The sequence below is a fragment of the Ambystoma mexicanum genome, chromosome 6p (assembly GCF_040938575.1).
Source record: "Ambystoma mexicanum isolate Mex_15411 chromosome 6p, UKY_AmexF1_1, whole genome shotgun sequence".
Taxonomy (NCBI): domain Eukaryota; kingdom Metazoa; phylum Chordata; class Amphibia; order Caudata; family Ambystomatidae; genus Ambystoma; species Ambystoma mexicanum.
In genome coordinates, this window is record NC_090935.1 from 149,751,060 (window position 1) to 150,904,492 (window position 1,153,433).

At 45.8% G+C, this 1,153,433-nt stretch overlaps 1 protein-coding gene across 2 annotated transcripts; it reads left to right on the forward strand.

The window, feature by feature from the left end:
* Positions 1–7,981: 7,981 nt before the first annotated feature.
* On the forward strand, positions 7,982–830,556 carry FAM219A (family with sequence similarity 219 member A). 2 transcript variants are annotated; one of them, XM_069626835.1, is made up of 6 exons: positions 7,982–8,391; positions 437,363–437,462; positions 595,762–595,864; positions 712,227–712,307; positions 744,172–744,226; positions 820,861–830,556. In XM_069626835.1, the coding sequence occupies exons 1-6, from the start codon at positions 8,332–8,334 to the stop codon at positions 821,014–821,016; spliced, it is 555 nt and encodes a 184-aa protein (XP_069482936.1). In that variant the 5' UTR covers positions 7,982–8,331; the 3' UTR covers positions 821,017–830,556. The 2 variants fall into 2 exon arrangements, with proteins under 2 accessions (XP_069482936.1, XP_069482935.1); XM_069626834.1 differs by having other exon boundaries at positions 7,986–8,391; positions 820,858–830,556.
* Positions 830,557–1,153,433: the final 322,877 nt, after the last annotated feature.

The window sequence follows — 1,153,433 nt, forward strand, 5'->3', positions numbered from 1 at the left end:
GAAATCAAAAGGGGGCAGAAAAGCAGCCCGCAGGGCAGAGGAAGCCCACACCTCCCCGGGCACACCACCAAAGAAGAAGGGTGGTAAAAGGAGAAGAATAAGAGGAAAGGCAGGGATTAGCAGGGGACAGGAAAGATCCTCAGATGTGGGGGAGGACAACTGGGAGGAAGAATACTCAGAAGAGGAGGAAGTATTTTCTATATCCTCCTCAGAGGAAGCAGGCCACAAACCGCCAAAAAGAAAAAGAAAAAAGAGGAGACAGAGGAGGATGGTGCAGGGGACGATGACTTTGATCCAGAGGCACTAATTCAACCTACGTCATCCAAATGGGAGCCGCCCAAAAGAATAGCGGCCTATTTAAGAAAGCGCTTGAGAGTGCCACTAGCCAAATAGGCTAGGAGTAAAATGAGGGTGAAATGCCCCAGGCCTCACCTCCCAGAGGGTGCAGCAGATACACCCGAAATAGACGAAAACATGATTATATTTATGAGAAAATACAAAAAAGATGTGAGGAAGGGTCTGGATAGATCCTGGCGGTCATGCCAAGACAAAATGCTAGACATGACAGGACCCCTCACAAAAATTCTCCAAATTGGAGAGAAGGCCAGAGAAAAAGGAGAGCCGATAGACCCGATAGACTAATCGGGTGGGCCCAGAGGGCGATATGTATGTTGGGAAATGCCAACCACGCCATCACCACAGAAAGAAGGAGATCTTTGTTGGTGAAAATTGATCCGAAGTTGAGCGAGTTGGCCTCCTCAGAATCAGCGTCAACCGCGAAAGGAAGATTACTTATAGACTCCTTTATCAAGGAGCTAACCAAATATGCGAATTCCTATGCGACACTGGACAAGGCACAGGCCTCTTTCAAAAGAGTATTTTGGAGGCAAATTTTTGGATGGGCGAGCAGAGGCAGGGGTCGCTCAGATGACCGATTCCACTATAACAGATCAACAGAGCACAGTGACGAGAGTATGAGGATCGAAGACAAACGCCTTTCTTTCCATCAAGGAGTAGAGGAAGAGGCAGAAACTGGCGACATGAAGAACGTCAGCAAAACAACCCAGGTGAGAACAGACTATCCACACCTAAGTACCCCACAGGGGGGGGACAGCACAGTTTTTACAAAATTGGCTGGCCATATCGGGAGATACCTGGGTAATACAAACCACACAAGGTTTTCACATAGACTTTTTAGAGACACCACATCAGGAAAGCCCACCAGGGGGTCTAGAACTGAACAGAGAGGACAAATTATTACTGTAAAGAGTTGCGAGGGCTAGAAAGCAAAAAAGCCCACACCTCCCCGGGCACACCACCAAAGAAGAAGGGTGGTAAAAGGAGGAGAATAAGAGGAAAGGCAGGGATTAGCAGGGGGCAGGAAAGATCCTCAGATGTGGGGGAGGACAACTGGGAGGAAGAATACTCAGAAGAGGAGGAAGTATTTTCTATATCCTCCTCAGAGGAAGCAGGCCACAAACCGCCAAAAAGAAAAAGAAAAAAGAGGAGACTGAGGAGGATGGTGCAGGGGACGATGACTTTGATCCGGAGGCACTAATTCAACCTACGTCATCCAAATGGGAGCCGCCCAAAAGAATAGCGGCCTACTTAAGAAAGCGCTTGAGAGTGCCACTAGCCAAATAGGCTAGGAGTAAAATGAGGGTGAAATGCCCCAGGCCTCACCTCCCAGAGGGTGCAGCAGATACACCCGAAATAGACGAAAACATGATTATATTTATGAGAAAATACAAAAAAGATGTGAGGAAGGGTCTGGATAGATCCTGGCGGTCATGCCAAGACAAAATGCTAGACATGACAGGACCCCTCACAAAAATTCTCCAAATTGGAGAGAAGGCCAGAGAAAAAGGAGAGCCGATAGACCCGATAGACTAATCGGGTGGGCCCAGAGGGCGATATGTATGTTGGGAAATGCCAACCACGCCATCACCACAGAAAGAAGGAGATCTTTGTTGGTGAAAATTGATCCGAAGTTGAGCGAGTTGGCCTCCTCAGAATCAGCGTCAACCGCGAAGGGAAGATTACTTATAGACTCCTTTATCAAGGAGCTAACCAAATATTCGAATTCCTATGCGACACTGGACAAGGCACAGGCCTCTTTCAAAAGAGTATTTTGGAGGCAAATTTTTGGATGGGCGAGCAGAGGCAGGGGTCGCTCAGATGACCGATTCCACTATAATAGATCAACAGAGCACAGTGACGAGAGTATGAGGATCGAAGACAAACACCTTTCTTTCCATCAAGGAGTAGAGGAAGAGGCAGAAACTGGCGACATGAAGAACGTCAGCAAAACAACCCAGGTGAGAACAGACTATCCACACCTAAGTACCCCAGAGGGGGGGGGGGGGACAGCACAGTTTTTACAAAATTGGCTGGCTATATCGGGAGATACCTGGGTAATACAAACCACACAAGGTTTTCACATAGACTTTTTAGAGACACCACATCAGGAAAGCCCACCAGGGGGTCTAGAACTGAACAGAGAGGACAAATTATTACTGTAAAGAGTTGCGAGGGCTAGAAAGCAAAAAAAGCTATAAGACCAGTAACAGTTCATTCAGAGGGATACATACGCAATATGTTCCTAGTAAAAGGAAAACACAAGACAAGGCCAATTATAAACCTGAAAGGCCTAAACGAATACGTGGTGTACAGACACTTCAAGATGGAAGGGATACCCCTGTTAAGAGATACCTTAATCCAGGGAGACTGGCTAGCCAGGATAGATTTAAAAGATGCATACCTGACCATTCCCATAGCAGAGGAACACTGCAGATTTCTAAGATTCATCTAGGAAGAAGCAACATGGGAATTTCGATGTCTGCCCTTCGGCCTAGCATCAGCACCATGGTGTACACCAAGATGATGAAACCAGTAGTGACACAACTCAGAGGTCAAAGGATAAGACTTATAATCTATCTAGAAGATATATGTCTGATGTGCCAAGAGAAAGAAACACTATTAGATCAGGTGCAGATGACAATACAATTGTTAGAGAATCTGGGGTTTTTAATAAATCGGGAAAAATCCAGTATAGTAAGAGAGCAGTCAATGGCATTTCTGGGGTTCATAGTGGACTCTACTCAAGGAACTCTCAGTCTACCCATTCCCAAGGTGAATGATACCAAAAAACAGCTAAGACACACACTAGCAAAGAAAGAACTGTCGCTGAGGGACGTTGCAAGATTAGTGGGCCGCCTAGTGGCATCAATCCAAGCAATATTCTAAGGACCGCTACATTACAGGGCACTCCAGAGGTTGAAGATCAATCACCTCAGGAGGGACGCTTCCTAGGAATCAAAGGTTGCCATCTCCCAAGAGGTGAGGGAAGAATTGGAATGGTGGCTACTCCACATGGATGCATGGAACGGGAGAGCGATATTTGGTTCATCCCCGGACCTAGTCATTGAATCTGACGCCAGCAGATGGGGCTGGGGAGCCCGATGCTGGAACCTGTCGACAGGGGGCAGGTGGTCGGATCAAGAGACGACTCTCCATATCAACTGCCTGGAGTTGCTAGCAGGATCCTTTGCAGTGAAATGCTGGACTCAAGAGAGAGCACAATGTTGTGTCCTGCTAAAAATGGACAATATGCGGTCAGGTACATAAACAGACTGGGCGGGACAAGGTCCAGACTACTGGCAGAACTGGCAAAAGACTTCTGAGAACTCTGTCTTCAGAGGAGAGTCTCAGTGATGGTGGAATATCTGCCAGGCCCTCAGAACTAGGTGGCCAATTGGAACTCCAGATACCTCAGGGATGCCAGCGATTGGAAGCTGGACGAGGTAGTGTTTCAAGAACTAATGATTAGCTGGGGACTATGCCAGATCGATTTATTTGCATCGAGACTAAACAAACAATTACCCCGGTTCTTCAGCTGGAGACCGGACCCAGAAGCAGAGGCGACAGATGCCTTCCTACAGTCATGGGGCCACCAGACGTACTACGCGTTCCCTCCTTTCTCCATGATAGCGAGGACACTAGCCGAGGTGAGACTCCCGAGAGCATCCCTAGTACTAGTTAGGCCTGACTGGAGGGGGCAGGTGTGGTTTCCCAGCCTACTGGAATTGTCACACCACAACCCGGTGGCATTACCCAACAACAATTTCATTATTCGAGATCCCAGAGATCTCAGCCATCCACTAGTGAGGTCAGGAAGACTCAACCTGATAGCATGGGTGATTTCAGGAGATATTGGGTTAGGCCAGGACTATCGAATGAGGCTGAAAACATCATTAGCGAATCCTGGGCTCCAGGGACACACAGGGCATATAAATCAGCATGGGCTAGATGGAGTAGCTGGTGTCTGGAGAGGAATATTCATCCCGATGGAACGGATGTAGTACACGTAGCTAATTTCTTAGCAGAGCTAGCAGCTCAATGAAAGCCATACAGGACTATAAACATGGCCAGGTCCACGATATCAGCAGGACACCCTAGAGTAGAAGGCTTAGCAATAGGGGAACACCCATTAATCTGCAGATTAGTAAGGGGAGTAAAAATGACTAGATCCCCTAGCGAAAAATATAATCAATTATGGGACATGGACAGAGTCTTGAGAGTATTTCTAGCATGGCCAGATAATCAAGACCTATCCGGGAAAGCTATTTCAGGCAAGCTAGCCATGCTCTTATGTCTTTTAGCTTGTAAGAGATCCTCAGACGTTAGAGCACTGGAAATCAACAGGAAAAGTATATCTCCGAACGGAGTGACTTTTCTCATAACGAGAAGGACCTACACAGGTTTGAGATCCATATCTTATGAAGCCTTCCCGGGACAACCAAAATGATGTCCGGTCAGATGCTTAGCAGCATATGAGGATATAACAAGAGAAGTAAGATCTCCAGGAGTATCCCAATTATTGATACCAATTTGTAAACCATTTAAAGCCATTACACCGGCTACCATAGCCAGATGGCTTAGATGGGTGATGGTAGAGGCAGGCATTGATATAGTGAAATATAGCGCCCATTCAACTAGAGGAGTGATGGCTACCAAGGCTTTCAATGTAGGTGCCAGAGTAGAGGACATTATGAGGTCGGCAGATTGGTTGAATGAATCAACTTTTAAAACTTTCTATTTCAAACCTATGGAAAGTGCAACATCGTTAGTGGTGAGTAAGCTTTGAACAAGCATAATCAGAGCCTTCGTTCTTGACATACAATTCAGATTTTCAACACATTTGTTCCAGAAAGTCATAATTCTATTAAAGACACGGAGGCGATGGATTATCCCACCCTATCAATCGTAATAATGTAATGTATTATAAAATACTGAAATGTTTACAGGTTTTTTCTATAATTAATGAAATGATGCATGATGAATACAATAAGATGGTAAAGTTGTGAAATGCACAGGAAGAGAGTGTTAATACTTTGTGGTTGGATTTACGATTGTCCCACCCTTGTTTTGGTTTACAGTCACCTTTCTAATTTATGTTTCTATAGGGAGAGTGGCAGACAACAAGCAATCTTGGAATTAAACTAGGATTGGCATGGAACGGACAGAATTACAAAAGTGCACTGGACGCAACCTCGACTGGACAAAGAAAGAGGAGGAATAGAAGGAGGACAGGAGGTTTTAAGGACTAAGGACATGTTGATTGGCTGTAAATGTAACATGGCCAGTTTAAGGACCAATAAGAAATGAACTACAAAAGACTCAAAAAACATGATTATGGTAGTTTTATTGGTTTTTGTGTTACATGTTTATTGGTTTGTTCTTTGCAGCTGATCAGTAAAGTTGAGAGAGAAGCATAATCCTTCGCCTCCGTGCTTTAATAGAATTATGACTTTCTGGAATGAATGTGTTGAAAATCTAAATTCGTGAGATAGCGAGATGCAATAGTTCAAATGCTTTAATCACAAGAAATAAAAGTCCTACAATGTAGTTTGAATCAAAAGCAGGGAAGACAAAAAACGCTCTCATTAAAAAACTGTGTAGTGCAGACTTTCTATCGTGCCAAGCGAATAGATTAATAAACTGCTTGTAAAGTGAATAAATAACTAAGACTCGGCAGTAGCGAACGAAGGATGAGAAAGCCCTTGGCGTTTACGCCGGAGGTCGCCTGGAAGCCTTTCCTGAAAAGTGCACTTTATAAAAGTGTCGGGTACATCGTCTGTGGATAACTAGTTCTCTAATGAAGAGCACATGCGCCATTAAATTCCCAGTCTAACTACTAAAGAATACGGTCGAGCCATTCACCATACACCGAAAGTGCACCAGCAATAGCCTATGAAGAAAAGACATGCCAATTGTCTTTACCAGTGACTAGAGCAGATGGGCTCACCGTAACTGGCCCTAAACGAGTTAATATCCTTTCCTGCATCTTGGGCATATAATTGTCATACATGGCAACATTTCAACCCACCTGTGCGGGAGATGACCTCCGAAAAATCAGGAAACAGAGATTTTCCCATAGGAATTTATTGGGCAAAGATTCATTTTAGGAGGGAGAACGTGAAAAATAGCATTATTTTTCACAGAAAAATCGTGAGCCTCCCGCCTAAATCGGGAGGTTTGGCATGTATGTACTTTGCCCGCTTCAATTTGCATACTTGCCAACCCTACCGATTTAGGTGGTAGGATACCGCTTTTTAAGCAGTCCTACCGCCTACCGATTTTTTGACACCAAATACCGATTTTTTTGGTAAAAAAAAAAGATTTTTCTTTTTTTTTACATTTTTTTTTGCCCACGCCAGCTCGGGGGAGTCTTTCAAGGGCACCCCCGACCTGGCGTACCGGGAGAATGCCCGGCATGCAGGCTTTTAATGTCAAAGGCACCCAGGGCGGTGGGGTAAAAGCGCCCCTCCGCCGCAGGTGCCTTTGGCAAAAGGCGCCATTAGCCCCACACCACGCCAACTCGGGGGAGTCTTTCAAGGACTTCCCCGAGCTGACGTAGCGGGAGAAGGCACGGCATGCAGGCTGTTAATGTCAAAGGCACCCACGGCGGTGGGCTAAAAGCGCCCCTACGCCGCGGGTGCCTTTGGCAAAAGGCGCCATTAGTCCCCCACCACGCCATCTTGGGGGAGTCTTTCAAGGACTTCCCCGAGCTGGCGTAGCGGGAGAAGGCGCAGTATGCAGGCTTTTAATGGCAAAGGCACCCACGGCGGTGGGCTAAAAGTGCCCCTCCACCGCGGGTGCCTTTTGGCCAAAACGCGCCATTAGCCCCCCACCATGCCAGCTCGGGGGAGTCTTTCAAGGACTTCCCCGAGCTGGCGTAGCGGGAGAAGGCGCAGCATGCAGGCCTTTGATGTAAAAGGCGCCCATGGCTGTGGGCTAAGGGCGCCCCTCCGCTGCGAGTGCCTTTCACAAAAGGTGCCATTAGCCCCGCACCACGTCAACTCCGGTGAGTCTTTCAAGGACTCCCCCGAGCTGGCGTGATGGCAGAAGGCGTGGCAGGCGCCTCATTGTCATTGAATGCACGCGCAGCGGCGGGCTCATTCAATGACAATGGGCTGCTGACGTGCCCTATTCCTATCATTACCTCCTCGCCTGACTATTTTTGAAACTTTAAGATTCCTACAGATTTTTGGTCACAGAATGTTGGCATGTATGAATTTGGGAGAAGCATACACATTGCCCTTTTATAAGAGCCCCCACCCTACTTTTGCCTGTGGCCTCCTCTATGCCACCCGAAATGTGATTCCTGGAGACGACACTACCTACTGCTAGTCACAACAAAAACCAGATAAAACTGTCAAGACTCCCTTTTTTAACCAACAACTTATTTCATCAGGTTCTTCATTGCAAGTCAATGGGGAACAAGTAACTTGTCTGCCATAAATGAACATCTCCGCTTGGCTGTCCTCAGACCCTAGAATGAACTGTGTTTTGACGTGTCCTATCCTTGCTATCGATGTCCTTCTTCTGTGTCTATAATTTGCTGCATTGTCCTTTTACACTGTTTACAGCACGGGCTCGCTGTCCTTTTTTTGTGTTTGCGGCGTGCCTGAGATTTTCCTCGCCCTTCTTTCCTCTTAGCTTGCCACCCTTGCCCTTCTTCCAGCTTACATAGGAATTGCCTCTGCAAGGGGGGGCAGCAGCAGCAATGCCTACCAGGGCTTCATAATTATAGCTTTCATGCCGGCCCAGCTCATGTATAATTAAGAAAAGACCCGGAAGTGTAGTTTGTTGAGTCACCGCTGCTCTGCCGGCAGAGGGAGGAGGAGGCTGAGAACAACAGGGCAGGAGAGGGCGGTCCAATTGGAGGAGGAGGAGGAGGAGGCATCTTCGGCAGCAGCAGCAGCAGCAGCATCCTCAGCATCCCCGCCCGGGCAGAGCCTCCCCATCGCTCCCCGGACCGCCGCAGACATGATGGAGGAGATAGACCGGTTCCAGGTGCCCACAGTGCACGCGGAGATGCAGCCCCTGGTAAGGGCGTCTGTGATGGTAGAGCACTGTCATGACTCGCACATCTGTCCAAAGGGCGGGGCGTCCACTCCAGCTCATACACCTGTCAGGGGGAGGAGGGGGCGAGGGCTACATTGGGCTTATACCACTGCCTGTCTGTGTATCAGGCGTGCAACCATTGAGCTGGCTGGGTCTAATGCACCCGCCTCCCCCTGCCCCAGAGAGGGGGGGATAAGCCTTTCCTAAAACCAGTGTCTTTAAAGTATTACTGCGTTTGTGCAGAAACATTTATTTGCACAAACGCTGCACAACTTTTAAAGCTGCTAGTTTCAGGAAAGGCTTTCATCACCACACTGCATTAAAAAATGTAAATGCATACAACAGCCACCTCCCCACGGATGCACGCGAACATATAACAACGTTATGTGTTTTTTTCACATTCGAGGGGAGGGGGCTGATGTGCACACTTGTTTTTTGTTATGCAAAGAGTCGAGGGGAGCCTTTTCTGAAAGGGTGGTGCATGTTGGCTCACTGTGTATGTATCCATGTGTGCAGGGAGTGCGTATGTAATGTATGCATGAATGAGTGTGATGTATGGGGGACTGGAGGCGCATGTACATGAGACTATGTATAGTCAATGGGATGTTTACATGAGTGAGTGAATGAATTGTGTGTGTATAGATATGTGTGTGTGCGCTTATGTGTAATGCTGCATAGAGGACAGCTGATTCTAGTGGGTCGGAGAGGGGCGGGTGGGGAAAGGGGGATAGGATATATGGGCTCCCTTCAAGACAACCCTTGTGGTCGAACAGAGGGGCGGAGCCTCTGTTTGCCCCTCCCTGTTTCTAAAGTGGCCCCACCCATATGTAGGCTCCGTTGCACTCGTGCTGTATATTCTAGAAGTGCCATTGACACTTTGCAGCACCCGTGCTTTTCCGCTACTACACAAACGTGATTTCCTCAGTCCATCTCAGGTATTTTACTGTACTCCTATTTTGCAATCCCACATTCTCTTATTCCACCACTTCATACACCCTTGTTCTCCACTGTTTTACACCCTGCTCCTCCCCGGTGCAATTCCTCAATATATGTTTCCTCTTCCGAGCCTCCACTTTATTCGCAACACCTTCTGCAGCACCGATTGACCTATTATCAGATCTACAATAAATTGCCTTGTTATTTTTAAACTTTTCGTCACCTCGGCCCCATTCCTATCGTCTGCTGTACCGCCACATCATTCCTCTCCCCAACCTACCCCAAACTTTTTTTTTCTGAACTGCTCCATTATTGTATATTACCTTTTACCACACTCCCTTTTCCCATTCGGACTACCATGTGGTATTCGTGCACCTCCTCATACTTTCAGTGTTTATCGCCACATTCTCCCTTACCTCCCGAGCGCCTCGCCATTCTCCCGTGCCCCTTCAGTCTCTTTTTCCCTTGCCCTCTTTATTCCTAATCCCTAATTCTTTGTACCCATCGCACACCTTGCCACAGGCGTTCTTACCCATGGCCCACCACCGCTGTCTCCTTTACCGCCTTCATGTTCTTCTTTGCCCCCTGCTCACCTTTTTGTTTTTACTACAAAGTGTGACAATGCTGACCCCCTCTTTATGCACTTGCAAACATTTTGTCCTCACTTCTCATTATTCACCCTCACAACCGCACCCCACCCCCACACATGCACATGGCACCTGAATGATGCCCCTTCTAGTTACTCCTTGCTACCTGGGGTGCTTCGTGTGTACAACTTATCATGTCCTCATATTAGAAACGAGGTTATCAGGGTGATGGGCGAGTCCCATGTACGTTTCAATATGCCACCCTAGTTTGGTAGCGATTAAGTGTCCTATTCCCATACACATGATGTGCTTGGGGAGGCGTGCCACCTTCTTGCTTTTTAGTATTTTGCGCCTGTGCCTAGTCGAGGTTTTGGGGCCTCCATCTCCTTATATTCTGGACCCGGTCGCCTTATAATGGGGCATGCATGTATTTGCTTAGCTGACTGAGCGCACCTAGAATCCCTGCAGAGATTGGAGGCGGTGGGGACGCTGGTGAATGATGACGGGAGCGTCCTCCCCTCGGGACGGAGAATGCTGCCCCCGCTCATTTTCTCATTAGCCCTTTTCATTTGCATTTCTTCCAGCTCTTATATTCTTCCCTTTTTTGTGTGCCTGCCTGCGCGTTTTGCTGGCTCCAGCCCCGTTCGCTTTGCTGCAGAGCTGGAAGCAATGTGCTTTCTTCAGACGGGAATTCCTGTTCTGTTGCCCAGTCAGGGAATGATGTAATCGCCGCCCCTCCTCCCTGCGTGCTGAAGTAAGAAGCTGGCACAGGCCTCCAAGGCAGGGGAGAGCAGGGGATGCTATAGTCAGTGAGACCACCACAATGACGCATCGCACCAAGGGCTCCTCCCTCTGTTAGGTGCTGTGCCTACCTGTCTACAGAAAAAGAATCGCATTTTCCACATCATTGTGCAAGCATCCCTAACTATTCATATTTTATTAGCATTGTGAATCATAGTTAGCACCAAAATGATATTGCATCGTTTAATACTATTTTTGAACATTTTAAGTGGCTACTTTGCAATTGTGTGATTTACTATGACCATTCTGTCCTATTCATTGTAAAGAGACCCTTCCTCTATTTTGCTGTTCCCTCTCTTTTTATGTGTATGGTGTGAGCTCATACAACCTGATCTGTGTATTGCATTTACACACATGCATTTCTGTGCATGCGAAGAGGCTTACTCGTGTGTTTACATTTTTGCAATTCAGCAAGAAGCAGGCAGCTTCGGGAAGTCCATCCTCCTGCCCTCTCTTTTCACGGGGTCTTAAAGGATACCTATAGGAAACTCGATGTGAAGGTGACGTCAGTCTGCTGTACTCTGCTTTGTTGTTTTCATGTCTGCGTTACCTCGGGCTCCCAGAACGAGCTCTGGATAATTGATGCTTTAGGACGCTAACGCGGGAGGCCGCCTTGTAGCCTTATTGCATGCATGACATTTCCCAGCACTTCTGTGATGAGTAATTGCCACAGCGGCTCTGATTTTCATTTGATGGATTGGTTCTTGTTATGGAGGCCGTGAGGCGGGAGGAGCTGCTGTGATTGGAGGACATGTAATGAAATGATCACGGGTCGCCTCTGTCAACTGTGTGTTTGCAGTGCCTGCCTGTGCACTAAGGGAGTTCTTTCAGGAAGGTGTCTTCTAATTCGTTATTGCTCTAATTTGCGATGTGATTTTGAATGTTGCACAGTAAAAATAATCGTGCAACAAATGAAGCATTGTGAAAACGATGAGGTGAAAAGTCAAAACCTTTCTGGAGGAAGTATGGTGATAACCAGAGCCGGGTTGGTGTGGCACATGAAGACATAGTGGGGTTGAGGGCAGGGGATCCTACCATTTTGGAAGTATATCTTGAAGACTGGAAATAGGTAAAATAATGCATCTTCCCTATTATTTTCTTAGTTGCTTAATAAGCAAATTCTGTGCAAATGTATGCATTAGTTTTTAAAATACATTTTTTGATTTCTTCTTAATTCAGCAGTGCCAGAAACACCCCAGCACCCCATTATTTGCACTTACCATTTTGCTGCCGGGTGTTGTGATGAATTCCCAGGTCTCTCACGCTCCCACGTCGTTTACACGTGCCCCACTTTTGTCCAGGCCTAGTACCTCAAGGTCCTATCATTGTGGAATTCGCTCTCAAAGCTCATCCAAAGTCAACCAGGATCCCTAGTCTAGCAGGTGCAGATCATAGACCATTTTTAAAGCCAGCCATATGTGTACACACTTAACACATTTTCGTTCCTCTATGCAAACTCATTATTCTTATTTTCACTTTGAGCGGCAAAAATGCCACTTACCGTTGGTACAGCTGCTAATGCTTATTTTCACGAGCACCATAGAAATCTCTCCCAGTACATGAACTACCAAAGCAACCATGCCAGCATTTTAATGAAACTGTTTTTGGCTTGCACATTTCGAGTGCACCCTCAAATTCCCCTGTAACACCCACCATACGCCTGGCATACATTCCATATCTTAATAAGGTACAACCTCAAATTCCCCTTTAACGCCACCATACGCCTGGCATTGATTCCATATGTCAATAAGGTACAATCAGAAAAGTGCAGTTGCTGCCCTCTGAAACCTAAAATTCCGCTAAAATGTGCTTAATTGAATTTTCTTGTAGATCTATAAATGCATATGCAGTCATGCACGAAGTACTAGAGTGTTGGAAGTCAGTCACACGAGTGCCTTTTCTTTAGGAAGCTTCCTGATGCATATATGCCAGACAATATCTTGACTACAATCTATGGCACAACTCACTTTAAAAATATGGTTAAAACTCCTATTTTTAGGAAATTGAAGTATTTGACCCCCAGCAAGAGGAAGAACCATGTCACCATATTGCCCACCGACCAGCCAACTAAACTGCTTCTGTGTGTTTAAGGGTACTCCTTTTCTTTTTAAATTTCTGTATGTCTGCAGTGCCAGGGTGTTTCATGGCAGCCTCAAAGCAGCAGCAGCAGATGTCCACTATATAAAAACAAGGAGCGAGGGAAAGGATGCAGAGGAGATCGGTGTATTGTAGTGATGTACCAGGGTAACCTGGCACAGTGACATGGCCTTCCGATGCACATACAATATTTCATAGTAATATAAATCGCAAACACAAATGAGCCTTCCCTGATAACCTGGAGATGTGCAAAAGCCACATGTGAACAACTGGATCCAGTACAAAGAGTTTGGACATGGGCAACTGGGAAATTTAGCAGGGCACCTTCAAGTGACAAACATGGGGCTACAGTTGTGAATTTCACTGCAAGGGCAGCATATCCTTAGTTACTCCGCGCCAACTACAAGATATAATTTGGTATTTGAATGCTGTGAAGTATGTAAATGTATGCTTTTTTCATTAAACACACGTGGTCAATGGTCCTAACCTTAAAGGCCCTTCCACACAACAGTCATTGCTTGCTCCTATTGATACTATGAACTGTCACTCTTTCCATTCAACTTCAAAATGAATTTTATGAGACATAACAGTTTACCTACGAGTATGTGCATTTTTTCAAAATGTGTAAATAATATAAAATGCCATCTTTCCTAAAGAGAAACTTAATGGGCTCCCTTCTCCAAATGCATGCTGTACCTTCTATAAACACTGACCGAGTAGAACGCTGAATCCATCTGAAAGGTCAATGAAGTTGATAGTCTACAGATGAAGCAGTGCAATGCCCTATAGCTTCTTCTAAAATGCACATGCACCACAAAGGCACCTTGATGCTTCAGCTGTGTTGTCCAAAACCAATATGAAAGAAAGCAAATTGTTGTTGCTGAAAATATCTATAATCGTCAATATCTCACTGATGTTGGGAGTGGGGTTATAGAGACGGCATTATTGTTGGTCGATCTACATACTGCCCATTTCTTAACCAGATCGTGGAGATGTTTACGTTTTCTGATTTTTGGATTGCACGGATAGGTAACGTACACCATTCTTTTTTCAGGACCTACATAGTCATTATCTAGTAGGCAAAATGCTTTGATATGATATGTCATTTATAACGCGCCTGTACACAAGTGTTTCTTGCAGTCCATCTCTTGATTTACGGCAGCCAGCACAAATGGGGGAGCAATAAATCAATATGGTATCTTGGGTATTTTAATAGTCTGCATGCTGAGTTTTTTAAAGTCTGGAGATGTCACATATCTTCTTTTTTTTGTAACTTAAACCCAAATTGACCAATTTACCTTTCTCAGTCCTTGAAGAAAAACAGGACTTTAAGAGCCTCATCTGCCAGAAGCCTACTTGGGCACTTTGACCACATGTTTCTGATCCCGCAAATGAACAATTAAGATCCTCAGTTTTCTGACCTGAGTGGCTAGCTCGGAAGCAATCCCATGGGCTACAGGACAGAAAGATTGGTTCTAGATCATCTTTGGCTGGCCACCCCAAGTCTTATTTCAGTTTTTGTATGATTAAGGCTAATCTGTTTTTTAAATACTCTAGCGTCCTCCAGGCATACAATAGCACTTTTTTTAGTCTATACTATGAGTCGCTGTCAGGTTTCAGCAGTACTTGTATATCATCCGCATACATCCTTGCATACTATATGGTGAAATAAAACTTATTCTGAAACCCAGACCTCTTCACGACTTTGCAGAACACTCCGATCTAGGTGTGGTCTACACATCTGTCCATTGTATGGTGGAACGGAGCATACTATAAGACCAGGGCCTCCATTTCCCCTCCCCCCGCCCCACATGTAGGATCACCAACAGCACACCACTTCTCCCACTCTCCTACTCCCCCTCCACCCGACTGACCCTACCCACCCTCCTTCATGTTTACAGATCCGCCAGAGCGCCTGGGAACCAATTCTGTTGGTGACGGTGCGCTATATACGTACCTTGAACGTCCACATATGTGTAAAATTGCAAGCGGAACAAATGCTATATGTTAACCAGTGACTGTAGGTGTTAATTAAAAAGATCCATTGGGTCTTGACATTGTCTACGTTTTCCAAAGCCTTTCTTTCCAGGCCTGGCTTTCCCGCTGCAGCAAGACACCTTTCTAGCCACTCGCTTCCTTTCCTCGGCCTCCTCCATTGCAGAAGACACTCCCACAAACCCCGTTCTCTTACTGCTGCCAGCTTCTGCTCCGTTTCGTCACAAGACTCGCACACTTTACAGTTGCCTCCTCCAAACCCCACTCTCCCCCGACTTCTCATAATCTTCCTCCTTCCCCTGTCGGCAACTAGCCTGTGGAAAAAGTAGACTATATGGATTCAATAGCAGATGAAAGAATGCCAACACCTTTGAGACAACACAACTTGCACAAGTGGATTAGGTTTAATTTTCATATAAGCGGTGTGCTGTTGCTGATATATGATCAAAGACACTTGAATGCCAAGTTGGTAATTCCTACACTTCTTAGGTGACCAAGAAGGATTGCTTGGTCAACTGTATCGAATGCAGCAGAGAGATTGATCAGTTATGGCCCCTATGCCTCATTGTTTGCCCTCCATCTTTTATAGAACTCCATGGAAATAACTTCGACTTTTGTCCCCATTCCTGGGCTATACCCCGTCTGAAATGAGGCAGGTATGATTTGAGTCAATGTGAGTTTAAAGTTAATGTGCCACAATGTAGTCCAGCTCCTTACCTAATATGCAAGATGCGATGCCAAGGAATGTTGTCTGGATTGTTAGAGTCAACGTTCTTTTTCTTTAATCTGAAGGTAAATTACCAACTTGAAGGGTCTGTTAAGTGATTGATATAATGGGAGAATAGAGTGGATGCTGTATGTTTCATGATTCTTTTCAAGCAGCAGTCTGCTGGAGGGCACTGATGATTCGGCTATTCCTTGTCCTAGCTCATCTTCTCTTATATTTCAGAAGGATTCTAATTCTTCTGCCAACTTCATCTAACTGTGTTTCTATCATCACTAACTTTGTCAGAGCTTTGAGAACTTTGATAAGAAAGAATTGGTTGATTTCCTTGAAAGTGTATTTGCAGAGCTCCCCATTACTTTTGGTGCCTTTTTTTTTATAGATTTTACTTTCAATTCTTTGAAAAGTTTTGTCAAACGTTGGTGTTAATGTAGTCATCTGCATTACTCCAGAGAAGATTTATTGGTATGTTCTGCTAAAAAAACCCGGACTGCTTCCTTCACTCGGAGCATTCTCCCCTACTGACTGCCCTTCAATTAATAGCTCCCAGCTACCTGTTTTGGAATGTTGCCTTCATAACGTTCTGCACTAACAATGCTCTATAAAGTGCAATACAAACCAAGGACACCACACACTTCCCACCTTTATTAACTGTATAACAGAATCATATGCCCCAAAATAACTATTTACATTGTATGGCATGGTAGCAATGGACAACGGTTAGTTCCCTACTGCCTAATCACCCCTGAACAATGATTATGTCAGGGGGACTGATCATTGCCGACCGCTCGCCTACAATGCTCTTAACTCCCACATCTCACAGCCACCACTATGTTTAAGTACTAAATCTTCATATCGGATGTTATCACTTCCTTATACTTTCTTAATACTTGTGCAGGACTAGAAAACTTCACCACACCTTTTCCCATTTTCTTGGGAAATGTTAACCCGACCCAGTGTTTTTGACAGTTTTTCTCAATAAACTGTTTGCTCATCTTATCCTGTTGTGCCGCCATATTTTCTCGTATTATCTCACCACTCACATACAGCTAATTTCTGATCTCCATCTAGGGAGGCACAAGCTTAGTATGACCCACCCTCACTCACATTACTTCCAAATGGTATAACATCTGTTGACTCATGCTTGGTAAAAATTAATGCTACTATCCTCCATGCAACCACATACTTCCATGTTTGGCCACAGCTGTTAGCCATTCCTACGCCTTCCATGATCAACCCATTCACTCTCTCAATGGCTCCATTGTATTGTAGGCGATACAATGATGCCTTCTTATGAGTTATGCCACATCTTTGTAAATATTTCTCCATATCTGTGCTAGTAAACTGCACCCAATTGTCAGATTAGATCTCTTTTGTGATTCCTTCCTTGTCAAAGATACTCTTCAAGAACTTCACAGCCACTCTTGAAGATATGTCAGTGACATATTCATTTTCAACCCATTACTTCAGTAAAATGTTTTGGTAAATTGTTCACATAAACCTGGGTTTCCTGCATCACCTGGAACTTTTTCCCCAACTGTCTACATTCCCAGCCCCCAGCAATCCACGCTGGAATTCTGCCTTGATCACGTTCTGCACTTGCAGTGCTACAACGAGTGCAAGACGTACCAATGACGCCACCGTTGGCCTCTGGGGAAAAATTAGGATGTTTGATTCTTTTCTTTTATTTCTATAGTTCCCACAGCTTCTTTTAGTTCCACCACGTTGTCTTGAATTTTCAAAATGTATTGGTTTCTTTTTATTTTTCTGCATGGCATGTTTTGCTGTGGCTAGTTCGGATGTTAACACTCAATCAAGCAATGTTTTTTTTTCACTGCAGATTTTTTATAATTATATTTTTCAAAGATTCTAGTGTTTACTAATAGTGCCACTGTGGGTGATCATTTTTAAATGGCTGATTGGTTCTTGTAATTAATATCAGAATACCCATGTGATCAGTTCTAATACGGTTTTACGGTTTTGCGTTTCTTTCACTGACAAGGAGTTTGAAGGGAACACACCATCTAATGTGTGGCCAGTTTGATTGAGAGGCTGTTTTTGCTATTGTAGGCAGATTAAGTATAGCTAAGTCTTCTCCCAGTGCCTGAAATATCAGGTTAGTTTGGTCTTCTAGCCAGACATTAAACAACACTTGTATTTCAATATTGCTTGCATGTTGTAGATAAGCAACATGTTCAAGCCATAACCCATAGAAAAGATAGCAGTAATTTTTAGCAAAAGCGTTGCATTTTGAGTGCAAGGTATCTGTATCTTGTACCCTAAAATGGAATTCTGTATGGAATTTGCTGATGCACTGCTTTTATATACCCACACTGCCCATCCTCCTTGGTCTACCTTTTAGCACTGCATTGCAAACATTAGGAAAATGTTAGGTGCACCTTGGTTAGTTTCGTAAAACTATGTTTCTGTAATAAGTGCATTGTTTTGATATCCATTCCAATGCTGGGTACTATGTTTGGTTTGAGCCATAACCCCACGTACTGGACCTAAATCCTTGTGAGTCTCCCATTCCAGAATCTTTTAATGTTATGGGTATTGACACTGGTCTTTACTGTGTTCAAATTAATGTTCTGCTGTAAACCATACATATATATTGCCTATCTTGTTATGGATTTCTGCCCTAATCTCTGATCGTGCCAAAGGAGCTTGCCTGTGATATGCCGACAGTACGCCTATTGTGCGGTAGCTGCACCCGGTTTTAAATGTGCGTCAGCTGGGGGGCAGTATTCAACCTATGTTGTTTTTGCACGGAAAGTTTGATGGTCCAGCTCTAGTCCTAAACCTTTTAATAGTACAATTTGTTGAAATGTCAATAAAACCAAAGGTTAATATATTTATTTCCAGATTATAATATTTGGGCATTCTCTTTATCCATGCCATGAATGAAGCAACTATCCTACATACAATAAACATGCAGATTACTTTGTATCTGTTAGTGCAGCACCCCTAGTAAAGTTCTACTAGTTATGCAGATTAGCTTTCCACAAATCATTTTAATGGGACAAGTAGATAAGAAAAGGTAAATGAAAGCTACTCAGCTTTCATTAGAAGCTGTACTCATGAAAGAAATCTGACAGCACCAATGTACTTTTGCAGATGTGCATGTCTTGTGATGTTGACCACCATTCCCTGCATGAGTCTGGAGAAGGTGGGGACATCGCCAAGGCACTGGCCTTATGTATACATTGAGGAATGCCAGCCTCTCCTTTTCAAATTTGTATAATTAATCTTTTAGCTAAACCAACAGCCAAAACTGAAAAAAGAAGAATGAGGACTCAAAAGCAAAAACAGAGAGGAGCTACAATCGCTACGCTCACCACAAGAACGATAGACCTATACCAAGAGCACACATACAGCCACTGTACAGATTAAAGCTGTCTCTGCCCAAAGCCTAACCTGCCCAATAATCCCCTCTATGAGAACATGAAGAGTTCATGGGGAATAAAACTTGAGATTCACCGGTTAACATGTACTCGTCCACACCCAAAGGGCCACTGGTTTAGACAAGATCATCTTATTCTGTAAGATGAGTGTGCAAGAAAGTAGGGTCAGCCAGAGACCAGCTACCAAGATAGAGGTTTGCAACCTGTGGTTATCCAGATGCTTTGCGCTAAAACTTTCATGATCCTTTAACAGATCATGGGAGTATTAGTTCGACACATCTGGTGAGCCAAAGGAATTAGTATTTTGCACTTATTTGAAGAACGGGGATGGTTTCAATAAGAAAGGACTTCCACTTGGCATAGCATTCCCCCAAAGGGTGTCGGCACAATTGGAAAAATGAGGATGTGAAACCTGAATTAGGAACAAAACAAGAAACGGGTCACTTACACAAATAGCATCAACCTCAGCAGGTGGAGGGCGAGTGATGCTTACTAAAAAGGAATACTGTAAAAATATAAAAGAACTAGTGCAAAAGCCTTTGTACATGGGCTAATGTGTGTAAAGGAAGAGATTTTCAGATTGTAAATATATTATGTGGTGTATTTTAACGTAATTATGTTAATTAAAAAAGAAAGAGAATTTTTTTGGTTTAAGATCCTGCTCCTTTTACGTGGAGGAGTAGTAACCTCAAAAACAATCTCTCAGAATCTGTTGAAACTTCAACATAGTACATACTCCCAATTGTTGTATCTGCCCCTCTATTGTTGTAACTGCTCCTCATTGTCTTGGATTCCACTTACGGGTTTTGGACTCAAATATATAATGTTGAGGGATGTCAGAGAAATACAATTCACGTGCAGCTTGATTTAAAGGAGACATAAGATCATGAAATAAAGTAAATTGATGTAAAATAAAGTTTTAAACCGTGCCTGGAGAATATTATTAATGGAGTAATACAGACCAATGCAGCTAATTAATTGTATGTTATCATTGTTGAAATATACATTTTGTTCGCCTGCAAGATGAACTTTGTTGGTTTGGTATGCCATAAAGGACTGGTGTTCACACTACGCAATCACCATTCAGATCACCCAGGGCCCAACAAACCCTCCCCCAGCATACAAACGGAGGACTCATCCAAGGGCATGTTAGAACTGTCCTTTGTTTTCCATAACAGACAGGGATCATGCAGGAAATATTTCTCCAGCAATCGAAGCTCCTGAGTCACAGGCTTTTGTTACATTTTGACATCACAAATCAGGTCTCTTCCCCCAAAAACCGAAGAAACCCGCCTGATTGGGTGATTGGGGTGGTATCACCTATAGCTGGCACATATAGAGGTTATTCTACGGGCCCTATCATGTCAGGTGGCTTTCCTGACCCTTCCCCAAAAAACTATCTATGACATTGTTGCAGGGTCGCAGGATTACCATTGGCCCTTGCCCTCTGCCATCCAACTCTGGATTTAAGTTCCCTGATTGGCTGGAGCTGATCTCCCCAGGCCTGGGACCCAGCTCTGTTCTCAGTCCACCTTTTCAAGGTGATGAGAGACTGTGTTCCCACTGTTGGCGTCAGTATTACCATGTTGCCTTTCAGAGTGCTTGCAGGGTTGAAATGTTTCTGGCTTTCTGGTCTGCAATTAGTGAGGATTTATTCCACTGTTTTGCAGGTGGCTCCTTGTCTCTGAGTTTAGGAATATGTTGCTCGTCTCTGACCTTGGCTGCGAGCCCTGGCGCTTCGTGCAGCCTAATTCTGCTTTACTTCGACTTTCGATCTGCGGCCTGTGGCTTCATGTAACTCTAATATAGTTAAGGTATAATTGCTATATGTCTCTTTTGTGCTATTCCTCTTATAGGTTAGTATTTCTTTCAGGTTCCTTATACGTTCCATATGGTAAGTTGCAATAAGCTGCTGCAAGCTTGCTCTGCATCTCTTGTTGCCTTGTGTTTCTGCGTTTGGCTAATGAGAAAAAATATAAAAGCTTTCAACAGTATGTATCTGTTCTCGATCTACAGAACTGTGTAAGCATATTCTTTGTGTGTGTCCATGTAACTTCATGAGAGTATGCTTCATGGCTAACGTTACTATGTCGTGGTGTCTTGAATCATGTCAGCACCGCAGGATATTGGTTATTAGTCGATCATGTCCATTGAGGCGTCTGGATCCATAATCATGGTTGGGGCCCCTGTATCCATGATGACATTAGCTGGATAAGGTTTGAATGACTGTCTGAGAGAATATCTGTTCCCATATGTATTTGCCACTGTTCTTCCTGGTGGCTGTCCAAACAGTGACTGGCAGCTTGCACCTCTGACTCTTCTGGCTGGCATGTTTATAGGGGTGAAGGGGGCATTTCGGAGACCCTTGCATCAACTTGTAGTCTTATTGTTGTATGTGTAAGGCAACAGCTCCCTCTAGCAGTGATAACGGGCAAAGCGGGCAGGACGGCTTCAGACAAACTCACATCTGGCCTTTTTATTGTAAAGTATATGATTACATGATTATTTAGCACCGGTGGGAGTGGCGGGGTCAGATATGGAGGATAGGGAGAGAGTTTAGGGTACCCTATCTTTGGCCAGTAGGTGAACTTTAAACCAGGCCTTAAAGAGATCCACAGTCTGACTAGTGTAAAATGGTGATGGGCAATGGGCTCATATGGAGTGGGCGAGTAGGGAAAAGGAGCAGACATGAGAGGAACCACGTGGGTGCGGGACAATGAGGCCAAATGTTGAGGGAAAGCCGATCCAGTCGGCCTCGTACCTAGGAGCTGATCAATGAGAGCGATATAGTTTAGGAGAAGGAACCTGAAAAGAGTGGTTGTGCATGGAGAGCCATGTAGCATGATGTCAGTAAGTAGAAATCGAGGAGGATCCGGGTCAGTGGTAGACAGTGCAGGAGGCGAAGCTGAATACATTGTGTAGTAGTATGAAGGATTAGAGGAAGGCCAAGGAGCAGGTTCAAGCAGTAGTCAAGTTTGCTGAGCATGAGGGAGGTGATTAAAGCCTTTGTAGAGTGATGAGTAAGAAGTGGACCCATTTTCCAAATTGTTGGCAACGTTAATACAAGAAGCGGAGGCAGTGGTTGGGATGAATTGTAGAAGTTGGAGGTTGCTTTCAGATGACCCCAAGGTTGTGAGTCCTTGGTGAGGTAGTAGGAGGGTCAGTCGGGAAGGAGTGGTGAGAGTAGGGGTGACATTAGAAACTGAGAGAAAGATGACATTCAGCAGCGAGCCATCCAGTGGCGGTTTGTAGTGAGACAGCTGGTAGTGTCTTCTGTGAGCACTGGAATGAATGAGAGAAAGAATGACGATATTTCAGTGTTGTCAGCAAAGAGGTGCTAGTGAAAGTAATGGATAAGACAAGTCTAGGGCAGAGGTATAGAGGGAGACGGGAAAAGGTCTGTGGAGGACTGATCCAAGGGTGATGCCAACAGGGAGAGGGGTGGGTCCAGAGGTTTGTGAGTTCCAGGGGATATCGAAGGAGTGATTTTCCAGGAAGGAGGTAGGACAGGGGTCAACTAGGAGATCATGTATCACAAACATTTTAAATCGAGTCTGGACCTGAGCGAGTGGGGAATGGGCAAACCCATTCCTAGGAGAAGCCCTCCTGTTGGATGGGTGCCCCACTGGGGACAATACACATTTAAAGATCCATTCAATTCTTATTCAGAAGTGATTGGGGGTTTCCAACAGTCCAGGAGTCTGAAGGTAAAGAATGTGGGCCAGGGTTTGGGTGCTCTATTAGTATCACTTGTAACTCTATTCATATTGGAGCCCCTGGATGAAAAAGTAAAAACACACAGTTCAGTGTCAGCAGAGATCACTGCAGAGACCAGAATAACAAGAGAAACCTGAGTTCGACAGAAATAAGACTTTGGTGCAAGTGGGAGATAAAGATATGAAATAAAAGAGCTGATGGAATATAGCAACACAAGCAAATGACCCAACGCTGTTCAGATGATGGGGAGGACAGAAGAAGCAATTTTAGTATGAACTTAACAGAATAAGCATTGCTAATAGTGATGGGTTTGACTTTTCTATAGGACATTGCAGGGAATTCATTACTTACTTTACTGTCTATTGGTATTCTTGGGGCCCAAATACAATCATCGTTTTCTCTGGTTCCTGTATGATAAGCCAGTTATTGCTTTCCGTAGTCCTGGTTTATCACGCCTTATCCATGGAGTGCAGTTGAATGAGTTGGTATGAGCATTATTGGCCGCGTATTGTGTACCTAGGCTGGCAAATTGAAAAACAAATGCTTTCTTGGCTGCTGCAAACCTCTGCTCTGTCTGTGGTAACATGCACTCCACAGCAACAGGCCACTTTGCTTGCAGGAGGATAGACACAGTACTCCATGTTTAGAATGCGAAACTGGAGACACCAAGTAAAGTCAATTGCCTTTGGCTGATATATGTAGATTACATCAGGTAGCAAATGGTTGCATCCCCACGAATAAGCCAAAACTAAAAGCGAATGTTTCACTGTTCAAACGCTAACATTTTGCTGTGAGACAGTTATGTACCGAGACACTGTGCTACATGACACCTCTGCTTGGTGCCATTTCTATGAGTTTTGATGCAAACCAACAACTGCTGGAGGGGATTGGTCCATTAACCAAAGTAGACTAGGTCTTCATCCAACATGAACAGCTCTGGCATTCAGAAGAAACTATATAAAAGAAACAGCACAACACTAGATCACTGGCACTCTTCAGCCAAGTGAGGTGCTGAAGGTTCAAGTTTACCATACAGCAGCGCACAACGAATACAGATGCACTACCTGTGACCTGTCTAAAATGTCAGGTTACTGTCTGACCTAGAAGCACCTCCAAGGGACTGTCAAGGATTGAAGGTATAGGGCTGGCAATAGTGACTTTATGGAATAAATGACCTAATGTGACCACAGTGCCAGAATACCAGCAGCACTGTGGAGGTGGTCCTGGCTGCAGGCTTCATCTCTCCAGGGATCAGGGTGTGGCAATCCAAGGGGGAGGTTTCTGGGCAGCAATCTTGCAGCATTATTCTCTAAGAGTGGCAGGCATCTTCATGCTGAAGCGTCACGTGAATGTCTGCTCCTCTGTAAAAACAGCCAATTATAGCTCAGGCCTCACTGATGCAGTGTGTACTTCATGCTGGTCTTGCCTACAAACACAGACAGCACTTGTCAAGTTTCAAATGTAACAAAATTGTAGGAAAAAACATCCCACTGCAGATCTAGTTCTCGGTGGAGCTGCGCCAGTAGCGGGTATGTCACTAAGCCACTCAGATCCACTGCTGTTGTAGGTCACAATGATTGATTGAATCGATTATGTTGGTAATTCACCTAGCACTGCTGCATGCTACAGTTTGGGAGATTTTGTTTAATGACTCAAATTTAATGTATTGCTGTGGGCACATATTTGCATTGATGATCCCTTTTCTATCTGTGGAATATATCTACAGGTCGAACAGTTTATTCTTTTTATGGAGAAATATCCCTGATCTTCCTAAAACAATCCTAAACCAAAATCTAGGACAAGAAATGGCCTGTTTTTAATTGGAATATTCTGTTTTATTGAGAATAATGAATCCGGAATATAAAGGTGGTCCCCTAACTTTCATTGCTGGGGGAGTCGCCCACAATGTTCCACGTAAGCACAGGCACTGCTCTACAGAAAGTAAACACAACCTGTCTGCTAATATCTTGCTTATGTTTACATCACACTAAAATGTCCACCTTCCTTTTCATAATCACACCAACATCCAGAAATAGAGTAATTCAATAATAAACTACTATTGTAGACCAAAATCAGATTTTATAATCTCTGTACATACTCAAACCTAAATGCTTCTATTTTAAACAAATAACTCAGAAGGAACAGTTCAATAATAAGGAAACCTAATGCTGTTCTACACTTATTGAATTATACCAGCTATGGTGTCCAATAGGCAATTAATAAGTTCCTGCTATTTCACAAAATAATTTCCCAATCATTTTAATTAAAATAACAATAATTTAAACAGTTTTCACATCCGCTCCAGAGACAAAGCTATTTTTTGGAAGGGACTCTAGTGACCCAATTGAAATATCTGGAAATCACTATCGGGTTGAAACATTATTTTTTCTTATTCTTTTTTTGGGAGGGAAGAACACCTTCATATCTTAATGGGTCACACACACATGCTAAACATTAAAGTAATAGGACCATGGAAATCCTGAATTTTTAATGTATTTCTTATTTTACGCATCGTTTACATGAAAGCCTTTGTCCTTGATACATACATCTGTGTCCATCAATCTCTTTTAATGGCTTAGCCATAGAGGTTTATATTTGGGCCTGTTTTACATAAAGCTGATCTCTGCATAACAACCATTTCCGAGTTAAAACTAAGTTGACCATTTTGAGGGTCCTTGTGAATGCAAAATGTGTTTTAACTCGTAATGACCATTTGATAAAGTGTAGGCATATCAACAAAGTAACTCCATACACATGCAACTCAATCTATCAGATAACTTGTAATACATATTCTATTATCTCCTTTCAGACTACTAATGTAAAAGAGCACTGGAAAGCCCTAGTTCTAGCAGATCAGACAGGCCGGGCAATCCTGCATCCAATGACAGAAATAATCAAAGTAAATGGCAAAGGCCTGTTTCATTAACCATCCATCTAAAACGGGGACAGCAGTAAGCACACACGTCTCCTAAGCTCTCTTCCACTCCAGTACAAAACAGTAGGTTATATAAATCAAAAATATATCACAACTGACGTCCTACTGCAATCTTGGTTAAAAAAAAAACTCTGGGTTGATGGGATTGGTCAGGGGAATTGTCTACATATATGATATATAGGGGTTAGTCTTTCACTGGATATAGCTATCTGATGGCCCTACCTTGGACCACGCCGGAATTGATACAAGTAAGAAAGACATCATCTTAGCCACAAATAATTGGCTAAAAGTTAGAGAACTGCATCCTATTGAGAGTTTCGGGGGCGTGAACTCGAGGAACTGCATCATCCAATGAAAAAAGAAACCATCCATTGTTTCCTAGGCCTCAAGCCAGGGTATCTAGTTTTGAACTTGGCCTTGTTCGGAGCCTCTCGTTCTTGGAATCTGTGGGGAGTCGATGCACGTGTCTGGAGCTTAATGAATGGACACTGTTCTCCTATTATAAGTCACGTGTTCCGAGTCCACATTTTTGAACTATTGTGCTCAGCATTTATTAGGATTTTAGCTCTTATTAAAATGGGTGCAATACTTTGTTTAGTCACTGGAGACTTGGACGAGCTATTCCTCATGCAGGATTCCGCTTCTCATTAATAGGCAGTTGGCATTTAAAGAATATGCCTAAAGCTTGGGAATCTTCTGTTCTCTTTGGAGCCATCCAAACCTCCCCTTTCGCCGTAACCTTGGAGTGGGTTGTGCAGCCACTGTTGGTCCTGCAAAGGTCTGTATTTTACGTAATTTCAGTGAATCGAATCTCCCTGCAGCTTCAGAGCTTCTCATTCATTCTAACGTGGCTTTGCCGTTCATTTTTATTCAAGATGGCCACCTTTTACTGTTGCAGTTATACATTTAGCAAGCTAAATGTGTATATCATTTGTCTTGCGTATAGATTGATTATGGTATGTTAGTCATGTCTATATTGTACAGGCAATATTCTTCATGTCTAACTGTACGTTTTTACTTAGTGTCCTCGTTTCTTCATGGTGAGTGCATATATGCTTCATATCTATTCTATCTTCGTGTTTCAGTTTAGAAGTGATGTCACTCGTCATCTTCAGTTACAGCATATTAATTTCTTCTTGAGTTTACATATGCATCTCTTCTTCCATTGTTCCAGGATAAGGTTTGGTAGGGTTGTCTTAGTGAATAGCGCGGCAGGGGAGGGGCAGACGCCATAAATTAACTACTCTCATTTCTATGGTATGTAAGCGGGGCAGTGGCTGATATAATGAATGACGTATCCATCTGCCTTTCAACACTAAAATATAATTTGTGTATGTCTGCATGCTTTTCATGCAGCAAAGCTACTTAAATACTGAAACTCCTGGAATTCACTAATTTCGTTTTTCAAATAAAACACTTGTTCTTGATTGTTCGCTTGAATGATACTTGATTGTTCGCTTGAATGATACTTGATGTATGCATATTGTGACTCTATTTCAGGTTTGATGAACTAATTCCTTTGTGGATCGTTGTGTGGTAGGTTAACATCAGAGGTACTCCGTTGCCTTAAAAATTGTCGAATATGCCAAAGGTAACTTGTAGCCCACTTTAGAGGCTCATGAAACCAGGTATATCTTTTTATGGCAAAAAATACTTTCCCCATAAAAATGTTCCCCCGAGTAATTTCTGAAGTTTGCTCATTATTACCACAGAAAGTGGAAATTACACTTTCAATCCTTGTATGGATTACTTGTGTTTTTTTCTCCACTTAAATACATGTTAGTAGGTGCAGTATAGATCAGGTTAAATCTTTCCATTTAAAATGCATTTTTTAGTCAACTAATCTTTGTTCTCAACCATGATTGAAGTCCGCCAAATTTAGCATTCAAGGGATGTGATCAGATCTGAAAACTCATGTCAAATTTGGCAAAGTTTCATCAAATTTTCATACCTAAAATGATTGCAAAAACGATATCCATAGAGACCGAAACCATGCTTTCACACCCCGTACCTATATATTGTCTTATGCACAGTGGAAAAAAAATCTGAAAAGCGTATACTTAACCCTGATTTTATTTTATTGACCCTTTCGGCTTGTTAGGCCTTTCGTGACCACCAACTACAAAGAGCAAAAACATGTTTAAATAAAATACGATTTTACAATGCAATACCCTGTCTTGCAAAGATTAAAATGTAAACTACATCATACATAACCATCTAAGACACTATTAAAAGGCCACAACCATAGCCTGCCTTATGAGTAAGAACTACCTACTGGGGAGAGAAGGAAGAAGAGAAACCAGTCTGTGACTTCCTAGCTCGCAGCCCAAGAAAGGTAAATGCCAGAACGCCTAGTGCTTAGAAGATGCTGATTTTGTTTTTATTTTAATTTTACGTTTCTTACTTTTTTGTTTTTTGTTTTTGTAATGCTCTCTGTTGCCAGACCCCATAGATAAATCTTGTGGTGGCTTGGCTAATGTTTCTATCAAAGTCAAGCAGAAGAAAAGACAGGAGGGCGATTGAGTCATCTGCAAGGCCCTCTTTCCTTACGAGGGGCTTAATGCTATAAGACCGTAGAGTCAAAAACTGGACAAATGAGAATGTAATGGAGCAAGTTTTCCACCTCTGCCTCGCCCATTTTATTTGTTGGACTCAAGCCATTCCAATTGGTATGGGCTAAAGTTGTTAGAATATCCACTCTGGCGAGAGCAAAGATACGTCTGACCAGGGGGTTGGTAATGATGGACAGAGATGGTTGGTGGCCTCCTCCTTTATTTATTTTATATACTGGTCATTTATATAGTGTCTATACACTTAATCAAAGCGTCCAACGCAGGGAGGGTAAACGGCTAGACAAGGATTAACATTCTTACTAAGCATTGGGATGTTCAGAATGGGCAAGTGCAATGCGTTTAGAGGTACAATCTAATACAGGCGGAATACAAAACTGTTACAATTTATGACAGGAATAATTGCATGTGTCTGACGGCTGTTACAAAATGCAAGAGCTAAACATGAAGAAAGGAGGGGGGGAAGAGGGTGTGTGGGACAAGACGCACAAAAACATAAATAAGTGCAAGAGACCTAGAGAGGAGATTGGGTGAGAAGGTGTTTTGCTTTTCTGACCAGTGTAATGACTACAGAACCGCTCGTTATGTTACACAGACTAAAAGTTCTTGGACATGGGAAGGCAATAATACACACTTAGAGCAGCAATTGGAATATAATTGGCTCTTTACAGGCCCTTTATTCACACACTATAAGAAGACAAATAACTAGTTGAATAAATGCAATTAGTCATACATATAAGTGGTTATACAAAAACACGCAAGCACGGATAGTTACATAAGGTCTACTTCACCGTTAGTGTAGTTGCAGGAGAAAACTTCATCTCGGCCACAAAAACACAACCCAGTCCTGAGGCAGGTAAGCAGAGAGATCACATGTACTAACGGGCTCTGGAGCGGAGCGTCCTCCCTCTCAGCGAGACTTCATCACCTGGGGTTCCAATTCTGTCTACCACTCGGATACCTCTCCTCTTATGGGGTAAAAATCCCTGCCCCTCCTAGGTTGCCAAGAGTCCCCGGCCGAAGGACCGACCGCAAGCATGGGAGGCAAAAAGTGTAAAAACCCAGTTTGTCTCCTGCGCACTCGTTCCCAGCACCCCTCATCCCTGCACATCTCCGACTCCCTTCGAAGCTCATCCGTGAGCGAACAATACAACTACTGTCCTTCATAGTGGCCTCATCTTGTTTCATAAAATAATCTTGCTACCGTTGCAGAATTCTTGCTGCCTTCTAACTGAGCTTACAGTAACGTACACTTTCATTGCGGTTTGGAAGCGAATGTCCAAAATGGCCGCACACCAGCACCATGTTTTTCAGTTCATTTTTGCACATGCATTACAGAGGGTGGAGGGAGGGAGGCACACTCTACAAAACCAGGCACAGAGAAGTGGTTGCAGATGTAAAAAGCACCTACGGTTTTCAAGCAAGGCACACTAACCACACGTGAATCAGCAGTGGCTGCAGATTTCAAAGTTCTGAGTCACGGTGATGCAAGAAAATATGAGTTGGTTACTCGCAGGAAGGACTGCAGGTGTGCCATGAATCCGGGCCAGTTGAGGGAGGTCACCAACAACCCCAAAGTCAAGATGATTTCAGAGGGATGTGCTGGGGTGGAGATGGAAGAAAAGACCTAAGGGAGGGCTCAACCAGACCCGGACAGGCACAGACATGGCCTTTGAATGAGGGCTTAAGAGTCGGGGCAGCTTCCACCTTCCGTTTCCCGATTGGCTCAGAAGTAGGTTGGGCTTCCCAATCAGACTGGAGGCATGGCAGGCAGCCCAGCACTTGGGTACATCGGGGGCTGAAAGCACCTTGTGGCAACGGCAGGAGAGGCCACATTAATAGACCACTGGATGCAGAGCAATCTCTGCAGTTAGGTCAAAGCTCAGCAGGACCGATGGTAAATAAATGTAGCACTCTTCACTGTGCTCGTCTCGTTGCAGGTGAAAGTGCCATGCCCAACGGGGCTTACCTCATGGCTGGCCTGATGGCTGGGTCGATGGGCTCGGGGCCCGAGCTACCTCGTGAGGGAGCTGCAGGTGTTTCCTCTGCTCTTTCTGGGGGAAAGAAAGTTTGAGCGAGGCACAGATACTTCCATCTAACCTAGATGATCCATACAGCCCAGCTCGGTCTCATCCAACCTCCTTGATCTTATCCCTTGGGCTTCTTTAAGTTTTGACAGCAGAGATCCATGAGAAATCATGAGATGGTGCTGAGGGTCCAAAATGCGGTCTAGACACAAGTCAGTGAAGTCCGCTGACAATTGCTTTCTGTACAAGGATATAAAAGCTTAAGAATAATGTTCTTGCCATGCTAAATCCACAACTTGCTTGTCTGTGAAACTGCCCATTTGCAAGCATATCTTGCTGTGGAATCCATAAACCTTCTCTGCTCTCTCTGATTACCAACATCTGCATGTAAAACAGCGGACGGAAAACCTTGCTAAATGTAAGAGTTGGTATCCGTTAATGGAATTTTTGGCAACAACGCAGGTAGCAGTCTTATCAAGACCTCATAATTCAGTGCCATAAGCGACTGAACCCTCAAATTCCCCATGGAAAATCATCTCTATTTTGGGGCCAAAACTATCATTGAATTTACTCAGAAGGCCTGTGATGGCCCTCCCAGCAATTGCTCAATTATTTTGTAGCTGACTCCACATGGGCTTTCCAGGAGAGGTTAGAATCGATAACTACGCCCAAATACTTACATCGTTCAAAACCTGAATGGATTCACCATTCAGATTGAAACTGGGCTTGGCTTTACCGCTGCAATGTTTATTTAGGACCACCACTTTGTTCTTGGAATACTTCAGGATTTGACAGTTTAGGGCGAGTAATTCCCATGTTAAGCTAACAAAAAGTATCTGTAGTTGCGCGGTATTCAACAAATGTAAAATATACTGCAAACACACACCCAATACCCAACCCCCATTCAGTCAAGGGCGGCAGAGTAGGAGGGACAAAAATACATTTAAAAAAAACGACAAAATGAAAAACACCTGCAAAACTTAAACATTAATTTGCTGCAACCAGAAGTGCCAGCTTTCATGCACAGTAGAGTTGGAGGGACAAAATGAAATGGAATATCTACAATGTAATGCACAGATGATCATTGGCACCCTACACAATTCAGTTACCATATCTCAAATACAAAACTGCCTTAAGGTGACCAATACATTGGAGGATTTTTATTTCTCTTTTTAGTGTACGACCTGCATTATCTAGCCACCTTAGGCCCTCTCCTGGGGGGGCCCCATCTTGATTGTGGGGAGGCAACAGGGAGCCTCTCGCTATTGCCTCCCCATTGCCCCACCACCTCCAAACCTATCCCCTTTCCGGTTCCGTGGCAGTCGGAAAGACTTCTCGTTGCTTCCGGTTAAGATCCCAGCATGGCAAGCCTGCTTCTGCAGTCCTTCTTCCTTTGCCCACTTCCCATGCCTTCCGGCTCCATGGTCTCCTCTGTGGTTCAGCAGTCCCTCTGTCGGACCCAAGAGGATGAAGCTCCTTTCGACATTTCTCTCCACTTCATGCCGGGTTGGAGTTTTAAATGTCCCTGCACATATCATGCGCTCGCAACCACTGGAGCGCGTCCTGGGTTTCTTGGCTTCCTTATCTTCATTGCTCTGTTCAGCCTCCTCCTTCCAGTGTTTCCATACAGATGGAAATACTAGGCAGTTTTTGGTCTTTCATTTCCAGAATCCTGAAAGATGTTATCGGCAGGTTTTTATGGTTGATTGAAGTGGTCTACCACAGTGTGCCATAAAGGCATGTGGAATTGAGGTGATAACCCTAAAAGGGAAAGAGCATGTGTGTTTTCATCCGATGATGCCGGGCCATCCCCTTGAGGGTTGCCTCCCCCCTTGTGGTCCTGTGACATATAGCCACCCCCAGGGTCAGGATCAGCTAGCAGCTGCCGTCCCCTGGCCACATGAGAAGAGGCTACCTCTGGGAAAGGAGTGATGACATCATCAGATTCATCACAGTATACAGAGCTGCCATGTGGTCATCCAGTAGGCATCAACTTTTCTGGAAAGTATCCGCTCAAATGCTGAGGGGAATCTCTTGTGTTGGGCCTCACTCTACTGGATCTCCGCTGGCTTCCTGTGATCTTGAGAATCGCAGTCTTTACAGGCCTGGAGTATTGACGGAGACCTAGGTCTCTTTAACAAAAGTGGGGGGGGGGGGTTGAGTATGCTTCTTTTGATGCTCAGATTCCAACTAACTTGCCAAAGAACCATCTACTGGACACAAGGTCAGATTGTCTTGAGTGCAGCGCCTGTTGTCGAGTTAATGCATGCGCGATGTAAAGCTCCACTCCCTTTTTAATTTTACACTCAACCTTCCTTTTAGAACTTTTTTTCTATCCAGATGTTTAATTTTATTGGAAAGTAGTCTGTTTCTCCCTTGTGTAGGAATGGTATATTTGGTAGGCACAGGCAAGACAATGTGATATCTTGTTTTGAAAGGTTTTGCTCTATGTAGCTGCCCCCATGCATGAAATCCTGTTGGCTAGATAAAACGAAAAGATTTCAGCATTGCTTTTAAGACCACACATCTTCGCAGCTGTGCTCCAGCGTACTGAATGTTAGCACAATTGTGTGTTAAAAAACAAAGAAGCAAGGGATGTGGGCTTACTCGGTCAGTAATCACTTCTGTCCTTCTATTCATTGTTGGCCATTGTACTCCCCTCTCCACATCCTGTTGGGCAACCTGTCACCATTCCAGATTGCCTCTGGCATATTTTCTCCCATTATGCCCTTACTCCACCCTGGGAGTTTGCCCTCTTTTTGCCCTCACTGCAGCCCTCTTTTTCGCCGGCCCAACACCCCTTCCGCCCACACTATTTTTGCCTAACTTTTCCTAGCAAGCCTGCAAAGCTACATACTACTTTCCCACTGCGGTCGATGCTGGCCCTATGCTGCTGCTTAGAGACAACCCAGACTACCCAGACCCTGTGATTGCAATTCTGGAGAGGATGCTGGAGTGGGGAAAATGGGGGTACTGTGGATTGTGTGCCTGGCTGCCCCGCACTGTGGGTACGGCATGCTTCACTTTCTATTTTCTTGAAGTTCTTCAAAAGCCCACACTGCACACTCATTTTTGGCCATGTCAGGGTAATGACCTGACCGGTAACTGCCCTTATCCCTTCATGACAGCCCTCGCTTTGCTTGGATCCATCGACTTGGTCTAGTAAGGCATTATTGCCGGGTGGGTCACCTTACTGCAATGATCATCAATACCTCAATAACTACCAGGAAAACAATAATGCATTGTGCCCACAAAGCACAGACACGCTCACCTTCCATTCGGGCAACAATGCAACATAGTTTGCTTTGCAAAGATGACCTAATTGTAACCTCTGCTCCGCTCTCACTAATCCATCTATAGCCCCCACCATTTTACTTGCAGGATCCAAAGCACAAAGAGAGCCATACAATTGGCAAAGGCTGTGCTATAGCAAGATCCAGTAACCTAATGCATAGGCCATTCCTTGGTAGAATAACCATTTCGAAGGGATTGTGCCTCTGACGTATTCCTTATCTTTATAGATCATCTCCAGCTTGCTGGCCTCGGAATTTCTTTTTCAGTAGAGGGCGCTGCGTGTCGATGTCCCTCGAGCCGATGTCCCTCGACAGCCTCCATATCGGCGCCGACGTCATCATGCGTATAAATAGACCCGCGCAGCGTCCGTTGCTCAGTTCCGTTTTTCCGCACTTCGTGGGCCTCGGAATCGCGTTGCTCAGTTCGTTAGTCAGAGAATATATTCTTCATTATTCCTCGAGAATAAACCAACTCTTACTCGATGGCTTCCTAACCCGAACCGACGACACCAGGGTCCGGCTTCAAAAAATGTCGAGACTGTGGAAAGAAAATGTCGTTGACAGATCCTCATAGGATCTGTTTGTGGTGCCTGGGATCGGAGCACCAATATTTGGAGTGCGAGGACTGCATGTCCATGACGACGAAAGCCTTGAAGGAGCATAGGGGGAAGCTTGAGAGAGGTAAAACAGCTAAAACTCCTTCGAAAGTTTCCTCGGCAGAGTCGAGACATTCGTCTTCTCGCCGACACAGGAAACATTCTCGGTCCAGGTCTCGAAGCAGTTCCCATCACTCTTTGAGATACAAGCATTCAAGTAAGAGATGTCGAAGATCCCCTTCCTCGTCTTCTTCTGTTTCTCCGGAAAGAGTCACCTGCCCCACAAAACATAGCTCTCAGGCTGAGTGGGAGGAATTCCATAAAAGGATGCTTAGCGTCTTCGAGAAAGTGGCCTCGACCCCCTCAAAGACAGCTGAGGGTGATATCCTGGGTGAAAGACCCAAAAAATCTAAATGCTGCGAGTCGTTGCACCCGGCGAACCCAGAGCCTCTAACATGACTTTGAGGTCATCGACAACCGCGAGTAGGATCCCGATCCTCTCGAGTTATTCGAGGCCACTTCCAATCTTCTCGACGTCTTTTTCGGTGTTTTCGAAGCCTTTAACGTCCGTGTCGAAGACGTCGACATTTTCCCAACCGATTATGACAAATTTAGCCCCTTCTGCTCTGGAAATGGGATTTAAGTCATTTCCAAGGTCTGATCATTTCAGACCTGTGTCTTCAATCTATGAGGAAGGGGAGGATTCAGATCAGGAAATACCCTTTGGGCTGCAGAGATCTGCAACACCAGAACCAGAGGAATTTACCTCTGAGGAAAAAAGGTTGAAGCACCTTAGAGAATCCTTACATGAGGCAAGTGGGTTAGATACTTCCCCAGAAATAGAATTTGCCAAACCAGACCCAGGGGAACATGCTGAGACCCCTTGCAGAATTTTAATGGCAAGAATCATAGAATTCATGGGTTGGTCTACACCTTCACCTGCATTCCAACAGGATGACCTTACAGACATCTTAGTCAAAGGCCCACAGGAGGATCCTGTGATTCCATTTCACGCTGCATTACAAAGAAAAATATTGGCTAACTGGGAAACTCCTGAGGTTATCCCGGCGGTTAACAAGAAGTTATCAGCCAAATACAGGGTATCTACTACTGACCCTGAATTTTTGTCTAAACATCCAACTCCAGAGAGTCTGGTTGTCCAAGCAGCAACTGCATCAGGCAGTAGATCGGCATACCCTACTGTTCCACAGGACAGGGATGCCAAAAGATACGACTATATATGGCTAAGAAAGTTTTTTCTGCATGTAGCATGGCGTTGAAATCTATTAACGCTACTTGTAGGCTCGCAAGGTTCAGCCATACACTTTGGGAGTGTGCTTCATCAGCGGCTGACTGCCTCCCAGAGGGAGAAGAAAGGGAAGTGTTTCTAAACATCATTAAGGATGGTAAAGACGCAATATGCGAATCCCTTCAAACTGGCATTGATTCTGCTGACAGCATCAGTAGGGCCATGGCGGCAAGTACTACAACCCGCAGATTTGCGTGGTTGCGAAAGTCTGGGTTTGATCCCGATGTACAAGCCAGTCTTTTAAATATGCCCTTTGACGGCTCTTCTTTGTTTGGTAAGAAGGCGAATGACAGCCTAGAAAAGTTACGACATCCAAAGCAGCAGCAAAATCCCTGGGTGCTGCAATCCGCCAAATGCCATATCGCCCCTCAGGAACCTCTTGGCGAGGTAAGTCCTTTCGCTTTTATTCCGCATTCGGAAAAGGCAGAGGACAGTCGGTTCAAAGAGGTCAAAAAAGATTCACCCGAGGTGGACGGGGTAAAAATACAAAAGCCGCAGCAGCAGGTACCTCTTTACCCTCGGCACCTGCATCAGCCGCCTCTAAATCACTCTGAGGACTCTCCTCACAAGACACCAGTAGGGGGCAGGCTATCTCAACAGCTGACGGAATGGCAGGCTATTACGTCAGATGCTTGGGCATTGGAGACAGTTGCCCAAGGTTACTGCCTGCCTTTTCTACGCATTCATCAGAGTCTTCCACCGGGGAACAGCTCTCGGAAAGTTCCAGATCCGCTCCTCTTGCAGGAAATTGTAGACCTGCTGGAGAAAGGTGCCATAGAACCGGTACCTGTAGCGGAGAGGAACAAGGGCTGGTACTCCCCCCTAATTCCTAATACCGAAGAAGGACGGAGGACTGAGACCTATCTTGGAATTACGAGAATTGAACAAGTTCCTCAGGAAGGACAAGTTCAAGATGGTAACTCTTTCTCAGATCCTTCAGGCCCTCCAGCTCCAGGACTGGCCGGTATCTCTGGATATTCAGGATGCTTATTTCCATGTGCCAATCCATCTCAGGAAATACCTGAGGTTCGCAATTGGCGGCTCTCATTATCAATTTCGAGTTCTGCCATTTGGGCTGACCTCCACCCCGAGGGTCTTCACCAAGCTAATGTCGGTAGTGGCTGCAAGTCTAAGGAGGGAAGGGATTCACGTCTACCCCTACCTGGACGATTGGCTGATCAGAGCTGTATCTCCGGAACAAGCTCAGATCCAGCTAGATTATGTTTGCCACTTCCTTCACAAACTGGGCTTCTCCCTCAATTTAAATAAGTCACAGATGATACCATCACAGAGACTCCAGTTCATTGGAGCGGTCCTAGACACTTCCCTGGGAAAAGCCTCGCCACCAGAGGTGAGGGCTCAAGATATTCTGCAGATGGTCACCAAGTTTCAAAATGCCCAACGTCTCCCAGCATTCGACTTTTTGAGGTTGCTAGGCCTCATGGCATCCTGCATCTCCCTTGTGCCAGAGGCTCGCCTGAGAATGAGATCTCTTCAGTGGGCACTGAGAACTCAGTGGTCGCAATTCTCAGGGAGAATGACAGAACTCCTTCAGGTTCCGGACAAGGTGGCTTGAGACCTTCAGTGGTGGGCCTGCCAGGAGAACATCTTGAAAGGAGAACTGTTTTGGCAACCATGGCCGGAGATAACAGTAGTCACAGATGCTTCACACACGGGGTGGGGAGCCCATACCAACGACTTGACCATCAGCGGTCGTTGGTCTCCATCGGAGTCCAGACTACATATCAACCTGTTAGAGCTGAGAGCAATCAGACTAGCGCTGAAGGCTTTTCTGCCATCTGTACAGGAGAAAAATGTCCTGATAATGATGGACAACACAGTGGCCATGCACTACCTCAACAAAAGAGGAGGCGTAGGATCACTGCCTCTGTGTAGAGAGGCGATGCAGCTCTGGTTTTGGGCAATCCAAGAAGGAATCTCTCTATCGGCAGTTCACTTAGCCGGAGAGAAAAACTTGACAGCGGACGCTCTGAGCAGGCAGAGTACAGTCTCCCACGAGTGGGAACTGGCTCAGGAAGTCCTTCAACAGATCTTCACCCTTTGGGGAACCCCTCAAGTGGATCTGTTCGCCACCAGCATCAACAGGAAGTGCGATCAGTTTTGTTCAAGGGAGTTTCCCCCGAGAGGAGCTCTAGGGGATGCGTTCGTAGTGGACTGGGAGTTTCCACTTCTATACGCGTTTCCTCCAGTCCCTGTCATTCTTCAAATGATCAGGAAGTTGAGAAGGTTCCGGGAAACCATGATCCTAATTGCCCAGACTGGGCCAGGAGAACGTGGTACCCGGACCTTCTGGACATGTCCATCTGCCCTCCAATTCGTCTTCCACTCGAGGAGAATCTTCTCTCGCAGAAGGAAGGTCAGGTTCTCCACCAAGATATCAGAACCCTCAACCCTCAACCTTCAAGCTTGGTATCTGAAAGGTTGAGATACAAGGATTGGGACCTCCCAGATGCCTTTGGAACAAATTTTGCAGCTGGTGTAGAGAAAAGAATTTCAACCCCTTTTCATGTGGTACACCAACGGTGTTATCTTTTCTGCTCTATTTGGCAAATTCGGGCCTTCAGGTTGGCACTATTAAGGGCTATCTCGCAGCGCTATCGATCTTCAAGCGCACTGCAGAGGAACCATCGTATTTCAAGTTACCCTTAGTAATACAATTTCTGAAGGGATTAACCAATATCTATCCCCCAAGACAAAGTTCCCTTATGGGACTTAAATTTAGTCTTAAATGTGCTGATGGGTACTCCTTTTGAACCACTCCACTCTTGTTCACTAAGGTTTCTCACCCTTAAAACGGTCTTATTAGTGGCATTGACATCTGCTAGGAGGGTGAGCGAATTACAGGCTCTATCTTGTAAACCCCCTCATACAATTTTTCATAAAGATAAAGGTGTCCTACAAGTGAAGCTTAATTTTCTCCCAAAGGTGGTTTCTGAATTCCACATCACTCAGAAGATTACCTTGCCTTCATTTTATCCCCCTCCCCATCCGCGGAAAGAGGAAGAAAGGCTGCATAGGCTGGACCCAAGGCGGGCTTTGAGCTTTTACATCAGCAAACTTGCTAGGATTAGGCAAGCAGACCAACTGTTCGTAGGTTACTCAGGGCACAAATTGGGATTACCGATAACAAAACAGACCATTTCCAGATGGATTATTTTAGCCATTCTGGAATGTTACAAACTGGCAGGGAAAGAGTCTCCTCAAAATCTTAGGGCTCATTCAACCAGGGGTATCGCAGCCTCTTCGGCCCTCCAAAGAGGGGTACCGATTCGAGACATATGTGCGGCTGCCATATGGTCGTCTGCACATACCTTCACAAGATTTTTCAACCTGGATTCCTCCTCTAGCCAAAAGACTAGATTTGGCAAAGCTGTGTTGCACTCAGTTCACTCTTGAAGGGGAACATGGCAATGTTACTCCCACCTCCAGTTACACACTACTGCTATGGGAGTCTATCAAGATAAGGAATCCGTCGGAGGACACAATCCCTTCGAAGAACTAGTTACTTCTTACCTGGTAACGTTCTTTCGATGGGATGTTCCTCCGCCATATTCCTTATCGCCCCTCCCATCCATCCCCTTAGTAAAACTTCCCTTGTGGTTACAGCTTACGCTCCTTCTGGGTCACTAACCAATTCATGTAAAACAACTGTTAACGTCAAAACGGAACTGAGCAACGGACGCTGCGCAAGTCTATTTATACGCATGATGACGTCGGTGCCGATACAGAGGCTGTCGAGGGACATTAGCTCGAGGGACATCGACGCGCAGCGCCCTCTACTGAAAAAAAAAAAAGTCCAAGGCCAGCAAGCTGGAGATGATCTATCAAGATAAGGAATACGTTGGAGGAACATCCCATCGGAAGAACGTTACCAGGTAAGAATTAACTTGTTCTTCTACTGTGTAACCATGACCCACCCCCAAAATAGCAAAATCACATGCATTATCTGCAAATAGCACAGTCATCATGCAGATCCCCATAGTAAACTTGTGAAGATGATGGGTCATTTTCTTTTGTATGCTGCTTAAAATGGTTGTCCTCGGACCTCTGCTCTTCACCATTTATATATCTGTCCAGCCCTAGGAAAATTATCTTGCCCTTTGGCTTTCACCTCTTTCCTGACAGTACTTAAGTCTGTGTTCTTTGGTAATTTCCCTCCTTTTTCCCAGCCATCTCAGGACAGATTACCAACTGTCTCACTGTAGTCTGGATGGCTCTCCGCTACCTCATGCTGAATTAATCAAAAACGAGGTTCTCTTTCTCCTGTTTCAATGCCCTCCCTCCCTCCCTTCTCCATCCTCATTCCTGCTTGACCTTTATTTTGTAGCCAGTCCTGTAGTGTGGGTGGCATTTGCTGTTTCCACCGCGCTATCACCAGCCTTGCTGCAATTAATAGAATCATCCTTGTTTGTGTGCCTTTGTGGGTATTTTCGAGCCTGGTTCCCACATGCCACGCATCCAGATGTTTTCCCCCAGCTTCTCCACGCCCTGAAACATTCCCTGCATATGTGTTCTCACCCCTTCACAAAATGGCTGTAGCTTAGGACACTTCCGCCATATATGTGCCCAGTCCCCTACTGACTTGCATCCCCTCCAGCATTGATCCCTTGACTGGGGGAACATTGCATGGATCTTCTCTGGTGTGTAGTGCCATTGCAGGAGGATATTGATCCACATTTCTCTCCCCTGAATGGAGCAAGTTAGTTTTGGAATGGCTCCCCACAGGTGCTGCCATTGTTTCCTTGAAATTGTCCCCTAAGGTTTTTCCCCATTTTTTTTCTCTCCATATAGTTCCCTTGGACTAGTTCGAGATCATTCAAAAATGTATAGAGGCTTGACACAAGGTTCTTTGATCCCATATGGGTCGTTCTATATTTCTCAAATGCCGTTGGCTATCTCGTCGCTGCATCCCTAGTTTCTGGGGTAGTCCGCCATTGTTACAGTTGGTTATATTTGAACCTATCGTTTCTCGTTATGCTCATTTCCTGTATACAGTCCTCTAATGTCCTGCAGGTCTGTCCCTGATACATGTCCCTTATCTTTTGGCAGCCTGTCTGTTCCCATTTTATGAAAGCACCCTTTTCCATCCCTGGCTGAAATTATGGATTCCAAAATATTGGCTAAAATGGGGATGGTCTCACTGTGAGGGTCTGCCGTTCAATTGATGCATCCCACAATTCTATCCCTACCCCTAGTACCTCACTTATCTTGACATTGGGGTGCCTATTTATTTTTTTTAGCCACAGAAGCCCTGCTAGCGCTGTTCCCGCTACCACCCTACCTTGTCGTGGCCATATATTAAGTGGCTCGTCGGCCGACCATTCTCGCATTACTCGTAATTGAGCCGCCTCATATCTGTGAAGGTGTGGAAGAGCTAGACCCCCTTCATTCTTTGGAGCTGTTAATGTGGACATTGCTACTCCTTTTTATTTATTTTTTTCTTCTTCCAGGCATACAACATTATAGCCTTATTGAGAGCTTTAAAGAGTGTTTTCGCGACTCTGATGTGCAGTGCCTGGAAGTTATATAATATCAGTAATATCATTTTTACTGCTGTTATCCTACCCCACCATGTTGTTGTGAGAGGGTTCCATTTCATGAGGCATAGTTTGATTTTGTCTAGGAGCTGTGGGTAGTTTGCGCCATATAATTGATCTATCTTTTTTGTGAGGGTTATTCCTAAGTATGCAAAAAAGAGGGGGGTCTGGGAAACTCTCTATCAGCACGAACACAGCCCATTGACTTGTTCTTGGGTGGATGGCCCCTGGGAGAGTCTCAACCAAGTCTTTAGCTCACTGTTCTTTTCACAGAAAAGAAATTTCCCCACATATCAGTCTTTGTCCTGCCCAGGGGCAGTCCAGCACCGAAATGCTAGGCAATTCTCCTCTGAACAAGAGTACCACAGCAACCCCATACACATGTTTCAACCTTGTTGGGCATCATCAGTGAGGTGAAGCTGCGCCTCTCTAAGAACAGTGAGCAAGGGGTCCACGTCTGGATTCCCCTGGTAACTTAGGGTGAGACCCAAAGTTACTTAGTATGCAAAAAAGAGGGGGGTCTGGGAAACTCTCTACCAGCACGAATTATTCCTAAGTATGCTATGCATTTTTAAGCTATTCTCAGTTGTGTTCTGGCCCCCAGCCTATCTATCACTTCGGGAACGGGCGATTAAATTCAGCATTTCCTTTTTTTGTTAATTTTTTTGCCCAGAGATCGCCACGAAATTGTCTAGTTCCTGCATTACTATTTGCAAAGATTGTTCCGGGTCCGTTAATGCTACTAGCATGCTTGGGGTCCTCTTTGATATCGACTTTCGACTGCAGCAATTCATCATTAACGCACCCTCTGCTGCTCGTATTAAACATTTTAAGATTTAGAAACTTCATCCATTTTGCACTTGCCACTCTATGAAAACACATCTCCACCCTCTGCCTCAGCAAACCCAAGTACTGCTTTTGACTTCTGCTTTGCCTTCGCCTACTCCTCCTTCCTGTAGACAAAATCCTCAATTTCACTTCTTTAGCGCTCTACAACCTACCCAGACCCCCCCACACTTCTACGTACTGACAAAATGCTAGTTGAGGTTTTATAATTGAGATTCGATGAGACGGAGCTAAACCAGCTCCTGGGTGTCCGGCATCACCCTCTAGGCAGGAGCTACCACAGGGGAACCAGGAGCCTCCAGAGATTCTTCTTTAAGGTGTTGTTTTGTATGAACCATTGTGTTTAAGTGAGTATTAGATGTGTTCTTATTTTTTCTTTATAAACCTTCTCATATACTCAGTTACTGTCCAATGTCCATATTTGGAAGGCACTAGTTGGCTGTAAGAGCTGAAAGTAACTGTTGGTTTCAAGCTAACCAGGCTCTACTCTGCTAGAAGCAGGGGCTAAATAGCTTTCGCTCCCCTCAATTTCGAACCCTGTCAATTGGTGCTCCATGCTCCCTTTTCAAGTGCCTTCTCTTCGTCAAAATGTTATCAATAGTCTTGTGCCTCAGTACCAAACTGATTGTAGCTCTGTCTATTTACCGTTTAGTTCCCTCCACTGCACTCTGCCTCACTTTCCCATGCACACCGTGCTGCTTCTCTGTTCCGCTCTGGCTCCCTTCTCAGCTCACTTCATTAGAACCTGATTTACATAACAATAAAAGTCAGCCTGACTGTGGATCTCTTCAAAGGTCTGCTTCAACTTCACTTACTTGCCAAAATGGGTGCTGCCCTTTCCCTCATGGTCCCTACCCGACTCCACCACTCCCACAGGGGCTCCTAAACATGTCATTCTGTATATTTGTACAGTACTCCTCCTTAGTTTGAAGCACTTCTCGGTCCCTCTGGGTTAATGTTACCTTTGTAAAACCCATGCTTTTCCTCATATATTTGTAACATAATACATTTGCTTTGTCCCTGGCCTATCACATCCTCATGATCTGGCTCACCACTTGGTCTCAACTTTGTGCTATTGTACAGGCATACTGTTGGGCAATGTACCCGCCACCATCTGCAAATGTTATTGGAAGTCCGTTCTGATTTGAATTTGACATCCCCGTTCTTGAAATAAATGCAATACGTTTTTACCTCCCATTTCTTTTGGGTCAATAATACTGAAATTCTAAATCGTGGCCCACTATACATCGCTTTCTGAATCACAATGGTGGAACTTGCCTCAGTAAAATCCCTGCCATATTTTAAGTGAAACGGTAAATAAAATGTACTGTGGGAAACCCCCTCCACTCTTAGTGGGTGGGAGGACTGGTTACGTGGGTGAGGCTGAGCCCAGGTCAGCAAGCGCCTGATATCCTGCAAAGAATAGAATTCAGTGCAGCTGGGCTGCATGGTTCGGAGGGGCTTAGGCCAGAACAGCACTCTGGCAGCACAAATTTTCTGGAGTGTAGCTCTGTCTTGTTCCGACCCAATTCCTCCCCTGTGAATCGACAACCGCGCGTCGGTGGCTTTGCAGGATCTCTGTGCAAGGTTGTTCTTAAGCCATGTGGCTGACACCTGCTTCTGGCCTCTGAGTACTGTAATGTTTTTACTGTGTCAATGCCATTTTCATGTTTATTTTCCATATGTTTGATTTTCAATTAGCACACTTGCTAGCGAGTATCCTTTGAAGCATGAATTGTATACATTTGGTGGATTGTCCTGCCCTTTAGCTGTCTTCTGGTTGAACTCTGTATTTTTTTAATTTTATTTAAACTTGGTGATGCATAATTAATATCTATACATTTCAAGTCAGAATAATTTGATTCCATTAAAAGAAACTTGAGGACCGTGTTTTGTATTGTACATTTTTGGAAAAAACAGATGTCATATTTGATATTTGTATAGTGCCTACTATTATTATGGTATTTATTGAGTACGGACCTAGCTCCAAGAAGCAGCGTAGCGCTTTGCAGAGGAATACGCTAATACAGATACATAACTGAGCACTTTACAGAGGTGTACAACATTACAGATGTATAACCGAGTGCTTTTCGGTGGTAACAGAACAGATATACAGCGGGGGTAAGTTGAGGAGGACGACAGAGGAGGGGGTACAGCTGTATCGGGTGGCAGGAAGGAGAGGAGGGGTGGTGTCTAGCGAGCCCAGTGGCACGAGGGGCGACTTGATGTCCTAGATGTGGAGGAGAGACTCCTTGAAGATGTGGTTCTTGAGTTCTTTTCTGAATGGTAGGAGCGTGGGGGCGATTCTGATGCCGATGGGGAGGAGGTTACATAGTTTTGGGGCGTAGGCAGAGAAGGCTTGTTTTCTGGTCCTTTCCCTTTTTTCAGCTGCAGTTTTCAAGTCTGCACGTATCCTGGCTTCTGGTGGTGTGCTGTCCTCCGGAGATGCAGATTCTCTCCATGAGGTAGCTTGCGATGCAGCAAGACTTGAGGTCGATGAGGGCCGGGGTGATGTGATCATATCTGCATAGACCCTTAATGAGGCGTGCAGTCGCGTGTAGCACACTTCTCAGGGGCACAAGGGAGGATGACAGGAGGCCTTCGAAGGAGTACATTGCCCCCATCCAGGTGAGATAGGACGAGTGTTTGAGCAGTGAATTTAAAGCTGTCAGAAGGGGGGGGGGGGAAAGGGCTTGACATTTCGCAGGAGGGAGAGCTGATACCAAGCTGCATAGGTTTTCTTAACTATGTGTGTCTTGAAGGACAGGTATTTGTCGGCGTGGAACCTGAGGGGCTTGGCACAGGAGGTGAGCTCGGGTATGAAGCCCTCAGAGTTCATAGTCGATAGCCAGGTCTGTATGTCTGGGTGTTCAGTGTTGTTGGTGAGGAGTAGGAATTCAGTCTTGGAGGGGTTGTGCTTCAAGTATGCACTGGACACCCAAGACTGGATCAGCGAGAGGCATGTTTTGTGCCTATGGATGTCCTTGATGGAGTCGATCGTTATGGTGTCCAGTCAACTGGTCGACGACAAACTGGTCGACTGCAATTTGGTCGACACCATTTGGTCGAATGCCAAATGGTCGAATTTTTTTTTGTTTTTTATATATATGTGTTTTGTGGGTTTTCGTGTGGGGGAAAAAAAATAAAAAATAAAAAAAAGGGGGTTGGGGGGGGACCCCCCCAAAAAAAACCCAAAAATGGGTAAAAAAAAAAAAAATTTCGACCATTTGGCATTCGACCAAATGGTGTCGACCAAATTGTCTGTCGACCAAATGTTTTCGACCATTTGACTGGTAACCGATCGTTATATGGCTTTGAAGTGCTGTGGGGTGGAAGGTCCTTTGGAAGACCACAGTCGCAAGCATGGAAATAAAAAGAGCCTTACATTGCATGCGAATAGTGAATAGAATTGGGTGACTATTCAATTACTAGCAGAGATGTCTAGTTTAAAACATAAGCATTATGAAGAGACGGCTTCTATGTCAGTTGAGAAATGTGTGCAATAATTTACCAAATTAATTGTAGCATAATTGAATGAAACAGTCGCTTGTCAAAATAAAAATTTCACGCGTTCAGGCTCCTTTTTAAAAATAAAGTAACCATTTCTCTTTCTTGGGCGTAGACCATGAAGATCTCTTAGGTTTGTTAAAATAAGTTGCACACATCGGGAAAAACACACGGTCTGATTTTGCCCCTGATTTACAAACCTGAAACTGGAATGTTGCAGAGATAGTAAAAAGTATTCTGTTTTTTGAAGCATCAGTGTTATTTCCTGCTATCTGAAAACATGCAAGGCCTTTCCTTCAGTATTGAAGTCCTGCAAGTGCAAAAGAACCTGGATTTGCTCAGATAATCTGCATTGTTTGCCATATATGGCACCAGGTGTACAACTGCATCATGTTAATTATGATCTCGTGAACCTAACCTGCACACACTTTCCCGGTGATATAGGACCTTGGATGTGTACACACAGCCTGTGCGCTAAAGGATCACAGACCACTGCACACGTCCCCACTGATGGAAATCACAAGGCTCCATGAAATGAGGATTACAAGACTGCACACACACTGTCACCAGGTTATAGGAAGACACTGCTGATTGCATCCTCCATGTGATACAAGATGACAAGGCGGCACACACTGACCCAGTTCCACAGACGTGCAGGGCTTTGCATATTGTCCAAACAGCTTTGGATTTCGATGATGTATGCACACTCTCAATGCCCTGGGATCATAGGGCTGTTCACACTCTTCCGATGACGAAGTATTGGGCTGTATGTTCTTTCCCAACAACTTTGGACCGCAGAGTTGTACATATGCTTACAATGGCATCGAGTGAGAGCGCTGACTGGCTGCAGTCACTGCAGGCGTTTTCATGCACTATGGGATGGCAGCTGAGGTATGTAATCCCTGTTTGTGACACTGTACAATTGGAGACCCTTGACATCACTATAATAAACGGTGGTGACAAGGTTTCAGGGACAATTGGCAGTCACATTCATTGCGAGGAGTGCTAGCCGGGTTTATTTATTTCTTGGTTATTTGCAATGTGCACTATACAGCAAAAATTGGGGTTCAAGGCGCATCAAGTCAAGGAGGGGGGAATAGGGAAGAGGAAAAGGTAAAAAAACTTAGTTCTTAAAAGGTTTTGAAACATTTGGAACGTGGAAGTAATACAGCGTGTGAGCAGGGGAGGAGGGGAAGTGCGGGAAGGGGTGGTGGGCTAAAACAATCAAAAAAGCATTCCTACTAGGCCTGGAGACGATTTGGATCATGCAAGTGCTGAACATGCAGAAGCGGAGGAGGGAAGGACATGAGTGCAGAAGGGCAAGGGGAAGAAAGAAAGACAAAAAAGTCCTTACTAGGCGTTGAGGCGATTCAGGTCGTGTAAGTGCTATAACATGAAGAGGGAAGAGTGGGAGGAAGGAAGGTACATTAGGAGCAAGACGGATTCAACACAGGGCGTCTTGAGGAATGGCACTTCAGAGCACACGTAAAGGGTTACAGTAAGTAAATAGAAGGTAGGCAAGTAAAAACATTAGACAGCCTACAGTAAGGGGTACAAAAGCAAAGGTGTAGCACTAGGGAAATTGAAGCAGATCCAGTGTGTAGGCAAGGGGGACACAGAGTGAGTGAACAGGTAGAATGTAGCTTGTGATGCAAGGTGCTGGTAAGCAGGTAACCATAGTGAAGTGCAAAGAAATGGGCATATGCACAGGCCAGATGAGCAGTTAGATATTGCTTCCATGGAATTCCATTGGAGCTCAAGTGTTTGGAAAGTAGGCAGAGCCTGAAGGTATGGCATGGCAACAAGGTGAGCAGCGAGTGGCAAGGCCTATTGGAAGAATTGTTAAATATTGTCATTTTTGTAAGATTGTATTCATCTTCTATGTCCCATTGTCATTTCTACCCTCGTACTTTACCACTGTAAATTTGTAACCTAAGATGTATATTGTATATATGTAAATCTGTAACCTAAGTTGTGCATCTTCTAGTAACTGCTGTGCCCAGATACCCTCAGGTCTGGAGCGCAATACAAATAAACGAACAAGGCAGGTTAGAGGGGGTTACTAGAGAAGGTCCCCCTGCAGTGATGTACAATGGCAGGGCTCTATTTAATGCAGTAGTGTAAGTGTCCATTGATCCAAGAGGGGTACAGCGCTACAAGCCATTGTGTTAACACATTCATGCATTGTTTGCTGCCTTAAATATTAGTAATTCCAGGTGGGTTTTACTGTGGTCTGCGTCCTTTGCATGTGTGAGAAAACACTAGTAGACTTCATAACTAGACTTCAGACCACTTAGGGTGACCAGCATCTTGTTTTATTATGTCTGTTAGTGTTTCCTCTGTGCAACCACTAGCATGAAAGCATTGTTGAGTCTTCAGAAGTAATTTCTACAGGTATGTAGGGCCTATGTAGGTAATTATGGTGACTAGACAGCATGTTTTATAGCAGTGTTACAACATCTTGAAACGGGCTGTCAAGCCACCACATTTATTTTAATATGCCTAATAGACCTAGTAATTACTTTCAAATGTGCAAAAAGAGACGCACGTCAGTAATACAATGAGTTTTGCTCTTTCTGTTGAAATTATGTGCATGAAGAAAATGCTCATTGATATATCCGAGTCTGTAGTTCTTATCTTGGACATTTGCAGTAAATTCAGTTCAGAAACATGTCGGAGGTAGCAGGAGAGACAATGCAAGTCCTTTCACTCCTTAATGACATCCTAGGGAAGTGCATATAAGCAACTCTGACATCACAGGACGTGGCAGTACCAAAGTAAAACAAATCCCAAGTATTTGTAAGATTATGAAAGCAACAAAACGTTGTTAAACTAAGGGTATAGCTATTTACGTTGCTAGACCTATTTTAACTAGGGTGCTGCCATGATTTGCCAATGGCCAATCCATCGAGTTATTTCCATCACCAGTCAAGCGCAGCTTTATATTGCCTTGTACAGTCGTAATATGAATAAGAGATCCTCTTAAGCTCAGGTATAGGTTTGTATGGCCACACAATCTCAAACACTGGCATAACCTGCCATGTGGTACAGCACAGCCATGCCCATCCTATCTACCCACATGTAGCATTAGAATCCTTATGCAGGCTCATGTGTCCGGTGGGGTCTTATTTGGTCGGCCAGAGGCACATCTGTCCAGCTAGATTGTAATGCCCAGGTACATCCTCTCCTGTCCTGGAATAATATTACTTTTTTTATACAGGGGTCCGTGCTGGTTTTCTACTGCTTCTATTCAGTGTAATAGTGGGTGTTCTATCATATTCTTATATGCCCAGATACGTTCTCATGTACTCAATGCAAGAATGCCTCATGTCTTGGGTTATGGGATGAGGCTGGGTCAAATTGGGGGCCTGGATGCCACTACATGCTGGAGGAGTCATGGTTTTCATCATCCCTTCATGCCAGAGCCTAACCTCAACCCGAAAGGCGGTCGAAAGGTCCAAAAGGTTATGTTGGATTTTTGCACTTCGTGCAAAATAAACCACTACTCCAGAACCCCTGACGGGTATACTATTGACAACAATATTGCTGTGGGTCTACCTCTAGAGTATGTATGTACCGGTGCTTAACATTAGATGTTATCGAAAGCATCCCGACACAGTTTCATCAATAAACAAACAGTATTTACATGTGCAATATAGTCTTTTATACTCCTAAATAGAACCCTATTCAGAATACTCGCACTCTCTAGTTTAGCATTTATGTATTTTCTGGTAGAGCTGATATATGCATGATAAAAATAGTTCAGTCAAGCAATATACTCTTCCAAATATGAGCAATTCAGTAATTGAATATTTCCAATGCCCTGCTCGTCTATTCACTTATAAAGTATGATATGGCATTTATAACGCGCCTAAGTGTTTAAAGGCCGATAAATATTATAATATATATTACCTGCAACCAATCGGCAATATGTTTGTAGCCATTATGACATTTTCGCTCCTGGGGAAGTTGGCTCAGACAATTAGGTGGCTGGAAGAGAGGGGAGAAGACTGTGTGTACCGCCCGCTCTTTTCAGCCACCTGAGGCCCTTCCCCAGGTGGCGCAATCTTGTTTGTGAAGAGGCATCAGGGAGACTCTCCCTGTTGCCTCTACATGTTTTCCTTCCTCGACCCTCTCCCCCGCCCCACCCCATGACATTAGCACACTTTCTGTATACCCTCCCGCCCCTTCCACTTACCTACTGTACCGGAGCTTTGTGCCCTGGTCCCAGCACTCCTCCCACCCGCAGCCGCCATGGACATGGAAAAGGGCCAAAATCCCTTTTCCCATGGCAGCTACCATCTTTTTTTTTTTTTTCTTCTCTCGGGACTTTGCGTTTGCGCAGTAGCGCAGATCCCATCTCCCGAGGTGAAAAAAAACTATTTGCGATCGCTACAGTAAAACTTTAAATCATACTCCATCGTTGTGCTGTCAGTATTGGTGAGCTAGGGGACAGGTGAGGTTATATATACCAACCTATAAATAAACCATGAAGGGTTCAAAAGTCAATGAGGTCAACCTAAGAGCAATATAAAGTATTGGTAACAAAAAAAGACAGATACATCATTTAACTCCCCCTCCACTCATTTCTTTTGTTTGTCCTCTGTGCTTTTATGGATCCACTTATTCTGGCCGAAGAAGCACAAGGCAACACAGGCATTATTGCTTTGCCAAAAGCCAGCATCATGATAACTCAGTGATTCAACAGCAGAGACATAGTTGAAAGGCTTACCTATCATATTATCATTCTATCTCTTAAAGGTATATCCATGCAAAAGAAAAATATACATTGTAAACCTGTTTTTTTTTAGCCCCAGTTTTTATGCCCAAGAGCAAATTACTTAATCTCTGTAATTTATTGTTGCATCCAATTTATTTAAACACGCATTACAAATCCTATGGAAACATTGGCAAAGTGCCAGTTTTAGGACCAGTAGACAGAACTATAGTCGTAGCCCATTGCTTTTTCGTACTAAGGCAGTAGATTCTTTTGGAATCAGCTGGGCCTGCTGAAATATACCCCCATCTGGCTTCTTCAGCAGCCTGGGCTCTGGCTGCTGCTTGGAATCTATGCTCCCCCTGTCTTCTGCAGATGCTTTACATGGAAAAAGCCCCAACATCCCACCCCCCCCATCTCCCCCTCTCCAGGCCCATCTGGTCTACCCTTGTTTCCTTGCTAGCCAATCTTCACAAATTGGTGTCAATCGTTTATTCAGTATTTTGATCAGCTGTTTTTGCAGTTCATTTTAATGGTTTCCCATTGAGAAAACCTTAGTTTTGCTACATGTTTATAGTTCAAACTGTCCGTCATGTTTAAAATATCTACTAAGAACCGTAGCATCCCATTTCCAGGTGCTATCCACTCATCCAAAAAAACTGTTCTGACCGTTCTGTTTCTCATTGAATAACTTATATTTCACGAAATAGTTACTTTAACAATGTCAGATTAGAACATGTGTGCCTATTCATTGTATGGCTGTTTTTTCAGATTCATGATTAGGTGGATATATTAAAATGAGGGAAATGCTCTAATGGTAGATGTTACAATTTGCTAAGGGGATGGAAATCTGCTTTTTTCTTTGTTATTTTGAAGGGATTAATTACACAATATGGGGCTAATTCACAGAAGCGTTTTATAATGGCAAAACCCCATTGGAAAATGCCCTGTGAATAAGGGCCTATGTGTTTAAGAAATGACCGTGTTTTTTAATCTGTGTTCTCTCTTTTCATAATAAAATATGCATATCTGATAGCATTCATTATGCGCTCACTCATTTTGGCATTGAACACATAGCAATGTTTAACAAAATTTTGCTCAAGCAGTACAAGATAAAAATAGCCCTTTCGTAGTTCTTCAAGCTCTGTGCGGTTTGCATAGGAAAACATTTATTTTAAACCTTAAGAGCTTTTCTGTCTTTGTCAGGGCGTCCCAGCCCTCCTGTAGTGAACGTGTTTTTTGTTTGTTTTACTACGTCAGAAGCCATTGAAAAGGGTTTAATAACGATTTTCTGAATCTTACTAATGTTTGCAAGTAAGAGATGTCAAAACGAATGGGTTTGTATGAACACATGTGAATATAGATCTGTTTGTCAGTCAGTAGCTATTATTGCACATAGGTTCCAGCGTATGAAGCTTGCCTTCATTTACAAACTGTTTACATCACAGGTATATTTAGGCAATGTAAAAAACATGTGGAAACGTAGCGAGGTACGCGAGTCACACCCCAATCCAGAGATGGTATCAAAAGAATGTCTCCAGAGTCCATATATGTTCAAAACATGTTCTTTATTAATACATCCTCATCCCAAAGCTGCAGGGCTGAGCATCATGGTGCTGGCTGTTCACATAGCATTTCCCAGTGACACAGTGCAATATTTAGAAGGAATGGTTTCTCTGAGATTAGTCCTATCTCTATGTTCATATTCCTTTGTCAGTAGTATGCTTGCTTGTGCATGCTTCACTGTAGGCCATGATGGAAGAGGTCTGGTATATTTAATACAGGACAGCCCTACAATGGATGTAGTTACTATCTTATAATTATTATTGCCCAGCAGAAATGTTATTCATGATGTGCACCTTTAGTTAGTGCATGCAGAACTTGTTAAAGCCACCATGACAGTCAAGTGCGATCAGAATTCTCTATTGTGCAGGCCACACCAGTTTTTCAATTGTATGCAATGCAAGTTGTGAAATGGCCACTCTAAGGTGCACAATGTCATGTATAATCATGTAGGTAAGACTTGGTCCCTAATACATTGCATACAAACAGAAATGCTCAATCCAGCATACAATAAAGCGCCTTAGTTCAGTTAATCTTTTGATCAGCAAAAAGGATGTACAGCACACACAAAAATTCCATGATTTGAACGCATTGTCTAGTGCAGTAATAACATAGTTATCTTTTCTATATCATACGTCAGTTTTTCAATAATGTGCAGCATCAATAATGCAGTGGCAGATCTAAAGTGCAGAGTGCTGTGTATGGTCAAAGAAGTGGGACTCACCCCATAATACAGTACGTACAGGCAGAAATGCTAAATAAAGCATACTCTAAGGGGCCTAATGCAGTTCATCGGTTTGATCCAAAAGATGGATACGGCACTATCCTATTGAACAACATCTGATCTATAGTGCATAGTACATTAATGACATGGGGTTGGAATCCCTAATACATTCCATCATCGGTAGGGTTACCACATACACAATACAAATTGAAGTATAATCTCTGATTGCACAGATATTGATACACGTAAAGGTATGCTATTTTAAGATTACGATCATCTCAATTCTGTTTGAGATTATATAATCCCACAGTGCGATGAGTTTGTTATACCACTCGGCCATTCTAGTACTTAATGCATATCAAAGCATTTATAAACAATAGTTTGTCACTCCGAATTGGCAAACCTGATTTAACGTGCAATGTATAATGTGTAAAGTAAGACTACAGTGCATGTTAAGGGTGAACCCTCAGTAGTATCTTACGCTATAAAGTGTCTAGTTCACCATGCATGTTGCATCTGCACACAATTGAATACGTCATAGAGTATTGCATCTCACATGCTTAATGCATGGTGTTATACGGACACCACCAAAGCTCATCTGGTACCCCATCCTGGGGAGTCATAAAAAACGCAGTACCACACATGATCCATATAGTAATATAAACAAGCACCTAGATATATGCATCTTCCAAAAAAAGTAGTGCATCATAAAGAAATGTTATCCAAAAGAGCAATGAGGGGGAAGTCTTAGCTACCTGCACATCCCCACAAAACGCCTGTTGGGGATATATACTTCAGTGATGAATCTGTGTAAAGACAAAAAAATATGACCTTGTATAAAACCCACAACAAATAATAAACAAAAAAGAGAGCAAGCAAGAAAAGATGTGTTTTTCCTCTCTCCACCAATCAAACAGAATCTAAAATGTCAACTTTTAATAAACCTCCCATAGTGAGGACAAAAGAAAAGAAAATACAATCAAGGAAAGGACAAAACGAGAGGAAGGAAAAGAAACAGTCACAATCCACACCATAACCATACAATCCAGTATCGGAAGGAAAACAAAGGAGGACAAAGAGAGGGCGAAGGACATTCACATTGCAATCAACATTATATTAGTGAGCTCACATATCTGTGAAACAATCACTGACACAATTCAGGACCAAAGATAGGCATGATAAAAAATGGACATGCCAATCTCATTCCATTCAAAATGTACTGGCAGTTTAATGCACAAACTAGGTACCCAAAAAGGTATAAAGCTCTTCATTAACATTTTGCCCCACCGGGTTTTGTGTCTCGAAATCAAGAATGTTTCTGGTTTCTTGTTAGCATAGTAAACGTCCCCTATCACCGCCTCTTGGTCCAGTTTCTTTTCTGTGAAGGCCAAAAAATCTCAAACCATCCAATTTGCCTTTGTGGAAGTGTTTTGCACTGGGGGTAGGCTTCTTCATGATTTTTTTATGGCTCTGAGATGTTGAAAGACCCATACCTTAAGTTTGCATTTTGTGCTGCCCACGTATCACTTGTTATATGGGCATGTAAAAATATACACTACAAGCTCAGTTTCACAAGTAATTCTAGTAGTTATATCAACTGAGTGACCCAATATCAGGGTTATGTGGTACAATTTCGGGAAAATGTGCAAACCTTGCATCTGGTGTATATATGAAAGCCTTTCCCTGATTCAATGAGCTGCCCCATGGACACAGTTGCTTCTTGCCACTCCATGATGGTGGTGACCAAAGTATCTTTGAAAAAGGTGGATCTACAGAAGCTGATATGGGGCTAATACCAATTATGGGATTAAGATCTTTGTCAACTTTCAAAATTTTCCAAAATCTTTGTAGAATAGCCCTAATCTGTTTCGCATGAGTCCAAAATGTGATAATTAATGATTGGCATCACCCTCAGATTTGTCATTTTTCTCTACTTTATCATCCAGCAGAACATCCCTATTACCTGTATAGGCTTTTATGTAAGATCGCTCAGTACCCATTTGGGGTATGCTTTATGTTGGAAACCCCAAGCTGCTGTTCTGCGCTTACCTGCAGGTGAGCAATTTCTGCATAGTGTTGAATTCCCCATAGGGGATGCTCCATATTAAATTCTTGGCATGGCTACTTCTGGAATGGAGGGGGTATTGGAGCCTGTGGGTTTCCTGAAGAGTTCACAGGCTAGTCGTCCACCTTCGTGTTTAATGATAACATCTAGAAACACAATGGAGCTCCTGGGGTGTGTTTCAGTGAATCTCAAATTACACTGTGAGTATTTGCCCCAAGGTCATCCATTCTTTTTCACGACCCCTCATATCAAAAACAAGTCATCAATGTAACAGAGCCACATTACGATTATGTCAGTAAATGTCACATTCTCCTCTGACCATACCATACATTTCTCTCACCAGCCCATCATTAAAATTGTGTAGGACGGGGCAAAGGTGGTGCCCATTGCACTCCCTTGTAACTGTTGGAATTGTTTTGTTAAATTGAAATACTTGTTCTTCAGGCACAGACACATCATTGGCAGAATTATTTCTTTGTGGCGTAGGTAATTCAGGGAGCATGTGTACAGAAAATATTCACAAGCATGCTTGTCAAAATTGTGTTGGATGGATGCGTACAGTGACACAACGTCCATCGTGAATAAACATACTCTAACTCCCAAAGAATCTCAACTGTTTTCTGTAAAAAGTATTTGGTGTCTCTTAGGTATGAAGGTAGAGTAAATAGATACACATGGGAACAGAATTTCATTGATATACTTAGACTTGTTCTCAAAAAGAGATCCTACCAATGTAATAGGGAGTAAGCAACAAATGAATGGAGAAGGGCACCCATGTTTTCCCAGTCCATCTTAAACCTGTATTGTTGGTTATGCTATCCCAAACCTCCACTTGAAACTTACCTAGGTTGTTCAGACTGTCTCCAATACCTCGCAGTGATCAATCTGGTCTGTAATGACCTTCATTGTCAAAAGTATCATTAACGGTTACTTTGCTTCTTTAATGCTGGAAATCTGGAGGCTGTGTACCAGTGACTGGACTTGTGACACCAGGACTCGTGAGTTAAACTGTGACCCTGCTGCACTGTTTAATTCAGCTGTCAAGTAACGCACCTGTATTTAATAGGAGGCACAGTGGATACCTTCTTTGTTGTGGTGGTGAGTTGGGATCCAGTAGGATTGTCCATGGAGTTTTGCTTGCACTGCACCAACATGTGGCAGACCTAAGATCTCTAGAGTTGCAGTAATAATGGGAGGGCGTGTGAACGTCAAGATGGTGGATGCCACTCTTGATATTTTGCCCTTTGTTGCATTGCTGACAATTGCCAAACAAATACAAACAGATGAAGACCTGAATTGGAATTCTGTTAGTCAATCCCTTCACAGAAAAGTCTGCCACCACATCTGGTTGGAATGTTTCTTTTTGCCAACCCAGGGGTCAGATCTACAGCCGCATTAAGTTACCCACAGCCTCTGTTTGAGGTGGCAGTTGTTAGGAGGAAACAGTGTAAGTTGCAGGAGAGTGGAAAGTGAAGGAGGAGGCAAGCAGAGCATGCAGGAGAGGATGGCAAAGGTGAGGGGAGCAATCTGACTGCAGAGTGCAGAAGGAGGTGGTGTAAAAGCACAGATAGTGCTGGTGGGGGAAATAAACGAAGGCGAGTGACAACGTTTTGTAGTTGTAGAAGAGAAACAACAAAGGTGGAAAAGAGATGTACGCACTGAGGAAGAAACGATAAATCACAGCAGCTGCCGTAAGGTGCAGAGGCCCATGTTTGGTACAAAAAGGGTTGAAGAGCATAGAAGGCAGAAGGATCTCCAGAAAGCTTGAATAGATAAGGAAGAGGAGGAGAGGAACCAAAGGGGAGAAAAGCCAGGAACATCCTGCAGAGCCAACTAAACGTTAGGAGGGGAGATGCAGAGTACCTTGACTTTCAGAACGTTGTGGAGGAACAAAAGAAAATAAAGGGGACCTAGTGCTGGAAGGGGAGTAAAGAGTACCTGTCAAATGAGCAGCTGTTCAAATGGTGCTGGCAGTTGCTGTGGTAGAGCCGCTTGCCAGTAGTACCGGGGTACTTCTGAACTGCACGCATCAACACAGAAGCAAACTTGTCTTGCACTTTATCCCTCGCCCCACTAACGTTATGCCCACTATTTCAGATCCGCGAGCACATGAACATATCAGTAATGTATGGTAGAAATCAGTGATGTAACAGTACCCTTAGCCTAAAGCCTCCTGGCCCCACTGATATCTGGAAAGAACACAATCCAGGTTTCGCAAGATGTGAAGCCTGCTCGGTCCCCAGAAATCTCCCTTGGGGAGGACCACCTAAATAACGCACAGCATCCAGACTACAGCGCCAGCAATGGAAACCCCAAATCAACCACACAAGCAGTGCAGAGGGCACTTAAAAATCCATAGACCTGAGGATAACTTTTGTTTGCCTGCCAGAAGGTGGAGCCCCAGGGAAGTGAGGGACAGACTGTTCGGTTTTAGTCCTCAAGCAAGGTGGAATTCCTCCTCCTTTATTTTATTTTAAATGGCCCATTCTCATATAGAGTCTGCCTCCAATCCTGTGATCTTATTGAATGCAAGATACAGCTGTGTACCCTATCTCTAGGGTTGCATGTTGTTTGTGAAGCCGTGACACCCAGCTTCTAAAGTCAAGTTGCAGCCTTGCATACTGCCCTCGGTCAATTTTATGTGCTCCGGTACAGTCTTTTATATAGCCACATACGAGGTTGGAAAATGCTGGGAGCTATTTAGCTCCTGCTTCTCCGTAGGGGAGCCTGTTTAACTTAAAAGCTATCGTTATCAAGCCACTTTTGGCGCCTCAGACCAGCCAATGCCTTGCAAACATGCGAATGTGACATTAATTACATTCTAAAACCATGAAAATTAAAGAAGAATTGGGACTCATTTCAATATTATGATTCAAGCATAATGGACAAAACATTAAAGTGCGCATCTCTTGAGGAAGTTAGGTTTGCAGTGCGCTGTGTGCCCACGCCTGGTTCCCTCAGCGGTAGCTCCTGTCTACTGGGTGGTGCTTGACACCCAGGAGCTGGTTTTAGCTCCCGCTCATCAAATCTTAATTTCAAAACTTGTACATATACCAAGGTGGAGCCAATGCAGCTTTGAGTGCTCAGTTGGATGCTTTTAAAACGAAGCACATCCTCGTGGAATCATCTACTCGTTACCACAGGTACAGCCTTGCATGTCCATCAACAGACACATGATGCCTTTTTCCAGTACATTCTTATCTGGCCAGGTGCTTCCAAGTATGCCTGTGTGCTCTCTCTGTGCCGTCTCTTGACATTCACCATCCCACTCTTAACCGGCAAGGCCCTTTCTCGCGACAAGTGTGTAGTACAATGTAATTGTTGCTTCACTTCTGCTGACACATCATTTTACATCCCTTGCAAATCCCGTCTTCTCAAGTCTCTGCTTATGAGATTTTGGGCAGTGACACCTACATATTTGTTCTTTAGAAAGCGGTTTTAAAATTCCTGTGCACCAATATATGTGCAAACCACCCCCCACCCCTCCTTCCTTCCACCCATGACTATTACGTCGATAAGGACCTCCAATTTGAGTAACTAAACTTGCTCCTTACCTATCTTCATCCCAAAGGATGTTTTGCTGCTTAGGTCTGATGGGAACAGTGCTTATTCCTGTGCCACATTTGCACAGTATTCTCCATGGAAACTATTGATGTATGTCGATGTTTGATTGGCAGGCATACCGACGGAGCAGTGCCGTTGACGAAAGAGCGAGCCACGTTCAAGAAAGCAAAAAAGAGGTCTGTGATATGATTGGACTAGCTGGGGTCCATCCTAGAACTGGTAACCACTGGAAGTATTTTGTTCCATACTACCAAGCTTATTTAATGGCTTGCTCGAGTCTGGCGTGTGGACGAAGATCTAGGTGTGTAGTTGTGACCTGCCCTAGACTGGGTGGAATATTTATGCTTGTGGTACTTGTATATCACTGAGTTTCTTTTCAGGAAGCGAGATGGATGTGGTTTACTAGAATCTCAGCACGACCTTTGACACTGCCCTACATATAGATCCCGTAGTAGATCCAAGTAGCCTTAGCATGCCTCCTAAGTACACACGACCTAAGTGGTTAGACCAAGGCTGTTGATAGATTTAGTTTAGTTTGATAATCAAAATGTACATTGCACAGCAGGTAGAGAGCTTTTGATCCGGGGGGAAGCTGTGAATGCGGCGATGCAAAAACAATGCAATACTTTATCACACATGTCTTAGAAAATGTTGTGCTGTGATCTACCGCTTTGCATTAAGCGAACAGAAGAGGCAGAAAAGGTGCACAAACACACGACATAGGATACAGGGTTGCTCGTGGTTGTACTTGTGAAGTGGACATTGGACAGTATAGCAAAATGTCCACGACGGAGCAACAATGACTGATCAGCTACAGCAATGGAAGGCACAGCGCCTGATCATGGATTTGGTCTATAGGCTGAGTGAATTGAGCTCTGTGCAAGAGACTCTCTTGGATAATGCACTGACGTGACTGTACCGCAATGAATTGTATGTTTTGGGTGTTGCACTTGTTTCTTGAATATCAAATGTTCTAACTGTGTAATGTAGTGTGCATACATTGAAACCACAAGAACTTCCAACCTTTTTCCATGTTCTGAAATCTTTAATGCGTTTCGAGCTTGTTTTTCAATTTTTTACGTTTTCATGGATCAGAGTTTTGTGTTAGATTTCAAATGCACCGTGATGGTGGCGTGCGCTCTGCTGTTGAGTTCACAGGCATTGGCTAGTCTGAAGACAGTCTGGGTGAATGTGTGCCCCGTCCTGGAGTAAATTAGGTGGAAGGCAGTAGAATGTGGATCTCGCTTAGTGATGTCCGCGTCATACTCCTTTTAGTAGTCGTTCCCCTTGAAGTGTTTCAAATTCACTTTTAACATCAGGCCAGGATCCCATCATTTAATGATGTAATCTTCAAAATAAAAATCACACGTGTTAAGAGAAACAAAATAGAAGTCCTAGACCCAAAAAAAAGAGCGAGTTGCGCCTTTCATAATTTGGTGATAATATGAATTAATGTGTGTGTTTTTCAGTTCATTATGAACTATTCAAACAATATATAAAACAAATAACAATACGTTTCATTATATAAAAGAAATCCAAAAAAAAAAGAAAATACAATCCATTCAAATAAGGAGAACGCGTTATACTGTTAAACGCTGTTAAGTTCCAGGTCCACACACACCACCAATGCCTGTCATCCCATTATCAGTGCAACTGATCTGGTCAAGCTACACCCCGACAAACTATTTAACGGTGAAATGTGAATTTACCGACTGACATTACAGAGTGGTACATTTCAGTGCTGGAAAAACACTGAAAAACACAGATGTTTTAAAAAAATATTTTTTTTATTTGGCCCCCTCCCAAGTACCCTGATTTTCCAGCCTTATAACACCACACAAACCCCACCCTGACCCATTTTTATCCCTTACCCCACTACCCTTTGTTTTTTCTCTCTTTTTCAGTGTTATTGTCTGCAGTGAAATGTATACCACTCTGTAATGTTTTAGATAACTTGACTGGGTACCCTATTTAACCAAAACAATTTGTTTCGAAGGTCGGCTGAACCGTCCACAAAGTGCCTATAATATCGGCAAATCCGCTCTTCACTGGGTAAATGGCCATATGCTCCTTTTGACTTCCATCACCAGAAGTTTATTTGTTCGCCTCAATAGAAAGATGCGTCTAAATGTTGGACTAGGGAACTGATACGTATATATTTGTGCTTTTCTATAGGGGCGAAGTATAATTTGGAGAAGGTACATAGCGATGGCAACCTCCCTATATAGTCGTGGTACACTGCCCAGTCCCACTCCAAGGCTTTCTTATTAAACGATTGCGAAAGAGCACCCAAGCCACCTGACCAATCGGGACACCACGGCCCTCATTACAAGGTGGGCGCAAAGGGATGCCGGGCACCGGCAATGACACCTGTGCCGGTAATCCCTTTGCGCCCTACTGCGAGGTCCCTTTGCGAGTCCCGCAAAGGGACCAGGGAGCAAATAACAATACCGCAAATTGCGGTACCGTTATTTGCACATTCCCCATTCCCGGGAATGGGGAATGGCTCTGGTGAATGGGCAATTACCAGTCCCGCCGACCTCGGACTGGACTGGTAATTAGTCCCTTCACCAGGCCGGAGTCGGACCGATTTTGGAGGCAGCCATGGCGCTAATGGCACCATGGCTGCCTCCAAACGCGGAATGAGGGCCCATGTCTAAATGAATAATAGATTTGTTTTTGGATTATTTAATTGATCTAAGTCAGAACAGAGTAACTGCTGTGTACGTGGGCAGTTCCTGCTTGTGGCTTTTGTGGAGCAGGGTGACTGGTCTGTTTCTGCACTTTTGTAGACCTTCGGTGGTGTTTGTCGCACTTCAGCTCTACTTGCATGCTAGCAGGGTCTGTGGGATGGTGCTTTGTGTGGAGGCATGGGGGTGCAGGAGCGTGATTGGAATGCCACTGGTAATTTTGTGCGCCATTGAGATTTTATTTGCAGGTGGGGTGGACTGACTTAAAAGTCTGTAGACAAATGGAGTGATATGTTTTGCTGATCTTTTCTAAAGGATGCTCTTTGAGCAGGGATTGATAGCACTGCTGGCAACGCCAGTCCAAGCCCTGTGTTTGGGCGGCGCTGCATGTTAAAAGGGTGTATTTTATGTGACAGAGGCCCCCTGCACAACACAACCCACATACACATGACGATTTGGGCCTGCCATGAAGTTCGGTATTGCAGCGTGCCACTTCGTTTTTGCTTCTTGACCCACCTTATGCGTGCAAGTTTGCTATGCATGCCAAGCTGCCCTGAAGTGCAAGCATTGCCGACTCTATGTATGCATTTATATATCGCGGGTAATGCATGCATTTGTAGTAATGGAAATGGCCAGTTCGTACTATTGTGAATGCGATGCTCATTATATCGAGTGTTAGTGGGAATTCTGGAAAATGGCCATGTACATATTGGGCATTCGAGAAATGGTCCCGGTGTTTAACGGACCATAATGGAAACCAGCAACGGTTTTATATAGACACTGTGGTAACAAGGAATGTGTATCACTAGGCATAATGTTAACTGGATGCGTATTACATAAATTTAAATGTGAATGATTTCTTATGCGCACCAGACAGATAACTGCATTTGGGCGCAGATGTTAACTAAAGATTGAATATACCGCTGTGGGAGCCTCAAGTAGCCCTAAAAGGATATGTTCATTTAAATCGGAAGGTTTTCAGTTCTTTTCTGAATCTTGCCATTGTGGTGCATGAGCGGATGCCCAAGGGCAGCTGGTTCCATAGCTTAGGCCCAAACGCAGAGAACCTCCTATCACCTTTAAAGATGCGTTTTGTCCTCGGGACACATAACAGGAGTTTATCTCCTTATCGGAGGTCTCTGGATGGGTAGTAGTGGAAGATTCTGGTATTTAGGTATCGGGGTGCGTGTTTATGATAGCACTTGTACACCAGACATGCCACCTTAAATTTAATGCGGTCCTCCACCATCAGCCAGTGCAGTGCTTTCCTGGCTGTGGACACATGATCTCTTTTACCCAGCTGGGCCGTTAATCTAACGGCCGCATTCTGGGCCCTCTGTAGTCTTGACATTTGTTTCCCAGGGATCCCTGTCATAAGACTATTACAGTAGTCCAGGTGGGAATTTAGCAAAGCTCCCACCACCACTGGATAGTCTTGAGGTATTAAAAAGGGGCATGCATTCCTAAGCAGGCGTAGGGAATAATATACTGCTTATACTTTTGCCCTACCTGGGCTTCACTGGCCAGATTTTCTTGCCAGATACACCCAAGGTTTTTCACTTTCTTTGAGAACAGAATACTCACTCCCAAGATCTGTGGAGTGATATTTGTGTCTTCCTCTCTATTTTTCTTCTCCGATCTAAATAATATTAATTCTGTTTTGCCTGCATTGAGCTGTAATTGGTTGCAGGCCATCCATTTTTTTTATATCTTGCAAAGATCGGTTTATCAACTCAAATGCCTCAGGCAGATTGTCTGTTTCCACATAGATCTGTGTATCGTCTGCATATGAGTGAAATCGTAGACCTCAAGATGTCTAACACTGGTCGAATATATAGATTAAAGATCAGAGGTAAAAGTGCTAACCCCTGGGGGACTCCGCACCTAGGTTGTATTAATTCTGAGAGAAATGCTCCCAGTATCACCTGCTGAGTTCTGTCCTGTAAAAAGGAGTCGAGCCAGTCCACCACTACTTTGGCTGCTCTGCCGATGTTTCTGATCCGTTGGAGTATAATCCACAATATTCAATTTTCCCCTGTCTGCGGCTTCCAGTAGGTCATCCTTGACTGCTAGTAAGGCAGTTTCTGTCCCATGATTAGGGTGAAACCCCGATTGATGTTCATCCAAGATGTCTCTACTATCAACGAACTGCTGGATTGATTGAAGACAATTCTTTCCAAGATTTTGGTAGTCCAGCATAAATTGGTTACCGGGCGGTAGTTTTTAAGTACCATAGGGTCTAGGTTAGGCTTTTTCAATAGAGGTTTTACCAACGCGCCCTTGGGTGCACGTGGGGCATAGCCCTCTGTGAGTGACATACTGGCAAGATGTTTCCAAAAATAATACAAAATGCATATGAGCACGTTTTCAACTAACATTTTGGTGACCTTGCAGTTTTGGTTAGACTGGAGAACAACTCTACCATAGGGCTCATGAACTGGCATTTGATATTGCATTTAAAGCTTAGCATGACAAGTGTAAAAATATATATTTTCATTTGCATTTCTATTTGGTTTATTACAAACCTATTGATAATTTATTTCATCCAATATTCATAACCATTTAATAGCAATTTCCATGTATAAATCCCATATCAAAATACCATTACTACTCTAAAATGTCCACATTTAAAACACTCTAAAAATGTCACAGTAGCTAAAACCAATGATGTCATTTCTCTACTAACATGAATAGCCCACCATTCGGAGTTAGTGCTAAACCTATCACGAACATTATTAAATGTCTTGTTCTTATGTCGGTAAAACCTGTGCAAAACAGCAAAATATGATGTAAAGTTTCCGTCACACCCTCTTTATTTCAAAGCCTAAATTTCACGTCTCTTGGATCTGGTAGATAATACCTCTTTGGTCGCTAATAAATTCAGCTGCAGTCTGATGAATCGATTTCTTTAATGGCTATTCAGAAACGTATTCAAACATTTGGGGAGTGTGCCGTAGGCCCTGGACTTATGGTTCACATGGTGGAAGAGTTTGAACTTGTTTGCTTCTTCCAATGTATTGATCCAGTCTGATTTCCAGCAGTTCTCTACAAGCAATTTCCCAGGCCTTCAATATGGGATCTCTGCCCTTATCCATTTCTGTTTTCAGAATCTGGAAGGTGGATTTACTACAACACATTTCCTAAACAAATAATGCCAGCTTTTTACATTGGACTATTGCTTTTAAGGAGAGTAGGCAATGTTTGCGTCGTATGATCTGAATTGGTATCGATCTAGGCAAGCCCTAAACTCTTTTCCAAAATATACCTTCTAACACAGCCCATAGTGTTTCAGGTAATCACAGCAGGGATTATGAACCATATGTTAGTGCAGCCGACACTTTTAATTTGTGAAACTACAACAAGGTCAGTATAGAAAATATGCAGCATTTTCTGGCCAATATTTTCGCCTGACTTGCCAGCCTCTTTGCTTTTTTCCTTACAATGTTTTTACTGTGAGCCTCAATCCGGCTCATATTCACGCATATCCCCAAATATTTAAATGTCCCTACCTGCTCTATCCGTGCCGTCCTTAAGCACCACACAAAGGGCGATCTTGACTTCCTATGACCTGGTTGTAGGATTAGAATTTCGTTTTTTTGTGCATTTATCGCAAGATCGCTTTCCTCAACGTACCTGTCCAATTTGGCTAGTAGTCGCTGCAGTCCAATTGCAGGTTGGTCTGTCTGAATCAAACCATCTGCATACAGCATACAGCCAATTGAGTTCCCCCTAAACGTGGAGGAAAGATTTTTTTTTGTTGCTGATTTAATGTAGATCCCAAGTCCGATATGAAAAGATTGAAAGGCGCGGGTGCTAGGGGGCAGCCCGTTTAAGCCTCCTAAATGTACACTTCTCTTAAGATAACAGCCCTGCGGAGTTCAGTCTGATTCTCATGCATGTTGCAGTGTGTAGTGCCCTCAGGGCTCAAGTCTTCAGGACAGTTCCACTTGGCCATACTTCCCCCACAGTCTGATCCTATCGACACTTTCAAAGGCCTGTACCAGATCTACAAAGGCAATGTATGTTTTTGCCCTGCCTTCTAAAGATCTACCTTTCAGTAGATTTAGGGGGGTAATGTTCAAACTCGTTCCTAAGCCACTTACAAACCCTGTTTGAAACGTATCATTATGGCCGGTCCCTGAGGACCACTCATTCAACCTATTCCGTACCAATGACCCAAAGATTTTTCCAATAATATCAAAGAGGGCAATAGGGTGATCATTTTTAGGGTGTCCCTACCGCACTAATTGAGTATTGGTACTATTGTAGCCTTCCTCCACAAAGTCGGCATTTCACCAGTTCTCACAATTTGATCAAACGGAATATGTAGGAAGTGTGCCCACCGCTTCGGCTCCTGCTTCAGCATTTAATTTGTTAAACCGTCAGGTCCCTGTGCTCGGGATCTGCTGGCCTTTTCCATCAGTGCCAGAATATCTTCATCACTACGTGGAATTGACCATTTCACTGGCACCCTGTTTCCAGGCATGTTCATCGTCTTTCTTTTTTGGGAGAAAGGATCTGTGAAATGCTCCATATATTTCTTCTCTGAAATCCTGCTTGTTTGGAATGCCGCCTGGTTCGTGTCTTTGCTCTTTATTTGCTCCCTAACCTCACCATGGCCCCTTTTTACAGATGGCTCTCAGCATCTCCTCTGCATTTTGCTGCTGCATTGTAGCCTTATGCCAGATTAGCCAATTTGTATAAGATCGTTAAATTCTTTTTACTGCCATAATGGATACGGATTTCAAAAGATTTTCTGTTCGTCCCAAATCCCTCCTTAGTTCTTTTCAAGTACAACCCTATCAAAGACATGGCGATGCAGAAATAAGCCACCTCCCAAACCCTTCTTGGCCTCCACAAAGTTTGCAGGTTATCGTATTAATGGAGAGGGGTAGGTTATTAACTGTAACAAGTTGTGTCCTTTGCTTCTGGGGAAAAGCCAGAGATCGAAGTGGGCGGGAACGGTGCTCCTATACTTTTTAGTTTTACATTTCACCGTTACTATACATTTCTTTTAAAAAGAAACCGTTCTGGAATGGTTTAGTTTTAAAATAAAAGTGTAGGAAGAAGTTGAAGCTTGCACTTCAGTGCACTGCACTGAACCTTCCCATAAAGAACAGGTGTGTTTGGGGGTTTGGATGGGGTGTGGTGATGGGGTTTGTGGGGAGCGGGGGCAGGCCAGCAGGGAACATAGTTCAAATACTTATTTTCGTACACTTCGACCACTGGGAAAAGGTATATGCAGAGCTCTTGTACTCACAAGGAGATGGAGGGATTTATTGCTGTACAGCCTTGTGATACTGGTCAAACACCATAGATCCTTATCACTGGTGTTCTATATGGAGGAAAGTGAGAATTCAGTCACTGGGAGAGGAGCCCACTTATTACAGTGTATCCTTCTGATGTTTGGCAAGACGTATAGGTTGAACTCCTGTGTTTTATGTGGGGGGAAGGTGGTGGGGGCGACTATTGACACTAGGGGAGGGTATTCATTAGCCGCATAGGGAGCAACACCAGCCATTCAGAAGGCTAGGCATTTGGGCTTCATATGCCTGCATTCCTTGGCAATTTGCTGCACCTTTCCTCCGGTGCTATCATTTCTTCCTCCCAACCCTGTGTGGCCTTGTCCCTTCTCCTCCCTCCTTGTCTCTGCCTCCTCCCACCTCAAATAACTCACATCCACACCCCTGTGATACCCCTCTTACCCTACTCCCCCCTGCCCCCCCCGTCCATCTCTGCCCACTGCTCACCTACGTGAAGACCACCAGCAACATAAAAATGGGACGTGGGTCCCGTTCTGCATTGTGTGGTGGTCATCTTGTTTTGTTTTACAGGGAATTTGGCTTGTGCATTCATCAAACATCAGATTTTCTTTGGAAATAAACTCCCTATTAGCACCCAGGAGGGAGCTTCCGGTTGCTGTTAGTGTTAAGGACCATCAGGGTGAGCCCTGTTTTCGCAGTAGCTTATCATGGCTTTGACTAGTGGGCAGTTACCAGCCAAGCCAGTATACTACCACACCGTGCCCCTCCCGCCTGGGTGCTAAATTATATCACAGCGTTGAGATCAAATTTCAGCGATATATTATGTGTTGTCGATGAGGAGAAAAGCAATCAGCACATCAAGTACTGGGTTTAGATGGATTCTTTAAAACGCAGCCTTGGGACCTTGTGCAAACGGTGCATTCAAAGCTCTTTTGTTGGAACGAAGGGTAAAATGGAAAGAATGCACACTGGAAAGCAAATTGCATCAGCCTGATGATCTTTGCCAATCAGAACATTTTGAGCTCTCATGCTCCTTTCCCACTCAACTTAACCCAGCATTCCCGATAAGCCCTTCGGCAAATATGGCTTCTTTTCTTCTACTATCCCCGGAAAGTGATTGCCTGGGCCAGGCACTGGACTAGGCTGAAGTCTGGGGGACTTTCAAGTTGTTGCCACCTAACCCTTTCTGTGCTATTGAGCTTATTTATACATTCTAAGTTACATGAAAAAGTCCCAGCACGCAAAGGGTTAATATGCCTTTTCTTTTTGCCTCCGTTTCTACATTAGAATGGCCCAAAGCACCCCCTAGCAATAACTGCAATCTTTCGGCTTTGTGTAAAACTAGGTTTTAAACTCGAAGAAAGCTACTGCCAGTGGTAACTTCTAGGCTTCGTGGGCTGTCACTGTCATTTATGTTCTGTTGACGATCGGCCTCAACTTGCATCTGTTTAATTAAATGCAATACAAATGTGAATGTACACTCCTTTTTTGTTATTGTTGAACTTTTACAAAGAAGATTCCTGACCTTGGATAGACAAACCTGCCATCAAAAGATTATATGCTACATTTGCTCCCCCATTAAAACTACTTGTGCTCCCCTGGTGTAAATTATTTACATTAAGTTTCACAAAGCCGTTGGATGGGTGCATCGCTTTTGTTAAAGCAGCTTGTGATATTTACGGTCCGTGTATTGAATCGAACAAGCTTTTCCAAAGTAGAATTAAGTGGTATGTATACGCAAAGCAATAATTACCCAAAATATTAGCAATCACGACCAGGTTTATGGTCAGACACTCCACTCGATCCTTTGTACTCAATCTTGTGTGAAAATATACCATGATTTACAGGAAGAACGAAGGAGTGTCTAATAAAATGGGAATTGATGGGTATGCATTGCAGATGAGGCTTGGCTGATGATTCCTCAAGCATGCCTGACAAATGTTGGTCAGAGAACTTAAAACTCAAATAAGACTTGAGAGCAAACGCAGAGCAGGGCGATCTGACAGACCTTGAAGTGGAAGCATTGGGAATTCGGTTGAAGGACATTCACAAAATAAATAGGTGTTGATTTGCAAATCTAGAAGGTAATCTCAAATGCAGGAATCTTCGATAATAATATTCCTTGTATTAAACTACTTCAAGTGGATGGGCGTTAGGGGAGAACGTTGCTTACACTGGTGACGATATCAGCGTTTTAAACAGGGCTGCCTTCTGCAATAAGGCCCCTTCATGCTGAAATGCCGCTACGAAGGAGTAGACTGCATGTTCTTTCCAAAAACACAAGCCTTGTTCTCCAAGATCTCAATCCCATCATGAAGTGCCTTTGATCAGTCATGGACTTCACTTGCATTTTGCGAGTACGGAAAAATCTAATTTGAAGAGGGAAAAAAAGATTGCAAAATAATATTTGAGTGTTGATTAAAGCAGTTGGGAATACTGGTGGTCGTATGACTTCTGAGCTGTGCTGTAACCTAAAATGTGATGGATGGAAGGTTTTGAATTAATCTGAACCACTGCCACTGCTCTGGGCAACCTTCCACACCACTGTGAGCCCATCTGCGCCATTGCAAAAGATGCTCAGCCATATATCAGTTGGGGACTGACACCAATGGGAGCTGCCCAGCCCTGCCCAAACTGCTAGGCCAGGTCCCCTTCTGAGCTGTGCAGGGCTGTGGTTTCAACCCACCGCTCCTCTGTTAGAAGAGCTAGAGTGAAATGGAACGGGATGTGTTTAAGGCCTCTATTTGACTCAAGATATTGGTGAGCGTGTACACCAGACTTGTGTATGTAAATGGGTACACTACAAATGTCTCACCTCCCCTTATGGTCAATGCCCCCGGAATCCGGAAATTTAAATACGGCTTTCCTAGATGCAGAGTCATCCCGCAAGTTTTGTTCCCGTATAGGGAGGATTGTGAATTATATGTAATTGATTTAGAGTGTAGACTTGAGGCACCATGTCAGCTGGCCTACCTATACAGCTCAAAAGTCACACCGCAGGTATTTCCAACATTTTTATGTTGTGTGACCTAAAGTATTAACAAATCAAATCGTGACTGACCTACGATCCAAAAGTCAGAATTGATTCTCTGTGTAAAGTTACGTACCTAGGATTCAGTGGCAGGCCCCGGTCAGTCATTCCCCAAAAAAAGTCTGGTATGTTTTGAAAGCCTTGCGAAGACCTTTTTTTGTTGTTGAAGTTTTCACCATGCAGTCTAATCCTTCAAAGCCCCTGTCTCAGCATGCAGTGGCCTAACAGCAAGAGAAAGCCCCGTTTCTAACTTCTCATTGTGACCATTGTAAGCACTTTCTCCCTTCTACGCCTGACCACTGTAAGTAGAGTATGTGGAATATATGATCAGAGACCCTTGCATTGTATAATAGAGCAGATTAGATTTTGAGTTGTATGAAGGTCATCCAGGTAAGTTTGGAAAAAGGCGACATGGAGACACTTGGACGACGTTTGTTATTGTGGTATTCAAAATCTTGTGCCAGCCTCTTGGCCATATCGTGCAGACAATATTCAGATTCTGAAAATGATGCAGGCTAAAAACGTGTCCTTTTTACAGAAGACAAGAAACAAAGGACCGTCCATTGTCCCAGTGACTCTGTGTATATACAGAACCCAACGGAGTGGGGATAAATCTGAGATATGATGATCAAACGAAGCCTTGAAGGAAATCCAACTAGTTCAGGACCCTGCTTGATAGAATCTATACAGGCTGGAATGCTTTCAAGGAGCACCCGATGGTCCATAGTGTGCAATTTTTCAACATCATATATAATTTGCCTGGAAGTGTGATCAGCAAACTGGATTGGAAAGAATGTATGAGCTCTGTCCTTCACACATAAATTGAGGACTTGAGAGAGGTTGGTACTATTAATTGCCCATTGTAATTACTTTAGATCTTGTTTGGTGCGCTGGCATTTGATCTTGCTTTAGAGAATGGCTTGTATAAACAGCTACATAGGTGAATTGCCAATTTGGCTGTAACTGAAATTGCAGTAACCACCCGTGTTCAATACTGCACGCGGTAGGTACCCGGATCTGTGTGCAGAATTAATGTGTGTCTTGGTATCTATGAGCAGATGCAATGCCTCGTTCTAAAGCAGAGCTCATCAGCAGCCAACAATTGGTTATCCCCAGTTAGGTTGGGTATCATGAAAGAAAAGCACCCAATACCACCCCTTGCCCCACCTCCCCCCACCTGTTCCCAGGAACAATGACTGTCCAAAGGCTATTCGCACTCGGGCCACCATCGCAAGCTCCTTTTGAAGTACGTGCAGTACGTAAAAACTCCCATCATTGGGGGTTGGCATTTTCCTCTTGTGGGCTGGTTCTGGAGCACAATGCTATTGATCCTATGAAGATCAGATTTTAAGTCTGAGTATTCCTGGTGTCCTGCAAGTGCTTGACCCCTCGCAGCCTCTTAAATGTAGCCTACGTGTTCTGAACCACACAATCGCTTCGCCCTCTGTTGCAGATCTCTTGCATCATTGCTCCCGTTCTCCTGGGTTGTTCGCATACTCCTTAATTTTCACAGATGCTAAGAAGCACCCATTTACATGTCTCTTCGTTCATCACTGAATGTCCCAGATTTTGGGGTTGATTCATGTAAGGAATAAAGATGGTGTTTTCTTGTACATGAAGCATGAGCTGCCCACGTGAGAGTTGTTTTCCTTTTTTTTTTCCTCTGGTCTTTAATAGGTATTAGTACCCCGGCGAGAGACAATCAGAATGAAACAAGCATTCTGATTGGCTCTCTCCAGGTCCATACCCGGCCGGGAATCCCTCAGTCGGGATTCCACGGCCTTTTTCCCCGGCGAGGGGCGTGGCAACCCCTCAGCCTATGGGGAGGCTCGAAGCGGGGCCTCCCCGCGGTTGAGAGGCTGCCTTTGCCCCCCGCCGGGGACTCGGTAAGTATTTTTTTTTTTCTCCCTTCCCTCTCCTCCCTCCCACCCGCGCCCCCCAACTTACCCTGTTGTTTCTGCGTCCTCCAGCCGTGTGGAGACTTGGAGCGGGGCCATCCCCGCTCTGCTCCTTCACACGGCTTGGGGATTTCCTCGTCGGTAATGCCCCCGCTGTTCAGGTCATATTGCTTAATTAAGTAACAGAGGAGGACTCTGAGCTGGTCCTCCTTTCTCGCTGATCAGTAATGCTTGTGGGCATATATCCATTCCACAATTCTGTGGAGATCATGAGGTAGCCTCTGCAAGTACAGACCTGTTCCTCCTTTCTCTCTGGAGCAGAAGGGTAACCCTGAGGGCACAGAGTTTCCCCCCTCCTTTTCCTCTGTGATTGGAGGAGTAGCGCTGAATGTTCCAAAACTGTTGAAATTCTGGGGACAGAAGCTGTTGAATGAACCGAGCTGCCTCTGCTCTTCCCCTCTGGAGGCAAGAGCTAGATTTGTTTTCCCACTGGGCTAGTAGGAGGAGAGTGGAAGGTTACGGCGGTGCCCCTACTTCTCTTGAGTGAGACGGCCCCGGGATAGGGAGCAATTATCCTTAGGCTGGCTGTAAGCCGCTCCAAGGCCTGGAGTGGTTGCTGCTTGTCCCCAAGGGCTCTGATGATTTACGCCAGGCCCAGAGCGCTGCATCTTTCTTTGATGTGTGTCAAGGAAGCTTGAAGGAAACGTGGCTGTTTCTGCACTTGTCCGGCATTCTCTCATGGGTCTGGGCTGTACAGATTTCCCATAGAAGCAAAGGTGCAATGCTACAGGCTCCACATCTGGAAAAACTGCAGATGTTCACACTCTTGCGGAATACTCCCGTCACCTGCACACCTATTCGTATTGTAAACCAAACAATATTTAACTAATTCAGTTCCTTTTTTGTTAGAAAGAAGAAACAACCAGTATTTCATTTGTTCTAAAAGAAACAAAGGTATCTTTACATTTAGTGTTTTCTTTCTTTTTCAACATACATTCACACAATTAATTTACAGTCATTTGTGAAACTGGTGAAATTTAAATATTGTGATTTCTCAAGTGTCCAGAATGGCATTAATCAATTTCCGTTTTTGGAACATAAATATTCATAATGCATATGGAAATGGTTTCTTCACTCTTAGAACTATGCGTTTCTGAAAATACAACTTCCCTTCTTCAGGATCTGTCTATTCAGTTTCATTTCCTTGTATTCCAATATCATCTAATGAAAACGATTGAAAATATTATTAATGTTTCAATTACCATTCCTTCTTAATCTGTAATGATTCTCATAGTCATAAACACCTGGATGTTTTTTTCATTTTGTTAAAATGTATATCTTTATGGAAATGGAATCTCCCTGAAAAATAAATATAACCTTGCTTAGTTCAGCTTACCCCTTTTGACTATATAGTGAAAATAAAAAATTAAACATCCTTTTGAGAGTTAATAGATGAGAATGTATTGTTGTGGGTAGTGCTTTCCCAAGCATGTTTTATTTTGTTCAATTCTAATAGTATTTTTTTTAGCTTTAGTCATTTTCTCGGAGTAGTGACCATTCTAGTGCTTGCTTCTAGCCCATCTTGATGTGGAATTGATGTATATAGGCTCTGTACATCGAAGGAAACTAGTAGATCACTTTCCCCAACATCTACTAGTTCTTCTAGGGAGTTCAGAAAGTGGGTTGTGCCCCGTAGATAGAGGTTGTCTGTAGTAGTGGTTGAAGTGCCTTGTCCACATATATTGCTAATGGATTAAAGATACTGGGCCTCATTACACGGTAGGCGGTAAGGGTTTACCGGTACCGGTATTTTACCGGTACCGGTAAATCCTTACCGCCTTACTACGAGGTCCCTTTGCGGGTTGGAGAATTTAACGCCTGCTTCTTGCAGGCGTTAAAAATCCAACCCGCAAAGGGACCAGGGAGCTAATTACGGTACCCCAATTTGCGGTACCGTAATTAGCGCCTTCCCCACTCCCATTATGCCCTATGGGGCAAAAATGGGAATGGGTAAGGGCAATGGAGGAAGGAGGAATTACCGCCTTCCCAGCCTTGGAATAGGGCGGTAATTCCCCTTCTCCAGCATGGGGTCTGGCATGGATTCACATGCTCATGAATATTCCCCGTCGTCAGGCTGGGAATCCTCGGTAAAGAAAAAATCAGTATCAGTTTCGTTTCTGATCTGTCTTTCGTAGTAGTAACCAATCACTGATCTCTGCGTCATACTGACCACAGCCAATGACTGCCATCTCCCTAAGCCCCGCCTCTGGCAGCCATCTTCAGATTTTTACCGCACGTTCAAGTGTTGGGAGTCCTCGTGCTTAGCGTTCGAGCTTTTACTGCGTGTTTCGCGCTTTTTCAGGTGAATTTTCAAATTTTTTCGGTTAATCGAGACTCAAGCTCCACCGTTTCTACTCCCGTTAACGGGTACCCGTTGCGGGATTTTCCTACGCCCCTCAAGGGTGAAGATTTCGTCGAATCAACCTCTTGGAGGATTCCAGAAGATTCACGGCCTACTTCGAGATGGCCCAGGACGCGAGTTCGTCACCCGGACCCAAGCTGTTTCGCAGCTGCCCTGGATGCGGGCTGCAGAATGTGTTTAAGGAGGACGAACATTCGCGATGCCTCTACTGTCTTCATGGGGACAAGACTCATGTAGAGAAGGACTGCCAGTTCTGCAAGAACTTGTCGGAGCGGACTATGAGGGACCGTCAATCTCGTCTCGCCAGCTGGTTGGAGAAGGGCTCAACGGGTGAGCAGAAGAAGAAAGGGTCCGAGCGGGCTTCTAAGTCCTGTGCGGGCGCCCCGGCGACGGGGGCCCAACACCAGGCCAAGCGCCGCAAGTCCACTGGCTCCGGGAGCGCCAAAAGGTCGGGCTCTTCGGTCGCCAGGCAGGGCGCACCTTCCCCGGCACCGTCAACCACGAGCCAGCGCTCCGTTTCGGGGAAGAGGAAGTCCGAGACCCCGGGTAAGCTTCAGGAGAAGCCCTGTCCGATCTCGGGAGAGGGGGAGCGAGGCGTCGCCCCTCCCCCTAAGGAGAAGGCCCAGGACGCACCTAAGGTGGTGAAGGCCCCTACCCAGCAGGCAAAGGCCTCTATCGAGGCGATCGCAGCGACTCTGGCCAAGCCGGCAGAGACCCCGCCAGCGGAGACTGCCTCCGGGACTAGAGTTTCCCTGCCGCCAAGGAGGGAATCCTCTTTAAAGCCCATCGTCATGGCCGCCATGATGGAACAAGGAGGGGGGCCACGGTAGCCTCCTTGAGCTCGGAGTCAGCCTCGGAGGAGGAACTGACCGAGGTCACGAGGAATCTCAAAGTACAATTCGAGAAGGTTCGGTCCCGCAAGGAAGATCCTCGGGAGATAACCGAGGAAGACGACGATGGCGAGGAAGAGCAGCCTTCCCTTCCGGCGTAACCGGAACCTAGGCCTCCGGATAGCTCGGCGGCCATTTTGTCTGCGATCCAGTCCTTATGCTCTGAGATAAGGACGAGATTACCACGGCCCAGGCCAGAGGACCCGCAACCTGGCCCGTCGGGAAGTCCTCAGAACAAACGACGGAGGACCCAACCCTCTCCTCCGCTCGCCCCCGTAAGGCCTGCAGTTCCCTCCTCATCCTCCCACGAGTCGGGAGATGACGTGCGGTGGGCTCGACGACGGGTTCTGAGGGCGACGACGACGGAACGGGTCTCCCGTCGCACGGGCATCTCCGCCCGACGAGATTGGCTCATTCCACGCCATGATCGCCAGGGCGTCCGAATTGTTCCAGCTCTGCCCGGAGGAGCAGAAAAAGGAAGGTTTCCTCTATCAGCGCCGGGAGGCCAAGAGGAAGACTGTCATCGCAGTGCCTCTAATCGATGACATCTGGGAGGAGGGACTGTCGGTACTCAAGAACACCTCCACGGCACCAGCCAAACTGGACCGGTACGAGAAGAAGTACCGGATCCCCGAGACCTCTCCCCTGTGCCTCAGGTCCCAGCCAATGCCAGACTCGGTCGTCTCGGCGGCGGCAAAGAAGAAAGCGTCGGGGTCAGGAGCCTCAACGTCGAATTCCCCTCCGGACGGCAAGGGAAAGAAGTTGGACGCCATGGGGCGACGGGTCATTTCGTCGGCGGCGACGACGATCAAAGCGGCCAACGCCCTGGCGATCGTGGCCCGTTAAGACAGGGAGCTCTGGTTTAAGCTGCCTCCGGGACTAGAGTTACCCTGCCACCAAGGAGGGAATCCTCTTTTCAGCCCATCGTCATGGCCGCCATGATGGAACAGGGGGGGGGGGGCACGGTAGCCTCCTCGAGCTCGGAGTCAGCCTCGGAGGGGGAACTGACCGAAGTCACGAGGAATCTCGAAGTACAATTCGAGAAGGTTTGGTCCCGCAAGGAAGATCCTTGGGAGATAACCGAGGAAGACGACGATGGCGAGGAAGAGCAGCCTTCCCTTGCGGCGCAGCCGGAACCTAGGCCTCAGGATAGCTCGGCGGCCATTTTGTCTGCGATCCAGTCCTTATGCTCTGAGATAAGGACGAGATTACCACGGCCCAGGCCGGAGGACCCGCAACCTGGCCCGTCGGGAAGTCCTCAGAACAAACGATGGAGGACCCAACCCTCTCCTCCGCTTGCCCCGTAAGGCCTGTAGTTCCCTCCTCATCCTCCCACGAGTCGGAAGATGACGGTGCGGTGGGCATCTCCGCCCGACGAGATTGGCTCATTCCACGCCATGATCGCCAGGGCGTCCGAATTGTTCCAGCTCTGCCCGGAGGAGCAGAAAAAGGAAGGTTTCCTCTATCAGCGCTGGGAGGCCAAGAGGAAGACTGTCATCGCGGTGCCTCTAATCGATGACATCTGGGAGGAGGGCCTGTCGGTACTCAAGAACCCCTCCATGGCACCAGCCAAACGGGACCGGTACGAGAAGAAGTACAGGGTCCCCGAGACCGCTCCCCTGTGCCTCAGGTCCCAGCCAACGCCAGACTCGGTCGTCTCGGCGGCGGCAAAGAAGAAAGCGGCGGGGTCAGGAGCCTCAACGTCGAATTCCCCTCCGGATGGCGAGGGAAAGAAGTTGGATGCCATGGGGCGACGGGTCATTCGTCAAAGCGGCCAACGCCCTGGTGATTGTGGCCCGTTAAGACAAGGAGCTCTGGTTTAAGCTGGCCCCCATATTGGACTTCCTACCGGACGACAAGAGGTCCGAGGCCCTGGAAATACTTCAAGAAGGCGAGGTGGCATCGGACCACGCCATAACAGTGGCAACCGATATTGCCGATACCGGGTTCCGCCAGCTGGGCAACAGAGTTTGCCTACGACGACGGGGTTGGCTCCGGGCGACCGACTTCCGTCAGGACATCCAGACCAGGGTGTTGGACATGCCGTTCGACGGCAGCAACTTGTTCGGGAAGGCGGTGGACGAATCCCTCCAAGCCATAAAGACGGACACGGAGACGGCCCGCGCCCTAGGAGCCCTTCAGCAACGACGGCCCTTTCGGAGCTCCGGAGGCAGACGAGGGGCCTCCAAGGGATCCAGCGGTGGCTCGTCGTCCTACCGCCAGGCGGCACGCTCCTCGTCTCAGGAGGCCTACAGGGGTCGCGGCAAGCAGGGAGCGCCTCGCCGCCGTCGGCAAGGTGGCCAGGGCGGCAAGGCCACCACCTCCAAGCAGGACTGAACCGGCCGTGGCCTCGGGCCCCCACCGAAGCACCCCGGTGAGAGGCCGGCTGACGAAGTTCGTCGGTGTGTGGAAGTCCATCTCCACTGATCGTTGGGTGCTGGATACCCTGGCAAGAGGACACTCTATCGAATTCCTGAAGAAGTGCCCTCACATTCCACCTGTGGCCAGGAAGGAAAATCACATCCCGCAACTGCTGTTGGAAGTACGGGCGATGCTCAGGAAAGGCGCCATCGAGCCCGTCCCGAAGAGGCTCCGGGGCTCCGGGGTGTACTCAAGGTACTTCCTCGTCAGGCAGAAGACGGGCGGCTGGCGCCCCATCCTGGACCTTCGTCGTTTGAACAAATACATCAGGTCACAAAAGTTCAGGATGGTCACCCTCCAGCACGTGCTGGGACAGCTGGAGGAAGGCGACTTCCTATCGTCGCTGGACCTGGAGGATGCATACTTCCACGTTCCCATCCTCAGAAGTCACCGAAAGTTCCTCAAGTTGGTCGTCCAGGGACGCCACTACCAATTCAGAGCACTGCCGTTCGGATTGAAGTCGGCCCCCAGGGTCTTTACCAAGTGCCTGGCACCTGTGGCGGCGCGGCTGCGCCTGCAGGGGATTCACGTCTACCCCTACCTGGACGACTGGCTCATCCGCTCAAGGACGAGGGAACTCGCCGTCGAACACACTGCAAGGACCGTCCAGCTACTCACAGACCTGGGATTCGCCATAAATTACCCAAAGTCCCACCTGGTGGCGTCGCAGGTGGCCCTGTTTCTGGGAGCGAAGCTCGATACAGTGAGGCGCCTGGCGGCACCGTCGGAATAACGGACGAAGACCATTCTGGGCAAAGTGCAGCGCCTGCTAGCCACGGACGTGGCCAGGGTGAGATCCATCAAGTCCCTCCTGGGGATGATGTCCTCTTGCATCTACCTGGTGCGCCTTTGCAGACTACGGATGCGCCCTCTTCAAGAATTTCTCGACGCCCGTTGGATGCAAGCGACGGGCACCTTTGAAGACGGGGTCCCCCTCAACGAGGTGTTCCGGCAGGCGATTCAGTGGTGGGGCGTTCGAGCGCACCTCACGGCGGGCAAGGACTTTCAGACGCCGGCGTACCAGGAGACGGTGACGACGGACGCTTCCCTGGAAGGTTGGGGCGCCCACACCGGAGATCTCCACGCAAGAGGCCTCTGACTCCCGGAGGAGAAGCTCCTGCACATCAACATCCTGGAACTTCGAGCCGTGTTCTGGGCTCTCAAATCGTTCCTCCCGTCGCTCAAGGGCAAGGTGGTGCGGATCTTCACGGACAACACCACGACAATGTTTTACATACGGAAGCAGGGAGGTACCAGATCCCCAGCCCTATCCAAGGAGGCACAGGATCTGTGGCACTGGGCGGTCGCCCAGGGGATGTTCCATGTTCCCTTCCACCTGGCAGGAGAAAGAAACACCATCGCCGACTCGCTCAGCAGGGAGCTGCGCGCGTGTCACGAGTGGGAGCTGCGCCAGGATCAGGTGGATCAACTCTTCCGACGATGGGGCAAACCCCAAATCGACCTGTTCGCAACAGCGACGAACTCGAAGTGCCAGAGGTTCACCAGCAGGTTTCCCCAGCCGAGAAGCATGGGCGATGCGTTCTCGTTCCCCTGGGATGGCCTACACCTGTATGCGTTCCCTCCGTTGCCGTTGCTGCTTCGACCCATCAACCAGCTCAAGAGGTCCCGGTGCAGGATGATCCTCGTCGCACCGGCGTGGCCGAGGCAGATCTGGTTCCCGGACCTTCTGGACTTGTCAACGTCCCCATCCATCAAGCTGTCGGCGGACGCGGATCTCCTCTCCAGAGAAGGAGGCGCCATCTTCCACCACGACCCGGCGTCACTGAACCTGCAGGCTTGGCTCATGCAGCGCTAGAGTTTGGAGGGCACGATATACCGGCCGACTGCAGAGAGGTTCTTGCAAAGGCCAGGGCGCCCTCGACTCTCAAATGCTACGGTCACAAGTGGAAGAGGTTCTCTATCTGGTGCCGAGCACAGAAGATCAACCCCCTACAGATTACGGCCCCTCAGGTGCTGCCGTGCCTGCTATCGCTGGCAAAGGCTGGGCTAGCCCATGCCTCCATTAAGATTCATCTGGCGGCGATCTCCAGATATACCAGAACCACAGGACGGACGTCCCTGTGGTCCCATCGACTGGTGAAAGAGTTTATGAAAGGACTGTTCCGGTCGTTCCCGCCGGTGAAGGCCCCGGCGTGGGAACTTAACGTGGTGCTGACTAGGCTCATGGGGCCCCCATTCGAGCCGATGCACTCCGCACCGATGAAGTTTGTGTCGTGGAAGACTGCATTCCTGGTGGCCATTACCTCCGCACGACGAGTGGGAGAGATCCAGGCCCTATCCTGCAAAGCACCGTACTTGACTTTCCATGCCTCGAGGGTGGTGCTTAGGACGCACCCCTCCTTTATGCCCAAGGTGCCGTCGGACTTCCATCTTAACGAGCCCCTGGTGTTACCTGTTTTCTTCCCGTCTCCTTCGTCACCGGCCGAGAGGACTTTACACTCGCTGGATGTGGCTAGAGCGCTGAAGTTCTACGTGGACCGCACGAAGAGTTTTCGGAGGACATCACAGCTGTTTGTGAACTTTGGACCTGTGAATCAAGGGAAGGCTCTCTCGAAGTCTTCTATTTCCAGATGGCTCTCCGGCTGCATCATGCACTGCCACCGGTTGGCTAACCGACCGCTGCCAATCCGTCCGAGAGCCCATTCGACCAGAGCGATCGCTGCTACTACGGCGTTCCTATCTGGTGTGCCCCTGCTGGACATCCTCAGGGCTGCTATGTGGAGGTCGACGCACACCTTCACGAGAATCTACTGCGTCGATCGGGATTCCAGGGAGGAGTCCAGGGTCGGCCAAGCAGTGCTGCGCAACCTGTTCGCTTAAGGTGAGCCTGGTGAGGAGGTAAGAGACGCTTAATGTTGAGTTGTTGTATTGCTTAATGTTGAGCCTGTTGCCACCTCCCGTGGTTGTGCATGTGTGTACTGCTATGTATTCTTATATTCATGAGCATGTGAATCCATGCCAGACCCCATGCTGGAGAAGGAACAAGTTACTTACCTGTAACTGTTGTTCTCCAGCATGGGTCTGGCATGGATTCACATGCGAACCCTCCCTCTTACCCCTCTGCGGCTCTTCACTTGGTCATACTGCCACTTCACGTGCTACCAAATCTGAAGATGGCTGCCAGAGGCGGGGCTTAGGGAGATGGCAGTCATTGGCTGTGGTCAGTATGACGCAGAGATCAGTGATTGGTTACTACTACGAAAGACCGATCAGAAACGAAACTGATACTGATTTCTTCTTTACCGAGGATTCCCAGCCTGACGACGGCGAATATTCATGAGCATGTGAATCCATGCCAGACCCATGCTGGAGAACAACAGTTACAGGTAAGTAACTTGTTCCTTTGCTCCATGGCGGTACCAGTAAATTACCTGCATGAACCATGGCGCTAATAGCGCCGTGGTTTACCGTCTACCGTGTAATGAGGCCCACTGTCTGTTCCAGCAACTATAGGTCTTAGTGGTGGATTGTTTAGTGCTTTGTGCATTTTATGGTAATCCGTAGAATAGCAGTGTTAATGGATGATCACTTGTCAGAAATGTTGTCTTTAGTTCTCCATTTATTCTCCAGTGCTTTTTCCAGAGTACCTTACTCGTGCAATATGTCCAGTTGGGTCTTCGTCAATTTTCATGTATGTGTTTTCGTCCTCTAATAATTCCTTGATTTGGGTTTCATAGAAGGCTGTGTCCATGATCAAGATTGAGCACATTCATAAACATTTAAAATAAAAGAAGGAAACTCATACTTCGTTAAGCAGACAGAGAATAAACAAAAGACGCTGTCATTATGCTCTGACGTGATGACGCGGATAAACAAATATCAGCCATCTTAGTTTCGCAATTCGTGGTTCGAGACGGCTTCAAACACTGGATAGAGATCCAGCGTCAGAACCTTTGGTGAGTATGGCTCAACAGTTTGACACTGCTGAAATATAAAGATACTCTCAGGAACATTAATGAGGGGATACTAAATCCAATCTAAATTGTGTCCTTCGGATCCCTCACGAGGCACTGGAGCCACAGTAACAGTGTGACACCACATGCAAGCACATGTATATCATAAGAAAAGAGAAATCTGATAAGAACAGGAGTGATAAACCACTACCCACAACATTACACAGGTAATAGACCAATCTTAAGTTGTAGATTTAACTATTGAAGAAATTCTTATCTATGAACTCTCAAAAGGATGTTTTCGAATTTGCAGTATATAGTCAAAAGGGATAAACTGAACTAAGTAAAGTTATATTTATTTTTCATGGAGATTCCCGGTGTAGGAGATACCATTTCTATAAAGATATACATTTGAACAAAATGAAAAAAATACCCAGGTGATTAGGACTATGAGACTCATGATCGATTTAAGAATGGTAATTGAAACATGATAGAAATATTTTCAATCTTTTCCAATAGATGAAATTGGAATACAAGGAAATGAAATTGAATAGACAGCTCCTGAAGAAGGGCAGTTTTATTTCCCGAAACACGTAGACCATAGTTCTAAGAGTGAAGAAACCATTTCCATATGCATTTATGAATATTTGTTTCAAAAATTGAAATTGATTAATGTAATTCTGGACACTTGAGAAATTACAAAATGTGTGAAACTGGTGAAATTTGAACGACTGTAAATGAATTATGTGTGAATTATGTTGAAAAAGAGAGAACACTAAATATAAAGATACCTTTTTGTTTCTTTGAGAAAAAATGCAATACTGGTTGTTTCTTTTTTTAACAAAAATGGAACGGAATGAGTTAAATATTGTTTGGTTTACAATACAAATGGCGTGCAGGGAACAGGAGTGTTCACAAGAGTGTGAACATCTGCTATTTTTATAGTTTACAACACAACTTAGAGTCAGGGTTGTTTGTCTCCCCAGCAACCTAATACATCCCATTCAATTATAAAAATATTGAAAAATCAATGGAAAGCAAGGTGTGCCTCTAGACAAAAGGGACTCAGATACAGGCTCCACATCTGACCACTGCCTTTGAAGCATAAGAAAATTACTGCTTTGCGACTGCAGGTTTTATCTAATTACCTAATCCTTGTGTATATTTTTAAAAACAAATATGTAGCATCCTTCAGAAAACATGTGAATATTGTGTGCAAGAGGTCAGTGTGTTCGTTAGGGAGCTAAGTTGTTGCCCAGTTTCTGGCTACCCAGAAACCAATACATTTGCATAAAATACATCTTAATTGCAATTATTTATGTAATCAGTGTTTATCCTTAAAACATGATAATAATAATTTAGCATTTATATAGCGCTACGAACCCTCAGGTATCTGAGTGCTGCTTATTACCCACGGTGTGTGGTGCTCATTTATCGACCTTGGAAGGATGAAGGGCGGAGTTTGGTTCTGCCAGGATTCAAACCTGCATCAACAGGCTCTGCACAGATGACAAAGCGAACGCTCTACTCGCTGTGCTATCGGACCGGCTATCGAGAACCGAATTCTGAGGCCTTTTGAGCAGGGGCTGTCATCTTGGTCAAACATGGTAGAGCAGCCTGCATAGTGGAAGTTGTGACTGAAGATCTTGTATAGTTCTAGGATGCTAGCCGACATGTACATTCTGATGCTCAAAGGCAACCTACAGCCCATGCTACATCATAGCATAAACAACTAGCCCTTCAATTTTCTCTCAAACCCTAATCTCACAATTTATTAGACGGTCACTCAACTCGGGGAGTTCCTTTCACCCCCAAGCAAGGTGGCACGCACCCAAAGCGCTTATACAGATTCAACTTTAGTGAGGCCTTCAACCTATTTCGCACCACCCCACAAATACCTGCTGCACCACCAATGAGCTACGAACCAGGCCGGTGTATAGTGAGAATATATATTTAGTTAAGGTATGACAAATAGCAACTAAAACATCAACCACCAACGCTGTGGCACAGCACAATATCACAATTTCAAATTACTTGCACCTATTGACTGACTTGTATTTCTAATGATCTTGCAGATACTACAACATCCAGGTAAAAGTTAAAGACTTGACATCAAACACACAGCGAGGATTTCTTGCACATTAACAATTACGAAATTCGAACAACCCCCAGTGATTTCTTGAGTTTTCACAATGCTTTTCTCTCCCAGCAACTTCCACCCCCAAGCATCAGTTAAATATGACCCCTTAATTTGAAGGCAAGGTACAGGGAGTGGGAATACAGTTCCAAAACATTTTGGTTTTTTATTAAAAGGCAGGGTTTGACAAATAGACGCAATGAAAACAAATCGTTTTGGGTTGTTTAATTGAAAGGCAAAGTCGGGAAAGGAACTCGATGGGGAAAAATTATTTTGGGCTTTTTATTTACATCGAATACAGGGCTTTGGGACAGTCGTTTTGGAATGTAAGTAAATAAATGGTAAATTTCGTTTTTTGCACACTTTCACTTGAATGGCAGTGTTTTAGGGTTACCTATTTGGGGATTATGACTCCCCCCTGCCCCCTGGCCCCCTTCTGTACAGAAGACCAGGGTTTCAGAAAGGTAGTCGCCCAAGTCCTTTATTGTGTATAGCGGCTCTAACACACTGGGCATGAAGTTTGTTAGTTTAAACTCTAACAACACTCATCCTGTGATTTTCTATATGGGAATTAATTGATTTATCTGCAATTCAATGCGCCAAGGATCTATACAGCTTCCCACCTCCCCCCGATTTATTGGAAAGGATTAAGGCAGACAGTTCCCAACACAATTCAATTTAAATGGGTAGAGTGATTTTCTATAGTGGATTCAATTTCAGTTGGATTTAATAAAATGTGCCAAGAGTCTCCCCAGTTCCACATCCCTACCTGCTATACGAGAGGGAGATTAAGCCTGGTTGATTTCTCCCCCCCACTTTTGTTGCCATTTGGTTTAATCTACTTACATGGGAGGCATTGGTTATGGGGCATCCAGCGAAATGGCCGGGCTCCTCTGAGGACATTGCAGATCTGGTCTTCGGTCAATGGTAGTCTACAGCACCCAGACTTCCTCTGGCTCTTCAAATGGCAGGCCCAGCTAGCTTCGAGATTTCCCAGTCTCCTTCTCTCATGCACTGTTTAAGTCCTTGGTAGCTCCCTGTCTCTCTGCTAGTTGTGCCTTGCAAGAGTGCAGAAGTAGGCTACCTCCAGCAATAGAGTGGGAACGTCGAGGGGAAAAATCAAAAGTCCAAAGAAAGGTCCCAAGAGTCGAAAAGTCAAAGAAAGAAAGATCATCAAGTCCCTCTCAGATTGAAAACTGATCTCTTATAATGCTAGTGATACTCTTTAATTATCATACTTCTCACTCAACGGATTGGCCAGCTCTCTCCCTCTCCCCAATACGCCCACTGCCTGCTAATAGGACACAAAGTTGGAGGGTGTGAATGATGGAGGCTGAGGGAGGAGAAATATTCATCACTCCAAAATGACAAGTGGGTTGAACTTTTTCCGTGACCTTAAATTCTGACAAAATGCCAGCTACCCTAATTTTTCAGATAACTGGAGGCACATATATTTTTTTGAGTTCTATAGTTTATGGCGAGTCGGAAGATACTATATCTCGGCATGCCCTTCCTGGGATGAGCTACCATTTTTATCTATTTACTCCTGAACCGAAATAGTCACAAATGTGCCCTTTCCTGATTCAAACCTTACTTCCATAACCTATCCTCACACCAACTCTCTATTCCCTTGGAATTATGAGAAGGCCGTAATCATCATGGTCCAATGTTAATCATATAGCAAGGCATCACATGGGTCGCTCAGTTTCACATAGCCCCCAGCTATTCCTAAATTGCATTTCTCCATCGTCACTGGACCCGAACATCTGCTTATCAGCAATATGTTTCATACACAATGTCTGATCATCCATTAGTGGCTCTGAAGCCATTTCCTGAGGTCGAGTTAGCCCAAAGGTCACTTCTGTTGGCCACATATGCACATTTCATGGGGAGGCCTGACCGGAAAGGTCATTTCTGCATGCTGCGTCATCTGCAACTCTCACAAGTTTGATCAAATTCTCTGTTATTTCTTTGTATTTCTAACTGAACCAGGACTGCTTTTCCAGGGAAGGGGGATGAAGTGAGGGGGGTGGACAGGCCCAGGTCTTGAGGTCAAATCTCAAAGGCACCTTTCAGTTCAATGAGGAAAACACCAGCTGCATCCATACTTCAGTAAATACAGCTTCTAAGATGTGCTTACATGTAACATTTTAGTTTTCTATCTGGGCATGTTGTTTAAACTACAATATTTCTTGACATACGGTATCGACAGATATAAGTTCACTTTAGGCATTACTCCCGTAGAGGCCACAGTTACATAGAAAATCCAACAAGTGTGCCTTTCCATTTGGATGTCAGTGTATTTGTCAAAAGTAAGGGTTATTCTCTGAAATATGTCACTCGGCTTCATTTTCTAAATGTAAGGCACAATTCCTGGTATTTTTTACATGCCTATTATTTCAATGTATATTTTCCCACGTGAACTGCTGTGGTTTTGAATCTGTCAAAAAGGTGCCTTTCACAGTTTACACGAAGTCGGCATCTGCAGCACCACATATTGTTTCTTATTCATTGGGCCTATCCATCAGTTTTAAGCTCTCCGGTAGATTCCCCTTCACTTGCGCACCTGTCCATTTTAGTCGAGTTGGCTAGGCCTATTTCTTTCCATTTCCCTAAGCCTTGTGTCGAAAATCACTGTTTTCTACTGGCTTTTATATTTCAGTGGAGCTCCACATTAGCCAGCTTCACTCTCAAAACAGGGCCTGGCCTGATCTCTCCATCTGTCACTCTGAGGCTGTATTTTCACCCCATACTAAATTGTCTTTCCAATGTGAATTTCAGTTAGCAAGAGTTTCATAGAGCGGTTTATACCTTCTAGGAACAATTTGCAAAAGAAAAGACCTCTCATGGCAAATCGTTGACTTATACATTGCACCCGATCTTGAATCTTCAACAAAGGGCACATTTGCCATGCAGTTTGTTTGAGATCATATGCTTGCCACTAGGGGTGTCACGGTATTAGTTTTATGACGGTATATCATGGTTATCGCGGTATAGCAGGTGGAGTTAACTAATCTTAACAAATATTTTCTAAAAGGTCATACATTGTCAGATTTGTCATCACAAACAAAACCAGGCACCCAGGGCCAGAATTGGGCTTTTCAACATACTTTCCACTGAAATGCCACCCCTTACTTCCACCAAACTCAAACACACGTGTGGAGAGGAGGAGGGGCGGGGGGAGCCCTGCTGCGACTGGCAAAGCAAACTGAATGGCTTTTCTTAAGTGGTCATTTAGGCTTTTAGCACACCACTGGCTACTGGTGAAGATGAACATGTTGCCATTTTGATAACCTGCATGCCACAGATCAATGGAGTCTGATGGTAGTATACGCTTGTGCGCATACACACAAACACGCACTCTCTCTTTATGTTACAGCCTTTAGTTTACTTCCGGTCCAAAAGGTGTTCAGTAATCACGGACATGTTACACCTTGGTATGGCAGCAGGGAATACCCACAGAGATGAGTAAATTTCGCAGTGTGACTTATTATATGTAAATTCAATGATGGAACCAGGGAAATCCCCCATTGTCATATGTTTAGAAAACTTTATCCATTATAAATATATAAACCTCAAAGCCGCAAACCCAAAGTAAACCCTTTTCCTTCTTGGCACTGTATTTATTCTTCCTATTGCTAACATATTGATTTTGTGTCAGGCACGTGTGGTTTATGGAATGGCATTTAAAAATTGCTCCAACTGAAACTACTTGTCAGACGGCACATCCAACAGTGCAAGACTGCGCAGCACTTGCTTACTGCAGCCTTTCCAAATCAGATTGAAAAGCACACTTAACGGTATGAACGGTATACCGGTATAAACAATGTGACGGTTATTATTGTTCAATTAAGTGGTTCACGGTATCTTTAACGGTATACCGTAATACCGTTACATCCCTACTTGCCACCTGCCGTTTTGCCCTTCATTTTTCACCACAGCCCTTCTAATTGACGACAGTGTGCCCAAACACTCCAATTCATTTGGAACATGGAATGCAACTGTTTCTTCGCCCTGATTTGCGTGCTCAGTGGCTCTTTCCTGTTAAGAGCTTGAGGCAGTGATGTTACTTTTTGGTTTCTGTGTCATTGGTGCCCCAATGATACCTGTCTAGCGTTTTGAAGCTCAGGCAAGCGCTGTTGCTACTGTGTAGTCTTTTCCCTTTCCTCAATGTCTCTTGACTTGTCTGGAGATGGCTACTCGGTTACTAACTATTTATTTTCCTTTTTCCTGGGGCAACTTAACTTTCCTCCATTGATGCTCCAATAATGCCCTTCCCTTACCGAGTGTTGAGTCCCACCCCATTTCCAGCGAGCTGTTAAAGTTCTGACACTTCTCACTCTTCCCCAATGAAACTGTTGTCCTTCTTTTCTCCCTAATTATCCATTTTGATTTTTTTGTCTTCAGTAAAATAAATGTTGGGCCTGACCCACAGATTAGAACTCCTTCCAATCAGAAAATAATTTACTGGGCAATATTGTTTTTTTTTTTTTTTTAATACTGGTCATTTGTCTTTTTCCAGACACCGGTGACGTAGTAACAGAATTATCATTTGGTCCTGAACTTCCTACTCTGTGTTGCATATTCTCAATCAACCTGGATGGCTTTTTCTTTGCACCACCAGAAATATTGTTCATGCACGGTAACGCACTGTGCGGACCTGGCAGTGATAGAAAAGACACAGCATGCACTCATTAGATGGCCATCTCTGTCGAGCAACATCCATGTGCTGGAAACCCACGGTTAGTAAATAAGAATATATGATGTACTGCTGCAGTGGTGTGTGGCCCTAAACTTAGGGTTATGAACAGAAGAACATTACCCGCCTTTTGCATGACTGCAGCACTGCTAAGTATTTGTTTTTATTTCCTTGAAAGTATGTGAAAGGATGCTTGCTGTGATGTACTCTGTGTACTGTACTGCGAGACAAAGGCAGGCAGATGGAGTGACTCATGTACTGCAAGCTGCCATACTAAGGAAAAACAGAGGAAACTGAATGGGACAGGTGGGTCTGTGAGGCTGTTCGTGAGGAGTGGGAAAGTAGTTACGGAGACTGCTTGTAGTGTAGCCGGACTTATGTGCACACTAGCAACATAACAATATATCTGGGTTGATCTGAAAAAAGACAACAAGGTGATGCATTATTTAGATCTTTGCTAAATGCCTGTTACAGTAAATTCACATTTCGTATCGGAGAAAATCGGATCCTAAATTGTTTCCAGATGGCCTTTAGGAAAGTTCTTTTGGCAATGTACTCCTTCTTAATTTGCTGATTAGTCAAGCCTGTCTTAAATCATCGACGCTGCTGTATGTATTATTTGTAGATTTTGAGTCTGCATTGGATACGATCGATCGACCACTCATATGTTCCAAATTAGAGAAACTGAAGATCCCAAAGGACTTATTGCTAGCATGTCAACTATTGCATGAAAACAACTCTTCATGTGTGAAACTGAATAATAAAGGAGATCTGTCAGCACGAATCGATATTGCAAGATGCGTAAAGCAGGGGTGTATACTGGCCCCTGTTTTGTTTAACCTGTTTATGGCAGATATCAGAGACCCACTGACTAATACCCATAATTTCCCACCAGAACTGGGTAATCTAAGAGTTGGGTTTGAGATTTGTGGTTCCTTCACAAAGGTCCATCCACACACATTGTACTCTAATAAATGTAAATGGTATGTTGAAAGTCAAAGGCCTAACACGTGACCAATTGCTCGTTCTCTCCATTGGATCCTGGAGGCACAAGCCCAACACATGAATGGCTGTGCCACCAGCACTCTTGCTAAGGGATTAGCCTGACAAATGGCCTGCGCTACCTCAGTCTGATCTGTCTTTTTAGATGAAATACAGGAAATATGACCAGCAGTCTTATTAGTTTAAAAACATTTAAATTGTCCAACATGTTATTGACTGCATTTCTTATCCCAAGTATAAACATAGATTGGTATGGCAGGCAGCAGGTTTAGTCAAGATGGACACACAACTAGCTCTGCCTGAACCATACCGGTTTTCGGTAGGTTTGTGCATACGAAACATCTGACGCGCATGTTTCTTTCAGAAGGACCCACAAATTGGAAATTGCAAGCTATTTAATTTTGACGTTTAAATTATAGGTTCACACTAGGGTGACACGACTAATCTGAAGTCCTCGGTATACAGTCCCACCCCACAATTGTGGGCAAGAAAAAAACAGACTGTGATGCCTCAAAATTTCAAATGTATTTAAAACCATTAAGTCAAAATTGGAAATGTATTTAAAACCATTAAGTCAATTCAAACAAAGATGTTCTCCAGCTTTATATCACGGTAATCATTACAATGTTATAGACTCATAAGCAATTAGTCAACAAAACACGTTTTTCCCTGCCTATTTTCCTTTCCATAATCTGCTCTAGGTGTATATTATACTCTAAATGTTACTAAGCGTTTTAAATACACTCCTTCTGTGATTGCTTCTATCTAACCAATACAGTATAGTTCAATAATAACTTTGCGCTAATCGGCCAGTTTGTGTACATATTGATGTAAAACCATAACAACATTACAAAATGTCTTCAAAAATACATTTTTTTTCTCCAGTATCAGAACAAGTATGGTGTAGGAGAAAAGCTACTTGAACAAATGGCATTTGTATACATATGTCTTTTATTTGGCTCCCCTGTATAAGTGTGGGGTTGTGAATGCATTGGCTATGTGCAGGTCATTTAAATGTAGGCAAGAAGAAATGACAACTGACTCTTTCTGCATTATGAAAAAAATTTCTCCGGGATTGCATATTCTTCTCTGAACACGTGTATGTAGTCTTTTCAGAATATGAATGTCGCTTTCTCTGAACAGGTGTATCTAACTTTAGTTCTATAATGTGTGCCCTTTTCAGTCTACATGTGTGTACAGCTTTCATTGTATGTGTAGCTTTTAATCTATTCCTACTTAATTGCCTTCAGCTCTGCACATGTTTGGGTTGGAGCTGTAATATTCTCCAGTAGCAGTTGCCATGTTAAAACACCCTTGCCTTTCACATTACATTGAATTGCAATATGTGGGGACTTCAGGGGTTTAGCACTTTGCATGATTTCCTGTGAATAGGATACATTGTCTGTGCTCTTTTCTCTTGCCTGACCATATAATTTATGACTAGACTCACACCGGCTGCAAATATGCTTGATATCACATTAGGCAATAGTATCTCATGAGGACACTAGGGCCTGTGTGATTCTATTTAATGGTGCTTAGTTTTACAAAAACACTTATGCATTTAAAATGCACCAAATTGCTGTCAGTTTTTAAATTGTGCTACTCAATACAAACATGCATTGGGTTTTAAGGAACTTACCTCTCACTTCAAATTCATTTGAATGGGAGAGACAGAGCGTTTTTATTTCACACTGCACCTGTATCTTGTCAAATTAGCATTCCCCTTGATTCCAAGCCCCTTTGATTCCTGTGATTTTACCTTGTGTAATACTATGGGCAATTTGGATTTATATTGGGTGTTTCTGTAATTACATTTTAAATGTGGCTTCTTATGTTTAGAGAATCAGTTGGGGTCTGGCATTTACTACCTCAGCTCTCTGAAGGAACTTCTCCCTCCTACCTGCCTAGGAAACCAGTCATCCCGATGGTTTCAGCTCCCCAGCCATCTACATCTCAAGTTGAATCAGGAACTACTCTTCAGCATTCATCTCCCAATATTAGTAATCCTCAATCTGTGTGCAAGCTATTGTATCTTCAGCTCCTCCCCACATCTTGTGACAAAGGTGTGGCTTGTACCAGCAGCATGACTGCAAGTGTGGGAGGGAATTCTACTCCTCATGTTGTGGAGAGGCCTTTCCTTTAATGCAACTTTGGATGTAAATGTGTGAGCATAATAATATAAAGATCATTATATTTTGTGTATCAAACTGAATGATTCAAAATGTTCCTGTATGTTGTGCACGTCAAGAGATAATCATTTTTCCTATTGTCTTGATTTTCTTCCATTTCACCAAGGCAATTTTTAGATTACCAGCTATAGTTTTTTAGTTATGCACTGCAGTTTGCTGAAGTTGGTAGAACCTTCCTTTCTAAAGATATGATTTTTCGAATGTTTACATGTTTGCTTTCAAATGCACACAACAAACTTTATTTTCCAGATTGACAAGAATTAGAAGTCAAACGAATGCCGATTTCGTTCTGCAGCTTTCACTGGCGGTGTATGTGAAATGGGCTCCTTTTCATTTTACTGACATACAAAGCTCAACATGAGTTTGATTAAAAGTAAACATGGTCTTATGAATAGGGCCTGGAAAAAAAACTCATTTGAATAAGCCTTGCCTGGCATATGATTGTTACAATAACGGCCTTCACTCATGATTTTGGGTCTGATGACATAGATTCCCAGGGTTGGGGCTGCTAGGGTGAGTTGAATCCAGTTACTTGTTCAGGCAAGTTGTATTGTGTTGTATTTATTAGGTTTATATAGCGCTTTACTCCAAAGCGCTGCACATTTTTACAACAGGATACATTTAACAATAACAAAAATAACAGTAACAGTAGAAGCAAATACAATTTTGAATCAGACCAACAAAACAGTATTTAGAGCAATTAGACAGAAGGGAAGGGAGTGGTGGAGTAGAACTGGGAGGGATGGGAAGGAAGAGGAGGAGGGAGACAGAAGGGGTAAACGGAAGAGGATAGAGTGGAGGGGGAAGCGGAGGGAGATGATTATAGGGGGAAGGGTGGGAGAGGGGGAGGGGGAAGAGAGGGGAATCATGGCAGGGAATGGAGAAGGAGAGATATAAGGGATGTACGGAATGAGGAAAAGGTAGGAATGGTGTGGATTGAGAGAGGTAAGGAGTTCCAGTGAAGGGGAGCTAGGAGTTGGAAAGAGCGGAAACGGGAGGAGGCTTTAGGGGAAGGAGGAATAGTGAGGAGGAAGTAGTAAGCAGAGCAAAGAGAGCGAGAGGGAGTGTAGAAAGAGAGAAGGGAAGAGAGATAAGGGGGAGCGAGATCATGGAGAGATTTGAAGAGTAAGCAGAGGAAATTAAATTAAGTTGGGAGTGAAAGGGAAGCCAGCCAAAGGAGGATAGGGAGGCAGAGATGGAATCTCGGGAGGTGAGGAGACTGAGTACAGATGTCAGAATGGTAGCTAGATTTGAGGGGGGTGAGATGTGAAGTAGGTAGATCAAAGAGTAAGGAGGAGCAGTAGAAGAGGTGAGGGAAGATTAGGGAGGAGATTGAAAGTTTAGTGGCATGGAAAGTAAGAGAGGGGCAGACTTTGTGAATATTATAGAGGTGGTAGCGATAGGCACGAGAGGTGAGAGAGATATGATGGGGGGGGGGGGAGTGAGAGAGGAGTCACAGTAAATGCCTAAATTGCGAGCATGGGGGAAGAAAGTAAGGTTAGAGGGAGGAAAATGAATGAATGGGAGGAGGAGAGGGAGGGGGAAGGGAGTTGAAGGGGAAGAACACTACCTCAGTTTTGTCAGAGTTAAGGGAAAGAAGGCAAGTCTTTAATGACAGGAAGATAGTTTAAGGTGGAGGTCAGGAGAGAAGGAAGAGAAGGAAAGAAAGAGCTGCGTGTCGTCAGCATAGAAGTGGTGAGAGATGCCAAATGAGATTACAGGGGCAAGGAGGGGGGTGTAGAGTGAGAATAGGAAAGGGCCAAGCACCGAGCCTTGGGGTACTCTGTATTTCAGAGGCTGGGATGGAGAGGAGCGGCCTCCCCAGGAAAAAGTAAAAGAGCAGGAGGAGAGGTAAGAGGATAGCCAGTTGAGTACAGAGCCTTTGAATCTGAAGGAAGAGGGAGTGTTGAGAAGAAGGGGCTGATCGACAGTGTCGAAGGCAGCTGAGAGATCAAGAAGAATAAGGACAGAGGATTGCTTAGAGTGTCGAGCGGAGAGGAGGGAGTTAAGGATGCAAGTGAGGGCTGTTTCAGGAGAGTGTTTAGGGCGGAAGCCAGATTGAGAAGGGGGAAGGGGAGAGAGATTAGAGACAAAGGTTGAGAGCTGCGAGTAGGCGAGGTGCTCAAGAAGTTTGGAGAGGAATGGGAGAAGTGAGATGGGATGGAAATTATAGGTGAGCAGGGGGATCAGCAGAAGGTTTCTTCAGAATAGGAATGATAGTGGCATGCTTGAAAGCAGAGGGGAAGGTGGCCGAGGAAAGGCAGGTGTTGAAGAAGGAAGTTAGGTAGGGAATAAGAAGAGGGTAGATTTAAGGAATAAGAAGGGAGGGGAAAGGGTCAGTTGGAGCAGACGAGGGGTGGGCTTTGGAAAGGAGGATGGCGACGTCAGAAGGGGAGACAGGGGAGAAGTCAGTTATGCAGGTAGATGGAGAGAAAGGAGGAGGAGGAGGGGGGATGAAGAGGAGGAATTGATTTTTTTGTCAAAGGGTAAGAATCTTGGAGGAGAAGAAGTTTGCAAAGTCAGATTGAGAAAGGGTGGAGGTGGTTGAGGGATCAGGGGTAGGAGGAGAGGGAAGACGAGAGAGAGTTTGGAAGATGCAGGGGTGGGTGGCCTGGGCTTGAAGGTTAGAGTAGTAGGAGCGTTTAGCCGAGGAGAGGGAGTGGTAAGAGAAGTAGGAGCTTTGGTTGGATAGCGAAGGAGATTTGAGCCTGAGTGTCTCGACGTCGGAGGAGACGTCGCATGGAGAGGAGTTGAGGAGTTGAGGAGAGAGCCACGGTTGAGAGGGTTTCCGGGTTGGACGGAAGAAGGAAAGGGGGTGGAGTAGATCGAGTGAGGAGGAGATAGAAGAGGAGAGAGTAGAAAGTGCGTCATTGGCCGATAGAGAAGGGACATCTTGGAGAGAGGAAGAGCAAGTTTTCGAGAAAGAGGGAGGGATCCAAGCTACGAAGGTCACGTCGTGAGAAGATGGAAGGGGAAGGCTTAGGGGAAGAAGGAAGGGGAGTAATTGAGAAGGAGAGTAAAGCATGATTGGAGAGATAGACAGGAAGTGTAGAGACTGTAGAGGAGGGGTAGGAGGAGTTAAAGATAAGGTCAAGAGTGGAGCCAGAGGAGTGAGTAGGAGAGGAAGGAAGAGGGGAAAGAATGTAGGAGTCGAGGAAGGATGAAAGGGGATAGGAGTGAGGGGGAGAAGGGATGTGGAGATTAAAATCTCTGAGGACAGTTGGAGGACAGGGAGAGGGAGAGATGAGAGAAAGGAGGTGATCGAGGTCATCATAGAAGGAAGAGAGAGGGCCAGGGGGTCGATATATGATTAGAAAGGAGATTGGATGTGGAGAGAAGGATTTGTAAAGAAACTCAAAAGAGGGGAAAGAAGGAAGAGATACAGAGGAGGGAGGGGAAAGGTATTTGGGGTGGAAGAGGAGGCCAATACCTGGAAGAGGAGGCCAATACCTCCGCCATGGCCAGTAGCACGGGAGATATGAGAGAAGGAGGAGGAAGAGGTGGTTAGGGAAGCAGGGACTGTAGTGTTGTGAGGAGGGATCCAGGTTTCAGTAAGGCAAAGGAAATGAAGGTTGAGACAGAGGAACATGTTAAGAACTGCTGTGGTCTTATTGCAGAGGGATTGGGCGTTCCAGAGAGCAATGTTGATGAGGGAGGAGGGTTGGACAGTGGGGGGTTAGAGAAGATTAGGACGGTGAGAGAGGGAAGGTGTAGTACTGGAGGAGTGGCGGAGGGGATTAAAGAGGGGAATGGACATGAGGAGGAGGAGGGAGGAGAGGACATGGGAGGTGGAGAGAAGGAAGAGGGAGGGGGCAAGGTTAGAGAGGACGGAGGAGAAGAGATGTGGCCGAAAGCATAACGGGGAGAGAGAGGGAGGAAAGGGATAAAGAGGTATGGAAAGGGGTGCAGAAGGAGGGGGAGAGGGAGAAGGTGAGAGGGGAGCCTAATAGGAAGGGGGAAAGAAACTAGGGGTAGCACTGGAGGGAGTAGTTGGGCAAGGGAGAAGGTAAAGGTGGTAGAGCACAGGGAAGGGGAAGGGGGCGAATAGGTCCTTAGAGGGGGCAGGCGAGGAGGGCCACAGCGTTGGAGCAGTTGGAGAAGCAGAAGGTTTCCAGGAAGACAGGGGCAGGGGAGGAGGCAAGAGAAAGTTAGTGGAAGAGTCTGCCGTGGGGTTAAACTGGGTTGGGAAGTAGTGGCAGGGAGTTATCCAAGACTGGAGGAAGAGTAATAACAGGAGGTAGGTGGGGGCACAGCAGTGGACCCAACTCTGGACTAGGAAGGTGGAGAGGTCAATGGACAACCAGCCCATGAAGGAGGGCGGGGTAGAGAGGGCCGGCTGCAGCGGAGGGCTGGTAGTTGCAGGGACGTGAGTTCAGAAGGTGGGCAGGTCAATGAGGACCGGAGAGCTGGCAGTTGAGTGGCTGGAGGGGACAGAGACAAAGACCTGGGTGGCACTTTGTGGAAGGGGCAGACTCAATGTGGCCCCTTAGTGAAGGCATAGACCAGGATCGCGGAGGGGTCAATGGATAACCTGTGTGAAGAGGAGAGAGGTGGGTGACCCTGTGGAACTGAGAGCCATTGCAGAGGAGGGCTGGAAGGTGAAGGGACCCGGGGTCAGGGAGGCGGACCGATTCAGTGAGGACCGAGGAGCCGGCTGTTGAGAGGTGGTTGGTACAGAGGACCGGAGGCCACACTGGGGGGCCAAGTTGGGATTAGCTGAGGAGGGGCACTCTGCGGACTGGACGCCCAGGGCCGTGGTGGCTGGCGGGCAGTGAGACAGAGGGCTGAGGTAGGCCGAGAGGACCAGAGTGCCCGCGATGGAGCTGTAGAGGACAGCCGAGAAGGGGCCCTCGGTGGCAAGGACGCCCTGGTGCGTGGAGGAGGGTGGCCAGAGACTCGGTAGTTTGGAGAGCTGGATGAAGGCTGCAAGGATCAGCTGGAGAGGGGCTTCCTAGGGCTTGCAGTGGAAAGGACGCCGCAGCCCGAGGAGAAGGGCAGGCGGTGACTCTGTGGGTAGGGGGGAAAGCAGATCAGAAGAGCTGGTGGGCACTGAAGTCAGAGTGCCAGTGCAGGACTGCGCGGGAAGTGTCTGTGATGGGGGCAGCTGGGATACAGCGAATGAGGGGCCCTCAGTAGCAAGCAGCAGATGAGGAGAGCTGGTGGGCACTGAAGCCCAGAGTGCAGCGCAGAAGCGAGTAGTAGATGAGGAGAGCTGGTAGGCACTGAAGTCAGGGTGACAGTGCAGGATCTGTGCGGGAAGAGGCTGTGGTGGGGGCTGAGCTGGGATTCAGCCGATGAGGGGCCCTCAGTGGGAAGGACAACACAGCTGTGAAAAAGGGCAGGTTGTGATGCCTAAGACCGGGGAATCGGATGTTGAGGAGGACTGGAGGGGTCCGGGGACTAGAGTGCCCGCGTCGCAGCAGAGCAGGAAGAGGCCACACAGGGGTCCAGCTGTAACCAGCCTTAGTGGAATAGGCTGGCAGAGGCACAGCAGCAGAGACCCGACTGGGTCGTGAGGAAGAGGAGGCAGCTCCCGCTGCGGAACAAAGGAGCCACAGACCAGGTAAGATGCACGGTACCTGCCGTAGCATGCAGGAGCACCAAGCTCCGGTCCAAGGTTGAGGGCGGGCTAGCGCCGCGGCGGACACAGAGAACTGAGGCTGAGGAGGCAGCTGAGGGGGACCGAGCGGCAACCGCAGATGGATCAGACAATCTCGGCAGCAGAACCCAGTCAGAGTTGATGCAGAACGTTGGGGCCCAGCTCGAGCAAGGTGCGCAGTGCGCGCGGCAGCACAGAGAAAGTCCCGGTCCAAGATGGGGGGGGGGTTGGCGCCGTGGCAGACAGGAGGACCAAGGCAGAAGAGGCCGGAGTGCGGGGCCAAGCTGGCATTTCAAGTTGAATACAATTTAATGTTGAATACAATTTAATGTACAATTTAATGTTACATTTCAAGTTGAATACAATTCAGTGTTATTCAAAATTAAATTGAATGTACAGCAATATACGATTGAAAATTAATAAAGGTTATTTTCTATTATACTCCTGTTAATTTTTAATTGCATTTTCAGAAGTGTTCACCATTGAAAGGAACACATCTTAAAAATACAGATAGCTTCTCTAGACATGACTTCCAAATTATAGGAATAGGTTCTGTTTAAGCTTCAGGGCTGCGAAATAAGGGTTCTAGGAGACCTTCAGCTTTACTTCAATTGGCTTTTGCTCATTGTTATCAGAAAACTGATCAGTCCTTTAGAGTACTGGGAAACTTTTTTTCCCTTTTTGAATTCGTGTCCTTTATTACATTGCACCCAGCACCTTACGTGCAGTGTTACGGGTATACTTTTGTATCATCCTAGTTTTTTTACACATGGGATTTTTGGTTACTTTGTGTGCCTAAAGAATAGCTGGTGGCAGCAGATACACTGTTGCAGTACTTTTATTGTGCACATTCATGTTTGCTGTGTATGACTCTGAAATGTTGCAAGTGCCCTAAAATGGCTGTGCCATGTGATTTATGCTGGCTTATTTGGCCATATTGCTATTTGGCCTTCTTCCTGCCTTGCCAGGTCTGGAAATTGCTTATAAAGGTCATTCACTTGCATGGTGCCAGAAAGTCTAGGTGTGGGGCAAATATGAAACCAGTAGTTGTCCCCGATTGGACAATTACTGGCTGTTTGAATGGTGCAGATCCTTACCATTACTGGGCTTGGACCTTTTTCCAGCTCAGATTTTGGATTCTTCAGATCATGGTTCTAGCCAAAAATCCCTTGAAGAAGCACAGCCTGCTGAATATTTGAAGACGACTCCAGGAGTGGCCAATCATCCCTTCCTGTGTCCAGCCCAGTGAAGCCCTGTGTGACGACCTGATCTCTGAAGACCCTGAGCGGTGCTTTAGCCCTTGGGCTAGTGGGGCCAACTAGTCTCAATGCCTTCTCGCAGATCCTAACCTTCTGAGCCTTTGGAAGTGTCCCTGGGCTGACCATCTCACTTGTGGGCTACCTCGCCAGAAGTATCACCATTCCACTTTTAAACCCAGAACTGCTACAAATCTCCTTCTCGGATTTCAGCATCAAAGGATCCTGTCCTGGAGCAGTTTCTGTGACTGTGAAGGGAAGGAAGCCTGTCATCTGTGTGATCATCTTGCAACTGCCCACGACTGGAAGATCACTCGAACCCACAACTCTCGGGCATACCTCACCAGAACCAACGATGGAAGATAAAGCCCCCAGACGATCCACAGCATCTGGAAAAATCAGAGTTGGGGCGAGGGGGGCAGGTATGTAAACAGTCTATCCTTCCCCCGGCCCCTGCCCCCCTTGTCCTCCATAGGGTAAAAATGGGAATAAGTCGCGTAGGGGTTACATTCCTATATTAAGGATACCACTGATTTGTTACTTAAAGTGGACAACATAATCTGAAATCATACTTTTATTCTAGTCTCCCTTGATGTAGTCTCTCCCCATATCGGAGCATTCAACAAGATTCTGGTCTTCAAGCTTGTAAATGCTATTTGGACACTAGGTCCATTAGTTATAAGCACCACAATTAAATGTTGGTTCTGTCTCTGACATTTTCTCTTTGAAGGTTAATCTTTTCACCAACAAATTGGTACGGCCATGGATACATGCATGGCTCCCACCCATGCCCATTTATTTATGGGCTGGCCAGAAGAAACCATACCATGTTAACAACAATATATGTTAACCATGTAGTACATTGTTTGATGATTTATTTATTCCCAGGGGCGGACCTATTTCTCTTTATGAATATGTGGATTGTTTAAATGATAATGCTCTCAATTTGAGATTTACAACCATTGCTAGTTCTACTGAAATTGCTTTTCACAGTCATTGAAATGTAGTATCCCTTATGGGGAATTTCTACGCGCAAGAAGAAATTGCTCTAAAGAGGAGGACTTTAAAAATGCTGCTAGGCAAGTGTAAGAAAGTGCACAATGGTGATGTTTCATTGATGTCTTTTGGATCCTTAGCATATGTTCAAGAACATAAATGCAAAGGCAATAGAGAACGTAAATTACGCCAACTTGAGTGATGACTTATAATACAGATGGGGACATTGAAACCCAATGGACAAAATAGTGATGAGGAGTTTTGTCTTTCTGGATTAATAATGCCTCGGTGTTAGAGTTGATTTTTGGATACAGGAGAAAATGTATATCGCCCAATGTGGCTGGATTTTGTACATTGATATGGACTGCTGCTATTTCTGTTGCATTTTATATGTGGTGTAAATTGGATTGTTTTAGCCCACTGGGCGTAATATATATTGGAAATGTTTGATATTTGTTGGTTGTTCTTTCTATTTTACATTTTACCCCCTGGGGTTGTTTTCGCACTTTGTCATATAGTGCTGCTGCTGTTTTGGGACTTCATATGCTCGTGGGATTGTCACGAAAACGTGGCACATTCTTCAATGTGTAATCGATTGTTAGTAACTTGCAAATTTAGCTTGTTAAATTGCTTTTTGGTAAAATTATTTTATTGCTAGTTAGTTCTCTGTCAGAAATCATGTGTTTGTATATACAACTTCTTTTGACATTCATGTTTTCGTTACATTTGTTTAATTGTAATGATATGGTTAGGACTCCATTATAAGATGGCGTTTGCATTTGTGATGAATAACTTGAATCTTGAATGGAAGTCATCTGACATGGTAAACGTGTGATCTGGAGGAGGGTCCAAAGTTTTCTTTTTAAGGATTGAGCTGTGGAGTTTGGAATTGGAAATTGCCTGACGAATTCTTTGGATGGACGGAACACAAGGCGATATGTGATTTTTGTCACATGGGCCTTTTTTCTGCTTAGACTATGGATATGCTAATTTACAGCTCTAGGATTGCTGGGTTGGTTTTAATAAGAATGAAATGCATTGTAGCATTTTACTGAACGAGTGCCTCAGTCTTTTTTGCTTGTGAGGGTGAATGGTAAATCCTCCACTGCTTTGCAAGCTTTTCTTTTTTTAAATATATGTAATCTCTCCCTAACACACAAACATACCTTCAAACAAACAAACTCTCGCACATTCACACGAATATATATTGTTTATTTTAAATGTACCTTGCTTGAGTTGTGGCAGTGACCCTCCTACCCGCCCCCCTTCTTCTAGAACTCGCTCAGCAGGAGTAGATCCGGGGTCATGAGACTATCTTCACCCGTATTCTCTCTGCTCACGAAGCGTTTCGACTATAGGCTCGGCATTCTGACCCTTGCTCCTGGCCTGTAGCAGGTGGTAGGGACAGGGAAGAGTATAGAGCCGTTTATTGTCCTCAATAGGCTGATTTTTCGCGTGTCTATTGAGGAAAAAGAAGGTTGTGACATCGCAGCATGTCTCACTTATGCTTTTCAACGGGCTGGGAATTAGTCAGGGCTAGGGGTTTGATGTCAACAGCCTTGGTGTATGCACAGCACTGTGCAGGGCGTTAGGAAGACTAGTCTTTGTAAAGAATGGAAACATTTTTAGGATTGCAGATGAACAAAAGTTTTTTTTTTTATTGTTTTTGTTTTTTCCCTGCCAAGGTGACTTTTCGGGTTGCAGAGGCTCCATGAAAAATACATGGGCAGCACCCATATTGCTCCTCTTATTTGAGGTCTACCACTGTGCGGCAGTGACCCTGGCTGCTGTGAGTTGTAAGGTATGGCCTGTGGCTATGCCTGCAGGCTCCATGCATCATGTGTGGTCTTCAATCCCTGAGTGCAGCACCACTACCAGTAATGATCACAGGCAAGATACAAGGCCATGCCCTGGGGCCATTGTGTCTGCAGTATGCCCTGTGGGCATGCATGACATTCAGCATGCCCTAGCTTTTTCCCATGCTCCTAGCACAGTGCCCCTACCTGCAGTAGTGACAGGGCATGGTCTGTGGCCATATCCTCGGCACACTACTGTAGCCTGCCTGCCTAACGCAGGAGCACCCATTTCATCCAATGACCTGTAAATGGGGCACAGCAAATGTAACTGTTCAGTATGCAAGCTGTATTTACTAGTACAAGCCTGCATTCAGAGCTGTCGGCTGTGCAGTGCATCTCTCATCCACGCAGCAGTCGCAAGCATGACTCCTCCACAATCTTTGGTCAACCGTTGCAGCCCCAAATACACCCACAAAACCAGACGCGCGTGCTAAGAAATTCTTTTAAATCTGCAAGTCCACTCTGCTTACGTCCATTTTTTGTATTGATTACCTCACTATAATCAACATGTAAAAGGGACTTTAGAAGATCGGATCCGATATACATCTACGAAAGATACAATTTAAATGTATTCTTTTGTTTTGTAGAAAGCCTTAGTACCCGCATCTGGTGGTTTATTGGTACTAGTGTCATTAATACCCGGGGCAGCAGGCGAACCCTGCCGGTAATGTCGCCACTGCCCATATTCATGGACTCGCTTTGCTCGGGCCCTTCCCACCCCGGGTAATAACGCATCATTAGAACATCAGAATGCTGCAGGTCCATTGGGCAATGTTTTGACAGTGCTGGCATAAATAGTCTGTCCCAACATTCTAATGTGTCTCCTTTTTATATTTCCTTTTTTCAAACAGAACATTCTACCCTTATTGAGTGAAATCCTTAATTGCAATATTGCCCGTGCTCCTTGGGCCATTACCTGCTTCATTTGGGTCCGTTAACTTGGCCCAACGGCAGTTACCACCTGGCAGTGCCCTCTGAATGCATCGTTATTGCTTATTTCTTTTTCGTTTAGGGGATTTCTAGCCATCTGGATGACTCTGTATGCACGCACTAACCGCTAGTATTCGCCCGCATTTTGTGCAATCTCTGTTGGCTAATGCTCATCACAAGTTTTTGTGTTCATTAAACCATACCCTTTTTTTCGCACCAGAAAGGACTTCTAGCAGCGATTCCCCTCCTCCATTGTACCAGTGTATCTTTCCTAAAGCATTGCCACCATGGATATCCAAAGAGGACTTCAGAAAGCTCATAGTTTATCATTTCCACTGCAGCTATCGCTTGGGATGTTTTTCAAGGTGGTAAAATGTGTGGGTTAAGAGTGTAATGTTTAAGCTTCGGGTTACACCTCCCCTCCCGCCCTCTGAATGGTAGACTTCAACAGGCCGATTCTTTGCAGGCTTCCACCCTCCAGGTATGCCTACACCAAAACTTTGCAGTCTAGGCACTCCCCCAAATGAATCAAACCCATATTTCCTCTAAACTACTCAAGGGAAGCCCTTAAAATCCCCTAGTACCCTTATTCCCTTACATTCCTTATGTTCCCTGTCCCATGTTTGAAAAATGTGTGCAAAGTTGTGTTGCTTGGAGGTGATGCAGTTCCCCGCATGAGTGAAACCAACGGCTAGCATAAATTGTAATTTCAAATAAGTAAATATCACTAGTTTTTATAATCCGGATTATTTGTGGCTGTGCAGTGTCTCCGGAGCTATTGTCATTCTGCAGAATGGTCCTGTTCCTTAAGGCGTGCTGCACACATCTTCGTAATTAGGGTGCTATGTGGCATTTCAGCAAGTGAACCAAAATGATCCTGTTACACGTGCTGTTACAGACCAGCATATTAACTCTTTTTGATCAAGATGCTGCATTGATGTGCTTTGGATAATGGGGGGGGGGGGAATTCACAGATGTGGTAAATGGAGTGCTGCGTGGGCGGGTAATTGTCTGGCTTGGGAGCATCCAAGCACAGCTCATGCTGCAGTCACACGGCCACCAAGGCAGGGGGCACCCTGCTGAGACCGAGCTGACCCAGTCTGATGTAGGAGCTGGGGTCACACAAGCCGATAGTCCGTGGGTACACAGCCCATGGGAAATATGTAGGCCATGATCACACGGCAAGCCCACAGTAATCGGACATGGACACCAGTTTGCCACTCATGGAGTCTACCGCCGCTCTGGCGCCATGGCTACGTCATGACCCACACTTTTAAAAGGGAACACCATAGTGATGACCCCATAAACGGGCCCCTGAAAAGCTTTCTTCTATCTCTAGCCACCACCTGCTTCAGCGCTGGTCTTTTTGCAAAGATTAGCAGCAGCTTCACTGTGCAAAGTCTTGTAGTAGCCTCTCGGGATGGGCGTTGGCGTGGAGGAGCTTCATGGCTGAGATGAGCATTTGTGCTGTGTTTTTACAGTGCCTGGCAAAAGGGGGCTGGATAGATTTGACCTTGTGTTTGCAGCTTGCTCTGCTGGCTTTCCCTGTGGCCATTTGGAAGTTTCCTCAGATCTCTATAGAAAATATGGAAGGGAGAAGGGCAATTATCTGGTAACCTTACTTTCTAATGGATTGTGTCCTCCCACGTATTCCTCGTCTTTGATATTTAATTTCCTGCTTCAGCAAAAAAAAGAATTCCCTGTCGGAGGGCGCTGCGCTGTGCACTGGTCTTGTCCACTCAATGTCCCTCGAGGGCCTCCGTCCGATGGCTGATGTCATCACCAGTATATGTAACACGTGCAGTGCCGGTTGGTTTCAGTTCTGTTTTTCTGACGCAGCTTTAACTTCGGGAATAATACAGAACACATCGGTTCGTCACAAACTTTGGTTAATCAAAATTAAATTAATTATGTCTTCATTGTTGGCTCCATCTTTGCCTAAAACAGGTTTAAAAAACTACCAATATTGTGGGACAAAAGTGTCGATCACCGACCCAACTGCGTATGTCTGTAGTGCATCGGCATGGAACATCATACTACGGATTGTAATTCCTGTCGGGCAATGAATGAAAAAGCTTTAAAAGAGCATTAAGGTAAATTGGTGGTGGTTAGGATCCCTTCGAAGTCCCCTGCTAATATTTCGAAAAACTGAAAATCCAAGAAAAGGTCTTGATGGAGGAGTCCGTCACGTCATTCTTAGTCTTCGCCAAAGAAGGAAAAGAAAAGATGTCACAGATCTCCTTCGACCTTAAGTGATTCCTCCCCCAAATGGATTACATGCCCAACCAAATCCGACTCCCCGGCCAAGTGGGAGGCGTTTCTGAGGGCTATGATTAAAATATTTGAGAAGGCAGCCTCAACCCCATCAAAAGAGAAGAAGAACGACCATGCCCCTGTCGCTATGCATAAAGACAACAAAGGGAAGTCGAAGGATAAATCCTGTGAACCCTTGTGTCCGTGACGTAAGCCAGATTCTCATTGAGAGCCAATAAGGCCTCGAACTGACGAGAAATCGTCAAACTTCGAGTCGAGAACCCAGCCCTTAGAGGGCCTTGTTAAAGAAAAAGAAGACAACTTTGACAATAATAAGGTCTATTATATAGTCTTCGGCATCAGAGCCTTCGACGCCTCTGTCTAAGTAATCAATGCTATAGCCGAAAACTACAATGTCATTGGCTTCGAAACCATTATCGATGACATGTTCAAAGATGTTGAAGCTCCCAACAACTTAGATTTTTAAGCCTTTACCAAAGAAGGATTTCTTCAAGTCTTTAACATCAATCTATGAAGACCATGAACCCTCTGACGTTAATCAGCCTTTTGGCCTGCAATATGGCACTCCAAATGTACCAGATGCTTTAATATCAGAGGAGTCCAGAATTAAAGATTTGTATGAAAATCTTCACAGCCAGTGCTCCTGAGCTAGAGTTTGGAAAGCCAGACGCATCTGTCATGCTGATGCCTCATATAGGCAATTAATAAGCAAAGTAGTGGCATTTTTAGGATGGAGTAGACCTGCCTTTTTGAGCAGGATGATTTAACTGACATATTGGACCAAGGCCCACAGAGAAATCCCATCTTGCTGTTTCATGTTGCTCTCTAAAAAAGGGTTACAACAAATTGAGAAACTCCAGAAACTATTTCTGCAGTTCACAAAAACTTCTCTAGGAAATATAGGCTGTTCAGCAGTGACCCGGAATACCTGACTAAACATCCTACACCAGAACGTTTAGTGGTCCAAGCGGCGACATACACCAAACAGTCGGCATACCCAAATATTCCACCAGACCAGGACACGCTTGGGCACAAAAGAAAACTTTACTGCAGGAAGCATGGCCTTGAAGTCTGCAAATGCCACATGTGCCCTTGTCAAGGTTTGTTTACCCTGTGGATTGCATAGCTATGGCGGCTGAACACATTCCTGAAGGGGAGGATAGAGACGGATTCCTGGCTATCATCAAAGATGGAAAAGAGGCAATGTGTGAGTGCCTTCAGTCAGGACTGGATACTGCAGATAGCATTAGCAGATCCATGGCAACTAGAAACATGCTACACAGGTTTGCGTGGTTGAGAAAGTCAGGGTTTGCACCGGACGTGCAATCCAGGCTTCTCGAGATAGATAGATATATATCTTTCTTCAGCATGGGGTCTGGCATGGATTCACATGCTCATGAATATTCCCCGTCGTCAGGCTGGGAATCCTCGGTAAAGAAAAAATCAGTATCAGTTTAGTTTCTGATCTGTCTTTCGTAGTAGTAACCAATCACTGATCTCTGCGTCATCCTGACCACAGCCAATGACTGCCATCTCCCTAAGCCCCGCCTCTGGCAGCCATCTTCAGATTTTTACCACACGTTCAAGTATTTGGAGTCCTCGTGCTTAGCTCTCAAGCTTTTAGTGCGTGTTTTGCGCTTTTTCAGGTGAATTTTCACATTTTTTCGGTTTATCGAACCTCAAGCTCCACCGTTTCTACTCCCGTTAACGGGTACCCGTTGCTGGATTTTCCTATGCCCCTCAAGGGTGGAGATTTCGTCGAATCAACCTCTTGGAGGATTCCAGAAGATTCGCGGCCTACTTCGAGATGGCCAAGGACGCGAGTTTGTCACCCGGACCCAAGCTGTTTCGCAGATGCCCTGGATGCGAGCTGCAGAATGTGTTTAAGGAGGACGAACATTTGCAATGCCTCTACTGTCTTCATGGGGACAAGACTCATGTAGAGAAGGACTGCCAGTTCTGCAAGAACTTGTCGGAGCGGACCATGAGGGACCGTCGATCTCGTCTCGCCAGCTGGTTGGAGAAGGGCTCAACGGGTGAGAAGAAGAAGAAAGGGTCCCAGCGGGCTTCTAAGTGCTGTGCGGGCGCCCCAGCGACAGGGGCCCAACACCAGGCCAAGCGCTGCGAGTCCGCTGGCTCCGGGAGCACCGAAAGGTCGGGCTCTTCGGTCGCCATGCAGGGCGCGCCTTCCCCGGCACCCTCAACCACGAGCCAGCGCTCCGGTTCGGGGAAGAGGAAGTCCGAGACCCCGGGTAAGCTTCGGGAGAAGCCCCGTCCGATCTCGGGAGAGGGGGAGCGAGGCGTCGCCCCTCCCCCTAAGGAGAAGGCCCAGGACGCACATAAGGTGATGAAGGCCCCTACCCAGCAGGCAAAGGCCTCTATTGAGGCGATCGCGGCGACTCTGGCCAAGCCGGCAGAGACCCCGCCAGCGGAGACTGCCTCCGGGACTAGAGTTACCATGCCACCAAGGAGGGAATCCTCTTTTCAGCCCATCGTCATGGCCGCCATGATGGAACAAGGGGGGGGGGCACGGTAGCCTCCTCGATCTCGGAGTCAGCCTCGGAGGGGGAACTGACCGAAGTCACGAGGAATCTCGAAGTACAATTCGAGAAGGTTCGGTCCCGCAAGGAAGATCCTCGGGAGATAACCGAGGAAGACGACGATGGTGAGGCAGAGCAGCCTTCCCTTCCGGCGCAGCCGGAACCTAGGCCTCAGGATAGCTCGGCGGCCATTTTGTCTGCGATCCAGTCCTTATGCTCTGAGATAAGGACGAGATTACCAAGGCCCAGGGAGATTACCACGGCCCAGGCCGGAGGACCTGCAACCTGGCCCGTCGGGAAGTCCTCAGAACAAACGATGGAGGACCCAACCCTCTTCTCCGCTTGCCCCCGTAAGGCCTGCAGTTCTCTCCTCATCCTCCCACGAGTCGGAAGATGATGGTGCGGTGGGCTCGACGACGCGTTCTGAGGGCGACGACAACTGAACGGGGCGTCCGAATTCTTCCAGCTCTGCCCGGAGGAGCAGAAAAAGGAAGGTTTCCTCTATCAGCGCCGGGAGGCCAAGAGGAAGACTGTCATCGCGGTGCCTCTAATCGATGACATCTGGGAGGAGGGCCTGTCGGTACTCAAGAACCCCTCCACGGCACCAGCCAAACGGGACCGGTACGAGAAGAAGTACAGGGTCCCCGAGACCGCTCCCCTGTGCCTCAGGTCCCAGCCAACGCCAGACTCAGTCGTCTCGGCGGCGGCAAAGAAGAAAGCGGCGGGGTCAGGAGCCTCAACGTCGAATACCCCTCCGGACGGCGAGAGAAAGAAGTTGGACGCCATGGGGCGACAGGTCATTTCGTCGGCGGCGACGACGATCAAAGCGGCCAACGCCCTGGTGATCGTGGCCCGTTACGACAAGGAGCTCTGGTTTAAGCTGGCCCCCATATTGGACTTCCTACCGGACGACAAGAGGTCCGAGGCCCTGGAAATACGTCAAGAAGGCGAGGTGGCATCGGACCACGCCATAACAGTGGCAACCGATATTGCCGATACCGGGTTCCGCCAGCTGGGCAACAGAGTTTGCCTACGACGACGGGGTTGGCTCCGGGCAACCGACTTCCGTCAGGACATCCAAACCAGGGTGTTGGACATGCCGTTCGACGGCAGCAACTTGTTCGGGAAGGCGGTGGACGAATCCCTCCAAGCCATAAAGACGGACACTGAGACGGCCCGCGCCCTAGGACCCCTTCAGCAACGACGGCCCTTTCGGAGCTCCGGAGGCAGACAAGGGGCCTCCAAGGGATCCAGCGGTGGCTCGTCGTCCTACCGCCAGGCGGCACGCTCCTCGTCTCAGGAGGCCTACAGGGGTCGCGGCAAGCAGGGAGCGCCTCGCCGCCGTCAGCAAGGTGGCCAGGGCGGCAAGGCCACCACCTCCAAGCAGGACTGAACCGGCCGTGGCCTCGGGGCCCCCACCGAAGCACCCCGGTGGGAGGCTGGCTGACGAAGTTCGTCGGCGTGTGCAAGTCCATCTCCACCGATCGTTGGGTGCTGGATACCCTGGCAAGAGGACACTCTATCGAATTCCTGAAGAAGTGCCCTCACATTCCACCTGTGGCCAGGAAGGAAAATCGCATCCCGCAACTGCTGTTGGAAGTACGGGCGATGCTCAGGAAAGGCTCCATCAAGCCCGTCCCGAAGAGGCTCCGGGGTGTACTCAAGGTACTTCCTTGTCAGGAAGAAGATGGGCGGCTGGTGCCCCATCCTGGACCTTCGTCGTTTGAACAAATACATCAGGTCACAAAAGTTCAGGATGGTCACCCTCCAGCACGTGCTGGGACAGCTGGAGGAAGGCGACCTCCTATCGTCGCTGGACCTGGAGGATGCATTCGAGGGGATTGGGTCCTCCGACGTATTCCATATCTATGACATGTAATCATCACAGCTGTGCTGCTTCGGAAACTTTTTTCGGCGTCTGTGTCCTGCGTCGATGACGTCGATGCGCCGTCGTCGAGGACCTCGTCCGACGTCATCCGATGTGATAAGTAGGACGCACGACGCCCGTAGCCTCAGTTCCGTTTTTTCCGCGAACGTGTTGCTTCGTGTTTCTCGGTTCAACGCCTCGACTCTTTGGAGTTCTGTTCTTCTCGGTTCTTCGAACCTGTTCGTTTTGTGAAAAATCCTTCGTGTGGAGATGTCTTCTACTTCGTCTTCGACCCCGCGTCCGGGTTTCAAGAAGTGCGGGGAGTGTGGGCCCAAGATGTCGGTGATGGACTCGCACGACGGCTGCCTCTGGTGCCTCGGGGAGGCCCATGACACGGATGACTGTATCGACTGCCAGTCGCTCACGTCCAAAGCCTTAAATGAAAACGTAAGAAGAAGTTGTCGGTAGGTCGGGTGTCCAAGCCCCGGAAGTCGAAGTCTGCGGGGCTTTCGACGGATGATTCGAGGGGTGACTCTCCGCGTCATCGTCGGAAGTCTCGTGGGTCTCCTTCTAGGAGTCGGTCTCGCCACTCCTCAGCCTCTTCGAGGCATTCTCGGAAGCGCCGACACCGGTCGTCTTCCGGGTCCTCTTCGGAGGACTCTGCCCGGCACGTCGCTTACCCCACCAGCCGTGCGACGCCGGAGGAATGGGCTTCCTTCGGGAAGAAAATGCTGGCGATTCTTGAGTCGCAGGGTACTAAGCCGTCCGCGCCCCCGAGTGGGGTCGGTCGTGAGAGTTCGAGAGACACCGCTCGCAAGAGTGGTCGGCACGAGTCACGGGAGAAGTCCCGTTCGGACAAGGGGACTCGTTCTCGACATACCCGTTCCAGGTCCCGGTCCTCGACGCGTTCGAGACCGTGTGTACCTGTGAGGTCTTCGAAGAAGACATCGACGTCTGAGGCGTCGAGGGCGTCGACAGGCTTTCTGGAGGCTCTGGCTCCGAGGAAGTCGTCGAAGCCGTCGACGCTCAGGTCGTCGAGGGACACGCTAACGGCTCCGGCCTCGAGGGCTGTGTCGACGCCGCCGATACTGGAGGCGCTGCATCCGACGTCGACGCCGATTTCCTCGACGCCGATCCTCTCGGCGCCGATGCCGGTTCTCTCGACGCTGGCGCCGATTCGCTCGACGCCATCGCTGCCTTTCGGGTCGGAGGTACCACGTGGCACGGGAGAACCCCCTAGGAAAGCTCTGGTTAACAGCAAGCACTCTCGGGTGCCTTCTTTTCGCCACCTGGACTATATTTCAGAGGCGGATGAGGATTCTGATGGCCTGGTTCCTAGTCAGGTTCCCGATGAAATTGTATTGGGCCATAGTCAGTTTGACGATTTGAGGCAGTCACTGCATGATGCCAGTGGACTGGACACCTCTCCGGAGGTGGAGTTTTGTAGGCCTGAGCCTGGCTCTCATGCAGATTCCTCGTACCGGCGCCTTATGGCTAGGGTTTCTGAGTACTTGGGTTGGTCTGCTCCCCAGGGGAGTTTGTGCAGGATGATCTGACGGACATCCTTGATGTTGGTCCCCCAACTGACCCGGTACTGCCGTTCCATATGGCTTTACAGAGAAGGGTGGCGGCGGCTTGGACTGCTCCGGAGAGTCTCCCGGCAGTGGGCAGATCCTTGTCGCGAAAATACCGTCCAGCCAGTAGCGACCCCTGCTACTTGACCAGGCATCCCACTCTGGAGAGTTTGGTGGTGCAGGCGGCCACGGCCCCAGCAAAGCAGGCGTCGTACCCTACCATCCCTCCTGATAGGGACGACAAACGTTTTGATGGCTGGGCGAAGAAAGTGTTTTCTTCTGGTGGTATGGCGCTTCAGGCGGCCAACTCCATTTGTGCCTTGTCTCGTTTCACGCACACTCTGTGGAACTGTGTTGCGTTAGCGGCTGAACATGTTCCCGAAGGGGACGAACGGGATGGTTTCCTTGCTATGGTCCAGGATGGTAAGGATGCCATGTGTGAGTCCGTTCAGTCGGGTTTGGACTTAGCTGAATGCGTCAGTAGGTCCATGGCGGCGAGCACCGTGATACGCAGGTTTGCGTGGTTGTGGAAGTCGGGGTCTGCTCCTGATGTGCAGTCCCGGCTCCTCAACATGTCCTTTGACGGTGAACACCTTTTTGGCATCAAGGCTGACGAGAGCCTTGAGAGGTTGCAGACCTCAAAAGCTGCAACGAAGTCGTTGGGCGCTGCAGTTCGCCAACCTCCGCCTTTTCGTCCTAGGGGACAGCAGTGGAGGGGTGGTTCCTTTCGCTATTACTCGTCCTTCAGTAAAGCGAGAGGAGCTGGCAGTCAAAGAGGCCAACGCAGGGGTACCAGAGCTGGACGACAGGGTACCCGTGGTGCCAAGGCCGCTCGGGCAGTTGTCTCTTTGCCCTCAGGTAACGCCGCAGCCGCTCCCACTCAGTCATGAGGCCATGTCCCATGGTTCGCCGGTTGGGGGAAGGCTGGCGCAGCATCTTGTAGAGTGGCAAGCCATTACTTCAGATGTGTGGGTTCTGGAGATCATAACCCACGGCTACTGTCTTCCCTTTCGGCACAGGCCTCGCGACAATCCACCGGGGAACCTCTCTTTGCAGAGTCTGGATCCGCTCCTTGCGCAGGAAATTCAAGCCCTGCTGGAGAAAGGCGCCATAGAACTGGTGCCTGTAGCGGAGAGAAACAAGGGATGGTATTCCCCTTATTTTTTGATTTCCAAGAAAGACAGGGGATTGAGACCCATCATGGACTTGCGCGGTTTGAACAAACTCCTCAGGAAGGACAAGTTCAAGATGGTTACTCTCTCTCAAGCCCTCCAGGCCCTTCAGCTTCAGGACTGGTTGGTGTCACTCGACCTCAAGGATGCTTACTTCCATGTGCCGATCCATCCCAAGCACAAGAAGTACCTGAGGTTCACGGTTGGCGACTCACACTTTCAGTTTCCGGTCCTGCCGTTCGGATTGACCTCCGCCCCGAGGGTTTTCACCAAGCTCATGGTGGTGGTGGCAGCGCATCTCAGGCAAGGGGGGATTCACGTCTACCCCTACCTGGACGATTGGTTGATCAGGGGGAGCTCTCCCGAGCAAGTCCTGGATCATCTATCCGTCACCTGCCACTCCCTTCACAGGCTGGGCTTCTCCCTCAATTTAAAGAAGTCCCATTTGACGCCAACACAGCGGCTCCAGTACATCGGAGCAGTGCTCGACACTTCCCTGGGGCAGTGTTTTCCTCCCCAGGTGAGGGCTCTTCACATTCAGTAGATGGTGCACAAGTTTCAGCATGCCCAGACGCTCCCAGCGTTCGAGTTCTTGAGGTTGCTCGGCCTCATGGCATCCTGCATTCTTCTGGTGCCAGAGGCTCGCCTGCGGATGAGATCTTTGCAGTGGGCACTCAAGACGCAATGGTCGCAGTCCTCCGGCAGGATGTCGGACTCGGTTCAGGTGCCGTCCTCGGTCGCCCGGGACCTTCTGTGGTGGGCCGTCGAAGGCAACTTGATGAAGGGGGCTCCATTTTGGCTTCCCTGGCCGGAGGTAACCATCGTGACGGATGCATCCCTCACGGGATGGGGAGCTCATGCCAACGGGCTGACAGTCAGCGGTCGTTGGTTTCCGTCGGAGTCCAGACTCCATATCAATCTGTTGGAGCTGCGGGCCGTCAGGCTAGCCCTGAAGGCTTTTCTGCCGACTGTGCGAGGGAAGAATGTCCTGATCCTGACGGACAACACAGTGGCCATGCACTACCTCAACAAAAAGGGGGGGGGCAGGGTCACTTCCTCTGTGCAGGGAGGCGATGCAGCTCGAGTTCTGGGCCATCCAGCAGGAAGTTTCGATCTCGGCAGTTCATCTGGCCGGAGACGAAAACGTGACGGCGGACGCTCTGAGCAGGCAGAGCACGATCTCTCACGAGTGGGAGTTGGCTCAGGAGATTCTCCTGGAGATCTTCGCCCTTTGGGGGACCCCTCAAGTGGATCTCTTCGCCTCCAGTGTCAACCGGAAGTGCGAAAGGTTTTGCTCGCGGGAATTTCCTCCAAAAGGAGCCTTAGGAGACGCGTTCGTGGTGGAGTGGTCATTCCCGCTGCTGTACGCGTTTCCTCCAGTCCCCGTCATCCCGCAAGTGCTGCCGAGGTTACGGAAGTTCGGTTCCCGGATGATCCTCATTGCTCCGGCGTGGGCTGGGAGGACGTGGTACCCGGACCTTCTCGACTTGTCCATCTGCCCTCCACGTCGTCTTCCCTACCGAGACGATCTGCTCTCACGGGAGGGGGGTCAGGTTCTCCATCCAGAGGTCAGATCCCTCAACCTTCACGCTTCTGAAAGGTTGAGGTATAAGGATTGGGACCTCCCTGAAGACGTGATGGAGGTGTTGCTTTCGGCCCGAAGGCCGGCAACTAAGTCTCTGTACCGTTGGCGTAAGTTCTGCGACTGGTGCAGAGTTCAGAATGTGGATCCTTTTGCATGTGACATCCCCAGGGTTCTGTCCTTTTTACTTTCTTTGGCCCACAGGGGCTTGCAAGTGGGTACCATTAAAGGTTACCTGGCGGCGCTGTCCATCTTTAAGCGCTCGTCTGAAGAGTGTTCTTACTTTAGAATCCCTTTAATTTCACAGTTTCTGAAAGGGCTCACTAATGTGTTCCCTCCGTCCCCTTTCCTGGTGCCCGGTTGGGATTTAAACCTTGTTCTTAGGTTTCTTATGGGTGCTCCGTTTGAGCCTTTACATTCTTGCCCTTTAAGGCTGTTAACTCTGAAAACTGTGTTTTTAGTTGCGGTTACTTCCGCTCGCAGAGTGAGTGAGTTACAGGCACTTTCAGTTAAGCCACCCTTCACTGTATTTCACAAGGACAGGGTTGTCCTTCGAGTTCGTCCTTCTTTTCTTCCGAAGGTCGTGACGGAATTTCATTTGGCCCAGAAGGTTGTTCTTCCGGCATTCTATCCTCCTCCGCATCCTGGTAAGGAAGAGGAGAGGCTCCATAGGCTTGATCCTAGGAGAGCTTTAAGATTTTATGTTTCACGCATGTCCCGGGTCAGAGTGGACAACTCTTTATTGGTTACGCTGGAAAGCGTTTAGGGCAAGCTGTGACGAAACAGACTTTGTCCCGCTGGATTATTTTAGCCATCTCAGAGTGTTACCGCTTGGCGGGTAATGACCCACTGGCTGGCTTGCGGGCCCATTCTACCAGGGGTGTGGCTGCATCTACTGCCCTGCAGAGGGGTGTTCCTATTCGCAACATCTGTGATGCAGCCACCTGGGCTTCAGTACATACATTTGTACGTCATTATTCCCTCGATTCCATCCAAGGGCAGGATCTGGCCTTTGGCAAGGCGGTCCTTTGCTCTGCTATTTGATTGGCTATTCTAGATTTTGATTCTAAATTCTTTCCTCCTCCTTGCTCTGGTACTGCTTTGGGAGTCTGTCATAGATATGGAATACGTCGGAGGATCCAATCCCCTCGAAGAACAAGTTACTTTCTTACCTGGTAACGTTCTTTCGATGGGATGGTCTGACGACGTAGTCCATATCGCTCCCGCCCTGCCTTCCCCGCTGCAGAATTTCTTTTGCGATTGCAGCTTACGTTCCGCAAGGCTTTGTGTCTGACTGGCAGTTGCCTTATGTCACACGTTCTGGGGGAAAAAACTACAACTGAGGCTACGGGCGTCGTGCGTCCTACTTATCACATCGGATGACGTTGGACGTCGGAGGAGGTCCTCGACGACGGCGCATCGACGTCATCGACGCAGACGCCGAAAAAAGTTTCCGAAGCAGCACAGCTGTGGTGATTACATGTCATAGATATGGAATACGTCGTCGGACCATCCCATCGAAAGAACGTTACCAGGTAAGAAAGTAACTTGTTCTACTTCCACGTTCCCATCCTCCGAAGTCACCGAAAGTTCCTCAGGTTCGTCGTCCAGGGACGCCACTACCAATTCAGAGCACTGCCGTTCGGATTGAAGTCGGCCCCCAGGGTCTTTACCAAGTGCCTGGCACCTGTGGCGGCGCGGCTGCGCCTGCAGGGGATTCACGTCTACCCCTACCTGGACGACTGGCTCATCCTCTCAAGTACGAGGGAACTCGCCGTCGAACACACTGCGAGGACCGTCCAGCTACTCACAGACCTGGGATTCGCCATAAATTACCCAAAGTCCCACCTGGTGGCGTCGCAGGTGGCCCTGTTTCTGGGAGCGAAGCTCGATACAGTGAAGCGCCTGGCGGCACCGTCGGAAGAACGGACGAAGACCATTCTGGGCAAAGTGCAGCGCCTGCTAGCCACGGACGTGGCCAGGGTGAGGTCCATCAAGTCCCTCCTGGGGATGATGTCCTCTTGCATCTACCTGGTGCGCCTTTGCAGACTACGGATGCGCCCTCTTCAAGAATTTCTCGACGCCCGTTGGATGCAAGCGACGGGCACCTTCCAAGACAGGGTCCCCCTCAACGAGGTGTTTCGGCGGGCGATTCAGTGGTGGGGCGTTCGAGCGCACCTCACGGCGGGCAAGGACTTTCAGACGCCGGCGTACCAGGAGATGGTGACGACGGACGCTTACCTGGAAGGTTGGGGCGCCCACACCGGAGATCTCCACGCAAGAGACCTCTGGCTCCCGGAGGAGAAGCTCCTGCACATCAACATCCTGGAACTCCGAGCCGTGTTCTGGGCTCTCAAATCGTTCCTCCCGTCTCTCAAGGGCAAGGTGGTGCGGATCTTCACGGACAACACCACGACAATGTTTTACATACGGAAGCAGGGAGGTACCAGATCCCCAGCCCTATCCAAGGAGGCACAGGATCTGTGGCACTGGGCGGTCGCCCAGGGGATGGTCCCTTCCACCTGGCAGGAGAAAGAAACACCATCGCCGACTCGCTCAGCAGGGAGCTGCGCGCATGTCACGAGTGGGAGCTGCGCCAGGATCAGGTGGATCAACTCTTCCGACGATGGGGCAAACCCCAAATCGGCCTGTTCGCAACAGCGACGAACTCGAAGTGCCAGAGGTTCGCCAGCAGGTTTCCCCAGCCGAGAAGCATGGGCGATGCGTTCTCGTTCCCCTGGGACGGCCTATACCTGTATGCGTTCCCTCTGTTGCCGTTGCTGCTTCGACTCATCAACCAGCTCAAGAGGTCCCGGTGCAGGATGATCCTTGTCGCACCGGCGTGGCCGAGGCAGATCTGGTTCCCGGACCTTCTGGACTTGTCAACGTCCCCATCCATCAAGCTGTCGGCGGACGCAGATCTCCTCTCCAGAGAAGAAGGCGCCATCTTCCACCACGGCCCGGCGTCGCTGAACCTGCAGGCTTGGCTCCTGCAGCTGTAGAGTTTGGAGGGTACGATATACCGGCCGACTGCAGAGAGGTTCTTGCAAAGGCCAGGGCGCCCTCGACTCTCAAATGCTACGGTCACAAGTGGAAGAGGTTCTCTATCTGGTGCCGAGCACAGAAGATCAACCCCCTACGGATTACGGCCCCTCAGGTGCTGCCGTACCTGCTATCGCTGGCAAAGGCTGGGCTAGCCCATGCCTCCATTAAGATTCATCTGGCGGCGATCTACAGATATACCAGAACCACAGGACGGATGTCCCTGTGGTCCCATCGACTGGTGAAACAGTTTATGAAAGGACTGTTCCGGTCGTTCCCGCCGGTGAAGGCCCCGGCCCCGGCCCCTGCGTGGGAACTTAACGTGGTGCTGACTAGGCTCATGGGGCCCCCATTCTAGCCGATGCACTCCGCACCAATGAAGTTTGTGTCGTGGAAGACTGCATTCCTGGTGGCTATTACCTCCGCACGACAAGTGGGAGAGATCCAGGCCCTATCCTGCAAAGCACCGTACTTGACTTTCCATGCCTCGAGGGTGGTGCTTAGGACGCACCCCTCCTTTATGCCCAAGGTGCCGTCGGACTTCCATCTTAACGAGCCCCTGGTGTTACCTGTTTTCTTCCGGTCTTCTTCGTCGCCGGCCGAGAGGACTTTGCACTCGCTGGATGTGGCTAGAGTGCTGAAGTTCTACGTGGACCGCAAGAAGAGTTTTCGGAGGACATCACAGCTGTTTGTGAACTTTGGACCTGTGAATCAAGGGAAGGCTCTCTCGAAGTCTTCTATTTCCAGATAGCTCTCCGGCTGCATCATGCACTGCCACCGGTTGGCTAACCGACCGCTGCCAGGCCGTCCGAGAGCACATTCGACCAGAGCGATCGCTGCTACTACGGCGTTCCTATCTGGTGTGCCCCTGCTGGACATCCTCAAGGCTGCTACGTGGAGGTCGACGCACACCTTCACGAGATTCTACTGCGTCGATCGGGATTCCAGGGAGGAGTCCAGGATCGGCCAAGCAGTACTGCGCAACCTGTTCGCTTAAGGTGAGCCTGGTGAGGAGGTAAGAGACGCTTAATGTTGAGTTGTTGTATTGCTTAATGTTGAGCCTGTTGCCACCTCCCGTGGTTGTGCATGTGTGTACTGCTATGTATTCTTATATTCATGAGCGTGTGAATCCATGCCAGACCCATGCTGGAGAACAACAGTTACAGGTAAGTAACTTGTTCCATATCCTGATGGAGGAGAAGAAGAACATCCACTTCAAGGCTGCATCCTGATGCCAAGAGTGTGGTGTTTGCTTGTGAGGGTGAGGTGGTCAATGGTGTTGAAGGATGCCGAGAGGTCGAGCAGGATTAGAGCGGCACAAACCTCTGAATCTTAGGTTCCTTTGAGATCATCCCAGATGGAGACTAGGCACAATTTAGTTCCTTGAAGGCAGTGCTCCAAATGAGATTTGGAAGTGCAAATATTTTCCTCCCTATTTTATTTTTACATTTGGGAGCAAAATGATTTTTTAGGGAGTACAAATTCTCAGTAGGATTATTTTATAAACGGATAAAGATGTAAGAATTATTTCTCTGCACCTAGTTATTCATGCACCTGAAAAGATAGGTTTACTTCTTCCGATCAGTCAGTAATAAAATGTTTTTCTGTGTTACTACATGCATTACTGTTCCAAACCTATCCATTGAGCTGTGTAGGTGAGAGCAGGGGCACAAAGTTCTAACTGTCTGTTTCCTATTTTTATATGGGAGTATTTTGACACCCTATTTTTGCCTATTTTTAGGGAGTAAAAGTGCCCGATGCACCCCTTACATGTAGGGTTGCTCGTCTGGGTCTGAAGCTGTATTGGGCGGGATCGAGGAGGAGGAGATTGGTTTCTGTGAAAAGACTGGGTTTAGGTCGATTTAGTTTAGCTATGAAGCACTTAAGATAGATCTGTAGTTCGCCGGCAGAAGGGGTCAAGGGTGGATTTATTTGACAAGGGGATTGATGTACGAGGTCTTAAACTGCTTGGAAGGTGCCAGAAGTGAGAGATGAGTTAATCAATCTTGCAATTTGCTGGCACATGTTGAGGATCGGAATTCTTTTGGAAAACGAGGGCAGGGGTCTCTAAAGGATTCGGAGAGTTAGCTGTCGGCTAGTAGCTTTAGGAATTCTGGATGGGAGATGGGAGATGGGAGAGAAGGAGGAGAACGACTACAAAGTGGAAGGCAGGTCTTAGATCCTGGATGTGGATGTAGGAGCCGGGGAGCCGGGGAGCCAGGAGGGATGCTATTTGTGTGCCAGTGGTGAGGTTTCTTTCCTGGGCTAGGTTGTGGAAGTGGTCAGAGAAGAGTCAGTGCTTGGGTGTGGGTGAGTGGAGGAGGTGCAAGAAGCGGCTTTGAATTCATTCAGAGATAATCTTGTGAAGTACCCTCTAGTGTTTTGAAGCCTTGGTGATCCTTTTCCAGTAAAAATATTTGTGGCCCTTGCAGATTTCTCCCCTGTAGGCTTTGAGCTGTTCTAAACTGCTTCGATGAGTCTGCCAGCCATTTGCGTTTAGGAATGTGGTTCTGGATTTTGAGAGATTTGAGAGCTGAGATGGACCCTCTGGGGGAGAGGACTTGTTTTTTGAAGATGGGTCTGATGGGGGTGAGAGGGCTAACAGCTTCCGAGAGCCATTGGTCAAAAAGGCTGATGGAGAGCTGACCCGACTGGAGTGGAAGGGGGGAGAAGGGAAGCAAGCAGGGAGTCTGCCAGATGTGGAGTTACTTTGACCTTCTTCCATACAGGGGTGGAGGTAGGAAGTCCTGGGGATGTCAATGAGGGAGGCAGGGAGGGAGCGGGGTTAAGAGTGAAGATGACTGCATGGTCCATACAGACTAGTGGCAAAGGCAGGAACGTTTTGATCAGGAGAGCTGAAGATTGCATATAGGGCGTGGTCTGCAGAGTGTGGTTGCTGATACTAGTTGTGTCAGATGAAGGGATTCCAGGTTGTCTAGAATGGGTCGTGTCTTGGGGTTATGTGGTACGTCCAACCAGATATTGGGCCTCATCACGAGTTGGGCGGTATCCTGGCTGTAATGCCGCCCAACTGTAACAGCGTTGGCGCCAACCGGTCCAGCAGTATCACGGGTTGGGCGTTAATGGTAAATCCCCATTCCCCATTGGGTCCATTGGACCTAATGTGGAATTTTTGGTGCAAATACTGTGCGCTAATACAGCCGGTGGTAATTACGCTGAAAACAAGGTCATTAAATGGGAATTTAATCTCCAGAAAAAAGCTGGAGGTAATACAGCCCATTTATAGGATAGCAATGCCGCCTTCCCTGCTGGTTCTGATATGCACAATACGAGTGTGACCTGGAGGGAAGGCCTTGTGTACAATGGGCCGGAGGTCTTGGGAGAACCAGGTTTTTGTGATGAAGAGGATGTCTGGTCTTTCAGAGGAAATTTGGTCAAATGTTGTGACCGTTTTTTGCAACGGATCTGGCGTTGATCAGGATGCATGTTAGTTTGTTGCTAGGTTGAGTGTTTGATGCGAGGGGGAGGAGGATTTGTGAGGAATTGGACCATCCGCACGGTGGGTGTGCACTCACCTGTGTTTTTTGAAATTTTATATGAAATTGAATGATGGTAGATCAACCTCCGGAAAATGTGTGGGACTAATCTGCACACATTTTTCTATGCTCTCTGCACGACAAAATCATAGACCTGTGCACTCTGGGTGGACACAGCCTATAGGCGACTTTCCCCCTGTCAGTTTGTTGGGATCTGACAGCCAGGATGAGTGACACCTGTCACCTCAGAAGGGGGAGGGCCAATCTTTCCTCCTGCCATGGCCAGCCTAATTAACTAACAATGGATCCTTGGATTCACCCTTTCCCTTTGTTCAAGCTCTGCTGCTGGTGGCCGCTTACTAATCAGAGTTTGATTCAAACAGGCCCACATGGGGCCTGCCTGCTGAGGCTAAACAAAGGAGACGGGAAACCTCAAAACCCTTTTCATATGCACTGTCAACTTGAAGCCAGCTCTCACCATAAAGTATCTATGACCGTGAGCTGTCATGTCTGGGACTATGTGTTTAGAGTATGCAAACCCCACGGGGGACCTCATTCAGAAGGCACTAGTATGTGGTTTGATGAAGATAGAATGTCTATTCTCACCGCAGCTTTAAGGGAGACCTGCCGCTTTAATCAGGAACCACAGAGGGCTTCATTAACTAGAGAGACCCATTGATCCACAATAGACGGGAAGATGGGTGGCACTTGGCATTACACGTTTTCACCCTTCTTGCCTTTTCTGTTGCAAAGCACTCTGGTTATGTCCTCAGGCATACCGGAGATTGTTGGTGGGTACACAGGATTGGTTCATTAAGGTAGGCTTGGCCTATACCAATCACTGTGGCCCATTTGGCTTTAAAAGAGGGTCAAGCCGTTCTTTTGGGCAGATCGTCTGACAACTTGGCAAGGAGTAACGAGAAGAACTCTGCATTGGACACTGGCTGAAGGTACAGTCTGCCGGAGATATTGAATCGAGAGCACCCTCCAGCAGCTCCAGTACTCAGATAGCACACTGCGTGCCCTGCTAGGCTCTGCAGCAAGCTTCCTAGGTGGGAGGTGCCAGAGAGTCTCTGAACCAAACCATGGACAAGGCAATTGCCTGCAACACTCTCCTCAGCTTTGGGCCGTCCACCTTAAAGGACGACACAAGTTCAGTGAAGAAGCTAAGATGAGTGCATCGACAAGAATCCACTGACGTCCGACTAAAAGGACCTTTTCAAGAACATTGAGCTGCCACCGACTGCACCGCTGACTGTTATGCCGCAATCGCTCACGCCGTCCGGGACTCCTCGGCCAGTGCTCAGACCCGATGACCAGCACTGAGACAGTGATTCCTGACCCTGAGCCGCTGGGTAGGCCAGCCTGCAGCAGTCAGTCAAGCCTCACTCACCGAACTGCCTACATCTTGAACTCTGAACTTTGTCGCAGAAGCTGCAAAGCGCCCTGAAACTGACTCTACAATGTCGAACACCAAGAACTTCTACAAGCGCAAGGTACATTGTGGTCCCGTCCCCCCAGTGGCTGAAACCAAGTATCCTTGAACTATCGCGATTACCTTTCCGACTACCCTCCTATCAGTATCCAGAGTGCATCCCTTTTCCATCTTGAAGCTGTCTGTCCTCTGCATTCCTTTACAGGGTGAGTTGTATTTCGTAGTGCGCTAGAATTGTCTGTTGTGATAACAAAGTACATATTTTTAAACAACTTTGACTGGACAGTCCCTTTTATCATTGGTTAATTTTATTTTCACTGTGTAGCAACTAATCAACGTTCCACAACCTTGCAGAGATAAGCCTGCCGTTCTGTCCACGTTACCAAAATTGGAAAAGGAGGTTTATAATTTGTTTCCAATCTGTTAGGATCCCTACTGGTGTACTAGAGGTGTGGGGCTGATTGATTGTTTAGAAATTGATATTCATCCCAGGACCACTGATGCCCCGGAAGTTGATTTGTCACGGGATTCTTGGGAGATTGGGGGTCGGGGTGACTGCCCCCAGGTAGGGGGTGACAGGGTGGAATGGGTGTAAGGGTGGGGGGATCTGGAGCTGTGATAGTTGCTGTGGAGGAGGGGGGTCTGCTTGGGGATCTGCTGGTGGGGGTCACTTGGGTGACGGGAGTGTGCTGTGTGGAGCAGTCTGAGGGAGCGGAAACAAAATGTAAGCCTACATACAACACTATCCCTGTGGAAAAAGTTGCAGAGTAGTGGCAAACTGCAGAGAGAATCAAAATGCAGCCCTAGAACTGTACTAAAAAGACGTGGTTTACTTCCCGATTGTCGCAGCAGACAGGGGGTCGAGGCTTGGCAAGTGCAGGGTCGACCAAGGCAAACAGGCGTAAAAGGTGCCTTTTGCCAGAGCCCTTAGGCTGTCCTGTGGGGTGTGCTTAAAAGGAAGACTGCTGGCCGTGTCCTCCACCAATCAATGGCCTCGTGGGCTGGCAGAGGGTGGGATCCAGGGATGGCTAGGGGAGAGAAGGGAAAGGGGAACGCAGAACCGTTTGTGTGGCTCCAGTGCACAAAGGATGGGCAGGGACCCCAAAACTCACCAGTGCTACTGCTCTGGAGTACGTTTTTTTTTTTTGCAGCAGCGGCTCTGGTACAAAAAGGATGGGAGGATGTGGAATCCGCTGGCATTCACCCGAGGATACCGGCCTGGGTGCGCTGGCCTGTGCCATCCACCAATCACTAGTGCCACATAGAAAATGCTGCTGTCTTGCTACTTGGAATACATTCCATTGCTTTCCTATCACAAACATGTGTAAAACACATGTTTATCATATGAAGCAAAAATTGTTGCGTTTTAGGCAATTTGCATATCCACAAAGCATCAGCTGTTAAGAATTGGATATTAACTTGCAGGGGTGGCTACTGGGTGGGGCTGTTGCATGATTGCCTTGTCAGCTGAAGTGGCCTAATCTTGTCTCACATTTCGGGAAGTATGGTGCCTTTTTTTCGTATATATATATTTTTTTACACCCACCATAACTTTGATGGTGTTTGGGTAAACATTTGTAAAGTGATACGGTAGTTCATTAGAAGCGAATGGTGACTGATTTACTGAATGCATTAATTTGTTAATGAAAACTCTGGTCCCAGAATACTAATGAATGGGTGGGTGGAATGTTCTCCCAGCAGGCCGCATTCTGACTCATCCTTGTGGATTGTGCTCCTTTCAGTGGAACAGAATGTACAGTATTCTGCATGGTTTTCTTTTGTGCAAGAGAAATTGGGACATGAATTTGCTGGAGTTCCATGTGCTGAGGCCGTTTGGGGACCTGTGAATTCTGTCCACCTTACTGCCCAAAAAGCATGGCCTTTTAGCCAACCTGAACGGGCAGCATGCCGTGCATTCATCTCAACCGCAGTCTTTTGCAGTGTTTTAAATGGGCCGGTCCTGCCCGGCCCTCAGTACCTATAGTTCCTATTTTTGAGTACTTGCACTTCTCATCAACACCTGAAAGAGAGTACCGGTCCTGTACTATGTTGCGAGGTGAACATGAAAGCTTTTCATTTCACTTTATCACAACTTAAAGGGCTAAGCTTCTGCAGCCTTTTGCTGGGGTAAGCAGCAACCTCTCCCTCCCCACCACCCGCAGTGCCCATAATGTCTCCTTCAGTGCCCACGGTGCAGAACAAAAGGAGGGACAGACCTGCTGCTAGTGTGCTCTCAGCTGTTTCGCTTAGTGGGCATCACCTGTTACCATTGGTATCGTTTGATGGAGCTGGGATGGATTTGGAAAGCCTGGGGAATTACTTTTCTAAAAGATGTTTGTTATTAGCAGCGCCTATTCTAATAAGTAATTGGAGTTGTGGTGGAAAGTTTTTGTCTGAAAACTCGCTCACAGCTCCAGTTACCTACCGAATTTCTTATTCGGCAATGAAAGCGAGCAATAATAAAACTCCCCTTCTAAAGCTTCGTTTACAGCTATGATATCTGCTAGTTAGATATGCAAAAAAAAGTTCTCATTTCATATGAATATTCAAACTTTAACACAATGCACAAACTGGCAGTTTGTGTAAAAGCATCCCAGATACACTGCTTTATCAAAGTGTGTGCTGCTTGGCACATAATTTAATCTCACTGGGCAGTACCTGCAAACAGGGTGTGCCTAAAAGGGACCTGTGCCCAAGGTGCCGTGCTGAAACATCGGGCACTGAAAGCGCTGCACCGGAATGTCCCGCTTCGTAGCTTGGCGAGTACCTGCATGTCTTTTTTCCATTTAAAGCACAGGCTCGGAGTAGCATTACAAAGCTAGTTTCCTCAGAACCTGGTAGAATTTCAGAGTTCAGAAGGACCCACCCAGTATGCCCTCTCCGGATCCTACTGTTAACCAATTTCACTTTGCAGTGCAGCAGGTAGGTGTTCCAGCCACCCCTGACTGTTGATGCCATGTATTACCCATCTGCACCTGGGACCAATGCTACCACTTTACATTGATTACAGACACTGCCTGCTAACGAAGACTGCACAAGCACCAAGTGACATGATCCTTGGATGAAAGGAAGTTGCGGCTGAATGGTCAGCATCTTCTTGTGGACGTGATTACAACGTCTGCATCGCATCGCGTAGTTCTGTATACCTTCTCAGCTTGGGGGCACTCTCCTATAAAGAGGAAGACTTTTGGACGGTCACTTGCTGTGTACAAGCTTAGAATGAGTGACCTTGCTATGCTATAGGATCACCGAGCCAAGTAGATTCAGGAAGCAGTCCTGGATGTATTTTACTTGTTTGCTATGTGAAGGAATATTCGTGGTGGTAGGGGCACGGGGGGGAGGGGAATGCAACCACCTTCTAATTCAATACTTAGCCCTTACCATGTGTGCGGCGACTACAGGGTCTTGTCGAAAATCTGATTAATTCTCCTGGATACAGGGCACTCCCTCAGTGGAGTATTAGAATTTTGTCTAAGAGGCTTCCATCCACACAGTCCACTAGGCTTATGCAGCTCTTGATCTCGATGGTAGCCGGTGTTAAGCAATGCGCTGGCCCCTTTGCTACAAGTACAACCCCAAAATGAAAGGAGTCCTCACGTGCTATTGTTGCCTTACAACGGTCTCTCCTGAAGTTCAAAGGTATATGCTTGTCAGAGAAAGTAACTTGCCCCGACCTGGTGGCAATAAAGGGAGGACTCTGACGTCCATGTGCATCTCATCTCGTGAGTGGTGTTGGGGGCACCATGCAGAATTCCCTTCATTCAGGCATTCAGTTTGGATCTCCTCATGGTCTTGGGTTGGAAAAGGTGAGGCTGCCAAGACCAGAATGTCAAACGGTGCGTCCGCCTGCCCCCGTAGTCTTAAATAACCACCCTCTGGAGCAGTGGAAACCACATTTAAAAGCACTTGATTCCAATGCCCTGGGAACATTACAGATACTAAATTCAAATGGTTAAATGCAAAACACATTAAGAACAGAAACACAATGAACAAAGTAAAATGATCCAGATTTTAGCAGCAGGAGAGAAATGGAAAGGAGTAAGAACCTGTAGAAAAATAAAGTAAAACGGCACTGGCGCTGTGGGAGCTACTTACTATTATTTTTTTATTAAATGCACAGTGGCTTTGAAGCAAAACCTACAGCACTACAGTAGATGCAAATATACTGCATAGATGCAAAGCGCAGTCAATTAGTAAAAAACAAATGCATTCAAAGCTTACAGATTCACAAACTATTAGTACAAAAACAAGTAATTTCATAAATGACAGCTTCAGGGTAAAACAATTTATTCATAACATTTAATTACATAGAACCTTAACTAAATAAAATAAGAGATTCCTTCCTTAGGTAAAATGCAGCTGCGGTAATTACGAGACTTTCGGCAGAATACATTGCACTCCCGGATTGATCGGACGCCCAACCAGTCACAGAGCAGGCTATATTGCCATAGCCCTTGCTATGTTTCACCCATAATACTGGGCACGTAGTGAGGATTTGCAGGCTGGTTTCAATAGCACCATTACATAGTCTGCAACACCTGCCCTCATACCAAATTCCACACCGTGCACCAGTGTGCTCAATGGTTGGCAGTATATTGATAACATATAAATAAAACATCTGAGATCCCAAGAGCGTGGTTTTAACAGATTCAAACAAGTAGCGTTTGGGCATAAACCCTGTGTGCTATTCTCAACGTATCTTCGTTTGGAGCTCAACTTGGCGATGTTTTGTGACCTGTCCCAGATCATGGTTTTGGTCTTTAGCTCGGGGAAATAAGGGAAAGGATATGCGTTGTCGGGAAGGGTAAGGCCACTAGAATCAAGATGGAGAATGACTGTCTGCTTCAGGTTGCAGTAGGCCTGATTACAGGAGTTATTATGCTCGTTCTGCGCAATTAGGCCAAGCAACTGTGGGATGTTTTTATCCACGCATCCAAGCCCTACCTCAAAACTGTGCAGTACTGACATGGAAAACATCATGATGGCCAGAGCTTCCCAGAAAATGCACAGGGAAATGCATGAAGAATAGGCTGCCACTCATTTTTGCCGATGTTATGGGCACAGATGGACACTGCCTAAAACCACCATTGGACTACCCACACAGTAGTCTGAAACCATTGGGAATGGCAATGCTGATTGCCAAAAGCAAACCCATAACTGTTGGGAATTCATTTTCTTAAATCCCAAAAAGGGGTGCAGTACCAGTACTCGCCACTATCAGAAAGCCGGCGTTTTAAAACCACCAGATTTTGTGTAAAACTGAATAAATGAACCCAAAGCAAGCCAAAGAAAGACTTACTGAGAGGTGGATCCAATGTAAAGTTATATTCGGAAGTGACTTGAAGGTTTATAACAAAACTGGCTGAGCTGTGGATTTCAGCAGTTTAAGTAAATTTGGACTGAAAGACACTAAAAATCTAAATGTTTAAAAGAAATGAGTGACCTATTTCTGAGTGTCACATAGGTTGCAATTGTTTAAATGTCATAGTTTTAAACTTAGAATCAGCATCCTAGCTGCATATGTAAAAAAATGTCTTGACTTAAACTGGGGAACAAAAAGTGACATTTTATCTGAAACCTGGCTTAAGGAACTGAATTCTGCCCACCAGCTACCCCCGACAGGAGATGAAACTTGAGTCACAGCTGTGTTCCCAGGCCTATCTGCCTTTTGCTGGCCACACTAAGGATATGCCATCTCTCTGATAATTGAATTAAGGGGAGCCCCCACAGAATACAGGAGCTCTGAACAAAGCCCTGTCCTGACCCAGGCAGATGGTTTATTGCAGATGTCGTAAATGGAGCTTCCTCCTGGAAGGACAGGGGAGGAGCACTGCCCGTGAGAGCAAGCCGGCTTGGCAGAACTGGAAAAACCAGAAATTCAACCTTGTGCTGGGGGGAAACCACACCCCTTTGGGGCCAGAACATAACTCTAAAAAGATGAATAACTCATAGTACGGACTTGTGAAAATTATTTAAATGACACCATAATTCTTGTGATTTTTCTGCCCACATTTTAAGACGTGTTAGGACCCGGTGGTATGTTCAGGGGGGTTTTAGCGGAAAAGAGGATATTACTCAAAATGTGTGCATGTGAAAAATCTGACACTTCATCAACTAATGTCCATACTCCTTGCGCACATGTGTGTAAATTTGGGTTAATGTCCGAAATTGCAAAATCAGTTAAAAAGTGCAAATATTGCCATTTCTGAATGCAAGCCCCCAGGAAGAGCAGATTTGGACAGGGTATACCTCCTGTGATATGTGAGGGGTGCATATGATTTTAAAACAATATGTACCTCTGCAAATATGTATTTGGTTCAAATCTAGATTTGTGTGCAAGTTGACAGGAGGAGTGGACTTTCTGCAGGCTGACATCACTCTGACACAACTTAGCTCCCCCAATCAGGGGAGAAATGAAAGCTTGGCCAATGACAAGTGGAGAGGGGTAGAGCCTAGTGATGCTGCACACACACCCATTTTAAAAACAGATAAAAGCAGACAGACAGGACAGATAGGGACCTTCAAATCCATTTGCAGCGGGACGCTCTGCCGGGAAAATCCATTCTTTACCTCCATCAATCTCTAGAGAAAGCTGTGCAGAAAGATCCAGACTTCAAATCCATCAATCTCCAGAATCCAGAGAGGCTAGAGAGAGAGAGAGCTGACCCAGATCACTGTGAAGTGCAGAGACCAGAGTCCAGTCTAAAACCTGACCAGATCCGTGGCGAGGCCCATTTAATCCAAGAATATAGTGGGAGTACCTAGCAAAACTGTGCAGAACCAATCTCTTAGTTAAAATAATATAATCCCAGCTATTTTAATCTAAGTAGAACTGCCTCCTAACTGTCACCTGTCATTTGTAAAGCTGTCACTTGTCAATTTCTATTTGCAAGCTGCACTTGTCTTTTTGAACTTTAAAATTTCAAATCTGAAAAACGACCTTTATTTAATCGCTCATATCTCCGTAACCGTTTGTCCTAGAGACTTGCAGTAACTTTCATCTGGAAGCTGAGATCCTAGGCTGTCCCCAAAACGATAGTGATAGTCCTTGTAGTTCCTCTGTAATCACCCGCGAATTTTACCGCGATTTGCAAATTTCTTCACGTGTAAAAATCTGCTGCTGCTTGCCTTCCAGTTGCCAAAAATTTGTTTAACCTGCTAGTTACACCCTAGATCCTTGCTAAAGTGAGCCTGAACTCATCCCAAGTATATTTCACTCACCCTGAACCTCCTAGAGGGAATTAAAAGCATTTTAGTATATTTTTCACTTCATTGCCAGCACATATAAAAGCATTTTGGGCCTGTGTTTAAAACTCCGATCTGTAATCTAAGCTTGCTGGGGTGAACTGAATCACATTTGATTGCATTTCTGAGAACTGTGTGCCTCCCTTCCATTTCCTTGCATTGCATAAAAGGGGGGGTGAATTGTCCAAGAAAGTGATTACATTGTCTTTTGCTGAAATCCTATCAAGTTATTTTCTGTACTGCATTTCATTCCACATTGCATCCATTTGAAACCATAAAAGTATTGTTGCTATCTTATCCATCCTATAACCACTCATCATTGATTATAAAGAAGTGTGCTAGTGCCAGACTATCCATTATTGATTACTGATCAGATTAAGTGTGATATTCAATTATTAATTTATTATAAAGCGTGATATATATATACATTGTTTAAATTCTCAAACCTTTAACTTGCAAAACAGAACTACTTCTTGGCTCAGTGGGGTCAGGGGGATTCCAATAGAGGGGTGTTATATAGGGGTAGTCATCCAGAACGCATGAACTGGACATAAAGATATATCAATAAGGGTTTCCATTCAGTATCCCAGACTAGGCATTGACTTAGCTGTAGTGTTGAATTGAATCCCCTTACACGTCTTGCGCTCCCTGCCTGCCCAACAGAATTTAAGATGAAACTTGGTCCATAGGATCATGCAATGGGCAGTCAGGGAGAGCAGACAAGCTCACACGTCAGTGCTTCTATGGGCACTGCGTTACGCATGCCCGATAATGAGCACAGTCATCTTCACTCAAGTCGGTCTAACCAATTGACCAATTTTGACGGCAAACCCTCAGACCATTTGATATGCTGGGAATTATCCCAACTTTGTAAATGTCCAAGAAACCTTCAACATTGTATCACCCTTTCCTGGCAATAAATATGCGCATGGCCAGCCACTTCTTACGCACCTTCTGAGTGACATAGTCGCAGAGGAATTGCGATGTAGGACGGAATTGATTGGAGATGCCCAGATATATATACCATTTCACCACCTTCAATGGAGCACCCTATAATCTCCAAGAAAAGTGCTTTTTGCTGTTAGTCTGCCTTACCATGACCATGACCTTGGTCTTTGAGATGCTAATTACAATGCTATTTTTAAAGGCATCAATGGAACACTGCAATCCGATTGGGGTGAGATCTGACAAAACCGTGTTATCCAAGCATGCAATCCAAGGTACAGTAATCTCCCCTATGTTAGGGGGAAAATTACGACATGATCTGTTGCAGCGTCCATGTCAGCCACATAGAGGTTCAAGAGCAGGGGGGGCCAGTACGCACCCCTGCTTCAATCCAAAATTTGTGGCATTATTCTAGTTGATTGCCCCGCCTGGTCAATGCAGATGGTAACAGTTGTGTCCGTGTATAACAATTTAATGAAATACAATATGGTTGGACCTGTACCCCAGTGCATTTGTTTTCCCCATAGTATAGGCCGAGAAACACAATCAAATGCAATGGAGTAACCTATATAACAGAGGAAGGGTCTCGTTAGGTTGTCTAAGGACATCTGCCACAATGTAATGCAACGGGCCCATATGTTGAGCAAAGTGTTATGGTCTCTTCGGAAACCCATTTGGAATTTGCTCAAAAGACTGCAGTGCTCCATCCACTGAGAGATTCAGCTTTTGCAGCAATAAAGCCTCAAACATTTTCCCACTAGCGTCAAACGTGGCAAGGAGTCTATAATTTGATGGAATTGATCTCTTCCCCTTTTTAAACACGGGGATGAGAATAGATTCCTGCCAGCTAGGTGGGATATTTCCCTTATCGAGGATCCCGGCAAAAAACTATGCAAGCAAGTGGGCCCAATATTTGGGATTGCTCTTGATCACGATATTTGCAACGCGGTCAGGCCCAGGGGCTTGTGAGCCCTTAATTTGACTAATAATAGACAAAACGTCTGGTTCATCGAAACCATTTGTGAGGGCGAGAGTATCCCAGATCAAGGTCCTCCTCATTACTCAACTCAACCTCGAAGTAGAGGTTGGCAATGTGGACAGCCCAATTGTCCTCGGATATAGGATTTAATTATTTTGGGTTGCCCATAGCCATACACCTCTTATCGAGGTGCAGGAATGTTCTACTACTGTCATTAAAATGGCACTGGCAATGTGGGTGCTATTTAACGTGAAAACCTCAGTCAAGCCATAAGCTCTGTCTGACCCTGGGGACTGCCCTAACAAGCTTTCGAAGCTAAAGATTTCTTGCTGGCTGTCTAGATGTACACGGCAACGTGTGCCCTTTATGAAACTAGTTACCAAAGCATGCCTTTGTTTTATTTAACCTGATTGCGTGGGCTGGTAAGGTAGCACTTAAAAATTTACCATGTGAAATCCGCTGTGTGCTTTCAATATGTAAGTGTTGAATTTTTCGTTCTCTCTACATTTGTACAACATCACATATCAACCTATTAAAAGGGGAGCAGATGCGCACTTACTAGCTACAATCCTGCTCATCTTGTCTGACATGAGGGGACATGATTTTTATTTTTAAAGGTTTTTATTGGCATTTTGTATAGAATAAAGGCAGTTAAGCGCGAATGCATCCTAGCATCCGGAATGTTGCAGGATTTATCCAATAAACATTGCAAAACAATAACAGTGAACAAACGAACATTAACTTGACCGTCCCATCCCCCACCACCATATAGTTACTTGTTAGCCCCGCTCCGGGCCGCGATCCAGGCACCTCTTGGCTGTCTCAAAGAGTCGCAGTGCCGGGGTGAGCCTGGGTGTAGTTCACCGGTTTTTTCCATGGCAACTGTCTATGACAATGGATCTGCTCAGGGGGGCTTGAAGTCCGTCGAGAAGATCATGTCTCTCAGGAGGGCCTTCCAGGATTCCAGTGCTGCACTCATTTCCTCGCCTCCCCGATTAATCCCTTCTTCCCAGGCCCTGGTTTCAGCGCTGGTCCATCTCTCCATTTCCCTGATCCAGGGTTCAAATCTGGGGCCTCCGGGAGATTTCCAGGCCATTGCTATCGTCCTCTTCGTGAGAATGCAGGCCATGTCCATTAATTTCACTATATGCTTAATTTTGCTCAGTCTGGGATACGTGCCCAGGAGGCATTCCTTGGGTGTCCACTCGTATCTCTCCACTCCGGCCCCCCTGCAAGTCCTCTCGACGGCGAACCAAAGTTTCTTAGTTCTGGGGCAGGTCCAGAACATGTGGATTAGGTCTGCTGGCTCGCTGGTGCACCAGGGGCACACTGGTGAGGCTTTATCGCTGAATGTGGACACCCTATGTGGGGTCATGTAGGTCCTGTAGAGGACATTCAGCTGGATAAGCCTGAACCTGGCATTGCGGGATACTTCCTTCGGGTACATCAGGGCCCTGCCCCACTCGTTCTCTGTGATGTCGGTCTCCAGATCTGCCTCCCACCTTTCTTTCAGGTGCTCACTCCTCGGGTTGCGTCTGTCGTTTAGCTGGGCATATAGCCTCGACGTGGGTTTCCAGCCATCGCTCAGGTTGTGCATCTCCTGCACCAGGGGGTGTGTTTCTGGTTCCTCGGGCCATGTGCTCCAGGTCTTCTTGGCAGCGTGTTTCACCCTCTGATACCATAAAAATTGGCCGGCGGCAAGCCCTTCTTCCATCTGTAATGAGTCGAAGTCCCGGAATATTCCGTCCGCGAACATGTCCCCCCACGTGTAGAGGCCAGAGTTCTCCCATTTCCTCATTGCCGGTAGGTCGGTAGGTGACTTGCAGACACCGGCGAGCAGGGGGATTTCGGGCATGTATGGTGGGCTCGAGCCAAGCGATGAGCGGACTTTGTTCCAGACTTGTCTCCCCAGCTTGACCAGCATGGGGGGGTCGGAGGGCCCCACCTGTGAGTTCCATATTACTTCTTTGGGGTACATTGGTGCTGTCAGTTGGCGAAGGAGGCCTGTCTCGGCTGTTGGTTCATCGGACAATCACTTGACAACGTGTGTCAGTTGTGCTGCGAGGTAGTATTTCTGGAAATCGGGGAGTTGGATTCCACCCTCCCTGTGTGGAAGTGTGAGGGTGTTCAGCGAAAGTCTGTGTCTGGCCGGGCCCCAGAGGAAATCTCTGAGTAGGGATTCCAATTTCCTGAAGAAGGGGGGAGGAATGTAGTACGTTATGTTGGTGAAATAGTACAGGAATCTCGGTAGTATTATCATTTTAGTGATAGCCGCTCTGCCCATCACAGAGAGTGGGAGTCTGGACCAGAATTTGGTGGATTTGCGCACCCCTCGCATTGCTGCCTCCGTGTTGTTTTCGTGTGTGGAAGCAGGCGTGTGCGTAATGGTGAGTCCCAGGTAGCGGAACGCTTCTGTCTGCCACTGGATCCCAATCTCAGGCAGTTCGTCCGTTCCCCTCCCCAGGAGCCCGGCCAAAGGAAAGGAGCATGACTTCTGCCTGCTAAACTTGATCCCGGAGTATTTCGCAAAGTTGTCTAGAATGTCTAATGCTAATGGTGCATTCATTCGGGGGTTACTCAGGTACAAAAGGACATCGTCTGCGTACAGCGAGATGATGTTGTCCGTCTCGCCCGTCCTGATCCCTGCATCAAAGAGCTGCTTCCTGAAATAGATCGCTACAGGCTCTAGGCCGAGGACGTACAGCATTGGCGATAGTGGGCATCCTTGCCTCGTTCCTCTTTGAATGTCCCAGGATTTTGACACCGTGCCCCCTGTCTTTACCCTCGCCACTGGGGTGTTGTAGAGCACTCTGACCCACCGGATGAAATGCTCACCGAGCCCGAACTCCCTCAGAGTCTCAATCAGCCATTCCCAGAAAATTGAGTCAAATGCCTTAATGGCGTCCAGCGAGAGTACTGACAGTTCCTCCTCGCTCTCTGCAGTTTGAGCTATGACGTGCTGGAGCCTCCTCAGGTTGGCTGTGGTATTGCGTCCCGGGACAAAGCCGTTTTGGTCCTCGTGTACTATAGACCCTATCACCCTGGACAGTCTTTTCGCCAGTATGGTTGTTAAGATTTTGCTGTCGTAGTTCAGCATTGCCAAAGGGCGGTAAGAGTCGCACTCGTCGGCGGGCTTACCAGGTTTAAGCATCGGGATAATAAGCGTCTCTCTCATGGTGCCAGGTAATGTGCCAGTCTCGTATGCCTCTTCATACACCCCGTGGAGTATCGGGGTTATGATCTCCTTGTAGGCTTTGTAAAATTCTGGTGTGAGGCCATCCGTTCCGGGAGTCTTGCTTGTGGGGAGGGACCTGATGGCCTCTGAGATGTCCTCAGTCGTGATGGCCTCACCCAGCATCTCTCGTTGCTCCGAGCTCAGTTTGGGGAGGCCTACTTCAGCCAGGGTGTCCCGAATGTCCTCTACTGGGACTTGTTCCTCGTGGGCATAGAGCTTGGCATAGAAGTTTGAGAAGACATCATTGATCGCCTGTTGTGCCCTCTGGGTTGCGCCATGTTCGTCCTTGATTTCCTTGGGAGTGTGCCTTGGGTGCTCCTTCCTGCACAGCCAGGCCAATATCCTGCCCGGTTTATCCGCTTCCTTGTGCGCCCGTGCAGTGCGTGCAGAGAAGTCGAATCTGGATAACCTCTCCCAGGCGAGACGGCAGCCGTCCCTAATTTCTGCCAGCTTAGGTTCCTTCTCGCTGGTTGGGGTTGGGCTGTTTTCCAGTTGTCTGATCTCCTCTTCCATGGTCTCAAGTTCTCTTTTTAGTTGCCTCCTAATACCGCCTGCTTCTGCTATCACTTGGCCTCTGGTTACTACCTTCATTGCCTCCCAGAGCGTGCTCCATTTCTCGACCGACCCCTTATTGAGCCTCACGTATTCTTCCAGCCTTTCCCCTAGGGTGTCCCTGAAGGAGGGGTCAGCCAGAGTTTCCGTGGGCATACGCCACATCGGGATGGGGGGCCTCGGGCCTTTCAGGCTTAGTTGCATGAGCAGAGGGGAATGATCCGAGATCGACCTGCCCAGGTAGTTTGCGGAGTGCACCTGTGGGAGTAGTTCGTCGTTGACGAAAAAGTGGTCTATCCTGGTGTGGAGGCCATGTGGAGATGAATAATATGAGTAGGATCTATCGGCTGGGTGTAGGTCTCTCCAGATGTCGACCAGTGCCAGGTCGTCCACTGCTTTGCAGAGTGCCCTCGAAGCGGAGTTGTCGGAGGCTCGTGGCATCCTGGACCTGTCCAGCTCTTCGTTCATGACGCAGTTGAAGTCTCCCCCCCATAGGAAGGTGTCGTTTCTGTGGTGCGCAATTCTGGCGCATAGCTGGTTCAAGTGGGAAGGCACGCCATGCTGGGGGAAGTATGAGTTTACAATGCATATCCTTGTGTTCTCTATCATGCCCCACACCACTACGTATCTTCCGTCCTTGTCCACATCTGTCCCCATTTGATGAAATGGTGTGTCTGGGCTCACCCAAGTATACACTCCCCGTGCGAATTTGGAGTAAGATGCGCCGCAGCCTTGCCCCCCCCAGTAGTCTGCCAGTTTGTGTGTGGTGTCTGCCAGGAGGTGTGTCTCCTGGAGGAGCGCGATCGACACCTTCTTGCGCCTTAGGTATGAGTGGACACGGTTCCTCCTTACGTAGGATCCCATCCCCCTGACATTCCATGTGATTATGTTAAGTTGTGGTGCCATCCCTTGGGTGTGGTTGTCGTTGTGGTTGGCCCCTTGTCTCGCCCCCATAGGGTCTCTTGCTACTACGCATCATGTCTTGTTCTGCTTTTGCGGCTCGGCCAGCCTTATTTCTCGGCGTCGGGTGCTCATTGATTGCATGGGTGATTCTGGGGTGAGGGACGGTCTCAACGGGAACACTGAAGAAAAGAAGGAGAAGAAAAAAACAAAAAAAACAACTGTAACTGGTGCACCCAGCTCCTGCCGGTGAGGTACAGTGCTCAGGTGCTCTCGCGCAGTCTGGCCCCGTCAGGGTTTCCGGCGCGAGCAGGTTTGTGCTGGCAACAGGCCTGCACTGATCTTCCGGGGGTTGTCGTTGCGTGCCCATGTGTGGGAGGCCCGGTAGGCCACGTAATCTTGTTGCTGTCTCTTAATATAGTGGTGTTCCAGCTTGTTTGTTGTGCCCTTTTGCAGTGAAGTCCTTTGCGCGCGTCAGGAGAGAGGGACTCCAGCGCCGTGTTTTCTATCTTTGCGGGTTACAGCGCGGTTCTCGGCGGTGGGTTCTTCGGGGACCTCGGCCAGGTTGTTATGTTCCATCCACATGGTGGCTGCATCTGGAGTTTCAAGGAAAATCGCTCTCCCTTTGTGGATCACTTTCAGCCTGGAGGGATACAGCAGCATATACTTCAAGTTTAGCTGTCTCAGTCTGGCCTTTATCGGGATGAAGGAGTTCCTTGCTCTCTGTACCGCTTGCGTGTAGTCCGGGTATATGGTGATTTTGGAGTTACTTCTGTCTATCACCCCGCCCTCTCTCGAGAATTTCAGGATCACTTCCCTGTCTCGGAAGTTAAGGACCTTCGCGATGATGGGTCGGGGGTGGGAACCCGGAGGGGGCTTCTTCTGTAGGGATCTGTGGGCTCTCTCTATGGCGAAGCCCTGGGAGAGCTTCTCCGCCCCAATTTCCTGCTGGATTAAGGATTCCACATATGCCGTCGGGTCGGAAGTCTCTATCCCCTCGGGGACACCGAGGATTCTGATGTTGTTGCGCCTGGCGCGTCCTTCCGCCTCCTCCGACCTCGCCTCCAGGATGCCCACCCTCCTCCTTAGGTCTGCCACCTCCGCTTTAAGGTCGTTCGTGTCTTCCACCGTTTCCTTCTGGGTGGTTTCTATGTTGGTGACACGCTCTGTCAGGTTGCGGGCGTCTTGACGTATAAGCTGTATATCGGCCTTTACCTCTCCTATCTTAGTGTCTATAAACTCCCTTAAGGCCGCTATTGCTTCCAGTACCTGACTATCTTTGGGACTTTCCTCCTGGGTAGCCTGCTGCGTCGCGCCTTTTGGAGTGGATTGGGCGACGGGGGGGGGCCCTGGTCGTGAGGAAGGGTTCCATCGTGGCGGTCTTGGCCTTGTTTCTCAGGGTGGACATTGTGGTGTTGCTTGAGCCTTCCGGTTGGTGCTGGCGGCTGGCTCGCCTTTTCAGGCCGTGTTTTTGTGTAGGCCCGTCCAGGGCCCCGTCCCACCCAAGCTCGTGGGATGTATTGCGGTCCTCGGCGCGGGTCGCCTCGTTGCTATGGCCAGCGAGCCCCCGTCAGGCGTGTGGTCCTGGGGGCTTATCCGCCCCGGAGGTGTAGGTCCAGCGTTCGTGGCGGGCAGAGGAGGCGTCCCAGCGGGGCCGGGTTAGCAGTGCCGCTGGTGTAGGGCGCTTGGCGCCTATTGCCGCGGTGTGCCGGATAGCTTTAGGCAGTCCACCGGGTCCAGGCCCGGCGAGTCAGGCAGTTCGTTACGCGTGTTCCCACAGCGCGGCGGCCTCCGGTCAGGGCCGCTCAAGGCCGCTCCGCCTCCAAGGGGTCCCCCAGGCCCCCGGGTCGCCTCCGATTCTCCGGGCAATCCAGAGTGCGAGGTGCCGGGGGCGGTCTCTCCCCCGAGGCCACCCGGGCACAGAGCTGGATCTCGCGGCGCCGGACCAGCGCTTTCTTCGCCCCACCGTGCTCCTCCAAGCGGCGGCCAAGGCAGGGTCTTGATCGGCCGCTGCTGCCGACGGATCGCCGCCTTCCTTGTTCGCGATCCCGTCTTATCGGGCGGTCATGGCGGCCATCTTGTGTGTCTCGCCCGAGGCCGGGGGGGACGCCGAGTCGAGGCCTCGCACTCGGTCCCCAAGCTCCGATTCTCGTCGGATGAAGCTGGAAAGTGGGCAGATTCGTCCAGGCTTCAGCTGGATCAGCTTAGTTTCTCGCCACTAATCGCAAGGATCGTTGCGCAGGATCAGATTACGGGCTCGTCCGGAGCTCGAGGTTTTAGCCTCCTCACTCCATGGGCACCAGGCCACGCCCCGACATGAGGGGACATGATATACACAGGAAAGTGCTGTGAACCTCATTTAAAATTCGGTTCATATTTTTTCAGACTGCAGCAAGGCACTCATGTGAGTAGCGATAGTAATATTTAAGTAGCCCGGCATACTAATTTCAAGTGAGATTGGCAGCGCTGTTCCCATGGTGATACATGGAAACGGAGCCATCACTTTTCATAGATGTTCCCAGTGTCGAGTCCATCTCGGTGCATGCTTATTCCAAGGAGATGAGAACACTGGCTGACTTCCCTCATCTGAGGCTATTAAGGAGACCAGGGACAATGTATGGTTCTCGCTGCAGGAAGCTGCCAGCCCTAGGTCAATGCTGTTGTTGGGTCAATGCTGATTGTTATACAGAAACCGGTGCAGTTCCCTTAGGGACCACTGCAAAAGGCTTAAGACTACAGGTGTTGGCAGTAAACCCAATTGGTAGCAGTCTGTACCACCCAGATTTACCTGGTAGCTGTGGCTGAGCAGCCAGACTTCTCTCAAGAAGAGTTAGACAGTATATAGAGTATACAAGATAAGTACCAAAATACAGTAGCACAAGCAAACACTGACCAGAGCTTTGGTATCAAAGTATATCATTATTTATTTAAAGACACACTTATAGAAACACTCCAGCACTATTATTGTAGCAAGTTCAAAACACAGTGACTATAAATATATATACATCCCTTATTCCTTATTAGACAAGTATTAGTTAACACCACTTATTTTCAGTCAGAGGTGAGCGCTTAACTGAAGATGGCACTCCAATAAGTTATCAAAGAAGGGAGGGAAAAGGCAGAAATTAGAAAAGCACACAACACTAATACTTTAGAAGCACCCAGCAAGGCAGGAAAGTCAAAGTCTACTTGTGAGCAAAAAGTTCAGAGGCCAGGCTCCCTCTTGGAGAGAGCAGAGCACCAATGCGCCCAAGATCAGTTTAAGAGGCTCGAAAAAGTCTTGCAGGGAGTTCAAAAAGGAATCAGTTCAGCTCAGAAAAGTTCAGTTAGCCAGCCTAGGGTCAGCCCAGGTAGTAAGTCGAGGATTTAATAGACACCTCGTACAGACCGTTGGAAGGGAGGCTAGGCAGACACATTACCTTTTTTAAAATGGAGAGGATCCTCCAGCGGGGGCAGTTGTTCCTGGCAGCCGGTACAAGTCGCTGTGTCGTCCAGAGGAAGAGAAGATCTCGACGTGGAGAAAAGCTGAAGGTCGTTGCACTACCAGGGAAGAAACCAGCCGCGGAGTTCACCGATTAAAAGGTACTACGCTTTTATTTGCGGTAGTGGTAAATCGTGGTATCCCGGTTGCCGGGGTACTTGGCACAGGCAAGGCGGCCACGAGATGATCCAGGAAGGCCAAAAGGCCAGCAAACTGGTTATCCCCACCAGTCAAAGGAAGAAGACTCCTCAGAATGAAGATCTTCTCTGTCGTTGGGAAAAGTGGTGAGATGGTTCAGCAGGGCTCCACCGGTGGTGTTGTTGCAGGTCGGCTCAGCTTCTCCCTCCTTGGATTCTTTAGGTCCTGTGGCGACGTCTGAAGTTCCAGTCCCCAAAGCCCTGCTTTTATGCCGAAAACCCCCATACATCAGTCCTAGCTGTCACTCAAACATGCTAAGTGGTGAGCCGGGCGGCTCACCACTGGGCCAATCACACAAGAGTGCAACTTGAGTTGCCGAGGCAACTCAGTCCAGGGTGCCTAAAACCCCCTCCCACACATCCTTTAGACCCAGACAGAATGGCACCACTTTTGGAGGCTTCTGTGTAGAAGCCCGCCAAAAAGTGGAACAAAGGGCTCGACTTGGGTTGGAGTTACAGCGGCGAACACAAACGCCATTTTAAAACCGAGTTCTGGCAAAAAGACCCAACCGGGGAATAAATATTAAATAAATAACCTGGCGGTATCTTTAACATTGCACCAAAAAGTGGTGCGTTTTAAGTGAATGGGAAAACCCCATAGGAAATATTCCGGTGGAATATTTTGAGTAGTAACCACTGCCACCAGCCAGAAACTCGACGAGGGGGGGACTGCACAGTGCCCCCTCGAAAAACAGACCCAGGGGCAATCTAATTACCCCTACCAGTACTTCCACAATATGATGGTTTGTACTGGTTCTGTTCCCAATTTAAGACTAGTGAAGTCAATGGTGACTTTACATGCTCTGGGAGACAGTAGTCAGTCCCAGGGTATGGAGTCTATGTTTGGGGGTCACTAAGACACCACTGTGTTACTGCACTGAGGGTGCTGTGTAACACACTTACCAAAAACCACATGAAACCCTATGGAGTAAAAGACCCCATAGCCCATAAAACACATTACAAAGTCAAAGGATATCTCAAATCATGTCCAAGAGTGGGAGAAAGAGTCTCACTCTTAGCAGGAGAAAAATATAAACCCCAAAAATCCAGCAAAGCTGCTGGGGGACTCACTAGGTTTGGGAAATTAGCCTTAACAGGGAATTATCCCTAACACTGATCTGCCCACTGCACACTTGGGCTGTCCTGAGAAGTGCATGCTAATGACCCTAATCATCCCACACACTCATTAAGTGTGTCTAGTGGTGAACACTATCCACTCTCCCCCACAGAAGATGTTTTGATTAATGGGTCAAAATGGTGCATTATACAGCATAGTACCTGTGAAAAATTGGAGAAAAAGCCAGACCGTTTGCAATCGTTTGATGCTGCCTGTGCCCATATGTTTCCTTGCTTGCTGCCCCTATACGTGCCAGTATTCCCATTGAAGAACAAACTCCCGTGTGATTTGTGCATAATGCCGTAATTATACTTTAAGAAAACATGCCCAAGCTGGCTCTGTCAATATCTGCCAGTACCTGCACATAATAACATATGAACATATTCCTGTTGGCTTTCTCATTAAAGATGCTATGCCACAATAAGAAAACACGTCCGACACATAATAACACTTATGTTTGTTTTATCATAGATGCCCAGTAAAAATGCCATACCACAATAATAAATGGCTAGACTGGCTCTACCAAAATGCCAGTCTAGCCACAAAGAAACACTTCTCATGCTTCCTTAAATTCCCAGTAAAAAAAAAGCATAAAGCAGGAGTAGACTCACTGCAGCAATTCAGTCCAGTCTAGCCATGTTACACCACTTACCATACAAACATAAGTGTTATTATGTCGCTAGACTGGACTGGACTGACTTGCTGCAGCCAGTGTAGTTATGCTTAATGCCTCTGATATGGCATTTTCTTTACTTGTCATCATGGTTGAAGCAAACATGTTATCATTTTTGCTTTAACATTGATGCCCGGTATAACATGCCCCAAACTGGAATCCACAATCAGAGACCTTTGATTTTGGGGGTGCAGAATAAGTGGGTGTCCTCAAATCAAAGGCTCACTCGCCAGCATTGTGAGCGCTGTTCACCGTGCTGGTGAGTGGGCCACTTGATTAATTACCAAATCAAATGCCCACTCAACAGCACAGTGATGGGCACATACTGTGCTAGCGTGCCAACCTCTGATTTGAGGGGGGGGGGCGCATTTCCACACCTACAAATCAGAGGTGAGCGTTGCACCTTATTTTGGAGAGACAGCAGGGGAATCGGTCATCTAGAAATAATTCCTTTCAGGTGGCTATTTGGAAATCAATCTCCCATTGATGAACTAGTTTCCTTGCTACCTTGGGTCAGTCCTTCAAGCTTTGTTCTCCCAGCTCCTGTTCTAATTCTTATTGTTCTGTATTGTTAATCTCCCCATATTCCATAATTGTCTCCTTCTTCCTTATTATTCGTATGCACTGTGTGCATGCACTATACATCTTTGATTCCACCTCTGCATTGCGACACAGGTGTGACTTCCAAGTCCAAAAGTTGGGAGGGAAAGCACTACTTTTAAGAAGTCTATTTCATTTCCATTGTGATTTCTGATTAAAATATGCAAAATTAATAAAAGTAATATTTTAATATTCTACAAATTGGTGGGCACATTTTAAATACTTTAAATGATTGCATTCTGATAAAATTTGGCGCACTCGCGTGTTTTCGACCATTCTTTGCCTATTCAAAATGTGGCATGGTATATATCACATTACATATTCTGATAGATACTACTTCTAGCTACAAACTATAGAAATGTTGTATTGATTGTAGCTTGCATCGCGAGCCTTGCCCTTTTGAGCTGTCACATAGTGGCTGAAAGAAAATATGTAATCTAAACTATTGGCTTTGCAAGTGAAATCCAGCCTTGAAAAGGATTGCCATGCAGAAGTTACTTTCACCGTATTTACAATGTTTTTGGTGGTGCACAGATTTCTTCACCTTTTAACCGTGTGAACAAAGGACAAATGAACACAGGCTACCCCACCTTTCCTCACGTGAGCGGATGGATTACAGCTACGGGAAATATTGTGACTCGACAATAACCATGGCCAGGGAATTGTAAGAGGAGTATATTCAAAACAGGTAAAAGAATACAGTGCCAAAAGCACGTTTAACATATACATTGCAGAACATGCAGTAATGCGTCACGACCGCCTGTGGAGTTGGTTGTGCTAAATAACCTATTTCAAGGGCATAGTAACAATACTATATATGCCCGGTGTTAACGTGGGGTTAGTAACAGGGTGACAAGCGTTACACTGAACAGGTCGACACATTGTGTTTATGGCTGGGGGGGGGAGGGGTGGTGGGAGAGCGAAGTCTGTCTTGCATCAGTTCAGAATATAATGGGTCCCTCTGAGCTTTCTTCAGGACACTCGGAACAAAGCGATGTCAAGCTATTCAGTTCCCCGGTTATGGAGAACATATCCAGGTGGACACTACAAAGACGTAATAGAGTTTAAAAACTGACCATAGGAAGTACCATTGTGTATACAACCAGTATGCCAAAGCTGACCACGCACCTTCCATTGCTTCTGCGTGTCTTGGGCCAAAGCTTATTAAAAAAAGTTTGTAAAAATAAAATGTACATATCACAGTACCATTGCTTTGATTAATGCATTGAAGATTTTATGGTCTATATGTGTTTACTGACTAATATGTCGTCTTTCCAAAATACAAGAAATACATTTAAATTTGAGTACTATGCCTGGGGAAGGCACAATAATACCATGGTCTTATTTTGTTTGAGCAAATCTGAAAGTCAGCAATTCCAGTGTCTGTTCGACCATTTAGTGCAATACCAGAAACATATTCATTGGGAGGTTCTTAACCTGGAACCTTGGAGAGCATAATGCTTCACAAATAATGTAGATCTGTGCCACTAGGCCCGAATCATAAATAGCTTAACAATGATTGCTTTTGTTAAGTTAAATGACATAGTCGAGCCTATGATTTCTGTTGCTAAAGGGAAGTCGCCCACATGAAGGTCAGCTAAAATGTATAGAAAATCCACTTTTGAAAGGTGCAGTACAAAGTGGCAATAGGAAATACATTATTAGTTATTATTTCAGACTCATCTGTCTCTTTGTAAAACCGGATGTAGATCTGGATTCAGCAGAAAAATGCAAATCATACACACAAAAAAAACAGTTTGGGCTTGTGTAGGCATGCAAAAGGCACCTGCAAGGCACAGCCATAGTGGTATTACCTGTCCATTGATGGTAGCAGGTGCAAAATGGTGCGAGTACCAGGACATCTAATAGTAGTTCCTGGCAAATGCCTAATACTTAAACACAAGACAAAACTGTTGGCTTTGCCAAAGCTTTTTTTTTTTAACGGAGCATTAGTGAAGGACAGAGTGCTTTCAAATCGAGTGGTTGAAGACTGGCATTTAAGACGTTTTTATTCTACTAGTAGCGGGTTTACAACCCCAATTAGTCATCAATTCTCAGAAGCCTGCTTTGAAAAAACACTGGCAGGCACTTCGAGCGCAAAGTTTGATGGTAGGGCTTGATTAAAGCGAGCTCAGAGTTCCCATGATGAGGTGTTTTGGGCCAGGAGGGGCAAGAACTAAGTGGGAATGGCCATAGTGATTAGCATGGCCATGGGCAGTCAATGGGTGGGCAAATAATCAAACTACACCTATAAACTGTGTGCCCCTTCTCATATGTAATTTCCTCCTAGCTGTACTCTAATACAATAGATTTGGGTTATAGGTGTTGCAAGCAACACCTAATAGCCCCAAGTAATTATATATTAAAATGTATGATTTCTGTTATTCTTATATTAATTGGCTTTCTATACTGCACACTTCAACACCGTAGTGGTCTTAAAGCGCCTACACCTTGTCTGTGTGGGTGAACTTTGACCCCGCCCACGGTGCAGAACAGAAAGTCGTCTGTAAGGTGAGAAGGAAATGTGGGTAAAAGGTAAGTGGGACTTGGGAACAGCAGGGAAAAGATAGGAGAGATATCAGAGGACAAAGATGACGGGTAGATGAAAAGATAACATGAGGTTGTGTGGTTGAGTAAGCTGGGATGCATGTACAGTAGTATAGGTTTAGGCCGAGGTGTCATGAAGAGTTGAGGGGTTGTCAATAATTGGGCACTTCAGTTAACATGTCCGTTAAGGAGTGCAATGTGTTTTATGTATAATGAAGATTGCCAAAGCGCACAGCGCAGGATGTCTTGATTCTATTAAAGACACGGAGGCGAGCATTATGCTTATTCTTCTTTAATACTGCCAAACACAGCAGTTCAAATATAACCATTTCTATTTCTTTAATAAAATTCATTTTTATTTTTATACTAACATAAAAATAAAACTTTTGAAACTGCAAAGTCTCGAACTAGAGCTCCACTACAACTCCCATGAAGCTCTCTGCGAGCAGTAGTCCCAGCCTCAGTCTCGCCCTCCAATGAGAGCACACCTGATGTAGAAGTCCCTCTAGATTGCAGGTGCCTTCCTCTTCTTTTTTGATGAACTAAACTTTCTTGTGTCTTGGTTTAGGTCCTAGGCTGCAGCTGATACCTCGCTGACTGTCCTTTTCTGCTCTTCCCCTTAAATAAAAGAGAAATAAAACATTAGGAAGGGGAATTCGCTGTTCTCATCACCTCTTTACATGAAAAAACACATAAGATCTTCAAATCCTCATTATTCCCTCAGCGATATTCCCTCAGGGAGGCATAATGCTCGCCTCATGTCTTTAATAGAATCAAGACTTCCTGCGCTGTGTGCTTTGGCAATCTTCATTCTATGACAAGACCGGAGGCGAGCATTATGCTTGTTCAAAGCCATTGCAATGTTTTCCACTGGCTTAAAATAAAAGGTTTTGAAAACTGAGTCACTAGACCAATCTGCAGCCTTCAGGATCTCCTGCAGTGGAACTCGGGCTGCAAAAGCTCCGGAAGCCATCGATCCCCTGGTCGAGTGCGCTCCGAAGACAGAAATGTCTATGCCCGCGTGCTCCATGACTTCTTTCACCCATCTAGCTATGGTAGCTGGGGATACAGCTTTAAAAGGCTTCCTACGTGCTATGAGCAATTGCGTTACGCTGTGTGGTCTCACTGCTGCGGTCGCTGCTTCGTAACATTTAATGCATTTAATGCATTGGGTAACACAAAGCTTACTGTTATTAGGGAAATAGCGATCAGATATGACCTTTGAATTAGTCTTAGTTCGCTGCGCTATGTTAAACGCTATACCCTCAGGATAGAAAATCTTTCTGTCAATCTCTAGTGCTTTTACATCGGATACTATTCTACATGAGACTAAACAGAGTAATGTAGCTAGTTTCCCGGATAACTGTCTCCCTGACAACAGATCGTTCCTTGGCCACTGCTCGATCAGCTGTAGCACTTTGTTGACGTCCCACAGGACTGAGAACTTTGGCTCCGGGGGCTTTGTCACTTTAACTCTTTGATCAGCCAAACTACTGCCGGGTGTTCCCCCTACTGGTAGCCCATTCACTAGATCGTGCCCTGCTGAGATGGCTGATCTATATACACCTACTGTCCTGAATGCTTTCCCGCTTGAAGTAAGGGATGCTAAGAAATGTAATATGTGTTCTATAGGTGCTGAAAAGGGAGAAACACTCCTCCCCCTGCACCATATGTCGCAGGCTTACCAAGCGGAATTATAGCTTCGGATTGTGGATGGTGCCTATGATACTTTGATAAGCTCTGTAGCCTCTCCTGAATGGCCTGACAAGCACCATCTGCACCTGAAACTCTGCAAGCTATTAGGCTCAGGGTGTTGTCTTGAATCAGGGGATGAGGTGTGCCTCTTGGATCCACTAGTAGATCTGCTCAATCCTCTGCGGGAAATCCATGGAAAGTTCCATCAGAACTGGAAACCAAGCTTGCAATCTCCATTCTGGTATCAGTAATACCAGCTCCGCTTTGTCTCTGCGGACCTTCGCTAGTGCCCTCGCCAGCATCGCGAAGGGGGGAAAGGCATAATGAATGTGACCCCTCCAGCTGTACAGGAAGGTATCCGTCCCTGTCGCTCCCGGATCCAGTCTCCAGCTGAAATACTTGGGGTGTTGGAAGTTTAGCCATGACGCAAAAAGCTCTGTATCGAACGGACCCCACTTCAGCTGTAACTTCTCGAAGACCGATGTGTGCAACATCCAGTCGCTCGAGTTTGTTGGGTACCGGGAGGTCCAGTCTGCTTTTGTGTTCTTCGCTCCCGGAAGATATTCCGCCTTGACAGCTATCTCTCTCTCTAGGCAATAGTGCCAGAAATCCTTGGCTAGTTCCGCCAACATCTTGGACCTTTTCCCTCCTAATTTGTTGATATATCGTACTGCTGATATATTATCCATTCTGAGGAGGATACAACATTTCACGTTCTCTCTGGAGAATGCTTGTACTGCGAAGGAACCTGCTAGGAGCTCCAGGCAATTGATATGTAATGCTAACTCTTCCTGGGACCATTTCCCCCCTGTCTCTACTAGGCCACATCTCGCTCCCCAGCCCGATCTGCTGGCGTCTGACTCTATAACCATCTCTGGTATCTCCCCGAATATGGAGCGTCCATTCCAGGCCTCCATGTTGCTGAGCCACCATTCAATCTCTGATCTGCTCTCCTGGTCTAGAGTGACTAAATGATGATATCTCCACCCCTTTTGTGAATATCTTATCTTAGCTCGATAGTGAAGGGGACCTGGGAATATCGCCTGGATCGATGCCTCTAGTAGCCCAACTATCCTGAATAGATTCCAAAGCGATATAACCGTCTTCCTCAGAGCTGATTTCCGATCTTTTTATTGACCTGATCTTTGCCATAGGAAGCTCTAAGGTGGCTTTCCTTGTATCTATCATGAAACCTAGGAATTCTGTTCTTTTGCACGGTGTTAACTCAGACTTTTCTGTGTTTATTAGAAATCCTAGCTCCAATATCAGAGACCTTTCCCATTGAACCTGTTGTTGCACTCTCTGATTGTCTTCGGCCATGAACAGGATGTCGTCCAGATATATGATCATTCACATCCCTTCGTCTCTCAGTGCCACCGCAAGGGGTCTCATCAGTTTTGGTGAACACCCAGGGGGCGGAGGCGTGGCCGAACGGCAGAGTCTTGAACTGCCTCCTCTGCTCCTTCCATATAAATTCCAGGAAGTGACAATACTGTGGTGCGATGGGTACTGTCAGATATGCATCTTTCAAATCTAACCGAACTAGCCAATCTTCTTTTCTGAGAGGATCTGCTAGGAGATGGATTCCTTCCATCTTGAAATGCTTGGAAACTAGCCAGCTGTTTGATTCCTTTAGGTTGATTATGGGCCGCACCTTTCCCTTTCTGTGCACTAAAAACATGTTGCTTAAGAAACCTAGTGAGTGGGGCTGCGCTCTTTCTATAGTCTGTTTCTCAGCTAGCGCTTGGATCTCTGTCTAATAACTCCGTCTCCCGTCTCGAGCAAAGAATGCATGGCGGAGGTCTTTCCTGAATGGGTGAGCTCATGAAATCTAGATGGTAAGCCTGCGCTGTCTGCAGAATCCAAGCGTCTGATGAAAGCTCTTGCCAATTGTGCATAAATAGCCAAGTCATGCCTCCTACAGACGGGTATTGCGCATTGAGCTCTCACCTGGGTTATTATTTTGGTGTCTTAAATAGCCTCTGCATCTTCTTCGTCTGAAGCCTCTGATTGTTTGGAAAGAATGCGTCTTGCTGGCATGTCTCCCAGTACTGGGCTCTTGGGCCTTGGGGCCTTCTGTTCGTGTTGAAACGGCCGGTCGAACGGCCTCTGAATCAGCCAGCCCCAGCAAAAACACGTCCAGGAAATACTTTTTTAATCGAAGCCTGGGCTTTCTCTAGCGCCGTATAGGTCCCTACAAATCTACTCATCTCCTTGACAAAGGTGTCACCAAAGAGCACACCTTGGGCGCCCTCTCCTGCTTCGTAAGAGGCTAAATCTCCTAGTTTGGCGTCTATCTTAAGCAGCATGGTTCTTCTCCTTTTTGCTGATATGGCCTTCGTCAGCGTTCCCGAGCAGACACACGGCACGTTGGGCCCAGCCCGCCAGGATGTTGGGGTCCACCGGCTCTCCCGTATCTTTGGATCTTTCGGCCAAGTCCATAATTTTTGCTATGGGAACTGTTAAGTCTAGAACCTTGTCTTGGCAAGATCTCCATGTGCGGTCAATACCTTTCCTGTGGTCCTTGCTTGCTTTGGAGACAAAAGATAGCAATTCGGGAGATGCTTTGCCTTTGAGCTCTGGCCTGAGGCACTCAGCTTTAACGTGAAACCTCGTCTCCTTCTCTAACGGCTTTCTGATCATTTGTGCCATGTAGATTGCAACTCTTGGTGACGGGGTCCATTCCGTGGACCTCGGGTGACGGATTGTGTCTGGTTCGAACATATCCGATATATCATCCTCCGGGGTACACTCCACTATGCTGGCTTGGTTGGTACCGGTAGCCTTGGAATGATCTGGTACCTTGTCAATGCTTTGGACTTTGTCGTCATCTTCCTCCTCTTGTCCGAACTCTTCGGATGACGAAATAGCATCCCCTATATTTTCTTCCTCTGGGGGAAGGGGGGAGGCTGGGCATAGCTGATCTGGCCAGGAAGGCGTCCTTCAATCTATGGAATGCATCAGCTGCCTCCCGGGGCTTCTCTCTTGTCCCCTTACTTGAGCCCGGGGGGGGTAGAAGAGTGCTTCCTCTTCCGGGCCACCTTACGCCCCCCTATTAGAGTCTTCCAGTGGCTTAGTGGAGGTCCCCTGCTCTGGATCGTTTTGCAAGCCAGTATTATTGCCCAATATATTTTCGAGAGCCAACAATCTCTTGTATGGTATGTACTCCCTGAGCAACAGCTCTGGCAAGGGAGTCCCCCAACGCTCTCTTAAAGCAGAGAGATAAATCCATCTCTTCCTCGAGCAGCTCCTCCTCCTGCTCCTCATATTCCTCCCAATATTCCTGGCTCTTGTCAGATGCCATTCTATGAGCACCTGTGGGTGGACTTATCACTCAGTGATGGGAGGAATGCCTCTGGGACCCGTGCTGTGACAGCAGCTTGCCGGGTCTGAAGCTAGCACTATAAAATGTGCTTTTCTTTTCTTTCTGATTCTTTTTTCTAAATTATTTTATTTATTGCCTCGTTTTAGGAGCACAATCTCTGTAACAGCGATTTCCCCTTTCCCCGTGTGTTCGTGAGCTGCACACACTTCAGCGACCGTTAGCAATTCTGCAGGATGCTGCTAGATATGGAAATAGGCTCTGTGCGCCTGCTCACGCATGCATGCATGCATGCATGCATGCATGCACGCGCGTGCGCAGAGCCTCGTTGGGAACAACGCCACAGCCCTCTTCAAACCGGTGGCTCGCTTCCAACAGGCTGCGTATCACGTATACTGAAAAGGGAACAAGCCCAAACACCAGCGATGACGTTCGCGGGCCGTTTTCCCTCCAATCTTTATAATAATACAGCTAACTTTTCCAAACGCACAGACCAGTGCGCAGAGTTGAATCCAACGTTACCTCAGCATACTATAAGCATTTCCTAGGCGCCAGCACACGCTGCCGCTCTCCCAGTAATTAAGTATACAATACTGTAGTACATGAAAGTCTACTCTAATTACGGTGCTGATAAGCGCTGTGCGCCAATACAGGGTAGTAAGTAAATATCACTTAGCTGTGTCCAGCAGCAAAAAAGAAGAGGAAGGCACCTGCAATCTAGAGGGACTTATACCATCAGGTGTGCTCTCATTGGAGGGCAAGACTGAGGCTGGGACTACTGTTCGCAGAGAGCTTCACGGGAGTTGTAGTGGAGCTCTAGTTTGAGACTTTGCAGACTCAGAAGTTTCAAAACTTTTATTTTTATGTTAGTAAAAGAAAAAAAAAGAATTTTATTATAAAGAAATTGTTATATTTGAATTGCTGTTTTTGGCAGTATTAAAGAAAAATAAGCAAAATGCTCGCCTTCGGTATTGTCATAGAATTATAAGTGGGTTATGAATGTGTGCTCAAGAGTTCCTGGATTTTGTGGAGGCATATAGCCCAGATAGTCACAATTCACATAATTCTAATGACTTTTTGCATGCAGTGGCAGAAACATAAGATTTCCAGATTCAGAATATTCTTGCGAATCTGACATAGGATATTTCTTCTTACCAACATCACATGTCCATGTAGAGAATTATAAAAAATAATTCTAGTTCAGTATTGGTTTTGATTCAAATGAGTGGGCTAGTGTGTAGCTGATGCAGCTTTTCATAACCTAATACAATTCAATGGGCCAATGGAATCCAGAAGGAGGACCCTGATGGGTGTGAGAAAGTAAAGGGCATCAATCACGAGGTCTAGCCAATATAAAATGATGTGTCAGATGATGCATCATGGGTGGAGTTTGTTTGATATTCATGCTGAAGCACATAAGAAGGGAGTGGTTTTGGGAAATCGAGAAGCAAGAAGGGCCCGCCCAACAGGAGAACAGCAGATTAGATACCAACTGAATGTAATTGAAGGGGGCAAATATCCTTCAACGTGCCTTTTCTCTCAGTGGATTGAATTAAGAGGCCTTTCCCAAGGCAGGACATTATTACTGGACAAGAATTTTGGGAACATGTGCATGGACTAAAAGGAAGATGTCCTCTCCTGGGCCTTTGTAAGACAAAAAAAGAATCTGGGCTCCAGATTTAGGTAATGTTCCCTAGAATAAGCGGAATTCAAGATAACATGTAAAAGTATATTGGGAGCACTGGTTAAAAATGAGATCAATGAAAGCGGAAATTTAGTGCATGTAGTTTGTACTTTGTGATCTGTAATTAGAATTGAACCCTACATTGCATCATCATCATCATCCTAGAGCTTTTTCCTGCAATTTGGGATCTCTGAAGGTCTTTGACATCTCAGATTGAAATGCTGGATGGCATAATCTGAAATAGTCAATGAAGTAATTTAAATATATTCCTTAATAAACACACGGCACTCTGCTGTTGTGAGGAGGACCTGCTACTTTATAAATAGTGCAGAAGTCAGGCCCTGCTTGCCCACCATTACAAATTAAACAGAACCCTAGAGAAACTAAATTCTTTACAACTGTTTCCAACCAATCCACATTTACAAAAGATATGAAATAGTATCTATGCCCAAGCTGTGCAACAATGGTTTAATGCAGATTGTGACCAACATTAAAGATTGAAATCAGTCCAATAATGTGTTAGTTATATTAGGGCAACATACTTTTCTGATGTCAATACTTGTTAATCGTTTCAGAGATACCTATGTAAATTGTTTGTTTTTCAGATTTTATTCTTAAAAATGCTTCACTTTTGATTGCAAGGGAAGTGGGCTCTGGACATCATTCTACAATGTAAATTCTTAGTTTCACAATCTGTAATAAAGAACTAACTATAACAGTAAACAATATGACTTTGATAGATCTCATTACAAAATAGGGGCTCATACTGAGATGTGTAATTTACATTGCCATTGCTGTATTAAATTAGATTGTCCCTGCTGGATAATCTAACAAAGGATATTGTTGTCTGGAAATAAGACAAATCCATACACATTGAGAAAGGTGTGGTGTTTTTTGGAACTGTGGTATGAAAAATATTGATATTTGAAAGTGAGAAATATAATTCAGAAGGATGTTTTATTTGATGATTTATTAGTAATTGATTGTGAGGTAGTCATTGATTTAAAAATGGCCCAGAATATTGCACTGGCGCTATATTTTCTTGATATGCAATAGGTGATGCATGATCATGGCTAATAGAAAGATGAAATAAAGGAAAAGAGTGGAAAAAATAGGAGCAAATATTTGGGAATAACTTGGCTTGTATTGTCAGTTATTACAGAAGGTATACACGAATTCTAACAGAGATATATGCTTGTGAACCGCTCAGCTGACCTTTTTCTCAAAATAAATATTTTATTTACACTTCATGTTGGTGGAGGATAGACTAGCTGATAAAAAATGCGCATGAACACATACAGAGAGACTGCTCAAAGGTATCCATTTCATTACCACATATTCAATAGTTTATTGATCAGCGAGAGCAAAACATACAATTATTACAGGAGGGTATGACTAGCCACCAGACTACATTGCAATGGAGTTCCTCCTGTTTTCTTGACCATGAATCTATATGTAATGCAATATGGCGTTTGCATAGTACCTTTTCCCATTGGTATGACCTCAAAGCACTCTAGGGCTCACCCTTGGAGGACCAAAGTCCGAGATATGAGAGAATGGTTTGAGGAATTTACACTACATGTGTGCATTGTAGCAAGTACTCCGATAGGTAGAGCTGACTAATTCCCTGATAGTGACCCATGTATAGCTGGCTATTGGATGGGTGCTTACGAAGGCTGTCTGGAGAGTATACGTGTCAAGGCGACTAATTATGGTTCCCCGCTAGACCACATTTTTATCGTGGTACTTGGATGGATTCTTGAGTGATATCATCATGTGGCGTATGATTGCTGATGCGTGCAGGAAGGTGGCCTTGCCTGAGGTTATTTTCGATCGTGGAATGTGGGTCGTTTCTTTTTTCATTAAATGTACATTCTAAAAATACAGCTAGATTATAAACCGTGGCTAGCTTCTCAATGCAGCTAGATTCAACACAGTGGCTTGATTCTCAACAGTGGTGGGTTCAAATTATTACATTACTGGCTGAGCACATAGTCGTCCCTTACCTGAATGTTATCGTAGACGGGTGTTGGGGTGAAGGCTTGGCTGGTGCGCCTCGGGGCAAACAGGCGATGTAGGTCCACAAAGATGCCCTTTGCCCTGTGCCCTATGACTTTGACCCTTCGCTGGCTGCCCTGGGGGAGCTACTGACAAGGGGGGTATCTGGGTCAGCTAACCCACTGTAAGACCAAATCTCGTGTGAAGGAGAGTGGAGGAGGGAAGGCCGGGTGGGAAGGGAAGGTAGGGCCTAGTCGAAAGCAGCATGGAAACCAAGAGCGATGACAAGGTTGCAGTCCCAAGAGGTGAGGGAGCGGCAGGTGGAGCACTTACCGCATTGGTCACCAGCAGCACTGTGGTGCCCTTAAATCCGTCCCCCGCTCACCCCAGTTGGCAGATGCCCATGCATAAACCCCCAGCCCCCTGAAGAGCGCACAACTCAAGTTAAGGGGTCGCATGAACATTCCATTCAAATTCCTGAACTGGAGGGCTATTTCAGGTATGAATACAGAAAGAGAATCATTTTCTATGTAATAAGAAATTTACATTGCTTATATAACTGGACCCCCCAATGAGGATTACTTAGGAGTGGTGAGGGGCAGAGCTGATGCAGTCAGAATCAGTGGTATCACCCCCCCTTCCCCTAGTCTGGCACCTTTCGGGAGAGTTCCTTAATCACAGCACCCACATTCCATACAATAGTCTACTCACTCGTGAACAAGGACATTTGTGAAAAACATTTTAACTGGATTGTGCCAAAACAGCTTGTGGTTAAAAGAGAAGATATGGAGTTTGTTTTAATGAAGGAGGCCTCCCAAAAAGTTACAATATAAATGGTATATTTTCACAAACAAATGCTAAATGTCTCCTGCTTGATTTGAAATCAGACCTGCAGGTTTATCACACGTGTTCAGCGAGTTCTGAACTCACTAAGCTATCCTTTTACCAGACTAATTAACAAAATATTTTGGAGGTATAAGGGTATTGCGGCATGTTAACTAGTTTACATAATTTATTCAGCCAGTAATGCATTTTTTACTCGCTTTTCCATTATTATCAGTAGTTAGAAAGATTTTGGGATCATTATGTTTTTAAGCCAGTTGATCTGCTTGTTTACATTCCGTATAGACCAAAATTCACAGCGGTGACTCTCTTGAGCTCTGAGGATCTTGGATTGTCTTTGTGATGTGTTATGATTTTCTGTGTGTCAAGACAAGGTGGCACAGTAGGGTGACCAGACGTCCCGGTTTTCTCGGGACAGTCCAGGGAAATCGCCCTCTGTCCCGAGGTCCCGGGAGTTTTTTTCATTTTGCAAACCCTGTCTGGGGTTTGCAATGATGGGTGCATTTTGTCCTGGTTTTTGTCGGGACCCGATTTCAAAATCCCGAAATCGGGTGCCGGCGCAACTCTTCTTGCACGGATGGGGAGCCACGCCCCCATTTCCTCTCCCTTCCCCGGCCACACTCCTCCAATGAGATGAGTGTGCCTGAGAGCACATGCCCTCCCGCCCCGCAACAGGCCAGCAACATAGAAGTAGGACTACATTTGTATTAGTATTTACTTTAGTCGTACGTCGAAGTCTATTACCTGACCGGGTTAAAAAAAAAAAAATCTGCTCACCCTATACATACATATTGCAATGAGACGGGATGCTTGCTTCAGAGAACGGGAGGTGACGAGGTCTCGGAGGAAGTGGTAAACAGGCAGCGGACCATTGCAGATAGAAAGCCTCGGTTTCCTTCTTCTGTGCCAAGATCCCACAGCGCTCACCACGAATCTCAGCCACATGCGAACTGCGCTCATATATCTTTTAAAAAAAAGTGCATCCTTGAGAATCCTAAGCACGGTACCCGGTGTACAATGTTAGTTCTATTTCAGGGGGCACACGTGACTTCAGTCCAGTCTTGAGCAAAAGATGATCACCCTTTCCTGGTTTTTCGATTTCCATTTCAATGCTTATTGCTCAACCCTTCTCATAAAAAGGCTGGTTCACCTTTGTCATTCAAAACTGGAATAAGAATACTTTTTGAAAAAGAGCCCTAGAGTGTGACCTCAAATGAGTGCTTGATCTTCAGGGGGGGGTTACACTAGTAAGTCCCTTTATGTTTTTCAATGCAGAAGATGTATGCAGTGATAACAACCCAGTGAACAGTGCTTGGATTGACCTGGAGGTGAGGGAAAGGTAGCGGAATGTTAACCAGGCAGGATTTAGAGCTTTTGGGTGTGGTTAGCTTACACAGTCCTTAATTATAATTGTTCTTTTATAACACGCTTAATACCAGAGATTGGTTTCTAAGCGCGGGATTGATATTCAAACCTGTGTTGTGTTGCATTGTCCTGCTTCCAAGACAAGAGTTGCCCCCTGGCTATGCCCTTATTGACGCTTTGATGTTTTTTGCTCCTAGAGCCAGGAGAGGAAGGGTTTGTTAGAGCAACTTGTTGGAGAAATATGGTATGTGGCACGCAACGTATGTTCCATGCTTTATTTTGTTGTCTGTCTGCTACATGCTACAGCATACGTTGCATTATTAACCTCCCGTCTTGAACCGGAGCACCTTAAGTTCAGGAAACTCCTCAAGACTTTCCCCTTCTCTTCCTCCTTCTCTCTCCCTGTACCATGCTAACCTCTGTTATTTTTTCCCACCCTCCTTCCTCCTCCTCCTCCCTAACACCGCTCAGTTTTGCCGACTGGTTGCCTGGTTCACCTCCTTACAGGTCCTAGTTCCCCTGCCAGTCTTGCACTTGCTTCCAGGCCACTGCACTATGTTCAGCACTACTGCACTTTCTGTCTACGCTCTGAGTGAAGCAGACTCTTTGCACTTATCCCAGGGTGGGCCCTGTTGGAGTGGACGTGTTTGTTCCACCCACCCCCTCTTCCTCTCATCTCCGTCTGTACGCATGCATTAACTAAATATACTAGGACCAGTAAGTTTGTATGTCCTGTCCAGACCCACACCTTTGTTTTCCTGTCCACACTCCCTAGCTTGGTCCAAATTGTAACACAAATGCACTTTCACTTGGAGAAATGCCGTCAGGCCAAGTATGCTAGTTATTTTGTTATTTCATTTAGAAATTTCAAGGCCTAAGAATGATTGCTGTATTACATTATTCCCTTCCCGCATTGAAGCACTTTGAAGCACTCCACCTGTGTAGAAGCGCTGTATAAATACACAATTACAAATGACATATTACACATTAAACTAAATGCACTCTCTGCACAGATAATTACCATTTTAAATTGCTTGCTAAGAAGGGCTGACTGGCCACATCAGTTTTTATAAATGTGGTGATCATGGCTTGCTTTCTTTCTACAGTTACTAGCTGGCTTGGTTTGCAAGACTATTGTTGGGGTACTAGATATATACCCATTTAAATGGTTAATTTTTGGTCACATTGACATTTTGCAACTGATATTCTCCAAGTGGGTCTTCACAACATTTCCACAAATTTCTCTGACATCTTCATATGTACTACACAACTAAACTAACAGCCTCTTATATCAGACTCCCTGTGCATTTATGCAAATATACAGCAACTCGGGTATAAGTGAATTTGTCTGACAGTAGTTATAGTGTGCCAGTAATCATTCCTCAGAAGGACAGTTATTCTAGTAGTTGTGTCTGGGTAGGAATTTGGAGCCAGTTATTTTTATGCAAGTATACACTGCCTGCTATTGGCAGAAGGGCTACTTGGATAGTATTATTAGCCAGAGTAATGCCTGGAATCTACTCCCTAAGTGAGGTACCCTGTCAACTGCACGTATCGCAATTGAGCCACCCTCTCTTCCCCTTTAGAGGCATTTTGACAGCGATGAGCTGCTCCATAGAGTTTCTATACCAGGAATCTGTATGCTACTTAGGGTCTTATGCTGTGAGACCTACCACTTACCTCTTCACAAGAACAGACATGTTGCCAATGATTTTCTCCTCCTTGGACTCCGGATGGTAGTCAAGCTATGTGAGGTCCTGCAGGGGAAAGTTGAGGCTGCATGAGTCAAATTTGGTTAGGAGAGGGCCTGCATCCTAATGGCCACTACCAGCTCACTCCCTGACAGTGCTGCGACTGCATACGTTCCTGCCCCTTGATAGTGAAGCTCACTGGAAGTGTCCCTTGCACTGTCTTCCCATGGAGGGATGACTTTCAGAAGCAGATGGGCAATAATCGAAAATATATATAAAAAATATTTTTAAACAAAGTTCCTATGTAAAGGTTTGAGCAAACGAAGCTCACAATCAAAAATGTCAAGCACTAGACTAGCATTTTGTGAAATGGATGAGCCTCCTGTGCCTCGTGGCAATAATGAAGCAAAAGCCAGTTAGCTGTAATAAACAAAAGCTACCAGTTGGTGGCTTTTGCTTTATTATTGCCGGAGAACCGAGAATGCAGTCAGGATCCTGTCTGCTGGTAAGTGCTTTGGATTTATTAATTTGGATCTAAAATCACTGTTATAATTTCCTTATTTTTCTTTTTAAGTTTCCCGGGCTCCTCCGACCTAGTGCAGCCCGGAACACTTATAAAGAAAACCATGGCATTTATATATACAATAGCGTTGTATTTATGATAGCGGTGGCGTCCGCTTTGAGTCTCCCGGGGCTCCCCCGGCCCGTGGAAGCCCGGGAGACTCAAACCTGAAGCCACTGCAATCATAAATACAACATAGTTGTATTTTTGATTTTCTTGTTTTTCATTTTAAGTTTCCCGGGCTCCTCTGGCCCAGGGGACTCAAAGCGAAAGCCACTGCATCAATAGATTACCCTAATTTCCCTTAAAATTAAATGCAGCGAGAGCCATGGCTGAGATGTCAGTGGCTGAGGCATGCAAAATCAATGTTTCTTCTGTGTCAGTCATACAATCTTTGCCATCCACCTGTGATCTATTCTATTCTGATGAGGTTCTTGGAACAATTTTAGAACTATCCCTGCACACCACTGTACTTCTACGGATGTCCGTTGCTTACTTGTGAGGTATTTTGTAATAAACACGAGGTCTAGAATAAATAAAGTGATACCGGCAGTCCTGACAAGAGCAAGAGGAAGGACATGCACAACTTTGGCATTTATTGAAAATGTCTGCCTACTTCTAACCGTCACGTTTAAAAGGAAGATTGATCTCATAATACAGATGTAAAGTCACATATTTCCCTTCACCTGTTTAAAGAAACTGAAATAATGGAGCTGGGAGTTAAATAAAAACGTTGTCACTTTTTTTTAGTGCATTCCTTTCCCAAAGGATACAATAACCCATAGAAAGTGTATCAGAATTGTATTTCCATCAATGCCCATATTTAGTATGTGCTTTGGAGTACAAAGACCAATATTGGCAAAGCACATCTCTGTTGTGTGTTAATTCCTGATTCCCAAAATATCAAGCACAGGATGCTATGCATTTGGAGTGCAGCTTCAAGCATAGATCAATACATTTTATTATAAGTGGCTGTCTTTGAGTGAAACACGAGTTTATAACAATATGGAAGTCCTGTTATTATATTATTACACCAATCAAAGTAATATTGATTTAATTTTAACATATTTGGGCTGAAACGAAAAAAGAATCAAAATTGTAAGTTTCAACTCTCGCTGAAAGGCATTATGTGGAACCCACAAGGACTCCACTCTGGTTGGAGCCGGTCAGATTATTATTACATGTTATGGTTGGGCAGGATGGCGTTTAGACCACCTTGAAATGCCCCTTCAGTGTATGCAAGACTGGTTTCAAAGCAGATAATCTATAAATGTACTTTAGGCACCCATTAATGAACAGAAGGCTTCAATCTTGACATTTTTTTTACCCAGTTCCATCGTCCGTATCAAAGATTCATAAGCCAGGAGAGGGCATCAGAAGAGGTGTATGACATTAAGATGTGCTGTGGCCAGACATCTGCCTTGGATGAGTCAAGCTGAAAGGTCATTGAGAATATGCACTTCAAGACATGGAAGAATCTAAAAAATATACGTAGAGTATGTAGCCAAATCAGTATTTCTTCAGAAAGAGTACAGCATACCGCTCACCTTTTTAGTTAGGTGGTTGGAAACCACACCTCTGAAAAACCAGTGGTGGGATTAGCAGGAAATATAATGTTATACCCATAGAAGGGAGGGGAGCATTGAATATGGATTTGGGTGAAGACTAAGAAGGCAATCTGGAGAGTGGAGAACAAAATGTCTGATTAACCCAGCGAAGATTTGTCCATTGACTCATGCAGAGAGTACAGCCATAGAAGGATGGGCCAATCTGCACAAGAAAATTGACTTGCAAATAAAAGACCTGTATTGATGGTGTTCTCACGGAATAACTGCTGCATGACTGTGTCTTTTGCTGGTCCTGCTAAAATCAGAAGCTGCATTTTTAAAGGTAAATTAAAAGAAAATTCTTCCCAGTGCTCCAGATAAGATTTTGAGGTGGGAGTATTTTGCTCCTTATTTATAAACTTTGAGAGTAAATTTCAAAGGAGTAAAAATGAGTTTGGTCACCCACGAAAGAGTAAAATCTATGTGAAAATCCAACCGACGTATCCAAAAATTTAGAACTGTATAGAAATCATTATGTAGCTATGGTTAACATGACCGAAAAGCAGGTTTTTCTCAAATTAACAGATAATCAGTGTGCAGTAGAACAAACACCTTCTCACAAATGGAGCAGATGAGCACTAAAACTGCAAAGAATGGGTACAACAGCAGCATAATGCTTAACTCCCAAATAACGGGTCATCCTGATTAGTAGCCAATCAGGTTTCCCCCTCACACAAACAGAAAAGGCGAATCAGGGCAACAGCAATGCAAGCTGCCAACATTTAGAACAGATGGAGTAGATCTGTGCAGGTTAAGCAAGGTCAGAATATACCTACACAGAGAACAGATAAGCAATGCATCTATAGAACAGGTGCAACACAGGCTTTAGGAGTGCATGCTCCACATCTGATAGAGAAAAGCTAGGCCATGGACCTGGTTATAGCATTCATTCCTTGCATGTAAAAGGAACATCATTGGTCTGAAGAGTACAAGATTATACCACAGATAAGTTGGTTACAGCAATAGAGGTTCCACTCACGTAAAGAAGAAACTGCATGGGACGGTGAAGTGCAAGCAACCCAACGCTGAACAGGTAAATGAAGGGCATCAGAAATGCAAGCTACACTCTCATAAAATGGCAACAGCATGGCATTTAGAAGTCCAAATTCCCCTCATAAAGAACTTTCCCAGCAGGGGGAAGTGATCCAAACTCTCCTCATATCGAATAGGAATAACATAACAGCAGTGGGAGAACCACCCACATAGAACATGACGGGTTAATTACCTCTGCAGTGCAAGCTCCTCACAGATAGATCTAATATAGCATTGATAGCGACTAGTTAACAAGCGAAGGCTAAATCTGCTTTCGGAATCAGAAAAACTCAGCAACTTAGTAAGCTCTAATTGGAAGGAATTCAACCTTAGAACAACAAATTGTGTGCCATTTCCCGGCCACTCTATAGTTGGTCCACTTCCTAAACCATGTTGCAGAAGGGTATGTTGATACTACAAGAGGATGAATCACTCAATAACCCTTTTATTTTTCCTTTACAAAGGTCTGCACATTTGATCTCTTCTGTATATATTTGAACTTTTAAGCCACAAACCTAGTCACTTACACAGTAAAGCAAACATGAATTGTATTATGTGTTTTGAGGTTTGATAACTCTATTGTGTCTTTATTAATGAAAGCTCTAATTTACTGTAACTAGTAGTCCTTAAATGTACGCCAGTGATTTAATATAATCGCTAAGAGAGGCAAGTGCTGAATGCTAAAATTTACATCTTGTCTCATGGTCAAATGTTGGCTGGCCGAGTTAGCTTTGCAACCTTCAGAGGTCAGTGAACTGTTGACTGAGCTCATGATAATCTCAGTGCTTAAAAGTTGGATGAGTCCTGCATGAAGTCTACATAGAAATGTAAATACCTAGCTTGATTACCAATATAGGGACAGGTTTTGCAGAGTTTCTCTTTCATTTTTAAAGACGACCATTTCATTGGTGTCTTGTAATATCGCTTGCACTGGATGGAGAGTTAGGTTTTGAATGTTTTAAGTGTTGTCTTGAAGATTTGAAAGAGGCTGTGGTCCCTGGTATTTGTGCAAGGACAATCACTCACCCTTGAGAAAGGGCTCTGCTGCTGCTGACCATGTATAGCACCATTTACTAGATTGACTCCAAGTTAAGATTAAATGGACGTTTAAACTAGGTATTGAACAATAATTTGTGTACCAGGTAAGGTTTTAATGTGGGGAGTATTTTACACACCATTTTAAACCACATTAAAGAGTAAAAGTGTAAATGGTATATGACAAGCCACCAGAACATTAATGAACTTAAAAGTGAATAGAACAAATTACAAATAAACGTTTGTAGCAAAGATGTCTTGCTTCAAACAAATGATTACATTTGTGGGAAATTGTCTCCACATTAATGTGCTGATCGTACCACATAGATGCAACTTTATGATACACGCACACAACACTGGAACTCCAGGAAGTACTTTTGTGCATTGAATGCAAGCATTAAATGAAAAAGCATAATTTGTTTGTTAAAAGCATACTGCCTAATTGTAACTAAGTTTCCCATCTTATTACTGCAATGATCTTAAAATTGAGGAAAATAAAAATGCATGCAAAATGCTCCTCTCCAGCCACAACACAGCAGCAGTTGAACAGAAAGAAATAATTTCTCCTCTCACTGTGTGACTGGCTCAGAGAAAAATATCTGAACCACTCCATGTTCTGTAGAGTTTGATTCATTCAGATAAGAATCAAAGCATGGCTTCTAGCCTTTGTCAAGTCACCTACCCTTTGCAGCAACCTCTGCTCTCAACTTGTGCATATACACATAGAAAGATAGAAATGCATAAAAATGCCTGGTACGAAACTAATCTGAAGACCGGACTCTACCAATTCACTAAATTGTCCAACTTGATCAGGGTTAAATCTGGGAAGATAAAATGACTGGGAATGCAGTGGGATGTAATTTGAAAACCGGGACACAGGTGGTAATATCCTAGTGTCCTGTGTTCCTTCAATATATCCAATACAAATTGAGATGTGTTTTTTTTTTTAAGCTCAGTCCACTTTGCAGTGAAAATGAAATTCAAATCTGAAAGCATGTTGGCTGCCAGTTAAAACAGGATTGCCTTTATAAAGCCAAGTATTATTTGCAAATACGTAGTGGTTTAATCCGGTGTAGAGTCACATGGGGCAATAGTATAAATGCATAATACTAATGCCTGGAGTGATAGCATGCATTTAATGCAGCCGGGGAGAGCCATAGTTTTAGATCTGATGTATTCACCAAATAAGTATGCTGAAATAATTAATTGTATTCATGGGGAACTATGCAGCGTGGAATCCTCTGTATTTCCCTGTCTTTGAATGCTCAGGCAGATTCAGGAGTAATGGGGGAGGGAAGTGAATAGTCAAATAAGTATCAGTTACTGGAGAATAGTACATCTCCAGCACAGAAAACTAAAGAGACTGAAAACATTACACGCAGGCTCTTTCAAAACTCTGTGTAGAAAGGAATATATTAATGTTTAGAGAGGGCCACCCACACATTCATAAAACGTAGGATACATGTCGACTAGAACATATAGATTCCCTTGAACATTGCCTGTGAATTCAAACTTACATGGCCAATGCAAACAAGTCACCTCTTGCATGTGCATTGCTAAACAAATAGTTCTACTCTAGCCGGTCATTGCCTATATGGCAAGTGGCTACTACATAGCTAATACAGTCACTATCTCACACCTGCACAACAGAGTTGGTGCATTATATATGTACTTTGAATGTTGATTGACCTAATATTCTCGGGTACCTTACTTGTCTTGATGCAAGAATAATCAAATGTAAAATGTTGTAGTGAGAAATCAGTGACATGTACACAGAGATCAATGTAAAGCAAGAAATGTCAGTATGCCTGGTGTTTATTAGAATACCGTATATTTAAATGGAGATTATTGTGATTGAAAGTGTATGCCTTTGTAACAGTGAGGAACATGAAGCAGGTGAAGTAGCCTTTATTTAAGTATTTGTTTTGAATACATACAGATTGTAGTTGTCTCCAGGGTAAGGCTGGAGGCCTAGTTGTTTGACATTGAACTTTTCTTTTCAATTCCTTTCCATTTTTGTAGACCTCACTGTCTGTTCTTTGGCCCTGAAGCATGAGGTTGGGATTGTATAGCTGAAGCACAAGATGGGTATGCCTCATCTGCATGAGCCAATATTAAACTATATGAAAATACTCAACATTACCCATGTGGTGTGTGAGTAGTCCATCCAGTCCTGAGGTGTACTTGTATGCTGGAACTTCTCTTCCTGCCTTTGTGATCAGATGGGCAAAACTGATGTACAGAGAAAGGTGGGCTAATTGGGGATACATTATGTAAATAAGATATTAAGTAATCCTGAAGAGGTTACGTTTTTGACCATTCCCTATGTACATGTTGCCCATACCAGTTCCTCTGTGACTGTTTGATTTATTTCCGTCAACATTTTTCAAAATATTTTTCACCCCCTCCCCCATCCATACAATGAATTTAAATATACTTGCTCCATGGACAGAAAAAACAAAACATTGTAGAGATGCTGAGTTCTGACCTGTCTGGATTGGTGAATTTAATTGCGATCATTAGACTTACATCGCTAAATAAACTATGCCACAGGGAGAAGTCCTTTAAACGGCCACCTATTTGGACCACCTATTTGGACCACGTTTTGAGATTGGTAATAATATTCTTCTTCTAAACTGAATGACCTGACCTACTTTTAAGATTAAATTATAGTAAGATCAATGAAACGTTTTCTAAAAATCTCCATTACCACAGGCTTGGTTTTGAATTTCTCTTTCCATGATACATCGAACATGCTGTTACAAACAGCAGGCAGATGAATGGATAATCGGAGAGCCTGTGAGTCTCGCCTGCTGCGTTTTCTCACATCTACCACTTCGGGGAGATCAATTCGTGATATGTTTTTTGTGTTCTGTATTTTCTTTTATATGGGAACGTAACCCATAGACCTACTTCCATCCTTTCTTTGATTAGTGGTGTTGAGTCATGGATGCGCGTCACTGATTGCGAGTGCATGTGTCATGAAGGTGCTTCCTCTTACAGCTCTTCATGGTGCCTTGCGAATGTTCGCAGACTGTCCAATCCTCACCGCCCCGTCTTGACATGGAAGGATTGTTTGGTCTGTGGCAGCTAAATGGGGATGACCATCAGAAAGTGGAAGTGTGATGCTTGGAGTGGGTTGAAACCTGGGCATGGGATGGATTTAGATTGCAAGCAAATATGTTTACATTAATCTTGTGTAAAGAGTGACAAACCTAAAGCGACCCTAACAGTGTGTTTCTATGCTGAACACTGGAAAAAGCAGCTGCACTGGCAGTGGGGGAGTAGTCATGGCAATGCAGCTACCAGGCAAATGGTGTGGTGTGGTGTGAGTGCCTGGGCATACGATGAATGCCTGGCAAAAGCTGCAGAATCGCTGGTTTTGCCAATACTTGTTTTTGATATGTTGTTCATGTAAGGAATAGATATTGCATTGCTTACAAGTCTCTGAAGACACACTGGGTCAAGGCATTTGTATTGCAGCAGTAGCTGATTTATAGCTGCTATTTAACATTACCGCTCAGAAGACTGCTTAGAGATAGCCGCAGCCGCGCAAAAAGCAAATGGGTTGATGTTCTAGTATGATAGATATAGCTCGGCGAGATCTCAAGATGGAGAATTTTGGTGTGGTAGTGGATGGGAATGGACATATGGAGTATGTGGGTAAAAAGCCAAATCCGCTCATCTGTAGTCCTGCTGCGTTTCGAACTTGGAGCATGAAGGCCATTTTACTAATTCTTCCTTATAATGAACAGTGTGTTACCTGGAAATTAGCACTGTCTAAATGTCTATGCAAATCATTCAGGGTCAAGGTAGCCATAATGCGAGAAAATGTGCATATGCTAGAATCGTTGTATGCAAATGTGCTCTCTTGAATATTAATGAGGGGTATCCTGAAAATCGGAATTGTTTCCGGCCCTCGAGTCCTGTAGTTGGACAACCCTGCGCTACTTCCTGCACTACTTGAGCCTTTCACATTGCATATATGCCTTGTAAAGGGGCACCGTAATGGGTCAATCTACCCATATGTCAACCATGTGTTTTTCCACAGAGGGCTGCCTCTAACAGGACAAGTAATGCTACTTGTCGGGGATCAGTAAGATGCTCATTTCCTGGCTTACAAGGCAGGGGCGCCATGTCGATGATGAGCAGTTGGTTGTCCCTGCTCACTAAAAATCCATAGCCTTGGTTTGGACATACTTATCGACTGCCCTGCCTTACTTGCTCGACCCTTATTGCCTCTGCTGTTGTGGATCCTACCTTACCCTCTACCTCCCGCACCCAGAGTCATGACTGTAAGCACCCCTTTTCAAATACTGCAGGTAGCCGTATTTCATCATCTTTCGTTACTGCTCCCGAGTTGACGCAAAGAAGCCTGGATAACCTGGGTTACAACCATTTCTAGACTATACCCCAGAGACCGAATCCTCTTGCTGTTTAAGCAATAGGTACAATCATTACCAAACTCGGTGGCACGCCTCTGTTTCCCAAAGCAGTCAACACCGCTGTGAATTAACTTAAAACCTTCAATCTGGAAGCAAAATGCTTTGAGCTAGTTTACCAGCTTTGAAACTAATGGCAACATGGTCTCAGTAGATAATGATTCTGCATCCTTAGCCCCTTTCCGGGTGGTTCCGTGCCCACACCTACTGCATTCGGCTCCTATTCTTGGTGGCGTGCATGCTCTGACTTGTGTCGCTCTCTATCCCCCTAAGAGCCATTTTAGCTGGCAATCCCCTGCACGCTCCATGCCACAAAGGCTGGAGGCCCTCGCTGGCTGAAGCCCTTCTTACACCAAAAGGGATAAATAAGTCCTGCTTCCACCAGAAGGGATTTGTGTTGTTGTTTGAAAGAAATAATAATAAATGGCGCTTTTACTCAGAAAGATGGTCGGGTGCGTTACAGATGATGTGACTAGAACATAAAATGATGGCACAGTAACGACTTTTTTTTTTATGAAAAGTTTATCAGTTTCTGCAATAGCTTTGTCAACAATAAAGTTAACGAACTTAAGAAGTAAAGTAAAAATGGCTCACCATCCACTTGCTTATACCGACCCATTGTGCTATGAAGGTGTTACATAAGAATTTGTAGATTCCAACTGGTGTGGGCCTTTAAAACACTTATCTGTTGGTATAAGGTACCCCACCTTTTAATATAAGCCTGTACTACAGAAGTTGGTAGAGTGACTGAGCAGCCAGGCTTATCTTAAGAGGGGTAATGTGAGCTGTAGAGCTGTACAATGAAATCAGTAAATACAGGTATCCAAGTAAACTCTTACTCACTTAAAGTTATAGTATACATATTTATTTATATATACAAAAGGATAATTAGACAATCTTTAAAAAGCAGCAACTAATAGTAACATTAATATAAAAGTTAGGATTCAGTTCACCAAGAGCAATGAAGTAGGTGAGTAAACTTTTCTTATGCTAAACATATTCCAACACACTGAGTGACGTTGTTTGAGGTCGGTAATAACACTTATTTGTGATCACCATTACAAAATTGAGTTATGAGGAGGGAAAAGTTAAAGTCAGATGAGAACATCCTTTGCAAATAGTAAAACAATTAGACTCTCTGGGAGGGATGTAGGCAGTCTTTTATCCTATCAATAATAGTGTTCAACAATTAAAACACGTAAGGGAACAAGCACTGCCAAAGCCACTAGGTTCAGAAGGGGCCTTTAGGGAGCCAGGATGGCCAAAGCTAACTGGCCATTTCAAAGTTCTGATGCTCTCTTCTTAGATAATGTTTTTAAAATAGTCAGTAGTTCAGTAGAAAAATCACAGAAGCTCAAGAGAAGCCACCTTGAAGAAGCACAAGCTGGGAAGCCAGTGCAGGGGTTCCATGTAATAATGTTGCCACAAAAATCTCGCCATGCAAAAAATATCGCCGAAAAATGGCCATTTTTTGTGGCGACATTATCGCATGGAACATGCTGGGACACCCCCGCAACCCCCATTTTTTTTTCTTTTTTTTTGTTTTTGTTTTTTAATTATTTTTTTTTTTTGCTCCTGTCCTCATATATATATGATCACACATATATCGCTGCAACCTTTTCCCGGCGATATTATTTACGGCGACCATATATATGGGGATAATATTACCTGATACCAGAGCAGGTGAGTTGAGGTCAACTCAATAGTACTCCCCAAGCTAGGAAGCACCACAAATGGCAAAAGGTAGATCTACCCCAAGCCCCACAGTACCTGAGAATTGAAGAATTGGTTCTAGTTGGATACCTGTGTAGCAGACCCTGGTTCCTGGTCCTTGGTCGTGGTGACAAAAGGGAGGACATCTGAAGGGCTAATGCAACAGCACTCGAGAGAGGGATTCTGCAGCAATAGATTCTCCTTGATTCAGTGGCCTTTTGTGGTTTTGGTGCCTTTTTCTCAGCGCCAAAGAACAAACAGCTCTCGTTGGAAATTAATTGATCCCTCGCTCCTTGACTCGGGTGAGGGGACTCTGGATGATGTCCTGTTTCTGTACGGTCCTCTGGATGCCACGTAGTTTTGGCTGGATTCAAACTTCTGAAGACCATGCACTCGATGATGGTCAGGAATCCCCGGCATTGGGATTCTGCTGCCTTGGAAAGTAACAGCAAGTCGAGGTTTGTGACATAATGAAGTATGCCTCAAAGCTAGTTAGTCCCACCAGCCCAATAGAGGAAGTCGTCCCTTGCGGGTCTTCCCATTTGAAGCGAAAACAGGGTCAGCACAGCTGCAGGGCTTCACCGGACACATCATGGTCCAGGAGGGTGCTGCTAGCATCACTTTATATCTTCATCAGATGTGTTCCTCCTGTAGTCTACTCTACCTCTATTCCCAAAAACCTTGCCTTTTAAGCAAGTTCCCATTAATTCACAGCCCTTGGGCTGCCAATCACCCAGCAGGGTGGCTGTTCTTCTGGATAGCCAGCCGGCCAATCGGAACTGGTTTCACTCGGGCACATCTAGAGAAAAAGGTCAGGGATGTTTTCGGGACCCTCCCTCACCTTCTGCCTTTCTAGACACATTGGAGCCTGGTCAGGATTCAGGGCTAAAGCCTGCCAGAGGCAAAATGCACAAAGGACTCAAACACGATTCAAACCGAGTAAAAGCCCAGAAAGAATGGACTAGAAAAGGCGAAAAAAGAAAACTGGCCCTTTTGGGGAAAATGGTCACCCTTCGGTATGTATGTGTGTGTGTGTGTGTGTATGTATGTATGTATGTATGTATGTATGTATGCATGTGTGTATTATCATTTTTAGAGCGCAAACCAAGGCCAATAAGGCACCTGGGCACTAAAGAAGAGACAAGAGATCGGAGGGAAAAATGGGGAGTGAAACCAAGAAACGGGCAGGAGAATTAGACCGCGTACAGCTTGGTCTTTAGTAGTATCCTAAAACCAAAAAGGTCTGGGAGATTACGAAGTGCCTGTAGGAGCTCGTTCCAGAGCCAGGAACGAAAAGGAGCGGCCCACTGATATGGATTTGTGGAAACGCTGGACCTCAAGGAGATTTATTCCACTAGAGCAGAGCCTACGAGAAGGAGTGTAGGCTTTAAGCTACTGAAATAAAAAGATGGGGCTGGAGAAGTGAACGGCACAGTGAACAATGCACAGAATCTTAAACTCAATCCGCCTCCTAACAGGCAGGATTTTTACAATGGGGGCAGGTGCAGGAAGGGCCCCTAGAGACTCCGGCCAGAAAGAGGAGTTCCAGAACATACAGGGGTCTGGTGTAACAAAGACCAGGACTTCAGACTTATTTGGTTTGAGGCTGTTTTTGGCCATCCAAATTGAGACTGCTGATAGACAGTTCTTAAGATTAGAAGAAGAACCTGAGGGCTGTGAGTCAAGACGGAAAAACAGTCTAGTATCGTCAGCGTAGGTGTAGAAACGGATACCAAAAGATTTTATTAGATCAGCCAAAGGATGGAGATGCAAATTAAAAAGCAGAGAGAGAGCGGAACCCTGGGGACCACCACAGGTGATTACGTAAGAAGCAGACGAAAAGGATGTAGTGAAACAGTTTTCTGATTATCAGATAGAAAGGAAAAAAAAACCACTGCCACCAGCCATTCAAGTTAGTTAGTGTAGCAAACTGTTACATGAGAAGTGGGATAAAGAGTTACTATGTAATTCCCCCACTCCCCCACCACTCCACATAGGGTGATGTGTGCTGGACCCACAAAGGAAAAGTTAAGACAAGTCATCTTACTATTCTTGAACAGTAGTTCACCCAAGAAAATGTATTTAAACATTGAAAGTCCACTTGACTACCCAGTGACACTGCACTGAAGGTGCTGTGTGCCACCATGCAAAAAGTAGATACCTATGGAGTTTACCATACTCCATTAAACAGTAAGAAACCAAAAATCCTAGTCAGAAAAATGCATGAGGGAGTAGGGTGAAAAGTCCCACTCGGGAGTAACAATTAAAAAGCTCAGAGTCCTGCAAATGCTCTCTAAGGTTAAACCTATTGGCACAGAAATGAAAATTCTCCCTAGCAGAAGGTACCAACCATTAAATAAATGAAGGCTTCCTAAAGCTCAACTTGTTGAGTAACGAGTCGATACAGGGCGGCATGGAGTTCTGCGGCTATGCAGGTAGAGAAAGCTCTGAGAGGAAGGATTTCCTAAATAGTGGCATCGCAAATCCAAATCCATCGCTCTCTGCTGCAAATTAGGCAAGGACCACTGATGAACTTAAATTTTACCTCCTGACCATCTCTGTACAAGGGCCTTGAGGGTAAGGCAGCACCCATTGCAGTGAACTCAATTAAGATGCCGAAGCTAAAGCAGTGTCGTGAGGATGGGGGAAACGGGATCCTATTTCTGGAAGCCTGACATTAATCACGTTAAGCACTAGCGAGTAGAGCCATAACATAAGTGTGGAGACTAGGAATTACTGCATAGTCGGTAGCAAGTCTTGAAATGACCAGGAAGAGTTATGCTTGCGCTTTGCGCCAGTCCAATCTGATACTTTTTTTTTATCAAGTTTTAAAAAGAAAAGGATTGAAGTATTTTTCAGTATGATTTGAAATTAAGAAAAGAGTTGAGTGAATGCAAGGAAAAAAGGATAGACTTGGGTGGGTGAGATTGAGTGAGGACCAAACGGGAAACCAAGACAGAACCAGGAATAAAGACTGGCAACAGGAAATTACCAAAAAACTTATTTTGTAGGGTAAAGTTTGGTGGACAGTAAGGACCTCTATGTAATCATCAATGACCCATAGACCATTCCTCATCCAGCCCTTCAGTTATGGTTTACTCCTTCATATGGATCAGCCTACCATTGACATAGCGGTCCAGGACAATGCCTGTGTCTTGCCCCAGATCACTGCCGTTCCATGTAGATATTAAATAGCATCAACCATTGAGGCACACGGTTATTTTATTTATTTATTCACATTTGTTGAGCGCGCAGAAGCCCGGAGGCATCGTGACGCCGGTTACAGACATTTTCTTAGTTACAGATAACATTGACATTAGCATTTTACATATGCATGTTTTTCATTTACATTTAGTTTGTGCCAAGAACGGGGGAGAAGCGAGGGTGGAGGTCTAGATAGAGTGGATTTAAGTATTTTTCGGAAGGCAAGGAGGGAGTTTTCAGCTCTGATGTCTGTGGGTAGGGAGTTCCATAGCTTGGCGGCTATGTGTGGGAAGCCTAACCCTCCAGCTCTGGCTTTGTTAATGTGGGGGGGTTTGAAGTAGATTGGTGTATCGAGTCCTGACTGGTCGTGTGGAGGGGGATTTAGTTATGGTCTCATATAGATATGAAGGTGTTGTGCGAGAGGCATTTGTGGGTGAGACTGAGGATTTTGAAGGTGATCCTCTTTGACAGGGAGCCAGTGGGCTGCCTTTCTAGCATTGGTGATGTGGTCTCTTTATGGGATACTGAGTGCAGCTCTCAGAGCATTGTTCTGTATGATTTGAAGTCGGTTGATATTTTTTGCAGAGGTGCCTGCCAGGAGGGCAGTACAGTAGTCTAATTTGGCACCGATGGTTGCTCTAACTATAGATAGGCAATTAGGTTTGGAGAGGTATGGCTTGATTGAGTTTAGTTCTGCGTGCTGAGCCGGATGAGATGGCGCTGACCTGCTTTGTCATGGAGAGGGTAGAATCTATGTATACTCCTAAAGTCTTAACAGATGTGGATACCGGATGATGGTTTTGTCTGATGAAATTGGAGTAAAGTGTGTCCAGTTTGGCTAGTGTAGTTTTTTGACCTAGTATAATGATTTCGCTCTTATCCCCGTTGAGGCAGAGGCCGTTGACCGCCATCCAAGCCTGGATGGTGGTGTATATTATGTGGAGTGCTATGGCGTCTTCGTGGTAAATACAAGAGTGGTAGGAGTACCTGGGTGTCGTCAGCGTAGTTCGTATACGCAATACCCATGGCGTTAAGCTTGTCGAAGAGAGGCTTCGTAGAAAAAGTTGTATAAGGTGGGTGCCGTACAAGAACCCTGTGGGACTCCACAGTGGATGGTGATTGGGGCTGCGTTCACCTTCATGGCCCTACCAAGAAGGAAACCCAAAGGGCTGCTTCATTGGAGAAGTTGGCTGATTGTGTGAGAGGTGAGGTGACTGACTTATGGTCGACCAAGTCGAACGCAGCCGAAAGGTTGAGGAGTAAGAGGAGGGCAGGCTTTCCTTTGTCCATAATTTGAGTGATCTGATTTTTTAGGTCTACTAAGGCAGTTTCATTGCTGTGTCCTTTGCGAAAGCCGGATTGTCTAGTCCCAAGGATAGAATGGTCTTCAAGGAATTGTTGGCTTTGACAGTGGGCAGCTTTGTCCAGGATCTTGAGGAGGAACGGCACAGTGGTTATGGGGCGGTAGTTAGGTTTGGTAGGGTCTAGCGTGGTTTTTTTCAGAAAGGGGCGTACCCATGCCTCTTTGAGGCTGGCAGGAGTAATGCTGGTTCTAAAGGAGGTGTTGATGAAGGACAGATGTCCCCCTTGCACATGGAGGTGTTTAGATTTTTGAGTATGTTAGTGACTTCAAGTTCTGTGATGTCTCTAAAGGAGAAAAGGGGTTTTGTGCTAGACTGGGTGGGGGGGTGCGACTGGTTGGCCCCAGAAAGATGGGGTAGTGCATTGTGATGGCCCTGGATTTTATTTGTTTGTAGGAGATTAATTTTGTTGAGCATAGCTGCTTGAATGCTAGCACACCAAGCTTCATCTTTGATGATCTCGTCTGGGGTGTTAGCAGGGGAAGTAAGTTCCTTTTAAATATAGCAAAGATTTCCTTGGATTGTGAGTTCGTATTTGTAATACGAGTGTTGAAAGCATTAACTTTGGCTTTAGTGATGGCGGCTTCATATTGGTGGGAGATTAGGTTGACAGTTTTTTTAATGCCTCCCTCTTACGGGAATGCATGGATTGTAGTTCATCCGTGAACAATGAGTTGGAGTGAAGGTTTAAAAAAAAAAAAAAAAGAAAATTCTAGTGGCGCTATGACGTTGATAGCATTAGAGAGGGTATCTTTGTAGATGTGCGCTAGAGTGTTTGGATCATTTGAGAAGGGTTGGGCTAATGCTGGTGTGAAAAGATGCGGCCGAAGGTTATCGCAGTGATTTTTTTTTTTTTTTTGGAGCTTCTCACTTTTGAAGGGGGGGGGGGCGCGTGAGTTTTTTTTTTTTTTTCTTTTTCTTTTTTTCTTCTTTTTTGAGCTAGAGGTGATGGGCAATGTGAATTCAATACAGTTATGGTCGGTCCATGGCAAAGCTGTGTTGGACGTGATGTTACTGAGACAGTTATGGTCTGCCACCCAGTCAAGGGTGCGGCCTTTGTTGTGTGTAGGGGTTGGAGATTGTTTGGGAGAATCCTAGCTCATTAAGTTATTTTGCGAGAGTGGCTGCAGCTTTGTCCTGCGGATCTTTTAGCCCTAGGTTTAGATCCCCAAGAAGGAGGGTCTTGGTGGAGCCTTTGATGTTGGTGCTAAGTAGTTGGGTGAGGTGTCCCTGGAAGTCTGATGGGAGGCCTGGAGGGCAATAAAGCGTGTGCATGTTGACAGTGCTGTTAGGAGACAGTGTTAGCTTAACGGAGAGCAGGTCAGAATTGCTCGGCCAGGGGTGGCTAATGGATCTGATGGAAAGCGTTTCCTTGAAAATGAGGGCTACTCCTCCTCCCTGGTGAGCTGTTCTGTCTTGTCGGAGTATTGTATAGCCTGTTGGGCATGCAAGGGCGATGGCAGAGCCAGATACCTCATGCAGCCATCTTTCGGTGGTGGCTAGTAAATATATGCTATGATTGGTCTGGAAATCGTGCATTTCTAGTGCGTTGGCAGTGAGGGACCTGACATTGAGGAGGGCACATTTGATTTTGGGAGGTGGTAGTGTGGTGGTTTTGGTAGTAGTGTGGATGATGATGGGGGGCGGGGGGTTGTGTGTGTGTGTGTGTGTGTGTGTGTGTTGGGGGGGTGTGATTGGAATGGAATAGGTGTGCGAGTTGTTGGGAGGGGGTGTTTGAGGTGTGAGGTGTAATTGTTTATGAAGCGAGTGCCTAAACTGATATTTCGAGAGGTGATGGTTGGGTGAAAGCAGGTATGTTCTATAGGGTGCGTAGGTGCTCTGAGTCTGGTGCGTCTGCTGGTAGTGGTAGCAGCAGTAGTTGTGCGCTAGTAGTGTTTTGGACAGGGAGCTTGTGAGAGGTGATGTAGGAGAGCAGAGTGTTTTTTTAGGGTTGAAATGTGGGAAGTATAATTATTGTGATTCACTGGTAGAGGAGTTGGAGAGTGTTTCAGTGGGTTTGCATATAAGAGTGAAGGCAAGTGGTATAGTGATGTTGGGAAGGTGGTGGCTGAGGTACTTGTGTGAGATCTTGCTAGTGGTTGTGGGCTGCATGGTGTGTGTGTGTGTGTAGTTTGGTGAGCGATGGGTGTGTGCATAGCTTAGGGGGCACAATGTAGGTCGTTAAGGGGTACATACAGTAATTAGTAGAATATGGCACAATGCGTGCCGCGGGGCATGAGCAATACACAATTAAGGCAGGATGGCACAGTGTGGGCATGAGCAGCAAAATTGGTACATAACTCCTTGCTAGAGGATCGATCCGATTGCCCACCTCAGACCAGCAATGTAAACCTTGTGGGGAAGAAGGTGAACCAATCCAGGCCCAATTTTCCAACCAAACTGTAAGAGACCAGAATGGATGGTGGTATTCTGTGCACACATCAAATCTCTTTGGTGCCTGCCATGACATTGGGACTGTGCACTGTAGAGAAGTGAGATGCTTGAAATGGGCTCTGCACCTGCCCTTGGTTGGGTTCTGCATTAAAGCCCAGAACCACCATCAGATGATGTCTTTTCTACTCTGACGATAAACGGCAACATTCTAAATCTTTTTCATACTGTTTTGTAATTTCAGGTAAATGCTGTGGAAAGTCGCACATTTTACAATTTTGCCTTTGAGCTATTTCAGCAAATGTTACTCAGATATTCCACCATTCTGACAGAAATTCTATAGCCATGACTGTTGGTTTTTACCTTCACAAGGCAGCTTATACTGGTTTAAGGAAGAAGGAGGTCCTTACTTGAAAGCAGAGATGATCCAGGGAGAAGAGATACAGGGAAATGGGAACTTTAATGTATAAGCGTTAAATGATAGGTCTTGACTGGTTGAATGGCTAGTTAACTAGAGGAAGTGTACCGCCCTAAATGGAAGAATGAGCATTTCATGTACTTGGCATCATCAAGTTAAAGTGATGGACCGCATCAGTCACGTGTAGAAATGATAAATAAAGAGTAGGCCTTAAGCAATGGTGTTTTCATGTTTCATGGCTAGTTAATGGTTTGAGGAATGTATTCTGATGTGGTCGCCCAACTTCCTACATTGCCTTCTGCCAGAACCAAGACTACACCCGCATCCGACTTCTGGAGGTACAGACTATTTCCCAAGTGCACAGTCTACCTTTCTTCAAGCGCAGCCTTTATTTTGTATCGTCATGTAATGTACTTTCCAAGTCCCCCGACCCCATTATAAAGCTTTCTAATGAGAGTCCATGAAAAGCTCCCCAAGAAGCAACATGCCCAGCTTTCTGGCAGACCCCAGGGGCGATCAGTCCAGGGCATGTGTAGATTGAATATGATGCACCCCTCCTTCGGCCATGCCCTTTTCCTTTTCTCACTCCTTATTTTTCGGCACAAACTGCTGATCGGGAGTAAAATCTCGGTACACAAGAGGCACTGAAGCGGAACCGAAATTAATTTGATGAGTAGAGAAAGATTAAACTTGGGAAGAATGACAAGGCGGCATGATTAGTAGGCATTGCTCACCGTTCCCTCTGCTTTTGTCCTAATTATAGGAGCTTGCTGATTTGTAAGATTATTCCCTTGTTCAGCGCATCTCATTGAAATTGGCACTGCTTGCCCATAACAAACCCTTCAAAGCAGGAAAGCTGTCGGGAATGCTTAAACTTGTGATGCCAGCCTAGCCCCACATCACTAGATAAATAGTTTGCATCTAAATTGAAAAAGTAAACTTTTCCACTTGTGTGTAGTCAGATTTGTGTTGGTATGCGTGTTAATGCCGAGTGTGATCTTATGTCTGAGCTCTTTGAAGGGACCCCGATCATGGCACCGAGGCACAAGCCGAAGAAGGGTTTGCGCCGGATCATATACTTTGGAGGTTTTGCGGTTCCAGAGTTGGAGCTGTACAAACTTACCACATGTCCTTCCCATTTCTTATGTGTGTGCCTCAAGGATCAAGTTACAGACTTTTATTTCAAGCATTTGGCTATTTGACATATTTGAAACTTCCTAGATTTTTGTTCAGGCTGTTTGCGTGCACATTTATCTGTAGGGGGTAGTTCCCCTAGCTTCACAGGCACCTGGGGGCCAACTATATAAAAAATGGAAAAGTGGTGCTTTGCGAGTGATAATTCAAAGCAATTTCACATTGAGTTCTCAATTGGGGCTATTGAAGTAATCTGTTCAGGCAGCTGTATAAATATTATTCATTTATTCACATGCTAAAAGCACAAAACACTTCACAAATGCATGAGCGTCCCAGTGATTAACTCCCTGCTCAGATGCAGGAGCGGGGAGTTAAAAAAAAGAAATGGGGCTCTCTCCCATAACCCCCGGCATTCACCACGGGCAGGAGGGGAGGGGGAAACAACGTTTTTCTTAAACCCGCCAGGGGTGCTGCCGCCACTAAGGCCAGAACTGCTTCCAATGACTGAACCAGTGCCTGTGCTTGGATTTCCTGCTTTAGAATTTGCTCTCTCGGGAGCCCAAAATCCAGCACAAAGCACTATATTAGGAATCGCCTTATTTCCCCCCCAACACCCACTGGTTAGAAAGGTGGGTTCTCATGAGCTCAAGATGGGACACGTGTAGGAGGCTCCTCAGGGTTGCGTTGTTAGAAACTCCACTGTCGCCTGCATTCGGCTGAGGATCTGCACGTTATGGGGGATGTCCTGCTTGGCCCTTTTTCCCTCACCTCGTCTCTCCTTGGCCAGGATGATGGATGGGATTCTTGCATAGGATCAAGGCAAGGCACTGCTGGGTCATGCCCTGTCTCTTTGTCCCCGTGTTTGGGCTCACGCCCGCTCTGGGTGGAGGAGGGAGATGGCTGGGGCTCCCATTTTTGCACATCTTTTAGAGAGCTTCGTAACCCAACCCTAAATTCCATCTTCCTGGTGGTGATTTACTTTGCCAGGAGCCATGGTGAACTGGGTGCTCTTCTGTGCTCTCCTTCATACCGGGCGGTTATCCCGGAGGTGGTTAAACTCGGGTGCAGTCCCCATTTTAGGCATAAGGTGGTCTCAACTGTCCATATGTCTGAGGACATGATTCTTGCCCCTTGGATTTCTCTCCGGAGGACGGAGATCTTTTGCCCACCTGGACGTCCACTCTGACTTCTGATCCACCCCTTTCCTTTACCAATTTGTTCTTCACTTTTGGGTGGTGGGAGACTATAAAGGGTCCGAATGTTTTGCTGTTTCTATCCGTTGCTGGCTCAAGGAAGCACCACCCCAGCCTACTAGCTGTCAGGCACCACTCCCACTGGAGGCATTTTGTGTAGACTCACCAGGGGGATGGAGGTTTCTTGGGCAGAGGTGAAGGGGACGTCCCTCACAAACCTTTGTATGGCCAGAACCAGTGCTACCACAGGCTCATCCACGCACCATCTGCAAGACCACTCCGATCATGGCTGCTTCAACTGTGTTATGACTATCTCTTGAAAAGCTTCTCTGCTTCTTGCTTAATAAGGGATTTAACGGGTGTCGTAGCTTATGATGGGTTGTCTTCCTTTCATTGGTGGGTTGATTGTAGGTGTTGCTGTGCTATACTTCATATGTGTGCACTAGACAACTTCAGGGTAATGTTTGGATTACTTACCTGTATCTTCATTACTCCTAGTCATCTTCCTCGTCACAGTCCTCATGCTTGACCCACCTTATACCGCTGAGAATGTCCAACAGTCTTATGAAAGAGATTCACCTTCTGGCGAGCTATGTTCTGTTTACTTGGCGCCTATCTTCATTAATGATATATTATTTCCCCCAGCGGCAGGACGGACTATGATTAATTTATTTGGAAGGAATTCTTTGGGTGAATGTCTGGGTTGTAAAGCAGCCTACCTTGATATGTATGTACTGCATATAATGAAGATTACCACTAAGTAATCAGAACATAACTAACCAAAAGGGGAATCTCTTTGAGAAGGCTGAACAGGTAAAGTGTGTGTGATTGAGCCGGTAAGATGTTTAAATCCCGGCACTGCCGACTCTGCCTTTCATCTTTCCAAGGTCATAAATGAGTACTAACTTCGCTTGGGTGATAATTGTATGTAAAATATGTTCTATGTTAAAGCACTTTGGCGAAAGCACTGAATAAAATACGCATCTTTGCAGTCCATGCTAGAAACGTTGTCGACTTTGTTTTGGCCACTTTGTCAGGACAACCTTTCTTAAGAATATCAGTTTTTTTTTTTGTAGGTATTCCTGAAGGAGACCACTTTCCGTGTACCCCCAACTTCTAACCGTTGTAATAATCTATGTTGTTTTTACCCAATTTAATTGCACTCAAGTTATCTACTTCAGAAGGATTAAGGGCTGAGTCATGTCGGCCAAGATTTGAACTTGTGAGGCCCACACTCAAAGTGAGCTTTCCTTCCAGACCGCCTCATCATCTAACTCAATGGAACTCCTGTTATCAGTCTTGGAAGGATAACATGTTAAATCTGCCCTGCTGACAGAGCTCCAGAGAACATTTGAATGTGGAAGTAATTTCTTTTCCCACCTTTTTAAAAAAACTTTTTAAAAAAATGTATTGTCTTTATTGCCATTTTCCAAAAACAATATCAACAGTATCAACTCCCCCAGACCACTGTGGAGCCAAAAGGTAGCTGAGGAAGATGGTCCATCTCCATCTCTATCGCTATAGGTGAGGGAATGACCCAGCTGACGCTTAAACCCGTCATTGTATGTCCAAAACCCGTATATTCTGTGAGCACCACTGTTGCACATAATCGCTTTTCAAAAAGGAGAGCACTTCTCACCAGTCTTTATAGAATTTTTCAGAGTCGCCTTGTATCTTATATGTAGTCCATTCCTTGGCCAGAATATCCCATATTTTCCATAGCTAGCAGTTCTGCAAAGGTGGGTCCTTTTGCTTCCATTTGTTTTGCAGTGACCTGCCAGGCCGCTATAAGTAAAGTCATCAGTGCTTTCCTCTGTGGCTTTGGGGTATCTTGTTGTTCCGGGTCGACCAGTCCACATAATTTCTCCCCTAATGTGAGGGGGCAGATTTCTGCGGCCATCTCCTGCAAGGGCCCAGTGATGTCTTTCCAGAATTCCATGATCTTGGGGCATCCCCCACCAGATATGTTCCCAGTCCCCAAGTCCCAAGCAGCCTCTCCAGCAGTCCCCAGCAGTGGATTTGAAATTTTTTGGGAGTTTGCTGGTGGTGTAGTGCCATTGAAGCATCATTTTGTACCATGCCTCTCGGGTTTGCAGGAACCTAGTAGTTTTTGGGATGCTCCTCCAAATCCCTTCCCAGTACCCAATTGAAACCGCTACACCCAGGGTGCCATCTCAACCTATCTGATATGGCCACTTCTTTTTATCTGTGCACTCTAGGAGAATAGTATATAGCTCAGAAACCAGGTGTTTGTCCCAGAGTATGTTGTGGTGAAGGACTCCAATTTAGTTGAGGCCTGCCTAATCTCCTTCTGACACAACCAGTGTCTCAGCTGGATATAGTCGTACCTATCTTTCTCCAAGAGCCCGATCTGTGTCTTACAATCTCAAAAGGTTGCAATTTATCCTTCCCACACCATGTCTTGGATTTTCACACACCCATTTTCCTTCCACTGATTAAACGACCCTCTTCCCATACCGGGGAAAATTCAGGGTTGTGAAACATAGGAGTAAATGGGGAGGGGGTGGTTGACAGGTGTCCCCTTCCGAGCCATCTGTCTCAGATATCGCACGTGACCCGGAGTACCCTGCTCTGCCTTGCACTGGGAGGGGGCTATCTGTCCCCTGTAGCCATAGTAGCCCATCCAAAGGGCACCCCTGCCACCGCTCTGTCCATCTAAGCCCATATTTTATCTTTGCTATCAGCGAACCATTCCCGCACTACTCTCAATTGGGCGGCTTAGAAAGTACCGAAATAAGTTAGGCAGCCCCAAAGCCCCGCTTTGTCTTGGAGTCATCAGGAGATCTAAAGCTATCCTCTGGCGTTTACCTTGCCAGATAAATCTGGAGATTATTGAATTCATTGTACGGATAAAACCCTTTGGGACCGCAACTTGATTGAAACTTAAATAAGACCCTAGGGAGGTTCACCATCTTTATCATGTTCATGCGTCCCAGCTACGATATTCGCAGCGGAGACCATTTGGCCAGGTCTGCTCGCGTCTTTTTTTTATTATATCTGAGAAATTTGCCGTGTACAGTGCTGAGTCTACTGCTATGTTATGTTACCGTCTGCAGGGGGAACGGTTGAGCACCTTTTGAAGGGCGGAAGCTGTCTCCTTTGAGAGGCCAACCTCTAGCAGTTCCGACTTAACCCGGTTTATTTTTATCCCCGACACCCCTTCCTGTTCCCTCAGCATTCTGACTAGGGTTGTAATGGAGGAGACTGGCTGTGTCTGCGTCAAAAACATTTCATCCGCATATGCAGCCATTTTATGTATCTTCCCTCCAAATGGGACACCTTAATTTCTTGGATTTGTCTGATTGCGGCAAACAGGGGTTCAAGATAGATGGCGTATAAATAGGGGGATAGAGGGCATCCCTGTCTGGTTCGTCGCTCTACTCTTATGGTGTCCGAGATCTGTGCATTCACTGCCAACCTGATCGAGGGGTTTCTATAATTTGCCTGTACCATTTGTATATAATCTGGGCCAAACCCCAACCCCTCCATCACTAGGAATAGATGGGGCCATTCCACCCTGCCAAAGGCTTTTTCAGAATCGAGAGAGATTAGGGTGTCTGGGAGGCAGTTAATTTCTAGTTTGAATAACCCTTCTTGTATTGTCCCACGTTTGTCTCCCAGGGATAAAACCTGATTGATCCAGCCCGATAACTGGGCAGTACTCATTTAACTCTTTCTGCTAAACTTCCAGTATACAGTTTCACATCTGTTTTGTAATGCAATGTGCCTGTATGATCCACAGTTTGTGGGATCTTTGTTTGGTTTTTCAAACAGCACTTCCTTTGCTTCGGTCATCATGCGGGTCACCTCTTTCCCCTTCCCGGAATGAATTGTATAGTCTGGTAAGGAAATATTTGAACTCGTTGCAATAGGTTTTATAAAAAAAATCCCTGAGTAGCCGTCAGGGCCGGGTGCTTTGTTTGTGGGAGGCTCTTTATCATCTTTTCCACCTCTTCTGTGATTTTCCTATCTAGGTTTTCCCTGCTCTCCTCTGTTATCTTGGTGAGCTTCACCCTATCTAAGAAAGCCTTTATCCTAGACTCATTTGGGTGCTCTGATGAGTAGAGTTGTTTGTAATATGCAGTAAAAGCCTGTACAATCTCATCTGAGTCGTGGTTATGGACCCATCTGGCTGCTTGATACCCCCTACATGACATTTCCCCCTCTGTTGTCTTGCAAGCATCTTATCAGCCTTATTGGCCCAGATATAATAACGCTGCTTAAGACTCAGAAGGGCACTCTCGGCTCTAACGGTTCTGAACAGGTTAAGTTGTCTTTGAGCATCTTTCACTTTGTTGGCCTTCTCTCTGCTCCTACCCTCTGCTAATTCTTTCTGGGCCTCCCCTAACTCTGCCTCATGGTCTTTTTCCACTCTATCTTTCTCTCTTCGTTTTGCTTCTCTAAGGGAGATTAGCTCCCCCCTTAATACAGCTGTAAAGGCATCCCAAACTGTTCCCAGGGGGACTCTCTGCACGTCGTTTGACGTCATATAGTCTGTAATTTTGTCCCTCACCGCTTCACTCATTACCTTGTCTCTGAGCAGCTTGCTTGGAAATCTCCAGGACCATAATGGGATATTCCGTTTGGCCCCCCAAGATAGAGCTGCATCGGTGCATGATCAGATAGGGTGATCGGGTCTACCTTGAAGTCTAAAAGTGCTCCTAGTATTCCCGGGGAGGCCCATGCATAATCTATTCTGGAGAATGTTGGATGCACATGGGAGTAGCAAGTGTATCCAGATTCCCGCCCCATTTTCTCATGCCAAAGATCTCTCATTGCCATACCTGCCAATCAATCTTACTGCTTTAGATGGATGTTGCCCCTTATGTATGCCCCGACTGCTCCTGTTCCCCTCAGGCTCCCAAGCTATGTTGAAATCCCCTGTAAGAAGGATCTCCCCTTTGGCAAAACGTTTTAGCTTCCCTAGGGCATGGTTATAAGAACCAGTCTTGTCCCGAATTAGGGGCGTAAATGGTGCCTATCCTAATCGCTGTCCTCTCCATTAGGAAGTGCAGAAAGATGAATCTCCCATTTGAGTCCCCTACTGTTTTCAGTACTTTTGCCCCCAAGGAATCCTTCAAATCTGCTAGTACCCCGCTGTCTTATTCCACATATTCTCCTGGTAGATTTGTGAGAATTGGTGTATATGCAGTGTATTGCAGTCCCCTTTCTTAATGTGTTTTCTGCAATGGTATTATGTCCACCCCACCCCTTTTTATTTGTAATTCCACCTTTTTCCTCTTTACAGGGGTGTTCAATCCCCTGACGGTATGTGATCAGATTAACAGTGGTTTTATTGATACAGTTTCCTTTCTCGGTTCCATCCCCTCCATTATTATCGAGCTCTGCCTGTGTGGCCCCCCCAGACCTCCTTCTGCCACCCCCCCCAAACTTCCCCCTCTCTACCCTTCCCTCACCGGTTATGTATCCAAGAACACCACCCCGACAGGTGGGAACCAGCTCACATTTCTAACCGGATCCTTAAGGTTACATCAACCATCTAGATAGTACAAGCAGTGCCTCACTCCTTCCATGTTCAGGTCTGCGTAATTCTATGTGATGTCCTCTTTGCGCCCCTCTTCACAGCAAGGTGCCCCCACTTTATTAGCTCTTGTTTTTCGTGTTGCTTCATGTACGTTGTAGGGTGTTGGATCAATCCCATTTCCCCTCTCTTCTTCCTCCCTGGGGTCCTTTCAGTTTAGTCTATTACCTTCCCTGTGCGGTGGACACTTCCCATGGCCTGCTTCTTCTTTGTTGTTATTGTGACCTGTGTCTATGTTCATTGGGTTCATCTACTCCATCTTCCATTACCAGAATTGTCAGACCCTCAGCGCAGCTAGTGGCTTTCTGTTGCTTCCCTTACCATGAGAATGTTAGACCGAAGGGGAAGGTCCATTTGTACAGGATTTTTTTGCCCACTATGATGCTGGTTACTGGGCACATAGCCGCCTCCACACTTCAGAAAAGAAGAACTAAGTCCTGAAACAGGCTCACCTGTGAGCCATTTATCGTTATTGTGTACTGACTCCTGGTTGCCCTGAGCATCTTTTCTTTTACTTCATATGAGGCCAATGCAGCTAGCACGTCCCTAGGTCTGGTTCCCTCACTGCTCCTCTTAGGGTCCACTCTATGTATTATGTCGATCTGAATCGCCTCCGGAGCCGAGTCCGCTACCAGCGTTGCGAAGCACTGTTGCGCTATTGTTTTCAGGGCTGCATCAGAGTTCGATTCTGCTTTTATTCTAATGTTGGACCGTCTAGAGCTATTCTCTAGATCCTCGGCTTGGATTTCTAGGTTGAGTGGCGGCCATGATCTGCTCCAGTAGTTGCGAGTTCTGCCGCACCTCCTTTTCCAATACCGATAGGGCTTGTTCAGTCAGATCCATTTGTTTTCCAAGGAGTTTGATTTCATCCTTGACCTCCTTCAGTGAGCTCTTTATGTCCTAGTTTAGATTAGCCATTTTTTCCTGATAGGATGACTCTCTTCCATTCCTTTCAGCAAGATTAGGAGATCGTCCTTGCTAAGGGCCATTTCTTCAATTGTGGCACAAGGGGGGCTCCCCTCCTTCATGTAGTCTACTCTGGGTGCCAGGCACTGTCTCTTCTGAGAGCCTTTACCAGCACTTCTCCAATTGTCCCCTTGTGTTTTTTCTTCCCATCCTGCGCTGCTGGGGTCTGCTTTTCCTTATTTCTGGGCGTCTGCTTGCCCTCCCCAGTGTATAGCTCCCATTGGGCTTGCCAACTTCCTTTCCCCTGCGCGTGGATTGGCAGCTTTACCCTGCATGTGCCAGTATATATCCTCTTCCACTGTGAGGCTCCTGTAAAGCCCCTGTATTGGCCTACTTTTCCTCTGGGGGCAGCAATACCACCGCAGTGCTTCCCAGTTTATGCTGGTGCTTATATAAGTGTCCTCGCTGTGTGGGGAGGGGCCCAGCATCGGAGGAAACTCTCTCTCCGACCCTACTCTGGCCCAATTGCTTCCTTGCTTTGCTGGGTCCTCTTGGGGGTGAGTTGAGTATGCAGCCGCTGTTTTGTCTATTCAAGGGGGAGCGAAGTGTTGCCCAGCGCAGGGTGCTGTGCATGCTGTAAGTGGCAGCTGAGCTCCTCCCGCTCCTCTTCCCCCAAGCTGTGCGGCCGTCCTCTGGATACTGCAATGTCCCCAGCGAGTTTCCCCCAGCGTGCGGCTCTCACCTCTCACAGACCGCCTGTAGAGCCGCGTGTCGGGGAGTTCGCTCCAGATCTCTCCCTCAGTTTGTGTGCAGCGTAGAGCTTTTTGCGGGCTGGGACTCCTCTGATAGTTCAGCTCGGGAGGGGGGGTAGAGCGCCTCTCTCTACCCGCAATGTCTCTGGGTCTTCAGTGCGTTTGCCACGACAGCTCAAACGCCCTGGCCGCACCCCTCCACCTGTGCCTATCCTCTCACCGGTCATGGCACGGCATGGACCTCCATTTTTAAGGCTGATAGCAAGCCGTTCGTCTCCCTGGGGGTTTTCGCCAGCTTTAGCAGTGTCTCCGAGTTTCTCTGGCAGCCCGGCTATCACGTTAGTAGGCTTTACTTTCTCCACCTTTCATGGGCCAGGCCTGGAGCTCGTGAGAGTGCGACTACACTCCATGGTGGCCATCTTGGATCCCTTTGCATCCTTTTAAAAAATGTAATTTACTTTTTCGACTTATAATGTCAACAGCGTAACATTATTTTTGGGGACGTTACAAACAAAAATTCCCATTACTGCCTGAAGGGGGTGTTTATTTGGGCGCAATGAACTCCAATAGATACATTTTCCTAGGCATTAATGCATTTTTGAATTTGCGTGAACGTTCCTATTTAGAGCAGCAGTGGCGATGATGGAGCTCTTTCCTGTGACCGTGCTCTTCGTTCGGACAGATCTGTGGAGCCGTCTGGGTGTAAGTGGAGGGCAGAGCCCCGTGTCTGTGTTCCTGTTTTTAGCTTGAACGCCGCTTAGCTGTAGGGCTGCCAGGCTACACAGATCCCTGCATCCGCCTGTCTTGCCGAGCCCGGGCTTCACAGGAAGACTGCATGTGCATGGTTTGGCCGAGCAGCTGCTTCCCCGCCTGCTTTCTACGGTACAGGGTGCCAGGGCTGCTATAAATTCAGCGCATTGCATTTCACGTCCCTGAGCAGAGCTCCCCTTAACCTGTCACGTCTGCATATTCAAGGACTTTTCAAAGAAATAAAATCGATAATACTTTGATTTACTCGACTTAGTGTGGGAAACTGCTAACCAAGGCCTAATACTGCTGGGTAAGCTGCTGAGGTCTTCCGTTATATAAACGCTTTCTTTAATTGACTTTCTGTAGCAAAGGCTTTTTGTATTGTGAAGTGCAGAGAAATACGCTTTCTTTCAGTAAGATGCATATGTGTTTGTGTGCGCCACTTTAAAAAAGAACCACTGGGGAGCCCTGCAGGGTTGTCTTTTGAATCCGGATGTTGCCAAGTATTGTCTATTCCCTGTACTCGCATAATACACCAGCTGTTGGCATCTCATACCAGGTAGTGGCATCCACACCCCCATCGTGTCATGCTTTGCCATTGAATCCCAAGTGCACTCATCCAGTTATCATTTGGGCAGGTACCTGCATCAGATGCCAGAAAGCCCCACCATGCGTCCAGATGCCAAGTACTCTAACCATCTTGGCAAGTGTTGCCATGTTTTTGTAATGTACTTGCATTCGACATTCGCATCAAAGGCCAAATTCCAGTGTTGCACGCCAAGCATTGCTATCAAATGCCTGATGATACTCTATCATATGCCTGGTATTTTGGGCATATGCCCAGATACTCGCATCATATGCAGGACCTTACCATCGAATGGCAGTCACTTAAATCACATACCTGTGGATCTTATGATATGGTAAAATGCAGACAATAAATGCTATGTTTTGGGATCACACAGCAGGAACTTCCATGATATGCTAAGTTCTTGCATTATGTATCGTCATCAAATGCCCAGGTACTACCTTCAGATGCCAGATACTCTAATTACATGCCCAGGCTCTCACGCGATGGCCGAGATCCGCATAAATACAAGGCATTGACCTCATCCTGTTGGTTAACATAGCAAGTATGGTCCTCATTTAATGCAATCAAATGCCAGGGGCTCACAAAATATGGCAGGTATTGCATTCAAATGCGAGGTAAGCACAATACATGGCACATAGTGCAATCATGTGCTTGGCACATAGTGCAATCATGTGCTTAGGTAAATCCACCATGACAGATATGCCCAACAAATACCAAGTATTGTTATGAAATGGCAGCACTCCCACCGTAGACCTCTATTGTTATAAAATGGCAGGTTGCACATTACATGGGAAGTGGCATAGCAACAAATCATAATGGACATGAAGAACAAGTGCCAGATTCATGTGTAGGGTTTGGCCAGCCAGTGCCTGCGATTTACATGCCATTGCATCTATTGCCTTCAAATGGCAGCAGTTCACACTGCAACAAATACCAGGCACTTGCATAATACGTATGGCATGTAGTGTCGGCAAATGTCATGTACTCTTATCTCGTGCCAGTATTTGTTTTTTTAAATGACTGATACTCGCATTATATGGCGGTTAATGTTTATAAATATCCGGTACTTTCAGCATATCCAAGACATTTTGATCGATGGTGAAAGCAGGGACATATTGAAATTTCCCACGCATATTACCGTGCTAAAAAGGTGGCAGGACTAGAAAGATGGCCACTGCAGGATGAGTCTGGTGGAGTTTGGAGATACATAACGCTCCAGCGTTCCCACTAATCTCAACAGACTCTATGCCATTGACAGCAGGACTGCAAAGTGTGAGCAGTGGTCCACCTAAAGCACGGTTATGCTCTCTAGCTGGGTGCGCCAGCGGGGCTTTTTCAACCCACACATGGACTCAAGACTGACTTCATTTTCACTTCTTGTTTCATGTAAGGTTAGATTATAAATCCCCACCATTCAAAGCCATCATCATGCTGCTTGGAAACCTGCCAAAACATGTGCCATGCCCTTTACCGTTCCTCTTCCACCCCACTCCAAAATCCTCCAATACATGGGATGCTCCCCCAGCCCCCATCTAGCAAGACACGCTCATTACCCGCACAGCCAAAACTAGACCAGCATATTTTCTGATTATGAATGCCCATCTCAGGCTGCATCTAACTGCATCGCTACCCTCGCTCTACACTGGGTCAACATAATCAACGTGTGACACTTACATGAAACCATCTCCTACACACTGTCTCACGACAATTCTGTCGACCTAGCTAGAACTTTGGAACATTTTGTCACAAGCCAGCAACACATCACCACAAACCTCATCAGCCCCTTCTGATTCCACCCGTGATGACATCCACAACTTCACTGTCGAAGACACACACACTTTTCTAGTCCTCCTTGACCTCTCTGCAGTTTTCAACACCATCGAACACACAATCTTTACACACAGGCATGATTCTCACCTGGTTTCCTTCTTTCCAGACCGATTGAAAATATGGTCTCAATGCCACCTTTTTAATCAACCCCCAGTCCGATCAAAAATATTGTACTAGAAGGATCATACCTTTCTCCCATCTTCTTCAACCTATATGTCGATTCCCTTGGACATCCTCTCAGCAACCTCAACATCTACTGTCACCATTATGAGGATAATGCACAAATGTACATCTAGATCTGCTCTCTGAGAGCGCCACACCCTCCGCCAATGTTTCTCTACCATCGCCGCCCGGATGCCCACCCATTTCCTCTAGCTCCCTCCCCAGGCGTAAACGTACAGATGCACTTCTAGAAAGAGCACTGCTACATCCATTCAAATGTAAGTTGGAACACAAGTTGCTAATGGTTCTGAACAGGCTTTTTATTTGGCTCACAAAAACACTCCTTAATGTCCTTGATGCTATGTTCTCTTCTATTAAAAAGCAAAGGACTAAATGAACAAGTACTATCTCGGCCACTAGTTTTTGGTTCTCATATGTCAAATGCAGCCTAAAAGGCCCTAATCGGGTTCACCAAATACCAGTCATATTCACCATATTGTATGGTGTAACCCCACCTGTAGAGCCTCCAATGCCCCAACATTGTGCAATATAGAACTTCCAAATGGATGGATAAATGGATGTGTAGTGATGCATTGTTTCCTCGAGTTAGTTGTCACATGAGCAACCTTTTCTTGGGAAGGCCCCTGTTGCATTTTTGATAAGTGTGAATATCCTTTTGATGGCATCACTTCTCCCTTGTGGAGAACCCTTTCCATGAGGTGATGCTGCTAACCAAGAGTCCCCCTGGGGGTGGGAACGGGGGAGGGGGGGAGAAACATGCAGGAGGATCTCATGGAGAGGGACTCTCTCCTGGGGATGAGGACGTAATCTGGGAAGAACAGTCCCCAGCATGTAGGCTGACCATAACGCTCAGATCTTATCAATATAATATTACATCTGAAACCATGTGTTATTGTAAAACATCAAACCATCCTGTTGACATAGGTACTGAGATGAAAAAGCACTCAAAAACGGTACATTCAAGCAGGACAAAGGCTAGAATAGCTGCTTTCAATTGGAGGTTAGGGTTGGGGCCGTACCTGCTAGTTGAACTTAACAGCAAAGGAGAACTGGGTTCTCCCATCATCTGCTAACCCGTTCTGAAGTGGTCCATCCGGTTCTGGCAAGCTGGAAACTGTTATGACCAGAAGGAGAACTGGGCAACTGAGGAGGCTGCAGCAATGCCTGTACAGCTGATGCAGGCTTTCGGGAGACTGCATTGAAGCTTGTCTTCAAGTCTTAGAAGGGGAATAGCGGGACGCATGAGAAGTGTCTTGAGAGTCGGATGGGAACTGGGGATGATAAATCTGCAGAGACCGAGAGGTGGTGGCACGACTTGTCCGACAACGGTGATGAGACCGCTTATCATAGCCTGTGGCATAACCACATAAGTGGTTATCAGCAGAAGGCGAGATGCCGTGGAGGAGATGTAACTTATCACTTCAGGACTGAAGGGGTCTGACAGCTATGACCAGGTGGTCCACAACAACAGGAGGGGGAAGAGGGGCAAGAAACGGAGGACTACTAAAGGAATAAGTTTAAGTAGGAAGAGAAAACCCATGACCCCTGGCAAAACCAGTGAAGAGATCCCTGGGAGAAGGCAATGATAACATGTACAAGTCCGGGAGAGGGCCGGGAATTTACAAAACTGTAAACCATAAAGAAATTGAGACAACCGTAAACCATTTGGTGATGCAGTTAACAGGTCAGTTCCACAAAGGATGATACTGGGAAGTTGAGAGGGAATCCAGGAACTGCTTCATCGCCCCAGTGTGAACAGAGCAAGAGTGGAACCTAAACTTTTATAGAACCCTTGCTTTATACACCTGAAGAGGCGTTGGGACGCTTTACATCCAGGCGAAGGGAGTCATTCTCCTGGATTACAAACAGTGGCTGGAATTTATTGGCGTTAGTGACAGGGATAGAGTACGAGCATTTATGACTGGATGACTGGATGACTGGGATGGCGCCTTTTTGTTTTGACTCACGCAGACTTCCTGAACCACCCAACTTTCTTCAGTTTAGGTAGGGAACTCACTTTGGAGTTAGGGATAAATAGGTTTTGGTTTTTCATTTAATAAGTTTATAGCACCCACTATGGGACCCCTTGGTCCGTTTCTTCACTCCTTGTTGCCACAGGAAATATTTTAATTTCAACCTATGCCGAAAAGCGCTTTATAAATTTGCTTTCAGATCTTACATTTTTCAATCCATTCTACCCTAGATGGTCAGAGGAAGAAACAAACCTTTTCACCCAGTGACCTCACAATTAAATTTCCTATGTGTTTCACAGTCTCGTTTTTTCTTTAAATGTCTATATGTGTACATTGTCAGAGCGCTTTGTAGCATCCCAAAGGCAGCTTCATGTTGGCGCTATGTATATATTATGTTATGTTATTTTATTTATAAATCACCAAAGCCCAAAGGCATCCAGGCGCTGAACAAAGAGACCGAGCTTCTGAACAGGAATTCCAGGATTCTCAGGTTTCTTTACATTAGCAGCCTGGTTTTTAACAACTTCCTAAAGGCAAGATGGTTTTCTTCCTTCCGGAGTGTTTCTGGTAACTCATTGCAGGCTTGTGCCACCCGACTGGGACAGAGTGGCCATTTCCCCAGTCTCTTTTGAATCGATTTACTATAAGGACACATGCCTTCGTTGAGTGGAGATTCCTAGTGGGTTGGTAGATTACTACCTTCTCTTTAAGGTATTGAGGAGCAGTCCCAAAGATACACTTATGCCCCAAGGTTAGCAACTTCAAGAGGACCCTTGCTGCCACTGGGAGCCAATGCAGCTCTCTCCGGGCCGATGAAACTTGTTCTCTGTGCCATATGGTGAACTATATGCACTGTTTCGTTTTGTATTTTCTGCAGTTTTTGTATTGCATCCTTATTGGCACCCCCCTGCAGAGAATGTCAATAACCCAGCATGGTAATATGATAGCCTGTGCCAGTTTTGCATGGTTATCCTTTGTGACCATGGGACTAACCAATCTCAAGACTCTGAGCTAATAATTTGTATTCCTCACAATATAGTCCACGTGGTCATCCACTTTAAGATTGACTTCCACGTAAGTACCGAGAGTCTTCACCTTGGTAACCAGTGGAATCAGGCTACCCTCGATCCGGAAACTGGAAAAATCCTGACCTAACCTCTCCCTGGAGTGCTTGGACCCATAGATCATCAGCTCAGTTTTCCCACCATTTAAACATAGCCAATTCCTGGACATCCCATTTTCTATAACCAGGAAAAATGTATTTTTCCTCTTGGTTACATTGAAAACTGAATGTCATCCGCATAATAATTTTTGAAAAAAAAATATAATGAGAAGTAGTGAGGAGGGAAAGGGTGGAGGTTGCATGGCATTTCACCACAGTGTTTTCATAGTATTTCAAGAGGAGTACTGTACAAAAACCTGCATGCCACTCGCTGGATCCAGTAGAAACCGTATCGGAATATGTTTTGGAGTATACCGTTTCTGACATAGAGGGTTTTATTTGACAATCGGGTAACTTAAAATATCTAGTATTATATATCGCTACAAACCCTCAGGTCTCTAAGTGCTGAAATAACAGTTTGACGTTATTATGCCACAGCGCGATACTCCATTTATCGCCCTTGGAAGGTTGAAAGGCTGAGTTGGCCCTGCTGGAATTCGAACCTGCATCAGCAAGCTGCGCACAGATGTCAGAATGAGCGCTCAGCTCGCTGTGCCATCTCACTGGCTCATTTGAATATATACACTTGCTATATTACCTAATATTGGCAGCCTGGCTGAAAGGAGCACACATGGTGAAGCGGGTTTGTTTTAGTGGTATTAGCTGCAACTCGTTCAATTCCAGTGATCTGGATTTGTTCTAAATCCCCCTAATGGGACAGGATTTAGCTAGAGAGAGGCTTACAAGTCTCGGTGCATTGCCTTTCAAATAACTGTCTATGCCATTTGCTACTGGTGACTTGTAAACCTTAGTGAATGCCATTGTGCCTCTTTATAACAATAGATTGTGGCTACAAGGCTATGGTGGAAACCGTATCCTACTAGACTAATGACTGGAGAACCTGAGGGGATCCTTGAGGTCACTCTCCAGGATGCACGTGGCGCATGGTTATAGTTCATTGTCTCAGCATCCATGCTCTAGCCTTCTGTAAAACAGATTCTAGTGCTGAATATTGCACTTCACACCGGGCAAATCTCGAGCAGAACATTTCGCCTCCCTGTAGCCGAGTTTCATTGTCTTCAGGTAGGCATTTGCAGTCCGTTGCACGTTCAACGGCACATCTGACGAGAGGTGTCTTGCCTATGTATAGGGACTATGGTGAAATGCGAGTATGCACGGTCCAAACATAGGTGCTGAAATCATTCTAGCGTCACGCGAACCGTTGGAAATGAGTCCGATCTGAAGATAGTGCAGATAAGAGAGCCATTCTGGAAGGAAGCACTCTGACCCACCTCACCTCTAGAGAAGATCAATGACTTTCCCGCCTTCCTTCACTGTGTGTTGCTTTGTGAGGTCCCACGAGTGTCTCTTAAACCTGAGCCAAACTATTCACTGGATCCTGTTGCCTTGTGTGGTCCTTGTGAGGTCCCACGAGTGTCTCTTAAACCTGAGCTCCACTGTCCATGTGTGAATCCATCCCCAGTGAGCCTGAATATTCACTGGACCCTGTTGCTTTGCCTATGTGAGCTTGCCCTGCCCTGCAATGTCCTCCTCGCAGTCTGCATCTCGTCTTGCCTCAAGATGAAGCTACTTTTCAACAGGAATAAAATACCTTTGTCCTCTTTCGGTTTGGTATTTATTAGTCTTTCAATGGGTTTATAAAAAAAACCTTTATTTCGTATACATTTGTTTGCAACGTGGCCACTGTCTGAAAGGTGTTTTACTAAAACTTGAAAACGACACACCTGAGAGTTGTGTTAAAGGTATTATTTTTCAGGTCTTTTTCAGTGACGTCATTCATTGAACAAAAGGCCAGGTGTAGCAGAAGTGACATCACACACCTGATGACATTACGGGAAGTGAAGTCATTTCACCTCGATGCCATCACATGACATTTAAACTCATTGTTGGCACCTAATGCGACGGACAGGTATCAAAACACACAAAAGCTTACATTTCATGAAATACTAAACACATTTTAAGAATGATGCTGCCTTAATATGCCATTGAGGTGGTCCATGGTACCTAACATAAAACAAAGTAGAACCAACATAAGCCTGGGGCACTGCCATGCATTTATTGCCCACATATACCAGCTATTGCTGCACATGTCAGGTAATCATATGCCAAGTAAAGCCCCACATTCCCAGTGCTGCCATGCTACAGTGGCTATTGCAGCCTTTGAGGATGCTGCAACCCCATGCCTGTTATATCCTTATAACCTATTCATCGTCAACATATGCAAGTTACAGCTTTATATATCCAGATGCTTGCTTAATGTGCAAAGTGCATCCTTAAATGTCCAGTAAAACCACCCAATTTCAGTTAATAACTCATACACCTAGTATGGGATAAAGTCAGAGTCCCAGAAAGACTGTCACCATAATATCAAGATCAAGTTTGTAGAGTCAATATAATCAAATTTTAAAGTTCATACACAAACTGAACGGGAATGTATGCCTACATGGTTCATCAGGCAGACCAAGAGACTGACACCACGGCATTGTACTTCTATATGCCACTGACCTTATATGTTATTAACTATACATGTCTGAGCTATACGGTCGAGTAGACCTTGCTAGGATTCAAACCTATGACTGGCAGAACACACACAGACCCCAGCAGTGAGCAACTAACCCACTGATCTTTCTTACCAGCTATTTATCCTTAAATGTGCATACCACAGCATTTGGTAATGCATTGGCTATGGTGGTTACATTTCTTACTTATGAATCATCAGGGATGTGTCATGCTGCACTAGTAAACCTGATAATAGTAGTGCTGTCATTTTTTTTAAAAGGTCTTGTGAGGTTGGTGATTGGGGATCCTCATAAATGTTTCTTTTTAACTGCACAATTGATTGTACAGAATATTGTGCCGCGATTTGTTAGCTCAGCGTTTAAATCATATGCTTTTTTTCTATTCCTGCTGTAAAATGTTTTTTTACCTTGGGATGGGTACAGCTCCCTTGCGTCACTCAGGGTGGTAATCTCTGCCCCCGTAGCAAAAATAAAAGCTGCCACCCATTAATATACGCACAGTAAGTGAAGGTATCTGAAAGTGAAATATACAAATGCGGTTCAATTGACCTTTCCCTTTAGAAGGAAGTGCACAAGAAAAATGAGTGCATTTCAAAAAAAGTAATCCACACTGAAAAAATAACCTGAGCGAGAGGAGAATTTCCAATAACTATGCTGGCAGTGGCAAAGTATAAAAGGCACCCACCTTTTAAACCCAACAATTTTATAATGAAATATTTCAAGGAAACCAAAATCCAAACAGGAGGCGTGTGCTTCGATGACACTTACCCTCTCTACCTTACCTTTCTCAACCCCATGTTTGGCTTTCGCCAATACTCTGTTTTATAAAGAGACCTTGAAAAGTACCTAAACCATAGTAAAGTGCTAACTGTTGAGCGGCAAGAATAACCGTAGGCACACACGGTGAATCGTAGAGCTTTGTGTGGATGTTGTGGTTATTTAGGAGCACATGCACCAGTATAGTACCAATTCTACATCTGGCCATTACAATGCCACAGAAAATGCTGGTTGTTCTTATGGGGAAATACGTTGGTTACAATTTGAGAAGTAGATTGACGTGTGGTTTCATGCCATTTCAGGCCAGTCTCGTATTGTGGTTGTCGGCAAAGAGCTGGGTAAATGCCTTTGTTCTTGGTTGCTCGGATCTCCCCTGGTGCCCCATGTAATATTAAAGACCCTGGGAAGGCTTCGAGAAAGCGTTCACATGAAGATTGCTTTTCCTGGCAAGCTCGGATTCCTCCGAGAGACTGCTTAACAGGACAATGGCTGTTTTGGGGATGCTGCTCGGTCTGCCTACGAGGGATTGGTGACTGGTATCCCGTACAAAGTACCTGTTTCATTCACTAGTGTATCGATCATCCAGTAAAGCACGCACTGCACCAGTCCTTGCAGCCTGCGCTACAACTGCAGTGCCAATGGAGGGACCCACGAGGCCTCGCTCGGTTATCTGTTCAGACAACGTTTGGGCAAAGAAAGCTACACAAATCTTGGAAAGAAGCTGTGGCACAGTATAATTGCAGTAACAATGAGTTATCGTGCACTCACCTATGGCACTAACCTTGCCTCTGGTTGGGGGTGGCAGATCAAAGACTTTGCCTACCGGACCGGCCATTATGGGCAAACTTCCTGGTCCAGTGTAGGCAACTTTAAAGAATCAATGTGCTGTACAGCTGGTACTTTGGGCCAGTGTTACTGTTAAATTGTAGTCCTTTCCCCAACCTGCACCGACCGAATGCACCCAGGGTTGTGCACGGTTTTGTTAATATAGGCCTCTCTACTTTGTTTAACTTAACTCCTGCCTCCCTCCTCCTGCGTATTTTCAGTGGGCCATCCGTGCTTTGAATAATGCATACTTTTTCAAGGGGGGGCAAGAGGGCCGGAGCACTTGAAACAGTAATGACCCCATTCTGTGCCGTGCTTGTTTTTGCTTTGCAGTCTTGACTTGTGAGGTGGTACTGCCAGGTTCACCTCTTGAACGGACTGCAAAGTTTGTCTTATTACATGTGATAATGAAACCCGCCTCCTTAACGTTTGGGCTTTTTGAAAATATGTTTTCTAACCGTCCAACACTTGTGTATGGTTCTGATCTGGTCATCCTGCGGCAAGCTCACGGATGTCGGATGAGCTCATGTTTGCTAAGCAACCCTAACAGAACAGGGAACACTGAAGACTGTAACGATGGATAGGGAGACCACACTCAACATAGGTGGTTCCTTGCCCCCCAACTTAAGAGGCCACAATATACCCTTGGTTTAGGATTCAAATACGCCCTACTTATGACTGAGATGGAGCCGCATGGATCCCTCCCCCTGTGTCAACAATGAGCCAAGAACCAGGCCAGTGTACAGAAAGAATCTATATTTATTAAAGTAGAGGCTCAATGAGGTTTGGTTTGTTAGACACCCCACCTTTTTTGTGGGACAAAACAAAGTTTCAATGCACAATGAATTTGTTTTTTCTAATGCACAGGCAAATATTCTGTGACCAAAACTTAGCTTGAAAGTAAACAGGTTTGATTTTTAAACCATTTACACATCACACGTTCTGTGTTGGATACATGAAGTCTCACTTTGGCAAAGCACTTCTCCCCAGCACCATAAAACCAAGCATCAGTGCTATGCAGCATCCCCCTGTTTAAATGCCAGGTCTAAAGAGTGGGGACAGTTTATACATTTCGTTTTTTGGCCAAGCGCACCCCTTTGTTAAATACAATGTTGAAAGAGTGGTGACAATTGGGATTTTCAATTTAAGGCAAAACAACTTTTTCTTTCAATACATTGTTGAAAGCGTGGGAATGGTACAAACACCTTTTTTGTTTTAAAGGCATGGTTTGGGAATTAAGTGAAGAAAGTGTCCCGAAGATGCCCCCCCTCACCCCCAGATTCATGTTGAGATGAAGAGCCAGAAATGTTTGCAGCCACTCATCTTATTTTGGATGAATACTGAGTGCACCAATGATTGACAAATGCCCTAAAAGATACCCTCTCAGCTAGCCATACAGACCGAATACAATCGCAAATCTTTCCATGTGTAGGCGTAGAACCAGAGATCATGGACAAAGAAACCTATATGGACAGCCTCGACTAAGCACCAAGAAGCCATGCTGCTGACCTCGTTAGTGACACCACGGCGTAGCAGCTTTAGACATGAAGCACACCCGCAGTCCTGCACTGCATCACACAAAAACACACTCGTATACTTGAAGAACATGAGTTCACAGTTCTATAGCTAGAGGACCGATACATATACATACTGTCATTACTTTTATTATTTTTTCATTAGCCAAATGCAGTAACTCAACTGCGAGGCACAAGAGATCCCGAGCAGGCTTGCAGATGATTAACGCGAACAACCTTATAGCACTACAGGGATATACATGGAACCTGGTAGGACCCTGTATGACTAACATATAGGGAACCTAGCATAACGTGGACAATGTAGAAACCACTTTATAAAGGTTAGGAAAATTACAGCAGGCCTCAAGCCACTGAGCAAGGCTGATTCAGGCGGCATGGATCAAAAAGCAGACTCCCAGCCAAGGCCAGAGATACGCGACACATTCCAATCCCAGGCGACAAGGGGACCAGCTGCAGAGAAACAGAATAAAATCCTCATAAATGGGAGCTGCAGAGCTCAATTATGTGGTCCCTAAACATGTGATACAGCTAAACGAGACAATAAACAGTCATCCTTGGTGGGAAAGGGGAGCATATCCCAGCAAGCCAGACACAGACTGCAACAAGTGTTGTGACGTGAGGAGCACAGTCTCGTAGGCAAAGGAGGTACACACAAGTTACAATACAGACACATAATCGTTCACATCACCTTGAAGAGGTGCACAGCGAGCTGAGAACTCGATCAAGTCCTGAACCTGGGAAGATCAGATCTAACCAATCACTGCCTAGAAACACAGGGTGGATGGCAAGGGGCGTGAACCAATAGTAAGCCCACTAATCTGCAACAATGTAATAGTATTTTGGGGCTGGGACATCCAAGCCACCTGAGTATAGGGTTCCTTATAGTTAGTAATACTCTAAATATCCAATCCGTCGTGCCAATAGTTTTTTTTCGGGCTGGGGCCCAAGTGATGATGACAGTGTCTCGGAAAACTATGCTGCACACCATGAAGAACGGAGATTTACCAGAGAATTTTTCTTGTAATGCTACCTGTTGGCTTTATTTGCAATAAACAACAGTATTACTTGCTGTTGGCTGAGTCCTCTATTTGTTCTGTGGAGGGTGTTGGGCCCTCAAAGTCGGCGGACAGCCAGTCATATTTTGACATACCTGGGAGTCCCTCCCAACAGAAGCAAACACCTTTTTTGTTTTACAGGCAAGGTTTGGAAATCGGGAAAATTATCAGTTTTGTTTTTGTGGCAAGGACACCTTTTGTTTGAAAGTCAGGGTTTTGGGAAGTGGTATCAGTTGGGAATTTCATTTCAGGGATATGACCTCATTTGTTTTAAAACCATGGTTTGGGAATTGTGACAATTACAAATTTCGTTTTGTGGCCAGGAGACCCCAATATAACATTATTCCCACAAGGAGAGACGGTGGAAGTGTTAACCTTTTCCAAGATCCCCCTGCGACAATATATTTGGGAGTTAATTAAATTAATGCACAGCCAAATATGCTACGGGTCTACACAATTTCCCCCTCACCCACTCTGAAGGGGAAATATGAAGGCAGGCTGATTTCCTACACACTTGGTTTGAAATGGATCAATTCTACTTACATGTGACCTCTGTTTTGGGGCGCTTGGGGTAGACAGCCAGGCTCCTACTTGGACAGCTAAGGGTCTAGTCCCCACAGTCGGTGATCGTCACCAGCGTTCCTCCCTAATCGGCCTTCTCCTTAAGGATCAGTACCTAGTCAGCTGTTGGCTCCTCCCCACCCGCCCCAGTTTCTCTCTCCCAGTCAAAGTTTAAGGCCTCTCAATGGTAAACCCTCTCCACGCAAGATGATTTTAGGAAGTTCTCTTTTTTTCTTCTTCTGTCTTTCCTGTTCTCCCCAGGTCTGTCCAGTTCTTTCCCCTTTCCGATAGTGCAAGACCTATTTACTCTCTATGCCCCCCCATGGAAACGTAATATTAGGACGCCCTAATTTATGAACATGCAACCAGGATTGGACAGTTAGATTTGTCTCCACCACCAAAGTCCAACCCCTCTCTAAGGATTAGTTTGGGAGTCCAGAACAGAAATGTTGCAACTCCCTTTTGAGATTCACATTTTTTGTTATGCCCAGTTTTACCCAAAAAGTCCCTACGTGGCAACATTTTGTAATTTACCAATAAATGCCATGATACATAGATATTAATATTCCCCTCCTCATGACGGATCAGTAGAAGTTATTTTTATTTAGGCACACTATAGAAAGGGGGCGCTATGGTTTTTTGCCGTTTACCCAAAAAATATAATAGTTATAAATATATTTAATATCCAGCTACCTAATTTAACACGCTATCTGCTCGCCAATATTTAGATCCAGGACATTTTTGGGAAAGCTGAAAACACATTTTAGGTGGTAACTGAAATTCCCAAAATCGCACATGAATGAGTTATGTCAATACTGCGGCCTTGAAATTAGCTTTAAAATGACACTGGCATGAACTTGGTGCAACTTATCATTGCTGAGAAATTTACCAGTTATGATCATCCATGGGAAATCTTCAACATGTAATCTTCAAGATGTATGCAATTCATAACTCTCATTTCTCCATATAGTTCTCATTTCTATTGAAACGCTCCCAAAAGCTCTGTGGCCTCATAGTTGGTACAGCCTGCAATAAATTGATCAATCCCTCTTTGTGAAGACAAATGCTGGACTAATGGAGGCTAAAAAGATTGTATCTCTCAGTCCAGATGTCCCTGACATCAGTGCCCCCCCCCCACTAATGACAAGCCAGCCACCAGTAAAGAGTGGAATTGGTCCACAAAATGTCTTCAATTTGTGGTATTTTTCGAAGTTCACCTTCACTTGATTGCAGCCTCTTTTTATACAGCCCACCAATAAATAGCTATCACGCTCTGGCTACATCTTTCTGCTTGGGCCTGAAAAGATCACAGCAATTGTTTATCAGTTGGGGAACGCTGAGCGAAGCCAGAAGTGTGGGATGTTTGTTTTGAAACTGTGTGTGGAAGTCAGACCCACTGAGTAGAATTCTGCATTTTGCTTGTCACAATGGGGGTCACTACAACCCTGGCAGTAGCCGTGCCTGTAAAACAGGCACGGTTGCTGCCGAAGTTGCCTTTTTTCTCTGGCCCCTGGCAATGGGGACGTACAGGGCCATTCCGACTTGACCTTGGCGGACCCTGTATGTCCCCATTGCCAGGGGCCAGAATCCATTATTCTCCATTCCCATTTAAGCCCAAAAGGGCTCAATGGGAATGGGAAGGTTGGATGCACCAGCCGTTGTGACGGTGCCAGTGCATCCAACATGCTGTGCTTGCGGGTACCTTTCTGCCCGCCAGGTCCGACCTGGCGGGCAGAAAGCCACCCGCGAGCCAAACTCGTAGTTTGCTGGTCCGGGAACTTCAGTACTGGCAAGCTTACCGTTACTGTAGTTCCCAGGTTGGCAACATTATAAGGCCCAATATCTTTAAACAGTGAGACCTTCCTATTATTTTCAACATGGTTGCACCTTGCTATTCATCCAATCATCATAAGAGTCATTCTTGACGGCGTTTCTCCTTTTTGTGAAATGTACATGCCTCTGGACATTGCAGTAGCACTCCCTTGATTTACACACAGCATTGGTTTTTCACTGGGGACTGAAAGTGAAGCACTTTAGTTCATTTTGTCATTTAGAATGTGCAGCTTCAATTCCTTTCTGCAACATGCAGTTGACTTTTCAGCATACTCCAGGTTTCACTGCGGAAATACCAGTATTGATATTTGCTAGGCACATTTAGCAATATTGAAGTTTTTTTAGGCAGGCTTTTCATTCACCAGTGGGCTTTTCAGTTATTTGGTAGGGCTGTGATTGCACCCCACAAGTCTCAGTGGTGCCGGTCCTGCACCTGTCGCCCGGGCAGGCATGGAGCTTGTGCTTTTAAAAAAAAAAAAAAAAAAAAAAAAATAGCTTGTCGTTTTCAACAGGGCTCTTCTGTTGAAAATAAGAAACTATTTTTAAAAAGTGCAAGCTACATGCCAGGGGTTGCAGAGTCCATGCCAAGGGTTTCAGGGGAGTCATCGGGGGTCGCAGCTGCGTCCCCCCCCCCGCACCTCCCAAATGTTGTCTATAGTATTTTTCTCTTTTTTGATATTGGTCTCAACCCACACCTTTTCACTCAAAATTGTCTTCATATTTGGGTAGCGATAAACTGGAACCTGCCCATAAGGTTTGAAATTCATAATGTGCACATTTCAAAAATAGGACATTTCAAGGCTGTTCTTCCTGAGCTTACTATGTGTGTTTATGTGTAGGAACGTTGAGGCGAGTGGGCAGGAGATCGGAAGTCTGTTCAGTTCCCCAGACTGTATCTATAGTGCAATAAGCATGTGTTTGTGTAAAAAGCATGACTGTCCTTAAGTCAATATTGGCGGCTACCATTCCCTATGAAACGTCTTTTCACCCGTTACGGAACAGAAGCTGGAGACCACAGAAATAAAAAAATAGGGAGTAACGGTGCACAGTTGACTGCCCCTTCTATCACATCAATAGGGCAGTGTAGTCTCTTTGGCAGTAGCCGCCCCCTGCATATACTGACACAGCAGGGGCATTGAGGTTGGGAAACACACGAAAATTGAAGCATGCAAGATGGTGCCGCTCATGCAAAAGGGGTCAATGATAGGCTAGCATTTTTCTTTTTTAAAGAAGGGGGAACCAATGAGGCTAGCGCAGCAGGAGTCCTAAAATGATGGCCTTTGGAGACTTTCGACACTCCTTCTCCTCCCACAGTGCCGCTGGAAGTGCTTCAGCAGCTTCCTATCTATAGTGCATTTGCATGTGGTTGTGTAAAAAGCACGTCGGTCCTTGAACCCATGTGGTCGGCCACCATTGGCTATGGAACTTTTCTCCCAGCACAGACTGGAAGCTGGAGACCACAGACATCCAAATGGGGAGTGACAGTGCACAAGTGACTGCCACCTCACATCGATAGGGCAGTGTAGGGGTTTTGGAATTGTGGCAGCGTGCCCTAAAGGGGAGCTCTCCATGAATGTGGTAGCCGATCAAATGGACTCTGAACTTGCCCTCCCAAGAGATCCATGCCCTATAACAACCCATAGACGTCATGGGGCACTCACCTGCCCAAAACAAACAAACCTTCCGTCACACGCTCTGTCGACCAGCACTACTTGGTGGCTCCTCTGTCACAACCCACCAGCCTGTGGCTTCACACATTCCCTCTGATCACTGTAATAGCTACATTAGTATATGCGCATATGTAGAAGCACTGCCGCCTGCTGTTCTTTATGAAATGTGTTGATTTGCATGTTCCTTCGCTTTTATGAAAATGGATAACCCACATGTTTGATACTGACACGCGTTACGCCCTAGTCTGGCCTCTACCAAACCTCCAGAATAACTAAATATCGCATTATTGCCCTGTCTTTGGGGATAAATATCTGTTTACTGTTAAAATGTGGTCCAAGATGCTATGGCTCCCATTGCTTGCGTTCAGCACGATTGACAGTGGCTGGGCGTGTGCATCCGCGGCTGGGAGGGCGAAGCGTGTCCCAGCAAGGAGCACCATACACCTGTTAGGTGGAGCAGAGAGAAGGGGCGGGCATGAACCTTTGTGTTGAGTTTTTTGAGGCAGAGATGTATTGCCCAGACCGCATCTTTGCACTCCGGCCAGCATGTATGTATTCCGTCTTGTTTACGATTGGTCGGGTTGTGCCATTGACCTCCCACCAAGTGGCTCCCTCCCGGGCCACTAACTAGATGTTCTCACCTTCTGACAAGATGGTCCTTCCTACAGCAATGTGAACGATCAGCGTCTACTCTGCCTTGCACTTGCTCTCCAGCTTTTCCTGGTGGGTGACAACTACTGCAAAGCCCTTCAACATTTAATAATCTAGACGAGTTTTTTTTTTTTAAAGTTTGAATTTGGTTCCTCATTCTCTCCCTCTCAGTACATGGATGGTTATTCACTTTCCAGGTGTTCTCTCTCTCTCTTACATCTTTTCAGCTATGTCCGTTTCCCTGTTGGCAATCTGGGAAGCAGTGTTAATTGGCTCTACTGCCGACTGCAGAATCGGATAGAGCGGGGAGAGCCAGGGATCTCTTGGCAAGGGCTCTGGCTTGGCTCTGTGGGCCAAATATGAGCTGGGAAAAGGGGAGTGGGGCTGCTGTGTCAGGGCCTGGGGGTGTAGAAAAGAAGCTGGGTGTAGAAAAGGGCATATGAGGGGCCTGAGGAAAGCGGTATGATAGGGTTTGGCTGCTTAGATAAGGGGTGTGAGGGGACTAGGGGTCAAACCAAAGGGTGCGAAAGGGCCATGACTGAAACTAATGGTGGTCATTTAAATGCATTTTCTTTCACTGTTTCCTTAAGACATGATAGTACTGTTGTAAAGCACAGCATTGGGGGGTGGAGGAAAGGCAGGAGGACCCAGCCAAGGGGTTTGAGGCAGGAGGTTGGAGTGAGGGTGAGTGTCAGTCGGTGGGTAGCAGGGCTGGTGCGAGAAGAAAGGGCAGTGCCGAGGGCAAGATGGTTCCACTACGTTTTTGCATTTTGACCCCTGGTTGGATGTCATGTCTTTCAGCGTCTTTGAAGCCATCGTCCGAGTAGGGGATCTTACTGTGCGGTAACATTCATTGTTTCACACCATTCCCTTGTTTTGAGATGATCATTTGTCATTTCCATCACTATTTAGGTGACTGCAGTTGCCCCTACATCTCCAAATTTAAACTGCCCCACAGCCTGCTTTCCCCTGTCAAAAAAGCATAAACCGAACGGCGAAATGAACCCATGGTGTCTCCATTTTTATAATTTCTACTTTACTTTTTTGAAACACAAAAACACTGAAGTACATTTGTTGGATACAGAGGGCATTTGTAAGAGATTTCGGCAGTATTGCCACTGGTGCCACATGTTAACATGTGGTAATGGGAAAGGTGCATATTTATTTTGCGTGGGCTTCACGTAGAAAAGTGTGGTATTCATGCATGCAGCCATGCTTTTATGTGGAGGGAATTTCCTTCACTCAGAAGCATGTGGTTTCCATGGGTTTGGGGTGCAAAACTTGCAATCTGCTGGAGTGATTTCACATGTGGTCTTCCATTCCGCCCGATAGCAGTGAGTAGAGCGCTCGCTTTGACATCAGGCAGGGCCAAACCCAGCCTTTCATCCTCCCGAGGTCGATAAATGAGCACCACACACTGTGGCTAATAATAAGTAGCGCTTAGGTACCTGAGGGTTCGTAGCGCTATATAAATGCTAAATTAATTATTATTCACCCACCATTCGCACCTCTTAAGGGACACGCCCAGGACTGTTTTACTGCAGGTGATTTCATCACACGTGCTCCTTTAGAAAACTCTTGAAAGAGTATATCTTATAAGCGCTCACCTTGACGTTACTTTGTTCAGGTTTTTAGTCTCGAATCATAGTGCGTTGTGGTATTGACTCTTAAACCTTCATTTATAAACGGGGGAAATAAGTACTAGAAATACTATACCGGCATGGAAAAGCCGATTACCTGGAAAGGCAGCATGTGCAGAATGCGACCACCGTCATTTGAGAGCGGTTTGTGAATTTCATTGAGGAAAGGGAATAAATGACGGTGTGATGGTCCATCAAAAACGTGGCCAGTACTTTTTTTTTAGCATTACTATCTTTTGAGCGCTTTTCAGTATTTACTGTTGCTAGTCAACTGGTACCTCATCCCGTAGGGTGAGGTGCATGCTGTGGCCTTGATTGCGAGACTTGCTGGAAGCAGGATTTCCTCTTGGTCTCGGCTCCGCCTCCTAGCTACTGGTTCCGTCCCATTGGGCGTGCATGTGGAGCCCTTTGACTTACCTATGCCTAGAAGGGGGGTGGGGTGGGAAAGAGAGCGAGAGAGAGATAGAACCGGGAGACACAGCCCCTGATCTGAAAGGTAGATGCCCCAAGTTCTGTGGAGAACTGTTGCAACTTCCCTGAACACGTCCGAGTTCAGGGACGATTGATTAAAGCTTTTATTCTACCAAGGTCAATACAATGAGTATCTCATTCCTCGCATATTCTAGATTCGACATGAAAAGAAATCTAAACGTGCACATCGTTTCTCAATATCCAAGCCACCACCACAAAACAAATGTTCAATCGACCATGAAAGATGCAACCCCTAAACATGCAGCGGCTCTTAACCCAGTCCTGGTATCATTGGGGAAGTGCTTGATGGTGATTTTAGCCAGTTCTTTTAAGGTTGCTCTTGTGCTTTGAAGATTTTAAGGACATGTCGGGATTATTTCAGGGGAGATCTTTTCATCAAGCATTTAGCGAGATCCCAGCATAAACTACTGGTAGCCCACCCTTTGAAGTTAACATACGGGCATGGTGAGATTTTCGGTGGAAAGGTATTACCTTGTACCTTTCTGTTGCAAAGCTGCATGTATTTCATTAAGCCCTCCTTAGATTTCATCCTATGTAAAGGTTGAGAACACATGTCTATTCACTGCTGGACGGGCTCTTCACCAGAGTTCAAGTTGGGCTGTCACTGCTGGCACAGAGGCTGCACGTAGTCTGCAATGGAGCACACCTTTCCATGCCAACACCAACAAAGTGGCCGACTGATGCTGCAGTCTCTCCCTCTCCCTCTCCCTCTCCCCCTCTCTCTCTCTCTCTCTCTCTCTCTCTCTCTCTCTCTCTCTCTCTCTTTCTCTTTCTCTCTCGGTGCTTTTGAAAATGTACTGCTCATGGATTTATTTATGAATGAGTCGGCAGTAGATGAGTTGCAAAATGGGCTTCGTGATCTTTCAATTAAAATAATATATCACATTTTGCCTGACAACAGTAATGTTGGCGTCACTGATTATCGAAAATGAGTCCCCGTTGCCCATGGATTGCATCTGGCCAAATGGATTTATGTTATTAAAGGGCATGCGTACCTCTGAATCACACTAAGGTGGCAGGCAATTTTTAATGGAATACACCTGCAGGGTCAGATTGGAGTGCTGATTTTCTTTCGGTGTTTGATTTCTATAATGTGTGTCTGTGTATATCTGAGCTATGTTGTACTTGGGCTATTAAGTTGGTTTAGCAAACGTTGTGGCAAAAGTTGTTTAGTTAAGTGGTATTTCATAATCCAGACTGCCCAGTATCATATGGCCCAAATAATGTTCCAACTTCCAGAGATGGAATGAGCAGGGCACTAGAGCCGTTGGTCGCTATCCTGGGATGGAATGAGCCTGGCACTAGAGCCGTTGGTCACTATCCTGAGATGGAATGGGCAGGGCACTAGAGCCGTTGGTAGCTATCCTGAATGGAATGGGCAGGGCACTAGAGCCGTTGGTCGCTTTCCTGAGATGGAATGAGCAGGGCACTAGAGCTGTTGGTCGCTATCCTGAGATGGAATGAGCAGGGCACTAGAGCTGTTGGTCGCTATCCTGAGATGGAATGAGCAGGGCACTAGAGCCGTTAGGCGCTTTCCTGTGATGGAATCAGCAGGGCACTAGAGCCGTTAGTCGCTTTCCTGAGATGGAATGAGCAGGGCACTAGAGCTGTTGGTCGCTATCCTGAGATGGAATGGGCAGGGCACTAGAGCTGTTGGTCGCTATCCTGAGATGGAATGAGCCTGGCACTAGAGCCATTAGTCGCTTTCCTGAGATGGAATGAGCAGGGCACTAGAGCTGTTGGTCGCTATCCTGAGATGGAATGAGCAGGGCACTAGAGCTGTTGGTCGCTATCCTGAGATGGAATGAGCCTGGCACTAGAGCCGTTGGTCGCTATCCTGAGATGGAATGAGCAGGGCACTAGAGCCGTTGGTCGCTATCCTGAGATGGAATGAGCAGGGCACTAGAGCTGTTGGTCGCTATCCTGAGATGGAATGAGCAGGGCACTAGAGCTGTTGGTCGCTATCCTGAGATGGAATGAGCAGGGCACTAGAGCTGTTGGTCGCTATCCTGAGATGGAATGAGCAGGGCACTAGAGCCGTTGGTCGCTATCCTGAGATGGAATGAGCCTGGCACTAGAGCCGTTGGTCGCTATCCTGAGATGGAATGAGCCTGGCACTAGAGCCGTTAGTCTCTATCCTGAGATGGAATGAGCCTGGCACTAGAGCCGTTGGTCGCTATCCTGAGATGGAATGAGCCTGGCACTAGAGCCGTTAGTCGCTATCCTGAGATGGAAAGAGCCTGGCACTAGAGCCGTTAGTCGCTTTCCTGAGATGGAATGGGCAAGGCACTAGAGCTGTTGGTCGCTATCCTGAGATGGAATGAGCCTGGCACTAGAGTTGTTAGTCGCTTTCCTGAGATGGAATGGGCAGGGCACTAGAGCCATTGGTCACTATCCTGAGGTGGAATGACCCTGGCACTAGAGCCGTTAGTCGCTTTCCTGAGATGGAATGGACAGGACACTAGAGCTGTTGGTTGATTTCCTGAGATGGAATGGGCAGGGCACTAGAGCCGTTGGTCGCTATCCTGAGGTGGAATGATCCTGGCACTAGAGCCGTTAGTCGCTTTCCTGAGATGGAATGGACAGGACACTAGAGCTGTTGGTCGCTATCCTGAGATGGAATGAGCAGGGCACTAGAGCCGTTAGTCACTTTCCTGAGATGGAATGGGCAGGGGACTAGAGCTGTTGGTTGATTTCCTGAGATGAAATGGGCAGGGCACTAGAGCCGTTGGTCGCTCTCCTGAGAAGGAATGAGCAGGGTACTAGAGCCGTTAGTCGCTCTCCCAAGATGGAATGAGCAGGGTACTAGAGCCGTCGGTCGCTCTCCCAAGATGGAATGAGCAGGGTACTAGAGCCGTCGGTCCCTATGTCGTCTAGAGATCACATTTTCCACCTTTACACAGGCATCCCTAACCCCATGTTCGTGTGTACCGAAGATTGACCCCTACTGTCCTGAGCTGGCTGACTGGGATAACATAAAGGTTGTCAGCTTTTCTCGAAATGATCAGGGACTTTGTAAACTATCTCTACACTACCGGTTTGTTTTTGGCTAATACGTGATCTGGGGATGTGCTTTCAGACATTCTGCCCCATTCAATCCTTTCCTCTCACTCCATGATGTTCTTCTACCTGTCTCCCTCTGCTTCTCTCCTCTTTCCACTCACCTACTCCACCCATCTACACTCCTACTTTCTGCATCTTTCCTCCAGTGTTTATCATTCCTTACTACAGCCTCCACCCTTTGGTGTAACTAATCCGCCCTGCACTCTACCACTCCCACATTCACACTACTACTCCCTACTCTGCCCTGTCACCTCCACCACCACACTACTAATACAACCTCACTGACCTTGTATTCAGTCGCACACCTTTCACTCACAACCATTTCACAGTCACACCCACACACGCCCTCTAATAACTCACTAGTCTTACACACACACAGATGGAACTCTGTACCACTTGCACTCACTAGTAAATACCTCACCTGCACTGTAATTTGCCACCACGCTCTTGTCTCCCGTTCTGCCACCATCTCCTCTTCCTCTGACCTTCCAAACAGCCCACATTTTCCTGTTGCCTCTTGTCTTTTTTTATTGCCCTCCCCTGGTTGTCTGACCCTGGACAAACCTATAAATAACAGGTTAAGCCCCACTTCTTTTCTCTGTAACGGGTGCCATGATGAGCAATGGCAGCCCGCGTTTCAGTGTCCAGGTATATATTAGGGGGCCTGGCATGGCATCATCCAATGGTAGATTTTGTTCCAGTCCCTCATGGTCTTGAGTGTTTGCAGCAGTTTCGCTGATGAGCACACCAGCACCGGTGAGCTGTGGATGCTTCGTCGACTGCCATGTAGGCGCTCTGTTGCATCTTTTACTGTCTCTCTACATCGGTTGGGTAACTCTGGCACTGCGAAGCATATGGCATGGGGCACTGCAGGGTTGACCTCTCCCCACTGGCTGTGCTATTCAGCTGCAGTGCAGCTCTGGAGTTGATGCAATAGGAGAACATCTGGCAAGCATTTGTATCAAGAGGCATGGAGTGATGAAACTTAAGAATTGCTCATATATCATCTGGCAGTTGGGGAAGGGACAGGAATTTTGGCCCTCTCAACTGCCACTGTACCCCACTTGAGTAGGAATGTTTCTGGGTTCCACCCTGGTACTCCTCCCACCCTAGGCTTGGGTGGTTCTCATCCTCTTGTTACTGGGTCCGGTTACTGATCTTGTCACACCAACCTTCTCCTGTCAGTGGGCCAATTTACTATGCCATAGTGCGTGTTATGGTAATGAATGTTTCGGCAAGGTATACCACTAACCTAAATACAGCTATCATTGATGCAAAATAAATGCTTTCCTTCTAACGAATATCCATAACCGAAGTACTTGCAACATATCATATCACCTAATAGTATGATCTGGTTTCCTTTTCCTGACACACCATACATAGTTGGGGAGGGTGTAATGGCCACAACTACAATCCATTCCAATCCCTTACCAAACGCCCAGCGTAATTCTCTATATTGTCAATGCCACTTCTCAGATTGCTTAGATTCTATCTGTGGTGCAGTATTTCCAATGGCAGCCCAGCTATCATCTGCTCTCCACAGTTAACCTGTTGTGGTTGATCAGGGCTTGCTAAGAAGTCATTGCTCTTGGAGCCAATGGAGCTGAGATTCAGCCCACCATCAAAAGGCCATTAAACCACTTTGAACTGGACAATGTTGATTCTAAAAAAACATTTGTAATGCTTCTCTTTCTCAACACTGGATCTTGGGGTGCCAATCCTGCCGCACTCTGCAGATCATGCTAATAAATTCCAAACCTACATAAATCGATAATATCGTTTTTCTGACTAATTATCAATGCTGTAACAAGACATATTAACAAAATCCAATTAATCCTATTCAGGCCTGGACCACATAGCCAAAATCGTCATCCAAAAAGTTGCAGTGTGGACATTGGGGTTGGGGAGGTGTCTAGTGTGGAATATTACGACATGCTCATTGTTGTAAAGTAAGATCTTTATTGTCCCACACCACATCTCGGCCACCTGTCACACCTTTTTTTAAAAAACGTTTTATTGCTACCTGATTACAGGTCTCAGTGACCGCACATCTGTGTTCTCTTCTTGGAGACCCCAGGCATGCAGATTCCTTGGTTCTCCGTGCATATGTATTAGAGCTGCTCCACAACTCCCTTCCCCAGCCTGCATTCATCAGCAGGCTTGAATGGCAGGCTCCCCAGGTAATTGGGATTAACCCTGTGCACTACTGCCATCTAGAGACCAGCTGCCGACAGTGACATTAGTACATACAAACATTTCAGAAAAGACCGTGGACTGCAAAATCGAGTTGCATGAAAATGGTAGTCGATCAAGCTGCCACCATGCTTTCATGCTTACTCTTGTGCTTCTCATAATATCTTTTGAGTTCTGAAAAATACAAAGTAAGCACAATACCATGCAAGATAAATTGTATATGATGGCCGGTGCCACATCTATTCGTCTGATTGTCTGGCCCGTTTGGCTGTTGACAATAACAGGAACTGTGAGGGCAACCTATGGGCGTGTTCAGGGTTTAAACTGACTTTTTGATAGTCTTCATCTGAGTGCTATATTGTAGTCTTGTCTTGTCACTGGGCTGGAATGCTTGCTATCAGAATGTTGATGCATGAATGCAGCTCAGGAGAATGTTGAGTGGATCTGTGTGTGAATGTTCCGAGAGTGTCCATTGGGGGCCTGAGCTGCGATGATAGGATGGCTGGTGGGTCTGCTCCTTTGTATGTAGTGTACTTAACAATCCCTGTCCAGTCATCTATGTCACTGTATATGCTTGAGAGTAACAGGAATTGTATATACTGTACAATAAAGTCTACCTGGATCAATCTGAGTCTCCACAGCAGGTCGGTGTGTCTGAGTGACTACTAAGAGACTCTATAACTCTGAGATCTAATTAGGAAGGGTTATGCATGGAGCAGGAACCTGTCCCACCTGACTCTCGTCTGCAGATGGGATAAAACCTAACAGATGGTCAGCTCCATAGTCCCATGACCCAAAGAGCCTGCCGTTTCCTCCGTGCCAGGAGCCTGGCGTGCACCATGACCAGCACCTCATCTTGGCTGTGGTAACAGCATTGCTCAGAATGGCAGCTTGAGGCAGTCTTCAAGTTATGCTCTTGTTTATATGTTTTTATTTCAGCGCCCCAACTCAGTATCCTCAAATAACATTAGAAGACCTAGTAGCAGTAGCAAAGTACTAATTGGCACTGCAAGGTGTTTAAATTTTGAGGAACTTTACAGTGGTTTGCATGGACCCAGGTAGATGGCTCCTTAATTATGAGGACTGGTGCCATTTTCTGCTAGTGTACCCTTACATCTACAAAGACCCCAGGCTCCAGTGAGTGCCACATTTGCTGGAACTCCTTTGGTTATGCTTCTCTGACCTCCAAGTGGATACACATGCGTTTCTTGCTACACTCTGGCATACAATCATTCATCAAGTGCACGCTCGTATAAAATTCTTTCAATGGTGGTGCTAAATAAGACGCATGGGACTGCCCAATAAAACCTGGTGCGGGTTTACACCTCCTTGTTTATCAATGGTACCTCTGATGCTAAAAATGCCAGTAGTAGGGCATCTGGCAGCTTGAGGCCTGTTTCAGCACACAACTGGACAATGTATTCCTGATGCTGCCGTTCGGTCTTCTCTACTGCTCTGCTGATTGGAGTTAGTGTTAACACTGCAGTGTCTGTGCTGTACAAAGTCCGCTAACCACCTGGCCATGAAATGTATGTATTTCTTTTTTGTTGTTGTTTTGTTTATATAGCGAGAGAGCAACAGAGCACTGTACATTAATTTAAGAAGCATTTTGACAATTGGTCAACAGTCCCGCTTTGATGGTTGAGAGTTTGGTAATGATGGCACAGTTGACAAAGGGGTGTAGACCACTTTTGCCGACCTACAGTTTCGCTGAACTCATTTTTACTGACTCGGTTTTTTGCCACAAAATGCAGGTGGTAAGTATGTGTGTGGTAATCTGGGATAATAAGGGAGTGGGAGGTGTGGGTGATCAAACCCCGTATTTATAGGTAAATAAAGTGGAAAAGTCGGTAAAAACAAATTTGGCATAACTGTAGGTTAGCAAGAAAGATTTGGCAGTTCTTCAGGCCTAGTAAAAGCAAGGTTTTCAGTTTTTATCTGAGCTTCAGGAGTGTTCGGGCCTGATGGCAACCTGGATGGTGTTCCCGTAAGCTGTGACATAGCGGGATAACTGTTGGACCCATATGCATGCGACGGTGCTTATCATGACGGTGGGTGTGCGTAGCTGAACCCTTTCCCTCCCCAGAGAAAGGGTAGACCACAAGGCTGTCAAGTGTTGGCAATAAAAGGCTGTAGGATTTTATTGTTACAGATCTGGTTATGGAAACAATAACATGAATCGTATATCCTAATAATATCATACTTTTGGGCACCGGGTCCTGAGGTTACCCCCTCTGGCACGTGCCGCCTTCTTGTCCCATGACTTGTTGTGGTCACCATACAGTGTCCTGTTTTTCTCTTCCTTGTTCTTCTCCCTTCTTTTCTAGGGTGGGAGGGCTTTGTGGAAAAGAAGAGAGTGGAAGACGCTGAGTGCACAGCGAACCTCCTGACTGTTTGGATCCCTGTTCAGGGTCCACAAACAGTTTGTACTTTTTGTGAGCTGAGGCAGCTCTTTCATAAAAACCAGGGGTATCCCTGGGTCTTTGATGTGCATCTGTGGGGGGATGAGGCCAAACCCCCAGGCTGGCTTTAGTGGACTGTCTGTACCCCCTGGGGGGCAGGTCTTTGTACTCCTGCCTGACTGCTGGTTTCCTCTGGGTGCTTATCACCCTATTGCTTTGTGGAAGCGTGAGGTGATTGTTCACACCTCACCCTTCCTGTGTTTTGTAGCGAGGAGAGACTGCGTGTCTCTATGGCTGTGGGGGAGAGGGGAGCAGGTTTTGGGGTAAGGCAGCTGCCCCTCTCCCGGGCCTGCCGAATGGTACCAACAGTTACCCTGCCTTGCTTTGGGCGGCCCTGCAGCATTGCCCAGAAGCAATGTTTTCGTTGTCTTTTCCCTGCGGGCAAGTTTAGTTTCCAGCCTAGCGATGGTCTGGTTCCTTGAAGAGCCTGCATCACCTGAGGTGGTCTGTGAGGGAGGTGGCATTCAGGTGACGGTCACGTTGTAGGTGATACAGGTGACCTTGAAGAGGATCCTGTCTGGGATAGGGAACCAGCGCAGGGTAGGAAGAATTGTCCAGAAATTATCTTACTACTGTGAACCAGTGATTAGCCTGGCCCGCGGCATGGTGGACTGCTTGGGAGGATCCTGAGGGCGGGGTGGGGGGGTACCACCGGGAGCCCAGAGAGGGCAGAAATGCGTGCTCTTGCAGATAAGCAACAGTCTATGCTAGGTGGTCTTTGTTTTCTTGTTAGCATGCTGCAAAATTAGATGCTACTGTCCACAATGAACCTAAGGGATTTGACAGATTAAGAGAGTTGAGGAGGGAAAACATCTGGGGTCCTGCTTTTATCCTCCCGGGATGGTTTCCTGTTTGGCGGGGTGGCAGAGGAGCACACATTCTGTTTCAGTTTTAGGTTTGTGCTTTTCATCCATGTTTGAATGGTATCCAGGCATTTCTGGAGGTGTGATGTAATGGGTGCCGTTCATCTTGAGTACATTTGGGTGTTGTACGCATACTGGTGCAGCGAGATGTTCAGGTCATAGGGAACCCAATGGCTCTGTGTAGAGGTAAGAAATTATGGGGGAGAGGATTTCTTTTGATTATTATTGTATTTAGTGAGCGTGGACCTAGCTTTGAGAAGCAACAATCGCTTTACAGAGGTATACAACAATACAGAGATTTTCAGAGGTAACAGAACTGATGTACAGGAGGGGGTAGGATACAGAGGGGCACAGATGAGGGGTACAGCTCTACCGGGGAGGAGATATCGGATGGATGGCACCGTCTGATGATTGAGCCCAGTGGGTACACCACATGTAATTGGGATGTAGTCAGAACTGAAGGTGTCCACCTGGGGTGCCTACTTTCTTTCCGAGGTTTATGATGCGAACTGGTTGAGGGTTGTTTCTGTAAAACCATTCCTGTGTGCAGGGAGGTTGCTCAGACTATCTTGAAGGTGGTGGTGAGGGTTGAGAAGGACCAGGTGTCGGGCGTCCCCTTTATCCACGATCTGAAGTGTCATCCATGTCCTGGATAGTGGCCGTTTTAGAGCTACATTTAGGATGACCCCGAATTGGCAGTGTCCTAGTATGGCTGCCCGGTTGATTTGCTTGTGTAGTTGATACACTATTACCTTATCAATGATTTTACCAATAAATAGGAGCCTGATAATTGCCACTTGTTGGTGAGATCTTCTGGGTTAAAATCGAGTGAACAGTACAATCATGTTTTTACACAGCTGGACAAAATTCCCTGGCTGAGGGAGGCATTAACAATCTGGAGTATTATGGTAACGTCACGCTCCACTTAAAATATTGCAGGGATGCATGATGTTGGTGTAAAAGGCAGGATTAGAGAAGCGAGCATGACAGCGAGAACATTGAGGGTGGGTGGATTAATGTCAGATTAGTATTGAGGGTCCTTATCAGATAGATGGCGTTGTCTGGTGACGCTGGTGTTTCAGGATCTGGGATTGGGGTACGAGCAATGTTTAGCTGACACAAAGAGGGCTTTGCTCCTGTTCGAGGCATCTGAAATTGTTGCATAGTAGAATTTATTTTATTGGGCATCGGGCATCTGGACTTGGTTGAATTGAATGCAAGGCATAAGGATGAGCATGTCTTCCGATTTGCATACTTTATGCCAATACTTTTGGTGACCTTTGGTTTTATGTTTTTTCTGTACTAGCTCTTCAGTGTGCCATGAAGCAGAGGGTGTATCTTTGATAAAGCACACGTTTAGATGGGCATGTCTCTTCACCAACTAATTAGAGGTTTGATTGAATGTCTCCAGTAGGGAATTGCTGTTGGTGGCCTCAGAGAAGTTGGTCAGGCTATTTTCCAAAGTTTCTGTTGTAAGGCTTTTTGAAGGCTTGTCAGCAGGACATAGTGGGATTTCCTTGTCCCTTGTGAGTGGGGAGGATGTGCGAGAGGGTGAAGGACATGGAGGTGTGGTCTGTCAAGTCCAACAGGATAGGGTCCAGAGACTTTATTAGCTGGGACGAGGGAAGGACCATGTCGAGCATGTTTCATTTGATGTGAGTTGGGGTGTGCCCATGTTTTATGCACATGGAGTGGGAAAGGCTGAGGCGACCATCTTTGGTGTCACTGCTAGGTTAAAATCACTGAGGAGGATATTGGTGGAGTGGGGGATTGAGGTGCAAGTGAGTAGGTCAGTAAATTCATCCATAAAACAGCCACACCTTTGAGGTTTTTTGGTATGAGGTGGAAAGTGGTGGATTTCTTACTATGCTGTAAGGAGATGTTTGGTTTTTCACCCAGCAGGGCCAGTTCATTGTATGGATAATCTCTGGTTTTCCTAATCCGTTCAGCATGTTTGATTCTGCGTCCTGGTGGGATGTTGTTGAACTCCTGACTGTGAGTGTTTTCTGCAGCTTCTTGAGCACTGTCTGCTGGTTTCGTTATACCTAAATTATGTGTAAATAGCACTTTAAACCTGTCCAAGTATCGATGGGGGGAGGGGGAACTTACCTTTTGTGTTGTAATGATTTTTCTTTCCCCTGACCATTCTTTGGGGTAAAACCTTCGATTCCAGGGTTTGCTGCTAGACAGACGCTTTGCTGTGCGAGTCACTGCCTAACCTTGGACGGCGAGACATTATAGAATTGAATTATTGGTTTCTGTTCCTTAATAGTCGTTTTAATTCTTCCATGGTATTTGGAACGTTTTTGTGGCAGGTTTCCGAGATTCCCCTGGTGTCCACGGTTATTACTATCATTCAGGTTCCCTGGGAGTTGCCTCAGAGGGCCTGGATTACTGGTTGTTCCCTTTTTGTTATATGTGCCTTTCCCAGGTAATACATTTCAAAGAGAAATTGAAAGCTACTTGGGATTCACTTGAGTTCCATCTGGGGTCAACTGCCTCCCCACTAATTAGATGTGGAGAGTGAGCTGGAGGGTTCGCTGCTGACATCTGCGCCAGAGAATATGGTTGTATTGGGGAAATGATATGAGATACCAGTCTGATACTGGGCAGCGGGCTAGTGGTTGACGGGTGTTTGGGGAGTAGATCGGGTTTGGGCTTAAGCAGCTTGCTGGGAGGCTTTGTGGCTGGAGCGTAGTGCTGTGTGGGTGATCACACAGTGGTAAACAAATCAGTTGTCATCCGCTGATGTCTCCTCCTGCATATCTTTTTCTAGCTGAGGATAAAGCACAACTTTGCACCATGAGCTTAATATATTATCTGGCTTCATTTTTTTACTTCAAATCTTTGAATCCCCTCAATTTGGATGCAATATGTCTACCCAATGTCTGCACATACCAATCGAAATATACAGACTTCACCCTTTTTCCACTCGCGAACTCTGCTCAAATGTGCTGGCTTCTCTGTTGAAGGTGCCTTGAAGCAGGATTCTCCCTTGTTAGCACATTTAACATTGTAAGCATGTAGTGCGTTGCGGTGCAGATGCATCTTTAGACTGTCCTGTCCCCAGTCTTCTGGCTAGCCCTGCTTGCTCTTGTACCTAGCGGCCTACACGAGCCCATTCCTCCACAGCTCTGCCTGCATTGACACACACAGGTAAATGCCTCTTTCTGCAGCCCTGCGGGGCCAACGTTTATGGGATTTAAGAAACAGGGGAAACTCTCTCTCTCTCTGGCCCTGAGATGAGTGAGGGGAAAAGTTCACTCATGAAAGCTAGAAAACGGACAGAAAGGAGCTCCCCGGATCCACCTTGCTTTTCATGCCACCTGCAAGGGGAGCTCCTTATAGCGGCTTAAAGTCAGGGTACTCCCAGACCAAAAGAACTTCAGACACCCCAATCATAAAATTCTGGTGTTGAAAGCTATTCCCCCACCAGCTTATCCCTCCCACTTCTGCCCTATAGGAGCCGACTATACCCAAATTGGCTGACCTATTTCCCATGATTTGTACAGATCACTGACCACTGACTGGTGTAACTGACTGACTGACTGGCTGGCTGTGACTGTTCTTAAGTCCCACGTTTTCAGTGTATTCTATTTCAGAAACGTGTGCATATCTGTTCCAGACACGACATGACTTTTACAGAGTACAAATTACAAAACTGACTGCTTTTTCCCATCCCAATCTGTGTCCGTTCTTGCAATAATACAAAATACGGTCTCCCCCGTAAGAGGCACACCACTTCTAATCAACTTGCCTCCAATTACCCGGATAGAGCTTTGGTGCAGTCTCCTACCTCAGATGAGGCACCACAAGGTTCAGAGGAAGCCAATCTAAATGACTGCTCATCTCCCACCAGGGTGCCGCCAGGTCCATGGGCCAGCACCATTTTTATGAAATGTACTTGAAGACGTACTGCCTGTTCTCCAACCTGAGCAATAATGTTCACTCCAAACATTTCAAATGATTTTGTAAGAAACGGAACCCACACAACAAAATCAGAAACTGTAGCAAGAAACTGACAGTTTATTCCATGCCCCCAAATGAGCCTCGTATCCATTCTTTAGTTATGATATGTTACTCTGCTTTTATTCTGCGCCAAATCAACACTGTAGTAGCTTCAGGGCCCCTGATCCTTGCCGGTGGCATATTGCGCCCCCGTCCGGGGTGCTCCAGACCTTGCTCTGACTAATGTAAGAGGGGAGACTGGGAGAAGGATGACATTTGAGAATTTGGACAACGGTGCTTTGTGTAAAGACGGATGTGTGCCATCCATCTTAATGAATGTTAAAATAGCAGAAGTGATTTGGGTCCAAGGCAGTTTTGGAGAGCTGTGAATTAAATGTCGAATTAGTGTTGAGTTAGTGCTGATAAAAGGCATATTTTCATAATTGCTTCATTTGGCTTTCACTAAAAGATGCAACTCATTGGACGATGCAGAGAGCCAACTCCTGCTTGTCCACTTTCTTCAGTCATGTACCAGAGTTCTTTTTGAAAGTGTCTCGTCAGAAGTAATCTTGAGGGCTACCAGCCGCCTTCTCCGACGGATAGTATCCTGGGCTTTTCCATAGACAAATACTAGTCCTTTCTTAGGCCCTCCTCTCGCTGCTTACAATCCTACCTGTACAGTTTACCAGTGCCAACACTCACCCAGCAAAGTCAGCAGTTTTTCATAGTCCGCTTCCCTACCAGCTGTGACCTTCTGATAATGTCTGTTAGAACTAATGCTTTTTTGATGATTGTTATTTTTATGATGAAACATAAAACGAACCAATATTTTTGTAATATTCACATACAACCGTACAACTCGTTATATTGGCAGATTTCTAAAATGCCCAACTGCCCGTTCCTTGAGAACCCAAACCAAACCCCCCTCCAGCAGAGTTTACAAGATATCAATGCAACACTACATCCTCCAATGTGAACCCAGCTCATAACTTTTCAAAGAGGCAATCCTCTGGGGGTCTCCAAGAATGGACATCAAGTAACTTCATTTTTTCAGGACATCCACAGACGATCCATTTGAATACAGTGAATCTGAATTGCAGTGGTTTGCAAAGTCAGTGATTATACTGAAAATTTGATGTGGTTGATTCTCTGGAGGGCTGGAGTCAGAATCCCTTGCTCTAGAACAATCAGCTTAATTTGCCCTCCTGCCAAAGATGACACAATTCAAACAACCCAAGTGTGATAAATGACCCTGCTTATGCAGCTTCTATAATACAAATTCCCAGGTCCGGCTATCCGTTTGGCAAGAAACGATGAATCTCCAACTGCCCATTCTCCTTCGACAACCTAGCGCTGCGGTGTGTATGTGCAGACTAACCCTTAAATTGAATATTGCTAAAGGTCTGCATTCAGTGGCTTTATCAGTAATGTATATCTAGCAGGTACAAGCCGTCCCAAGAACCAGTATTTCTTTCCAGCCCTTCAATATTCCCTTCGGGTCTTTTAGAGTATGTTCCACTAGGAATGCACATTGTAGGATAGTAAGTACTTTTAGTAGTTCTGCAACGCTTTCATTGGGTAATACTAACATTCTTGGAAAGGCACAGTGTTTCAAATAGTATGGATTCTTCACTAAACACATAGATGTATCATGTGATGACAGATGAACTGTAGGGCATCCCAAGTTGGCAGCTACTTTTTCCTGTTCTTGACAACTGCCAGATAGATGAGTTAGGCAGGAGGTCATCACCAACACAACACTCTGTCTCTGTGTCTCATTCTCCTCATATATGTAGGGAAGGGATGCTATCGCAAGTATGACACCAACACAATGGATAAAATTTGTAAAACCTTTATTGAAAATGTTGGGGTCAGAGAAACTCCTAGTTTGCCCTATAACTAAGATGGGAGTAGTCTCAACTGTCAAACTATAAACAAGTCTGTCAAATCAAAATGGCCTGTGCTAAGAAAACCGAATTCCTGCCCTTTCTCTTGTACAAAAAATGTAAAAAGGAAAAATGTATGTAAAGGAAAAATCAGTGTTCCAAAGAATAAAGGTAGTTGAACCATCTCTCCTCCTCACGTTAAGCCTCACGAAGTAAGGCTGTCCTTGTTGGCAGAATGACACACTCTGTCTTGGTTTCTGACACTCTAAGCAGTTTCAAACCGTGGATTGAGACCCACCTGGCGATTGAAGCCCACCTGGCCTTCCACGTTAAAGTCTCTTTCTTGACTTTCCAAAATTTTATTCCAACATAAAGTTCACAAAGGGCCCCCTCTGCCGGGCTCAGACCTTACAGCACACAGTTCACGTAGGTTCCCCTCTGTCGGGCTCAGACCTCTCGGGTCACAGTTCAACACAAACTTGGCTGGGAGCTCCCTTCCCCCAGCTTATTGTACTTCGGGTCTCCCTCTGTCGGGCTCGGACCCTTTTCGCATGTCGACTTTTGAATGTGCATGTTCTTGCAGACCACCGCAGGACCACTTTGACTGAAAGTTCACATTTACTTTCGCTTTATAGCTTCACACAATGTACCTTTCACAGAGACTTTTGGCAGCTGTGATATCAGCGATGCTAAGTAACGAAGTTGGCCGGCAAAAGGAATTAGCACATTTGCCTTGCAGATAAATGCCAAAGTGAATGGTTCACACTACTAGCAGTCCAGACTATGAAAAATTGTCTCTTCCAAAGCCTTCTGCCACAAGGTGGTGTGACAAATTGAGGGAATTTGTCCCTTCTCCCCCAGGTGAGCCCCCTCCTGTGAGGGAGGTGTGCCCGCTCCGTAACCCTCTCCCTAGGGGTCGAGGCTAGTGAGATCTCACTGGGAGAAACACCCCTTTAAAGGACAGGGACTCATGTTGCTGAGAGGAACTCACTAACACAATTCACTTAATGGCATACATGGGACTATCTAACATATCAAATACTTCCAAGTACAGGGACTTGACTGAAGAGAAAGTTAAAATGTGTTATCAGGAAGAAAGAGACGTTCTCTCTTTAAATGGATATCACTAATCCAATGCAACAAGTAGGTTAAAGAGAGAGTACTTGTCAAACGAGAGGGAGAAGAGAGTGGAACATCTACTGAAGTAGGTGAGGTCCCCTGGTAGCCTAACACCAGGAGGAGGTGGAGCTGCACTGGAACGTGGAGCCTGCTAGATCCAGAGTTGCCTGGGACCAACAAAGCAAATGCTTGAAGCCTGGCATGCACGAGAGACTGAAAGCAGAGACAACTGGATTTGGAGATTCGGTCGTGGCGTGACCACGAGATTGTCGTGGTGGGCAGGCTGCTCGTGCAATGACACTGACACCACCCTGGGAAACCAACGGCAGACTGCACAGCGCCCTGTTGAGATACCGAGAAGCCGGAAGGGGGCATGAGTCATATGGCGAGAACGCTGACGAGAACGTGCCGAAAGGGAGATTGAGAACAGGAGAAGATCCCAGACCTGTAAGAATCTTGCAGACGTTCACAAACAGTACCGAAACTAATGGGGAACCCGGGAGGAACGGAAGGCCAAAAGGGACTCATTTTATGCTGCAAGATACTTGGCCCATTAGAAGTAAGAAAAGCTTGAAACCAAAGTTAAGAAACGTGAATTGGTTTAATGAAAGAAAGAGAATAAGACATGGATACCACTACCCTGAGAGGAGGGGAACGTTAACCTCCAGTCAAGAGTCAAATAGTTGAAAATAAAAAAAAAAAATTTAACTACAGGCCAAAGAAACCTCTATGATAAATAAACCACAAGAGAGATAAGGTAACGAGAATCGTACAGGAAACCTTACTTTGCCAGCTTATGCAAAACGTATTAAGATTTAACCAAGGATTCGACAAGAGTCAAGGAAAGCTATTTCTAAAGAGGAAAGTAAAGTCCATAATCTCCTGAGTGACGGTACAGCCTTGTAAGAAAAGTCACGAAAGACAATTTAAAAATTGCATATTAACTAAAAGCCTAAAGACTAAAAAGAGAAGTGCGGTAAGCATACATCAGGAGAAGGGAGTCATTCGCCTGACCTTAGTTTAAGTTAGTGGTAGGGTCTGTTGGCATAAGCTTTTGGACAGCTGATCTATTACTTTTGGACATTCACAGATGACTGACGAGCACCTTAGTAATTCCTATAGGTAGGGAATACCCCGTAGCGATGGGGATAGGTAGGCCTTCATATTATTGTTTAATAAATACACCTTGCAAATGTACTCTGAGTCCACGTCCTCTTTCTGATCTGCCACATTGGAGACTATCTGGATTGGACTATTTTAATATCCCACTTTCATGGACGTACCATAATTCACCCTGAGACACCTTCAATTGGTCCATCGCAACAGAGTTATGTTGAATCTTAAAATAACGGACAACTCCCCAAGGTTGAAAAACCTCTATTGGCCCCTGTGGAACAAACAATATCGAACTACTGTACACAGTCCACTGAGACATTGGGTGAAATATGCCAATTATCTGTTCATAGCGCTGCAGCAGTATGCCTCGCTGAGATGCCGCAGATCTTCAATCTTCAAACATAACCCTCCTCCAGGTACCCAAATAAAAGTCTAAATGCAGCCAGAGGACCACATTTGCTTTGGCTGACCTGCAACAACCTCCCTTCCGAACTTGGACTAAATATTATTCTTGCTTTTGTTGTTGGAGTTTTTTAAAGGACACTATCACCAATCGTCATACTAGCGCTACAGTGGAAACTAACCAAGAACAACGTGCAACATGTGTTCCTGTCATTTGGGTAGACTTGTTTTTTGTTTGCGGAAAGAGCTCAAAATGTGGTTAAGTGCCTTAGGAAAAGAGTACCAGTTTTGTTACTGCTTCGTAAGAGAAAGCTCTTCCTCTTAGTCTTGACTTAACTATTCTTGGTATAAATTGGCCTTGGCTGGTGCGTGACTGGAATATAGGGGGGGGTGGTGTGAAATCAGGGGCTGCAATCAAGGGAAGCTGAAACTTTGAAAGAAATAGCCTTTCAGATCAGAATGATGGTCCCCTTCAGCTACGAGCAAGGGCCTTGTGAGAACCGTGCCGGCCTAGCTCATTATCTGCAGTGGGAGATCTATGTGTAGCAAATGCATCCCCCATTTACGATCGGCAACAACCAACTTCAAACAACAAAGAGACTAATAAAAAGTTGCGGTCACAGGCTGGCTGAGAGAGACAAATGGCATGGAGGAAGCAGAGCTCCTATTGGCTGAAAATAAAGATTTACAATTCATTTAAAAGGACTATTATAACTTGGGCCTTTCCCCCAGCAACCACAAGTAGAACTGCCTTGATTTTTGTCATTTTTTAAGATGATTTCCAGGCGATTTTGTTGAAATAAATCAACCTGTGACTTGGGGAAATGTAATGACCAGCTAAAATGTGTTCCTGGCTGATCTGATGTCCCAAACATAAGAGTTGGCAAACTGGTGGAGGATAAAATTAGTAATGTGGGCAGTAAATTGCGTGTTGGAAAAACGGCAAAAAATTGCCAAAAGAACATCCAACATGTTGTGGACTTGCCTGTTTTATTAAATTCCTCATGATTAGCTGAAGCGGAATCTATATAAAAGAAGTCCTGACTGACTGACTCATCAACGACCAGCTCAAACCGTTTAACCTACGAACGTGAAATTTGGAAGGTACATTGTAATTTCTTTGAGGATACCTATGTCTCAAAAACCAAAGATGTTGGACCCGAACATTGGTATTTAGATTCTTCTTCAAAAATAGAGAAACACGTGTTTTACCATTTTCCGAAAATCCAGTTCAGGGAGGTGGAAAAGGAGGGTGATTTTTATTTTTTTTAAATTTTTTTTTACTTTTGTAGTTTTTAAGGTTACCCATATCTCACAAACCAAAGATGTTGGAAAAGTAAAAATTTACATTTTAAATTTTCATTATGAAGTAAGTTTCTGAACTGCTTTTTAAAATTGGTAACAGAGTATCCCGTATTTGAGAGCTTGTCATCCCTTCCGACCGAGCCTCAGTCGTCAATTCCCTAGCAGATCTCGCATCCAAAATGTACTAGGACGTCAAAAATCTGATGGTGAAATCTACAGAATGGTTATGTGAGCCTGCCATTTTAACGTCAAAGAGCAGCATGGCTGCCGCAATCAAGAAGATACTTATTTATTCTTTTGGAGGAGTCCAAGTGGAGTACAAAATTGTAAACTCTGTGGTTCAAAGTGATGACGCAATCCACAACCCTGTTGAGTACTTGAACATTTTAAATCCTCCTAGTCTTTCCGAACCCAAACCTCTTCTCAAAGTGAGAGAACCTGTGATATTATTGCAGAACCTCATCCCACCTAAGGTCTGTAATGTCACCAGATTGCGAGTGAAAGCTTCCCATGGAAATGTGTTTGAGGCTATGGTGCTAACCAGTTCTGGACAAGGGGAGTCCGTGTTCATACCATGAGTACCTCTTATACCTTCAGAATATCCATTTGAATTCAAAAGACTTCAGTTCCCATGAAAAGTTTGTTTCTCCATGACTATCAACAAATCTCATGGGGGCAGACTTTAAAATGGGCAGTTTTACGTGGCCTGTTCCAGAGTGAGCTCACCTAACTCTCTGGTAATCCTAGGACCTGAAGGGAGAACCACTATTGTACCAAATCCCAAAGTCCACACGAGCGTAGCGGCGGGACACAGCTATTATACATATATTGTGGCAGTTTCTAGTAAATCACAAGGTTTATGAGACACAACTCCATTTTTCCCACACTTTGACATGAGAACAAAAGGGGATTTCAAATGGAAGTTTCCATATGCCTGTTCCAGACTCTTAAACCAATCCATAGACAGAAGCTGGATTTGGGAGGAGAGAGAAGGGTAACTGACCAATCCTTTTTGGGAGAACTTTTTCCGGGAGCTGCCCAATGTTGTAAACTTGATGGTGTCATTACTGGTATATAAGGTCAATGCACTATGAGGAAAGGACAGAGCTGCTGACATTTACCATCTGACAGCCGCAAGGAAATGCCAAAGGAGATTTGCAGAGATTGCATCTGGGTGGAGCCGTCTATTGCTGGGGAGGCCTAAAAAAGCTGACTGGATCCTATGGTGAAGAGTGGGGGACCATCCTTGAGAGTGGAGTGACCAGACCCCTGCCCTGTCCTCCAAGAGGGTCCTGAAATGTAGCTGTCTTTCCTGGACTTTAAACAACAGAGGCTTTCAATGTGATGGCGGCCCTGGAAAACATTCTGAAATGGCTGCAGTCATCTGAAAAGGGACTTAGGCCCTTTTCTCCCTTTTCTATTTTAATGGTTGCGGCCAGATGGGAGGAGCATTCTGGAACGGAGCACAAGGCTCCGGTCCCACAGCGAAGTTGGGATGGGGGGGAAGGGGAATTGGGTTTTTTCTAACGTGGGGAGGCAACAGGGAGAGCCTCCTTGTTGCCTCCACAAGTCAGGAAAAAGAAAAGAAAATGGCGCCACCCGGGTACGGGCATTGGGTGGCTGGAATAGCAGGTGGGGATTGTGTATTCTCGCCCGCTGTTCTAGCCACTTTATTGGGTGTGAATACTGAATCATCACAATTGTTATTGACATGCACAGCATTAGACCTGACTTGTGTCTGGTCTGTGCTCCTGTCTGCATTGTTATTGACCTGCACAGCATTAGACATTGTTTCTATCTGTGCTCCTGTCTGTATTGTTATTGACCTGTACAGCATTAGACATGGCTTCTGTCTGTGTTCCTGTCTGCATTTTTATTGACCTGCACAGCATTAGACATGGCGTCTGTCTGCCTTGTAACTGGCTGCACAGTATTAGAATTGCCTTTTGTCTTCTTTGTTGTTTACATGCCTTGCCCCCTCTCCTGTCATCTGTTAATGCTGTCTTGTAGCTGAGCAATCAAAGGTAATCTCTGCATTGTGTAGGCGCCTCCTCTTAAGGCCAGATGGCGAGAATGCCACGTGCTTTTAGGTTTTTTCTCTTTATTTGGAGGGTTATTACCGGCCACTCATGTTCGCTTTTAAGGGGACATTCATAGCCAGTGTCTCCGGACCGGATCGATGAGGGCACAGCATTGTTTTTTTGCTTGGACCCTTGGCGATTCATTGTTCAGTCAATGGGGATAAGTGCACATTTTATGTGTGTGTGAAACTGCAAGGGGGAAGGGGCACATTGGAAGCTGGTTTTCACATCAAAATATATCCATCATAATTGCCTACTCAGACCAGCCGCAGGGCGTGAGCCTTATTGCTTACTTCACGTGTTTTCAGTCTTGTTGCACAACAATACGATTCCCAATGGATTGCTCTAGGCTATTGAGGGAGGGGCCCTAATGAGTCACAATACAAATATTTGGGCGTGGAGCGTGTAGTCGAGTTTTTGTACCCGGCATGAGAGGACACAACATGTGTGCTTAGTGCAATATAATGAATTGCTAATCAAATAACGTTCTAACATGACCTTATTAAACTGAAAAAATAAACTAAAAACAGCTCCATGCATATGCCAATTCCTGCAGGATAGCTCAAGGTGTTAGTGCGCCGGATGCCTGATCTGCGATCCATTCAGGCGCACGTCCCTTCACCCAACAGAAGCACTGTTCACCCACTGCCTCTTCTCTTCAGAACTGAAACCTACACTATCCGATGTACAGCTCGGAAAATAAGAATGAACTTTGGGACACCTCTTTTTTTTTCTGAGCCAGGTGGAAGGCTGGTTTCAAACAAAATATAAGGTTTCCTTCTTGCAGTGAATGTGTTTGTGTTTACCATTTTCTTTGTGTTCCTTGCCTCTACACATTGATGGTTCGTGCCTGCCGAGGATGAGGGGTGACTGAGGGGGCAGAGGGGGAACTTCCCGCTAGCAGAGCCAGTCTCGAGCCTGAATTAAAACTCTGCTGGCCATCGACCCACTTAAAGGCCCGCGTGTGAAGTATGCCTTTTAAATGCTAAATGATCGTGCTGTGGCCAAGACACGAATTTTAAATGTTTTTTATAACGCAGATAAGACTGTCGGCAGAGTTTGATTTATGGTGTATATGTTTGTTTATTGCAGCCAGGTTTGTAGCGCAGGTGCGCTGGATTTGCATGTAATTGAGCTGCTGTTCTTGTGGCCCTTCATCTGCATTCTAAGCCCGCGGTGTTATCAGTAAATCTGCCGACTAAGGCATCTCATTGCCAATCCGTTTATTCCAGCGCGCAGCAGGCGCTTGATTGGCGCCCTCCGCTTGCGGCTCCTTCCGCGATGAGACGCCAGTCCAGACGGGCAGGTGCTGGGCGGATTAAAGCAGCCATGTGCCGGGCCTTGCCTGGGATGTTGGACGGCCAATCGGCTCACAGGCATTCCTTGTGCTGCTGCTGTCTGTAAACAACTTGCTCACGCGGATCCTCAAAATGACTGGCCAAAACAGGAAGTGTTCTAGTTTGCCATGCACGAGGTGCATATTGGTATTACCGAAAGCAGTGCGTGAGCATTGCAGTGCCTGGGGTGGAGGGGGGAGGGTGGGAGGGGTAGGGAAGATGGTGTCTTGCCTCATCTGGGTGTCGCCATGCCCCTTGTAGAATAGGTTGTTCCTAAAACCAGTGCTGGAAATGGAAAACATTTACTGGGGGAACCATTCCTTCTCGGAGGGGCGGGGCAGTGGGGGGAGGGGCGTGGCCCTGTCCAGGTGATACTATCTCTTCAAACAACCCATTCCTGTTGATTTGCATAAAAGCAAAGAGCATTATGAGAACATAAGAATGCTCACAACTTTTAATTTGAAACATGTGTGGTGTTAATTCAGGAAGAAACCCTTTTGAGCGAATAATGGAAATTAGACTCTGCAGTATTGATGGGTCACGAGCCACGCCCTACTAGCAGACCGCTTTCAGAAGATTCTACCGTACTCTTCTGAAAGCGGGTTCTCGTGCATGCTATCCGCCTGGGCTGAAGGTGTTCTCGTACATGCTATCCGCCTGGGCTGAAGGTGTTCTCGTGCATGCTATCCGCCTGGGCTGAAGGTGTGTCGTGGGCCATTTCAACGTGATGTTAGTGGACCACCTGCTTAGAGTGAAAACAGTCTGAGGCACTTGTGGGGTGCATACATTACAATGACAGCAACAAGTAGGTTAATAGCCACCAATTATCAGGAGAGTCCACTGAAGAACTATAAACCCTTCTTGTCAGCAAGTGGCTGATGTGCAGGAACAACTGTTGGAAGGCAATGAGGTGATAACACTTCTGTATATCCCGTGGGTAGTGACGGCTAGAAGGGCCCCAGGAAACTCCGCTTTTAATGCGAGCACTGCAAAGCGCGCATTTTAAGCCACAGAACGAAAATGGAGAAAGGAATACATTGCTGCGTTACAAGACTGCTGACTGGCAACACGAGGGCAGTTGCTAGGGGCCCTGCTGAGGTTCAAGGCCTTTTCATTTGGAAAGGCCCTCACGCAATCTCTGGGTCGGAGCAGTGGAGTAACTTTGCTGAAAATGTTGTTGGGGGACATGACATCTGAAGAAAGGGTGCCCCAGCCAAATGAATGGGGACAAAATGGCGTGCCATGAAAGTTGGGGGAGGGTGCGGACAAACACCCCTGCCCCCCCCCCCTAAAATTACACCCATGTGTCAGAGCAGTACTCTGGGAAGACATCTTTTGCCTGAGTGCTGCTGTCTTGTTCCTGCGCTGCCTGAGACCCATGGGAAATCAAGCAGGCGGTTGGGTCTACAGCATGTGCGCTACATAGGAGGTTCTGCACAGGGTCGGACGGGGGCATAACATTGTCTCGGGCACCAATGAAGAAGTTGCCCAGAGTCTCAAATGGCAATAGTAGTAGCCAGGGGGAACTTTTTTGATGCAATGTTCTGCAAACTGCATTTTAAAACCTATTTGGTAAAAACTTCTAGATGAACAGTGCGGTAACCAATCAAACTAAAATAGGCACACTTTGTCCAAAAATAGTGGCTCACGCCAGCATACTATGCTGCACTTTGGACATTGCCCCATTGGCCAGCTCGAGCGTGGTTGTGCACAGCACATGAAAGTGCTGCACCTTGCTATATGCCCCAAGGTTTATACGTGCTAATTTTGTCTGGATTTGTGGTGTGAACACTGACCGATTGCACTTGCGAGCTCTGTGGTATCCCAACCTTCGAATCATGCTGCAGCACTTGCAAGCTCTGCGCTGTTCCAAATCATAAAGCATGGTGCAGCACTTGCAAGCTCTGTGATACTCCAATCCCGAAAGCATGCTGCAGCATTTGCAAGCTCTCTGGTGCTCCAATCCTTAAAGCATGGTGCATCACTTGCGAGCTCTGTGGTGCTCCAAGCTTCAAAGCATGCAGGAGCACTTGCCAGCTCTGTGGTGCTCCAAATGATAAAGCGTGGTGCAGCACTTGCGAGCTCTGTGGTGCTCCAAGCTTCAAAGCATGCTCATCACTTGCAAGCTCTGTGGTGGTCCAATCCTCAAAGCATGCAGGAGCACTTGCCAGCTCTGTGGTGCTCCAAATGATAAAGCGTGGTGCAGCACTTGTGAGCTCTGTGGTGCTCCAAGCTTCAAAGCATGCAGCAGCACTTGCAACTCTTTGGTGCTCCACATCTTAAAGCATGGTGCAGCACTTGCAACTCTTTGGTGCTCCACATCTTAAAGCATGGTGCAGCACTTGCAACTCTTTGGTGCTCCACATCTTAAAGCATACTGCTTGTGATTCATGCAATTCTCGCTCCTTTGACTCACCTCAATAGATCCTCCTACTTCCTCACCACTGCTCATGTGCTCACCTGGCTCGCTTAATATGCTCTTCCTCTTTTCTAGCCGAGTCTTGACTAACTGTCTCCATCTTGCTACCGTTTTCGTGACTTTGGTATTCCTTGGGCAAATTCTCCCAAACCCTTGTTTTACCAACCTCACTATGATGGCTGACGACACATCCTCTTTCACCGCTCCACAAGAAGGCAGCCTTACTAATAACTCCCTCTACCACTCTGCATAGCCACCACCAAGTACAGAATTAACATGACATAAACCGCTGTCACAAAACACAGACGTTCTACCATGCCAACTCTCCACAACACCCAACACGCATATGAAACACCCTTATGCAGCCGCCTACAAAACACACAAATAGCAATCTACCGAAATCATATCTGCACAGTGACCGGTTTTCTGAACTGAAGCTACCAAGCGCTTTTCCCTCTCAACCCACCTAACTAACAATCCCAACCATGAGAAATGGCAGCAGTGCACGGTCAAGTCCCAATAACATAACATATCGTCTAGCATCATCAGTCTGCTGCCCTTTTTTGAAGTGTAATAACCCAGGCAGGGGCATAGACCACAGGAAAAGGGCACTGCAGTGAGTCAGGTCCACCTGTATCGCCTCATTTCTAGGTGGCCTCCTTTCCCCATAAACTAGGCAGTGATGCAAATACGGGACATATTTCCTAATGCGTATACTCTTCAAGCACCTCACTCTGTGAATGACCACGTCCATTCTAATGATTTATATTTGCAGGGATCAAAATGAAGGGTGGATAAGCAGAAGCTAAAATCAGCTCCTGGGTATCCACATTACCAGTAACCAGGAGCTAGCACATAGCGTTTCACAAATCTAACTTCACATAAGAATTGGAAAATATCTTTGTATCCATTATTTATGACCCCTTTAGCTTTAAATGTCTTATACAGGGATGGACTGGCCAATAGGGAACTCTGGAGATTTCCTGGTAGGACTCTCTTGTGTGGTTCCCTATGTTATTTCCAAATATTCTCATAAGAAAACTGTTGGGCTGGCTGAAAATTATTTCCACGGCCTCTTTAGGTTCCCAGTCAACACTTGGCCGTATAGATGGGTCTTAATGTTTATTTACACATTGTTCCAAATGCACAGAGTAAAATTCACATAGATGTTTGTTCAGCATCAGTTGCCCTAAATAGCCAAAATTAACCAAATTAACTGATCGTAGCAAGCTAAACCAGGCTCTTCTAGGCTACAAGAAGGAGCTAAACGCTCGCAGTGGGCCTTAATTTCAAGTGTGTTTGTGTGTATATGTATGTATGTATGTGTGTGTGTGTGTGTGTATATATATATATATATATATATATATTACATGGACGCGGCAGCGTCCATGTAGTTATGGTTAAGTTGGTGTTTCCATAGGAAGAGCACTTTTTGGGTGGGTTATAACTTCGCTCCCTCTGGACGAATCCTCACCAAGTCTGAATTTTTATGCAAAGTTTGGAGAGGTTTGATCCAGGGGGGGCAAAGTTATAGGGGGGGTCCCAAAACATTTGTTTTTTCCTATAGACATAATGGGAAAAAAGTTTGCGCACGGCTACATTTGTGATGTCATTTTTGATGTCCTGGGTGTTAGTGTTAGCAGTGCACGGTGGCGCGAGTTATGGTTGCTTATCTTACCATAACTGCCGAATTTCAGGGGTTTTTCGGTTTTTACTTTGAACCATAACGTCCCTTTAACAAAGTTTTTTCACTGAATATATATCTATATCTATATATATATATATATATATATATATCTATATATTGAGAAACCAATTTGGCTAAAAGATGGCGCTCTCCCTCATTCGGTGGCTGGTGCTAGAAAAACGAATTTAGCCAAATCCGTATATGTAGGGAAAACACACAGGCCCCTGAACGGTTGTAGCACTTCAAAAAACCGCTCTGGTAGGCATATGTAAAAAATAATGTTCCAGCACACAAGACTTTAGCTATTCTAAAATATCAATTTATTTAGGCATAATACAGCACAAATACAAAAACAGGGAGTAAGTAATACATCCCTGTGACAGACACAAAGTGCTACAAAGCACTCACCCCACGGGTGGATGTAAAGTCACGCGTTCCGCCTGAATGCTCAGGCTTCCTCAGACCTTCTAAAATCCAAATGCGGCTAACACATCATGAAATAAAAAACCACTAGGCCATTCCAGAGCACCTCCGTGCGTCAAGCATCACGTGCCATGGGAGTCATATGACTACTAATCGAATAGAAGAGGTAGTCTCTTTGACACAATGACCTCCATATTGGAATGGTCAAGCGTCTATGTGGTCAATATATAAAGGCATAATTACCGAAGCATATCTGAATAGACATACTAAGACCAATGATAGGCTACTGCAGTGCAAATCGCACGGAGGAGGTGCCCGGAACCGCTACTAATTAAAACATTGTCAATGTAATCAGATGTGTAAAATCTACGCACAAGTGTGCTCATGTATCATTCAGATGACTAACAGTGGCTCAAAATGGCCACTCCCAGACATCCGCCCCCCCAATAGGGTGAGTGTCCCTCAGCCTAGAGACTGCGAACTGAGCATCAGAAATATCCTAAATATTAGAGTAAATACCCTATTACGTTATGTATATACATAAAATTATTGTATGACCATTCCAATATGGAGGTCATTGTGTCAAAGAGACTACCTCTTCTATTCGATTAGTAGTCATATGACTCCCATGGCACGTGATGCTTGACGCACGGAGGTGCTCTGGAATGGCCTAGTGGTTTTTTATTTCATGATGTGTTAGCCGCATTTGGATTTTAGAAGGTCTGAGGAAGCCTGAGCATTCAGGCGGAACGCGTGACTTTACATCCACCCGTGGGGTGAGTGCTTTGTAGCACTTTGTGTCTGTCACAGGGATGTATTACTTACTCCCTGTTTTTGTATTTGTGCTGTATTATGCCTAAATAAATTGATATTTTAGAATAGCTAAAGTCTTGTGTGCTGGAACATTATTTTTTACATATGCCTACCAGAGCGGTTTTTTGAAGTGCTACAACCGTTCAGGGGCCTGTGTGTTTTCCCTATATATCTATATATATATATATATATATATATATATATATCTCATTGTCATGGATTAGATGGCTAATCCTATCCCTCGCCCCTCCTATGTGCCCTGATCTTCCTCAGATCTTTCCACGCTTCTTATTTGCTCTACAGTGCAGACTCCTTAAGAGATTTACACCTCCTTTCTGTCTGCTTGCCTCCTTCCTTAGATTTTTTTTTCTTTCGTCTTTGCCAGAAAGTTACCTCAACCTTTCCTGAAAATCTATGTTCTCCCCGCTCTTTTTCATTGCTTTTTTGCTGGTTTCAGCCTTGCAATACTCGTATATCCACAACGCCACCTTAAGCCTAGTCATCCCTTTCTGCATATACCTAGTGGGCACCCTGTTACAGTAGATTGCCCCAATACCTTTCATAAATCAATTTCTTCTTCCCCACACTTTTCTCTCTTGTATTTCCACTGATGCTGGATCCCGTCTTTTTATGGGTTTACATCAGTCTCTTTTGTTGATGTTTCTGTCCAGGCCCTAACCCTTTAAATCCTTTATCTCTTTCAAGGTCTTTCTTATATCCTTCCTCTAACCTGTCTTTTTTTTTTTCCTTCTTATACACCTGTTCCTTTTATTATTTTATATGCTGTTTGCTTCTCAGCCCCGATCCCAATTAGTGCCGTACCCTTTTTTCTTTTGCCCTTGTTGCTGCCTAGTCCCCACATCCCTGTCTAGCACCATCTGATCTTATTTAGGATCTATTTCTTGTGCAACATCGGTTCCTACCCCTTGTCCAGGAAGTCCTGTCTTGCATTCCTCTTTCCCACATTCTTCCTTTTTAGTTTTGTCTATAAGGTGTCGCTTGCGACACCTATAAGCCTAAAGTATTGCATTAGAGTAGAGATGGGGAGGAATGACATATGAGTAGGGACACACAGTGTTTAGGTGTTCGGTCATTTGCTCAATGTGAGGGGTCAGAAATGAGAGGCGGACACAGTTGTAGTATTTTCCTTATTAGACATCTTTATTAAAATAAAAGGGTTGGGTAAAGGTCTCTGTCCCTATCCTAAAGAGTTTCTCCACATAGGAAACTAAAACTAAAGATCAGTCTGTGTCTAGTCGTCAAACCATATAAACTGTCTTCTTGTCCAAAACATACCAATCTGACTCTCAACATAGAAATGAGCAACTACGAGTGCAAGGAAGTGTCTCTAACCTATGCTGGGCAAAAAGTGTTCACAATTAAAGCAAGCAGATACATCCAACAGAAACTGTCTTTTTAGTGTATTGCCTCGTATACTCTCCTGGCAGGAATCCCTTTCTGCAGAATATTTGGTATACTTCTCTGCCAGGTATCTTCCCCCAAATGTTTATGGCCTGATGTGTTCCTTTCACCAGGACTTCTTCCCGGTTTCACTATCCTTTAGAATAGCACAGTTGTATTACTTCACAGTGCTTCTACTTCATTGACTTGAGGTACTACTTGTTCCAACTTTCCCCACATTGACCTCTCATACACAGGGACTTGTTCAAGTTCTATCTTTATACTTTACTTGGTCGGTGTTCCAATAGTCTTATTTGCTCACATGCCTGTCTGTACGCCCCAAGATCCCCAATGGCTCTGGGCAGACTCACCGGTGTCTTGAAGCATTCCCAACCTGTGGCATGTTGCTGCAATGAGGCTTTATTTCTGGAATGGCCTCCCTCGCACTGTAGACCGTCCTCAGCACTCCCGGCAGCTCTGCGCTCACCTGCTGGCAAGACTGCTGCTTCTTGGCACAACCGTGTCACCGTTGGCTCTTTTGCTGTTGCTGGTACTCCGGTCCTCCCACAGTGCCTGCTGCATCTCTCCTGGCCTCGCACCACGCCGGTGCATAACTGTCTGGAAGTACCTACCTTCTCCAGCACGGTCCTGTCCTGTACTGCGTCCTCCTCCGGCTCTGCCTTCTTCTCTGCCTCTGCTCCCTTCTTGAGCATGGACACCATTTTTAAATGTCCCGCTCACTCGTGCTTCACCAAAAGAATTACACCACATGTTCATCTTTGTTTTTCTTTCAATCTGCATTAACTCCTTCCTCTTCTTTGTCTCAGTACTTAATGCTCTCTGGGCGTTGGAGTCACTAGAATTTCTAGGATTTCTAGAGTGATATTGTTTAGGGCTTTATTTAGAAACACATTAGATATTAGATAGAAATGACCAATAACATGTAAAAGGTCAGACTGCAGATGGAAAAGCAGCATTCAGTAGATGTTCTTTTAAGCTCATGTTAACGTGGTGATCCTATGTAAAGCATTCCAGAGTTTAGAAGCCAGCAATTGAAATGAATTAATATGAGGAGATGCACAAGGAGGGCATTGTACAGAAAGTAGCCTTTGGCATGTGAAGAAATATCAGGGATTTAAATAAGGATTTGTTGAGGGTATCCTGCATCACACTTTAAGCAGGAGCTCATTATGGGGAACGGGGAGCTAGTACATAGCGAGTTGCAAAACTAAGTTTCACGTGGATAAAAGAGCTTTGGCGTGCGGTATGTACTATTATTTATTCCTAACAAAATGCTATTGTAATGATCTTTAATGTGATAAATAATGTTATTCATTATTGGCATAACAGCCCTGAAGAAGACCTGAAGTTAAAGGTCGAACTGAAGGTGAAGGTCGAAACAGTTGTAGGTGGCAGGCATGGCAATATTAAGATTGTAACATGCAATTTGTATGATCTACAAAAATCCATATTGTGAGAACAAAGTCGATAGGAAAACCACCACTAGGATTGTAACAAACAACATTTAGGATGCTTAATAATGTTGTATTGTGAATTCATAATGACAAAAGGACTAGTGTAACAAACAATAAATAGAAGCACCTTTTATGTGAAAATCTACGCAAAGAATATATGATATTATGACAAAACGTTAAGGAATCTGGCGTATTAGCACTTACATTTGCAACCTGACTATAATCAAGCACTTTCAACAAGTATTCTAGGACTGGAGGTTAGAATAGTAAATAACAGTCCTAGACCATGTTGTGAAGGCGTTTGAACAGTCTGGAAACATAATTGTCTCCCAGGTGACTTTGTTCTGGCACTATTTTCACATAGTACCATTCCCTGGTGTCTCTTCATCTCGTGGTTTCTCTTCTTTCGTCCACTAACCATCTTGTAGGGTGTGAGCCTTTCACCTTACCATACTGCCCCCCCATGTTGAGGTTTTTACATTGCCATCCAGTCTGTATTCCTCCTCTACCTGGCCATTTCATCACTCCTTCAGTGTTGCTCCTGCACTGCCATTCCCTATTTGTATCATGGGGTGCATTTTTAGGTGTGGAGAGGGCTTTCTCTCCCATAGACCTAATGTATACTATCTACTGTGGAATGAAACGTTTGGTATGTTACGTCTTCATTCCAGCGACTGCAGAGGTAGTGAGCTCTTGTAGCTTTTTGCCCATATCATGGATAATCCCAGTTTACTACAAAGACATCTCCTTCCAAGATGTTGGTCTCACCGCCCTGCCCTCATAGAAAATGTTGTTCTAATTACCTATCCCGCTTACCAATTCTCTCACAATCTTGCTAGTGCACCCAGTTAAGTTTTCTTGAAGATGCTCCTCCTTCACCTGCGTTGTGCCTCAGAATGTAATTCTTCATATGGTCTTCTCTGTGCTTATGCATCCCCATTCTGCATTCTAAATATCGTCGGCATCTGACCGAGACCTTTGCTTCGAGGTTTCCCGGTCACTCGTACTTCTGTTAGCGGGAGCAGGTTGCCTGAATTCCACCTCTGCTCACGGGCACCTTGTCTTGTGTCCACGGCACAGGAGGTTTTTGCTATTTACCGTAGGTCAAAGACCCACACCACCACCTTTTGATGAGATTTTCTAGTCTCTTGTAGAGTTGTCTCGGGTCTCCCTGAAACAGAGAAAAAGTCTTCTGAGGTGGTTCCTTCTCAAACCACTAAAGGTTGCTTCATCACACATCTTCTCCCTTAGCTCCACCATCTAACATAGATCGTCAGTGAAAGTAGTAAAGCTGAATCCTGCAGAATTTGCTTCCTCTGGCCTTGTTCATTGAGTATGCTTCATGAGGGTCTAGCTGACCACTGCGGATCTCCACTCCAACCACTCTGTGGGACATTCTTGGTAATCCTGCTCAATCGTGCTGCTACTGGTTCTCTCCTTTCATATTTTGGAAGGCGTAGACCCAGCCGTTGTGACTCCAGACTTGGTAAGGTGCAAGATCAGGAATGTTTCTCGCTACAAGACACTTTCACCTGAAAGCCCTCTCCTGTAACCTGAAACATGCCAGTCTGGATCTCCTGTTGGCACAGCCTTTCACTCTTTAGCTTTTACATGCTTTTCATAGGGTTCCTTCTGGGAAGCTATTTTGTTGAGCAGCATTCCTTTCCTTTAGTGTGTTCAGCTGTTTCAATCTTCCTGCACATGTTCATGTCTCTAATTTTAGACCTCTGAGATTTCCTGAAATTGTGAGAACTTTGTGTCTTCCAGTTGGCTTAACCTTGGTTTTGAGACCTCAGCTGTTCCCCGGCCTCCACTAGGCTGGTATGCAGTGTTCTTTGTTATGACATTATTTGATTTGTTTTCTGACTTTGAGAGTATTCAGACATGTAATTGCTCATTTTTCTATAGCCGGTAAGATAGCTCAGTGGGTTGAGCGCTCGCTACTGCGATGTGTGTGTGATCTGCAGGTTGCCGGTTCGAATCCCGGCCAGGGCAACTCAGCCTTTCGCTCTGAGGTAGATAAATGAGTGCCAACAAAGGTTGGGTGATATTATGTATTAACTTTCCTTTTGACAGAGATACACCCCATATTTTAGCAACAGTGAGGTCTCTGAATATACTGGTCACTTTAGTTTTTGAGTGGTATCTAGAAGTTGCCTCAACTTCCTTAGTTCTTCCTGTTGCAACTTGTTAATCTGTTTTTTCTGTTCCTCCATGTACTGCTGTTTTAGCTGAGATGTTTTCTTCATCCTTGTAAGTCACTTTTACAACCTATCCATCTCCAAGTGTAAGCTCTTGGTCTGTCATCTTCCCAACAGCTGTCTATGATATTGCTTTTCCATTTCAACATGCAACTGAGAAAGCTCAGAGGTTTCTTAAAGGCATGCTAGTATTGAGGGATTTCTCTGGACACCCTGTAAAAGAGAAAAATATATCTGAGACGAACCATATACCCAGCAGAGGAAGGTAATTTCAGCACACTGAGTAACCTATTCAGTTGGGTCCTCACAGGGACGTCATTTCTCCAAAATGCCAGGGGTATTTGATGACATCACACGACTCTTGACGTCTGGCATCGCAGGAAGTGATGGAAATGGCATTGTATAGCATTGTTCCGACGTTTACTACGAAAAGTATGGTTATGATATCACTGTAATGTGATATACATTTCGTACAACAATGGATAACCATATGTAACACTAATATCAGTGTGCATAAGCCCATATTACCAAATGACTGTGAATGCAAGCAGACGTCAGGCTTATATATAACAAAAATGCAGACAATATCACCCAAACTTTGTTGGCACTCATTTATCTACCTCAGAGCGAAAGGCTGAGTTGCCCTTGCCGGGATTCGAACCGGCAACCTGCAGATCACACACACACATCGGAGCAGCGAGCGCTCAACCCACTGAGCTATCTTACCAGCTATAGAAAAATGAGCCATTACATGTCTGAATACTCTCAAAGTCAGAAAACAAATTACACTCTGTAGTGGACACCAGTAAACTTGTAACTGAGATTTAACAGCAGGCCAGTTAATCTGCAGGTCTGGTGCAAAGTTGGCCATATGTCAAACCTGCGTGGATCTACTTTTCAGGCTTCAGAGATTGGCAAAATACAAACCATTGGGAGGCCTCATAACTGTGTATTAAAGAATTTAGAGTAGCACAGGGAAAGCAGCACACTTCCACGACATCCCGTACTCTGGACACTCGTTACCTCATACATGTAAACAAACATCCTGAACAGCATGCCATAGAGATATGAAAGATAGACACATTACAACAAAGCATTAATTGTGGGACATTGAAATCAAGGGCCACTATGTGGTCTGGTCAATCATTCCTACACCGTAAATCAGCTTTTAGGCACAAGGATTTTGTCAAGTGACCGAGGACACAGAGATGGAATGTCTTGTGATGGTCGTAACAGAGACAACGGCCGAAAAAAACATGCTATAACTGCGACTTGCAAAAAGAAAAATACTTAGTCCGCAATCGATGCTTATTCTCCTCGAAATGCTTTTTGGCAGTTTTTATCTGCATTGTAAATTTCAGGTGTTTAAGAAGAGGGGCGGGGGTTCTCTGATTTAGTCTGAAGTGTGTCTGAAATAAACCATGAATGAGTCTAGCAATTATTGTATAGAATTCCAGCAAGACACATTTTTTGTTATCCCTATTCCTTCTTATTTAGGGTCACTGCTGAAAGGGTTACATTTGTGGAACCCCCTTTTTTTTGTGTGTGTGGCCTGAACTAGAAAGCCAGCCACTCCAGTAACAAAGAGCCACGTGGCGCTGACCACAGCCCAGGAGCTTCAACTGGGGTAGCAAGAGAGACCACAAGGGTAGCAAGGGACACATCAAGGGTCACAGGTGCGACTACTGGCACCCCCCCAAATGATGATCCGTTTCGCTACTAGCCTGGTGATGGGGCAGGTAATGGCATGAGAGCCAACAAATGTCAGAGTGGCTTTGCCTAACCTCTCTAGGAACTGCTCCTATGCGACGACTGCCTGATCAGTAGGCAGGCGAGGGATATAAAACATTCACGGATAGAACAGTGTCGTCATTGGTTACTGTGGCCCTGCCATATTGATTTGCTAAGCGTTTGGACTAAAGCTTAGAAGTTGACGATGCTCATAGTTGGTCATGCATGTTCAGCAAATGAGCAGAGAGTGCTACTTGAAGGCTTCTTCTGGGTTGGAGATCCTCACAATGCCAGCTAACATTGAAAACCCATAAAAAATGTTCACTGGGAGCCAATATATCATATAGCAGTGAGAACAAAAACTCTCTGTAAGCACGAGATATATTGCCGGACTAATGCTAGCAGGATATTTGGCAGAAGGCCACCATCGGGAGTTTCTGCAGGGTCTTTCATGTTCCTTAACAGAGCTTATCCACCCCTTCCTTGGGTCAGGTTTCCTATTGAATAGGCAAATGCTGCAGGCCCTCCAGATTTATGGGTAATTCGGGTGAATCAAAGGGTCTCTGAGCCGATTTGCACGCTTAGATCAAACCTTTAGCAGCCTCCCTACCGGCGATGGTCGAAACATTAGAGTTTTGCTGGCAAACTCCTGGGTAACTTCCAAGATGAGGATTCACTGGTTTCTAGACTTCCCACCCACTCTGACCCGTATGCACCCTGGCCCAGCCTACTTCTAGAACGCCTATATAGGTGGACCTTGACGCAACCATATCCCATTCAAACATCCATGCTATGACATTTGGAAAGAATGTCTGCATCTGACTGTTCAGTCTAGGTAAGTGGCCCAGTAAGCACATCCGCTGCCATGCGGTCCTTCTGGAAAACGGCAACAACTGGCGTATCACATAGGTGCCTCAAGTCCAGCCATGCCAGGGTTGCCCATAAAACCCCAAGACACATGACTGAGGGGGTTAGGGAAATGGAATACATGCTCCACAAGCTATTTCAGATCTGTTGGGATTGGCCTCGTATCTGAGATGGACAATGAGCCTGCTAGTTATTGTAGTTGTTGTTACTGCACCCGTGTTCTGGTTTCAAACGAATTTCTGAAAGCCCACTGAAAATGCCACGTTTTATTGGCTTCCAGTCAGTGCGTGTGTTAGTACATATATATTTTTTTTACATTGTGATTTATTTTTTTATTTTTATACATATCCGACGGTGCTGAAAGGCATAATCTATTAAGATCGGCCTTGTTGGCTGAATAAGCCATATTTAGATTTTTCCTAGAACTAGTGTGGATTTACAAAGCGTGTCATCGTATAATGAGCCCGGTAATCAGATCTGATGGGTAAGCACATGTCAGTGGAGGAGACACTTATCTAATGCCTGGTTATAGCAGGACGTGTTTTAAGGCAACGTGTGGACCTTCCATCTCAAAAGTAAGCTGTGGAAGTATGTGGTAAACATTACATACACATTCCTGTACACGCTTCAATATTGATTGCAGAATGGGGCAGGGGTCTGCGTCCATGCTTGCTGTAGTCATGCAGTCATCACCTTGCTTGCTGGCGAGAATAAATGAATGAAAAATAAGGCACTTATCCTGAAAATGGTACTGCATCCATGATTGGGGTCCAAATGTTGCTTCCCTCACCTGCCAATTTTTATAAAAACGTAACAACCTCCCCCCCAGCCCCCCAAATCTCTATGATCCACACCTTCCCCAGCATAGGATCAGTAATCGGTAGTCACAGATTGCAGACAAAGAAGACTCCAAAGGCTGCGGATAGAGAACATCTGGCCACAAGGAAACGTTGGATAGAATACATGGAGTACATGGATGGGCGAGGCCACATGATGGATGTGCCTATCCCAAATTGAAGAATCGCGAGGCAGTATATGTGGATAAAGTTTCATTGTGTGGCCACCTATGAAATAACGGGAGCCTGGATGGGCATAGCACGATGAGAACGAATGTGCCGGCTATGTGGGGATACTGTCTTCAGAAACCTACAGGCAGTTATTTATGCATTGAGAGTTTAGGATCTGTTAGAAGGCAAGATTTAAATGCAGAAATTATGTTTTAGTTTTTCTAATCAGGAATTGTGGTGATTGTTTACAGTGTCAAATACAAGGATCATTTATTGGAAATTTGGAATATTCTTGTGTAATGAGTGATTAGTTTTATTGATATTTTGGTCATTTTCTAATGGGAATTCTGGATGATTTTGTATAAAGTCTATATTTGACTATATGTACAATAAAGAAAAGAAACTCCATATCATATGTGATGAAGGGAGACCGACCGAACACTGTGGACATTTATAATGTAGTTCAGAACACTCATTTCAAGACACCAGTGTACGGCTGGGAGGAATGCCTACCTGCCTTGGGTCCTAAACTAGAACTAAGAAGGGACTTGCGGGGTTAAATGAATCAGCGCCAAACTCAACATAAGATGCATGAATCTATTGTGAAAGACTTGGTCCTTGGTCAGGACGCCCACCCTAATACACATTGCCCAGCTTGCTCTGTTAGGACCATCAGTCTCGGGGATCTAGTGCCAAGCCCAAGCATGACTTATGGTGCATGCACAGTAACAGGGGTGTGGCCCCCATCCAATCCTGCCACGTGTGCACACAACACAATATAATAAGGACTGAGTATTGACCCACAAACACAAATGGAGCATACACCCCTAAGAAACCGCCCCCTGCTGCGATACACAACTGTTCTATTCATATCAGCAGTACCAACGAGTATGCCACATGAAATAAACTAAAAGAGGTTTGGTACTTAAATATATCTTTCTTTATCCCAAAAATACCCCAATTACAAATAGGAACTACTTTTCAACTCCCTTAAACATTTTACTCTCAACCTCAAAAAATACCACCACTTCAAAATCTAATCTGGATTACTGCTCCCAGCCTGCTCTTCTTAATAAATTGAATTTATTGGCATCTCCCTGTGTGCCAAAAAATGAAATGAGTTCATCTCTGACCATCCCGTGTCCAGCCCCTTTTTTCATCGACAAACCTGAGACCAGAGTTCGAAAGTGAGGGGAGCTGTGAGCCATTTAGCTTTATAGCCTAGAAAAACAACAGATTCGAGGAGCTACATTTGGCTCTGCAGCCTAACCAATGCCAAACAAACACAACTATGTGGCAACCTTCGGTACAATCTAAACAATAAACATTAGAACACATCTATAGGACATTTAAAGCATAAGGGGTCCAACATAATAGAAAAAAACGGATATGTTTGTATTTTATGTGGAAGTTAGATACGCATAACGCTATGTACTAGATCCTTGTTCCCCAGTGGTAGCTCATGGTGACTGGTTACTTCTGGTTACTCAGGAGCTGATTGTAGCTCCTGCTTATTATAAAATGCTCATTTCGAGACCTGCAGACCAATTAATACCAAAGTTCTAAAAGTCTCCAACCATCATACAGGAAACTATCTCCATAGTAACCCATCCAACTCCCACCCTGCACAGGCTGTGTTAGTGGACTCGCTTCTGTGCTTCGCTTGAGATTCTGCCTTGTCCAGAAATCGCGGTCTGGGCCCTCTGCCACCTTGTAAGGCTCTGGCTGTCACTAATGCTTACCAGTAGGAACCGCTCACTCCCTCATGCCTAACATAGATACTACCATCCCTATTAGGGTAGTTTTATCCTCAAGTAATTCTTCCCCCTTACTGTGGTTGTTGTCAGTCTGAATTCACAATCACCCTCGATCTGGGATTGAACCTCCAGGGCTCCATCCTCCCCTTCCTGGTCACCGACCTCTGCCCAGATCTAGGATAAAGCTCCCAAGAAGCTTTCCATCTGACCTTCAACCACGCTCAAGGTGTGGCCTTGCACAGGTTCCTTGCCCTTGCTGGGGCATATGCTCCTCCAGTAGGTGGGCAGCTGCCCTTTGTAGCCTCTGGTGTCTCGTTCTCTCTGGCTGCCCGATGTGCTCCACCTGGTTTGCCCAATAACACTTGTGATTGGTTGAGCAATTTCAGTATCTCCCGCGCGAGGTGGGATAGCTCAAGTCTTTGATCCCCTCCTTCCACATATTTTCTTTACGCCCGAGTGTCCTCCAGTATTGCTCGTTTCCTCCTTGCTTTGACTAATTGACTAACTGATTGGTGTTTAGACATAGACCGAAAGCTTGGTGTTACTCTATTTAGTGGTCGGGCAGAAGCCTGTATGATTCCGCTCTTTGCCTCCAGCTTCAGGGATGGTATCTATGTTTAATGGTGAGTAGTCTCGCATAGGCGGTTTAGGGAAGGAATATATAAGGAACCCGGGAGCTCTCTGTTGTAACACAGGTATGTGCGATTCACCGCTATTTGGTAAGTATTCACTTATTCTCGCTTTGACCTAGTAGAATAGCGGCAAGTGGAGGCTCCTCAAATTATTTGGCTGAGAGCTAAAGCGAGATCGTAAAAGGTGTAGAAAAGTCACTGCTTCCTGTAATGTTCTCTGACGCATGGTATTCACATGTCCCAGGTTAAGAGGGCACTAATAACCTCATCCTCTCCTGGGCACAGAAGTTTGGAGGAGACGAAATGGACACTGGGAGGCCCTCCTCATACCTCTGTGGCACCTAGAGGCCTCAAATCCTTCCTTGGTGATACCTCACTAGGACTTTTTTGCCCCTACGTCAAAATTCTGACATACCTAATTTTTCTCCCTTTCCACCTAAACTAAAATGGAATATTGCACGCTAAAACTCTAGGGAATGGGGGTGGATCACCTGGAAAGAAGCGGTTTCTGGTTGTAGAGTCATTGCTATTGTTACTTGGTAAATAAGCCGCTCTTCCTTTCTGTCATGGGTCTTGTGTAAATTGCACTCTGCAGTAAAATACTAAATTGATGTTCTGAGGGAAACCATACAGGCACAGCACTTGGACAGTAAACCAAGGTTTGTCAACCCAGCCTGAGCAACTTGGACATTCACCATTGTGGTAGTAGCAAGATATGAATTGATGGATTCAAATAAGGATTTAAACCGGAGCTAAAAGCAGTTGCTGTGTATCCAGCACCACCCAATCATCAGGAGTAATATTAGCATATACACGCTAGTAGACTCCCTGCATTACATTTTCCTTTTTTGCAACATGGAGTAAACACCATTACTCATTCATTTGACTTTGTTTTGTAAGCAATGTTAATGCTGTCTGCAAATTGAAATGTTCAGACCGCCTTTTCAATGGATTGCTATGGAATCCACATCCTTTCAGCAGGTGCCAAATGCAGATGGTTTCCATTTTTTTTGTGCTTCCAAGAAAGTCTTTCTGGCACGAAATTCGTTGGTTCTGAAGGAATTTGGAGGGGAAGAAAATGTATTTCTAAGTCTCCAAATCTGACTGCAATATATTTTTTTAAATGCCCCACTTAGATGAAATACATGCAAAGACTGGCATAAGCCTCTTACATCTTGTTTTACACTTATTTAAATAAGCCAAAGTGAGTAAATTACTTTTATTCGATAAATAAATAACCTATAAGAACGAGTAGGTGGACACATGACACCTGTCTTATTTGCATAAAGGCAAATAGCATTTTGGGAACATAAGAGTGACCACAAATGTTATATCTAACAAATATGTCTGTTATAGTTATTTAAACATCACGCCTTCTGAGCACATCTGAGCTTAGTGCTCATTTCATCTGTCACAATATTCACCCTAGCAGTAACATGTCTGCAAACAAAGACATTTATATTCATTTGGATATTTGCTTTCAAGTTGAGTTTGGGCTGCGGTTATGCTGTTACAGCTTTTGTATGAAATGCCCATCTGTAAGCAGATAAGAGGTGGGGTGGAATATTTGCAGGGACCAAAGTGCTTATTGCATATTTTGATGGGGTCTGGGGTCCCTTAACCCCGTTTCCGGCCCCCTTCCCCGGTAGTTGCATCTATGCCTTTCGTTGCCCCTTGTAGGATGAGCTAGGAAGACAACAAGTATAAGGAAAAAGAGGAACGTTACTAAAGGAAGAGGAAGGGTCTAACCATTCACTACTGCCTTGGTACATTCCAGTCCAGGTAAGAGCAGAGGAGCGCCTTCAGGTTAAGTGCAAGATTAAAATATTCATTAACATTGTATAAATGACTGAGTACAAAAAAAGATTCAATAAACTATGAGTACAACAAAAGTAAAAAGAGGGAAGTCTTAAGAGTGGGGCTCATCATGCATTTCCTCAGGTTGCCTCAAGAAGTCCCACCTGTTAGTAGGGGGTACAGGGGCATGTGCAATGGTTTGCGTGGGCATGCAGAAGCAAGTGCCACTCAGGAGTCAAATTCCTGAGGAATAGTGGATTGTTATTCCATATGGTAATGTCAGCATATTTTAGAATTCTAACTCCAAATCTTTAAATAGAGTAAAAATGGATGGAGGAACCTAGATCAATCTAGTTTTTTTTTTACATTGATGCAGAAGTGGTTCTCTATTATTCAGCATTAGATGAGCAAATGGCATTTTGGGATGTGTTTGAGAACCAACGTCATGGCCCCTTATCTAAAAGCAATGTGGGTGTCCTCTGTGTACATTTCAAAAGAGAACAAAAAAAAGGAGCATTGACGTCGTTGAGTGTCTTTAAATAGGATTCAACCAGCCAAGGAGAAAGCCCTGATCTTTGGATTGTTGCTGGCACAGAAGCCTGAATATCGCTTGCATCACTCCATTCTCCAGGAAGGATGAGAGCCACTTGAGTATATGTCCTTCATTTATGGTGATTGTTGTCGCAAATTTATTTACCTGAACAGATTTATGGGTGATCGTTTTTGGTACTTCCTCCATTCCTACACTCCCCGGTCCACTAACTCCCATGTCACAGTTCTGAACACGGTGCCTCTCCTTCTCCCTCCCAGTTCCTTTAATCCCTCTTCACTGTCTACTTTTACACAAGTAGTTGTTATGGGTAGACCAGGCCTAGTGGCCACATACCACACAGAGAGGGATTATGTGAGACTTCGCTTTATTTCATATACTTCAAAACTAACTTCTCTTGTGTTCCCCTCCTCTTCCGCCCGCCTCCCACGTTCCCTCCCTCGGTCCCGTATCCATCTCTTAAAGGGGCCTCATTCTCTTTGCCACAACACCTCCCCCTTGCATATCATGGGACTTCTTGGGTTTACATTTGATCAATTAGCCGCAAGGGTTTCTTTACTACCCAGTGTGCTCTTCCAGGTGATTTGCGAGTCTCGCCTGGTCTTCAGTCTGATCCTCACTGGCCTTCTGTTCTTCATCTCCTTGTGTCAGCACCAGGGTCTCGGGTCCCCGCATCTGGGGCCGGTGGAAGAATGAGGCGTTTAGGGTTATTTTGCATCCGTCTCCTGTCGCTGCGACGAGTGATCCTTTTACTTCAGTCATGAGGAATGGCTCAGGGTCGTATCTCGAGTCTGTCTTTCTTTGTTGCCTTTGCTGTACTAAGACATGTTCTCCAATTGGTAGTGCTGGTTTCTTTGCCCCTCTTCGTTGGCCTGCCCATTCCTTAGGTTTTCTTTTATTCTCTGCATCTTGTTCTGCAGTGTAGTCCTCCAGTTGTCGAAGACTGGTCCATGGTGTGTTCCTTATGATCTCCCAGTGGCTTTGTGCGTAGTTCCTATAACCTCTCAGCATTTGACACACTGCCTGGGGGAACGATATTTGGCTGAGGACGGCCTTCTGTCTGGTCCGCTTGATGGTGGACATAAATCGCTCCACCATCCCATTAGCTTGGGGCCACAGCGGTGTGATTCTTTGGTGATGAAACCCCAGGTGTGCTGCAGGTTTCCCAAACTCTTGGCCGTGGAATGGGGGCCAATTGTCTGTCTTCACAACATTCGGTACTCCCCACTCACTGAATAGTTCGTCAATTATTCCTACCACATGGTGGAAAGCTGTGGATTGCACCTGTTTTATTACTGGGAATCGTAGGTATTCATCTATTAAGAGTAGGTGACCCCCTTCCTCTTTGGGTCCCTAGAAATCCATAGCCACTCGTTGCCAGGGGCCTTCTTGTAGCAGAATTATTATTTTCAGAGGACATTGTGGTGAGTTTGTCGCTGCTCTCCGACAGGCTTGGCAGTGTGTTAGGACGTCCTCGACAATTGCATCCATGTATGGGAACCATACTTGGTTGCATAGTGTTTTTTTGTGTTTGCGACTCCTCGGTGCCCCTCATGTGATATGTTCACCAGTGTCTTCCTCAGACGCTTGGGGACTACTAGCCAGCTTCCTTGTAGTAGGATGCCTTGTTCTGTAGTGGCTAGTTCTCCTTGTAACTTGGCCATCTCAAGGGTCGTATCTCGAGTCTCTTTCTTTGTTGCCTTTGCTGTACTAAGACATGTTCTCCAATTGGTAGTCCTGGTTCCTTTGCCCCTCTTCGTTGGCCTGCACATTCCGTGGCTTTTCTTTTCTTCTCTGCATCTTGTTCTGCGGTGTAGTCCTCTAGTTGTCGAAGACTCGTCCGTGGTGTGTCCGACAGTCTTGGCAGTGTGTTAGGACGTCCTCGACAATTGCATCCATGTATGGATCCATACATCCTTTCTAGTTCCTTTTTGTCTACTTCCCTGTTCATAAATGCTTCCTTTTCAGAGGTTTTTCCATTTGTTTGTGTTGGTGAGCCTCACTGCGGCTTCGATGGGGTTTGTTTGTTTATTATTAATTGTGCGCGCCAGACCCAAGAGTATCAGGGCCCAAAAGGTAAGAAGGCGTACAACTTAGTTACAAAGGTGTAAGAACATATTAAGTAGTTTTACTGCTCCTCCACTATTGTAACTAAGCTGAACAGGTAAAAACGGACATGAATATGAGACGACATCAAATCATAGATAACATAGGATATATACAGTGACTCTAGTGCAGCATAGAGTATAGAATGCATAGATACATACATACATACTGTGGGATGTTTTTATCCACGCATCCAAGCCCTACCTCAAAACTGTGCAGTACTGACATGGAAAACATCATGATGGCCAGAGATTCCCAGAAAATGCCCAGGGAAGTGCATGAAGAATAGGCTGCCACCCATTTTGCCGATGTTATGGGCACAGAAGGGCACTGGCTAAAACCACCATTGGACTACCCACACAGTAGCCTGAAACCATTGGGAATGGCAATGCTGATTGCCAAAAGCAACCTAGAATTGTGGGGAATTCATTTTCTTAAATCCCAAAAATGGGTGCATTACCAGTACTCACCACTATCAGAAAGCCGGCGTTTTAAAACAGCACCAGACTTTTTTTTTGTGTAAAACTGAATAAATGAACCCAAAGCAGGCCAAAGAAAGACTTACTGAGAGGTGGATCCAATGTAAAGTTATATTCTGAAGTGACTTGAAGGTTTATAACAAGACTGGCTGAGCTGTGGATTTCAGCAGTTTAAGTAAATTTGGACTGAAAGACACTAAAAATCTAAATGTTTAAAAGAAATGAGTGACCTACTTTTGAGTGTCACATAGGTTGCAATTGTTTAAATGTCATAGTTTTAAACTTAGAATCAGAATTCTAGCTGCATATGTAAAAATGGTTAGTTTTATTTGAATGCAGAAAACTGGGTAACTAAAAGTGACATTAGCTGGGGCCTGGCTTAAGGAACTGAATTCTGCCCACCAGCTACCCCCGACAGGAGTTGAGACTTGCACAACTGCTGTGTTCCCAGGCCTAGCTGCCTTTTGCTGTTCCCACCAAAAGGGATACGACACTTCTCTGATTGGATTACCAAGGGACTGCTAGAGACTAAACGTAGGACCCAGGCAGAGGGTTTATTGAAGTGGCCATAAATGGCTTCCTCTTGAGCAATGGGCCTTCCAGGGCCCAGGCAAATGTTTTATTTCCAGAAGCAGTGCTGTACCCAGAGAGAGCAGAGCTGACCCAGACCACTGTTAGCAGAACCAGAGAGCTGACCCAGATCACTGTGAAGTGCCGAGACCAGACCAGACCAGAGTCCAGTCTAAAACCTGACCAGATCCGTGGCGAGGCCCATTCTATTTCTAAATATATTGTGAGTACCTAGCAGAACTGTGCAGAACCAATCTCTTAGTTAAAATAATCTAATACAAGCTATTTTAATCTAAGTAGAACTGCCTCCTAACTGTCACCTGTCATTTTGTAAAGCTGTCACCTGTCATTTCTAGTTGCTAGCTGTCACTTGTCACTTTGAACTTTAAAATTTCAAATCTGAAAAACGACCTTTACCATATCGCTCATATCTCCGTGACCGTTTGTCTTAGAGACTTGCAGTAACTTTCCTCTGAAAGCTGGGAATCTTGGCTTTTTAAACGAACCTAGAACCGCATTGCTTTTCCATACACTATTGCCGCAATCGCGAAAAACGCACTCGCGAATTTTGCCTCGATTTGAAAATTTCTCCATGTGTGAAAACAGCAGTTTCCTTGCTTTCCTTGCTAAAAATTTGTTTGCCTCTTAAGAACCATCCCTGAATCATTGCTAGAGTGAGCCTGGACTAATATTAACTAGATACCACTCACCCTGAACCTCTAGAGGGATATAAAAGCATTTTAGCATATTTTTCACTTCATTGCCAGCACATATAAAAGCATTTTAGCACATTTTCCAATATAGTACTATCACATATAAAAGCATTTTGGGCCTGTGTTTCAAACTTCTGTAGTCTAAGCTTGCTGGGGTGAACTGAATTACATTTGATTGCATTTCTGAGAGCTGTGCGCTTTCCTTCCATTTCCTTGCATTGCATAAAGGGGGGAGTGGATTGCCAGAGAAAAGTGATTACATTGTTTTGGTGAAATCATATTGAGTATTTTCTGTACGGCCTTTTCATTCAACATTGCATCCATCTGAACCCTATAAAGCATTCTCTACCACATTATTCTTCTGTCCCTATTTACCAGTGTTGCTATCTTATCCATCCTATAACCACTCATCATTGATTATAAAGAAGTGTGCTAGTGCCGGACTATCCATTATTGATTACTGCTCAGATTAAGTGTGATATTCAATTATTAATTTATTATAAAGTGTGATATATATATATATATTGTTTAAATTATCAAATAAACCTTTAAACTTGCAAAACAGAACTACTTCTTGGCTCAGTGGGGTCACGGGGATTCCAAGAGCGGGGTGTTATATAGGGGTAGTCATCCAGAACGCATGAACTGGACATAAAGATATATTAATAAGGGTTTCCATTCATTATCCCAGACTAGGCATTGACTTAGCTGTAGTGTTGAATTGAATCCTCTTACAATAAATATATATGTACATGTGGAAAATAACTGGTAAGGCATGTAGGGAGTTACTTATCCTTCTCTATGAGCCATTTGATCAGATTCCGCCTGAATTTGGTGAAAGTTTGGTCCGTTCTTAGTGTGGAAGTTAGGGAGTTCCACAGTTGTGCCAATCTGACTGGGAAGCTAGAACTTCCAATAGTGGATAGTTTGAAGCATGGCACTTGAAGACAGTTGGAATTGGCTAGTCTCGTGGGTCTGATTGAGGTCTTCTATAGACTCTTTCTATTAGGTAGCGAGGATCCTTGTTTAGGCATTTATGGATGAGGGAGGCAGTTTTTAGGCTGATTTCTTTCCTGTGTAGATAACCATTTGTTTCCTTCTTATTTTAGATATATGTTCTTTTCTTCGAATGCTTAGGGCCCCCCTAAGTGCGTTATTTTGGAGTATCTGTATTTTATTGATAATGTATTTATTCGCCCAATGTATAAGGCGTTGCAGTAATCGAGTTTTGATAAAATAAGGGCTCTAGCTAGGCTCAGGCAACTGTTATATGATAGGAATTGTTTTCCAGCTCTTATTAATTTGCATGTGTATGCTGTAGATGAGGCCAGGGTGGTGAATGTTAGGGTTGAGTCTAAGTAAAAACCTAGGGTTTTTACTTCTTTGGCAACTTTAATAGTGTTCCCATCAATGATGAAGGATAAGTAGTCAGGGCTGAGTTTGGTAAGGTGAGATGCAGTGCCCCGGATGATGAGCTCGGTTTTATCATCGTTCAGGCAGAGGCTGTGATTGACCATCCATGCCTGAACGATGCTGTAAATTCCATTCACCAATGCCAAATCTTTATCATAATCCCCAGTGAGTGGTAAGAGGATCTGGGTATCATCTGCATAATTTGTGTAGGTGATACCCAGATGATCAAGATCAAGGGGCTATTATACAGAGTTGGAGAGACACATGATCCCTGGGGCAAGCCGCAAGTAATAGGAATAGGTTCTGTTGCTGCCGATGGCGAGAAGACCATCATAGTCCTATCGCTGAGGAAGGACTGTATCCATACTATGGCTTCTTTGGAGAAGTGGGCTGCTGAGTGCAGGAGGCTGCATAAGACTTCGTGGTCCACCAAGTCAAATGCAGCCGAGAGGTCAAGAAGGAGGAGAAGTGCTAATTTTCCCTTATATCTTAGTGTGTCTATTTGGGCCTTAAGATCAATAAGTGCTGTTTCTGTGCCATGTTGCGGCTGGAAACCTGATTGGCGAGAACCTAGGAGTTGGTTAAGTTCTAGAAAATTTTGAATTTGTGTGTATGTTACCTTATCTAAAATTTTCAGTAGGAATGGCACTGTAGTGATAGGCCTGTAATTGGTTGGTATAGTTAGGTCTAGTGTTTGTTTCTTCAGAAGCGGGAGTACCCACGATTCTTATAGATTGCAGGGAATGGTGCCAGATGTGAAGGAGTCATTGATAAGTTTAGCGATGAACGGAGCTAGATCTCTGGCAGCGTCCTTGATTATTTGAGCTGGGCATTGGTCACCCTTGCAGTTTGACGGTTTAAGAGCAAGTACAACTTTCTCCACCTCAATTGAGACTTTGGAGAAGTTAAATTGGGTATTGTCTTTAGTCTTAGGCAGAGGTATTTTGTTAGGGGGTGTCTGAGTTATTAAGGCTTTCTTTTGAGCCATTTTATTCTGAAGGTTGGTGACTTTGTTAACTAATGCATGCTGGATGTCAGTGCACCATGTTTTATATTTGACATAATTATCTTGTGCCAGGATTGGGGTTTCTAATTCTTTTAGAATGGGGAAGAGTTCCTTCATGCTAGAGTTGGCTTGTGTGATTCTGTCGTTATAAGTTTCTTGTTTGGCCAAGAGGATATCCTTCTTATATTGGGTTGAGATGTTAAATTTATTTTGTTTTCTATAGTGGGATGTAGTTTCCATGCAGTTTCTCATCTTCCTCTTCTCTAATCATAGTGGGGAGTGACCCAGGAGTTAGGGTGATTTATTGGTTTGCTATTCCTGAGTTTTAGAGGGGCAATACTATCAAGAGTAATAGTCATAGCTTTGTTATATTCTTCGACTAATAGGTTGGGATCCAAGTTGTCCGGTAGTGAGTTGAGATTAGGTAAGATATGGGGCAGGAGGTTGTCTGCTGTAATGTTTTTCTTATTTCTAGTTAGTGTAGGGGGGGCAGGTGGTGGTAATTGTACAGTAGGTCTTTTAGTTTCCAGTGTAAAAGATATAAGGTGATGGTCAGTCCAGATTTGGGGGGAGAGGTGTTGTCTGCCTTGTTCTTGTCGGCGAATAGCTCGATGGTGATTGCTGGGGGAAGTGCATTCTCTGACAGGTACATGATGTAGCTTTCTGCCTCTTGTTCTATTTAATCTTCTACACTCAACTTCGGGTGCCTTGATTGGTAATCCGTCGGGTTTGTATTCCCCTCCTGGTTTGTGGATGATCCAGAATTTGTACTTTTGAAGCCCGATACCCCACCTTTTAATGCATGGGGGAATTTTGGTTTTGGGGTCACCAAATAGGGAGATGAGCGTTTGATGGTCTGTTATAAGTGTGAATTTCCTGCTGATAACAAAGTGGTGAAATTTCTCACATGCCCACACTGCCACCGAACTTTCTCTCTCCGCTTGGGAGTATGCTTACTCGGTGGGCAACAGGGCTCTTCTGGCGGACGCAACAATTTCTCATTTGTGTTGTCCATCAGGTCCAGTCTGTGCGAGTGTAGCGCCAAGTCCTACGTGGCTGGTGTCAACTGTTATCTCAGGGTCCCGTTCCGGGTAGAAGTACGCCAGCAGGCGGTTATTAACCAGCTCCACCTTGATTACCTTGAACGCCTCCTGGCAGGCAACATCCCATGCGAACGGTGCATTCTTTTTTATCAGGTACCTTGGGGTGGGGGGGTGGTCTGTGAATGCGGAATAGTTTGGCCGGTGGCAGGCACAGAAGCCTGCCATGCGTAGCAACAACTGTAGTTCCGCAGTCCCTGTCTGGGGAGACAGGCCGACGATGGGACTGATCTTCTCTGGGTCAGCCATACTTCCTTGGTCTGAGAAGATGCGTCCAACGAATCGCCGGCTACTTTTATTGATGTTGCATTTGGCTCATTTTAGGGTGAGGACTGCCCCTTGTAGTATTTTGCACACCTTCCACAGAGCTTGGCCGTGTTGGTCTTGAGTTGTGCCAAAAATCAGAATGTCATCACTGTAAGTGCGGTGGGCACTGGTGCTATTAATCTGCGAATGGTGTCCTGGAATATTTCCACAGCTGAAGATATTCCAAAGTTAAGCCGCTTATAGTGGAAGAGTCCTTCATGTGTTGCAAACGTGGTGATGTGTTTAGAATCGGGGTGAATAACCAGCTGATGGTACCCACTGGTTAAGGTCCAACTTGGAGACGCGGGTGACCTGGTTTAGTCTGACCATGTCTTCTATGTTTGGGCCGGGGTGCCTCTCTATTTGGATCGCTCCGTTTGGTATGCGCATGTCAACGCACAAACGTAGTCTTCCATTGTCCTTCAGGACGACAACTAATGGTGATACCTGCTGGGTCATGCCGCTTACTCTTTCGATAATGTCATTGTTTAAGAGGAGCTGTAGTTCCCCCGTTACTTGTGTTTTCAGGTAAAAACCAACTGGGTGCAGGTGTTGAGGTACTGTGTTGACCTTCGGGTCGATGTGGAGGGCGATCACAAGTCTTTGAACATCCCTACCCCTTCAAATAGTGCAGGGAATGAAACTTTGAGTGCGTCAATGTTCATCCCTTGGTGTGATATTGTGTACAGTTCCTGTGCTCCTGTTGGGAGACCTTGGACTACTTCTGATTGGTCATAGTGTAAGTCTATCAGAGCGAGCGCTCGCGCAGTGTGGTAGCTTAGGAGGCATCGTCGTGTTGAGGGGCTTTGTATGACGTGGATGGTTGCGGACACTCTTCTTCCTTCTTTGTGATAGGTCACATTGGAATTGTCCTGTTGACTGGAGCGGTTGTGCTGCACCCCATTGAAAAATATGGGCATGGGATGAGTGTAGCAGGTAGATGTCTTTTATGGCTTGGTACAGTGTCTCGTACATGACGTTCACGCTTGCTCCCATATCTACGATGAAATGATGGTTCAGCCCTCCAATTTGGACAGTGACTCTTGGGACTGTGCTGTCATCTGTTGCTTCACTAATGAGTCTAGCCTATTCTTTGCTGTATCTGCCATGGTGGCCATACCGTCCATGGTCCTGTCCCTCATTCTATCGATCTGCGGGTGGGTTCTCATATGGGTCTTGGGTGCAGTAGGCCTGTGGGCTTGGATGTAGGTTCCATCCATAATCAGTGTCCTGGCTGAGCGCATAGCACACCTTGGTGAGTAGTCAAACTAATTTGGGTTTTTTGGCGGCGGTTGCAACATAAGATCTTGCATTGCTGTTATCCCCGTCTGGGTCTGGAATGTTGCTGTGTTGATTCCAGGGTTTGTCCTCTGGACATACCGCTATGGGTGCATTCTGTAGTTCAATCCTTGCGGTTGCTCTTGTCGTGCGGCCATCCCAGGGGGTATAATTTATCTGTAATTTTCGAGTGCCGGGGTCCTTTCCCTGTTCATTGGTTGGAAACTATTTTCCTGGCCCCACCTCATGCACATCTGTCCCATGGCTGGACATTGTCCTCTGTGGGGGTATTCAAACCCTCTTCGTTTGCACTGTTTGTCTCCTTGAGGTCTATGGTGTGAGTTTCTTGGCCCCTGTAGGACTGGCGTCCCTTGGTTTCTGGTATTTGTAGGGGGCACGGTATGCATCGCTGCGACGCTGTAATTTTTCTTGAGGTTCTCTATGGCTGCCGTTTGCATGTTAACTCTTAGACCCTGGCTAGGTCTATGATTTCCTGTAGAGAGAGGGTTTTCTTCTTCAGATGTTTCCTGAATATTGACGATGTGCACCCTTCTATTATCCTGAGTCTAATTTCCCCCTCATCGTATAAGTTTGCAAAGTCTTAGTGGGTCATCTTTCTTTGAAGTCTTATGACAAACTCCCTGATAGTTCTGTGAGTGAGCTGCACACATTGATTAAAAGAGTACCTTTTGTAGTCCCTATTGGGTAGTAAGACTAACCTCCTGTTGACGGCCGCAACCATTTGTACATGCGTTGACTTCTCTTGTGCCAGGATTGTTTTTAGGAGTCCTTTTAATCTCTTTTCTAGCTAGGTTGGCAAATATGCCTGACTTGTTGGGCGAGTGCTGTTCTCCTATGGCTCTCATGAAGTTTTAAAATTCCTCCATCCATTCTTCCCATCTTTGTCCTTGGTCATGGTGTGGTTGCAACGTGAATGGGCTGGGTTGTCTCAGGAATGCTGCCCTGGATGTGGTTGCTGCCATGATGTTTGCAAGTGCTCCGGCCCCTGCTTCTGCATCCATGCACACCTGTGCGTTGTCCATGTTGGTTTCCTAGTTTGTCCTTTTCTTGGCAATCACTGACTGCTTGTGGCTTAGTTCCAGGCTGTGGGCTAGTGGGTTTGTTGTGTGTTTGCTGCGTAGGTTTGCAATTTTGCACTTTTGTTTATCTTTCTTCCCTTTGTTTCAGGTGAGTTCCCCAACCTGCTTCCATCCTGGTGGCACTGTGGGGTCAGCTCTGGTGAGGTCTTGAGGTTTATTTTTGTCTTCCGGTCTTCGTTCAGCTATGTTTGCTTTTCTTTGTTTCTTTTTCTTCCTCTTTTTGTTCTGCCCCCGCCCTTTTCACGGTGGTTTGGGTCCTCCGTAATAGGTTGGTGTGTTTCCCAGCCTCAGTGTGGCCTTCCAGCACCGCTGTCCTACTGGTGCACTTCACCCTGCCGATTTTCGAGGGTTTCCCGGTGTTGCAGTAAATCGCTGCACTTGTTAACGTCTGCCTCTGCCTTCACCTCTGGTGCTGCACCTCGCTGTGCTGCATAGCGCAGCTCCCCGGTCCCGTCCTTAGCACGCCTGGTTTACGGATGGTTGCCTCTTGGCCGTTGCTTCTCCACTCACAGTGGCGCTGTACCGCGTACTCCTCACCTTTTCCCTTGCTCGGTACACCCAATTCCCTCGTCTGCTGCACCCGGCATCTGGTCTGGATTTTCCTTCACGGACCGTAAGCAAGCCAGGCGCTCCCGTGGCGAGCTGTACCGCATTCGGGTTCGCTTGAGGTACCTGTCCCGTCCTCACTAGTTGTTATGGGTGCAGAAGGCCTAGTGGCCACAGACTACATTGATCCAGGATTATGTGCAACTTCCCTTTATTTCCTATACATCAAAACTAACTTTCCTTGCGTTTCCCTGACCTTGTGTCCGCCTCCCGCGTTCCCTCCTTAGGTCCTGTGTCCATCTCTTAAAGGGGCCTCGTTGTTCTCTTTTCCATAACAGTAGTTCTTTTGGTATATTTGCAGAATATCCGCTGACGGGAACCTGCTTAGATGATGGCCATGACGGGTGCTAAGTGTGGTGGCAGCCAAAACGCCGAAAGTATTCTTAAACCGAAATATTGAACCTGGAGTCGTTGAGATGACCTGTGGCCTCGTACCCTGACAATCAGACATACAAATGGGAGTTGACATCCTTTTCCAGTCTCTTGAGTCTCATTTGTCTTCATGGCAGTGTAAAGCCTGCAGGTATTTCAGTGATTTTTCTCCACATCAAATTTGGAAAGCTAGAACAACAAGAAAGGTGATTCCCAGGTCTGGAAATCAATTCAAATCCTTCCAAAGCAGAATTGTGACGGGACAGGGCGCCCTTTTGCATTGGTTGCCCCCTCTCACTCCTGCACGGCACCTGCCGTGGCAAGCACGTTCCCAGGTCCCTTTTGCAGATGTGAATGGAAGGACAGGGAACGTGCTGGCTGATCGGGCAGGTGAGATCTTTCCTATTAACCGACTCCAGTTTTGGTGCAAACATGAAACTTATGAGAGGTGCCGCAAAATGTAGGGAATTGAATCTCTTCCTCAGATGACTGGCAATACCGGAGTGGGTGCCTCTCAGTACAGCAAGAACCAATTCATCAGAACTGGGAACGCCATAATATAGTAGAAACGACTGCATCAAAAACACACACAAAATCAATATATAATATACAAAATAAAGAATATGCTGCATGTCTTCTTCCTGCGCATCTTTTATCAGTGTTCTCATAGCTGAAGTGGCAGAGACCATAGCTGATGCATTTCGGACCACAGGTCCATCGGCAGGACTAGTTCTGGCTTCCTTCTGACAAAGGTGGTGCATCCAACAAAATACAGTATGTCTGCTGTTAATGAGAGCAGTGGCACCTTGCATCACTCGACCCCCTCTAGCTAGCTATGCCAATGCCTACTTGTTCCGGCCTTGTCAATCTAAGGGCTAGTGAGTGGACTGCACAATCTAGCAGTGATTCATAACAAACATTTGCAATGCCAACAGTTTGAGCTTTTGTATAGGCATGGAAAAGGCACTTGCCATGCACAGCTGTAGTGGTGTTGCACCGGCTGTCTCACACCCTATCCGTAGTCGGTGCTAATAACTGGACCTGGGAATAACAATTACTTTTTTCTCAACTCTTAGTTCTTTCTACTAGATTATGATTCATTATCTGATAGCCCAGGTGCTAGTTTCTGTGCAGATAGTCGTAGTATAGACAGGGAAGCCAGCTTAAAGCCTTACTACTATGAACATTTTAAATTGCAAGATGAAGGTAATTCTCAAACCGTATCATGGCAAAGCTTGCTTTATTGGCCTATAGTTATACTGAAGGTGAATATGTCCTTATTAAAAACTGTATTCTAACTAGAGGGCTAAAAAACATGCTGTGAAGACTAAACCAGGGTGGGTAGACATCCCTGTTTCTGAGTCTCCCTGTGGTTGTGATGCAAAAATGCAGCAGGACCCTTTCTGCTGTCTCGACGTTTGTGTCGATCGGTTTTGGTGGGCTAAGTAGCTAACGCCACCTCTGTCACGACGGTCTTCTTAATCGTTTGCTAGGGTTATCTGCTTCTGAAGAATGACTGTTTGTTGGCCTCTCGAACAACATGTCCAAAGTACAATTGTCCAAATGGAACGGTCTCACCACAAATGGGTTTGTAGAGACATTCCGAACTGACCCTGTGAAAAATCAAAGGAAACAGTATTACTACTAATGCCACCAGTGTGCGTTGTGTATTCATCTTCTTGAACATTTTCAAAATTGTGGAGCATACACACACATCTAGAAACTAGATACTCGCAGGTCACTGGGAAATGATTGGGTTGAGTGTGGCTCTCTCTCCTAAATTGTCCTCTGGTTCATGTCAAGATCTGCTAAGGATGCAATCCGCTTCTTTGCAAATAATCAAACAAGACCTACATGCTGTATGCCCATCCCCCCCATGTCATATTTCCCTATCTGTACTCTAATGCAATAGTTGTGATGTATACGTGGCACAAATGCCACCTAATAGCCCAAACTAAAAATGTATGCACCATCTGCTGGCACTCACAAACCTGGCTATAGAAAGAAAAGAAATACTGCTATAGGAATATGGACAGAGCAAGGACATAGGAAAAGAAGAAACTATCATCCTTTGGTTCATTGCCCATTTTCTAAAGAGAAACTAGAATGGTAAGAACATTTTTTCATAAAAGTGATTCATTTTGTTTATATAGTATAATGGCATACATATCACCATTCCCAAAAATAAAACGGTATTGGGTCAATGTTAAGGAGCCTGTATCACTTCTTACTTATGGAAACCAAACACTTACATGATGCTGAAAACCCTTCATATGTTGTGTGGTACAAGGACCAAATCCATTGTGTCAAAAGAATAGCAGCCTTGCAGGACTGCCTACCAAAGGTATTTAGCTTTTGAGACCTGTGGCAACTACCTAACTAAAGTAAAGCAGTGCTCCTGAGACCTGCCAGGGAAGAAATCTAGTCTAGGCGTTAAATTATCAGCTGTGGACTGACCAGAATTAACTTCCAATCACAGCTTTCCCACTTGACTGCATTTTTTGATCCTGGGAAATCCCTTTACCCCTCAGTGCCTCACTTTACTGATCTTTCCTAATGAATGAACAATAGTCCTGCTGCGATGTGCAAGTAATGTCTGTCGAAAAAGTAGCGCATTGCTGATACTATTCCAGAGCAAGCTTAATAGCCCTGTTGCATAGTAAGATTAGCTGTAGAGCAGGCCTAATGAGGTGTCTCTACTGCCATGTTATTGGGCATTTAAATAGCGCCTTTCACCATTGTTATTATTTCAAAGCACTGTGGGTTGAACACCCTCGGGGACTTTAGTCCAGGTCAGTGGAGAAAGTAGGGTAGTAAGTAGTGTCTGCGTGCATTTAGTATGTGTGCAGCTAGCCGAAATGTTTGCGGTGGGTAGCTGTATTCTAATGCCAGGAGTAGTGTGAAGGTTGTATGATACCAGTAGTATGTGTGCAGCTAGGCTAAATTGTCTTGGGGGTAGCTGCACTCTAGCAGAGGTGGTGCCGGTATATGACATTGTGATTTTTTTTATCGTGGTGGATAGCTGCGTTCTAAACATCGTTGAGGTGTGCATGGTGCTGTATAAATATGTGTGCAGCTTGGCCGGAATTAACCATGGTTTATAACTGTATTCTATTGTTTTATGGTGCAGAAGACCGAGTCTGCATATTCGTAGGTAAGAACGGGCGTATCCGTGCAGTTGAAAGAGGTCCTCTGTTCCCGATTACCTTCCTGTGCCTGCCAAATTAACTTTTGCTCCCTATTATAAAGGTTTGGTGCTTTAGTTTTCCAGGAACCTCTCGGTCTGGTGTGGACTCAATTCTGCTTTGGCAAATATGGCTGTACATCTCTCTAGCGAAACAATATAATCAATGTTGAGTTTGCCAGTTTCCATAATATAGTTATAGTATCCCTCTGCTTGCTGAGAAGTGTTATGTTAAGCTGGGTCCTGGCCAAGCATGTCACTTACACTGTGGTAGGCACAGGAAACATTGTTACTGAGTTTCAGCTCTGGGTACAGGAATACATTTAGGTCACATCAGGTAAATTACATGGATAGACATCCACCGGCATCCTCTCTGTCAACCCATCTTGTCAACTGACATTCAAAGAAACATTTAGAACATAGCATTCTCACACACAGCTTTCTATGTCAGTCACTCACAGCATTCCATGCATGCATGCAGGGAAGGGTGCAAAGAAAGACCGGCACAACATGTTAGTTATGTCCTATACAATATAAATGATAGCAGCCTACTTAGTTTAATCTCTAGCCTTTGTCTGAATAGCCATGTTGACTGCAAGGCAGAAAGTGGATCGGGAAAGAATACAGGAAACCTGCAGGATTTACTTTAGCAGCCTGGACTTGGATATAGAGAAGCAGTCTGTGTGCTTGAGATGAAGGGTTGCGTGGCTGACCTTGAACGTTTCAGTGTTGGCATTCTCAAGTGTGGAGGCCAGACCAGTGTTCTCAATATGTCCAGTATGAGTAGCTCACCCTCTCCTGGTTTCAATATTTACTTCTGGAACATGTGGTTATGCCTTTCCCGTTCCAATCCTGAATGTATATACCAGGCCAATAACTGGACTGGATGAGTTACTTGGGCATGGACCAGCTTGGGAGATCTGCCTCAGTGCCTCAAAGTATTAACTTTCTCCAGCATGGGGTCTGGCATGGATTCACATGCTCATGAATATTCCTCGTCGTCAGGCTGGGAATCCTCGGTAAAGAAAAAATAGTTTCAGTTTTGTTTCTGAACTGTCTTTCTTAGTAGTAACCAATCACTGGTCTCTGGGTCATACTGCCCCCAGCCAATGACTGCCCTCTCCCTAAGCCCCTCCCCTGGCAGCCTTCCTCAGATTTTTACCGCACGTTCAAGTGTTGGGAGTTCTCGTGCTATAGCTCTCGATTTTACTGCTTTTTGAGTTTTTTCAAAGAGTTTAATCTCATTTTTTCGGTCAATCGAGCCTCAAGCTCCACCGTTTATACTTCCGATTAACGGGGACCTGTTTCGGAATTTTCTACAGCCCTCAAGGGCGAAGTTTTCATCGATTTACGCTTCTTGAAGGATTCCAGAAGATCTTGAGGCCTACACCGTGGACATGGCCCAGGACAAAGCAAGCTCGACGCCCGGATCCAAGCTGTTCAGGAACTCCCCTGGATGCAGATTGCAGAATGTCTTCAAGGAGGACGAGCATTCGAGATGCCTCTATTGCCTTCACGAAGACAAAACGCACGTGGAGAAGGACTGGGCGTTATGCAAGAACATGTCGGAATGGACTGAGGGATCGTCGGATCCGCCTCACCAACTGGCTGGAAGGTAAGAGCCCAGCAGATGAGAAGAAGTCATCCGAGCGGTCTTCTAAGTCCTGTGAGGGCGCCCCGGCGACAGGGGCTCAACAAAAGGCAAAGCACTGCGAGTCTGCGGGCACCGGGAGCGCCGAACGGTCGGGCTCCTTGGCTGACAGGCAGGGCGCACTTTCACTGACGCCATCAACCACGAGCCAACGCTCTAGCTCGGGGAAGAGGAAGTCGGAGAACCCGGGTAAGCTTCTGGAGAGGTCCCGGTCGATCCCGAAGGAGACAGCCGAGGGGGAGCAAGGCGGTGACCCTCCCCCCAAGGTGAAGGCCTCCTCAAGTGCGCCTAAATTGAAGGCCTTGATTCACCCGGCTAAGGACTCTATCGAGGGAGTCGTGACGGCCCTGGTGAAGTCTGTGGAGGCCCCCCTCGGGGCCCAGAGTTTCCCTGCCACCACGGAGGGAATCCTCTTTTCTTCGATAAGACCACCGTGAGAACCCCGGTGGAAAAAGAGGGGGGGGCGGTGGCCGTCACGGACACGGATACAGCCTCTGAAGAGGAGCTGGCTGGAGTAGTGAAGATCCTGAACAAGAAGTTCAAGGCGGTCCGGTCCCACGGGAGGGATCCCGACGAGGCGGACGAAGAGAGCCACGGTGGTGCCAACGAGGTTCCCGTGGTGGAGGAGGATTCCACTCCCCAACCGTCGCAGGCGGTGCCCGAGCCGCAGGACAACTCGGGAGCCATCTTAATGGCAATCCAGGCCTTATGTACGGAGGACGAGGTTGCCCTTACCCCAAACGGTAAGGAGTGGTCAAGAAGAAAGCGGCGGAGGCGACGGCTTCAACTTCAACCTCCCCGCCGGACGGCGAGGAGAAGAAACTGGACGCCATGGGATGGATCATCTCGTCGGCCGCAGCGACAATTAAAGTGGCCAACGACCTAGCTCTTGTGGCCCGATACGACAGGAAGCTTTGGTTTAAGATCGCTCCTCTGCTGGACTTCCTCCCCGACGACAAGAGGGCGGAGGCCCTGGAGATCCTGCAGGAAGATGAGGTGGCGTCGGACCATGCCATAACGGTGGCTACAGACATTGCTGACACCTGTTTCCGCCAGTTGGGCAACAGTGTTTGTCTTCGACGGCGGTGGTGGCTCAAGGCGACCAATGTCCGCCAGGACATGCAAACCAGAGTTTTGGAAATGCCCTTCGATGGGAACAACCTGTTTGGCAAGACAGTGGATGAGTCACTGCAGGCCATCAAGGCCGACACGGAGACGGCTCGGGTCTTAGGAGTTTTGCAGCAACAACAGCCGCCCTTTCGGAACTCCGGAGGCAAGCAAGGTGCCTCCAAAGGATTCAGCTGCGGTTCCTCGACGTGCCGCCAGGCGGCCCACTCCTCGACCCAGGAGGCCTACAGAGGACGCAGCAAATCGGGAGGATCTTGTCGTCGTTGCCAAGGTGGCAAGGCCGCTGCCTAGCAGGACTGAACCGGCCGTAGCGTCGGACCCCCACCTGAGCACCCTAGTCGGATGCCGGCTGGCAAAGGTCGTCAGCGTGTGGGAGTCCATCTCCACCGACTGATGGGTGCTGGATACCCTGGCCCGCGGGCACACTCTCGAGTTTCTAAAGAAGTGCCCCCGCATTCCTCCCGTGGCCAGGAAGGAAAACCACGTCCCTCAACAGCTGCTGGAAGTAAGGGCGATGCTGAAGAAAGGAGCCATCGAGCCATCAAGCTCATCCCAAAGAGGCTCCGGGGCTCTGGAGTGTACTCCCGATACTTCCTCGTAAGAAAGAAGACTGGCGGCTGGCAACCCATCCTGGACCTTTGTCGTCTAAACAAGTACATCAAGTCCCAGAAGTTCCGGATGGTCACCCTCCAGAACGTGCTGGGACAGCTGGAGGAAGGCGACTTCCTATCGTCCCTGGACTTGGAGGATGCCTACTTTCACATCCCCATTCTAAAAACATCGAAAGTTCCTAAGATTCATAGTCCAAGAGCGGCACTATCAGTTCAAGGCCCTTCCCTTCGGATTGAAGTCGGCACCCAGGGTATTCACCAAGTGCCTGGCACCAGTGGCGGCGCGGCTGCGCCTGCAGGGGATCCACGTCTACCCCTACCTGGACGACAGGCTCATCCGAGCAAAGACGAGAGAACTCGCCGTCGTGCACACAGCAAAGACCGTCCAACTGCTTACGGATCTGGGATTCTCAATCCACTTCACGAAATCCCACTTGGGAGCCGAGCTCGACACAGTGGCGCGATTGGCTTCTCCATCAGAGGGAAGGACGAAGGCCATCCTGGGCAAGGTGCAACGGCTGTCGACCCTGGACGTGGCCAGGGTGAGGTCCATCAAGTCCCTGCTCGGCATGATGTTCTAGTGCATCTGCCTTGTGCGCCTGTGCAGGCTGCGGATGCGTCCACTGCAGGAATTCCTCGACGTGCGTTGGATGCAGGCAGCGGGCAACTTCGAAGACAAGATCTCGCTCAACAAGGCCTTCCGCTAAGCGATCCGGTGGTGGGGCAACCGTGCGCATCTGGCGGCGAGTATGGACTTCCAGACCCCGGTGCATCAGGAGACGGTGACGACGGACGCCTCCTTGGAGGGATGGGGAGCGCACACCGGAGATCTCCACGCAAGAGGCCTTTGAGTCCCGGAGGAGAGGTCACTACACATCAATGTCCTGGAGCTCCGAGCCGTGTTCTGGGCCCTCGGGTCGTTCCTCCCATCCCTCAAGGGCAAGGTGGTAAGAATTTTCACCGACAACACCACCACGATGTTCTACATCCGGAAGCAGGGAGGCACCAGATCCCCAGCCCTATCCAAGGAAGCCCAGGATCTGTGGCACTGGGCCGTCGCCCAAGGGATGTTTCTGCTACCCTTCCATCTGGCAGGAATAAAGAACACCATCTCCGACTGACTCAGCAGGGAGCTCCACTCGTGCCACGAGTGGGAACTGCGTCAGGATCAAGTGGATCTACTCTTCCAACGATTGGGCAATCCCCAGATCGACATATTCACCACGGCAACAAACACCAAGTGCCGCAGGTTCGCCAGCAGGTTTCCCCAGCCAGGGAGCATGGGCGATGCCTTCTCATTCCCCTGGGACGGCCTGTTCCTGCAGGATGATCCTCGTTGCACCAGCGTGGCCGAGACAGATCTGGTTCCCGGAACTTCTGGACATGTCAGCGTCCCCCCCCCAGTTCAAACTGCCGACGGACGTGGATCTCCTCGCCAGACAAGGAGGCCCCATCCTCCACCACGATCCAGGGTCGCTGAACTTGCAGGCCTGGCTCCTGCAGTACTAGAGTTTGGAGAGTATGATATCCCAGCGGACTGCAAGGAGTTGCTTGCAAAGGCCAGGGCACCCTCAACTCTCAAGTGCTATGGACACAAATGGAAGAGGTTTTCTGTCTGGTGCCGGGCACAGAAGATTAACCCTCTGCGATTACGGCCCCACAAGTGCTGCCGTACATGCTATCACTGGCCAAGGCGGGGCTGGCCCACGCCTCCATCAAGATCCATCTGGTGGCTATCTCCCGCTACACCAGAGCTCCGGGGCGCTCATCTCTGTGGTCCCATCGCCTGGTGAAAGAGTTCATGAAGGGACTGTGCCGATCGTTCCCGCCGGTGAAGGATCTGGCCCCGGCGTGGGAGCTCGACGTGGTGCTGACCAGGCTCATGGGGCCACCATTCGAGCCTCTGCATTCTGCACCGTTGAAGTTCCTGTCGTGGAAAACAGCGTTTCTTGTGACCATCACCTCCGCACGACGAGTGGGAGAGATCCAGGCCCTCTCCTGCAAGCCTCCGTACCTTACTTTCCACGAGACGAGGGTAGTGCTGAGGACGCACCTGTCCTTCATGCCCAAGGTGCCATCGGACTTCCATCTCAACGAGCCCTTGGTGTTACCCGTTTTCTTCCCATAGCCTTCGTCGCTGGCCGAGAGGACTTTGCACTCGCTGGATGTAGCTAGAGCCTGAAGTTCTACGTGAACCGCACAAAGAGTTTTCGGAAGACGTCACAGCCGTTTGTGAACTTTGGACCTGTGAACCAAGGGAAGGCCCTCTCGAAGGCTTCCATTTCCAGATGGCTCTCCGGCTGCATCATGCACTGTCACCGGTTGGTAAACCGACTGTTGCCCGGCCGTCCGAGAGCCCATTCGACCAGGGAGATCGCTGCTACCACGGCGTTCCTATCTTGTGTGCCCCTGCTGGACATCTGCAGGGCTGCTACATGGAGGTCGACGCACACCTTCACGAGATCCTACTACGTCGACCGGGATTCCAGGGAGGAGTACAGAGTCGGCCAGGCAGTGCTGCGCAACCTGTTCGCCTGAAGGTGGGCCTGGTGAGGCGGTAAGAGATGCTTAATGTTGGGCCTTGCCACCTCCCGTGGTTGTGCATGTGTGTACTGCTATGTATTCTTGTATTCATGAGCATGTGAATCCATGCCAGACCCCATGCTGGAGAAGGAACAAGTTACTTACCTGTAACTGTTGTTCTCCAGCATGGGTCTGGTATGGATTCACATGCAAACCCTCCCTCCTACCCCTCTGCGGCTCTTCACTTGGTCCTACTGCCACTTTACGTGCTACCAAATCTGAGGATGGCTGCCAGGAGAGGGCCTTAGGGAGAGTGCAGTCATTGGTTGGGGGCAGTATGGCCCAGAGACCAGTGATTGGTTACTACTAAGAAAGACAGTTCAGAAACGAAACTGAAACTGATTTTTTCTTTACCGAGGATTCCCAGCCTGACGACGGGGAATATTCATGAGCATGTGAATACCTGTGAATTACAGGTAAGTAACTTGTTCCTTCTAGCATGTCTTCTAGATCCATGTTAGTATATCATACTGCGTGTAGATTATACTGGCAACCATGAACACGTGAAATGGACCAGGACAGAGCGACTGTCCTTTCTCAGTTGCTCTGAGCTGTGCTTCTTTATCCAAATGTTGCTGCTGAAGGTGGCTTTCCCAGTTGCTGTGGCAACTGTTGAAATGAGTAATAACTTCTGTGTTGTATGACAAAAGGGGAAGCATAAGGCCACCATGTGTTTACCCTTCATTTAAAAATCCATTATAAATACATAGTTTATTCAGACTTCAGCTCTCAGAGGGCAGAGATAATTGATGGTGCTGTCGTCTTCTCGTTTGCATTTCACTAGATTATCATGAAACAGCATCTCCAATCTCATCACATAAAAAAGGGAACTTATGAATAATTCAGGCAACATTAATAAAGACTATACAAGTGTATACACTGGACTGGTAGCAGATGAAAAACCTATGAGATAAAGTAGGAGAGAGACACGTCAGTCATTAAGCAGACCCTTAAAGCCTGCCCCAGAGGGTTCTACTGTGTGGTAGGTGACTGCCACAGGTTAGTGGCCCTGAGTTGAAGACCTTTGTCACATTTTACGAATGCTGATGGCAGTTTTGTCAGAAATGCTGAATTCAACAGTTAGTTCGGAGCATTCCTGGTGGGTTGCCTTTCAACAGTTGGCTGTTTTTATTGTTAAAGAACATGTGTCCTGTCGAAATTAGGTTGAAAAGACCTGAACAAGCATTTGAAAGGGACCAACACATTCTGTGGGCAGATGCAGGATATGGATCCATTTACTTTGTGTTCATTACCCAGCTGTTAACCATATCCTATCCCATTGAATGATCTTGCTCCCTGGGCAGTATCTAGTCCCATGAGATTAGGTGTGCATTGAAGAGAGCCAGGTTCAAAATCTTTCTGCTTTTAGGGATAAACAAAAGAGCGCAATCTCTAATGCCTTTTCCTATCTGTACTTCAAAGTATTGAGGGAAGGAAAATTGGATTTAAGGCTTGACCAAATACATTTTTGGTTTGTTTCGGAGTCTTAACAATATGGACGCAGGATTTTCTTTTTTTTATTATTTCAGAGTTTGGTTTCTAAGCCAGGATCCGGGATTCTAACCACTGTTGCCCTGCGTGGTCTTGCTGCCAAGACCACCACGTTGCCACTGTGCCATCTTCCATTCACATTAGAGTCTGAAAAAAGAAAAATATGCACATTGGAAACAGGAGCTGACTATTGGACACAGTAACGCTTTTCTGATGCATTCCCTTATCCTAAGGCTCATCTAGTCACTGTCTACATTTTTATTATATTTTGGGCCTTTGATGGAAGCAGAGCTAATATATATATATATATATATATAGATATATATATATATATATATTTGGAACACCAGCTGGGATATGTCCTGATGTTGCTTTCCCCAAATATGACGGTGGCTACAGCTCTGCAGTCTCACTGTTCCACTCTATGCAACCTGGGCGAGTGGTGTTCTTCAATTTTCAGGGTAAGTGGCTGAGAGTCAATTGCACATAAAGTACAGAGTCTCCACCTGTCACCAAGGCTGCCTGTCATGTCTCTTGACTCTTTGCACTTGGAATCGGTTTAATTGGTTCACTATGGGCAGAACATTGTCATCTGGTACCAAAACTCCCTAGTTGGGTTTAAGTTTATTAAGACCGTGGTAGATGGCTTTCTATGCCAAGAACTATACTATACAGCAACCTGCCATTCGGTGTGATTTCTATTTGTTTGAACCATGTAAGAGATACAGTGGTTGCAGAAGGAGACACTTATAAATACTTGGGTTGCAGAGTATAGACAAATTAAGAGCATTGGACACTTTATGAATGCACTGCATTATATATATTAGAATAATCTGATATTTCAGAAAGGTCCAGGAATTGACTTGCAGATGTGAGAATTGATTTGCTCTTAATAGGTTCCAACATGGGCCAACACTAGCGAAAGTCACTTGCCTGTGCCATGTTGGGATGCCATCATTAGCAGCACATGCATCTCGACTACCCGATATTTAGTTTTCATCAAACGGAGATCATCATATCCAACCATTTACTGAGGACATACAGCATTTGTGATCTTTCCGCATCTAGTGCTTTGTTGGAACATCCATTCTTGCACTGGGCTGATAGATGGGCAATTTTCACTGGGTTGCAAACGTGTTAAGGCAATTGCAATTTGTTACCGGGAATCGGGACACGCGAAATTTCACACATTACATGTTTTATTCCTGAACAGAGGCGTTTTGTTTACTCTTTCTAGACCATTCATGCAGCCACAAAGAGGTGAGAGAAAGTTCATGTTGCACAATTATAATTATGACTTCGCTCCAAGTGCGCAAGAAAATGTGCCTGGTCTTAGCCGGCACAATGCATTGCCACCGGTTGTGTCTCTTGTTATGCAAGATGCATAAGACATTTCAACTGACTGTGGTTGTACCTGGTCTTTTCTTAGGGAGCAAGAAGTGTTGCAATTTGAAGTTCTGTTTACTTTACAAAGTAGGTAGCCTAGTTAATTTGCTAGGAAAATTACTGGGGAAGACGTCCACTGCTCCCAAATACCACCCCGACACTTGGGGTTGGGCTGTGATATGAAAATAAGACCAGTCACAAAGAAAAAAGTGGTCGTATTTATGTCTCGTCATGTATGACCAACCATTGCTCCCCTACTTCTATAAATAAACCAGTCACACCCTCATTCTATCACCTGCCAATGTAACCTCAGTTTCTCCTTAGAGTCTTGTCCAGATAATCAAAGACTGTCCTGGATGGATCCGAGACTCAGGAACCTACTCTGGCCTGAAGTTTGCCAGCATTTAATTTCTGCAAAGATCAACCGGTCATTCACCAACTGACTCTTAAAAAAAAAAATAATAATAATAATAATAAAATAAAATAAAAAAAGTAATCCAGTATAAAGAACAATTCTTTTAACAAACACAAGCAACACCAATGGGTTCTGCTTTTGCACCAGGCTTGCCATATTGTTCATGGTAGCATGGAAACAACACTTTGTGCTGTCCTACATCAACCTTTTCTTCAATCATATAAAGTTATGGTGTCGATACATCGATATTTAAATTTGGCAAGGCCCTGAGGCATGCATGACTGATTTTCTATCTTGGTTCAATCAGTGCCACAGCAATATCCAATTTACCATGAATACCAGTAAAAATAAATTACTTTTTTGGACCTCATCATCCCAGAGAACAATCATTTGCTGGAATGGTAACTATACAAAAAAAAAACCAATAGAAATACACTATTGCATGTTTCCAGTTTTTATCCGAGAAGTCTCAAAGAGAACCTCCTCTATGGACAATTTCTACAGCTGTGGAGAAACGCCACCTCAGTGGTTGACTATCGGGTGCATGCTAACAACCTTACAGACTGACTATTGGTTCGAAGATACCCTAAAAAATGTATCACAAAGTCAGCAACAAGTGCTAGGTATTGTGGGATGTTTTTACCCATGCATACAAGCCCTACCATAAAACTGTGCAGTACTGGCATGGAAAACATCATGATGGCCAGAACTCCCCAGAGAGTGCACAGGGAAAACATGAAGAATAGGCTGCCATCCATTTTTGCCTATGTTGTGAGCACAGGAGGGCACTGCCTAAAACCACCATTGGGCTACATACACAGTAGCCTGAAACCATTGGGAATGGCAATGCTGATTGCCAAAAAAGCAACTCAGAACTGTGGGGAATTCATTTTCTTAATCCCAAAAATGGTTGCATTACCAGTACTCACCACTATCAGAAAGCTGGCGTTTTAAAACCACCAGACTTTTGTGTAAAACTGAACAAATGAAACAAAACCAGGCCAAGGAAAGACTTGCTAAGAGGTGGATACAATGTAAAACTATATTCTGAAATGACTTGAAGGAAGTAATTATTTAATGTATAGGTAAAAATTGTCAGTTTGATTTGAATGTAGAAAACTGGGAACAAAAAGTGACATTTAGCTGAAACCTGGCTTAATGAAACTGAATTCTGCCTGACAACTACCCCCGACAGGAGTTGAAACTGGATGCTCAGCCACTCTGCCCCTGGTCAAAAGGAGTTAACACCTCTCTGATTAGATTAGGGGTGGAGCAGCTGGGGACTACAGGGAGTTGAACAAAGGCCTATCCTGGACTCAGGCAAATGTTATATTGGGGGCGTCGTAAAATAGCTTCCTCTTAGGGGAAACTGGGAGGGGCAGTGCCTCTGCAAGCCAGCTGAGCTTGGGGGAAGTGGATAAACCAGTTATTCCACCCTGTGATGTGGGAAGCCACACCCCTTTTTGACTAGAGCATAATTTTAAAAAGATAGATAACTCATAGTGAGGACTTGTCAGAATTATATAAGTAATATCATTATTTTTGTGATTTTTCTGTGAACATTTTAAGAGGCGTTAGGACCCTGTGGTGTATTCTGGAAGGTTGCTAGCGGAAAATAGGGTCTTACTCCAAATGTCTGCATGTTAAAAATCTGACACTTCATCAATGAATGTCCATACTCTTTGCGCACATGTGTGTAATTTTGGGTAAATGTCCGATATTGCAAAACCAGTTAAAAAGCGCAAAATGTTGTCATTTTTGAATGCAAGCCCCCAGGAAGATCAGAGGCGGACAAGCATGGACCATAAGGAATATATAATGTGTACATGTAATTTCAACAAATGGTATATCTGGGAAAGATGTATTTGAATCAAATATAGATTTGTGGGCAAACTGACCAGGGGAGGATCCTCTGACCCATAAACAGACCTCATCATGATGACAATCCATTTCCTTCCCCCAATCATGGGAGAGGGGAGAATTGGGCCAATGACAAGTAGAGAGGGGCAGGCTTAGCTAGGCCCAGGCACACACCCATTTCCAAAACACATAAAAAGAGACTGCTGGGACAGGTAGAGAGACATTCAATTCCATTTGCTGCGGAGCATGCTGGCCGACGACTTCACATCCAGAGATCCAGACTTCAAATCCATCAATCTCCAAAGACCAGAACTTTACTTCAGAACTTAAAGCAAGGGCCTAAACCCACAAACTGAGAACTCTTCTCAGCAGGCCTCAGCAACCTTAAAATCATTTGCAAACTATTCCACAGCCGGGCGAGCTGCTTGAGTTCTTTTGCCAAGAACAATTGCCAGAGACCAGACCAGAGATCCAGAGTGACCCAGACCGCTGTGAGCAGAACCAGAGAGCTGACCCAGATCACTGTGAAGTGCCGAGACCAGAACCGGAGTCCAGTCCAAAACCTGACCAGATCCGTGGCGAGGCCTAGTTCAAATTTATATTGTGAGTACCTACCAGAACTGTGCAGAACCAATCTCTTAGTTAAAATAATCTAATCCAAACTATTTTAACCTAAGTAGAACTGCGTTCTAGAAATCGTGTCATCTGTCATTTGTAAAGCTGCACAACTGTCACCTGTCAATTCTGCAGCTGCAAGCTATCACCTGTCATTTTGAGTTTACTTTAAATCCGAAAAACTACATTTATTTAATCGTCCGTATCTCTGGAACCGTTTGGGCTAGGAACGAGATTTAACTTTCCCCTGAAAGCTTAGAATCTAAGCTTTCCAACGAACCTTATACTTATTCCGCAATCACGATTCACGCATTCGCGAAATTTACTGCGACTTGCGATTTTGGCTCAATTTCTCCACTTGTCAAAATAGCAGCTCCATTCTTTCTTTTGTTAAAATCTGTTTGTAACTTGGTGATAACTCATAGAGCGTTGCTAAAGTGAGCCTGAACTAATACCAACACGCATCTCCCACTCACCCTAAATCTCTAGAGGGAATTAATATCAGTTGGCACATTTTCCCATCCATTGCCATCACATTTAAAAAGCATTTTGGGCCTGTGTTTCAAACTCCTACCTGTTTCCTCTAAGCTTGCTGGGGGGGAACTGAATTTCGTATTGCATTTGATTGCATTCCTGAGAACTGTGTGCTCCTCTTTCCATCTCCTTCCATTTCTTACATTGCATAGGGGAGGGGGGTGAATTGCCAGAGAAAAAGTGATTATCTTATCTTTTGCTAAAATCATATCAAGTATTTCTGTACTGCATTTTATTCCTCATTGCTTTTCCCTTGAAATCATAAAAGTATTTTTGCTACTTTATCCATCCTATACTAACTCCTCATTGATTGTAAAGAAGTGTGCTAGTGCCAGATTACCCATTGTTGATCAACATCATATGTCTAAGTGTACTATCAGATATTAATTTATTATAAAGTGTGATTATATATATATATATTGTTTAAATTCTCAAATAAACCTTTTAATTTGCAAAACAAACCTACTTCTTGGCTCAGTGGGGTCAGGGGGATTCTAAGAGGGGGGTGTTATACAAGGGTGGTCATCCAGAGTACTGAACTAGACATAAAAATACATCAATAAGGGTTTTCCTCAGCATCCCAGACTAGGCATTGACTTGGCTGTAGTGTTGATTGAATATCGCTTACAGTATACGCCAAGGGAGAACCTTTTCCAACACAGGCACCAGAAGAAACGGCAAATTGGCGTGCTTACCTTCATACAACACGCACACCTTTGCAGTGAAGAAATGGATAAGAAATTAGCCACTTGTCCAACTAGATATTGCAAAAGAACTTGCGCCCCTGTTTGCTATGAAACGACAGAAGAATCTGCAGGACCACCTTGTGCATTCCAGATCCAAGGTAAATGGGTCCACCAACACAGAATGGGACCTAAAACCCCTTGTGGGTCATTTTCCTTGTGGCTATTGATTGGTATGCAAATGTAGACAATAAAATAAAAATGGTCTTCTTAGGCCCCTTCACTGCCACAGCCATTCCGTCAACATGCAAGGTACTATTCTTTCAACATCATTTTCAACATCTCGATAACCCCAGGGAAATATCTACTCTGCTGGTGTGGGAGACCACATTTATGCGGATGAAACTCAATATGATCTGTGTGCCAGGAAACTATTCCTCCCAGCTATGTCACATGTATTACATCCTGAAACGAATTCAATCCTGTACAAATGCCAACGTGCTTTACTTGAATAAGTGAAAACCCAATCCCTTGCATTAGGGTCACCCAAAGCTCTCCACTCTCTGCTGCTCCTCCCATCACCCATTCAATTATCACAATATTTATTTGATTCCCGTGAAGCCAAATGTTACAGACCGACTCCCAACCCCTATGTCTCATTTGAGGCCCACATCAACTTTAGCATTTCATTTCAAGCACTTTACCCTAAAGCTTCTCTGCAATATAACACTATTTCTCCCTCAAATCACAAACGCTCATTTTTAAACTGGTGTATTGCAATGCCATACTGGAAGGAACTAAGACAACCCTAATTAATGCCAAATGATATAGAATGTGGCAGCAAGACCGCTCTATAATATCCATGGTGACAACCAGCTCCACCCTTCAATCTCTCCACTGCCTCCAAGTCAGAGAAAGATTAAAATGTACATTTAAATTATTGATACGGTCCACAAAACCCAGCATGGAAATTCTCTTCAACAGTAATCTCCACTCACACCCATCATACATTATACTTTCTTTTAATATAGCCTTTTAGAACTGGAGGCAGGAAAATTGCTCTGTGTCTCCGCAATACCTCTGTGGCATCTCCAACCACTTCCAGTTGAGCCTCAACTTGATGACCCAGTGTTTAGGGCAAACCTTTCAAGACTGCCCTGCGAGGGCTACCTCCTTACCAGGCTCCTTGAGGCGTATTTGGGATACGTGCCACCTCAAATGTTGAAAATAGATATTTTCCTAAGCAATTGTATTACTTTATGCTGTTTAAAAAAAATGTAAACGTATCAAACGTTGCAGTAGAATAAATGGCACTACTTTAATCAGGTCACCAAATTACTTATGTTATGTTGTCTTATAACGTGCACCGTTACCATTGGCATGACCTCCAGGTGCTCCTGTGACTCTGCAAGAAAGAGGGCGGGTTAGTGAGGGGTAGAATAATAGGATAGATCCCCATCCAGGAGAAACTGACGTATGTGTGTGTTGGCTTGCAGATTAGTTGATTGCATGCACTGGCTTGTTGTATCCGTAAGGATAAGACTCTTGTTGTATGCAGGTGTTTGTTTTGTTGGGTGTGTGTTTGTGTGTAGTTTGGCAAGCCCATAGGGCATGTATAGTACTTGGGAGGTGTGTTGGAGGGGAGCAGGAGCAGGGTGGTTAGTACCTTGGCTACGTTCAAAGCTCTTCAGAGTATGTACTCTGAGCTCCTCCAGCTGCAATTCAGTGGTACCCTCCAATTCTTCCAAGTGCAATACACAGGCCCAGCCCCACCGCCCCTCCAAGCTCAGCACACTAGCCACTCCCAGAAATTCCACTTAGTGCAATACATTGGCTAGTCCCACTAGCCCCTCTCTGCGCAGCATGAATTACCAGACTTGAGAAACGTGTAAATCAATTTAAGATTTGTAATTGCATTTATTTAAGAACAGAGTTTTATTTTGAAAAGAAATGACTTGCAAAGTAGGCAATAACACAGGGCAGAGACTGTCCTTGGGTAAGGTGCCTTTACATAAGTGCATTGTTTTACTTAATGGTGTATACCAGGTGCTGAAGGGGTAAGACCAGAGACTGGGACTGGAGGACATTACAACGTTTTAAACAATGGGAGCCTGAGGCAAGAATTTATGATGGAAAAATTACATAGAGTAGCCCAAGGACCTAATGCAGGACACGTGGGTCGGGTGTTTTGTTTGAATAGGAGGTTGGAGAGGCTTCCATTGCTAAAAGGTGGAATTGGAGCCATGTTGTAAAGTGGAGATGGCTTTGATGGCTCGGAGGGGAAAAGGAGTGAAAGTAGGAGTAGGGATGGGGATTCAGCAGGACTGATTGGTCGTGAAGGGGGAAGGAGCAAAACATTCAAGAGGGAGAGTACAGAGAGATGAATTCAGTGAGGAAGCGGAAGAGCTTGTGCATAGTGTAGGACTCCTTGTCCAGGACTTCCGCTTCTGAAATATTCAGTGAGCTCATGTGGTATTTTCCAGCAGACTCATAGTATATGGAGACCTTGTTCTCCTCTCCTCAATAAACAGCACATCGGTTTTAATATAGCACTTAATGCTGGAATCTACCCGCTTCGAAGGGCTTCAATAATAGCCGTTATCATTAACCATTTTAACAGTACTCCATTTATGACCTCAAAGGATGAGGGACTGAGTCGAGATTTGGACTTGTGAAGTGCATGCTCATCGCAGCATCAGAGGTGAGAGTGTACCTCGTTGAACTATCCACCTAGGCTGCCCCTTGCCACCCATCTAACAACAAATGCATATGGGTGTGCTCAACACTTCTTGATCCAAGGTCTTGATTTGTGGAACAGTCCCTCCCCTTCTCATCCAGTTACATACTGCTCCTCAGAAAGCTGCAGTCTTAGCCTTGAAATCTTTTCACAAGTTTAGATGACCTGTTCCTCCTGGTTTCCCACCATGGCTCACCTATATATCTCTCCATCCACCAATACATTTGGTGCACATTACACATCACCTTTAACTGCATAGAATTTGAATTGCATGAGTTTTGTGATGAAATATTTGTTCTGGATTTCGTAAATATTGTATTTTTGGTTGATTGACTGTTACAAGACAGGTGATGCAAAGTGGAAGCCTAATTTCCTCATCTTTAAATGAGTGCCCCCCCCCACCCTCCTGTGCCCCCAACAAGGTGCCCTGAGTCCTAAGACAAAAACATTTTTCCCAGCGGTCTCTGGGGCTTGAAGGGGGCATACGCTTTGTAGGGTGCATATCTGTTTTAAGGGAAAGCTAAGGGTTACAAGAATTGGGATCCGGGGACCATACAGTAGCTATTCTCCCAGCTCCTATCCGTAATCAGGGAATGCTTTGCCATGCAAAGGCGTTCTCTGAGCGTGTGCAGATCTGCATGCATACGAGTGCAGACATTGGTCTTGTCAACGTGTTGAGTGTGTTCCCTTGGGGGGAAAAATAAATCCCAAGGCATAAAATAAGCAGTGGTGCATAGCAATTTGCTAAGCAATTCTGTCAGTTTGCTAATCAAATGGACACTGTGTAGCAAAGTTAGCTATTTAAGTTGCCATCTTCAATGAAAGCCCAGCTCGCCCTGCATTCCTCTTGCCTTCTGTGCTCTCTTCCACCTCTTTCGTCTGTTCTCTTCAAGTCCTAATGGTGAGAAAGTGCAGCAGTAATGATCTCCTCCACTTTTAAGTTTCAAAGGCAAGGATGGGAGTTCTAGGCAAGAATTTCTTTTTCAAATAATTTTAAACCAGAAATAATCTGATGCTACTTTTATTAAGCTTTCTGTATCCTGTCTGGCAAAGACCAGTGTGCGTCAACTTTATATATTTTTTTAAAAGACTGTCATGCACTTCCTTTTCTAAAATGTTGTTACATAATGCATAATTAGAGTATTGATACTGTAAAACACTGCATCATCCCCATGCTTTACAGTAAAGTTTAGGTTAGTGTATCTAAATTTCATTGTTCAACTATATTTCATTTTGTTGGGGAAGATCATCATATGAAACACTTGTGTATAGGCGTGCTATGAATGCCATATCATATCATATTGACGAGTGAACATTTTTGAAAATGTACATGATCAAATGCTTTTGATGGCAAACCTAGTATGTAACCTGCAGGTTGTGCATACATCCTGCAACTGGTGCTCCACCCATGAGCCAACCCATACTATTTGATATTCTATATAATCACCCAGTTGCTTTATACCAGGTACCCTGAAATTGAGATGTTCACAAACTACAATATTCCATCTAGTTTGCCCAGTTCTCTGCTTGCTATGCAATCCACTCTGCTTAGTCTTTCTTACATAATGAATACACAAAGTGAGCTAGATGCTTACGCAAAGTAGTGATCAATAGTCCATCTAATCTGTACATCTACACATCTATTGCAATACCAAACACTGTAATTAGCCACAGAGCTCGCTTTGCTTTATTATTATGATTGCATTATATATTACCACCTGCAGGCGACAGCTGGCCGAACTGTTTTCAGAGCCTTTTTATTATATCTATTTATTGGTGTCCTTTCATGCAGCTATACCTTTACATTTTACAGACACTCAGCTGTGGCTTGCAAAGTCTTTTCGCCCACAAACCTAGTCGAGTACTTTTTATGAAGGGCAAGTAGCATTTGCAAGAGATGTTTCAAAATGTTATGTAACATTTATTTTGTTTGCAGTAAATGTCAAACAAATGTTTTACTGCGCATGGCTGGCCTCTGGCTGGGAGCAGTGTGCCAAACAAAGCGGGTTTGAAGGGACCTGCACCATTGTAAAAAAATCACATTTTAAATTTGTTGTCCTCCATTGCTATGGGTCGAAGTGCATTTCTCTTAGGTTGACTAGGGAAACTAAGTTACCTGACCTGCAGGTCTAGCTTAATTTTCAATAATTTGCAAGGTCTGATTCCTCTTATTTCTGCGGTACACAAAACTGCTGAATTGTTGCTCATTTCATGTCTTGGGTACAAATACATTCTGCTGACAGCAACAATATTAGTACAAAATTGCTAATCAAAGAAATGTTAATTAGCAAGCTTATCAATTTTTGAAAACTAATTCATGCCTTGAATCCCAAAAGATACAAACAAGGACAGCTTGGTAGATGCTGCTCGATTTTACATGGGTATTGCCAGATGCTGTGTGTCAGCTGGCATGGCTTCACTTGCTTCTCGGATCCCTTCTTCACAAGTTAAATGCGTTCACCTTAAAGAGCACCAATTCCTTGAAACACCAATAAGGTACGACTACTGATCAGTATTTAAAAGTGCCACTCAAGAACCCGGGATGGCCTCAGTGTGTTAGAGGGGGCTGGCTAGATGAAGGTTCTGAGGAATACAACTGTGTGATGGTCAAGAACATATCTATGAATACTCCTGGTGACAGTGGGTCAAATTTGGAGCAAGGGATTCTAGGAATCTGAAAGGTAGTTCTATGTCCCCAGAGACTTCTCTGTCTAGGCTGCCAGATGTGGATCTATGTTGTGTTCCGCAAACCGTCAATAATATACAAAAATAAATGTAACCATGGCCACCCTACTTAAGCACCATTCTCCCTCCTGCACACCTGGTACTTGGTCAGAGGAAGTCACGTGGCCGGCACCTTGGTACCATGCTTGACTTGACGCGCCCAGCTTAAGATGCATCAACAGTTGGCAATTTGTGATGTTATTGTGCAAGAGAGTTTTCCATTTTCTGCTCCGATGATTGCTTTTTTGGCCGCCTTTATGCTGTTTTCAGAAGGCAGAGCCAGCCTCTCATTTCAGCCAATCAGCCTTTGATAAAGGTAGGGAATTATGCAGAGGGCGCCTCTCGACTGTGAAGGGCATCGTGAAACACAGGTGCCCAGGCATACGCCTTGTTCTGTCCACCATCTCTAGAGTTCTTCAGTATGATTACTTTCTTGTAATTTTCTTTTTTCTTTGATCCAGATGTATAAAACGTCAGGTTCAGGTTGCGGTATGTTAGCAATTAGCTTTCCTGATTAAAGCACCCTTTCACGCAGTCATTCATAATAATCTTGATGATACCGGTCATAGTGGGTGTGCGGTGTCCTAGTCTGCTCTGCTAGAGAACCTGTTGCTGTTGCATGGAAAGTTCATTGCAACCCGTCAAGGTGTTTCATAATCATCAGCGAAGAGCTCTACATTATGCTTAAAGTGGAATAAGAAATTGAATGGGGCCCCTAACGGGTCGTGAAACAATATTTGGGGGGTAGGGTGTATGTGTCCAGCTCGGCCCAAGAATTCCAAGTAGCTGTGGAACCTTTAGAAGACATCTGGCCTAAGTACAAAGTCAAGGAGTGGTACCTAGTAAGAACTCCTAGTATGAATGGAAGCAAAGGCTATTTGAATAGTCACGTTCCATATAATAATATAATAAGTATCAAATAGAAATGTTCAACTAAACGAAATAAAAGAAAATAGGTCAATGCAGGTTCCAATCAGTCAGGTCTTCTGAAGGAAATGCATGATTCTTATGCATTTATTCATTCTAATGAAGAGACATCCATATAATAATCTATTGCAAACATCAAACAATGTTTTCGATATTATATTTTCCCTTCAAAGCATTACAAAAGAAACAACTTTGAATGTATGAAACAGAAGATGTGATTGTAGGCCAGGGGTGATAGTGACATCTACTGCGCAATATCAGTTTGGTCACTTGGATGTACTGCTATTCGGCCAAGACCGATTACTCAAACCCATCTTCGCCAAATAGGAGTAGTCAGAAGGCCCGCCCGATGATGCTTCGGTGTGCCGAACTCATAATCCTAGTTGGAGTGGTCTGCTTTCTATGTTTACGTGCAGCGTGCAGAAGATGACTAAGTGGAATGGGGTGGTGCAGAGGAGCAGGTTAGAGGATGGAGTGGGCTGGGGAAGGGATAGTGAGTGAGTGGTCTGCTGCTGGAAGGAGAGGGAGGGGCAGGAATGGGAGCTATGGAGGGCAGAGCCCCCATTAAAGGTTGACGTGAGTGCAGGTTTATGGGGGGTGGAGCCCCTGATTGAGAGGTGACATGGAGGAGCAAGATGGAGAGTGGGCTCCAAACATGGGAGAGGAAAGGACCCGAATATATATTCAGCCAAGAGGAGCGGTTGGGCGGTGGGATTTGACAAGTCTGATCCGGTTGCGCAACTACTTACCATTTTTCATCTTTCGATTGACTTTTGGAGCACAGCAAAATCAGGTTGGGGTGCTCCGGCAGGGACGGGTCTCCCGGCCAACTTTTGTACACTGGCAGTTCTCAGCCCTGAACCACTTAAAGCCCTTATACTGTGCAAACCACACGTTCTGGAATTAACGCACTTGTACATTGGCACATCCACGTACCTTGTCTGACTGCTTCAAATAATCACGTGATCTTGACTGTGCTGTAACTCTTAGTGTAGAAGATACTAAGCAGGGAATTTACATCATTTCTTGACACAATGGAGCATTTGATTTCATGGTTCACATCAGTCATTGGCATCTGAAGTGGTTGCATGACATTTTAACATTCCTTTCCCAGTGCGTGGTTGTGATGCTAGGGTTCGCAAATGGTACTCGTCTTTTCTCATGGTTGAAGAGTACATTATTTGTTGTGTAGGATTGTCCTTTTGCACTCGGCTGTAAGTGACCAGGATTTTACCACGCATTGTTTATATTTAAGCAATAGTGTGGAAACAGCCACCTCCGGGTAATTGCTAGAGGATGGGGGCATATCCAATAAGGATAGATTGTTATATTTATGACAGAGAAATACAAAGGAGGAAAACATTGGAATGTTGGCCCGGAACACTTGAACCCGCATTGCCATTTGACACTTTCATGTTGCCAATGGAACAGCCAACATTCCAATATTCGAAAGATGCAATAATAACCCCTCCCTCCACCCCTCTCCCCCACCCAGCCCCACTGTTGCTGGCTTCACCAGCCAATAACAGGCCAGGTCCCAATTTATAGACCTTCGCAAAGCGAATGCTTTGTCAGGTCCTGCCGCCGTTAATGGTAGGTGAAGCTTGCGGGAGGGGGCATTGCTATTAGCACCCGTGTTTCCACCAAGGGTGCTGAAAGCAATGTTTTTATTAAGCAACACACTGCTCCATGCTCAAGATCCGTTGTTTGACACAAATACTCAACTAACATGGCCCCATGCAAATGAAGGGCAGGCCTCCATCCAGAGCCCCTCTTCCATTACCATGGCAGCCTGGGTAAATGGGGATGATCTGTGCGGTGGCGCCAACACAGAAAGGGAAGTGGGGGCAGAGAGGGAGTGGGGTTTGGGGGGAGTCAGCAGTTGGATAGAAGGAGGACAAGTGAAAGCAGCAGAGAGCTTGCTTAGAATGTTTGCTTCCATAGTGTGATTCAGTCTGTGTTTTGAGCAACATGATTGGCTGCAGAATCCACCTGTGCTGGTGGTGCAAAGAAGCCCTGAGTTTTACAGCAAGATTATATATTCTGAAGGTGTTTTACATTAGGCTCTGTCTTGAATATCCATATAGGGGAGCAGGTGATGTGTCAATGTGCCATTGCATGTGAGAAGATATAAACGAATTTAATGAAAAGGCAGGCTCCACTTAAATTTGTAATATCTTATTCATGTATTATTTAGAATTCCTGTGCTACTTAGTTATAATTCTTCGGAACACAATGGTATAGCAAGGCACTTGGCACAAGGGTATAGAATGCAAAAGAAGGTTCCAGGGTTGCCCATGGAACAACCATGTGCTCTCGCTTGTCTCTTAAAATAGCTGTCAAAGAGTGTCTAGCTCATTCAGAAGTCAATTCATTCAAATGAACACTTTGTTTGAATCATTTAGTCCATATCATTGTTTATAGCACAGTTTCTTTAATCCATAATGTGAGGCAGTCTTTAAACAAAATGCTGTATAGCCAATGCTTTTCGGAAAGGGTCTGTCTTCAGGGCTAAACAATACTTACATTTTGCAAACACAAACCAAACAACAAAAGTATGCAAAGTTGTGAAAATAAAATGAAATATGAAAGATAAAACAGAAAAACAGTAGTAATAGGTGTTTTAAAATATTGGGGGAAGTTCTCCTTCAATATTTACCAACCATGTATGGCATTAATACCTTTGTTTTTCGGTTTTGTCATTACCTTTCAGCAAATCTTAATGCCAGAAAACTAAAAAAGGAGGGAATAATATCACATCATTATACATATTATAGTGCAGCGGCCACAGCACTATTGTTTATCCAGTACCCTAGGAAACCCGAAAAATGAATTTCTAATAACATTTGACTGGTACAACCGATTTGGCTGAAATCCTGCAAACAGAATTGCACATACGGGCACCCCCAGACTGGACGTTTTGGGAAAGATCAGTTAAAAAATAAAGGGGCTATTAAGAAAACAATATTTCAGGCCTAGTCCCCATTCATTTCCCCATAGAGGAAAAAGTAACATTTGGTCGAGCGCACAGCGAAAACCGCTGGACGGAATTGGACTAGGTACAGAACAACTTGGGCATGAAGATTTCCGGTAGCTGGCGGGGTGTGGCGTTATTGTGTCCAGCATTTTAAAACAATTTGGTGGAAAAGTGGGTGCCCAAGTCTCCCAAAATTATAGTGATATCTCCCAGGGTACTTTGCAGCAGAGAGGCGGACATGATTTTCAGAAATGAAAAAGCAGCCATTTTCCCCCAAAATTCTATTGCTAATAACCTTTGATTTGCTGGATGGATATGGATGACCATTTCAAAACAAAACGTTTGTCAAGGGTGCCTGGCTTCGGAGCGGCAAGAAGCATGAAAACTGCTCTCCTGAAAATCTGTGAAGACCTGATCTCTAACCTTCCTTCTGTCCTCATTTTCCTCGATCTTTCTTCTGCTTTTGATACAGTCAACTGTGCCATCCTGTTCCATCGCCTCTGTGATAACCTGGGTATCACTGATCAGGCCCTCGCCTGGTGGATTTCCTTTCTCTATGATTGACCTTTTCAGGTCCCACTGGGGACCTTCTTCTCTCTACCTGTGGTGTTCCCCAGGGGTCTAACCTTTCTCCCTGGCTGTTCAACCAGTACCTGGCACCTCTTACCCACCACATCGCCGCTCTCTGCTCCAACTTTGTGTTATGCGGATGACACCTAGCCCTCTTTCAGGCTCCCTTCGGTCGCCTCTACTCCCCCTCTCATTCCAGACTGTCCGCAATCCAGGAGTGGTGTGCCACTAATGATCTCTACCTTAAAGCCAGTAAGACGAGATCCTCCTCATCTGAACACCAGCTCCCCCCTTTTCACTCTCTCTCTCTCTCTCTCTCTCTCTCTCTCTCTCTCTCTCTCTCTCTCTCTCTCTCTCTCTCCCTCTCTCTCTACCTCCCTCTCTCTCTACCTCCCTCTCGCTCTCTCTCTCTCTACCTCCCTCCCTCTCTCGCTCTCTCTACCTCCCTCACTCTCGCTCTCCCTCTCTACCTCTCTCTCTACCTCTCTCTCTCCACCTCTCTCCCTCCCTCTCTCTCTCTCTCTCTCTCTCTCTCTATCTCTCTCTCTCTACATCTCTCTCTCTGTACCTCTCTCTCTCTCTCTGTCTCTGTCTCTGTCTCTGTCTCTGTCTCTACCTCTCTCTCTCTCTCTACTTCCTGCTTTTACCTGTGAGGCCAAAAACCTTGGGGTTCTTTAACTCCACTCTCTCCTTCTCTCCTCACATATCTGTCTCTAAGAAGTCACACTACCAGCTGCACCTCCTCAGAGATATTCTTCCTTTCCTCACTTTCCCCAGGAAGCTCACGGCCTCCAGAGCTCTGGTCCTCTGTAGGCTGCACTACTGCAACAGCTTCCTTCTAAATCTTCCTGTCTCTGCTCTCCGTCCCCTACAACTTATCCAGAACAGGACTGCAAGACTTGTCCTTGGGCTGAAGCCCAGGGATCTGGTCTCTCCAGCTCTGAAATCTCTTCACTGGCTCACAGTGGCCGCAAGGATCAAGTTCAAGACCCTCTGCATCACCCGCAAGGCTTTCTGGGGCCTGAGACCACACTACCTCCAACTATCTCTTCCTGAACATCTACCTTCTCAAGCTCTTCGCTCATCCACCTCCAACTCTCTGACGGTCAGTCGCTTTCCCAAACAGAGAGTTTGGGGCAGATCTCTAACTTCGGCTGGGGCCTCCCCCTGGAACAGCCTCCCTGCCTCTCTCAAACTTGAGCAGAACCACCTCTGGTTCTGGAAGCAACTCAAGACCTTCCTCTTTGTTTCCGCTTTCTCTCTGCCTCTCTCCTGATGATAACCCATCTGCTTCACGAACTGGTCACTTGGCCGCTCTCTGAACTTGGGTCCGTTCATGTCCAGTTGCACCTTGCACTAACTTTTGGTTCCCCCAGGACTTGTGGTCTATCTGTAACCCTACAGTCCCTTCTCTCTGCACTTAGGAGCTACCTTTTGGCTGCACTTTCTGATTTACCCGCACTGAGCCACAACCTGGCTGCACTTTTGATTACCTGCACTCCCCCCACCCTTGCGTGATCTGATTGACACAAGGCCTAGTAAGATCATTGTTTTGGACTCCCTCTGTTTCCCCCTCCTTGTCTTGTTGCAAATGTCATATAATTTCAGAACGATGCCCACCTCCCCAACTGCAAATTATGGAAGCAATACTTAAGAAAACAAAACACCACAGTTTCTCATTTTTCAGCCAATTTATTTTCCAATAGAGAAAAAGTGAAGTTTATGAACAGCCATAGCGCGAAAACCGCCTGGGCAGATTAGGACAAAATAAAAAACAACTTGGGCACTAAGTGTTGACTTAAATCTCTTGACTGGTGTGGGGTACATTCATCTAGTAGTTTTTAAAATGTTTGCCAGAGAAGTGGTTGCCCCCTGCTCCTTAAAACCTTTTATAATCAGTCTTAGTGGGTATCTGGTGATAGCATCGAATTCCAAACCGTCAAATGCCAAACCATAGAGAAAAAATGCATTGAAAAAAAACATTGAATGCATTTATTTAAATGGTAACAGGTTTAGTTTAATTTTCATGGGTTTTAAAGGTTAAAAAAGTAGGTTTGGGGGGAGAACCCCACCATTAAAAAAATGCATTTGATGCTTTTTTTTCGATGCATTTTTTTCTATGGTATGGCATTCTACGGTTTAGCATTTGATGCAATGACTATGGACCGTCTTGGTGCTTTTTACAGTAGAAAGGCTTAGCGAGATTAATAACCTTTAACTTGCTGGATTGATTTGGATGACATTTTCCACAGTTTATTTTTTTATTATTATTTTATTGATATGGTTGATTTCCAACCTTCAATATTGTCGTTGCTGTTAAATTTGATCACATGTTATGCACTTTTTACATAATTTTTCAACAATTAACAGTGTTCATTGTGCAAAAGTTAAAAGTATGGTAGTATTTGATAAATAGGAGCACAGCCACCTGTGGGAGCTGAACACCTCAGGCCCTTGTGTCCGAGCTGATTTGGTACCACCTGATGGTCAAACAACATTCTGTGATTCATCCAGAAGGTTGTTCTTTCAATATAGTCCCAGAGTTAAACATACATGAACTTTTAGATGAAAGGAGCTTTTGAGATGGGGCAGTGTCTAGTATGGGTGTTTGGGTCATCTGCTGGCGTTTTATGGAGCAGTGGTGTGCAATCATTTCAACAATAATGGTGTAAATGGACTGTAATGGCAGCTTAACCCACAGCTCCCGTCCCAAAGGGGAGTTATGTGATGACAACAAGCATTTCTCTGTTCTTTAATTAAACAAAATCGTCAGAAAAAGGGCGCTAACACCGGAGAACCGACACAGAAACCTGGAGAATAGAAGGAGGGTGTGATTTGCCTCCCGACTCGTGGAGGGTGTGCGAGCGCTCCCCTCCCCCACCGGGCTCCGGCGACTGAGGCCTGCGGGAGAAAAAGGTGCCAGACCTCTGGCGGCAAACAAAGAGGCCAGGGCCCGTGGAGAAGACACTGCCGGAGTGCGGGCTGCTCCCCCAATGGACAGGTGGCTCGCATCTGGCCTGGAGTGGAATCCACCCCTGGGGAGTCCCTGGCTGCAGCATGAGTGAAAGCACCAGCCACGTGTAGGGAGGCAGCTGTGCTTAGTGGATCCTGGGAGCGACCCGTGCTCCGGTCCCCTCTGAGGTGCTCCGGCAACCCGATCAGACTTCTACCAGCAGACGCACATGAAAGCGGAAAGCCGCAGGGGCCCAGTGGGACGTCCACGGCTCCCATTGACAGAGGAAACCGCGGCCGCCGTGATATCGTAATACAGCCAGCCAACCCCCCTGGTTAACGGCTGAGGACAGCAGAGAGAGGCAGCGCCCCACTAGAAACTCCACACAAGACGGGTGCAGAATAAGTCACAGCAGTCTGCATCCATGTGGCAAAGGAGGGTGGTGAATGCAGCCTACACTACGAGTTGCAAAGCAACCCGCTTTAATTCTGGAACAGCAGCAAGGTGCATCAAGGTACCCAGAGCTGCTGAAACCCGGCCTGCGGGGCAGAAGCACCTGGGGCGAAGGTAAGGAGAAGTAACCCCGACCCCCGGCACCTACGCTCTAGCACATTGAGAGTAGAGGGGAGGACACTGCTCCTGCAGACCCTGCGAAGCCCACAAACAGGAGCCAACACCGGAGGGGGTCTGGGCAGCGGACCACGTTTAGCGCTATAACCAGGGAGGGGGCCCTCTTACTGCAGAGCTTAAGACACCACCCCAAGTAGAGGCATAAACAGCGCCTACACAAGAGTCCTACCTGGGTGGGCCCCGGACAGTAAGTGAAGAATCACCTTGTGAAAGTAGGGCGGAAGGCCCAAAAGGAACCTAAAATTTCGGGTGAATCACCCCAATAGCTCCTGGAGCAAGTCAGTGCCACCATCACCCCTGAACCCGAAATGCACCCAGAGCCAGGGGAAAACCGTGCCGTATCCTGCGAGAGTCCTGCATTTGAAGTCATGGGATTATGTGCTAAAACCTCCCTCTACATCGGCCTAGCCACCCACGCTGTCCCCGTCTAACCACGACTGCCTGGTTCTGGTGGCCCGGCATTGAAGGATCAGATCCCTTACATCTCGGGCTCATCGAGTCAGGCTGGCCTCACTCGCTAGCAGGATCTGCTTCAAGTGCCCCGAACTCCTGGCCACTCCACACACAACATAAGTCATCACGGCAGGGCCCTAGTCACTGCCACCGGACTAACTATCTCTGCAGTTCACGTCGGACCCTGAAGGATCCCCATCACGCCAACGTTCCTTGAACATAAAATAGACCAAGAAAGCAGCATCTATGCCGTGCCCTACGTGCTACGTGGAGCAAAAGAGTCTCCAAAAGCAAACGTGACCCCAGGGGCTTATATTGAAATCTGCCCTGTTTCCCCACAGAAATTTGAAACGAGGTGAACCGTGGGGAGATCTACAGAGTGGACGAACGAGAGGCGCTGCAAATCCAGCCCACCCCCCCCACCTACAGTGCGCTCCCGTGCGGGCAGTTCAGTGAGGCATTCCGGACCGATTCTGGGCCTTAACGCCGGGCCCCTGTGGACAACAAGACACAATAACATGTGGAGGTCTTTGAGACGGAGACTCCATTAAGCAGCCAAAGTGGGCATCCCCAAGCCCAGCGTCCTGCCGTGTGGCATGTGTGCGAGCGGTGCATGACGCTGTGGCCGAGCGAGTCCCTGTAGAACATGGTGCAGCATTAAGAAGTCCAGAGGTAAGTGGGGCGGCAGAGAGGCCGGAGATATCCTTAATCCTTGAAGGGGTTGGCGGACGCTCCATATAAGCTAAGTGAAGTGAGCCTGAAGCACGTTGACAAAGGGGCAAAGAGACGCTCGCAAAAGGTGGAGAGCTGGGCCCCAGAGAGGCCCGATCAGGGCACTGAGGTTGGGACTGTGCGGTGTGCGCCCCCAGGGAGGAAGGACCAGGGCACTCGCAGCCCAGCATCGGGAGAAGCAGACAACACCTGATCAGGGACAGTTAGAGCGCTGAGGCGGGGGTCTGATGGGAACAAAGCCTACAGTCTGACACAGGGACGTATAACCCACAGGGACCAAGCAGCTGTGGAGCAGTACTGAAAAGAGTATTAACGCGCGTAGCAGAACAGATGCGTGTAACGGAGGAAACGCTCACATGAGCAGATGAACTTCTTACTACTGAGTGGAGACAACGGAAAATAGGAAACACGAAGAGACGTGGGAGAACACAACCCACTTGTGCAGGGTCGAAGCACGTGCTAGATACCAGACTACAACTGGAGACTCTTGGAAGGCAGCTGGGATGAAGCAAGCGCCGGCGAAGAAAGGTGCTGCACTGGGGGAGGCGCGCATCCCTCTCTGTTGAATTGCTCCACTTCTGTTTGGACTGCGAGGGACCATAACCCCCTGCCACTCCCGAGGACTACCGCAGTGTGGGGGGTCACTGTTTGCCCTCCTGTTGAGGTCTGCCGAGCCGCTGGCCTGCTCATTCTGATGCTGGAACCACTACCCCAGACCACAGCTGTGTAGGCTCTGCCATCCCAGGCACACGCATCCTTCTGCACTCCGGACGCCAGGGCAGCTACTGCTAGACCCATAGAACATCAACGGCTGCTCTGGGACCCAGAGGGTCCGCTCACCTCCTGCCCCTGAACAAAAGAAGCCACGGGGCGGGAGAGCAATCAACTCAAAACACTACATCTCCACATCACGACCGGCGTAAGTCTACGAAGGCGTGAGGACAGATTGAAAGAAGGTGGTGGGTGGAGCCCAGCCAAAAGCTTGAGGGGCACACCTGAGAGGAGAAGAGTCCCACAAAGATGGTGAGGATGCCGTCAGGTGGGCCCCCTACACTGAACACGGGAAAACCCCAGAAGAGTGTTACTGACCACAGGGTGAAGCAGCATACGGCCCACAAAACACAGGTAGGGACTGCTAGAAGCCCCGGAAATAGATACCAGCATCAGTGGGGCACTTACAGGGAAGAGCGGAAAGAAGGCGTGGATTAAGGGTAGCTCGATAAGCTCCGTTCACAAAACGGGTCCTCCAGAGTGGCAGATCAGACCAGAGTAGAGAAACCACGAATGGCAACAATCAACAGTGGTCACCTCACCGCAAGTTAACCGGTAGCACCAGCAGCATACATCCTACAGTCCTGAACGGAGGTAGTCGACCCATGCCAGAGCGACCCAGATGCCAGGAGCCAAACCTAATGCTGGCCCAGCGAGAGCAAGAACCCCAGCTAGAGCTCAGGAAGGTCAAATAGAGAGGTGCCCGAGACAGAAACGCAGAATACACGCCGAATCGCCATCCCCACCACCGGCCCTGACCACTCAGACAGAAGTCCTCCCCACGAATACAATGGCGTCGGACAAAGAACTCCTGATTTGCCTAAAGGGAATGGAAGCCAGATTTCACAGCCAACTGGAACAAATGAAGGAGGAACTGAAATCCTTCCTTCAGGAGGTCAGCAAAGAAATGGCAGAGATGGGAGAAAGAGTAGACGTGGTTGAAAGCGGACTTTCGAATGTGGCGGAGGAAACCAACCAAAATAGTGTTCTGCTGGATCAGCCGGCTAACGCGACAAACAACCTGGAACTCCAGATGGAAGACCTGGAAAACAGATCAAGAAGATCTAACATTAGGGTCAATGGCCTAGCAAAATTGGTGCTTGACAAGGATCTAAAGGATACGATGCAACACTGCTTTAGCAACTTACTAAACGATACCCAGCCAGAGGCGATCGGATTTGACAGAATACATTGGGTAGGACCGAAACGGTAATGAACCGGGGATAAGACCCAGGGATGCCCTAATAGCGATGACATCATACTATCTGAAAGAAGACATTTTGAGAGCAGCAAGAACACACCGGGATCTCACGATCAATGGCTCTAGCATACAGTTATATCGAGATCTAGCGCTGGTCACCCTTCACAAAAGACAGCTAATGCAACCAGTCACAAAAGCCCTTCAATCACAACAAATCCAATACAGATGGACGCACCAGTTTGGCCTTTCATTTACATGGGAAGGAAAACAGAGGAGAATTGGCAACTGTGCGGAAGGCCTAGCACTACTGCACCTGGAAGATGACTAACCGGATACAGTCGTTCACCCGCGGTGCAACATGACGGGCCCATCTAGCAAGCCGTGGGAGTGGTCGACGGAAAGAAAGCAAAGATGGGGAAAGACTAGGAAACCTGGGAGTCCACAACAGAGCCAAGACTGATGGAGGAGAGAGATGACGGTCACCGAACAAGGCCACTAATACTGACAATGGGTGAAGTTCCGACCGCACTGCACCAGGTAGGAGGTCACATATCTTGGAAGCTGGGTCAGGTAAAAAGTCATACCTGGCGGTTTGAGAACTGGGAAAACGTTGAGGCCCAAAGCCCGTATTTGCTAATCCGAAAAACCGTTTTTTATTCTTGCTCATGATATTGTTCCTTTTCCGATTTACTACGTTTGGAGAAATGGTGGGGGAGGGGAGTGGAACCAGGGGAAGAGCAGGGAGGCTAGGGGGGATACTCAGTAAGGAATGCATCTCAAGGGGGGGACGATCCTCAGAGCAAAACTACCCCAACAACGGAAGCTCATTCCTTTGGGGAGGGGGAGACCTATATATTTGCAAACCAGCAGGGGCAGAACAATTGCTCCAATCAACCTAATCACTAATGGCCCAACCGGATAGCGAACTGTCAGTGACGACCTGGAATGTCCAGGGTCTAAACGCCCCCGTAAAAGGAAATCCGTGGAACACACTCTCCCAGCTGGCATCCGACATCGTCTACCTACAGAAAACGCACCTCCTCGAGTCAGACGAAAAGCGCATCTCCTCTCAACGCTATCCAAGACGTTACTTTTCCTCCGCGGGTCAAAATAAAAGAGGGGTAGCTATATTATTAAGGCGAGACCTGCCGCTAACGCAAATCACTGTCAAAAGGGACCCAGAGGGGTGTTGCATACTACTCAAAGGCCTCCTGTTTGAGCTCCCCATCACCCTCGCTGCTATATACTGCCCGAATGTTGCACAAAGCTTATTCCTTCACAATCTCCTCCCCATCCTCATAACCTTCACTGAGGGCCGTTTAATAATGCGTGGCGACTTCAACCTAACACCAGACCTGAACCTGGACAAAACGCTCCCTCCAACGAAGGAGGACTTCGGCAAGTCCCTCGCCATGGCAGAAATTCTGAGGGAAACCGACACCATAGACGTGTGGAGATTCTCCAATGCTGGGGTGAAGTATTACACTTTCTTCTCTCATGCCCAACTGGGCACTCAAGGATCGACCTGCTACTCCTCTATAGCGCTCTCATCCCCTGCGTCGACACCACACAAATAGGACACGGAGCCCTATCGGACCACGCACCGGTCACAATGAAGCGAAGGGTACAAGGTCTAGCTGACCCGCCCCACCGACACTGGAGGCTACAAGACCACATTCTGACAGATATAGCCATCAGAACGGAAATGGCGGAAGCCCTCAAGAACTATTTCAAAGAGAACACCATCAGGGACACGCCGGAACCCTGAGGGATGGCAGAACCCTGAGGGTTCGTAGCGCTATTGTAGAGTATAGCATTCAATATGTAGAGTATAGCATTCAATACATGTGATGAGTCGCTCTCGTCTCGCGAACACCCGTCTCCCTTGGTAACTATGAGACAGGGGCTTGCGTGACGACACGCGCGGGTCATCGCATGTATTGAATGCTATACTCTACAGCTATATAAGTGGCAAATTATTATTTATTATTATTGTTATTATTAATATCTGGGACGCAATGAAGCCAGTCATTAGGGGTGCCGCAGCCGACTGCACAGCCCGGCTCTGATGGTTGAACAAGTTACAGCAAGACAATCTAGAAGCGGAGGTAGCAGAGGCGGAACACATCCTCAAACAAGGCCACAACAAGAAAGCGAGCCGCGTACTACATAAAGCAAAAAGAACTCTAGAAATGCACCTAGCGGACAAGCCAATCAGTAAAATTGCTTGGTGTAGGTTAGTGCTCTATGTGAACAGTAATAAAGCAAACCGACTGCTGGTTCATAAAGCTGCAGTCAAGAAACTATATCCAATCTCTCCTGGATGGCCAAGGATCCCTTTGCCACTCTAACGCAGAGAAGCTTAAAATTATGACAGCATATCACAAAGGAATCATGGCAGGGCCCCCAAAGACAAAATCTGCACAGTCTCAATATTTAGCAGGAGTCGAGCCGAACTCTCCGCACCCTCAACTGAATGCCCTAGAAGATCCTATCCCTGCGGAAGAGGTGAGCGAGGTCATCTCATCATTAAGAAACTCGACCCCAGGACCAGACTGGCTCACGGCCCAATTCTACAAGAAGTTCTCCTCTATTCTCGCACCCCAGTTAGCGGCCCTGTTCAACTCGTTATCATTGGAAACCACCACCCCCTCCATGGAGGAGTCTCTAACTGTGCTCATACTGAAGCCTGGCAGGGACCGAAGCCACTGCGCCTCTTACAGGCCCATTACCCTATTGAACAATGACGCAAAAATATTTGCGAAAATTCTAGCGAACAGGCTAGCGCCCCTTCTATCTGTCATTATCAACCCGGACCGACCAGATTCATCCCTGGCCGTAGTACCCACGACAATATTAGGAGAACCATAAATATCATCGAATCTGCCAACAGGAAGGGCTTGGAAATGATGGTCCTATCTCTCGATGCACATAAAGCCTTTGACATGCCAGACTGGGGCTATATCCAAGAAACGCTAAGGCACTATGGATTCGGGCATAACTTCACAAAATGGACACTAGCCAATTATGAACACCCATCCACCAGACTCAGAATGAATGGGACCAGATCCGACATAATTAGAATAACAAGAGGTACAAGGCAGGGATGTCCCCTTCCCCCCCCTCATCTTCGCCCTCTTCATGGAGCCATTCGCGAATAGAACTCGCCACAACACCGCAATCCAGGTCCTGGAAAGCAAAGGCCAAGTCTATAAAGCAGCCCTATATGCCGACGACGTCCTCTTAACACTGGCCCAACCCAAGGAGTCCATGAAAGCTCTGTGGACGGAACTGAAGGAATTCGGGGAGGCATCAGGATTCCAGGTCAATCTCTCCAAATCCACAGCATTGAGTATCAACCTCCCTCGAACACTGACAATAGCGCTGGAAAAGGACTACCTAATTCCTTGGGCGAAAAGGCAATTGTCCTATTTAGGGGTCCAGCTACCAGTCACACACAATAAAATATATAAAGCAAACTTCCCGCCACTCCTCAAAGAACCCAAAAGTGACCTAATTCGCTGGCAAAAACAGGAAATCTCCTGGTTTGGGAGAATCATGGCTCTAAAGATGAACTTAATTCCCAGATTGCTAGATCAATGCTCAGCCTTGCCCACCACCATTCCGAAACAAGTGGTGCAGAAGTTGCAGAGGAGCATCATGAAATATATATGGGAAGGAAAACGGCCACAAATTCCTATGAAGTTCATGCTCGGAGGACGGGCGGTGGGAGGCCTAGGAGTACCAGACGTTGAGAGATATATCCTGGCAACACAGCTCTCACAGGCCTTCACCTGGTCTGGCGCTATCCCGAAACCCCGTTGGCTGGAGCTGGAGAAGCCCTTGAGCCCAGTCCCGATAGTCTCACTGCCACATATGAAAAAACCCAGCGACTGAGCTGGCACGCAGCCCCTGTCAGCGACCGAAAACACAGTGACAAACTGGAGGAAAGCGGCACAACGGTGGAAGAGCCGAAGCATAATAGGCCAACTCACACAGATCTGGATGAACCCTGAATTCTCTCCGGGCACTAACCCCAATAATTTTCAGAAATGGAAAAGCAGACTAGAGAAAGTGCAAGACTTCTTTGAAGATGGAAAATCTCTGGACTTTCGAAGCCTGCAAAGTGAAATTCAAAATTCCTGAAGCAGAGAGGTTCGGATATTCACAGCTTAGACACTGGCTCTCAAGCAGTATCATGAAAAACCTTCGGAAGCAGAGACCTGACAGCCGTGGAGCGAACCCCTCAACCCTCTACAAGATCCCTGACAGAACTGACCCAACCTGCAAAGAACCATACATGCTCAGATGGGAGAAAGACTTAGGGAGGCCCATTGAACTGGAGGAATGGGATCACATCTGGACTAGAGCGCACAGAAGTTCCAAATGCGTAACTAACAAGGAGGGGGCATTCAAAGTATGATATAGGTGGTATCGAACTCCAGAGACGCTCCATAAATGTAACCCCACGATTCCCCCGCTGTGTGAGAGTGCCCGGACAAAGGTGCACTTTACCACCTACTATGGACATGCCCCAGGCCTACCGAATTCTGGAAAGCAGTGTTAGACCAAGTCAACACAATCACGGGCCTCACAATCCCATGGGATCCTGGTATCGTCCTTCTGGGAGCAAGCAGCGAGGGCCAATTCACTCTGTCGGGCCACAGAGCAGAACTATGCGTCCACCTACTGACGGCAGCGAAAATCTCAATAGCCAGGCTCTGGAAGAACCCAGAGGGTCCGGCAGTACAGATGTGGTGGATAAAGTGTTGGGACATAATAGCAGCCGAGAAAATAGCAGCCCTCCGGTTTGGGAACAGAGACGCATTTTACCTAACCTGGGCCCCATTCCTGGACTACACACAGAAATACCCAGGCCTGGCCCGACAGCCTCCCTCCCTCCGATGGATGGACAAATATGATTAAAGAGAAGGCCGGAATTACAGGACACAAGCCACAGACAAGGTAAGCCAGCGGTAAAGACATAACGGCCCGGAATTACCTCTGCCCCCCCCTCCCCCCCGACTCTCACGCTAGCTAGAGCACATACAAACTAATGAAGACTTATTAGGTCCATGCAGGTCCATACCGCTCCCGATGTACTCCTGCAGTCCAAAAAGCGTTCGCTGGATCTGACTCCTGATATACAACCCATTGTCTCCCCTCGCTCCACCTCCCCCCCCGCCGTCCCCACTGAGACTTTACAATCTTGTTGTTTTTGTTCATGCTTATTGTCTTTTGTAATAACAAGCAACTGAGCGCTGTTTTCGGCGCATGTGATAAAATGCCGTAATGCCTGTTTGCTTGTAGAAAACCAATAAAAAGAAGTTTGGAAACAAATATATGTATTTGATACATAGTACAAGGAAAATAGAAATGTTTCTCATTAATTGTTGTTAAAACCATTCCATACTTCTCAAGATTAAAATATATAATTATTGCTAAAATGGATTTGTAAATTTGCAATATAGTATTAAAATGAGTGTAAACCATTTTAAAACACTTGTCAATGCATCTATACCCATGGTCCCATTAACAGCTAGGTATTAAACATTCTCATCAAGGCTTAGTGAGTCTAGAAAATGCATTGTGGCAAAAATTACAGAATTCCGTTTTCCATTAATGATACTAGTCCACAGCATGTCACATGACATGAGTTGCAAGTCCAGATATAAATGTTGAAAACATCGTTTCCTCTTAGAGGGTAGCTCAGGGCAACAAATGAGTAGATGTTTAAGAGTTTCCAGCTCAAAAGTGTTCTTACAGAATTTGCATGCTCTAAGTAGTTAACTTGTTTTTGTTCTTACTTTTTTTCTTGTAGGCTACAGATTGACTCTCAACCTTAGAAACATCATTATCTATTTAGGGCTTGGATATTTAAGTATGGTTCGGTTTGGTGTAGAACTTTATGGAATAATCTGCCCCATTATATTTTTTATATCTCAGGCACTGTTGACGCATGGAAATCCAGTCGTGCAGCCATAGTTTTTCTTTGCACAATTTGGATGTGTTGGCAACAATTCTGACGAAATTCCTGCTTGCAGCATAGAGTCAGCAATATGTTCTTGCAATGGGATCATGTCTTTCAGGACAGTCGTTTTAAAATAGATGGATAATGTTGATAGCATTGATCCATATACTTTATCTGATAGCAATTCTTTATTTAAATGAAGCATTTTCCATGTGCAAACTGCATTTCGAGATGGTAAGCCCAATTCATGTCTAATAATGCTCATTGGTTGGCTTTTTGGAAGGGACAGAACTTGTTTCCAAAATGTTCCTTCCAGTTGTACCAAAATGTTCATGTCTTGATATGCCCTGGTTTCTGAACTATATGTCGAAGATGGTACCACTTTTTGTTTGTATAAAATTGGTTCTAGAGTGAATTATCTGTACTTCCTATGAATTACGGCAGCCATATTTGTTTTTTCTTATTTTTCCCCAAGATGTACAGATAATCAGCTGGGTAATCAGCCAAGGTAACAGTATTCATTCCCTCATTCGACTTTGGTGCCATGTAGGTGCCACTTATAGTTACATTTCCTGATCTGTTTCGTTCCACGCACCAACATTTTGGTCTTGTTTAGGTTGATTGACAATTGGTTTGTGGTGACATATAGTTCTAATGCTGACAAGAGATTTTGTAGGCCTATGGGGTTTTAAATAGTAAAATCAAATCATCAGCGTACAGTATCCACGATAAGGTCTTGGGGACAACTTTTGGAGGGTCGAACACAACTGATTCTAAGTAATGTCCAATGGCATGCATAAATAAATGGAATAAGGAAGATGCAAGTATGCGCCCCTGCTTTAACCCATGGTAAATTGGAATCGCCTCTGATAGATTACCATCTATTGAGAGTCTTATTTGAACAGTGGTGTTCATGTGTAGTTTCAAGATAAAATCACATAAATGTGGGGTCACTTCGCTCTTGTCATTTTTGCAAATAGTAGAGGTCTGGATACAGAATCAAAGGCGGCTTTGAAGTCTACAAGGGCCATGTGTGTTGGTTGTTTGTTTTGTATCCCCTGTCTCTTGATGGCCCATAGTGTGAATACTTTGACTGCAGTTCCTACACCCGGAATGAAACCTTTCTGATGCATACCAAGTAGCCACTTTGACCCAGGTAGAGAAGTCTTTTAGCAGCAGTCTGGCAAATATTTTTCCCGGGATACCCAATAGGCCGATCAGACGGTAATTTTGGGGTTGTTCCCGATCCCCCTTTTTGAATATGGGTACTATTACTGATTTTTTTTCCATTTTGGTGGAATTTGTTCTCTGCCATCTTTAAACAGGTTGTTGGAATTAGACAGAGGTACACTCTTCAGGATGATCCTTTCGCATTAGTGAGAGCACCGGGGCCTGGGGCACGCAAGGTTCTTAATTTAAATGTCTGAAAGTGTATGTCATCTTTATCAAATATCAGTGTCTTTAGTAGCCCATTGGGTTAGTTTCTCGAGGATAGTATTTTCATGATCAGCATATAGATTCAAAAAGTGGCTGACACAGGTGTTTTAGGGATAGAATACATTTTTATATGGAGATTAAGTTGTCTGATTTGCTGCATTAAGCAATCTCCATATCTGTGCACTATTTTTAGTGGCCATTGTTGTGAGAATTTGTTCTGATTCTTTTTGGCAGGTAAATGCTCGATAAAATTTTAACCAATTTTTACATTTCATTTTAAGGTTATGCATAATTTGAATCTTCCCACTCAGGGTTTTACTGTTTGTCAGTCTGATATTTCTTTGCAGTCTACTTTTTTCACAGAAACTTCTTGATAAAATGTGTGTTTGTGATTGAATAATGGTTAACGATTGATAGAGGGGTGCACAATAATTAGTTGCATAGATTTCAAGATGTCATGACTTAAAGTTTTTGAATCGGCATTCAGTCAGTGTTCGAGACTCACTACCTGGTCGGCCGTCCATCAAAAACGATACTGGGCACTCATTAATTCAAGCACAAGGAGTATAACATTCGGTATCTAGTACTTCATTGGGCCATACCCAAGTCCTCATGGTCACTGTGTACCTACCAAATGATCTGAAAATCCTGAATGAGGTTGAGCATCCCATGTTGCACAAAGATGTAATCAATGATGGCCACCTGATCTCCCCTCCTCTACGTAGGCTTGGGAGGAATGTCTCCTTTGAGTGTACCATTGAGCATTATGAATTGACGCTCCTCTATCAACTGTAACCACAGTCGATTGCAGTTGTTGGTTTATAATTTTCACACCTTCAAAACAATGTAAATGCAAGTCACCCGCTATAATTAGTAAAGTGACGCTATTATCTTTTGGCAATTAGTTGTAGCATTTGCCCCAAATATCAGAGGATGGGAGATTCCAGTGTGCCATCATGATTCCAGTACAAGTTTAAAATTGCAACAGTGGTCACTGATGCCTTAACTCTAGCCAATTGCATGTAAAAGCTCGGAGCAGCCCAGGGTTCTACTGTCGGACCACTGTCTGTTTTCAATGCCACCATTAAGCCTGCGCATGTCTTTCTCGGGCAGCAGTTTTCGCAGGCAACAAGGTCAAAGTATGTCCATGCCAGACTGGGGGTGTACTCAGCCACGTTTCTTGCAACAGGATTGTATCGAACTCAATGAGAGGGTTATGCTTGGTGATCAATAAGTGCTTAAACCCTCTTGTATTGCAACTCGCCAGTTTACACAGGGTGAGATTAGTAGGGGTCAGTGTGGATTGTTATGCATCGCATTCAAGTATTGGATCTTGTGGGTGTCTGGCTTGCCATATGGAGTCTCTGTCACTTATTTCCGCAAATGTCATCATGGGCACTATAATTAAAATTGATTATCAGTTCTGATTAAATTTCGTGGGGGGGCATGTATATGTTTTATAGGCCCCCCCCCTCCTCCTCAAAGATGATCCTGCTTTAATAAGATGCCCACATTGAACAGAGCTGAATTTGCTTGCCAGATGGTGTTTAGGACTATTCCAGATTTAATCCATATTCTGGTTTACGTGAGATCCTGTTCATTAAGAAACAGCACTTGGGAGATATCTGAGGAAGTCAAGTCTTCTAAGACTTGAATTTTTGTTTATTTATTTCCAATGCGCACCAAACCCAAAGGTAACAGGGCCCAACAGTACGGAGGTGCAACGCTTACAGGGTTACAAAATAGTTCACAGTATGACAAAATAGATTTACAGGTAAAATTACAAAAGCAGTATGGATACAAATGTACAGGTTATAAACAAGTTAGGTTCCACATTTCACTGGATTACGAAGATGGACTAAGGCAGCCTACATGGGGCTTTTGCGATAGTGTAGCTAATGGTCGGTAGAGTTGTGCAAGTTGATATAATTTCTGAGGTGTAGACATGGTTGGTTTACTCTAAACTTGTGGGGCAGGGAGTTCCAAAGTTTGGGAGCCTTCATGGGAAAGCTGTTACCGCCAATCTTGGTAAGTCTAAATCTCGGTACCACAAGGCAGTGGCATTACCGGCTCTTGTCGGTCTGATAGATGTTCTTCTGTTTATTCTGTCTACTAGGTACTGGGGGCAGCATTATTTAATGCTTTATAGGTTAGGGAGACCATTTTTAGCAGTATTTTATTGTGGGTAGAGAGCCATTTGTGTTGGCATCTGGTAGAGGAGATGTGTTCTTTTATTTATGCCTAATGCAGCTATTAAGGTGTTATTTTGAAGAGTTTGTAACCTCTAGATAATAGCTTTGTTAGCACCGCTGTAAAGAGCATTGCAATAATCTAGCCTAGAGAGCATCAATGGTCTAGCCAAGATCATGCAGCTATCATTTGAGAGGAATGGCTAACCAGCTCTGATGAGCTTACAAGTGTAAGCAGTGGTAGAGGCCAAGGAGTTTACTTGTTTGTCAAAGGACATAGTCGAGTCAAGGTAGAAGCCAAGGGTTTTAACCTCCTTAGTTACCCTAATGATGTTTCCATCAATAGTGAATGAAGAGTATTCATGGCCTACTTTGTTGAGGTTAGAGTGGGTACCCAGGATTATCAGCTCTGTCCTATCATTCAGGCATAGACCGTGGGTGGCTATCCATGCCTGGATGATGAGATATACCCTTTTCACCAATGCCAGGTCCTTGCTATGATCCCCAGAAAGAGGGAGGAGAATTTGTGTATCATCTGCATAGTTAGTGTAGGTGATACCCAGAAGGTCCAGATCATCGAACAAAGGTTTGGTGAATTTATTGTATAGAATAGGGGAGGCACAAGAGCCCTGTGGTACACCGCACAAGATGAGGATAGGGTCCACCACTGCCGATGGGGAAAACACTCTCATGGTTCTCTCGCTCAGGAATGATTCTATCCATCTGATAGCCTCTGTAGAAAAGTGAGCTGCTGAGTCCAAGTGTCTGAATAGGACCTTATGATTCACTAGGTCAAATGCAGCTGAGATCTAGCAATAGAAGGGCTGTCTTACCTTTATCTCTCAGCTCATCAACCTGTGTTTTTAAGTCAATCAAGGCAGTTTCCGTCCCATGTAATGGGCGGAAGCCAGATTGTCTAGTTCCTAGGAGCTTACGCGGTTCAAGGTATTCTTGAGGAGTGGGAGTACCCATGATTGTTTTAGGTTGGAAGGAATGGTGCCAGAGGAGAAGGAAGCATTGATCAATTTGGAGATAAATGGTTATAGCTCTCTAGCAGCATCTTTTATAATCTGTGCAATTAGATGGTTTGAGAGATAAGATGATTTTCTCTACCTCTAAAATAGAGGTTTAGGTAAAGCGGAATCTAGTGGTCTGGGCTGTAGGTATATTGCTGGGCGGAGGGGTATTAGATGGATGCTGTAAAATCAGAGTATCTTTTTTTAGATTTATTTTATTTTGGAGTGTGTTTATTTTATTGGCTAGCGCATGTTGAATATCTGAGCACCAGGTCTTATTTTTGATTCAGATGTCAGATATGGTGAATAGTTCCTTCATACTTGAGTTGTATCTGACAATACGTTCGTTATAAGAGTTCCGTTTTGCCAGGCAGACTTCATTTTTGTAATGCATGGAGATAGTACTTAGCTTGGCTTTATTCTCATTGGAAGGGCATAATCTCCAGGTAGTTTCACACTTCCTTTTTAGGAGGCGTAAGTCCTGTAATTGTGAAGTGAACCACTTGTTTAGATGGGCTTTAGGTTTGCTTGCTCTCAGTTTAAGTGTGGCAATCTTATCCAATGTAGTTGGCATAATTTTATTAAATTCATGGACCAATGTGCTAGGGTCTAGGTTATCAGACAGTGAGTTTAGAGTAGGGAGAATGGCAGGGATCACTTTATCCACTGTGATATTCTTTTTATTTCTAGTTAGGGAGGGTGGTGCCGTTTGAGGGGCCATATGTGAGGTCTGGTAGTAGATAATGTGAAAGACACAAGTGAGTGGTCTGTCCACAGTTGTGGCATGATGGATGTAATAGTGGCCGTGCAATTATGATCGGCTACACAGTCTAGGGTTCTCCCTTTAATATGGGTGGGTTTGTTAACTTTTTGTGACAGTCCTAGTGCAGTAAGGATATTGGCTATTTCAGAGGCATGCTTGTCTGCTGGATCGTTGAAGCACAATTAAAGTCACCTATTAGTAGTAGTTGCGTGGTCGTTTTGAGGTTGTCGGCTAGTATGCTGTGCATATCCTCCTCAAATGTCGCAAGAGGACTGGGAGTTGACTCCCAGTCAACTACTATCCATCTGTAGATTAGATGGATAGTAGTTGACTGGGAGTTATTTAGAGAGAGTTTGGAAGAGAGGATTTCACATGATTGCATAGTTTGTGGGGGGGGGGGCTAGTCTCAGTGATAGGCTCGCTCTGGAAATAATGGCGATTCATCCACCTCGGGTTCCATCTCTGTCTTGCCTGGATATCGTGTATCCATCTGGGATGGCTAACATAAGCGAGGGTCCTGCAGCATTGTGTAGCCAGGACTCCGTTATAGCAAGGAAGTCAAAGTTACCTTCTGATGTTAGGTCGGCGATGTCCATAGCATGGGCAACGAGAGATCTCGCATTTAGGAGTGCTCCTTTTTAAGGGAGTGTGTCTCAGTTTTAGCTATGACCTGGAAAGGAGTAGGTAGGTTGGGGACAATTAGCTTGGGTTTATGTGTCGTAATCTGAATGGCATTGGCACAAAAAGCAGATGAGGAAGTAGGCCGGTTAGGATTATTGAGCTTCACACTGACATGGCAATTTGTTTTCTCATTCATCGGTGGTAGTGATCTCGTGAGTGGTTCGTGTAGTTTGGTAAGTCTAGCGCAGAGTTTGAGGTTTCTGTCATTAGTGGTAGATGGGAGAGTGGCATAGGCTCCTGGACCTGTAGCACAAAGGTATTTAGGATGGACAGTGCTAGGGATGTTAGTTGCCATATTTGGCGGGCTAGGTGAGACTTGTTCAGCCTCAAGTGGAGGTATCCACCAGTTAGTATTCAGAGGTACTAGTAGAGAGGAGTATGGTGGCAACCATCATACAGTTGGTACTGCTTTGGTTTAACATGTTTAGCAGGCGGTGGTATATAGCAACAGCGAGTACTAGGAGAGTGGCTGATGCGCACCATGAACAAAGTCAAGTGTCCCGGCCAATATGAGCAAAGTCAGATGTCAAGTGAGACCCGTGAGGCAGTTCAACTAGGCCGTATGACACAATCTGGTGGCAGGCATTACATAGAGCACAAGGTTTCAAAGGGCAGGATTGGACGCGAACAGAGGCAGGTAGGAACAGTGGAGTAAAGGTAATTTAGGCACACACCTACAAGTTACAAACCGGAACAGTGCACGGGCATAAATACACAGATGCACAAGGCCCGAGTACATAATGGCAATGAGCACATAATCAGGGCGCAAATACATAGTAGCAGTATGCACACAGGCAGAGCGCAGTTGAGAGTGCACAGTGGCAATATGTACGCAATCAGATGTCGAGTGAAGCATAGTATGGCAGTTCAGCTAGGCAGTTTACCTCTGTTTGATCGCGTCAAACATTGCACAGAGCACACGCTTTCAAGGGCAGAGTAGGCACAGTGCAGAATGGGCAGTATAGGTGTATTCAAGTTGCAAACGGGAAATGGTGCGCAAGGCACAAACACACAAATACACAAATACACAGAGGCAATATGCACACAATCAGTGCGCAGTGAGAATGTGAATGGGAATATATACACAATCAGATGGAGAACGGAGGGAGAACGGTATGGCGATTCAAATGGGCTAAATAACACAATCCAGTAGTAGGTTAGAGCAGTGCACAGAGGTAAATTAAACAAATTTGTCGGCACAGTTAGCGGGGGGACATTTATAGTTTTACATGCACACTGGCTAGTTGTGGGCAAGGGGCCGTGTTTATTGCCATTCAGCGTGCCATCTCAGAGAGCAATTAGCAGTCTGGTTAAGGACGGCAGCACAGAATTACAAAAGCATCTTTACTGTGGGTGAGGGTAGGGGGTATGCGGGTCGAGGCATGCGCAGCTAATATTGTTGGTTTATGCTGTTGAGTGCGATTGAAGGTGGAGCACACAATTTGGAACGATTGGTGTGAGAGTTCTTCGTTTGCTGGTGTTCAGGAGCGGATCTTGGGCCACTGAACGTTCATAGTCTAGCAGTGTGACGGTATCTTGCGAGTCGCACTCTGGGTGACTGAGTGTAATCGGAGGGGAGGACCAGCACGTGGTTAGGTCTGTGGATGTTTGAATAAAGGGTAGCGGTAGTTCTCTCGGTTGTTGCGTAGCTCGTAACTCCTAAGTGGCGTTTTAATGCGAGGGGGACCAAAGGGAATCAGAGAGGGGGTGCAGGTGCGTACTTACTCTGTGCGGCTTGCTTGGGGTTCCACGCCAGCGGCCCGCCCCGGACAGGCACAGACAGCTTCTGGGCCTTACAGAGGATGGCCTTACAGAGGATGGCCTTGGAATAGGATGGCTGGCTTTGCCTTCCGGTGACACTCTCCGGGTTATGTGGATTCGCTGGGCCAATGGAGATGTAACGGAGCAGAGAAACAACTGGTGCTTGGCAACCTATAAACAAATTTAAGTGGCGGCCATTTTAGGAAACGGTCCTCGTGGGGAAACACAGCAATCAGCTGGTTTATTTGCAGTGGGCACGTACTCGCGCTTCAGCTTCGGTATGTGCAGTATTTCTTGCTGGTTGGGCAGGCTGCTGATGGTGCACATGTGCACGGAGGATTGCAGCCTTTGTAGTTGCTTCCAGGGATGGAAGCCAAACTGCTGATGTTTCGCCGGTAGTGTGGGATAGGCTCATGCCATCCCGACGCTGCTGCTATGCTGGAATGTCTCCAAAGATATTCAGTATGCTGGATCTATCTGACATTGACCACCTCTCCATTGAAGCAGTAGAGTGTTCTGTTTTAGATACAGCCCCTGGTTGGGCATGCTTCATCAAAATAGGGTTTAGTGATGTGTCGGAGATGTTACGTTTGTTGGATGCTTGCTTATTCCAATTGTGGCACATCGTATCATTAGGGCAATCGTTCACAGTGGGGGCCGTTTTTTCTAGATCTCTTTGCACGGCTAACGGGCCAATGATTCTAGCATCTTCATTTCTTCTTTGCTCCAATGTGAGAAGTTGAATCCGGCCTACTAAATGTCTTGTTAGACTTGATCTTGTGGCTAGGCTCTGTTGGTGTATTTTTATTTAATGCAATTTCATCGACAGCAAGCTTGTCGCTTTCCTTGCTCAGTGTGCTTATGTATTCTACTTCTTGGATTAGATCGGATAATATCATTAAGTGGTTCATGTTGAGGCTCTGAAAGCCGCCTCTGCGAGGTGAACAATTCTTCCTTGTTGTACGCTCGTCTGATCTTATCAATTTTTACATATTTTTTAGTGATTAGGTTTTTAGATTGGTCGGATTGCTTGTCTAGTGCAGAAAGGGATTGAATACATTTCTGAGAGCACTTTTGAGTAGATTCTGGTGGCATTTTTTGGTTTTTATTTTTATTTTTTTTGCAGTGTTTTTTGCAAGGGGAGTGATTTTGCGAGAGACCTTGTCACTATTGGGGACCATTTCTACAGTCAGATCGTGTGTCGGAGTAGTCCTGGCCATAATAGTGGGGCTAGAGATGGAGTACTCAGTCCCCAGTGGCAAATTTGGATTTTCTATTACGGCTGATTTTAGCAGACCTGAGTTAATTAGTGTAGAGGGGTGGGAGCCTAAGGTTTCACCTTCTAAAATGTTGAGGGCTTCACTAATTTTCATTTCGTGTATTGTTTGGTAGGGTGAAGCATCTTTTGTTTGCACCATATCTCACTTTGAAGTCGCCACTTGGTAAATGCTTCTTGACAACACTGTCATTTTCCTGTGTTTGACAAAGATTTAATAAAGTCAGCAGCATTTAGTTTTTTCTCGCTACCTTTCCATCTAGAATTTCGAAGGATTTATCCGTGTAACTAAAGCTGTGCTCATGGCTCCTAGGGTTGTTTCTAATAGGGGAGGACAAGATGTATATTTGGGAATAGAGGTTCTGCGTGGTGTTGGATTCGCAAAAGAAATGGAAAGGGGAGAGGATGAGGAAGATGATGTAGAAAACATGTTGGGTGATTGAGAAAGAATAGAAAGGGGCAAAGGTGCGTGGGGGGGTGCATGTTAATAGAAGCGGATTGATTTGGTTGCCCCTCAGATCTAATCTTGGTAATTACTGAATCATTGGGCTCTTCACTTTCTCCAGCAATACTTAGTTGATGTATTTGCTGGTCACATGATTCAGTTTTGTCATAAGTCAATACTTGAGAAATTGTGTCCACCTTGCTGCACTAGAGTGCAGAGAGGGTGCTGCATCAGTGGCATTTTGCACGAAAGTGGATGAGTGGTTTGAATAATTATAGGGCAGGGAGTGAATTTGCCCTGTTTAAGAGATATAGGTTGAGGAGCTTTAATATTGTGGGAACTAGAATGGCCTTTGATGGTGATTTGAAAAAAAAAACATGCTGTTTCTACCGTTACTGCATCAGTGAGATCAATCAACACCTGTTTAGGTATTTCGGCTAGTTGGCTTTTCACGGGATACACTTTACGTTCGGTCAAAATCGGTATTAGTCGTTTTTCCCGATGAGGCTATGCAGAAGTCTTGTATATCAGACATAGTCTAATTGCTTTCGGGAACGAGTTGCGAGGGAATTCGAACTCGGTTTACAGGCGGCCTTCTTTAATTGCGGTCGACTCAACGTCTTTTTTGGAGTTCGCCGCTCGGTTATCTGCATGCCCATCTTTACTCTGTAGCTGTAAATCATGTTCAGTTTGTATATAGGGTTATTAGCGTTTCCTTTTCTAAAACGGGGAGACACGCTACAATAAATACAGGTTATCAAGATACAATATGGTAGAAGCAGTGAATAACAGCCCACATAGTCTCACCCGCCACCTGTGAAAACTGCACTCACTGATGCACTCGTTCGAATGCGTGCAACCAGTTTGTTTTGTAGGCGGTGGGCGGGGAGGGGCATGGAAATCAGTTCCACGTGACTTTTAGCAAAAGCCAGTATTCAGTGTTCGAATAAAATAAGAAATTCACACCATAGATGGCGTATTGCTGAAGCTCTTTAATGGCTGCAATAGTAGAGGAGAGAGTAGTTTAACTGGTCTGTTTCAAAGGTAGTCCTTACATTACAGGCAGAGTCCCACACGGTCAGCCAGACACGCACCAGTCATTAGGAGGTGAATTCTCACAAAAGAAACTGCACTTGCTGATGCACTCTTTCAAATGCACGCGACCAGTTGGTTTTGTAGGCGGTGGGCGATGACGGGGCATGGTAATCAGTTCTACGTGACTTGTAGCAAAAGTCAGTATTCAGTGTTCGCTTAGAATAAGAAATCCACACCATAGATGGCGTATTTCTGTAGCGCTGTAATAGCAGTCAGGAGGTTCTTCTCGCAAAACGAAACTGCACTCGCTGTGCGCACCAAACAGTTTATAAAGAGCCAAACTAACCTGGGAATTTTGAGAACGATTTGTAGAAAATGAAAAAGTTATTAAGAAAACATAAATACAGTGTTTTCCACCTACTCTCATTCATTTTCCCATAAAGTAAAAGTACAACTAGTGTCCTGAAAAAAACACTATGGTGTGACAAAACCTTTCAAATTCATGGAAAAATCTTGAGTAGAAATTCAGCTGATGTGGGAAAGTCATGAGCAGCTTAACTCTGCACGTTCCAGTTGCAAAGCCCATGTGCACATACATATAAGAGAAGGGATACACATTAACACACAAAATGGCATGGGGGACATCAACGGGAGCACACAGAGTTAAGCTGGTTATGACATAAGCTGAATTTCAGGGGTATTGTATGCTTATGAATATAGATATTCATAAGCATTTGCAATCGTTCACTATCCATATCAATAGTTTTCCTACTACTTCACATTAGCCAAAAACTAAAGATACAGCCTAGATTGAGGACAAGTCAGAAGGTAGCAGTGGTTTGAACTAGCAAAACTGCTTTCAGATGGTCAAATATGATCCTTGTAGATCTTTGCATCCTAGTAAGACTATATGTTTTGAGATCAGAGATTGTACAGCACTTGTACGACTCTGCATGTCAGCTCACCTCCCCAAGAATACTGATAGAATGGAGTTGATGGGAACATAAGTAATTGAATGTCATTCCTTGAAGAGATGGGCTTGAATCTCTGAGAGTGTGCAATGTACACATTGAGTCTTTCCTTAGATTCAGGGACCAGATACTTGCAGAGAAACACAGAATGTGAAGTTAGATCAGGTAGGCCGTTCATTCAGGCTGCATGGTCTTGGCCGTCTCCTGATTCAACAATTCCTCAGAATTGTTGCTTCCATAATAGTAGTGATAACAATATTATGTCTAGCCCAGTCACAGGACATTTTAAAATATGTCCGGCTATTTAATCATTGAATGCTTATAGGTGCATCATTATTCGATTATTATCCAACACATGTCTGAACTTTTGAGCTCAGTGTTAAGATCTCTTTGCTTTAATGTCCATACATAATTTCTTACATTTGTATTTTAGTTTTATCTGTTATAATGCACTGATTATTGCAGGCTGCTTCAAGGTGCTTAAAGAAAAAGGGAAAAACACAGGCTCAGAAAAAATACCTATACAAATAATGTCTGCACAGAAGCTGCATGCTACCCTCGCACAGTTGATAATGTGTTCATTCGGCATTAGCAATGGAAAGTTCGGTCTAAGAACAGACGGATATAGTGGAGTCAACAGTCTGACCCTACTCTGGAGACCTTTGTATAGCCGGAGTGAGGGGCTAGATGTTACTTGGGTGGAACTTCCCTTAGTTTGAGAGAGCAGCCATGATTTTAGTTTCCTTTTTCAATTTGAGAAGATGGGTTACACTCTAATGTCAGTTAGTAGAGCGTCACAGTTTCTGGCTCCAACACAGCCTTGGTTCTGAGGAGGCTCTGAGATGTTGAACGGCCGTTCATCTGCAGGCCACGTTAGTTGATACTTGGAATTTATTATGTTTGGCCAGTGTCTCCTATGCACTTCTGGATGATGCGGAGCATCTCGCAGGTAATGTGGTGTTCCGATCAAAGCCACCGTGGGCATTTCCGAGCATTAGATTGTCATGAGGTTTCTGGTAGTAGATGCATCTGACTGACCAAATACCTCATCCATCAACTGCAAATGTTACAAAATAAGGCATCTTGTCTTTGCTTCTGCTAGTTAGATTGTTTGGGGCATTTCCAGAAAACTAAATTGGAAGTGTTCTTTTTTTTGTGACCCTGCATTAACTATGCCTAGGTTGCTGGTGTTTTGAATGATGGGTGCATTCCTGCTGAATGTGGTTATGGTAATATAAAACTAATGGTGGATGGTAGCCCAAAAGTATTGGTCATTTCTTGTGGATGCAGAGTTAGTTATTGCGGGTCCAATACTGGATGCAATCTGAGATGAAAGCTGTGCTTGTTCTATAGAGCTCCAAATTGGTAGTATAAGATTTGATTAGTACTGCCCGTGGTCTTTCATAAGTGTTGAAGAGCCAGGGCAAGATAATGAATCCCAGAGGGAGTTTGCGATACCTGCGTATTCTCCCCACCCCTAATTTATTTATTTGTGCATTTATTAGGAGCGTGCAAAGCCCATAGGCATCTAGGCGCTAGTTACAGGCAGAAAAAGGTAAAAACAGTGTCAGTTGAAGAGAAGTTTTGAGTTTTTTTCCTGAAGGTGCTGTAGTAGGGTTTGCCACACAGAGCTGGAGGGAAGTCGTTCCAGAGCATAGTGGCACGGACTGAGCTAGCCCCCCTCCTGATCTCTTGCTGTTGTATCGAGGTGTTGTAAGACAATGCATGTAGGCATTCCTGACCGGTGTTGTGGAGGAGTTTTTTATGATTGTCAGTCAAGTAAAGGGGTGCATCGTGTTAGCGAGGCATCAGTCGGTTATGGAGAGAATCCTGAACTTAATTATGTCTTTGAGGGGTAGCCAGTGGGCAGATTTGCTTGCCTCAGAGATGTGGGCGTGCTTGCTGACATCCAACGCCGACTGGAGTGCGTTGTTTTGGATGGTTTGAAGTTTTGTGGAGGTTCTTTCCCTATGTGCCACAGAGTAGCATTGCAGTAGTCCATTTTGGAACATATTAGGGCTCAGCAATATCGAGGCGGTTCTGAGGGGTGAGGAACGGTTTAATGGCATTGATACGTTTGGTGGCGTATCCTGAAGAGGAGACTGTGGTCTAAGTGCTGCGTCATGTAGAGCGAGGTGTCAAGGTAAACTCATAGGGTTTGACGGAGGAGGCAACAGCTATCAAGTGGCTGTCGATGGAGAAGGATTTGTATGCCTCATGATGTTTGGCTCGGCCAGTGATGAGGAGCTCAGTTTTCTCATCGAGGCATAGGCTATGTGCAGCCATCCATTATTGCATGATTTCGTAGATGGCATTTATTCGGCGGGTGTCTAAGTGAGGGGAATAAGGAGGTCTGTGTAGTAAGCATAGTTGTTGTGAGGCGCCGACAGTATTTGAGAGGTCAAAGAGGGGTTTGGTGTACACGTTATATAGTGTGGGGGCGATATGCAGGATCCTTGTGGGACACCGCATGTGGTGGGAGTAGGGGTGGTGGTGGTGGCCTATTTTACCCTTGGTTGTTTAGTCCTCTAGGTGGTTGTTGTTTATAAGACAATACCCAAATCTGTCGCCAGTGATGGGTGATCAATGTGCTTCCTTTTCCAAGTTTAGCCTTTGGTGCCAAAAAGCAGATAAGAACTCACTCATGACCTCCACACTGCTGCAATAAAAAGCTCATAAGAATGATCCAAGGAAGTCTTGGCTTGCTGTTTTGGCAACTCATTACATTACTTTCATTTTCTATGTTAGCCCTAAGAGGAAAGAAATGTAAGACTTCATTTTGAAAGCGATGGTTTGCTGCATTTTTGGTTTCACTCTTAAGTTGCTAGTACTGATTTTTCAAAAGCCTATAACAAATTGTCAGTTATTGGTAAAATACTAGTGTGGCTCTCCGTACCCGGACATAAAGGTTACTGGCTTTCTGTCGCAGTTTCATTCATGCAATCTATTATTGCCACAGGACACAACTTGAATCTCTCATCCTCTGCTACTGCCCCTAAGGAATGAGGTGAAGACACTATGGTATGGTATTATATGGCATTTATAATGCGCCTATAGACCAGTGTTTCAAGGCGCGGCGAGGCAATGGAGGGGAAACAGAGGGAAGGCAGACAACGATCCTAATAGACCAGAAGTGCCAGCTAGTGGTTGAACAGCCAGGGAGAGTGGTTAGACCCTTGGGGAACACCATAGATAGAAATAGACATAGAGGAAAGGAAGGACCCAAGTTGGACCTCGGAGGGTCGATCGGAGAGGAAGGAGGTCAGCCAAGCCAGGGCCTGATCGGTGATATCCAGGTTATCACAAACGGTTGAGCAGGATGGCATGGTTGACCGTGTCAAAGGCAGAAGAGAGATCAAGTATGATGAGGACACGGGGTGTTGGAATCAAGGTTGGAGAGCAGGTCTTCACGGATGTGCAGGAGAGCAGTTTCCGTGCTTCTGGCAGCTCTGAAGCCAGACTGATGGTCATGGAGACAACCAACAGATTCAGTGTGAAAATTAAGCTGGGAGATGGCCAGATTTTCCAGGAGTTTGCCCAGGAAAGGAGTAATGGAGATTGGACGATAGTTAGCTGGGCAGGAAGGGTCAGCAAAGGGTTTCTTAAGAAGAGGGTGCACAAGGGAGTGATTCAGGGAGGGGGAGACTCCAGTGGCGAAAGAGTGTTTGCAGAAATCGGCCAGAGAAGGAGCCAGGGTGTCAATGTGGTCCTTGATGGTTTTGGAGGAACAGGGGTGAACCTGTTTTGAGAAGACCTTCATAGATCAGACATGTCTAGAAATCTTGTCTGAGGAGAACAGGGGAAAGTCAGAGAAGAAGGGAGGAGAGGTGGCCGAAGAAGGGCCAGAGGAAGAGCAGGTGGTAGAGGGAGGAGGTGGAGAGGAAGAGAGAGGACAGGTTGTCCTGATGTTTAGAGATGAAATGAGAAGCCAGGGCTGTGCAGAGGGCCTGGGAGGGGACAGGAGAGGTTGAGACTGCAGCAGGATTGGCCAGCTCCTTGCAGATTTTAGAGTTCAGCCGAGTTGTTAGATGCTGCAGAGATGCAGGCTTGGATGTGGGCTCTCTTCTTGGTGCGGACAGAGCCGGTATTACCTTTGGAGCAGGCGGCAGGGCAGTCTGTCAGAGGATGTACCAGAAGCACGCCATTTCCTCTCGGCCTCCTTGCACTTGCGTTTAAGGGTGACGAGGTCTGAGTCGTACCGAGATTTGCACTTGGCTTTGGGTTTAAAGCGAATCCTCATGACAGGGGCAAGAACATTGAGGTGATTATCTGGACTTGTAAGATGCACACTGCAGTCTGGGCAGGGGGTGACCTGAGCACGCCAGACTGTACATGGATCATAACGTGATACAGATAATCATAGCAATATACATAATCCATAACATTGATGAATCAATACATCAAGGGCAGACAGCAATATTCCATACGCCCAGGCCCACGCATTATCATACCAAGCTACAGGCGAATGAATACATGTGTAGACTGAAAGGGCTAGCCTTTCATTAGTAAGACTGGCATTTCCACAAGAAGACCTCATGGAGGCCTTTGCTGCCTCAAGTGTTCTCTGAGATTGGAAAAATGGGGGTGAGAGAAAATCCTGCTGGGGCAGGCGGATCTTAAGGCTAAACTGGCCGCGAGGGATGCCCCCGGTTATCCAGTTGGACTACCCAGTCATTGGATGGGAGAGCTGCACTGTGGCCTCAAAGCTGATGGTGCCGATAATGATCCAGGGCTGACTCGAAGTAATGAGGTCCCCCGGAGGAGTCTGAGTGCTAAATACCTGTTGTGGCAAATCAGTAGGAGGATGCAGACTCTCGCAGGTCTTCCTTAGAATGAGTTTATTAAATGATATTGTGAAAACCTAACTATCCTTATCACTATGGGGTATTCTCTACCTACTTTACTAACTAAAGTGTTTGTCCAACGAGTAGACTGTCCAAAAACGAATGCTATTTGTCCCTACCACTAAGTGGAACCACATTAAGGCATGAGAATGTGTCTCTTCTCCTGACAGGTGCTTCTTATACTGTTTTTTTAGTCTTTTAAACTCAATACGTAATTTTCAAATAGTCTTTTCTGACTCCTCGTATTAGCTCATACAACTGTCTCAACGGCTCTTGCTGCTTTTTATCTTTGATGCAATGACTCTCCTTGAATCTGGTCGGTTCCTTAGGCGAATCTTGAAAATAAGTCTAAGATTTGTATTTCTCTTGTCTGTATATTTCCCCTCTCGCTACTTCTGTATTCTCTTGACAGTTATTACTCGTGAAGGCTTCTTGGGCCTTCTGCTCATTGTCTTCTGTCATTCTTATATACCACACATTCACTTCACACACCGGGTTAATTGTCCCTTTGTTTCACGATAATAATGTACTTTCCTGTAAATTGTTCATCATAAAGACTTCCCAGCCTCTCACTTTCTTTGAAGTGTGTTTCAAGCTCTCTTACAGTGCTCTCTCTATCTCTCCCTTTTAGGATTAGTTATTAATCTCTCTCTGCCCTTTAGACAGTTCACGTTTTGCAACAACTCCTTTTCTCTTTCAGCTCTATTTGTTTCCCTTTTATGGTGTGTTATGCTTATTTTTCCATCACCCAGGCAGTTCAAGTTTGTCAGATTGACTTTCTCACTGTACTGGGATGAGTTTCGGCGTTCTTATGGTCTCTGCCTCAGTTCCCTTTCCACCATAGTTCACTTTTCTCCTAACTTCGGTATTCCTCACTGGGGAACCCTGTCCGCTGTAGTGGCCTCCCCATGGTGATATCTGCATCATTGCCCTGGCAGCCTACCCACCACTGTAATCTCATGGTCACGCCTCACCACTACTCCTGCTCCACTCGGGTTGAGTCTCGTCTCCTTCGGTCTCCATGCAGCTTGCTTCTCTGTTGCTGGCTTCCAGCAACTTTGGACTTGATGGGCTCCATGCTTGTTCACGGCCTATCATCCAGACAGCGTAACATTACCAGGGGACCTCCCCTGCTTCACCATGCAAACCTCTCTTTTCTCTGTGGAGTTAATGACCACTTCTCTTTAAATCCACTCGTCTCAGTGGATCTAGACGTTTTAGTTAAAGAGCAAGCTAGTCTTTTCTCTTGTTCCTTCAAGTCTAGATAATTTGAAGTATTGGATATGGGAGACAGTCCCAAATTTGCCATTGTATGGCTTGGTTTCTGGAGTTCCTCACAGAAACAGGAGTCCTTGTTCCCCAAGGGGGAGTCTCTTCTGGTGAGGTCTCACTTGCCTCAACCCTTAGGGAGGGTGTTGAGGAGGGGCTCTCCCATGTGGAAGTGACGAGTTCCCTCTATTCATTGCACTGGGTAGTGCAGGACTCCTGATATATCTGATTTAGGGGTACATTTCAGCCTAAATGCTGCAATGAGAGAGAGGGGACACCTATACCCCCGGGGGGCGGCAAGGCCCTGGATGTACTTGTGAAGGATTACCATCGATAGTCTAGCTTTTTGTATTAATATTAAAATGGTGCAGGTAATCCCTTTTAGTGTTGTTTGCTAAACGGACCCCTATCCTGAAAGCTCAATGCCAAAGCATAGTGTACACCTGTGCCCTGCTGCATTGGCAGTGGCACAGAGCAGGTTCAGAAGCCTCGGATGCACTGTTTGGCTGCTGGGCGACAGAAAAGTTACTGCTGACAAAAACTGCATTTTAAATCTGCACCTCTTCCTTAAAACCATAAGAATTCTGATACGCTACTACCTGGTGGCAGAATAATTATGAAACATAAGCCATACCTGGGTTTTGGCATTGTGGCTGGTAGTTCACAGAATTATTAAAGCCACATCTGATTTGTAGTATACACATGTCAACACTGAGCCTAGGCCAGCTATGTAAGGTTTGAGTTTGTTTTAGTCTCACTGCCTGTCTCTGCTCAGCCAGGAAAATGGACATGAAGACTGTGCCTCTTGGATCCTTTGTGAGCTTGGATGACATCTCTTCCCAGTTGGCCAGCACGCAACTGGTTTATTTCCCAGCCTGAGCCTCCTGAGAAACCAACTGTGGCACACTTTGAAGGCCAGCCTCACACCAGGGTGTTGTCTACCAAATAGCCCTTGAAGTACAGGCTTAGGAAGGGAGCGGGATTAGAAAGTAGGACAGAGCAGAATGGAATGGACGAAGGATTCATCCATCTTAGTTTTCTGTGGGCTTCTCTTTCCTTCCTGTCTTCTGACTTCATGCACAACAAGCACTTTGAGTATGATGCAGGAAGGCAAATGTCATTTGTTGTGTTAATGGGGATTGGACCCCGTAGAGCAGATTTACTTTTACCCACCGCTGGGTGACCTTTTGCCTTTTATAAGGAAGGGGTCTCTCACTCTTACTTTGATTCACTTTTTTGGACCTCATTGGGAGAGCAGCCCTCTCCAAAGTCCTCTGCCATAGGTAAAGACAGTAGATCAAAGGCAGAGGAAAGCTGTGACCCCTACTCATCCCCAAGGCACATTGGGGGTGAAATGCTGTTGGAGCAAAACCTGCCTCTCTGCCAGCTGCACTGCTATCCAGGCTCCTCACTGGAGGTAAACACCTGCAGCGGCTAGCTAGCCTTCCCCGGGTGGGAGTGAACCGAACGGGGATCCATTGTTTCCTGTGCCCCTGGATTGGATTAGAGATGGCAAAATAGCTGGTTTCCTACATTCTTCAGCGTTAAACCGCAGTTGCACCATCATCGATCGCTCCATCACCAATCGCATCCGAATGCCTTCAAACCACCAGAACCTATGGTGCTGCTTTTTTAACTTCATGTTGCTGCATTTCATTCCAGTTCACTGCTGCATCCCACCAGCTGAGCACGTCCCCTGCTCCAGCTCGAACAAGAAGCTCCCAATGGAGGAGCCTTCGATTCGCTGCGCCTTGAACCACCAGCATCTTTGTCGGCAACCCGAGCTCGACGTTGAACCGACCCTGGCGATACCATTGAACTGCATTTCTTCAAACGCTGCATCGAACTGCATGGAGTTTAATCTCTAACTCAATTTGATGCCGACATCCCATCTGGATCACTCCGACTCACCTCATCCTGGTTCGACCCGCTCGCATAATGTTGAGAAGCCCGATTCAATGCCACCAATAATTGTGAAGGGTACTCTTGCGAGATCCCAGCCTCCTTTATCCAGTTTTGAGACCCAGGAGATTAAGCTACGAACCTTTACGCAAAGACATATACATTTTGTTGACATTGTTTGAGATGTATTCCCTTTCACCCCAGCTACATTACCCAGAGTACTTGCATCACATACTTACTGCATATTCTGTGTTCTTTCCATAGGGTTCGGTTATTGTGGGTATTTGATAGCAGAGTTACTGGATATTCTCCAGCATGGGGTCTGGCATGGATTCACATGCTCATGTATATTCCCCGTCGTCAGGCTGGGATTCCTTGGTAAAAAGAAAAACAGTTTCACTTTTAAAACTATTTCTCGTCTAAACCAATCGCTGTCTTCTGGGTCTTGCTGTCCCATCGAATGACGGTCCTCTCCCGAAGCCCCGCCTCGGTCAGCCATCTTAAGGTTTTTACCACACACTTCAGTGTTGGGAGTCCTCGAGTTGCTCTTCAAGCTATTTTGTAAGTTTTTCCAAGTTTTTCGCTGTCCGTTCTATTTTGTTCCGTCAGAGCCCTTTAGCTTCTATCTACATTGGCCGGCAACAGGGATCCATTGTCTGTGAAGTTGCGCGCCCCTCAAGGGCCGTTGTTCATCAAAGTTTCTGGAAGGCCGACTTGGGCCTACTACACATCCTCCAACCTTGACGGAGGAGAAAAAGGTGGGGAAGAACCCTCTTCAGAACCTGCACCCAATGCAGGCTAAGAAACATCTGCATGGAGGACAAGCATCAAGTGTCTGTACTGCTTGCATCCGGACCAAAATGAGGATGGGTGCGAGATATGCCTGAGTTTCTCGAAGAAAACAAAGAAAAACCGGTATAGCAGGCTGGCCGCATGGCTTAAGTGTAGCAAGGCCCCTGATCCCTCCTCTGGGCAGGGTCATGCTTCACCTAGGACTGGCCTGTCTGAGGAGCAGTCGCCCTCAAAGGAGAGCTCTAAGTCCTTTGAGGATGCCCCATCCATGGTGGTCTAAGACAAGGCCAAGAACGCAAGACCAATTCCGCCGGGTTTGCCGCTGATGCATGTCCCAGGTCGGATAGTCCGTGAACGCAATTGCCGTCCACATCAGCCAGCCTGCCAATGCGTTCCTCCTCAGAGGAAGTCCTCCATCCTGGCCAGGTTACGGGACAAGTCAGAGAAACAAAGGCCGGAGTAAGAGACGGACTCACAGCAGCCTCAGCAGCCACAGACCCTGTCGACCACTTTGTCGACATCCTCTCCGACGACTGGAGGTACCAACCCAGCAAGGGTGGTCACTACAGCGCAGAAAGTGTCCCTGCCTCCCAACCGTGACACAGCTGCAGAGGCAGCAACGAAGGCTGCGGACACCCCTGGAGGAGTTCTAGGGGGGAAGGCACCGGTTAATATCCCGGTACAAAGCCCTCCGGTAGGAAAATGGGGGGGGGGGGAGGCCCCAAAGCAGCCCTCCAAGGTTACATACAATCAGCCAGCTGACATCTACTCCACAGATTACGACCAAGCGTCCATCCATACAGTCGACGGGGAGGAAGGCAGCGCAGGGCCTAGCACTTGATTATTCAGTCCCCTGCCGAGGGACATATCCATGGGCATCCTGTCAACTCTCCACACCCTAGTGACAGAGATCCAGCAAAGCTTGCCTCCAACACTGGCACCTGTTGTACTGCATGCCCCAGACCAGCCTCCACGTAAGAAGAGGAAGTGTCACCCGATGCCACTGCATCAGCCTCCTCCACATCAGGACCGGACTACATCAGTGGATCCGGATACACACACGGACACTGGTACGGACACAGCCACGGGAGCCGACGAAGATAAGGACTTGGCCCCTGTGGACAACAAATCCCTGCACCTGGACGCTCCACATAGAGACTAGACCAGACTAGGTACGATCATTCCATTCGATCTCCAGGGCTTCCGAGCTGTTCCAACTGGTGCCTGAGGAAACCAGAAAGGATGGCTTCCTATACCAGCGAGTAGAGTCCAAGAGATAGGCTATCATGTCGGTAACCTTTTTGCATGACATTTGGGAAGAAGGCATGACCCTCATGAAAAACCCATGCATGGGCGGACCAAACGAGACGGGTTGGGGAAGAAATACAGGGTGCCAGACTCTGCACCAAAGTACTTAAGGTCACAAATGTTGCCAGACACGGTGGTGTCAGCCGCCACTCAAAAACATACGAGGAGGAGAAGATGGTCGCCATAGAATCATCTACACAGCGGCATCCATGATCAAAGCGGCTAATGCTCTGGCCATCTTGTCCTGATACGACTGGGAGCTCTGGTACAAGCTGGGCCCAAGCCTGGAATTCCTTCCCGACGACAAGAAAACTGAGGCTCTTGCCCTCTTCCATGAAGGGGAGGTGGCGTCGGACCATGCCATTACGGTGGCAGTGGACATTGCCGACACAGGCTTCCGACAGATGGGAAACAGTGTTTGCCTTCCTCAGCAGGGATGGTTGAAGGCCACAAACTTTCATCAGGACGTTCATGCAAACGTTCTGGACATGCCTTTCGACAGCAAAAACATGTTCAGGAAGTCAGTCGACAAATCCCTTCAAGCCATTAAGACGGACACAGAGACGGCGCATTCCCTTGGCACACTGCAATAGCATTGCTCTTCAACCCGTTGGCTCCTCCTGGGGGAAGCAGATCATTGAAGGGATACTCGACATTGTACACGCACCCTCTCCAATTCACCATGCTGGAAGCCTACAGGGGTCGCTCCTAGGCCTATGGTAGTACAGGTCAGTGTCGCTGTCACCCATAGGCCAAGGCTCAGCCACCCAAGCAAGCCTGAACCGATCAAGACGTCGAGCCCCCAGTCGTGCACCCTATTGGGAGGCTGGCTGACGAGTTTCCTCAGCACGTGAATGAAGATCACCACAGACAGATGGGTGCAGGATGCTCTCGCTCAGGGGCACAGCTTGGAGTTCCAGTGCAGGTGCCCTCGTATTCCACTGGTACCAACGCCAGGAGCAGCACATCCCTCCGCTCCTAGAAGAAGTATGAGCCATGTTACAGAAAGGGGCGATGGAGCTCGTTCCCCAATGGCTCTGGGGCTCCGTAGTCTATTTGGTCAGAAAGAAGACAGGGGATTGAAGACCCATCCTGGACCTGCGCCATCTGAACAAATACCTAAAATCCCAGAAATTCAGGATGGTCACGTTGCAATACATGCTCGGCCAACTGGAGGATGAGGGATTTGTTGACATTGTTTGACCTAGAGAATGCATACTTCTGTCACCCTCCACAGGAAACATCGGAAGATCCTACAATTTGTGGTACAAGGCAACACTACCAGTTTAAGGCCCTACCATTTGGCTTGAAGTTGACCCTAAGGGAGTTCATAAAACGCCTGGCCCTGGTAGCGGCCCACCTGCGTCTGCAGGGCATACATATGGACCCATACCTGGATGATTGGCTGGTACGTGCCTACTTCTGGGCGATGGCCGACGAGCCCACGAAGTAGACTGCCCGACTGCTGATGGAGCTGGGGTTCTCCATAAACTATCCAAAGACCTGCTTAACACCATCGCAGAATGTGCTGTTCCTTGGCGCCAGACTCAACACGGTTGCTTGCCTGGCATCTCCCTTGGAGGAGAGGTTAGCGGCCATCCAAGGGAAGGGACAGCGACTGTCGTTGGAGAAGATGGCCACGGTTCAGCCCATCAAGTCTTTGCTAGGCATGATGTCGTCCTGCATCACCCTCGTCTGTCTCTGCAGGTTGCAAATGCGACCCCTGCAGGAATTATTGGATGCACGTTGGATACATGTGTCTGGGAATTTTGCAGACAAGATCCCCCTCAATGAGGAGTTCTGACGGGCAATAGATTGGTGGGGCGTACGCACCAACCTCACCCAGGGGGATGGTATTTCAAACCCCTCCATACCAGGAGACTGTCATTACGAATTCCTCTGTAAGGTTGGGGAGCTCACACTGGATGACTACACGCCAGAGGTCTGTGGCTTCCAGAGGAGAAGGTTTTGCACATAAACATCCTGGAGCTATGGGCAGTGTTCTGGGTCCTCAAGTCTTTCCTATCGTGGGGAGGATCTTCACGGACAACACTACCACCATGTTTTACATCAGGAAGCAAGGGGGCAACCAATCCCCAGCACTCTCCAAGGAAGCTTAAGGCTTGTGGCATTGGGCCATCGGACAAGGGATGTTTCCCGTTCCACCTGGCAGGCATCAAGAACACCATTGCCGACTCCCTCAGCAGGGTACTGTGCTCCTGCCACAGCAGCGAACTAAAAATGCCAGATGTTTGGCAGCAGATTCCCCAACTGAGGAGCATGATATCCTATGATAGGTTATTTATAATGCGCTTAATACCCAGAGGTTTCTAAGCGTGGACCCAGGGATCAAACCTGTGGAGCTCCGTGATGTCTTGCTTCCAAGGTGAGCACATTGCCCCTGAGCTATCCTCCTGAGGCATGGGGGATGCGTGCTCCTTCCTGTGGGAAGGTCTGTTTCTGTATGCTTCCCCAACCCCGTTTCCTTCCCTGCAGTGTTTGATCAACTTAGCGTCAATGCAAGATTATACTCCTTGCCCTGGCGTGGTCAAGGCCGTTTTTGTATCTGGGCCTACTCAGCCTGTCAGTGACTCCTCCAGTCAAGTTGCTGGTAGGTGAGAAAGGCGCAATCCATCACAACCCAGGATCTCTGAACCTAAAGACATGGCTCCTGCAGCCTTAGAGTTTGGAGGTTATGCGCTGCTAGCAGACTGCAGGGAGGTTCTCGCCAAAGCCAGGTCGTTTTGACACTAAAGTGCTACTGCCATAGGTGGAAGCGTTTTTCTACATGGTGCCGGGTGCAGAAGATTACCCCTCTGAGGATCACGGCCCAGAGCTTCTTTCAAACTTTCTTTCCTTGGCCAAAGCTGGTCTGGCTCACACATCCATCAAGGTACACCTGAGGGTCTTCTCACACTACACCAGATCCCCTGGAAGATGCTCGTCGTGGTCCCACAGACGCGTCAAAGGATTTCTTAAGGGGCTTTTTCAATCTTTCCCAACGATGAAGGTACTTGCCCTGGCATGGGAACTCAACGTAGACCTGACAAGACTCATGTGGGCACCTTTCGATCCTATGCATCAAGCCCCACTCGAGTTTCTCTCGTGGAAGATGGTGTTCCTTGTTGCCATCACCTCAGCCAGCCAGTCGAGTGGGTGAGATTCAGGACCTGTCTTGCAAGAAGCTGTATCTGACTTTCCATGAATTGAGGGTGGTGCTGCGTACGCACCCTACATCCATGGTGAAGGTCCTGTTGGAATTCCACCTCAAAAAGCCTTTGGTGTTGCCAGTTTTCTTCCCGAACCCTTTGTTGTCGACAGAGAGGACCTTACATTCGCCGGACGTTGCTCGTGCCTTGAAATTCTACGTGGCACACACTAAGAGTTTTAGGAAGACTTCTCAACTGTTTGTGAACTTTGGAAATGTGAATCGTGGGAAGGGCTGTCGAAGGCTTCCATCTCAGTATCACTCTCTGGCTGCATCAGGCACTGTCATCGGCTGGCTAACCTGCCTCTGCCAGGCCGCCCAAGATCCCACTCCACCAGAGCGATCGCTGCAACAACGGCATTCCTTTCTGGTGTGCACCTGCTCGACATCTGCAGGGCTGCGACGTGGAGGACCTTGCATACCTTCACAAAGTTCTACTGCATTGACAGGGAATCCAGGGAGGAGTCCAGAGTCGGCCAGCTAGTTCCAGGGGTAAGTGTAAGTTGCTTCTGTTGAGCCTTGCCACCTCCCGTGGTTGTGTAATCGTTATTCATGAGCATGCAAATCCATGCCAAACCCCATGCTGCAGAAGGTTTGTTACTCACTTGTAACTATTGTTCTCCAGCATGGGTCTGGCATGGATTTACATGTGAACCCTCCATCTGACCCTTCTCATACTGCCACTTTAAGTGCTTACCAAATCTGAAGATTGCTACAGAGACGGGGCTTACGGAGGGGACTGTCATTGGATAAGGGCAGTATGACCCAGAGGACAGTGATTGGTTCAGAGGAGAAAGACCATTTTAAAAGTGAAACAGTTTTTTCTTTTACCGAGGATTCCCAGCCTGACGACAGGGAATATTCATGAGCATGTGAATCCATGCCAGACCCATCCATGCTGGAGAACAGCAGTTACAGGTAAGTAATTTAAACCTTGATGTGTTTAAACGTTTTTATATATTTTATTGAACCTTGATTGGACACTTGTTAATTTTGTACTCTTGTACTACTGCTGTTTGGTTTGCTACTTTACCAGATTTTCAAAATAAAAATAATGCCAAAAAAGGCATACCCACCCAATTCCCACCATTCCACCCCTTAACCCCCACTTCCCGTTGCTAGTGGAATCCACAGTAAATAATTTCCATTTTCAGAACTGCTCCCAGATATACAATGTGCAGTTCTAATTTGAAGGTAGAAATTGCAAAAATAAGCTTGTTTTGTCATTACTATTTGAGACCTTACTGTCTATCCATTTCCCAACTACTATCTGTGGCATAATAATGTAATGCATATGGCTGCTAACTGAAAGGTTAAGGGTTCGAGGCCATCATGAGGGAGGGTGAAGGGTGGAGTGGCAGAAATGTGGCTTAAGTGGTTTGTGCAAAACTACCAAACCAAAACTATGTTTATTTGGCTTATAAATGCAATGTTCAATTGTTGATGTTTAAGATTTAATCTCTCCCTGCAGTCCAGCTGGGATTGTACCGGTGGTTCCCTTCCTTTCTCCAAAATCTGGATCTGGTTTTTAAATAAAATATCTCGGGTGAGCAGAGGGTCCAATTCCACGACAGACCCGGCAAAACCGGGATGTTTGGACACCCTATCACATTAACAACTTAAGAGGTGGCCACAAAAGGTGGCAGAGGTATATCTATTGACTGTGGCTGTTTCCCCTTTAAGGGAGATTACTGTTGGTTTATAGAAGTGTGAGGGATGCGTAGGTGGTTTCCACTCCTCATTCTTCTACTACTGATAGTAAATGGAGCACTTCAGTTTTAATCCCATCCCCTGGAGCAGAATCGCCAGCCTTTTTAGTGTATTCTCAAGGAAGTCCTTGCAGGCCAGCTCTAGATCACTGCTGCTCAGGCTGATTTTCCAGAGAGCTCCTTGATGGCACTCACTGTGCTATGTCCCGCTATCCTTCATATGCTCAGACTGGCGAAGGTGCTACCGAAGAGACACTGCAATACGTGGATGCCAGATTCATACCGCAGAGCACGAGGGAGGGGGCAGAGTGGGCAGGCCGCAACCAAAAATTACAACTGAGCATCCGAGGTCCACTTTGGAAATGGTGCACTGCAGCACTTCTATTGTTTGGGTGCATGTGTGTTTTCATCAACTGCAGGCAGTGCATATTACTGGGGCACGGATCACAGCAAGGCTGCTCTGTGGGTGATAGTAGAGTAGCTATTACCACCCTCCCCCTGTCCCTCACCCCCATTTAATTCGGAGTTTGCCTGAAAGCTCTACTAATGGTGGGAATATTTGGAATCCCCCACCTTTTCCTTGCTATTTCTCAGCACCCATTCCACCCTCTTCTCAATCCTAAAGTATTTGGCAATCATTAGAGTTTCTCCTCCATTCGCCCAGCTATCATTGACCGCTTAATAGGGTTTCCAAGATTTAAAGGCGTTATATAATTAGTATGGATGAGCCATAGGGTCAGAATAAGAAGTCACTTTCTGCTAGCTCCTACAAAGTCTATTATTGTTATAGAAATTGATTCTGCCTTTGTGCCCCTTTGTTGCTATATTGGTTTCAGTTTAATGAGTCGAGCAACAGCCGGGGAATTGTTTCTAGCGCTCTTTGATTAGGTTTCCAAGAACAGGTAAAGTGTAAACCAAAATCATCCAGTGGAAAATTACACAATTAGCCTGTGGGCAATGGCCCCATCGCGTGTGACTGCCTGCTAATGAGCAATAAGTCTGTCAGAGTCCACACTAGGAGGGCAGCACAGTGCGCCGGAGGTGGAGAACATCGCTGGCGTATGGCGCATGTCTGCATCTCTTGCTTTAAAAAGCTAGTACTTGCCAAGCCTGCTGCTCGTCGTTCAGGATTGCAGGATCTGCGCTTTTTCTCCGAGTAAATGGATGTCCAAATTCTGAATGGTTGAGGAATGCCACAGTGAGCAGGGAAAGTCTTGATTCTTAAAGCTGCGTTGCTCCTTCTCACAAGACCACGGTGCCTGCCCTATTCTAGACACGTTTCACCAATTACATAGTGCCCTTTTTATTCTGAAGAAGAGGAGGGTATCTAAGATGGGAAGTGAAAGAACCTACGTTTTGAAACGTCCTCTAGTGTTGTGTAATTAAGAATGAAACTTCTTTGTCTAATTCATTGGACACTTGGAAATTCAGTCCTCACTCCATGCACCGGGAAACCCATGCAGGTTAATATATATGTAAAGCGAAGTACGCCTGAAAGCTCGGAGGGGATTGAAATAGATACCGTCCAAAATTCTTTTTTTATGCATAATGTTATTTCGCATTTATAACCAGCTGCGTGATAAACCCAGTGTCCTTAGGAAACAAGAGACTCGAGGCATATTCATGTCGATGGAACAAGCACTGATATATGCAGTAACTCAATTTCACTAGACAAACTGAAGCATTGTATCCACTAAACATTCCTGTGATTGATACGGAAATGGTAGAAGTCCTTGGATAGTTCTATCTAGGTTCCGTCTCTCAAGGCATGTACGCATCCTGCCACTACTGCAAATTCATCAATATTTACCGGTATACTGTGAGGCTTAAACATATATGAGTGGATGCTCCCTTTTTGAACCATTTTCCTGAGGTTATATCCTCTATGCAATCCACACAGCAATACCATTGGTTATTTGTATCCGACATATTGTCCAAGGCCAAATACTGCCCCATCCAAATGCTTCTGTATCCTAATGGTTTTGGGAAAATGCCTAGTCTTAATTCTGATTAAGAATGAAAATTACTGGTGGGAAATACAGAGGACTCCCATTTTGGATCCTTACAAGTTTCTCATTGCAATAAATTCTACATTATGTTTACTTGAAATTGAGGAATGCTGCTACCTATCTTTTAGGGTGAATGTTGAAAGATGGATAGCATTTTTTAATCTAAGGCTTTGAAAAATACACTGAATTTGCTTTATTTAATTAATCTCTTCTTCCGACACACAAGGTGTCTATCAAAGGTTAGCTCTAGTATTTTAGCTCGTGTTGCATTGTAGACGGGTTTTGAAATGTTGTGACAACACTGGGGTGCATCTCTTTCCTTGTATGGATTTGGAGGTATTGCATGCAGATACCGTAATGTAAAGAAGTTCAAAGTTCAAACACATCATACACACTTTTCCTGAAAGATACACTGTTTAAGAAGGCTGTTATCCATTTTTAAATGTTGATAAAACACCCACATGTTCTGGCTTGGCAGGTTCATTATATAGGACATATGTACTTCTCAGGACAGGCAAGGGTTGCTAAAATACAGTGACTACATAGAACATCCTCTACAAGCGTTACTTTTTTTTTTTTATAAAGTATTTTATTGTTTTTTAACATAATAAAATAATCACAATAAAGCAATAAGCAAACAAATCAACTTAAAGACTGTCATGGTCATTCAGAATCAATGGAGGTAGTACCATAGCATCAGAAGTCGAACGGCTTCCTCAAAACGTGTAATAGTATGTAATACAGATACATATGCTAATAGAGAACAAAACAAAACAAGACACCCAGTGCACATTGCACAGGCTGTGGGAGGGGTTCTCAGGTCGCTCCTTCTTCCCATCTGTCCCATATTTTCAAGGCTTTGTTGGGACAACCTCGTGCTGAATAAATCCTATGCTCCATCATAGCGCATCTGTCCATATCTAATTTCCATTGGTCCAATGTTGGGGAGTCAGGGGCTCCCCATTTCTGCGCTATGTTGCGCTTGATCAGTCCCATCGCCGTGTGTAGGAGTAATATCTCCCACTTATTAGCTTCCATCTCGCCAGGCACACCCAGGAGCAGAGTCTTTGGGTCCAGTGGCAGGGTTCGGTTCAGAACTCGAGAGAGTTCCCTACAACATGCGTTCCAAAAAGTTTGTATCCGGGGACATGTCCACAAGATATGAATGAAGGTTCCCTCCTCCTCCCCACATCGCAAACAGTTCGGGTTTGGGGCCCGGTTCCAGCCATATAAGCGCGTTCTAGGATAATAAACCCGGTGCAGTATTTTCAACTGCACAAGTCGAAGCCTAGAGGAAATAGCGATTTCTCGGGGGTGCATGAGGACTTGTATCCAGTCCTCTGGATCTATCTCTCCCACATCCGCTTCCCATTTCGCCTTCAGCTCGTTCAGTTCAGGGGTGGCAAAGGAGGACATGGCATTATAGAGGATGGAAGTGCATTTGGTGGGAATGTACGCCGGGAGAATGTTACGCTCTATAGGGGTATAGTCTGGCAGTTGTGTAGCATCTGTTAGGTAGGGACTTAGGGCATGGGCCAGGCGTATGTAATGGTATCGTTCCGTATGTGGAATCTGGAATTGCAATTGTAGGTCGTCAAATGAGGTCAATCTTCCCTGCGTGAGTACATTCCCAACCCTAGTAATCCCCGCCCTAACCCATTTGGGCCACGGCTCAAACTTCTGAGTCGCAGCGAGATTATAGTTTTGCCAGAGGGGTTGTGCAGTAGTAACTTTGTTTCCCCACCCAATGAATCTGTGTGCTTGTCTCCACACCGTAATCATGTGTGTTTTGGTTGTGGGTGGGGGGTTTCTCGGGAGGGGTTGATAAAGGAGGGCCAGCGGGTCGGTGTTCTGCATGGTGGCTATCTCAGCACGTATGTGGGGCAAGTCTCGGTTTCCGTGGAGAAGATCATTAACCACTACCAGTTGTGTTGCCCAGTAGTACGTTTGTAGACGGGGAACTCCTATTCCTCCCTCCCAGATCGATCTCTGAAGTGTGGATAACGCAATTCGTGGTTGGCCTCCCCCCCATATGAGATCTCTAAGAAGTGTCTCCACCTGGTGAAACTCCAGATCAGGGATTCTAAGTGGGGCATTCTGGAGAACGTAAAGGAATCTGGGAAGGGATATCATTTTAAAGAGTGCTGCTCTTCCCATGAGTGTCAGGGGGAGGAGTTTCCAGTGTCGGACATCAATAATAAAGCGGTCCGTGATCGGTCGGAGATTGTGTTCTATATAACTTGTTAAGTCCCCCGATATCCATATTCCCAGGTATCGAAAGCCCTGTCGTTCCACCCGATATGGGCACTCCTGTGGAATTGCTTGGTCTCCACCCTTTACCGGAAAGAAGACTGATTTCTCCCAGTTGATTCTAAGTCCGCTAAGTTCCCCAAAGCGGATAAGCAGTTGTGTCACAATGGGGGAAGACCTTGGTGGGTCACCCAGATATACGAGGAGGTCGTCTGCGTACAGGGACGTACGATCCTCGTGTCCCTCCGGCCATCTGAATCCTTTCCAGGCGGTGTTTTGGCGAAGCCAAAGAGCCAGTGGCTCGATAGCAAGGGCGAATAAAAGAGGGGACAGTGGGCATCCCTGTCGTGTACCCCGACCCAGGGGGAAAGACCTGGAAGACCAGCCGTTTACTTTCACTTCAGCTTTGATATTAGTATAAAGTAACTGCACCCATCCCAGAAAGGCCTCTCCGAATCCCGTACGGCGCATGACCTCCCAGAGGCAGTCCCAACGAATGGAATCAAACGCCTTTTCAAAATCGACTGCCAACAGGGCCAAGGGTTCGTTTATGATCGGGGATCTTTCCAACGCTAGATGGAGGCGGCGTAGATTCATCCGAGTCGATTTGCACGGCATAAATCCACATTGATCCGGGTGGATCAGGGTGGATGCAACTAACTGTAAGCGATTCGCTAGTAACTTAGCGAGGATCTTAGCCTCCCCGTTGATCAGTGATATAGGCCTATAGGAGGCACATTCATGTGGAGGTTTGCCAGGCTTGGGAATGACTACAATAGTCGCCTTGCAAAGATCTGGTGGAAGAGTCCCCTGATCCCGGGCAGCAAGGAACAATCTGTGTAGAGGAGCCGCCATTTTATCTGCTCCTAGCTTTTGCCAAGTTTCGATAGGGAATCCATTTGGGCCCGGGGCCTTCCCTGATTGGAGCTGAGACAGCGCCTCCGAAATCTCAGCCTCCGATAAGGCAGAGTCCAGTTGGTCTCTCTGTTGTCCCGAGAGAGTCGGTAGCGTTACCGCATCTAGGAGGGAGGAGTCTAGTGGTGAGGTCGGGGCTCGGTACAGGTCCGCGTAAAACTCTGCGTAGGCCTCGGCGATCCCAGAGTCTGAATGGTAGCTGTCGCCCTGTGGCGTAACTATTTCCCGGACATGGCGTTGTCCTTCGTCCCTCCTCTGTAGCCAGGTGAGCAGTTTACCTGCCTTGTCCCCTAGTTCGTATACCCTCGCTCTAGCCTGCCAATGAGCCTGCTTAGCGTCATCCATCGCTCTGTTCCGAAGGCATTCTTGGGCACGCTGGAGGGATCGATGGGTCTCGGGCGTAGGGTCAGAGATATGCTTAGTCTCCCAGTTACTCACTTCTTCTTCGGCTTTTAGTATTTCCCGAAGCCGGGTGTTTCTTTTATGTGTCGTCCAGGAGAGAATCTCACCCCTGAGCACTGTTTTATATGCCTCCCATAGTATCACGGGGTTATCCACCGACTCTTCGTTAATTTCAAAGTATTCGGCAGACACCTCTTCTAGGCGAGCTATCAGCTCCGTAGACCCCAGGTAGTAGTTAAGTCTCCACGTTCTAGGGGGAAGGGGGCCCTGCATACACAGTTCAACTGAGAGAGGTGAGTGGTCCGCGATACCCCGGGGGAGTAGAGCTGCGGACATTGCCCTGTAAAGGTCGGTATGCGGCAAAAAAAGGTAATCCAGTCTGGACATGGAGCCGTGAGCGCCGGAGTGGAAGGAATACTCCCTGGCATTCGGGTGTAACTCCCTCCATACATCTCGGAGCCCAAGAGCAGATGTAAAATTAGCCAATCTAGTGGGAGTGTTTGGGTTGCGATTTCGGAGATGGGAACGGTCAACACTATCATTCATGGTGTCATTGAAGTCTCCCCCCAGAACGAGCATATCAGGGTGGTGTTTCCCTATAAGGGTAGTAAGGTCGTCCAGTAACTCCTGTCCCAGCCCAGGTGGAGAGTAGATTGAGGCGATAGCCACCGTCTGACCCCAGATCGTTCCCATGACGAACACATATCGGCCCCTCCGATCCCTTTCAACCATTTGCTGGACAAATGGGATGCGTTTGTGTATCAGAACGAGGGTGCCCCTGGAGCCCATTGTATACCCAGCCTGAAAGGCAAGTTGGTAGTTAGTCCTCTGAAAAAAGGCACAGTTTGATCCCGCCAGGTGGGTTTCTGTCAGAAGGGCCACATCAGGGGAGTGTCTGTTTAGAAATCGCCTGAGAAGACGCCTTTTGATTCCCGACCCCATCCCATTCACGTTCCAAATAAGGAATTTCAGAGATTTAGTGTGTCGTATGGGTGTCCGGTTAGTCTGTGCGGAGGATACTTAGTGCACATGGTGGGACTATCAAGGGTGTAGCAATCAGTAAAAGAAGGCGACATGGTGTCTGCCTGTGTCAAAAGAGCGGGGGTGTTCCGTAAAATAGTACAGAGCACCTTCAGCCAGAGATAATGGCCCGTATGACCTACGAACACATGACAGTCTTGAAATAACAAACAAAACTTTGAACATTCCCAACTCCCCCCCACCCTATACTCCACCCCAACACGAAGTACCTGTCGCCCCAACATAGCTGAGCCTTCAATTAAGGTATCAGCTCAAAAGCCAGACCCTTGGACAGGGTCTAGATAAACAAGAAAGAGAAAAAGAAAAAAAAAGGGGGGAGGGGGGGGTGAGAGCCTCCTCCAGAGTTCCCTCCCTTGCGCCAATGTCAACATCTTCCATGGTGGACTGTTTATGCGTGGGGCTCAGGAGTGCGAAAAGTGCACGCTCCCATGTCAGAGCATATCTCCTAGGCCCCGGGAGAAAGGGGCCATACTCCGTTTAATGTTCTTCTTGATCCGCCACTGGCTCCAGGATTTCCTGTCCTTCCCGTCCTGGGTTTCTCCTCGGGGAGGCTCGCCTAGGCCCCGGCCGGGGTCTCCCTCTCGGTCTCCTTGGCCTTGCTGTCCAGTCGCCTTCTACGTGGGCCTCCGCCCATTTCCATGCCTCTTGCGGGTCACTGAAGTAAACAGTGGTTCCTTTATGATAAATCTTTAGTTGGGCCGGGAAGAGCAGGCCGTATTTCACATTCAGTTGAGCCAGTTGTCTCTTGAGTGATTCGAATGATTGTCGTGCCCGCTGCACTTCTCGGGTATAGTCCGGGAAAAAGGCGATTCGGGAGCCGCTATGGGTAATCGACCCTTGTGATCGTGACAGTTGCAGGAGGGCATCCCTATCTCGATAGTTGAGTAGGCGGGCGATAATGGTACGTGGTACGTGGCGGAGCACCCGGGGGTGGTTTGCCCGACGGCACCCTATGAGCCCTCTCCACTGAGAAAAACTTTGAAAAGGATGTAGCCTCGAAGATATCCACGAGCCACTGCTCCAGAAATAGTTCCATGCACTGTCCCTCTTCCCCCTCCGGCAGGCCCAGGATGCGAACGTTGTTACGGCGGGATCTCCCTTCTCCATCTTCCACCCTCGATTCAAGGGTTTTAAGGCGGTTTAAGGCCTGGGACAGTTGATTATTGATCCCGCCAATGTTGTCCTCCACTTCAGAGATGCGGTGTTCCGCCTCTCCTGTTCTGGAAGTTAGTTTCTGCAGGTCGTGGCGCAGGAAGGAAACATCTGCCGCCATAATGTCTATTTTGGTCTCCATGGAGGATCGGGAATTAGCAATGGCCGCCATTACATCATGTAGGGAAAGAGGGCCGTCCCCCGTGGGGGAGTTCAGTCGTGTTGCTGAGCCCGCCGGGGCCGGGGTAGTAGCGACAGCAAATTGGTCCATACTGCTCTGTGTGGATGGTTTTTTCTGCCTGTCTTTCCCCATGGCTCCGAAGACCGTGGAGCGACGGGCACAATGGATCAAGTGATATTATTTATACCCAGTTGAACCCACTCCGATGTGTGGTGTTGCAGGCCTGCAGCGGATCAGATGGAGAGCCGCGGGTCCCCCAGAGCGTCCTTCAACAGGCTAATAAATTTGGGGTTTCACGGGGCCTCCGTCGTATCTCACAGTCCCTCGCTAGGTGGTGGTCCCCTTATGCCCCCTACGCCCGGTTCCGTTTTCTGTGTGGAGCGGGGGGACCCACCTACCTCCAGCGCGGTCCAGCCGAGCCGCTGCAGTCCTCCACCTCTCGGGTCTGTCCAAGCGTCCTCCGGGTGCCAGCAGTTCAAATGGTGTCCGCCTCGTATACCGCTTCCCACCGTCAGGCCGCCCCGTGCCACAGTCATGCAAAGGAGCTCTGCCCTCAGGCCCCGGCGGCCATCTTGATCTCGCAGTTCGGACGGCGCCACCGGCTTTCAGCAAATTGTAGATTTAGCCCGTTGGGTGGACCGTTAGGTGCCCAGATTTCAGTCGATCCTAGCCCACAGCTTCACGGGCATAATCGCGGCGTTGATATCGCCCGAAATCCCCAGGAATCAGGATAAAAGTACAGGATTGTATCGGCGCTCACGGGAGCTCACTCGGCTCACGTCCGCATCGTTCGCGCGCTAGCCACGCCCCCCCTACAAGCGTTACTTTTTAAGGAGAAACTGTGTAACATCTGTGAAAGCCATTACATTTATTTATTTAACATTTATAAAGCGTGCAGCAGCCCGAAGGCATTGTGGCGCTGTTACAAGACAGCATACTTAATTACATAATACATACTTAGTTACAATTGGTACAAAAGAGGGAGGAGGAGGAAGGCGGTCTAAGTGGTGGAAGACAAAGGAGTAGAATCCGACCTTGATCTCTCTTGCACTGCGCATCCATGGGCTGGTGATATTTTCTTTCTATTTTATTTATTTATTTATTTTTGGCAACTTTATTTAAAGATTTATCAAAAGAAATACATATCATTCCAAAACAACAATTATGATAACAAGAAAACGACAATTAAAACGAAAAAAGCATTATACAAGTTGATACAAATAGTACAGAATAAATAGTATTTATTTATTTTTAAACATTTGTTGGTTTGATATGGTGTACAACCTATGTTTGAGCATTTAAGGGACACATTTGCAAAGGGAGGGAAAAGTTCTGTACACTTGTTAAAACAAAGGAAGCCTGAAGCTGTGTTCTATAGTTGGATACATTATACACTTTAAGTGCGTACCTGTGGCTTTGTATGCAATTCATGAAATCTCGGCCCAGCAATAGACTTTCCCATTGCAAGAAGATAATGGTGAATCATCAAGTGATTCTTTGGAACAAAGACAGAAATTACAACTCGTAAAGTTCTTGAAGTGATCCTTGAGAAGGTGATTCCTGGCTACATTGTCTTTGGTGAAACTCTTGTGGATATGCTCATGGATTTCACAAGGTCTTTAATAAAGAACTCCTCAATAACTGGCAGTGTGTTTTGGTAGCCAGCTCCATCATTAGCATAGGATTAAGCATCATTAGCCAGTCTCTGCTTCTTATCCAGATTTCAGGGAGCAATACAAATGTTTTCTAAAGTCCCTGCTCATACCCTTGTTCTACTGCTAATTGCTAGGTCAGCGGGACGTGAGGATTCATTTAATACAATGTAGTGGAAATGCAAGGGCTTCGTAAGGGCTGATTGTGCTGAGGAACCCATGTTCTCCCGTGTGACTCACCGCGATTTGGATTATCTTTTTCTCCTGCTGCAGCTGTTGAAAACACGGTACAAGAGTGGGAGCACCTCAGTTCCTCATAATCAAAGACTCAGCGCTATAGCGCTTGTAGAACATTTGCTTGAACATTTTGTTCTTGTTTTTCTCTAGTGACTGCTGAGCTCCGCTCCGCATCCTAGCAACCCTATTTCAGCCCCGCGCACGCACTTTTGCTCGCGCGCTTTCGCGCAAGGGCTTCGTAAGGGCTGATTGTGCTGATCGTGCGGAGGGTGGCGAGGGTGAGCGATAGCATTAATATTAATATTTGCTCTCACATTTGACCCTTAACATTTACCAGTGGAAACCTTTGATAAAAATTGTAAGTATAACACAAGAAAAAAAAAAGACAAAGATAACAAAATTAATGGTTAAATTGTATACCCTGAGTACAAACATGCCCGCAGTAGAACCGTTAAGTGATCGACCATATGACTTCCACACAACACCAAAACGAATGGGAAACGGCGTTCTACCACGTGTATCTTCCCATGGTAGGTCGTTATCACATACGAACGATATAAGGAAGTTTTATTCGGGTGGCGTGCCTGCAACAGAGCTTGACCCTACGAAAGGTGTAGAAATAAATGCTACATCAGCATGCGATAAACCACAAGCGGCAGCAGTGATCCCTGATACTACTAAATCAGGAACACTTGCAGTCGATCTGTGTACGCTGTCTGATTCTTTGCTAGCTGCCTTCACCGACCCCAATTTATTAGGTGAGTATGCCTTGCCTGTAAATACAAAATCTACAACTAATGCCCTTATACATATTGAACCCACACAACCTACTGACGCGCCATGTCTTCCCATAAAAGAAGACGTAGGAATGATTAATGATGATGAGGATGTTCTGGATACAGTAAAAGATTCAGCACCTCTGACTAGCGAAGATATAGAAAAACACCTAAATGTTGATGCTGATGTGGAACACTTATCTCAATCGCCAGTCATTTCCAGAATGTTCGTTAGAATCATCTACTTTATCTATCTCATTTACGCAACACTCGCCTAAACAATATAAGCCTAGTAGCTTGGAACCTATAGGCTCACAAAATCAATTTTCATTTCCCACAGAAATAACATTACAAGCCATGAATACAGATCTTTTCTCACTAGCCAAGCTATATGAAACACTGGATGCAAGAATAACGGATCAGAGTTTTTTACTAAATGAGCTGTTAGAGAGTAAAAATATATCGATTCATGGTAATGAAAATATGGCAGTTACCAGCGTAAGTGTCCAGAAATCGAACTCAGTCAAACCAAAAGTTAAAAAAAAATAATGTTACTGGCATATTGGTTGAGAGAGATGTCTACCATGTCGGAGAGCCAAATATACTGGGCTCGAATGAAAAGAAAGCCGGCATAGGATGTGTGATGCATGATAAAAGTGTAATTGAAATAATAGATCAAGAGGAAAAGGAGAAAGGAGTGGAGGAAAGGTTACAAGAACATGCAAGTGTGCCTCATCTGCCTAATAACACAACATATAACATTTTCACCGTCACCAACAGAGGGAAAAAACTTGCTGTTGAACATCCTTTAATGAAAAAAAACAAAAAATCATAAAATCATGAAAATGCAAAAGAATACAAATTCCCGACAGTTTGTTAAACTATTGTCTTTACTGGACAAAAGAAGCCAAGAGAAGAGTGCCGCCATTGTCCGAAAATATACTGCCATTAACAGAAATAAAGCTGTCACTCCAATTAACAACTTGGCAACAAAAGAAACTGAAAAGAATCTCAAGTATGATCCTCTAGATAATCTAATAGAGGAGGTAGCAAAAAATGAGCAAGCGAGTGAGGCTCTAAGAACATATCCTCCCTCACAAATGGCACAGAAGAAAGAGATGTGAGGGGATCTAACAAACAAGCTTCAAGATCAGCTATTTCTGACATTGGAAGATAGGCGGGAAGAAATTATGAAATCAATGGGTATCTTTTTCTGCCGAAGCCAACAGAGTTCCAATTCAATTGTTACGAGGCCTCTTTGAACTGTAATGAAACAAGTGGGGAAATGGAATCATAATATACATGACCTGAGATCTCATCAGAACAACATCTTCGGCGGGGCAGGGATTCCCGCTGCAAGTGTTAATGTAATAGCTCAAAACAAGAAAAACGAAAGTAAAATACCGATGAAGAATAGACACAACAAGTGTAACATTCAACCCATGTGAGCTTAATTCTTCAATGTCGGGGAGGAGATTGTGGGTTGCATGATCTGAATCGATCTTCAGTACAAAATATACTGCAAAATATTTCAAACCTAGTGGGTACGAAATCCGAAGACCTATCCCAAATTGAGTTCATATATGACCATGACAGATCAGCTGTAAAAATATGGATGTTATCAGCCTTAGTCAAATATACAATTTGGCAAGCGAGGGATGAAATATATCAACTGGGTTTCCTGTTGCAAAACCCTTCCATACCATCTAATGTAGCTAATACTTAACCAGTGAATGTAGCTAATGCATATCCAAACACACACCAGGGAAAGGTGCAATTTGCCTCAGGTCCTATTAACCCCTAGACTATAAAATGTTTTACAGATCATGATAACCAAAATAGAATGGTAACATGCCCCTCTGAAGGAAAGGGGTTGGTCAGATGTTATCTACCCATTGATGAAAGCAAACAAACTATACATTTAGCATCTTGGAACACCCGAGGCCATGTTCACCTTGTCTCAACCTCAATGTCCATCTTGGCAAAGTATATCATTTTGCTGCAAGAAGTATGGCTCACATCCACCCCTGTGTGGGAAAATCATGTCATCTTGGAACCGGCTATTAAACAAACTAGAGGTCGACCTAAGGCGGGTCTCATAATCGCTGCAAAACTGTCAAGCGGTATGAAAGCCAAGGCATGGGCTTCACCAAATAGCTATATGCAGTTGGTACAAATTACAGTGAACAGCAATACTGTTGCTTGTCTTAATGTGTATTGGTATCATCTAAGCATTACAGACAATCGGTTTTTCACGGATTTGACAAATTGCCTAAACATGATTGACAAAGATCCTACTATAAAGTATTCTGTCATAGCTGGTGATCTAAATATGAATTGTATTAGTAATAAAAGGGGGAGGCTACAGGAGTCTATGGAACTTTGGAAATGTCTTATGAATGAGAGAGGGTTTAACATGATAAATGGTGCAGTGCTGGGTGATGTACCCACTCAACCAACTTGGCGTCAAGGTAATTTAACCTCTACGATTGACTAGGTTTGCACCAACTCTGAGTTATTTTGTATCGTAACTGCTTTTAAAGTAGAAAATTAGTTAGTGACCATAATATTTTACATCTAACATGGTCGTGGTCTAACAATGTTGTGAAAGGTAACCATCAAAAATACCAGAAGGGTTTGGCGCTCTCTGCAAGGGGTAATCGATTCAGATGGACTCCTCCTGTCTTAAATGACCTTCTTGCAGTGGTGTCATACCTGAAAGATATCTTGAATCCAGACATTCAGTACTCAGAGGAGGATTACGTGGGTATTTTACAGCTATTTAAGACACCAATTCGACCCTCATTTGAGCAACAGGGTCCTCATGAGCATGTGTATGATGAAGAAATTAGAATAAGGAAAGCTGAACTCGGGAAAGAACTGCATTTTATAACACAACAGAACACCACCAGCAAATCAATAATGATATCCAGGTTCAAAAATAGATCTAATAACTGAATAAAACAACGAAAAGCAAACATGATATTAAAAGACGCCCGGACCATACTTCACACGATAGCTTAGAAGAATTTGGCGTTAGTGTGGGGTCCCTTAAAAACTACCTATGGGGGGAAACAATCAATAAGGCAAATAAATGTAGTGCCAGGATAAATCTGGGTGCAGTACTATAACTCATTATATGCCGAAACCCACATTCCAACACTGTCTGTGGATCATGGATCTGAAGAAAACAAACAATTAGTGTTCGATAATGTCGATATTATAGTACATATTAAGAAATTAAGTAAATCGAGAGCTCCTGGACCAGATGGTTTGTCCAACATCATGCTGAGAACGAATCCTGAGGCGTGGGCTGCTATTTTATACGCAATATTCAACCAGCTCATAGACAGTAAAAAAATACCTCGTTCTTGGCAAAAATCTATTAGCCTGATTTACAAGAAAGGGGATCGCCTGGACCCAAGAAATTATAGACCAATCGCGCTACTTGATGCCGCAGGGAAGATCTTTGTGCGATTGGTCTTAAAAGATTTCAATAAATGGTCCAAAGAAACTGGCTTAAATGATCTCTTCCAAACGGGTTTCATAGTGGGTTTAGGCACTTCTGTGAATCTACAGGTCCTGCATGCCATCAAACAGCATGATATACAAGCTAAACAACCATTTTTTATGGCTTTCATTGACTTCGAACAGCATTCGATTCTATTTCCAGAAAACTTCTATTCCATAAATTAGCCAAAAATGTATGTCCCAAGTATCTGCAGCATTGGATAATTGAATTCCACACTCAAACCTCCATTCAAGTCCGTCTGACAATGGATGGAGGTTTATCTCAATCCATTAACACATTCAAAGGCCTAAAACTGGGTTGTTTATTGGCCTCCACACTATTCAACTATTTCATAGCAGATGTGGTGAAAGAATTTAGAGATGTGGTATCCGATGCGCCGCAATTAGGAGCACATGCAGTCCCTGGGTTGTTTTATGCCGATGATCTGGTATTATTGGCAAAAACACCAAGTGGCTTGCAAACTTTACTTGAGCAGCTGGGGAAATATGTAGAAAAAAATGATTTAATCATAAATGTTTCAAAAACCAAAATAATGAAGAATGTACCCAACAGCAAGGCCAGAGCATCTCATTTCACATGGTCTCTAATGTCTCGGACATTGGAAAATGTAACCCAGTACAAATATCTGGGATTGAATGTTAATACATCTTCCTCGTACTTACCATATCGTGAAGAACTAAAACAGAAAATTCAAACAGCCACTTCACAAGCCTCCATAATTAATAAGAAATATGGCACCTTTTCTTTGAAACCTATAATTGTGTACTATTGTCAAAAGGTAGTACCTACGGTCCTATATGGTGCAGAGACTAGATCATGGAAGAATGAGATGGCCTGGGCGAGATTGGAAGGACTATGCAACCTGTATCGAAAATACATAATGAGTCAACAACAAAATACTCTTCTGCATGTATTATAAACGTACATGAAAACAACTGAGCACAAGGCCATGATTATGTGGCGACTAAGTGTGGAATCTTTTTTGCAAGATGCCGAGGTATTGGAGGATTTGCTGAGAACACATCCTAATAGAGCGAAAGAAAAAGTCTTGATATGGGATTGGATCAAGACATATGAACAATGCCAAAATACCAAACAAGCTAGGATCCATAACATAATTGCAAAGAAAATAAGAACGCCAGAAAACTGTTAACATTTCCTGGCAGGAAAGCCAGAGATTCATTTTTAAGATTTAGAATGAACCTGTGGCACACGAGAAATGTCCTAGCAAAATGGTACATCATTGCAAGGAAGGACGATTTATGTCGTTTTTGCAATGATACCAGTATTCCTGAAACCATGGTCCATGTTATCGGAAAAAAGAGTTGAATATTTCAAAACACACTTTGAAGCATATACTGCGTTATCGAAGGAAAAATTCTGGCACCTTTTGTATAACACCCAAATACCAAAGTTAAGGTTAACAGTTGTCAATTATCTAGCAGCACAGAAATTAAAACAAGGCTTATAAATAAGTCGTAATAAAGGCCTGAAGCAGGAAAATAGCCGAAAGTAGAATCAGCAGTGTGATTCTAACATAAATGGCAGAAAATTTGAAGCTGCAAAAGTCATGGCAGTTGTAATAACTATTTTAATGTTTTTTCTCCGGTTTCATTAGTTTACCTCTGGTTAAAATTGGTCATGACATGACATCCATATAGCATGAGGTATTCTTAGGTTACCCGTTATGTTTGTTTTAATCAGAAGATGCAATGAGGAATAGGAATGTAAAATCCTTTTTTCAATTTTCTTTTTATCTAATATTGCCTGTCTGTCTGTGCTTAGATCATCTAAACTGCCTTTTTGTGTTTTTGTGTTTTTGAGATTTGAGTTAATTCAATTTCTGCTGATGTGATTTAATGAAAATATTAATTATTATCTTTTTCTATTGTAATTTTGTATTTATGTATTGAAAAGTTGATTTTTCAACTACATCAATAAAAATAAAAAAATGTAGTGGGAATGTTCATACCCTCTGACTAGGTTGGGCACGCCAATCTGTTTATGCTTTATTTTCCATTATTTTTTGATAAATGTTCCTAAAATGAATTTGAATGTGGCTACACAAAAGAACAGCCCAGGAATGTTGGGGTCCTTAGATATTGCGGAAACAAATGTCCAGACAAATGCAGAACCTAAGTTTAAGGTGTTCTATTAGGGATACTTTAGTGTGTGGGTTGAATAGAGTGTAGCTGAAGTCTGAGGATTAGTCCAATGGCTTTGACTACAAAGCGGAGACCGGTTGCAATTAAATCTTACAACAAAGTATTTGGTTTTACAGGGCTTGTGACTGGCTTTCTTCGTGAGATGGTGGTTTCTTTGCCAATCCTCATTATTCCCTGTCTTTTCAGGGACAGCTGTGTTCTTCTTTTCTGTGAACTGGCCCTGTTGGTCTTTTGTCCTTATTCACAATCTCCACTGTCTGCTCCTTGTCTGTGTCTTACACATGGGCATCATCATGGTTGTGTGTCAGGGGGATGAGAGGTCTGGGTAGAGGGTATACGTCCTTTTACTGCTTGTATCAACTCCTCTAATACTCTCTCTCTCAGCAACTCCCGGCTCCATTCCTCCTCTTCTCCAAACTGTAACCCTGCTATCAAGTCCTAAATCTCTTTTATCAATTCTTGCACCTACTCATCTTTCTTGAAGTTTTCTCCCTCTGCAACCACCTCTTATATGTGTGCTCCTCATTCCCTTTGTCACTCTTTTTCACCTCCTTTGACATTGAAGATTGGGATAATAAAGAGCCCTAAAGTGGTAAAGTCTCTATCTCCTGTTCCACCTTCACCTTTTTTTTGGACCTATTATCAGTACTCTCCAATTCTCTTCTCGCTGCCAAAATCTTCCCCACTTAAGGCATTTATGTCCCTACTTTCAGAGTCTCTTTTTTCACCTTCAGGTACTCATCTGAGCGCCACACTTTTCCTTTCAACTTCATCCCTCTAGGCACCTTCCTCGCTCCTCTGAGTGCACCCCTTCCTACTTACACTCTCATTTATACCTATCCAAACCCTTTCTCACTCCTCTCAGTGCATTATCTGTCCCCTACAGTCAATAGTTCTTGTACTCTAAAGCTACATGCTATCTGGGGCTCTCACCTTACCCCTCTAAGCACATTATCCAGCCCTAAGGCCACCACCTGCTTTCTGAATAATGTCAGCTTCTTTTGCCATCACTATCCCACTCCTTGCCCCTCTCCTTTTTTCTGGTCTTCTTCGTAGGATTCCCTTGGTCTCTCTACAAGTCATAAATTAAGTTTAAAAAATTGGTTAGCAGAGTTTGCTAATTACCTTTTGTACTAATATTTCTAATGTCAGCAGAAATTATTTGTACCCAAGACAAATAACGAGCATCAATACAGCATTTTTGTGTACTGCTGAAGTGAGACATTAGTGAGATGAGTGTCTGTAAAATGTAAAAGTGTGCTGCATGAATGGACACAATTATATATGATAAAAAGCCACTGAAAACAGGTTTTCAATGCAAGGCTCTGTGCAGCTGGGTCCAGTCGATGATGCACAGGGCGGTGTCCCATATATTGAATGACCACATGCTTGACCCATCATGAGGCGATGCAAGGAGAAGTTCATATGTTTCATAAACCGAAATGTTTACAATGTTAAAGGAAAGTCGCAGCCTGAGACTATGTATGTAGTATGGTGCTGTAGCAGAAGGGTAATTGTCAACTTCAGGTGGACAAGATGGTCCTTGCCTGTCATCAATATGAATTTCAATATAGCATTAAATACCACTTTCTGGGGAAGGCAGGGACCGCTAATCACCTGGTATTTACTCAGAGCCACCATCTGTGGTACTGATACTTTTGTATGGCCTTTGGCTCTTTTAAGGGTAGAGGAGATGATTAGTGTTCTCCATTAGCCCCTTTGAACTTGAAATTAACAGAGAAAAGAGGTGGAGAGACTGCTGAGGGCAAGAGAGGAATGCAGGTTGAGCTGTGCTTTCATTGAACAGGGTAATTTAAATAGCAAGCTGTGCTACACAAGTGCCAGTTTAATTAGTAAATCAACAGAATTGCATAGCGAATTGCTATGCAACACTACTTATTTTGTGCTCTAGCAGCTCCCCCATTCCAGTATTACCCACCCTCATAGACCTCTTCTCCATTCTCCTGAATCTTTCTCAATGTGTTGCTCTCTCCTCCAACCTTCTCCAAATGAACTCTTCTGTCCACTCTCCAGTCTCTAGCTCCTATGCCAAACACCCACACTGACAGACTCAGTCTGCTCTTTTATAAAACTGTTTGTCTATATGTCAGGTGTGGCTCTTTGTGAGGTATTGCACCTGGGACCTGCAATTATTGACGGACTAGGATAGACTTCCACTAACTGGATCACCAGATCTTATGGATCAAGCCAAGCATTTATTTGGCCAGTATACTAATTATGGAAATCACTCCCTACACCTTGTTGCTGCAGATCACTGCCAGAGAAGGGCACATCTCCCCAACCTACTGAGCATGGGAGACGTATGCTAGGAAATTAATCAAATGTTTGTCTGATTTGTCTGTCTGAAATGAATGCTTATCTTCAGTGACATTGAAATGTGTTAAGGTAAGTGGACTCATCTTACCTGCACCTGTTCATTCTCTGTGCATGGCTCAGCAAGAGAAAAGATGGAGTGGGTAGTGTTAATGGGATAGGCAGGAGTGGCAAGTTGTGGTGTCGCAGGACTAGGAGCATGTCAGTGGATTGGAGTGGGTGTTGATAGGGAAACTATAGCGTAGGATTCAACGTTTAGTATGCTAGACCTTGCAGGTCGTCTGATGCGATGTAGGCATGAATAATTAGCCAGGGAGCAATAAGTGGGAAGGAGAAGAGGGGTGGATGGTGCATGATATCTTCATGTGCATTTATAGGCAAGCTTGCTTTGTTACAGGGGTGAGTGGTCTGACATGGAGTGTAAAAGGGCTTTAAGACCATCTGAAGCTGGTGGTACCGCAGAATAGTCCCCTTTGTCAGTAGTTAGTGTTGTCATCTAAGCCACTATATGCATAGTAATTAAAGTTGGCTAAGTCTGGGTTTGATGTTGTAAATCTAATTGTCTTAGTTGAAAAGCAATTTATTGAGTTTTTCTACGTCAAGTCGTTCACTTTCATGCACAGATATTTGACTGGGGAGTTGCACAGCTTGGGAGCCAATATAGAGAAAAGGCAACCTCTCTGTGCTTTTCTTTTGATGTCTGAGAAAAGGACTGAAGACGCGTTGCTCTGCAAGCTGGGCTATTCACATGGTAGGCGCGGCGGGCAATGCAAAGGGTTTTGAAGTGTATTCTTTCTTTTGATGGAGTGCAAGTGCAACATGCGACGAGCAGGAGTAATATGTTCAAACCCTTTCATGCTGAATAGTAGTCTGGCCATTGGATTTTTTTCTCTTTGTTACTTTTCCATGAGGTATTCCTGGAGTCTGGGATAAGACGGATGATTACGTAGGACTAGTGATTTTACGACCTTGATCCTGTGAGTGAACCTTGTGCTTTCTGCTTTGTATTACTTGGGAGTGGAAATGGTACTGGTAAAACATGAGCTCGCAACATTGTCACCTCTGGGCCTTTCAAGTGGTCATTGCTCTACCGTGAGGCTCCCAACAGAAGTAACCATGGCTATGTGATAGATGTCTTAATTGTTAAACTCAATGTTGGTCAGGCGAAGTAAATGTCTTTGCTCTATGGAGGTTGGCTTCTGCTTCCTTCAGAAGACAGTGTCTTCAGAGTCCCCACTTCAGTAGAGGCTAAAGCACTGTGCTTTGTGTTTGGGGAGACACATATTTCCTACATCACTTGAGGTCTCGGCTTCACAGGTATAGGAACATGCCCCTTAAATAGACCCCATTGCAATTGGGTGCAATGCAGCTGCCCCCCGATTGAGAGACCGGCACTGATTGGGGATGAGCAGGGGATACTCCCCATAAACCTCATGGCACATCCGCTAGCTTGGAGTGGCACCCACCTTCCATGTCCCCAGAGCAAGGCAGGGGACATATTCACTGCATCCATTTTCGAGAGAAATTTGATAATAAAAAAAGTAGCGTTTAAGTTGTGTAACTTAATTTACAAATGATGGTATAAAAGGTTTTATTGGAGGGAGTTTAAGTGCTTGTGTGAAACGGAACTCTGCAATGGCCAGGATTTTCTTCTTTTTTTTTATACATATTTGTTTAAGTGTATTTGATGTATTGGTTTTTACATTCCAGAAATGTAGCTGAGAAGCAAAGGCAATCTGTACAACAAGGGTATCCAACTGTATTTTAAGGCATTCATAGGTATAATTGTATAATTGTTGTTTTAGTAGGTTTAATGGCACTGTAGGGGAAGTAGTGGAATTTTAAATGGGTATATCCTTGAGTCCTGCGTTTTTTCAAATTGTCAAAATGCTTTGCTTTCTTTTCGTCAATTTAATAGAACAGAATTAATTAGAGCAATCGTAATGGTGGAACCTACTCTCACAAAGTACTGCTGTACTCATTGACCAGTCGGGTAGCTAGTACTGCATATGTCATATGCTTTCTTTGTTAAAATCGCTTGGGAACTAGAAGTACTTATATTGTTAATACCAGGTTGTTTGTTTTCAATGCATATAGTACTTAATGTATTCTGGATCTGTCTAAAGATGTTTTCATTTTATAAGCCTGTTACGCTGTGCATTAGTCATCTGGCGGCACAGGCATCCCATCTGATAAAGTGTGCCCTGGTCTGTGGGAACCAGACTGTAGGTGGTGGAGGAAGAAGAAAGGAAAACACCCCCAAGAGTGAGTCGGTGGGAAAAGCATGAATAGGAATGCAATTTGAAGAACTAACAAATTGGGAAGCCCTGATGGGGAATGTGATTGTGTGGGGATGGGCCTTTAATCACCTTAACCCAAAACAGGGCCACCACTTAGGAAGCAAGTGCACGGTTGTACATAAAGCACTTTTATTGTAGAATGCTCCGGACAGCGGTTAGATGGGTGTTGCAGGTCCAAACTAACCCAAGTCTCAACAATACGACATCAGTTGGCATCTTACATACTTTATGCAACAATTTAAAACACACCCAGATACTTAATTACCATCCACCCCTCAAATATCATTGGACAAAACCTCTTCAAAGAAATTCCACCTTTTCCCGATTCTTCCATTTTCATTCGCCAGTCTTATCTTGTTTATCATCTTCAAATCATAATAAAAACACACCACTTCTTGGGATTCGTCCATAGTAGGTCATGGCGTCAGTACATGGTTAAACATTGGTATTGAAACATAATTCATTGCTAGCAATAACTGGCCTACGGCCTTTAACTTTAAGTGTGATTTCACAAAGTGCGCTGACGTATTTTAGCAAATGGAGGAAGGTCTGCATAAACAAGATTTTCTTTGAACTACCGATTGCGATTTCAATTCCCCAGACTCCTCGTGCCTCTAAAAGACCTACTCTATGCGGCCTCATACATACAGCCTCTGATGACCTGGAAACACTTAATACAAAGGGCAAAATAACATCTGTCCCCTTGCGCGACAGTAAACCATGTCCTGTTCGTATGCTGACCTTCTTACTAGGTAACTGTAAAGACTGGAGGGGGGTGTCTGTACTTCCGCTCTCTATATGGTAGAGGAGAGGCACATAGGACCCCAGCCAAGATTCTCTATTATTGGTAACCTAGTCGAGCAATCAAGGGCTAGCTTCTCAAGAGGTGATGCAGGCTGGTTCTTAAGTACAGTGTAGTCCCCGAACCTTCACAAATGAATGTCCACACACTGTATTACTGAAAACAGTCTTTATATAATTAATATTCAAAGGTACGTACACAATCACAATAACGCACTTTGTACTCAGAAATCAACAATGATAAATATATACAATTCTAAAGTGGTACCACCAATGTTATCGAATCTCATTAAAGTGCATCAACTGTACGGTTAAAATGTCACACAGATCAATAACGAGGACACCAGCAATAGAGATGGGAAGGAACGTAAGATGGTTGAAACAATAGGCAGAATGCGGGCTTATACCGATAGACACAGTTCTGTGTGGAGATCCCCCCCCACCTGGGCAACCTGTAAAATAAAGATATATAGCACAAGCCCAGTCCATATATTGTTCAATATTTCCTCCTATTAAGGGTTTACCCCCCCCCCCCCCAATGTACCTGGTGGAGTAGAGTTCTTCGAAGACGCGTCGAAGGATCCTTCTTGAGTGACTCCCTTTAAAGCAGGTGCCACGGAACGTCGCGAGGCGTCGAAGATGGTGAACTTGTCGTCGACGACAGCAATGAGAAGTTCAAGGGTGCCGAGACCCCGATGTCGATCCAGGCGGTGCTCGTCAGCGACGTCCTGCGAGGATGAGGGGCACCTCGGCGATTGATTGTTCAGGACCGCAAAGATTTTCAGAAGAACTGTGGCCCAACAAGGGCGTTGAGTCGTCAAAGTCTTTGTGGCCTTCAGGTGGCGGGAAACCCACAGGCGGATTCTCCTCAGCGCATTGGTCGTCCTCGACTTTCTCCAGCGGGACAAAGCGGTAGACGCTGCGGACAAGGGAGTCCTTGGATTCAAATGTTCTTAGGCAAAGGGAACGGGTGGCTCCGGTCGTCGGCGGCACGGCGTCAAGTGGTCCCCTCGGCTGGGCAACACAACTTCGATGGGCCTCCAGCGGTTACACAAACCTGCGAACCCTGGTCGACGGCAATGGACTTCGACAGCGGCGAAGTCAGGGTGCTTTGCTTCGTTCTCCTCAGCGGTCCCGTCTCGGGTCGGCAGCCTTTCGAGGGTCTGACTTCCAGGGAGCTTCGGCGAAGGTTAGCGGTGCTCGATGGTCCCTCGGAGCACGGGAAGAGGGCGCCTTACCAGGTCCTCTCTCGGATCAGTCCTTGACGAGTTTGGCAGCTTTCAGGTCGAAGCAAATGCAACAGCAAGTCTTCATCTTCCAGCTGGGCGTCGAGGATCAGCAGTTCCAGTTACTCTTAAAGTGTAGACACAGCTTCTGAACAATTTCCAGTGGTGAGAGGTCCCCAGATATACTATCTTGTTCTCATCCACACTGCTGGGTCACTCTCAGCAGCCAATCATACAGAAGGGCATTCATGCAGTCAGTCAGCCAATCAGGCACACAGTGCATTCAGTCCATCCTCCTCCCTCTTAGACACTCACAACAAGGAATGTGGATTGGGACAAGTTCTCAGCCATTCAACACTACACACTGCATTCAGGCCAGGTTCGGGCAGGGCTGTCTCAGTCTTTGTCTCTCATACCAGAAACCAGACAGCCACAACAAGAAGTGCATATTGGTCACACACTCCATTCACCCAGGTCCCACCCACAGGGCGTACCCACAACATACAGTCACTGGGAAGGCTCCAGTCAGTCTGAACTGGACTTCACAACAACACCATATATGGAACTTCCACCCAACAGCCTGTCAGGGGGAAGGGACAGAGTTAGGGTTTCCCAGGACTTTGGGAAAACAAGGTAATGGGTAATAGAAAGCAAGAGGCCACAGGGGCCATCTTGTTTTCCATCAGGAATCAACTGATTCCAATGGCAGGGCCTGGGGATCCCCAAAATGGAGGATACTCGGAGCACCTGTCAAAGTCAGCATGGAGCTGCCACCAGCCCATACCCTGCGCTGCGGGCCACCCACAGGTGCCCAAAAATATACACTAGGGGCACAGGGTTGTACCCCCACCCATGGGTGCCGTAAGGGAATCCCACAGGTCTGTTGACCAAACCAAAAGAGAGAGAGCTGCACCGCCAGGAGTCCCACGTGAACTCCTGTGCGGAAAACACGACAGAACACATGATAAAAAGGCAGTAAAGGACAAGGATACGGAGGCCCTGTCCCTCCGATGCATTTCCAGCATCACAGTAACTCATTCTTTTTTCCGGCAAGAATGTATCTGCTACTTAGAATGCATGTGCAACTGCTAACCGTGGAGCAAAGCACCCCATTGTGTAGATTGTTTGTGTTGCATTTGCAGTTTTAATATTGTATTTTTCTACATGTGTGAAGATCTAATAAGTATACATTCTAAACGATTGTAACACTAAAAGTAATATATCCCACCAATAATTACCTCCACTCAATTCATAAATAATTGCAATATTGCCCCAGTTTGCTACCATCCCCCCGTCATTAATATGGTGTGCGCAACATTAACCCCTTGCAATAAGGCGCACCCTCCTTGAACACCCTGACAATTTTATAAGGACGTGTGTAATGGTCGGCACTGGATCAGACAGAAGTGTGTGTGTGTGTGTGTGTGTGTGTGTGTGTGTGTGTGTGTGTGTGTGTGTGTGTGTGTGTGTGTGTGTGTGTGTGTGTGTGTGTGTGTGTGTGTGTGTGTGTGTGTGTGTGTGTGTGTGTGTGTGTGTGTGTGTGTGTGTGTGTGTGTGTGTGTGTGTGTGTGTGTGTGTGTGTGTGTGTGTGTGTGTGTGTGTGTGTGTGTGTGTGTGTGTGTGTGTGTGTGTGTGTGTGTGTGTGTGTGTGTGTGTGTGTGTGTGTGTGTGTGTGTGTGTGTGTGTGTGTGTGTGTGTGTGTGTGTGTGTGTGTGTGTGTGTGTGTGTGTGCGTGCGTGCGTGCGTGCGTGCGTGCGTGCGTGTGTGTGTGTGTGTGTGTGTGTGTGTGTGTGTGTGTGTCTGTGTGTGTCTGTCAGTCTCAGTACTGGATTAGACTAGAAAGAGGCAACATAAATACGGTGGTAACCAGCATTTTCCAGTGATGGCGGTTTTCTTGTACCTGGTAAGGGGGCAATAGAATTAGTGAAAGCATGATTGTATGATGGCCTTCAGATTTCCCTAGGAAGCCCTTGTAGTTTGGAGGCCAGAATTCTCAGTGTTTTGTGATGCACCCCCTGCAGAATTCACCTATAACCTTGAAAACCCACATCATCTGTCAGAACTGATGAAGCCAAGGATTGTCTGTGTAAAAAGGAGAATTTGGGGAATCACAATGAGAGAGATCAGAAAGCGAAGACCCTTCTGAAAGAATCCTGTGTATGGTCTCCCCATAGGTTTGAATGCCACCTCCGAAATGGATGCTTATTCTACTCTAAATGCTTTTTGGAGGATTTTGTCCGCATTGTGAATTTGAGGTGTTTAAGAACAGACTAAATGAGAGGCTCACCTCCTGAAGTGTGCCTGAAATTAACCTTTAATGAGTCTAGCAATTATTGTATAGAATTTCAAAAAGGCAAATTATTTGTTATTCCTATTCTTTCTTCTTTAGGGGCAGCTGGCATCTTACATACTTTATGCAACAATTTAAAACACTCCCAGATACTTTATTAGCATCCACCCCGCAAATATGATTGGACAAAACCTCTTCAAAGAAATTCCATCTTTTCCCAATTCTTCCATTTTCATTCTCCCCATTTGAGTAACCTCTTCCCAGTTTCTCCTATTAGAGGGTGATCATTTGCTATGAATAACGATTCAATGTATTTAGTGATATTAACCCTCAGGTATCTTTATAGCCTTTTGAAGCCCAGCTATACCGAAATGATTTTGAGTTCCTGTTCCTTCTCCACTGGAATTGTTGGGTTCAATACCTCCGATTTGTGAGTGTTGAATTGTAGCCCTGCATGTAACCCAAATTTACTCAATTCCCTGTCCAACGCCCTCATCGATCTATCCGGCTCCATGAGTGCTAATAGCATATCGTCCACAAATGCGCCACTTTACGGGTCTGTCCAGCAAATGGAACTCCTACAATATCAGCCAACACCCTTATTGTGACCAATAGTGGTTCCAAGTGAATCTCATAGAGTAATGGGGATAGAGGGCACCCATGTTTAGTATCTCTAGAAACCCTAACTGTAACCAATAATTTACCATTAATCAATAATTGCAGCATTAGATTCGAGTAATTGGCCCTTATCTTTGAAATGAATTTGGTCCCAAATCCCATTTTCCCCATGGTATGAAATAGGAACTGCCACTCGACTCTATCGAACGGTTTTTAGCATCCAAAGCGATCACGAGAGCCGTAATATTCTTTATGTTGACCTTTTCTATTAAATGCGTTATTCTCCTAGTATTGTCTCCGGTTTGACTGCCCATTATAAATCCAGATTGGTCGGTGCTACTGAGTCTTGGAAGGAGTTGATCTAACCGGGAAGCTGGTATTTTGTATACATTTTTGCATTTATATTAATTTGAGCAGTAGGTCTGTAGGATTTGCAACTTGCTGGGTCTTTACCTGGTTTCGGAAGTAACACCACCTTAGCCTCTTCTATCGTTGGGGTGGTCCTTCCCGCTACCCCAAAGTCAATGAACATCAGAACCAAATGTGGAATTAGTTGTTCCTTAAATGTTTTATAAAAGTCACCATAAACACATCAGGGCATGGTGATTTATTGATTGGCAGTGATGGTATGGCCCTAAGAACCTCCTCCGCTGTAATGTCTTGTTCTATTTCCTCTTGCCCAGCTATTGCTGCAAGGTCGCACCACTCCAAATAGTCCAATTGCATCTGCTCTACAGGATTGCCAGATTTATACAGATCTGTATAGTAAGATGAACATTCTAGGATAATGTCCCTTATCTCTGAATCCCTCCCCTCCCACTGTTTAATTTTTAATGTGGTTCTTGCTTTTTCCCACTTCCTTAACCTAAGTAGCAGCCTATTTGATTTATTTGCCTTGACAATTGACAAAATATTTCTGTTTTAAGGTGCAACAATGCTCGTTCTGCTTCCCTTGTTTGTAAGATTTCTAACTGACCCCTTATGGCCCTATATATTCTCCGATTTTTCCTACAAACCCCCACACCCATGTTCGCCATAACCCGTTTCACTTTTTCTTCCAGCGCTCTTTCCAAACCTCTCCTCTTTTTATCTCTTCAGACCTTAACTGCAATAATCCTTCCTCTAATTGTAGCCTTAAATACATCCCACCTCATGTGTTGGTTCATGTCATCCAGTTTATTGTAGAGAAATAATTCTAACATGCCCATTCGGAACTCCTCCCTCAGAACTTCGTCCTTGAATATATATGCTGGGTATTTCCACTACCATAACCCAGGCAATATGTTTTTCCTCCTCACTTTTAGAATTAGGAGGGTCTGATCATATTAAGCTATAGCACCCACCTCTATTTCTAGGACCAGCCCCAACAAGTTCTGTGATACCCGAATGTAGTCTATTCTAGAAGATGTCCTGTTAATGAGAGAAGAAAGTATTCCCTTTATTATAACCCCTCTTCTTTTCCCCTCCATGCGTCCACCAATGAAAGTCGATCTATTTTCTCACCAAGTTCTCTTGGGGGTCTACCTTGAGCTCCCAACCTTCACCCATCTGCTATCTGCCCCCTCCCCCCCCCCCCCGGATCCCTTTGCTATGTTAAAGCTATGTTAAAATTGTCTGATAATATAATTTTTTCCTTTCCAGCTTGTTCAACATTTTCTTTATAAATCCATCCTGGCCCGAGTTGGGTGCATATATAGTGGGTAGCGTATAGAGTTCCCCTTCCTCTGTTGAGTAAACGCCACAGACCTCCCATTGGTGTCTTTCATGACCCTTGCCCCTGGCCCTCACTGGCAAGTCAGCCTTCCAGTTGAGGCCAGGTCAAAGGCCTTAAAACCTCATGCAAGACTCTCTTGGAGTCAGTCCTGGCGCCTTTGGCGCCAGGCTCATAACCATCATGAAGACCAATATTAGAATTTTAGAATGGGACTATTTACTTTGGACTATTTAACTTGGGGGGCGGGGGGTGGGGTTCAGCCAACAGGCCGGGGACTATTTTACCTGGACTACTTTACCTGAGACTATTTAAACCGCACCTAAACAGCAGAACATGCTTTGCGTTTTTCTGCCGTGGGCAGCGTAACATTCACCGTGTCCAGTTCTTTGATGCCAGCTTACCTGAAACAAAGGACCTGCAGAGAGAGAAAGAACACTACAAAACCTACCTGGAACAGTATCCTGTCTTCAATCCATCGCCGACTTCAGTTCCACTCACCTGAAGGTACAAACTCCATCATCCCGCACCGCATGCATCCTGGAATACCATAACCTGGAAAGAGGAGAAAGAAAGGCAGCATTAGTAAGCGTTTACTCATGTTTCCTCCCGAATGAAGAAAGCCACACAATTCTTACCTGCGTAGTCATCTTCTAGTTAGTATCATTGCTGGAACATTACGGCGCTCGGCGAGGAACATCGCAACCTGCAAGGAGAGAAAAGACGCAGGTTAGCAATATAAAAGGCGAAACAGCACCGCACATCGCGCATTACTCACCGGACAGCATCGCGCACACCGCGCTTTCGGCTACCGGCCCATGCTCATCTTCAAACTGCATGACAACACCAAAATACCTTTCCATACCTAAAAGGAAAGAAGCAAGACATTATTATTCGAACTAAGGGGAACATAAGAATTGCATATAAAGACTGTAACGCAGCAAACCTACGGAGTCGCAGCAGGCCTGGATTCCCACAGGGGGGGCTTGCACCAGTGAAGTAACTTGGTTGCTGCTCGCCCCCCACATCTACGCGCCCCTGCCACGAGGAGCAGGACGGAGAATCCACCTTTTACAATATTAAGGTGAGGAGAGGGCCCAAGGGGGAGGAAGGATTTGAGGCCAAGGGAGGTGGGAAAACATAAAGACAATCTGGTATTGAATCCAGCTCTCCTATATTGCAGACCCATCTTTAACCCCGAAGCCTTACCAAGGGACCGGGAGAGGGTTCGAGTGCAAATCATCCAACCAGGGCTGGGTGGCGTCCCCGTGAATACCAGGTGAGTGTAACAGTGTCTTTTTCCCACTCCCAACAGTGACGTCTAAATTGTTCTGTACCGCTATAAACACCCCTCCTCCTTTTTTTATTCCCCTGTTAGACTGGAAGATTTGTCAATATCCCTGTATCCTTATTGTTTTTTTTTTTTTTTCGCTAGCTTACATGTGTGGTTCCTGTAAGGTGAAGAGGTCAGGGTTTTCCCTTTGGAGAAATCTTTCTAGCTTCTTACTTTTCAGGGGTGAGTTCAACCCATTAATGTTCAGTGACATAATTCCCAAACTCTCCATTTTAGCTATCTCCTGAGCAGACCATAAATCTATCTATACACCCAGGGGATTATCGATTGGGACCCCCCCTCCCTTCCCACAACTGTCGCCACCCCCCTCGCTGGGTGGACCCAACCAGCCTTTAGCTCCTCCCGATATTCCCTCCCGGGGGATTGAGCCCGACCCAAACCCAGCCTCTATCAGTGTATGCTCACCAAAGCCCATATTTCATTCCCACCTCCCACCTTGCCCCTCCACCCGACACCTATACGCTAAAACTCTTGCCCTCCCCAGGCTACATTGTATAGACATTCTTTAGAGCTGCAAGTTCTACCAGATAGCATTGGAGTCCTTCAGAGCGGTCCTTTAGTCCTCCGGTCTTTGATCCCGGGGCCCCTTCTTGTCCCCCGGTGTACCTTTCCTCCTCGTGTTTCTACGCTTCTCTGCTGTCCACTTCCATACTTTCTTTCTGTCTCATATTTCCTTTGTCGGCACATGGGATCCTGCTTCTTCCTCCTCTAGTCTCACACCTTCATTGCAGGATGTGATCTGATGTTCCCTGCCATCCCACTTGAACACCATGCCGAAAGGGAATGTCCAACGGTACCGGATATCTTTTTTGTGAAGGAAGCTCACAACTGGGCCCATTTATTTCCTCTCAATCAATTTTATCTGGGTCAAGTATTGGAAGAGTTGTAGTTCTGATCCACTATATGACAACTGTTTCACTTTAGTTGGTGCCCCAACATTCCTTCCTTGTGGCTGTAGTCATGTATAGCCGCCAACACATCTCTTGGTCTTGCCCCCTATTCTATCCTCAGCGGTCCCGCTCTATGGATTCGATCCAATTTCAGTTTGGATTTGCCACTAAATTCTGCCAAGTCAGTGAATATTTGCTTTATTGCAGCCTTAAGGTCCTTGTTCTGGACTATGTTCTATCTCCTGGACCAGTTTTCGAGGTCATCAGTTTGTAACTGTTATTTGTAGCCTGCGCTAGCTATTCTACTAGCGCATCTGTTTTCCACGCATCATCTGAAAGTCATTGGAGTGCTGTCTCATTCATATCCACTCTTTCCTCTAGCTTGTTCACATCTCCTTTTATCTTGTGCAAGCTCCTCGCGCATCTTGTCCTATTGTGCCTGAACTGTGCCTGCAGTCCTGAAAATATTCTTTAAGAATAACTTTTGGGACTGCCTGGCCTTCTCCTTGACTTCCCATATGTTCTTGTTTTTCTGGGCTTCCTTCCCCCTCAAGAGGAGATCCCATGTCCCTTTTCCACAACTTTTGGATAGTGCCTTCCTGCGGTTTCTTCATGCCTTTTGGTAGAGTTTGTGTCTCCTTACCCCTATTTTTAGACATCCACAAATGTCAACTCTTTTGCTTAGGAAGTAGTCATCTGATCTTGGAACGTCCTCTGCCCTAAAATACCAAGCTACACTTGGTTTATGCGAAGTCGGAGCTTCTCGAGCTTATACTGCTTGCAGGTGCTTTTGTGTCTATGCAATCTTTTGCAGAACCAGTCTTTGCGTTAAGGCGTTTTTCACCTCCTCCCACCCCCAATATATGGATGCGGTCGAACGGACTGCCTCCAAAAGTTTGCATGGGCTAAAAGACCGAAAAATGCTACCACCAAAGGTTCGAACCACCAAAAGTTCAAACCTTTGGTGGTAGCATTATAGGCAAGTATAAAAAACAAAGACTGCGGGGGTGTCCCCGCAACCCCCCGCTCACTATACTTTACAGTATAGTGAGCGGGGGGTTGCGGGGAAAACACCTGAAGCCCCCGTTAAAACATTTTTTTAAAAAAGTAACGAAGACCCTGCAGCACCGGTTTCCGATCAGGGAAGTGAAAGGGAACTGGCGCCGTAGGAAACCAGCGTGAAGAAGAAGGTAAGTAGGGTGTTTAGGCTGGGGGAGTGGGTGGGGGTGTGCTGAGGGTGTGGATGGGGGTGTGTGTTATGGGTGTGGTGTGGGTGTGAGTATGTATGTGTGTTTGCATGAGAAAGGTGCAAACGTTTGGTAGTTCGCACCTTTCTCATGCGAATGTTCCAGCTGCGGTAAAATCAGCCGTGGCCGGATCACTTAGATCCAATACACTGCACAGTCACTCCCCTCACTCTGGTTGATGCGGCCTAGTCCACTTGGCAGAACTGGAGCGCTGCTTCTCCAGGGACGGCTCTCACTGCACCGCCAGTGAATCTCGGTTACCCCTGGATGGGAGGGAGGGCTACTCCAGCAGTGTTTCTACTCAGATTACTTGCGACGGGTAGAGGAGCCAGAAAGGTGACGAAACGCCCCATGTCCTCTCTTTAAATGCCCTCCGGGGATTATTTTCATAGCTCCAGTCCCTTTAGCCTTCCATTCCTGCCCACTCGCCATCTTAGGTTGGATGTCTCGGAGGGCCATCTTCGCTTTCCCTTAGCAGTACCTGGTGCCGCCACTGCCCCTCTGACCTGGTGTTCTGTCCTCCTATGCTCTCGGCCTCCTCTGCTGAGCGTTCTCTGCTCTTCCTGTGCTTCAGATCCCCACCTTCTTTGAGTGCCACCTTAGCCCGTTCGGGAAGCCTCACGCTCCTCCTCTAGGTACCTGCTATCCCCCGGGTGCTACCCTTACCGGTGGGTCCCTCAGGCCTGCTCCTCCTCACCTCTTGCCTTATCCCGCTAGTCTGGGAACACCGGCTGACTTGCCATCACTGCTGCTGATCCGCCTTCCGGGGTGACTCACTTCACTCCAATCCTCCTATATTGTGACTCAAAATCAGAACCAACTCGTCTCCTCATGTAGTCAGCATCCACTTCTCTCTTTTTTCTGCGCCCCAGGAGGGTATTTACGCAAAAAGCAGCATAAGAAAAGTTTCGGGAGACTGGAGAGCTTCAATTACGTTGCTCTCCTGTCGGTGCTGGCCATTTTGGAATCCATTCACAAGCCTTTTGAAGGAGATTTTGTTGACAAAAGGAATAGATAAGGTGTCTGCATGCATACGTAAATGCCTGGCAGCTCTTCAGGAGCACATGTTTGAGGTGTATTGCATGGCAAGCATCAACAAAAATAGTAAATTGCCTTTTTAAAGGCTCATTCAAGGGTAGAGGACAGTGGCAAAGTACAAGCTTTGACGGTCTACTGCAATGTACTGTCGAAGCATGGCTAGTAGCGAACTTGTATGAAAATGTATGTGGTGTAGCAGACTTGCCAAGGAGGACATGAAGTGCCTTGGTTGCAAGAGTAGGCGGCACATCCAAGAGGAATTACACGTTAAAGGTAGTGTCCTTTTGAGGGGAAGCTGAAAGGGTACAGCTACTCATCGTAGAGATAGGGCATGCAAGACATTTTGAAATGCAAGCAAAATGTATGGGCCGACTTCTGGAGGCCCAGGTGTAATGGATATTGAGAGGGAGGTATGAAAATGCATCCTCTTTGAAAGCTTCACACTCACCCCGAAGAACTATATCCCAAAGCCCATCAATTCCTGGGAGAGGGTGGGTTTGCCCCTAGTATTCCTTTTGAGAAGTGTGAGAAGCATGGAGCACTGTTTTGTTCTAATTGATAACTCATCTAAGGGAGTGAGGTGAAGTTCGGTTCCTGGAGGAGAAAGATACTGGACGTGCATTGTTACAGACCATGAGGTCAATCCAAGTCGGTGGAGATGGTGGACTAAATAGCAGGGAATGGCATACATTGCAGGTGTAGTGGAATGTATCACCCTTAGACTAACAGTTTGGACGAGGCAGTGTTGAAGGCTACTGCCCATAGGTTCATGCTCACTCAGCCACAGGTGTAAGCCATATCGAGTCACTGCTGGTACAGAAACCCACCACCTGGAGATGCCCGCCTTCGCAAGTATCCAACAATTATCTTGAAGGGATGAGGGACAAAAATAGAGCTTCCCAAAAGAGGAACAAGATACATTTTAATGGACTTCGAGTCTCGGCACTGGTAATTGGGCCTGTATCAAGTTTCTAGGGTTGCTCAGTGGTGCTCAGAACAGATGGTCCTGCCCCATTGAGATGGTAGATGTATTGCAGTTTTTTTCCATACTGACAATGGCAGAGTGTGGAAATGCAATAGGGTGTGTCCACTCCGAGATGGGGGAAGGAAGAGATGTTTCAAGCCCGATCCACAGGGAATACACTACATCCATGAATCGAGAGACCACATTTCCCGAGTCCATATTGGCCTGGATCCCAGTCTTTGTAACAGTGGCATAATTCTTTGGTATGAATCCAATCCCTTTGGTAAAGTTTTTTAATTTTGCGCGATCAGGATTATTAATTAAAAAAACAATTGTAATATCGGCATCAGTGAGAATGTTTGTAGCCAAATTACGCCAGGTCTTTGGGAAATGGTTCATGGATTGTAACAAATATCGAGCTAAGATATAGGAAATATCCTTATATTGTAAGGAGATTATACATTTCCTTAACAGTGAGCACAATTTCCAAGCGTACATACTGTAAAGGGATAACATGCCCAATTCAAAATAAAGCTGTGCAGTGGGTACGCAGTTAGGTAAATTGAGCACTAAGCGCCAAAATTTGCCCTCTAATCGGTCCCAGAAGACACAGGTTTTGGGCATGTGAGATTCAGAACCGTAAGTGATAATGGGTGTCACTTTCAGTAAGAACAAAGTTGAGAGGACTACATGTAAATTTGCCGAACCTGTAAAGAATAGCCTTTGACTGAGAAATTAGAGCCTATAATTTCGAGGTTATATCAGCTACATAGAGTAATTCATTCTCATTGTTACTAATAGTCAAAACTAACTTGATCAGATGGGTGAAAACCGTGCCTGTTCGAAGACTCCTACCATAAAATGCTGCTCTTCCAAATAGTGCTTTCCTATTTTAGGTATTTAAGTGAACACCTAGTTACGGGAAGTAGTTCTGTTAAGAGGGAAGGGTACAAGTAAGGGAGTTTAAGAAGGGTTCTTTAACAATCTGAAGGTTCTAAAGGGAGGAGGAACAGAAAGGGTGTGTTGCATGATTGAAAGCGAGCAGGTTAGGAGTTTTCTCCACCATGTTTCCTTGTCCATCGCTGGCAAGGAAATACAGAAATCTCTGCCAGCCGTGTTGGATGATTTGAAATACTTGTTCATGGCGCCACGTTGTTCTGGGGCTTTTCACTGGCTGACCATACACTTTTGCTCAGTTTCCAACAGTACATACCTCTTATGCCCTGGCCTGCGGTCACGCAGTGTAGGCAGACCAAGGCTGGGGGCACCTAGCTGACATCACTTGATAGGGGGCACCCTGCCAGCTCGTATGCACACGGGCTATACCATGGCCTGGGGGCACGAAGACAAACACCAAAGACTGCGCCAGCGTTGCCCAGCTGGGGCACCGGCATCTGGATGCAGGGTTGCCCATCAGGGGCTCTGCTGGCGGATGCCAGTAGGGTTGCCCGGCAAGGGCTCTACTGGCATGGGGGTGCAACCATCATGGACAGTGTTGCCCAGCAGGGGCACTGTCCGAGTGGAGGGGCCTGTAGCAGCAGGCCCTCCTCCTGATACACAGCACCAGCATCGCGCTGCTGTAATCACACACGCAACAGACTGGGTTCCATGGCATCTATTGACTAGCTGAAACTGGCTTGTCCCTTTTTATTGTTTTAGTCACATGATCAATAACATGGGCACGAGCCCTGGGAGATACCATGCTCCCAGGAGGGGTGACGCACCATAATACCCACAGACAGGAACCATGGTCACGCCCAATGCTAAGGGCTTGGAAGCCCAGAAAAGATTTCTTGAATGCTTCAAATCCATTCGGTTATTACCTTTCTTTTGTACAAGTACAATGTAGAAATGGTGTTCCCTTGTGGTTTCAGTCTGACAGGTGTCTATAAAGGGCCCAGGAGCCTTGCGTTGCAAGTCAGTATTTTTCATAAAGGAATTAAGAAACCATTGATAGATCTGGTGTTTGTCTGAAATGTCTTTTCGTGTACTCTCATAGGAACTAAGACGTTTCTATTTATATGCGCCCGTAATTCAGGGAGGAGCCAAAAAACACAACAGGCGAATGGGCACAAACTCCAGCTAACACTGCAGTATGGTGCCCTCTAAACTGCATATGTCTTTGCGTGGCATTCCCTGTTAAAAGGGCAGGGGCAAACAATATACTGAGGTGCCCTCACACGAGTACGCTTTTCTGCTCTAATGGGATGGCCACTTTAAGGAAACGAGCAGTCATGTTTCTTGTATGACTTATCAGGCGATACTTTATGCAAACAGAGTTGATGGAAATGCAGAATTTTTGTCTTCCCCATTTTAGTTTGGGTTATTAGTTAGCGCTGAAAGCGCTACCTTTAAGCCAAAACTATTGTCATTAAAATAAGAGATATGACTGTGCCTTTTACGAAAATGTTGGTGAGGGAGGGTGTTGTCTTTTGTACTTGTACTTGTATATGTGTATTTGTTGTATGTTCCTTGAATTCATTGGATATAGTTATTATGCTAGAATGCGCAAAATATGATATTTACAATGTACTGTAATTTTGATTATTACTGCTTAGTATGAGACGTTGTGTACTTTTTATGAAAATGTTGTTGTTTATTGGAAACTTAATAAAAAGTTTCTGAAAAAAAAATAATAAGCTTTAACATAAGAGCTTGAAATAGGGGCTTTGAATAAGGGTATCTAATGCTTATCAATGCAGATGGTATAGGAGGATGGATTTGTGTTGTTTGGCTATGTATCCCACCCATTTAACGCCAATCTCGAAGTCCAATCTATATGATTTTTCTCCCATTTCCACTGATCTTCCCTCAAACCATACCCCTTTTTGCACTCTTTTCCTTGCTGAATTTTTTCAGCCATTTTTATTCCTACATAGCCCCATCTTGAAATGTAGTTGTTTACAGTTTGTTAGTGTATCGCATCCAAACTTGGAATGTAACTTTTTGATAAAAGTAACTTATAAAATTGCACCGTTTTTAGCACCAGTTTGATTTTGTTGTAAAAAAGGAATCTATTACACACATTTTAATAAAAAAGGATATATATATATCACAATTAATTTGAAAGTCAGTAAAAACTTTCCAAATAGTTATTTCTTCATATGTCTGCTTATAAGGCAGGAAGAATTATCCGCTGTAAGATGGTGGCTTGATGTTTCATTGTGATCTATAGAACGTTAGACATAAGTCACATGATGTGGCCGCTTGTGGGGGTCCTCATGTGAAGAGGGGGTTCGGGTTCGCCTTCTCCTGTTATAGGAATAAGTCACAAATGCCTGACCTTGGTGCTTTTGACCAAGCAATGCCTGTTACATTTGGTAGCGTCTGGATTGCGTTTGTGGGGCCCTCCTTTGGACAAAATCTCCAAACTTGACTTTTCCATCCAGCGAGAGCGCAGCATGTGAAACACTTCTCATCTTGGTAAACGGCAGGGTGCAGCTGCAAGCCAGCCTATTAACGATTATTGCTTGTTTGTTTGTTGTTGCCGATTTCATATTCTTTCTTCTGTGTCAATGGGACGACAGCACAGACGCCGGTGGGTGGTTCTGTTTGTTCATTATGTGACACATGGCAGGCAAGGGTGAAAGGGAGTACCAGGGGGACCCCACGACAGTCCTATCATGCCCCCCGGCAGTGCGTGGTGGTGCCGGGCTGCAGGTAGATGCTGCTGCTTCCCCCTGCACCGGATTGTCCTCGAGGGGGATCCCAGCAGCCTGTAGCACAGACCCCGCATCCCGCCCCCAATCTTTGCTGCCTCCTCCCCAGACAAAAGACCACAGGACCGGACCTGTAAAGATGGCACAGCCCTGTGCAGCACACCCACAGTAAGTAAGTGCCAGGGGTGAAAGTGACAACCAAGGGAGGTGTTTGGGCTCGGGCCATGGGCTGGTGTCTCTGGAGCAATCAAGTAAGCCCATAATGAACGCTTCCAGTTCTGTTTTTTTCTTTTGACTTTAGTATTTCTCTATTTGTAATGCTGCATTTTATAAATGTACAAGAAAAACTGAAAGTACCTGAATGTGAATAAAAATATCAGGCTTGTATGAGCCACTCGCGCCAGGCATAAAACAACTTGACACCTCTGTTTTGAAGTGTCTTATTCAAGTAATTGGGCTTGTGCTCAAGCTTTTTGTTTTTTCATCAGGCTGCATCTTCTGTGGGAATAACTTCACTTTGTTTGATAGCTGGTGGGAACATAGCAGCTTCTTTCTTCCTCAGTTTGGCACTCCCCTTTTCTTCTGCCTATTCATTCTCCCCTCCTTTTGGGAACCCTTGTCTCAAGTTTTGCTCCTTCCTTTGTGATGCTATTCTCCAGCCCTCGTTCCCATGGAGAGTGATCAGCGACCTCTTTCAACATTCGTCTACCTTCATATTAACTTTGTAATGTAACTTTGTATTGAGAAGGCACCCTCAACACAGGGAGGTTCTTCCCTCCCCAATCTAGGGGACATACAATCAACGGTTTAATGTCAGTTCTTTATTCAGCCCTATTTCTGATACATATCATACCGCTTGAATCCCTCACGCAGAGCTACCAATGAGCCAAGAACCCTGCCAGTGTGCAGGAAATATATTTGCATTTATTTGGATGATGGGTAATAGCAAATTGCACTAAAATGTCACACATCGCTTTATCCATGGCACAACATAATACACTTCTCTCTACATAAATAACTCACACAATTTGGTTGGGAAACCTTAAATCAGAATACTTTATACACATTACAAAACAAAAGATCATCAGGATCATCACCCTGAATAAAATCACTTTACATTTGCAAGGTGGTAGAATTTTGGTGTTCATGTACACTTACAAGGCTAGCAATTAATCACAAGGTGATTTAGCAGTGGGTTTTTCAGACCCCCCTGCTTTGGTCTGTTTTTGGGAAGTCGGATGGTAACAATTGGGATGATTTGAGAATTTGGGATTTCAGACCACACAACTCTAAGGCCTGTGTTGGGGAAAGCTGGCATTTTAGGGATTCTTTTTCTTTTGGGGACAGAGACACCCCTCTTCCTAAAGGCAGTCCGGGTTAACAAGCAAACTAGGATTACCCAATTAAATTACAGTCTATAGTTTTCCCCCGCACACTGGAAATGAGCTTTGTTGATTTCGAACCACTCCATGGTTTCACCAAGAAGGAATTCCTTTAATATTTTTTGTTAAATGGGCTAAGGATCAACACCATTTTGCCCCCCACTTCCCACCATAAAAGGAAATGATTTAAGGCCAGCAGATTCCCCCACCAAAGGGTTCAAGTCTTCTTACATTGAATACCTCTGTTTAAAGTTCAGGAAAGTCGGCTGCATCGGACCCTCTGGAAGGACAGGGTAGGTGCTGTCTGGTCACTCCACTCTCAATGATGATCTCCAGCTCTCCACCATAAGATCTAGTCAGATTTTAGGCCTTCCCATCAATGTACAGCTCCACCCAGATGCATGTTCAGCAAAAATCTCCTTTTCGTGTTACCTTGTACCTGTCAGATAGTAAATTTCCGCACTTTGTCCCTTCCTCATTGTGCATCCACTCTATATACTAGTGATGACACCATCAGGTTTACAATCTTGGGCCGTACCTTGCAAGAGTTTTTGCAAATAGGATTGGACAGTTACCCATCTCTCGTCTCCCAAATCCAGCCCCTCTCTAATGATTGGTTTAGGGGCCTACAGCTGACATATGGCAATTCCCTTTTTGTTTTCATGTCAATTTTTGGCAAAAATCTAGTTTTGTAGCAAAACTTCATAATTTGCTAGTAACTGTAATAATATACATATATTCCGCTTCAGCTACTCATGGGGAATTTAATAACGAGCGCCAGGTCCGCACAATGTTGCACAGCCGTGTGGCAATTTTCTGGCATTTATACCAAAAACATAATATTAACATGTAATTTACTCTCCACATTCCTAGTTGTAACCTTCACCAGTTCACCAACTCTTAAATCCGGGACATGTTCATAGGAGCCAGGAACACCTTTTAGCTAACCATTACAATTCCCTATGTTGCAGGTGGATGACTTTTTTATTTTAACAAAATCTGGAAATGACCTAAAAAAAAAAATGGCACATCAAGAAAGTACGACTTATGGGTGCTGAGAAAAATACCTAAATGATAATAGTGCTTTTAAACTAATTGGAAATCTTTAGGGTATGCAAATTGGAGCTCTCCTGTCTCCAGCACCATTTGCCTCTCTTGTCCTGTGCTATCATTGGTCAGTTTATTGTTTGAAGTGTAGGCGGCAGATTGTAAATCTAGGATGCATTTGCTACTGAGAAACTAAAGGGTGTCTCGCCTATTAGTTCCTGTGGATCGCTCTGTCAGGTGGCCAACACACGGCCATCGCTTTTAGATCGAGACCCTGGGGGTGGACCAGTGCAGGAAGATCACCTGGGTGAAGCTTCTTCGGGGACAGGGGGTGGGGCAACCGATAGTGAGACACAGTATTCCCCCCCCTTTCCAGTTCCATACCTCATCCTGTTTTATAGGATCCTCCAACGTCTAAACTCACACCCTTGCCTTTTCTACACAAACACTGGGTTGAGGATGAGGGCGACTGAGGGTAAAGAGGCTATCCCTTACATATCTCATTGGACATGTCCCGCTAATCGTGTCAGGCAAAGTCAGGTAATTGACTTTAATTGCATACATATGATACCCATTTGTTCTCACCACACGGATAAAAGGCAGAACATAGAGCAAGGTGGAACACGGGACGGAGCAGAACTTCAGCGGTGAAGGCAAACCTCCTGGAGCCGAGTGGCCGACGGTGGGATGAGAGCAAAGGGTAGATAAACCTAGGAGATCCCTGCAGGAGGTTGTTGCCTCCGAAGAGCCATGAAACATAGGCAGAGAAGGCCAAATCCCAGAAAATAATACTGCATCATGTTTCAAGGGCACCCGGAAAGCTCCCGGGTGAACGACAGAGCTGGGGAGGCGAGGCCAAGCCTGTGGCATTAACCTTGACTCATCAATTAAAACCGCAAATACAAGAAAGGAATGCACACAGCCGGTGAGTCTGCGAGTGACATGAAATGCTGGTGTGTGTTAAGGAAAGATTGAAGTTGCAACGGTATATCTTACAATTGAAGGCTGCACAAGTGTGGATGAGACACGAAGGAAAGCAGACATGTTGTGAACTTTAAATTAAGATAACTGTGAAGCCAGCGATGCTGAGTAGCCGAGTAGTCCGGTGAAAGGAAGTAGCCCGCTCCAAAGTCCCTGCGAAACGTGACATTTTTTTTAACGCACAGACAAAGTGAATGAACTCTAAAATGCGTAATGGTCAAGATTAACCCCGGCGAAAGGGGAACTGAAAAGGTGAATGTTGAACTTTTGTGCTTATGAAACGGAACTACCCAGACTAAGAGGCACTGTGACAAATAACACAAGAGTGTGAGCTGAAGGGAAAGTTGAAATGGTCCTTTAGAGGTCTATAGTAAAAAGCCTTGCACATTTGAAAGTCTTAGACATCAGGAAGGTCAGACCCCGACAGAGGGAGACCTACAACTGTGACATAACTTTTGAAAGCTGGAATAAGTGACCTTAACTTGGAGGGCCAAGCGGGACTAGATCCATGTTTTGAACTGCCTTTGTTTTGAGAACCTGAGCTAGAGTGTCGCCCTGTCTAAGGGGGGCACTTTTCTCTTGTCCAACGTGGGGAGGAGAGCTGGCTCAGACACAATGGGCCTCATTACAAGTTAAGCTCACCGGCACCCTTGTTTCCGGACCGGCAAACTAGGAGTCTGACTGCCGGGCTGCTATGCTGGACAGGTCTGACCCTGCTGGACGCAGCGGCCGCAGTAGGCAGACCAGTCACGGAAGGGCTGGCACCGTTAACAACGGTGCTGGGGCTTCCGAGTCCCCACTCCCGTAGAGTCTTATGGGAATGGGGACTTGCATTTTACCATCACTTGACTTGTAATCTCTCGATGGCACCAGTACGTCGGGCGCCGGTAAAATTTTACGAGTCCAGTGGCAACCCGCCAGTAGCACTGGCAGGGCTACCGCCGGACTCGTAACGAGGCCCATTGATGCTTTATATTCCACCACTGATTTTCCTTTGCATACATATTCCACTTTACACACTTTTGTATAAGACATAGGGCAGGCATTAGGTTTTGTTAGTATAGGCCATTTTTGGTTTTGACAGAGGCTGACTAGGGCTGTGTTTTCTTTATTATTTGATGGTAGAGACTACTCCCATCGTAGCTATAGGGCGAAGCAGAAGTTATCCAAACCCTGAAAATTGAATAAAGGTTTTACAAATTGTACCTATGTGTCGGTGTCATACCACATTCTGGTCATGCACCAGAAATGAGCTTTCAGAGACTCCAAGTCTGGGGCACACTTGATTTTCAACACCTTTCGGGCACGGCACATTTTATTGCAGTTATAAAACAGTTGGCATGCACAAACCGTGTGGGAAGTCATTTGTGAAGTTTTCCCAGAGACCCACCATTTGCCCTTGGCTGAAGGAAACTCACATATTGCATTGTCTAACATCTGCCACAATTCTTTGACATACTGTGTGTTTAACTGATCAGGGTTCACTTTGCTTTTGCACCAATGGATTTCTTCTTTCTTTTCACACAGCATTATTTTTAATTCTAAAGATGACATTTGAAAATACAGGGCTGTTTCCTTCAGTCCTTAATGAAATACACTTATATCTGCTGTTTGTTTTTATGTTCTCACAGTGCTCCACCTTTTGATGGGTGGCAGTTTCAGTGAAAAATGCTGCATTCATGTCTCAGCCAGCAATGTGATTTGCTTCTCCAATCTGCACTTGGGTTACATTTTTTGTTTTGGCTTTCTCTGGATTGCACTTAGTGTGCATAAATAGGCCTCTTTTCAGCATGCAGGTTTCTGAATACTGGAGGTTCTTTTCCCTGTGAGCTGAAAAGCTGTTGGTTTTGGACCTTTGATTACACCCCACAGTATTATGTATATTTGTCCTCCATCCAAGAGAATGTGTACAGTGATTGTCTGACTCAATTACTATTAGCCGGTAAAATAGCACAGCGAACTGATTGCTCGCCGCTGACATCTGTGTGTAGCCTGCTGATGCAGGTTCGCATCCTGGCAGGGCCAACTCAGCCTTTCATCCTTCTGTAGTTGATAAATTGAGGACCACGCTGTGGGATCATAACGGGTATTCAGCGCTTTGATGCCTCTGAGCGAGTTAGCGCTACATAAGAGCCTGATTAATATTACTGTTTCAAAACATATATCGGGAGCACTTGCTGGTTGTTTGTCGTTATTTTCCGTATTTTTAGGCCTTGGTTACAGGGTTGTCTAGTTGCACTTTGTCCCGGTTCCTTAGTATGGGAACTTGCACAATCTGGTCGGATCAGCCCATGGATGTGGGACCAGGGCTCTCCCGGACATGTCAATCTGCCTGCTGAATGAAGTGGAGCGACCGTGACTTGCCCCTCTCAGACCCTTTTGTTAGATTCCTTTGTATCTGAATAGGACTCTATTTTAATGGACTAGAAAATGTTCTTGCCAAATGTTACAATGGGTGAAATGTTTGTTGTAAATGTGTTTTGCTTTAACATGGACTTTAAGGAACCTCGGGGTGCTTGACATGTGTTTGGTTGCTTTGGTAAGTGTCGAAAAAACTCATGTTCCTAATGAATTTAGTTTTGAATTCTTAGATCATAAAACATTGTCTTTAACTCCCTATGCAGAAACATGTTACATGCTGATTGCCTGAAACATCGCCGTTCTCAGTACATCGTACTTATGTTCATTGTTTCCTCAAAAGGGATGTTATTTTATTAGGCTCCAAAACAATTGCTATCTTTGAAAGGTGTGTTTAAATTGCAGAAGGAAAGGGATGTCAACTTGCACTATCCATTTGATCGCTGCTGTCCTTAGTCTTCCAACCTGCCAGAATGTGGGGGCATCTGTGGGTAAGGGTGGATTTTGGAAAACTGAAAACCCAAATTACCCCCTCCTACATCATAAACGAGAGTGTAGTATCAGGGAATGAAATTAAGATTTGATAAGCAGGAGCTAAAAGCAGCTCTGGGTACCCCGCATTAACCTTTCAACAGAAGCCGCAGGGGAACGAGGAGCTAGTGCATAGCGTTCTGCTAATCTATCTTCCACATAAAATGCAAACATATATTTATGTCCGTTATTTAGGGTGCCTCATGCTTTAAATGTTGTATAGCTGTCCTAATATGTATTTATAGATTATCCCATTGGCACAGAGTTCAATCCACGTAGGTGTGTTTGTTCTGATAACTTAACTGGGGTTGTAAAAATGCTACTGGTGTAATAAAAATGTCTTACCAGGCCTGGCTTCTGCCACTCAATTTATAAACACTGGGGGTCTCCTTCACTAAAACAAACATTGTCTTGTGCTTACGTTTTAAGCTTTTGCCAGGCACTGCTTTTAGCGGCTCGGGTGCGAGCACCATTTTGCACCTGCTACCAACAATGGGTAGTTAATACCACTACGGTTCTGCTTACCAAGTGCCTTACCCATGCCGAGGGTAGAAAATTGAGGGTAGCTGGGAGCTATTTAGCTCCTGCTTGTAGCCTAAAAGGGCCTGGTTAGCTTATTACCAACCGCTACCAGGAGCTGCTTTTGCCTTCCCAGGCCAAGCGGTGCTGAACTAACATACCCATGTGAATTTGACTCTTGCTAGGACTGGTATTTCTTGTTTCCCATTATAAGTATGGGCCTACAAGGGCCACCATACAAAGTGAAAATCCAAAGGACTGGCTCATGGCGTCACACATGAAATGTGCCCCCCACTTGGCAGCAATGCCTTTGTGGGTTGCTTCTCTTTTCTGTCGCCCCTCTGGTCCTTGACTCCCCTGTGAGTCACTCTCCTCTGGCCAGTCACCCTTCTTGGCTTGGGCATCCTGGTTGATCGCTGTCCTCTGGTCTTTGATTCATATGATCCATCACCCCTCTGGTCATTGGCTCCCTCCTGAGTTGGCCCTCTAGTCCATCACTCCTTACATTTTGATGTAATCCTAAAATACCCGGGTGGTTACTGAGGATACTTTTTGGTATAAGGAAAGAATAGCCATGCAGAGTGTTTACAAAGAGTCCACTTGTACTTCCAAAGTGAACTAGCCAGGTGCTATAGCAGTACTGACAAAACGACTCAGTCATCTGGTTCACGCTAGAGTTGGTCTGTCAATGTACTGAGCCAGAAGGAACATCTTTGAGCTCTCTTTCATCAAGCCTTACCATCCAACTTGGTGCTCAAAGTGCCTGCCAGTCTTTTTCAAAGCAGTCGTGTGAGAGGTAATGGCTTTAATTAGAGTTGTAAACCCACGTTTGATGTAATAAAACCAGGTCCGCTTCACCCATTCAATTTGAGCACTGTGTCCTTCTCTGGAGTCCTTTTATAAATCTTGCCACAGCCAATATTGGCTAGAGTAGAAGTATTAGGCATTTGGCAGGTAACAAAAGTCCAAACTGATGGCATTGCTGATGCTTGTTTTTTTAAGGACTTGACCCCTGGACCTACCTTTTGTCTTCTATCTTAGCTTGCTGAAGGCAATCGTTGGAAGGAAGCAAGATGCAGACAGGCTGGCGCGAGTAGATTCAGGGTGCCTTTACTGACTGACTTTCTTCTCGGTTTAGTGTTTTATACATGTGTGCACAGTGCACATCAATTGGCCCACCCCACTTGATCCAACTGCTCCACCCCCCCCCCCCACTGTCTGAATGGAGGCACGATTTTGTGCTCTACAGATTGTAGGGGCTGGTGGTCTTGGCTGCCCATAATCTGCTGCTGTTCAATGCAGATTAACAGGGCTCAGCACCAGTGTGAACTGAAGAAGCCAACAATAAGCCACTGGGAAAATCCCTGTGGCTTATTGTTTGCATCTTTACTTCACCGGTGCTGCGGCGCCGTCCCCTGCTGCTAAGTTTAATTTCTAATGAAACTTAGCAACAGGGGCCGGTCACGGTGGTGAGAACTTCCCTGTGCTTATTGTTGGCTGGCTTCTTCATTTGACTTCACCGGCTCTGACCCCTGTTGCCAAGTTTCATTAGAAATTAGACAGAGGACAGCGCCGCAGCGCCAGTGAATTGGCCGGTGTGGTGAAGATGACAACAACAAGCTGCGGGGAAGTTAACTCCTATTTCAATCATGTTCTGAATTTGAATATGTTTGAAATAGGAGTTAACTTCCCCACAGCTTATTGTTGTGCTTCTTCATTTCACCACTGTGGCGCTATGTCTGTCAGTGACACCTGTTGCTAATGAACCATAGCAGCAGGGGGTCGTTTTGCACCACAGCAGTGATTAAAGTGAAGAAGGTTGACGTGTGGGCCCAGGGAAGTTTACTAATTCACGTTAATGAATTAGTTAACCAAGTTGAAAACAATTCACAAGGCACAGAGGTTCCCTTCCCCGATAGTTCAATGCTTCCACCTTTTAAAACCACAATTCCTTTGGACACTTCCCAGCTCTTATGATATTGCTATTTTCCACTAGTTCACATAGACCGTTCTGTTTCTTGACTTCAAAACACAAAGGTCTGTTGTATAAACATAAGCTTCTTTATGGGTGCTTTCAGTGGCCTTTCCGTACAGGGGTGCACTCGGTCAAGGCACAGTTGTCGGACCACACGGTCCACCCATTACACGTCATGCAACTGGTCTCCATTTCTTGCTGCTTTTCCATCAATACTAGGTCACTCTTTCAACTTACTCCTTAATTTATCTTCCTGTGTCGCACTCTCCTGACACTGTACTGTGGCTTGGTTGCTCACAATGCACGTGTTAGACTTTCTCCTGGTTCTTGCCAATGTGTTTTCCTCATAATATACTGTTCTTTGCCTTCTCTTGGCTTGTTCCATGGCACATTTCTTTTGTTTGTATTTGTATTTGTATTTTATTTGTAACGTGCACCATCAGGCCCGGAGGCATCAGGGCGCTACTTGTGAAGGAGTTACATACAGGGTTATATATATATATACATACATTATAGACATGTTACTTATGCAGGTGTTACGTACAGACTTATATAATATACATACATTATATACATGAGTACAATACAAAATGTTATATACAGAAGCAGGTATTATGATCATGGGTACATGAGAAGATGCTGAGTGGGACATTGGATGCAGAAAATAGAACGTGTGGATCTGGCAGAGATATGCAGAAGCAGATATAAAGTGTCTCAGTTCTGGTTGAAAAGCCAGGATTTCGTTTTAGATTTGAAGGAGTTGAGAGTTTTCAGATCTGATGGTGATGGGGAGGGTGTTCCAAAGCTTGGAAGCCAGGACAGGGAAACTCGTGCCCCCAGCTTTTTGGAGTTTGAATCTTGGGATCGAAAGCTAGTGGGTCTGGGCAGTTGTCTGAGGTCGGGTTGATGAGTGGAGTGAGATCCGATTACTAAGGTAGGGGAGGCTTTGTTAGCTAGACATTTGTGTGTGAGGGCAAGAGTTTTCCAGGAGATTCTCTGTTTGACAGGTAACCAATGTAGGTTAGTTCTAGATTCGGTGAGGTGGTGGTTGCGTGGAATGTTTAATGCTGCTCTAATGGCGTTGTTTTGGGTGATTTGAAGTTTGTGCAGGTTACCTTGACTAGTTCCTAGGTAGAGGGTTCTGCAATCGGTAATTTTGGACATGAGGGTTCTGGCTAGTGTGACGCTGTTGGGAGTGGTCAAGTATGGTCTGCAGGCTGCGATGAGTTTGCAGATGTATGCAGAGGCTGATTTGACTGCATTTACCTGTCGGGATAAGGTAAGTGTGGCGTCAATGTAGAAGCCTAGTGTTTTTTTGTCTTTTAGGACTTTGATGGCATTACCGTCAATGTTAAAAGACTGGCAGGAGGGTTCTAATTTGCTTAGACGCTGCGCAGAGCCCAGAATGAGGAGCTCCGTCTTGTCGTCATTGAGGCATAGTTGGTGTTGGGCTATCCAAGCCTGAATGACCAGGTAGATGTCGTTGAGGGCCTTGGTGTCAGCTAGATAGTCTCCCGTGATGGGTATGAGTATCTGGGTGTCGTCCGTATAGTTTGTGTAGGAGACACCCAGATAGTCAAGTGTATCGAAGAGTGGTTTGGGAAAAACATTATAAAGCGTCAGGGACACACAAGATCCTTGGGGGACACCGCAGAGGATCGGGGCTGGGTCAGCAGCTGCTGTAGGGGAGAAGACCCTCATGGATCTGTTGCTCAGAAAGGATTTGATCCATGCCGAGGCTGAGGCCGAGAAGTGGGCGGCCGAGTGCAGGTGCCTACATAGGATTTGGTGATTGACCAGATCGAAGGCCGCAGAGAGGTCGAGTAGGAGAAACATAGCTAATTTACCCTTGTCCTTCAGGACCTCATTTGGGTTTTTAAGTCTATCAAAGCCGCTTCGGTTCTGTGTCTCGGGCGAAATCCAGACTGCCGTAGACCTAGGAGATTATTCGATTCTAAGTAGTCTTGAATCTGCAAGTATGCTGCACGGTCCAAGATCTTGAGTAGGAACGGTACAGTGGTTATGGGTCTGAAATGAGTGGATATACTTGGGTCTAGAGAGGGTTTTTTGAGCAGTGGGATCACCCATGCATCTTTTAGGTTGTCCGGGACGACCTTTTCATCTGGTTGATTCACAATCTTTCCTTCACTCTGATCAAGATTCAAAAGTGTCCACAACTTGCTTTCACTCTGTTCTGTTTTCAAAATTGCTTATAATTGCTTGACTCTCGTTAGAAATTCAAAAGTACTTGGCTTTCATTTAGTTCGGCATTCATAGTAATGCTTGGTTCGGTTTAAATTAATGTTCATAATCTGCTTTACATATTCGCCTGCTAACCCAGTGTTCCCCCTTCTTGGTACACTCATAGGTCGGAGCTTACGGCTTGCTGCAAGGTCCTCGACCCTCACGGGTTCCCTCCTTCCTGTGCGGTACCTCACTTCTTCTCCCAGTGGCTCTTCGTTTCTCCACTCACCCGGCGATGCTCCTCCTGTAGCTCGGGACTTCCGCCACTGCTTTACTCGGTCCCGCCGGCTTCCCTCTTGCTTTCTGCCACCGGCCTCCAGTGTCCTTCAGTTCTGCTACCCGCTGAATAAACTTTGCATCCTTTCTCGGGTCTCGAGCGCTCTGCTTGCCACACCGCTGCTATGGAGAGGTCTGCTTGCACCCAGCAGTTCGTAGCTAGGTTCCTGCCACCATGATTAGTCCAGAAAAGAATAGACCGCTCGCTATGGAAACTGTAGTCCAGTCTTGATCTTGCTGTCCTCTTCCTCGCTTCAGTATTAAGTGGAGGTCTGTATGTGTGTGTATTAATAAAATGAGGGTGGCTTCTCTAGTTGGTCTCTTCTTCGTTCCAGTACTAAACTGGTATTTCTTGTGGAATATTTTACAGGCAGAATAGGGAAGGGGCTGACACTAGCCTATGAAGGCTTGTGGGAGAGAGGTTCATTATTGAAAAGGAAATGGGGAGCTACCTTGTCTCACCTAAGGATGTTCCCTCCACTCAGGTGATACTCCCATGTGTTTCCACCACCAGGGTCAGGATCCAAGAGTGGTGGCCTTTCCCTGGCCCCCCTACTGTGTGTGTATAATATATATAAATATATAATCTCACCTGGTCCCCTCGGTCAGCACCAACACAGTGAGAACACCAAGATATTACTGTTCGTTCTCACCTCCTTAATATCGGGCTGAGATCTCCCAAGCCCACTCCATACACGGGGTCTCTAGCCGTATTCCTCTTTTCCTTTTTATTGTACAGCGCTGTCTTCTTCCCCTATTTGGGAAGGATCCTGTCATTCCTTTATCCTCTTTACTTCATATAATAAAAAATAAGTCAAAAATACAAAATGCCATGTGGTCTTTTTAATCCGTAATCTCACCACGTCAATAACACTCTTCTCCATACCCTCCGACAGTGTCAGTTCCCCCACCCGTGTTTTCTCTCGCAAAAGTAGCACTTACATATACGTGATCTCCCCAGTTCCTCTGTCACGGGGGCCCATCAGTGGCCTGCACGATCCGGGAGCAGTGCCACGCTCCAAAGAACAGACAGCAATTCAGGCAACACAGCGCCTGTAAAACTCTCCAATTGGTGCACGGGGGACTGGTCGCTGCAGGCGGGTACGCCCCCTCCAGATTCTGGGATAACTTTGGGGGTCACCAAATTTGTGAGGCAGAACATCAGACAACCTGATCAAGAAAAAATCAATCCTCTAAGGAAAAAGGCTTGGTGCATTTATTTTGTATACAAAAAGGAAAAATGTGACAGAGTGTGCCGTAGAACCCAGCTGCCATGGAACTCACTGATCATTGAAAGCAGTCACAACATTTTTAAGGAGAAAAATGGTCATCCGTAATGTTGGCACATAGTGTTAACACCCCCCACCCTTATTGGATACCAGTGCCCTATACTCCCTTGACCGATTAACCACATCTTAATCTACCTCTCCCCTCTAAAACGTGGTGTTCTATCCCGTCCCCTTGGTTCCCTGCTACCTGATTGGTTGGTTGCTTGATATGTTACCCTTCCCACAGGCCTAGTCACATGATGTGCACTAGATCATTAACATGAGCTCAGCGGATACTTTCAAGGTCAAATTGGGCCTTTCAGAATAAGTGCGTGCTTCTCTTGATCCCAGACATACAGCTGCCTCACCATGCCTCCCCGTCACATTACAAAATTTGTTGGTATCAATTCCTGCTCCCCATAGTACAATTCACAGGATGATTAACTCCTTTTATCAGCTGCAACCCCCCCGACCACCGAAGCTGCTTCTGGGCCTTTTGAGGACCACACTAATCAGCCGAATTCTGATGGATTTAGGTGTTTTGTTTGTTGGCATCTGGCAGTTCAAATGGGTTGGCCATTATTCTGGGGGGCGCTAGTGCCCTAAATCTAGAGCAGGTCTTTGGCTGTGCAAGAGCTCTGCCCCGACTCCCATGGGTTTGTCCTTCAGGTCGGGCGCAGCCCTGCCCATGCGTGCCCATTCACATTTCTTTCTGGTTTCGCAGGTTTGCAACACAATATAATTGTGTTTTATCTATCATGCCTAAAGGCATCTATGTTCTGTTTCCCTTGATTTGGAACTCATTGCCATGCTGTGCTGCTACTTTCACCATGGCCTGCAGCAGACTAGGCCTCACTCTCAATATGGTGGTGTTTCAGTATTTCTCGCAGCGGTGACCAGGGCTGACGTTTACATTATTATTCATTACATTTCTGCTATTGTACTCTAATTTCACGCACACCCTAAACCTGGGTCTACCTACTGTTCCACAACTGCTACAAGATGCTACATGTGTTATTCCTATTTTGCATGTTTCACCTCAACAACCACCCCCTAACCCCCTTCTCCCCCACCCCGAGACGTCCAGCCCGCCCCCCACCCCTCTGACAGCGCACGTTGATATTATTTTTTTATCGGGCACTAAAATATTTTACTCCACCTGTATCGTTTGGGTGGGCATGGGCGCTGGCCGTGCATCCCAACAAGCTCTATACATTTAAATAAATGCAGTCCTCCATGGGGGAATGCATTTGCAACAGAAGATTCATAGAATAAACATCTCGGTCTCCAGAGGTTTCTCTCTTTCTGGGACTGTAGGTTGATGCGTCGGGCAATAAGACATCTGCTTGTTAATGTTGCTTATCCTGGAGGTGGACATTGTCTCTGGCTGCCTTAGCGACCAGTCCTGGCTTGCATAATGCAAAGGCTTCTCTTTTCACGGGAACTGGAACATTACCAACACAAGGGAAGCAATTATCTGGCGCTGCAGTTGTTTGTTCTTCAAGGATGAGCTGCGCTCCTCTCCATTACCAACAGACTGAGATGATTGAGCGCACAAAGTCGCCCTGGATGTGAAGCTGCCTCCTTCACTTTGTCACTGTAACCTTTTTCTGATTGGACTCGCGGGTATTATTCCTCGCCTCTCTCCTGCCTGCTGACATTTAATTTGATATTTTTTTTCTTCTATAGAATTGCACGAGGGGGCCTCAATATTTCAAGATTCTCTTCTATTTTCATCTTGCCATTTTATCTGTGATTGTGATGTAGTTTGAATGCCAAGAGTAGCTTTATCCGAATGAACCGGCACTCAGGAATCACTCCTGGAGGGAGCCGCGTAACACTCTGTAACCTTGCTTCCTGCATGTGTAGAAGTTACTCTCCTCCTCAACGCCCAGTCCATCACATCGCCCCCAGCACCACATGACTCAGTAGACGCCATCTGCCCCCCTCCTTCTCGCCACCCGGTACAGCTGTACCTCTCCTCTGTGTTCCTCGAAATCCTTCCCCCAGCTGTATATCTGTTCTGTGGCTACCTCTGAGAAGTGCTCCGTTATCCATCTGTACTGTTGTATACCTCTGTATAGTGCTCCGTTATACACAGGTACCCTGCATACCTCTGTAAAGTGCTCTGTTGCTTCTCGAAGCTAGGTCTGTGCTCAATAAATATCATAATAATAATAAAAAGCTCCCGAGTCCTGCATGATAAACTCCAGGCTTGTATCTGTTCTGATCATGTGTACGGTACGATTGAGGTCTGAGGCAGAGATGGGGATGGGGAAACTACTTGCGATAGCCCCGTTCCATGGATCATTTCAACCAGAATGGCCATGGTATATCCTAGTGGTATGGAATGCGCCATCAACACATGAGTTTCCTAAATTCAAGCCGGTTAATGTGGGTTCGCCAAAGGCTGTTTTTTACTTTTTTATATACATTTTAAAAGTGATTTGAAAAGTATAGAAAACAAAAACACAAACGCATAAGGGGGAAGGAGTATAATACTCAGTGGCTTCAAGGGGGAGGGGATGGTAGTGGGGAGGAGGGAAGGTAAGGTGGTGAGGGGGCGGGAGAGATGGGAGGAAAAAGAACAAAAAACATGTTGACTAAATAAGAGGGCATGAATGTGTATTGAGTACACTGAGTAATCGGAGTGTGCTTGAATTAGTTTGTGGAGAAGTAAGTTGTGCTACCCGTGAACATAAATGGTTTAAAAAGCATAAATCTAACTAGTTACTACTTATTTCATACAAGCAGTATATTTTTCAGTATTACTTTATAAAGACAAATGTCAAATTCTACAGATTGGCTAACTCTTATTTTAAATTAATTGAGATTGCAATTAATTATATTTTGATATTCAAGATTTTGGCATGTAACCTTGCATACGTCTTACCACCAGAGTTTGCTCCCCCTTCACTACAACCACCCAGTATTGCGAGGTATATTGTGAGGTATAATATCAAGGAGTCGTCAAGGTGTGATTCCCTGCAGTGGGCAGACTACTCATTGTTTCATTGAACCATAACTTGGATGTGCTCATCTATGCCTGTAGCCATTTAGGAGAATTTACTGTTTCTGGTTGGTTTCTAAATGCCACATGCCATGCTGTTGCTTGGAATTGATCTGGATGTTTTTGTATTTATGAATTTATATAGCTCCTTACGCCAAGACGCTGTACAAACCCAGTTTGCAGTACAATAAAATGAGCAAGTGGTTACAGTAAATTAATATAACTTACTATAGAACTCACAATACAATTAAGGCTGATGTAAGAACGTTTTTAGAGCAGCACGGAACGTAGAGTAAGAATGATTAGACCGCAGGTAAAAAGGGAGAGCGTTCCAGTGAAGAGGAGCCAGAAGAGAAAAAGAACAGAAATGACAGGAAGCACATGCGGGATGAGGGACAGTTAAAAGAAAGAGGGTTTGGGAGCAAAGAGTACGAGAAGGGACATAGAAGGAAACAGAGGCAAGGTAAATGGGAGCAAATCCATAAAGAGATTTAAACACTACACAGCGAAAAATTGAATTTAAGTTGGGAGTGAAAAGGTAGGCATCGAAGAGAAGCCAAAGAAGGAGAAATAGTCAGGAATAGGTAGGGAATAAAGAAGACGGATAGAGGAATTGAAAATATATTTAAGGGGAGCTAGACGGGAGACAGGAAGGCCAAAGAGGAGGACAGAACAGTAGAATAATTGAGAGAAAATTAAAGAAGAGATTAGAAGCGTTGTGGTGCTAAAAGTAAGAAAAGGTCTAACCTTCCGAATGTTAGAAAGATGAAAGTGACAAGAACGAGATGTGATCGACATATGATGAGCAAATGAAAGATTAGTATCAAGATGTAGACCAAGGTTGCGGGCATTCAGAGAAATGGGCAGATGTGAAGGAGAAAGAAAAAACGGAGGAGAGATGAGAAGAGGGATAGTTTTTTGGGGAAAGAAGATAACTTCAGTCTTAGACAGATTAAGGACAAGAAAATGGTCTCCCATCCAAGTTTTGATCACGGAAAGAGTCAGGCAAAGAGGTCAGAGTGTATATCATGTGTGAAAGAAGAAAAGGATAGGAATAGTTGGGTGTCATCAGCATGAAAGTGATGAGATTACTTGAAAGAAGAGATAAACTTGGCTAAACGAGAAGTATACAGAGAGAAAAGAAATGGACCAAGAACAGACTCTTGTGGAACACTGTGTTGAAGAGGAAGGGGATCAGAATTAATACCAGCCAAGGATACTGAGTAGGTGACATAGAGATAGGATTGGAACCATGTGATTACAGACCTAGAACATCCAAAAGAGCGAGAGAGTAGTGAATAATCACTGTATCAAACGCAGCAGAGGAGTTCAAGTGTATAAGATTAGAACAGTGCTTTGCACAGCGGGCAGAAAGCCAAGAGTCCCAGACAGAAAAAAGAGCAGTTTCCGTAGAGTGAAGGGTCGAAAACCGGATTGAAAGTGAGTTAAATAGAATTAGGAGTAATAAAGGAAGAAACCTGAGAGTAGACAAGACATTCCAGTAATTTAAAAAGAAGAGGAGAAATGAGAGGGAAATTCAAAGGAATTGTAGGATACAGTGAAGGTTTTTTCAGAACAGGAAGAATAGTATGTTTGAGTAAGAGAGGAAAAATAAGTGGTAAGAGATGTTAAGAATTCTGGCAATGTATGAATTGAGGGAAGGATAGATTTTAGAAATAAGAGCAGATGAACAGGATCTTTACGAGAAGCAGTAGGATGGGCCAGAGAGATGAGTAAAAAAAGTGCCAGAATTAGAGATGGATGAAAGAGGAAAGGACTGCAACCAGGGCGGGGGGGGGGGAGAAATGGAACAAGATGAAAGTGGAGAGACCAGGGGAATGGCAGAATGGTCAGAATTCCCTTTTAGAAGTGAAGAAATGACCAAAGTCAGATGCAGTAAGTGTGGAGAGAAGGGAGTGACCAGGCAAAGATGGAGACAATACGCGAGAGAGGGATTGAAACGGCAATGGTGGGATGATTGAGAGCGCTTAAGCTCAGAATAATAAAGACGTTTAGTAGGGAGTAGAGCCTCATGTACAGTATGATAGGAAGACAAAGACACACCGTCAGACACAGATGGAGATTTATGCCAATGATGCTCCAGGTGATGGAGAGCCCTACGCATGGGGCTAAGAGAGTAAACCAAGGCTAGGAGTGTTTACAAGAATTGGGACATTATGAAAGAGGATTGAGTGTCAAGAGAAGTAGAAAGAGAAGCAGAGAAAACAGAAATTTTATCATCTATCGGGAGCACTGCAAACTTAGAATAAGACAGGGAGAGTGGAGCCACAGGAGGATATAAAGAGAGGGGTATTGAAGGTACGAAGATCACAGTGGAGAAAAGAAGTGGTAAGACCGGGGGTAGGGGTGTAAATAAGTGTCGGAAACAGAAAGATAAATAGAAAAGAGGAGCAAATGATGATCAGAGGAATAAATGGGGCATATCGAGACCTCTGAGGTAGACTTTGAAGAGGTAAAAATAAGATCCAAGAAGGATCCCGAGATGTGAGGAGGAGTAGGAAGAGAAGGGCAGTAGGAATCAACAATAGCCAGAAATGGAGAAGAGGCATGACTAGAAGAAAGATGCAGATTAAAGTCACCCAGTAACCAGAACAAAAACACTAAGTAAAGCACCAATGTCGTCACAGAAGGTAGAAAGAGGGTCAGGAGGACGATAGATCAAAAGAAAGCTCACAGCACAGGATTTGGAGAAAGTAGAGACTATTCAAAAGAAGAGAAGGTAGGTAACAAGAGGGAATTAGGATGAATCGTGGGGGAGGGCCAGTAAAGGATTCCAGTACCCCCTCACGACCCATAGAACAGGGAGTATGGGTAAACACAGCATCAGAAGTGAATAACGAAGCGGGTATAGCAGAGTTAAAAGATGAGAGCGAAGTCTCAGTAATACATAGAAAGTGGAGATTTAGTCAGAGAAACATATCGAGGATAGAATGAGTTTTCTTGTTGATCGGACGAGCGTTCCAAAGTGCAACATTAATGCAGGAATCACCGGGATCCAAAGGTGGATAGAGAAGACTAGGAGTATTACGAAAAGCAGGAAAGCGAGGAAGTCTGTGAGAAAACCAATGCGTAGGAATAGAACTAGACATAGGGAGAAAAATTGACTTATTGTGATTGATGGAATTTAGATGAAATGATGGAAGCAGCACTAGGATGGAATAGAGAAAAGTACCAAATAAGAGGCAAGTTGGGCGTGCCACCTTCAAGAAGGTCAACCATACTGGGGTATTAAAGCACAGACTAGTAAACAACAAAAAGTTGGAAATAGTATAGAAAAGCAAAGAAGAAAATTCAAGAGCGGATCGCTGCAAGACTGGGTGTAGATGTAACAAGCATCTGTAGCAGATGGATGGTGGCCGGCGGACAGGCCATAGAGAATGTAAAAGTTCAGGACACACACTGGAGAGTAGACGGGCAAAACTAACCTTCTACCGGCTGGTATAACAGCAGGCAGCTTCCTGGACGGACTGCAGTTCTTTAAGCTGGTATGTCTCAAAACCAAGGGCCACTTGATGATATGAGCTGAAGACTGGAACAGGTGAGGTAGGCACGGTGCGATGACAGTAGGTCAGGATTGGCAGCGTTTTACAAATCTTGGAGCACAAGTATGGGTATGCCACCTTACTAAACAACCCTTTCCATCAATGCCCATTCTGATGCACTAAAGAGGCTTAGAATATCATATTAAAGCAAACTGCCCCTTTAGTTTGGGCTATTTGGTGCCGCTTCCATCACCTATAAGCCTAAACTATTGCATAAGAGTGCAGCTATGGAGAAATGGCATATAAGGAGGGATACACAGCTTGTAGGTGTTGGTTGGGTATTGCCCACCCATTGACTACCCATGGTCATGCCAATCCCTATGGCCATCCTCAACCCTGCCCAATAAACATCCTTATGGGAAATCTTTGTGATCGCATTATTCAAGCCTTACCATCAAACTTTGCACTCGGAAGTGCCTGACATTAGTATTTAATTTGTAAAAAAAAAGTAAAAGCACCAGGGCCCAAATATTTTCTAGCATATCTTGGACACAATAGGGCTGGCAACTCCCGGCCCACTGGTGCCACCATCCACGACAGTGCTTTGAAGTGTCAGGATATTTAGGTTATAACCTGCAACTCTTACCGCTATTGCGGATGATGGATGACCCATGGCAGATGTGCAATTTATGGATACCAATCGACATAAAACATAACATGCTAGTTTAGGGCAAATGTAAGAGTGATTCTTTAAACACATCATCATTAACATTTTGCTAGGATTCAATAGGCGGCAAGTTGAACATGTTGAATATCTATCCACAGAAAACTAAGTAAACATGCTTTCCTCCTATGGTACATTTCAATTAATTGACAAATGCAGGAAAAATCATTCCTGAACTGCTAATCCCTATGGCCATTTTCAACCTGTTGTTGCCCCTGCCTGCCCAAAACATCTCCTTATGGGAACTCTTTTGAGATTGGTTTAATCAAGCCTTACCATCAAACTTTGCACTCGCAGTGCCTTACCATGTTTTTTCAAAGCAGTCTTCTAAGAATCAATGGCCCTCATGAATCTGCTGGTAACCTGCCCGTAGCACTGGCCACCCATAGGACTCCGCAGGAATGGGAACACTGAAGCATTGGCACCATTAGTAACTGTGCCAGTGCATCAGTGAAAAATCTGGTGGTAGGGGACTTGTAGTTTGCTGGTCCATGCTGGTAAGTTGTAATGAGGGCAATGCCTTGATTGGAGTTGTAAACCGGCCAATTGTGTAATAAAAATGTTTTAAAAAGGTCTGCCTTCAGTCACTTGATTTTATAAGCACTCTGCGTACCATTCACTGAAGTGCTTTTAGCAAAGCTAACAGTTTTGGCTTGTGTATAAATATCAAGCATTTCCCATGCAGTGCTATTAGATGCCCAGGTATTTGCACCATTAATGGCCAGTTAAGACTGCTATGGCTTTGCCTGGTAAGTGCCTACTCCATGCCTACTGTTGACATTGTCAGTGCTTGTTTAATTGGAGAAGAGGACGCAGAACTGGTGTTGCTTTACTGTAGATGGCATCTGGCTAAGGAAGGCATATGGTAAAGTACTACACCAAATGAAAGCTGCTCTTCTTCACTCTGAATCTTCATAGAAGAGTGAACGTGGGAGACGATGGATGTGCACCCCCCAACCCTGTTGTGATGCAGTAGCCTGTCCATTCATAGCTGCATCTATATCCCATTACCAGCTTCCTGCAGGGCCACAATAAATACGTTTTTCGGGGCAGTAAGCAAGCGCACATTTTTGCATTCTGTGAATTGTTTGCTTGCACATTGCAGTACGTTATGGAAGACGGATGTTCTCCGCTTCACAACTCTAAAGGCACTGCACATTTCCACAGAGACCTACTTTGATGAAATGACTACTCTGCTGCAATACAGGAACGAGTAGTGCCTAACTGCTCACTCAATTGATCCCAATTATAAAGGCAAAATAAGCAGAGACCAATGGGAACACATCCTTGGTCCCCTTCGGTAACGGTGGGCCGAGGACGGGGTATTTCTTCAGGATAGGTGTGACCTGATACCGTTGCCACACAAACTTTATTAGGGTGGTACCAAAATAAAAGAAGGTCTAACCACATTTCTGTTAAAATAGATTCATTAATAAAAGCAATCATCTAATTAAAAATACCAAAGACCCATCCCTGTAAGGGACACAGAGAATTCACAGCTTTGCTAAAAAGGACACTCTATTGAGGTGTTCAAACACATGATTTCAGCAGCAATATACGAGGTCAAACATATGTTTTTAAAAATGCAGAAAAGAAGGCCTTTAAAAATAACTATGGTCTTTTAAGGTTGGACTGCATCTCTTCAAATATCTTTTTTTATCTTATCTTTGGGGCTCAATATCATTGAGCTGGGTTTCTAGGCACTGTGCTGCACTCGACAGATGTTGAGATGAGTTGTGGTGTTTCAATGGCAAGCCAGTGTCGAGGCATGCGCTCCCCTTGGGTCAAGTCGGCATACGAATCAGCGGCTTCCAGCAGTTCGAGTCAGCACTCAAATCAGTTGCCAGTACAAGGTAGAGCAGCAATTGGGTTCTTTGGTGTGGTCCGCTGCAATAGATCATGCCGGTTTAGAGTGCCAAAAACAGCACCACGGGTCTTGTTGCGGCTCAAAGTGAGTTGAGCACAGGCGAATCACATGTCCTGGGAGGGGGAACCCCCTTGAACTACAAAGAAAAACCCTTTTTTTTTTGTCACTCTGCCTTCATAAAGAAATTATTTCTGTAACACCGTAACAGAAATAATTTCTTCATGAAGGCAGAGTGATAACAAAAAGAAATTATATATTTCTTTTGAAGTCCGAGGTCTCCCACACCACCCCATGACATGCATGCCTCTAGGCTGGAGGCCTCCATGTCATGGGTTGGGGGAGCTCTATGACTTCAAAAAGAAATTATTTATTTTTGAAGTCACTCTGCCTTGATAAAGAATTTATTTCCATTATGGTTCGGTCCTTAACGGAAATAAATTCTTTATGAAGTCTGAGTGACTTCAAAAAGAAACCATTTCTTTTTAAAGTAATAGGGCTCCCCCCAACCACGTGTGTGAGGGTATGGTGAAAGGGTGCACACTTCAATGTACAGATGGCTGCCTGCGTGTGTGTGCTGGTATGGTGAAAGGGTGAACACTTAAATGTTTTAGTGGCTGGGTGTGCCGTGGGGAAGGAGCAAACTTATTTGTGTGGGGCATCTAGCTTCTTTATGCATTCTAATGAGACTATTCTAGTGCCGCTTCAATATTACAAGCAGTTAACTCTCTCCTTCAAGTATGAAAACACCCACTTACCCCCTTATGGACTGCTATGAGAATAAGCAGTCTCCTGGCCCCTCTCTTCCCTTCCAGTCACTTCCCTGGTGTGCAAGTACTAAACCCACATCAAGATTCCAATTTCCCATAGAATTATGCATTTCAATGCAGGCACTAACAGTGAAATGCTTTAAGTTGGTAATTGCTGGGCCTATGTTAACAGGGAAACCCAGGTACCGTTTAATATCTGTGTCCTGTTCTGTCCGGCAACGGCTCTGTAGGTCAGCCAGGTTGAGTCAACCTAGCCCAATATTTAAAGAGGGATGAGGGTCTGAAGCCTAGTCAGCTCAATGGTGTTGCACCGCCACTTGTGTTTAATACCTTGGTTACTTATTGGTAATCTTCATTACTCATCACCCTATTCTTCCTCGTCCCAGTACATGTGTATGAGGCCCTTTGACTCATACACAAGTACTGGGATGAGGTAGAGGGACATGGAGGTAATGCCTGGTTTAGTTAACTGTAACAGTACTCCTAGTCCCAATCTTCTTCATCCCAGTACTTACCTATGAGGCAAGGAACCCCATACGTAAGCACTGGGACAAGGAAAATGAATGTGGGCGTAATTCTGGGCAGAGAAGCTGGTTTTGGGGGTTGGGGAGGGAGTGAGAGGGAGAGGGGATGTGTGGGTGGGGTTGGGTTGGGATGGGGATTGTGTCATAAATCGTAATGGTCATTGCTAGGCAGAATCCTCTGCAGTGCCCTTAGGGACCACTGCACAGAGTTAAGACTACAAGTGGTAATACAAGTTCACCTTTGGTACAAGCCTGTACTACACAGAAAGAGTGGTAGCAGTGACTGAGCAGCCAGACTTATCTCAGGAGCAAATGAGCAGTAGTAGAGTTTACACAAAGGCCTACAATTACTGTGACTCAAGCAAACACTGACTCAAGGTTTCTGGTTAAAAATAGAAGTACGTTTATTTTTAAACCATCTGTTCACAAAACACTTCACTTCTAGTAAAATAAAAACCACACGTCAAATACACTACACACAACCAATTCCCCTTATGCAGAACAACTCAAGGTAAGTACCTTAGGATTTGACAGACCGGTGTTATGAAACAAAAGATGTTACCGGGAATACATATGCGATCACTTTTTGACAGTAATGACAGTTCAGTCTTACAAAAGATACGCGTACCCGTGGGAAGAAATGTTACCGGAGTTAAAACACACACTTAGCACCTGAGTTAACACAAGAGAGTTTGGGACAAAAATCATAGGCAATACTTTTGTCAAGGCAGACAGAAACAGAGAACACTTTCTAATGAGAAGATAAAAGTCAACAGGCCTGCGCCAATGTTAAGTGGAACAGGGTTCCTGTTGTCGAGGATCACACAGTCAGATAGTTCACGATTCAAGGTTGCCAGGAGTATTATATATTGTCAGAAGAGGAGGCAAAAGTTATTGGAGGGAAGGAAGAAAAGGACAAGCCTTTAGTGAGGAGAAAAGGTTTCACCCTAGTTCCTCGAAGTCGGACACAGTTTCTTATTCTTTGAAGAAGCTGTTGCCATGGCAGTTGTTCCTGGTAGTTTCCTGCAGACTCATGGTTTCTGGAACTTCAGTCGTGGAGACAAGATGGACGACATCTGGAGCGATCTGCACTACACAGGGATGAGGCCAGCAGCAGCGATGGTGAATAAAAGGTGCACTCCTTTAAAATAGGAGAGGCTCTTCAGATGGCTATCCAGACCACTACAGCAGGGTGGGGCGGTTTTGACCACGAAGAGGGTCTCTCTGGCTGTGGAAGATGAGCTGGTTGACCCCACCAGGCTCAAGGAAAGAAGACTCTGGACTGGATCTTCTCTGGTCGTTGAAGGTTAGATAGCTCAGGACTGCAGCAGGGCTTCATCGGGACTCGGGGTTGCAGCAGCCGTCTTCTTCTCTGCTTCTCGTCGGTTCCTTGCAGTTCCAGTGGCGACTCTGACTTCCAGCCCAAGAGTCCTGTCTTTTATGCGAAAATCCCCCATTCGCACAGCCTGGCTGTCAATCACTCAGCACGGGGGTTGTCCGGCCCGGACAACCACCTCAGCCAATCAACACAAAGTGCGACTTGGATCCCCATGGAGACCCTCTGCAGGGGGTAACTACACCCCTCCCTCACATTCAGCCCACCTAGACACCCAGGCACTAAGAGGAGGGCTTCTCTGTAGAAGCCCGTCAAAAGACTGTGAACAAAGAAGGCAAACCTGGTTTGGACTTTAACAAAAAGAAATGGCGACTAAACCCGACCGGAGCCGAAATAAAAAGTATTTGGGCAAGCGGGTTTAAGTTTGAGGCTACCACAATAGTGGTATATATAGTATAATCGCGGTAGAAAAGTTAGGGTAGATACCACTGCCACTAGCCATATCTAAATGTTAAAAGAGCAAAACAAAGCTCAGAGCGGCACAGACAAAAAGGGGTAGGAATTAACCCTTTCCAATACTCCATGTAAGATGGTGTCTACTGGGTCTGTTTTAAAATGACTACATAAATTTAACAGCAACTTTACATGTTTCTGGGGGACAGTAGTCAGACCAAGAAAAATGTAGTCAGTGCGAAGTCTAAAAGACAACCCTCTGTCACTGCACTGAAGGTGCTGTGTAACACACACATAAAGTGGGGCTCATGGAGTGGTGTGGCTCCAGAGCCCAAAATCTCACAAACAGTAGAAATACACATGGCAAAACACATCTAAGAGAGGGGAAAAGGCTCACACTCTTACCAGGTGGAAAAAATAAACCCTAGAAATCCAGCCAAGCTGCTGAGGGACTCACTAGTTGAGGGAAATTAGCCATAAATGAGAATTCTCCCTAACAGTCATCCATGTCCAGGCTAAGCAGGCATGATATGTGGTATTAATGGCTAAAGAGGCATTTTAGCAAGTCTAGTATTTTTTTTAGTTTGGCTTGACTTTCTCTTATAAAGCAATCTGCTAAGTTTAATTACCTGGCTAGACTGGCATTTGGGTGCTGCCAGTCTAACCGGTTCTTATTGCAGCATTGTATATTTTGTCTTGGCATCTGTGATAAAATAACTATTGTTATTGCGTATACTGACATTTTAGTGCAGCCAGTCTAGGTACGGCTAAATGTGGCCTGGCATGTTTTACTGTAATATGCTATTACGTGTCTAGACTGCTCTACATTGTGCAGCCGGTTGGACATGTTTTCATTGTGGCATTGCATATGGCATTTTTAATAGCAAAGCATTTTATTAAAGCATTAATGTTCCTGTGCGCTGTTGGTGACTTGCATGTATTGGATTTTTGGATTGGTGTTACCCTATAAAACAATTGCAAACACTTGCCTTTTAGCCAATTTTTTCTCGGAAAGTGAGCTGTATCTTGCGTTAACACACATATTTATATCTTCCTTCTAGTGCAGTGTGTGGCATACCCCTGCAGCAGCACGTTCGTGCATATTGGGCAAGCGTCGTAATCTAGGCCGGCCCAGAGTGTGGCACAACCCGTGATTTGTTGCAGAGTTATGGGGGTTACGCCACTGCCTACTGGGGAGTCCTTCACCTCCAAAGGACAGGAACCTGGTGCACAGCCAGCCGAAAGAACTTGGCCCAAAGCAGTGTTACCGCTTCTGATACCTGGAGATGGTTAGGTGGCAGAGCTGCTGTATCAAGTGGTCTTTGTCTTGTGACATCGTACTCTGAGTCCTTTGCCTGCTCGTAATGCGTTGGGGACAGGAAGAGGTAGGAACCCTAGCAAGAACCAAGATGGTGAACCCCTCTGTCAGCCTAACTCTCACCTCTGGTTATACTCTTAACTCCACAACCTTACCATGTCTGTTGACTTCAAGGGGACTCGGTTGGCTAAGAACTAGTGTAAGCCTGACTCTGTCAGGGCTGCCTTAGACTTTCAGTTCCAAGGTGTTGGCTTGCCCCAAGGGGTTAAAAGAAGCAGCTTCCTGGGCATTTTCAGACATGACTGCTGTGGAGACATGCAGGCCAGACTTCTAATACATATCAAACCTCTCCTATCTGATGCTCTGCGCACCAAGCTGACAATAGTATGATGTCCAAATGTTGTGGCTGTATAATTGTGTGACACTGGTATCCACCATGCCATAACTAGACATGGTATATATTTGGAGGTTAAGGTGCCACTAGGCTGACTACAGTACAGATTTAGGTCTTGATCAGAGATGCATAATACTAAAAAGGCACCTCTGCCTGTTGGTGCTTTGTTTTTCAGCAGGTGTTAGGAATGCAGATTTTACCTTTGAACCTGCACTGCTGCCAATGCAGAGCAGTTGCTGGACATTTCAGGAGAAGACTGTTCAGAGCAAAGGCCCATGAGTGCACTATGCTTTTGGCATGAAACATTATGAAAGGAGGGTCTGATTAGGGTCCTCCCTGTTAGTGACAGAATTTCCAGCATCATTTTACATATAAAAATCAAAATTGCTAAGGCTTTCACACCCTCCTGGATGGAAACACTTCACATGTACAAATGCAAGATGGGCTGTGCAAAATGTTTTGCATGCAGTGTGGATTGATCATGTATGTGACCAATAGAGGAGAGTTTTACACACTTTCTCAATATTCGTTGTCTCTGAATGATGAAGCATATGCATCAGTGTATATATCAGGCTCTATAAGTGCATTCACACCAGAAGGGCGCTCAGCCACTCTGTGGCTGGAACAGAGGGCTGTGTAGACAAGGGAGTTGGGAAAGTCGCGTGGCGAGTTAGTTAACTGTTTCCTAACGGAGATTAACCGATCCAAATCAGTTTGCCGACTACAGTACATTCGAACTGCTTGCAATTCTACCCATTGCTGTACAGTTTTAAGCTGGATGGACTGCACATACTGCTTGCTGTCTACGGGGGTCTTGTGCAATGACCTTCAATGCTTGCCATCTACAAGGTGAACTCATCTGCCAGCTATTTTTAGACTTAATTGTTCAGGCGATATGCCATCTTGGAGCAGTGGTCCCAGGCACTCAGTCACCCATTGCCTGCCAGCTGCTCAGTAAGCAGCGGGTCAATCTCTCACCTATCATCCTCCTACAGTGATACCAAGGACTTCATATTTTCCCTCCTTTTCTTACAAAGGAATGTATTATTCTCTTTATTTCCGATGTCAACAATGGGCCACTATCCAAGCAAGAGCAAAGGCTGAGCTAAAACGATGGAGTGGCATCGGCACCTGCCAATACCTTTCCTTCTTTCAAATTAGAAGCACGACCCCCCAGCAGTCAGGCCTTTAACCATGCAGTTCCTTGAGTGAAAGTGCTGCCTGCGAGTGGGGATTGGGGGGGGGGTCAGGGGAGGCACCAGTGCCCCCCTCCTCGATTCTGCCTCCCTGCTTCAGCACCACAAGGTGGTGTCAGTGGCACTGTCACCGTTCTCTGTGTCTTTAAGGCACAGGCCCCGCCATATTAGGGGCATGTTATATAACAAGGGTCTGGAGGGAGGAGGTTTGCCATTTATACGTCAGTTCCAGTTAGACAGTGAATAAGGAAGGTTGTGTTCTGTACCTCTCCGGCTCTGCGTCCTTTGTGTGTGCATGCCAGCCCAGTCCGGGCTACAACTGGCAACGTGGATCTCTCCCCGCGAGCTGGAGTCGTCCTCCCGCGGGTGATCCCACCCTGCGTCCTTCCTTACTCGTGACTGGTGATCCCACCGGGTCATCTTCTCCATCCGCAGAATGCTGCCCTCCACACTCCAGTGCCAGGCGATCCTGCCATGCCACCTCCTCCTGGTGAAGGGCACCGACCCCACACAGCATCCCCTCTTCCACGTAGCCCAGTAGGTGGGCTGTGCAGAGCGCCGAGGCCGCGGCCAGACACAGTAAAGAAGCGTCCCTGTGGCGCAGGAGCGCACACGCAGTGCTGGGGGGCGGAGCTCCCCTATGCCCGCCTGCTCCGAGGACGCAGGATTTATTTTGCTCGCGCTGGTGCTAGTGCTTGCAGCCTGGTGCCAGCTGAATAATCGGGGAGCAGCCTCGCTCAATGCTACACGAGCCCAGTGTAGCTCAAATCACGCTACACTCGCCCGCAAAGCCTCGGAGCCAGTTCGGAGTGGGCTCTTCAGACCCAGCTCCTCCTCAAACTTTCCCCACAACGACCCACATGCCCACATAGACTTTGGGCCTACAAGATACGCCAACGCTGTGCCTTTGGGGACTCTTGCCTCTGGTATTTTCGCCGCCCCTGCAGTCCACATCACCGGAAAACCCAGAAACAAGTGCCCACCACTGGGCACACAGCCTGCTGCAATTCAGGGTGCCGGCAAAGTAAGATACGACTGCCAGCATGGGCGAACCAGACTCACCGGCCCCCACCCGCAGCATGAGGTCTGTACATATGGGCAAGCCCCTTCCATTTTCCATGACACCGCAAGCCAACAAAGGCCTGCGGTGGACCAAATGGATGGGGGACTTTTACCACTTCGTCAGAGGTTCAGGAGAAGGCGACTTGCCTCTTCTACGGGACGTGTTCCTCAATTTAGTGGGGGGAGCTGAAAACAATTGTCAAAACCATCCCGACGGCCGATCAACCTGACTTTGCCTCCTTGATCACTGCATGCGACAGGCTGCTTATTATTGAACCCAACAGAGACTATGAAAGGTACTTATTCAACCAATGCACACAAAAGCCGCAGGAGACGGTAGACGCGTATATAACCCGCCTGACCATCAAAAGGGCCCACTGCCAGTTTGATACTTTCTCGTTAGACGAGGCCATACACCTGCGCATCATTGAGGGCTGCCTATCACCCTTGCTTAAGAAACAACTACTAAAGAAGCCCCTCACGATCTCAGAAGTCGGTGAACTCGCAAGAATCTTCGAGAGGGTAGATGCCCAGGCTGCCTTAATGGCGGGCTCACCAACACCAAAGCATGACAACACTGAACTCATTGCTGCAGTTAAACAGACTGCCCCTCTGCAAGGAGAGCGGTGTGTCATCCCTTACAGGTAACCCAACCAACTAGGAACCAGACAACAGAGGCAGTGCTACCCATGTGAAATCCCACATAACACTCTGCCACTTGGCTTTTGTTTTTCTGCCATGATGACTTTGCTCCCATCTACAGCGTAAATCAGCTTTTCCTCCTCCGCCTCGCCTCATGTTGTTTACATCTCGGCTGTACTCCACGCAGTTGTTAGACTAATCCTGCTAAACGCTTGTTTTCTTCCCAAATCGCACTTTCTATTACAAATAACTTGTGTTGCGAAACCGGTCGATGCGCAGCGCAGCCGAGCCTTTATTCCTCCTCTTGTCAATACACGCTGTGCAGTTATGGCCTTTTGGGAAAGAATGCCAAACACACCAAGAACAATGCAAGTAGGACGAGTTGTGTGGCGCGTGCACGCAGCCGCCCCTGCCATTTTCCCAGCGCGCATTCACGCCCTCCTCTCCCGCACACCCGGGCCTCCCCTTTCGCTTTTCATGCAACACGCTTTTGGGTTGCCACATGCTCAGAATTGCTCCTGCAGGCTTGGAGACCGCCCACGATTCTGACTTTATACTGCAATCATTGGATCCTTGGAGAACGTTATTTATTTAGGTTATTGGGCATTTGTTCCGCGATTAATACCAACGAGTCGTTGCTAAGCGCAGGATCCGGATTCGAACCCTTGTTGCGCTGCGCACACTTTGCTCCATTTTCAGACAATTTAAAAAACCGACTTGTTGTGATAGCCGCACTACGCCTTTCCTTGCTATTCTTTTGGCTGCATTATTCCGTTGTCATCTGCGCCCAACTGCAGTTTCACTACTCGGAGCGCTATATACATACCATGAAGCAAATCCTAGCATACATTGGTTGGTGCTGTACAGCTTGGCTTTTCGCCTGCAAATTGCAATTCCCTACTCATCGGTCACCACCGTTTGCGCTCTGGCTTATTGTGGTCGCTTATTGTACCTCGCAGTACAACGTAATTCTGTGCAAGTGGAGGAAAAGATGAAACAAAAAATGAAGCAGTGGGTGCTATTCTGGTGCCCCCTGCAGCCTCGCAGCGCTAGCTATTGGTTGCTCTGAAGAGAGGGGATCGTTTAGCTTTTTCTGTACCTTACCACCCCCTCAGACAGTATGCTAGTAACCAAAATAACCCCCCATCTGTTAAGGAAGTCATGCCCCCGGCTTCATGCACTCAGAAGGTTGAGTGGGCAGCTCTGACCACGATGCAGGCTATTAAGCAGCGTTTTGATTTGCCAGTCCGAGAGAGTCAACCAGACACTTTTATTGATGGGAGTACATTGCCTGCTACCCAGGCCTGCGATACTCGTGCGTGGGGCTTGTAAAAGGGCCATGGGCTAACGGCGGGAGGGAGGCCTTTTTTTCCTAAAGCCTGAAAGTCCTGCAAATGAGATTCAGGATTTAGAAAAAAAAGCCTCAGCTTCCAGCCGCCTCCCTCACCTTTCTTCCATAATTGTGGTGCCGGCCCACAGCATCTCTTGCTTGAAGGGATGCCTCGTAGGTGCGGCGCAACAATTATGTTGTAAAGGCATTATTTTCTGAAGCCTGACGCTCTCGCAATTGATCAAGAGACCAGCGAGCAGGTTGTAGAATGTCGAGAAGGAGTGTAAGGTGACTGTTGGAGTGCTGTGAGAGTATTTGGGTCTGAGAGGCTGTTGAGTCATTGTGAGACTGTGTTTTGTGAGCGATACCTGGACTGCAGGAAGGATGGATAGGGGCACGTTTTGGGGGGGGAGGGGAGGGGAGGGGAGGGGAGAGAGGAGAGAGGAGAGAGGAAAAAAAAAGCATGTGAAGTGGTGGGAGTAACAAGTGTTGGGAAGACCAGGAGTAAGTTGGAGGGTGGAAAAAAGAGGGTGACATGGAGTGTGGAGAGCGAGAGAGAGGAGCAGGATTGACCAATAAGCTAAGTGGTAGGAGAATAAGAGAGGGACATGGAGAGGAGCGGGCGGGAGGGCCAGGGGGTGATAGAGAACAGAGGAGAATCTGAGGAGTAAACCATTGAAAGAAAAGCGACAGAACAAATGGGCAATCCAATAGATCCCTTCAGAAATCCGTGGGGGGTCTAGGAATGCCTCGGCTAGGGATGTAAGACACACACAGGGAGGCCGAGAAGCTGCAGGGAACCCCAATTGATTCACATATACCCATTTCCTTCTAATAAAAAGTTGGAAATAAGTAATTTTTTTCGAGAGATTCGTGGAGCAAACTTTGACCATATGTAAGTAGGGGTATGTGCGTTTGCTTACTTGGGATTCGGTGTGTGTAAAATAAGTCACCTTATATAGTTCACTCTTGCCAGCAATATTGGCCCGGCTGTGCCTGGTTCTGTTGGAAAATAAAATGCTGACACGGTTCTTAGTGGATTATGCTGCTGCATAGCCCGTGGTGTTCATCAGTGCAGGCCATGCGCACCTGTGTGTTGCCTGTGTATGTACCTGTATGGAAAAAATGTCTCTTGTGGGGGAGCAGCTGGGTGCTGAGGCCGGTTACTTTAAGAAGAAGCAGCGAATAGCTGCATAAGGGTGCTGATGGATCAGAGTATCAGTCTGTTTAGCAGGCTAGACCATATGGGTCGTCAGATGGGGGCGTGAGCGTGCTGTCACGGAGGAAGCGAAGGTGGAGTGAATGGCGAGGTCAAGTCTGGAAGATTTCCTTGGGTGAAGAGGTTCACGTCTGTGTGTGTGTGTATGTATATATATATATATATATATATATATATATATATATATATATATTTCTGATGTTTGTTAATCTGCTTAGAATCACATGCTGTGCATAGGTCCGACATCCAGTGGTCACTGCGGAGTATTGCATTTTATATTTTCGTAGTCGAAAAGGGGACGTCGACTAGGCGTGTCTGAAACACTATCCCTATAGTGACGTGCGTTGTACCCACAATCCCTCACGCGTCGAGGTCCCTCAGATTGTTTTTTTCCGCCCAGCTTCTGGTCGCCTTCACGCGGAGCTCCTCGAGAGACATTGCAACTCCTCGACCTTTGGTCGTTTTTTCACATAATATTAATAATCCCTCCCTCGACGCAGTTGTAAGCTGTTCTCCGCCGAGCAAAATCTTCGACGGAGGGTCGAGCGGAGGAAATCCTTCGGCGCTGCCGAACACGTGGCCTGGCCTCGCAGGCCATATACAGTAGGGAGAGTGGGGTCGTGGGACATCTCTGGGTCTTTTCTGAGAATGCCTTTCCCTTTCCCCTTCCTTTCCCTTGGGGTGCTTATCGCGATTTATTGCCTCGGCTATGGAGAGGACACCCTTTAGGTTTTGCCCGCTTTGCAAAGGCAAATTCACTTGGAAGGACAAGCATTCACGGTGTAACCGCTGCTTGCCCCTCGATCACAAGGAGGAAGGTTGCGCGGCTTGTCGGCTTCTTAAGCCTAAAACTCTAAAAGACCGTAGGGTTAAAAGGTGGGCGGCCTACGCGATGTCGAAGGCCGAAGGTTCACCCGCCGCTGCTACCACCGACAGTGACGAGGAACGCGATAACACGACCTCCGCTACGGAAGTCGAAACCCCCTCTAAAGAGCGCTTGCGCGCTTCGTCGTCTGTCCCCGGCCCCGACGGGCTCGGCTCACGCCCTGCTTATGGGGTTGAACACCCCGGCGACACTGACGCACAAAAAGACTCACATAAGCACACAACCCACGGCTCTTCTTCGTCTAAGACGAAAAGAGCTTCGGCGCCCAAGGAGACGCAGGTTCCACCGGCGGCCTCCTCGGACCGTTCGGGTTCGAAGCCCCTCTCGCAACCGCAGCCGCGACCAGCGACTGGGCTTTCGGCAAATAAGGGCGCCGCCCCCAAACCATCGGCCGGCGCGCATCAACAGAAGGCGCATACCGCCGTAGAGCGTTCGACACCCATAGCGTCGAAAACGCAAGCTTCCGCCGACAAACGAGTCGCCGACAAACGAGTCGCCGAAAGCTTGGCGAGGATCGCTGTAGCCGACGCCCAGAAGCGTACGCCGAAGAACACGTCGAGCGCTACGCATAAGTCGAAAGACACGCCGAAAAAGCCCGAAGAAAGGCAGGGACTACCCCCTTCAGTCAGGGGGTCACCCAGCACACCTGAAGGTTTTTTGGAGGGCGACGGGACACTTTCCTCGACGCTTTGGGAGAGGTCGAGCCGTTTCCAGCTAGATGACTCTATTTTTCCCCCGCCAGACCGCTCTGGGGTACCCCATGAAACCATGGAAAGACTCCACCTCTGTATGGAGAGGATGGAAAGGTTTATGAATACCCAGACCTCTCAAACTCCCAAGAGGACTAGAGAAGGGCCTCAGGAGGACCCCAGGGCCAAAAATCCGAGGCTAGTCGATCCCCAGGTGGACACAGCCTCAGACTTCCATAACGTATACGACCTCACTGGGGAGGAAGAATACTTGGAGGAGGAGGATGTTTTCATGGACGATGAAGAAGGACAGAACCAGGAGGAATGTCTGGGAGACAGGCCAGACATTATAGAAGAAGGCTTCCGAGAAGACACTGAAGAAGGACCTTCGCACCCCTGGCAATCCCCATCAGTATATTCCGACACTGATGTCCTAAACCTAAATCCTCCTGACAATTCACCGGTTAGGAACACGTCTCCAATTGACGATCAGCCCACTTTCAATGCACTGTTGCGCAGAGCAGCAGCACATTTCGAACTGGACACTGGGGAGCTCTCTCCAGAATTAGACTTTGTGGAAAAAGTAATTAAAGAGAAACCCCCGGTCAGCCAAACCATTCCCCTCCTAGCTTCAGTGAAGAGAAGAATCATCCCTTCGCTGGCCACTCCCGCATTGATCAGAGGGGTCAATCCGAGAATTGAAAAACTTTTCACTCCTTCTCCCTCAGACCCGCTCTACATTAGGGGACATTCCATTCCGGATTCCCTAGTAGTATCTAATACTAGAAAGAGGGCAGGGGTACCACTTTCCACCAGTGAGGCACCCCCTGACAAGGAGGGCAAAAGGCTATATGCCCTTGCAAAAAGAGTAACTTCCTCGGCTGCCTTCTCAGCAAGAATTGCGAACAACAATTCTTTGCTTGCTAGCTATGCAGACGCGCAGTGGGCCAAACTGCGCAAGGACGCCGAGGAAGCACCGGAGCCTTTACGTACACGCCTACTTTCAACTATTGGCGAAGGAACCCAGGTGAACCAGAGCATTGTAAAGAACTCTCTGGACGCGGCAGAAACAGCGGGACGTTCCCTGATGCAGGGAATACTCCTAAAACGCCATGTATGGCTACGCAACTCAGGGTTTAAACCGGAGACACAGGCGTCTTTAATAAATAAACCTGTGGAAGACTCTAACCTCTTCGGAAAAGCGGTGGATGAAGCTCTAGAGATGGCTAAAAAAGAGTTCGATACTATCAAGACTCTTGACCAAATCTCTAAGCCCACTGCCAGACGCGGCTATGGCAACAAACGCTTTTTTCGTGGCCAACGCCAACAACAACAATAACAAAGTCAGCATCAACAATACCCTGCCACCAATTACCAGACCAATAGTGGGCAGTACAGCCAAAGAGGCCAACGCCGGGGTAAAGGGAGAGGTCGGGGATCCACCCCCAGAGGCTCCCAAGCCCCCAACAACTCCAAGTGACGCGAAGATTCGCGTCCCCTCCCATGCAACACCGGTCGGGGGCCGGATAACATCCTTTCTTCCTGCATGGGAGGAGATAACGTCAGACCGTTGGGTACTTTCCACCGTAGCCCACGGATACTGTATAGAATTCAACAGTTCCCCATCCTACAGACCCCCGAGGGGACGTCGCATGACACCGGAACATCTTGCCATCCTTCTCCAAGAAGTACAACAACTGCTGGAAAAAGGAGCCATAGAGGTCGTGCCTCTATCTCAGGTAACGGAAGGTATTTATTCAGTGTACTTCCTTGTACCCAAAAAGGATCTAACCATGCGCCCTGTATTAGATCTGCGCCCAGCGAACAAGTTTATCAAACCCCAAAAGTTTTGTATGGTAACCTTACAGGAAGTAATCCCACTGCTTTCTCAGGGAGATTACATGACAACATTGGACATGAAAGATGCATACTTTCATATTTTAATGTTGCCAGCGCACAGAAAATACCTCAGGTTCATGATAGAGGGCAAACACTACCAGTTCAAAGTGCTACCCTTCGGCATAGCATCAGCACCAAGGGTATTCACGAAGGTGCTGGCAGTGGCAGCGGCCCACCTGCGCAGGTTGTCCATCCCAGTTTACCCTTACCTCGACGACTGGCTCATAACAGGGGATTCTTACGAAACATGCTTCTCCAATACCCAAAAGACAGTAGACCTTTTGTTCCAGTTGGGCTTCTCCATCAACGAAAAGAAGTCCAGTTTAGACCCCAGTCAAATCAAGCAATTCCTAGGGGCTCTAATTCAAACAAAGGACTGCCTCGTCTTCCCCTCCAAAGAGAGGGTCCAAAACATGCTGTTTCAAATCCCTCAATATGTGACCGGTCGAGAGGTGACGGTACGCAAAGCAATGCGCTTGCTAGGAATGATGGCGTCGTGTATTTATTTGGTACCTCACGCGCGCCTGCGCATGCGCCCAATGCAAGAGTGGCTCAACAGCCAGTGGTGTCAGGCCAGCGGACTATGGGAGGATCTAGTTGTGGTCTCGCAAGCCTTGGTTCTCTCGCTACGGTGGTGGACAAAGGAAAACATGGAAAAAGGGAAACCCTTTGCCACACCCGCGGCGGAAGCCACTCTAACCACAGACGCATCCCTCACAGGATGGGGGGCGCACCTATCCCATCAGACTGCTCACGGAGTGTGGACTCCGAACGTAGCATCCAAACACATAAATCTACTGGAGCTACTAGCTGTGTTCAAGGCGCTAAGAGCCTTCCAGGAACACCTACAAGGCAAAACAGTAATGGTCCTTACAGACAGCACCACAGCCATGTACTACATCAACAAGCAAGGGGGCACCCACTCTCCAGGCCTGTCCAAGCTGGCCCAGAATATATGGAAGTGGGCTCTCAAACAGGACATGTTCCTACTATCACTACATGTACCCGGGGAACTCAATCTGCTGGCAGACAGTCTCAGCAGAGATTTCCCCCTGCCCGAAGAGTACGAATGGCGCCTGCACGAAGACATCGTCTTCGATGTCTTCACACAATGGGGATTCCCAGAAATAGACCTGTTCGCAACCCTGGAAAACTCACAATGCCTAAGTTACGCCTCCAGGTACCCCCAGAACCAATCCAAGGGGAACGGTCTGTCGATGCAATGGTCAGGGAAATTTGTTTACGCTTTTCCCCCCGACTCCCCTTCTCAACAGAGTGGTGCACAAGATGCACCAGTAACAAGTGACCATGATACTAGTGCCCCCAATGTGGGCACGACAACCATGGTTCGCTCACTTGATGGAGATGTCTCTATCCCCCCCAGTAAAACTCCCCTGCCCGTACAACATGCTGTCTCAGGACAAAGGCAGGACTCTGCATCCAGGCCCCCAGAACATGAACTTAGCAGCTTGGCTCCTGAGATCATAGAGTTCGGACATCTACAACTCCCGCAAAGATGCATGGACATCCTCAGGGAAGCCAGAAAACCGAACACTCGCCACTGCTATTCTAGCAAGTGGAAAAGATTTGTCATCTGGTGCAGGAGTAAAAGCATCAACCCTATTGACTGCTCTCCCACACGTGGTCCTATACCTGACCCACCTATTGGATTCAGGTCTAGTGTTTAACTCCATTAAAGTCCACCTAGCTGCACTTTCTGCATACACCACTTCCCAACTCAGTGTCGTGGTGGAGGATCCCTGTTATAAAGGCCTTCATGGAGGGAGTAAAGAGAATACACCCCCCGATAGCTGACCCAGCTCCCGGATGGGACCTTAATGTGGTACTTACCAGACTCATGGGCTCTCCATTCGAACCCATGCACAAAGAATCTCTTAAACACCTCACGCTTAAGACTGCTTTTTTAATAGCTATCACCTCCATCAGGAGAGTAAGTGAACTTCAGGCTCTTTCTATTCTAGACCCCTTCGTTACAGTTCACAAAGATAAAGTGGTTCTACGCACTCACCCTAGGTTTGCTCCGAAATTTATTTCTAAATTCCACGTAAACCAATCTATAGAACTACCAACGTTCTTTCAAAATCCTTCCAATTTGGGAGAAAGGACTCTGCACACACTAGATGTACGCAGAGCGGTCATGTTCTACATGGAAAGAACCAGACCACTGAGGAAGACTAATCAGTTCTTCGTCTCGGTGGCAGCAGGAAGAGAAGGAGATGCGGTTTCAAAATCCACTATTTCTAGATGGATTGTTCAATGCATCACTCTCTGCTATACTCTTGCTAAGAGAGAACTGCCCTTTAGGCCAAGAGCACACTCTACTCGAGGCACGGGGGCATCCATAGCATTCATTGCAAATGTTCCCCTTGAGTCCATCTGCAAAGCGGCTACCTGGAGTTCTGTGCACACCTTTACAAAACACTACTGTCTAGATACACACTCTAGATCTGACTCCCAGGTGGGACAGGCAGTATTACGACACCTTTTCTCTACTGTTCCTTCTCATAACCCACCGCCAACTCCGGGTACTGCTCGCTAGTCTATGCACAGCATGTGATTCTAAGCAGATTAACAAACATCAGAAGAGAATGCATTACTTACCGTAAAAGCATTTCTGATGGTTGTATCTGCTTAGATTCACATGCGCCCACCCTTCCTCCCCGCTCGGATGGAAGGAACATAGACTTCCTTTATATATCTCTCTCTTTTCTGTACTCACTCACGTCTAGAAGGCTCCCTCAGGGCAGAAAAATACAAACAGAGGGACCTCGACGCGTGAGGGATTGTGGGTACAACGCACGTCACTAATAGGGATAGTGTTTCAGACACGCCTTGTCGACGTCCCCTTTTCGACTACGAAAAACAAAATGCAATACTCCGCAGTGACCACTGGATGTCGGACCTATGCACAGCATGTGAATCTAAGCAGATACAACCATCAGAAATGCTTTTACGGTAAGTAATGCATTCTCATATATATATATATACGCATGTGTGTAAAATGAAGCTTGAACACGTATATTTTACGTGTAACTGGGATTGAAGCGTTGGTTTTGGGGCATTTGAAAATGGCAAGGATTCTGCCTAAGCATGACTTGGAGACTTAAAAGTCCTAATCTGTCCCATTGTCTTGGAGGACCTGTTTTTCACTTTCTCCCTGGGCGATTTACAGGCTTATTACCTGATCAGCCCTCATTGTTGGTGCCCTCAGAAAGGCAAATGCAGGGTTCCTCCTGAGAGATGCGAGGCTCCTGCTCCATCTTTGCATCTAAAATAAGTGCACAAAAGTTAACATTGAACACTAAGGGGCTGCGCTACATCCCAGGCGACTGAAGCAAATGTTTACAAGCTTAAAAAGGCCAAACCTGAGCATTGAGAAGGGACACTGGGACGCAGACAGTGAGTGAGACACCTGTTCCTCTTTTGTCAATTTCGTAGCAAACCCAAAACAAGATCCTTTCATTACACACCACACAACCGCATTCCATAGTATGGAACAACATACAGTTACTGTTGTGTATTTTGTAAAGCGCTCTCCTCTACGGGTGTAACCTCAGCGCTGTGGACTGTCTGGGTTTTCACCGTTCTGAGTTCCGGTTGGGCTGTGGTTTAAGAATTCATAAGAAAGGTCTGTTCATACGTAGCGTTGCATATTGGTATATCACTGTACGACTACTCGTCAATTCACTTACTGCCTGTAACAAACGCTGTGATACCCTTGGGTCTGGGCGTTATACAAATGCCATAAATAAATATATAATTCACACCATCGCTCAGCTCACAAAACGTCCTGGGGCGGCAGGGATCATGGGTCCCAAAATAGTGAAGAGGCTTCCGCTTTTTCGCTTGTGCGGCATCCATGCTGCCCTCTCCAAAAGCATCATGGCACGGCAGAGGTACGAGAAGGACTGCTTCATATGGCTGCGTGGGGTGAGCTGTCGCATGCAGCCATCATGAAGGGACATGGAGGAAAATGTTGCTGAGCTGCCTGGAACAGCAAGCTATGAAGGGACGGGGAGAGCGGCAGGGAGAGGCAGGGCACCGATGAGGGGGTCCTCTGATGGGCTTTGCCAATCCAAAGCAGAATTCCGAGCACTTGGCAGCTAATAATGACTGGAATCGGCTCAGAATGCTCTAACCTGATTGGCAGAAACTAACAGAATGCTCTATCTAGGATGCAACATTTAGATATGGCCAGCCTGTGAGTGATGTTGAGATGCGGACCCGATTCCATATCTGGAAGATGTAGCTCAACTTGATCCTAATCCCATTCATCTGGAGAGTCTGCTGGAGATGACTCCCTGCATGTGGAAGATGCAGACACAAAGACCAGAGGTGAGGAACTACACCCGTCCGAAACCCCGCATGTTGGCAATGATGAACTACTTTGCTGCTAAAATATATAAAGCATTGTTCCTCCATCTCTGAATAATGGAACGTCGGCACCAAAGTTCTATCCCTCTCTATCTACCATCTCTCTTGTCTATCTAGTTTATACTGAACCACTTGCTCGTAGGGTGCTCACAAGACATACAACGGAAAATACAGTCATCAAGAGGAAGGGCACACTAGGCTAACAGAGAATTTTACCTATTCTTTATCAAACAGAACTGTTTTTAAGTGATTTTTAAATATGACAGTTGATGCACATTCCCCGAGGTCCAGTGGAATCATGTTCCAGAAGGCTGGTGCCCAGACATCACAATTTGCACCACCAATTATCTTTTTGAGTAGCCCGTGGTTGATGGAGTCTGAGGGTGTTATTAAAGCGTCTAAGATGAAGTTTATTGATTCTGGAGGAAGGATAGGAAGGCACTTCTCCCTGAAGACACTTAAATACCATAGCCGGGCCCTTAAACTGAACATTCGATCCACCGGGAGACAATGTGGTTTTCGCTGTGATTCAGACAATAGGGCTTGACTTTTCAGACCACATACCGCCCATACAGTGCCATTTGGTGTGATCTGCAACTTTCTTAGGTTTGTCTGGGAGGCAGGCTCTTGCAATAATCAAATTTTGTGTTAATAATGGCAGCAGCAATCTGTGCTCGGTTTGCCTCTGAAAGATATGGGCGAATCTGCCACAACAAATGGAAATAGTTTGCACAAGAAGATTTAAGGTAAGTGACATGCTTCTTAAACGATAGGTGGGGTAAAAATGGACAGACTTCAATATTGATTCCAGCAATCTTGACATTTTTATATTGGAGGTCTAATTTTCTCATTTTTTTGTTGGGTCCCTAGGATAAGCAGCCCTGTTTTAGAATTTTTCAAGGGCTAAAGAATTCATGGCCATCCAGGATTTTATTGCTGAAAAGACTTAATTAGTTCTGAGTCCTCCACACAAAATCCGGAGAGCTTTAGTACAATCGGGGTGTCTTCAGTGTAATTAGCAAACAGTATCCCTAGGGAGGAGAGAAGATGGCATAATGGTCGAAAATAAATGTTAAAAAGCAGTGGCGATAAGCAGGAGCTTTGTGGAACTCTACATAGGTTCTGCATGATTGAGCGTTTTCCATAACCACATTTGCGTTTCTTGGTCCAAGAAAAGATTTGAACCAAGAAGCGGCAGAGGCGTTGCAATTGCCAGCTTTAATTAGTCTGTCTGCTACAAGAGAATGATCGACTAAATCGTACGTAGCAGAGGGATCCAACAACTGAAGTAGTGCCATATTGCCGCCATCTATAATGTTTACAATATTGGACTTAAGATCTCAAAGAGAAGTCCGTGTCCCATGATTGGGTCGAAAGCCAGATTGTTCTGACACGAAAATGTTGTGTGCTCTATGAACGTTTGGTTTTGGTTATATGCAATTCTGTCCAATATTTTTATCACAAACGGTACGTTCGTGATGGGTCTATAATTAGCCACGTCCATAGGGTCAAGGTTCTTCTTTTATTTTTTTTTTATTTTTATTTTTTTTTTAGCAATGGTGTAATCCATGCCTTTTTTATGTTATCAGGAATGTAGGATTCCTGGAAAGATCGATTTTAATACATTTAGTGACCCATGGTACAAGTGTTTTGGAAAAGTCCTTAAACATGGAGGCGGAAGATATATCCCCCTTGCGTGATGTAGGATTTAACTTTCATATAACCTCCATAACCTCCTCCTCTGATACTTCTTTAATGGATAATAATGGAGTATCGGGAGCAATCGTATTGCTGGGGGAGGAATTACTTCTGTGTGCTGTTGATTTTAGAGTTTTCTGGATGAATCCATTATGAATATTTTGACACCACTCATTGCGAGAGATCATGGGGGATTTAATCATAGTCCCCTTTAATTCCTGCAAAATACTGAACAGTTCTCTAAGAGAGGATTTTGCTGGTTCTATTTTAGCATTCAATTTCAACTCTTTCGCTTGAATGACAGTAAGCTTAAAGAGTTTGGCTACATATTTATAGGCTGCATGATTGGTATCTGGGGGAAGTTTTGACCAGATATGGTCAGCCTTACCTTTGGCTAGTCTAGCACTCAGTACTTCAGTTGTATACCATGAGTTTAATACATGGACTTTTTTGCTTTCCGGATTTCAACCGTGCAGGTATATCAACGGCTTGATTTGTGGCAGTTCTAAAAAGATGGATAAACATTTCTAGAGGAATATCATCCTTCAGTAAGGGTAGGAGTGAGTACGTTTAGCCTCAAACGCTTAAAACGTTACTTTTCTAGTGTTCCTAGTTGGAATGATTTATCTAGTTGTGAATTTCTAATCAAAGAAGAATATCTCAGAAGATAACAAGGATTGATTTGATCAAATACAATCATTGACTAGAATGAGAGATAGCTTTTGATTTTTTTTATAAAATCCTGTCTAAAGTATTGCCACCTTTTTATGAGTGGGGAGATTAATGTGCGGAGTAAATCCCAATGATTGGAGTGTTTGCAGTAACAGTACTTCGTCATAGACCATGGGATCATTGGCTCATAAGTTAAAATCACCAATTGTAATTGTTTATTTATACACACTTATACACAGGTGGAGTGCTTCAAAGAGCTTCCAAGTACTAAAAGGGTCGATTGATATTTGGAATTGCTACCCACGAAGGCAAGACGTTGTTCCTCAAATTCTGGCGTCATTATGGGTGGTCTATATAATTGCAATAAGCTAAAAGTACTGACAGAATCCATATTAGCTTTTAAAAGCATAGCCTCACAATGATCAGGGTGTGGAGTGGCTGATGCATAAAAATTAAGATTGTGTTTAAAATTGATGGCCACCCCCCCCTCTATTCTCCATGCGATCGTTATGACGAGATGAGTAGCCAAGGGGGGTGGCCGGGCTGCAATGCATGAAGGGCAGCCTCATGGAGCCATGTCTCGGTAATAGATTATAAGTCAAGATTGAATTCCATGATATCTGCTATTTCAGCTGCATGTTGCACCATTAACTGTGTATTTAATAGTGTGCATTGTAATAGGTGTGGTACTGATAGTGATATGCGCTGTGTCCATGCATCTACGATGTTCAGTCGCAGTATCTGGTGGAGCTTGAGTGTCTGCAGTACTTTGGCCTTGTGACTTTCAGTTAGTGCTTTGATGCGTCCGGCATGCAAGTGATGGGCATACACTTGGATATCTCACCACCCGGCATGCCTGTAACATGGTTCCTTCAGACATGACTAAGAGTCTGGCTCTACGATTCCTCAGAATCACAGCTAGTAACTCGCAGCGCATGGACATTGTAATTAACAAGAGGGCATAGCAGACACGCCACTCATTGTAACACGAACCGGCTTAGATGGCTTTTAACCCCCATAACCTTTTGAAGTGCTCACCTTTGACAGCTTGACCAATGCGCCATTAGTTGAGTCAGAGGAAACTAAGATTATTATTCCTATACTACTGGTACAGCGCTGTGGGGGGCTGGACCTCATCTGGTAGAAAGGGGGTGGGGGAGGAGTCCTTGCTATGCTGCCAAATAGGTTCATAGTCAAACTCTTGATTGGGGGACGGGGGCATTTGTGTGTGGATGATTGTTGCTGTGTAGTGACTAAGGGATGGCACTAGACAGCCCCCATGCTGCACAGACAGTGACTTTGATTCCTATGCTGCCTAGTGAAGGGGCCATAGATGGGGCTGTCATTTCCTGTACTGCCATATTGTAAAGGTCACACTTTCAATGGCTGATTTTTGATTTCAGAACGAGGCGTCGTGTCTATACTGCCTGGTGGCTTTCGAGGGGTCTTCTGACATTTACCACCTGTTGGGCGTGGTATCTGTACTGACTGTACACATAGAGCCTAGTGGGGGGCAGAGGGCGCTCATAAACATGGAAACATGTCTAGGGTTACAATATAAAAACTCCAGCCATTGCTTTTGTGAATGTTTTATTTTGAAATTACTTTCTTTGCAACATCTATGCTTAACTACTCATGGGCGTAATTTTGGGGGGGGGCAGGGGTGTTTGTCCCTCCCAACTTTCATGGCACACCATTTTGTCCCTTTTCATTTGGCTGACCACCTTTTCTTCAGATTTCATGTCCCCCCAAGTTTACTCTACTGTAACTACTGTACATAACCAGTGAGTTGCGCTCCATCAGCCAATTTATTTATTTATTTAAATTTGTATAGCGCGCAAGCAGCCCAGGGGCATTGAGGCGCTGTTACTTGCATGAGCTTAGTTACAGGCATGGTATCAGTAAGAGGCATATTACAGATAGGAACAAGCAAGGGGGAGGGGGAGGGGGAAAAGACTGCCCTGTGCAGTAGTTCAGGGTTTCTGTGGTGGAACTGCCCCCAATGGCAGTTCTAGATAGTTTGATGCGTCTAGGTATTTGGTTCCATTTTAAATGTTCTTTATTTTAGTCACAATTCTGTTTTTTTCACGCAGGCATGACTTCTACTGTGATCATCGTGTAAACGTGCATGTGTATAAAAGTTCAGATGAGTGCTGCTGTGCAAATCCCGGCATAGGGAAGTTCCTGCATGCCGTCATGAATCGATCTCTATCGATTGCTGCAATATCCGCCCAGTCCATGTATTACACACTCCAGATCAGAACATCGCAGGCTGTGGAGCCTGGCTCTAGAATCAATATTCAGATTCGCCTCGGCAGGAGCTCTTGAACCTGAGTAACGACTCCCAGGGGCTTCCCCAGCCCCCACACCCACTCGGCTTTATTGCCATGGATTTCTGTGCTTTACTGCTAAATATGTTAATAAAGTGTAGGGAAGCTCAAATAAAGCGTCTCTTGGGGGCCGTAACGGTGATTTGGGACCGGGGGTTGCCTTCTCGTTTCACCGTGTAGTTAATTTGCTCTGTTCTTTTCATTGTGATGCAGTGGCTGTTGTCCCCTGCGTCCTATGAGCCTTGAATGCCCGCAGCGTCGAAAGTGTTGCATTTATCCAGACCTGGTGCTTAGGTGTGCATTCCAGTGTAGGGGAGTGGTCTAGGGGGAAATCTCATGGTATCCATTCTTCAGTGGTGGACTGCCATCCATTCTAGAATGTTGCAATGAGTGGCATGCGCCCGACTCATGGGCCCACCTACCTCTGCTGAGAAAAGGCAGGACTATGACCAGCATAGTGGGCGATGCAGGCGGCAAGGCCAAGGGGAGACCAGACAGTGATCATTTTGGAAGTCATTTCGCCACATTTATTACAAAATGCAACGGAAGAGAATGCATGAAATCAAAACATTTTCACCGTCCCCACGCCCCTCCCATACTTATGCGTGGGGGAGTTGTTCTGCCAATCTCCCAGCACCTAAAGAATGGCGTTGGGGAATAAATCCCCTGTGAACTGACCAAACCCCCAGTCACTTTCTCCCCGCCCCTGTGCGACTACCAGTTAGCACAATGCGGTGCCGGCCATAACTGTTTCACTGTATAAAGCTCTGAGCCTGGGCCACCAACGAAGTGGAAAATCTCTCTACCAGTATCCCAAAATGATTGGGACCAGTATAAATTCAATGCAATGTGCTAAATGTACCACCACAGAAACCCTGAACTACTGCACAGGGCAGTCTTTTCCCCCTCCCCCTCAGTCGAGTCCCCCAGATGCACTTGTCCTCTACATGGCACCCTGAGACATAGGGACACCCCTTGCCAAGACTGGATCCTGAGTCTGCCCGTGGCAGAAGCCAACTGAGACCTGTCATACTCTTTTTCCCATAATAACCCGGGATTCCGAACACACCAGCCATCCAATTGTGCTTCTTTTCTACACGTCCACCTGAACCAGAGCGCTGGACCGCCTAAAAAAGAAAAACCTTGGTAAACACAGAGCGGTGTACCCTCGACACGTTCCTTCTGTAACTTAACCTATCGCGATTGAAAAACACCCCGTGTCCATGGTTCACTCCAGTCAAACTAGACTGCTGCATATCTGTTTCTTCCACTACGCCCTCGACCCAACTACGATGGTAAGAGAATGCATTAAGTCAAAAAGCTTTAGCAATTGGCACAACTTTCAGAATCACATGTCAGAATAGAACGGGCAACCTGGAGAAAATTTGCATACAATGCAGAATGCATTACAGGGGCGCACTGTCGCTTCCACGCCACACCGCTTGGAAGCGATAGATATCGGGGGTCCCACGACCTTGAACCTGTACCATATGCCTACTGATCCTGCTCTCCCGGCTCCTGTGACACAACTTGACTCGACTCTCAGCGTGCCGACAACCTGACCGTCCAATCTTCACTTGCACCCCACTGGGTCTGTTGTCGAAGAGCTTGTGTGGGAACATATCCCATCCCGTAGTCTGGTGCCCAGCCCCACTGTGCCATACCACCCACCGTCCCATGTGCTTGATGCTCAAGGAAAGTCCAAAAGTGTGGAACGCCTTCTAACCTCAATTTGTCCTCCATAGATAAATCGTCCACTATGTTCAATGTAGTATACCAATCGGGAGAAGAAGCCTCGCAACAGAAATAGGCTCCGGGCCCACCAACATTTCATGCCTGCGTGCCATTTCACCCCCTACCCCTCCCCCCCCCGGCACCAATGAACCAGACCACCTGAACAAAGAGCCATTACTCTGAGAATAAAACCCTTTCTCCAACCACCAATGACATCCGCCAGACCTCTACTCCAGGCTGTCTCACTTCTCTACATTGGAAAACCGCTCTCTGACAGCTATTGACTCCTCTCCATACGTCCTTTGGTCCACCATAACCAGAAATAGGCTCCGGGCCCACCAACATTTCATGCCTGCGTGCCATTTCACCCCCTACCCCTCCCCCCCGGCACCAATGAACCAGACCACCTGAACAAAGAGCCATTACTCTGAGAATAAAACCCTTTCTCCAACCACCAATGACATCCGCCAGACCTCTACTCCAGGCTGTCTCACTTCTCTACATTGGAAAACCGCTCTCTGACAGCTATTGACTCCTCTCCATACGTCCTTTGGTCCACCATAACCGCTCTGAGAGCACCAGCTTAGCAACTTCCAGTGTGGCAAGAGGACTACTCCTCCACACCCTCTGGGAGCAATACAAGGAGCCCATGCTCACCCTTGCCCTGGCCATCAGCCACCTGATCCTGCTGCTCCAGTTCACCGGGACCACTACTGTCCCAGTGGCCACTCCAGGGAGCACTGGTTTACCCATCTCATCAGCTGATTCCCCCACAGATGCTGGGAGAAGCCAATCTCACACATCCCCAGATTCCTCTCCACACAGGCACAACCCCCCAGAGAGGAAGAGCACCCCGCTACTACCTTTGCGACAAGATGGCACTCCTCAGTCCCCAGGGGGAGTGATAACTGGCAGCTGGACATCAGCCATGACATGCCCAACAGCCCCCTGATCCCGTTTCCTGGCCGCTGCGGCCCCCCACTGGGCTGGGTCCTTCCCGCAAGCCCCTATAAGATCACCTGATCGACCTAACCCCAACACCGGGATCAAACCCTCTCCATTTTTCTGGCTCCAACCTACAACTACACTTTTGGCACTCAACTGGCCCTTCGTCCCCAACTTCACGAACGCGCTCGATGGACCCTGCGAGACCTATCACAATCACAGATGTCACCTCCAGTCTCCCCCTTCCATAAGGCTGTGAAATGTTCATTGGGAAAAGTGTTTTTTGACTAGCAAATATATACGTACAATGCAGACCATAACATTGTCCTTCCAACACGCCCATGCACGTTTCAGCCCATAGAACGTCAACGGAATCCAACCTGGCATTCCCCCACTAATGCGCTGCCCCGTACCTGTAGCTGGTCCACAACCCCTTCCCCACACTTTGAGTGCCCAGCCTGCCTGGAGCCCTCGCGCCTCACTGGACTGCGCCACCCCACCTACCATAGCCATCTGTCTCCCTGGCCAACCAACACCTAACGGCACCTGTAACCCTGCACTGAGGTGTAACCAGGGGGCAGAACTGTGGGATCTAACCAAAACGCCTCTTCTCAGATGCCTAAACCTGCCCCCCAACTCCCAATTCTGCTCCTGTGTACCACAGGTCAGCCCAGAGAGTGGCCACGATACTGACCAGCCACCAACCCCGGTGCACCCACTAGAAAGGCAAAACCATTTCCCTACGCTATCCATCTCATGCAGGCACTTAAACCCCCTGACATGTCTGCACCCTAGGGGATGGTCCTGTGTGCCGTGACTCACCGGAGAGAGCCAGGCCACGACCATCCTCATTACTGGGTCTCGGGCATGCTTTTCAAAGAGGGGAGAACCTCTGCCCACACCCAACACCCTGCATACTTGAGGACTTCTGTTGTCGGAGGGCCATAGTGATTGGTGATGCTACCTGGCCGTCATCGACAAATCCTCAAGCTCTCTCCCTCGGCTGGCACCTGCCCCTTCCAATAGTGCTGCCCGGCCTGCTATCATGCTTTCTGACATCCTGCTGATTTTTGGCTCTCGTTCAATGCAAGTGTGGAGGGAGCAGTGATGTTGACTATCGGGGCTCAAAGAAGCCTAGTGTGTAACAATTCTGTTTATCCCCCTGGCCACCTTCCAATGAAAATTGTGGCACCAAATCAGAAAAAAAAGAGAACATTATTCAAATCTAAGAGACTTGGCCCCCAGTTCCAGGCAGTTTCATGTGTATAGGTTCTACCATTGTTTACAAAGGTCTACCTTCTCCTATGGTCTTATATAAACCATCTCCACTCCTCCCTACCTATGGCTTATGAACCTAGTACGGTCAGATACTATGGTGCGAAAAGAGCAGGAAATATGATGTAAATACTTGTGCCGTTGCTATGAGTCCATCTTAAACTAGATCACGCCCCCTCTGGACGAGATGGCAAGCAAACAAACCCAGCTTAATAAAAAAGATCCAACATATTGCCTCAGGATATTTTCATGGCTGTAGATGTGTTAGAAATTTAATACCATCTTATAAACCAGTGGGAATTGTGGGGGGGGGGGGGTTGGAAGAATGAGACGACACACAGAAGATATGCTTCACTTTCTTTTTAATGAAATATATAAAGAGGCCTAACTTGACTATCACAGAGTACCCTAACTATCTAAAGAAACTAAAGGTGCTGGTCCGTTGTTGTCAAGTCCAAAAGATATATATGTCCGCTGTCCAAATTACCCTATCTGGCCCTGCCACTAATGTTAAGTAACTTAAATAGACCAAAGGAATGTTTTGTTTTCGCTGGTCTCTCTGTCAGTTCATTAAATAACTCCTTGAATTATACATCCTCTTGGTAGAACAGTTTTTCTATGCGATCAACTCTTGTAACTCCTCAAGAACACTTTTCTTTCTTCTCTTTTTTAAAATGTCCTTCAAGGTAATCTTTCTTAATGCTCAATTTGTTATTTGTAGTTTCTTCCCAGGCCTTCCTTCCGGGAGTACTTGATCATTATTTTCACTTACTCCCTTCTGTGACAAATCAACTTCCGGGGCACCAGTGGTCCAGGGATGAATAGCGTTTTCTAAACTATCAATCTGCCCAAAACCTCTAGTGTGCCAGAAGGGATCCAACAGATTGGAAACGCAAGTAAATTGTAAACTTCCTTGTCCAATTTTGGTAACGTGGACGGAACGGCAAGCTCATCTCTGCAAGGTCATGGATCGTTGATCCGTTGCAACACAGCAAAAATACAATTATTACCCAATGATAAAAGGGACTGTCCAGTCAAGGCTGTATAAAACTATCCGTTATTATAACGGACAGTTTTAGCACACTACAAAATACAACCCACCCTGTATAGGAACACAGAGGACAGACAATTTCACGAAGGAAAGGGATGCACGTTTGGTACTGAGAGGAGCATAGTAAAACAATCAGTCTCAACTTTTCAAGGTTATTTGGTTTCAGCACCAAAGGAGCAAGGGGTCGTAAATGTCACTAGGGGCCTTCAGAGATGGACCAGGGGGACAGAACCACAATGTTCCTGGTGCTTGAGATGATTTTGATGCTCAACAGCATCAAGTCGGTTCCAGGACGCTTTGTAGCTCCTGCGACACAGTTCAAAACTGGAGACAGCTGCGGTTATCAGGCGGCAGGCATTTCAGCAAACGTGGTTGGGCGGACAGCTGCAGGCTGGCCTACACAGCAGCTTGAAGTCAAGAATCGATGTGTTTGGGCTGGTTGATGGATCTGGAATGCTGGTCAAGGCGTCTCAGACAGCTTTAGTGACTGCAGCGTGACAACAGTGAGCAGTGCACCCGGTCGCAGTTCGAGGGCTCGACTGCCTCAGAAAGTCCTTTAACCATGGACACTGTTGATGTTTGTTGTGGCACTCCTCCTAGCTATTTCGCAGGGCTTGTGTCGTCCTTTAAGATGGACGGTTCAAACATGTAATATCCCAGCTCAACCATATGAAAGTAAGTTGCCTGGTGGGAAAGAGACCTGCCTGACTCCACCATGACTCCATAGGTCTTATTCCATTGGTGGAGCTGACAGAGGCTCTGCTGGGCGTTCTGGAACGTGGAACTCAAATTGAAAGGAAACGGTCTTTAGTGATTGCAGGCTTGAGCAGTCTCCCTCCTCTTTTCCCTGTCTTGATTACTTGCATACTTTATGTGTACTTAATAAATATATTTATGCCCCATAACTTACCCTGTGTAGCGTCCTCATATTTTCCCCGACACTACACTCCTCCTAGCTATTTCTCAGGGCTTGTGTCGTCCTTTAAGGTGGACGGTTCATACACTACAGAGTGTTTGCAAGCAACGTCCTTGTCCTTTGTTCAGAGACTCTCTGGCACTTCCCACCTAGGAAGCTTGCTGGCAGAACCTAGTAGGGCACGCTGTGTGCTGGCTGGGTACCGGTTCTGGAGCTGCTGGGCAGGTCCTCGGAGTCCGGTATCTCCCTTTGTTCCCTGGGAGATGTTTAGGGGAGGGATCTTGCTTCCCTCTTGGGAATCCTGGCTTTCCTTCACTGGCGGAAGCTGTAAGGCAGACTGTACATCATCCAGGATCCAAATGAGTCCGCCTTACTCCTTTTTGAGGTCAACTGATTATCTGCCAAAAGAGGGGCTTACCACTCTTTTAAAGGCAAATGGGCCCCAGTGAATGGTGCAGGCAAAGCCTACCTTAATGAACCAATCCTGGGTCCCCACCAACAGTCTTCTGTTATGCATGAGGTCATAACCAGAGTGCTTCGCAACAGGAAAGGGAAGGGGCAACAACATGTACTACTAAGTCCCACCATTTTTCCTGTCTGTTTGTGGATCAGTGTCTCCCTGGTTAATTTAGCTCTCTGACTCCTGATCAAAGTGCAGGTCTCCTTTGAAGTTTGTGGCGAGAACAGACTGTCTCCATCAAATCACACTTCTTCCCTCTGAAAGGTGGTTCCCTGCAGGGATTGCCTACTGTAAACAGTTATCTCAGACATGGCATTCACTGCTCTTCCTACAGAGGGGTGGGAGCTAGCTTCAAGTTCATACATTGCAGATCAATATGCGCTGCCTCCATCAGAACTTAGATAATAGGGAGGGCAGATTCATAGAGCCCTTGATATTTATTTTATTTATTTTTATTGTACAAATATTTTAGTTTGTTTATAAACTTCAATTTACTTTTGTCATGTCGTTTTATCATGTCAGATCCATTCATCTCAAAAGAAAGGAAAAGTGAAACAGATATCTGTATCTTGTAGTTATAGCATCATTTAGAATGTAAAAGCCTATATTTTTGGTATACATAACTATTTCACCATAACTATTTCACCAGTGTGTTGTCAAAGTAGTCAAAGTAGTCAATTGCTGAGCATATTAGCTTGAAGTTCCTGCTTGATAGCGGAATCTGCCACCATACGTTCTTATTGGGTTTATTTGCCTAGAAAATGACTTCTTTGGATTGCCAAACCTTCACATTCGACACCTAGGTGTTTAAGAGACTCCATTTCCTTCGCGCAAAATCGACATTGGTTATTGCCTGTATCTAGCTGATGTTTCAGAAACATTTCCTTTGTCGCATTTAAATTGACGTAGTCGCAAGAATTGGTCCCGATGGTATCTGGACGGAAATTTTTCCTGATACTTCGGAAGGATATTCTAAGATCTTGCTTCTCCACCGAGGTTTAAAGTTGTCAAAAATTCCTCTTTTATTATGCGTAGCTATACAGTCACAGGCCAGCAGTTTTTTTTCTTTTGCCGCAGATGGATTTGTTAGGAGAGTTTACGTGTCAATATTAGCAGATGCTAACTGTTCTTGTAACTTCACGGTCCATTTTTTCAGTAGCCCTCTGTATGGTTTTCCCAGTTGAGGAGCTAGAAGCTGACACGGCATTGCTGCTGGTACTAGCAGCATTTTTCTCCACATCACGATCGATTTCCAAAGAACCACAGAAAATAAAGATTGCAGTCCGAGTTCGACTGACGTGATGGGGACTCCTCTTGGCAGGTGCAACACTTTCCGCCAAAACTGGCCTTCGAGTGCTTCCCAAATGGCTCTTCTGATGTTTAATCCAGCCTCACCGTCAAATGTGATTGACATAATGATTGGTTTCACAGTAAATTCGCCATAAGCGGCGTGTAGTTTCATTTCTTGTAGGGCTAGGTTTTTCATCTGGGTTTTTAGATCTTGTGTCCATTGCCATTCTCACATTGATTTATTAAATAAGATACCTAGATACCTGATTGGGCCAAATTTTTCAAGTTGTTCCCCCGCTACATACCACTTGAACTGTTTACCTTTTTTACCCAGCTTAGTACCAAAGGCCATGATTTTTTATTTGACCACATTGATTTGTAGGTTATGTTGCAGATAAACCACTGGGTCATTTAATAGTCTCTGGAGGCCAATTTGCGTAGTGTCCAACACCAGGTCGTCTGCGTAGATGGTCCACACAATTTGTTGACTGTTTAGGCTTGGTGGGAAGGAGTTGGTATTCTTGAAGACCATTTGCAGGTCCGCCATCTAAAGCTTAAATAATAGTGTGGCAAGTGGGCAACCTTGCTTGACCCCCTTCTCTGTTTTGATGTTAGCGGAAAGAGCTCCCTGAGCATTAATTCTCACTCTTATGGAAGTGTTGGTGTGTAGGGCCTTAATTGCCTGTAACAGGTCTGGTGGACAGTTTGTTTTCTCCACAATGTGTCTCTATGTTGTCAAAAGTTGACGTAGATCAATAAAGGATAGGAAAGGATTATTCCCATCCTTTATTGCTTCAAGCTTCAGCAAATTTAGTAATACGAGGTTGAGTTCGTCCCCTGACGATTCCAGGTGAACCCCGTCTGTCTGGAGTCCACGATTCCTGCCTCCTCTGCCCATCCATCGGCCTCGTCGCTTTTGGAGAAAGGAGGCAAACAACTTGCCAATCACATCTAGCAGGGCAATCGGGCAGTAGTTGTTCGGGTCGCATCAGTCTCTTTTTCTGTATATAGGAACAACTACCGCCGATTGCTAAGATGATGGGATTGTTGCAGAGGCACCAATATGTTGAAAAATAATTTGAATGAATGTTGCCCACTGTTCTTTGTTCTTAAGTTATGTTGCTCAGCCCGTCAGGCCCAGCCGTACCTGAATTTTTCAGTTTACTTATTGTGTCCAAAATGCTGGTATTTTAATTTGGCTGGCCATGGCCACAGGAAGGTGTTGCCCTACCCCCTTCCTCAGATTTGATGTACCTGTGGCTGTTACATTCCAGCTAAATGTGACCGGGAGGACGGTGCCTGTAGCTTGGATCACCAGAGTACACATGACTATGTATGGGTTATGCATTGAGCATAGGAGAATGTGTGCGGATTAGCCCCACACATTTTCTGAGGTTGATCTCCCATCATTAATTTTCATTGAAAAACGTCAAAGCCCAGGCGAGAGCACACTCCCTGTGCGGATTGTCGAATTCCTCACACCTTCTCTGTTTCTATTATCATCAGTCCTCAATCTTACAGTGTCTCGGATCTGACTGTTTATATCCCAGCCATACTGACTCAGCGCCTCTCTTCTAGGCTTTTCACCTTTGGGTTGAATATCCCTATGTTTATTGGTCATATAACACTTTTTTGTGGATTTAGCCCTTTTCTTCTAGGCTTTGCACTGCTTAATTTGCTTTATTGCGTATTGGATAACAAGTCCATTGTACTGGTATGAGTTGACAGCTTCATATAACAAGTTGCTCCCCTTTCTCTGTCGCTAGTTATCTGCTTACAATTCCCATCACATAACATTAGCTCTGCTTTCTCGTTCGTGTGACTCCTAGTAATAGCAATATCACGTGTGCCTCCCACTTCTCCGAGTCCCCCATATACCTCTTACTTGGTACGGACAGGTGGTTGGGCTCGGCTCTCGCTTGGTACTGTTCTCTCCCTCTCTGTCGGCTTCTCGGGTCCGCATCGGACTCCTTTCTCCTCTTCCTCCTCGGTACAGTTAAATATGCGTCTCGCCTTAAAGTGAAATCTCCCTTATCTCGTGCCATTGGGTTTACTCTTGCATTGCCTTCAGCCCTAGACAAGGATGTCACATTATTAGGCCTATCAGGTAGTCCTAAGTATGCCATTACATTTGATGGTGTAGGGAGTTCCTCACAGGAAAGGGAGACCATGTCCCCAAAGGGGGAGTCTCTGCTGGTGAGGTCCCACTTCTCTCTACCTCTAGGGAGGGTTTTGCAGAGCGGGCTCACCTTCCTAGCCTCATGGGAGGAGTCGGGGGGTGGGGGATCCCCCTTCGGTAGATGAGGCGAATCCCTGTGATTGGTCACTTAATAAATCTGGGCAATCCTCCCTGTCATTATTTTTCATTTGTCTGGCGCTGCTTGTTATCTCAGAAAAGGTAAATGGTTTTAAGTCCGTTTAGGCTGGATGGGCGCTTTTGGGCCAGATGGGAACTAATTTGCGCCCGGCTGGTCCCATTCTATAATGACACGGGCAAGTTTAAAAAATAATGGAAAATGCTGCCCAAGGTAATCTGGGGATGAAGAAAGTGCTCAGCCTGTTAATCCCTTGCTGCAGACATCTGTGTGAGATCTTTAGGTTGCAGGTTTGAATCCTGGCAAGGGCAACTGAGTGGTGCATCCATCTACGATTGTCAAATGAGGTTCCCTTTTGGTTGGGTAATCATTGCATTATTATTACCATAGTTGCCAAAAAGGCTTAATAAACTTAATCATATTCGAGTCATACACTTTCTTTCCAAATGTAATCGGTTTCCTAAATTCCGTCTATTGAAGTGATTAGAGCCCTATGTCACTGGCTTCATTTGCTGCATGGTCTCTAGGCCCTGATATCTGAGTCTTTGGAATACCAGATTCAGACGTATAGGAGGGTGTGTGTTTCTGCAGGCGGAGTCTTTAAGCATCCAGTTACAGAGTGAGCTTATGTATCCCATTAAAGTTCTGAGTGTTCTACCAGAATCCTGGAGAAAGCCTACCACCTGCAACTAATTTCCTTTTGCATTCATATAGTTGATGATCATTCTTAACATAGCACCTCTCTGAGATGAAACGCAATATCTGGTATTCCACATATGCAGTGCCTTGTTTGAACGCACAATTTTCTGTAATATTGACATAAAAGAACGTCTTATTTCATTTTGAGATCAATACGTTGGAACATTGATTTTTCAGTCTACTCCCAGGTCAAAAGGGGACCTGCAAAAGGGCCTGTCGCAGAATGTATCATGTACAATTGGAAATGAGAAACCACCCGTTACTTTGTACTATACGATCAATAGACCCCCGTGGTATGAAAGCTCCCATTGGGTAAGATGGCGGCCTTGAAAAATGAGAGAAAGCCAGCCTGTGAAAGACCAGACAGGAAGTCTCAGGGAGCATGTCCTGTGAGATATCCTTCCCTTCCTGGGAAGGTTGGGAAGTGTTCATCTTTGTGCAGACATTATCTCAAACTGTCATTGAGTTCAACTAATGAAAGTATGCCTCCCTGACGAAGGACGAAAGATTAGAAATAAGGAGGAGGGTGGAAGGCTGTGTCTGCTTTGCTTGGATTCAAACTTGGGACCCTCTCATTGAGGCACGCACAGATTCCTTCCTGACCAGCTGTCTCTGGGAATGTGGGGCTCACTCTTGCTGTCTTCCCAGAAAGAGAAGGCGTTCGACCAATGTCAGTGGACCGAGAGACTGCTGGAGGAATGAGGGGGTGTGCAAGTGGAGTGGTGGAATTGGGGAGATGGAGAACATGGCACGAATGGGAGATGAAGAGGGGAAAGCTGGAGGGAGTAATATCCCAGCCTTGATACTAGAAAACATTAAAAAAAATTAACAATACTATTAACTGCCTTTCCATGCTGAAAAGCACCCATGTCTTAAATGGTTGCCCCTTTTGTCAAGCTCCTGTAAAACATCCAGAACTTAAGCTATTTTCTAAAGGGAGGGCCTTTGCAGATGCATCTATGGAATGTATGCATGACGTACTGGGTGACCTGGACCAAGATCTTCCACTTTCAGGACTTTTGTGGTCCTCCGTTTAGAAGGCGAGGAACCTCTTACCTTGGGATGTGCTGCTATTGCACCTCCCATATTTTTGCCAAGATACTATAAGCCACTTTCTACATATGACTTCTCTATTTTGGTCAGAGCCTTTTACCTCTGCTTTGGTGAGGTGGGCTTCCTGTCTTTCTGTAGGAACATCACATTGTTCCATTTACCCTACTAAATATCTGGGTAGGACTGATAAGGTGATATGTTCCATTAAAATTCCAGGACCCACCTGTACAAGCAGGTGCTGTGGTTGAAATAAGTGTCCGTAGCCACACGTGCTTTATCCGGATGCCAGAAAGTGGTGGATGAAAGCATGTACATGTAATCATAACATGGCAATTGCTTAGAGCAGCTTCTCTGCCATCATGTATTAGAATGTCTAGGCTGCTGCAGCAGGTGTCACTCCATATGCAAATAAGCCTTCTAAGAATGGTCATGCTCAGCTTGTCTAAGCCTATACCACACCCCTACCCCTATGTCCCCTCCTGCCTTCAGCCTTTTCCCCACTTAATTTCTGCTGGTTTATTTCTCTCGTATGCTTCCCAAACTTACATTTTCCCTCAATCCGTGAGTGGTGTTATTATTATTATTATTATTATTATTATTATTAGGGTATGTATTGGGTGTGGACCTAGCTTCAGGAAGCAATGGAGTGCTTTACAAGTTGGAGGAAGAGTTACACAGTGAGTGAAGCAGACCTGCCAGGGCGCGGGAGGTCACAATGGGTGAGGGGAAGGGCGGGTAATTAGGCAGCCAGGGATGTAAAGGCAACCAGGTGAGGACACAGGAAGTAGGGAGACCGATCACCCCTCCTCTGGTTAGCTAGGGTGACCCAAGGTGTTGAGGAGATGTCATTCCTTCAAGAAGGTCTTCAGCATCTTCCTGAAATATAAAGCACCATTGCGAACTAAAGTATCTGTAGGTGCATGCGCAGTTTCCTTCCTAGAAGACGGTCGACGCATCTGTGATTGTTTCTCGCTCTCCTCGCGGGCCTTTCAGGGTGCAGAAATGTAGGGATCAAGTAAGGAAAAGGGTGTGCAGGAGGAGAAAATAATTTATTTCATGTTCGCACTGAAACTATTTAATCTTTTGGTGTTTTGTCAAGAGATAAAAGTCCAGTTTCTCCCCTTTGATCCCTCGGTCATATCCTCTTTGAAATAATTCTATTGGTAGATGTAGTTGGGAGAGCAATTACTGCGCCCTGTCTAATATAATCTTTTCCGAATGTTTCATTCACTCTATTATCTTGAAGAGGCGCTTGTTTTTCACATCCTGCTATATTTGCTCATTATTAGTCTAGTCTACACATCCCACAACTATAAGGCGCGCTGGTCTAGAGCACTTCAGTGTTTGTGCACGGAGCGCACTAAAAACATTGTCATTTGCTTTCGCCTCTTTTAATTGTTCTAATTAAAGGTGACTGGAACAGCCTCTAAAAGCTATTTCAAACAAGTTGCAGTGGCACTAATCATGCCTATCCCGTGTAATTTCTCCTAGCACATATGGATTTCATGGAAAGATGCATTGGTATTGCTGATCCGAAATAGGAACTGACAGCTTCAGTTGATTTCATAAAAGTCAAATGTACAAATAAAGACTGCAACATATTCACAATGTAGCTATTGTATTTTTATTTTTTATTCCAAGAAATTAGGCCCATAAAAAACAGAACTCCCTGCATTGAGATGTTCTCAGTGCCCCCAGCCCCAGCGCAGGTGGTCACCTCATGATACCAGGGACAGCAAGACATCCCCAGGTGCAAAGAGAATAAGCCCAAGAGATCTAAGCCTAGGAGCACATATTTTTCTTCTCGATACCCAGTCTCCTCGGATGCTGGAGAGACTGACCCGTTGAACACCTTGCAAATTCCTGATCATGCAGTAATGACGGGATATGATACTCAAAGATGCAGAAGTCACCGTTTCTCTCCAGCTGGGCTCCAGGCTTCCAGGTGCCCTGTTTGTCATTCTCCATCGCCACGCGTTGCTTCTTTTCAGGTCACTGCTCTGGGACCCGCAAACCAACATTCTTCTGCCCTGGGCTCATTCTCTTGGCTGCCATTGACAACTGGCACTGTGCAGAACCACTGGTGGCCATCCTCTGGATTGCAGAGCTATGTTTTGGTATCCCTCCAGCTCTAGATTGATGCCGTTTCCTAGACTGGCACCATCCCCAGCGCTTCTACTGGCACCAGGTGCGAGTGATGGCTTAAGTCCTCTCAGAATCTATCTTTTGCTACGAGAGTCTGCAGTACAACTGAAAAAGTAGGCAAAGTCAGAGCACTGTGAGCATTTCGTCATGTATCTGTTAACTTATGAGACTGCCAGTACATCTCCTGAGCTGAGTTGCTTCATCGTATGTTGACTTTTCAGCCAAGAGCTCGTCCTTTAACTTGTTTATGTACATAGCAAAGACCTGACGAGTTACAAATACCTTTCTTGGAGAGAGTAGCCAATGGCACGGACAATGACAACCCGATTCTCAGGTGTGACGTGGAACAAGCAAACTGTTCTGGCAGAATTATTTCTACCAGAGTAGTCATTAGATGACCCTTGCAGAGTTTTCATATCTGGATTTTTTGTTGCCCAAAACAAATGAAGACATGGGTGAGCAGTTGTTTGTCTCGAAGTCTGATGATTGAGATTCCGTCCACTCTGTCCCGCAGAGCAATCCACGGCCAAGGAGCAGAATTCATACAGGGAACAATTTCCATTTACAAACCAAACCGAACACTAAGGTTCAGCAGCAACATTTACCTCAAACCTTAATGATACTCGGAGGGGAAATGTGGGGGATCCGTGTTCTCCTGCATATTGGCGAGACTTTGGAATTCGCTCCCAAAGGAAATATGAACAAAAGAAGATCACCTAAAGTTCACAAAATGGTTAAAAAACATTGCTCTTTAACTCAGCAATCTAAATAGGAAACCTCATCGAAAAGGGAAACAGTGCGCACATCACAATAGAAATACCAAAAATAACTGAAACCGTATGAACCGAAAAACGGCCACCCAAAGAATATAAAGCATTCTACAGCAATTCACTGAATGATAGATAATAGCTCAATGGATCAACATTACCTCGCACAAAAGGACTCTTGACGACTCCCCACTAACCATACTAAATATTCTCTAATACTCGGCATACTCCTCCTCGTCCTCAAACACTGGTCAAATAACACACATACCTCTGCCCCAGGGAGAAAAAAAGTCTAAAACCACCACAAACTACACACACTCCGAAACACCCAACAGGAAACTAAACCAATCGAACACAAATCACCCCATACACACTCATGCACCAAACACCACCACGTCTATCAACTAAAAATAAACCTGCACACAGTGACCGTTTTTTCAGATCCTGAGCTACCAACAGCACATCAAAACTCTCTTGTGTTGTTCCCTCTCAATCCCAATAACTAATCATTCCCAAACCTCCTTACGGCACCTGGAGACCATGAAAATGGCAGCCGTGTGCGGTATAAATCGCAATAACGTAACACTCCAGAACCACAGAAGTCCCATCATTGAGGCCATACTGGTTTTTAAAGCATACCGTTCCTGGTGCTAGACCGCAATCTAACTACAAGGTTTCTGCAGCAGAGACATCTGCCTTTTGAGTCTTGCGCCCACGCCCAAAGTTTCTCAAATAATTTGAACTTGGGGCATGCGATGAGTTGCCATCCATAAGTTATCAAGACTATGTTTGTGCGGATAAAACAAACTTCTGAGTCTTTGATATGGCCTTTATGGTCAAACCGGGACCTGAGACATGTTCAATAACAGAAGCACTATTCTAAGAGTTAGGGGCGTCTGGGGAGAATTGGTTTGAGGAACCATGTGATGATGAGCAGTTGGTTTGAAGAGCCATGAGCATTGAGGTCAGACTGATGAGAGCAGAGGAGCAGTAAGGTCCTGGATGAATGCGATTTGTGAGTGTGCTCTTGGTACCCTGAAGAACAGCACATCAGGAGAAGCTACTATTCATCAGTTTTGAGAGGTCAAAGAGTATGGCCAGAGAATCAAGTTTAGAGAGGATGCAGGTAATCCAAGAAAGCAGAGTGACAAGCCACTCGGTGTAAACCATAATGAAATGTGCAAAGCAGTCAAGACAAAAGGCTGTGAAGCAGCGTTGGGATGTACACTGAGAAAGTGAGGTGTGAGATGACTGCTGTTGGAAGTGTTTGGAAATCATGCTGAATGCTGTGAGGAGCCCATTGTTGACCACTTGAAAAACCTGAAAAGGGATACCATAGGAAGAGGGGCAATAACCAAGATGGTGAGAATCTGCTGGGATGGTTGGTGAAGCTTTGCCAGAATTTGGAGGTTGGTCACGGGAAAGCCACAGGGAGTTAAGCGGTTAACCCGCATATGTATAGAAAGAATAAATAGAATACCATCTGAAACATGTCTCGCTGGGCATACTGAAATGTCCCCAAGTGTCACACAGACAAACATGAATAATTGGCGCTAGTTTGAACAGCTGCAATCTGGGGGTTGAAGCAAATTCCATAGTGTCCTTTTTACATAAGGATGAATTTATTCAGATTTGAAATGCTACATGCTGGGAACTTGAGGAAGACATCTGAAAGCATACAGAGGAGAATTCATCATTGCTTGAAATGCTGCATTTTAGGAAATGCCGCATAATTTACTAAGCGTTCAAAGTCCAGGCGTAAAGAAGGGCAATTACATTGAAGGGAACACGAAACCTGTGGCAGGCCAGTTAGAATCCATATTGGCATTTATGGAATCGCACCAAGAGCTGGAATATTCAGATACTTCAAAATAAATGGAATCCATCATTCCTCCAAAGGAATAGATTCCTAAATTGGAAACCATTCTGCAAGACAGCAATGCTGTGACAAAGAAAATTCATTTTATTGTGTACGAATGCAAAAATCCTACTTGGTTGACAGGTCTGAGCAATGGAGAGGCATTATGGAATTAGAAAAAAAGGACAATGGTTGATGTGTTTTAATAGAAAGGATGGAAGGAGATGAGGCTGCTATTGAAATCTAGGAAAACAAAAGATACAAATGAATAGGTCCAAGGATGCTAGGCTCAGAACAACACCTCCACATGTATTATCAAACTCTGCATTGCTAAGGAAGGAATCACTCTTCAATAGTATGTTGTAGAGATAAATCTCATTTTTTAAATATTAAAGTTGTGTGCAAAAAGACATAAATCCAACATTTAGAGAAATTAAGACATCAAAATGGTTTGCTAAAACAGAACAATCAGACAAAAAAATATATTTACAACACACAGTGCCAAAAAAACATTTTTTGGGACAATCCCCAAATTGTGTGTGTGTAACAAATCCGACTCCTATTAGGATTTGCCAAGAAATTCACATATTGCAGTGTACATATTCAAGTCAACATTTTTGGAAAACACATAGAACAATGGTAGGTACACAAAATTATTTTTCTTGCGTAAACAGCATTAATGTGCTGTAGTTTTGGTGGGAGTAGTGCGTCTACACCAGGTGTTTCAGCCGTTTCTAGGTGGGCTAGGTGTGCCTCATCTTTAACACGGCCTTCATCAGGACGGAGTTCTGTGTAGATTGACGTCTGTGCTGCAGGGGAAGGAGACTACAGTCAGGGGGGTGTCTGAGCCAAAATTATTTAGTTTGAGTGAATCACGTGTGGTTGATGTAAAATCAAAAAGCACATAGCTTACCTATGGGTTAATAGATTTCACAGGCGCTAAATTTGAGATCTGCTAGCCGCATGGGCTGGTCTCTGTATGGTCCTGTTGCAAATAACGGAGAACGAGAGAAGCAAAGGGAGGTTGAAGCTAAACATGTCCCCGTTTAAAAAGGCATGAAAAAAAGTTTTTTATTATATGCAGGGAAAAAAATCTTACCTCTCGCTGGAGGTCGAAAAATGCCGATCCAGGGTGGTATCAGTGGGAAACAGACACGGCTTGCACAGCTAAAAAATATATATGGCTCAAGGTGAGTGTGGTTACCTAGTAACAACTGTCTCATATATATAGCAGTAAGTGCAGGGTTTATTTTAAAGTACCTGTGAGGGTTGCAGCATGGGCAGCCTGTCTGCCAAAAAAGTACAAGCTGGAGCTCCTCAGGCTGCTGTGTCACAGTTGAGACTGCAGGGGCCTGACTGCAAAGCGTTGGTAACGCTGTTGCTAGGTCCCTGTAGGTATTTATATGTCAGCCATCTTGGAATGGCCCCAGGATCGAGTGAGAAACAAAATGATGGATTCTGCTTCATCCGGGGGGCACAAAAAAAGCTCAATCAATTATGAGTGTGATTAGTGTCAACGCGTGTCTAAAAAGTTAATTTAGACAATATTGTAGACAAACGGTTGTCATGGCAACCGTAAGCATTGCGGGGTGGCATTGGTTTTTTATACTCTGAGACAACATAGCTAATGGCCCCATGAGGTTGTGATTACCGAAAATAATTCATTTCAATATGTTGTGGCATGGATCACAAAATGTTTGTGTCTCAGGAATCTCAGCAGAGAAAAACCATAATTAAGTAGGTGGACAGTTTGTATTGTATTACTAACAGCCCGAGAGGGTGAGAATTAGGGCGTGTCGCCTGGAAACTTAATACATAGTTTCATAATGACAGAAAACATTTGGAATTAACAAAGACAGTATAGTTTTTCATGTAGGTGATTTCATACATTGACCAAAAAAAAAAAAAAAAAAACACAGTGTCATAATGTCTACTGACTTCTGCATTTCATGAAATGAAAAATGATCATAGTGTTTAGAAGTTCATAGCTCATACTCAATCATTGGGCACATGTCATTACAGGAAAGACTTCCATTCAACTGACACATTTAGACCAGCCTGAACGGAGTTAAGTCTGTGGACCCACCGTTGTTCTAATTGGGTCAGCGTTTTGTTCAGATCCCCCCCACGCTTTGCTGGTTTCACTTTTTGGAGGACAAACCATCTTAGATCAGTATCACTATGGTTCTTACTGATAAAATGCTCTAATAGGGGCTTGTCTGCTACCTTGTTCCTGATACAGGAACGATGTTCAGAGATGCGCATTTTGATGGCACGTGTGGTTTTTCCTATGTAGAGGAGTTTGCAAGGGCATTGTATTACATATATGACACCCTTCGTGTTGCAGTTTGTAAAATCTTTCATTGTCCATTTAACTTGTGCATGTTCGAAAGATTTCTTTTGTAGGGTCAAAGGGCATGCCACACATTGACCACATTTGTGATGTCCAACTATCGGAGGTATATCCCATAGTGTGTTCTGTGTTTGTGGGGGTGGCTCTATGAAGGTGTGTACTAGAGCGTCTCTTAGATTTCTGTTTTTCTTGAAAGCAAAACATGGCACATTGTGCAGAGTGCCGGGGTGTTTCACCAAATGCCAGTTCTTCTTGATGGTTTTCTGGATCAATAGGCTCAAGGGTCCAAAAGTGGTGACACATACCATTCTTCCCAAATCTTTTTTCGGTTTGTTTTCCAAACAGATTTCTCTAGGTGTATGTTTGGCTCTCTTTTTGGCTTGGTTGATGGCCTTTTTTGGATAGCCTCTCTCTGCAAGTCGTTGGGTTAGTCCTTCCGCATGTTGATGGAATTTTGCCAGGTCTGAACAATTTCTTCGTATACGCAAAAATTGTCCGTAAGGTAAATTGTACTTTAATCCCATCGGATGATAACTTTGGAAGTGCAACAAAGTGTTGCGGTCCGTGGGTTTTCGAAACAACTCAGTTTTTAGTCGATCCCCAGTCTTGTAGATATGCAGATCCAAGAAATCTATTTGATGGTGGTCCCAATGCATGGTAAAATTAATGTGAGTATTTCTTAAGTTGATCCAACTGTGGAACTGTTGTAGTTCCAAAGGTGTCCCCTGCCATATAATAATCACGTCGTCAATGTATCTCTTCCATAATGAGATGTTTCCTAGGAAGGGGTTGTCTGGCGTGAAGACATGGTAAGTACAATTTACCTTACGAACAATTTTTGCGTATACGAAGAAATTGTTCAGACCTGGCAAAATTCCATCAACATGCGAAAAAGATTTGGGAAGACTGGTATGTGTCACCACTTTTGGACCCTTGAGCCTATTGATCCAGAAAACCATCAAGAAGAACTGGCATTTGGTGAAACACCCCGGCACTCTGCACAATGTGCCATGTTTTGCTTTCAAGAAAAACAGAAATCTAAGAGACGCTCTAGTACACACCTTCATAGAGCCACCCCCACAAACACAGAACACACTATGGGATTTACCTCCAATAGTTGGACATCACAAATGTGGTCAATGTGTGGCATGCCCTTTGACCCTACAAAAGAAATCTTTCGAACATGCACAAGTTAAATGGACAATGAAAGATTTTACAAACTGCAACACGAAGGGTGTCATATATGTAATACAATGCCCTTGCAAACTCCTCTACATAGGAAAAACCACACGTGCCATCAAAATGCGCATCTCTGAACATCGTTCCTGTATCAGGAACAAGGTAGCAGACAAGCCCCTAGTAGAGCATTTTATCAGTAAGAACCATAGTGATACTGATCTAAGATGGTTTGTCCTCCAAAAAGTGAAACCAGCAAAGCGTGGGGGGAATCTGAACAAAACGCTGACCCAATTAGAACAACGGTGGGTCCACAGACTTAACTCCGTTCAGGCTGGTCTAAATGTGTCAGTTGAATGGAAGTCTTTCCTGTAATGACATGTGCCCAATGATTGAGTATGAGCTATGAACTTCTAAACACTATGATCATTTTTCATTTCATGAAATGCAGAAGTCAGTAGACATTATGACACTGTGTTTTTTTTTTTTTTTTTTTTTTGGTCAATGTATGAAATCACCTACATGAAAAACTATACTGTCTTTGTTAATTCCAAATGTTTTCTGTCATTATGAAACTATGTATTAAGTTTCCAGGCGACACGCCCTAATTCTCACCCTCTCGGGCTGTTAGTAATACAATACAAACTGTCCACCTACTTAATTATGGTTTTTCTCTGCTGAGATTCCTGAGACACATAAACATTTTGTGATCCATGCCACAACATATTGAAATGAAGTATTTTCGGTAATCACAACCTCATGGGGCCATTAGCTATGTTGTCTCAGAGTAAAAAAAAAACAATGCCACCCCGCAATGCTTACGGTTGCCATGACAACCGTTTGTCAACAATATTGTCTAAATTAACTTTTTAGACACGCGTTGACACTAATCACACCCATAATTGATTGAGCTTTTTTTGTGCCCCCCGGTTGGAGCAGAATCCATCATTTTGTTTCTCACTCGATCCTGGGCCCATTCCAAGATGGCTGACATATAAATACCTACAGGGACCTAGCAACAGCGTTACCAACGCTTTGCAGTCAGGCCCCTGCAGTCTCAACTGTGACACAGCAGCCTGAGGAGCTCCAGCTCGTACTTTTTTGGCAGACAGGCTGCCCATGCTGCAACCCTCACAGGTACTTTAAAATAAACCCTGCACTTACTGCTATATATATGAGACAGTTGTTACTAGGTAACCACACTCACCTTGAGCCATATATATTTTTTAGCTGTGCAAGCCGTGTCTGTTTCCCACTGATACCACCCTGGATCAGCATTTTTCGACCTCCAGCGAGAGGTAAGATTTTTTTCCCTGCATATAATAAAAAACTTTTTTTCATGCCTTTTTAAACGGGGACATGTTTAGCTTCAACCTCCCTTTGCTTCTCTCGTTCTCCGTTATTTGCAACAGGACCATACAGAGACCAGCCCATGCGGCTAGCAGATCTCAAATTTAGCGCCTGTGAAATCTATTAACCCATAAGTAAGCTATGTGCTTTTTGATTTTACATCAACCACACGTGATTCACTCAAACTAAATAATTTTGGTTCAGACACCCCCCTGACTGTAGTCTCCTTCCCCTGCAGCACAGACGTCAATCTACACAGAACTCCGTCCTGATGAAGCCCGTGTTAAAGATGAGGCACACCTAGCCCACCTAGAAACGGCTGAAACACCTGGTGTAGACGCACTACTCCCCCCAAAACTACAGCACATTAATGCTGTTTACGCAAGAAAAATAATTTTGTGTACCTACCATTGTTCTATGTGTTTTCCAAAAATGTTGACTTGAATATGTACACTGCAATATGTGAATTTCTTGGCAAATCCTAATAGGAGTCGGGTTTGTTACACACACACAATTTGGAGATTGTCCCAAAAAATGTTTTTTTGGCACTGTGTGTTGTAAATATATTTTTTTGTCTGATTGTTCTGTTTTAGCAAACCATTTTGATGTCTTAATTTCTCTAAATGTTGGATTTATGTCTTTTTGCACACAACTTTAATATAAAAAAAATGAGATTTATCTCTACAACATACTATTGAAGAGTGATTCCTTCCTTGGCAATGCAGAGTTTGATAATACATGTGGAGGTGTTGTTCTGAGCCTAGCATCCTTGGACCTATTCATTTGTATCTTTTGTTTTCCTAGTTAACCCTCCTGGGTAGAATAGGTTCCACACCAGGAGCCCTATTTTTTGATGCTTTCTATACTTTTGACACTGTGGAAGTCAAGAGTATTAATTAAACACTGTTGGCAGAGTGTTACCACGCTGCCACGGGTATCAGAAGCCTGTGGTGGGTAGGAGACACACCAGTGCCTGCTTCTGTGGGAGGAGGATACCATAGATCAGTACATATTGAATGCAATTTTGTCTGGGTCCTGACTTGCATGCCAGGAAGTGCTGCGCTCTTCTTTCCATCTCCTCAGGACCACATCCTAGCTCTTCTTTCCATCTCCTCAGGACCGCATCCTGGCTCTTCTTTCCATCTCCTTAGGACCGCATCCTGGCTCTTCTTTCCATCTCCTCAGGACCACATCCTAGCTCTTCTTTCCATCTCCTCAGGACCACATCCTGGCTCTTCTTTCCATCTCCTCAGGACCACATCCTAGCTCTTCTTTCCATCTCCTCAGGACCACATCCTAGCTCTTCTTTCCATCTCCTCTAGACCACATCCTAGCTCTTCTTTCCATCTCCTCTGTATCGCATCCTAGCTCTTCTTTCCATCTCCTCTAGACCACATCCTAGCTCTTCTTTCCATCTCCTCAGGACCATATCCTAGTCGACGTGGCTTTAGAGCTTACCTGCAAAGGAGCCATCAAGGGGATTTTATTTCACATGCCTAGAATGGGCTGGCATTTAATATTCTTCCTGATTGCCAAGAAGAGCTTCGTATCCTTTCTTTGAAAGGGAAAATTCAATATAGTGCCTTCAACTCAAATCTTGGAAGCCCTTTCAAAAGAGAAATGGTTGGGGTCTGTGGAGGTCAATGATGTCCATCTCCACAAAACAATCCATTGGAGCAGTGCTGAACTCTCAGCTTGAGGAGGCATTCCCAACCACCTTCCAAGACTTCCAAGAGGGACACAGACATCTCTCACTGTGTCTTGCTTACAGATGAAAATTGTCCAGTTAGAATCTTGTCCCTCTAGCTTTTCTCATATTTTATGTTGCATTTTCCTAGTGAAAGAAGCAAGGATATGGCTTTGGTCTTCTCCACCCAGTCTATCCCACAGAGAACTGTTTGTAGTTGTCGATGCAGCTGATGCTTGTGGCAGACATCTATTGATCAATGTCCATTAGAGCAACTGGTGGAAAGCTCCCAGTTTCAACCTCATGGAACTGAATGCTATGAAGCTTGACTTTATTGCCTTCCCCCCAAACATCCATGGAAAGTTCCTGAATATCTCTTTGACACCAGTGGAATGAAATATATAACTGAGCCGACCAGTGCGGGTTCCCGTATTCTGTTCATAGATGTTGCCCACCTGGTTTATCCTATGACAAAGGTTTCCTTTATCAGTTTCCCACTGTGATGAGTCGCGTTGCCTCATCTCCCCCAGTAGTTACCCGTGACTGTGTCGGTGGTGACAGCCCTACCTGTTGGAGCGGGATGTCAGGGAAGACAGCGGCAGCAATAGCGCAAATCATGCCACGTAGAGTGACAGTGGGACACCAACTCCTCTGGATGCACGGACTGGAGGTCCAGGAGCCAGGACAGCGGTATTCACAATACTGTTGGAGGGAAGTGGCGAGACTCTGGCAGACAGAACCTCAGAGGAGAGGCCTTAACCTTTTCTCTAGGAGCGCCAGCACAAGTCTACGATGTTTGGAATACCATTGAACCTGTGAGAGGACCCAGTTCGAATCCCCAGAGAGGATTTTAGATGAATCTATGGGTTTACCTAAATCAATAAATGAAGACTTGAGCCCACGGAAAAGACAAATACATTTTAAAAAGGCCCAGGAGAAAAAAAGAATAAAAACAAAAAGTGAAACCGTGATAAAAAAAAACAGAACTTCAAGCTGGCCAATCAAGAGGCAGAGGTTAACACAGAAGGACCAGTTTAAAAACACCCTGCCATCCAAGAGGGGCTTCCACCAATCAGTGGACAACAGAATGAGGAGTATGGGTATAAAAGCAGAGGCAGCTCACGCTGAACTTGTCTCAGTCAGGGACCACTTCCCTGTACTTCTCTCTAGATGCTGGTGCATGAAGAGGAGCTGTATCCTGAAGGAGTTGCTGCCTGGCTGAATGAGCCTGAACTGCCTGCCTGGAAGCTGCCCGAAGAGCCTGGGGGAATCTGATTGACCTGGGGGAAGGAGGAGAGTACTCCTGCAGCCCCATCTAAGCCACAAAGGTGAAAGAGCTGCCCGGCTGGGAAGAGGCCAAGGCAAACCTTGCTAAGACCTTGGTAGAGAGCCCAGGACAGAAGCAGGACCCCTGGAGAGGGGAGAGGAGAGGCAAGAGCAAAGATCCTCCTAAGAGGAGAGGGGCACAAATCTAGGTCCCCTGAAGACGTGAGAGGCATAGAGACAGCGAAAAAAGAATGAAGTGATAGTATCCTGAAGGAAAGAGGAGCAGCACCAAGTCCCCTGAAGAGGAGAGGGTCAAAGCAAAGGGAAAATCCCAGAGAAAAGAGCCACCAACTGAGAAGTGAGAATAGTAATCCAAGAGACTACTGCAGCAAGTCTGGGGGAGAACCAAACCTTCTGAAGGGAAGAGGGGTGTAAGGTATAATAGAGAAAGGAGGCAAACAGACTCCAACAGGAGTTTAGGCGCAAAAGAATCCTGGAAGCGGAAGAGGGGCAAAAGCTAAAGGCTGGGGAAGAAAGAGAGAGGAAAAAAACCAGAACCTCCAACGGGAGAAAACGACCAATCGAGAGGCATGAATTAACCAGAGGACTGAGATTGTGAACTTAAGTGCAGGCCCCAGCTGATCCCTCACCTAAGAGGCCCGGGCAAACATGTAAGTCAACTGCAGGTCCCAACTGAGTTCTTCGCATAGGCCGCCCTTTTGGTAGTCTACCTGAGGAGACCCTGAGAGAAGACCTCTTTGAATTGCTGGGCTCTGTTAATTTTGAAGAGAACGTCAAGTTAGTTACGTTGCCCTCAACACTTTGTACCTAAGGGAAGGACTTTACATTTATTTTCCCTCACTGTACCATTTGAATTGGGTATTCTGACAACTCACCTTTTTAGGAACATTTAATTCCGGGAACCTTTCTTTTAAGTTTGAGGATTAGTTGTGACGGGCAAGGTGTACTTCATAAGTGAAGTACACTTTAATTTTGCGTTATTTACACATGGATAGACTTGTACATCATTTATGTTTGAACAGTTTGCTTCCGTCATCAGACCCTGTTGTGTCTGGCACTTGCTTAATTAAGAGTTTTCTTTGAAAACACCCAAATTCTGAGATCCTTCTGCGTTCCATGCTGGCAGACCTGCCTGCAGGGTAGGATTTGGCGCTGCCTGTCCTGAGCAGAGCAGTCATGTCATGCCATGCCATGAACACGAAGTGTACCTGGAGATAACGGGCAGCATCTTTGTGAGGCGTGCTCTTGCTCGGGTCTAGCTACTAGCATCCATGCAGAAATATGTGTCCTCTATTTTGTTACTGGGATTTTAACCACAGAGGGTTTCTAGGGTAGGTACAGGTTGTGGATTGACAATGTGAACCTTTCGTTCTCTGATTCCACTTGTCCTTTCGTATTTGAAACCATGCAGGGTGACAATAATTATTGCCTGAAACTGAGCGAGAAGAACATTGAATGGAGAGCATTTGGACCTGTTGCTTTTTCCTGTTTGCACGTAAATGTCAGCCTGTAAGTTTTCAACAAAGGCAACATATGACTGCTGGGGTGGAAAAGAGAATTGACCCATCGGTGTGCCACGGATGTTTTGGTGTTTTTGCTACTGTAGGTCAAGAGTGGTCTAAATGTTGATGTTTTTCAGGGCTGTTTGCTGCATTGCCCATTTTCGAGACGAATTCACAGCATGGTTTGTATTTTCTACTGCATTTAATTGGTCTTTTAGGTCCGTCCTTGCAAACCCTTTCTTTGATCATTCTTGGGGCTTAAAATTGGTCTTTCTTTCGAAAATGAGTCCTTTCTAATTCTGGCTCCTTTTCAACCTATGCAATCTGGTTTTCTGTGGCTCCTTACCACGATTGTCATCCTTCTAATGGCTATCACTTTTGCCCCCCACGTGGGCAAGCTGCAGGTGCTTTAATTGAAACTTTTTTTTCCAGTGGAAAAGGGGTCTTTTAGCATGAAACTGTCATATTTCAAAAGTGGCCTTTCAGTTTCATCTCACCCAAAAGATTCATCTTTTGCCATTCTTTTCTCCTCTACTTCTTTGAAGACTGATACGGTTTCATCTCCTTGATTTGATGTGAGCGCTTAACCTCGGTATGACCCCCATCCAAGAGTACCAGCTTGACAGTCCTTTTTTATCTGGCAGTTAAGGTCATTACCAAACTAAACATGACTAGATGGATTGTAAACCGTGTCGCTGGCCATTTGTATTTGTCTTCTACTCTGTCACTGTAAAGTACCTGTTGATGATTTATGTGGCTAAATTGTATATGCCAATGTTACCACTGTAAACTGGCTAGATTCCAGAAATCACTGTAGAAAATGTTCCTTCTAGCTATGCTCAAAATATGCCAGCGTTGCCCGGTAATACATTGTCTTGCACCCATCATCAAATGTGCCAGCTTTACCCATGGAAAAACATATAGTGATGCCCATGTCAGCCCAACTACCCGTATCCCCTTACGCTCACATTCTCTCTCTCTCTCTCTCTGTCTCTGTCTCTCTCTCTCTCTCTCTTTCACACTCACACAGGTTCTTTTTATTTTTTTGCATCTACTTGTTTTCACCAGCCATCTCACACCTCTTCCATTGCGCCAGGGAATCTTTTGCTTGTTGACTGACCCTTCCCTCCATTTGTTCTACCTTTGCACAGCCCATAGAAGGACATCTACGTAATCGAGGGGCCTCATAGAGAACCTGCTCCTGTGCTCCCCTAATGCGTACAGGGAGAAAGGCCATACAGGCCACCATATGGGATATTGGCCCAAATGAGAGACTGCAGGACCTCTGTTCCAACAGGTCTTATTTTATTATTCTCTACAGCTTCCATGTAATGAAGTGCTCTGCATGGCATAATTGGCAGCCTATGCATATCGGGAGGAGCTGCACCCCAATTCCTACTAGGCAGCTGATGCCACGGATTGTCATGTATATCAGGACTTGCTAGGAGATGGTTCCTGACTGCATTGGGCGCCGCTTAGGCAGAGGTGCCTAGATTCAGGCCTCACAATGTATACTTGCCACTAACCAATTTCTAGTGATAATTGACTCTAGGTGTGTAGGAAATGGTGTTCCATATGTATGAGGAGAATTGGCTTGCAATTTGAAATGTCGACATCTGCTAGTTTCACCTTGCAGAGGGTTGTTCCATTGTTGGACATCTGTCTGGTTGCTTCTCAGTCATTTTTGTATAGTTTTAAAATCATTACTGTCTGGACACTCTGGCAGGAGTAGACACATTAGGTGGGAGGAAAGTAACCATATACAAACACGTTAATTGCATATGATGATATTCCCAACTACGCCAAAACCTTTCCAGAGAGTGGGATATTGCGACCCTTGCCAAGGTTACCAGACCTAGTATTTTGGGATTTATATAGTGCGAGCCTACCTAGAAAGCAACCTAACCCTGTACTTGCTCCCTGCATGCAGTGAGAGATGTGTGACTGTGAGAACCCTAGGTGGCACCTAGGTGTTAACTAAATAGTAATGTCTTAGTTTCCCCGAACTAAAAGCTCATTGGCTTTGGTCTGTGCGAGACTAAAGAAGAGTGAGGAGAGGTCAGAGCTGCGGGTAAAGAGGGAGAAATGAACAGTTTGCATTTGTAAACAACGGAATGAGGGGTCGGGATAGCCATGCCTGTATTTTCTGTTGCATCTGGGAAAGGCAGATTGGCCAATCACAATCTGTCTTTCCCAGGCGCGATTGTGAATTCACTGCCTCCACCGTTTTAAATAAACAAGTTTTAAAAAAAATGGCCCACGCCATAAAACTAGGATCCTTTTTCTGATGACGGCGGCCATTTTGGAACCTGATTTCCATGCCTGTCGTTATCCGAAAAGGGACATAGTCCCTTTTCTATTTTAATGCTGGCGGCCATTTTTTGGACATTTTCTTTTCTCCAAGGAAGATGTGTTTGCGCTGAGCGCATCTCCAGTCAAGAAAAAAAGTGAAATCACGGGGTGCAAATGGCTTTCACGCCCTGGCTGGAGGGCGCACATGGCATTTAATGGCCGCCAGCCTGGGCTTTTTTCAGGCTTACCAATGCTTGGGCTGGCAGGCTGTTAAACACCATGTCCGCCCCCCAGCCAGGGCGTGAAAGCTACATTGTAGAGCGATCCCAGTCTAGCACTGATCAGAAAAGGGCACATTCGTGCTTCGTGCACCCATGTTCGATGGTTTCAGTACTTGGGAATTACTGAAATTTATCAGTGAGTGATTGTGCAATGGGTGTACTAATTCTCCCATCTGGTGCCAGTGGTTCTCATCACACCGTTGGCAGAGCTGCTCATGGTGCTGCAGGAACCTCCCATTGTGGCAAGACTGCACCTTCCAGGATACTCCTGCAGTGATTCCAAAGGCTTAGGAATCTGTGGGAAAACTTTCTAGCCAATTGAACTAGAAGTACCAAAGACAAGCAGTTTGTGTATTTGTGTCCTGCTTATGTAATTGGTTAAATAGTTTTACCTGTTTTATCAGTGCTACTATAGATGCCTACTCCAGTTTAGTTCATGTACATTTCATACATTCATAATAATGGTAATGTCTTGAAACCGAGAAGTGCAGCCTCAAGGGGCTGGACATCGTACTGTAAAATAAAAGAAATACAAGAGGAACAGTTAAATTAGTGTTCTGGAGGATTACAGTTGAACTGTACTGCCTAAAAACGTACAGTACACATCTAGACAATATATGGAGAGTGCACACGTTTTATAACCGAGATCTGCATTAAAAATGGATCTAAGATTTAGTCAAAACATTGGAGCAATAACAAAAGTGGATAAAGCAGGTTCAGAATAGTGTGAACGGAATATGGATACACACCCAATGCTAAAGAGTTCCGTGAATTGGGACTTCTACAGCCTGAACTGGTGTTCATTCCATATAAAAGCCAGCCCCTTTCTCTTATAGAGCTAATACATTTGTAGTGTGTTTGTCCTTAGATGGGGAAGGCATTGCTCACACATCTTTTGGGTTTCCTCTTAACACATGTGACATGACCAGAGCAACTGCTAAGTAGCTGTAATGGTGGGAAGTGGGCACGTGGCAGGAGATGCTGTAGTGATCCATGGATGGGATGCGCTGAGCAACTCCCATGATGCCTTGGGGATATGTGCTCAATGTGGACCGGGTTTGTGCTGAACATCACTGCTGGGGTTAGCGGGTGGACGGGCTGAGAAGCTCCAGTTGTAAGAAGTGGGCACGTGGCAGGAGATGCTGTAGTGATCCATGGATGGGATGCGCTGAGCAACTCCCATGATGCCTTGGGCATATGTGCTCAATGTGGACCGGGTATGTGCTTTACATTACTGCTGGGGTTAGCGGGTGGACGCGCTGAGCAGCTCTGATGGTGGGAAGTGGGCATGTGGCAGGAGATGCTGTAGTGATCCATGGATGGGATGCGCTGAGCAACTCCCATGATGCCTTGGAGACCTGTGCTCAATGTGGACCGGGTATGTGCTGAACATCTCTGCTGGGGATAGCGGGTGGACGGGCAGAGCAGCTCCGCTGGTGGGCTTATGGCGTGTGCTAAGCAGCACCTGGGATGGAAAGGGCATGTGTTCTGTTCTCTTACTTGGATTTGTAATGCACACTGCTGCCATTTGCATGGTCTGCAGGTGTTCTGGCGGTACTGAACGACCAAGGGGTGGGTGGGGAGGTTTAGTTTAGTGGGAGAAGAGGGAGAGGGCAGGATAGCATTGTTTTGATGTACGGAGTGCTGCTGTACCTGGCTATTGTTAGTGAGTTTGCTTCTACGTTGTTTAGGCCCAGAGGGCATTGTGTCTAGAGAACCTCGTCTCTCCATGGTGCAAGTAGGCATTGGCTGAAGAGGCAGTGTGCAAGTTGCTGCAGAGTTCTAAATATATAGTGGGGATTAGAACATTGCTGTGTGCAGGAAACAGTCTGTGTGCCTATGGTTTATCAGAGAGTTGAAGATGAAGGCAGGGTTCAAAATAAGGATTTGTTGAGCAGGATCTGAAAACAGCTATTGAGTACATGGCATCTGCAGTAAGCAGGAGCTACCTGTGCGGAGCAAGGAGCTAGTACGTAGAAATCTGCAGATGTGTATCTAAACAGGCTCTCCTATTCTGCAAGCAGGAGCTATAAAGCTCCTAGTCCCAGGCAATTCCAAACCCTGTGATAGTGTTGGTGGCGAATAAGATCATCCCTTCAGCCCTGAATAATATTTGGGTGAAATGGAATATTCAACACTTGGGATATATGGGTTCACAAACTCATAGCAGACAGAGAAACCACCAGGCATGCTGCAGATGCAGTAATGTGAACATTTGTCCTGGTGGCGAGTGTCTTGGTGGGTCCATTCCCATGGCCAGATGGGTGAATCCAGAGATGCTCCGTTCCATCAGAATAGTTGCCAATACAACACATGCGTTTTGGTAACTATTGGAAAATGGTTACCCAGACCTTGTACTTTGCATTTTCTCCAGCTAGACCGTTCACCGATCTGTGATAGGTGAAGTCCTCCACGACGAAGAAGCAGCCATGTCCAGAGGGGAGAACCCTGTGTGCTACAATGCAAAGGAAGTGCTGATTGGGAGTAAAGGATTAAGTTAACCAGGCAAGTGCTGCATTTGAAATTGTTTGGAATCCTATGGGAGGTGTCTCTGGTCTTGCTTGGTGCCGTTTGCATGCTTGGAGTGCTTTGTCTGTGGGTGAAGTTGTTGGGCATTCACAAGCTCATATCAGTTGTTGGGCTTGTGCTGTGGATAGCTTTTTCGGATTGTTGAAATGCCAGGTGTTTTATGGATTTGTGAATGCAAGGTGATGTATTGTGCAGATTCCTCTGAGTAGGTAGGCATAAAGTTTCACTGCAGTGCTAGGAAAAATCAGATCCTCCATGTTTCCTTTTGGCATTGTTTTGGTCTCTAGGTACATTGTTGCTGGACCTGTAAGTATGATGGCCATGACAATCCATAGTTCTTTCCTTATTTTGAGGTTTCTGGTTGGATCCTCATTTCTGTTGGTCGAGGTATAGCTGTTTGTGCTGGGGGAGGATGACTTTTCTCCAGGTTTAATTTAATGCCTGGATGACCCACAACCACTTTAATTGGCTGTTGATGAGGAAGTTGTGGGTTTTCTTATTGGTGGGTGTTGTGAATATTTATGTATCATCTGCGTAACTTGTAGCAAGCAAGTTCATGCTTTTTGATGAGCCATATAAGGGCCAAGTATTTTTAAGACGAGATTTATTATAATTCCAGTTTTCGGTGAGTGGTACATGCATTTACAGTAATGGTAAGCCTGGGCTTCTTTGCTGAGGATGCCTTTGTGCATGTCAGGTGGGCAAGGGTTTATTGGTGAGCCAGTTTTGTTGCTGTTCTTCACCAGTTTGGCAATCTTCTGTGGAGATAGCTATGCAATGTTTGCATATTACACTTGCTGATAGAGATTTGGAGTTTGAGATATTGTTTCTTTATTCTTCCTGCATCCTGACTGATTCGATTAGAATTTTCTGGGCACTTTCCGGTGCGTTGAATCTGATTTGTCGAGCTGCCTCAACAAGATTGAGCAATGCAGTGCGATTTAAACCAGCAGTAACGGTACTCGTTACAAGGCTTGAGACAAACAGGCGATGTTTGAATTGGCATGGTTCAAAAGCTTGCAGGCTCACTCTTTCTTGATATGTGAAAGCGGTGATTCGACTTCAGGAGAGAGCTGGCTCGACTGGGTCCAAAAAAATGAAGCAGTTTGCCAACTAGCAATGGCGCAATGCTTGGATCTTTGAACTGGTGGGCGATGTTCCAATCTGCGTAGCTTGAAGGGTGCTTGAAGTTCAGAGTGTCAAAGGCAGCACTGTTTGGTCGTTGCAGTATGCATATGCTTGCAGCAGAGTTGAAATGCTCAGAATTGTAGTGAGAGCCAAGGTAGCCACTTTTGATGCTTCGGTTTCTCTGAAATCCTCCACCTTCCAGCCAGGAGGATTGACTAGGATACTTCCAGAGCTTGCCACTTCTGCAGGCCGAGTCTTGGATGTCAGTGTCCATCAGCAGTCGGGCCTTTTCAACAGCAGTTTCCTTTAGATGTTCCAGTAGTTGGCGGAAGAGTCTGCACTGTCCTTGGAAGTCCTACTCTTCGCCCCATTTGCTGGGAACATTTGGAGCCTCTACAACAAGGTTGCAGTGAAATCTTGTAAGAGCTTCAAGAAGATAGTTCCATGATGATGATTCAAAGAGGATTCCTGAAGATGACATCTCCGTTTAAATGGAGTGGTGTTGCCTCCTTATGTAGTTATTTTCACACCACAGTTTGGATAATTCCAAGCCTTCTGTATTGGGCCACTTCTTACTGTTGTAACAACGATTGTTCCGTGTGATGTCAGCTCATGTCTGCATGAATATAGAGGGTAGTCTCAGGAATTAAGTGTCCTGGACATATTCAAAATGGCTGGACCCTTCTACTGCTTAAAGTTCCTCTCTTTAGATACACTACAATGCACGCCTCTCCTGTAAACCTGAGATGCAGAAAGACTCCAGTAATTATCTCCCTGGTATGACTGCCCCATTGTGTTGCATAGATTCCCTTTGGAGCTCCACACCTCTGCCCTGCTCCTGGAGGAGGTAGGCCCAACTCTCCCAGGATGTTGTCAAGCCTTCCCAGCAGAGAACAAAGCTTCCTAGCAGGTTCTCTGTTTGGTGTGGGTGAAACTTCCAGGCCATGATGCTAATGCATGCTTGGCCCTGCAGCTGTAGGTCAGAGTGAACCAAATGGAAAAGGGTTGCCCCAGTTTTAACATTGTCCTCATAGGCCTCTATTCCAATCTATAGTTTTATATGTATATTTAACCACAGTTCTGTGACCAGTCTATGGGGATATGTAGTTAAATATAGTTTGAATCATGGGTGCCCGCTGTTAGAATTAATTTGATTCCAGCAGGCTGGCTCAAGCAAGCATGTCACTCTGCAGCTGCTATGTTGCCTGCCAAATGACATGCAAGTGCTGGCGTGACAGAGGGAACCCAGCAAAGTAGCTCACTTCAGGAAAGAGCGGCCACCATCATTTCACATAGCAAAAATCAAAAAAGCTCCGAATTGCGAACCCTTGCAGGTGACACCCTGTCACAGTGAGGGCGTTTTGCTGCAGGATGCCCGATTTCTTTTCGCATTATTTTAAACATCCAGTTTTTCACGCTACCTGCCTTTGTGATTCATTCAGTGTGTGTTTTTCTTGTAGTGTAGGAGCTTTTTGTTGCCGGATGCCTTGAGACGCTCTAGTTTTGAAGAAGGCACGAAGCTCTGAGGTAGGATGAGTGCATGTAACCAGTAGTTTTGCGGATAAGGACATCAAAAGGTCCATGTGCCAAACAACTCGGCGGGTGGATGAGGGGAGGCGGGTGGATGAGAAGCGTATCATTTGAGTTGTTCTTACTGTACGGAGGACCATGTGCGCAGCAGGTTTGTGGACGGGAGGGACATTCCCCGAGTAACTGGTGGGCATGCCCTGAACTGAAAGGCGGGGAGGGGGATATCCTGAGCTGAAATGAGGAGGGTGGGGGGTATATCCTAAGCTCAAATGCGTAGGGGGGTATATCCTGAGTTCAAATGCGGAGGGGGTATATCCTGACCTGAAATGCAGAGGAGGGGGTATGTCCTGAGCTGGAAGGTGGACATGGGGTATGTCCTGAGCTGAAATGCGCAGAGGGTATGTCCTGAGCTGGAAGGTGGAGATGGGGTATGTCCTGAGCTGAAATGAGGAGAGTAGGGGCGGATATCCTGAGCTGAAATGAGGAGGGGGGTATATCCTGAGCTGAAATGTGGATGGGGGTATATCCTGAGCTCAAATGCGTAGGGGGGTATATCCTGAGCTCAAATGCGGAGGGGGTATATCCTGAGCTGAAATGCAGAGGAGGGGGTATGTCCTGAGCTGGAAGGTGGACATGGGGTATGTCCTGAGCTGGAAGGTGGACATGGGGTATGTCCTGAGCTGAAATGAGGAGGGTGGGGGCGGATATCCTGAGCTGAAATGAGGAGGGGGGTATATCCTGAGCTGAAATGTGGATGGGGTATAGCCTGAGCTCAAATGCGTAGGGGGGTATATCCTGAGCTCAAATGCGGAGGGGGGTATATCCTGAGCTGAAATGCAGAGAAGGGGTATGTCCTGAGCTGAAATGTGCAGAGGATATGTCCTGAGCTGAACGGTGGAGATGGGGAATGTCCTGAGATGAAATGCAGAGGAGGGGGTATGTCCTGAGCTGGAAGGTGGAGATGGGGTATGTCCTGAGCTGGAAGGTGGAGATGGGGTATGTCCTGAGCTGGAAGGTGGAGATGGGGTATGTCCTGAGCTGGAAGGTGGAGATGGTGGTATGTCCTGAGCTGGAAGGTGGAGATGGTGGTATGTCCTGAGCTGGAAGGTGGAGGTGGGGTATGTCCTGAGCTGGAAGGTGGAGGTGGGGTATGTCCTGAGCTGGAAGGTGGAGATGGTGGTATGTCCTGAGCTGGAAGGTGGAGATGGTGGTATGTCCTGAGCTGGAAGGTGGAGGTGGGGTATGTCCTGAGCTTGGAGGTGGGGTATGTCCTGAGCTGGAAGGTGGAGGTGGGGTATGTCCTGAGCTGGAAGGTGGAGATGGTGGTATGTCCTGAGCTGGAAGGTGGAGGTGGGGTATGTCCTGAGCTGGAAGGTGGAGGTGGGGTATGTCCTGAGCTGGAAGGTGGAGTTTGGGTATGTCCTGAGCTGGAAGGTGGAGATGGTGGTATGTGCAGTGCAACATAGCTAGGGTTTCTCACTGCTAGCATGATCATGCTATGGATGGCACAGGACCCCAATTTAAGGGACTACCAGAATACCTGGCCATAAGTGATGTGCGAGCGATTGGCCAAGATCAATCTGCGCCTCCGTGAATAAGCAAGGCATGTGCCAAGTGGTGGCAGCCATGTGACATTACTCTCTAAAACTGTGGTTTCATTGCCAACCTCTGATTTGACAAATTATTTGTGTGTTTGGGCAGCTTAGGTGGTAAAGGCAAAAGCGAATGAGGTCGAAAGACCTGGTTTCAATGGGCACCGAGCATGTTCGGATAAGGCTGAACAGACCAAACTAGCTACTTGGAAATGATGTTGTCTTGGTGGTGGCGTGCATAGCTTCTCGCAAGGTTATTAGGAGGCGGGTCTGCGTGTTTTGGGATATTGTATGAATTACACTTTGGGGTGCACAGTGCAGTTCGTGCAATGAGCAGTGACAATTGTGCAGGCTTTTGGCAACAACTGAACGGTGTCCTGGAAACCAAAAAATTTGGCGGCAACTGGAGTTTGTAATAATTAGCTGGTCAACATGTATCTGCAGGCTGTTTTGAGGTTGTGCAACGGTCTGTTTCTGTGCCATTTTGTGGCGCTGCATCGTACCTGCAAACGGCTGGTGGGGGTGATGTTTGGTGGTGTTGGACATGCAGTTTTTGTATAGGGGTCTCGGGTGTATCTGTAAAAGAGAGATCCGAGAATTGTAGTGGTTAAACTGAGTTCCATAACAATATAACTCTGGCTAGTCTGTGCCACAACTTCTCTTAATGCAGCCTGGTCATGGCCCTCCCCACCATGTAAACATCCGTTTGGTAACGGATTTTGAATCAAAATGCCTGAGAGAGTGTGGGGTACGGAGAAAAAGGAGGAATTTAAGTTGACCTAATGGAGGCGACCACATGGTAGACTATCCCTCCTCCTGGTTACTCACGACTTAACAAATCTCCTTGAAATTTGCTGTACACACATGGACTAATATAATGGCCAAGATTGCAACATTGCACACTGCTTTGTTCCCTGTTGGGAAGCCTCTGATCAACCGAACATAGGACAAATCGCTGGTCTCTGAGTAGGTCAACGCAGGGTAAATCTGCAGGTGGTTTGAGAAGCATCAGTCATTTGTAGGTCCATCGCTGTTATTTTATTACATCCCCTTTCAAAAAGCTGCAACATTTATAAAGGAATACCCGTACTTTGAGGACATCATATCTGCTACTACAGGGATTAGGTCTCTTACTGCTGAGGGTGTGGCTAAACTAGGACATTTTATCAGTTATGTTTACACCTGTGGTTTGTGTTGGAAGTAAGAAGGTAAGTTGTGGAACATTGTGCAGTCTTTTCCCAGCATTTACCACATAAGATTGGTAGGTCCCTCCCTCCTTTTTTGACATGCACAGTTCGCTGAACAAACAAATTGGATTCTACTGTCGCTTGCTCACCACCGCCCTTTCTTTGTCTTTGACAGGATCCTACTGCGGCTGCCATTGCTGACGGAGACTGCGACACGCGGGAGGGCGAGACTGTAGCCATGAATTACAAACCGTCGCCTCTTCAAGTCAAGTTAGGTAAGTGACACGCCATGTCAAGATCAGAAACTATTATGACACGTACTATTAACAGTGCCAGGTCATACTAGTGGAGGGAAATAGTAAATGCAAAGTGTAAGAAAATGTATGAAAAGAATACATGATGGACAAGCAGTGTATGTATGTATATTAAAAAAAAGAAAATCTTTTAATTGATGGTACTATTTTGGGAGAAAAAACGTTATCGGTTTAGCACATCTCTTCAAAAGTCTGTATTCATACCCAGCCATAGGCACAAAGTCCACAGTGGTACATTACAGAGACTGTGAGTCCATGTCTGAGCCTGGCTCATAGACTAGCAATGAAACTACTGTTGTGGTCATCAAAGCATTTTCATAATGGAGTATTCAATGGCACCTGGAGAGTGTATGTGTATTGAATGGGAACTCTAAAATGCGTATAGAGGACCTGCATTGTGGACGGTCTTCAATTTCATCAATTTGAAACACCTCACTTCCTAACTTTCCAAAAGGTGGGCCTAATGATGTGTTGCCTGCTACTCCTCTGTGATTGCTTTCTCCTTTTCCAGCTGTTTGGGATCACTAAGGCCTGTGTCGGGGACCAGAATGTAATTTGCAGGGTAAATACGAATTATGTGGGCAGCCTCATCTGCCCATGCGCTCAAATGTAGTTGCGCTCCCAGATCCCATCTCTGGTGTGGATAACCCTCGCCAGTTAACATTTTTACATCGATCAGTCAGAAGATACTGCTTCCCTCCGACTTCAGTGTTCCTGTTAACATATGTTGCTGTCTCAGCATTTTGTGGTACATCATTTTAAGCTGCGACCCTACATGCACACCAAGGCTTCTCAGAAAATCCCACTCGTTCAGGGACCCAATTCCACAAACACTAGGCTTTTTTCTTATTAGAAAAAGCCTGTAAATTAAATACTGAGCTTCGGGGCCAGGCACTGTTTCTTGTATCCTGAAATCTAACGATTGGGTATCACCGAAGGAACCTTCACTTCCTGCATTGTGGCCGCCCATTTGGTAAATGTAGACATTCGGGTGTAAGGAGTCAGTGTCAAGTGCAAAGTTGCTTTACTTTTCAAGGAGACCTGTTACAGGTTACATTGGGGAAAAACACGAGAAAGCTCATGCATTCTTTAAGGCTGCAATAAACGTTGTGTAAATTACATTCTTTGGCCAAATGCTTCTAGGCACATGGCAGTACTGAGCTAGGTTATTGGCACCTGAAAACTGGGCTTGGTGTGACTTCCGTTATGTTAACAAGATACATGGCCCATATCCACAACAGGGAATGCACTTTAACATCCGCTTAATCTATCCATTGAAGACTGAAATACCAAACCAATTGAACCCCTCCGCTAGCACGGGTGACGATAATGTCTTTTGGAGAGAATGCACTGTGTTTGTCAATTATGGAACTGGCACGTAGCATTGTATTATATGAGCGAAGAGTATCCACACTGACAGTGGTGCAGGGCATTCACCCTGCATGAAAAGTTCAGACTCGTGTGTAGCCCTTTGCATTGTCAATGCAAGTAACAGTACCTCAGAGCATATGCTCCCAGGGTGCACTGGAAAACCTACTTTTATTAGCATGCATCGTCCTATGTTTTTAGCATGGGGAAATCTGGGACTGGGGTTGCTCATGCGGTTTGTATTGGGAATTCTGCACGTAGCAGAGAACAGCCTCATAAAGATGCAGCTTGGCTGTGGGCAGGCTCTGGTACAAGATTCAAAAAGAGCCTTCCACCATGTGCTGTGAGGTGACCAAGTGGAAAGGTCCCCATTTCCCATTAAATGCATTGCTTTGTGGGAAAATATATCTTGTCCTCGAGAGCAGGGCAAGCCAAGTAAAGTTACTATAAGCCATATCCGTATTCTCCGGGATGAACAGCCTCCGCTGACTCCTTTTAGTGAGTTGAGCCCAGACACCTAGTCCTTTCACTTCAGTGGGTTGTAATCGAGCTCCGCGGACAGGCACTGCTTGTTGATAAGTTTGACACTCCTGAGCCAAACTTATTAGTGGCAGATTTGCAGGGTGTGGGCATCCTCCTTTGAGCCTCATACATGTGGATTCATAGTGTAGGGCCAGGCAACTGGGGCCCTCAATGGGGGAAGCAAGTGCACGAAGTGCAAACTGAGGCATGGGAAGGAAAGTCCATCAGGTGCCTCAGGGAATGAGGGGCTGATGCACATGGGGGAAGGAGGCACTTGTAGGGTGCATTTAAAGGCCCCAAACAGAAGTCCCAATCACATGAATAGCAAGATTTTGAACACTGAAACAAAAACGGCCTGGCCTTTGTTTTTCAAGTAAAATTAAAGAGCCTTGCGGAAAGGGGCCGACCTGTCATTACCAATTGATAAGCAGAATTTCTATTTACAAAGGAAGGAGAAAACGAAGATCCCTGTCACATTGAAAATGGGAACATTGAAAACAAAAAAACGGCCTGCACATATGTGTGAAAATAAAAACAGTTTTAAAAATTAAAAGTGAAAAATAAATATCACTGCTCACAGAAAAATGTCAGGAAAACAAAACATGTGCGGGTTGACCAAAAGTCACTGGAGTTTTGTCACCTACAAAACTCCAGTGACATTTGAAGAGCCACTTTGTCTTCATGGAAAATGTCAGCCCAAAGCAGACCCTTTTGCTGGCTGTGGGTTAAACTTCACAAGGACCTCTCCCACTTCCAGCCTGGATGTTTCCCCCCCTCCCCATCTAATGACCAACCGCAATAAAATGTCCTGCTAAAGGCATCGAAATTCAGTGTTCTCCAGACCTGCTGGTACTGAAAGCAAAAGTTACCCTTGGCTGGAGCATGACTAATATGTGTGAAAATGGGGGTCCCACTTCAAAGAGCAAACTTCCAGCACAAAGGAGACTGCTTGAAAAAATAACTTTTCACTCGGTCAGCCTGTGCCCAAACAAATGGCAAGCCGGAAGACTCAGGGCCATTTGTCCCACATGAAAATTCACAATGAATATAAAAAGACTATTATCATTTAGGCCTTTTTCTCAGCCATCATAAGGCAGATGGATTTTATCTATGTACCATTTTTTATGTAATTTCCAGGTGATTTTGGGAAACTAAAATTCATCCACGTGCGACTCATGGAACTGTAATGCCTATCTAAGATGTGTTTCTGGCTGATCAGAACATGTTCCAAATGTGAGAGTTGGTGAGCAGGAGGAACATGAAATTAGGGATATGGTTAATAATTTACATATTCATAACTGTTGTGCTTTTTATGGAAACAGCAGAAAGGTGCCACATGGCCGTGCTACATGATACAGATTTGGTGGCCGGCGTATCCGATTCCCCATGATTAGTAGAAACTGCAAATGTTTAGTATGGCAGTTGCTAGTAAAATTATGAAGTTGTGATACATAACTAGTTTTTACCAAAAAAGTTGAAAGGAGAACAAAGTGCGATTACAAATGGGAATAGCCATATGCTGCTGCAGACCTCTAAACCAATCCTAACTTGGAGGCTGGGTTTGGGAAGAGAGAGAAGGGTAACTGTCCAATCCTAGTGGCAGGGATTATTGCAGGGTACTTCCCGAAAATTGCAAAATTGGAGTAGTTATCACTGCTACATAAGGGGGACTGCATTAGGACAGGAGAGAGAAAAAGGAGGAAGAGACCAGAACAGACAAGAGACGGGTCTCCAGGAAGGCTGCTGAAACTTACCATCTGACAGGTGTAAGGAGACACCAGAGGAGATGGCTCCACCCAGATGCAGTCTATTTCAAGGAAGGCCTCAAAGCTGACTGGGTCCTATAGTGGAGAGCGGGAGGCCATCTTTGAGAGTGGAGTGACCAGACTTTCCTGAACCTTAAACACAGGCTTGCTATGTAAGTAGAACTGAGCCCTGGGAAACCAAAAGTGAGGGAAATCTGCTTGCCTTGAATATTTTTCCTTTACAGAGTGTTGGGGTGGGGGGGCAAAAGGGTGTAGATCCTTAGCTCATTTAACCAAAAATATTAATTTAATTAATTCCCCATTTGGCAGAACACTACGGGGTGAATTTTGTTAAAATTCAAAATTAACAAAGCTCACTTCCCAGTGTTTGCTGAAACCTATAGCCTATGGATTGACTGGGTAATTCTTGTTGTCCAGCTGACTCCGACTTCTCTAAGGAAGAGGGGTGTCTTTATTCTCAAATCAGTCCAACCTTTTTATCTAGCTTCCCCAACCCTGGCCTTTCAGCAATGAGGGTCTGAAATCCAAAATTCCCCAAAGCCTTCCAATTTGTCTGACTCCCAAAATAGACCAAAGCAACTGGGGGGGGTTGAAAAACAAACGGACAAATCAGCTTGCGTTTATTTTAAACCAAAAGTGTGGGCGAAATCATAATTACCAATCTTGTAATCCTACTGCTAGCTTTTTAATCCTGCAGGAAAATCAAAATCGCACAACATTACATAAAGTGCCTTTATTATTGATCAGTGTAGTTATGTTGTGATTTTAAATTTGCAGAAAGTGAAGAATTGTGATTGTGTTCTTTTTAATTCACTTTTGTAATGTATTTGTGCAGAGAGAAGTTGATTGTGTTATACCATGGGTAAAGAGGTTTTTGACATTTTCGTGCTAATTTCTATTACTTTTAATTTAAATAAATACAAATATATTTCCGTACACAGGCCTGGTTCTAGGCTCATTGTTAGCTCAGGGGAGAGGGTTTAAGGGGCATGATCTGTGTCTGAGATAGGGCTAAAAAAAGAATCTATGAAACAGTTTATTGCATAAACACGTGAGTGGGGAGGGAAGGAACTCCTGTGTTGAGGGTGGCTTATCAATAAACCGTTACACATTCTTCTAGGCAATCACATGCCTCATGGAGGACAAACCAGAAGAACAGGCAGGAATTCGGCTTGGCCCTCGTAGGTCCTGAGAGGCAGAGGCAGAAAGGTCAGACCAGGAGCATGGGTGGATACAGACCCCTTGGCCCATTGAACTTAGATGGTGGTGCTACAGGGTTGTGGTAGCCTTGTGCTGCTGTCCCTGCTTCGTCGACATCTACCCCAATACGGGCAAGTTTCTTGCCTGTTATGGGAGCTGCCACCAAGTCGGTGGGGGAGATAGCTTCAGATGCAGTTGGTGCTATCGAGGAAGGTGCAGGAGTTGCGCTCTACCGGCACCAGACTTGAGTTGCTGGGGTAGTACGAAATCCGGGCTAGTTAAGTACAGCTCATCAACGATTTTTTCACTGTTTGCGCTTGTGTGCTTTTGTATTTCCTTGTATGTATTGTGGGGAATCCTATTCTTTGGGCTTGCTGTGATAGGAACAACTGTGGCTCTATGCTGGGATAGCATGTCTGCCCCGGATCTGCCTGTTTAGTACCCGCTCTGGCCTGTTATATCGAGGATTAAAGTGTGTGCCTTGAAGGGGGTGTCCGAACAAGTACTCAAACTAGCCTTTCAATGTAAGAGTATTGATGGGAATTCACCCCCAAGGCTCCTTCAGTCATGGCCAGTTCAGGGGTTGGAGATCTGGCTTTACCCAAATTTCACACCCTGCCTTTGTTGTGTGACTCTGACTAACAGTCGTTTGTCTATGGTATTAGCTAGGAGTTCCGGGAGAAGACAGCGTCTTCAGGAAGAAAAAGGAGATCAATCGGATGGAGTTAAGGGGACATCTGTTTTTTTTCCTGGACTATTGGGAAAGTGTATAAAGAAGCCATTCGTCAGAAAGAAGATGTGAACCTGGATCACGAAATCTATTTGGGAAAACTGCTCCCCGTCATTGATGACAGTGGACAAAGCCCAACAATCGCCAACCAAAACCATGGCGGAAGTCCTCGTACAGACGCCTCAGCTGGATATGAAGCTTGCCAATGGGATAAGGTCTGTGGAGAATTGGCAACAGATTAAGGAGAGGGTTATTTATGATCTTAACTTATGTCAAAATAGTTTAGGTTTTTCTAATTGGGTAGAATCTCTTGATAAAAATGTGGTTAAAGTCCCCCCTGCTAGGATGGATAATCAGTGTCAAACTGATACGAACATCGCTTAGTTTTATCCCCTTATAGTGAGCATAAGTTGGCAAACTGATGGAGTAGACTTTGAAGTTCCCATTAGGGTGGATGGGTAGACAGCATAGCCTCTGAAGATCCCATTAGGTTAGCTGGAGAACAAAGTCACCATCAGACTATTGTTTGGATGCTGTTCCTATGTTATCAGTAAATTCTGCGGATGTCAAAAAATCGCTCCAAAAAAGGTTTGGGGATACTACGACTTGTCCCAGTAACTCTGTGGATACCCTGGTTGGGAAGGATAGCCAAATGAAGTTGAGCATGCCTGTGATTCAGGACAGCAACTTGAGGGAGTGTATTATGGATCGTAGGAACTCCATACTGAACCATGTAAATGGGCCCGATTGGTGGCAATCTAGACAATCCTTGAGAAAGAAGGTTGTCCACTGGTTGCAAGCAAGAATGGGTCCTGGATGTACCACAATGCAGGATCTTCGATTCCTGCATAGAATTCAAGTTAAGGATTGGTTGACAGATAGTAACGTTGATTCGGATAGGGTAATCTCTCTGCATTCCTGAGCCACTGCAAGACTCTCCAGAACTGCCTTTGACTTCTAATGTTGGAACTGTTTTGGACGATATATGGCCTTAATTTCAAGCAATATGTTTTGGCCTTAATACCATCCCAGTTTAAGGGCCATTTGTTGGTGCATTCTTGTATATTTGTTGGTTTCTATTTTTTGCATTACTTTGTATTATGTTTGTATAGCGCCCTTTTGCATTTAGGCCAATTCGGCGCATTATAAATGAATAAACTAAACTAAGGCTATATTTGCACGTGTACATGTGCGGGGTACCAGAACCAGCTGGTGCAGTGCCGGAACTAATTCCCTGCTTCAAACTTTCCTGTGCATAGTAAGGAGTGATATCTAAAATCCCTTGGTAAAGTAACAGGAAAGCGTTGGGCAGCAAAGACACAGAATGTCAAACGACCTCCACTCACATTGAGCGCCATCTCCGTGCTTTGCCTGTTATAAATTCCACAATTGTTTTATTGCGGGTTTGCACGCGTGGTGCCTCCATGGCGCTGAAGCAGCCAAAACGCTACATTCTGCTACAATATCCTCTGGGGCCTTAAACTGTTTTCCAGACAATACGAATAAACTCCAAATCCTCCAAAACAATGCTCTAAGAACTATCTTGGGTATCCCGTAAGGACAGCATATCTCCGATCATAGACGATCAACCAACTGACTAGCCATTAAAGACCGAATTAAGCTTAAAACACTAAACCTGACATACAAATGCCTAAACAACAAGGGACCTGCCTATCTGACAGAAAGATTCACCAAACGCACATCTGAACGGCCCATTAGAAAGGCTCAGTCCAACAGTGTTAGAATCCCCAACTTCAAACTTTAAAAAAACAGGAGGAAACAGCTTCCCAGTCCTGGCAGCACAACTCTGGAACTCAATACCAGATTCCTTAAGAGCCTCACCTTCCCTCCCTTCCTTCAAGACCAATGTTAAACAATGGTTGCACGCCAGTGACCACTGATGTCCTTACCTGAAATGTATAAATGTATATTGCTGCACCTGTTCTTCATGCACTTTTATGTGCCTGTAAATTGTTCTCTGTATATTGTTAATTTCTATTCCTTTATCTCTTATGTACCTGTAACCTAAATTCCTGCAAGCGCCCAGATGCCTGACGGCCTGGTGAACTCTATAAATAAATAAACAATACAATACAATAGGAGAAAGTGGAGCAATTCTGGGGGGGCTTCTGCTTCCATCTGTAGCTCTTATTCTTTGTGCACATTGCTATATGCGTGATAGATAATGGAATGCCCTTTTATCCCTCTCCATCTCTTATTTGCTTTGATTTCAGCTTTTCTACTTTTCCAGTGTGTGTCCATTGATTTAATTGAGTCGCCTTTAAGCACCCTTAAAGGGACGACTTAAGGTGCAATACAGCCCTAAGCATGCCAGAGTGTCTGTGCATGAGACGGTTCATTTTATATTCCGCATGAAAGATCTTGTTTTTGTTCGGCAACTGGCCTTTCTTTCTTCACTTTATTTAGCTTTTATGTAACATGAGAAAAACAAATTTTAGTCCATGTATATGAAGGCTTAAAAAATAAACAAAATATAGTCCCAATAGTTATATACAATCAATTATATACATTGCAAATACTTTACACCAGCACCGCCATATTAAATACACTCTGTGTCTATTAATGTAACCGAACAAACAACATAAATACAACACAAAAAGATAATGCACAAACACAAGCAAAAATACCTCGAACATAAACCTGCAAATCCACACTGCACACCATCGGCGTATGCCCGCGACCAACATCCCTTCACATTATTTGCTCATAACTCGCACACCACCATATAAGTCATTAAAGGGTCCCCAAGACGCCATATATTCCCTCCTGATTTTTCAAGTAAGGGCTTTTTTCTCGTTCTCCACACTCTCGAAATATTCTGCATGTCTTTCTGAAATACACGGTTCCCTGTGTGCTTTGTTTCAGCAAAAAGATGCATATTGTAGTTTGCTGGAGTTTTTTTAAAGAATTGCACACTGTTTCCAGCTCGTTCCATTGGACAACCTAGTTAGATAGTTTACATTTATCGGTCCTGCAAAAAAGCCACGGTCTAGAATCGGCACTCTGCAAAGAGGCAACAAGCTATATGTGGCCGGTGCCCATCACATAACAATCACCAGTGCTCTACCATTTGGCCAATGAGCCATAATATGCTGGCTTGGTTGCAGCTAAAATGCGCTTGTTTTGGTTGGAGATCTCCTTTATGAAGGATCCTCCTTCAAAGCTCTCTAATACTGTAAAGGTAGCTGGAGCCCTGAGCACATAGCACATGTTGAAGATCGATCTGTTCCTCGGCGCATACAGATCCTAGACGGCATCCTCATTGCTCTGCTTTCTTCCCTCCCATCTTTCTCTTGAGTGCACTGAAGCAACAGGTTGGTGCTGTTCTGCCAAATAACCGCACACCCTTCCACCTTTGGCTTCCTAGGTGACGGTCTAGTCATTTCTTACCACAGAAGTAACCATAGCAAGAATAAGCATATGGAAGATTAGGAAGCCAAGTGACGGTGCCTACTTGTCACGCATTGGAGGATGGAAATTCAGATCGAGGTCTAGACGCAGTGTGCTACCAACACATAAAACTCAAGGGCAGTAGAGATTGATCTTGGTGTTGGAGGGGGTTCTTTTTTGCAAAACCTGTTACGCAATCACACTTTTAACCAGTTTTTGCTTTCAAAGTGAGAGAATGTTCTAGATTGTCAGAATATTGGTACCGCTGCTTCATAGGTCATAGGTCATTAAGTAATATTTATTTTTAAGGAGCCTGCATGCAGACAAGTAGCATCTGGGTGCCACAGGAAAACAGGAAGGTTGGGCGGAAAAAAGTACAAGTTGAAACTATATGCCTCTGGGCTAAACTTGGTTTTCTTGGCCTCAACCAGGGCAATTAAAGGCATTTCATAATCTTGAAGTGTCCATGGCATGGTGCTCATTTTACAGTCTTTGTGGTTGAAGGATTGTTTATTAATTGGAAGAATAATTGAACATAACCCTCTGCCCTCAGTTGCTGGGTTGCTCCACATGATGGGTGCAAAGAATGCCGGTGAGGGCATAATATCCCAAGGTTTTTTGATTATTAATACTAAAATTAGGCATGTCATTCTTTTTTTGAAAGGGTGGCTTGTAATCCAGACCCTTTTCAGAAATACTCCATACCAAAATGATACTGCACGCATGTGCCTTTTGCTGTAACCCGTCTTCTGACTTCTACAGCACCAGCTCTACAGGGATATGATATGATATTTTATTTATATCGCGCTCATACACAAGTGTTTCAGAGCGCGACCAAGCAAGGCAGGGGGAACAAAGAAGACAAAAACAACGATCTTACTAGGCCCAGTGACATTGAGAATGAACAAGTGCATGGGAGAAGGAGAGGGGAAAGTGCAAGGGGGGGAAGGAAAGTGCGGTGCAAAGGAGAAAAACAAATCAATGATAATGAATAAATAATGGATATTTTTCATAAACTCTGCTCTGCAAAGAGTCTAAGAATCAATTTTCTTTTTCTGCAGGCAAGGTATTCTAGGTGTGATGTTGAAAGCCAAAGGGCACTTGTTGCAACCACCTGGATTGCACCCCTTGAAGCAGGCTTTCGGACCAATCCCTGTGACATTTTGCAATTAAAAGGAGAGGGGCACCCCTCATTATTTGATTTTATCTTTGGGCACTTACAAGGACTCACTGGACCTCGGTAGGAAGTGCAGTCTGCTCCAAATTCTCACTGCCATAGAGGTGAAGAAAGAAGGCATCCAATGTAGAGGTGATATCTGTCCTCCAATCATCACCAGGGAACATTGGGGGTGGGGGGGTGAATTGATGTGTATCAAAGCCTCTCTGTACTGGAGCCAGGACTTTGTTTGCTGGAGGTGAAGGATTCTATGTAGGTGCCAGCCACTGCATAACCTGGATTGAGCCTCCCAGCAAACCAGAAGTCAAACAGCCCATGTTCCCACATTCAATCGCTTGAGAGTTAAACTGACCCTGGCATCACCTGCCTGTCCCAAGCTTCTTTGTGTCATGTAACATTACTGCTTGGGCTATACATCACATATTGATCCCGTTGACCAACTCGCCAACCTGATGCTGAGTCACTACCTCAGGAAGCTCATAGAAGTCTAACAAAACGCTGTGGAGCCCCCAAGGACAATAAACCAAAGGTACTGAGAAAAGATCCTGTCTCCTGGTTCATGCTTTGGGACAATAGTGACTTTTAAGCCCCTTGCTCTACCTGTTCCTTCTACAAAAATCTTCCTTTGAACTATTGAAATTGTTGCCAACTCTCTTGCCTGAACTCCCCTGCTGACCAATCCAGAATGCCCTTTCACGCCAAGTTCTGCATTCTCTGCATTTCCTTTACATGGGTGAGTTTGTAGTGTTTTTAATTAGTTTGTTGCATTAATAAAACAAAAGTGTATTTATTTTTTAGAACCTTGATTGGACATTTTTATTTTGGAGCCATTGTACTCAAGCTTATTTGGGCTGTTATTGTTATCCGGTCCCACCCATCATGATAAGTATAGCCTGCCCTCTGTCTCTGTTGCCAAAAGATGCAGAGTTCTACATGTTCATCTGTGGCCGTTTCACTGTTATGTTTGGGATCCTTTCTAGTTTGGTAGGCAGGTTGGCCACTACTCATCCCAGTATTCCTGCAGAGCAGTAGTCATGTTGTCACAATGAGTCCTTGGAAGAGAGATGCCTACTTCAGATTTTCCTCTTTATTTAATTGCGGGGTTGACACTATGCCATTGGGATTTTAAGCTTTTTTTCTAGTGGGTTAGACCGGGTGTCTTAAATATTATTTAAGCAACACTTCCTGAGTAGGGAGGGGGGGCGGGAGGGGCATTACCAGTTAAGTCGTGAGGGCTGTACCGTTATCCCCAGGGCATTACCTGACCTATAATGCCTCCCCATCCCTAGAGAGGGGTGTATTGTGATTAGTATCCTGGCACGTTGTACTGGGATACTAATTAATTTTTTTTCCCAAGTGGAGTAACGTCATCCAAGAGGGCCACCGTTGAAGAGATCGAAGGGAACTACATGTAGTCCCTTCTCTCATTCCATGGTGGCCATTGCCGCGATGGGGAAGCACGGAGAACACTAGTGGTGCCGGCGAGGGACAAGAGAGCCCCAGGTAAATGGGGCAGGGCTGGGGGGGGATTGGATATATGGAAAAGGTGGGTGGGTGTAGGGGAATGTGACACAGGGTGGGCTACGAGGGGGCACACTTCAGTCCTGGTGGGGGAAGATGATGGCCTCCAGCTCTGAGGAGACTTGGAATGTGGGCTTTGATGTGTGGTAAAGACCCAGTTCTGAACCTCCCGATTGGCTGGGAGGCAGCCATTCCCCTCCCCTCGCTGTGTACTAATCTGTAATTCACAGGGAGCTTGTGAATGGCCTCAATTCTGATGTGATGTGCTAATACATCAGTCACTCTGCCTTCTTTGAATCAATTTTCTTTTCTTTGGAATGATATTCACTGGCACTCCTCAATAATGAACGTTACAATAATCTAGTCTGGATGGAACCATTTCATGGACACTCAGTTCTGTGACTCATTTCTAGATAGAACATGTCCTTGAGTAAATTCTCTTGTGCACATATAGTCTAAACATGACCTGGAGAGATGCCACTCTTTCTGTATTTGTCTTGCTGTTTTTGGTGGGGCATTTGCCCAGAGTTAGGCCATTTAAATTGAAAGAGGTAAGGTTTATCTGAGCCATGGGCACTCTCTCGCCTGAGAATGTGTTGTCAAGTAATGTTAGTAACTGGCCATATTATGGCAATACCTGACAAATGCACATCTTAGTAACTATACCACAATCAAAATTGTCTGCTTGCCCATGTTGATTTTTAATACTAATTCAGTGGAAGGAACAAATGCAAGGACACGTGTCCCTTATAATTGATGTGACCTGGGGACCTTTGGTTAAGACATTTGTATTACACCACAAGTGGGTTTACGACTTCAATTAATCCTTTACTTTTTAGATGACTGCTTAGAAATATCAGTGCATTACGCTTAAAGTCAGAGCTGGTGCAAAGAGATCCAGAAGGGAGTTGTTTTGGGTAGGGAGGGGAAATGCAAGGGTTTTGTGTGCAACTAACCACAGGGACTAGCATGACCATGGGTGGTCATTGGATTTGTTAAAAGCCAAACGCCATAAAGCAGCCTGTCCCTCACCTCACATGTCATCTCTCGCCAATCTTCACTTTCTATTCAAATACATAAGTCTCATAATAAACTTAAGCAATGAGACCGAAAAAACGGAGGCACAGTGTGGAAATACTGCCTATTGTACTCGTTTTTCACCTACTGTTAAAATCTGTGATTCATTCTCTCGAGCACCCTTTTATTGTGATGATGATAAGAAGTATTGCAAGGTGTCATCATTTCACTATTACACAGACGACCAAAGCAGAACTGTGGTGCGCCTGCTGCTAAATTTGAAATCAAGACCCATCAGTCTCCAAGGTAGGATCGAAACCTGATGACCATCTCCTTTGATCTTTCATGTTGCATAATATTGGCCCTCATGTTTTTAATCCATGGTGAGTTCACGTAGACTCTTTAATGGATGTATTTAAGGCTTTGTTTAAAAGTTGAGTTTAAGGGAGAGGCCCACCAGGACAGTATGCAAATTAAAGCATCTCCGTTACCTTGAAAGTGGTGTCTGTCATTACATTTGTTGTTCATTTGTACAGGTTATGAGGGAGAATGAGCTTCTTAAACTTCCTCACAGGGTCACAACCGATCCATCCACTCAACTACATACATTAATGAAGACCTTCTAACCAAAATGACCGAGGTTCCAGCTGTCTGTCATGAGGTTTATGCAGAAACCTTGCACAGGGTAAGTTGCACGCCATTAGCACTAGGGTAAAAATAAGCCTGTTGCACACATGCTTTGAAAGAACACGTTGCTCTGGCCTTTTCCCCCTTGTAATGCCATACAGACATCTACAGTTTCTGTCATTAATACCCTGGTTTGTTATCCCCTTTGTCTCCTATTTATATTGGTCAGGAGAGCATGTTTGTACTGGATGAGTTAAACATTTTTTTCATTTGGAGATTCTCTGGTCTTTTTTTTCCTCGGTTACAGTGTTTGGTGCTTCTCTGGATGCGTTTTAATAAAAAGATGCGCACTGTGCATTTTCCTTTTTATAACCCAGTATGTTTCCCCTTTCTTATTGGTAATATATTCTTACCATTCTCTTGTATATGCTTTCATGCTAGATTGCTCCAGCGTCTAGGTCGTGTAATAATCCGGATTGCTCAATTTATTGATACTCAATTTATTAACCGTGGAACAACGAAAAGCTTTGTTGGCTATGGCTGGATTCGAACCGCTGCCTGCAGATTGCACAGACATCCGAAGCAAGATATTGCCGAATATTATTGGCCCACATTATCCACATTATGATTTTAGTCTGTGATGTGTATGGGACAATTTCCCTCAGTTTCTTCACCATTATAGGCAACTTCTTAATATCCTTCATATTTTGGTAAGAATGTGTAGTACGTGATACCCAGGGGCACCCAAAAACATGTTTCCTTTCTTTGTACTCCCTCTGGTTATCTGGTTTGGAAACTATCATTCTTTGGCTGGTAGCACAGAGGTTTTGGGTGACTTTTTTGCCTAAAATGTAACAATGTTTATTTTTCATGCTAATTTCGAGCAAGTTCTTGCCTAATCCGTATGACTTGGATACAGCTGGTTGTTATGTTACATAATCTTGATATAGCACAGCTACCACCCAAAGCAATCTTGGCACTGTAACAGAATATGCCCAAGGGGGTCAGATGGAAAAAGACTGAAGGGAAAACAAAGCCCAACAACTGTTGAGGGTAAAGAAATGTTGTAAGGGTTTTACGAAAATCATGATTCTCAACAATGTGCCTGAACGCCAGAGGAAGTGAGTTCCAAAATAGGGGGGCTGCGACAGAAAATGCCAGGCCCCCAGGATTAAACATCCTGATATGCGGAACAGTAAAGATGCTGATTGGCTGAGCGCAGTTCTCTGTTAGGGGTATAAGGAACTATTTTCTATTGAAGGTATAGAGCTCTTTGACCATGGATCACCCAATGAACCAGGCAGAGGGCCTTAAACTTCACCCTGCTCTCAACAGGGAGCCAGTGAAGTCTACTCATGACTGGAGAAATGTGAGCATTATTCTGAAGCCTGGCCTCCATCGTGCTGCTGAGTTCTGTACAGTCTGAAGCCTGTTTAGATAATAATTCAGCTGGGCCAACGGGGTGGCATTACAATAATCCAAGATCCCCATGACAACTGATGAGACCACTGGTCCTCTTGAATCAAGTGGTAAAAAAGCATCAAATTCTTTTATGGTCCTCAACTTGAAATAGCTCGAGCTGCACCTGACACTGACCTGCACTTTAGGAGAAAGGGAGACCGATACTTTTATCCCTGATACTTAAAGGTCAACTAGGGAGGGAAGTGCGCAAAAGAAAGGGGGACCACATGTCTGTGGTCCAACTAACAAGGACCTCAGTTTTGTCATTGTTATACTGATAGACATGTCTGGCTGTGGGTGTGTGCATATTACATAGTTATGGCCAATGCTGTAAGACAATTTGGAAAGTTCTTGGGTGAGCAAACAAGTTTTAACACTATGATCCAGATTTGCATCATTCAGGTATCTGCTTAATGCTTTCCAGTGACTGTCCACTCTGTATCCCTACTCCTGTCCCCAAACACCTCTTACCCCTTTTTCCGACTGCACCTCCACAGAGGTACTCTGCCTTTCCTCTCCTTCCCCCAGAAGCTCATGGTATCCCAAGCTCTGGTTCTCTCTAGCTTGGACTATTGTAACAGCCTCTTTCTAAATCTACCTGCCTCTATTCTCCGCCCTCTGCAGCTAATCCAGAACAGGACTGCGAGACTTGTCCTTGGCCTCAAGCCCTGGGATCGTATCTCTCCAGCTCTGAAATCTCTCCACTTGCTCCCAGTGGATGCAAGGATTAAATTCAAAACCATCTGCATTGTCCACAAGGCTTTCTGGGGCCTGGGTCCAAAATACCTTCAGCTATCCCTCTGCAAATACCTCCCCTCTCGAGCTCTTCGCTCCTCTACCTCCAACTCCCTCAGGGTCAGTCGTTTTTCAAAGAAACGAGCTGGGGTAGATCTTTGTCTTCGGCTGGGGCCTCCCTCTGGAACAGCCTCCCTGCCACTCTAAAACTTGAGGAGAACCATCTCCGGTTCCGGAAGCACCTCAAGACCTTCCTCTTTTCTTCTGCCTTCGCTCCCCCTCTCCCCTGCTGATCTGTTCTCGGCGCTGTGCACCTGGCCACCCTCTATCCTCCGGGCCACCCCTTGCACTGGGGTCTGTATCTGTACCCATACAGCCCCCCCTTTTTCTTCCTGCACTTATCAGGCCGACCCTGTCTGCTGCCTTAAACCTAGCACTTGCAAATTTCTGGCTACATTACCACTGTTTGTTGCCTTTATTATTTATTGTTATTTATCTGTTTCTCCTCTGCTTTGCACTTTCCACTTCTCCCTCCTTCCATGCACTTTCCCCTCCCCCTCTCCCATGCACTTGCGCGTTCTCAATGTCACGGGGCCTAGTAAGATTGCTGTTTTGTTCTCCCCTGATCCCCTCCCTTGCCTTGTCGCGCTCTGAAACACTTGTGTACGAGCGCGATAGAAATAAGATATCAATTAATCAATCAATGATCAATCCTTAATTGTGCATCTAAAACCTCTGGTAGCCGGAGACCCTCTACAAATATGAGAACTCCAGCGTATACTGCCATGGCAGTTAGGATGGCCACCTAATTCCATTTCAGGAGGGATACCATGCCCAAATACGTGCTTTCACCTCTCTATAGATTGCCTGCTGGAAGTTATTTTTTTAAATTTCTTTATTGATATAGCTGAATTAATCAACTTTACAATTTGATTTCATGTACAAGTAACAGCAAGAAAATAAAAAAAGCAACATCCTATACATAAAGGGTAATATACCATTAACAAAAATGAAAAAGCACATTTAAAAATTACATGGTCACTCATCAGTTTACACCAAAATGTAAAACTGCACAAAACAATAAAAACTAGTCAAATTATTTTCACCAATGAGTGATCATTCCAACGTAAACAATTAAAACATTCAATCAATGGTGATAGTTAAGGCATGTCTCTGAGAGCATTATAGAACCTCAAAGAACAGTGTAGTCCTGGAAATTAACATAAAATCGGATAGTAAGTGATCAAGAACCAGGAACCACTTTCGTTCATTGTCAGTTCTTCAAATTCAAAGCATGTAAAAACCCAATCACTCCAATTCGACAAGACGACACATGTCCGCAAAAGATAATTCGCCAAAAAAATTCAGGTGAAATATTAGTAAACTGATTAACCGCTGACTTTAGGTATTTGATTCGCAACATGCTTAAATCTTTGCATTCAACAATCAGGTGGTATAACGTTTCCTTGTTTCCATTAATGTTGCAGAACCGGCAAATAATCTCATCATCTATTAACTTTCGCTTAGGTAGGACCTCCTTTGTAGGCCACAGATTCTCTCATTCGCATAAAGTCCGATCTGTGGTGCAGAGAAGGCAACTTCTGTAGGTATTGTCCTAGATTGCTGAATTATTTAAGGCAAAAAGGTTGTTTTGCAAAGTCCTGATACTCCTGGCACTTGGCTCACGTATAAATTCAGTCTAGTTGGAAGAGTTTTGTTTGAACTCTTATGGGATCTTGGAGAAAAACTTCTAAGGATACTGTTATTTCATCCAAAGTTTGTTCCACGATCGTTCTCCATCTTGGCACAAACAAGTCATTTGCCTCGCGCATGTGGATGGACAAAATGCCAATTAATGATGAGTCAACATGTAGATAACATTTCCTATATATGGAAATTAAACTCCATAAGTATCTTGCATGTAATGAGATAATGCCAAATTCATGCCTAATCCAGGAGGTCGGAACCATCCTGGAAGCTTCAGTAGTCGCTTCCAAAACTTCGCCTCAAGTCCATTGCACCAGCATTTAGGAATGATTTCCTTGGTTTCTGCACCATACAATAGAAGAATAGGTGTTACTTTCTGTAAGTAAAATTTTAACGTGGGAGTTAGTGAAAATTTCCCATATTTGCTCTGTATGAGTGCAGCTTGTGACATGGCAGTAGCCAATTTTGCCTCCAGACTGACTCTCACATCATCATGATGTGCAATGGTTACACCCAAATAAACATATTGGGGAACAGTTTGAAGAGTAGAATCTTGAATAAGCCATTTAGATTTTGTACTTGCTGTGTGCTTCCTAGGATGGCTGCCACACAACGTGGTCTTAGTCTTTTCCAAGTTAATGGTAAAGTTTTCTTGGGCATAGTTGTCCAGGGCATTCAACAACTTTTGTAATCATTGTGGAGTTTTTGATATAAGGACTAGATTGTCAGCCAGTTTAGGTGCATCAGAAGAAACCTCACTGAACACCCCCTGAATGTCTGAGATGAAAAAGTTTAAAAGGGCTGAGGCAAGGATACATCCCTGCCTCAGCCCTCTTCTGGTGTCAATGTCAGGAGTCAATGAGCCTTCAAGGTCCACTCTCACCTGGACTTTCATGTTGGAATGCAAAGCTATAATCAAGTTAATGAGATACCGTGGACAACCTGCACATCTTAACTTCTTAAAGAGTAGTTCTCTGGAAACAGAGTCAAAAGCGCCTCTCAGGTCCACAAAAACAAAGTAAATTGCCTGCCTCATGGGAGCATATTGTGACACAATTGACTTAATAGTAAGATTAACTACAGTTCCCATGCCAGGGATAAACCCAGAAGTTATAGTGTTTGGACACTTCGATTGAATAAAACGGACTGAAGTAAAACTAAGGTAAATGCAAAGCCCAGGCTTAGAGTAGCGTGTCCTGTATGACATGGACTCATCTGGAAAACCTATTCCCAGCCTACCTATTGCAGAGAACAGCACTTTATGCATCCACTGCTCAGTGAAAGGCATTAGGTTTATCTTATCAGCCATTTAGGAAAGCACGCAATTAGCAGATGAGGAAAGCTTTCTTAGGACGGCAAGAGCAAACATTGACGGGACAAATCTGTGTTTACAGTGCTTGTCAGACACTGGTTACGATGTGTCTATTCTATCCATAACCCTGGAAAGCCAGTTTGGTTGCTAAATCCAGTTGGATAAGATTGCTGATGTACTGATCTCAGAAGAGCTCACTCAACATTGGTGCCTGAAGTTCCACCGACTACTACTTAGGCAGCCATCTTGACAGCATGAGCAAACCTGTCTGTACACAAGGCCTCTGTGATTAGTCTGTTACATCTCTGAGATTGTCAATTTGATGATGTATTTCTATATTATTTCAAGCCTGTGTACATTATATTGTATTTCTGAAAGTTGTTGAGTTTTTATTTATGTGAACAGTGTAATATTTGTTGGATAGTACCTGGATTGATCTCTGAAGTGTTGTGTTCACTTTTTTTGCATTTAGGGTGTGTTCAGTGAGGTCGCTCGAGCAAATCCATCGGGCCTCCGACTGTAGGGCTGCACAGTATTTGTCTGAGAGATTGAAATGTATCTGATGGGAGCACTAGCCGCCTTATGCGTTGCAGCATCACCTTTCCAAGGATTCCTTCGAAAGACTACTAGCCTCTCTTAACATATTCAGAGCTCAGTGAAGCAGTCTCTTAGGATGGTTTGTATGCTGGCGCCTGTCAGAGGCAGATGGCCTTTCTCTTGGGACACTAGCTGTGCAGTGATGAGAATGTCTCCTACCGAAGGCTTGCCTGACTTTCTGGTGTACTGGCCGGGAAAGGATGCCTCTTCTCCGGCAACTGCTAAATATTGCTGCACACATATGAGGAACCATGACCCACCAGTTATGTGTTACTGTTGGTGATGCCTGCTGGGGCTGTCCCAAGTGTGCCAATACGGGTTGTAGGTGTTGTTTCTTAATAGACTGGGCCGTTCTCGAAGGAATTCTTGAGCAGTCCCAAATTGCAAGTAGTTGCCGTCACCAGCACTGTTCGAACTGTGAATGTCCCAGTTGGTGTGTTCTCAGTAGTAGTTGCACAGCGTGAATATCCTATGATATTATAGAGGGGTCGTTTTGGGTGCAATGTTTAGCAGATTGGGCTTCATCATGTTACATGGCAGAATGAACAATGCGTACCCCGAAATTTAGCACAGACCAGAACACGTAATCCATGATAGATTTTTTCTTTTGATTAGCTAATTTGAATGCGCCTCCTCTTTCCTTTAAGTGATCATTCTTTCCTCGCTTTGCAAATGGAGTTAAGCTGGACCAGACCTAGGTGCCCGATGCAGAGAGGCTCTGTGAATGAGATCCCACGGGACAAGGGTTACTTCGTCTCAAAAACATTTCACTGTTTTTGGAAAGTTTTTGCATATCTGGGTCGACATTGTTGATCATTCATTTCTTCCAACAGCAGATGAGGTATTGAGCATACAGCAGATACCTAATAACATTAGGAGAGGGGGCTGCAAACTCTCAAACACAATATACAAACCACCCAGAAAAAAAGTAAACGCAACTAGGGTCCCATAATTAATCAAAGGGGAAAATTAAATTAATATGGAAATCATGAAGTTGCAACAAGAATCCATGGGTTTAGAAAAATGAAAAAAGAACACATAATATGTGGCACATGTATAAACATTGGTTAATACATTATAAACTGCATAGGAATACAGATTTAAAATGAAAAGATAGTAAAGACCATTCTATCGAAAGATACTCTTGGTTTTTGGAATATAATTAATCATAGAAAGGTGAGCAAAGGCAAACGGTTAAATATACTAACTATATTCAATGTTTTTTTTAACCAACTAATTGCCCCCGCTAAACGTGTAGCATAAGGAGTTCTGTTTAACATCTGCGGATATATGGAGCCTAGTTGCAAACATTAAAACCTCTAGGATTCCAAGCCCGGATGGATTCCCCAATATTGCATTAAACCATCTAGCCTCTTTTTCATTAAGATTGTAAACCCTGGAGAAATTCCATTCAGGCAATCATTATACCTATTTTTTATTAAAGGTCCAGGAAAGCTCCCTGGTCATATATAGGATGCCATCCTTTTGGATGCTTTTAGCAAAGTTTTTGCTTCCCTTTTATTAATAAATGTACACGAATGGGTGCTGCAACACAACCTAGCAAGTAGAGAACAGATGGGATTTAGAAGAAGGCATTGCTGTACCATTCATAAAATCATATTAAAAGCTCTTCGCAAACTGGATCATATGAAAGGGAGGACTTGACTCTTTATGGCCAAGGTAAATTCATTTTAAGCCACAAACACTGTTTGCTGCTAATGATTATGGAAAAAATGTACAGTATACAAATTAACCTAAGATGGCATATTTGCAGTATAGCGCTACAGTTTACTGATGTAAACATCTGCCTGAATCAACAAGGTAGCCTCTCTGGAAACATCCAAGCCCATCAAGGCTTAAAACAGGACTGCATTTTAGCACCTGTTTTGTTCAATGTATAGTTGTCAGACTTTCTGCATATCTCCGGTTAGCAAAGCTTGTCAATCATAACATTGGGAATTCCTACGTATCAAGGCTTTCCAAAGCAGGTGATCTAGTGTTGCTGTACCACATAGAAAGCTCTGAGTGCACACTGAATGCATTGGATTCCTGTATGGAAATGTGGGGATATGATGATCCTCAGAATTCCCTATGAATATCAATCCTTAGTTGGGGTTTTGAATAGGATGGCTTCTGAAAGGCAAATATAAAATTCATGATTAAGAAGTGGAGAGGTATTAGTGACTTACATGAGACCCCCGAATATGGGGGATTCTCCCTTATAGCCATCATACCGTTGTACAAAAAAAATACATCCCTGTTTTTTTGTATGGTTTAGAGGCCACAGTGATTAACCGTGCTTCGGGGTACCTATTTACCACTTGGTTGTGTACTCTGAGATTTCTCTGATTAAATTCAGATGTGAAAACTAGGAAAGGGGCCTTTATCTTCAAAATATGTTATTAAAACTAACACTATATGAGAAGCCCTAAAGATGCGTTGTTACGGGGAGAAATCGTCAATTAGTGCAGGTTATAAAGGTATCGCAAAATATATGGACACACAACAATATGCAAGAATGTTCCGCGAAAAGGAGGCTTGAAGCCTGTTCGTGAAAGTTCAGGCTATTCCTCTGAGAAACAATGGCGGTTATTTCAGAATTTCACACTCATAATCCCTAAAACGTGCATATGTAATGTATCCGAGGCTAAAAGAAATGCGTGCCAAATATTTAGTTAGTTGTGCACCGTCTCAAAACACTATCATCTGAAGCTTTTTGGATACAATGCATGAATGGGCAACTACTGGATCTGAATTTTGCAATTGTGTGTTTTTGGACAAAATTAAGGAAAGTAGGAGTAATACTGAACATTGGAGAAAACAAAAGTGAGGATTATAAATATTGGAAATGCATGGAATAATTATATCTTTGAGTAATATTTTCATATTCCATATTAATACGGATATTTCCACCAGTTATGTGTTGTATTTTTGAATTAACGTGAGTGTATGCAATTTCATGTAAACTAAATATGCCCTTTGAAATAAATGTAGCATGCATGCATGCCATCTCCAGACCTTTTCTACAAAATGTGAGTGGCAGTAAAATAAAATCTACCACAAGAAAATGGTCTCAATGCAATGCACAAACATTTTGCCCTAAACTGTGGGTGCCACGCACTGTACCAACAGGGGCTGCTGACTGACGAAGGCAAACTAGTGTTGCCCACAAACTCTCAATATCTTGTGCACGAAATACTTGTACTAACACAGTACAGCAGCACAATAGTGCATGCTGTACAGCATGTGGATAAACCAAATTCAACAGACCACATGTTCCCAAATCATACAAGAAATAGCATGTTTGGCCAGTGCCACACATGCCCTGCAATGTATCTTGAAGCACCACATAACCTGTAGCCCTAAACAGCACTACACACCATAACAAAATTGTTTTGGTCTTAAAAGGCAGTGCGCATTTGATATATAGCCTAATCAATGCAAGACCGATATTTTACAAGGCTGAAGACAACTGCATACCTGGTTTCACCCTTGTCAGGGGAAGATCGGCACAGTACAGTCTGACAGGATTGTGATTGGAGAATAGGGGCATGTGTAGCAAACACCAGCTAACTAATGGTAGGTTTAAAACTTTAAAAGAAAAAACTTTCACCTGTATTGTGAAAGTAGGAGTGTGCTACAGGGTTATGTCTAGTGTATACATGTCTTTTGTGGCAATGGGTAATTAGAAGTGTGTTGCTGCACTGGTATAGCACATGTATGGTGGGGTTGCACGGTCTGTGTATCTGTTTACTCTGCATGATAATGGTTGCAAGTTGTGAGGGTGTTTTTAGTAGCATATTTTATTAGGATGTGTTTGTGCCTCAGTGATGTATGGGTACACTGTGAAGTTGTGAACGTTTTAAGTGGTGTATGCCTTTAGTCAGTGTGCGTGCTGTTCTGCAATTGAGGGCATATATTCATGGACGATTTTTGTTTGTGGTTCAGTATATTTCAAATTTTGCATTTTGGCATTCTGACCATTTTGCTTTTGCATTTGCATGGTGTTTGAGCCGCACTGATGTAAGGCTATATTATGTAGCTGTGATTTGTAGGCTTGGTATTGACAAATATTATTTGTATCAATTTGTGAATGCATGTGTTTTCACTTTTGCGCACTGTCAGTGTTTTGTATTGTGAGCGTGGATGTTATGGTTTGTTTAATTTATATATTCTTCGTTTGCTCTCTATCACGTCAATCATACAGCCAAGGTTGCATAATGTTTGTGTGATTGTCCGTGTTTGGGGAGCATTTTAAAATTGTTTTTGACGCTTGAGGATTTCTTTTAGGTATGTTTGCACCTATTTTGTTACTACTTTATCTGACAGCTATCTAGATATATTTATTTGGTGCTAAAATATCTTGAGTTTGGCTGATCCGATTTGTGAACTTATTTTGGTGTGCACATATTGTTTACGTTCTAGGTGATTGCAATGGTTTTTTTTAAATTGAAGCTAAGTTTTAAGATATGGGCCTGATTTTTATTTGTAGCCTCTATGGAAATTGCATATCCAAAACGTTTTTCAGCAATTGTCTTTTTCTTTTTTTAACTTTTTCTTTTTTTACAAATTTTTTTAATGTTAGTTTATTACAAATTTTTTCACTCATATTTTATCAAAATTATTTTTCATCATCACAAGAAACGGAAAAAAACACACATTCATTTTTCCATTATTCTGTTGTTCTATTAGAGAATTCTAACATTGAATGACTCTGAATGTCAAAACGTTATCATTTCCAGATAGGATTAGGGCCCATCACTGTTCAGGTTCTAGTTGTATTCTTTCCTTGGGTAGCATCCCACAAAATAAGAGTCTCTTTCTCTTCCAAAGCAGTACAGTCCATTATAATATGCCAGAGATTCTACCTGATCTTGTTGTAGGCAGAATCTACAGAATACCGATGATAATGGTAATTGTTTGGTCTTAACCAAGACTTCTCTCGTCGGAAGGAAATTTAGTCTTAATCTCAGAAAGGTATCTCTCATGATCCCGTCCAGAATTTTTTTAAAGTAGTGTGGGAGTTCATTCAATGCTCGGATATCGATTTCACATGTAAGTGCAAGTTGGTATTGTGTTTTTAACTCTTGCATAAGTTGACAGTCATTTCTTAATAGTTTTATTTTTGCTTTCTGTGGTCGATTGACTAGCATGTCTGCAGTTATTTCTTCATGTATCATAATTGATACGCAAGCCTCTTTCCACATCGTAAGCACTGTATCTTTTACCAAAACTGTTTTCTGTCGCAAAATTTCAATCGCAGGGATGTCCTCCTTTACTAGCGTCTTCCTGTAAAGGGTAAGGAATTTCCAATTCTTTGTAGATTCTTGGGATTGCAGTGCCAGTTCAAAATGGATGCGTGGCATTGGGTCGGCAGGGGGAAGGGATAGTATTTTTCGCCATACAATACCTTCTAGATATGTTCACAGTTCTCGTGGGGCATTGATTGTTTCTGCACCATGTCAGGATGGCCATTATTTTTTGCTTATAAAAGGCAATGATTGGCTTCATCGAAAAAGAGCCATACTTGAGATGAAGAGCCCCCTCCTTTACAGAGCTAATGAGCAAGACTTATCTTTTCATTTTTCGACCCATTCTTTTTCAGAATCTGATTGGTTTAACAACAGTCCGAGGTATTTAATTGTCGTACGGTTTCAATTTTCATTCCTTCTAGAAATATTACTGTTTATCTTTAGCTCATTCGCAGTAACATAGGATTCCAATTGGTGCATTCTTTGTAGTAATCCAATTTGCATTTTATTGAGGATCACTGTCATCCGCATACATAATGTATGCTATTTGCAGGTTGTTCAGTTTTGGAGTATTTACTTCCGTGCTTCCTTGCGTATCGACATCGTTCGATATGAATAGGTTAAATAAGGTTGCCGCTAAGGGACAGCCCTCCTTTAATCCGTTCCAAGTTTTTATTTTGGACGACAAATGGCCACTCGTCTGATTTATATTGACGTATTGGCATATAAAGCATATAAAGCTTTAATCGGTTCGACAATTTCTTTTGGGCATTTCCATCTCTCGAGTTTGTTCCATAGTTTCCATCTGTTGATTGCATGTGTCATTGATTTTTCCTCTATTGCTTCATATTTTAAGATGTTTAGAAGGAGAAGGTTGACATTTGTCCCTACATTCTTTATAAAGCCAGTCTGCCTCAGATCAAATCTTCCCGTTGCCTTTGCCCATTCGGTCAGTTTTCGTAATAGTAGAGAGGCAAGAACCTTGCTTAGTGGGTCTAGTTGCGCTATGGACCAGGTTTTTCCTGCCTCCTTGCTTGAAGATAGGTATCAGGATGGCTGTTTTCCATGTTATCTGAATCGGTTCAGTTTTGTTGATGATCTCAAATAGTTCAATACATAGTTCGGTCCAACTTTCAGGGTTCTGTCTGAGATTTTCATTACTTAGACCATCAGGGCCAGGGGCTCGAGATGGATTTAGTTGCTTGATGTGTTTTGAATAAATCTTCATATTGCCAGGTGATATTCCATTCTGTTGTTTTCATTGTGGGGCCTATTTCACCATGCTCAAATCGTTTCCTATAGAGCGCGGAGAAATGATTGATCCGCTCTAGCTCTGAAACGTCCTGGGTTAGCGTGGAGTCTTTTTCTTGATTATGATTTAGAAACTTCCACAGATTTCTAGTCATTTGGGTTCCTAAAGCTCTTAACATCGTTTCAGCATCATTTTGCAAGATGTTTGCTGTGAACATTTTCTGCCAGTTCTTATATTGTTGTTTTAAGCTTTTGATTATTCATTGGACAATCATTTTGATTGTGAAAACGCTAATGAAACAGATTTGTATGCATGTTCAAATTTGGCCAGATAATTTGCTTGCCAGATATGAACTCTTATGAATGCGAACAAATGTTACAGTGGGAACAATGTTTTATCATTTTCCTATGTAAAGTGCAATGTAACATTATCTAGTCACATCTTTGGCTCTATAATATACATTAATATTTTATTAAAGCCCATTAAGGTGTGGTATAATGCAACAAAATCGCAGAAACGTGCAGGTGTTGGAAGCTACACCAACTTAACTCGAGCCCCTCCATTGTGCAACCAATGTGTACGGTGCACTCAATTACAACATCATTGGTGACATAATTTATGACATCACTTGAACCAAAGGCCACTGATGACATTACAGATGTCATCACTGTCATTATTCACTGGAATCTACTTGGCAGATAATATGTCTCTATTTCAATATTTATGACAAAAATAATCGGTCTCCAGCGATCATGTGTCCCATATGTGAAGTTTACTCAAATTTGCTCCCCGACTACAGTCATGCACTTTCCACACATATTCTTGCATTAGAGTTTAGAATAGTAACTAACACCACTCCTAGAATGTGGGGTAGTCATTTTAGGTGGCAGGGACTACAAAAACGCCTTGCCGGCGACATTTTACCAGCAACATTTTCACATAGCACCATATATTCAATAGGATATATAGAAGCTGCATGCTAATAGAGATGTAATACACACCCTTCACTGCCTCATGCATATTTAATTGAAAGGAGAAACGTATTTTTCCAGCTTACAAAATAATGAAGTTATACCTTTTGGAAAGAACGTCATGTGTTAAATAATCTACCTTTTGATATACGAAAGATCACAACTTTAACCAGTAGAGTAGATTATTTTTTTTGTGTCGTAGTTATCTTTTCTGCTAAAACATGTCACATCGTTGCCTATAACTGACCTTTTCGGTCAGGCTAGAGTTAAAAAGGACCAGTTGTGACATATGCATTTCTTCAGATTTGTACCATATATCAACCCTGTTTTCATCGTTGTAAGTATCACTTAATTGTTGGTTGTAGCATGAATGCTTTGGAAAAAGCAAAGGAACGTAAATATCCCTTGATTGCAAATACCCATTCTGTCTGTCTGACGTGTGATTTAGAATATCATGGTTGGCAAGTGAAAGTATTTCTTTATGTAGATATATACACATACATATGTATGTATGTTGGCTGGACTGATTCTTCGACAGTCGATGAGGAGCACTCCCCTACTCAGAAAAAATTCCTCCAGAGACGGTTAATGCAGCATCTTCCTTTATTAAATAATAACGTGCAGCATCACGGCAAACAATAAAAGCCGCGTATAGTGTGGCTCTCCCACAGTGTATGGCCAAGACTTGGCAGCGTTTACGTGTTTCTAAGTATTCTTTTGAAGTATTCATATATATTAGTATTTTTCTCAATCACCCAAGTGTTGATGGCTTTTATTTGCCTACCTAGAAACTATTCTGGTGCAATGGTAAAATACTTTAGCTTTCAAACTCCCATAGACTTAATCAAATGGTGTTTGCGCAGCCAAAGGAGTAATACAAAATACCGTTTTTACATTAAGAAAAAGGAAGCAAGACTCCTTTGCATTACACTCCATTGGCTCCGGGAACGAGTATGCATGAGATTCACTCCTCAGCCAGCCTTCTTATCTACAGGCCAATACATCTGGGATAAGAACAGACAGGCATCAATTAGAACTCCGTTCTCAACCTTAGCAGTGCTGCTAAATTATATTTTTAGCAAGAGCCCATACAGCCAATGCTTTTGCGTGTAATTTGTCTAAACACTTAATCACTGACTTTATTGAAAGTGGGATCCAGGAAGTATGAAAATCATCCATAGTATTGTAGAGAATGAAAAGCACACTAAATTCTCCACTGAGGTGTGAGTTGTTCTACCAATGATTTCATCGATGATCGCATGAGTGTTCGCATAGGGCGGGGACTCAGTTTGTGGCGTAGCTTCCAACACCTGGACTTTTTCTACATTAAGGTGGCACCTACATGCAACTTCATCTAACATATTTTTCACCGAATTCCAGTGCTGCTGTACAATCTTTCCAGAATTCCTTTGTGGACCCTCTGAACACGCCAGAGCCAATCTGGAGGCCCTCGTGTACCCTGTCTCATGGTCCTTGGTGCCCAGAAAGTACCCTTGATTTAAAAACTCTCTATGCTACATCAAGTCAGTAAACCCTCTCTGATGCCCCATCTCCGTCTCTTACTCCATGGGGTACTATGTGTTCAAAGTCTCCTGTAAGTGCCTTAAAGAAAGAATAAGGTGAGACATTGCACACAATACAAACTCTCTCTAGGGTGCCCAAAAACACCAAACCTCCACTTACATTAATTATGCATAAAGCCCGCTCCAAGAAGCTTAGTTTTGAAGTCTTCTTGATATTATTATTCGTGAATGCAAGGGGAAGTTGCACAAAATATAACGGATTAAAAAAAAATACACTTTCACTTATGGTCATCATGGTTACCCTTGTCATCCTCCCTCCCTGTTATTTTCCATGTCCCAAGCCAAGAATTTCTCGTGAATAACTACGTTCCTATGCAAAAACACTTTAATTTCCTTCTGGTGTGTATGAGTGGCACTCACTGGGTGAGGGGGAAGGAGAGAGGGACAGCAGGGTAGGAAAAGAAAGGGATACAATATTAAACAGACTAAAGTGAAGAACTATTTGTATATTCTTGTTTTTTCGGGATGAACTAACATTGCTACAAAATTCAGCATTTGCCCAAAAATGGGAAAAATGCACAGAATCCCTTAAAACAGCACCACTGGGCCAAAAACTGGAAATCGTCAGGAAAGTGAGTCTTGCTGTCTATTGCTTTACTAAAACTACTGATTGAATTAAAATGTATCTCTACCACTGTAATACATCAAGATTAAGGAATGAATGTTGCAGAATTTCTTTAATCGTGTTATTATAAGAACATTGTTTTCAGTAGTATGTAATTATATTTTAAATGATAATTAAGATATAATGTTATTATCAATTTCGTTTTCTAGAAGATCATTTATTGGAATGCAATTAATGAACTGAAGAATTGTAAAATGATTTGATGAAAAAATGTGTAAAAAGTCAATTTTTGTGACTAAACAATAAAAAAAAAAGAAAAAGATGGGGGAAAAAAACCAGTCAGCAATTGCAACTTGCTCTGTGGGTATTGAGGGAATCTAGCACTCCTGAAAAGGGCACCGCCCACTATCATGTGATTGTGACATAGTAAGCAGGACATCATAGTGTCAGATGAAGCAAATGGGAGTGCTATCCAGGGTAGATGCAGCTGCCCAAATGCAGTTGCTCGGCACTCCATGCCTCAGCGCACAATTATTTCCTTCACATATTCCTATTTGATCCTCCCCACATTCTACGAGTGGTCCAACATCCTCTTATACTCCTTCAATATCATTTGAAGCATGTTTGGCCAGTCACGAAAATGATAAGAAGTGCAAGATGGTGATTTTTCACTTCTAAAATTGCGCTCGCTGTACTTGACAGCTCGTTCTGCTGTAGGTAGTTGCTACAAAGTTCTTAATGCTGCTGTGACTTGGATATGCAGGTTCTTTTCCTGTCATCTAAAGTTGCATTACTTCATGTAGACTTTTTTTTGTAGTATTTAAACCTTTGATTGCCTTACTACTGATCTAGTCAGGTAGAACCTTGCAGACATGTATGGTTCTCGGCTCCCTGCATACTATCTTTTTAAGTTTCAGTGCACATCTAAGTGTATAAGGGTAATTATGCCCTGCACACCAGTTTGTAACTTACTAAGTTAGTAATACATTTTGAAGGAAATTTTGATAAAAAGTACAGACTTGTCAAATTCATTCTTATGTTTCTTCGCTATTACAATTTTTATACTCATTTAACTCGGGAGAATACTCTCTGTGGTGTTCAAAACCAATTATAATTTACAAAAATAAATCAATATTTTTGTGCTCTGCGCGTTTCGGGCAAAGCCCTTCCTCAGGAGCAATTTTATCTTGACATTACTTATTTAGAGATTCAATATCTAATGAAGAATTATTAAAGAATAAGAGGGCATCAGTAATGGCGGCATCTGCCATATTTCATACATATGCATAATTGTTTACATGGTTTTGTAGAAAGCACTTGCTCATATTCAAGGATTGCAAATCTAATCATGACGGTTTCGAAAATTTAAAGTTGGGAGAGTCTTCCACATTAATATTTGTTCCATCAATTTTACAGGTTGGGTCCACCATGTGCCTATTGTGGAAAAACACAATGTCACTATGCGATAGTTCTGAGTGTTTAGTTGGTATCTCCCCTAAATAGTTCCAAATACCTTGTATGGCAGTTTTATGTGTCTCACATTCCTGTGCAAGCCCAATATCTTCGGTTCAATAACTAATACTGTGGAAGAGGAGACAGAAGAGGTGTTGGTGGTCTCTCTTTTATTGTTTTTTTCTGTTTGTAAGTATTGAGCATATACTGGAAGGAAGACTTACCTGGTAGGTAGTTTCTGCTACTCGTTATCAGATGTGGTAAATTCAGATGCTAGGTGCAGCTAATAGAGTATGATCTAAGAAGAAAGAGGAAGTTTTCGTCAATTCCCCCAGGTTGCTTAATAGTCTAGGTCTATGATTTGAGGTCAAATTGAGTGTATTTATTCCAAATTGTAGCATTTCTTAACCGCCTTGTTATGCGGATTCATCTGGAACTCTCTCCTACTGCAAGAAGTTTTAAGATGGCTGCTATTTACGCTACATCATCGCCTGACGTCCAACGTCATGACGTCAATAAATATTTACAACTGTGCGATTGCATAGAGTTTACACATCTTGTTTTTTTAATTGTAAATTACAATTGGTTTTGAAGACCACAGAAAGAGTATTCACCAGAATTAGCACTATAAAAACTGTAGCAAAGTAACCTAAGAATGAATTTGACAATTCTGTATACTATTGATTAGTATACATATAATTACTACCTGACTGTTTTCAGCTTAGAATGTGTTCAGGGGACGGGAATGTCCACCACTTAAGGATATTATTTTTTTGCACATCTAAGTACACACATCTAACCCATACTTATTGAATAGTTGCACAACACACTGTGAATTCATACTTTCAAATCACACCCTGCTTTCAAATCTCCCATTCCAAGTTGGCTCTACTTTACCACAAATGCTTTTATCGAATTGCAGATCTGGACAGTAGTCCAAAGTGCCATTCTTAAGCTTCTTTTGGAATTGCAATCGATGCAGGTAATTTAATGGGTGCGGCCGGCAGACAGATGCAATGTTTTATTTGGAAACACTGAGGTCTGGTTGTGGTAATGGAATTTACGCATATCTATCAACATCTTTAGACTTTCTGCAAAGTACAATACATACAACATAACACATCCTGATTTCTAAATCTTTTTTAATGTCACATTAGAAGATTGCTCTCCAATAGCATGTCTGCTTGTTTCGAACCTACCTGGTCCCACTTTAAAAATTCTTGCACCAATATGTTTCTATAGTAGTGCCCAATACATTTCGCAGCAGATAAGGTGGCCTGCATGAATCCAATGGCCTTTAAAATGTGAGTGCCTCTTTTCTCGTATCTTTTCCAAGGGAAACAAATGTGTCGCTTTTTTTGTTCGATATGTTCATTTTGCACTGTGACTACCATCTGATGAGGACGTATAGAGGAATTTGAAAGCTAATGTCTTTTACCATCTCATCTTAATGGCTTTAGTCCAATAAATGGTATCAGAACTTGGATTTTATACCCAGACTTTCTTTAATGGTATTTCGAACACAGTACATGCCCTTTCTGTTTATCCCCAAAAGAATGGTCTTGTTTTGTCACAAGGTGCGCATACATGATATGGCAATTATAATGCGCCTATACACAAGTATTTCAAGGCACGACAAGACAAGGAGGGGAAATGAGGGGAGGTCAAAACAACTATCTTACTTATCTTGTGTCATTCAGATCGCGCAAGTGCGGGGAAGAGAGAGAGAAGTCCCAGGGAGTAAGGGGATGGGAGAAGCACAGGTTCATAATACGTGCCACCAGCCGGTGGCTCAGAAGTGCAGAGAGAAAGCACTGTAGGGTTACAGGTACAGACCCTAAGCGCTGGGGGAGCCCAGAGGCAGTGCAAGGGCAACTGGCTCAGCAGGAGCCTGGGCCCGAGTTCAGAGGGTAGCCAGATGAACAGTGCATGGAGCAGTCAGGGACATCAGCAAGGGAGAGAAAGAGAGAAAGCAGAAGCGAAAAGGAAGGTCTTGAGTTTCTTCCGGAACTGGAGGTGGTTCTTACACAAGTTTGAGAGTGGCAGCGAGGCTGTTCCAGAGGGAGGCCCCAGCCAACGTAAGAACTAGCCCCCACTCACTGCTTGGTGAAGCGTCTGACCCTCAGAGTTGGAGTTAGATGAGCGGAGAGCTCGAGAAGGAAGATGTTAAGTGAGAGAAAGTTGGAGGTAGAGAGTTCCCATGCCCCTGAAAGCCTTGTGGACGATGCAGAGGTTCTTGAACTTGATCCTTGCAGCCACAGGGAGCCAGTGGGGCGATTTCAGAGCTGGAGACATACAATCCCTTGAGGCCAAGGACCAATCTCCCAGTCCTGTTCTGGATAAATTGTAGAGGTCGAAAAGTAGAGGTAGGCAGATTTAGAAAGAGGTTGTTGCAGTAATCCAGCCTAAAGAGGACCAGGGCTCTGTAGACAGTGAGCTTCTAGGGGACAGTGAGAAAAGGAAGAATACCTCGGAGGAGGTGCAGCTGATAGTTTGACTTCTTAGAGATGTTGGAGATGTGACGAAACAAGGAGAGGGTGGAGTCGAAGATGAAACCAAGGTTCTTGGCCTCACAGAAAGGAGCAGGAAAAGGGCCAGGATGTGTGGCCAGAGAGAGAGAGAAAAGGGGGAGCAGGTGTCCCATTGAGGAGGATCTCAGTCTTACAAGCATTAAGGCAGAGATCATTGGTGTCACACCACTCCTGAATTGCGGCCAGACAGTTTAGTATGAGAGAAGGAGCAGAAGTGTCTGAGGGGAGCCTGAAAGAGAGCTGGGTGTCATCCACATAACACTGAAAGTTGGAGCAGAAAGAAGCATTGCAGTGGGCAAGAGGTGGGCAGGGAGCAAGGTTAGACCCCTGGCAACACCACATGTAGAGAGAGAGATAAGACCTCAGTTGGACATGGGATGGTCAGTGAAAAAGGAGGTCCACCAGGCCAGTGCCTGATCAGTGATACCCAGGTTGTCTCAGAGACGGTTGAGCATGATGGTATGGTATCAAAAACAGAGGATAGATGGAGGAGAATGAAGACCGAAGGAAGTCCAGGTTGGAGAGCAGGTCTTCATAGGTGTTCAGGAGAGCAGTTTCCGTGCTTCTGGCCACTCTGAAGCCAGACTGGTGGTCGTGGAGACAACCAACAGATTCGGTATGCAGGTTAAGTTGGGAGATGGCAAGCTTTTCAAAAAGATTGCCCAGGAAAGGAGTGATGGAGATCGGGCGATAGTTAGCCAGAGAGGAAGGATCGGCAGAGGGCATTTTTGGGAGGGGGTGCCCAAGGGAGTGCTTAAGGGGAGAAGGGAAAATTCCAGTGGCAAAGCAGTGATTGCAAAAATCGGCCAAGGCTGGAACAATGGTGTCGATTTGGTCCTTAATGGTTCTGGATGAGCAGGAGAGGACCTGCTTTGACAAGACTTTCATAAATCAGACTTGTCTAGAAACATGGTCGTGGGGTGTACAAGGGAAAGGAGGGGAAAGGAGAAACAGCCACAGGTGGGCCAGGAGTGATATAGGTATAGGTAGAGGAAGAGGAGGTAGAGGAAGATAGAGTGGACAGAACGAATCTTAGTGGTGAAATGAGAAGCTAGGGCTGTGCAGAGGGCCTGGGAGGGAACAGGAGAGGTGGAGACGGCAGCAGGATTGGCCAGCTCCTTGCAGATTTTGAAAGGTTCAGTTGAGTTGTTAGATGCCACAGAGATGCGGACATGCATGCTCTCTATTTCTACAGAGAACAGAGTCTGTACTGCCTTTGGAGCAAATGGCAGGCCAGTTTGTCAGTGGGAGCGCCTGAAGCCCTCAATTTCCTCTCAGCCACCCTACACTTGCGTTCAACGGTGGCGAGGTCAGAATTGTACCAAGAGTTGCACTTGGATTTGTTCTTCAAACGGACCCTCATAACCAGGGCAAAGACATCCAGAGTGTTGGAGATAGAAAGGTCAAGGTTAGATAGGGCTGTGTCAGAGTAAGTGTCAGCCAAAGGTATAGGAGAAGGAGAAAAGTAGCGGCGAAAGCCTCAACTGACACACGCTTCATGGGTCGGATGACGAGAAGGTAGGTGGCAGAGCTTGAGTCTGCTTGGCCTGAGGGGTAGAAAGGTAGCGGTCACTCCAGGAGAGAGGAGTGGTGAGAGGGTTAGAGAATGGGGAGGTCTGAGGAGATCAAAACATCCAGAGTGTGCCCTGCAGAGTGAATCGGGCCAGAGGAAAGAATAGAGGGAGAGTTGCAGAGGTTGAGAAAGAGTCCCGTAGAAGGACTAGTAGTATTCAGGTGGATGTTCAGGTTTCCAAGAAGGGGAGCAGGAGCTGAGAGGAAGAGGCAAGGTGGGAGGAGGAGAGGTCAGCCCACTCAGAAAGAGGGTGACCTGGCTAGGCAGCCTGTAGATAGTGGCCACAGTGAGAGAGAGAGAGGCCAGGAGAGATGGAGAACCTGCAAACCAGGCATTCAAAGGAGGAGTAGTCCTGCATTGGAATGACAGATGCAGGGATCCACTCTGAGAAAATCAAGGGTACACACCCTCCAGGGCGGTTGGTTCTGGGTTCGGAGAGGATCTTTTAGCCATCGGGAAGGACAGTGTCAAAACATGTGACAGAACTGGCCGTGAACCACGTCTCGGTGAGACCAAGTACATCCAAATCAAACTCTTCCTGGAGACGGCAGATGTCAGGGAGTGTTTGACAGCTGAGTGAGAGGTGAGAGTAGCAATTTGGAGCAGGTTGCCACATTTGAAGGACTTCCGTGGAGAGGTACAGACCAGAGGTATGCCCTGTGGAAGTGTTGGAGGTGCCCGAGGATGGGCAGAGGAGGAAGGAAGAGAAGGTAATGTAGTCGGATGAAGAAGAGGGTGCCAAGCGGTGGCAGAGGAAGGAGGCAACAGGGTGGCCAGAGAGGCAGCAGGGGGTGCCAGAGAGGTGGCAGAGGAAGGAGGTGGCAGAGGAGCCAAAGAAGGGTAAGTAGGGATAGCTGGAGTTGAAAGGAAGTTGATAAGGCGTGGGAAGCGTCTATCAAAAAGTAGGAGATTGACCTGAGGGCCTTGGACCAAGACGGTGCTATTTAAGATGGCCTTAGAGGAGTGGAAGGGAGCCAGGAAGGCCTCCCGCCAGGTGCCAATATTAATGGGCGAAGAGGAGAAAGGAGTGATAACGGAGACCATATGGGCGGTCCATAGTCTTGGAGAGGGAACGACAAAGAGGATGTCGGTAAGGGTCTGTCTGGAGAACGCACTGGTTTAGATATCGATGATAGGGAGGCCTTGGTTGGAGACCAGGATGTCCCCTTTGAACTTCTTCCTGCAAGACTTGGAGGGATAGGATAGTCGATGGAAAAACAGTTTGAGAAGATGGTTCAGACAGAGAGCACCGTAGAGGGTGCAGGGAGGAAGAGGGCGGTAAAGGAGAGAGCCCAAGCAGGGAGTGATTCGCACATGGGGGCAGACAGTGGGGAAGCCTGGGGGTAGAACGAAAGGGTGGGGAGCACAACACGGACAAGAGCAATGGGCCTGCGAAATCTGATGTAAAACAAAGTACAGTGCAGAGCAAAAGACACAACAGGGAACCTAGAAGGAAAAATATGCACACAATGCAAAGTAAAACCAGAACCCTTTGGGCACAAACAATAACCAAACGGAAGAAAACATCAAAAGGTCAGTACACTCAACAGGGCGCAAAGAACAAGGAACCTAGAAGGGAAGTATGCAGACAATGCAAAGTGATGCCTAAAAGGGACAAGGAACCTAGAAGGGAAGGGACGGGACAATGACCCCAAAAAGAAACCTAGAAAGGAAGAATGCAGACAATGCAAAGTGATGCCAAAAACCATAGAGCACAAAACGGTGTCAAAAACAGTAAACAATAGGTCAAAAGAGGGAAAGGTGCTAAGATGCCGGAGGAAGGAAGGGAACGCAGGGTGGCGAACAGTACAGGATGCAGAGAACATATGTCCTCATTTGGGCTGACTGTCACTCATGATAGAATACTAGAACCTGGGATGACCTGGGTAAACCTTATGTTTTGTTTGGTCCCAGCACTCCAATGCAGCCGTTGTGAAAAGGATTCATAGGAAAAAACCATCTGGTGAAGTGGTTACAGCGCTGGCCATTGGCTCGACACGTTGCACTACTCGTCTGAATTGTGAACGCGAGTGATGGAACAGCCAGCCCGTATTAGAAGCTTTCATAATCACTGCCTCGACCTCTGGGACCGTAGATAAGTGTTCAGTCAGATCAGATCTTTTCCAGTTTCTCACCCCGGGTGATGAATTAAGCTCTCGCTTTTATATTCCGACTCCATTTGCAAGTCTTGGGAAAGGTTATCTATATTGGGAAGGATTCTTCGCTGTGTTTCTTTGTCTAGTCCTGCCGTGATATCTCTTAATTTGAAAAGCCTTCTCACTGCCAGAAGACAGTGTGCTGAAAATGGAGAGGCAGAGAAGCTGCTTGCGGTCTATTCATGCAGAGTTCTTGGCGTAAGAAGCTGCTTGTCACATACAGGCTTTGCGGTACCTATAGAAAAGCCTGCAGGTAATTTCCTCATCAATTGTAGCCTTCGGTTCCATGTGATGTTACCGAAATGAATTTCAATCAATTAAATGTTCCAGAAAAAATAAAGTGTCGATTTGTTTCCCGTTTCCACATGCTTGTAATTACACCCTGTACCACCCCCACACCTTTTAACCCTTTAGCCCCACCATATATATATATATATATATATATATATATATATATATATATATATATATATATATATATATATATATATATATATATATACAGTAGTGGCCATGTAGTTATGGTTAAAGAGCACTTTTTGGGCGGCTTATAACTTCGCTCCCCCTGGACGAATCCTCACCAAACTTTGCACAAAAAGTATATGGGCCACTCTGAATTTCTTTGCAAAGTCTGGTGAGGATTCGTCCATGGGGACAAAGTTATAGGGGGGGTCCCAAAACTTTTTTTTCCCCATAGACTGAATGGGAAAAAAATTTGCTCTCGCCTACAGCCCAAACCGCTGGACGGATTTTCACCAAATTTGGACCAGGAGCAGCGGCTTGGTCCCGAAAGCGTGCTTTTGCAAATTTGGTGAAAATCCGTCCAGTAGTTTTTTTTAAAATGACCAAAAAGTAGGTAAAAAAAAATGTGTGATATCTGTGTTCGGTCCGCAGACACACTTCCCTGTTCGCTCCGCGGACAGTGTCCTGATTGGCCAATCGGCTTGCGTGATATCCGCGGACATGTGACGTGTTCGCTGATTGTACAGTGTTAAGTGCGTCATATTTTCGGTAGCGCCCGCCATCTTGGATTCACGGATGTCCGCGGACAGCGCGGTGAAAGTTTGTTCTAAATGTGTATTTAGTAGAGTGTGTTGGTGTGTAGGAGTGTTTGGGGAGGATGGAAGAGTATGAGATAGGTTAAATGTTGTGCTTTTTTATGTGGTAGACTTTCTTTTTGTGTTCGATTTGTGTGCGGATATCACGGGTGTGCTGAAATGTTCTAAATAAACTGAATGGGGGGTGTTCTGAGGACTCAATATGTGTCAGTTTTGTTCGCAAGTAAGCTGAAACTGTTCTAAGAACACTTGCGGTGTCCTGAAATGTTCGCAAATAAACAAAATGGGGTGTTCTGGGGACGCTGTCCGTATTGTTCTGTGGCAAGTTGAATGTGTCTAAGAACACTCGGGGTGTCCTGAAATGTTCACAAATAAACAAAATGGGGGTGTTCTGAGGACGCTGTCCGTATTTTTTGATGGCAAGTTGAAAGTGTTCTAAGAACACTCGGGGTGTCCTGAAATGTTCGCAAATAAACAAAATGGGGGTGTGTTCTAAGAACACACGCGTTGTCCTGAAGTGTTCTAAGAACTCTCGCGGTGTCCTGAAATGTTCGTAGGGGGTGTCCTGAAGACGCTCTAAGAACACTCGCGGTGTCCTGAAATGTTTGCAAATAAACAAAATGGGGGTGTTCTGAGGACGCTGTCCGTATTGTTCATTGTCAAGTTGAAAGTGTTCTAAGAACTCTTGCGTTGTCCTGAAATGTTCGCACATAAACAAAATGGGGGTGTGTTCTAAGAACACACTCGTTGTCCTGAAATGTTCGTAGGGGGTGTACTGAAGATGCTGTCCGTATTGTTCGATGGCAAGTTGAAAGTGTTCTAAGAACACTCGGGGTGTCCTGAAATGTTTGCAAATAAACAAAATGGGGGTGTTCTGAGGACGCTGTCCGTATTGTTCGTTGTCGAGTTGAAAGTGTTCTAAGAACACTGGTAATGTCTGCGGACATTAAACGTTTCCATAGGCCATAGTTGAAATGTTTTACTCTATGGGTGTGATATGCTGCGGTGGTTGTGGCCAGGGCATAGAGTGTTGGGTGCATGGCCATTTGGCCATGCACCCAACACTCTATGCCCTGGCCACAACCACCGCAGCAAATCACATTTATAGTGGCTTATAACTTTGGGTCAAAAACAAATTTAAAAGCAACAAAGGTATAAGATACTATGGGTGTGATGTGCTGTGATGGTTGTGGCCAGGGCATAGAGTGTATAATATACTTACTGTTTGGTTTAGTAACTGGAGTACATGTATTTCTTGTTAATTTCTGTGATGAAAGAAAATAGCATGTTAGTATTAGTATTTTGTAATGACTTTTTACATTGTATAATCAACATTTTTTTTTTTTGGACCCTCATATTTAGTAGATTACAAACCCGAGTACTGTGCAATTTGCTCAGTTTCTGTGTTTTTTGCTAAAATCATTGGGTCTGTGGGAGAAAAGAAAATCCATGTTGGATTAAAAAAAAAAACCTTTTTCTGTTATGCTACAGTTTATTTATTTGTTTGTTTTCAGTATTTGTTTGTTTTCAGTGTTCATTTGTTGTTTTTGGCTAATGCTTTATACATTGGGTTGTTGCATTTTTTTTGGAGCAGTAACATATTATTTATTTGTTTGGATATTATGAAATTTTGGAGCAGTTAGATACCAGTAGGCGTATTCTGTCTATTTTTTATATATTTTAGTGGTATTGATTTATCTGTTTGGATATTGTTAAATTTTGGGACAGTTAGATACCAATTGGCGTATTCTAATTGTCTATTTTTTGCTCTAATTTAGTGGTATTCATTTATGTGATTAATTGTCGTAGAATCTTTGGGCAGTTAGCTTTTGGAATATTCTAACAGTTTTATATTTTTTACTACAAGTTTACTTGAGGTTTAAGTACAGTTTAGTTATCAAATTTTGGTTTTAAGAACATTAAATAAGCGTTTGTAAGATTTGCTGGTAATCTCTGCATTAGAGTAATGGTACTATCATTACATTGAAACCACCCACATTTCTTTTTTACATATGCAGTGTAGTGCCCTGAATTGGTTGTGGCTCCTGCGTGGTAGATTATACCTATTGTTGTGAAGGTTTTCTTACCAAGTGATATTTGACCATGTGTGAATCCAGTCAGCTTGCAGTTGTTTTTGGTACCATCTGCATTGTAACGTAGAAGCATTAGTATTACGTATTTACTATGTGTTTGTATTACTAACGTGGAGCGATTTATCTGAATTGCAGGTAGAAAATAATCTACCATGGTTTGCATTTTGTACAAGTTGCTGAAATGGAATGGATTCACAATTAGGTATTGATATATATACGAAGCGTTCATTGGGGATTTCTTCTTGTGTCACATTGTTGCAGAGAGTGCATGTATGTTTCCACATGTATGAAATCTGGAAGATTTCATTTATAGGTATGTTTTTGTTTTCCAGTACTTGTAGTAAGTACATTAGAAATTCTTGTGGATCTTCCTGTGAGTTTATAGTGAATTTCACCATTCCAGCACAGTAGTCCAATTGTTGTCTTATTCCATAAACACTGTACGTGTTGTCAGGATTGTTTGCTGCATTTCTGTGAAGTACTAACATTTGCAAACACAATGGGTCTGTACTGTGTAAGTAAATGTTCTCAACAATTGGTGGTAATTGAAATAGAATATTCATTGCTACATTCGCGTAGCAATTTACACCAACTATATTTGAGAGTTTAAATGGACCAGGTAGTTCTGTATCTGACTGCTTTTTTTGGAGTTTGTCTTCCTTCTTTGAAGAAGTACCTGGTTTACTTTCCCTAATTGATTCTTTTTTGCTTGTGGTACTTGAAGTATTACTTTCTTTTACTCTCTTTGAAGGATTTGCAGTGACATCCTGTTACTTTTCTGTTTGATTTATTTTTCTTTTATAATGTTTTACTTTTTGTGGAACAGAATATGTGTTTAGATGGGGAGTGTATAGTGAGCGAAGTCTATTGTATTTTAAAATGCAAGGAATATCAGCGTTTATTTTACTTGCATCAAAGTTGATTAGAAATAGACCGTCAAGTGTACGTAGGCATGATAGTGCTACGTAGCTCATGCCTTCTTTAAAGACTGTGTTACCAATATCTATCATTGCCTTGTCTAGGGTAAGACCTTGTGATTTATGAATCGTGACTGCGTATGCAAGAGTTAGAGAAAATTGTTCTCTGCGTACATACATGTCTTTGAAGAGAAGGAATCGAGCTGTTGAGCGTCCTATCCTTTTAACTTCTGAAAGTTTGTCAAAGAGTTTATAGACAAACTGAATTTTGTTGTCACATGGGTATGTTTGAAAGCCAACAACTGTACCCAGTGCTCCATTAACTAGTCCTTGGTCCACGTCAAGGTTACGTTTAAGCATTACTCTGCAATTTAAGGATAATTTTAATCTCTTTTCTAAGCCTGCTATGTTTGAGATTGATTTTTCTAAACTATTTAGTCTTGTTGTGGCTTGGTCACACATAGGTAGTGTCATACCATGTACATCTAGTTTGTCTGTGGCGCTAATTTCCATTATTGGTTGCATTTCTTTACTTAACATTATTTCATTGAATTTGAAACAGCTTGCAAGAGTTGGCATTAAGGCCATACAATTGACATTTTTGTGGGCTAATTGTTCCATAACATCTGTAGCACATGCATTATTGCCATAAAATGCATTAATTTGCCGGGTTTTCAATATTGTTTCTGCTTCTTTAGAGAGTATACCAACTCTAATACTTTTTAAGATGTTGGCATAAGTGAGATCTGCAGATTGCTGCATGTTTTCTGTTAATTCTCTGTATTGGAAATGTTGCCAAAGGTTGACATTTCCAATGCTGCCATCAGTTTTACGGCAGTGTTTGTGTCCCAATGTTTTAAAAATAGGCTCACCTTTTACTGGTGTCAATTGAAGAAGATCTCCGAAAACAATAATGTGTTTTCCTGCAAAGAGCTCTTCATAGTTTGTTTTCAGTACTTCTTGTAATCTGAGGTGAATCAAAGCCAACATTAGGTTGGAGACCATGCTCACTTCATCTATTAGTAGCATTTTCATTTGTTTTAATACTCTGCGTAGTTCCATTGCAGCTTCTGCAGAAAGTATGTAATAGTCTAATTTGTTCTGGTGTTCTACTGGCAATAGTAGTAATCAGTGTAAAGTGACACCACCTATGTTATAGGCAGCTAAACCTGTGGGGGCAGTGACAACAGCTGACAGTTTGTTGTTTGTCAATTGTTGAAGGAATTTACTGATGCTTTTGATTAGGAATGTTTTGCCAGAACCAGCTTCACCACTGAGGTACAGTAGTATAGGTTTATAATTATGGCAGGAACATTCTTTATTTTCATGTTGTACACCATGTGCAATTTGTTTTGTTACTTCTTCAAAAATGCTACGTTGTTCGTTGTTTAGTTTTGATTGTAGTATAGTTAAGTCTTCTTTATCTTCATACTGACACATGGTGTTCTACTTCTATCATAGCTAATTCTGCCTCATTTATTATTAGTGGTTCTCCCAGTGGTTCTTGGCTTCCTGTTACAGAAGGTTGACTACTGTCAGGAGTGTCTTTATCTAGTTGGGCCTGGAGTTCTTCGTGTTGCTGTTCATTGTGCAACATTGTTTTGTATTGTGTAAAGTTTACATCAGTTATAGTGCTTTCATTTGCTTTGAAAGCATCTTCATATGAGTTTTAGTTTTCTAGTATTTCTTCTTCTTTTCTCCATGGTTTAAAGAGTTGTAGCAGGGACATGTAATATATTTCTTTATGTTGAGGAGTCTTCAATGACAATTTGATATGATTGATTAAATTTGGTTTAGTGAGTTTAACTAAGCTGCCTTTACAGTTTGTCACTCTGTATTTACCCTTTTTTCATCAGGTTTTATATTATTTTTGTATGTGTAGTTTTGGGCTATGCGGTATAGACAAATGGTTTCCAAAGTATTACTTCTGTTTGGGAAGTATGTGTCCAATAAATTGTTTTTTAAAATGTCCTGGCTGTTGGGATCATGTTTGGCTAGTGCTTCTATATCTTCGTATGTTTTTAGAACTCTTTTTTTTCTAGATTTAGCTGGACCAAGACTTAGCCATACTATATTTTCAGATTTACCATACAATGCAGTATCAGTTAAACGATCAGCTGCTTCATATGATCCACATTCTAAGCTGTATAATTTCTGAGACACTGTTTTATCTGATGACAGGTCATTCCAGAGGTCTTGGAACTCTGTCTTTTCTGCTTTGATTAAGCATGCTGTGACATATCGTGCAACTGCAGTAGAATTGTCTGCAATGTACTGCACATCTATGTTTGCATTCCATAAGTGGGCAATGATTGCATTATAATCATTGATATATTTTTCTTCTTCTTTTCTTTTTATGTAATATGTATTTTTAGGTGACTTACCTTTAACACTATGTCTAACTGAAGACATGAGGTTGTTCACTTGACCTGTATTTGTAACTGGTCTAGGGAAACCAAATCGGCATTTGGTGTAGTATTTCCCCTTGTTTTTGTATTTGCGATGAAAATATTTGCCACATTTATGTCTTTGAAATTGTAAAATTTGTGCATAAAGATCACTATTGGTGGATTCTGATGGAATTTCACAAGTGACATATTTTTCAATATACTGTAAAACAGTGGCATCACTGTCTTGACCAAATTTAGGAGCATCTTTAATCCATAAAAGCATGTGGATATGTGGTGCTCCTCTGGCTTGGTATTCTTTTCTCCAAAAGAAGTGTTGCACTTCTCCAAGGGGAGGAACAGTTTTATTACAAATAAAATGTAACATAGCAATGAAGCGATGGTGAAAATATCTTGAAACATTAACAACATCCAAAGAACAAAGTTCTCCTGGTGTTAGTATATCTATGTTTGTTTTGTTTTTATTTGATATGCGTAGGAAATCATGTAAATCTTCCCATGCATATTCTGCACAACTTAATGTAACAAACCAAGTGGTTGGGCCAAGGTTTCTGATCATACAACGTACATCTCCGTGACATCGAAACCAGTACTCTTTAGTACCACACATATTTGCTAATAGATTTGTAATATTTGATTGTAAAACCTCATCCTTTGTTACACTTTTTGTAATAATTGTGTAGCTGTCATATTTTGAAAGTGGGATCCTGATTTTAATATGTGTGCAACTCTGTAACATAAAGTATCAAAGAGTTGGTGGAATATGTATTCCACATTTTGTCTAAATCTGGCATCTTCAGAATACATCCGTAATGAGCGGTATTCTGAAGCTGATATTTGAATAGGTCTATCATCATACCTTCCTCCTTAGCCAGTAGGAAAGAGTAGAGGAAAAGCACGTGCTTCTATACTTTTTTCCCATATGCTGATTGGTGATCCTTTTGTTTGACGCATTTGGCATGTTTCCAGTGCATCTTCTATGGTGTCATTAGAGTGCAAAGGATGGATTGTATAATGGTCTAAAGTATTTGATATTGTAGCAGGATCTAGTAGCTCAAATTGACCAGCTTCTTGTGTTTCTTGAATTATTTCAGTTGTATCTTTCAAGTTTTCTTCAATATTAATTTCTTTGTAATATTCATTATTCTCTTTAAGATATTGTAAGGCTTGTCTAACTTTATGTAAATCTACCAGCTGTTGCCATATTTTTTTGTCTTTTGTAGGTACTCCATTTACTAAGATAATTAAAGATTGCTGCATTGGACGTTGCACTCCTAGAGTATGCACATTTTCTTTTAGATCTAATGGTAAATAAACTACTTTTCCACAAATGCCTTTTACCAATTCAGAGGGAGGTAATTTTACTGTTTTTGGTTGAAGGCGTATTATTGCTTGAAATGGATGTACTGTTTGAAATATGATGCTCTCATATAAATTAAGTTGTTGTAGGGGTTTTGGTAGTGGGTATAATTCCAAATTATTTGTGATAGCTCATGAAGGAGTTTGGTTGTTATCTAGTTTTGTAGTGCAGTAACTGCAAAGTATTAAGGGGTCACTTATTTCGTACTTGTTTTCTGCTACAAGGTAGAGAGCTAATTCAAACCATTTAGAATCTTCATTGTCTTCTATTTTATATGATAGGTCTACAGTTTTCGTGTTACGTTTATAAAAAGTTCTGCGGCAACATACACATACATGGCTTGGTACTTCAGCTGATGTACTTTTAAATTTTTGTATTTCTTTTTTGTATGTGTTTAGCAAAAGGTTGCCATGTGTATAATTGTTGCTAATTTGGTTTAAAGCTATTTCATTCTGTAAATGGCTTTCACTTCCAAAATATTTTTTCTGGGTATAGTCAATTTCTTGAAGTAGGTCTTTTGCTGTACCATGTAGAAGAATGTTATTTAAATTTGCCAGTGCTAAAGCAGGACTTTTAGCATAGTACATTTTATAGACTAGATTTCTTATAGTTGAATGATGTGTTGATATTCTTTTGATATCATGGAAGGTGGTTTTACAAGTAGGTCCTGCAATGCAGGCCAATGAATGTCCTTATAGTCCTGTGTATTTGCGCAGTGGACAGGTATCCATATTTTGCAGTAGTTTAATTTTGATTTTGTCTTTGCTTTTTACATATTGATTGAGGAATTGGTGTAAAGACTTGAAAAATTGTTTAGGAATGTTACATATTGACGTGCATGGCCATTTGTATACTAGACGTTCTGATTCAGTTGAAGGGAGGGGTAATTCTAAGTTTTCAGGGCATATTTTTGTAAGGAGTACTTCTTGTTCCATTATGGTATTATTAACTTTTTCATAACCTCGACCACTGCTATGTATGGCAATTGTATTTGTTTTTTTTGTTTGTACGCTTCTTCATTAAAGTATGGTTCTGTGCTCGTAGTGCGACTCCATTTACCTCCGCAGATACTTTAGAACTTCTTTCTGTTGACATTTCATTTATTGAGAAGTCTTTTTTGTAATTTAGTTATTAATTTTGTTTGTGGTTTCATTTTGGTTAACACTAAAATAAATAACTTTCTTTTGAGAAGAATTGCACTATCTATCAACGCTTCTAAAATTAATTTCCTACGATAGGTTTTAAGCATTGAACCTGATTTCTCTCCTGTTTTTATAAGATTTTGAAGGACTTTGTGACGGAACATTTTGGCTAAAATACTTTTCTTGGTATGCTTACTTTGCACTATATTAAAATTTAAATAAGTAGTTTTATCTGTAGTGATAGGTGATTTTCTGTTAATTGTTTTTTGGTTTGTTTTACATTTTGATAGAGAAGGCAAAGTTTTTGTACTTGAAACTTCTTGTGTTTCACTAAATGACTGTATTAGCTGTTTTGTTTTAAATTTTTTACAAATTCTGCTAGAGATGGATGCTTATGTTGGACACTTTTATTTTCATTTGCTCTACTTCTGCGTTGCTTTCTACGGACTTGACTTTTGGTAGGCATTCTTTAGGGTCTATTGAAAACTATTGAAAAAAATAAAGAAGGTATGGGTTGGGGTGTTCTGCAATGTATGTGTCCTGTGTGCATGAGTGTTTGAGTAACATGATGTATGTAATGGTGTCTGATTTTGCATTGGGAACTACAACTAGTAGGGATGTGTATTCTTCAATTAATATGTTACTAAACTCAGGTTCAGATGACAGAAAAAAATAAGCTAGTGGTGTGGAGAAGTACAAATAGTAAATCTAATGTATACAATAAAAACAGTTTTGTTCTATAATATGAAAATTCTAGCAGTTGAGTTGGGTAATTTGTGTGTCCAAAAGTAGGAATTTGCGCACCAGTCTAGCTGTAAATCGGTGTTTAAGACATGGGGATTTTTGGACAGAATGGTGCACAATCTCTATTTTTAGGCACAGAAATAGCATGAATTAACTTTACAGTATGTTTGAGTAATAATACATATATTATGGTGATATTCTACTTACTTTTTTTCTAGAATGAGCAGTTTAATTCTTCGTTCTTCTTTGTTCTTGAAATTCGGCTGCTTCTTTTCTGGAGAATGGACTTCACTGCAATTGTAAAAGAAACAAATTAGTCATTTTGTTTGTATATAGCATTGTTTTTAATTTAGATATTGATTTTTTTAATTGAAATCCTTAGCGCCTTCCTTAAAACCATTAAAACTATCTTAATCACATAAAATATGTCACACCAGTTCAATACATATGATATGTTCTTAATGAACAAATTGTATTGCAATGAGTAACTGTAACAAACAACATATCTTTAGTATGTCTTGTGAAATATATAATGTACCACTGAATACCACCATTTCTGTAACTAAGCTGTTCTAGGTAATAGTGCCTTAATGTCATGCTTAAATTAAAGTAATCAAATAAATAAATAAAAACATGTTATTGTATAAGTATTATTTTTTGAGATTGGAACATAGCGTGTGCATGCATTCAATTTTGTTTCAACATATGTAGTCTATAAATTTCATTTAAAAAATGTTAGTTTAACATGATTTGATAGGGTGTGTATTAAGAAAGTAAATAGTATAAAGGTTTATAAGTGATAGTTGATTTTAGGAAATTGGAAAAAAGACAGTAGATTCATTTTACAGATTACACAAGCTAAGTCAGTTTGAAAATGTGTTCATATACTGTACAGAAAATATGCATACCTGTAGTTTGTGTTCATGCATATGGATATGCATGGAGCTGCAAGTAGAAATCTGGGAGACTTGTCCAGTATTTCTTGTAGATGGTGCTTGCCAATGATATGACACTTGTACTCAGAGAGATTCACAGTACATTTGCAGTGCTGATCTATGATGATGCAGTTAGATGTAGAGGTCTTGAATGTGATTGGTGCATGGTCATGTGATTTCTTAGCTACATCCAATGAGGGAATGGCACAGAGAGTGAAGTGGAAATGGTAGAAGGGCTGTTCATGTTACGATATGTTCGCGGACATGGCGGTAGTTCACGGACATTGGGAGTTACATCCGGGGATTTTTGGGTTCAGAAGTCATTAAAATGAGAATGAGCAGTGAAAGGGATTGGTCAGGAAATTTTAGTGGGTGTGTTGTGCCAGGAAAAAGTTTCTCAGATACTCTTTTTGCTGAGAGAACAACAGATAGCTATGGCTGTGTGTTTCAGAAAACAGATTGTTTGGATTTTGGGAGATTCATGGATACATTGGTTGAAGGTGCATGCACAAAGCTGTGGAGTAGTTGTAGATCTTGGATTTCCACATGTGGAAGTACACTGGCATGGGGTACGTGGAATGAAGTGGTTGGACTTGCTACCTCTCTGTGCTACTTTGGAAACAAAGCAACATCCAGACATAATTGTAATTCATTGTGGAGGGAACAGTTTAGGACATGTGTCTGGAATTTCTTTGCAATTTGCTATGAAAGAAGGACTTGGGAAAGTCATGGACATGTTTCCTAATTCTCAAGTAATATTTTCACGGATTGCGCAGAGACAAATGTGGCTTTGTTCGTCATTTGGTCCACAAATGGAAAAAGCAAGGTGCAATCTTAATAAGGCTGTTTGTGCATTTCTACGAGATTTTGGCATGTCCTCTTTTCACAATGAAAATATTATGTTTCGGAGTCCATCTTACTTATGCTGGCAATCAGATTTTTCTGAGAAATGTACAAAATGCACTGCGACTTTTTTAGAAATACAGCATCCATTTTGAAGTAGGTGTTAGTATTTATAGTTTTTGACATACAAACACCTCCCAAAGGCTCTTTTCAGAGCCACCGCTTCCTCCCAGAGAAAAATGCAATGGTAACAATAGGGTAGTGTTCGCGAACTTTCGGCAGACTTTTAAGAAATACAAAGGGCCCTGCTTTATTTATCTTCACTTCTGTTTTTTAACTGTGAAAGGCGGCTCTGAAAAGAGCCTTATTTTTTTTGATTTTTGTAATTTTATATTTTTTTGGAGTTTTTTTAGACACGACGCACTAGGAGAGTAGGGGACAAGTGCTCTGAGACGATAGACTAAAAAGCACTCCGAAGTCGCTCCCCCCTGCAGAGTACTGTCACAGTACATACATACAACTGTGACCCTCGAAAGGTAAGGGTCATCAGAATTCTGTATGGCCTGTGAGGCAGCTTGAGGAAGACTCTGTCCCACAGAGGTGGTCCTTGTGGTGACAGGATCAGAAACAGAGGATGAAGTAGAGGAAATCAACCTACTACGTTCTTCGCAAGGTACAACCTTGTGAATAGCCTCAGAGTTAAATGACCTCAGGTGTCGCTTCATGGTCGTGGTCCCAAAGCTGTACGAACCGTGCTTCCCGCGACTGAGTATCATTTTGCACTCATTGCAGAAAACACGGTTCGCACGAGCCTTAGGACTATTCCCATAAATGGAAAATAACCGCCACACCCAAGACTCACGTCTGGTGCGGGTAGTAGGGATTTCCTCTACCTCATTCTCGTCATCCTCTTCTTCCTCTGCATCCTCACTCCTGTTCCCCTCTTCAGGCCCTTGGGAAGGTGGTGGTGGTGGAGGGGGTGGGTGTGTTGCTGAAGCAGGTGCAGCACCAGGTGGCAGTTCTGCAACCAGGGATGCCATTTCAATGGTGGAATCAGCAAGTTGCTGGAGAAATAGCTGTGCTCTGAAGAATAGCCAGAAACACAATAAGAATAAGCTCTAGGGCGTGGTCTTTTATAGGGGTGCTTGTACGCGGTTCGCGGACATGCGCGTTGTCTGCGGACAGATCGAACACAAAAAAGGGTTCAAAAAGTTTCAAAAGATATGTAGAAACTCTGATTACTATGTGGGACTTGTGCCATGATGAGTTTTTATGGAAAAATATTGTGGATTACTCGAAAATGTACTTTTAAAATGTTCGGGGACACGAACAGTGTCCGCATTCAGAACACGCAATCAGCATGGGCGCGGTCACATGATCCCTTCGCGAACAGGTCCGCGAAGGAAGCTCCTGTCCGCCGGACACCAAATGCACGGACATTGGTTTGCGCATGCGCGTTGATGTTCTACGGACAGTGCTCGGGTCCTGAATTAATTAAAAGTGCGTCACACATCAAACTAACATTTCTGGACATCGCGTATGTTCTAGAACAGTTTAAACTTGCTAGCGAACACTACGGACAAGTATAGTGTTCTTTAGGACACTTCCATTTTTGTTTGATTACGAACTTTTCAGGACATCAATTGTGTTCTTAGAACATTTAACTTGCTAGCGAACACTACGGACAGATATAGTGTTCTTTAGGACACTTCCATTTTCGTTTGTTTACGAACTTTTCAGGACATCAATTGTGTTCTTAGAACATTTAACTTGCTAGCGAACATTACGGACAGGTATAGTGTTCTTTAGGACACCTCCATTTTCGTTTAATTGCGAACATTTCAGGACACCAATTGGGTTCTTTGAACAGTTTCAGCTTGCTAGGGAACAGTACGGACAGGTATAGTGTTCTTTATTAGGACACCTCCATTTTCGTTTAATTACGAACATTTCAGGACACCAATTGGGTTCTTTGAACAGTTTCAGCTTGCTAGCGAACAGTACGGACAGGTATAGTGTTCTTTATTAGGACACCTCCATTTTCGTTTAATTACGAACATTTCAGGACATCAATTGGGTTCTTAGAACAGTTTCAACTTTCTAGCGAACAATACGAACAGGTATAGTGTTCTTCAGAACACCTCCATTTTCGTTTATTTACGAACATTTCAGAACAGCCGCGCTGTCCACGGACATCTACATTGTTTTTAAAAAAATAAAAAATGGGAAGTAATTACAACACAATATAAATATGTAACTTTATTTCACATATATTAATAATTTATGACAGAGAAGGTGAGGCAGAAACAGAAACAAAAGCAGGAGAATTGGGCGTTTCAACATGATTGATATCAGGTAAGAAGGGATGGAAGTCTCATCAAAACGTTTTGGATTATGGAGAGGGTTTGGGGATAATTGACTGGGATATGGTGAGGGGGGACAAGTACATGTGGGACAATGGTATGAGGTTTTTGTTTTAAAATGATCCTCAACAAAAGTTTTCAAATTATTAAAATTGCTCAATAATCAATTTTTTCTTTTAAGCTGTCCAGCGTGTTTTCCATAACAGTTTCTTCAGAGATATTTTCTATTTTGGTATGCTCTGTACAAAGAAATATATATGCTAAATATATATGTTAAATATATATAAAATAATAACACTTAAATGGTTTATATTGTAAAAGTGTGTACTATTAGCTTCACTATTTTCTGACTTTCGTCATGTGGGAAGTGCTCCTCTAGCCATTCCAGAGTACTAGACATTTCTGTGAGAAAAAAAAATAATATATTTATTTTTTAATCTAATACAGAAAGTTTATAAAGATATGAGTAAAATGATGTACACTTACTATTTCAGGTAAGATATGTTCTGAGTAGTCTGTAGGCCTGGTCTTGGTCTTAGTTGTGGAGTGTCTGTCAGGTAATTATGTTGGAAGCCTATTTATCTTTTCTTGGTATATTCCATTTTGTGGTACATATATGGGTTACATTTCTTATGTATTACTACATATAATATGTATGTGTACTACTTTGTGATTTTTTTTAAATGTTATCATGTTGTAATATAACAATGAAACATGCCCCACCCCCTACCCCCAGACTTTTTAGGTAGTGGTACTGTTGTCCGAATATGTCCGCGGACATCAAAAATATTCGCGGACATTACATTCAGTAGAAGTGGTTCAGTATGTTCCATATTACATGTACATAAAGTCGAAGTTACTATTAAGCTTTCCTACTAAAAACCTATAAAATTCAGTGAAAAAACTTTGTTAAAGGGACGTTATGGTTAAGTTGCACTACTAAAAACCTATGAAATTCAGTGAAAAAAACTTTGTTAAAGGGACGTTATGGTTAAGTTGTGCTACTAAAAACCTATGAAATTCAGTAACTTTGTTAAAGGGAAGTTATGGTTAAGTTGTGCTACTAAAAACCTATGAAATTCAGTGAAAAAACTTTGTTAAAGGGACGTTATGGTTCCAAGTAAAACCGAAAAGCCCTTGAAATTCGCCGGTTATGGTAAGCTAAGCAACCATAACTCGCGCCACCACCGTGCACTGCTAAGACTAACACCCAGGACATCAAAGATGACATCACAAATCGGGGACCTTCTTTTTGGGGCTTTTGAATGCACCCCACATGCCACGCCCCTTCCATGATGCTTTGGTGGTAAAGAGCAGGATAGAGTGTGGTTTCATAAGGAACCCTTTTTTCATTTTTATTTTCATATTCTTCCTCCTTTTGGAGCCCGTCCGGCTCAATTTCCTTCATTAGGGAGAGTGCACTTGAGTCTCCCCTTTCTGTCTCTGGGTTTGGGGGGTGTAGTACGGTACCCTCTTTCTTCCTTCATTAGGCAGTGGGCACTCCAGCCTCCTCTTCAATCTTTGGGTCAGGGGTGTAGCACAGCACCCTCTTTCCTTCCTTCTTTCTAGGGTCCCTGGGGTTCTCAGCAGACTCCCCTTTCTCCTCCAAGCTGGAAATGAAGGTCATGTATCTAACAAATAGAAAAAAAGAGAGGTCAGTACTTTATACACCACCATATTTCCCCCGAAGATTTACATAAAATTGACAACAGCATACAAGAATAAAGACATTTTCACCATTTCACAAAACACATTTTACTTTCTTTCTTTTTACAATGAGCACTAAGTAAATTACTCCCAGTTATATATATTTGTCTTAGTTTCCATCTGATTTTTCATCCTTCCTTTTGATTCTTAAGATGGTTCCTCTGCCCGACTTTCATGACTGGGTCCTTAGACTGCCACAAACTTCTTTAAGATACTCACAATTGTTTTGTTGTATCTCCACCCCCTTGCTTGAGGCCAGGCGGTAGGCAATGTGGAGTTCTCTTTTTACCCCTTAGCCACATCTTCGCCATCACCTCACTGGTTAAACTGCTTCCTCGGTCCGACTCAATCCTTTATGGAGGCCAAAATGAGAGAAGATATGGTTAATCATTAGTGCATTAGTTGTCTCTGCCTTACAATTCGGGGCTGGAAAACATTCTACCCACTTTGTGAACATGCATGTCACTGTCTACTTGTTTCCTCTCGAGGAACGAATCACTGGGCCGATGAAATCGACGTGCAAATCTGACCAAGGTAGTGTCATTACCCTATATTGTAGGCGAGCTGTGTGTGTGAGTGAACTGGGTTGAAATTGAGCACACACAAGACACCCTTTTAGGTAAGTATCGAGGTCCTGGATCATGTGTGGCCAGTAGACAACCTTGCACAAGATTTCTAATGTGTGAAACCCTCATGGGCGTGATTCAACATCAGGCGTCGGAATGAGGTAGGTCACAGCTAGATGGGGCTCTCCTTACCAACAAACCGTCTTGGATCTGCAATTGGCCCCACAAAGGGTGGCTTGCTTGTTCTGTCGGTTCCTTATATGTATGGACAAGATGGTCCCACACGTTGCGTCTCCGTTTGATCGCAAATCTGGGGGTACAATGGTGGACATTCCTACATTAAGTCGTGGTCAGAGACTGGTGACATCTTTTTTTGATTTGGTTGACCAATGGGGAGAAGCCGAAGATTGCTGTAATAGTATCTGGGGTATCTGGTCTAGACTAGTGTTGTTCTAGGGTGGTCTCTCTAGGGATGTTTCTTGCACATTTTCTTCCGTGTTTCTCTGCGCGTTTAGGTGTCCTCGGTTTCTCAATGTCAGTGCTAGGTTGTTTGACTGCTGGTCATAATCATTTAGGGATGAGCAGCTCTGCCTGTATCTTAGAAATTGTCCAAAGGGTACATTTTCTCTTACGCTTCTCAGATGGTAGCTCTGGAATAGGAGGAGAGAGTTACTGTCCGTGGGTTTATGGAAGACTTTGCTATTTATTCTTCCATCTTCAGCACATAGTATCAGATGTAAAAAGAAGACTTCAGAGCGACTGTGTGTGTTGCTGAAACTCAGAAATTTGTTTCTAGAGTTAATCCAGGTCATGAATTCTCGTAGGTCGGCATCCGTACCCACGAATATCATCGATATACCTGGTCCACAGTTTGATTGTTTCAGAAAATGGATTGGTCGGACTGTAGATATTTTCATTTTCAAATTCTGCTTCATAAAGTTTCGCTAAACTTGGGTTGAAAAATTGCACCCATGGCTGTCCCTGATATTTGTTAATAGTATTCTTTTTCGAAAATGAAATTGTTTTTTGTGAGTGCTCGTTCTGCCATTTGCATTATAAACGTGACCGGGGTCTCCACTGGTGCTTGTCTTTCTCTCAAGATTTTCTTGATGACCCTTGGTGTACTTTCCTTTGGAATCTTGGTATAGAGGGACTCTATATCCATTGTCATCAAGATTTGGTGTCTTGTGTCAAAGTGGTGATCCTTGGTCAGGCACAGCACAGCTGTGGTGTCTTTTATGTATGACCTCATTTTAGTCAACTCATGTTTGAGGAAGAAGTCTACAAATTGCGGTTCTAAAATTGAACCAATGCCCAACACTGTTTCCTGGTGGGATAAGGCCCTTGTGTATTTTAAGTAATGCGTAGAAAGCAGCAAGTCTAAAGGACACTTGTGTGGAAAACCATTTCAAGCAAGACACTTTTTATTGAAGTTGTAAACACTAGCATGCCAGCCTTCCAGTGGGGGGAGTTCATTTTGACATGTACCCCACAGCCAGCAAAAGGGTTTGCCTCTGCCCTAAATGGACTTTTTAATGCGAACTAAGTGTGCTTTTCACTTCTGGTATTTTGTATGCAAGACATAATATAAATTACTTTTTGTCAAACCGCACCATGTCTTTATCCAGACATTTTTATGTTAGCAGGGATACATATTTCATGTTGAAACTGCAAACGCACAAGCAAAGTGTCCGTGTTGAAAAATCCTGCTTTTCATGTGAAAGAGACCTTCAGTTTGGGGTCGTTGAATATACCCCACAACCTTCGGCTGCCCGTTTCTTTTTCTTTTTAAATCCAAGATCCCAGGATGGCAATATCTCTCACGAATGTCTGGAAGGAGTTCCTCATGTACATAGCTGGGGGCTGTGCCACCCAAAGCCTTCTGGATTACTCAAGCTAGTCTGAATTCTTTGCTCTACTGGCATCCTTTGTATGCTCCTCAGAGCTGGTATTATACTGCCTCTCCTGTTCAAACCCTTTACCAATCTCACCACTGAGTTCTATACTAGTCTAAGGCGCTTTGACGTATTTGGAGCTGGAAGAAACCGCACTGAAACACTGCCACTATCTGGGGTCTTGGGACAGTTAGTCATCACCTAGCATTCCAAAGTTCCTCACTTTAACAGGTCGATGGCACAGGCCCGACAGGTAGTGCAGACCTATTTGGTTTAAAGACCTGTATTATTTCCATAGAGAAGAATTCACTTTTTTACTAGCAATATACATATTTGTTTTTCACATCCAGCTGCAGACCTCAACCATAGATTTAGGCTATAAAGTTCATGCCTCTATCAAGATTGTGGAGGACCGGGTTGTCCACCACATAGGAATTAAGGTGTAGGTTGTGCTGTCTGAGGAGGAAAGAGTGACTGGGGTACCCTTTAAAGAAAAGGAGAGAGGGATGAACACTGCAAAACACCAAAATGCAGGTCAGCAACAGTGAGAGAAGAGGAAAGAAGTGACACCTGCTGTTTACATTTAGAATGATAACATCTTGCATAGTTGAGGACACGGCCACAAATACTCTATACCATGGACAATAGAATGGTCTATGGTTTCCAAAGCAGCTGAGAAGCCTTACAAGATCAGGGCTCTGACACTGATGCTATCTGCAATTATTTTGATATCGCTCACAGTGGATGCAACATCTGCTTCAATATTATGAGCTTGTCTGAAAACTGGTTAAGGATATAGCATTTTCTGGAATTCTAAGAAGTATTATAGTTAAGCAGTGGCAAGGGTCTTTTAGATATTTACCGGGAAAGAGGGAGGAGAAGTGGGTTCATGTCCAGGGTCCAGTGAGGGTTTCACTCAGTAAAGGTTTCAGTTTTCCTGAAACCTATACCTTCAGAGAGTTGTTCCTGCGCAATATGAGGAAGCATATTTTTCGGAATGGTAGGGGTGTTGCATTCCCTAGGGATAAATAGCAATTAGTGGTGTCCGCTGATAGCACTAAGGAATAAGAGTGCCCGGATTCTATCATATCTAGCAGCGTCTAAAGACACATTCCCAATCTCTTTTCTACAGGAAAGATGTTAGCAAGGTCTTTAACATTGCTGCCAAGCAATTAACTCCCGCGCCGGTTGGGCTGTAGGCTCGCCAGTCAGAGACTGTATTCGTCTCGGCCCTGGATACCTCCGCTGGGAGCGTTCAGCATGGCTGACCCGCACACTTCTTAAATGAAGTGGAGGTATTTGGTGTTGATGGTAACTGCTTGATTGATTAGGCTCATTTCAATGATCTCAAGCAGTACATTTTCTTTTTTTTGTTAAATGTTTTATTTAGGAAAGAAAGTAGGTCGAATTACATGTCAAAACACTGTACTAGTATTCAGGCTATCAAGTTACCCAATTATATGTTTAAAAAGAAGCATGTGCTAGTGCCTCCTCTCGTGCCCCCTTTATTTTAAAACATATAGGACAAGGAAGGAGGGTATGGGAAAGGAACACTTAATCACTTCAGGACAGCACCACTTGGCAGGTGACTGTCTGTCTTCCTCCAGATTCACCTACCCTACAGCCCTACAGCCCATACTTACCTACAAATCCACCACAAATCTGGTTGCATCGATTTAGGTCCTAAGTACTCCTTAACGAAACCCTTACCAGTTTAAATTCGTGTAGCAAGGCTTCAGTCCACATCTCAAACTTTGGCTTCGTTTCACTTTTCCGGAGATGCAGGTCCTCAATTTCTGCTGGTATCCTTAAACCAAAGTTTACAAAATCTGCCAGTTTGGTCAGTCTGTCATGGAGGTCTAACCGCACTAATTTGGGATTGAATCGCAGTTTGCATTCAAATGCCATTTTGATTCTTGGTAGCACTTCCAGTTTCAGCCTTCCCAGTGCATTTGTCGAAGTAATCCAGGCACACCCAAACAGTTCCCACAGAGGTCATCCACAGTGAAGTCCAAGCAGTGTCCAAAAAGTCCTAAACAATTTGCTGCAGGTATATTTTAAACATACATCTAATGCTACCCCATGACTGTAAGTGCATATTGCCTTCCAATGAGATTCTGTCACGTTAATTATCAATTTTCCTCCTTTGCTATTTATAAATTGCTGACATTCTCCAGTTAAGTGGACCAAACCAGAAACCGAGATTGTGGACTCCTGAAGGAGGTTGAAAAGTGCTGGTTTCCCAACTACCCCCTCGGCCATGAACGGCATCCTATTCTTTAGCATGTAAAGAAAGATCTTGTAGAAATTCACAGGAACAACTCAACACTTTAAAACCCTCCGCTCAACATGCAGGACCCTCCATTATGATAAAAGAAAATCAGCAATTACTCTTGTACCATCTCCAATGCATCTATGAAAAAGCAGGGTATTCTACAAGACTGTCAAACAGTGCATGAAACCTCAGAATAGGCAACTGCTCAATCTACAAACCAGTGTCCCATTCCTCCCCCACATGATGGACCACGTTGAGAACCATCAACCCAGATGATCTAACCATTTTGTCAGGCTTTAAAGGTACCACCTACAAAAGGGCCATCCTCTCCGCCTCCAGTATAAAAACCATCATGGAGCAAGCACTCCGAAGGCACCTACACATCAACTGTGCATCCTTTAGCAAAGCATATTCCCTGATGTGCTGATGGCCAGCCAAAAAGCTCCTACCTCGTTCCTAAAGATCTGGCTAACTGCCACCTCACCATTCAACTTCCCTTTTTTCAGAAAGATCATTGAGTATACCATCAACTTCCAGCAACACAAAATGATCTCAAAATGCAACCTCCTACAAGAATACAGGTTCATCTCCTGTCAAGATGAAGCACTGAGACTCATTGACAAAATCAATGTCCGATCATTTACCATGATTTACATATCCGTGACCAAGAAGGCCCTTGCCTTCTGGTCCTGCAGTACCTTTTTGCCACCTTCTGCATGGTCAGTCGCAAAACGAACCGAACACCCAGGCCTCGTATAAAGGACAATTCACTGTTGCATTTATTAGCTTCCTACCTTTCAATGTAGCATCGGCTCATGCAGACGGGTGCCAACAAAACCTTTTGGTGCTTCATAACCAGCATCTCCCCACAGGTGCCTGTCACTCTCCATTCATCTGCAAACTCTACATGGAGTCACTGCGCAAACTCATGGCCAACAATATCATCAGGATAGGTCAATATGCTTTACTGGAAGGGCAATAATATCAATAGAATGCATCAACTGAAGATATGAGCCTTCCTCCTACAAGCCTGGATGTTAAGTTACCGCCTTACAGGTGAACCCCAGAAAGACTGGTTTCATCTTCAATGAATGCACTACCAAATGCTCCCAAGTTCAAACTTGGTGAACATAAATGAAGCTCAATCACTTGGTTTCACCATGAGGGCTACACCTACTTCTAGAGCCACATCGCTAAGAAAATGCTAATTGGCTGGTTATTCTGCATGCACAGAATCGTGGCTGGATTCAGAAAAGTCTGCCAAGCCATCACCCTCTCATACTTAAATGGTCAACACTCGGTGCATGTGTGCCAGGTTGCTCCCTAGCTCTGCTAAACGCCATCCATACTACTACAGCCTTTACCATAAAAGTATCTTGAAAACAATTTCCCACATCACATCAGTTCTCTAAGCGCTGCGGTGGTGGCGCAACTAAGCCAGTATCCCCTTCTGGACAGGCTGCATCACCTTCATGAAGTGTCAACCAACGCATGCTCCAATCTAATCAGAAAATAACTCACAATCTGCAGAGGCCATCACAGCACAGGAAGCCGCCACATCTGCTGGCTGACAACCAGAAATGCAGGAAGGTGCAAGCAAAGCAAGCTTGGTCCTGCAACGAATCCCTGCTTGAACAGCATACAGATGTGCCAACATGCTCGCGCACATCACGATGGTTCCCTGCCTCATGCGTGTCGGGAAGAAAATGAGGACACTTCAGCAGCTGATCACTTGGTCCAACTTGCTCCTTCCTCCTCCATCACCCTTGATCTCACTGCTCACCACATACTGATACTGTAGTAGCCTCCGTCTATTGTTCAGTGCTCCATTACTCTTCATCTGTGAAGACCTGGCTCTCGATTAAATCCCTTTACGTGTCCCACAAGACACTTGCATGTGTGGGGTCTGCTTTCCTTCCAGCGAAATTTCTGAGATGTGTGAAACGGTGGATTACAGCAAAATCAATGGCTGTCCCATGGCTCCCAAGAGGTGGGAAAGGTAATGTTCTCGGTGGATACTGCATGTCTCTGGACTGCTTTGACTAATAATCTGTTCTACAGATGGCGACCTAATACTGAAAAGGTCCTGCAATTGTTCTCGCTGCCCTTGATACCCCGCTGCTTGTTTGGTAAGAGCATGAGGCCTCCTTTTTGGTTTTGTAGTGCTTATCAAACCCTAAAATATAGTTGCAATTTGGCTTTTCAGTGTACATTGTTTAAAAGGTCAAAGTAATATTTGTAATCTCCTGCAAAGGTATGAGAATTCCTGGTGGGAAGGAGGTGGGGGCACGATCTGGTGTCAGCCCATTGGGTAAGGAGTGACTTTTCCTCAGTAGACGGAACCCACTGGAGAGGTGCTTTCCTGAATAAAGACGAGCAGTTTGTGCCTCAATCCAGTGCAACATTGCCTACTTCCTGTGTCACGTGATTTCGCCAGTCGCAGGCCTTATGTTTGAAAGTGTGCCCCACCGCATTCTGGTATATGTTCCACTTCTCTTCTATTGGTTATTGTATGCAGTTCTGGCACTTTCCATGATTAGTAGCATAGAGCATGGAGGCCTCTTTCTTGACTTTTTGTGGCGTAAACAGCCACTAATTACATGTGCATGAGTATTGCACAACTCTGCCCGTGCATGCACGTTGGCAAAGGGGTTCACCATGTCCGTTTAGCCATGCTGTTTCAGGTAGTAAATAAAGAAAAGTGCCAGTGATGCCGAATTTCACATAACGTGAATCCTTAGTCCTTAAGAGGACTCGCCATGTATGCCGGTGTACTCCAAATGGTGTCCAGTGATGGTCACCTGGGCAATGGCCCCCATTGGACGGCATTGCCCCAAAAATGCACCCTCAGTAAAATCATTCTTTCCCCAAATATTCTAGGATTGAAGTTTATAATATAAAATGATACCCTTTCTTGAATATTTGGGGAAGGTCTATTTACAATAGTGCATAGTACTCTTGGTATCATTATTATAATTACAACTTGCTTACAGCAACAGGTGAACTATGGTCTGAGCCAAGTGTGAGCAGGAGCACCTGGGAGGTAACTGCTGGAAGGTCGGCAGGGGATGGGTTGGGGTCAGGGAAGGGGGTCAGTTCCATATTTGGAGTTAAATGAAATATAAGGCACATCTCCCGTGTTGGTTATTTGAGGCACACGATGGAGAGCCGGTGGTTGGGCGATGGGATGAGGCCCCTACATGGGGAATAATGTTGGAGTTTGTAGGTGATTAAAGGCAGTGCCTAATTGATGTTTTGTGTGGAATGTAGATGTGTAATGTTTATAGCATAAACAAAGAAATTGTAATGCATAAGCATCCAAAAACGAATAAAATGTGTGCGGACATCATAAAAAGATTTGAATGTGGAAGAAGGCCGGTTTGGCGAGGCCCTGGAAGGTGTCTCTCGGATTATGGCTGTGAAAGGAGTGTTTCCACTGCATGCATTATACAAGTATATCTGTATGACTCAAGCCATCGGCAGGACAAGACTGGCAGCGCTATTTCAAACACAATCTTAATACGGTCCGTTTTGGCAGCATAGTCTTTGCTCCTTTGACTGGGGTTACGAAAACTTAGGGGAGATCGTGATCAATGCATGTTATGCAGTCTTGCCAATAAAGTGGTCTACAACTTCCAGTAAAAATGAGATGAGGGATGTGAAGACCAGTGACGCATCGGACATCGATGCTCCGAGGGCGAGGAGGGGGCAGTGAATTGATTTTTAAAGCCGTAAGGTTTGTCCAGCAGAAAGCATGCTCTGCCTCTGAGGTCAGCTGGTTGGGTGTATCTCCTCAGTTCTGCATCTGCGGAGTCGCCACGTGACGTCACTGATGATGCAATGGCTTCATCTAGACACCAGTGCTTTAGCTACTTGCTCCATTGCTATCTGAGTTTCCTTTTCAGGGATTCGTTTGGATCCTGCCTGAGTTTGTCAGTGGTTACAGGTGGACTTGTACGATTTTGATTCTAGGACACTTGTTGCGTTAATGAGACCTATATTTTCTAGAAAAATGTATGCAACCGTTTCTTTGTGAAGAACATATGTACTGGCAGGCAAGACAGGCAGATCTGTGCGCAGCGACACTCCCGGGGAGGTTTGCAAATTAGAGGACAGAAAGTCTTTGGAGTGCTGCTTGATGCATTGGGATGGTTTAGAATGGGATGTTCTTTCCAGGCCTCACTTGAGCGCACTCCGTAAACAAGATGCCTAAAATATTCAGCTGTATATTAGTATATTATATAAGTCGCGGAGATCAGAGCAATGCAGTGCCACAGAAACGCTGGTGACACAGGCAAATGCATCATTCTGGGGTTGGGACAGATACAAATTGTGATGGCTTGTGCTCAGGCAGGCAGCGCAACTTACTTAAAGAAAAATCGTATGTCTGGCGCGATACCGTCAAAGGATTTAAGATGTTGTATCATGTCACCCAAAGGGCAAATGGCGCCATTAGTGGGGCGAGCCATGCATTTAGTGTTCGACTTGATGAGGCTCTAAGAGCGAAATCCATAAACCATGCCAAGTTGTGAAATAAACCAGATGTATTATTGGACTGAATGAACTTCTAGTTGCAATTTCCAGTAATTGTTGGTATTAAGACACAGATATGATGCATGTACACTATTGACAATATATTGGCTCTTGGCCATGTTATTCTTCCATGGAGTCCATGCAACGAACGAATCTGATGTTGGGAAACTTGTCAATTTTGCATTTGCCCTCAGTGCAAAGTATTATGAAGGACAACTATTTGTCAATAGTCACATGTGCGACTGCATTTTTGAGCCCATATGTAAACGGAATTGCGTTCAATCTAGTTCATACCTTTGCAGACCACAGAGGTCTTGCTGCATCAAAGTGGCAGCAGTACAGACAGGCTTTTGACTTGTAAAACCAGTGTCAAGGCACGAACACTGAACATGCTTTACAAATGCATAAACCAGAAATCAAAACAAGGAGTACTAAAAGGATAAGAATGTTATAGCGGTCAAGCTAAAAATCAGATCATACAATTACATACAAGGGAAGACCAGCGAAGGCGAGCTCCGATGTAGAGGATGATTCAGGCAGAGTTAATGCCATGCAAATTAGTCTAGCCGCTTCTGGGGGAAAAAGGAATTCTGGAAAAATGAATCTGGAGTCTTAACCTGGTGTACCAGATCAAAACTAATACCCATTTGTAGCTCTAGGTTGTGTTCTTGAAAAAGATAAAGGCATGGCCTGCTGCAATCGCGTCTACCAAGACTTTCATAGTACCAAAATGACCACCCACAGCTGTACAAAAGCATTGTGACAATGCACTCGATGTTCATTGTAGAAGTTCATAATGGCTCTACTGCTAGAGATCTGTGGGAGACTGGAAAAAGGCTAGCTGACAATTCATCCAGGTGTGGGATTTTTCTGAATTTTTTTGTACAAAATGTTCTTCTAGTTCTGCATGTTCCACTGCTGTGATTCCATCATGCTCGAAGCAATAAGCCCCGAGCCAGAGGGGCGGGGTTGGGGCGGGTGCATTGCGGCTTCAGGTAATGCCAACGGGCATATAGTCACAGGCCCGAAAGAAGCTAAGACCTTAACATAATGGACCTGGGGGATTACCTGAAGCGGTAATGCCCTGCCCTGCTCTGGTCTTATTGCTATTAGTACTCCAGCCCGTAAGACCAGGGTAATAAAACCAATTTTTTCCAGTTGCGATAGGCTCTGGCGTTTTGCATCTGAAAAAAGAAAAATAGCTGCTATGGAATGGGAAACTAAATCTGTTCTCCCTTTCTATGGTGGCCATTAAATAAATAGGAAAAAAGAAAACAAAGAAAATGGGTGCTATGGGACGGGAGAAGGGACTACAAGTAGTCCCTTCTCCCCCTACATAGGCATCCACTCTCGGGAGGACGCAGCGGCGAACGATGCCTTGTCGGGCAGGTAAGGGCCTGGCGAGGGACAATAAGCCTGCTTGGAACAAGCTCAGTGACCCTCACTGGGTACTAATTATATTTATTTAAACTTTTGTGTAGTACTGACCCTATCCATAGGGTCTCCGAGTCCCTTTCAGATTTCAAAACGAAGGGGGTGAAAAAGGAAGTTACAATTCTTTCAAAAGATTAGGATTGCAGGGGAAGTGGTCTGTCTGCTTAGGTGTGGTGAAAGATCAGGTTTGAGGATTTTGCAGAATATGTGGTGTTGGTGGGCGTTCTAGTCTCTGGGTACCCATTGGGTGAAGGCTTGTTTATGGGTGCAGCTTCGATTGCGGAGTGGGATGTGTAGGAGATCTTGTTTGTTTTGTCTGATGTTTCTACAGGTGATGCGTTTCAGTTCATTGTGAAGGTAGGGTGGGGTCCTTGAGGGGGTTGGCCATGTATTAAGTAGCAGGGTCCTTTGAAATGAATTCTCCTGGGTAGTAATAGAATATGACTTGCTGCTGCTTACAAGAGGGGGGGCGGGATTTGTTAATGGGGGAGCCCAGTGAGCAGAGCGTTTTGTAGTCCAGCTTCCAAAGCACTAGTGCAGTACAGAAGTGGTCAAGGGGAATCCTGTGTCTTATCACGCATACGTGTAGCTTTAGTTAGCATGATGTGGTGGTGTGGTCGATGGTGAAGCCGAGGGACTTGACTACTGTGGAGAGGGATATGTGTTGGTTGTCTAAGGTGAGCTCTCTTGCTGATGTATTGGCAGTCTCATGTAAAATATTCAAATGTATTTAGTGTCTTAAATCTTTTATCTGACCCGAAGTAACTGAAATGAGATAATGGTCCTTAGACATCCACGTATACTAGGTTCTCTGAAAGCAACCTTGCAGCTCAGGGATGTCTGTAGCACAAATTCCGATAGAATTGCCTTTAGGCTCGACTCGTTATCAGTATGGCGCCAGGCAGCAAAGCCTTGGTGACCTAAATCCACCCACATTGTGAAACTCTTCAGCATCACACATCTGCTGCCCCTTATCTGGTCCTCTGATAATGCTGCCGCAGTGCTTGTGCCACTTTCAGTGGCTGCCAGTACAGATCAAGATTTGACTTCCTAGGTCGTGGAAAGCCCTTCCCTAGTGGTACTGTATGATCTAGTCTTCAGAAAGCGTTCTCAGCTGGCGTCCATCTGCGTAAAACAAAATGGAACACTATATTTCACACAAAACACATCTCTGTAATGACAAGAAAACACCTTGTGCTGTCAAAAAGTAAAAGCGGATGATACATATTGTATTGGGTAGAAAAGAACAGTCCTTGGACAATGTCTGCTAAGAGCATGTCAGTAAGAGGTGACGAAAGATGCATTTTAATCAACAAATTATCAGCAGTTGGATCGCATTAGATATGACAACAAAAGGAAAAGCATAATTCTGTCAAGCCCAAAATCACTTATTTTGTGTGTGGAACGTTTTGGCTAACAGCGGTAATTTATATATCGCTGACAGTTATTTATAGTTGCTTCTTCTCTATTTTCTATTAAATTGTTGGTAGGCTCTTGGCAGATCAAAGGTGCAGGCAAAGAGCTTGGGAGAGAAGGTGGTGGGGGTTGCATACAAACCTGAAGGAGAGAGTCTGAGGTTCAGAACATTACCCTGGCGCGTATTAATGGTAAAGTAGGTTAGGGGGGAAGACGAAAATAATGAAGGTGATATGATATGGCATTTATAACACGCCTGTACAAGAGCAGGGAAAGGGAGAGGGGAGAAGTGCTGAGGGTAGGAGGAGGATGGAGAACTGCTGGACAAACAAGAGTGCAGCCAACAAGTGTCAAGTGCGGGTACTCATAAGTGCAGCCAACGGGTGGCAAATAAGTGCAAGAGAGGGGACTGTAGGGTTACAGATACAGACCACAAGTGCAGGGGAGCCAGGAGGCACTGTAAGATTGCAGCTGGACAGGCAGGGACCTAGGCCCGAATTCAGAGGGAGACCAGTGCATGAAACAGGCAGGTGATCAGCAAGGGGGAGAGGAAGAGAGAAGGCAGAAGCAAAGAGAAAGGCTTGAGTTGCTTCCAGAACCGTGCTCAAGTTTCAGAGAGGCAGGGAGGCTTAATTCATGTAGCAGAGAAGAGCCAGGATTTAAGTGTCATCCTGAACTGAAATATGGCGTTTGCTTAGCGAATCTGAAGAGTCTGGCAACAGGGTGGGGAGGCAACCAAGTAGCTTCTGTCCCCTGTATTGGAATGCTTGGAGGAGGGCCCTTCCAACATGAGAAGGTGGTCTGCTGATGATAGTATGTCTTCTCTCAGCATCTAAGTTAGGATCTTGCAAATATGATGGCGCTTATTTATGAGGACACTTGTAGATTAAGCGCAGAATCTTAAATGTATTCTGCTTCTTTTTATGTAGACAATGAAGGTATTTTAGGAAAAGGGAAACAGGCACGCTTTTGTAAATGCCTGCACTGAATCAGCCTACAGCATTTTGAACAGATTGGATCTCTTAGTTTGGAAGTCAAGGCAGTTCATGTGAAGTGAATTGGCGTAGACTCCAATAGTGGCCGGCAATAGGGATCCAACGACTGTGGCATGGTGGGCATGAGAGGTATTGAGGTGGAAAAATCAGTGCTAATTCGAGCGTTCTTGCCCCAGTGGACTCTGAGGTTGTTTACTTTTGTGTCAATTTTGATTTGGGATCGAAATATACTGATTAGTGCGTGGCAGCAATGTTCTTTGTTACAAGGCGCGTGGAAGAAAATGTCTGTTTACTCAGCATTCAGTTTCAGATTGTTGGAGAGTATCCAGTCTTAGAGCCGTAAGGCCTTTGAACACGTTGAGACCAGGCTTTTCATCGTCGCGCATAGATAGATTTGTCTGTCATCAGGTTAGCATGGATGTCACCTTACTCTGCAAAAGATCATGTCATCTGAAGCATTTCACTGTTCATGTTCTGTGCTGTTTGGGTCTCTTCTAGACTGGTAAGTGTCCAGGAACTTGTAACATGCTACATAGGCCTTCAATTGTTTAGGTACGACTTTCTCGAGGATTTTAGCTATTCAAGGTAGGCCAACAATTGGTTGATGGTTTGATTGGCTCGTGGCCTACAGATGAAAGTGAAACTTAATTGAGGGAACAGTCCAAAGGGTAAACGTAGGTTAATTACATTGGTGACACGGTTCATGGAATTTCAGCAAGATCTGCAGCTACGATCTGCAGCTACGATAGTGTATTGCTCTCCCCAAAGTGCACGGAACAAACATAAATCATCAATGCAATTATAGAGCAAATACTTTGAACGTAGACCGACACAATAACTCACAGCCACGCACTCTTCGAAGATAATCGGCTCTTATACGGCTATTTATTCAAACTTAGAAGTACATAGAAATAACTCACAAAAATAATATGATAATAATAATAATAATATATAATAGATCACAGAAGAAGTAAAGAATTCAAAAGGAAACACATCACCGTGAGCGTAACAGGATTCCTCATCTCGTCCAGAAGCGGCTGGAAAACCCCGGGAACAGCCAGGCCGAGAGCACCACAGCTCACAGGAGGGCCGGACCTAAGTGTCCTTCTCCGGCTGAAGTCTCACCTGACCACCTCCGGGCTTCCGCATATATACACACTCCACAAAGGGGAGTCAATTCTCGAACCTTCTGGAAATTGCACTTGCGCATTTGAGGAACAGCCGTCGGTTGCCAGCTGGGTCAATCAAGAGCTCCCCCCAAGAAGCACAGTGCCCCCCTTCTCTAAAAACACGCTCCACGGAGAACAGTAGCAAACCATAACAAAGTTAGCTTTCCCAGCAGAAATGTCCTTGACCGCATACCAGGTTTGGAAAGCATGTTTTTCTCAGCACCGTGAATCTAACACTCAGCAAAATGTGTGCAGCTTTTCACTGCTGCATGAAGTAAATATCCATCATGGCTCCGAGCGCTCCCAGAATGCATTGGGCACCAGCGTCATTTTAGATCAAGCATAACAGATAGCTGACCTCATTAATAAGTTGACCTCATTATAGTCTCAGGCTGGTTTGTTTTTTAGCAGTAGGGCATCATCAGGGGGTAATGGTCTTGATGGCAAAAGCAGGACCAGCCGGCTTGTTGGGCCCATGTAGGAAATTAGTTGTTCGGGAACGGAGTAGATATTTGTGTCAAAATTGTACAGCTATAGGAGTTTGGTTTGTGCATAGTTCTTGGGAATAAGTGATCTTTTTTTGCATGCCAGAAGGTGAAGTTAAGATGGAAATGGTCTGGAAGAGTTCTCTCAGCGTGTTGATGGAGGGGAGGATTTAGAGATATGACTCCTCTTTTTTAGTATCAGCTATGGCTTTAAAGTGTAGTTTTCTGGCATGTCTGTGAGTAAATTCGTCTGGGATGGATTTTTTTCACCTTTTGGTCTTGTGTTTTTTCACTTGAGCTTTGCTGGGTGTTAGGGTTTCATTGAACCAGCTAGTTTGACTGTGCTCACCCCAAAATGTTCATCTGGATGACCTGGTGTCTTCCTAAGAAGTATGGGATAAACCAATTCAGGACTGTGCCAGAGAATCCCATCCCATCAGAGATGAGGATGCAGTGGTCTATGGTGTCAAATGTAGTCAAGAGGTCAGGGAGGATGAGGGGGCATGAGTAGCCCTTATCCATAACATGGAGGGCATTATCCACCACCAGGATGGTGGCTTTCTTGATGCTACACGTTGGGCCTACAGTCATTTAGGAGGTGTAGTTGTTTTGCCAAGTAGTTGTCTAGCAACTAAGAGATTCATAATGGGATGGTAGTTGGCCAGGTCATCTTTGCATAGAGTTGTTTTCCAAAGCGATCAAATAAGACCAGTCTTGAGGGTGTCCTGGAAGGACCCTTCTGTAAGGGAGGCATTCATGATGCTGAAGAGTGCGTTCAGTGCCGGGCTCAACAATTGTTTGCTGATAGCGGCCGGGATGAACATGTGAAAGTAGGAAGTAGTTTTGAAAGAGGCAATTGATTTTAGTAGATATTGGGGAGAGAAAGAAGATCATTTCTCCCAGAGGGGCAGCGTGCATGCTGCTGGCTATGAGGTGCTAATGCTGTGGAAGGTTGATTAGATCTTCCGGATTTTGTCCATTTTTTTCAATAAAGTTGTTGATTCCGCTGGATTATTCCAGAGTTGCTGGTATTCCTGGTTGGGGCACGCCAAGTGTTGTACTATCTATTTTACATGAGTTAGCGACTTCTGTGGGGACTCGGGCAAAGTGGCTAAAGACATTAGAAAGCCCAATATGGCGCTTGGCAGTAGATAGAATGCACAATGTTAGAATTAGGAATCTTTGACGCGCGACAAGTGTGGCCATTAGGAATTCCCTTTACGCTTCACTTGCCATTTTGGAGAACGTGATGAATCAAGGAAGTTCACGTGTTATTACTGAATTTAAACAAGATTCAATAGAGGATAGATGGGATTCTAGGCTTCCGTCTACTAAACAAACAACGAACACACAAAGCAACATAGTGCGTCTGTGCAATAATCACTCTTAAGGGAGTATTCGAACATCGTTCACTATATTTCAAATGAGTGACCTAGTTTTCTTCTATGAAACGCTGCACATTATACTGTTGAGGATGAGCTTGGTCCCTGCACTTGCAGTTACTGGAGCTAGACTTGGCCTTCCAATCACCAAGAGTGTCGGCTGCGCCGGTAGGGAAATGCACAAGAAACGGGAATTCCAATCAACAAGTGTCGGCTGCGCATGCGTGGAATGCACCAGAAACGCAGTCATTTATTAATGTGGCGTGCACAGTTCGAGCCTGCTCAGAGAACAAATGTGGGGAGATGTGTGCACGCTTTTACAGTGATTAAAAACAGATACATTTGCCTTGCTGCGTTTAGCTGGAAGGCAAATAACTTTAACACTTGCATTAACACACCTTTGTGTAAATAATGCAAAGAGGTTCAATTGGGAGCCTGGCTGTGACAGGGAGCCATTTTGCTTCCCTCTAACCCGGTGTTGCAGCGTGGGCCTAACTCGTTGCGCATGGCGCACGTGGAAACATAGACAGACACTGAGGATTGCAGCATACGTCTTTCTTTATTTGTTCCAACCTTCAACCAACTGGTCCCGCCTCCCACCACCCGTCGCATCCCATTTCCCCAACGTCACTTCCTTTGCCCCATGACCCGTCCCCGTAATCAAGGAGACGTCAACATGACATCCCCCCCTTTTTAAACAGTTACCAGGACATTCACAACTCATTGGCTGCTTCATCTCTCTCCCTTAGTTCCCTGTCGAAGCCGATGACCTGTTCTTGTGTAGGGGCTTGTGGTATTCGGGTCTGGAGGCTTCTCCCAAACATGACTTCCAAGGGTGTTCGCTCTGTGGTGCTGTGAGGCGTGTTCTGGTAGTCTCTCATGAGCTGGTTCAGCACTTGTTCATATGGCAGACCTGTCAGCTTGGCTATCTGCAGAGCTCTCTTGAGATCGGCCATGAAGCGGTCTATCATCCAGTTAGCTTGAGGCCACAGCGGAGTTATTTTGCGGTGATGAAAGCCTAGGTAGGTTGCAAACTGAGTGAACTAGTGCCCATTGAAGGGGGGCCCATTATCAGTCTTCAGCATACTTGGAACGCCATATGCAGAGAACATGCGGTCCAGAGCGGGTACTGCATGCAAGCATAGCAAGTGTGCCCTAAGTAATGCAGTGGAAATTAAGGGGTCGATTCATGGAATTAATGTGCGCCGAAAATTCCCGCGCAGATGTGCCAAAACGTGCGAATCGCAGGAAAAGTGCGAAAATCGAGGTGCAAGTGCGAAAATCGCAGGAAAACCAGCGCACAGCGATTCATGGAAGTCCGTGCGCGAGAAAAACATTGGATGTGCGCTAAAAATGTGCACCGCGCACGCCGGCGCACAGGTCATCCGACAGCGTGCACCACGGCCACTGCGAAATCGCACATAGCGCGGCGCACATCACAAAAGTAGGCGGAACACGGGGCGTAACACTCGGAATGGGGAACAACGCGTGAAAATATGGGCGTCACGGGGGAAGTACAGGAGGCAAGTGCGCGGAACGCCCACACGCTCGCCTACAACCCGTATTCATGGAATCGAATAGGGCAAAAGACGCGCACAGGGCCAAACAAATACGCCACAAGAAAGCAGGCCTTAGCGCCCCTGCGACTGAAAGAAATGTGCGCCAAAATGTGAGCTAACAAAAAGCACCCATATACAGCCATGATGAATGGCCCATACAGTGGCCCTCTAGGACAAATGAGGTGCAAAGGGTCCCCGACAAACACGGACACCCGCTGTGTGAAAAATAGCGTGTGCGCGTGTTCCTGGGTGCGTGGGAAGTTCCACACGCGATTAGCCTGGGTACGTGTACTTCGGGGTGCGCGGGAAGTTCCACACGCGATTGGCCTGGGTAGGTGGGGGTGCGTGGGAAGTTCCACACGCGATTGGCCTGGGTACGTGTACTACGGGGTGCGCGGGAAGTTCCACACGCGATTGGCCTGGGTAGGTGGGGGTGCGTGGGAAGTTCCACACGCAATTGGCCTGGGTACGTGTACTACGGGGTGCGCGGGAAGTTCCACACGCGATTGGCCTGGCTAGGTGGGGGTGCACGGGAAGTTCCACACGCGATTGGCCTGGGTACGTGTATTCCGATGTGCGCTAAAGATTCACACGCGGTTCCTGCAGGGTACATGTATTTCGGTGGTGCCGGGGAATGCTACACGTGATTTGGCCTTGTGGGTCCCCCCAGGTGTTCCCTCTACACCCTCCACGGCCCCTGCAGGCAGCCCACACCACAGGGTAATACCCTGCACCCCTGCTCATGTCCCACAGGCAACCCATCCACCATGGCCATGCCCACCAGCCAGCCCACATGTCACCTTGCACTAGTGATCACCAACACATGTCTCCCACCACCCCCATCCCACAGCCACCAGGGGCAGCCTCCACCAGGCCCCACTCATGTCTCCCACCACCCCCATCCCACAGCCACCAGGGGCAGCCTCCACCAGGCCCCCACTCATGTCTCCCACCACCCCCAGCCACCAGGGGCAGCCTCCACCAGGCCCCCACTCATGTCTCCCACCACCCCCATCCCACAACCACCAGGGGCAGCCTCCACAAGGCCCCCACTCATGTCTCCCACCACCCCCACCCCCCAGCAGTGCAGTGGCAGCCTCCACCAGGCCCCCACTCAGGTCTACCACCACCCCCACCCCCCAGCAGTGCAGGGGCAGCCTCCACCAGGCCCCCACTCATGTCCCCTATTACCCCCACCCCCCCGCAGTGCAGGGGCAGCCTCCACCAGGCCCCCACTCATGTCTCCCACCACCCCATCCCACAACCACCAGGGGCAGCCTCCACCAGGCCCCCACTCATGTCTCCCACCACCCCCACCCCCCAGCCACCAGGGGCAGCCTCCACCAGGCCCCCACTCATGTCTCCCACCACCCCCACCCCCCAGCAGTGCAGGGGCAGCCTCCACCAGGCCCCCACTCATGTCCCCTATTACCCCCACCCCCCCGCAGTGCAGGGGCAGCCTCCACCAGGCCCCCACTCATGTCCCCTATTACCCCACCCCCCAGCCACCAGGGGCAGCCTCCACCAGGCCCCCACTCATGTCTCCCACCACCCCCACCCCCAGCAGTGCAGGGGCAGCCTCCACCAGGCCCCCACTCATGTCTCCCACCACCCCCATCCCACAGCCACCAGGGGCAGCCTCCACCAGGCCCCCACTCATGTCCCCTATTACCCCCACCCCCCCGCAGTGCAGGGGCAGCCTCCACCAGGCCCCCACTCATGTCTACCACCACCCCCAGCCACCAGGGGCAGCCTCCACCAGGCCCCCACTCATGTCTCCCACCACCCCCACCCCCCGCAGTGCAGGGGCAGCCTCCACCAGGCCCCCACTCATGTCCCCTATTACCCCCACCCCCGCAGTGCAGGGGCAGCCTCCACCAGGCCCCCACTCATGTTTCCCACCACCCCCACCCCCCAGCCACCAGGGGCAGCCTCCACCAGGCCCCCACTCATGTTTCCCACCACCCCCATCCCACAACCACCAGGGGCAGCCTCCACCAGGCCCCCACTCATGTCTCCCACCACCCCCACCCCCCAGCCACCAGGGGCAGCCTCCACCAGGCCCCCACTCATGTCTCCCACCACCCCCACCCCCCAGCAGTGCTGGGGCAGCTTCCACCAGGCCCCCACTTATGTCCCCTATTACCCCCCCCCCCCCCGCAGTGCAGGGGCAGTCTCCACCAGACCCCCACTCATGTCCCTATTACCCCCACCCCCCAGCCACCAGGGGCAGCCTCCACCAGGCCCCCACTCATGTCTCCCACCACCCCCACCCCCATGCAGTGCAGGGGCAGCCTCCACCAGGCCCCCACTCATGTCCCCTATTACCCCACCCCCCAGCCACCAGGGGCAGCCTCCACCAGGCCCCCACTCATGTCTCCCACCACCCCCACCCCCAGCAGTGCAGGGGCAGCCTCCACCAGGCCCCCACTCATGTCTCCCACCACCCCCATCCCACAGCCACCAGGGGCAGCCTCCACCAGGCCCCCACTCATGTCCCCTATTACCCCCACCCCCCCGCAGTGCAGGGGCAGCCTCCACCAGGCCCCCACTCATGTCTACCACCACCCCCAGCCACCAGGGGCAGCCTCCACCAGGCCCCCACTCATGTCTCCCACCACCCCCACCCCCCGCAGTGCAGGGGCAGCCTCCACCAGGCCCCCACTCATGTCCCCTATTACCCCCACCCCCGCAGTGCAGGGGCAGCCTCCACCAGGCCCCCACTCATGTTTCCCACCACCCCCACCCCCCAGCCACCAGGGGCAGCCTCCACCAGGCCCCCACTCATGTTTCCCACCACCCCCATCCCACAACCACCAGGGGCAGCCTCCACCAGGCCCCCACTCATGTCTCCCACCACCCCCACCCCCCAGCCACCAGGGGCAGCCTCCACCAGGCCCCCACTCATGTCCCCTATTACCCCCCCCCCCCCCGCAGTGCAGGGGCAGTCTCCACCAGGCCCCCACTCATGTTTCCCACCACCCCCATCCCCCAGCCACCAGGGGCAGCCTCCACCAGGCCCCCACTCATGTCTCCCACCACCCCCACCCCCCGCAGTGCAGGGGCAGTCTCCACCAGACCCCCACTCATGTCCCTATTACCCCCACCCCCCAGCCACCAGGGGCAGCCTCCACCAGGCCCCCACTCATGTCTCCCACCACCCCCACCCCCATGCAGTGCAGGGGCAGCCTCCACCAGGCCCCCACTCATGTCCCCTATTACCCCCACCCCCCCCCGCAGTGCAGGGGCAGCCTCCACCAGGCCCCCACTCATGTCTACCACCACCCCCCCCCCCCCCAGCCACCAGGGGCAGCCTCCACCAGGCCCCCACTCATGTCTCCCACCACCCCCATCCCACAACCACCAGGGGCAGCCTCCACCAGGCCCCCACTCATGTCTCCCACCACCCCCACCCCCCAGCAGTGCAGGGGCAGCCTCCACCAGGCCCCCACTCATGTCCCCTATTATCCCCACACCCCAGCAGTGCAGGGGCAGCCTCCACCAGGCCCCCACTCATGTCCCCTATTACCCGCACCCCCCGCAGTGCAGGGGCAGCCTCCACTCATGTCTACCACCACCCCCACCCCCTGCCACCAGGGGCAGCCTCCACCAGGCCCCCACTCATGTCTCCCACCACCCCCATCCCACAACCACCAGGGGCAGCCTCCACCAGGCCCCCACTCATGTCTCCCACCACCCCCACCCCCCAGCAGTGCAGGGGCAGCCTCCACCAGGCCCCCACTCATGTCCCCTATTACCCCCACCCCCCAGCAGTGCAGGGGCAGCCTCCACCAGGCCCCCACTCATGTCTCCCACCACCCCCACCCCCCAGCAGTGCAGGGGCAGCCTCCACCAGGCCCCCACTCATGTCTCCCACCACCCCCATCCCACAGCCACCAGGGGCAGCCTCCACCAGGCCCCCACTCATGTCTCCCACCATCCCCATCCCACAACCACCAGGGGCAGCCTCCACCAGGCCCCCACTCATGTCTACCACCACCCCCACCTCGCAGCCACCAGGGGCAGCCTCCACCAGGCCCCCACTCATGTCTCCCACCACCCCCACCCCCCAGCAGTGCAGGGGCAGCCTCCACCAGGCCCCCACTCATGTCCCCTATTACCCCCAACCCTCCCAGCAGTGCAGGGACAGCCTCCACCAGGCCCCCACTCATGTCCCCTATTACCCCCACCCACCCCAGTGCAGGGGCAGCCTCCACCAGGCCCCCACTCATGTCTACCACCACCCCCACCCCCCAGCCACCAGGTGCAGCCTCCACCAGGCCCCCACTCATGTCTCCCACCACCGCCACCCCCCCGCAGTGCAGGGGCAGCCTCCACCAGGCCCCCACTCATGTCTACCACCACCCCCACCCCCCAGCCACCAGGGGCAGCCTCCACCAGGCCCCCACTCATGTCTCCCACCACCCCCACCCCCCAGCAGTGCAGGGGCAGCCTCCACCAGGCCCCCACTCATGTCCCCTATTACCCCCACCCCCCGCAGTGCAGGGGCAGCCTCCACCAGGCCCCCACTCATGTCTACCACCACCCCCACCCCCCAGCCACCAGGGGCAGCCTCCACCAGGCCCCCACTCATGTCTCCCACCACCCCCATCCCACAACCACCAGGGGCAGCCTCAAACCAGGCCCCCACTCATGTCTCCCACCACCCCCACCCCCCAGCCACCAGGGGCAGCCTCCACCAGGCCCCCACTCATGTCTCCCACCACCCCCACCCCCCAGCAGTGCAGGGGCAGCCTCCACCAGGCCCCCACTCATGTCCCCTATTACCCCCACCCCCCCGCAGTGCAGGGGCAGCCTCCACCAGGCCCCCACTCATGTCCCCTATTACCCCCAGCCACCAGGGGCAGCCTCCACCAGGCCCCCACTCATGTCTCCCACCACCCCCACCCCCACGCAGTGCAGGGGCAGCCTCCACCAGGCCCCCACTCATGTCCCCTATTACCCCCACCCCCCCGCAGTGCAGGGGCAGCCTCCACCAGGCCCCCACTCATGTCTACCACCACCCCCACCCCCCAGCCACCAGGGGCAGCCTCCACCAGGCCCCCACTCATGTCTACCACCACCCCCACCCCCCAGCCACCAGGGGCAGCCTCCACCAGGCCCCCACTCATGTCCCCTATTATCCCCACACCCCAGCAGTGCAGGGGCAGCCTCCACCAAGCCCCCACTCATGTCCCCTATTACCCGCACCCCCCGCAGTGCAGGGGCAGCCTCCACCAGGCCCCCACTCATGTCTACCACCACCCCCACCCCCCGCCACCAGGGGCAGCCTCCACCAGGCCCCCACTCATGTCTCCCACCACCCCCATCCCACAACCACCAGGGGCAGCCTCCACCAGGCCCCCACTCATGTCCCCTATTACCCCCACCCCCCAGCAGTGCAGGGGCAGCCTCCACCAGGCCCCCACTCATGTCCCCTATTACCCCCACCCCCCCCCCAGTGCAGGGGCAGCCTCCACCAGGCCCCCACTCATGTCTACCACCACCCCCACCCCCAGGGGCAGCCTCCACCAGGCCCCCACTCATGTCTCCCACCACCGCCACCCCCCCCCGCAGTGCAGGGGCAGCCTCCACCAGGCCCCCACTCATGTCTACCACCACCCCCCAGGGGCAGCCTCCACCAGGCCCCCACTCATGTCTCCCACCACCCCCATCCCACAACCACCAGGGGCAGCCTCCACCAGGCCCCCACTCATGTCTCCCACCACCCCCATCCCACAGCCACCAGGGGCAGCCTTCACCAGGCCCCCACTCATTTCTACCACCACCCCCACCCCCCAGGGGCAGCCTCCACCAGGCCCCCACTCATGTCTCCCACCACCCCCATCCCACAACCACCAGGGGCAGCCTCCACCAGGCCCCCACTCATGTCTCCCACCACCCCCATCCCACAGCCACCAGGGGCAGCCTTCACCAGGCCCCCACTCATTTCTACCACCACCCCCACCCCCCAGGGGCAGCCTCCACCAGGCCCCCACTCATGTCTCCCACCACCCCCATCCCACAACCACCAGGGGCAGCCTCCACCAGGCCCCCACTCATGTCTCCCACCACCCCCACCCCCCAGCAGTGCAGGGGCAGCCTCCACCAGGCCCCCACTCATGTCCCCTATTACCCCCACCCCCCAGCAGTGCAGGGGCAGCCTCCACCAGGCCCCCACTCATGTCTACCACCACCCCCACCCCCCAGGGGCAGCCTCCACCAGGCCCCCACTCATGTCTCCCACCACCCCCATCCCACAACCACCAGGGGCAGCCTCCACCAGGCCCCCACTCATGTCTCCCACCACCCCCATCCCACAGCCACCAGGGGCAGCCTCCACCAGGCCCCCACTCATGTCTACCACCACCCCCACCCCCCAGCCACCAGGGGCAGCCTCCACCCGGCCCCCACTCATGTCTCCCACCACCCCCACCCCCCAGCAGTGCAGGGGCAGCCTCCACCAGGCCCCCACTCATGTCCCCTATTACCCCCACCCCCCTGCAGTGCAGGGGCAGCCTCCACCAGGCCCCCACTCATGTCCCCTATTACCCCCACCCCCCCCCCCCAGTGCAGGGGCAGCCTCCACCAGGCCCCCACTCATGTCTACCACCACCCCCACCCCCAGGGGCAGCCTCCACCAGGCCCCCACTCATGTCTCCCACCACCGCCACCCCCCCGCAGTGCAGGGGCAGCCTCCACCAGGCCCCCACTCATGTCTCCCACCACCCCCATCCCACAACCACCAGGGGCAGCCTCCACCAGGCCCCCACTCATGTCTCCCACCACCCCCACCCCCCAGCCGTGCGATTTGCCTGGGTATGTGTACTTCGGGGTGCGCGGGAACTACCACACGCGATTTGCCTGGGTACGTGTACTACGGGGTGCGCGGGAAGTCCCACACGCGATTGGCCTGGGTACGTGTACTACGGGGTGCGCGGGAAGTTCCACACGCGATTGTATGTGTACTTCGGGGTGCGCGTGAACTTCCACACGCGATTAGCCTGGGTACGTGTACTTCGGGGTGCGCGGGAAGTTGCACACGCGATTGGGCCTGTGAGAGTGGGTTACATGTATTCCAGGGGTGGGTAGGAATATTTACCTGCGACTGTGCCTGTGAGAGCGTGCTACGTGTATTCCTGGGGTGGGCGGGAAGATTCACACGTTCGCCTACGACGTGCCGAAAAATGGTCCAATCCTGAGACACGTACGCCAGCATGAAGCAGGCGTACGTCGACCCGCACAGCATAAAAGTGCGCGCAAACAACAAACAAGCTCATACGCCAGGATGAATATACCATTCCTAGCAGCAGTGGCCGTGGGTTACCAAAGGAGGAGGAGGATAGTGAGGGCCCGAATTTTCACTCCCAGAACCAGCCTTTTTGGGATGCCTGATGACGAGGTGTATGTGAGGTACAGGTTTCCCCCCACACATAATACTGGACCTGGTCAGTGAGTGGGAGGATGACCTCACATCACCCACCCTGTGCTCCCAAGCACTCAGCCCCCTGGAGAAGGTCCTCAATGTACTGCACTTCTTGGCCACAGGATCATTTCAGCGGACAAGTGCCATAGTGGGTGGGGTGTCACAGGCCACGCAGTCATGCTGCCTACACCAGCTCTTGAACATCATCACTGCACGCCCATCAGTCCGTAGGCACATATACCTGCCCAGTACACCTGCAGAAAGGCAGGCTGCCACCCTCGATTTCTACGGTGTGGCACAATTTCCAAAAGTGCTAGGTGCCATTGACTGCACCCATGTGGCACTACGTCCCCCCAGGGCATCTGAGCACATCTATAGGAACCGCAAGCACTGGCATTCCATCAACGTGCAGGTAGTATGTAATGCTATGGGAATCATCACCTCAGTATATGCCAACTATCCAGGGTCCACCCACGACCGCTTCATTTACCGAATGTCTACCCTAAGCCGGGACCTAGAAGCTGGGCGGCATGGCGATACATGGCTGCTTGGTGAGTATGAAGGCCACTGCACATGCATGCATGTCAGCTGCAGAGTTATGTCACTACCCCACTAATGATACCCATCACCTCCTCACCAGGGGACAGTGCCTACCCTCTGAGCATCCACATGATGACGCCAATTCGGAACCCCATCACGCCTCCAGAGGTAAGATACAACACAGCCCATATTGCAACCCGGGGCATAGTGGAGCGCACATTCGGAGTGCTCAAGTCACGCTTTCGCTCCCTTGACCGTTCTGGCGGGCAGCTGTTATATGCGCCCCCAGTAGTGTGCAGGATCATAGTGGCAGCATGTGTCCTGCACAATGTTCCAACACGCCGGGGCTTGGCCGTGGACATGGTGGTGCCCCCACATCCCCAACCACATGCACGCCCGCTGCGCATGGGAGGGGAGAGGGCACGGGGTGAGGCAGCCCGTACGCAGCTGGTGGCTAATTACTTCACATAGAAATCACACCCCAGTGGAGTGCACACAGGCCTGGCACATACCATCTGATAAGCAATGATGACTCGACCTGACAATAAAGACGAACAAAGGGACTGTCAACTGTCAGAACCATAGCAGCCTGAGATTGTTCATGTGGAAGTGTCACAATGTGTGCATCCCTACCTACACAAACACCACCAATGCAGTGTCATGAAAAGACACTTCCATGCTGCAGAAATGAATACCCACTTGCAAAATACTACATGAAAACAGTGCCATGTGACCCACCCCCTCCCCGGCATGGCCACACAACACACCATGGCATGTCATGCAATGTGAGAGGAAAGAAATGAATCCCCACAACATGCCCCAAGTGTCAGCAGCTACAGTGTCCCTAATGGAAACATGTCCACACATGAAATGCTCACAGTAATGCAGGACCTACATCCCACATTACCAAATTCTTACCAAGAATACCAATCACCTACACAACCTCCAACCTACCTTAAACATGACATTACAGACTTAAAAATTAGCTAGCCTCACCACCTGATGACAGCCCTCCGAACACTTGCAAGTATAGTGTTAGCGCCACGCAAGAGTGTAGGTGCACTGCTTACAACATGGACTCCAGTTCCAAGGTGGACCGCATTGTGAAGACATGAGGAATGGACCTGCAAATATGGAGGATGAGATGGATGCAGAGGCACATATCAATACACCACGCAGTGTACAATACAACAACAATATGCACTATGAATGTATACACAGTATTGACTACAGACTGCCCACACAGCTCATGGGAGTCCAATGTCACCATGTACGTCAATGTCACTTTGGCACACCCTTTGCAAGCCCATGGAAACGGGAAGCAGGAGGGGTGTGTGTGACAAAAACCCAAGCATCTGACCCAAATCCATGACAAGCCTGCATGTGCCCAGCCACAATGCAGCGTATGCCCACGGGAGCCACACAAGGCAACACTGTCCTAAAAAAAAAAAAAAAAAAAAAAAAAAAAAAAAATGGCCATTACTGGGCCCGGGGGGGTTGGGGAGGCCGCCCAGGAGGTCCGAGGACAGGGTGCACACCAAAACCCACCTGTGTGGATCTTGCGGAAAAAAAAAAAACGCCTCCATGGGCTCATGGCCTACACGGCTACCCTATTGTGGGAGTATCACTGCTGTCGCTATCCTCACCCTCTGCAGCTGCATCCGGAGGTGGTGGCACTATGGGAAGCAGCCCACGCAAAGCCCTAGTCTGTTCCTCCATGGCTGCAAGTATGCGGGTGTGGTAGGTCTCGTTCTGGAGGATGAGTGTGCGGAGGTCCCCATGCAACAACTCACGGGATGCCCGGACCTCCGCCCTAGTTGCCTGCATCTCAGCTGAGAGCGTACGGGTGAGACGCTCCAGCTGCTGTTCTGTCCTTCGGTTTGTTGAAGCCTCAAGCTCAACAAGAGTCGTCCTGAGGTGAAGGAGTTCCAGCCTCAGGGCTTCCCTGTGGCCCTGGGACTCTATGGAGATGGCTTCCTGCAGAGTCGCCAGTGCCGCCCGCCTGTCCCTGTCGGACGCCAACATGTCCTCCCTGTGTGACTGGCAGATGGAATCGGTTGCCTGCTGTAGTCGCTCCATCAGCCTTTCGGGGGGGACAATGGAAGTGGCCACCCTATCCATGGCCTGAGCCATCATCTCTGATGATGCTGCCTGTTGGGTTGCCATACCGTAAATGGATTGCTCCCATGCGGTATTGCCAGGTGGCGTACGGCCACCACATCGGCAGGCACTACACCTGTCTGGGGCAAGACGAACTGCGCCTTGCTGTGCCGGCACTGCCTGAGGCTGCATGACTGCATTCCCCCTCTGATCTGCTGGCCCAGGAACAGGATCAGATGTCGCGGAGTGTGGCCCTGCATCCGTAACCACCAAAGGCGTACCTGCCAACACTGACATCCCCATTGAGGGTTCTAACCCTGGTGCAGGTGGGTCGGACAGAACAGAATCCCTCCCAGGAACACTCACCTGCGACGGCACGTAGGTCTCATCATCCGAATCAACACCTGAGTACAGCTCGGGGGAGGTGCAGCCAGAGACACCACTTGAGAGCACGACCTGCAGCAGTTGTGGGTTCTCACCCACCACCACACCACGTCCCTCACTGGTGGTCGGTCGGCCCTCAGACCCCTCCTGGGTCTGCACCATCTCCACAACCCCAGCAGTATCAGGTGCGTCTTCCCCTGCAAAGACATAAAAGAAAACAAATGGAAACAGGCATTAGCACTATGGCACACAATGAGGGCTGAGAGGCTACAGAAACAGTACTTGATTGACACATGTCCCACATGACTAAAACACTCCCATGCATGCACCGTCACTGCGTGTGATGGGGAGGCAGATGGCACACATTGATGACACCAAGATGGAAGATGAACACATTTGCTGCATGCTGCCTAGCAGTGGCATCACACATTGGCCAGTGATTGGCAGGTCAAATACACATGCCATCACACAGAGGGCATGTACCCTAGCCATGAAGTGAAGAGGGAGAGGAGGTCACCAATTGTTCATTCAGTCCAGTTTGTTCATATGATAGATTATTTTCATTGTAATGATTCAAATGTTTAACATGCAGCTGCCAGTCAAAAATGGTCCTATAGCACAGTGACATGTCCAAACTAATCATGTCCACGAAACTGAACCAGTCCACTGTACCATAGCCATGTCAGACATGTGACAATATGACTGAGAAATCCCGAGTAAAAGGGGTGGTATGCAAACAATCTGCCTGAATAAACAGAGGTGAATAAGCAACAGTGTAGTGGCAAGATGACACTCCAAGGGCAACTGGCGTGGTGTTGGGCTGGATGTCTAATGTTGGCAGAAGGGATGCTGCTATACCCAAATGCTGTTACCAAGAATGTTTAGGAAGAGGCACATGGGTGAGCCGAACCACTCAGGCACACACACCCTCCCCTGGCACCCAAACAGAAGCCCTCCCACGCACACCATGCACATGGATGACACACACATGCATGTGCACTCACCGGACAATGCCTCGTAATCTGCCACTTCTCCGACGCCTTGGATCTGTTCCTCCGTGACGTAGGTCCCAGTAACCTGCTCATGTGGAGTGAGTTCTATGTCGTCTGCTGGAGACCCACCTCCAGTCACTAGAGTTGCGGCATGACTTGAGGCCAGTTTATTCTTTGCCCTGCGCTTCAGGTCATTCCAGCGCTTGTAGCATTCATTAGCTGTGCGCCTCACGATTCCAAGGGCACTTATGATGTCTGCAATGGTCTGCCAGTGTGCCTGACGTTGTGCAGGTGTGGTCTTGGATCCTGCAACAATCACCATTTCGCGGTCATGTGCGGACACATACTCTACAAGTGCATTCAGTTCGGCCTCATTGAAGCTGGGCTTCCTTGACGGGCCGGACTGTGTAGCCGTGTCTGGGGCATCAGCCTCTACTGGACAAGCACTCTTCCTCTTCCGCTTGGAAGGTGGTGGGGATCCGGAGTGTCCTGCACCGCTCTGGACACTAGGGGCAGGAGCGTGGGATTGCACACTCAGTATGGGAGTTGGTGCAGGCATTATCTCAAGTGTGATGGTGTCAGGGGGAATGTCAGCATGATGGACTTGGACCGACACTGTCCTGGATGGGTGTGTGAGAGGTGGGGTGGATGGAGCCGCAGCTGCCCCTGCAGCCTCCCCAGCCTGCCTACGCGGGGCAGCAGATGACCTAGCTGCCCCTGATCCACGTGGCCTGATGACACCAACGTTCAACGGCGCACGTGGCCTAGACCTGCTGACCTGGAAGTCAGCTATGGAGTCACCCTGTGCCAGGTCTGGTTCCACAGTGGGCTGGTCCAACAAGGGCTGAGCATGGATGGTGTCAGCCACGGTAACCTCAACCAGAGGGGGGGGCATGGGTGTCCCTGACTGCTCCTCCACACATGGGGGGCTAGGGGCACCCTGCAAGTCACGGCCACGTCCCCTACCGGATCCACCACGGCTACCACTTGGGGCTCGGCCACCTTTGCTACCCTTACAGCTTGTTCGCCTCCCAGCCATGGCACTGATGTTATTGTGCGTATGGGAGTCGATGTGAACTATTGTCCTGGGCAATTGGGGGTCAAAGGGGTTGGGTACCAGATGGTAATCGTACCCTAGTGCTCTAGCAAGGCTGTATGTCACCCCTGGGGAAAGATGACGGGTCACGCAACGCACAGGCACCCCAAAAAAGCGAAGTAAGGTGCACGCAACCCCTCCTAGACCACGTGCGTGGAAAAATAAACCTGCACTACGCTGTGGCACCCAGGAACACAAGAATGAACGTATGCGTGTCACACGCAGCCTAGAATGACCTCTGAAGGGGTACTCGACACACGGGGCAAGCACAGATGTTAGATACGTGCGCGACTCACCGTCTGCCAGCAACAAAAGTGTGAAAAATATGCGCGTGTGCGCGTTGGCAACACCCCCGCCAAAAGAAGAATTGTACGCTGTCTGAGGAGACAGGACAACAGTAGTAGGGAAGCTGTTTGAGGAAACAGGCCCAGTAAAAAGAGGAAAAGAGAAACAGGGAGTACGAACTGGAAACGCCGTGAAGTAAATCGCATGTGAACCGACAAGAAGTACAGATTTCACCCACTCGCTCTCCACGAAAAGCATGTACAAGGAAATGGCGTTCTACACGTACCTTTTATACACACGTCACAGACGCGCATACGCAATGAGGCCATTTCCACCAATTACGCGCTTTGACACTCGGACGTGTATCTCTTTATTTTTACACGTGCCATTCTCTACGGCCATGTGCGTGATGTCACAGCTGCGCATGGTGGCCTTTGGGCCAATAAAATCGCATATGCGAGCACGCGTGGTAAAACTGCACGTCCGAGTGTCATCGCGTGTAATCGGCGGGAAGTGAGCGTACACGCGATTGGCCTGGGTACATGTATTTCTGGGGTGCGCAGGAAGTTCCACACGCGATTGGTGGAAATCCACGTGTGCTCTGTCATCACGTGTAATGAGGGAAACACCCGCGCGCCTCACGTCACAGACGCGCTCACGCGCTAAGGGCCTTTGGTCCAATGAAATCGCATATGAGTGCTGACGTGCATACGCGCTAAGGTCCTTTCCTCGATTTACACGCAGACGTGCAGGATTTTCACGTGCCAAATCACTCCGTATCAAGCTGGCCACGCGTAAGCACATGGAAGACCACGCTCCTGCCCAGAAGGCCGAACTACTGCCCCCCAGAGCCCCGAGCACGCTCCCACCTGCCATCTGCTGCTGCCTGACTGCCTGCTGCCCACGTGCCCTGCCATTTGCTGCCTGCACATCAGCCAGGGGTGCTGTTGCTGTGACTACCCCTGCTGGAACTGAAGACTCCCGACTGGGATTCCATCGCTCCACAGCCCAGCCCCAGGACCCAGTTGCCCACCCACTCCTGCCTCTGGGGTTGTCATGTCGGGGCAAACACCATCTGAGACCACTGACAACCCCCGGCCAGAGAGGCAGAGGGGCACCAGCTTCAGTGCCACCGAAGTTGGTGTCCTGGTGGAGCAAGTCCTGGGGCAGTATGATGCCCTCTTCGGAAGTTCCCGCGCCGACAAGGAAGGACGGACTCGGATCTGGACTGACATCATGACTGCCATCAACGCGGAGGGGGTGGCAGTCCGCGACTTACAACATGTCAAGAAGCGCTGGGAGGACTTCAGGTCCAGGACCCTGAACAAGGCCCGGCGCCTCTTGAAGGCAGCGGATGCCAAGGGGCGCCGGGGCCACTTGTCGGAAGAACAGATGAGGGTCCTGGAACGCACATCCCCAGCGCTCCACGTCCAGGTCCTTGAGAGGCAGACCCGTCTGGAGTCGAGCGGTAAGTGTACATGCATCCTGATTGTGAGCTGTGCGTGTGGTGATTTTTCAGTAGTGTGCAGGTTGCACATCTGTTTGTATGGGGTCGAGTATGGGTGGGGGTGTACAGGGCCGTGGGGCTAACACATGCGAGGGCTAGAATGTGTGAGACATGGATGGTGCTTGTGTGTGTAGGCTTGCATGCCAAACGCAGTTGTGTGGGCACACATGTTTCGATGAATGTGTATGTAAGTAGACATGTCCGTGATGTGACGCATGTATGTTGTTTTCAGCTGCATGTATCAGCACTGTGTACATGTGCATGTGTGTGTATTTGACAAGGGTGCAACAGTGATGCAACATGGATGCATGTGACAGCGGTATGTGGAAGCCTGATGGGCAGATGGGACATGGATGCCCATCTGAACACTGCGACACTTGGCAGAGGTGTACACATGCGTGCAAGTGTGGTGGTGTGTGTAAATGTGTGATGCAACACAGGAAGTGCACGTGATGTCTGGCTCACCTTTGCCTGCTCATGCTGTTGTATGTGTATGGATGGTGCTGCCAGTTGTGATATGGCTGTGGTATGGCTCATGTGTGCGAGTTGAAATGACGTGTGTTGGGGATTGTGATGACATGTCTGAGGTATGCCAATGCCACTCATGTACAACTGTCATGTGTGTATGTGTCCATTGTACAGTGCCCTGATGCCTGTGTTTTATTTCTCCCTGTCTGCAGCGTCAACTGATGAAGAGGGCGGAGAAGGTGCTGTGGAGCACAGCGGCGGGGATCCCACTGCCAGCCGGAGACGCAAGGCCCGGCTCCCCTCCCATGTTGTCATCTCGTCGGGGAGTGAGGAGTCCGGTGCCGCCTCCCAGGCCGCAGCTGCCGGGGGGAGGTCCAAGAGGCGGAGGTTGGAGTTGGACTCCTCGGCAGCAGAAGGGGCAGCTGGGACCCCACAGGGCCCAACGGGGGAAGATGGCACGGAGTCATCCAGGTTGGTGGGGGGTTTGGTGGAGGAGGAGGCTGTGCAAGCAACAGAGACGGGGTCTGGAGGTGGGGATCCCACTGGTGCTAGTGGTGCAGTGCAGGACCAGGGACAGGAGGCAGCACAGGCCGCCGCGGAGGTGCCTGTGTGCAATCCTGTCCCTGATCCTGTCCCTGCATCATCTTGCACCAGCAGGGATGCCTACGTCCAGACCCGTTTTCAGGCAGGGGATGAGCTCACGTCAACTGGCCTTCCTCTGCCTGCGGACGTGGCTATCCGGGTCCGGGTTGAGCCTGTCCTGACTGGTGTGGCGTTGCGTCAACGGGCCATGCGAGGTGACCTGCAGTCTTTTCATGAGGAGACATGCCCGTCATCTCGAATGGCTCGTTGACCACGTCAGCCTGCTGGGACAGGTCACCCAGGCCGGATTCCTCCGTTTGCTGGGGCATGCTACGACCCCCTCCTCAACTGAACCCCCTACGCGCCAGTCGTCCTCCGTGCCATCTTCCCACCCATCAGTCACCTGGGTGCCCTGTGGAGCTGCCTCTGACGGTGCGGCCAGGCTGGTGGAGGAGGCATCCGTGCCACAGTCGGGAGTCGGACGTCCAGCAGGGGTGGCCACATCAACGACTGCACCCCAGTCGGCGGAGGATGTGCAGGCAGCAGGAGGCAGTGCACGGGCAGAGGCACAGCAGCAGCAGCAACGTGGTGGGAGCCATGAAGGCTCGGGGCCTTCAACAACGGAGGGGCAGGCATCGGCCGGAGGGCAGGAGGACCCAGGACAGAGAGTGTCTTCCGTGTGGCAGCGGTTGGGCCACGCCATAGATGCGGAGCGGCAGCGGGCGGAAGAGGCACGTCTCACAATGGTCAGGGCGGAGAACTCCATGCGGAGGGCCCTGAGGCGGGCCGAGTGCCTCGAGGCAATCCGCAGGGGTTTGGAGGTGGACACGGCGACGGCCCTGCGGACCCTCGGGGCCATGGAGGAGGACCGCCTCCGGGACATTGAGCAGGAGTTCGATGATGCCCTGGCCCGGGACATCCACAAGTGAGCCGTCAAACTAGCCCGCTGCCCTTGTACATAGTTATGTAGGTAGTGTTAGGTTTCATTTTTTTTGGGATTTATTTTGGACCTTTCGGACATTGGCCACATTTTTGTATATAGTTTATTTTATTAGTTAGTGTAGTTAGATAGGTTTCCTTTCTTTTGTTGGGATAATGGACCCTGGCTTGTTCCCATGTACATAGTTCACTGTTGGATTGTATTTTTCTTTCACATTTTAACCATGGAGCAATGGCTTTCTTTTTTATTTCCCATTGGATTTTGTTTTGTGGACAGTGACTTTGGACACCATTACTTTGGAATTTGATTTTTGGTTTTGCTTTTTTTCACGGACATGCTTATTTTCTTTTTTGTCCATTCACATTTCTGTTTCTTTATTTTTGATTCTATTTATGTTTCCTTTAATACATATTTTTTTAGTGAACTTCAATGTGTGGTATCTCATTGGTTTCATGCATTTCATGATATGGGTTTTGAGATTCACTGACACCCATTGGGTGTATGTGAGGGAAATGTGTTTGTTTCGGAACTTGCAATTGGTGTTCTGTGATGTAATTGCCAATTATGAGTGGGTGGATGCAATACTCAGGTGGGTGTTTTGCATTTGGAGGCTGACCATAGGGACCAGGGATCTAGATTGTGATGACATGTTGGCTGGGGAACATGAGTTGGACATGGGTGGGGGCCTGCTGGCAGGTGCCCCACAGTGCTGGGGGTAGGGGGGGTGGGGAATATGAGTTGGACATGGGTGGGGGCCTGCTGGCAGGTGCCCCACAGTGCTGGGGGGTGGGGGGGTGGGGAACATGAGTGGGGGCCTGGTGGAGGCTGCCCCTGCACTGCTGGGGGGTGGGGGTGGTGGAGGCTGCCCCTGCACTGCTGGGGGGTGGGGGGGTGGGAGACATGGGTGGGGGCCTGGTGGAGGGTGCCCCTGCACTGCTTGGGGGTGGGGGGGTGGGAGACATGGGTGGGGGCCTGGTGGAATCTGCCCCTGGTAGCTGGGGGATGGGGTGGTGGTAGACATGAGTGGGGGCCTGGTGGAGGGTGCCCCTGACTGCTGGGGGGTAGGGGGTGCAGGGGGACATGAGTGGGGGCCTGGTGGAGGCTGCCCCTGCACTGCTGGGGGGTGGGGGTGGTGGGAGACATGAGTGGGGGCCTGGTGTTATCTGCCCCTGGTGGCTGGGGGATGGGGGTGGTGGTAGACATGAGTGGGGGCCTGGTGGAGGGTGCCCCTGACTGCTGGGGGGTAGGGGGTGGTGGGAGACATGGGTGGGGGCCTGGTGGAGGCTGCCCCTGCACTGCTGGGGGGTGGGGGGGGTGGGAGACATGGTTGGGGGCCTGCTGGCAGGTGCCCCACAGTGCTGGGGGGTGGGGGGGTGGGGAACATGAGTTGGACATGGGTGGGGGCCTGCTGGCAGGTGCCCCACAGTGCTGGGGGGGTGGGAGGGGGTGGGAGACATGGGTGGGGGCCTGCTGGCAGGTGCCCCACAGTGCTGGGGGGTGAGGGGGTGGGGAACATGAGTTGGACATGGGTGGGGGCCTGCTGGCAGGTGCCCCACAGTGCTGGGGGGTGGGGGTGCAGGGGGACATGAGTGGGGGCCTGGTGGAGGCTGCCCCTGCACTGCTGGGGGGTGGGAGTGGTGGGAGACATGGGTGGGGGCCTGGTGGAGGCTGCCCCTGCACTGCTGGGGGGTGGGGAGGGTGGGAGACATGGGTGGGGGCCTGGTGGAGGGTGCCCCTGCACTGCTGGGGGGTGGGGGGGTTGTTCGACATGGGTGGGGGCCTGCTGGCAGGTGCCCCACAGTGCTGGGGGTTGGGGGGTGGTGAACATGAGTTGGACATGGGTGGGGGCCTGCTGGCAGGTGCCCCACAGTGCTGGGGGGTGGGTGGGGTGGGAGACATGAGTGGGGGCCTGCTGGAGGCTGCCCCTGCACTGCTGGGGGGTGGGGGTGCAGGGGGACATGAGTGGGGGCCTGCTGGAGGCTGCCCCTGCACTGCTGGGGGGTGGGGGTGGTGGGAGACATGAGTGGGGGCCTGGTGGAATCTGCCCCTGGTGGCTGGGGGATGGGGGTGGTGGTAGACATGAGTGGGGGGTGCCCCTGCACTGCTGGGGGGTAGGGGGTGGTGGGAGACATGGGTGGGGGCCTGGTGGAGGCTGCCCCTGCACTGCTGGGGGGTAGGGGGTGGTGGGAGACATGAGTGGGGGCCTGGTGTTATCTGCCCCTGGTGGCTGGGGGATGGGGGTGGTGGTAGACATGAGTGGGGGCCTGGTGGAGGGTGCCCCTGACTGCTGGGGGGTAGGGGGTGGTGGGAGACATGGGTGGGGGCCTGGTGGAGGCTGCCCCTGGTGGCTGGAGGGTGGGGCTGGTGGTAGACATGGGTGGGGGCCTGGTGGAGGGTGCTCCTGCACTGCTGGGGGTGGGGGTGGTGGGAGACATGGGTGGGGGCCTGGTGGAGGCTGCCCCTGCACTGCTGGGGGGTGGGGGTGGTGGGAGACATGAGTGGGGGCCTGGTGGAATCTGCCCCTGGTGGCTGGGGGATGGGGGTGGTGGTAGACATGAGTGGGGGCCTGGTGGAGGGTGCCCCTGCACTGCTGGGGGGTAGGGGGTGGTGGGAGACATGGGTGGGGGCCTGGTGGAGGGTGCCCCTGCACTGCTGGGGGGTGGGGTGCAGGGGGACATGAGTGGGGGCCTGCTGGAGGCTGCCCCTGCACTGCTGGGGGGTGGGGGTGCAGGGGGACATGAGTGGGGGCCTGCTGGAGGCTGCCCCTGCACTGCTGGGGGGTGGGGGTGGTGGGAGACATGAGTGGGGGCCTGGTGGAATCTGCCCCTGGTGGCTGGGGGATGGGGGTGGTGGTAGACATGAGTGGGGGCCTGGTGGAGGGTGCCCCTGCACTGCTGGGGGGTAGGGGGTGGTGGGAGACATGGGTGGGGGCCTGGTGGAGGCTGCCCCTGCACTGCTGGGGGGTGGGGGTGGTGGGAGACATGGGTGGGGGCCTGGTGGAGGGTGCCCCTGGTGGCTGGGGGTGGGGGTGGTGGTAGACATGGGTGGGGGCCTGGTGGAGGCTGCCCCTGCACTGCTGGGGGGTGGGGGTGCAGGGGGACATGAGTGGGGGCCTGCTGGAGGCTGCCCCTGCACTGCTGGGGGGTGGGGGTGGTGGGAGACATGAGTGGAGGCCTGGTGGAATCTGCCCCTGGTGGCTGGGGGATGGGGGTGGTGGTAGACATGAGTGGGGGCCTGGTGGAGGGTGCCCTTGACTGCTGGGGGGTAGGGGGTGGTGGGAGACATGGGTGGGGGCCTGGTGGAGGCTGCCCCTGCACTGCTGGGGGGTGGGGGTGGTGGGAGACATGGGTGGGGGCCTGGTGGAGGCTGCCCCTGGTGGCTGGGGGGTGGGGGTGGTGGTAGACATGGGTGGGGGCCTGGTGGAGGCTGCCCCTGCACTGCTGGGGGGTGGGGGTGCAGGGGGACATGAGTGGGGGCCTGGTGGAGGCTGCCCCTGCATTGCTGGGGGGTGTGGGTGCAGGGGGACATGAGTGGGGGCCTGGTGGACTCTGCCCCTGGTGGCTGGGGGATGGGGGTGGTGGTAGACATGCATTGTTGATCAGTAGTGCAAGGTGACATGTGTGTTGGCTGGGAGGCATGCCCATGGTGGATGGGCTGCCTGCGGGACATGAGCAGGGGTGCAGGGTAGTCCCCCGTGGTGTGGGCTGCCTGCAGGGGCCGTGGAGGTTGTAGAGCGAACACTTGGGAGGACCCACACGGCCAATTCACGTGTTGTACTCCCCAGAACCCCTGAAATACACGTACCCTGCTGAAATCGCGTGTGGACCTTCCCGCGCACCCCTGAAATACACGTACCCTGCTGAAATCGCGTGTGGAACTTCCCGCGCACCCATGGAATACACGTACCCTGCTCGCATTGGGCCAATCGCGTGTGGAACTTCCCGCGCTCCCCTGGAATACACGTACCCTGCTGAAATCGCGTGTGGAACTTCCCGCGCACCCCTGAAATACACGTACCCTGATGGAATCGCGTGTGGAACTTCCCACGCACACCTGAAATACACGTACCCTGCTGAAATCGTGTGTGGAACTTCCCGCGCACCCATGGAATACACGTACCCTGCTCGCACTGGGCCAATCGCGTGTGGAACTTCCCGCGCACCCCTGGAATACACGTACCCTGCTGAAATCGCGTGTGGAACTTCCCGCGCACCCCTGAAATACACGTACCCTGATGGAATCGCGTGTGGAACTTCCCGCGCACACCTGAAATACACGTACCCTGCTGAAATCGCGTGTGGAACTTCCCGCGCACCCCTGAAATACACATACCCTGCTCGCACGGGGCCAATCGCGTGTGGGACTTCCCGCGCACCCCTGAAATACACGTACCCTGATGGAATCGCGTGTGGAACTTCACGCGCACCCCTGAAATACACATACCCTGCTGAAATCGCATGTGGAACTTCCCGCGCCCCCCTGAAATACACATACCTTGCTCGCACAGGGCCAATCGCGCGTGGAACTTCCCGCGCACCCCTGAAATACACGTATCCTGCTGAAATTGCGTGTGGTATAAGAACAGTATCTAATTTCCATCGATTAAACAGGCATCTATGATGCGTCTTTGTAGAGGCATAGTTGTCAACCTTGTTCCATTGCGGAGTCACTGTGATGGCATAAGATTGTGTAGCAGCATAATTACACCTACTTTCAGTTTTAGCTCGTGAGGAGGCATTCGTCCCACAGCATTATGCTTTTTATAGACAAACGTTGAGCCGGTAATTAACTGTTCATTGACCCCTCCGTGCCCTTTGTGAAGAGAAGTGGGTGTGGAAAGAAGTAACTTGAAATGATTCTGAATGTTTGTGATAGTGGAAGGGGAAGGTGACCGCGTAGAACCATGCTCATTCTGTTTGTTAAAAAAATTATAGCTGTTGTTGAATTGGAAGGGCACAGAGAGGTGGACTTTGCCATTTCGACAGCATAGGTCAACCTAACTGATTAATTGCATCAGCTGAGTATGGAGACATACCTAAGCGTTTGATAGGTGTGTGTGTGTGTGTATATATATCATGTGAACAAGCTACAAGCCGTAGCGAGACGCGTCATCTCTGAGGTTTTCCTTTGTGTTGCTGGGCTGGAGGTTTCCACATGGAACTTTTAAATTTTGTATTGAAATAAAGAAGATTTTTTTAAACTGAGCGACGGTGCAGCTGGCTTTTGTCATGAACGTTCTGGTTTACTCCACAATTACTCACAGCATCCTGGGAGTGCGGCTCGAGTTTGCGCCAATGTTTGGTGCAAGAAAAATTATGATATATATATATATGTATTCAAAATACTGCCATTTCATGCAGAAGATTCGGGCTGCACTCTCCGCCGTAATTATCAGGCAAAATCAATCCCAATTCGAACAAAAGCTGCCTCGTCCACACCTTGTTTGCCAAAAGTTACCTTCCTTTATTTTTCTTGCAGGGAAAATCGTAAAATACAAAAACATGGAAATCCTTTAAAATTCAAAATGACCAAAATACACGGGTCCTCCCAAAGTGCCGCAATTAGTTATATAATTTTTCTTTTTTTGTTTTGTTTTTCTTGTTCAGACAAATGGGTAAAGTCATAACAATTTTACAATTTGTTCTCAAGCACAAAGCTTGAAAACATTTAGTGTAAATCATTTCATGAAGCTGAGTATATAATAAAGGCCAGCATTCCTAGTGTAAAGTGCTTTGAATTTGTGGCCACAATCCATGCTAATATGGTCACTGTTCATGTTTTATGTAGCTACAAACACCACTGAGGCGTGTATGGGCACAGTAAATCGGCATGTGCAAGCGGCAGCCACAGTCTGTTCCATAATTCTAAATATAACAAATTGGAGGATGTTGCGCCAACATCCCGAACCTCTTTGATGTAGCACCCTGCTGCCAAACACAAGGATGCCTACACACTGCATTGCAGTGCAAACTTGAACTGTGCTGGTGCAGGAAAAAAAGAACCAGAAGACGGGAATCCTTTGTCGCTCTCCAGATTCTGGAACCACGTCAGCTTCAACACCTGACACACTCACTCGCTTTTACATTTTGGATGGAGATGAAAACCCTCCTCTTCAAGGAATGGCTTCTCCTAACACCTAGAGTCACACCTACTCCACTCCTCACCTTACCTGAGACTGGGCTGCTGGTCCAGGCAATCCCCCCTTTTTACTTGTAGATCTCTTGGTGCCAAATTGCCATTGTTGCTAGCCTGCCCCTTATGTTGATCCTTTGCAATATGCCTCCCTCACAGTATTCTTCTCCCTATGACTTGCAAAGTACTCTGCCGCTTTCAGATGCTAGGTCCACACCACTTTATTATTAATCATAATAATAGAAAGCGCACGGCATTACCAACATGTATTTTGGGTCACTCAGCATGTCAGGTGGTCTTGCTTGCATTCAGTCTGCATGTTGTAAATACATTTCTCTGGCTCAGTTTGTAAATAAATCACTTTTAATGAATACAATATTCTCTCCGTATATAAACAATTCCTAAGTGATTACATGTCCTTCATTCTGTAAATGAATCTGTGGATTATAAATCATTGTTGGATTCTAAAAATGGACATAGCTGTTTATATTTAAACATGTGTCTGTGATAATGATGTAGGCCTGCAATTATTTTGAGTGCACAATGCACAGTGGGCTTGCTTTTTATTTATCAATACTCACCCTAACAATAAACTATCTGTAAAATATGAAACATATATACCAAATTGCACGCGTTTCCACTTTAGGTGTGCAGCTTGTGTTGGGCAGTATCTCGTTTCACTTGCGCATTGTTTCCGGCTACTATCAGTGTGGCCAACACCTAGTTATTGTGGTTTCTTTTTATGGGCTGTGGAGGCACCATGGTGGATTTCCAAGAGATGGAAGTTGTTGTGAATTGCCTTTCCCTGCACCCAGCCCTGTATGCATGGAATTCTAGGAGTGACTGACAAGGAATGCTGTGTGAGAGAATGTTATCTTCTGAATGCTGCTGAGAGTGTCAGTTGGAAGATGCGATGACTGAGAGAGGATGCCGGTGTATGTTGTCCCGACGTTACTTACCTGATGTTCCCTGAATGTATACTTGTGCCTTGCCTTGTACCGGAGACTGGAACTTCAGTAAAGATGTTTCCTGTTCCTACACCAGTCTCTGTGTCATCTCTGACATCTCTAATAATCTTCGTTATTACAGAAGTGTCGCTGCACATCAATGAAATTGTTTTACAAACCATAATAGAAAATTGTTTACTTAGTGACGGTTATTTGATGCAGCAGAGCGCCAATCCCCCTCATAAGAATCCGGCCTTCGCTTACCACCTCAAATGCTATTACATATAAGCACTCACCTGTCAGACAGTCGTGTGTGGCCATTGTGAAGGACAGTGGAAAGCGGAAACACTGTTTGATATTCTTGGCCATTTCTGAGCTGCTCTGGCATGCATAGACATGATGTATTGTCGTGTGCAGATAAATGTCTGTCGTGGTTAAATTCATCTTAATTCAGCCAAAAACATTTTATTTGCAGAGCACATATGCACACACTTTGTTAGTAAGCAGCCAATTTATACAACACTTCCAACGGTATAAGATAATGACTGCAAACCTTCCTTTGCACACACAGACATGACACTGAATTGTAGTGTACAGATTCAGAGCACACAGAAGGATTCTGGGCCTGTTTTTTTTTCAACTTAGTTTTTATCGGCATTTTCATAAGCTAAACAGAACAACACAAGTAACAGTATCGCCAGACCTTTGCTCCCTCCATAATTAAATCCCAAGACCTGTTTAAGAGCGTCCCAAATCCCTGCCCAATAGTTCTCAAGTTTTAGGCACTCCCACCAAATGTGCTCCCAAGTACCCACTGCACCGCATTCTCTCCAGCAAAGAGGGGATACCCCGGGATACATTTTGTGAAGTTTGGAGGGGGTCATGTGAAACTGGGTGAGCAGCTTCATTCACATCTCCCTTATGGGCCTGGTTTTTTTGGAATAGTTCAGTTTTAAAGTGCCAGTTCACCACCCTTACACACTAGCTTTTGGGGTTGCCTGTAAGGCTGCCAGTTTCCTGGAGAAATATCTACTGATCCCGTCCTCTAATATTTGTTGGTGGACCAGCACTCAAGGATTTCTCCTTCAATGTACTAGTGTGCACGTTCACTCCTACGTGCTGACGTTATCCTGTGAAGATTAGACCCGGTGTCTGTACAGCAACCACTGATCTGGCCTGGTGCGACCCCAGCTGGCACCTATTAACTGGAAGCAACCTCGAAGGGCTTGTACTTCGCAGAGGAACCGTAGTTTGACCACATCGCCTGCCTGACTGGCACGCCCTGGCTCCTGCCACAGGTAAGCCCACATGGCTAGAACCTCTATAGTCGCACACAATCCTTTCTGGCATTGTTTATTCTACGATAATTGATGTACTGGCCCCATCATAATCTGTATTTGTTTTATTTGTTTCTTTTCTTTAGAGGATGTTTAAAGTTTCTTCATAAGGTATATCAAAGCACATATATACCTCTTTTGGTCCTATACCCGAATTCATGCAGGCTCCAACTTCACCTTTCATAAGCACTTCCGGGAGAGCATTTAGCATGTGATTTGGGACAGAGAGATTTATCTTGCTGAAGCAGCGTGATGTGAGTTTCTGGGACAGGAATGATGATGCATTCTAATGGTGTAGGACAGGGGGCTAGGCTTGCAATCTGTGTTTGAATGTGTGACAATTCATTACCAGCTCATCCCTGCCTTTTGCTTTCCAAGTGCATTCACCTTTCACACAGCCCGTTCCTGACTGGTCTACACCTGGCATCCAGACTTGGTAGCTTCTGAATTACTATTACAGAGTTTGCACCGTGTGAAAAATGTAATCGTGATAACCGCTTTGACATCCTCCACAGTTTAACTGGGGGACTGGAACACATCTCGAGCTCATCATGCAGTCACACCCAATGTGTTATAAACTACCTATTGCTCTTCGAAACTGTGCTTGAATTCAAACATGTTAGACTATATCTCCCCTTTCTGCATTTCTGATCTATAGTCCCCCATAATGGCTTCCAACATTCACCCTAGCTATCGCAAGACCCTCTGACTTTGCACTTGCACCCCTCTTTCTCAACCTCTTATCTTATCTCTACTTCATTTGCTGTGCAGATTAAGGTCTGGGTGGGGGTGGCACAATAGACCAACTTCTAGACATGCTTGGGTACAGTGAGACCACTATAGTGGTGATTTGGTGCAGTATGAACGCCTTGTAAAATACCATAATTTTCACAAATATGAACATTCTAGGTTATTTTAATGTTTGGGTGAAACAGATACTGCTAGGTGTTAAGTTGTGGGTTTGGGTTATAAATAACCAGTCAGGAGCCTTGTTGGGTTTAGGTATCTTTAGTAAGTCCACAGGAACACAGGTAAGTACATTAGGAATAATACAGGATAAGTTCATAGGATAGAAGCATCCACCGGTCCCCCCTGTGCGTAGTTCATTTTCCAACTGACACAGAGGGAACCTTGGCACTCACACCAAAACATTCTAGATGGAACTCTTTAATACAAACATTCCATACACAGGCTCACACATACTTAGGAACAGCTAATGAACCAGGATGGATGGGACATAACACTAGGGCAGGGCACCGATAGTAAGCCCCAGAGATAGCTGTATTGAAACATTCTTGAAGCTCAGGCAATTCCCATCTGACACATGATGCCGCCGTGTGGCCTCTTCAAAGGTAAGTCATATTCCCAAGGGTGTGTAATGGCTACCTGAAGCCTCAGAGGTTCCTTCTAAACTCGTCCCATTGTCCCTTTCATCCAGAGCCTTGCCTGTTTCACCTAACGCTAACTCATCTCAACTCAGCACTCAAAACATTCAGTAGCTTTGAATGGTGAGTGGGAGTTATCTATTACTGAACCGGGACATAACGGAAGTGATAACGTTTCTCCTAAAGAACTTCCCGCCCCGCCATTCTCATGACCCCAAGCACTCGGTACTCCTCCCAAATCCAGGTAGCAAGAACCATTGTGTGATCTTCGACTCCAACCTTAACGCCCAACATCAGGTCAATGCACGTGGCAGATAGAATGATATGATATGGCATTTGTAACGCGCCTTTACACAAGTGTTTCAAGGCGCAACGAGGCGGGGGGAGGGGAAAAAGGGGAGACAGACAACGATCCTACTATGCCAGGTGTCATTCAGATCGCGAAAGTGCAAGGGTAGAGGGGAAGGGAAAGTGCAAGGGGGAAGTGGAGAGGGGAGAGTGCTGTACATGATTAATAGCATAAAGGATAAATAAGGGCCAGCTAGTGGCAAGTGCGAGATAAGTGCAGACAAGTGCTGGGAAGGGGGGCTGTAGGGATACAGACACAGTCCCGCAGTGCAGGGGGTAGCCAGGGAGGCAGTGCAGGGGAGAGTGGCTGGGCCAAGGACGAGAACGGTGAGTGGCCCAGTTGCAGATTCAGTGCAGTTTCAGAAGTTTAGCAGGGGAGAGGGGGAGAGAAAGCGTAGGCAAAGAGGAAGACTTTGAGGTGCTTCCAGAACCGGAGATGGTTCTCCTCAAGTTTCAGGGAGGCAGGAAGGATGTTCCAGAGGGAGGCCCCTGCAGCGGAGAGAGATCTGCCCCCAACTCGTTGTTTGGAGAAGCGGCTGACCCTGAGGGAGTTGGAGGCGGTTGAGCGAAGAGCTCGAGAAGGAAGATATTTAGGAAGAGAGAGTTGAAGGTATTTTGGCCCAAGGCCCAGAAGGCCTTGTGGACAATGCAGAGGGTTTTGAACTTGATCCTCGCAGTCACTGGGAGCCAGTGTAGTGATTTCAGTCCTGGAGAGATACGGTCCCTGGGCTTGAGGCCAAGGACAAGTCTCGCAGTCCTGTTCTGGATGAGTTGCAAAGGGCGGAGAGTAGAGGCTATTACAGTAGTCCAGCTTCGAGAGAACCAGAATACCATCCAACTCTTAAAGCACCGGCCTAACAATGCCCACCGAGAAAGGAGCATGTACAAGCCCTGACATTGCCACACACCTGGACTTGTGCAATATATTGCTTGCTGGCAATCCCAAGCATTTGATAACAAAAACAATGGAAACTGTTCAGACCAGGCTAAAAGAATTGCCGTAGGGTGATGCTGAAAGTAACAGGAAAGCTCAGGGAGCGCATTCTTCACTTAAAATGTCTGGAGTTCTTTAGTTTTGTCCTACTGTGTATAATATCCTTGAATGCCACCTGCATGTGAGTCTCAACCTGTTTAAGATCTACCCTTTCTCCCGCTCCCACTTCACTTATAATTCCACCTCCCAGCGCTTGCTTCCACCTCCCAGCACTTGCACTTTGAAGCTGCTGGCTCACAATGTAGTGTATTAAAAAACCTCACCTTCACAGATAATGATGCCATTCTCTTTGAGACCTGTCACCTGCAGGGAGCTGATAATAAGCAACATTTAAACCAAGCTTGCCTGCAGGTGAGTGGGCCAATCCATTCCTGCTGCACTTTAGCAGCATATTGAGGTACTCTGATCACTATAGTGAAGGATTCCCCTCTGCCAGACTCTCCATACCATGCATTGATGGAGTGAACTTCTCAAGGATTCGATCCACCCACCCCGGATGTCCAAATGGTTTATACCAGAGCTGAAAGAAGCTTAGCGAGCTAAGTGTCGAAACATAAAGGGGTTTCCCATTATTCACTGAAAGATGACATCAGATTCTCTAGATTTGCTAGGCCATATGAAATAATCATTAAGTACAAAGCTGTCAGTATATTCTGAGCAAACAACCAAAATCCAAGAAGAAATAATGAATATCATCAAGCCTTCACAATTACAATTTAGCCCATGCCAAGAGAGCGCCAGCCGAGCACATGCCGTTCTTACGCACTACCAGTATTCACTACCCATCACGAGCCATTGCGCCACACGCATATTAAACATAGTACATGCTCAAGGTCACCAGCAGATGGCACCCCCGCCCCCTGGCATTTTCTGACTAATAGCTTTGATCTTTCCTCTAATGTAATTAGATGATTGGTGAATAGTTAATTAATCCAAGAAGTGGTTCCCATTGAATACAAACTGCATGTTTCCCCTTCTGGAAAAATGTAAACATTTCTGGAACAGCTAGTTGTACCGTAGCTTCAGAAACCAATCAACCTCGGGATTTGTGGCAAGCAAGATGCACCTCTCTTTATGGCACAGAGCCTGTGCTAGCGTCCATCTATGATGAGCTTATGAAAATGGATGAAGAGAGGGAAAAAACAGAGATCTTGCTGGATCTGGCCGCTGCTTTCATCAAAGTATTTTATCCCATCATCCTTGTCAGGAGAGAATTGCTGTTAGGGCCAGGCACTGAGAAAGAGCGAATCATTTCTCTGGAAGCGTTTTCCAAAAGATTCTCCCCCGCCTCACAACCCTCATTTAAATCCCAAATGATAGGCGCGGTTTGTGGAGTCCCATAAGAGTCCACTTTATGCATCCACTTGTTTAATGTTTACATCACCTCACCCAGCGCCCAATATGTCCGATTCATAGGTTTGGATTTAAAACATACAATTGCGTTGATGCCAAGATAGTTTTATACATGTCCATTGCCCAGGAACACATGCTCTCTACTTGCCTTCTGGAAATAGATAGATGGGTGTCCATAAATATCCTGAAAATTAGTCCATCAACACACATTACGGTGCCCATAATCTTACGAGCAACTGGCTGACGTTTGGCCACATCACCTGGGAATATCCACTCAACCATTGAATGGGGTAAAACAAAATCAAGTCCTTCTAACGGACTCCGAGTTATCAATGCACATTCCGGTGTTGGCCATGACAAAAAAAAGTTCTGTAACCTCAGAAATGGGAATCCCATTATCTGCACCACTGATGATGCAAGCAAAGGCCATCATTTCCCTAGTAAGATCCCATCTGCTTTATGCTAATAGGATACATCTGGGCCTGCCCAATCACTTGGGCACAGAACATGGCAGCCAGACTGCTATAGCAGGTTTGGACATATGTGCAGATCACCCCGACCTTTCAAAACTGGCACTGGCCTCCAAAGTAAATACCAAAGGCATTTATTTGGCACCCAAGCTAGTATGTGCACCGCAGTTTCTAAGAAACTATGGAGCTGGCAACCAGGCCTCTTTTTACGCTCCACCGCTTTGAGACTTAAACTAAATCAGGGCATGTAGGTTTTTGCTCTCGCCTTGTATGTCTAACCCAAGACTCCTAGCACTGGCAATTCTTGCAGAATCATCTTGCTATTGCTGCAGGCAGTTGTGCTACAAATGATCCCTTCAACACAACCTAACATGTAGTGTGGTATGAAACATCAACAAATTTCCCCTAATGGGGGAGCTATGAACCTCAGACTTGGACGGTTCCTATCTTCAAACAATCTAACAAAAGGGCGTTGATATGGGATAATCGACAGTGTCTCCGGGTCAATGCTGATATGATAACGCTGCACTCTTTACCATGTCCACACAAGTAAATGGTAGTCGCGGGAAGGGCTCATTTGACAGATTGGAGTAAAAGACCTGGAAGGAGTACTCGCGGGAAAGAGGACAGGGGTCGTGTGGGTGTCCTGCCATTACATCTCCCACCATTACATCTCCCACCATCGAGGGGTACGTGAGGCACTGTGCCCAGAGAACACAGATTGATTGGGCCTGCAAGTCCCAAAGGTGGGAAGGCTGTGATGCCAACTGGTGCATGGAGAAAGAAAAGAGCGAGGAGACAAGATGAGCGGGAGAATGTGCACAGGTCAAACCTAGTATTGACTGGCACTCAGAATAGGCAACGGAAGCAGGCGGGTGAGGAAGTTCTAAGCACAGAGTAATGTATCGCAGGAAGAACGTCAACGAGAAGATAACCCCAATGCTATTATGTCTAATAGCCATTGATCTACCTATGGATCTGGGATCTAGCTCCAGTCTCGGGATGTAACAGCTAATAGGCACAGCACTTTTCACCTTGACAGGATGGGGATTAGAATAGACTCATATGGGAACTAGAGAGCTTATAGCTAAAAAGAGGTTCCTATTTTGGAACAAGAGGTCAGGGTGGGTAACCCTACAGTGCATCAGGGGACCGTATCTAATGAGGTTACATATCTTCCTCTGGATCTCAGTTATGACTACAGTCTCTGGCATATAGATCCAAGAATGCTTCTCCCCCTCTCCCGAATCAGTCGGAGGGATATAGCACCCAGCTCAGTGTTTACAATGTGTCAAGGGTCATAGTGCCTGACTCACTCCTCTCTACTTCCAGGAATTGGGTGTCTATGTCACTCATCCAGGATATAGTGCCCACCTCACTATGGGATATAGTTTCCAACGTTCTCTCTGTAACAAGCTGGTTCAAGATTTCCAGCTGCTCCACAGGCGTTCCAGCTGTCCAATGTCTAGAAGCTTGATTAGGCCTCTGTCTTTTGAAGACACTTTGTTACTTCTCCTTAGCCTGCCAGTGTGGTCTGGTCTAATCTGCACTTCTCTTGACTACTGTTGATCCTCCTACCTGGATAGCTTCCTGGTAACTTGCCAACAGCCAATCTCTTGTGGTCCTGCATTGGCTACTTGCCCACTCACCTTTGTGGAGCCTTTGAAAAGGCTCCAATATTCAACTGTCAAATGCGCTTCAGCTGTTGGCTGTCTGCAGCCTCACTAGGCTTGAAAAGCTCTAGCAGCGATCTTGGCATCAGGCTGAAGTCCTGGCTTCCATGTTAGGCCCCACTTCTGTAACCCGCGGCTTCTCCGGTGACCAGTTTTCTGTCCATGGTTCTTCACTGCATGTTGTGAGAAATGCAAAGGTGTCTCACCCGCTAGTCCCCGGAGATCTGTCGTCCATGTGGCCAGGACACGGCCACCGCTATTGGATCCAGTTCCTGGGGGAGGATCACCTGGGCGAGAGGTCTTCGGGGAGTGGAAGTGGGACACCAAAGGTTGAGACGCGGTATTCCTTTCCCTGTAATACCTTTGCCCCATCCTACCCTGTAAGATATTTAGAAGCTCTGCCCCCCCGCCTTTTCCCACACAAACACGTTCTTACATGGTAACATACAACAGACTAATACCAGAGCCGTTTACCTGGCATGTCACAACACACGGGTCAGGCAGAGTCGGGCAATTGACAATAATCATGCACACTTGACAGCCCTTTACCTTCCCCACAGGGATCAAAGGCAGAGCATGAAAGCACACTTCCAAGAAGGCTGAACGCATGAGGAGACGGCTACACCAAACCAGCAGTTCAAATGGAGAAAAAAGGCGGCGAGACCTGGAAGGAGGACAAATGACCGGGAAGTATAGCTGGCATGCGGAGTAGCAGATGTCAGTGGTACACGGGCGCCTCCCGCTTTGATAACGCAGGCAGAGAGGCATGCTGGCTACCGTGGTACTATCCTTGACTCCAGAGAAGAAAGAAGCCAATGGGTACAGCACAGCCGGTGAGCCGGAGGAAACTGACAGTAAATCGAACTGTGTTGAGTTTAAGGTTGCAAGTAGCAACATTTATGAACGCGAGGATTTCACAAGAGCTTGTGTACAAGTTTTGAACTCTAAAGAAAGCACAGTTGAAGACCAGGTGCAGAGAATCAGCTTTATTTTTGTGTCATATATAAACAGGAAACTACAATATGGACGCATAAGATCGAAGATTCAAGTGTGTAATTTTACTCACTTGCTGGCCCACTACGCAGCCATGCGTGCTTAGAAAGGGCTCCCTGCACCACATACAAGAAATATAAGGTTAGTGACAAATCTACCATACATTAGACAGGCATTGCCTCTGAAAACAATGTAATTCCCCTTTTCAGTAACCAAAAATATTTTTGGTTTTTTACAGTTGTATTCGCCCGAAAATAAAACAGATATGAAACATTTGTTTGTGGCATGAATGTGTACAAGAAAAGAAAAGAAAACGTCCTGAAGACTGGTCCACAAAGCTATGTGATTAGAAATCATCTGAACACGTGGTGCTATTAAGTGAACCTAGAAACACTAATATGTGTTGACACATGATAGGACAATACTTTATCCTTGTTCTTAAGTAGACTTGGGGCTTTAGAATATAATATCTGCCCCCACTATCCAATACTAACCGCACAAACCAACCCCCACCCCCCTAAAACGATCCAAAGAGGGTGGTGGTGATAATTGTGTTGATTTAATCTACTCGACATGAGTACACAATAATGAATGTAAAATATGTATTTTAATCATGGCATAAGGTGTACTTAAAACTCCTTTCTCCTGCCTTGCTGTATGGTATGAAAATGGTCACACCCTTGTAGGTGCAAGGGGGGGGGGGTAGCTATTGTGGAACCCCTATAGATATCATTGATTTCTGGTCCTCACCCACTGAACCCCCAAAAAGAGGACTACCAAGCTCGTGTATTTCACTTATCTTTACTGTTGTCACCAGGAGTTTCCTACAATGTTGACTAGTAACTGTGTAGATTGTTGCTGGCATATGGGATCACCTGAGCCAGATTGGTATGCTGCTACTCTTGCCTGCAACATTGCTAGTTGTTGAAACTGTTGTACACCTTTCCATGAGGGCCACGTGTGGCATATGAGACCCTGTGACACTGAATTGCTACACAATGTTTCTTGTGATGGTCTGTCTCATGACAGTGGGCTGGATAATTCTGTTCTACCAAGATTTCCTGCTCACTCATATTGATATTTTGGCTACTAATATAATGCTCCCCTGCCACTTACTTAATGCATAGATTGTAAATAGCTGGTTCGAAGGATGCCTACTCCGACGACAGACCTGGTCTCCAGATACTTAGCTGTGGCATCGGGTGAGGGAGGGATAGCTCGAACCTTTTTTGTTAACAAAAAGGATCCAAATAATTATGTTTGTGCTAATCATCCGCCCTTTCATAAATGCTTCATGGCAAGTTTATAGCGCAAACGTTTGTCTTTGCTGAGGCACAATCATCTCCAGCCCTTTAGTGGCACAGTGCAGGTTCAAAGGTCACATGCATGTTCTTGACAGCTGCTGGAACACAACATTGCTGTGGGCAGTGGTGGATTTTTAATCTTTTGCAGCTCTGTTCCCAAACATTATAATTGTATGCCTTGATCGGTCTGATGGCATGTAAAGCTTTATATAAACCATGCCTGGTAGTGGCATGGTGACTGATAAGAGCACACAATTAAACAGCCACAGCAATTTGATATTGCACTAGTGTCAGTGAGCAGGGACCCTCTATGACAGGACTTGTGTGTATTGGTGTCTTGCCTGACTGTCTCCACTTCTGCCATGTGGAAACAATGATCAGTCCCCAGCGATCCAGTGCTTTAAAGGCACCACTGACATAACAAAGCTACTGCCACACCAGGGTTCCGACCACTGCGGTCCCATTGACGTCAGCTGGCATGGGAAGGGAGAGAGTTAGAGTAGCCAGGAGGGAGAGGTGTGCTAAGAGAAGGGTTCATAGTCTTGGTTTTTGTTAAGGCTTTCTACTACTTCCTGGCCGTAAGTTCCTGCAGGCAAGGCCCTCTCGGTGTGATGACAGAAGGCAAATGGCACTTGTTAAAACACCCTGTACTAGACCCCTTACAGCAGGCTTGCATTGGACCAATCCCCTGTTACAATATGCCTTTATAAGGATGAGGCACCCCACTGTTGATTCACCTTGGACTTTAAAAGGAGGATCCATCTCAGATTCTTTGGCATGCAGTCTATTCCAAAGTCCTCAGCCGTAGAGGTAAAGATGGAAGCTTCCAAGTCAGAGGTGATCTGTCACTTAACCATCCCCATGGAACAGTGGGGATGTCACTGTGTACGTCCAACACCCCTCTGCTGGCTGGGCAGTGGAACCAGGATCCTGCTCACTTGAGGTAAAGGACCCTCTGTAAGTGCAGAACGCAGAACTTAGATTGTCCCTGAAAGCGCTGGATTGTAGCTCCCAGCAACCCAGAAGTCAAGGAGCCACTCTGGGACCTAATTTCTGCATCAAACCTCTTGGGAGCTTCACCGCCCAGACATTGCCTGCCTCTCCCAAGCTTCTTCGTGCCACATGCAGTTGATGCTTCGACTGCACTGTGTGTTGGACCCAGTAAACAAGCTTACCAACCCGCTATCAAATACCCTGTTCAGGATGCTCCTAGAAACCTAGCACAATGCTAATGAGCCCCAAAGACAAGAAACCAAATGTGCTTTGAAGAGACCCTGTTCTCAATGTTATTTTTTGTATCAAAATGGCTTAAGTCCCCCTTCCTTTTTTTATGCAAAAATCAAACTTCAAAGCCATGTTAGTTCAGTTTTAATATCACACAAAATGCAGGTGGTTTTGCTACCTTTTTATTGGAATAACTAAAAATGCTATGCTTCGTCAGATGGTGTAGAATGAAATGAGAGAAAAAAAAGAAAAAAAACATTTTAAATTTCATTGGCTGAAAGTAAAGCATGCCTGCAATGTGGGTTTGGAAACGGCTGTTTTATATCAGACGATACAACTCCTGGCAGCAGGGAACACACAACATGAAAGTAGTACACATTTCTATCTGACAGTTGGATTTGCTTTGACTTTTTTTGTTTAATGCAACCGTTAGAAAGAAATATGTAATGAAATGTACAATTCTTTTTTCCCTCCTTGTTTTCTACATTTTGAGAACAAACTGCTGTGGCTTTATCTTTATGAATAATTTCACTCTGCAGCATTGCACAGACACATCTGTGGCACTTCAAAAACAAATGCTTTGTTCCATCTCTGTTTAGTATTATCAGTTAGTCCAACAAAAGGTATCAAAACCTGCATTTTGTGTGATTTTTACCTTTTTAAATGTTGTTTACAAACACCTTTCCATCAACTATTAGTCCTTGCCTGGACACCCCTACTGATCAACCCAGCTTACCCTTTCAGACCAAGTTCTGCATTCTGTCTTTTTTTTCTGAATGGGGCGGGTTTTTAGTGTATTGATTTACTAAAGTTCCTATATCGTTCTACAAACTTGATTAGACTTTTGTATTTTGGAACCATTGTACTAAAGCTGTTTGGGTGGCTCCTGTTATATATGGCAGCAATCACCGCCATCTATATTGATGAGTCAAGATAGCAGATAAGAGAAAAAGAAAGGCACCGAGGCACAACCACGTGGGGTTCATTCTGTTTTTATCTTTTGGAATTCTTTCACCTTGTACTTGGTCACTGTACCTGCAGTCTTCCTGTAGTTTACAGCCACAGCATGAACGGTGATAAACGATGATAAATAATTCAGGCACTCTGAAGGTTTATAACCAGCAGGCGCTAAAGTGCAGAGAGACTTACCCCCGGCTGTTTGGGCAGCCCGGACCTGCAGGGATCTAGCTGCCCACGTTCTACTGTGTTCATTTTGCAAAAACAAATGCTCTGAATTTGGTCATGTTTTTAGAATATGCTCTTTTTACCTTTTAAAATGGTGTATGTATCAGGCATGCAAATGTCCAATTCTCTGTATAGGGTTTGAAACAAGCTTTTTGCCCTAAACACTCCAAAATGTGCCAAGTAAACAAGCTGAGAACCAGAAACGCAAAGTCATGTCACCAGAATTGTCGTGTTTTTGAGCAGGAACCCATATCCCTCATCGAAAAGGTGCCCCCCAGGCCTGTGTTACGGCCGCATTTAAGGTTCCACCCAATCTCGAGTCTGTCGTGTTTACGCCCAGCTAAGGCTGGGGGTAAAGATGCCGGAGAATTTCCCATTTTCGGCACAATAACTGCTAGCGGTATTACAGCGCAGTAATTGAGCCGAAAATTCCCCATTGGGTCCAATGGGGACTAACAGCACACAACCCGTGATCCGGCGGTAATACCGCCTGACGGGTGGGCTCTTATGCTAATAAAGTTGGGTGATATCCCAGTCGGGATACCCCCCCTCCCCCAACTCGTGATTGGGCTTCATTAATTGTATGGGCCTATATCTTTTTTTAGTGATGTTTTCTGCTTTGCTGTGCCGTAGATTGGGCTCCAACTGAATCACACCAACATAGATGCATTTTGCGTTTACTAGACAATTCTTGTATATCTCTGGGGCTAGAATGTACCCATCTGCAATCTTGTCTCTTCACAGAACCAACCCCATGTCTAGTTCTGACCCCATGGGCCATCTTGATCATTCCCTTGCATTAGGATGAGGCCACATTGGACGAATCCGAGTGATTTGCCTGCGGCTGAAAGTGCCGCAGGCAAATCGTTTGCATGAGAAAGGTGCAAACTACCAAAGGTTTGCACCTTTCTCATGCGAACACACATACATTCTCACACGCACACAACACACCCACAACAACCCCCCCACCTACACCCTCAGCACACCCCGACCAACACCCCCACCAACACCCCAACATAAACCCCACTTACCTGCATCTTCACGCTGGTTCACCGCAGCGCCAGTTCCCTTTTACTTCCGTGATCGGGAACCGGCGCTGCAGGGTCCTTTTTCTTTTCTTTTTGTTGTTTTTTTTTAAACGGAAGGCTGCAGGGTTGTCCCCCGCAACCCCTGCTCACTATACCATGAAGTATAGTGAGCAGGGCGATGCGGGGGACTCCCCAGCAGACCCCGTTTTTTTTTCTTCAATGCTACCACCAAAGTTTCGAACTTTTGGTGGTAGCATTTTTAGAACTTTTGGTCAATGCGACTATTATTTTTAGGTAATTTCGACCTAAACCCATTGGACAGATGCCATGGATGAGTACATCTAAAAGTGAGCGGATCTTCTGATCCCAATGGGTTATGTCAACCCCCTGTTGTACGGGAGAACACATGGGTTGTCCTGTGAATGCTCCTGCTATTGTAACCTTGCGCTCCTTTGATTTTGAAAGTGCTCTCTGCATTTTTCCCGACTGCAAAACCCACGCTGCAAAATACGACCAAATACCTTTGGGGCATTCTACCTAAGACACACAGTGACCCAGTGTTCTGTGTGCTCCTAAGCACATAGGTGGGCACTCCATGATGAGCTGTACTTAACACGGCAGAGGGCCCTCTACCACCCCCTCCTTCTTAAGTACCTGGTGGACAGACCAGTAATAAACACTGATGGCTGTAGGGCAAATGGGGGATCTGCCACATGCATGTTTTTTCACAGAAGGGTACTGTGAGAAACCCGACGGTATTCTCCCACCCACTCCCTTGGGATCTTCCATTCAGGTGGCCAGGGAAGGGCCATCGCTTTTGAATCCCAACCCTGGCAGTGGACCAGCGAGGGAGGATCACCTGAGTGGAGGGTCACAAAGGATTGGGAGGAGACTGCCATTATGACAGACTCGCTCCGTGACACCATGCAGGTAAATAAGGGGGTTAGGAATTATTAGTGGGGTCGAGGGGAGATGCAGTGCTGAGTGACAGTGGGCCTGTGTGGCTTGGCAATGACTTGGTTATTTCTATTGACCCCGTAGACCCTGGGATCTGATCAATCAGGGTTGAGACTGGGTTATCTGCCGGCTTCAGCAATGGTGACGGTTGGGGAGTTATAGAGCTGAAGATGTGAGCTTTTGTATATCTAAATAAGGTTAATGTGGTATTGTTTGGCGTGAGGTTGCCGTTTGTGAGATGGCCTGTATAGGTAGTGTAAGGTAATAAGGAACTTAGAGATGAGCCAGTTAGTTGGGCAGAAGGGTGGGTGTAAAACTTTGAGGAAAATTCCAATAGGGAGCATAGTATGTTGTGGGAGTGACGTGTGTGTGTGTGTGTGTGTCTGTCTGTGCATGCATGTGAAAAGGGAGCAGTGGGGGATCAAGGTGGGCTTTGGGGGTGAAACGACCCACACCCACCCGCCGGAAATAAAAGAAAACCTGCTGGCATGTTGTGTTTTTTTGACTTTTTGAGCATTGCACAAAATCTATCAAAACCAATCGATTTTTTTTTTTTTTTTTTTTATGTGCTGCCTTCAAAAACTGCAAATTTCACGTAGAACCCACCGAAGCAAGCAGCCCTTATCTCTGTTTCGGACGATATTCTCACCTTTTCTGATGAAGGGTATCATTTGCTGTTGGTGGACTTGTCAGCAGTGCTTGACACAGTGGGCCTCTCCACCCTACTCCCCTGACTTTCTCAAGAGACAAGTTTCTGACAAAGATGTCATTAGGTTACCTTCATTTGTATCCAACATATCCCAACAAGTCACTAGGGAGCCTTTCTTCTCTGCATCCTGCACTACTACCTGCTGGGTTCAACAGGGTTCACCACTTACTTGGACTTATATCGGGCTGCTTTTTTTCCTGCTTAGCGATTGAGGTTTTCAGTACTACTCTTTATGTGGATGACACCCAAATCTACCTAAAAATTCTCTCTTCCTTGCATGACCTAACTGCTTTAATAATTGGCCTCTCAAGAATCCAAATATGGATGCCAAATAAAGTACTGGTTGAGGATCTTTTGCGCTATACATGTTATAAAGTATTTTTCGATCAATCAAGCTGACCAGTGAAACTGACTACTGGAAGTGATGACCTTGCCAGACGGTTTAAATGAAAAGCAAAATCGCCTTTATGCCAGCAACAGCATTAAAGGACAACATGAGTGAACGATACACAAAAACTGTCCCCATCATCAATTTAAGCAAGGGGCTAGACTTTCAATGCCAAACTGGGCTCTGCTCCTATGCACAGAGATGGTCTTTGCTAGATCAATAACCCCATGATGACCCATATTTCACATGTAACAAATTCCTCTCGGGTCCAGATCATCGCTGTCCTTTTGAGTTGCTCAGTCAGCATAAATTCCCCCCAAACTCAGAATCGTGAATTATGGTCCAGAAGCAGAGTCTTCAACTCTTTGGCTGATCCTGGCTTCATCAGCTTTTTCAGGGGCAGGTTCAGCAGAGTTATGCGTGCCTGGGTATGTCTATCAATACCAGCTCCCAAGAAGGCATCTGCCCTGCTCGTGGAAATAATTTCCAAGTTGATGTGAAACGTCCAGCCCCTTAGAACCTATGCAGATCTGTCAACGGTAGTGGATGGATCGCAGAATCTCGGATTCACCAATTTTGGATCCTGCTCAAAAAAGAATTTGTTTTCACCCAAGCAATCTTATGCCAACCTACCCAGACACCTTTTTCGATGAAGTTGAGCAATTCGATAGCTGGTTTAAGTGATCCCAGAGCTTTATTTATTTATTTTTTTAAAATTGATGTGTCGGCAGTGCTCTTATTTGAACAGTAGTAACCTTTTTCACAAATGTTTCCAGTTTTTTAGGGGGCAGTTAACTACAGGATACTCTGTGCCCTTTTTTTGCTTTTTGCTCGACTCCCTTTAATGTTCTTTTTCTTTTGCCAAGAGGACCCTCTAGCACTTTGAAATGTTACTATTCTATTGCCACCAGAAAAGATTTTTCATGTTATAGAAAGTGTGCCCTTATGCAGGTATGCAAATCTGTTCTTGAGTTTTACTGACAGTATTTCAACCTTTCTCCTTGATTATCTGTTGAATAATAAGACATAATTAAAAAGATAGGAACCTCCCTGTGTGTTGTCATGTTAAAACCAGATAACACACAGAATGCGCTAGGGAGGTCAGTGGGTGATGTGAGTGTATAACCTGGGCAGCATTAGCACATTGTGTAGCTGTGCCTGTATAGCTTCCTTTACTTAAAAAAATAAAAAGAAATGTGTTTTACTGAACGTATAATCTTATGAGTTTTCTAAGAATTTCTTGCCAAATGTAATAAATAGTAACATTCATAAATGCATTTTCTCCCGCATACAATAAAGCCCAAAATTGATCACTGTGCAAATTTTGCAAATCGTATAATAACTTTGCATAATCTTTTTCATAGATAGCTTCCAATACTCATACATACAATTAGGGGAAGAGGAGCACAGTGATAAGCCCAGACACTGATATGTTGTTAAATGCCAAAGACTGGATTAGAAGCCCTGTCTGATTCCATGATTAACATATTAAACAGTACCACCTCCAACCCCCCAGTCCCTGACTGTTGCAGAGGGAAAACATTGGATTTTCATGTTTTCTCCATACCCACTAATTCTCCTGGGTGCAGTGGTGTCCACATTTAGTGTATTCAAATACCAAGGACAAGCGAGAGGTTAGCATGTGGATCGGACTACTGTGAACTCAATACCATTCTGCTAGAAGTGAAATGGTCATGAATGAGCGATGTGCTGGCGTATATGGTGTGCCCCCTCATACCAGCTGCGGCCTTGCAGTGCGTGAGCAAGGAAGGCGAGAGCGTTTGCCCAGATTTCTCTCCTCGTGCTCCAGCTTGATCCATTGCACACAACGAGAAGAATGGCCGCGCCGGAGAACATTCCCTGCATGCAGTGGATCGCCCTCTGGTCTGAATGTACGAGAGTGGATTCTGAGGAGAACCTGCTGGGGACAGCCCAAATGGCAGCTCAATGTCTTACAGTAGATTCTCTTCATAAAGGAAAAAAGACTAGCTGGCATCTCCCGAATGCTTGTGCAGAACCCGACATTTAATTATAGGAGACTAAGGATGGGTCTTGGGGTAACTATTGAAATTTGCAGTATGGAAAAACCTTCACCTCAAACCTCTTCACCTAAATGAATCGTCCCTCGTTTGGTACTTGCAGCCATCTTGCAAAATGTGTCGCTCCACATGAAAAATATCCTTTCACCTAGTTTATGATAGGTGCTCGATTCTTATGTGAATAAAGGCTCCCTGGGAGCTGAGAAGAGACGCATTGGAAATTTGGTTTGTTCCGACTTTGCAGACATCGAGGGACACTCTCTGATGCTGTCCCTGGCGCTGAACTAGTGTTTCACAAATGTGCACTAGAAATAGGCAGTCGTTCTTGCACTTTTGCACTTATTTTTCAATTGGAACTTCTTCATGTTTTAGTGGGCTGTCTATTAAAGATTGTGTTGTATTTGTATTAAAGATTTATGGTCTTAACACAGTTGACACGTTCACAACGAATATCAAAGGCTGCATATTAGAATAAGAAAAGGAAGAAAAGGAAACAAGAGAAGAGGAAAAAACGACCCCTTCCAATTATCCCCCAAACAGAAATCACTCCAGTCAGTCTCCAAAAATCTGTTCCATATCTCTTATACCATTGTTCCTCCTCTGACATCTTGCCGAGGGAATGCATCTCTTGAAGTCCACACACAGACGCCATAGGAAAGATGATGGATTTCCAGCTTCTTAGAATAATCCTTTTAGCTGCCATAGAAGCCGTTTGGCTGTCGGTTCATATTTTTACTTTTAGATCTTTTGTCCAAGTCCTCTATCGCCTGCGGACTGAAATTACATCAGTAAAAACAGCAGAGTCCCACTTCCATTAATCACTCAAAAGGGTTTCTTGCTGAATCACAATCGGACATGTTTCAAATTTAAAATTGTGTGCATTCTAATGTTCCCAAAATGCTCTTAGCCGTTATGCAATCGCTAGGATTGGGTGCTATGGAAAGATATGTTTACAGATCTAAACATGCAGCCTCGGAGGTGGCAATTGAGAAATGGGAATGGCACCTGGTGCCTTTAATCCCCGCTTGACCAATCATCCCTAACAAACTGTGTTCAGAATTATGCATTTCCTCTTGGAATACCCAGGGATTTACTCATTTGCTAAGCCGTGGGGGAAAAGGGTACTTGCAGCCATCTTGCTAAAAAATGGTTCGTTCCTCAAAAAAAAAAAAATATTTATACACATAGTTTTGATAGATGCTCGATTCTCGTGTGAGTAAGGGCTCCATGGGAGCTGAGAGGAGCCATGTTGGAAATGTGTTTGTCTGGACTTTGCAGACATCGAGGGACACTGATGCTGTCCGTGGTGCTGAAACTACGTTTCACGAATGTCCACTAGAAATAGGCAGCCGTTCCTGCACTTTTGCAGTTCTTTACAATTGGGGCTTGGTTCATTTGTCTGATAGTTGAACATATTCCTCTTATCTCCTACGGACTGAAATGACGACAGTGAAAACTGCAGTGTCCCACTTCCATTAATCACTCAAAAGGGATTCTTGCTGAGTCACGATCAGACCGGTTTCACATTTAAAATTGTGGGCATTCTAATGTTCCCAACATTATGCAAATCGCCAGGATTGGGTTCTATGAAGAGCTACAGTGTAGAGCAGTGGTCTTCAAACTTTTTTGGCCAGGGCCCCCCTGAGCAAAATTTGGGCAGGTCGGGACCCCCCAGAAATGCCAAATGGACAGTATATATTGCGCGCCGTCACCTGCTCCCATCAAAGTCGCTGGGCTCCCTCATCCCACTCCTACCCAGTCGCTGGTCTCTCCCCACCCCATCACACACCCAGGGCTCTCCCCACTCTGCTCCCATCACTATCCCATGGTTCCCGCCCATTGTGCTCCCACCATAGTCCCTCGGTTCCCCCATCCCGTTCCCAACACAGTCTGAGGGCCAATGGCGGCTGGTGAATCTTTTTTAAGTGGAGGGGCATTAAGGGGAGGTTCGGGGGGGTTTCCCCCCTGTGAATTTTTTTTTAAATAATAGGTTAAAATGTTGCATTGTAGAGCATACTTTTAACAAAAAATGGGTAAATAGCCAAACAGTTTGCAATTGTTGCTGGGAGTCCAGGGGGCAGGCATTGATATTTTATTTCTATCGCGCTCGTACACAAGTGTTTCAGAGCGTGACAAGGCAAGGGAGGGGAACAGAGGAGAATAAAACAGCGATCTTACTAGGCCCAGTGACATTGAGAACGCGCAAGTGTGAGGGGAAAAGTGCATGGAAGGGGGGAGAAGTGGAAAGTGCGAAGCAGAGGAGAAACAGATAAATAACAATAAATAAATAATAAAGGCAACAAACAGTGGTAGTGCAGCCACCAATTTGCAAGTGCTACGTTTAAGGCAGCAGACAGGGTAGGTCTGATAAGTGCAGGAAGAAAGATGGTTCTCCTCAAGTTTTAGAGTGGCAGGGCGCTGTTCCAGAGGGAGGCCCCAGCCGAAGACGGAGATCTACCCCCAGCTCGTTTCTTTGATAAACGACTGACCCTGAGGGAGTTGGAGGTAGAGGAGTGAAGAGCTCGAGAGGGGAGGTATTTGCGGAGGAATAGCTGAAGGTATTTTGGACCGAGGCCCCAGAAAGCCTTGTGGACAAGGCAGAGGTTTTTGAATGATAGATGTCCGGTAAAAAGATACCATCCCTGTCCCCTGGGCCCCACTGGTCCTAACACAATGAACATGATTATGTGTATATGCAAGGCGCTGCACATTCATACAGCAATCACTCTATCATTCACATGAGCATCCATCACCATACACTCACTCATAACGCATCCATACACATGTTTAAATAAAAACAATGAACATAAACGTACCTTCTGCATTGGCCTGTGTGTGGGTGCTGCTCCAGCTGCTCTGTCCGTATGTGCGAGGAGGCGCAGGAGCTCCCCCTCGGACATACAGACATGCAGTGCCCCAGCCAGCATTTCCAATGAGCTATGCAATGCTGGCGAAGCAAAACGCCCCAGCACTTGCATGGCTCAGTGAGCATGTGCGGCTGGGGAACTAAACTAAACTAAAGGAGCACTCCATTAGCTGGATAAAGCAGCTGAGGGAGTGCTCACTGTTTCACTGGGCTGGCTCCTTAGCTCCTCCATAATGGGTGAGGGGCCACTATGCAGTTAGTAATGTTGACCATTGTTGCTGAATATATCACAATTTACTTACATTTTAACACAAAGCACCCCTTTGGGTACTATTGAAACAGTGGGCTTCATAACTACTCTGGCGGTAGCTCTCCCGGTAAAACCGGCACGGCTGCCACTGGAGTTGCATCCGGGTCTGGCACCCGCAAATGGGCAATTACTAGGTCATGCCGAGTTAGGCGGACATGATAATTGCCCTTTCGAAGGTGCCGGTAGATCCCCATTCCCATTTGAGCCCCATATGGCTCAAATGGGAAGGGGGAGCTCGGATGCACCGGCACCGTTAATAACGGTGCCGGTGCATCCGACGAGCTGAGGTCAGACCTGGCGGGGGCTGTCAAGCACCACGAGCACAACTCTTACTATGGCGGAACGGTAGCAACGGTGCCGGTAGCTTACCAGCACCGTTGTTACTGGTCCGCCATAGTAGTAATGAGGCCCAGTCTGTGACTAAAGGAATGAATATCCATTTACAACTGTGGGCCACTTTTTCATTGTTGCCTGAGACAGTTTCATGCTTCAGCCCGCCCATGTGGGCCACCCCTGCCCATTTCTTCCAATCTAAAAAAAAAAAAAAAAAAATCTTTTTTCATGCTGAGCTCTCAGGGCCCCCCTGGGATGCACCCGCGGACCCCTAGGGGGTCGCGACCCACAGTTTGAATACCACTGGTGTAGAGAGACCTGGCCTGTGGCTACGCCCCTACTCCCCCTGCCCCCCTCCGCTTCCCAGGGCCCTGCCTTTCAAGGAGGAGAGGGTTCTCAGTAAAGCTTCCCCATTTCCATATTCGAAAACAGTGGCACTGCGTGCAAAGAATGTGCAGAAGCCACAAGTAGACCCGTGGTGCTGAGTAGAGCTACAGAACACAACACAACTAAAGGTAACGTCTACATGTTCGCTCTTCTTGTGCGTCTCTTGTGGTTCGTCACCCCCCCCCCCAATGACCTAATTGATCGGAAATCAAGAAGCACGTTTAATAAAATACTGTAATTAAAAAAGTTAAATACAGTTACGCAAATACACAACCAGGTTAAAAAGTAGATTGGGTCATATATAATTACAATATCCGATATGGTGCACTTAAAGCAGAGGTTAAGTGCATACACGTTATCCACAAATCAGACTAAATCCTACCCATTCGCCCATCGGGTGCTCCAGGGAGGTGGTGGCGTCCCGATAGAGTTCCGTATTTCCATAATGCATCCTCTTCGAGTCTAGAGCGGAAAGATAGGTACTCGGAAGACATCTTTATTGGAGGGCAAAAGGGGTTCATGCCACAGGCGCCCACCAGGGGAGAAGGGGGGCTGGGGGGGGGGCACATGGCTGACGGTGCTCAATATTTACAAAGCATGCCTGCAGGTTTTATGGTGCTCGACTAAATCTCTAAAACTGCCGCCTGAATGTTGTTCACAGCGACGTTATTTTCTGATCCGTTAACTCTGCGATGATTTCTGCGTTCCATGTAGAACCCACAGTGCGCCAGATTCTCAAATCTGTTGTCGATACAGGTGATGCAATGTGCCAACGCATCTCCTCACTTACACCAAAACAAGCATTGGCAATGCCAACAGTTTGGGCTTTTGTGTAGGGATGGGAAAGGCCCTTGCCAGGCACAGCTGTAGTGGTGTTAACTACCAATTTGTGCAAAAAGGTGCGTGTACCTGGCATCTAATAGCAGTGTCTGGCAAAAGCTTGAAACTCGTGCACCAGCCAAAAATGTTGGCTTTGCGAACGCTTGTTCTAAACAGGACTTCCGTGGCTTTGCCAATGCGTTTTAACAGGACTTCAGTAAGGACAGCAGAGTGCTTATACATCGAGTGGCTGGTAAAACATTTGTATTACATCAGTAGTGTGTTTACAACTCCAATTAAGTCCTTAACTCTCGGAAGACTGCTTTGAACAAATACTGGCAGGCACTTTGAATGCACAGCCTGATGGTTAGGCCTCATTAAATCGAGTTCAGAGTTCCCACAAGGAGGTGTTTTGGGCAGGCAGAGGCAGGGATGGGTGGCATCAGGATTAGCATGGACAGGGGCAGGCAATGCGTGAGAACATAACTAAACAACACCTACCGACTCTGTATCCCTCCTCATATGTCATTCCTCCCGATCTGTACTCCAATGCAATAGGTTTGGCTTACAGGTGTCGCAAGCAACACTTAGTAGTCCAAACTAAAAAGGTACACCTAAATCCACAAAGGGCCTCTGAATGTGTGCACGCCCTTTACTCATTTATTCAAAGACTCATTTCAATGTGCATCCAAAACCACAAATAGGATGCGGTTTGAAATATGCAAAAAAGAATGTTCGTGCTTGGACTAGGTGCAGGGGGTGGGCCAATGCTCGATATTTTAGTTTCGGAACCTTTCATGCATTTTCTCTGAAGTGTGAGAAACAGCGTTGTTAACCGCTGCTCTCCCACGTGCATTTCTGTCTTTCCGCGAAGGATAGAAATACATTTTTATTTTGCCACTTTTCACAGTGACCTGAGGGCCTGCGACTCTGAAATTCGCACTATGCCCCCAAACTATTGATGGAAAACTGTAATACATTGGTGTTGGCAGCAAGCTCATGACACTAATGTATTTAAGGGGGCTGGGCAGCGCAATCTTGCACTCTTCAGCCTCCATCGCAATGTGCAGGTCAGCATTGAGATTATGGAGACCTGCACATTTCTGAAATGAGCGGAAAAGAAAAAAGCACATCCTAAACACTTTTTTTCATTTGCACTCAAATTTCAGAATCGGCCTCAGTTTGTCCGACCGCTATAGCACAACTCCTGTAGCATTATCACCTTTTGTGAGGAATACATTGATCACATCAAATCCTGAAAGTTGAAATGCATAGTGACACATTTGAATGGCGTGATTTTTCAGGAGGTCACTGATGGTTAGACGCTCATTAGATTTGCGCTCATATTCCAGATCACAGTACCAAATTCCAGCATGGTAGACTCACCCATTTCAAGGATGATACACTTTCATGTGTATTTACTTTTGTGATAGTAACATCTGCTATGCTACTTAACAATGTACCTCATTAGACGGTGCTCGCTACCAAAAGTAACATAGAATCAGTATGATGACAGTCTAGAGCTTGATTCCGCCATACATGGGTTGTATAAACAGGCAGCCACCCCAATAAAGAGCGTAACGTGGAGTCGGAAAAAGTGATTGGGTAGTCAAATTAAAGAGTGCGGAACCAAAGTGTTGAGGCTAATATCTGGGCTCTGCCAGCGGCCAATAGTGATCCTGGACAAATCATCTTATCACACTGTATACACGAGTAGGCTTGCCTTCTCGCATACTGATTCCATTGTTTAGCCCATATCCTGATCTTTCTTTTTACTTAGGCCATTTGAGTGAAGGGGTTATATACAGAAGAGAGCTGACCAAATGTCCCTGGCTTCTGCGAATATGTTTGGTGCGCTTATTTAGCCCAATAATTGGTTGTTTTCTCATATAATTGCAAAGGTACTTCTGCACATCATAAATACGTCAACTAGTCTGTGTGTTTGGTGTGTTTAAAGCTTTAGAATACAATAGAAAACCCTAGATTAAATCTTTTAAGCTCACTCCAATTGATATTCTGTTCTTTTACTTATATAGTTAGTTACCTTGATGATGGAGAACATGACACTGCAATCATACTACTTTTGAATAAAATGCATCCAAATTAGGAAATGAATAATTTCTTTATAGAGTGATGAGTTGGGGTTCTTTCCTGTAACCCTTAGATCATGCAGGCTGAGTGAACAAACGGGCAAATCCTTGTTGCCAGAGCAGAGGTGTTGCTGCAGGGCTCTGGTGTGACTTCATTGGCATCAAAGAGGGTTCCAGGGGTACGTAGAGGTTCTGGGGTTGTGCTGGAGAACAAAGCACTGGCCCAAATAACGCCCAAGCACATCTGGACGTACAATAGTGAATGCTCTGTGGGCTAGTAGAACTTGTGGCGCTAGATCGGCGCAATGGGGACTGCAGTTGTAGTGTTAGACGGGAAATCATATTGTGCCTCATTGATTGTATATATTGGCCTAAGCCCAGTCTCTCTGCGAAGAAATCCGCGTTGCAAGTTTCTGACCTTAGATCGATTTAGCCGTCATGTTGGGTTCATCCGCCATTTTGATTCTCATTCCAAAGTCACCCTGTGTCTTAAAATGGTGGACCGTGTTCTTCTGTTTGTAACTTGGCCGTCTTGACCTATGCATACAAGTTAATGCTTAAACAGCCCGTAGGCCAAATGTTAGGGTCAATTAATGAGACCTTGTCCTTTGTTGACCTGTAGATCGAGGATTACCTGTGCCAACGATACTAATCCACAAACATATATTAAGCACAATACTGTTTATATACTGAATGTGAGCACTTGTTTAACTACATTGTATAAAATATGTACGAAGGCTTAATGTTGAATCCAAAGACACACTGTTGCTATTGTAACCTGTTGGAGTATGTATTAAGGATAATCCATAAATGTATAGATGAATAAATTAGGAGCAAACTCGGCATGAACCCCTAGCCCGAGAAATGGTTAACCTGCAAATGGCCTGGACATCATGTAGAGAATTGTGTAAAAAGAGCGAACATTCTGATGTACAGTCCCACTCACTACTCGCACCGAACAGGGCTGGTATTCGCTGTGATGTACTGAGGGCCTGATAGCTGTCTGTTGCTTTGTCCTTTAAAAAAAACTGTTCAGTTATGGAATAAAGATCTGTGTATCTTTTTGAACCCGCGTTTGGTGTATTCCCTTTCGGGGTACACAGCCTCGATATTCTCCTTTTGCTTTTACAGTAGTAGCCAGGTAAGAACAAGGAGTTTGTGTAATTTACTTACTGTACGACACACCACCTGTTTAATAGCAACAGCTAAGGATTTCCCTAAACCAACCCTAACCTATAATTTACACAGCAAGAGCCACTGTAACTGTGCTGGTGTAACAGAGCCTGAAAAACCTCAGGGGACCATGTCTATCTCTTTGCATGGTTCTCCTTGTAAACTAAAAGAGAAAATCAGACTATTTCATGCAACAAGTAATGATGGCTGTCAAAAGTAGTGTGTTTATGTAAGGAGTCTCTACTATGACTTCACCTAAAACGACTGCCATTGATAACTCACTCCTGAATGTATGCTGTAGCCTTACGATCGATAAGTGAGACTAGCATAACACATTGAGTTCATCTGCTTGCAGATACTAAAATTAGTGCAACACCAGGTGGAATCGGTCAATAATAGATCGATGGATGAAAATGATGGATCAAAGAACAAAAATGAGATTGGGGGATTAGAATAAAGTGTATATATGGTAGCCGCTAAACAGCTGAATGATTAGGCATAAATTGAAGTAAAAACTGCTTTAATCCATCACACAATCCAATCCATCTAAATGATATAAATTATTAATCAAAAACACATCTAATTCATACAATTTATAAAAAACCTGAGTTTTAGCTAATTAGTGGTGACACCTATCTATACAGTTTAGACTTGGCAATTCAAAATGGTAGTGTCTGAAAATGAATGTCCGATCGCTTTGAGAAATGTCCCAGTTTTATCAGCTATCGTCTGCAACAGTCATTGTAATATTCCAATGACCTATGCTCAACATATTTCAGTTCATAGTCCCAATGATTGGTAAACCTTCTTCAGGAGCTGATTCATTAGCGTCACGCTTCATCCACGGATCCTCTTGATAGGACCCATAGCTATTTCCCAAACGAGAACCTATAGTAAAAATAGGCCTCTAGTTGTTCCACTGTAGGTAGCCTAGACAGAAGACAAAGTGATAGCTATTAGTATCTACGGGTCTTAGAAAACAAGACGAATATCATGCCCACTCCTAACAACATGGAGCACATAGTGAATACTATGTTTACCTTGCATTGTGTGTAAACGATGGAGACACCTCCTATAAGCTACAAGAGGCACTGCTGTGCTTAATTAAAATATGCAAGGTCATGATCAGAATCAAAACACACAGCATACCACATTGCAAAAAAATAGGTGTACTGATTGACTATTTCCACCTCCCAGCTAATCGCAAGAACGTTGGCCAGTCTTGGGACGTTCCAAATTCACGTGAAGTTTTAGGCAAAGTCGTCACTACTCCAGTCACGAATACCTGCAATATTGATTGCTTCATCTCCTAAAAGAGCATTTTTAACGACCTCACCAAAACCAAAATCTCTGATCAAGTAGTGAGTGTCATTCTAACAGTGGGAGAGTTATCAGGGATTAGAAGTCCTATCACAGCTTTGGTTGTTGCTATTAGTAGCTTACCTACGTGTGAGAATGGCAGCCCACAAGGTCTGGACTTTGACAAAAAACATATGACAAAGAAGAAACCTAAAAGGAAAGCGGAAAGGAAACGAAGGAACAAACCTTAGGGAATTGACAAATATCGACATGTAGGATTAAAGGAAACTTCAACTGAATACATGTTATTAGACAATCCTAAACAAAAAAAGTATTAAACTAATCTATAATAATAATAATAATAATAATAATAGAAAGAATCAGGGTTGTAATTTATTTCTTTGCACCTGCAGATTAAAAGATCCATGTTGGACTTCAAGATGGCCGCCGTGGAGGGAGGACGTGCGCGAGCTGAGCTCCATCTCCCCTCCCGGGCAGCAGTAGAAGCTTGCCAATAAAGTGGACCTCTCGCAGCAAACTTGCGAGGGAATATCCCCGGGACCTGCGGGCGGAACCGACAGAGCCCCCATCGCGGTCCGGGGCGGATCAGCTGCATTTTCGAGCAGATGCGCTGTCGGACGGAGGGAGGAAGGGCAACGCGAAATGGCGGGGGTTCCCATGTAGTGCACTCTGCACGTCAGAGGATCGCAGAGCGACCCGGCGATGAGACCATCCACCCGCAGGGTTGGGCACCGGTGCCAGGGGACCCCGCGTCCCCAGAACACCAGAAAAGGCTCACCGTCAAGAGACACGCAGAGAGGACCGCCGCATGGACCTGGCGAGGGGAGGAGCGGCGAAGGACGCCCCCGGCAGAAGACCGACCCGGAGGTGATCCAAGCAGCCCTGCAGGGGCTAAATGGGACCCGCTGTCCATGAGCAGCGGCAACGGGCGGCGGCCGGAGCAGCGGGGGCTAGAGACAAGGTGAGCCCTGCTTGGATTCGGCCGGGGCGGCGGCGAAAGGAAGGACACCCCTCCCCTGGATGCGGGAGCGGAGACCCGGGCGTGGGAGGCGGGGGAAGCACACGGGCGGTATCAGCAGCTCTGGAGCCGCAGCGTTCAGGGCCTACTAGCGGCAGCAGTTTGAAACTTTTTGAACCAGGTGCCATGTGCACATAGTGTGCAAGGCAAGGAACAACGGCAAGAAATACGGGCACCACAGGCCCTCTTTTAAGCAACCGGACCCATCCTCCCCCACTCTATTGACATTTTATTGGGTGTCCGGCCATAAAGTGACACACGAAGCGGGGGACACGGACTGCCCTCTGAGAGGTGGTGGAGCAATTCCCCCCTGGGTCCCAAGGTCCCAGAAGCACACTGTTGGGCAGCCCCCCGTCCCTTCAAAAGGTGGAAATATAACTCAAGTGTGAGACCGCACAGCGGAGGGGGCTACGTACGACTCACCCCCCCCCCAGGGAGAACAGCAGGGGAACCACTCGCCAGAAACGAAACACGGGGCTACTACAGCCCCCCTTCTGCCATCCCCCTCATATATAGAAGACGGGGAGGGGGCAGTAGGGCCCAATACGGGACACCACACAGCAAACACACGGGTCTGCCAGAAAGCAACCATAGCTTTGGCACAAATGTCAAAATCCAGAGGGAAGCAAGGTCAAACAAATCCTCTGATCCAGCAAACGAAACAAGATCAGAACCTGGTCCACCTCTGGGGAGGAGACAAAGGAATCCCAGAGAAGGCTAAAACACACAAAGGACCAAAAAGTGGCCCGGACGCGGATCCCCTCTCCCCCCGAAGAGATGGCTACGAAGGAAGATTTGAAGTCGTGGTTTGGGGAATTCCGGGTGCAATTTATGGACTCAATGAACACGCACCTGGATTCCATGAAAAGCAAATTCAAAGCAGCACTGCAGGAACTGAAGACAAAAGTGGCAGAGCTAGGAGAAAGAACAGACACCCTCGAGAAGGTAGTGCAAAATATGGAAGAAGAGACTAAACAAGTGGCAGAAACTCAGGAACACTTGGTCCGCCTAACGCATAACTTGGAACTCCAGTGCGAAGATTTAGAAAACGGATCACGAAGACCAAATATAAGAATCAAAAACATGTCAGAGACTTTGGTGGACAAAGATCTTAAAATGGCGGTGCAGCAAGTGTTCAAGGATATTTTAGACCTGGCAGAGGAGGAAGATGTCCCGATAGATCAAATCCACAGGGTGGGGCCAAAGAGATCAGTAGCCCAAAGCGCCCGCCCGAGAGACGTGCTGGTGGCCCTGCAGGTATACACAGAAGGAACAGATCCTCAGAAAGGCAAGGTCATTGGACCACATACGAATGAATTGGGAAGACATTCTCTTATTTCAGGATCTAGCACAATCAACGCTCCAAAAAAGAAGAGACATGGCCCAGGTAACGAGGGAACTGGCCTCACACCAATTCAGATATAAGTGGACATTTCCTTTTGGACTGCTGTTCACATGGTAGGGGACGCAAAAGAGAATAACATCAAGGGAAGAGGGCTTGAGACTGCTGAACATTCAGGATCAGGAAGATGATCTCCCCCAGGCTAGGGGCACAGACCCCACTGGTAGAAGGAATCAGTGGGAATGGAAAACGACTAATAGAAGGGTGAGACGCCCCAGCAGAAAGAAATAACAATCAGGGACGCGCCCCGAAAGTAGGAGCAGATAGACGCCATCACAGCTAACTAATGGGTCTTAACCGCTGCAGAAGAAGAACTGAGAGTCCAACTAACAGGTGCGGGGAGGGGAAAGGGGTGATGACCTGGCTGCCATTGAAGTCATGGGGAAGGGTTTAGGATTCCCTTCAAAGTTATCCCTGAGAGTATTTGAGGGCGTGACACACAAGGTGATACGCCTGAGTGACCATAGAGAATCATGCCATCCGGGTAAGGGATACGCGCCAGTTGGGGGTTGCGCGACACCAAGTTGGGGGAGGGAGAGTTGGGGACAGGGGAAGACCGGGAAGATCTCAGATTATTCAAAAGGGGGAAAAGAATATTGTGTTCGACTCCTCCAACTGAAGAAGGGATGGGGATAAAAATCCTGACATATAACGTTAGGGGCCTAAACTACCCGGTCAAGTGAAAAAAAAGTAGAGCAATTCCTCAGGCAGGGCGCCTACGATATTGTAATGCTCCAGGAAACACACATAAAGGCTCATGATAAACATAGGATTTGCTTCAAAGCGTTCAATCCAATTCAACAAGCGAACGCACAAGAGAAAAAGGCTGGGGTGCTTATAGCGATTCGAGATTCCCTGCATGCGCAAGTAAAGTCCAAATGGGGAGACAAACGGGGGAGATTCCTGATAGTGACAATTACAATCGAATGGAGGCCCCTGACATTAGCCACTGTGTACGCTCCCAACACGGGCCAGGACGGCTTCTTAAGGGCTATGCTTGACAAATTAGAACACCAAGCCACAGGCGACGTTGTGCTGGGGGGTTTTCAACATGGCATGGGACCCTTCCCTAGACCGATCTGGACCTAGGCAACAGGATCAGGGCGCCCTGTCAAAAACCTTAAAGCAGAAAATGACATACCTTGGATTGGCAGACGCATGGCGTAATATGAACGGTAAACAGAAAAGCTATGCATACTTCTCGCATGTACACAATTCGGCATCAAGAATAGATTACCTATGGGTCTCGGTGGGACTCCTAGGGAAAATAAAACGGGCAGAGATGGACTCCATTACACTCTCGGATCACGCCCCCTTGTGGGCATCCATTAACTGGTTTAAAAATTATCCCCGGCTATTGGCCTGGCGCCTCCCAGAGGACAACATTAGAGACCCGGTATCGGGACAGTTCCTCAGAAGCACATCATTGATTATCTGGCCAGTAAAGACCTCCCGGATACAAATAAGGGAATGCTGTGGGACGCCTTAATGGCGGTAACAAGGGGACACCTAATAGCACTTAAATCTCAGAGAGAGAAAACGAAACGCCAATGGGAAAAGGAACCAGAGGCAAAAATAGGTGCGATTCAAGCTGAATTGTTTCAGACCCCAACCAGAAAACTTGCGCGTTCTTTGACACGTCCAGGGGCAACTGGAGGCACTTTGCACCAAAAAGGAGGAGAGGGCTCTCCTCCATACAAAACACCGGTACTATGTGAAGGCGAATAAAGACGACAAACTTTTTTTGCGAGACAATTGAAAGGTAAGCAGCAGGCACGGACAATAAGGGCCGTAAAAGACGAGTCAGGCCACCTCAAGACCCTAACCTCCGATATAGGAGATATATTCCAAAGATTCTTTCAGAAACTGTACTCCACGGATCTCCCGAGAGAGGAACAGCAAGAAGCCTTTCTTGCAGGGGTACAGCTCCCTTTGATATCAGAGGAAGACAAACAAACTCTAGACAGGGATATCACTATAGAAGGTCTATGTCGCAATTCAGTCCCTCCGGGAAAATAAAGCCCCAGGCCGGGACGGATATACCGCACTCTTTTATAAGACCTATAAAGATATTCTTGCCCCGCCACTCTCAGCCTTGTTCAACACGTTTAAGGGACAGGGAAACGTGACCCAAACCATGAACGAGGCAAAAGTTCCATAAAAAGGGGAAGGAGGAACAACTCCCCCAGCGCATACCGCCCTATAGCTCTAATCAACTTAGATGCAAAGCTGTATTCTAAGATCTTAGCAGCAAGACTGGCACCCCTCCTCCCTAAATTGATCCACCAAGACCAATCCGGGTTTGTCCCAAATAGGCAAACTCATGATAACATACGTAGAGTATTGCACCTGGTTGAAAAAAATGGAATCAAACAGTCCCCAGCAGCCCTGTAGCCCTGGATGCGGAGAAAGTGTTTGATCGAGTAGAATGGTCCTTCCTATTTCGGGTACTGGGGAAAATGGGAATGGGTAAGGGATGTATAGATATGGTCCGCGCCAATTATAACTCCCCGTCCATCAGGATAGCGGTAAACTGAGGTCTATCGGAAACAGTCCAATTAGAAAGAGGGACGAAATAAGGGTGTCGGCTCTCCACCTTCCTATACACAATTTACCTAGAACCCCTATTGGCAAAAATTAGAGAACTCCCGGATATAAAGAGATGGCGGGACAGGCGCACAAAGCGAGGGTGTATGCAGATGATATGCTAGTGGCATTAGGGGACCCGGGGAAATCGCTCCCACTTTTAATGGACGTCATAGAAACGTTTGGAGAGATTGCTGGGGTAAAAACAAAAAGGCAGAAATCTGAAATACTGATCCTGGCAGGGAATAGAGAAGAGATCCGAACAACTGCAACGGGACTCCAAAATGAAAATAGCGACCATGGGAATCAAGTATCTGGGGATCACGCTCACGGGGGGATTGGATGAACTGTATGCCCATAATTACCCACAACTTCTAGCTAATATTAAAAAGACCTACTAAATTGGAACCCATTAACAACCTCCTGGTGGGGCAGAATTACAGCGGTAAAAATGACAATACTCCCAAAATTAATGTACCTATTCCAAGCCCTATTCCAAGCCCTCCCAATAAGACCCCCCCCCCCCAGCGTTCTTTAAGTCACTCAGGAAGATGGTCTCAAACTATGTATGGCAGAATAAAACCCTGAGAGTCTCAAACGCGGTCGTGACAGCACATGAAAGGGGGGGCAGGGGGGGTGCCCTACCACACTTTAAGAAATACTATGAAGCCGCTCAGCTCTGGGTGCTGAAGGAATGGATTCCAGAAAATTGGGGAAAAATCTGGGAGACACAGGATAGGGCAGTAGCAACAACCTCCACCAGACATTTGTTATGGATCTACAAACAATTCAGACACGCCAATACGCACATTAGTGAGATAATGAAGGCTGCAGTGGGGTTGTGGGATGACGCTATAAAAAAAGAAACTCTAACTAAAGACCCTGCCCCGTTAAATGCCACTGTTTGGAAACTCCGAATTCCCACCAGGAATGGAAAGGGGAGCCTTTCGAAAATGGGAGGAGGCAGGGTGCAAGATGGTCGGAGATATTCACCAAGACCAGCAGATAAGGTCATTCGCAGACTGCACAACTCTACTGAGCTTAACGCCTAAAGAACGTTATAAATATGAACAACTTCATCACTGGCTAAGTACACCCCGCATAAAAGAAGCAGCGTCCAGGGACTTGACTCCCTTCGAAACCTACATCATGACGCACACAGGTACGCACAAGTTTGTCTCCAACACATACAAATATATCAATGCGCAAGCTGAACCGGCCACTTGGCAATACATGAAAAGGTGGGAGAAAACCCTGGGATATACACTCCCCAGGGATCGATGGGAATACATATGGCCCATGATACCGAATCTGACGAGAGCCATCCAAACTAGAGAAATGTGGTTGAAAGTAATGTTGCAATGGCATTATAACCCGAAGAGACTGCACACGATGTACGCAAACTCCCCAGATAGATGCTGGAGGGAATGTGGCGGGAACGGAGATTGGCGACATATATGGTGGGAATGCCCGAGGCGAAGCCCATTTTGGGAGGAGATTAAAGCCCAAATGAAAAAAATGTTCCCGGGGATAGAACACGCAGGAGACAAAGTGTGGCTAGGGGATCTATGGGATCCCAGTTATAAGCAACTGAACGTCACGCAGAAAAAGGAACTTTATGGGCCTACTGATAGGGGAATGGCTGGAAATAGCATGTAATTGGAAACCTAAATCCCCACCACTCGCAGTGGACTGGACGAGAAGGGTGGGGTCACATCTGGGCATGGAACTACTAACATAGAACATACAAGGAGAACACGAAAAGTTCAGAAACGATTGGGGCCTAGTTCTGGAGTACCTCCAAGCAGACCACAAAGAACAATGGTGCCCACACAAAATAAGGATTTTGGACCTATTCTTGTGAAGGGCGCAAGAGACTTCCTAGAGATGACGTGCATAGACAGAGATTACCCGGTCCGGGGGGAGGGGAGGTATTTCTTAGTTGGTTGTTTTGATGATGTCATGTTCATTAGTAACAATACATTTTGAAAATAATAAAAATATATTTTTTTTAAAAAAGATCCATGTTTACTACTTCCAAACAGCGACAGGATTGTGTTCCTGTGTTACCACGTGCACTGCTTGTCCAAACATATCCATGGAGCTGTGAGTGTGAAAGCTGATGTGCAAGATTCTACGTATCTTTTTACTATTTTTTGATGAGAGTATTTTTACTCCCTATATTTATTTTTTGCGAGTATTAGCCAATTTTAGGGAGTAAAAGTGGTGATACACCCCTTATCTGTAGGGGTGCCCATGCCTAATACTTAGCTCTTAGGCTAAAAACAAAAACTGTTGCCCAATTAACAGTTCCTTTGTGCATATGACACCTACCTTGCTTAAGATTGGTAATATCAGAGGGGTATCGATTATTTGGAGCCCTTATCAGTGCTGTTATACATTGTAGCTCGTTTCACATTGCTACATACATTGCTGTATGGTTCAACATTTCTTATAATGGGTTGTGATTTTTCCTTGCTAACAAGTGTACATAAAATCTATAAATCAAAGGATCAGATCCTACATGATTGGGAAGAAGGATCCTAAATGATGTTTACAGAGTTAAATATTGTGATTACTCCAATGGAGTGATCATGTATTCCCTGGTGGGATCCTACTCCCATGTGGCATGGGGACGGCAGCCGCTACCTGATCCTGACCCTGGTGGTGGTTTTATGAGGGAGGATCACAGGGGAGGAGACAATTACCGGGGCGATGTCATTGGGTGAAACACAGAATTCCCCCCTCTATCATGAGGAAGACCCTCTGGCACCCAAGACATTAATGGCGTATTCTCAGCTCATGGATTCCCCTGTTACAGAAAGTCAAGAAACCTTTTCTCTACACTATTCTGGTCAAGTCCCCACCTTTGATCCAAAACACCCACAACTCACACATAACATCTTTTGTTTCTGATGTGCCTTTAATGTGAAATCTCTGAGGAAGACCATCTAAGAGTTAAAAGTCCAAAGACATCCGTGGACTTCAACTCCTATAAGCACTCGGGTACTGAGACGAGGATGATGGAGTGTGAGGCAATGTGACAGGAGCACGAAGTACAGTATGCAGGCTAGTTGCTTTTTCAAGTCTACAGTGTGTGGGACATTTAAAGCTGGCAACCACACTAGTAGATGGAGCAATGCAGGAGAAGACGTTGAAACCCATGATGAGGCTCATGAACACGAGGTTTACAGAACGATGTGGTGGAATGGAGATGGCCGCCGGGACAAGAGGAAAAACACTGAGTGGATTTTGGGCCACTAGAGGAAAGACTGTTCTCTGGTCTGGGACAAAAAGGAAAGCCGGCGTGTGATGGTGGAGTCACGCAGGACGCTGGAAGAATGTTTGCACACTCCAAAGTGGAAAGCAGGTAAAGGAACCACACCGCAAAGGCACGAGTAGAGTCTGAGACGCTGGAAGGAACCAGTGAGCCTGCCCAAAGCAGATGGGGATCCTGGGGCGTTCAGACAAGCGCACCAACAAATGTTTGAATGATACGAAGTTGCTGATGCAGAAAATACCCGAAGTTTGTTTGAATGCAGTCAAGACAAAGTACAAATTCAACACCCAATAGGAAGTATGTTTGAATGCAGACAAAGCAAGCACAAAGACAAAACCCAATCAAGTACAGATGCATGAGATGCCAGTGTGGGAGAAAACCTTGACCAGATAAGAACAACATTTGAATGCAGACAAGGCAAAGTAAACACCGTAGACAAATATACCAAGTACCTCATGGTATATGCTTCTATGTTATAGCCAAAGGACTGTGACTTCATAAGAGAAGTCCTGGAAGGTGAGTACACCAGGCAAGTGACATTGTATAAAGATTCCTGGCAGGGGAGTATTCTAGGTGATCTACAAGTGACAAGAAATACTATAGAAACACTGTTACAAGAGATTATTGTATCAACGAGAACTTTGTGAGTCATGTGAAGACACAGAACTGTTAACTAAAGAGACCTTATTTTCCCATCCTATCCAAGAAACCAGGGGTACGGGACCACCCTTTGAGCAAAAGGTATTTCCCTTGGTGAACATTCTGGTCAGTCATTCGTACACTTTTGGTTTTGAACACTTTTTCTAACATCAAAGTGGTGTAAGGGTCAGGATAGGACGTTTTTGATAAGGATGGCTTTTCAGTAACTGAATTTCTGGCACAGATAGATACTTAGTTTTTGGTTTCTAGGCAGGGAAGATCGTCTTTAGAATAGTGCCAGAGAGGCATTTTCCCCACCTATTTTTATTTAATAAATGTCTTTAGCCAAAAACATGACACCTTTCTTTCTGGCTTTCATTTCTGACCCCTCACAATATGCAGACTCAGAGTTGGCAATTAATAACTGTAAATGACCGCCTGGTGCATTGCAACCCTGTTTGACCAAAAGTCCCTACCAAACTGTGTCCAGAATTGAGAATTTTCTCTTGGAATACCCAGGGAATTACACATTTACTAAGCCATGGGGAGGAGGGTACACAATTGAGAGATCATGACATTTTTTAATACAGTAATGTTAGCTCTGAAACCAGGTGTTGTTGGATGGTTATAAGATATGTATTTCAAACCGCCAACAAAATGTAATAAAGGTAGACCTATGGGAGGTTTGCTTAGGGGTATTCCGAACACTTTTGTCTCTCAAGAAATCAAAACTGAGAGAAATAATCGTCATATGCTGCCCGTTAAGGTGAAGCTTAGTTCTGAGACCTCGCTGGTCATCAATAATGTGAATGTATGATCTTTTCTGGGTGCGTGCGCCCTAAAGGTATACATACAGTCCTCGAAGAGGTATATGACAACACAGATCAAAATAATAGTAATATCATTTGTATTGTGGCTGGTGATTTGAATGCTTGCTGTGGTGAACTTACTGAATGTGATAAAGAACTGTGACTGGCACTTACGTTTATTCCCGCTGTAGATTCCCTTGTAGGTGTCCAGCAGCCAAAGGGAAAGTTGGGTGAAATCTATGACCAGAAATAATTTGTGTATGTTAAATGGTCACACAGTAGGGGATATACCAGGATAGGATACATGGTCCATGGGAAAGAAATAATCCACAGTAGACTACTTTTCTAAAGGCTGGAAGGATTACTATATGGCCAATCCAGTATGAAATATTTACAAGTGTTCATGCTATGGTTTTGCTAATGTTTTGCACAAATATAAAATTGCGAATCAAAGGGAAAAATCGGGGTATTAGATATTAATGTTAAAGGTTACTGCATTAGATGGGGGACATACAATAATATTGAGAGAATTAACCATTACATCAATGGCTTGAGCTTTGATTCTCTGCAAATCCATGCATACTTCAATGTGGAAGATTTAACAAGATGGATATACAATCTTACCAGACATTTTGGTTATTCAAAAAAGTATTTTAGCTTTGACAGTGAAAGAACGTGGGTTGTTTTCGATCCAGCCATAGCTTTGAATAAAAGAATGGTGAGATCAGACATTCATGAAATATGCATATCTACCTCCCTTACTTGTTTGGAAAAAGCTTCTTTAGAGCCCATAAGAATAACTATCCTAATTGACTCAAAAATCCATCAATAGTGCAAATTGGCAACTTATGTTACGACCCTTAGTCAAACAGAATGCCAAGACATTTTAGAATATAGTTAACCAGTATAACAAAACCAGCTTGGAGTCCTAGAGTAAATTGTGTTGACGAAGAAACATGGTGTATCTTCATTGAGACATGTTTTTTCAACTCTAGTCCTGTCTGGGATCTAACTACACATGTGGGGACAACATTTGACATCTCTAGGTACTCACTAGAAGTTATTGCCTCACATTTCAAAAAGCTGAAGGCCTCTAGAGCACCAGGGCCTGATGTCCTGGCAAATGTAATATTTAAGAGTAATATGGAAGCCTGGCCACATATACCTATGTGCTATTTTGTCAAAATAGTTGCAGCCAATAGGATACCAGTTTCCTAGACAGAGTCCTGTCTGGTGCCACTCTATAAAAAGACACAGTATGGACCCTACTAACTATAGCCTTCTGGCTTTGTTGTATGTCCTAGGAAAAGTGTTTTCTAAGATTTAGTTGCGAGAACTTTTCATGTGGGCAAAACATAGCCAGCTACTACATCATTTTCAAGCAGGTTTTAGAAAGGGATGTGGAACAGCACAAGATAATTTGCTTTTGAACATGCAGCGCTGAACTTCCCCAGCCATAATGAAATGGATCAAATAAGCGCAAGGTCAGGCATCAGGGCTGAGGAAACACAGGACTGGCGGAGAAAGAGTTTGGGAGGTCACTGTGAGGCGACAACCCCCAGCACATGACCAAGGGAGCCAGATCGCAAGGTGAAGTGCCAGCCGGGCCCCAGACCCAGCTTAGCAGTAACAACAGTGCAGAGAGGAAGAGGGCTAGAGCAGGCCATGCGAGCAGCAACAATGCACTGAGTGTATCCCAGCTGCTACCCCATAGTGAGGTGGCCTGAAGACTGCGCACTTCGTGGGTTCCTCGCGGTGCAGGCCCAGCTGGGGGACAGTGGGCAAGGAGTCGGATCGTCGCCCCCCTTACATTGAGGGACCAAAGGAGAGTGTGGACCGGCCTGAGAGACAGGAGAGCATCAGAGGGACATCAACACCCTGTCAGCCTAACGCTCTTGCACGCTATAGATCCCGACAGGCTACTAAAGGAATAGTGCGCTCAAAAATATTATTGTCCTGAGTGTTCGGGCATGTGGTTTTAAGCATACGTTGATCGATTGTAAAACATTTCCTATGCACCTTACCTTAGTTTTCCTCACTGTTACACATGCAAAATTAGACAGCAGGGCGTGGCCATCTTGTGCTAACCTTATCCGTTTATCCATCGCCCTAAGTTCAAGTGCCCCTGAAGCTGACCTCACCATTCCTAGCGATATTCTCTGCCTAGCTTGATGACGTTACTGTTCAGCGTAGCCAAACGCGCCCAGTCATCACCTATGTCTTGACGTCAATTGACGCAGAACCCGCAATATCAACACACATCCTCTCACAGCACAGCGCATCCCATTTCTGAATACAAAACACCATTTTTAAAGGAAACCGCACTACTCTGCAATTTATAATGTGCTTTTATTTCACAATAAACACTCCGAGAACATCCGCTGATTTCCATGTTCAACCAAATTTCAAATTTCTTTCTTTGTTTCGATCCACAAATCTTTATCATGAGTCACACAGTGTTCCTTTGGGTATAAGAAGCTCATTGGACGCACCGTGAATCTCAAGGCTTCGGCATCAGCTTGTTGCTAGACCATCGTAAATGATGTCAGGTTGCTCCTTGTTGCTGGTACCGCGAAAGGGCATAACGGCCCGGGGCGATCGTCCCACAAAAGCGTGATAGAAAGCCAGCCATTTAGGTGTATCTGCAACTGCCCGCTGAAGAAGCCATCAATTGGTATCTGGAAACAATGAGAATTGCAGAATGGCAGGATGTAGCTGTGTAGAAAACATAAAAGAAATGTCTCAGTAGCCGTTCCATTTCTAATTTATCAATTTTCCCATTAATTCTGCACCGTGTGAAAACTAATGAAGAACACAAACGTGAAAGAATGGAAACACAGAGAACACATCCTGGAAAGTTGGAGTCTACGATGTGCTTGAGATGTTAGTGCTATGGAGTATGTTTAGCCCGCAATGGGATGTGGATGCGGAAGCTGACGGAAGAATTCGAAGAACACATAGACAGCATTTTAACGGAATATTAGCGTAGAGTTTGGCATTGGTGGAACCTGGGAGATCCCAGGTGTGGACTACATCCATTTTGGTGCTGGACTGCCCATGTGCCCGGGACAAAGACAAGTACACACAGCTTGTTTTTGCGTGTCATTGCAATATGCCACAAACAAAAACCATTACAATGTAAACCAGCAATACCGGTCAAAAAATGAAACCTTGACTCGTTCCTCTATAAACTCATCTACAGTTAAACGTACATTATATTCAGCATTTCCATTCTCTCTGCGTAACGCAAAGTGTCCGTTCAGATCCTCAAATTTTCATAAAATGAAATTACATGTTCCTTTATCCAGTATTGGACTAGTGAACCTTATCATATTTGATGGTATTATGCACCTCCCTTCATTCATTCCATTCTGTATCCTCCCTTTCTTCCACGGACCAAAAACAATCGAACCTTCTGTGGAATGCCTATGCTAAGTTTGCTTTGGAAAGCCACAAATCAAAAACATACTGTGTAGGATGCGTGGGTGTGCACAGCTCACTAGCAAAAATCAGACGTGGTGACCTTCACTCCCATGGGAGCGATTAGCCCTGCAGACCAACGTGGCATTTGAAATATTTTCAAAAAACGAATTGTTTTTCGAAAATATTTCAAAAACCAATGCTGCGCGATCGTGAATAATTTTTTACTCTTTGAAATTTATAGTGCTTTACATATTTTATGAAAACAGTTCCAATTAGTGTCCTCCCCATTGTCACATCTGCGTGCGCCCGGTTTTCGAGGAGGAATGTGCTCTGCTGATAAAGTGAGAGACTCGCAAGTCATAAATACAAGTGCCCTTCCATTTCAACTGAACTTCCCGTGCACTAACAAATGTTGGAGTAGAGGTGGTATATCACGCCTCCCTGAACCATTCTTGTACTGTTCAAATGATGTCTAAGCTAAGGTGGGAGACACCTCCAACCCTCCTGTACCTTTTTGCATCACCCTTGTTTCATATAAGTGTATTAACCGCTGTGCTAATGTGTATGCTTTGAACCTTATTTTGTTTACTTTCAAATGCCTTATTTTTCGAGGCCCTCTGCCCCACTGCTCACTCTCACAGCGCAGTGCACAGACAGTCCCCAGCACCTCTGTCAGCTCTGCCCGTCTACTGTTCTCACGGCAATGCAGCTATTCATTTTTGCAAGTAGCGAGTCTCGAGCCCTGACAAAATGTGCTTGTACGAGAATGTCAGACCAAGCCCTGCTCCAACCTTAGTGCACAATCCGTCTCTGCTGACTGGCTCATGCCATCTCCAACCCCTTCCTGCCAGGCCGCAGTCCCCTGAACCCATGACCCCTGTTCCCTTTGAACGCATCTGGTTCCTAGACCCTACCCCTGCACCACCTCAAATTCATCTCCCATATACCTAATCAGGAGTGGTCATACATTTTGGTAACACTAACATCTATCCCCAATGTATTTGAAATCGTATGACTCCAAAGGCCACAAATGAAAGATCAGCCATTCTGATAAGGCATCCGATAGCAACGATCCCTAACACATGCCCCCATAAAAAATATAGGTCAGAATGCACCTATTTCACACCAGCCGCCCCCTTTCATGCTTTGTTTTGCTTACAGTCAGTAGTTGTTGCATGCCAAGTTTGTTATCTAGCCTAGGTGTCATTCCTTAGTGGAACTCGTATTTATTCAGCTATTTGGACACATGCTTGCTAAGGCAACTGCAGACCCCGCAGTTGCTTTCATGCTGATATCCATCCGACCCTCCCCCGATCAGTGAAGAACACACAAGAACTCGCTGGAAGGGGGAAAGTGGGGAAAGCACAGAGTTACACTGTAAGGCATCCAACAACAGGCACTTCTTGCAAAAAATAATTGACAAAGGATACATTTGAAAAGACAATTTGGACGCTTAATACTTCTTTATACTTTTAATAGCTTTGGAATTCAAGTTAAATAGATTTCCATTGGTCATCTACAATGTATAAACATTGTTGAATATATAAATCACTGCTAATCATTTGTACAGGAAGTGAACTGTTCTACGAGGTCTGCTTTCTGTGGACAGGGCATGTTTGCAATGTTTTGTGGCAATGTATGTGTCCTAGGACAAAAATCATGAGCAATTCCATGAGTATGCATGTCCAACACAGTCAAAGTGAGATCTTTAACAAAATCGAATTCCATTTCCGGGTATATTTTCTTGATCACCCATTTTTTGTTTCTTTTTACAAAGTCCATTGTGTAAGGAAGCATCCCAATGTTTCCCGCAGTTCTCGATTGTTGTCTCCCTATGTCGTCATGTGCTAGTAATGTTCGATATTGCATCTCGTCTATGCCGAAATGCAATCTCTTGGGCCTGTACTTTAGGCACCTCCAAATCTCCGGTGTGACAGAATTCTGAGAGTCCCTTCAGGTCTCTTGAAAGAGTTTTATCAAATATGATCTTCTCAAGAGCTTTGTGTGGAGGTGAAGATGGAGCCAACCACTTCTTCTGGCGTTCTTGTTCCTCCGATAAAGGTCCATGTGCACATTGGTGAAAATGTAGGTTTTCTGTCCATGAGTGAACGTTAGAACAGTGGTGCATCAATGAGCGCCATTTTTCAAGTAGAATTTCCACAGACCCATCACAAGTTTTGGAGCTCCACCAAAGATGGTTGCTGAAAGACTGGGACCACTGTAAAATATTTTCAGAACCCTTTTTTTTTTTTTTTTTTTTACCAGCAGCTGTGATTTTTACATTTTTTTTTTTTATTGATTTGGCAACGTGCCATACATCAAATTGATGGCGAATGTTTGGAAACTGCTCTCGCATGGCCTTGGCTATTGAAACATGTCTGTTGGTGGCTATGAGGTCTATTTGCATTCCCCTCGATTGGAGATCTTCCAGGGATTGTATAAAACCATGCTTCTCCATAGCCACTGAGGATTTATATCCGGACACCTGCACGACCACCGAACTCACAATTCTTTTAGTTTCCATGTCCTGAAAGTGGTATGTGCAGTACTTTGCTGAAAATCCGGGGCTTCCACACTGTCCATCGCCAGCTAGCCTGACCCGTTTACCAGAGAATGTCCTTTCAATATAAATTTGTTCAAGTTTCCAGGCTTGACTAATAGGGGGGAATGAAAGTTCTCTTGGATATTTGTAGTACTGCGTTTTAGAAGTCCAACCAATTGACAGAAACTAGACAACTTACTGAAAGTATAGCCACTGAAAAGTAAAGCTGCTGCACACAGTAGATTTCCAGCTGGCACTTTGCCCAGCATCGGTTGAGCGGACCATGAAAATGTACCATGGAGCTGGGCACAGGTGGCTTGGAGTTTCAGGTTAGTGCCTTGTGATACACAAGTAACTTTGCTTGCTTCACCGGTCACATTAAATTCATTCATGCAGAAACGAGCCACAGGCTACACAAAAAAAAAAAAGTGAACACTCTTATGTTGTCTAATGAGATGCGGACTGTTAATACTTATTGAGGAAAGAGGCGTCCTGCCATTTCCATGGAGACACGTCATTACCAGGCGCACAGAGAACGTTGACACGAGACGTGTTTTATCATTGTGAAATGGGCCGTACGCTTCGAGTGATGTAAGCTTCAGGGCGGGGGATATGATTTAGTGCTGCAAGGGCAGTTCACCTTAGGGCGATGCAGCAATGGATAAGATTAGTAAAAGTGAGGAAACCGAAGGTACGGTGCATAGGAAATGTTTTTACAATCGATCAACGTATGCTTAAAACCACATGCCCGATTGCTCGGGACAATAATATTTTTGAGCGCACTATTCCTTTAAGGCTCAATAACAGTGCTGTGGCAAAAGCCTGTTGATAGCCAGACAAAAATGTGCATGGCTCGCTTCTAACAAAGGCATTCTAATACATGGGATGGAGATCGACAATTGGGGCACAGATGCTGGAGCTCACATGCCGCTAAACTGGAAGGGTTACTCAACTGAAGTGTGAAGAGGGGGTATAAGCAGACAGAAGAGCTCCTGAGAAGATTGAGGGGCAAAGGAGATATTAAAGCACTACTGGGCATGCAAGACGAGGAGAAAGCGAGAGGGAGAGGAATGCCAAAGAAACGCAGGCTGAGGTCCACCCACCACCTGTCGGGATGAATATGCCACCCTCATTCACCAAGGATGACCTCATGGAAATGCTCTTCATGCTGAAGCAGGATCTCACTAAGGAGATTAAAGAAACCAAAGAAGCAATGGTCAAAACCGTCACAGAGCTGAAATCTCACATGATGGGATTGGAAACAAGAGTGAACAAAGTCGAAAAAACATTGTGCGAACAGGCCCATTATCAGGCATAGCTCAGCAACAGAGTGCTGGGCATAGAGGAACAACTTGAAATGATATGGACGAAGCAGGAAGGCTGTCATGAGCACTACTCCCGAGGAGCCAGGACTGGCCCAGCGCCCCCGGAAGCAGACCCTTCTTCCACATCTCCGGACCCAGCAGACCCCTACAGGGGGCCTTTGGACCGTGTCCTGGCGCCTTTGGTGCCAGGCTCTTAAACGACTTCAGTCTCGGCGCCATAGGTGTCGCGTTATTCTGCATCAGCAGCAGGACGCTCACCGAGTCGGCTCCTGCATCCTGGCTCCTGACACGCCCGGCAGCACCCGGAACACCTGCAAACAGACAAGAAAAGAGAAGGCGAGCATTAGAAATTATACTTACCGGAATCCGGCCTCAGCAATCCTACCTCCGACGATCCTGCAGAGGAAAGGTACAAGATTAGCAGCGCTCTCAAACGCTCGCAGCCGCGCCGCCTTGCCTTACCCATCCGTGGCCTCGCCGAACTCCACCGCGGCCACGACGCCGGCAGCATCTCGGCACCTGAAAGACAGAAAAAGACAGTCATTAGAGGTGCCCGCTCTAAAGCGGCCACATTTCTTCCACTTACTTACGTGCCTCATCACGCGCGACAGCGGCTGTGTCGCCGGCAGCATCTCGGCACCTGCAAGCAGAAAGACAATCATTAGAAGTAAGCAGTCGCTTTTCTTTCACTTACCTTCCTCCACCGCGGCCACGACGCCAGCTACATCCTAGCACCTGCATAAGAGGAATACATGGTGAGCACTAACTAAGCACGGAGAACAAATACTCACCAAGAGACTTACCTGCTTTAGGTTTCTGGGCCCCGGCTCCTGTGGAGAAAAGACACTCATACTTACGGCTACCGCAGGAGAGACGAAAGGACACAGTGTCCGCAACTATTTCCCATCCAGTGACGTAACTGGATTCTACGCACCCCTGCACCTGAAGAAGGATGGAGAGCTCATCTTTACAATACCTAAGGTGAGAGCTCGCAGAAACCAAGTTGGGGGTCAAGAAGAGTGAGAAACGGGAGATTGGTGGGAACACATATCCACCCCAGCTGGTAATCAATCCCTTTTCTTCCACCTGCAGAAAACTTACTCTACAAGCCAGGCAATCCAAATCCAGTTCGGGTCAGCGTCTCTGTGGGAATCAGGTGAGCGTTACAAAGACCTTGAAAATAGAGCCCATAGAAACAATATTAGGATATGAGGAATACCACAAGATATTCTGGATCAAGATGTAGCTGACTATGTGCAGATGATGTTTCCAATGCTCTTGGACCTCCCTGACTGCGCAACGATGGAACTGGATAGGACACACAGAGTCTATACAGCGATGCAACAGCGCTGCAATCTCTTGCTGGATGACCTGTCCAGGGTTCACTTTTTTCAATGGAACGAACAGAAAATGGCTGCAGCCCAAAAGAAAGAACTGGTGCAATGCTGAGGCACACGCATCTCACTGTATCAATACTTAGTGCCTCACACCTTAGCAAACAGACAGAATCAACATGTAGTAACGGGTTGGTTACAATCACAGAAGAACATATATCTGTGGGGGTTCCCCTGTAAACTGCTATTCGAAGTTCAGAATCAAAGATACTTGATTGGGTCCGAAGAGGAAGCAGAAGAGCTGATGAGCGGGACCGCAAGGGACCCAAGCAGAGGGACCATGACACACTCTGGACTAGACCGACAGTACTAATACAAGGAAAACCGAGAAGAAAAAGGTTCCCAGAGACAACATCTGCTATAGAAGGGGAGTGACTAGGGCAAGCGCAATGAAGGACGAGTTACAACTCAACTTGCCTGACCTTCTATCCCATCGTGAGGGAACTCAGACCGTCTGGAATGGTGAGCAGTCACACACACGTTACTACAGAGGATACCCGAGTGTCATCTCGAATGACACACAATTAGTCTTTTTTGGTTTGAGAAGTTAAGTTTGATAGAAGATTGTTACAGTTTTTGGAGTTTTATTTTTGTTCTTATTTTTTGTTCCTGGTTCTATGTGCTCCACGTATTTATGGCTTCCCAATCATTATGTCCTCCAACTGTTTCTGCAAGAAGCTTTTCCCGTCCCCCAATTTGGCTGGAAAAAGGAGCCGCAGTTTAATATAACTCATGGCGGTGACCCCTGATGTAAAGTGGTTGTATACAAATTGTTTGTTTTACAACTGTTCGAATTACAATTGACCTTTTCACAATTGACCAAATTGTGAAGGTCAATTGTAACATATATGAGGGGGGAAACCCCCCGCAAACCCCTACCCAACCCAAACCCCCCCAAAACATATATATATATGGTCAATTATGACCCTTTAAAATCGGTCAATTGTTCATTCGAACAATTGTAAACAAACAATTTGGGGTATACCTGTAAAGTGCCTGACCCTAAACGTGCAGGGTCTAAACTCACCAATAAAACAGAAAGCCATACTACAGAGGCTCTCCTCCTTACGGTTGGACTTTGCATTTCTACAAGAGACCCAATTTTTTATAGGAGGATGAAAATAAGACTAGTGGCCTCAAAAAACGGGGAGTAGCCATTATGGTATCCTAATACGAACAATGGAAGCCCTGGGAGATGCACAAGGGACATAGCTGCTAATGAAAGGGATTCTAGTGCGTCGCAAAACCACACTGGGGGTAATATATGGCCCTAACGAGAAACTTTCAGAATTTTTGGGGACTCGGAGATACTAGTGAACTTCATAGAATGTGACACAATACTAGTGGGTGGGGCTGACTTCAATTGCGTGGTAGACCCAACTGTGGATAAAATATTGGCCCCCACTACAAATGACAGAAATCATTATTATGCAATGACAACACTGCTGAGGGAATTATCACTGATGGAGACATGGCACTTTATTGACCCAGGGGAGGGGGGGGTACACCGTTTTCTCGGCGGTACATGGGGGTTTCTCAAGCCTAGACATGTTTCTGGTCTCCTCTACCCTTATCCCGTTGGTTAAGGCATTAAAAATGCTACCAAAAGCACTTGCAGATCACTTCCCTGTAAAACTAGAGATAGACCTAGGGCAGGGCACTGCACATAGAAACCCCCTTGGAGATTCAACGAGGTGATCTTAATGGACACACCAGCTAGGGCTTCAATAGAGGGGGCTATAACCCACAACTTTCAAGAAAATATGACAGAGGGCATGAATATACACAATGAATGGGATGCGGGGAAGGCAGTCTTCAGAGGAGTTATCATAGGGCAAACAATAGCCTGGGGTAGGAATCAATATTTATGCCGGAGTGAGCTAGAGACTGTAGTACAAGAGAAAGAGATGGCTAGACAAGCCCTGGAAACTCACATGATGGGGAAGGCTGGTCAATCATGCCTCAGGACAAAGCAATATTATTACTCCAGGGGCAACAAGACTAATACATTATTAACGGCAAAACTTAGGAAGGTGGCAACCCATAATCACATTGGGGCTTTGAGGACTGAAGATGGGAAGAAGGGGGTCACAGAGGCAGGGAAATTGAAGATTATGGACGATTTCTTTAGTAAATTCTCCACCCCACATCAAGGGAATATTACCCAAATCTGGATTTCATAGACCAAGCTTGTCTTCCCCAAATCTCAGATTCAGTGAGGGAATCATTGGAGAATCCTATAACGACCGGGGAAGTCACCCAAGCTCAATCCAGTGGGAAAGGCTACCGGCCCGGATGGGTTCACCAATAGATTCTATAAAGCTTTTGCGGGGCCCACAACTTACCACTCCATTCAACTCTTTCTCCAAATCAGGGAAAATAACCAAATCAATGGCAGAGCCACGACCACACTGCTTTTGAAACCCGAGAAAGATCCTGAGTTCTGCACCTCCTATCGCCCCATAGTCCTTTAGAACACTGAAGCTAAACTCTATAGTAAGATCCTACAAGATTGAGCAAGGTCCACCCTCATATAATCAATGAAGACCAAATTGGGTTCATTAAAAATAGAGGGGCCCATGACAACATTAGAAGAGTAATAGACCTAATAGCACTGGCTCCGAAACTCTCGTGTGGGTTTATCACTCTTTTCCCTCGATGCCCGTCAGGCATTTGACAGCATGTTGTGGGACTTTCTCCAAGCTATTTTACCAGCATATGGGTTTGGGCCGGCCATTAGCAAACTAATACTGGCTAACTTTCATATACCGTCCACCATAATCAAGGTTAATGACACCAAGCCAGCCCCAATCCCTCTGGCAGGGGAAAGAGGCAGGTGTCCCCGCTGTCCCCTCCTCCCCCCTAATCTTTCCATTGACTATGGAACCCCTTGCACAAATGCTCCAAAATAACTCTCTCATATTAGGCCTGACATAAAAAGGCAACACACATAAGGTGGCACGCCTCGCTGACATTGTCATTTGCTTTCTTCAAAAATCTATACAGTCAATCCCACCTCTGCTGATCTCCTTGACAGATTCTATACGGGCTCGGGATTTCTCATCAACCACCAAAAATCAGTGGGAATGGCAATTGGAGTAGCGCCTGAAATCGAATTAGCGATGCAATTAACCTTTGCTTTTAAGTGGGTGGATAACAAATTTGCATATCTGGGAGTTCACATCACCAAATCGTACAAAACCCTCATGGGACTAACATCCCACAATTGTGGAAAGAGACAAAAGCCACCCTGAAAAGTTGGGAAACCGAAGACATTTCATGGCTGGGAAGAGTCACCACAGTTAAAATGACAGTCCTACCTAGACTCTTATTTATCTTTCAGATTGTACTGATTATTATCCCCGAGAAAGAGTTATTAGACTTACAGAAAGCAATGAGCCAATACATTTGAAAAAAGAAACCACCCAGAATTTCGCATCACACGTTCCTTAAATTAAAAGGAATGGGAGGAATGGGGGTCCAGTCAATAGAGGTATTATCGCGCAGCCCATATTGCGTCAATGTTAGAATGGGCACTGGTGGACAGGGAGCAAAATGGAAAATGATAGAGCAAGATTGCAGCCGTGTTCCCTTTGCCCACCTGCCATTAACGTCTAATGATGCCAGGGTTGGCTTGCTAGAATCCACTGGTACTACCCTCTGCATCTCCAAGGCGTGTGCACAACTGACGATTAATAAGGGACTGGGACCATTGTCACCGGTATTACAGAACCCCGGAATTCTCCCCAGGCATAACGAAGGAGATATTTTTATGATAGGAATCGCTAGGGACGTTAAGACTTGGGGATCTTTACAAGGCTGGCCTTTCCCTCACATTTATAGAATGTAAAGAAAAATATGCTCTACGTGAAACAGAACGCTTTAGGTACTTCCAAATCAGACACTGGGTTTCTAACCACTGAGTGACCCAGGCAGTCACACGACTCCCCATACGAAATGAACTCCAGCTCTTAGAGGGACGAAGTATTCAGAAAATATCCCATTGTTACCACCTGCTGGAAAAAGCCCATATTGACGACGAACTCCCTTACATGATGGGATGGGAGAAAGATATAGGGGCAGAGATACCAACAGACTCACGGCAGAAAATATTGGCGCGAACCTCCACAAGCTCTAGATGCACTCTGTTTAAAGAATGATCGATCAAACTGTGCTACAGATGGTACATGACCACGCAGAGATTACACGCAATATCAGCAGACTACTCAGATTGTTTTTGGCATGGATGTGGTGCTGGTGGACTTTATACATATGTGCTGGCAATGTCCTACGATAGAGACTTATTGGCAAGAAATCAAGTCAAAGATAAGATATCACGGAGCCTCACTCCCTATGTGTCCTTGTATATTATTGCTAGGAGAGGTGCCTGACGATTGTATATTCCCGGCATCAGGGACCCAGGGCGGAACTAATAACAGTTGTTATTGGTGGCCAAATTGAATCGAGCACACTTCTAGAAAACGAAAGAGTGGCCGATCTTCTCATATTGGTGGGTTAAGATTTGGGAAATCGTGGCTATGGAAAAACTGACCGCACATATAACTGACAACATGGTGCAATTTTTGTACAGGAAAAACACATGTTTTTTAGACCACAGACTCAAAGATCTATTACAAAACTAATGTACTGAGCAAACTGGAAACATAGGGACGAGAGGCGTATGTTAGAAGAAATGTATGCTAAATAGAGAAAGTCTGGGATACATAAAAGCATGTTGGGACACTGAAAGGGACCAATCATTATTATTAATTCTATTCCATATTATTTGTTAACCTTATTATTTAACACTTTTGTTGGGGGGGAAGTTGGTTTAAAAGAAAATGTAAAATGAAGTTTCGATGCTTCTACAAAGAAGTTTATGTTGATACAATGCTATATTCATCGAGATTTCAGTGCAAGATATATTTGGAAAAAAAACAACCACCATGTTTGAACCTTTTCACTGTGTATTAAATGGTATTTCGTTTTTTTACAAAGGATAACAGGGTTTGTTATGGCCACCTGCTGCTCAATCCTAATTAATATGTGGCGTGGGATTACATAAAGGGCACCGTGTCGGGGCTATTTTGCACTGGTCCTCGGATGTTTTCCATCAATATTTGAACTGATCAGCAACAGCAAACAGGACAAGTTACACTTGGTGCAATTTTATAAGGCTTAACCTGCAGGAAGCTGGGCAAAATCGCCCATTAGCAGTGCAATGTATGCAATCTCTTCCCTGGTGTTTCCATAACTGGCTCTCACTTTGCCTTATGCAGAAGTGTGTTTTGCAAGTGATCTGCTGCACGTGTCCTCTGTTCAGAAGCTAATCTTCAAGCCAGCAGTGGCGATGTTCTCATCAGATGACAGTGCATTTTGGGATGTCAGCAGTGCAGTGTGTACTCTGGGTGTTCTTTACTGCCTTTTCGCCTTCACTCTTGTTCCATCTTCTTGCGCAGTTGCATCGATCAATTGGAGAGTTGACGTCGGGATGAATATTGTCAGTGTGCTCATTTATAGTCCGTACCAGCAGTGCAAGTTGGGCACAGACAAGCTATGCTGTCCCCAGATGATCTTTACGTGTGGTGGCAAGTAGGAGGTTGAATCACGCTGTAAATTATGCGGTATCGAAAAAAGAGAAACACTGACGATGCTTGCTTAAAGAGATAGGGTAGATGGAGGAGAGGCCATGGATGCTCTAGTTTTACAAGTCCAATTATACTTGGTTTGCAGTTTTCACAATCCAAGAGTTCTAGTTTGTGGGATAGAGCTGATTTTGATTGATCATTGGGCCATGGCCCCCAGCATCCTCTGCTCGCTTTGCGCATTATCCCTCCAGCGATCATCCTTATATCTGGTGCTTGCTGCAGCAGGGTTGCATCTCCAAGCTTGCCTCCACAGCGCTTGTTATAAATTGACTTATGTGAATTCTACCTTCTTCAGAGTGCTTCTAGTCTGGATATCCACGGGGCGAGGAAGGGTTGTAGGATGTTGTCTGTTTGGGAGTTCTGGATCCTTTACCTGTCCCGTGTTGATCACGCTGTGCTGCTATGGTGCATTCTGAGCCTCTCTTTCTCTGTCGTGGGGTTTTGTTAGTGTGGTGATTTCGGGGGTGCATGCGTAATAGATGTGGAATTCCCTTCGCTGGAGTTTTTGTGTGTGTAACCAGTAACGCACCGGTACCAAACCCACATTTTAATCATGTGGCATGTAGTTGTTGGTTCAGTGCTCGGTGAGAGTCTTGGTGTACCCTTTGATAGTTTTGCTTGGCGAGGCGCTAGAGCCTGCAATGATGTGGAGTTTTTCCACCAGGTTTGTTGGTGTTCCACTCGAGACTTCTTTGTAAGGAATGCATGCACTTTTGAATATGATCCTGGTGGGGACAGTGAAGCTCTTATAGTTTAGGAGAGATGTCAAATATGCACACGCCTGTAATGAGGGGGGCTGCAGCATGTTGGGCTGCTTTATAGGGACCAGGTGCATGGCTGTAAGCCCAGCAGGGAGGTAGTCTCACCCCCCTCCCCAGTCGATGTGCGATCACAAGAGATTTCACCACTCTGTGGTAGTCATGCAGGATGATAAAGGGTTTAATTTTTGAAAGTGTGGCGATCTGTAGCCACACAGTTTGCACCGTTTTTGCTATGTTCTTTTTGAAAGAAAGGATACTCACCAATGAAGCCCAGGGATTTGGCTTAGTTTGACAGCTGAGGGGTGAATCCTTACAGGCGCATGTCATCCAGGCATATTTGCACAACAAGTTGTCTGTCCGGGTGAAGAGTAGGGCAAATTCTGCATTGGTGGGCCAGTTTGAGGTAGGTGTTTGACATTCATATGTGCATGGTTGCCAAGCATTCGAAGAGGCGGAATACATGACTGGGAACCACTGACTTTACAGTACAGCTAGTTGTCATCACTGTACTGATGGATAGCTATGTTGGGGTCAGTTCCATGTGTAGCTCAAAGATGATTGGGGCTAGGAGTTAACGATGGAGAACCCCACACATGACTGGGAATCCTAGATGAACCTATCTGTATGGCCTGGTGTATGCAGGGTAGGTAGGAAGATAACCATTTTAGGATGATTCAGGAGAAGCCCATCTAATCGGCTAGGAAGAAGAGTGTTAGGTGGAGTCACAGTACAAACATTACATCCGTTCCCCAATCCGCCTAAGAGTAGGAGTGATGGAACCAGCCCTAAACTATTCCCATACCCCCTGAAACAGCAACCAATAGGAAACTATCAGTTCCCAAAGAAGCCAAGCAATAAGGACTACATCTTTCAAGATGCATCAGGTTTAGAGGTCCAAAACCTGGGGTGGATTTGAGTCTTTCAAAGATTCAAGGAAAGATATGGGGAAACACTAGCGCATCCTGAGACACCCCTTAGTCAACAGGTGCAGATTCTGAAAAGGAAAAACCTAGCTTGTGCCACTCCCTCGTCATCTGTCCCACCACTGGTCCCCCTCGCCCTGCACAGCAACAGTTGTAAAGGAGAGCGGTTTTCTTTGCAGCATTTAAAGCAAGAAATACTTCCTTTTCCCTCCCTAAAGTGTAAGGAAGGCATGGTATTAAGAATAGACACACAAGTGTTCACAGTACAAGGGTGTTTATTAAACTGTATTGGTAGGTTGGAAAAACGCCTAATCTAAACCTAAATCTAAGATGGGAGCAAGCTACGACCATCAAATAATAATAAGGCAGCCCTAGTTGTGGTGTGTCAGAGAAAAGAGACTATGCTAAGAAAAACCTATTGCCAATCCTTACATGAGTGTGGGATGGGATTAAAAAAAAGAAAGGAGTGTTTACAAATGATAAGTCAGGATGTGTTAGTCGGGGGTCTCCCTTCCCCATGTTTTGAGCATGTGACAAGGCGGGAGTCCTGAGCACAGCACACTCTCGCGCTTTCCCAGCACGAGACAATAGTTCCAATTTACGTATCTAGACCTTCGGTAGTTAAGTTTCTTTTCTACAAAGTCTCTTGTCCACCAAGGACCTGATGGGTTTAAAAAAATAACAACGAAAAGCAGTTCTGTTCAAATGTACGCTGGGTGATGGTTTCACCCCTTGATCCCCCCTCGTCCGGGTGCAGACGTGTTAGACAGTTCTTATCAATATCCGGATCTTCAGAGGTTGTCTCTACTGCTTCCAAGGATCTGATAGGTTCAAATAACAAACAAAAAGTTCTTTCGGATTGCACTTGAGGTGATGATTCTTCAGCCCTGAGTCCCCCTCTTCCGGCTGTAGACCCCTTTCAAATATCAGCCTCCCTCCCGTTGGGTTCAACTTATGCTTTTCACAAATCACTTTCTCTTTTAGCACTCACAAATCTTAATGTCTTTTTAAACAGTTCACCATGGACATCCCTCTGCTGGGTTCACATTTGTCGACACACTGTTTCTTGGGACTTTAGACTTCGCCCCTCTTTATTGGCATCCCTCCGCCAGGTTCACTCTTACAATTTCACAATTCATTTTTCATTCTTCTGATGCAGGATTTACTTCCCTTGTGTTTTCAATGGTTTGTCGGTCAAAGAGCTTGGACTTTACAGGGATTTTGCTAGACCCCTGTATGACCACTTTGTCCTTTGCAGCTCCCCTAGGGCCTTCTGGTATCAGTAGTTTCATTCAACGCAGGATCAACCAGAGTCTCTCGAATGAGCACCCACGTGCTGCCGGACCCCTCTGCAGCTGGTTTTCCCTCAACAATTTACAATTATTTGACCTTCAATGTGCCAGTTTGTGACTTTCATTCAACACAGTTTGGTTTCTTTATCGGTCCCCCTTCGACTCACCGGCTGTGATAAACCATTTGGTTTTTCACTCTATCTGGAATCAAGACTGGTACCATGGTAGCAGGCGTTTCCCTCTGTCCTGCTTATCAGCGTAGGCACGCTCCGTGTACCATTTACATCTGCTGCAACGCACTCAGGCTGTTGTTCACGGTCGTATGTTTCCTTCTGCAGAGGCTTTGCGGGTTGCGGTCGGAAAGGGCAAGGTCGCTTTTTTTTCTTGGTGCCCCTTCGATACTCGGCACCTTTTTCCTCCTCTTGAACTGCTGTGCGAGGTCTGCCTTGCTCGTACTGTTCTCTTGTGCTCCACCTTTTATCCCTGTGGGGAAAAGAGGGGGCTGTCAGGTGTGCGTGATTCTGGTCAATTGCCTGACTCTATGTGACCCATGTGTCAGTACATGTCAGGTAAACGGCTCTAGAGTTAGTCCGTTGTCTTTTGTGGTGTGCAAAACGTTTTTGTGTGGAAAAAGGGGTTGGGGGCAGTGTTTCTGAATGTCCAACGTGGTAGGATGGGGGAAAAGGTGTTGGAGGGAGGGGTATACAGCGTCTCTTTACTTTTACTTTACTTTATAACATTTATATTGCACAACCAAACTACTATTTGAAAAGGAAGGTTTTAAGGCCATTCTTGAAGTTACTCAGGGCTACAGAGTTTCTCAGATGAGCTGGCAGGGTGTTCCAGATAGCCGGCGCCACGAAAGTGAAGGCGCCCCATTGTGCTTTCTTGGTTTTGACTTTGGGCTGGTGAAGCAGGTTCTAATTGTTGGAGCGAAGATTTCTAAGGCGGGGTTTTATTCCTATGTGCCTTTGTAGGTAGGTGGGCATATTGCCCTTGAGGCATTTAAAGGTGATGACCATGAGTCTGAAGGTTATTCGTGAGTCCACGGGCAGCCAATGCAATGCTCGACGTGCCTCAGATACATGTGCCCTGTATGCAAGTCCAGAAACCACTCTTAACCGCACCGTTTTGAACCACCTGGAGACGGTTAATGGTCTTTTTACTAGAACCTGCTAATGGGCTGCAACAGTAATCTAGTTTTGATCCTATAATCGCACGAGCGATGGACTCTGCATTAGGCTGAGAAATAAGTGGTCGCAGGTGGGACAGCAGTTTAATGTAGTAAGTGGCAGAAGACACAGTATTGGCCACATATGATTTCATGGTGAGCGATTGGTCCAGAACCACACCCAGAATCTTTACCTTGGGGAGGGTGAGGATTAGAGTGTCTCCCAGCTGAAAATGTTTGTAGGCTGGGTCTAATTTGGCTAAAATACTATCAGATCTAACAACCATAAGTTCCGTCTTTCCACGGTTGAGTGCAAGATTGTTCAACATCATCCAGTGCTCAATGATGGTGAATATACGGTTAAGTTCTCTTTCGTCCTGGTCATGCTGGCCTGTAAGAGGGATGACAGACTGAGTGTCGTCTGCATAGTTAGAAAAAAGTATGCGCTCCTGGGCAAGGTGGCCAAAAAAGGGAGACATAAAGATATTATAAATGCACGGCAACAAGCTGGTTCCTTGTGGCACTCCAAAAAGTATCTGGATTGCTGGTGCTTTAGCATTGTTGGTGCATACCCTACTGGATCTATTAGATAGAAAGGAGAGCAGCCAATTGGTGGCGGCCCGCGAACAATTGGCAACCGACATGAGCCTATCTGCCAGTATGGCATGATCGACCAGGTCGAACGCTGCCGATTGGTCCAGAGAGATAAGGAGAGAGACCTTCTGAGTATCCATTCTTTGGAGCAGTTGTGACTTGAGAACCAATAACGAGGTCTCGGTGCCGACGCCTTGTCTGAACCCATACTGGAAAGGATTGAGGATGGGGTAGGAATTGAGATGTTGAGCCAAATGAATATAGGCGACCCGGTCCAATATCTTTAATAAGAACGGGGTATTAGTTATCGGCCTATAGTTGGTAGGTACGTTTTGATCCAAATTAGGTTTTTTCAGTAATGGGGTAACCCAAGCTTGCTTCATATCATCTGGAACCGTGCAATTCCGAAGTGAGGCATTAACGAATTTGCATATGGCATGTATCAGAGATGGGGGGGCATGTTTTGATGATAGTAGAAGCACATGGATCCCCTGTGCAAATAGTTACTTTAAGTTTGTTGATAATGGAAGCTAGCTCCTCCTCTGATATGGGTGCAAAGTCAAAAATAGGGATATCTGGATCCCTAGTAAAAGTAATTACTAGTCTCACTCGTCGGTGTCCCACTTCCACTTCCTGAGGAACCCCCCATCCAGGGGATCCTCCCTCACTGGTCCACCCCCAGGAACTGGATCCAATAGCGATGGCCGTGTCCTGGCCAACTGGATGACAGATCTCCAGGGTCTAGTGAGGGAAGCACCTTCAGATTTCTCACAAAAGGAAACATGATTTTTGCACAAGTGGGAACTTACTAGAGGTTTGCTTGTCAATTGTGATGGCCCTTTTTACATTAGAAACCCACAAAACGAACTTCTGTGCAGGGGGACAGCCAATAGACAAGGCAGGAGCAGAGCAGCTTAGAAATCCTAGATTCAGCAGTTGGAAGCCAACTGGCTTGGAATGAGAAGGTAATTATCCAACCAACTAAAAGGTTTGCCTCGTCAATGGGAGAATGGTGAGGGCTTTATAACAGAGACTAAGAAAGTGTTTTTTCAGTCTGGGAGCTGAGAAGAGGAGTTTGCTAAGAAAGCGGGAAAGCACCAGAGGAGGGTAGCCCCTTGAGCCCAGAAGAGGGATGGGCTCCAGTGAGGGGGCAAAAGCCCCCCCCTTGAATCCTAAAAGGGGAGTATTCACCTGTGATAAATGGCCCCTCAGCCCCCGACCCTAGATGTGGTATGCTCTTGTGAGGTAGAGATGAGCCCCTGAAACCCAGAAGTGGGGTGGGCTCCAGTTAGAAGAGAAGGGCGCCTTGAGGCTAAGGAAGATACAGAGAGAGAGCGAGAGAGAGACCCACACCCCAAGGCCTTAGTCCCAGAAAGGGGGTGGGAGGATGTGCAACAGTGAATATAGTAAAGCATGGTTGTGGATTAGTGAGCAACGCAATATATCCCTGGGTGTGGAAGGATGAGGCAGACACCATACCTTGAGTAAAACACATAGAGAAGGAGAGCCACAGGGAAGTGGTGATCTTTTGGTACACTTGGTTAAGAAAGGAAGCCCTACATCATGCGTGCGAGAGGTGGGGAGGCCTTGCGGTCCACAGAAGTGCTGCTTAAGACTCAATGCTAGACTGACTTAAACAGGAGAATTTTCTGACTGGAACATTCTGAATGCCTTTTTGTTTGCTATCCTTCGTAGTTCACAGGACTACATTTTCAGAGAAGCCATATGTTGGTCATCCTGGACCAATTTACATGCCTAGTCTTATGATTTACTTTTGGTAAAATGCATCTATTGTCAGTAGTTCTATGTTCCCTTGGCCTTGCGATAGTGGTCGACTGTGTCAAAGGCAGCCGATGGGTCTAAGATGAATAGAAAGTATATGTGTCTGTGCTTCATTTGGGGCAGAAGCTGGACTGGAAAATGTGGAATTCAGCAAGTAGTTGGTTTGCAACTACTTTCTCTACGTTTGCTGATGAACAGAAGCTTGCAATGGGTCTATAGCCGACTAGGTCCTCTGGGACAAGCAAGGAATTTGGAGAAGGCGTTGTATGAGACCTGAAATCATCACATCTGTGTATGCACCTTCACTGAGGGCGGTGTTACAGAACTAAGGAGTGCATTCAGCGCTAGGTCAGTGAGTTGTTTAATGCGGAAGGACGGGTGGAAGTCTTTGTAAAAGCGGTAGGTAGAAGTTAAGCAAGCATGTAGATTTTAGGGGCACACAGGCATCTACTTGCGCTTGGGGGAAGTGGTTCAATGTATCCACAGATCCATTAGTATCTGAGGCCTGGACAGACTAAGGGCTACCTATAATCCATTAGTCTCAGTATCTGAGGCCTGGACAGACTAAGGGCTACCTATAATCCATTAGTCTCAACTTCGTGCATCCTCGACTGCATCAACCTCCTCTCCGATCCTAGATTGTCCTGCGTATCTGTCAGTAGTGGGGCCCTCCCCTCACCTACATGCCGTTGACACACTAATTTCCCTTTCATTTTCAGAGGTTCTGCATGCTAAACATTCTGCTTGTCTCTTCTATCCAGTCTTGGAGGTCTTCAGTATTTCTTAATTCATCCAAAATAGAAATTCTGTTCTTCCCCATCTATCTAATTCTTTTTCCTGTTCCTCCTTCTGTTTTCTTTCCCCCAACTCAGCTAACACTGTACTCAACTGCTCGTTAACTTGGCATTACTTTCGACTCCTCCCTGACTGTCTCTGTGCTTATTCTCACTACTGCACGCACATACCATTTTCACATCAACATACGCACAGCTCTTCCTTTCTTAACTTCCAGGGCACCTAAGCTCCTAGTTTCTAGTAATATTCTTGCCCGTCTTGACTATTGCTCCGCTCCTTTACCTGGAATTATTACTTCTCATCTTGCCACACTTCGGTCTATTGGTCATTCATCTGCAGGTCTAATATGCACCCTCTCTCTCCTCATAGTTCATTCTCTGTGGTCCTTAAACTCCCTTCACTGGCCATCTTTTCAATATAGTCAGCAATATCATATTCTTTCTATTTCTTTCAAATGCCTACGTAGCATGGCACCTCCCTATCTCAGTTCTCTTGTAATCCATATACCAACCATCACGTTCCCTTCGATCTGAATCTTTTTCTTTCTGTTCCCTGAACTCCATGTGGCCAATCACATTTCTGCTCCTTTTCCCGCCTGGCTCCCAAATTCTAGAGTTCTCTCCCTCTATTTGTTCCCTCACTGTACTCTTCCGTACTCCATTGAAATCTCACTTTCTTTCCTCTTCTTAAAGAATGATTCCATTGTTCTCATCAATTGTACTGTTAACTGACCCTGATTTGTTTGTCTTTAAGAGATAATCAGTGCACACATTTCAATTGTGTATTCATTTTAGCAGTTCCACTAACTTAAATTGTGGTAAGGTGCATATGCAAAAATTGTTAATATCGTGCTGTAAAACCAAAATCTGGTAAGTGTACTGCAAACAAGATGAGACCAACAGACATGGAGATACATATAAACAGAATGTATTTGCTTCGGATTCGGGTTCCATAAATCAATAGCTGTGTAGAAGTGACCAATTTACAGAAACTAAATCATGTCAGCGATTTCATGCGTGTACATTCTAACTTTCTGACCTTACAAGACCACATACTGTTCTCACTGAAAGACATTCCTACCAATATCTTTTGTTTTCATGACCGAGGGTTACTGTGCAGAGGCATGTTTTACAGTTTCCTTAGGATAACCCTTTCCTGGTACAAAAACAGAAGCGATTAGAACAGAACATCTCCTGTGTCATAAATTATTCTTATTATTAGTATGTGCATTTTTGAGACCCACACAATTAACAGTGAAAGTCAAATATCGTATCGCGCTTGGTCCTGGCTGTGCAAGATCCAAGGCTGTATAAGCAATGAGCTCATTTCTTTGCCACATCATATGTGGCTCAGTACTTCTATGCGGCAAACATATTAATTTCAGCTCTAAATAGATTTGCAAGATGGAGTGAGCGCATGAAACAAAAATGGAGGAGCTTAAGGCTAACCTGAATAAATGTATTTTCACAGTAGGTGTATGACTTAGTGCTGATGTGAGGCATGATTTGGGAGTTAGCTCAGCGCAGTGTAGTAGGCTACTTCCAATTAACATTACGAAGTACTAATCCACCAACATCTAACCTTAACAAACTACCCAAATTAGTTATTACACTAGTATTTAGGCCAGAGCCCAGCTAACAGGCTGGTGATGGGGGGAGGGGTGCATGAACTCCCACTGCAACGGTGGCTTAGAAAATGAATGTACAAAATGAAAGCTCAGCTGCAATGTGCTTGGGGGGGTAGAGTGGAAAAACAGCAGAACGTGCACTAGAAAAAAAGCAACTCTTTTTTAGTTCGTACAGGATGTCAGGATATGAAATGTTGCACAGTCATCCGGGCTGGAGAAAGAGTGCTTTAGAAAGGATGTTGTTGGGAAGCATAATGTTTGATTGATGATCACACAGCCAGAGGCATGAAAGTGGGTAGTGAAACCATAAACTTTCTTAAATATGCAGGGGGACGGAAGAAAAGGAGGTGAAATAGTCTGTTTTGCTGGACGCGGAAAAAGAACTATTGTCTTGATTGGGATATTAAGAAAGTCTATGTTAATGTACTATGATTATGAACGCACTATCATATTATGAAAGCTGCATTTTGCTAAGCTACATTTAGATTTGTTTTTCCTATTTCTGACACGTGTTATGATATGCCACTCTGATGTTTTCTCTGCGTTTGTTTTATTCAGTTTATATAATTCAAGATAAAAAGCCAGAGCGTTGATGAGATAGCCATGTGTGTTCTGTTAATTTCATGATAGATACTGTGGAGCCTAGTGCATATAAACAGTCTGTACCAAAACTTAGTGTGCACAGTCTAGCACTAAGTCTAGCATTGTCCTAGTCAAACGGTCCCATGTAAAAATAATATAATACTGTAACCAATTTCACCTTTGACTCGCCAGCAATCTTCCATAAGCCATGGAGCCCCTTGGTGAACCATCAGAGTTATCAAACCTACCTGAGGTTTCTTATAGAGGATTGGTTTCAGAGCACGGAGTCAGATGATTACATATAGAAGATACATCCCGTTCAGGAGATGCCTTTAAGTTTCCAGGCTTTTCAAATGTGCAGGATACAAGGGCCATCACAACAGGATAATGGTGACAAAGTGGACACTTTCACTGTGTCACTGATGGAATCTCAACAGAGCATTGTCGAGGAGTTTCAGTAAGAAAAATGAAGAAGGCATTGGAGGCTCCCTGACTGCTCATATGCTTGTTAGTCACTCCCCTTAAAATTCCAGGGCCTGGGGGAAAAACACAGAAAGCCAGGACTTCATCATAGTCCTTGCTGTTCAGAATTTTGTGCAACTCAGAACTCTACCGCCAGCAATTAAGGCCCAGACTCGTTGATTGAGGATGGCATATAGCACGTTCCCTCCAGTTTCTAGTGCAATGGATATTTTAACATTCGTTCCACCCAAGAATATGAAGATTACGTTTTATGCGTGGCACAATCAGGATGAGGATGCATTCTTCCGTCGCTCAGATGAGAAAGGTGAACGTCTAACGGGGCATCAGGAACTCTTCATCTAGGGCATTGTCCGGTAACAATCACATTTCTTTATCAATTAACCTTGTTGCCACCTGTAGATCAATATTTTTTTATGAACAAAGAGGAAGGGAAATGAGACCACCAACAATCCCACCCTGGCCCGTATTTGACAGCCGGTGATTAAAATAGTGAAAGCCATGCCTCTACCCCCCAAATAACGCTACCCTTTGTCTCCCAAAAAGAAATACAAAACCCCTCTTTTCTTGAGGTTATCATAGTCCGAATTCTGCCATGATGGTGACAGCTTGATTGCATGCTATTTATCACACATCACAACTAACCACTATTCCAGGCTGATATAGGATGAATTTGATAAAACCACCCTTGCCATACATAACCAACAGTTAATATGGGTAAATGTTGCAAAACAATCTTTTTGGGAACATCTCCCTGATGAGCAAGCTAAAGCCACATTGATGATTTATTGCCAAAATGCATACAAACAAGCAATTTGCTTTGCATTTTACGGTGCAGGTGTGAGGTTTTTCTAAGTACAAAGTTAGTGGTCTTCAGCAGGCGGGCATGGATGAAGATAACTAATTTTCAACCTGATGTCCAATCTAGAATCCTAGGCATGGAGTATGAGAGGAAAGACTATTTTCTGGTAAAGCAATTGATAAATCCCCAAGAATACACTGGCATATGCTGATACGGCTCATGCTGTGTGTATGCTCGGCAGAAGGAAACTATGGACTATCCTTCTCTGATTAGCATGATTGTTCCACACCGACTCTCACCTACTCTAGAAAACAAGGGTAATCGACATGAATAATGGAAACACAGGCAAGAAATGATTCCAGCCAGACCCAATCTTCAAAACAATCCTGAATATCTTAGTACATTCCTCCTTGCTGACACCTCACCTATTTTGCCAGATTACATCTGACAAATTGGTGCTACTTAATCACAGAAGGGCCTGGGTTTCACTCTCCCCCGTAGGAAAATGGTAGTGAATGCAGACCAATAATAGTCTTGTTTGCCTCCGATAAGTATATAGAAAAAGCAGCCCTTGTTATCAAAGAGCACACCGTGTGTCGACTGATACTACAAATGGCGATGCACTATAGGCAAGAGGGCTAAGGGCGTCTTGCTGATAAACATGACTAAGCTATGATCAGAAACCCATCCCTGTTTGTTCATCTGAGGTTGGGAAATTCAATAACAATTAATTTCATTACCATACCAGTTATTAATTGCTGCATTATCAACTGGCAATACCGCAAATGTAGGCTCTTAATGAAGGACCTTTTTATTTGAGTAAACTGTGACAAGGGATTTACGTTGTATGTCCTTTGGTCAGTTGCTGCTTTTCTGTTCGGTTAATGTTCATGCCTTTTTTATCAGTGAACTCATCAAGACTTTTCTACCATTACTTGTACAGTCCTTGCGCCGCGGAGAGACACTGGAGCAGCAGTGGCACAAGGGCTGACATTATGGGTCGAGCAAGAACATTGCTAAACTGCAACTGGTACAAAATAACGCCCTTGGGGCAGCCACCGGGTCTCCAAAAGGGACCACATCTCCCAAGTTCGTAGGCAGGTTCATTGGCTCCCAGTCAAAGAGAGAATTGTCTTTAAAACTCTTGCCCTCACGCATAAATGCCTCCATGACTTGGCACCCCCCTACTTGGTCCAAAGAATAGCGAAGACCACATCAGCCATGCCCACCAGTACGGCCTATGCCAATAGGATTTCTATGCCTAAAACACGAAGAGTTTGTGCAGGAGGCACTAGCTTCCCTTCCTTGGCCGCTTCTCTCTGGAATTCCCTACCACCCCACATTAGGCTGATTGACTCTCACCGGGCCTTCCGCAAAGCATTCAAAACCAGGCTATTTGTCGGACTCCAACCTGTACCTGGTCTGACTCCTGAGGTACCTGTACCTGTTACCCGACTGTTAGCCTGACATTTAAGCATGATGCAACACTGGGGACAGGACTTGCCCGATTTTGTCCTGTTTATGAGTGTCTGTAACTTACTATTGATTGTGTAACCAAGAAACTCTGTTGGGCTGCTCTCTTTGTAACCCTTAATGACACTTCTTACATTCACCTGTAACAGCGCCTCTATGCCTCTGGGCTGTAGTGCACTCTACAAATAAATAAATACATATCTCCTGTTGTACCACGATGATGTATTGCAATACAAGCATTGACAAAGCCAACAGTTTTGGCTTTTGTGCAGGTATGGATTAGGCATTTGCTGGACACTGCTCGTACTACCTAGCCAAAAGACAGGAACTAATGAGAAAGGATTCAAGTACCTGGGAATATGATAGCAGTGCCCGGCAAATGTCCAATATCTATAGAAAGCCAAACCTGTTGGCTTTGCCAATGCTTGTTTTAACAGGACTTAAGTGTATGGAACAGATAAGCCAATTGTCTCAAGGAAAACGTGGTTAAAAAAGGATTGTTACACCAGCAACGTATTTACCGTTGCAAATAAGCCACTAACTCTTAAGAAATAACATTGCAGTCCAAGGTTTGGAGTGAATGCTTAATAGAGATAGCTCAGAGATCCCAGGATGGTGTACTTTGGGTGGGAAGGGGCAGCTAGTGTGGAGAGAATGACCATTGGGATTAGCATGGCCAGGTGCAGTTCGTTGTCTCGTAGCTGTATTCCAATGCAATAATTTTGATTTGTAGATGGCGCTTTTAAACCACCTAATAACCAAAACTAAAGTCTTTCATAGGAAATTCGGGCATCTCAAGAAAAGCATTCACTTGGAACAATAATGCATAGGTGCCGTTATATCTGCTAGTATAGGGTCTGATTTAAAATAAAGGGTGCAGAATTGTCTTGGCAGAATGAATGCAGGTGTATTTGGAGTGTCGATTGGTAATTTCCTTTAGAGTGTCTTTGCTTCTCGTATCATACTGTGGATCAAGGGTTGGTGGGTTCTGCTTGGACATTTTATTTTGTAATGACCTTCCTAACCCGGATCGCATCCTTTGCAGCCCTGCTACTCAGTTGCCCAGGTGAGTTATGGTATGGATTGTTGCCTATCACTAGGTTTCTGAAACACTGACGTCATGTGTTCCCTTGGCAGGGTGTTCTGTACTGCAGCTCACGTTTCTGGGGCAGGGTTTGGTATGTTCGGTGCATGCTCTAAAGCCACACATAATCTATTACTCCCCTAGGCTGTTAGCAGATGGCAATGCCGTAGTGCGAATCTTACCCGGTGGTTTCACGTAGCCAGTTGAGGGGGTCATGGTGCAGTCTGCATGTAGTTGGAGAGAGGAACACAGTATCAATGCTATCTGAAGGGTCGGCACTGGATATATTAATCAAGCAAAGGTGTTGATAGACCAATGAAGGGGGCCAAGCCCTCTGGGAACCCAGATAACTCCATAATATACTTTAAAGGAACAGTGCCCTGCAGTTTCTCATCTCATCCATACAACCATGCAGTTTTTCCAGAAAATCAACATAGCTTGCAAATAAAGTAACTTTCCTATGCATTTGCCGCCTCATAATGTCCTTCAAAGCCCCTCTACTGTCCAGCCCTGGGCACAGATCCACCATCTTTGATTTGCCAGCACTAATTAGTGGAAACTGCCAACCCCATTTTTGAGCGATAACCAACCTAATAACCACTGAGCAACTCTTGAAAGTCTCCTCTTCTCCCAAGCATTCAAGTCATCGACCCACTGTCTTCTCCTGTATCGATGACTGCTTCAGTGTAATCCCTCTACCCACCTTGGTGCTTGGGAAATGTACCTTCAAATGATTTTAGATGCTGTCCCTATATGTAATCATGGTGCCACCACCCGTACGACTCGCAAATGTTGAATAGCATGGTCAAAATAACAAATACTGTGCATATGTGGTCAGTGCTTATCTTTGTGTTCAGCCCCATTGCTGACCTGCAACGTTTCATGGCAGAAGACATCATTGCAGCCAATAAGGGTTCTGAGCCTACTTGCCTGGTCACCAATCACAATCTTCTCTTTCTTGTGTGTTTTCTTTCCCTAGAAAAACAGAGAGAGCTGGCCAGAAAAGGATCCCTGAAGAACGGAAATGTGGGAAGTCCTGTCAACCAGCAACCGAAAAAGAATAATGTTATGGCGCGAACAAGGTAAGGGCCGTAGCGGCGCCCTCCGGAACATTATGCAATTCTCATCACTGGGGTGTTACTTTTTGGAAAGAGAAAGACGTACTAGAGCAGGGGTCTGCAACCTTTGGCTCTTCAGAAGTTTTGAACTATAATTCCCACCAGGTCTGCACAGTATAGCCAATGGCAAGGGACCATGGGAGTTGTAGTCCAAAACATCTGCAGAGCCGCAGGTTGCGGACCCCTTCGCTAGAGTACAGCACAGACACACTAAAGAATACACAATGATTACTTTCAGTCGTCGGTTTGTGAAGCGCAGAGGAATATTTTAATCACCAATGTTCAATACCGAGATGGGTGACCTGCTGCCACCTTAAGTGGGTCAACGTGAGAAATGTGCAGTCACAAGGCACAAGTCTCCCTAAATGTGCAGGAGTATCCAAGACCGCTATTAAGCAGGAGATCTCCTGTTGGTACCCCACATATATTGCACATAGTATTCGAGGTCATTCGGAGTTAGTTTTACAAGCGTTTACTCCCAGTTCTTCATGGGGCCAAACTAGAGCAGTTACTCTACGTGCTGCCATCTTGTACTCGGAGCCCATGTCTTGTTGTGATAAGCTACCCAATATAATTATTGCCAACTTTTACTCGGAAGCTTCACGCACATTTACTGCCAACCTGCAGTCACAATCTTTTTCATCATACGTCTGGCACGTTTCCACATTGATTTACTGTATTTGCATATCCACTCACATTCTAGAAATCTAAATGGGTGACAAGATCATCCTCTGCTCCTCCCACTTAACCCTTGTTGTCCAATTACATTTAAATGTATTTGCTGGCGGCCTGCTTCTGCCCTGCCATCCTTTGGGATTTCGACTTTAGAACTGCTGTCTAAGCAGGTTTGAGAGAACTGCACATATTCTATTTGTGTTGGCTGTGGATATCCCTCACTTTTAATCAATTATTTGACTGGCACTTATGCCTGTAGGTTTCAGGTCATGCATTAAAATGCTATTAAAATAATCATGAATTATGCAAAGTTATTTATCTTTATGCTAGAGCAGGCTCATCTCCGCTCTGAGATCATTTCATCCATCAGGATATTATGCAGTTAGAAATATCAAATTAGGCCCACCAATAAACCACCTGACTATATATAGCGACATCTCAGATTTGCATTCCTCCCACGTCGATGAATTGAATACTATTAACTACTATTAGGTTGCAATGTTTATAAGTGGACCCAAAGCCGGCCTGAAGCACTGTATAAACCGTGTGATCCCATTGCTGTTGTGAAACCTTAACATAAACATTTAGATGATTAAGCTGTATGTGTTCGTCTTAATGGCTGCCAACTGGAACCCTCCTGTGAGGGTCTCCACCATCTTGTTTCATCCTGGCTTTTTATCCAACTGTGCTTTCCCTAATAGACAGAACTTAGCCGTTATCGCAGAATGGGCTATAGGTTAGGGAATGGTCATTATTCAAAAGAGTAAGGCCCCTTTCCAAAGTCTTTCAGGCTATTGGGACATACTGGCAGCAGCAATGTAAGTGTGGTGTGGTGGTGAAGTTCAAAACCTTTGTTTTTAAACTGGGTAAAGAAGTAAATTGAGAAAACATGCCATACATGTTGTATATTTTGTAGTTTTTAAATAAGAGGGTTGCATTTAGAAGGTAACAATTTTAATTGTAAACTTAGATGAAATGGAACGTTTTTAACTTGAGCGTGCATTTGCTGTAAAAGTACAGTTTCTCTATACGGAACTGAACGTTTTTGTCTTAGTTTTCACGTTGGTGCATTAAATAGGTCACAGAAATCTTCAACCTTTGGCTTACCTGAAGTTTTGGACTATAAATCCCATTACACCTAACCAGCTTAGTCAAGGGTGATGGTTAATGGGAGTTGCAGTCCAAAACATCTGGAAAGCCGCAGATTGCAGACCCCTGAAATAGGATGTTCTCTGTCGCAAAAGAAGCATCCAGAGAACGAGTGTTTTGTTAAAGGCAATCTTGCAAATCGCTTTGTTTCTTGAATGTAGAGAAATCCCCGCCACCGAAATCAGAATGTTTAGAATGTGACAAGACCAACAGATATTGACTGCATTCTAATTGGCTTCGCCTAGGTCGATAATGCCATTCATTTCCTAATTCGAAATGTCCCAGCATGCAAAGTGCTCTTTTATTAAAAGGTGATGGCATAACATGGAGGAAGTTAGCAGTCCTGGAACCCGTATGTCTTATGTTACGCATGGTATTTAATACAAATGTTATTTGATTTGATATATATACAATGCTTGCGCCCAAGCGCTGTACATAGAACATATTTATATATATTAGTCATCCCAACTGAAGTTGGTATTCATTTATCGACGTCCGAAGGATGCAAGGTTGAGTTGGCCTTTGCGGGATTCGAACCTGTGACCTGCAGAACAAACATAGCTCAGCATGTTCAGTGCTCGCTGCTGAGATCTATGTTACTGGCAGGCATGTTGCTTGCCTCACACGTAATCTGGCTCTTTCTGGTCCTTTTGTATTCAGTTTGGCAAGGAGCTGGCTTTTTGTAAAGGAAAGACAACTTTGTTGAAAAAGTCAAAGTTTTGAATAAATGCTCATTTACTTGAGCAGTAGGCTCCGAGCGGGGGGGTGGGGGCATTACCACTTCAGGTAATGCCCTGCTGCCCATAGTTACAGGCCAGAGTGAAGCGAGGGCCTTAATAAAGGCCCCAGGGCATTACCTGAAGTGGTAATGCCCCCCCCCCTACAAGGGGCCTATTGCTATTTGTACCGCAGCCCATAAGACCGGGGTACTCGTTTCGGAATAGACTATATATATATATATATTTTATTTATTTTTATTTTTTTTTTAAATATCCACCAGGGAAGGGAGAACAAAGTCAGTTTTCTCTTTCCATGGCGGCCATTATAAAAGGTAAATGCAAAAATGGCCGCCATGGACAGGAGAGAAGAGACTACACATAGTCTCTTCTTTCTTTCCATGACTTCCCAGTGTCTCTGTTCCCGAAAAGGACAGAAAAGAAGGTAAGTGGGGGTGGGAGGGCAGGGAGGGAATTCTGTGGTGGGGGGGATAGACTTCATTCCACAGCAAGGGGAGATGGCTGCCGTCAGCCCTGAGGGGGTTCAGGGCGGCGACATTACTATCTAGTAATGCCCACGTTCTGAGGCTCCCCATTGGCAAGGAGGCCGCCATACTCCCCTCGCCGGGTACTCCTTTTTATTTATTTTTTATTTTACCTAGTGTGTTATAGTTGTGACACTTTTCACACATATTCAAAATACATCAAAATTAACCAATTACATATAAAAAAAACAAATAAAATCAATAAAAAGAAAAGTACAATTACAAAACAATGTTCAAGTAAATGAACACAACCCCAAATTATATAGATCCCCTTCTGGCTAACCTAGCAGCCACCACTTTCCAGACTTGTACAATTGCTATCAACATACCCAAACTAAAACCTGCTAGGCATCTGTGCCAGGATCACTCAAATCTCATTATTTCTATTTTCTTCACATGTCTACAATAATAGAGTAGATATGTCCTATACATAACTGGGCACTGTCACGTGTCTAATAGATTCAACTTGATCCCGATCCAGGTACAAACTAAATGTACGATTACACTTCAAAATACCATGCCATGGACCAGTATTACCCAGGACATCCAAACTGTTAAATCTTAGCAGTATGAACAGTCTTCGCATTTCAGTAGATAGAAAGATACAGATATAATGTTGAGGTTTCTTAAATATAAAGGCCGTTTGTGCAAAGGTAGAAAGTGAGCGCATTTTAGCTACTTTTTTCGTGACCAACGATCCAATCCCATTTGTATGCCTTATTACAGAACAGTTTTAACAGACCACCAGTACCATAATCCCAAATAAGTTTCCACCCAATAAGGAAAAATAAATCCTCATTTAACCTTTCAAAACATCATGGTAGTCGTCACTATCCCCAATAAAGATCCTTCGGCAAGGCTCATTATCTTAATATACACATTCCCATGATTTATCTTAATCGGTGTCACTAGAGAGATCGGACCCATTTCTAATCGCACAACCTCAATAGGAGTTTATTAATCCCTTCTCCGCACCACACATTCAACTTTATTTCCCCAAATGATCTTTAAATGAGGTTTCTAGGGCAAAGAGAATAGTAGAGACAAGCTTCTGTCTATAAACGCGTAGAACACCTATGAGGTTGTATCCGGCCATACATCTGGAGAATTGCCTAATCGCCGCCATTCTAGCCTAGGCTTTAGTTCGCTTCTTATGCAGAAGTGTTTCCGTACCGCCACCTGACTCAATCTCATAGCCCAGAAAGCAGTCATTGGATACTCTTCCAATAACGCCTTTCCTGCAATGGATTTGCCAAATGCTATGTGTTTTTTGCATGTTCACAGTATATCCATTGTTTTCTGCATAAAGCAAGATGGCCTGCGCACTCAGTACATTCATGGGAATCAATCTATCAAAGATGACGTAATCTTCAGCTTACCCAAGCCACTCTACTTTTGTATGTCCCAATCTACGTGGCGAATTATTCGCCTTCCCAACAAAACGTCCCAGATCAGATGCATACAAATTAAACTGGAGGCGGGCCAGCACGCACCCTTGTCTGACCCCCTGCCTAATTGGAATTGGAGCAATCGGTTCATCTGGACCATTCAGTCTGACACATGCCATGTTATCATAATACTAAAGTTGGCAGGCAAGAAGCAAGCTTTCAGTCTTTACTTTTCAGCTTTCACAATAATTTCATCCTATCCAAGGCATCGCATGCTGCTCAGAAGTCTACATAGAGCACACATAGGGAGAGTGCATCTCTCTGCTTGGTTAGTTCAATTAAAGCACTAACAAATAATATATTCAGAGTGGTTGATAACCCTTTTCTAAAACCAGTCTGTAAGCCACTTATAACTAAACTGGATTCAACCCACCTATTTATCTTTCAACTAAGAAGAGGAGATTTTACTTGCCCCATCATCCAATGCTAGCAACCGGTAACTCTCCAGCTCCTCTCTTCCAAGTCTTTTATAGACCGGGATAAGGTGTGATATTCTCCAGGAGTCCAGGACATCGCCACTTTCTATGATCTTGCTAAACAGTGCACCCAATATCTTCAACCAGACAGTAGGATTTGATTTCATCACCATATTACAAGTACCATGTGGCCCGAGTCCCTTTAAGGCCCCTTATAATAGCCCTCAGAATGGCTAGATAAACAGAAGCTTTAATCAAAGCGGGGTGAGCATCTGAGGCACATTTCTTGGTTAACAATCCATTCCAAGTAGCTTCATTAATACAACATACTAGCTCTGTCGAATTTCTTTTCATAATCTTAGTGCGCAATGTCCAAAGCTTCTTTCAGTCACCAGAGGTTGTTTTCCCGCATAGTCTGCTTGGCTATATTATAGCTAGACGCCTTGTACTGCTTAACCCAATTCCTATAGCTATTCTTGGCCATTTTCAAACTCCACTTATCACTCTCATTCATGTTAGATACCCTTATTCCAAGTATCGTCTCCACCTGTCTCATGACTTTCTTTACTTGATTAATCTTTTGAAAATATATACAATCCGAATACTTCCCTTCTTTAAAGAAACCACAACTACCCATAGTTAGAAATTTAAATGCTATTGTAGATATCCATTCAACTCTCTCATTGGAAGTCCCAAGCCCCTTATATTCATTCCGAACAGTATGCATAAAGTTGCTAATCCCATCCAGATTCTGATCAGTTAACCCAGCCTGTTTCCACCGTTATTGACTGACACATCGCCTACATTATCATATTTCCTACATCTCAAAAGGCCCATCTCCCAGCATACAGTAAGAATAGCGTGATAGTTAAACTGAGTAACTAGGACACTCATCTCAAGCACACCTTGTTGAAAATTATCACAGCTAAAGAAGTTATCAATATAAGAATATTTCACACTTCCATGTGTCCGCTGCAGGGACATCACCTTTAACTACTCCCTTAAGCATTTGTAACTCAGGATCCTCAAAGTATGTAACCCATAAACAGGCCTTTTTCACCCGAGGTGTAAATCTCAAACCCGTCCTTTCACCAATATTTGAGTCTGCATGCCTCATTTGACATGTTATACAGCTAACATTCAGGTTCTCACAAATCATAATTCTATCATTGTTACGCTGTGAGCTTCTGGCACACATCATTTCATAAATACTATGTTGTATGCCCTCTGCACAAATGCCCCTTGGATAGTCACAAACAAGATGTTCCCGTTTAGAGAAATAGGTACTTCCACAATCAGGACATTCAAGTTCTCTGGATGTACTTTAATGTCTCTAGATCCTAGGGCATTCAATATCAATGTGGCCAGTGCACCATGTGGTTGTCTCACTGAAACATCTCACCTGAACAGATGCGAGCGACCACTTGTATTGCAAGATTTGAATGCAACACAAGATCAAGGATTAAGAGCCCTTGGGGGTAAAAAGGAGAGCAGCTAATCCCGGTGTGATTTTATCAAAGGGACGGGCCTAGCTCCATCGTATCCACCCGTCCCCTACTTTTGCACCTTTCTTGGTCTGCATACACTGCACAGGACCAGCCATCTTCCCAGTGTCCACCATACTACTGCCTACTGCATCAACAACTGCACAATCCAGGTCATAGCCCATTTATGAAGGGATCCAGCATTTTCCCTGGCCAGAGTGACCGCCTCCGAGGATCGACAATGCATTCTAGTCAGAGGAGCAGTCTGCCACTCAATTTGTTCGACATATTTGAAAACTTCACTCTTTACCACTCTTATGGCCGGTAGGAAGCCAAACAGATTTAACAGGCAGCTGTGATTAATGAGGCTCTCCCCACCTTCAAAAAGATTATAAATAGTGAATGAGGTCACTGGTAAACCATACGAGCCCTGACGAATCATAGATTCATGAGAGCCGCTCCGATTTGCACAAGAGGGCTTTTCAATAACAAGACTTTTCACAGAAATAACAGATGTATCGGTAGAAGAGTCATCCTCAATCCAACCCAGTAGCAACATCATTACTCACTCACTCGATGTTGATTATTTATAGGGATGTACTTCTATTCCTTTTCTGCCAACAGTCAGTAGGTTAGGTTTCCTGTTTTATGAATCGCTCTCTTAGCAGCCTGGCTGCTTGTTTCCTTGCTTTCTTAGAGCCAGCCTGCGTTTTTACAATCAGATCAGTCCCAGAAGCCAAACCATTGCCACGATTATAAGACACTTGTAACACAAGCAGCCACTGCACCCTCTCCTTCTTTAATTCTCTCCCTTTTTTCCTAAAGAGGATAGCAACCTCATCAACTTCTTCGAATACCTCTCGACCATCTTCCACTTTTGTGGACTTCAAAACATCCTCGCAAGGGGCAACCAAAATATCTGGAAATAACACTTACACTACCTAACGGGGAGACAAGCTCACCAGCGAACTTTGGCGGAACACCTCTACACTTTACACAGGATTTCCTCTTTAACAGGTTATCCCAAACCAAACCGCAGCATTTTTTTGTACTGAAACCTGTATTGTGGCATAGTTTCAACAATATGTCCAAGGTGAAACTATTTGCCACACGGTGTCCAAAGAAGTCCGATCAAAGTTCTCATGATTGGTGGCAACCTGTTCACTCATAGAAGCATTAGGCAGTTCTAGATCCTCTGCAAGACCCGTTAGGCGCGGTGAAATAGACAGCCTTCCCGCCATTCAGGAATCACAGTGGCTGCTTTTTCAATTAGAGTTGACATGTCCCCCTGCACTGCAATAGGCACTTCAAGCTGCAACACCTCTGACTGCAGAGAATAACACAGATTTAAAAGCGAGTCTTCATTGTCTATCTCAACAGAAGTATTTGCGCGTGCACTATCAATAGCCTCAGAACTACCAGGAATCAAGGTTTCAGCAATGCCTTCAGTAGTACCTGTAAAGTTTTTAGTAATTTTCCCATTGCTGCCTTCCGCGTTCACGAATATGGTACCCACTGAGGCCATGGCAGCTTATTACCATTCCTCGGATCTTACCCCTTTATTCCACTTTTTCCAGGAATTCTAACATCCGAGGAACTCCGCCTTACTGATGCCTAAACAGGCAGGCCGGCAAGCAGTCGATTAGAACAAGGCCCCCACTTCGCAACTGCAAACTGCCTGAGCTCTCTCCAGCACTGCGCAAAGCAAGCAATAGCAGATTTCAAGCCGCTGGGCGCGATTAATCAGAAGGCACAAGGCAATGCAAAAGTAGGCAGGTTTGGCAGCTAGAATGTTCTCCCCCTCACCACCGAACTGCCAAATCTGAGACATGCCCAGTGCGCGCGCACTAGAGCGCGGCGCTGTGTTCTTCTGTGGGCAAATGAACAAGAGATGAGCTGCAGGTGAATCCAGCACACAAACAAACACGCCTCAGGAGACCAAGCAGCCTGGCTTCTGCCAATTGCCCAGAGCTAAACGACAGGGTGGCACTGTTCCAATTCATATTGTTGATCTAGCACAAAGTAAGAGTTTCAGAGTGTAAAAGTTGTATCAATCATAAACCGAAATGTAAGGCTTCTAGCAATGGCCAACATATGTTCTATGCCACTGCTAGACTGCTTATGTTTTCATCAAACATTCAACCAGTTCAAGTCTGTTCGTAAGGGCTGGGGTGACATTGGAAAACGTGTGTATTTATTAACTGAGTATGTAATTGCTTAGGAGCATGGCAAACAAGTGTTGGGGTGTGTGCTTGGCAGGTTTAGGAGAGGGAACAGGAGTAAACCCAAGAAGCAGAGCCAAGAAGACCGTGTATGGTCCACGAAATTCCCTCGAGCAGGGGAGGGTCTGCATCAAAGCTTGGCTTGTCAGATGGTTGGGATTGCAAGCCCTATCCAGCATGGTCATAGGTGTGGAAGTCCTTTGGAGTGGTGTTCTTCTAGATTTGCATACAATGATTCTAAATATGTGCAAATGTATCTCATGAATATTAATGAGGGATATCATGAAAACATGTCGGAGTTTGCAGCACTCAAGGGCTGAAGTTGTACAACCCTGCTCTAGCTGGGCCCCATAGTCTGTGAGACCATTTTATCCACAGCAGCCAGGAGGATGTGTGCCTTGTGCCATGTGGCTCCACATCAACTTGCTGAATGGGCCACTTGTTTCTAGTGAACATTTTCTGATAGGGGGTGTCACCCTGCAGCAGTCCAATGGCAGGCATTTTATGATTGAGGAATTTCTAAAAAGAGGTTTAAAACTTAACTCCCCTTATAGTTTACGCTTACAATGTTGGTTTGGCAACACTGAGGTTTTGAGATTGTGGGCCTCATCACGAGTTGGGCTGTAGCCCTTAAATGCGGTGATAACGGTATTACAGCTGCATTTAAGGGCTGGCCCTATCACGAGTTGGGCGCTAAATGGGCTGTTTTACCTCCAGCCTTTCTCCGGAGGTGAAAATCCCCTGTTTTCGGCTGTATTACCGCCGGCTGTATTAGCCCGCATAATTAGCGCTGAAAATACCCCATTGAATCCAATGGACCCAATGGTGAATGGGGATTTACCGTTAACACCCAACTCATGATCCGGCGGTAATACAGCCGGACCGGTCGGTGCTAGGGCTATTACAGTCGGCGGTATTACAGCCAGGAATACAGCCCAACTCGTGATGAGGCCCTGTATGTACCTAGCACGAAAAGCAAATTATTTTAGTGTTCTGCTGTCTACTGAAACACTAGGTCTCACATCATAATGTTGCCTACAGAGAATATTTTGTAATGTCTTGCGTTTTGATTAATTTTTATGATGGAGCTGCCCTCTCTCCAGTGATGACCTTGCCCCCCCTCCATAGCAGTGATACCTCTGCTTGCCACATACATAAAGACTGACCTGATCTGTATTCTGCTGGGTTTTTCGTTGAGCGCTTCAACAAGTCCGGAATCCAGTCCATCGAGGGTTCCTTTGAAAAAACATTAAAAGCCGACATCTCTGACACTCTAGCTGATGCCATCAGCGTCGGAGCTGTTGATGCCAGTGTCGAAGTAGAATCCAACAAAATCAACTCCAACTTCAAAGTCGTTGATTATTTCTTCGAAGTTGTCACACAGGAGAAGGTTTCAAAGCCATGCCAAAGAAATACTTTTTCAAGGCTTTACCTCAATTTATGAAGACAATGAGCCTTCAGATGATAGCACACCACCATTTGGGTTACAATATGGCACCCCTAATGTGCCAGAAGCATTAATTTCAGAAGAGTCTAGGTTAAAAGACTTATGATAACATAAAATCAACCAGCGGTATAGATACCTCTCCAGAACTGGAATATGATGAGCCAGATCCAACTGACCACGCTGACTCTTCAGAAAGGCAGCTAATGAGCAAGGTGGTAGAATGTTTAGGTTTGAGCAGGCCTACACCTTTTTTCGAGCATGTTGACCCGACAGATATTTTGGATCATGGACCCCAAAGAGATCCAATTTTACCTGTTCACATTGCACTACAAAAAAGGGTCTCAACAAATTTGGATGTGCAAGAGACTGCGGCTGTAGTAAATACACCTTTTGCAAAACAATATAGTCGATCCACAAGTGACAGAGTAATTAACAAAACACCCAACACCAGAATGTTTGGTTGTTCAAGCTGCTACGTCAACCAAACAATTAGCATACCCCTCTATTCCTCCTGCTAGGAATGGCTTTAAAATCAGCAAACACAACTTTGTGCCTTGTCAAAATTCACGTTTACCGCGTGGGACTACGTAGCATTGGCAACTGACTACATCCCGGAAGGGGAAGAAAGACTGCTTCCTGGTCTCAGGGATGTTTTTCTCCTTGCTCTGCACTCTCCTTTTCTCCCCTTTTCCATGCACTTCTCTCCCTCTCCCTTGCACTTGCGCATTCTCAATGTCACTGGGCCTAGTAAGATCTTTGTTTTTGTTCTACCCTGTTGCCCTTACCTTGCCGCATTCTGAAACACTTGTGTATGAACGCGATAGAAATAAAATATGAATCAATCAATCAAATCAATCAATGTGTGAATGCCTCCAGTCAGGTCTGGATATTGCAGACAGCATCAGCAGATCTATGGCAACTAGCACCGTGTTGTGCAGATTGCGTGGTTGAGAAAGTCTGGGTTTTTACTCTAGGTCTAGACTTCTCAACATGCCATTGACTGTTCAAGGCTGTTTGGCAGCAAGGCTGATGAAAGTTTGGAAAAGCTGCAGACCTGGAAAGCGACGGCTAAATGCCGCCATTACACACTCTCGACACTCCTACTCCGGTTCATTGTCTTGGAGGGGTAAGTCCTTTCGATTCTACTCCTCAATTGGAAGGGGACAATCCAGTCAAAGAGGTCAGGAGATTCCCTCGTGGTGGACGAGGGAGAGGTGCCAAGTCAGCCCAAGCAGCAGCAGTTTACCCTCAGCTGCCGCTTCAGCTGCCTCAAATCCACTCTGAGGCCTTCACTCACAAGACCCCGGTGGGAACCAGACTTAATCAGCATCTGCAAGAATGGCGGGACATTACTTCGGAGGCTTCAGCACTAGAAACTGTAGCCCAAGGTTACTGCCTTCCTTTTAAAAAAGGCCTCCGGATCATCCACCGGGGTGAAACTCTTTCAATATCCCCAATCCGCTCCTTGTGCAGGAAATGTTGACCCTGCTAGAGAAAGGTGCTATAGAACCGGTAGAGAGGAACAAGAGTTGATACTCCCTGTATTTTCTGATCCCAAAAAAGGATGGAGGATTGAGACCCATCTTGGACTTAATAAACTTGAACAAGTTCCTCAGGAAGGACAAGTTCAAGATGGTAACCCTTTCTCAGATCCTTCAGGCTCTCCAACTCCAAGACTGGATGGTGTCATTTGGACCTTGAGGATGCTTACTTTCATGTGTCTATCCATCACAAGCACAAAGTACCTGAGGTTGGTGGTTGACGGTTCTCATTATCAGTTTCGAGTTCTGCCATTCGTGCTGACCTCCACTTGAGGATTTTCACCAAGTAAATGGCGGCTGTGGCAGTGAGTCTCAGGAGAGTGGGGGTTAATGTCTAACCCTACCTCGACGATTGGCTGATCAGGGCCTGTTCACCCGAACAAGCCCAGGAACAGCTCAGCGTAACATGGCAATTGCAAAAAGTCCCATATGACACCATCTGAAAGACTCCACAATTTATTGGAGCAGTCCTGGATGCTTCCTCGGGGTAAGCCTCACCACGCGAGGTGCAAGCTGAACACATTCTGCAGATGGTCACCAAATTCCAGAGTTCCCATCATCTTCGGCCTTCGATTTCTTTTTTTTTCTTTTTCTTTTTTTTATAGCTTGCTCGGTCACATGTCATCCTGCATTTTCCTGGTGCCAGAGGCTCGCCTGAGAATGAGAATGAGATCCCTCCAATGGGCTCTCGATACTCAATAGTCCCAATTCTCAGGCATGAAACCACCTGCAAGTTCTGGGCAGAGTTGCTCTGGACCTTCTGTGGTTGGCTTGCAAAGACAACATTCTCAAAAGAGAATCTTTTTGGCAGCCATGGCCGAAGATGACTGTAGTGACGGACGCCTCACACGCGGGCTTGGGTGCCCACGCAAACGAGCTGACAATCTGCGTTTATTGATCTCCATCAGAGTTCAACCTACACATCAACCTATTGGAGCTTAAGGCAATCAAACTAGCGCTGAAGGCTTTCCTGCCATTTGTACATGGAAAGAATGTCCTGATAATGATGGGTAACACAGTGGCCTTGTACTACCTCAACAAGAGAGGTGGTGTAGGGTCACTACCACTGTGCAGAGAAGCAATGTGGCTCTGGTTCTGGGCAATTTAAGAAGGAATCTCCCCATCAGCAGTTCAGCAAGCCGGAGAGAACATGGCAGTCGGACGCTCTGATCAGGCAGAGCACGGTCTCCCACAAGTAGGACCTAGCTCAGGACGTGCAAAATATCTTGACCCTTTGGGGAACCCCACAAGTAGATCTGTTCACAACCAGTGTCAACCGGATGTGTGAACTGTTTTGCTCCAGGGAATTTCCTCCAAGGGGAGCTCTGGGGGACCCGTTTGTAGTGGATTGAGACTTTCCACTACTGTATGCATTTCCTCCAATCTCCGCCATACCTCATGTGATCAGGAGGTTGAGAGTTCGGGAAACATATACTAATTTGCCCAGATTGCTCCAGGAGGACATGGTACCCAGACCTTCTGGACATGTCCATCTGCACTGGAATGCATCTTCCACAAAGAGAGGACCTTCTCCAGCTAAAGGAGGGTCTGGTTCTCAGCAGTTGGTGCAGGGATAAGGATCCCTTTCTATGTCATACACCTATGCTGCTTTTGTTTTTGTATTACATTAGGCTAATCTGGGGCTTCAGGCTGGAACAATTAAAGGTTACCTGGCAGCGCGATCTATTTTTAAGCACTCTTCAGAGGAAGATTAATATTTTAAAATCCCTCTGATTGTTCAATTCTTGAAGGGTCTTACTAATGTATTTTCACCAGTTCCATTCAAACTCCATTTTTGGGACCTGAAGCTGGTGTTAAAATGTATAACATGCATTCCTTTTGAGCCAATACACTCATGCCCATTAAGGCTATTAACCTTGAAAACTGTTTTGCTAATAGCAATAATGTCAGCCTGCAGGGTAAGCGAGTTGCAGGCATTTTGCTGTAAACCCCCACAAACTGGTTTTCATAAAGACAAGGTTGTTCTAAAGGTGAAACCTTTTTTTCTACCTAAGGTAGTCTCAGACTCCCACTTGTCGCAAAAGATCACTTTGCCAACTTTCTATCCACCTCCTCATCCTGGAAAGGAGGAGGAACGATTACATAGGGCCTCATTACACGGATGGCGGTAAGGGTTTACCGGTACAGGTAAATCCTTACCGCCTTACTACGAGGTCCCTTTGCGGGTTGGGGGATTTAACGCCTGCTTTTTGCAGGCGTTAAAAACCAACCCGCAAAGGGACCCAGGGAGCTAACGGTACCGTAATTAGCACCTTCCCCATTCCCATTGAGCCCTATGGGGCAAAAATGGGAATGGGGAAGGGCAATGGTGGAAGGGGGAATTACTGCCCCGCCAACCTTGGAATGGGGCGGTAATTCCCCTTTCCGCCAAGGCGGTGCCGGTATTTTACCGGCATGAACCATGGCGCTAATAGCGCCATGGTTCTCCGCCATCCGTGTAATGAGGCCCCTAGACAGGACCCAAAAAGGGCTCAGTTTTTATATATCGATGGCTAAATTTCCTCAAAATGACCAATTATTAATTGGCTATAGAGGCCCTAAAGTGGGGTTATCTGTGACGGTGGGCAGTCATAATTTCGAAAAAAAAATGTCGACAAAAAAATGTCGAAAAAAAAAATGTCGACTTTCGTTTTTTTTAATTATATATTTATTTTAGGGGTTCAGGAATTAGAAAAAAGGGAAAAATTAAAAAAAAATTAAAAAAGGGGGTTTGGGGGGGAACCCCCCATTTAAAAAAAAAAAAAAAAATGCATTGAAAAAAAAGTCCACATTTTTTTTTTCGACATTTTTTTTCGAAATTTTGACTTTCGACATTTTTGTTGTCGAAATTATCACTATAAACCATCGGTGACCCTATCCAGGTGTATCATCCTGGCTATTGGGGAATGTTACAGGTTTGCCGGCAAAGACCCGCCGGAAGGATTGAGAGCACATTCCACAAGGGGCATGGATACCTCTACTGCTCTTCAGAGAGGGGTTTCACTCAAATACATTTGTGCAAAGGCCCCTTGGCCGTCTGTTCATACGTTTTTGAAACATTAATGCCAGTCAAGAAGGACAATTTGGAAAAGCAGTCCTTCATTCAGTCCATGATAACAATTGAGACAAAATATAATTCGTACTCCCGACCACCAAATTATTACTGCTTTGGGAGTCTCTCATAAGGTGAGGAATACATGAGAGGACACAATCAATTTGAATAACAAGTGACCTACCTGTGGTAATGTTCTTTCGATTGTATGTTCCTCCCACGTAATCCTCATCGCCCCTCCCAGCCTACCCCACCGTAGAATTTATGTGTCCTTACACTTTACACTTTCTTGGATCCTACGGTCTATGGTACGCCTGGTAATTCCTCTACAGGAGGGGAAAAAACAGAACGGAAGCCAACGGGCGCTGTGTGCGCTATTTATACTGAGGATGACGTCGACAGTCAGAGGCCCTCGAAGGACATCACCTCGACGAGACAGCACACAGCGCCCCCTTGTTGAAAACTTTTTCAAAAGCAGCTGAAGCTGGAAGGATAATTATCATAAAATGAGGATTACTTGGGAGGACCACCCACTCGAAAGAACGTTACGAGGGATAAGTAACTTGTTCTTCCAAGGGAACACAGTGAGCTTACCACAAGTTATTCTTCTCCCTGGCCGGAGTTAATCTATTTAGCAGGAATTTCCCTGCCCTTTTCCCCTTTCCAAGGGAGCGCATTGAGCTTACCCACAGGTATTTCCCCTAAACCCCACCCCCTGGCCAGGGTGCTCCTAATTAGCAGGAATTTCCCTGCCCTTTTCCCCTTTCCAATGGAGTACTGTGAGCTCACCTGCAAGCATTTCTTCCCCCTTGCTAGGGGGAAGTTATCCGTCTGGGAGTCACCATCTTGGGAATAGGTTTAAAGCATTTGCAGGCTCCGGGTTCTCTCTTGTCTCTGTCCTGCCAGGCTCTCAGATATAGCCCTCAGTAAGATTTTGACGTTCCTGCTTACTCTAGGTCTGTTCTCTTCCAGTGTCTGGGCATATACACGTACCCACCCTCCAGCTGCCTCTTTGGCTCTCTTCCATCTTACTCGTTTGTTCTCTTGCTCTCACTCTTTCGGTGTATGGTTCTGGTGTGTTAGTGGACTGAATTAATCACCCAGCAGGCTCTCCTTGGTCTGGTCCGTGCCAGTGCCTGGGATATTGCCCCTAGAGGTTTTTAGGTTTTTCTCTGGAGCTCCCGCCGACCATTCGGTTTTGTTCTTTCCCCCTGGTTCTGACCCCATCCCAGTTCACTTACTCTGCAAGGGCTAGGCGGCTATTTTGATCAGCCTCTCCCTTCACTCCCTTATTTGAAGATAAAGCGTATGTTCCTGGATTCAGCCCTAGATATGCATTTTGTAGGTACAGGCCTTGCTGCTGAATGGGCGGGTGGTTGGGTGTTGCTCTTTGCTGTTCTAGCTGAGTGCCGCAGACATATTACCAGTGTGTTTCCCTGCCTCTCTCTTTGCATAGTGTACAGTGGTTCTGATTAAAATTAAGGCGCTCCGTACTGGATACTAGTGACCGGGCCCAAATATTTTCTAGCACTTCTGTGACACTATGGGTGGGCACCACTGCCGCTACCTCCCAAAGCTGCTCCGCACAGTGTCGACACATTTGGGGTTACACTACAGCTCGCACCTTCTCATTTTGATTGATGGATGCACTATCGCCACATAATTAAAGGGAGTCTGAGACAATAAGTGCTGGGACTCAAAGATAAGTGCCAGTGCTGAGCCCTGGCAAACACCCCAACAAATTGAGCACTGCGTGGCATGGGAATGATTGACTGGGTCGTGCAGGGCATGCAGAGGAACTTTCAGGGAGCCACTCTTTATAGCCTCTGTGTTTCTGACTACATAAGCTGAGGAGGTCCACAGCCACCACGCCCCTTTTGTTCTCTAATGAGCACAGTTGCACAAGGCAACAAAAACATCAGGAGGCATATACCAGGGATTGCCCTTCTAGATGTCCCTGGGGTGTACATACAGGTGCCAATTAAGCTCTCTTCTCATGCCACATTCCTGAGTTTGGGGAGTGGCGGCCATCGATTTACAATGCTGGTGATGCCCACCTACCAGGCTCGACGGAGAGGCCCATTGTTCACAGGAATGATGGCAGCACTTGATCACGTACCCTGTGTGCTTAGTGCCATGATGTTCCTTGCGCCCCATAGCTCCCACAACCAACAATTTGCCGCTGTCTGCCATTTAGCCTTTAATGGATTATAGGGCAGGGCTGATATCCAGACCAGTTCTGCCAGCAGACTGTAGCCTGGCACCGCAAGTCAAGAAGCCATGGTGTGAAATTAGCATTAAAATGCATAGGCATAAGGCGGGCAGTCACCTTCCCGCTAGTTGTCGTCTCATCACCTAATGATTGCAGAGTCCTTCCAGAGTGAGCTCATTAGAATATGTTATGACTGCAGAGAGCTTCATTTCCCCTCCCCGCTAGTTGTCTCATCACCTAATGATTGCAGAGTCCTTCCAGAGTGAGCTCATTAGAATATGTTATGACTGCAGAGAGCTTCATTTCCCCTCCCCGCTAGTTGTCTCATCACCTAATGATTGCAGAGTCCTTCCAGAGTGAGCTCATTAGAATATGTTATGACTGCAGAGAGCTTCATTTCCCCTCCCCGCTAGTTGTCTCATCACCTAATGATTGCAGAGTCCTTCCAGAGTGAGCTCATTAGAATATGTTATGACTGCAGAGAGCTTCATTTCCCGTCCCCGGCAGTTCTTGCGAACTCGTCTATCGCCCAGGATAGCTGTCTAATAGAGCCACGGACTAAATGGGGGATCGGATGATCAAATCCTCCATGGTCTTATAATTACAATGCCAGGGTACTGCACAGGAGGAAGGCGGTATTAGAATATATACTTATATTTCTAATTGCTAACAACCAAGCAAAGCTTCTTCTGCCCTCCTAGTGACAATGCTCGCTTTTCATACATTTTACAGCTGGAGCAGCACAAAATTACAATTTTGAAACATTTACAAAGAGATTATGTATTGGTTATAGTATAAGCATTTTTTTCATATAGCTAGGCTGTCTATGCTGCAAGGTTTAAGGTATTAGCTGCTAATATACCTAAAGATATGCCCCTAAAATAACAATATATACACAATGAAGGTGGCAGCCAAGCCTAAGGCACTTGATACTCAATTGTGTAATCGGAGCAATATACCCATTTCTTGTTGTGCTGCATTCGTGCACAGTGGGGGTAAAGGAACCCAGGCTTGCAGTTATTTATTTATTTTATTTTTCATCAAAGGTTTGTAGTCGCGAGCCTTCTTTTAAATATTTTCTGAAGAATGGTAGGGTTGATGGGGAGGGGAGCATGGTTCTTTTGTCTGGGTTCAATAGCTCCAGGGTGACTGAACTCTGAAATGGGAATTCATGAGTACGTTTGAGGATCCGAGTCCCAGTTCTGGCCATTGGAGCTTCCTCTGCTTGTACTGGTAGATGTGCTTCTTACTGTTTGCGTACAAAACCATGTATTTTGGTTTGCGCAGTATGCTTGATGGGTATTCAGTGTTTATAGAGTTAGTGTGTGTATGTATACGTGTGTACATATATATATATATATATATATATATATCTCAGTGCCTATGCCCAACACAATTCTTGTGTTTAGATCCTGGCTGGCCTGCAATTCTTTTGACATTGGCTCCATTGGGTGACGCTGAAAGACACATATGGTAGAAAAGCCGTTGCTAATAAGCATTTGCACAGACCTAATTTTGGCTTTTGTGAAGGCATGGGCTAGGCATTAGCCAGGTACTACTTTAAGGGTGCTAGCTGGCCATAACATGGAAACACCTGGAAAATGGTGAGATTACCTCCCATCTCCATGCAATAGTGTTGGCTTATAGGTTATGCTCATGTGCCATCTTGCCAAAAGTAAAAAATGATATAGGCTGTGAGATGCGTTGGTCCGTGCACACATCTGCATCATGACAAATGCATGTCTCAACAGCAAAAAGACTAGGCTTCCATTGTTTGTGTTGGATTACACTCGGACAGAAGACTAGGCTGTGTCTCATTCCATGTTCTCAACAGCAGCAAGCCGTTACGAGGCTGTACTGCCCTGCCTTCCCATTGGCATGGGATGCAGGTGTGGAGTGGTGGCAGAGCAGGGATAACATCCGAAATAGCAAGTTGCAGTGAATTAATTAATTAATCTTTATTTCGAAGAACATGGCTTCATAAAAGATAACATACAAAACTATGCACATAAAATATGCATAACATAATACAATAGCACAATGCATTCAGTTATAATTATAAAAAAGTTATCATTCAGACACATTTTCAGCCATCAGCTGTATTACAGCTTCTAGATGCTTATACACAGCCCCAGCTGCCTCATTAGATGGCAATGAGAATATCAAACTAATAGCTTATGTTATTGTAGTGCAATTTGTCTTCCTTAAAATAGGTATTAAAAATCTTGACCTTGGTTTGTAAAAAACTGGGCAGAAAAACACAAGATGATCCGGCGCGGGGAAAAGGATGCATTGCATGGACATTGGATATTCACTTTAGGCCCCATGTAGATTGAGCCGTCCTTTGCCTTAACTAACGACTGTAAATGACTTGTCCTCAGGTGTAACAAGACAGAACGTTTTCTTTTGTAATTAAACCGTGCATGTAATCAGTGTTGTGCCCACCGCAGCCATGAACATGGTACCTGAGGACTGACTGCTTATTGATTCGAGACAGCCAACTACATACATTTTTGACGCACCAATGTACCATCAGCTTTGGAGGTATTTGCTGAACAGCATGAATGAAGCCTTAACAAATCGATACTCGCAAAAGCTTTTTCCAAACAATTCAACAGGTGATATTCCTGCAGGTATCAGAGTTTAAAATCTTTTATGATTTCATGTGTTAAATGGTGCTCTGCTTGGGACCATAGTCTTACCCATAATAACAAAGGTTTTAGACGTATAAAATCATTTTTATATAGTCCAGTCTTGATTCTTGATAGAGCAAATAGATTGAGTTGCTCTTAGTTGCCTCTTAAACCTTTTGAGGGAATCAATTTTCCTTGACCTGAATAGTTTGTACTGGAGACTGACCCCTGACTTCAGCACCATAGGCACATGATGCAGCGGGCTTAGCCCGGTAAATGTGAAGTGTAGGATCAATACTTAAAACCACCCATCTCCAGTCCAAATCTATGCAGTGCTCCACACGAATGAGTACATTCTGGATGGCTTTAGGAATGTGGTCCGAACAATTTACCCTGCTATTAAAAGTGACCCCATAATAGGTAAATGTATCATCCGCCCAGACAGGCTTAAGTCCAGATGCAAGGATGTGCATTGGCAGGTTTTTAGGCTGCCTGCCAATGCACATAGCTTGGGATTTCTTGCTTTGTGTTAACAGATCTCTACCGGCTATATATTTCACATAGGCGTTTACAAGTTTCTGTAGTGCTGCCGGGGTACGAGCCAGTAACGCTGCGTCATCGGCGTAGGACAGCACAGTGGTGTTTCTTCCTACCACTCTAGGTGTAGCTTTGATGACTTTGTTCAGTACAGTTGCCAGATTGCTGATATAGATGTTGAAGAGTAGTGGGGCCAGGACACACCCTCGCCGGACCCCACATAAGATGTCAAATGATGGAGATAATTCTCCTTCATTGGTCAACCTCATTGCTGCCTTTATGCCCGTGTGGAGGGAAATTGGTATATTCTAAATGGGCGCTGGCAGGCTCATAGTTTGTAGCAAATGCCACAGTTTTGTGCGGTGTACCTCCAAAACCCACCCCCAACCCTGCCCATCTGCCTGGTTGTTCTGTCCTCCTGGCCAGCGGTAAAATGAGTGGAAATGGGAAAATACAGTGAGACTGCGCTGTTTACCTGCTGCTGGCTCCTATTTAATGCTGGTGTCTGGTAGGAAAACGCAGCATTGCTTCATACTGTCTCCAGCAGCCAGGATGGGGGAAGGGATGCAGACCTCTGCCTGCAATGACTGTCAAGAAATTCACCAGATCTGCTCATTTCGCCTGGATGGTGAAATTGGCAGTCTGACCTTTTCCCAACCCAACTTCGGGAGTTTTGCCCCCTTAAATTTAGTTTGTTCCCAATTCTTTTGTGTTTTGGTTCCGCAAAAAAAGCGAATTTCAGGGAAAACGAAATTTCCGCAAATAAATCGCAAATAATTCGCCAGAAAACTTTCCATCCCGCGGAACAGAATTGTTGGAGAATGTAACCAATTACGTTTCGCTGGCAGAAATGTCACCCACCCCCTACAGTGGTGCAAGTCATTTTATTGGAATGCTTGTCGGTGGAACAAGTGCATTCTCAATTGATGGCATTCCTTGGTAATGGAGCATGTTCGAGGCATTTCATCTTAGTTATGTGTTTTTTTTTTTTTACAGCGGTCATACTCGGACGTATGTTGGTTGCCTTTCTGGCAAAACTGACATTGTTAAAGCTTGTTTAAAGATTACTTTGGGAGTCTGCCGTACAGAACCTTTCTGTTGTTTAGACATTACCATGACCTACACAGCCTGCAAAACAGTAACTCTGTCATTTAGTCCTTAGCAATATAGAAAGGATCGTATAGATAGCACGGCGATGACAGCGTTCTCGTGCGTGTTGTCATCATGGCCTCAAAGCACCAACTCTCGAAAATGGTTCGAGGGATTTTATTGCATGTTTTGATAGGGTCTGATTAAGGGCTATCTTCCTTGGGTCTCCCTCTGCCCTAGCCCAGACTTTGCTAAATCCCAAGAAGGCCACTAGATATGGCATGCTATCGCTATATCTGGCTAGCTACTGGTGAAAATGGTTACAGATGGCACAAGAATCACTCCAGCTCTCAGCAGAGGTTTAAGGGTTTATATTGATACTTTCCTGGGCCCCAAGTCTCTGTGTCTCGATCTGTCCGTGTGTCTCTCTCTCCCTCCACTATCAACAATTTCCCCGCACTTTCATGTTCTTTGGGTTCTGCTGGGAATTGTACCTTACAGAAACACTTTTGGATTCAGTCCCTCTGCCATTACACTCACTCTCTCAAATCACTCTCCTCCTTTTCTCTACCCACTTCTTACTCCTCCCTCCAATCTTATGTTCCTCTGATGTCCTCCACACCTTCTAGTCCTTGCATCGACACTGTTACCTCTCCCTCCCCTACCACTTAATCAACTTCTACGCAACCATTCTTCTTTCACCCATATCATACACTTCACATTCACTCCTTACACAATCTTGTCTAACCACATTCACCACACTAGACGCACACTCACACTGCAGTACCACATCCACTCCAATACCTCGCCTGAAAACATCTCCATACTCTGCTGCTCCTTCCTTCTTCCTGCTGGTCTCTTGGTTTTACGCCTAATCCTTCTCCTTCTCCTCTAACCTCACCCGAATAACACACACCTCATGCTTCCTGCTTATATCCCCATCCACATCTGTTATTGGCCTTCTTTCCCTGCCCTATCTGACCCTGTATTCAACACTGGATTGTGTACGAAAAATGAAACGTCGTAAGTAGCGGGCAAAGCCCTGCCCACTTACTCCGCAGAATGGCATGAGATGGGAATAGTTTGTGTTCCAGGTACTGATTCCAGATGCCCCCGATGTAAGTAAAATGGGGAGGGGTTTCCTTATTTTGTCTCGGGTGGTCTAGAGATTGTCCAAATTGTTTGTTCTCGTCAGTGACCCCAGGTAGCACCACACAGTCTGCAGCTGGCCAAATATGGACATGGCTTCCTTCTGAGGTTTTTTCTCTCCTCTCTTGGACTCACCTGCAGTGTGGGTCCACATGAGGGGTGCAGTTTCCGTTTCTCTTCGTGGGTCCATCTCCCTACGTGGCTGATCAGAGCTGTGGCTGTGTCATGATCAAGATTCCACTTTTTCCGCACAAATATGAGGAGCTGAGCAGCATTCACACTCTCATCCTTCTTGGTGTTTTGCTTGAATGATGTACCTCTAAAAGAAATCAAGAAACTCTTAATCTATCTTACTCCCTCTCGGGTCTTCTAGGTGGATCCTTACCTGGGGTCCTACAAGAGAAATGATCTGCAAGAAATCATGCCTCTCGCGTGATCTTTATCGCTCTCCATGTCATGACCCTCGCCCTGATGTTACTTTCTTCCTTTCTCTACCTTCTATTCTCCCTAGTCTTCTTCCCATGTCTTACTCTCTCTTCTATTCCTCTGATGTGGGTTTCTCTCCTCGACTCCTTCAACTCTACCTTCCATTCTACTCTCCACTACGTTTCTCTCCAATAATCTCGACTACTCTCCTCTCTACTCCCCTACACTCTACTCTCCCTTCCACTACTGTCCACTCCCACTACTCTCTCCTATCTTCTCTCTCTACTCTCTACTGCCACTACTCTCTACCCCACTACTTTCAACTCTCCCATTTACCTTTCTCATTAACTCCTATTTACTCCCCCTACTCTATCACTTAACTTGAGTAACTCTTCACTCACAATGTACACACTCTAACCCCCCCAACTACCACTTTACCACTTTCTCTCACCAACCAATCCTTCACCCTGCACACCTTCTCTGTAATCCCCCCCCAACCTATGGGACAGGACAAGGGGTACAAACACTCTAGAGGTCCTCTGGATACATGGTAGGAGGGGTCCCCTATCCCCTTTTTACGGGCTAAGGTCACTGACTTGTCGGAGTGTGCAGAATAAATGAAAGGTACACTTACAATTTGACTCCAGTTTCCCACTATGCCGATTGGTCCGGAGAGCAAGTTTTGGTTTTATGGCCAAGCTCTTGCTGGTTGTGGTGCAGCTAATTGAGCAAACCGCAAAATGTGGACCACTGACGAACAGCTATTGGCATCTCACCCAGCCTGTGTACCCAGTCTCTTGTTCATTAAGGTGACCCAGCATGGGAAGGTTGTTGGGATATGTGTTAGTGGTAAGAGTTGGGTTCAAGGCGTTGCCCGAATATGGTGGTGGTCTGAGTGGTAGTTGTTGAAACAGCAAGGGTGCTTCGCTTGTGGTAACTTGGGGACATGCTGGACAGGTTGAATTCGTTTGCGTGTTGCGGCACCCTTTGTTCTGGCGCTCCTCTGTGGTCTTCTTTCATAGCAAACACCCCGCAGGGAATTCTATATGTACTCTCAGCCAAATGGGAAAATCATAGACCGTCGTTTTCATAGCACGCTTCATGATAAAGGCGAGGCTGTGGAGCCCTTTCTCACAGTCCCAAAGATGCTGCCCGTGAACAGCACAGAAGCCGTACTTTTATTTCCCCCTCAAATGCAAGGCAAAGAAAGTCTCTGGCTTTCATTTATTACATTTTATTTATTTTTTAATGTGGAATACCTTTTGTTTATCTGCTGAAATACACATGGGTAATTGTATTTGGCGAGTTGTGGAGTGTACTTATAAATGAAAAGTAATGCCCTAAAGCCAAGTGTGTATAAAGTTGGGAAAAGAAGACTAAGAGAGTAGTTTACTGCTGCGATTCGCACACTGTCCTAGCCAGAGCATTGGTAAGAACAAATTACACATGAGATGGTCAGCTGACTAATGCAGTGGTGGGGTACAGGCTTAATTTAGGTTTAATCCTGCAAGGCAAGTAAGGTGCCGGGCGAAGGGCAAGAAACACCCCCACAGCATCCAATCACAAGCTAAGGTGTGCATTTAAATGACTGCAGGAAGCCCTCTCTCGAATATGCATTTGGAGAGCATTCTTCATTCATGGAGCGAGGAAGGCAAACAGCCCAGGCTATTTACCATATTCCCAACATTGGGCCTTGGAATAGTCTCTGCATATCCATATCTTTCAGCGCTGCCAGTGGCTGGCAAGGCGCATGCAATGTAAAGATTGAAATGGTTGCGACAACACTTCAAGAATGCGTTCAACTCAACTGGCCCCTTTTCTTGCACACTCTGTAGGTGACTGATTGGCTATTCTGGCAGGCTTCTGAAAGGGCCGCACTCGGCCACGTGAACTTCCACATTGGCGGCTAATGTTTTGAAGCACTCTGTTCCTATGCTGTTGTGTTTAAAAGCATCTCTGGAGGCGTCCACCCTGAAGAGCTGCCCATTCCATGCTTGGTATAAAAGGCTAACATTACGGAGAAAGTGGTCGTTATTGAATGGAAGCAGTTGTGGAGACAGAACAGCTACCCCATCGTGATCAGTTTGGCATTCGCCCTGAAAGATGCCATCGAGAATCGCCCATCTCCCCCCCCCCCCCCCCATAATCATTCTTGTATAATGGCAAAACGCGAGCTTTGAGGTCTGTCCAGACTTGAAGAAAGCCATCCATCGTCAACACCTGTGGCTTCGGGTGAAAGTTGCCTATGGCCAGCAGTTGAGTGTTAAGGCGAGTGGAATAAAGATCCATGCCAAAAATGATTTCAACACTTCTATAATACCTTGTACCCAGCTTCTAATTGCTGGAGGCGCGCGTACAGTGAGAACCTCTTTCTGCAATGGTATTTAATAACTAGGGGATGTACTCTGCTTTCAAAATTCCACAAAAAGGCCAGTGTCTTTATAATACAGCTAGTCCCTTAGGCCTCGCTCAGAGCACAGGGAGTTGTTTTGCACTAGTGAAACAATGTTCAAGAATGGAGCGAGCACCTGTGTCTTTTGCAAAGTTACTTCAGATGAAGCATCTGCGATTCCTTGCCAGAGCCCATACATTGGTATATTTGGTCACTGTTTTGAGCCCTGATGAATGATGAGTTTCCTGTATATTGTATAATCCACTTCTCCAGCATGGGGTCTGGCATGGATTCACATGCTCATGAATATTCCCCGTCGTCAGGCTGGGAATCCTCGGTAAAGAAAAAACCAGTATCAGTTTCGTTTCTGATCTGTCTTTCGTAGTAGTAACCAATCAGTGATCTCTGCGTCATACTGTCCACAGCCAATGACTGCCCTCTACCTAAGCCCCGCCTCTGGCAGCCATCTTCAGATTTTTACCGCACGTTCAAGTGTGGATCCTCGTGCTATTGCTCTCGAGGGTTAGTGCTATTTTTTCAAGTTTTTTCTCAAAAACTTCGATTTTTCGGTCAAAAAGAGCCTCAAGCTCCACCGTTTCTTCATCCGATCAACGGAGACCCGTGTCGGATTCGTCTACGCCCCTCAAGGGTGAAGATTTCGTCGAGTCACGCTTTTGGAGGACTCCAGAAGTTTCTCAGGCCCATCTCGGACATGGCCCAGGAGAAGGGAAGCTCGATGCCCGGAAAGCTGTTCAGGGTCTGCCCTGGATGCCAGCTTCAGAATGTCTTTAAGGAGGACGAACACTCCTTTTGTCTTTACTGCCTACATGAGGACAAGACGCACGTGGAGAAGGACTGTGCGTTTTGCGGCAATATGTCGGAGCGGACCATGAAGGACCGCCATCAACGTCTCGCCAACTGGCTGGAAGGGAAGAGCCCGTCAGGCGAGAAGAAGAAGAAGAAATCCGAGCAGTCTTCTAAGACCTTTGAGGACGCCCCGGCGACGGGGGTCCAACACAAGGCCAAGCACCGTGAGTCCGCTAGCACCGGGAGCGCCGAACGGTCCGGCTCTACGGGCGCCAGGCAGGGCGCATCCTCCCCGGCACCATCTACCACGAGCCAACGCTCTGGTTCGGGTAAGAGGAAGGCCGAGCACCCGGCGAAGCTCCTGGAGAGGCCCCGGTCGAGCTCGAAGGCCCCATCGGAGGGAGAGCGAGGCAGTGTCCCTCCCCCCAAGGAGAAGGCGGTGAGCGCACCTAAGGTGGTGAAAGCCTTAATCCATCCGGCCAAGGCCTCTATCGAGACAGTCGCGGCGGCCCTGGCTCAGCCTGTGGAGGCTACACCAGTGGTGGCGACCTCGGGGCTCAGTCTCCCTGCCACCGCGGAGGGAGTCTTCTTTTATGCCCATCGACAGGACCCCCGTGAAACCTCCGACGGAGAAGAAAAAGGGGGGCAGGAGGTCGTCGTGGATTCGGCCTCAACCTCTGAGGAAGAGCTGATCGAGGTCTTAAGCCACGGCGTTGGCATGGAAGAAGACCAGCCCGTCGGGAGGGATCCCGACGTAGGAGACGACGATAACGTCGAGGGTGCCGACGGAGCCCCTGACCGCCCGTCGGACTCCCCTCAACCAGCGCCGCAAGACAACTCGGCAGCCATTTTGTTGGCTATACAGTCCTTATGCTCGGAGATAAGGACGAGACTGCCGTTACCACCAGCGGAGGAACCGCTCCCGACGGGGGACAGGGAGCCAGGCCCTTCTGGGAGCCCTCCCCCTAAGAGAAGAAGGATTCATCCTCCACCTCCTTTTCAGCCATCGCGCCCTGTTCAGCCCTCCTCCCCGTCCACGACTCGTGGGGATGATACGGGGACTGACACGGCCGCGACGGGTACGGACGACGAGGTTTACGATGAGGATCTGCCGTCGTCACCTCCCACCCGGGCTTCCCCGCCCGACGAGATTGGATCGTTTCACTCCATGATCGCCAGGGCATCCGAGCTCTTCCAGCTCTGCCCGGAAGAGAAGAAGAAGGAAGGTTTCCTTTATCAACTGCGCGAGGCCAAGAGGAAGACGGTCCTCTCCGTGCCTCTACTGGACGATATTTGGGATGAGGGCCTCGCCCTCCTCAAGAACCCATCCACGACGCCGGCTAGAAGGGATCTGTACGAGAAGAAGTACCGGGTCCCGGACGCGGCCGTCTCCGCGGCGGCCAGGAAGAAAGCGGGGGGGGGGCGGTGCGGCCTCGACGTCGACTTCCCCGCCGGACGACGAGGGAGAGAAATTGGATACGATGGGACGCAGGGTCATCTCGTCTGCAGCGACGACGATTAAGGCGGCCAACGCCTTGGCTATCGTAGCCCGCTACGACAGGGAGCTGTGGTACAAACTGGCCCCCCTGCTGGACTTCCTACCGGACGACAAGAGGGCGTATGCCCTAGAGATCTTGCAGGAAGGAGAGGTGGCGTCAGACCACGCCATTACGATTGCGATGGACATCGCTGACACTGGATTTCGCCAGTTGGGCAACGGCGTGTGCCTTAGGCGGCGTGGATGGCTCAAGGCTACTGACTTCCGTCAAGACGTGCAGACCAGAGTCTTGGACATGCCGTTCGATGGAAACAACCTGTTTGGGAAAACAGTGGACGATTCCCTTCATGCCATCAAAGCAGACACGGAGACGGCCCGGGCTCTTGGGGTTCTCCAGCAACGGCGGCCGCCCTTTCGGAGCGGCGGAGACAAACAGGGTGCCTCCAAAGGTTCCGGCGGCGGATTTTCCACCTACCATCAAGCGGCCCGTTCATCGTCGCAGGAAACTTACAGGGGACGAGGCAAGTCAGGCGGACCCCGCCTTCGTCGCCAAGGAGGTCAAGGCGGCAAAGCCTCGTCAAAGCAGGACTGAACCGGCCGTGGGGTCAGGCCCCCACCGAAGCACCCCGGTGGGAGGCCGGCTGGCGAGCTTCGTCAGCGTGTGGGAGTCCATCTCCACTGACCTTTGGGTGCTGGACGCCCTAGCCCAGGGTCACGCGCTCGAGTTTCAAAAAAGGTGCCCGCGCGTCCCCCCTGTGGCCAGGAAAGAACATCACGTCCCTCAACTTCTCTTGGAGGTAAAGGCGATGCTCAGGAAGGGCGCCATCGAGCTCATCCCAAAGAGGCTTCGGGGCTCAGGAGTTACTCAAGATACTTCCTCGTGAAGAAGAAGACGGGAGGATGGCTTCGCATCCTGGACCTACGACGACTGAACAAATTCATCAAGGCACAGAAGTTCCAGATGGTCACCCTCCAACACGTCCTGGGTCAGCTGGAGGAGGGCGATCCTGTCGTCGTTGGATTTGGAGGATGCCTACTTCCATATTCCCATCCTAAAGGGACACCGAAAGTTTCTCAGGTTCGTGGTCCAAGGGCGCCACTATCAGTTCAGAGCCCTTCCCTTCGGACTAAGGTCGGCACCCAGGGTGTTCACCAAGTGCCTCGCACCGGTGGCGGCGCAGCTGCGCCGAGAGGGGATCCACGTCTACCCCTACCTGGACGACTGGCTCATCTGAGCCAAGACGAGGGAGCTCGCCGTGGAGCACACGGCAAGGACCGTCCAACTTCTCACGGACCTGGGATTCTCCATAAACTACGCCAAGTCCCACCTGGTGCCCGCGGAAGAAGCACTGTTTCTGGGAGCGAAGCTCGACACAGTGTCGCTTCTGGCCTCTCCATCGGAGGAAAGGACGAGGGCCATTCTGGGCAAGGTGCAGCGGATGCTGGTTGCGGACGCGGCCAGAGTGAGGTCCATCAAGTCCCTCCTCGGAATGATGTCTTCTTGCATTTATCTCATCCCCCTGTGCAGGCTCCGGATGCGCCCATTGCAGGAGTTCCTGGACGCGCACTGGATCCAGATGACGGGCAGCTTCGAGGAGAGGATCACACTCGACGAGAGTTTCTGACGAGCGATCCGGTGGTGGGGCACCCGCGCACATCTGACGGCGGGCATGCACTTCCATATCTCCCGCCACCAGGAGACAGTGACCACGGATGCCTCCCTGGAAGGGTGGGGAGCGCACACCGAAAATCTGCACGCGAGAGGCTTTTGGCTCCCGACGGAGAAGTCCCTCTATATCAACGTCCTGGAGCTCTGTGCAGTGTTTTGGGCCCTCGGGTCCTTCCTTCCGTCCCTCAAGGGCAAGGTGGTGAGGATCTTCACCGACAACACCACCACCATGTTCTACATCAGGAAACAGGGCGGAACCAGGTCCCCAGCCCTGTCCAGGGAGGCGCAGGATCTGTGGCATTGGACCGTCGCCCAAAGGATGTTTCTGGTGCCGTTTCATCTGGCAGGGATAAAAAACACCATCGCCGACTCACTCAGCAGGGAGCTGCGCTCGTGCCACGAGTGGGAACTACGACAGGATCTAGTAGACCGCCTCTTCCGACGGTGGGGCACACCCCAGATAGATCTGTTCGTGACGGCGACGAACTCCAAGTGCCGGAGGGTCGCCAGCAGGTTTCCCCAGCCGAGGAGCATGGGCGATGCTTTCTCGTTCCCCTGGGAGGGCCTGTTTCTATACGCGTTCCCTCCATTGCCATTGCTGATCCGGCTCATCAACCAGCTCAAGAGGTCACGGTGCAGGATGATCCTCGTCGCACCTGCGTGGCCGAGGCAGATATGGTTCCCGGACCTTCTGGACTTGTCAGCGTCTCCGTCAATCAAGCTGCCAGTGGACGCGGATCGGCTCTCCAGGGAAGGAGGTGCCATCCTCCATCACGACCCGAAGTCGCTGAACTTGCAGGCCTAGCTCCTGCAGCGTTAGAGTTTGGAGGATACGACATACCGGCCGACTGCAGAGAGGTTCTTGCAAAGGCCAGGGCGTCCTCAACTCTTAAATGCTACGGACACAAATGGAAGAGGTTCTCTGTCTGGTGCCACGCACAGAAGATTAACCCTCTGCGGATTACGGCTCCCCAAGTACTGCCGTACCTACTGATGCTGGCCAAAGCTGGACTGGCGCACGCGTCCATCAAGATTCATCTTGCTGCGATCTCCCGATACACCAGAACCACGGGGCGGACGTCTTTGTGGTCTCATCGTCTGGTGAAAGAGTTCATGAAGGGACTGTTCAGATCGTTCCCGCCGGTGAAGGCTCCGGCCCCGGCGTGGGAGCTCAACGTGGTGCTGACCAAGCTTATGGGACCTCCGTTCGAGCCTCTGCACTCGGCTCCGTTGAAGTTCTTGTGGAAAACAGCGTTTCTTGTGGCCATCACCTCCGCACGACGGGTGGGAGAGATCCAGGCCCTTTCCTGCAAGGCCCCGTACTTGACTTTTCACAACACGAAGGTAGTGCTCAGGACGCACCCCTCCTTCATGCCCAAGGTGCCATCGGACTTCCACCTCAACGAACCCTTGGTGTTGCCTGTTTTCTTCCCGTCGCCTTCGTCGCCGGCTGAAAGGACTTTGCACTCGCTGGATGTGGCTAGAGCGCTGAAGTTCGACGTGGACCGCACGAAGTGTTTTCGGAAGACGTCACAACTCTTTGTGAACTTTGGACCTGTCAATCAGGGGAAGGCTCTCTCGAAGGCTTCCATTTCCAGATGGCTCTCCGGCTGTATCATGTACTGTCATCGGTTGGCAAACCGACCGCTGCCTGGCCGTCCGAGAGCCCATTCTACCAGAGCGATCGCAGCTAAAACGGCGTTCCTATCTGGTGTGCCCTTGCTGGACATCTGCAGGGCTGCTACGTGGAGGTCGACGCACACCTTTACGAAATTCTACTGCGTCGATCGGGATTCCAGGGAGGAGTCCAGGGTCGGCCAAGCAGTGCTGCGCAACCTGTTCGCCTAAGGTGAGCCTGGTGAGGAGGTAAGATTTGCTTAATGTTGAGTTTGATGTAATGCTTAATGTTGAGCCTTTGCACCCTCCCGTGGTTGTGCATGTGTGTACTGCTATGTATTCTTTATTCATGAGCATGTGAATCCATGCCAGACCCCATGCTGGAGAAGGAACAAGTTACTTACCTGTAACTGTTGTTCTCCAGCATGGGTCTGGCATGGATTCACATGCAAACCCTCCCGCCTACCCCTCTGCGGCTCTTCACTTGGTCATACTGCCACTTCACGTGCTACCAAATCTGAAGATGGCTGCCAGAGGCGGGGCTTAGGTAGAGGGCAGTCATTGGCTGTGGTCAGTATGACGCAGAGATCAGTGATTGGTTACTACTACGAAAGACAGATCAGAAACGAAACTGATACTGGTTTTTTCTTTACCGAGGATTCCCAGCCTGACGACGGGGAATATTCATGAGCATGTGAATCCATGCCAGACCCATGCTGGAGAACAACAGTTACAGGTAAGTAACTTGTTCCTTCCTAACGTGCAGCCCTGTTCTTGTGCTCCAGTTAGCGTTGTACAGCCCTAGATCATTATGCCAACCTGATAGAAAAACCACATGTTCTGTTCCTTTCAGCAGATGGGCGGCCAGCCTCTGAAATGCTGCCGAGGAAAGGCCGAAAGGCATGAAAGCGTGTGTATTGATAAATTCCATGGTAGTGAGAGACGCTGTGGGAGCTTTGAAATAGGGATGGCGGGGTATCTAGTAGTAGGTACTTTGGAGATCGAATTGAGTACATGCCTTTGTATTATGTAGTAGAAGAGCCAGTTTGGTAATGTTGGGAAGTGCAAAACGGTCCTAGATGACGACGAAGTCGTGATGGCAAATATCAGCTTTGTTGTCTGGGTGACGGATCACAGCTATGGGGCTTAGCCATTCCGTTGCTTCAACAAGTTCAAATGTTGTCTGATTAGTGACTGAAAACTCTGATGATGTAAGTTGAAATGGTCGTAATTTGTGCTTTACAGATAGAGCACCTGGACCTAGGACTACCCCATGCATGTCTTTTTGCACGGTACCAAGACGCTCACTAATGCAAATCAAGTCAGTGCCACTTGCAGGACATCTTCGGGGGGGCATGGGTACTGATGTACCTGCAGCAGCAATTGCTAATCCCAACCCAGCACTGGTGGGCCATTCGAGATCACATGCGCTTTTCCACCAGTTTTGCATTCCTTGAATCTGATGTCTGTATTGAAAGCCCATTATGGGTTTCTTGAATTCAGCCCCCCCCCCCAATACGCCAATAGTGGCGTGTCTGAGGGAATGGGGAGTTTGGGTCATTTTCCTTTCGAAACAAGTCATGGAGTTCCGCTGCGATGATTGTGCAGTCAGATCCTGACTTGGCTAGCAGTTTGGCAGAAATGTCATCTAGTACATGGCGTAAATTATGCACTTGCCACTAGCTAGTGATGATTAACTCTTGGCGAGTTGGAAATGGTCTGACTTTTGTGGGTGGCTAATAGCTTTCAACTTGAAATGTTGCACCCTGATCTAGTAGTAATGTGCAAAATGACTTTTTCTTACAATTGGTGGCACTATGAGATTCCGCGCTGAGCACCGCCCGCTTCATGTGGTTAGTACATGCATGGATGTCATTGGTGTTACCGTGCTCATCTGCATCTACCATGGCCACAGTCCTATATGACGAAGATTTGCACACTCTGACTAATTGTGTCAAACTTTGATAATTTTGAACATTGTAGGTGTCTTGTCAGACACTATATTTATTTTTCCATTTGTATAGCACACTACACCCTTGGGCATCAAGGCGTTTACGTGACCAGTTACTTGCAAAGGAACAGAATGCAAGTGGTGTAACACATAGTACAGAAATAGCAGTAGGAGAAGATCAGGAAGTCCATAGTGCAAAGGTTATGTAAATAGAGTTTTTAAAGATTACCATAATGCCCAGTAAGATCGTTCAGATTGCGAGGATGGCGGGAGTAAGTCCCACTGTGTGTCTGCGATGGTTGGGAAACTAGACCCTCCAGCTTTCGCCCATTTAAATTTGGGCTGAGTGAAGTGGTGAGCGTAGGCCGATCTAGTGGGTCAAGATGAGTAGCTTTACAGATTTTCTGAGAGATAAGGGGGGGCCTCCTGGGACAGACATCCGAGTGATCGACAAATCCTTTTGCAGACGTGGGGCCAATCGGCCTTTCTTCTTGCTGCTGTGATGTCATCGAGTTTAGGTATGTTCAGTGCTACTCCGAGGGTATTGTTCTGAATGACATGCATCTTCCTAATCTTATGTTCTCCGGTACCTGCACGGAGCGCATTGTAATAATCAATTCTTAAGCCTATAGTGGCTCGTGCGATTGTGAGGCACTTTTCAGTGGACGGGAAGGGTCTAGCTGCATTAATGAGTGTAGTTATCTAGGCTGCAGATGAGGTGATGGAATTCACATGATACATGAGTGAGTGTGGCATACAGGTAGACTCAAAGTATCTTCAGACTGAGACTGTGAACGGGATGCGCTGAACGGCAAAAGCAATGCATTGGGGGTCAAGCTTCTTGAGCATTGCTGAGGGGGCCACCAGGAGGATCTCGGTCTTTTCATTGTTTAGGCTAAGTCTGTGTGTGGCCATCTAGGTTTGAATGGTCGAGTAGATGGAATTCAGTGAGATGGAGTCTTCATGTGGTTGCCAGCGAGGGGGGAGTACAATTTGCATGTCATCGGCATAGTTTGTATATGATATGCCGATGGAGTCAAGGACGACGAATAGAGGTTTTGTGAAGATATTGTACAAGGTTGGAGAAACAAAAGACCCTTGCGGAACACTGCAGGAAATCGGGGCAGGAGGGTTGCTGGTGTCTCCGTAAATACTGTTAATAGATCTCTCCCTAGGAAGGAGGGGATCCAGCTTGTGGCTTCAAACGAGAAGTTTTCTGCTGTGGTAAGGTGATGGCAGAGGGTCTTGTGATCCACCAAGTCAAAGGCAGCTGATGGGTCGAGTAGTAGGAGTAGGGCAGGTTTGCACATGTCTCTGAAGTCATCCAGCTGATTCGTAAGGTCCAGCAGTGCTTTTCTGTACTATGGCCAGGGCGGAACCCAGACTGGCGGATCCCTGGGATGTGATTAGCGTCCGGGGAGGTCCTCTATTTTGGAGGAGTAGGGTGAGCAGGGGAGATGGGGGAGAGTGGTTGGCTAGCGGGTTTGAGCAGGGATTGCTTTAAGTCGATTTTATTTTGCAAAATGATGATTTTTGCCAGCATGGCGTTCTGAGCGTTGGTGCACCATAGATCATCTTGGGTGATGGTGGCTGGGGGGATTGGTGGGGGTTTCAAGTTCACTAAGGATGGTAGAATATCCCTGGTGTCAGATTTGGCATTGCCAATACAAGTGTGTACTTGGCTAGAACGATAGCGTGTTTCTAGTATTTAGCAGTGTAGGTAAACACTAGCTCCTAGCCTTGGTCAGTGACTTTCTCCAATTAGCTTCAGCTAGCCGTTCATTGGATCGGAGTTCAAGAAGGTCCTGAGTGAACCAGGAGTTCCTGTGGCCAGATGGTTTAGTTTTTCGTGGTAATAATGGGGTGTTAATAGCTGAAGTCAGGAAATGAGAGTACAAATCAGCAAGGGTACTGGGGTCAATGGGAAGAGGAGATTCAGGTAGGCGTGAGCTAAGTGCCTGGGCAATACGCTCCTTGGTGAGATTTCGAGAGCGGCGGGCTAGTGACGGGGCAAGGGGGATGGAGGGGTGGAGGGTCTGATGGACATAAAGAAGTAGATCACATGGTGATCAGACCATGGGCATGGGTCGTTGCTGGAGATTGCAACCTGGCAGTTGAGGTCCACAATCCAGTGGAATGTGCAACCTTTGGAGTGTGCGGGGTACAGGCGTGATGTAGAAGGCCTAGAGCACTGAGAGCATTGGCTACTGACGTGGCAGTGCTGTCAGTGGGGTCATTGTATCCTAAGTTCTAGTCTCCTAGGAGTATGGTTTTGGATGTGGGTTTAATTTGGGCAAATAGGGTGTGAAGTAGATCTTCAAAGGAAGGTGCCTGCCCTGGGGGGCGATAGACAGTGTGATAGTCACAGTGTCAGAGTCTGAAATGTGCAATTGGACCAAGAGGATCTCACAGTTAAGGGATGTACTTGCCATTAGTGCAACTCCTCCGCCTCTGGTGATGGATCAGTCGCAGCGGTGGATAGTACATTCTGGTGGGGTTCTCCTATTGAGAGGGCTGGGACTAAGGCAGGGTGCAGCCAAGTTTCTGTGACGGCAAAGATGTCCAGGCTTACAGTGATCAGGTCATTGATGTCCAAGTCATGATCTGGGATGGACCTAGCATTGATGAAGGCACATTGGAATGGTACAGCGTATGAGGTGTGGTTCTTAAGTCTAATTGATGCTGAAGGCCTACAGCTCAGTGCTTGTGTAGAGTGCTGAGTGGAGGGGGTGTCGCAAGAAGTCTTATGTAAGTTGTTGTTACAATTGGAGGTGTGTTTGGTTGTAGCATTCCCCTTGTGGTTGGTAGTCACTTTTGTTCTAGGCCTAGAGGGTGGGGGGGGGGGCAGTGCGCCCATACAAGTGTTTGTTTCTAGTGGCTGTGTACTGTGGGCAAGAGAGGTCCTGCAAGCTGATGGGGCTGCTCTGGTGGGGAGGGTTGTCTGGGGAGGGTAGCACTGTGCAGGATCCAGATCTCTGGCCTCAGGGCCAGGATTGAGGCAGAGTTGTTGCCTAAGGCGTTGGTCCCTGACCTGCACAGCTCCGGGCTGTAACCAGTATGGTAGGTGTAGCGGGCATGTGCGTGAGAGTAAGATCCTCTGCATTCTGTTAAGCCTGCGCAAGAGATGCCTGAAGGGAAGGCTATGAACGATTGTTGGGTAGGGTGCTTAAGTGGGATAGGCAGTTGCATGGTGGGGGATGGGGATATGGTCTAGGTTAGCCCAGGTTTGGAGGGGCAATGCCTGGCATAAGGGGGTCAGGCATGGGAGGGGTGATCAGTGTGACTCCCTCCTGGTGTCTTGGCTCCTGGTGTCTTGGCTTCTGGGGCCTTGCTCGGTGGAGCTGGGCTACAAGCAATGGGAGCTGCAGAATGCAGTTATTGAGCGCAAGTTTTGGCCAATGCAGGGAGAGATGCAATGGGCAAGCCAGCGGGATGAAGGAAGGATCTGGGTCTGGGTGGAGGTATGAAACAGGAGCATGTGAGGTGAAGTACAGGTGCACATGGGGGCAAGCAAGTAGGTAGCACACTAAGTACCTCAGCTGCCGCTGGCAGCTTACCTTTACAATGCAGGGTGTTGCTTGGAAGGCTGTCTGGGCCGGGATTGCGTGCTGGTAGCCATCAGAATAGGCTGGCTCAGGCCAGAAGTGACAGTGTTACTCAGGACACTTTACAGGTAGGTTGGGGAAGCTGAAGCGGCATCCAGTGCATGACAGGGCAAGATGGGGATTTTTAAAAGAGGCCTTATTTATTTTAACTTTTAGTAACACGCCTGCTCGCCTGAAGGACCCACGCAGGCGCTTCCCCATTCAATAGGATGTTATGCACCAACCCACCAATCAACACATAGCCCACATAAACTCACAACTCCTCCCACCGCCCCGTCTGTCTCTCAAAATCCAACAACACACTGTTCCTCCTCCTGCCTCTCACCCTGTCACCTCCCAGCAAAGCCTTCCCACTCAGCTCAGCCACACCCAGCGCAGACAACCGAACCCATATCAATTCTCTCTCCACAACATGTCTCTCACACCTAAGCAAAAAATGTCCCAAAGTCTCAGGCACCCCACACACTGCACAGTCCCTCGACTCGCGCATTCCCACTTGATGCAGACAGTCATTCAGCCCCACATGCCCTATCCTCAACCGATTCAGCATCACCTCCTCCCCCCTCCTCCATTCCAGACTTCCCGCGTCCACCTTCACCGACACTTTCCCACGGACACCAAACATCCACCTGCCCTTCACCCCACTCACCCACCTCTCCTGCCACTCATCCATGACCCGTCTCACCACCACAGCCTTCACCTCATCCACACTCAAAGGCAACCTCACATCAACCGTTCCCCTCCTCATACCTTCACCCGCCGCCAGATCCACCAACTCATTACCCAAAATGCCACTGTGACTGGGGACCCTCGCCAACTCCAAATCCATTCCCCCACGCACACACCGATCAATCTTCCTCCTGATGTCCAAAATCACATCCTTCTCTATCACCATCCCCTGCCACAATCGCCTGCAACCCACTTAATGAATCCGAGAACACCACCACCTTCTCATACCCCAACTCGCACACCCTATCAATCGCCAATGCAATCGCCACCAACTCAGCCGTACAAATAGACACATCATTCGTCAGACACCCCACTTCATACTCCCCAGTGCTTTCCAAATAATACGCCATACCCACTCTCCCAGACACAGGATCTTTCGAACCATCCGTGAACACCTTCCATCCTTCCTTCCCTGCCACATACGCCTGACCCAAAGCCTTGATCTCGCCCCGCAAACCCCGCTTCTTCGACACCACACTCGCCAACTCTAAACACACCTTTGGAGACCCCATCATCCACATCGGCCATCTCACCAAATCCGTACCCGTCACAGCCAACAACTCGCCTACACCCCACTTCACCCCCTTTTCCCACATATGAAACCCCAATGTGCCCCCCTTCCTCCTCCACCGGTCCCTATAATAGTCAAACCTACGATTATACTTCAAACATTCACGCACCGGATGAGCCACACTCTTCGCACTGCACTTCACCCACCACCTCATATTCAACGCATCCCTCCTCAACCCCAACGGCATCTCCCCCACAAGCACCTCCACCGCATTCACTAGAGAGGACCTCATCACACCCGAACACACCCTCAATGCCCTCGTCTGCACCCTATCCAACCGCAACTTCTGACTCGCTGTGAAACCCACTGCCACCTGACATCCAAAATCCATCACACTCAAAATGAGCCCCTTATACAACATTCGTAAACACTTCTGCTGCGCACCCCACTTTTTCCCAGACACCGCCCGCAACAAATTCAACCTAAGTTTACACTTATCCACCACACCATCCACCTGCACATTCCAGTTCAACTTCCTATCCAAAATCACCCCCAATTACCGAAACTCTTCTACTCTTTACCCTCACACCTTTCAAAACCAAGTCCAACTCCTGCTGCACCCTTCTCCTCGAGAAAACCATACTCACATTTTTATCCACAGACACCGAAAAGCCCCATTTCCCACACCACTCCTCCATACGCACTATCGCAGCTTGCAGCCGACTCTGCACCAACAACAAACTCCGCCCTCTTACCCATACCAGACCATCATCTGCAAAGAAATCCACCTGACACCCGATTCCCGCTAAAGCCCGAATCAACCCATGCACCATTACATTAAACAGCATCGCACTAATCACACTCCCCTGCGGCGTCCCATTCTCCATCTTCCAAACCTCAGACAGCACCCCCCTCACTCTCACCTGAAAGGTCCTATCAGCCAAAAACGCCCTAATCCACCGAAACATCCTCCCCTTCACACCATCTCCAACAATCTTAACAACCCGCTCTTCCATACCATATCATACGCTTTCTCCAAATCAAAAAAGAACGCCCCCACCAACTCCCCATCACACAACGCCTCCTCCACCCCAGTCACCAACCTTACTGACGGATCAGCCTCCGACCGATTCCTCCTAAACCCCTCTCTGAAAATCACTCAAACGCCCATTCGACTCCAAATAAAACCCCAATCGCTCAACCACCATCCGTTCCATTACCTTACACATCACAACAGTCAGCGCAATTGGCCTATATGACTTACACTCCGTAGGAACCTTGCCACCCTTCACAATCGCCACCACAATTGCTCTCTTCCACAACTTCGGCAAAACTCCACTCTTCCAGATCTCATTGAACAAAGCCAATACCTCCAACTTACATTCCACTGGCAACTTCTCCAAAAATACATACATGACCCAATCCACCCCTGGGCTAGACCACTTCCCCTTCCGAATGGCCCCATCCAACTCCACCATAGAAAACGGAACCTCGTACTGCTCCTCCCAAGGCCCAACATCCGCCAACAAATCCTGCATCTCCTCCTCAACCACACCCATACCTAGCCTCACCGCTTCTGGGAAAAATTCCCTGAACTGTGCACCTCTGCAAAATACTCCCCCAACAAATTCGCCTTCTCCCCTTCCTCACTGACCACCTCTTCCCCTTTCAACAACACAGACACACCACCCTGCGGCCTCATCAATCCGGACACCCGCTTGAACTGTTTCCAAACCTCACCCACACCAGAATCATTCCCCAGGGTCCCACAATAGCCCCTCCAATATCCACGCTTTCTTTCCCTAATCACCCTCTGCACCACCGCCTTAGCCTTCTTATATGCCACCAGATCCACCAACATTCCTGATCTCCCCGCCCTGGCCCTAGCCTTCTTACGCTCTGCCACAGCTCTTGAACATTCCACCGACCACCAAGGAACCTCGACCTTCCCTCCCTTCCCCTTCTCAATCTCCGGAATTGCTGCCACAGACGCTGCTCTCATTCCCTGCACCAGATGCTCATTCCATTCATCCACCCCTCCATCCCTTCCCTGAGGAACAATCAATTCCCGACACACTCACTTATACACCTCCCAATCAGCCTTCCTAAAATTCAACCGACTCCCAGACATCCGTGACCTGATCCCTACCTCACCCCTCAGTCACCAAAATACCAGAATGATCGCTCCCCATATCCCCATCCTCACGCACCTCCCAAACACATTCACCTGCAATCGCAGCAGACACCCAGGTCAAATCAAAACACGACAACTTCCCAGTCCTCACATCCAACCGCGTTCCCGAACCATCGTTCAGCAATACCAGACACAATTCATCAGCCATGTCCTCCAACAGTTCCCCATTTGCATCTGTCCGATCACTACCCCACAACGTGTTGGCACTGTTAAAATCGCCACACAAAACACAAGGTCCCACATGTCCCCTTAACACTCCAGACAGCACACCCACCTCCACCACCTCACACGGATTATAATAATTCAACACCAATACTTCCGAACCCCCTACGCGAATCCCTGCCCCACTCGCCTCCACTGCTCCATCCACCACAATCTCCCTTGCAACCAACCCCTTCCGAACTGCTAGCGCCACACCCCCCTCACCCCTCCAACCTATCCTTACGAAACAACTCAAAACCCAGAATCACAAACCTCAGATCACCCCTTAACCACGTCTCCTGAATACAAACCACATCAACATTCAATTCCCCACACAACACCGCTTTCAACTCCTGCCCATTCCTCAACATACTCCTCGCGTTCCACTGCAAAATCCTCATGCCGACACCCCACTCTGCTTCTGCACTTTAGAAACCATCCTAAACACATCCTGTTCCACCACATCCACAACACTCAAAAACCTCCTCCCCGCTTCCACCACTCCTTTCGTAAGATGTGACACACTGACAAATTCCCCTGAACCAGCTCCAGCACACTCACTATAAAGCACATAAACTCAGTTTTCGGGACAACCACCATTTCTACGCCTTTCACCTCACACACCACTTTCTTCCTTCCTACAGCCTCATCCACCACCGGCTCTTTCCCACTCACCTCACTCACTACCCGTACCGGTTTCACCTTTGCTACAGCCTCCTCATAAAACAAGCCTTCCTCTGCCCTTACCTGCACCACCTCTCTCACCACTCTGTGACTCTCACACCCCCTAAACGCGGTAGAATGTCCCCCCCCCACAATTCACACACTTCTCCTGGGTCTCCACCTTGCATTCTTTAATATCGTGATCTCCACCACACCTCCCACAGTGTCTCTCATTCCTGCATACACTTGCCACATGTCCAAACTGCTGACACTTCTAACACCTCAAAGGCAACGCTACATAAACTTTCACACAGAACCTCTAGTATCCCAACTCCACCACTTCCGGACACTCTGTCCTCGCAAACCTCACTGCCACAGTCGTAGACACCACATCCCCATGTGCATCTCTCCTCCCCAACCTCCACGCTTCCACCACCCCCACATCCGCCAATTTCTCTTCCACCTCAGACATATTCACAGACACTGGCACTCCATACAGCACCCCCTTACACGACACACCACTTTGATCAAACACTTGCACCACATGTCTACCCAGACAACGCACCTCCAGAATCTTAGCCTTGCTAACAGCATCCGTCCCCTCCACCAACAACCGGCCCCCAGCCACCACTAGCAGCCGAGTAACATCCCCCACAGCCGCCTTCACCCATCTAGCAATTTCCAATGGATTCACCCCCAGAAACGTCTTCTCGCGATTATCAGGCTTCAACACCACCCTGCATCTTCTCCACCCCAGACACACCACTCTCTGAGGCTTCCAGCCCTTTCAAAACACGCTTTTCCTGAGTCACCGTTCCAGAGTAGCCCCCGTCCAGCCCCCCTCCATCATCTCTCCGTGGAGACCTACTACGATGTCGCTTTTCACTTTCCTCTTTCCCCCCCTCCACAGGTGTAGTCTTCACAGTCAGCGTTCTCCCCCTCTTCGCCTCCTCCTCCACCCCTCCCTTCTTTCCAACCTTCCCTTTCCCCTTACCCATTCTTACCACCGCCTCCAAGCACACTCACTCTTTGCATCGGCCTCGAGAGTCCGCTCCACCTCCTCGAGCCCAGCACCCTCCACCCAGTCACCGCTCTGCCCTGCCTGGGTCCGCCTCCTCTGCGTGTCTGTAAGCGCATGCGAATTCAACTCGCAGGATAGTTCTCCCTTGCCCAATGCCTCCACCAGTCGGGATGACTTCCGCCTGTGTGTGTGGACTCGCCAAACACCACCAGAGCTCCTGCCAGGGTCGCCTGCCGGCTCCCATAGCAAATCGTTTTTCTGGGCCTGCTGGCCAATCGGGAGGCAGCGGAAGGGGAATACCTGCGTCCTGCAGGTCGGTGCATCGAGGATAGCCTCGCCAGCGGCCATTTTCGAATGGAGTACTTCATTTGTTATAAGCACAACGGGCCTGCTGACAAGATGTGCCCAGCCTGTAAGGGGTCAGCCAGGCACTCCTGTGACTGCCAGGCTACTCCAGGGCAAGACATATTGCTAAGCCATATGGTTTTTGATGCCACACCTGAAGCACTGCACACTTGTCTACGTAGCATGTGACTTACATGCCTGCCACCACGAGGAACAGATGATGGTCACCTTTCATTTTTGTGTCTGCGTCACTCACTGACCTGGCAAACGGCACACACACCGCTTTGCATTTTAGGGTGCATACACAATTGCGCATGTTCTGATTTTGGCCATCGCAATGGCTTCAAGTGTTGTGGTGAACCCATCGATGAATGCAGTACGGGCTTGTAATCTGCTGTAAAACCTTGTGCTCCATCCCTACGTGCACGTGCTTGCCAACACGTGTATCCAAGCAAGCAAGAGCCACCCTGTAAAAGTCCTTCTACGTGGTACTGTCTGGTGTGGCCACTTCAGTTGCCATGGCGAGGTGTTAACTCTAAAGCATTCAATAGCAAGGCGAGCCGATGACACCTCTGTGCCTTTACAGGCTTCAGTTGTACGTGTTGAAATCGTTTTTCCATGGGCCACCCACGTGTTGTGACTGGACATGTGGACACATTATAGGACAGTCGGACTAGCGTTTGGGGCACCCAGCACGCTCGCCAGTTGTGAAAGTGCGGACTGGCACATGGGTCCGCCTGAGTGGTTTCTGGGGGCACCCAGCTGCAGGGATCACCCTGCTGGCCGTGATCACGCAGCGAGACAACAGCTGCCGGGGACTCCCAGGCTCACTGCTGCTCTGTGTTTGTTGGCGGTCGCTTGTAGGCCGCCTCCGTGAGCCCCCCACCCCCTGTAGAACAGAGACACGGAGACGTGGATGTTGTCGGTGTGGGCTCCCCGGTGAACTGACGTCACCAGGAGCCGCCCCGTTTATTTAAACATGCACGCGACGGAGTTGACGTCACTCCGTCGCGTGCGTACCCTTAAAGGGGCACCGCCACACTCCTCCTTTTCCATAACAACAAATTGGAAATAGGAGTATACAATTACCACACTTCTAGAACACAGAACACTTTAAACGTTTCAACAAAACACACCCCCATTTATTGACAGCCACCCCGGATCCCCCGTGTGGGCCTGTCATGGCCTGACCATTAGTCCCCGGTCAGCCTCCCCCTTCAGTCTGTAACATAGTCACTGAGACGGACAGGTTTCCCACGCCCTGATCTCAGGGGGTACCTCCTGCCATCGTCTCGGGCTGGTGTTCCGGAGGTAGGTCCGCTTCGAGCCGGCGATTCCACTGCGGCACTTTCTCCCCCACCTTCATCCAACACACCTTCACTCTCTCTGCTGTCCGGGTCAGCCGCTCTGGATTCACCAAACTTCCTGAAGAAGGATGCATTCCTGGTTACCGATGACGTTCCATCCGATGCAGTCACCATTGACCCCTTGACCGCCACCACGTCCAGGGGCGAGGGCTCATATGTGAGCGACAATTTTCCATGTGGATGGCGATTTCTCACCAGCACCTCATCCCCAAGGGCAATGTGTGGGGGTTTGAGCCCCCTCCGGATGTTCTCCATCCGCGTCCTGATCTGTCTGTCCTCTTCCACCTGCTCATTGTCGATGACGGCAGGGTCTCGGTCCCCCAGTTCCGGTATGACGTCTCTCGGGCACCGCTGGAATAGTGCCTCTGCCGGGGCCACCCCCGTAGACGAGTGAGGGGTGGTGCGATAGCCTCGCAGAAACACGTACAGAGCCCTCTTCAGACACTCCCCTTTTCCATGGGCAATGCGGAAAACCTTGTTGAGGGTACGCATCATTCGTTCAGCCTCCCCGTTGGCACGGGGCCACAGTGGGGTGACCCGTCGGTGTTGGATGCCATAATCTTTCATGAGTTCTGCGAAGCTCTCCCCTTGGAACGGGGCTCCGTTGTCCGAGCACAGCACAGAGGGGAGTCCATGAGTGGCAAAGATCTTTTCCAGCGCCACCACCACGTTCTCAAACGCCACTGAGTCTATGAACTCAACTTCCGGGTATCTCGACCACTCGTCTACCACCACCAGAAAATGCGTACCTCTGGAGGTAGACCCCGAGTCCGCGTGCACCACCTCCCACGGCCGAGTCCCGCGGGGCATTGTCTCTATGGACGGTTCTTTCAGTGCCGGGGCCGCCGCCTGACACCACACACAAGATGCTACGAATGCTTCCACCTTCCGCTCCAGCTCAGGAAACCACACCTTCTGCCGGAGACGAGCCTTGGTCTTGGGAGCCCCTTGATGACCCTGGTGTGCTAGCGCGATGACCTGCGCCACTTTGCTCTGGGGCACCACAATTCTTTCACCTCTTAGTAGCAGTCCTGAATCGGAGAATGTTAGCTCCTCTCTTACTTTCCAGAGCTGCTCGAGGGTGACCCGGGCCTCACACGTTCTTCGCTCCACCGCCTCCAGCACTGTCTTCCAGGCACCCTTCTGCATGGCTTCCCTCAAGATGGAGAAACACTCGTCATTTTTCGATGCCACTTCCAGATCTTCCACCTGCATGGAGTTGGGTGTCGCAGTCTCCACCACGAGGCAGACATGTTCGTCAGCTTCCTCCGCTGACGCCGATTCCTGCGAGTCGTCCCTGGGGTGACGGGACAGGTAGTCCGCCGCATTGTTGGCACCGGGGCGGTATGTCAATGATACCCCGTATTCCAGCAGGGCGAGCATCCACCGCTCAATCCTTACTGGCGGGCGAGATGACGAGCCCGCCATGATCGGCAACAGCGGCTTGTGGTCCGTGACTACGGTCACGGGACGCCCCAGAATGTAAAGGCGAAAGTGCCGACAGCCCCACAGCACCGCCAGGGCCTCCCTCTCGATTTGAGAGTATCGTTGTTCGGTGTCAGACAGGGCCTTGCTGGCGTAAGCAATCGGCCGGACCTCCTGGTCTTTTCCTACCTGTGTGAGCACCGCCCCTAGCCCATAGGGGCTGGCGTCTACCACAATCTCCGTCTGCAGGCGTGGGTCAAAGAAAGCCATCGTGTCATCCGCCGTCAGTGCCCCCCGAATATCGTCAAACGCCGCCAGTTCCAGAGGGCCCCACTGCCAGGGGGCGTCCTTCTTGGTGAGCGACCTCAGGGGCTCAGAGCGGGACGCGAGATTTCTGATGAATCGGCCACAGTAGGTGACCATCCCCAGAAAACTCCTCACCTCCGCGACATTTTCAGGCGGGCGCGCCTCTTTGATGTCTCTCACTTTGCGGGGGTCTGGTGACACCCCGTCAGCCTTGAACACGAACCCAAAGAATTCGATCTCCGTCTTCAGAAATTCGCACTTGTCCTTATGCAACGTGAGGCCCAGCAGACGTAGCCGTTCAAAAGTCCTGGACAGGCGTGCCAGGTGCTCTGCTTCGGATTTGGCATACACCAGGATGTCGTCGCTGATATTGATGACACCCTCCAGATCCGCCAGTGCACCTCTTATTATATTTTGAAAAACCTCCGCTGCCGAGGACACCCCAAAGCTGAGTCTTTTATATCGGTATAGCCCCCGATGCGTGGTGAAGGTGGTGATATATCTGGACTCGGGGTGCAAAACCACCTGATGATAACCTGATCTTAGGTCGAGTTTGGAGAAAAATCTTGCCCCCTGCAGCTCCGCGATGATGTCATCGATGGTGGGGGTGAGGTGTCTCTCCCTCTTTATGGCCTTATTGGGCAGTCGCATGTCCACACATATTCTTACAGCATCGGGTTGTTTAGGCTTGCGGGCAATGACAATGGGGGACACCCAGGGGGTGGGTCCATCAACCTTTTCAATTATGTCCAGCCCCACGAGATTGTCAAGCTCACGATCCACCAGGTCCCTGAGATGGAACGGAACCCGTCGGTGCTTCAGTGCCACTGGTTGTATGGATTCGTCTATGTGGAGCCGGACAGGCTCGCCCACCAGCTGTCCGATGCCCTCAAACAGGGACCCATATTTGGCCAGGAGGACCTGGATGTCCTCCAAGTATACTGCATAAGCGAATGTGACGATACCCAGTGCCTCCGCCGCGGCACAGCAGAGCAGGGTGTTATCGCTCACCGGCGTCACGTAGAACCGAGCCCGTATGTGTGAGTCCCCATACTGCACACGGGCCACGAAAACACCGTCCAGAGGTAGAGGCCGATCCCCGCCGAAGGCGAATATGCGTGCCCTTGGCGCCGCCAGCGCAGGTGGGGCCCTCATGTTCTTGTGATGCTGGCGGGCCATTACATTTACAGATGCGCCAGTGTCCACAAGCATCGGCACAGAGTCTCCATTCACCAGCACATTGCACCTGGGTTGTCTCTTGGAGCGGGACTTAAGCATGCTTACGCTGGACACGAAGAACACGTTCTCTTCATCTTCGTCCTCCTCCTCGTCCTCCTGGGGTGCTCCCTCGTCCCCTTGGTCGACCTGGGCAACGTTGGAGGCCCTCTGGGGGCGGAAGAAACCAGCTCGAACTGGTCCTCTTGGCACTACCTTGGGTGCGGCCGATTTGCACATCCTTGCGAAGTGGTCAGGGCCCGCACATCGGCCACACTTGACACCCGTGGCAGGACACTCTGCGGGATGTGGGAGATCATAGCCACACTTCGAGCACGGGACATTCGATCCTTGTGCGCGCTGACCCTGGTTGTTCAAAGGGCGCCTTAACCCGCGGCCTCTTCCGACCGCGCAGACCTCCTCCAGCTTGGCTGGGCGGACCCCCGCCTCCATCCTGGTTGCACGCAGTTCAGAGACCTCGTGGCACCTCCCCAGTTCTAGGATGCGAGGGAGGGTGATGCCCGGTTCGCGCAGGATCTGGCGTCTCAGCTTCCCCGAGCTGCAACCCTGAATTAGTTGGTTCCTAATCATGACATCGGGGTCATTCCAGGCACACGGGGCTGCCATGCGCCGTAGTCGCCCAAAGAATACATCCAGAGTCTCGTCATCTTTCTGGCGGGCTGTACCCATGAGGAAGCGTTCATAGTCCGCATTGGCCATCGGCAGAAAATGATTATGGAGCGCCTCTTTGGCCGCCGCAAACGATCCATCCACCGGCTGTAGGGACATAAATACCTCATGCACTGCCGGGCCAGCGGAATACAGTAGGGTGGCCAGTTTGCCGTCATCCGTTGTTTCCATAGTGGCCCTGAAATACATTTCCAGTCTGTCCATCCACATCTTCCACCTCTGTCCAAGGCCAGCTGGAGCACCTGAGATATCAAACTCAGGCATTGGTTGCAAGGACCCTGGTGGCTTCGGCGGAGGGACAGGCAGTGCCTGACCGACAGCAGCAGGAGGAGCAGCAGCAGCAGCAGCAGCAGCAGCATCCATGGTGGAGAGCGCACAGGCACCCCACGGATTGACAAGACAAGGGGCCGCAACTCACCACCAGCCTTGACCTTTGCGGAGTGATCACCTCAGCCAGTCTGCAGACAATGGTGTATCCAAAAATTGAGCAGAGGAGGAGACCCCTATCTAACCAGCAGGCCTCCCATGGAGTCTCTCAGCCACTGCTCGACGAAATGTGCATAAATTGTCAAAATTTCACTATGAAATTGACATATGTCGTGTCCAACGATCATCCGCCGCTGAATTATCCAAAAATTAGACCTGGATGGCTCACCGACGCTTCGTTACGAAGCCGTGAGTCTCCAGGATCTATTTATCAAAATGGCCGCCGGCCGCGTGTGTCGCTTCCTTCTCTGCGGGTGTTCGGAGTTCGCCGCGCGCTCACACTCGATCATCTGCGTCGCGTCGGAACTCCCCCGCAGTTCATGGAAGCGATCCCGGTCTCGTCGCCACTGTTGGCGGTCGCTTGTAGGCCGCCTCCGTGAGCCCCCCACCCCCTGTAGAACAGAGACACGGAGACGTGGATGTTGTCGGTGTGGGCTCCCCGGTGAACTGACGTCACCAGGAGCCGCCCCGTTTATTTAAACATGCACGCGACGGAGTTGACGTCACTCCGTCGCGTGCGTACCCTTAAAGGGGCACCGCCACAGTGTTCACACAGGACAGTGGCCTGGGGGCCCCCAGGTTACACATGTTGATCTGGGGCCATCCAGATCAGCAAGGTGGCAGGACCGTGGTCACACGGTGTCAGGCTGCAGGCCCACTAAATGAGATAGGGAGGCACGGTGCCATTCATGGAGTGTGCCGCCGTTCTGAGGCAAGTGCACGCAGAGGCTTCTTTTATTAACACCATGTCATGACACATATTTTTAAAGGAGTAGTACATATTCTTAAAGGGGCAACACCACACCACGTATAGGACACAGGCATTGCAGGTAGGGCGAGCTGGGGCATGGCTTAAGCATGCCAGTCAACTCATCCACTTTTGGAGGGTGACACCCACCATAGTCATTTCACTCACCCGCCAATCCCCTTACAGGTTCATATGCGTCAATGGAGCGCTCACGCTTTTTCACCCATCATGGTAACTAGAAAGGTTGACTGGCATGCTCAATGGCTGTGTGCCAAGGGCGCCGAGTACGGGGGGCTCCAGGGCCCGACCCGCCCCTGCAAAATCAGGTCGGGCTGAGCCCCCCCCCCCCAGCCGGAGAGAAGTGATGCAGCATTGATGGCCCTTCCCATCGATACTGCATCACTTCTCTCCGACCGGGTAAAAGCGCGAGAATGTCGGATTAAGCCAGGTCCTCTTTTGTTTAAAGGGAAACGGCGTGCTCGCTGCTACAGTGCACAGCAAAGCAGTATCATGCAAGGGAGCTTCTATCCCCTCTGGGAGGGATTTTAAAACGAATGCTCTGATTAGCAGTTTATGATGACCACAAAAAGAATGGTCTACCTAATATTTTATTTAGTTATGTCTTCTGGACTCCTGGCTTCGCTTATGTCTCTGATTTTTTTTAAATCGGCCGAAATCAAAGCTTTTCAGGCAACTGCTTAAAAATGCCTGTCTTCTGTGGACCGGACTTTGAGAGTCCGCGATTACAACATGACCGAGTCACAAACAGCAGCAGTTCAGTATGGGTGCGTTTATCAATGCATATTTTGTACATATGACTTTTAGACCAGTTTGCAAACCAATATATTGACAGAAAGGTGCACACCTGTGTTAGCTCCCTGGGATTCAAACCCGCATTGAGTGCTTAACTCAATTGTTGTCTTGATAGTTGTGTTGCACCTTTTTGTTCACTTATTTATTTATTTGTATTACAAATATTGGTCTAATAATGGCTAGAAATCAATTTGGCGCTGAAATTAGGCTTTCCTTTCCGCATTTTGAACTTTAAAATGTGTGCAATGTTTTTCTTTTCCTGTGAAAAGAAAATCGCCCCTCTGTGCGTTTAAAATTGTCAGCCATCTTGAAAACCAAGCCAGCCAAGATGTGTTTATCCAGAGCCCAGACAAATGAGTTATATATGCATGTATATTTATTACTTTCATTCATTTACGGACCTCCCATCGCGCCCTCACTCAAAAATGTTATTGTTTAAAATATTGATCATAATGAAAAATGTTAACATTTTTTTTTTAAGTTCCTATTACAAATAATCTGCAAACTGTGCCTCCAAGCAGGGGTGGACTGGGAAACAAAAGAGAACCTGGAAATAATATTCAAAGTGGCCCCATATCATACATTTTCAACAAGCCCCACCCTTTTCGTATGGGAACATTTGGAAATGCAAAACAAAAGAGGTCCAGAGTGCTGAGGCCTACTGGGAAATCTCCAGAGTTCCCTTGTGGCAAATCAACTTCCGGGGCACCAGTGGTCCTGGGATGAATATCAGTTTCTAATCATCAATCAGCCCCACACCTCTAGTAAACCAGAATGTATCCAAACAGATTGAAAACACAAGTATATTATACACCTCCTTGTCCAATTTAGGTAACGTGGACTGAATGGCAGGCTTATCTTCGCAAGGTTGCGGATCGTTGATTCGTTGCAACACAGCGAAAATACAATTATTGCCCAATGATAAAAGGGACTGTAGAGGGAGAGGAAGGAGGAAGTGGAGAGAGGGAGAGAGGGAGAGAGGGAGATATATATATATATATTTCTGAGGCTTGTGGAATCTGCTTAGATCACATGCTGTGCATAGGCCGACATCTAGTGGAAGCTGCGGAGTATTACAGTTTGTTTTTCGAAACTCGAAAATGGGCGTCGACACAGGCGTGCCAGTAATACTATCCCTAGTGTGACGTCCACTGTACCCAAGATCCCTCATATATATATATATATATATATATATATATATATATATATATATATATATATATATATATATATATATATATATATATATATATATATATATATATATATGGAGGGGGGAGAGGAAGGAGGAAGTGGAGAGCGAGGGGGAGAAAGGGGAGAGGGAGGGGGAAAGGGAGCAGGAGGGTGAGGGAGAGGAAGGTGGGAGAAAGAGGGGAGAGGGAAGGGGAGATAGAGAGAGGGAGAGGGAAATGAAGAGGGAGAGGGGGGAGAGAGGGAAGGGGAGATAGAGAGAGAGAGAGATACTCGCATGGTGCGGCTCGACCTGCTTCTGGGCATACCTCCATGCCCTTTGTGGTGCTGGGCACAGGCTGTTGTTCAGTCTGTTGTTTGGGACAGGGAGTTGTTCAGTCTGTTACTGGGCAAAATGTTGCTCAGTCTGGTGCTGGCAGAAGGTGTTATACCAAGTAATGGCACAGGGTGTTTACAGCATGGAGTTGGGCACAGTGAATTGGCCAATCTCCTGTTGGGCCCAGGGCGTGGCTCAGTTTGGAACTAGGCCAGGGTGACCGCCAATCTAATTCTGCAAACATTTGGGCCTTTACCAAAGTCCCCAAGTACAAAAGTAAGGTGTAAAAGCTAGGTGTGTTTTCTTTCACTCTCCCGGGCATTTTACAGTCATTTGGAGGCCGAGAAAGAGCATGAAACGGAATTAACATTTGCGCTGAGCATTCCCCGTCCACCCTTCAAGCGCACATGCTGAGCAGGGTGGTTTATATTACTCGTGGATGAGAGAAATATAAGTGAAATACTCATCTATGAATAATATCAAACGTTATATCACTTTAATAGAATGTCCCTCGCTTGTGGAGTGCTGGAAAGTCTTGCCTGCTGCTGGCCAGCTGCCTCTCTATGTAGCATCTTCATACGAGTTCATTGCAATCTTTTGCACACCCGGGAAGTGGTGGGGGCCTGGCAGGGTATGATTAAGATGAAAAGAATATGTAGATCAGGTCTTTGAAGTAAGTCCTTTGAAACTTTAAGGCACCTATGCATAGAGTCTGTTTAAGATATTAAGTGAGTCCTATGAAATTAAATGTATTTGTGTTTGTATTATCTTGTATGTATTGTAGATATGTATTTAAATGTAATGTGTTCTTTTAATTTATTTTTCAAATGGGTGCAAGCCCGTGGTGCATGTCAGTCCTGTGAGGTGGCCCATGGTTAGTGGGTGAGCGGGAATGTTTTCTGATAATATGGGTGCAAGCCCGCGGTGCATGCCAGTCCTGTTAGGTGGGCCATGGTAAGGGGGTGGGCAGGAATGTTTGGCAATAGCATGGGTGCAAGCCCTGGGTGGAGTAGGGGCAGTGATGGCTTACCGGAATGCAACTCGAAGGCTTAAATCTCCTTCTTACTTTACTTTAGTATATGCAGTACATGCTAGCCAATGTTTCCACTGTTCTGCGCTGCGCGTGCCCCCACCCCCGCGCACTGTTGCACCAAGTTGCCGACTACATGCAAATTTGCGGTAATATAACTGCCAGTGATGTCACTTCCTGTATTTGCCCCCCACCCCACCGGGAAATTCATAAGTCGGCTCCCCTGCTGTGTGCAGCTTCAGCTTGTCGCTACTGTAGCAACATATCATATGCTTCCAGACTTCATACAAATTCGGACTTTCGATTAAGGTTTGTGTGTTTTTTATTTAAGTCAAACGTAAAGCAGCACCTTATCCTGGTGCAGGTCTCTACATCATTACTGCTGGCACCTTGCTGCTCCTTCGAGCCTTTTCTTGCTTGCTCATGCGCCGTGGGGCACGTCATATGCACGCGGGTGTGGCCTGTTGCTCGCGCATACAGAACGAACCAATGAAACAAAAAGCAACGTATTTTTTCCTGCTGTTAAAGAGGTTTATATTTTCATTTGCTTTCTGTAATAAAATATCTTCCTTGAAGCTTGCGGCTTCAGTGTAATACTTGCAGAGACCGCACGGTCGCACCAGGATGGCTAACTGCTCAGCTCAGAAAGGGGAGGCATAATACGGCATAGGCCCAGTGCTGAGTGCTTTACTCCCCAGGAGGACGGATTAACTAAAGGTTGCCGAATCATGCAGTGCCGCCTTATGGCCCTCATAATAATGCCTGACATTTCAGCGATCGGCCTTTCCTGGGTATCGTTAATTGATTTAATAACTTGGTTCCGAGTACAGCCTTGCGTAGTTGCGTTGAAGATGCTATCAAGTAACAAAATCCAAGGCGTCGCGTCTATTTTTAACATTACAGTACGGAGGGTTTAATTTGTAACAAGATGCATTCAAAACAAGGTCTAATCTGCTCTACTGTTAGGCGAATGAACGATTTTAGGCTAGCTAACAGCCTAATGTCTTGAGGAGTTGTGTGCAAGAGGAATGGTTGGGAAGCGCAACACCTATTAATTCCATCATGTGTACATTTCATTAACGTATTTGAAAATCTGCTCAGCCAGCCAAGATGCCGCAATGCCACGCCAACATTTTTACATTAAACATGCTGTTGTGCAATATTTGACTTCTACCTGCTACCGAAATGATATGCTGAAAACGTCAAAATTGATTACTTAGCTGCCATTTTCGTTACTTCCATTTCACCTTCCTCGTCCCAGTACTCCAACTCGTCAAAGTGATTCCACCAAGACATTACACCCCACAGTCTAGCTAACATAAATGTTCCTTTGCCTTTTTTAGCACAGCCTCACCCCAGGGCACTCCTATAAAATACGGGCTCGCCCAGCATGCTTGCAAGTCTGTCCCTCACGGAAGGCGAGGGTCAAGTGCAAAGATTATGCAGAAGCTGATAATTAACTAAGAATGCATATTTATGCTGTCATGAACAACGCAAGCATCTTCTTTCTCACCTCCGTGCCGGATTATCCATTAGGCCAAGTAGGCAGCGACCTACGGGCCCCCCTCCTTTTAGGGACCCTCGACAAAGGATCAAAATAAAGCGGTGCAGAACATCTTAAATGTATTAGGAGATAATTTAGGTGGTGGGGGCCCCAACATTTCGACTACCTAGGTGACTCCACAGGGTTTAATCCGGCACTGTCTCACCCACGTCTGCCCCCTACCTTTTGGGTTTCCTCCCCTCGCCAACCTTCCAATCCCACGTGATCCCACTCGTCACCTGATGGTGGCCAAGAAGGGGAAAAAACATCTCCCCCTCACTTATCTAGCTGCTATCATCTGCCAATCTTTGCAGCTTTCTTACTGTCCTCTTTGGCGCTGCTCCTTGTGCATTCTCTTGGTGTATAGATCATGTAGGCTATTAAATGTCCTCTCAGCCACTTTTAGGGTCGTTTTTCTCATCTGGGTCTTTGCAGCTGGTTCGGTGAGACATTGCTAGTCATTCTCCTCAGTTTCTTGTTCTTCTGTATTTTGAGACCACCAAAATTGGGTTCCATTCCTTGTTATTTGTCTATGTTCCGAAGCAGCTGTTATCATTGATTCCTTTTGAGCTCTTATTCGTGTCAGATGCAGCATGAATGTGGAATCAGTTTTGCGTATATCTGTCGTTGCTGGACAATTACTTCATCTCCTACGTTAAATTCTATTTCTTGCGCATGTCACTTTATATCAAAAAGCTCTTTGTCCTTTTGTTTCATTTCGGTATCTCTCATTCTCACTTCTTCATCATGCTCATCTCGTGTGACCGGTCCTCTAGGAAGATGAGTCATGACTGATCTTGTCATCGTTAGATCTGCTGGGGTAGCGCCTGAATCCTCGAGGGGTTGGGCGGTATTGGCGTATAACTTTGCATAAGGCTTGCTGTAGTGATCGGTTTTTGATTTCTGCATGATGTCATGTTTTCTTCCTGTGGCATGAAGTGTTCTGCCATCCCATTTGCTTGTAGCCACAGTGGTTTCATAATGCAGTGTCTGAATCCCAGGTGAACGGCTAATCTTTTAAAATCTTGTCCACTGAAGAGTGGTCCATTTTCAGATTTTACTAGTTTCAGGATTCTATAGTCACTGAATGTCATCCAGTGCTTGGGCTACTGTGTTAAATCTTAAAATTGGTTGACGGAATTATGCGAGAAATGGGGAACCGCAAATATTCATGATCTATTCCCCTGCTTCCTCCATCTGGGTGAGTGTGTTTTTAGTCTCTGCCCTTCGGCAGCATTTGGGATACAATACTTATTTTGTTGGGCTCTGCCGCCTCGCGCCTCCTTAGTTCATCTTCCCCTCCTTCGTCGTTCCCTCCCGTCTCCCACTCTGCCCCCTGACACTTGATTGGGTGTTTTGCCTGTTCCCAGCAACAACTGTAGTGGCCGACGCTCGGCCGACATTCCCCTGCTTCGTCCATCTGGGTGAGTGTGTTTTTAATCTCTGCACTCCCAGCAGCATTTGGGACACAATACCTATTTTGTTGGGCACTGCCGCCTTGCGCCTCCTTAGTTCATCTTCTCCTCCTTCGTCGTTCCCCCCTCGTCTCCCACCACACCCCCTGACACCTGATTGGGCACTCTGCCACGCTTATCGAACCTAGTAGGGTAGCCCACTGCCCGTTGCAGCCCCCTGCGGCTAAGGACCCTGAGTCAAGGACAGCTTCCACAGAAACAGCTCCAGATGTTGTCTGCCGGTGTCACTCAGAGAAGCACGAAGCCTGCAGCCGTCCACCTGCTTTCCACTGCTAAAGTAAGTGCTGTGTGTTGGGGGGGGGGGCAGCAATCACTGCACCCCACTAAACTGGCCCATGCCTCTAATTACGCTATTTTTCTTATCACATCACTCATAAGCATCTCATTGAACTGTATTGCTTGGCCATCTCTCATCTCTCTGGGAAAGTCGATTTTCCTTATGCATTGCTGTTGTTAAAACTAGGTCTTTCCCCCTCTTTAGGAAAGTCTCATCTAGGTATTAGTGCATTGTCCCACCCCACCCCATTTTCCGGCCATACTACTCCTGTGTTCCCCTGTGGTGTTGCCTGCTGGTTGCCTCATGTGTGCCTCATTCTGTGTGAACCCTCCCTCTCTGGTGCTTCCTGTGGTGTTTGGCTGTAGGCTGTATTTCTTCCTCCCTCACTTTCCCTTCTTGCGTCCTCGCACCCTCTATGGTGCTCTGAATCTCTCTCCCATCTTCTCAAACTGCTACTTTATCTCCTATTCTATCCCTAAGTCTAAGTCTGGAAGGAAATAGTACAAGAGGAATATCCTGGTCTTCAACCCAGGCCTCCCTATTGCCGATACCCACACCAGCACTTCCTCCAGGCAGACTCTGACCGATATCCTCTTTGTCGTTCCATCTCCAGACCTATGGACCCCTCATATGGTCTCTGTTCTCTCTCCGTTCTCCTCCTTTCCCATTAAGGGTGGCACCCGGTGGGAGGTCTTTGCGGCCCCTTCCAGTCCTCCAAGACCATCATCAGTGTCTATCTAAATGGTACCGTCATGGTACAGGGCTCCCAGCCCAATCTCCTCCTTTATGGGCATCTCCTGCATCTCATCAATTTTCTCCCTTCTCCTGCCACTCCTTCTAACATCTCTCTGGCCCCTTTGCCAGCTCCTTTCTCCCCTGTTGCGCCTCTACCACCCACATCCTCCTCCTCCTCTCTGGCCCCTTTGCCACTCCTGTCTACTGACTCGGCCCCCTCTCTGGCCCTTCTACCGCCTCCACTGGTTGTACCTCACTCCTGCACCCCACCCCGGAAGTCTCGACTGTGGCAACCTGCTCCACGTAGCTACTCTCAACTCTCACTCTGCTGTCAAACATTCCTCTGACATCTGCCACCTCCTCGAAGACCTTTACCTGGATGTCATCTCTCTGAGAGACATGGTTCATGGCCAGCTCTGTCATGGATTTTGAGACTCTCCTCCCTGCTTGTCATCCCTACGCAGGCCTACTCCTCCTTTGAATGCCTAGTTTGTAGGCTCTCTATCTCTCCTGGCCTCTCTCTGACTGTGGCCACCATCTACAAGCCACCTGGACAGGTCACCCTCTTCCTCTCTGAATGGGCCAACCTCTTGTATTCCCGCCTTGCCTGGACATCTCAATTTCTCCTCCTCTGAGACTTCATCATCCACCATGAATGTTTCTAATCCCTCCCCTGTGCTTTTCCACAACCTATGCGACTCTCTCTCCCTTTCCATTCTACCCTCTGGTCCGACACACTCTGCTGGACACACTTTGGATGTTCTCATCTCCTCAGACATCCACCTCTCTAACCCTCTCATCACTGTGTTTCAATGCTACAGTCTCTTTATCTTGACTAGAATGAGTATGAGTGGTCCCATAACGATTCTCCATCTCCCGTTGTCCCTGTTACCGGTTGCTCTTGGGGATGACATCTCCAGGGCTTCGACTCTCTTAGGGTAGGATCTTTTTCTCCTAACTGGCCCTTCCCATTCCTTCAGTGCTTCTTCCTTGATGCCGTTGTCTAGGAGAGTTGGGCAGCATTTAAGATACTGTTAGGTTCCAGTCTTCTGTCGCGTAGTAGTTTCGGTGTTGTTTCTGGGACCACTGGCCCACCAGGAGCTTTTCGTGGTCATGCCACCACTTTCAGTCTGTCGCTCTTTTTCTCTCCATACTTCTTATTAATGTTTGTGATACCCCCACTCCTTTGAGTTACATACCAAGACTTTGAAAACTGTGGAATTACTCTTGCGAAAATTCTCTGTGATTATGCCCATTATAATTTGTGGTGTTTACAATGCCAAAATTCCCCCCTACACTCCATCTTTTCATTCCGATCTTTCATTTTCTCCTTCTATGGAATTTCTGAATTTCTGTATGATTGGAAATGAACCTCCTGGACCAACCTATCATCAATTTAATTTCAAGATGCTCAACGGCTACTGCCCCGGTCATACTCCTTGTGGATTCACTGGAGTCGGTGTTAAAAGTGCATCTGTTATTGATTACATTTTTGTCAACCACTTTTTACTCCCCCCTACTTCTTTACATACCCATCATTGCCAGAGAGGACCGTGATCATTTTCCACTATGTACTGGTTTCTTTTCCCCCGAATCATAACCCTATCGGCCTCGGAACCACTGACCATGCTCTTTATCGAATTAGCTGGTACCCCCCTAATCTTGCTAAAGTTTACCTTCTTGCTACTGAATTCCTCAGATATCTGACATATTTAGCACTTCTTATTCTTGAACGTGAAGTGAATCATTCTAGGAAGAAGATTGTTTAAATGAGACAGTTATTGCTAATATTATCTCTCAGGTCGACACAAACAGACTGAAGAAGATTGTTAATTTATCAACTCACAGTACTCGCGCATTGCGATGTAGATATAACGCATTACAACATACAAAGAGACAACTAAGGCATCATTTGAAATCTCTAGTACAGCTAAATGATCATAGGGAGACCATTGCTGCCTTATTAAAGTATAGGAAAGGGAGTATCAAAAATGACTGAGCACATTTTAGTAAAAGGAGCACAGATCTTTGACTCTCCTTAGCCAATTTTGCAGTCAATGACCAAAGATCCTTTTGAAATGTACTTAATAGCATTAATAAAAGTTCACCTTTAATACATGGTGCCTTTCAGATGATAGGACTAGCTCCATTGCAAGCACTTCTGGTCCCACCTCAATCTTCTATTACAGCAACTTGGTCTTATCTTCATTCTCTTTCGGAGATTGACCTATTAAGAGCATCAACTCCTCCAGAGCACCAGGCCCAGATGACACTTGCAATGCTTTATTAATAATAAACACTGCCTTTTGGATGGAAGCATTACACTTGCTCTTTACCACCATTGGCTCTACTGGCCAGCTCCCGTCTAAATGGACCAATAGCATTATTGTCCCAATACATAAAGTGGCAGCCAGAGACGTCCAGGAAATTATAAAATACTGGCAATCCCATATGAACTGACTTCTTTGGCTGATCAAAATAATACCATACTATCAAACCGGCATCTGCAAAAATCCCAGACCCTTATACAATATTCCTGCCTTAGTCACCATTGTTGAAACAGCTTGGAATATTCAAACAAGCAGTATATGTGGCTTTTATAGATTTTAGTGCCACCTTCGACACTGTTCTCTTACTATGGCGAAAGCTTGCAGCTTGGAACATCCCTACTGGCCTACTATCTATGATTATTCATCTGCACACTAATACTCCGGCCAAGGTTTGTTTAGTATCACTCAATTAAATCCCACTTATAAAAGAGTCAAGCACGGCTGTACTTTGGCCTCCATGCTTTTTAACCTGTACTTGGCAGACCGTCAATCATTACTAACCTCTAACAACTTCCATCCCCCCCAAACCTGCCTCTAATTCCATCTACCGATTTGGTTATGCAGATGATCGGTTCCTCATAGACTATAACCCAAAATAACTTCAAGCCCAACTAACCACCATGAGCATATATGCTGCTCAAAATGGCTTGAAAATCAACATAGAGAAAACAATAATTATGGCTTTTTGTACCTACCTAGTTGCACTAATCCTAAACTGTTCTTCTGTCTATTAAACAACACAAAAGTGAAACAGGTCACTACATTTAAGTATCTGGAAATCATCATAGATAAACTTAATTTGTTTGCACAGATAGATGCGGTATGCATTAAAATATCTCCAGTTGGGGCACTCAATAATTTTGCCTACAAACATGTCAGACATACGTGTCATGCAATCATTACGATATACTGTGCAAAAATCATTCCATGCATCGCTATGGGGCTGAAAAATGGTCACACAAACATAGCCATGAAATAAGCAGATTTGAAAATAAATCCTTAATCATTACTCCGACTCCCCATTTCAACTTCTAATGTCTGTTCTTCTTGAACTAGATCTACAAAATATTAAGTCAATATTGACTATGAAGAGACGTATGATGCATTGGAAGTTGCCACCCGCTCCTTATTGTCATTTCTGACTCTTGCCTTTGAACACATAAATCTGTTTTTATACAACAACTGCATTAATAATATTTACAGCACTGCTATGGTCTGCACAGTTAACTACTTAGGCCTTACATCTTCCGTACTGCCGCTATAAAAGCATAGTCGAAGCAATATTGAAATCATATTATAGCGAGTGTGCAATTATTATTTATTTATTTTATTTATTTATATATTTATAACGCGCCGAAGCTCGCAAGCATCAGGGCGCGACAAACACACGAGAGGACAGATCACAGGACAACATGAAAAGGGAGGACGGGGGACTCAAGGGAGTCCATGCTGAATATGTAACGAGTTATCGAAAGAGTAGCGTTTTCAGCTGCTTCCTAAATAGCGAGTAGCTACTTTCCAATCTGAGTTTCTCGGGGAGCTCGTTCCAGAGCGCAATAGCTTTGGTGGGGAAGGCTCTCCCGAGTCCAGTAGCTTTGACTCTAGTGTGGCTAACTTTGAGTAGCCCTTTTTTTGCTGATCTAAGACAACGGCTTGGTTCATACCAAAGAAATTCCTTCTCTAGGTATGTAGGAGCCGTGCCAAAAAGACAGCGGTGGACAAGTGTCAGGGATTTGAATTTAATACGCTCCTCAATGCCGAGCCAGTGAAGGCCTATTCGGTCATGGGTGATGTGCTCGCGCTTGGACTTCCCGGTAATAGTTCTAACAGTGTTATTCTGGATGATCTGGCATTGTTTAATGCAAGATTTGCTTGAACCGAGCATCAGCGCATTCCCATAATCCAGTCGGGACAAAATCGTGGCTCTAGCAATGGTGGCGCAATTTGTAATGTTGAGATATGGCCTAATGCGGCGTAGTAATCTCTGGTGGTATTGGCAGTTCTTTTTAAGAAAAGCGACTTGAGCGTCTGCTCCTAATGAGGATTGCAGGTATATGCCAAGTGTTTTCACCTTTGTTAAGACCGTGATGCTAGAGTCCTTGATAAAAAATGATGAGTAGGCTGGGCCTAGATTGGATAAGGCTTTTGAAGATCCGAATGTCATAATTTCTGTTTTTGAACTATTCAGACACATCCAGTGGGTTTTCATCCAGCTTTCTATAGTATTATAGATTGCTGAGAGTCTGTTGTTGTCTGTGGTGTGGTCTCCACTGAGTTCTATAATCAGTTGAGTATCATCTGCGAAATTGGTAAAGTAAATATCCAACTGTGAAAGAAGGGCACAGAGGCCACGGATATATAAATTGAATAGGAGAGGGGAGAAGCTAGCACCTTGAGGGACGCCACAATCCGCTGGATTTGTGCCAGAGGAATGTCCACCCCAGGTGATTTTGGATTTTCTGTCAACCAAAAAAGAGGATATCCAGTCGATGGCTTCCACGGCACAGTTACCTGCTTTTCCCAGGGCCTCACGGAGCTTCCCGTGGTCTAATAAATCGAATGCCGCCGAGAGGTCCAATAGAATGAGCAGGCCGGCCTTGCCTTTATCAAGGATTTCTAGCATTTTAGATTGAAGGTCGGGTAATGCTGATTCCGTGCTATGTGCACTTCTGAATCCTGATTGCTGTGGATGTAGCAGGTTGTGCTTGTCAACATACTCTTGAAGTTGATGAGTGGCCACCTTATCAAGAACTTTCAACAAGAAGTTGCAATTCGTGATAGGGCGGAGATTGGCTGGATTTTGCTGGTCAAGGCCGGGTTTTTTAACCAATGGTGTAACTGTAACTGTTTTTAGGCTGATGGGAACAGTCTGGTCTCTAAAAGACGAGTTTGTCATGCGGCAAAGAAAGGGTGAAAAAGTGTCTGCATTATCTAGGATGAATTTGGGGTGCAATATGTTTTCAGGGCATGTAGTGCAATTCATGTTGGAGAGAGTCTCCGCCATGATTTCTGGTGTTATTGGTGTGAATTGGAATTTGGGTACTTTAATCTCGGGATTAGCCTTGTTGTAAGTCATTGGGGTGTCAATAGTTTTGCAATTTAAGATGGTGTCTCTAGCTTTTAGAATCTTTTGAGAAAAAGCAGTTTGGACCTTTTCCGCAGTCCAGCAAAGATGGCTGGAAGGGAGGGGTGAGAGTAGGTGGCTTTTCAAAGGTTTTTAAGATTTGAAACAGCTTTCCTGTGGAGTTGGATGCGCCTGAAATTAGCTCGTTATAATAGTTTTTTTTTGTTTCAATAACTTTATTTCTGTAAAGGATGTCCGATTTCTTCCATGTGTCTTTATTGAGTACTGTGGGGTTTTTGAGCCACTGTCTTTCAAGTTTCCTTTTGGCAGACTTTAGGGTGCCTAATTCCGTAGAGTACCAACTTTGGTGGTTGAGGTTGGGGCGCACTAGTTTGTTTTTCAGTGGGGCATTCTTATCTAGAAGTTCTTGGAAGTAGTTGTTATAAGTGGTGATAATAGTGTCACAGGGGTCATCATCTGTGGTGTTATCCATGATGTGTGAGATCCCCCTCGAGAGCATATCTGGCGTGATTTTCTTGAGGTTTCTACTCTGGGTAGTTTTGGGTAAATTGTCGGGATAGGTTTTTTTGACAGGCAAGGATAGTGTGGCTTCGATTTTGTAATGATCGCTCCAGATACAGGGCTGTATGTTTGTTACAGTAAGGTCAACATTATTGGAGACAATCCAATCAAGTTGGTTGTTGGAACCGATGGTGGGACCATTATTAGCGATCGAATAGCTAATGTTAAAGAGATTCTTTTCTAGGCTGATAGCCTCTTTGTCGATGGGGTTTCCCCTCCATCTATTGAGGTCACCCAAGAGAAGTGTACCTGTGTTCTTTCCTTTGAGGTTGTTAAGAATATGGCAGAGGTCGTCGTTAAAGTCTGATATGAGTGATGGGGGTCTGTAAATTACAATGAAGTTATTACAATCGTTTTGTAAAGGGGTGAATTTGAGGTGGAGAACTTCGCACCCCGAGCATTGAATGGGTGAAGAAAAAAGATGTATGTCTTGTCTGACTATTGTGGCGACTCTGCCTCCCTTTCCTATTGCTCTGTTTTCGAAGTGAATTCTATAATTAGAGGGGACAGCTATGCTAATGGTTGGACCGGTGGGTTCTTGTAGCCAGGTCTCGGTAAGGAAGAGGATATCTAATCTAATCTAGCCTCCAAAATGAATAGCAGTTCTTTTATCGAATATATGCAGCATGGAATGGGCATTCCAGCCTACTAAAAAGCATTTCCCACAAGTCGCATGATTTATAAGTACCTCAAAATAAAATTCAACTTGGCAGACTCACTAGAAGTAGTAGAAGCTAGATATAAAGACTTTGCATGGAGGACGTCATTGAAGCTACAAAGCATATTTTTGTTGCATGTTCTAGTCTACTACCCTTACGGATCTCATTAATCATGGCTTATAGTAATGCTACAGCTGACCTATCCCCCACTACTCCTTGGGAACGTTTTATGTGTGGAAACAACAATAGTCCGATTTTCTACTTCACAAAGTTTGGAGACTCTGTAATGGAGATCATAGATGAATTATATTATTAGAGTTCATAACCTGCTTTTTATACCTTACATATCCTGGAGACACTGTATTAGAGATCTTAGATGAATTGCATTATTAGATTTTATTAACTTTCTAATTATTGAGGCAATATGTGAAATTTAGACAGGATTTAGTCCATGTTTTATAATTTGTAACTTTTTATATTGTATTCTCTTGCTTCTCATTGTTTCTGTATACAAAGTGTCTTTATTGACTAATTTATACAAATTAAGATAAAATGTGATACTTAGCTACATACAATTATTATTTTTCTGCCTGCTCTCAATTTTCACAGCGGTAGCTCTGTTCATGTGGGTGATATCATAAATTGCAATACATTCCTTTAGTATGAACAGCACATCAGCCAGAAGCTACATGTCAAATATTCCTGTCAATTTTGACAGACATATATTGAACAAATGTGCATTCTAGCTATTGACTTTGCCAGCCTTCTATTCTCGAGCGCAATTGGAGATGCACAGAACATTACTGAAACATTTTAGAATTCATTATGGGCTTAATGTGTTCACTGGAACCCAACAAAAACGAATATGATTTAGAAAATGCATTTATTTATTCCTATGTGGAAAGCACAAGATAAGAGATTGTCTAAGCAATACGTCCATCTTCTAGCCTTGTCCCCTTCGCTACATTATTTTTCAGATCAGATGTGATCTCCTTGCTTTCCTTCAATGAACACATGATCACTATCAGTATTGTTATTTCATTGCGCGTTGCAACCTGCTAGCATTATTAAAACAGTAGCAGAAGAATTCAAACCATATGCAATATTTTGTAAACACGATAAAGCACCAGCGTCTTTTTTATCATTTGGCTAAGGCCCGTCTTGTTCAAACATGCCAGTTCAGACGTAAGTGACAGATGATTACAAGATTGTCTTCAGTTCATATGTAAACAGGATTTTCTGTTCGACTTTTCCTACTGATTACGTGAATGACCTCATTATCTGTTCCGATTTGATTGGCTAACAGGGAAACAGGGATGGGACCTAGCCTTTATAAAGCAGCTGTTTCAGCAGGCCAGCAGGAGTACCTGAGAGTTCACCGAAGGCTACAACCCTTGTGTACAATGAAGGGTAAGAGCCTGGCGGATTGCTGGCCCAATATCTTGACGTGCCTGGGTAAGAAAAGCAAACGGACTTAATGAGGAGGCCAGGGCTGTAATTATGGTCTTTTTAATGCTTGCTTCAATAATTTGGCATCAAAACTAATTTTAAAGTTGTACTGCCTTGGAAACGAGCTGCAAACCACATTCAGATGCCTTCATCCAGACACGGTAAACTGTGTATGGGGCTAAAAACGGGCACTTTGCCAATGTTTCCAAATACACATTTTTTGATATTTTACTGTTTTGCGGGCTGAAGTAAGATGTTTTAACTCATTTTGTCAACATACATTTTTTTTCAATGGGAGGACTATTAAGAGGCACCATAATGTATTATTTTAGGTTAACCTTTCAATCGTCGCCATGCTGGTGACACTGAGTTTAGGGTAGTACTGAGTTTCCACGCAGTGTCAATATATAACCCCCCACATACTACTTTGGCCAAGATAAGTGGATCCATCAAAGCAGAGAGGAAGGATGAGAGGAATCCTTTGCAGGTGGATTGGTCATGTTTTCCCTTTAATCTTTTTGCTCCTCAGCTCTAGGTCGCTTTTAGGCTCTTGGTTAAATACCCATAACAAGCCATGGATTATTTGGCAGAGTTTTTATCCCTTTCCACCTAATGGGTTATGCAGAGGTTTGTCTGTATAACCTCACCTATATCTGGCTTGCCAATTCACAGAATCCCATTTGGAAGTATGATTTTAAGTTTTACTGGGCCACAATCGCTACATAAAGATTTTTGATTGGCAGGTGGATTTACCATTTTAGAAGAGTAGATTACTGCAGGTCTACTCCACAGCTTTATTGCTATTATTTGGAACTGTATATGTTGTGACTATTCTAATTTGAATACTTATATATTATCTCTTCAAGAAAATATTATTATAAGTGTATTTATGGAGTGTGAAACTAGCTACGGTAAACAGAGCACTTTACAATCGTAGGGGAAACAACGTGATGAGGGGAGCAGAGAAATAAGGTTGTGTGGAGCTAATGGGGAGAGCAATGGTGAGAAATATGTAAGCAAGGGATCTACAAGGAACCAGGGGAGGAGGTGATGGGTAACAGATCAGCCAGTCTTGGGTATGGTGGGGAGTGGAGAGTGTGTTGATATCAATGTTAGGGGGGAGCCATTCCTTGAAGAGGAGTGTCTTGAAGCCCTTCCTGAACTGTAGAAGCGAGAGGGTGAGTCTGATGTTGGCAGGAAAGATGTTCCAGAGTCTTAGGTCATATACAGAGAAGGCCTATTTTCTGGTGATTTCCTTCTTGCAAAGTAGAGTTCAAATCTGCATATGTCCTTGTGGTGGATCGTAGGCCACCAAAGATGCAAAGTTTTTCAGTGAGGTAGCTTGGGGGCTTCAGCGTGACAGTCTTGTAGATGATGCAGAAAGATTTGAGAAGCATATACAGACTTGCGGCAGGATCCAGTGCAGTTCGATAAGGGTTGAGGGGATCTGGTCAAATTTGCTGAGTCCTTTGATGTGTCATGTTGCAGCATGCAGGACAAATCTCAGGGGTGCTAGGGTAGTCGCCAGAGGGCCTTGCAATAGGGTAGAGGACCAAGGCTTGGACAGCAGATCTGAAGTTATTTTCAGGGATGAAGGGCTTGATTTTCTGCACAAGAGAAAGTTGGTACCAAGCTGTGTGTCTTCCATGCAACATGCTGTTTGAAGGAGAGGTGTCTGTCGATGGCGAACCCAAGGGACTTCTTGATATGATATTTAATTTATATTGCGCTCGTACACAAGTGTTTCAGAGCGCGACCAGGCAACGGAGGGGAAAAGGGGAGAAATCTAAAACAATGATCTTACTAGGCCCAGTGACATTGATCACGTGAAGTGCATGAAGGGGAAGGGAAAAGGGGGAAAGTGCATGGGAAGGGGGGGAAATTGGAAAGTGCAGAGCATAGGAGAGATCAAGATAAATAAAAAACAGAGGTAGTGCAGCCTGTGAAGGCAAGGTTAGTCCAATCTGGTGTATCTGATAAGTGCAGAAGAAGAGTGGGGCCTTCTTGGCACAGGTGGGCAGCTGGGGTGTGAAGCCCTCAAGGTGGATAGCAGAGAGCCTGGTGTGAATGTCAGGGTGTAGGAAGTCAGTCTTCAGGTAAGCACTGGACATCCATGAATGGATAAATGAGGCAAGCCTCGAGCTGTGGATGTTTTTGATGGAGGATATCTTGGGGGTAGAACTGTGGGTCATCTGTGTCTTGGTGGATATGGATGTGGACATTGTGTGGAGCGAGGATGTGAAAGCAAAAAGAAGATATCGAGGCTGAGTACGCCAAAAGATAATACACCAAACACGGGTTCAAAAGATACACAGATCTTTATTCTACAACTGAACAGTTTCAAAGGACAAAGCAACAGATAGCTATCGGGCCCTCAGTACAACACCGCGAATACCAGCCCTGTTCGGTGTGTTCAGTGAGTGGGACTGTACATCAGAATAGTCGCACCTTTTATACAATCCAAATCATGATGTCCAACCCACTTGTAAGTTAATGAATCGCGGATCTAGGGTTTGTGCCGAATTTGTTCCTAATTTATGTATCTATACATTTACGGATTATCCTTAATACTTAATACATTCTCCAACAAGTTACAATAGCAACAGTGTGTTTTTGGATTTCATATTGAGCCTTCGTACACATTTATAAAATAAAGTTAAACAAGTGTTCACATTAGATGCTCAAACAGTATTGTGCATGATATATGTTCATGGATTAGTTTCGCTGGTACAGGTAATCCTCTTTTTACAGGTCAACGAAGGACAAGGTCTCCGTACATGACCCTAACATTTGGCCTGTGGGCAGTTTACACATTAACTTGTACACACAGGTCAAGACGCCCATGTTACATTCAAAACGACACTGTCCACCATCTTAGAACACAGGGTGACTTTAGAGCAAGAATCTAAAATGGCGGATGAACCTAAAATGGCGGCTTAACACAGATCTAAGGTCAGGACCTTGCACCGCGGATTTCCTCGCAGAGTGACTTGGCCTAGGCCAATATATATATATATATATATATATACATACGATCTAGAGGGTATAATGATTTCCCGTTCGACAAACCCTCCTTTTGGCCTATGCCAAGCACTAAACTACTTCTAATCACTTTACGAATAACTCCACGTCTCAACGTCCATACACCCTGAATCACCATCGGAGATATCTATTGCCATTAGATCGGTCACCAGAATTTCTTTCAGCACATATTCATTGGAGTTCTTGTCTGGGGCGTATACCTTGCATCCTAATGTACCCATTGCCTGTGCGCAACATCCACCTAACATCAAACATATACCAGGAAGGCATTGTATACAGCAACAAAGGAACAACAGAATTCCCAAAATGACCAGCAAGACTGAAAGATTACAAGAAGTCCCAGAACCAAGCGCTAAGATTCCAGTTTCCCTCGGGAACATGCACTTCTGAACTTAGGACATGCAGATTCTGTATTGCCTTGAAGATAGTTGGGGAGGAATCTGGCACGAAAACACAGCAAGCGGACCTCACTAATTTTCATACCCCTCCACGTTCAGCCAGGATGACATCTAATGCCATCCGGTTCTGAAGTGCTACTAACCTTATTGCTTTCTGTTCTAGAGTCATATTATAGAGTATGTCAGTGGTCCGGTTGATGGTTCTCTCCAGTACTCTTGCTAGTCTCCTGATATCTTCTGAGTTCAGTATTTGTCCCCAAAATGGCACAAAGGATTTAGCTACATCGGCCAGGATTTGCGCTGAAGTGTCACCATCTTCGTCCCGCCGTGGACGAGCCTTTGAAACCTCTACAGTACTGGATATAAATACTGCGGGTAACATGATCCCTAAATAACAAGTTCCCTGCCAGTTCCTGGGTAACCATGGAAATGCTATATTACCGCAAACCAGTAGACCGGTTCGCCGACATACAAAGGTCTGTCTTCCCCAGTCAAATTCGCAACGTTGGCGCAACCTTTAAAATCACCCATTGACTGTGTACCATTCCTCTGTATGCAGAAAGAAACTGAATCGGGGCTATGATTGACAGTGTAGGAAGGAGGCGTGGCATCCTTATTGCCTATAGGAGCCATTTTAAAAGAAATCAAAGATTGAAAAGGACGAGACAGTCTATCAGAAGGCCTAATAGAAGCAACATTAGGCTTACTGCTATTCGCAAAGAGCGAGCAACCCAAGGGAGTCGGAACACGTTTTTCAAACTGATTCCCATCAAAGTTCCCTGAGACGCTATTGTTCCAGCGACCAAAGAATAGTGCTCTAGGAGAAGCATAGCATGCAGTTGTCAAAGGTAAAGGATGAATATACCAACCCCAGCCCCTTATCCCTGTGTTGCGGTAAATGTGAACAGACCCAACAGTTGGACTTATTAAAAATGGCATGTGTAGCATTCATGATAAGTAATAATGTGTTATGATATCTCTGTGCTGAAAGTCTCTAGGAGATAGAGTGCGCAGAGGCACGAAAGGAGTAGAAACAGTAGGTACATTTTCAGTCGGCAACAAATTCTCAAGTGGATGTACTTCTTCTAGGTACCAGAAGCCTAAAACAATGACTATTATAAAACTAATTAACATTATCACAAAGCAGCAGTATGTTTTCGGGGCCCACATAGTTAAATGTTCGTTCCCGTAGCTGGTCACTCAGTCTTTTTCCTTTTCCATACCAGCGGAAGCGGTTGCAGGCATTGTAGTCTTTAAACGAAAAACACCAATGTTTTTAGCTGGCGACCTCCAGGCCGAGCGTCTACTTAGTCCTTCCACAAACCCTAGCCAACAGAATCCCTTTTTTCAAACAATTAATCGGGCCAAAAGCAAGCCCTTGATGACTTTCTTCTTCTTCGAGCGCACAGCCGAACATGCCGTAAGTTTATTTCCTTGGACGCAGATCATACCTTGCGATCCCTGGTACTGATTGATCCGTGAACAACGTGTCGTCACTTCCCACTGGAAGCGGCGAATGAACGGAAGTAAGGTTAGAGGCACAAATGGGGGTCGCCTCTGGAAACAAATTGGTCGGAGAGTGTGGGGGTGGAATGGCTGATTTCCAAGACCTCACAGGATCAGGGAGAATCCCTGACACACTTTCGATGCCAGTTACTGCTTCAGGATCGTTAGTTGCAGTACTGATGAGGGGTTCTGCTTCTTCTGTATCGTATGGCACTGGGTGTGGAATTTTCTTGGTGTGCGTTGCGTGGATACAATTTTTCTGGCCTGACACCCGCACTGCCGTCTGTGAGACCAGTAGGACCTGGAAGGGGCCCCGCCAACAAGGTGCAAGGCGATCGCTCGAAGGATTTGACGAGGACCCACTCGCCAGGTCGTATACTGTGACCGGGGCCCTCTTATCGTACAGGTAAAGCCTCTTGCACCTGGTGATAAATCAAATACAAGTTGTTAGTCAACTGGCTACAGTAATCTGAAAGAAGTACATTTTCAACATTTCTCAAGGAACGACATTTTGAAATGTTCCAGATATTAGCAGGGTTCCCCATTACCACCTCAAAGGGAGAGAGCCCAGTCTTAGTTTGAGGGGTTGTACGCATTGATAACAACACGATCGGTAAGGCGTCCGGCCATTTTAGTTTGGTGCCGGCACACGTCTTAGCAAGCTTGTTGTTGATGATGCCGTTGTTCCTTTCCACTAGTCCGGCACTCTGAGCATGTCTGGCCGAATGGAACAGTTCATCGATCTGTAATACTGCGCATATCTGCAGAATTGCAGCAGCGATAAAATGTGGACCATTGTCCGACCGGATGACTCTTGGTATCCCAAACCTTGGGAAGTATTCTTTTAACCTACAAAAGCAAACTTTTGGTTACTATTTCTCTCATGCGCCCTTATGCTTTGAGAAGAAAAAATCCACCCGACTTTCCTTCTCTTGAATTTGTAAAAGATGGATATCTTTGATTTAAACAACTTAATTGTACTCTTTATGTTGCCCTTTATGATTACACGTGTTTCGACGAACACATCGTCTTTTTCAAATCAGGGCTAAAGCTTCCTGTTCAATACTCATATTGCTTTAGTCTGTCTCTATTGTTAACGGGTTTGTCATGGGTCCCCACTTGTAACAGGACACGCGGCCACAGGGATTTAACCCATGACAAACCCGTTATCAACAATAGAGACAGAATAAAGCAATATGAGTATTGAACAGGATGCATTAGCCCTGATTTGAAAAAGACGATGTGTTCGTCGAAACACGTGTAATCATAAAGGGCAACATAAAGAGTACAATTAAGTTGTTTAAATAAAATATATCCATCTTTTACAAATTCAAGAGAAGGAAAGTCGGGTGGATTTTTTCTTCTCAAAGCATGAGGGCGCATGAGAGAAATAGTAACCAAAAGTTTGCTTTTGTGTCTTAATCAAAACGGAGTTGAGGAACCGGAACTCTGTGGTTACAATCACATGCGACCACGAAAAAGCGAAAAGTCCTAACAAAACAGTGTAGTATTTGGAAATTGTCAGGGTGCTGAGGTTGTTCAAAGGGAAGCCAAAACAAATAAGGTTCCTCAAAGTATTTTATTCTTTTAACATAGTCTTTGCAGTAGTCATGGCTGTAGCATCTTTAACAGGAAAGGCCTCAACCCTTTTGCTGAAAGCACAGATGACAACTAACACATACTTCAGATTATTACACCGTTCCATCTCAATAAAATCAAAGTGTATAACCTCGAAGGGGACAGAAGGTGGACCAAAACCTCCCCTTGGAGTTGATGTGCCCTTTGCCACATTATGCTGTAAACAGATCATGCAGTCTTGAACAAAGCGTTCAGCTACTTTAGAGATTTTGTCGTTTACCCATACTTTTCCCAACATTTTTGTGATTTTACGGGCACATATATATGTGTGGGACCATGGGCCATAACAACCATCATAATGTACACGTCGGGAAGTAGCCATTTCCCTTCAACTCTGTCCACCCAACACCCATCATCAAGTTTCCCCAAGCCCTCAGCCCATTTCTTAGACTCTTCTAATGTGGCATCGGCTTGGATATCCCTTACGGAATCAATACCGTCATCCATTGTACAGGCATTTGTGGCTTCCCTCAAAGTATACATGTCTGAAGAGAGATCAGCAGCAGTCTGTTTAGCTATCTGATCAGCAAAAGCGTTCTCTTTTCCTACATCATCTACAATCTTTTGATGCGCTGCGCATTTTACGATAGCCAGCTGAGTAGGGAGTGCAATTGCTGAGAGTAGCCGTACTATCAGGGAGCCAGGCTGGATTTTTGTACCATGTAAAGTTAAGAACACTCTTTCTGACCAAAGACTCCCAAAGTTGTGAACCACCCCAAAGGCATACTGACTGTCAGTGTATATATTCACTGTTAAGCCCTTCGGAAAGTTCGCAAACTCGGGTCAATGCTATAATCTCTGCGGCCTGCGTGGAATTATGCGTGATTCTCTTGGTTTCCTCGATCGTGCTCAATGTAGTGATTGCATAAGCAGCTGTGGATGTACCATCCAGAAGTTTGAAGCAGGAGCCATCGCAAAACAGCTCCCCTTGTAGACTGTTCAAAGGAGTATCATTTAGATCAATTCTACGCTTTGTCTCTTGTTCGGTAGTGTAAAGGCAGTCATGTGACTTTGTCACTGCAAGCAGTACCTTGCGGGAAAGGTAAGAGTTCAGCCGGATTCAGAACACAACACCTCTTAATTTGAATGTGTGGTGCAAACAAGATCAATTCATATCTTGTCAACCGTGCGGAAGTGAGGTGTTGCGTTTGAGTTCTGTTCAGTAGAACATCTACAGAGTGAGGTACCACCAGGCTTAAAACATGGCCTAGGACCATTCCCTCACTCTGTTTTACAGATGCAGCAGCAGCAGAGACAGCTCGCAAACATCTTGGCAAAGCGCATGCTACATGATCGAGGGCGAAAGAAAAGTAACCGCATGGCCTATTCTTCCCTCCATGTTCCTGCATTAAAACAGCCAAAGCACATCCATCACGTTCATGCACAAACAACACAAAGGCCTTTTTATAATTTGGTGTGCCCAAAACCGGTGCCGAGCACAATGCAGTCTTGAGCAAATCAAATTCACGCTGGTGCTCCATGTTCCACGGCAATGGCTGAGAAATGCCCTTCTTCGTCAGAGCCAACATAGGCCTAATCATTAACGAAAAATTAGGGATTCACTGCCTACAGTAAGACGCCGTTCCTATCAAGGCTCTAACTTCTTCTGTGTATTTGGAACAGACATGACAGAAATGAGTTTTATCTGTTCAGGCGTCAATCTTCTTCCCTCTTTTGACAGGAGATAGCCTAAGTAGGCGACCTCCTGGCAACAAATTTCTTAAGCAAAGCTTTATGTCCGTGTTTAGCCAGGTGAATAAGTAACAACACAGTGCCCTCCTTACAAGCGCTTTCTGAGTCGGCAGCTAAAAGCAAGTCATCAACATATTCAAGCAGTGTACAAGTAGAGGGCAACTCAAGGGTATCAAGTTGTTCTTTCAAAGCCCTACTGTAAATGCTAGGACTTTCCGTGTAACCTTGTGGTGTACGAGTAAATGTGAAGGAGCGTCCCCCTAAGGTGAACGCGAACAAGTATCTACTGTCCTTGTGTATAGGAATACTAAAGAAAGCATTCTTTAGATCTACAACACTAAAGTGAGTTGCTGAAGCCGGAATCAAAGTCAATATCGTCGTCACATCAGGCACGATTGGAAATTGTGGAGCGACGATCTTATTGATGGCACGTAAATCAATTATAAAACGAAAAGGAATTGCATTATCGCCTTTTTTGTACACGGGCAAAATTGGACTATTGCACAAACTACCTGTAATTTCCTCAATCACCCCTCGATGCACAAAATCGGAGACGATGCATTTCAAAGCTTGCTCACCATCGATCAAGATCTTATACTGTGGAATATGTGGCAGCTTTACTTCATGTTTCAAGATGATTTTAACAGGCTCAGTTTGCAAAACACCGACATAATTGTCGTCAATTGCTCACAAACACTCCGGAACATCACTAAATTCCAGCGGCAAAGGTCTAGTCAAGAATTGAGAGACAGAAATTTGCTGTGGTGAAATCGTCAAACGCACTCCATCAGAGGAACAATGAATTACTGCATTTAATTCCTTCAACAGATTGAACCCCAGCAAATTTTCTCCACAATTTCGAAGTCAAAAGGAATGGACAATGGTCCGTAAAGGGACCTAAAGAAATAGGTACCGGCATAGAAACCGGGCAGACAACTGGTGTGCCAGAAAACCCTACAGAAACGTTAGTTTGCCCCGACAGTGGAATGTTTGGAACCCGAGAATGATCACTGGAACACTTCTGTGCCCCTGTATCTATCAAGAATAGATGTTTCCTATTTCCCACTATCATTTCAACGTAGGGACCTTTCTGATTAACGGGAATAGGCATCAGTTCCAAACATTGCTTCAGGCAATCCTAACGAAACAGAATGTTGTCAAAAGGAAGTTCTTCAGAGAGGTAAGCGGCAGAAGGGAGGTCAAAATTTTTTCTAGTATCCGCACTTGGTGCCTGGTTATCCTGTGAAAAAGGTTGCTGTGAATCTTGTGCAAACTGACCTCTACCAGGGCCCCCTACACCCGGGCGACCTCTGGATCGTCTACCCATATTCCCAAATGTGTTATTTGACCTCTGTCGGAGGATCGGGCATTGTGCACGCCAATGACCCTCTTGCCTACACTAGGCACACTGGTTAATGTTTACAGGACCCAAGGGCACATTTCCTTGTGGAACATACTGACCTCTAATTTGTGAACTACCCCCCCCCCTAGGGCTTCTAACAATTTGCTGTAACAATACTTTTGTCTTCAATTCACCTTTTCTCTTTTCATTATTGACGCAATTCTCATAGTACTGATCCATGTGCAGTACTTCAGATTGAGACTTTGCTTGCCAAGCAATCTCAGAAGACATGATTTGCGACTGGATGTCGGGCAGCAATCCACGCACAAATTTGTCTGCAAATAATCTTTTCCCAGACTCTGTGCCTAAGTCTTGTCCACTAAAATCTGAGAATACCTGTTCATACTGATTGAAGATTTCGGTAGCACCCTACGACTTCCCTTGGACACAGGTAATATGTTTGCCCCAAATTCTCTTTTCGGGAATTGTAGTTTTCAATTTCGCAACTATTCTGTCAGGCAAAGTTAGTATCACCTGAGGCGGTCTTTCGCAGGCTGGCCTTTCTCCATCAAGTCTGATTATGTTAGCCCATGTATCTCCTAACCCTGCTACATCGTCTATAGTTCTAACCTGTTTCCACAAATCTACGGGCAGGAGTAAGGGAAATAACAGATCAATATCACTTAAAGTGAATACTGAGGATTACAAAACAGACTCTATTTCTTTATAGAAGCCTGTCGGATTTTTCCTAATGTCGGGAATAGATTGCCTAATGGTGTTCACTTCCTGTCTTGAAAACGGGACGTGAACAAACTGAGACACATAGTGTGCGTGGATTTCCTGAGCAACTGTACCCGCTGCAACATTAGCAGGGATCTCAACTTTTGGGAAGAATGTCGGAGGAACCTCTCTCATAGGCAACTGAGAAATGGGCAACTCCGAACGCTTACTAAGCAACAGAGCTAAATCGAGCGCTAAAGCAGCCGAAGAAGTGTCAAATGAAAAAGCTCTAGTAAATACTCAATAACTCTGCGGGACAACAAATCTTTCTTTTTACACACTCATCCTGTAGTTATTCTACCATTACCTGTATCACTTTCCTCTGAATTTCTGGCGTATACTGACTATATGTGTCATATACTTCAATAGGAGTTATCGATGCGTCTGAGATCCATCTAATCGCGTCTTTGATGCAAATTCGCATTTCCTCAGATATCGATTTACGACAAGGGAGGAACCGTTTCTGCACATACATAATGTCCAAACTATCTCCATCTTCATCCTCATTCTGTAACCTATCCAACTCCTTTCTATACTCAAATACCCCCTCAACATGCTCTTGTACCCTCTACGCAGTGTCTCTAGAGAACGCTAAAGTGTTCAGATCCCTCAATCCTTATGGGAAATATGTATCGTTTAATCTGTCCCACATTACACACAAATGAATCCCTAATCCCTCAATAAAAACATTTTTCTCAGGAAAATTGTCCATAGTGTGGCAAAAACATTAGCTTGATCACCCTTCTCCATACAATGCTTAGCCCATGCAATCAACTCACTCGTCTTCTCTGGAGGTTCAGTATTGCGAGTGACAACCCTTGATCCCTCTCCCTGATCTACTACAAGCGGTATAGAACCACTTGGAAGAGGGAGAGTAGGCATGTTCAACGAAGGTGTTACCACTGGTAGAACAGGCAAAGGCGGAGGAGCAGGGGGAGGCGCAGCGATAAAAAGAGGACCAACAACTGAAGGAGGAGGAACAACAGAGGGAACGATAGGAGCAGCAGGAGGAGCAGGAGGAGGAATAACAGCAGGAAGAGGCAAACCAGCAGGAAGAGGAACATACGGAGGTGGCGCAGTGGCACCAAGCCTTCGTTCATTTAACAATTTATCGATAAGTTCATCGGAAACATGAAAGTCTTTGGAAGGAGAGTTCTGGATAGCAAGTGAAAGCCCTATCCATATTCCTAGCTGACTCAGACTGTTTATCTTGGTCATATACCAACGCTTTTTCAGCGTTCGTCTTATGAAGGTGTGCATGTTTTTCTGTACTCTTAAGCTGCTGTAAAGCTTCTTTCTTCCAATTCTGTAATTCATCAAATGCTGCAGGACTAGCCTTTTTCTTTAATAATATAGATTCTAAATACTCAATACGAGGGATTCCAAAACTACCATTGATTGGCCACTGAAGTTCGGAAGCATGTCTAGTTTGTCTGTGCCAAATATCATTAAACACTATACTACCAATTTATTTATTTATTTATTTGCATTTATAAAGCGCACAGGGCTGCCCTGAGGCATTGTGGCGCTGTTACAGAAGCCTTGATCTTAACATATCATAACATAAAACATAGCATACGTAGGTTGTAGCATTCGACAGCAGTACGTGCAGTGACAAGTGTTGAGGGACGGTAGTGCTTAGCTTTCGTTACATTGCAAGCATAACTTGAGCATGTTGGTTTGAGAAACATTTATCGGAATAGAAATGTTTTTAGATTTTTGCGAAAGGTGGTGTAAGATTCTTCGTTCCTTAGAGAGGTTGGCAGGGCATTCCAGTTTTTGGGAGCGAGGTGTTGGAAGCTAGACCCTCCAGCTCTGGTTCTTTTGAACGTGGGGACATAGATCTGATTGGCGCAGTGTGCTCTGATGGGTCTATTGGAGGTGTTGAGGGTGATTCTTTCGGAGAGATAGGGTGGGGCATCTAATGTAAGGCATCTGTGTGTGATAGCCATGGCTTTGAAAAGTATGCGTTCTTTTACCGGTAGCCAATGGGCGTCTTTCCTGGCTTGGGAGATGTGTTCCCTATTGGGAATGGTAATCCCAGCCCTGAGGGCGTTATTTTGTGTGATTTTGAGTTTTTGTATGTTGTTGATAGAGGTGCCTAGGAAGAGGGCATTGCAGTAGTCCAATGTGTTGCTTATTGTGGCTCTGGCAATAGATAGGCAGTTTTTGGTGGAGAGGAAGGGTTTGACTGCGTTGATAACCTTGGTGGTGAGCGCTGAGGAGGAGGCGATGGCGTTGACCTGGCAGGACATGGATAGAGAGGCATCTAGGTGAACACCTAGGGTTTTGACAGTCTTGGAGACTGTGATGATGGAGTTATCGATGTTGAAAGATTTGTATTGTGGGGGGGAGTTTGTTGAGGGTTTCTTTGGTGCCTACTATGAGGATCTCGGTTTTATCCCCATTTAAGCAGAGGCCGTTAGCAGCCATCCAAGTTTGGATGGCTGTGTAAATTTTAGTTACGGCAGTCGCATCTTCATCGTAGGTCCCGGTTAGTGGTAGTATTACCTGCGTATCATCCGCGTAGTTGGTGTATGCTATGTTGTGACAGTCAAGGTCATTGAAGAGTGGGAGGGTAAATATGTTGTAAAGTGTAGGGGCGGTGCAGGAGCCCTGAGGGACACCACAGTGGAGGATGGTGGGGCTTGCTGAGGCAATGTCTGAGAAGACCTTCATGAGTTTCCCATTTAGAAACAAGGCCACCCAGGCGATAGCTTCAGGGGAGAAATGTGCTTCATTTTTTAGGTGCATGCCTAGAATATCATGGTTAACACGGTCAAAGGCTGCGGACATGCTTACAGTACATAGTACAAGCCGGCGACCCCTCCTGTGGCGCCGGATGGCTAAATTCCAAAGATTGTCTGTCACCGCGGAATAACGCCCGGAAGCAGGCAGACAATTTCCCAGGCATGTCAGAATACTGGTGTTACCTGGTCAATAATTGTACTTGCAAGCACAATACCGCAAAACAAATTATCGGGATACTTAAGAATCGGGTCACGAATCACCTGATCAAGCCTAAGGAGGTCCGATCGGATTTCAAAGTTTTCTAACAAATTTTACCTCGTGTTTGGTGATTTCGGCAAATCTACCCCCCTCAATAAGTGGATCCTCATCAAGATGCCGACTCGGACCGCGTGCTCACCATCCAGGGATCGGGTGCTGCTGAGGTGTCGCATCTCATTCAGGAAAGGGGCCCCCTTTACACCGTCCGATCCCGGTCCGATAGCCGCGTGAACCTTCAACGAGCTGGCATCAATCTTGAGGGTCCCTATTCGGGCGGCATCTGTGAAAGCAAAAAGAAGATATCGAGGCTGAGTACCCCAAAAGGAAATACACCAAATGCGGGTTCAAAAGATGCACAGATCTTTATTCTACAACTGAACAGTTTCAAAGGACAAAGCAACAGATAGCTATCAGGCCCTCAGTACAACATAGCGAATACCAGCCCTGGTCGGTGTGTTCAATGAGTGGGACTGTACATTAGAATAGTCGCACCTTTTATACAATCCAAAACATGATGTCCAACCCACTCGTAAGTTAATGAATCTCGGATCTAGGGTTCGTGCCCAATTCGTTCCTAATTTATGCATCTATACATTTACGGATTATCCTTAATACATTCTCCAACAAGTTACAATAGCAACAGTGTGTTTTTGGATTTCATATTGAGCCTTCATGCACATTTATACAATATAGTTAAACAAGTGTTCACATTAGATGCTCAAACAGTATTGTGCACGATATATGTTCATGGATTAGTTTCGCTGGTACAGGTAATCCTCTTTACACAGGTCAACGAAGGACAAGGTCTCAGTACATGACCCTTACATTTGACCTGCGGGCAGTCTACACATTAACTTGTACACAGAGGTCAAGACGTCCATGTTACATTCAAAATGACACTGTCCACCATCTTAGAACACAGGGTGACTTTAAACATAGAATCTAAAATGGCAGATGAACCTAAAATGGCAGTTTAATACAGATCTAAGGTCAGGACCTTGCAATGCGGATTTCCTCGCAGAGCGACTTGGCTTAGGCCAATATATATACATACTATCTAGAGGGCATAATATGTTTTCCTGTTCGACAAGGAGGTGATTCCATGTAAAAATTGAAGATCACTAGGGAGATAAATCCTTGCGGGGTTGGTCACCCTGAGTTACCTGGGGGAAACCAGACGTGGACTCCCTGCTCACTGTGCTCACAGAGGCACAGCTCTACCTCACTGATGAGGCCCAACAAGGCTGAAACATGTGTATGGGGTTGCTGTTGGTACTCTTGTTGAGAAGGGAATTGCCATAGCATTTCCTATCTGTGAAAGGTACAGTGAGCAAAAAGCAATGGCTGTCAACTCTTAAAGTGGGAAAAAGCCACAGAACAGGTTCCATGCCTGTTAGGAAAGATTTCATAATTGTATGTAATTTTACCTCCATGTGTCAACCCCCAAACTTTTGCTGCTGTTTTAACACCATTGACTGACAGCCCTCAGCTGCACTCCTCTGGGCTTTCACTCACTTTTTATGGGGAAACTGACATGCCCTTAAGACAGTCAGTACTGGGAGACTTTGTTTCCCTTAGTCCTTTCCTCATGTTGCAACTTTTGTGCAACATGTAACAAGTGTGCAATGTAACTTACCTTACAGCACACTTGGTTCTCTAGTCATTTCAAAAGGCCCTAGAAACTCTCACTGGACTTGTTATGAACTGAGCAGATGTATCATGGACAGGACTGGTGGCAGCTATCGTTTTCATATATATTTTTTGAACCCTTTGTTGCCATGTTAACTGCGTTTACCGCGAATAGGTGGCCTGGCTTCAAAATGACCATGCCACGAGGTTCTTTGTCCTGTCCTTTGTCCATCTTGCCCCTTCACCTTCCCCAGGTCGAGTCTACCCGGGTCAGTCCTTGATTGGTCCACGTATGGAGTGAGTGTTTGTGAGCAGATCTCCCATTAGGTCCTCTCCGTTTCGGCGCGAAGGGATCTTTGGCTAAGAGCAGACTGAAAACACCACTACCATGTCGATCTCCTGAGTTCACACCGAACGAGGGATAAGGAGCCAAGTATCCTGCAACAAGTTGCCGAGTCGAGGAACCGCTGGTGACCCGCTGGAAGGTTTGCACCCTCGGCCCGCTGTCGTCCCGTGGGACCCCTCTGCATCTGATCATCCTAGAAGGTGTGCGAAGACGCTTCGACCCATTGAAATAATGGAATCCACTGTTCTCGGGACCTTCATCAAACCCTGCAAGTAAGCCTCTTCGGAAGTGTCCCTGGGCCAACCAGTGGGCTGACCAGCTTACACGGGACGTTTGCTCTGTCACCGCCGCCGTTTCGAGGAGGCCCTCGAAACTTGGTATACTGCTAGCTCAGTGTCCACGGCACCCTCACACTGAATTTGTTACACTTGGCGTTCCCAGGTCTGAAGTGAGACGAGTGCGCCCGGACCGGAGTAAACACGGTTACCGTGTTGACCTGCTGTGGCAACAACCTGTGCAAGTTCGCTGCATTTGTGACCCCTTTGCCCCTGAAGCATGCTGCAGTGGAATTGGGCTGATTCCTCCTCCCGAAGCGGAGAAATTGCCACTGTTCCGTTTTGGAATCCTCGCTGCAACTCAGGAACTACACAGTGTCGAGACGTCCTGATTTTCGAATTCGAACCTGCCAGCGAAGTGGACTGTACTGGCGATGTTTGGGTCTGCCTGCGTTGGGGACCGGTGAGTAGTCCTTACCCCAAACGGTGGCCCATAGCGCAGGATCCCACTTTTACATACGAAGTGGCCCCTCAGGGCCCCTTTCCTTTCCACAGCTATTGCGAAATAGCGACTTCATCCCACACTCCCAAACTGCCTCTGCCTTCAAGTCGAGGTCCTGCTTGAATAGTGGGAACTTGTTCTTCATCGCCTTATCCACCTACCTGAGCAGCTACAGACCCTTGAAGAGACCCTATTTTGTCCATTGGCACAAGCGCCTGCATGTACTATTGCGCATAAGGCTCCTCTCTTCGTAGGGCTTGGACTGCCTCTTAGTTAGGTGTATTCTTGATGTAGAACTGGGTGTAAAGATGACTTGCACTACCCATTTTCCTCCCCATCTAGCTGGTCTACATATTTGGTGCTGTTGACCCCTTATACCCATTGGTCTTGTATATATATTGTATTGATTGTGATGTATTGGTTTAATCTAGTGTTACTGTGATTCTTTGCTATGGTCTGTTACAAAGGCCTTGTAATAAATGTGTCTATATTTTTAATATAACACCTGTCTGGAGTAATTTAAAAGTAAAGTAATATAATTCTTAGTGTGATCTCATTTGATAGTCTCTCTTATTAACTCTTGTAGTTCTTCAAAAGGACTCTTGGGTCTCATGCTTTTTCTGGCCCTATCTATGGAGTACTTTTCCTTCCAGTAGTTCCTCATACTCTCGTCACATCTATGTTCTTCCCAATCTCTTTGCTCTGGCTTTCCTACATTATGTTTGCCTCGATTTCCTTTTCTGGCTTTCTTTGCCAGGGATTCTCTCTCTCCAAGGCTGTCTGGTCTTTTATCTTGTTCACTGGCGAGCTTTATCTAACCTTTCTCGTTGTGTTTCTAGGTTGAGCTTTCTCCAGCCTTTAACTCTGCAGATATAGGATGGTTGCCCTTCCTCCAGGGTTTTAGTTTCCAGTCTCTGTTGGCTCTGCACCTGAGTAAGTCAACTACCATAGCACTCTCCTTCTCTCCTTGTACTCTGACAGATCCTTCTTAAATACACGTCTCTGGTTAGAGACATCTGTCTTTCTTTTTACACATATGTTTCTTTTCACATTATCTTCAGCCAAGCACAAAGTTGCCACACTACTCCATATATGATATAACAATATATGTGGCTATGGTAGTTGACTTGGGGAGTTCCTCACAGGAATGGGTGTCCTTGTCCCCATTGGGGGAGTCTCCTCCCTCTTGGGGAGAAGTGATGAATACCTGTGATTTGTCACAACCCAAATTTGATAAGTAGAAAGGAAGGAAAAATGCTTGGTAGCGAGTAGCTAGCTACAGTGTGCTTAGTAAATAAATAAATGAATAAGTCAAAAGAAGAACATGCAATTAGACGAGAGGAAGGAAGAAAGGTAGGAAAAAGGAGAGGTAAGAGAAAGGAAGATGATCATGCCATTGTATGGAAAAGAAGAATGAGGGGAGAGCTTGCAAGAATTCTGATAAAATTAGAAAAAAGTAAGGATAGACACCAAAGAAAGAAATTAATGAAGGAGGAAGGATTTGAGGGAGGAGAAAGGAATTGATGGTGAAGATGTAAGCAAAGGAGGAATAATAGGAGATTAACAAAGAGATTAGATGAAAGTAATTAAAAGTAGAAAAAGATTCAATGTCTTGAATAAGACTGCTAGAAATGGCAAAGGTTGGTTGCTGGGTGGTACAATATGTCTAACTAGTGGGTAGCTCCCCACGGTGTATGCAGACGATATGAGTTGTACTCGTGCCACCACCACTTGGGCACACTTGTGAGAGGTTCATAAATTATATGTATCTTCATGTGCTTGAGTGCTCCAACATTCAGGATTGTTTGCAAAGACAATGCACTACATTCAGTGCTATATTTGCAAAATAGATACTTTGAGAAAGAGGGAAGGTAAATGTTGACACAGAGTATGACAAATATATATATAATATGGCCCGCGGTAGCACTTTTTTGGCGGCTTATAACTTTGCTCCCCCTGGACGAATCCTCACCAAACCTTGCAAAAAAGTATATGGGCGGCTCTGGTTTTCCCGCCAAGTTGGGTGAGGGTTTGTGCAGGGGTACAATTATCGGGGGGTCCCAATTTTTTTCCCATAGACTGAATGGGGAAAAACTTTGCACATGGCTAAAGGTCGAACGGCTGGACGGATTTTCCCCAAATTTGCGCCAGGAGCGGGAGCTTGGGCCAGAAAGCGTGCTTTTGTGTGTTCTGTAGAAATCGGAACAGTAAATGTTTTGCAAAACACTGAAATGTACGTCCCAAAAAAATTAATGATATCTAGGTCCGCGGACAGAAGTGTCATTGGATCGCAGTACGGCGTGGTGTCGGATAAGATTGGATGCGGCTGGTGGTTGGCTGGAGGGAAGCGTGCTGTGTGTCAACCTTTTTTGGGAAAGCCGCCATGGTGTATCGGAGGACAGTGCGGCAGTGGAAGGGTCTGGGAAATGTACCGTACGCATTGTGTTGGCGGCAATAAGGAAGGGAATGGCTGGGGGAGTGAGAAGTGGTTTATATGCGACATATGTCGGCTAGTATTTTCTGTGGTGATTGGAGGCAGCTGTCGTAACGGTCCCTTAGCTTTTGCCACAACCTGTTTGCAGCGAACTCTTTTCGTGGCTAGTGGTGGCAGGTCATTTGCAGATGGGGAGTGAATTGCACATGGCATAGGTTGGGTGGGAATGCGGGTGGCGGTGCGCTTGCAGATGGAATGCGGTAGTTGGGCACATGGAGGCATGCATGGGTGAATGAAGGTGCGGTGGGTCTGTGGACGGATTACACTATTGGGTGCATGACCGAAGCCCGTAGGCTGTAGTGCATGCACTGAGGAGCGTAGGGCTGCAACATACTCACCGCAGGAAGGCATGTTTGAGTCTGCATCTGGTACAGGCTGGTGCTTGCATAGCGCAGTGTGTGCAGATTGGTTGTAGTAGCGTCAGTGCTGCAAACTGAATGTGGGTAGGTGGGCAGTGACACAATGCTTTCTGAATGGGAGTGGGTATGCCTATAGTATGTGAATTAAAGTGTATAGGGGTGCAGGAGAGAGTGTTTTCTTTCCACATTGTGTTGTTGCTGCATAGCTACATGGTGGTGCGCATGTTGGGTAGGACTGCTGGTGGCAGTGGTGTGTATGTTGATGGTCGTAGTTGGTGAAATGCATGGTGGCATTACTTTGCTGTAGGTGTGTTCAAGGCCTATGCTGTGTGCAGAATTTTTGAAGTAGGCTGAATGTTGTGAAAATGTTGTGGTTAGTGACACACTACTTTGTGATTGGCTGTGGGTAGAGGTGGTGGAGGATGTGGTATGTTTGTGCATTCTGGTAAGTGCGACCTGTGTTCGTGATTGGGTGTTTTATGGTGTGGATGAGTTGTGGGAGAAGTGCTGCTACCTACGTGTGGCACGTTAGTGCAAAATAGTAGCTGCCCACATGGCCATTATGTTAACTATTGCCATTTGTTGCTCCGTAGCACAATGGCGGTGTACAGGTTGGGTAGGAGTGTTGGTGGCAGTGGTGTCTATGTGGATTGGTGCAGTTGCTGAAATGGAGACATGCATGGTTGCCATGAGTGTGTTCAAGGCCTAGACTATTGGAAGACCATGCATTCAAGAGCCTAGGCCTTGACGATATGCATGGCAGTAATGCATTTTTCAATGTGCATGAGTTAGAGGGTGGTGAAGCGGAGTGGGTGTGGAGCACATTTAAGCCGTTATAAGCCACTGTTGCAAACAGATTGTGGGTAGGTTGGCAGTGGCACAATACTTTGTGAATGGTAGTGCGTACGCCCAAAGTATGTGATTGAAAGTGCACAGGGATGCAGGAGAGTGTCTTGTTTGTACATTATGGTAACTGTTGCAATTTCTTACTGCATACCTCCATGGTGGTGCCCTATGATTGGAGATGCTGCAGTGAAAAGTCGCGCTGTGTGGGCACTGGGTGCAATGCATGTATACTGTCAGTATGTTACAGGGTATGGTTGAAGGGAAGCTTAAATGTGCTTGGATAGTTGCAGTATGGGCAATGTTCTAAACATGTTGTTTTTACGTTGCCAGTGAAGCAATCATTTCTAAGTTAAAGTGGGTAAGACAATAGTATGTGAATGAAAGGGCGTAGGGATGCCGGAGACAGTGTAATGTTTATACATTATGGTAATAGTTGTATGTAATGTGTATGTCCATTGTGGTGTCGAGGTTGATTAGGAGTGCTGGTGCATATGTGCATAGTGGTAGTTGGTGATATGCAAACATGTATTGTTGAATTACCGTGGGGCGAATGTGTGCAAGGAGCAGATCCTCTGGAGCAATGCAGGTTTGGCTGTGTATGAGGCACAGGGTGGTGATCTTTGGAGAATGCGTGTGGAGCACATTGACAACGTGCTACAGCAGCAAAAGTGAATTGCAAAGCGTATATTTTGCATTCTATGGTTTGGTGATAGTTGGAACATGCTACAATATTTGGTGTGCGGCAGGAGATAGTACAGTGAGAAGTTTGTGTGGCCACAGGGTGTGTACGTAATGTGAGTATGGAAGTGAGTATGGTTGAAGGGCAGCTTATATGTGGTTGGTTACTCTTCTGTGTGCACATTTATTGAAGTAGGCCCAATGTTGTGAAGGTGAAATGCATAGGTTGGCAGTGACACAATAGCATGTGAATGGTAGTGCGTAGGGGTGGTGCAGGCTGCGCTATGTTTGTGGCTTCTGCTAAGTGTGACACGTTTTCGTGAATGGATGTTTTATGGTTTGGGGGAGATGGGTAGAACTGCCGCTAAGTATGTAACGTTTGTGCATAATGTTAGGTGCCCACATCGTTGCTTGCTTGGATGTGTAGTGTTGCGTTGGGTATGGAAAGGGTTGCAATGTTGTGTGCATACTTAAAGGTGTGCTGAGGGCATGTTAGGATGTTTGTGGATGCTGTAATAGTGCCTTCTGTAGCAGAAACGTCTGGTGATGGGGCTTTGCAATCAAACGGAACGTGTACAGAGAGTGTTTAATGGTAAAAAAAGAGTGGTGTATAGTGTGCAATGCAGAGGTTTTGTATGTGATTGGTGCATGCATGTTTTGAAATGTGACTGCACCAATTTGAGGAGTGCTGCAAAAAGTGGCCGTGCAAAGGGAAAAAGTATTGTTAGAGCTTTACTGGGCTGTGGCCCTCACTACAGATGGGAGGATGTGCACGTGTGATTTCCCATCATGAGCAGGGTGGAAATGGAAATGGAATTGTGGGAAATAGGCAATTAGGAGTTTAGGTTGTGGTTCATAGGAAGGGGCGGCACCATTTCGTCACAATACTGTGTCGTGAGGGTGGTCGACATGGAGAGACGCACAGTGCTTATCGTCAGTGATACCTATGTGCACCATCTGCACAGGTGTTGCGTGCAAAGAGGCGTTGCTGATAATTTCGGGTTGGAAGGAGTGGACGCTTTCTGGGGCTGTCCGGGTGACTGCAGTTTCGGCGGGATGGTTCGCCTTTGCAGATATGTGGCGTCCGTCATGAATGTGGACTGTCGTGGTGCACTATGGAAGTGCACATTTGGGTTACATGTCGTGTGGACGATTAATCCGTCTACTGATGAGGTTGCTGACCGCAGTGATGCATATTTTCCCTACTGCCAAAGTGGTTTTCTCATGCATAAAACCAATAGCAGTGTGGGTCCATGACGGTGTAATTTATCCCCAGACAGCAGTCGGAGGGTGTGTTATAAACAGAATTATGCGTCCGTTTATGCAGACTGCTGGAATGTTCTCCACCCACTATGAGATTGACCGGAATGTTGTAAAAATGTGAGGACAGGCAAACCGAAACACATATAAAGAGAAAATACAAAAAGAAATTGCTCACATGCACGTTAAAAAAAATATATATTATACATATACGCTCGAAGGCTGAATCCCCTGCTTAGTTTCATATTGTTTACCACCCACCTCATGAGACCCCCCCCCTTCACTATCACGAAAGGGTAGTGGTTTACGCGGTACATTCAGGATGCCACGTGCCACCTCCTGGGTGGCTATGTGGATGTATGCGGATGGAGAAATCGTGCATACTTTCATTGAACTTTGTAGTGGACGTGCTTTGAAATGGCACGACATTTGTACTGTAAATGTGTAACGGTACATTTCAAGTGTTGTACAGCAGTGACAGTGTTCGATGATGGTGGCTTTAATGCGATTGGTGGATGCATGTGTCTATTTACCAGTAACCTAATGAAGTAGAGTTGCACAGATGACAGTGCAAAGGGAAGAAGGACTGCTCCGTGCAAAAATATGCCCTTTACACCACCTTGCCCAATTGCCATGGCAGTGTTGGGATTAGCCAATCAGGTAGTGTGGGTGTGCTTAACAGGAAGAGGAGGTGAAACGGTTGCACATTATACTCTGCATACTGAGGGTGGCTGACATGGCGAAACGTATTGTGTTGCCTGTAGGGGATCCCTTTGTAATAGATCTGCACAACTAGGCTCTGCAAAGAAAATTTGACAGCAATTTTGGTTTGGAAGGAGTGGACGCATTGTGGATTGCTGTGCATGAGTGCCATTTCTTCGATATGCACAAACTTTGCAAAGACCTCGCCACGTTTCCAGTAGTACATGTTATCGTAATTCATTATGGCGGCATGCATATGGGTTACCTGCCTTGCATAGATTTGTTCCGCAGACTGAGGAGGTTGCTGGATATCGGGAGGACGCTTTTTCACACCGGCAAGCTGCTTTTCTCATCTATAATACCGCAAAGAGTATGGCCTACTGCTCATGGATGTTGTTCCGAGCCAGACGAAGGAAGGTGTTTCATCAACAGAAGCATGTACACTCTTGTGTCTGCTCGTGGAATGTTCTTCTGCAATAATGTCTGTTATCTACAAAAAGAAGTCCGGTTCCTTAGAGGTGCCAAACACACATGGGTATCCTATCTAGTGGTTAAGTAATACTATAATACTAAAAAATACAAATTTTATTAGCCATACACAGTCAGTAAAAAATCATCATAAAAATGATCATCTCACATAAAACATTCAATCAACCTTAAAACAACACAAGTGAATCAACCTAAGTGGGTTCTATTCATAAATTCAATCTTGGGTCAAACCCGTGTAGTCTAATCACACTGAGATCCCTTAGCCTTAGATGTTAATGGCTATTGCGTATTTTGAATTTATAGATTCCCAACTTGTACAAGTTTCTGTCCCATTAGCACAACAATGTGGGACATTTTTCAGGGGTGTGCAGTATCTTGTGTCGATTCTATTCAAGATGAAACTGCACTACTAAACCTCTGTCTTCTTGTAAAGACGATGTACCCTGTTGATAAAAAGGAGGCACTGTGTTACTCCCTCATATTACAGTCCTAATTCATTAAACTAGCTGTATAACCCTTATCCCCATACGGGTGAAGAGCATGCTATAAATGTACATACCTCTCTGGCTCGAGGGTTCAATATCCTGGAGTCTTCTCTAACCTTGATTGGTTATCGTAACGGCAAAAATTCCAATTACTATGGAAATTAATGCCCTGTTTACTCTATCTTCTCTCCTAGTATACAACACATATTGACATTAGACTCATATAGGCCAGATATATATTGTTAACATATCCTGGTAGAAAAAAAGTCTTACCATTTTGTTAGAAACATATGGTCAAAGTGTCACTCATCCAAACATGGTGTGTTCCTATTTCTCAAAAAGATTTTTACTTCTCCAAGAAGTTGTCTGTTCCCTAAAAGATATAATTATAGAGAAAACTCCCCTTAGTGGTTTGTCCACTTCCTGAATTTTAGTATTATTGTATTGAAAGCATACACTTACTTGTCAAACAGTATACAGGAGGAAATTTCCAAGGCACCCGGCCCGTAGGGTAAGTTGTATTTTTCAGAACTCAGGCACTCCCCAACTGGAGTTGTCCTCTACCTTCTAAGTGGCTGTAAAAGGACCAAACCTCATGAGGCCAGCTGGTCTGTAAACCAAGAGGAGGCTAAGAAGTACTTATTTAGTAAAATACTCACTGAGTAGGTCTAGAAATGGCCAGTAATTCGTTCCGGGGTATGCCTCCAACCAACTCCGTTTTGAAGTTAGTGTCCCGGGATCGCTCGAGGGGGACCTAATGACGTCATCACGCAGCGGGCCGACATCTAAGCCGCGTCGCGCAATGACGTCATCACGTCCACGCAAGGATTATGGATAATGTAGTGCAGTCAACAGAGCACTATCCGTGTGTATGATAAGAAAAATCTAATAATGTTGGCGCTCGCCCTATACTAGAGGCTGTCCTGACTTCAGTTCAGAATGTGTATTTAAATCAGCTGCAGCACTAATTCTGAGAGGGAATCCATCTCCTTATAGTGGACTCTATGCACAGTGATTATTTTCAATTAGAAAAAACATACAGAAGTAGGGATTCTCTCCTGCATATTTCAAAAATGGGGAGTCTCCCTTGAATATTTCAAAGATATTCCAAATATATTCATTGGACACACGCCTCATTTAAAAGATATTCCAAAAATATTCATTGGACACATACTTCATTAGTACATTTTTTTGAAAGGCCTTGGCATTGCATATACAACCAAAGTTTTTATGTCAATTAAAGATGTGTTCCTGTGTTCTAAGCCAACTAAACATACATAGAAGTGTATTTTAAACGTATTTTGAACATCCGCAGGCCAGTTATAAACAGATCTTGTTCATGATTACATCTCAAACGTGTCAATGTGCAGTTGGTATAGATTTACATGGGTGTTCTGGCTCTTGCATAATTCTATTAACCCCAAGGTCCTGCTTCCAACAGCGATGATCGAGTATCACAGGTTGCCTAGGCATTGTGCCATTCCACCCCTTAATTTAAACCGTGAATATGGCTTTTGGACAGAAAAATATATTTCGGTTCTAATTGAATAACTTTTTGTTGATCAATTCCTGTGATTCCCCTTTTATTTGTTTCAGGATCACCCATTCAAATTCATTACTAGTATGTTTCTTTTCCATAAAATGTTTAACCATTGGTGCTTGTTCAATTCCATTCCTAATGCAACTTCTTCGCTCGATCATCCTTGTTTTACATTTTCTGTTTGTTTTTCCTATGTATATACGTTGACAGGGACATTTGATTAAGTAAATAACATTACTCGTTTCACAATTTGTATGCTCATTGATTTTCCACATTTTGCCAAAACCCAAATCTACAGTCATGGTTTTTCTAGTTTGGGTGCACATTGTTCAATTGCCACAGGGATGATGTCCTGATACTGGTGGGAGTCCCCATAGATTAGTCTGTTGGCATACTTTCTTCCTGTTCTTCACATCATTTCTCATGAATAAATTACGCACAGTAGTGCTTTTTTTTGAAAGCTACAATAGGGCCCCCAATTTCTTTGGTCATAATTTTCTTCCAATTTCTGTGAATAATACTCTTGATCTTATACGAGAGATTACTAAATGTGTTTACAAAAACCAAGGGTGTCTCTTTTGCTTCTCCATCTCTGCGTATTTGTTGGTCTGAAAGGGCTTCTCGATTATTGTTAAATGCTCTCTTAGCAGCTTTTTTAACTTGAGGGATGGGATGTCCTCCGTCAGCCATTGTTTTTCACGTGCTGATCATGGTGGCTGTGAAAAACAATCTGCCCTTTGGGCAATTTCTCCGGTTAAAGAAAAACGGCAGTGCCAATGCCTCCTACGAAAATGGAGCCAATAATCTTATTGATAAACTGGCGTAATTTAGTCATGAGAAATGATGTGAAGAACAGGAAGAAAGTATGCCAACCGACTAATCTATGGGGACTCCTCCCACCAGTATCAGAACATCATCCCTGTGGCAATTGTACAATGTGCACGCAAACTAGAAAAACCATGACTGTAGATTTGGGTTTTGGCAAAATGTGGAAAATCAATGAGCATACAAATTGTGAAACGAGTAATGTTATTTACTTAATCAAATGTCCCTGTCAACGTATATACATAGGAAAAACAAACAGAAAATGTAAAACAAGGATGATCGAGCATAGAAGTTGCATTAGGAATGGAATTGAACAAGCACCAATGGTTAAACATTTTATGGAAAAGAAACATACTAGTAATGAATTTGAATGGGTGATCCTGAAACAAATAAAAGGGGAATCACAGGAATTGATCAACAAAAAGTACCTCAATTAGAACAGAAATTGATTTTTCTGTCCAAAAGCCATATTCACGGTTTAAATGAAGGGGTGGAATGGCACAATGCCTAGGCAACCTGTGATACTCAATCATCGCTGTTGGAAGCAGGACCTTGGGGTTAATAGAATTATGCAAGAGCCAGAACACCCATGTAAATCTATACCAACTGCACATTGACACGTTTGAGATGTAATCATGAACAAGATCAGTTTATAACTGGCCTGCGGATGTTCAAAATACGTTTAAAATACACTTATATGTATGTTTAGTTGGCTTAGAACACAGGAACACAACTTTAATTGACATAAAAACTTTGGTTGTATATGCAATGCCAAGGCCTTTCAAAAAATGTACTAATTAAGTATGTGTCCAATGAATATTTTTGGAATATCTTTTAAATGAGGTGTGTGTCCAATGAATATATTTGGAATATCTTTGAAATATTCAAGGGAGACTCCCCATTTTTGAAATAAGCAGGAGATGATCCCTACTTCTGTATGTTTTTTTTCTAATTGAATATAATCACTGTGCATAGAGTCCACTATAAGGAGATGGATTCCCTCTCAGAATGAGTGCTGCAGCTGATTTAGATGCACATTCTGAACTGAAGTCAGGACAGCCTCTAGCATAGGGCGAGCGCCGACATTATTTGATTTTTCTTATGATACACACGGATAGTGCTCTGTTGACTGCACTACATTGCCCATAATCCTTGCCTGTGCGTGGACGTGATGACATCATCGCGCGACGCGGCTTAGACGTCGGCACGCGGCGTGATGATGTCATTCCGTCCCCCGCAAGCGATCCCGGGACACTAACTTCAAAACGGAGTTGGTTGGAGGCATACCCCGGATCGAATTACTGGCCATTTCTAGACCTACTCAGTGAGTATTTTACTAAATAAGTACTTCTTAGCCTCCTCTTGGTTTACAGACCAGCTGGCCTCATGAGGTTTGGTCATTTTACAGCCACTTAGAAGCTAGAGGACGACTCCAGTTGGGGAGTGCGTGAGTTCTGAAAAATACAATTTACCCTACGGACCGGGTGCCTTGGAAATTTCCTCCTGTATACTGTTTGACAAGTAAGTGTATGCTTTAAATACAATAAGCACACTGGCCTAAAATTCAGGAAGTGGACATACCACTAAGGGGAGTTTTCTCTATAATTATATCTTTCAGGGAGCAGACAACTTCTTGGAGAAGTAAAAATCTTTTTGAGAAATAGGAACACACCATGTTTGGATGGAGTGACACTTTGACCATATGTTTCTAATAATATGGTAAGACTTTTTTTCTCAAGATACCAGGATATGTTAACAATATATATCTGGCCTATATGAGTTTAATGTCAATATGTGTTGTATACTAGGAGAAAAGATAGAGGAAACAGGGCATCAATTTCTATAGTAATTGGAATTTTTGCCGTTACGATAACCAATCAAGGTTAGAGAAGACTCCAGGATATTGAACCCTCGAGCCAGAGAGGTATGTACATTTATAGCATGCTCTTCACCCTTATGGGGATAAGGGTTATACAGCTAGTTTAATTAATGAATTAGGACTGTAACATGAGGGATTAACACAGTGCCTCCTTTTTATCAACAGGGTACATCGTCTTTACAAGAAGACAGAGGTTTAGTAGTACAGTTTCATCTTGAATAGAATCGACACAAGATACTGCACACCCCTGAAGAATGTCCCACATTGTTGTGCTAATGGGACAGAAACTTGTACAAGTTGGGAATCTACAAATTCAAAATACGCAATAGCCATTAACATCTAAGGCTAAGGGATCTCAGTGTGATTAGACTACACGGGTTTGACCCAAGATTGAATTCATGAATAGAACCCACTTAGGTTGATTAAATGTTTTGTGATATGATCATTTTTATGATGATTTTTTACTGACTGTGTATGACTAATAAAATTTGTATTTTTTGAGTATTATAGTATTACTTAACCACTAGATAGGATACCCATGTGTGTTTGGCACCTCTAAGGAACCGAACTTCTTTTTGTAGATAAGACAGTGCTCCATGGAGTAAGAAGTTTGTGAATCCCCATCTGTGGCTTTGAGCCGTTTTGAGAACAGTGTCTTCTACAACAATTACCTTATTACTTGTGGAAATGCAGAGTGTTTCCAAGAAAATTGCATTTTGTTGTCATCCATTGGCAATGCAGTTTTGTTTGCTCATCTACAGCATGCGGTGAAGAGTTTACTGAACTAAAGTGCGTAGAAGAAAACACAAAAGCTACTGAAAACAGACAAAAAAGGTGTAGCCCCTTACTACAAACTCCCCCTGCCCTGGTTGCATGTTATTCCCCCACGCCCACACGCAGTACAAAAGTCACAGGCAGGGAATTTGCGGGTGGCGGCCACGAAAATGGAACTGTGGGGATTGTCCAATGAGTTGCTTAGGATGTGCGGCAATAGGAAGAGGGACTCCTGCTGCACTGGGGACCGTCCTTCGACATATTTGGGGACCCGCACGTGCCACATTCCACGCCCCTCACCATGCTGGCCTATGGAAATGGGACTGTAGCGATTGTCCTATCCTGTGCTGCTCAGGGTGTGCGTCAGAGAAAAGCCTGCCAATAGGAAGGAGGACTCCTATAGCACGGCCCTGGCAGTACTTGGAGAAAGGCACGTGCCACATTCTGCGTTTGTGAGCATGCTGGCCAATAGACATGGGACTATGCTCTTTGGCCAATCAGGTGGTCAGGGAATGTTACAGAAAAGAGCACCAATAGTGAGAAGGAGTCCTCTTGCTTCACCAGGGCGCCTCCCTTGCGGTGATTGGGGAAAGGCGCGTTCCACATTTTTCCCTTTTCACCATGTTGGCCAATGGAAATGGGACTATTGCCTTTGGCCAATCAGGTGCTCTGTGTGTGTGTCACAGGAAAGGGAGGCATTCACTTTTCCATAACTTTGTGTACTGTGGCTGGCAAACATGGCAAGACACACAGATTCCGTCGTGGGTGATTACTTTGTGGAAGATCTGTGCGTGTATGCCTTCCGAGAAGACTTGTCTAGCAATTTAGGTTTGGTGGGAGTGGACGTTTTGTGGAGTGGTATGGAATCTTGCTGTTTCGGCAGACTGCTTCTAGAATGTCGATGCGTGGCCTCTTAGGCAACTGTACATGTTGTGATGGTGCACTTTGGAGGCTTCTTTTTGGGTTACATGCATTGTTCCCGTGTGTTCAATCAACTGAAGATTTTGATGAAAGCAGTGCAGAGCATTTTTCCTACTGCCAAGGTGCTTTTCTCATGTATACTGCAGAGAATCGTGTGGCATTATTCCAATGCTTCCTGTCGCCAGCCCAGAGGTTGGAAGGGATCTCATCAACAGAAGCATGTGTGACTTCTTGAGTGCTGCTAGAATGCTCTCCTGTGAGAATGAGAACATTGGTTCCTGATACATACACCTTTTCAAGGCAAATGGCATGCCTTTGTCGGCCAATGGCAATGAAATGTTCATTCACAATCTACAGACTGCACTGAAGATCCTACTGTAAGAATGTGAGCTGAAGGTGAAAACACACATTCACGTATGAAAACCCCCAAAAAAGTGTTTCTAGGGAAGCACCATTCAGAAAAAAAAATCAAGGGTTCTATTAAGAGCCACCACAACCAACGACGTGCGCTCCCTTGGTAGTAAGTTATTCCCGCACTCCTGTGTGCGTGTAGTACGAAAAGTCTGCGAATACCGCAATAGTTGCAGGCCGGCACATGGTACATGCGCCCCTTTTGCAGAGGACTTCCTCAGTAATGGGTCTGCACAGGCTACGGGATTGGGCAATAACGTTTGTGGGTGTGGTGTGTACTGACCAACGGTGCTAATTGTGTATTTGTTCACAGATATGAACAGGGTGCCGTTATGTCTGCGTGTTTTACGAGGCACAGCGTGCAGATTTTAGGGTATGCCGACATACGTTCAGTGAAAGTGAATGCAAACCACTGTGCATTCGCTACTCATTTACTAATCTATGATGTGCATGTCTACTGCTATGGACTAGGTACAATGAAGAGCCTGATTTTTGTTTGTGTGTGAGATACGCAATCATGACGATATAATTGTTCATTGTGCAGGGAACATTGCACAGCATGTAACACGAGTTTCAGTGCTGTTTGCGATGAAGGAGGCACTTGCCAAGTTCATGCATTTCTGTCAGATCTCTTGCATAACTTTCTATCGCAATATGCAGCTACCGGTAAGGCAGCGTAATTTTCTATTTGGTCCGTCAATGGAGACAGCGCGTGTATTTGTGCATTTCTTTGTCATGTGCCAATGGCATACTTCGCCATTGTCATTATGACGTTTCACAGCACAAATGCATTTTCCTAGTTACAACGTTCATCTTACTGTGCCAGCTATCTCGATTTCTGCACACCCCATCTAAATTGCCTTGATGCCTTTCTTGCAAGTAGTGATATTTGACTCTCTTGAAAATGCTCTGCAACATGTAAAGAAATGTCTTTGTACAGCGCACTCCTTTCTAACCGCCTGAACTACAGTGTTCTCCACAATGCCATGGCTCCCGCCCTGCATGCGTGCATTGCCATTTCCGTTGTTGATCTGTGAAAGGTGCTTTCTTTTTTTACCTTTCTTCGTTCCCCAGTGCATCTTTATTTATCGTGTTCTCACACACGCCACAGAAGCAAAGTCAGGAAAGATCTGGCACAGAGGGGGCAGCACCTGCTTAGATACTATAGGGGACCTGCTGTGAGACACCATTATTGGGTGGCCCTCGCCTATATAGGCGGCACTCATTGTAATGCTCCTGTAACGACCGTTGCAATGCACTTCTACGTACCTTCCCTGTGTACAGTAGCGCATTGTACTACATGTAAAATATAATGCCCTTTGCCGGCTAATGGTCTGTAGCACAGCATATGCTGTGGAAAGGTTGTTTTACAGTTCTGCTGCCCTACAGGAGTGCCCCTCTTGTTGCCCGCAGCAGATGTGTCAAATGCTGTACATGAAAGTACCCAACATCATTCTTCGAAAGGCGGTAGCCGCCCACTGCTCCTTTGTCCTTAATTTGAGTTGTCGTCACATGCACTACTAACACTTTATGCTACGCCATTACTGTTAGCGGTACCATTCTTTGATGTCATGGGTGTTAGTCCTTGCAGTGCACACTGGTGGCACAAGTTATCTTTGCTTAGCTCACCATAACTGTCGAATTTCGGGCATTTTTCAGTTTTAACTGTAACCATAACGTTCCTGTAACAATGTCTTTCCATTGAATTTCACAGTTTTTTTAGTAGTGCAACTAAACCATAGCATCCCTTTTTAACAACGTTTTTTGTTATGCAAAAGTAATCCTTCTTTCCCAAAGGGGATAGCACACAAAGGAATAACGTTGAACGCCAGTCTATGACTTCTTCCCAATGAAACATCAACAAGATAATCGTACAATCCTTAAAGTGTCCAGTTTATGAGATGGGGATCCCCTTTAAAGCACTGCGAGATTGCTGGAAGGGATGTAAAAACGCCTTGCCCAGAGGACATTGCAGTTTTCAGGCTATCCTTTATTATCTGTCATGAAAATGTGTATGCATTTAGAATCATTGTGTGCAAATGTATCTCATGAATATTGAGTGGTATCCTGAAAATGTGACACGTGTGCTGCCCTCATGGCCTATTTGACCATCTTGATGGCTGCCCACGATTTTTTTCTTTATCACTGTTTTATATGTATTCCTCCAACATACTGAATTCTACTTAGTGCAACTATGAATCACATCTCTAGCCTGAGGTGATGTGCACTCTTGTCACGCACACGCACGCACACACACACGCCCTGCTTTATTCAATTAAGTCTTCATGCGTTCGTTTGTGTGTGATGTGCCGGAGACTTGATGAGCAGCTATCAGTGATTTGTCAGCAGAAAAGGGGCATGGACTGGAAGCTGATAGTGTGAATTACGATGCCTCCACTCCTGGAGTGTGTGGCAGACTTTCTAGAAATAGGTGAGGTTTCAGCTGTCACTGGAATCTCATAACTGAGGCTAGACTTATACGCAATTCGATGATATCCAACGGTTTTTCTATGTACCAGGAGAATGCTTGTTTCTGCAGTCTTTCTTTTGTAGTTTACTGAATTTGTCTGGCAATGGACAGGCTCAGGGATCTTCAGGCCCCTGGATAGGGAAAGCGCATGTGCCTGGTTGTCTACAAAGTCTAGATCTTTTATGATGATGCAATAAACTCAGAACAATTCGTCCTTGGAGGTGGAGGGTCTTATAGAATAGAGGGATATAATACGTACATTTTCTGTGATCATGATTGAGGTGCTGTGATCCAATGCTTTCCTAGATTCTACAGGCAATCTAGTAGACGATGGAGCTTAGTGTTTCCAGAGTCAACCTGGAAAAAGGCTAGGGCTCATACAAATGATGGTTTGATGAAGGATTATTTGGTACCAAGAGGTGTGGGGATTTCTTAGTTAAAGGTTGTATGAAAGGTCAGGATCACTGTTGAAATGGTGTGCAGTGTGCTCGCACGGTGGTTAACCCGTCCGGTCAGGATTGCTTTTCATTTATGTGGGCTCTGCTATATACGAGGACAATGTCTCTTCTTGTGAGATTTAATTTGAGATAAACTGCTGACATCCACAATTGAAGTAGGCACTCACAGGGTGGTGTCGAATATCGATGAGATGTTTAGTTGAACCTCTAGCAATAATTATTTTGTGTGATTGCGGTGTCATGTTTCGATTCATTTAATCGGACAAAGTGAATGTCACCTGGGGAATACCTGGAGGGTTTGGTTGGGTGATCCTGTTGTCTCCATTTGGATGAGTTGAAGATGCCTTGCCAGAAATACAAAATTCTTTGAGTACAATAATTTCGATGCCTGTGCATAAGAGGATGTTTGGAGGGACGTGATGGTCAACATTATCAACATCTGTAGTATTGTAGAAAGCCATTGTGGTAATTGTTAGGCGCTTTGATATTTCTTTACGCATTGAGAATTTGACAAGTTTTTAATGTGGAGGTAGAATATATCAGAGGGCGGTGATCGGAATGTTGAGGGCATGATATTAGTGGATGATAGGATGGTGCTTTCATAGATAGTGACTTAGAGGTAATAGGAGTGTTAGGGATAAGTTGTCTCTGAGTGTAGAAGTACCCGAAATAGATATTGTGATCTGAAGTGCAAAGGACAGGGCCGTTGCTGTGATTTGTTTGGCGGGCTGATTACAGGTGGAAGTGAGATTCTTAGAAATGGTATGCTTTGGAATTTACAGGCTGCTTCCAGCAGGGAAATACCCATAGAAGAAAGTGATTTGGGCCAGAGTTTCAAAAGCTTGTGTATCTCTCCTGTGATAAATCTCACAGGCTTGTTACTGATTCACTGGAGGGAAGCTTCTCCTATGGGGCCAGGGAAAGGCAGCAGCCACCTGACTCTGGCCGTGGACGGGGCTTTCTGCGGGAGGACCACATATGGGAGGACAAACTCCTAAGAGACAGAGAGACATTAAATAAAAACAACCCTTAAAATATACCTCATGGTAACAGTCACGTACCTTTGCAACACTCAATTATGGCTTATTGGAATGTGAATGATGAATGCTGACATTTTTCAAACCCACAACACTGTTTGCCTGCCTCCCTTTTGAAGTACTCAGATGAGGAAGAGGGATTGAGTAATGAAGATGATCAGCGCGGTAAACCAACGACACGTTCTAGTCGTCGGAGAATGCAAAACAAGACTGGGACATTTAAAATGGACACAGGTGAATAACAAGAGGGAAAGAATCCGGTAGTGAAGCAGAAATACTGGCAGACGCTGCATCTAACTTGTTCTGATTCTGTTCAGAAGTCCGGAAAGGAGCGAGTTGAGGAATGCTGTGTAGATGAGAGATAAACCGTGCAGGGAAGCAAAACCTTGAGAAGGTTACCACATCAGTCAACGGCAGGTGGAGCTGCTGCACGCCGACACAGGGAAGGCGGAAGTAGAGCGGCTGATAGAACTCAGTTAGCGAGCGACCCAAAAGCAACGCTGAAGGGTGAAATGCGAGGAACACCAAAGCAGCCACAGAAGACCAGTAAGTCCGGTTAAGTAAACGTGTTACCGTAGCACTTTAGGGTGAATGGTTTATATGATACACAGGGCGTGAGAGTCCAAGAGAAGGAAGTGAAACAGTTGATACCAATAATGAACATTGTTACAAGTCTCTGTAAATTAATATTGTTAGAACAATCAAAGGGCTAAGAGCACTCCCCTTTGAATTTGAGTTAGATAATATCAAAAGGTAATCCTTTTAAAACTGAGAGCGAGAGAGGGATTCAGACCCACTGAGACCCACCCCAAAGAACTGAGTAATTGAAGAGAAGGCAAAGGAGATCTAAACTTCCGTCTTTGGAGTGAGAAAAACGGGAAACTTGTCCAAAGGTGCAGTTGCTTCCTCCTCCATTTTTCTAGGGAACTGTGAAAGAAAACAAACCCTTTGTGGGTAATATGGTGTGCGGCCCACACCGAAGGCGAATTCGTCTAGGTCTTTTCTCTTTACACTACACACAGTGCCAGACATGGTGGCACTATACAGTGGGCTGCACCCCACGCACAATTTGGAAATAAAAAACTCTGATTCATAATATGGAAATCAGTTAACAGAAAATGACACCCATTAACTTTAGGCTGGTACTATAGAGCACAAAGGATACCTCAAAGCCTAAGAATCTCATTCAGACCGACATTATGTGAAGAGAACAAGGTCTTTGTTTATAAAAATGGGAACAGATCCTAAACAAATGTTCACTTGATCTGATATTAACAATTAAAGAACTCTCCACAAATCTTAACCCTTGAGAATGAAGTCAATGAACTAACCTTTGAAATCACTGCATTGACTGATGAAGAAACATTCACCAACATCTTGGCCGATCTCAACAATCATCTAGAAGGATACAGAACAAATTTAGAAGTGAGAAAGATCAGGAAATTCCACGGGGACACATATGATTACTTAAGCGACGAAGTGTACACATGGGCTTATAAATATCAATTTCAGCCTCCAAGACCAAATAGCCCGACCTCCGATAAGAGCAGCTCTGATAATGACTCCATTAGAGGCGAAACTACCCTTTCAACACCTGCCCAGAATGCAGAATCGACAAGCACAGGAACAGGACACACCAAGTGAAGCAGGCAGCACTAGAACTTTTTAGGAAGTGACCAAAGGGGAAAAGAATGAGGAGGGGTAAAAGGAAAAAGTCGGGGAATGTTGACAAGATTTCAAACACAACGGACCTATTAGTGAATCTTTCGAATAGGACGCTAACCAAACACATTACGAAAAAGTCTGTAATTCGTTCCCATATACAGCACAAGCATGTTCAATACTAAAGTGGAGTTGCACAAATTGGTTCGGAAACTGAAACGCAAAGTATTTTTTGCAGATCTACCTCCACAAGACAACAGAGAGACATTACCAACATAACTCATAGAATTTAAACCTAAAAGTAATTTTGTGGCATCCATCAACGTACTGGCCATCGAGATATTCGAAAATAATGGTGTTTGCTGATCTGAGGAAGATACATTTTGGGAAACCAAGCAGCAACAACTTGAGCAGAGGAGAAATGTATATCATTCGAACGCTCTACACAGATGAAAGTATCACCATAAAACCAGTCGACAAAGGAGGAGGCCTACTCCGTCTTAATACTGAAGACTACGAAAAAGAATGCAGACTACAATTAGGCGACGGCACAGTCTACGCCAAGATCGATCACGATCCATCTAATGACATCATGAGGGACTTGGAAGATGTATTACTGAAAGCAGTACAAATGGGATTCTTCTCACACAAGACCAAGGCATTGTAACAGACCAAACAACCTCAAATCCACATTTCTACCTCCTTCCCAAAATCCACAAAAGCCTGATAGATCCACCAAGACGACAAATAGTAACAGCGACGGTGAGTTCTACAGCCATTAGGACCATATATCGATTATTTTTTACAACCACTCATCCAGATAACCAGCACCTAGGTTAAAGACACTACTCACTTTCTTAACATTTTGGATAAGATCAGTCTGACGAGCAATGATATCCTGTTTACCATAGATGTAAGCAGTCTATAGAACAGCATGCAACATGACTTTGGACAAGAAGCCGTAGAATGACTACTACTTCAGGAAGGTGAAATCAGAACAGCAAAAGAGAAACTTGCCATACGGACAAAAGCAGAGATTAAAAAGAATAATTAGCAATCCAGATGTGTGGAAAATTGAATTAGACAAACTGCATAAGAAACTTCAAGACAGAGGATACCCAGACGAAGATCTGCAAAGAGCGACCGACAGTGATCATGCAATCACGTGAGAGATCCTACAAACTAAAGTCAGAAGCACCCACAGTTTTGCATGTTTCTAAATTTTCCACCAAATGCACTCAAATTAAAATATGCATCACCAAACACTGGAGAATATTAACGAGCAACAGCAGAACAAAGCAACATTTTGCCGCACAGCCGGTTTTTGCATATCCAAAGAAGCAGCAACCTGAGGGGCCTGTTGGTGAACACCAGGGAAGAAAGAAGGACCATCACAAGGAACAGCAGACAAGGAACCTTTCTTTGCCTTAACTGTAGAAATTGCAATAACATAATTAAAGGTGCAAATGTCTCGAACCCGCGCACAAGGGAGAAAATCAGACTTGTGTAACACTGAAAACATTGTGTACTGTGTAAGATGCCTGTGTGGCATATAATATGTTGGGGATACAGGAAGGAACATTCGGATACATGTGAATGAGCACAAGTCATGCATTAGAAATAAAAACGTGGCATGATCAGTAGCAAGACACTTTGCGGAAAAGAACCACAGCATGGCACAACTCAAATTTCAAGTGTTCGAAGTGATTGAGAGACGGGATCACAACCAAGACATGAAGGAGAGGGCAACGAGAAGCATACTAGATCGACCATTTAGATACACTTGTACCTAACAGCATGAATGAGCTGTGGGACCTTAATTTTCTGTAAACATGAGCCATCTGCAGACTGCAGCTATGATGTGATTATACGCTTTTTCTGAGAACTCGGTCATGAGGAGTTTAAATACCCCAATACAGATGAGATGATTATATGATTTGTATGTAAGAACATGTCAAATGCCAATTGTCTTTTGTGAAAAAGTGCTGCTAGTGACCTTAATTTTGATGAATACATAAAATAGCCCCATGCAGTAGAGCCAATTCCACTGCTTTGGAATAAACCACCATAAGTGATCAGCAATTACAGCCATAGCATTATGTAGATGGGGTTTAAGATACAACGTAAGCTAAAACAAACGTCACCAACCAGCTCGCAATCGTACTTATGTCAGTTAATGATATAGTGACACAATGCATAAATGACTACGTTAAACTGCACCACATAAGCATATAACTATGTGCATAAGAAGGACCCGGTAACAGAGGGTCGGACGACACATGATACTTATACATTTGAGATCACAGGTGTGTAACAAACGGCACTTCGACAAACATGTAATTTTCATTTTATTTTTAAGTTTAGTTTTTTGCAACGAGAGCCACACAGCTCGGAGCAGCCTGTTCCCATCCTCATTTAAACAGAACAGCCAAGAATAATCTGAGATGGTATTATGTATGTTATTTGTTGATCTGGATAATTCCATCCACATCAGGTTACACATTAAAATCAATTGCGCTGTACAAAACACAGGACAATTCCAGAAAACAGTTTTATTTTTGACAGGTAGATGGACCACTGACCTAAAATGGCCACCCATGTCCCATTTGGACAGCCATGTCGTCGGGCAGTCCACATCACGATTACCATGGTAACATGGTTAGACAAATCGAGTAGGCACGACAGTCAGCTCCTTCTTGTTTGACTTGTGCCGCGCACGTTCAACATTCTCGCATACACGAGTGACAAGTTTGTATTGACAGCGTTCGCATATGAAATCGAGATGTTTTAAAGAACTGTATCCTACTTACACATATGCCCTTCTTTAGATAAAGCGCACACTCGTAGCTGGCACTACAAGTGACAATCTCTCCATATTGGGTCTTGTTTTTTCACTACTAGATCCACATTTCTCACACATGAGAACTATGCCTCGAACTCACAGCGCCACTTGAAATGTATGCTAACAGCAATATAACTTATACAAATACAAACATAACCGCACTTCAGACACAACATTATCATCTGGATTAACGAAAATGATTGCTAAAACACAGGATGCCGTCCGCCGTTTCCACCCTAGCATCCTGCATTGTAGATCATCCTGCATTGTTTTTCGCAATATCCTGTTTGCTAGGTGCGTCCTTATTTCCTCTTGTATATATTATCTAAATGCATCTCGCAATAATCTGCTGCTAGCTTCGGCCCTATCCTCTGCTTGTACATAATATCTAATTTGCTTGACCTCCTGACGGTAGAGAACTTGCTGACTTTATCCTGTTGTATATACTTCTACAGCTCTGTGACCCAAGCTGAAAGTATTCTTGTTTCGTTCTGTGCCCTGATACCCTCGGGTCTGGTGCACATTATAAATGATAAAACAAACAGTCATGAGATCACGGCGATGATTCATAATTGAGACACTTGTATGCACAGCCAGATAGATAAATGTAACATGTTCTCAGTATCACTGGGCTGAGCCAGAAGCATGAGCCTAAATGGTTTTTGATCATATATTGCTTATTTTGAACGATGCAACTAACATGATCTTATGTTTGTTTTTCTCATACATGTTTTGCATATATGTATGTTTTTGGGTGCCCTACTTATGGTTATGAACTATGCAAACATGCTGTTTACATGTGCTTGACTATATAAATGCTGTCAACTGTTTGAACGCAATCTGAATTAATATGCATCTCTAAAATGGTCAGTCCTTTGCATGGCATTTATTGTGCCCATTATGATTTCTTCATATGTACCATTTGATTACTGTGATATTTCAAACGTGTGTACAATTTACGGGTAATTTTGATCAGGTGAGAGAAGATAAAGGCCCTGACCAAGGACCTTGTGTCTGAAATGCACAGGCCAATACTCACATTTGCTACTAATTACATTTATATTTTACTAAATCTGTATTCTTTTCAACTTGAACAACCAATTATTTAGAAGATAACGAGAGTTATCATAAGCCTTTATCACCTCGATGACTAAGTAAACAAACCCCTGGTGGGTAATAAGATGTGCTGCCCATACCGAACGCTAGTTAGGTTAAGTCTTTTCTCTTTGCACTACACATAGTGCCTGACACAGTGGTACTATACAGTGTGCTGCACCCCATGCACAATTTGGAAATAAACAGCTTTGAAGAAAACTTCTACATATCGAATATAAAAAGCGGTGCCCACCCACCAACTTGACAAATAAAACAGTAGACCAGAAGGACTTGGGGAGAGTCTTGTCTCATTATGAAAACACTGGAATTTTATTGACATTTACCTGCTGGACGGTTTGGAAGACCAGGGGAATTATAGGGGGAGGGAAGATCCCTTTCCTAGTGGTACTCTATTCTTTTGTTTTGCTGCGCATTAAAACTTTATGTTGGTAACTTTGGGAAAGTTACAAGTATTTAATTACACAAAACCCCATGTACACTTTATATTAATCTTAGCGTGCATGGGTACGTTTAGGGATTGTGGACACAGGACGGAAACCGCTTTATGATTTAACATTTTAACATGGACGCTCTTTAGTTTTGTTGAGGCTGGGAAACCCCCTCTTAAAAATTAAGGGCAGGTAGGATTTGTTCAGCCCGTTTTCGCTTATGCCAAAAAAGTATGTAGCCCACACTCAAGATGCCACTGTGTCAGAGCCTTACGCTTGATCTCTTACATAACCTATGGATTCCTTATATTGTATATTGTTTGCATTATATCTACATGCTGGAAGATTCCTTCCTTTGTAGCACAGCTGGAAATGGCCTTAAATTGGGATTTTAGTGGGCAATCTGAAGTGACATTCTTCCGGTTTGTCAGTTTTAAGTTCCTATCCAGCACTGTGTGGTAGTAGTACAACATGTCATGACCTATCCTTGGCTGACGTCTTGCTGCATGGCCTACCTAGCATAGCCAAATGCCTTCAAAGTAGTTTAAAAGAATCTTTGTTCTTGGAGTACATTTCAGGATATATTATAAGGTCCTATGTGTGTGTTAGTTCTTTGTTTAAGTTGCAGGCTGCTGCACATAGTCTTTTCTTCGGAAACTGTAATTCTACATTATGTGAAAGTTTGTTTTCCTACAGGCCAAAACGTTAATTATTTTGCCATGTAGCCCAGCTGTAGTCTCCCCTCAATTTGTTGAAACATGTATAAATGTTTTAATCACACCCATTACAAAATCTATGTTGCAAACCGTTGGTTTACTGGATGATGTTACATGTTTTTTATTTTCTCTAAATATTCCCCATAACATCTTAATGCAATGTCTGGCAATATGTTGTACTTTAAAGGATACACTTCCTGTCATATTTAGACATGGACTGTGTGCAGCAGATCCAGACACGCCTTAAATGTCCCATCTACCAACCATATAGCCCGTTTACACAATATCTCCCAACTCAGAGTAGTTGTACTAGAAGTGATTCGACCAGCACCCAGAGGAGGAGATATGGCCAAAAGATTGGCACAAAGAGAATTATATTGGATCCATACCCTGGATGCAATGACCCCATTAGGGCTCAACAAAGATTTCTACTTGGGTGCATACTTATAGAACAACCAAAAAACCAATAGATAACAATTTCTGGAATAGTCATGATTAGTTTGCTCTTCAGATATAGGGTGCTCATTGTTTTATGCACCAAGGAGTATTTAATACACTTAGAGAGTTCATCATATGGGGGAGAAAATGGACAAGGTCCCTAAAACCACAATATAGATGTCCTAACAGGACCAAGTTGTGTTTCCCATTAGAATGTAAGTCACAAGGACAAGGTCATTTTTGTTGAATAGTACATCATATTGTACATAAAATGTGTATAACCTGACAGAATGTAAGTCTCCTACAGGAAATTATTGTACAAGTTTGAAACGATTTATCACTTGTGAGACCATGCTTTACCTAGACATCTCACAATGTAAAGTATCCTACAGGTTATCAATTTGTTATACTTGATTATTCACCATCAGAAATCTATACCAGGAAATTCTTCCCTTACCATCCCAGCTCCCTAAACCCATAACCCCATTTAACCTTCTGTCTCTGTCTAGTAACCGCGTTACGTTCACTTCTATGGCATGGTAATTTACTCCGTGATCACGGATAACAAACTCCTCGTGTACAAGCGGACCACTATCAAAATCTTTTTGTTTATTACACATGAACATCTTCTGTTGTATTTAGAACAAAAATTATTTTGTTTATATCCGTGACGCCACGTCACGCTACAACGTAATGACGTCATTACTTAGCGCCGTAATATATACAGCCATTTTGATCTTTACTAACATCACGCTACGGACGCGCAGAGAACCTCCACACTCTTGGGATCATAGCCAGAGGTAAGCAGCATTCAACCTTTGCTGACAACACCCTACCCTACCCTTTACCCTTGTTTACCTGTTCTTCTATCACTTAAGCTAACGGTACAAAAACTCACCTTTTCCCTAGCAAAAGGAACGCCATAAGAACGCATTGATTTACCTGGTATCTCTCACCTTAAATTGTACACCGCACACAACAGCGATTTCTGGAACCTTACCTAGGGTAAGAACTTACTTACTCTCACTACCAACAGGCACTTTATCAGTGTTTACCAACATCCAATCTGACCTATGTATAAGCTATTTTGTCTTATAATTGTTAAACTCTCTCGGGCACAAATGCCATTAAGACCACACACTTCTATACTCCATAGCAAACTTTTGTAAGACTATTAGGGTACCATGCCCTCACACGAGACTATCCCCTTGACCAACTATGATACAGTACCTACAGATAATCCATAGCCTTTTGTTTGATGATTCCATTTTGGTTTTTAGACTAACGGTGTGCTTTGGACCATATTTTGCTTAGACAAGTATTCTATTTGAGATTAGCAGAGTCAATGTTGAAAATAAGTTGAAAAAATAAGTTACGAGTATTACAATGACTAGAAAGCTGCATATAGTATCACAAGAACCACTTTTTTCTATTTTTTCCTATTGAACATAACAATTTTACCATTATATATGCAAAACAGTAACAAAAAGTACTCTTCTATAAATGTAATTATGTTTTTTTTTAAATGTTTCTATAGATGTGTTGCATAATGTTGAATATACCCGTGAAGTAGAGATGTTTATCTCGAAACGTGTTGGGCCTTCTATGAACTTTTGAACAATAAAAATACCTTTGAAGAAATATCCTCATCTTTGAGATCTATCATTGGAAACTCCAATATGCTTGTATGCCAGCAATCACAATTGAATGTATGAATTGAAATTTACTTCAAAAAGTTTCCTAAATGTTTAGCTCATTTATGAGCTTGGGATAGTGTGCAGGGGACGGGAGTTCCTTAATCAGGAACTTATCTTGTTCACATATATTTCACAATCCAGATGCCAGGGTTGATTATCATCTCCTCTGCACCTTAAAATCATCAAAAGCACTGCTGTGCCATTAAGTATTCCCTTTAAATGCTTGAACAACCCAAAACAGGAGTGCAAGGTGAACAGATCAGTGGATTCTGGAAACTGAGAACTGCAAGTGGGAAGTAAACAGGAAAATGATATGTTGTTGCTATGCACCCTATCTCTCTATCAAGTTACCAAAGCATAATAGACCGTCCCCCTCTTTACTACACTCCTGGAAGGATCTCAGTCCTACTCTTCAAAGAACATTTCACCAATTGCTGATAGCTCCACTAAAACCAAATTTTCCCCCCTTTTGAAGCCCCCCTTCCACTGGCACTCCTATCCATCCCTGTTCCTTGGCTATTCCTGCATGCTTACTTGATGGTCAGGGCTTTTTGCTCAATCTAGGTTTGTGTTTTATAAATCCCATGCATCAGTATCTATCCAGTATCAGGCCATAACATATGCTGGGTTATTTCCCTCCATACTGCATTCAGTACTGCTACAGTTCTAAGTGGGGTGAGATTGAAATAATATTTGCCTTTACTTAAATGTTTGCAATGTTTGACCCATGATTGTGCTCCATCTGAACTATTTCAGCCAGTGTGCAAGCTCTTCATTTGCACTTGCTATTGTAATAGTTGTGTGTTCTCCCAGTTGGTCGATTTCTTGCTTCACTCCGTTTTTACCTGTAGGGTAATAGCCATTTTTCCACCGGGTGTTGGTTTCTTCCTGTCAATGAGCTAACATTTGCTTTCACCCTGCAAAACATGTACATCTCATGCTGTACATGTAAAAAACGCTGATGGTCTACGCCTTTTCTATTTATATTTTCTATATATAGAGTTTCTAACCTGGATAGTTTAATTACAGTGCTGCTGTTGCTTCTGGCTCTTGTTTCTGCATCACCACAGTATGCAGTGTGCTTTGAATGTTGGAGCTGTGTACATTTACATTACAATGACCGGATTTAGCTTTTGCCATATGACTGCATCAGAGAATTCACAGCACATTTAACCCTTTTCTTATCGGCATTGAAAGCAATTTATTTAGGCAATATGATGCATTGTTAGAAGCCACAGCGAAGCAAGGGCTTTAATAGAGCCCAAGGGGCATTACCCGACCAGTAATGGCCCCCCTCCGAGGGTCATATTGCCATTGGTACGCCGGCCCATCGTACCGACAAAAAAAGCAAAAAAATGCCGGGGCTCAGGGAGAAGGGACTACAAATAGTTCCTTTCCACGGGGTACTGTTGCAGAAAGCACTTCAGTTGCCGGTTAGGCTTTGAGCCTTCTCGGGCAGGGAAGGCCCGGTCGAGGGCCAATGAGCTTGCGTTTTACAAGCTCATGGACCCTCGCTGGGTACTAATGTTGCTTCGGCAATTGTAAATCTGCCTCCATGTGAAGAATCAACTATTGGGCCACCAGTAGGCCAGGGATAAATATCGGTTTCTAAACCATCAATCAGCCTCACACCTCTAGTACATCAGAAGGGATCTGAACAGATTGGAAACATAAGTAAATTATAAACCTCCTTGTCCAGTTTTGGTAACGTGGACGGAACAGCAGGATTATCTTCGCAGGGTGGTGGGTTGTTGGTTAGTTGCAACACAGAGAAAATACAATTACCCAATGATAAAAGGGACTGTCCAGTCAAGGTTGTATACAAATATCTAATTTATTATTATTATTATTATTATTATTATTATTATTATTATTATTATTATTATTATTATTATAACACAGTTCTAGCACACTACAAAATACAGCCCACCCTGTAAAGGAACACAGAGGATAAACAGTTTCACGAAGGAAAGGGATGCACTCTGGTTACTGACAGGAGGGTTCTATGTAAAGCAATCAGTCTTAAATGTTGAAGGATATTTGGTTTGAACACCAAGGGAGCAAGGGGTTGTAAATGTCACTAGGAGCCTTTGGAGAAGGACCAGGGGGGCAGAACCGCAGTGTCATGGTGCTTGAGGTGATCTTTATGCTCGACAGCATCGAGTCGGTAAGCTTTGCAGCTCCTGCAACAGAGTTCAAGATGGGAAACAGCTGCGGGTATCGGGTGGCAGGCAGTTCGGCAAGCGAGGCTGGACGGGCGACTGCAGTTTGGCCTACACAGTGGCACAGTGTCAAGAACTGTTGTCTCTGTGCTGGTTGGCGGATCTTGAACGCTGGTTGAGGCACCTCAGATGACTTTAGTGACTGCAACGCGATAAGTCCGTGGTTTGAGGGCTCGACCATCCCTAAAATGCCCTTAAAAGATGGATGCTGGTTGATGCTTGTTGTGGCACCTCCTAGCTTCTTCGCCGGGCTCATGTCGTCCTTTAAGGCAGACGACCCAAAGCTTAGGAAAGTGTTTGCAGCAACGGCCTTGTCCTTTGTTCAGAAGCTCTCTGTCACTTCCCACCTAGGAAGCTTGCTGGCAGAACCTGGCATGGCACGCTGTGTGCTGGCTGGGTACCGGTTCTGGAGCTGCTGGATGGGTCCTCTGAGTCCGGTTTCTCCCTCTGTTCCCTGGGGGATGCTTAGGGGAGGGATCTTGCTTCCCGCTTGGAAATCCTGGCCTTCCTTCACTCGAGAAGATATAAGGCAGACTGTACCTTCAGCCAGGGTCCACATGTGGAGTCCTTACTCCTTTCGGGGTCATCAGATGACCTGCCAAAAGCGGGGCTCAATCCTCTTTTAAAGCCAAATAGTCCCCAGTGATTGGTGCAGGCTAAGCCTACCTTAATGAACCAATCCTGGGTCCCCACCAACAATCCTCTGTTATGCGTGAGGTCGGTAACCGAGTGCTTTGCGACAGGAAAGGTAAGGGGTGACATCTACTCCCCCCCCCCATCTTCCTGTCAATTGTAGATCAAAGTGTCTCTCTGGTTAACTGAGCCCTCTGTGACTCATGATCAAAGTGCAGGTCTCCCTTGAAGTTTGTGACGAGAGCAGCCTTCTTGTCTCCCTTAAAACACATACTTCTTCCCTCTGAAAGGGATCCTCTCTGCAGGGGCTGCCTCCAGGTAAATAGTGTATGCCATTTACTGCTTTTCATACAGAGGGATGGGAGCTAGCTTCAAGTTGACACAGTCCATATCCAAGAGGTGTTAGTCTTGCCTCCCTTTTTTCTGTTCTGCGACCAAGCCTGTCATAGGCCCGTTTCAATTAAATCATATCCGTATGGGCTGCCACCAGCAGATTTAAACAATTGAGAGGCAGATCTATGGAGCCTTCGATACTTTAATTAGGCAGGCCATGGCCAGAGGAAGGTGTCGCCGTCCCATTGTGAGATGCTTTTGACGTACCTGTGGCTGTCACATTCCAGCTGAAAATGACAGGAGGGGCGGCGCCTGTAGGCTGTGTTCTCCGGTATACACTCGACTATACATTTGTTGTGCAGTGAGTGGGGAAAATGTGTGCAGAATGAGCCCACACATTTTCAGAGGTTGATCTCCCTTTCAAAACAGAAAAAGGCCCAGATGAGCTCACACTCCCCGTACGGATGGCCGAATTACTCACAATCCATTGTAATGCATATTCGCTTGTGCTACTTTCACTACATTTTATGAAGCAATCTTTGTTTTAAAAGGATAGGGAACAGGTGCCGACAGCATTCAGACATGCAACCATTCCTATCACAGATGAAGAACTGATAAAGATTCTGATGTACAGTACCATTCACATGCATTATATCCTCAAGGTGTATGGTGGGAAGTGGGCATTGAGCTGTCAGTCTGGAATCGTTTTATTTTGTTATTTATTGGGTATTTATAATGCACCTATACAGCAAAAAGGTGTGCTGTGAATCTTCACAGGGTGTGATTCTTATGGAAGCGAACAGAGTGGCACAAGACAATGGGGCTCATTACAAGTATGGCGGTGTTGGGGGGGGGGGGGGGGGGAAGTGTCAGTAACGAAATTACAGCCACTTTTCTCGCTCTGCCATACTGCGACTTTGGCCCTGGAGGTGGGGGGGATTTACCTCCAACATCATGCTGGAAGTAAATCCTCGCACAAAATTGGCAAAATTGATGGAATTACTGCAGCAGTAATTCTGCCAAAAATCCCCAATGCAGTTCTATGGACTGCAAATTAATGGGGACTAACACTGCCACCACCATATGTATTCTGGCAGTAAATCTGTCAGACCAAGTGATGGTAACAGTAATTCCATTGGGTGGTATTCCAGCAGATTTCCCACCCAACTCATGAGGCCCAATATTCCCACTCCCTGAATGAGTCAGCAGACTTCCACATATCATGAGTTGGAGATCCAACCAGAGGTTGACCAATTCACAATCGTGGTGTACTGGGAGTGTGCTCAGTTTTCTTCAAGGTGTTTTGTGATGAAGCCGATTTGGGAAGACCTGTTTGCATTCAGTGGGACTTCATTCTCCATCCCTGATCCTTAACATCCTTCCCACTCTTTCACCTGCTGCGGCAAGTGCTCAAACTTCAGTATTATAGGCAAGATACGTCTGAGCATTCCAAAATGTTATGTTATGTTAGCAGATTTCATAAAGTGCTCGTAGGTATCTTGGCGCTAAGCATCAGGACAGCTGCACCGCACACCATACTTAGAACAGGAGTGTTTTCAGAAAGCGCCTACATTTCAGATGATTTGAATTACTTCTTATGGCAAAAGGGAGAGCATTCCATATCATTGTGGCTGCCACCAAGAAGGCACGCCCTCCATTCTGGAAAGTCAGAGTCTAGGACTAGATATCAGACAGGCAATGGCTGAGCGAAGAAAGAGCTCTTTTTGGAAGGTATGGGGAAAATGTATCCCATAGATATTCTGCGCTTTAGCGATAGAATACACGATGGGCTAGACAGAGGGCCTTAAATTATATGCGCCAAGCAACAGGAAGCCAGTGGAGAGAGCGGAGAACAGGGGCAATGTAGGTGCCATACAGAGTGTTAGTTGCCACCCTTGCCGCCAAATTCTGCAGTAGCCGAAGCAGGTGTATCAGCCCTACTGGCTGAGCCAGAAACAAAGAATTGCAATAGTATGTACGGCTCAACACCAGAGAGGCCACCACCCGAGGTCTAAGATGGCATGGCAGAAAAGGGAGCCCTTCTACAAAATCCTCAAATTGAAATGACCAACTCTCCTCACTAACCGACCTGAAAGGCCATGGGGAGTGTAGACGGTAAGGCGACCCTGAGATTTTTCGATCTGCAACACAGGGAGGGGAAAATTACCCAGTGCCATCGGCCAGAAAGGAGGTGACCAGAGAGCAGGATTAGGGGAGGAACCCACCACCACCACCTCAGTCTTGTCCCCATTCAGCTTCAGCCAATGTCTGCCCATCCAATCCCCCACAGACCCCAGGCACTGACTCAGGCATGACGAGACCTCTGCCTGGTTCAGGTCTAATTGAACCAGGATCTGGGTGTCGTCACCGTAAGAGTAGCACCTGAAGCCCATCGGGCGGATGAGGCAGATCAAAGGTTGGATGTAGATAATAAACCGTGAAGGGGACAAGGAGGGAGGGACATTGTGTAATGGGGACGAGGTCTGCAGAGGGGCTAGGGGGATTGGGCGTGTGTTCGTGCACCCATCGATTCAGCAGCTCATTTTTGGACCTGTTGACCCAGCATAAGGGGAGAGCGCTACATCCAAATCTGCATCAATTCAGTCTTCAGCCTTCGAGTTGGTATTGGCTGACTGGTTGTTATTATTAAAAGGGGGTAATGCATGTTGTGCCAGCATCCTACATTTTTTGCGCTTTGTAACAAAGCAGTATGTTTGTCTTGCTGGAACAAATTCCTAGTTTATCAAATTCAACAGTTTGCTGTCTGCCTGGGGAAGGCTGTCTTAATCCTGGGGAAGTCAGCCATTTTCAGATTTGTTTGTTCCTCAGACCACGTGTCTGTTTCCATAACCTCTCTTTCATGGGTCTTTGCTTTAAATTCCGTGTTTAATCCCTTCCAAAATACTTTGATAAGATACACACCTCATTGTGCTTTTGCCTTTTCTGATGGGACTCCATTGAAGTGCCTACATTCTTTCCTCGTCAACCTGCAGCGAGTTTGGTTGGCGTGCTACAAGTCCCTTGTGTTGATCCGACGAGCTGCCAGTAGAGTAATGTTAAGAGTCAAGTCATCTTTTCTTAATTTGGTTGTGGTGCAATTTCATTTGGGCAGAATATCAATCTACTGGTGTTATTTCCTCCACCTCATCTATCAAAGGCTATGGAGGGGATTCACAGTATCACCCACCCCTGAGGATAACCCCTTCACAATAGGATATAATCTTGGCCCCGGTCACATGGTGGGGATATGTCCAATCCATGCTGCTTACTTTCCCATGTGGGAATGCAACCTGGCAGCTTGTCAGGGTATTTGTTGTGTTACACTATCTTCGAGACACTTCCGCCCGTCATAATGGAACCCCCTCATCCTTCATTTCATAGTGTAGGCGACATTCCGTGTTTGTGGATTAGACTTTCCACAACCCCTTCATGTATCTGGGAGGGATCGCTTTTGGGGCTTGGCCGATGCCGCCACCAACATATGTGATTTGGTGAGTCACATCTTTTTGGGGTAGATGGAGAAAGTAATGTCTGCTATCTTGCCGGTCCCACAAGTGTAAGCCAGACAAGCAGGCAGATAAACAGGTGCTGCCCTTTACATAACTGCCCTTTGTTTGATACCCTTTTGTTTGAGGGTATTTGTTTGATACCCTCACCCTGCCTGGTGGAGGAACATTTAGTTTTCTTCTCTCTGTTTACGTATGTGGTGTACATAGCAGTGCACATTCCAGGAGGTACTACAAAATATTATGGGTCTCATGGAGGGTCTTTGAGGAGGATTGAGATTTGTGGTGGTGCTGGTGGATTACACCTCGCGGTGCGTCGAGGTTGTTGCATTGGAAAAGTAGGGTATTTGGCAGGGACGGTGTGCCAGCTAATATTGTCATGGAAAATGGAGTCCAGTTCGTTTCTCTCTGGATGCAGGAGTTTTTGAAGAATATGGGCATCAGGCATCACAAGACGTCTTTGCGAAATCCATCGGGCAATCGTGTGGTGTACAGGATGAATAGCTTCATACAAGGGGCTATTCAGTTGGCTTTTGCAAATGGGTTGGAGTGCAGTTTTGGATGCTTTGACATCTTGTCGATGTGCTCAGTCATCTTGAATGGTCGCTCACCGTTTAAAATCATGAGGCAGGAAGGCTGGTACAAGGTTAAGGTTGATTGCACTCCGAGGACCCTTCCCCCCCCGGTGAATATGTCCGATGTGTTTGAGAGAGTTAGGTTACAGCAAGTGGGAAGGGGGGGGGGGGTGGGCGATGGGGGGGGGGGGGGGTGTGTGTGTGTGTGTGTGTGTGTGTGTGTACACGTCACTGTGGACGGTTGGTGGGTGCTGGATACATGGTCGGGTTGCGGAGGAACAAGAGGCGGATTGTGGTGGAAAGAGGTGCACCTAAGGTGTCGGTGTTGTGCGGCTCAAGGGATTTCTCTTTGAGGCCTAGTTTAAGGTCCAGTTCGAGCGGATTTGAGGGTGTATAAGTGTGTGAAGAGGGTGGTGTGGAGGGTGCGATGGCTGAGGAATAGTGCAAGAGCAGAGGAGATGGTGAAGTAGCGCCTGTTATCACTTCGTGGAAGGGACCTGCTGTTGATGGCATGCGTCCGAGAATAAGGCGGCCTCTTGTCAAATTGAAAGACTGGCAGGATTTGGGAAAGTGATGTTGGTGATATGTCATTTGGTGCACCCCATGCTCATTGTTGTTTTTCCACTGTTCCATGTTTGGGTGTTTTGCATTTTGTTTTGTTCATGTTTTTTTTCCCTCCCCTTATTTTCCCTGTTGTGTTCTCCTCTGGTGCATTATTAATGGGGTTATGAGGGCATAGTGTTGTAATGGAACCCTGGGTGTTTATTCCTGCCCAGTGTTCCACGTTCTTTTCAGTTGAATTGGTTTGTGGCTGGGCGGGAGAGTTGTCTGGTTCCTTTACATCTTGCTGTTCTACCTACCTGCCGTGGCCTCCCTCGCTTCAGCATGTCTACGAAAAGCCTCAAAGTGACTTAACCATCCTTTAACATTGAAATTGGAAAGCGGGGAAAAAAGAAAGTTGTTGTATGTGTTTTCCCATCCCAGATTCTGTACAAAAGTACTTCCATTTCTCCACTAAACAATCTATGCAATGGCAATTAATACATACAGGACAGGTATTAATATTGCTAAAATCGAGTTAGATCCAGCTTGTCTCCTAAATGGCATTTTTCATGAACAACTATCACTTTTGATTCCCCAAGTTCTATATCTGTGCAACTCTCTGCATTTTTGAAAATTGTATAAATGAGCTTTAGGAAACCTTTAGAAGACTTTCCTAGCATCATAGGTCATATCTGATGGACTAGAAGCACACCTGGTGTGAGCGCTAAATCTCTAGGAACACTGCACAACTTAACACTGAGAACCACTGAACACAGACTATTGGTTCTCAAAGTTAGCGTTTCGTAAAGATAAAAGTATAAAATACTACATTTATGCAATTGTGTGAACCAAACCTATACCAATATTGTTAACTCTCAGTGATCACATAAAAATGCATGAACCACATTGTACGTAAGAAGGATCTGATGAAGGGTTCTTCACAGTATGCCATTACTATTAAAATGCAAAGACTACAGCTGTCAACTGAAGTTTTGCAGCCGCACTACATAGACACAACAGCTCTTCTTATGAAGAAGCCAGTTTGGGCAAGCAGAGAAGTATGTTGCATGAGTAACTCGGGAAGCAACATCAATGTAGTCTTCTTCAGGCGTCCAGTTGTAATCAGTGTAGTCTTCTAGCCTCAGTGACATTGCAAATGACTGCAGCCTTCATTCCAGTCCACACAAGGCTCCAAGGAGGTCCTGGATCTTCTTTCAGTGTTTAGGCAGACCAGGGATGAGAAGACTTTGACCCAGAAGAGATGTCTAAACTGGATGTGTGCCCTGCCTTTACACAGCTTTGTGGCCTAGCCCTCAAGCAAATTTTACAAAAGTAAGCTTGTCGAAGTTCAACGACTCTGGACTAAGGTTGTCCAACTCCAAGCCTAGAGGGACAGAATCCTGGCGGGTTTTCAGGATATCCCTCATTAATATGCATGAGGAAAAAAGCACATACATTTAGAATCATAATATGCACATTTATCCCATGAATATTAATGAGGGGTAGCCTGAAAATCTGTTAGGATTCTGCCTTCGAGGTCTGGAGTTGGACAACACTGTGCTAGATCAATAATAATAGATCAACCCATCCCTTTTTAGATTGAACTATAGATAACTTTGGCCATAGTGAACTAGTTAACACCAGGTGTACTTGCAAAGGGCACACACTTTCCTGACGTTTCTAAACCTTTGTTCGTAGCTAGGTCAGAGTCTAAGGGTGCCTAACATGGAGAAAAGGTTTGTGTGCATCTCACGTGGAAGTTAGATTTGCAGCACCCTTTGTACTAGGTCCTTATTCCCCATTGGTAGCTTTTCCTTACTGAGTGATGCAGATACACAGGAGCTGCCTTTAGCTCTCTTTCAGGTATCTCGTCCTTGGGATTACTTCCCTGTTGCCAAGGACGAGATAGCTCGTCCTTGGCACTTAAGGGGTTAAATCTTTCCTCCTTTCAGTACATTTACTAACCTATCCTTGTCACATGACAAGCCGTGCATAAGACGTGCTAGAAGACATGAGGAATGATTGAGCACTCGGTTTCTTGCAGTAGCTGGGTTTGTCGGTTTTCATAGTAATAGTTTGGGGGAAAAATGCATAATATGTTCCCAATGTTTGTAGGGGGTTGGTTTTAACAGCACAGTGGTTTATTAATATATATATATTTATATATGCTTTCTTTCTTCCAGACTGGTTGTACCGAATAAAGGATACTCTTCCCTAGATCAAAGTCCAGATGAGAAGCCGCTCGTTGCCCTGGACACAGACAGGTAAGAGACCAGTGAAGCAACATCATAGAAAGGCACTCTCATTCATGAAGTCTGGGCACGTCATTGCAGCTGAGTCAGCACAGGCTTCCTACTGAAATCGACTTATTTTATCTCATGATTATGCACGTGTGTATTCAAAGTGTCTTGGCCATGGCTATTTCAGGCAATGTTCTTTTCAAAATAATGTATTACTTACCATTACAGTAGATGCGTGGTGTTCAGTCATAGAATAGCTGCATTGGGGATGATCATTTAAGCAGCATTTAATGTGTACAAGTACCACGCTTGCATATGTGGAAAAGCTGTTCTTCCCTACATACGTTCAGTTTGCCTCCTAGTTTTCGACTGCAACACTGCCCTTCTATTTGGTTTAGTTTCTTTGATGCATGATTTGTGAAGCCTAAGTCCATTGAGCGTGCCTATATCCCAAGACAGTAGTAGTATGCATGCGTCACACTAGCATGGTTGTCAAGAATGTGGTAGGTAGGATTTAAGGAAATTGGGTACAATATCGTAAGCAGGAGGAAAATCAGCAAGCATTTTACAAAATAACAGGTGTTGAATGTAAAAAGATAGCACACAGACGTGGAAAGGGTTGTGTACCTAATCACCTCATATGTGCAGTTATTCCTTGTGCTGACTTTCTTAATGTTTTTGTTTGACTGAGTAGAGCATGTGATTTTGGGAGGCAGCAGCGCTATGGCTCCTAGATCATTTTTTGCAGCGTTCACCCAAGACTTTAGTCGAACGTGGCCGTTAACCTCTAGTGGGTTATAAGAAATACCCAGTCATGCACTAAACCTTATCATATATGCAGTGTATAGCCCCGAGGAAGGTTTAACCTCCGAAATGTATTGGCTTTAGAACATGTTGTCTAAATTCACACTGTTTTCTATAAAGAAATAAAAGGACTGAGTCAGAATTACAATGTTTATGGAAGACATGATCTGGACGCAAGGAACAGTATACTGTAACATACAGAAAATGTACATTAAGATTGATTTAACCTGTGATCAGGGAATTTAGTGCGCACTTGGTTGGTTCAGGGGCAACCTTGAACCTTATGTATATATCTGATAGCCTTGTGCCGATGTTTTTTTTTTTTGTACCAAGAAGCTCCTTGAATATATTATATATATTGTAAAACTACTACAAATGTGGAGATTACAACATTTTAACAATTTTGTGGTGGCCACCCTTCACCAAACCTATGCTACTGAAGTCCACCTTCACAAACCTATGCTACTGAAGTCCCATGCTGAAGGACAAGTTCCACAAGATGACCTTGCTAGGAAAGGGATGGTGTGGCAGTATAGGACATGTTAAGAGGCTTACATGGATTAGGACTAATTTAGTCGACCATTGGAGCTTCTGGCTGACTGGTGGTGTGGCCTCAGTGCTGCAGTGTGGAGCTTTGGGGCAGGGGGATCGGTACTGTAGGTACTTTACTAGAAAAGCAGAGGGACTAATATATAGTCTGTTTTAAACCAGAAAGTGTCAGACATTAGCTGTGGGTATATGCAGTATCTTTTTTTCGTTCAACTTCAACTGCTTATCACTTCTAAAATAGACTTAATAGCCAGCCATAATTTAGTATAATATATTAAACCAATTTAATGAATCTCCTCCAAAGGATATCCCCACAATAACTCAGGGCAGTACATTTCCCTGACGCTATTAGATATTTCCTGCGCAGCTCTGCCAAGGATTTGCATGTGGTAAGTAGGTGTTTAATACTTTTTAGCCTGATGTTGCACACACATGAGCTCATATCTCTGTTAAAGTGAGCACTCCAGCAACTCTGCTAGATTACATTTCTCAGGTATCCGCTTCGAATATTTCTATTGGGGAATTCCTTCAAGTAGAGAGGTATAGTATGGGAGCTAGGTTTGAATAGATGGTCCCTGCAAAGTGACTTACAAGCAAGATTAACTAAATGTTGCTCCCAATAAAGTTCTACTATGTGCTTTCCTAAATTCTTCTGGAATGTTATTGCGGATGTCCTCTGTGGATCGCTCTCAAGTCGGCTACGTCATGCATTGCCATCCTCATGATCCTGGACCCTGTAGAGTTTTTATTTTGCCTATCCACCATAGTCCAATCGCTTCGAGTAAACTTAATTAAACTGTTTTGCAGATTTCTAGAAAAGATTCAGACCGAGAGAGTCCTTTCTTGGAGCTGATCGATCAAATACAGCATCAAAACATTTGTCAGATAAAAAGGTAGGATAGAAAATAATTGTGGTTTTACAGTGACCGATAGCTGTCAAGCAAAGAAGGTAGAGTCAAGGATTATGGATTATGCTCTTTACTGGATGTGGCACAGTTGCATACAATTAAGCCAGAAGTTATGGGATCAGCGGTTCAGATGATGGTGGGAACCCTTAGTTCTATTTTGGATGTATGAAGATTATGGGCACACATCCATATGTTGATGAGAATTATTCACTGCACCAAGTTGTAATGTCTGTGTGGAAGCTTGAGAAGGATTAGGGTGCCATTGCTGTACTTGCAGAGACCCAGTGCCTGATGCAGGAGTGAGCGAGGTGGATGAATACAGCAGAAAGATCAGCCTTGGTGAAAGGTGATGAGATGCTTAATAGTATAAGAACCCTATGGATCTGGACTCCATCTCTCCTTGGATAACCCATGGTGAATATTGGGACTCATTTGTTTGGTGGAAATCTACTTGAAATGGGGGCAAAGTGTCACTTTCTTTTGTAGATGGTTGCAGGAGAGTGAGAAAACCTTCTCAAGCAGCTTACCAGGGAAGGGTACATTTGGGATTGGTGTATAGCAACTAGAGTCAGAGACGGCTAACAATTTGTTTTTCCTAAAAGTATGTTTTTTAAAATGAGGTGAGCCATTACCAGTCACGAGAGAAATTATCAAGATGTGTCCAGGTGGGGTAGAAGGTGGTGGGAGGGCTGCCAGATCTCTGAAGATAGAAGAATGGGGTGATTGGGGTGGGGAATTTGTCAAATAGCATGAAGAGAATCGGACGCCTTTACTAAATAAATTGATAGCATGCTACAGGTGTCCTGGCTTTTAGGAGTGGCCAAACCGAGAGATGGCAGCAGCTGTGGTGGATGGACAAGTGCAGAGGAGGTATAGTCTGCTTTCTTGCAAAGGCAGACTTGTGGGAGAAATGTTTTCAATAATTGAGGGTGTCCAGGTATTTTCCTAACCTCAGCAGACAATGTTAATCTCTGAAAATAATAATCATGGTTAATTATGGTGATAGTAGCTTGCCGATACCTATCCGTGAACTTGTCTCTATTCTTTTCATGCATTTGCTGTTTTCTGCTGCTTTCATGCTTATTTTTATTTTTGACAAAGCCAGTAGAATGGTTCTGATCTCTATATATAACAGTTGTCAGTGTATCCTCCAACTTGACACCTGACCGTTCTCATCCCCTTTGTCTACCCTACCTGTGGATCTGTCGTATATTCTCAGGGGGCGGAGCCAAGTTGGCTACATGGTGAGAAAGTGTCCTGGTTGTCTTAAATACAGTATAGTGGCCACATTCAATACCGAGGCTGGCTCCAGGAATTGCGGAACAAACAGATGAAAGGAATGGGCACACGGGACAAAGTTCCCCTCTATTGAACTAATAATACACGCAATGGAGCTGTGGATCAAGCTGTTTAAGATCAGTTCCCTGATTCGTTGCAAGGAGGAGACACTGTGGACAAACGCTCGCCCAATCTCACCCTTGTTGCTGAGAGACCCGGTGGGGTGTAGAGGAGTGTTCTGCCATTCCAGTCCCTGAGACCTTGACAAAGCACGTCGGTTGAATATTCATTAATATCAGAGACGGCTTATGCTAGTGAGAAAGTGTGGAAGCTGAGTGGTCAGGCAGCGACAAGGTCCGGGTCCTGTGAAATCCCTGCAGTGAGTCACAGTAGCAGTGTTTGATGCAGTTTTGGGGTACTGGGTGATTGATGTGTTTAATGATTGCAGCGAGTGGTGTCAGATAACCTAGAGAAGCCCACTAGCGCTCTGTTATGTCTGTGCTGGAACCCCATCGCAGGGAGTGGCCTAGGCTGGGCTACTGAAAGTGCAGTGGCATCAGAGGTTGGCGGAAGCTGCTATTTGATTTAAAAAAGACTGGTCTGTCTTATAACCTGTTGGGAAATTGCCTGGATGATTCCTTTGTGTGACCAAGCCCTATAAGAAATCCAGTACCTGAATTAGACATCAGTTGATGACTTGGCTTCTGTCCTCCCCTCCTTTTCCCATGATCATGGCATACTGTGGCACAACACTTCATGGAGTACACGCTAAGTTTTCCAACTCTGGAACGGCTGACTCATCTGGACCTGGTAGTGGAGTGACTGCTTGCACATAACACTTTTATGCTAGGGAAATCGGAGAGACCCCAAAAGGGCTTATTGGACACTTACCTAGAGCTAAAGGTTGCACCAGTTGATCTGATATTGTGATCTCATCCAACTTGGACATCTGACACCTCACCAACTATGGGAGCCAAAAACAGAACGATGGCACAGCAAATGGCTGTGCACCTAGCATTTGCAAAATTACTTGCTAGAATGCGTTAATGACCTTTATGTGAACATCAAACATGATGTCTAAACACTAAGGAAAGAGATGAAAAAAGCACTGAGGCAGATGTGTCAGGGACTGTGCTCTCCTGTTGAAAATGGAGCTTCCAAATTAAATGTGGTGCTATGTGCTGGGGGTTTATGGTATGTGACTGCCGCCCTGGAGCTCTCCATCGTGAAATAGACCTACATGTTGCCCACTGAGCTGGTGCTCCTGACACTCCTTCAATAATAAAGAGCAATGCAAACATGTCTGAACTACTAAGGTTATTGACCTTGCTAAACAATTAAGGTCTACCCGGCTCCTGCTGCAATTCGGATGCCTCTCTCCATCCACTGCTCTGTCTTTTAGTGTGAGGATTCCTCTCCCTGACCCGTGCCCTACCAGAGAACTTGATACTCTGAAGCAGCAGATTTTGTTGTTGAAGGTAAGTTAGTGTTTGTATGCATGCTTGCATATCAGTTTTGAATGGCAGTGTGTTTGTGTGTGGAGTCACACCAGCATTATGGTCAAGACACCATCAAAGTGAGTTATGGCATGATTACTGGCATATATTGTGGCCACAACTTTATAAAAGCAAGGTACCCTGGCAATGCTGGCATTTATTGTCCCTGCAGCTCCATGAGTGATTTATCCTGACCATACTGACATTAATTGTGAGATGGATGCAGCTTCATTAAAGTTGTTTAACCTAGCAATCCCGGCATATGCTGTGAAAGGGATTTACAGTGGGATTGCTGGCCTATATTGACTGCAGCATCATTAATTGCAATGACCATGCTGGCCTTTATTTTGAGTGCAGCATTAATGTGATTTACTATGGAAATGCTGCAATAATTTGTTCACTCAAGCACTAGGCACATTTGTAAAAAACAATTGTTTTTACCCTATATTCTTTTACTTTGTGCATTCAAATAAACCATTTGAAAAAAAAATTGAAAAATGTTAATTCAGGGTGCTCCAATGAAAATATTCTTCTCCAGCATTGGATCTTTCATGGAGTCACATGCTTAGAATATTCCCCGTCGTCAGGCTGGGAACCCTCGGTATATTTATAAAGATGTTTTCTATAGGAAAAATGTCCACACTTCTGTGTCCTATCTACGTCATTTTGGGCCGCTTACGCCTGCCCCAATAGGACGTAGTGGTATAAATAGCCGTGCCCCCGCGGCTCCCTTCAGATTTCAACCGTCTCCAAAGTAGTGGGATCACCTTGTGTTATCTTCTATTTTACAAGGTTGATTTTATTTTCTTTCCCAATGTCTGGGAAGGCGTTGTTCCGTCCGTGTGCTACATGCAGACTGAAAAAGGTTTACGAAGGAGATGGGCACATGGATTGCTTGTATTGTCTTCATCCTCATCATTCAGCGGACAGTTGTGAGATTTGTGAAGGCTTCTCACAGAAGACCCTGAGAGACCGTAATAGACGTCTGGTGACGTGGCTGAATGACGGGGCGGGAGCGTACCCTTCCTCGGAGGTAGGCTCTACACATAGTTTGGCCTCGAGATCTAAATCTCCAGTAGCTCGCCACTGCTCTGCATCTGCAGAGCCGCCGGCGAAGAAGCCACGTTCGACAGAGAAGCGTCCCTCTGAGAAACATTCTATGTGGGAATAGTCATCAAAAGGAAAAGCTTCATCTTCTTCCTCCTCCTCAAAAAAGGACAGAAAAGATCTGTTAAAGACCTCCTCAGGAGACCATCACAGGTCATCCTCTAGTCGAGATTCGTCAAAGCATAAATCAAGCTCAAAAAAGGCGGGAACGCCTCAGGAGCCTGCCCCACAACCATCGCTGTCGTCGACGGGAGTTCGGTCGTCGACGCCTTCATTACCATCAGTGCAAATTATTCCTACAGTCGCTTCGTCGATTCAGACGACGACGATTGAGAAGTTGGCATAGTCGACGGTGGACCCTCTGGAGGGCTGGCAACCGGAGGTGTATGATCCGATCTTACCAGAGGCCATGTTACAACAGGAAGCAGCCTTCTCAATATCATCTGTGGAAGATGACCGTGACCAGGTGGTTGGTCCAACGGATCTGGGATTACAAGGTGTCAATTCGTTGACGGTCTCGAGTGGGCGAAGTATCCCAGTTACCTCGTCTTTACTGAATCCCCAGGCGGTGTTGTCCTTGGAAGTGTTGTCCACATTACAGACTCTATTGAGCCGGTTGGACGCGAAATTGCCTCACATTGGTACACCTGTAATGGTACCTACTACGCCGGCCGACGACGAACCAGGTCCGGCCCCGCGGTCAATGACCAGGGTGTCAGCATCCTGTCCCGTTAGCGAGGATCCTCCACGCTCACACCCGGAGGAAGGAGAGTTACCAGATTCCGAGTCAGAACATAGAGTCTTTTTCGGACAGATCATCGTCCCCTTCCAGAGATCCGACATGGGAATCGGAGGCAGAGATGGAAGCTCCAAGAAGTCCGGCGCAACCATCACCGGTGGATGACATCAGTTCCTTACACGCAATGATGGGCAAGGCATGTATTGAGTTTGGCTTGACAACGGAGGAGGAAAAGAAAGACTGCTTGTTGTTTGATCATATGGGAAAGAGAAGGAAGTCTGTATTCTCGGTTGCCATTCTAGACCACGTCTGGCAAGAAGGGTTACGAACCATGCGCCATCCGTTTTCGGAGCCTGCGGTTAAAGGCAGGCTGGAAAATAAGTTTAAAGCTCCGGACTCTACTCCAAAATGTTTGTCTGCAGAGCCCTCCCCGGAATCGGTAGCATCGGCAGCTGCTGCAAGAAAGGCGAGGTCACATCATAAATGCACAACCCCCCCCGGACAACGAGGCCAGGAGGCAGGATGCCTTTGGCAAGAAAGTTTTGTCAGTAGGAGCGACGACGGTCAAGGCAGCTAACTCACTGGCTATTATGGTGAGATACGACAGGGAGATGTGGCACCGTTTAGCCCCCATCCTGGAACATCTACCGGATGAGCACAGAAAATCTGCTATGTTGCTGGTGCGTGAGGGGGAAGAGGCGTCAAACCACTCAATTAACATCGCCGTAGACCTGGCGGAATCAGGTTTCAAATAATAAATAAACAACGGAGTGGTTTTGAGAAGACAAGGCTGGCTTAAGTGTACAAACTTTAGGCCAGAGGTACAGTACAAAGTGCTCGATATGCCGTGTGAAGGGGAGCAATTGTTTGGGGAGAAGGTGGACGAGGCCTTAAAAGGCATGAAAGAAGACTCTGACACAGAATGCTCTCTTGGAGCCCTACAGAGCGGCAGGACTTTTCAATCTTTTCGCCCCTTCTTAGGAGCATCAGGAAATTCCCGATTTGTGTCATCCAGGGACCGGGGTTTGGGCAGGCCATCATACTCCTCTCAAGGCTATAGGCGAGCTGCCCAAGCGACTCGAAGAGGCCGAGACTATCAGGCTTCGAGAAGAAGAGGAGGTTATTCATCGTCCACAAAAGAGAAGCAGTCAAAGACCCAACAATGACGAGCTTCAGGACGTCCTGGGGGGCAGAGTGTCTCGCCGCGTCGACGAGTGGGAGAAAATAACATCGGACCGTTGGGTGTTAGACACAGTGAAACTAGGCCACTCTTTGCAGTCAAAAACGTGCCACCGCACATTCCACCTGTGTTTTCGGTGCAACCACATCTTCAAATATTACAACAAGAAGTGGCGTTTATGCTGCAAAAAGGGGCTATAGAATTGGTTCCGGTGGTCGAGAGAGGTCGTTACTTCATTGTCAAAGAACCCAACGGCAAGTGGCGACCCATTCTAGATCTCAGAGATCTCCACAAGACACTGAAAAGTCTGAAGTTCAAAATGCTTACGCTTCAGGAGGTTATCCGATCTATACAGCCGGGAGATATTCTGGCGTTGTTAGACCTGCAAGATGCATATTTTCATATACCAATGCGTCGACGACACAGAAGATTTCTGAGGTTCGTAGTCGGACGAACCCACTATCAGTTCAAAGTACTCCTATTCGGACTAAAGTCATCTCCCAGGACGTTCACAAAGTGCTTGGCTCCAGTAGCAGCTTGGCTATGAAGAAAAGGTCATCATGTTTACCCTTATCTGGACGATTGGTTGGAAAGGGGGTCGTCGCCGATAATAGCACAAGCAAGTCTAAAAGCCAACATGCAACTTCTGCAGCGGTTAGGCTTTGCAATGAACTTCGAGAAGTCCTCCTTAACTCCCTCAAGGAACTTGGTGTTTTTGGGTGCAGAGTTCCAGACGCAGTCAGGACTGGTAAAACCGTCCTTCGAGAGAGTTCACAAACTCGCGCACAAGGCAAAGGAGTGGAAAGCCAACACCAGAGTGTCAGTAAGAAAATACATGTCGCTACTAGGGGTCATGGCGTCATGTATCCCATTAGTAAACAACTGTCGTCCCTCCATGAGACAATACAAGAATCTCTGGCATACCGATGGTCCCAAAGTTGGGGATTATGGTGAGACAAATTGACTATCAGCAACAAGCTTCTACAAGCGCTTCAGTGGTCGCAACTCTTAGAAAATCTAACGAAAGGGATGCCCCTGCAGGAACCGAAGTTTCAGATGACGGTGGTGACGGATACATCTCCGACAGGATGGGGAGCCCATCTGGAGTCCCTGCAAGTGCAAGGTCAGTGGTCCCCAGAAGAGACGACCCTTCATATCAACGTGCTGGAGTTGAAGGGAGTACATTGGGCCCTAAAACCATTTTTACCACGCATAAAGGGATCGGTTTTAAGAATATTGATGGACAATACAACAACAATTTTCTACCTAAAGAAGCAGGGAGGTACTTGTTCCAGAACTCTCTCGACGAAGCTCAAGAAATATGGCATTGGGCTCTCGAACAGAAGAGTAAAATCTGCCAGGAGTAAACAATGTACAGGCGGACTCTCTCAGCAGAGAGATGAATCAACTGCACGAGTGGGAGTTGAACGACCAACAACTGGAAATATCTTCAGAAAATGGGGCCATCCCTCCCTGGATCTCTTTGCGACGAGAGAGAACAAGAAGTGCACACAGTACGCGAGCAGATGGCCACAACCCGACTCACTGGGGGAAGCATTCTCCTTCCTGTGGACGGGCAAGTTTGTGTATGCGTTCCTTCAGTTTGCACTCATCCGACGAACTCTACAATGGATTCACAAATACCCATGTCGTGTGATCCTAGTGGCCCGTTACTGGGCGAGACAGTCGTGGTTCTCCGACCTACTCCAGCTGTCGATAACGGAACTAGTGAGGTTCCAGAAGGTTCCGAACCTTCCATCTCAGGACAAGGGAGTAGTTTGGCATCACGACCCAGACGGCCTCAGTCTGACAGCCTGGCTCCTGACTTCTCCGAATTTGGGGGTCTGACCATTTCATCGGACTGTGGTAGAATTTTTACAAGCAGCACGGGCTCCGTCCACGAATACTTCGTATGCATGTAAGTGGAAGAGATTCGGTATGTGGTGCAAGGATCAACCAGGATTGGAACCCCTGAACATCGCGGTAGAGCAACTTCTTCCATACTTGCTGCACTTAGCAGAAAGGGGTTTATCTTTTTCTTCGATAAAGGTTCATCTGGCAGCCATTTCGAGATTCACTCATAAAAGACATTCAACACCACTGTTTAGTGATCGATTAGTTAAAAATTTCCTAACAGGCTTATTTCGAAATTTTCCTCTAACCAAAAAGTTTCCTCCGAACTGGAGTCTCAACCTGGTACTGGCAGGACTAATGAAGGCGCCTTTCGAACCAATGTCATCGTCATCTTTAAAATTCTTATAGTGGAAATTAGCCTTAATGGTAGTGATTACTTCGGCAAGACGACTTTCGGAACTACAGGCATTAGTTATTGATCCTCCATACTTGAGGTTTTTCAAAGACAGTGGTATTGACAACCAACCCTCATTTCATACCAAAAGTTCCAACTATATTTCACAAGCATTCTTCTATTGTACTGCTGACATTCTTCGCAACACCCTCATCTTTCACGGAAAAAGCTCTCCATAGATTGGATGTAAAAAGAGCTCTAAAGTTTTACCTCAATCGTACTCCAGATTTTAGAGGTACAAGACAAATATTTGTGGCTTATTGCCCTTCGGCAAAGGGAAAAGCAATCTCAAAGCAAGGACTTGCCCGCTGTGTATCGTCGACGATTGCTTTTTTGCCACTCGAAAGCAGAGAAGCCTCTGGAAAAGCGTCCAAAGGCCCATTCAACGAGATCCACTTAGTCATCGGCATCATTGTGGTCCGGAATCCCGCTGGGGGATATCTGTCAAGCAGCATCTTGGTCGGTGCCGCATACATTTACCCGGCATTATTGCTTCGAGCAGCAACATGCAGAGGATATCCACATGGGACGAGCAGTCCTACGACACCTGTTTCAGTAAGGTAAGCCCCATAGAGGGGTGTATCCTTCTATCAATGTATCTTAATTGGTTTTTACTGTTAATATAACATGACTGGAAGTTTTTTCCATTGCTAACTGCATGTGTGGCTATGATGATATTGGTTTGCATTACACACCTCCGAGTACTGCTATACAATCTATTCTAAGCATGTGAATCCATGAAAGATCCAGTGCTGGAGAAGGGAGTAGTTTCTTACCTGCAACTCCATTTCTCCAGCTTTGGTATCTTTCATGGATTCACATGCGCCCGCCGGCCTCCCCTGCATGCAAACCTTATATACCCCATACTACTTTGGGGGTTAAAATCTGAAGGGAGCCGCGGGGGCAGGGCTGTTTATACCACTACGCCCTATTGGGGCAGGCATAAGCGGGCCAAAACGATGTACATAGGACACAGAAGTGTCGACATTTTTCCTATGGAAAACGTCCTTCTAAATATACCGAGGGTTCCCAGCCTGACGGGGAATATTCTAAGCATGTGAATCCATGAAAGATACCAATGCTGGAGAAATGGAGTTACAAGAAAGAAACTACTCCCATCAGCCGCAACTGCCCTTGGATCATTTGGAATGCTGTTGATTGAAGGGCTCCCCACCCACCCGGCGCCAAATGCTGCAGCTGCCACTGCTCATATTTAGGAAGCCCAGTATATTCACTATTCATTTTTGGCTCTGTTTAAATGTGAGAGAACATTTTTAATTGAAAGGTATTTACAACAATGTCTCTTGTCGTTTTAATCAAATTCGTTTTTGCTGTAATATCTGTTTATGATCGTTAAAAAAGGCATTCAATGGGGATTCTAAGATGGCCGCCGGTGTATGATGACGTACTCTCCTGTCCTGCACCTGGGCCCACAGTAGCAAGCCTTCGGGCTGTCTGTTCAGGCAAGCGATTCTATGTGTATTACTCAACGCACATTTCACGATACCTGACCCGAGAAATATCCGGGTGAATCGTGCATCAGGAACTCCAACCTGACAGCTGGAAGGGATGGGCTGCGCTGACCTGGAGCTCGAGGAAGAGAGACCCACCCACGCAAGATCAAACGCAGTGGATGGTGAAGTGTCGGGAGCTGGAGAGGCCTGCCAACGGTGGAGGGCACCCATCCCCCCCCCGCGGAATACAGTGATTAGCGGTGTCCAGAAAGCTGAGCTCTCTTGAATCGGAGCTGAGAAGAGAAGGGCACCTTCTGAAACAGCACTCGCAGGCGCCGGAGGGGAGAGCAAATGATCCACGACATCGGACCAGAAGGCTGAAGAGGCCGGAGGAGTGAGCGCTGCCCCCGACGGCAATGCTGAGCGAATCCAGCTCATGTAGGAGCTTAAGGATGAAATTAAGACATAAGCCAACCCATTGTGGTCGGGAACAGAGGGTCCAAATAACCCATTTGAACACCAGTACTGGAGCGGAAAAGAGCAAACCAGGCGGCAATCCTCCTAAGTGCAGCGAGCCTGTGGCCACCTTGATCCCATAAGGGTTGGGTGGGGGGAGAAAGGAGAAGAGCAAATCTCTGGCATACAATAAGGGGCTGGAAGCAGAAGAGCCTGCATGAGTACAGCGGTAGAAAGCAACACAGGGCACACCGGGGATATCAACAAGAAGGGCTGCATTCAGCCAAAGGCTAGGGATGCAGTGTTGAAACCGTAAGTGAAGGCCTCCCAAGCACGAAAAGAAACTGCACACTTAAAATAGATAGCCATAGGCACACGCCCCGCTGTAGCGCTGTCTACTACGGTGCCAAGCAGGCCACAGGATAGAGAGATATACCTTGTGAGGAGTTATGATTTGCAGGGAAAAGTTTTCACCACTGTATAGTCTGGCAAGAGTTTATAGGAATCCTGAAAGGAAGCGCGGGTAACAAGGGAAATTCCAAAAGCAACAGGATAAACTGAGGGCTGAGATCCTCCCCCTTTACTCCCTGGCTACCTAGACACTCTGCTGACCCTCCCGGGGGGAGAGCACTCCAAAAGGTAATGGGGACTAGTCCCCCACCTCCTAATACTCGGTGGCCCCAAACCAAAGATAAGAAGGGGCACCTGAAGACACTCCAGAAAGTCGTTTACAAATGTCAGGAGCTAGAGGAAAGGCTGCCCCAGCTAAAAGCAAAGGGTCAGTGGACCACCAACGGGGAAGACAATTGGAGCAGTGTTGGTGTCAGATACCAGAGGGCACTTCGGCAGGCACTGGGACCCCTTCAAAGAGCAGACTGAAAGGTGAGCCACCCGCCATGGCATTGAACAAGGAAGAGCTACAGGAGTGCCTTAAGGGATGGAGGACAGATGTAAGCTTCTTCCAAAAACAACTTTCCAAGAGGGAGGATCTCGGAAGCTCTTTACATGAAGTAAGGAAGGAAATCAATGACCTGGGCCTCAGTCGACACGACAGAAAGGGGCCTTTCGGAAATGGCCGAAGAAGTGAGGCAGAATAGTGAACTTCTAGAGCAAGTGGAGTCGCGCACAACCTAGAACTGTAGGCAGTAGACTTGGAGAATTACTCACTCAGGTCAAACATACTGGTGAAAGTACTCCAGACACAGATCTGAAAGAAACCATGAAACAGTGCTTTGGGAGCCTCTTGACTGGAATGTTACTGGAGGAGGTGGGAATAGATCGGATCCATAGAGTGGGGCCCAGGACAGAAGACCCCGGATCAAGACCAAGCGACGTCCTGGTCTATCGTCATACACCACGAAAGAGGCCATGCTCCGAGCAGCCAGGACACATCCAGGAGTGACTGTCAATGGGCTTCAAATTCAACTATATCAGGACCTGGCGCTATCTACTCCACTGAAGAGAAGGGCAATGAATCTGGTGACTAAAGTGCTAAGTGCTAGGAATATTCCCTATAAATGGACGTTCCATTTGGTCTCCTCTTCGCGTGGGACGGAAGGTAACAAAGGGTCACGTCATGCGAGGAAGGTCCATCTGTAATGAACCTGGGGATAGAGGTACGTTATTAGAATCAGCCAAGCAGTTCCTCAGCTCCTAGTGATGCTGGAAGACCTTGGGACTGGTCCGGAAATAGACGAAGGAGGGGGCAACAGAGACACTCAACTGAGAGGGACCCCAAACAAGTCGGTAGGCGCACACACCAAGGATGGAAACTGACTTAAAATGCCAAATTACTGTGGTAATACACAAAACCTACCACAACACGGTACTGCAAGGAAAAGAAGAGGATTAACAACCCCCTCTCCCCCCAGATTAGTATCTGGATTAGTTCGAAAGAACCATGGCCCTGACTGGGGAAAGGGAAAGGGGAAGGGGAGGGTTCGGGGGTGTGGCGGGTTGAGGGCTAGGCATGCAGAGGTAGTTGGGGATAAAGTTTTGTTAGTTCGAGATATCTGTGTGGGACAGCGACATGGTACTGCTTTTAAAGCAGGTTTTATAAGATCTAAGGGGGGAAAGGCTAGGGAAAGGGCAAGTGGGCACGGGAACTTTTGGAAATGGCTAAAGTACAGATAAAGTCACTAAATGTGCAGTATTTAAACTTGCCAACAAAATGTTGTTCGATATTGAGGAGGCTTTCAGAACTCCAACTATCCATAATCTATCTTCAGGAGACACACCTCCTCCCCAAGGTCGAAGGGACGATGGCACAGTTCTTTGCTTCCGGTGGTACGAAAACAAAAGGGGTGGCAATCATGATAGGAGCCAAGATAGCATTCAGAAAGCAGTTCTTCTATGAGGATCCAGTGGGGTGATATTTAGTCCTTAAAGGCACACTTGAAAACCAATCATACACATTGGTTGCCGTATATGGTCCAAATGAAAGAAGGGATCACTTTCTGAAGATCCCTACTCCAGAGAATAGGGAACTGGAGTGAGGGGCAAGTGGTTGTTAGCGATTTCAACTGTGTAATGGACCTTAAATTAGACAAAACACTGCCCCCCACGCACTCACATCCACAGACGAGAGGCATCGACAAGCCCTGGAGATTCTTCCATGACACCAAAAGGGACTACACTTATTACTCAGTCGTACATAAGGAATATTCGAGAATAGATTTGCTCTTAGTCGCAGCAACCTTAATCCCCCAGGTACTGAAAATAAACATAGGAGTCAACTATCTTACTGATCATGCCCCGGTAACATTGCAAATAGAAATAACAAAGGACAATCCAAGAGCACAGAAACCCTGGAGATTGAATGAGTTGATCCTTCAGGATCTCTCCCTTAGGGCCTATATGGAGAAGGTAATCTCCAATTACTTTAAGGAAAACGAAACTGGGGAAATGGATTGGCGGGTAGTCTGGGATGCAGGGAAGGCAGAGAGAGGGAGATACTCCGGATGAAACTGGAGGGGGAGCTCAAGATCGTAGAAGCACAGCACAAGAGACAACAATCACAGAGAACATTACGAGCACTGGGGAAGATCAAAGCACAATTAGAAGCGCGTATGGCAGACCGCTCTGCACAAACACGAATAAACACCAAGCAAACCTATTACACGCAGGACGGCAAGAGCAACCGTTTTCTGGCATCCAGGCTGTGAAAACCAAAAACCCTGAGCTATATTGCTCAACTTGGATATGACCTGGGTAATCTACAAACAGCAGAAGGAGATAAACTAAGTGTCATGGAGCCCTTTCATGCAGGCTTACTTAAACGGGAAGGACTAGACCGGATCTCCAGACAAACTATGTAAAGGAGTTACAGATGCCCCAGATATTTAACTAGGGAAAAGAAAATCTGGAGAAACTGATTACGACACAGGAGGTCAGTGACACAATATCATCTCTGCCAGGAAATAAAACGACTTGACCTGATGGTTTTGGGAACGGATACTATAAAAACTTTAGAACACATCTACTTAGCCCTCTAAAACGCCTCTTTAACGCGATGAGAGAACAGGATACAGTCACGGAAGATATAGGGAAATCCACTACAGTGTTCATCCTCAAGACAGGGAGCGATCCAACAGATTGCTTCATTTATCGCCCCATCTCTTTGTTAAATAGCGATGCAAAAATCTATGCCAAGGTCCTGGCAGGGAGATTGACAGGTATTCGGCCACAGATAATTCTTGAAGACCAGGCCGGGTTCATTGGTGGGGGAACAAACAGGATAATATAAGGAGGGCAATCGATGTGATAGATCTGGGAAATAGGACGGGGCAAAAATTCTCTATAGCCGCTTTGGACGTGCGTAGGGCCTTCGATAGTCTAGATTGGAGGTACTTGAGGAGAGTGCTGGAAGCATTTGGAGGCGGTCCGGAGTTCATGAGAATGATTTTAGCGAACTTCCAAATACCCTCAATGACTTTCCTGGTATATGGACAGCACACAGCACAGGTTAGAATCCTAAGAGGCACAAGGCAAGGATGTCCGCTGTCCCCACTGATATTTGCTATGGCTATGGAACCACTGGCAGCTACAATCAGACAGGATCAGAAGATCCAGGGAGTAGTAAACGGGAAAGGAACACACAAAATAGCATTATACGCAGATGACATACTGCTGTTTCTGAAGGATACCAAATCCACCCTGCCCAGAGTGATGGAGAAACTACAGGAATTTGCATCAGTCTCGGAATTCACCATAAACTATAATAAGTCTAAGGCCCTTAATATAACTGAAGATCAGGGAGAGATAGTTTAACTCGGTAAAGTATATCATTGATCTGGGAGGACAAGAGTATAGAATACCTGGGGATAAATCTTACAAAGGGGTATAAAGGTCTCTATGCGGGAAATATAACTCCCTCTGGAAGAACTTGTTGGAAAATCTCCTATGATGGGACATGCAGGAAGTCTCTTGACTCCCGCGAATAGCGGCAGTTAAAATGACGTTAACCCGTCTGCTGGATGTGATATCGCTCCTGATAGAGATACCAGTGCGAATGATTAAAACTTTACAGTCCGAAATTCTCTCCTTCATCTGGCATAAGGGAAAACTAAGGATACATAACAGTATTACTCTGCCTAATGGCGGTGGGAGGATTGGCAGTCCCGGATGCGAGGACTTATATAATGGCGGCCCAAATAGCGCCCATGCTACTGTGGGCAACAGCTAAGACCTGAAAAGGCTAGTGCGAAATTGAACAGGGAGTCACATACATCCCACTAGGAAGGCTACATGCCATGAGAAATTTAGTCCGAGGAACGGGATGACCACTATTAGAGGCTGCTAAAACAACACAGGGGCTGGGATCAAGCACTGAGATGGAAACAAATCCCCCCCAGGACTAGGCCCCCATACGCCAATGGCCCACACTGCTGACTGCACCCCTAGGCAGAAAGTAGCATTCCGGGTATCATGGGGACCCCACATGCCTCTGATGCTGGGAGACTTTTTCCACAATGGGGACCCACTGACCTTTGAGGAATGCAAGCAGAAATGTCATTTGGGAGAGAAGGTACAGTACAAGCGTATACAAATTTGAGATTGGATCGCCCAGAGGACGGCAAGAGAGGCAGGAACACCAACTAGAACACCAATAGGACTTGAACTAACCCTCCGAGAAGGCCTGATACCTAAGGGAATCTCAACACTATATAGGTTACGGGATAGGGCACAACCAGGTGACAAGCTCCCCTACATGGTCAGATGGGAAATGGACTTCGGCATGCCTATAACGGAGGAGGAGTGCGGTTGTATCTGGACGAGGGCACATAAAATATCTAAATGTACTGCCATCAAGGAAACCGCATATAAGATCTGTTATAGATTGTATCTAACTCCCAGGCACCTACTACTCCTTATGCTGGAGGTAATGTGGGGAAGTAGGAGACCTATACCATATATGGTGGGCATGCCCCAAAGCCAAAATCTACTGGAAAGAGGTCTTGGCTCATATAAAGGAGATCACAGGGACACACATACCTAATTCGCCAACTGTAATTCTGTTGGATGTGGAGGAAATCTATGCTGCAAGGGGCTCCAACGCTACTCTTATCACACACCTGTAATGACAGCCAGGATGACGTTAGCCCAGGGATGGAAGACAGTACAAGGACCAGTTTAAGCATGTTGGTGGGTAAAACAATCTGGGGGTGCTTGCCATGGAAAAGGTATGTGCGCTTAGATCCGGGAAAAACCAGAAATCCTTGTCAATCTGGCTCCCCTTCCACGAGTATGTCAAAGACAGTGAACACCACTTTCATAAACGGTTTATAGTCTTTGCATCGAATGCCAAAGCATTGAATGCCTTACCATAGGAAAAAAAAAGCATGAAAAAAAGCATCGAATGCATTTGTTTTAATTTATTTTAATGGGGGGGGGGGTCCCCCAGGCCCCTTTTTTTAATCTCAAAAACCCATTATAATTAAAATAAACCCTTTAACATTGAAAAAATGCATTCAATGCGTTTTCTTCAATGCATTTTTTTCTATGGTAAGGCATTCGATGCTTTGGCATTTGATGCAAAGACTAGATACCTCATAAACCGGTGCTCCTCAAAAACACACAGGTGATATTAATATAATTGGGGAACGGTCAATGAAAACTACCCTGAAATTGTAGTATGTATAATAAGCCCAGAATAATTGTACATGAACCACACATGTTGGAGCTGTTGAATGTTGTAACCTTACGAATTACCTAATAAGAACTCAAATGTCATATACTTGAAACATGTCAATATGAGAAAATAAATAAAATCTTTAAATCAACAAAAAAGGCATTCTATAAAAATGTCACTGGCTTTCAAATGTGCAATCAATCATTAAGACAGGCTTCTGTGTCTATATTCGTATGGTAAAATGCACATACATTTGCGGGTATCGCAGTCGCCCCCTGCAGGAAGCCCACATAGTTTTACACTATGCCACTGTAGGGAAGCGCCATGCTTATGGCTTTCCTGGGCGCTTCTGGGATGTGAATACATGTTAATATGCTTATGGTGTTAGAACATTTTGAAAGTAGGGTTTATTTTGAGTAATGTAGTCGAGCACAGGATGCGCATGAGTAAAGCAGTAATGCGTGAGAGGCAGAAGTGGGTCATGCCGCGCTCTCGTTTGTTGTACTTCATTCATGTGTAAAATGCGAGTGTAGAAATAGTGCTCCGGATCAAGGCAGCGGTCAAGGAGACGAGAAGGCTAGACAAATGACTCTACAAGCAAGAGTTTGTGAAGCAGAAAGGATGTAGGATCTGCTGAATACAAAGCATGCTCTGAAGGAGCTGAGAGATAACCGAATAGGCCTGCCGCCTTTGCTTAAAGCCGCAAGTAAGGATACTCCAGTGAAATGCCTAGTATTTACAATCCGCTAATTAATTGCCCAAGTAAAACCCTGCACGGTTTAGGTCCAGCACTGCCAATTTCACCAATGTGCCTTTAAAAAGAAGGTATTTGATCTCAGAAAATATTTATTTTGTGTTCAGAAGTGTAGAACGATTGTGACCCTCAAAACTCCTGTCATGCCTCCATTGCATAAATTAAAACAAATACATAAGAGTGCAAAAGTATTCAAGATTATATGCCAGCACGACCTGAATTGGTAAATGATCATATAAAAATAGTCAAATTTGCATGCACAAAACAAAACATTGCTCCATAACACTAAAGTAATAGGTGTTCTACGGCATGGATTCACCTGCTCAAAAATATTCCCCGTCAGGCTGGGAATCCTCTGTAAAAGAAAAAACAGTTTCACTTTCACTTTAAAACTGTATTTCTCCTCTAAACCAATCCCTGTCCTCTGGGTCATACTGCCCCCATTCAATGTCTTTCCTCTCCCTAAGCCCTGCCTCTGGCTGCCAGCTTCAGATTTTTACTGCAAGCATAAGTGTTGGGAGTCCTCGAGTTGCTCTCTGAGCTATTAGTAAGTTTTTTCCAAGTTTTGTTTCCACCAGAGCCTGTGTGCTCTTCCTTATCAGCTGGCGGAGGAGACCCGTTGTCGGTGAAGTTATGCGCCCCTCAAGGGTGAAGATTCGTCAAGGCCATCTTGGGCCTACTTCGCGCCCTCCGACCATAACGGAGGAGAAAAAGGAGGGAAGGACCCTCTTCATACCCTGCACCCAATGCGGGCTAAGGAACATCTTTCTGGATAACATTTACAATGTCTTTACTGCCTGATCCCGGACCACAACTAGGATGGGTGTGAGACATGCATGGGCTTCTCGAAGAATACAAAATACTGGCAATGCAGGCCGGCGCCATGGCTCATTTCGAGCAAGGCCTCTGCCCCATGCTCCGAGCAAGGCCTCTGCCTCGCCCAGGACTGGCCGGTCCATCGAGCGGTCTCCCTCTGGAAAGAGGTCCAAGTCCTTTGAGGTCGCCCCATCCGTGGGGTTCCAAGATAAGGCCAAGAACCACAAGTCCGATTCCACCGGGTTTGCTGCTGATGCAGGTCCCTGTTTGGATAGGCTGTGATCACCATCGCTGTCCACCTCCATAGCCAGCTTGTCATCGAGCTCCTCCTCAAAGAGGAAGTAGTCTACCCTGGCCAAGTTATGGGAGAAATCAGAAAAGCCTAGGTTGGAGGAAGAGAAGAAGTCCACTCAGACCAAGCTGGCTCAACTGGCACAGCCAAAGTCCTTGTCGACCACTTTGTTGACACCTGCTGTGACGAACACGCTTGTTGCGATGACCACAGCAGTGGTAGGTGCCGATCCAAGGAAGGGGGGCTCCTACGGCGCAAAGGGTATCCCTGCCTCCCAGGCATGACGCAGCTGCATAGGCAGCAGCGAAGGCTGCAAGCACCCCTCGGGAGGGTGGGGGGGGACAGACACCGGTCCACCTCCTCCACTACGTCGGGCCCCGAATCCACCAAAGGACACACACTTGTACAGAGACTGCCATAGAAAGCCACGAAGATGAGGATCCCAGCAGATGATGAATCTGCACCTAGACGCCCATCACAGAGTCTCTCCACCAGACAAGGTATGATCATTACACTCGATCTCCAGAGCCTCCGAGCTGTTCCAGCTGGTGCCCGAGGAAACCAAGAAAGAGGGCTTCTTGTATCAGTGATGAGTCCAAATGGAGGATGATCATGGTGGTACCCTTTTTGGATGACATTTGGGAGGAAGGCTTAGCCCTTAAGAAAAATCCATGCACAGCTCCAACCAAACGAGACAAGTTGGAGAAAAAATATAGGATGCAGGACTCCGCACCCAAGTGCTTGAGGTCACAACCGTTGTTAAGCTCAGCCGGTTCCCACAGGGGCGTCGATCGGACCCGGACAGCTGCGGACTCCACCAACGTGAAGCATAGTGCAGAGATGCCATCTGGACTGGCCCGCCTAATCTCGTCTGCTTGACCCGTAGAAGTATTCTCCTGCAAGTGGAGAAAGGGATTTAGCCCCGTGGATTTTAGTGATGGTCCCTCCCCACTGTTCTCGTTCTCCCAACTAGTCACCTCCGATATCCTCACATTATGTTTTTAAATGATGAGCTCTCCATCCTGCGTGGCATGCAGGGCGCGTAGATACCAGTTACTTCACTGGTTTGGGGTACTGGAAGAGTTCCGGAGGAATATTGACTCTGGGGTTTATAAAGTTCAAAGAGTTCAATATGTCCGATGTTCACTCTTGCATCCCCTTGTTGAATTGCAGCTAAAGATATTGTCTGGAGGCTGCTGATGGTGTTCAGGTAAGATTCTGTATTACCCAACACTGTCCGGTAAAAGTTGCGTGAGTTTAACTTGTTATTTTCTCTCTCTTTATAGATGCGGCATAAGAAGATGTGGTGTAGTGAAGGGTAATGCCTCCAGTGGTAAATCAGGTAAGCCTGGTGGTAAAAGTGATTGTATTTGTCGGCTCTCTAGGCTCACCTTGTTATTCCTTTTGTTTTCCCCCAGGTATTGGAGTTCGCCGAAGAAAATGATGGAGGCAGCGCCGAATCGAAAGATGCTGTGGGCTGGTGAGTATGGCGCAGCGCTGCAGCTGGCGGTGCGACGCGTGCTGAAGTAATGTCCTTTCAGGCTCAGAGTCGTGCTAGATCCAGAATTGGGTAAGGAATTAAAATAATGTCCGTGATCTAACCTTTTCTCCTTTTTTCCCTTTTTTCTAGGAGCTCCGGAATTCGAGGCGGGTGTGGCAGAAGAATGGATGCTGGCTTGCAGGCACGGTGAGCGTTACGCTGCAGAATGCAGAAGAACGCGAAGCGTGTTGCTGGTCGGGCGTGGTTTAAATAGCCTCAAAAGTAGTCCCAGGTAAGAAGTCCCTAGAACCACACCCGAGTAAAAAATAGTCCCTGTAGTAAAATAGTCCCCTCCAGGCTTCACGTTGGCTTGGACATTTTGCAGCATGGTCTGCCTGAGGTAAGTAATGACTATGAGCCTGGCACCTTAGGCGCCATGACTGAACCCAGGTAGCCCCTAGCCGGGGCTGCTGAGGTTTTAATAAATGTCTGGATGCCTGCTTCCGGGGTTGATGGGCTTGGTCCAGATGCCCGGGGGTAGGCATCATGACAACCGTCTCCGGACTCTGTAGTGTCAGCTGCCACAAGGAAATGTTCGGCTAACCCGGCTTCATCATTATCAGTTTCCCCCAGACACAGAGGGGAAGAAGATGGACGCCATGGGGAAGAGGGTCTTTTACACAGTGGCATCCACGATCAAGGATGCTAATGCTCTGGCTATCTTAGCCTGATACGACCGCGACCTTTGGTACAAGCTCAGCCACATCCTGGAATTCCTCCACGATGACAAGAAAATGGAAGCGCTCGCCTTCTTTCTGGAAGGGGAGGTGGCGTCGGACCATGAAGGCTACAAACTTTCCTCAGGACCTTCATGCTATGGTGATGGACATGCCCTTCGACAGAGAAAATCTGTTTGGGAAGGCAGTCAACGAGTCCCTTAAAGCCAAAAAGACAGTTACAGAGATGGCACATTCCCTTGACACTTAACAGCATTGCTCGTCTTCTTTTAGCTCCTCCAGGGATAAATCAAGCAGATCATCCAAGGGATTCTCCACATCATACAGGCAACCTCCCCAATTCTTCACGCAGGAAGCCTATAGTGGTCGCCCCAGGCCTACGGTAGCGGATGTCAGCATCGCTGTCATCCACAGGACACTGGCGCCCAAGCAAGCCTGAACCGGCCAAGACATCAGGCCCCCACTCGTGCATCCTGGAGGGAGGACGGCTGTCTAGGTTAGTCAGCGAGTGGCAAACGATCACCACCGACAGATGGATGCTGGACGCAGTCGCCCAGGGATACACCTTGGAGTTCCAACGCGGGTGCCCACTTATTCTACCGGTTCCCCGTCAGGAGCTCCACATACCTCAGCTCCTTGTAGTGTGAGCCATGTTATGGAAAGGGGCGATAGAGCTCGTTCCCCAACGGCTCTGGGGTTCCAGAGTCTATTCCAGATACTTTCTGGTAAGAAAGAAGACTGGTGGTTGGAGACCCATCCTAGATCTGCGCCATCTGAATAAGTACCTGAAGAGTAAAAAATTCAGGATGGTTACGTTGCAGCATGTGCTCGGCCAACTGGAGAAAGCAGATTTCCTGACATTGTTGGACCTAGAGGACGCATACTTCCATATCCCCATCCACAGGAAACATCGAAAGTTCCTATGGTCATGGTGCAAGGCCAACACTACCAGTTCAAGGCCCTACTATTAGGCTTGAAATCGGACCCAAGAGTGTTTACAAAATGCCTGGCCCAGTTGGCGGCCAATCTGCATCTGCGGGGAATACACGTATACCAGTACCTAGACGATTGGCTGATACACGCCCGCTCTCTGTAACTGGCCGATGAGCACACAGAGGAGATGTCCAACTGCTGACGGAGCTGGTATTCTCCGCAAACTATCTGAAGTCCTGCTTAATGCATTTTCAGAATGCGCTGTTCCTCAGCGCCAGACTTGACACAGTGGTGTGCATGGCATCGTCCTCGGAAGAGAGGCTAGCAGCCATTCAATGGAAGGTGCATCGACTGTCGTCAGCGATGATTGCCATGGTGCGGCCATCAAATCGCTGCTCTGCATTTCGTCCTGCATCTACCTCGTCTGTCTCTGCAGGTTGCAGATGCGACCCCTACAGGAATTCTTGGATGCACGTTGGATACAAGTGTCCAGGAGTTTTTCGGACAAGATTCTTGTCAAAGAGGAGTTCAGGTGGGTGATAGTGGTGGGGGGGGTGCACTCTCACATCACCCAGGGGACTGCTTTCCAAACTTTGCCTTACCAGGAGACGGTCACCACGGACACCTCTGGAAGGTTAGGGGGCTCACACCAGATGTCTACACACTAGAGATTGTGGCTGCCAGAGGAGAAGAATCTGCACTTCAACATCCTGGAGCTACGGGCAGTGTTCTGGACCTTCCTACTGTCTCTGAGGGGCAAGGTGGTGAGGATCTTCACGGACAACACCACCACCATGTTCTACATCAGGAAGTAATGGGGCACTCGATCCCCAGTGCTCTCAGGACTTGTGGCACTAGGCCATCGGACAGGGGGGGATGTTCCTCCTCTCTCTCCACCAAGCAGGCATCAAGAACACCATTGCAGACTCCCTCAGTAGGGAACTGCGCTCCTGCCTTGAGTGGGAACTTAGTCAGTAGTAGTTATAGTTACTGGAAAAAGAACTACATCAAGAAGAACTTGTGGCAGCTGAATTGGCAAAAGGGATTCCTCAGTGCAGTCAAGATTCTGCACTAGGAAGTCAAAATGTGCAAGGTGAGCCAATTATTCAAACTAATAAGCTCACCACGGCTTTTGCCACGGCGTAGAACTCCAAATGCCAGACGTTTGCCAGCAGATTCCACCAACGGAGGAGCTTGGTGGACGCGTTCTCCTACCCGTGGGAAGGTCTGTTTCTGTACACTTTTCCCGCTTCCTCTCCTGCTACGTGTCATCAACAAACTCAAGACCGTGTCGATGTAAGATGTTATTCATTGCCTATGCCTGGCCGAGGCAGATTTGTTATCTGGACCTACGCAGCCTGTCCGTGCCGCCTCCAGTCAAGTTGCCGGTACTTCTGGATCTGCTCACCAGAGAGGGGTACGCAATCCTTCATCACGACTGAGGATCGCTGAACCTGTGGGCATGGCTCCTGCAGCCTTAGAGTTTTGAGTTATGAGTTGCCAGCGGGCTGGTGGGAAGTCCTGGTCAAAGCCACGGCATTGTCCACTCTAAAGTGCTACGCCCATACGTGGGAAATGTTTTGCTACCTGGTGCCGGTCGCAGTAGATTACCCCTCAGAGGGTCATGACTCTTCCGTACTTGCTGTCCTTGGCACAAGCTGCACTGGCTCACACATCCATCAAGGTACACATGGCGGCCATCTTACACTACACCAGATCCCCGGGTAGATCCTCACTGTGGTCCCACTTTTCAAGCGGCTTTTCCGATCTTTCCCGCCAGTGAAGGCACCTGCACCGGCATGGGAAATCGACGTGGTTCTGATGAGGCTCATGGGGGTACCTTTCAAACCTATGTATCAAGCCCCACTCAAGTTTCTCTTGTGGAAAACGGCTTTCCGTGTGCCCATCACCTCTGCCAAAGGTGTCAGTAAAATCCAGGCTCTATTCTGCAAGCAGCCATATCCGACTTTCCACGAACCGAGGGTGGTACTGTGTATGCACCCCTTTCATGCCGAAGGTGCTGTCTGAATTCCATCTCAACAAGCCCTTGTTTTTGCCTGTATTCTTCTCGAATTGCATTCTCTGGATGTTGCTCGTGCCTTGAAGTTCTATGTAACGCGCACAAAGAGTATTCGGAAGACTTCTCGATTGTTTGCGAACTTTGGTCCTGTGAACCATGGAAAGGCCTTTGTCCGAGGCTTCCATTTCAAGGTGGCTCTTTCCTGCTGCATCATGCACTGTCCTCGGGTGGCATAACGGCCTCTGCAGGGCCGTCTGAGAGCCCATTCCACCAGAGCGATTGCTGCTACGACTGCGTTCCCTTCTAGTGTACCTCTGCTTGACATCTGCAGGGCTGCAACGTGGAGGTCATTGCATACCTTCACGAAGTTCTACTGCGTCGAAAGAGATTCGAGGGAGGAGTCCAGAGTCTGCCATGCAGTGCTACGCAACCCACTCACTTGAGGTGAGTCTGTTCCAGGGGTAAGTGTTAATTGCTTCTTTTGAGCCTGTGGGACTGCTGTATATTCGTTATTAATTAGCATGTGCATCCATGCCAGACCCCATGCGGAAGAAGGTTTGTTACGTGTAATTATTGTTCTCCAGCATGGATTCACATGCGAACCCTCCCTCCGGCCAAATCTGTAGATGACTGCCAGAGGCGGGGCTTAGGGAGTGGACTGTCATTGGATAGGGACAGTATGACCCAGAGGACAGTGATTGGTTTAGAGGAGAAATACAGTTTTAAAGTGAAAGTGAAACTGTTTTTTCTTTTACTGAGGATTCCCAGCCTGACTGGGAATATTCATGAGCATGTGAATCCATGCCAGACCTATGCTGGAGAACAATAGTTACAGGTAAGTAACTTAAACCTTATTCAATACAGCACTCTTTGATTTGTGTGAACGGTACTAGGGACCAGTGGCAGCTGGTGATTTTTTTTTAATGGAGTGGTGTAAATGTTTCCCCTGAATAGGCAAGAGCAACCGAACGTAGCAAGGTATCCCGAACAAAGCAAAGGGGGTTCGCGGACTTCTCCGCCCAAGAAAATGTTTAAAATATTGGGTTAAAATCATGCATTTTCAGTACACTTTCGGAGAAAAATTGGGTAAGACATTTTGCAATGGGTTTTGTAGGGTAATACATGTCAAAATCCAATAGATGCAAGCCATCCACATTGACGAGGAGCATTTCCGACCCATTTTCATGGTGCCTTCGCACACAATACATGCGGGTATAAAAAATAGGTTCATGTTGTCTGGGCCTATAGAGGTCCTCGAAGTCTGCACCAATATATGTCAGTATCACAATATAAGAACATACTCCTGTTGGCTTTACCAGTACCAAATGCAAGGACACAGTAAAATGATAGGTGCACACTGGGCCAACCAATATGGGAATGTACCATGTAGTAGCATTCATCATGCTGACTTCACACAGGATGCCAAGTAAAAATTGCTATGCCACGATAAAGCACTTGTCCATACTGTACTAATGTGGACCAGTACCACATCTGAACAATCATTCTGCTGCAGTCAACCCTGATGCCCACTAAATGCCATACCACAGTAAAGAAATATGCCTAGACTGGACCCACCAATGTGGGCCAGTACCACCTAGGAAGTCTCAGAATGCGGCCATCACCCTTGATGACCAGTAAAAACGCCCTCTACACTAGAGAAACATTGGCAGACTGACCCACCAATGTGGGCCAGTACCAGTTGGAACACTCAATGTGCTGCCTTCCCCTTTGTTTACCAACACAAAAAAATGACATGCCACATTTACTATTTGTCCAAATTGGACACACAGACTTTGGAAAAATATTCAACTCATTTAACCAAAAAGCACTCCTGCCTTTTTTACAATCTTCCTCCTCCCCCAATAAGAAACCTGCTGCCCAGCTGAAACACATGCATCCACATTCATCAATGATCCTTCATAGAGCATCGATTCCTCATTCACTGTCACATTCTCTCATACACACATGCATGCATGCATCAGCGTTCGTCATTTATACAGCATCCATTCTTCATTCTCTCACATTCAAACACACGGACCAGCATTCCTCCTTCAGCATTTACACATTACTCATTCTCCCTCACATGTGTACACACGCATCAGGATTAATCATTTACATATCCTTCATTCTTTCTTCACTCACATTCAGACGCACGCATCAGCCTTCATTCCTCATTCACTCATACAGAAATCATACGCTGTCACATAAACACTTGCTCCCACTCAACATACACTGTCACATTCACGAATCCACTTGGATTCAAACCCTTCCACACACGCACACACAAATACATTTATTTTTTATGTTCCTACCTGCATTCCGGTCCTCTCTGCCTTGTACTGCCTTGGCAAGACTGGCCTACGTTGTGTCAGCCTGGATATATTTGTTACTGTGCCACAGTAGGGCAGTCTTGCCACCTAAAATCTAAATGGCCGTTAACAGTAAAGCAACCAGGAATGACGTTTGATTTAATCTTGATGGCCATTAAGACATGCAGCCATGTCATGTCCTGGCATACCCCTCCCCTCACTGTGAAGGCGAGGTGGAGGGGGGGGGAGGTGCCAGGGCATAACATTGTAGCCTTACTCCTCCCCACACCCCGTCCTTCTCTGCACACTCATTCAGCTGTAAGGGTGCATGAGTGAATGGAGGAAAGAATGTATGTTTGAATGAGAGAAATGGATTTCAAAATCAGCACCATGACACACAAGTGTATGTATGGATAGGCACCTAAGTATCTGAGATCGAATTGTGATCCAACGCTTGGACAAGGTAACTAGCGTACCTAGAGACTAATAACCTGTTAGGGCTTCGGCAGTCAGGATTCAGTCCACAACACGGCACAGAAACGGCACAGATAGATCTTAAGAATCAAATGGACGACCTAAAAGACAATAGGAAACATGCTCTCTTACTACTATTACATCTATCAGCAGCCTTTGATCTGGTAGATCATAAAGTGCTCTATCAACATCTCTCCACTGCTGCCCACTTCTCCCATGAAGCCACAACATGGATACAATTATTTCTAAACAGGTCAATGAGAGTTTTCTCTCTTGTCTGCCTCAGCGGACCCTTCACCGATAACCTGCAGAGTTACCCAAAGGATCTTGTGTATCACCCACGATGTACAATGTAAAATATCTTCACTATTTGATGACCTTGACCATCTGGGTGTCACCTACACTGGCCGTAGTGAACAAAATGTATCTAATTATTCAGGCGTGGATGACATCCCACGGCTTGTGCCTGAAAGAGGATAAGACGGAACTTCTAATCCTCTGAGCCCCGGCTAACCTCAACAAACTCAGTAACAAGTACACAACTTTCAATATCGACTACATCGGCATCAAAGTGGCCAAGGAGGTTAAAACATTAGGATTTTACTTAGATTTAGCTCTCAATCTAGGCAGACAAATCAATGCTACAGCCTATGCGACTGCTTACACCTGTAAGTTGATCCAGGCCTGTAAACAGTTCTTATCTATCGAGAGTTGCATTACTCTAACGAGAGCTCGAAGCCTTTCAAAAATCTATTATTGTAATGCCCTTTACCTAGGCACTAATAGTGACATCATCAATAAACTTCAAACACTCCAAAATAATGCACTGAGAACAGCCCTAAGTATTCAGAGGAGACAACACATCTCTGAGCCTAGGCGAAAGAACAATTGGCTCTCTATCAAGGATAGAATACAATTCAAAACAGTCTCCCTCACCTACACATGTCTCAACATCACTGCCCTGCAATACCTAAGGGATGAAATTGTAAAAGAAATCATCTACACGTCCCACGAGGACTGTTAACTCCTTCTGCTTGGTAGTCCCAAGATTCAAACTAAAAAAAGCAGGTGGCAGCAGTCTTCCAGTTATGGCCGCCCAGTTATGGAATTCCCTCCCTCTATCTCTGCGTTCAGACCAGTTCTTTCACAGTTTGAGGAAAAATACTAAAAGGTGGCTGGTTACTAAAGACATCTGACACGCCTGGACTTCCTGCTTCTCCTAAAGCTTCAGCTTTTCATTGTAATTTACCGTTCTCTAGTTTGGAAATTACTGTATAGAATTGTACTGTATTGCAACCTCTTGAGTTTTATACTCTCTGTTCCTGTTTCGTATTATTGTACATAACCATTGTAACCATTTGTAACTTGAAGATCAGAAGTTTTTGTAATGCGCCCAGATACCTCCGGGTTCGGTGCGCTATATAAATCAATAAACAAACAAACGAATGGCATCATTTTGCAGAATCTTCAATTCCCTGATACAAGCCTTGCTGGCACTGCCCATTAGAGAATTACAATAATCTGTTATTGGTAAAATGACAGCTCTAACCAGTGTAACAGTTCTCTTCTGAGATATGAGGCTTAATTAGGCGGATAAGTCTCATATAATACTGAGTTTTTAACTACACTGGCAGTTTCTAATGCCGCGTTTAAGGATGCTTCAAAAATTACACCTAGAGTTTTCACCTTTTCAGATGCTTTTATGGTGTGTTGATTTATACAGAATTCTGCATATGATGCACTTAATTTCTCTCGTGCTTGGGCTGACCCAAATACCAGGAATTCTGTCTTATTACCATTAACACATAAAACATTGTCTGTCATCCATTTAAACCTGCAGTTCCACAGCATGTGTCCCCAATCGTCTGGGGAAGGAAAAACCGCCACCAGCCTTGCATGGTGCATTGGACATGCACACGGGGAAACTTAAACTGTCAAAACGCATCATGTTTCCCTTTGACAGTTCAAGCCAGCCCAAGAGCACTTGGGATTGATTTCCCTTGGCTGGCTTCGGGTCCTCTATAAAGTGCAATGGGCGGGTTGGTGCCCCGTCCCCCATTATGGAGGAGCCCCCCTACTATGAACGAAGTGTCTTTGAACATTAAATTAAATAAGAAAAGTTTTCTTTACAAATGCACATTCCCTTGGCTATGAAGTTGATCAAGTACTCCATTCAACCATTATTAACTGCATGAGTCAGGACTAGTTTATATTTACACTAACAGATATAAACATAGAGCAAACATATTGTATGTGTTATCACTTTTACATGCCTATTGGATTTAATTGCTTGCAACAAGAGCTTCTCGTGTTTTATTAGAAACCGGGGGAGTGGCGTGAGCCAATCAGAAGGCTCAGAACATGGGCTTGCACTGACATTCTACGCCTAACTTCCCTCCCTCCTGCGCCACTCCTCATGTTGTTTTCTTTCAGTGCCTCTGATCCAATTCCCCCTTGAGTTGCTGCCAAACCCCCTTCAGTCCAACTCACCGAGCCCCCTGCACCTGTACACCACTGATTATCCCACCATTTCTGTTTGGCTGCCTCTGCTCCAGTGCCTTGTCCAGTATTTGTTTGGACGGAAACAGAAAAGTGACATTGTCTCCTTTCTGTTTCCCTGTTTGTAGATTTGTATGCTGTTTTAATAAAAATGTCTTAACCAAATGTGCCTTCAGTCACTTGATTTATCTGTTCCTTGGACTGCAGTCATGTTAAAAACAAGCATTTACAAAGCCAATTGGCTTGTGTAAAGGTATTAAAGAGTGATTTGCCAGCCACTACTTTGATATGCCCGTTTAATCACACAATTCTCCAGCGTTTGCCATTTCATGCCCAATTAGTGCAATTATGACAGTGCTTGGCAAATAACTATCCCATGCCTTCAAAAAAGCCCAAACTCTTGGATATGCCAGTTCTTATTTTGCTAATGTTTGGGCATCACCTCTTTCATTCCCTATCCTTGGGCCGTTAAGAGGCTCATCAAGCTGTTTGCCATTGAAAAAAAAACATTTAGGTTCAAAGAGGAGCACAAAACACTTCTAATGACCTTTCAGTATAAAGTGCCTCTTTCATAGGTGGAAAATTGCAAAGAGCGGTAACGGCTATGCACAACATAGCATTGAACTGTTTATATGACGGAACAGAACCCGCATGCACAACATGGCAGTAAAATACACACATCTTCGCTGACTTGGATGCATGAGAGAAAAACGTTCAGTTTAACCTACATACACAACGCTCAGGTAATATGCATTCATACAGAGTGATATCTTGCATAAAAGTAGGGTGCCATGGCCGTTAGTGCCAGGATGGCACGGTTTGTCAAATACTTATCTCATGCCTTCAAAAAAGGTAATACTATTGCATATGCCACTGCTTATGTGGTTAATGTGTGGGGAATCAGAGAGGTAACCTGCATGTACCATAGCCCTTAACGATGCCTATTTCCAGGAAAGTAACTTGCTCTTCTGCTTAGAGTAGGCGTGATAGTGTGCCATATCTATGCAGTGTTTCTGACTTGAATACAATGAATCGCAGCTCAGGCTGTGTAATGATCTCTCTTAGGTTTAATGCATCATGTTGTAGAATCTATTTCAAAGGCGAAGGATGGTGCAATGTACAAGACTAGGGTAAAGTCTCATTTCTGCTTTCTCCTTTTTCCTAGTGATGATGACTTCGACATGTCCAGATATTCGTCCTCAGGATATTCTTCTGCTGAGGTGAGTCACGGTCTTGTGCTCCAGTAAGTAAGAATCAAAAAGCAGAACACTAGTGTGTGCATGAACGCTTCCATTTGATGTGATCAGGTTCTTGAGGGTTTTACTTCTCGGAACAAGGGGTATGGTCGCACATTCCTGACGTATGCAAATCTCAAGGTTTGTAATACATAATACAATTCAGAAAATTGACTGCTTTTACATTGGAAGCATCATTTGGTATTACTGAATTGGGTAATTGTAACATCTATTATTACTGCACTTAAAAGCAGGAAGAATGTGTCATGAACCGCTATAGGAACATGTGATATTTTTTTTATATATGTATTGTAATGGGGAGACAAAGAGCAGTGGATATAGCTAGGGAAATGTAGAGGGCGCTAGAGACCCGAACAATATGGGCGCTCCTCTGTGAGCTCCCGCGCTGCCTCTTAAAATCCTTATTAATCCTGCATATTCCGGCAGTACAACTCCCTAAAACGACCACTAACGCTCCTACCAGAGCACAGTGAAGAAAATCGGCCGAGCAGAAGTCGGATCCGAAGACTCTGGCCGTCTGGACACTGCTTGGTGCATTACAGCGTCCCCGGATGACAGAAGAGTCCCGAGGGCCCACCAACACTCGCCGGCCCTCCCCGCTGCCGAGGAGGAGCTGCGGCAGCAGTCGCACGGCTCAGCCGAGCCTACGGAGGAGCAGGAGGGTCCGCCCCCTGCGACGCCAGCGCTGTGGCCACACCCCCCCTGGTTTCCCCGCCCCCCCAGCAACAACCCAGCCAATTCCACGCAGGTCTGCTGGACTCCGTGAGGAGCGAACATCCCGGCCCGGCTTCACGGACCCCCTCCACAGAAGGTGCCGCCGACCCCAGAGGCCCAGGCGGGGGCTTGAAGCGGTCAGAGCGGTCCCACGACTATCCCACTGTGACTCGCTGCGGGCCTGGCGAGGCAACACGCGCCGAGTGAGAGGAGAGCCCCTGCGACTCCGGCGGGCAGACCACGCACCCGCCTGGCTCTTGGCAACACAGCGGCACACGGTGGCTGTAAAGCCACATTCCAGTAGAGCCTTGCGGCTCCATAACCTCCCGCCGGCGACCCAAGCAGCAACATCCTGAGGGTACAGCGGCGGTCAGGAGTTGGGATACGCACGAAGGAGCAGAACAGTGGCTGGGCCCCCTCAGGTACAGTGCACGCAAAGAGGGAGGCGGCTTGAGGGGGCACGCTCAATGAGAAGATCCATAAGACTGCAGCTCATGGCCCAGGCTCACACCCACTGCCCCTCCCCCCCCAAGGTTGAATAACTGCCCCTTCAGGCTGCCCCCAACTATCAACCCAACACCATCTAGCAAAGGGCCCCACCCTGGCAACACAGTGAGACCACCGCAGTCAGCCTTTACAGGCCATAGCACCACGATATAAACCAACTGCCCTGGGACTCCACGAGAAACACCAAATAGGCTGCCTATAACCCACCGACCCTGGCATCAACTAGGGCACATATGGTGGGCTGAAAGCTTGGCTCTGAACAGCACTTCAAAAAGACAAAGCAACGGGCAAAACACCCCCAGGGGTACAAGAATCCTCATGGGCAATACAGACACTCAGTGGTTCAGCACCCCGCCTCTACTGCCATCCAAACCCTACAATTAAGCGGCCAACAACACTGCCCATCCGCGCCTGCAATGGGGAAACCCGACAAACAGCGCAAATTGAACTTTGATGCTGGTACTTCAGCAAAAACCCTGAGACGCAATTGCGAACCAGAATCCCCGCCACATATGTCAAGCCAAGATAACAACGACCCCCAGTCGCTCGACATCAGAGCACTTCTTCTAGAACTGAAATCCGGAATTAACAACCTAGATAGTAAGTTAGACAGCCTCTCATCCAAAGTCGATCAAGTTCAACACCGACTAGACACCCACAATGAGCGCTTAGATGAAGCAGAGCAACGGATCTCTAACTTAGACGATGGAGTATCATCCTTAAATACCAGAGTGTCGTCCCTCGGGGCCCAAATGAAAATAACCAACGCAAAAAACGAAGATCTCGAAGGACGCTCTAGAAGGAATAACATTCGGATAGTATGAGTAAGAGAGAAGCAACTACAAGGCAAAATGGAATACCAAATTGAAGAAATGTGTAAATCCCTCTTTGGTCCAGACACACTCTCGCCCCTATTCGTCATTGAAAGAGCCCATAGAATACCGATGTCAAGGCCCGCTCCCGGAGCGCCATCTCGACCAATAATTGCAAAGTTACTCAATTGCAAAGACAGAGATGCGATACTCCGAATGGCCAGAGAGAAAGGCGAGCTACAGTACAACGGCGACATTGTCCACTTCTATCCAGACGTTTCACCAGCCGTCCAGGCACAAAGGAATTCTTTCGCAAACGTCAAACAGAGACTCCGCACAAACCAAATCCCTTACTCGATGCTGTTCCCTGCCCGACTGAGAATACAACATCAGGGAAGGGCCCAGTTTTTCCAATCCCCCGAAGAGGCAAATGTATACCTTGACCAGGCGGGCTGTCGACCACCGGAGAATAACCAAGCACGAGCTCAAAGAGAAAGGGCCCTGAGGAATCCACCACAGATAACAGAGACAATAGAAAATAGCTCATTGAGATAATCAATACTGTCGGAACACGAAATAGAGGGTAAAACACCCCCAAGGCCACGCGACTTGGGAAGATCCAAGCGCCCCTAGCACAGCAATGCTCCAGTTTACAAGTTACACGTTAAAGGAAGGGGGAGCCATGACGAGCCAGTTGGGGGTTGCTCGCAAGAAACGGGAGGGATATGCACACAAGTTGGGAGTTAACAAGTTTTATAGCACCCAGGACACCCCATGTGCTCCACTCAGGAGAAGAGCACACCACAAGCAAAATCAACTCGACAAGATCCACCCCCCGCCCTTCAGCAGCCAAACGCAAGGAACCACACGCACAAAGAAATAAATGCGCAGCGCCTTCACCGTAGCTACATGGAATATTAAAGGTGGAAATCAGCCAGCGAAAGGAAGGAAAATGACTCAATACCTACGCCGGCACAAAATCGACATTGCGTTCATTCAGGAAACCCACCTACGCCCGAATGCCGAACACCCCTGGGCAAAGGACTGGGGTTGTCATCGTTATTTCGCCTCTTTCTCGTCCTACGCCAGGGGAGTGGCCATAATAATCAACAAAGCAATCAATTTCAGACTAATCGCCCAAAAAAAGGACACAGAAGGCAGGTCGCTCCTGATACAGGGAACAATTGACCGAGAAGAAATCACCCTAGTGAACTCATACGGCCCAAATACTGACTGCCCCAACAACTTCGATTGGGTGATGACACAACTGAGCACGATCAGGCAATCTACGATAATATGAGGCAGTGACCTCAACACAACGCTGAATCCACCCAAAGATAAATCACGCAATACGACGACAACCCCTTCCAAGGCATCCCTACAAATTACTGAAATCTGCAAAGCCTACGACCTTGTTGATATCTGGAGACACAAGAATCCAAGTACACGCGACTTTACCTTTCACTCCTGGGTTCACAAAACCAGTTCGAGAATAGATTATCTCCTCGTATCCAGCCACAGCCGCCTACAATGGGACGACTGCCGCATTTTGCCGAGATCCTTGTCAGACCATTCCATGGTGTCTCTAGCTTGGAACACCACACAGGCAACCAAACCGCGACCTCATTGGAGATTCAAGCCACGAGCACCGCAAGACACGGTCTTTGCGGAAGAACTCCGAAATGAACTAGAACACTTCCTTTACTCCAACCGAGGCTCGGTGCCCTCAGCTGGGACTCTGTGGGAGACTTTAAAATGTTTTACTAGAGGGGTCTGCATGATGAAAGAATGTGGAATATTAAAACTACTGCAAAGTGAGTTGAACACCAGCAAATCAAGACTCAAGGACCTCGAAGGAGCTCTCCGAAATGACAACACTCCACAAGCGCTAGCAGCAATTAAGAAAGAATTGGAAATGTTCCGAGGCGCAGCCGAAAGGGAAATAAAACTTCTAGACAGACACCGTAAAATTCAGCAATATGGCGAGGGGCAACAGCCCGGAGCCATCCTCGCGAGGCTCATAGCTGCCAACAGAAAACCTGCAGCGATCGATTCAGTGAGAGACCCCACAGGCAATACCATCCACTCGACATCGTCGAAGGCTTCCGCAGATTCTACAAAGACTTGTACGACTCAAGCTACTCTGCCGACCCAGCAGAGCTGACACGATACCTAGATGAAATAGAACTATACTGTGTCGCCCCAGAGCTCAGAGAACCATTAAATGCCCCCATTACCATCAAAGAGATCCTCGAGGTCATCAAGGAACTACCTAACTCTAAAGCACCAGGGCCAGACGGCCTGTCTGGTGAATTCTATAAACATTTTGCAGACCTCCTCGCCCCACTACTCCTCCAGGTCTACGACGAGGCCCTGACCAATGAACAGCTACCACCAACATTATATAGGGCCAACATAATCCTTTTACACAAGAACGGCAAAGATCCAACTGAAAGCGGCTCATACAGGCCAATTTCACTAATAAACCTTGACAACAAAATGTTCGCAAAAGTCCTAACCAAGAGGCTACTACCCCTCATGCCCGCCATGGTGTTGGCTGATCAAGCGGGTTTCGTCCCTGGGAGGAACACATCATATGGGATAAGAAGGATGTTCGGAGCAATGGAAGACCTAGAAAGGGACTGCCAGGCCGTGGCAGTACTACTAGATGCCAAGAAGGCTTTCGACTCGGTCGAATGGCCCTTTCTTTTCACAGTCCTGGAAAGGATGGGTCTGGGCAAGCGTTTTTTACACCTGCTCTCCCTACTCTACAAAAAACCAATCTCCAACATCATGCTAGGCGGTTACTGCTCTGCCGATATCCACTTGAGAAGAGGAATAAGACACCACTCTCTGCACTTCTGTTTGCTTTAATAATGGAACCCCTAGCCTCCGACATGCGTATGCACCACCTCCACAGAGGCCTCTCATTAGGCCCACACAAGATGGTCATCTCACTTTATGCAGACGACATAGCCTTGTTCCTACAGAACGCAGATGAGAACCTAAACCCAGCAATGAGAGCAGTAATACAGTTTGGACGCTTCTCAGGGCTGAAAATTAATAACAGCAAATCTGTAATCTTCCCACTTACCGCCGTCACTACTGAATTTGCTGACGACTTCGGCTTCCAGTGGCAACACACACATGTGAGGTACCTCGGCATCTACATGTCCCGCCTGAAAGAGGAGATCATTCACGACAATTACGAAGCCACCATAGACTTCATCCAAGCCAAGAACAACAGGTGGAAATCCTTACCGCTCAACCTCTGGGGCAGGGTATCAATTGTAAAGATGATCATCTTACCAAAACTACTGTACCTCTTCTCAAACGTCCCCTTGCTCCTCACACAAAAACTTCTCCAACGCATAAAGAGTATGGTCCTGACCTCATATGGGCTGACAAGGTGGCGAGGTTCGCCTACTCCACACTAACCCTACCAACACGGCAAGGTGGACTGGCCCTCCCAGATCTGTAATGCTACTATTGGACAGCCCAAGCGCAATACCTCAGCCAATGGTACGCAACGCAGTTCATAAGACCACATGTTCAGATAGAGCGCTAGCGACACCACACCTCCTTCGATCCATTATCTTTGAACAATCCCCAGTCACTCAATCCGTAATGAATCCAGTTGCCACCACATATTCAATCTGGAGGAACATTGCCAAGGAAAACGACGTCTTGGCCAGATACTCTCCACTTCTGCCGATCAAACACATTCCCGGAATATCCATCACAATCAAAAGTCTTCCTACTCTGGACAGAAAAGCTACAACTACACTCCATGGACAACCTTTTTCCAGCAGGGACCTTCTTGACCGCACAACAGACCCGAGAAAGAGGAGCCAACAATGACCTTGATACGTTCATATATTACAGACTACGACACTCGCTACAGGTGGTAATCCCGGCCTTCCCACAACAACCACCAATCTGGCCACTACTCCATTATGCAATCCAAGCCCAAGGAGACGGGCGCCTCGTAACAAACATCTACAAGGGTCTATTCAATTAATCGAACCCGCCCTGCGCAAGCGCCAGAAAGAAATGGGGAAAAAACACTAGGCAGCACAATCCTGGACGAGGAATGGGCCTACACCCTAAAACTCACTCATAGAGTAGCGATCAAAACGAGGTTTAAACTGATCCACTTCAACTTCCTCCGTCAAACATACCACACACCAGCGAAACTTCATTCTCAAAGGGACTCTATCTCAGCAGAATGCAACAGATGTGGAGCACCTACAGCAGACTTTCTTCACCTGGCATGGTCCTGCCCCCAGTGGCCACCTTCTGGAGAGCGGTGCTCGAAAAAACCTCAGCAATAATAGGAACAGGAACAGAGCTCACTTTTGAACCAAAGGCAGCATTGCTAGGCCTGACTCAATCGCTACCGAGCTCAATTAAAAGACTAACAAATCTATTGCTGGTCCTAGCGCAAAGAGGAATCACCTCCATGTGGGGTAGGGGCCCCTCTCCAAACCTACAGCACTGGCTGAAAGACATAACATTCTGTCATGATGTAGAAACTGATTTCATCAAGACTATGCCACTACACGCACGCCCTCCGGACATATGGGGGCCATACATCGCTTACTTGCTTTCAACGACTGACGCTGTCGACGCACAACAACCAGATCCAACGCAAGACTCAACTACCAGCCCGACACATCGCACCGGAACTCTAGCGGCTCCACCACATAGATGACAACCGATGGCATAATGCCTCTTTTCAACACAACGGGCGGAGAGGGGTGAGAGGGGTGCGGTTCTCACAGTACGACCGATGTCCGGTCTTACGATTTGTTTTGTTTTGTTGGAAAATGCCAATAAAGAAGGTTTAAAAAAATAATAGCTAGGGAAATGTGCACACGACCACACAGTGTGCAAGACATTTTAAACAGCATGCACTCACAAACCAAGAAGCATGTACGCTAATCCCAGGATGTGCAAGTGGAATGCGATGCAAATATATGAAAGGGTTGTGGAAGAGGCACTTAGAATCGCCTTATGATTACAAAGATAGTCTATAATTGATGTTACAGGTACGGTCAATGCTACGCCCACATACAGGTCAAGCAATGACAGAATCTGTGAGCTAACACCCTTGATGGTATTTTAGAAGCAAAATTAAAGATGATACTTGAAAGGACCAGAAACACCACCTGGAATATTAGGAAAGCCCAGAAACCCTGCTGATCAAACAGGGACCCAGGAAGGCTGTAACAGCAAAGGGATGCTAACATAATACATAACTCCTGACAAGGGACCAGTAGGAATAGTGCTTACCGAATAGTAAGGAAAACATAGACATCCACACAGGAGCTGGGCACAACAGCACACCACTCCTAACAATGAGGAATGAACAGAGGAATGCAAGGGAAAACCAGGAACAGACTCCAATAGAAAGTCAAGGAACAGGAGCAGGGAAAGCGAAATTACAAGCCCAAAACATCTCCCCTCCCCACCCGGGGAAGGAAACTAAAAGAGTACAATATAGGAATGCTCACAATGAGCGTGGTCCAAACGATCAAGGTTACACAGCGTAAAATATTATAGAACACAGACAAACTAGACTGCACAGGAAAAGGATAAGGCTAGAAAGTGCTGTCTGCAAAGCAGAGGAAAACTGAAATGGAATCCAGGAAGCAGAAAATAGTAATAGGCACACTAAATTCAAAATCCAGGGATCCAGGAACAAGAAATAACAAACTAGGGACTGGAAACTAAGCGCAAGAACAAGGGGCCAGTCACAAACGGGTACACTGCAACAATGACTAGCAGTGGACTGAAGCAAAATTAGGCCTTAAAGCTGGCTAACCATCACACGCCTCAGGTTTGATGTTTGCTAGCACTTGCACCACAGGTGTTCCTTATCCTCTACCCCACCTTGCTGTGCAAGGGTGGAGATGAAGCAGTTTGGAAGGAATACTGGGGAGCATAGACTTTATAATAAAAAGTATATTGCCTGCATAATTCCCAAAATGGATCCAGAGGGGAATTGAAATTGAAAATTGGTGGATGGAGCTACCAAATCAGTATAGTACTGTGTCATGGGGTATAGGAGGTAATTCCAATAGGAAATAGTCCCCAAATCATGCCCTCAAGTAGCAGGAACAAGTGAAGGAAGCGAATCGTGACAACGTTGATCCCATGGTTTATAAACCATTATATACCTATATTCTATTCAGATCTCTCGTAATGCATAAATATACCTGTGAATTGAACATCTGACAATCCAAGGCAAGCTATATAAACCACCTGGAACTATTGTGCAATAATGCCTATTGCCTTTGACAAGTTACAGCAAACACAAAGATGCATACTTGATTGACTGGTTAAGCGAAAGCAAGCAGCTATTTTAATGAATGGACTATGGCAATCCTTCTGTCTAGGTCTATAAGTTGCCCTTTACCAGTTTTTCTAAGTTCTGATTTTTAATGCGTGCTTCAATTTTTTGAATGAAAAACAAAATTGCAAAGCTGAACTGCTTTGGTGAAAAGAAGCAAATCGCTTTTGGATGCCTTTACCATAAGACAGTACATTTACAAGGTCCTAAAACCTAGCATTTTTACAATTTCTTTTCGTTCTTTTCATCCGTCAGTATGACGGGGCTGAAATTAAACCATTTTTGCAACATATGTGTTTTCCTTGGTTTCACCATTAGGAGACAACATGACATTTATTTGTTAAGGATGCCTTTCAACTTTGCTGGTGAAACACTGAATTTATCATTGCATTGAGTTGTGACACAGCACGTGATACCAGTTTGTGGGGCTCCTCGGTTTTCTTTACATAGGATAAGTGGATCCATCAAAGCACACAGAACTGATCGTAGGAATCCTTTCAGGGGAGATTTGAAAAGCTTTATATGTCATTTTTATCCATGGATCAGATTTTATTTTGGTTGTTCTTAGTTAACTGCCGATAGGCGCCCATAGGCCCTTCACAGTTTTGTTTAAACCCTTTCCAGTTAATGAGTTATTCAGGGTTTGGTATGTATAACCTTACCTGTCTTTGGCGTGTCAGTCCTGACAGTACCACGATTGCAAATATGAGTTTAAGTTGTACTGCGCCACAATAGCTAAATGTATTGCTGGTTGGTTTTAGGTAGCTTTAATTTTAGGAGTGAATAGAAGAGTAGGATGCCGGGAATATATTCAACTACGCCATTGCTCAAGTTAGGAAGTGAATATTAACATCTTCGACTCCTGGTTGCAAAGCCTCTAACGTAGTGGGTTTCTCTGGATGTTGATGAAGCTGAGCCATAAAAAAAAAACTGTGCAGCGTGGCATAATAGCTGTTTCATTATCTGTTATCCATAGTGAATTGATAAAGATAGAGACATATTGTCCTCACATTGTATCTATCTGATGAAGTCCCTGCATGGGACTGAACACGTGGCATTACTCTGCCATTATTGGATATTAAATTCAATTAATACTTTTACTACATAAAAGCACTTTCTTGCATGTTTACACTTCAGAACGTGTGACCAGGCTTTTCTTTAACTTGTTCAGTGTTTGCACAAGTTTGGCAACACTGCACTTGTTTTGTTGGTTATTGTTTGACTATACTATTTATAAGGCTCATATTATTTCTACAAGATATTAAATATACATAAATTCTAAACAGAGTGAGATTATGTTTGGTGTGTTTCTTTGTAGGAGTCTTAAATGCACAATATTGCAAGTGTAAGTAATTTTGGTTTGGGGATACAACTCAGTAGGGAAGATATTGCTAGCATCCAATGTTTCTCATACACACCTGGGTAATGAGCATTTTTTCTTAGGTACGTTTGAGTTACACACACAACAATAATTATATCTAGTGGTAAGCCTGTCAAATGCTTAGGGGTAGTGGTTTCTATTGCACGAACTATAGAAATCCAACTACCTATAGCTCATTGTCATCTTCATCATTGTTCTCTGCCTCAAAACCTGCCGCAGTACCAGGTGGGCATTTAGACCACTGTTGGAGGTAAAGGATGGGCTCTGGCATGCAGGGTATGATGAAAATAATGATGCAACATGATCAACATTAACCATTTAGGTGGTAAATCATATTAGGTCTCACAACATAGCAATATTAGCTTTTGTTTTGGCACAAATCCCTTCAAGCTTCTAAAAGAACATAGAACTATTGCCTTCAAAGTTTGCAAAATCATGCTTAAGTCACACAGTGTGCTAGCTAAAGGTACACATGCAAAGCTAACCTTCGACTGGTGTCTGACTTGTGTAAAGCGTCTAGACGATGCAGTAGTCAATGTGGGGACCCATTTTGGGTGCGTTGAGGTTACTTTGATACCCCAACTTTTGAGGCTTGTTAACATTAATTTCCTTCAGCATAAGCTTCTCCAAAGCGTCTTTTGTGAATTTTGTTTTTTTGTTTTTTTGTTTACTGTTTATTTATTGAGGTTACTTTGATGCCCCAACTTGCAGACTGACTTTTGAGACTTGTTAACATTAATTTCCTTTAGCATAAGCTTCTCCAAAGCGTCTTTTGTGAATTTTCTTTTTTTTTTTTACTGTTTATTTATTGACACTTTGCATAGGCAAAGCATTATGTACATGAAATAGACATCAGAGCATGGAAATGTGCATTACAGTCGTACATTGTACAGCAGTTATCTGTTACGTCGGCCCCTTGGAAAGCATATGTGAACAATTCATGTTGTGGATTCTCCCCTGATCAGATACGCTGGGAAGTCAGACCATTTGTCTTTCGGGCGACTAGTACAAGGCATCAGTGTTATATACAGCTCCTCCGTAGAGTTAGCCCACACAACATCGTTCAACCATATATCTTTCGTAGAGGGCTGTTTATGTGTCCATCGCAGAAGGATGGCTCTTTTAGCCAACAAGAGACCCAAGTTCAGAAACTTGTGTTCAACACCCCAAATTTCCCCACATAGCCTAGTATACAATCACAGGCCGTAAGCGCCAGCGGGTTCCCCGGTATGCCAGTTAATGTGGTTATTATTTTTTTAATTACGTGTATATAATCACCGAAGTGATTTTACAAGAAGATAATGTGGTTATTACATTTTCCCAATACTCATGCAGTGTTGGGCAGGACCACAGCATGTGGAGCAAGGTTGCATTTTCATCTGTGCATCTGGGGCACGCATTAGGCCAGTCAGCCCTGGAACAACCTCAATCTTGATGGGGGAAGTACAGTCTATATAACATTTTTCAATGAATGAGTCTATATTAAGAGTTCATTGACACCTACCTTGTCATTGAGCAAATTTCCTTCCATTGCACGTCCGTAAACTCGGTTTGAAAGTCACCACTCCACTTAGAGTGTGAAATGCTGACGGTAAACAAAGACATGGATTGCGCTGGTATTTACAACCTAGAGATGCTTTTCTTGGGTGTTGACCTCTGCAATACATAAGCCAGGTAGGCGTGCAACGGGGGCTCATCCAGAAAGGTAGGGCCAGTGCGTCCTAAACACAGTTCGCATATGCAAATAGTATATAGCCTTTGCAGTGGCTTATCCCCCACTACTGTCCTCAAATCATCCCACCCCACAAAGCAGCTACCCACGTATAAATCACCCACCACGTGGATAACTATTGAACACCAGGTCCTTGTGATGTTCCCTTCCATGTTAGGGGGTATTATCTGAAGTCCCCGCAGGGGGAGAGACCGGTCGTATAAGGGGTGCTGCTCTCCTTTAGCATGCAGTTTCTTCCATGCCTTCAAGTCGCCCCCACAAGGTCTAGCGGATGTATAGCCCAATGGGACCCTCCTACTAATAGAGACGCTAACTAAAATGGGCCGGTACGCTACCTCTCAAGCCAGACATGGGGAAAGGAAGTTTCACCCGTTTGCCAGGAAATGGCGTAGTGTACCTGAGCGGTTGGGTAATATAACTTGAAATCCTGCGCATTAAGCCCTCCCTCTGCGTACAGTCTAGTCAAGTGCATCCACTTCATGCGGGACGCCCCCCTCCCCCCGGCCAGATGAACGAAGTTCACTTCACAATGATGTCGTGAAACAATGCCAGAGTGGTATGTTATGTAACATATATAAAATTTGGGCACTCTTACCATCTTGATTAAGGACATCCTCCCGGGCAATGACATTGGTATCCGTTGCCACGTCTGCAATTATCTGCCATATCGACCATGTAGTCCCCATAATTAAACTCTTTAGTGATTCCTGGTGTCCGCACCACCCTTAAACCCAAGTATCGCACATACTGCACCATTCATTTTAGGCCTCGGGTACATGAGGGCTTTTGTGAATTTTAAGTATTTTTGTAATTATGTATTATCAATTGCTGCTATGGAGAATTAACACATTTATTTTGTTTTTAAACTCTTCATGTATGGCAGTCACTGTGTTGAACAAAATAAATTAAACATGATGTTCCTGTCAAACATGTTTATCAATATTTGTGCACCTAGTGGCATTCACTCTTTGTAGTGCTTTGAATGTTTGAGCACACCCATAGCTTCATTCACAATTAATTGAAATTCCCAGCTATCAGTATTGCCAACATTTAGCAAAAAAACTCAGTGCAGTCAAAAGAAAGTGAATAGAATTTTAGGTTTAGGGACTGAAGTTCAATATAAGCGATCGGAACTTGCATCTGCATGTGAAAGGAGAGTACTACTTCAACTATTAAGCACTGCTGCATTGTATATTAATGTTGTTGGCCAAGAGCAGGTGCTTGGTTCATATCAATGGGATTGTACAGTAATTTTCGCATGCTTATAGCTTATTCAAAAATGAACTAGACTGGAAAAAGTCTTCACTTGTTTACTCCCGTCGTGTAACGTAAAATTACATTAAGATTGAGAATGACATTTCAAGGTTATTGCTTTCAAGACATAAATCCATTGCAATTTGCTATTCTCTGGAAATAATGAAACGGCTGCGCAAGTGTATACTTTATTTTTCTGCCACTGATTGAAGACAGAACTGGTAGATGTCAAGTGAATGGTACAAAAGATATGCATTATACAACAATGCATACTTCTTATCACTCTATAGTGCCAAGATTACCGCGCCCTGTGTGTTAAACATCTGCGGTACACCGGTTACAAGTTACCATAGAAGGAATTGGACAATTGCTTTACTCTGTATTTAACAAATACTTAATTTTATGCAAACTACAATCAGATTTGCCATTGCAACTGTTTCATTAATATAAAATGCGAATCTGCATTTAAGCTTTATAGACTGTGGGAGGGGCTATTATTGTGGAATAGTGACTTGCCCCGAAATGATTGCCTGAAGGAAGGCATGAGATTGTGCAACCAAAAATCTGTTTCTTTTATGAGAACACACAAACCGCATAATGTTAATTAAATTAGCGTCAAAATAAAAAAGAACAAACGTTAGACATGTTGTGTTTCATTACGGTTTGTGAGGTTTAATCAAAGGCCCCAAGCCAACAGAACAGAAGGGCCCACTGGAAAAATCACCTGCCAGCCTTCATATAAAATAAAACCTTCACATTGAATATGGACCTACTAAGGCAGACTGGGTGGGTTCTGCAAATAACATAAGTAAGTGTCATGTGAAAAAGGCCTATCTGCTATTACAAATGGAAAAGAAGCCTTTTAATTCACGGCGGCGGAAGAAAAGAAAGGCTGCGTTCACATGAAAAGCAGGATTTTCAAACATTGACCCCAAAATGGCTTTGTTAGTGCGTTAGCAGTTTGAAGCAAGACATGAGAAAAATGTTGCCCTGCTAACATAAAGATGTTGGGGGGGGGGAAGACTGTGTGTGTTGACAAGAAATAATGTATGTTATGATTCACATACAAAATACCAGCAACAGCTATAAAGGAAAGGGCCATTTTGTTTCCATATGAAGATTTCATTTAGGCCAGAGGCAGACCCTTTTGGCTGGTTGTTGGGCAGACTGCGCAAATGGCTTTCCCACTGAAAGCCTGGCTTGCATCGCAGATTATTACATTTGCAATAAAGTGTGGCCTGCTAAGAGGTGTTGAAAACAAACCTTCCCCAAACTTGGTGTCTCTGAAAGCTTGTTTCTGTGAAGGGCAAATGGCATGGCCAGTGAATGACTGTAATCAAGGGAGGAATTGTGAAACAGGAACTGCACTGATATGAAATTTAGATCGCACCTGTACCCAAGTGTTTCTAGGCACAACAAGACAAGGAGGGGAAACCAAAGGAGGATAAAACAATGATCTTGCTAGGACATGTGTCATCCAGATCGTGTAAGTGCAGGCAAGAGGGAGGGGAGAAGTGCCAGGGAAGGGACTCAATAAATTCAGCCAGCTGGTGGTTCATAAGTGCAAAGAGAAGGGACTGTAGGGTTGCAGGTACAGGCCCCTAATTGCTGATGGAGCCCAGAGGCAGTACAAGGGCAATTGGACATGCAGGAGCCTGGGCCCAGGTTTAAAGGGTAGCCAGGTGACCAGTGCGTGGAGCAGTCAGGAACCTCAGCAGGGGAGAGGAAGAGAGCAGGAGGAAGCAGAAAGGAAGGTCTTGAGTCGCTTCAAGAACATGAGGTGGTTCTGCTCAAGTTCGAGAGAGGCAGGCAGGCAGGCTGTTCCAGCAGGAGGCCCCAGCCGAGGAGAGAGATCTGCTCCAAACTCGCCGCTTGGAGAAGCGTCTGACCCTTGGAGTTAGAGGTGGATGAGAGGAGAGCCCGAGAAGGAAGATGTTTAAGAAGAGAAAGTTGGAGGCAGTGCAGTCCCAGGCCCCAGAAAGCCTTGTGGATGATGCAGAGGGTCTTGAACTTGATCCTTGCTGCCACAGGGAACCAGTGAAGAGATTTCAGAGTTGACGAGATATGATCCTTGGGCTTTAGGCCAAGGACGAGTCTTGCAGTCCTGTTCTGGATACGTTGTAAAGGTCAAAGAGTAGAGGCAGGCAGATTTAGAAAGAGGCGTTGCAGTAGTCCAGCCTAGAAGACCAGAGCTTCTGGGAGAAAGTGAGAAAAGGAATAATACCTCTGAGGAGGTGCAGCTGATAGTTGACTTCTTAGAGACGTTGGAGATGTGAGGAGAGGAGGAGAGGGTGGAGTCAAAGATGACACTAAGGTTCTTTCACAGGAAGGAGCAGGAAGAGGGCCCAGAGTGGGCGGCTAGAGAGAGCGAGAAAAGGAGGGAGCAGATGTCACGATGAGGAGGATCTCAGTCTTACTGGCATTAAGGCAGAGATAATTGGCGGCACACCATTCCTGAATTGCGGGCAGACAATCTGGTATCAGAGAAGGAGCAGAGGTGGCTGAGGGGAGCCTGAAGGAGAGCTGGGTGTCATCCGATGCAGTGGGCAAGAGGTGCTAGGTAGTGGTTGAAAAGCCAGAGAGAGAGGTTAGATCCCTGGGGAACACCACAAGTAGAGAGAGATAGAAGAGAGGAAAGACCCCAGTTGGACCTGAGAGGGTCAGTCGGTGAGAAAAGAGGTCAACCAGACCAGGGCTTGATCAGTGATACCCAGGTTGTCACAGAGGCGATTGAGCAGGAAGCCATGGTTGACCGTATCAAAAGCAGAGGAAAGATCGAGGAGAATGAGGACAGAAGGAAGATTAGAGTCAAGATTAGTTAGCAGGAGAGGTAGGATCAGCAGAGGGCTTCTATAGAATGGGGTGCACAAGGGAGTGCTTAAGGGGGGAGGGGAAGGTTCCAGTGGCAAAAGAGTAATTGCAGAAATCGGACAAGGCTGGAGCAAGGGTGTCAATGTGGTCTTGGAGGGTTTTGGATGAGCAGGGGAGAACCTGCTTTGACAAGACTTTCATAGATAGGACTTGTCTGGAAACATCATCAGGGGTGAACAAGTGAAAGGAGGAGAAAGGTGGCGAGACGGCCACAGACTGGCCAGTAGTGGTAATGGAGGAAGAGGTAGAGGAAGAGAAGGTGGACAGGATGTCCTGAGTTTTAGTGGTGAAATGAGAAGCCAAGGCTGTGCAGAGGGCCTGGGAGGGAACATGAGAGGTAGAGACTGCAGCAGTATTGGCCAGCTCCTTGCAGATTTTGAAAAGTTCAGCTGCATTGTTAGATGCCGCAGAGACTCAGCCTTGGCGAGGACAGAGAGCCTGTACTGCCTTTGGAGCTGACGGCAGGCCAGTTTGTCAGGGGGTTGCGCCTGATGTCCTCCGCTTCCTCTCAGCTGCCCTGCACTTGCGTTTAAGGATCGCAAGGTCGGAATCGTACCAAGAGTTGCACTTGGATTTGAGCTTCAAGCAGATCCTCATGACAGGGGCAATGACATCTATAGTTAGAGATAGCGAGATGAAGGTTGGAGAGAGCTGTGTCAGGGTGTGAGTCAGTAAAAGGCGCAGGAGGAAGAGCGAAAGTAACAGTGATAGCCTCAACTGACACGCTTCATGGGTCGGATGATCTCTAAGGTAGATGGCAGTGCTGGAGTCTGTTTGACCTGGGGGGGTAGAGAGAGAGAGAGAGAGAGAGAGAGAGAGAGAGAGAGGTGGGAGGAAAGGAGAAAGAGGTTGCTCCAAGAGAGAAGAGGTGAGAGGGTTCGAGAGGGTGAGGTCTGAGGAGATCAGAAAATCCAGGGTGTGCCCTGCAGTGTGTTTCGGGCCAGAGGGGATAATAGAGAGATAGGGAGAGAGTCACAGAGGTTGCAAAAGAGTCCCGAAGAAAGTCTAGTAGTATCCAGGTGGATGTTCAGGTCTCCAAGAAGGAGAAGTTGTGAGGTAAAGGCAAGGAGGGAGAAGAGGTCAGCCCACTCAGAGAGGAAGAGGGCGACCTGGCCATGAAGCCTGTAGATAGTGGCCACAATGAGAGAGAGGCCTGGAGAGACAGAGAGCCTGCAGACCAGGCAATCAAAGGAGTAGTCCTGCATGAGAATTATAGAGGGATCCACTCGGGGAAAATCAAGGCTACGCCCCCCCCCTCACCTCCCCCGGGACGATTGGTTCTGTGTTCGGAGAGGATCTTGTAGCTATCAAGAAGGAGAGTGTCAAAACTCATGACAGAGCTGACCATGAACCACGTCTTGGTGAGACCGAGTTACATCCTAATCAAGCTCTTCCAGGAAACTGCAGATGTCAGAGGAATGTTTGACAGCTGAGCGAGAGTTGAGAGTAGCGATGTGAAGCAGGTTGCCACATTTTAAGGACGTCTCTGGAGGGCATACAGGCCAGAGGTACACCCTGCGGAAGTGTTGAAGGCACCCGAGGATCGGCAAAGGAGGAAGCAAGAGAAGGCAGGTTAGTTGGAGTGGAAGAAGAAAGTGCCAGAGGGGTGGCGGTGGAAGGAGGCAACAGGGTGGCCAGAGCAGCAGCAGGAGGTGCCGAAGAGGTGGCTGAGGAAGGAGGCGGCAGAGGAGCCAGAGATGGGTAAGAAGGTATAGCAGGAGAGGAAAGGAAGTTAAAGCGCAGGAAGCGTCTATTAAAAAGGAGATTGGCCTGAGGGCCCTGGACCGAAACGGTGACATTCAAGTAGACATTAATAATGGCCTTCGAGAAGAGGAAGGGGGCCAGGACGGCCTCCCACCGGGTGCCATCATTAATGCGAGAAGAGGAAAAAGGAGAGAGAACAGAGACCATATGGGAGGTCCATAAGCCAGGCAAGGGAACAACAAAGAGGGTGTCGGTAAGGGTCTGTCAGGAGGAAGCACTGGTGTCACTTGCGTAACAGGGCCTCCCGCAGCCCTTGCGGTGCGGGGGGCCCCCATGACCACATGGAGTAAAAAATAATATTGTTTTCAATGTTTTTTTTTAAAAATGTTTCTTTTTTAATTCACTCTGCATTTATAAAGAAATTATTTCTGTATCAAAATTAATTTCTTTATGAAGGTGGTGTGAATACAAAAAGAAGCTTACTTTTAAGTCCGGGGCTACACCCACCCCATAACATGAAGACCCTAGGCTGTGATGGGGTGGGGGAAACCATATGACTTTTGTCACTCTGCCTTCATAAAGAAATTATTTCCGTTATGGTTCAGTCCTTAACAGAAATAATTTCTTTATTAAGTCAGAGTGACTTCAAAAAGAAACAATTTATTTTTGAAGTATTAGTATATGGCTCCCCTCAACCCCATAGACATATTTGTGTGAGTGTATGGTGAAAGAGTGCACACAAATGTATGGGTGGCTAGGTATGCGTGGGTGCGTGCACGACGAAAGGATGAACACTTAAATGTATGGGTGGCTGACTGGGTGTGCCTGTATGGTGAAAGGGTGCACACTTAAATGTACGGGTGGCTGCCTGGGTGTGCCTGTATGCTGAAAGATTGCACTCTTAAATCTATGGATGGCTGGGTCTGCGTGTGTATGTATGGTGAATGGCGTGTGTGCTTGTGTTCAGGGGCGCAACAAAACCTACATTTCAGGGGGGCTAACCCTTCAAATGTTGGGAGAGGCGCACACTTATTTGTGTGGGGCCATCTAACTTCTTTATGCATTTTAATTAGACTATTCTAGTGCAGCTTCAATGTTAAAAGCAGTTAACTCTCTCCTTTAAGTCTGAAAGCACCCACTTATGGACTGCTGTGAGAATGGCTGGTCTCCTGTACCCTCTCTCTACCCTTCCAATCACTTCCCTGGCATGCAAGTACTAAACGCACATCACAATTTAAATTGCCTAAAAAAATGTGGTGTTTGAATGCAGGTACTAACAGTGAAATGCTGTACATTAGTAATTGCTGGGCTGGGCCCATGTTAACAGCGAAACCCTGGTGCTGTTTAACATCTGTGTCCTTTTCTGTCCGGCAACTGATCTGTATGTCAGCCAGGTCAAGTCAATATAGCCCACAATTTCAGGAGGTGAGTGCTGAAGCCCAGTCAGTTCAATGTTGTTGCACCACTACTTGTGTTTAATGCCTTGATTATTTATTGGTAATCTTCATTACTCCTAGCCATATTCATCCTCATCCCAGTACTTGTGTATTAGGAAGTACTTGTGTATGATGAAGTACTTGTATATGAGGCACTATACCTCTGGGATGAGGTAGAGGTGCTTGAAGGTAATGCCTGATTTAGCTACCTGCAATATTCATTATTCCTAGTCCCGCTCTTCCTCATCCCAGTACTTGCCTATGAAGCAATGAGCCTCATGCGTAAGCACTGGGACAAGGAAGAGGGACGTGGAAGAGGGATGTGGAGGTAATTCTGGACCAATGAGCTGATTTTGGAGGTTGGGGTAGGGAATGTGTGGTGGGGTGGATTGTGCAATAAATCATAATGGTCATCCATGTCCATGCTAAGCAGGCATAATATGTGGTAATGGTGGCTAGAGAGGCATTTTGGTGCAGCCAGTCTAGTCATTCCTCAGTTTGGTATGACTTTTTTATCTGGGCATTTCTGATAAAGCAGTCCTGTTAAGTGTAATTACCTGGCTAGACTGGCATTTGAGGTCTGCAGGTCTAGCCGTTTCTTACTGCGCCACTGTATATTTTTCTGGGCATCTGTGATAAAATTATATGATATGATAAGTCATATATAACGCGCCTGTCCACAAGTGTTTTTAGGGAAAGAAAACAGAGGGAGGACAACACAAATTATCTTATTAAGCCTTGTCATTCAGATTGTGCAAGTGCGAGAACAAGAAGTGCAAAGGGAAAATGAAGGGGCTAAAGGGAGTGCAAGGGAGAGGGGAGGGGAAAACAGGGCAGCAATGCTCTGAGTAATTGCAGCCAGGGCAGCGCGGCTCTGGGTTGTGCAGGGAGAACAAGGGACAGTAGGGTTACATAGACAGCCCCTAACTGCGTGGTAGGCCCGGAGGCAGTGCAAGGGTGACTGATCAAGAAAGATCCTGGACTCAGTGAGACTGAGGGTAGCCAAGCAACCAGTTGGCACAGCAGACAGATAGGTCAGGTAGGTCAGCAGGGGAGGTTGAGGGAGAAAGCAGAGGAGAAGAGGAACATTTTGAGCTGCTTCGGAACTTCAGGTGGTCCAGTTCAGGTTTGGGAGGGGTAGGGAGGCCATTCCAGAGGAAGGCACCTGCAGAGGAGAGAGATCTACTCCCCACTCTCTGCCTGGAGAAGCATCTAACCCTTAGTTCTCGAGAAGGAAGGTATTTTGGAAGAGAGCGTTGGATGTATTGCGGATCTCAGCCCCAGAAACCTTGTGCACAATGCAAAGGGTCTTGAACTTTATCCTTGCAGCCACCGGGAGCCAGTGGAGAGATTTCATGGAGAGAAACGGTCCCTGTGCTTGTGGCCAAATATAAGTCTTGCAGTCCTGATCTGCAGATGGCGGAGAGTAGAGGACGGCAGATTGAGAAAGTGGCTGTTGCAGTAGTCCAGCCTAGAGAGAACCAGTGCTCTGGAGACAGTGAGCTTCTGGGGGAACATGAGAAAGGGAAGTGTCCCTTTGAGGAGATGCAGCTGGTAGTGGGACTTCTTGGCGACGTCCGAGATGTGAGGAGAGCAAGAGAGAGAGCGAAGTTGAAGATAACACCAGGAATGAGCGAGAGAGGAGAGTAGGCTGAGGGGACCTGAAGGAAAGCTGAGTGTCATCCGCATAACACTGAAAGTTAGAGAAGAAGGTAGAGATCAGGTGGGCCAAAGGGGCCAAGTAGAGGCTGAAAAACCATGGTGAGAGGATGGAGCCCTTTCGAACGCCACACGTAGAGAGAGGTGGCAGAATGAAAGGGACCAAGTTGGACCTGGGAGGGGCGGTCCAAGAGGAAGGAGGTCAGCCACTCCAGGGCCTGATCCATGATGCCCAGGTTCTCACTGAGTCAATTGATCAGGATGGCGTGGTTGACCGTGTCGAAAGCAGAGGAAAGTTCAAGGAGCATGAGGACAGAAGGAATGCTGGAATCAAGGTTAGAGATCAGCTCTTCACAGGTGTTCAGAAGAGCAGTTTCCGTGCCTCTGGCAGCTCTTAAACCAGACTGATGGTCATGGAGACAACCAACAGATTCAGTGTGGAGAGTAATCTGGGAGATGGCCAGCTTTTCCAAGAGTTTGGGAGAGGGGAAAATTCCAGTGGCAAAAGAATGATTTCCGAAATCGGCAAAGGCTGGAGCAAGGGTGTCAGTATGGTCCTTGATGGTTCTGGAGGAGCGGGCGAGCACCTGTTTTGATTACACTTCCATGGATGGGACTTGTCTAGAAACCTCATCAGGTGTTAGAGAGAAAGAGGAGAAAGGAGGAGGAGAGGGAGAGATGGCCAAAGGGGGGCCGGGAGAGGAGGAGGGAGAGGAAGAGGAGATAGTGGACAGGACATCCTGAGTTTTAGTTGAGAAGCGAGAGGCCACAGCCATACAGAGGGCCTGTTGAGGGAACAGGAGAGGTAGAGACTGCAAAAGGATTGGCCAGTTCCTTGCAGATTTTAAAGAGTTTGGCTGTGGTGTTAGAGGCCGCAGAGACGCAGGCTTGAATTTGTGCTGTCTTCTTGATGAGTCATATTGCTTCGACTGCCATTTTGGGGGCACCCAGTCTAGGTATGTCTAAAGGTGGCCTGGCATGCTTTGCTGTAATGTTGTGTCTACATTGTGAAGCCAGTTGGACATGTTTTCATTGTGGCATAGCATTTTTAATAGGAAAGCATTCATGTTCTTGTGCAGTTTTCGTGACTTGCATGTATTGGATTGGTGTTACCCTACATAGAAAGTGTGCTGTATATTGCATTAAAACACATATTTATATCTTTCTCCTAGTGCAGTGTGCGGCATTCCCCTTCAGCAGCACGTTCGTGCGTATTGAGCAAGTGTGGTAATCTAGGCCGGGCCGATGTGTGGCGCGACCCGTGATTTGTTGCCGAGTTGGGGGTTGGGGGGTCCTCAGCATGGCTCGCAGGGGGGGCCCCCCGATCTTGTGTTACGCCACTGACTGGTGTAGGTATCGGTGGTAGGGAGGACTGGGTTGGAGACAAGGATGTACAATTTGAGCTTCTTCCTGCCAGTCTTAGTGAGTGGGATAGGATAGTTGATGGAAAAGCAGTTAGAGAAGATGGGTCATACAGAGAGCACCATAGAGAGTGCGGGCAAGAAAGAGGGGTGTGAGGTGAGCCCAAGGGCGGGAGGTGCAGTAGTGCTGGTGCGCAGACAGGAGGGAGGCACAAGGGAGGGGAGCGCAACAAAGAACATGAACTGACCTGCAAAATCAGATTCAATACCGAACCAACAGGCAAAGCAATGAGCGCAACAGGGAACCTACAAGTGAAGAATGCAGGCAGTGCAATGTAACGCCAAAACCATACAGAACAATAATATAAAAACTCTCTGAGGGTCAGACGCTTGTCCAGGCAGAGAGTAAGGGGCAGATCACTTTCCTCTGCAGGTGCCTCCCTCTGCAATGGACTCCCTGTCCCTCTCAAACTTGAGCCAGACAAGATGAAGTTCCGGAAGCAGCTCAAAATCTTCCTTTTCTCCTCTGCTTTCTCTACCTCCCTCCTCTGCTGATCTACCTGTCTGCTGCACCACTGGTTGCTTGGTTACCCTCAGAGCCTCTCTAGGTACCCGGCTCTTCTTGACCAGTCTCAACCGCACTGCCTCCCGGCTTATTGCACACTAGGGTCTATAACTGACTTCTATAGCCCCCAGCCTCCTTGCACTTAACACAAGCTGCGCTGTCCCGGCTGCACTTAATCAGAACAAAGCTGCCCTGATTGCACTCTCCCCTTCTCCCCCCTCCTTGGACTTCCCCCGTCCCCTGCACTTTGCGTTACCTCACTTGCACAATCTGAATGGTACAAGGCCTAGTAAGATCGTTTGTCTTGTCCCCCCTCCGTACCCTCCCTTGTCTTGTTGCACCTAGAAACACATGTGTAAAGGCACGTTATAAATGACTTATATCATATCGCAATGGCACGATCATGGCTCAGGGTCCTGCACCCAATCTCCTACTCTTTGGCCGGCGGCTGCCACCTCTCCTCAACTTCCTTCCCACTCCTGCTATTCCTCCCTCCTCTCTATCCCCTACACCACCTTCTCCTTCTCTGATGGGCGTACTCTCCCCTGTACCGCACCTGCTGGGAAAAACTTTAAAGGTGGTGACCGGCTTCTCTTGGCCATGCTTAATGCTCTCTCTGCTATCAAATATTCTTCCAAAATCTGCCTTCTCCTTGAAGACTTTGCTCTCAACGTCCTCTCTCTCACTGAGACGTGATTCAATGCCAGCTCAGTCACTGCTTTTGACTCCCTCCTCCCTGATGGGTACAAGATCATCTCTAAGCCCCATTCCAACTGTTCTGGCGGTGGAGTAGCCTTGATCTTCCCTGTGTGGGTCCCTTCTTCCCTCATACCTACCCAGCACTACTCTTCCTTTGAAAGCCTTGTCTGCAAGCTTGGCATCTCTCCTACTTATTCTCTGACCATTGCCACTATCTACAGGCCCCCTGGCCCTATCCCACCTTTCTTATTAGAATGGGGCGGTTTCTCCTCCTCTCTCCTGACTTCTACATCTAAACTCCTCCTCCTGGGTGACTTCAACATCCACCTCGACTCTTCAGTCACAACGTTTCCATGACCTCTGCACCTTTTTCTCCCTCTCTATTCTCCCCTCTGGTCCTACCCACTCGGCTGGACAAACTCTCAATGCCTTCATCCAGCTCTGCTCTCTAACCCCCTCTCCACCCCGCTTTCCTGGTCTGACCACTCCCTCCATTTTTTGAAGGTGCCAGCTAAACATCTTGGAAAATTGGGTCAAAGATAAATCCATATCATCACCAATACAACTGGATTTCCGCCTCTCATTTGGGACAATGGAACAAGATGAGTCTCCCTTCCCTCAAGCAACGCCTAAACTTTGGAAGATGACGTCACGGCCAAAGAACAACCGGCCACCCGAGTTCGCACCTCTGCCCACAGCCCCGAATGCCAACACACACAGTGACCATGCTCCACCTGCGAAACCAGACCGCATTCCGCACAAGATACGCGGCGGAAACCAAGACTGGGCTGGGAACGATCACATGGACCAGCTCGACTAAACGCTTCGCAACCAAAGCCGCCATCATTAGAGATGATTTGGTGACATAGCCACGACAGACAGAAAACACCAGTGCTGTCGCACGCCTGGATCATTCACACACCGATACACACGAAGAACACGTTCCGTGCTATAACTTAGCGGACCACGCACACTCAGACGTGCATCATTGTTATTTTTCACATAGGCCAGCAACCGCATCGCAGAAACGCAAGACGCTTGAAGAGTTTGTGTATATACTAGCAGAGGCTTCATGCTACTAACCCTGAGGACAAGACCGTACAGATGGACCGATGCACAAGGAATCGCACTATGCACCACACCTCCTTCTCCTATGGACATTATGCCACAACATCCCAAGCCGAAGGAGGCCTCAGAATAGAGCCGACAGGCCAGAAGCAGCTCATAGAACCTACGGAGCTACAATATGCTGAGCATGCAGAACAGCCCCTGGCTGGAGCCACTGCAGCCAAGGTCGCGATGTTGCAATCCACATTCCACAATATCCAAGCCAAGGTGACACCCGCTACTGCTGTGACTATCCGAAGCAAAATACAAATTAAACCCCTGCAATTCTGCCTCAGCCATGGTCTCCCAACACGTGACCAGGCCACCCTGATACAATGCCAATTCCCGAAGACTGAAGAAGCACTGGTGTCCCATGCCTGGGACCCCTCTTGCAACAAAGTCGTAACAACTCTGACACAGACGGCGATGGGAAAGGAGCATTCTAATGGCAGTAGCAGAACATGTCCATTGTTTCTCACTGACACATAGTCCTACATTGTTGCCAGCACCAGGTACATTGTGGGCTGGGAACGACGATGGTCCCAGGCTTGGGGGCTCGCTGATGGACCAATCAGGACACGGGGGGCTAACCACTGATGACAATACCACATAACCAATCACTAACCCTCTCCATGTATCATTTTCCGAGTAACAATTTCTATGGACGAACCAAGCGTACCACCTGACCTCTGATCCACCAATAACCCGTTTCACTATATGGTCCTATACTGAACCTACCACTCGGAACCAACCCAGAGTGGCGATTGGGGGATGAGCTTTCGCAGGTGATGCAAACTGTTACTTCACACAGGTAGAAAACAGGCCTGCAAGCCCAACTCTGATGAGAATTTGCCTGGAACCTACGCTCCATGAATTTGTCCATGCTTGTTTCTTCTAATAAACAGCAGTAACTAATTGCTCTTGTGTGGCCCCTCTACTTCTTTGGGGCGCAGAAGGAGTTGGGGCCTTCCGAGAGCTGGAGATCCACGGATCCGGGGTACGGTTCTGCCGACCGCCAGAAATTACCCTAACAAAGGTCTAAATCTCTTCTTAGTGGCCGCCCATTCCTTATTCGTCAAAAAGTAACTAGTATATCTGACGTTCATGGACCTCAGGATAGCCTTTGATAAAGTTAACAGAGGCAAACTCTGGCATGTGCATATGTCCTATAGTTGCCCTAAGTCTTTGGTAGACGTACTAAAGGTAATTCACACAAATAACTTGCGTGAGTAGTGCATAGAAGGCCATTGCACCCCCCTGGATCCTGTTATGCTCCGGGTTAGACAAGGGGGCATTATGGCCACATTGCTATTTTCAATATACATTAATAACCTCCAAGAAGTATTACTAGAATGTGAAGCCGATGTCCCAAAATAGGTGAAAGACCTGTACCAGTATAAACGTATGCTGACGACACTGTCTTAATCACCCGCACACCAAGAGCCCTTCAAATCAATACACCCTATATATGAACAGCCTAGATCTACATCCGAATTCAGTAAAATCTGCAATAATGGCTTGCTCGTATGGCGAGAAAAAGATAAAAATTCCAACAATGTGACGCATTGATGTGTATAAAACATTTAGATTATTTAGGCATTTGCTTGCCGAATTCCCTTACCCCTTTTTTCACACAGTGAAAAACAAGTGATCAGAATGAGGCAAACATTGAAAATGGTTGATCTTACCGCATCTAACGGCTATGTATTGAAATGAATATCTTTTCTCCAAAATGTTGAGGGGGGCAGGCCCCCCTCGTTTGCAGCCAAATATTTCAGCACCTGAGTGTGCTCTAACAGGAAAAAAAGGCCTGATCATACCGGATCTAACGTATATCTAACCAATGACATTGATTTTTGTAAAAAAACTTTTTTGAGGGGGGCTAACTAGTTCACTACGGTTTAGCCCCCCTCTAAATAGTTGCTTATAACTCCTGCTCTGTAACAAATCTAATGCTGAAAATGGTTGATCATGTCGGATCTAAGGAACAGCTAACAAATGATGTCCGTGTTTGTACTATTTTTGATTGAGGGGGCTGACTAGCTTACTACGGGTTAGCCCCACCTCTAAATAAATGCTCAGAACTCCTGTTCTGTAGTGGATCTAACATTGAAAATAGTTGGTCATGCCGGATCTAATGAAGATCTAACAAATGGCATACATTTTGGTCAATTTTTTGATTGAGGGGGGCTGGCTATGGATTAGTGCCCCTCTAAATATTTGCTTATAACTACTGTTCTGTAGCACATCTAACGTTGAAAATGGTTGATCATACCAGATCTAACAAAGATCTAACAAATGACATGTTTTTGTACTATTTTTGATTGGGCGGGGTTGACTAGCTTACTAGCTTACTATGGGTTAGCCCCCCCCTTATTAATTGCTTATAACTCCTGTTCTGTAATGGATCTAACATTGAAAATGATTGATCATACGGATCTAACAAAGATCTGACAAATGGCATACATTTTGGTCAATTTTTTAATTGAGGGGGACTGGCTACAGGTTAGCACCCCCTCTAAATAATTGCTTATAACTCCTGTTCTGTAGTGGATCTCACGTTGAAAATGGTTGGTAATACCGGATCTAACAAAGATCTAACAAATGACATACATTTTGGTACATTTTTTGATTGAGGGGGGGGGGCTAGCTACGGGTCAGCCCCCCCCCCCACTAAAGAATTGCTTATAACTCCTGTTCTGTAGCGGATCTAATGTCAAAAATGGTTGATCAAACCGGATCTAACAGAGATCTAACGAAACAGATAATTTTTTGTAAAAGATCATGGAAGGGAGGGGCTAACCTGGGTGAGGTAATAAAGTATGAGGCAGCATATCAAAGCCGTAGATACAACCGCTAAGCCAAAACCATGCATGGCGAAAAACCAGGCTTACATGAGCACTTCACCTTGCACATGTCCAGCGTGATGTCCGAGATGGGCGACTGTTTGTGTATGGGATTTATACAGCGCAAATAGAGCTAGGAAAATAAGCATTGGCAAAGTCAACACTTTTGGTTTTTCTAATAGCCTACTTGATTACCCATTTTAGATATTTTGAACATTACAACTTTCATATATTACAATTTTCTTCGAGTGATTCCACTAAAATTAGAAACATGTTAGAGTAATGAAAAACCAGTAGGTCTTTACCTTTTCTTAACAAAATCCGAACTACTTGTCCTTAGCTTTTCTGTACAATTGACAATAGTACAAGCTAAGAATTTGTATTCAGGGCTTGGTGCTGGGATGCTGTATTGCTCAGAAATCAATTGGGTGGAGGCATTCTTGGTTAAGACATGGGGTTATTATGAGTTGGGCAGTATTCCGGTGGTAAATCTGCCGGAATACCGCCCAACGGAATTACTGGTACCACAACTTGGTCCAGCGGTTTTACTGCCGGATTACAATTGGTGGTGACAGTGTAAATACACGTTTTTTCTTTAGTCCGTAGGAATCAATGGAACATTATCTGCCGAAATTACTGCAGCAGATGTAACTCCAGCTCATAGCTCGAGGTGAATCCTCCAACTTTCCGCCCAACTTCTAGTTGGCCGGTGCAGTAGTGCAGCAGTATATGGTAATACCGCCACATAACAATCCTGACCAAGTGAAAAAAAATAACTATGGAGAAGAGATTGGTGTGAGACCTGTGACCTCAGAAGATCATATAGAGTTATGCAAGAGGTCCCTTGTGAAAAACGAGGCCTAAACGAGATTCACACTCCATGGAAACTTTTTTATAAGAAAGGAAGCGGAGAAGGGCACGCTTAATAAAAAATGTGCCAAGTCATTGACATGACAGAGGTTTCATGAATATGACCCCCCCCCTTGCCAGAAGTGTGCAACACATCTAGACAATATTATTTACCATTACGTTGTGCCTTATGGAGGTGTTGCTAAAGAGCCACATATGAGCCAAAACTAAAATAGGGAGAATGCAGAGCAAGCATTATTAATAGAACACCTTTGTTTATTTTGGAAAGATAATACATGAAATCAGATGCCTATTTTTATTTGTCCGTTTCTGGTGCGATATAGGTGTCCTCCTCAGATAGAATGCCCATATGCTTTCAAAAGCTTGCAACCAAACATAAGCATTACTTTGAGGAAGATATAATCTTTGAAAGACTGTTGTTTTCAATTCTTTTTAACTGTCCTTTTTGCTAACCTGAATATGATGTACTCCTACTTTGTATAGGTTACTAATCCTGTGCGAATGACACAAGCCAACTGCCCAGTACATAACAGTACATGCATATAGTCCATGTGGGACTCCTGTCAGTGCAGCTCTTCCTCTTTTTGGTTTGGTGAACAGACCCTTGGGATAGGATACCCTTATGGCACCCATGGGTGGGGTACAACCCTGTACACCTAGTGTATGTGTTTGGGCACCTGTGTGTGGCCTACAGAGCAGAGTATGGGCTGGTGGCAGCTCCATGCTGAATTTGACAGGTGCTCTGAGTATCCTCCATTTTGGGATGCCCAGGCTCTGCCATTGGAATCAGTTGATTACTGATAGGAGGCAAGATGGCCCCTGTGGCCTCTTGCTTTCTATTGCCGGTTACCTTGTTTTCCCAAAGCCCTGGGAAGCCCTGACTCTGTCCCTTCCCCTGACTGGCTGTTGGGTGAAAGTTCCATATATGGTATTGTGGGTAAGCCCAGGTCAGACTGGCTGGACCCTTCCCAATGACTATGTTGTGGGGACACCCTTGGGGTGTGACCTGGGTGAATGGAGTGTGTGACGAATATATATTAACTGTTATGGGTTTCTGGTTTGTGACACAGACAGCCCGGCCCAAAATTGGTATGAATGCATTGTGGAGTGCTTTATGGCCTGGTGCTTGTCCCAATCCACATAACTTGTTGTGAGTGTCTGGATGGAGGAGAATGGCCTGAATGCAGTGTTCGCCTGATTGGCTGCATGCCTGCCTGAAAGCCCTTCTGAATGAATGGTTGCCTGATTGTGACCCAGCAGAGTGAATGAGAGACCAAACTGTATATCTGGGGATCTCTCATTGATGGAAATTGTTGAGAAGCTGAAGTCGAAACTTGATGCTTGATCTTGAAGCCGAGACGGAAGGAGGTTATCTGATGTTTCCCTTCAACGCAATCTGAAAGCTGCTGTACCTTCAAGAAATTGATCCAAGAGAGGACCTGGCTAGGAGACCTCTTCCTGACCTACAAAGGACCATCGTGCTCCAGCTAACCTTCGCCAAGGCTCCCTGGAAGTCGGTCCTCGATAGGCTGCCAACCGGAGACTGGGTCCATCGAGGAATCTCGAAGCGCAGCACCTGGACGTCAAGGCCATCAATGTCGATCAGGGTTCGAAGGATGGCCGTAACGGCTGGAGGCCTGCCCGAAGCAGTGTTGCCCAGAAGCGGGGACAGCTTGACGGTGTGCCGCCGATGACCAGAGCTGCAACGCTCCATTGCCTAAGAACACTTTGAATCAAGGACTCCCATGCTCATCACCGTCGACCGCTTTGTCCTGCCGGAGAAAGTCAAGGTCACAGACGAACCGAGGAGAATCCGCTGGTAGGTTTCCCACCACCCAAAGTCCACAAAGACGCCAACGAAGATACAAAAGCCAGCCGTGGTTGAGTGCTGATCGCCAGTGCCAGCTGCTGACGACCCGACGCATTTGCTGGGCCTACGCTCTTCATTGACTTTGTGGCAACAAACTATCGTCGTCGAGGTGCACTGCACGGCTCATCCTGCAGGCCGTCCACGACCAATTGTCAACAAGCACCGCAAGGACCAATACTGCTGCCTCGACACTGTTGTTCACTCCTTTCTTCGAGGAATCTCGATGATCCGTGGCTCCTGCCTTAAAGGGAGTTCACTCGAGAAGGATCCGTCGACTACCCGACGTCTAACTCTGCTAAACCAGGTACATTGGGGTAGTAGAACATTTGTCGAGGGAAATCAGACTCTGCTGAACAATACATGGACTGGGCTTGTTTATTATATTATTTACAGGTTGCCGAAGTGGGGGGGATCCTCACACAGAACTGTGCCTGGTGGTAGGGGCCCAGTATTCTGCCAATTGTTTAACCATTTTGTTTTGCTTCCAAATGTCTATGGGTGATACCTTTTGCTATTGATTTGTATGCCATTTGAAACTGTCAGCAGTGGTGCATTTTAATGGAGTCAAAGAGTAATTGTGGTACCACATAGAAATTGTACATTTATCATTATAGTATTGCCTGAGCACAAAGTGTGTTATTGGGTATGTATATAAACTTGAACCTTATTTATATAAAGTTTAGTTTGTTTATTATTTGTATAGCGCCACCTGGCCCGGGGGCATCCAGGCGCTTGGCATGGTTATAACGTAGCAAAATATTGCAAGCATAGTCAATAGGTAAACAATACAGGTAGTATAGACATTATAAAACAGTTACTGGTAATGTACATAATATGACATAATTTACAAGGATTGAGGTTGTACAGATTGTGCAGGCAGTAAGTGCATTTGTGAGGTAATAATTGGCGTTTTAGGCTTCTTTGGCCAGTAGCCAGGTTTTGGCACTGTGTCTGAATCGGTGAAAGGATGGTTCGGATCTAAGATAGACTGGTAGTGAGTTCCAGAGTTTAGTGGCAAGCACATGGAAGCTTGAACCTGCTGCTTTTTGGAGTTTGTATCTGGGGATATTTAGGCAGTGTGTTTGGGCTGATCTAGTTGGGCGAGATGGGGTGTGGTGTGTGAAGTTGTCTTAGAGGTATCTGGGTGCTTGGTTGGATAAGCATTTGTGAGTTGGAGAGAGTGTTTTGTATTCAATTCTGAGGTATAGATAGCCATTGGCAGGATCGTCTGGCGTCAGAGATGTGTTAGTGTTTGGTTATGTTCAAAGCTGCTCTTAGTGCGTTATTTTGGATAACTTGCAGCTTGTTGATATTCTTTTGGCTGGTACCCAGGTAGAGAGCGTTGCAATAGTTGACTTTGGCTAAGGTGGTGCAGTTGGAGGACGAGAGGGAAGGTCTGCTGGCATTGATGAGCTTACATGTGTAAGCGGTGGTGGATGAGATGGAATTGATTTGTCTTGTCAGTGTAAGGGAGGAGTCAAGGTAAATCCCAAGAGTTTTAACGCTGTTGGAGATGGAGATGTTGTTGCCGATGGTGAATGTCTGGTAAAGTTTGTTGAGTTTATTTTGTCTGGATTGGGAGCCTAGGAGAAGAAGCTCAGTCTTGTTGTTGAAGCAACGGCCGCGTTTGGCCATCCATTCTTGGATAATGGAATAAATGTTGAGTACTGTGTTATCGGTGGAATAGTCGCCTGTTAGTGGGATGAGTATTTGAGTGTCATCTGCGTAATTCGTGTAGATGACACCCAAATGGTCCAGTATGTCGAAGAGGGGTTTTGTAAACACATTGTATAGTTTGGGGGAAATGCAGGCGCCGTGAGGGATGCTGCATGTGACTGGGGCTGGTTTGGCAGAGGATGTGGGAGCAAAGGCCCTCATGGATCTGTTGTTCAGGAAGGACTGAATCTATGCATTAGCCTTGTCGGAGAATTTGGCTACTGAGGTTAGATGTTGTCCATTTGTGTCTTGAGGTCAATCAAGGCTGTATCGGTGCCGTTTTTGGGGCAGAAGCCCGATTGTCTTAGTCCTAGTAAGTTGTTTTTCTCAAGGTGGTTCTGTATCTGCAGGTAGGCAGCTCTGTCAAGGATTTTTAGGAGGAAGGGCACAGTCGTAATAGGTCTGTAATTCGTGGGGACACTAGGGTCTAGGGTGGGTTTCTTGAGTAAGGGTAAAACCCAGGAATCCTTTAGGTTGTTAGGTACTATGCTGGATGTGATGAAAGGAGCAAGATGTTTGGCCGCGTCTTTGATGACTGGCGCCAGGCAGATATCACCTTGGCATTTGGCGGGTTTCAGAGAATTAATTATATCTTCAACCTCTTTGGTAGTTATGGTGGAGAATTCAAATAGGTTGTCATCCATTCGTGGGGTGTGTGTGGAAGGGATAGGATTGTCAGCGAAGGTGAGACTTTTTCTTTGACTAAATTTTGGATTGTAACATAGCAATTTTGCCATGGAGTGCTTCTTGTATGTTGGTACACCAAGAGATGTCTTTGGTACATGTGTCTGGGATGGGGGAAGGGGACTCAAGGTCTCTCAGGATATTGAAGAGCTCTTTGGTGTTGGATTTGGCGTTGCAGATTCTTTCATTGTACATGTTTTTTTTTGTTTGGATGATTGCTGACTTGTAGGTATTGGAGGCTAGTGTGTAGGATGTTTTATTGTTAGCGGAGGGAGACTGTTTCCACGCTAATTCAGCTTGTCTTTTGTTTTTGCAGAGAGTTTTTAGTTCAGGAGTGAACCAGGAGTTGAGATGCGCGCGTGGTTTGGCTTTCCATAGTTTGAGTGGTGCTACAGTGTTTATGGCCTTGAGAATGGTTGTGTTGTGGAGATTTACTAATTCAGTGGGGCTGGTAATGGGGGGTGAGAAGTCGATGATAGGTTGGAGTAGAGGGAGAAATTTTTGAAGTGTGATATTTTTGCTGTTTCTTGTGAGTGTAGGTGGAGCGTTGGGAGGTGGAACAGGAGATTGAGTGTCTTTGTTGATGGTGAAAGTGATGAGGTGGTGGTCAGTCCAGGCGCATGTTGTGTTGGAGAGGATGGTGGTATTGCAGTTGAGGTCAGCTATCCAGTCAAATATGCACCCTTTGTTGTATGTGGGTTGAGAGATGTGGTGGGTGAGTCCTAATTCTGAGATGGTGTTAGCGATGGTGCTTGCTTTGTCATCTTTCTTGTCATTGAATCCGAGTTTGAAGTCACCTAGGATAAGTAATCGTGAATTGGGTTTGGTGGTGTTAGAGAGTAGGAGAGCTATATCGTCGTTGAATGATAATATAGGGCCTGACGGTCTATAGATGAGGTGGGTGGTGGTTGTGCTTGTGTTGGTTGTGGATAGTTTGATGGTGAGTAATTCCGCAGATGGGAGTGATTGGTTTTGTATGTGTCTTATGTTGAGGTAGCTTCTTGCAATAATGGCTACACCGCCGCCTTTGGCTGTTTGTCTGCGCGGTAGATGGTGTAGTCATTAGGTATGGCTAGCGCTAGTGCGGGGCCAGAGGCTGCGTGGAGCCAGGTCTCGGTAATAGCTATGAAGTATAGATCATTGAGGGAGATGTCGGCTATGTCGAAGGCATGGGCGACTAAAGATCTTGCGTTGATGAGTGCGCCTTTGATTGTTTCGGTGGTAGTTTGGCGTGGTTTTCTGTTGAGTGTGCGGGGAGGAGGCATTGGAGCAGGGAGTGAGCTGGTTGGGTGATAATATTGGGTGTGCGCGGTGAGTCGCTGGTTTGGGTTTAGTTTTACTTTCACGTGGGCCTGTGTTAGGAGGAGTCGAAATTGTGTGTCCTAGATCTGAGGCGGTCGAGTCTTGTGCCTATGCTGGGGTAGGAGTTACTAATAGTGAGATTCTTAGGGATAGGAATGTAAGGGATAGTGGCCTGCATTGCTTTTTGGCTACTACAAGTGTCCGCTGTAGGGTGAGACTCAGAGAAGGCAGGTTGGAAATGGTTTGTATTGGGTAGGAATGGGGTGGGACAGGGGATGGGATGGTGTCTTGGGCATGCTGGTCTGCTGATGCCATTGGGGTGGGAGAGGAAGTGTGGCCCTGTGCATGGGAGGTTGTGAGGGACCAGGCAGAATGGAAACATGATGATGATGGTCCAGGTTAGCATAACTGTTGTTGGAATGGCCTAGAGGGACTTGAGAGCTAGATTCTGGAGACCAATATTCTGAACAAGTCTGCAGTCAGAATAAACAAAAGGGTTCAGTGAAGGGCAATTAGGCAGCTGAGAATTTTCAAAAGCATTTTGCTAGGATGCAAACAGGGTATGGTGAGGCTGGCGGGTGGCAATGCTGTAACTGGTAGGGCCGCAGGTCCTTTGAAGGCTCTGGTCAGACGAGGCACAGTGTCAAGATGCAAATGCAGGATAAGGCCTAGCGCTGCAAAACAGTGTCAGGATACTAACTGCAGGATCAGGCACAGTGGCAAATTGCAGGCTCAAAATGTACAAGAACTGTGTTATCACTAACATAGTGTGTGGACATTCCTTTGTGGGGGCTTGTGGACTACACTGTACTTAAGAACCAGCCCGCATCACCTCCTGAGAGCTTAAGACTCGATTCCTCGTCCAACGTTACCAAATAGAGAATCTTGGCTGGGGTGCTCTGTGCTTCTACTCTCCCATATAGAGAGCGGGAGTACAGATACCCCCCTCCAGTCTTTACAACAAGCAATCCAGAATTCAACACTGAGTAGAACACAATAAATTCCACCAGTCATTCATGTTGTGGGTTTGTGCGTCTTTCCAATGTTTAGTAATAACCTGAGATGCCAGAACAATAAAGATATTGAACAAATAATGTCCATTAATAAACTTAAAATCTAATTAACTAAAATAATTAATTAAAATATTTCCAATGTTAGAGGATCACGGAATTCAAATATAATTTGCAGTATAGGGAAGACCAGAGACCAAAAAGAGCTGACAAAATGACATGAAAAGATCATGTGTTTAAAGGAGGCTCCATTTGTAATTGAAGGACCAACAGGTATCAAGTTGTAGCAAAGAAAATCTAGAAATACTTTGGGGAGTGAAGAGCTCTGTGCATTATAAAAATGATGGATTGTGTTATATTACCTGCAACGCTGATATTAAAGTTCATGATCCATGTTTTCTTCCAACATTCAATCGAATATCAAAGGAACAGTCGGTTTCTTAAGATAGTTCAATTTTTGACTTATCTTCTGCTGTATTTTGCATAAACATAGAATTCTAAATAAATTACTTTCTGATTGAAGTAGATTTTAAAAATATATTTACAAAATATATTTGATTTGTGATCTGGAAACGTTTTGGAATAAGAGTCAGAGTGGGAATTAGGGGATTCATTATTAAGATAAGCTGTTTGGTCGGTGTCTTCAAAATAATAACGTGGTTGTAAAGAGATTAATGGAATGGGAAATCTTTGCTGACATAATTGGTGAGGGAATCATACCCAGTTGAAAAACGAATACGCGTGTGCTGCCCTCCTTCCAGTCCCACTGCCTACACCACCTCTGCACGACTGTCAAGAAAATGCTATATTCCATGTTTTATTATTTTATGACGTCTGCTTGACCTGATGTGATTGAGGGCTGTGGGAGATCTTTCCAGCACCTTTAATGCTGAAAATAACACACCTCCTTGCAATTAACACAATCTAAGTGGGGGGATGAGCATGGTCAGTTACACGACGAGTGATACGTGTTCGTGAAAACATCCCTGCTGTTGTCCCATACTTGGCAGTCTGAGAATGGATCAAAATTGCCTTAAACTGGTCATTCAATTCTACAAACATGTTTTAAAATCTGGTTAAGGCTTCATGTATTATCAACATGTGAACAAATTACTCTAGTTCATAGGTTATTCGTTCTGCTTTTGTAAAAGGCTTAGCACACCGCAGTCCCTAATTTGCAGGACATAACGCTATGAACAAATGAGCTTAGATGTTACAGATCAGTAATAGTTACACCTCCAAGTCTTTTGAGATATTCCAAATATGTGTTAGAGGACGTAAATGACTGGAACCCATTACTGACCCCAATCTTCTTCTCGGCCACAAGTATGCTCAAGGCAAGTCCATCCTACTCATGCTCCAGAACTTATCAAAGAGACCTTCTTGGGGCCAGGTTACAGACCCTTTGCACCAGTGCAAGTGCAAATTTACATGGTATTAGCACAAGGGCACAGTTTGCCCTTAGTGCAAAAAATATTGGCGGCTTGTTAGAAAACCTTTGCACCATGAGAAGTGCAATTTTACATGGTATTAGCAATAGGGCAAAGTTTGCCCTTGGGCAGAAACCATATACTTTCAATGCATTTTAGTACCAGGGCAAACTTCGCGCTTGTGTGAATAGGGAATGGTATTAGCACTAAGGCAACTATGCCCTGGTGTAAAAAACCATTGAACATATGTTTTTTTGCCATAGGGCAATTTTTATGATATGATGTATGGCGTTTCAAAGCGTGACGAGGCAAGTGAGGGGCAATAGAGGGAAGACAGAGACAGAGACAACGATCTTACTAGGCCAGGTGACATTCAGATTGCGCAAGTGCAGGGGAGGAAGGAAAGAAAGTGCGGGTAGGGGAGGGGGCAGTGCAATACATAGGATCAACAGTAAAAAATAAATAGAATATATAAAACAGTAGGTAAAAGTGCGGCCAGCTAGTGGCAAGTGCAGGGGTAAGTGCATACATCAAGTGTCAAGAGATGGTGGGGGACTGTAGGGATACAGAAACAACCCCCAAGTGAGGGGTTGCCCCGGAGGCAGTGCAGGTGTGCAGCGTCATGGGAGGGGACCTGGGCCCGAGATCAGAGGGTTTGCCCTAATTCTAATTGCACTTTTCATGGTGCAAAGGTTTTCAAATATGCACCCAATATTTTTTGCACTAGGGCAAACTAATGCCGTGCAAAATTGTGCCGGTGCATAGGGTCTGTAATCTGACCCTTTAAGTTCAAAGCCTTCCGATTGGGCCATGTTACAGTGCTTGATTTATCACACCGCAGATCATTTTCCCATCTGCCGGATCAAGAAACTTTGGTAGGAGACTTTTGACCTGTCCAGCCAGTTGGACACGCAAGAGTGTATAAACCATTCTCCAGCATGGGGTCCGGCATGGATTCACATGCTCATGAATATTCCCTGTCGTCAGGCTGGGAATCCTCGGTAAAGAAAAAATCAGTATCAGTTTCGTTTCTGATCTGTCTTTCTTAGTAGTAACCAATCACTGGTCTCTGGGTCATACTTCCCCCAGCCAATGACTGCCCTCTCCCTAAGCCCCGCCCCTGCCAGCCATCCTCAGATTTTTACCGCACGTTCAAGTGTTGGGAGTCCTCGTGCTATAGCTCTCGAGCTTTTACTGCGTTTTGTGGTTTTTCAAAGAGATTTCTCATTTTTCGGTTTATTCGAGCCTCAAGCTCCACCGTTTCTACTTCCGATCAACGGGAACCCATTTCGGATTTATCTACGCCGCTCAAGGGTGAAGTTTTCGTCAAGTTATGCTTCTTAGAGGATTCCAGAAGTTTTCTGAGGCCTACCTCGCGGACGAGAAGAACATGGCCCTGGAGAAGGGAATGTCGACTCCCGGCAAACTGTTCAGGATCTGCCCTGGATGCAACCTACAAAATGTGTTCAAGGAGAACGAGCATTCGAAATGCCTTTACTGCCTCCACGAGGACTAAATCCACGTGGAGAAGGACTGTGCATTTTGCATGAACATGTCGGATCGGACTATGAGGGATCGTCGGACCCGTCTCTCCAACTGGCTGGAAGGCAAGAGCCCAGCAGGTGAGAAGAAGTCAGAGCGGTCTTCCAAGTCCTGTGAGGGCACCCTGGCAACGGGGGCCCAACAGAAGGCAAAGCACAGCGAGTCCGCGGGCACCGGGAGCACCGAACGGTCAGGCTCCTCGGCTGCCAGGCAGGGCGCACCTTCACCGACGCCATCAACCGCGAGCCAACGCTCTGGCTCGGGGAAGAGAAAATCCGAGAACCCGGCTAAGTTTCTGGAAAGGCCCCGGTCGATCTCGAAGGATCATGCCGAAGGGGAGCGAGGCAGTGACCCTCCCCCTAAGGTGAAGGCCTCAAGCGCGCCCAAGGTGGTAAAGGTCTTGATTCCGGCCAAGGCCTCGATTGAGGGAGTCGCTGCGGCACTGGCGAAGCCTGTGGAGGCTATCCCAGTGGAGGTGACCTCAGGGCCCAGAGTTTCCCTGACTCCGCAGAGGGAATCCTCTTTTAAGCCCGTCGAGAAGACCCCCGTGAAAATCCCTGTGGATAAAGAGGGGGGGGCGGTAGTCGTGATGGACACGGACACAACCTCCGAGGAGGAACTGACCGAGAATTTGGAAGAGGCCCGGTCCGACGGGAGGGATCACGACGGGGGGGGATGACGAGAGCGAGGGTGGCGACGACAAGGTTGCCGTGGAGGAGGACCAACCGTCGCTCCCGGCACGCCTGTCGCAACCCGAGCCGCAAGACAACTCGGTGGCCATTTTGACGGCTATCCAAGCCTTATGCACGGAGATGAGGACGAGAGTGCCCCTACCCCCGATGGACGACCCAGCTGAACCGGGTACGTCGGGAAGCCCTCCAAACAAGAGGAGGAGAATTCATCCGGCTCCCCTTCAGCCCTCACAGCCTTCTCAGCCTTTGTCACCATCCCCGGTCCCGAGGGATGACACGGGAACAGACACGGCCACGACGGGGATGGATGACGACAGCGGCGACGACGGGACTGACCTCCCGTCTCCGTTTCTTCGGGCGGCTCCCCCCTGACGAAATTGTCTCCTTCCACGCCACGATTGCCAGGGCATCCGAGCTTTTTCAGCTCTGCCCTGAAGAAAAGAAGACGGAAGGCTTCCTCTACCAACGGCGTGAGGCCAAGAGGAAGACTATCCTTGCTGTGCCGTTGCTGGATGACATCTGGGACGAGCGTCTTGCCCTCCTGAAGAACCCGTCCACGACGCCTGCCAAAAGGGACCCATACGGGAAGAAGTACCGGGTCCCTGACGGCGCCCCTTTGTGCCTTAGGGCACAACCGACCCCGGATTCGGTCGTCTCGGCAGTGGGCAAGAAGGAAGCAGGGGGGGGCTTCGGCTTCAACTTCCCCACCGGACGGCGAGGGAAAGAAACTAGATGCCATGTGACGACGAGTCATCTCGTCGGCGGTGACGACGATTAAGGTGGCCAACGCCCTAGCGATTGTGGCCTGCTACGACAGGGAGTTGTGGTACAAGATCGCCCCCCTGTTAGACTTCCTCTTGGACGACAAGAGGGCAGAGGCCCTCGCGATCCTATAGGAGGGTGAGTTGGTGACAGACTATGCCATAACTGTGGCCACAGACATTGCCGACACCGGTTTCCGCCAGTTGGGCAACAGCGTTTGCCTTTGACGGCAGAGGTGTCTCAAGGCGAAGGATTTCCGCCAGGACATGCAAGCCAAGGTTTTGGACAAGCCCTTCGACGGGAACAACCTCTTCGGAAAGACAGTGGATGAGTCACTGCAGGCCATCAAGACCGACACGGAGACGGCTTGGGCCTTGGGAGTTCTGCAGCAAAGACGGCCGCCCTTACAGAACTCCGGAGGCAAGCAAGGTGCCTCCAAAGGATTAGGCGCCCCGTTGCTCGTCGCAAGAAGCCTACAGGGGACGAGGCAAGTCAGGTGGATCTCACCATAGTCGCCAGGGAGGCCAAGGTGGCAAGGCTGCTTCCAAGCAAGACTGAACCGGCCGTTGCGTCGGGCCCCCACCGAAGCACCCCGGTGGGAGGCCGGCTAGCGAAGTTCGTCAGCGTGTGGGAGTCCATCTCCACCGACCGTTGGGTGCTGGATGCCCTTGCCCACGGGCACACTCTGGAATTTCTAAAGAAATTCTCCGAATTCCTCCCATGGCCAGGAAGGAAAACCACGTCCCTCAACTGCTGTTAGAGGTAAGGGCTAAGCCCAAAGAAGGAGCCATCAAACTCGTCCCAAGGAGGCTACGGGGCTCAGGAGTATACTCAAGATACTTCCTCGGCAGAAAGAAGACACGAGGTTGGCGTCCCATCCTAGACTTGCGTCGGCTAAACAAATACATCAAGGCACGGAAGTTCCGGATGGTTACCCTCCAGCACGTGCTGGGCCAGCTGGAGGAAGGCGACTTCCTATCGGCGTTCGATTTGGAGGATGCGTACTTTCACATCCCCATCCTAAAAGGACACCGAAAGTTTCTCCGGTTCGTAGTCCAAGGGCGGCACTACCAGTTCAAGGCTCTCCCATTCGGATTGAAGTCGGCGACCAGGGTGTTCACCAAGTGCCTAGCACTAGTGGCGGCGCGGCTGCGCATGCAGGGGATCCACGTCTACCCCTACCTGAACGACTGCCTCATCCGAGCAGGGACAAGGGAACTCGCCGTCGAACACACAGCAAAGACCGTCCGGCTACTCACGGACCTAGGATTCTCCATCAACTTCCCCAAATCCCACCTGGTTCCGTCGCAGGTCGCGCTGTTTCTGGGAGCCAAGCTCGACACACTAGTGCAGTTGGCCTCGCCGTCGGAGGAAAGAACGCAGGCCATCCTGGGCAAGGGACAGCATCTGCTGGCCACGAACGTGGCCAGAGTGAGGTCCATCAAGTCGCTTCTTGGGATGATGTCCTCTTGCATCTATCTGGTGCGCCTGTGCAGGCTTCGGATGCGCCCCCTGCAGGAGTTCCTCGACGCCCATTGGATGCAAGCGACGGGCAGCTTTGAGGACAAGGTCTCGCTCAACGAAGTATTCCGCCAAGCAATTCGATGGTGGGGCACCCGCGCGCATCTCGCAGCGGGCACGGACTTTCAGACCCCAGCATACCAGGTGACGGTGACGACAGATGCCTCCTTGGAGGGGTGGGGAGCACACACCGGAGATCATCACGCGAGAGGCCTGTGGCTCACGGAGGAGAGGCCGCTCCACATCAACATACTGGAGCTCCAAGCAGTGTTCTGGGCCCTCAAGTCATTCCTCCCGTCCCTCAAGGGCAAGGTGTTGAGGATCTTCACCGACAACACCACCACGATGGTCTACATCCGGAAGCAGGTAGGAACCAGATCCCCAGCCCTGTCCAAGGAATCCCAGGATCTGTGGCACTGGGCCGTTGCCAAGGGGATGTTTCTGGTACCTTTTCATCTAGCGGGGATAAAAAAACACCATCGCCGACTCACCCAGCAGGGAGCTGCGCTCGTGCCACGAGTGGGAACTATGCCTGGACCAAGTGGATCAACTCTTCCGGCGATGGGGCAAACCCTAAATCGACCTGTTCGCGACGACGACGAACCCCAAGTGCCAGAGGTTCGCCAGCAGGTTCCCCCAGCCGAGGAGCATGGGCAGTGCTTTCTCGTTCCCTTGGGACGGCCTGTTCCTGTATGCGTTCCCTCTGTTGCTGTTCAGGCTCACCAACCAACTCAAGAGGTCCCGGTGCAGGATGATCCTCGTCGCCCCGAAGTGGCCGAGACAGATATGGTTCCCGGACCTTCTAGACTTGTCAGCTTCCCCACCAGTCAAACTGTCGATGGACGCAGATCTTCTCTCCAGAGAAGGAGGCGCCATTCTTCATCACAACCCGGAGTCGCTGAACTTGCAGGCTTGGCTCCGGCAGCACTAGAGTTTGGAGGGTACGATATCCCGGCTGACTGCAGAGAGGTTCTTGCAAAGGCCAGGGCGTCCTCAACTCTCAAGTGCTACGGACACAAGTGGAAGAGGTTCCCCTCTACTGATTACAGCCCCTCAAGTGTTACCGTACTTTCTGTCGCTGGCCAAAGCTGGACTAGCTCATGCTTCCATCAAGGTACATCTGGCAGCGATTTTCCGATACACCAGAACTGCAGGACGGTCGTCCCTGTGGTCTCATCGCCTGGTGAAGGAGTTTATGAAAGGACTGTTCCGATCGTTCCCGCCGGTGAAGTCTCCAGCCCTGGCGTGGGAGCTCAACGTGGTGCTGACCAGGCTAATGGGCCCGCCATTTGAGCCCTTGCATTCGGCTCAGTTGAAGTTCCTGTCGTGGAAGACAGCGTTCCTTGTGGCCATCACCTCTGCACGACGCGTGGGTGAGATTCAGGCCCTTTCCTGCAAGACTCCATACTTGACTTTCCACGAGACGAGGGTGGTGCTGAGGACGCACCCCTCCTTCATGCCCAAGGTGCCGTCGGACTTCCATCTCAACGAGCCCTTGGTGTTACCAGTCTTTTTCCCGTCGCCTTCGTCGCCGGCCGAGAGGACTCTGCACTCGCTGGATGTAGCTAGAGCGCTGAACTTCTACGTGGACCGAACGAAGAGTTTTCGGAAGCCATCGCAGCTGTTTGTGAACTTTGGACCTGTGAACCAAGGGAAGGCTCTCTCGAAGGCTTCCATTTCCAGATGGCTCTCCGGCTGCATCATGCACTGTCATCGGTTGGCAGACCGACCGTTGCCCGGCCGTCCGAGAGCCCATTCCACCAGAGCGATCGCTGCTACAACGGCGTTCTTGTCTGGTGTGCCCCTGCTGGACATCTGCAGGGCTGCTACGTGGAGGTCGATGCACACCTTCACAAGATTCTACTGCGTCGACTGGGATTCCAGGGAAGAGTCCAGAGTCAGCCAGGCAGTGCTGCGCAAACTATGCGCTTAAGGTGAGCCTGGTGAGGTGGTAAGATATGCTTAATGTTGAGTTTTATGTAATACTTAATGTTGAGCCTTGCCACCTCCCGTGGTTGTGCATGTCTGTACTGCTATGTATTCTTATATTCATGAGCATGTGAATCCATGCCAGACCCCATGCTGGAGAAGGAACAAGTTACTTACCTGTAACTGTTGTTCTCCAGCATTGGTCTGGCATGGATTCACATGCGAAAACCCTCCCTCCTTCCCCTCTGCGGCTCTTCACTTGGTCATACTGCGACTTTAAGTGCTACCAAATCTGAGGATGGCTGCCAGGGGCGGGGCTTAGGGAGAGGGCAGTCATTGGCTGGGGGCAGTATGACCCAGAGACCAGTGATTGGTTACTACTAAGAAAGACAGATCAGAAACTAAACTGATACTGATTTTTTCTTTACCGAGAATTCCCAGCCGGACGACGGGGAATATTCATGAGCATGTGAATCCATGCCAGACCCATGCTGGAGAACAACAGTTACAGGTAAGTAACTTGTTCCTTGCTCTGTGTTTCAAAGTTTTTGCAGTTCTTCTGGCTACTTGGTTAAATTTGAGAATACAGTAGGACTTTTTTTGTATGCACAAATCTGAGGGTCTCGTTAAGCTTGTAGTCATGCAAGCCACTCTGTCGTTCATTTTAGTAGATCATTTAATTGCTCCTACGATTTTGCAGGGTAATATGTATGACCTTTTGTGCATTTGCGTTCTTCAGTGGATACGATGCCAGATGGGCTTATAATAAGCACAACTACTAAAGTTTATGGTGGGAGGACTAGTGTATATTGAGAGTTTATAGTTAACACTACACTCCCTGGTGTCTGTAGGCTACACCGCGTTAGTTCAGTCTGTGAGGCCTTGGGGTGGCAGGAAGGAAACTCAAAAGAATCTAGGCTTTGAATGCCAGGGTCTTCCTTCCTCTGAAATGAAGTCCATTGTTCTTCACAATTTATGCAGGACAGGTTCTAGGTTTTGCAAGGCCCTCTGGAGCAGGTGCAGGGCCCCCTAATTTATAAAGGCATTGACATCACCCGAAGCAACCTCACAAAAAGGGACATTAATCTTTGATACTTGAACGCATCTTCAGAGGTTTAATTACAAGAAGTTGCCGGGAGTAAGACAACAACAAATAAACTTTGCGCTGTGCACTGTTTGAATAGTCACTGTGATTAGTATGTTCACACTGCAGTCTAACCAGCATAGGTGTTTTTTATACTGCATACTATTGAAATTATACATTGTTTGGGCCTCCCTCTTTTGTCAGATAAGTTACAGTGGGATAGAATGATTTTCCAAAGATCAAATGATTGCACACATTAGTTAAATAGTGAAGCCAGGATTTGAGCACAGTCTGTAATGTTGACACCTTTCAGCTCTGGGCAATAGAAGAATGCATTGATGTTTGGATTTCAAGAGCTAAAACAATACTGTTAATAGATGACTTGAAAATTACATAAATCCCATACGGAATAAACTAAACTGTCTAATGTAGAAATCCTTATAAAAGCATGTTAAGAAAAGAGTATGAGGATAATAGTTATTTTATTTTTGTTCTCATTCACAATTGGTAAAGCAATGTGAGCCTGAAATCTCCTGGGCTGTACAACTGTGCTTCTTAAACTTAAAGACTTGCAACAAAACTGTTTGATTTGGCTGCCTACTTCTAGCTGTTTTTGCCACAGACATGCTGATGGTGATTATGCAAATGTGTAGTTTTACAAAAGCATACAGCATTGAAATAAAGTTTGGGATTCAAAAACAGGATATATTTTGTTAATCGAGTTGTGCGGTCGACATTGATTGTTTATTAGGGACCATGCACATTTGGACAAAAAGACCACATTTTAAGGTCTGAGCGACTAATCTAAAGTGGCAGAAAGGTTATCCTCCAGGATATGGGTTGGACTTTGGGACAGCTTAGTGAAATAAATGGTCTCTCGTGGGTGGGTGTGTGTTTGGGTTGGGTGGGTTGGAGGGAGGTGGTACGGGGTGGGGAATCAAGACTGAGCAAACAAAAAACAAGTTCTCCCAGTGCTCAGTAATTCTGGGGACGGATCTCTCCCATCAAATTAACCCAATAACCTGGGAGATATAGCCTCTGGTTTATATGGATCTTGCACTCTTCCTCTCTCTCCTTCTCTTGGCAATCTTCCACCTGGATCTCAGCCTTGCATTTAAGGGGTTCCTACAGTTTTCTTCTGTGGTCTTCCAGAATGTATTCCCCTTGGTTCTATGTCTCAGTAAGGGATTGCTGCCCCCTTCTGTGGTATTCTCAGGATCTCCTCTCCTTTGTTCTGAATCCAGGGTGGAAGGGGTTTCCACACCCTTCTATGATATTCACAGGATTTATTTTCCTTTGTTCTCAATCCTGGGTTCAAGCTTTATGAAGGGTAGACTCCTCCCAATTCTCTACTCCGGGCTGAAGCCAGTTGACCGGCTTTGTAGTTGATTTGTGAGTGGGTCACAGGATGACAGGAGGAGGTTCTATGGTCTGCCAGCTTCCTTTGGCCACCGTTCATGGATTGCTTTAAAGAGGCAGGAGTATCCTCTGTGGAAATGTTGTGAGCCGCTACCTTTCTGTGATTTCCATGGAGGGGTTAGCCAGGGGATCCTCCCCACACTCGCTCGTCCCCTGGTCTACATTCACCTAGCTTGTGCAACCCCAACATCCACCAGCAAGGTCAGGCAGAGTACGTCGTCACACCAACTTAACTGTCCTGATAAAAGGCACTGATATGACTAATAAACTGGAGCTGATTCTGTCTTTCATATAAAAATATGGCCATTGCTGTTCTTATTCCCCCGTATTCTAACTTACTGTGGGGATAACTTGATTCCCCAATGCCTCCGCTGTGGCCCTGCAGATTCAAAATATTTAAATGGACCTCCAGGATGTTACAAGGGCTGGGGGAATACAGTTGGCAGGATCTTGCAAGATGAAGAATCAAGGCATCCAAGGAAAAAGCAGCCCTCCACATTCCACTTTCATAGCCAGCTTCCCAACAGAATGCCCATGCCTAGCGACTGCCTCAATGCCTGGTTTTAGGCATTGAAATTCTCTTAATTCCTACTCACCTATGAGCATGGACTTTGAAATGGATATTGTCCAGTGACGACATACATACCTGCAGTTTTTGTATAGTGTGTCTTAATGGAGTGCTCAAGCTTGTAACACTTTTATAAAAAAAATGCTGGCTTTACCCAATTAAATGGTACTCAATTTATCAACCTGGTACAGATAAAAGGCTGTATTGGAACCTGCTAGGATTTGAATATGCTCTGCTGCTCTCACATATGTACGTCTTGGGAGAGATCTGTCCACTCTTAGGATTGTCTTGAACAGAATTATGCAAATAAAGTTTTTGTGTGTCTCTTGCATGTGTCTGAGCCCCTCTTCTGTCGCAGCTTGATGCATTAGAACACCATACAAACACAGTGGCGTACGAAAGGGCTGAGCCACTTTGTAGTTTTAAGAAACATGTCTCTTCCAACTGTGGGACGATTTCACAGAGCTAAACAACCCATAACCTAACCAAAAGTTACACAAGACTGGATCCGTTTATTAAGCTAAGCTTGAAGCTCTGAATGCATGCCCGAATACACGCACAGTATTTTGAGAAAAAGGACTTAGGCTACCCCACCTGTCTGGCACTTGTCGGTAATATTTCCCATCACAAATTAACTGATCATCTGATTTGATCTGTACATGAATTAGAGATCACCAAAATTGCATTTACATATACAATAATTTTATTTTCTAGCATTTCGTTAAAAACCTCTTCAGGCCCTTATACATATGTTACCATGTTCAGCCCCAACAGTTCTGGGTATTTATACAAATGTTATCATATTAGACATTCATATAATACCCATTTGCAATTGAGTATTTGCACAGTGTGAGTTAGTACAGGTGGTGACTTAGAATGTGGTTCTCATAACCAAACATCTGTCTAGTCGACACTTCTGGTGTTTCTAGCAAGAACTGGTCAATTGAATGTTCTCCATAATAATATGGACTGGGGTGTGTCACTTGTGTTGCCCCGTGATTGCAGAATCTAACAATGAGAGAGTGAGATAAAATCACAAAAATAGAAAAATCATTTTGGTGTCTCTCTATAGGCTTGTATTTGCCTAGGGTGTGTGCTGGAAAAAATCCTACCTCAACCAATGATTTGAGTGCCTCAGGTTCAGAGAAGAGATGTGGTATTCTTCTCTTGCGGTGCCCTCTGTGTGCCGTATACTCCTTGCTCCCATCTGTATAGGCTTCGTTTTTGTAGTTCTAGCTTGTGTAGCTGATGAAAAGAAAGGATTCTAAATTCATTGTAGTGTCCACTGGCATATAGATTATGCTCAACAGTGTGATTTGTTCCAGGCTAGCAGCCATTGTGCTCGCTCTGTCCTGTGGTTTGCAATTACTGGGAGCTCATCTGGGCTATACCAGTGTGTGATCGTACTGTCCCATTGTGGTAACTTCTCTTGTTAGTGCCTGTGTTCGTGCGTGACTTGCACGGGCAGTAACACATTATGGAAGTGTTTGTTTTAAAAAATATATATATTGACTGTTCGTGGCGCTTTCTTACCTGCGGCTGCATCTGTAGGTTTCTGTGCTGTATCCGCGGTAGTGTGTCGTCTTACGCGCATGCGCTTCACTGTTAAGTACTGATGACGCTTGTTGCTAAGCTGCTTGGGGCTCGCGTATGGCAAGTGCGTGATGGAGTTGTTATCGTGGCTTCAGTAACATCATGAAGAACTGATCAGCTTATCTAGAGGGGCTTAGTGTGTATGGATGCTCCTTGTAAGAAATAAAATTCAATACATGGTGTGTTTTACTCACTGAAATGTCTGTTTTCTGATGTTTGTGACATGTGGGCAACTAAATGGCGTGCCCATGTGCGTGTGTGATGGGTGCCTCTGCTTTGTGGAAGCTGAATCTAGCAGTAAACGCTTGCTAATCTTCGTGGAGCTAGTTTTTTCAAATTATGTAGATGTATTCACAACATGGTTTTTAAGCATACATAAATTGACATACATGTTTTAGTTTACACACATTTTTAAAAGCATACATACATTATTAAGACCACTGATTGCTCATGTGTTGTCTTTTATAACCTGTTGACGTGTCATGCAATGGTTAGGGTCACATTACACTGGTGTGTTAAGATACAAGTTTATACATATACTTTGTGTATGTTATATGGGACATACTAAGGTAGAGCTCTCAGTATCATCTATGGCCTGCTGTGTGATGCCATAATTTTTGGGTGTAGAATAGCCACTTCTCTTCTCTTTTAATGGTAATTTATAGAGTGCTGGTTTAGTCTAGAACCGTGGTTTTCGACGGAAACAAAATCCTAGAAAAATAGGTTCCATTCTATGGAAACATTTAGGCCATTCTTTACCGTGTCCAGGCGGTGGATTCATTTTTGTTCCAGTTTTCTTAGTTCTAGGTCCCTGTCTCCTCCCCTGGCTTTTGCATTTATAGTTTGAATGATGCACCAGCGTAGTTCTGTGTGCTTGTGTTTTTCTTTGACAAAATGTGCCACCATGGGTTTGTCTTCGATGGAATTCTTAAGGCACGATCTGTGCTTGCAGATTCCTTGCCTAATCTCACGTTTGCTTTTCCCTATGTATAATAGATTGCACGGCATTTGATCATGTAGATGCTCCATTTGATTAGGCAGTTGGAGAATGTTTTGTATTTCCATATAGTGCTATTGAGTGAGACTTCTTTCTGGTCTTGTGTGAGGTGGCACACTGAACATTTGCCGCATCTATAGTGTCCTACTACCGGTGGGAGATGCCAAAAACGGTTTGGTCTGTCCTTTTGGTTGTTTCCATGGGATATGTGTGTATTAGGTGGTCTCTCAGGTTTTTACTTCCTTTCAAACGCAAATCTTGGTGTCTCTGGTGTGAAGGTATCTGTTTGTAATAGGCTCCAGTTGCTAAGAATGGTTTTTCTGATGGCATTACTGACTAGTGTAAATGTGGTGGCACACATCATTTTTTCTTTGTGATCTTCTCTTTGATGTTTCGGCAAGCAATCTGTTCTGTTTCTTGCTGTTTTATGAGCCTACCTGATGACTGGTGTAGGACAGCCTTGTGCTTTTAGGCGATTCTCTTCTCTAAGTCTTTCCCATGGTGGTCATATTCTGGTAAAGTAGTGCAATTTCTCCTTATCCTCAGAAATTGGCCAAACAGCAAGTTTTCCTTAAGTGCTTGTGGGTGAAAACTTGTAAAATTCAGTAAGGTATTCTTGTCTGTAGGTTTCCGGTACATTGTTGTGGTTATTGTGCCGTCTTCTGCCATAAGGATATTCAAGTCCAGAAATGCTATATTGGTGGAGTCGTAGTGCATGGTGAAATTTATACACGTGTCTATGCTGTTGAGTCATGTGTGAAATTCATGTAGTTGTATGATTGTCCCTCTCCAGATTGTAAAAATATTGTTGATGTATCGCACCCAGCCAACTAGTTGGTTCCTGTATCTGTTGTTAATTTGTGCTGGGAAATATTACCGACAAGTGCCAGACAGGTGGGGTAGCCTAAGTCCTATTGCTCAAAATACTGTTTCACACCCTCATGACATAGGCCCCCCAGAACAAAAAAGATGGCCCCATATACCCCCTATACCTCAGACGGCTACACACACATCCACCTGAGATCTACTGATATCCGTCCTTTTTAATCCACTGAGTGGTTCGTATTTCTACATAATAGGCTTGGCATCCCAGTGAGTGGAGTTATTTCTACATTAGACTACCCAATGTCTGAAAGTTTTTCAGTGTGCTTTTTTACGCCATTAATTCCTCATTGTAATGGCGGTTATTGTTGGGTTGTATTCAAAAGAATCTCACATCTTTACCGGAAGGATCAGGGATTCATAGGTCTTTGTGTACCTGTGAAGTTTGGGCTAGACAGACTCTATTTCCCAAGCCGCAAATCTTCAGGAAAAGTTTGGGATTCAGTATTGTAAGTCCCAAAATGAAGCGACTTAAACTCTCATCTTCATAGATGTAAGAACCGCAGCGAGCAAGAGACTGCTTTGGTGGGGAGAGTTGGGCTATTGATGAGACTGATTAAGTACCAAATAGTGTTGTCACCGACATACCTCCAAGTCAACATCCAACATAATACCATTGCAACTAGCAGAGCATAAATATCACAATGGTCTTCGCCAACAGCAAATCTCCCCGAGGACTTTACACAGGAGCAAATATCTCATTGGATATTTCCTAAGAGAAAATATCCCAGTGCACAATTAATATGGGATGGTCCGGGGTGAAAAGATCCTTTGCTTGCCAGGTCACTGACAGGATGTTGGTCCAGGGGTCAGTCGGGGTGTCAAAGTAGGGCCTGTGTATATAAACTATGGTACTCCATAACTACAAACTCAAAAAGGGAATATGAACCGTAATGCTATATAAAAATGTGAGTCTACCAAGTCCCATTCATTCAGCCATACTGCAATCGCAGCACAAATTCATTAACACAAATGTGTTTGCAACATATGAATTGGTGAAAAAGCAGTTGAACTGATGTAATCAGTTCATCCAGAACATGTTGGACATGTAAGCATTAAAGACTAATGCATTTTCCAAATAATTAGTTATTATGGTATTTGAGTGCGGACCTAGCTTCGAAAAGCAACAGAGTGCATTACAGAGGAATGCACCAATACAAATGCGTAACGGAGCACTTTTTAGTGGTAACAGAACAAATATACAGCCGGGGATAGGCTACAGAGGGGGACAGATGACTGTTACAGCTGTGCCGGGAGGAGAGGGGTAGACAGCATCTAGGGAGTCAGGTGGCGTGAGAGGCGATGTGATGGCCTAAGTTTTGGGGAGGAGAGACTCCTTGAAGAGGTGGGTCTTGAGTTGTTTTCTAAGTTGAAGGAGTGTGGGGGCGAGTCTGATGCTGACAAGGAGGAGGTTCCATAGTCTTGGAGTGTAGACAGAGAAGGCTTGTTTTCTGGTCCTTTCTTTTTACAGCGGCTGATTTCAAATCTGTACGTGTCCTGGCATATGGTGGTGCGCGGTCTGCCGGAGATGCAGAGTTTCTTTGCTGGGTTACTTGACGGGGACTGCCTTATAGATGGTGCAGCAAGACTTGAAGGTAATTTATGCGTGCAGCAGGAGCCAGTGAAGGTCGATAAGGGCTGCACTGATGTTTTCGTATCTACGTAGACCCTTGATGAGGCATGGGGCTGCATGTAGGACACTTCTCAGTGACAAAAGGCAGGATGACGGGGGAGGGGCTTTCAAGCCGGGCATTGCCCGCATAGAGGTGGAATAGGACCAGTGCTTGAACAGTGGATCTAAAGTTGTCTGGAGGGAGGAAGGGCTTGACTTTTCGCAGGAGAGCGAGCTGATACCAAGCTGTCTGAGTTTTCTTAGCTATGTGTGTCTTGAAGGAGAGGTGTTTGTCGATGTGAAACCAGCGGGACTTGGCGCAGGAGATGAGCTTGTGTGTGAAGCCCTCCGAGTTCTTGGTTGATAGGCAGGTCTGTATGTCTGGGTGTTGAGTGTTGTTGAGGAGTAGGAATTCGGTCTTGGAGGGATTTAACTTCAAGTATGCACTGGATATTCAAGACTATCAGTGAGAGGCAGGTTTTGACCCTGTGGATGTCCTTGGAGTCGATCTTGAGGTATAGCTGTGTGTCGTCTACGTATTGGTGGATATGGATGTTGTGTGTGGCTAGGAGTGCTCCCAGCAGCTCCATGTATAGATTGAAGATTACCGGGGAGAAGATGGAACCCTGCGGGACTCCACAGTTGAAGGGTAACATTGGTAATCTATAGGAGTCCATCTGAACAAGCTGCTTGCGGTTGGCGAGGTATGACTTCATCCAGCGGAGGGCAAGGTTTCTGATCCCCATGCGCCAATGTATGTTGTCCAATAAGTGCCTGGTGGTCTACTGTGTCGAAAGCGGACAAGATGAACTGGGAGGCAGGAGTGGTTGTCTCAAGGATGTTGAGGGTGTCGTTAACCACCTGTGTTACATTACATCATCTGTATTGCGCGCTGTGGACCCTGGGGCATAAAGACGCAGACAATTTATACAGACAGACAACACAACATGTATAGTCTCATCTTGGAGACTCTGAGAAGACATTTGCTGACCAGGAAATACTTGGATTAAGCAAACAGGGCCATTTTATGGTTGCTGTCAACATGCTGCATCTGGGTCTGAATCCGGATTTGTAGATTGTTGGTGTCAATGTGTTGCTGCAGTTGGCCGGTTACCGCTTTCTCGATGATCTTACCTAGGAAGGGAAGAGTGGCTTTCTTTAGTAGTGGGATGATTTGTCCTGTTTTTAGGGTTGATGGTAAGGTGTCTTGAGTTAGGTAGATTTTGATGATCACCAGGTAGGGAAGGAGAGATTATGTGGGCAGGGTCTTGAGGATGGATGCAGGGAGGATGTCATCTGTATACAATGTGGCTTTGAGGGTGGCCAGGTCCTCTTGTCGAGTGTCTTCAATGTTGTCCAGAGTGTGGAGATTCTGCGCGATGAGACGTGTGGTGGGTCTGTGGATGCAGAGCTGGCATCTGTGTGCTGGTGAATCATGCTAATTTTGTCGATGAAGAATTTGTTGGTGGTGGAATTTTCGATGGAGTGTGGTATGGCAGGTTTGGTTAGTGGCTTGACGTACTGCTTGACCACTTTGAAGAGTGACCTACTTTTGCTGTCGGCTTCTGCTATGGTATTCTGATAGTAGGAGGCCTTGACTGTGTTGAATAGTTGTCAGCGGGTTGCTCGGACTTCAAGGGGGGCAAGGTCGAATGTAGTCCTGTAGCAGCGCCAGGTTTTCTCTCGTTTCTTGATGAGACTATTGTTGAGGTGGAGTTCTTGCATGTACTAGGGTGCTGACGGTTTCGGTTTGCAGGTGCATTGTTTTAGAGACGCATGTTGGTCGATGGGGGCTCAAGAGGGTGGCGTTGAGTGCTTCCAGTAGAGCGTCAGTTCGGTTGGGGGCATTCAGTCCATGGAAGGTGTAGGTTGGTGAGGTCTTCTGTGAGGGCTTCCACTGGGAAGTTCTTGAAGGACATGAAGGTTTGTCTGCTGGGTTTCTGCTGGGAGTACTTGACTGGGGTGATGTACAGGTTGTTGAAAGGAACGGCTAGGTGGTCAGACCATTCAAGCGGGAGTGCTATAGTAGAGGGAGTGCAGTGATGATTAGGTTGAGGATGTTACCTTTCTCATGTGTTGGGTCTAACATCAGAAGTATTGCAGCAGTGGCTTACCCCGTTACAATTAAATGTTGATGAATCTACTTCAGTAGAAGATATTACTAATATCTATCAACACAGATTACAGAGAGCCGTTAATGTGCATTCTCCATTGCGCAGCAAGTAAGTTATTGTAAGAAAACGAACCCATGGTTCTCTCCAGATATACAAAAGCTGAAAAGTGATCAAATTAAAGCACTGTATAGATGGAAAAGAACACTTGCCGATTCTGATAAGGAACTGTATAAAAAGATGGTCAATAAATTTAAATCTGCTTTTGTTTCTGCAAAGAATCGTATTTGGATGACCAGATCTCTAAGGCCCAAGCCCAACCGAGAGAACTATTTAAAGTCTTAAAAGAGCTAGAAACACCTAAACAAGATGACTATGCAATAATCATTAGAGACACCAAATGGTGTAATTTAATTCAAGACGCCATGGACTCTAAAATAAAGACTATCAAAGAAGGGATTGCTATATCAAAAGAAGCAACTTCTGATTCGTGTCATTAAGAATTGTTCTCCTACGCTTATTCCAACTCCATGTAAATTTGTGAATCCCTCATTTAGGGACTGTTATGCCCCTAGAAGCATAAAAAATTCATGGATCACGCCATTATTGAAAAAACCTATGCCCGAGAGACCCTCTATACTACCGGCCTATCTCTAATTCTCTGTTTCTCCTGAAAATGTTAGATCCTTTGGCATACATGCAAGTTCTCAGTCATCTTAAGACACAACATCCTGAATCGATGGCAGTCTGGCTTTAGAGAAAGTTATGGAACTGAGACGGTGATGCTCGATCTTAAGTCCAGGCTATGGATCAAGGAAAAACTTCTATGCTTATGCTTCTGGACCTGTCGGCCACATTCGACCTGGTTGACCATACACTATTGGTCACCAGGTTGTAGAAGGTAGCAGGGTATGCAACACCAGCAGCCCAATGGGTTAACTCATTTCTTAGTGAGCGCCAATTGAGGGTGAGTAGCGCTCTGGCAGATGCTACACCTAATGAGCTGTCTCAAGGATTGCTTCAGGGGACATGTCTGTCGCCTATGTTCTATAACATATTTACAGCCCCGTTCTTGGACTTCCTAGAAGAGAATAACATTGAATTTACCAACTACGCAGACAACACATTTGACAGGCATATTTGAAGATGATGAGCGGAACATCAATTAAATCTATTGCCTAATCCAAAGATGGATGTGTCTCAACAGCCTTGCTCTCCAATATAGAAAAAACTGAGTTGATGCTCATTGGGACAGAGTCAAAAACTCGTTAGATGATGGCAGATTACTCTCAGGTTCAGATTGAAGGATGTACAATGAAAATTAAGACCAAGGTCAAAACCCTTGGGGCTTACATGGACTGTAATTTGAACATTAAGGCCCAAGTGAGTAATGTAGGGTCTTCAACCTTGTACTATATCAAGTTGCTAACTCACACACGTCCTTTTATTTCAAGAGAAAGCCGGGAAATGTTGGCAAGAGCCTTGATTGGTGCAATAATCGACTACTGTAGCAGTCTCCTTTTTGGGGTGTCAAAGAATGAAGTTAATAGAGTGCAGGTAGTGCAGAATAATGCAGTCAGGATAGATATGGAACTGAAAAAAGGGACCACATATCAGAGGCAAGAAGAAGTCTACATTGCCTCCCGGTCAAGGAGAGAATACACTCCCGGCTGATGCTAATCTCATTTAAGTGTCTGAGAAGTACGGCACCAGAGTATTTGAAGGACAAACTGGTCATCAAATCAAATAGTTATAACCTGAGGTCAAATAACTCTACACCACTGAAAATTCCTGCATGTAAACTTTCTCAGGTCAGGCAGGGAGCCTTCTAAGCAGCAGCGCTGGTGGCGTGGAATAGCTTGCTGCTAACTCTAAGAGAGGAATTCTCAATCATCAAGTTCAGGAAAAGACTCCAGACCTTCCTATTTAATTAGCTGCCCTCTTCAAATCTTGGTTCTGAAGCTAGGAGGTTTTCTTTCCCAGCCAAGCTGTCTTTTGCCAATATGTCTGTCCTGTCTGACCAGTAGCGCCCTTAAGCCGCCAGGTCAGTGGCAGCGCTATACAAGTGTAATAAAGTAAAGTTGATGTGTTGTGTGAGGCTGAGGTTGTCTAAGGCGGAGGAGCACTTCCTTCATCGGTTTGGTGGCCTTGTTGCCTGGTAGGTTGAAGTCTCTTAGGAAGATGTTTGCTTGTGTGAGTGACATGGAGTTGACCAACTCAGTGAAGTCTTTGATGAAGGCGGTGTTGGGTTTCTGTGGGCTGTATGTGAGAGGGAAGGTAACTGTGTCAGTCGGGAAGAGCGGGAAGCGGCAGGAGAGGACTTTGAAGGTGTCAATGTTGTGAACGTCAAGTCTGGTGCAGCGCACAACGTAATGTGTATGACTGCAAGGTCTCCACCTATCTTGTTTGTTGAATGCTGGAGCCGTCTGGGACAAGGATGTCTAGGATGTGGGTGGGGTGGAGGAGGGTGTCCGCCAGGTCTTGGTGATAAAGATAGCATCAAGGTCATGTGTAGTGATGAGGTTGGTGATGTCTGCTGCATGGGTGATAGCTCAGCGGAAGTTGGCAAGCATCAACATCCGTGTTGTGGATGGTGAGGGGGTGTTGATTGGCTTGAGGCTGATGGGGGTGTGGTTGCTGCTTTGTGTAGTGCATGCCTTAGAGCAGGGGCGTGGACTACGCCAACCATGGCATTGCTGTTGGAGTTGCCTGGTTATGGTGGGGATGGCCTGTGGGGACGGAGGGACAAAACGCATGTCAGCACATCCTTAACTGTTGTCTGAGCAGGGGTTCGGGCCCTGGCTCCTGCCAACGCGACCATGTCCAAACAGGAATTTCCCTTTTCTTCGTCTGACCTTCACATTGGACACCTGGGCGAGAGATGCTCTCGATCTAAGAGTGAAGAGAGGAAAGGAAGAGCAGGGCTAAGAAGGTGGGTGGGGCTTAGGCCAGGTGACCTAGATCCATTTGCTCCTGCTCACCAACTGCGAAGGAAAAGGCTGGAGGGCTGCTTAACTAGGGGGAAAAGGGCGGGAAAACAGAAAGGCGGCAACAGTTTAAGTTGTCTGACTGGTGGGCGGGGCTTAGGCCAGGTGACCTAGATCCACTTGCACCTGCTCATACACTTCATTATTAGTACATCTGAATAGTAAAGTGGACTATGAGCTGCAAATATGTGCTGGGTTTTACGCAGCGTGCACCTAGTTGTGAAGCAGCAGAGCACTGTACAAGGGGATAAAGTGGTAATGGTGCAGTAATAAGAATACCGCTGTAAGGATACACCATTAACGTTACAATTGGAAGATCATGCAGAAAGGAGATACATTGCTTATGGATTTGGTTTTGGATCTGCAGCTCTGCTCCTGCGATGTATCCGACCAAGTTTCATGCACTCTTATCTTCCTAACTGCAATTTAGTCTGAGTCTTCCGCAGCCATTCCCACCTTTATCTTCTGTTAGATGGAGGAAACTGTGTGTTGCTGTTTAATCCCCAAGCAACAATTCACAAAGCTGCTCCTCCCACATTTTTCATAACCTTTTCTATGTTAATTCATTAGAAGTTCCTAAAGACTTCATGTCATAAAGCAACACCTCCACTTACTTGCAATTTTAAATACCTTTGTTTAGCGGCCTCTTAAGCCAACTCTGAATGTGATTTTCTATGTTTCTCTCCTTGTTTCCAAACACCTGATTAGTAACTAGCTTGATTTTCAGTACATGTAAGTAGGGTTATATCCGCCCAAATGTGAAACATCAAACATGCTGGTCAGATATCACAGCAAGATAAGTGCTCACCCCTGATATCTGTGTGCAGCCTGCTGTGGCAGGTTCGAATCCCGACAGGGTCAACTCAGCCTTTCATCCTTCTGAGGTCGATACATTGAGTACCACTCTGTGGAATAATAATGCCTTTTGTTATTTCAGCACTCTGAGACCTATGGGTGGTAGTACTATGTAAGAAATTTATTATTATTATTATTATTATTATTATTATTATTATTATTATTATTATTATTATTATTATTATTATATTGGAGTGTCCACTACATGAACAAATAGGCACCCAAACTAAATTGGTAGCTATCAGTCTGACAGGGCTGGATGGGTGGGCCTAAAAATGAAGTAAGGAGGCCATAACAAGGGTGGGAAAGAGGAGGTGGTTAGTACAATGATTTCCGGGTGGCCTTGCAAAGGAGTATTGGAGTTTCCCACTGGGAAAGGAGACCAGGACCTCAATTCTCTGGCTAATCCCAAATCCCATCAGCACAGACCTCAGTTGTGTTTTATGCAACAAACACAACTGAAAACTATTGGTGAAACGGCCAGGATTGTGACTCCAGACATGCTTCAAATCTTGAGGCCAGATCTCTGACCCACTCTTCCCCCCTTTGATCACAAACAGGCCACAACAGCATTAGCAGGAGTCTTAGTTCATGCAGAAAATCCATCGGAATGCAATTAAAAAGATAATGGTGGCCTTATTTTTTTTAATAAGGTCTACTAGTAGATAGTAGATCCTTGCTCAATCCAGTCCAATCCAGTATTATAGCGAGAAGCATCATGAAAACGTATAGACGTAGCAGTTGACCACAAGCAACATAAAACGTTTCACACATTGCATAAAGTTGCAAACACAGCATGACCTAATTCAAAACATTGTAGGCCATAGCGAAGCAAAATATTGTGAACTTTCATGTGCCTAGGTACTGTGTATGGCCCTCTCACGCTCTTACTCTTTTAGGTGCATTGTACAGCAAGTATTGAGGACTAGCAGATGAAGGGGAGGGTGGTTCTTGCTGGGGTCGTGGGAGACATGGACCTTTAAGTTTCAGAAAATTGCCAAACCCTAATTTCTTCATTCTGTAGTGTGCAAGGAGCATCAGAGAGCAGTGTAAAGCCTCACCCTAACTAGCATAGGTTCAATTGTCTGTGTGGCGCATGTGTTCTTTTTCCCATCAGGACAAAGCCCGCCAGGGCAAAGAATAGCATCTGTCAGGTGATCATTTAGACACAAGAATCTATTAATGCCTTCATCTGGTAAAATCCATTACTATGCACATCAGTACTGGTGGCATCGAGCAATCTCATGTGGCACATTGAAACTGAACCAAAATAAATTACCTTGCCATCCTTTCAGGTATAGTAGAGGACTGATTAATCCCCTTGAAAAAAGAAAGAGTACAATTAATGTTAACTCACCCATGTCATGAGATTGGACAGCAACCTAGAGTATTAGTCAATGAGATTGTACTCTGTCACAGAAAAAAGGGAATGCTCAATAGTGCCATTGTTTGCTTCACGAAAAGTACATTTTATGTCAGTGGACTGATGCTGATGACCATTATTAAGTCAGATGCAGATTCCAATTCAGTTTCCAGTCCCAGTAAGTTTACATATGTCTAGTAAAGGAGGCACAAGGCGTAGTTGAGTCAACTTCACAGATTTTTCCAAATGATCCCCGCACAAACGATGGATCAAGGGCCTTGATGTCTGGCTCACCACCCCAACAGAGTTTATCTTGTAATAGCATAAAGTGGTCATGAACCAGTCTTGTTACTTTTTGTCAGTTGAGAGACGTGGCCACGTCAAATACTCTAATGCATGAAACAAGTCAATGCTAGAACATTCAGATGTTAATTCCGCTGAGCACTTCTCAGCCATGCTTGAAGTAGCAGTGAAACATTTGCACTAAAATGCGTTTCCAAATTAATCTGACCATGGTTGCAGCTAATGTATCTGAGTAATCCATTAGAAGTAGTCAACTGACATCATGATTTTATGGCAAGTTGTTAATCGCAACATCGCGAAATCTACCAATATACTGATTCATGATTCATTTGTGCATGAGATTTCCCTTACTTTATAAATCCTGAATAATTGAAAACTGAATTTTATAAAGGGTTTGTCTAGAATCCTTTTTCAATTGAACTTAAGGTCCAGCACTTTCAGGCAACGAGAAAGTACCACAGTGTAACAATCATACAAAACGCAGGCATTTTTCACAGCAGGTAACTTTTTGATATAGTTGCATTTTGGTTACCAGGTTTGATGGGTCCTAAGCATCATCAGACTGCTTGCCCATATGTGCTATGGGCATGTACTGTGTCTTTTCAAGTTGTGCTTCACATGCAATATTTCCCCAGCGCAAGAAGGCCCTTCCCAATATTTGGAACTGATTTGGGGATTTTTAGTGCAGTGTAATGTGAAGGGGTCTTGTATAGCGCTCTTCTACCAACAATGCTTACCTGGCTGTGTATGGCCTTGTAAGGAAGGAGGTCAGGATGTGTTAGTTGGGTAGTAGGAAGGCAGATGCAGAAATCTTTAGTGTTGATGGCTGCAGGTCGGAAGTGCTGGTGACCTGTGTGTCGATATGAAAATCTCAGTTGTTTGTGGGTGGTACTGAGAGGACAGGTTAGTCATGTGGGCAGCGTCCACATTGTGAATTGCAACAATTAACAGCTTTTTTGTTGAAAGTAGATGGTTAGGGTCTGAATCTGTTAGTACACTAGACCTAGGAGGTCCTCTGTAGGGGTGTGGAGGGTGTAAGGTTTGTGCAGTTATCATGAAGTAGACACAGACAACTGAATGAAGTTTGGGCTACAAACTTTTATTAAAATAAAACTTAGGTTGTAAGAAGGCCTAACTTGCCCTATGCTAAGGTGGGATTTCCCTACCTAACTGAAACTAATGATGCAGGAAGTCCAAAGCAAATGTTTGTCTGCATCCAAAACCTATACTTGCCTTCAACAGCACTGGCTAAACCATTACAGAGAAAAGGGAAAACAGTTGGACATATAGCAAGTGAATACTTGTAATAAAAGAACATCAATGGGTGTTGTATCCTTATAGAAGAAGTTGTAAAGCTCAAAGTTGCTGAAAGTTAGACTTTGGTAATGCTTGACTTTAACCTCATCACAGAGTACTTGTAGTAGTGGTAGGAGTTTTGTCCTGGCAGGAGAGTATACTAGAATAGGGCTTGTTAGTGGTAGTCCTGGCAGGTTAGTGAACCGGAAGAAGACATTGAAGTACTACAGTGTGGTGAAAGGTTGTGGTGGAAAGAAAGTGACGCCACGACTGACATGTTATGAAGTGGTTGTCTTTTCCTAAAGAAGAGGCGTTTTATTGAAATGTTCTTTGGAAATATGAAACAAGGTCTTTTTGTTTGACAAGCTAAAGCTTGTGGAAACTTTTTGCAGAGTGGAACTTTGTTTAACCCGTAGATAATTCAAGTGTCTAGTGAAACAGAATTTCGATGTAGAAAGGAATTTTGGGTTGTCCTTGAAGTGGAATTTGACCATTGACAAGAACTTTTGCTAATTGGAACATTTATTTAGAAAATCCTGCATTGAACTTGGGAAATTCTTCCGACCCTGGTTACAAGGATATTCAGTTACAAAGTTTGCATTTGAATATAATTGCTATTTTGTTTATCTTGAGCACCCATGCCCATTCCTGTAAGATTTTGTTGTATGTACAAGTGTGAGGGACAGATACCTTTTGATGTTAGAGCATTTTCCTTTAGACTTCGTTTTATAGGCAGGGAAATCCTTGTTCGGTTAGGGAAAGCGAGGTGTTTACCTCACCCATATATTTTAATAAAATCGCTACTTGTTAAAAACCTTTACCAAGTATTCCACCTCACATTTCTGACCACTCACAATGTCTTCAAGCTATTTAATTTCTTCAGAACTGTTCATTGGGCCCCCTCTACATTTTGTCATGCTGGTTCACATAGCATGGTTAAACATATCTGGGTAGTGCCTGGTGCCAAAGGTTTAAAGGAGTTACAGAATATTGGAAAAGTAATGACTAATGAGCTGATTGTAGGACACAAAACTTTGCAATCTGAAGGGCTTATTTATGTGTAATTAACAGACATTTTTGAAAATGGAACCAAGAACTTATTGATTCATATTTTAGTCTGAGAATGACCTGGGGAGGCATGTCAATATAGATAAACACCTATTGTATTTTTAATTTCCAATTTGATCAAATGTTGTATTATGTGATTCAGGTGAAACATTGTATCTAGTATTGGCACTGGCCGCACCACTTGTTGTTGTTTCGATTCTGTGTTCAGCACTTTCCACTCCTTCCCTGCCCCTTGCACTTTCCCCATCCCCATCCCTATCCCCTGCACTTGCACAATCTCAATGTCACTGGGCCTAGTAAGATCGTTTGTCTCTGTGCTCCCTTGTTTCACTCCCTTGCCTTGTCGCGCCCTGAAACACTTGTGTATGGTCGCTATATTAATAAAATATCATATGGTTTGTTTATTTTATTTATAGTGCGCACCGGACCCTGGGGAATCGGGGGAATAAGAATACGTTCAGCTTGGTTACATAGGTACATGGGTAAATTAGGGGTCATGAGGACATCATAATTTACATGAGAGACTAAGTACAGAGTAATAGGAATTAATATACAGAGTAAGTGTCCAATGAGGACTAAAACACAGTAAACAAATCAATATACAGAAAAATGTACAATGTGGACGAGTATTAACAGTCAGGTATATAGTTAGCAAAGTACTAGGGCTAGCCTCTGCGTAGTAGAGGCAGCTAAGGTAAGGCTATAGTATGGCAATTTACTTGTCGTTTTCTTTCAGCCAATCAGACATGTTCTGTCTAAATTTGGCAAAGGTTTGATATTCTCTTAGGCGAGGAGGAAGGGAGTTCCACAGTTGAGCTGCCTTAACTGGGAAACTGTATCCCCCAATGGTGGATAGTTTAAAATGTGGTACAAGGAGGCAGTTAGAGTTGGCAGATCTAGTCGGTCTGTGGGATGTTTTTCTGATAATCCTGTCAGTCAGATATGGCTGTGCTTTGTTATTTAGACATTTATAAGTAAGGATGGTAATTTTGAGTCGAATTTTGTCGAAAGTAGTTAGCCATTTGTATTTTCTCCTGGTGGAGGAAATGTGTTCCTTTCTATTTATCTTAAGTGCTGCTCTAAAAGCATTATTCTGGAGTACCTGTATTTTTGGATGATGTTTACTCGCACCAATGTACAGGGCATTACAATAATCCAATTTAGAGAGTATGTGAGGGCTCTAGATAGAATTAGACAGCTATTTGTGGAGAGAAATTGTTTACTTGTTCTGATTAATTTACACGTATATGCAGTAGCAGATGCCAGGGAGTTAACTTGTTTAGTAAAGTTGAGGGTGGCATCTAGGTAGAAACCTATGGTCTTCACCTCCCTAGCTACTTTGATGTCATTGCCATCAATGGTGAAGTGGGCATAGTCCGGGCTTAATTTAGATAGGTGAGCCGTGGTGCCTAGGATAATAAGCTCTGTTTTATCATCGTTCAGGCATAGTCCATGGGTGGCCATCCATGCCGGAACGATGCCATAGATTCTATTCACCAAAGCCGGGTCCAGGGAGTAATCTCCAGTAAGAGGATTTGGGTATCGTCTGCGTAATTCGTATAGGCGATATACAAATGGTCTATTTCGTCAAAGAGGGGCTTGGTGAATACATTATAGAGAGTCAGTGACATGCAGGATCCCTGGGGTACACCACAAGCTATAGGTATAGGGTCTGCTGATGCTGAGGGTGAGAAGACTCTCATAGTCCTATTTCTCAGGAATGACTCAATCCAAATTATAGCTTCCTTTGAGAAATGTGCTGCGGAGTCTAGGTGGCAGCATAGGACTTTATGTTCAACCAAATTGAATGCGGCCGAGAGGTCTAAGAGGAGGAGTAGGGCTGATTGGCCCTTGTCTCTGAGTTCATCTATTTGGGCCTTAAGATCAATTAGAGCTGTTTCCGTACCATGTTGAGGACGGAAACCAGATTGGCTAGATTCCAGGAAGTTCTAGATTTGAATGTATGCCACTTTATCTGGTATTTTTAAGAGAGATTGCAGTTGTTATAGGTCTGTAATTTGTAAGTATGGTTGCGTCAAGGGTTTGCTTTTTGAGAAGTGTTAGCACCCATGATTCTTTCAGATTATTAGGGACGGTACCAGATGTGAATGAGGAATTAATCAGTTTAGATAAGAAGGGCACGAGTTCTCTGGCAGCGTCCTTCATAAGTTGTGCCGGGCATTGGTGGCCCTTATAGTTGGATGGTTTGAGTCCAAGTATGACCTTCTCCACCTCAATGACAGAGACTTTAGAGAAGCTGAAACGTGTTTCTTGTTTGTGGTGTGGCAACAGTAATTTGCTAGGGGTAGTTCGAGGTGCTAGAGAGGCTTTCTTATGGGCAATTTTAGTTTGTAAGTTAGAGACTTTGTTGGCTAGTGCGTGCTGAATACTGGAGCACCACATTTTGTCTTTGGTGCAAATTTCTTGTGGTAAAATGGGTGTTTCTAGTTCTTTTAGAATTGTGAACAGTTCTTTGGTGCTCGATTTAGACTGTGAAATTCTGTTATTATACGTCTCCTGTTTGGCTAGGAGGATGTCTTTCTTGTATTGGGTTGAGATATTGGTAAGGTTTATTTTTTTTTTCTGCTGAGGGTCAGAGTTTCCAGGCAGTTTCACAATTTCCTTTGAGTAATCTTAGATTCTTTAAGTGAGGGGTGAACCAAGTGGTAAGATGTTTTTTAGGTTTACTCTTCCTTAGTTTGAGAGGTGCAATATCTTCGAGGGCGATAGTCATAAATTTGTTATATTGTTCAACTAGAGAGTTAGGGTCCAAGTTATCCGGTAGGGAGTTAAGGTTGAGTAGTATGTAAGTAAGTAGTTTGTCTGCTCTCATATTTCTTTTGTTCCTCGTGAGAGTTGGTGGGGCAATCGGGGTCGTCTGAACTATGGCTGATTTAGTTGCTAATGTGAATGACAGAAGATAATGGTCAGTCCAAATTTGAGGAGCAATGATCGTGATAGTGACATTCGCAATTGTACTTTGCGATCCAATCTAGAGTTCGTCCTTTGTCATGAGTGGGTAGGTTAACTTTCTGGGTAAAGCCTAGTTCTTTCGAAGTATTGGCAATGGCAGTGGAATGGATATCCAAAGTATCGTTGTAACCTAAATTAAAATCAACTAGCACTAAGGTTTGAGAAGTATTTTTTAAATTGTTAGACAAGGGCAAGGAGATGTCATCAGGGAAAGTTCCGATTGGACCTGGTGGTCTATGAATAAGATGAATATTCAACGTTTGAGAGTTAGGCATTCGCAGGATTTCAGAGTAGGTGTGATAACTAATCTCATGGAGAGGTTAGTTTTAGCAATAATTGCTATTCCTCCTCCTCGAGAGGCATGTCTGTCCGCTCTCAGGATAGTGTAATTATTAGGGACTGCTAGTGAAAGGACAGGGCCCGAGGCATCATGTAACCAAGATTCTGTGATGGCCAGGAAGTCAAGGTTATCTGTTAGGATGATGTTGGATATTTCAGTTGCGTGTGCAACTAAAGACCTTGCGTTTATTAGAGCTCCTTTAAGATTGGGTAAGTGGCTTTCTGGTGCATATGGTACATTGGGACTAGGTTTGTCTATAATAGTATGCCTATGAGAGTTGGGTTTAGATCTTTTATAGTTGGCCAGGCCTGTATTGGGCACTGTAGCTACTTATGGGATAAGGTCTTTTTAGGTGGTTTAGTTGCTCTACTTTTTTAGCTGGTAATTCGTGCAATTTAGATAAGCGTGCGCGCAAACTTAAATAACTATCAGCAGTACTACAAGATACCTGTATGATAGGGGGTTCTTGCTATAGGCTAAGCTTATGTGAAGATGTAGCTGGCATGGTGGGGTGAGTCTGAGTATTGTTAAGGGTAGTCGTAAAAGCGAACATAGTAATCGGGGTGTTAGTGATCGGGGTGCTAGTCTGTAATACTAAGATGATAGGAGGGGCAATGTGTAACGTTAGCCACACTATCTTGGATAAAACACCTAGTAGGAGTCTAATAGTACACCGAAGGTACATAATGGCAGTAGGTTATAGGCAGTCCAGGTTGGGCGCAAAGGGCTGATGGTAGGCTAATTCAGGAGTAGGCATGGTGAGGTGCAGAATAAACATACAGATGCAGGTGTACACCGTGGGCTAAGCTATTTTCAGTCCCTATTGGGTACAGTGGATAAGGCTAGCATAGTTGAAATATTAACACAGTAGACTTCAATAATGCTCCTAATCAGGCAATAATGCATAGTAGACTAAGTGACATTGTTCGAGAGTAAACACAGTGGGTTTCAATGGCACCAATCAAGCAGTAATGCATAGTGACCTAGAGTTAGGGCACACCAGCTAATACAAGGCTAGGCTAGTACAGCATGGCACAACAGATAACGTAGTGCCAGGCTAGTAAAGTAGGGCACAACAGCTAACACAGTGCTAGGCTAATGCAGTAGGGCACATCAGATAGCGTAGGGTCAGGTTAATGCAGTAGGGCACAACAACTAACACAGGGCTCGGCTAGTACAGTAGGGCACAACAACTAACATAGGTCTAGGCTAATACAGTATGGCACAACCACTAACGGGGCTACGCTAATGCAGTAGGGCAAAACAGCTACAGTACACTAGGATATGCAATTGCAAGAAATTCCTCTCGCAGGGATAGGCATGATTACAGGGCGCAAATATGGCATGCGTTATGTAAACATATTTCTTTTTGGACACAGTATGCAGTGGTGGTCTAAGGTGCTGGTAGTGCCTCAATTTGCTATAGGGTAGAGTGTAGTACTATAACCACATGGTCGAAGTATACAAATACATGGTAAGAGTTGGCAATAATAGTATAGCAAGGGCCGTGGGTTATATGCATGAAACCAGGATAAGCAGAAAAAGAGACAAGCGATTGTTTAAGTAGTCTTTTTGTGCGCACTGTGCTTTCTTTGCAAACGTGGGCCACATAACACGAGCGGGTGGTGCCGGAGGCGGGGTACTGTAGGCAAAGAGCAGCTTGCGGCGATTGACAGGTGAGAAATGGGTGTCAGAGTTATGGGATCGCCGTAATGATACAAAAGGTGGTGAAGGACTATAGGAGTACCTGAGGTGTGGGCAGTAGTACCGTGTCCTCAGGATGGGGCCACAGGCGACCTGGACCAGGGTTCCTGGCTATCGGCATGGACGGGCTCGGACAGAGGAAGCCTCTGTGGGTAGTGCCTTCTCGCTGCCATAGCCAGGTACACCAGGTCTCCGGGCAAACCTTCACTGTGGTCTCACAGACTCGTCAAGGAGTTCCTTAAGGGGCTCTTCAGGACTTTCCCACCGGTGAAGGCTCCTGCCCCGTATTTGGAGCTCTATGTTGTGCTGACTAAGCTCATGGGAGTGCCCTTCGAACCGATGCATCAGGCTCCGCTCAAGTTTCTCTCATGGAAGACGGCTTTCCTTGTGGCTATCAACTCGGCCAGGCGGGTCGAGGAGATTCAGGCCCTGTCTTGCAAGCAGCCTTGCTTGTCTTTCCACGCTTCTTGGCTGGTACTGCTTCCTCCCCCCCCTCCTTATGCCAAAGGTACCGTCGGAATTCCACCTCAACGAGCATTTGGTGTTGCCTGTTTTCTTTCTGAATCAGTCATCCGGGCAGAGGGCCTTGCATTCGCTTGACGTTGCTCATGCCTGGAAATTCTACGTGACGCGTATGAAGAATTTTCAGAAGACTTTGCAGTTGTTCGTCAACTTTGGGCCTGTAAATCAGGTAAAGGCCTTGTCGAAGACTTCCATCGCCAGGTGGCTCTACGGCTGCACCATGCACTGTCATCGACTGGCTAGCAGGCCGCTGCCAGGCCGTCCGAGAGCTCACCCCACCAGAGCCATCGCAGCTAGGACGGTGTTTCTCTCTGGTGTGCTCCTGCTCGACATCTCGCTGGTGAAGTGGCACACTCCTTCAGCGGTCGATAAATGAGCACCACACACCGTGGGTAATAATAAGCAGCGCTCAGATACCTGAGGGTTCGTAGCGCTATAGAAATGCGAAATTATTATTATTATCTGCAGGGCTATTACATGGAGGTCCACATACACCTCACAAGGTTCTACTGCGTCGACAGGAATTCCAGGGAGGCATCCCGAGTCGGTCAAGCAGTGCTACGCAACCTGTTTGTTTGAGGTGAGTCTGTTCAAGAGGTGAGTGTTTATTGCTTCTGTTGTGCCTTGCCACCTCCTGTGATTGTGTATATGTACTGCTGTGCAAGAATGTGAATCCATGCCAGACCCCATACTGGAGAAGGTTTAAGTTGCTTACCTGTAACTATTGTTCTCCAGCTTGGGTCTGGCATGGATTCACATGCCAGCCCTTCCTCCTTCCTCTCTGCGGCTCTTCTTGGTTCATGCTGCTACTTTACATGCTTACCAAATCTGAAGATGGCCACCGGGGGCGGAGAGGGGGGCTTAGGGAGAGGACTGTCGTTGGGTGGGGGCAGTATGACGCAGAGGAGAAATACAATTTTAAAGTGAAAGTGAAACTTTTTTTTTACCAAGTATTCCCATCCTGACGACTAGGAATATTCATGAGCATGAGTTTATTAAACTAATAAATGCACACAACGGAGACCACCACTGGCTCATCCCTATAAAGGAAACACAGAGAAAGTAGACTTTAGAATAAAGGGGCACTTGGGCTGATGGGGGTGCTCATGTAAAAGATTTCAACAGCTCATGTCATGGTTCGAGGATATGTCATGTAAAGGGCAAAGAAGAGAGCTTAAGTCACCAAGGTCCTTAAGCCACGCTTCTAGGAGCTATACTGCAGTTCAGAAGGAAGAGTTCTACTTTCCTAATGGAGAGAGCACGTCAAGTCAGTTAGAGGTGTGTGCAAACGTGTGGGTAGTGAGACTTATGGGTCCTGTACCTTGCAAAAAGCTTGTTTTGTAGGTGGTGTTAAGTTCTGGAAAGCTGGCATACAACCCTATGCTAGCTGCAATTATAATTATGATCAATCTATCCAGAGCGTGCTCTCCTAGGCTAATATCCTTCTGTGAAGTAGTACAAACCCTGTTTGGGTTTCTTTCTAAGCCTTACCCCTTATCTCACAGGTTTTTATTCTACTCTTCTATCTTGTTGTTTCACAAGATATATCATATAAATGTCGTTCAATTGTAAACTATAAAATGTTTCAGTTTGAGGTGTGGGCTCCCGGTGGATCAGGTCTTGTTCATAACGTGTCAAGTCAATGTCTTCCAGCGTTTGGAGTTGGCATCATTTTATTTCCCAAAATCAAAAACGTTCAGACTTTCCTGCCCTCACCAAATGCTATTCTGTCACCGGTGGCTTTACTCATTCATCACAATACTAAGTAATTTGACAGTCAAATTATTCTTCTAAAGGTTCATTATATGATGCTAGGTCTGAAAGCTGTTTTTCCATTCCATGGACAGGGCTGCATGATATGTTTTCCATAATCTCTTTGGTGCACAGTGCTGCCACTTTAGTCAACTGTATATTGTGTTGATTTGTGTACCTAATTTTCTTTCCTGTAGTGTCAGGATCATCTGTCAAAGAAATGCTCATTTACCCTCTAGTTGCCATTAAAGCAAGCTTACTCAGAGCCTCTCGTACCTCCCTGGGGCTCATCGAACATTTTCAAGCACAGTCGTAAGAACACGAAGCAGCTTGAAGAATGTACAGTTGTACAATTAGACTTTATGAAGGGCAGTAAAGTAAGCCAGCTTCAGGCCAGATTTGCCTATTCAAGGCATCCATAAAGTGAATGGCTCCTCACGCAAGTTAACCCCTTTGCTGGGGGATTACAAGAGCACTAGCAAAGCTTTGTCACGGTTGAGGGGTTGCTGATATCCTGCTTCTTTCTGTGGCAGAACCAAGCATTAATCTTTCTTGGGGAAAGTTGCAATCCCATGTTCGAGAGGTGGTTGGAAACCAAATTACAGAAGTAAATAATGTCTTCTGTTACAGCGTATCATTGCAATGTGAAACCCTTCACCTATGACCATTTACTATTTGGCAGTATACAATGCAGAGGTTTATATAGTGCTCCCAAATTGGTCCCCTCATCAGCACTCCTGATTTAATGATAACACTGTTGTTATATAGGCCAGTGAGTGGCACAAAGGAACAGTACACGGACATATAGTAATTTGTTTTTATTTACAACAAAGCTCTTCAAACCACCTCAGTCAGTCTCATCTTGATTTACATTCGGTCAGTCTCGAGCTTAAGGGCTCCCCCCGCCCCATCTCCTTAGTGAGTGTCCTTCCAGTCTCTGGTCATTATCGGGGTTGAACTTTAAGGGGTTCACACAGATTTCTTAAATGGGGTATCTCCTTCGGACTGTTCCTGTTGATGTTGCTGGGGTTCTTCCAGTAGTGGTTCATATCAGGTGAACCTCTTTGCAAGGATTAAGACCCACTGGGCTAGCTTTTCCCCCACCAACGCAGGGAATGTGAGGGGGGCCTCCTCACTTCCCACTCCTAGGGTCCATACATGTACCCCTCTTAGCACCACTCTACTCCTGCTCTGTTACTATCCCTCCCCCTTGTTCCTTCACCCACCAGTGTTGCAACACATCAGAGTCTGTCCCCCATCTCCTGCCTTGGATTCAGCTGTCCTCTTCAAATCTTCCTGTGCTGTCAACTTGCTCCTCTTGTTCTTCTCCAACCTTGTCCTCCTTATTTTTGTACCTCCTACCTTCACTTCTCTGCATCGACTACTCCCTTCTGATGTTGAAAAGCTTCTCCTCTTCCCTGCCACCTTCTCCTAATAGTACGCAACCTCTTCCTTTTCTTCTCCTCTTTCTTCTGCTGTTCACCCTCTTGATGTTCTTCTGCCACCTCCTCCGCCATTAGCATGTAACCACTCTCCAAACTCTTGCCACTAATCACCTGCCTCCATCATCCACATTGTCTCACTGGGAGTCTGGGCTGTTATAGCCCTGTAGCCTCGACCGGAAGGAAGACCTAATCTTTAAATGGCTGGTCTGCCATCTTGGATTTCATAGATGTCAATTGTGTATTGTGCAGGGGATAATGGAACTGTACTATACTGCTTTACTGAGGCCAGTATTACAAATTGCTGGTACATTCGGGCAAGTGGTTTAAGATTACCAATTTCTCTGGTGTTATCTCTTCTTGAAGAATGTGTTTGGCCGGTGTGGTCAGAGCAGTGCGAGTCAAATGCAGACTTGCTCGATTAGCGACCCAGGTGTTTTCTGTGTCCTGCAAGCGAGGTTGCACAAGAATTTGCAAAGGCTGCCTAATGTCTGAACTGGTTCCAAGGTAGGACTGTGATTTCTTATGATCTATGCTTTGTTTTTCTGTGACTGCTTGGCATCCTGACCTCTTAAAGGGACTCTGTCTCTAGTGTAGTACTTCATGAGACAGTGTGTGTACTTGGTACAAAGGTCCTTGGACTGCCGGTAACGAGGGGCTTTCTGTGCTTTCTTTAAGAAAATAAGTTGTGTTTGTTTATTTATTCATTTGTACAGCGCTCTGAACCCTGAGGTATCTGGATGCATTATTAGTTACTTGGTTACAGGCATTTACGTGAACAACCGGGATCATGACATATATTTACATTTACAAGATAACAGGAAAGCACAACAGTTATTTACATGATACATTTACAAGGTCACAGAAGAGCACAACAGTTGTTTGCATCAAGCGTTGTGGAGTTAGGAATAAAAGACTAGCTGTATGTACATTATTCCGAAGCAGGGTAACGGAAGGGGACTCATGATGGTGATGTCTAGTTCATTGGTCCAAAGAAGACAGCCAAGTTTTGGTGTCCTTCCTGAACATATAGTGGGATGGGGCTACTCTTAAAGGATTTGGCAAGGTGCTCCAAAGCTGGGATGCTAGAACTAGGAAGCTACTCCCTCCTGCTTTCTTGAGTTTGAATTTAGGGATCTTGAGAGTATTGGCCTGAGAGGTTCTGATATGGCGTACTGAAGTGCTTTTGGTGAAGGAATTTGTAAGTGAGGTTTAAGGCTTTGAATGTGATTCTGTGCTTGATGGAAAGCCATTTAGTGGTGCGCCTAAGGAGTGAAACGTGTTGTGTTCTCGGTTTGCATAACACCTTCTAAGGGCATTATTTTGGAGTATTTTCAATTTGTTAATGTTATGTTTGCTAGTTCCAAGATAAGAGAGCATTGCAATAATCTAGCTTAGACAAGATGAGGGCTTGCGCTAGTGTGATGCAACTGTCAGTGGTACACACGTAGATAAGTTTGCACGTGTAACTGTTGGCAACTGTTGGCAGAGGCCGTGTCGTTAACTTGTTTATTTAGATTCAGAGCCAAATCCAGGTAGAAGCCTAAAGTCTTACCCTCCTTGGAGACTTTAATATTCAGACCGTCAATGTCAGCTGCTTTAAATTGGTTGCAGAGTTTGTTTAATTTGTTGCTTGATCCAATGAGTAAGAGCTCAGTCTTATCGTCATTAAGGCATAGGCCGTGGGTAGTCATCCAAGCTTGTATTATGAGGTAAATTTTGTTTATCAGTGTTACGTCTTTGTCGTAGTCTCCTGAGATAGGAATGAGTATCTGGGTATCGTCTGCATAGTTACTATAAGAGACACCCAGATTGTCAAGTTTATCAAATGGAGGCTTTGTGAATATATTGTACATGGTTGGGGAGACACTGAAGCCCTGAAGGGCTCCACAAGTGACCGCTACTGGATCAACTGCTGATGTGGGAGAGAACACTCGCATGGATCGAATGTCAAGGAATGATTGGATCCAAGTGGTGGCTTCCTTTGAGCATTGGGCCGCTGAGCGAAGATGGTTGCAGAGCACTTTGTGGTCCAACAAGTCGAAGGCGGTGGATAGTACCAGGAGGAGAAGGATGGCTAAGTCGCCTTTATCCTTAAGCTCGTCAATTTAGTTTTTTAAATCGATAAGGGCTGTTTCTGTCTTGTGTCCTCGACTAAAACCAGATTTACCTAATAAGTTGTTGGTCTCAAGGCAGGATTGAATCTGGAGGTATGCTGCCTTGTCTAATATTTTTAGAAGGACCGGTACAGTTGCTATTGGTCTGTAATTTGTAGGTATACTTTGGTCTACATTTGTTTTGTTTTTTTTAAAAGGGGAAGAACCCAGGCATCTTTGAGATTAGTGGGTACATTGCATGAGTTGAATGAGGAATTGATGACTGAAGTAATGAAAGGTGCTAGGTTCCTAGCTGCCTCTTTGCTTATAGATGCGGGGAGTCCCGTGGGCATCGAGATGGTTTGAGTGATTTTATTATGTTCTCTGCTTCTGGTATGGAGACCGGTGCAAATTTAAATTGGTTGTTTGATTTAGGCTGTTCAGCAAGTATTTCCTGGGTGTGTGAGCCATTGAGGAGGAGAGACGTTTTTGTTGCTGCAATTTTATTTTGTTGCATGGTAATTTTGTTACAAAGGGCATCTTGGATGTTGGTGCAACGAGTTTTGTCTTTGGTGCAGGTATCAATGGGAATGGCGGGAGATTCTAGATCTCTAAGAATGCTAAAAAGTTCTCTAGTGCTAGAGTTAGCATTAGTAATTCTTTCATTAAAGGTATCTTTGTTTGGAGAATTTCCTGTATATTAATCGCAGATATATTAGTGAGGATTTCCTTATTCTGCTCAGAGGGTTTTTTTTCAGAGAGATTCAAGGTGTCTTTTTTCTTTACGTGTAGCTTAGAGGCTAGGTGTTCAAGTGAGCTCGTGGATTATCTTTACGTAGTTTTAGTGGTGCTATTATATCAATAGTTTGGTTAAGAGTAGAGTTGTACAGTTCGACTAGCGCTACTGGGTCAGTGCTGTGATCTGTAATATTGGTAATGCAATGAAGAAGCTATTAACTGTTATATTTCGTTTATTTCTCGTTACGGCTGGAGGGGCCGTTTGAATGGGGAGTTAGTTGGTAAAATATCCTGAAGGGTAAAGGAAATACGGTGATGGTCCGTCCATGCACAAGGTACGTTGGCAGATATGGAAGTTGTGCAGTTAATCTCTGAGAGCCAAACGAGAGTTTGGCCTTTAGAATGTGTAGGCGTCTTAATTCTAAGGGTAAGGCCTGCCTCGGAGATAGGGTTAGCAATGGTAGTAGCTTTGGTGTCAATCGGGTCGTTCAGTCCAAGGTTGATATCTCCCAGAATTAAAGTTTGTGAACGCGGTTTGGTGTTGGAATTGAGTAAGGTGGTAATGTCTTCCTCGAATGATGCTATAGGGCTGGGGGGAAGGGGTCTGTATAACAAGTGCATGGTAATGGTGCGAGAGTCTGATAGTGGTAGTTTTACTGACAATATTTCTGCAGAGTGGAATGGCAGATGCTGAGTAACTCTTAAGCCTAGATTAGATTTGGCAATGAAGGCAATGCCTCCGCCTTTGGAAGTTTCTCTATCTAATTGAAAGAGTAGTTCTCAGGGAATTGCTAAGGAGAGTAAGTGTCCTGCTGCTGCCTCTGTAATGGCAATGAAGTCAAGCTGATTGGTGGTGATGATATCCACAATATCAATGGCGTGGGAGACTAAAGATCTGGCATTGATAAGTGTGCCTGCAATTACTGTTAATTTCTTATCTTGGCTGTCCTGAGGTGGCTATGTTGTTGGGATAGTAACTGTGGTGAAGGTTGTGCATTGAGTTTAGGTTTAGACTTCCTTTTGCATGGCGTCAATGGTTTCAAACTCTTCCGTACTAGGTAGGCATGTGTGGGAGTTCTTTTGAGCCTAGATGCTAGTCTCTCATTTCTGAGGTTAGTGGGGCATGGTTGGTTAGGCTTAGGTTTGGTCGCGAGTCTTTGAATCTGTTGGGCAGGAGTCAGTACATAAGATGGTGTGGTGGCTATGTGATCCGCTGGAAGCAGGTTTTTCTGTATGGAGAATAGTGGAGGCAAGAAGTATGTGGGTCTGATTTGGTCAGACTGTGGAAGTGGTTGCCAAGGTGTGATACGTGTGGTGTCCATTTGTCATTAGTTGGGGTCTTGATCATGGGTAGTGAAAGTTCAATCTAAAGCTGGACTGTATGTTTCGTTTGCAGTAAAGAGATGCAATAGAACCGTGTCAAAGTTAGTAGTAGTACATACTTGGTGAGAGCCAGGTGTCTGGTTAAGGCATTCAGTGCAATGCAGGTTAGGATTGGAATAAGCAAACAGCCAATATTTTCAGATGCGAACTAGAAGACATAACTTTTACTATGCTACATATGAAAGTCAGTCTGAACAGCTGATAGGCGTATTGACTAAGCCGGTGCTAGGTGTACATTCAATGATTAAGTAAGGCAAAAATGTTGCAGTAGAATGTAGGCAGGGTAAATGGAAGAGTAAGTACTATAAGTTATACTGCTTACTACACTGCAAGTAAGCCGGTGGACTAGAGTGGTCTCTTAAAATGCAATAAATGCCAGTAAGAAACAAGTCTGGTTAGTTAACAAGTAGAAATTTGGTAGCATTGATTGATAGAATCAATATAGCAGTGTAGGATCGGATTGTAACAATGCAGTGCCATAGGCTGCACTTTACGAACACACCTGTGCATTTAGACGGCAACGGTTACAAATGCAAAATAATCTTTGTAAAGTGGTCTTGGAAATTGGTTATAAGAAACAAGTTAGTAAGCATGTAGCAGTTACAATGACGAGCGTACTGAACAAAAGCCACTGGATGCAGTGAGTGATAGCATCTCAGGCTTTCATGTGGATATACGTTTATATGGCAAGATGTCAGGAAGATGGGAGACTGATTGCGTTCTGGATTAACGTTATGCTCTTACTGGCAATCTGCGTAGTTGAGTAGTGCACAAACTGAAATGAAAGGAAGACACTGGGTAGGTCAGACGCACGTGTATGGCAGGATGATCATGGTCTGAGTGGTAGGATTGTCTTCTGTGGGCCTTCATGCCCGGACAGGCACAGACAGGCCCTTATTCAGTGGCCCTTGAGAGGGCAGACTGGCTTCCGCCTACCGGTGATGCTGGTAGGTGGATATACAGTGGGCTGGCCAATCAGGACCAGCTATCATAGCAACAGACAAAACAAGCAGTACTCCTCGCAACGCGCTACCAGAGTGGTGGCCATTGATCACGTTGTCGGGCAGTCAAAGTGAAGCCGTATGTTGTACAAAACAGCTGAGAGTCACAGAATAAGCGATCTCACGTCGCTACAATGGTTGAGTGGATCAGGGCTAATTTAGCGATCCATATGCCAAAGGAATATATTATTCGACATTCTCAGTTCCTCAGCAGAAGAAATTCAATATAATATGGTGTGCATTTTTCGGCCCTGAGGGCTCAGTGTATAAAACTGCCCACATAACTCCTCTCAATCTTCCCTGGGCCGAATCGGCGAGTGACCAGTCCATCGCTGGCAGTAGTTAGAAATGTATTGAGTATTAGTACCCGGCAGGAGCAATCAGATTGTATCAACCGATCTGATTGGCCCTCGCTGGGTCGTTCCTTGGCCCGACAAAGACTCACCTGCTGTGCTTTGGAGCGTTGCATCCCACCAAGTACTTTCCCTTTCTTTGTCCGGCCGTAGTCCCTTCTTCCCGATCCATGGCAGCCATTTCTTTTGCTTTCTTTGCTCGAGTTGAGAAATGGTTGAGATGTTGTTTCTAAACTCGAGTGAAAATACTATTAGTGCCCAGGTACAATGTTCCGGGTTACTAATAGCAATAGAACCCTCAGTGGGGGGCATTACTCACTTTTCTAAGGCTTGTAACTATCGCCCCAGGGACATTACCCGACCGGTAATGATCCTGCCACCCTCGGGTTCTATTGCTTTAGTGATGAACAGTAATATGTTAGGCATGCATGACACCTGTAACTTGTTTGCAATGTACTCGTCTTATGACCCATTAGAAGTGATACTTATTTTATCGATGTTGGAATGAGAAGACCGAGCTGCACTTCAGGAATATCATCTTTTGGCATAAAGTGTGCAATCACATAGATTCAGCATAGTGCAAACAATGCGCCAACTGAGATCTGTGTGTATTTTATTTTCATCCCAAAGAGACAAAGTAGAATACATGTGCTGCGTTGCCGATGTGTATTTGAATTGTTTCTTTTTAGACCGAGCACTTCCCTATTCGGGATTCCTGGCAGGGTGCTGCTGCTAATAGTAGATGCAGGTCTGAAATGTGTCATGTCATCTATGTATTTAATACTGCACAGCAACCTGGCCAGGCAGTAATTAGTGCCTGTGGATCAGTAACTCAAGCCCTTGGACTATTTACTCCACAACGGTCAGTTTCACATCCTTTTTTGGCAACTGGGGTGGGGTAGGGCAGAGGCGGAGCAACCAATCGAGTTGCTCAGATCGCAGGCTGAATCCCACGGTCCAAGCCAGCTTTCTGAGCAACCTGGTGGCTGCTTCCCCTGCCCCCCCATATGCCCCTCCACCCTCCCTTCTTCTTTTTTCCATCCATAGCCGCACTTGCGTGCGCCACCGCCACTGCTGCCACTCTGTGTTCCTGCTGGCCACCAAAGAAATCGAAGAGGGACTCCGGTTGGAGTCCCGTCTTACAGATCAATGCCGGCCATCTTGATAAATGAACTGGAAGCCACAATGTGTCTCATTCATTCATACAAAAACATTGCTGTCAGCACCTGCGTAATGTATATCACAAAGTGGAAAGGTGTGTGCCCATGAACCCATCCATCCATCCATCCAGCCTCGCTGCTCCCAGAATATCAGTCCGACTCTATGGGCCATTTAATGTTAAATTGACTACATAGAAGGAATTAAAACGTTCAACAAGTAGGTTTGCAGGAATATCTTCTGTTGGTGAAATGATAAATGGACTGGGCCATAGTAGACTGTGTAGTAACTACTGTTGAATCAGACTCTCGTTGGGGCTGGACCTCCGTTAATAAAGGAGGTGTTGAGTGGCTGCCCCAGGAGTAGTGAATGTGTTGGGCAAATCCCTGAGAGGAATAGGGGTCTGGGCAACTATGGTAGCATATGATGGCAACACTGTGGGAATTGTTGTGGGCGGTGAAGGATGGCTTGCATTCATACCTTTCCAGGGGGATTATTGCATGGACCGCTGTACAGAGGGGCGGATGTAGGGTGTTACAGCTCTTCAGTGCGCATACCTCTTGGAGAACAATGATGAGGGTTTCCAGTTCTGGTGAATGCTTGTGTTTATATGTTGCCTTAATGATCCTTCGGTAGTTGTGACAGCACCTCTCTTTTTTTATAGCAGATCAACCAGGACTTGAACATCCAGCTGCTAAAGGACGGATACCGGTTAGATGAGATTCCCGATGATGAGGACCTCGACTTGATCCCCCCAAAGTCCGTCAACCCCACCTGCATGTGCTGCCAAGCCACCTCCTCCACCGCCTGTCACATCCAGTAATAAGTGCGGGAGGGCCAAGCCGTGCTTTCCACGTTAACTGTAAAATTTAACAGCCATTGCTTCCTCCTATGGTAGGACATGCACCTCTTTGTGTTCATGGAGCCAGGAGAAACCAAAAAAGCCCATTTTATTATTTGTCAAAAGGAACGTTATTTTTTTAAGAAAAGAGGTCAATGGTCCGATGTGAAATGTGAAAGCCTCACTATGGTTAGGGCTGCTGGATAGATTGTTCGGCTCATGAAGCCAACTGGAGATCCAATGCTGTTGGTGCACTTGGGCCCTATTTGCTGTAGAAAGGTGAAGAGTGTTGGGAGAGACGGGTCAATGCTACAATGCAGGATGGCTTTCTGCTTTTGCAAGGCCAGGCATCAGCCTGAGCTGGGTGTATCATCCCAACAGAGGATAGCCAGGGGGCGACCCGACAGCCATGAGTGGGCGTTTGCCAATTGGTTTGTGCAAAGCCCCTTAACCCATAGCAGGAGATGGCAGGGGCCCCCCAAATGCTCTAGTTTGTTGTGAATGCAAAGTGATTTCCTTCCCAACTCGCTGGACTTCATGTGTACACTGTGGCTCGTCATTTCATTCTGCTTCCACGAGAGAACATCTGCTCTGAATACAGAATGTTTGTTTCCCTGATCAGTGACTGGAATTGCTCAGGACTTCGGTTGTTGCAACTAGTCACATGGCTGTATTTTGAGATGCACCCCCAATTCAAAGCTGTTGTGCATTCCGTAGGTGTTTTCTAAAGGGACACCTTTTTAGTTGCCCACTTGATAGCAGTTCAATTCGTGTTGTTATACGAAGGCAACGTGGTCTCTATTTGGCTATTTTTTTCTGCATGATTCTGGAAGTTTGTTGTATTGGGAATGTAAACACAGGTGTACCCCGTAATACAGGCCCTCTAGCACCGTACAATGAACCGCACAAGACAGCCACTGACCTTCCACCACAGTGAGGGATTAATGTGTGGCACAAGTAGGCTTTGTTCAGAATTTCCCTTAACATCCGGAGTATACCGTGCCATATATTTTTTAAAGAATGATTTACCCGTGTAACAGTTCTTCATCTCCACTTGATCAAATATTAAACTGTTGAACAAGTGGGGCTGGCTCACTTAAAAAAAATTCTCCTTTGCCGGAACATCAAGGTCAAATCGGTTGGTACCTGTGTTTGGCGCTTTCTCAACTCAATCTTATATTACAAGCACAACACAGGACAAAAATGGCAGCTGTTCGCTGGGCCGTGCAGAAGTATAGCTAGGCGTAGCATGTTTCCCATGGGGCTGCCGTCCACACCACACCTCATATGCACCGCCATGATGGTCACTGGCGGCCATTTTGAACAGCCCAGATTGAATGGGCGTAGCATTATTACTACATCGTTTGGAGGTGGTGCATGCCAATTGGTGCCCCATTATCTTTTTGATGGATGCACATGTAGCATCTTGTGGCACCACACTCCTTAACACCTGCCGGAAGCCCGATTAATTACTCAGTCCAATAAACTCCTGCATGGTGATTTTGTGTGCACCAGGCTGGTAATTGGCCAATCGCTACACACACTCTGTGTTTTTCTGCATGCTCTTCCACTCATCCAGAGGCTCTGTATGTATGGGCGAGCACCCGTCTGGCTGCACTGGCAACCCTACCGTCCCGGAACACATGCAGATGAGTAGAGGAGCTGACAAAAGACCAAGTATCCAAGAGCTTGACCACATCAAGGTCGGGTTCCTGGGCATTGAACGGGGCAACCACTACTTTACATTCTTTAGTAACCACATCCGACCACTTTTAGCGGCTCATAATTACAGTACACTGTCTTAAAGATGACCCAGAAGGTTTGGGCCCAAAGCTGCTGTTGGTATCGGATGTCTTTTGCTGAGACTGAGGAACCGGCTTAGGACCATCATTTTGTTTATCTGGACGCATTTCGCTTGTGTTCCGCCAAGAGTTCATATAAAAGGGAAGATGAATGTTTGAACATGATTTGGTGACAGTGAATCTTACCGAGGAATTTCAATTACTTTAAATAATTTCCAAGGAACACACCTTGTAGGGAAAGCTTGAAGGGAAAGAGGACGTTGGTTAGGGAAGGGTAATTGACGAAAGGTCCTACCGTATACAAGCTCAGTTTAAGGAATAGCAGCATCCTGGCTGCACCAGAGCAGTGTACAAAAATGCTGGATTTTTATTTTTTCACTTGTAAATGAGCGTAATTTGCCCTCTTTCCCAATTCCGAATACTTGAACTTTTTTGTGAATAAATTATTTATTTATTTGATAGATATTGACTAATGTCACACTAATACAATTATTGCTTACTTCTGGTATCTCAACCAGCCCATGTCCAATACTCACATAAAAGGGTAGGTGCCGGGCTATATACTTTCACCTTTCCTTGTATCGAAAAAGAATTACTTGGGGACCCCCACCTTGTGAAGTGAAGTGCGAGTCCAATGGACATTGTACAGCGCAGGTCACAAAACACCTTTCTTCATGGAACCCAAGAATGTCGATTTGCATGAATGCAAACAGCATTTTGGGAACAAAAAAATGACCTCCATTTTAAAGTTAAAAAAGTGCTAGTGATTCGTCAATTAAACACTTTGAGTAATTGAATATGGGCTCTATGCTTTTCATTTGTCACAATATTCATCCTAACAAAAATATGTCTGTGAATGCAAGACATATACCAATTTGGATAGCCTCTGAATAGGATTTGAGGCTTTGGCTCTCTATATTTGTACATTTGTGTACATTGTGTCTCTCGTGCCAAGTCTTCGAAGTGCTGGCTCCTAGTCGGTGAAAGCTCGGCTCCAGAACAGCCCAGTAAGTTGTCAGGGCCATCCCTGGGCCTCAGGATGTAGCAGCGAGAGCTCCAGCCGGACAAACGTTTCCAGAGCTACGCTCTGTCTTGTTCCGGCCCATTTCCTACCCTGCTTCCTATAGCTAAATATTCCAGTAACTCTCCCACCATTGTTAGAAAATGCCATTGTCAAAAGAACACTAAGGTAAACAAGCAGTTACACTACATATGTAAAAAGCGATGTAGGACGTGTATAGGTTTAATAAAAGCACTGTGTTTACAAGGAGTCGAGGTGCGTTGTTCTGGTACAACACACTTTTGCACCGCGCACCCTGGTAGCTGTAGTCCCACATTCTTGGTTTATCTGCAAAAATGGCATCGCAGAGACCTGTTGAAACACTGGTTCCCTTTGAAGTGGTTCTCAACACCTATTTTTGAACCATGCAAGTCCAACACTTAGGATTACTTGCAAACCTTGTTTTATGCTATGAACAAATACCAGGTTGCTTTATTTGTGAGCCACCTCCCCCTTTCTTTCCATAGACATTGAGGTGTAGGTAGTTAATATTCCCCTGCTTAAAAGTAACCCGCCACTGTTTCACTCGCCTGACTCAACATATGGAACACTGCTTGTCTCACTTGCACCATTCAACTTTCAAACTTTCCTTCTCAGTTTGTTTTTTCTATTTTCTTTGCCCATATGCACCAGCATTTTCCTTTCTATATTGTTTCCATCTATAGAGTGAGCAGCAATGGTATTAGGCTATGTTTGTTTCTTGGAGGGATTAGTGGCGTGCTCTTACACCTGGTAAGAGATGGTTTGCAGCGCAGCTCTATATTTCAGACGAACACTAGACCGGAAGTGACCAGATATGGACTTACACGCGAGGGCAGGGGCAGGACCACAAAGGCAGAGTGACTAGAATGTTTCCTGAGGTCAGGGGGGGAACCGAGAAGAGCAGGGCCAGAGCGCAGGTTTACAAGGATGGACTTACTGGAGCAGCTTGTCGAGTGGAAATGCCGAGCTGACCGTATATAAGGTTCTATATGCATTACAGGGAGCCTTAAAGCTGATGCTTCGCTAAACAGGTAGCCAGTGAAAGTGGTAAATCTAGGAGCACGAATGGGTGAGCAGACTGACAGCAGTATTCTGAATAATCGGAAGGCATCAGACTATGCATGCTGGGGGACCCATACACAGTGCATTGCCACAGTCCAAGTAAGACGAAATGGTAGTAACACCCAGGCTTTACAACCTTTCCCTTCTCCAGAAAGAAGTGGGCATTCTGATATTGGATGCGCGTGCTAGCTCGGAGTATGGACTTTTACTTGGGCGTCCATCACTGCGTTGCGCTTTTGTGGGATTTAGGGATTCTGAACTCGAAGTCTAGAATAACTCTTATCAGAGTTTTCAGAATGGGCCAGGTGGCCATCGGTCCATATTTGTCAAGTCTAATTAGTAAAGATGTTAGTCTGGCCGTGACAGATTTACTGTGTGAGCAGCCTCCATATTTCTTAGAGTAAAATGATGAAATGCCTGAGACAGTGCTTCTTGAGGTCTGGATAGTATGTAATTCCATTGTTTTAATCTTGTCCTACCATTTGAGATAATTCAAAATCAGTCTCGCTCGATCTCCCCAAGGCATCAGTCAAGCCGTGCTGCTAAGGTTGCTCAACTCCAGGCCTCGACGGCCGAATCCGTGTTGGGTTTTCAGGATACCCCTCATTAATATTCATGAGATACATTTGCATACAATGATTCTAAATGTTTGCAAATTAACATTAATGAATATTAATGAGGGATATCCTGAAAAACGGTCTGCATTCTGGCCCTCGAGGCCTGGAGTTGGACAATCTGCGAGTAATGCAAACCACCTCATATATCAAAATTGCATATTGTAGGAGTAGAACTCCTGAGCAATAGGAGTTAATTAGGACCGTGTTCTATATATTGTGAGATTGAATGGTAGTTCTGGCTTAATTCGTACATTTATCGAATTCCTCTTGATGGCTGACCTTATGAAAACTGGTACTCTTTGGGTACATAATAGTTAATTCTATGTCCAGTCTAGACTGGGAGAAAGCAATGATTTGTGATTGGCACAACCAAGGGACTTACTTTGCTAAGGCTCTCGTTTGGTTGTATTTAGACATGTTTTAATTATTTTATTCATTCTTCCTTGCTATGTGTTTATGATCCTTTCAAAGAAGAAATAATCTATTAATCCTACGACTGCTTTGGCGAGTCTTACTTTATGAAAGGATTAAGATTCTCCTTGATTCATGCATTGCTTAATCTTTACGTTCAGGGAAATCGTACTGTCCATGTCCACGAAAGCTGCATGTCCCTTTCTGGGAACAGTTGGGGCTCTGGTTTCCATTGAACCAATAGACGTACAATGATTTGTCTGTTGGAAGCAGCCCCGTGACAAGTGAGACCATGTCAATGTCTTCATAACCTCTAGAAGCTAGTTCTCTGTTCCCATTGTCATCGAACTATCCTTGAGCCACAGCCCTCAAAGTGAGCAATTAGAACACTGCTAAAGCAGTTGCATGGGTAACATAAGTTAGTATTTTCGTGTTGGCCTGTTGCTCATTCGCGTAGTTATGGGGCGTATTTGTGTTTCCTCGAGAATTGTAATTGTAACAGCCAGCCATTAGTTTGTCTTTCATTCAGCTGAGATGAACCGACTATATGCTTTGGACGAATTCATTTTTAGCAAATAGGGCAGATGTACGTTTACTCTTTTACTTATGGATGTAAAAGAGCGGAGCATCTCTTCCAGAAATGTAGTGCATGATGATCTTTACATGAAGCTACTTTCCAGAGCAGTGGGACAGGGATTTTATATATGAACAGGGTGATGAGTTATGTGAAGATCTGTAAATTGCGCAACCTATTGCACAAAAGACACTTATGCAAATGAGGGTATATCCATCAGTCTGCTGTTGCTGTATTGCCTTTTGCTGCAAGGGTGACCTAGAGGTGGAGTGTGTTGTCTTGTGCTTTGACTGGGTGTTTTAGTTAACCTGCAGGTGGGTCTTTAAAACCCTTTCCCACTTTACAGGTTCTGAATTAGAGACCCATAAATTAGGTCTACAATGCAGGTATTGAGTGCAGAGATGTTTATTGATGGGAAGGACATTTTTTGGACTGGGGGCAGAAGGCGCAATTTGGAGTGTAGAGGGATATGATCAGGAAAGGTTTGCAGATGACAAACGTTAGACAATGGTGGGAAACCTGCCTATGACCCTCTTCTGATAAAGAGCTAGCCAGCCCCTTAGCAGAAACGGTTCGTGTACAGTGACATGTTTCAAGCGGTAAAAAATGGCACCAGTGCAAACATACATAGATGCGAAACATATTTGTCGAAGCACATATATTGAACCCCTCTGACGGTGTCTGTGATACAGGCCCAGGTCTTTTACGATGATGGTGGTGGTGGATTGAAGGGTGATGGGTAGTTTGAGTCGCAAGCTTCAAGAATTCTTGTGGGTCGAAAAGAAGCGGGCATTGATGGTTGGGTTTGTGTTTGTTGCGGGTTGGCGATTAGGGCATTTGCAGTGGTGGAAGCTTTAATAGTATGTGGCGGTCGAAGTGAACTCTCAGGTAATAGTAGTTTGATTCAGGCAGTGTTGTTATTCAATAGCTGAGCCCTGCATCCACCGTTTGAGGCATTTTTATAGCACGGCAGCACAAGGTTGAGCCCTAAACCACCACCACCATCAATAGAGGACTCAACAGCTAATCTGGCCCCGATGCAAGAGGGGGATGGGGAAAGAATGATACTTCACTGGTGGCAGCGTAACTCTTTGCACTGATCTGCCCATTGCCTTCCTGTTCTCTCACCCATGGATTCTCTTTAGCAAGTGCATCTGTGTAGATAATTGTAAAATGCAGAGTGAATGCCTCTGCGGCACTGTCACCAGGAGGCAGGGATAGTGTCGGTGGTGTGGAGGAGGACACACCAATCCCCTGTGTCATCATTCGGAGCTAGATGGACCTGTTGCCGCACTTTATGTAGTGAAATGTTATTATGTTATTGGCCTCTTCCCTGTGAGGAGATCTTGGCCACCTCTGACACAGGAACCTGCCTCGCATCACTTCCTTGCGTCACTTCCTTGCGTCACTGCAGTCTCCCAGTTGAAAGGGTCTCATCAGTTCAGATATTGAATCCCACTGTTTCCTCCTTGCGCAGGCGACGATTCAGCGAGAGTTCAAGCTCCCTACACTTCATCCTCCCCTTTGTCTGTTCTTTAGTAAACTGGAAAACATTCCTCAGTTTGCTGAGACAGGCCCTTCCTCTGTGAGCCCTCCTCCGCATGCCTAATTGTTATCGAGTGGGCTTCTTTTAGAACCATTAAATGCTAGTTTCTGCTATTAAGGCGGCGAGGCTCCTGATTGATCCGCTGTAATGGAGACATATTTTGATCTTTCTCTTGCTTGCGATGGGTTAGCGGAAAGCTTGAAATGGCCATTGCAGAGGCAGCTATATCTCTTTCTGCAGGGTTAGTCGCTTTAGGTGAGGCAGAGGAGCAGGAGAGGTCCATTCTTGAGCAGGACTGTTGTGCCTTTTGGCTGTAATGATTTCTTAATATATATTTTCCTTTTAAAACCAAATAATTAAATGCAGCTTTTACATTTGATTTGAAGGCTAAAATTCAATGGCCCCACAAAATGTCAGCATGTCGCAGCACATCATCGCCAAAAGGCAATATTCCGTTTTCCTTTTTTAATGGTATAATTGCTGAATTGCTGCTCTGATACCAGTCATTGCCCTAAGAGGTTAGGTGCTTAGTTGTTGGGTACGTGGTTGGAGAGATTTGTCACTCGTAGTTCTCGCTGTCCAGAGACGATATTGGTAACGAATTAGGATCCTCCAGATCATTTAATCGCTGCAGCCAGATGGGCTTGTAGTCTTGAGCATTAGAACACCTCTCCATTGCTGGGATGAACTGAGTAGTTTTGTTGGAAAGTTTCCCCAATGGGATGATCCCGTTTGGGAGGCCTGCTCTGTTCGGCTCGTGAACTTGTTATATTGGCCTTTGGGTTTCATATTTTTGGCAGTCAAATTCGTTATAATCCTGTCCTAGTGGTCAAATACCTGCATTTTCCATCATAAATTAAGCCACCGTTTTCCCAAAAGCAGTACAGAGGGTAGGCCATGATCCCCACTGACTAGAAACCACGTTGTCGCCCCAGCCCTGGATGTAGAGCTGTCGATTAGAGCTGTCTTGAGCCATTTTCAGGCTGTACAAAATGAAGCCATCCGGCTCCAAAAGATCCGACCTACATCCTCCTCGATGTCTCCTTCTAGAAATTCTTCTCTGGCTTCCTCCTCATCAAAGGTTCATTTAAGATTTTACGTGTAACATTCATATGCAGCCATGGTCTTTCTCCCCAGTTCCTTGTGTGCAATATTCCACTTTATCAGCCGTCTAGACCACTGTGATTATAGGACGAACCTCCATCGCAAGTTCCCAGGGCTCGTGGTAAAAGTAGAGGGGAGAAACAGTTCTCTGTATTTGGTCCCCGTTTTGGAAGCCATCTCCAATTAGGAATTTGACTGATTAACTCGCTTGGTGCTTTCTGGAAAAAAATTAAAATCTTTTCTTTATTGGTATCTTCTCCCTTTGCGATACTTCAAAATGTTCTACGTCAACTCTTGCCTGATGCCTCTGGGGTTTTCACCTTTTATAAATTCATCAAATCAATCAATTGGATTTCAGTTGCAGCACAGAAATTCTTTACAAATATTTGTATACATCCTTCCTAAGAACGATGTAGTGTGGTGGGGACAATGTGGGTTGGGAAGAGGTAAAGTTTTCGTGACTTTATCCATGGTTTTTCATGCACTGCACAAGAAGTCTAATTGTATCTTTTTGTCTTTTGGTGGCCCAGGTACCCCAATCCGTGCAACAGATCCAGTCCGATTCTGGTTTTGAACTCCTTAGTGCTTGACCAAAATAATTCTTTCCGCACCCCACCAGCTCAGCATAGTCATTTACCTTTGAACCAAGCCTGCCCTAGTGCACTGCCTCACCTGTACTGTATTTTAGCTCCATGCTGTGTATTAAAAAAAATACTTTCTGCAATGCTTGTCTTTACTCCTAGCTGTGCTCAAGTGCTGTGTTATGATTATGGTCCTGCCCCAGTGCTTTGATACTCACTAGTCCTTTCCCATTCTGCTCTTCCAGTTGGAAAATCGACATGAGTGTAACCATTAGAATGCATGCTTGGTCACATATTCTAAATTGGAGGCATGGAAGCCTTGAACACTTCGCTTCCAGCAGTGGCTGGGAGGGGGCAAGTGTAAGAACGGGCGACCACTTGCAGGAGTTTTAAACCAGGCACCCACCTGGCTGTCAACCAGCGATTGGGTTTACTTGATCACCCCTACTGTATTCCTGCTCCTGAAGCTTCAACCTACACCTTTTAAAGAAATGGGTCTTTTTTTCAGTTCGCTTCCCCTTATGAACATGTAGCACATTGATGTACCAGAGTTACTATCTATGTAGAGTACTGCCTTAAACTATCAGTTTTCATTTATTTTGTATTTGTACCGTCAGTTTTACGTATTAATTTATTTAAAAAGAAAATGTGTTTTTGAAACATGAAGACATGTACACTATTTTTTTAACATTTCCATTGCAGTATTTATCATTGTTACTGGTGTTTGTAGTGTAACATAATAATAATATTAATGATATTAAAAAGCATACATATGAAATCGAAGTCGACTCGTGTTCTTTATGGTGCAGAGATTTCATTATTTGGGGGGGCTGGTGAGTATTGCGCATGGCAGTCAACCTTGTACACCACGTGGGCACATGGTGGTTTTACTTTTCTTGTTCTTCTCTCCAGCTTTTAACTTCAACTCCTGCTATTAGTAGACCGCCAACTCGGCTGATAGGACGTAATTTATTTTTTTAGTGCGCTTCCACACTAATGAATTCATCGTAATGTTTTAGTTCTGTATATTGTATTTTCTTCCGCTTATGAAATGTCTGACTACTGATCAAAGGTACCCTACATAGGATGCCAAGTGGTGTCATGTATGCGTGACGTCTTGAGACAATGCTGGCTTTTAACTCTGTTGGCATTTGTAGGACCATACTTACAATAGGAAGAACCGACTACAAGTCTCGACACAGAACACGGAACTGGTTGAAGGTGTCGCACATGACATGGGGCTGCTTCGCAGCTATAAACTGTCTACTCTTCAACTCTCGATCCCAGTGTCTTCCCTTCCTTCCCCGCATTCTCTATGGATCCTTCTCCTCCACCCATTGACTAGTAAACCAACACCAGGCAGGTGACAAATGCCACGTCCCCTTACAGGCTCTGTGCTCAGGGGCTGGATAATGGCTGACTTTTAACTTTATAAATACCACATAGCTTTGCAACATATCAATCCAAATCCTAGCACAATACCGTCCCCCGCACACTGACCACACCTCACCTAGGAACACATCAACCTCACCCCAGATTCCCTGCCACCTTCCTCTGACTCCCCATCACAGCACCCTCCCACACATGCACCCAAACATCCACACACACACAGCACCCGCTCTCACATACTTGAGCATGAATGTGTCCAATTTAGAATCATTTACCCACAGGCAAGGGCATCAGTCCTCCTGGAGCCAGCACTTGACTCTGACACCAGCATGGCAGCACTGGTCCAGAAGCAGGAACAACCTGATCACTATAAAAAAGGCCCTTTCTTTACTGGAGAGGGCTTCAATAACAGCCCTGCCTAAATAAAGAGTAACCTGGCATCCCTTCATCCCTGATTCTGCTCAGGTGGAGAAAGGTTCAAGAGCTTAACTTGTCAATAGGGGCACTTCAGTTTCAGTGCCCCCCCAGCTCTCATTTGTCACCAGCTTGAGGCGCATAATACCCCTGGCTGAGGATGCTGAGTTGTGCCTTGTGTCACTAATGGACATTGTCTCTGTGTCCACTAAACTGAGTTGGTGCACCAACAGCAACTTCAACCTCACTACACAACAACGTCGGCACACCACCCTTGCTACATACTAACATCCCAGTCAAATGTACACACACAAAACACAGTTCAGATACCCACACCAGGCAATGCAAGCAGACGACATGGATGCAAACAAGACATGAAACAAAAGACAAGTGCCAATGCTACATAATAAATGCAACATACAACACAATCACTGCATGAACTTCGCCTAAGGAGCAAGCCAATCTCAAGAATACCATTCTGCCACAGGACCACTCGGCCCAGGATCCATATCTAAGCTCATACTATGCAATGGTCATACTCGTTCAACTAATCGTTCTTGTGTTCTTAAACAACAACACACACTCGCCATCATCCCCTCATCCACTTCACTATCCTCGTCCACTTCACTATCCTCGTCCACTTCACTATCCTCGTCCACTTCACTATCCTCGTCCACTTCACTATCCTCGTCCACTTCACTATCCTCATCCACTTCACTATCCTCATCCACTTCGTCACTTTCTTTGGCATGGCCACCAACTTCCAAAACTATTCACATCACCATCAAATTCAGCTCTTCAATCCTCAGCCATACCACCACTATCCTCTCCACCATCAGTAGCCACATCACCATCCACACTACCTTTTACGGCACCATTACTTCCCACATATTGGTAGGTCAGCGGATTTATTACACTTAGAAATGTGTTGTAGGTTAGCAAATGTACTGCCCTAAAAAAACCTGCAAAGGTTGGCTCTTATTTTACATTTGGCAGCAATTGTGTGGGTTAGCACATGCGTTGCAAGTAGATGGATTTGGATATGTCTAGCACTTGTTTTGTACTGAAGAACTGTGAGGGCTGGAAATTGGGTTGCACCTAGAAGTACTTTTTGTGGGCTGGCACCTGTATTGCATGTAAAAGGAACTGGGCAGGTTGACACACACATTACACAAGTAATGTAATGTAGAACCTTTAAAGCTAACACGTGTACTGCCCTTAAAGAATTGTTAAGGTTAGCACATGCACCACATTTAGAAGAAATTCTGTAAATTTAGCACTTGAAGAACTTTACAAAAGATCCCATACCTCCTCCGCCAGACACCATCACAATTGGTTGACCACGGAGAATAAAATAAAACTCAAGATGTTATCCCTGACCCACAAAGCCCTTAATAACTCCGCCCCTAGATACCTGATTGACAAATTCCACAGGAGAACATCTCTCAGACCGACCAGAGCTGTCAATTCTAATTGTTTGACAGTACCGAACTTTAGACTCACTACGATCGGAGGAAATAGCTTCCCGGTAAAGGCTGCAAAAACCTGGAACTCACTACCACAAGACTTGAGAGCGGACCTGCCCTATCTTCGTTTCAGAAAAAATGTCATTCAACTCCTCACCTCGACTGACCTCAGTTGACCTGTGTCACCTACCTCTTACTGGAATTACTTGCACTAATTCTTGACTCTATACATCTGCAACTCTGCTTGACCTTACTTTAACTTTGCATATTTTGTAATTATTTGTGTTCCAGAGACCTATTGTATTCTCTACTGTATGTTATGCTATGATGCTGTATGTTATGCTATGATGTAACCTGCACGTTTTGCATTTCCTTGCCACTGCGCCCTGCTACCCTTGGGTTTGGTGCGCATAAAAAGTGAATAAAACAAACAAAGGCTGGTACTTGTATTGCACTTAGAAGAACTGTATCCATTGGATGGATTGGAGGGTTGGCACCTTATAATGTTAGCCTGGCCATTACGCTCAAAGATATAGGTTGATAACCCTCCATTGCACTTACGGATCCTTAAGTTAGCCATTGTAACTCTGGTATCCTTGAAATCCCATTTAGTAGTTTCCTGTTTGTTGCGTTCATAGAACCTGGAATTATATTTCATAAGACTATAAAGGTAACATGTCGATTATGTTTTTGAGTATCCTACTATCCTAGATCCTATGGTAGCCTGTCTCTCACCTAGCAGATGTTCTAGGTCAGCCAGTCTATTGCGCTTAGTACACTTGAGGGTAGCCTGTCCATAATGCCTAGAAGAGTCTACGAGGATAGCTGGTTTTCTTCCCCACAGACGATCAGATGACACAGCAACACCACATATAAGCTCCATCTGAGTTTTAAGGTATGAATAAACACACCAGTTCAGTGGTCATCTGCCGCAGGCATAGCTACCCATCCACACAATTTAGAATGCAGCTACGACTATGACAAATTTGGTCTAGCCAATAACTGGACTGGACTTTGGCGATAGAACTGGGAAAAGATTCTATATAACTGGCAACTACATCATCACCTTCCACATTAACATCTTCTAATTCATTTTCACATCTGCTTTGAGATCCAACCTGTGCTGTACTTCCAGACAGCTACTCCACCCTCTGGTAACCACCCCCCATATCTAGAAACTATTTGCAACACTAATCTCTCTTCCGCTTCCTACACTTGCTCTAACTCCCCTATGAAGACCCTATGCGATCCATCCACCAATGCACAGATATCTCATCCAGATTCCCACCCATTTTCGTTAACTGCTAAGGATGCTTCTTGTTCCACTCGCTGCCAGCCCGCATTATCCATATACTACAACTCCTTAACTCATTCTTCTCTGACCTCCCTCAATTCCTCACCCACCATGTTTGTCCACCTCAACCCTAAATTTCACAACCAGCTTCTCCAGCCCTCTCATCACAGTTGGTGAGCAGGTGCAAGAGGATCTAGTTCACATGGCCTAAGCCCGACCCACCTTCTTAGCCTGCCTCTTTCTTTCTGCTCATATGTCTTAGATCAAGGTTGTCTCTCACCTGGACATCTGAAATGAAGGGCAGACAAAAAAAAGGGTAATTCCTGATTGGGGGCTGTTCCTGTTTGTACTGGGAAGACCCAGGGCCCAAACCCGTGCTTAGAGAACAGGTAATTACGCTCCGACAAGTATTTTCTCCCTCCATCCCCACAGGCCATCCCCACCATCGACGTGCAATGCCCATCGGCACCCCCTTACCGTCCACAACATGGAAGTTGATTCTTGCCAACGACCGCTCAGCTGTCATCCATGCATCCATGCAGCAGACATTGCTGACCTCATCACTACACTCAACCTTGATGCCATCTTCATCACTGAAACCTTGCTGACACCCACCCACATCCTAGACGTCCTTGTCCCCTATGGCCACAGCATCCAACAAAGAGACTGGCCGGACAAGACAGGTGGAGGCCTCGCAGTCATCCACAAAACCTTGTGGCCCTGCACCAGACTTCACGTCAACAACATTGGCTACTTCAAAGTCCTCTCCTGCTACTTCCCACTCTCCTCGATGGACACAGTCACCTTCCATCTCATCTACAGACTACCCATACCCAACACTGCCTTCATCGGAATCTTCACTGACCTGGTCACCACCATGTCTGTCATGCACGCCAACATCTTTTCAGGTGGCTTCAACCTACCAGGTAACAAGACCACCAAACCAATGAAGGAAGCTCTCCTCTGCCTTCTCGACACACTCAGCCTCACACAGCACATGAAAGACCCAACGCATGAGAAAGGTAACATCCTTAACCTGATTATCACCACACTGCCTTCCCTCCACTAGAGCTCTCCTCTCCTGCTTGACTGGTCCTGCTTGACTGGTCTGACCACCTGGCCATGCCTTTCAACATCCTGCACACCACCCCAGTCAAGCACTCCCAGCAGAAACCCATCCGGCAAACCTTCAGGTCCTTAAAGAATTTCCCGGTGGGAGCCCTCACGGTAGACCTTGCTAACCTCCATCTCACATGGACCAAACTCCCCGACAAAAATGCGATTCTCCACTGGAAGGCCTCAACGCCACCCTCTCAGCCTCCATCGACCGACACATGCCTCTGAAACAATGCACCTGCATCATCCTGGTATGTTCAAGAACTCGACCTCACCGAAAGAGTCATCAGAAAACGAGAGAAAACCTGCTGCTGCACCAGGACCGCATCCTACCTGGCGCTACACAAGGCACTCTGAGCAACCTGTGCACAACTAATTAACCCAGGCAAGGCCTCCTACTAACGCAATACCATAGCAGAAGCTGACAACAAAAACAGAGCCTTCTTCAATGCGGTCAAACACTGTGTCAACCCCGCTACCCGAGCCTGCCATACCACTCCATCGAAAAAATCCAACACCATCAACACCTTCATCAACAAAATCAGCAAGATTTGCCAGAACATAAACACCAGCTTTCCATTCACAGACCCACCTCGCGTCCCTCCTTGCGAAATCTCCACACCCTGGACAACAATCAAGACGTGCTCTTTAGAGGACCTGCTAGAAATACTGGCCACCATCAAAGCCACATCATATACAGACAACATCCTCCCAGCATGCACCCTCAAGACCTTGTCTTATGCTGGTTCAAGTCCTACCTTGCCAACCACCAGAGGTTTGTTCAGATGGACTCCTCTAAAGCTACCAGTCACCTGTGGAATCCCGCAGGCTTCCATCCTCTCCCACAATGATCTTCAATCTATACATGGAGCTGCTGGGAGCCCTCCTAGCCACACACAACATCCACCAATACGCCGACGACACACAGCTATACATCAAGATCATGCACAGGCTCAAAACCTGCCTCTTGCTGATCCATTGTTAGATGTCCATTGCATACTTGAATCTCAACCCCTCCAAGATTGAATTCCTACTAATCATCAACACTGAACAGCCTGACATGCAGACCTGGCTATCAACCATGAACCCTAAGGACTTCCCACCCAAGCTCACCTACTATGCCAAGTCCATCAGGTTCCACGTTGGCAAACACCTCTCATTCAAGACACACATAGTTAAGAAAACTCAGACAGCTTGGTATCATTTCTCCCTCCTGCGGAAAGTCAAGCCTTCCCTCCCAACATCTTTAGATCCACAGTTCAAGCACTGGTCATATCCCAACTGGATGGGGCAATGCCCTCCTCGAAATCCTCCCATCGTCCTCCCTTGTATCCCTGAAAAGTTTCCTACACGCAGCAGCATGCCTCATCGAGGGTCTACGCATATACATCATCACCCTTATCGGCCTTCACTGGCTCCCACTGCATGCACAAATCACCTTCAAGTCTTGCTACATAATCTATAATGCAGTCACCCTCAAGTCACACAGCTACCTCCCAGAGAAACTCTGCATCTCTGGTGGACAGCGCACCACCAAAAGCCAGGACACATGCGCACTTGAAATCCACTGGTGCAAAAAGGAAAGGACCAGAAATCAAGCCTTCTCTGCCTATGCCCCAAGCAGATGGTACCTCCTCTCGTCAGCATCAGACTTACCCCCACGCTCCTAAAATTCAGAAAAGCACTCAAGACCCACCTCTTCAATAAATCTCTCCTCCTCAACACCTAGGCCATCACGTTGGCTCCCTCGCCACTTGGCTCGCTAGACGCCATCAACCCATCTCCGCTACCGTGAACAGCTGTACCCCTCTGAACCTCTGTATCATACCCCCACTGTATATCTGTTCTTTTTTTACCTCTGAAAAGCACTGCGTTCTCCAGCATGGGCTCTGACATGGATTCACATGCTCATGAATATTCCTCGTCGTCTGGCTAGGAATACTCGGTAAAAGAGAAAAAAAAGTGTCACTTTCGCTTTACAACTGTATTTCTCGTCTAAACCAATCACTGTCCTCTGAGTCCTACTGCCCCCATCCAATGACAGTCCTCCCCCTAAGCTCCACCCCTTGTGGCCATCTTCAGATTTTGACCACATGCTTCAGTGTTGAGTCCTCAAGTTGCTCTCCAAGCTATTTAGTGCTATTTCAAATTTTTTCATAAAGTGTAAAACATTTTTTGGACCGAATGTTACTTGTTTGGCTTCAATGAAGGAAAGAGATCGGCAGCAGGGATCCGCTTCTGCCGAAGATCTTCATCCACCATCGGATCCTCATCGAATTTTTGAGAAGGCCTGGCCTTGGGCCTACTTCGCGCCTTTCAGCCATGTCTGAGGAGAAGGAAAACAGAAGCCTCTTCAAACTCTGCATGAAGTGTGGATTAAGGAATGTATTTGTGGAAGATCGGCATCATAAATGCTTTTCTGATGCTTGTTAATCTGCTTAGAATCACATGCTGTGCATATGGTCCGACATCCAGTGGTAAACGCGGAGTATTGCCTTTCGGGGACCAAAAGGGGACGTCTGCATAGGCGTGTCTGTAACACTATCCCTATCGTGACGTGTGTAGTACCCAAAATCACTCACGTGCTGTGGTCCCTCAGATTGTTTTTTTCCGCCCAGATAACTGGTCGCCCCATAGCGGAGCTCTTACTAGAGACATTGTTTATCTTTACCGAATTGTCGGTTTATTCCCCGTTAAGTCACTTCGCCAATAACTACATCTTCGATGAAGACTACGGGGTAATCACCTACGGCTGTGGATTTTGGAGCCTAAGATCCGGCGACCGGACTGTCCACGTGGTCGGGCCCTCTGGCCGACCTATACAGTAGGGAGAGTGGGGTCGGGGTGGCCATATTGTTTAGTATTTCAGATTCTGCCCTAAGTGTAGAGTCAGATATCCTTGAAAGGACGAACACAGGATGTGTAACTCCCGTCTCCCCCTAGAGCACGAAGAGAAGCGGTGTGCAGCGTGCAAACTCCTTCGGTCTAAGACACTTAAGGAGCGTCATGTAAAGCGGTGAGCCGCGTACGGTATGTCACGCGTGGAGCCCCTCTCCCCCACTGCCACACCAGCCGAAAGAGACAGGGGTACTTCGGATGACTAAACGTCCAACGCGGATGTTATAGTCCTTGAGGTGGACACATCTAGATCCGCCACGCCCATCCCCGACCCTTCCAGGCTCGACTCTGGTCTTGCTACAGGGACCACACCCGGCGACAGGGGCGTACAAGCGCATCGCACTAAGCACACAACCCTTCGTCAAAAAAGGCAAAAGCACCAACGGGGCCGCCGAAGTCTTCGCCGGATCCCCGGATCGCTCTGATCCAAAGCCTTCCCCGCATTCGCAGCAGGATATTGCGACTGGGCAATCAAAACTAACCAAGGGCACTACTCTAAAACCTACACGCGTCGAAAGTCGGGACCCCGATGCTTCGACGATTGCCAAGGCCTCGGTAGGCCCAAAAACTACGGCTATGCCTCTACCCGTAAACCCGACCGCTAAGCCTCCTGGTGGCGCGGACAGTATTTCTACTGCCGACAAATCATCTGAGCTTTTGTCTCACAACGATTCGGCGACTATCCAAAGTAACATTGGAAGAATCGCAGCGAGAGCCTCTCTCCGACACCCTTAGAGGTTCCTGTCGACGCCACAGTGCGGAGAACGTCACTTCTCCTCACGTAGGCCCATTTGGGTCCTCTAAATGGACTACAGAAAAATTGTTGTATGGATCGGCTGGAACGGATTATCAGTTCTTCTGATCATCCGCCCCTGAAAAGGGCTTGGATAGACCCAAACCCCCAAATTCAAGTAGATCAGTCTCAGGTTTTCCAACAAGAAGACATGATCCATATGGATACTTAGAGACATCTATAATGAAGAAGAGGAAGCTTCCTTTCTCGAAAACTATGAGGAGGATCAACAGGATACGACGGACAACTGGGAGGAAATCCAGCAGGAAGGTGAAAACCCTTGGACACAACAAGATCAGGACTCTGATATCTTGTGCCTAGATTCTCCTCCGCCCACTTCGGCCAAGTGGCTTTCAACTCCATGTTGAAAAAGCGGCAGAATTATTCAAAATAGCCACTCAAGAGGCGGTACCTGAGCAGGATTTCGTGGAGGATGTTATTAAAGAAAAACCTCCGGCGAGTCAATCCATCCCCATTCTTAACTCTGTTAAGAGACAGGTAGCTCTCTCTTTGGTCACACCTGCTCAGACACGGGCAGTGAACCCGAGAGTCTAAAAATTATTTCGGCCTTCTCCTACCGACCCTCTGTATATCAAAGGGCACGCCATCCCGGACTCACTGGTAGTGACTACCACTCAAAAGAGGGCAGGGGTACCCCTTGCCACGGGAGAATCACCACCGGACAAGGCGTCTAAAAGGTTGTATGCCCTGGGCAAACGTGTCACATCAGCAGCTGCATACACCATTCGGGTTGCTAATAATACTACGTTATTAGCAAGCTATGCTGTTGCCCAATGGAACTTACTTCAAGAAGGCCTCCAAGAGGTTCTGAACCCGCCAGAACAAAGCTTCTCGCTATTGTTTCGGAGGGAAAACTGGTTAACCAGAATGTGGTAAAGAACACCCTGGACACTGCAGAAACAGCAGGCAGGTCTCTTGCACAAGGTACTCTTCTGAAAAGTCATGCATGGCTGCATACATCAGGCTTCAGACCTGAGACTCAGGCCTCCCTCATTAATAAACCCATTGAGGAGACTAACCTCTTCGGGAAAGCAGTTGATGAAGCATTGGAGACGGCCAAGAAGGAGCACGAGACTATCAGGTCTTTGCACCAAATTACATAAAAACTCTCCTCCCAGAGGGGTAACAATTCTTGGCGGTCCTTTCGAGGACAAGCTGTGCTGGTCAGAACAACTACGGCACGGGTAACTTCAACACGAATCAAGCATCCGGAAGCACTACTTACTACCCCTCAAGGGGTCAGAAACACGGCAAAGGTAGAGGCAGAGGCCGCAATCTCAGAGGAGCCACAGCCTCTGGTCAGACATGACCACCAAGTCCAGGTCCCCTCCCATGTCTCCCCGGTCAGGGGGGGCGATTAACATCTTTCCTCAAGGCATGGCAGGGGATAACTTCCGACCAGTGGGTCTTAAAGACGGTCACCCACGGTTATTGCGTGGAATTCGCCTGACCTCCACAGTTCAGACTGCCGCGCACACGGCGCCTTTCACCGGACCAAATGGAGATCCTGTTCCAAGAGGTGGAAGCACTGCTGGGAAAGGACGCCATAGAAGCCGTCTCTATTCTTCAGGTAAACTAGGGTATTTATTCAGTGTAGTTCCTTGTACTCAAAAAGGATCTTGCCATGTGTCCTGTTCTGGATCTGCGCCCAGCGAACCAATTTATAAAGCCCCAGAGGTTTCGCATGGTAACACTGCAGGAGGTGATCCCATTGCTGAAAAAGGGGGACTTCATGACAACATTGGATATGAAAGATGCATACTCTCATATTTCAATGTTGCCAACGCACAGAAAATACCTAAGGTTCATGATCCAGGACAAACACTACCAGTTCAAAGTACTCCCCTTGGGCATCGCCTCGGCGCCAAGGGTGTTTACCAAAGTCCTGGCAGTGGCAGCAGCACACCCAGTGCCAGTTTACCCTTACCTCGACGACTGGCTCATTACAGGGGACTCGTTCAACGCTTGTTTTTGAACACCCATAAAACAGTAGATCTCCTCTTCAGCCTGGGTTTTTCAATCAACGAGAAAAAATCCAGCTTAGTCCCCAGCCAAGTAAAACAATTTCTGGGAGCGCTAATTCAGACAAAAGACGGCCTTGTCTTCCCCTCCAGTGAGAGGGTTCAGAATATGCTCTCTCAGATTCCTCAATAAGTAGCCAGTCGGGAGGTGACGGCACGCGAAGCGATGCGTTTGCTAGGGATAATGGCATCATGTATATACTTGGTTCCCCACGCGCAGCTGCGCATGCGTCCCATGCAAGAGTGGCTCAACAGCCAGTGGTGTCAGGCCAGCGGACAATGGGAAGATCTGTTAGTTGTCTCGCCAGCCCTCGTTCTCTCTCTGCAGTGGTGGTCAAGAGAAAACCTCTTGAAGGGGAAAACCTTTGCCACCCCAGCAGTGGAAGCCACTCTCACGACAGACGCATCTCTCACGGGGTGGGAGGCTCACCTGCTTCAGCAGACAGCACACGGAGTGTGGTCCCCGCAAGTAGCATCCAACCATATAAACTTACTGGAACTACTAGCGGTGTTCAAAGCATTGAAAGCCTTTCAGGTGCACCTGCAAGGGAAGACAGTACTGAGCCTAACAGACAGCACTACAGCAATGTATTACCTGAACAAACAGGGGGGCACTCACTCTCCAGGGCTATCCAAGCTGTCCCAAAACATTTGGATATGGGCTCTCAAACACAAGATCTTTTTGTTGTCCCAAAATGTTCCAGGGGAACTCAATCTTCTGGCAGACGTACTCAGCAGAGATTTTCCTCTGCCAGAAGAATACGAATGGCGACTACACGAAGACATTGTGCCCAACGTCTTCGCAGAATGGGGTTTCCCAGAGATCAACCTGTTCACTACTCAGGAGAACGCCCAATGCCAAGACTACGCCTCCAGGTACCCCCAGAACCGATCCAAGGGGAACGGTCTCTGGATAACCTGGTCGGGGAAATTTGACTACGCTTTTCCCCCCCGACTCCCCTTCTCAACAAGATAGTGCACAAGATGCACCAGGAACCAGTCACCATGATACTGGTGCCCACGCATGTGGGCCCGCCAACCCTGGTTCGCTCACCTGATGGAAATGTCCCTCTCCCCACCAGTCAAGCTGCCCTGCCTGTACAGCATGTTGTCTCAGGACAGTGGGGAGACCCAACACCCATTCCCACAAACTCTGAATTTAGCAGCCTGGCTCCTGAGATCAGAGTTTGGACACCTGCAACTCCCTCAGAGATGCATGGACATACTCCGGGAAGCGAGAAAGCCTAATACACGTTATTGCTATGCCAGCAAATGGAAACGTTTTGTCATCTGGTGCAATTCCAAGGGCGTCAATCCCCTCGATATCTCACCCTCACACATTGTGTTGTATCTAACCCATCTGCTGGACTCTGGGTTAGTCTTCAATTCCGTAAAGGTTCATCTGGCTGCTCTGTCAGCCCTTACCACATCACAACAAAAAGTATCGCGATGGAAAACACCAGTAATTAAAGCCTTTATGGAAGGGGTCAAGAGGATTTATCCTCCCATCTCTCACCCAGCCCCTGGGTGGGACCTGAATGTGGTTTTGACCAGGCTCATGGGAGCTCCCTTCGAACCCATGCATAAAGCAAGTCTGATAGATCTGACTTATAAAACAGCCTTCCTAGTGGCTATCACTTCTATCGGAAGAGTTAGCGAACTACAGGCCCTGTCTGTATTAGACCCCTTTATTACAGTCCACAAAGATAAGGTAGTTCTGCGCACACATCCCAGGTTTGCGCCTAAATTCATTTCAAAGTTCCATGTGAACCAGTCAATCGAACTACCCACTTTCTTCCAGAACCCCACTAACATGGCCGAAAGAAGCCTTCACACACTAGATGTGCGCAGGGCAGTCATGTTTTACCTGGAAAGAACTAAACCATTCTTCTTTTCAGTGGCAGCTGGTAGAGAAAGGGATTCTGCCTCTAAATCAGCGATTTCAAGGTGGATTGTCAAATGCATCACACTATGTTACACTCTTGCGAAGAGAGAACTGCCCTTCAAGTCTAGAGCACACTACTCGAGGCACTGAGGCATCCATAGCATTAATTGCAAATGTTCCTCTTGAGTCCATTTGCAAAGCGGCAACCTGGAGTTCTGTACACACCTTTACAAAACACTATTGCCTAGACACTCATTCTAGGTCTGATTCTCAGGTGGGACAAGCAGTACTAAGACATCTTTTCTCTACTGTTCCTTCTCACAACCCACCTCAAACTCCGGGTACTGCTTGCTAGTCTATGCACAGCATGTGATTCTAAGCAGATTAACAAGCATCAGAAGACATGCATTACTCACCGTAATAGTGTCATGATCTCTGCTTCCAAAAGATCAGGACTTGCCCGACTCCCTTGGAAGCAGACCCATAACCCCGGTTCGGAATGCCAGCCAGTCCCAATTGGGACCTTTTGGACCCTGTCCTTGCGCCAGTGGCACCAGGCTCATAAAGATGCCCAGTCCCAGCGCTGGAAGCGCCGGGCTCATAATGCTTGGGTGGACTTACCTGCAGCAGACCATGCTGCTTACTTACCTGCCAGTTGAACCCCTGATCCTCTTCTGTTTGGGACTACTTTTCCTGTTGGGTGGGGCAGGAGCCACTCCCTAGGTTCAGAACACTGGAACTCTTCTGGAAAGCAGGAACTCTTTTCTTACCTAGGCGTGGCTGTGGAAGGAGACACCTAAGCACTACAGGAGGCTATTTAAACCACACCCGATGGATGAATCTTGCTTTGCGTTATTCTGCATTCTCTGCAGCAGAACGCTCATCGTGTCTTCTGCTTCTGATCCTGGGCCTAAGGGAACAAAGGCTTACCATCCTGGAATCCAGTCTTCAGCAGCACCTGTAAAGACAAAGAAAGAACAGGTTAGCACTACGGTCTTCAGTGGCAGCGCATCTCTTACCTGGTCCATCGGCTGTCACCAATGCCTTGCGCTGCATTCCGGCATCTGAAAGACAAAGGCTTACCTACTCTTCGCATGCTCTGGAGGTCTTCGCACTGCATTCCGGCATCTGAAAGACAAAAGCTTACCAGCTCTTCGCACGCTCCGGAGGCCTTCGGAGCTGCATCCCACATCTGAAAGACAAAAGAAGGTGCGTTTAAAGACATTGGGCAACTTTATTACTCACGTGCCATTACTCCTTCCCACGCCGAATCCAGTGGGTGTTCCAGCACCCTTCAGCTTCTCTAAAGCTCCGAACTTGTACCTGCAAGATAAAAGGGACAGTTAGTGCGCATAGTGAAGCAGGCTACAAGCGCTTACTTACGTGCTTCCAGGCGCTTCTATTCTTCGCGCGGGTTCGATCCTCAACTCTCATCAGCCCGCCATCCGCCATCGCCGGAACCCTGCAAAACAAGAGATATCATTACAAAAGACTTTTAAGACATTTGAAGTGCCCAGAACTTACCGTTCGTGCAGTTAACGACGGACAGCAGTCCTCTGAGGTCAAGAGACCTGCACCCTTATCCAGTGAAGAAACTGGTTACGGCACCCTGCCCCGAGGCAGATGGAGAGCTCGGCGTTCACTTACCTAAGGTGAGGGTGTTAACCTTTGGGGTTCTACAGGAGAAGAGAAAGGGAAGAGGAGAGAGGCACCCAATAACCCCAGTTCATTAATCCCATATTTTCTATCTGCAGACATCTTACTCTTCGAGTCAGACATAAAGTGCACAGAGGTCCAGCCCAAAGAGCCAACCGTGTGTTACACATCACCTTTGAAGATACGGCATTCACCCAGTCAAGACCGGCGCCTCTGCGGGAATCAGGTGAGCGTTACAGAACGCAAAGCCCTTCGCAAAACTCCCACCCAGGCGCTATGGAAACCTCGGATACCGACCAGCTAGCCCAGTTACTTGGGGAACTAAGAGCAGAAGTGCATGCAGCCCGTCAGGAAACGAATGCTCTAAGAAGGGAACTGATTATTTCCAAGGAGCGAACAGACGATCTCGCTAGACAATTGCTACAGTCACAAGCCGGACAAACTCTGTTACCCGCATCAGGGGCAAATCTTCCTTCAACATCCTCTACGAACCCAGTGCAGATCAACCTACCTGGGAATGTACCTCTGGCTCCGCCCGAACGATTTTCTGGTGACCCAAAGAGGTTTGCAGTATTTATTAATCAGTGCCGGTTGCACTTCTTATGCCGGCCAGCAGCCTTTCCAACTGATCAAGCTAAGGTAGCTTTCGTGCTTTCGTACCTTAGTGGCAATGCGGCAGACTGGTCGATCCCTCTAGTTAATCAAGATGATCCGGTTCTCCATGATTTTCAAGCTTTTCAGTTCAGTATGGAAAAACTGTTTGCAAGACATTCACAGTGGCAGGCCTTGGACAATGAGCTCCTTTCATTGCAACAGGGTAATCAAGACCTTTTGGCTTATATTGCGTCTTTCAACAGACTGATAGTGGAAACTCGATGGCCTGAGGACAAAAGGATTACGCTGTTTTATAGAGGTCTACGTGGAGAGCTCAAAGATGTGTTAGCCCAAGTAGTGAATCCCCCGCAAGACTGTTCGGACTATATTGATTTAGTCGTTCAAATTGACCACAGACTGCAGAACAGGAAGGCCGATCGTTCCAAATTTGATGCTCGAGTATTTTCCAAACCACCAACTCCTACCAAAGGAGTAGACTCCGGGGAACCCATGCAAATAGGGGGCCTGAAAGGACCACTAACACAAAAGGAGCGGGAAAGGAGAAAGCAGCTGCAATTATGCCTCTATTGCGGAAACTCGGGGCACTTTCTTCGAGACTGTCCGGTGAAACCAGCCAAGAAGGCAGTAGGAGCTGCAGTTACCAGGGTCACAAACTCTGAGCAGGGAAACAACCTCGCCCGACAAGAATAGAGGTCCTCTTGCCGAGCGTTAAAACCAGTTCCGTGACCTCGCATTTCGTGATACCTATGGTCCTCATTAGCCCTGAACATCCGGATCGATTACATGCGATTGAAGCTTACGTCGACAGCGGTGCCATCGGCAATTATGTGGATCATGAAATGGTTTTGAGGATGAATCTGACTCTTTGTCCAAAGGCTGTAAAGGACGTCATTACTACGGTGGATGGTACGGAGATAGCCTCCGGACCAGTAACGCATACCACCCAAGAAGTGACGCTAGTAAGTCAAGATGGACACCATGAGAAGATCGTGTTCGATGTGATCAAGGCCCCTCAGTTCCAGATTATTCTAGGAATTCCTTGGTTAGAGAAGCACAATCCTCAGATCGATTGGCGAGCAAGAACGGTTCAGTTTCCAGAATGTGTCTCTACTTGTCACCCTCGACCTGGTGTTGCACTGGCAGCAATTTCCTCGGAGGCTCCACAGTTACCTCCTGAATACCTAGAATTCCAAGATGTTTTCCGGAAGGATCAGGCTAACTCTCTACCTCCTCATAGGTCTTATGACTGCCAGATAGACCTGATACCTGGATCTACTCCTCCTTGTAGTAGAATTTATGCCCTCACTGAGCCTGAGAATCTTCACCTCCGACAATACCTGGATCAATACCTAGCGAATGGGTTTATTCGTCCTTCCAAGTCCCCTGCTTCCTCAGCTTTGTTCTTCGTTCCAAAAAAAGAAGGGGACCTTAGAACTTGTATAGATTATCGCGCCCTGAACCAGATCACCGTTAAGAATAGATATCCGTTACCTTTGATCCCTGAACTCCTGGACCAAGTCAGAAAAGCATGCATATATACAAAGCTGGATCTTAGAGGAGCCTACCACTTGGTACGAGTAAAAGAGGGCGATGAATGGAAGACGGCCTTCCGCACCAAGTATTTGAATATCAGGTCATGCCCTTCGGACTTTGCAATGCCCCGGCCGCCTTTCAATATTTTATGAACGATGTCCTCAGAGAGCTCATAGATGTGTGTGTTGTTTACATTGACGACATCCTCGTTTATTCTTCATCGGAAACTGAACATCGGAAACACGTGAAAATGGTCCTCGAGAGATTGCGTCAACACAAACTTTTCGCTAAGTTGGAAAAATGTGTTTTCAACGTGACTGAAGTTGAATTCTTGGGATTCATATTATCACCTAGCGGAGTGCGTATGGATTCAAAGAAGGTCGATGCAATTCTCAAATGGCCATCACCATCCTCCGTAAAAGGTGTTCAAAGCATGTTAGGCTTCGCTAACTTTTACCGCAGGTTTATCCCCGAATTCTCTCGAATAGTCCAGCCCATCACCGCCTTGTTAAAGAAAAACAAACGTTTTGAATGGTCTACCGAGGCGGAACAAGCTTTCCAGAATTTGAAGACTAGATTTATCTCTGCACCGATCTTAAAACATCCTCGCCCAGAACTCCCCTACATCGTTGAAACTGATGTTTCGAGCCTTGCCATGGGGGCAGTTCTATCACAAAAGGACCCAGTAACCAATCAGTTGCATCCCGTGGCATTTTGGTCCCGCAAATTCTCGCCTCCTGAAATCAATTACACTATTACTGATAAGGAACTTCTAGCTATCAAGTCCGCCTTTAAGGCTTGGCGGCATTATCTTCTGGGGGCCCGACACACCATTACTGTGAATACAGATCACCGAAACCTGTAATATTTGAAAACCGCAAAAGCTCAATCCTCTAGGCAACTCCGTTGGGCACTATTCTTTGCCGAATTTGACTTCATAATTACCTATCGACCTGCTACAAAAAACGGTAAAGCTGATGCCCTTTCTCGGATGGGAGTGGAAGAACATTTGATCAATCCTAAACCTGTACCTATCATTCCCGAACAAAGAATTCTAGGTGTAATCGCCACACAATCCATAGAGGAAGTTATGGATAAAGCCAGGCTACTGGTAACTCCAGCAGACATACAGAATTGGCATCTGCAGGGAAAGGACTTTACGGTGAAGGACAACCTATTATATTTCCAAGAACGGTTATACCTGCCCAGCACAGATTTACAGAAAAAGATAATCTCTTGTTATCACGATTCTTTAATGGAAGGACATCCCGGTATGACCAAGACCTCGGAAAAGATCAAACGCTACTTCTGGTGGCCGTCTTGGAAAAAAGATATCAGAGACTTTATAATGTCCTGTGGAGTATGCGCCCAAAACAAGAGTCAAAAGGAAAAACCAGCCGGCCTCTTACGCCCTATTGACATCCCGCCTCGCCCTTGGCATACGCTTTCTATGGACTTCATCACCGATCTACCTCCATGCTCCGGATACAATATGATCCTAGTATTCGTGGACCTATTCTCCAAGATGGCGCATTTCATTCCACTCAAAGGCTTACCAACAGCAGCAACTCTGGCCCGAGAATTTCTCGAAAACATCGTCCGACTGCACGGTTTTCCTTCAGTTCTAATTTCGGATCGAGGTAGTCAATTTATTTCTCATTTTTGGCGAAGTTGCTGTCGGTCGGCTCAAATTGATGTGAGACTTTCGACCAGCCACCACCCTCAAACCGACGGACAAACCGAGAGGACCAATCAAACTCTGGAACAGTATTTGCGCTGCATGCTACAACAAACTGAAAAAACTTGGAAAGATATCCTTTGGATAGCCGAATATGCCTACAATAACTCTGTCCACTCGGGAACGGGGAAGACCCCGTTTTTTCTTTTATACGATAGTCACCCTCGAACCTCGGAGTTGGATCCACTCCAAGATCTTGGAACACCAGCAGTAGACCACCTGCATTCTACAATCACCCAAGCCTTTAAGGAAGCCGTTTCTCACCTTCAAAGGGCTAAAGAACAATACAAGAAAGGAGCAGACCAACATCGGAAGGAAGCCCCCCAATATCAAGTAGGAGATCAAGTCTGGTTATCCACCAAATATCTACCTCTAAAAGGACCACGCACATTCAACCCAAGATACCTTGGTCCCTATTCCATCACTACCATAGTAAATCCAGTAGCGGTCAAGTTGGACTTGCCCCCTCACATGAAGATACATCCGGTCTTCCACGTCTCTCTATTAAAACCTGTGCAACCTCAAACCCGACTAACTACATCTCCAAAACCTATTCTAGTTGATGGAGAACTCGAGTTTGAAGTCAAAAGCATCCTGGATTCCAAGATCTCCAAATCTAAACTATTTTACCTGATTGACTGGAAAGGCTACGGTCCCCAAGAAAGATCCTGGGAACCTGCAGAATATGTCCACGCGCCTCGTCTAATCAAAAGATTTCATCGAACATTTCCTAACAAGCCCAAACCCCCGGAGAAGCCCGGTTTGGGAGGGGCCTTGAGGGGGGGTGCTGTCATGATCTCTGCTTCCAAAAGATCAGGGCTCATAATGCTTGGGTGGACTTACCTGCAGCAGACCATGCTGCTTACTTACCTGCCAGTTGAACCCCTGATCCTCTTCTGTTTGGGACTACTTTTCCTGTTGGGTGGGGCAGGAGCCACTCCCTAGGTTCAGAACACTGGAACTCTTCTGGAAAGCAGGAACTCTTTTCTTACCTAGGCGTGGCTGTGGAAGGAGACACCTAAGCACTACAGGAGGCTATTTAAACCACACCCGATGGATTAATCTTGCTTTGCGTTATTCTGCATTCTCTGCAGCAGAACGCTCATCGTGTCTTCTGCTTCTGATCCTGGGCCTAAGGGAACAAAGGCTTACCATCCTGGAATCCAGTCTTCAGCAGCACCTGTAAAGACAAAGAAAGAACAGGTTAGCACTACGGTCTTCATTGGCAGCGCATCTCTTACCTGGTCCATCGGCTGTCACCAACGCCTCGCGCTGCATTCCGGCATCTGAAAGACAAAAGGCTTACCAGCTCTTCGCACGCTCCGGAGGCCTTCGGCGCTGCATCCCGCATCTGAAAGACAAAAGAAGGTGCGTTTAAAGACATTGGGCAACTTTATTACTCACGTGCCATTACTCCTTCCCACGCCGAATCCAGTGGGTGTTCCAGCACCCTTCAGCTTCTCTAAAGCTCCGAACTTGTACCTGCAAGATAAAAGGGACAGTTAGTGCGCATAGTGAAGCAGGCTACAAGCGCTTACTTACGTGCTTCCAGGCGCTTCTATTCTTCACGCGGGTTCGATCCTCAACTCTCATCAGCCCGCCATCCGCCATCGCCGGAACCCTGCAAAACAAGAGATATCATTACAAAAGACTTTTAAGACATTTGAAGTGCCCAGAACTTACCGTTCGTGCAGTTAACGACGGACAGCAGTCCTCTAAGGTCAAGAGGCCTGCACCCTTATCCAGTGAAGAAACTGGTTACGGCACCCTGCCCCGAGGCAGATGGAGAGCTTGGCGTTCACTTACCTAAGGTGAGGGTGTTAACCTTTGGGGTTCTACAGGAGAAGAGAAAGGGAAGAGGAGAGAGGCACCCAATAACCCCAGTTCATTAATCCCATATTTTCTATCTGCAGACATCTTACTCTTCGAGTCAGACATACAGTGCACAGAGGTCCAGCCCAAAGAGCCAACCGTGTGTTACACATCACCTTTGAAGATACAGCATTCACCCAGTCAAGACCGGCGCCTCTGCGGGAATCAGGTGAGCGTTACAAATAGCATTTCTGATGATTGTATCTGCTTAGATTCACATGTGCCCTCCCTACCTCCTTGTTCGGGGTGGAAGGAACATAGACGTCTTACTACTTTCTCTCATTATGTACTCACTCACTATAGCCTTTGGCTCCCTCATGGCAGAAAAAATACAATCGGAGGGACCTCAGCTCTTGAGGGATTTTGGGTACTACACACGTCACGATAGGGATAGTGTTACAGACACACCTATGCCGATGTCCCCTTTCGGTCCCCGAAAGACAAGATGCAATACTCTGCAGTTACCACTGGATGTCGGACCACAGCATGTGAATCTAAGCAGATACAATCATCAGAAATGCTATTACGGTGAGTAATGCATGTCATATTGCCTTCATATGAACCACAATGAGGAGGGATGCAAGTTGTGCCGTGGTTTCTCGAAGAAAACCAAGAAAGAACGCTACAGCATACTTTCAGCATTGCTCAAGTCGAGCAAGGCCACTGGCTCAACCTCCGGGCAGGGCTAGGCCTCACCTTGGGCCAGCCGGTCCGAGGAGCGGACTCCCTCTGGGAGGAGGTTGAGATCCTTTGAGGATGACCCGCTCGCAGGGGGTCCAAGAAAAGGCTAAGCACTGTGACGTGGGTTCGCTGCTGATGCGGGTCTCGAGTCAGGTAGAACGCGTTTGCTATCACCATCAGCCTCCACAGTGAGCCTGCTGAGGAAAGGGACCTATTCTAAGAGAAAGTCCCAAACCCTGTCGAAACTCAGTACGTCAGCAGATAAACCGACGAGGGACAAGTCTGGAGAGGACTTGTCAAAGCTAACTAAGACTTTGCAGCCTGCCAGGTCAACTGAGTCAAAGGCGGTGCCGTCAACGAGGGCCTTGATAGGCACATAGTCAACGAAGTCGACGTCTACCATGACAACGATGGAGAGTGGGTCCACGAAGGAAGTGTCTGCCACGACCACCCCACAGCAAGATACGGCTACAAAGGCAGCAACAACGCACGGGTTGGGGCAAGACGTGGTGACCGCATTGACCCAGCAGCCGCCTGAGGGGGAGAAGGCCCCCCCACCCTCTGGTGGAATCCCTTTGGTATGTGGACCCACGGGCTTCTCCTGATCGGAGCAGATTTACCCAAGTTCCGACGAGGCAGACATTAATCTGCCTGATGATTACTACACAGATCATGAAGGGGGAGGATCTTGGGCCGGTGGACTGAAGTCCCCTACTCGCAAGAGGAGATGCGTCAGTCCAGACCCTATGCAACTGGCTCCTTTCACCCCTAGACCGAGGGACGTATTGCTGGATATTCTAACGACTCTGCACACAGTGTTCACGGAAATGCAGCAGAGGATGCCCCCGGCACCGGGGCCTATGCCTCAACGAGGGCTTCCAAGGTTGAGCACATCCCTGTCTAAGAGAAAGTCTAAGGGGTGCGCTGGTCCTCGGTGTCATCCGACCCCTCTACCAGAACCAACTTGCCATGACACAACCCCTCCCGGAGCCCCAGCTACGGACACAGGCACGGACACGGCTACGGGCAACGACGAGGGCGACTTTCTCCTGGCTAACAGAGAAACATCACAAGCTGACAAGCCCCAGAGGGTCTCCCCACTGGACGAAGTTGGAACCTTTCATTCCATGATGTCAAGGGCCTCTGAGCCATTTCATTTGGTCCCCGAGGAGACTAAGGAGGAGGGTTTCCTGTACCAGCGACACGAATCAAGAAGAAAGACCATCATGTCTGTTCCCTTCCTGGATGACATCTGGGAGGAAGGCCTGGTATTAATGAAGAATCGGAGTATGGCACGGCCCAAGCGTGAGGGATTGGACAAAAAGCACAGGGTATGAGATTCTGCACCCAGGTGCTTAAGGTCTCAGCCCTCGCCTGACTCTGTGGTCTTGGCCACAGCCAGGAATCGCTAGGCAAATCCATCGTCGGCAGCCTTGGTATCTCCGGACCAGGAGGGGAAGAAGCTGGATGCAATGGGCAAGAGGATAATTTATACAGCAGCCTCTGCCATCAAGGCAGCTAATGCCCTAACCATTTTGCCCCGATATCACCAGTAACTATGGTACAAGCTGGGTCCGATCCTAGAATTCCTGCCCGAGGACAAGCAGGTCGAGTCACTAGAACTTTTTCAAGAAGGGGAAGTAGACTCGGACCACGCCATCACAGTGGCAGTTGACATTGCGGACACAAGTTTCCGCCAGATGGTGGTTGGGGTGTCTTTGCGTCAGCAAGGTTGGTTGAAGGCAACAAACATCCGCCAGGACGTTCAGGCTAAAGTGCTGGATATGCCAGTCGACGGAAAAAACCTATCCGGCAAGGCAGTCGACGAGTCTTTGCAAGCAATGAAGGATGACATGGAGAAGGCGCGCTCCCTGGGAACCTTACAGCAACAATAACTGCCATCCTTTTATTCATCCAAAAGAAAACTCGGCAGATCTTCCAAGGGTTAAAATACCCCAAACATGCAGCCTTCATGCTCCTCCATGCAAGAAATATACAGGGGTCACCCTCAAGGCAGCGGAGGACAGAGCCGGAGCCGACTGAAGGGCAGAGCTCTGACCCCAAGCAGGCCTGAACAGACCATGGCCCGGGTCCTCACTTATGCACCCCAGTAGGGGGCCGGCTGGCAAAGTTCTTCAGCACGTGGAAAAAGATCACCACAGACAGATGGGTGCTTGACGCTCTCTGACAGGGGCACACGTTGGTGTTCCATCAGGCGACCACCGCTCCCGGACCTTCTCACTAGAGAGGGAGGAGCAATGCTGCAGCACGACACTGGGTGGCTGAACCTGAGGGCATGGCTCCTGCAGCCTTAGAATTTGGAGGTTATGCGGAATCGAAGGAGATCCTGGCCAGAGCCACGTTGACGTTGAAATGCTACGGCCATAAATGGAAGCGTTTCTCTTTGTGGTGCCGAACTCAAGAGGCAACCCCCCTGCGGGTCACAGCCCCTCAACTCCTACCCTACTTTCTCTACTTGACCAAAGTTGGATTGGCTCACGCCTCTATCAAGGTGCATATATATTAGACCCTCCCTGTGGTCGCACAGGCTTGTCAAAGAGATCCTCAGGGGGCTCTTCAGGACTTTTCCACTGGTGAGGGCTCCAGTCCTGGCTTGGGAATTCAATGCATTACTGACTAAGCTCATGGGAGCTCCTTTTGAACCTATGCATCAAGTACCACGCTAATTCCTCTCATGGAAGACTGTTTTCCCCGTGGCTCTCACCTCGCCAGGAAGGTCGGGGAAATCCAGGCCGTGTCATGCAAACAGCCTTACTTGTTGTTAGACGCTTTAAAGGTGGTACTGCGTACACACCCCACCTTTTATGCCAAAGGTGCCATCAGAGTTCCACCTCAACAAACCTTTGGTGTTACTTGTCTTCTTCCCAAATCCATTGTCACCAGTGGAGAGAGTCTTGCATTTGCTGGACGTGCTTTGTGCCTTGAATTTCTACATGACACGTACAAAGAATTTTTGGAAGACTTCTCTGTTGTGTGTCAACTTTGGACCTGTAAATCACTGAAAAGCCTTATCAAAGGCTTCCATCTCCAGGTGGCTCTCTGGCTGCATCATGCACTGTCAGCGACTGGTGAGCAGGCCGCTGCCAGCATGACTGAGAGCCCATTCCACCAGAGCCATTGCAGCAACAAAGGCGTTTCTCTCTGGTTTGCCCCAGCTCGACATTTGCAGGGCTGTTATGTGGAGGTCTACGCACACCGTCAAGAGGTTGTACTGCGTCAACAGGGATTCCAGGTAGGAGTCCAGAGTCGGCCAAGTGGTGCTTTGCTACCTGTTCACTTGAGGCAAGTCTGATGGAGAGGCGATTGTGTTATTGCTTCTGTCGAGCCTTGCCACCTCCCGTGGTTGTGTATTTGTACTGCAGTGTAATCGTTATTCATGAGCATGTGAATCCATGCAAGACCCCATGTCGGAGAAGGTAGAAGTTGCTTACCTGTAACTATTGTTCTTCAGCATGGGTCTGGCATGGGTTCACATGTAAACCCTTCCTCCTTCCCGTCTGTGGCTCTTCTTGGTTCATACTGCCAATTAACGTGCTTACCAAATCTGAAGATGGCCACCAGGGGTGGAGCTTAGGGGGAGGACTGTCATTGGATGAAGGCAGTATGACCCAGAGGACAGTGATTGGTTTAGTGGAGAAATACAGTTGTAAAGTGAAAGTGAAACAGTTTTTTCTTTTACTGAGGATTCCCAGCCTAACGACAGGGCTTATTCATGAGCATGTGAATCCATGCCAGACCCATGCTGGAGAACAATAGTTAGAGGTAAGTAACTTAAACCTTATGCATTTGTACTGTTATACCTCTGTAAAGTGCTCTGTTCTGTATGTGTATTGTTGTATGATTCTGTAAAGTGCTTCAGTGCTTGTCGAAGCTAGGTCCGCACTCAATAAATACCATAATAAAAATAAATGCACCCACACATTTACACTGATCATTGATGCACCATCTCACTGCCACACACTACCTGCCCACCTAAGGGCCCCAACAACTTTGGAAAATCTGTGCACCGTAGCCTACCACTCGAGTACATACCCAGAGTACCTGAACCAGAAAACCATGAAAAATTCTTGCACTGATATCCTTATTTTTCAGAATATCTTCTTGTCAACAGAGATTGCCACAAGTGCCAAGAAACCATGCAATACTTTGAGACGGGTAGGAAAATGGTTTGCTCTAGATTTGGAGTTGACCTTTGCTAAGCTCTATTGTTCCTTGTGCATTCAGATAGGATTCATATGTCGCAAGATCACAGGAGCTGTAGGGGTTTAGCCAAAACCCCAATTGTTGAGTAGACAGAGAAGGAGTTCTCCTGGCTATCTTGCTTATGTGGTTCCAAGAAAATGTTCTCACATGTTAAGCGACTTCAATTCAGCAATCCCACTAAGTCAGTGCCTCGTCTGGGACGCCCAAGGGAAGCCCTTATTTATATATTTTTATGACAAGTTATACTCTGGATGATAAACCCTTATATAACGGCCCTCTCTTAGAATCCTCCTGACCCCACTGAGCCAAGAAGTAGGTTTGTTTTGCAAATTAAAAAGGTTTATTTGAAAAATTAAACAATAGATATATACCACACTTTTATAATAAATTAATATTTGATATCACACTTAGACATATGACAGTGAGTGATCTACAATGGATGATGTTGTACTAGCACACTGGTTTAATTACTTAGGAGTAGGATAGAGGATAAGGTAGCTGAGAATGCTTTATATGGTGCAAGGAAATGCAAGGTGGAAAAGAAGCAACACAGGAATAAACTTGATATGATTTCAGCAAAACATAATATAATCACTTTTCCCCTTTTGGCAATTCACCCCCCCACCCCCCTCTATGCAATGTAAGGAGGTGGAAGTGACACACACAGTCTTCAGGAATACAATCACAGTACAATACGAATTCAGTTCCCCCCTAGCAAGCTTAGAGAAACAGGGATGATTTTAAACACAGGCAAAGTACTTTAAAGGTGGTATGCAAAGAAGGGAAAAATATGCTAAAAATGATTTTAATTCCCTCTAGAGGTTCAGGGTGAATGAGAGATACTTTAAATCAGTTCAGGCCAGCCCTATCAATGATTCAGGGATGGTTACCAGGTTGAAAACGGAATTTCGTAATGGAAGCAAAAGACAAATATTTTTACACGTGGCTGAAATGAAACTCAATGTCAAATTGCGGCAATTTAGTCACGTGCGTCGAGCGCAATTACGAAGGAACTATAAGGAGTAGCAAGTCGGTTTAGAGCTTGTTGGAAAGCTTAGAATCTCAGCTTTAAAATAAAAGTTAAATCTCGCACAAACGGTTCAAGAGATACAGACGATTTTGTGAAGGTAGATTCTCAAAATAAAAGTAAAACTCAGAATGACAGATGATAGTTTTGCAGCTTTGAATCAACAGGAGGGACACGATTTCTATGATGCAGTTCTCAGTAGGTTAAAATAGTTTGAATTAGATTATTTTAAACTAAGAGATTGGTTTTGCACAGTTCTAGCTGAGTACTCACACTATATTTTGGACAGGAATGCAACTTCGTCACGGATCGGGTCAGGATTGGCGGCGGTTCTCTCGCCACTGGGTACTGGTTCTGCTCACAGCGGTCTGGGTCTGGTCTGCGGTTCTGCTATCAGCACTTCTTTCTGGGTCTGCTACCAGTTCTGGGAAAAGTTCTTGGCAAAGAATTCAACAGCTCCCCCGGCTGTAGAATAGTTTGGTTGGATTGCTGGATTCTGAAGGTCTGCTGAAAAAGGATTTAGCTGGTGGGCCAGGCGCCTCTGCTTTAAGTTCTGGAGTTAAGTTCTGGATCCTGGAGTTCTCCGTCAGCGTGCTGCGCAGGGATTCAATTGAAGATTGGGCTTTTCCAGATTTTACACAAATGTGCACAAAGGATATGGGTTTCAGATGATAAAGCGTCAGATTTTTAACATGCATACATTTGGAGTACATTTGGAGTAACAACCTTATTTTCCGCTACTACTCCCCAGAACATACCACAGAGTCCTGACACCTCTTAAAATGTGCACAGAAAATTCACAAGAATTATGATATTATTTATATAATTTTTACAAGTCCGCACTATGAATTATCCATCTTTTTAAAATTATGCTCTGGCCACAAATGGGTGTGGTTTGCCAAAGCACATGGTGGAATTTCTGGTTTGTCCACTTCCCCCAAGCTCAGCTTGCTCACAGAGGCACTTTTCCTCCCACTTCACCCGAGAGGAAGCTATTTTACGACCCCCCCCCCAATATAACATTTGCCTGAGCCCAAGACAGTGCTTTGTTCAGTTTCCTGCAGTCCCCAGGTGCCACTCCTCTAATTCAATCAGAGAGGTGTCATCTCCTTTTGGCAGGGGCAGCAGAATGCAACCAGGCCTGGGAACACCGCTGCTGATCAAGTTTCAACTCCTGTCGGGGGTAGTTGTCAGGCAGAATTCAATCTCTTTAAGCCAGGCTTCAGCTAAATGTCACTTTGGTTCCCAGTTTTCTACATTCAAACCAAACTTGCAATTTTTACACATGCAGCTAGAACACTGATTCTAAGTTCAGAACTAGGACATTTAAACAATTGCAACCTATGTGACACTCAAAAGTAGGTCACTCATTTATTCTAAACATTTCGATTTTAGTGGCTTTAAACCCAAATTCACTTAAGCTGCTGACATCCCCAGCTATTTTCAATACATACGTTAGACAATTACTTCCTTCAAGTCATTTCAGAATATAGTTTTACATTGTATCCACCCCTTAGTAAGTCTTTCTTTGGCCTGGTTTGGTTCATTTGTTCAGTTTTACACAAGTGTCTGGTGGTTTTAAAACGCCGGCTTTCTGGTAGTGGTGAGCACCAGTATTGCACCCATTTTTGACATTAATAACAACAGATTTTGAACAGCACCATATTCCTTAGCACTGATTTCACTGATGGCGCTTCTGGCCCCTCACGCTCACACTGGTGGGTGGCAGGTCAGGCGACCATTTTGTTGTGCGCAAAGACTGCACGGTTCTCCAGGATTCTGGCACAAATGTGGGCTTTTCCGCCCTCTTGGATTTCCTAAGCCCACAGCACCAAGTGTTGCAGCATAATAGTCCAAACGTGGGTCAGGACACCCAACACACACAATGGTTGTTGCGATACAATCTCGCTTTTATTTGTGCAAGTGATGGGTTGTTCTACAAATTGTTGGAATGTGTATAGTACATCTGGGGCTCTTGTGTCCCCTAGTTGTCAGCCGACACGTGTTTCGACCTGTGGGTCTTTATCAAGGCTATTGTGTGCAGTCTGGTGCCCCCTGTGGGGTCCTGGTACATAGTTGTGGGTTGCTGTCCTGTAGAGACAGTGGCTGCTGTTGGGCCCTGATGGCAGGTCCGCGGTTCGTTTCCTGGTCATGACCAGGATGTACTATACGCATTCCAACAATTTGTAGAACAACCATCACTTGCACAATTAAAAGCGAGATTGTATCGCAACAACCATTGTGAGAACATTTTGTTGAACCACATAAGCAAGATAGCCAGGAGAACTCCCTCTCTGAATACTTTGAGACTGTTGCACTTTACAAATGCACATTTAGACAGGCATGGTTTTTTAGCCAACATCCCATTGAATTCTGGGAAATGTAATTTACATTTCACATTATGAGCATGTGTCTGCTTTTCCCAGCATTCAGTATTCTGTTGACACCACAAGGATGGCCCGCAGGTTATGGACCGGTGGACCGCTTCATGCCAGTAATTAATAATGCATTCGAAATTATCTTTCCAACGCAGTGTACCCTAGCTTGGATTATAGCAAAAAATGTTGCCCAGATTCCCACTTGCATTGCCTCACTGTAGATTTTGGTTGTCCTGTAAAAAAATTAAATCAGAACTAGGTTTTAGCTATAACCCAAAGGAATCCATGATGGTGCAAGCAGCTGAAACTTGGAGAGGCCAAAAGCATGGAGGGGCATGAAGCCATAGTTCAAGACTACAAATCAGGTGAGTATAACTTACTGTCTAGATCCCTCTTTTTCTCATAACAGCCACGGACAATGCATGCATACATGGGGATTTAGTTTTGTAAGTCTTTGCTCATACTGTCACACACTACTAGGCTAGCAATGCTGACTCCAGGATCACTAGCACCCCTTTGTTTGGAAACTACGCATACCCACTGGTGCTTACCATGTTATTGTGTTATCCATTAAAGCATTGATGAAAAACATTGTTTAAATGTATTATATGCATTTTGCAGTCTGGACGAGTTACTTGGTTCCTGTTTTCCATTCTACGGACCTGGTTCTTGATCACTCCCTAAAACATCGAACTCCCTTCACTCATCTCTGAAAAGCCTATGTTGATAGCTCAGTCATCTGGTTCTGTTTAATGTTTGTTATGGAGCAATGCTATGTAGCATATAATAAAAATTTCAAATAGGTCCTGTCAAATTATTTATTTTTGGGTAGATTTGTCTCTTGATCCAAGGCATTACAGACCCTTAGTGAACTTTCTACAGGGCACGACCATAAAATAAGTGCCACCCACCCAATTTAGATCACCCGATACAAAGGCATGTTCACTCCCTACAGCAAAACAAAACAAAAGAAAATTGACACCCATGAAAACTAGAGGTGCCACACAGGGATATGTAGGGTTGCAGTAAAGGGAGGTAACAATGGGGCGTTGAAGCACAAAGGCAAAAAAAGAACATGACTTTAATGAATGGTGAAAGGGAAGGCACAGCAAGGGTGTTACAGAAAAGCTTATCAAATGAAAACTCATCAGTCACTCCCCATGTGTTCAGTTTGTCAATAGGGGCATTCGTCATTTTGATGTACAACTGCCAAGGCATGCGTGATTGTCAGTTATCTCATCGTAGTGCATTATAATGTCATGAATGCATTTCGAATTTTAGACAGGAGCAGCGACTTACACTGGTACCTTCAGTTTCAAATAAGCATAAATAAACAATTTCTTGCAGAAGGCACTGTTTTACAGGTAGGGTGGTGTGACAACAAAACCAGCATCTTGAATTGAGCCAATCAGCAGAAGCTGTCGGCTTCAGATAGGCAGCTGAAGCATTATTGACTTGTGACTCGGTAGTAAAAAAGCATGCCTCTATCTTCATTTAGAACCCTCACTCTGTGCGTTCAGATTGCTCAATAAATTGAATGAGCACTCTAATGGAAATGAGTCTACCCAGTTTAAATTCAGAGTATTTTTGTAATCTGTTCTACATGCAGGAATCTATCGTATTTTGAATATTATATAAGATGTCAAGATTGCCACAGTATGAAAGCATGGGCTATTGGAGGTTTCATCAAAGAGATTTGGTCAAAGCTTAATGAATATCCCTCGTTTTCAACTTATCAATCACGTGTGAGGAGACCCCAAATTTGTCCATTTCGACCTCCTATTTACTGCTATTTGATTTATTTATACTTGGTGTTCTTGCTCTTTTTGGCCTCTAGATACTTGCTCACTCAATCTTGTATAGACCTTATCCACTGTCAATTGTCTAATATTTTGCTCTTGCAAATGTTTTCTTCTTCTTTAATGTAAGAGAAATATGTTATGAATGGATTGTGTCCTCCCACGTATTGCTCATCTTATGACATTTCCATATCCAGCTTCAGCTGCGTTGGACAATTTTTCCATCAAACGGCAGTGCTCGTCGATGTCAGTCACACTGATGTCCCTCGGAGGCCTCCCTCTCAAAGTCAATGTCATCGATAGTATGAAGGGCACGCAGCGACCGTCTGCTTCAGTTCTGTTTTTCCATTAAAGTCATCTCTTCGGATATGGTACACTTTGGTTCCATATCAAGAATCTTTGAATATATTGTTGAAATGGCATCATCGTCTTGGAGATAAGGGTTTGAGAAGTGCAAGATGGTGGGGCTAAAATGTCCTTTATGGACCCCCATCGCGTGTGTCTGTGTGTGTCTGTTCCTCTCACGCTAGCTTCAACTGTAAGGCCTGCTTATCAATGACGGCGTTGGCCCTAAAAGAGCAAAGAGGAAAATTAGCGGCAGGTAGGTCAAAATCCCCTTTGACTCTGTCAAAAAAGTGTCCTCAGACGAGTCGAGAAATGTTCCTCCTTATAAAAAGACAGAAGTCGAGATCACGCAGTGGTTCTCCCCACTCGTCATCCTCAAGATGATCGAGGAAAAGGCACATTGATCGACGTCTTCGCCATCGAGTTACTCCCCAGAACAGGTTAAATGCCAGACGAAATCGGCCTCTTCGGCTAAGTGGGACAAGTTCAGAGTAAAAATGATGCACCTTTTTGAGAATGCAACCTTGACCCCCTCAAACTCATGAACGCCATGCCCAGGTCAAAAAAACTCAACAAGAAAAAGATAGGGGCAAAAACCGTGCACCTTTGGACCCAGAAGGCAAAGAAAAAGCTCTTCGAGAGCGGTCAAGATCCCTCAAGTCAAGACAAATCTTCCTAGAGGAAAAAGTCATCGATGCCATCGGCACCGAACCACTCCTGATCGGACCTTGACAGGTCCTCGGCGCCAAAGGCATTAGGCAAGCCTTGACGCCAAAAGTGTGGAACAAGTCCTCGATGTCAAAGCCTTCGATGACGACTGTCGAATATTTCAGTGCAACCATCGACTCCATCAAGGATCACAGAAAAGATATATACACCTTTTGGCAAGAAAGGACTTTTTGGAGTCACTTGCTTCAATTTATGAGGAAGCAGAACATTCTTCAACTGATTCACAGCCTTTTGGGCTCCAATATGGAACACATGGGTTCCCTGAGCCTTTGATCTCGCACAAATCAAGGCTAAAGAACATACAAGAGTCCCTGCAGAATGCAAATGGACCATATGCGTCACCAGAATTAGAGTTTGGAAAACCAGACCCTACAGGCCATACTGAAGTGTCAAGTAACAAGACAGTTAATGTCAAGGGTGGTATAGTGTTAGAGTATATGGGGTGGAAAAGACCAACACCAATATACGAACAGGATGATCTAACTGACATCCTAGATAAGGGACCCTACAAGGACCCTATTCTTCCTTTTCATGTTACATTACAAAGGAGAGTGAGTTCAAATTGGGAGACGCCAGAATTGATTCAGACAGTGAATACAAAATTGACCTCTAAATACAGGGCATCCAGTAGTGACCCTAGTTGCTTGATAAAGCATCACACTCCTGAAAGTTTAATGGTAACAAGCTGCCACATCAACCTCTAAACAGAACGCATACCCGACTATTCCCCCAGACAGAGATGACAAGCGTTACAATGCTTGGGCCAAGAAGGTTTTCTCTGCGGGAAGTCAGAAAATGCTATGTGCACGGTCGCCAGATTCACTCACACGATTTGGGGATGTGTAGCAGTGGCGGCTGATCATATCCCCGAAGGGGAGGAAAGGGATGGATTTGTAAATCTAGACAAGGATGGGAAAGATACAGATTGCGAATCCCTCCAGATCGGTCTTGACACTGCTGACAGCATCAGCAGGTCCATGGCAGCTAGTACAGATATGTGCAGATTTTCCTGGTTAAAGTCTGGTTTTGCTCCAGATGTGCAGTCCAGATTGCTTAACATGCCCCTTGATGGTGCTTATTTATTTGGTAGCAAGGCTGACAAAAGCCTAGAGAAATTACAGACCACTGAGGTGGCAGCAAAGCCGCTTGGTGCTGCTATTAAACACACAAAACGGCCTCACTGGCAAACCTTGGAGGGGTAAGACCTTTCGATTTTACTCCTCAGTAGGAATGGGGAGAGGACTGTCCAATCAAAGAGGTCAGAAAAGATGTCCCTGTGGTAGATGGGGAAGAGGTATGAGAACCGCCCATGCATCGGAAAAAGTGGCGAGGCATTACTTCAGATGCATGGGCATTGGAAACAGTTGCCCAGGGTTACTGCCTTCCCTTTCTAAAAAAGCCTCAGCATCATCCACCAGGGAACAGCTCTTTCAAAGTTCCAGATATGCTACTTATGCAGGAAATATTAACCCTGCTAGAGACAGGTGCTATAGAACCAGTGCCTGCAGCGGTGAGGAACAAGGGTTGGTATTCCCCGTACCTTCATATGCAAAAAAAGACAGAGGATTGAGACCCATCTTGGACTTAAGAGACTTGAGCAAGTTCCTCAGGAAGCGCAAGTTCAAGATGGTTACACCCTCTCATATCCTTCAGGCCTTCCAGCCTCAGGACTGGATGGTATCCTTTGACCTTCAGGATGCTTACTTTCATGTGCCAATCCAACACAAACACAGATGGTACCTGAGGTGCGCTGTGGGTGGTTTACATTATCAGTTTTGCCCTTTAGACTGACTTGCGCCCAAGGGTTTTCACCGAGTTAATGGCAGTGGTAGCAGTGAGTCTCAGGAGAGAGGGGATTCATGTCTGCCCCTACCTGGACGATAGCCTGATCACGGCACGTTCCCCCAAACAGGCCCTGGAACATCTCAGCTCCACCTATCACTCCCTTCACAGACTGGGCTTCTCCCTCATCTTCAGGAAGTACCTGTCAGGATTGTCTTCTGGGAATGTTTATGTATATAAAGGTAGGTCCCATATGTGGACTAATTAGTTTTGGAAATTAATTTAGGAGAAAATGTTGAGGTGTCATACTTTTTTTCTGAAGGTTTCCTTAACTTCAGTTTAGTGTACTGATAGGAACCCAAGCCAAGATGGAGGGCAAAGTCAGTGAGCTGATTGGCTGGGAATTCCTTTTATTTGGTGGAAGGGAATTCCAACTGCCTTTCATCATTTTTCAACAGCTGAGCAGGTCTGGCGTTTCAGGTTATCCAGTGTTTTGGGCCTAAATCTGTGTTTCAACAGGAACAGGAGTTTGAAGAAGCAAGAATCATTCCAGTATAGTTAAGAACTGGTAGCTGGTTTCACAAGAAGCAGTGAATGAACCATTCATTAAGATAAGTGACTAAAGACTGATATTTTTATTTGTGAAGTACAACTGTTTGAACCATTTGCTGAGCGTGTTGGTGAAAACTAAGTTTCAAGACATTCCGTCTTTAAAATAACTATTTGTGCAGCTTGTATATATTTACGTTTATAGTGCTGGTTATATTGCGCATTTAATATGAACTGCGAGTGTGCGAGCCCCGACTCTATTGAAGTCTGTTCAAGGCTGTCCACGCTCACTGAGAGTCACAGGAGATTGATTGTAGAAGCTGTTTTCTTTTTTTTTTCTTAATTGACTCTCTGCGCATTAAAGCGTGTTGTTAATGCTTGTGTGCTGAAAGACACGGCTGTGTTTGTTTATTCTGTTGACCACCAATGTTGCACCGGGAGGATGAGAGTTATGTTCAGGCTGGGAGTAGTGGAATGGTTGGGGGTGCTCGATCTTTTTTCATTCCCGTTCCCTTGGCTGCTCCTGAAAATCTTGGAGGGGAGGCTAAAAGGTTTGTCTTTTAACACCCAGTGTGAGCTTCATTTCCTAAGCAGGCCTGAGTTATTCACATCTGATACTGCCAAGGTAACTTTTGTAATGTCTTATTTATCTGGAGAGGCAGCTGCGTGGGCAGGAATTTTGGTTAGTCAGAGACATTTAGCTTTGGGAAATTTTGCACTCTTTCAAGAGGAGTTTCGAAAAATGTTTGACCAGCGACAGATTTCTATGGAAGTTGATGATGAATTATTGGAACTCAGGCAGGGAGGGCGAGATTTGGTTGCTTACATAACTCAATTTAAGTCATTAGTGTTGGAGAGCAAGTGGCCAGAAGAAGAGATCGTCACTCTTTTTTAGAGGATTGAAAGAGGAGTTGAAAGACGCTTCATCTACTGTGGTTAATAGACCAGCTTCATGTGATGAATTGATGGACTTAGTCATTCAATTGGACTTCCGTTTAAATGAGAGGAAGGTAGAAAGGAAAAGAGTATTTGGTGAAGTTAGAAGTTTGGGTAGAGGAGAGCGTTCTTCCGGGGTGGAATTTGTAAATAAGGAATTTAGAAGTCGGGGAGTTGAGGCAAAGGGGTCAGATCAAGGTTCAAGGGTAATGGGTCCTTTGACTAAAGAGGAAAAAGAGAAGGAGGCGTGTAAATAAACTTTGTTTGTATTGTGGTATGAGTGGTCATTTTTTGGGAAATTGCCCATACACTCCCAAAAGACCTATCTCTTCGGCTATCAAGGAACAGCAAGGGGCGAACACTCTACAAGCAGCGGTACCACATTTAACAGTGAACGTATCCTTATTGGTAAATGCTGAATTAAAGGGATCAGGGCCAGTGGTTATTGACTCGGGGGCCACAGGAGATTTCATGGATTGGGGTGTGGCTAAAGCTCTGGGCATTCAATTTAAACACAAGGGAGTGGTAGAACAGGTCCGGGCAGTGGACGGCACAGCGCTGACTTCTGGCCCGATCACTCATGAAACTGAGTTAATGAACATGCTTATGACCAGTGATCATAGAGAGGAGATCTCATTTGAATTAATTTCTCCACAATTAAAAATCACTCTTGGTATGCCGTGGCTTACTTCCCATAATCCAAGAATAGACCGGGGTCGGAGGACAGTTGAGTTGTCATCTGACTTATGTGTGTAACATTGTCGGTTGGGAGTTTAAGGAGGAGAACATTTCTGTATCTAGAATTCTGGCTGAGGAAGGTTCATCAGTATCTGCTTATACTATTGGAGCTGCGGTTGGAGAATTACCGAATTGTTACCAAGATTATTGGGATGTTTTTGATGAAAAGATTGCAGGTGAACTCCCTCCACATAGACCATTTGATTGTAAGATAGATTTGGAGCCAGGGGCTGTGTTACCAATTAGTAGAGTTTATTCCCTCACAGAACAAGAGTATTAATATTTAAAAGAGTATTTGACAGAAAATTTAAATAAGGGGTTCATTCAGCATTCTCAATCCCCTGCTGCTTCTCTTTTGTTCTTTGTTCCGAAGCCAGATGGTTCCTTAAGAACTTGTATCGATAATTGTGCCGTTAATAGGGTGACCATTAAAAACCGGTACCCTCTCCCTTTAATTTCGGAAATGTTGAATCAAATTCAAGGTGCTACAATCTTTTCTAAACTTGATTTACGAGGAGCCTACCACTTGGTTCGAGTAAAAGAAGGGGATGGGTGGAAGACAGCTTTTAAAACCAGGTTTGGTCTTTTTGAATATCTTGTCATGCCATTCGGATTATGTAATGCTCCTCCAGCCTTCCAGTTTTTTATTGACGAAGTACTCTGAGAGTTTCTCTACATATTTGTGGTAGTGTATATTGATGATATTTTGATTTTTTTTCTTCCGATTTAGTTCAACATCAAATCCACGTACGAAAGGTACTTCAGAAATTAAGGGATAATCATCTTTTTGCTAAATTACAAAAAAGTCAATTTCACACCAGTGGAATTTCTTGGATTTATTATCTCTCCCAAAGGTTTAGAAATTAATCCTCAAAAGATTCAAGCGATAATAGATTGGCCTTCACCTTCCAGGGTAAAAGAAGTGCAAAGTTTTATAGGCTTTGCTAATTTCTATCACCGTTTTATTGAAGGTTTTTCTCAAATCATTTCTCCTATGACTAAGCTGCTCATGAAAGGGGCAAAGTTCTTGTGCAATGCAGAGGCAGAGAAGTCTTTTCAGATGTTGAAGGCTTGTTTTGTTTCCAGTCCTATTTTGGTGCATCCTGATCCTGCTAAGACATTTTTTGTTGAGGCAGACGCTTCAAATAAGGCGATGGGAGCGGTTCTGTCTCAAAGACATCCGGAGACAGGACAATTGCATCCTGTGGCTTTCTTTTCCAAAAAATGTTTGCCAGCGGAAATTAATTATACCATTTCAGATAGGGAACTTTTAGCAATAAAGTCAGCGTTTGTGGAATAGCGTCATCATTTGTTAGGGGCAAGACACACTGTAACAGTTTTAACTGTCCATCGCAATCTGTTATTTTTGAAATCAGCTAAGACGTTAACTCCTAGACAATTATGATGGTCGTTATTTTTCTCAGAGTCCCATTTAGGCCGGGAAAGCTAAATGGTAAGGCAGATGCTTTGTCTCGCCAATTCCCAGGAAGCAAATATGTGAACAGTGAGTGTAATCCTCAGCCTTTGATAGCTTCAGAGCATTTTGTGTTGGCAGGAACTCAGATACCCAGGAACTTGGCTGAAGAGATAAAAAAGATGATGAAGACAGAGCAAATGGAAAATTGGGAGCGGCGAGATCCAGCTCGCAAGATCCAGAATGGTCTTCCATTTTTTGATGAACGTCTATATTTACCATCGTAAGAGCTGAGAGAACGTGTATTAAAGGACTGTCATGAATCAGTGTTTTCCGGACACCCTGGATTTAGAAAAACTTTGGAATTAGTTCGGAGGAAGCTCTGGTGGGAAAGGATACGGCAAGATACATTGAACTTTGTGAAAACATGTTCAGTTTGCGCTCAAGCAAAACATCAATCAGGAAAGCCCATGGGATTGCTGGAGCCTCTTCCTATTCCTCCTCGTCCTTGGCACACTGTAGCTGTAGATTTTATTTCGGATTTGCCCAGAGATCAAGGATGTACGTCAGTCTTAGTGGTTGTTGATCTCTTATCTAAGGAAGGACATTTTATTCCATTAAAGGGAAAGGTTACTACGGAAAGTCTTGCTCGGAATTTTCTTCAGGGGATGGTCAGATTGCATGGTCTACCCAGCAAAATAATTTCGGACAGAGGTCCTCAATTTATTTCAAAATTTTGGAAAGCATTTTGTAAAAGCTTGGGAATGGAAATTAGTTTATCTTCAGGTTACCATCCAGAGACGAATGGTCAGGTTGAGAGCTAGATCAAGAGCTAGAGAAGTATCTAAGGTGTTATTTGGATGGGAATTCGGAATGGGTAGACCTAATTTGGCTTGCTGAGTTTGCTTACAGTAATAGTGAAAAAGAGTCTATTTCATTGTCTCCTTTCTTTTTGGGAAGGGGTTTTCATCCTCGTTTTTTGTCTGATGCCATTGATAAGGAAGAATCAAATCCGGCAGTTGAAGTTCGTTTACAGGCAATGAGAAAGAATTTAGTGAGAGCAAAAAAGAGTTTAATGGAAAGTAAAGTGAAATATAAAAAGTATGCTGATTCTAAGAAAAGTGTGTGTCCTCAGTGTAAAGTGGGAGAAATGTCTGGTTATCTATAAGACATTTGAAAATTAAAGGAAGAAATCTATTCAGTCAAAGATATATTGGTCCATTTGAGGTGGAGAAGGTGATAAATCTAGTTGCTGTGAAATTACCAGTCAATTTAAAAGTTCATCCTACTTTCCACGTTAGTTTATTAAAACCTGTATATCGGGGAACTAGATTAAGAGTTCCGGGGAGTCCTATTTTAGTGGAAGGAGGATTTGAAGAGTTTGAGGTCAAATCCGTCTTGGATTCCAGGTTGGTAAGGGGAAAGTTACAATATCTTATTGATTTGGCTGATTGTGGTCCAGAAGAGAGAACCTGGGAGAACGTTGATGCTGTCCACACCTCCCTTATTGGTAGCAAAGTTTCATAAAAGATTTCCTTACAAGCCAGGCCCTGAGACAGGGCCTTGAGGAGGGGGGTACTGTCAGGGTTGTCTTCTGGGAATGTTTATGTATATTAAGGTAGGTCCTATATATGGGTTAATTAGTTTTGGAAATTAATTTAGGAGAAAATGTTGAGGTGCCATATTTCTTTTGTGAAGGTTTCCTTAACTTCAGTTTAGTGTACTGATGGGAACCCAAGCCAAGATGGAGGACAAAGTCAGTAAGCTGATTGGCTGGGAATTCCTTTTATTTGGTGGAAGAGAATTCCAACTGCCTTTCATTGTTTTTCCACAGCTAAGCAGGTCTGGCGTTTCAGGTTATCCAGTGTTTTGGGCCTAAATCTGTGTTTCAACAGGAACAGGAGTTCGCAGGAACAAGAATCATTCCAGTATAGTTAAGAACTGGTAGCTGGTTTCACAAGATGCAGTGAATGAACCATTCATTAAGATAAGTGACTAAAGACTGATATTTTTATTTGTGAAGTACAACTGTTTGAACCATTTGCTGAGCGTGTTGGTGAAAATTAAGTTTCAAGACATTGCTGTCAACAGAATAAACAAACACAGCCGTGTCTTTCAGCACACAAGCATTACCAACACGCTTTAATGTGCAGAGAGTCAATTAAGAAAAAAAAAAGAAAACAGCTTCTACAATCAATCTCCTGTGACTCTCCGTAAGCGTGGGCAGCCTTGAACAGACTTCAGTAGAGTCGGGGCTCGCACACTCGCAGTTCATATTAAATGCACAATATAACCAGCGCTATAAACCTAAATATATACAAGCTGCTGAAATAGTCTCTCTGTCTCTGTCTCTTTCTCTCTCTCTCTCTCTCTCTCTCTCTCTCTCTCTCTCTCTCTCTCTCTCTCTCTCTCGCTGGGTCAGTTTTTACATCCAGAGGTCAAGACTGCCATAACCTTCATGCATGGTTTCTGAGAGGTTGAGATACAAGGATTGGGACCTCCCAGAAGACATAATGGAGATTTAGCTTTCGGCCAGAAGGCAAGCAACAAAGTCCTTGTACCTCTGCCATTGAAACAAATTCTGCAGCTGGTGTAGGGATACTAATGAAGATCTGTTTACATGCAGTACACCTATGGTATGCTATTATCATTCTTATTACACCTGGCAAACATGGGGTTCCAGTTTGGTACAATCAAGGGGTATCTTGCAGCGAACTCCATTTTTAAGTGCTCCTCTGAAGAGGTATCTTTCTTCAAGATTCCCCTTGTGATACAATTCTTAAAAGGACTGACAAATACATTTCCCCCAGTCCCATTCCAAGTCCCAACTTGGGACCTCAACATAGTATTGAGATTTCTAATGTGTGCTCTTTTTGAGCCTATCCATACCTGTCCTTTAAAATTATTAACCTTAAAGACCATCCTTTTAGTGTCCTTTACATCAGCCCAAAGGGTGAGTGAACTTCAGGCCTTGTACTGCAAGCCTCCTTATACAATCTTCTATAAGGATAGTCCTTAAGGTGAAACCAACCTTCTTTCCTAAGATTGTGTCTGAGTTCCAATTAACTCGGAAGATAATTCGATCCTCATTTTATCCTCCTCCTCATCCTGAAACGAAGTGGAGAGATTACACAGGCGTGATCCAAGGCATACACTGACATTTTACATCTCCAGGATGTCTAAGATAAGACACAATGACCAACTTTTTGTAGGTAACGCAGGCCACAGGTTAGGTATGGCAATTTCAAAATGAAAACCTTGTCAAAATGTATTATTTTGGGAATAGCTGAATGCTACAGATTAGCAAGAAAAGATCCTCCGAAGGGGCTTGGAGCTCATTGAACCTGGGGCATGGCTACCTCCTCTGCATTACAGAGGGGTGTCGCTATTAGGGATATTTGTGCAGCTGCCACATGGTCATCCGTACACACTTTTACCAAACATTATAATCTGGACTCTTCCTCAAGCCGAGATGGTTTATTTGGAAAGGCAGTGCTTCATTCTGTGCACACACACCTATGAAGGAACTCCTAAATTATTATGAGCCTGAAAATTCAGACTCTTTCCTCTGGGAATACTTGCACTGCTTTGCAAGTTTATCATAAGATGAGGAATAAGTGGGAGGACAAAATCCATTCGAAGAACAAGTTAGTTACCCATGGTAACTTTCTTTTGACTGGATGTTCCTCCTACGTATTCATCATCGCCCCTCCCAATCTGCCCCACAGTAGAATTTCCGATGCGATTGCCGTCTTCGCTCTTTCAGGAGAAGTAACTGTTGGCTGTGGGTTATCCTATAAATGCTTTAAAAACGGAACTAAAGCCAGCGGTCGCTGCACACACGTTATACCATCGATGACGTCGGCATCGAGACGGAGGCTTCTGAGGGACATCAAATCGACCGTCATCGATGCAGAGCACCCTCTGCTGGAAAAAATGTCCAAAGCAGGTGAAGCTGGATATGGAAATATCATAGATGAGGAATAAGTTTGAGGAATATCCAGTCGAAAGAAGGTTACCATGGGTAAGTAACTTGTTCATTGCGTACATAGCTTATCCGTCTGCCTCCCCTTGTGCCTTGCAATTATTCCTTAAACTAGCACCCTTGATCCCAGGCCAACAGACGACTCTTTATTTTGCACATAAAGCTATCTCTCCAACATCTCCTGACTCTGCATCCCTGGTCTGTCACTGAGGTAGCTGGATTGAGTCTGAACACGAGAACGACGTCCAGCTTCCTATTATGGCCGTCCTCCCCATGTTCTATTTTCCTCTATAGCAAGCTTCTATATGTCTCATCTACCTTGCGTTACTGCATATTTACACTTATTGATCAGCAAGTTACTTCATCTTCTTTGTATATATGATTATTGTTGTATATCGTTTTGTACATGTTTCTCTGGTTACTTCAGTTACATTGTTACTCTTCTATTGTTTCAGCATGTTTGTAGATCTTCTTCTTGACATTACTCTGCCCTCATCAGAGATTTCACGTAGCACTCCATGATGTTCAAAGGTGTGTGCTGACCTCCTTCCACTCTTTCAGTACAACGGTACATTTGGTATGGTTGCCTGAGTACATATCATCTCTCATACACTTGATGCAGTATAGGGACAGCACATGGGGTGTCACAAAGAGCTCTTCTCCTGTTGTTCCAATATGACAGCGGTGAGGGGTCAGGTGTGATGAATAAACTTCCGGGGCACCTAGTGGTCCAGGGATGAATATCGGTTTCTAGGCCGTCTATCAGCCGCATACCTCTAGTACATCAGAATGGATCCGAACAGATTGGAAACACATGTAAATTATAAACTTCCTTGTCCACGCTCTTCCCTCCTTGCCCAATTTTGGTAACGAGGAGGAACCGCAGGCTTCTCTCCGCAAGGTTGATTGGTCATTGGTTAGTTGCAACACAGCGAAAATACAATTATTACCCAATGATAAAAGGGACTGTGCAGTCAAGGTTGTATAAAAATATCTACTTTATTATTACTACAACAGACCGTTCTAGCACACTACAAAGTACAACCCACCCTGTAAATGAACACAGAGGACAGATAGTGGATACTGACAGGAGGGTAGTCGATAAAGCAATCAGTCTTAAATGTTCAAGGTTATTTGGTTTCAGCACTAAGGGAGCAAGGAGTTGTAAATGTCACTAGGGGTCTTCGAAGAAGGACTGGGGGACAGAACCACAATGAACCTGATGCTTGAGATGGTCTTTATGCGTGACAGCATTGAGCCTGTTCCAGGATGCTTTGCAGCCACTGCAACAGAGTTAATGACAGGAGACAGCTGCGGGTATCAGGTGACAGGCAGTTCAGCAAGCAAGGCTGGACAGACGGCTGCAGGTTGGCCTACACGGCGGCTTGGGGTCACCAATCATTGTCTCTGTGCTGGTTGACAGATCTGGAACGCTGGTCGCTGCATCTCTGATGGATTTAGTGACTGCAGTGTGACAACAGTCAGTGGTGCAGCCAGTCGCAGTTTCAGGGCTCGACTGCCTCGAAAATGTCCTTAAAAGATGGATGCTGGTTGATGCTTGTTGTGGCACTCCTCCTAGCTTCTTCACTGGGCACATGTCCTTTAAGGTGGATGGCCCAAAGCTGAGGAGAGTGTTTGCAGGCAACAGCCTTGTCCATTGGTCAGAGACTCTCTAGCACTTCCCACCTAAGAATCTTGCTGGAAGAACCTACCAGGGCACGCTGTGTGCTGACTGGGTACTGGTTCTGGAGCTGCTGTACGGGTCCTCTGAGTCTGCTATCTCCCTCTGTTCCATGGCAGATCTTTAGGGGAGCTATCTTGCTTCCCTCTAGGAAATCCTGGCCTTTCTTCACTGGCAGACACTTTAAGGCAGACTGTACCTTCAGCCAGAGTCTAAATGAGTCGTCCTTATTCCTTTCAAAGTTGTCGGATGATCTTCCAAAAGAGGGTCTCAACCCTCTTTTAAAGCCAAATGGTCCCCAGTGATTTGTGCAGGCTAAGCCGACCTTAACGAACCAATCCTGGTGCCCACCAACAATCTTCTGTTATGCGTTGTGGGTCATAACCAGGGTGCTTTGTAACAGGTAGGTAAGGGGTGACAACATGAACTACTAAGTCCCACCCATCTTCTTGTCTGTTGTGGATCAAAGTGTCTCTCTGGTTTTTTGAGCTCTCTGTACCTCCTGATCAAAGTGCAGGTCTCCCTTGAAGTTTGCAGCGAGAACTGACTTTGTCTCCATCAAATTGCATACTTCTTCCCTCCGAAATGGGGTTCCCCTGCAGGGGTTGCCTACTGTAAACAGTTGTCCCAGACATAACATTCACTGCCCATCATACAAAGGAATGGGAGCTAGCTTGAAGTTGACACATTGCATATCAAAGATGTTGGTTTCCTGTCTCCTTTTGTCAGTTCTGTGATCAGGCCTCTCACAGGCTTGTTTCAATTGCCTCCCATCAGTATGCGCTGCCACAAGAAAAACTTTGACAGGCAGGGCGGATCCATGGAGCCTTTGATATTTAATTGGGCTGGCCATGGCAGGACGAAGGTGTTGCCTTCCCCCTTCCTGAGATGCTGTGATGTACCCATGGCTGTCACATTCCAGCTGAACATTACAGCAGGACTGCGCATATAGGCCGTGTCTGCTCCAGAACACACTTGACTGTTGTGCAGCAAGCATAGGAAAATGTGTGTGGATTAGCCTCACACATTTTTCCAGAGGTTGAGCTCCCAACATTCCATTTCATTACAAAATTTCAAAAAAGCCTAGGCGAGGGCACACTTTCTCACATGCCCCCCAGCCTCAACATGTGAACCACCACCCTACTGAGGGTGTAGTTCGTCATCAGGCAAGGCCATCTGCATTTTCATGCTAGGAGCCTGGCTTGTGCTAAATGTCAAATGACCAATGCAAAAGCTTAGGGTTCTCCCCCTGTATGGCCATTAACCATCGCAGATGGCGGTGGTCTGTTAGGATCATAAAGTGAGACCCAAAGATGTAGGGTTTCAGCTTCTTTGTCCCACCCAACCGCATACCCCTCATTTTCTATGACAGCCCAGTTCCTTTCTCATTTTGTCAATGGCCTGCTAATGTACCGGTTGCTCTACCCCTTCAAAGTTCAGCTGCACTAACACGGCTCCAATCCCAAAATCACAGGAGGCATCTATCTGGATAATGAACTCCTGACCATAGTTGGCACTTTTAGGATTTTGGCCCTGCACAATCTATCGTTTAAATCCTGAAAGGAGGTTTGATTGGCAGGGGTCCAAGTTACCTTCTTTGGCATCTTCTTGGAAGTTGCATCATTCAGGGGCATGGCAATGATCCCATACCTTCTGATGACCAGTATTACCCGTTGAGACCTAAAAAGCTCTCACCTGCGTCTGTGTGGTGGGGCTGTCCCAATCCTTCACAGCCTATATCTTTGCTTCAAGAGGTTGTTTCTTAGCTCCACTGACCTGCCAATACCTTGACATGAGGTCCAGGTACTCATGTGCTTGGCAGCACCAAGCTCGTCAACGAGCTCATCTGCCCGAGGAATGGGGTGAGCATCTGTCTTTGTGACAGGATTTAGCCCCCTGTACTCCACTGGTCTTTTTAGGGACGAGTAGACCAGGGGCTGTGAGATGGCTCTATCACTCCTAGGGACAACATCTTGGAAACGTCCTTATTGATTGTATCCATGACCTTATTGGTCATCCGGTGAATCCTACTCTTCACCGGCTTACTGTCTCCAGTGTCCACATCATTGGTGCACCAATCTGCGCGACCTGGAGGCTGAGAAAACAGACCAGCAAACTGTCCCAGTAAATTGCGACAGTTATTCAGTTGCTGTTCTGACAGGTCAGTTGTCAGGTTGACACATTCAGCAGACCCATCTGTAGCTTCAGTGTGCAAGAGGTCCGGGAGGGGATTGTTCTCCTCCTCAGTCTGTCAGTCACTAATGCCATGACCAAGTCATCCCAGCTATAATGGGGTTTTTGCCGGTTGACGTAAAATACCCTGCACATCTAGTTAGGTCCTTTCATGTCAATGAGGTAATTCACCTCACTGACTTTTTCCAGACCATAGTAAGGCCCAGTCCACTTGTCCTGAATGGCACTGGGTTTGACAGTCTCCATAATCCACACACACACTGGCCTGGAGAATAGACGGTCACTGTGGTCTTCTGGTTGTGCCAGTGCTTCATCAGCTCCTGACAGGCCTTTAGGTTCTTTGACGACTTTTCCATGTTCTTTGCCATTCTAGACCGAAGGCAGAGTAATTAGTCCACAGCATCTCGTGTAGGGGATGAGGGTCTGTTTTCCAATCCCTTTTTCACTTGACTTAGGGGACCTCGTACAGGGTGTCCAAACAGTAGCTCAAAGGGGCTAAACCCTACTCCATTCTGTGGCACCTGTGGCACCTCCCTGTAAGCGAACAGAAGGCATGGGAGGAGAATATCCCGTTTTCTCCTCAGGTGCTCTTCCAAACCACCGATCAGGCCTTTCAGGGTCTTGCTGAACCGCTCAACAAGCCCATTTGTTTGTGGATGGAAGGATGTAGAGAATTTATAGGTGACTCCACACTCTTCCCACATGGCCTTCATATACACTGATATGAAGTTTGATCCCCTATCAGAAACAACTTCCTTGGGGAATCCAACACAGGAGAATATCCCAATCGGAGCCTTTGCAACTACAGGGGCTTTGATGCTCCTTGGAGGGACCGCTTCAGGGTACCTTGTGATGTGGTCTATCACCACCAAGATGTATCTGTTCCCTTAACTGGTTTGAGGAAGGAACTTTCTGTGGCATTAGGAAATCACCAACCTTCAGGTGCCCAGAGTCTTATGGGTCACTGTACAGGAGTCCATCCTCCCAGTACACTTTGAACAAGCCAGGGACCTCATCCGTAGCCTGCTCCTCCGCCTGCTTCTGCAGACCCGCCAGGGTGGGACACTCTTTCTGGGCTCTAAAGATGTCAGTCTGATCTGGACCACAAGCTGATGCGACCGCATCCAGCTTGGGCAGGCCCTTCAGATCAATGCCCACCTGGTCTTCCACCTCACATTCCGGCGCTGCTCCAGGCAACTCTGAAGTGACTGAGTCCCCTGCTACCAAAGTAGGGTCCTCAGTGGCTACTGGTCCCTTTTCTGCAGTAGTAGACGTCTCCGCAGTCTATGGAACTTAACTACGGCCACACCGGTCCTTCCAACACGCCCTCTGGAAGCACTCCAGGCCCAAAGGCTCTGAGAGTGTTCAATTTGGTGATATGTTTGGCCCTCGATCAGGAAGCTGCTGCGACTATTATGGGATCAGGAAGATCATTGCCCAACAGACATGGGACATGCATGGAGTTCTTCACCGCTACACAGCGTTGGGTCTTTTCTTTTTTTTCTTTTTTCAACATCAAATTCTATTGGTATATAACAGCAATAACAATTGGGTAGAGTCCACGCATAGGCACAGGTTGATATTCTTGCGCTGTAGGGTAGCATACACAATACAGTCAGATAGGCCTTACATATCGTATAAAATACCATTCCATTGACATCGGACGATTGGGCAGCTCTCAGATCCAGACTTAGTACTTTGTGCACCATCAGAGAGTTGGTGGTTGTCATGGCATGCCTGGGAATAGTTCTGGATAGTCAAAGAAGGGGGACCAAATGTAACATTTCCCCATGCCACCTCCCCGAGAGGCTGTAATTTTCTCAGCTACCGCTGTGTCCCAGCGTTTTGCCCACAATATGGGGAGGGCAGGGCCTTCCGATTGCTTCCAAAGCCAGGCGATAGTGATTTTAGCTGCAGTGAGAAGGCTGGTGATGAGGTTTGTCATGTGCCCCATCAGAGGGAATTCCTCATTTCTGTGTCCCCTAGCAATACAATCCCTAGGTCCCATGGAATCGTCAGTCGTGGTCAAGCACCTCCCTCCAGAATCGTGTTGATTTCATACAAGAACACAAGAGGTGAAATAGCGACACAGTTTCCGTTCATTCCCTCCAACACAGCGGAGAGAGATCTGGGTTGTATTTGTGCAGGATTTCCGGGATGACGTACCATCTGTAGCATAGTTTCACCTCCCCTTTTTTATTTGTAATGCATTTCAAGGTCTTGTGTATGTGGGACCAGACTCACCCACATTCCTCTAAATCCAACTCCCTCCCCAGGTCTCTTTCCCACTTAAGCATGTAGTTCTCTTTCTTGTTTGGGTCACCATTCTCTAGATGTTTATTCAGGACAGCTACTTGACCTTTCCAGGAGTTGATGACAGTGTGTATTCTAAAGGGTTAAGTTCCCTTCCCCCTCGCAGTCTTATGTTGTGTTGCAACAACCAATGTCGGTATCTTTCAGATTTTGGTATCCGGAATCTGTCCTTACAGTCCATGAAGTTAAGTGGCAACCCGTTGGTGTAGAATTCCCTAATGTGCATTAGCCCCCCCTTCCTGCCAGGCAGTGAACCCCTCTGGCCTGAGCCCCGGGTGAAGTCTGGGTTGCCCTATACTGGGGTGAGTGGCCCTTCTGTTCCCCTCTGCACCCATTGGCCAGAGGCCCCCTTCCAACACTGGACTGTGATTTTAGTGGCTGTCAACACCCCTGTGCCCGGGGAATCATGGGTTGATGAGAGGTGTGGTAGGGTCGACAGGGGGTAGAGCACCAATGTTCTTCTATCTCCTTCCACCTGGGTCGGTTAACCCCAGCCTGCCAGGTAAACGTGTGGGATCATTGCGCTGCCAGGGCTTATCTAGTGACACCAGGGACACCAGGGACACCCAGACCTCCTGTTGTTGCCCCCCTGAGCATCACTCTTCTAGCAACTCTCTTTTTCCTGCCCCCATACGAAGGCAGAAAACCCTTTTGCAACCTATACAACTCCCTCAAGCAAATCACTCCCGACAACGCTAAGTATTGATAGAGTAATCTAGGGACAAGGGTCATTTTCAGCAGCATTGGGTCATTTCACCTCGCCAGCTGAACTCCTGAAATCGCCAAGGGGCAATTACTCTTTCTGTCAAACCCACTGACACTACAATCAGGCCCATCAATATACTGGCCTGGCAGTACACACTGCCGGGTGATAGCCGTGACGCTAGCCGCGGTGTCTCGAATCGCAGGAGTTGTCCATTGATATACACATGTTCTAGATAGCGTTCAGTATTTTTGGGAACAGGGTTCTCTTCTGGAGACGCGATAACGTTCCCACTCAGTGTAACCAATCCAAATTCAGCCACTCCCTGACCTAGCGGGAAGGCCTCTAGGAGGCCCACACTAATGATGGCCTCTTCCATGAGTCCAACATTCACTATGGCTTGCTTAGGGAAGCCCTTGCAAGCAGGATCTCCTTTCCTGTGGCCCAGCTCCTTACACACGAAATAGCCTTTGGGTGGTAAAAACACAAGCATCCCAGTGTTGGGGGTGCCTGTGCTCTTCTTTTCGGTGTGCACAGCTGAACTAGAGTTTTGGGATTGCCTTTTGTTCTTGTGGGGACCTGACTTTGAATAGGATTGGGTTGAACCTTTGTCCTTCCCATCCTTGTTTACTTTCTTCTCAGCTGATTTTTCTTCCAGTTTGGGTGTGCTCTCCTGAGCTTTTTTCTGTACCTGAGTACGCACAAACCTGCCTGCAGCCTTTGCAAGCTCCCTAGGGTTTATGATAGTCTTGTCCACGAGATGCTGGTGTAGGTCAACCTCACAACTCTTCAATACATGCTCACACACAATCCAATTGTACATCCCTTTAAATGTGTCAACTTTGTTACCAGTCACCCACCCGCTCGGATATATCTCAACGACAAGTGTGTGAACACTTCAAGTGTCTGCTCACTTTTCTTTGTGAGCTCTCCGAAGCTCTTGAGATACTGTCGTGGTTTTACGGAACTTTCTGAGAAGACATGCGTTCATGTTCTAATAAACGGGCCTTTCCTCAGGAGTAAACTGAAGAATTGCATCAATCACTGGCGTAGGTAAGCGACTCATCAGGGCTGCCCCCCACTGTACCTCATTCACCTCCTGTAGCTGGCAAGTCAGCTTGAGCACTTCAAATCAGTTAATATCCTTCCCCACTTCATATGTCTGCACGAAGTCTTTGGGGATGTGCTGCTGTGACTTATCCCGGCACTCTGGTTTGAACCACTACTGCTGCTTTCACTAGAGGTGGATCAGTTGGGCTCCTTCTTCTCTTGCAGCGCCAACCTGCGCAGCTCTATGGTGACCTTGTCTCGCTGTTTCTGTTCAACTAGTGCTAGTTTCCTCTCCTCGAACAGGAACTTTCTAGCCACTACCTCATTAACAGCCAGAACAATTACTGGGCCACTTAGAGACTGTGCTGAGGCCTGAGACTTGCAGGATGCCGCACTAGCCCCTGTCCTCACTGACACTCTCCAGTGTTGAAAAACCACACTTGCCTGCCAGCGGGATTATTGGCGAGAAACACTGCTCATGATGTTGTCCTCATCATTTTCCCCCTCCGAAAGGTCTTTTTCCGTTCGGGAACATGGGCCTAGCCCGTCCCCTGGGATCTTCTCCCCAACCACCCTCACTTCTACCCAAGCTTGGAGGCAGTTCAGCAACTCAGCTTTATTAACCTTAGTGCTGTGGGGAATCCCCTCTCTTGACATAAGATAGGCAGGACTTCCTTGGTCATGCCTTTAACAGTCTCCAGGTCAAGATCCATGACTATTACAAATAACTAGCAGTGACTACACGTTGACTAAGCTGTGCACAAGGCTCCAACTGATATGACCGATTTTCACTAATATGACGAATGAACTTCCGGGGCACAAGTGGTTCAGGGATGAATATCTGTTTCTAAACCATCAGCCAGCCCTACACCAGAAGGGATCTGAACAGATTGGAAACGCAAGTAAATTATAAACCACCTTCTCCAATTTTGGTAACGTGGACGGAATGGCAGGCTTATTTATGCAAGGTTGTGGATCGTTGGTTAGTTGCAACACAGCGAAAATACAATTACTACCCAATGATAAAAGGGACTGTCCAGTCAAGATTGTATAAAAATATCTACTTTATTATTATTATTACAACAGACAGTTCTAGCACACTACAAAATATAACCAACCCTGTAAAGGAACACAGAGGACTGACCGTTTCATGATGGAAAGGGATGCACTCTGGATAATGACAGGAGGGTAGTCGGTAAAGCAATCAGTCTTAACTGGTCAAGGTTATTTGGTTTCAACACCAAGGGAGCAAGGGGTCGTAAAAGTCAATAGGGGCCTTCAGAGAAGGTCCAGGAGGACAGAACCACAATGTACCTGGTGCTTGAGATAATCTTGATGCTCGACAGCGTCAAGCCGGTTCCAGGATGCTTTGCAGTTCCTGCAACCGAGTTCAAGATGGGTGTCATGATTCCTGCCCCTCATGTCCCCAGCCCTCCATGATGTCAGGCTGGAGCCAGGCCACAATCGTCTACATGGCCCTCAAGGTCCTCTCCATCCCTCCAAAGACCCACTGGAGTCAGACTTGGCGATTGTGGCACCAGACTCACTCACTCCCCTAGGATAACATTGGGGATTGGACTTGCAGTGCATAGATGGGGACAAGATGGATGCCCCCACATATTTCGGTTCCCAGAACTGCATTTACAGTCTAGTCTTTTGGGTGTGGTTCAGCCCAGAGACACCTGGGATACCCAGAGACTATTTAAGCCACGCCCAGGCTGAGAAACATGCTTTGCGTTTTCTGCACCTGCAGCGTGACACTCACTGTGTTCAGATCGGTCTCCAGTAGGCCTGCATCTTTCTTCTGCACTCAGCTCCTGCAAGAACAAGAACACAGTTCGGAACAGCCTTACCTTGCAGCACTTCTGCCCATCATTCATCGCTCCTTCTGTTCTGCGGGCATCTTTGGCGGTGTCATTCCCATCCCGGCACGCCGCTTCCTAAGGAAAAGGGAAAAGACAGAAAAAAGGCATTAGTAAGCATTCTGCAAATCTTCGCTTATTTTTAAATACTGTTCGAGTTTCAAACGCTTACCTGAATCCCAGCCTCTCTGGGGGAACTCTGTCTCCGGAACTTCTCATCCATCTGCAAGAGGGAAAAGACACTCCAGGTTAGCGTGGAAACATCTAGAGGCGCTGCATACCGCGCTTACTCACCGCATTTGTTCTTCATAACCGGCATCCACGCTGAAAACATTGCGGCACCTAAAAGACACAGAAAAAGAACTCAGTTCAATTCAAATACGAAAGGGGTGCATCGCGCATCAGGCTCTCGCTCACCTTCAGCGCTACTCATCTCAGCAGTACGCCGCCATCTCCAGACGCCCGGCATCATCTAAGGAAGGAAAGGAACGAAGTTAGAGAACTGTTCAAAAGAGTCTTTATACTTACCTGTCGGACTCTTGCCAGTGAAGTAACTAGGCAGCAACGAGCCTGCATCAATCAACGTGCCCCTGCGCTGAAAGCAGGATGGAGAGCACACTATCCAAGAAAACAAGGTGAGCTGTGGATCAAAGGGAAGGTTTGGACCCCGGGGAAGAAGGGGTTCAAGCACACAGAGATAACAGGGAGTTAAACTCTACCAATCCTCCAGTCGAATAGCCTCCAGGGAAGGGTTCGAGGTTGTAAGAGGTCAGAACAGGCTGAGTGATGTCCCCGTGGATACCAGGTGAGCGTTACAATGGGAGACAGCTGCGGGTTTAGGCAGTTCGGCAAGCGAGACTGGACGGACGGCTGCAGGTTGGCCTACACAACTGCTTGGTGTCAAGAATGGCTGTCTCTGTGCTGGTTGGCGGATCTGGAACCCTGGTCGGGGCGTGTTGGACATCTTTAGTGACTGCAGTGTGACAACAGTGCAGCCAGTCGCGGTTTGAGGGCCTGTTGCACTCCAGTTTCTTCACTGGGCACGTGTCGTCCTTTAAGGCAGACAGCCCAAAGCTGAGGCGAGTGTTTGCAGGCAACACCCTTGATCTTTGGTCAGAAACTCTCTAGCATTCCCCAGCTAGGACAATTGCTGGAAGAACATAGCAGGGCATGCTGTGCGCAGGCTGAGTACCGGTTCTGGAGCTGCTGGACAGGTCCTCTGAGGTCTGCATCTCCCTCTGTTCCCTGGGTTATCTTTTGGAGAGGTATCTTGCTTCCCTCTTAGTAATCCTGGGTGTCCTTCACTGGCGGAAGCTGTAAGGCAGACTGCACCTTCAGCCAGAGTCCAAATGAGTCGTCCTCCTTATTCCTTTCGAAGTCGTCGGATGATCTTCCAAAAGAGGGTCTCAACCCTCTTTTAAAGCCAAATGGTCCCTAGTGATTTGTGCAGGCTAAGCCGACCTTAACAAACCAATCCTGGTCCCCACCAACAATCTTCTGTTATGCGTCACGGGTCATAACCAGAGTGCTTTGTAACAGGAAAGATAAGGGGTGACAACATGTACTACTAAGTTCCAACCATCTTCCTGTCTGTTGTGGATGAAAGTGGGTCTCTCTGATCAGGAGCCACAGAGAGCTCAATTAACCAAAGTGCAGGTCTCCCTTGAGGTTTGTGGCGAGAACAGACTTTCTGTCCCCATCAAATCCCATACTTCTCACTCAAAGGGGGTCCACCTGCAGGGGTTGCCTACTGTAAACAGTTGTCCCAGACATGACATTCACTGCCCTTCATACAGAGGGGTGGGAGATAGCTTCAAGTTGACACATTGCATATCAAAGAGGCATTGGTTTCCAGTCCCCATTTGTCAGTTCTGTGATCAGGCCTCTCGCAGACCTGTTTCAATTAACTCTAAACAGTGTGTGCTACCACCAGCAGAAGTTTGACAATAGGAAGGGCGGATCCATGGAGCTGTTGATATTTTATTAGGTTGGCCATGGCAGGAGTGATGTGTTGCCTTCCCCCTTCCTGAGATGCATTGATGTGCAAGTGGCTGTCACATTACTGCTGAACATGACAGGAGGACTGCAGCTGTAGGCTGTGTCCCCCCACCCTCCAAAGTACACTCGACTATGTGTTTGTTGTGCAGCAAGCATAGAAATATGTGTGCGGTTTAGCTCCACACATTTTCCGGAAGGTGATCTCCCAACATTTCATTCCATTTAATGAAAAATGAATTTAAAAAGCCCAGATGAGTGCACACTCCGCGTGTGGATGGTCGAATTCCTCACAGCCGGAGCTAGGTAAGACGCACCCGCCTGCTCCTCTAGAGCATCTCAGTCCGCTCGGTAAGATTTCATAATGCCTCCCCACAGAAAAAGTGAGCATGCACAGGAGAAATGGAGAATAATCTGGCAGAAGCTAGAGTACTAGCTTGCAGAAGTGGAGGCGACGGATTACTCCACGCATTGCAAGGTACCTAGCAGCGGAGCTCCAGGAGCTCCAGAGTCTATGGAAGTAGTGTGCCATCCTTAGATTCAAATTCTTCGGCCATGTGCCAAGCAACACAACCATAATATGCACCACAATGCAATGGCCCTATCGACACCCAAATATCATACAACAATTGAGCTTAGGCTACCCCGCCCTTCCACACAACGCGGCTGCATGCACAACTCCAACCCATACATATGATCAGTCAGCAATCTCAATAATTAAAACAAAATGTATTAACTGGTATCAAAAATACACATCCCAAATACAATCATGTCTAAAATATAACATGACACTACATACAATAACACAACCACTACTCTGGGTGTCATTCCTCGAGACCTATCATACTAATATGCACAACAAAGTAAAAATACCCTCTGTAATTGTAGTTAGTAACTGTTTGAGCAAATGCCCTATACTGGTCGACACGTTAGTGTTTCCAGCTCGGAGGTGAACTTTCTTTTCTTTCAGTTCATATTCTAATCCTCCCCCCCCCTCCGGGGTTTCTTCAGGACACACTGCCCAACGCGTTGTGACACACTCTTAATCTCACAAATTGGAGAGATCTTCAGAATAAAGACTTGGATGTCTTCTTTATGTCTTGTGCCACTTATTATTACGCACCCACTAAGAAGCACTTGCTTTACTTATTCTCGTGATGCGCCACTAATTCGTCACAAGTGAATGAGTCCGCCTCTTCGTGCACAGGATACATTCCTGCATTTAAGATCATACGGTTACTTCAGACTGCCACCATTATCTCCGTTATTCATCTATTCGCTTGTAGGTAGGAGTAGAGACCGTCCTGATCGCTCACTTCCTGATTGTGCATTCCCGGGACGATCTACTATACTGACCAGTGTAGTGTAGTTGCTCACTCTGTTACTAACTACACTTACAGAGGGTATTTTTACTTTGCTCTTCATATTAGTGTGATGGGTCTCGCAAGAGGACCACCCAGAGTAGTGGTTGTGTTATTGTATGTAGTGCATGTTATATTTTAGACATGTTTTGCATTTGGAATGTGTATTTTTGATACCAGTTTTTAATACATTTTGTTTTAATTATTGGTATTGGTGACTGATCATATGTACGGGTGGATTTTTCACTCCTTTCAGGTTGTAGGTTAGTATCCAGCCACGTTAGGTGGAAGTGCGGGGTAGCCTGAGCTCAATTGTTGTGATATTTCTGTGGTTCCTCACGAGTCAGCCCCCTTTCCCCTTTAACAAAAAAGAGGGTTCTACCCATATTTTCTGATTGTATTAGAGATGTTAGGGGCAAGTTACTTCAGTAGCAAGGGGCATTATTAATAAATTATGTAGAGTGCAGGAACATTATGAAAACCCCCCAGTTATGAAAGCCTTTGAAATTCAATGAAAACACATGTTCAAAGGAACGTTATGTTTAAGTGTTTTTTGTAGAGGGAGGCAGGGGTGGACTGGGGGCTAAAAGAGGCCCGGGGTATACGTTTCAAAGTGGCCCCATGTTACACATTTTCAGCAAGGCCATCCCATTGGAAATAAAATAGGTTACCTCACACAAGAGACCCAGGGTGCAGCGACCTACCGAGGCATCGCCAGAGTTCCTTATAAGCCAGTCCACCCCTGGAAAGAGCGCTATTTAATAAGTGACGATCAGTGCAGTAACGTTGCGAGGCAGCCTCGGTTATAAAACAAAGCTTTCAAAGTCTGTGGAATAAACGTTGACTGAAGGGATGTTATGGTGAACCTTGCGTTTTAAAAACATGCAAAATTCAGTGAACAATCGTTGTTAAGAAGACATGGTGCAGCGCAAATCTAAAATATATAGAAATTCCCTAGTTATGGAAGCGACTCAATTCATGCTATTAGCATGCGATTTATATTCCGACAGATGTTCACAGATGAAATCACAAATGACAGCACACTTCTTGCTTTGTGCAGCAATCATGGCTGGCCACGCCTTTGCAGCCTTGATCTATGGCAGTGTGCATTCCTGCTTTGGGCTGCAACCATGGCCGGCCACGCCCTTGCAGCCTTGATCTATGGCAGTGTGCATTCTTGCTTTGTGCAGCAATCATGGCTGGCCACGCCTTTGCAGCCTTGATCTATGGCAGTGTGCATTCTTGCTTTGGGCTGCAACCATGACCAGCCACGCCCTCGCAGCCTCGATCTATGGCAGTGTGCATTCTTGCTTTGTGCAGCAATCATGGCTGGCCACGCCTTTGCAGCCTTGATCTATGGCAGTGTGCATTCTTGCTTTGGGCTGCAACCATGACCAGCCACGCCCTCGCAGCCTCGATCTATGGCAGTGTGCATTCTTGCTTTGGGCAGCAACCATGGCCGGCCACGCCCCTCGCAACCTCGATCTATGGCAGCGTGCATTCTTGCTTTGGGCAGCAACCATGGCCGGCCACGCCCTTGCAACCTTGATCAATGGCAGTGTCCATTCCTGCTTTGGGCTGCAGCCATGGCCGGCCATGCCCTCGTAGCCTTGATCTATGCAGTGTGCATTCTTGCTTTAGGCAGCAACCATGGCCAGCCACGCCCTCGCAACCTTGATCTATGGCAGTGTGCATTCTTGCGTTGGGCAGCAATCATGGCCGGCCACGCCCTCGCAACCTTGATATATGGCAGTGTGCATTCTTCTTTGGGCTGCAACCATGGCCGGCCACGCCCCTGGCAACCTTGATCTACGGCAGTGTGCATTCTTGCTTTGGGGTGCAACCATGGCCGGCCAAGCCCTCGCAGCCTTGATCTACGGCAGCGTGCATTCTTGCTTTTGGCAGCAACTATGGCCGGCCACGCCCTCGCAGCCTTGATCTACGGCAGTGTGCATTCTTGCTTTGGGCAGCAACCATGGCCAGCCACGCCCTCGCAACCTTGATCTAATGCAGTGTGCATTTTTGCTTTAGGGTGCAACCATGGCGGCCACGCCCTCGCAGCCTTGATCTACGGCAGTGTGCATTCTTGCTTTTGGCAGCAACTATGGCCGGCCACGCCCTCGCAGCCTTGATCTACGGCAGTGTGCATTCTTGCTTTTGGCAGCAACCATGGCCGGCAATGCCCTCGCAGCCTTGATCTACGGCAGTGTGCATTCTTGCTTTTGGCAGCAACCATGGCCGGCAATGCCCTCGCAGCCTTGATCTACAGCCGTGTGCATTCTTGCTTTTGGCAGCAACCATGGCCGGCCACGCCCTCGCAGCCTTGATCTACGGCAGTGTGCATTCTTGCTTTCGGCAGCAACCATGGCCAGCCACGCCCACGCAACCTTGATCTATGGCAGTGTGCATTTTTGCTTTAGGGTGCAACCATGGCGGCCACGCCCTCGCAGCCTTGATCTACGGCAGTGTGCATTCTTGCTTTTGGCAGCAACTATGGCCGGCCACGCCCTCGCAGCCTTGATCTACGGCAGTGTGCATTCTTGCTTTTGGCAGCAACTATGGCCAGCCACGCCCTCGCAGCCTTGATCTACGGCAGTGTGCATTCTTGCTTTTGGCAGCAACCATGGCCGGCCACGCCCTCGCAGCCATCTTTTTAGTTATATTTCACCAGCCCATGCCTGGGTGGACTTGTACTCACCTGTTATCATTTCCTGTGTCCAATGCATGCATTATGAATGCATGAAGTTATCTAGGCCTGCCTGGACATGAATCCACAGTTCTTAAAAATGACTGCCTATCTAGCATCCTTTCCTCCTCTCCTGCCTCCCCCATTTCACTCTCGTTTACTCCCAGCATTGCTGCTGGAGTTACTCTCAGCGTTCATAAGTGGCACACATTATCAGGCCAGATAGGTGAGTGGCCTCCTCCAAATGTTTTTAAGTGCTGCCAAGTACGAAGCCCCAGGTGAACCCAGTGTCGAGGACAAACGTACAATAGAAGACCACAGGCCTTTTTATTGACAAAGTACAAAAACAATTACAACCGAAGAGGTGAACAGAGGATCAGTTCTGCAGGATGGGATGGCATTAAGTGACGTGACCTAGCGAGATGATCTCTCCGGGGTTTTATCTGCAGGTCGCAGGTACGAATCCCAGGAAGGCCAACTCAGTCTTTCATCCTTCTGAGGTTATGAAATGAGCACAAACATGAGCTGGTTAATAATAATGGTATATACAAATGTTTAATGATCACCTTCATAAGCAATACGAGAGCCTCAAAAGGATATAGTAACCTTGCTAAATTATTCATTTTAATATGCGGCCGAGCTGTAGAATTGATGGTGTTAACCATTTCCTGACATACATTTCCATTCGGAATCCCAAGATATTGTATACGTGGAGCATGGCCCATGATTTAGTAATGTTGACCCAAAGTTATACCAATGTATGGTTCACCCATCTGCAATACAATTCTTTAAGCGTCAAAGGTCCCCTCCCTGGAAAGCACGGTGCAGCCTTCCAAATGATTGGATTTCATAGCTAATGCTTGTAGGAGCCTGGAGTCTCTGGATTCTCCATCGTAAGCATACTCCGTCCCCCACCATGGCCAGCATATGCCTGACACTGGCAGAATCCGAAGATCCACGGTCGCGGGAGGTGTATCTCGTATGTCCCGGTAACCCACATAGGAATCTCGGCCGATCGGGGCAGTACAGTGTACATGTGGGAATCTGTGCAAGCAGAGTTTTTGCACCCCTGGAAGAGACAGATGTACATTACAATGCACAGGTTTGACTAATGTGGTTCAAAGCGCCTCAACCAACTGCATTGTAAGACGTGTGGCCACCAACTGTGACCGAGAGGAAGAAAATAGAGCCTGAGAAAAAGGCTTAAGCGAGCAAAAAAATGAACTCCCTAGTTGACGGATAATTTGCCAGTAAATGGATGAGCAGTGGTACACAAACACTTCTATCCCAATCAGCCCCCCAAAGGTAACCACCAGCATTAAACCCAAAAGGTAAGCAGTATTGAACCCCAAAGGTAAGCAGTATTGAACTCTACGAGGCAGCTTCCAAGTAAAAGGCAACATCTGTTGCCTTTTACCTGGCCCCCCAAAAAGACAGTCACCCTTATCACGTCCTCAACAAAGGGGCAACCTGAGAGATGAATTTGATATGTCCATTAGCAGGGCCACCCACTTTCAAATACAGGTGCTGCCCTGCACCTTCCCCGAAGCAGACTGGTCTTACTAAGATAAATTAAGAGTCATTGATTGAGGCCCAAGGACGCAATGTAAACATTGAAGGACCAGGGATTACAAGAATTTATCAATATCAATAATGTCCCACCAAACGATCAAGCTGGCACACTGGATTTCCCTTTGAAATACATTTTAGCATAGTCAACAGGACCAATCAGCCCATGGATCGTGTGATCACATGACTTCAGAAGGGTGTACAGATGAAACCATATGGGTGGGATGCAGGATCAACTAGCGTACCTTTCTCTCTATCCCTTGGCAACTCTGCCGCCCCATCAACCTCCAGTAACTACTGTGCCGTACACCACCATTGGGTACTGCATGACGTGTACCCGGGAAAAGAAAAAGGACGCAGCCCCGAACCCCTCCTCTTACTTTCCAACACACCCCACATCTCTCCTACCACTAACATCTTATTCCCTAAATTGACAGCATCTACATTGGGTGTGACTGAAAGGAGTTTGAAATAAGCATTTGTCACTGAGGGAAGTGCGGCACGGTCATCACTGCTCTCCCTGTTTTTATATTGATCTGACATTAAGTGAAGTCATTTTGTAATGTTGCCTAAAGTTTTAACTTCTGTTGCTTCCCTCTGCCCCTGCCTTTTTTTGTGTTGCCAATATTGGGCCATAACGGGTGATAAAAGCCCACCAGAAAGTAGGCAGTGATGATCTGGGACACACCTACTGCCAAATAAAGAAGCCCAACAGTACCAGGAAGATACTCCTACCAAAGAGGAAAGAAAGCTAGCCAGCCGGGAGACTGTGCTGTACCGTCGGCGGAAGCAGTGTGGACTGGGCCTCAATAGCTTTATTTACTTTAATTTATTTTGACATTTGTTAAGCGCACCGAAGCCGGGCCATCTGCTTACGTGGAGACTTGGTTACAGCACAGGTACAGATAAGGAGTTGCATTAGGTACAGTCAAAACATGGCGTATATTCATTACATGTAGTGGTTACAATAGATAGACAGAAGGTGGTGCAGACAAGTGTCTGCGCCAGTGTTTGTGTTCGTGAACAGGGTGTGTCTCATGCTAATCCAGCTTCTTGACCCGCCCCCTGCTCCGAAAAGCAAATTGGCATTATGAAAAAAGGGGCAGCTCTAAAATGGGGCTAATTTCACAACGGCGATGGTGCACCTATTGGTCTTGCTGAGAACCGTGGCGCCTAAGGGTCCAAGGGGGCGTTTACCTATTGGGGTGAGGGGGCAGCATTGCAAACTGAAAATGAATGCATATTCCACCTTTTCAAGGATACACAAAGTATACACAAGGTGCTGATTCCCCTGGGGGTGAGTGCAGCTAAGGCCACCACTGCCAGATGTGATGTCTTGTGCATTTCCATGGTGAGCATTTCTGAGGGACTTCCTGATCCTGAATGTGCACCACTAGATCTAAGCAGCATCAGTAGCTCTCCAGAGGTTCATGCCCATTCCTGAGACCCGCAGCGACTAGGGGAAGGGGGGGGCACATTGGCTACCCTCCCATTGTTGTGCAAGTGCTAGACCCTGTATGTGTTCTCCATGCAGGGCCCGATCGTTGGCAAGGAGGCACTGTATAACTATTTGATTGACGCCATCTGACAGATGCTGCACTGCCAACCCAGCACATTATTTTTTTTGTTCAATTTCAACCAAAACACGAACAGAAATGACCTTCATGATGAGTCAGGCAGTCCTAGTCAGTAGCTCCCCCTCCTTCCAAACTCGCACCCGGCCATCCCCCTGTGCATAGATGCCAGAGATATTCATGTGCTGCTTGGTCTATGCACATGGGGGCTGCTGTTAGATGGGTATTAGCATAGTTGATTGAAAAACATTTGACCTAAAACATTTGATCGAATTGTTTTGACCTTTGTTTGAGTCAAATTTATATAATATATATCTGGTGGTGGGTAAGGATATAGATCAGGTTGAGGGGTAGTGGGGGTGTTGCGGGGGTCTTCCCCCCTCATTTTAGAGTGAAAAAAGGTCAAATTCGATCAAATGTTTTAGGTCAAATAGACCCAAACCGTTACAGTAGCTTTATTGTGTAGCATCTTTGAGCAGTTGCCTGGCCTGCCAGGCTCCAGTTCCAGCTCCAGTTGCAGGCTTCCCAGGGAGAGCTACAGGCTAAGTGTAGCCGCGTCACCTTGAATGTACGTTTAAAGGTTTTGCTCTTTTACATTTGTGATATTACATTTGTATATGCAAAGGCCAGAGTTGGTGAATGCGAAATACATATAGTAAATTGGACTTGCTTGATCGCTCACTAAGATGTACCATTAATCACTGGGTTTATGTTGTGCATAATGAGATGATGTATGCTTTGGGGCAAATAAGGCTTGATGTTTCCAGATGTAACTGCCTCTCCAATAAATTGTTTTGCAATTTTACACGTTCTATGAAAACTGAAAAAAGAAATGCATTTCTGACGACCCGCACACTGATGGCAAACCTCATTCTGTCGACTCATTGTTCTGATGCACAATCGGCAGCACTGCTGTGTGGCTGCAGAATATATATAACACACTGCTTTTCTTCCTCGTGTTCAATTCCTCGAAGACGCAGACTTAAATTAGCAGAGTGCCACAGGCCATTAGTTTGGGGATAATTTACTATCTACATGCGCACCCATACTGGCAAAATGGTGAAGCCATGCATGGAATTGAAATTAAAAATGACGTTTTTCTTATATCTGAATGCCATCTTGTGACTGTCTCCATCAATCACACAACATAGCGCGGCAAAATATGAGACAACGTCTTGCGCTAGTGCCCTCCAAAGGCACAACCATTTCTGCCGATAGAGATGCTGTTGGGACTGTTTCTGATGACAACAGAGCAATGTATTTTTAAGTTGATGCTCAAAGGTACTGCGTTGTTTTCTGGATCTCCTGTAAAGTAGGGTCCAAACATGGGGATCTCCCCATGTGTCATCTTCCTCGCTCTTTCCTTCATAATTGAAATTTAAAGGAGATCTGTATTCATAAAACTGCTCCAAAACTTGCAGCTCACCCCCTACAAAGACCAACACTTTCATTTTTTAACCCTTAGAAAAACGGATTGAAAAAAATCTATGAAACAGGAGACTGGAGTCATGTTCTTCGTAACACACCACAGGCTCTACCCGCCTCTTGTGGAAGGTTCCAGAACAGCTGCTCTCCAAGAACTTTGCATCTTCTGATGGAGCCTTGGCGAAGCACTAAAAGACTGGTGAGCTGCTTCAGTCTCAATTTAGAGCCACTATGTATGCATGGATTCAACAAGCCGGCCTGGAATTGCTGTGTTGTGTGTAGCTACTGAATATTTCTTGATGTTGGGAACAGCTGAGCCTCCCATTCCCAAGGGCCTCTCCAGGGTTCCCCAGGACACTCTTGGTCATGTATTAGCCAAAATACCGTTTGTTGTAAGATTGACAAGTGTTTTTTGCAGAAGAGAGAACACAATCAAAGAGAGATACCAAATGACTTCAAGGCAACAGAAAATCAGAGTGGTAGATGCGTTTGTTGAGAGAACACTAACACGGAGAACTCCAAAATCGTTAATATGATGGAGAATGCCTGACCCATATTTAGTCACCGTACTAATTCGAGGTGATGCAACCCAACCATGATACCACCAATGTTGCCCATCTTTTGAGATCGTCGGAAATGTGTTTCGAATAAGCACTCGCAACGACTAAATTCCAATCCCCACAATTTCCACGAACCAAGTTGAAGTTTGGAACTTTTTGAGCTGCGACTAAAAAGAACTTGGAGCGAGTTTGAACTTGCATCTATATTAAGGGATACTTTGTGATTCAGCATCATTTTGGCAAAGCGTTTGAAGAGACATGAGGCTGTGTTTTGTGCCCAGGACAAATAAAAGGAAGGGAATTATTTTGTAATAGGGATAGGTTATTGGGTTTAACAATTGGAGTAGGTTAGTTTAGAATACATTGAGATGAGGGCCATAGGATAGCTTTATGAATTGTGTTTCCTGCGAGTTCAGGAAATAGAAAATGCAGGTTAGAATTCAGTTTGAGAGAGCAACAGGTATTTTTTTCTGGGAGGAAGGACAAAATCACAGTGACAGGATTTTGTGTGAGACATTAGAAAATACTATCTAAGTGATTACCCTGTTTTCCGTGATGGATACAAAATGCAGAGCGAGAGACATGTAATATTTGTGAGAAGAAAAATTAAAAACCGCAGAGTAACGCATGTATTTCCTGGAGAGTGTATTTTTACAGGTGGAAAGGCCAAATCACAGTGTGGCGCATATTACTTTGCAGGTAACAAGACAAAATTACAGAAGGTCAAATGATTTTTCCAGAGGCAAGACTGAATACCAGAGATTGACCAGTGGTTTTTGCAGAAGAGAGAACACAATCAAAGAGAGATACCAAATGACTGCAAGGCAACAGAAAATCAGAGTGGTAAATGGGGTTTGTCGAGAGAACACAATATCGCATAGAACTCCAAAATCGTAGGCAGGGAAGTGTATTTTTTGCATGTGGCAAGATAAAATCACAGGGAGTGACATTTTCTTTTGCAGTTGAGAAGAGTTGCTGAGGGGCTTAATTGATGTGGAAGAGAAGTCATCAGACGGAAACATGTCTGAAGCATAAAAACATCAAAAAGGGGGGTGCACTTGTGCAGTGGAGTCACACCAGGAGTCATATGCTCAGGAGAAACCCGCGTTGTATGCGGTGGTGGTCAGATTTCCCTTTATGAGCAGGAGTAAGGAAAGCCTGCAGTCTCCAATACAAAAAGGACTGTGTCCCACCACATGAAATGAGGCGCATCACTGTGGGAGAGTGAATTAAAGAAACTGTCGCAGAAGAGCTGATGTCGCAGACTGCTCGGCCTTCTTTGTCAGGAAGTTTGCTCCTGTAGAACTTGTGATTGTGGAGTGTGTAGCCAAAAATATAAAAATGTATTGATCTTTGTTGATTTTTAAAAACTGTATTCATGCATGAGAGATACTGATATTTTTCTTCTCCCCTAGTTGTGAGATAGACATCCTTCACATCTTGCATAAGCAATGTACTACCACTATCAAACTGTACCAATATGCCTTCTGCATACACCGCTCAAACTCTGAACGAAACACAGCCATACCCCTACAGCACCACAAACTACACGCACTTCACAATACCACAATGAAACAAACCACACAAAATCTTGCCCAACACGACATGGCGGCCACCAACTGAAAAACGCACCTACGCTCAGTGACCGGTGTATCCGAACTAAAGCTGCCAACAGCACATCACAGCTCTCTTGCTCTTTTTCCTGCTCAGTCTGACTAACTTACCCGCCACCCTCCTTCCATTACAGATCTGCCAGAGTGCCAAGAGTATAAGAACCTTTAGCATAACATGCTCTTTTATTGTATTGGAATACTAAAAATAAGCATTGACGATGACTTGTTTCTAAATTAAGGGTTCAATCTATGCATGGTGTCGGAATATTACGTGTTTATAGGTGCCATCTATTTCGAAGTAATGTGCGGCCACATCTTCCATATGTGTGTCGCCCATCACTACCTATCCGACGTTGTGTATGGTCTGGTTTGCAGAAAGACCTAATACGTGAACAGACGTTTCTGGCAGATTTGGTGATGGAGGAGGTGGTTCTGAGAGGAGGACGTACTACCCTCTTCTTATGAAGCAGAAGAAAAATAGGAGCCAATCTCATCCATTCATGCACTGTTGGGAGAAACAACCCGCCATGCTGAGGAGCAGGATGCCAGAAAATCCTCATTGCCTCGAAGTTTCAGTGAGACAAAGATCAATTCAGATTCTACTCCACCCTTTGGGGCGCTTAAGGACGTCAGAGATACAGACGCAGATGAAACAAAGACAGACGGATGCAAAGCCCTAAGCTATTGGCCGCTGGTGACTGGTGTACAGTCTCTTTTAAGAAACACCCTCACTGATCTCACTGTACTGCTAGTACAAGATGTCAGTTTACTGCCTTAACACCATCACTGCATGGCCCTGAAGGCCTAGTCCATGGGCGTGTGGAGATCAGAACCTGGGAGCCTCTGCATTCGAGACTAAGCATACATGAGTCCGTCCCACACTCATGCATGTGGTAGGGTACCCTGGACCCAGGGATCCAGAACGATGACTATGCCAAAAGCAAGAATGGGGCTGGATTGCTGTACCCTGAATCATGAGCAGGGTTTGCATCCCCAGACAAGATTAAGATCCTCTTTTTGCCCAAGGTTGGGTAGTTCTCCCTCAAGTGCTTGGATCCCACTCAACCACCATCCTTCATAGTTCAGAAAGGTCAGGTCCGGTCTACCACACAGAGTAGTCCCACCACTAGCAGACTGGGTGCGGGTATTGAACAAGACAATAAGGCACACAATCCATTGGCTATGGCTAATCAAGCTACAAAGTCCCGGGCTAAAGGGTGCTCAACCTTGACTTCTGGAGATCCCCAACAGATCTCTTTTAATATCCCGTGCTATGTATTGGGAAGTGGTAACTTTAAATTGGGCAAATCAAACAAATCAACAGGAGCACCAGGAAGATGCACTGTAGTAGACCATGACACCCCAGTTACCTGTTTTGGCCATAATGGGGCCATAGTTCTGTGATTTCCCTTCCGTTCTCGCCAGAGACAACTTCTGATTCTGACTTCGGCACATTCCTACATTACCAATTGTTATCGAGAAGTATGCTATACAATAAAAAAAGTAAAACATCTGAGCCTATGCCCTGAGAAAGTCTTGGAAGATTCCATTGAGATGCTCTTATCTTGGTGTCTGTTGACCACCTTTCCTATGCAGTAAGTGCAGATTCAAACACATTAGGAGATGTGCAGCCTTCTGGTGGGCGTTCATGATTCAAACTGCTGTATCTGTGCTGATTTATGTCGGAGATGGGAGCTGGAGGGAAAGCTTGTAAAGATGCAAATGGGACGTAAACAATAGTCTCTGCCAGTCCAGACATGGATAAACCTAAGCTCGCTAAACTTTGTGTCTCATGATTTGATATTCTAACAGGAGGAGCTGGGACACAAGAGGGTATCGGGTAATAATGTCCCCATACATAATGTCGCCTGGAAATGCCATTGGCGACATTATATATGGTAAATCAAAAACAAATGAACAGGGTCACAGAACCCAATACACCCATTCCTGTGGTGGATTACCACATTTCAACAAAATGTACTGTTTAGTCGACAAATTTGATAAATATCACAACGCGATATGCGTCTCCAAAATGGAGTGTCACAGGTAACTCAATATTTTACAGATAAAATCAACATATGATACAATTAGTGTTCACCCAGGGTTAATACCTTGGACTGTGATTCAGAGAAATGTACATACCCTGAGAACCTAGAAGGAACACATGGGTAACACATAATATACAAACAGTACACAGTGCTTCAATACATAATAATACAGCAGTGTGTAGATTGGACACTGGGGACCTCATTACGACCCAGGCGCTCCCGTAATGAAGGGTGCTGTTACGGGACCGGCACCGTTCATTAGGGGACGCCCTATTACGAGGTCCCCTCGCGGGACCCGCTCAAAACGTCTGGTCAGACCAGACGTCCTTAGCAGGTCCGGTGAGGGGACCAGGGAGCTAATCACAGGCCCGTAATTAACAGGCCCATTACTAGCTCCCTCCCCATTCCCATTGAGCACAATGGGGGCTCAAATGGGAATGGGGATGGGAACCCGGTACTGGAACCCGGTATGGAGGCAGCCATGCCCTTCCATACTCGTAATGAGGCCCTGGGACTTAAAGTCATATAGTCAACACGACTGTGTTTCGGCCTTAGAGAGCTGAATGTGTAGCCATTCTTGTGTAGGCCTTCATCAGGACAAAGTAGGTTATTGGCGTATTGATACTGGTGTTTGCAAAAGATCACACCTCTGGTGAGGACGAGTCTCAACAAAGTAGCAGAGCCTCGAGCTGTGCACAGGCATAGCTATAGAGACATTTTCTTTTGCAGTAGTAGCTATAGCTTTGCCTGTGCACCGCCGGAGGCCCTGCTACTTTGGAGTCAGGACTCGTCCTCACCAGAGGTGTGATCTTTTGCACCAGTAGCAATAAGCCATTCCTCACCGACTTATCCGGTTTGGATTACAAGAGCGAGATCGGACCCATACAGGACCACTGTTTGTCCCAGTCGGCACCATCCAATAAGTCCAGATGATCTACAACTCTCCTCCGTGGTTCCAATGTTACACGAGCCCACAGGAAACTCCCACCATAACCTACTTCGTCCTGATGAAGGCCTACACAAGAATGGCTACAAATTCAGCTCTCTAAGGCCGAAACACAGTCGTGTTGACTATATGACTTTAAGTCCCAGTGTCCAATCTACACACTGTTGTAATGTATTGAAGCACTGTGTACTGTTCGTATATTATGTGTTACCCATGTGTTCCTTGTAGCTTCTCAGGGTATGTACGTTTCTCTGAATCACAGTCCAAGGTATTAACCCTGGGTGAGCACTAATTGTATCATATGTTGATTATATCTGTAAAATATTGAGTTACTGTGACACTCCTTTTTGGAGATGCATATCACATTGTGATATTTATCAAATTTGTCGAACAAACCGTACATTCAAGGGGATTGGGTCCTCCGACGTATTCCATATCTATGACAGTAATCACCACAGCTGTGCTGCTTCGGAAAATCTTTCTGCGTTGATGACGTCGATACGCCGTCCTCGAGGACCTTCTCCGACGGCCGACATCACCGTCGTAAGACCATCCCATCGAAAGAACGTTACCAGGTAAAAGAGTAACTTGTTCTTTTGTTGAAATGTGGTAATCCATCACAGGAGTGGGTGTAGTGGGTTCTGTAACCCTGTTCATTTGTTTTTGATTTAATGTTGACCCACCTGGGTAGAACAGGATCGTAACTAGGAGCCCTTATAATACATAGCAAAAACAAAGGTGTGATGGCTGGAAGGTTTAGAATGAATCTTGATCACTGGCATTGCTCTGGGCAACCCTCCAGACCATCGGTCTTCACCTGCCAAGCCATTACAGAAGGGGAAAGACCATATGCAAATCAGGCTTTGTCCCACCCCTAAAAGGGTCAGTCCAGCCCGAACTGCTAGGTCACATCCCTTCTGCACAAGACCACAAGCATCCCCAAACATGTTTCGGCCTTGTTGGGCCTCATCAGTGAGGAGTAGCTTGGGTCTCTAGGCCCAGCAGGCACGGGACCCACGTCTGGGCATACCCGTCCCACTCGGGGTGACAAAGCAAAAACAAAGAGTTGATGGCTGGAAGGTTTAGAATGAATCTTAACCACTGGCATTGCTCTGGGCAACCCTCCAGACCATCGTTCTGAGTGCATATGTGTCAAATGAAAATAATTGTAAAGCATGTAGTGCATGCTTTAATCTGTTTGACATGCTGGCAATACGAGAAATGTGGTGAGTGGCACTATCCTGGTATAGGAAATGAATCCACTTTATATCGGCATTGGTGATAGCCATCCTGGGCTTGCTTCTTGGATGGCAATCGGCAGATTTATTTTGAAATTCAGCAAAGAAAATCTGTCCGGTAATGGTGGAGGAGGTAGTCAAGAAGGGGTTAAACCTGCTTGAGAAGTTCATGGTCAAAATAGGCTCAGGGAAGCCAGATGCTTTTGAGGGTCATTTTTGCAGAATATTGCTACCAATCCATGCCATAAGAATAAGGCCGTGTGAGCAGAGGATGTCCACAATCCTGGGCATGCGTGGCCTGAGGGGCATCTGGAGTCAGGGCATCAGGTCGTCCCATCCACAGCTGGAGGTGTTGCACGTACATCAGAAGGGAGATATTTCCCCTTCCTCACCAGACAGCCTATAGATGTGTACCTATATGCTGATTGGAGAGCAACACACTCATCGCCGGCACTGGGGTCATAGATGTATGGCTACTCAAGTCTGCACAATGACTTTGGATGTTATGGCGACCCCAATGACTTCTCCATATTAACACTATGCATTATAAATTGTCTTGGCTGCCATATCTTCAATGGACTTTACCATTGACTAATCCAATGCAGCTGGCTAATGCTATACATCTGAGTGCTTGTGACCTTATCTGTTAACCTTTCAACACTAATGCACTTTTTATGAGTTTATGTGAAACAGATTCTTAAAAGGCAAGGCCTGGTGTCATGAGTGAATGTCTTAAGAAGATTTATAGTGTTTACATGTTCAGAAAGCCTGCATTGAATCCAATCAAAAAGTATCTTGGGGTGGTCTTTAAAAGCGATCTAGCCTGACTATAACCTCCAATTATCTTCTGACCCACTCCAATTGGACTGGAGGCCCTGAACTCTTCATGTATCTGATTCTAAATTGCTGTGCTAAGCCATGCTCCGAAATGTAAAGAGACAAAGTTTTTCCAATTCTGTTCCTCAGCAGTTTTGAATTATAATGTTCATCGCTAGGTACAGGCATGTCTTTTCAAATCTCTAAGGCAAGAACTCCAAATGCATACATATGTGAGAAATGCATTGAACTGTAGCATTGCGTCTAATCCTATCACTCATAATGTTACTTTAGGTAAATGAAATCTTGGAGTCCTAGAAAATATAATAGTTTATCATGTCACACAATTTTAATGTTTGGTATTCTGCGATGGATCTTTCAGGTTCAGGAATTCAGATATGGGCTTTGTCAAGAAGGCCTGCACAGCACATATTCAAGATGGGCATTAATGGAAATGTGTTTCTGATACTCTTTCTAGGAGTTGCAAAATTGTTCAAAGAAAATATATAACACTGCATTGGTATTATGAAGTCTGGCTTTGAAATACATTACTTCAACAGTTTTGCTTGCTCTTACTCTTGCCAGGAAGATTTTGGTCATGTTTTTCTATAAAATGTGCTGCATCATTTATGTGGGCTGCATCAGTTGTCTCTTAAAGGGAACAATTTAAAGGAACATTACAGTGAGTTTATTCAACATTGTGGTCCTCATACACTGTACTGCGCAGACCTACACTTCGTTTAACATCAGATGAGTCTTCCCCACACACATCCTTGTGACCAGGAAGAGGTCATCATGACAGTACCTAAGAGTCAACAAGATTTGCAGGGATGTTTATCTGCTAGCATCCAGCTGCTGAGGATAAGGTGTAACCTCAATTCTGATTGTGTCCATCTCTGTTGCTTTTCCTTCAGATTTGCCAGGTACTAAGTCCGCCTGACGCCCTTCAACAGGTTGCTACCTTCTAATCAACATTGTTCTTTTTCTGTCTCAATATCTCCAGTATCCCACACCAAGCGTTTAGCTTCCACTGTCTTGCTTTGTTAGGCCCGAATAGCAAAGCTGTTCATCCATCCTGGAAACCTAGACGCTCATGTTGTCCCAAGTATCTGGAAAGACTCGTCTCATGTTGATGGGTCCCGAGCATCATCACACTGCCTGCCTTATATCTGCAGGACATGGGCTTATCTGGTTTGTCTTAAGTTTTACAAGCAAAAGCAAGGTTTCTCCAATGGCAGCATGCTCATGGTATTTGGGGCACATTTTGGATGTTTCCGCTGTGTATACTGCAGATGCGTAAATTGGGAGTTCAATGGGAATTTCAGTCTGGAATCTTACTCTGAATTGTCTTAATGGGCATGTAAAACTGGGAGGATCCTGGAGATGGCATTGTTACTGGATACTTCAAACTGGAAGTGCACTGGGAATGTCAAACTGGGAGGTCACTGAGAATGTTAATCTTAGTGTGAATGTTAGACGTGTATCATTACATATGACATGACTAGACATAGTTGATTTGACATATGACATATATCAGGTTTCAGTATAGCTCTGCGTGCCAGATTCTTCTGAACACTGTTATAATAGCAGTAAATACCTATTTTAATGGTACCCAATGCATCGTCATCAGACGGGTGAGGGGCTGAGCCAGTCATGCCAACTTGAGTGCTTGCCTTGACAAATAGCTGAGGCGAGTTCATAACACCTAAACTGCTCCCACAGAGCTTGGCATATATCATGCCATAGATCATGACCTATCATGACGGATATCTTACTACATGAACCTTAATGACATATGATATACCAAGACATATGAACACGTTGTATGCTGTTAGCAAACACAACCTTGCTCTGCTCCCACTATCCCACCAACCACACCACAGTTTAAGCGTAACTAACCCAAAACGTGAAACTGGCATTAACATGTCAGTGAGTGGTGATAGGTAAGAACCGTTAACATTAAGGGGGTAATTCATGGATTATTTGCGCCGAAAAAAAAACGGGATTTGTGCGCCATTCTGCCCGCAAATCCCTGTTTAACAAATGGGGATTTGCGGGCAGAATGGTGCACAAATTCCCGTTTTTTTCGGCGCAAATAATCCATGAATTACCCCCTATGTAACATGAGTCCTGTTCTCCTCTTCCCCCTCAGCTCGCTCCTTCTCACTGTTCCCTTTCCCTTTCTCTCTTCTCCTCTCTCCCTCTCTCGCCGCGTTCCTCTCTCCATCGCCTCCTCCTTCACCTCTGACACGCCTCCTCCCACCCCCATAATGATTGATTGATGCATCCACAGCTTGACTGCACAGATAAAACGTGCAGCCTTTGAGCGCGGGCTTTATAGTCTCCTCCAACGCTTCTTCTAATCTTGCCGCCACGGTCCCTCTGTACACATCAGTGCCACCTTGCCCGCGCCACCACTGGAAGACGTTTTAAGAGGCGGCACGCTGGGACGTTTTCCTGGGAGGCAAAGTTCGGCAGAGACGGAAGAACTCGCAAATCAAACATTTTGCTTCCGGTACCTCTCTGGCTATAGCAATGTTAAAGTGCATAGAGGAAATATGTGTGCTGATTAGTTGACTTTAAGTATAATTTTCTTTTCCTTCTCTATTGTATGTTAAGATTATTTAATGTGTGTTGTATTTATGAATTCGAATGCATATGTATAAAATATGCCTTTGTTCTTACACTTGTAAATATGGATTTGGTGTTTGTATGAATTAAGATATGGATAATGGATTTAAATGTAAGCCCTATGCACAAAACAAATCTTTAAAATAAAATCCAACATCAGCAAGTGAAACGCCTCCAAAATGTAGCATCTGTGGTTTAAGGTCTTTTTGAAGGGTTGCCATGTTTCCATTAAGAGTTTGGCCTCTGCAATCCCTCAGGGATATGGTGATAAATAATTGCCCTGCATCTGCTGAGCTCGATGAAAAAAGAGAAAGAAGGCAGAATACGAATAGAGAAAAAGGGGGTGTATTAGCAATGAAAACAGAGAATTAAAGTAGGGGAAGAAAAAGGAAAGGTGGGCCGTGCAAAGGAAGAAATTAAGGCGTAAAGAAGGGGAAAACAAAATGAAGCGTGGGAAAAGAGAGAAGGGTGACGGGAAGAGAGAAAGAGAAAATGGAGGTGAAGAGATGCTGACGGGTGATGCGAAGGAAGCAACGAAAGAGGGGAAAGTGGCTATGTGGATGAATGGATAAAGGGGTAATTGATATGTTCAGAACAGATGGAACATGGGTGGAATATTAAAAGGGTAAATGTATGGTTTTGTAAGGGATAGGGTGGGGGACACAGTGAGAGATGGCTGGATGATATGGATGGATGGATGGATGGATGGATGGATGGATGGATGGATGGATGGAAGGAAGGGAGACGGACAAATGGATGGATTAGGAGAATAGATGGATGGGAGATGGATTAATTGATGGAATTGGAAGGAGATATGAAGAATTGAATAGAAAGTGTTATGTGAAGGAAAAAAGGAACAGCGGCTGGTGCAAGTTCTGGAATGGGTCCATGGTGAAACCTCCATGCTCGTTCCCGCCTGTGGCTGTGTGATGAGGTGACTGTAGAGGCAAGGAAGTATTTGCCATGAGCAGCAAAGAAACGCAGTGGCTGGCACTGAGTGCCCTCCTCCTATCTGGGCCCTTCTACACAATGTAAACATTACTATTTGTCAGTTTAGATTTTTCACTATATTGTAGGATCCTTTCTTTTCTTGAGCGGTTAAAGCTATAAATGGACCACCATTTATAGCTCAGATCAGTTTGATCGTATTCTTGTTTGGGTTCTTTTTGCTATCATTAGTGCCTGAGCTTCTATCATTTGTTGTGCGGTCCTACCTGTTTCTAAGCCCCTGCTTGATTTGTTGGGATCTGCACAGATGCACACCTCAGTACTTTGAGTCTACCAGCTCTGTGACATATGAACCAATCAGCAAGCTTCTATGCCCCACTCTCAGCCTCTGCCCAATGCTGAAGGCCCTCTGATTGCTCCAAAGCGCAGATGGGGCAGACCAAAGAGTTTCCCAGTTACCATGGCGCAATACAAAAGCGCCTACTCCACTGTGCCGCATTGGTCCTCGCACATTTCGATGCTGAGCTGGTTGTCCGTGGTTATCGTAGCACTACCGTTCTGGCTTTCTGAGGGTCAGATGCTGGGCGAAGGTGCATGGCTAAAGAAGAAGATTGCGGGTCTATGGCAAAGGTTTTCCTCTAGTTCTGGACTGCGCGTTAGTTTGTGGCGGGTCTCTGGTGGTTCCACTTCATTGGGAGCAGTTCAAAAGGCTAGTCCAGCTCCAGCTCCAGTGACATTGGGCTGCAGGTAGTCTCCAGCAACTTCAAGTAGTGTTTCATTTCAGGAACGGCTAGAATGTGATTCTATGAATTGTATTTGATCAGCTTAGGCAGCTGCAGGTCACTGGGTCCGGCAGCTGCTTGGCCATCTTGTGCCGGTGCTCTTACCTCTTTGCATTCAGCATCTTTGTGATAATGGGTCCAGCAAGACCTTCGGCAGGCACAGGCATGAGAGTGGATCCCAGGAATTGGGGCAGGGCAGCTCTGTTCTTGGTGAAAACCTGCTGTAGGAAAGCCCAGTTTCCGACAGAGCTTCATTATCAGGCGTATTCTTGGAAGGTTGCAGGTTCTAGCAGAGTGCACTCGCATCCAGTTTTCAGGTCAGCATTTTCTTCTGTGTTTGGAGACTTGTCCTGAAGGTTTTACCGGTCACTGAAGCGGACACCCACATTTATTTGAACATTGGTGCAGAGATGGGGGCAATCCTTGTCCATTCACAGGGCTGCATTTATTCAAACATTTTGGCAGCCATTCGATCATAATCCACTATGAACCAACTTTGCGGGCTTCTTTCCAGGCACAATGCCAGATGTGGATACAGGTCTACATCCAGCATTCATTTGCAAGCTGGTGTTCTCTGGTAAGAGTATAAACTAGAGACAGAGCTAGAGATGTAGATAGTTCCCACTAGAGCCTGGAAGGTAAAGGAGAGTGACACTTAGAGTCCCCCTACACCGGCCCCTCTGTTGACACCGTGACCGTGTGTATTATTAACTACTTCTTCTTGGTCTATCTCTGGCCTCCCGGCCCTTTTTTTGATGGATTGCAGTTGTCCTCTTCCTATGCATTATACCCGACTTGGGGTTCTAATCTATGTATTCACCATATACTGGCTACACAATTTTATCATGGCCGCCGCGTTTTTCCTTAGATAGGAACATCAACATCAAAGTAGGACTTTGTCATGACTACGTTTACTTTTCTTGCACCCAGGCGCGACTGACCTGCTCACAGCTTTTCAGTGTGTTACGAGGCAGCCACCCGAACCCGGATCACGACTTACAGGTACGCTCCTGATCGATACCTAGACCGGCACTGTTATTATCTTGATGGTGTTCTGCTTTTTACAGCTTGCCGGCACCGATACTACCGCATCCACTAACCCGAGGAGCGGCGTCTGCGTAATCTTTAAACCTTGCAGCAGTGCCTGACCTTTTTTCGTTTGTACTCTTCTCGCCACTCTTTGAGGCTACAGGTACGTGCTCCCTATCCAGAGGTCATTGACACACTTTGCGCTGTTAATGTCTGGTACCTATACCATACTGACAGTTTTGTATACCAATGGAAATACATGTCATTTATTCGAGCTCTTTCCTTTTCAGCTCCATTTGTCCCAGCTGTTTGGGCTACGGCTGATCGCAATATTGGACCTACTTTACACCAAAGGGGTGCACCTCTATAAGGCATTATAGTATATATATTTTGGCTATACTATTTCTAACTACCATTGGACTATATGGCACTTTTACAATGGCCTTAAGGGAGATTCCACTATTGTTAAACCGTTCTTGAAAGGACTACCCTACTACTCTAAGACCAGTTATGTTTCTTTCTGTAGGATTCACTATCTTTTGTGATGGGTGATGCCCAGCTAGTCTAATAGCGCCACTCTCTAGATGGTAGACCGGGGTTAAGGCTGAAATACATCCTAGCCCCCTGACGATCTGCCCCCCATCCTCATTGGCAGGTGAGCATCTATAGGCTCTACATCATGTACTATCTACTTGTTGTCTACCAATTCAGTATTAGTGTTTGGGCCCTGATGCTGCTATTTGAGAAGCTTACTTAGTGGCTTTTCTTGTATTTAATACTTTGTAGGACTGATTCCTCATCCTACTCAACTGAATCATAGAAGTTGCGAGCCCCCACACGCACCAGTAAAGGTAACTTACCTTTTTTGGTTCTCTCGTTCATTGTTAGAACTATACAAAGTAATGTAGCTACTAAACAGCTGACCCTTTGTTTTTATATTTTTTAACTCTACAGGTGACATGAAATTGGCCCAAACTTATTCTGTGAATCTATAGGAACTAGGTTTTTCGTCATAACTGCTTTCTCCTGATGAATGTTCATTATTTGTGTTTTGTGATCAGAAACATGTCGAGACAGCTCTTTGGATCAAAAACAGAGATTTAACAATATGTTACACCAATCCAAATGGATTTTGGTACACAGTAGGTTTTCCAAAGTGTACATTGTTTTTCTGAATCTATATTATCTAGCATCAACTGCCTAATACGCATTCCCGTGTTTCCTGTGAAGTATTGTGTTTTTTGTTGTGGACTAAATGATTTAATTAAGTGTTTAACTATACTGATTTATTATTAAATAAAGTTTTGTAATTTCTTTTAGATGTGATTGGTCCCCTTTAACTTCCAGACTCTAGTGGGCACTACCTTTATCTCTAGCTCTGTCTCTAGTTTATACTTTGACACACATCCACCCGGATATAGGCAGAGTAGTCACGGCTAACCTTGTGTTGAACAGTGGTCTACCGGGTTTCCTCCTTGATATCAAAGTTCTCTGCTAAGAGCCTTGACTGCTGTCCTGTGCCTTCTTTGTAGGCAGGCTATAAACATGTATGCCGAGTTCATAAAAACTGAAGAGTAATGTCCTGATGCACAAGTCTGCAGTGCCTTTTAAATTGCCACCTTAGGATTCCTTATGGAAAAACACAGGAGCACGTTGCCAGAGTGACAGTGTTAGGTTTTAGGGTTACACGGAAAACATATTGCTCTGCAGTCTAATAATGCAAACATACCTTCTATCTTGAAGGAAGATTCGTCAATCAGCAATAATACATTTCAGGGAAGCAAGTTGAGCCTATAATTAGGGATCTAAACAATGGGGGTTTGACTTTGCTCCAAAGATTTCCACACGTTTGGAACTTAGGCTCAAAATGGTGTGAGATGTTTGAACCGGAATTCGTGCCCCTCGTATAGATATGAATATTTGATCATTTGACTCTGCTCAAACACAGTTCTTTGGTAATACGTTCCAGGATACTGGTCGAGAACCCTTGAATTCAGTATTACTAGTGGCTAAGCAAATGATAAAATGGAGACATACAAATTAATTTAAATGGAAGAGCGAATTGTTTGCATTCATTTAAGAAATGCACAGCTCACCATAATCCATTTTGAGGGGGCTGCGTAGCAGCAAATGATGCCCTGTCCATCTCCTTGCATGTTGCTGACAGACATGCATGGCAATCTCCCAGTATCCATGGATGCTGAGTGCATTTCTCTGTGGCAGTCATTGAAAGATCCTCTCCTGTAACCTGTTCAAAGGTTTTAAAAAAAATATGTATATATTTCTATCCCCGTTTGAATTCTGTGAGGAATCCCTGCATGTCGTCACTGCTTCTATGTGGTAAGCCCCTTCCCATGAGGCCATTGAGGCGAGGCCGCTACCCGATAGTACTCCTGGGGTTGGTACTCAGTGGGTGAATCGCATAGGGAGTGATACCCCCTATGGGATGAGGGACAACACATTGGGAGATATGTGGTATTGTTCCCGTATACCCCAACCTCCCTCACCCTTTTAACCTGCACAAGATCTAGCCCCATGTATGTCTGCAGAGTAGGCAATGTCACTTGCCCAAGAAATACTGGGACGAGGAAGAGCAACAACATAGTGAAGAATGAAGACCTCACTACTGGGACGGGGAAGAGGCATGGATCCACATGGCAGGTGCCGCAGAGCCAAGGTGCGTGGACTAGATGCAATAGAATGGCCAATGCTGTTCATCTAATAAAAAGGGAAGAACAACTGCCGAAAGAGAGGCACTCCTAGGAGGAAGCAGCAGATTCAACTGTAGACGAGATGGGATGCAAAGAGCACCGAGAACGGGACACTTACCAGCTTGTAACGGTGTCCCTAGAAGTGCTGTCACAGACAGACTCCCCTGAGAGGCAGAAGCCTGAGAGAGAGAGGCGAGCCAGCAGAAGCCGTGGAAGGTGCAAAGGGAAGCCGTGGAATCCCAAAGCACCTGCGAACGACTCCAGAGAGGTCAGGGAGACCGCGACAGTTGGCAGGAAGGCTAGGAGAAGAGAAAATAACAAAAGCGAGTCTGGGACCTGCACCCATAGATCGAAGCACAGTCTCCACACCAATCTTCATGCCCACAGTACCTGGCATGAGAGTACACAAGGTTGGCTGTGACCAGCACAGTAGTAGTCATCCAGCAAGAAAACGCGATTGGAAAATACAGAGAAGGCAAAGCCGAAGACTCACTCACATATGAAGAGAGCAAAGCACTCTTCACACCTGGCAGGATAGTGTACCTGGTGGGCTGTGAAATCAAGGAGAAGGAAAGAGGAAAAGACCCTCATTGAACATTCAGAGGGCACAACAACCTGTAAGGTTGTCCTTGAAACAGGATCAGACTGGGCCTATCGGTCGTTCTTCCTCTGGCCGAACGGCCTCGGGGACCTGGGGGACGGTTTTCATGAAGCCACCCCATGGCCGGTTGTTTCCTGGTGTTATTTTGTGAAATTGTGTTGTCTTTGTTCTACAGCAGTCATCAGGCACTGTGTGTGATGGAACTGGGGCCGGGCACTGCAGCATTCATCAAGCAAAGTAACAACGTGTGTGTGTTGACACGTTGTTACCTCCTTGCTTTGGTGATTTATTTTGCAAAATAGCGTCGCAAACTGTACTCGGTGCATACATTTGGCTACATTTTTTTCCTAAAAGTCAACCAAAAAGCATTTTTGGATAGGTGCATACATTCCTGCCCAGATGGGGGCCTTGCGCAGAACAACCTCAACCATCGGAGAATGAGTGGTTCATGATGTAAAAGCCAGGGCCTCTGGTGCAAAGGCCACCCCAGCTGATCTGAAAAGGGTATTTAAGCAGGCCCTCAAGCTTCAGCAAGTGTCTGCAATCCTTTGCTCACTAGATGATTTGGGCTGAAACTCCCATTGGCCACAGCCAGCAAAGTCAATGCTGAGGGATCATGGGAGTGAGCCTGAAACATCTGGGAAGCGTCATGTTGCAGACCGTCTAGCTGAAACCAGAGTTGTACCTTCCCTCTTAGTACCCAGTAAATATCCGGACAGGTTGCTGACCGTGACCAAGCGTAGGGAATCGCTTCCTTTTCAGAATATCGACCATTATGATCCAAAAGAGTTCAAGCTCCCATGCAGTCCTTGCTCCAAAATAAATCAAGGATGCAGGGCTCCGATGCTGCCGAACATGTCCTCATTTTTTTTTCTGGTACCTAGTGTTCAGCTCAGCTATATTGCTCATGGACATCTCTTAAGGTGTTCAAAACGTAGTTCATATGAGGAGTCTCTCCAAAAAATAATTAAGACCATTGTATGGTTTTGGATAGGACAAAAGGAGAGGGGGATCATGCTAACCGTGGGGGGGCCCCAGGTTACAACGCCAACAGAAGAACTCTAACCCCGGGTGCTAGGTTTCCAGCTTGGCAGTTCATTGGAATTTCCTCACATTTTCAGTCCTCTCACTTTTCAGCTCGTCTCCTCATACTCTCTGACTAATGAGCTTACAACCTCTCCCATTGGGCACACTCCAGCCTGTGCACAAGGACACTCGACCAATCTAAATGGCTTTTGACAGTCGATGCACTCTGCACATGGCCAGCTCACAGTTACTGATCTTCATTTTGCAGCTAACAACTATCAATACGTTGTCTGTCATTACAGGAAGGGACACTTGAGTCCATGTTAAACAAATAAAAGGTGTATACCTTTAATTCTACCATACCACTACTTAGTAATAACTCAGCAAATAATATATGGCTAATGTCTTAATCCAAGAATCTAATGTTGTGATTGGATTTCCACTACCTTTGTGCATCTTTAAGCGAGGGGATACTCTGAATTTAATATATTCTGGTCTACTTCTCAGTTTATTTGTTTTACCTCCAGACACTACAGTTCAATGTGAAGTAAGAACAGCTGCTCCTTTTAGTTTTGGCTGATTAGCTTTTGTATTTCCAATCTTACTCTGACAACAAAAAGGAATGATGCCATTCATAATGTCATGATCGCTTTATTGATCATCATGATCACATGAACTAAATAGGTGTCTCTTATTAGTTATCAGAGGATGACATCTATATTGGCTAAGTACCTCATCATAATATGCTTTGCACAAATTGATTTCAATGGACAAAGTAAGAACAACTTAAATATGCGCTGAGTCTTCCATTGTTAACATAGGCTATACTGCATATTTAGTATAGTACTTTCTTCTACATAGACTGTAAGTGTGCAATATGAATTTGATTTATTGCACATACTTTCTCAGAATCTTTGTGTTTATTCTATACCAGACAGTGTTTTAGCTTAAACACTACCTGTATATCTATTTTAGATTGCTCGATTCCATTTCTGTAATGACCATACTTTTTTCAACAACAATACATCACAATATTTATCTGATGTCAGCGTCAAGACGTCATCAGTACAAGTGATTTCATCACACTACGTGTGATATGATGTTTGATATATTAAACAGCCATTTTTTATTGCCACACTTCATGGTTTTCTGATTGAATTCACACTCAGTTCCCAGAACTACATTACTGGGACCGAAATTGAAAGTAAGCGACTTGAGGTTATTTGAGGCTCAGAATTAAAACTAACTTGAACCCCTCTAAGATCTTTATACTTACTATAGTTTTTTACACTTACAGAAGACTATCATAAACAGCATAAAATATCCTCAGGAATGTGATATAGAGAAGGTAAGCTACAATGATAATTAAAACATGATATCGGCAAATTACTGAGTATTGCTTCTTAAAAATTCCAGACCTTCATCGCTAATGTTTCGAATTAATTTTCTGTATTTTATTTTTGTCAGACTATGGCATTCTAAAAGAAAGCAGTTTGATTAGATTTTTTGTTATACTGCGCAACCATAAACCCTTAGGCGTGAGGGCGCCAACAAACAAAAAATGAATACAATATCAAGGCCACGTCCTGGGATACAGAATAAAAAAAAGAGAATACGGGATACATGACAACAAAAGAATTACGCTGTTACAAAAGTATACAGCTGTGCAAAAGGAATAAAAAAAGTAAACATATTCAAGCATACAGCTGAAGATGAATAAAAACTGTTATATACAAAACATCATACATATGAAAGAAAATAATCAGATCAGTTCAGGACAATATTCAGTTTAGTTGTTGATGAGAAATGACTCTGATTAGTAATCCTATTCAGGAACTGAGGTAAGCTGCATCCCACCACTATACAATCGGTGTTCTCGACACTACACCAGTTATCGATGTGTAACCTGCGGAGGAATCTTAAGTCCTGAGTTCTTATGCAATTACGTCCAACATTTAGAACAAACCAGGCCAGGATTTTATTCTTGAGTGACGCTCTAGATTCAGATTGTCTTGGTTTATCCACATTAAAGAAATGTGATTCCTCGAATCCAGAACAAAGTTCCATATGGTAGGGTTCATAATTGTCGACATTGATGATTTCTTTAGTCGCAAATCTTTATGGTGGATAGGTGGAGCAACAAACTTGGGGAGGAGAAATGTACTCTTCGTTGAGGTTTCCACCTCACAGCAAGGAACAAAGACAGCTACTTTCTCCTGCCCAGGCGAGCCCGTGGGAAGGGAAGCCATGCGGTCTGTTTGAGTTCCCTGATGATACCTATTTTGAACCGAAGTAGTTTGAGAAGTGTCCGTTCTTTTAAATAATGTTTGAACAGGCTTCTGTAAATTCGATAAAGGCGGCAGATAAGTTTTATAGCCAGCAGAGCCCATCCATGATCTAAGATCCTCGAGACTAGAACATGCCACAAGGTCTCGTAGCAACTGATTTTTCATGGTCAGCCAGTTTTCAAGTGCTTTGGGATGAAACAACCCCCTATTGGAGCTTTCCGCTATAGTCTCAGTGCAGATATTCTTTGGTGGACCGCCATCATATTTGGCAGGTACTTATCCACTATAATTTCTCATGCTCTTTGAGCATAACATGTATTCACTAGGATACCACAAGTAACAGTCTCCCTTTTTTTTTCCTAAATAAGAATTTGCTCCTGTTCTACCTCATTCCTACCATGTAAACTTTTAACTTAACATTGCACAAATGCGAACCATTACTGAATGTTGTTTGTATCTTTTTATAATATTACACATTTTTCATCGAAATAGATTTGAAAATTAAGCTCCACATAAAGGGAGTTAGTCCTGAAACGCATTGAGCCACGGATTTTGAGATTCCATTTGAATGAACTATGGATCTCTTATTCTTTAAAATCTTGTATTTTGTTAAATTAAATCACAGATGTGTTTAGTACTGAATTGTCATTGAATTTTCCTTTCACAAAAATCACTCTCATACCTAACCCAAGTAAAATGTGGCTGTAAACAGCTTGATAGTGTGCAGGGGAAGACAGTACACTGTACTTGAGGGTACTCTTTATGTTCTCAGTACAGCCACCAGTTGCCTCCTGTTGTCATGAACTTGGAAATGGGTTGAGGAGATCGACTGCACATGGAAGGATACACACAGCACAGAATGCCTGATTGTAGTAATTAGCACAAAGTGGTGCATTGCATTAAGATTCGCACAACATGGAATGCTTGAGTGCATGCTGTCCAAGCTATGGGGAGAGCAGAGAGTGCTGTTACAGCATGAGCAGTTGGGGTGATTCACAGATGCAAAGGCATCATTTTCCCTTCCCTCCACAGCTTTACAATACATGACCATAGTCCTCTTCGACTCCACTCTTTCCGTTCTCCTTCACACCGAGGACCTGTCCAAAAAGGCCCACTTTCAACTCCACCTCGTTAAAGGAATCTTTCCTTTCCTCACTTTCCCCCAGAAGCTCAATGTCTCTAGAGCTCTGCTGCTCTCTAGGCTGGACTATTGCAGCAGCCTCTTCCTTAATTTACCCTCCTCCTTTCTACGTCCGCTCCAGCTTATCCAGAATAGGGCTGCAAGACTTATCCTTAGCCTCAAGCCCAGATACAGTATCTCTCCAGCCCTTAAATCTCTCACCTGGTCCCAATTGCTCCAAGGATCAAATTCAAATCCCTCTGCATCATCCACAAGGCTGACTGGGGCCAGGGACCACGCTATTTACAAGTGGCCCTCACCAAATACTCTCCCTCCAGATCTTTACGCTCCTCCGGCGCAAACTCTCTACATGTCGAGCACGTCTCTAAACATAGAGCTGGCGGCTGATCTCTTTCCCCGGCTGACTCAGTCCTCTGGAACAGCCTCCCCCTTCCTTTCTGTCTTGACCTGGAGCTCCTCAAATTCCAGAAGCTCCTCAAGACCTTCCTTAAAACCTCCTTCCCCCTCTCCCTCGCTTGCTAAACCGCACAGTCGCTGAGTTTGGTGACCAGGGCCCTTATATATCAGCTGGGTCCTGGCCTTTCCCACCCCCCAATCGCCTCAGCCTCCGCCCAATCCCAGCATTTGCCTTTGGGCGCCCACTGGCCTGTGTTGTCTCACAGGCCTGCACTTATTATTGGCAGTTGATCACTCTCACCAAGTGATCTCTGCCAGGCACTTAACAGCTGCTTGCAACTTACTCTCTAGCACTTACCCCCCCCTCTCTCGTCCCTTCTCTCTCTGCACTTGCACGTTCTGAATGCTCACAAAGCCTAGTAGGACCGCCTCTTTCTCTTCATTGTTATTATGTTTTCCTTTCGTTCACATGTTTCCTCCTCGCTGCCCTGTGGGCACTTTGAAACACAATTAACTTGATGTATAAGCGCCTTACAAATACACAATAAATAAATAAATGCATGTATATGATGGCACTAGCTGGCAAATGGTGAAGGCAGGGTAAATGCCTATATGGACTTTTTTTTAAATAAAGTGAACTGGTTTAAATAAACCTTACGCTACATATGATATCAAAATCTGATTCAGTAATTCGTCAAAATGTATACAATAAATTCATAAATGGCACAAAATTCAAAGACGATAATTAGACAGAACACAAGATTAAGACAGTAAAAAATCCAATATCCTAACCAATCTAGTACGAGAATACAGAAGCATAATAGCTGCCAGTTCAATAGATGTGGAACGTAATGGAGTGAAGTGCATGATAATTCTTAAGTTCGAGAGCAGCTGTATGGACTTTACCAATGCTTGTTGACACAGGCCACCCAGCAGCAAATGGGTGAGACTGACCAGTCACATTACAGTGGGCGGGGTTATTGTCAGTCCGTGCCTGGCCACCAGGAACTATTCCTAGGTGGGCCGGTAGCATCTTTGCTGTATTATTTCAACCAGTGGTCACACGAGCTGCCCACATCCTTTACAAAGATGTCACGGGCTGGTAGGACACAGCCGGTCGATGCCCATTGAGGATTTACTGCAGGTCCCGAAATTGATGATGCAAATGACTGCTCCCGGCCATGGAGTGACTTAGCGGACATCAGTGGTAAATTGAACCGTTCGGCTGTGCGCTAAGCAATGTGTCGCGCTGCTGAATTAATAAGTCCTTTCGTCAATAGCATTGACTCAGGCGTTCGTACCGGATAATTCTGGACAACGGTTGATGTAATACCTGTGCAGGCTGTGCCGCTTCAAAGGCTTATTTTTCAATCCATTTGCTATGATATGATATGGCATTTATAACGCGCCTATACACAAGTGTTTCAAGGCGCGACGAAGCAAGGGAGGGGGACTAGTGGGAAGACAGACAACGATCCTACTAGGCCAGGTGTCATTCAGATCGCGCAAGTGCATGGGAACAGGAAGGAGGAGAAGTTTGGGGGGGAAACGGGAGAGGACAGTGCAGTACATGGGATAAGACAATAATATACAATAAGTAAAAGTACGGCCACCAGGTGGCAAGTGAAAGGGTAAGTGCAGACGTCCGGTGTCAAATGCTGGAAGTGGGACCGTAGGGATACAGAAAACATCCTTCACAGAGCCCATCACGTCGAAACACTCCAAACCCTTTGTTGATTGCCGCCATTTTCTGCTCCTGGGGCTGAGTACCTTCCACGCGAATCTCACGTGGCATCCGCTGATATGAAGAGTAAGCCCAAGAATGGCATTTGTTGGCACAGCTGCCTGACAATCAATTCTAAAGCCCCTTATCCATAAATACAGCAGTGTATTGGACCCGTCTGCTCCTATATTGCATTCTTACTGTGGTTTCCTACCTGTAACTTTGCTGTATGCTGCTCCTATTTTAAACCAGCATTGGGAATGCCAATAGTTTGGGCTTTTCTGTAGGAGTGGGAAAGGCGTTTGCCAGGCACTGCCCCAGTGGAATTAGCTAGCTATTCATGTTAGCAGGTGCAAAATGGTGTGAGTAGCTCGGCATCTAATCGTCGTGCCTGGCAAATTGCCAATACATATATACAAGTCAAAACTGTCAGCTTTACCAATGCTTGTTTTAACAGGGCTTCAGTGAAGGACACAGAGGGTCCTAACGAGGTCTGCCTTACCAATTTTATAAGTATTATTACACCAGTGGCATGTTTACTGCTCCAATCAAGTCATTAATACTCAGAAGACTGCATTGAAAAAACACTGGCAGGCACCTCGAGCACAAAGTTTGATGCAAAGTCTTGATAAAGTTGGCTCAGAGTTCCCATGTGGAGGTGTTTTGGGTGGGCAGGGGCAGAACTGGGTGGGTATGGCCATAGGGATTTGCATGACCATGGACAGTCAAAGGGTGGGCAAATAACAAAACAGCACCTACAAGCTCTGTGACTCTCCTCAGAAGCCCTTTCTCCGTAGCTGTACTCTAATGAAATAGTTTTGGCTTACGTGCAGTGCTTTAGGCAAGACGAATTCTTTCCTATGCCCTGCTTATACCTGTCGGTGTGTTCAGTTTTTTGATTTTCTATATGCAAGCATCAACAGCTGCGTTTAGCTTGATTTGAATGCTGATGTGGAATGTTGTGATGAATCTAGTAACATCTTTGCTGATTTCTTGGATGGAAACTTCTCTTACGTAGCCAGGGAAAGGCAGCTACCTGAGACTCGCCCTGGGGGAGGACAAACTCCAGGGAAGCAGGAAAATACTGAGCCAAAATGATCGTTCAGATGTAATTCCTAATGACACCCATGGGCCTTTGCAACATTCCTGTATGGCTTATTGTAATGTAGATGGAGAATTCCCAGGTTTTTATAGCAAATATCCTTTATAGTACTGAAACGAGGACGAGTTATGGAGTAATGAGGATGACCTGAAGGGGTAAGCCAACGCTGCATTCTAGTCTTTGGAAAATGCTAACCAATGCCGGTAAATTTAAAACGGACACAGCTGAACAAAACGAGAGAGAGGAAGAGACTGCAGCTGAATCCGACGCTGCCTGGGACACCAGAGGTGAGCAGGACGCAGCATATAGGCTGACGAGTACGGCGTGCAGAGAGACAGAGCCGAGAGAAATTTGCTGCACAGTTGCCACAGGCAGCTGGAGCCGCCAGAAGCAGAGCAAGGCAAAGTGGGAACTGAGCGGATAACAAGACGCACTCCCAGTCAGAAGGCCAAGAGCAGAGAAGACGGAAAGACGCGAGGAATGCCAGGGCCACCAGTGAAGACTGGTAAGCCCAGGGAGAACAAATGGAATTCCAGAGTGCTTTAGGGTGAATATTGCATACTGCTGACAGAGCGAGAGAGCCTAATTAAAGGAACTGAAATAATTGCACAAATATGAACATTGTCAAGAAAGGGTCAGTGACACAGTACTTTAAAAGCATTATTTCCTGGATGCAAGAGAGTGAATAGAGAACCAGGCAAACAGTGAGTCTGGGACTCACACCCAAGAAAGTGTGAGACCTTGGCAGGAGAGTAAACTAGTGGTAAGAAGAGAAGTGAGAAAACCCAGGGGTAAAACCCCTGCTCTGAAATTGTGGAACAGTGATAACCAGTACAAAAGGGAAGAACTCTATCCCTTTTGAGGCTAATTAACAAAGTGGTAATACCTTGGCAGGAGTGTACACCAGGGGTAGGAAAAGGGTTGAGAAAGCTCAGGGGTCAAAACCGCTCCTTGAAATTGTGGAATAGTGAGCTTCTATGTAAAGGGGAAGTACCAAACCCATTTAAGGATAATTGTGATCCAGAGAGGGAGAAGCTGAATATTCAAAAGAACTGTTTGTTGAAAGGAGACTCAAGGGAAACGTCTTGCCCTTTGAACCAAATGGAACTGTGATGAAGTGTCATTTGAACCACCAGAAGAATTCTAGAGGAAGGGAAAACCCTTTTCCTGGTGGACCTTTATTTCTTTTCTGCACCTTAAAACTTTGTTTGGAAGTATATAGCTTACAGAAATACCAGAGTTACACATTATATTGAGTTTAGCGTCAGTTTAGGGTTTTGTAAACAGGACGGACGGGACGACACTCGTTTATTTCACATCCTGGCACAGACATTCCTTAGTTTTGTTGAGGAAGGGAGCCCCCTCTTAGGATTAGGGAAATATAGGAGTTCTCCCAACCATTATTATTAGTTTGTGATAAATAAGTCTGTAACCAACACATAAAATGCCTCTGTGTCCAAGTCTTACTCTTGATCCCTTTCAATGTCCAGCCATGTGAGTGTACAGTTAAAGCTTAATTCTCCGGCACCAATAGGCCCACCATGCCAGACCACTGAATGGCAGTGATCCTTTGTCATTAAGATGAACAGAACATTCAAGAATGGGGAAATGAGTCTATAACTATGTTTATTCAGAAAAAAAAACATGGTCTGAAGGCATGAATGATGAAAGAAACCGAAAAAAATCGCTCAAGCCACCATTGGCTGTGTGATGGATGGCAAAAGAAAATAACCTCTCTTGAGGGATCATGTAAGGGTCAACCTGGTTCATCAGATGGTTATGATTCAATCAATCCAGAGGCTGCTTCTTGGGAAATGCCTGGTCTTCTTGTATGCCGCTGGATTCTCAGTGTTAGGACGTTTTGGAGTAACAACGTTTTGTGTGGGGAATCTAACACAAATGGGCGCTTCTAGGTAAAAGTAAGAAGGGAGATTAGGAACAATGAACCACAGTGAAGTACTCACGCCAAAATGAACTATGTCCTGAGTCCAATCCTAACCTAAGATTCCAAACTCCAGAGTATCTGTCCAGGACAATGGCCACCATGTCACTCTGTGGTAGGGAGTTTGAAGTGCCTGAGCACACGTCATTGTCTTTGTCGTCCTTTAGACCATGGTCTTTGTTTTTGCCATAGTAATTTTAACCTCTCCCCTTGTCTCCTTAGGTGATGGCGTAAAGCCTGCTACCAGGACGTGCCCGCGATGGGAGCCCTCTTCTCGTAGGTGTTTGTGCCTGGTTTAAGATGGGAATTCTCCCCCATCTGGGAACTTCGTGCCCCCTCTTTTCTGGATTCTCAACAAGATAGCTTTTAAATTGGGCTGTTGGTTCTGCAGCTCCAACCAGGATCTGGGTTGGCACCACCAGCATGCTGATTTCTGCCTTTGTATCAAGGCCTGTTATACTTGACTTAGCCACCACTGGTTCACCCCTGCTACTGACCAGTTTGCCTATTTGGTTGAGCCAGCACAGTTGCAAGTGCACCAATTCTCCTTTTCTTCCTCCTTCTGCTGTTGCACACCTTTCATTCCACGGAACATCGCTCTATGTGACTTCTTAGGGTAGTTCAAGACTGACGGTCCAATGTGTCCCAAGATTCATGGGTTCACTTCCCATTAACTTTGGCTTTGTGATACATTATTGGCTCTTTCTTAATGGTTTTACCCTTTTCTCCCCATGTGTTTCATCTCTAGTTCCACTTTGTATCAGGTGGGGATAGGGAGCACGACAGCCTGATTTGACGAAAGGCATGTTCTCGTATTTGGATAAGGCATTGATATCCTGATGGTGCACTGATCTCCTCACCTAGCATTGCTAGCCACTAGTATGTGTATTTATCCTGTGGCCGGATGTCACTGAAGTGGAATCTATGAACTTCTCTGTGCTTTCTGGAAATTGTATTTCACTCTGGTTTCCACTCTGTGCTGCTCGCTGAGTCTCAATCAGGCATAGGCTGCAAGTGGGCCAGACCCAATTGGAAAACAATCAGCGATGATTGTTCAATATTTTTAATTGGACGGCTGTAGAAAATTCACATGAGCCAGGGGGTGGGGCTCTAGAGAAAAGATTATGGGTTCAAATGGCACACTTTACAGCACACTTTCTATGGAAATCTGGGTAGATGACTACACAGTTCACCATCTGTTTGTAGGATAGCACATGCCACAATCCAGTAACTGCCAGGTCACCAACTGTGCACAGGTGCATTATGATAATGCATTTTCCCACAATATATGCCAGTATAAAAGAAATGTTCATATCAACAGTGCCAAAACTTGCCTATACTGGCTGCACCAATGTAGGCTGGTATTCCCACCTAAGAGCATTTAGTTAGCTTTGCCCATAATGACAGTAAAATTGGTATGAACTGTAAGAAAATGTATCAGTACTGGTGACAAAAGTTCAGTTAATATCTCAACGTAACAACTCATGTCCGTTTTGCCAGTTAAATACCATGCCACTGTAAGCAAACTGTACCAATGTAGGGTAGTATATCCACATAGCACTCATGTTGGCTTTGCCCATAATGCCAGTAAAAAGGAGCTTCCATTACGCACCTGAAGACCATCCCCGAAGACCTCCTTAACCCCAATCAGAAGCTCTCCTCCATGTCCAGAACTCACATATTCACTCAAACACCCATACACTCCAACATACAAACAGCAACTTCTTCTCTGATTCACTTTTGAACCCATATGCAATAACATACACACTTTCACTCAAGCACACATTCACACACTTACACAATACTTCATATACATATATACAGACATAAATACATACACTTACCTGTTCCAGCTAATGTCTGCCACTACACTGCCGCAAATGGCCCACTTGCTCCCGTGCAATCTGCATATTAGATTCAGAACGCAGAGAGCTTCTAATGAAACCCCTCTCTTTCTGGTTTCCGATGTGCCTCCCTTCACACTTTTGGGCCAACAGTACCCCAGCCTGTTTGGGCAGTGGGCTATGGAAAGGCTGGGGAAGCAAAACACACCTGGCCTGGTATGGCCCATTGGGCATGCACAGCTGGAGTACTGCAAGCCAAGGGAATCCACTTTCCCTATCAAGTTAAAGCCAGGTCATGAATACATACTCGGTTCCTTGCTGTAGCTGAGGTAGCAATCAGTATTTTCACTAGGCTGGCTTCGCTCCTACATAATCGGTGCCCCATTGCTCTTTATCGAGGAGCCACGAGTGCAAACAGTTTGTGATGAAATGACCACTGCTCTGCAGGAGTACAGGCATGAGTAGTGACTAAAGCACCTACTCAGCCCCACATTACTACCAAAGCAACCGTAAACCTGATCATAAAGGTGAATAAAAGCACACTATAGATGGTGTACCGTCTTTGTCGCCTTTGGTAAGATGTCTTTTAAAAGATAGAGAGTGGGGTCAGACATGTCATTAGAGACTTTAAGTCAGGCCGGGAAATGAGACCACTTCTAATAACATTTATTCTTGTTCTGGAGGCTCAGCAGTGTTGGCCCAGGCATCTAGGATCTTCAACGATGCAGTGGTTCAGCATCAGCCTTGTGAACTGGTCGACTGGGGCCAGGATGGCGTGCAGTCCAAGGAGCAATGGTGTGTGGCACAAAGCTCAGCACAGGCAGGCGATATCTGGGTCGGTGTAGCTCAGAAGTGGATTGAGGCGGGAACCCTGGCACAGGCTTTTCCTTGATTCCTTAGCTGCTGGCAGACCCAGTCCAATGTCGCCACGATCGAGAGACTCCTTTTTTTCTGCCCTTCCCAACCTTTGTTTGTAGATTGCAATTCTAGGGGTTCTGTTACCTTTAGTGCCATGGTTTTGGGTACCAATGCCTGAGTTGTAATGGGCCTTACCAACAGAGCAGTTTCATCCCAAATTTGCCATTGGGCTGGGCCGAGAGAAGAGCTTCCTTGGAGCTTTCTGTGTTGACCTCTATAGAAGAGGCATTTGGAATAGACTGCATCTCATAACCTAGTTCCCAGTGAATACTTCTTGTCCTGAATTCCAAAGATGATCCTGCTGTGCAACTCTAGCACCAGCCCTTCCGCTGCCTGCCTGCCTGCGTCCAATGGACTCCAGTCATTCCTACCCTATTATAAACTCCCTTTGTCCTGCCCAGGCACTCTCCTTTGATGCTTTTGTCCCAACTCTACCTCTGGGTTATTTCCTGAAAAGCCAATGAAGGATAAAAGGGACTCCTAGCCTGCACCAAAATATATCTTTTGGGCGAAATTCAGACTTAGACAGTGGATTCAGAAAAAGGGCATGGCAGTGAGAGGTCATGGAAAGGCCTTTTGCAATATAACTGTGTAAGCCCAAGCACCACCAGGTCAAACCAGACTTAACTTATATTGCCATTTTAAAACTGCTTGATAACTTTTAAAGGTATCGCCCGTTTTATTGGAACAAACCTAATGGAACCTAATGCAAAAATGAGAATAAATTGAGTTCTCTGCATACCAGATACAAATCCTTTCGAGGTCATCTTCATGAGCTAGTCCTGAATGCTCGCGCCAAAGACCAATGCCACTTTTGTAGTCGATTTGTTAATCAAAATCGGGTTTATACTTTTATAAGCAGTCAACCTGTCACGTTCTAAAAACGATTCCCCGTTGCTGCTACACATGTGGCGGGTATCCCAATTACTCATGCCCAGCAGCAGGTAACTAATATGTTGATGTTGAATGTTGGTAAGTTCAGTAATGCACCTAAAAGGTTGCAGGCCCATCTGGGTACAAACCCCACAACACTTTGTGATGTCTGGAAGTGAGACTCTTTAGCAGATCTGACTTTCATGACAGAAACCATTTACTGGAGATGCAAACATTTAAAAAAATATTGCATATTTCCCCAAGCAGGTCGAAATCAGTCCAACCTGTGCACTTGCAAACCTTTGTGTGAATGTGTTTTTCTTCCTCTGGCTGCTTTTATATCTTCCCTGTATATCGTCTTCTGCTTCCCCTGTAGTACGCATGTCTCATTTACTGGTCTGGGGGGCAGGGGGGTCCTTCTTATCTGGAAAGGGTCCTTACTTTGGGGTTAGGAGATTGCATCTCAACCCGGTCTTCTCTGTAAGGTCTCAAGGAAGGGCATCCTCTATGTTCATAGCATCTTTTTCTCTTTTCCACTCCGTGCCATCCTAATAAAAGGTACCTTCGTCCAACCTGTTTGTGCTCAAACACTTCCCAACTTGTTTAGCATTGTGCATGCATGATTGGGCAGCCTTCATCAAGTTGCTAATATTGTGATCTATGTAACAGTTTTAGAAAAGAGAAGCTTCATGGAGCATCCTGACTGGATGATGACTAGGCCTAGTTTCCAGATGCCTTCATCCAGGGCATTCTAGGGTGTACGGTGAAATAATGCTGGCTGGCACTCAACTTAAAGGTCATTGTTGTTAACATTATTGATCAAAAGTAACAGTATAAGCCATCTGCACACTGCTCCTTCCCCTACAGCCACTCTCTCACTAGCCACTCATGCCACACTCTAGAGCTTTCACCCTGCCTTCAAGCAGCAACATTCCAGGCTGTCGGGGGAACAGTCTAGTGGCATACATGCTAAGTTATATAACACACTGCAGACATTTCTACACTTTTGTCTATTTGATGTCATCGGAGAGGTCTAATATGGCATGGTGGTACGAGACCCCTTCTTTTAAAGGTAGAAACCAACATGTGATTAGATTAAAGCTAGGCTACCTAAGTGTTATATTGTTTTGTTTTATTGTTCATTTATAACACGCTTCCAGCTAATGGTGTCCAAGCACGGTATTGGGATTCGAACCTGTATTGCACCGTGTTGTCTTGCTTCCAAGACAAAACGCGCTGCCCCTGAGCTAGCCTTCCTCCCCAATGTTCAATCTCTGTTCTAAAAAGAGGTAGACTTTCCCCTTGTGACATCACACCCAAAGTGCTTTGCTCTAGAGGAAGTGGAAGGGCAGAAAGGAGAGAGAGGAAGAGAGAAACAAGATGGTGGAAGTCTTCCCCAAATGTACAGAGCTCTCCTGTCTATGCTAAACCCGCTTTCTTCCCTTCTTACTAGGATCAAAGGCCTTTAGAGATGGAGCACCCTGGTGTGAGGCTGCTCCCTCTGAATGGGTGTGCTCCTGTGATGCCTGGGCCTAGGACAGCTGCCTGCTGTGCTGGCTGTTTGTGGAGTAGGTTGTTACCTTTCCTCACAAAGAGATGGAAGAAGAGGCATGGCTGTTCAGGTTGCTGTCCTGCCACTGTGGCAGGACCAGTCTGTCTGCCCAGAATACACATCACCATCTACAGCTGAGCTGGCTCACAGGATCTGACGCGTGTGATAGCAAATTGGATCCCCCCTTTCAGAGATGGAATTAGCTGCATCATTTTATTAATTAATACAAATCAAAAAGGCCAGAGCTTTCACACCCTTGCCAGATGGCAATTCATCACACCACCCACCCGGTCCACCAGCTCGTGTGTTGCTCTTTTTGCCCGTGCCCATGTGGTAGGTGTTTGTCACTGTAATCTAGTCGTATAGCTCACACGTGTCGTCTATATCTGCTGTGAGAACCCCGATAACCAATGTTCAGGCCCTGACTGAAGGAAGGGAGTTAATGATGGATGATGGACACACTGGTGTACCCCCTGATGTGGGATCTGAAACTGTTAACATGCATCAGATGACCTGGTTTAATAGAGGGGAAAATACAGGCGTACAAGTTGTGAACACATAATTTGGAGCGTGCACAACTTTAGCTTTAGAAAATATAATAACAGCCAAAGATGGACAAGATGGGAAGTCGAAAAGGGAGATCCACCTGAAAGCATGCTACCCCTTTTATTTTCCCTGCTGGGTTATGCGGAGGGCAGAAACCAACACGATAACAGAAGGTATATGGGGCACCAAGGAAAAGTGAAGGGAAGATACCAGGAATGCCACAGATTAGAAAGATCAGTGGTCAGAGAGGTACACCCCAATTAAATGCCTGCATTCTGAGCCATCGGATTAGCTCTGGTGCACCTCCTTAGAACTCATTTTGTTTGTAAGAAATGAGTCATAACTGCTGGCAAGGTTAGGTTACCCAAGGAGAGGGAAGCCTCATAACAGAGACAAGATAACATGTAAATTCAAAGCCCTCTATGCTCCCAGTAAAGGTCTCCAGAACTGTGGAGCTGAACAATATTGGAGGAAAAGCCCTCATCAGGCCCTGGAGGATAGCTCAGAGGCAACGTGCTCGGTTTGGAAGCAAGACGACACAGAGCAACACAGGTTCGAAACCCGGGTCCGCGCTTAGAAACCTCTGGGTATTAAGCGCGTTACCTGTACGCTATAAAAAAAACAAGAGGCTGGCTTCTACCAAGTAAAAGCTGGGACCCTAGTTTGGTGTAAGCTCAGAATCTGAGGATGGCCAAGATTATGACTAGCACAGCATCCCGACTGGTTATGGCCAGTGATCGAAGTGTACAAAAAGAAGTAATGGAACTATGTTCCCTGCTGGCATGCCCCCGCTCCCCACAAACCCCATTGCTGCACCCCCTCAGACACACAATCCAAGCCCCCAAACAAACACACCTGCTATTTATGGGAATGTTCAGTTCTGTGCACTGAAGTGCACGGTTCTACTTCTTCCTACACTTTTATTTTAAAACTAAACCATTCCAGAACGTTTTCTTTTTAAAATAAAAGTTTAGAAACAGTGAAGCTTCAAAATAAAAAGTATAGGAGCACTTCCCCCGACCGTTCCCGCCCATTTCCACCTCTGATTATGGCCAAGGAAAGGAACAAAGGGCACGGTGGCTGTATAAAGAACACAGGAGAAGAAAATCTCAAAGTTAAGCATTGTTTTAGATCCATACACTGGAAATTCTGCTCACAAATATTAGGTGGTCTGGAGGACGTTACCCTGATGTTGGAGCTGAGATACGTGACGATTTTTATTTTCCATTTGGCCTGAAAATGCCTACACAAAATAGTCAAAAAAATGAAACCAATCTTCTCCAGTACTAAGGTCCTGCTCAGGTTCTGCACTCCCCTTCAGAGAATGAACCAGACATCCCTGGCTGCAGCAGAATGAAGGCAGATGTTCAGTCTGTCGCCAAGAGAGATTTTTGGCAGAGGTATACATCATCTAAATTAGATCACGGCGCATTTGCTGTGGCTCGATATAGGCTTCTAAACTGCTGCAGCAGGCTATACACCACCATTGAAGACACCACTTCTGTGCAAGTGAACAGAGCAAGAGGTTTTTAATTTTAATACAGCCCGCTGTGGAGAACTAAAAGGTTATTGGCACATTCGGCCAGCACATAGCAGAATGCCCTAAACAAATATCTTTGATCCAGGGGCCCAGATGTGTCAGAAACCCTGGTAGCTACCCCCTCCCTCCACTTATGACTCTCCATTGTAACTGACCGGGACAGCGGAGCTGCAAATCTCAGCGCACGTGGCCGTGCTTTACTCTCATTAGCACCCGAGGCGGGAGTCGTAGTCAATCGGCTTGCTTCAATCTTGAGCTGCATTCCACGATCCAAGGCCACATTCCGAGCAAGCTCAGAGCTTTGAGTGCCCGCCCCATCATTTTGTCCCCTCTACGCTTCCCTCTCGTCTCCACTCCCTCCCCCAAACCCTCACCACCCCAATTACCAGTTTCCTCTGGTGGAAGCATTACCACCACCGCCGCCACTCATGCATCCCTGGTGGCGGTGGAAATGGAAGTGGGGGGAGCCATGATAGGTAAGTATTTGTTCAAATGATTGGGACACAGCAAGCATGCGTCCAGTTCATTCAAACGCATTGATTGCTATCAGCACTCCATATTAAAAACTCAGGGTGCGGATCTTGCAGGCCGGGCCATTGCCACCAGATCTGGCCTGCCGGTACGTATGCTATTTGCTTTATTCAATTATGGTGAGAGCTGTGGGTTAAAGTCGGGTGAAGCATCTCTAAGGGCATCCATCTGGCCCTGTTGTACATCCTCAGATGAGGGGGTGGCAAAGTGGCAACCGTCCCTTCTCACTGCATGCAAGATTGTTGCTGCAAGTGATCAAGCTGCCATGTGCCCCCCCCTCCCCCAGGCAGGAGAGACAGAAGAGTTGTTTGGCAGGAAAGAAGTCCATACATGATGGGGGTCCTGGAGGATAAGATCAAGAAATGTTCAGGCAGCACTTTTACCACTGAAGAGAGCCCACCCTGCCTCTACATTGTCTCTAGAGACATGTTGATGAATCTAATATTCGAATTGAACAACACTGCCTTGCCTGGAAGACCATGCCAGTTGGTAACATTACAGCATCCAAGGTAATAGGCCCGGGTGTAGTGAAGGTCTTTGACGAGGACATTTGGCCATTTCCAAACCTGTCTGCCCATCTATAAAGGCATTATTGACATTAGACCTTCGAGCAGTCTGGCCTTTCTTTTAAAGGGGAATACAAATGCTTGTGAAGAGAGAGCATCCTGTTTTTCCTCTCAACGTGAAAAAACTACAGTCAAGATGTCTGCCATGGAAATGTGAAAAGGAGCCCGCAGATGGTTGGGAAGGAGTGGCAACCGAGGTAGGGATCTGTATTGAGCAGTTTCATGTGTCTGGAACAGAAGCCAAAGAGAAAAATGTGAGTTGTGACAGCAAGTTTTTCATTGACTAGGGATCTGAGGTCACTGACGAATCTGGCTTGATGGTGGCAGGAGCCCATGGTTGGAAGCCACAGCATACATGGGGGCCAATGCCCAAGTGAAGAACATTGTGCTGCTTAGGCTTCACCCCAGAACAAACTTCCAAATTCACCCACCTTCAATGATGGCCATACTCTGGCTTTGTGGAATATATCTCTTCTTTATTTAGCAACCTGCCCTGTCACAATTCACAAACATTTTATGACCTCCTCATTCAAGAGACAGCATACTGCACAGTAAATGGAGCGGTGACTGGAGCGTCCATGCTCTAGACTCTCGCCAGCTCCCATGCGCTGTGTGCCTTGCCCTACTAGGCGTCATCTGCTGTCCCTCCGCGATGACCTAAAGCATCAGTCGCGGAATGCGAGATGAAAAGCTGCACACCACACATCTCCCTTTGGTATGAGCAGTCAATAAAGTTCATAGTCACATAGTTTTGCTGGAACTCTTCTGTTTCTTTGGGGTCGACGATTTAATTTTCATGACCTCCTTCTGTCCCTGTTCTTTCACCATTCAGTCCATATCTGTGCCTTCCTTAATTTTGTTCTACTAGCTCTTCATATTAGCCATTTTGCTCTTGTTCCTTGGTGAAAACTGCACTCCTGTCTCCTGACATGTTGTGCCGTGCTTGACCTGTATCTTCTCCACTTTTACCCTCCTACTTAGACGAAGAAGAGTACTACCGAATTCCATGGTGATCATCAGATCAATACTGTGACGAGGAGGAAGAGTGGAGTAATGAGGAAAACAACTCAGTCTATGTACTCTAGTTGTTGGAGACTGCCTATTGACTATACGGAGTACAAAGCAGAGGAAGGACTTAGCCATTGGTCGAGGAACCGAGAGCAAAGTTTGAGTGCTGCAGACTGAGACACAAGGAGAAGCTGCAGAACGGGATACCGGTGGAAAAAAGCTACCTCCTTAGAAGCTGCTGCCAAGATCCGGCAGCACATGGGAAATTGAAGCGAAACTAAGTACGTGAATAACTTGGGATGCCTACAGGTGGGAAGCCGGGCAGCCCATCTCGCTGGAGCAGAGGCACGGACCGCAGCAGCTTGCCCAGAGAGTCAGAGAAGCCTGAGCTGGACGCCATGCTGCGGGACCCCGAAAACAAGGTACGGATGCTGCCTGGGTCCATGAGTGGGGTTGGGGATACATGGGTCAAGGATCCTAAGAGAAACATAAGGACATAAGCATATCCCGCATCAGTAAATACACAGGGTTAGGACCCTCCGAGAAATATAAGGACACTGACATTTGTCCCCCCAGAGGACACTTGGCAGGGGGGTAAACCAAGTGCCTGAAGTACCAATACAAAGAGGTCTGGGACCAAAGCAAAGAGGCTGATGACACACATATCCAATTGCATTTGTAAATTGGTTATTTATAATGTGCTTAATACCCAGAAGTTTCTAAGCGCAGACCCAGAGATCGCACTTGCATTGCCCCAAGGTGAGCGCGTTGCCCCTGAGATATCCTCCCGAGTCTAAGACCCTAAGAGAAATAAAAGGACACAGACGTGTGCTGCATCAGTAGACCCTTGGCAGGAGAGTAAACAAGATAAACGAGCCAGGAACCTCGAGAAGACTAAGAAAAGAGAAACTGGCGCAAACTGGATAAATATCTAAGTCGAACAGTATCTGACCGGGAGCACACCAGGTCTGTTCAGCTGGACATTGAGTAGAAAACAAACCATGTAAACTATCCTGTGTGGAACAGTACCTTGTAGGGGATTACACCAGGTCTATTCAGTGGGACATTAAGTAGAGAACCAAGAGAGGCAAAGTAAAAGTAAATGGGTCTGGGATCCTGAGAAAACCAAGAAGAGGGAAAGTGAAATACATTTTTTAAAATATCCTATGTGGCACAGTACCTGACTGCACCTTGTATTCATGCCTTTTTTTGCTTCTGTGAACACATCAAGGGCATCATCACCAGTTGGTGATGGAAATATGGGTGAACCCTCAAATATTCTGTGTCCCTCCATGCTCAGATTGTTCAATAACATTTCTTTTTATTCTAGTGTCTGCATATTCTGCTCCACTAGGGATTAGATATGCATATATAACAAATAGCTTAAGCCATCTGTTCCATGGTTTGGAGGTATTGTCTGGGTTTGGTAACAAAAAAAAGCCTGGAGTTGGTTGTGCCATATGCCTTTTTTTTTTTCTTATGTGGGTCTTCAGTGGGTTAAATTCATCCCATCCTCATCGCCATGTGGTGCTTTATCCTCACCCGAGAACAAACTTCCAAATTCACCCATCTTCCTATGATGGTCATACTTGGGCTTTGTAGAGTCTATCTCGTTATTTAGCAACCTTTCCTGTCACAATTCACAATCACTGTATAACCTCCTCATGGAGGAGACCACGTGCTGTGCAACAAAGGGACTGGCAAGTGGAGCGCCCATGCTCGAGACTCACGTTCCGTCGCTCGTGCCTGCTCGCTGCACTCTGAGCACCAGTAGACACTGCCCACTTGCACTCTGTGGTGATGTAAAATGCCATGAGCTGAATGGGAGATTGTGCCTCAAATATCCATTTTAGAAAGGGGAAATTTAAGCCAGTCAACATCCAGGTTTTGATAGATTGTAGGCAGGAGAATTGGAAGATGTTTACATTGACAGTGGTAGCTGTCTGCTGCTTGTAGTCCACTCGGGGTTGTATAGGTAGTAAGCAAACCCAAAGGTAATGATGGTTTCAGCCAGGGGACTTAGGTAGCCATTGTAGAGGAGTGGGAATAGGAGGACTCTTAGAGGAGGCAATGCCTGCCCAGTGGCGGTTGGTGAATTAACAGAGGGGCATAAATATTTGTCCCTGATATGGCCGAGAGGCCGAGCGTAGCGACGGAGACACCGTTCAAAGGTGGTTTGGGGGGGGGTCTCCCCCCCAGAATTTTTTTTAAATAATCATTGAAAATGGTGCATTTTAGAACATAATTTTTAGAAAAATTGGGTAAAAAGCCAAACAGTTTGCAATTGTGTTGTGTAGGTTAATTCATGAAAAAAAAACAATAGATGCAATTCACCAACAGGGCACAGGAGCATTTCGCCAACACACTTTCATTATGCCTTTTCCCACAATATGTACCAGTATAAAACATTTTCACACTGGCTGTAACCATACATTCCCATGCTTACTGCAACATTATAGCCTATTATTACCATATAAGAACATACTCATGTTTGCTTTGTGCATAATGCGAGTAATGGTACCATAGGAAAACATGTCCATGTTTGTGCTGCCAATGTATGGCAGTATCCCCACATAAGAACATACTCCTCTTGTGTTTACCATTAAAAATGCTTGCCAAAGTATGAAAACATGTCCAAACTGCCTGTACTAAAATGCCAGTTGAGCTACATCATACTTATCATGCTTGCTTTATCAAAGATGCCCAATACAAAATGCCATACCACAATCTGAAATGACTGAACTGACTGCATTGAAATGCCAGTCTAGCTACTGTCACTTATGCTTGTTTTACCCAAGATGCCTAATACAAAATGTCATGCCACAGTAAGAATAATACCACTGATGCTGCTCGCTTTATCAGAGATGCCCAATACAAAATGTCATGCGTCAGTAAGAAATGGCTAGACTGGTTGCATAAAAAATGCCAGTCTAGCTTCATAATAACACATATCATACATGCTTTATCAACCATGCACAGTAAAAAAGTACCATGACTGATCCATGTTGTACCAGGGCATTGCATGATAGATGCCCAGTAAAATAATACCATCCCTGCCCGCTGGGCCCCACAGCATGTCAGATGGAAAGCTTGGTTTGGCTGGTGGGAGGTGGGTTTGTGCAACAAAGGCATTTTAAACTGCCTTTGTTGTACAAACCTCATACCCCCACTCGCCAAAATCCCCTCAGACCAACACACACATACATAACATACACACAGCAAGCACTTTCTGTCTCATTCACAGTCACAAGCATCCATCATGCACTGACTCATAACACAAGCATACATGCATCCATACACATATTTAAATAATAAACATACAAACACACATGTACACAACCTACACACAGCAAGCACTTTCATTCACACGAACATCCATCATGAACGCACTCAAAACACAAGCATACACGCATCCATACACATATTTAAATAAATAAATGAACATACAAATGCACACATTTAGACAACATACGCACTGCAAGCACTCTTCTCATTCACACAAGCACCCATTATGCACTCTCAAAACACAAGCATACACGCATCCATACACATACTTAAAGGGGAAGTTTGCTCAAAAATGTTATTGTCCCAATCGTTCGGGCATGTATTTTTAAGCATACTGTAATCGATCTTAAACATTTTTCCTATACATCTTACCTTAATTTTACTCACTTTTACACATGCAAAAACAGCGGGTTGGGCACCACCATCTTGTGCTCATCTTATCTGTTGATGCATCACCCTAAATTCAAGTGCCCTCGCGGCAATAATACAGATCGCGGGCCCCTCAAACTGACATCACTAGTACAAATGATATGCTCCACCTATTTTCATGATGTTCGTAGCCAAAACGTGCCCTGTCATCAACCACGCCATAACGTTACTTAACGCAGAACCAGGAAGATAAACACACATCCTCTCACAGCAAGTAACTTTTCTTTCTTGTCCCAAATAGGAGAGCAAACATTTATTTTTAGGATAACATCAATAGCTTGCAATGTAACAAGTGCTTTCATTTTGCAAAGAACGCTCACAAGAGAAGTCCACAAGATTAACGATATCTCTTTGCAGTACAAGTTATAGCTAAAGAACATTGCATGCTTTGAATGTTTTTATAACTTCCTCATGGTACGCCCATTGCGTTCAGGGATCGATCAATCCCTGTACTTCAATTCTTGTGTGTCCTTATGTTACACCAGCAAACCTTTCTAAGGATGCACATGGTGTTCTGTTCGTGAGAAGATATGGATTCTCTTCACTTTCAAGCGCAACACTTTCGCACCAGCACATTTTCACAGCATAAACGCTGACAGGTTGCTCCTTATTGCTGGTACCACTAAAGGGCATATTGGTCCCCATCAGTCTACCACAATGGGTCCCCATCAGTCTACCACAATGGTTATCAAGTAAGCACTGTTGATGATTATCCACTTATGTTGAAGAATCCATCCGATGGTAGCTGGAAACTATGGCATGCACAGAACAGTAGAATATAGCTGTGTAGATAACAGAATAAAAGAATCTATTTTAGTAGCCATTCTGTAATTGAATATAACACGTTAGCTTATAATTCAGAAACGTGTGAAACCTAATCATAAACACAAACCACACAGAATGAACACAGAAATGTCAACATGGGGGAGTAGGTCAGAGCATGACGTGCATGAAAGTTTAGCGCTGTGAAGGAGGTATAGCTCCCAATGGGATGGAGAACCAGATGCACCTGCTTCACATAGCTGGCCTGAAAATAAGGACAGAGATAGTAATGTTTTCGGTTGAACCACAGACAGATGCCATTATAATGGAAGTGGTAAGAGTAGTAATTGAACAAGAGAACCAAGTGCCCATGGAAAGGGTTCTGCCATGCCCTACCCCCAACTACTTTAGATGCACAATGATGCAACGGTGACAGCACACCAGGAAAGCCCATGGGACAAAGCGTTGTAGATATCATTAGCCTGCATACAGGTTGTGGGTGCGGGTCTTCGAGGAATAATCATCACAATACGGTCCAGCTAACAACCCATAACACTGCACAGAATATATAAGTGGGCAAGGTCAGTAAGCAATACGCCCCAAAAATTCATACCTCTATTCACACCTCTTTAAACTATACACCAATAGCAATCATTAGTAAACAGATAAACAAACCACGAGCTCCGCACTCGGGTTTTATAGTGTGCAGTATAAATATCATTCAACATAACATAATGTACTCTGTCCATTCTTTTGGTCAAATCGCACATTCACTTAACACCAAATTAGTTATTAGGCACAAAGCACACATGCCGTTTTCAATCACTCAAATATTATGTATAGTTAAGCTTACATAATTCCAGGAAGTTCCATTCTCTCAATGTCACAGTGAGTAACGGCTCCGAACAGCAGATAGTAGAAATGGAAAGTAAAGTTTGTATGTCAACTTTCAGTATAGTAAATGTTATCATTTTCTTGTGGGTTTTCGACACATTGTGTCCTCGAACTGTTGCTGAATTTCGCTGAAGGCCAAATAACAATACCAGCCTGTTTTCAGTGATTGAAGCCAGAGATAAGTAGGTTTTAATTTTGGGAATGAATGACACAAAAAAACACTGGACAAGACGCTGTTTCGGGCAAGTTGTTCTTACAAACAGGAAAGACACAACAATCCAGAAAATGGTGTTGCTGTTACCTCTGGGGATATATCATCTCTGTAAGAAAATTAAATTTGAACCCCACCCCTCCCTCGTCCAGCACTGTTTTATGGCACAAAGCATACCCCTACTCCTAGTCTCCTATATTACTACCGACCTTCATTACTATGCCCTGTTCCACTCTTGAATAATTTGTTTGCTACTTACACTTCTAGCATATATTGTACAGCTCTTACTATAATTCATGCATGTCGTTCATGCTCACTTGCTCACCTGAAGCAGCCCTCTCTACCATCATGCGAGACAGGGTGACATTGCGTGCTTATACTAAATATGTCTCCCATGTGTTCATTCTCAGGTCAAGTTGCCACACAAAGCACGAAGTGAACATTTTTAACACTCATTCTACAACAAAACTTTATGTCAAAGTGCCACAAGGCGAAATGAGAACACAGGTTGGTGAAAAAAAATTCCAAATGGTAAATTACATTCCTGATCCGACTAGGCCTTGTGCTAGTGGATAGGGGAGACGTGCTAGTGAAGGAAGGAGGACCCTATGGGTGTACAAGAGCTGGAGGAGGGCCACTGAGGTTCAGTGCTAAGGGGAGCCGAGAAGGAGAACATCATGCTAAGTGGTTGTATGGTCAGCTCTCGAGGGTGGCATGTGTAGCGATCAAATGGGGGGCACTCGGGGCAGTACAGTGTTGGCCTGGGGTGGATGGTGCTAGTGTTTACTCGGAGGATGGGCCAGGGAACCGGTAAGATTCATGAGGTTCAGACCACCGGTAACAGCGGCATTGGGGTGATTACCGATGAAGGGAAAGAGGTATAGAAGGGTAGAGTTTTTACCAGTTTGTTTAACTGTAGCTGGTGCTCCAGAAGTCTGACATGCATCCTGTTGGGAATGCAGGCATCTGCGGAGGAGAGAGACCTGCCACCCACTCTCAGTTTGGACAAGTATTGAACTGTCATGGAGTTGGAATTAGAGGATCGTACGGCTGTATCAGGGTAGTATTTAGGGAAGGAAAGTAGGAGATTGCATGGTTTCAGGCCCCAGATAGATTTGTGATTGATGCTGAGGGTCTTGAATTTGATTCTTATAGCCACCTGGAGCCAATGGATAGATTTTAGGCCTGCAATGACCTCATTTTTACCCCTTTACATTGCCCTTTCAGCAAACCTAGTGTCGATGGAACACACCTCCACTTTGTCCATATAAAAAACATTTCCCTTATTGGAACAACCTATTGGATCTGCTACGGGGAGGCCATGAGCGCAGGTGCCATGGATTGCATCTGTTAAGGGCGTTTGTGTCTACCAGATGGTTTGACAGACATCCACCCTGCAGACAAGGCATTCGAAATAAGTTTGAGTCAGATTGTGAAGGATGGTATCAGGCACTCATTCAGGGAACAAAAGGGCCACCCCATACAAACTTTCTAAAACCACTAGAGAATATGAAAGCATGTGTATTAATACATTTTAAAAAAACACGTTTTCCTTGATTTAGAAATAAAGGCACATACTTCATATAGTCACATTTACATTTTAGGTTTTAATTAATCACATTTACATTTTAGGTTTTAATATGTATTCAATCAAAAAAAAAGTTATAGGCACCCCTCTGCGAGAATGAACATGGCTAAATGACCTGTTCTTTGGGACGATACCCACTCGAGAGTCCACATCCACACTTTAGCTCACTGTACCTTTCACAGATGGGAAATATCTATTTGCATATCAGTCTTTGTCCCACCCACCTGGGCAGTCCAGCACCGAAATGCTATGGCAATTCCCTTCTGAATAAGAGTGCCAACAGCAACCCCATACACCTTCCTTCAGACAAAGACTGATATGCAAATGGGTATTTCCCATCTGTGAAAGGTACAGTGAGTTCAAGTCTGGCTGCGGACTCTCGAGTGGGTACATTCCCAAAGAACAGGTCATGACTACATTTTGATTAATATATATATATATACATATATATTAAAAACAGAGAATAAGCAATATAAATGAAGGACCTGTAAAATAAATACATTAATCCATATGAAACACAATTACATCGGTGCAAATAGATACAATTTCAATGCTCAATAATGTATTAAAATGTAAGTGTAATACCATCAGATTGTTTCTGTAGAATGTCCAAACATTGGGGAGCATATTGAAAATGTGATTGTGAACAGATTTTGAAGAAATCTACAATTCATTTAAATCTGGAAGTCAACATTTCAACAAGTTCCATTTTTGGAGGACAAGCCTTGTTTGTTCTGTGGCATTTTATGTGTCCTGGGTACAAAATCAGGAGCCATTGCATGGCCAACTCAGTCAATGTCAGATCTTTCACAAATTCAAAAATTCAAAATCCATTTTCTGGTATATTAGCTGGTGTATTAGCTGGTGTATTAGCTGGTGTATTAGCTGGTGTATTAGCTGGTGTATTAGCTGGTGTATTAGCTGGTGTATTAGCTGGTGTATTAGCTGGTGTATTAGTTTGGTCCCCCATTGTTTGCTTTGTTTTGTAAAGGTCATGAGCTAACAAAGCCTCCCGAAAGTTCCTGCAGTTTTTGCTTGTTCCTTCCCAATGTGCTTGTTATGAACAAGTACAGCCAGTCTTGTTCTGGCCTCTTTACCATCTGTCGAAATGCAACCTTTTTGACATGTACTTTAGGCACATATCATGGAACACCTCCCAATCTTCAGTATGGCAGAATTCAGCGAGTCCCTTCAGGTCTCTTAGAAGCGTTTTATTGTACACAATCTTCTCAAGTGCTGTGTGTGCAGGGGAAAATGGCACCAACCACTTCTTCTGATGCTCCTGCTCCTTCAATAAAGGTCCATGTCCACATTAGTGGAAATTTTTGTTTTCTCTCCATGAGTGTATGTTGGAACAATAATGCATCAATGAACGCCATTTTTTAAGTAGAATTTTCTACAGATCCATTGCAAATTTAGGAGCTCCGCCAAAGATGTTTGCTGATAGACTGAGGCCACTTTAAAAGGTTTTTTGAACCCTTTTTTTTTTTTTTTACCAGCAGCTGTAATTTTTGTAGTGATTGATTTGGCAACGTGCCATACATCAAATTGATGCTGAATGTGTGGAAACTGCTCTCGCATGGCCTTTGCAACTCCAAAGTGCCCGTCGTTGGCTATCAGGTCTATTTGCATTCTCCTGGATTCCAGATGTTCGATGGACTTAATGAGACCATGTTTCTCCATGGCCACAGACATTCAGACACGTCACTGATGACCAAATTCCCATGTCTTGAAAGTAGTAAGTGCAGTACTTGGTGGACAATTCTGGACTGCCACATGGTCCATCGCCAGCTAGCCTGACCCTTTTGCCAGAGAGTGGACTATTCATTGACATCTGTTCGAGTTTGCAGGCATGATTAATAGCGGGGAACAAGAATTTCCTCTGATATATGTAGTGCTGGGCTTGAGCAAGGACCTTAAGTCCCACAAATTGACAGAAACTGGAATCTTACTGAAAGTCGATCCGCTAAACAGTAAAGCTGTGGAACAAAGTGCATTTCCTGCAGGCACTTTACCGAGCATCAGTTAAGCAGAGCATGAAAATGTGTTATGGAGGTGGACACAGCTAGCCTGGATTTTCAGGTTGGTGCCTTGGAATACACAAGATCATTTCCCCAATGGCTCCTCGCATAGGCTGTCACCTAATTTAGGATTGCATTTAATCATTTATAAAATCTCTAGCAGGTAGCAGTCAAATACAATGTATTTTTGGCAGTACTGCGTTTTGGGACCCAACGGTGGTGGACAAGTCTCCCAAACTAGGCATACTGAAGTGGAGATCTTGAGCAGATTTGTCAGTCAATTGCATTGATGCTCAGCCTCTGTTAGTTCAGGCTGTGATATTTCAGCATGAATTGGAGAAACAGGAAACATTGAACGTTTGATGGGTGGAACATTTTTCGAGGGTGTAGATTTTGTCAATGGGTCTATAAGCAATTGCAATGCATCTTCAGTGTCTTCAGTTTCATCTGGGTGACTTTTCACAAAGTAGCAATGGTCCATGGTAACTTTATATGGTTTGCAGATGAGATTCCATTCATTTTAAGGCCACTGGACATATGCATCACAACTCTGATCAATGACTGGACCACGCTGTGCCTCAAAAAGTAGTTGCTCCATTGTGAAATCTGTTTGGTAAGCGACATCTTTGGTTCAGTTGAAGTGCGAGTCTTTATTTTCCTCTTCCTCCTGGCCCTCCGCAGATTTAAAGAAAACATGCTCCATGTATAGCACACATACAGAAGATAAGATTTTCCAACTAAAAATATAATATGACTAAAACATCGGCTTCAAAACTTCACCAAAACAAACTGGTCCGTCCTTTACCCTTGTTTTCTTAATTTGCTTCGAAACAGCAGACTTCGCTTTGCCGACCCCAAAACCAAGCTGACAAAAGAGAATTTTTATATGGTTTAAATCCAGCACATTTCTTTTCGACTCAATGAAACACATGTTCATATCTACAAACAGAACTAACTTGACGGATGTCAAAGCATTTCAACATTTTTTAAAATGTCCTCCCAATCCGATGTTATTCTCAATTGTATTTCATATTATGTTATGTATACCTCTGGTGCATGTTGTCTCTTCACTTTCAACATTTTCAGTATTCCTTGGCGAGAAGAATCATATAAAAAAGTTACATGACAATCAAACTTAAATGTAAAGTCTTTCATCTCACAGAGTACTTCTCCACAAAGTACTTTAAAATTATTGCAAACCTTATAATATAAGGTTTGTTGTTGCAACAGAAATAGAACATTCTTCTGAACATAACCTCAAAAACTGTTACATGATTTAGTCATAATATACATTGCACATTTCACCTGATAATCTTCCAAGATTATCATGGACCTGATCTGAGATCCCCCTGCAAAACATTGTGATTATAATGTTGCCTTCAAAAGTAGTTTGCTTTGTAATGTTTCTTTTTCAATGTATTCTGCAATAGGGAGGAAATATAATGTTAGTACCAAAAACAGAAATGTTTCAATCAGTTCAAGGTTACATGCATTTCAGTTTCAAAGTATATCTTTTGTAGGATGTACTGTCATTGTAGCAAGGAATCTGTAAGTACACATACCTCATATTCTGGACCTACTGCAAATGCGGAAGTGATTGTAGTGGAAGTTCCGGCATCCCCCTATAGTATAGTACTTGGGTTCATGCAGATGTTAAAGCAAAATTAAACTTTAAACATGAGATGCAAACTATGGTCCATACTGAGAGATGCCCATACATGACACTTTGTGTAAATAACAAATACTATACATAACAATTTTCAAAATGTTTCAATTCCAAGCATAACACATGCATGTATTGTTCAGTCGAATATAAAGGACTAGTACAATATAATTACTTGATAAGCAGGCAAGGTTGCTGTTGACTCCGGGAAAGTCATTGATGAAGCATCTTGCTTCTTCATTTTCAGTACATTGTCTGAAAAGAGTACAATGGACAAGTACATTAGCATTAAAAGTCAGGCCACATCCAACGCTCTAAAATATCTCTTTGTGCATGTCGGTTGGGTTCACCATTGGGATACTAGACGTGTCAGTGGTTTTGGCACTGGTGAGGGTCATTGCTTCCATCAGTGAGCTCTACGTAAAGAAGGACATGTCAACCAACACATTTGCAAAACATTAGGCGACTTTTAAAGGGCACTATGGAAGGGTCAAACTTCAATGATTTATTAGTGTCCCGAAAGCGGTGATAGAAAAAGTAGTCTAAAGTGAAACATTTTAAAAGTTCAGTAATTCTGGTAAGGAGGGCAACTTGGATAATGCAAAAATGGATGAAAATAAACACAGAATACTCTAAACCGTTCATTAAGTTACCTTTTCAAAACACTACTTTAATTGATCGAGAGGTCAATGAGAAGACATATTTATGCAGACTACTGTCCTACATACCAACAAACATAATAAATTCATCATCCACTTCTCACCTGGTTCAGCGTGTGCCGAAATTGAGTCGTTATTGCATTTGGAAGCAATTTACGAAGAATTCTGGGTCAACGCTTTTTTGTGTACTTCGATTGTTCATACATATCGATGGTATAGTGCAGGCTCTAGACATGGAATCGACTGGCCCTCACATGTCCCAAGATAACCTGGCCTCTATTTTCAATCTCGTCCACTGGAAATGCACAAATTGTAGTCCATCTTCTTATTAAATCGATATCCTTTGGGAATGTATGCAGGACTGTGCACATGGCTCACAGAAGGGCAACTGAAATTGATACATGAAGACATTCTTGAAAAGTCTTTAAGATCTGTAGAAAAAATATAATTATTACAAATAATAATTTATGAATGTTAATTAAGCAACTATTACACAGCCTCGTCTGTAAAGTTTGTTTTAAAGAAAGAAAGAAAACCGGTGTAACCTAGTCTAATTAACACAGCTATCACTTTCTCCCTGAATTGATTGATTGATAGACCGCAAATTGTAATGTATTAATGGTCCATTGAATGATCTTTCAACCACCAAAATAAAACATGCTTTCAAACATGGACCACGAAACATTCCATTCAGTTACAATGCACAGTGATGCAATCTGCTAATTACCGAGATCAAAATACATCAAACATTCGATAATGGTGACGTCTTTGAGATAAATTAATATTAGAATACTGTGTACATTAGATGAAAATCGATAGAAACTTTCAGAGCACCAATCGATGAACATACAGAAGCAAAAAGATGACCTACCCATACTTGGACAAACAAATGAGCCCATTCGGCTAGCCGGGAAGCAAGTAGCCGTGGAACAGGTATCCAGGGAACAGATAGCTTGATGACGATATACCTTGTGGATTGCAGAGATGTTTTCATGTTAAATGTAAAGGTGTTTATAAAGCCTTGGACTAGTGTGTGTATGTGAATGTGTGACGTATTCGCTGGGACCCACTCAGCCACGATGCCAGTGTTTCAAATCTGCCATAGCCACCCACCCAGCCCCCTTGCGAGCACACAAGCATAGGTCTGCTCGTATGGCCTATAGGAAAATAGGGCCATGGATGAATCACAAACGCTAAATGTCTGCGTGGGCCATTTGTTTTAATCAAAGAGGCCAACTTTTTGGGGCATTGTGGGCCAGTTTGAGCGAACACATTTGCTGAATACATATTTTTTAAATGCACAATTTACATCACCTTTTCATCCAAATACTCCCTTTTGGGTAGTATTCAAACAGTGTCCGAGAAAATCTTATGGCCCAGTCCGACCCTGTTTATAGGTGCCAACTGCCATTGATACTAGGGAGGTGGATGGATGGGGACGAGGCGAGCGCAAAAGGCCATGAACACTGCTCAAGGGACACACACATATGTTGATTGCAGGGAATGGGTCTGGAAGAGGGGAGTCTGGAGACACTGGGTCAGGCCTGGCCATGTGGACAAGGGATATCACAGAAGATGGGACGCATTCTTTGAGGATAGGCACTGCCAAACCAGCATTGCGTGAAGGCATGGGAAAACAAGTAGTCAACAAGATAGGAGGTTGAAAATCAAATTGTTTCACAAGATATATAAGACCAGAGCTAACATAAGCAATATCTTTTAACAGATAAAGAGAAACCCTACAAATCAGCATGGATCGTGGGACATTCCTTTGTGGATAGGACAGGAAAGTGGACCAAAGAGACGAGAAGCAAACTACCATTTAAAAACACGATCATATCCTGGTGGGGTACCGGGGGGATGAAATTGGACAGCACACATGAAGGATTAGCAGATTTGGTGGCATTCAGGTACCCCCTGGAATACCTGGTTATACATCTAGGAGGGAATAATCTGGTGGATTTAGGGAGACAACAACTGACCCAGAACGTATGCGAGTCCTTAGGGATAGCATGTAACTGGAGAAATACCAAAATATTTATGTCGGAGATACTGCCCAGGAAGATCTGGAGAAGGGCGACATCTAACAGTGCCATAGATCTAGCCAGAAGAAAACTAAATAGATAAGTGGAAACATTTTGTATAAGCAGGGTCCTGAACGTCATAAGACATGGGAGTATAGTCTATTCTGACCCAGAGCTTTTTCACAAAAATGCAATACACCTATCAGTAAATGGGATGGAATTATTCCATACAGATATTTTAAACATTTTAGCAACAAGGGGATGTGAATAGAGCTGTAGGAGAGCAAGTGTCCTTGGGTAAACCCGAGTGGCCTTGGACCCACTCGGGTGTAGCGGCATGGGCCTGGAAGGAATCTGCAAGCAAGCGCAAGAGTGCTCACCAGACAAGATGCAGGTCCCCAACACACAGAACTCAGAGCCCATAATGGGGGCACTCGGTCCGTTAAGGAGGGGCACTTCCTGTTTCCCTGTCCAAGTACCCAAAAAGTACAGAACTACGATAACGATTCACACCTCTTCGTTTGTGAAATAAACACAGTAATCATTGTTTGGTTTATTATTGTTATGTTTAATAAAAGCCACATACATTGTTTGCCAACACAAAATCAAAGAGTCTGCATGATTTTGAAGAGTATGCATCTTTTTGTATGATGCGTAATGAATATTTTCAATGCTACACAGAGGCTAGCTATTACATAGCTTGTGGCACCTTGAGGATCCACACCCAGCCAGCTGCTTTGCGAGCGCATGGTCATAGGTGCGAACTGCCATCAATACTGTGGAGGGAGGGGGATGGATGGACTTGAAAGAGGAGTCTGGCGATACCAGGTCTGGTGAGGCCATGTGAACAATGGTCACCGTGCAGAAGATCCCTTTGTGGTGTACATGGAGTTTGTAACTTATGATGATAAATTGTGTTTTTATGGTTAAGATGGGTGTAGATCTTTTTGCGCAGGGACTCTACACCACCGGCAGCATTTCTTTAGGTTGCAAAATGATCATCTGAAGAGGGAGGGGAAGCCTGTTACCTTATTGTGTTATATGTGCTGAAGTAACCCCAGTTGAAACAGGCCCCCGTGAACAAAAATAATAGGGGCGACCCATATGGTGTTTAGTTAGTTGAAACAAAATTTTGCAGACTAGCCAGTAAAACCTTTAACCACCTGAAGGGTTTAATTCCTTGGTAGCCTAGCTCAAGAGAGAAATCATAACATTCTGGGGTGCAAGCCCTACTAGTGAGCCCCAGCTCAAGAGGGGGGATTAACTATGTATTCGTGCTCTGAAACACTTGTGTATCAGCGCAATACAAATAAAATTATCATATCATATACAACCCTGGCTACCATAAGGCTAGTTGTATGAGACTGAGGCTACAAGTGTTGGGAGTGACTTGAGGGAGAGAGTAGAAAGTTAACATCTGGATGTAGCAGGTGAAAGTTATTTGGTAAAGGAAGGTTCAAGATCACCTTGACTGGTGGTAAATGTAATCCCCTGATCTATAGGTGGTGAACATAAGGTAGGAGGAGGAACAAACAGGTGGCAAAGTGCAAAGGAGGTGCAGGGGAAGAACAGGCATAAAGAGGATGTTACTTACAGTCAAATAGGCAGCAGGACAAGGACACTAGGACAGGGAGGTAGAGGTGCCTGACAGAGGGTCTCTTGGCAACAGGTTGGTGTAGCTGTCAAGCTCTGATTGTACCCTGGCCTGGTTGGTGAAATCCAAAGACAATTGCATAATCTAGGAGTTGGTTGTATCCCACTACCATAAAATAGACCTGAAGCCGCAGCAATGTGATCCCAGCAAGTGACTGAACAATGAGAGGTGCTTTGACCCTTAAACCATTGTAGGAACTTGTGTGGAATTTTTTAAGATTAGCTGAGCCCTTTGCTTTCATTATTTGAAGAGAAAAGATATCCTATTGCTATTGCGTTACCAGTGCCAGAACTAAACAAGAACAATAAAACATTATCATTCGTACCACTGGTGTCCTTCTCTTTGAGTGTACCTGGTTTTGTGAAAGCGTACATATCCATACAATGAAGTAAAACAACTTTGCAGAGGGGTTGGTCATAATGACACTAGGCCATGATTTGAAGGTGTAGGCCCAGTTCTATGTGACAGTGGTTGAAAAGAGGTGCTAATAGGCTGAGGCCTTAGAACATGGTTGATTTACACATGAAGTGTTCATAGACAGTGGTGTGTGGTTTTCTCCAAGCTAACGTGCACACACACATTGATGAGCCATTCCATCTGGCAAGAAACTGGAAATGGGGCTTGATGAGATGAAAACGGTGAACATAGGATATTAGAGATCAGAACAAACCTCATGGTACCTGTAAGTATGATGGCAATAAACCCAGGGGAACCTGCTCTCTATCTGGATCTGTTTCGACACACCCCTTCCAATAAAGCGATTACATGGAAAATGCACCCAACCCCCATGATAGATTTCACAGTGGCAGATATGCAGCGGTGGAAGTGTTTTCCAAACTCTATCCAAACACCAGGCCCCACTCCACTGAGACTCCAAATACATTAATGTGCTCTCCTCTCACATCATGCAACATGGAGTATTTTGTCACCATCAGTGCCGGCAGACTGATTTACATTACTTATTTGGTGTGACGAATTGAGGGAATGTGCCCCTTCTCCCCAAGGTGGCGTCCCTCTCATGGAAGGCTAGCGAGGGGAGCCCACTCCACAACACCCTTCCTAGGAGTCCAGGCAAGTGGGACCTCACCGGGGAGACTTCCCCTTTGGGGACAAGGACTCCAGTTCCCGTGGGAACCTCAATTTATTTATGCCCGCAAAAAGTGATGGCCAATGTGGATTTGCCCAACATAATGGAAAATGATCAATTCCATAAATATGAAGGGAACTTATGCTATCCACAACAGGAAAATAAGACTATCCTTTTGAATCAGTCCCTCCAATGGACTGTGCCGAAGATGCTGAAAAGGGATGATATGAGAGACCGGGAGAGAGAGCGATAAGCCGGAAAGCAGAGAGAACCAAGGGAAGCCCCCTGTGTGTAGCAGAACAGAAGGAGTTGGAGCTCTTGCAGAATGCAGAAACTGCGTAAGTCTGTCAAGCTCCAACACAGAGCCAAATAAACTGGGAGACAAGCATATGAGAGAGGAAGAATACACAGCACCACTGAACAGGGAGTCTGGTGGTGGCATGACCACACATCAATGGTGATGGGCTGTCTGCCCGCAGAATAGCACTGACGGAAGAAAACCACTCCTGACCCAAGATACAGAGCAGGTTCGATTTGGATGATGAGAACAAAACTCATGTGTACCAGACAGAGTGGCAAGGGAGGTGCAGAGCCAAGAAAAAGCAGCAAGAGAGTCCAAGACCCTACCAGTACCGGTAATGTAACCCCATTGGAAAAGAGGGTAATACAGGAAACGGGATTACCGGACAGTTAAAAGGGACTCATTATAAAGCAAATAAAATGTCCCAGTACTAATGAGAAAAGTATTGGAAATAAGCTGAGGAATGAGAATAAATGTTCATGAAGGACAGAGCTACATGCAATACACAAAGTGGGAGATGAGTAGAGTTGAAAACCTGTTGTCTTGGGAAAAGGGAAAAGTCAACCCAGATCCTGAAGATGAGAAAGAGAATATAATAAATAAAGACATTTGGGAAACACACACCCAGGAGACCAGGAAATCAAAGTCACACATGAAACAGCATTCTGGGAACAGAAGCTAGAACCTGACAAGAAAGAGAGAAGGAACTTATACAAAAGTACGATTGTTTGCATAAAAGGGAAGAGAAAAACTTTTAGTCCCCTGTAAGAGTTACAAAACGTAATCTAGAAGATAATACTATTTGGTATGGTCTATTGAGTGGACACCACATAGATATAGATTTTATTTTACTTAATACAAATCATGCTTAAACTGTCTTCACAGCCTCCTTGTGATCCTCCACAGGTGTAACGCATGCCACGCTTTGTAAGCATCCAGTCACGGATGAGATCTTGTTGTCTGACTTGGAATAGAGGTGAATATGATTTTCTCAACTAAAAAATCCAATTACAAGCATCCAGCCACACTGGCAGGTCAAAAAGGTCAGCCATTTAAGTAGCCCAAATCTCTAAAAACCCATCAGTGGTTTGCAGCTTTCTGAGCATTGCCACCTATGGTGGGCAGTGTATCCACAATATGGAAACTATATCTGTATTTTTGAGAAACCTCACTAAAAGGGACAATCCATGGGTATGAACAGTGCTAGAAGAAGCAGCTTTTCAGTACACCATATTGGCACTGTAAGGAATGCATGGTATCAACAATAAGACAGACACAAGTGACTACAGTTCAAGTGTGTTTATTGAACTTTCGCTAGGGTGAGATAAATGCCTAATCTAAACCTAAATTTACTGGTTGGAGCAAGCTACGACCAACAAATAATAATAGTGCAGCCCTAGTGGAGTCTTGTCAAATTAAAAAGGGCCTATACTAAAAAAAGCTATTGACAATCCTTACAACTAATTTACAAAATAAGGTGGGGTGATGTTCATGACAAAGAAAGAACTGTTCACAAAATGATAAGTCAGGATGTTTGGGCCATTAGCCTCCCTTCCCCATGTTTTCAGCACGGGACAAGGTGTTTCACTTGAGCAAAGCACACCCTCTGGCATCTGCGGCACGAGGATACTGTCGCATTTTCACAGTTCAAGAACTTCTGTGTCCAAGCCTCTTTATTCCTTGCAAGTCTCCAGACTCAGAGGGCCTAGTATATAAAACAACAAATGTTATTTTCCTTTTCCAGCACTCAATTTGGGTGTTCACCCTGAATCCCCCTCAGCCGGGCTAAGATCATTTTCAAAACAAAAAGTTCAACATTGGATCCCCCTCTTCCGGGCACAGATCCCTTTCAAACTATGTTCAGATAATTATTTCTCGGGTGACTCACGGTTCACCCCGCATCTCCTTCAGCCGGGCTCAGATCCCTTTCTTTCACTCAATTAGTCTCCCTCAGCCAGGCTTGGACCAATTGTGATGTACTTTAAACTTTAAACTATCGAAGACTTTTGAATGTGCCCAGGATTTCGCTTGACCTGTTGCATGACCACTTTGATATCAATATTCCTTTTTCTGACTCTCAGCATCAGATCCCTAACAGAGACTTTCAAAAGAGCACCCACGTGAGGCCGGACCACTCTGTGTATGCTATCTTTTCTCCCAAAGTTCAATTATAAAGTTCAACTACTCCTTCTGGTTTCCAATTATATCTGTATCACTCTCTGCAAATGCATCACACACTGTTCTCTTTATACATTGTTGCCACTTTCAACCTTGGTTCAAAACAAGCTGGTTTGGTATCAGTCTCTCTGACTGTGAGGAATTCTACCATCCGCACAGTGACAGCACACTCGCCAAGGCCTTTTGCTTTTTTGATAATAAGAATGAATGATGGGAGATCAACCTCCGAGAAATGTGTGAGGCCATCCTGCACACATTTCATCTGCTTCCTGCACAAAAACACAGTCATGTTTACTCCGGGAAGACACAACCTACAGGCGCCATCTTCCCCTGTCATATTCAGCTGAAATGTGACAGCCACATGTACATCAAAGCATCTCAAGAAGGGGGAAGGCACACCTTCCTCCAGCCATGGGCAGCCTAATTTAAAAATCAAAGGCTCCATGGATCTGCTTTCCTACTGTCATTCGGCCCTGCGGAGCACACCCCTTTCTGAGGGATGAAGGATGTGATTTAGGGGAGACAGGAAGTCTGCTCCCATCACAAACTTCAATGGAGACCTGCGCTTTAATCAAGAGTCACAGAGGGCTCAGTAAACCAGAGAGAGACTTTGATCTACAGCAGACGGGGAGATGGGTGGTACATAGCTATATGTTGTCACCCCTTGTTTGTCCTGTTGCAGAGCACTCTGGTCCTGACCTCATGCATAACAGAAGATTGTTAGTGGGGACCCTGGATTGGTTCCTTAAGGTGGGCCCATAAGAGGGGTGAATGCATCACTTAGCTGATCATCTGATGACTTTGAGAGAAGTAAGGAGGACTCATTTGGAAGCAGGCTGAAGGTACAGTCTACCTTACATCTTATGCCAGTGAAGGAAGGCCAAGGTCCCTCCCCTAAACATCTCCCAGGGAACATTGGGAAATAACAAGGGAGATACCGAAGGAGATACCAAACCCAGAGGACCCGTCCAGCAGCTCCAGAACTGGTACCCAGCCAGCACACAGCATGCCCCGCTAGGTTTGACCAGCACGCTTCCTAGGTGGAAAGTGCCAGAGAGTATCTGGACACAGGACAAGGCTGTTGCCTTCAAACACTCTCCTGAGCTCTTGGCCCTCCACCTTGAAAGGAGGACAAGCCCTGCGAAGAAGGTAGGAGGAGTACCACTCAAGCATCATCCAGCGTCCATTTTTAAGGACATTTTCGAGACAGTCAGTCCTCAAACTGCATCCGGCTGCACAGCTGATTTTTGTCATGCTGCAGTCACCAGAGTCGTCCAAGACGCCTCGACCAGCCTTCCAGATCCGCCAACCAGCACAGCGACAACGATACTTGGCCCTGAGCCGCTGCTCCGGCCAGCCTTCAGATGTCCGTCCTGCCTCGCTTGCAAAACTGCTTGCCGCCTGATACCCGCAGTTGTCTCCCACCACTAACTCTGCCTCAATGGCTGCTAAGTGCCATGGAACCATGCGATGCTGTTGAGCACTAAGAACTTCTTCAGCACAAGGTACATTGTGGTTCTGCACCTCTGGCCCTTCTCCGAAGGCCCCTACAAACAGTTATGACCCTTTGCCTCCTTGGTGCTGCAACTGAATAACCTTGAACAGTAAGACTGATTACCTCCTGTCAGTATCCAGATTGCATCCCTTTACTTTGTGAAACTGTCTGTCCTCCTTTACAGGGTGGGTTGTATTTTGTAGTGCTAGAACTGTCTGTTGTAGTGAAGTAGATATTGTTAACCTTGACTGTACAGTCCCTTTTATCATTGGGTAATAATTGTATTTTTGCTGTGTTGCAACTAACTATCAACGACCTTGCGGAGATGAGCCTGCCGTTCTGTCCACGTTACCAAAAATAGGACAAGGAGGTCTTATAATTCACTTGTATTCCAATCTGTTTGGATCCTTTCTGGTGTACAAGAGGTGTGGGATTGATTGACGGTGTAGAAACCGATATTCATCCCTGGACCACTGATGCCCCGGAAGTTGATTCATCACACCGGCTGTGCTGTCTTTTCTGATGCTGCTTTGTTGTAGGAGCCAAATACCACAGTGGAAATCGCTCCTCCCTGCCTTGGTTATATACGCTGGAGAGCCCCGGATACCTCCAACACAATGTGCCTGTTTGATCAGCCTTAGTTCTTGGTCTTCGGTTTCTTACTTTCCATGGTTCACGGAAGTAACAGCCTTTAGAGGTCATGGGTACTTTACTCCTTGCAACTCATTCTGGTCTCGCTGTCTTTTTCCTTATATTAAATTGCCATCTTGGAACTGCTATTTCCTCATCTGGTTTGCCACGCTCAGAGTGTGCTTTCGTGCTTCTATTATCCGCGTGGGGAAGTCTGATGGAAGTCAGGTGTATGTAATAATCCGTAATTACCTGACCTTGCCTATCCATGGTGTTGGGATACATCAGGTGTATGGCTCTGGTGTTAGTCCGTTGTCACTCACGGTGAACTGTCTGTGAGAAAGTGTTTGTGTCAGAAAAGGGGGTGGGGGGTTGAATTCCTAGGTATCTTACCTGGGAGGATGGGGGAAAAGATGTTATTGGGAAGGGGATACCGCATCTCACCCTCTGGTGTCCCACTTCCCAACTACCCCTCAACCAGGTGCTCCGGCCACTCTGGTCCACCACCAGGAACTGGATTCAAAAGTGATGGCTTTGTCCTGGCCACCTGGATGACAGATCCCTGGGGACTAGTGGGTGAGACACCTTCTGGTTTCTCACAGGCACTGATTGAGGAAACAATGGAGCTGGTGGTAGGTGCCAGCCAGTACCGATTGGGTGCAGTGGTCATTCAGAAAGACAAACTGGGAATTGCAGCCCATGCAAACAGAGGCTGCACAGGGGCATAATGCTACTCCCATTTTAAAGGCAAGGCATTTGCAGTCCTCTTAGGGCACCATCAAATTAATTTGTCATCTCTTTATCTGCAAACACCCAATTTTAGTTGTCACTGGGTCCAGAGAGCTAATTACCTATAACCTGCCAGACAGAGCAGTGGCTCAGGAAGCAATGATGACACATCTGCCTGACACTAACATGGTGGGCCTTGGCAGGATAAAAAGTAAACCATTAGAAAACTCGCCTCACTTGGTGGTAAATTGCATGAGGGTTTACTCACAAGGGGCGGAAGTGGACACGTGGAGCCAAAACAAATCGGAGTGAAGGCCAACGGAGGAATGGGTCATAGAATCAGTGTATTTATTGCCCCAATCAACATATTAACTAGAAGCTTTTGGGGGAAGAAGGCAATGTTTCTGTGAGGTAGTTTAAGAGAAAGAGAAGAGCTTGAGAAGAGGAGGTGGGGCATTGGGTGTGAGAGCAGTAGGAGATGGCATAACCAGTTTGATACAAAAGAAGAGAAGTCAAAAAAGGAGGAATTGGAGGAGCAGGAGATGATGGTGGTGCAAGGACAAGAACTGGATTATAAACATCAAAGGGTCAATAGAGAGCAGAGGAGATGCCAGCTCCAGGGAACCACAGTGGCTCAGTACCCTTGTAAAATGTTTAAGGTATCAGGACTGTGGTGGGCCTGGGAACGGCAGCTGCATGGATCATTCAGAGTGCTAGAACCATTTGGTTGTGGAGTGCATCTGTGTCGATATATCCCCTGAAGTTTGCGGAGCAGGTCAGTGGTGTGTCACATAGTTGACACTGATCAGCTCAAAAGAAGCAAAGATGTAAAGCATATTCTTAGTTAAAGGGTGATTGGCAACAGTTTACAAATTGGGCCCTAAATTGTTATTAGAGACTCATTCAACGATCTAGTGACTCGTTCAACTGCCAGAGGTTTTGTTTATCACGGTATGGGACTGCATTTCACCCAAAACAGACCATTCGATCCACCCCTGAAAGCTTGTCACCTATATGGTGGGGACCAGTAGTTCAAAGAGAAACCCTGTCAAAAAAATGGATAGGTCACACAAAGGTAGTAATTTCATGAGTCCCATGATGTAAGGCAGACAGGAAGAGGGAGGAGTTAGATTAGCTGAGACAAGATACAGTGAGGATAAGCGCCCCACCATCTTTGAACTTCGTAAGCCATTAACACTTCCTGTGCCCCCTCCCTACTGATAAAGAACCGTGGAACTGAGATCACTAGGCAGAGACTCTTGTCACATCAGCCCTGTTGGACATTTAGTGAAGTCCTAAAATGCACCAATCCTCTGTGACAAAATAAGTATATAAGGTGTGAGAACGCACTTAAGTTGAATCCTCTTTGGACACCAGAAGGAGGTTACCTGGAACTTTATTACAATACAATCTGCTCAAAGTCCTCTGCCAAAAAGATGAAGATAAATTAGGACCCAGGCGGTAAGGGGTTTACGGCGGCGTAAACAGCGCCGACCCTTACCGCCTGATTCCGAGGTCCCTTAGCGCCATGGAGGATTTAACACCTGCTTTTAGCAGGTGTTAAAATCCATGGCGCTAAGGGACCTTGTTGTTAATTACGCCACCGTAATTTACGGTGGCGTAATTAACGCCTTCCCCACTCCCATTATGCCCTATGGGGCAAAAATGGGAATGGGGAAGGGTAAATGGGTTAATGGGGACTTACCGCCCCGCCAACCTCGGAATGGGGCGGTAAGTCCGCCAACCACCATGGCGTAAACATAGTTTACGCCATGGTGGTAAAGGTACGACCCAGGCGGTAATTTACCGCCTGGGTCATAATGAGGCCCACTTGAAAGCCAGGAGCTAGACCCCCCTTCACTTCAGCGGACTATTTCAATTGACCTGCTGTTTGGGCAGGGCCTTCCTGCAGCCTTTACCCTAATAACCATAATCCTGCTGACAAGAGGTGGCGGCTCCTGCAAGTGCTTTCTAGCCCCCTTCCTGGCTGAGACATGCAAAGGAGGAAGGCCTCACCTTATCCCTGAAAACCAGAGAAGTGTTCCCACAGAAACCAAGAATCGAATGAACCACTTTGGGCTATGTTTTCTGCCTCAGACTGCTTTTGATCTGACTTAACCTCCTTCAAGTTATTTTGAGCCACTGCTGGCACCCAGAGCTGCCTTTGAAACTCACATTTTTTTCAAACTCCGTGGCGCTGCTGGCTCGACCATCACCTGCCAGTGCTTCAGTAGGCCCCTAGCCTGCCTCTGCTGTAGAACCACATCGCTGGACCTCATCAAACCAACTTGAACTTTTTTTAGCTGTCAACTTGAGCATCACCTGCCTGCCGTCAGTCGATTTGAGCCAATCGCCTCTGCATTATTGAACCACATTGCTGTACCAGGTTAAACTGACTCAACAGTCTTGATGCCAATTCGAGCCATCAGGAGCATGAAAATCAACCATCTCAACATTGACGCAACCCATTGGAAAGGGGCAAGACGCCAAGCTAGACATTGTCGAGCCACCCAAGAAGAGGAAAAAGGTATCTCAAGGGATTCTGTCCCATGGACCTAGTTTTAGCGGTGCCAGTGACAATTTAAGGCCCCACTCTATACCTTCTGAAAGCATCTCTTTGAACTTAAATATTGCTGCTGAAACTAATGCCCGTCTATCCCAGTCTTCATACCCAGATTGCCATTTCATCTAAAAGTGTGTGTATTTTGTGTCTGCCTTTGTAGAGTGTGTTACTAGTGTTCTAAAGAGTCTCTGTATGTTATGTTACATGTTTTTCTTAAGGGCGACATACACCCAAAGGCATCATGAGCTCTGTAAGGACATTGGGCAGCCTATCTAGCTCCTAGATTCTGCAGCACTGAAAGACAATGGATTAGACATATTTACTGAGCTAAAAAGAGAGAATTACAATAATCCATATGATATATGATCTGTCATATAACACGTGCCTGTACACAAATGTTTCTAGGCCCGACAAGACAAGGGGGGGCAAGCGGGGGGGGGGGGGTAAGGGAAGGGAGAGTAGGGGGGAGGAGGAGAGAGAGAGAGAGAAAAAAATATATATATATATCTTGTATATCTTGAGCAGCTTCCAGAACTGTCTGACCCTCAGAGTTGGAGGTAGCTGAGCGAAGGGCTCGAGAAGGAAGGTATTTTGGAAGAGAGAGTTGGAGGTAATGCGGGCCATGGCCCCAGAAAGACTTGCGGATGATGCAGAGGTTCTTGAACTTGATCCCTGGATCCAGTGGAGAGATTTCAGGGCTGGAGATCTATGGTCCCTGGGCTTGAGGCCAAGGGTAAGTCTTGCAGTCCAGTTCTGCATTAGTTGCAGAGGGCAGAGAGTAGCAGAAGGCAGATTGAGATGGACACTGTTGCAGTAGTCCAGAGAACCAGGGCTCTGGAGACACTGAGCTTCTAGGGGAAAAAAGAAGAATACCTCTGAGGAGGTGCAACTGGTAGTGTGCCTTCTTGGCAACGTCTGTAATGTGAGGAGAGAAGGGAAGTAGAGAGTGGAATCGAAGATGACACCAAGGTTTTTTACCTCACAGGAAGGCGAAGGAAGAGGGCCCAAGGAGAACAGCCAGAGTGAGAGAGGGAAAATGGGTGCAGGGGTCCCAATGAGAAGGAACTCCGCCTTACTGGCATTAAGGCAGAGATTGTTGGTGCACCAATCCTGAATCGCAGATAGACAGTCCGGAATGAGCAAGAGAGGACAAGAGGCTTAGGGGAGCCTGAAAGAGAACAGAGTGTCATCTGCATACCACTGAAAGTTGGAGGAGACTGTAGAGATCAGGAGGGCCAATGGGGCCAGGGAAGCATTGAGGAGCCAGGGCGAGAGGATAAAGCCATGCAGAACACTACCTGTGGAGAGAAAGGTGGTGGAGAGAAAGTACCCAAGTTGGACTTGGCATGATCGGTCCAGGGCCTGATATGTAATGCCCAGGTTCTCGCTAAGTCGATTGATCAGGATAGCGTGATTGACGTGTCAAAAGCCGGGAAAAGGTCAAGGAGGATGAGGACAGAAGGAAGGCTAGAATCAAAATTAGTGAGTAGATCTTCACTGGTGTTCAGGAGAGCAGTTTCCGTGCCTCTGGGTGCTCTGAAGCCAGAATGATGGTCACAGAGACCGTTACCATAGATTTCTTCTAACACCTTTTCCACCTAATGAGATTTCATTTAACATATTTCACCAAAAATGGTAGGGGAAATGGTATATGTGGAATGCATAATAGGTGGGCTGTGGGGTTAGGGTAGGGAGGGGTGAGATTGGCTTCGGGGGATCTCCTCCTGCATTATTAACAGAGTAGAATAAGTAAAAAGTAGATTTCGTTTTTTGGTGAAATCTCCATTAGGTGAAATATTTTTGAAGAAATCACATACATCCCATGAAGACAACCAACAGATTCAGTGTGGAGAGTAAGCTAGGAGATGGCCAGCTTTTCCAGGACTTTTCCCAGGAAAGGAGTGATAGAGATTGGGCGATAGTTTGCTGGACAGGTGGGGTTGGCAGAAGGGTTTTTGAAGAGGGGGGCCCAAGGGAGTGTTTAAGAAGAGAGAGGAAGGAACCAGTGGCGAAGGAGTGATTGCAGAAATCGGCCAAGGCTGGAAACCATAGTGCCAAAGACCAAGGACATAACAGGGGCATGTAAGTGCGATAGCAGATAGGGAAGAACTTTCCAGAGTACCTTAAATTGAAAATGGCCAGACTGGCACACCACACTAATCTAGGCTTCAGTTGATAATGAGGCTGACATTTAAAAAAAACTGTCCTTCACCACTGAAACCGGAGACCAAAACAGGCCAATCGAAGAAGGCCAGAACAATCGAGTCCAAAAGTAGGTGACCATAGGAGAACTGACCACCAACAACTCTGTTTTGTCTCTGTTCAACTTCAGCCAGTTGTTGCTCATCCAGATTCCAAACAGAGCCCCAACCAAGAAGCAATCTCTGGTTGGAATAGATCTAGCCAGACAGGAATCTGTGTGTCATTGGTAAGAGTAACAGCAGAAGTAGTGGGAGTGAATGAGCTTAACAAGAGGCTGAATATAAACATTGAACAGGACAGTGCAAAGAGCAGATCCTTGGGGAACCTCACAAGTCAGAGGGGCTGGAACAGGGCGGAAGGGAGAAGGGGACAGAGATTGAGTCTGGTCCGGTTAGTTAGAAAGGACTTAAGTGAAGACCACACTAAGCAGTCCAGGAAGATGGACTGATCGTTGGTGTCAAATGCGGCTCATAGTTTGGGCAAAATCAATGCCCGACACCACCCTGATCCAAAAGGCGAGCCAGGTCACCAACAGCTGAGACAAGTACGCTTCTGGCCATGACCAGGACAGAACACTGATTGATACAGCAATAACTGGCATAATCTCTTTGAGAATGGCCAAAGGAATTGGATCAAGTGGAGAAGCGGGTTTCATTTTTATTAGTAAAAGCAGCTATGTCAGGTGGCGCGAAGAAAGGAAAACCAGACCAAAAGTGCAGGGGGACACTCATCAAAATGTTTGCTACAGACTTTTCAGTCCTCAAACCAGAGGACAAAATGTTCTCACGAATAACAGCAATTTTTTTCTATAAAGTAATTTGATAGAGAATTGCAGTGTGTCTGTTAAGGAGATACATCCACAGGGGAAATTGAGTTAGAGGACAGTGAATGCACAATGCTTAAACACGCCTTGGGTTGATTAAGAGCATTTTCCACTTGTTTAGTGTAGCAGATACATTTTGCCTCAGCAGTAGCTTTAGCCGCTGGTCATCAAGTAAATCCTCATTTCCGTTCTTCTTTTCTCTGCTGGAGCCGTAATGCCCTAAGATCATCAATAAACCACAGACCTCATTCTAGGGTCTTCACACAACCTTAACAAACTAGACCAAAACTACTCCTCTTTCGTAATTGACAACAATAAGATCACGGTAGCCAAGGAGGTCAAAACCCTTGGCTTCTACCTAGACTCCACTCTCACCTTCAAAAAACATGTTAATGCTATGGCATCTGCCACATCTTATACATGTAAACTCAAAAGAGCAGCCAAACCTTTTCTCTCCCTGTCTAACTGCATCACCCTAGCCAGGGCTCTGATCCTGCCCAAGTTGGACTATTGTAACACACTCTATGTAGGATGCAATAAATATATTGCAAACAAAATTCAGATCCTTCAAAATAACGCCCTAAGAGCAGCCCTCAGTATCCCAAAGAAAGCCCACATCTCTGATTCTTGAAGGTCTTTCAACTGGCTTTCTACCAAAGACAAAATATTCCTCAAATCGGTTTCCCTGACCCATAAATGCCTCCACCAAGCAGCCCCTCAATACCTTATCACTAGATTCACCAGACCTACTTCCTCTCGCCCCTCTAGAATGGACAACTCCAATCTCCTCCTGGTGCCTAGGTTTAAATGTTCTATGTCGGGTGGGAACAGCTTTCCTGTTAAAGCAGCACAATACTGGAACTCCCTTCCACCTTCTTGCAGGGAGGACCTCCCCTACTGCCTATTCAGAACTAAGACCATCCACTGGCTCAAGATTCATGACACATAACAACCTCTTGCTCTCCCGTTGCCCTGATGCTCTACCACAATGCTGTATATATGTACATTTAGGTTGTCAATGGCTCCGTGTAGATACCTTTTCATGTGACAACTGATTTTTTATTTTCTTTACATAGTATTGCTTATATTGTATAATTCTGTAACACATGCCTCATCAGCTTGCATTGTTTCTTTTAGACGCGTCCAGCACTGTAACCACGACTGGACCTCATTCCTTGTATGTAACCAAGCTACGCAATACTCTTGCTGCTTCTGCGCCTTGCTACCCCTCCAGGGGTTAGGTGCGCAATGTAAATAAATAAATACAAATACAAATACGGCAGCCATGGCACTAGAGATTTTCAATGGGGAAAAAAACACAGTGAGTTGTCAAATTAAAAACTTGTGTGGCCTCACAGTAGTCACTGATATGAGCTGAAATACACAAGGCTTCAGTTGACAGCCATCTTCGCTACATGGAGCATCGGGTGTTAGCAGTAAGAGAAGGGAGCCTAATTCCAATTAAAAATTGTATAAGAAAATTATCAGTCCAGAAAACGCATAGAGCTGAATAAGTGGAGATCAATGTTGCTGATGAAAATATCAGATCAAGCGTATTTCCTAGCTGGTGAGTGGGCTCAGCAACAAGCTGATGTAAATCTAAATCTTCCATAGCAGTGATAAAGCGCACCGCCATATGATCCAATAGGTCATGCGATTTAAGATTCAAATCACCAACTAATAACTCAGTGAAATGGGCCTGCAAATTCTGGAAAGGCTTACACAAAGGCATTGTCAAAATGCGGAAGATGATAGATGGTGTCCAGTCAAAGTACCGAATTCAAAAGGATCGAATGCCAAAGATGAGTCAATTTGACCTAAAACAAAAGGGTCGATTTTTTTTATTTTTTTTTTTTTTAATTTTTTTTATTTAGTATTTTGTTTTTTTGGGTTTCCGTTTTTGAAAACAAAGTGGTTTTACCACAAAAAAGGGTGTTTGGGGGGACCCCCCCAAAAAATGTTTTTAAAAAAACATTCCACCCTTTGGCTTTCAGTCCTTTTGATTCGACCCTTTGGTCATTCGATCCTTTGCATTCGAAACTTTGACCTAGAACCTGATAATTAGAATATGTATGGTAGTGGATGCCTCGATCGCTAAATGGACCAACATCGCTTCCATTTTAATATTGCGTTTATGCAGCATAACGGTATATTGTGTGTATGTGGCATAACTGTACCAACCAGCAGAGATTTATAAATCAAGCCGATGCCGCCACTAGGAGTAACAGAGACTCGATATAGCAGGAGGATGTTATAATTAGCCGGTAGAGCTTCAACTACTGATGGGCCATATGAGACGCGTAGCCAAGTTCCGGTCACACGGGCAAGATCAGGGCAATAGTCATGCAGGAGATCATAGAATGACGCTGCATGTGCCACCAAAGAACATGCATTAAATAGGAAGCATTTTCGAGAACCTGTGCTCGGGGCTACTATGCCTGGACTCGCGATCAAGGAGGCAACCAAACCTGCAGGAAAGCAGTTTCAGCTGGGGCCAGTACTACAAGGCAAGACAATGATTTCCTCTGGGAATGGTCCAAAGCTCTAGAGGTACGCCTTGCCCAAAGCCTGTCTGAGTCGCGTACGGGCACAGACGAGGCTTAGCTTTGGTGTACCTTCGGCAGGCAATGCACACTCCTGCGGCGCTTCCGGGCCATTATTCGTGTATTAATGCACATGGTATCACCAGAAGCCAACCTGCAGGTTTCCTTCCAGGTGTGGCACCGGATATGTCTTAGTAGCTGCCTTCCATGATGCTCATAGGATAGCTGATGTTGGCAGTGTGACTGCCTTGATTATTTTCGATCTGTTATCGAAATTCAACAGCATCTTGAAATCTTAGATGATCACCTAAGCCTCCCCGGATTTGAAGGCATGGACCTTGCTTGGTCGTGGCCCCTTCTTTCAGGCCACTCTCAGGCAGCTGTTCTGTCCTCTTTTACTTCTTTTGAGCGTCCTCTTTGTGGAGTTCCCCAAGGTTCACCTCTCTCTCCCTTCTTTTTAATTTGTGTGACACCCCATTCGCCTTCTCAGTCAGTGATTCCGTATGGCTTTTTACACTTGCTCTACATATTGGGGTATAGCTCATGAAACCTTTATGCATTGAGCACTGTGAAAAAATGTGGATCTAACCAGATCATTCACATACAGATGATAATTGTTGATATGTGCTATGTATTGGCCGATAGCTCATCAAACCTTTATGTATTGAGCACTGTGGAAATAGTTTTGAATCTATACAGATGATCACGTTCTGTTGCTGTTTTTATGTCACTGCTTTGTAAACCTTTTAGAATACATTTTGTTTTAACCAGATGTGTGCTCCACTAGTGTGATCTAATCATGTTACACTAGATCTAAGAACTGTGTCAACAACCACCACCTAGCGCTAAAGGGAGAGGTAGCCTTGACTCACTTTGTTTTCTTAGTTCTGTTATACTCTCATGAGTCAGGCCCCCCATAACCAAAAAAGAGTGTCCCACAGCCCATTTTCTTTGACAGTCTCAAGAGAGTCACAACCACATAGTCGACACATTCGAACTGGCCTGGTAATTCTGAACTAAGCACCCGTGATTTCCAATGTCTTGACAGAGTACGTTTTGAATTTTAGGTAGTCCCAAACCAATGAGTTACCCACAAATTGACCAATACATTTCAGGGCACAATCATGTGAAAGTTTACTCCGTGAATAAGCCCCTATTCGACATTATTTGTAGTTCTGCATTTATAGAGAAGAAATAAAACTACAAGTGCTGTACACAAATGCAAAATGATGTGAACTTAATGGCGGGACTTGCAGAGCATCTCAGACATAGCATGGGACAAAGTCAGTGAGAAAGGTTGCAAAACATGTGCCAGTTACTAGCTTTAGTGGGCTCCCTCCCACATTACCTTAGTTATTTGGCATGCAAGGTAATGCCTCTGCATTCACAGTTTTAACTTTTGAGGGATTTTGGGTAATGAACCCCTCCAATACATTTCTGTAACAAATTAATCGTTTCCAGTTACAGTCTGATTATGCATGCTTTTCAACCAGTCATTAGGACTACTTTCCTCTGTTAAAGCGTTTCTGTGAGATTCCATCGACCACAGTTTAGTTTGTTGTCTTCTATTTGTCTCGGGAGGATAGCTCAGGGGCAACGTTCTCGCCTTGGAAGCAAGACGACGCAGAGCAGCACAGGTTTGATCCCTGGGTCCGCGCTTAGAAACCTCTGGGTATTAAGCACGTTATAAATAACCTAAATCATATTTCAACTCTTCTATGTCATTTCCTTTAGTTTTGGCTGTTAGGTGGTGATATAGCGCAACCTCTAAGCGCAAACTATTGCATTAGTCAGATAGGAAGTAATGTTGTATGAGAAGGGACACACAGCTTGTAGGTGTTGTTTGGTTATTTGCCTACCTATTGACTGCACATGGCCATGCTAATTTCTATGGCCATCCCCACCCACTTCCTGACCCTTCCCCACCCAAAACACATCCTCTTGGGTTCTCTTTGAGCTAACTTTATCAAGCTTTTGCATCACACTTTGTGTTCGAAGTGCCTGCCAGTGTTTTTCAAAGCGGTCTTCTGAGAGTGTATGACTCAATTGGAGTTGTAAATATGCTACTGGTGTAAAAAAAAGACATTCTTATGTCTGCCTTCAGCCACTTGATTTATAAGCACTATGCATGTCCTTCACTGAAGTCCTGTTGAAAACGAGCATTGGCAAAGCCAACACTTGTGTATAAGTAATAGACATTTGCCAGTCACTGTTATTGTGTTGCCAGTTAATCACACCATTGTGCAGTTGCTACCATCGATGGCCAGTTAATACCACTGTGGCAGTTCCTGGAAATGCCTCTCCCATGCCTATATAAAAGCCCAAACTGTTGGCATTGCAATGCTTGTTTTTTTTATGAAAGGGACCCCCATACCCTCCATCCTGCCTCTACTACACCCCTCCTCACATACTATCACATACACACACACACACACCCACACACACCAACACCCACACCCAAAAAGAAATTCACATTCAAGAGTCGAAATACAAGACCACAACCTAACTCTGGTCATTGAAATCTCTGCAAATGGTTAAAGTATCTGGGCTGGGTGAAGGGGTGAGCGGTCATCAGCAAGCACACATTACAGAATTACCATCATGCCTATGCCTCTGGGAGGCCAGTTGGGCTGGGGGAATGTCAAGATCGTGGCATGTGAATGTGCCAATCCAATATCTTTTCGCTTTTTAAAACACTGATACCATATTGATATCTAGTGATCTTAACTTAAAATGCCTTTATACCACTTATGCTCACCTTTCTCCTCGAGCATAACGTTGGATGGACCTTATGGATAATATGGGCTTTATTATGCTCAATGGGGAGATATTCCCCCGCAACCCATCTGGCATCGTGGTGTCCTAGCCACTACAATTGTCTATATTTTTATTTCTAAACATTCTATGAAGATCATGGAAAATCTTGTCATTATTGGAACTCTCACGAGTGGTGACTATAACATTCTAAACTTAACCTGGGCACAAAAGACTCCATCCCATTGTGGTCACTATACACATCAGTTCTCTCGAAGGAGGCCGAAATAGGGTAAACTGGTCAGAGACTAAGCTTTATTCCTTCAAGGAACATTTAGCTGTAGCCTCTAGCCTCTTGGCAATCTACTTCACAGGATGATCTATTTTACCCCTCAATCTTCCCCCTTTTTGCAGAAAAACCCCAGACGAGCTTGTGACCCCACTTCCTCCATAAATAAACCTGTGATAAAGTGCAAAAATGAAGACTGCCTCCAGAAGAGAACGGAAACATATCACTCTTGGACATTTTCAATTCAAACGAAATACAGACATTGGTTTAAGCAACAAAAACAGAAAAAGATCCAGCAGGATGGCGAAGCAATGCTATCGGTCTTGTCGAGTGCACAGATCGGGTCTCTCCTCAAGACTGGCACCAGTGATACTCCTTCCTCCCTCATGATCAATGCAATCAACGATTAAACCTGGTTCCAACCTTTCACCACCCTCTTTCCTCAGTTACACCCCCCAACATTTGCCCTCAAATTTTCTAACGGTGATCTTTACTATTTAAGCTATGACCACAACTATGTGCTTCTTGAAATTAATAAACTCAGTAGTTCAAGAGCACCAGGCCCTGATGGCATTACCAACCTAATGCTAAAGTCCTATCCTGATTTATGGGCATCTTTTCTTCTTTTGATCCTTCGACAAGTATTTGGCACAGGCCTTATTCCTCCCTCCTTGAAGCTCTCAATAATTATCCCAATATACAAGAAGGGCAATCAATCTATTCCAACTAAATAGCGTCCGATGGCCCTTCTTGTTATTCCTGGAATTATCTTTGCTCGGTTCATTTTAAAATAGCTCCTCATATGGCTTACTAATTCAGGCCAATTCGATATTCATCAATCTGGGTTTGTACCAGATTTAGGAACACCAGTCAATTTACTAATCATTTCAGTTATAAAGAAGCGTGTATTTCAAATGGGATAGTCGGTATACCTAGCCCTCACAGACTTCAAACAGGCATTTGATCCGGTTCTGAGAGACCTGTTACGGCACAGGCTTTTCAAAGCTGGCTTCCGCCTCTTTCTTCTTAATCTATTAATCCAATTTATTTCAGGCACCTCTTTTCATGTGAAATTAAACCATGGCGGCCTACTATCCGGTTCGATTACTACATTTCGACGCCACAAACAGGGTTGCATTTTTTAATTTTGTTATTAAAGATTTGCATACTTGCATGAATCTCATCCATTCTTTTCCGCCTAAAACAGGAAAAGCCTGGATATCTTGGCTCCTTTATGCAGACGACTTAGTCTTGCTAGACACGGCCGTGATTGGACTTCAGATGAAATGTTTGGAACAATATGCTTTCGCAAATTCATTAACCATTAATATAGACAAATCCAATATTGTTACGTTCTCTCCTTCCAAGTCCATAACGAGAAACCTGTTTAAATGGTCAATCAGCATCCAGAAACTACATGCTGTAAATGAATATGAATACCTCTGTCAGAATATTAACTCCAATAAGCATTACACTCCATACAAATGGGAAATTAAGCACAAGATGGATGCCTTGGGAGTGCAAGTTACTATCCTCCAGCAAAAATACGGGAAATTCTTCTGTATTCCAATCATAAAATTCTATTAAAAAAAACTGTTCCCATTGTCGCATATGGAGCTCATGCTAAATTTCCCAAACATCAGCCAAACTGGGACTTTTTGTAGGGACTCTACTGCAAGAAAGTCTTGTGCCTCCCAAAGTGCTTCCCTGTTCAAATATTTCGGTACGAGTTAGGGTTAATATCCATAAGAATGATTGTGGCCTGGCCGATTCTTTCTCTTTATAAAAAATGCATAATGAACCGTTCCCATAGCTCCAGTCTTCTGCCTGCCCTCCCCCTTAGTTTGGAGGAGCTAAGTGACAATTCCCTTACCTCTTGGAAATCATTGTGCGCTACTCCAATGATAAGAGTGCAGACATTGCACAATCAAAACTAATATAGTAATTTCATGAAATTTCGATTCAATTTATGGCCACCTAATGAAATCACATCTATTCGGCCTAAAACCCTCATGATCCCCAACTGGTGCAGATTTTGTCATCAACCTAATGATATAGCAACACTAGAACATCTCATAGTTCATTGTCACAACTTGATGGCCCTGAGGAAAGCACATTTATATAAATATTTTTCTAACTTTGTCACACTAACTGCTCATCAAATGTAGCATATGATTTTTAATGGCCAACACATCTCATTAAATCTAGCTGTCATAAATTATTTGTTACATCTGAAATTGGCTGACTAGATCTTTGTGATTATTGTATGCTTGAATGATTGAAGAGTTTTTCGATACTACAATAACAATATTATTGCTTATATTGTGTAGTTTATTATTTGCTGTGTATAGATTTCATCTTTGGAAGAAATTTTATCACTATTTTATCAGAATTTTAAACTCAATATGCTATGAATTTGTAGTTATGCTGTTATCATTATCGATGATTTCTGTCATTTTCTGTTTGAAATTGAATTCATTGTGTAATTTATCTGTTGAAAGGTTGACATTTCAACCTAATCAATACATTAATTAAAAATAGAAAATATCTTTTGTCTTTTCAAAGGCACCAAGAACCTTTCATTACTCTGGGGATATTTGTAGGTGCTTATAGCTAAAAAATAATGTAAAATGTTCCCCTCCGCACACACCACCACAAGAAGCACAGCCGCAAACAGTGAGACATTGGCATCCATTGCCAAAAAGGCCCTCTCACCAGGTACTGCAATGGTACACGTTTTATCAACTTCAGAACAAAAAACTGGTTTGGCCTTTCTGGGACCTGTGTTGAATCTTGCACGCTTGTCACTTCGTCTCGGAGGGAAATCCCCCCTACCTGACCCTGACCCTGGGTGTGGCTATCTGTGGGAGGACCACATGGCAGAAGACAACCCTCAGGGAGGCGAAGTGAGCCCAATGGGTCAGAACAGCTCTTACCTGAACTCCTTGGTAACACCCATTTATCTTTCCCCCATTCATGTATGGCATATTGTAATGTGGATAAAGAATCTCCACTATTTGCTGATCACTGACCCTATGTACACCCTGACCCATTTTAGAACACTGAGGCAACAAGTGCTGGACTTATGTACTCTAAGACAAGGAAGAGGGATGGAGTGATGAAGATCGATAGGAAAGGCAAGCCAACGCTGCATTCTAGTTTTTGAAGGGTGTTAACAAGTGCCGGACATTCAAAAAGGGAACACCTGAACAGAAGAGAGAGTCATCTCAACGTTGGTTGGTACACAGGGGAAAGCAAGCGGCAGACCGGAGCGAGGAGACAGCCGAGAACGCCGTCCAAGGAAGTCAGACAGAAGAGTGTTCACTATGCTGCCAACGGGAGCAGCAGGATCTGCTAAGCGAAGGAGAAGGCAAAGGGGGAACAGAGTAGCCAACGAGACGCACTCCCAGTCAGTAGACGGACAGCAGAGGAAACAGTGAGACACATGGAACACCGAAGCCACCAGACATGACCCTTAAGCACTGACAAGGAGATTGGGCTACCGAGGCTACCTCTCTGCATCACCCTGACATACTTTCTGCTACCCAGGCGGCTGACTCCAGACCCGGGGGAGAGGGGGAGGAAGACCGTAAAGTGAGCCCTGGACACAGAGGTGAGAGGGCCCCATGCTACGTTTCTCTGGACAACCGGGATGAGACGGCACAAGCAGCGATCCTAGGTCATGGCATAGCAGTAATCACTCTCCTAGCAGACAGCTGGGTCTGCGAGCTGCACCCGCAGATGCAGCGATGAAAAGACTTTGAAAATATTAACTGACAGCAATGGCAGGCAGTTAGAAGCTGACCATTAGATCTAAGATGAAGCAAGACCAGCACCCGAAATCCATATCCGGGCAGCACTGACAGATTCTCTGGACATACCCAACATATAGCCTGCAAGACAGTGCCCGGAGGATGGAAATATCCATTGGATTGTCATAATCGGAAGGCACATGACACGGTCAACTACAGCTCCACACAAAATGGCAAAAGAAAAAGGAAAATGAATGAGCTTTTTCATGCAATATGGGGCTCCAATATGTCGCTAGTAAAGAAAGGTGAGCTTTTTGATACAAGACCTCCACAAAGTATCTACTCGAATGGGGAAGCAGAGTCTAGAATTCGCAGATGGAAGATTCATCGCTCCTCATGAAAAAAGACATCCTGGACCTTAAGAACAAAACAAAGACGCTGGAAGAAAAGGCAGAGGATGCGGAAGGGAGAACACGCCGCAATAATTTTAAGATACTGGGCCTTCTGAAGAAAGTACAGGAGTCATCTATGGAACTATACCCGGAAGGTTGGCTGGGGGACTGGATGGGGGTCACATGTCCTCCCACAATTCTTTTTAGTGGAGAGGGACTACAGGATTCTGAGTGGGGGAGCGATACCGGGAGCCCACCCCAGACCGGTCATCACCAAACTATTGAGGATCAGATGCTTCTCCAAGCAGAGAGTTGGGGGCAGACCTATCTCCCCGGCTGGGGCCTCCCTCTGCAACAGCCTCTCTGCCTCTCTCAAACTTGAGCAGAACCACCTCTGGGTCCAGAAGCAACTCAAGACCTTTCTTTTCGCTTACGCTTTCTCTCCTTCTCTCCCCTGCTGATGCACCTGACTGCTCCATGCACTGCTCACCCTCTGAACTCGGGCCCAGGCTTCTGCATGTCCAGTTGCCCTCACACTGTCTCTGGGCTCCCCAGCACTTAAGGGTCTGTATCTGCAACTCTACAATCCCCTCTCTCTGCACTTATGAGCCACCAGCTGGCTGCACTTGTGAGTTAACTGCACTTCCCCTTTCCCCTGCCCCCTGGCACTTCTCCCCTTCCCCGCACAATAAGAAAGGGGCAGATGCACCTACCCAAGGCTGCATCATGCCATGGCGCAAGTACAAAAAGTACATTGGGATATCCCGGAACATTCCCCGATAGAGGCTCATCTCCTGGAAGTGGAAATTACAGGGAAAACGATCACTTTATTATATCAGGTCTCAGAATCTCCTGAAAATCCCAAAAGTCCGTCTTTTACGGGTAGGGGGCCGAGCTTTCTTGACTCTTGCACTGGCTATGTGGAATTCTCTTTCTGGGCAGATACGGACGATAAGTGAGCATCTTAGATTCCGGAAAGCTCTACAAATGTCTCTCTTTTAATAAAGTGTTTTTTCTTCTTCTGTTCATCATAAACGTGAATTAATTCTGTTGTTCTTCTAGCGCCTAGATGCCTTCGGGCCGTAGTCAGCGCTTTACAAATCCAGTTACATCACATACATTACATTAAACAGTTTTACATCCAAACCTTAGTTAAGAATGAAAAAACAGTTTTAAATGAACTTGGGGCCCTGGAAAAGGAAGATTGGGTAGAGGTCCTGGGTTCACAGAGGGAAGCAAGTATAACCAGTAGGCTGTGCCTCATCCAATACAAAATACTACATAGAGTACATTACACCAGGGACGGGCTATATCACATGGGAAGAGCACCCGATCCTTTACAAAACAGGTGGCACCTTCATACAAACGATTTGGGAATGCCCCACCATACAATCCTTATGGAGCTCAATTAGAGGCACGACATCTAGGGTCATTGGATCCCCCATACCAGACTGTCCTAAACTAGGGCTCTTACATATTTGGGGGGACACACAGAATTTAACTCAAAGGGCCTCATTCTGGGTTTGGAGCTAACCATGGAGTAATTAGCTCCATGGTTGCCTCCGAAACCGTCCCAAATCCAGCATGGGGAATGGAGTAATTCCAGGGTTGGTGGGACCGGTAATTCCCCATTCACCTTTTGGCCTTCCCCATTCCCATTCCCATTTCTGCCCCATAGGGCTCAATGGGAATGGGGAAGGAGGTAATTACGGCACCGTAAATTACGGTACCGTAATTACCTCCGAAGTACCTTTGCGGGTCCCGTACATAACTCCTGCTAAAAGCAGGCGGTAAGGAAGGACCTGCAAAGGGACCTCGTAATACGGAGGTAAGGGATTACCGGCATCGGCACCGGTGCCGGTAATTCCTTACCTCCAACCTCGGAATGACCCCCAAAGAGTTTAATCAAAACGGCATTGATGATAGGCAAAAGGGAGCTGGCTGCCTGCTGGGACAGTCCAAAACTACTGAGAATAAGATGGCGGGAGAAAATGGACTATTGTGGTGAACTGTAACTGAGGGTGTACAAGGACAGAGGCTGCCCCCAGAAATATGACTAAATATGGAACCAGTGGATAGAAATGGCCTAACAGCATTTTTCAGAGACTGCCTGAAGAGAATGAGGGACTGTCCTATTGGCCACGGGTTCGGGAATCATGGGTCACAGGGCGGGAGTATGTAGATTTGGTTGCAGTTGGGGTCGGTAACGGGAGAATCCAACTGTATAGTACTGTATGATTGTCTGTTGTTTGTTTCAACCTTTTACTCCGATAAATTAATGAAACTTGTTATAGCAACAACAACAAAATGATGCTGGCCCGCTGGTCTGATGCCTAACCTGTTCCATGACGAGTCTACCTGTGTTTCAGGTTGGAGCTGTTGTAGTAAAGAGCAGGGTGGGAATGATCTTTGCTTGTTGGCGGATCCTACAGGCTCTCCCTCTGCAGCAATAGTTGCATGCAGACACTCTTGCAGCTCTGCTGCAGCGGCTGCAGCGTACTGTGACGGGGATTCCTGGAAGTCTGGTGGCCATCTTGTTTTGGGCTCAGGAAACGCGAGACAAAAGCTGATGGAATGACCCTGCCTAAAGCGCAAATTGGCATCAGAAATGACAACTATTTCAAAGCCACTCGCTTATTTTTTTTTAGATAAAGGTTGCATCTCTACCACAGCTGCCAAATCTACACTTTCTAACTGCATCTTGGGTGGTGCTTTTAGAACCCACCAAAATGCACCATTTTCTTTATTTAAAACAATCTATTCACCCATTTCTCCATCCACAGGTTGTCTCACCCCCCATTACTGCACCTACCACGAACTCCACTATTCAAATCGTTTGGGACCCTTTTTTAAATCCTGAATCCTTAATCACGAACACAGCCAATGACAGCGTTCCCCTCCATCACTGCCAACTGAAAACCTGACTTTAGTCTGCACTTCAGTAATCCTCCAGCACCCAGTCCTGTGCCTCAGTCTTACACCCTCATTAAGTGCTGGTAGCAACGTATACTGGCACCTTTCCGGACCGGCCAACTCCAAGTCTGCCGGTAGGCGCTGTATATCAGGCACCTACTGGCAGAAAAAGGCCTAAATCACTGGTACTGTGCTCACGGTGCTAGTGATGCGGGCAACCCCATACCATGGAGTCCTGGAATTGGCAGTTAGTGGTATCTCCACTGCCTGTAATATCCTGGTAACACCGGAATATCGGATGGAAGAGACAGTACGGTAGTTTCCTGGTTTCCGCAGGAATTACTGGCAGAATACCGGGGAACTCATAGTGCCAAGAAACTACCCCAGTAGTGTAATGTGCACTGAATAAATTGAGGTACTAGGCATAGCGGGCTGAAAAAAGGCACTGTTTTTTGTATGTATGTAAAAGACATCAGTTGCGTATGTTTCATGAAATGCAATCTTGCGAATTCTCCAGGAAGGTCGGAAAGCTGGTGGCAGGCCTTCAGGATCGTATTTCATATGTGCAAAAAATAAGGAATATAGGGTACGACGATGCACCGATAAAAGAACTGCTGGGCAGTGAATTTGCAGGAAGGTTCAGCGCCCAGACAGGGTGGCACCACCATTAAATCTACATGGCCTTCGTCTGCTCCAGCCCCTGTAATTCACAGCAGGGAAGATGTAATTGCAGGAAAGCAATGCATGCTAATGTGTGGCAGGATAGAGCCGAGAAATGAAATTCTAGGAGAGAGGGGTCATTAAACATCGGCCCTGACCTTGACAAGGACACAGTGCAAGAGGAAGGTGGGAGAAGTAAAGACACCACATACAAAATAAATACATTCATACATAAAGACACATATAACTTATGCGCATCTCTCCTGTATGATGGAAAAATATCTTATTCTTGATGACCTATTGGCCATAATGATATGGGTGACTATATAGAGGATGCCGACCCACATACCTAGGTTGTCCACCCAGCCCACTAGGGTCTGCAGTCTCCCGCTTCTTTCCTCAATTCTAGATATGTGCACCACGTGCCCCCTTCAATATACCATCCCCTCAAAGGCCCTAGCAAGCCTGGTCACTTCGTGGCTGTAGCTCTGTGGACCGCATATATGCTCCAGTATCTCCTTGGTTCCCGCACCAACACTCTGGAACACTCTCCCTGCGGCCATCGGAGGCGAACAATCGTACAGGGCGTTCAAAAAGCTTGTAAAAACCTGGCTCTTCGAGAAGTATAAATAATACTGTGTATTATATGTAACTTTCTTTCCCTCTGTCTTACTGTACCAAACGCTGTTATACCCCAGGGTTTGGGAGTTATACAAATGTCATTAATGAATACAGATAAATAAATAAATGTATTCAACCTCTCAACCTTTTCCCTTACTTCCTCACCAGCACTTCCTGGATAGGCTTCTCCATGCAGGACTGTACCTGTAAAGATCTGGCCCGTCCCCATCAATTCCATCATTGACGGTCAACAGGCAACTTCGGACTCTCTTAAGTATATTTAAAAAAATAATAATTTTCCAATGAAAGAAGACGCACGGTTTATGGTGGCCTAGCTAGCTGCAAAAATGGAGGACGATCAAGTAATGATCCAAGAAGAGAACCCTAAGGAGGGAAGGTAGGATGAAGTGTCAGACTAGGAGCTGGTGAAGCCAGTGAGGATAGATGAAGGAGAGCGCATGGTGCCTGAAAAGGCTGAGATGAAAAGGGAAGGCTGCGCGTGTATGCCATACGTTTGGAGGACCACTGTTGGAGTCAGGAGGAGATCCGAGTATGTGGGGAAGCAACGAGGAGGCATCCGGAGCTCAGAGTGGGGGATGGGTTAGTGTTATAGTGCATAGGGCAACAGAGGATAATTTGACAAAGAACAAGATCATTGGCAGGGCACCTAAAGAGTAGCCAAAGTGGGGGCGCGGGGGGGGGGGGTCGTCGTAACGAGGCTTGATGGCAGAGATGACTTTGAGGCATGGTAACACACAGGAAAACGTTGTAAGTTCAGTTGCACAGTACAGTTACGATTACATATAGAAAGTACAGTATCTGGTAAGCATAGGGAGCAACGACCACTGGAACTCTCTCTCTTCAACCGTGACTCCCAGAACCTTCAGGAGAGAACATTCACTCGCTCAACTCTCCATGTCAGGCACTCTTAATATTCCATGCATACAGATCAGGTGGCAAGGAAAAGGTAAGATACAACAGAGGGTTTGGGTGTCAGTAAAACCTTTTTACGGATCAGGGGTAGGGGACTCCCTCACCAAAGCAGCAAATCAGCCAATGACTAGCAGGAGAAGTTGGGGCGTAATCTGGGTGATCTCTACCCGGATATTGACATTGACAGCAGATGATCGCTGGAACTGGACGCTATCACAAAGGAGGAGGAGGAGAATTGATAGGCTATTGCACACTTGGTAAGGAAGAGCATGGGAGAGATAACCAAAAACTGTCAGCAACTGAAACCCATCAAGGATTGTCAGGAGGGGCTCAGACATTTGAGACCAAGGGAATTCCATAATTCTTTTCTGCTTTGGTTGCACCTCAATTAGGACAACTTTCCTTTTCTTTTTACCTGCTGGAATGGGACATAAAGGAGATACTCTACAGACCATTCCTCGTGCTACACTTTCTCCCCAAATTCGCTATTTGTACCCCAATGTGTAATAAATCCACCCCCAAAAAATCCCTAAGGATTGATTCTGGCTGATGTTTGACCTGTATCATCTTAGTTACTACCTGCATGTTACAGCTTTCCAGACCATCCTCACCCCACGAAGCTTCGATGCCTGGATAGACTGATTGTCAAGTGATATGTGGGACCCTATGACCGCACCACATCCTCATTCCCAATTCTCAGCCCCTCCACCCCTTCGGGTAAACTATTTACACAGGTTACTTATGCATTTTTGCACACCAGTATGCCCAATCTAAGGAGCTTTGTCCTGGACTGCAGAAACCTCATTATTACCAATGTTGAGAAACCAAGACAGTGGCCTCATTACACGGTAGGCGGTAAGGGTTTACCGGTACCGGTAAGGGCACCAGTACCGGTAAACCCTTACCGCCTTACTACGAGGTCCCTTTGCGGGACCCGACCTTAACGGCTGGTGTAGACCAGCCGTTAAAGTTGTGACCCGCAAAGGGACCTTGTTGCTAATTACGGTACTGCAGTTTGCGGTACCGTAATTAGCCCCTTCCCCATTCCCATTGAGCCCTATGGGGCAAAAATGGGAATGGGGAAGGGCCATGGAGAAAGGGGGAATTACCGCCCCGCCAACCTTGGAATGGGGTGGTAATTCCCCTTTTCTCCATGGTGGTACCGGTATGGTACCGGCGGCACCCATGGTGCTAATAGCAACATGGTTTACTGCCTACCGTGTAATCAGGCCCAGTTTGTGTCTAGGGAGGCGCTTAGAAATCAAATCTTAGCCTGGCTCAACTTAAAAGTGGTGCCTTATTGCGTCAGAACTCTGGACCTGAAGGTTCTACGTCGAATCCAGATCGACAATTGGTGCAGCTCCGCCAACACCGACTGTATCGTGGTGGGATGCGGCTCTAGCAGTTTACCCTTGTTTTTGTCTAGAATTTCCGACCTGAAGCATTTATCACCATATTCTAAGTCAAACATCGTTCTGAATTGACTAGCCTTACTTGTCTGATCTGCCTTTTTATTTCTGCTGTTTGTTGCTATTGCTTCTACACTTTTCTGGCTTTTCCCTTTTATGTTTTTTGTTTGACATGTTCTTTATTGTTGTGTGTTTGTATGCGCCATCACGCCTCCGGGTCCATTGTGCGCTATATAAATGAGGAAAAAAGAAAAAGTGTGGATTGTGCCACCAGACACTGGATCTCCAACTGCAAATAGAGGCAGAAGGATAAAAGATTCATGGTAGGCATTCTGAGAAGAAGGCGGCAGAGGCCAACATTAACCCATTTCCTGGACCTTAGAAGCCAGCTAAAAGGGTGATGAAAGGATGGTGAAAGGGTGGACACAACACTTGTTTCCTCCTCTCCTCAACCACATGGTGAACCTCAGAGATTTCATCTAACACTTGAAACTGTTCCCAAAGCATGAATTCCAGAACAACATTTAACACCACCCTGCAAGGTTTCCACCTCTAACAGTCCTTTTCCATTTCCTCTAGATTTGCAATTCAGGATTATCACAAATCTTTCCTGGAAATTGTTCTCTGTGGATCACTTTTCTTCGGCTCCCACAGGATTGCCGCTGCCCTTGCCTTCCATTTTCAGATGTTGGCGCATGTTCACAGGCAGGCTCTTGCAGCATCACAGCCCATCCCCGTGTATTAGTGAAATTCAATGGAGTCAGTATTGTACATCATTGTGACCCTCCAATAATCCTCTCTGCAATTTAACATAAAATCTGCCTTCAGAAGAAGGAAGCTGGATTCTGCATATTTCCATATAGCAGGGGTCTGCAACATGCAGCTCCCCCGATGTTTTGTACTATAACTTCCTTGCACGCTCAACATTAGCTATGCTGGCAGGGGCTGTTGGGAGTTTCATTGCAAAACATCTGGAGAGCCAAAGGTTGCAGACCCCACCCATGGAGGAAGGTTCCATGGCCGTACACTCGCACAAGGCCAAAACTCAGTGACACATATGATCTCAGTATTTGGGCCCCTATTTGCAAAATATCTTTAATCTCTTACTTGGTTCAGGGCGATTTCACTCAGTCCTGGCGTTGTGTAGAGACTGTTCCAATATTTAAAAAGTGGACAAGGAAGATCTTGATAATTACAAGAACATTTCTTTACTTGATTCAAAGCTCAGGAGTTTAGGTGAGGTCCTACTGTGCCACATCCAGGAACGGATTGTGTCAAATGGGTTTCAGCAATGGCATTGGTACTAAGGACCAGAGATTATTTTATGTTACAAAATATTTATACTGCACCAAATAATCACCAAGGTATGCTCAGAGCTGCAAGATGGGTCTGGAGGTGGTATCTAGCTTGTAGTCTGCTGTGGAACATGAAAAGAGATAGAGGTTTGCTGTCAACCTGCTGACGATATCCTGTCTGTAGATCGATAACTGTAACTATGCTTGCGGGATTTCAACACCTGGCTCGATAAAGAAGACAGCACTAATACAAAGTTACTTGGAGCGAACCTTGATGCATTAGATCTCAAACATATGGTGACGGGTCCCACCTACATAGCTGGAAACACTCTGGATGTCATTTTTTGTAATGAAAACATAATCACTGTTTGCTCCCTAGTGCACCTTTTCCGGGGAGATCACTTATCCATCACTTTCACAATATTCACAGCAACACCACGCCTTGCAGGTCCTTCAAAGAACTATCAACCATGACCAGACAGTGGAAAGAAATACACATCAAACCCCTACTAGAACGACTGGAAGCAACCAAATATACTGTACCCGCAGTGGAACAACAACCACATTGGATGTAAAACCCCACCTCATTCACAACTGGATTATATCTGCGTTTGACTGCATTGCCCCTAAAAGAACGTTTAAAAAGTCTCACAAAAGATATGAGCCAAATGATTCACCCCCAAACTAAATCGCTTAAAAAAGCAGTGTTTGGCACAGTGTTGTTGCATTCGATACACAGCGTCCTGCTGGAGAGAGTGTGTTCTTGCTGCCCATTAACTTGGGAGTAGCAAACCTACAACTGCCTGTGCCTGGAGCGGAGCGTGGCGGACTGCTTGGCAGAGTGTTGTTGCGCTCGGTACACAGCGTCCTGCTGGAGAGAGTCTGTTCTCTGAGAGTCATACAACTGTCTGTGCCAGGAGTGGAGCGTGGCTGTGTTGCTGTGGAGCGGAGGAGTGAAGGAGGCCCCTGAGAAAGTGTGCGGGGGATTTTGTTTCAGCCCTGGATGGCGACCTCTGGCCTGCGCACCCGCCAGCAACTGTGTCTCCTGGAAGGAAGTTTGGCGTTTGAAGGGAACTGCACTGAGGTGAAAAGCCCAAGACCTAATATCTCCAACACAGACTCGGAAAATGTGGCTAGTACCTCGTTTTCAGATCTAAAATCTCTGCCCTCCTTTATAGTGGATCAAACTGTTTTAAGGGGAACTCAGAGACTGTCTAGTACAGAGAATGGAGGGGGACTGGTGGTACTGGAAGTCAGAGGGAAGGGTGGGAGGGGAGTGACACCAAAATGGCTAAAACCATGGTGGGCTGAGAGCACACGCTGTTGACTCAAGAAGAACTTAGGTGGGGTTGAGCCCCCCATGGCCCGATTTGTCCCTGATGACACGACCTTATGGGGAGCCTTATCTACTGAAAGGTCCAATAACGTTCACTGGCCCTTTAGCGAACCTCCCGCCTTAACAGAGGAATGTGGGGATAGACAGCTGGCATGCTCTGGGCCAAGTACACCCATACACATAAGAGACATGAATGTTACCGTGTTGTATACAGGGGAGCACTATCATATAGGGTATCAGACCCCTGCAAGTTTAAGTTTGCATCCGTAAGGTTGCGTTCCCCCTGATGGTCCGGCTAAAAAAGAGACATTGCTGAAATAGAAACCCATCTGGCATCTATTAAAAAATTTGGTATCTGGGACAATTTACCTACGCCAAGGGCAAAATAAAAGAAGCCGGATTGATAAACTGGAGACGTTCCAAGAGATGGAGGGTATGAAGAAGGGAAAGGAGGTTTATCTTCCCACCTGGCCCAAGGATGCTATTACAACTAAATGGAGCAGTTAATACCCGGAGCAGAAAAGAAGGAGCCCGGTAACAGGGGAGAAATCTTCTTGGATATTGGAGGCCTGTTGAGTGCAGCATTTGCGAGAGAATCAGACCTCATCCTCGCAGTCCTCAGTGGCATCGGAAATTAACTCTGTCTTTCAACCAAATAAGAAGATAATGGAATCCTGCCTATCAGTAGCAATGGTCACGCAGCTGCAGAACAACATAATGGAACCTTTATCAAAATACTTGGCCCCTTCCTCAAAACTCTGTGAAATTTTAAACAAAACGTAGCCATGATTCATACTAAGACGATTTACTTGGAATTTCTTACCTCCTCAATTCAGTCTAGATTAGATAAAGAAGCAGAGGATTGTGCGATTCGACAAGAGGGGAGACAGAGGAGAAAGATATCTTGATGGATGCACTTTTGGAGGATTGCAAATGGATGCGGTCACAGTACATAAAAGGAAATAGAAATGTATGGGATCCCAAATTGAATAGGAAGGAGGATGGACTGGCTTCTAATGATGGCACAAAAGGTACAAAGATTACTGGGAAAGAAGTGGTCCTGCAAATGAATATGCCAGATCGGAGTGTTTGGCCGAGTGTGGCCACTATGTTTTTTTTTCCTGGATCCTGCAGTTTGTTGGCTCTGTCCATAGCGAGCCTGAGAAGGAGCAGCCTGCAGTACAAAACACTCGCCACAATCGGAGCGTGGCGGAGTGTTTGGCCGAGTGTGGCCACTACATTTTCTTTTCCTGGATCATGCAGTCTGTTGGCTCTGTCCATAGAGAGCCTGAGGAGGAGGAGCCTGCAGTACAAAACACTTGCCACAAGCAGAGCGTGGCGGAGTGTTTGGCCGAGTGTGGCCACTACATTTTTTTTCCTGGATCCTGCAGTCTGTTGGCTCTGTCCATAGCGAGCCTAAGGAGGAGGAGCCTGCAGTACAAAACACTCGCCACAAGCGGAGCGTGGCAGAGTGTTTGGCCGAGTGTGGCCACTACATTTATTTTTCCTGGATCCTGCAGTCTGTTGGCTCTGTCCATAGCGAGCCTGAGGAGGAGGAGCCTGCAGTACAAAACACTCGCCACAAGCGGAGCGTGGCGGAGTGTTTGGCTGAGTGTTCGGCTCGAAGTGTTCGTGGAAGAGTGGATCACCTGCAACATCACTGTGACCGCAGCTCAGCCTAGGAGACGCTCGTGTGAGGACGTTTGAAGACCACAGCAGCTCCATGGAAGAGGCGGCCGGGGTGAGTAAGAAAAACAAATCTCCTCCTTGCCCTATAAACAGCGTGGAAGTGATAGTTGTAGCAAGTACGGCTAGCCACATGGCAAAATGTGTGACTATCGACCCAGCTGTGGAGCTGCCCCCAGTTGTTGTGGAGCTGCCCCCAGATGAAACTGAGATTGTCGAATCGCCCAAACCTAAAACTACGACTCAAGAGTCTCTGACCAATAAGAGCACTGAAGACAGGGGGTGGGGGGGTAGTGGAAATGGCCCATCCGGTACCAATAACATCTAACCAATCTATAACCCCAGCCCCAGCGGCGGAAGCGGACAATCTAACCATACCATTGATTAATAAAGGGGTGGAAGCTATGGATGCGGCAATCCCTCAAAAGGTTATATCAAGCTCCATTGACTTAAACCCTAGAGGGGAAGACCAGACGAGAGAAGTGAATAAGAATGCATCACTGGCAAGTAAGACGGGGGTCCAGGTGACTGACTCGTGCTGTCGGTCTGAATCCAAAGGGGGGGCAACCCCTGCAACCCATACATTGGTCTACGACAGTCGGAAACACAAAAATCCGACCAACATCCACTAGGAGCCATGTAGCCCCGCCCTATCAACATCCAGAAAGAAATATATGGAAGCCAAGAGGCTTGTCTAAATTTGACCTTACCGTTAGGAAAGACTTTTTCCATCCGGAGCTGATGTCTTCTAGACATGGGATAGTACAATTCAGAGGGAATCTGGGATCGGAGATCCCTGATCAACTCTTGTTGGAATCTGTTTCTACAGCAGAGAGCGATATATCATGCACATCCACCCCTAGGAAACCTCCAACTCAAAATATGTTGAGATCGGCCGAAGGCGAGGAGGTGAACGTGAGCATGACCAATCCTGATATTCAAAGAACTACTAAGTCTACACCTGTGAACAAGGAAAGCTCTAAGGATAACTGCCTAAGGGGAAAATTGGCAGTTGAAAATCCGAAAAAATCAGTTGAATGCCAAACAATTAAAGATATGACGGAAGTGAATGAGAACAGATAGAATCCGGAAAAAACAGAAAAAGACACTGAGGCATCAACCATAAGGACACTAACAGCTATTATGACACCCTTTATGAAGCTGTATGAGCAGGTAGGGGATCAATTGAAGGACCAAACAACAATGTTGACCATGCTGACATAAAAAATGATTTTTGTGGAGGTCTTCATAACCGCAATACAAAAAGACATGGATTCAAGTATGGCAAATGTTACTGGTCTACTCCATACAATTTTGGACCCATTATTTAAGGAGAAAGAAATGCGTCGGATGTCTAGAACGTTTGATCCCTCGGAAATAAACATCCGTAAAGAAAAAATAATTGGGGGCCCTAATGACCATGCTAAGGAAACAGAAACTAGTGCCCCAAAGACCGTGGGATCTGATGGAACAGAAACCTCCTGCTCTAACCAACTAAATGGGACATTATTGAGAGAGGAGATTAGATCAGAAACTGTAGATCTGATTCAAGAGCATACAGTACACACGAATAATCAGGGGAAAGGAAACAGACAATTGAAACAGGCTGTATGTAAGAAGGGGCCTTTGCCCCAAAGGGAAAACAAGAATTCTAAACAAGTCCCTAAATCAAAGAATCAGAAGATCCCGGTTAAATCCAGAGGGATGGTGGTCAAAAAATGTATTAATGATATAACAGTGCCAACCGCCAAAACTAAATTTCTTCCGGAAAAAAATATTAAACTCGCGCAGTTGGAAATCCAAGTCCCAACACGACATTATGACGAAGTACAAACCAGTAAAGAAAATGGGAGTGAAATCATAGAGGAAGAAAGATCTTCGGATATTGACTTGATGAAAATGACAACCCATTTGATTTCAGATTATGTCACGGATGCTGAGTCAGAGAGAGAAGAAACTATTGTGGATGAAACATTAGAAAAAATCAATGAGGATGATTTATTGGGGGAGTCTGAGGTCCACAAAGAAGAGACCTGATGGTTTGAGCAATAGTATTCTGAAACAAGACATATCCCAATGGGCGATCTTTCTGTCAATACTGTTCAAACATATAATTAAGTCTAGGAAGATCCCAATCTCTTGGAGGGAATCGATCATCATTCCAATCTACAAGAAGGGAGCCAGAGCAGACCCCGTTAACTATCGCCCTATTGCCTTGACAGATGTCCCTGGAAAAATCTTTGCCTCCTTAATATTGAAGCCTCTGAGAAGATGGGCAATTACTTCAGGACATATTGACATTTGGCAGTCTGGCTTTGAAAAGGGTATTGGCACAAGCATCGATATTTTTCTAATAAATCTGCTAAAAGCACGTATTGAAAAAAACAGTGCCAAGAAACTATACATCGTATTTATAGACCTAACGCAGGCTTTTGATTTAGTAAGTCGTCCACTACTCTGGTCCAAACTATATCAATGGAGCTGTCCATACTCGCTGCTGGCCCCAATTAAAGAATTGCACAGCGAGACGTTGATTAAAGTTAGATTAAATGCAGCGGGGCTATTAACTAAAGCAATTGAAACAAATAAGGGTCTGAAACAGGGTTGTACCCTGGCCCCAGATCTATTCAAACTCTTCATCTCGGACATCGATTCAGCATTTAATGAGACCATCTGCTTTCCTCCGAAAATAGCCAATATGGAAATAGGGAGATTGTTATACACTGATGATTTGGTGCTCATTGATCAAACCCCGATTGGGCTTCAAAGACAATTGGTTGCTCTACAAACATACATTGAGAAAAACGGATTAGTCATCAACCCGAAAAAATCATTCGTTCTCCCATTAGGATGTTGGCAAGGAAAAACGAAACAATATGCCTGGAACCTGAATGGTACAAAGATCCCAGTGGTGGCAGCTATAAACTACTTGGGAGTCTGTCTTAATACAAGTATTGTAGAAACACCAGGACAGGAGAGTCTCGTAAGGAAAGCACGGTCCCTGGCAGGCCAAGCAAAGATTCTACTTAAGAAGTATGGTGGTTTTTCGATGCTTCCATTGATTAGATTTTACCGTGCCAAAGTTTCGGCTATTCTAACCTATGGAGCCGAAGGATACCTTAATTTTGATCCAGCAAATTGGTCAAAAATAGAAGGTGCCTTCTGGAAACGAACATTGAACATACCTGCAAGTACCCCAATCCAGGCAGTAAGGGTGGAACTTGGCCTTACTTCACTAAAGGCAATAGCAGAATGGAAAACACTGTCCTTCTTTAGGAAATGCATCCAGGAGGACGTAAAAGGGGGCTTTATATGCCTAAAAAAAGCCTTAAAGGAACAAAACGAGCCTGCCTTACTAAAATGGGAGATGAAATGCAAGTCGCTCCTGGCTAACATTGAAGAATCGCCGCAATCCCTGGTCGAAAACCCAGACAAAACCAAGAAGAAACTGTTTATCCAGGATTGGATCCAGACACAGGCCGAAAGACAGAAATATAAAACCTACGGAAGACCAATAGATGAGTGCAGGAAATTGAACACTCTACCAAAATATCTGTTGATCTTCCCACATTTCTTCTTTAGAGATCAGTTTTTTTGTTTTCGTTTGAACCTGTTTGGGAATAAGACGACAAAAAAGTGGGGCAAATTAGATGGTAACTCATTGATTTGTCGATTGTGCAAGGCTGAAGACTCACAGGAAACAACAAAACATCTAGTAATGGACTGTAAGACCTTGGAACAACAAAGAAGAAAATTAATGCAGGAAGTGATTACCAAGTACGGTCATAGAACCAGAGAAGTCTGGTGGAAAATTCTGTTAGCGGGAGAGAAGACGACTATAACCTTGGCCTTGATTAAACTTTTAATAATGATAATAATTTTAATAATTATAAAAAAACAACTTGAAGAGTAAAAGAAGAACTAAAATAATGTCCCTGCTTACCTTGGCGGATCGAATTTTGACTGTCAAGCCATTTCCCATATTTGAGAAATCGAAAAAAAATCCAACATAACAAGTTGAAGCTAATGGCCTTACATCAACATCAACAAATAAATAAGTAACAAAACATTCAGTTAAAGAAGAAACCCAAATCTAACGGCTCAAGGGCATTTCCCATACGAAGACACAAATTCAATATCACCAGCTGGGTAAAAAAAAGGGCAGGTGCCCCTCCAAAAGGAATAACCGGTATGAGACAAGTCTTGAAATGTGCAGCATTGACGAGGGGAACAAATCCCTCGGCTTGCAAACCGAGAAAGAACAGGACCCAAGTGACATGCTAGACCTCATAGCAGAATCGAAAGCCTACGAAAAGGAGAAACACTGGGGCCTGAGTATAATAGATTCTCCGGCTCCGATCAAAATATAATACAGTGTGAAGTGTTAGTGAGTCGATCGGAGAGGGTTGAAAAGCTGGGGGATGAGAGGAGGACTTTTCTAACCCTTGAAGAAAAGAGAAGTAGACTCAATCCTGCATCCAAACATCAAACAAGGTTATAGCTAAAGCCCAGCTCTATTAATTCTGAGTACCAGTGCAGAAGGATGCCCGTTAAAGAACTGAGACGGCCGCCCGGGGGTCATCTGATTTTTGCAGAAAGACTGTTGCACATGATAACAACTTAATCCTCTATCGTAGGAATGTGTTAAAATGTATATATCATCTCCAGTTACGAAACCTAAATTCAGACGATATACGGATTGTGCAGTTTGTGAATGAACAGTGTGTAGACTGGGTAATTCTTCATTTGATGTCGACCACGATCAAAGAGACATTGATAGAAGCCACTAAAGATGTTTTGCCTCTTCGCTTTGAGCTGAGTGAAGAGAATACCCATGAGGGGAGACCGCATACATTTACGAGAGTCCATGTGGATTTAGACTTGAGCCAACTACCTCAGGCTCTCCCAGAGGTGGCAGAAGCCTTGCCAGTGATTAAAAACTCTGCCTGGTTTGAGCCCATGAGAGTGGTAATTGATAATGCCCAAGCTGCGGAGGGACCTACCGGGGTAAAGAACGATGACGAGAGACGGTGCTAGCTGCTTCTCCTGAGATCTAGCACCAGGCAGTGGTGTACACTTGTGTACGAGCGCGATAGAAGTAAAATATCAATAAAGGAAACCCGCTCTGGATAGGATCATGGAATTCATAGGGATTCTCTCCCCTTTTCATTGATAGATCGGACTTGGCGGCATATATTTATGTATGCCACCAGGAAATGTTGCTAAGGGCCACCCCATTATGTGATGGATTTACCTGCTACTTGAACCCTGGGGAAAAAGACCCCTTTGGTAGACCACTTTCGGGCCTATTGACTTTGATAAAAGCTGAACAAGGGCTATTAGTGAAACAAATGGTGAATCCAAAAAATGTTTGTGCAAATGTTGATTATGGCGAGAGAGAAAATAAAACAACCATTGTGAGATTTTATTGTAATACTGAACGTGTATTGGAATGAATCAATGTGTGAGGAACATGTTTTTGTGGAAATGGTGATGGGGACTGGTCGATAATGTATACATTACTATGAGCAACCCATATTTAGTTATATGTGCTGATTTAAACATAAAATCCGACACATGTGGGGTTCCCCTTAAAACCTTCCTCCCTTTCAAATCGAGCCCGTCATTGGCGTAGAGGCAGAGGATAAAGGTCTTCTCGTGTTTAGCAGGCAGATTAAGGGTGATATTCGTGGGATACAGACTTGGGAATTGGGGGAATAAAAAGCCTGTCTGGATTACTGCTGTGTCTCTTGTAATATGTGGCACGTGGTGGGGTCATTCAGGGTGCTCCCCATGGATAGTACTGATCACAACTTATTGGAACTAAGATACATGGGAGGTGTCGACCCGCCCCTATACATTTCAGAGGCTGGTTTACAGGTCTCCCAGGTTAGAAATAGGGTGAGAGTAAACCCCTCAGATCTGCCAATAATCATAGCTAATTTCAACAACTACATAAAAAACAGTAAAGACTAGAATATACCTGGCTGCGTGCAGATTTTATTGAAACCAAATCATATCATGATAAAGGGGATTTCAAAGCTATTCATATATATAATTCAGAGGTAGTGAAAGCAAGGAGACTATTCCGAGTGGATATAAGGAGACTGAGAAAATGTGGTGGGGATAACGCTCTGACCCTAGTAAAGACGCCTAAACAGCAATATAAGAATTGGCTGATCGCGACAAGTTCCCTGAAAGCTCAACATTATGCTGAACACATGTTGAAGGTGTCATGTAAAAATAAAACCAGGCATTTACGGGAATTCCTAAACAATAGCGGAAGGTTTCAACGGGCAGTATCCATTAGTCCTGTCAGAGACAGCATGGATAGACCATTCTACTACGCTGTTTGCACTACCGGACTAAAGGGAGAAATCTGCGGTTCTGCTGAAACATGGTCCTTTGGATGGGAGGCGACATTGAGAGTGTTATTAAGAATCTTAACTCATCTCAAGCTCCTGGCCCTGATGGGTTAACTAACTCAATGTTGAAGGTGGACCCTGAATAATTGGTTAAATGTGCTGCCCTTCACTTTGAGCAAATTACGGTGATTAAAAAGGTACCCAACTGGTGGAAAACAGCATTGATTGTGCCCATTTTCAAGAAGTGTGATAGGGAAGACCCAGAGAACTATCACCCTCCTTGTTATATTGAGGAAAACCGTTGCAACAATATTGCTAAGCAAACTGAATACTTGGCAAGTCGGGATGGTATGACCCCCTGCCAAATGGGGTTTGTTTGACAAGTAGGTACCAATTTCAATCTTTTCATCCTGAATCTGCTAAAATTAAGAGCCATAAGAGGACAAGAACTTACATGGCATTCATAGACCTCTAACAGTCATGCGATAGTGTTAACAGGGAGTGAATTATTAAAGTGGAATTGTCCCCAAGATTTGGTGGTAGCCATAAAGGCACTCTACTTGGAAACGTAAGTGCAGGTTTCATTGTATATAGGGAACTAGATGGTCAACTCAAGGGAAATAAAGACATCTAGAGGTTTGAAGCAAGGTTGTCCCTTGGCACCAATATTATTTAATCTCTATATATCGGACTTGATGGAATCGCATTTGGTGGCCAAGGTTTTCCCTTCTAAAATCCAGACCTCTTATACCCTGTGGCTTGCTTACGCAGGCGATCTGGTATTTATCGACCAGACCTAGATAGGTCTTCAGAGAAGTCTTAATCAATTCTGGGCCTACACAATTGAAAATAACCTAAAAATGAATGCTAAACAATCCAAAATACTGATAATGAGTTCAGCTCAGAAAAAGAGGATGAATGGATTCAAATGGTAGAAAGGATAGAAAAGTATTGACCAAGTTGAGTCGATCACTTACTGGGGATCTTAATAAACAAGAGCATAAATAAAAAACCATGGTTAGAGCTGTTGAAAGCCAAACTGAGGAAGGTACTGCAAATTCACATTCGCTCACCATGTGACATTCTATAAACAAAAGATGGTCTCGACACTGACTTAAGGAGCAGAAGTGACTTTGAATTTATCTTGGCAGGTATGGGGATTACTGGAGGGTGTCTTCTGGAGGACAGTATTGCGATTGCCAAGGGGCCTTCCATTGAGCGCCCTAAAATATGAATTGGGTCTTCAATCTTTAGAGGCAATGTTTCTTTGGAGGATTATATCATTATTTAGGAAATGTGTGATGCAAGGCCGTTTGCACCCGTTTCAAATTTTGCAAATGGTTGATCGTGGTAAATTGGACCTGGTCTTAAATGGAAACAAAGATGCTTGGACTGGATAAAATCAATTAGCGCTTCAATTGAACTCTTGGTAATAAACCCCGGGAAGGATAAGAGCAAATCGATGATTCAGGATTGGATTGATACACAGAAGCCAAGAGACCAATATGGCCTAGCTCTCAGTCTAAACCATGAATCAACACTGGCCAATAAACTACCTCCTTATCTGTGGAAGTTTCCCTCCAAACAATACCAGAATTTATTCTTGAGATTTCATTTGTAAGTATTTCCGACTAGGGAAGTGCTCGTTTTTCGAAAGCAGTTGGAGAAATCACAGATTACGTGTAGATATTGTGAAGATGAAGAGGCTTGTGAATCCCTATACCACCTATTGATGGATTGTAGAGACCTGCAATCTTTAAGGACTAGGTATCTAGAGACCTGTTTTGGGGTTTTACGATCTATAACTGCCATAGAATGGTGGAATGTCCTTCTGGTGGGAAATAATGTGAAGATGATTCTGGTAGATATGAGATATCTGGAGGAAGTTTTGATGATGAAATAAGAGGAAGAAAGCTATTGTATGTTCATCAGTAGGATTTCTTTCCAGTTTTAATAAAAAAGGAAAAATTATGAAATGTGTTGGGTTCTTCTTTTTCTGTGCTTTGATGTTCTTCTTTGGACGGTTTTGTGCTTTCTCTTCTTTTTTCTTTCTGATGTAAAGTATTTGGAAACATGAAAGGTTTTCAGTAAACCAAATATTACATTTTAAAAAAATAATTGGAAAACAAGAAAATCGGGCGGAAAAAACAATCTACACACTAGAAAATGTGCCTACAATCAACAGTTAGGCCTTTAAAGGGCTGAAGTACTCAAAGCAAGGTGAGCACACTGTTGGGCCTCACTGCATACGTATTACAGAACACACGGGAGTCTGTATTCATACAACCTTTACTTTATTCCTCTTCTTCACTTCTGCCTGTCCCCCTGCCCTTGTCCCTCTCTTTCCTCCCGCCTCTCGCTCCCTCCCATAGTTCTGAGTCCTTTTTCTTAATGTCCTCATTCCCTCATAACACCCCCCCCCCACTTAACATGAGACTTCCCGGGCTACATTTGCTCAATCAGCTGTTGGAGTCTCCTTATGGTCCGATGAGGTCTCGCCCGCATTTTCTCATTGTGGTGTTTCACAGGCCTCTTCTCCTCCTGCTCGCTCCGTCGCGGTCGCCTCCTCTTCCTTTTGTTCCAGTTCCTTCAGGTATAACTCGTGGAAGAGGGAGGCCACTGGTGTCGTCTCACTGTGGCCCCTCATTGTGATTATCACTGGCCCTCTGTCCCTTGTCACTAGGAGGGGATCTGTCCAGGGGTGTCTTTTCCTTGGCTTTCATTGTCTCACTCGTATCTTGCTCTGGTGTGTAGTCCTTCACTTGTGTGACTTCGAATTATCTGTACTGGATGTTGATGAGGGCACGCTGTAGTGCCGTTCGATGGCTGAGGCGACTGTGCCCTATGGTGGGACTCGGTACCATGTGGATGGTGGCGGGTACTCTGAGGTCCCCCTGGGTTGGGTCGTGGCGTGACTGTCCTTTTAGCTGTACTGGCTGTGCTGTTCCCCCCCTGGAATATGTGGGCTTGGGACTTGCCCAGGGGGTATGCTTCCTCTCTAGTTTGATACCGTTGCTCATTCCTGATGTTAACTGTGGCCACCACGTCTCCCCCTCCCCCCTAGTACAACATCTCGTAAGGTCCTGGCTGTACTCCTGCTCCAGGCCGTACCTCCCTGGGCGACTTAACTGTGGGTACAGTGGGTGTTCATACCTGCGTGGTCCGGGTGGGTCGGTGTTCATGGCCTCGATGGTTCTAATGACGTCTGGCCGTGCCACCAGTGGTATCAGGTATCTCTCTCGGGGCGGCAGTACTTGGATCCCCCCCTGTGTTGGCCGGTTGTTGGGCCCTCTTGATTGTGCAGGTTGTTGGGTCCCGCTCAGTGGGGATGCAGGTCGGCATGCAGGTTTTGTAGGTAGTCCTGCTCTGCACATTGCCTGGAGGTGGTTTACTTGGCCACAGCGCCGGCATTCTGTCCTATGGTTGGGCATGTTCGTCTGTGTGGGACCTCAAATCTGCACCTGTGGCATTGCGTGTTGCTCAGGGTTTGGTGCCGTGGGTTTCTGAGTCCTCGTCTTCTCCAGTGTACTGCAAGCCTAGAGTATCTCAGCTGTCCTATCGTGAGGGCCGCGATGGAGTCAAATTTGTTTTTTTTTCAATGGCTGCTGTCTATGCGTCTACTCGCTCATATGTTCTTGCTAGGTTGAGTATCTTTTGTAGGGTCAGTGGCTTTTTTGAGAAGGTGTTTCCTGAGTATTGACGAGGTGGACCCTTCTATGATCCTCAGTCTTATTGCCTCCTCATCATTGAAGTTGGCGAAGTCGCAGAACTTTGTTCTTCTGGAGGTGGATGACAAACTCTCCAACAGACTCATGTGGAAGCTGCACGCATTGATTGATTGTGTAGCGTTCATAGTCCTTGTTGGGATTTATTATCAGCTTGTTGTTGACTGCAGCGAGAAGGCATTGGTATGTGCTTCGTTCTTGTGTGGGGATCGTTTTAATGATCTCTTTGATCTCTTTCCCTTCTAGGTTGGTGAATATTTCCACTTTGTTTGGCGGGTCGTGGTCTCCTACTGCCCTCATGAAGACCTCAAAGTCTTCAACCCATTCCTCCCATATTTGGCCTTCATCGTATTGTGGGTGCACGGTAAATGGGTTGGGCTGTCGCAGAAACGTGGCATAGGCCGCCTGCTGTGCTTGGTCCACCATGTTGGTGGGTTTTGTGATGTCGGTTATTTTTCACTGCATTGGCATTGTAGAGATGTGGCTGTAGCGGTGTCAGGTCTGGCAGTGTTGCCGTCCTGTGGGCCTCCTCCATCACATCTGAGGTTTAGTCTAGACCTGCAGCGATGCAGCTGCGCATCTGCCTGTATTTGGGACCTTCTCCTTGACACCCGCACGGGTATTTGGGCATGGTATGGCCATGGGGTCCGCTCTGTGGGAGTCCATTTAGGCGGTGTGCAGGTGGCTGTGGTGCGTAGGCTCTTCAGGGCCCGTGGTAGTGTGGTGGGCCTTTGGTTGTTCTGGAGCACTCTGGCAGCTACGTGAATCGTGGTCCTGTGGGATGGCACGGAGTGCACTCTCCGCGTTAGTTGTGCCGTTGGTTCTGGGCTGTATGATGTGGGGCCTTTGTTGGAGCAGCTTCTTGCCCCGGCATGGTGCGTGGGTATGCAGCTTTCCGTTGTTACCTGGGCATGTGTCCTGCAGCCACGCATGGGTTGTGGGCCTTTGGCGGCCGTTCTATGTTTGGTTGGGGAATTGTGTGTGGGCCAGGCGCTGTCATGCCACTTCTTGGGGCTTCAATTTATTTGGTGTGCTCCATGGACTATTGGGGCTCCAGTGCCTCATGTGTGTAGTGGGCCAGGTGCCATTGAATGTGGTGTGGCTGCCATTGCCTCTGGGGTTCTCCACCTGGTTTGCTGCCTATTAGGGCTTGTTTTGTTCGTGGTGTGTGCTTCGCTGACTGCGTAACGTTTGCGTGGATTATGGCACATGGCTTGTGGGCGTGTGCCGGTTCTGACAAGTCTTTCCCTTTGTTTCTATATTTTATTATAGTTTTCCTTTTCCATGTCGTGTCACTGAACATCATGACCGATGCTGGCCTGCTCCCCTGCACGGTAAGGTTCTGACCCTTCTTACCGTCCGCTGGGTTCACTGTGCCTCGCAAAGTCTCTGTCCTCTGCGCAGTCGGCCGCATTGCTGGGCTCACTTGGCCACCTTTCTGCTGACATGTCTTCGCGTGCAGCTCTTCCCCCCGCCGTCACTACTACTGGGCACCTTCGGGCCGTCACTCTGCTGGGTGCACCTCACTCCGTCCTGCTGCTGGGGTATTCACACGGTGCACTGTCTCCTTGGCGTGTCCCTCTGGGGGTGCTTGCTGCTGGGATCACCGCCTCTGTCCTGCTGCCGGGCTCTTCGCTCCCTCCGACCTGCTGGGCACCTCACCTGACACTGCTGGGTATTGCGACGCTGGGTCTGCTTTTACCCGACGTACTGCTGCAGACTTGTGCAACCTGTTGCAAGGCGCGGGCGCTCAGTGCCTCGTCGCCAGTTGTTGGGCCTCATTGCATACGTATTACAGACCACACGGGAGCCTGTATTCATACAAACTTTACTTTATTCCTCCTCTTCACTTCTGCCTGTCCCCCTTCCCTTGTCCCTCCTTTTCCTCCCCCCTCCCTTCTCCCTCCCATAGTTCTGAGTCCTTTTCCTTAAAGGGGCTCTGTCCTTATTCCCTTGTAACACACACTACTTCTAATGCATTGATTCAGTGCATCACAGAGAAAGGGAAATGTATTAGATCATCAGAGAATTCAAAAACCCAATAGCCTCTAACACAATCCCTACCCCTACACAAGCGCTATGAAGATCCTAGATGTCCAGAATCCCTTTGATAAAAAAGGATGCTCCCACCCACACGCTACTAAAGAGATACGATACCACCAGCACCTACCACTACCTCCTCTCTATTGTCTTTCTGCTTTCTGTCTGCAGAGGACATATAAACTAACATTAACTCATGCAACCCATCAGGATCGCCTGCGGATCCATGTCCCCCAATCTTTACAAATCAATCATGGAATCTCCAGACACAGCACCCTTTTTCCTTTCTGTCCTCATCGACTCCATCAGCGCCAGAAGGGTCCCAGCTCAGTTAAAGTCTGCAAACATCAGATCTTTGCTCAAAAAGCCCAGAACAGACCCATATGACCCAGCCAGTTATTGCCACATCACAAACATTGTATTGTATTGTATTTTATTTATAACGCGCAAACCCGCAGGCCCGGAGGCATCAGGGCGCAAAGGAATTCATAAGGAATCTTTTGGAAAAATGGATATATCACCAACTCCGGGACTTCAATTGTTACAACATGGCTTTCAACCTTTCAGGTGTACACAATCGGCTCCGAGCTTCATCTGGGATACACTTAAAAACAATGCAGATGAAAGCTCACTGTGAACTCATCCTGCTAGACATCTCGGCTGCTTTTGACACCATCGGCATGAAAACCCTCCTAAAAAACTGGAAGATATTGGTAATAAAAAAACAGCTCACCTCCTTTCTCATGGGTAGAATTGAAACCACAATCTTGAGTTCCTACAATTCTCAGCCTCGCCCATTTACCTACAGAGTACACCAAGGATCCACACAGTCACCTCTACTCATCAACATCTACATGAGACACCTACTAGATATCATCAATAAATATGGTATCTCCTGCTACAACTACGCATATGACATACAAATAATCTATACATTTGTGTACCACCCATAACCAAATGCCACAGACAATGAACACTGAGTAATAGTGTAACTAGTCATATGTGTAACACAAAGAGAATGAGCTTCAAAGGAAAGAAACACAGTATAGCATGGTCACTTACTCTTGGCAGTGTGAGAAACCAGAAGGTGTCTCACCCGCTAGTCCCTGGGGATCTGTCATTCAGGTGGCCAGGACACGGCCATCACTTTTGGATCCAGGTCCTGGGGGTGGACCAGTGGGGGAGGATCACCTGGGTGAGGGGTCCTCAGGGAGTGGAAGTGGGACACTGGATGGTGAGATGCAGTATCCCACTCTTCCCTGTAACACCTTTACCTCATCCTAACCGATGGGACATTTAGAAACTCAACCTCCCCACCTCCTGATTTCGGCACATACACTTTTACATGGACAGCCTGCTTTGCGAGAAAACAGATTCGCACCCGAGCTGTGTACCAGACATGTCCCAATACTATTGTCAGACTAGGTCAGGCAATTATCAACAATCGCTCACACCTTACTTCCATTACACTTCCCCACATGGATGAAAGGCAGAGTACGACAGCACACTCTGAACAAGGTAAAACGCACAAAGGTACAGCAGCTGAATGAGGGGAAAAAGACCACCAGGCACGAGAGGTTCGTGAGAGGTGCAACACCCTTGATCTTATTGGCAGGAAGCTGTTACTTTCAAGAAATCTTCAAGGCAGAAAACATAAAACCAGGAAACCAGGCTGCAGAAACCTGCATTGTGTGTCAGAGATACCGAGGTCCTCCTGCGTAACTGATCAAGGCAGGGAGGAGCAGCAGAGGCCGTGGAATCATTCTTGGCTCCAAGAACAAAGAAGTGACAGAGAACAACACGGCTGGTCAGTTGAGGAGGCCGTCTTTGTTGAAGTCAAGGTTGCAAGCGGCAACATAGTAAAAAGAGCACTGGAATGCGCATTGTTAAAAGCATGTGATGAAAGACACGAGTGAAGCTAAATTGCTTGTGAATATTTGAACATTAGAAAAAAAGATATGATAACATTGACAGAGTGGTCCGGCACTGTGAATGTTTCTCAGTCGAAGGTCTCTGTACGGTATCCTGACAAAAGAAATTAAAGTAGAAGATTGGTGTGAAGTGTAAATTGTGTGAAGTGAATCAAAGTGGTCCTGCGATTGTTTACACAAAACCCATTGCACATTCGAAAGTCTTTGATTCTAGTATTGGTCCGAGCCCAAAAGAGGGTGACCAAATAGTGAACATTGTGGAACAAAGAGGATCTGAGCCCGGACGAGTAACATCCATGGTCCGAGCCTGAACGAGGGAGACCAAATTGTGAACATTAAAGAAAAGATGTCTGAGACCGGACGAGGGGGACCCATGGTGCTAGCCCGAAGGTGGGAGACCAGTCTTAAACTTATGAAAGCATAAACCCTGACAAAGGAAATTAACTCTTGTGTTTTGTTTGTTTAATCAGGCCCTCTGCAATAAGAGATTGTCTTTACGAGAGAGACTTTGGTGGAAGGCCCTGATGCCTATGTGTTTAACTGGTACCTCGTGGTCAAGAAGCCAGAGTGTGTGCAAAAGTCTGCACGTGCCACCTTGCTCCGTGATGAAAACGTGGGCAAGGGAAGCTAACTGCGCAACTATCTTGACATTTCTTGAAGACTTTTCTTTTGCAAAAATTGTTATCCCACACCATTTTGTATTTAGAAGAAAGGATTGGCCATACGTTTATTAGTATAGGCCCTTTTATTTTGACAGACTCCACTAGGACTGCGTTATTTTCACATGATGGTCGTAGCTTGCTCCCCTCTTTAGATTTAACTTTAGATAGGCGTTCTACCAACCTATTGACGTTCACTAAACAGCCTTGAACTGTGATCACTTGTGTCTGTCTTCACTGTTTGATACCATGCCTTCCTTACAGCAGTGAAGAGGACTCTGTTTTCAGGAGCAATGGAATTTTCGTGGGCTTTGATGGGCACACCTTCTGCTCTCAATAGAGTCTTTTCGTTCTCATGGCAGGCACCTCACGTGTTGACACTGGCCTATTGACGAACTGAGCTGTTTGTGTGGCATGATCCACCTCATGTAGACAAATTTGCATCTCCATTTAAAAATCGATTCTGTTAACAGATCACGCTTTAGTTACTACTGTGCTCTGACGTGAATCAGTAGTAATGGTGGCACTTGCAAGCCCTCTCTTGGTTTTATGTGCCACATGGATCATTGTTACTCATAACAGCAAATGTCTATCATGCAGATTGCTTACTGTTTTCATTTTGAAGTGCCCCCAATGTGTCTAGTGTGTCACCTTGAGGTTAGCAATTCACACTCCTCAGGGAAGCGATTGTAGCGTACTTAGGTTGCAACGCATTACAAAGTCCCATTGATGATCAAAATAGTCTGATGTGAAGAAATGGACGAGGGGTGCTTAAGGTGGGTAGCGTTCTTTAGAGAATCTACTTTTGTCACCCGTCCTGCTAAGGGAGAGGGAGTTTCACAGAGAAGGGCGGCATCCCATGGGATTGTCATTCCCATGGGATGCCGGGGATTTCCGGTGGGATTGCCCAAAATATAGTTTCCTAGTGACAGTGGGAATAAATACTTTACTGTATGGGAACACACTGTATGCTGCACAATAGTCAACCTAGGATTATTGAAGCATTAAGCCGAATAAACTATGTGACAAATCTGAGGATTTTGCCAGTTGTTCCTTAGGGGGAGACCTTTTCCATGGGGCCAGGGTGGTGCATCCACAGTACAATAGTCTCCTTGGGGTGGTGCACCATGGGAGGATCACATGGGGTAGGAAACCCACTATGGGATTGGGGACAATCATCACCAGAGAACGCAGCATCACCCCACTTTGCCACCTCCAGCCCCCTTTGCGAGTCCAAGTCTTCCAGTCCCCTCCCTGGATGCAGCTAATATATATTGCTGGCAGGTTAGCCAAGCTAACCTTTCTGACAATACTGAAAAACCAGATAGTACAAAGTTGTATGCATATAGCCAAACTACCCTACCCAGCAACACTGAAAAAAACACATAATACAAATTATTATGCAGGTAGCTTTAAGGATGGTACTGCAACGGAGGATATGGGCAGGAGTACAAGGATCATTGCGAGCAACCGAGCGAGCAGTTTTGTTTCTAAAGGCCAGTGATTGGCTCTAAAAAATACATCAGTCCGAAGTGGGTGTTCCAATGCATTTCAAGCTCAGGCTCAAACAAAAGCCCCATAGAGACGGGATAGTGGGAGAGCCATCCTTCGAAAAGGAATAGAAGGAGCCACATACGCATATGAAGCACGAAAACAGAACACGCAAGCGCAGAGAAGCCCCAGCCTGCAGGGACTGTGCAGACCCCACTGGCCACCCAAACTCTCTCAGAGACTCCAGGAAAGGTATAGCTTCTCAGGAACCGCTGATACAGCAAAGAAGGAAGCAAACAGTTATGTAGGTTGATATATGATTTGATCGTTTTTTTTTCTATAGCGCCTATACCCAATGTGTTTCAAAGTGCTTCAAGGCAAGGGAGGGAACAAGGGAAAATACAATGACAGTCTTATAGGCCATGCACGGTAAGGATGTGAAAGTAACTATCGTACTCGGCCTGATGGCATTGACACTGGCCTATAGATAGTGCAAGAGCTAAGACATAGATAAGGAAGGTAGGGGGAGAGTGGGAAGGAAATGGAAACAGACAGGCAACTACTGTGCTAGGCCTAACGTCATTTCTGGTAGAGCTGGAGAAAAACAAAAGGTGAGGGAAAGGGGTGCAGTGAGGGAGGGGAGGAACAAAACAAGCGACTATCGTACTAGGCCAGATGAAATTTCAGATAGTGCTGGGGGGGCAATTAAGGGGAGAGGGGAGCAGACAGACGAGGTTGCTATCATACTAGGTCCAGGGACAGTTCTGATAGAGTAAGTGCTTAGAAGAAAGTAAGGGGAGGTGGGAGGAGATGGGAAAAGGGTGAAAGGGATAGGAGGGGAGAACAGAGAGTCAGCAGTCAAAAAGAGTGGAGAAGCAAGAGAGGAGAACGAATACAACTGCAGAAGTCAGTAGTAACGCATAGGCACTCATTGCGAGATTGGAGGCAGCCATGACACTATTAGTGTCATGGCTGCCTCCAAAACCGGTCCGACTCCAGTCTGGTGAAGGAAGTAATTACCGGTCCAGTCCGAGGTCGGCGGGACCGGTAATTCCCCATTCACCAGAGCCATTCCCCATTCCCATTTGAGCCCCGATAGGGCTCAATGGGAAGGGGGAAGGTGGCAATAACGGTACCACAAATTGCGGTAACGTTATTGACCCCGGTATCCCTTTGCGGGTCCCATGCTCAACGCCTGCTAAAACCAGGCATTAAGGGAAGGACCCGCAAAGGGACCTCGGAGTAGGGCGCAAAGGGATTACCGGCACCAGTGTCATTACCGGTGCCCGGTATCCGTTTGTGCCCACCTTGTAATGAGGGCCATAATTTTGCAAGCCAGTATACAAAATGAAGATGGGAACAACATGATTCAGGGCCATCATGAGTACAAGATGCAAAGGAAGTCCAGCATGACAGTTGAGAAAGGGTGACGCACAGCGAATCAATGCATTCCATAAAAGTCAAATCCAGCATTGGCCACAAGACGGTGATGGTGAAACCAGAATGTATCGGGACAGACTTCTGCAGAAGTAGGCTAGACAGGGGCAGGTTAGAAGAATAAAGGAAAACAGGCAACACCTGTGTGCGAGAAAGGAGGGGGCACAAGGGAGCATCACAGGTGGACTAGAGGGCGGGGATGGCCTGTGGGGACAGAGGGAGTAAACACATTTTGGTGCATGCTTACCTGCTGTCTGAGCACGGGGTCGGGCCTTGGGTCTTCCTGGTCCGAACAGGTCTAAACAGGACTTGCCCTTCGCTTCGGACGCCTGGGCGAGAGATGCCCTTGATCTAAGAGTTAAGAGCAGGAAGGAAGAGGCAGGGATAAGAAGGTTGGTCGTGCTTAGGCCAGGTCACCTCGATCCACTTGCACCCGCTCCCCATCTGCAGAGGAAAAGAGGCTGGATGGCTCCTTAAATAGGGGAAACGAGCGGAAACCAGAAAGCCACCAGCTGACCATAAAGTGAGAGGGAAGTGTCATAGTGAGCTAAGGAGCTGGAGAAAGGTGGTCTGGCACCCAAACTCAAACAAGAGACAGTTGTATACTTGGCAGGAGAGTGAACCAAGTGGACACAACACAGCAGTGTGAGTCTGGCACCCACACCCAAGAGAAAGGGGGCCCGGGATCCTGATGACAGAAAGGGTCTGGGACCCTGAAGCAAATGAGAGAGAGTTGCGTACTTGGCAGGAGAGTGAACCAAGTGGACACAATGCAACATTGTGAGTGTTGGAGTTTAAGGCCAACAGGTTCAGAAACCCCCTAGTGAGGAAAAGAAATAAAACTAGTGAAAACACTTCTTTGGCAAGGGAACGAATCAATTCATATAAAGTATTGCAAGTCTGGGACCTGCACCCACATGTGAGGTCAAAGAAAACAAGGTTGTGAACCCTAGGACTAAGAAAACAAGGACTCCTAAGTTTTGCAGCAGAACATACCAAGCGGGTAGGATACAAGAACTGTGAAACAAACAACAGTTCCTCAAAAGTTGTTCAGAGACTTAAAATAAGTTGTCTTGGGGAAGGAGAACAGCTCTAGCATTTTGAAATCTCGCATTTTGGAACATTATTTTGCCTTACTTTTTACTACCAGTTCAAATGGGAACTTTTCTGTTGGTCGAAAGCACAACGGACCCTGCCTTGAGAAGAGATCATCCTTTCATAATTATGTTAGATTATTAGTGTGAGGGACAGAAGAATGTTTTGGGACATGACAGTGATAGACTTTTTAGTTTTGGACTTCCTGATAATTTCATTAGTTTTCTTTGAGGTAGGGACACCCCTCCTAACTTAGTGATAGCAAGGCATTTTCCCAACCCTCTTTTTATCTAAAGACATGCCACCTTTGTGTCCGAGCCTTACAACTGCCATTGTGCTAGTCTCTGGACCCATGTTTTCAGCAGGGATCTCGACTTTGTGTCCCCCCTCAACCTAACTTTCCTAAGCTCTGGCTCCACTGGCTGACACATTTCCTCACTCACTTGGTTGCTTTTTGGACCGCCTTGGCTTTGCCAACAGAGGGTCATCTCTCCTGGGTCTCTTTATTCTTGTCTTCCGATACGTTTTTGGCGTTCGTTGCTTGGTCAACCCAAGTTCTGCTCTCCTGGTTCTTCTCATGTAGCACCTCTCTCTCTACCCGGAATCTTGGCTAATCGTCTCACCTGTTATCCCGACTCACCCTTTTCAGCCCTTACTAGAAATGACTGCCACTATTTCCTCCCAGAACCCCTCTTGTTCCATGATGATGTAACCTTGGAGTGCCTGGCTCACTCCTTTTGGTGATGTCGCCTTTAAGGCTGTGAGCCATGACCAAATCATGGCATGCCCCAAATAAAAGGAGCCTCCTGCCAGCATGTGTGGCAGCATGGCGACAGACTCCATGACTGGAACTCCTGTGTGCGTCGGCATTATTTGTGTACCGCCGTGGGACCACAGCCCAGAGGGAGCAGGTCCGTGTGATCACGGACCTGCTTTATGAGCCCGTGTGATCACAGCTTTGGTTATATGTGGCACTGTGTGATCACGGTGATGACCTGGCAAGCCGCAGGTTGGGTCACGTGAGGCTGCTGTCTGAATTACTAGCATAGTGCCACCACAGGGCTTTTGGGGACGCTTCTGAGGTTTGATGCTGGTGTCGGGGAATAGAGGACGCGCTTTGATCAGTCGATAAAACGGATTTGGGTTGTTTGGCTGTGGTAGAATTATTCACTGCGGAATTGACCGTAGTCCTTTTCGCCGTGAATATGTTTTTTCTGCAGCCAAACAATCCAAACCCATGTCTCCCCATTAACCAGTACATCCACAACCCCCCACTCCCTACTCTACTTATTTTTTCTCTGTCTGCAGCCTCTCCTGTACCCTGCGGCATCAGTTCCATCCCTCTAACGTGGGTCAGATCTGATGCCGCAGGGTCCCTTTTTCTTTATTCTTTCTTTTTCTTTTTTTTTTTCATCCCTGAAAACCCTGCTCTCCGTGTTTGGTATTTTGAAAAATCAATCTAATGGTACTGGCTTAAATCAATTTTTTACGATCTACTTGGCCAATTCCAATAAAACCAGAGTTAAGTTCTGCACTCCCAGATCGGCCGGCACACAGTCGGGTGCTAATATGAAAATGATTTCATACATATATTCCCTTTTGGAAGAAAGCCGTCATAAGTAGAACAAATAGCCTTGGTTTCCACTAATGAAATGGTGTAGCGTGAGGATGGCTATATACAAGAAACATGATACACATAACCAAGGGAAAGTGTCTTCCCTTTGCAATTATGGATGCAGGTTTTCAGGAAGAAACAGTTCTCTTTTTATGTGAATGCCTCAGAAATCCAATGGCTAAATAGGAGATATTACCATAACTCTCTATAAAATGTAATAATGGGTTAATGAAAATAAAGCTCTGTTAGAACATTTGCTGGAAAACATGTACTGCTTTCCCACTCCTCGGATTATCCAACACCTGTTAGGAGAAATAACATTATGCAGATGAAGGCCTGGGCCCAATCCACAATTGCAACTGCACTTGGGTCCTCTCTGTGAAGTGCAAATGATGCTGCCCACAGGTATTACTCAGTTTCCAAAGGTGACCTGAGCATTGTGTGGACGGGAGGATCAGAGCGACGATGGGCATCCTGGCCATTTTGAATAGATAATTATCGGGCGTGTGCAACTGACCCCATGCTTAGTTATTCATTGGCTCGAGGCATCCCAGTGGGTGGAGCACTGGTGCTTGCTGATTTCAACAGGTCTCACACATCCTACGCTTCTGGACACCAGAAACATAGTTATCACGTCACAGGATAATGCTCTCTGTGCTTCAAGATTCAAGCAGTTTATAGAAGGGTCAATAATAACCCTACTGTGCATGGAACTGCTATAACTGGCACAGGGGAATGGCAAGGCACTTACTCACTTTTGCAAACACTGCATGCTTGTAAATACAGACTCAAACCCTGGTCAGGCTCGACCCCACGCTCCTACAATTCAAAAATAACCCAAGAGCCACCTCTTCAAGGAGTTTCTCCTCAACACCTAGACCATCACGTTGCCCCTCATGCCACCTGACTCTATAGACGCTGCCTGCTCCTCTCCTCCTCGCCACTCGGTACAGCTGTACCCCTCCTCTGGCCCTCTCTGTATCCTACGCTGTATATCTATTCTGTCATTATCTCTGAAAATCTCTTCGTTATGCATCTGTACTGTTGTATACTTCTGTGAAGCGCTCAGTTTGGCATCTGTGTTGTTTTATTCCACTGTAAAGCGCTCCGTTGCTTGTCGATGCTAGGGCCGCACTCAGTAAATACCGTAATAATAATAAAATACACAATGCAGTCACATATTAGAGTAGAGGGTTTCCACACCCAGCTCATCTCACTTTTTTCATGTGGACACTGGAAAAAGAAAGCTGCATCTATTACGCGCACACTCACAGGTCCCTGAATCAATGCATATTCACCCAAGTGCAACTGCAGGTGCAATTGTGGATTGGGCCAAGGCGTTCATTTGCATGACGGCCATTGAAAAAAAGTAAACAAAAAAAGGGCCTCCATGGAAAGGAGAGAAGGGACTACATGCCCACAAGGCCTTCCGGGGCCTGTGTCCTCAATACCTCCAACTCTCTCTTCGTAAATACCTTCCTACTCGAGCTCTTCGCTCCTCCACCTCCACCTCCAACTCACTCAGGGTCAGTCGCTTCTCCAAGTAACGAGTTGGCGGTGGATCTTTCTTCAGCTGGGGCCTCTTTCTAGAACAGCCTTCCTGCCTCTCTGATACTTGATGAGAACCATCTCTGGTTCCAGAAGCACCTCAAGACCTTCCTTTTTGCTTCTGCCTTCTCTCGTCCTCTACCCTGCTGATTTCCTGTCTGATATTGCACTGGTCACCTGACTACTCTCTGATTTCGGGCCCAGGTCCCTGCCCACCCAGTTGCACAGCCGCACTGCCTCCTGGTAACACAAGTACTTGGGTCTGTATCTGTAACCTTACAGTCCCCCATTCCAGCACTTTTGGACACCTGCTTTCTGCACTTACCCTTGCACCTGCCACCTGCTGGCCACACTTCTTGTTATCGTTTTAATCCCATGTACAGCACTGCCCCCTCGCCTTTTCCCTGGCACTTTCCCCTCCCCTGCACTTGCACGATCTCAATGTCACTTGGCCTAGTAAGATCGTTGTCTCTGTCCTCCCTCCGTTCGCCCTTCCTTGCCTCATCATGCCTTGAAATACTTGTGTGTAGGCGGGTTACAAATGCCATATATCATGGCATATGATACATCATATCATGGCGACCATTGAAAAAAGAAAAAAATCAAAACAAAGAAAATGGCCGCCATGGAAAGGAAGAAGGGACAGGGACTACATAATGGCGACCATGAAATAGAAGATCGGCAAAGAAGCAAAGGGAAAGAACGTTGAGCGGAGTCGGGCCGAGACAGATAGGAATTACTGCTCAGGTGAGGCTCGGAAATGGGCCAATGGGCACTCCCGGTTAAGTAAAAAAATAGCAGCCGGGGTCCCAATAAAGCATAATATGTCTTCTTCTTTAGGTAGACACTTTGATGTTTGCCGATTCATGCAGTTGATGTATAAGATGGCTTCCAGTGCTTTACATTTGAGACAGGGTCATGATCCACTGTGTGTTCAGCAATTCTAGCAGAGGTCAGATATGTTTGCAATCTTGTAAATAGCATACAGATGACAGTGGCACCACCCAGCCCCTTCCAGCAACATCCCTGCAAGGATGGTGTCCCTAATGAAATGTGCCACAGAGGGAAGGAAAAAGAATGGCTCGAGGATTAGTAATGTCAGAAAGGAGCAAAGGAGTGGAAAGAAGAAAGGAATTCAGAACTGGCAATCGAGGCAGCCGGAGACTGGTGATTAAGAAAGAACAATGGCGCTCAGAAGGGGAGAAGGCGAAACAGAAGTAGATGGCACAGGAAGAAGATGGAGGGAAGAAGGAGGCCTGGACATCATTTAGGTGCCACTGAGGGTTGAAGCTGCTACTTCTGGCGGCTCCATTGGTACCCCATACTGCACTTTCAACCTCTAGGAAAAGAATGCAACGTGACTCTGAGAAATGTCTACTTTCTGCAGTGCCAGTTTATAGCATGTACTGACTATTACTGGCATTTGAGGCTAAAACTGGCACAAGATGGAAGTACCAGGCAATATGCAGTAGTATAATGCGAATGATGTGATGTCACTAGGCATACAATTCATTAACCAGGACTAACCAACGTGAAGGTGTCAAATACCAGCCTACTCAATGAACTAATAACTATATATCAACCAACAGAGGCTAGTTTTGCTTATATCCAACCTGCGGTTACAAAATCAATGTATTGAATGAACAATTAAAAACACAATATTTCATACAATACATCATAAAACATATTTTCAACAATACGTGACAAAAACAAGGAGTGTCCAAACGGATGTACGTGATTATTTCGTGTACGAAAAAATTTCAAATTCAAAAATTACGAATTCAAAATACCCACGTACGATAATCACGTACATCACCCCCGCCCGCTATCCGGCCACCCCCCCTACCATCCAAACTTACCCCTGCAGCTCACTTACCTGCTGTTCCTCTGCACAGCTCTTTCCCAGGTGCACGGGTTCCACCTCCCCGTTGAGAGGCAGAACTTCCGCTGCTGGGTGCTTCTTTTTCCTTCTTTTTTTTCTCCAAACTTTCTTTGTCCCCTGCTTTCCTTTTTATGGAAGCGGGGGACACACCCGCTACCCCTGAATTCCATTAATGGCCAGTAAGAGGAGCGGGGGACAACCCCGCAACCCCTGCTCCCCTTATCCAACATTATTTTTCCATTCTTTTTTACAGTGCCAAATTCGGCATTTTCTCCTATTCAATTATTATTTTTTCTCTATTTTCCAAACACATAACACCATAAAACAAATGGATTTCAAATGCTCCAAACCTTCAGTAGCAATACACACATGCTGCAGGGGTCTTGCCAGGTCTGGAAAAGATCAGGGGCTAAGCTAATGTCGGGACTGGCAGGACTCGGGGCTAGCATTTTGGTTGCAGAACCTGAGCTTCTATCCGGGGCTACAACCAAAAGACACGGGGTTATAGCTCCTCAGCCCCCCCTAGCAAAGCCTCAGTGTAAATTGTTGTGAAGTAACTTGCAGGCTTTCTTTGGTTACATCTTAGGTTTATTACAGGAACTTAAGGACATGGTTACAGGAAGGATAAATACATGAGAGTTTGGACTATATCAGCACTGGCCCCATCACCCAGGCAGGGGAGCTCTAACTGCCTCAGTATGGAACCCTCAGATAAACATTCCACCATCCACACAGTGACATTCCATGTGACATCACAGGCTCACAGCCAGGCAGCATTACACAGACAGCCACTACATAACACATCTCCTTCCCTTACCAGACACACACACATACAGAAGGTCACTACACAACACATCTCCTTCCCTTACCAGACACACACACATACAGAAGGTCACTGCACAACACATCTCCTTCCCTTACCAGACACACACACATACAGAAGGTCACTACACAACACATCTCCTTCCCTTACCAGACACACACACATACAGAGGCAAAGCAATACAGAATTCCAAATAGACACAGCTATCAGGTGTAACCAGATTAGTCAAAACGTTCAAATACCACAGATCACCATGAGACACTGGCCAGACATCCCAAGTCCATATGCGTACCCGGCATTTGACCACTGATGATCCAAAACAGCATTACAAGAGTACTATGCCAAACAGACTGTCTGGAGGAAGCGCAGTCTTTGGCACAGCAAAAAAATATAGGAAAAATATCACAAAAACGAAGGCGCTACCTCCTTTAAATATTTGTGGAAACAATCCAACGCGACCCTAATCTACTATGATGCCAGCCCTACTCCATACTGGCAGAGGCGCTACCTCTCGCACAACAGGATGCTCCACAAGCTGGAGGCGCTACCTCCCTCACGTACACTTGGGTCCATGCACACCAGAGGCGCTACCTCTCTCCAATACAATTCTTCGCATACGAACCGGAGGCGCTACCTCCATCAAACACCCTAGTGACACGCACATCAGAGGCGCTACCTCACTTCAGTACCCATTTTGCAACATTAACCGGAGGCGCTACCTCCCTCAAATACCAATTGAGCCACACTCCCCAGAGGCGCTACCTCTCTCACTCGTGACCCACATACCAGAGGCGCTACATCTAAGTACTACTACAACGTCACACTAACCAGAGGCGCTACCTCATGTTAATACCAATCGTGACACAGACACAACAGAGGCGCTACCTCTCATTATAACCACAGCGTCACTCACACCAAAGGCGCTACCTCTGAGTGACAGCCTGCCTCATATTACCTTCATGCCCTCCTTTGTGCATTACACAGTCAACCTTAACTCAGGCACAAAACTTTGCATTACACAGCTATTAAATGCATTGTTGTGACTGTAGTTTAATGTAAATGCAACCCAAAACCGTAGAACAACATACGTTTCAACATCTTTGTTCTAAAAGTCCATGGCCAGGTTATGACCCTAATCTGACTTGTGTAGTTCTACAAGTCCATGGCCATCTTATGACCCTAAGTAGGACCACTACAAACCTATAAATCCATATTGCTGTAAGGCAACTAACATGCCTGAAAATCCTAAAAAGGGTTAAACTAGCCCACTCTTCCACATGCAACCTATCAGATACAACACAGACTCAGAACTTCACCTCTTCTTTAGGGCTTACTTCGATCTGCATGTTGACTCAATAAACATCACTAACTTTACCAAAAGTCCACGGGTGATCCACACCCTTAACCTGGAAATCCTCAAACATGTTATAACTGGCTCACAATCTCACTCACAACTTGACTTAACGGTAAAGGATACAGTGCTTTTGCTTCTTCTTCTCGTAAGGTGCGCTACGCAACTTCAACTGTGCCGCTTCATATCCTCTTTGTGAATGGCCATTTCCAAAGTTACGAATTCCAAAGTTCCGCCTCATCCCCCGATGCTCCTTCACAAGACCACTTGCTTTCCATACAAGTCTCTGTTCTTTGCTACCCTTAACGGCATTGCATGTCATACTTCCTGATTCTATAAGGACGCTTTTTATGACAAACGATCGCAGACGACACCCCTGCTCCACAACTTGTTCGCACCCCGATCGCACCAAAAATGCCTGCATCCATTATCTGCCGCAAGCTTTGTAGCTACAGCCGCCGTCGCACTCCAGATTCCCCGCAGTAAAAGATACCGCGTAGGATTCACTCCCTCATCACACCGCGACGTGACTGCAGGCGCTTTCTCGGAAGATCTGCTGTATGTGATGCTTCGCGCGTCATCAAATCCCACAGTCCACAGCGGTGTATCCACATACGTTTCCTCTTCACGTAGCGTCGTACAGCAGGTGCTTTCCTCAGAACGTCCGCTGACTGTGCTGTGATGTGTATCATCTGATCATACGATCGCAACGTTCCAGCGGATCGCCAATACCCAAAAGCCCTCAATGACGTCATCATTGCTGAACGGAGGCCGGGACTCGACAGAGCTCTCCGTTCCCAACGGCCACTCATACACGGTGAGAGGCTGGTGGCCGTTACATCTCGCACTGACCAACCTCTACACAATGTGCGCAACGCGCAATATGCAGCAAAGCGTCCATAATACATGCCGGTGCGACAGGGCTTTTTCTGACTCACTCAGGACCTCCCATTTTCACTGCCTATAATAAACAGGACTTTGCAGCGTTGCGGGCTTCCGACTGCTTGTTCCCACTGCTGGTATTGGGAGGCCCATTAAGACAGGCAGTGTCCACTTGCTCCCCGGTTGCTTGACGGGACTGTCACTTTCACGACTATTGCATGTCCCATTACCTCAAAACCAATAGCGGTTGGCCGCTTCTTCTATCTCTTGATACACCTAAAGCAGCTGTGGGACATTAGTGGGACCTCTCACTTGACTTTCCCATTATATTGGCTTGGGACCTTCACCATAGGACTACTTCAGTTTAAGGGCCACGCTTTCAGGGCCACGGTCCCTTGCCGAGCTCCCTTACTAGGCCCTGCTTCATCCTTTAACCCCTTGGGTCCTCGCACTTTTGCTGATCCCTGGAAGGGTGGGACTACCTTTATCTCCCCCTCCTGAGCCCTGGGTGATGGGTCTCTTACTTGTATGTGGGGGCAGTGCTGACCACCACTTAGTCCTCCTCTCTCCTGCACCCCCCGCAGCAGGCTCCTTCAGACTTCAACTTCTTCTTATGTGCGCAAGTTCTTCTTGAAAGACATCCTCGTCGCCAATGTTGCGAAGTAACTTGCAGGCTTTCTTTGGTTACATCTTAGGTTTATTACAGGAACTTAAGGACATGGTTACAGGAAGGATAAATACATGAGAGTTTGGACTATATCAGCACTGGCCCCATCACCCAGGCAGGGGAGCTCTAACTGCCTCAGTATGGAACCCTCAGATAAACATTCCACCATCCACAAAGTGACATTCCATGTGACATCACAGGCTCACAGCCAGGCAGCATTACACAGCCACTACATAAAACATCTCCTTCCCTTACCAGACACACACACATACAGAAGGTCACTACACAACATAAATGTGAAAAATGGAGGAAATACAAAGTTCTAACAGCAACCCAATTGCTTGTGTATAGATTAATTATAACAACCCAACATGTTTCTGTCGTTCTTGCTTCACTGCACGACATTGTACAGAGGTGATGAAGTATACATATCCTTCCTGGTGGGTATAAGCAAAACTAGCCTTTGTGTGTTGATATAATGTCCCTAGGCGTGTCATATCATTCCTGCTACCTCTCACAATTGAATGTTGAAATTGATGTCCATGGAAGAGAGAACAGAACTGGAGAGAGCAGTAGAATGAGAACGAGCACGTTCAGGAGTAGAGAGGAGAAAGAGGGAGGTTATGAAGAGCAAAGGAGAGAAGGAGTCCATGGAGCGGGTGTGTGAGGGAGTTCAGGAATGGGAATGTACAAAGAGGAGGAAAACAATAAGATCCAGACACAAATCTAACTGAATATTTAACAGCAAAGCAGTTGTGTTAGCCAAACTCGATTTCACTTGTTCCGTTTAGAATTATTTTTAGGTTTTTTCCAAAGTGATGTGACATTATGAAACAACTATAGTCTTCTGGGCGGGGTGCAGGACCACCATGTGATTATAATTATAATTTATAATGATAATTTGTTATTTATAACACGGATTGATACCCAGAGGTTTCGAAGCCCGGATCCGGGTATCGAACCTGGTTACCAGTCATTTGGTCGAAAAAAAAGTTCGACAGGACAAATGGTCTACACCATTTGGTCGAAAGACAAATGGTCGAATTTCTGTTTTCTAAAAAACCCTTTTTTTCATTAAACGAAAGCCTAAAAAATATAAATATATAAATAAATAAAAAAAATCGACCATTTTGCTTTCGACCAAATTCCGTCGACCATTTGGCTTTCAACCAAATGTCTTTCGACCAAATGACTGGACAGCATCGAACCTGTGTTGCTCTGCGTCCTCTTGCTTTCCAGGAGAGCGTGTTGCCCCTTAGCTATCCTCCCGAGACCGGATGTAACACCTTTGATCCCACACCCTTCCTGATGTGTAGTCCATGCAAGTAACTCAGGGAGTATGTGTCTTCTTTCCATGTGGATCTTGATCATATTGCTTGTTGTTTCTATCTTGTACCCCTTCCTATCAAGGCACCAACAAGTGTCAACGAAGTTAGGGGCAGAGGGAAGTTCCAATTGTGCCTCAGAGCGAGGAAACCCCTGCCTCAGAAAAGATAAATACACGCTGTCAATGGCCGACCCACAGCCAGGATGTTAGGGCATATCTAACCATTCAGGCTGACTGGTGCAATTCCCTAATTAATTAAACCAAGAAGCCGACAAAAAAGAATAATAAAATAAATTAGGAAAAGGATCGTCCTGACCTGACTGCAAGAAATGAAGATGCCCTTACACAACAGGGAAGGGATGATTGGCATCTCCTTTGGTGGCTACTGCATAGTGAGTGCACTCACTTCATGCAGGGCAGGAAGTTACATGAGCAGTCCTCCCTGACAAGTGTCTTGGACCAAAGAAGAAAATGTGACAGCGCAGATGGCACTGCCGCCTTGACACCCATCTCAGGTGCTTATAGTAGTGGGATGCTGACCAGTGGAACACCCCACATTGCATCATCCTTCTCCCCAAACAAACATATCTCCTCCCAGAGAGTTTGACATACATGGTGATTCTGCAATGAGAGGCCTGAGATGGACACCCTGGTTAGAAATACTACAACTTTACTTTGTGGCCACAAGATAAGATGACGGCACAGCCATAAGGTTGCTGCTGTTATACTTCTCTAGGGTGAAGCCCACCGAATCTTCAAGACGCTGCCAGTGAAGGGCGGCTTTTTAGATGCTGCCCACACTGCACTGACTACATACTTCAATCCACTTGACAATGTGGACTATGAATGTTTTAAATTCCACCTGACAGTACAAGATCCGAAGGACCCAATTAACATGTTTCACACCCGCCTATGCTCCCTAGCCTTCATCTGCACACTTTGAAATGAAGAAAAGTAATTCAGGGCACATGTCATACAAGGATGTTCATGCAACAAACTGAGCAGGTCCATCCTTAAAGAACATTCCTGATATATTCCTAGAATATTCCTGATGCACATTCTAGAGCTGGCAATGTGACATGAATGGCCAGGCCAGTCGGCCGAACACACGGCTGAAGCTCGCTGTACAGTTCAAATGGAGGAGGTGAATGCAGTTCAAAGTGCACACCTGGAAAGAGGCAGGTGCATGTGAAAGGGGACACACACCCACAGCATAAGGCTCACCCAAAGCTTGCAATGCCTGTGGGGGCTAATGTTCGTATATGAGTGAGTGTCCAGCTATAGGCATGCCCTGCAAATAGTGTGCAAAGCTGAACCACTTCTGCAAGGTCTTCAGATCATTGTCACATGGATGGCCCACAGGAAGGAATACACCACTAACTTTCAGTAAGCCCAGAGTGAATGCTATCTCAACACAAGCTCATCGATAAAACATGGGCAGTTGCACCACTGCTGATAAGGATGAAGAAGTCTTCTTCATATCGGTGGTCTTCTGTGCATTGTCCTCCAAATTACGACAGCCCATGTGCAGATAGGACGGACATCCATTCCGTTATCATTGACACTGAAGCACCCATCAATGTGATGTCCAAAGTGAACTACTGGCAAATGCAGTCATTGCCAGCACTAAAGACCTCGTCTATCCAAATGTACACGTATGAAGCGGTGCTGCCACTTCCAGTCATGGGAGCATTCACTTCTGAACTTCACAGGAGAAGACTGTGATGCGGGCAACATTCTGTGTGGCTCCTTTCGGCAAAGAGACTCATCAGCTGCGTCATGGCGGAGTTTCTGAACCTCATCAAGTTCGCAAATGGAGTGAGTGCAGAGGACACCAACTCAGTCTCCAGAGCTCCACATCGACCACACTATATAACCAATAGCATTATGACATAGATGAGTGCCCTTTCACCTGCACACTCAAGAACTATATAAATTGTAATCTGACGGCATCATCCAGCTGGTTTCAGGACTGGCCACCTGGCTGCCCCTCTTTGTGATCACTCAGAAACCCAACCAACAAGGTGGTGCAAGTATATGCATTGATATGAGGCTACCAAACAAGCCTATTTTTCGAGAGAGACCTTAAATTGGATGACATTGTAGCTGAGTTACAAGGGACCACTGCACCTGGATTCCTGCAATATCACAACCGTTCCTTTGCGCCTGGGACAGTTTCACTGCAAGCACCACAGCTTCATAGTTACTTCGGCTGCTGAGGTGCATGATTTGCAGTGCGGTAGCCACCCTACCAGCAGTCCTTAATGTGAGTGATGATCTCATTGTATGTTCAACCACAATCCAAGAACATTTAACATGGCTGTTGAGCATGTTGTAGAGACTGAAAGAACAAGGCCTAACACTTCACAGAAATAAATGCAAGTTCCTCTGTGACAAGGTGGAGTTCTTTAGCCACGTTTGTCAAGTTGGAGGTCTCTCTCCGGTCCTGAGGAAGGTGAGAGACATCAATGAGGCTGTTGCCCCAAGTTCCCAAACAGAACTGTAAAGCTTCCTGTGAATGGTGAACGTCAGCCAAAGGTGCATACCAGGACTAGCAACTCTCACCGTACCACTCCAAGTGCTAACAAAAAAATACCAATAATGGTAGTAGGGACACGCAGAAGAGGTGCATTCAAGGCCATAAAGGAAGCACTCACCTTTGTATTGATGGCATCTTGGACCCCAGTTGCTCGTCCTGGCTGATGGTTGACCACAGCCCTAAGATGCTTGGGGCCACACTTTTTGAATCTGGCGGGTGATGTTCAACATCAAAGGCCGATTGTGTATGCCAGCTGTGGCCTTACCCTTATGGCACACAAGTACCCCCAGAATGAGAGATAGGCACTGGCCGTGGTGTAGGTCTGTCACCATTTTCATCTATACATCTTCAGCTGGCGGGTGGTGGTAGTCACAGACAACAAGCCCCATCTGCCCATAATGCATGGGGCTTCGCTACACCCACCAGCTAGAATTGAATGCTGGGTATGGATGCTTCCACAATACAACACGGATATGTGCTATTGGCTGATGAGCGATAACCCAGAAGACTTATCTCGACAACCCCTTTGTCAACCTAGCTACACCGAATATGATGAAACCATGGTGGAAGCAAATGTCAACATATTCACAACAGTGGATATTCCCAGATCCATATCAATTCAGGAAATTGGCAGGGCCACTGAAGTAGACGACTACCTTTGCCGGATATTAGGAACCGTGATGTCCGGGTGCTGAAAGACATGCTATTCCAACTTCCAATGCGGCATGGTCGATGGCACTGTGTGTTTTTACTAATGTAGGGAGAGTCTAGTAAGAACTATCATGGGCAGTTGCAGGTATCATACAAAGGGACTCTTAGTTTGTCATTTCCTCCTGGATAGCGGACAAATAACGTCCTGTGTCTCACACATGGGTCACCAAGGGTCCACAAAGATTTAAACCCGACTCAGGGAAAAAGTCTGGTTCACTGTCCTAGAAGGAAAGGTAGATGAGTTCATGTAGCAATGTGTCTGGATCCAAGCCATTGGGAGATCAGATAGAACCTCAATGCAGTTAATCCCTCTGACAAGCGGTGAGAAAGGTCTTTGGGACAATTCTGTCTGATAAACACTTCCTTGTGGTTTAGATGAGTTTTGACCATTACCAGAAGTAGAGTTTGTGTCCTCCACGTTCATTTCAATTATCCTTCTTATGCTGGAGAAGATATTTGCCAACCATGGTTTTCCCCGAAGTGATCTGATCTAACAACGGATCGCCATTCAGCAGCAACAAATTCTTCAAGTTTGTAGAGGGTAACAACATTAAACACTGAAAATCACTGCAGCATAGATGTATGCTAATAGTGAAGACAAAAGACTAGTGCGTACACTCAATAAAGATTTCACTATTGCCTTTGAGATTCTACAGAAAGCCCAGACCACGTTTCTAAAGGAATACGGATTGTCCCCACGCTCCTTGTCACCTTTTGCTCCAGCCGGAGCCCTGCTATGTCTCAAGAGGCAAGGACACATTCTGTCTCATGCTTTCAGCCCAGTAGCAACCAAAGACCTCCAGCAAGTAAGGAAACGTGGAGCTTCGAACACTCAAAAAAGTGTGCAAAGGGGATACAAAACTGTGGCTATTGTAATGAATTCAAGGAGATAATCATCTCTCCCTATGGGGGTGCCACCCCATTTGGGACTAGGTAGGTGAGAATGCTTGGGGGACAGGAAACGCCCAAAAGGGGTTTAAGTCACCATATCTTCCCTAAGTGAGCGGGAGGGAAGAATTGAAGACAGCCAGCATGGAATCCAATTGAAGAGTTGCGCAAGCGTGCCACGGCGAGAGACAGGCCGAACAGATTTAACAGCCCTTCCGAGGGGCATTGCTCAATACAATAAGGTATGTGGTGGCTCCATGAAAACGGGGGGGGGGTGGGTGACAAAGTGGGAAAGCGAGAGAAGAGGCCCAGAGTGGAGAGAGAAGGAGGAAACTCAAAGTGGGGAGCAAAAAAGAGGCAAATCCAAGAGAGGGGAAAGAGAGAAGCAACCGCAGAGTGGGAGTGAGAAAGGAACAAGCACAGGAATTGGGAGAGCGAAAGAAACCTCCGAGTGGGCAGTATGAAAGAGAGGAGCCCCAGAGTGGGGAAAGGAAGAAGAAACCGCACCGTGGGGAGCGAGCAAGAGGAAAGCACGAAGGTGGGGAAAGGAGGAAGAAAGCCCGAGAGGGGGGAGAGAATGAAAAAAAATCAACTTGGAGTAGAAAATAGACTTAAATAGACCCCAGAGAGGGACGCAAAAAAGACAAGAGGCTTCTTGAAGGGAGAAATACTGAGATGAACCTAGATTGGCAAGAGAGGACAAAGGGGCATGGACTTGAGTCATGGGACGGCACTCCAGCATGACATGTACTGTATTACTCGAACTCTAAACATTGGCAAGGACCTGTGAGGAGGTGATATTGAATGGAATGCAATTGTGTTTTATTGATCAGATTTGCAGGTGATGGCGAGGTACCAGAGGACAGTAATCCAGGTGTCAGTAAACCCCGTCAGTGAGGCCATCAGTGTACATGTCACGCTTGTGTTGCAGACCCCTAGAAGGCCAGCAAATAGGCAACTGAGCACCTGTATCCTGACATACTTCGACCCATTGAAACAAAGCAGTTGGGCAAATTGGTCGCTGTATTATTCATGACGAGAATGGAAATATTAAATTGAAAACCCTAAAGAAGACCACAACAGGTCGAAACAAGTGTCGGCTGACACTTTAAAGACACATTTTGATGAATCACAAACATATATGATTCAGTTTTCATTAATATTCCTGGCGCAGGTTGAGAGTGATGAACACCCATTGGTTCTTTCAGTTGTCACCAGGTGTCCACGGTTGCAGGGTGAGGCATGCTGCTCCATTTTGCCACTCACTCACAGATCAAGCAAGGGGCCAATACTTCGGTTGACCCGATAAAGATTCATCTGACCATCAAAGGCAGAGGGTTTCCTTGGAAATGTAGTGTGATGCTTACAAAACGTACTCCGAGACAGGAAGTCTCCCCACTAGGCTTCTAGGGTTGGGGGCTGGTTGTCGATGTTCGAATTACCATGGTCCTGAAGAAGCAGCTGCTCGCATAAACTGATCAAGGTCCCACTTCACTTGTGAACATGCATTTGTTTTACAGTTTTGGCTAGAGGGGTCCGTGATGTGGCAGTGGGGGCTCCGATTGGGGAGTCGAGACAGTGTCTTTGTAGTCTTTCAAAGGAGGAAATAATAATAATGCAGGTCCAATTTGTCTGCACCAGGCTCAGTCGTTATCCAGGCCTTCCCAGTACAGAAAGCCTGGAGGAAGCGAGCACCTCTTTACATGTGCAGGACCACGCATAGGGGAAATGTACCGAAATGTCGCCCTCTTTCGTGCACCTCCGAAGTCACTTACTTTGAGGGCGCACAAAATACTGACTCCCATCACTGCACCCAAGCAAAACGGGAGTTGCAGGGGACAAGAAAGTTTAAAAAAAGCACCCAGCAGCGTCAACTGTGACCCACGTTAGTGGGAGGAACTGACGCTGCAGGGATAGCAGGGTGTAGGCGGCACACACAGTAGTGTACCGCCGTAAAGGTAAGTGTGGTGGGGAGCTGGGGGAGTCGAGAAGGGGAATGCGGTCCTGGGGATGCAGGCAAAGTAATCTATCTGATCACTGCGCCGCGCCATAATTGGTGTTGACATTTTTGCACCACTAAGCAGATTTTAGGCAAAACCGCCTGCAGACTATGATCTCAGTTACTGGATTCTGTTTCCAAATGTACTTAAAGAATTGCAATTTTTATGACTAAACGTTGTACCTCTGTAAATACATGCATTGAAATGCCATGTTAATGTGTCATGCTATGTGTTAGGGCCTACATAGCCTCCGGCACTGGGGGTCTGGAGCCATGCGAAAGAACACAAGCACGGGCTGAGTAACTTGCGTGGACTACCCACGCATGTGTGCTTGTCTTCTTTATTAACCTATCACTGCACACACATCAGGCCAGGCTCTGGATCAAGGGCATTACATCACGTTCTGATGCTGCACCCCACCCATAGCACTGCCTCCCAAAGCAAACATAACATCAACAGTGAGATCAAAGATCAGATCATAATTAATAGTTCCATCTCTTGTCACTCAAACATGACTAAATCATGGAACTTGCTTGGTCTTCTCCTGTTCAACCTCGCAGGATACCTGGTGGTTTCCTGGCTGGCATCCACAGTACCGGCAAGGACATTGTGCATCTGCTCTGGTTGGGCCTCATCTCAACAGTCTTATCAGGGCAGGGGCCTCCATTCGTTTTCATTCTATTGAAACGTCAGTATCATTGTCTCCGTCACTGGGGATTGGTGCACCTGGGGTTGGCTCCTCATTGCTATTCCCACTAAATCGCTGGAAGTGGGACCAGTCCCTGGTCACTAGTGTGTGTCCTTTGCTGCCAGGAACATGGCACCTTTGTTGGAAACTAGACTCCATGGCTCTACCTCAAAGGCCATGTTCAGTTTATGGTGGGGGTCCAGGTTGCGTACTAACACCTAGTTGCGTTCTAACACCTGGTCCCCTTGTTGAATAATGTGACTTGTCAGAATTGGGAGAGACAAGGAGGCATATCAAGGTGCTCAATGCCAGCAAGACTGAGATCCTTCCGATTGGGACTCCTGCTCCCTATTTCTGTCCCTCGTTCTGGCCATCTTCTATGGGCTCTCCCCTTCTCCTTCTTCTGAAGCCAGAAACCTTGGAGTCATCTTTGACTCCTCTCTCTCCTTCCTCCCTCACACTTAAGACATTGCCAAGAAGTCCTCTCCGCTGGCTCCCGGTTGCTGCAAGGATCAAATTCAAATCCCTCTGCATCATCCACAAGGCTCTCTGGGGCCAGAGACCATGCTATCTAAAAGCTCTAACTATATACTAACCCTCCAGTTCTTTACTTTCCTCTGGCACCAACTCTCTGTGTGTTAGGTGCTTCGCTAAACAGGGAGCAATATATTTCAGGTGGGCGATCAGCGTCAGGCCGGACAGCAAACTCGGGAGCTTCCAACTGTGCCTTCCCAGGTGAACATTGGCTGGGTTGGTTTTTCATCCACCTACCCTCTCCTGACTCACCTTGTGTGCATAGGACCCATTGGCAGTGGTGGTATGAGGTGCGTAAGGCCAGGTGAACTTATGTGGCCAAATTCTGAATGACCTGAAATGTGGTCAAGCGGAATTTCCCCAATTTGAATTCAGGGTACAGGGGCGTTTGCTTTCTAAGGTTATATTAGGCACAGATGTTTGACGCTCGTAATCAGTCTTTTAGTTGGAGGCAGATGAATACGTTCACTAAATGAGTCCAGTGAGATGTAGAAAATTGGAACAGGATTGAGTTGAGGAAGAGTCAGAAAATGTAAATATAATTTAGTTGAGGTGGAGGAAAAAGACTGAAATGTGAAAGGCCATCTTTTGTTATTAGAGAGGAGACCTAATCTCAAGAAGATGCAGTGACCACCTAGCATGTCCTAATCCCATACAACATTTCCTGCTCTCAGTGACCAGCAGGGAGGACACCATTCCAGAATTGGTAGGAGTCACGCAGTGCTGGGTATGGAAAAAAATACAGAGAAATGGGAAACTAAACCGCACTGTTGCCCACAAGCGGCAGACCGTGAGTTCACTAAGTTATGCACTAAACTGTCCTGATCAGGAGCCACTGTCTAAGATTCCACTGACACAGTTCAAACCCATGGAAGAGAAGAGTTAGTTCCATGTCCCAAGATGAAAACTGCAGAGCATCCCAAGCAGCCATTACTCAATGATAGGCACACTTCTGGGGGATGATCACGTGGTTTTCTGAACTGTCACGCTTTTCATGTTTTTTTGGTCCTTTTTCTGCCGTTGTATTTGTTTACTCCTGGAGCTCCTGCTCATTTTCCTTTCATAAAGGGGCCTCAAACTCTCCGGCCTTGTAGAGCTTCCTTGTATATCAGGACCAATCTTGGTTTGTCTCTTCCCATTGGTGCTCAATTCTACTCCGGCAGCTGGCATGGAGCATCACTTCCCAAGTGATGTCCTTCACTTTCGTTACCTTTTATTGTGGTTTTGCAAATAGTGGGCTCTGTGTGTTAATATTTTACGCCTTTGCTTTACAGGGAGTCTTGACAAGTTGGCAATTGTCGATTTTCTTTTTTTCTTTCCATATCCACCTTCCCATTGGGATTCTTGTGCGCCTGTTGATTAGATTACAGGAGTCTAATTGGAGGGCAAACCTCCGGATTCAGTGGAAGATCTACTGGAACCTGGCAGGTAGGAAATGATATCCAATGACGGTAACTGAATGGACCTCCGTGGCAGATGCTGAAATTCATTCACTCCGGGGGTATCAAATCTTCTCACTCAATAGCCAAAACCACTGAGTGCTGCGAGTGAGCCCCAAGCAACCTGGGGAAGGGAAAACAAGGGGTTAACATGCTGCATTTCATAGTATACTTTGTGGAGAATAAACAATAGGTAAGAAGCCAAACAACTTACAGTCGGTTCTCCAGAGTAAGGGATGAAAAAATCCAGTAGATGTCATATCACCAACAGTGTGCAGATGCATTTTCATGATGCCTGTGCCCTAAACTGTGTAATTATCACTTCAAAATACATGCCTGTGCATTTTACGCAATATATGTCAGTGTTTTGCAACTGTACAAAGACATTTTAATGCTAGCTGTGCCTATGCATTTCAGTATTGCCGTTGTAAAAGCATACTCGTATAGGCTGTGCCAAATAATGCTGTATTTCCACTCGAAGAAGACATTCTCATGCTGACTGTGCCGCTCTATTTGAGCATTGCCTCATATCACCCCAAACCCGAGGATGTTGGGCCTGGGCTGTACTGTGAGGATCCACTGGTGTAGTGCGTGTGTGAAAATGAGCTAAACAACATGGTGCCGGTGCGCAGCCATTTTGCACATTCTCTTCCAAACCGCACTGAAAGTCTACGTTTTTGCGAGCTCACTTAGAAGGCAGACATGATTTCTGCAATGGTTGCTTTAGTGTTATATCATAAAGCAGATGATCTCACTATGGAGGATAGTTATTGTATTTTTGCTCAAGGAGGAGCCCAGAGGAGAGTCGGGGATCTGCAGGTGCATTGATAAGGGGTGCTGTGAACGAGAGCACGAGAGATGAGCTGGGTTTTTCCACTGTCTGGATTTTTCCACTTTTGCCTCCCATGCTTGCTGTCTGCCCTTCGGCCGGGGGCTGTGTGCAACTTATGAGGCGCAGCGATTTGTCCCATAAGAAGAGAGGTGCAATCTCCACATGGTCACAGAGAATTGGAACCCCGGGTGTTGAAGTCTCGCTGAGAGGGAGGACACTCCGCTCCAGACCTCGTTAGTTAATGCGTGATCTCTCTGCCTACCTGCCTCGGGACTGGGTTGTGTTCTTGTGGCTGAGATGAAGCTTTCTCCTACAACTGCACTAATGCTGATGTATACTTTTTGTTTTTATGCTTGTCCATGTATTTATGTATAACCAGTTGCATTTATTTCGTAGTAATATGTATACTTATAGAATGTGAATAAAGGGCCTGTAAAGAGCCAATTATTTTCCAACTAATGGTCTAAGTGTACATCATTGCCTTCCTGACTTTTTTATTGCATGTGATAGCAAAAGTGCTAAGGTCATTACACATGTCTGAAAAGCAGAACAACTGGTTACACAAATTTGGTGCCCATCGCTTGGCTGGGGGCATTCATAGTGCCAGGCTGGTGGGGGGTCAGACTTTGTCATTCCACCACTGGGCCAGTATGGAGAGTTTAGACCTGAAAGCTTTGCCCCTGCCTTAACCCCTTGTGAGAAGAAAGACAACCATTCAGACCATACCCGGATAACAGTATTGAAGAAATACAGCTGCAGTCAATTGAACAAGTTGACTGACTGCAACCTCGAATAACACTGATGACGTCACATCTGACATCATGACGAGGATGCACTAGACATGAAGCACATAGGCTTCCCTGCACGAAGTTATGCAGACATTTTGCTTTATTGCTGGTAGACACGAAGGATATGCTTATGACTCGCATAGTTAGAAGACTGACACAAATCTAACTTTGCCACGCGGAAACAGCAAGATGCACAAGAATACATATGAACTTCTTGCTGACGACTAAAACCAACTAACAAGGGTGGCCATGCAAATAAAGATTGAAGCCACAGGTACAGTGGAGTTAATGGGAGAAGACGAAAGGACTCGAGAACACAGAGAAGACTGACAGGCTGATCCTACTGAAGCATGCAGACCTGGTTTTTATCTCTGCCACCGTTCACATCCTTGCCAAGGACACCGAGAGAAGGAAGGTTTCAAGTTAGCAGAAGAGATATGACACCTGCAGGGAATACAAGCCAAAAATCCTCATGATTACAAGTGGGAGAAATCAATTTTGGGGTCCCTACACACGTGATCTTAAACTGGTGAACCCCAGCCCTTTAAGACGAAGTAGCAATACCCTTGAGATGGATGGGAATGCAGAAGTTACTCAAACATCAATAATCAAAATGACTCAGGTATTTGGCAAATAGATAACTGTTTTAATATCAATTATCTAAAAGAGGGAGTACAACTGACTTCAACGGACATCTCAGCATAAGGTCTCTCTCAATGCATCTTATAAAAAAAACATTCTTTCATAGCAAAAAATCATCATTGATGACGTAAACCTACGTATTTACTAACGTCATCCCATGTGGCAAACTTCAGAAACCTAGCAGCTACTGGGATAGTTTCCAAGGGAACGCCTGGAACGTCTAAGCATACGATCCATACTAGTCTAAGAGAGTGAAGAAAAGTGATTGGTTTCTTAACATCAGGTGGGGCAACTAAGCCCTCCTCTTCAACAGGTCACTATGAACATCACTAAATACATGACGTACCATTGGCTACACAAACTATAGGACCTGTAATCACGCGGCCCCCCTACAATTGGTTGCCACTCTAACCTCCATCAGTACTTTTCCACCTACGTTAGCAGCACGCAGGCAGGTTTCAGGTGCTGGTGAGCTACTCTTAACAATAGCTTCCCACCAATTAGCATATTCATCTAGCATCACCTCATTGGTCTGCAGTCAAATAAGGCTTTGAACATTTCCTTGGGAGTCCACACTCTGCCCTCATGCATAGGTGTGACCATCATGTTCGTCCAACTTCATCCTTCCACGTGACTGAAGACCACAAAATCGAGCTCTATTGCATTTAAAACACTATTTTCTAATAGACCTTGGACGTCTTCCTTGTTTTTGTCCATGTCTTCTGAACAGGAGTTTCATTCTTTCACACAATTTGGATCCAATGTCTGCTCACCCCAGCCCGATAAGACCTTGGCTTCTTGGGGCTCGTCCATCCTTGCCTTTCAGAGATTCAATTTAGCTAATTTGTAAACTTGTTTTAAACTGCGACACACTGGAAAAGAGGCCTTCATTCTCTGGTCCAGCACTGCTATCATACGTAGTGGAAATATCCATTCTTTACTCATTTCAATATATGTATATGTTGGTGCATGCCGCAATCTATTCACTATAAAGCTAGCTTCAAGAATGCTTTTCCTGTTTGTGTTTCTTTGCATCTGTACACATGTAAAATGGCTTGATCTCTTCATCGTTTCTGCAGCATAAGTTTCTTCATCTTGATCACTTATCTTTGATACTTTCTTCATGCCTTATAGAATATATTAATTCTCTTGTGTCTACATCTCTTCCAGGTATGTCAGCTTTCTTCATGTGACGGTGGTGGTGATGTCACCAATCTTCCCTTCCACTCATTGGTCCTGCTTCTTCTGGGATTTCATTCAAATGGCCATCATACTGTCTTGTATGCAGGTATGGCTTTCTCAATGGGAACCTTGCTTCCAGGACTCTCCTCGGTATCAGTATTTTCACTGGTAGCGCACCTGTCTCACACTCTGGTTCCCAACATACAGGCAATATGAGCAAAGTGGTTGAGGTGGGGGTACTTGGCTCCCTCTCTACACTCCCCCCTCTGGGCGATTCATCAACCACTCCCCCACCATCCTTCACCTCTAGACATCCTTGTCTGTAGAAATGCTTCTTTGGTATTCATATCTTTATGACTCCCTTCAGGCATCCATCTGATTTCACATGCTCATCCTTGTTCCAAGTCATAGGCATGCACTGTCCACTTGGACTGCAATAGATCCACTTTCCCACATACTTCTTATTGTTTTTTGGATACAGGAACTTCGTTCCCTCATGTGCATTGATATTGGCCTTCACAAAGTCTCTGACTTCTTCATCTGTCAAGTCTCTGGCCTTCCATCCTGATTCAACATCGATCATCATTTTCATCCCTATGTCTTTCTTTGCTGTCTTCTTAAATTTTGTGATTATTATATCTGGATCACACAAAATCCAAGCAATACCAACATGATCAGGGCTCCAAGGAACTTGAACATGTCTGCCATCCATTGCGGAACCCAATAAGAGAGCGATCCAAACCAGCTGTCATCAGCAATGTCTTCTACTTAGTCTATCATCTAGACACATAGTGTTGTCAGCCTTTCTATGGACTCTGTCAAGGTGCCATTCTTGCCGTCATGAGAATGTATGAACGAGCAACATGAGTCTCTGCTTTTTGCACAAACACCTCCATCCATAGCTGTAATCATATCCAGGACGTATCTATTCTGAAGAGTCATCAGTCGCATGGCTCTCATCTCTTCTCTGATAGCATTGAGTCAATTATGGTAGTGTTGATTATCTGCAGCAATTCCCATCTGGTAATATGCAGTCATTTGGTATTTGCTCCAACCTGGATTCTCGGCATGAAAACATCATTGTGAATACTGTTGAAGTCTGGCTGAAAAATCTGTGATCATACGGGATGGAGTCCAACGCTTCTGTTGACTTGGCAGAGAAATAGTTTTCCCTCTTCATTCGATTAATCAGCTCCACAGATCTCCTCTTCCTCAGGTGAGCATCTGCTTTTGGGAATCTGTCAAGACTTAAGTTAGTTTTAGGAATCACCAATGCTGTAACATGGACATTCACTAGTGAGCATTGTCCTCCACAATCCTTGGGTAGCTTCATATATGCTCTGGATCCACAAGTCCAATAGTGATCCATGATCGCTACTGTTCCAAGTTTCATTCCTGGTACATCAAAGATTCCACCACAGTTCAGGTTCTCATCAACCTTTCTTGTGCCATTGTTTCTGATGCACAGCTCTGCACTCTCCAAAGGCACTATCTGCAAGGGTCCTCCTCTGTCTTCGACCCAGGTCAGTAGTTTATCAAGCTTTGCCATAGAGGTTTGTAGCCATTCTGCACTATGACAATGGCTTGTTGATAACAACTGATGACCACCCAGGCTTTTTTTTTTAAAAAATTTATACCGCGCACAATAGACCCGAAGGCGTGATGGCGCAACAAGACACACATACATAAAAACATGAATAACAAATAACATAGGAGTGGTGCTATAACTATCCAAGCAAAGTAGATACATCATTAGTGAAAATAACCAATACAATATGGTAGTAATTTAGCGATCAGTTCAAGACAATGTTCATCTTTGATGTTGACAGTAGGTGATTCAGATTATGGAGACTCTAGAAACAACGGTAGACTAATTGATCCACATCCCACTAGAATACAATCAGTGTTACGCTCACTACACCAATCATTAATATGAATTTGTCCTAGAACCCTAAAGTCAGCTCGTCTGACACAATTGGGAACCACTTTTATATTAAGCCAAGCTTGGATTTTATTCTTTAAGGCCTCCCTTGTCTTGTGATTGGTTGGTTTCGCTACATTAGTTATTATGAAGTTTCTAGAATCAAGAACAAAGCTGCTCAGGGAGGAGTCGCTAATTCTTGGCATTTCACATTTATTCAGTCGAAGATCCTTAGGGGGTGTATTAGTCACTAGTTCCACTGGTCTGATAGCCAATGAGACTCCCTTTAGTGGGGCTTTAGGGCCAGGAATGATGGTGGCAGGTATTCCCTTCTTCTGTGCAGACAATGTCAAGTGCGTAACCATAGCAGGATCCGTTTGAGTTTCTTGATGGTGTTCTGTATGGCCGAAAGGCTTTTCTGTCCTGATATCCTTGTTAGTTAGTGAAATGGGCCGTGGGAGCTCAACTATCTCCCTCCCAATTATCTTGACCCAGGAGAGGAGATCCTCCATGTTGTGGCATGCCCCAAGGTCTTGCAGTAACTGGTTCTTGTAATCCGTCCAGTTCGAGGGAACAAAAGGAGTAATTGTCCCACAACTGGGGCTCCCTTGATTCTTAATGCTTATTTGTTCGCTCAACGACACCAAAATAGAAGGTGCTTTGGAAGGATGTGGTAATTCAGGAGAGGCACAAGATAGCGAGGGTATAATACTAGGAGTGGTGTTAATGGTACTATTAAACTGATGATTGTTACATAGTAGCTCCGAGAGGCGACTCTGTTGCTTTTGGAGCCTCTGACGTCTCCTGGCACTTGAAGCTAACACCTCAGAGAGACATTTGCCTCTCATTCGATGGTCCGTTGTGGGTAAGGGTGAGGAATATGGTGAATAACCTACACCCTCCCCCGCATTTATCTGGTTAATAGACGGCTGCGGAGTAGAGCCCAATTCCGCCTCTAACGAGCGGACAGTATCCATGTCTAAAAGTAACATGGATTGCAGTCTAGTGACTAGCATGGCCTCAGCTTGAGATGATCTGAGAAAGCAATTATGAATCTGGGAGTGCAACCCAGTACACTTGCCTGGGAGTGGCCCCCAGGTTCAACTCAATAACCATATGTGAGGTTGACGAAATGTTTTACTCACGTAGCGAAGAGAGGCCAGTGAGGAGGGGCCAGCATCCGCGCTAAGCAGCTGATATATGGAATGCTGCCGGCGCCGCCTGAGCCGCGGGGGCCGCCTGGCTGTCAGCAAGGACGCGGTAATCAAATGGAAGAGGAGCCGTGGTTCGGAGTTCTGGGGCTGTCTGAAATGCTGAGTCTTCCAAGACTTTAGGCAAAATGACTTGCAGAGCTCCAAGTGTCGCTCAGCTGACACTACCGCCGCCCGAAAAGAACCCTGCACTCCTTGCAAGGATGGCCGGATGGCGTGCTGAAAACACACGCTGTGCTGAAGACACACGCCGAAGCCCCGCAACTCTCTCTGCTCCCTGTTCCGGGACTAGAGAAAAGGACCCTGTGCAGTATGCGGAACTCAAGCCGCACTGCCTTACGCAGCCGCTTCCGACTTCCGACTGATCCGCTTTGCAGATCACCACTCCTTCTTCCCACCCATCTTGTGATAGCACTGATCCCCAAATCTGCATTTGCCCTCTGTTCTTCCATCTATGAATTTCTGCTGCAGATTTTCCCGGACTTTCAAGTCTTTTGTTTACTTCCCACCTGATTCCAGCTCCTTTCACTCCAGGTTTTTCGTATCTGATCATGTGATTCTTAGTATGATCTCTTAGCCTTGTCTTTGTATCTTGGATATAGTCGTCTTCATCTGGATCTGTCCATTCAGTTGCCCATTTGAGATCGGCATCTCGGCCCATGAATTGACCTCTTGTATGAAGCTATGTGGGAAAGACAATGTGCTGTCTGGACGTCTATTTCAATAGCTATGAAGATCTTAAACTTCCCCATGCTATAAGGCAGGAGTGCACATACAAAACATCCCTCTTTGAGGTCCTTCTTCCCACTTCTTTTATATGCTGACATCATATGTCATTCCCCAAGTGTGCTTTACTGTCCAGGTAATCATTCAACTCATGATCATCCTTCCTAGCACTTCTCTTAGGTCTCGTTCTTTTCTTACAAGCTTCTCTAACCATCTCATGCAATATGTCAACATAGTTCTTCCTTACTGGACCAATCATAGAAACTTTTGTCAGTGTGCTGGGTGCTTTTACATGTGCTACATGTGTAGGAGAGAGTTCCAGAAGCTTCATCCTATTCACATAATATATGGGCATAAAGATGTCTCGCATAATCTCCATATGTGACCTCCCTCTAAAAGGTAACCCAGGTTTATCCATCACAGGACCAGGTGCCCTCGTGTGTATCTCTAGAGTAGGAACAATTACATAAGGTCTCGGCTGTTTTCATAGTTGCCACTTCTGTACCCTCCTTCTGCATAAGAGGATACACAGGAATCTTTGCTCGATTTGGATCTAAATAATAAGCAGTGTGTACTGTAAGAGAGAGCAGTATCACTATGAACAACATGCAAGTGTAAATTACGTATGTCCATTTACAACAATAGCTTCTTGCACATCGTGGACGTCTCTCATGATCTGCCATAATGATATTACCATTGATGCTGCAAATTTTTACTCTTTTTTTAAGGCAGGAAAAAAATTAACTTTAATCGGGCATCACCATGCAATACTGTGGAAGCTGCTGAGTCTGCTTCACAAGTTCCCTCGATCAACTTCAGCTGGCTGACTATACGACGATGAACAAAAGTTCCCTGTGAATACCACAAATTGGCCTTTTACCAGAAGACATGAAGATTTTTTCAGTATGAAACAAAGTACTTTGACCAACAGATTTTTGAATCTTCTCCTTTGAACGTCTCATTCAGATCTTAGTGTTCTCTCAGAGTAAAGGTTCACCTGCGTAATTATGTATCTTAGTATTTCATTAAGTCTCAGGAAAGTTCAGACATTAGTTTGTCTCCCAACGAGATGAGGGCACTCTGAAATCAAATAATAGAACACCACGCTGACCAGTTGATGCACATTATCCGCTTATAGGGGCATTTGTGTTTACCCCACTGTACTCAGGAAGCTGAAGGATTTGCTCAATATTAGCTGCAAGCAATCTCCTCATGATTGGACCATTCTTAGGATCTTGCAGTGACAGATGAACGCTAGCAGTTCTCCCCACAAGTGCAGGGTATCCGTGCAGAACAAACATGAAAACTGCCAGAACGATCTGTGAAACGTTGTCATTGGGCACCACTATGGGTACCTCAGAAAAGAAATTCAATGAGAAAGGAATCGGGGAACTGTTCGCTCTTCCAGTCATTGAAAAGGAACTCCAAATCTGGCATGCACTCCTTTATGATCAAGACTTAAACATGTCTCAGTTCAATGTCAACAAACTCCTGTGGCTCAAGAACAAATAGCTTCATTTAACTCCGTTTTTAGTGACTGAAAAAGAGTGTCCCGACAATGAGCCACAGTCCAATGTATTCTTTTTCTGTTTATTCAACTGCTTTTCCTCTTTGTCATAGACATAGTCTGCACGTGCTGTGGTACTTCCCTGATGCTTGCTTCCGATAGGGGTGGGGAGAAGGGGGTTCTCCAGCATAGATTTTCACGTCTCAGAGAAATATCCAAGCACGACTGCCCTGTACCTTGACTGCAGATGGTGTCACGTCTTCCACTATGAAGGGGCCCTGGAAACGCGGCTCGTGCCACTTCCTTGTGATATTTCGAATTAGGATCGAATCCCCGGGGACAAGTTTGGGAAGACATTGTTTTTCAACTCTGGTTTTTGTAGCATCTCCTACTGTCTTCTGAGCTGACCCACACTCCTTCCGCTTGAGCTGATCCAAAATGACAGAGATACTTGAGGTCATGCATGTTAAGTAATCGCGTAACTCCTTTCCTAACAATTCTGCTGTTGTCTGGGCATCACTTCTAGTTCTAGATGTAGGTGTGAGAGGTGTCCTCCTTCGCCTCCCTGTCACTATTTCATGGGCTATAAAATGGTGGTGTGAACCTTGGTTGATTTCTCAACGCATACAATGCCAGTGGTAGACAATGCAACCATCATTTCTTCAAGGTAAGCTTCAATTTGGGTATTGTCTCTTTAAGCAAGCCGCTGAGTCTCTCACAGAACCTGTTCACTTGCCGGTGATAAGCCGATGAAAACTTGTGCTTTATACTAAGCAACAAGCTTATCTGTTCAAAGACTTCATTACCAAAATGGGGGCCATTATCAGATCTTAATACTTCACATATCCCCCATCTAGGAAATACTTCTTGTACTAAAAATGTTGCTGCACAGGTGGAGTCTGGGTGTTTACATGAACCAGCCTCAATCCACCTCAAACAGGGACATACCACTAAAATCATGTATCTATATCCATTACTTTTTTTTATTATTATCCTTTATTTGTTTAGTTTCAAAGAAACTTTACAAAGAAATACATTTATATACAACAGCATATCAAAATCATGTTATGCTTTAAAAACAATATACCATCTAAAATCACATCAATAACCATTTATCAACCTATTTAAAATAATTAAAAATACAATTATTACCATAGTTGAAATGTAATTAATACCAACCTAAAAACATCCTATATCCATTACATACTTGCAGCATGTCGACATAGTCAATAAGGAAATGCTGAAAGGCACCACTAGGTATTGAAATGGCTCCTCTAATTGTGCGCAGTGTTTGCCCAGCAGTAAACTTTTGACATACGATACAATTTACTACATAAAATGCAACGTTTTCTACTATATTTGGAACAAACCATTCCTCTGTAATAGTTGCGGTGAGGCTCTCTTTAGTAACATGCACAAGGTAGTGTAGCTGTTCCAACACCACCCTTAATAAGGCTAGAGGAATCACCGGTTTTCCAGTGCTGTCTTGTCGCCACAATGCTTCAGAAGGGTTTAAAGAACACCCTCTCTGCGTCCACAAGTCTTTCTTATCTTGAGGCGCTCCCCTTGAATCTCTACCAACTGAGTCCTAGACAAATTATTATAACACTGTAGAGGAGGTCCCAAATAAATCCTGCACTCCAGTCGCCCATTTTGAAGTACCAGGAACATTCACACCGAAATATGTGACGCATGATGAGAAAATAAACCAGCAGAGAGCCGCGGTAGGGCTCTGCCCAGTACCTATCAGAAGAACAATACCTATTGAAGACGAGATGCCATGAATAAAGATATCGTGAAACTGAAAGACGAGAAAGTTGGTGAAAGACAAAGGAGCTTAAACTAAGCAGGATGAAGATATTTAACCAGCTAACGCCTGTACATATGTTTGTAACCACAAGAAAGCTAAGAAAATAGTGTGGCTTGCTATGCTAAGTAGAAGACAGAGCGGCAAGCGCCATTGTACACAATCTACCTCAAAACGAAGAATTTTATATAAGTGCTAGTCCACTTTGCACTAAAAGCAGAACCAACCCACGTTAATATAGGCCAAACGTATTCTAGCAAACACGAGGAAAGAAGGCTGAAACGAAACTCAGCAGAGGCAGCTCGTGCCAGGGAAGCCAAGGTCATATCAATAGAAGCTATGAACAGTAGTTACTTTTAATTGAAGCTAAGAACAGAATATCCTGCCTCTGACAGATCGAGATAAGAAGGCGAAGCCAAGTGGTGGGTGAAACGAAAATCAAATACACAAATTGAGAGAAACGCGGCAAATTCATGGTGTAGTAGCACTTGACCATCCAAGCGAGAAGAGGCACGGGTTCACACCTACGCTTGGCAGCTGCCCAGACAGACATATCATAATTTTTCCTGACAAGAAGACACAGGGCCTCATTGCGAGTCCGGCGGTAACAGAGCCTGAAAAACCGGCAGGTTACAGCCGGACTCGTATTACCATTCCGCCTCCGTGATTCCCGGAATCACCGGGGCATTACAACCCCAGTGACCCGGTAATTCCAGAGGCGGAATTCGGTAAATCCCCATTCCCATGGAGTCCACTCCATGGGAATGGGGAAGTGGAAACACTGGCACCACGCTGTAATGGTGCCAGTGTTTCCATGTCCGCCTGCAGGCTGGTGGTGTTAAACCCGCCAGGTCAGACCTGGCGGGAGTGACACCTCCCACCTGCAGAACTCGAGATCAGCCGGTCCAGAAACAATGGTGGCGGCGGGTTTACCGCCACCATTATTTCCAGACCGGCTGACTTGTAATGAGGCCCACAGTTTAAGGTCGACCACAGTCAACTAATTGACCCATAGCCACTAAAGTAATGATGGATTGAGGGAAGGCAGGTTGAATCTAGGGCACTCTGCACCTGGTTGACCATTCTGCGTGCTGCTTAGTAAAGTGGAGATTTATCCATGGGGTTGAAGCCAACCCAATCACAATGGAACAAATAATCTAGGGTTATATAGATAGTAGAACCAATGGGACGTCGTACTCATAGTGACGTCTATTAGAGTAATGTTAGAAGGAAGGGTTTAGACGCCCACCTGATAGTGTTCATCCAATCCTCTTACTTAGTTACCATATACAGATATAGTACCTATAGTAAAGTTACCTTTTCCTAACCAATAGAATTGCATGTTAACTTTTGAGTGTTACACGTGAATGATGACGTGTTTTGGGTATAAATGTTACTGTTTGTATGAAGTTCGAGGGAGTTGAAGCGAGACGGACTATCGCATCACTGTTGATTTCCATGTTTCCCCCTTTTTTGTACTTGTCATTAAACGGACTCCCCTTTGCCAAACCATTGAGTTGTCGTTATTGATTGGTGTTAGAGTAAGAAAACCTGCATCCGATCCTTCTCAAGGTGCAACTATCTTGTCTTAAAGTACTCTGGAGCAAACCCTGACTCTCTGGGCCGGCCTGGGGTCTCCCCATTACACTACTCAGACACACACATCATCACCACCATGCTTTCATTCACATCAGGCATATCAAACAACATAATAATATCTGAACATGGAACTCATTTTGCTTCCTCATCTGCCTTTTGATTTTCACGTGAGATAAATGCCCTCATTACAACTCAGGCGTTAAGGGTTTAACGGCGCCGTCGGCGCCGTTAACCCTTAACGCCTGATTACAAGTGTCCCTTTGCGGGTTGGTGTTTAACGCCTGCTTTTAGCAGGCGTTAAAAATCCAACCCACAAAGGGACTTTGGAGCTAATTACGGCACCGTAATTTACGGTGCCGTAATTAGCGCCTTCCCCATTCCCATTATGCCCTATGGGGGCAAAAATGGGAATGGGGAAGGGCAAATGGTGAATGGGGAATTACCGCCCCACTCACCTTGGAATGGGGCGGTAATTCTGCCATCCACCATGGCGGAATCGTAACCTTAGCGGCATGTACCATGGTGCTAATAGCACCATGGTCCTCCCCCAAGGTTGTAATGAGGGCCAAAGTGTGCTCTTTTAGTGTCTGCTGCGCATTTAACAACTGCCATGGCTACTGGGAGTTGTAGTGCTTTAATGAGTCTGTCCAATAAGGCTGCATGCTGCACTGGAGTGCCGTCCACTCAGAATAGCTCCTCCTTTTCCAACGTGCCAATCCTGCGTGCACTGTTGACGTTACATAGGCAGAGTCGCTGTGCACTGTTACTTCATGGTCTGTGTGTCTCTCGAGTAAGATAATCAGCGCCACTAATTCTACAGCCTGTGCCAAAAAGTGAGACGGTAGTCCTGCACTTATCAATACTTCAAACTCTCCATTGACCATGTGCTTTACCACAGCGGCACCTGTATCTCTTTGTCCATCATTTTGATCGATTCTAGAAGAACCATCAATAAAGAGAATTTGCCCAGCTGCCAATGCATTTTCCTTCAGCCTTGGGAGTTCATCATAGAATTCCTCATAGTTCGAGCAATCATGTGCATGCTCGTCCTCTGCCAGTGGTTCTACTACAAACGTGGCAGGATTCACTATTTTGTATCAAACTATTTTAATCTCCGGATTCAATATGAATACCTCGTAAGCAGAAGCCCTTTAGGAGAAGTCAACGCACCTTTTAGCTTTTTCCAAAATAGCAAACAATGCATGTTCAAAAAATAACGGCATGGAACACCCATTACTATACTAGCAGCCTTCTCAATGGTGAACGCGGTAGCTGCCAAAGACTGTTCGCTCAGAAAGTGACCCCTCATTACTGGGTCTAGAATCCTACTCTAATATGCAAAGGGCTTGTACCCCAACGTGGTTCTCTGCGTGAGTACTGCTGTCATAACAGTGCCATTTGTGTGTGAGAACAAAAAGAATTCCTCAGCATAATTGGGAATCCCAAAAATTGGAGCTGTGCAAATTGCCTTTTTTAATTAATCAAACCCTTCTTCCAGCTCCTCTGTCCAGACAGTTTTTTAGTGATGTGCCTGTATTTTCTTTAGAGCTTACAACAAGGGCCTTATGTAGGAACTGTAATCAAAGACCCATGCTCTTACATAATTACACAGTCCTAAAAATCTCTTCATGTGCTTTATCATGAGTGGCTTTACTGTTTTCAAAATAGACTTATCCCTCTCAAGAGTAACTTTCTTTCCCTCATGCGAAATTAACTGGCCCATGTACGGTACTTCTTTTTGACAATACTGCAATTTCTCCTTGTCTACTTTATATCCTTTGTCAGCAAGAATAATCATCAGTTGAATTGAATCGCAAATGCACTCTTCCTCTGAAGTGCTACAGACCAATATGTCATCCATGTACTGCAACACAACACTTTCCAAAACAATATTGCTTAAGTTCATCTGCAGGACTCTATTGAAAATCGACTGAGAATCACAGTACCCCTGGGACAGGCGAGTACTCTTCAGACGGGTTTGTCTGAACATAATTTCGTCAGATCTTGCGAGTCTTTATGCAATGGGATTGAGAAAAACACACTTTTCAAGTCAATCACAGTGAAATATCGTGCTTCACCAGGGATATTACATAAGATTATCGCAGGATTAGGAACTAAATGGCCTCTACAATCTGGTTAATCAGGCAAAGGTCTTGCACTAAACACCACAACGCCCCCTTTCCCTTTCTTCACAGGATAAATTGTGGTATGACACAGTGACTCTGACGTCATTAGAATGCCCTGTTCCATCATAGCAGATATTGTCTTAAAAATACCTTCATCTGCCTCTCAAGACATAGGATATTGTTGTGCTGGAGACAAAATTGCTCCTCGTTTCAATTTAATCTTCACTTCTCCAACCCCCTTCAATAGGCCTACGTCATAGGGGCCTGTTGTCCATAATGAAGCTGGCACTATTGCCATGTCTTGGGGCGTTTCTGTGCTAACATAATTTTCTGAGGAACCTCACATTTAATTGCTGTACCCAATCAGTAATGCTTGTCTCAAATACTACTTCGTCATCTGACGGATGATCTCCAAACATATCCTCATCAGTGACGTCAGTCAATCTGTAACCTTCCCCAATGGCAATCACTGTGCTCCAACATCTTCCTTCATAATCTTTTCCATCAAGCAAAGCCATTTCTCCTCGCACTATAGCTGCTTGTAATTCTAAAGGAAAGATTCACCCTTCCTCTTCATCCATAGGTATCTTTGACCTGAATAGAAATTCATCAGGTACTCTCATAGTTCTGCCCACTAAACCTGGTAGCCATGTCAACAGAATACGTACCCCATAGTGAAAAACTTCTGGTTCTAACGGTACTCCTCATATGGCCATTTGTCCTGCAAATGCCATAATAAATGTAATCACGTTCAAATAATGCATTCCTGGTGTTGAACATACTATACCTTCATCAGTGAACAAAATCGTCATGTTCAATTTGCTCATTAAATCTCGACCTAATATATTGACAGGTCTCTGCCTTGAATATAACAATGGCACAGACATGTCACACTCTCCTATAGAGACTGGCAATTCTTCAGTTAAAGGAACTCTACTAGCACCTCCTGTGAAACCTTGAGTATTAATGGCATTTACAGACATTGAAAATTTCCCCCTCGCATACATGGGCATGTTGCACCCATGTCTACTAAAAAAGAAAAAGATTTGCCTCCTATATTGACATAACCCTCGGTTTCTCTTGAGGATTAGGCGACACAGATAGTATCGAACACACATCTCCCACTGAGCTGTCCTATTGTGGGTACATTCTAATCCCCGTACCTGTGAAAGGATTCCCTACCTCAACAGTGACACCCCCTAGTCTAGGAGTTATTAACTGTCCCATGCTTTTTCTTTGCTCTATCTGCATAGGTGACTGTGACTGCCCTTGTGGCGGATTCATTGTTACCTGCTGTGTTTGAAAGTCTTGTTGCATTTTCAGTGCTTGTGTTTGCTGCACTGTCTGATTCTGAGAAAACCCAGTTCCATTCTGCTGCGAATAGGCAGGCAGGTTTGCGGACCCCCCTCTTGAGAATTGTCCATTCTGCATGTATCCTTGACTTCTACATGTGCGAGCAAAGTGCCCTGACATACCACATGTCCAACATGTATGAGGAGGTCTCATAACCTGCCCATCCTGTATGCCTTGACTATCGTTCTGCGTGTTTTGAAAACCAATTTGATTGTTCTGGAAGTTCCCCTGATTATTCTGGAAGCCTCTGCCTCGAAAAACCTGCCCTTCCCCGTGAGGCAAATCCATGATTACCTTGATCCAACTACCTTTGGTTATTCACTTGCAGCATGATTGCTGCAAACCCGATCGGTCTCCACTAGTCAGCATTTCCCCTTCAATGGCATACTTTAATAGTTTTTTCTGCACTAACTTTGCCTCTTCACCTTTCCTAACATTGTCTTTCTTTCAATTCTAAGCCGGTCAAGTAGCACAGCGAGTACAGCACTCGCTTTGCCATCCGTGCAGAACTTGCTAACGCAGGTTCGAATCCCGGCAGGGCCAAACTCAGCCTTTCATCCTTCTGAGGTCGATAAATGAGCACCCACACTGTGGGTAATAATAAGCAGCGCTCAGATACCTGAGGGTTCGTAGCGCTATGTAAATGCCAAATTATTATTATTATTATATAATAATTATTATTATTATTATTATTTAATTATTCTCTTGCAACAGCCTGCAATAACACACAATTTCAGCTGCATCTCTGACCAGGGCTTTGCCTCCATGCCCACTAATTTCTTGAGCTGCTTTTGTGCTGCTTCTGGCAGCCCTTGGCACAATATATGATAAAATACAGGTATGGATTTTGTGTGTCTCCAAATCCCACTGCTCTTGGAAATTCTGAATATAAAACAGAGGATCATCCCCTTCCTGCATCTTCTTTGCCATTATAGCTCCCATGTCGGACGTGTCCGGATACAGTACTCTAAGTGCTTTCCAGACAGCCGCCATACAGTTATGGAACGGTCCTCCATCATGAGCAGTATTTACCGTGGTAAAACTAGAATACCCTGCTCTTGACCAAACGTCATCAGCCCTTTTTCCCAAGGATAGAGATCAGGAGACCTGTGCCTATTACTAATGTGTTTCCTCCTATCATTTTCTGAAACTCATGTATCCATTTCCCAGCGCCAGAAGTTGAACTCAGGAGTTTACACCTTAAATTATCCTTATCCATCTGTGGCCAAGGTATATACTGTGGCTTAGCACCTCCCTTTTCTAACAAAGGAAACTGTGAAACCCCAAACTCACACTCGTCTCCCATCGTCTGTCTGTCCATAGAGGGACAATGGTGCTGCACCGCCTTCTACCGGGTGGTGACCTTAACCTGTTCACATAAGGTGGTGAGTCCCCCCTCATCATAGGATCGCCCTCTAGATGGATCTAGCCACGTCAATGATTCTGACCCTCGAGATTTGAGTAGGTCTAGATCTGACCATCTTACTTCCTTATCCATTGAAAAACACCCTTCAGGGCCACATGCATTGCCTTCCTCCTCCCCATGGAAGATTTCCCTGTCCTCGTCTGACATATTCTGTCCCAAACTCATGTGACTTCTCTCCTCTTCATCTCTATTCATAGTTAGTCTATCTAAAGACAGCTGCTTTGGCTCAAAGCTGCAAGAGGCTCCTTCTTTGTCATACAACTGTGTACTCTCGAGTCGATAATCTTTACCCTTTCCCTGCAGTACTTTCTTTGTCCTCATATCATGATAGAATTTTAGCGATAGCGTCCCCAATGCTTCTAGAGTCAACCACATCCTCTAGATTTGCTCTAGATGGACCTGTTATTGGCTCATGTGCTGGGAAGAACTCTTCTACGTCTTCCCATGGCACTACTGGATTAGGATCTATTAATTCCTGTTACACAGGTTCAAAATTGCATGCTCTCTGCCTACTCTTTTGTTCCAGTTCATCATCAAACTGTTTGTTTCCTTGCTTCTTCTCTCAATTCCTTTTTCTTATCATATCTCTCTTCTCATTTGCCCTTCGTATCTCTGCGTCTTTTCGTGTTTGTATTCTTTTGTCCCTTAATTTCAGTTCCTCCTCCTCCTCATTCTTTCTTGTTTTTTGTATCTTTCTCGTTCTTTGATTGCCCTCTGTCTGTTGACATACTTTCTTTGCTCCTCTGCTCTTTCCTGCTTTCTTAGTCGCTCATCTTGATACTGATCCCGTCTTTGTCTATACTTCCTTTTATCCCTGTCTCCTTTCAATCTTTTCTCTCTCGCTCTATCCTTTTTGTCCTGTTCGTCTCGATCTTCCTTTTGCCTTACGTCCTCGATGCTCTTACCATCGAGTTTGAGCAAAATCTGACCACCCATCCATTCGTCCTGTATAAGTGATAACTCATCAGTCTTATCTCTTTCTCCTTTCCATCTCTTTATTTCCTGTCCTATACCTAAGGATGTACTTGGTCGATCACTTCTCTCCTTGTTACGTTTCTCCTTGTCCCTTGGGACTTTAGAGATCACATCTTTCGCAGGAATTTTCTCTGGGCTCTCGTCGCTGCTTTGCACAGGCAACTCATATGCCAGGTTGCTATATCCTGTTGCTGCCTTAAGCTCTCTTAATAGGTATAGCCCATCATCTTTCTTGTTATCGCCGTCTGTTTCAGGTGCGGTGGGTGGAGCAGAAGGATTCTCACCCCTTCTTTGTATATATTAAATATCGAGTCTTTCCTCCTGGTACATTTCCCAGAGCTCTAAGCTCACTAATCGTTTATCTAACTTTTTTCCCCATATATGCTGCATGCAAATATGTCATCATATACTCTAAAACTGCCTTCAAAGGTGATCGCCACTGTGGCCAATGGCATGGACATTTTATCTGCCGTTCCTTTAACCAATTCTGCACTGTACTGCTTACGTTTGGGTGCGTGTTTCGGCAACTGTTTGCAGAGGTGTTTAAGTGGAGTAATATCCTCCATTCTGACTCGTCACACTTGACTGTCAATACTCACCCTTACACTTTGCAGATTTAAAAAATACATTTCAATAAAATTAAACAATATGAGCATGCACCCAATCGTCGCAGGCTCCAAACCCTTTATATCACGATTTTTACTTTAATCTACTTTTTCATTAAACACCATCAATTCAATTTCCACTAAATAAATAATTAATTCTCAAATCTTGTGTTTTCTTTTCACATCTATGAATTCCTCAATTGTTTTTTCACCATATTTAGTCACATAAAACAAACAGACCTACTTGACTGGCCACATGTATCTCAATCTTCTCCTAAAGACCGACCCTTTCCTACCCCTAAAAATACCCCGATTACGGTGTGATTTGTTTGCACTAAACTTGTCTTTAACCAAGTTCGTGGCCTACGTCACCCATAAATACGGTTCTAGAAACGATTCTTTCTGTTTACGATGCAGGAAACTGGGCGTACTCTTTATCGTGGCACCTTCCCTCACGATACCTCTTAATTGGTTGGCGTCTCCTCAAAGTTAATAACTCAATAACCCAATTGCTTGGCCTCTCCTGAAGTCAATTACTTAATATTCAACGCTCATTGTTCTCAAGTTACTTTACCCCAACCTCCCTCTGTTATTCGTTTTTTCCCTTATCACTTTCTTCACTCACTGCCCATTCACAATTTTTGCCACCTCACTCAGTTTTTACTCACCATTTGCTTTTTTGACTTGTGACTCTCAGAAACATGCTCCTCTTTACCGGCCGCTTCAACTTTCCATTCGTTCAGATAGATGCTGGGAGGGGATTCTGACTGAAAACAAGGGACTCATCTCACCTAGCTTGCAAGTCTGCTAATGTAAAATGTTTCTGCTATCTACAGGGAACTTCACGTCCTTTCAGCTGAATGGCAGAGGTTGTGCAATATTTTCAGGACCCCAAAGCCTACTATCTGGATGGATTTTTAACCATCCTCTGCTACCACGTGAACTGGTGAACCCCACCCTTTAAGACGAGGTAGCAATACCATATAGATGGAGGGGGATGCAGAAGTTACTCAAACATCAAAAATCGAAACGACACAGGTAATTGGCAAAAAGATAACTGTTTTAATGTCAATTATCTAAAACATGGAGTATAACAGACATCGACGGACGTCTCAGCGTAAGGTCTCCCTCAATGCATCTTAAAAAAACTTACTTTTTTAACATAAAATAGTCATTGAGGATGTAAACCTACTTATTTACTAACGTCATCCTACGTGGCAAAATTAAAAAAACTAGTGGCTATTGTGATAGGTTCTAAGGTAACATCTAAGCATACGATCCATACTAGTCTAAGAGAGTGAAGAAAAGTCATTGGTTTCTTAACATCAGGTGGGGCAACTAAGCCCTCCCCTTAAACAGGTCACTATGAAAGTCACTAAATACACAACGTCCCATTGGCTAGACAACCTATAGACCCTTAATCACGCATCCCCCTACAATTGGTTGGTACTCTAACCTCCATCAGTACTTTTCCACCTACGTTAGCAGCACGCAGGCTGGTCTTCCAGGTGCTGGTGAGCTAGTTTAAACAATAGTTTCCCACCAATTAGCATATTCATCTATCATCAGCTCAGTGGTCTGCTGTCAATTAAGGTTTTGAACTTGTCCTTGGGAGTGTTCTTTTGCTCTGGAGAATTCAGTGGAGTGAAGGCACGCTCTGCCCTCATGTGCCGGTGTGACCATCATGTTCGTCCAACGTCATGCTTCCACATGACTGAAGACCACAAAATCGAGCTTTAGTGTATTTAAAACACTATTTTCTAATAGACTTCTGATGTCTTCCTTGTTTTTGTCCATGTCTTCTGAACAGTAGTTTCATTCCTTCATACGATTTGTATCCAATGTCTGCTCACCCCAGCCTGAGAAGACCTTGGCTTCTTGGGGCTCGTCCAGCCTTGCCTTTCAGAGTTTCACTCCTGTTAATTTGTTCACTAGTTTTAAACTGCGACACACTGGAAAAGAGGCCTTCCTTCTCTGCTCCAGCACTGCTGTAATACGTAGTAGAAACATCCATTCTTTACTCATTTCAATATATGTAAATGTTGGCTTATGCCGCAATCTATTTGCCGCAATCTATTCACTATAAAGCTAGCCTGAAGAATACTTTGTCTGCTTGCATTTCTTTGCATCTGTACACGTGTAAAATTACTTGATCTCTTCATCGTTTCTGCAGCATGTTTCTTCATCTTGATCCCAAGATGTCACTTATCTCTCATACTTTCTTGATGCCTTATAGAATATCTTCATTCTCTTGTCTCTACATCTCTTTCATGTACGTCAGCTTTCTTCATGTGACGGTGGTGGTGACATCACCATTGTACCCTTCCATTCATCGGTCCTGCTTCTACTGGGATTTCATTCAAATGGCCATCAAACTGTCTCGTATGCACGTATGGCTTTCACAAAGGGAAACTTGCTTCTAGGACTCTCCTTAGTATCAGTATTTTCACTGGTACCGCACGTGTCTCACACTCTTGTTCCCAACATTTAGGCAATATGGACGAAGTGGTTGAGGTGGGGGTACTGGGTTCCTTCTCTACACTCTGAACCTACAAGACAGAGCCTATTAATTTGAGCTAGACTGAGGTGGCTGTTCTGATCAAACTGAAGGCAGGGGGATACAAAAGATATGCAGGTTCAAAGCCGAATGTTTTGTCTCAAGACCTAGGAGATCGTAGACGGTAACATGTTGGGAACATGCAGCACCTTCCGGGTCCTTCCAGCTACTTTGAATAGTTGCACTTGTCCAGATAACTGTCCAAAGCTCCAAGACCGAGGTGACCCTTTCTGTCCTTCCCTAGCCCTCTCAGGAGGAGTCACCAGATATGGCCTACACAATAATCACACTAACCCCTTATAGAATGTGTAAGTATTTCATCTCACTAACCAATCTCAACCCCTGTTAGGTTTTCTGGGATGTAACCTTATTTTGTGACATCATGTATTAACTGGACGACAGGCAACAGGAGAGTGAGCAAGTGTGGAGAATGTTGTAGTGTTCATTCTGTCAGTGAATTTTAATAAAGACAGTAAACTTTATCCTATGGTTGGGCCTTCTGTTTTTGGTGCAGGGAGTTTACAGGGCCCAGTTCCTCGTGCATGTAGACGGGGAGACTGATAATTGTACCCTTGCTACTATTAAGAGGTGGTAGCAGAGCAGGTTTGCTAAGACCCTCAGCAATTAAGATTGCCCTTTTCCTGCCACATGCCCAAAGGGAAGCGTTGCAACCCACAAGGCCCATATTGAAAACCATGCATGGACATTGAGAGGTCGTCAGGAGCCGCCTTGGAGAAATTCCTGCCCGCTCCCCGTGGGACGCCCAGCAGACCAGACGGCAAAGTGGCAGATTGTGGGAGAGGTGGTGGTGCCCGAGGGCTTCAGCGGATATGCGGAGTGGAAGTACAGACTCAGTCATACAGCAAACTTTGGGGAGGGGAAATTGTTGTTTTTCATTTGTTTTATGTCATTGTGAAGAATCCCTGGTTCCAGGAATTTAGCTAGGTTAGAGTTCATGTTTTCTAGACGCTAGCTTAGTTAAGCAGATAATAAGGGTTCCCTGTTTTCTAGGTGCTAGCCTGGCTTACCGATGAATTATTTATGAGTTCCTGTTACTAGGCGGTCAGCTCAGCTTACTGATGACTTATGTATGGATTCCTGTTCTCTAGGTGGTTAGCTTCGCTTACGGATGACTACTTTATGGATACCTGTTCTCTAGGCGGTTAGCTTAGTTGACGGATGACTTATGTATGGATCCCTGTGTCAAGGCGCTAGTTTAGCTCACTTAGGTCATGAAATGTGGTTTTTTAGTTTATCTTTATAGATGTATTCCTATGCTCCATCATAGAAGTAGGACCACATATTTGTTGGAATCCCTTATGATTCAAAAGCAGGAAGATGGCCGTTTGCCATTTGTGTTGTTGCGTCTTGGGGTATTGTGGGACTTGAGAGTGTACTTGAAGTATTGGGATTTTCACCTGTTAGGTAAGATTTCTCTTTACTGCACCTTTCCTTCTATATTTTTGGATGCCCCCAAACCTTTTGCTTTTATTTTTTATCCTAACCTGACTTTTTCCAGTAGAGCACAGCCTTCAGCTGCACTCCTCTGTGCATTTTGCTCATCTGTTATGGGGAAACTGACATGTCCTTCAGACTGTCGGTACTGGGAAACAATGTTTCCCTTAGTCTTTGACTATGTTGCCATTTCTTGGTAACTTGTACCTTGGGAGGATAGCTCAGGGGCAAAATGCTCGCCTTGGAAGCAAGCTGACACGGAGCAACACAGGTTCGATCCCCGGGTCCGCGCTTAGAAACCTCTGGGTATTAAGCGCGTTATAAATAACATATATCATATCATGTGCCAAGTACCTTGTTTTATGTTCCTAGACACCCTCTAAGGATTTTTTGGTGATTGTACAGGTGTGCATAGGATGAACTGATGGCAGCAGTTTACTTCTATAGTATTTTTACTTCTTTTTGATGAACCATATTGTGTTTACAGCATTTGGCTCCAGACTGTGGCTAGTGCCGAAAATGGCCATGCTACAAAGTCTTTTGTTCTGTCCTTTGGCCATTTTGTCCCTTTGCCTTCCCACAGGTCGAGCTGACCTGGAAAATTCTTATTTGGGCAGGCAGCTTTGTGTGAAAACAGCAACTTTGGCGGGCTGCTGCAGGTCACGTGTGCTAGTGACCAGGAACAGGATTGGGACTGTCTGGTCCCAATTCACACTACTGGTGCCAGTATGTCTGGTATGCCTGAATGACTGGAACCACTGTGGACCATGATTGGTCCACATCTGCCGTGCATGCAAGAGAGCAGATCTTCGATTGATTATCCCAGATTTGAGCGTGAAACGAATCTTGGTTAAGAGAAGGGGCTATGCATCCATTCCAGGTCGAACACCTGATTTTCACACCGAACTACAGAAGGAGCCAAGTATCTTGAAACGCTATGGCAGACCGATGGAACCGGCAGATACATGCTGGAAGGCTTGGCACCCTGAGCCCGTTGCTATTCCGTCGGATCCCTGTTTTGCTTCAATCACAGAAGGCCCGCAAGGGCACTTTGACCATTTGGAGTAGTGGGAACAACTACTCTCTGCACCTCCTGAAGACCCTCCAAAAGAGCCTTATCTGAAGGGTTCCTAGGCTATCCAGCGAACTGACCAGCTCAAACCTGGGGTATCACATAGGAGCTCCACTGTCCTGAGTTGATCCTTGAGACTAAGGGAATCGCTAGCTTGTGTTCGGGGTCCCTCTCCCACCAATTTTCATAGTCCTAGCTCCTCTGGGTCGTGATTTAAGAAAGTGCACCACGCCACAAGCAATTAAGGTCCCTGTGTCACCCTGCGGTGGTGACGGTCGTTCTAGGAGCCTTGTCTGCCTGCAGCAATGTGCCCTTAGATGTGCTGCACTGGAACTGTCATATTTTCTTTATCGTGAGCTGAGAAAAGGCTACTGTCCTGCCATGGACGATCGTACCGCCCAGCAGCCGTTGAGAGCCGGAGCGAAGTAGAGACTTGAGGGGTTGAACCTACAAGCGACCTGGCCTATGCTGGCAAAGTTTGGCTCAAACTGTGTTGAGGGTCGGTGAGTACTTGCATCACTTACCAGTGGCCCCCTGGCTCAGCCAATGTTCTTTATGCATGAGAATCCCTAAAAAGATTCTCATTTTAGCTGAGCCAGGCTGCGGTCCCTAACTTATCTGAAAATCGAAGGTCACTCTGTCTGCAAGGTTAGACCCTCCTCGAATAGTGGGACACTGTTCTTCACCTCAATCCCCTTTCTGAAGAGGACCTGCTTTCTCTCATTAAACATGACCGCACATTTTCAACAAACTGCTGTACTTTTGAGCACAAGTCTCCCCACTTCGTAGGGCTGGACTGCTTAAGTTAGGGATCGATTCTGAAGAACTATCTAATGCTCTATTTGTTTTAACCTACTCTTCTGTTACAGGTTGTGGCTGTATTTTCCTCTTTACTGCATTAGGCCAAACGTAACTGTATATATATATATTAAATAGTTAAAGGTGTAACAGGAAAGGTAATTGTTTTTATTATGGTGGTTTATTTGTGTTTAATTATTAAGGCCTATAGTAAATGTATATGTATTTTATATATACACTTGTCTAAGCATATTCTGTGGAGTTTTACTGTGTGTGCTCACTGTGGGCTTCTGATCACTCTCACCCCTCCTGACACTTAGCCTTGAATGCCTACCAAGCTGCTGTAGATTGGTCTGCTTTCTCTAGTAGGTTTCCCTGTTCCACTAAATTAGGGTGGCCTCCTAAACTTCTGCCCACCAGGTCAGAGTTTAGAAATCCATCTTAACAAATTGGCGGCAGCTGTAGGATAAGATCAGAGGTACCCAGTGTTGCGCACTGGTGAAATACCCAGTTACACTTACACAAGAAACACAATGACCTTAGTTTAAATTTTACTGTAAGCCACCTGCCTCACTTATAGCATGGGAGCAATTGCGAATGTAACTTTAAGTGCTTCCAAGTTTGAGACGCTAAGGAAGATCTGGCACAAAATCTTAAATGATCCAGAAGATCATGGATTGGCAGGAAAGCCAAATCACAGATATACCCTCTTATGACAGAAGGTGCTGGGGCTGCTCCCAGTAAGAGTGCTGAAAGGATTGTTGCTTCCTTCATAGAGGAGACTGATGATGATATGGATGATGAAGAGTCCTAAGTCTCTTCTGCTGGCTCAGAGGCTGAGGCCATGCTGGAATTCAAGAAGCAAGAGCTGCTGTTTAAGCAAAAGGAGCTTGAATTTTGGATGGCTAAGCTAGAACTGGAGAACGCATACAAACAGAAGGACAGGGAACACCAGTTGGTGCTTGCCAAGTTACAAGCTGCCAAAGGCTTCTGTAGAGGATCTGGTAATGGGTCTAGCTCCTCCTTTCCTCCAAGGTTTCCAAAAGATCTGCGTGGTATGTACGTGGTATGTATGATGACAAGAATGACATCATGGACTGGTGAACAGCATTTGAGTATGCATGTGAAGTGCAAGATGGTGTGGATGCTGATAAGATTGCATGGCTACTCAGTCGACTGCCCCATTCTGGCTGCAGTGCTTTCATGGAAATGTCAAAGGCTGACAGTAAAGACTTTGCAAAATTGAAGCAAACTCTGGTCTTAAAGTGTGAGAAGACTGCCGCCCACTACTTAAAGAAATGTAGAGAGTATAAGAAAAAAGAATGTATGCGTTTTGTGACATTCATTGCAGATTCCTTAAAAAATGTGTGTGGCTGGGAAGAGGGCTATCAAGTAACCACCTTTGAGGGTATGCTCAAGTTGGTCATGCTTGAACATATTTTTGGCTCTTGTCCCCCAGCGCTTAAGAAGTAACTGGCTGACTCTAAGGAGTTAAATCCAAAGAGACTGACCATTGCTGCGGATTTATGGGTCTCACATAGAGTGTCCCATAAGGACAAGCCTGCTTCAGGTAAACGGGAGGCGGTAAAGAAGCAGAAAGAGAAAGAGGGTGGGGGTACAGACAAACCTATGTCTAAAAAGGCCCACAAAATGTTTAATAAGGGAAGTCACCATAGTCAGGTCAGGGTAGTGGGACTAAAACTCCCCAATATGAGAGTGGTTTCTCTAAGCTTCCCTATGTGTCAAGATCCAGTGGGACCTGTTATACATGTGAAGCTAGTGACCACAAGAAGGGGGCCCCAAGTGTAAGGGTAAGACCTTGGGGGTCCAATCTGCAAGTCTGGCCTTCTCTCAATATGAAGAAGAAGAGATTGCAGGTGTTTTTTTCCCTTTAGATTCCTTCCCCACATGTGAAGTATCTGTTCCCATCCCAGTCCTGCCCCTTAGTCATGCGTTCTCTGATGGTAGTATTCAGGTAGTAGGTCTATGTACCTCTATGTAGTATCTCAGGTTAATATGTGAGGCAGGAAGCACACCGGAGTCAGGTAGGTACAAACATGAAGTCACTTTATTGTTACAAGATTAGGATAGGAAAGGGAAGTATGGAGCTATTGTATGTACATCCTTTCATGCTGATCTCCCATCCTGTGTGTGTTCCCTAACTGCCACTGCTAGAACCTTGAGAGAACATAAGGTTCCAGCCCAGGTAAACATTCTGTGACTTACATTGATATACCAATGCATGCCCCATGCTACACTCTACTGTTCGGAACACTGGGGCCAGACTTACTGAAGTAGCTTCTTCATCGGAAAACCCACAGGGCCTTGCCAGAGGTCCTGTGGGGGATATCTAGTTGACTGATAGGCCCTCTCTCAATGTTCCAGTAGCACCTGCCAGTAGAGCTGTGAGTAGTGAACTGGTAAGAGCATTTGTCAATGTTAGGAGAGCTGTTCCTAGAAGAATTCTGGGTAAGATTAGTCTTCAAGACTTAGGCCATGATAGATACTCACCAGACCCTTCAAGCACTTGGTCTCAGAATCAGGCTGCCTTAGCCAAGCCTTAGGGAAAGCCTAGGCCTACGGGGAAACTCATGGCTAGAGGGGTCAGACGAAGAGGCAGATGGAAAGACAATACTGCCCCAGCCCTACCTCCAACAGCTGTTGAGGTAGTTGGTAAAGTCTCTATTCCTGGTTTGGAAGAAGGACTCCCAGAAAATCTTGGATCATATAGGGCACGTGAGCTATCTAGCATGCTGGTAGAGGAGATACCTATGGGAGCGATTAGGATGGGCTGACAAAGAAGGAAACCATCATACCGAGGCCTGTGGAGAAAGGCCTGCTTCCAGTGGGAGGGTTCCCCTCCAGTGAAGCAAGGCATAAAACAGAAAGGTGGGTTACTGGAAGGTTAGCCCACAGAGCCCACCAGAGAAAACATTGAGAGGTGGGAGTTTTATCGGGCTGTGAGGCCCTTACTCCTACAGATGGGGTGTGGCATTCCTCTGGTGATGCATCCTCGTGTCAGGATACCACCTACCACATTTTTCTTGCTGGCCCAAGGTAGGGGTCCCAGAAGAAACCCACTGCAGGGGTCTCCCTCTCTGTCACCAGGTTGACAGGAGTGAGATAAGTATTCACATACTCCAGAGTTAACTTTTAGGAGTAGACTCACTTGCACCAGAGGTAAGGCCTACTTTGTTAGCCCTTTGACCCTGGAGACCTCAGGCACTAGGTGGCAATTTGTGGCTGCTGATCACAACACCATATGCCTTAAAGCTTACCCACAAAGAATGAATGCCAAGTCATTCATTGATGCCATACTGAAAGTCCCAGGGGTAGCTCCTCTGCTGTTCTCAGTAGTGGTCAGACCCAGTGGAGGGAGAGTGAAGGGACCTGTCAAGTGTCACTTAGCTGTCATCCACAGGAAGATGGTCTGAAAGAGAGAACTGTCAAATTACCTTGAAGCGCTTTGAAACACATTGTGTATGGGCACTATATAAGTAAACTATCATATCATATCATATCAAATCTCTCATAAGTTTGATTGGAGCCTTCAATGAGCCCCAGAGAAGGAGGTGGTACCTTCTACTGTAAAACCTATTCACAGCTTGGCAGGTAAACTATTCAGATGGCCTTGGTGGACCTGTCCAGTATGCCATAAAGTTTCCTATGAATATAATGGAGGATTATATCTTGAGAGATAGAAGTGGAGCCCTGCTTATGGCTACAGAGAAGGGGCCAGACAATTCTCTATGTCTCCCTGCCCAGTGCCAAAGCAGTCCATCTCATGGCTCCATTGAGGATGACCTAGTGTCCCCTCACCCGACCCCCCATCAGCAAGGTGTGCTGGAGATTTTGCTGAGGCAATGTCGCCCTTGTTGTCACTGAAATCCTTTATAACAGGTTGGTGTAAACCAGACTGTATTCTGGGAGATGGTATACCCACCAAGTGTGGGTGTTGTGGTGGTTCAGAAAAGAAGTTCTGAAGGTTGGTGTGAGGTCCACCCTGTGTTGGAACAAGGAGTGTTTGAGCACTCAAGCTGTCTGTGGAGTTGACAAGAGTAAAGAGAGGAAAATATGTGTCGACAAGGATGGAAGACGCATTAGACACAATATCCACCAGAACACAGATTGTTCAGCAGAACCAAGATGTTCTTTGCATCAGTTGTACCGGGAGTTCAAGCCAACATGAATGCCAAATAGCTCCAGATCACCAGATGGGAATTGTTGCAGACAATAAACTCGACCATTAAGGGGTTCAAATCTATTGAAGAAGAGTTGAGAGCTGTCAGACTGATGACCTTACCGTTTAGATCCGTTCTGGATCCCTGCATAGCTATGAAAGGAGGTAGTTGGCACCAGGATCGGGCCTTCTTGCTGCACATACGTGCCTTCCCACGATGGATAGAATGATACACTCACAGAGGCAATCATGCAGCATGCAGTTATCGGACCTGCATGCTAAAATGGAGGCAGTAACAAACCCAATACAAGAAGATGAAGATTGGCTGACATACATATTTTCCTGAATATTATCATGGATAACTAGTGGACTGAAGGGGCTGATAGCCTTACTGCTGGTATTATTTGCCTTCTGCATTATCAGGATAGGTATAGCACAATGAAAGAAGACTACCAAAAATATAATAGGGATGCAAATATTATTGGATGTGGAGATTATTGGATGTGGAGAAAACAGATGGAAAAACACAAACTCTCGATGTATTGCAATCATATCTGAAACAGTGTCCTCAGTTCCTGCCAGGTACAAGGTTCTCCTTTCCCCCAGATCCACACAGTTATTGGGGAAGATGGGTGTGGGACAAATCCGGTGGAGACTGCTGCTATATGACCTGGAGCTGCTGCTATATAACACCATTGATGTATTGCAGGTGAGAGAAGTGCTACTCACCGTTCAGACCATACCATAAGATCATAAAATTTTATGCAAACACTTGTCTTCAGCTGCAAACTTCTCAGACCAACCCAACACTTGGATTGAGTCATTCCTTAACAACAGATCCATGAGGGTCTTTGCACTGTCTGCTTCTGCCTCACCGACACGCGTCACCTGTGTCACCTCGTGTGCCCCCCCCCACTCTCTACAATGTATTCACCAAGCCACTTTTTGATGAGCATGACTATCTGGGTGTCATCTACACTAACTACGCGGATGACACACAGTTACTCATCCCCATTACTAGCAACTACACTGTGGACAGTGAGACTCTCAACAACATTTACAGCATCATACAAGCCTGGATGGCGAAGCATGGACTCTGTCTTAATGATGGCAAGACAGAGTTGCTCCACCTGGGCTCGCCGTCCAAGTTGAATAACTTGAACGCATCATTCTCTTCCTTCAACATAGATGGCAACTTAATCAAAGTCGCCAAGGTAGTGAAAACATTAGGGATTTATATAGTCTCAGCATTAACATTAACCAGACAAACCAATGCCTTAGCTTCCTCATTCGCCTACACATGCAAGCTTATCACAGCTTGCCGACCGCACCTCTCGCCAGCCAATTGCATCAATTTATCTAGAGCCCTAGTCCTCTCCAAGCTAGATTATTGCAATGCACTTTACCTCAGCACATCTCAACAAAACCTTAACAAAATGCAGGTTTTGCAAAATAACGCCATTCGAGCAGTCCGAAATATTCATAGGAATCACCTTATTTCTAAAACTAGACTTTCGCTAAAATGGCAAGACAACCAAAGAATAGCTTACAGAACTCTGTCCCTCACTCACAAGTGCCTATCTAACCAAGCCCCCATCTACTTGTCCAACACTATTTCTTGCCACACATCTTCACAACCTATTAGATCAACCATGAGGCACTGTGTCAATATACCTCAATTCAGGCAACAAGGTGCAGGTGCAGCCAGCTTCCCTGTCCTAGCGGCCAGAAAATGGCATGCCCTCCCCCTCTCCATATGGGAAGAACCGTCTTACCACGCATTTAGGAATAAGACTAAAGCCTGGCTCTACGAGCAAAATCGGCGACCAATTGCTTAATCTTGTCCCATCAGACATCCTCTGTAATTATCCTGTACTGTGTAAATTTGATGTGTATATCCTAATGTGTTACATTCATTGACCATTTCTTGTATTTTTGTATGATGTGTATCATTATAATTGTCTGTGTATCGCAACATGTAAGTTAAGCGCCCAGTTGCCTAAGGGCTCGGTGCGCTCTATAAATAAATAAACTAAACTAAACATACCTGGATGACAGTATTGAAGAAATGCAGCTGCAGTCAATTGAACAAGTTGACTGACTGCAACCTCAAACAATGCAGATGGCGTCACAACTGACACCATGACGTAGATGCACTAGACATCAAGCACATAGGCATCCTTGCACAAAGTTACGCTGACATTTAGATTTATAGCTGGTAGACTCACATAGTTAGAGGACTGACACATAGTTAGAGGATTGACACACATATACCTTTGCCACGCGGAACCAGCAAGATGCACAAGAATACATATGAACTGCTTGCTGATGCTTAAACCCAACTAACATGGGTGGCCATACAGATAAAGATGGAAGCTACAGGTAAAGTGGAGTTAATGGGAGAAGTAGAAAGGACTTCTGATCTGGTTGAAGCATGCAGACCAGGCATCCAGCTCGGCCGCCGTGCACATCCTTGCCAAGGACACTGAGAGAAGGACGTTTTCAAGTTAGCAGAAGAGATGGGACACCTCCAGGGAATACAAGCTGAAAATCCTCATATTTGCAGGCATGAGAAATCAATTTCGTGGTCCCTACACACGTGATCTGAATCTTCAAGACAGAGCCTATTAATTCAAGCCAGACTGAGGTGGCTGTTCCCATCGTACTGAAAGCAGGCAGACACAAAAGTAATACAGGTTCAAAGCTGAATGTTCTGTCTCAAGGCCTAGCAGATCGGAGATAGTAACTTCTTGGGAACATGCAGAACCTTCGGGGTCGTTGCCACTACCTTGAATAGTTGCATTTGGCCTGGTAACTGTTCAAAACTCCAGGACTGAGATGATCCCTCCTGTCCAATCCCTAACCATCTTCCATGTCATGGTTAACTTTGTTGCACTAGCCAATCACCTTACACTAACCTGTAAATTTGTATTTGCAACATGTAGAGGTGGTTTTTGGGAGGAGCCACCAGATATGGCTCACCCAATAATCACACCTACCCCTTACAGAATGTATATGTAGTTCAGCTCACTAACCAATCCCAACCCCTGTTCTGTTTTTTGGGATGTAACATCATTTTGTGACATCATGTATTCATAAAACTCGATGATGGGCTCCAGGAGAGTGAGCGAGTGTGGAAAATGTTGCATTGTTCATACTGCAATCTCTGTCATTGAATTTTTAATAAAGACAGTAAACCTTGTCTTATGGCTGGGTCTTCCGTTTTTGGTGCAGGAGATTTCCAGGGCCCAGTTCCTCTTACATGTAGACTGGGAGACCTGATAATAGTTCCCCTGCCACTATTACAATACTGAGAGAGCGTAAACCTCTCCCTGAGCAGGCATGGAAAATGAAAGCTGTCACACTGGGTTGTCGAACACAGTCCTCGAGAGCCAGAATCCTAACAGGTTTTCAGGATATCCCTCATTCACATTTACAAGCAAAAATGTGCATACATTTAGAAACATTGGGCCTCATTACGAGGTAGGTGGTAAGGGATTACCGGCACCGGTAACGACACCAGTGCCGGTAATCCCTTACCACCCTATTCTGAGGTCCCTCAGCGGGTCCCTTCCTTAACGCCTGACCTGTTAAGGAACTTCAGAGCTAATAACGGTACCGCAAATTGCGGTACCGTTATTAGCTCCATCCCCATTCCCATTGAGCCCTATGGGGGCTCGAATGGGAATGGAGAATGGTTCCCAGAATGGGGACTTACCGGGTCCTCCAAGGTTGGAATGACCCGGTAAGTCCCTTTTTCGGGAACCCGGACCCGGAGTGCGGTAAGGGGGTAGCCATGGTGCTAATAGCACCATGGCTACCTCCTACCTCGTAATGAGGCCCGTTGTATGCAAATTTATCTCATAAATGTTAATGAGGGATATCCTGAAAACCCATCAGGATTCCAGCCCTCGAGGCCCGGAGTTGTAGAACTGGTTTGTAGTTACTGGACTAGACGATGGTAGTGATTGCTTGCATACTGGCGCATTTTAATGTGGTACACCATAGGGCTATTATCAGAGTTTGCAGATCACCCAGTAAGTTAAACACTGGATGAAATATGCCAGAGGCATTGTTTCCAGATAAGTGTGTTTCATGCTTGGGATACAATGTTACAAAGTGTTTCCAAAATGTTCCTAGCAAGTTCACAGCAAACCACATTCTGGAGGTGGTAGTACATTAGAAAACAATGAACTCACATTTGGAGAACTCTAGCCAAGGGAGAGCAGTGGAAGGAGCAAACACTGTGGAGACAAATTAGTGGAAATGTGGCAGCAGTGGAGAGCTGAGAGGGTCAAGGATTAGATGAGGTGAGGATATCAGAGGGCGAGAGAGTGAAGAAGGAGGTGATAGTCAAGGTGGAGGCTTATTATAAAGAAATTAATGTGATGCACAGACTGTTCAGATTATTCAAATATAATGGCCGGCAAGTGGCATGTAAGGAAATTAAATCAAATTAAGTTATTTAGCATAGATATTTAGAAATGAATGTAGTAGATTCAAGGTGTGATTGTGTGGGTGCCACCTTGGAGCGAGGCCAACTCTAATTGTAAGAGGTTATCAATGCTCATGTATCTTACTTTGATGACTTCCCCTGCATAAAGTAATGGAACCCCCTTTGATTTTATTTTTATTAAAATACAGTTGAGTTTTAATTATCAAAACAGTCTGTGTCTTGTCCCTGAAATGTGGTGTGGGAGCGTATACAAGGAGCGTTCAATCAGGGCTTTCCACTTAGTGAAAAGAGCGACAGGCCAACAGATACCCACCCCCACACAAGCCAGAGAGGTCTAGATTTCCACACCACATGGAAGAGACATTTGGCAATCAGAGGTTCTTGAGGAGGGGGAAAGGTTACTGGTGTAATGGGGGCCCCGCCACCCACGGTGCAGGGGCCTGGCACCACATGTCCTGGTAGGTGCCCTTGGTCTTAAACCCCCCCTCCATTTTTTTAATCACTCTGCCTTCATAAAGAAATGATGTCTGTTATAGCGTAACAGAAATAATTTTTTTATGAAGGCAGAGTGACTACAAAAAGAAACTATTTATTTTTGAGGGCCGAGGGCTCACACCACCCCATGACATGGAAGCCTCTAGACTGGAGGCCCCCATGTCATGGGGTGGGGGAACTCTATAACTTCAAAAATAAATAGTTTCTTTTTGTAGTCACTCTGCCTTCATAAAGATATTATTTCCATTATGGTTCGGTCCCTAACGGAAATCATTTCTTCATGAAGTCGCAGAAACTTCACCCATCTAGGCTCTCAATTTCACATACGGCTAGAAACCTTGGTCTTCACTTTAATACTAAACTTTCGTTCTCTCACCATATTTCATTAACATCTCGTTCCTGTCATTTCCATCTGCACAATATTCGTAAAGCTCATCCTTTTCTTCTAAACTTCTAATTTGTTCTTTAATATTTTCTAGACGTTTCTATTGCTCTAATGCCCTCTTTGGGCTCCCTAAATCTTATTTTTGCTCCTCTTAAATCCTTATTCAATACTTCTATCCACCTTCTATGTCTTTTCCTGTTTGAGGACTCTATTTCTTGTTCACTTGCATCTCTTGGTTGGTTACCCTCTCATACTCAAGTTAGGTTTCATTTTCTTTGTCTTGTTTTCAGATCTCTTCCTGGTCTTACTCCTAGTTATCTTACTGCCTTGATATCATTCTATACTTCTTCCCGTTCTCTTCGCTCTTCTTCCCAGTTTTTACTGTTAGCTCCTTGTCCTCCTTGTAACCAGTCTTGTTTTCACTCTTTTGAGCTTCTTGCTCCTCTTTACTGGAATGCTCTGCCTTACTCTCTCTGCTCAACTTATGTCTATTCATTATTCCGTGGGTCGTTGAAGTCGCATCTGCTGCAATATGCCTGATTGATTATTTTCTGAATTGTTTTGTTTATTCATTTTTATTGTACTGGTTTGATCCTTTGTACAGCGCCTTGGTTTAAGTCCCTTTATAAAATACAAATAAAATACAAATAGTGTAAGGGTGCACACTTAAATGTATGGGTGGCTGCCTAGGTGTGTCTGTGAAAGGGTACTGTGAGAAACCAAAGGGTGTCTCACCCGCTAGTTTTCGGGGACTTGTCATCCATGTGGCCAGGACATGGCCATCGCTTTTGGATTCAGTTCCTGGGGGTGGACCAGTGCGGGAGGTTCACCTGGATGAGGGGTCTTTGGGGAGTAGAGGGGAGGCATCCAATGGTGAGACACAGTATTCCCCCATTTTTTGTACACCTATCCCCTCATACTTTTCAGGATTACCTGATGTCCCAACTGTGCCCCTTTCTAAACAAACACTGGTCTGTGGAAGAGGGCTACTGAGAGTAACAAGACTAAGGGCCTCATCATGAGTTGGGCGGTAACGCCGGCGCTAATAGCGCTGGTGCTATCTGCCCTACTGCCAAACCCATCAGGGCTATTAGAGCCGGATCACGGGTTTGGCGGATTTGGACATCCCCATTCCCCATTGAGCCCATTCGGGAATTCCCCATTCCCCATTGGGCTCAATGGGGAAATTTCGCACTCATACCGGCAGCGGATTTCCCGCCGGCGGTATGAGTGCAAATTTTCGGCAGATTTCCCCCCAGCTCAGAGCTAGGGAGAAATCCGCCAAGGCCATGATTTGGCGGACCCTTAAATCTGGCGGTAAAAGCACTACCGCTGGATTTAAGGGTTACCGCCAAACTCGTGATGAGGCCCTAACTCTTATACATCATGCTGGACATGTCCCACTAATCGAGTCAGGCAGTGTCACGCACTTGACTTTAAGTGCGTACATCTGATACCTATTAGCTCTCCTCACATGGATAAAAGGCGGAACCTAGAGACGCAGGGCCTCATCACGAGTTTAGCAGTAACCCTTAAATGTGGCGGTAGCGCTATTACCACTGCATTTAAGGGTCCACCAGATCATGGCTTTGGCGGATTTTCCTCCATCTGTAAATCCACTGGCGGTAACAGCGTGAATTTTGGGCCAATGGGGAATGAGGAATTCCCGAATGGGCCCAATGGGGAATGGGCAATACCCGTTCCACCAAACCCGCGATCCGGCCCTGATAGCGCCGTGGGGTTGAGCGGTAGGGCTGTTAGCGCCGGCGCTAATAGCGCCAGCGTTACCGCCCAACTCGTGATGAGGCCCACACTCTGAGCAGGGTGGAACACAAGTAAGAGCAGAACTTCAGGGGCGAAGATGAACCTACTGGAGCACAGCGACGGACCAAGGGACGAGAGCAACGGCTGAAGATTCCCTAGGAGTTCCATACCGGAGGTCCTTGCCTCCAAAAGGCTGTGAAAGACACGTGGAGAAGACCAAGTCCCAAAGCAGAAGTCTGTTTCAAGGACGTCAGCGACCCTCCCAGGTGAACGTCAGAGTTGGGGAGGCGAGGCAAAGCCTGTGGTACTAACCTTGACTCATGAATTGGAAAAGTAAAAAGACAAGAAAGAAACACACACAACCGGTGAGTTGGCAAGCGACTTGAGAGACCAGTGTGTGCTAGAGAAAGATTGAAGTTGCAACATTAAATCACAAGTGAAGGCTTCACGCATTTGGATTTCGATGCAAAGTGTAAATAACTCATAAGGGAGGAGGATCTCAATCCCCTCTCCCGAACCACAGAAGCCGAATAGATCGACCCTCCCACCGTGGTTGCCACGGGCACCTGAGTGTTAATAATACAGGAAACCACGTGGCAGCCAATGGGGGGAAGACAGAGTTAGGGAAAGGAGATGGAATGACAAAGGTAAGATAGGGTATGAGCATACATGCATAGAAACAAAACCTAATTGCGCATATTTTCTGCCTAACATGGAAAACTCCTGATTTAAAACCACATAAACTTTCCTCTCCAATCCTGCACTATAACCTTAATGCATGGAACGAAAAAACCATAACATATTGGATAGACTCACACAAGCACATAAAATATACAGTTTAAAGGTCATGACTTAAATGCAGCATGACACCAATAACCAACTCTTCCTACACAAGATATTACATTGCATAAGCATGATGGCACAAACCAGGGAATTCCCTTTAGTGACTGGACATAGAGACATGGCCCTAACAGGACAAGCAGAAGCCACAAAACAAGGAACGTAACACAGTGCATGTAATTGAGATGAACGGCCTCTCTTGGTCTCCCAACACCTCTATAATAAACGAGTCCTTATCTGGTATTTAACCAGAATACATGCCCATAATACCCTTCAGGCACAGCTCATAGAGGTTGGCTATTAGAGAAACCCAGCGTGTTAGCTAGCAGTCAAAACATGGGCATGGCTTGTAGAAAAAACACTTAACTGACTGTCCGGACGCCTCAGCAGGCAGTCCAGACCTGAATAACTGAAGCAGAGTATTGAGCCTGGTCACCACTGTTCACCGCTGCAACTCCGGCGTTATATCTCAGCATGAAAAATCATAGACAGTACTTAACTGGTTGTACGGGCGCCTTGCGAGGTCGCCCGGACCCGAAGAAATGAAGCAGAGTAAAAATCCAGCCGCCTCCTTCTCACCGCCACACCCCAGGTCTCTTACAGTCAGATTCCTGACAAAGGGCCTCATCACGAGTTGGGCGGTAACGCCGGCGCTATTAGCGCCGGCGCTAATAGCTCTACCGCCAAACCCCCCGGTGCTATTACCGCAGGATCGCGGGTTTGGCGGAACGGGTATTGCCCATTCCCCATTGGGCCCATTTGGGAATTCCTCATTCCCCATTGGGCCCAATGGGGAAAATTTACGCTATTACCACCGGCGGATTTCCCGCCAGTGGTAAATGCGCTGAAAATCGGCAAATTTGCCGCATATTCCCCCAGCTCTAAGCTGGGGGGAAATCCGCCAAAGCCATAATCTGGTGGAACCTTAACTGCAGTGGTAATTTAAGGGTTACCGCCAAACTCGTGATGAGGCTCTTGTCTCAGGAGCGGAGGTTCCAAAGCTCCCTCCAGCATGCCTTCAGCAAGTAATCCTCACCACCTCTGCTGCATGCTACTTCGCCGCCCGTGCTCTCCAACATTAATCATCAACACCGGAGCGGGGGCGGTTGACGGTTATAAGAATGCCTCTCAATTGCTTACAGCTGCCTAGTGGTGCACGTATGGAACTACATAACACCCCTTGCATCCTGGGAAGTGGAGTCTTTCCATATTTACCTTAGTTTTACACACCTTTACCGGCCCAACCCCTGAATCCTGACACAAAGAAAGGCAGACCTGTGAATGAACTTTGAAGTAAAGACAGTTGTGAAACCAGCAGTACTGAGTAACATAGTGGTCTGTCGAAAGGAAGTAGTCCAATCGAAAGTCCCAGGGAAAAGTTAATTGTAGCGATAAAGTGAATCGACTATAAAAACTAACCTCGAGAGAAGGGGAGAGTAAAAGGTTGGACATTGTACTTTGAGTCGAAGTGGTCCTGCAGAGGTCTCTAAAGAAAGCCACGTACATTCGAAAGCCTTCGACATCCGAAAACGGTCTGAGCCCAATTGAGGGAGACCCGAAGTATAATACGTATGGGGAAGGGTGCCCCCGCAAGTATTGTTGAACTGTGAAAGGTCTGAGCCCGCCAGAGGGGGAGCTGTGAAAGGTCTGAGCCCGACAGGGGGACTGGAGTGAACCTTTTGTTAAACCTTGTTTGAAAGACAGGACAAATAGACTTTAACGTGGAAGGCCAGGTGGGCCTCGATCCACGTTTTGAACTGTTCTTGAGTGTTGAAAACCCGAGCCACTGTGTCATCCAGCTTACTCTGTGCTGTCTAATGTGAGGAGGAGAGCTAACCCAGCCACATTTATTCTTCATATTTGAATACTGATTCTTTCTTTTACATACATATCTCCTTTATGCACTTTGTTGTACAAGAGATAGGGCAGCTATTAGGTTTTGGTTAGCATAGGCCATTTTGATTTAACAGACACAACTAGGACTGTTCTTCTTGTTATTTGATGGTTGAGACTACTCCCATCCTGGTTATAGGGAAAAGTAGTATTTTTTCCAAACACAGATGTTTTAATAAAGGTTTTACAAATTCTACCTTTTGTGTCAGTGTCGTACTTGTGATACCATGTTTTTCCTACAATCTACAGTACACACTTAAATGTATGGGTGGCTAGGGGTGCATGTGTGTGTATGTTGAATTGTGTGTGTGCTTGTGTACAGGGGTGCTACGAAACCTACATTTCAGGGGGGTGCTAACCCTTCAGATGTTGGGAGAAATGCTAAGTTCATGGGAGGTGGGGGAGGGGCACACTTATTTGTTTGGGGCATCTAACTTCTTTATGCATACAATCTAATTAGACTGTGCTAGTGCAGTTTCCATGTTACAAGCAGTTAACACTCTCCTTTAATTCTGAAAGCACCCACTTATGGACGGACTGCTGTGAAAATAAGCAGTCTCTATTTTTATTCCAATATATTTCTAGAGTGCCAAAGCCCGTAGGCTTGTCCCATCTCTACCCTTCCAATCACTTCTCTGGCATGCAAGTACTAAACCCACATCAAGATTTCAATTGCATAAAGAATTATGCATTTGAATGCAGGTACTAACAGTGAAATGCGATCGGTGTCCTGTTCTGTCCGGCAACGGCTCTGTAGGTCAGTCAGGTCGAGTCAACAAAGCTCAAAATGTCAAGGGATGGATTGGGGGGGTGGGGTTGAGGGCTGAAGCCCATCCAACTCACTGGTGTTGCGCCACTACTTGTGATTAATCCCTTGGTTACACATGGTAATCTTAATTACTCATAGCCCTATTCTTCCTCGTCCCCGTACTTGTGTATGAGGCACTTCGACTCATACACAAGTACTGGGATGAGGTAGACGGACATGGATTTAATGCCTGGATTAGTTACCTATAATCTTCATTAATCCTAGTCCCACTCTTCCTCATCCCAGTACTTACCTATGAGGCAAGGAGTCTCACACGTAAACACTGGGACAAGGAAAAGGGACATGGAGGTAATTCTGGGCTGAAAAGCTGATTTTGGGGGTTGGGACAGGGGTGGGAGGGAGAGGTAATGTGTGGCAGTGGGGTGGGATGGGGATCATGCAATAAATCGTAATGGTCATCTATGTCCAGGCTAAGCAGGCTTGCTATGTGGTATTAGTGGCTACAGATGCATTTTGGTGCAGCCAGTCTAGTCATTTCTTAGTTTGGCTTTTTTTTTATGGGGCATCTATGATAAAGGAGTCTGCTAAGTGTAATTACCTTGCAAGACTGGCATTTGGGTGCTGCCAATCTAGCTGTTTCTTACTGCAGCATTGTATATTTTCCTGAGCATCTGTGATACAATAACCATGATTAGTGTTATTGCTTTGACTTGCAATTTGGTGCAACCATTCCAGGTATGTCTAAATGTGGCCAGGCATGCTTTACTGTATTATGTTGTTACGTGTCTGGACTGATCTACGTTGTGCAGCCAGTTGGTCATGTTTTCATTGTGGCAAGGCATTTTTAATCGCAAAGCATTATATTAATTAAAGCAATAATGTTCCTGTGCAGTGTTGGTGACTTAGATTGGTGTTACTCTACAAAACAATTGCAAACGCTCTGGCGTTTTAGCCAATTTTTCTTAGAAAGTTTGCTATATAATGCATTAAAACACATATTTATATCTTTCTCCTAGTGCAGTGTACGGCGTACCCCTGCAGCAGCATGTTCGTGCGTATTGCACAAGCATGGTAATCTAGGCCGGCCCAGAGTGTGGCGCGACCCGTGATTTGTTGCTGAGTTGGGGTGGGCCTCTGCATGGCTTGCAGGGGGGCCCTCACATTTTGTGTTACGCGACTGGGAAAGGTCCCAACGCTACTGAGCAGAAATCCATCCTCTTAATCTGCTTAATGCATCCCATTTTCATTTGTGTAACCCATTCTTCTAACCAGTCTCCTGATGAAGAGTCTTGGTGTCCTACTTAGTTCAAGGTGAAGCCCTGTGAGAGACACAGACACAAAAACACACGTGTGTACACAGACACACGATGTTTGACTGACCCACTCTGCCCCAGCTACCACAGAGGATAGCGACTTAAGACTTGAAGGAGGGAGAGTTGTCATTTCACACCTCTCTGTCTTTCCCTCTTCTTCTTCTTCTTGGGATGGCTCCTCAAGGGCCGTAGCTGGTGACTTCCATTTGGAGAGATGATGTTCGCCGTCAGTCACCCTTGTCAGCCGCGCACGCCGCTAAAGCTCCTCCCACTTCCCAGTGCCCCAAACATATTGAAGGAGATACCTGCTTGTGTGCCAGCGCAGGGGTTATGGTGCCACATGCGCGATGATTCGCAGGGATGGGCAGGAACTCTCCGATTTACAAATGGCCCTGAAGTATTCCAAGAAACGAAACTAGAAGGAATCTGGTTTTATGACGGACAACTACTCTACAAAAATACTAAAAATATCTCCAGTTCAAAATAAAGCAACAGGATTGCCATGGTCTACTTATAAGGAGGCGACATTCATCCTTGCACTTTTTTCAAAATGTTTTTGGGGGATTTTTTACAATAATTATCCCATCCAAAGTCACATTGTGAACAGGGCGGAAATAGAACACACAAATCTATCCTACAATACTAAAAGCACAAATGACAGCCATATTTGACTGTTACAAAACAAAAAGTAAAATGTAACATACTGAATGAGTAGCGAAGAAAACAAATTCAAACTGGCTCACTGAATCATTCCGGGAGGTTTCTTCATTATTCTGATTGGTCCTTTGAACTCGTTCCTGCCCCCAAACTCGCACACGAAATCATCATGTAATGTACGTGCAAGATGGAGGAAACTCCAAAAACCTAAAGCATGTTCTTTAGGACCTAGATTTCCAATTACAAAGCAGTGATTTGTCAGCCAAATTCATCTTGTGCGATACGTGTTATTTTCTGATATAATGGGCCCGGTATTACCCAAATTGTTCGTTTACAATTGTTCGAATGAACAATTGACCGAATTTAAAGGCTCACAATTGACCGAATATATATATATATATATATATATATATATATATATATATATATATATATATATATATATATGGGTTTTGGGGGTTTGGCGTTGGGTGGGGGGTTGTGGGGGGTTGTTTCCCCCCACATATATGGTACAATTGACCTTCACAATTCGGTCAATTGTGAAAATGTCAATAGTCATTCGAGCAGTTGTAAAACGAACAATCCGTATACAACCAAAATACCGGCAGCGCCTTGGTGGAAAGTGGAATTACCGCCCTATTCCAAGGTTGGTGGGGCGGTAATTCTCCCTTCCCCCATTGCCCTTCCCCATCCCATTTTTGCCCCATAGGGCTCTATGGGAATGGGGAAGGTGCTAATAACGGCACCGCAAATTGCGGTACCGTAATTAGCTCCCTGGTCCCTTTGCGGGTTGGTTTTTAACGCCTGCAAAAAGCAGGCGTTAAATTCTCCAACCCGCCAAGGGACCTCGTAGTAAGGCGGTAAGGGTTTAAACTTTTACCGCCTACCGTGTAATGAGGCCCAATGACTTATATTCTGCAAGAGAACCAAGGGTATTAAAGGTAGCCAAAATTAATAACTAAGGTGTGCCATGCAGTTAAAACAGAACATGAAGGAAAACAAGAATACTCACTTAGAAGCAAATGATGGACGGAAAGGAGAAATGTTCCAGATTTTTAAAACTAGAATTGACAAAGTTCAACTCACAGCTGGCCAAGGTGAGCCGTGCCAGATCTGAGCGTCCGGGGCTGAAAATGTTTTTCCACCGGCTGCGCTTAAACTGAATCTCGGGACCTTGATTTGGACCCGAGATGATGAATGGGCGGACCAGTTTGAACAGGTTGATGTAGTGGCTAGTAGTCCTCGCTACTGTCTTAACCTGGACTGTCCTAGTCCAGTGAGAGGCAGCGGTAATGCCCAGGGGTTTCACCAGATCCAAGCAGTCAAGCGGAAGATCCTGAGGCTGGCAGGAGATCTTCTGGACCTTATTTTGTGTGAATAATGTCCAATTTGGACATATCACTATTGGGCCTAAGACAATGACTTGCATCCCAGACCTTGATGGAATAAAGAATCTTTCCAAGTGTGGCCCCATCCTTGCACAATGTAAAAATAAACACAGCTGCGATTCTTCCTCTTAACAATGGAGTCAGACCTTGTGGAGTAAATCATACAAAGATTCTGTAAGATATTGAATAACGGTGCAGCAAATGACGACTCCTGTGGAAACCCCACATTGCATCTGGGTGTGCCTTGTTTCTAACCCTGCAAGGTTGAGACAGCTTAGACGATGGGAAATAGGACTATTTGATACCTTTTTCTGACACACTGACCACAGCGCACAGAGTTCACTCAATATAATATTGGCTGACGATGCAGGATGTTGAATGGAAATGCAGTCAATGAGAAGCAAGTGACCATGCTAGGCCTTCAGTTGCCTGCAAGATGCCTCCATAAGACTTTATCGCAGTGTTGTTGGTTAGGGTAGATCTTTTTTCAGTATAGTTAGTTCCGAGACCTAGGGGCCTCATTACGACCCAGGCGGTAACCATGGCGCTATTTGCGCCATGGTTGCCTCCAAAACCTTACCAATTCCGCCATGGTGAATGGAGCAATTACCGCCCCATTCCAAGGTTGGCAGGGGCGGTAATTCCCCATTCACCATGGCCCTTCCCGATTCCCATTTGAGCCCCCATAGGGCTCAATGGGAATGGGGAAGGCGCTAATAACGGTACCGCTAATTGCGGTACCGTTATTAGCTCCAAAGTCCCTTTGCGGGTCCTGTCCTTAGAGGACCCGCATAGGGACCTCGGAATAGGGCGGTAAGGGATTACCGGTACCAGTGCCCTTACCGGTACCGGTATTCCGTTACCGCCGGGTCGTAATGAGGCCCTTTGACATCATTTGAATCGTTACATTCACTTTTGACAAGTCACCTCAATTTTCACTGCAGTCTTAACACAAGGATTCTGAATGGTGATGAGACACAGCTCGGTGTGTGTTTTACTTGCCCAGAACAATCTTAAGCCCACTTCCTTGTCTAAATATCACTCATACAGAGGTGATGAGTTCTAGTCAGTTACATCCAAATGGCCAAAAGTTCTAAATATCAGGATTTGGGTTGGAAATAGATCTAGCGTTCAGGACTGCGCTGTCTCCCCGCTCAACCAAATCCTGAACCCGGTCTGCCCGGAAAGCTATAGCAATGTTATTGGGCTTTCCCGTAGGGACAGCTGCACTTACCATTTCATCAGGTGCACACTCCCCCTGCGCATGGGACTCATTCTTTGTGAGTTAGTAAATTCACCTTTGCTTTACAGCAACACCATCTGGGAATTACAATGAAACATCTTGGCCAACTCCTAAAAGTCCAGCACCACGCCCATTTGGGAAATTCGGGATCTAGGAAAGGGAGGGCGGCTACAACACCCTATTTATTTAAAAAAATGTATATAGTGCGCACTTGGCACAAATGCCTCTCTGCTCAATAATGCCTTTGGGTTAGGTGCGCTATAGAAATATGCAAATAAATAAATAAATGCATCAGAGTGCAATAGTGCATCATGGGCCTGATTCATGGAACTTTTCCTATGGGTTTGTGCCATTATAAAACACTTCCATGAATCAGGCCCTATATGGTGTAACTGTGTTTATCTATGATGTAACTGCATTTATCTAACCACTGTTGTTGAAACCTCACTGTACCTGTCAATAATTGCACCCAAATGCCTCAGGGTTGGGAGTGCTATACAAATGTATAAATAAATAAACAAAATCGAAATAAAACCAAGAATGGCCTAAACTTCATAAAACAGGCTCAAAGCAGATTTTTAAAAAAACAGACAGTAGTCAGTCCCAGGGTATGGTGTCTATGTTTGGGGGTCACTATGACACCCCTGTGTTACTGCACTGAGGGTGCTATGTAACACACTTAACAAAAGACATGAAGCCCTATAGAGTAAAAGACCCCATAGCCCATAAAACACATTACAAAGTCAAAGGACATTCTCAAATCATGCCTTAGAGTGGGAGAAAAAGAGTCTCACTCTTAGCAGGAGAAAAAAATAAACCCCACAAATCCAGCAAAGCTGCTGGGGGACTCATTATGTTTGGGAAATTAGCCTATACAGAGAATTCTCCCTAACACCGGGTCAGTCCAACCTTGGAGGACCCGGTAAATCCACATTCCAGGAACCATTCCCTATTCCCATTCGAGCCCCCATAGGGCTCAATGGGAATGGGGATGGAGCTAATAACGGTACCTCAATTTGCGGTACCGTTATTAGCTCTGAAGTCCCTTAACGGGTCCCTTCTATAACGCCCGGTAAAACCAGGTGTTAAGTAAGGGACCCGCTAAAGGACCTCGGAATAGGGTGGTAAGGGATTACCGGCACCGGTGTCCTTACCAGTGCCGGTAATCCCTTACCTCCAACCTCGTAATGACCCCCAAAGACTTGAATGCGATGTAGAACCCAAAGATTTTACTGCGGGTGAAACATTCCACATCGGCATCAAGATTCTGCGCCTTTCGAGCCCAATCTGAACAAATCCGAGAACCAGAGGAGGGGGAAAAGGACAAACTCCGTTTTAGACCTGTTTAATGTTAAAAAGCCCTACATTGCATTCATGACCATGGTGTGTAGACTACCGAGATTCCGGTGGAATTGGCAGCCAGACACAGACAATACACCGGCAATGATCCATTCGCGACTTTTTGACCCCACGCACGGATGACTATCAGAGAAATAGACACATCTGATGTGCAGAATCATTGCGAGTCCTGCGGTGATGTATCAGAGGAATAGACACATCTGTAACTATGATGTGCAGAATCATTGCGAGTCCTGCGGTGATGTATCAGAGGAATAGACACATCTGTAACTATGATGTGCAGAATCATTGCGAGTCCTGCGGTGATGTATCAGAGGAATAGACACATCTGTAACTATGATGTGCAGAATCATTGCGAGTCCTGCGGTGATGTATCAGATGAATAGACAAATCTGTAACTATGATGTGCAGAATCATTGCGAGTCCTGCGGTGATGTATCAGAGGAATAGACACATCTGTAACTATGATGTGCAGAATCATTGCGAGTCCTGCGGTGTTGTATCAGAGGAATAGACACATCTGTAACTATGATGTGCAGAATCATTGCGAGTCCTGCGGTGATGTATCAGAGGAATAGACACATCTGTAACTATGATGTGCAGAATCATTGCGAGTCCTGCGGTGATGTATCAGAGGAATAGACACATCTGTAACTATGATGTGCAGAATCATTGCGAGTCCTGCGGTGATGTATCAGAGGAATAGACACATCTGTAACTATGATGTGCAGAATCATTGCGAGTCCTGCGGTGATGTATCAGATGAATAGACAAATCTGTAACTATGATGTGCAGAATCATTGCGAGTCCTGCGGTGATGTATCAGAGGAATAGACACATCTGTAACTATGATGTGCAGAATCATTGCGAGTCCTGCGGTGTTGTATCAGAGGAATAGACACATCTGTAACTATGATGTGCAGAATCATTGCGAGTCCTGCGGTGATGTATCAGAGGAATAGACACATCTGTAACTATGATGTGCAGAATCATTGCGAGTCCTGCGGTGATGTATCAGAGGAATAGACACATCTGTAACTATGATGTGCAGAATCATTGCGAGTCCTGCGGTGATGTATCAGATGAATAGACACATCTGTAACTATGATGTGCAGAATCATTGCGAGTCCTGCGGTGATGTATCAGAGGAATAGACACATCTGTAACTATGATGTGCAGAATCATTGCGAGTCCTGCGGTGATGTATCAGAGGAATAGACACATCTGTAACTATGATGTGCAGAATCATTGCGAGTCCTGCGGTGATGTATCAGAGGAATAGACACATCTGTAACTATGATGTGCAGAATCATTGCGAGTCCTGCGGTGATGTATCAGAGGAATAGACACATCTGTAACTATGATGTGCAGAATCATTGCGAGTCCTGCGGTGATGTATCAGAGGAATAGACACATCTGTAACTATGATGTGCAGAATCATTGCGAGTCCTGCGGTGATGTATCAGAGGAATAGACACATCTGTAACTATGATGTGCAGAATCATTGCGAGTCCTGCGGTGTTGTATCAGTGGAATAGACACATCTGTAACTATGATGTGCAGAATCATTGCGAGTCCTGCGGTGATGTATCAGAGGAATAGACACATCTGTAACTATGATGTGCAGAATCATTGCGAGTCCTGCGGTGATGTATCAGAGGAATAGACACATCTGTAACTATGATGTGCAGAATCATTGCGAGTCCTGCGGTGATGTATCAGAGGAATAGACACATCTGTAACTATGATGTGCAGAATCATTGCGAGTCCTGCGGTGATGTATCAGAGGAATAGACACATCTGTAACTATGATGTGCAGAATCATTGCGAGTCCTGCAGTGATGTTGCAACCACTCGTTGATTCTTAAATGTCACTTTTCGGAAAAGTAAATAACGTTATCTATTCTAAATACATGTATTTTTACAAATCTACACCATTGCACAACTGCATGTATAGAAGCGGATGCACGTGCAATCACTCATTCTGAATGTAAGCAGGTGTTCTTCTTTCTGATGTAAACAAAAAAAAAGGCAGCAAGTAGGGGCACAGATTTGATTCGCTATTTCTCCTTCAGAGGCCTTTGCTCAGGGAATTACCCAAAACAACCAATGAGAAAAAATCGCGATAGAAAACACCACGTTTTTTTGGTCGAGTTCTTGCGACATTTTTGCTCATTTTTTAAAATGAAACAGATGGGGGTGTTGGGTAATGGTATTACCTAAGGTGGAGTGAGGAAACGGGGGGGAGCTCTCTGCCCGCATTATTAACAACAAAAGTGCAAAAAACCCAACTATTTTTGGATCATTCAACAAAAATAAACGTGGTCTTTTCACCTAGAATTTTTATTTCTCGTTTTTTTTCCCGTACATCCTTTGCTCAGAGTAAGGTTCAATGTGATCCACCAACAAAGCAGCAAAAATGTCTCTGTGCAACCCAAGGAGGCAGACGGTTCTCAGTGCAATCACAATTGCAGGGACCTATAATGTGGAATGATTTCCAGGCGAGCATACCTCACCCTCCGAATCTTTCTTCCTTCCAATGTCGTCTTAAAGGAGTTTTTAGAAGGAAGGTCGGCTCCTTAAGGTTCGCCTAAAGTTCTTAACAGCACATCTGGAAACCTTTTAGGCATGGTGTCTGTGCACATTAAGCCACTCACATTAAATGCACACAACACATCTGGAGTTGTACAGCCCAGTGGAGATTCCGTAACTGGCTACCCCAATATTGCAAAGAAATGTGGTCACATACCTCTCCACTGCTCCATCCCCAAAGACTGGGCCCCGGTATTTGGCATTTTAAACGTCGCCATTGTTTCTTCTCACATCACGCTGGAAGCACACTTATTCCTCTAGAAACTCCAGATCATGCCTAGTCACATAGGTTTAAACATAAAAAAAAATCCATCATACTGTTCATGATGGGTATTCCCGCCACTAAACACCTGTGGACTCTAAAATCAAGTGTTCGGTCTAATGCCGGATCCACAACAACCCACTGCTATTGTTTGGATTTTTATGCATTTTAGGACTCACATCTCACTCAGACAGACCTCTTGGCAAAGCCGGCTAAACCTCCCTCCAGTCCCCCCTGTTTTAGCCCCAGTCATTAGGCACTTCCAGTGGTCAGGAATCTGGGAGTTATGATCTCTTCCTCACTCTCCATGGAACCTCATATCGAAGCTAGAGCGGTCATCTCCAGCAGACAATTCTTCGTAAAGTGCTTCCTTTTGTGCCCCCCCCCGCCAGTTTCACACCCCTGCCTGTGGTAGCTTCTCTTGCACTTTCCTCTCTTAGCTATTGTAATTCTCTGTTCCTGGGTCAACCTTTGTATCTAATGAGCCGTCTTCAGGTTCTTCAGAACTCGTCGACTAGCCTTGCATCTGCGTCCCCCAGGCCAGCGCATATCTCTCCGGTACTCCGACATTTGCATTGGCTCACTGTTGCTCTACATTGTTTAGGTGCTGAATATCTTCAAACTAAAGTCTGCTGGTATGTTCTTTCCCGTTCCCTCCACTCAGCTGAGGCCAGGCTTGTGTTAGTCCCAAGCTTCCGATATATGTGTCAAGACGGGTGCTCCTTCTCGGTGGTAGTGAGCACACTCTGGAACGCTCTCCCTCTGACCCTCCGTGCTATGGATAGCTTTCTTCAGTTCCTACTTGGTCTCATGACCCATTTTAGTTCTCTTTTTTCCTCTGCTGCACTGGTACTCAAGCACCAAGTTGCCTTCAGGTGTTGGTGCGCTCAACAAATGCTCATAACATAACATCAAGCTGTCTGGTGGCTCTCATTTCGCTGCTCTGCTAAAGCTATGAGTTTCTTGTTTTTCTGGGTCCCCAGGCTTTCAAATACTGCAATAGAAAACTTAAGATAGTCATTGATAGAAATCAACTAATAATCTACTCCTGGCTGTTATCTTTCATGGCGACTGGTCCTGGTAGGCTACTGAGCAGTGACAAGAGGCAGTTTACCTTTCATGAGTGTTCTATGCTCCTTCCCTACCTCTCTCCTTTGCTGAACTCACAGTTGCTTGTTTGGTGGTCAGGACCCTTATGCATACTCAGTGCCCTCACCTCCCACACCGAATCACCCCCAGCATCTGTCTATCCTCAGCTCACCCTCCACCCTGGAGGCTTGTACTTACCTTACATTGCACTTCACATAATGCGTTCCCATGAGTACCCCAGCATTCCCTCTCCCTTCAGCACTTGCACGTTCTGAACACTCTGAAGGCATAGTAGATTTTTTTGTTTTTTCTTTAGTCCCCCACACCCTCCCTCTTCCCTGTGATGTCCTTTGGGCCTCCACCCCCTCTCTCTTCCCTCGTGATGTCCTTTGAGCCCCCCACCCCTCCCTTACCCCCCTCGATGTCTTTGAGCCCCCCTCCGCCTCCCTCGTCCCCCGTGTGGTCCTTTGAGCCACCCATCCCCTCCCTCGTCCTCTGTGATGTCTTTTGAGTCCCCCACCCCCTCCCTGGTCCCTTGTGATGTCTTGACTCCCCCCTCCCTGGTCCCCTGTGATGTCTTTGAGGCCCCCACGCCCTCCCTGGACCCCCATGATGTCTTTTGAGCCCCCCCCCTCCTTGGTCCCCTGTTAGGTTCTGTTGCGCCCCCTCCCTGGTCCCCCCATGATGTCTGTTGTCCCCCCCTTGTCCCTCTTGATGTCTGTTGTGCCCCCGTCCCTGGTCCCCACTCCCCCCACCTGGCACCTCATTATGTCTATCCCCTCACCTCTCCCTAATTCATGTTTACTCCTTTATTCCCCCTCCCTTACACCTCCTCACTGCAGGAGTTGTCTTGATTTGCCATGGTTTCACCATCACTGACCAGTTGCAAATGCTTGGATTTGATTTCTGGTGCTTCACCAACTCAACTCGTACACATGGTGACCCTGTATCATTTGACTTCATGGACACTTTGACTCTTGGTGCTTCACCTTCTCAACTCATACGCATAGTGGCCCAGTTTCACGTTGTGGCCACCGCCATCTTGAATCCTTGCTTACATTTTCTTTTCTCTGCAACATTTGTGTTTTATTGACCTCTGCAACTGTATTCGCTCTCCCCTCTGCTCTCCCTCCTTTCACTGTTTTATTCTCTGCTCCCTCCTCCTCTCCCTTCTCTCTCCTTCCCTTACTCTTTTTTTCTATGCACTTACTCTATCAGAATTGTCGCTGGACCTAGCATGATAGCAACAATTGTATGTCTCCTCCCCTTCCCTGTTTGAGCCCACCGCCCCCACCCCATCCAGCACTATCTGAAATGTCGTCAGGCCTAGTACGATAGTCAGTTGTTTTGTTCCTCTCTTCCCCTTTTGTCTCCCACTCTCCCTCATCTCTTGTAATCTCCGGCTCTACCAGAAATGTCGTCAGGCCTACTACAGTTGTCGCCTGGCTGTCTCCATTCCCCTCCCACTCCCTCCCTTCCTTATCTGTGTTTTAGCTCTTGTACTATATGAAATGTCGCCGGGCCAAGTACGATAGTTAATTTCATAATCTAGTTGTTCATGGCCATATAAGAATGTCATTGTATTTTTCCCTTGTTCCATCCCTGGCCTTGAAGAGCTTTGAAACACATTGTGTATATGGGCTCTATAAATAAACTCTCATAGCATATCATATACTCCCTCTCCCACTGTATTTTATATTTTAGTTATGTATTTGAATTGTTTCTCATCCCACTATCCCCTCCCTGTGCCCTGTGGGCGCTTTGAAACAGTATTTACTTCCTGTATAAGCACCTAACTAGCGAACAATAAATAAATAAATAAAAGCGTTCTACTCATTTCGCTTATTAAATGGGACAGTAGCTGCGCAATTTTTAATGGATCTAGAAACATTGAAAGAGGAAAGTCTGGTATTCACTACAGGGGACCTTCCATTTTGGAAAGTCTGTCCAGTAGAAAACTGAGGGAGGAGCTGCAGTCTATTGCGAAAATAGTAAAATTCGAAAATATAAAACATTCTCCCACTAATCCTGCTTACCATTGCCACACAAGCCATGTGACAGGTGGTGCTATTTGAGAAATCATAATAAAGGAAATCAGTGGTTTAAATTCCTGTAATCCATGCAACTGGAATTCGTAGAAATACATTTTTTCTCTTGCCATTTGGAATCACAATTCTTGCATAAAGCATCTAATTGGCTGCTGTTTTCTGTCACACCCTCTAATGCTAGCTATGGAAAGGGACGTCATTTCACCAAAATGCCAAAGGTAGCGGAAGTGACATCACATGACCCTTGACCTCTCATGACATCACAGGAAGTGATGTCATCTGACCTTGCTACAAAGTGATATCACGGGAAGCAATGGACAACGACCGTTTACCCCATGACAAAACAGGAAGTGGCATCACATAGCATTGTTCCTAAGTACACTATGATAAATATGGTTACAATATCGCTGTAACGTGATAAACATTTCCTTCAAGAATGAATCACCATATGTATTGGCAGAAAAAAAACATGCTATAACTGCAGCTTCAAAAAGCAAAATACATAGGCCGAAATGGAGGCTTATTCTAACATAGTCCGAAATTGATGCTTATTCTACAGTAAATGCTTTTTGAAGTGTCTCCCCCTGGATCCTCATCCCCATGTCTGGTCCTGCCTACATCCAACGTGGCCCACCCAAAACGTCCTGCCCTGACTAGTATGCTCCCCTCTGTTTTCTTTGTTTCACTGACTGTGACCCGCTTTTCTTCCTGCATCACTCTTTGGGCATTGTGTCCTATCCCTGACCATTACCTATTCTTAGATCTCAATGGCTAAACATCGAGCCCTTCTACTTTCCCCTTTGTCTGATGTTCTCTTTCTCTTCCTCTATTTGCCTACCTTTTTGGTCTAGTCACTGTCTGTGACCATTAACCCATCCTTCTGATGGCTAAATACTGTAGTCACTGCTATTTTCTCCTCCTTCATTCATTGGCTACTACCACATTCACGCTACCAGCCCAGGCTCATCATATTCTCATCTCCTCCTTGAACAGATCTTGTTGGCAACTCCTCCTCACTTATTATGTCCTCCCCAAACTCCTCCACTACTGTCTACTTTTCAGTTAACTCCTCTTCCAGCCTCACCACCACTATCTTCAACTTCTCAGCTGCCATGTTCTTCCCAGTTGTTTCCAACTACCAACTATTTGTTGTTACTACCTCCTCCACTTATGCAACCAACTCCTCCCCCACCTTTACTTTGTCACCCCTTCCTCTATACTGCTGCCACCTCTCCCGCCTCCTCTGTCTCTACAGCCACTGCTTTGTCAACAGTTGTAGAGCAGCAGGTGGATGCATTTTCCCTAAATCCTGCCCTCTCACCGCCATCATACTGGAACAGCAGGAGAAGGGCCCTATGTGAGACTCCATGTGTTATGCCTATACCTCTTTGAGTGTATGAAAGATGACATGCACTCAGACAACCATATTGAATACACCCTTACACTGAAAGTGTGGAAGGATATCAGTACGCACCATTGGACATCATGGAGCGCTGAGTGAAATTTGATGATGGCAGAGTGATGTCATATATGAAGCCATGCTGAAACGATATGAAAATACTTGAGTGACAATGTAACTGAAGCGATAAGAGAAACATGTGCGAAATAATAACGTAATCATGACAAAGTAACTTGATGACCAATAACAGTAAATACGCAGTAACGCAAGGTAGAAAAGATACATAGAAGCTTGCTATAAAGGAATTTATACTGTGGCAAGGACAGACGTAGTTGGAAAATGGATCCTAGCTTGTGTAAATATTCAATTCAACTACATCAAAAGTCGATCAGGGTTGCAGAGTCAGGAGACACTAGAATAACAGCTTTGAGTGCAAAAGAAAGAGGTGTCAATGTTGGCTTGGGATCAAGGATGCTCTTTTTTAAGGAATAGCTGCAAAATATGAAGGGAGGCAGACGGATAAGCCATGGATGAGATATATTTCTCTTAGATTAAAGAAGAAGAAAACATCTGCAAGAGCCACGTATTGGACCATTAAAAGTGTATAAAGTTTGTACAAGGTAGAGTGAGCAAGACTCTAGAGGCCAAGAGGAGCAATGACACCCAGTATAATTAAACCAAATAGCAGTCAATAAGAGTCTGAAATGGACACATTTGTGGTCTCTTCACATGTGACTCAGAAGTCGAAAACAAGGGCTATTCATTAAGCCTCGGATGAAGATAGTGATGTGCTTTCACTCCCTTGAATGTCCTAGAACACAGAACAGGCTACAAGGTAAACTACAGATGGGAAGCTTTGGCTCATGGCCGGTTTTATGAGAGATGATGGACTAATTGGGAAAGTAGGGAGTAAACTGACGTGTTCCAAGCACCTGGGCTTCTGTTTCCTTACGTGCTGCTAGCCGAGCCTAAAGTCCAAGGTTGGGTAAGAATGGCAACCAATCAGTGGAGTGGGACTATGGGGTAACCTGCTATAAAATGTTGCATAGACCAATCTGCTGGTGTTTTGTTCGCTATTATCACTATTATATGTATTTAGAGGTAGTTCAAGGGTTGTCTTACAGATAAGAGACAGCCAATGAAGTACTAACCCATATGTATTCTATAAGTAGACATGTTTCCCTAACCAATCCCTCCTGCTAATAAGTTTAATGATTTGCCACGTAGGATGAAGTCATAGATGACACATGTTGGGGTATAAAACCTCCTGTGTAATCAGGTTTGTTTGTGAGTCTGCAAGCATCCGTCCGATGCTTTCCAGTTGAGCCTGCTTTATTAAATTGAGAGTAAAAAAGTCCTTTGCCATATTCCTTGAGTATGTCTGGTTATTTGGTCTGGTATCTTTATTGATAATTCCATCTAGCAAACTAGACGCTACGGGTTGCTAGAGCACACTGTCTCCAGTCTTCAGCAAACACAGGCTTCCTACTCCTGTACAGTGAGCACTTCTCCCTTAGGTGCAGACCCTCCCTGGTAGTCCCATCCATTATCGTTTGAAGGGTGAAGTACTGTGGGTGGTAGTTTGGAGAGCCACCTAGGATGGGCTTAGACCTAGGGGGTTGGACTAAGTCTATACCTTTCCTGACCAGCATTTTATTGGATTTTAGATTTCCCTCACTGGTCCCCTCTTTCGAGCTGCCTTTGTTGAGCTAGGGATATGTGTGTTGCTAGCCTGTGAATGCAAGGCCGCAAATGCACTTTTTCGTTACTATACTTCCTACATCGCGTGCACCAAATTCAGGAGCCACAGGAATGCCACAATGGATACGCACAACTCCTTTGACATAATATGTGGCACTGAAATTGTATGCAACTACATTCTACTGTTGTTGAGTGACTGTAATCCTCCTGCGTTAGAGGGGAAGGCACCTATTCTAAAAGGAGAGCTGCAGACTGGCCCTTGGAGAGGTGCATATACTCCCAAAGTGGGACAGGAATTCAGATGCCCTTGTTGCCTAGAAATTCTATGTCCCGATATGATCCTGGGCCGGCACGGGCATCTGCCCTTCTGGGATGCTGAAGCAAAATGGCTGATATATTGATTTTGGCTCTACTGGAGTACTGGGAGGAGGCTGACTGCATTTGCTAGTGCTGCCAGTCGACTATCCCCTACCATGTGTCAATGACCAAGGGAAGAGGGACACAGGGATCAACCCCATACCAATCATGGGCCCATCATCCAACAGTTCGAGGTGCCACCCGGTTATCTGTGTCATCCCCTTGGTGGATCATACAAGGTATAGGCCTTTGTCAAAAGGAAGCAGGGAAATCAATGTCCACACTTTGCCTCTGAATGCACCTCAATAAGAGTGAGGATGTTTGTGTCCAAGCCACTGTTGTTGCAAAGGTTCTTCTCAGAATGTCCTCTTATACTTAACATATTTCTTGGACACTTAATATCGGTGTCTACTATGTGGTCAGATCCCCTTTTACGTCACCTAAAAATGTCTACACTTACCTCTTCCACATTCAATTTGTCAGACATTTACTTGTTCATCTATTTACTTCTTCTTACCTTTACTTCATCTGCATCTTCACATTGTGAAGGTGGCAATGGATAAGGTAATGTAAGCTGTAGTGTTAGGGTTGGGATCAAGCAGAGGTAGGGGGAAGAATATGGGTTAGAAAAGAAAGAGGGGCACAGGGATCCTCCCCCTAGAGTGACACAGTGAACGTTAGCAGAAGGGAAAGACAGAAGACGTAAAGGTATGAAGTAGTAACCGCGACAAAGTGAATGCAGAAGTAAAGACATACATTTGCCAGAAATACCTGGGTGGCACATTGAGATGCCCTTCTTTGCTTACGGTGGACATTTAGCAGGTGCCATTTCCCATTCCATTTAGACTGGGTCTTGTACCAGTGCTCTTGGCATGCCAACCACTTGCTCCAGTAGCAACCATTTCATACTGGCAAACTAGAATTTCCACCGGGACTGCTGCCGAAGATTCCAGTGGTAAAGACCCACAGAAGAACAGAATCGCAGGAACTCGAGAACAAAAACCTTTGCAAACACAACAGTGATTACAAAATTGGCTGTTTATTTACATAATCAAAAGTTAATTGGTTAATTATATTCCATTATATGGTAGAATTGGTGAACATTTCGGCGATCGTTATGCTCCATCAGGTTTTCTATATAATATTTAAAGAAATGTTTATATATTCAAATTCTTCTTGCAGGTTGCCTGAATTGAGACATCTGGGGCAATTTCTTTGTTGTCATGCTGCCTCTGATGGAGCCGCTAGCACCCGGGGCCTCATCACGAGTTGTCCGGTATCTCGGCGGCAAATGCACTGGGTTACCACCTAAAGCTATTACCGTTACTGCAACTGGGGCCAGCATAATTTGGGCCAAATCCTGAGTTTCGGTGGATCTGTTAATCTCCATTTATTCTGGGTCCATAGGGTAAACCTTCCACTTTCTGCCCAAACTTGAAATTGGGCAGAGCGGTAATGTGGTGGTAATAGCATTGCTGCTGCATTTTTATTGCTCCGTACAACCCCTGATGAGGCCGCCTGTCTCTTAACGCAGGCAACTGGACCTGTTTGTCATCACAAACAGAAAATGATCCCGCATGTCTAGAAGCAATTGCTTCTGCCACTTACCATATTACCCTTATTGATGGCGCGCAATCTATTCCGCCGGCGAGTCATGAGAATAAGCACAATTAGCAGAGCGGTCGCAATTTTGTTTGAGGCAATGAAGTATTTTATTCTAAATAACTATCTCTAATTCTTTCACCTGATGCTTTCAAGAACTGAAGCACATTAAATATTTAATGTTTGTGTGGGTGCCGCTGGCACCACAGCAAATAGGAGGCCGCCTCTGTCGCTATCTCCCCGGCACAGGCTGTCCTCATGAATATCCAGGAAAATGGCTGAGATGGCTCTCCCAGGGGGGCCTTTGTGCAGATAGAATGCAGGCGCCTGTGTCTTCTATATGCCGCACAGAGCTTCTGCTGTGTCTACATGCAAATGCCCTCACGACACCAGTGCATATTTACATATTTTACTCAGCAACAACAAAAATTCACTCTAATTCGTGTAAACAGCAACAGTGAAACTCTGGGTCGTAAATTATGCTTTAGGCTGCGTTCATGGCACAACCCTGGGCTTTAGTATGTTCAAAGTGTTAGTGAGTAGGGTTCAGAATGTTTGTGTGGATCCTTGTGCTGGCGTGGAATTAAACTATGCCTCCAGGTTTTTCACAAAGGTTGCATGTGTATGTTTCAGTAGGTCGCTGACCGAGTTATGCATTTGCCTCTTGCATCTGTGTTCAGCCTGCAGGGCACAGATTAGAATCATGGATGCACTGACTTAGGCATTCATCCTTCAAAGGTGAATAAACTGAGTACAATAACAGTGTCATAGGAATGCCTTTCTTTACAGGGATTAGAAACGGAAGGCATTGGACAATGGGGCATTTTCAGCGGTATTAGAGAGCGCTAATAGCGTCACTCTAATTGCACGCGAACATGGCTGGTAAGTTGGTGCATTTACCCCCAGTTTAGAGCTGGGGTAAAAGCTGCCAGACTCGTGATTGGGCGGACCCTTAAATTTGGCAGTGATAGCGTCACAGTTGCATTTAAGGGCTACCACCCAACTCGTGATGAGGCCCAATGTACAGAATGAGGCCACAACCGAGCATTTTATACAGGCACAGCACACCAAGGTTGACATTTAATAACCTCATAATATTCTTAATGGGAGAACTTCCTCTTCCTCTCTCTCTCTCTCTCTCTCTCTCTCTTTCTCTCTCTCTCTCTTTCTCTCTCTCTCTCTCTCTCTCTCTTTCTCTCTCTCTCTCTCTGTCTCTCTCAGATAGATAGGTAGCACTTTTTAGGCAGGGTATAACTTTGACACTATTTGATAAATCTGCACAAAACTTGCAGAACATAAATAGACCTGAATCCGAATTGTTTTGAAAAGTTTGGTACCATTTCGGCATGGGGGTTGGGAGGCAAAGTTGTAGGGAGATCACAAAATGAAATCTGGAGAGACTTGAATGGGAAAAAATGTTTGCTTGCAGCTACAGCCTGAACCTCTGTACGGATTTTTATCAAACTTGAATGAGGAGCAGTAACCTAGTCCCGTAAGTAAGCTTTTGCAAATTTGGTGTTAATTAGTCCAGGTGATTTAGGAAACTTGCCCAAAAAGCAGTCCAATTAATGAGTGATATGTGTGTCCGTCCGCAGACTCACTTCCTGATTTGGTGTCGACGCACGCTTCTCTGTACCAATCAGGGAAATGCGTATCGTTCGTGGATATCCCGTAAAGCCGCTGATTGAGCAATTAGGAAACATGAGCTGCATCAAAACATCTGAAACAAATGCCGTATTGGATTTGCAAACTGCACCTGTAGTCCACAAACATCGCGGTGAGAAAATATTCAAAAACACAACCTTACACGTGTCTTACAAATAAGGAAATCTCAGGGATGTGAGGGGTGGTCAGGATGGGGTGGATTATGTCCAGAAAAAACGAAAAATCTGTGTTTTTTTCTTTTCTGATGTCCGCTAAAATCTCAGATGTTCAGGGACATTGATTACATTCAGGCATATGTATACACAAATATACACAGCTCCCTAAAAAGCAAGCAAAAAAACAATTTATTTTGGGTGTTTCTCCAGTAATGTCATGGCAATGTGAAAGGATTTTTGGACCAAAAGCCTAGGTCACACTTTTTGGTCTTCCACAGTGTCATGGTGAGCCTGGGTAGGTTGAAGCCCTACCAAGAAAACACAGGCGGCAAAAACCTCCAGCTTATTTCCCAAGGGCCCGAGCAACATTTGGGAGGGGTTGTATGTCAGAAATATGGTATATAGTGAAAATAACGAAAGGAGAACAGTGAATAACATTGTCAACGAATTATGGGGGGGTTGGGTAAGGGATTAAAACTAGTGGGGAGGGGTCTAGGAGGGCGTAATAAAGCTAGGGAAGTGGGGGGCGCTCCCAAACTAAAAGAAAATCTATATTTTTTAATTATTTTTTAAATTAGTTAAAATGTTTTCATTATTTTTTTCATTCGTTATTATAACATGGAACCAGCAAAAGAATTTGCCAATTTTGCACAGCTCCTTCAAAAGCCAGCAAAACATCAATTTATTTGTGGGATTTCTTCAATAAGGGACCAAAACCCTAGCATTGTGCTCCTAGGCAGAGTGCTCAAGGACACTGAGCATGTCATTGGCTCCCCATTGGTCTGCCTTTTGAGTCTTCCATAGTGTCCTGTTATGTTATATTGACCTCCTCTTGCCTTCGCTTATGGCATCGTAGCGTTTTTGCCTGTGACAGAGCTATGATAGAACTTGGAATAGTGATGGGGAGGAGCAAAGTCTGATAGATAGTTGGGATGAGGGCGACGGATAGATAAAATACTCAGGAAGTCAGGAGAAGGAAAAGTTGGAGGAACTATATGTACAATTGGATTTAAATCATCGTGGGACTCAACTGTATTCTATGGGGCGCAGCGCCTACAGGAGCGATAGATGGAGAAGCGGTGTTAGCTGTGCCAGGATCTACGTCTGAAATGTACTCCCTGCATGCTGAGCTGGGACATGCCCAAGAGAATACAGACAGCAAAACCCTGCTACTTACTTTTCTAGGCCCCCAAAAAAATTTGGGAGGGGCCAGAAATCCAAATTTGAAAATGCTCCCTCAAAAGTGAGCAACAAAACCTCAATTATTGTTTTGTTTTCCTCATTTTAACCATGTTTCCAAAACCCTAGGCTTCTGGATTACACAAAGTGCTTAAGGACACACAGCCTGTCTAAACCATGCCCAGTGTTCAAATCCCCTCTACCTACTCTGCAAACTGCCAGGTCGTATAGGTGGGAAGTCTGGAAGGAAATATGGGCACGTTTAACAGAGGGTGGGATTTCAACCGGGTCTTCCTTGGGGCCGAAGCCCTACTCTGGCCTTCCTGGAGGTTCCTGAATCCTGCCAGGGCCTTTAGGGTAATGGGTATATTAGTCAGTGGGGCATGAATTCTCATCAGCTCAGGCTGGTCTCTAATGGGAATTAATTTACATAATACAACCTTGGACTAGCCTTCTCTCCCTGGGATGCACTTACTGTGTCCTTTTAATAGAGAGCATCCCGTGAATTATAGGTCTAAACAGGGGTGTATGGTTAAGCTAACAGATTAGATTTCCAAGTCTACCCTTCTCATTTTGTTTTCCCTTTTGTTTGCGTGTTTAGGGGTTTGCTATCTGATGTCTTATGGTTCCCTCAAAGGAGCTTGAAAATGTGTCATTTAAAGCAAAACATTATAATGAAACCTCAACATAATATAACAAGACCGACCAGCCAGTGTAAAAGGAAACCAACATCACATTCTCCCCCACTTTCCAGAAAGGAGTGACTGAGTAAATACAGTAGTACTTGGTGGTACATTCTAGTTAATGTGCATTTAGCTTTGGGAAAAGAACACATTGATCCCGTCAGAACAAGACATTACACAGCTTAAAACATAACATGGCTTAGCATAGCATAATACAGTGTAGCATGCCAAACCTAACTGAGTGGAGCACTTCAAAACAAGGCAGGGCATAGATAACGTAGACATGCCATTGTTAGGCATCGCAATCAAATAATGATGCAACCCAGCAGAAAAGTCACAGCAAAGATAGCGTGTCATGCACAAATGCACACACTCAGACTCTCCCTCTCTGTCTCTCACACCCTCTGCTCCCGATTCACCGTTGCTCTGCTCTTTTGAATGTCAAGGCCCTAGGTCGTCAAAGGCAATGGACTCCAACCCTCACACCCTTCCTTCACTCTGCCCGGAGGAACATTGCTGTTTTCCTTCATGAGGAGGTGCCATTCGTCCATTACGTGTTATCGCTGTTGGGCAGAGGAAGGAACATTTGGGTCCTTTGTTGGTGGGAGAGTGATGTTTCATCCTTTGAAACATCTGGTGGCTTCCATAAATGGAGTTTCTTTTTATTTAATTAATTTGTTTATTTTACTTGACCAAGCCCTAGGCATGTGCTTCTGTGCAAAGTGCTGAAGGACACAGAGCATGTCTTTGGCTCCTCATTGGTCAGACTTTCAGGTCTTCCACAGTGTTGTGGTGATCCTTGTCATGCTGTTATCCTACTTTATGGATGCATCGCAAAATCAGAAAACAAAAGAAATTCATCAGTTATGGTAAGCTATGCAACCGTGACTCATGCCCCCACAATGCACTGCTCTGATTAACACCCGGGACATCAATGGTGACATTATACATTTAAGTTCTATTAGAGCAACATAACCACAATGTCCCTTTAACAGTTTTCATTGAATATATATATATGTAGGAAAATCCAATTGAGCCGAGTCACACACTCCACAGTGCCCCTAGTAGCCATCGCTGGAAGTTCACCTTTAGTTTTGAGCCACAACAGCAAGGCATTGTGGGTATGCAAATTAACCCAAATGCAAACCTTTTTCTCCAGGAAAGTGTCTTTGCCTAAGAGGACAGTGCTATTTTATACATTGCTTAATCAACACAAGGCAGACATTATGCAAGGCTATCAGGACAACCACATACCTGGTGTCACCCTCATTAGGAATCATCTGCGCAATATAGTTCTGTCAACCTTCTTCTTCTTCTTCTTCTTCTTCTTCTTAATTATCGAAATGCCTGTCAACCTTGTGGTTGGAGTATTTGGCCATGTTTTCACAAAACCAAGAAAGTTATGGTGGGTTTAAAAAGGTTTGAAAAAAAAACTTTCACCTGAAATGTGAACGTAGGAAAATCCCTTTGGGCTGAGTCACACACTCCTCAGCAATCCTACTAGTCCTTGCTGGAAGTTCACCTTCAGTTTTGAGCCACAACAGCAAGGCATTGTGGGTATGCACATTAGCCTAAATGCAAATCTTTTCTACAGGAAATGTTCTTTGTCTAAGCCAATGTCTTGTTGTTGTGGCTCTAAACTGGAGGTGAACTTCCAGCAAGGGCTACTAGGATTGCTGAGGAGTGTGTGACTCAGCCCAAATGGATTTCCCTACTTTTTTTTCAAACCTTTTTAAACGCACAATAAGAGCAGAAAGCAAATGACTTCAAGTGCGTACAACAGATGTGTAGCGAGGTAAAAGAGAGAAAGTAGAAGGGAAGAGAGTTCCAATATTTAGGACCCAGAAGGGAGAATGCACAAAAGCGAGAAGAGACAAAGTGAGGCCTACGAGCTGATACAAGATGACGAGATTGAGTGCAAAGAGGATGAAGAGATGAGTATAAAGTAAGAAAGGAGGAAAGATGGGATGACCACCAGTAGCCTTCCTCTAGGCAGATGCTGTCTTTAAACAGGTGAGTGCAATCTTGTAATGAGGGCCCTAGACAATAGAAAAGGAGACGATAGTCAAAAGATAGAAGAGAAAAGGAGTGAAGAAAGCAGAAAATAGATGAACGATGTGGCAAAGAGAATATAAGGGGAATCGATGAGTTATAGACTGAATGAAGAGTGTAAGATGAGAGGCAGTGAGACCAACTAGGTGTGCAGAATAGTAATCAAGAAGGGAAAAGATTAAAGAGATGATAAGAAGTTTGATAGCATGAGAAGGAAGAAAAGCTTAAGCACAATGAATATTGTACATTTAATGTAATGTAATTTAAATATATCCAGCTGAAGGCCATGAGATGCTCCTCTGGGCACACCAATGTTATGTTAATGGTAGGGCTCAATCCATACATACACAGACCAGCTGTGGAGCCACGTAGTTTAGTCCAGGAAGCTTTATTGTACATATATACTTTTGTATAAGTTCCAGTTACTCTGCATATGTACATCACAGGATTGTATATAGACAAATGGCCATTAAGGGGCAGAGACCCACCGGCCATCCTTTCACTCCCAGCTCAGGCCCTCAACTGACATTCATGGAACACTCACACACACATTCACTCAACATTCTCCTGAACTGTCTATCATACATACATCAACATTCCATCAGCATGCACTCCTGGCCAGTGATACAATACAAGACTGACTTACATTATTATATCTCCCTTCCATAACCAGTAACACACCACAACAACCAATCAGGAAGAACATCACCTCATCCCAACAACACAATGGACAATATCAGAGAGACCAACCATTGGTGGACTAAGCAATTGGGTGACATAGAGCATGTGTCATCCCTTATAGTTTTTGGCTTCACATTCTGCCTGGAACTTCACTTGCAGTGGCCTTCTTGGATTGGTGACATCACTTTCAAGAGCCACCATGTGTAGGTGACATCACTTCTTGCGTACATCTTGGATCAGCCCTATCGCCAGCTGAAGGCCACATGAGGTGCCTCTGGGAACACCAATCAGCAGAAAATTGCCTCATCCCAGCAACACCAGGGACAGTATAAGAGAGACTGACTACTGTTGGACTAGGCAATCAGGTGACAAGTGCATGTGTCATCCCTTCTGATATCCCTAGGGGCATCCGGCCAGGGATGTCCCAGTTAAGGGTAGAACCGAACAGTGAAGGGTGAAGACCAGCCATTGATTCCCGTTTTGCCTCTTAGCCTATGACCCTTTGCTTTTCTGTGTCCGGCTGCTTGTTTGGAAGTACTGTTTTTGCTTTCTCTCAGCTGCACCCTCCCCAAGCACTTCTTATGCTCTCTTCCATTCCCTCTTGCTTCTCTCTTCAGACTCCTCTGCTCAGAGCCATCTCAAATCTATCCCCAACCCTATCATCTCTTCTCCTTGATGTCACTTCTCCTCTCACTCCCGTACTCTTTCTATTCACAAAACCTACTCCAACACTAACTACCATTACACATGCTCTTCTTGCATCTACCCCCAGCGCCTCTCTATTTCACAGACTCAATATCACTTTGCTTCTACATCTCACTCTCTTTCCATTGCTCATTGGATTGCACAGTCTGTCTGTAAAAAGGCTCCTTTACTTCTGACTTCTTCCTTTCTCATTCTCCTTCTCTTGGTCTTGTAGAGGAGCAGTTGCATGGGTCTGCAGGAAACCCCTCCTCCCTACCTCCCATATGTTGGAAGCCTGAGTTTGTGCCGTGTTTGACACCAGCAGCTGTGCCAATACTGCAACGTATGTTCGAAAGAAGATACCCATTGAGACAACAGTACCGAATGTATCCCCGAAGCAATGACAACCCAAGGGAGTAACTCCCTGAAGGAATATGAAACAGAGCAATAAAAAGACACCAGTGACGTCATGAAAAAGTATGAACAACGTCTCAGGCTACTGGCTGAAAAGGATGTATGGATCCTATGGAAACTAATGACGAAGTAAAGAATCAAGTGAACTTTTAAATATGAAAACGAAGATTACATGTGCACAAAGTGCTGCCGAGAATCAACTGTTCAATAATTGTACAGACGCTGAAACACAAGTAGACTAAGTCATCATAGAAGCTGGCTATATGTAGTGAATAGAATGCAGGCGAAACCGCCATTGTATAGAAGCTGGACATCGGTATCATGAATTTTAGTAAGCCAGGACTGAAGTAGAGGGATGAGAAAAACTATCTTGAAGCAAGAATAAGCTGAATTGTGGAGCTGCATGGCGAAGATATCTGGCCTGAAGTCAAGATTGAAGCAGCCAAAGTCAGTTATCTATTCTGGAAAGAAGCGAACGTACAAATGATGATTCATCCCTTGTTAAGGTGCATAGAAAGAACGTCAAGAGTGCCACGTTCAATTCATTTAAGACATTTAAAAACTGCAAAATGGACCAAATCATGGTCTCCTGTCACATGAGCCAAGGATGAAAATAGAGTTTGAACTCGTAGTACTAGCACACAATAGTGAGTGCCTGTACTAATGCGTATTCTCAGAGACAAGGATACTTTACAAGGCCAAGTTCAAAGACAATCTTCACGGCAGAAGGCATGGGCAATGAGAGATGCTGGGCTAATTGGGTGGGGAGGTAGAGTCAGGCCCATCTCCTTGCACCAGGGTCTGGGCTTACATGCTGCTAAGTGAACCGAGTGTCCCAGACATGGCACAAGCATGCCAACCAATTGTAGAGGTCCATATAATGAGGGACCTTGTAGTTTGAAACCCAATGAAGAAGACATGTTTTAGATGTAGGCATATGTAGTCCACCTGACAGTTGGCAGCCAATTACAATCTTAGTTCCTATATGTGATATACTTAGATGTTCCCCTTAAGCCTATCCCGATCCCCAGTAGGTTTTTCATTATTTCCATGTAGTATGACATCACCTTGGAAGTATTTTTAGTATAAAGTTCATGTTTTGTCAAAAAATCGCTAAGAGAAATCGGGCGTACGTCCGTTGATGTTCGTTTCAACTTTTCGATAATTGTTAATAAAACAGTACTTTGACATCTTCCTGAGTTGGTTCGGTTATTTGGACTTGGAGTTATTCTATGTGATCCCATCCATGACATGCACGTTCCTAAAGGGCCCTAAGCTCAGCCTCATTGTCCTTACTGAAACCTGGATCTCTCCCTCTGACTCTGCAGCCCTTGCTGCCCATAATGACCCTGCCTACACCTTCACCCACTCTCCCTGCCCCACTGGCAAGGGTGGTGGTGTAGGACTGTTTTCATCCTCCGAACTTCCTATCTCTCCTACTCCTACTCCCCTATCTCTTGACAATTCTCCTTCATTCGAATACACCCTCCCCACAATCATTGCCCCCTATGGCATGCATATTCTCTCTCTCTACTACCCACCTGGTCCAGTAGATCAATTCTTCGACCACCTCTCCCAACAAATTGACTCTCTCTCTCCTGATCACCACCTCATTGTCATTGGTGAAAGAGCTGTCCTATTATTCCTTCCTTTATTGACAAACAGCTAATCTCCTCCTCAGTCCTTTCTAGATCTTACTACTGTGCCAGACTCCTCTATGGCCTTCCCAACTGTGCTTTTTCCCCTATGGACAAAATCCTCAACTTCGAGATCCGCACCCTTTTCAAAAGTTCTTGCTTTACCTCTACCTCCTCAGCCTTTCGCCAGATTGGCCGGCTATCTATGAAACATAGGGCTAAGTATAAATGTCTTTTCATCTTCAAAACTATCAATGGACAGGCCCCACCCTAAGTATCTGCTCATCTCACTCCCTACACATGAACCCCTATGCTCCCTCTCGTTTCAGCTCTTTTTCTCTCCTCACTCCCACTACTCAGGAATACTCTTCCTCTCCCTTTGTGTACGACTACAACCACCACTATTTAAATCCAACCTCAAAGCCCAACTTCTCTCCGAAGAACCTGCTTCCTAGCACTTTGTGCTACTATATCACCCTGTTTTCCCCTCTCCCTACTCTTCATGGACAACCCTGCAGCACATTTCCGTCGTCCCTCCATCCTTAATTTAGCACTTCCTCCACCACCCTGTTCTTATGTCATTCTGTCCTCGTCCCTGGTTTATTTTTCCACCTACCCCTTCAACTTCTGGTCTTCAAGTCACATTCTCTCACCCCATTGGAAAGGGCCCATGTCCTCTGCTCTCTTATCAATGGTAAAGCGTTTTTGTGCCAAAAAAGCCTTGCTTTCCCTGTGATTTTTATAAATTAAATAAATATGGGAATGACAAACACAAGCAGTGTTGGAACTGTGCATTGAGAAAGAGAGAGACGTTTCAAAGATGACACGAGCAAGCAGTGCGTGAAAATTAAAGAATGAAGGGAGGAAAAGGTAGGTCAGGAAGGGAGAGATGGGAAAAAATTGAAGAAGCGGAAAGAAGAGGACATCATTGTTGGTGTGGTTGAGATAGAGAAAGGGAGAGTTCATGCAGGCTTGCACAGCTGAGAGGCACGCAGAAACAGTAGAATGAAGAGAATCAGTGAAGGAAAGAAAATGTGGGAATCACCCGTGTAGAATTGTCAGGAGAGGTTAAAGGAAGTAATAAAAGCAGAGAGAGGAATAGTTTAGAGGGAAAAGCGAATTGGGTCAGTGCTTTAAGTGGGATGAGCAATCGAAGGGGGGCTCAAACAAGGGGCGTGGCACAAATGTTGGACAGGGGGAGAGGCAGGCAGTTTATGCAATTACAGGGCGCCTAATAACAATCGTTAGCTTGGTTTGGTTTGGGATGGGATCCCAGTGGCTCAGTCAGCACCAAATTATTTCTAATGTCTTCTATTCAAATGAAACGAAAAGAGTGATGGGTGGAAAGCTTTTAATTAATCTGAACCACTGGCACTGCTCTGGGCAACCTTTCACACCACATTTTTTAACCCGTCTGCGCCATGGCAAAGGGATCCAGCCATATGCAAATCAGTCAGGCACTGCCACCAATGGGAGCATCCCTGCCCGAACTGCTAGGCCAGGTCCCCTCTGCACTGCAACACATGCAATCCCAGACGAGTCCCAGCCTGCCGTGGCTCACTTAAGCCCCTGACTAGTCCCAGCCAGCATGCAAGCAGCATGGTGCGCTTGAATACTATGTGACGCGTGTTCATCTGTTCGGTGGGGAGGGGCTGAAAGAGAAATGATTCCTCTCCAGTTTCCAAAGGCTGCCTGCTAGAGGGTCCACGCATTTACAAAGCAAAAGGGAGACAGGGGGTGCACACTGTCTCCTCACCAGCGCTGTGCACCTCTCGAGCAGTGAATAATTTGCAATGCAGACCGGCGCCCTCCCGATGAAAAATTGTTATAGCAGCTTCGATCCTGTGCTGTGCCTGTAATGTGCGAAAGAGTTACTCTGCTTGTTGTTAGTCCTTAGTAGGAGTGAGCCTGTTCTTGACACATTTTGTTCGATTTTCTATGAAGTGTTTAGGCCACATTTGAAAAGAGCATTCTTCCTGCCCCACTACAGTGCTTGAACACTCATTACCTTCTTGAAATGAGTCAAAGGGTAAGCAGTTGGGACAGTGGTATCAGTCTGTCACCCCCCTAACCCCCCAACTCCCCTCCCCTCCAAAGCAGGCTCGGGCAGCGGATGTAAAGTTTTGTCCTGCATGCCTCAAATATAATTATTCCCCGTTGCAGCACAGCAAGTAACAGACTGACAGAGTGCCTGGTTTTCTTTTTAGATTGAAAGATGAGAGGCACGTGTGACTGCAGGGAGAGTGAATGGGTTTTTCATTTTTAGATTCCTGGTTGGGGCGATCTGAATGTGAATTGAATGGGTATTTTACAAGTGCAGTCTTCATTTGAATGCAACACAAAAGAGGTGATGGCTGGAAGGTTTTTAACTAATCCTAACCCCTTGCATTGCTCTGGGCAACCCCCCAGACCATCATTCATTAGCCTGCCAAGCCATTACAGAAGGGGAAAGATCATATGCAAATCTGGCTTGCTCCCACCCCAAAAGTCCAGCTCGAACTGATAGGCCACACCCTTTCTGCATGAGACCAGACGCATCCCCCAACATGTTTCAACCGCATTGGGCATCTTCAGTGAGGAGTAGCTTGGGTCTCTAGCCTCAGCAGGCTCGAGACCCACGTCTGGGCATACCCGTCCCACTCGGAATGACTTCTACAAAACAAAAGAGGTGATGGCTGGAAGGTTTCAAATTAAACCTAACCTCTGGCATTGCTCTGGGCAATCCTCTAGACCATCGTTCTTCAGCCTGCCAAGCCTTTACACAAGCGGAAAGACCATATGCAAATCAGGCTTGGTCCCACCCCAAAATGCGCAGTCCAGCCCGAACTACCTGGTCACATCCCTTCTGAATGAGACCACAAGCATCCCCAGACTTGTTTCGGCCTTATTGGGCATCATCAGTGAGGAGTAGCTTGGGTCACGAGGCAAAAATGCAGCCACTTCCAGTTCATGGGGAAAGGACAGAGAAAATGCTAGGCCACATTTTAAAATGGGGAGAGTCACCGAAGGCTGTGAGGAAAAAAGGGGTGATCATTGAGCAGTGGAAAGGAATGCACTGGGAAGGTGCCCTTTCGCTGTGAGTATAAAAGGAATAATAAGGTTGATAATACAACCCTAGATAATAGGTGTACCCCAGGGAAGGGATTGCACACAAGTATAACAGAGAAAACGAAAGGAATCAAAATGAGAAGAAATAGATGAAAGAATGAATCTGGGGAAAGGATGAAATGTGATGGCTCAATAACAGAATGGATGAGGTAATTAATATGATATGGAAAAGAAGGCACAAGTTCTGATCTAGGGCGGTGGCTGGGGTGGGGTTTAGCTGGTGTTATGACTGCGCAATGATAGCCACAGTTAGGGTGGGAGCAGGCTAGCTCTATGAGATTGTTTAATGGTCCTTAGATGGATTGTCAGAGTTAAAGCAAATCAGTGTTGCCACGGACCCTCTCACGGTCCCACCAATATGCAACATGCATGGGATATAGCTCTGCTGTGAGCTTTTAGTAGTTTGCCGTCACTATATATATATATTACATGGCCACGCTGGTTAAGTTGCTCAACTCACAGGAAGAGCACTTTTTGGGCGGCTTGTAACTTCGCTCCCTGTGGACGAATCCTCACCAAACATTGCAAAAAAAGTAGTTGGCCCACTTTGAAGTTTTCTGCCCAGTTAGGTGAGGTTTCGTCAAGGGGTGGGAAAAGTTGTAGGGGGGGGTCCCAAAAGTGAGTTTTTTTCCATAGAAATAATGGGTTTAAACTTTGCTCATGCCTACAACCCAAACCGCGGGACGGATTTTCACCAAATGTGTGGCAGGAGCGGCAGCTTGGTCCCCGAAAGCGTGCATTTGTTCATTTGATGTAAATCCGTCAAGTAGTTTTTTTTTAAACGACCAAAATGTAAGGCAAACTAATTAGTGATATCTGTGTTCGGTCCGCTGACCCATTTCCCAGTCCGGCCCACGGACTGGCCTATGATTGACCCAGAACAATTTGCGGCCTTTTGTGTGGTCCGTGGACATTGAGACGCGGCTGCTGATTGGGTGGTGAGAAAGCGTGAAATGCGTCGGTTTCTGCGAAACGCAGACAGCTTGGTGAAAAAAGAAAAATGAAAAGCAACATCGCACTTGTCAAACTCAACAAACAATCTCTGTGGAGGTGGGGGATGAGGATGGGATATGCCATAAGAAGCCAAAAAACGGGTTGGTTCACCCCCGACAGTCCACAAACATTCCAGATGTCCTGGGACAGTCCTGTGGTGTCCACAGACACTTCAGATGTCCTAGGACATCTACACCTATTTCTGCATTACAGGGTTGGGGAAAAGCAGTTTTTGGATGGCTTATAACTTAAGCGCCACTCAATGAAAGTGCATGTAATTTTGCTATTTTATTCTATACCTAATCCTGAATGGTTTTGCAAAGTTTTGTGGGATTCTGTCAAGAGGGGGCAAAATTAGAGGGGGGGGGTTCCAAAATATTGTAAAGGCATATAAATGTGGTGTCATTTGACAAATCTGCACAACATTTGGCAAAACGATTTTGGATCTAGATATAAATAGTTTTCTAAAGTTTGGTGGGATTTTCTCAAGAGGGGACAAAATTAGAGGGGGGTCTCAACATTTGTAGATGGCTTATATCTTTGTTCCCATTTGACGAATGTGGACAAAGGTTTTGAGAAAGATTATAGACCCAACCTTCAATGTTTGTGTAAAGAATGAATGGAATTTGTCAAGTGGGGGCTAAGTTATATGACTATTGTATGTACATACATTTTGACATTTTTGAAAAAATAAAATATGGGCGGATTTCAAACAAACTTGTGAGGAGCATTGGCAAGGACATTAAAGCATGGATTTGCAAATGTGCCTGTGTTTTATTTTTTGACAAGTGTCATAATAGTCATATACCTTTGGTGACTGAGGTATAGGCTGTGGCCGTGGGCAGTAGCCAGATTGTCTGGGTCATGGCATAAGGTCATGACGCAGACAATCTGGCTACTGGCCATGATCGCGAGGGACGAAAAATTGTGTTAAAGTGGCCATGTCCAACTGGGACTGTGTGGTAAAGTTATTGAAAGTTGGACATGTTTGAAAGGGAAAAAAAAGGGCTTGTGGTAACATGGTCATAGGGTTCTGTAGGCTGCCACAGAAAGGGAAGAGGGGCTATGTACGGAGCACCACCTTCTCTTTCCATGGTGGCCATCCGCACTGTAGGAAGAAAAATCTATTTTTTAGCACCCTGGGTTACTGCTTTGTGCATTTCACTTTGGTATCTTAAGCCTTTGGTACACTCCCAACAGTGGTAAAGAACTGCCACACCCATGATTCTCTCTGGGTGCTAGAGGTAGGCACTTCCTCTACCTCATCTTCTTGGTCCTCTTCATTGTCTTTTGAAGTACTGCGCTTTTTCTGTTGTGTAGGTGTTCCAGCTGGTGGTGGTGGTGGTGGCTCTTGGGGAGGAGTGAGGGCAATAGGTATTGCCATTTTTAAGAGAAATAGCAGTTTTACTAATATTCTTCCATGTATGTGCTTTGCACTAGATTGTTAATGGATAATGAGTAAGTATAAGTGTAGGAGCTGGGTAAGGGTACTTTTGAGCTTGAAAGTTCCTAGATCAGTCGAAAAAATGCAGTTCCAAACAGGCTTCGAAGCATGGACCTGATCGCGAAGTGCGGACGTCTTCGCAGACACGTCATCGTGCAAGTGCATGGTCACGAGGCACTGTCTGGAAGGTCTGTGATGATATCAGACATTTGCGGACGTCGACAAATGCAAAAACAGTGGAGAAAGTAGTAAAAAGTGTTTAGAAGAGTTAAAAATGATGCTAGAAGGTGGGAAATGGCAGAGTTTTAAGGTGAAACATTGTAAATTGGACAGAGGTGTTGCTATATTGGGGTAAGTATGATATTAGTAAGTTGTAGGAAAATAGCATGCACTGGTAAAAACCCATGAAATTCAGTGAAGAAACTTTGTTAACGGGAAATCATGGTTAAGTTGCACTGATAAAACCTATTAAATTCAATGAAAAAACTTAGTTAAAGAGACGTTATGGATACAAGTAAAACTGAAAAACCTCTGAAATTCGCAAGTTATGGTGAGCTAAGCAACTATAACTCGTGCCACCACCGCGCACTGCTAAGACTAACACCCAGGACATCACAGATGACATCACAAATGTCATTGATGACATCACTGATGACATCACATGTGAAATTAGTTTTGATGAAAAGTCCATACAAGGGGTTGTGTTTATAATATTGGTAACAAGATGTCAGGGATGATCGGAAGATCTATCATGAACTACTTAATATATTAAAGAATGTACTCATCTAAACATTGTATTTGAGTGTTGTTAATACAGGATCCTAATCATATATAAACATAGGCAATGGCTGCAGCATGCATCATAGAAGTACAATATTTATAATCTTGCAATTTTGGAAAGTACAATAATAAATGCTACCTTTTGCGAGTTTTGAGTAATGTTAAACATGTGATAACTAGCTAACAATTCAAGACTTATTACACTTTTGCTAGTACAAACAACATATATGAAGAACCACAATGCATACAAATCAGAGGCACATACGGGGAAACTAAAGTAAGGAAGAAAGAAACAGCATCATCAGAAAATGTTAATAACATTAAAGTTTATCTTCATGTATACAAATGAAATGTGTGTTTGAGGCCTGCTTATTTCCCCTTGTATGTTCACCATCAGCTGAGACTAAACCATATGGACCGTACTTTAAGAACATATGAAAAGGTTAACATCTAGATACAAAACCACCTGGCCTAGATATGTCAGTGAACAAAAACAAGTGGCCCAGATATGTGATGTCATCAATGACATTTTGTGATGTCATCTTTGATGTCCTAGGTGTTAGTCTTAGCAGTGCACGGTGGCGCGAGTTATGGTTGTTAGCTTACCAAAACTTGTGAATTTCAGAGGTTTTTCAGTTTTACTGTAACCATAACGTCCCTTTAACAACATTTTTTCATTGAATTTTATAGGTTTTTATCAGTGCTACTTAACCATAACATCCCTTTAACAACGTTTTTTCATTTATCGACCTCGGAAGGATGAAAGGCTGAGTTTGGCCCTGCTGGGATTCAAACCTGCATCAGCAAGCTACGCACAGATGTCAAAGCGTGCACTCTACTCGCTGTGCCACTTGACTTGTGATAGGAGATTTCTTCAGGGCCCAGAGAATACAATGTGGCCTTTGGTCTGTAAGCAATTCAGGAGAGGAAGTTGTTGAATGAACTATTGTAATGGTTTTCTCTTATTTACCACTTAGATCACTGCATCAACAATACAAAATCCAATGAATTAAAAATTATAATATCTAGAATAAGATTTCCCGTTTTTTTCATGCGTGAGATATCTGGGAACAGACAAAGATTAACCCTATACAGCAGTGTGTCCAACACCTCATCCACAACCCATGATTTTGCAACAAAAGTACATAATCAAGGGTTTCAAATAAATACATCAGGAAGTACCTGTAGCGCAAGTGGATTCAAACCCCTATTGCCCAGACACTTCTACTCACTCTTATTTACTTGGCAAGATATGATGAGAAAGAAGAGTACACAATTTGCTTTTCCCTGCCCAAGTCAAAGGCAGAGAGGCTGAAAGGAATTGCCCACACAGCCATAAGGGCCCAGGCTCACATGTTCACTGTCTCATCCCATTCAGTGGCGTCTCAAAGCACCGTTATCACATGGCCAATGTCCTACCACATACGCCCTTGGAAGGTACCTACCACTAAAGAACCTAATGCCTTCCATTAGCTCAGCCTGGTTCATGAGTTTTTAACAGCTTTAAATAATTATTGATATGTTGCCCCCAAACTATTTTGACATCACTTAGGATTTAGGATTAATGGCAACAGAAATGCAGCTGTGATATTGTGTTGTCTTTTTGAAGAAGGGAAACCATGCTCAAACACAGGTGTCTAAACATCCAGTACAGCAAGTTAAAGGGAGTGCTAGTGTTGAAAACAATATATAAGACATCATTTCTCAGATATAGTTAAGTACAGCATGCATTACACATACATTCACCCACATCACTTACTCTTTTTGACAATTAATTATTCTCTTCTGTGGGTGCACAAAGATGGCAGACTGTGTTAAGGAACTTTCAATAGCAATAGCCAAGCCATTGCTGAAATATTTTAATGGTATACCCGTTACAAATTCCCCCAGCCTAGTACCAATATTTTTAGTGTTGGGGTAGTACCAGAAAATATCAAGTACAGTAGTTAAAAGTAGTCAATGGAGTGAAATGAACAAAAAAAACAAAGAAGCCCACAGACAGGTTTTTTGAATGCCTGATGGGGATGAAGAGGTGCTATAAAGTCAAAGGTTTATTTATTTCATTGAGCTTAGGGTTGAAGAAGCGATGATGTCTTTCATGCCTTAACGATGTGGGTCACACGTCCGGTCAGCATACTGGTGGATGCACCGCAGCCAGTCAGGGTAGCCTGGAAGATGGCAAAGAAACAAGCCTGGGCCGCTTGAGCTGAGGGCTGTCGAGGCAGGCCCAGAAAAGAAGAGCATCACTGATATGGCTGGCCTGCCCAAAGCCAGACAGGTGGGTTTGTAAAGAAAGATGTCCTTGCCCGTGTCGTGGCGGGGGTCTGGCTGAAGAGGCTGGCAGCAAGAGGTGCATCTGCGTGGGAGCATGGTTTAAGGCTGGGACAAGCCCGCCCAGGAGCTCAGCATAGGTGCACTGATGGAGCAATTAATTAAAATATCTACTGGGGCAGCAGTGATGGAGGTCTCCATCTGGGCACGGGGCACCACACAGGACAAGGAAAGACTCCAAGTCTCACAATGGTAGCCACAGCACTCCACAGGTGTGTGGGTTGCTGCCATGATCAGTGAGCAGTACCTGGGGCAAGCAAGGCTCCTAAATAAGTAGTGGGGAACAGGCTCTGCCACACAAACTCCAATAACACCTTGGTCCAATAAGGAATTGGGTGTGGCTGACTGCAACCGACACATCCCTGTATTTCCTGTATATATATTTATTTATATGTATCTTTATATATATGTGTGGGTATATCTATTTGTGTGTGTATATAGGTATGTATGTGGAATTGGCAAATGAGTGTTTGTTAGATGTAAGGTGGGGGAATTTAGTTGTAGTTATTAGGGGGGGTGGTGAGTGGATAAAGTTGGGGTATAGATGTCCCGACGTGGAAGGGTTACTTCAGAAGGCAACTTGCAGAGGCTGTCCTATGGGAGGGGCTACCACAGGGGCCATCTTACGGGTGGATGGTTTCGAACAGGAGGAGATGTCTGTTCCATTGGTTCACCCTGAGTTACCCTCAATGGCCCATTTAAGGGAGGGTGGGCTGACGGAGCAAGTCCCCTGGAGAGTCATCAGACCAGTACAGGGGGATATTAGAGGTGAATAGTTAAGATTATGGAAAGCACTGCACCTAGAGCAAGTTGGGCACAGATGCAAAGATAGTGATTTGAAGGATAGTTTAGCGGCCAACTATCATTTTGAGAGACAGTGTCCCATTTGCTGATGCGCTTGCTCGCCAGTGGCAGCAAGTGTGCCTGCATGTTAGGTCTAGGCAGCGGCAGGAGGTCGGGATGGGTGTGGAAAATGCCAAGCTAAGCTTCAGAGGCTCCTGCACAGGTCTACAGGCTGAATCAGGCTGCATACTCTTCTTTCCTGTCTCGGGTTCTGGATCCAGAACATTCTCATGCCTTGCTGGACCTCTCCCTCTCTTCTTCTTCTATCAATTCTACTGTGCTCCTCTCTTAACAACTAAACTCCTTAACCTCCTTGATGCTCCAGAACAAGCACGTACTTCCAATCTGTCTCAACGCCCTCCTATCCGGATTTTAGTTTTTTCCATTACACTCACTCCACTTCTCCTCATTCATCTTGCCACACTGTCTCCCTCTACCTAGCATCAATTACCTCCTCTCAACTCTACTACATTGAAGTATCCTCCAACCTCCTCTGCACCATGCTTTTGTGGCAAGCCAGAATGACTTATACCAGACGACATACATTTCAAGTATCTTTATTCAATTTAAAAGGAAAATGCCTCACTCACCCTATTGCTTAAAGGTATTTTCCGTCCTATCAAACTAAACCAAGGTGCTTGTCAGTAATGAAAAGAAAAATAGTCCCCTGTCCTGTACACTTAACTGGCCCTAGCACTTAGACACAAATAAAATAAATATAGGGTGGAGTGCCCTGCACACAATGTTAGATACCAAAATATTTCCCAGGGTTTCCAGGAATCTCTCTTGGTTTCTGGATTCTTCAGTTTAACAATTCTCCTTATTTCACTGCCTCTGGCAGTTTATCAAATGTTCACAGTTCCTGGCAGTGTATCAAAGTTCCTCATGTTTCCAAAGTTCAAATAACAAAACACAGTCTTAGGTTCAAGGAAAAACAAGTGGCCAAAGTTCCTGTGAGGGAGGGACATTCATTCCCCGATCAGTGCCTGCCCTAGGATGTACCCTGGAGTCAAATGTTGTGTGTGGCCCCCTTCATTTGCATAAATAATGACATCAGTGTAATTACACAAAATAATATTATAGAATGAGTCTTCAATGCGCAATAGTATCCTGGGATGTTACATTATAAACACGTTTCCAGAAGTAAGGCAGTAGAGAAATAAAGGGACGTCTCGTGTATGAATTGTCACTGTTAATATGTGGAAACATCAGGAGTGAGGCTTCTTTTGAAGTTGCAGACAGTGTGAGCTGAATACCTTAAATAGAATTTAATTTTGGCCGATAAGGCATAGTGAGATGAAAGGCTTTGGCTGGGATCTCATACTTTGGCTACGTGGAGAAGCCAGGATTTGAGACAAGTTTGCAATTCAGGAACTTGAACAAATCTTTTCCCAGATGTAATCGGTAGACATATTGTTTGTATAAGGTATTTCTGAAACCTTTGTTTGAAAACACCATCTGACTGTGGAAGGCATTGCAAAATCATGGTGATTGTGTGTGGCTAACTGAAGTTAACTGCTGTTTTTGTAGGCATTTCCCAATTGTTTTTATATATATTTGGCCATATTGTCCAAACTAGCAATACACTTTTATTTCAGAAGCTAAAGATAAGGATTATTTTGGCTGTCAAAAGAAAAACTCCAAGCAAGTTCCAAGGATGTCATGTCAGGGCAAAGATTCGCCCTGGAGTAGTCGGGGCAGGTTGCGTCTACTGCAGGATTTCCTTGTACTGCGATAGAGCCCATTTGCCTCGGAAGTCTTCAGGCAGGGAAGTAAGCAATTTTTCAGGTCTTCAAATCTTTACAAAATTAACAGGGCTCAAGTCCTAAAAAAATGAAAATTGGTGTGGGACGTGGGGCTCGATTAATCTATGCATAGGCGCTGAGTACATGGGGGCCGAGGGCTTATCTGCTCCTGTTCTCCTTGCCATGCTCATCTAAAGTACTAGTTGTGGCAGGGTTTCTGTTTCCTCTCCTTCTACGATCAGGCTTGCTGATGTGTCAGCATGCATCTTGCAGAATTAGCAAGGGCTGCTCACTTCACAATGACAATAGAGCCTCATTAATGGACCACCTGACCATTCGAGGGGGTGAGAAGGCCAAATCTGTTTTGCGGGTGCTGGAGAAGCATGGGGTCCAGTATGAAAATGCTGCAAATGCAACTCAGCAGGTTAGGTGACTGTTCATGGTGTTCTCATACCCTACAGCTCGCTCGTGGGGTGCGGAGGATTCACTCCTCCCTCTGTTGGGAGGCAGATGAATACGTCATCCATAGCATCTGCCCCGCCCCTAATCCAATACTGCAAAGGTGAGAAGCGTTACTCAGGCAACCGTACCGCCCTTATCCCAGTCAGGTACAAGAAATAGAGATAATCTAAACTGAAGATGGCAAAAGCAGTCAAGCTAACGTTGCAACATTAATAGGTGCACGCACTCCCTCATCACGAGTTGGGCTGTAGCCCTTAAATGCAGTGGTAATGGTATAGTGAGATGCAGTGGTAATGGTATTACCGCTGCATTTAAGGGCTGGTCCTATTACGAGTTGGGTGCTAAATGGGCTGTTTTACCTCCAGCCTTTCTCTGGAGGTGAAAATCCCCTGTTTTCAGCTGTATTACCGCCGGCTGTATTAGCCCGCATTATTAGTGCTGAAAATGGCCCATTGAATCCAATGGAGCCAATGGGGATTTACCGTTAACACCCAACCCGTGATTCGGCGGTAATACCACCGGACCGGTCGGTGCTAGGGCTATTACAGTCGGGCTGTATTACAGCTGGGATGCAGCCCAACTCGTGATGAGGCCCACAAAGTAGATATGCGTTCTATTATGAAGTGATTTTCCTCCACAATGACTCCAAAGACACAACCAGGCTACAGTAGAAGGGAATTAATCCAGGAGTACAGAAAGAATGTGGCTAACCCCTCAGGGTCTTCTCTCAACTGTTCTGGAACTATAAGATCTCAAGTCATAACCATTCCAACCAGCTGAGATCTTGATGTCACAGATTCTAAGGATGATGTAAACCATGTACAAGAACAAGGGGGAAATAACTACCTACAATGAATGTCAAGTAAGGCACATACAATAAACCTCACGTGGTAAACATGAACATAACAATGGTAAAATGAATAGTGATTAACATCACAACACACCTCCTCTCCTTGAACCTTTTTTTTGGATTGAAGCTGCCTCTAGTCAGACTTCAAGCATATCTCACAACCCTTTCTTTGTTCCACAATCACCACCATACACTCTCACTGCATTCTCATAATCTCTTTCCACCACCTTGATGACAACAAACCTTGTATCACACTTCTTACCCTTCCTTGCCAATAATATGTTGACCTTATCTCCTCGTACAAACGTGGTGGATTTGTAACTCATTTTCTGGCCATACCTGCATTTTGTGGCATCACCACTCTTCAGTATGCGGTCTCTCACCGTTCCAGAGTCTACACTCACCAGCTTGGACCTCTCTAAATAACCTGGCGTGAGGAGAGTATTGGGCTTTCTTCCCCTAAAAAGTTCCAAAGGCGACACCCTTGTAGTTCCATGTAGAGTGATTCTGTATTGAAAAACTCTCTGTGTCAAATCCTCTTTCCAGTTTGTACCAGTGGCAACAGCCATCCCTACTCCCTCCATTATGGTCCTGTTCAACCTCTCAACACACCCGTTACTCTGTTGGCGAAACAAAGAAGTTTGTTTATGTATAATCCCTAGAGAATTGAGCCATGTCTCGAATTCCCAGGATGTGAATTGGGGCCATTGTCACTGAGAATCTTAGCGGGAAAATGTTCCCGTAAAAACCCACCTACCAAGAAATTGATCACATTGGCCGAGGTAATATCCTTCAATACTCCTACATCAGGCCATTTAGACATAAGGTCAACAGCTACTATCACATAGCTTTCTCTGACTAGGCAAATTGAGTGGCCCTAGGAAATCAACAGCTGCTACCTCCCACGGAACCTTTGGTACATCAGTCACAATCATGGGAGCCGGACTAGACCTCAATATCATGTCACCCTCTCTTCAAATGGGACAACTCTCTACACAGTGCTCATTATCAAGATCCATCTGTGGCCACCAAAAGTCTGCTCTTATTACTTACTTGGTTCCTGAAATGCCCATGTGGGACTTATGACCTAGGTTAATCACAGCTTCCTTCATGTTCTCTGGAACAAACAGATGCTCTCTGTAAACTAAGTCACCATGTATACTTAACTCATCCATGATGTCCCTAAATCCTTTAATTTCCGATCTGCTGTTACCTAGATGTTCTAAGTCCAGGCAATGCCACTTCCCATTGGTGAGATGTTTCACCAGCAGATACAGTTCATAATTACTACACGCTTCAGACCATTTACACTGATCCAGCCACTCTTCTTAAATTGCGAAAATATACCTGATACCTCCATCAAGTTCCTCAACATCAACTGAATCTTCCTCCACCAATGCATTGTGAGAAAGACCATCAGCTACAACATTGTTCTTTCCCTCCATGTGTTCCACCAAGAAGTTCAATCCTGGTCACCCATTTCATGATGCGTCTAGAGACCCCATCCAGAAAACATCTGTTGAAAATATTCACTAAAGGCTTATGATCCATTCTCAGTGTGAAAGACCTGCCTAACAGCTAAACTTTACTTTTCATTACATCCCAAAGCACCGCCAGCTCTTCCTGCTCGATAACAGAGTACCTCCTTTCAACATCTTTAAGCGTCCTGGACACAAAAGCAATAATACACTCTTTCCCCATATGTTCTTCTTGCATTTAAAGTGCTCCAAGACTTAGCTCACTGGCATCAATGTACAAAATGTTCTTACAATCGCTCCTAAAGCCACTCAACAAGGGAGCTTCTATAAGTTGTTTTTTGACTGCCTGGAATTCGTCTACACGCTCTGAGTTCCATTAAAATGTGATCCCTTTTCTCGAATGTTTCCTTAATGCAAACGTACAACTAGCCAACCCTTTCACACATTTGGCATATGTAAAGACTGTATGAGGGTATCTGTACTTCTGCCCTCTATGTGATAGGGTAGAGCCACAGAACACCACAGCCATGGCTCTCCATTTGGTAGAAATCAACGAGCTGCCAAGCTTAAGCTTTCAGGAGGTGATGCAGGCAGATTCTTAAGTAGAGTTAGTCCCCAAGCCCCCACAAAGGAATGTCCACCTACTATGTTAGGTGATAACAGCTTCTTTATATAACAGAAGATTCAGGAATATATATACATTTACATAATAAAACTTTGTATTTGGAAATACTTATTCATAAATGGCAAATATATATACTCTATGTGGTACCAAACAATACTTAAATTCAGTAATAGATGCACTAACTGCAGACAGTTTTAAAAAGCCTGTACATTCTTAAGTGAGGTGTATCAGCATAGAATAGGGAAGAAAGGCATATTAGTTGTGAACAGTGGCAGAATACTTTCTTTAGACTAGATATACAATTCTGTGTGAATATTTCCCCACCTGGCAACCTGTAATAGAAAAGTTAGGGAGTAACGTATCTTGTCTTTTACAGCCCAGTCCAATAATGCTCATTAAACTTCTGCTTTCTTTAAAAGGTTGTACCACCCCAAAGTACCTGAGAGGTCACAGGACAACAGGATCCAAGATGAATCTAGGACCCCTGGATGGCTCTTGGGGCTAAAAGATGCTCTTCCTTGTCGCAGTACCTTTGGTGCCGTGGCAGGTGAAGGGGCAGAGTTTCTCAGTTTCACTCTGTGATTCCCTGCGAGGATGGACCCCCCCCCTTGGAAAAAAGGAGCTAATGGGATGCTGAGTCCACAAGGAAAATGAAACTAAACTCTTTCTGAAATGCAGCAGTTATACCCTTCGCAGTGCTCTCCTTTGGTTGACAATTCCTCCGACTGTAGAAGTTCTGTGAAGATGAAACTTGCAGTGGGCTTCTTAAAGGCTTGGCAGATGGGAGTAAGACCTCCTGGGACCCTTTGATGACGTCTGGAAGCAACGGGTGCATAGGTCACTTTTGGTGTCGGGTACTTACCTCAATCCACATTCTTTGTTATGGGTTTCTGGGTGGAGTGAATGGCCTGAATGCCTGTGAGCCTGAATGGCTTCTATGGGGAGTTCCCTCCCTTTGTCATCTAACTGAGATAAGATGGCTCCAATTCCAGTGTCACAGGGATCAGTTTTCACAATAGTTGTCTGTAGTCAGGGGCACACAAGACAGCTGCCCTGCACAGACTTTCCTTCAAGTCAGTCTTGACAGTCTTAAATTGGTAGGTGGGAACAGTAGAACTGTGGGACAGCCAGGCTTCCAGGTGAGATGTATTTGGGCCCTGCTGCATGTGTACCATGTCTAATAAAAACAGAAGGAGCCCCCATCACAGAGGTGGTCTTATTGCTGTTCCTCTTAGTCTCTTAGTCTTGGGTTTCCACTTTGGCTTGGGTAAGTGACTATCAGTCAGTCCCGGTGTGACCTGTGATCTAGGGACTGCAGCAGCAGTCCGGGGTAACCCATCAGAAATTAACCCCATCTCCATTAAGTCATTCCCCAACAAAATGTTGGCAGGTACATTGTCCTGAACAAGGATAAGAAGTTTTCCTGTCTTCACATCAATCTGAATGGTGACTAGGGCTACACGAGAAGGTTTGGGAGGCCCACCAGCTACCCTGGTGGTTCTCAGAGAAGCACCTACATAGTCCTCTGGCCTGAGCAGGGTCCTGTCCACAACTGTCATGCTAGCCCCAGTGTCTCTCAAACCAGTGGAAGGCTGGCCATTTATGAGGACACTTATCACAAGTCTTCTAGTATTCTGTGGGATAGTAGCTAGTACTTCTGAGTGCTGGTCCCAGGCCCCAAGGGACAATAAGGAAATTACTACAGGAGCACCACAGGGGATTCCTGTAGAGGAGGGGAGGACAGTGGCCTCCACCTCCGGGATAGAGTAAGGGCAGTTCAGGCTGACAGCCTTGTCACCAAGTGCCTTACCTTTGTACTTGGGATCAGCTTATCTGTGGTCCAAGTCTCCACAGTCCCAACAGGTGCCAAGAATGTGAGGGACTGAACTGGATACACATGCTTTGCAGCAAGAGCACTACTACTCTTAATCCCAGTCCCACAAGACTTATCCCCGATAGATTCTTGAACCATAGAAGGAGAATGTTTCATTTTATTCGGATGTGGCTGCTTCTTGGACTTTGCAGCCTTTTGAGGGGTCGCTTTTTCTTCCCACTGGCATCCTTAGGGGGCACCCTGTGGGAGACCCACTTATCAGCCAACTTGGCCAACTTAAAGGGGTCCAAGATATTCTGGTCAACAATGTACTGACGTAGCTCTGGTGAACAAGCCTCAGAAAAATATTCAAAAAACAGGAGGTGAGAAAATTCAACAAAAGACTTAGCTTTGTAACCATCAACCCAACCTATCATATTCATATGTTCAGCACTCACCCAATCAACCCAAGACATATTCTCTCTCTTCTTATAATCCCTGAACCTCTTAAGGAATCAGGCAGGTGTCTTGCCTTGCCAAACCTGGTAACCAAAGCAGCTTTAGTGCTCTCATACTGGCTTCTTTCGCCCACACTCAGTTTCAGAATACAGTCATAAGCAGTCTGAGGCACTCTACCTAACAAACACTTATCCCAATCTCTATGGTCAACATTGTGGATACTACAAGCCATTTCATATTCTTCTATCCATTGGAGGATATCATAAACCTCCACATACACACCAACCAAATCTTTCATAAACGTGGTTGCTGGAGACCTGACACTCTCAACTTGTTTGGCTGAAGTCTCCAACCTAGCTTTCTCTAGCTGGATTCTCTGACATTCAGTGTCTCTGTCTTTGAGTTCAAGATCTCTGTTTTTGAGTACAACATGTTGTGCCAACTCCTCCTTCTTCAACTCAGCTTCAGTCTCTAACTTTTTGTATTCAAAGGCCAATTTCATCCTTAATAGCTCAAGTTCCAGGGTACTTCCCTGAGAAACAATACTGTTTTTTGGAATAGAAGTGACAGGAGATGTTGCAATCCCAGTAGCAACATCTGTGACTTCACCAGGGGCAAAGACCCCATTAGAGCCCCCCATTTTCATCATGAGTATCACAATCTGCCTGGAAATCCACAAGGGCATCTATAAACTCTACCCTACACTTATCATCAAAATCTATTCCTCTCACTGCACTTTCATCCTTAATAGCTCAAGTTCCAGGGTACTTCCCTGAGAAACAATACTGTTTTTTAGAATAGAAGTGACAGGAGATGTTGCAATCCCAGTAGCAACATCTGTGACTTCACCAGGGGAAAAGACCCCATTAGAGCCCCCCATTTTCATCATGAGTATCACAATCTGCCTGGAAATCCACAAGGGCATCTATAAACTCTACCCTACACTTATCATCAAAATCTATTCCTCTCACTTCACAAGCACACTGGAGAGCCTATAAGCTCATCCTAGTCAATTTACCATTTGCAATAGATTCTATTGTTTGTAGTTCAGTTATCAGTATACAATAATAGAACCCTAAATTAATAAGGAAGTGTGGATATGTTGTAGTAGCTAGGTGAAACATTGAGTCTTGAAACCAGCGATCCCAACGCTGTACCACCAGTGTGAAGACTGGAGGTGGCGTGTCTATACTTCTGCCCTCTTTATGGTAGGGTAAAGGCACAGAACACCCCAGCCAGGGCTCTCAATTTGGTAGCAATGGACGAGCAGTTGTTAACACAGCTCCTTTATATAAAATAAGATTCAGGAATATATATACATTTAAATAATAACTTGTACTTAGAAATACTTATTCAAAGAATGGAAAATAGATACACTCTATGTGGTACCACACAATACTTACATTCAGTAACAGATGCACTAACTGCAGATAGTTTTAAATAGGCATGTGAATTCTTAAGTGTGGTCTATCAGCATAGAATAGGGAAGAAAGGCCTGTTAGTTGTGAACAGTGGCAGAAGGCTTTCTTTAGACTAGATATACAATTCTGTGTGAAGGCTCCCCCACCTGGCAACCTCTAATAAAAAAAGTTAGGGAGTAACTTATCTTGTCTTTTACAGCCCCGTCCAATAATGTTCAATAACCTTCTGCTTTCTTTAAAAGGTTCTACCACCCCAGAGTACCTGAGAGGCCACATGAGAACAGGATCCAAGATGAATCTGGGACCCTGGGAGGTTTACTGTGTCTAGAAGATGCTCTTCCTCGGCACAGTACCTTTGCTGCCTTGGCAGGCGAAACAGCAGAATTTCTCAGTTTCACTCGACAATTGCCCCCAAGGATGGACCCCCCCTTGGAAGAAGGAGCCACTGGGATGCTGAGTCCACAAGAAAAATGTAATCAAATTCTTTTTGAAGTGCAGCAGTTTTACTCTTTGCAGTGCTCTCCTTTGGTCGACAATTCCTCCGACTTTATAAGTTCTGTCTAGATGAAACTTGTGGTGGGCTCCTTAAAGGCTTGGCAGATGAGAGTAAGACCCCTGGGAGCATTCGATGACTTCTGGTGGCGACGGATGCATAGGTCACTTTTGGTGTCGTGTTTCGGAATATCATGGTTTTCCACCTTTTGGTTCTCTGGTGCTGCAGGCGCAGCAAGGACCTCTGGATGGCTTCTGGTGACCTGGACTCGACCAGTGGAGTGGACCACAGCCTGTCACCAAGTCTGGATCCTCTGGACATCATTGTTAGATTCTGGTGGTGGAAAACCCACTGACGGACCTGCCCCTGCATTGAGTGACTGTGGACTGTCTCTGGTGGGAATAAGTTGTCAGTTATGATGTCAGGGATGTCACTTGAAAAGTTCTTAGGCAGTTTGGAACTTTCGCAGCTGCGGGTGTTCAGCAGCACTATGCCAGGGTACCATCTCTTCCTGCTAGTAGACAGCAACGGCTTCCAGCGATCACTAGACGCACCTCCGGACCTTGGGCATCACCAATGGACTTCTTTGACTGGAAATGTCCAGGCACTCTCTTCAGGACAGTAGGCACAGAGGACAAGCTTCCAGGGTACTTCTGATGAAGGGTAGCAGTTTGCACGATGGTCCCTTGTAGCTCAGGGATAGGTCTCCTTTGCGTTTAAAGTTACTCAACCCTGCTGTATTTCATTAATTCTTTGCTGTTCTATGTCTGTGTTTGTCTTTGTATGCACCCTAATGCCTAGGGGTTCATGGCTGCGCATTATGAATAAATTATAGTTAGAGTTAAAAAAGGTCCTCTCTGGACCAGTCCTTGGAAGAACATGGCTGCTTTTGGATTACACTAAGGAAATGCTGCAGCAGACTTCTCCTCCAGCTGGGCTTCAAGGAACAGCTTCTTCTTGCTTCAGCTTTGACTTCAGCTTCTGAACAAATTGGTGAGTGAGAGGTCCCCTGCTTTACACATTGGTTCCCAGTCACTCAGGCTGGGCCGGTCTCAGTCAACCAATCACACAGAAGGGCATTCATGCAGGCAGGCAGCCAATCGGGCACACAGGCATTCAGGCCATTATCTCCACCCAGACACCCATAATTAATAATGTGGATTTGGGTAAGTACCCAGCCTTTCAGCACACTACACTGCATTCATGTCAGTTTCAGTCAGGGCTGTCTCAGTCATTGTGTCACACACAGAAACCTGACACGCATAACATAGCGCGTGAGTTCACTTCAGACTCAATTCACATAGGTCCCAACCTAGGCTGTACCCACAACACACAGCCTCTGGGAAGGCCCCAGTCAGTCTGACAAGAGGCAGCCCCAAAGCCATTTATGGTATTACCACCCAACAGCCAGTCAGGGGGAAAGGACAGAGTCAGGCCTTCCCCCCAGGCCTTTGGGGAAACAAGGTAAAATGCAATAGAATCCAAGAGGCCACAGGGGCCATCTTGCCTTCCTGCAGGAATCTACATATTCCTATGGCAGGGCCAGAGTGTCCCAAAAATGGAGGGCACTCAGAGCCGCTGCCACAACAGCATGTAGCTGCCACCAGCCCATACACTGCACTGTGGGCAACACACAAGTGCCCAAAAACACCGACAATGGGTACAAGGGTGTACCCCCACCCATGTGTGCTATAGGGGTAACCCATGGGTTTTTTTCACCAAATGGAAAATATGAAGAGCTGTGTTGCCAGAGGTCTAGGCTGGACCTCAGTGGCAGAAAACATAGAGAAAACAAATACATAGAAGTGGTATGACAAGGACTAGGAGGCCCTGTCCATCCATGAGGCATTTCCAGCATCACAGCATAGTATTCAACCAGGCGAAGAAACAATGCCACTTCCATCTTTTTCTCAGTGCTGACATTTACTCAATGGCCCTGATCACACTAACCTTGGTTTTCAGTCCTTCCTCAGACAAATTGTATCAAAGGTAGTCTACCTTACTCTGTCGAAAACTACACTTTTGCAGTGTCAACATTAGCCCAGACTCACCCAGTCTCTCCAAAACCACACAGAGCCTGCGGTCATGTTTTGACATCAGATACCCACAGTAAAATATCATTGTGGTCATTTTTGAGCCCCATGAGAACGCTCAGGAAGATCATGTATAACTATCTGAAAAACACTTGCTGGGTAAACCAAACTAAAAGGCATACATATACACCTGAACATTACTATAATGCAGTTAAATCCAGAGAGTCAGGATACAGAGGTATTTGATGGTAAGCTTATTTCAAGTCTAGCAGGGGGAACACCTTGACTCCTAATAGATACAAAATCAACTCATCAATTTTGGGCAATGGAAATCTTTCAGCTATCACATTTCTATTCAAACCCCTCAAATCAATGCATAGCATAATCTCACAGCAGCATTGGCCTTCCTTGCCACTACAATAGGGCTAACCCACTATGATGCTACAACAGGCTTAATCACTCCCTCCTTTGCCATGTGATCAAGTTCCACCTCCACCTCTTTCCTTGGTGTGAGAGGTAATGTCATGACTTGTACTGCAATTGGAACAGCATCACTCTTCAGTTTAATTTTGTGCATCAATTATTTCAAACACCCAACCTTGTTGGCAAATATTTGTGGCACCCACGTGGCAATTTATTTATTCACTGCAACTAGTGTGGTTCCAGTCTCACAATTCCTATTCTCCTTGCCTTCCACTCCAGAAGAATTCAAACATGGTTACACTCTCATGATTCTTGCTTGCTTTGGTTCTCACTCCAAAGTGATTCACTACTGACGTATACAGCGGCTGCTCGGCATTCGGGTCAAGCTTGATTCCCAAGGCCTCCTGGCTACCCCATGAAAATAGATCACCTCCAATTCTGGTAACATACACTTTGCCTTTGCCACTCCTCTCCTGAAACCTAAATTCAGCATCTAAGTCTCCAATTATAATATGTAAAGGATACTCTCCCTAGGGATTCTTTTAGGAAAGAAGATTTGAATTTGGACTCCCAGGTATCTCTCCCAATCAGATTGTAGTCTGCGGCACCATCTATTAACCTTAAAACATGAACCCCATTGATGGTGACTAGTTCTCCGCGCTTTTTCTAATCTCGTCCCCATCACTGCATTCATCACTCTCACACCTCCATAGTACTCTGAATCAGAATCTCCAATGTCGCATTCATTCTCATGAACATTCCCAGGTTTAATGGACATCGTACAACACTTTGCCAGATGTCCTCTAAGTCCACATAGACAACATTCCATGTAAACAGCTGTGCACTCTTTGGAGTTGGTGAAGTGCTATGTGCTCACACACCTAAAGCTCTTCTGCTGTTGTCCTCCAGAGCACTCTCCCATCTGTCTCTTTGGTTCACTGCCCTTCCCTCTTTAGTTCTTGAATTTCCAAGCATCATTATTTGTCTTGCTGTTCTTCCTGCCACTTTGGCCCTGATTCTTGGCATAAGAAACCACACTGACTCCTGTTGCACTCTTCTCGCCTAATGCTTTGTCACTTTCAATACTGAGTTGTTTGATGCAAGAAGCATTGTGTTCAACTTGCTTCGCTTTCTCAATCGTCTTATCTAAGTTGGGATCTCTTTCCTTCCACAGTACTTCTCTGATCCTGTCATCTATGCATCTGACCATAAGCTGATTGCTTAGGTGTTCATCATGACAGTGTTGACAAAACCGACATTTGATGGCCAAACGTATCAAGGCAGCAACAAAGTGCTCTATCGTCTCTCCACTCTCCACTCCACCAAAGTGGTATGTGGCCAATGTTATATTGCCTGCTATCTGATAGTGTTCATCTAACTTGACAATGCTGATGTAAAAGCTGTTCCAAGTGTTTGCTTCCATAGGTTGAGTTGGTGCTGGCAGTCTTTGGAAAGTGTCCTGCCCAGCATGGCCCAAACAAAGATACAACAATGCATCCTTGCTTTCAGCTGGGTAGATTTTACCATACACTGCTAGGACTAGGACAAAATGTACGTAGTCTTCCTTCCAATCAATCCCCTTCACCATAGGTTTCCCAGGTTGAGGTAAAAGCAGCACCGGTCCTGGGATATTATCCATAGTCAAAAAGACAGAGGGGAAATTCAAATAAGTAAAACAAGTTGAACAAGTATTAAACAAGTGTGGAATGTTGATCCTTTGAGATGAACCTCCTAATCAGGTAAACTCAAAGGCGCTGTGCTCCCCACATGCGACAATATAGCATAAACCTGGCGGAATTGCCTGTTAAAAAACATGAATTTGTCAAACATTTCAAGCTTCAGGTCTATCCTCCATAGAACGAACCAGAGTGTTTAGCTCAAGGTACTGGGACCAGAATGCACGTGTCCTCTTGGTGTGAGCTGCACTGTTGTTACTGACTTCCATGCAAAGCAATATCAAAACCCTGGAAACTGTAGCCTTATCGCTATCTAGCAACCAAAGGTTCTTCCAAAATGGTCGAACGCAGGTGCATTGAAACACAATTTCTTGATGTATAAGCGCCTTACAAATGCACAATAAATCAAATAAATAAAATACGTCCTTTCTTCTCATTCAACAGGAGGCATTGGCATTGCCTAGAGCAACCATGTTGCGTCACTTCTCTCGGATGCACTACATAGGGCTCACCGTAGGCTTTGTTATCAGTGGGACTCGTACTAACCGGGAACTCTTCCCAAATTGCTTGGGGGGTGGCGGGCATGCTCCTTCTCGCTCGGCGCACGTGCGTCTTGTGGCATGCGGTATGGTGGCAGGATCCGTTCCCGCAGGGAAACCTCAGAGGCTTGCTTGGGGAAACAGCAAGCTCTTCTCACTATGCGCTTCTTTCTATGTAGCAGCAAACAGGATCCCCTGCCAAATCCTCCTTACCTCAAAGTAATCCAAACTCTGGCAGCAGTTCCACTTACAAGCATGACACCCTCGCAGCCAAAGACAAGTCCCTTGCAAGGCTGTCAAATATCCAAATGTTTCACCAGGAGACTACCAACGGGCAGCAACAGCAAGTCCTTATGTAGACTCTGCCAACCTGACTCCTTTTAGCATTACACACTATGGGATCAGACCACAACCCGCCTCTCTCCACCGCAGTCTGGGCGGCTCATCATCCTGTATTATGAAGTGGATATTTCTCCAAATACCCAATCAGGATACAGTTGAAAGGATTCATTCCAGGAGTACAGGTAAGACTGTGGCTAACCCCTCATGGTCTTCTCTCAACTGTTCTGGAACTCTAAAACCTCAATTCCAACTGGCTGAGATCCTGATGTCACAGATTCTAAGGACGTATTGATGCCACAGATTCTATGAATTATGTAAACTATGTACAAGAACAAGGGGGAAATAACTATAAACAATCAATGTCCAGTAAGACACATATAATAAGCCTCACATGGTAAACATGACAATAACATGAATGGTAAAATGAATAGTGATTAACAACACAACACACTTCACGTAAAGAGTGTGTACCCTAGGCCAAATATGCATTTATACATAAAAAAATATTAACATAGCAACCACAAGACACAAAGAACACTATAATACCGAATGCATAAGCTGAATGCAACTTGAAGAACATGCAAGTATAGCTCTTTAGTATAGTAAGAAGAGCTTAATAATGCAGCCATCTTCTTTAAAATGGGCACCTGTGAGAAACCTGAGGGTATTCTCCCATGCAGACCTCCAGAATCCCTTAGGTGGCCAGGGAAGGGCTGACACTCTCAGATCCCAACCCTGGAGGCAGACGAGTGAAAGAGGTTCCCCTCGATAGGGGAGCCGGGGGTTGTACTCAGGGGAATAACCCAGGCGAGGCGTGGTATTATAACGGGGAAGAAGAAGAAGAGTACGGGATCACTGAGACCTTTGTAGGCTGTACCACATCTGTCACCTTTCCTCCCAATGAATGTCTCTTGCGCAGATCGCACAACGCCTACGTATTTGACAAATCCCCTAGAACTGTTGCACTCAGAAACTATCTTTCCCAGAATCCCTGTTTTTCTGTGTCCTACCCAAATACTCTATCATTCTCCACCCCGTCCTTCTGATTATTATTTCCCGAACTCCCAGTTTGTTTTGACAAAACACTACCCTTCCCACGACCTCCCGTATTCAATTCACAAACCTTACATAGCTTACCTTTCCGAGTTGACAAATAATCCCCTTCCCTATAACAACTTTTCCCCATCCTACACAGTAGGATATGCAGAAGCTGTACCCCCCCCTTTCCAACGCAAACACTTTCCTACACTGTGACAGATAATAGACTACAGACTCAGACCAGAGCCGTTTACCTGATATGTCCCAACACAAGGGTCAGACAGAGTCAGGCAATTGACAATAACTACGCACACCTGACAGCCCTTTCCCTTCCCTACAGGGATAAAAGCCAGAGCATGAGAGCCCACTTTGAGCAAGGCCGAATGCACAAGGAAGCAGCCATTCCGGACCGGCAGTTTAAATGGAGGAGATAGGTGGAGAGGTCGGAGGGACGACAATGAGGGAGTTACCCTTGCCCTTTTAAACTCAGACCCGCAAAGCCTCTGAGAGGGAAATCATAAGACCAGGAAGTCAAGCTGGCGTGTGGTGTGACAGGTGTCAATAGCATACGGGGCCCTCCCGTGCTGTTAGCTTAAGCAGGAGAAACGCTTACGCCCGCAGTGCCATCCTTGATTCATGAGACCACAAACTCCAACAGTTCGGCACAGCCGGTGAGTCAAAGAACACTGATAGTGAACCGAACTGTGCTGAGCCCAAGGTTGCAGGTGGCAACATTGTTTAAACAAAGAACTTGTATGTGGGAACTTTAAAGAACCCCTAAGAAAATGTCCATAAGCAGAGTGGTCCGGCGCTGCAGGGCGCTCATTCTAAGGACTCTGACTGGAGCCATTTTGGGTTGAGTTTTTTTTTTATCTACGAGAATGAAGAGGCCTTAGGAGGGGCTGAAGTGAAGTGTCAAAGTTGTCATGCGAGGTTCGAGCAAAACCCCTCTTACTTTCGAAAGTCTTTGACACATGTGGGAAAACTGAGTTAACTATGAAATTGACAAATATGAACCCGACTGAAGTATGCCTGCGAACTGGGGGTAAACAGTGATATACCCGAGAACATTGTGGTGACAAGTGTGAACCGGATTGATGGATGTCCCCAATGAATAGTTGTTTAAAAAGACATTGGGACTTTTGAATGATAGGTTTTGAGTAAAAGGCTGTAGTGAACCTGATTGAGGGAGGCTAATGTTGCAAGAAGGATCAAAGCCCAGCTAAGGGGGATCCAAGGGGCGAAGAGCCATCGCCCAATGTGAAAGATGACTGAAGGAACTTTTGTTTGTTTATTGTTTATGGTTCAGCAGGCCTTCTTAGGCAAGAGACTTTTCAGAAAAGAGACTTGGCCCCAGAAGGTCCTGGCATAGTTGAAAGAAACTGTAACCTCATGCTGTCGAGGACCAGGAGTGTGCTGTGCTCAAAGGTCCTACCTTGTCCTGTGCTAAAAACGTGGGGAAGGGAGACCCCAACCATACCATCCTGACTATCATTGGGTGAATACTTCTTTCTTTTTTTGAGAACATTGTCCCACACTGTTTTGTAATTTGGCTATAAGGATTGTCAAAGGGGTTTTAGTAGAGGTCCATTTTTAAGACGCCACTAGTACTGCTGTATTATTATTTGTTGGTCATAGCTTGCTCCCATTTTAGATTTAGCTTTAGATTAGGCATTTTTCTCACCCATTATACAGTTTAATAAACACCCTTGAACTGTGATCACTTGTGTCTGTCTTTACTGTTGCCACCATGAGTTCCTTACAGACTGCAGCATGCTTTTAAATAGAGAAAAGCCTCGAGGCTTTCAGAGAACTCAAAAACTGAATCCACAGAAATACAGATCTGTGCAGAGCTCAGACAGTAGCTGGCAGTTAGTGCCAAGGTCAGAAGGAGATAGGTTGGATGGGAACGGCAGATCAAAGGCAAGAGATAGTTATTCCCAGGACAAAGGCAGGATACTCCCCAATGAATTAAAGGTTATAAGAGCAAAACCGACCTTTGTTAGCAGACTGCAACGGCAAAGCAAGACAAAAGGACTGCGTGGGGAATAACTGAAGAGTGTCCCTAGAGGCAACAGAAAACACGGTACACACGTTAACAGTAGCTGAAATGTCAATATATGGATGGTAATTCCGCTTCATACATGGTCCTTTAGCACGTTATTTATAATTGGAAAACACTGGCCATTAATTAGGTGTCAACAGAAGATAGGACACCTATGGTACTCCCTACAATGCACACACAGATCCAAGGTCAAGCACATAGAGATTGCCCAACTTCATGGGCTATGAATGAAGGATGGCCATTTCTTTAATGAATTGAAGACAGTCCATGGGCCTCTCTGTCTTCCCCCACTACATGAAGTCTGCTGCCCATTCGTCACGTCGGCTTGCCTGCCCCTCCCCTCCTGCTTTAAATGGAGGGGGAGAGGGCCGAGAGCCGAAGCCGACGAGAGAAGGCCAGGAGAAAAGGCCTCCTGTGTTCTTTGCAGCTCCGCTGCGAGCACGTTTCCCCCCACTCCAGCTGTATGCTGGATGAGCTGTTCTATCGTTTGGAACAACCGTGTGTTCCATTGTGATCCCACCCGCCGCGTGTGCCGTCCGTAAACCTGCTAAAACGGATACCAGAGCAGTTTCCATGGAAGCATCCAAAACATCCACGAAGTCTGCTGCCCATTCGTCACGTCGGCTTGCCTGCCCCTCCCCTCCTGCTTTAAATGGAGGGGGAGAGGGCCGAGAGGCGAAGCCGACGAGAGAAGGCCAGGAGAAAAGGCCTCCTGTGCTCTTTGCAGCTCTTCGCTGCTCGTCTGCCGTTTGCCCAAATCCTATGCCGCACCTAGAAGGTAAGAAGGACTACCCATGTAAGTTTCTCTCTAACCCATGCTCCACCTCAAGGCGTTTCAGGCTGCGCGCCCGTACTTTGCAAACCGCCATCAGCTCACAGCCCATCCCCACGAGCACCCGTAATACACGGCTATGCTCACGCACTGTACAACCCTCTTTACTCGCTGATAAGGCCAGGCTCCCCCGCAAAACCTCAAAGCCTGCATCCACTACAAGTACTACCAATACAGCGACCAATAAAGTACTTAACTCTTTGTACAACTGTACTGCCTCCATAACTAATGTGATTACAAATGTGTCCACCACCAGTGACAATGAGCCCCCCAGTGTAAAATCTGTGATGTGCAATTCGTCTACCACCATTTTGAATGCTATTGTGCCAAATGCTATGCCACGTGTGTCCACACCACTGAAAATGAGCCCCCCAGTGTAAAATCTGTGATGTGCAATTCGTCTACCACCATTTTGAATGCTATTGTGCCAAATGCTATGCCACATGTGTCCACCCCACTGAAAAAGAATGAGCCCCCCAGTGTAAAATCTGTGTTGTGCATCTCCCCTAACACCCACAGCGCAACCACCCCCTCCACCTCATCCTCCCTCATCATGAACCCCCACAGCCACTACTGAACCCCACCTGAAATGTGCCATGATTAACGCTAGGTCCATCAATGCCCACGCTCTAGACATCCACGACCACTTAACCTCCCATGACCTAGATCTACTCACGATCTCAGAAACATGGCTACATGAGGCCTCCGGCCCTGCGCTCTCCCTCGCCCTACCCCCTGGCTATTCCATCACTAGACAAGACCGCCTCTCCAAAGGTGGAGGTGTAGCAATTGTTGCCAGAGACTGCCTCTATATCAGAAAGGTAGAGAAATCCCTGACCAACAACAACAGCGACTACCTCCAAGTCAAAATAACCCTTTCTCCCCACTGCACCATTACTGTGCACACTGTCTACCGCCCTCCAGGCCCAACAAGAGAATTTCAAGCCTCTCTCATCCACCTCCTCTCTGACAACCTCAAAAAACAGTCTAAAGCCATTCTCCATGGGGATGTCAACCTAGGGCTCTGGGATAGTAAGGACGTAGCAGCCAAATCCCTTGACTCTGCCCTCAATTCTCTAGGCCACAAGAACAACATCCTTAGCACAACTCACACCCAGGGCAGAACGCTCGACTGGATTGCACAGCACAACTGCCCTCTCATCATCACAGGAAACACTCCCACCCCATGGTCTGACCACCACATCATCACCTTTAGCATCCTCACCACTACCTCCCCTGCTGCCCCCTCACCTCAACCGGTCCCACCCTTCCTCGCCAAAAGCTCCCGCCAGCTCACTAAGGAAAGGCTACTGCCCTTCCTCCAAGGCCCAGCCTTCAGACCACCTTTTTCATCAGACCCAGAAACACTCGCAACAACCTATGATGTTGCCATCAAAGCAGCTATCAACTCCACTGCCCCTCTCAAACCTCGCAAATCCAAACCCACTACCCATTCCAACTCTTGGTTCACCCCTGACCTCCTCACACTCCGCAACGAGAAAAAAGCCACACTCACACAGTGGCAAACGTCCCACTCTGAAAAAGACAAGATGATCTTTAAAGCCCTATCCACCAAATACAAAAAGGCAATCACCCAAGCAAAGACCAAATCCTTTCAATCCAGAATCTCGGAAGCCCAATCTAGCACAAAAGAAATCTTCGCCATTTTCAGAGAGCTCGAGACACCCACTCCTGCCCCCCAGAATCTCACCAAAGACAAAGACTGGTGTGACAAAATACAAACGGCCATGCAAACCAAATTAAGCCTCCTCAAAAACAAAATACTAGCCACTAAACAAGCCCTACCCAGTATGCATATCCCTATCCCATCACCCGCCCCGGATCCTCCCCTACCCTTCTCCTTCAAACCCATCCAAGAAAAAGACATCATCAACATTATGAGGAACATCAAGCCCTCTAACTGCAAAGGTGATGCATGCCCAGCCTCCATTATCAAAGACTGCCCGGAATCGCTAGCTCCCTTCCTAACAGCCTTTGTGAATGCCTCCTTTACCACAGGGAAAGTCCCCGCCTCCCTCAAGGAAGCTTGGGTCCCCCCTCTTTTGAAAAAGCCAACTCTCTATCCCACCTCCCCCAACAACTACAGACCCATCACCACTGTCCCATTCCTCCTCAAAATATTGGACAAAGCAGCCTACTTGCAGGCCCAGCACTTCATTGAAGAGAACAAACTCCTTGGACTCCACCAATGTGGCTTCCGCCCCAGACACGGGACCGAAACCACCCTACTTCACCTGAAAAACCAGATGGACGATGCTAGAGACATGGGTAAACCAGCACTTCTCCTACTCCTTGACCTATCCGCGGCCTTCGACCTCGTTGATCATGGCGTCCTATGCCACCACCTTTCCTCCACTGCCAAATTCTCCCCAGAGGCCACAGCCTGGATCACCTCTTTCTTACAAGACAGAACCATGCAAGTATTCTCTGACCTAGCCGCCGCATCACCAACCATTTTACCTTGTGGTGTACCCCAAGGCTCCTGCCTCTCCCCCACCCTATACAACATCTACACACGACCCCTCTTCCTCATCCTTGACGCTATGGGCATCTCCTACACCAACTACGCCGACAACACTCAGATCCTCCTCACTCTCACAGGTAACTATGACACTGACTCCCTGACCCTCAACAACCTCTACAACACCATCCAAGCCTGGATGGCAGACAACGGACTATGCCTCAACTCTGACAAGATGGAACCCCTCCTGGTAGGTTCCCCCGACACGCTAAAAACTCTAGATGCCCATTTCAGCCACTTCACCATTGACTCCATTAAAATTCCGGTCTCCTATTCTGTCAAAACTCTGGGAGTCTACCTGGATTCCAGTCTATCCATGGATAGACAAGTCAACGCAATAGCCTCTGCAGCTGCATATCATGCCAAACTTATCAACGCAGTCAGACCCCTTCTCTCCAAAGAGAACTGCACCAACATAGCCAGAGCCATCACCGGCTCTAGGCTAGACTACTGCAAGGTACTCTTTCTAGGAACCTCCAACAAAAACTTAGAGAGACTACAAGTAATACAGAACAATGCTCTCCGGGCAGCCCAAGGCATTGCTAAAAGAGAACACATCTCTGAAGCCAGAAAACTAGACCACTGGGTCCTAATAAAGGAAAGGATTGTATTGAAAGCCCTGACACTGACCCACAAGTGCATTCACCTCACTGCTCCTGCATACCTCTCACAAAGGATCCACCCCGTCTCCACTACCAGGCCAACCAGATCACCGTACACCAACATGCTCTCTGTGCCACTAGTAAAAAGAGTAAAAGCGGGCGGATCCAGCTTCTCCTATCTCGCGCCCACTCACTGGAATGCCCTACCTCCCACTATCTGAGGGGAGGCCTCCCTCACCACCTTCCGCAAAACTCTGAAAACTACCCTCTTCACATAAGGCCTGACACATCAGCATGAATACTTATCATATAAGTTGTAATATACGACCAAATGCAATATCTGAAACAACAGTATAATGTTTTGTAGTATTCATAATGTGTCAACAACCGCTATCATGCCTGTACCATGTAACTAAGTTATTGCAAGTAACAGCGCCTCAATGCCCCTGGGCTGCATGCGCGCTATATAAATATAAAATAAATAAATAAATAAATAAATGTCTTTTTGGCCCGTCAAAATGTCCATGGTTGGTTAGCAAGAAGCCAAACAATCAAATCCCTTAGTGTCATGCGGCCACCACATAGTATGCCAGCCAACAGTTTTTCTTAGAAATGATGTACTTTTACTTGTATTAATATTGGGGTAGTCTCAGAAGGAATCATCAGATTCGATTTACCCAATTAACTGTGTAACCCCTATGTGATCTGTATGTAGCCACATCAGGGCCGGTGCACGGGATTTTGCCACCCTAGGCATGCTGCCAGATTGGCACGCCCCACCACCACCACTCCACTCCAGATCCTAACCGTTCTCAACCAACAGTCCTCGTACGATGTTGGAAGTGGAGGACTTGCAGCAATACGTGCTCCTTGTTAAAGCACATTGCCATTTGCACTCTGCAGCGCTATTCACACTGTGATATTTTCTAAAACACACTGTGGTATGTGTTCCCTTATATCCGCATTGCACCTTACTAGCCCAGTCTCCCACCACATCTGACATCACACCTCACTGCACCACCGAACACACTGCACCAAATGGGATGACCAGAACTGCCGCAGAGTACAGGGCCGGCATTCATGAGCTGATGCTGTTCACTGCACAAACACAAGCTTGAAGCAAAGACCGTAACCAGCAGACCCCCCCACACACAACCATAATGTTCAAACATACCATAACAAACACAGACAAGATGCCACTTTAGGGCACACCCAGGCCACATCCGAAAAGACTGCACACCAAAAAGGATCAAGAAGCTAGCCCTGAACACTGAGGCCATCTAGTTCCAACAGCACATCAACGTAGTCTTGCACTGCTCCAGCTCTCTATGCCCCTGCTACCCCAACCCAAGTCATCATGTTCCACGGGTGCCACAGCGTGGTTTTACTCTCTACACATGCTTCAGGCAGTGAAGCCACCAAGCAAACTTACTCAGTTACATTTCCGAGTGGTAAAATTATTTTCATTGCTATTGCAATTGCTGTCCTTTTGTTTTTTAAATGCAGACTTGGTTGTGTGCTGACACCGTATAAACACAGAATAGGCATAGTGATCACCGAAAATACTCTCCTCATTGGAGCTTGTCAAGATAACGCCAGAGAAGCTGAAGGTTGTGGCCACTCCCAGACAGCCACACCCTAGTAGGGCGATGCAGCCATGTATCGTTTTCACTTGCGATTACACAAACCCACTGAGTTGGTCAAAAGTAACAAGCGTCATTTATTTACAGCGGTGTGAAATTACAAAACCTTATCAGCAGGTGTAACTTTGAAAAAATGTCATTTATCTCCCCCAAAAAGTGAAGACTTTTGTCTTTTTCTTAGTCACGTGTTGCAGAAAGGTATTCCAGCAATCTCAGTTATCTCTTGGAAGGCACAAGCAGACATATATCACCCCTAGTCACACTGCCATTATTTGGTCAAAGTAGGGGGGAACAGTTGTAGTGCTCTGTGTTGGGTTGTTCAAATGCACAGAGGATTTTTGGTCGAGGAATGAGGAGTCCTGAGTTATAATCTCAGCTACATCACTCGCCCACACCGTGTGATCCCGAGCACATTACTTTACACCCATCAACCCCATTTCCCATACATACCTAAACAGTAATGGAATTGGAATCATCGGCGTAATGTGCTTTGTATCGCACGTGACCCGAGAGCAGTACAACAAAGCCTGTTTGGGGACCCTCTATAAACCATTAAAACACTGGGATGATCGGATGAAAGGCAGCATATCGCGATGAAGTGCTTTTTACCTTGAGAGTTGACCAAAAGTGTCCCGAGGAAGAGGAGAAGGAGCTCTCCGATAGACGCCACCCTTCCTGATTCAGGGGATCTCAGTGCCCCGCGATTCGTACCCAGTCACCAGGCATGACATTTAATTAAGACAAGAGAGAGGGTGGGAGGGGGGGGGCATGCACCATGATGTCAGCTGCAACACTGCACCTCACGGGCCACTCTCACAGGAACAGCACAGCAGGGGCCGCCACTGCCAGGAATGGGGGTGGCCTATGGGACTGGCGGCTGGCGCACCGTCCGCACAGCAGAAGTCTGTGGACGGAGGCCTGCAGCTAGTGCAGGGTGTGCAGGCCACCGCGACTCGGGAGTCAGACTCGGACCAATTAAATAATAATTATAAGAGAAATTATTAACAGGGTCAGGGGGCTCAGGCTGAGCACTGAGGCTGCACTGCACAGCATTTACTGACAATATCACGACGGTCGGTCGAGGAGGGAGCACGTGCGGTGGTGTTCCATTTGTAATGCGCAGGTGCCAGGTGCACAGCGCTGCCACGACCATGATGTCACTCGTCGTGACCCAGGGCTGACCCGAACCCAACCTTCACAGCGCCACGTGGTCTCTGAAGCTGCTGCCGCGCCAGCGCCAGCCTGCAGACAGTGTACAGGGACAGGGCCGGTGCTATCACAGGCAATGCAAGACAGTATACAATTAAACATAGTGCGTGGAGGTTAAAGCAACATTTTGCCGCTCTAGGATTTTGCACATATAGGCAAGCGCCTAACCTTGCCCATTGATAGCACCGGCCCAGCGCCACATCCCTTCACCAATCCCTTTCCTCGTAGGTTTTGTAAAATTGTGATGGTGTATGACGCCATATATGATGCATCAAAGGCACTTAAAGTGTTGTTTTGTATGTATTTGGAAAGAGAAACACGATTCTAAAGCTTGTATGCTGTCCATGCTTTATTTGGATGATAATAAAGCTGAACCATGCCTTGCACTTTGTCTACTCCATTATTGAGTTTGGTATGGAGTCATTCCAGTACCTCTGGCATACTAGGAACTTATGGGCCCACTCAACACCTCAGTACCTGGTTTCGGCGTTCGTTCGCGGGCACTGGACTCACCACATCCTCTGCGTAGTTGCGCCTCCAGGTACGTTTCGCTTTGGTTGCTATTGGCTTCTCAGCCCCAGTACACCTCCATATCGGGACGGTGGCTTCTCCATCAGTGTTTGCTTCTCTTTCTTCAATGTTCACTTCTCTGTGTAATGTGGGTCTACCCCTTGCCGACGATCCCCCATTGGAGTATCGCCTCTGCATGTGGATTCTCCTCCTCCACTCAAGGGTCGTTAGCACTTTATACTTATTTTTGTGATGACGGCGGGTATAGCGTCCACCACAGGTTGTTGAACAAGTGAACAGTTCATTACCTTGAGCCAAGCACAGACCGGTCTGCCCCATACTATCTTGAGCCACATACATAGATTGTTGTATCAGTATTACTGACTCCCATGTAAGCAGATCATATCTGGCAAACGGGGAGTTCTCCATGGGAATGGGAGTGCTTGGCCCCTGAAGGGGAGTGACTGCCAATGAGTTCCTGCTGCTTAGCTGCCTCGCCTATTGAGCCTCAAAGGGGGTGGCTTCACCCTAGGGAAGAAGGGACGTCTACAAATGCGTTAATCTTTGCTTCTCTGTCTCCTCTCTTGCTGTTGCCGCCAGCCTCCTCTGTTTCTTCCTCCTACCTTTCATTTCATCACACTTCGTTCATCTGCCTTAGTCCTTTTGCTGATCCTCCTTTCTTCCTCCATTCCACACCTCCGTCTTCCTCTCTACCTTCTCTCACTCTACCTCGTGGGTCTACAAGACCTCTTTTCTTCTCTCTTTGGTATTCCCCCACTTTCCTTCTTTACACCTCACTTTCTTGCTCTCTGTCCCTCTCCATGTCCTTCTTATGTTCTACAACCTGGACTCTGTGTCGCCTCACATTGGTCTTTTCATTTCTCCACTCCTTTCAACCTTTACACCTGTACTTTGGCCTCCTCCTCCTTTTACCTCCATCACATAACTGCGCCTTTGCTGACTTCAATAGTCCACACTACTAGCAAAAACGGTATGCAGTGATGAAATTGCGGCAAAAATATCGCCTGTACAAAAAATCGCGGCAAAAATGCTGTAGTTTGACCCGTTAAAGGTGTACCCCATTACACCATTTAAGGGGTCCGGGAGATGCGGGGGTGGCCCCTGCATACTTTGTATGGAATGCGGCAGCAAAACCACAGCCTTTTTGACTCGATATTTTGTGTCCACGGGCATTTTTGTAACGATTTTAACACACGGAACCGCAAAAGGCAAGTGTCCTATATTGTGGCCTGTACCTATGATATATGATAGATTATTTACAATGCGCTTAATGCCCAGAGGTTTCTAAGCACGGTGTTGCTCGTGTTGTCTTGCTTCCAAGGCAAGTACTTTGCCCCTGAGCTATCCTCCCGAGAGCTGCCCTTGCTTAACTTCCGTCAGCTATTCTGATTTATTAGTTTTTAAAAAGTACTATTTACTTTGCAATCTATTGCTGCTTCTCCACCACCTCACAGCCGTGCCCTCTCCACTGTGCAAACACGATCCAACTCTTGATAGCAGCGGGGCTCTGTTTTGTAGTACCCTTTTGGGCATGTGGGAAGCTGGATTGCTGCAGCCTGGTTCTGTGAACAGACACACAGCTGTTCCCCCACATATGCAGCGCAGACACCCACATGTTCCTTGGCATGCAGTGGCCTGCGGTGTGGCTTGACTGCTGCACTCCATGTTTCCCAAGTTGGCCCTGCATTTCTCAGATTGTAAACATGCCTGGGAGAGGTAGATGGGGCTCTTGAGCATCCTTCGGGCATAAGGACACTGACGGGATGCTTATATTTTAAGAGGTCTATCCAAGTTTGGTCAAGTGACGTGGCCATGCTTCCATCTTACTGTGCAAGCTTCTGTCGACTGACTGGGGCCCAGTGGAGCAGGCCAGGGGATCCTCTACAAACTACATCCCGGGCTCAGCAACACCAGATGGGCGGCTGTAGTCGGCCCCATGGCGACCTCACCCTTTATTCCAAAGATTAGGACCGAATCACAGCTGTGTTGTCTGTCCTTGGGACTGCCAGAGTCCAGGGAGCATCATGTGGGTATACCGATATTTTAGGGGATCTCTCCCAGCATTAAGCCATTGTTAAAGCCAAGCGGCCCTGCTCATGCCTACTGTGCAATCGCCCTGTTGACTGACTGGGGTATGTTGGGCAAGGCGAGGGAATCCTCGCACACGCCCCCTCGGGCCAAGCACCATTTACTGGGTAGCTGCAAGTCCTAACAAAAAATTAGACTGGGAACCTAACACAAGCGTGTGTTGTGTTCTCTTGCGACTGAGTCTGTGATGTTGGCATGCTGTAGGCTTGTTTTCTAAAGCACCAACACTTGGACTACAAGGCCTTACAGTCCCAGCAAAAGGCCCCGCCCTGCACCTGGATCATTTTCAATGAACTGTGCTTTCGAAGCATGATCTGCCCCGCCGAAGAAACAATGTGCACCTTTTAACAATGTGGACCTGTCTGCTGTTGTGCACAGGCCTATTTTAGGGTGAACTGAACCACTTCAATTTGGAGAGAAATCTCTCTCCGGTCCCTCCCTCCCTCCTTGCCATCACGACATTTGGGGAAAACTATTCCCCTCCACTCGTGTCATCACGGAGGAAGGATAGCTCAGGGGCAACGCCTTTGTCTTGGAAGTGAGATAAGCAACACAGGTTCGAATTCCAGTCCCGTTCTTAGAAACCACTCACTGGTAAAAATACACTCGCATCTAAAACAGCTTTCAAATGACGATTGCATAAATGATCACAGATACAAGATCGCATATTTCTTTTATTTTTAAATGTTGCAATCCAAAAAGAAAACATATGTGTATTAGAATTCAAGACCTTCAAGGTGCGGAAGGCGGCGGATATACCTGCTGCGATCTGACAATGGAAATGTAAACAGAAAGATGTGTTTGGATGACAACTAAGGAGTTGTGGCCTTTTAGGAGAACTGAAGATTGAAAGGAGGCTCTTTGGAAACTAAGTGGCAGCTTGGATTTAACAATGGAAATGACTGTATGTGACTATTAAAACATAAGGAAATTGAACAAGGGAATACAGAGTATCGGAGCATTTCAGGAGGCAGTTGTAATTAGGTCGAATGATATCCAAGGAAGGAATCAGTGGATTGAACCAAATATTAGGAACCATATCTAATAGAAATCTGCCCTGAAGATGGCCTCTGTAAGAGGTCGAAACACGTGTTGGCAACATATCACCAGCAATTGACTTCTAATAAACAACTGTAAATGCTAATTTTGGACTTTTTGATAGTTGATTTGAGTTTTTAGAGAGGGCAAAAATATTCTCAAAAAGTAGTCACAATCTAATAGGGTGTGGCACAAGTGGTCTAGATTAATATTCGTAACTTGTGTAGTCTACTGACTTTGGGTTTGGGGTCACAATCTCAGACCTGTGCTTGCCCCCCGTGTAGGGAGGAGGCAATAGAAATGTGGTAAGAATTAGCTCGGTGCAGTACTTCCCCTTTTTTTATAATACATATTTATTAGAATTCACGCAACACATTTTTGTCGCTGCTCCATTCCGTTTGATGACCACTGAAAGACCTTTTTATCGATGAGTCGCCTTTTGAGTATAGCCATCAACACTTGGTCCGTCAATCAGGCCCTATTGATTTTTGCATTCTTAGTTGATAGAAATTACCCATGTGAAATGGTGTATACACCTTGCAAGAGCCCAGCAGATGTATCGGGCGCTCTGTAGGGGATCAGCAGCTCCATACCAGATGCCTAGTCCTCACCCCACATCTACCCAAAATTCAAATAAAAGAAATAAACATCTTGTAGTAATTGGAAAGTATGACTGTATCTTTTTCTAAATGTACTTGTAACCAAGAGACCACCTGGTCGCCTGTTAACCACCTAATCAAAATTGCCTACAAAATTTCATATAACAGCGCCTCGATGCCTCTGGGCTGCAAGTGCCCTATACAAATAAATACATAAATAAATAAATAGAGAGGGAACTGAAAAACTGCAATGCTTGATCTGGTGCACTATACAAATAAATAAATAAATAAATAAATAAATAAATAAATAAATAAATAAATAAATAAAGAGGGAACTGAAAAACTGCAATGCTTGATCTGGGATTTTCTGAATTTGTCCAGCATTGTTACACAGTCTACCGGCCAGCCATGTGGCTAAGTGCTGCTCCATGTATACAGAAGGAGTGACTGCATAATTTCTACCTCTGTTTTTGTGGTTGTTTATGGGATTGAAAGGCGTTTATGGGATGGAAAGGCAAAGATACATAGTCATAGAGTTTGGTGAACAAAAGGGGCATTAGTTGGAGGTCAAGGGTTCTGCAAAAATAAAAAGAGAAGGTCAACTGGCTATAACACAACCAGGCATGTAATCCTGCGCCCCCATGCCCTCCGCCAGGACCTTGCGCATGGGCACTGAAGATTATGATTCGCGCCACTCTCTGCAGAGAGTGGAGTGATGCCTTCATTTTCTGTTCAGGTCTAAAAGCGATAGGATGCAAAGATCTTGTATCAGAGCAATGGGTGCATCACATGTTGGCCGATATTACAAGTGTCGATGGCAAGTGCGGGATGGGTTTGAATGTTTTTTAATGAGTGTGCAAACGTTGCTCTGAAATGCAAACGTGCATATGATTGAAGACCCTCCCGAGTGGGCACCTTCCCACAGAACAGGGTATTTGGCTGTGTTCGTTCTCGGTAGAGGGGCTCCCATGCATGATGGAAGTATGTTTGTGCGAAAGGTCCATCAGTTTGGCGAGACGGAAGAGGAAGCGCATAGTGCCCAGCGGTGTTCATTTGCCCGCCATTGAAGATACAGAACACCATTTACCGTCTCCACTTGATCACTAAAACGTCTTTCTACCACGAAAATGAAAGCTTCTTCTCAAGTTAAAATATCTAAGTCTTTATCTAGTGAAACAGTGGCTAAAAAAAAAAAAAGTAAACACAATTAAAGTTAAGCCAAAGAAGTGTCTTAGAATGGATGAATGAAGCCCTGGAGGAGTAGAGCCCACAGGGGTGTTAGCAAAGGATGTCTAGACAACCAAAGAAAAGAAAGAAAGTCATGGAAAGATTTAATCAAAATTCATCTGAATCAGGAAGGCAGGCAGATGGACCATGGACAGGGTAGTCCCTGGTTTCTAAAGACAGATTCAAAATTGCAAAATGTTCAGCAGGGTATTATACTGAAGTGAGAATACATTAAAGATTCCATCCAGATGGCTCCAGGTGCACTGATGTACTTTGATGCAGTCGGCTCTTTCATTTAATTGTATTTGACGTTCATTGCAGGCTCGGTAACGAGGATGCGACACAGCAATCCTTTAAGAACGCTGGTATTTACACGTTTAAGTGTGTTCGTATTCTGAAATACTTGCTGTTCCCTCTACTAGTTTCATAACATTGTGCTTTACCCTGCAGAGCTGCCACACTGATGCTGCATGGAAGCAGGTATTGGTTGCTTCATAGCAGGGTTGTCCAGCTCCAGGTCTCGAGGGCTGGATCCATGTCGGATTTTCATCATACCGCTCATTAATATTTATGAAATAAAGTTGCATACAATGATTCTAAACGTATGCAAATTTGTCCTCATATATTTATATTTATATTTATTTATATTCAATGATATTGAGGGATAGATATCATCAACACCTGTCAGGTTTCCGGCCGTTGAGCCATGATGTTGGACAATCCTGCTTTATACCAATTAAGAACCACATGCACATCTTGGCCAATTGTTAGTGTATTTATTGAGGGCAGAGCTATTGAATACCCTCCCTAATGATCCCCCAACACATTTGCTCTGCTCCTGCTGGTGAACACTGTATGGGTTATTTTCCCACTGCCCTGCATATTTTCATACATGTAATATTTAGAGGATGCCTTAATTCCATTAGGCCACCTGACTTGTTCTGCCGTCTTCTGTCTGCTGTTGGACTGAACTGCTGCTACTAAGGAAGGACTTATTCTGAGTTTTTTTTTTTTACAGCGGGTATTCATGTACCCAATTAAAAGGCAGGATTTATCTTATTTTCCTTGCAGGCGCATAGATTTCCACACAACCATCAAGTGGGTTTCTTAGCGCGAAGTGCCATGTTGAGGGGAAGAAGAGGAAATGGCACTCAGGGATGAATCTTGCCAGTGCTGCAACTCTCTTCGATGTGGCTTTAGCCATTGTTATATGGCCCTAATTGTAAGCTCTTTAACCTCTTACTTACCCATAATGTTGACATGTACTGACTCGGCTGTCTCAGCTCATCCATGCCTCACACTAGCTTTTTTGGTGTGACATTGATTTTTGTCCGTCTGTTTTCTTTAATAAGTTGCTAGCTTCTGCAAGTTTGACATTTAATGTTGGGTTGGTTAAAGATGTTTCGGGTATGAATAACTTTTTACCCCACATCTGTGGACTATGATGGCTCTGAAGAGGGTCTTAACTCTTTTATATATATATATATATAGATTCATGAGGCTTGTGGAATCTGCTTAGATCACAAGCTATGCATAGGGTGACATCCAGTGGAAGCTGCAAAGTATTACAGTTGTTTTTTTCAAAACTTGAAAAGAGACGTCAACAGGGCGTGCCAGTAATCCTATCCCTAGTGTGACGTCTACTGTACCCATGGTGCTTCACGCATCGAGCTCACTCAGATAGTTTTTTTTCCACCATCATTGTCAGTCGCTCAAAGCAGAGTTCCTTCTGGCTATCGCCATTATTTATAAAATATAATTAAATCTAGTTTACTCTTACTGTCCTTTATTGGCTGTTCCCCTACAAGACCTTCGTCGACGGCTTCGAGGACTATTTTCGTGAACGGCTGCTTCAACTCGCTCTATGAACTTTTTCTGACAGCCTCGGAAGACGGCTCCAGGCCTCAGCCCTCACAGTAGGGAGAGTGGATAATTTCTTAGTTTCCCTAAGAGAATGCATATTTCCCCCTCTACCCACTTTATTCGCCAGGCTGCCTTCCCGATTCACAATGGAGAATACACCATTTCAATTTAGCCTATCTTGCATCTTTACGTTTCCCTGGAAAGACTCGCACCGGGTGTGCAATCTTTGTCTCCCAAGGGACCATAACGAAGGCCACTGCGGATATTTCAAGCTCTTCAAGCCCAAAACGCTGGAGGACCGCAAGAACAAGCGCTGGGCCCACCTCCCAGAGCTCGGAAATGTCTGAGCTAATCAAAAAACACGTCCTGGACACGTTACTAAAGGGTCGGACGTCAAAAAAGTCCTCAAAGAAAAGGAGGGCTCTAGTTTAGGAACTATGACCCAGGGGGAGGAGCCCATTTCAGGGTCTATGAGGCACAAGAAACACCTTGCACCTGAGCCAACACCCATCTCTCCTTCCCCATCTTTTGTCCCAAATTTAACCCAATGATCTGCAGAAGAAATGGTTAGTGTCATGAGACGTATGTCTTCATTAGCCAATTTCTTTGACAACCACCAAGAGGTTTTAGTAAACCTTCAGGGCACACCACCAGCAAGTGGGGCCGCACTTACACAACCCCCTCCAAAACCACCCATACAGACACCATACAAGCACCCTCCCCTCAGCAGGACCCAGAGCAGCTTTCTCACTACGACTCCACTCAGGAATTCCAGGACACTGGCGCATACACGGACACTCAAGACCAAGGGGACATGGGGGATGTAGACCAGTTTTATGATGACGATGATGAAGACGTCTATGTCATACAGTGGCCAAATCATTCAGACCCACCAGTGGAAGACTCACCGGTCGACAATCAAATGCAATATAATGATATGCTCCTAAAAGCAGCAGAACATTTCAAGATAGATACACAGGAGACCCAGGTAGCCAAGGAATTTGTTGAAAACATCTTGGGAGATAAAAAGTCTGCTACCCAATTCATTCCAATTTTCCAATCCGTACAGAGGCGAATTCAACCCTCTTTAGAAACCCCAAACTTAACACAGGCTGTAAACCTGCACATTGAAAAAGTTTTCCAACCAGCTCTCTTAGACCACCTTTTCCTCAGGGGTCAATTAAAACCTGATTCATTGGTGGTTACAACCACTAGAAGTATGGACGAGGTATGGACGAAAAATAGGTTGCCTCGCCTAAACATAGCTGCTTGTGCCATTTTGTGCACTCATTCCATTCGTTTCTCCATTGTGGTACATGAGGTACCAGTATGCTCCAAGATGGCCGACCACCCTTTGTTGTCTGCCATTAGAGCCTAACCAGGCCCCTCACAGCCACTGCAACCATCTGATTGGCTGCCTCTGCCTTCTACACCCTGATTGGGCGCCTGCAGGCAAAGCCGGCCCACCTCACCAAGACCCACAGAATCAAGGCTGGCACCTGTTTGTTGCCTGTTTAGTGCCGTGTCTGCCGTCTGCAAGACCCCCCTGGCTATTACACCCTACCTCCACACAAGGTAACATCCACAAACTATTGTGTCCAAAACGGTTTAATGCACGTTATGCTAGTGAGTCCGTCCGGGTGACATATGCCTCCTCTACTGCCACGACTTCGCCCTGTTAATGCACAACACTCTACACCCTATCAGTAAAATTGTACCCAATCTGTCTGAGAACCTGCTATACCTTGAACTCCACCAGAAATACTGCATTTTATTGTGTTGATTGCACCCTTATTTGCAAAGCTGCATTTCGACTGCTTCTGCCTTGAACTCCACCAGAAATACTGCATTTTATTGTGTTGAATGCACACTTATTTGCAAAGCTGCATTTCGACTGCTTCTGCCTTGAACTCCACCAGAAATACTGCATTTTATTGTGTTGATTGCACCCTTATTTGCAAAGCTGCATTTCGACTGATTCTGCCTTGAACTCCACCAGAAATACTGCATTTTCTTGTGTTGATTGCACCCTTATTTGCAAAGCTGAATTTAGACTGCTTCTGCCTTCAACTCCACCAGAAATACTACATTTTACTGTGTTGATTGCACCCTTATTTGCAAAGCTGCATTTAGACTGGCTCCCACTGCAAAATTGAATATAGGTGATCCATTGTCAGTGTATTTTAATTGCTGCATTTAGGCTCCCACTGCAAAATTGAATCTAGGTGATCCATTGTCCGTCTATTTGAATTGCTGCATTTTAGGCTCCCACTGCAAAATTGAATCTAGGTGTTCCATTGTCCGTGTATTTGAATTGCTGCATTTAGGCTCCCACTACAAAATTGAATCTAGGTGATCCATTGTCCGTCTATTTGAATTGCTGCATTTTAGGCTCCCACTGCAAAACTGAATCTAGGTGATCCATTGTCCGTGTATTTGAATTGCTGCATTTTAGGCTCCCAATGCAAAACTGAATCTAGGTGATCCATTGTCTGTGTATTTGAATTGCTGCATTTTAGGCTCCCACTGCAAAACTGAATCTAGGTGATCCATTGTCCGTGTAATTGAATTGCTGCATTTAGGCTCCCACCGTAAAATTGAATCTAGGTGGATCCATTGTCCGCGTATCTGAATTACTGTAGCAGTATCTGTATTTGCATTTTTGAATTCTTTACTTAGTCAATGTTGCACCCTTTACAAATACTGCATCTAGACTACTCCCGTATTTGCATTTTGAATTCTGCACTCAACCACACAGCTTAGACCAGACCTAGAGAGCACACCAATACAGAATTTGATACAGGCTCCCCCTCCTACAGCACCCATACCAACAATGCACACACCCCTGCGCTTTCTGCTCTCCACCTCACACACAAGTATCATACACATCCTGCTCCTAGTACTAGCAACGTACCAATACCACACCACTCACTACAACACCATGTCACTACCTCCCAATCACATTAACAAACCCTGGCCAACTGACTGCCACCTGCAAGGTCAGACACATAACACTCTACCTTGCAATACCCTCGAGAGGAACGGCAGACTCTGCTCAAGACTTGCAAAACTCTATGAACCACTAGCTAGAACCCTGGCATCCTCTAACAAACGAACAACTAAACACTGTCCCACTCCAACCACCACCAACTGCCCCCCCTCCAAGACCCAAACTACAGCTAGCCCCACCTTACCTAAGATAAACACACCCTGCCTCAAGGGCGGCCTAATAAACTCTAGATCGCTAGTTGCACACGCTACAGAGATAGCAGATATCATCCACTCTGAACAGCTAGACCTCCTAGTAGTCACCGAATCTTGGCTACACGCCGCAGCAGGACCCGCCCTCTCACTGGCCATACCAAATGGATATACTATATTGCGATCGGACAGAACCGATACTCGGGGTGGAGGCATTGCACTCATAACGAGAAACAATCTACCTTGCAGACTAGTACCATCCCCAGTCATCAACTCATGTGCGCTCATGACAGCCAAACTAAACATAAATAACACCCAGACTCTCACAATATACCTGGTCTATAGACCTCCAGGCCCCATTGGGACCTTTGAAGACGATATATCAAATATCATCTTGAATAATCTAAAAAAATTCCTCCTAAGTCCTACTACTAGGCGACTTGAACTTAGGTTATAACGACACCAAAGACACACATGCATCCAATGTGGCTAGTACCCTAGCAGAGCAAGGATTTACCCAAAGAGTGCTCACCCCCTCACACAACAAAGGCAGAACCCTGGACTGGGTAGCAGATTACAACTGCAACGCCACGATAGCCTCCATTTCCCCCCAGATTTGGGCAGATCACCACCTCATAACCTTTACCCTAACTACCGCCAAACCCACCTTGGCACCCACACCTCTAGCGCCATCCATTCCTACCCAGAACAAAAAAAACATCACCTGTGACAAACTGCTACCCCTCATCCTCCCCACACTCAACGACATCCCGGAAAACCTGGACCCCGAAGCTATGGTTAAGGAATTTAACCACATCATGACCACATCTCTAGACTCTATTGACCACTCAAACTTAGACAAAGCAAACCCAAAGCCCATCTCAATTCATGGTACACCCCATACCTAAAATCATTACGCAAACAAAAAAGGCATTGTGAGACATCCTGGAAAGCACAATCTTCTGACAAAAACAAAGCCAACCTCAGCTCCATCACAGCCCTATACAAAAAAGAAATCAACCGAGCTAAACGCGAAACTTACAACGTTAGAATTGCCCAAGCCAACTCTAGCACGAAATAACTCTTTGTCATCCTCAAAGAGCTAGAAGCGCCCATCCCGGTGCCAGACAACTGCATCAAAGACCAACTCTGGTGTTCCAACATACAGCAAGCTCTAGCCAACAAAGTCACTACCCTTCAAACTAAAATTGCCAAGAAAAAAGCCACACTCGCCGGCAACAAACCCATTAGCGTCAACCTAGAGCAACCAAGTAAATCTACCAATCACCCCAGATTTAAGTTTTCCAAAGTAACCATAAAAGAAACAGAAAATACCATACTATCTCTCAAACCCACCAACTGTCAAGGCGACCTATGCCCCGCTCAACTTCTAAAGGATGCAGCCAGAGATCTGGCCCCCTTTATCACAAAACTTATCAACTCAGCCTTCTCCACCAATACCATCCCATCCAACCTCAAAGAATCATGGGTGCTTCCTCTACTGAAAAAGCAGTCCCTTGACCCACTAATACCCACCAATTACTGCCCGATTACTACAGTGCCGTTTCTCTTAAAGATCTTAGATAAAATGGCATACTCCCAGATACAAAAATACTTGGAAACCAACTCTCTACTGGGAACTAGGCAATCAGGCTTCCGGCCCCAACATGAGACAGAAACAGCCCTCCTAGACCTCAAGTCACAGATATATGAACTCCGGGATGAAGGGAAATCAGCCCTCCTTCTACTCCTGGACTTATCAGCTGCCTTCGACCTGGTCGACCACACAGTCCTTTGCAGCCACCTGGACTCGGCATCTCACTTCTCCAAAGAAGCCATACCATGGATACAATCTTTCCTAACCAACAGGACTATGAGAGTCTTCTCTCCTATGGCAGCATCCACCCCCATCCCCATAACCTGCGGAGTGTCCCAGGGATCTTGCGTCTCACCCACCCTCTATAATATCTTTACCGAGCCCCTTTTCGATGATCTGGACCTTCTGGGTGTCACCCACACTAACTATGCAGATGACACACAGATTCTCCTACCGCTTACCGGTGATTACGACAAGAATGTGGCCTTGGTGAACAGGATATATCTCATCATCCAGGCATGGATGGCCACCCACGGTCTATGCCTGAATGATGACAAAACAGAGATCATCATCCTGGGCACTCCCTCGACCCTAAAAAAACTCAGCCCCGAATACTCAGCATTCAACATAGACAATAATATTATTACTGTCGCCATGGATGTTAAAACCCTGGGTCTCTATCTGGTCTCCACTCTCTCCTTCAACAAGCAGGTCAATGCCTTGGCCTCGGCCACAGCATATACATGCAAGTTGATTAGAGCTGGCAAGGCCTTCCTGTCACAGGACAGTTGCATCACCCTAGCCAGAGCCAGTAGTCCAGGCCAGTCCAGAGGCAGTAGTCCAGAGCCAGTAGTCCAGGCTGGACTACTGCAACGCTTTTTACATAGGAGCCAATAAACAAACCATCAAAAAAAACCAACTCCTACAAAATAATGCGCTGAGGAATCCCCAAGGGAGAACATTTCTCTAATACCAGAAGAGCCAACAACTGGCTCTCCACTCATGATAAAATAAAACTAAAAACTGCCTCCCTCACCCACAAATGCTTGAACAATGCAGCACCCCATTACCTATCCGACAGATTCACTTTGAAGCCTACCACAAGAATCACTAGACTTGCCAACACCAACTACCTCTGGGACCCCAGATACAAACGTGCCAAAATCGGAGGCAGCAGCTTCCAGGTCAAAGCAGCACTCCTATGGAACTCACTACCATCCCCTCTAAGAATCGATCAAACCTATCACAAGTTCCGCCAGAGCATCACTAGTTGGCTCAAAGATGCCGACATCTAGGCATATACCTTGCTAACTTACCCCGGCACCTCTCTCTATACTGCATGCACCAACCGCACCAACTACTTTGTAAAACTTTGCATGCCTTCAATGTACCTGCCTGTATTTATCGTAACGCTATTGTGTCCACATGTAACCAATCGGCACCTGCACACAAATGTATTTTACATGTTGTAACCAAGCTTTGAATATCCTTATGCCTTGCGCCTGAATACCCTCGGGTCTGGAGCGCATTACAAATAATAAACTAAACTAAACTAAACTAAGTAGAGCGGTAAATACCGCAAGCCTCTTCAGAAGCAGCCCCAGAAAAAGATAGTAAAAAGATTTATACTTTTGGTAGAAAGGTCACCTCCTCGGCAGCCTACCAGGCGAGGATTGCCAATAACACCACCTTACTGGCCAGCTACAACTGCCATAAGTAGGACAAATTGGCCAAACAGATAGCTTCAGCCCCACAGCCCCTTAAATCACAACTCTCTCTCTCTGTTGCAGAAGAGAAAGCTGTTGCAAACTGCATTCTCAAGAATAATCTAGATGCAGCAGATAATGCGGGGAGGATAACAGCTGAGGGCACGCTTATCAAACGCCACACATGGCTAAAGCAGTCTGGGTTTAAACTCGAGACACAGGCTACTCTCCTTAACATGCCGATAGAACCAAATGTCTTGTTCGGCAAGGCAGTAGAAGACACCCTCAAGAGTGCCAAAGAAGAGTATGATACCTTAAAGTCACTGGGTCAACTTACTAATAAACCCTCTGGAAAAAGAGGGGGTTATACATTTTGCCACTTTAGGGGACAAAACTTGCAACGGAAGTCAGGGTACAATCATGGTCAGAGCTCGTCCTGGGGATCACCACAGGGGCAGTCCTTGCAAGGCTTTCAAGGAGGCCAAAGAAGATCCTCCTCTTCCAGAGGCGGCTCAACACCCCCCAAACAATGACCACCTACCACAGCTTCCCTCCCATGCCACTCCAGTAGGAGAACGCATATCATACTTTAGACACGTATGGGAGGGAATCACCTCAGACAAGTGGGCATTTTCAACCGTGGCGGGCGATTATTTATAGAACTGGTACAGCAAACCGCCAACCATCCCCCAAGACAAAGGACGACCTCCAAAGAAGAACAGCGCATCCTATTGGAAGAGGTGGCAGCACTGCTATTAAAGGACGCCATAGAAGTCGTCCTGGCAAACCTGGTAAACAAGGGTATCTATTCAATGTACATCCTTGTGCCTTAAAAAGACCTGCGCCATGCAAACACCTATGTCAAGCCACAGGAAGTAATCTCACTGCTCAAGCGGGGGTCTAGATGGCAACCTTGGATATGAAAGGTGCATACTTTAATATTTCAATGTTCCCAGCGCACAGATGCACTACCAATTCAACTCGGCATAGCATCCTCCCTAAGGTTATTCACCAAGGTACTGGCGGTGGTGGTGGCGCACCTACACAGAGAGTCAATTCCAGTGTAACCTTACATGAAACACTGGCTGATCACAGGGGAAACCCCCCAAATTTGCAAGCAAAATACCCAAAGAACGATCAATCTACTTTTCCAATTGGGTTTCTCAATCAATGAGAAAAAGTGAAGCCTTGTACCAAACAAGATCAAACAGTTCTTAGGAGCTGTCATAAAAACAGAAGAGGGTCTAGTCTTTACATCAAAGGAAAGAGTACAAAACATACTGCTGCAAATACATCAGTATCTAGCCGGTCACCAGATAACCATATGCAAAGCAAAGTGCTTGCTCCCGATGATGGCATCACGCATTTACCTGGTCCCACACGCATGTTTGCGCATGCACCCAATGCAAGAGTGTTTGGCAAGACAGTGATTTCAGGCAAACGGTCAGTGGGACGATCTAGTGGTCGTTTCACCAACCCTAGTACAAGCTCTACGCTGGTGGATGAAGGAGAATCTGTTGAAGGGAAAACCCTTCCACTACCCGATGGTGCAAGCGGTTGTATCAACAGACGCATCTCTCACTGGGTGGGGGGCCCATCGCTGTCAACTCACAACACAAGGTCTGTGGACTCAAATCACTGCACAGGGGGGCGCTGTTGAGCGCCGTTCAAGATGGCCGCCTGAAGGTGACTCTCCGTGGCAGACGGGCTGCAAAATCCTTTTTTGTGGCACTTCCCACTCCTACACCCGTATCCAGAGCGTACGATTCGACGGGGGAGGGCTTGGGCTCCATCTGGCCCGAACCCCGAGAAGAAACGGAGCCGGGGACCGTGAGATCCGGACACCGCCTGTCTCTGCACCCCTCCCCCACCTGTGAGGTGGCTCACGCTGACGACCGGGCCCGACTGGGCTGAAGCGCCAGGCCTCTCTACCCACCGGTGCCGTCACCCGCCCCCGGCGGTGACCCCCACCCGCCCCTGCTGAGACGGGCCGTTCATCGAGGCCCCCCTGCGGAGTCTTCATTCCGCCCTCCTCCACGGAGGGTGGACACACTTGGCTGAAGCCGCCGCGGACCTGCTCCTCCTCGGCCGCGGCTCTGCCTTCTGCCTCGTCCGGGGACAACACGCTGGAGACTCTGCATGCCGTGGCCGCGCCGGCGAGGACCCCCTCTTCTCTTGGTTCCACAGCGGCGTGGGGTGCACCGGAGGGGGCGTCGAGCTGTGGCGCACCCTTGTATACCTGGTGCCGTGCTCCCCCCCTGTCTCACGACGCTGGACCCCGGATCCTATAAGGTACATTGGGGGGGGTCGCTCCCTGGGTTGCTCCGCGCCCGGGTGCCGCCGAGGCCGACCCCTGGACGCGAGGGGGCGCCCCGCGGCTGCAGGGGCCTCCACCCATCACGGACCTGCCTATACCTGAGATACCAACTGGGGGGATCCCGGTACCATCCACGTCTCGGCTCTGGCGGGCCTCTTGCCCGGGGGACCACCGCTGCCTGCGCTCCACAAATACGGCCCTGAACCACAACTCACTCACCGCACCGGCAGCTTATAAGACTGTGTGATAGCCACATCTGGAGCGTCGCTTCTGTGGTAACCATCACACGTCACTGCTCACCACTCCTGCGTTTCCCTACGCCCGAGCTCCTCGGATTGCACCCTTCATATCATCTGGAGCTGACTGATCCCTCGCAGGCTACATCGGCAGTCACAAGCATTACTCACGTGTGGCCGCCGCCACTTGCCTCCCCCCGCTCCCCACCATACCTTGCACGCTCCTCAGCGGGTTGAGTTCCTCGGCTCTCTCTCCTTGAGCCGCTGTGCTCCCCATCTCATACCACTGAAACTCAATGCCGCCACTATGACCAAGGGAGCTGCAAAGAGACAGGGCTCCATCAATATGTTCGCGAAACCACCGGCGAGATCATCGGAGGAGGCTGCCGACCTAGCCCCCACTGCGTCATCATCCGCCACAGCTCCAGAGTCCCAAAACATGATGGACTTTATCCGGGAGGGCTTCTCCGCACTCCACTCCAAACTGGACGACATGAACGCCACTATATCTTCTATCAAAGCCCACATTGAGAGGACAGATAGCCGGGTGGCGGAGGTCGAGACACGAGTGAGCTCCGCTGAGGATGCACTGGGCTCTCTACGCTCTGAGGTCGTCGCTCTTTCCAACCGAGTCCTGGAGGTGGAGAAAAAGAACGAGGATTTGGAATCCCGATCAAGACGCAATAACCTCCGAATTATAGGGGTCCCTGAAAATGAGATCCATGAATCAATGGAAGACTTTGTTGAACACACATTGCTGGCTCTCCTAGATTCTCCCAAACTCTCCCCGCAGTTCGCTATAGAGCGTGCACATCGTGCTCTGACGGCTAAACCCAAACCTGGTGCTCCTCCTCGTCCCATCATAGCCCGTGTGTTGAATTTTCGCGACCGCGATGCCCTCCTTAGGGCCGCGAGACTCAAAGGCGAGCTCTTACTGGACGGCGCAAGGATCCATCTCTACCCAGACTTTTCAATAGCTGTCCAGCGCGAACGCAAGTCTTTTCTAGCAGTAAAGCGCAGGCTTCGTGATCATTCAATCAAATACGCAATGCTCTATCCAGCTAAACTTCGCATAGAACATGCCAACCGGGTGTTCTTTTTCACACTCCCGGAGGAGGCTTCCAGATTCCTGGACGAACAGTTCCCGGGCTGACCTCCCCCCCTGCTGATCATGGCTAGGGGTTCCTTTCGAGCACTTTGTGGAGGGACCAGGCCCGGTCATTCCCTTACTCTGGAACCATACTGTTTCTTAGTTCTGTACCTTGTTCTGATGGTTTCTCTTGTATGGTTATGTGCCACATCAATATGTACAAACTCTCCGTCCAAGCTACGTACAAATTTTCATTGATGGCACCTTAAGTTTCACATTGACCTGCCAATCCCGGAGAGACACGGCCAATCCGGCCTACAGCCCCCCAGGCGCTGATGCCTTTGGTTTGGTTCTCGTTGAGGGGGTTTGGGATCGTCATCCCTCTGTTTGGGGGAGGGATGTGGGAGGGGGTGGGACATGTTGGGGGTTATGTTATAAAAAGTTTGGTGTTGGCAGCAGGGACGGACAGCAGGGTGATACTCAAAAACTGGCACTGCAGGAAAGCTAATCTGACCCACAGGTCAGGGATACTTTACTGGATCCGGCATCAATGTCTGAGGGTGACGTGACTTTTATGAGCTGGAATGTGTGGGGGTTGGGTAACTACAAGAAGATGAGGCAGCTCCAGCTGCAGGCTGAGCGCCACAGGTCCAGGGTCCTTTTCCTGCAGGAGACACATGCCCGCACGGAACAATGCATGAAATTCGCCAAAACATGGGGCCCTCATAGATTTTTCACTAACTTTTCTTCCCAAAGCCGCGGGGTAATGACCCTCATACATAAGAGCCTTAAGTTCACTCTTATCTCTTCACAAATAGACCCTCAGGGTAGATATGTGTTGTTGCATGCCACACTTCAAAACAGGGAGGTTGTCCTGCTAAACATTTATGGTCCCAATATAGATGACCCGGATTTCTACACTCAGGTCACGTCTCTCCTCGATGGATTCCCCCTTATTCCCATCCTCTGGGGGGGCGATTTCAACACAATTTTTGATGTAACCCTTGACAGATCTGGGTCCAGGCCCCGCCAGCTTTCCAGAGCGGCCTATGCTGCACTGTCATCCCTACCCCGTCTCGCCATGGATGATGCATGGAGGTTCTTCTACCCGGATTCTCGAATCTATTCCTTCTACTCCTCAGTCCATGATTCCTATTCCCGCATCGATAGATGGGTGATTTCCAATGAGTTGGTTAAGAATGTCCTACAACTGACGATCCTCCCCAGAACCCTGTCCGATCACTCTCCTGTTACCATCACTGTGAGTTGGGGCCCGGATCCTGGTCGAACCCGTTGTTGGAGGCTGAAACCCCTCTCCCTTCTAGACCCGGAGTTCAGCTCTGACCTCGAGGCGTCTATCGAGGAGTTTTTCTAGACAAACACAGGCTCAGTGACATCACAGGCTACCTTATGGGAGTCCTTCAAGGTCTATATTAGAGGGATGGCGCTGTCGAAGGAGAGTGGTATTCTTAAGTCGATCCGTGGGGCTCTCACCGAGAGTGAATCTAAATTATCGATCCTTGAGACCAAATGTTCACTACACTCCACCCCGGGGACTCTGGCGGAGATCGGGGTGGAGCTGGACACGTTCCGGTCCCTTGCGGAGCGCGAACAAGCATTTCTGGATAACCCTGGCATGGCAAGGAGATACGGAGAGGGCGAGCGCCCTGGCCGATTTCTAGCGAGGCTGCTCCGCCATGAGACGGGGGCCTCGCGTATACTTGGGATCGAGAGGCCGGATGGCTCCATGGCGGTCACCTCACGGGACATTAACACGGAATTCTTTACATTCTATGAAACCCTATATTCCAACTCTGATGAGGTGCCGGTGACGGAGATCGATTCCTTTCTTGATGCTCTCCCCCTATCTACTCTCTCCCCGGAGGCCGCGGGCTCTCTGGACTCTCCACTCACGCTGGAAGAGCTTTCCGACGCTGTGGACTCCCTGTCCTCAGGGAAGGCTCCCGGCTCGGATGGTATCCCAGTCGAATTTTATAAGCGCTATAAGCCGTTGCTACTCCCTCACCTGATGGCGCTCTGGGATGAATCGGTGGAGGCTGGTGCTTTTCCCCCTTCACTCCGGGAAGCCACAATTACAGTACTGCTTAAATCGGGTAAATCCCCCACGCACTGCGGCTCGTACCGCCCGCTGTCACTTATCAATTGTGATGTAAAAATATATGCCAAGGCTCTGGCGCTTCGCTTAGCTCCCTTTCTACCATCTATTATCCACCCGGATCAGGGGGGCTTTATCCCGGGTCGCTCCACCTCTCTGAACCTTAGGCGCCTCTTCAACATACTTGATAGAATCCACCCTGAGACACAAGCAGTGGCTGCCATGCTCGACATGCAAAAGGCGTTCGACTCCGTTTCATGGCGGTATCTGTGGCGGGCCCTCGTGAACTGTAAATTTGGTCCCTCATTTCTCTCATGGGTTAAACTGCTGTACTCGTCTCCTGTGGCTAGGGTCCGCTCTGACAACCGCTGTTCCCCTCTCTTTGAGATCGCCAGGGGGACGAGACAGGGTTGCCCTTTTTCTCCCCTGATCTTCGCTATAGCGATAGAGCCCTTCGCTGATATGCTCCACCAATTTCACGCACATAGAGGTCTTCGCACCACGGGCCATGCGGACATAGTGTCACTATACGTGGACGATGCATTGCTGTTTATACGTTCTCCTTCTTCCAATTTAGCCCCAATATTGGAAGACGTCAGGCTCTTTGGCCGAATCTCGGGCCTCAAGGTGAATTGTTCGAAATCCATACTTTTCCCACTTACAGAATGCACCCTCCCCCCTCCTGACACCCAGGGGTTCACGTGGGCCCAGTCTACTGTTACTTACTTGGGGATTGAGGTGACACGCCACCGAGCCTCGACTTTTCACGAAAACTACCAGAAATATCTTACACACCTGTCATCCAAAGTTCGGATCTGGGACAAACTCCCGATATCCCTTGCAGGCAGAATAGGCCTACTGAAAATGGTGGTGTTGCCCCAGCTATTATACAGGTTCACCAACATTCCCGTGTGGCCAGGAGGGGACTTCTTCAGCGAATTGACTCGTACAATCAACACATTTCTCTGGCACTCGGGCGCGGTCCGTCTTAAACTCGAAACCTTGTCCACCCCCATGATATACGGGGGCTTTGGAGCTCCTGATTTCCTGAAATACTGGCTGGTATCCCAAATTCAATACGCATCTCACTGGTTCAGCATAGAGGACTCCCCCCCACACGTCAAGCTCGAGAAGCTTGCGGTCTGCGACCGCGATATCCGCTCCTTGGTGATACAGCCCGTTCCCCTGGCGCTGGACTCACAGAGCCCAGTCGCCTGCACATCCTTGGCATTAGCCAAAACGTGGAAGCTGTCTGGCACTGTTTATACCTTCCACGGCAACCTCCCTCTCTGGAACTTCTTCCCCGGGGTCCTACGGGTATCACCTGCTATGGTTCGACGCTGGGCCGGGGCGGGATACGAGCTGATGCGCGATGTGTTTGACCAGGGGGTATTTATTGAATGGCCCGACCTCCCATTGCCCTTGAGAACTGGCCAGTGCGTATGGCTCCAATACTCATCCCTTCGCAGGTTCCTCAAACGCCACTACCAGATGTTTCCAGCAATACCACCTGACGACCCTATTATTGAGGAACTCACCTCCCCCTCACCCACTAGAGGTAAAATATCCAGATTATACACTATGCTGCAGTCAAGATCCATCCCAGATTTCTCCAAACTGAAGCGAGCATGGGAGGCGGACCTGGGTGTTGAAATGTCCGACGAGCGCTGGGCGCACCTCTGTGACCGCATACACTGTGTGTCTTTCAACTCTCGTTTCAAGCTGATTCAGTTTAAAGTTTTACACAGGTTTCACTTTACCCCGATCAGATTCCACCGCATATCCAATGTTAACCCGTCTAGCTGCCCCAGATGCGGTCAAGACTCAGCTGATTACATCCACATGATTTGGTCCTGTCCCCGCATCTCACAGTTCTGGGAGGCAGTTTGCTCGACGATGACTGCTATGCTCGACCACCCCATCAGCCCCTCCCCGATGGTCTGTCTCTTTCACGACCTCCCTGGCCTCCCCCGGAATCCCAGGAAACTTGCCGGCCTCTGCATGCTTCTCGCAGTACGTTCCATCCTACTTCGCTGGCTTCGCCCCTCACCTCCCACACATGCCCAATGGCTAAGGGCGGTCACATGGGCCTCTGACACAGAGGAAGCCTGGTCTCACCTGCAGCCTACCCACTCCAGACCCAGGAATATCTGGCTTAGATTCCGATCCTACATGTCGGATCTGAGTACGACATCGGACACATCCTCCCCAGCAGCTTCTCCTCGCCTTCACGGGGCCTCAACCCTCACATAACACCCGGCCACTTTGCTCATGTCCTCCAAAATGCCTAATGTTTACGTTTATATCGTAATGTAACTGCTGTATGTCTGTTTTGCATATAATGAGCTTACACTGTATTCTCCTGGCGCTGTTCGCCCATGTTTTGCTGCCATGCTAAATTAATAAAAAGAAGTTTAAAAAAAAAAAAAAATCACTGCACAGAACCACATCACCCTGCTGGAACTTCTAGCAGTGCTCAAAGCGCTCCAAGCCTTCGAAGCACAACTAACAAATCAAGCAGTTCCAATTCTCCAGACATCACCACTGCGATTTTCTTTATAAACAAACAGGGGGGCACACATTCTTCAAATCTGTCCAGGCTAGCAGAGAAAATATGGAAGCAGGCACTCAAGCGGGGCATGTTCCTAACATCTCAACATGTTCCAGGGGAACTCAATACTCTAGCAGACTCACTAAGCAGAGATCCTCTACCAGAAGTGCACGAGTGGCAGCTCGACAAAGAAATCATAGATTACATTTTCACTCATTGGGGCTACCCCTCGCTAGACTTGTTCGCAACAAGAGAAACAAACAATGCCCAGACTTGGCATCCAGGTTTCCCCCATACGACTCCAAGGGGAACGCCCTGTGGATGAGTTGGTCAGGGAAAAGTGTCTACACATTTCTCCCAACTCCACTAAATAGCAAGGTGGTGAACAAGATTCACAAGGAACAGATGACATTAATCCTAGTTGCTTCTATGTGGGCGAGACAACCTTGGTATCCACATCTGTGCAAACTGGGGATGTGCGACCCAAACTCTCGTGCCCGTTCAACATGCTCACTCAGCACGGTGGGACAACATTACACCCTCAACCTCACTCTATGAACTTGGCAGCTTGGCTACTGAAGTCATAGAGTTTGGACATCTGAATCTACCTCAAAGGTGTATGGAAATCCTCAAAGATGCACGTAAACCAAACACTAGACACTGTTATTTTAACAAGTGGAGAAGATTTGTATTTTGGTGCCAGTCAAAACAGAAAACCCAATTGAATGTACTCCATCACACATTCTTCATTACATACTTCACTTACTAGTCCCAGTGCTAGTATTTTACTCAATTAAAGTTCACCTATCATCTCTATCCACGTACACCACTTCTCAGAGTAAGGTGCCATGGTGGAAAAGACTCCCCAGCAGATTGGCCCATGCAACAATGAATAGTCCATCACATAGGCTCTCATGATTGGTTGGCACTCTCCTCCAGCCTTGGACATTCGGCTTGTTACCGGAGCACGTAAGTAACGTCAGACAACTGCTCTCCTTAGCTAAATAGCCTACCATCTCTCATCAGTTAGGCCTTAAGCCAAGGCCTCTTCTCTGTAGTTGGCCTTGCTGAGTGTTCTCTTCCACAGAACTTTAAAGGGAGTGAAAGTACATTGCTATCTTCATCTGGAGCTTTATGAATAGGCCTTGTTTCTTGGTCCTGTGCCACATGTGAGGAGACCATGATTTTGTCCATTCTGTCCTTTTATTTAACGCTATTTTATTCATTTATATTGGAGGGTATTACTCTTCTCGGCCTCTGGAGACTTAGTTGCTCCGTCTTGCAAATGCTTTCTGCATTTTTGATTGTTCAGTATTTGGCACTCACAATTATTCACTCCTTTACTTAATCTAAAAGAAATGTGTCTCACGCACATAGCTTATCCTCTTTGACTCCTTTCATGCCTTGCAGACGCTTCTGGTTGTGGCATCCTTGATTCTGAGCCAAGTAAATACCCTTTGATCTTGCGTGAAATTGTGTTCCAGCGCCTATCAGCTGTGCAGCCTTGTTCTCTCTCTTCGAGGCATCTTTACAACATGGCTGCTTTACCTGCATTGTATTTCCTACATTTAGTAAGCTTCTTCATTGTTGTATCTAGCCTGCGTTTCTGCGTGAATCCATCTACTGCATCTCTTGTTACTTATCTTCCATGTGTATATTGTTTTCTTCATATTCAGATGGGTTTACTTCATCACTTTAGTCGCATCTTCACTCTTTCAATATCCATGTTTCGTTTCAATCCACGTGTCTTCTCTTGATGACCTCACTTTGCAACTGTCAGACTTCACTTATAGTTCTTCTATGTCCAGTGGTGTCTGCAGACTTCATTCTACCACGTCAGTCTGAGTGTACATTCGATACAGTTGTCTGAGTGCATAACGTCTCTCATCCCTTCAATACGATATTGGAATGATACCAGATGTCATGCACAGTGCATTCTTGCTGTTCGTCCAGTATGACCGTGGTGAGAGGGTGGGCTCTGTAGATGATGTGTACATCTGCTTCTCTACAATCTTCATTGTGAACAGAAAACTATCCTTCTAACAACACATTAGGAAAAGGCTCAAACGGCCTGATAGCATATGTCTATATTCTGCAGGATCACACCCTTCCTCCCATTCTAAGACTTTTGAACAATGGTGCAAGCCCTAGTGATCTTGCATATTGATGGGATAATGCCCCCTTCCTTTGTCCCTAGCCACTCACCTGCCGCCCGCCCAATGAAAAGGTCCACAACCCCACAGCTCACCTTATCAGAGACTCTAGGATATTTGACCACATCACCTGCACCTTGAAGAATTTCACTGGCTCCTGGAAGGGTGCAAATGTACGGGTCTTACACAGTTGTTGGCACAGATTTGTATTCAAATGGAATGGGGGTCCTCAGTCTTCCCCAACCGCCCCTTCGGCTCTCTTTCTCCTCCACCACCCATCATGTTAACCCAGGTACCTTGCAAGGTGTCACAGTCTTGCTAGGGCATGTGCGTGAAACTGCTTCTTCTCGTGGCAGACTCCTGCATGCCTCTCAGTGGTCTTTGCGTCGCCTCGCAGCGTTTCCGGGTCCGGTTCCTCTTGGATTCAAGCTCCATGTCTGACTGTGCAGTTTGATTCACAGTCCCTCCTGGGCCTCCGATTCTCCAGCCTGGACAGTAGGTAACCCAGTGAGTGTTCAGGGAGGCTTTTGCCTCCTGGCCAGCTCTTCTTCCTCTCAGTGTTTTTGTCAACTCAATCTGGGTAGGTCTCATTTAATGCGCCCAAGTATGGTCTATATGGGCGGTGTCCTCCACACTACAGAAGTAAATAGATGTGTGCGGAGCCTAAGAGGAAAGAAGGGACAGAGATGGGTATTCCATATACCGAGTTCTCGCAGGATAGTCATCACTGGTCCCATGGAGGGTTTCCCTCCACATGAGATCCCTGGCCTCATGTGAAGGGACTCCCCCCATGGGCTCAGTGATGATAACTTGGGATTCGTACCATTCCCTATCCCTACTAAGATTTGGTTCAAAGCCATGGCTTCACCCACAAGGCAACCACTGCTGATGAACAGGCCTACCGACTGGCAAAACGACTATCATAGAGCAGCACACTGTCATCTCGCAGTAAGACCATCACCAAACTGGAAAATAGACAGGCTCATAACGAGAAAACTATAAAACGGTCACCCTCTTTGCTACGCTCTGTTCTTCTGCAAGTCCATCCTGGTGGCATCCAGACTGCAGCAGCTAGTGGCTCGGTACTGGGTAAGTTGGGAGATGTGGTTTCTGGATACACTGCATCCAGTGTCACAGCATTAGGAGGTTTCGAAGGTGTGGATTTCAGTTCTAGGTCTTTCAAATGGAATTTTGTGTACTGTAGTTCTGAAAGGTACAGATATGACCGTAGAGGACGAGCACAGTGCAGATGGAAGAGGCCGTTTCTGATAGGCCAGAAGAACACTTGTTTTTTGGGCGTAGCACATGACGAATGTAATAGAGTCAGACTTCATTGGAGGGGTTCCCTTGCCTTTCACGTCCTGAACTGCCCATCTGCTCACTTGTCGTGGGCCCCGGATCCAACATTGATGCAAGAATGTGTGCAGCCATTTTGGAGAACGAACAAGGATTTAACTGATTCGAAGTAACTTACAGCTCAGTGAGGGGAGAGCTGGACACTGGTCACCGTAACATTGCGATAGTACTATTGTTGTTCCTGCTTTGTTTTTGAGGTACAGTATATAAGATTTACGAGAACAACGTTGTCCTCTGTGATATAACATTTACTTTGAATATAAAAATGACAAATAAAGTTTTTAAAACTTAAAAAAAGGAAAGTTGACTCCTTTAGACAAACAATATCACCCTTTAAGAAGCCAAGGTGTGTTTTCTTCTTGGTTTTCAATAAGGCTGGGTGGTATATCTTCCCAGAGGGAGGTGGGTTCACAATTGGCTTCAAGATAGTGGCAAATGTTTTTTTTAGTGGTGGGTCGTAAATGTAATCCCTGATTTGGTACGAGGGAACACGGTGAGCGAACCCGAAAACAATGTACTTGAATTTGGAGGAATTTGCTCCTCGAGAACACATGTTTTTAAATGTTTGTAAAAATTGTGCATTTTACAGTTTATCCTTATTAGAAGAAAAACATGATTTTAAGAGCAGTTCTGTGGGGTAGAGATGCATTATCCCCTGCTGAAGAGGCCGAGTACCATTACCCCCATTTGCCTCATGCCACTCTGACTACCCCCAGTGCAGCCCCAATGTTGCACCCATTTTAACAGGCCACCCAATTTCACTGCAGTCGCCCCAGTTCTACCTAGGGTCACTCTCACTGCCCTGGTTCTGCCATAATGTCGCGCTCCCAACCCATGGATGACCCAATGACCTTGCATTGCCCCAATTCTGCCCCATTGCTTCTTTCACTGAGGCAGCTCTGGCGCAGTTTGCTGCCGTCGCCCCACTACTGTACCAATGTAGCCCTTATCACCCCAGATTTGGCCGCTTTTAATATGTCCATGGCCCAGATAACCATCACCGGGCAGCGGGCGCCAGCCTGCAGAGCCGCTCTGCCTGTATATACTGAGTAGTGCTGCCTCGCCTTGCAGCACGCTCCCCATGACGGTCAGCTGCAGAGGAGGCTGCCTCTGACAGGGAGTGAGTGCTCTGTGCTGCAGTCTCCCTAGGCCCAGTACGCCGCCACTGGCTCACGGTGTTTGTGACTGAGACGCTGTAGGAAATTCTAACATCATCTCAAAATAACCGTTCATTTGCTTTAACACTGTTGCCTCGAAGAGGCCTCGTAAAGGAGGACGCGCACACACGGAGATATGCAGGCTGCTTCTTTATTTCTCTCAATCTAACTCTAACTGGCGCTCAGCGCGCCTTACCCATAAACCCCTTCCCTTCGTCCTCCCGCCGTATCATAGCTCCGCCCCCACAACGGTGGGGGCAGCACTCCTTAACCCCTGAGTGCTCGGCAACATCACCCCCGAACAATATATTCAAACATCGAGATCAACATTCTTCAACAAGTCTCACGGGTTTTCTTACAGTTCTCCATGGCCTCTCCTCTTGGTCACCTGCCTCTTGCAGTTCCGTGGTCCTCACTTCTCTGCTTGTCCCTTCTGGGTCTCCTCCTGGTGGGACCCACAAGTCATCCCGCGACTCTCGCGGCTCTGGAGAGGCCGATCGCTGGAGCGGCTCTGTTCCTTCTCGTCTGGAGTAGTGTCTGAATTGTTGACAGTTCCTGGTGACAGCTCTACTTTGATCCTCGGCTGTCACCATCGTGCCTTTCACTGTGGTTACCCTCATGGGACTTGGAGCAAACCGCGGATCTGTCTTTCTGAGCGTTGGTTGCTGGACGAGTACTTCGTCTCCAACGTGGAAGTCTTGTATTACTGCATGGCGGCGGGCGTCTGTCTCTCGTCTCGCTCTCTCCTTGGCTTCTGCATCCCTTCGGAGCACGTCCATGTCAAGCGGCTCCTCATCAGATGGGTTGTGTGGTATGCGGGTTCCTACTTTGTAGCGAAATATGAGCTCGGCCGGTGTCTTGTTGGTGGCTTCGTGAGGAGTGTTTCTGTAGTCCCATAGGAGTCGGCACAGCGCCTGGTGTGGGTCGACCGCTTCTACTCTGGCTCTTTGTCTCGTTTTTTTGATCGATGCCATGAATCGTTCAGCCATCCCATTAGCCTGAGGGTGGCGAGGAGTTATCTTCGTATGTACAAATCCTAGGTGTTCTGCTAGTGTTCCAAATTCATGCCCACTGAACGGGGGCCCATTGTCGGATTTGACTATCTTGGGGATCCCCCACTCGCTGAACACTTCTTCTATTGCCGCTGCTACTTGGGGGAATGCGGTGGTGGTGACCGTTTTGACGATTGGGAAACGTGAGTGTTCATCTATTAGGAGCAAGAGGTAGTCACCCTCTTCTGTGGGTCCATAGAAGTCCATGGCTACACGTTCCCATGGTCGTTCGGGTATCCGTGTGTGTTGGAGCGGGGGTGGATGTTCCGCAGGGGCTGTGCACTGACAGGCGTGGCAGTTCTTCACCCATTCTTCTACTGCAGCGTCCAGGAACGGGAACCAGACATGGCGCCTCAGCTGCCTTTTGGTGTTTTCTGCTCCTCTATGACCCTCATGGGCCGTGCTTACTACTTCATTCCTGAGCGTGGCGGGGATGACGATTTTGCACCCTCTGAGGAGGATGTCGTTGTCCTTGACGGCCAGTTCGCTGTGTACCCTGGCCAACCTTTCAATTTCTTGTTTGCACGCTCCTGGGTGTGCCAGCGTTGCTCTATGGTGATCCCTCCATTTGCTGGACAATGTGAGGCTGATGGCGAGTGCCATGGTGGGGTCAGCAGCTGATGCGGCAGCCACTCTCTCCAGGGACAGCGCCGGTGGTAGCGAGTTTGACGCTATGTATTGTACATAGGCGATGTCTCCCTCACGGGTCAGTGGGGCCCCAACTGGGTGGCGTGACAGGTAGTCAGCGGGGTTAAGGTCGCCCCCGGGACGATGCACGATGTCATAGTCATACTCCTGTAAACGGATTCCCCACTGCTCGATTCTAGGAGGCATCTTGGTGTGCGGGTTGCCAAAGAGCGATAGCAGGGCTTGGTGGTCCGTTATTAAAGTAAACTTTTTCCCAATGATGAAGTCATGGAAATGTTCGCACGCCCAGACGGCGGCTAAGCTCTCTTTTTCCGCCTGGGAGTAGGCCAGTTCCGGGGTGGACAGGGCCTGCTCGCATACGCGACAACGTGTCTCGGGTGGACATCCGCCCCGCTGGTTTGGGCTAGGATGGCACCAAGGCCCACCGGGCTCGCGTCCACCACTATTTCAGTGTGCCATGCGGGATTGAAGTATGCCAGGCGGTGCCCTTCCATCAGGGCCCGCTTGATCTCGGAGAAAGCCTGGAGACACGCAGGGGTCCATTCAAACACCGTTTCTTTCTGGAGGAGTTTTCGTAGAGGGTCGGTGAGGGACGCGTAGTGCGGTATATACCTCGCACAGTAGCCAGCCATGCCGAGAAACGAGCGGACGTCAGCGACCTGTCGCGGTTCTTCTAGGTTGGTGATAGTGTCAACTTTATCAGGATCCGGCATCATACCCTCGCTGGAAAAGATGTGTTCAAATAATTTCAGCTTGGTCTTGCTGAAACGGCATTTTGCAATATTGAGGGTGAGGCCTGCTTCTTGGAGTGCTGCACATGTAGCGAGCAGAGCCTTGTCGTGAGACACTTTCGATGATCCAAAAACGAGGATGTCGTCACTGTAATTCAGTGTGCCCTTGATGGGTCTGATCACCTGCCGGATGGCCTCTTGGAAGATTTCTGCAGCTGATGAGATGCCAAAGTTCAGGCGCCGATATCTGTAGAGACCATCATGGGTCGCGAACGTCGTGATGGGTCTGGATTCCGGGTGCAGCTCCAGCTGATGGTATCCTTGGTTGAGGTCGAGTTTGGAGAACATCTGGGCGTTGTTCAGTTGCACGATCATGTCCTCGATGCAAGGGCCCGGATGCCTCTCGCGCTGAATGGCAGTGTTTGCCACTCTCATGTCCACACACAAACGGATCTTTCCTCCCTCTTTTGGTACAACCACGAGTGGGGAAACCCATGGTGTCGGACCTGTGGCTGGTTCAATGATGCCATCAGACAACAGTTGTTGGAGTGCGTCTGATACTGCCGCTTGCAGGTGGAAGCCCACTCTCCGGGGGTGTTGCGGTACCGGCCTCACCGATGTGTCAATGTGGAGTCGGATGGGAGGGGCCTTGAGTTTGCCCAGCCCCTTGCAGAGGTTGGGGAAGTCTCTTGTGATGTCAGCCTGTGTGACCAGGTTCTGCAGCTGGTAGCATGCGATGGCGCCAACTGTATCTTTCGCGTTTGTGCTCTCGGAGGTTGCTGTGATGGAGTCTCCCGCCCTCACGTGTATTTCGATTAAACCCAAACGGGACGCCGTGTGATAACTGAGCAGGCATCGGCTTCTAGCAAGTGACCGGATGATGTGTATTGTTGTGTCTACTTTCCGGCCATTCAGGAGGAGGCGTTGTGTGAAACATCCTACTGTCGGTAGGGGGGTGGTGGCGCCCCACTGAAATATCCTTGAGCGGGACTGTTGAAGTGCAGGTGGGTTCGGTAGTATGGCATAGTCCTGTTCGCCCATAATGTTAACAGTAGCGCCTGAGTCAATCATGAATTGGAATTGACTATTCCCCATTTTGATGGGGATTTTCGGGGCTTCTCTGGCCTCCTCAGTGTCGAGTATGAGGTTGACAAACTCATCTCGGTCGTATGAGTCATACGGCATGTCATATGCGGCTCCCTGCACCTCCTGGTAGAGAGTCTCAGGCCCATATTCCTCTGGGGGATGATCATATTCATCGGTGAAGTATCTGGTCCGATCAGTCTGCTTTGGCTGTGGCGGGTACCCCGGCGTATGGTATTCGTCAATGGCTCTGACGTACCGTCTCTGTCCTTGGCTTTGTTGGTAGTATCGGGGTTGAAAGTGTCTAGGAGGTGGCGGACGGACAAATGTCCTGACTGGCGTTTGGGGTCTCACGGGAGGAAATGGTACACCTTCCCTGCACACCGAGTGGAAATGGCCTTCTCTTCCGCAGTTTGTGCATCGTTGAGACAGAGCTGGGCAAGATCCTGCATGCGGAAAAGACATCCCACAGCGATAGCATTGTCTCTGTAGGCGGGGTGTTTGAATGTTCTGAGATCTGTATGGCTGTGGCCCCCTGTCACCTGGACGAGATGGTTGTATGGTTGCGACCAGTTCCGCCGCGTCGTGTTTGGGGTTGCTTGAACTGGCCATGGATGTAGCTTGGGCATCGACCCTCTCATGTATGCGCGCGAGCTCGCTCACTTCCTGGATGGAGAGGGGTTTTTTCAAGAGCTGTTTCTTGAGGGCAGGGGATAAACAACCTTCAATGACCCTTAATCTTATGGCTTCTTCCAGAGAAAATGCGTCGAATTGGCAATTTGCACCTTTTACTCTCAGGCGGGTTATGAATTCATCAACAGTCTCTTGTGGCATTTGAGTGCACTTGTTGAAAAGGTAGCGTTCATAGTCACGATTGACTTCTATGATGAGGAGTTTGTCTAGGGCCTTTATTAAATCCTTGAAAGTGTTCTGTTCAGCTGCAGGAATAGTCTTGACCACAGTCTTTATCTCGCCCCCCACCAGATTAAGGAAGATGTCTCTGATATTGGGGGAATTTCCATCACCAGATCCCCTGACATAGTGCTGGAAGTCTTCCATCCAGTCAGTCCACCTGGGTCCTTTCGTGGCTTGTGGGGTCATGGTGTTACGGAGGGGGGGGGGCCGGGCAGACTCACCGGTCTACGACGTGTGGGGTGTCGCAGCAGATGTCCAATGCTTCCCTACGCTGTGCTGCGCTGCGCCAGAGGTGTGTGTGTTGGTCACGCAGGCTCCTGGGATCCACCGACGACCCTCTTGAGGTGTTGAGGAAGTACGGAGAGGAGGAAGAGGGCTCCCGCCCGTGTAGGACGTCAGGATGTAGGAGAAAAAGAGGCTTGGGGGCATTCAGGGCATGTTGAGGAAAGTACTGGGAGGAGGAAGAGGGCTCCCGCCCGTGTGGGACGTCCGGATGTAGGGGGAGGAGGCCCGGGGCATTCAGGGCGAGAAAATTGGCGGACTGCCAATGCGGATGCCTTTGACCGCTCTTGCGGCGCGGATGTAGGAGGAGGAGGCCCGGGGCATTCAGGGCGAGAAAGTTGGCGGACTGCCAATGCGGATGCCTTTGACCGCGCTTGCGGCGCGGCGAGTGGCGGAAAGCCAAAGGAGGAGCGGCGGATTGCCAAGGAGGACTCCGTGGGCGCACGGGGATGAAAACCTCGTCGCCAGTGTTGCCTCGAAGAGGCCTCGTAAAGGAGGACGTGCACACACGGAGATATGCAGGCTGCTTCTTTATTTCTCTCAATCTAACTCTAACTGGCGCTCAGCGCGCCTTACCCATAAACCCCTTCCCTTCGTCCTCCCGCCGTATCATAGCTCCGCCCCCACAACGGTGGGGGCAGCACTCCTTAACCCCTGAGTGCTCGGCAACAAACACCAACACATTGTACGTTTCTGGATCTCCATTCCCACTCTCAGGAGTAGTCTGCACTTAACATTTGCAGCTAAGCTCCTCGTATACTCGGTGTGAACCACAAACCTTCCATTTTATAAAATGGTTAAGGCGTTATTCTATTGCAACAGTGAAATGCTGTCTATAGCGGTCATATAGCACAGCGAGTACGCTGAGGCGTGCAGAGGCTCAGCCTTTCATCTTTCCGAGCTCGATAAATGAGCACCACACACCGTGGCTTTTAATTTTGATTTGACCCTTCATATGAAACGTATCACTATTATTGTTAAGAATAAGTATAATCGGTGTGGTGTGTTTTTCTTTTTATTGAAGTCAAAATATGTTTTGCATAACCCAATATTTCTGCTCGCAACTAAGATCCCAATTCAAATCAAAACACAAATACAACGTTTTGCTAAACTCTGAATTGAATAGAAATGTTTGAAAGAACTACATTGCAAACACGGCTATGTTCTTATGTCTGTGTGCTGAATGTGACTAGCGAATAAGATGAGGATTCTGTTTTCACTGTTAGAAATGTGCTCTGAGTGTAGCCATTTCCTCTGCTTAGAGGGCTGGTAATGGCCTGCCAGCCCAAGCCTAGGAAGGCCCAAGAGAAGCACACCCTGTTCACGTCCCTAATTGGGGGTGATTGCTATTCGCACCCCGGACGTCCTGCATGCAAATAACTTTGTATTTTATTTTTTATGGGAGAGTTGGCCCTGCGTGTATTGCACAAGACCAATCTCCTATTAAAAAAAAACAACAAGGCCCCTGCCACCATAGCAAATAGGAAATGGAGGTGGCTGTGGGAGGGATGGAGAGGTGGGACCGGATCACAAAGCTCTGGTCCAGAAGGTAAGTGGGGAAGGGGCAAGGGAAGGATGCAGGATGTCTTGAGGGGTTGGAGAGGACATTTGAATTATGGGGAGGCACGTCCCCACCATGCCTCACAATCAAGATGGCGGATTCCGGGGAAGGGCCTTGGTCAGCTGGAGAAATGTGGGTGGTACACTGTGTTCCCGCCTGCTTTTCCAGCCACATGGTTGACTGAGCCCCCTCCCCCGGGTGCACATCAAGATAATAACATTGCTGGAGGAGAGGGTTGCCATCCTTTGTGATGGAAACTTCTTTCATAAAACTCTGAAAGGATTGAGGCCAAAGCAGCAGGAGGTTCCCCTGCCACCTAGTTGACCCCAGGTTGTACATTCTTTGTTGTTCAAGGAGGGAAGGTTGAGTTGGAAGCATATTTTTCTCAAGAAAGTTTTTGATGGACAGGGTTTACATGTTGGAACTGGCATATGAAATTTAGAAAGCAGTAAACCAATCTTGAGAGATGGCCCTTGACTCCGTTTAGTAAAAGCATGCAGGACAGTCACTGACTTAGACTCAATCATTGTCAGACTGTTTGAGGGCTCTGGACAGTCATTCAACCTATTCACTGATTATTGGAATTGCTCCACAATAACTTTCCTTTTAGGGTAGACCGTCTAAATGTAGCTCTGCTGCTGTTAGCCCAGCTTTGCTGTTTGAGTACCTTGGACTGCTGGAAGCTCTGCAAGACATTTTAAAGACTGTACCGTGGTAAGAACGGAACCTGCATGCAGGCATCAGGCGTTGTCAATGTGCTCAAAGCTGTGAGTGTACACGTGTTCTGTGACATTGCAGCAACATTATCCTTAAACTCAAGTCACACAAGAGTTGGCAAGCACCAATAGAAAGCATGGCCAAAATGTCAGGCTAGCCTCTAGGAGTCACCTGGACAAGACATGAGGTACAAATCAAGAGCAGAGTGAGAGGATCAGCAGCCATCAAGCAGGAGGCTTCAGAGGAGATGCTAAAATGGACAAAGAGCATAGTGCCACAAGTCTCACACTCCCGGGAGGAGGGTGTTGCATCTGGGGTACCTCTAGGGTGTGAGATTGAACCCCATCAGTGATATCTTCAAAGACCCACATGACTTGTCCGTTAGCAGGAATTGAGCACAGTAACAAAAAAAGTGGGGGGAAGGGCAGATTTATGCTAATCTCTACCGGGGAGATGGAGACCTTGGTATTTTAGTAGAAAAGGACCTCATGGACCAAGACCTCAGCTAGGGACTCCTGAAAGACAAAACTATGTGGGAATAATCTTCAACTCCTCCATAGACAACCTCAGGCTCTGTTTTTTAAGAGCCCAGAGCTAGCAGCTGGGATGAACCTCTCAAGATCATGGTGACACATAAAAGGCTGCAACTTATCAAACACAAGTGTTGCCTCTGCTTCTGCTATGTCAGATGGTGGCATGCTTTCTGACCATAATAAGGTTCACTTCGGTGATGGAATCTGTTGGTCCCTACAGACGAAGTGTAAGTTGTCCGTTTTCAATTAACTTGTTTTTAAGCTTGCGAGCTTTAATGTAACCCTCACTTAGTACTGTGAAAAAATATTGGTTCTTTAGAATAACCATTCATTGTTTTGTACAGGTATTTTATTTAAATGATATTTGGGCCTGAGGAAGACATGCCATAGGGCGGTTTCTACACCGAAAAATGCACGTTGATCCAGTCAAGTTGAACAAAAGATGAATATATCATCTTTCCAAATTCATTGTATTTAGGAATCACACTCTTGAGGAAAGATTGTCTTCAAAAATTAATCAGATTGTTCAATACATTATTTTCACTATTTCATTGTATTGTCCAATTTTAAAGATTGGATATGTTACCTCCAGAATCATCTGTTTTCTATATCTATTAACCTTTTCTTGTGCCTTCTGTAAAGGATAAAGAATGGCACTGGTGTGGAAACATCCTGATGGGTAGCTTGATGTAGTTTCTGGAGTTCAGAGCTTAAGGTGTTATTGAAGACTGGATGTATCACAAAGCAGCTTTTACTCTGCTTTACCTCTACTAGGATGTCATACCTGGACTCAGCTTTTCACAGACATTGATGCAGTGAAGTGTCCCTAATGTAGCTTTGGTAGATAGGACTGTAGATATGACTGTCCAAGGCTTAAGAATGTAATATAGCCTTATAGACCGAGGGAGGGGTCGTTGTCATGGGATAATTATACGCCACAAAGTTTGCCTCGGCATAGGAGTTGGGGAAGGGTCATTATTCAAAGTGATAATAACCCTTTTATTATGGTATTTCTTGAGCACGGACCTAGCTTAGAGAAGCAACAGAGCACTTTACAGAGGTACACAACAATACAGATATGCAACGGAGCACTTTACAGAGGTATACAACGGTTCATAGTGATAATATCGAATTCAAAAATCTCGAAAACCAAAATCTCGAATACAAAAGGCCGAAAAATAAAATATCGAATTTTTTTTTCAATGTGTTTTTTTTTTAAATGGGGGGGTTCCCCCCCAACCCCCCTTTTTTCATTTTTTTTTTATTTTACCCCTTTTTTTTACTTACCTGACCCCAAAAACATATATAAATAAATAAATAAAAAATTCGATATTTTTTTTTTCGATATTTTTTTTTTCGGTCTTTTTGTATTCGATATTTTGGTTTCGAGATTTTGACTGACTACCGTATACAACATTACAGATGCATAAAGGAGCTCTTTTCAGAGGTAACAACAGAACAGACATAAAGCGGGGGTAGGATACAGAGGGGCACAGAGGAGAAGTACGGCTGTACAGGTCTCCCAAGGTCTATACGTCTATTAGCAGATAGTGGTGGTAGCAATACATGTTTTGGAGTTTTGCTGGTGAATTAAAACGTGTTACTTTAATACTGGCTAAAGTAAATAGGCAACTGAGTTGATAAATTAAACTTGGTTTTATTTTGTAATATTAAAATAACAGTTGTTCTCATAAATTAAGCATTTGAATTGCAAACTTGGTTCAACTGAAATGGGTTTAACATAAGCATGTTTTTGGTAAAAGTGAATGGTTTCTCTTTACGAAAGTGAAAACATTTTCCCATGGTCTAGCTTGCTCTTTCGTGATGCAAATAGGATGTTAAAGCAAAAAAGGTCCTCTCAGAGAGGAGGTTTCTTTTTGAAAGACATTTTTCCTGGAAATTGCATTGTTCTTTTTCTGTCTGCTTTTGAAGACAGAATGATCAGAGAGCAGTCAATACCAGTAGTTATTAATTACAATCGGAACATTCTCTTTGGCTAAGAGGAGATCAATAACGATCTCCATATGCCAATAGGAGATTATGGATGGAATGAAAAGAACTAGATGCTTTCTTTATGACATGATTAAGAACATTCATTAAAGGACTTGAGGCTATATAGCAACTCCTCATAATAAAACGAAACTGTAATAACCATAACTAAGATATATAGTGTTAGCTCTCTTACAAGGTTTTAGTGTGAGTGTTGACTTAGATGATGCTTGTCCAAATGCTGGTTAATGCCAACACGCCTCTGTCCTTTACAGAATTTACCATGGGGACAGGAGTATGACATGCTTGGGTGGAATGTGCAGTGGCACCTCTGAGACCAACGGCGAGAAGGCCAGTGTCGCCTTGAAGTACGCCTGGACCCTGACCTACACTATTGGTCTCTGATAAGTACACCTGGACGCTACCCTACACTATTGGCCTCTGAGAAGTACACCTGGACCCTGCCCTATACTATTGGTCACCGAGAAGTACGGCTAGACCCTGCCCAACACAATTGGTCTCTGAGAACTACATCTGGACCCTGCTCTACACTATCGGTCTCTGAGAAGTATGCCTGGGCTCTGTCCTACACTGTTGGTCCGCGCGAAGTACACTGGACCCTGCCCAACACTATTGGTCTCTCAGAAGTATTCTTGGACCCTGCCCTACACTATTGGTCTCCGAGAAGTACGCCTGGATCTTTTTCTATCCTATTGGTCTCTGAGAAGTACGCCTGGACCGTGTCCTACTCTATTGGTCTCCGAGAAGTACACCTGGACCCCACCCTACACTATTGGCCTCCGAGAAGTGCACCTGATCCCTGCCCTATACTATTGGTCACCGAGAAGTATGCCTGGACCCTGTCCAACACAATTGGTCTCTGAGAACTACATCTGGACCCTGCTCTACACTATTGGTCTCTGAGAAGTACGCCTGGGCTCTGTCCTACACTATTGGTCCGCGCGAAGTACGACTGGACCCTGCCCAACACTATTGGTCTCCGAGAAGTGTGCCTGGACCTTTTTCTATCTTATTGGTCTCTGAGAAGTACGCCTGGACCTTGTCCTACACCATTGATCTCTGAGAAGTACACTTGGACCCTGCCCTACACTATTGGTCTCCAAGAAGTATGCCTGGTCCCTGTCCTACACTATTGGTCTCCGAGAGGTACGCCTGGACCCTGCCCTTCACTATTCTTGGTAAAGGAGCTGGCTGGTCCCTGTGATAACAGCTACATCTGCACAAACACGTCTGTTAGGATTAGCACAAACTGTATCTGAGCTGGAAGACAAGTTATATGTTTCTACAGAATGTGTTTTACCTGTGTCAACCAGAACACCTCAACGATGCTAAAGCACCTATCAGTCCGTCCCCTGTCATCAGTACAATATGACAAACACTCCCCTTTCAACATTTCTAACAAAACTCCACTCAAATGGTGAGTTGGTTCTTGCCTTCCAGACCTGAAAATAACACTCCCAACTTTAGCAGAATTATTTGAAGGCATCAACCAAACAAAGGCACTGAAGAAAACGCAAGTTCCAATAAACAAGGCACAAGAGTTCAATGAACAAATGATGTTCAAAATAATATGGGTGGTGTGGGAAACCTCAGGGTTTTCTCACTCCTATTCCCCTTTGGTCCTCTATGCAGGTGGCCAGGGAAAGGCCCTCACTTTTGCATCGTTACCCTGGGGGTGGACAAGCGACCGAGGATCACCTGTGTGGAGGGTGCTTAGGGACTGGGAGTGGGGTTCCCTTGGGTGAGACATGGTATCCCCTTTCCCTATTGCCGTTCAACCCATCCCCTCGCCAACCTTCATGGGTTATTGTGAGTTAGTTTACCTCATTCCTTCACATACGGAGGAAGAGACAACCATGAGCAATTAAGACGGTGCTCTTTTACCACTCTAGTACTGGGACCAGAAAGATGCCTGCTGAGAGTTGTAAGGGTCAGGCACATCACTTTAATTGTGGTCAGGCAGGGCTAATTAAGGATTTGAATCTGCAGCCTGTCAAAGATCTGCAGGTGTATAAAAGAGGCCCAATTCAAGGAAAGAGTGGGGAAAATGGAAGCAGAGGTGGAGTCGAAGCAGCACAGCACGAGGCCAAAAGAAGCAGCAGGGAACCGCAGTGAAGAAGCACACCGAGACGCTGAGGACTGGATGGAGTTAACTTGTGGAAGCGTGCCACGGGAGCTGGAGCTCCGTGGAGCAGATCAAATGTTGGGAAGGGAGCCGTGTGGAGAGGCTGTCCTTTTTAATTGAATTCAAAGTGCTTGTTCCCCTGTGTTTAGACGGTGACACAGGAGGGCCTGAGGGGCAGGAATTGGAACCCTGATGTGGAAAGCCGAGGGCTGCTGGGAGACCCTTAAACACAACCGGTGAGTTCGGGAGGAAACATGTTTGCCAAGGTCTCTCATTCAATACAATGTCAAACTGAAATGCTAGGAATACTTTGTATTGAAATGGTCTCGTGTGGGAAAAAACACATACTCAGAAGTTTCAGATCATTGTACATTTCATTTGAAGTGAATTAAAGAAGTGTTACACAGCGGGCTGAATAGCAAGTGTGTTTTGAGTGTAACCCATACCTACTGAACATCGAACTAAGTGGAAAAAGTACACCACGGTTTAAAAGGGAAGGTGTGTTCTGAAGGCAACCTGTGTTTATTGAATACTAAACCTTTAACAAGTTCAACATCTATTCGACCTCTATTAAATGCCAAACTCAGTGAAACCTTTACCAAAGAGCAAAATCAAGTAAAACTATTAATTGTTGAACTTTAAGGTGAATGTAGCAGCCAAGTGAAGCCAGACACTCCATATCAGAGAGAATAATATTTGAAGCAGAATCAATCAAGACTTTCAAGTTGCTTTTGAATATACATACAATGTATACATCAACCATAAAGAGAAGGCCCATGAGTGGCAAAGATCTTTATAGAGACAAAAGACAGTTTGTGCTGGTGAACGTAAGTCTTGGCCAAGGGATCTTTGAGGCTGGAATTATTTCTACTTTTTGTGCTGTTGAACTTTAGTCTTGAGGAAGTGAGCCCTAACTTTTTGACTTGAAGAAGAAGTCTCAAGATTTGTTTGTACTTGGATTTCTTGCTTGGAACTTGGGCAAGGGAACCCCGAGCGCTGGTTGAAAACTACATTAATCTGAACTCAGGAGAGGTAACATTGAGGCTTTTACTAGAACTGTTTTATATTTGGGAAAGAGAGTTGAAGGGAAGCTGCGAGCCAGAAGATGATCAGAACTTTGTGTTGGACATTATTTATTTTGGTTGCTGACAGCCCTACACATTGTATAGATTAGTTGTGAGGGCAAGTATAGGTTTTCTACACAGATTCTTTGGCTGAACTCTTTGACTCAGACTTTCCTTCGTTTTATTTAGGTAGGGAACTCCCACCTTAGCATAGGGCAAGTTAGGCCTTTTTCCATCCCGACAATTAAGTTAATAAAAGTATTTGTTTACATTCTGAATCTGTTGTCTGTGTCCTTCTTTGCCTTCACAGTTGGTATGGTGATAGCTGCAATTTTCTGTCGTGCCACTGATTGACAAATACATGGGTGTGTCAGCACAACCCATGTAGTAGCATGCTCCCTTAAGTATACTGAGTGTTGACTATTCATGGAGTTCCCCAAACATGCTTACCAGTGATCCCACTGGTGGCAGACACCTTACTACTGCAGTCATGATTCAAACGGAAAGGGAAGGGAGGGGGCATTGCTGTACTATCACAATAGAAAAGCTGTACCCTTCCTCTAATATGGGGTTTACCTTCTAGGCTCAGTACTGTATGATACTGGGCAAAATCTAAAAAAGAAATGCAATTCAAGATGTGGGCACTTACCCTACGGTACCAATACAATATCTCTCACAGATGTGTTTGGAGCGGGTGAGTGGAAGGGACAACACCCTGAGTGCATGAACATCACTGTGTGGAAAGAGAGAGAGGAGAGAGAGAAAGGGGTAGGGGTGTTGGATTGGATGAATCGTGTACAATACTGCTTAATAACACACCTCTGCCTTTTTCAGAATTTACATGCCTGGGTGGAAGGCACAGCAGTGCCTCTGAGTCCATGGCGAGATGGCCATGGTCTCCGTGAAGTATACCCGGACCCAGCCCTGCACTGTTCTTGGGAAAGGAGCTGGCCGGTTTCCGGCGATAACGGCTACATCTGCAGGAACAAGTCTGTCCTTATTCATGACTCATCCTAGCAAGCTCTAACAGAATACAGTTTATGCCAAATAATATGCTTGTCCTCGGACTGGGCGTAGCCTACCCAGAAGCTCTGTATAACAGGATGTACGCAGCCACGGGGGGCAGAAGCCTCTGTCTGCCCATGCTGAAGAACGACCTGTCACACAAAGTCCCTTTCCTCTATATCGGTGTCCTGTCGGTTCTTTGTGAGCATGAGCAGTGTGAGCGGTCCCGTTCTCGGACTGAGGTTTTCCGAACCCTATCATTAGGCTTCCTAGAATGAAGGTTAATTATTAGGTTCTATTAAGGTCGATCCGCAGTAGAATGTTTTTCAAGAAAATGTCATCGTTTCTGTTGCGCTTATGCGGACTACCTCCAGGATGGAGCAAGGTCTGGAAGGGACCAACCTGTCTTCTGGCACTGGTTTGATCTTCTGGAAAAATAAGTTGGACTTGTGGATTGAGCAAAGGTCTCTTAGGTGGGAGATACCAACAGATAGTGTTCCATAAAGTCTTGCCATTTTTATGACTGTCACCCAGGGTGCTCATGCTGCAGCAGCTGTCAGAGAGGGGCTGACAGCGGACGTAGCTTGCTCGGCTCAATGCAGAAGGTGTTCTGGATCCATTGCTTCTGTAAGGCCAGTAACTCCACTTAGAAGTTGCTTGTGCAGGACGTGACTGACAAAGTGAGGATGTGTCAGGCTTCTCTCTTCCAGGAAACTTCAGTCTGCAAATTAAACACAGGGTTTCTTCACAAAGACAACTGTACATGTGCGCTGTGCTTTTGTTGTGGGACTTCCTCTCATATTCCCCCCATGCCTGTGCAGGGTCCTAGGGTCCTTTGGCATCTGAATTCTAATGTGTTCCTGCTTAAGAGAAAACATACATTTCAGAAGCTTCCTAATTAAGAAACAGATATTCCCCCAAGAGGCGTTCAGTCTTAAGGCATGCTGGAAGCCCATCCTAGAAGCACCCTATGCCGCAGGCACTCAAGGAGCATCCACCTTTCCTTTGTAAAATGAGAGTGGGGTGTCATGCACGCTCTGCTTTGCTCATCTCTGCCAAGTGTACAGCGTTCAGCATCCTGGTTTGATTTCTTTGTTTTTATCAGTGCAATGTCGCCACTTTCCTCTTGCTCGGTACTGATCTGTCTGCGTCACAGCTCCTTAAAACTGCTGACATAGCGCTCTTTGGAGAATTACCAGGATATAAAATCCAGATGAAGGTGCACAAACAGCCTCATACATTTATAATAGCCTCCAATTCTTCCAGGCCTCCTAATTGACACAAAATATGACGCATTCCACAACATTCTGCAAAAGGACAACAAATGTGAAGCTTTGAAAACCCCACACATTGATTCAGAATCTCAAAACATTTCATCGCTTAGCTCATGACATCAGAAACAGCACAAAGCAATAATGGGAAAAAATGTGATTTTATGATTTATTTTATGCCTATTTGCACAGCAGCATGCACAATTAGGAGCTGGGCCAGCAACGTGCAGCAAAAGAAAAATGGCGGTCACAGGATTCGCACTAGAATGCAGCAAAATATTACTATACTCACAATGAGGCCTCATAGTGAGTATGGCGTGTGAAGAACTCGATCCGCAGGATCTGTTGGTTCAATGTAATAATGTCCACACAAAAAATGTCCCCTGACGAAAAAGTCGCAGTTTTTTGTGGAGACATTGTTGCGTTGAACATGCAGGGGACAACCCTGCAACCCCCGTTTTTTTTTTCATTTTTAAA

Coding starts and splice junctions, on each gene's coding strand:
- FAM219A (XM_069626834.1), top strand. CDS start 8,332: ATGATGGAGGAGATAGACCGGTTCCAGGTGCCCACAGTGCACGCGGAG. Junction 8,392..437,362: donor ACGCGGAGATGCAGCCCCTG/GTAAGGGCGTCT, acceptor TGTCTTTGACAG/GATCCTACTGCGGCTGCCAT. Junction 437,463..595,761: donor GCCTCTTCAAGTCAAGTTAG/GTAAGTGACACG, acceptor TTCTTTCCCTAG/AAAAACAGAGAGAGCTGGCC.